This window comes from Ursus americanus, chromosome 4, assembly GCF_024610735.1.
Source record: "Ursus americanus isolate L20-20 chromosome 4, mUrsAme1.1.p, whole genome shotgun sequence".
Taxonomy (NCBI): domain Eukaryota; kingdom Metazoa; phylum Chordata; class Mammalia; order Carnivora; family Ursidae; genus Ursus; species Ursus americanus.
Genome location: NC_142130.1, coordinates 33,107,511 through 34,260,943, shown reverse-complemented (window position 1 = coordinate 34,260,943; position 1,153,433 = coordinate 33,107,511). Strand labels below are relative to the sequence as shown.

Below are 1,153,433 nucleotides of genomic sequence, written 5' to 3'. Positions count from 1 at the left end.
GAACTTATAAATCTCAACACCCCAAAAACAAATAATCCAATTAAAAAGTGGGCAGAAGACATGAACAGACATTTCTCCAAAGAAGACATCTAAATGGCCAACTGACACATGAAAAGATGCTCATCACCACTTATCATCAGGGAAATATAAATCAAAACTACAATGAGATATCACCTCACACCTGTCAGAATGGCTAAAATCAAAAACACAAGACAACAGGTGTTGGTGAGGATGTGGAGAATAAGGAAAACTTTTGCCTGCTGGTGAGAACGCAAATTGATGCAGCCACTGTGGGAAACAGTACGGAGGTTCTCAAAAAATTAAAAATAGAACTACCCTATAATCCAGTAATGACACCACTGGGTATGTGCCAAAAAAATTAAACCAAATGGATAATTGCACCATGTTTATTGTAGCATTATTTATAATAGACAAACTATGGAAGCAACCCAAGTGTCCATTGATAGATAAGTGGATAAGGAAGATGTGGTGTATATATATATATATATATATATATATATATATATATATATATATATATATATGATGGAATATTATTCAGTCAAATTACTGAAATCTTGCCATTTGCAACAACATAAATAGAGCTAGAGAGTATAATGCTAAGTGAAATAAATCAGAGAAAGATAAATACCATATGATCTCACTCATATGTGGAATTTAAGAAACAAAACAAAGGAGCAAAGGGGGAAAAAAGACAGACAAACTAAAAAACAGATTCTTAAATATAGAGAACTGATGATTACCAGAGGGAGGTGAGGGGAGGATGGGTGAAATAGGTGATGGGGATTAAAGGGTACACTTATCATGATAAAAAAAAAAAAATCCACCCCCAAACTTCAGATCAAGCTCTATTATGAGCTATCATGGTATGAGTAAAAAGCATATGGAAAAAAAATAAAAATTTAAAAACTAAAATTCTGGTTGCCAATCTTCAAATTTTTTAAAAAAGAATTAATTTCAACTTTCAAGTCTTATTACTGAAGACATACATTTCACAAGGCTATTGCTGCCATAGACAATGATTCCTCTGATGGATCTGAGCAAAGTAAATTAAAAACTTTCTGGAAAGGGTTCACCATTCTAGCTGCCATTAACAACACTTGTGATTCATAAGAAGTCAAAATAACAACATTAACAGGAGACTGATTCCAATCCTCAGTGATGACTTTGAGGGGTTCGAGACTCCAGGAGAGGAAGTAAGTGCAGATGTGGGGGAAACAGCAAGTAGAGAACTAGAATCAGAAGTGGAGCCCGTGAGTGAATTGCTGCCATCTCATGATAAGACTTGAATGGATGAGGAATTGCTTCTTATAGTTGAGCAAAGAAAGTGGTTTCTTGAGATGAAATCTACTCTTGTTGAAATGACAACAAAGGATTTAGAATATTTAGTTGAAATAGCAACTAAATAAATATTTAGTTGAAAAGCAGCAGCAGGCTTTGAGATTTTGAAAGAAGTTCTACCCTGGGTAAAGTGCTATCGAACAGCATCGCATGCTACAGAGAAATCACTTGTGAGAGGAAGAGTCCACCGAAGCAGCAAACTTCACTGTTGTCTTATTTTAAGAAACTGCCACAGCCACCCCTGACTACTCAGCAGCCATCATCGAGGCAAGACCCTCCAACAGCAAAAAAATTACAACTCACTGAAAGCTCAGACGATGGTTAGCATTTTTTAGCAATAAAGTATTTTTTAGTTAAGGTATGTACGTTGTTTTTTTAGATATAATGCTACTGTACACTTAATAGACTAGGCTACACTGTAAACACAATGTTTATGTGCACTGGGAAAGCCAAAAATTTATTTGACATGCTTTAAGCAGTGCTCTGAAACCGAACCTGAAATATCTTGGAGGTATGCTTATATTCTTTGCAAAAATATAGGAAATATTTTCAAAAATTAACCTGCAAGAGATGATAAGACATGTCTCAATGAATTCCAAAGAATCATATAGTCAATATTTACAGAAAAGATCAACCAGTCTGTTGGTTTTCTCTATCAATATCTCATCCCTCTCAAACACCCCTATTCCTTTTTGTACTTCTCTCTTTTGACATTGTATGTGGGAGTTTATCTACTCATTCATTTATTTGATGCATTTTTATTAAACATTTAAATACCAGTCACTGTTCTTAGATTAGGGAATACACTAATGGGCAAAGCAAAACAGCCAAATATCCCCCCTTGGAGGAGCTTAGAGTCTAGAGTCACCTCAATCACCGGACAAGTGCCTTAAGGTAGGACCATGTCTAGTACAGATCTGGCTGGCTCCCCGTGTGCTGCCGGGCCAGACACTATGTCGGTCTTGTCAGTAGGATGTACAGACTCTGGGAACTGAAGACAAAAGAGCTTGGTGGGGCTTACAGTACGGTCTTGGGCTACTGCAGTGGGAGTGGAACATGGCTCATCAGGGGGAGAGCTGCGACCAGGACGAGAGGCAGAATCTGGACACCCCTCACCACCCCTCTACTGGCAATTCTATAGCTTAAGTCTTAGTGTTCCAAGGGTCAAAGCAGACCCAATTCTAGGAACCAGAATATGAAAAGAGCTGCAGAAGACCAGATGAATGTCAAAGCTGGGGGAAGCCATGAAGTGTAGAACAATCAGCCAGACAGATTAGAAAAAAAAACAATCATGTCTTTTAATAAATCCTTGCAAATTGGGGTATAGTTTAAAGAAGCCAGGCAAGTCCAGTGACCAGTGGCCAGTGACCACAGCCTACAGGTTAGCCTGGCTGTGAGGCTCTGTTATCCTTCCCCTGTGAGGTAGGAACGGGGGGACTTTCTGAGCTAGCAGGACAAAAAGGAGAGTATGTGTGGCTTACTGCAAATAGATCCGTGTTCTAAGAGGCAAAGAGCAAGGTGACTGGCTTTACAGAGAACTCTGTTCAGTTCCAGAATGGTAAGTTCACAGTACTGCCAAGGAGGAAACGGGCCTAAAAAAGAAAGACACATTTTGCTGCTGCTGCTGCTGCTGCTGCTTCTCTTCCTCCTCCTTCCCTTCCTCCTCCTCCTTCTTAGTGCACAATGTGATGGTTTGATATATGTATACATTATGAAAGGATTGCCACAATGACCACATCTATTACTTCACATAGTTAGCATGTGTGTGTGTGGGGGGGGGTGTGGTGAGAACACTTCAGATGTACCCTCTTAGCAAATTTCAGCTACACGATACGGTACCTATTAGGTGGTATATTAGGTCTCCAGAACTTGTTCATCTCAAAACTGAAAGCTTGTGCCCTTTGACCGACATTTCCCATTTTCCCACCTACACCCTACCTCTAGCCCCTGGCAACCACCATTCTACTCTCTGGCTCTATGAGTTTATTGGCTTTTAAGACTCCACCTATAAGTGAGATCATACATTTTTTTTTCTGTCTGGCTTATTTCACCTAGAATAACATCTTCCAGTTTCACCCATGTTGTCAAATGGCAGGATTTCCTTATTTTTGGCTGAGTAATATTTACGGTGTATGTACGTGTATGTGCGTCACATTTGCTTTGGCCATTCATCCGTCAGCCAACACCTAGGTTGTTCCCGTATCTTAGCTCTTGTGAATGCTGTTGCAATCAATATAGACATGCGGGTATCTCTTCCAGATACTGATTCCATTTTCCTTGGATATATATCCAGAAGTGGGATTGCTGGATCCTATGGTAGTTCTATTTTTAGCTTTTTGAGGAACCGCCATACTGTTTTCCATAATGGCTGCACCAAATTGCATTCCCTCCAAAAGTGTACACAATTCCTTTTCCTCCACATCCTCACCAGCATTTGTTACTTGTCTTTTTAATAACAGCTATCCTGACATGTATGAGTTCATATGTCACTGCAGTTTTGATTTGCATTTCTCTGATGATTAAGTGATGTTGATCACCTTTTGATATACCTATTGGCCATTTGGATGTCTTCTTTGGAAAAATATCTACTCAAAGAACTCAGGTTCTTTGCTCATTTTTTAATTGGATTATTTAGACAGTCTTTGCTATGAATTGTATGAGTTCCTTGGTATATTTTAGATTATTAACCCCTAATTAGATATATGATTTGCAAATATTTTCTACCATTCCATAGGTTGCCTTTGTTGATGGCTTCCTTTACAGCACAAAACTTTTTAGTTTGATGTAGTCTCACGTGTTTATTTTTACTTTTTCCCCCCCGAGTTTTGGATGTCGTAACCAAAAATCATGGCCAAGACCAATGTCAAGGAGCTCCTTCCCTATGTTTTCTTCTAGGAATTTTATAGTTTCAGTGTTTAATCCATTTTGATTTGATTTTTGTGTATGGTCTAAGATAAGGTCCAATTTCATTCTTTTGCATGTGGATACCCAGTTTTCCCAACACCATTTATTGAAAACTCTATTTTCCTCATTGTGTATTCTTGGGCCCCTTATCAAAGATTAGTTGTCCATATATGCATGGGTTTATTTCTGGGCTCTTTATTCTATTGATCTATGTGTCCGTTTTTATGCCAGAACAACACTGTTTTGTTTGCTATACCTTTGTAACATAGTTTGAGATCAGCAAATGTGATGCTTCCAGGTCTTTTTTTCTTTCTCAAGATTGCTTTGGCTAGTTGGGGTCTTTTGTGGTTTCAAACAAATTTTAGAATTTTTTTTTCTTTTTCTGTGAAAAAATGCCATTGGAATTTTGATAGGGATTGCACTCAATCTGTAGATTGCTTTAGTAGTAGATTGCTTGGTAGTGCTGACATTTTAACAACAGTAATTCTTCCAATCCATGTACACGGGCTATCTTTCCATTTATTTGTGTCCTCTTCCATTTCTTTCATCAATATCTTATAATTTTCAGTGTACAAGTCTTACCTCCTTGGTTAAATGTATTCCTAAGTATTTTATTCTTTTTGATGATATTGTAAGTGGGATTTTCTTAATTTCTTTTTTGGATAGTTCACTGTTAGCGCCTCCAGCTTCTGACACAGGTTTTAATGAAGACCAGTTCCATCTGCAGGGATGCATCCCTTTCCAAAGGCCACATCAATCCAGAGAGAAAGACCAAAACAAAAGCCCCACAACAAGAAACAGGAAGGAAGGGAAGCTATTCAAACTCCCTGCCCCTCGCCTCCATAGTACACAATAGCTGAGTCCTCTACTGGCGAATCATGGCTCCAAAGGAATCCTTACAACCTGGTGTTTTCTGGGATTTAAGCCTCTGTTTGAGCACTGTCACTATGGTGACAAGTCTGGGATGCTCTGCTCTAAGTGAGGGAGCTTATCCCTTCAAATATGCTTCTTGAGTTAGCAACAAAGGAATTCACTGAACCTCAACTAATCTCATATTCTTCTGGGAGACCTCTCTCAAGAGGCACTTTTCCTCCCTTGCCCCCACAAACCTCCCAGGTTTATACTCTGTTCAGCCAACAACCACATTCATGTAGCGATTTACAGTTTACTCTCACTCGCATCATCTCAGTCAAGCCCTGAGGAGTCCTCTTAAGTCACGCAAGCCTCTTTACATCAACCAGAGACAAAGTGAGGCCCTTGGTTTTAGAGAGGCCTCCCCAGGCAGGCCAGCAGGCATGGACCCTGCAGCTGGGATGGGATGGAGGAATTAGAGGTGGGAGGAGTGAGCCGACCCTCGTGACTACTTCTTTTCCAGGGGGAAGAGTTCACAGTGGCTCGCAGCTCCAGCAGGCCTCATGCCCATCCCCTTCCCCCCGCCAACCACCCCCAAGCTCTTCTCAGCCTGTTTCAGGCTGCTGTAATGCCTTGGCTCATGTTCTGTATCATTCCCAGCCCCAGCTGTTCCAAGAGTGGCAGTCAGCTCGGGGGACTTTATCCTGCCTTCAGAGGGGTCTTCCTTAATGATGAGTTCTTAGAGCCAGCCGTGGCTTCCTCTAAGTGTAAAGGGAGTCTCTCCTTTGTTTTTCTCTACTCTACGACAACACCATTTCACTGCTCGTCACCAAATGTGTGTAGGTTTTTCCCTCACCAAGCAATTCTCAGGTACTAGCTGGGTGTCCTACAATTTAACTCAATTCTGACACTATCTTCTGGAGACAGCGTCAGATCCCACAGACTGCCACCATTCCAGATGCCAAGTGCAAGCCCAGGTTGTTGCTACCCATACTTCTGACCGACTGGCTATAAATCAGAAGTCCCTACAACTCCCTCCTTGGGTTTGATCATCTGCTAGGAAAACTCACAGAACTCAAGAAAACAGTTTACTTACTGGATTGACGGTTTATTACAAGCGATACTAAAAGACAGGAATGAAGAGCCAGATGAAGAGATAAGTGGGGTGAGGTCTGGAAGGGTTCCAAACACAGGAGCTTCTGTACCCATGAAGTTTGGCATGCATTACCCTCCTGGCATGTGGATGTTCACCAGCCTGGAAGCTCCCCAAACCCCGTCCTTTTGGGTTTTTATGGATTTTCATAAAACCTCTTATGGGTTTTCATTACATAGGTATGCTTGATTACATCATTGGCTATTGGTGATTTAAGTCTATCTCCAGCCCTTCTCCCCTCCCCAGATGTCAGGAGGTTGAACTGAAAGTTCTAACCCTCTAATCACCTGGTTGGTTCCTCTGGCAACTAGCCCCCTTCCTACGGTTATCCAGGGGCTTTCCAAAAATCACTTTATTAACAACCTCAGGTGTGATTAAAAGGGGCTTTTGAATAACAAAAACAACACCCACTTCATCTTTATGGCCTAGAGCTATTTCAGGAGCTGAGAACAAAAGATGCCCTTATAGCTCTTATCACTTAAGAAATTACAAAGGTTTTAGAATTTACTTCCAAGAACCATGGTCAAACTTATTACATCAAAATATCACAATAGGCCTACCTCTTATTAGTTTGGTGACCTTGCGAGAGTCATTTAACTATCCTAACCCTGTACCCTTTCTATGACTTACCTCATCTGTAAAATGGGGGCAATTACATCTATCCAGAGGGTTGTGATGAGGATGGAGGGACACAGGAGTGCCTGGGTGGCTCAGTCAGTTAAGAGTCTGCCTTCGGCTCTGATCATGATCCCAGCTGATCCCAGGTCAAGCCCCAAATCCAGCTCCCTGCTCAGTGTGGAGCCTGCTTCTCCCTCTCCCACTCCCCCAGCCTGTGCTCTTGCGCTCTCTCTGTCAAATAAATAAATAAAATCTTTAAAAAAAAAAAAAAGTATGGACAAACACAGGCATTCTACAACTCTTAGTTTCCTCACCACCCCAGCCCACTCTGCCATCAGGAACAAGCAGTCTCCAATCCAAAGAAGGTCATAGCAAAGAGATAAAAAGATGTACCAACCTGGCCTTGACCTCTCTGGCTTCAGTATTTTCAGTCACCTAAACCATTTCTGGGTGATATATAACTCTCTTCCTCTGGTTTTCAAAACAAATAAGGAGACTGTTCAACCTCCTTTGTCTTTATTATGAGAGGCAATGAGGTTGAAATCAAAGATTTATCCTAGGAGGGAAAATCTTCTGGGTTCCAGTCATCCCTGCTCACTGATTTCCTCAGCCTCGCTGGCCTCAGGTGCTCCTTTTGAAATAACTCCCCTGCCTTACCTCCACTCAGAAAGAGGCTGGATAGGGTGCTCTTTTAGGGCCCCTTCTGGCTGTAAGATCTCTGAACCTTGGGTGACTACCAAACATCCCATTAAATGGAAATAAAGCCAACTTCACAAAGAGACTGGTCTTGCCCTCTAAGAACGTTCTCTCTCTCTCAAGATTTTTATCTGTATATTTGAGAGAGAGAGCACATGTGCTCATCCACGCATGCACGCTGGAGGGCGGGGGAGTGGGTTGGGCAGAAGGAGAGGGACAAGCCACCTCTGTGCTGAGTGCGAGCCCCATATGACGCTGGATCTCACCACCCTCAGATCATGACCCGAGCCAAAGTCAAGTGCCTGACGCTCAACCAACTGAGCCACCCAGGCGCCCCTGCAAGTGTTCTAAAGTAGGGCAGATAGATGTGCAGAACGCAAGAAGGCCAGAAGCATTAAACTCAGGCAGGAATGACCTCGGGGACCTCTCAAGAGTGAACCCACATAGAAACAGAGGTCAGGATAGAGAGTGGGGAGGGCAGGAATCAGGGGCAGTAGCTGTGAGGATCACTTAAAAAAAAAAAAAAAAAAAAACCACTCCCACTTTTAAGAACCTATTTGGAAACAATCCGATTTTTAGAAAAGTTTGCTAAGATGATACAGAAAGTTCCTTTAAGTAAATTCCTCTAATGCTAACATCTTACATTACCATGGTACAGCTATCAAAACTACAAAACCAACATTGGTACATACTATTTACTAAACTTCTGACTTTATTTGGATATCACCAGTTTTTCCAATAGTGTCCTTCTTCCGTTTCAGGATCCAATCCAGGATACCTCATTTCATTTAGGATAAAACACTGATTAATTGTGAAAGATTTCTAACATAGAAACAAACAGATCTTTAATAAAAAAAAAAAAACAACATTAGATATACTTACAGCTCTTTGCAAACCCTCTCTTCCCATTTTCACACTTTCCTTTCTCCCCAGAGATAACCACCATCATAAACTCCCCGTTTATCATTCTTAGGCATGTTTCTATAGATTTGTAAAAAGACAATATAAGCATAAATACTATATATTATTGTTTTCCAGGCTTTAAAACTTACATAAATACTATTCATATCCTTCCATAACTTGCTTCTTTCATTCGACATTGTTTTTGAGATTAATCTGTTAAGAAATACAGCTATAGTTCTTTTTACTGCTGTACGTAATACGTATGGTATTTCACTCTAGGAGTATACCACTATTATCATTCTCCTACTGATGGCCATTTAGTCTGTTTCCTGTTTTTCTGTTGCAATAAACATTTTAATGCATGTCTCCTGATGCACACAAGAAAGATTCTCCATCTAGGGTTGGAATTTCTGGGTTAAAAGGTGTGACCAAATTGTTTCCTAAAGCCACTGTACTGATTTACACTCCTTTCAGCAGTGAATGAGTCTGTTGCTCCATATCCCCATCCATACTTGGAAATGCATTTATGTTATAAGTTAATTTGGGGAGTATTGGCATCTTTATAAGAAGTCTTTCAGGTTACGTACACAGCCATTTTCTCCATTTATTAAGGCTCTTTCCTTTCCTCTCATTGATTATAATTTTCTACAAAAAAATTCTCATACATTTTTTTTAGCTAGGTGTACTTCTAGGTATCTTGAGGCTTTCGTTACTATTGAAAATGGGATCCTTTATTGATTTTTTCTAATTGTTATTACTGATGGATAAATTTTTGACATGTTGATTTTGTGTCTAGGGAAACTGGCAAGCTCTTTTCTACTTAAAAACCCCAGGAAGATTATATTGCATGCAAAAAAGAATAATTTGTCTTTCTTTCGAACATTCACATAATTTTTCTTATCTTACTGCATTGGCTAGAACTTACTGTACAATGCTGAATATAAATGGTGAGAAAGGGCATCTTTATCTTTTTCATGACTTTACTGAAAGGGAGCCTGTAGTCTTATTGTTAAGGATAGTTTTTGCTATATGTTGATAGTTGCTTTTTATCAAGTTAAGGAAATGCTCTTCTTAGTTTCCTGAAAAGTCTGTTTTCATCATAAATAAGTACTAAATTCTGACAACTGCTATTCCTGTATTTTATAAATTATAGGTGTTATTGACCTGTTAATATGTTTTATTACATTAATATTTTTTTTATGTTGGATCACCTTAACTTCTTGGATAAACCCTTAGTCAGAATGTAAATATTTGAAATAGATTTGCAAATATTTCATAAGTGTCTATGTTTATAAATGAGAGTGATCTACAATTTCCCTTTCTTGTATTCTTCTTGTCTGGTTTGGGTATTTAGGTTATAGTATCACTGTAAAAGTAAGTAGCTTGTCTTAATTTTCTATTCTCTTAATTTGTCCATATTAGGATTATCTGCTTCTTATAAGTTGAGTAAAGTGTAGATATAAACCATCTAAGCCTGATATCTTGTGAAGAGGAAGTGTTTTCATTTTCAGTTTGTTCTTTAATGATTTTTGCTTTACTGGAGTTTTCTGTATCTTTTGAAGTAGTTATGGCAAATTATATTTACCTAGAAAACTATGTCTTTTCCCAATCGAAATTTTGGCATAAAATTCTTCAGAGTATTGTCTTTTGATTTTTGTGATCTATTTCTTATCTATAGTTATATTTCCCTTTCATTCAAAATATTATTTGTGGCTTTTTTGGGAGGGGGAATCTTACTAGGAATTTATCTATTTTATAACCTTTTTGATCCTCAAAATTGTTTTCTATTTCATTTCATTTGTCCTCCTTTGTTTCCTTCCTTCTATTTTCCTAAAAGTTTATTTTTTTCCTTGTATATCTTCTTGAGACAGACATGTACAGACAATAATAGTTGCCTACACAATATTTATTCTCCATTTGTTCTTACATAACTCCTATTTAGTTTAGGAAGGCAACATGCCAAGATAAAAAAACAGACAAAGTATGCTTCCCAGACTCCCCTGCAGCTAGGAACTGGTGTATGTCACAGTTCTTACCACTGAGATATAAGTGGAAGTCACAGGGTAGGGCTTCCAGAAAAGCTCTTTAATTAAAGACAGCAGACCCAGCTGATGTATGCCTCTTTTACAACCTGCCCATTTTTCCATCATGCTTGGAATGTGGATACAAAGCTGGAAGTAAAGCAGCCATCTTTCAACTATGAGGTAGCAGCACGAGTATAAAAGCTAAGTTGAGATGAATGGGAAGTTAAGATCCGGAGGCCCTGAAGGCATCATGGAACCACCCCCCTCATCTGCCGTGGACTGTCTAACACCACACTTCTTGTTACTTCTTGTTCTCTTTTATACACAGCCCAATACAACTTTAAATGATACAATACTTGACTTATTTTTCCTATTTCAAATTTTGAATAAATTCATTTAAGGTCACAGATTTTCATTAAAGAATAGCTTTAGGGACTAAACTAAGAGATCAACTGTGCTGGCCCAGACCAGAAAGACTACCTAGCCAACCTAGAAAATAGTGATATAAATAAAAATGGCCATGGTTTAAGTCTCTCTGTTTTGGAGTGGTTTGTTATGCAGCAAAAGCTAACTATTACAGAAATGAAGAATGGGGTGCTGCCATTAACAAAACCTAAAAGATGAGGTGTTGGCTTTGAAACAGGACAGTAGCTAGAAAAGCAGTAAGGAAATAGTGTGCAAGAGCTGAAAAACAATGGAAAGAAAAGAGAGCAGGCTTGGAAATGATGACTCATGTTATATAGGGAGAGAACAATTGGTAAAACTGAAGTCTACAGTAACAGGAGAGGGGGAAAAATGAACTTACTGGACTTTCAGTTACAGCTAAGTATATCTCCTGATAGAATTTGGAAAGTGTTAGGTGCTCTTAACTGTGTATGATAAATTATAGCAAGACAGAGATGAGCTAAAGAAGGAAATGTTCACTTTGCAGCCAGAATTTAGATGGAATACAGAAGGCTCAGGACCTGCTGTGTTGGAAAATAAAATTCTCTCCTGTCTCCAGTCTCCTCCTATTTAGTCTTCAAGTAAAAGATTCTCAAAGTAAAAGGAGACCTTAGGACAAAGAGCAAATCAAGGGCGTGGTCATTTGTTAAGACCTCTGACAGATTTAAGGAAATGACTGGTATACTTTCTTAGCTAGACAAAAAAGGAATCTTAAGGGCATGACAGAAGCCTAATGCCAAATTGCAATGAATATATCTAGAGAGAAAAAAACAACTGTGGGTGTGGCTTTTGTTGAAAGAGGTAGACTATAGTCTGTTACATAGAAAGCCCAAAATGTTTTAAAGAAAACTATATTAATGAAAGTACCATCAGCTTGGACTAGAGGGACTCAGGTTGACTGAACTTCAAAGAGGTCTCGGGCTCTCAACTATCTATGGGCAAGAAGCCAAGTGAGAAGGCTACTGAACTGTTAACAAGGCCATTTCTTGTAATAAAGGAAAGACTTTGGGAGTGGCGCAGAAGCCAAGGGGCTAGAGAACGGAGTCAAGAACTCTGAAGAACAATGGACTGGGAGGACATTACAGCAGACTGGAGCCCTAAGCAAGAGTTATTCTTTGCCCTGGAGTAGGGTGACCTGGCAACATTCACCCTGGGGAATTCTCGTGTTTGCTATGTATCTCCTCTTATTCCATTTTTTGAAGGGACGTCTGTTCAGTTAACCTGTCCCTGTCTCACCACTGTATGTTGGATGTGTAGGGAGCAGGTGACTTAGCATTTTAACTTCACAGAACTCTGGATCAAGAGGAGCCTTACCCAAAGAACTATACGTGAGGAGCCTCATTCACATCCTGATGTTATAAAATCATGAGGTCAAAGGCCTCTAGGCTGCCACTATAAATAGGATGAGACAGAAAGCCCAGGATGAAGATTAGCAAATGTTGCATGTGGGAGAAATGTAAATAATTTGTGGCCAAGAAGCAGGCTGTGGCAGATTTGAAAAGCAGCCACAAATTCTTTTTCTCTTACCGAGGGGTGGAGTCTATCTCTCCACCTGTTGAATCTGGGCTTGGCCAGGTGACTCCCTTTGGTTAACAGGACATTAGCAAATTTATCACAAGGAGAAGCTTGAAAAGTGTGTGCACAGTGAGACTTGCTTTCCGGCTGCATTTGGAAACTTAGAGACTACCGTGTAAACAGCCCCAGAAGACAATATGGAAGATGAAAGGCAATTTGAAAGAAAACTAAGACATCCAGGAGACAGTCGACTTCCAGACATAGGAGTGAAACTATCCGGGATAATCTAGCCAGCCATCTGCCTATCATAGATATACCATAGCATCCAATCAAGATCAGCTGAGCTGGTGCAGATTTTAAAAACTGTCAAGTCAACCCAAATATTGAGGAGCTAAATAAGATGGTGTTTGTTTTAAGTTTTGTAGAAATTAAGTTTTGTAGCTTATGTAGCAAAAGTCAACTGATACGACTATATTTTTTCCTTACAAAATCTATAAATTATTATCTTTCCAACTCTGAATATGGCTTTGATGTACTCCTCCCCCCTTCCCACCCACTGAATAGCCTACCCTGTATTGCTATTGTTGACTAGTTTTCAATTTAATTGTGATTTTTATTTTTATTTATTTTTATTTATTTTTTAAGATTTAATTTATTCATTTGACAGACAGAGACAGTGAGAGAGGGAACACAAGCAAGGGGAGTGTGAGAGGGAGAAGCAGGGTTCCCACAGAGCAGGGAGCCTGATGTGGGGCTCGATCCCACTGGGATCATGACCTGAGCTGAAGGCAGATGCTTAATGGCTGAGCCACCCAGGTGCCCCTAACTGTGATTTTTTTAAATTAATTTTTTAAAGATTTTATTTATTTATTTGACAGAGAGAGAGACAGCCAGCGAGAGAGGGAACACAAGCAGGGGGAGTGGGAGAGGAAGAAGCAGGCTCCCAGTGGAGCACGGAGCCCAATGTGGGTTTGATCCCAGGACCCTGGGATTACGCCCTGAGCCGAAGGCAGATGCTTAATGACTGAGCCACCCAGGTGCCCCTAATTGTGATTTTCTTTTTTAAGATTTTTATTTATTTATTCGACAGAGATAGAGACAGCCAGTGAGAGAGGGAACACAAGCAGGGGGAGTGGGAGAGGAAGAAGCAGGCTCTCAGCGGAGGAGCCTGATGTGGGGCTCGATCCCATAACGCGGGGATCACGCCCTGAGCCGAAGGCAGACGCTTAACCGCTGTGCTGCCCAGGCGCCCCATCCTAATTGTGATTTTTAAAACACACACACACTTAGAAATTTTTTTCATAAGTAAGTTAAATAAATATATTTTATCAATTTCTGTGTTCACCGTTGTTTCTTATATTGTGTATTTTTTCCATTGTTTAATTTTTTTCTTTCTAAGGTACATCTTTTATAAACTATTGGAATTACATCAAAATAAAAAACTTCTGCACAGCAAAGGAAACAATCAACAAAACTAAAAGGCAACCTACTGAATGGGAGAAGATATTTGCTAATGACATATCTAATAAAGGGTTAGTATCCAAAATATTTAAGAATTTCTAAAATTCAATACCCACTAAGTAAATAATCCAATTAAAAAATGGGCAGAAGACATGAACAGACATTTCTCCAAGGAAGACATACAGATGGCCAATAGACCCATGAAAACAAGTTCATCATCACTTATCATCAGGGAAATGCAAATCAAAACTACAATCAGATATCACCTCACACCTGTCAGACTGGCTAAAATCAACAACACAAGAAACAACAGGTGTTGGTGAGGATGTGGAGAGAAAGGAACACTTGTGCACAGTAGGTGGGAATGCAAACTGGTGGAGTCACTGTGAAAAACAGTATGGAGGTTTCTCAAAAAGCTAAAAACAGAACTACCTTATGATCCAGCAATCACACTACTGGGTATTTACCCAAAGAATACAAAAACACTAATTTAGAATAAGTGTACCGCCATGTTTATAACAGCATTATTTACAATAGCCAAGATATGGAAGAAGCCCAAGTGTCCATTGATAGAAGAATGGATAAAGAAGATAATGGAATATTATTCAGCCATAAAAAAGAATGAAATCTTGCCATTTGCAATGAGATGGACGGAGTTAAGAGAATATAATGCTAAGGGAAATAAGTCAGTCAGAGAAAGACAAATACCATAGATTTCACTTACCTGTGCAATTTAAGAAAAAGCAAACAAGCAAAATGAAAAAAATGAGAGAGAGAGAGCGCAAGAAACAGACTTTTAATTATAGAGAACAAACTGACGGTTACCAGAGGGGAAGGGGATGTAGGGATGGGTGAAATAGATGACAGGGATTAAGGAGTGCACTTGTGATGTACAACAGCTGTTGTATGGAATTGCTACCCACTATATTATACACCTGAAACTAATTAACAGTGTATGTTAACTGACTGGAATTAAAATAAAAACTTAAGTTAAAAAATTTTTTTAAATAATAAAGGATATCTTAATAGTTCTTTTAGTGAGAGTCTTTGTGTTTCTATTCATGGTCTTTGATTTGCTCTCATTCCCCTAGGATAGTTTATCTAGGTATAATATTCAAGGTTCAACACATAAAAGTTGTTTCTACTGTCTTACCTTTCTTGCTGCTGCTGCTGAAACATGTAGCAGCGTGTCATCTATTTATACATAACTTGTATCTTTAACTCTGATTTATCACTGGTTGTTATGGACAGCATGTTTGTGTCCCTCTGAAACTCATATGTTGAGCCCAAACTCTCAAACTGACTGTGTTTGGAGACAGGGATCTTATGGAGGTGATTAAGGTAAATGAGGTCATGAAAGTAGGGACCTGATCAGACAGGATTAGTGTCCTTAAAAGAAGAGACAGGAGAGAGTTCATTCTAGTGTGAGGACACAGTGAGAAGACTGTCTGGATGAGAGTTTTCACCAGGAACCAAGTTGGTTTTGAGCTAGGGCTTTCCAGCCTCCCGAAGTGTGAGGAATAAAGTGCTGTTGTTTGGACCACCTGGTCTACGGTGTTGTGTTATGGCAGCCTGAGCACATTCATACACTCATCTTTTCCCTCCTTGATATTCTACCGCCTCACTACAGTATGTCTAGTTGTGGATTTGCTTGTATTTAACCTTCAGAGATTTAGGAGGCCTCTTTGATCTAAGAACTCATATTGTTACTCAACTCCGGAAAATTATTAGCCATTTATTTAAATGTTGCTTCTCTTTCCCTCCCTTGTTCTCTATGTAACTTTTATTAAAGAACGTTAAAGCCTGTCAGTTCACCTTCCGTATCTGTAAACTGCTCTTTCATATTTTTTTGCATATTTGTATTTCCATGCTGTGGCCAGGGTAAGTTTCTCGGTACTGTTTTCCAATTTGTTAATCATGCTTCAGTGGTATCTAGGCATCAGTATTGCCTATTACATCTTTATTTCAATAACCACTTTTAATTTCTACATTTTAATTTTTCTTTACATAAACCCAATCTTGTGTTAATTATACTTTTTTCCATAATTTCTTATTTTTTAAATGGAAATAATGCCTCTTTTTTTTTTGAAGGGGTACATCCTCTACCTACTTACTATAAAGTCTTTTTCAGACTATTCTATAAAATCAATTTCATTTGGGACAATTTCCTATTCTTATAGTTGATTCTCTTACCTGTATTGCTTCATTTGTCATTTGCAATTTTGGAGTGGCAAGCTCCTTTTGAGTTTGTTTTTCTCCTTTTGTTATTTGTTCCCTTCACTCCCTCACCCACTTCTCCTTAACCCTCCAGGGCTCCAGTGCAGAAGCAGGTTGGGGGTTACACGGGAACATGGCAGCCACCGTCATCGAACCAACAAGCAGCTGGGTCAGTTCACTGGGGGCAAGGCCATGTACTTGTTCCTTGCTTTCCTCAGCCCAAAACTTCTTCTTCTTTTTATTTTTCCAGCCCCAAACTTTTGACTGTTGTAGTCTTAACCAGCAGGCCGACAGTCCTCCTTCCCTCCCACCCCCAGGCTTCTTTCATGACTTGGTGAGCTTTCCTCCAGCCTTGGCTTCGAGCTTGACTCTGGTTTCTCAATACCCGCAGAGCACTTTTGGTGTCTCTATTTCATAGTTGCCAAACTCTTAGTTTCTTAGCCAAACTCTGCCCCTCTCCAACCCAGAGCACAGCGAGCATCAGTCCCTGATTACCTTTTTTGCAATTCTCATTTTTATGATCCACAGAGATGATTACTTCATATCTTAGTCTGGTTATGTCCACCTTTTTTTCACTTTCCTTTTGTCCTTAAGATATATGAATTAAGAGCAGAAATGGTTTTCAAAATGTAAACAAATGTTAATTCCCAATCTGGTCCTCCTTCCCAAAGTTGCATGTGCCCCCAAAATGAAACTTTATAAAGGGAGGAGGGGATCATTTGTGAATGCCAATCATTTCTCTCTGGACCTACAGAAACATCGTCACCTCACTAAAGGCTCTCTGTTCAAAAGATAAGCATGGCGATGAAGGCAAACACACCAACCGCTGCTCTCTGCCACCACCCACCCTGGAGATTTGGAAATTCCTCCTTTGACATCAAGTTTTTCACAGATCAAACCAATTAAAACGGTGGACTTTGGCAAGAACTTAAAAGACTAATATAATCTTCCCCATTCATTCAAGGGTAAAAATTTCCGGTAGAAAAATCAGATGGAAAGAGGAAACAGTAAATATTGTGATGTATCCTATCTCAAAACTGTAAGTCCATCTTTTCAGGGCAGAACTCGGTACTTTCAGGCATGGACACCTGAGTCTCCAGTGTCTGTGATGTTGTCCTTATACAGTTATTAGACAAAGGAACATAGCTTAGTCTGGAACTCATAAATGAAGAACCCACAACACTGAAGTAGCTCTCCTTGCCTTTGACCTAAAAAGGAACTCTTCTTTGCCTGTGAGCATGTAAGGAGAAATTTAGCTTTCATTTGGAATGTTCTCCTCTGTCATCTACCACTATGACTCTCTCATCTGTGTATCCACTGCGATCGTCTCAGTATCAGTCTCACCAGAATACCAGGTAGGATGAGAAGAGGGACTTCAATCTCAGTGCTAACCCCCAGGAGGTTACTTTATATGAGTGCTTATTTTTGTTTTTGCTTTTGTTAGTCTACCCTAACATAGCCAGTTTTCCTGGCTACATTCAGCTACGCTCCCATTCAAATAGAACCATTACCTGATAATGGTAATAACAGCTCCTATTTAATGGGGACCTTCCATATGTATGACAATACATTTTACATGCTCATTGAATCTTCACAACAGCTAATCATGTAAAGTAGGCAATGTTCTTCTCATTTTTCAGTAACAGAATCAAGCTTAGAGAAGGCCAATGATTTCTCAAAATCACACAGGCTGGAGCTTGAATTTGGATATGACTCCAAAACCCATACTGTGTTTGTTATTGAAATCTGATACCTGTTCTTTGGTATATAGAAATTGTATGCTATGGGCCATGGCCCCAAGTTTTCAACACTAAAACAGCCTGTGCTAGGGCCGTCACCCTGGCCTGTATATATTCATGCCCCTCTCCCACCTGAATTCTGTCATTTGTGCTTCCGGGACATTGGCCTGACAACTCCAAGCTAAAGGCACAAAGCAGACAGAGGCACCGAGAACTTCTGGGTCCCTACTGATATTGGATTCTGGGCCCTTCTCAACAGTGCCCTGATGCTTGGTAGCTTTCTTGCTGCAGCTGGAGCTCTGGGGTTCTGTCTGCTTGTGAAGCTTATTTTTATCACTTGCAATGTTGCCCAGATCCTGTGGTATTGGCCTTGGCCCTGAAGATGGCATAATAGCAAAATGCAGAGTGGAACTTGGAAGAACTAAGAGGTCTCCAGAGTAGTAGAGGCCTCAGAGTACTAAGGAAAAGAAAATTGCTGCTAGTTCCCCAGAAATGTGGACAGGCTCTAACTTTTCACTCACTTCTTCAGCCTCTTATGTAATTCCCCAGACAGCCTGAGGTAGCCATAGCCCTCAGTTCACCAAAATGCTTCTCCCCAGCCCATACCAAAACCTCTTTTCCAGCCAAGCTGGCTTCCAAAAGCTTCCTTTAAATCTTCTCTCAATGACCTCATTGGATCCTAGAAGGTGGGCTGGGCAGGGGAATATCAGTCCCATCCAAATAATAAGACTCAGAAAGGCTGAGATATTGGCTCATTAGCAGCAGAGTCAGAACTAAAACCCTGACTTTTTTTTTTTTTTTAAGATTTTATGTATTTATTTATTTGTCAGAGAGAGAGAGAGCATAACCAGGGGGAGCGGCAGGCAGAGGGAGAAGTAGGCTTCCCGCTGAGCAAGGAGCCCAATGCAGGACTCGATCCCAGGACCCTGGGATCATGACCTGAGCCAAAGGCAGACACTTAACAGACTGAGCCACCCAGGCGTCCCAAACCCTGTCCTCTTGACCTAAATCCAGTGCTTTTGTTGCTCAAACCAGGACATTCTTTATTGCCCTTCCTCTGATCTATCTTAGCCTCTGTAACACCTACCTCTATAACTGCTTTTGACTGGGGCCTCATTTTTCACTTGGATTACCCCCAACAACCTACTTAGTCCCTCTACCTTAAACCTAGCCACCAGCATCCATCCCCAAGTCATTTTCCACTTCAACCAAGGGATCTTCCTAAAAACCAAATCTGGTCACAGATCCTCCCCAGGGAAGATCTTTCCATGGTTCTCTATAGTTTTTCAGGATGAAGTCCAAGTTCTCTAGAATGGTGTAATGTGACCTTAGTCCAACTTGGTTTCACCAAGTACCACTCACATCCTGACACATTCCCTCCCCTCTGTACCTACTGCTCCATCAACTTGGACCAGCTTCTTCCCACTTGACCTCCAGAAACGTCCTTACCTGTTGTCTGTGTCATCTATCTTATGGTAGGTTCTCCCAGAGTGCCCTCCGCCTGTCTTGTTTAGGAAACTCTCATAGAAACTTTCCTATATATCTCACCCGCCTCCAGGAGTTCCTTGAGGGTTGTATATTGTCTTTACCTGGGTCCCCAGAGTGCAAAAGTTACTCTAGACTCTACAGCAGTGGCTTAATAAATGACATCTGGCTGAGGCCTAGGCTCCTCAGCCTTTGTGTGTCCTTCCTTAATACGAAGCTTTGGGTTTGCCTTTCCCCGCCCCAAACCTTCAGGTGGTTGATGCAGGTCTTCAGACAAAACCAACAACCTCTAATCCACCTCTTTCTGATAGGCTTGCCAACATAATTACTAGAAACCCTGGTTGGAGAGTCCAGAATCAGATTAAATCAATATGTGACAATCACCCACTGTGTGCCATGAACTCTTCTGTCCCCTCCAATTAAACAGGCATCCCTTAGAAGACAATGAGTGGAAGGGTCAGAGAGCATAGCCCTTCTACCAGTCACAACATGGGATAGGCCTGTCACAGCCCAATCCCCCGAACTCCCCGTAACTACTTACTTGTGTGCACATACAGATTTCATATCCGTCTTTCCCGGTTTTTACTATGAGGGTATTTCTATAGTAGTTTAGAGGACACCCTCTGCTTAGTTTCAAATCCTAGCTCTGCCATTTGCTGCTAGGATTATGTAACTGTGTGTGCTTTATAAAACTCTCTCCCTTGGTTTTTTTTTCATCTATAAAATGGAGATAATAGTATTTGTACCTTATAGGATGCTGTAAGGGTTAAACGAAGTAATGTGTTCGGAGCACTCAGACAACTGGACACAGTAGTCACTCCATAAATGTTAGCGAGAGTAGAAACCCTTTTAAATAACTTGTGCTTACCAGAATCACCCTTATCGCTAATACTTTTCATTCCTCTCTGTAAGATACGGACTAATGCCGCATCATGCTGAATGCTCAGGGCTCGCAGATTACTCCCTAACTCTCTAGTCCACCCGCACACCTCTGCCCTCTCCAGGTAAGCTGTTTGCAAGAGTGAGCTGGCTTGTCCCCAGAACCCTTTGTGCTTACTGTATTTATTACTAAAATGATATACCCAATTTTATATATAATTTAAGTATTATATAAAGTAAAATATGAACATAAAAGATAAGTTTCTGTGAAAATTAAATGATGGATATGAATTGCTTTAAAAACTACCACTGAGGGGTATCTGGGTGGTTGTCAGTGAAATGTCTGAATCTTGATTTCGGCTCAGGTCATGATCTCAGGGTCATGAGATGAGCCCCGCATTGGGCTCTACCCTGGGTGTGTAGCCTGCTTAAGATTCTCTCTCTCCCTCTTCCCCTCCCCTGTTCACATGTGCACACATGCACGCTCCCTAAAACAAAATAAAGCAGAACAAAACTACTATCGAATTAGGTGTGGATGAAACAACTGTAAAAATCTGAGAGAAAAATTATAAAAATCTAGAAGGTTCTGCATTCCGATTGCTTTAAAAGTGTCTAAGTTCCAAGAAAGGGGGGGGGGGTCTAAGTTCCATTCCACTCTAAAAAGATTCCAACTGGAAAGTATAGAAAACGTGTTGTAGACATGCTGTATCCAAGAAAGATAACACAGACTCCCACTGGGGGGTTCACTGGCAGAGAAGGTACCGGCCCCACAGTGAAAGTTTGGCAACTAAATGTTTAATATTATGTTTGAAGTTAAAATGTTTAAAGCATGTATGCTTCAAGTTTTCATCAGCTGTTTCAAACAGTCCATCAATTACTCACCCTCATCATACCTCCAACACAGTCTATTCCTGATTACTTCAGACTCCAAATCCATGACAGGCTTAAATTCTTCCAAACATATGGTGACTAAAATAACATCACTGAAGTCGATTCAGCCTGAATCAATCATGCCACGTGTCAGCCATTCCCAAAACTCTAATCCATGTTCAAAAGATGAAGCTGGGCCATAACACAAGACATTAAAAGGACTGTCCAAATATCACTACCATATAAAGAGCTTCTATAACTGGAGAAGAAAAAGACAAAATAGTTTGAGAGAAAAAGGAGCTAAGGACAAGAACCGACAATTCACAAGTAGCCAAAAAACACAAACATGCCCAAGTTTCACTAGAGGTAAGTAAAAATTAAATTAACAATCAGATAGCATTTATTACTCATTATATTGACAAAAGTTTAAATGAGGGGTATCATCCGGCTTTGCTAAAGTGTAGGCATCAAATTTTTACCAGTCATTTCCTGTAGGTGAGAGGAGCAGTAAGTTCATATCCATATATACATTAAGTGATGGGATTTTCAATATTTTCAGAGGCAGCTCAATAAAAAGCAAAACTCCCCCTCAGCAGGAAGAAGGAACTATACTAGGCCTTAAGTGCAATTCTAAAGCTAAATTTCCAAAGATGTTTTGGACGACGGCAGCGTCACTGGAGTAAGAGGTGATCATACATGCTCTCCACAGAGGACTATTTTGAAGGCCATCGGCGATTTGGACTCCGACTTCCAGCATACTGGATAAAACACCGTCCTGCAACTCTGCAGGCCCTTCTTGGAGGCCCAGCCCGGGGCTCCAGACCAGAGGCCTGACGGAAGCCATTACCCTGAGCAACAGCACCACTCGCTTCTCAACTTGTGGCCTCTCCCCACACCCTTGTGCGCAAGGTTTGGACTGCACTGGGATGGACAATGTGCCTCTCACATTCTTTGATCAGAGCACTGCTATGTCTCTGACCTCTCATGCTTGAAACAGACTTGCTGGCTTTTGAGCCCTTAGGACACCCAGCGCCTGCAATAAAACAGAGACTCTGCTTCTCTTGGAGCCCCACTGAGCCAAGGACATAGTGTTCTATCTATACAATGAAATGCAGATTTCCCAATAAAAGGCAAAATTCTTGCAGGAGGTTGAATGGGATGGAAAAGAATTCCAGCTGGTTAAATTTATGGCACTGAAAAAAGCCCTGTCTGAGAATAATTCTTGTGTCTGAGCCCAAGATGCTGTAATCTTGCCACGGATTGTTAAAATATTCACTCACAGCATGCTCTGATCCTCAAAGCTGTGCCCTGAGACGGTCTAAATTGGTCAATAAACATAGTGGTTCGGTCTTGCTGCCTCCGCTTCTGAAGTTAAGAATATTTTAGTTGAACTAATGCCAGGGCAAAATGTACAGGAGGCCATATTTAGTTAAAAGCTAGTTGGATGCGATGTGATTACATGTTAAGATCATGAAAGAAATGTTCTCCTTCTTGCTCTATATTTGCAAGAGGAAAGCTATAAAATACTAGCCAGCTGGGCCCTGCAGGCCTAACACGGTAGGCTCTGGAGCAAGACTGCTGGGTCCACACCCGGGCACCATCAGTTCCCGCATGGGACCATGTGTAAGTCTCCTGCGGTCTCTGTCTCTTGGTTTCCTCATCTAAAATAGGGTTACTCTGGGGATGTACTGTATGGTGACTAACATAATATAATTAAAAAAAAACATTAAAATAAATAAATAAATAAATAAATAAATAAATAAATAAATAAAATAGGGTTACTAACAGAGCTCACCTCACAGGGTCATCAGAAGGGGCCAGCGAGTTCATCCATTCACAGTGCTGCCCTCCCAGCAGGCACTCACAGCTGAGTCAGCGCTGCTGGAAGGGAGGAGGTGGCGGAGCTGGAAATGCGCGAGGGCCTGAGCACCTACGGCTGTTCGACAGCCCAGCTGGGAGACACGTACCCATTCACATACTCTGCTCAAGCTGTCTTCTGGCCATTCCACGTGCTGACCATTCACAGCTGGTGTTCACTATGTACCTCTCTGTGAGCATGTCTTCCCTCTAAGCAGATCATGCGCTCCTGGAGACAGGGGCCGTGTTCTAACCGACTCAATGAATACTTGATGGACCCTGCTTCCTGTTCATGTGCAGAGTAGACTGGACTCGAAATAATAATCCTACAGACTCCATCTAAACGGCCTTCTCTAGAAGCACGTCTAGATCTTGCAGGACATGTTCATCAAAACCAGAGACAGATAGGGGTTTCTGAGATTCACTGGGCAACAACACCATGGAAGGTCCCATCCCTCCTGTAGGCAGGGGTGCTCTCTTACTCACTGTCAGGGAGCTCCCCGCTTGCCTTGAGCCAGGGCATCCCTTCTGCCTGCTCCAGAGCTCCAGGCCAGGGGGGACCCCATACAGAATCTGGGCCATCCACTGGTGTCCTTCCCAGGAAAAGTCTTCAAGGCCATGTTGGCTCGGTGTTAGCTATGTGGACTCCCTCCAGTACCACTTGGAGGCGTTAGAGACCAGCTCCAGGTCACAATCCTTCCTTCTTGCTCTGACTTTTGGGCCATGTGTCCTAACACTACCACACTGTGCGATTTAAGTTGGAGAATTCTGTGTCTTTGGAGGTCATCTGTTCATTCGGCTAGCTTCCCTGAGAGCCTAGTCTAGTAGTCCTGGTACTAACAGTGAGGCAGGGAATGCAGCAACTGCCTTAAGCTCGGACACTTAGGGAGCTGCAGGACTGGGATCAGGCCTGCGACCAGATCTGTCTGGCACAGTACAGACACTGGAATCAGGATGCTCGCCTCACTTACTCAGTCTCTCTACTCCAGCTTTATGACTCTTGCTCATGTCACACTTACCACCTAGATTCAAAAAGATCTAGACCAACTGGACCTTGCCTGTCTCAAAGAGTCTTCTGGACCAGTGTGGATGTGACAGGGTAACAACCCCCAATGCTTAACAAAAACAATGACGTCCAGGCTGGGTTTCATGGTGTCCCCTTTCAGCACAAACTGCCTCCCTCCTCCCTTCTTTTCCTACCTTCTCCCCATGTGCCCAGTCAGGTATCCCACAGGCTCCCCAACTCAGCCCCAAACCGAGCCTCCCCTCCTCCGCTCTCTGCCTGGGCTTTCCAGTGGGCTCCCTCAGATCAAAAGCCTCAGTCTTTGGCGGGGAAAAGACATAGAGTGCTGTGATGAACAATACAGGCTCTGGGTTCGAATCCTGAATCTGTCTCTACCAGCTGTAGGACCTATGAACATGTTATTTAATCTACCTCTATCTCAGTTTCTCCATGAGCAAAATGAGGATAAACACAATACCTAACAGGGACGCCTGAGTGGCTCAGTCGGTTAAGCGTCTGCCTTCAGCTCAGGTCATGATCCCAGGGTTCTGGGATTGAGTCCCGCATCGGGCTCCTTGTTCGGCAGGGAGCCTGCCTCTCCCTCTGCCTGCCGCTCCCCCTGCTTGTGCGCACGCATGCTCTTGCTCTCTCCCCCTGACAAATAAATAAATAAAATCTTTAAAAAAGGAAAAACAATACCTAACAAAAAGGAAGGTATTTTTCCAACAAATGGGGCAGGAACAACCGAATATCCATAAGAGGAAAAGAATCTTGACCCCCCCACACACTTCACATCTCACACAAAGATTAACTGGAGATGGACGATAGACTAAGCATTAAAAACTGAAGCTATAAAGCTTGCAGAAGATGACCTTTATGATGTGGGGGTTTCCACAGTTTGAGGACACAGAAAAAAATAGCCTTGCCAAAAATAATGATAAAATAGACCTCATCAAAATTTAAACTTCCTGTTCACCAAAAGACAGCATTAAGAAAATAGATGAGCCACAAGTAGGAAAAAAAATTTGTTTACCGTGTATCTGACAAAGAGCTGGTATTCAGAATAAATAAAGAATTCCTACAATTCAATAATAAAAAGAGAACACGATTTTTTAAGTGGGCAAAATATCTGAACAATACTTCCAAAAGCAAGATATACAGACGGTCAATGAGCACATGAAAAAGTGATTAATATGATTACTCATTAGGGAAATGTAAATTAGAGCCATTTTGGGACACTGCATTCCAGCAAATGACTAAAATTAAAAAGAGTGACAGCACCAAATAGTGATGAGGATATGGAGCAACCAGACCCTCATACGCTGTTTTTGGAAATGTAAAAATGGTACAACCATTTGGCAGTTTCTCACAAGACTTACCCTAGACCTATTGTACGGCCCAGCGATCTCTTCCTCCTCGGTATTTACCCCAAAGAAATGAAAACACATGTCCACCCAAAAAAGGCCTGTACAAGAATGTTCATAGCTGCTTTACTCAGAATAGCCCAAACTGGAAACAGCCCAGTGTCCGCCAACAGATGAATGAAGAATCAAAACACGGTATAGCCGTGTGATGGACTACTCCTCAGAAATCAGAGAAACCAGCTACTAACTCTCACACCAACATGGGTGAAATCTCAAAAACATTACGCTGAAAGAAACTGCAAACCAAAGAGTACAAACTACACGATTCCATTTATAGGAAGTTCTAAGGAAGGCACAACAAGTCTACGATTTCAAAGTCAGAGCAGTGGTTGCTTCTAGTCAATGTGGACAGAGGTTGATTGGGAAGAAATATGGAGGAACTTTCTGGGGTGCTGGTAATGTCCAAATCTTGAAGGGGCTTGGGCTGCACAGGTGCACGCTACTGTCAAAAGTCATACAGTGGTAGGCTGAAGATGTGTACGTTCGACTATATATAAATATTACCTCAAAAGAAAAATGTAAACAGCTGTTGGATGTAAATTGATGGTATGCATGCTTAAGTATTTAGAGGGAGATGTACCAATGTCTGCAACTTACTTTGAAACATGTCACAGAAACAAGATGGTCTGAAGGATGGTAGAGGGATGAATAGATATGAATAGGTAGATACAGGTGGATGGTAACGTAAACATAGTAAGATATTAATTTTAGACCCTGGGCGGAGGGTATATGTATGTATTCACTATACATTTGTTTCAAGTTTGCTGCACGCTTGAAATTTTTCATAATAAAATTATAGAAAACTGAACCCACAATAAAATATTGTTGTATCATTGTTTATTCTCTTTTCTGTCACCACTCACGTGGTCTCCAACACCTGACAACTTTGCAACCACTCATGTCCCTCCCCTTGCTAGCTCTCCTGTAATCTCTAGCCTGGGCCAGGCCCAGGTCTCATATGTGGATTGCAGAGCCCCTGTCCTCCCTATCGCTGGTGTTCTCCCCACTCTGATCCATCCTGAGTATCACAGCCCAGTCAAGTGCCTAGTTCACAGTTCTTACTATGTGAACCCTGCTGCTTAACTCTCCATCAACTTATAACCTCTAAACCCTCAGCCCGCAATAACGCCCTGGACTTCTAACCTTATTCTACTACGGCCCTACAGAAATGCAGAAATGCTTTGCTACAGTCAAACCAGACTATTGCTTAACCCTTGACACAATAGACACCTCTCATCTCCATACCCTTTCCTCCTCTCCAGGAATCTATTCTTGGGTGGCTATAGGCCAAGCCACTGGTCTAAGCAATTCTGCAATGAATACTGCAGACCAGAAGCTGGTCAGAAAACGTTTGGCCTTAACAGACACATGAAAAGATGCTCAACATCACTCATCATCAGTGAAATACAAGTCAAAACCACAAGGAGAAATCACCTCACACCTGTCAGAATGGCTAAAATTAACAACACAAGAAACAACAGGTGTTGGTGAGGATGTGGAGAAAGGGGAACCCTCTTAACACTGTTGGTGGGAATGCAAACTGGTGCAGCCACTCTGGAGAACAGTATGGAGGTTTCTCTATAAGTTAAAAATGGAACTACCCTATGACCCAGCAATTGCACTACTAGGTATTTACTCAAAGAATACAAAAATACTAATTGGAAGGGATACATGCATCTTGATGTTTATCAACAACAGCCAAATTATGGAAAGAACCCAAATGTCCATTGACTGATGAATGGAAAAGAAGTGGTATATACATATACAATGGAATATTACTCAGACATCAAAAAAATGAAATCTCACCATTTGCAATGACATGGATGGAACTAGAGAGTATTAGCTAAGCGAAATAAGTCAGTCAGAGAAAGACAAATAGCGTATTACTTCACTCATATGTGGAATTTCAGAAATAAAACAAATGATCATAGGGGAAAGAAAAGAGAGAGGAAAACCAAGAAACAGACTCTTAACTACAGAGAACAAACTGATGGTTACCAGAGGGGAGGCTGGGGGTGGGCTAGATGGGTGATGGGAATTAAGGAGGGCACTTGTTATGAGGAGTACCAGGTGTTGTATGTAAGTGCCGAATCATTAACTTGTACACCTGAAACTAATATCACACTGTAGGTTAACTAACTGGAATCTAAAAAGTTGAAAGAAAAAAACCAAAAAAACAACTTCTGGCCTTGAAAGATCCAAGATCCCAGGCTCCCACAGACACTCAACAGGGCTACACCGCACAGAAAGCACCTACCCCTTTGTTCCTTCATTCACTCACTCTCTCACTCACTTGCTAAGTACTTATGATGTGCCAGATAATCTCCTATGGGCTGCAAGAGGGGTAAAATGACGCAGCCCACCCTGAAGAAGCTCAATCAGTCTAAGACTGAGATGGAAGATTCCTAACTCACGGTAAGTCCTGGCCTGAAGGTGGCAGTACCAGAAATCTCACTCCAGACAGAGGCTGGTGAGACTGTAGTACAATCCCCGTAGCAGTTCTAAAATATGGCCTCAAACTCTCTGACGGTCCCCCCATCTAAGTAGGGAGAGCTGATGTTCCCTCCCCGCTGAATGTGGGCAGCCTTGTGACTGCTTTCACCAAGAGAGTATGGTGAGAGGGACACTCTGTGACTTCTGAGGTCAGGTAATAAAAGACCCCTCAGCTTCCATCTGGCTCTCACGGAATGCTCATTCTTCAGATCTCCTTCTGGGGACGCTCCCTCCACAAACCCAGTCACCAGGCTGCAAGGAAGCCCAAGCCACAAGGAGAGGCCACATGTGGGCGCTCTGGCTACATGGGCCCCCACTGAGCCCAGGCACCAGGTTTTAAGTGAAGACACTCCCAGAGGATTCCAGCTCCCACCCATTTGAGGCACCTGACCCATTCACATCTTCCCAAGTCATCCCCACCGTGTACTGTTCAAATTCCCGACCCACAGAGCTCCTGAACATAATAAAACAAATGCTCTTCTATGCTGCTAAGATTGGGGGTGTTTTGTTACCAGCCAAGGATAACTGGAACAACCACAGAAGCAGGAGCTACTCATGGCAGGGCCCTGGGCAGTCCAGGCTAGGGGCTTGCAGCCGACAAAGGGTGACACCCCTCCAAGATTATATCCCTTTTAAAATGTTATCCCACTTACCAAGTTTACAATATCTGCACTTAGTCAACATTCAACAAGTATGTACTGAATGGCTGGTATGTGACAGTCACTGTTCTAGCATTACATAAAAATCCCTGCTCTCTAGGAGCTTACCGTCTAGTAGAGAAAAGAACAATGAGGAAAAGAGACAATGAGTGGGACAAATAGGTAAAATAGAAATCATGCTGGATAGGGGTTAAGTACAAGGAGAAAAATGAAAACCAGGAGAGGGGACATGCAATATTGGGGGTGGGGGTGAAATTTTAGAAAGAGTAGCCAGGAAAGACCTCATGGAGAAGGTGAAAGTCCTGCTGGAGGCCTGGGCTGGGAATTACCAGGCCCCCTCTGGTTGTCCCCTTCCCGTATCAGCTGCTTATACCACGTCGCTTATACAGACCTCACAATAATCCATAGGGTCAAGGAGCTGGGGCTTCTCTAAAACGTCAACTCTCAAATAAGAATGATGTGATGCCAAAGGAGAAGGGCCCTCAGAGCCACCTCATCCTTCAGTGGGGACGCTGAAGCCATGGTGTTCCAGCCGGTCTAAGACTTAACATGAAATCTGCATATCTGTCCAGTCCCACGCTCTGCTTTCTTCTCTCTACTGGCGCCTTGAAAGCCACTTTCCCTTGGGTAACTGAGTTCTTTGTCCCTTGGCTGCATCACCCCGGCCAGATGCACCTGATCCTCCACAGCAGTTACTAGATATAGTCTGGAACCAATGCTCAAGGTGGGTGGGGTGGGGGGACCCCAGATCAGAAGCAGCACTGGCCCCAGACAATTGCCAGCATTCCCACCAGTGGCACTACCATTGCCCTTAACGTCTCCAGCAGCACCCCCTCCACAGTGCAGACTATGACGTGGGAAATGGATAGTTTCCATTTTCTCTTCTTAACCCCTCCATTGTGGGTTGAATTTGTATCCTCCAAAAAGTCATATTGAACTCTCGACTCCACCACCCACCTGTGAAAGACCTTATTTGGAATTAGGGTCTTTGCAGATGTAAGCAAGTTAAAATGAGGTTACACTGGATTAGGGTGGGTCCTAATCCAATGCCTCGTATCTTTCAAGAAGAGTGAAATTTGGGCACACTCCCAAAGAGAAGGCCACATGAAGATGGTGGCAGAGATTAGATGATGCACGTAGAAGCCAAAGAATGCTTGGAAATGCCAAGGATTGGTAGCACACCATCCAGAAGCTAAGAGTCAAGGAAGTATTCTTCCCTAGAGTCTGAAGAGGGAACATGGTCCTGTTGACACATTTATGTCAGACTTCTGGCCTCCACAGCTATGAAAGAATAAATTTCTGTTGTTTTAAGCCTCCCAGTTTGCGATGCTTTTGTTATGGCCGCACTAAGAAACTAGGACACCCTCCTATATAAAAAGTCTGGAGCCACCCATGGTCCACGGACACGCAGTCTTTCTCCCTGCATTTCCAGGTCCACAGCTCAGAAGCAGCTCCTGCCTCCCCCACTCCTTCAGACCTACCTGCAGTGCATACGCAAAGACCTCCCACAGAGCCCGGAAGAAAGCCAGTGAGAGGCTAGCCGTCCCCAGTGTTTTCAGTACAATTTGCTGACCAGTTGGTCTGTGTCTTGCTGTAGGTGCAACCTACGTTATAAGGTTTGGCTCCAAACAGTCTAGAATCTGCTTCTAACCCTCACGAAGACTGACTGACTGATGGGCCCTCTGAAAGGTCTCAGGGAAGTACCACCCCTGGGAGATAGATCATTCTTATGGGTCTAGTAGTGGCCTGTTAAGAGGGAATCATCCCACTAAAAGGCCATTGGGCAACATGGACTAGAGGCAAATAAAAAGGATCATACCTCTCGACCTGGTAATGCTGTTCTTGGAATACAGTCCAAGGAAATGACACAACAGAAAAAAACAAACCATTTGCACAAAGATAATTATAGCTATGTTACTCACAATAGTGGGATAAAAACTGGAAACATTAATTACAGAACAGTTAGAAGAGAGTACCATAATAATACCAAATATTTCGTAAACCCTTAGTATATGGCAGGCACTATGCCAAGCACTTCCCTTGGGTCATCTGGTATAACCCTCACGAAAGCATTATGACGTACCTGTATCATCCCCATTTTAGAGATAAAGAAACGTGTTCAAAGGTCACACAGCTGGAAAGTAGCAAGCGACTGCTATTTTGTGTCTTCTGCTTAAGAGTCATGACTATTGCTGGCCATGTGAAATTGGACAAGTTCTTTTTAGTTTTCCTAAATTTTCGGCCATCCGCTATAAAATGGGAACAAGAACACCACCAAATATTGACAAAGACTGAGTGCAAAATGTGCAAAAACACTAAATAAACTTGAAAGCATTATCCAAATGAAAAGGACTTACAGCCACTCAGTGGTCACTCCAAATACCACATGTGGCAGGAGTCTAAACTGTAGCCTATTTTGCATGCCAGGCTGAACTATTTAAAATTTTGTCTTTTATGTAGAAGAGACTCAACATTGTTTTTTAAACCAGGGGTGTTGTAAGCAGATCTGTGTTTTAATGCTGTTTTAAGATACAATAATATAAAGTTACCACAGAGTGACAAAATCGGAGCCTTATCTATTTCTGACCCGAAACAAGTTTTATGAGTTCTCTCTAGCAAAAGCCCTGGTCTGATTCCTCCAGAGGGTGTGCAGACTGGGCCTCAAAGTAGCATTCTCCTTAATTCACTTACTTTCTGCAAGAAAGGGGGACCCCAGAGCACCCCAAGACGTGGGAGCAGGGGGGAGAGGCATTTGGAGAGGACTCTCCTGGCCCTTCCCTCACTGGGTGGTTGTAAGGACGGTGTGAACATGTTCTGCCAGCAGTAAGGGCCTACACATGCATAAAGGTGGGGCTTTTTTGTCACCAGGTCCCAGGGGCCCGGCACCATCAGATCCCAGGCAATTACACCACTGGTTCCACTGACTGGGGTCTGGCACAGTCCCACGACCCCACTGCCACCCCAGTGAGTCAGGCTGAAAAAAGAAAGATAGGAGGGCCAGACAATCCAAAGTATCACCCAGACCTGGCAATTAGCTCCTCCTTGCTCCAGAGCAAAATCAAGAGCCTGGGCTCCTGAATCACCCCTACTCATCCTCCAGTCCAGAAATAACTGAGCAGGGAGAAAGTGGCTCACACGCCCTCTCCACACCCTAGCCTTCTAGTGGATTTTCTCATAGTGTTTGCAATTTGTCTGGCATTTCTCCATAGACTTGCCCATATTCCCTATTTTGTATCCTTCAAAGTACCCCCTCATCTACCCCAGCCTGGGAGAGGGAGTGAGGGGCTTCCTGTAAACCTCACCATGTTGCGATGTTGTGAGCATCTCCATGTTAGACATGAGGAAATGAAAGTTCTGAGTAGCTAAATAATTTCCCAGGGTCACCCATCTCATAAGTTGTTGAGCTGGGATTCAAAACTGCGTCTGTTAGTGGCAGAGCCCAGTCCCTCCCCCATCTAGCATACATCCGGCTCTCCTAATCAATGAGGAAGGCAGCCAAGATGGACTCTGCAATCCACCCGCACGAAATCTGTCTGCTGCAGCCCACCACGGCACTACGTGGTCAACACACAGCTGACCACACGCAGGAAGGTCTGAAGTGTTCACAGTCAGGAGCAGGATGGGCCAGGCCCTTCTGCTCCACCTCTCACACACACAGGATGCCCCTCTGTAGGAGACCGCGGCCCAGGAAAGGGGTCAGTCAAGCCCTTTTGGAAGCCCTGGGGCAGCATCTGGCTGTCTGAGTTCTGGGCCTGGCAGCCACTGTACCAACCACAACCCTCAGGAAAAGGAGAGTAATTAGGAAGCAGCTCCCCACAGACCAAACTTAAGTCATGTTTCCAAAGTGGTCTCCAAAATGAGAGACGAGCCTGTGCCTGCAGTGACAGCACTTGGGCCCAACTCCTCCATGCCACCTCCATTTCCTCTGGGCCCCTGAAAAACTATAAAGGGAGTTTGGCAGAGGCACCATTAACATGCATGGCTGTTTCTATCCAGCCATAAACGTTTCGAGCCATCCAGTACATGCCTGATGGCAGAGGGGAGGTGGTACTACTGAGGCCCTCTTCCCCAGAAGCTCCCAGCTCAGTGACAACGCAAGCTAAGAAACAAAGACTGGACCAGGTACAGACCAGATGCTCTAAACTAAGTGGAGTTTATCTAGAGATTGCAAAGCCGGTTCAACATCTGAAAAGCAATCCATGTAATTCACCATTAACGAAAGCAGGGGTAGGCAAACTCCGGCCAAATCCAGCTGCTGTCTATTTTTATAAACAGTTTTATTGAAAACACAGCCACGCCCGCTCATTTACATATTATCTGTGGCGCTTTCCTGCTACAGTGGCATAACTGAGTACTTGTGACAGAGGAGGAACAGCCTGCAGAGCCGAAAATATTTACCATCAGCTCTTTACAGACAAAGTTTGCCACCCTGCTCTGAGCCATGGGGCGGAAGCCCTCTCGCCCGTGAAACTGCAGCAGGCGCAACTTCCTCTACCCCTGGCTCTACAGATCAGGTCGGAGGGACATGAGCAGTGGGACCCCAGCCTATCAGCGCTGGGAGAGCAGACCACTGCCTTCCTGAGGGAAGGAGTCCAAGGTCTGACTTCCGCTCCTCCTTCCCACTGGTCCCACCCACAAGCAGAAGCCTCAGGGCACTCTGCAAGAATCTGGCACATGCTTTTACTAAAGCTCTCATAATAAATGCCTGGAGGTGGACAAACTTGTTCTCCACCTCCATGTTCACCTTCCCAACCTAATCACCTCAGACAGCAAATCATCCTCCATACCCCAGAAATTGCCCCGAAGACTGGCAGAAGAAACTCCACAACCAAAGGCAGAGAAGAGGCCACCCGAAAAAGGTGGGAAGTGCGGAGACACGGTATGAGAGAGAAATGGATCGTTGGCTGCAGTGGGGAGGAAGCTGTGCTTACAGAGAAAGGGGAGAGAGAGCCCAGCACTCACGGGAGCACCTGGGGAAAAGGAATCCCCATAGCAGTTGGCTTGGAAAGTGAGAGAGGCCAAATTTTGTGAGTTCCTGCAAGTAGCAGGGCTGAAAGCTGGGAATTTAAGAGCCCAGAGGGCATTGTGCTGCTTTTGGAGAGGAGGCAGGCAAACAACCCGAGGACATACAGCATGGAAACAGCTTTCTGAAGAATGCCTTGGGCACACAGTGGGGAGGTTATTTGCTTATCTCAGAGAACAGTCCCACAGAGGCAGCATTCACAGAGAGACCCCTCCAGGAACAAAGGAACTGGCTGGCACCATTTCCCTGCCCTAACCCTCAGCAAAAACAGAGAGCCACCTGCAGGAACCAGCACAGCACTGACACTTGGCTACCTAACTTGCTTACACCAAGCCATACCTCTCTCTCCCCCACACTCCAGAAGAATCACCCTTCCCAGTCACTCTTGCCTCAGTACCAGCACAGGAGGCCCCCTCCCCCAAACACCTGCCCACACCATGTCTTCTGATGCAGGAGTTTTACAGAGCCTTATTAGTTCCAGTGGCAGTGGGGACAGGTCTCATTTCAAACACAGACCAGAGCACACCTAGTTAAAGTGTGCCACATTCAGTCCAGGAACCAAAACACTGCCCACAACGGGAAAGGAGAGCCTCTGTGGACGACTGGCCTGAAGGATGAAGCAGCCAGGACAAAAGAGCACAGCATATGCCACACATACTGGAGACACTCCTGAAAGTGCCCGGCCCTGGGCAACAAGGGATACCACACGCAGGGCACTACAGGACCTCTTCTTCATAAAGCCTTACCCTCAGGAACCAAAGACATAGCTGATTTTCCTAATTTACAGAATCAGGCACAGAGACTTAGACAAAATGAGAAGACAGAGAAATTAATCCCAAATGAAAGACTAGGACAAGGCCACAGGCAAGATCTAAAGGAAACAGATATAAATAATACGCCTGATGGAGAATTTAAAGTAATAAAGATACTCATTGGACTTGAGAAAAGAGTAGAAGACAGGAATGAGACTCTTAACACAGAGATAAGGAATAACATACAGATATAAAGGGCTTGACAAATGAAATGAGAAACACACTAGATGGAACGAACAGTGGGATGGAAAAAGCAGAGGAACAAATCAGTGACTTAGAAGACAGAGTAATGGAAAGTAATCAAGTCAAACAAAAGAGAGAGAAAAGAATTGTGCAAAACAAGAGTTGACTTAAGGAACTCAGTTACTGCATCATATATAGTGACATTCTTATTATAGGAGTCCCAGAAGAGAGAGAAAAGGGGGCAGAAAATTTATTTGAAAAATTAATAGCTGTAAACTTCCCTAATTTCAGGAAGGAAACAGACATCCAGATCCACGAGGCAGAGAGAACTCCCAACAAAATCAACAAAAGTAGATCTACACCGAGACATACAGTATGAAATTGACAAAATATAGTGAAAAAGTAAAAATCTATAAGCAACAACACAAAAGACATTAACTTACAAGGGAAAACCGTAAGGCTAGCAGGAGATTTTTCAGCAGAAGCTTTGCAAGCCAGAGGGGAGTGGCATGATATATTCAATGTGATGAATAAGAAAAATCTGCAGCCAAAAATATTCCACCCAGAAAGGCTATCATTCAAAATAGAAGGAGAGATAAAGAGTTTCCCAGACAAACAAAAACTAAAGGAGTTTATGACCACTAAACCAGCCCTGCAAGAAATATTAAAGGGGACTCCTTGAGTGGGAAGGAGAAACCAAAAGTGACAGTATAAATGTAGGAAACACAAAACCAGTAAAAAATGGTTATTTCCTTTTTTTTCTTTTTTTTTAATGTTTTTTTATTATATTATGTTAGTCACCATACAGTACATCCCTGGTTTCTGATGTAAAGTTCGATGATTCATTAGTTGCGTATAACACCCAGTGCACCATGCAATACGTGCCCTCCTTACTACCCATCACCAGCCTATCCCATTCCCCCACCCCCCTCCCCTCTGAAGCCCTCAGTTTGTTTCTCAGAGTCCATAGTCTCTCACGCTTCATTCCCCCTTCTGATTCCCCCCCTTCTTTATCCCTTTCTTCCCCTACCGATCTTCCTAGTTCTTATGTTCCATAGATGAGAGAAATCATATGATAATTGTCTTTCTCTGCTTGACTTAAAAATGGTTATTTCTGTAAAAAGTCAGTCAAGGAACTCACAAAATAAAAGGATATAAAATATAACAACATATACCTAAAACATGGGAAGGAAAGGAGTTAAGGATGGGTTCAAACTTAAACAACCATCAACTTAATATAGACTGCTATATGCAGAAAATGTTATACACAAACCTAATGGTAACCATATATCAAGAACGACTAATAAATATGCAAAGAATAAAGAGAAAGAAATCCAAATATATCAGTAAAGAAAATCAGCAAAACATGAAAGACAGAAAGACAAGAAAGGATCAGAGAACATTTTCAGAAACAATCACAAAATAAATAATAACATGACTATATATATATATACACACACACATATATGTATATATATATCAATAATTACTTTGAATGTAAATGAACTAAATGCTCCAATTAAAAGACACAGGACACAAGAATGGATTAAAACACAAGACCCATTTATATGCTGCCTACAAGAGACTTATTTCAGACCTAAAGACACCTGCAGATTGAAAGTGAGGGGTGGAGAAATGGATGTCAAAAGAAAGCTGAGTAGCAATACTTACATCGGACGAAACAGACTTTAAAACAAAGACTGTAATAAGAGACAAAGAGGGACACTGTATAATCACAAAGGGAACAATCCAACAAGAAGATGAAACAATTATAAATATTTATGCCCCCAATTTGGGAGCACCCAAACATATAAAACAATAACAAATATAAAGGAACTTGTTGATAATAACACAATAATAGTAGGGGGCTTTAACACCCCACTTACATCAAAGGACAGATCGCTTCAAGGGAAAATTAACAAGGAAACAATGGCATTGAATGGCATACTGAAACGGAAGGATTTAACAGATATATTCAGAACATTCCATCCTAAAACAACAGAATACACATTCTTTTCAAGTGCACACGGAACATTCTCCAGAAGAGATCACATATTAGCTCACAAAACAAGCCTCAACAAATTCAAGAAGATCGAACTCATACCACGCATCTTTTCTAACCACAATGCTGTGAAACTTGAAGTCAATCACAAGAAAAAATTTGGAAAGACCACAAATACATGGAAGTTAAATAACATGCTACTAAACAATGAATGAGACAACCAGGAAATAAAAGAAGAAATTAAAAAGTACATAGAAACCATGAAAATGAAAATGGACACAAAGGTCCAAAACCTTTAGGATATAGCAAAAGTGTTCTAAGAGAGAACTATATAGCAATACAGGCCTTCCTCAGGAAGCAAGAAAAATCCCAAATAAACAACGTAACCTTACACCTAGAGAAGTTAGAAAAAGAACAAAAAACAAAACCTAAAACCAGCAGAAGGAAGGAAATAATAAAGATTAGAGCAGAAATCAATGACATAGAAACTACAAAAACAAGAGAAAAGATCAGTGAAACCAGGAGCTGGTTCTTTGGGAAAAAAACAATAAAGTTTTATAAACCTCTAGCCAGACTTAACAAGAAAAAAAGAGAAAGGACTCAAATAAATAAAATAACAAATGAGAGAGGAAAAATAACAGCCAACATCACAGAAATACAAACAATTACAAGAGAATATTATGAAAAACTATATGCCAACAAATTGGACAAGCTATAAGAAATGGAAAAATTCCTAAAAACATATAAACTACCAAAACTGAAACAGGAAGAAAGAGAAAATTTGAACAGACTGATAATCAAAAAGAAATTAAATCAGTAATCAAAAAACTTCCAACAAACAAAAGTCTAGGACCAGATGGCTTCACTGAGGAATTCGACGAGACATTTAAAGAAGAATAAATACCTATTCTTCTCAAACTATTTCAAAAAACAGAAAAGGAAGGAAAACTTTGAAATTCATTCTATGTGACCTGCATTAGTCTGATATCGAAACCAGATAAAGACACCACAAAAAAACGGAACTACAGTCCAATATCTCTCATGAACATAGATGCAAAAATCCTTAACAATATACTAGCAAATTAAATTCGACAATACATTAAAAAAAATCATTCACCACAATCAAGTGGGATTTATTCCTGGGATGCAAGGGTGGTTCAATATTCACAAATCAATCAATGTGATACATCACATCAATAAGAGAAAGATAAGAAACATATGATCATTTCAACAGACACAGAAAAAGCATCTGACATAGTACAACACCCATTCACAATAAAAGCCCTCAACAAAAGCAGACTTAGAAGGGAACATACTGCAACATAATAAATGCCATTTATGACATATTCACAGCTAACGTCACCCTTAATGGGGAAAGACTGAGAGCTTTACCCTAAGGTCAAGAACAAGACAAGGATGTCCACTCTCACCATTTATATTCAACATGGTACTGGAAGTCCTAGCCACAGCAATCAGACAAACGCAAAGAAATAAAAGGTATCTAAATCAATCAAGAAGTAAAACTTTCACTACTTGCAGATAACATGATACTATATAAAGGAAACCCTGAAGACTCCAACAAAAAATTGCTAGAACTCATAAATGAATTCAGTAAAGTTGCAGGATACAAAATCCACGTACAGAAATCTGTTGCATTTCTATACACCAATATTGAAGCGGCAGAAAGAAATTAAGAAACAACCCTATTTATAACTGTACCAAAAACAATAAAATACCGAGGAATAAACTTAATCAAAGAGATGAATGAGTTGTACTCTTAAAAACTATAAAACACTGATGAAAGAAATTTAAGACAACACAAAGAAATGAAAACACATTCCACTGCTCATGGATTGGAAAAACAAATATTGTTAAAATGTCTATACTACCCAAAGCAATCTACACATTTAACGCAATCCCTATCAAACTACAACAGCATTTTTCACCAAAAAAAAAAAAAAAAATCCCAAAATTTGTATGGAACCACAAAAACCCTGAATAGCTAAAGCAATCTTGAAAAAGAAAAGCGAAGCTGGAGGCATCACAATTCCAGACATCAAGTTACATTACAAAACTGTAGTGATCAAAACAGTATGTTACTGGCACCATAATAGATAGATATATCAATGTAACAGAAAACCCAGAAATAAACCCACAATTATATGGTCAATTAATCGTCAACAAAGCAAGAGAGAAAAGCCAAAGGCAAAAGGACAGCCTCTTCAACAAACAGTATTAGGGAAACTGGACAGCAACAAGCAAAAGAGAGAAACTGAACCATTTTCTTTCATCATACACAAAAATAAATTCAAAATGGACTAAGGACCTAACTGTTAGATCCAAAACCATAAAAATCCTAGAGGAGAACACAGACAGTAACCTCTTTGACATCGGCCACAGCAACTTCTTACTAGATACGTCTCCTGAGGAAGGGAAACAAAGGCAAAAATAAACTATTGGGACTTCATCAAAATGAAAAGTTTCTGCACAGTGAAGGAAGCAATCAACAAAACTAAAAGGCAACCTACTGAATGGGAGAAATATTTCCAAATGAAATATCCAATAAAGGGTTAGTAAGCAAAAAGAAGAATTTATAAAACTCAACACCAAAAAACAAATAATCTGATTAAAAATGGGCAGAAGACATAAACAGACATGTCTCCAAAGAAGACGTCCAGATGGCCAACAGACACATTGAAGATGCTCAACATCACTCAGCCGTCAGGGAAATGCAAATCAAAACTACAATGAGATACCACCTCACACCTGTCAGACTGGCTAAAATCAACAACACAAGAAACAACAGGTGTTGGTGAGGATGTGGAGCGTAAGGAACACTTGTGCACAGTTGGTGGGAATGCAAACTGGTGAAGTCACTGCAGAAAACAGTATGGAGGTTCCTCAAAAAGCTAAAAATAGAACTACCTTACAATCCAGCAACTGCACTACTCGGTATTTACCCAAATACAAAAACACTAATTCAGAGGGATACATGCACCCCTACGTTTATAGCAGCATTATTTACAATAGCCAAGATATGGAAGCAGCTTAAGTGTCCATCGATTGATGAATGGATACAGAAGACGTGGTGTATAAATACAATGGAATATTATTTGGCCATAGAAAAAGAATGAAATCTTGCCATTTGCAACAACAAAAATGGAGCTAGAGAATATAATACTAAGGGAAATAAGTCAGAGAAAGACAAATACCATAGATTTCACTCATATGTGGAATTTAAGAAACAAAACAAACAAGCAAAGGGAAAGAGAGAGACGGACAAACTAAGAAACAGGTTCTTACCTATAGGTTAAGAGCTTCTCTATAGGAGTAACCACAAACTAGCTGTTACCAGAGGGGAGGTGGGGGGGGGGGGGCACTGAGTGAAACAGGTGACGGGGATGAAGGAGGGCATTTGTCATGATGAGCACCCGGTGGTGCACAGAATTGTCGAATCACTATATTGTACACGTGAAACTAACATAACACTACATGTTAACTAACTGGAATTAAAATAAACACTTACAATCAAATAAGTATTGGAGAAAATCTTAATGACCTTGTATTAGGTAAATAGTTCTCAGATACAACACCGAAAGAATACATTTTTAAAAAATTGATAAATCAGACTTCATTAAAATTAAAATCTTCTGCTCCACAGTAATAGACATTGTTGAGAGAATGAAAAGACAAGCCACAGACAGTCAGAAAATATTTGCCAAACAGGTACCTGATAAAGGACTCAGGTTCAGAATATAAAATAATTATATATATCTCAAATCCCAACCTTAAGAAGGAGACAGTCCAATAGAACCCAGGCAAAAGATTTAAACAGATACTTCACCAAAGAAGATACACAAATAGCAAACAAGCCAAAGAGCAAAGATGCTGGGCATCAGCAGTCATTAAGGAAACGCAAATTAAACCCCCAGTGATAAAGCTATAGTACTAGAATATCTAAAATTGTTAAAACCTGGCAAATACTAAGTGCTGACAAGGACGTGGAAACTACACCCTCGGACACTGCTAATGGGAATGCATAACGGTACAGCCTCTTGGGAAGACAGTTTGACATGTTATTATAGCACACTTACCAGACTCCCACTAATCCCCCAGTAATCCCACTGCTAGGTATTCACCCAAGGGAAATGAAAATCTATGTGCACATAAAAACCTGTATACTAATAATTATAGTGAATTATTCATTATCACCCCAAACTGGAAACAACCCAAATGTCCTTCAGGTGTGAATAAATACCTTGCGGTACATCCACACAATGAAATAAACTCAGCAACCAAAAAACCTATGGACCATCCAGCAACACGGAAGAATCTCGAACACCTCGCGCTAAGTAGAAGAAGGCAAACTAAAAAGGCTGCATATCATAGGGCTCCATTTATATGACATCCCGAAAAAGGCAAAACCATGGGGATAGAAAACAGGTCAGTGGCTCCTAGGGTCTCCCCGGAGAGGAAGGGCTGACTACAAAAGCACAGGAGGCAATCTTCTGGGAAATGGAATCCCGCATCTTGATTGTGGTGGTTCTTATAGGACTATATATGCTGTCAAAACCCAGAACTGTACCCTAAAACGGGCAGACTTCATTGCATGTCAATTATACCACAATTTTTTAAAAATGAGAAAGAAAAAAAAACGTCTCTAAAAAGATTTCGTCATGAGGCAGCATGGCAAAGAAAAGTTACTGTGTGTATAAAACAACGCCTGCCACTTGTCATCAAGGGAATCAAACAGCAGCAAGGACAGCCAATTTTAACAGAATAAAGTATAGATTTTTCAAAGCTAGGAAAATTTGGTGTGACTGACTCATGTGCAACCTACGATCCGTTGAATAAGGAACAATAATTTTTTTTCAAAGCTTCCGGTTAACTTTCAGACGATATTTGACTTTCAGCAACATGATTTACTTCTAGAAAAACCTGAACTATTTAAGTTTGACCTAAAGGAAATGTAGATAATTTCACCTTCCTCAGAATTATTCTGGTAACCCTCAAGGGGCTAAAGATGTCACAATCATGGTCTCATACGAAACTGGCAAGGTCAGCAAAGACAACAGTTACGGTTCTCACTTAAGACCATAAATGTAATAAATCCAATAAAACATTAGAAAATCAAAGTCAACAGGGTATTTTTTTTTTAAACCATACATATATGTCACAACCAAGCATTTACCCAAGAACTTATCCCAGGAATTCAAGGAGTAAACATTCAAAACTCATGAACACGGATTATGAAAAACAGCATTTCCTCTTGAAATCACGTGTAACTCTAACAGACAACCACAATTCAGAAGGTTCTCAGTATTTCGATTGTGATAATGAGGAAAGTGGCATACACTTTCATGAATAAAGGCGTACTGTAATTCAGAAAATTTTCTAAAATTGTGTATATTAAAAGTAAGTGCTTTATTCCTGAGAAACTATACAGTGATAGGAATCTTAACAGCCTAAGGTAACTTGGAATCAAGAAAATATGCAGTGTCATCTCCTTTCACCACACAATTACCTTTCTTTTCCTCATTAGCTAGCCCGAGCTGGTTTCTGTTAATTTTAACAGTCCTTCCTAATATACAAAATACATGGAAATAATTACATAAATACACAAAAACACACAGAAATAATTACATAATGAAAAATCCACCATAATCGATGGTGATGATCCCAAATCTGGTTGACACAAGAAACACGCGGGGAGCTCTGGAAAAACAGAGATTCTCTGACCCCACCCAGGTAATCTGGGCTGGCGGCAGGGGAGGCACGCATTATTTTGCAAACAAGGTTCCCAAAGGGACTTTGTTATCAGCTAGTTCTGGAACCAACACCATGAGAAAATAGAGGCATCAGGCACGTCCTTCCTCTCAAGTTTTTTCAATGTACTTATAGATTTAAATTTTTACCATAAAGAAAATGAAACAAAAGATAAAAACATTCCATAATAATAAATGATGTGTCGCCACCAAAAGAACTCTGCAGGGACTAATTGCTACAGAAGTTGGAACAAGGACAAGAATTTGAAGCTGAAGAGGTCAGAGGCTGCTTCCATGTTGGGGCAGCGCCTGACAGGTATTGGGAACTTAGTGAATTTCCCGAGCAAATATTTAAGGATAGAAGGACTTGTTAGTCAAAGAGGCAAGTGAAGAATATTCTAGGAGAGGATAAACTCACAGTCAAACACAGAGAGCAAAGTGTGTACTTTGGGTTCAAGAATAATAAGTGAACCCATCTCTCTGGCTTGGAGGTCAGATTATGGAGGCCCTGGAGCTTCAGGTTAAGGTTGTCCTGTGTGAAGCAGGGAGCCACCGAAGGTTTCTGACGGTGGAGTGAGGCAGTCAGGCTGGGCTATAAGATTAACAAAGCTGGGGTGCCTAGGTGGCTCAGTCGGTTAAGCCTCTGGTCGTGATCCTGGGGTTGTGGGATTGAGCCCTGGGTCAGGACTCCCTGCTTCTCCCTCTGCCTTTCCATCTGCTCATCCCCTGCTCCTGTGCACGCTCTCTCTCTCAAATAAATAAATACAATCTTAAAAAAAAAAAAAAAAGATTAACAAAGCTATCCAGTGTAAAATGTATTTGTGCCACAGAGAGGCTCTAGTTAATATTCCAAGCCTGTGCTAGCAAAGGACTGGTTAGGAGCAATAGCAAAACCAAAGTAAGACCAAGGCACTCGCTGCCTGGGATAACCAGAGGGCCCACAGGAGGAGGGGCTGAGGGCCTGGGGTCATCTAAGACCAGCAGGAAACCTAGGTGGTTGTCCAGTCACAACTAAGAACTCCCTAAAACAGTACCGATTGAAAGGCCATGGGGTAAAGTCAGCAGCAATTGCATTAACTGTGTCGTTCCCACCAGGAGGCCGTACTGTGAAGACCAGCTTCTGGTTGCGCTAAGGGGCAAGTCACGGGGTCAGGGCTGCGTTCCTCCAGGCACTCTGAAACAACCTGCGGCCTCCTCATTTACATATTCATTTCCACAAGGTCAGCAACCAAGTGGCTAAGCAAACGGTCACTCTGCTGACACTAGTATGAAAGTATCCAATGGGAACCTAACCTGGATCATGGGGAAGGATAGGAACAGATCCACTGTGGGCATGTTCTAGGACCAGGCTCAGCACTCAGCTGGGAAAATGCATAAAGTTTGGGAGAGAAATTCGAATGCTTTTACCTTACCATGAAGACATAACTGCAGAAGACAGGCAGATGAGCAGAAAGTGCCGTGGTACAGAGCGGCAGATGGGAAACCCTTAGACTCTTTTGTTGAACATTTCAATTCACCCCACTAGTAAGCCCTAGACTAAAGAAGGTAGCCTTCCAGGCTCTGGAGAACCAGGTGGAGGTGATGGATCCAAACTGCATCTAACCTCTGGCCTAGGTCAGCATTCCCCCCATCACCCTCCTCCATCAGAGTGGGGTGATAAGAACTCTGGCTGCTTCCGGTCCTGCCACCCAATGGCTTGGCCTCTGAGACCAGGGTTTCCACCTCGGTATGATGCAGGTGTCAGCTGGACTGGTCTCCTCCAGCCCTAATGCCTGTCATTCCAGAACCAGGAAATAAGCTACCATAAATGAAGCATGAGAAAAGAACACATAGCCCTGGGAACCCAAAAGTCTTCCATGGGTCTGGGCTTTCACGCTGGCTGTAGATTTGCTTCTCATTATTTTTGATCCAGTATAAAATTAAAACAAAATTTTTCCAAGAATATTCTGGGCAGCAGAGGGAAAAACAAGCCTGGAATGAAAACCATCTCCCGAATAAATCTCAGAACAAGCAGGCCTGCATGGTTGAGAGCTTACCACAAGGTCAAAGGTATTGCTCCAGGTTCCAACAGAAGGGGAACTGGAGCTTTTGGACACTAGAGCCAAGTATGCCACCTTCCTCTCTGCTGGGGTCCTGCTCATGGCCACCCTCCTTCCCCCTCATCTTTGAGGCCTCTTCTAACCACCCTGGTCCTGAATGCTCAGCCACCCTTAAATTGCCCTAACTGAGTCTATACACAGAACTTGTCTCTGTTTCCTAATATCGTCATAAATGTTAGCATTCCCCCCACATAGACCTAGAGTCTCTCGGGCATGCTACCTTTGTTTCATAAACCTCCACAGGGCCAGAGGGAGGACAGTTCTGTAATTAATGTCTGTTGGCTGAGGTACAGGTCATTCCATAGACAAAAAGAACACTACTCAATATGTATGGTAATAGTTATTCCTTCTTTTGTGCCTCTTACGTTCATATAGTCATTTAATTTTCATAACCACCCTTGTTGTCAGATGAAGAAACTGAAGTCACTCACAGAGGTTAAATACCATGCCCAAGAATCGGAGCCAGTGAGGGAACTGGATGGCTCTGAACCCAAGCCTAATACCAAAGATCACATAATACCCTCATGCTGCTTCCTCCCGACCCAAATCTGAAAGAGAGCTACTTTGTACTAGAAACCTCTGCCTCTGAGAGCAAACAGAAAAAATTATAAAAAGCATCCTCAACTATGAAAACCCAAAACTGCAGATGTTTGGTTCCTAAAAGATTATGAGAAATAACTCATAAGATCCTAGATTAACAAATTAGCACCAGACCTGGGGGCCCAGAGTGGAGGCAAGGGTAGAGGCAGATCTAAAAGAAGGGGAAATCTCTCCTCATTCCTTTTGTTTCCAGAGGGCTCTGCACTCAGGACCCAAGAGGGGAGGGGAGGAAGGGGACAGAAGTACCAACACTGGGGGGATGGGGACAATGGTGGGAAAAATCGAGAAGCTGGATTTATACAAAAATCCCCACAGCTCCCTAGTGGGACACCGAGCATTCACCCTCAGACACCAAGGGACAGTGAGCAGGAGGACAGTGAAGATAAGGTGGTGTGGGCATCTGGAAATGCAGCCTTATCCCCATGAGCTCCAAAGACGGAGCAATGCTTACTGGCCCTCTTGCTACCCCAGCCCCACTGGGCTGGCTGTCACTGCTCATTTCATAGAAGCCACAGCCCTGGCCCACCAGGTACATACACAGCAGGAAGGATGCCCCTGCTGGCGTGTGGTGACAAATGCCGAGCTCTGCTCACCTTGAGATTATGAGAATTACATTTGCCCAACATTTTGGCTTAAAATGAATGGAAGAATAGGAAGCCAAAGCTCAGTAAAGAGACAGGCGTTCATCCTCAGAATGGCACAGGTGGGAGAGGTGAGCGGCTGGCTCAGCAGACCCAGCCCGGCACATTCACCTTCTGTGCCTGTGCAGCAAGACGACGGGGAATGAAGGGAAAGGGTCAGAAGTCACATGGCAGGCGAACCATCCCAGTGACATGTGCGATGTCCTCATTCTGGATTACGGCTGGATGGTCCCTTGGTTCCAAGCCCACATGCCAACCCAGGGTCCACTTATACACTTCCCATGCCAATGGTCCTCTCTAGGGTTCTCTGGGTGCACCTTCTGCCAGTCAGAGCCAAAATGACACAACAGTCAAAAGAGGCAAAGACAATGTCTTCTGGGGGTGGGGGGTTACTTTCTAAGGCTTGTTCTCTAAATTTTACTACATTTACAGAAAGGATAGGCGGGAAGCTTTTAAGAATGAACAGTTTTCCAATCTGCATGTGTTGGTTTGATTTGGGGTTAGGGCATCTAGGCTCCCAAGTGGGCTGGGTGTATATTCCAGAATACTAAGAAGTGTGGTTCCCAGAAAGATACTAAATAAAACTCCACATGTTCATGGGTTATCTGGACCCCTACCTGCATTCTGAGCCTCTTAAAAGGCAAAGAGCCAAAACAACAACTAGTTTTACAGACTCCGGACTCATATTTTAGGGGGAAACAGCAAGGGGTCATTCTTGTAGACACTGAGTACATGATGACCCCAGAGTGTTCACAATCTATTCCTCTGAGCCTAGAAAAGACCCCCGGCCAGAGTAAAGACTCTTCCCCCATCTTTGGCACCGCAAGAGCCCCTCTCCCCTCAGTACCATCTGCCACCAGCTTCATTTTCTGACAAGCCTTCCCAGCAGACTCCCCTGCAACTGCCAGCTAGGGATCCCTGCCTGGCAGTGAATGTACTTGTGTGTCTACTAAGCTCCAGGCAGCTGGTGGACTCACCTGACCCTGACCTTACCAGTTAGACCAGGAACTTCCCAGGGGTCTAGACTGCTCTGCACATAGTCCCTGAGATCTGGCCCCTGGAAAACTAGTCTCTTGCTGAGTGGGTCAGCAAACCTCACATAAAGAAAAACTGCCACAAGGCCCCAGCCAGCCCCCTCCTCGGTTAGCCGTTATTGCACAAAACAAACAAACCAACCCACACAAAAAAAAAAGAGAGAGAGAAAGGACGGACCAGCACAAACCCTCCACCACTGTGGGGTGTTCTCCAGGCTCATGCCTAGTGGTGTGCAAGGACCAGCATCGTCCTGTATCATCAGTAAATGAGGGAAAAGACATGCACACCCTAGTGAAGAGGCTCGTGTGCAAGTCCCCCAGAGTACCCACAACCCAATCCAGCAACCAGTGTCCAGTCACTCCCCACCTACAGCCAACTTCCCTGGCCCTCCCTACTCTGCCTCAAGGCCCTTGGCCCACTGAGGGTGGGAGACAAAGGGGGAACCTCACTCTGGACCCCAGGAGGAAACACATGCTGGCCTAGGGCCCTGTGGTGCCACAGCTTCACCATCCACAGTCCCCGCAGTGTGGGGAAGAGACAAAGACAGGCTCACAGAAGAGAGAAGGGAAGGAGGTCAAGAATTTAAGGGAAAAGAAAAGAGAGGGAAAGAAAGCGATAAAAACAAAAAACTTATTTTACTAGAACTCCAAATGCCCTTTAGGAACTCAATAAGGTTCCCCGGAGCACCTACAGTTCCCCCGGAGCCTTGCATTGTGGATACCTCATGCTTTGAAGTGTCAGGGGTTCCCCAGATTGTCCTCGCAAGCCCCCCATTTGGAGATAATTTATTGACAAAGTTATTCACTCTGACATAAAGGATTCCACTAAGTCAGGGAAGAACCCACAGCCCCACTTAGAAGGGGGTATTTAGCTCTAGGGCAGGCACCTAAAGGCTGGGGGGTGGGCGGGGAGGTGAGATGGGGACATTGCACATATTCTGCTCTTTGCACCTGGAGAGAGGAGGGATGCTGGAAAATAGTGGCCTGGGACCTGGCACCATGCCCACTGCCCAAGTGTACCCCCCCACCATAACCCAGCTCCCTGTATTGCAATGGCTACTTTTACCCTCTCTAGGCCCCAAAGGCCTGGGTCTTTCTCCTTCAAGATATACAGGGTGCTCCCCCTAACCAAAGAAGTCCTAGAAAACCTCTCCCTATCAGTCCACCTTCCCATCTCCAGTAGGTGGGAAGTACCACCCCTAAGAATTCAGTCCTTTGGGTCCTGAAGGGTGTTAGTAGCCACAAGTTCCACGGAAGAACTCTACCTCAACCACTGACAGCTAACGCGTCCAGGGAATTAGTTATCCAAAACTCTCTAACCGCAATGATCTGTGAACAAGGGTCCTCAACCTCGGAACCCCAGTAGAAGGTAAGGAGGCAGAGGGAGGGGAGGGGTTTGCGAAAGGAGCTGGGAGTGAGAGCAAGATTGCAACGCCCGACGCCCCAGTTTTGCCTGGGACCTCCACTGCCTTACCTTCCCAGACTCACGTTTGGGCTGGGAGGACTTTCACGTGGCACCCTGAGTCCTCCTGCAAAGGGGCTAGGGAACTGGGAGATGAGCCCACCTTTCTTCTTTGAGGAATTCCGCAATAAGCACACCTCAAATCAAATGCACCCCCTTTCGAATGATGCCTGTCGAGACAACCGCATCACCATTTCCCAGCACCTCACCTCCCCAAAAGAAAATTCCCGGCTGTCTGGAGTCGCTGGGGTCTTTCCCTTACGCTCCACAACCCTTCCCCCCGCCCCCGCGAAAAGAAATCCTCCTTGCGCACGTAGGAGACCCCCTCCAACTGGGGAGTCGGGGGCAGGCTTCCGAGCCAGGGTCCCTACCCCCGACCCCCACCCTCGGAGAGTGACTCCCAGGAGCCGCGGGACAAAAGCGCGGGGCGGGCTCACTCACCCGCGCGGCGAAGGCAGCCGGGTAGCCAAGGCACCGCGCTCGGCGGGGGCGCCCCTGCCGCAGGCGCGCAGCGCGGGCCCCGAGCTCGCTCAGCCAAGGGCTGCAGACCCGGCGGCGCGGGGAGCCGGCGAGGAGCGTCCGGGCGGGCCGGATGGGACAGGGGTGAGCGGCCGGCGAGAGAGCTAGCGGGACAGCGCGGAGCGAACGCGCGTGTGTGCCAGCAGCGAGAGCACGGCGCTTGGGGTTGGACTCGGACGGCCGGCTGCGGCTCACACGCGCTGATTTGCATGTCGTTTGCATAGCGCTCCGGGAATGGACCTGAGGTGCTTCCCGCCACGCCCACCGTCGCTGCTGCTCCGAGCCAGGAGTCCAGAATTCCAAGCCAACCAAGCGCCAGACGCCGCGCCGCCCGAGCTCCTTAGGCTGCGGTCAATGAGTTTTCTCGATTTGTTTTGTATTTTCGTCTGGAAGACCACCCGATACGGGACAAAAGAGGACCGCTCACTGGAAAAACGCAGCGTACACTTCAAAATTAGTTTTCTTTATCTCTGATGTGGCCATCAAAAATACCGAATCGAATAGATCCCTCAAAAGGATACAGTTTTGTTTTTTGGATAAAGTATCCTGAAAAACTTAATTCGCTCACATTTAAAATTGGACAAGTTACGTGCAATTTTGTTCAATAGTTGAAGAAACACAAAATTGCAGGCGCGCCTGGGTGGCTCAGTTAAGTGTCTGCCTTGGGCTCAGGTCGTGAACTCAGGGTCCTGGGATCAGCCCCACGTTGGGCTTCCTGCTCAGCGGGGAGCCTGCTTCTCCCTCTCTCTGCTTGCTGTCTCCATCAAATAGATAAAATCTTCTAAAAAAAAATTACAAAATTGTATTGGATAGGATAAACTAGTTTTTTAAACATGCAGATTCTGGAGTTGTGAACCCTACCCTTTGTAGCTGCAAAACTTTGGGCAAGTGACTTGTGATGATCTCTGTTACTTGGTTTTCTTACCTCTAAAATGGGGTTAATCTAAGTGCCTCATAGGAATGTGAGCCTTCACTGAGAGACAGAAGGTAAAGCTCTTAGGAAAGTACCTAACATACAGTTACTGTTAACTTTTTAAAAGATTTTACGCATTTTTTTATTTGAGAGAAAGAGTGCACAAGCAGGGGAAGGGGCTGAGGGAGAGGGAGACGGAGAGAGAGGGAGCCCAACTTGAGGCTCCAACCCAAGACCCAGAGATCATGACCTGAGCGGAAATCAAGAGCTGAAGCCTAACCAGCTGAGCCACCCAGGTGCCCCCAGTTACCCTAAACTCTAAAACACAGAAGTATGATCGGTGTCTCTCAAACGGAGAGTCAATCAGATCAAGGAGAGGCAAGAGGGAGGGAGAAAGAGGAAGAAGCTAGAGAAAATGCCCTAAGGTTAGAGATGGTCTCTGGAAGGTTCAGAGTGGGTTTCCCACCCAACTCTGCTATCAGGCTAACTAGCCCCACCTCTGAGAAAGCAGTTCCGCATCTTCTTTCTCCGCAGAAGATCCAACCTTGAATGCATTCTTTGAAACGTCCTCTTGGGAATGTTCTGGAGAACCATAAAAAGTTCAACTAGCCACTTCTTTAACGAAAGAGAAATAAGAAAAGAAAAAAGAAAAGAAAAGAAAAGAAAAGAAAAGAAAAGAAAAGAAAAGAAAAGAGAAGAAAAGGAGAGGGGTGCCTGGGTGGCACAGCGGTTAGGCGTCTCCCTTCGGCTCAGGGCGTGATCCTGGCGTTATGGGATCGAGCCCCACATCGGGCTCTTCCGCTATGAGCCTGCTTCTTCCTCTCCCACTCCCCCTGCTTGTGTTCACTCTCTCGCTGGCTGTCTCTATCTCTGTCGAATAAATAAATAAAATCTTTAAAAAAAAAAAAAAAGAAAGAAGAAAGAGAGAGAGAGAAAGGAAGGAAGAAATAAAGAAAGAAAAGAAAAAGGGAAAGAAAATAATTAAAGCGTAAGGGAAGCAAAGGTTGTGTTGTGGTGGGAAAAGTCCCAGATGGGCAGACCTGGGTGTTAGACCTGCTTCTGGTACTAGCTTTGTGGAGTTTGCAAGAGACACTCACTGTCTCTGGGCCTCAGTTTTTAAAGCTGTAAAATGAGGAGGTTCCATGGGATTTTTTTTTTTCTGGGCATCTTCTCTGAAACTTAACTCCAGGGTTCCCTCTGCCATCTTCCCTTTGTTGTGTTTTAATCTCTTAGTAGTTTGTAGGATACCTCAAAAGTCTTTTTAAAATTCTTTTTTCCCCCCACCTAATACTTTGTTTGCACCTGAAATAAAATATATTGTAGAATGTCCTGATCTGTTCGCTTGGATTGTGAGGTAAGTATCTTTGCAGTTACCACCCAAGTCAACAGAGAGAACTCTGCCAGCCATCCTAGAAGTTTCTCCATTGCCCCAGCCCACTAGGGGCCCCCAATCTCCTTCCTCCCAAAAGCAACCACTAGCCTGGCTTTTACAGAATCACTTTTGCTGGTTTCTTTACAGTATTATCTCCGAAGTGCATCTTGCCGCTTGTTTGTTTTCGCTTTTGTTTTTAGCTTGATGTGACTTTTAAGTCTTTGTTACAATTATCAGTTGAAGAATTGAGGCCTTTTGACCTGTGGAGTTTCCCAGTCTGGGAATTGCATTTTATGGGGCAGTTCAGCATATTCCTGCCCTTTGCATTTCCTGGAAATTGGGAGCTGATTCAGAGGCCTCATCAGACTGAGGTTTGATCGCTTTTGCAAGACTATAGGTAGTGGGGTGTTCTTTGATCAAGAGGCACATGATACTCGGTTTTGCTCTTTTTTAAGGTTATCAGCTGTTAACGCTCAATTCTTACATCCATGAAGTCTGCGAGGGTTACAAAGTGATATTTTAATTCTGCCATTTTGTTTTTATTAGCTGAATACTCTTATAAGGAGATGTTTCCTTTGTTAGTATTTGGTAACCAGGAGATAAATTCATATAGGAAAGTCTGGATACGTATTTGCTTCTTTCTTTAATTTACCCATTTTCAAGATAATCTGTCAAGATATTCTGTCATCCTCGAAAGGTAACTTTTAAGTTTCTTTCTTTATATTATTAAAAATTTATGGATTTAAAAATATTTAATCATTTCAATCTACTATAATTTTAATCCTTATTGAAGCTCAAATTGTCCCATCTTTGGCCAGTACATAGCTTCCTTGCCACCTGATACGACAGGAGGTTCCAGGCTTATCATATCCATTTGCTGCCCCAGACATGGAATCATGCATTTCTCCAAGAAGCTCTATTTTCTTTTCTTGACATTTTAAGATGACAATATGGGAACTAAGGGTGTTCATTACTACTAGATTGGTACTGTTTCTAGGTGTCTTCAAAAGATCGAACTAGGATAGACTACTCATGACTTCATATTAATATTTCAAATTCAATTTCAAGACTACAGGGTTTTTACTTAACCTCTTCTATATATTACATTACCCCTTCTTTCCTTTCTTTCACATGGAGAATTCTGCTTCTCAAGGATAACGGAATTAGAATATGCACTAATTTGAAATTTGCTAATTTATTTCACATTAAACGTACAATCTCAAAATAACAATATTAATACTACCACCACTGATTATAATTCTTGAAAACGGTTAATTTTTTGCATATAGTATCCATTTTATTATAGTTGTACTCTTTCTAAATTACTAGCTTCTATAGCCATTGCATCCTACAGTGTTTTCATTTAACCCTCATTTGGTCTTAGTTTTATAAGTAGGTATACATTTAATGCTTACCATTAGTTTCTTATTTCTCTCTAATCGAGTCATTTTGATTGTGTGAAAGCCTGTCCTCCAGTAGATTCCTTAGGAAAGGAAAGGCTTATGGAAACAGCATTCTCTGAGTTTTTGCATGTTGATTACAGTTATTCTATGCCATTTATAATTGCAGGTCAACTTTGCAGGATAGAAATGCTTGGCTTGCATTTTCTTTCCTTGAAAATCTTAAATATATTTTGCAATTTATTTATGGCATGAAGCATTGCTGTCAAAAAGTCTGATATAGTCTTCTTTTCTTTCCCTTGTAAGTTAGATTCTTTTTGCATAGATACCCAAAGAACTTTCTCTTTTTTTTTTTTTTTAAGCCCAGTAATTTTACTAGACTATGTCTGTTGGTTATTCTTGTTTGATATTTCCCAGGTAGTCAGTACGTTCTTTCAAAATGTAGCCTCAAATATATACATTTAATTTCAGGAAAGTTTCCTTTAATTATAGTTTTTAATATTTGTTCTGTTCCCTTGGTTCCCTGGCTTTGGATTGCTTCCCTGGGACTTCTAGTATCTGTATGCTGGACCTCTTTTGCCTGTCTTCAAGATCTGTCACTTTCCCTCAAGTCCTTTTAATTTCTTTCTTATTTTGAAAATTTCCTTCCTTTTTACTTTCTCTCTCTTTTAAGGCTTTGTGTTTAGTTGCTCTTTTGTTCCTTATAGTTTAATCTTTATTTCTCAAATTTTTTAAAAGCTCTAATTCTTCTTTGAGTCCTGACCCAATTTTTTAGTTTCTCTAATTCTGGAGTTATCACTTTCTCAATGTCCTTAGGTCTTTTAGAACATTATAGCTTCGATCTGTTTTTGAGCATATCTTTCTGGCAAGTTTTCATTGTAGGGATATTATTCTGTTTCTTATTCCCTTTTTAAAGTGACTTTTCATTAGAGTTGACCCTGATAATTTTCTGTTGCTCATTTTGACATCAATTTTGTTTTCCTGAACTTTTAGAAGGAGGTTTGGTCCAGATAGCTTTCCTAACTTCACAGAACTCCCCATCTTGTTGTTTCTGTGTAGTGTTTAAAAAAAAAAATGGTGGGGGCACCTGGGTGGCTCAGCTGGTTAAAAGTCTGACTCTTGATTTCAGCTCGGGTCATAATCTCAGAGTTGTGGGATCCAGCCCCGCATCAGAGTCTGTACTGGGCATGGAGCCTGCTTAAGATTCTCTCTCTCCTCCCTCTGCCCCACCTTGTGCCCGTACTGGCTCTTGCGTGCTCTCTCTATCAAAAAACAAAACAAACGAAACAATAACAACAAAAAACAATGGTGGCTGAATTTCTATGATTTCCTGGCTTTGTTTCTCTCACATTTATCTGGCTCTTCCCTTTCCTTCTACTTTAATTTTCTGTATTATATCAATTTTTTTTTTACTTTTCTATTGTGGGAAAACACATGTAACATAAAATGTACCATTTTACCCATTTTTCAGTGCACAATTTAGTAGTATTAAGGACATTCACAGTGTTGTATAACCATTGCCACTATTTCCAGACCTTTTTCATCATCCCAGATAGAAACTCTCTACATATTAAGCAGCAACTCCCCCATACTCCACCCCCACTCCAGTCCCTTGTAACCTCCATTCTACTTTCTGTTTCTAACAATTTGCATATTCTAGATACTTCATATGGTTGGAATCATACATATTTGTCTTTCTGCGTGTGTTTCATTTAACATAATGTTTTCAAGGGCCATCCATGTTGTACCATGCACTAAAACTTCATTGCTTTTAATGGCTGAATAATACTCCATTGTATGTATATGCCACATACCACATTTTACCTATTCATTCATCTATTGATGGACACTTGGGTTGATTTTACCTTTTGGCTATTATGAACAATGCCATTATGAATACTGGCATGCAAGTATCTGTTTGAGTCCCTGTCTTCAAACTCTATTTGGTTTATATCTAGCAGTGGGTCATATGGCAAAGTCTATTATTACCATACCATAAACTTTTGCAGGAAACACCAAACTGTTTCCATAGTGTTTGCACCATTTACATTCTCACCAGCAATGCACAAAGGTTTCAACTTCTACACATCGTCACCAATATTTTTTAAGATTTCTTCTTTGACCCATGTGTTATATAGAAGTATGTTGTTTGATCTCCAAGTATTTTAGGATTTTCCAGTTATCATTCTGTTATTGGTTTCTAGTTTAATTCCACTGTGGTGTGAGATCAGACATGTGATTTCCAGTCTTTTAAATTTGTTAAGGTGTATTTTATGGTCCAGAATATGGTCTTTCAGTGAATGTTCCAAGTGAGCTTGAGAAGGATGTATATTCTGCTGTTGTTAAAAGTCTATAGAGGTCAAATTAATGTCTAATTGATTGATGGTGATGTTGAATTCAGCTGTGTCCTTACTGCCTTTCTGCCTGCTGATTTGCCCATTTCTGATAGAGGGGTGATGAAGGCTTCTACTATAGTAGTGGATTCATCTATTTCTCCTTGCAGTTCTATCAGTTTTTGCCTCATGTATTTTGTTGCTCTGTTGTTAGGGACGTATGTGTTAAGGATTTTTATGTCTTCTTGGAGAATTGACTCCTTCCTTCATCATCAAGTAATGCTCCTTCATCCCTGATGACTTTCTTTGCTCTGAAGTCTGTTTTTTTCTGAAATTAATATAACTACTGCTGCTTTTTAAATGAGTGTTAGCATAGTATATCTTTCTCCAACCATTTATTTTAAACTTCTATGTGTCTTTATAATTAAAGTATTCTGGTTGTAGGCAACATGTAGTTGGGTCTTGTTTTTTATCTCCTGTGAAAATCTCTGTGTTTTAATTTGGCACATTTAGACCACTGATATTCAAAATAATTGTTAATATAGTTGGATTAATAGCTACCATATTTGTTACTGTTTTCTACTTGCTCCTCTTCTTCTTTGACCTTCACTGTGAGAATGAAGTTGAGCTACTGGAGCTCAAAAGTGTGGGCCCCTCCCCTCTCCATGTCTGGGTTCTTCTGAAGGTTTTAACTCTCAGACTTGTCCATACTGAGCTTCCATCAATTTGTCAATTACAGTTTGGTTTGTCCTATGCTGGCCCTGGTTAGTGCTTTTGCTTCTGGGTTTCTGCCCTGGTAAGTTGTGATTCTCTGTATCCACTCATCTATCTCCAATATTAGAAACAGCAGTTTGCCCTGTGAAATCACTTCTCTCACAGACCTAAGAAGAATTGTTGATTTTTCTTTGTTCACCTCTTTACTGGTTATGATTTCCAAACTTCTTATATGACAGACCAGAAGCCAAAAGTTCTCATCAGCATTATTTATGTTCTGGTTTTTAAAAAATTTTATAATGGCCACCTTAGTGGGTATGAAGTATATTCCATTATGGTTTTGATTTGCATTTCCCTGATGACTAATGATGTTGAGCATCTTTTCATGTGCTTATTGATCATTTGCATATATTCTTTGGAGAAATATCTTTGAATTCTTTTGCCCATTTTTGTCCATAATTGGATTGTTGGGGGGATTGTCTTTGAATTGTGGGGGTTCTTTATATATTCTGGATATTAATCCTTTGTCAAATATATGATTTGCAAATATTTTCTCCCATTCCATGGGTTGTCTTTTCATTCTTTGATTGTATCCTTTGATGCACAAGAGTTTTAAATTTTGATGAGGTCCAGTCTCTTTTTCCTTTGTTGCCCATGCTATTTATGTCATAGTTAAACTACTGCAAAATCCAAGGTCATTTTCTCCTATATATTCTTCTAAGAAATTTATAGTTTTATCTCTTATATTTAGGACTTTAATCCATGCTGAGCTAATTTTTTATATGGTGTAAGGTAAGAGTCCAACTTCATTCTTTCACACATGGATATCTAGTTTTCCTAGCACCATTTGTTGAAAAGACTGTTTTTCTCATCAAATGGTCTTGGCACCCTTGACAAAAATCAATTGACCAAATATGCAAGGGTTTATTTCTATTATCTATTCTATTCCATTGGTCTGTATGTCTGTTCTTTTGCTGGTATCATGCTGTTTTGATTACTGTAGCTTTGTGTTAAGTTTTAAAATCATGGTGTGTGAGACTTTCAACTTTGTTCATCCTTTTTTTTTTTTTTTTTTTGAGATTGTTTTGACTATTAGAGGGCTCCTTGAGATTTCATGTAAATTTTAGGATTTTTTCTTTTTCTTTCCTACAAAACCCAACATTAGGATTTTGATAGGAATGACATAGATTGCTTTGGTAGTAACGCCATCTTAATACTGTCTTGCAACCCATGAACATGGGATGTCTTCCTAATTATTTAGGCCTTCTTTAATTTCTTTCAGCAGTGTTTTGTAGTTTACAGTGTACAAGTCTCACCTTCTTGGTTAAATGTGTTCCTAAATATTTTATTCTTTTTGATGCTGTCAAAACTGGAAGTGTTTTCTTAATTTCCTTTTCAGATCGTTCATTGCTAAAGTATAGAAATACAGATGATTTTTGTTTGTTGATTTTGTATCCTGCCCTGTTATGTCAATTTTATTCCACTTCTAAAAATGTCTTCTTAGAAAGAGTCCTGTCCAGAAAGGGAGACCTGGCTGGTCTTTTTCAAGAGTCAATGAGAGCTAAAGTGCCCCAGTCCTAAACTCTGGTTAGTGACGAGATGAAGAGGGTTTACTCAAAGTTCTAGGAAATATATCACTTACTCTGAAAAATGCTGTGGCCCAAACACACAAACCTAGCACGTAGACCTGATTTGTCAAGATGAAATAAATCTGCTTCAGAGAGAAATGTGTTTTTAGTTCCCTTAAATGTCCTGAAATAATGCAAGTTAGCTCCATTGTCCCAAAGCAAGAAACTAGTTGTAGAAAATATTCCTTTCCTTGGTGGAGAAGGGGTGTCTGTTTATCTATACTGCCTTCCCAGAAAGTTTAATCTGCAAGCCCTGGCCTCCATCTGTCTGTGCACATCCTCTGCACTTCCTTCCTATCTCTGGATCCCTTCCCTGGCCTGGCCCCCTTCGCTGCTGGGCCCTTGTTAGGAAAGCCAAAGGAGAAGGAAAGGGAAAGAAGAGAAGGCAAAATGTCACAATTTAGTACTCTCTCACAAGTATAGAATAATAAATAACTCCCTTAGTTTCTGAATTTATTAAGTCCCCCTAGACTGGTGTTGGTGGATTCAGGCTAAAGACTTGCTGGTTTTCAAGTCTGGCTGCACGTGGGATTCACCTGGGGAGCTCTTTAAAAATATTTATGTCTGGGTATCCTCCTCCAGAAATGGATTCAGTTGGTCTGGGGTGCAGCCTGGGGAATGAATGTTTTTTTTCACTCCCCATAATTCTGATGTGAGATCAGAGCTGAGAACCACTTAAAGCTTAGGTAAAATCCATAACAGAAAGAAAATTTAGAAATCGACCAACTGTGCTTCTATTTCTTTTTCAGTCCTTAAGGCTGTTTAAAGACCAGTGTCTTGACCTGAGGAATTAACAAATGAAAATACAGAATATTGAGCTCCAGAGAGTGTTTGTGAACTTGTTCCTGTAGTAAATATCTATAAATTGATTTTCTATACGGTTGACCCTTGAACAACAAGGGTTTCAACTGTGTGGGTCCACTTATATGTGGATTTTTTTACAGTACAACATTGTAAATGCATTTTATCTTCTTCCTTAATAACATTTTCTTTCCCCTAGCTCACTTTACTATAACAATACAGTATATAATACATATCACATACAAAATATGTGTTAATCGACTGTTTATGTTATTGGTAAGGCTTCCAGTCAACAGTAGGCTATTAGTAGTTAAGTTTTGGGGGAGTCAAAAGTTATACATGGATTTTCAACTGTGTAGGGGGCTGGTGCCCCTCCCCCTCAAACCCCCATTTTTCGAGGGTCAACTGCACTTTTTTTTTATTTGGTGGGTTTTTTTTTTTAAGTTTTTATTTATTTATTTATTTATTTATTTATTTATTTATTTATTTATTTATTTATTTTAGAGAGAGCAGGCTTGTGCACAAGATGGGGGAGGGTCAGAGGGAGAGGAAGAGGGAAAGAATCCCAAGCAGACTCTGCACGGAGCAAGAGCTCCACGCAAGGCTCAATCTCATGACCCTGAGATCATGACCCAGAAATCATGACCTAAGCTGAAACCAAGAGTTGGAGGTTTAACTGACTGAGCCACCCAGGTGCCTCAAGGGTCAACTGAACTTTAAATCCTATTATTTCATGCATTATCATTATGTAATTGAGCAAGTTAGTCTTTGGGGGGGAAATACTTGACTACAAAGCCAGTAACTAAAATAGAATTCCTAGGGGCGCCTGCCTTCGGCTCAGGGCGTGATCCCGGCGTTATGGGATCGAGCCCCACATCAGGCTCTTCAGCTATGAGCCTGCTTCTTCCTCTCCCGCTCCCCTTGCTTGTGTTCCCTCTCTCGCTGGCTGTCTCTATCTCTGTCAAATAAATAAATAAAATCTTTAAAAATAAATAAATAAAATAGAATTCCTAAGTCCAGAAAAATGTTTAAATTAGGTTTTTAACCATAAAAGTCACAATTCTAATTGCTAGGAAAAGAAATAAAGGAAAGAACAGTACAGTAGGTAGAAAGCAAAGTGTAGCCATCATCTTGCCTATAGCTGCACACTGCAATCCCCTGAGTATGCTCTACTGAGAATTTTTTTGGGTATCTTTCAGGAAAGGGCTGTTTCATTAGATCACTTCTTATAATAATAACTTTAAAATTTAGTCTAAGATGTTATGGTTAGTATGTTTGAAACTTATTTAATCCAAATCAATGATATCAAGCTGCAGAACCCCTAAAATTCCAAGAGGTGATCGGAGTGGATGGAATGGGGACTCGGGCCAGGCCCCCAAGCACCCATCCACTCCTTGTCCAGAGCAGTTCTGCTTTTCTTGATTTTATGTACTAAGCATTTATGTATGACTTTGTAGAACACTTAAATCCTCTGTTTCATATAGTCAGAAAGAATAACAACAGTTTAAATAAAGACAAATATGGACTCAGGTGATCACATTCCATTATTTCACATTCTATCTATCATTCTCCCTCATATTTACTGTTAAACCTATAGGTTCTCTATTTTCTCCCCTTTCCCATCAAATACAATGTAGAGGCTTATCTTAGAAACCACAGAGGGAAGTGCTATAAAAACCCAGCACAGCAAAGACGACATTTAAAGACAAATTGAGCACATGCAAATCATGGCTGAGAAGTCCATCTATTGTGTAAAGCAAATTTGGGGGCATTTTAAATGTAAGTCCCTTGATTTATACATTCTGTAAACTCCGTTTTCTGCATTATGAGAATCTACCAGATGATATAATCTATTAAAATTTCTTTAAGGGAAATGGAGGTGAGAGGATAAGTTGTACATTTCTACTTCAAATTCTTTGTGTGGAGGGAATACAATATAGTGGTAAGATCTGAATCAGCCCCTTGGTTTGCATTGAAGCTTTGTCATTAACTAGTCGTGTGACTTTGGACAAGTAACTTAAATTCTTCTGGGCCTTAATTTCCTAACTGTTAAAAATGAGATATAGGTAGGGACGCCTGGGTGGCTCAGTTGGTTAAGCGTCTGCCTTTGGCTCAGGTTATGATCCCAGGGTCCTGGGATGGAGTCCTGCATCCTTGCTCAGCCGGGAGCCTGCTTAGCCCTCTACCTGCCACTCCCTCTGCTTGTGTTCTCTCTCTCTCTGATAAGTAAATAAATAAAATCCTTAAAAAAAATGAGATACAGGTGAAAGAAACCGTGTCTGCTCTATAGGGTTGTTTTGAAGGTTGAATGAGAAAATACACTGCAAAGCATACTAGCAGAGTGCTTGATACACAATAATTGTTCCACAGATGGTAAATATTATTCTGTGGAGTATCAATTAAGTATTCAATCCTGCCATGCCAAATTCAATACTCTGGCCTCTGATGGGCTGAAATTTTTTCCATTATTTGTGAATATACAAAGTGAGTGAATGGCTACATTTACTGTATTACTTATCTGTGGAAATTTTTTTTAAAGGTTTTCATTGCAAAAACAAACCAACCAAACTATATCATAACAACAAAATGGAATTTCTAAGAGAGGAAAAAAACAACAACAGAAGAAATCCTTTTTTGGGAAATTTTTGTTAGGGATTACCCCAGCATGTTTTATAATGGTCTTCAACAGGTCCATGTACCCACTGGAAAAACCCGTTAATTAAGTCAAGAGCCCTCACATAAACAGAAGCCTGACAATAGGAGGTTAAGTAAAACAGCAACATTCCAGATTCCTCTTCTTTGTTGGTCTTCCAGGGCTCCTCTGGTCCCTCTCCTTACCACCAGCAAGACCATACCTAAACTGTCTTAAGGGCATATCCACCTTTCCTTCCTGGTGATATGAGAAGCAGATTTCAATTCAGTTAGGAGTTCCAGTGACTGGACATTCTGCCTGGAAAGTTTTTTCTTATGTTTCTATAATCATTAATGCTGCTAATAACATCTACTCAAATTATGACAGTAACAACAATTCTAAATACTTAAAGATTTAACAAAATAGACTCAGGATCTGTACTGAAGAAAAGTTGGGGGGGGGGGCTATTAAAACACACAAAACAGGATTTGAATAAAATGAAAGTTATATTATGTTTCCAGAAGGAAAGAAAATGTAAAACTGTTAATTCTAATAAATTTAATATATACATTTAATGTAGTTCCAATTAGAATTACAACAGTGTTTTTCTTAGAATTAGGTAAAATGGGGGCACCTGGGTGGTATAGTTTGTTAAGTGTCAGACTCTTGGTTTCAGCTCAGGTTGTGATCTCAGGGTCATGAGACTGAGTCTTGGTTTGGGCTCTGCACTCCGCGCACAGTCTACTTGAGTTTCTCTCGCCCTTGCCCTCTGCCTCTCCCACTTGTGCACGTGCTCTCTCTCTCTCTCTCTCTCAAATAAATAAATAAATAAATCTTAAAAAAAAAGAATTAGGTAAAATGATTCTAAAGTTCACATGGAAAACAAATGCCAACGAAGAGCTAATGCAACTATAAAAATGTAAGAAAAGAGTGTATATGTGTAGGGGCTTACTAAGATATCAGTCATACAACACACTTCACATAGTCAAGTCAATATGGAATTTGTGGAACAGAAAAAATAATTGATAATTACATGACAGTGGTTATTAGAAATGTGCTAAAGTGGTAGTTCAATGGGGAAAAATGAACTAGTGAAAAAAAAAAAGTGCTGGGACACCTGGGTGGCTCAGTGGGTTAAGTGTCTGCCTTTGGCTCAGGTCATCAGGTCCTGGGATTGAGCCCCACACTGGGGTCCCTGCTCAGTGAGAAGTCTGCTTCTCCCTCTGCCACTCCCCCTGCTTGTGCTCACTTGCGCTCTCTCTGATAAATAAATAAAATCTTTAGAAAAAATAAAACTTAAAAAAAAAGTGGAGGCACAACTGGCTACCCATCTGAAATAAAATAAAAATGGACTAAATTCAAAAGTAAATTGCAAATGAATTAAAGATTTAAATGTAAAAGAAAAATAATTTTAAAACTTGAAGAAAAATATCTAGATTATACATGTACAATCTATGGTTTGGGGAGACTTTCCTCATTAAGAATCAAGAAACTACAAAATAAATGACAGGCATATTTGACCATTATATATACACACACATATAGGTATAGCAAAAGGTACTAAACAAAGTTAATAGCAATTAAGATGTCTGGAAAAATGTTTGTGCTACTATATTCTCACAAAGAATTCCTTTCTATACAAAGCACCCTTAAAAACTGATAAAGCCAACAATGGAAAAAATTGTGAAAGAGACACAAATAAACAATTCACTTAAGTCAAAAGACCCAACAAAAGTGAATATGCCCAAAGTCACTAGCAATTAAATAAAAATGAAAGCAACATAAAATTACTTGATACCCATCACACAGGCACACATAAAAATAGCCACTGATCAATTTAAGGATCAGTAAGAATCATAATTGCAATGAATTGAAACACATCAAATAAATTTAATCTATGGACTCATAATGATACTAAAACCATTGAAAGATGCCTAGAACCCATGCATTACTTCAAAAACTGGTAAACACCTGGAAAGAACCTTGCATTTTTCTTATGCATATAAACTGTATCATTGGGTAATCAAACAGCAGAAGTGAGAAAGTTTTTACGCCCTCAGTGAAAAAGGATAGAGTTGGACTGTCATTTTGCAACTCGAATGGATCTGGACACAGAGCAACAGTGGCTGGTTGCTAATATCACAAAGGGAGAGACCATCAGATAGGATGTGACCCTGATGGAGGAACAGACACCATCTATGAATTATTCTTGCCATAAAGATCAAACCTGAATTTGGCCAAGCCTTTAAATTCCACTGCCAATTCACCGGAAACAGCTAGGACAACATAGGAATGCAATCTGCAAAATTCAGACTGCGGGAAACTTCACAGCACCAGTAACGTGGTTCCTCCAATAAATAAATTATAAGAAACAAAAAGATGGAGGAGGAAACTATAAATTTAAAAGGACGTAAGATTTTAAGTAATTGCAATTTGTGGGCCTTACTTGAATTCCTACTCAAAATGTAAATACTGTTTGAATATTTAATAAAAATTATCAATTTTTAAAGATATGATGATAATATCGTACTTATTTTATCTTTTAGAAATACATTTTTATTTATATTTATGGCTAGAATAATATGGTGTCTAGAATTTGCTTTAAAATATGTGAAACCGGGGAAGCGGATGGGATAGGATTGGCCATGGATGGGTGGTGGTTGAGGCTGGCTGGTGGGAACATGAGAATTCATTATACTATTTGCCTACTCTTGTGCATATCTGAAATTCTCCGTAATGAAAAGTAAACACACACACACACACACACACACACACACACACACACACATGACACACAAAGCCAAAGTACCTATTGCTGTTTGCTGGTAGTACGTATGAAGGCAGTTCTCACACATTGCTGGCAGAAGGCAATTTGGGAAGACATATGTTTAAAAATGCATGTATCTTTGGGGTGCCTGGGTGGCTCAGCCTTAAGCGTCTGCCTTTAGCTCAGGTCATGATCCTAGCATTCTGGGACTGAGCCCTGCATCGCATCGGGCTCCCTGCTCAGCAGGAAGCCTGCTTCTCCCTCTCCCACTCCCCCTGCTTGTGTTCCCTCTCTCACTGCCTCTCTGTCAAATAAATAAATAAAATATTTTAAAATGAAAATATAAATGCATGTACCTTTGACCCAGAGAGTCTACTCCTGGGATGCTATGCCTTAGAAAAGGAAGTAGGAACACATGAGGCTGCACAACAAATACGTTTACTGTGAGAGTGTTCATGGGGGACCCCAGACTGGAAACAAAGTGAATCACAGCAGATTTGGTAGATTGGCCCACTCTCCCTTCCAGTTACCCCTTTTCTTGCATGTCTTTCTATTGTGCAGAGGCTGGAAAGCTAAACATGTATTTCCCAGACTCCTTTGAAGGTAGGGTTCTAGATTGTGATTTAATATCGCCAATCATTGGTGCCAGTGCAGATCTGGCATGGGTCTGCAGTCAAAAGTTCTGGTGATAGCTACCTGATCCCCACAAGGTGCAGCTGATGTGACATGATTCTGGAGCCAGCAGCTGGGACAGCATCTTCCTGACTGTGATAGACACAGCGATTCCCCTGAAGTTCAGGTTCTGTGGGACTGTGGTGGGAGCCATTCCTGGAGGCCCAGGCTGGAGCCTGCTACTTGGGTCCCTCTAATACTTTTATAAGTCCCGAGTTGCCCACATTAAATCCTTTCCTACTTAACTAGTTTCTATAATATACAATGAACCAAATTATTGAATAAATTGTAGTATTCTATTTCCATATCATGGAACATTAAGCGTCCATTGAAAAGAATAAATTGGATGCATACTAAATGACTTTCTGGTCATCTAGAGGGATTTTCACAGGTACTTCGAAGTATGAGAAAAAAATTACAGAAAAATAAGTATAACATGACCGACTTTTGTAAACCAATGATCAGCTCCCTGAAATCACTACGAACAGCAGAATCTATATAGGATTTTATGAGCATGGAGAAAATACTGGGTTATGAATATAGGTTACAGGTGTGTAGTTAGGGATAGGAAAGGCATTGGTATGGGATGACAAGGTGGAGAGGAAAGATGTTGGTGAAAAAACAGCAAGCATGATATGATCCTATATATATAAATCTACTTGTGTTTGTATATTGCATGCATAAAGAATACTTGAAAGGATAACAAGTTAGTCTCAGGGTGATGGGATTTTCGGGGGGGGTTTACTTTCTTTATAAGTTTATATAAAGACCGAATTTTACAATAATCATTTTTTTAAAAGATTTTATTTATTTATTTGAGAGAGAGCATGAACGGGGGGGGGGCGGCAAAGGGAGAGGGAGAAGCAGACTCCCTGCTGAGTGGGGAGCAGCAACCCAGGGCTTTATCCCAGGACCATGAGATGGTGACCTGAACTGAAGTCAGCTGCTTAACTGACTGAGCCGTCCTTCATTTGTTTTTTCGTATGATCAGAAAAAGTAAAGGTATTTTCGTTGTGGGAAAAAAAAGCTCAAAAAAACAAAGTGATTTACCATAGTAGCAAAAGCTGCAAGGTAGCTGCGAATAAATCCCACAAAATTTTAACAAGATCTTTATGGGGCAGATAAATGGAGCATTATACAATATTAACGGCTTACAGTTCTCAATATAATAAAGATGGCAATTCTCCAAATTGGCCTATAAATTCAAAGCAATTCCAATAAAATCTCAAGAGGATTTTTCACAGAACTTGACAAACTGATCTCTGAGTTGACACAGAAGAGTAAAGGGCCCAGAATAGCCAAGACAATTTAGAAGATGAATAAGGAGAGAGGACTGCCCTATCAGGTATCCACATGTTATAAATCTGCAATAATTAAAAGCGTCATATTGCACAGAGGCAGATAATGCATAAGTGAAACAGACTTGAGAGAGTAGCAATAGACTCACAAATATTGCAGATCTTGGTGAGAGACAGGTGACATAACACGTCAGTGCAAAGGACAAGATGGCAAACTAGCATAGGTAGCTGGCCTCCTTTCAGAATTCACCTTAGAAATGCTACAGGAGTGAGGAGTGGGTTAATGAATAAGAGAAATCAGGAAGACAGGAAGGGGTTTTGTTCCAGTATGTGTTTGGGAAATGGTAGGTTAGAATAAAAGGCCAGGCAGAGGACAAGTTGTGGAAGAAGAATTTTATTATATTTTCTTCCCTCCTCCACACTGTTCTGAGTCACTGCTCACCTCAATGCCTCTGTGGGGCCCAAGTAATGCCAGCACAGTGCTACTGGATATAAGAAGAATATTATGGCAGAGCTGGAATCTGGCTGGTGGAGAGACGCTAACAACAGGTGTAGGTCAATGTTTGACCCCTGAGCAGTCCTTACTCCTATTCCAATCCTGAGGGAGGAAACCTTGAAAAAGAGCAGAGCTGAGGGAGGAGATACAGGAAAAGCCAGTTCATGTGGGTAGGTAAATAGGGAGTGATCAAATCTAGACTGAAAGAACAGAAGTCATCAGTCTAAGGAATATTTCCTGCCCCTATGACCACCACCGCACAACATCATATATGTTGCATAAACTCATCAAGAAAGGCCTTGGATTAGAGTATGGATTTCAGTCTCTTCTCCCAGGTATGCATTACCTGTCTAGGTGGCTAGGTTTCCCAAGGTAATATGAAATTATAGGGGGAAAGAATGATACAAACAAGGTGCACATGCTTAATGGTCCATGCTAAAGGGAACAGAATCAATAGATCAAACAAAGATTTAAAATACACATAATAAATATATCGAACAAGGTAACGGAGAGTACTGGAAATATGAAGCAGGAACGAGCAATTATAAAGAAGAACAAACTGTTCCTCTAATGTAACAACCGAAATTAAGAATTCAATAAATGAATTTATCAGCAAAATAGATAAAGGTGAAGTATAAATTAGTGAGATGAAAGCCCAGATCAGGAAACTTTGCTCATAAAAGTTAAGAATAGACAAAGAGATGGCAAAAGTAAGAGAAAAGCTAAGAGACAGGAGATTTGAAGTATAAACTTAGTAGAGATCACAGAAAGAGAAAGGAAAACAAATTACGAGGAAATACCGGAAGAAATATTGACTGGGAATTTTCCAGGATTAGAAAAAGGTGTAAAGATTATTGATTCAAAGATCCCATAGAGCACTAACCGGAGACATTAAAAAACATAAAGCCACAAATACAACACTGTCATACTCACCAGAGTGAAACCGAAGATCAAACCCAGAGAAAATTCTAAAGGCTTCCAGAGAGAAAAATTATATCAACTTCAAAGCAGTAAGGATCTGCTCTATGACAGGCTTCTTGAGAACCACACTGGGAGCCAGGAGACAACAGTGTGGTGTAATATGCAAAGTGCTGAAGGAAAACAAATTTGAAGCTAGGATTTTATATCAAAACTGTTTTAAATTTATAGTTTTTCCCTTCATTTCTGAGATGGCTTAATTTTTGCCTTTCATTTCTTTCCTAAGCTTTACTAGCTCCTGCTTCATCTCCTGTTGTCTCACGTTGTCCCTAAGCTCTTTGCTTCTCTACTCAATGCTCTTAAGTTGAGTAAACAGCTGTTTATAATGCAGTTTTAAAAATTCACAACCAAGGGCGCCTGGGGGGCTCAGTCAGTTAAGCGTCTGCCACTGGCTCAGGTCATCATCCCAGGGTCCTGGGATCGAGTCCCGCATTGGGCTCCTTGCTCAGCAGGGAGTCTGCTTCTCTGTCCCTTCCCTGGCTTGTGTGCATTCTCTCTCTCACTCACTCTCTTTCTCTCTCAAATAAACAAAAAAATCTTTTAAAAAAAAATTATCGGCCAAATATTTAGTCACAACTTTTATTTACTCTCTGGCAACATTTTTCTGGTAAATGTTTTTGATAAGTTCACAGTTTCGTTTTCCTATTTCTTTCATATTTTCCCCCTCAAAGTATTTTAGTATCGATCCTCTGCTGGTCCTTCTTGATGACTTAGTCTTTGAAGCACAGAAAGAAGGTATGTCGGCTGGATCAGCTATCTGCAAAATGCTTGTGTGTAAGAAGCATTGGAATTTTCCTTAATACTCAGAGTTCCATGCAGTGATTTGTTTAATATTTCTTTGCCACATGGTAATGGGCATCTGTGTGTTTCCCTCCAATGTAAAGCCTATGGATCTTTTTCGCAAGTCATAAACTAAGGATTTAAAACTTCTCTCTTTGGGTGAGCTGTTCATCATTGAGAAGTGTGCTTTGCTAGCTCTTTCTGCATTTGGAGTCATGGCATCTGCCCCATATTCCCTCTCATCTGCACCCTGCTTGACCACTACCGCTTTGGGCAGTCCTTCTAATCTGCGGCTTGTTTTCGAGCTGTCTCCTGCTTTCTCCCACAAATGGAGTTTATACTCCTCTTGTTCATTTTGATTTCTACAAAAGAAGGGAAAAGGGCTACTTTACACTACCTACTTCACATTGAAATCCAATGGAAATTATTGTTTAAGTGGTGAAATATTGTTTAAAAGGGTGAAATTAAAACATTCAAGTCCTCAGAAAGGCACCACACAAAGATACTCTTTGAAAATGACATCACCCAGGAGAAAAATAAATAGGGAGGGCATCTGTGAGTATTAAAGAAAGAAACAACAGCAATGCGAAGCTAAAATTCTGTGTGACGTCAACATGGTTTGAGTGTCTCTCGGAGCTATGTGCCTAGCTCCTTTAGTATTGGAAGCCCTCTCCTCGGAAAATACAGCGTTTTGATCTGGGGAGAATTGGAGATCTTATCTCCTCATGTGGCAGTTTCTGGGCCTTAGGTCCCTCAGAGGCACGCTTTGTCTTATTTACCTTTAAATGCTCAGTGCGTGGCACACAGTAGAGATGTGATAAATTATAAATGAATGAAGGTCACATAGAATATGAAGACAGTCACTTGATGATCTGACTCATGATCCAGAGCTCTTGCTCTAATACACTGTTATTAAAAGAAACCTATCCACAGACTTAAATATCACTGCCTAAGTGTCTTATATTCACCAATGATCTATTATGACTTTTCTCAAACTTTGGCCAAAGATACAAAACTACAATTTAAATTCTCATACTCTTTCTGGGTAGCTTAGGGGTTGAAGACATTGCTTTATGTGTTAGTCATCCATTATTACAGAAATCTGATCAGATGGATTTTTAATCCAATTGGGATGGGGGGAGGGAAGAGGTAATGACAGAGGGCTCGGTTCTCTGGTGGAAACAATGGTCATTAGCTTTGTGGCAGGGGAAGGATGGAGGGGTGGCATATAGGTCATGCACTAAATAGTGAAGACCTACTTACTCAAACATTTATTTACTGACTTGCTCTAGTTTGTGTCTCATCGTCTACCAATCTCCCTATCCTAAGACAGCAAGTCTGATGGTATTGACCTAAAAAATAAAATTAATTTTCTCTCGAACCATTGAGGCTCTGGATTTGAAAACTTATTTTTCCTTTATTCCTTTCTTCTCGCCAAACCACAAACAACTACCCTCCAAGAGGGTCTGTTCTGCTTGTTTTGGAGCTGCTGACTTTGAAAATATTTGATTCTGGTATCCTACCCCATTCTGAGCCTAGAGCTCACAGCCAAGTGCAGAATAATCTGGAAAGGATGGTGGGGTAAAAATATGTACCTTGGCTGTGTGCTCCCTACTGAGCAGTGGATATTTCTTGTTATAGATCTGAACAAATGTGTAAGCCTACAGCTCCAAAGGGGACCAAATTTCCCTCCCGGATAGTCTGTGATACCTCTACACGTCTTCTTGAAGTGCCCATGGAGAAATGAACCCTTTTACCCTCTGAGCTGGGCGGATGGTAGTGCTGGGGTGCTGGAAATGTCAGAACTCACTGTGAATGCCAGTGTCGATAGGAGAAAAACTCATGTAACTTTCTCCATCTACTTTAAGCACAAGCTTTTTTTTTTTTCCCCTAAAGATTTTGAGTGAGAGGAAGCATCAGTGAGAGAGTGAGGGAACATGAGGGGGGTGGGGGAGGGCAGAGGGAGAGTTAGAAGCAGGGTCCCTGCTAAGCAGGACCCTGGGATCATGTCCTGAGCCAAAGGCAGACGCTTAACTGACTGAGCCACCCAGGCGCCCCTAAACACAAGTTTAAATGATGACTTTTGATGGAATTCAAGTGACAGGTGGGAGGATTGTTTTACTAGTATTATGCCACATGCTAAACAGAGATTTTAAACATTGTGTGCCTTTCATAAAGTAAAAGTAAAACCTTAACTATCTAGTACGGTATATACACATGTACATGGATCAGCTATATATAGTGATCATTATCATCTGTTTAGTGTTTATAATTCACAAGGCAGTTTTTACTTATCTTACTTAATCCTCATAATAAATTCCTTATTAGACCATGCTAGTAGAGAAAGAATGGCATACAGCTAGATTCTGGTGGCAGATTTGGGGCCCCAGGGGCTCAAGTGGTCATGAGAGTTAGCTGCTATCAGGGAGACAAAATAGTGAAGAAAGTAGACTGAAAAATCAGAGTATCTGTTCAAAGAGTTAGTTGTGTGGTTTCGAGCAAGTGTCCTGAATATTTTTTGGATTCAGTTTCCGTATTTTTAAAAATGAGATTGGATCAGAGAATCATAAGGCCCCTTTTACCTATTAAAGTCCTGTAAAAAATAAAGCAAAAATTTTCCACAATCTTTTTTATGCCAGGAGTATTTCAAACTTCTAAGTAGGCCATACTAATAGAAATGGTGATGTTCAAAAATTAGTCCTGAGACAGAATTATTCATAGAGATACCAGTAATATCAGAGCTGCTTTTGAATCAGAGGTGGCAAATAATGACCTCCCTTCTATAAGTCTTCTCTGGAGTTGGCAGGGCCATCCCGTTGACAGGGAAAATGACCTGTCTACTTCACATAAAGTTCTAAATACCCTGAGCAGAACCTTCAAAATTGACTGATCAAAAGATGTCTAGTCAAAATGCTAGAACACAACTATTAAATAGGATGTCAAATCATGGGGTGACCAAAGAACTTCTAGTCAAATCCTCCCATTTTGTAAAACAAGGTTCACACAGAGAAACAGTAGCAGAACATGAACCTAGGTCTCCTGGTTCCCAGTCTGCCTCTTTTCACCATTCTTTATGGCCTCTTGCTTCTGGCTTCACAGGTGAGTTTGTGGTGTGAACTCTCTCTCTGGGACAGCTGAGACCACTTGTTTGGTCAGAACCTGAGCTTTGAAGAACGGTTCACTTCTAGCAGGACAGGAAGGACCTGGGCCCCCCTGAGTTGTCCTAACATGATGTCACTCAACACCAAAATGACAATGTGAATACCATCTAGAAAGGAACTACAGCCCCAATATGACCTGTAATAGAATATAATGGCTAAGACATTAACAAGATCACAGGAAGTGGTAATCTAATTGCATTCTGCTTGATAACATCACATCTGGAGTTCATCTGCTCATTGCTGAATTTAAGTTTTAAGACCTTGGCAAACTGGAGGACATCAAGTGAAGGGAAGCAGGATGGTGAGGGCTCTTCCAATGTTGTAAGTAACCGATTATACAGTGCCCTCGTTTTCAAAGTGCTTTGCCTACATTTATCCCTCCCACAAATTGGTAAGGTAGGCTGGTAGGATAAATTATCCCTGCGATGGTGATAGAGTTAAATAAATGCTTCATCCTATCACCCCTCTTAAATATTAAAAAAAAATCTGTGGCTTCTCCATGGCACAAGTAGTGTGCGGATATTTGCTAAACAAGTTGGATTTTGCTTCAGAAGTTAATAATGAGAATAAAGAATAAAAAATACAGGGAAGCTAATGCTAGGTTAGTTGTGTGTAATAAAGCTACAAACTGTTGCATGAACTCACCAACACCAAGAGAAAATCAAGTAAAGTCAAGATGACCATTTGTCAGGGATTTAGCTAAGTCCAACAATTGTTATTAACTGCCTACTATATGATAGGCACCAAGTGCCATGAGAGATATCAGAGATGAACAAATGCTGGCCCCTGCCCTTAAGAAGCATACAGGGCAGGAAAGGATGACATGGAAACAGATACATGCATCAATAGAGGCATATACAAGGCACAGTTGTAGTACCACGGGTATGAAAAATGAGTTAAGAATTGGTCAGGAGGAGCAAAAGGGTGGTCAAGGCAAAAGGAATACATTTGGCACATTTGGGATCCTACCAGTAGCAGGTATCACTCACTGTAGAATGGGTTCCTTCTTTGGGTATAAGTGTGAGATAGATGACTTTTATTAAAGTCCTTTCAAAACCTCAACTTAAGCCCTTCAGAAGTCTGTAACATCTTACCATCTCATAATTCTCAGGGAGGTCCTATTCAGGCCAGCTGCTTTAATAAAAAGTGTGCAGTTCTCTACAAGTGGTGTACTAAAACATAAAAATATAAGGCGAATTTAAGCAATTTTGAGCAGACAGAAACCTAGTTAAGAGATCTAAAACATGATTGAGGGAGTGTTAGCTCACATATCAAATAGAGCTTTATCTGGTGGTATGCTTAAATTCTAGATTCCTAAACATAATTTTTGAGAAGGGGCTTCTTAATCTAATAATGGAAAGTTAAGCCAATTCTGTCATCTTTGCCCTCTTCCCATGTTTTTTTCACAGCACTTACCACTCATGTTCCTTTGCTTGTGTCCCACTGTAATGTAAGCTCCTTGAGGGCAGAGAAGATCTGATTTATTGTTGTATTCTCAGAGCCCAGAAGAGTACCTGGCAAATATTAGAGCTTTCATTTACTCATTGAATGAAAGAACCATTAGCTGAGGAGATCACCCCACAATGTGAGCAGTAAATACTTGGTAAGTTGTGACTTGGCCACATGCCCTTTCTATCTAACTGGGCTTTGCAATTCTCCCCTCCTTTCCCTGTGGTTGAAGCAGGCCTTTGTAACTTTTAAGGCACTTGACATAAAAGCCATTAGTGAAAAGAAAAGATTTTTGCAAGATTTACTCAACTCCAGGGGTGAATAGAGGAAGAATGTGTACAAAGGACTTCTTTGGTTTCTTTAGCCCTTAGCATCTCTACACTTGGTCACAGAACCAGATTCTTTCATCTTCAGTGGTATTCACAAATACTAAATCCATCTTGACGTTTGCACATTACCTCCACAAATCCAAGATAGGACAGAACAGTGACAAAATGCTAGAGGACAATTCTTTCCCATTCTACACCCAATATCTTATCAAGGAGACACTGAGTTCACCCTGTTCGAGGCTGGGAGATACTCTGCTAATCTGCTTTTCACACTCTGGGACATCTGAGAAGGCTTTGTGAGGGGGCTGGGATTTGGAGCCAGACTGACCCTTCTGAGACTGTGAAGAGGCAGTTACACTGACTTCTTGTGTGAAGATCTAAAGAGGACTACTGAGCCCGGGCATGCTTTCTCTCCTTTTTATCCCACTCTCCATTATCAGTACTGTTACCAAGGCTTAATTTGGAACTTGACCAAGAACTCTATTATTCATTTGAGACATTGCTCAGTGTGACTCAAACTGACCAAATTGGAGAACTTGGAGTCATCTTTGATTTCTCTTTCATTTTCTAAGTCACCAAGCCTATTGAAAATTTTTCAATTTGTCTCTCCTTTCTCACCTTTGTTGCCAAAACTTTGTCAATTTGTCTGGACTGCTGCCACAGCTTTCTAGGTGGCTTCCAGCCTCCCCCTCCTCTACTCTTGATGTACAATCCCTCTATGCAATTTTGAGAACACCCCGTTTTATCTGGTAGTCCTCAATTAAAAGCAAAACAAAACAAACCACCACCACCAAATATACCCAAACACCCAAGACTTCATGATTAATGGTTATTCCTCAGCCTGGAGCTCAGGACATTCCAGTGTGACCCTAACTCTTCTAATTGTGCTATCAGCTACTGTTACCATTATCATATACATTTGACCCTTGAACACAGGTTTGAACTGTGCAGGTCAACTTATACATGGATTTTCTGGTAAATATAATACAGCACTGTGAATGTATTTTCTCCGCCTTGTGATTTTCTTCGCATTTTTTCTAGCTTATTCTAAGAATATAGTATACTAATACATATAACATACAAAATATGTTATCAGTAAGGCTTCTAGCTAACAGTGGGCTATTAGTAGTTAAGTTTTTGAGGAATCAAAAGTTATACACGGATTTTTGATTGCATAGGGGGTGTTGGTGTCCCTAACCCTTGAGTTGTTCAAGAGTCAACTGTCATAATCTTGATCCGTCTATGTTAGTCAGGTTGGTGCACCTATCATCTTCTTAATATACTACTCAGCCCCCGTGGTTTGATGATATTTTCTTTACGAGGTAAACATTGTGAGGATATTCACAGGATATTCAAATCCTACATGTTCTTAAACATCAAAATGACGTTTCTTCTCTTCTAGGTCTTCCTGTACCATTTGTAGGCTTCCTTCTAAACTTCTATGAAGCTCACGGTCTAGCCCATCCTTCTTGCTAGAATCATATTCCCCCTTGAAATTTAATCAAATTATTTCATGCTTCTATGCCATGTGTGTATCTTATATTAAATAAATAGTTAAGCTCCTGGTGAGGTTTCTTGAGAATTTTCCAGCCTCATATGTTGTTTTGTTTTGCTTAAAGATTTTATTTATTTGAGTAAGAGAGAGAATGAGAGAGAGAGATCATGAGTGGGGAGGAGGGGCAGGAGGAGAGGGAGAAGCAGGATCCCTGCTGAGCAGGGAACCTGACATGGGGCTGGATCCCAGGACCCTGAGATCATGACCTAAGCTGAAGGCAGACACTTAACTGACTGAGCCACCCAGGCAGCCCAAAGATTTTATATCAGAGAGAGTGAGAGAGAGAGAGGGAGAGAGTATGAAACAGGGACAGCATGAGTGGTGGGGAGGGGCAGAAGGAGGAGCAGACTTCCCACTGAGCAGGGAGCCTGAAGCGGGGCTCGATCCTAGGACCCTGGGATCAGGACCTGAGCTGAAGGCAGATGCTCACCCGACTGAGCCACCCAGGCACCCCCTTATTTGTTTTTCAATCACATTGTTAACCCCTAATTAATTGAACCCATAAGCATTTAATAATTTTCTTTGCACGAAAGAATGCTCATACTATTTTAGGGGCAAAATAAAATGCTCTTCTTGTATTATCATATAATAATCTTAAGAATTTACTTCTGCATGTGAATAACAATTGAATATTTGGGAGTAGACAGATGAGTTTTCTTCCTTGCTGTATTTTCTATTTCTGAACTGTACTTTGTAACTTACATTGTTAAAGAGTGGTGGCCTGTTACCTCCAAATACACCAATGAATTCATTTATGAATACTGGAATATTGAAAATATTAACGGACAATTCTAGGAAGAAAACTAAAGATTCATTTAGTATTTTTAGACTTAAGAAATCCCTATTTATAAAATCTGGACATGTCAAAGAGATTGTATCTAGGTCCTTCTGAAGTTGTAGCATCAACACTTAAAAACCAGTAGGAGGTGGTCCTGGTACCGGCAGAACCCTTTAATACTAAGGCCTGCCCCAGCACTGTGCATAAGGACACCGGCCGGTGACCAGGAAGTACCAGTGATAGCACAACGCTCCGTCTTGGAACAGCTTGAATGTGCTGCTTACACGGACAGAGGTGATACCGAGTAGTTAAGAAGTGCTAGTACAGAGAAGCAGAGACTAACTCAGTTCATATTTTTTATAAAATAGAGAACATCCTCAGCTAAAGGGCTAAAAAGGAATTAGTCTGGAATGGCAGAATTACCAGTGCAAGATTTACAAACTCCTTTATGTTCAAATACAGTAAGGACAAAAAACAAATAAACATTTCTCATTTATTTAAAAAGAAACAAATTTCCCAAGCTAAGACTTATCTATTAGTATTTCTTTATCAGTCTGACTTTCTTTTTTAAAGGTCTTAAACATCCATTCAGGATAAAAATAAATAAAAATACCAAAGTTTTAATAAACCATATGCCAACTTAGGATGTTATCTGTATTTTCTTGGACCAATAATGTTTTTTTTTTTTTTTTAAGATTTTATTTATTTATTCGACAGAGATAGAGACAGCCAGCGAGAGAGGGAACACAAGCAGGGGGAGTGGGAGAGGAAGAAGCAGGCTCATAGCGGAGGAGCCTGATGTGGGGCTCGATCCCAGAACGCCGGGATCACGCCCTGAGCCAAAGGCAGACACTTAACTGCTGTGCCACCCAGGCGCCCCTGGACCAATAATGTTTTTAAAAAGATGGAGATACTGGCATTTTTCTCTTAAAAGAAACGTTTTATGTCTCACCAACAACACTAGCCTGCAGCACACAGCATCCCATATAAAAACACAATGCCGTTAAAACACAAACAGAAATCCTGAAAGAGAAAAGACACCCTAGTTTGATACAATAAATTGTATCCAGAGACTCCCTTCCCACGATCTGTTAGGACAACCAGAGAATCCTTCAGACCTGGACCCCTTAGTCCAGCAGGGTAAGAAAAGACTTCTAAGTGTGAAGTACTAAAATAAAGTATTACTTATAATACTTTCCCAGTTATCTACAACTTTCTTCTCTTAACAAATGTCAGTTTCTTAAGATGACTTGTTTGTATGAACTCTAGACTGTCAATATATTCCAGTAATAAATTTATTATTCATATAATTATCATACATAATTAATATAAAACATCATTTCTCAAAAGAAATTTAAAATATACATTCAACGTAGCCAAGTTCTATTCTTAAAAAGAAGCACTCAATCCCTTTTTCTTCTGAGCTCATTTCTCCAGAAGACCAGTCCCTAAGGACTTCTGGAGTCTAGCAATGTTAGCATCCAGTGCCGCAAGGCCATTCCGGAAGTCTTGTTCATCACGAGAGGTGAACGTTGAAAAAGAAGAGATGCTCCAGTCAGATGTTAAGTCAGAGTTTAGAAAGCTACCATCGGAGACAACACTACTCCTCACTTGAACGCTGCTGCTCTGACAAGTGGAGGGACCAGGACACGCAGCCAGTCCCGGTGGCTCCTCGGGGGCAGCAGGGATCTTGCAGATGGCTTCCTTTATTTTCTTGAGGAGCTGCTTGTCTTCCATATCAGCTGTGTGGGAAAGTTTCTCAGGTGCATCTTCGGCTTCCTTTTTGGAAGAGGAACAAATTCCAGGTGCACACAATTTATTTTCTTTTTCAGAGACGAGTCCGCTGTTGCCAACCAGCTGTGGTGAAGCCACAGTGATCTGTGGCTGGGGGGATAATCTCTTAGATAGTGGTGATTTCTTTTTAGAAGTGCTTCTAGCAAATGGAATGTAAATTGTATTATCCAAATTACACTCATTGTCTATTAGAGTTGTGATTTCGCTCTCCTCAACAGAATCCTGTTTTGAAGGGGTAGAAACGATCCCAGGGGCTGATGCTTCTTCTGTGCTCCTTGTGTGACTGTGCTGAGGGCCTTTGGATGGCAGCACATTTTCATAAGGTCTATCTGGCTTCATGTGCTCCTCATTGTTAACTGCAGAAAGTGGCTCGGAATGTGTAAAAGTGTGATCTGTTTCTAACTTATTTAGGTAGCTCATTATGGAAGTATGAGCAGGGATTGGGTCATGTTGAGGCTGTTTTTCATAAATGTTCAGGAGTGATCTGGTAAGATTATTCCCAGACTTGCAGCGAGCACTGTCCATACTAAGATCTGAGAGAAGCCTTGCCATACTGCTCTGTAAAGTTCTGTTAAGAAGAATTTAGTACACTAATTATTCTTTTTTTTTTTACCTGTTTCTTTCATTTATTTATTTATACATCTTTAAAAGAAAGGATCTGAGGCAAGCACTTGGTTCGCAACATGGACAAAAGCAACAAAGCACAAAATCACAGAATGCATCTGGAATGAGTACATTACAATAACAAATGATTAAAAGATCTCAGTCTGTATCAAATCTAATATTATGATATTTTAAAATACAGGCTTAGGAATTTTTTTCTCGTATGAAATGCCTTATTCTTGAGCAACACTGCAAAATGGCGTGGATTCTGTTAGTAATGAAGTTATTTCTCTCCATTCAAAATATATACGCAAAGGGTACTGGAACAATACTGGGAAAAAAGTATAGTTAGATAATTATCTGGTATAATTAGATACGAGCAACATCTAGGTACCAGGAGAAGTGTGATATAAGAAAAACCACTCAGGGTTTGAAGTCAGACAGAAATGGTATCAAATCCTATCACTAGCTGTGATCTTGGGCAAGTCATTCAACCTTTCTGAATCTCAAGTTCCTTAATTGCAAAATGAAGATATCTACTTCAGAATTACAATGAACATTACATAAGATAAAATAATAAAATATGAGGGTAAGTGCTTAGTACTGCACCAGGTTATATGGGTGTTCACTTGATGGCAGCTTTTATTAGTAGTCCTATTAAAGCCATTTTACACCAAGCTTTTGGTCTTTCTGAATTGAGTCATATGTAGGTTCTTACATATCAATAAGAAAAGAAATACATCAATTTTTAAAAAGATAAAGGACATCAACAGGTCATTTTAAAAGATTACAACTAGCCAGTAAGCATGTTTAAAAGTTAAACTTCTAACTGGAGAAGTTCAAATTTTTAAAATGTGATTTTTTGGGGGGAGGGGGCTATAAACTAACATGGTAAAATAAGACTAATACCCACTGTCAGAGAAGCTTGAAGAGGCAGGAACTACCAGCGAGAGTGTGCACTGGTATAACCCTTCCAGAGAGCAAACTGGCAATACGTCAGAAGTCTTAAATATTTGTACACCCCACGTTTTTAGACCCGCTAATTTGCACTTCTAGGAATTAATCCTACATATATACATCAAGAGGCTGTACCCAAAGACACAATTACAAAGACAGAATTTATAATAGAAAATAGATGGATTATCTTTATCTTCAAATACAGAATGATTGAATTATGCTATAATTGCACCATAGCCATTTATAGTTGTGTTGTAAGGAATATTTATTGATGGAGAAAAGTTCATTATATAAGGTTAAACTTAAAAGAGCAGTCCATAAATAACATGGATGCAATACTATTTTTATAAAAATAGTCACACCCCTTCAAACAAAATACTAAAAGGAAATCTCTATACTAAATAGCAGTGATTATACCTCTGGATATAGAATGAGTGTTTTTTTCCCTACAAAAAGAAAACCAAATTTTTTTCCAACCTGGCTTACCCTGTCATCTTAAACATATTTTGATTTCTGATTGCTCTTCAAATGGCAATGGCTACCACTTTTTCTCATTCCTCTCTCAAGAAGCTAGTGAACTATTATTAAAAGACAAAAAATATGTTATATGAACATAACTTTTAAAAATGCTGTAATGAATAATTACCCACTAATTAATTCGATCAGACTACATACTGGAATTTTCATTTTATGTTTTTAGAAAAGGAATACTTATCTTGCAGTTTCTTTCCAGACTTAAATAAAAAGGTTATCTTTGCTGTGAACAAAACCAGTGATGAAGAAAGGAAGAAAGGGACATGACATTAATAAGTTTAATCTCTGGAAATTAATAGTAATCACTAAGCTTCTGATTTAAACAAGAAAAGTGACTGACCATTGTCTCTGAAACTAAAAGAAAAATCTCTGTAAGTAAAGAAATGACAGTACGTCAAAATTTTAAAGGAAGCAATACAAACACCTGAATAGCTACAAAGTAGATACATTTCTGTTTCTATCCTGTGGGATATATGTAAACACACTGATTTTTAATGCTTAGAAAACTGACACATCTTTCTATAAGACATTCAAGGTTCTTTCTCAGCTATTTATAAAAATATACTTAATTAAATAAGTATCAGCACTTGTAAGAGTATTCTTAGAAGCTATGAGAATATTTACCACTTATTTACTGAAAATATATTAATTTTCCCTCATACTCTAATGGTTTCATAACATGATTGTAGTAAAATTTCGAAAAAGTGATAAGGATGTATTTCAAAATTACTGAAGGGTGGAGAAGGGAGAGATGGTTTAGGATATTTGTTTAGAACTCATACATGTGACTTCTAGTCCCATTATCCCTCTCCAACAATCTGAGAAAGGCACTCAGAAATTGTGAAATCTTTAACAGATTATTTAAAACACATATAAAAAACACACATCTGTCTTACCAAGGTGTATGACTATAGGGAAGAAGGATGGGCTAGCTGACCATGAAGATTTAGCTGTACTGTCAGATATTGCTGCTTTACCCTCTGTCAAAAGTAAAATTAAAGTGGTCACAGTAGCCCAGCTACCATATTGGAGATGTTCCTAATTAATTAAATTGCACAGGGTATCACCAAATATATTATAAATCAGCAACGTGGGTGAATTTAGCTCAAATACGAACTTTTTATTTTGTTTTGACAAAATAAAAACTGCCACCCATGCATATACTTAGATTTTGAAGTTGTTACTCAATCATCAGAAAACAGTAGGGTTAGTACCAAGCCCTATAAGACACTGTGCTAAGCTTGCCCACTGTGTTTCTGTAATCATTTAAAGAGGCCAGTTAATCTAATGAGTGAGTTAGTCGTCATGATGCAGGAGTTAGGCCCAGCATAAAAAGAAAAGGTCCTTGACAACAATGGAAAACACATGACAGGAAAATCTCGACAGTTTTAAGAAAAGGAAAGCAAAACACTTACACCTAATATTTTAGACACAGTCTTTTCTAAAAGCAGATAATATACAAGAAGTAATGACCTTTTTCATTTCCTATGCTTCTATGTTAGGGTGAATGTCAAGAAAAGGCTCTAGTTGCAAGTGAATCCTTTCATTCCTAAAAAAAAAAAAAACCACTAGAAAAGGCAGACTGTGTTAACTTGAAAGAGTGAGCAGGTACAAAGGTATCTTCTACAAAGGTAGAATCTCTCAAAAACACGTCCTCTTCGGGGCGCCTAGGTAGCGCAGTCGTTAAAGCGTCTGCCTTCGGCTCAGGGCGTGATCCCGGCGTTCCGGGATAGAGTCCCACATTGGGCTCCTCCGCTATGAGCCTGGTTCTTCCTCTCCCACTCCCCCTGCTTGTGTTCCCTCTCTCCCTGGCTGTCTCTCTGTCACGTAAATAAATAAAATCTTTAAAAACAAACAAACAAACAAAAAAAAAACCACGTCCTCTTCTGTCAGAGAGAAGCTGTGCTTTCCAAAACAGAAAGCAAGGCTCGAGAGGGAATCTAAAATCTTGGCCCAGGTGCCAGCTTGGGCTGTGAAAGTCAGGGAAGTCCCTTCATTTCCCTGGGTTTCCATTTATGCTAATTCCTATAATAATTATACTATTACTTACTATGAAAATTGTCCTTGCATTTTTATTATTAATTTTCTTCACAAATGCCCCACACATGTTAAATAGTATTTAGTCGAGTTCATTCTTAAAAAGGGATGTATCGTCCTATATCCATCATCAAAGTGCTAGAATAAGCTTTTAACTTGATGACATGGATACTCAGCAACTAAAATGATCACATATTTTTGTATTTCACACATATGTATTTGGAACATAATATACAATAAATGTTTGTTGAATAAATGAATAAGCAAACGAATCCACTCATTCATCCCTCCATCTCTCAGGTTTAAAAAGAAAATGCTAAGGTTCCCTTAGACTAAATCAGCCATGGAGTTGTTACCAGGAATAAACTATTTTAGCTAAGGACAGGTCATGTACAGGTGTGACAGAAAGCCTGCCTAGGGATTGAGAGATGTGAGTTCCAGTTCCAGCTCCATTATTAACTTTCTATTAATATTTAACTTGCATGGTCCCAGTTTCCCCATCTATGAAAATGCAGACGTTAAAATCCTTCCATCATAGATGGGGACAAATAAAATAATAGATATGGGAGGGAGAAGACTTCAGGAAAAAAAAATCAAAGTACATTATAAATAAAAGATAACACCAGCTTCTGACTTCATGCTTACAAAGGAGCTAGATTTAGTAGTATGAAGTAAAGACTGGGAGCAGAGCAAATTCTCAGGCAACTAGGTCCTCTGCTGCATTTTCTGCCAGAGGCTGAGCACCATGCCCCTTATGCTGAAGAGATGCTCCCCGGGACACCTACGCAGCGGCTCCTCGTGGAGTCTGACCATGCTGACTTGCTGTCCTAGTTTTCTTTTCCAAATGGACTATACACCATATGTACTTCTTTTTAAAAAGTTTATTGAGATATAATTTATATAGTATAAAATTCACTCTTTTAAAGTGTATAACTGAGTTGTTTTTAGTATATTCACAGAGTTATATAATTGTTACCTCTCTCCAATTTCAGAACATTTTCATCACCTTAAAAGGAAACTCTGTACCCACTAGCACTCACCCCCCGCTTCTTCCCCTCTTCTCCCAGCCCTTGGCAACCACTAATCTATTTTTTGTTTCCATGGGTTTGCCTATTCTGAACATGTCATATTAAATGAAATCATACAATGTGGTCTTCTGTGACTGGCTTCTTTTACCATAAATACTTGATAATAACAGAGTTTTCATCCCAAAATTACTCCTCCAAAAAGAGGAGATGCTTTTCTTTGGCGACTTTATAAAGGCTTTCATAAGAAGGGACATTCTCTCACTTTACTTTGAACAAGAGTGGTATAAGCCAACATTTTAGAAACTCTGACCAGAGCCTAATTAATTATAACACTACATGGATATATAAGTGTCTTTTGCTTGTCCCCATTGTTCAATAAAAGTTTGAATGAAATATGAATGTGGAAAAAAGCAGTATTTCTATATTAACATAGCTTATATATAATCATTTCAAATGTTCACAAAACTAAATAAATTATCATATATACATATGTATCACTATTCCATCGATTTCTCTAGAAGTCCATAATTCAAAACATCTTTTCATTTGAAATATAAAGGAGATTATTTTATATTCAAAATTGTTTTGTATTTGGAACTATGAACTTCTAGGATCATTCAAATGCATGGTCAGATCTGATGCTATTCAGGCCTAAAATCACTGACTTCTCTAGGATTTAAATATGTAGTTGGAAATCCAATTCTTGACAAATGTCTCAAGAGAAAACTGAAATCTGAAAGTACGTATCATATAAAAATTGAGGGCGTGATTTTATTTATTGGAGAAAAGACATGTTAGGGAAGCAAGGGCTCTTAGGGGTTGTTGCTGCCAACTCAGTCCCTTTCATGATGAAATGACTGAGGCTCAAAGAGGCTAAATGACTTTCCTGAGATCATCTGGCATGAGGGTTTCTGTGCTCAGTGCTTCACGTGAATGATTTCTTAGTGTTCCCATCAAACCTAATCACACCCCACTTTACAGTTGACGTTTAGAGAGGGTAAATAACTTGCTTAAAGTCACGCAGCTAGTACATGGTGGAGCTGGGATTCCACTCAGGTCTCTCTGGCTTCAGAGCCAGGGGGCTCTCCACCATTTGCTAAGTTAGTCTTCAGCTTACTTATAAAAAGCTGAAGCTCCTTACAAGAGCCCTTTTCCTGGAATCACATGGTTTAAAAAAGCACTGAGCCAGGTTTGGCATTTCTAAACCTAACTGGAACAGAAGAAAACATCATTAGAAATTATTGACAGAATAAGAGAAAAGGGGGAAAGGCAGGAGGCCTAAAATGACTTTTGAAGTCTATAAATAATCTGACAAGAGGTGGGTTATTCAAATGAAGTCAACATTACCTGGTTAGTTCTCTCAGGCGAGTCACCTCAGCATCACGCTGACGTAATGTTATTCCCAATATTTGGTTTTCCTTTTCAGCAGCTTCTAACTTAAACCGAGAGCTTTTCACATTGACTAAGGCTTCCTCCAATTCTGAAACCACAGAAAAGTTACAGTTTCCTCATCCTTTTAAAAAATCCAACCATAACTACAATTCAAATACATACCAATTTTTATTCTTGTTGTCTCAATGTCAAATTGTTGTTTATTTTCAAGTAAAGTTTGATCTTTCTCTTTAAATATACCGGCAAATTTTTTGTTTTCATCTTTCTGATTTTCAATCACTTTTAAAAGTTCTTCATTTTTACTCTGTAGTAATTCCTGGCTCTTAAGTGACTCTTGTAATTGGTTTTGCAGGGACTTGTTCAATGACTGAAGGGAAAACACTGCACAACAAAACAGATCAAATCATTTTTGCCCGAATTTAAAAAGCATAAACCTGGAAAAGATCTGTTTTTTAAAAAAAAAGATTTGGAATTTATTGATTTTGCTTAACAATTATATGCTTGAGCAGTTCCATGTAAATACTAAATATATTTTTAAAATTTGATGCAGAAGTCATAACCTTTCTTCTCCAACTGATATCTAGGGCATTAAAAAAATTTTCACCTTTATTATTGAAATAATAATACATGCACAAAGTAAAACCGCTCTCCTCCTGAAGGCAATCACTATTAACTTTGGTATCTTTCTGGAAAAATACTTGTGCATATAACATATATATTTAAAAAGAGATGACTCATACTGTACCCATAGTTTCTAACTGTGCCTCCCCCCCCCCATAAGATCGATATGTATCGGCAGAGATCTATCACATTCTCTTTAATGGCTATAAAAGTATACGGCACCATTCATTTAACAGCCTTGAGTGAAGGCTTACTAGGTGAGGAACGGTGTTAGAATCCGGATGTACAGTGGTGATTAGCAGACATGGTCCCTGCTCTCAAAGAGCTGATAACAAACAAGTAATTATAAATAGCGATAAATGCTCTCAAGGGAACAATAAGGTAAATGAGCAGAGACTAAAAAGAGATTAATTATTTAGAATGGCAACCACCTATCTCCCCACTTCCTATCTTAACCTCCTTTCCCACCCATCCCCACCCCCACTGTTTATTCATAGGGGAATCAGAGTGACTTTTTCCAAAAGTACTCTGGTGAAGATGACCACTTTTATGAACTGTGTGTGCTGCTGGGTGGTCATATTTTTCCTATTGCTTTGTAAGAGCTATTTATATATTAAGAAAATTAAGCCTTTGTCATATCATGTATTACGAAAATACTTCCCCCATTTTGTTGATGCATTTTAAATGTGTTTCTAATTTTGCTGTGCAGAAAATGAAAAAAATTCTGCAGACAAATTTGATCATCTCTTCCTTTGTGGCATCTGAGTTTTGTCAGGCTTAGGAAAAGATCCCAAGAATACAAAAACAAAGAAAGAAACAAATAGTTCTCATCTTTTACTCTGTTATAGGTTTTTTCACTTTTTTCTATTATTTTAAACTCTATGATCCATAAGCACAATTTGGCAATATCTGCCAAAATTGCAACTGTATATATCCTTTGACTCAATAATTCTACAGCTATAATCTACAAAATGCTCACACATGTGCACAAAGACATATGTATAAGACTTTTACTGCAGCACTGTTTACACTGTGAAAATACCTAGGTAACATCAGAGAACTTCAAATACATTATGGTGGAACCACATAAGCAGAATATCCAAACAGTTCTTTTTTTAATGATAATTTTTTTATTATGTTATGTCACCATACAGTACATCCTTAGTTTTTGATGTAGTGTTCCAAGATTCATTATTTGCGTATAATACCCAGTGCTCCATGCAATATATGCCCTCCTTAATACCCATCACCGGCCTATCCCAATCCCCTACCCTTCTTCCCTCTGAAGCCCTCAGTTTGTTTCCCAGAGTCCATAGTCTCTCATGGTTCATTTCCCCTTCTGTTTACCCCCCTTCATTCTTCCCTTCCTTCTCCTTCCGATCTTCCTGCTATTTCTTATGTTCCATAAATGAGTGAAACCATATAATTGTCTTTCTCTGCTTGACTTATTTCACTTAGCATAATCTCCTCCAGTCCCGTCCTTGTTGCTGCAAATGTTGGGTAATCATTCTTTCTGATGGCTGAGTAATAGTCCGTTGTATATATGGACCACATCTTCTTAATCCAGTCATCTGTTGAAGGGCATCTTGGCTCCATCCACAATTTAGCTATTGTGGACAATGCTGCTATGAACATTGGGGTGCATATGGCCCTCCTCTTCACTACGTCTGTATCTTTGGGGTAAATACCCAGTAGTGCATTTGTTGGATCATAGGGTAGCTCTATTTTTAACTTTTTAAGGGACCTCCACGCTGTTTTCCAAAGTAGCTGTACCACTTTGCATTTCCACGAACAGTGTAAGAGGGTTCCCCTTTCTCCACATCCTCTCCAACAATTGTTGTTTCCCGCCTTGTCCATTTTTGCCATTCTAACTGGTGTAAGGTACTATCTCAAGGTGGTTTTGATTTGAATTTCCCTGATGGCTAATGATTTTGAACATTTTTTGTGTCTGTTAGCCATTTGTATGTCTTCATTGAAGTGTCTGTGTACCTTCTGCCCATTTTTTGATTTATTTCTCGTGCATTGAGTTTGAGAAGTTCTTTGTAGACCTTGGATACCAGTCTTTTATCTGTAGTGTCATTTGCAAATATCTTCTCCCATTCCGTGGGCTGCCTCTTAGTTTTTCTGACTGTTTCCTTGGCTGTGCAGAAGCTTTTTATCTTGATGAAGTCCCACAGGTTCATTTCTTCTTTTGTTTCTCTTGCCTTTGGAGATGTGTCATGAAAAAAGTTGCTGTGGCCAATGTCAAAGAGGTTGCAGCCTATGTTCTCCTCTAGGATTTTGATGGATTCCTGTCTCACATCGAGGTCTTTCATCCATTTGGAGTTTATTTTTGTGTATGGTGTGAGAGAGTGGTCAAGTTTCATTCCTTTGCATGTAGCTGTCCAATTTTCCCAGCACCATTTATTGAAGAGACTGTCTTTTTTCCACTGGATGTTTTTTCCTGCTTTGTAAAGATTAGTTGCCCAAAGAGCTGAGGGTCCATTTCTGGGTTCTCTATTCTGTTCCATTGGTCTATGTGTCTGTTTTTGTGCCAGTACCATGCTGTCTTTGTGATCACAGCTTTGTAGCATAGCTTGAAATCAGGTAACGTGATGCCCCCAGCTTTGTTTTTCCTTTTCAACAATTCCTTGGCGATTCGGGGCCTTTTCTGGTTCCACACAAATTTAAGGGCTGTTTGTTCCAGTTCTTTGAAAAACGTCATTGGTATTTTAATCAGGATGGCATTGAAAGTGTAGATTGCTCTGGGTAGCATAGACATTTTAACTATGTTTATTCTTCCGATCCATGAGCATGGAATATTTTTCCATCTTTTTGTGTCTTTTTCAATGTCGTTCAAGAGTGATCTGTAGTTTCTAGAATATAGATCCTTTATGTCTCCGGTTAAATTAATTCCGAGATAACGTATGATTTTTGGTGCTATTGTAAATGGAATTGATTCCCTATTTCTTCAGTCTCATTATTTGTGTATAGAAATGCAACTGATTTCTGAGCATTGATTTTGTATCCCGCCACAATACTGAATTGCTCTATTAGTTCTAGTAATTTGGGGGTGGAGTCTTTTGGGTTTTCCATATAGAGTATCATGTCATCTGCGAAGACAGACAGTTTGACTTCTTTGCCAATTTGAATACCTTTTATCCCTTTTTGTTGTCTGATTGCTGTTGCAAGGACTTCTAGTACTATGTTGAATAGTAATGGTGAGAGTGGGCATCCTTGTCGTGTTCCTGATCTTAAGGGAAAGGCTTCCAGCTTTTCCCCATTGAAAATGATATTCGCTGTAGGCTTTTCATAGATGGTTTTTATGAAATTGAGGAATATACCCTCTACCCCTACACTCTGAAGGGTTTTAATCAGGAAAGGATGCTGTATTTTGTCAAATGCTTTTTCTGCATCAATTGAGAGGATCATATGGTTCTTGACTCTTTTCTTGTTGATATGATGTATCACACTGATGCATTTGCGAATGTTGAACCACCCTTACATCCCAGGGATGAATCCCACTTGGTCATGATGGATAATCCTTTTCATGTACTGTTGGATCCTATTAGCTAGGATCTTGTTGAGAATTTTGGCGTCCATATTCATCAGGGATATCGGTCTGTAATTCTCGTTTTTGATGGGGTCTTTGCCTGGTTTGGGGATCAAGGTAATACTGGCCTCACAGAATGAGTCTGGTAGTTTCCCTTCTGTTTCTATTTTTTGAAACAGCTTCAGAAGAACAGATATTATTTTTTCTTTGAATGTTTGGTAGAATTCCCCGGGGAATCCGTCAGGCCCTGGACTCTTGTTTTTGGGGAGGTTTTTGATCACTGCTTCACTCTCTTCATAATTAATCGGTCTGTTTAAATAATCAATTTCTTCCTGTTTCAGTCTTGGTAGTTTATAGGTTTCCAGGAAGGCATCCATTTCTTCCAGGTTGTTTAATTTATTGGTATAAAGTTGTTGATAAAAGTTTCTAATGATCCTTCCTATTTCATTGGTGTTGGTCCTATCTCTCCCCTTTCATTCATAATTTTATAAATTTGGGTCCTTTCTCTATTCTTTTGAATAAGTCTGGCCAGTGGCTTATCGATCTTATTTATTCTTTCAAAGAACCAGCTTCTAGTTTTGTTGATCTGCTCTACTGTGCTCCTGGTTTCTAATTCATTGATCTCTGCTCTAATCCTGATCAACTGCCTTCTCCTGCAAGGGTCAGGCCTGTTCTTCTGTTCCAGCTCCAGCTTCTTGGGGTGAGAATATAAAAACTCCATTTTAGATTTTTCTATTCTTTTGAGTGAGGCTTGGATGGCTATGTATTTTCCCCTAAGGACTGCCTTTGCAGTGTCCCATAGGTTTTGGACCGAGGTGTTTTCATTTTCGTTGGTCTCCAAAAACTGCTTAATCTCCTTAATTACCTGGTTTACCCAATCATTCTTGAGCAGGATGGTTCTTAGTTTCCAAGTGTTTGAATTTCTTCCAAATTTTTCCTTGTGATTGAGTTCCAGTTTCAAAGCATTGTGGTCTGAGAATATGCAGGGAATAATCTCAGTCTTTTGGTATCAGTTGAGACCTGTTTTGTGACCCAGTATATGGTCTATTCTGGAGAAAGTTCCATGTGCATTCCAAAAGAATGAGTATTCTGTTGTTCTGCGGTGTAGTGTTCTGTATATATCTATGAGGTCCATCTGGTTCCGTATATCATTCAAAGCTCTTGTTTCTTTGTTGATTTTCTGCTTAGGTGATCTGTCTATTGCTGACAGCGGAGTGTTGAGGTCCCTTACTATTACCGTATTATTATCTATATGTCTCTTTATTCTGGTTAAGAGTTGGCTTGTGTATCTAGCTGCTCCCCTGTTGGGGGCATAGATATTTATAATTGTCATATCCACTTGTTGGATACATCCTTTAAGAATAATATAGTGTCCTTCTGTATCTCTAACTACAGTCTTTAGTTTAAAATCTAATCTGTCTGATATGAGAATTGCTACCCCAGCTTTCTTTTGAGGTCCATTGGCATGAAAAATGGTTTTCCATCCCTTCACTTTCAGTCTGGATGTATCTTTAGGTTCAAAATGAGTCTCTTGTAGACAGCAAATGGATGGGTCATGTCTTTTTATCCAATCTGCAACCCTGTGGCATTTTATGGGAGCATTTAGGTCATCCACATTGAGAGTGATTTTTGAGAGATATGATTTTAATGATGTCATGTTGCCCGTGACGTCTTTGTTTCTACAGATTGCAAATTTCTGTTCTGTATCACTCTTGGGGTCTTTTTACTTTTATAGAACCCCCCTTAATATTTCTTATAGAGCTGGCTTGATGGTCACATATTCTTTCAGTTTCTGCCAGTCTTGGAAGGTCCTTGTCTCTTCATCAATTCTGAATGACAGTTTTGCTGACTAAAGGATCCTTGGCTGCATGTTCTCAGTCAGAGCTCTGAAAATACTTTGCCAACCTTTCCTGGCCTGCCAGGTTTCTGTAGACAGGTCTGACGTTATTCTGATGTTCCTCCCTCTGTACGTGAGGATTCTCTTCCCTCTGGCTGCTTTCAAGACTGTATCCTTGGATCTAATATTTGCAAACTGCATTATGACGTGACGTGGTGTAGGTCTGTTCTCATTGATCTTGGGAGGCGTCCTCTCTGCCTCTTGGACACGAATGCTTGTTTCCTTTGTCAGATTAGGGAAGTTCTCAGCTACAATTTGTTCAAGTATATCTTCTAGACCTCTCTCTTTCTCCATCCCCTCGGGGATGCCGATGATTCTGACATTGGAATGTTTCATGGAGTCAGTAATCTCCTGTAATCTACATTATTGAGATTGGATTTTTTTGAGCCAAGTTTCCGTTTTTTCCTTCTCTTCTACCATCCCATCTTCCAATTCACTAATTCATTCTTCTGCCTCATTTACCGGCCATCAGAACATGTAGTTTAAACTGCATTTGATTCATAGCATTTTTAATTTCTGCCAGATTCACTCTCATTTCCGCCCTTAGAGATTGTATGTTCTTGTTAATATTTTTTTCAAGCCTACAAATCATCTTGACCATTGTTACTCTGAACTCCATTTCTGACAATCTGGTTATATCCATATCCATTAGTTCTGTGGCAGAGGCCACAGACTCTGTATCTTTTCTTTGTTGGGGGGGGATTTCTCCTCCTCATCATTCTGATGAGGAGAGGTTGCAGGGATACAGAGCCCAAATTATTGACCAGGACCCAAGCAATGTGCACTTGTTTTATAGGGACCCTAGGGATGTGGGCTTCTTGATTTTTCAGCCTGTCTTCTGGGGGGAGGGGCCTGCCGCGTGATACTCAGGCAACCCTGTTTGGGTAGAGTCGCCCTGTTCTGTGCAAGGGGGGGTGGGGATGGGCACAATATGAACTGGTATTTCCAGGCTTTTGTTCTCTGGTGGCTTTCCCTGGTGGTTTTCTGTGACTCTTCTGAGAGTCAGAGCAGCAGTGGCTGTATCCTAGCCTCTGTCTCAGAACAGAGAGATTGCAGTCTGCTCTCCACTGAGCTCTCCTGGCCACTTTAACTCTGTTTCTTTCGGTGCTGCTAAACCCTGCAGCGTCCCAGGATGTGCACCCCACAGCCAGAGTCCCAGCCCTCACTTCCAGGGCTGTCACGTCTCTGTTCTTTGTGCTTCTAACACAGCCAGCCGCCCCCGGTTCCCGCGCATGCTCCCAAGTTCCCTGTTTCAGTGTGGTTTGCACACGCTCCAGAGTGCCAGTTTTCAGTCTGGTTGCACGTGCGCTCCCAAGTTCCGGGTTTCAGTCTAGTTTGAGTGAGCGCTCCGGAGCTCCGGTTTTCAGTCTGGTCGCACAGGCGCTCCCAGGCTCACGGTCTCAGTCTGCTTTCCCGCCGGTGCCTGTCCGCGAGTCCGGCCCGCTCCCCAGTGCAGGTGGCTATGGCTTCCCGGCGCCCAAGCGCGGCGGCTCCCTCCCCCTTCCGTTTATCTTCCGATATCTGCGTGCAGATTCACAGCTCGCCACTTTGTATCCCAATACTCAGCGCTACTAGAGATATTAGTTTGTAGAGATCCAGATGCATCTTCCTACAGCTCGTGCTGATATCGTGGGTGTTCAGGATGATCTGGTAGATATCCAGCTCGATTCAGGGTACCAGCTGAAAAAAGGTCCCCTACTCCTCTGCCATCTTTTTCCGACCCCCCCCCCAAAACAGTTCTTAAACAGAAAGAAAAATACCCAGTACAGATTTGATTGGGGGGGAGCTAAGATGGTGGCGTAGTTGGAGGACCCTAGGGTTGCCTCGTCCCTTGAACATAGCTAGATAACTATCAAATCATTCTAAACACCCAAGAAATTGATCTGAGGACTGATAGAACAAACTGTACAACCTGAGGGAGAGAAGAGGTCACATGGAGGAAGGGAGGAAGTGCAGAGACGTGGTTTGGGGGGGAAGAGGGTTGCAGGTACTGCAGAAGGGAGGCAACCCTGGTCGCGGAGAAAGGTGATGCAGACTGGGGCACACAGGGAAACCTACAGGGAGAACACTTCCCCAAAACCAATGGCTGGGAAAATGAGAGGGGCCAATTTTCATGAATTTTTGCCATTAGCAGGGTTCAAAGACTGGAGTTTTAAAGGTCCCTGGGCTTGGGTGGGATAGAGATCTGAGGGCACTGCCCTACTCCTGGAGAGAGGGCAGGGAAGCAACCCCAGGGCAGACAGCATGATCTGAGGATCACCTAAGGGACCCAGGGAAAGACCTCCTACTCCCTGGAACGCATCTGTGAGAGGCAGTGTTGCCTCTCCACGGACAGAAGAGCCAGCAGATGCCTCAGCGACACCTGCTGAGGGCAGCTAACCAGGACCCTGCCTGTTTAACCAGCTTGTTCCAAATCCCACGCTGTCCTCTGGCATGACTGCCCTTCTGTCCCAGTGCAGTGAGACCCTCCCCCAGAAGACCAGCGCAGGTCTCTACCACACCAAGTCCCCAAGGTTTGGAGTTTTAAAAGTCAGCAGGCTTGGCTGGGATAGAGCCCAAAGTGCACTGTGCTGCTCCAGGCAAGCAAGCAACATAGAGACGGACAGCGTAAAAACAGCAATCTGCAAAATGCATAAGACACACAAGGGGAAATTATTCACTCTTCTGAGAGGGCCTCCCTGAGAGCAGCAAGCACAGACTCCCGTGTCTGGGAACAAAGGGGCTGGCTGGCACCATTTCCTTCCCCACCCCTCAGCATAAACCAATCTAGTAAGCAGCACAGCACCAACACTGGCTGCTTAACCTGCTTACACCAAGTCCTGCCTGTGCTCTGCTGGTACTACTCTTCTCAGACAAGTTAAAGGACCAGCGCAGCAAGCCCCTACCCAGAAGATCAGCACAAACCCCAGCACATACCACGTCTACCAACCACAGTGTTCTGCAAGGCTTCATTCAGTTCTAGTGGAAGTAGCATCAAGCCTCATTTAACAAGCAGACCAGAGACACCTAATTAACTCACCACACTCTGGCCAAGGTTCAAACACTGCCCATGGCAGGTAAGGAGAACCTCTGCAGACGACTGACCTGAGGGACAGAGCAGCCACACACAGCAGCTGAGTGCATGCGGCACACATCAGAGATGCTTCCTGAAGCACCAGGCCCTGGACTGGACACTATATGACTCTTCTTCATAAAGTCATTACTCTCAGGAGCAGGAAACATCACAGGCCTTCCTAACACACAGAAGACAGAGACCTAGACAAAATGCCAAGACAGAGGAATTCATCCCAAAAGAAAGAACAAGAAAAGATCATGGCCAGAGATCTAATAGAAACAGATAAAAAAAAGAAACACACATAAGTAATATGCCTGAATGAAAATTTAAAACCACAATCATAAGGATGCTTGCTGGACTTGAGAAAAGCTGGAAGACTTCAGGGAGGCCCTTACCACAGTGATAAAAGAGTGAAAAAACAATCAGGCAGAAATGAAAAATGTAATATCTGAGATTTGAAACCATCTGGATGCAATGACCACAAGGATGGAAGAAGCAGAGGAACAAATAAGTGATACAGAAGATAGAGTTATGGAAAATAATGAAGCTGAACAAAAGAGAGAAGGAAGGATGATGGATCACAAGAGTAGATTTAGGGAACTCACCGACTCCATCAAATGTAATAACATTCGTATCACAGCAGTACCAGAAGAGAGAGAAAAGGCGGCAGAAGGTTTATTTGAGGAAAGAAAAGCTGAAAACTTCCCTAATCTGCTGGGGGAAATAGACATCCAGGAGGCAGAGAGAACTCCCATCAAAATCAACAAAAGCATGCCAACACCGAGACATACTGTAGTTAAATCTGCAAAATACAGTGATGAAGAAAAAAATTCTAAAAGCAGCAAGACAAAACAAGTCCCTAACTTACAAGGGAAGACCCATAAGGCTATCTACAGATCTCTCCACAGAAACTTGGCAGGCCAAAAGGGAGTGGGCATGATATATTCAATGTGCTGAATGGCAAAAATCTGCAGCCAACAATACCCTATCCAGCAAGGCTGGCATTCAGAATAGAAGGAGAGATAAAAAGTTTCCCATACAAACAAAAACTAAAGGAGTTTATAAACAGTAAACCAGCCCTGCAAGAAATATTAATGGGGACTCTCTGAGTGGGAAGGAAAGATCAAAAGTGACAAAGACTAGCAAGGAACAGAGAAAATCTCCAGAAACAATGACAAAACAAGTAATAAAGTGGCACTAAGTACCTATCTATCAAAAATTACTCTGAATGTAAATGGACTAAATTCTTCAAAAGATAGAGGATATCAGAATGGATAAAGAAAAATAAGAGAGTCATTTTAGACCTAAAGACACCTGCAGATTGAAAGTGAGGGCGTGGAGGGGCGCCTGGGTGGCTCAGATGGTTGAGCGTCTGACTCTTGGTTTCAACCCAGGTCATGATCTCAGGGGTCATGGGTTCAAGCCCCGTGTCCAGCTCTGCACTCAGCGGGGAGTCTGTTGAAAGATTCTCTCCCACTGCCACTCCTCCGACTTGTGCACACTCTCTAAGGTAAATAAATAAATTAAAGAAAGAAAGAAAGTGAGGGGATGGAGAAACATCATGCAAATGGATGTCAAAAGAAAGCCAGAGTAGCAATACTTAGATTGGACAAACTACACTTTTTTTGTTGTTGTTTTACTTTTTTTTTTAAAGATTTCATTTATTTGAAAGAGAGCACAAGTGCATGAGTAGGGGGAGGGGCATGGGGAGAGGGAGAAGCAGACTCTCTGCTGAGTGCAGAGCCTCATATGGGGCTCAATCCCAGAACCCTGAGTTCGTGACCTGAGCTAAAGTCAGACATTTAGCCAACTGAGCCACCCAGGCGCCCCCAAACTAGACTTTACACCAAAGACTGTGACAAGAGATGAAGAAGAGTACTGTATCATAATAAAGGAGACAATCTAATAAGAAGATACAGCAATTGTAAATATTTATGCCTCCAACTTGGGAGCATCCAAACATATAAAATAATTAATAAGAAACATAAAGGAACTCATTGATAATAATACAATAATAGTAGGGGACTTTAAAACCCTTCTTACATCAATGGACAGATCATGTAAGCAGAAAATCAACAAGGAAACAATGGCTTTCAATGACACACTGGATTAGATGGACTTAACATATATTCAGAACATTTCTTCCCAAAGCAGCAGAATACACATTCTTTTCAAGTGCACATGGGACATTCTCCAGAATAGATCATATACTAGGTCACAAATCAGGCCTCAACAAGTAGAAAAAGATTGAGATCATACCATGCATATTTTCTGACCACAATAGCTATGAAATTTGAATTCACAAGAAAAAATTTGGAAAGACCATAAACACATGGAGGTTAAACAACATATTACCAAAGAATGAATGGGTCAACTAGGAAATTAAAGAAGAAATTAAAAAAAAAATACATGGAAACAAATGAAAATGAAAACACAATGGTCCAAAACCTTCGGGATGTAATAAAAGCAGTCCTAAAAGGGAAGTATATAGCAATACAAGCCTTCCTCAAGAAGCAAGAAAAATCTCAAACAACTTAGCCTTACACCTAAAGGAGCTAGGAAAACAATAAACGAAGCCCAAAGCCAGCAGAAGAATGGAAATAATAAAGATTAGAATAAAAATAAATGATAATAGAAGCTAAAAAACCAGTAGAATAGATCAATGGAACCAGGAACTGGTTCTTTGAAAAAATTAATAAAATTGATAAACCCCTAGACAGACTTGTCAAAAAGAAAGAGAAAGGACCAAAATAAATAAAATCACAAAAGAGAGAGGGGAAATAACAACCAACATCACAGAAATACAAACAATTATAAGAGAATTTTATGAAAAATTGTATGTCAACAAATTAGACAACCTGGAAGAAATGGATAAATTCCTAGAAACACATAAACTACCAAAATTGAAACAGGAAGAAATAGAAAACTGGAGCAGACCAATAACCAGCAAAGAAACTGAAGCAGTAATCAAAAATCTCCCAATAAACAAAAGTCCAGGGCCAGATGGCTTCACAGGGGAATTCTACCAAACATTTAAAGAAGAGTTAATACCTATTTTTCTTGAGCTATTCCAAAAAATAGAAATGGAAGGGAAACTTCCAAACTGATCCTATGAGGCCAGCACTACTCTGATTCCAAAACCAGACAGAGACTCCACTAAAAAAAAACACAACACTGCAGGCCAATATCCCTGATGAACATGAACGTAAAAATTCTCAACAAAATACTAGCAAATTGTATCCAACAGTACATTAAAAGAATCATTCACCACAATCAAGTGGGACTTATTCCTGGGCTGCAAGGGTGGTCAATATTCAGAAATCAATCAAAGTTATACACCACATTAACAAAAGAAAGGCTAAGAATCATATGATCCTCTCAATAGATGCAGAAAAAGCATTTGACAAACTACAACATCATTTCATGATAAAAACCTTCAATAAAGTAGGTTTAGATGGAACATACTTCAACATAATAAAGGCCATATATGAAAAAACCCACAGCTAATATAATCCTCAGTGGGGAAAAACTGAGACCTTTTCTTCTACAGTCAGGAACAAGACAAGGACGTCCACTCTCACCACTGCTATTGTAAGTCCTAGCCTCAGCAATCAGATAACACAAAGAAATAAAAGTCATCCAAATTGGAAAGGAAAAAGTCAAACTTTCACTGTTTGCAGATGACATGATACTAAATATAGAAAACCCAAAGACTCCACCAAAAAATTGCTAGAACTGATACATAAATTCAGTAAAGTCGCAGGATACAAAATCAGTGCACAGAAATCTGTTGCATTTCTATACACCAACAATAAAGCAGCAGAAAGAGAAGGCAAGGAATCAATCTCATTTATAATTGCACCAAAAACCATAAGATACCTAAAAATGAACCTAACCAAAGAGGTAAAAGATTTGTATTCTGAAAACTATACAATACTAATGAAAGAAATCCAAGACGACACAAAGAAAGAGAAAAACATTCCATGCTCATAGACTGGAAGAACAAATATTGTTAAAACGTCTATACTCCAGGGCGCTGGGGTGGCTCAGTTGGTTGAGCATCTGACTTTGGATCAGGTCATGATCTCAGGGTCCTTGGATCGAGCCCCGTGTCAGGCTCCATACTCTGCGGGGAGTCTGCTTATCTCTCTCCCTGTCCCTCTGCTTCTGGCCCTGCTCATGCTCTATCTCTGTCTCTCTCAAATAAATAAAATCTTCAAAAAAAAAGTCTATACTTCCCAAAGCAATCTACACATTTAATGCAATCCCTATCAAAATACCACCAGCATTTTTCACAGAGCTTGAAAAAACAATCCTAAAATTTATGTGGAACCACAAAAGACCCTGAATAGCCAAAGCAATCTTGAAAAAGAAAAGCAAAGCTGGAGGCATTATAATTCCAGACTTCAAGTTATACTACAAAGCTGTAGTCATCAAGACAGTATGATACTGACATAAAAACAGACACACAGATCAGTGGAACAGAACAGAAAACGCAGAAATGAACTCACAACTATATGGTCAACTAGTCTTCAACAACACAGGGAAGAATATGCAATAGAAAAAAGACAGTCTCTTCAACAAATGTGTTGGGAAAACTGGATAGCAACATGGAAAAGAATGAAACTGGACAACCTTCTTACACCATACACAAAAATAAGTTCAAAATGGATGAAAGACCTAAATGTGGGACAGGAAACCATCAAAATCCTAGAGGAGACAGCAACCTCTTTGACATTGCCTGTAGCAACTTACTAGATAGGTCTTGTAAAGCAAAGGAAACAAAAGCAAAATAAACTACTGGGACCATATCCAGATAAAAAGCTTCTGCACAGCAAAGGAAATCAACAAAACTAAAAGGCAACCTTTGGAATGGGAGAAGATATTTGTAAATGATATATCTGATAAAGGGTTAGTAACCAAAATATATAAAGAACTTACCAAACCCAACACCCCAAAAACAAATAAACCAGTTTAAAAATGGGCAGAAGACATGAATAGACATTTTTCCAGTGAAGCTATACAGATGCTAACAGACACATGAAAAGATGCTCATTACTCAACATCAGGGAATTCCAAATCAAAACTACAAGATATATCCTCATACCAGTCAGAATGGCTAAAATTAACAACACAGGAAACAACAGGTGTTAGCGAGGATGTTCCCACTGTTGGTGGGAACGCAAACTGGTGCAGCCACTCTAGAGAACAGTATGGAGTTTCCTCTAAAAGTTAAAAATAGAACTACCCTACAACCCAGAACTACCCTACAACCCTACAATTGCACTACTAGGTATTTACTCACAGGATACAAAAATACAGACTCAAAGGAATACATGCATCCCAATGTTTATAGCAACATTATCAATAGCCAAATTATGGAAAGAGTCCAAATGTTCCTCGACTGATGAATGGGTAAAGAAAATGTGATACACACACACACACACACACACACACACACTGGAATATGACTCAGTCATCAAAAAGAATGAAGTTTTACCATTTGCAACAACAGGGATGGAGCAAGAGAGTATTATGCGAAGCAAAATAAGTCAGAGAAAGACAAATACCGTATGATTTCACTAATATGTAGAATTTAAGAAACAAAACAGATGAACATAGGGGGGAAAAGAGAGGCAAACCATAAAACAGACTCTTAACTACAGAGAACAAACTGAGCATTGCTGGAGGGGAGGTGGACGGGGGATGGGTTAAATGGGTGATGAGAATTAAGGAGGGCACTTGTGATGAGCACTGGGTGTTGTATATTAAGTTATGCATCACTAAATTCTATACCTGAAACTACTATTACACTGTATATTGTATTACAATCTAAATAAAAATTTGAAAAAGAAAGAAAAAAAAAGGTTGTCCACTACATATTAAGTGAATAAATGTAAGCTTCAGAGGAGCATATGCAGTGTAATCTCATTTTTAAAAAAGAAAAAACACATACATAGTTCTTTTAATGCCAGGCACATGGTAGGAACGCAGTATTTGTGAAAGAGATCAATTCTATAAAAATAGCAGACATGTGAAAGGAAATAGAGCCTTTAAAAAAAATAGGGGTGTATTATTGGGATACAATAGCACAGACCTTTAAAAAAATTTTTTTTATTTAAATTCAATTTAGTTAACATATAGTGTAGTATTAGTTCCAGGGGTATAATTCAGTGATTCATCAGTTGCATATGATACCCCACGCTCATTACATCAAGTGCCCTCCTTAATGCCCACCACCCAATTACCCTATACCCCCACCCACTGCCCCCCCAGCAACCCTCAGTTTGTTTCCTAGAGTTAAGTCTGTTATGGTTTGCCTCCCTGTTTTTCTGTTTTGTTTTGTTTTAAAGATTTTATTTATTTGACAGAGAGAGAGACACACACACACAGAGAAAGCACAAGTAGGAGGAGTGGCAGGCAGAGGAAGAGGGAGAAGCAGGCCCACTGCTGAGCAAGGAGCCTGATTCGGGGCTCAATCCCAGGACCCTGGGATCATGACCTGAGCCGAAGGCAGACACTTAACTGACTGAGCCACCTAGGCATCCTTCCTCTCTGTTTTTATCTTATTTTATTTTTCCTTCCCTTCCCCTACGTTAATCTGTTTTGTTTCTCAATTTACATATGAGTGACATCACGTGGTATTTGTCTTTCTCTGACCTATTTTGCTTAGCACAGTACCTTCTAGGTCCATCCATGTCATTGCAAATGGCAAGATTTATTCTTTTTGATGGCTGAGTAATATTCTATCGTATATATATATACCATATCTTCTTTATCCATCCATCTATCAAAGGACATCTAGGCCCTTTTCATATTTTGCTATTGTGGACATTGCTAATAGCACAGATCTTTTATTTTTGTTTCTGTGCTATTTTAATTTTTAGTCTGAAGTATTATTCCTATTTTTTTCAAATATAAATTAAAAGTCTTCTTAAAACAAAGTAATTAAAAAAGCTCAATTCTTTATCAGTATTTCCAGAACAAAGAATTCACTATCAGTTCTTAAAGCTCTTTTACCTACATTCAAGGTTGCATTCCACAGCACCAGATGACTTTTGAATTTTTTCTTGTTCTCTAAGTTGCCGGTTCAAAATTCTCAGTTGCCTAAAGGAAATAATAAAGAAACATGATTCCAAGAATCCCTTTAACAGCATACATCTAACAGTATACATCTAACAGCCTATTAAAAAAGACAGCACCTCCCCTCTGGTAACCATCAGTCTGTTCTCAATAATTAATAGTCTTTTTCTTGGCTTGTCTTTCTTTTTTCCCTTTGCTCGTCTGTTTTGTTTCTTAAATTCCACATATGAGTGAAATCATATGGTATTTATCTGACTGATTTATTTTGCTCGAGTGGGGGGCTGGGGAAAAAAGGGGATAGGCACTAAAGAGTACACTTATCATGATGAAAAATATTAAAAAATTAAAAAAAAAAGACAACACAAAAGATGATACCTACAAGGACTGCAGAAGTCCATCTCATTCCCAAAACAGAAGACAAAAACCAGATAAACAAAACAACAAAACCACATTACTGCTATTATTCATAGGGCCTGAGATAATTTTTAAAAGACTGCCTGGGACAGCATAAACTCTCCTCCCACAAGAAAAAAGATGACTTCTCTTATTTTTCCTCTTTCCTTTTTTGTTCTCTCAATGATTTCCTGGTCTTTTTTTTTTCCTTTTATTTCCTATTTCCTCTTGCTATTTTCTTCTTCTGTCTTCCTTCTCTGTATTTTCATTACTGTACAAATGACCTACTCTTTAAAAGATCTGTCATAACTATGAACTAGAAAACCTACAGGCACTGACTGCTATCAGATGTGCATCTGCATGGTTTGTCACACATTGAAAAAACTGGGAAATGCAAACCTATGCTTCTAATAATTTCTTTATTAGATGGAAAAGTTAATGGCCTTATTTTAAAAAACTGAATGCTAATGAGCAGCAACTTGGCCCCACAATGAACTTCACAATTTGTGGCCACTTCACAAACTAAAACATACAGAAGGAACTAAAAAGTGTTTACTTCTAAGAAGTTAATGCTGAAAAAAAGTTGTCTCTATTTTCTTTCCAGAATTAATTGCCTGAAAATATTCTGTATTATTTATTTTTGTTACTGAATCTAAAATGATAGTGCCCTACCTCATATCATTTACATATATTAATTCCAGATGGATTAAGGAGGTAAACATAAAATAGACAAAGAAACAAGACCAGCTATAAAAGTTTTAGGTGGAAATCTACATAATCTTGAAGTGGGGAAGGCATTCCTAAGCAAGACTCAAAATTCACCAACCATCAAGGAAAAGAATGAAAGATTTAACAGTATCAAAATTTAAAACTTGTTCTAGAATTAGCAGTCTGGAAGCAAACACCTGCAACACATATGAGACCAAAAATCCGCAACACTTAAAGAGCTCTGCAAATCAGTAAGAAAGGCGATAAAAATGGGCAATTCACTAAGAAACAGAAATGGCCTATAAGCACACAAAAAATGCTCAGCTTTACTAATATGAAGAAATGCAAAGTTAAAACAGGAGATATTTTATGGCCATAAGACTGACAAAAATAAAAAGGAAATAACATTATTTTGTGGTGAGGCAAATGAATTATCTCAATTGTTGGGAGTCTACTGATATAACCATTTGAACAGCAATTTGAAAGTACTCAACAAAATTTAAAATGTTCATTATCTCTGACAAAATAATTCTAAGTTATCTAGCCTCAGAAATATAACTGAGCCTTGAACAACACGGGTGTGAACTGTGCAGGTCCACTTATACACACATATTTTATAAATACAGTACAGTACTATAAATGTATTTTTCTCTTCCTTATGATTTTCTTAATATTTTCTTTTCTCTAGCTTACTTTATTGTAAGAATACAGTACATAATACATATAACATACAAAATATTTGTTAATAAAAACATTCAATGTTATTGATAAGGCTTCCAGTCAACAGTAGGTTATCGGTAAAGTTTTGGGGGAGGCAAGAGGTATACACAGATTTTTTACTTTGTAGGGTGTAAGGGCCCCTAACTCTGGCATTGCTCAAGAGTCAACTGTAGCTGTACATGTGCAAAAGCATCTACAATCTTAAGATATATACAAAGATGTTCACAATAGCAATATGTAATAGTACGAAGTTAGAAACAACGTACAATCCTATATAAATTATGGTATATCCATAATAAGAAATATTGATTAATACACGAGTAGTTTTTAAAAGAGACATCTACATGTACTGACAAGGAAATATCTTCAAGACTCATTGTGAAGTGAAAAAAAGCAAGCTACAGAAGAACAACAGTATAATACAATCCCATGTTTGTTTCAAAACAATTCTGCTTTTCTTTTCTTTTTTTTAAAGATTTTATTTATTTATTTGACACAGAGAGAGAGACAGCCAGTGAGAGAAGGAACACAAGCAGGGGGAGTGGGAGAGGAAGAAGCAGGCTCCCAGCAGAGCAGGGAGCCCGATGCGGGGCTCAATCCCAGGACCCTGGGATCATGACTGAGCCGAAGGCAGAAGATTAACGACTAAGCCACCCAGGCGCCCCCAATTCTGCTTTTCTGAAAAGTTTCCCCTTTATAACAAAGAATGCAGATCCAGGAAAGGCAGCACAGACTGGCAATCCATAACTCTAACTGGAATGCTTCTTTCGGTATTTTCTAGGAAAACAGCACTGAGGTCCTCTTGCACACCAAGTGTGTGACGGAAGCTTTGCTTGACCATCTTCTTGTACGCATGTCCCTAGTCAGATTCTTCTCTTGTCTTCCCCTATATGGCCAGCCTAAACTTTCATCCCTCACTGTAAACCTCTCATTCCTACCCTCCCCCTCTCAGTAGGATACTTTCCTATTTTCACGAAAAATAACATGGCTTGGGGACAAACTGTTACCCTTCTGCCCCAAGTTGTAGAAATTTATCCATATATATATATATATATATATATATATATATATATATATACACACACACACACACACACACACACACACACACACACACACACACAGTAATCCTCACTACTTTCTTCTAGTTTTAGAGAAAGGGAGCCTCATCAGCTTCCTGATCCCATCTTCTCCTCTACCCTAAAGGACTCTGCTCCTCTTTCACTTCTTTTATCTTCTCCATCTGCAGCTTCTCCTTTTCTTGTTCATGTGCCTAAGCCAAGAAGCATAATAAAAGCACTCCCATACTTAGGAAAATATTCCCTCCAACCCAACTGTACCATTAGCTACTCTCCTTCCCTCTCATTCCCAGCTTTCAGGGCCAGGCTTTTAAAACATGATTGCTCTATTAAAAAGTGATACATGATAAAAAAGAAAAGATAATCTTTTAAAAATGGATAGTTATACATGCTTTTTAACAAATACTACATATTATATTTTCATACACTTGATGTAAACAAAGGAAAAGAACTGCTGTCATTTAGACAAATATTTCTTTTCTCAGTTTACTCATTGTTTCAAAATATGGCTCTATTGACATTGTCCACAATAGCTGAACTGTGGAACGAGCTGAGATGCCCTTCAACAGACGAACGGATAAAGAAGATGTGGTCCATATATACAATGGAATATTACTCAGCCATCAGAAAGAACGAGTTCTCAACATTTGCTACAACATGGACGGCACTGGAGGAGATAATGCTAAGTGAAATAAGTCAAGCAGAGAAAGACAACTATCATATGATTTCTCTCATCTATGGAGCATAAGAACTAGGATGATCGGTAGGGGAAGAAAGGGATAAAGAAAGGGGGGGTAATCAGAAGGGGGAATGAAACATGAGAGACTATGGACTATGAGAAACAAACTGAGGGCCTCAGAGGGGAGGGGGTGGGGGAATGGGATAGGCTGGTGATGGGTAGTAAGGAGGGCACGTATTGCATGGTGCACTGGGTGTTATACACAACTAATGAATCATCGAGCCTTACATTGGAAACCGGGGATGTACTGTATGGTGACTAATATAATAAAAAATCATTAAAAAAAATAAAATAAAAATAAAAATGGGTTGAAGATTGGAAATCCATTATGAACATTTAAAATAAAAAAAAAAAAAAGAACGATTGCCCAACATTTGCAGCAACATGGACAGGACTGGAGATTATGCTAAGTGAAGTAAGTCAAGCAGAAAAAGACAATTATCATATGGTTTCACTCATTTATGGAACATAAGGAATAGCAGGGAGATCGGTAGGAGACGGAAGGGAAGAATGAAGGCGGGGTAAACAGAAGGGGGAATGAACCATGAGAGACTATGGACACTGGGAAACAAACTGAGGGTTTCAGAGGGGAAGGGGGTGGGAGATTGGGCTAGCCCGGTGATGGGTATTAAGGAGGGCATGTATTGCATGGAGCACTGGGTGTTATAGGCAAACGATGAATCATGGAATACTACACCAAAAACTAAGGATATACTGTATGGTAACTAACATAATAAAAAATAGAAAAAATTAAAAAATAAAAATAAATAAAATATGGCTCTATTGAAATGAAACATATACAACAAACTGCACAAATCCAAAGTACATAATTTGATAAGTTTTAACATATGATATGATGAAACCATCGCCACAACTAAGATATATATCACACTTCCAAATTTCCGCATGTTCCATTTTCACAATATCCCCCAAACCACCGCTGATTTATAGATTAGTTTGCATTTTCTGGAATTTCATACTATATATTTATACAGTATACAATTATCCTGACAATGGAACCATACAGTATATACTTTAGCCTGCCTTCCCTCATTCAGCATCATGATTTTGAGATTCATCCATGCTGTTGCATGCACCAGTAGTTCCTTCCTTCCCACTGTCTTGAGCAGCATTCCACTTACAGATGCACCACCATTTGTTTATCCATTCACCTGTTAACAGACATTTGGGGTGTTTCCTATGAACATTCACAAGTAAGTTTTTGTGTGGTCATAGGCTTTTACTTCTCTGAGTACATACCAAGGAGTGAAATGACTGGATCATATGGTTTATGTTTAATTTCTAAGAAACTAGCAAACTATTTTCCGAAGCGGTTGTACCATTTTATATTCCCACCAGTAAATTATGCAAGTGCCAGTTCCTCCACATCCTCACTAACATCTGGTATAGTCTTTTGAATTCTAGTCATTCTGGTGGGTATGTAGTGTTATTTCGTCATGGTTTTAGTCTGTATTTTCCTAATGATTAACAATGAGCAGATTTTCCAATGCTTATTTGATATCCATCTATCTTCTTTGATGTAGCGTCTATTAAAATATTTTGCCTGTTTTTTGAGTTGTAATGGTTCCTTATATATTCTATATGCATAAGTCTATCAAATATATGTATTGTAAATATTTTCTGTTATTTACCTCTTCATCTTTAGTAATAGTGTCTTCTGAATAGCAAATTTTAAATTTTGATAAAGTCCAACTTACAAATTTTTTGTACTTACATTTTTTGTTATATTTAAGAAATCCTTCCCAATCCAGGATCCCTAAGATTTTTTTCTTATGTTTTCTGTAAGCTCTACTTAACTTATTTATTAAGTTTTAACTTAATAAATATTTAACTTGTATATTAAGATTTGTGATTCATTTCAAATTAATTTTTATATATGGTGTGAGGTAAAGGTTGAAGCGGTTGTTCTTTTCCTTTCTTCCTTCTTTCCTTCCTTCCCTTTTTCTTTTTTTGTATATGGCTCTCCAATTGTTCCAGCATTATTTATTGAAAAGATTATTCTTTCCCCATTGAATTTCCTTGGCATCTTTGTCAAAAATCGGTTACCTTTATTTTATTATTATCATTTTTTTTTTTTTTACTTGAGAAAGAGAGAGAGAGGCCAAGGGAGAGAGAGAAGCAGGCTCTGGGAGCCTGACCCAGGACCCATGAAATCATGACCCAAGCTGAAGGCAGACGTTTAACTGACTGAGCCACCCAGGCACCCCTGAAAAATCAGTTACCTTTATATGTGAATTTATTTCTGGACTTTATTCTGTTTCAATTATATATCTGTCTATCTTGACACCAATGCCACACTGTTTTGATTACTATAACTTTATGTCTTGAAATAGAATAGTACCAATTTTGTTCTCCTTTCCTGAAGTTGTTTTGGTTTAGTTATTTTAGATTCTTTGCATTTCCATTTAAACTTTAGAATCATCTTTCAAAAAAAAAAAAAAAGATGCTGGGATGCTGGTTTTCACCAGAATTACACAGACTCCATAGATCAATTTGAGCAGAACTAACATCTTAACAATAATAAGTCTTATAATCTATGCATCTGGTTTATCTCTCACTTATACAGGTCTTCTTTAATTTCTCTCAGCAATGTTTCATAGTTTTCAGTACACAGGTCTTACATATTTTTAATCAAATTTATCCCTAAATTGATATTTTTTGATGTTACTATTAATAGCATTGTTTTTAAATTTCACTTCAAATTGTTCATTGCCAATATATAGAAATATAATTGCCTTTTGTATATTGATCTCATATCCTGCAACCTTGCTAAGCTCGTTTATTAATTCTAGTTGCGTTTTTGTAGATTCTGTAGGATTTCCTACAAAGACTCATGTCATTTGTGAATGAGACAGCCTGTACTTTAAAAGGCTTTTATTCCCTTTGCTGCTTTATTGCACTGGTAGAACCTCCAGCACAATACTAAGTAGAAATAATGATCACTTCTTATTGGACATCAGTCAGACAGTTTTTAAGCCTATACAGAGAGAAAAAATTAGCCAAACAGATAATATTACAAATACTATTACAAATATTACAAATACTATTACAAATACTATTTTATAATAAGTATTTTTTATAAATACTATATTTTAATAATATTACAAATGCTATTTTAAAATATTATGTACTGAATTTAGGACTACATGATTTTATCTAAAGGAAAAGTAACAACTGAAATCAGAACTAATGAACTTCAGGCAAATATTTTTCTACTTAATAAAGTAGTATTCCTAAATTACCTTAAGTAAAGAAATAGGATATAAAAACATTAATTTTGGAATTTTTATTGTCAAGATAATTAACGAATTCTATTCTGTACCTTAATTCCCACAGTTGTCTTAGTTCTATGTATAGATTCAATATTTATCTCTAATCCACTCCTTTATTTGAATTCATCTCTGGGTTGATTAGAATTTGCCATTCAACAATTTTTTTAAATAATTTTTTATTATGTTATATTAGTCACCATAGAGTATATCCTTAGTTTTTGATGTAGTGTTCCATGATTCATTATTTGTTTTTAAAGGAGTCCAAGGGTGCTGTATTTTCTAAGTTCTTGCACACTTGAGATGATGACTGTTGCTTTTACAGCAGAAGGATTGCTGGGCCACATATGAGATTCTTGGGGCATACTTTCTTTCCCTTAGATCTTTTAATGTTCTATGATTTTTGGGCAATGAATATTCCTGTGAAAAGGCTGAGGCCAGCCTGATATTTTTCTCTTTACACATTATTTGTTTTTATTTTGAATGTCTATAAAAGTTAATTTTATTTTGTCCTTAAGATGTGCTGACTTTATTAGCTTGATGTGGTGACTGTATTAGCTTATGTCTTGGTGTTGATCATTTTAATAGTTTTTCTGGGATCCTGAATGCCCTACTGATCTGCTGACACAGATTTTTAGTAAATTTCCCTTTATTTACATATCTTTTAATCTTGTCTTTAATCCATTTGTTCTGTTCTCTTTATCAGGAACACTCACTATGCCAAATTTTGCATTCTTTATTTCTCTTCCATACGTATCTTCTTTAAAATAATTTTCAATTATTCTCTTTGTATTTTGTTTTATTTCTTCAACCTTATCCACCACGCCTCCAGTCATTTAACAAACATTTATCAGAGTGAGTGCTAGGCACAATTCTCAGCACTGGAAATAACAGCAGCAAACAAAAGAGAAAAAAATTTAGCCTTCTCAGCCTTCTCAAATGTACACAGACAGAAAAGAAAACAGACGTTACCAGAAGCTAAGGGGAAGGAAGAGACGGAATTACTGTTTAATGGGTACAGAGTTTATGCTGGGGATGAAAAAGTTTTGGGGACTAGACAGTGGTTATGGGAACACAGCATTGTAAAAGTATCTAATGCCCCTCAAAAGTATACTTATAAAATGGTTAAAAGGATAAATATAATATCATATATATTTTATCACAAAATAAATCAATAAAAATTTTTTTAAAAGGGTTTGGTAAGAGGAATAAGCTAAAGGTGGTAGGAGACACTGAACTATGAATTTAGTAGCAAATGTAACAGAAAGATTTTAGGGGAAAAAAGCAAAACCCCCAAAACAACAAAATCAGCATTCATATTGCTTAGGTTCTAATGAAATATAATAAGTATCCTAATGGAATATAAAATACCTGACTTCATGTTTGTTTTTTTTTAAAGATTTTATTTATTTATTTGACAGACTGGCAGCGAGAGAGGGAACACAGCAGGGGGAGTGGGAGAGGTAGAAGCAGGCTCCCAGCACAGGAGCCTGATGCGGGGCTCGATCCCAGAACACCAGGATCAAGCCCTGAGCCAAAGGCAGACGCTTAACGAGTGTGCCACCCAGGCGCCCCTGTTTTCATTTTTGTAAGATGTTTTGCTTTTATTTTCCTGAGCTCATTTAATTCACTTTTCTTCTCCTTTCCTTCTCCTTCTCCTCCTTTAAGCATTCTCTCTTTTCCTGCCTCTAAGAAGGAACCTATTATCTTTAATTTCCTTGAAATATGGAATACTGTTTCAAATTTTCTTGGGTTTTCTTCGAGCAATTCATCTCGTGATGTTTATTCTTGACCCCTTTTATCTCTTTTGTCAGTTTGTTTATTCTGAATGCTATGCAAAGCTCTCTCCTATACATTCCTTCTTCCCATGTTTTTTTTTTTTTTTTTAAGATTTATTTATTTGACAGAGAGAGAGACAGCCAGCGAGAGAGGGAACACAAGCAGGAGGAGTGGGAGAGGAAGAAGCAGGCTCCCAGCGTAGCAGGGAGCCCAACGCGGGGCTGGATCGCAGGACCCTGGGATCAGGCCCTGAGCCAAAGGAAGACACTTAACGACTGAGCCACCCAGGCACCCTCTTCCCATGGTTTTTGTGACATCTCTTTCTCCTGGTTTTGCTGCCACTTCCTTAGTGCTCCTTCTTGGGTTTCTTTCACAGCTTCCTGCTCCTGTGTTCTTTCCTTAAAAAGCTGTTATTTCCCAGCACTCCACCCTTGGCTGGGTTTCACACACTATACCTTCCTGGTGAATTTACTACTCACAAGCTGATAATAAATCACTTGTTTTTAGTCACCATTGTCTCTAGTGCCTACAACAGTGCCAAATCTATAGTAAAAGCTCAATAAAAATGTGTTTAGTGAATAACTTCCAAGTCTGGATATCTATCCTGGGTCTTGTTCTGTGCTCCACTTACACCATATAGATCTCCAGATGGTCTCAATGACAAATTTGGCATGTCTAAATCTTAACTCACTGGCTCTCCTACATCTTCTATCTCAAAAGTAACATGAAATAAACAAATAAACAATATATTCTTCCTTTAGTAGCTTCCATCTGGGAGAATTATGTTACCATCTGTCAAATGATCAAGCCAAAAAACTGAATGCCACCCCTTGCTCCTCCCTCTCACTCCTATTTCATTTTTTTTGTTCTGTGAGTACATAATGGTCTCATATTTGAGTCTATAGTCAGGAAGTGGTCATGAATTCTACCTTGCCCTATAAATATTATGGAACTCTCTAGCGCAATGGTTCTTAACTGGAAGAAGTCCCCTCCCAACGCTCATGCAGGAAATTTGGGCATGTGCCAGGGCTTTTGGTGGTCACAACAAATGGGGCACTACAGACATTTCATGGGTAGGGACCAGGAAGGCTAAATGTTAAGCCTTTTATCAGAAGTCCCAAATAAAAACTGTGCAGCCCAAAATGCCAAAAATGTCCAAATGCCATAGAAACATTGCATCTGGCTATTTTTTTTAAGCCACAAGATGGCAATAAACTCCACGAAAGTCCTGAAAGATCGCTTTTCTGGCTAAACAGAAACACGTAGTTTCTAAATGTCCAAACAGGAAAAAAACTTTTCTGATTGAAAATGCTGAGAAACACTTCTGAATGACCCTATGTATTCCAACTTTGATTTGTAATGGAATTATAGATGATTCTTTCTAAATTCAGTTACCAAAGAGGCACAAAAATTCCTACCCCTCTGCTGGAAACCTCATTCTACTAAAAAGACAAATTGACAAATTCTTTGTTTTTCAAACATTTCATTTTTAGAAGGTCAAGTAAACAGTGGGAATAGCATGCTATATAATCTTTGTCCTCTAAGGACATAAAGCCAAAAAGATCTGGTGCCAAGTCTGAAGAATAAGGTTAAACATCAAACTAATTACTTTTTAAAAAATTAAAAACAAGCTGTGGACCAATAAAGTAGTAAGTCTCATTTTCTTAAGTGGCTTATAAATTAGCTCCCAAAACAATTCTAAAATGTTCTAAAGAAGGGACGTAAACAAGAACCACTGATATCCCCCACGGGCACATGTTAAAATAGATAATATTCTAAGACTAAGTTCTTATTTAAAGAAACCAATTAGTTGACAGTCATAGCTTCAAAAACATGCTTTTTTCTTTTTTTTTTTTTTTTAAGATTTTATTTATTTATCTGACAGAGAGAGAGACAGCCAGTGAGAGAGGGAACACAAGCAGGGGGAGTGGGGGAGGAAGAAGCAGACTCCCAGTGGAGGAGCCTGATGCGGGGCTCGATCCCAGAACGCTGGGATTACGCCCTGAGCCGAAGGCAGACGCTTAACGACTGAGCCACCCAGGCGCCCCAAAAAACATGCTTTTTTCAAAGAGCTTACAGTACACAGTTTGCTAGTCCACAAAATACACTTAAATACTGAAGTCCTGAAGTATAAATAAGTTAGATTCTATTTCCTAGCAGAAGCAATGCAGAATGTAGAAATTAAGATAATTTGTTCTCTAAAATCAAACTACCCAGTTTGAATCTTTTTATATATGTGACTTTGGACAAGTTACATAACCTCTCTGTGCCTTGGCTTCCTCCTCTGTAAATGAGAAAAACATAATGCCTACCTCATGGAGCCATTCTGAGAATTTAAAGAGATGACACATATAAAGGACATAGGCTGGCACATTAGAAACATTCAATAAATGTTAGTAGTAGTATTAGCTGTTACCATTACTATTATATATTCATACTTGTTTTTTATTTTGAAAAACTAATACTATTATAAGTCAGAACTGAAGACAGTATTATTAGAATTTAAACCCAGCAATCCCGTCTTATATCACAGTATCTTAGAGACTAATGACCTTTAGAGAAATAATCCTAAGCAAGTAAATCTCACTAGGTGTCATGCCTTTGCAGTCTCCAGATTTATAAATTTGACCTCCTCTCCAACTAGGAATGCTATTTTATTGCTTTCTAATTTCTTGATAATGTTTGTGTAGGTCCTTGCAGTTCCTATCTGGTACTCAGCTCATGTAACCATAATACCCGCTCAGGGCGCACGCACACCGCAGGGCCGCAGAAGCACCAACACTGTATTCTCATTCTCTGCAAAGTACACACCTACGGTAGCAGCCTTGGTGGCCATCACTGAAACATTCAAAGTTAGGACATTGCTAATAATATGTGACTTCCTACATAAGTTAAAATAGCCAAAAGAAAAAATATCTAAGAATTTAAATGAGTTTTTTTCCATGTCTGAGCGTGGTGGGGCTACTGGTGCTCACCCCATCGGGTTCTCCTTTCCTCCCGGACTGTATGGGCAGTATGGGAAAATTCTATGTCCCAAATCTTTACATTAGGCAGGGCCATATGCCTCATTTTAGCCTACAAAACAGAAGTAGAAGTGAGACTATCACTTCTGGGCTAGGGTGTGTAGACTTGGTCTGCCAGATCTGTGTTCTCTTTTCCCTGAAAAACATGTCGTATGAGAAGGTGGCCTCATGAGATGGAGGGAACCTAAACCCTGAATCATAGGATGAAAGAGGGTCTTTGCCGACCCACATTGGTCTTGGCATAAGGGAGAAAGAAACTTTGGCCATGCTATGCCACTGAGACTCTGGAGTTTGTTACTGCAGGACAACCCAGACTAGTCTGACAAATGCCCTGGGGAACTTCATTTTCCTCTCTATATCCTACCAACCAGTGAGACAATGGAGACAAAGGAAGTGGGAGAAAATATGTACTAGCGAGCAGAAGTAACGGAAGAAGAGTTAGAGAACGCTGGCAACGTTTAGAAATGGAGAAGTAAAAGTAGAAACGCAGTGAAACAGTAAATCTATTTTTCTTACAGAGTCCTAGATAGCTCATTTGGCACCTTTGTTCTGGCCACGGGACATCTTTGCATATGACAAAAATATTCAAAGAACGATTTGTACCTGCGTAACCGAGCATTCTCACTTCTTAGTGGTTGCATGGCCAGTGCTATTTCAACTTGAATATTTGTGTTTCCACTTATTGCTGGAAGCAGAGATATACACGCCTCCAATTCTGCAATCAACCTCTGGATTTCTGAATCCTCTATGAAAGGGAGAAGAAATAAGTAATAACAATACTGTAAATTATTTTTGGATAAGATTATTCATGTGTATTACTAAAAAAGAAAATTCTCCAGATATATACATATTTGCTATAAACAAACAACTTAATTACTCATAAATGTGATGTATAAATCCTATTTTCCTCTTTCCTGTTGCCTGCATTTGCTTATTCAAAAAAATTCTAAAGAAACTAAATTCAACAAACTAAAGATTAATCTTCTATCACAGAATTAGTGATTTTTTTCAGTTAAAGAGTCTAGTAGGAAGATAGCTGACATGTCTCCTAGCTTACATTCCCAAAGGACTATTGGACTCCTATCACTGCTGAAGGGTTTCCTATAATTGATTACAGTAATGACATTTACAATACATCCTTTGATCCTGGCATAAGTAAATAATTCACTTTAGGTGATTCAATTTGGTAAAATATTGAGGGAGGATCTACTCTGATAAGATTTTATTATTTAATTTTATAAAATAGATTTAAAACAACCAGCCACACCTCATTTGGTGTCCACATCAAAAGCAGTACCATTTTTGCTATTTTTTGTGGGGAGTGGATGGTTTGGGAGGTAGCAAATAGACACAGGGAGAAGGTGGATTTTAGATCTTTTGTCCTTTTATATTTGCCCCTTCATTTCCATTCAAATTTTCCGTGGACTGAAAACATTTAATTATTATAATATTTACTTTCTCAAATCCAAAAGAGGTAGAAAGTATATTCTAAATTATAAAACTTTACTCAATCCCATGGGTATTTTAACACCCTGGTGTAAATAAAGTACATGTACACAGTAAACATCTGTGACCAACTATTGAGAAGCTCCCTACCAATCCTTTGTAGAGTGGTTTTGCTCATAAGCACTGGAGGTAGAGATCTGGGCTCCAGCATTTTCTAGCAATGGAACTTTAGTCAAATTACTTAACTTCCTGAAGCCCAGATTTTCGATAGTTAAATGGAGATAACAATGTCTCATCGGATTGTTGTGAGGATTAAATGAGGTAATGCATATAAAACACTCAGCACAGTGCTGGGCACATGGTAAATACTCAATAAATGACAATATTGTTACTCTTATTATTATTGTTCCTACGATTAAGTATTTGGTTAAGAGAATAGTAATAAATTGAAGGTCTGAAAACACAGAGATTTTAATATATTAAACCTTCAGATTAATAGTGCTATGTTCCTGTAACACATTTTAAGATTTGGAATTTCTTTTTGTCAGTCTGCAAATATTAGGTATTCAGTCAGTGCTTCCACAATCAATTATTGTGGTTTCTAAGATGACAAATCTGTAACTCACTCCAAGTGAAAGCTATTAGCATATACACATAATGAAAACAAATGAATACAACTTGGCTCAAATATCTCATAACTCCACCTTAGACATTTTTCTTAATTTAATTTAAAAAAACCCAAAAGTAAACTGCAAATGGCATTAAAAGGTTTGGATTACTTCTCAAAGTCAGATTTGTTAAATCTTATAACAACTGGTTATTAAAGAAATGATGGGAAGAAAATCTCTACATTTTTTTAAAATAGCAAAAATTACCACTCCATTTAAGGGAGTTAATCACCTTTAGGGCTCTTCTAACCCCTATAAGTTTATGGCTATAAATTCTCTTTGGTTGAATCTTCTCAAGGTCCTTTTGAATCAAGTAGAATGAATACACACTTGCAAATAAAAGACTGTTTGATACTCTCTCATACATTTCAAACCCACAGGAAACAAGAGGGATCAAAACCTAGAAAGTAACAAAATAGGCAGAACTCACTTCCTTACTAGCTCAAGACATTTCTGTGGAAAATACCACAAACTCCATGTTGACCATTCTAAATATAAATGATGACTAAATACTATGACATTGCTCTCTAGCATTAACACCACGCTACAGAAAATTATTTTAAAAGTGCTCATATACCTTGCTCTGCTAGCAGGGCCTTGAGCTCTCCCAGCAAATACTTTAGAGTTCTGGCTTTGTCGGCACTCTGGTTCACATTTTTTGCCTTCTGCACATCCTTTATTCTTGAATCTCTCATGTGTATGTTTAAATCCTTTCCTTCACTTGTGACTTCTCCAGTTTGTTCTCTGGCACAGTTGTCTTCATTACTGGACGGGAAAGCTGGCGGCAACAGAGTGGGGCTTCGGTGTGTCTGACTGTCCGGATAAGAATGCAATAGATTCATGTATGTTTGAAAACACTTTAGTAGGTCTGGTTCCTTAGGAACTCCTTGCTGTGGCAGAATCCCATTAACAAAACCCAGCTGCTGGAATGGTGGAATAGACGGTTTGTCAGTTTTGGGCAGGCTACAGGGAACTCCAAGACCAGGACTGAAGGAATTCCGCAGGACATCAGTACAGTTCACAGAAACTGTTTTATTTTGTGATGCAAACTGGTTGTCACCATCAGTCTGAACCTCCTACAGACAGAAAAAAAACAAGCCTTCAAAAATGTGAGCACTGACTTGTAGGCATTAAGTATAATAAACTCAAATACAATAAACTTGCAGGATGGAGTTATAGCTTACCAGTGAGGTAAGCTGGATTTCCCCGGAGCACAATATTCTAGTTTTTTAAAGCTTATTAGTTAGCTCACTCTGCATGATGGGAACATTATAAAGCCATGACTAAAACTGTGTGCAAATATCACACATGGTTTAAAGGCTTTTCAAAAATCAGTCCACCTTGGGACTAAAACAAACTTCCACTTTGGGAAATTGCATTGCAAGAAGATAAGCTCAAATGTACAAAAAGCTTTTGCACAAACATGTTTACGGAAACATTATGGTAGTAAAAAACTGTTACTTAAATGTCCTACCGTAGGGGAGTAGTTACATGGACTACAGTATATCCACTAAATAGAGTACTAACACATAAAAAATTTACAAAAGGTATATATTAATTGAGAAACATGTTTACAATAAAATGCTAAGTAAAAAAGGTAGTATATAAAACTGTATAATTTAATTATGACTATATTTTTATTTATTTTTTTAAAAGATTTTGTTTATTTATTTGACAGAGAGAGAGCACAGGCAGGGGGAGCTGCAGAGGGAGAGGGAGAAGCAGGCTCCCCACTAGCAGGAAGCCAGACGATGTGGGGCTCCATCCCAGGACCCTGGGATCATGACCTAAGCTGAAGGCAGACGCTTAACCAACTAAGCCACCAGGCGCCCTTATGACTACACTTTTAAAAAAAAGCAAACTTAAATAAAAACCAGAAAATAAAACCAGAGAATTAAATGATTGGCAAGCGCTCTATCAATATGTTAATAGCAAATGTGCTTAAGTGGTAGGTATGGGTGATTTCTTTTTTCTGCTGATCTCTTTCCCTCCCCACCCCCCAACCACTGTCCTTAATGAATGGATAAAACTTTTCCAGTAAAAAATAATTTGAAAAAAAATTCATATTTACATCTTAGGGCATTATGATACAATCAGTAAATTCAATTTTTCTCTCTTAAGGTGACGATTTCTCAAAGCAAATAATTGCTTGTATAATGTATAAACTGTACCCACAGAATGAACCACTGGAGGGCAGGATGGATGCTGAAGTAACTGGACTGGGGTGGAAGTAGAGAAGCCACTAGAATGTAGAGTTGCCTGAGACTCTAAAAGGTAAGAGGGAGAAAAAGTTATCACATCTCATACTGCTTTTATAATAAGTAGGCAACTTAATTAGAGTTTATATTCATGCTTTTTAAAATAACATTCATACTAACCAGAATCAGACATGGTGTGGCAAGGTACAGCAGGAATACCATTAGGGTTGTTCTTTGAAGCTGAGTTATTCATCAGTGACATTTGAGTCTGCACATGCTCACAGAGGGCTTGGTATATTATGGGTGAATACATTCTATAGTGATCTTGCAGTGACCAATTTTGTGGTATATCTGATGAGCCTCTCTCACTTCCAGCAGAAGCTTCATTAGGTATATGTTTCTTATTATCTGAAGATACTAATATGGAAGAAGGAAAAACAAATTCTTGAAATATGATTCTTCAAAAACTTTTACCATAAAATATTACGGAAGAAAAAGACTCTCAGAAATAGCTCAATTTATCATATACTTTGTAGAAGGGCTTTACCAGTATCACCCCCTAAAGAAAATCACCTCAAATTCTCTTTTAAAAGTAGTTAATGGATTGTGTATGTTCTCCAGTCAAAAATTATCTATACTACATCTTTAAAATCTCTATTAAATGGTATTTGTAAAATGTCTCCTTCAATTACAAGACCCCTCTTTAAGGATGTTATTTCCAAAATCCAGTAAAACTCTACCTTGCTCCTTGTCCAGTTCATGCTTTCAGGGGAAAACAGAATAAGAGAGACAGGATACTCTGTAGCAATTTTGATACTTGGACCATTAAAAAAAAAAATCAGAGCTTTGAGAGCAAGAATAAAAGTGTACTTAATCTACACATTGGGCCCTCAGACAAAATCTTAACTAACCTGGCATTTAAAGTTGAGTAATAAACCTACTTATAATATATACACATAAAATGAATCTAAAATAATTAGTATCTATAAGTATGCACATGAAACACAACCCATCTGTGGTTATTTATAGAATTAAGTGGCAAGGAGAACAAAGATAACTCTATATATACCTCCTAAATGCTATTCTGAGTTTGACCCTTTTCTTCTACAAAACCTAGTCAGTCACTTCTTCTACTTTTCTTCTTGGGAAAGTGATGGTAAACAAAGTAACTATCCAGCACTTAGAAGCGGAATAGAGAAAGAAAAGCGTAAGCACACACATACACACCTGAATAACCACATATTAGTAAAATGAAAGACCAACTGCATACTCCCAATAATTCTCAAAACTCTCAGAATTAAAAATTATATATATTTAAGATTTTATTTATTTTTAAAGTAATCTCTACACCCAACATGGGGCTTGAACTCACAACCCCAAAATCAAGAGTCACACGCTCCACTGACTGAGTCAGCCAGGTGCCCCAAAGATCATATTTAAACAAAAAAGAGAAAAAATACTTACAAATTTCCTTCCGGACTCCCAAAGGAACATATTTTTCATGTCCTTTCTTTTTAGCTCCAAATCTTTTGCCTTCTAAGGATCTGGGATTATATCTATTTTCTGAATATGCTATTTCTGAACCTATTAATAATTAAAACAAAAATTCATTTGCATTAAGAGAATTATTTGAGAAAAGGTGATTAGCAAAGAGGTATTTAAAAAATTAAAAAACCTGAATCTTCATTTCTCAAAATGTCCCTCAGCAAAGAAGCACAACCATCAAGCCCTTGTACAGTTTCAGTCTGTAAGGAGAAAGTCATTTAGAAATGCAGACAAAATTTTAGTGCAGGGAAAAAAAAAAACAAATTATGTAGTTTCAAAATTTCTTTTTTCAGAAGCAATTTATTATTGGTAGAAAACATATTTTAAAGTGAAAAGCCTTCAATACTTTACCTCTGAATTTTTATTCCCACTTCTTAGCTTTTACCTGAAGATTAATTAAAATAGTGTATATTGTATCTATTCAGTTTAATCTTACCTGACTTTCTGATTCAGAATGGATACTATAGCCAGAATCTGCATTAAAACGTGATATCTTTCTTAACTGGGTCCTAGAAAACAAGTTCATTAATATTTTCACAAATACTACAAAATTTTTCTTCCAAAATATATTAATAAGTAGTCATTTTCTTCCCAGCAAAGGTTGGATAAGAAAGCTTGTCCATAAAATAGATTTATATAGGATTTTATAATGATTATAAGGACTATTAAACACCAGAATGATCAACATGAGTAGATATGGAAGGTTCCTCCCCAGAGTTTGTGAAGGTAGAGACCTGTCCAGTTTTCTGGGGTAGGCAAAATTTAGTGCAGCTCAAAGACCTGAAAAGTTTCTTGAGATTTTCTGAAGTTGTAAACTTCTTTAAGTACTTACCCTTTCTTTCCATTTGTTAATTTAGCAGGTCCAGTGTGTTTTCCTGAAGAGAACACCTATGATATAATGCATTATATTATAGTAAATATACAAACATTGCTCTATTATATTCTCAGTAGGCTGTCTTGACAAAACCTGAAATGTTGTTTCCTTTCTTTTTGTGGGAAAAACATGACAAAATTTACCATTGTAGCCATTTTTTTAGCGTACGTTCCGTGGCATTAAATATATTCACACTGTGCAACCAACACAACCACCCATTTCCAGAATCTTCTCATCTTGCCAAACTGAAATTCTGTACCAATTAAACATTAACTTCCCACCGACTCCTGCCCCCAGACCCGGGCAACCACCCTTCTAATGTCCGTCTCTATGAATTTGACTACTCTAGGAAGCTCATATAAATAGAATCATACGGTATTTTTCCTCTTGTGACTAGCTTATTTCACTTCAACTAATGTCTTGTAGCAAGTGTCAAAATTTCCTTCCTTTTTAAGGCTGAATAATATTCCATTTGATGTAAATAGCATGTTATTAATTTTTTATAAATGTGATATATCCTGTAAATCCATATTTACAATTGAACTCTTATTAATAAATTGTTCTACATAAAATGTCAAACAAACAGCACATATATTTGTTCCTTAAGTCTGTGTAAACTGAAAACGAAGTTGAGATATTATTTTAACCAGAAGTATCTACTATAGTAAGTTTGGACTATACTCAATCTCTGAACATTTTGTACATTCCAAGTCTTCAAAACATAAAATTAATTCAACACATAGCACAGAGTTCATAACTCTGATTCTATTATTTATCCACATTGTTTAGAATGCCTGACAAGACCAGCCCATGAAAACTATCTACATCGCATTCTCTTACTGTCTTTTCGAACTCATATATTTTTTAAAACAATTTTATTTTAATAAGTGGGCTACATTTGTGTATAAGGGAAAAAAATGGACTTGCTTTAACATGCATCCAGTGTCTTGAAAGTTAGGCAAGTAAAAGTTCATTGTGTTTGCCTCTTGGGAGGGAAAATGAGAATCTGGGGGACAGAGCAAGAAGGGAGACTATCCATGGTATAACTTTTTATATCTTAATAACAGATAACTACAATCTCTATTTAAAATATAATTTTTAAAAAGATTTTACTTATTTATTTGCCAGAGAGAGCGCGAGAGTATAAGCAGGGCGAGCAGCATGCCAGGACCCTGGGATCATGACCTGAGCCGAAGGCAAACGCTTGACCGACTGAGCCACCCAGGTGTCCTTAAAATATAATTTTTAAAAGACGAGTTAAATTCCCTACTCACTCCCTCATTTCACCCTTCAGAAGTAGTCACTGTTCGCAGTTAGATTTATGGTTTTTCTTGACATGTTACATATTTCATCCCAAGATAGCTTTGAGCAGTAACTATTAAACTATCTGGAGTTACATGCAGCTGAGAACACATTTTAAAAATTGGGTTAATAGAGTTATACTTCTTCTTGAGATAATTTGAGATATGAGGGAGTCATAAGGCCAGCAATGAGCACCGACGTTGTAGGAAACAAGACCCTATGTAGCATTGCTTGGCTGCTCCCTGCATGACACCCTCAGGGTCTTTCCCTTTGGTACATACATAGGTTGGTGTTCTGGCCAGAATCATAATAAAATTCCAAACCATGGTGCTACTATGTTCTGGACCAAGTCCAAAAACAACTACCACAATTATATTTCAAAAATTTTTTTAAATGTATACAGAGGTAAACATATAGCATAATTGTAGGATTACATGACATTTCTCCATAAAGTTCATCAAAACTTTTTTTGTTTTGATACAGATACAGAATTTCTGTATACACTTTACCCAGATTCCACAACTGTTGATATTTCACTATATCTGCCATGTTCTCTCAAAATATACATAGTAACACAATATACAAAATATAAAAAATACATACAAATAGTATTATTGTTCTTCTGAAACATTTCAGGGTAAGTTGCAGGTATGATATTAAATATTTATTCCTAAATATTTCCTAAGAACAAGGTCACTTATATGACCACAGTATAATTACCAAAATCAGGAAATTAACAATGATACTGTATTATAAACTATAGACCTTACTGACATTTTGCCTATTATTCTAATACTGTCCTTTATTTTTAAAAAATGCTGATCCGTGTGCAATACAGGATCATATGCTGCATTGAATTGTCACACCTCTTAGCCTCCTTTGATCTGGAATAGTTCCTCAAGTTATCACTCATTGTCTTTTTAACCTTCATATATTTAAAGAGTACAAGCCAGTTATGTTGTAAAATGTCCCTCCAGACATTTAAACTTGTCTGATTTTCCCTCATGATTAGATTCAGGGTGTTCATTTTTGGCAGGAATACCACAAAAGGGAGGTTTTGTCCTTTTTTTTTTAATGTTTTTTTATACTATGTTAGTCACCATACAGTACATCCCTGGTTTTTGATGTTGTCCTTCTTATGAGTATGGACATGGCATCAGTTTGTCCCATTACCGGTGATGTAAACTTTGATTATTTAAGATGGTGTCTGCCAGATTTTTCACCGTAGGGTTACTATTTTTACCTTTGTATTAAGCATTTACTGGGCAGATACTTTGAGATCATGCAGACTTCCTATTCATCACATTTTCTCCCAGTAGTTTGAGCATCCAATGATGATTCTTACCTTAATCCACTTGTGAAATGGTGACTTGTCTAATTTACATCATTTCTTCTACATTTATTAGTTGGCATTCAACCCTAGGTAAGCACTTTTCCTTGTTTGTTAGTAGGGACTCACTGATCCCTATTTTATTCAATGGGTTATGATCCATTATCATCACTACTTAGAGTATTTTGATGCTCCAATTGTCCCAGATTCTGCCAATGGTAGTCTTTTCAAACTGGCTCTTGTATCATTTTAACATGTCCCCATTATTTTTTGAGTATCCTTACTTTCTGCAACAAGATGCTCTGGGCTCATCCTTTGGTTTTGTTTTTCATTGTAGTAAGAACACTTAACATGAGATCAACACCAGTTAACTACAGGGACGATGTTGTATAGCAGATCTCTAGAACTTATTTATCTTGAATAACTGAAACGTTATATTCACTGAATAGCAATTCCCCAATTCCCTCCTCCCTCCAGTCTCTGGCATCTACCATTCTGCTCTCTGTTTCTATGACTGTGACTATCTTAGATTTCTTATGTAAGTGGAATAACGCAATATCTGTGTCCTTTTGACTGGCTTATTTCACTTAGCATAATATCCTCAAGGTTCATTTATGTTGCATATGGCAGGATTTTTTCTTTTTTAAGGCTGAATAATATTCCATTGTGTGTATATAGCACTTTTTTTTACCCATTCATCCACCAATAGACATTTAGGTTGCTTCCACATCTTGGCTACTGTGAATAATGCTGCAGTGAACACAGAAGAGCAAATATCTCTTTAAGATCGTATTCTTTTGTATAAAAACCCCGGAGTAGAATTTCTGGATCATATAAGAGGTCTATTTTTAACTTTTTGAGGAACTGTCATGCTATTTTTTATAGCAGCTGCACCATTTTACATTTTCACCAACAGTTTTTAAGGGTTCCAATTTCTCCATATCCTTGCCAATGAGAATTGCCATCCTACGAGGTGTGAGGTGTTTTCTTATTGTGGTTTTGATTTGCATTTCCCTAATGACTAGTAATGTTCAACACATGTGCTTACTGCCCTTTTATACATCTTCTTTGGAGAAATGTCTATTCAAATCCTTTGCTCATTTTTTAATCAGGTTGTTTTTTTTGCTATTGAGTTGTAGGAATTCCTGATATATTTTGGATATTAACCCTTTAGTAGACAGAAGGTTTACAAATCTTTTTCCCCACTTCATAAGTTGCCTCTTCACTCTGTTGTTTCCTTTACTCTGCAGATGCTTTTTGTTTTGATGTATCCAGGCTCAGCTTATAATTTCCCTGCTTCGGCTGTGGAGTTGACCACTCCCCCATGCAGTCGTGGTTCCTTTTAGTGGATGATGATATTCAGAAACCAAGACCTAGGCACTAGCTATTGCTACTGGGACTTCCAGTCTTTTTTCATATGAATTATTTACTTAGCCATAATGACCAGCTAGTTACAAAATCTTATGATTTTATTTTTAAATGTTTCCATATTAGCATACTTTCAAATTTTTTTAAATGGTTGTATAATATTTCCTTGAGTGGAAGTAATATGACATATCCTTGGTTTGCTTCATATTTTTCACAACTGAAAAAGAAGCCTGAAATAAACCTCCTGATATACACACACAAAAAAAAAAAAAAAGCCTTTTCATAGTCAGGATTAAAAGCTTATTTATTTGGTGAAAAGCCATTATTCATTTAATAGCCCTTGATACAAATTATAAAAATACTCTCCAAAAGGAGTGCCCCAAATCACAATGCATGAGACAATCGTTTTGCTTTATCTCACATTTACTTCCACTGGGTATTATCCTTAAACTATTTTTCTTTGCTATTTGAGAAAAATACAAGCATTTCTTCCAAGTTCTATCTCCTACCAACAAGCACAAGATAAAATTACATTTGTAGAATAATTTAGAGTGTTCCAAAGTCTTTCATTTCCATTTAATCCACACCCCATGATTTATTATTTATGTGAAGTAGGAACCTAAGTTTCAGAAAGGAGGCTTGTTCAAAGTCATACATCTGATTAAATATAGTGTAATGTTTTAAAGAATGGACTCTGGCACCAGCTTTGTGGGTCTGAATCCTGCTGTTAATGAGTTTTGTAACTATAAGAAAATTATTTGAGCCCTTCATCCCTCAATTTCCTCAACTAGAAAATGAAGAGATAATAGTATCTACCTCATAAGGCTATTATATTAAAAGAATTATGTGTGCTATGTAAAAATACTTAAGAATAGCATTTGTCACACGAGCGCTACCTAAATGTTAGCTATTCTTATCGTTAAGACGGTTGTAAACTGTTTTTAAGAGGACCAAATTTTGGGGGTGCCTAGGTGGCTCAGTCATTAAGTGTCTGCCTTCCCCTCGGGGCGTGGTCGAGCCCCACATGGGGCTACCTGCTCCGCTGGGAAGCCTGCTTCTTCCTCTCCCACTCCCCCTGCTTGTGTTCCCTCTCTCGCTGGCTGTCTCTCTCTCTCTCTCTCGGTCAAATAAATAAATAATCTAAAAAAAAAAAAAAGACCAAATTTTGTTGCATACTTATGCCAAGAGTGAAACAGATGTTTTACCAGGTTCTCAGTTAATTTCCCCAATTCTTTGAGGCAGAATGATACCTATATACACTTATTTTATAGCTAAGGGAAAGGAGGCTTAGAGAAGTAAAAAGTACTTTAATTAATATCACTACCACAGTAGTGGCAGAACTGGAATCTAAATCTGTAGGTGACCATAATTACAAAAACCATGTTTCTCCCCCCCCTCCCAACTGCACATACTCTGAGTTCACTCAATAGAGGAGAAAGATCTATAAGGGTGAGGATGGTCAGGAAGTACTCATGAAGAAAGTCTTTGAGCCAGGTCTTGAAAAAAAGTGTAAGACTCACATTAATGGGGAAGACAGCATCACAGGTGAGTTGATAAATGGAGATTAAAAAAACAGAGAGGTTGGATATATTTAAAGAGGAATAAGATCACTCTAGATAGCGAGTCTCCGTGAAAAATAGTTGATTCATTACCCAAAAATCTACCATATGCCACGTGCTGTCGTAAGCCTTGAGGATAGAGAGATAAATTGTGTAGTGAGGTAGACAGATTGGCAACGTCTCTAGCCTGAAAATTGGTTTGATTACGGTTGTTAGCACCGAGCACAAAAAGGGCGGTAAGGAGCGCCCCAACAATGGGGATGTGCGAGTGCTAGGCAAGCCTTCTATAAGTGGCCCTTGAGGTGAGGAGGCGATGGAGAGTGGAGGTACCAGGAACAGAAGGGCATTCTAAGCAGGACAGAAATGAAAGTGCAAAGGCATGGAAGCATGAGGGGGTATGGGGCATTCAGGACATTGCCGAACAAACAGGTGAACAGTGCTGGATACTTTTGGAATGGAGGCGGGGTCTGGGAAGGAATGCACTGGTGGGATCAAAAAATGGCTGTGCTGACAGGCCAAAGTACTGCGATCTTTACCTTGAAAACGAAGTGTTCGTGTGGATTTTTAAGCAGAAAAGTGAATCATTTAGTTTACAACGAGGGGCGTGCATTTGAGAAGGCTAAGGCTGAAGGCGGGGGCACTAATTGGGAGACTAGTATTTACTAGTGGTAAAATACCAGCAATTGTGACGGAGGACGAGCTAATAGCGGCACTAGGTGGAAAAGCCGAGAACCTGGATTTGACGCGACACAGTACTGAGCCTTGGAGAGGGTAAGTCACTCCACCCAGGGCGGAGGCTGGACTCGAACCCGCGCCTTACACCAAAGCCAGCACTCTGGAGGACTATTGCGATTAAAACAGAATATACATCTATGGGCAGAGCGGCTGTGTTACGATGTTAAGATTGGGTGTCCCCCCCCCCCAACTCCCCTTTCTCAGCATTTTTAATGCCGCCGCATTGTCTTTGTTTCTACTTTTTTTTTCAGAGTTTTGCACTTCTCCCGGCACTAGAACCCCCTCAGTCCCTCTCTACCCCCATGGTGGACGCCTCAGGTCCGCAGCCCTCACCTGGCCCGATCGAGATCCGGACCTGACCATCTCTCGCAGCCTCAGAGAAGCCCAGACGGAGGGAAGTAAAGCCGCCCGATAAAAGGAATTAACCGCCGCGGACTCCCGGCCCCCCTTGGCCCGCCCCCCAAGCTTCCGCTTCCGGGAAGGAGCCCGCCGAATGCCGCGCCTCATAGTCTCGGGAGTGCAGCCGAGGCCTCTCCAGCACGCCCAGCGCTGCGCTCTGGGCGTGCGCAATAGACCTCTTCCAGCCGTGGGCTCGTCACACACAGGCAGGGAGGGTGGGAGAAGCCCACAGAACGCGAGCGGGGCGGGGCCGGGCTGGGAGGGGGCAGGCTGGGGGGCGGGGCCGGGCGGGAGGGGCGCGGAGTGGGCGCGCTGGGCTGAGGAACCCTAAAGAACTGAGTTCACTGCCCTGTTGCCAGGACTTCTGGTGCAGGAGCGCTACCCTGAACGAGCTGGGGGAAGTGGCGACAGTCACTCGCCAGGGCTAGAGGAAGGGACTGAGGGAGAAGGCGGATAGATAGGTTTCAGAAGGAATTGGTTCGCTCTGTGTTTTGTGTACCATTTTGAATGGTTTTGTTTTTTTATAATCAATAAAAATCAATCCTCGGTCTGGTTATCTTTGCGTAATTGTGATGGCAATTTCAAAATTATTCGCTGTGGTCCTTGATCTCAGAATGGTGCTCATTAGTTGGGATTTTTGTTTTACTTCTTTGCATAGTTGTTTACTCTCCAATCGAGGGAATTACTGTTAATAAAGAATGACTCAGTGTTCCTATATTAGCATGTTTCACGGTTTTTAATGGGAATTAATCTTTGGTGTTTAAGGCATTGAGTTTTGGGTTAATGTTTTAAATCAAATTGTGGAGAAATTAACCCAACTGATTACATTTTTTAATAGGAAGAAGAGCTACTTTTTGAAAGTCTTAGTTACAATTAAAATAAAAATCCCAAAACTAAAAGCATACTGATTTGGGGAAACTAGGTATTTAATAAATTTAGCTTTGTATTGAATTAGACTTGAAAACCTATCCCTTCTTCATCCTTCTCCTATAAGTGTTTAACATAGTTACTTGAGATTACAAAGTTTTTTTCCTTAAGTTGACTTGATTTTTAGAAACTACACATTTTTCTTAATACATGCTCATTTTTGAAAATATACATAAGAAATGAAAAATCACCCATAACCCCAGGAAGTGCCACACTTAGCAGTTTGGTGCATTCCCTTCTAGATTTTTTCCAACTGTGTATATATGTATAAATATATTAAAACAACAATATGATATGATGCATATTACTGTAACATGAGAGTTTTAATATCAGCATCGCTTCTCAGTAATTTACAATTACAAAATGGCTGCCTGGTGTACCATTTTCCTACTGTTTGGAATTTTATGCTCCTCCCCTCCTTTTTGTTTGTCTGCTTTTTGGTTTTTCCTTTTTCCCCCTCTTTTTTTAGTTTTTAAGGTAATAGCTTCCAGTGTTTCTGTCTTTATTTTTTCAACTTTTTTTTATTGTGGTCAAATACACAAAACATAAAATATACATCTTAGCCATTTTTAAGTGCACAATTCAGTGGTACTAAATACATTCATAATGTTGTGCAACCATCACCATCATCATCTCCAGAACTGTTTTCATCTTATGAAAGTCAAAATGCATACCCGTTAAACAACTCCCCATTCCAACCACCCCCCCGAACCCCTGGCAACCACTATTCTACTTTCTGTCTCAATGATTTTGATTAAGTACCTCATATAAGCAAGATCACACAGGGGCGCCTGGGTGGCTCAGTTGGTTAAGCATCTGCCTTGGGCTCAGGCCATGATCCCAGGGTCCTGGGTTGGAGTCCTGGGATGGAGCCCTGAGCCCGGGATTTGGCTCCCTGCTTCTCCCTCTTCCTTTGCCTGCCGCTCCCCCCTGCTTATGCTCTCTGTCAGATAAATAAATAAAAATCTTAAAAAATAAAAGATCATACAATATTTATCCTTTGTGACTGGTTTATTTCACTTGTCTTCAGAAGTTCATCCATCTTACAGCATATGTCAAAACTCCCTTCCTTTTTAAGGCTAAATAATATTTCAATGTATGTATATACCACATTTCGTTTACTTATTCATCTGTTGATGGACATTTAAGTTGCTTCCACATTTTAGCTATAGTAAATACTGTTGCTGTGAACATGGGTATACCAATATCTCTGCCAGACCCTGCTTTCAATTTTGGGGTGTACATACTCCGAATTGCTGGATCATATGGTAATTCTATTTTTAATTTTTTGAGGAACTACCATACTCTTTCCCACATGGCTGTACTATTTTATACTCCCACCAATAGTGATAGCGTTCTAATTTCTCCACATTCTCCCCCACACTTATTTTCCATTTGTTTTTGTTGTTGTTGTTGTTTGTTTTTGATAGTAGTCATCCTAGTGGGTGGGAGGTGGTATCTCATTGTAATTTTGATTGGCGTTTCCCTAATGATTAGTAATGTTGAATCTCTTTTCATGTGCTTATTGGTAATTTGTGTATCTTCTTTGGAGAAATGTCTATCCAAGTCCTTTGCCCATTTTTTAAATTTAAATTTTAGTTAACCTACAGTGCAATATTGGTTTCTGGAGTAGAATTCAGTGATTCATCACTTACATATAACACCCAGTGCTCATCACAACAAGTGCCCTCCTTAATACCCATCACCCATCTAGCCCAAACCCCCCACTGCTCTCCATCAACCTCCGTTTGTTCTCTATTGTTAAGAGTCTCTTATGGTTTGTTTCCCTCTCTCTTTTTTCCCCCTTCCCATATGTTCATCTGTTTTCTTAAATTCCACATATGAGTGAGATCATATGATATTTGTCCTTCTCTGACTGACCTATTTCACTTACCATAATAAACTCGAGCTCCATCCACCTCATTGCAAATGGCAAGATTTCATTCTTTTTGATGGCTGAGTCATATTCCATTGTGTATATGTACCACATCTTCTTTATCCACTCATCAGTTGATAGACATTTGGGCTCTTTCCATAGTTTGGCTATTGTTGATAATACTGCTATAAACATCAGGGTGCAGGGGCACCTGGGTGGCTGAGTTAGTTAAGCGTCTGCCTTCTGCTCAGGTCACGATCCCAGGGGCCTGGGATCGAGCCCCACATCAGGCTCCCTGCTCAGTGGAGAGTCTGCTTCTCCCTCTCCCTCTGCCCCTCTCCACGCTTGTGCTCTCTTTCTCTCCCTCCAAATAAATAAATAATCTTTAAAAAAAGAAACAAACAAACCAAAAATCCTATCGGGACGCAGGTGCCCTTTCAGATCACTATGTTTGTATCCTTTAGGTAAATACCTAGTAGTGCAATTGCTGGGTTGTAGGGTAGTTCTATTTTTAGCTTTTTGAGGAAACGCCATACTATTCTCCAGAATGGCTGCACCAGTTTCATTCCCATTTTTTAACTGGGTTGTTTGTATTTTTGGTGATGAGTTTTGGAGTTCTCTACATATTCTGGATATGAATATCTTATCAGATATACAATTTATAAATATTTTCTCCTATTCTGTGGGTTGTGTTTTTACTCTCTTGATACTATCTTTTGATGTACAAACTTTATTTTCACCAAGTTTTCGGTTTGTATATTTTCTCTTATTCCCGGTGTCTTTAGTGTCATATCTAAGAAATCAATGGCAAAGCCGATGTCATAAAATTTTGCCTTAGGTTTTCTTCCAAGATTTCTATAGTTTAAAGTCTTATATTTAGATCTCTGATCTATTTTTTTAGTTAATTTTTGTGTATGGTGTCAGGTAAGGATCCAACTTCATTCTTTTGCATGTAGCTATCCAATTTTCCCAGCATTCTTTGTTCAGAAAACTGTCCTTTTCTCTATTGAATGCTCCCTTGTCAAAAATCATTTTACAATATATGTGAGGGGTTATTTCTGGACTATCAATTCCATTGGTCTGTATATTTACCATTATCCCAGTACCACACTGTTTTTATTATAGTAGCTTTGTAATAAGCTTGAAATCAGGAAGTGTGAATCATCTAGCTTTTTTGTTCTCTTTCAACCAATTGTAATTGGTTATTCAGGTCCCTTGAGATTCCATATGAATTTTAGGAAGAGGTTTTCTATCCCTGCCAAAACGGTCACTGGGATTATGATAGGGATTAAGCTGTAGATCTCTTTGGATAATATTGACATCTTAACAATATTAAGTGTTTCAATCCACGAACATGGGGTGTGCTTGCATTTATTTATGTCTTTAATTTCTTTTTTCATTGTTTTGAAGTATTCATTGTACGTCTTTCACCTCTTTGATTAAGTTAATTCCTGAGTATTTTATTCTTTTTGAAGCCTATTGTAAATGTGATTTTTTAAATTTCATTTTCAGATTGTTCATTATTAGTCGTATAGAAATGCAACTAATGTTTGTGTCTTGACTTTGTATCCTGCTGCTTTGTTGAACTCATTCATTTAAGTTACAACGGGTTTTTTGGTGCAATCTTTAGGGTTTCCTACATATAAGGTCATACACTCCGTGAACAAAGATTATTTTAGTTCTTCCTTTCCAATCTGAATGTGTTTTATTTCTTTTTCTTGTTTAATTGCTCCGCTTGAACTTCCAGTACTATGTTGAGCAGAAGTGGTGAAAATGGGCATTCTTGCATGTTCCTGATCTTAAAGAAAAAGCTTTCAGTCTTTCACTTTTGAGTATGATGTTTGCTACAGGTTTTTCATATATTGCTTTTATTATGTTGAAGTAGTTTCCTTCTTTTTTTTTTTTAAAGATTTTATTTTTTTATTTGGGGTGAAAGAGTAAGTGGGAGGGAAAGGGAGAGAGAATCTGAAGCACACTCCACACCAATCACCGTGCCCAGCACAGGGCTTGATCCTACAACCAAAAGATCATGACCTGAGACTAAACCAAGAGCTGGACTCTCGGCCAACGGAGCCACCTAAATGCCCCAAAGTAGTTTCCTTCTATTTCTATTTTGTTGAATGTGTTTATCATAAAAGGGTGTTGAATTTTGTCAAATTTTTTTGAGCATCAGTTGACATGATCATGTGGGGTTTTTTTCCCTTCATTCTGTTAATGTGGTATATTATATTGACCATTTTTTTTGTGTGTTAATCCATCCTTGAATCCCAGAAATAAATCCCATTTGGTCATGGTGTATAATCCTTTTAATATGCCACTGAAATCAGTTTGCTGGTATTTTGTCGAGGATTTTTGTGTCAATATTCATAAGGGATATTGATCTGTAGTTTTCTTGTAGTGTCTTTCTTTGATATCAGAATAACACTGGTCTTATAAAATGTGTTATGAAGAGTTCTCTCCTCTACAGTTTTGTGGAAAAGTTTAAGAAGAATTAATATTAGTCCTTCTTTAAATGTTTGGTAGTATTCACTAGTGAAGCCCTCAGGTCCAGGACTTATCTTTGTCAGGAGATTTTTGATTGCTGATGCATCTCTTTATTAGTTATAGATCTATGCAGATTTTCAATTTCTTCATGATTTAATCTTGGTAGGTTTTGATTTCTGGGAATTTTTTCCATTTCATGTAGATTATCCAATATGTTCATAGTACTACCTTAAAATATTTTTGTATTTTTTATTTCTGTAGAATCAGTAGTACTGTCTCCACTTTCATTTCTGATTTTAGTAATTTCAGTCTTTTCTCTTTTTTTCTTAGTCCATCTAGCTAAAGGTTTATCAATTTTGTTGTTCTTTTGAAGAATCAACTTTTGGTTTCATTGATTTCCCTACTGTTTTTCCATTCTCTATTTCATTTATCTCTGCTTTAATTATTATCCATTCCTTGTGCTAGCTTCAGCTTCAGTTTTTCCCTCTTTCTTAGCTTTTTAAATTATGAAGTTAAGTAGTTGATTTGTGATCTTTCCTTTTTTAAATTTTATTTATTTATTTATTTATTTTAGAGAAAGAGAGAAAGCACACTCAAGCAGGAGGAGGGGTAGAGGGAGAAGGAGAGAGAGAATCTCAAGCAGACTCTGCACTGACCACGGAGCCCACCAGGGAGCTCAGTCTCACGACCTTGATATCATGACCTGAGCCAAAATCAAGAGTCGCATGCTTAACTGACTGAGCCACCCAACTGCCCCTGGCTTTTCTTGTTTTTTAATGTAAAACATTTATAACTATACATTTTTCCCTGAGCACTACTTTCACTATATCCCATAAGTTTTGGTATGCTCTGTTTTTTTCATTTGTTTCTAAGTGCTTTCTAATCTCTTGTGATTTCTTTTATGAGCAATTGGTTAAGAATATGTTGTTTAATTTCTACAAATTTGTGACCTTTGTGGTTTTATTTTTGATTTCTAACTTCATCTTGTTGTAGTTGGAGAAGATACTTTGTATGATAGTCTACCTTTTAAAATCTATTGAGGGGCGCCTGGGTGGCACAGTGGTTAAAGCGTCTGCCTTCGGCTCAGGGCGTGGTCCCGGCGTTCTGGGATCGAGCCCCACATCAGGCTCCTCCGCTATGAGCCTGCTTCTTCCTCTCCCACTCCCCCTGCTTGTGTTCCCTCTCTCGCTGGCTGTCTCTATCTCTGTCAAATAAATAAATAAAATCTTTAAAAAAAAAATAAATAAAAATAAAAAAAAAATAAAACCTTTAAAAAAATAAATAAATAAATAAAATCTATTGAGACCTAATTCATGGCCTAACATCTGGTCTATTCTGGCAAATGTCATTTGCGTTTGAAAAGGATGTATATGCTGTTGTTGGTTAGGATGTTCTGTATATGAGTTAGATTTACTTGGCTTATTGTGTTACTTAAGTCCTGTATTTATCTTCTGTCTAATTGTTGTATCTAATATTGAAAGTGGGATATTCATGTCTCCAACTATTATTATATGGCTGTTTATTTCTCCCTTCATTTCTGTCAGTTTTGCTTTATATATTTTGATGGTCTGTTATTAATGGTTATTCAGGACTCAGCCCTCTGAGCCTGATATGGAACTTTAGGTCCCTCTAGTGTCATGGTTAGTGACTCTCCCTGGTCTAGGCAATGTTTTATAATTTAAAGCGTTGGGCCAATGGCTTTTCCCATTGGCTCACTTCTGAATCGTGAAAGTCTCTGTTCATGTTAACTAAGTTCCAGTTTATAGAAAACAACTAAAGTTGCAAAGTATATGAAAATCTAAAAACACAGTTAGGATTTATAGCCAGGATACAAATTTCAAAAAGAAAGCAGCTGTGGACTAGATTATAAATTAAACACTGGAAGAATGAGCTCAGTTCTGCTTAGGAAGATCCCAGGCTGCCCTGTTGCTTTTCCTGAAGCCATTCAGTGCCTTTTGGAATTATGCTTAACCTAAGGGTTCTTAACCTTTTTTGATCATATACAAATTTGATAATTTGCTAAAAGTTTTCTATTTCCTTTTCATACCTAATTTAAAACCAACTTTTCACATGTGATTGTCCAGCTCCTTCTGTTGCCGGGCCCTGGTGAGCTTGGATGTTGGTTAACTAAGGATAGTTAGAGAAACTACCTGATTGAACAGTATCAAGGACAGAAAGGACATAAAGCACGGAGAACATGGAACTGAGCCATAATCTTTGCATTTCCCACTGAAGCTTTAAATGTATATGCAGTCTTCACTTTAATCAAAATATCTTAATTTAGTAAAGAAAGAGCCCACTTCTTTTTCTTTATAAAATCTTGATTTTATTGCTTCCTGAATGTTTTTCTTTTTAAAGGAGAAATATAAACCATATCTTACAGGAGTCTCAGGTTGACAGCTTAACTGAGGTCATACTAGGATTCAAATATTTTTCTCTTTTTTCATGTCATAATAGGAAGGCCAATGGATGGATCCGACAAGGGTCTATTAGCAGCAAGGACCAAGAAAGCCCCTTTGGAATGAGCTCATCATAAGGAAGAAACTGTTGTTTGGCACAATGTGCCAGGTTTGAGGGTCAAGTGTGATTAGAACACACATAGTGTCGGTTGCTAATTGCCCTGCAGCCCCTACTGACTTGTGCCTGACCCAAGGAAAGAAACAATTGTGATGAAAATGCTAAACTTTTGTTTTATCAAACTCTCTGAAAGGCATCGTAGCAGATGTTGGTGGTACCCCATATGCAAATGCCTTCAAAGGCTGCTTCTCGTAAACACCCATGACTTTCTACCTGAGAGCATTTTTCCTGCAGCAAAAGGAGCAAGCTCAGGCCTTAAGCCAGGCAAGCTGGAAATGCCAGTAAGTTAATGCCTCTGGAAACAACCCTCAGCCAATGACAGATGGGAAGTTGGTGAGGAAGCAGCCGGTAGCCTATGATGAAGAGCTTCCGCATCCCTCAGGTTGAGATAATTCTTAGATGTGTTCTACCGTGTCTCCTGGAGTCCTCCAGCATGACTGGGCTTTAGGGATAAGTGGCTTGATAACACACTGTCTATTGGCTGTCTTTCCATCACTTTATTACTTTTCCTACTCCCTTTCTACTCGTCCTGGGATTGCCTCCTAAATAAACTACTTGCACTTAATCCTTATCTCAGAGGCTGTTTCTGGGGAGAAACTGCTAAAAAAGGCATTGAGCAAACAAGGCACCCAAGCTTGGAGTCCGACGGACCTGGATTCAAACTGTCTCACCAGTGGCAGTGAACAACTTAATTTCTCTAAGGCTGTTTCTTCGTCTATAAAATGGGGAGAATAATATTGACTCTACAGGGTCAGGTTGTAAAGAAAATTTTGACAATGTATATAAATACTTGTGCATAGGGGCTGCACATAGTGCTTAATACATGCTGGCAATGCTCATTGATACCATCTTTATAATACTGCGAATGCAGCGCGGCACAGGCGGAGGTCAAAGCTGGTTTTCACCTTCGGGATGACCTCTGAAGGAGGCTGATTTGGCAGATGTGCTACAGAGGCTGTCTCTGAGGAGCAGCTGGGGCTTAGCAGTCTCAGTGGCTTAGAGGAAGCATTGCCATGGGCGAGCCAGGGCAGGACAGGAAAATGGCGGACATCACGTGGTGGTTTAGAAGACGAGCAGGTGGCACTGCTAGTTGTGCTGAGTTTCAACCGGTGGCCGCAGCGCCATCAGTGACTTCGTATCTGGGTCCACTGTTCCCGCTGATGGCTGTGGTTTCATTAGCCTCGCTCTTGAGGGATTATGCTCAGGGCTACGGAGGTTGAGTTTCTGGTTTCAATCTGTTTTCTCAAACATACAAAGGCCCCTTCTGCTTCTATAATGTTTATGACCTTAACCTGATGTTTTAAGGCCTTTCAAATTGGGGTTATTTCCTCTGCTCCCCTTCACTCCCCACCCCCAGGCAAGATCATATTGGAATTCTCTGATGACAGTGAAAGAGAAATGGAGAGACTGGGGCAGGTTGAAGGATTTCACTCACTCTCTAACCCCAATTAATTCCAGTGCCAGGATTCACCTGCAGGGCTGCAGCCTTTTCCAACAACCGAAGGTACCAGAGTGGGTATCAATGACAGGCTGCTTTGGCTAAGATGGCAGACAGCAGGGGGAACTGGTTATTGCCCAACCCCTGCAGGTGTGACCGGATGACCAGGGCGGGTAGCACGTGTTTCAGCTCTATTTAGTACTTCACTCTAGGCCAAATTAAAGGACCTCTGGTGACGTCCCTTCACAATATTCTTTTACTGATTTAGCACTAAGAGATGAATTTCTCCCCAATTCAGAAGGAAGATACGTGTAAAGGAAAAGGCACGTTAACATGATTCTTATACAAAAACAACTTTCAAGAGAGAAGAGTATCAGAGAGAGAAGGAATTCGGCAACCTTGGCACACCCGGCCTTGAGAACAATAACCTCACAGCCTGTTCTTCTCATCTGTTTCCTCGAAGAAAGAAAAATCTTTCAGTGACCTTGTCAGAGGTCTTAAGCTCATGCAGGGCAATTCTCAAGAGGGTCCCATTACATCTGTGTATGGTGTCAGAAAAGTCTGCTGACATTGCCACCTTAATACTGATCTCTGTAACACATTATGGTACCCCCCAGAGTGATTTGAATTAAAATGATTTGAGTTCAGGGGTGCCTCGGTGGCTCAGTCAGTTAGGGGCAAGCTCAGGTCATGATCTCAGGGTCATGAGGTTGAGCCGCTGGTCGGGTTCTATGCTGGGCATGGAACCTGCTTAAGATTCTCTCTCTCCCTCTGTTCCCCCCACCCCGTGTGTGTTCTCTCTCTCAAAAAAAAAAGTGATTTGAGTTTATGTCTTGTCTTCATGTTAGACAGTGAGTTCATTGAAGGCAGAATTCAGATATGATTTATTTGTATATGCCCAGAAGCCAGCATAGTTCCTAGCTGGGGTTGCCAGGTTTAGCATGAAAACAAAACAATACTGAAAAGTTATTTGCTTATCCAAAATTCAAACGTCACCGAGTGTCCTGTATTTTATTTGGCAACCTATTCCTTGCAGATAGCTGACCTCAACAAATATCAGTGAGTGAGTGACAAGCATCATACCAACAAATGGAGAACTGAACTGGTAAAAATGTGGATTGACTATGTAAAAGATACTCGTCTAAGTTATGCTTAGCAATCACAAAACCTCCAAACTGTGTCTGGTTGACATGCTACCTGTGAAAATCTCACAGCCTGGCTTTGACTTGAGAGACATTTTCTACCCGTGCTTGGTTAGCCACTTTCAGTCAGTGTCCATGTGGGAAGGATACGCATCTTCCGTTAATGTAGGTGTTTTGTTCCAACAATGTTACATCTTAATTCCACACATTTCTGGGTTCATATGTTTGCCTAATTGTTTATTAGTGCGGACCAGTTGTACAAGAAAATTGACTTTGGATGGTGCGTGGGGTTCAGTCATTCTGAAGCACAATCATCTCTGTTATCTTCCTTTAAAATGGCCAGAACTGTGCTTTTACTCCAGCCGAACCCTCGGGTTTTGGGTAAAGTCATTGACTTTGATTAAACCATCAGGACCAATTCTGTTTGGGAAAAATATGTATCCGGGGTTAGTTCGCCGAACAATCAGTCTTAAGAAAGACAGTATATTAACTCTCCCACTCCAAGTGACGTCTGTGTGGCTCCTGCCCTCATCGCCCTCTTTTTCTCTTGGCAGCCTGCGTCTCCTCCTCCACCACTACCCTACTGGTAAACCTGAGCCTGAGTCAGTCACCCGGAGGGCTTGCTAAGACGCGGATGCCTGGGTCCCGCCCCTGAGTTTGTGATTGGGTATTTTCAGGCGGCAGCCTGAGAAGTAGCATTTCCAACTCATGACCAGAATCACTGTCCTATATCATTCTTCCCTGCCCTTTCCCCTTCTCTTTTGGGTCCTTAGTTCTTGCTCTTCACAACATTTCTCTGTCCCCAGAGCAGTATAACATAGTAACCTCACTGTATCATGGGCTGCTAGGTTTGTTTTCCCCATATTCTTTCCCTTCTGCTGGGTAAAAGTTTACTTACACTTCCTGTTCAATGTAGCTCAGCATTCGGCTGACATGGGAGGCAGAGATCTCCCCATCGACCTCGGCAATATATGTGTAGAGGAACTGGAAGGTGCTAAATGGGATCCGGGGAGGTCCACCGTCATGGTCAGATGATAACACTTCGCACACTATTTTGAGAGTTTTGGCAATGGTCTATAAAGCCATAAGATAAAACGAGAAAGTCACTATTCCAAACTAAATTCCTAAGATCAGTTTAAAGATTTTATTTATTTATCTGAGAGAAAGAGAGAGCACTTGCCCATGTGCAGGAAGGGGAGGAAGGAGGGCAGAGGGAGAGGGAGAAACAGACTCCTGCTGAGCAGGGAGCCCTGGGTGGGGGGGCTCAATCCCAGGATCCAGAGATCACGACCTAAGCCGAAGGCAGAGACTTAACAGATCCAGGCACCCCCCTAAGATCACTTTCCATACAAGAAAGAAAACAAAAATATTGCTCTCATAAGATGAAGTGGGAATGATGTAATATTCTGGAAAGCTTGAATTTTTTACACCCAAATGTCATTTAATTTCATCTAAAAAATATTGATGTACTGGGTGTCTTTCTTTTTTCCTTTCCTTTTTTTGTTGGAGGGATACTCTCAAGGAATTAAGTTTATGAACTGCTGAATACTTTAAGATATTTATTACTTTCATCAGAATAACCTCGCTAAAGGAGAATTTGATTTAACATTCTGAAAAATTAAAATTATTTCGCATTCTTATTGCTCTCCAGTCTTACCTCTGAAGAGTTGAGGTAATCAGTCTAACTCACGTGCTCCAGCCGTACTCGGAGCAACGCCTCAATAGGGGGAAGGAGGGGGAAGAAGGTCAGCCCTGGGAAGACAGGAGTCCCAGATACAGCAAAAGTGACACTGAACGTTAAAACCAGTTCTTCTAAAACACATAGATCCATCTAATCAGAACACCTAGTATTTTATATGCCGTAACATTCACCTTGTTGCTGGGAAAGAACGAGGAGATGATGGGTGCCGGAAGGTTTATGGTGTAAGAACAAACACTCCTTACAACGAAACTTCAACATTAGAAGATCATGTTCAGAATTAGGTTTTACTCACCTCTGTCTTTCAGGAAACCTCCTCTTTATATACAGTTCACAAGTGAAAGAGTTGTGAAATCACGGGGGTAAAGGAAAGAAGTGATTTGAAGAAAGGATTGTTTACTGCTGAGTTAGCAAACATAGGTAGTTTGCCAAAACAGAGGATGCGCAGATTATCCTTAAACACCTTCCAGGGATCAGTGAAAAATGAGTCCTGAGAGGTGAACTGGGTGTGCCGGGGGGAGGGAAAGGCAGCTGCTGTATGTCCCCAGCAGGCTGGCCAGCATTGTTCTTCCTCTGCAGTTGCTGTGGGCTGTTCTGTCCCCCTCCCATCCCCCGAATATAGCGGATGTCTACAGGATGCCCCTTTAACTGGTGTGTTACCCAGGGGTGTAAGTGGGGATATATCAGGAGGTATATGAGGATCCTGAATCCACTTGGCCATCTTCCTAAAGAGACAGTTTTACCTGATGACAAGTGACTTAAACATTGTTCACAGTAGTTATTAACTTTAATTGATTCAGTATTTAAATCTTTTTTCTTTACATTGATAAACATTGCTATTTTATGAAATGGAATCATCAGTGTCCACGAATTTTAAAATGATAAACCACATTGTGTCAAAGAGATTTTGGGATTGCAGCAGGCTACTTGCATGGACTCTCTCCCACCCTTGGGAGTCCTCACCTGGAAACTGATGTGAAGCCCTGTCCGTGGCAGCATGCCGGGCGCCTCCAGGAAGGAGGGTGAGCGGCAGGCATGCCAGAGACTGGGCAAGAGGCTGTCGGTGACATGGAGGGGCACGTGCATGTCGTGAGGTCAGCAGGACGGGCGGTTTGGGTACATTTGCAAGCAAGAGTGCAAAGAACTCCAGCATCTCCACTCATAGCTCATCCTCTCTGCTTCTCTTTCTTAAAAATTCCCTACTGCCTTTTGTTCTGCTGTTCTCTTCCTGCAGGCTCGCCCAGATTGGGCTGCTGTTAAGGGCTGAACTGTGTTCACCCAAAACTCCTACACTGAAGCCCTAATCCCAGTACCTCAGAATGTGATTATATTTGGAGATAGGGCCATTGAAGAGGTAATCAAGTTAAAATTAAGTCATTAGAGTGTGCCCTAAACCAATAGGACTGCTGGCCTTACAAGAAGAGGAGATTAAGACACAGAGACACCAGATACATACATACCCAAAGGGACAGCCACGTGAGGAAGCAGAGAGGGGCGCCTGGGGGGCTCAGTCCGTTAAGTGTCTGACTCTTGGTTTCTACTCAGGTCATGATTTCAGGGTCTTGTGATCAAGCCCCTTGTTGGGCTCAGAGCTCAGTGAGGAGTCTGCTAAAGTTTCTCTCTCCCTCTCCCTCTCCCCCTGCCCATCCTCACTCGTACTTTCTCTCAAATAAATAAATCTTAAACAAACAAACAAACAGGGAGACAACAGTCATTTACAAGCCAAGGGCAATGGCCTCAGACACCTTAATCTCAGACTTCCAGGCTCCAGGACTGTGAGAAAATACATTTCTGGTGTTTAAGCCACCCAGTGTGGGGTGCTCCGTCTGGCAGCGCTACAAGGTAATACAGGTGCTTTCTACTCTAAACAGTATCTTTTGTTAATCATTCAAACGCAAACCTCAAAGTTCCATTGTCCTCATAACATTTTAAAATATTTTAACAAAATATTTTATTCACGGATGAATGGATAAAGAATTCTCTGGACTAGAGCTTTTTGGAAAACTTAAGTAAATTTAAAGTAAACAAGGATCTGTATTTTGTTGCACGAGATTTTTTGGTCCGGTAGGGATCCACTTCATAAAGAGAGCCTTTAAGAATCTTCTGAGACTCACGAACTCAGAGGTAAAAGCCTCAGGAAGTGAATTATTTGCTAACAAAACACATCCTTCCTTCCAGTGAACACAATCTTCCTTTTCTAGCATCAGTACCAGTGGAACAGGAGGGAATATAGGCTAGTCTAGAGAAAGGAGTGCTGAGAGGGAAGAGGGATACAGGTCTGCATGCCACAGCCTTTGAATCCTGGGTGTAGACTGGGAGAGCTCAAGAAAGCCCCTGCCATTAGACAAAACGAGGGACCTGGTTTTTCTAAATGGCCACAGATCATGGCTGGCTGGTGAACTGGCAAAGGAAGGAGGAATTCTTGGGCTGCCTCTAAGGATATATGATTTTTTAAAACAATTTTATTCATTTTTTGAGAGAGAGAGCATGAGCAGGGGGAGGGGCAGAGGGAGAGGGAGAAACCCCTGGGATCAAGTCCTGAGCCGAAGGCAGATGCTTACCTGACTGGGCCGCCCAGAAGCCCTAAGGGTATATGCTTTAACTAGAATGCAAAGCCTCCACCAGACGTTGACACCCTGTACCTCCACACTTAAATTCCCAGCAACAGGGGCGCCTGGGTGGCTCAGTCGTTAAGCGTCTGCCTTCAACTCAGGGCGTGATCCCGGCACTCTGGGATCGAGCCCCGCATCAGGCTCCTTTGCTGGGAGCCTGCTCCTTCCTCTTCCACTCCCCCTGCCTGTGTTCCCTCTCTCGCTGGCTGTCTCTCTCTGTCAAAATAAATAAATAAAATCTTTAAAAAATAAAAATAAAAATAAATTCCCAGCAATAGTCCAACATGAAACAGATGGGTATAATGGGCCTGGTTCCTGATTTTATTTACAGACCAGCCCTTCAGGCTGACCACACCTCTATGTGTTCTATGATGTTGGGATGATGAGGGGTGCAGTCGGATCCCTCAGGACCTCACTGTTCTCCAAAGCCACACCTGAGGGTGTCTCAGTGGAAGTAGAGAAGGCAGAATAGAATCACAGACTGTTAGAGATAAAAGAACTTTGTGGAACATCTAATCCAACCTCCTCATTTTGGAAGGGAGGTAGAAAGATACAATTCACCTCATGGTTTCCCCTCCCCAGTGTCGGAGACAGACATACCACAGTAAAACTAGCAGCTGCTCTGCGAGCTCAGCAGAGGGAGGAGTGGAATTTAGTATTCCGTAGTCACCTTTGGTTACTACAAGGTGTGTGGACAAGGAGAGGACTCACACATCTCACAAGGTGGTGAGGGTCTGTGAAGTAGACCACTGGAGCCAGGGAGCAGATGAGGGCAACCTGAAAGGGTTCAGAGGGGCCCTCAGAACGTGCCAGAATGGCGATGAGCCAGGGGGTGGGGGACACTGTGCTGTGAGAGAAAAGGACTTAGGCTGCATGCAGCTGGGACCACACAGACAGTATTTATTCCCATGGATTTCCAAGGACCAAGAGATGTGGGAAACCCTTTGCTTGGTGGCTCTGCGGTCCTCGAGTCACCATTTCCCTCTTACACACTCTGCTGCCGTCTTGAAGAGTGGAGTGGTGTGGAAAAATCTGAGAAACTGGGCATTTACCTCGAAGCTGTTTCCAGTACTGCATCAGACTAAAATTCCTGGATAGAATTGAATCCACTTATTTTCCTACTCAGCCCTTTGTGGCTGGGAGGTTAAGGAAGATCAGAACTAACTACTGATAAAGGATGCTCTCACCTCCCCATCCCAGACATCTCTATGTGTTGAGTAAATTCGTGACCCTATGAGAATTTAATAAAATGTGTCCATTTTTAATTTTTCCTCCTGGACTTCCCCCAATCTTGGGGGCTATTTCCACAGAAGCGTGATAGTACTGATAGGCAAAACATCTGTCCTGGCTGCATTTTCCTCTCTTCGGAGGAGAGCAATTTATTCACTATATCGTATTACTGTACAGGACAATGAAGACAAAAAACCGTGAATGGCCTCTCCTCTCCTGGTCTCTAAAGAAATGATTATAATGAAAGTTGCAGGGAAAGCCCGTAGGAAAAGTTGAACTAGGTAATGTTTCTCATAACGTTTGTCAGAACTAAAGTGTCAGATATGCATCCCACGCGTGCTCAAGAAGAAAGAATAAGATAGTGCTTAGATTTGTTCACTGACTGAAGCTACCTTTGTGTATCATTTGCTTTTGGCAGAGGCAATAATTTTCTCATTAACTTTCAAACTTGTCCATATTCCGGAATTTTTGAAAAACCATGTTTCTGATTCATTTTCCTTTAAGCTATTATAACAGTGTTTAGTAAGAGTGCGTCCATATGTAAGATGATACCTAGACCTTTAAATATCTATATGAACTGGATGCAGTAGCTTTTTCTTTAAAACAGAAAGATTCCTTTTCCAATTGTAAATCAAGCCAAATTTAGAAAAGGCATGAATTTGTATGAGCATCCTACATCCATGATGATGTCGTAACTGTAAGTCTGGAAATAGCCTCATTTCTCCTTTCCTGCTCTCTCATCTCTGATTTTTGTATCCAATTATGCTTATCAAATAGTAGTTTTCTGAAAGGCTGCACCTCTTCTTTAAAGGCTCTGTTGGTATATCTTCTAGGTGTCTGGAACCCAAGTATAAGCAAATCTGCAGCTTGGTTATCTTTAGGAATAGGAGTGGAGCGGGAACGGAAATAAATCTGAGGACAATGATTGAAAATCATAAATAATCCAGAAGCCACATTCTAGTAAACTCTCCCCAGAGTCTGACGACTGTTTCCCCCTCTCTCCTCCTCCCCCCTACTTCTGGCTGAGGAGCAGAGGAATGACCTGATTCACAGAGGAAGGGATGTAGACAAGACAGGCACACTCGTCCCTAGCCCAGGAGACGGACTGTGTGTACAGAGGCCCAGACAGAGCTTTTCCCGTAAGGAGCAAAAAGCAGTCGAGCTCACTTACAACTCCAAGAGAACTGCAAGCAAGAGCTAAAAACTTCAGCCACTCAATCTCCTCCGTGAAGCGGCCCACATTCATCACACTATTAAACAGATCTGTTGGGAGACTCAGCACTTTCCACATCTGGGCCAGCTCATCTGCATGGATGATCAGTCTGCCAGCAACCTGCAGGCCAGGGGACAGACGACAGACAGAGAGGGAGGGACAGGATGACAGAATGCCCGGAGAGACACGGCCCAGCAAGGTCTGCGTTCTCCCAGCCCGCAGCAGGGGGTTTGGTGGAGGAGTTGGGATCAGGGGAGGACGCTGGCGGTTCTCTCTGCAAGGCCAGAGAAATATTCAGTGCAGTGTTAAGCATGCTGAGGTATAATTCATTTTAGCTCTAGATGTCAAAATTACAGGGAAATAATATCTTTGTATTACTTTTTAATTTTTTTCTGATGCTTTTATTGTCTTCTCTTTTATCCCTAGGTTGTCCCTATTAGACAGATAGGGCAGCCTAAAAATGAAACCAAGGGGCAGAGGACTTGTCTGAGACCACTCATCAGTGGTTCTGTGGAATTCTTTGCACTAGACTTCAAATGCAACCCTCATGCTTTTCCAAGAATAATATGGGGTCTGTGGTCTGGATGCCTAATATTGCTTCGTCCCAAGTATGTCAGGTCTCTGCCACGTCTGTTGCATAAGGGGCTTGGAGGAAGGGAACAAATAGCCAGTTGTTGGCCAACAATGTGATAAGGCTACCGATGCCCCAATGAAGCATACGCCTTCCCTGGCCCTCTGATTCTGGGGAAATGCTAAGCCTCTGGGAGCAAGGTGTTTGGCTGTCAGCCCTCAAACACCCCAAACCTCTCTGTCATGGTTTTTTAAAGCAGAGTATGGTGGTGCTAAACCATAGCCCCCGGGAACTGGCCAGACTACAGCTTTCTCAAGTCAGACCTTCCTCATCCATTCACTGGAAAGCTCCCAGAGTGATGTGGCTGTGGAGAGCGCCAGGATTTTCCCTAAAAGCGAGGCTATGTCTGCACCTGGAATAACTGGGGGACTAAATTATGTCCCTCTCCAAAGTGTGGCTGGCATGATGTTATGGTCTTGATCAATAAGGGAGACATGGTCAAGAGACTGTGGATCTGTGCTTTTCTGGGGAGAAGGGATTAGTATTGAATTGATCCCTGGACATTCTGCCACTTCAGGGAAATCTGAGATGACCCCACTAATAACTCAGCTTACAGCCTATTTCAATATCATTCCTATTTCCCCCAGAAATTTACTTTCATGGTTTAGTGAATTTTATGATACCGAGTAGCCAGCTGGCTGGCTGGGGGATGGTAGGCTTTTATCTGTACCCACCTGGCCTCGGCATTGCCCCATCCTCCCCCCTGATGCCGTGGTACAGCCCTTACCCGAGAATGCAGGATCTTTAACAGCTCAGGTGTAAGCTCTGCCCAGTTAGACAAAGCCATTCGCTCAGACTGCTCTCTCACCGGAGGAATCTCTCCACGGGACATAGCCCCGAAATAACTACAAGAAAAAAAGTTAGGGGGTGGGGAGACCATCCTACACTCCAGTGGCCTCTGGCTGTTTTGAGAACCCCCTCCCCTTTTTCTTGAAGGAAGGGGATGGAGGAAAGAACATTTGTTAGGGGCTTCTATATGCCAGACACTTTGTTTAGTTCATTTTGTTTAGTTCATTTAGTTTATTTAGTTAAGTTTAGCTCGTTTATGCACAGGAAAAGCCTGAATGTATTACATGCCACTCAAGGTATAAAGAACACTTAGGGTGTAAAAAGATTTGTTTGTCTCTAAGGATGAGGAATAATCAATAAAAATTTTGGTATGGAATTCCCTGAAGCATATTGAGTCTGGGATTTTTTTCCCTGTCACCCCTCCTAAGTGTTTTATATACACACGTGTGTGTGTGTGTATACACATACACATATACATACACACACATACATATATATAATAGGAGATATAGAATATATATTATGCATTATATAGAAGATAATATATTATATATGACATATATACACATAATACATATGTAATACATAATATAACAGTAATTTGTGTTTCTCCTATCATATCTATTATATAGAATACATATAATTATATAATACATGATATGTACTTACATGTATGTACATACACATACATATATACATAGATTATATGTATTGTACACATTATATATTATATAACATATACATATTATATATATGTATATACACACACACACATCTATATAATAGGAGAGAGAAAAAGAATACTGTTATTTTAAATTCTCTACTTTCTTTTACAGAGGAAGAATCCTGGTACCTGGAGGAACTGTTTTTCAAACATAAAATCTTTATTTTCAGTAACATGGTTATTGACATACTTAAAGCTGATTATTAGGTCGTGCGTAATATGTAATACATAATCTTGGTAGTGGGTAATCTAGGTAGTGGGTAATATGTAATCCTGGTAATATGTCATATGCAATCTTGGAAAAAAGTTGGAAGAGCACTAAAGTGACTTGTACAAGAAAGGGGAGGAGAAGGGAGGTGCTCTTGGGGTGAGCCCAGGAAAGGTTTCCAGTTTGATGTTGTGAGGCTTGGCCTTCAAGCGGGAAGAGAGAGAAGGGCACTGAGGGAAGCTCAGGTGAGAAGACAAGCCACGAAAGGGTTGAGATGATCTTATGTGGGGTGTGTGAAGTAAAACTCTCCTCTATCTTTCCTCAACAATTTAAATAAAATCTGCCTGTTCACTGATGTTTTGTGGAGTGGACTTAGGGTGCAATGTGGAAAAAATGCTGAGTCCTATTTCAGGGTTGGTTTTAGATACAAAGGACTGGGGTACCTGGGGCTCTGTCAGTTAAGCATCCCGCTCTTGGATTCAGCTCAGGTCCTGATCTCATGGCCCTTGGGACTGAGGCCCATGTTGGGGTAGTCTGCTTGGATATTCTCTCCCTCTGCCCCTTCCCTCACTCTCTCTCAAATAAATATATCTTTTTAAAAAAAGATAAAAAGGGCTGCCTGTAGCAGGGAATGGACATAAGCAGTTGACATGTGGGTCACCAATGCTATTCGGAAGGGTCTGTCTCCATCAAAAGCCTTGTTATTAGCTATCCCTGGATCACATGGCTCTGCCCCTCTCTGCTTTAGTTTCCATGAATACATATTTTCATTCTTTTTCTCCAGATCCAGGTAGTATAAAAAGAGTAATGGAGGGAATTTCGTAGAAGCCCATATTAGGGTCAAGGCATACAATGATGGGGATGAACCCCTGCCTGTCTCTATGCCACAGAGCAATGCAAAGCGAAAGTTACGAGGACCAAAACAATACCTTCCAGGTACCCCTTGGAGGTCAGCAGCAGGGAGGGCAGAAGAAATACTGCTGGACACCTTTTGCCATATGTGTGAGCAATTTCCACAGACGGATCAGTGTTGAGGTAGGTGTGGGTTCAGGGCGACGACAACAGGAGTGGGCTGTAGAAACTTGAGTGGCATAAACGGGAGAGACAGAAACACAGCACCTCCTTTAACAGAAGTGACTGCCCAAGTAGAGAGTGATACTCAGCAGCCATGTCTTTGGACTTTTTAGCCAAGTTGGTGCAAATGTGGAAATGAGGCTGTAGTCATGGATTTAGTACTCTGTGGCGCTTCATTTGCAATGAACAATTCCACGGTTGTTCACGTATATTACAAATCCGTGTGGTCGCACAGACCACAAGACAAGTTCATGTCCTGCTGATGTCTGGGAGGTGATTTCTTCACTGGCAGCACATATGCAGGGACATTCTTGCTTGTGATGAATTAAGCACATGTTTTGTCTTGGAGAAACTTTGTGGAGTTTCTAAAGTGCTACAGGCTTGTGAGTCTCATAAAACCATCTGATAAATGCTTTTCGTGTCTGAATAGATGCAGAGTGCTCTCGGGTCATGCTCTCCTTTTTCATTGTAGTTAAACTACAAACTGATTATCCACGGATATCTAAAAAATTTATAGCACATGATACAAAATGGGAGCAAGCCGGCTACAACAGTGGCATGTTTTCTCCCATAAATGTCAGGGACAATTGCAAGAAATGTCATTTTCCTTGTTATAAAGCAGCAGCATAATAAAATGGGGGGTTAAACTATCGTGTAGTATAAAACAAAGTCTGTCTGAGTATGCCAAAAGGAATTCGTCTTCTGATGCCAAAGTGCAGCCTTAGAGATAATATGTAAAATTTAGAATGGAAAACTAAACAGGGTTCATTACTAGCAAAGCAACCCCATTATGTCCCTTTTTACGAGCACCACTGGCTTATTTTCCTTCCATGTGTAAAAGCTTCATCCTGACCCAGCCCAGGAGCAGGAGGGCACTGGCTCAGAGACTGTGAGGCTCCTTGTGGATAACATTCTGTGCCTTCTCAAGGTGTCCACACCTTCTTCCCACCTGCTCAATACACCTCACGCTGAGGACATTCTCCCTTCGCCCAGCCCACCAGCGAGGCTCAACAGCATCTCTGCCTCCGCTTCTCGCACTGAAATGCTACGAAGGAGGTCATCATTAGGCAGTAAAACTAGCCTGACAATGATCCGGGAGCTGTGGTTATTTCCCAACTCCTGCCTCAAGCCCCAGATCCCCAGTTTCAAGCAGGCATGTGTGTCTAAGAAGCAATTTCATAGCTGAGAGGCTTTCTGTGCAAAGCTGTTTGAATCGGGGCCAGCAGCGAGCTCTCGCTGTGTCAGCGCGTTCCACTGAACAGCCTCTGGAGGTCGCTCCTGAAAGGGGGCCCCTGAGTTTGAGGCACAGTGTTTGCAGCCCGACCAGCACGCTCCTCCTGCCCTCAGCGCTCACGTTGCCTCCTCTCTCCAGAGCGCCACGTGCACATCTACATGTTGAGGGAACCGATGAGTTCAAGCAAACACTAAATAACGATTTGCCCAAAGACAAGGTGCAGAATGTCTCCTCCCGTTGGGGCAAGAATGAGCTCGATCGGCAGTGGAGGAAGGTGTCTCCAAAAGGCGCCACCGCAGAGGCGAGCCGGCTGGGACCGAGCGCGCACAGCCCAGCCCGAGGCCTCGGGCCCCGCTCCCCGAGGAGCGCTGCTGCTCTCTAGCGGTGACACCGGAGCCCGGGCCCCGGTTCAGACCCGGGAAGGCCCGCGGGGATGCGGCCCAGCTCCCCGCGCTCCTTTTCCCTGGGACCCGGCAGGGGGGTGCGGGTGCCACCGGGTTGTGGGGGTCTAACTCCTGCTGACGGCCGCAGGACACTTGGCCGATTGCTCTGGCGTCCTATCGTCCAGTCTGGGTCGCTTAGGGCAGGGCGACCCGTCCTCACCCAGTGTGATGTATTTACGTGTGGGGTTTAAAGCACCGAAGCAATAGGAGAGCTGGGCCTCACATGCTCTTCAGTCCCGACCCCCAGGCTGCAGCCATGACAACCTCCTCAGCTTTCCCGAGGACCTCCCCTCCTCCACCCCCACCTCCACCTCCAGTGGGAACCCGGGGCTGAGGGGAGAAGGGTACGCACTCCGCGGCCCACTGGATGAGGTCCTGCGGCTGGGTCCGGATGGCGGCTTTGGTGAATTGTTTTAGCAATTCCGGCAGCTCCGGGGGGATGCATATTTGCTTATCTGTCTGAGGCATTGATGGGTCGACCTAATGGCAGGGGAAAGAGAAATAAACAAATTGGGAATCTTAGAATCATAAAATGGCAGGAATACTGGACCAGAGGCCACCCAGCCTCTGTTTGATACTCCCCATACCCGGGGAGTTCACTACCTCACAAGGTGTATGCATTCTATTGTTACACAATCCCGAAGTTAGAGAATGGGCTACTAATCGTTGCTTTTTGTTCCTGTAAATAAAGTCTTTTACATAAAGACCGCACAATACTTCTTCATTTAAAAAGTAGAGATGCTGGGCTCCTGGGTGGCACAGCGGTTAAGCGTCTGCCTTCGGCTCAGGGCGTGATCCCGGGCGTTCTGGGATCCAGCCCCACATCAGGCTCCTCCGCTATGAGCCTGCTTCTTCCTCTCCCACTCCCCCTGCTTGTGTTCCCTCTCTCACCGGCTGTCTCTATCTCTGTCAAATAAATAAATAAAATCTTAAAAAAAAAAAAAAAGAAAATACACAGAGATTTAAAAAATAAATAAAAAGTAGAGATGCAAGAAGTAAGCAAAAATATCCCCTAATGATGTCACCCCCAAATATTAGATGTCTCCTTCCAGAATTAGTTCAACAGATATGTGTTTGTATAAATACAAACGGGGTCATGCACAGCGGCATAATCATGGACATCTTAAACGTCTCTTTCTCTCTCTCTCTCTCTCTCTCTCTCTCACACACACACACACACACACACACACACACACACACACACACAACTCTTATGGCAGAATAAGTTGTAGCAAAATTTACTCTGTGAATCCTCTATTATTTGACATTAGGTTATTTCCAAACAAAAAACATTAAACAGGGGCGCCTGGGTAGCGCAGTCGTTAGGGCGTCTGCCTTCGGCTCAGGGCGTGATCCTGGCGATCCGGGATCGAGTCCCACATCAGGCTCTTCCGCTATGAGCCTGCTTCTTCCTCTCCCACTCCCCCTGCTGTGTTCCCTCTCTCGCTGGCTGTCTCTCTGTCACATAAATAAATAAAATCTTTAAAAAAAAAAAAAAAAAAAAACATTAAACAGCCATTTGGTGAACATCTCTCCTTATACCTGCATGTATTTATCTTTTTTAATTGTAAAAGAGAAAACTTGTACATTTCATTCAAAAAGTTCCAGGACGAATTGAAAGAAAACATAAAAGTCCATAGATGTTATACAAACAGCAGATTAAAAGATTTTGTTTGCTGTTAGTAGAGAAAAAGAGACTGGATAATTCAAAAAGCTCCCCATCTTCAAAACACCTATATGTTAGACAAATCCAGCAAACACACCTTTCAGATTAGATTGCCTTGCTGAACTTGGAAGAAAGTGAGGGAAATCTGTAAGTGCCAAATAATGCGAGTAAAGCAGAAACCAGGCTGGTAAGCAAATGAAGAAAGTAAGGGACAAACGATGCCAGGAACTTGACCCTTGCAGACAAATGATCAGGCAAGTTGCAAACAGACCAGGTCATAGGCCCACAAAAGGTGAGCAACTAAACTGCAGGACTCTCTTACTCCCACCCCTAAATCTGAGACCCGCCAAGGTTCACACACCCTCAATGTGAACAGTAAAAATATCTGCCCGCAGGCGGGCGGAAGAACACAGAAATGTGTCTTCACTGTTGCTTCTTGCTGGGGGCAAGATAGTCTCCCATGAGTCTGTTGCCATGAACTAGGTCTAAGTTTTAGATTTATACCCCTGACCTTGTTGGGAAATTCCAAGACAAGAAACTAAAGCAGCCTCAGGTTGGTGGTACTGCATTCTCATTTACTGAATGTTCTTTTATTTGAAGGAAGAAGGGTACAAAGATGTTGATTGATTTTAGACTTTGTAAAAAGTCAAGTATGCATAGCAAAATTTCAAGAGTAATTACTATAAAAATAATATCGCCAGCAAACCAGTAGAATGGAGAAAAGGAATTAAAAACAACGAAAACAACACAACTTGATCAATCCACAAGAAGGCAAGAAAGGAGCAGGGAAAGCGTGGGAAAAGTGGATGGACAACATGATAAGAAGGAATCCATGTCTATCAGTCATCACAATAAAAAGAAAGAGTCTTAAGTGTGGCCATTAAAATGCAGGAATTATCAGACCAGATTTTTAAAAAATCCAATGATGGGCACATCTGAAAAGACCTACGGACACAGAAAGGCTGAAGGTGAAAGATATATGGATAAATAGGCAAATAAAACCACAAGAAAGTTGGGGCGCCTGGGTAGCGCAGTCGTTAAAGCGTCTGCCTTCGGCTCAGGGCGTGATCCCGGCGTTCCGGGATCGAGTCCCACATCGGGCTCCTCTGCTGGGAGCCTGCTTCTTCCTCTCCCACTCCCCCTGCTGTGTTCCCTCTCTCGCTGGCTGTCTCTCTGTCACATAAATAAATAAAATCTTAAAAAAAAAAAAAAAACCACAAGAAAGTTGATGTAGACATGTAATACCAGACAAGAGACGTCAAGGCAAAATGCATTATTAGGAATAAGGAAGGTCAGCACATAATGATAAAAGCTTCAGTTCATTGAGAAGACAGCACAGTTCTCAGTGAGTAGGCTACAGACACCACCTGGGGTGAATCTAGCATTGCTGGACAGAAAGGAACTATACTGTGTAGGGTTACGTATATACGTTATTTATTTATTTAGCAAGCAAGTCCGGGGGAGGGGCAGAGGGAGAGGAAGAGAGAGAATCTCAAGCAAACTCTGCCCTAAGCACAGAGCTTGATGTAGGCCTGGATCCCACGACCCTGAGATCATGACCTGAGCTGAAATCAAGAGTCACACACTTAACCGACTGAGCCGCCCAGGTGCCCCTAAGCATTTTATTTTCTATGTATGAAATACTTCATAGTTTGAAAGGTACCATTACAAATTGATTGTTTCTGATAACTTTTCAATCCATTTTTATATAGCAAAGGGCAGTCCCTCATTTTGCTCATATTGTCTGGAAATATATATATATAATTGTGATTAAATACACATGACAAAATTTACCATCGTAACCACTTTTAAGTGTATGGTTCCGAGGCCTTAAATGCATTCTCATTGGACACCCATCACCACCATCCATCTCTAGCACTCTCCCATCTTCCCAAACTGAAACTCTGTACCCATTCGACAATAATTCTCCATTTCCCCACTCCCTGAGCTCCTGGCAACCACCATTCTGCTTTCTGTATTTATGAATTTGACCACTCTAGGTACTTCATATAAGTAGAATTATACAATATTTGCTCTTTTGTATCTGGCTTATTTCACTTAACATAATGTCCTCAGGGTTCACTCATGCTGTAGAGTGTGTCCGATTTTCCTTCCTTTTTAAAGCTGAATACTATTCCATTGTATATATATACCACATTCATCTGCCGCTGAACATTTGGGTTGTGTCTGTCTCTTGGCTGTTGTGAATAATGCTGCTATGCTGGGTATACAAATATCTTTTCAAGTCCCTGCTTTCAACTCTTTTGGGTATATACCCAGAAGTGGGATTTCTGGATCAGATGGTAATTCTATTTTTGATTTTTTGAAGCAGTGCCATACTGTTCTTTAAAGTGGCTGCATGTTTGGACTGTTTGTATATATTTTGACAAAATCTTTTAGTTGTACAATTGTTTATTTCTGTTCTAAATGTTAAAATGGCCTTATATAAATTAAAAGATGGCCTAACCCTAGTTAACTAGGCTTCCGGGATAACAATAACAATGATAATCCTTGGTTAGGACAGAGCAAATTGAAGCAAAGCCTTTACCCCATGCCTCTTCTAAGAACATTCTGTGATCTCTCTCCATTTTTGGCCAATCTCTGGTAAGCTCTCTTTTTCTCAAGGATCAGTCCTTCTTTAACCTCTTGCAATTCTTTCTGTTCTCACCACACCATTTTCCCCTTAAAAGTCATCAATTACATCTATTAACTTCTGGTCTGTGTCAGATACTATGTTAAGTATTCTGCATACATTTTCTCATTTAATCTTCAAAATATCGCTATGAGGTAGATTCTATTATTACCATTTTTCAGATGACGAAACTGAGAGAGAGAATAAAACTTTGGAAATGACACATAGCCCATAAGTGGCAGAGGCAGGATTTGGACACACATAGTCTGACGCGGGAGGTGGCCTGTTAAACATGACTGTCCTTTCCTTCTTGAGGCTTTCTTTTCCTTTGATGGCAGGTACCTTTCTTGTTTTTCTATTTTCCTTCGCACTCCTCCTCTGTCACCCTAACTTTTTTCCTCTTTCCTCAAGTTAAGCACGAGTTTGCAATCTTCCCAGAGCTCAGTCTTCAGCATTCTGAGCTTATGTCTCTCTGACACTGTTTTTGGAGAGCTCACATCCTCTCGTGGCTTCATCCACCACAAAATGGTGTTGATTATACTTGTTCTTCTGTCCCTGACCTCTCACCTGTGCATTTGTGGTTCACTTCCTACTGCCTCCTGGGCACATCTCCACTAAAATTTATTCTCCATCTCCCAACGAAGTCCCTTTCCCAAATTTGTATCTGAACATCATGCCCCTATTTTCTCAGTCATTTGGCCTCAAAATTTGGGGCCATCCACTCTCTTCAACCTGTTGAATCTCAGGAAATTCCATGGATATTTCCTTTGAAATGTGTCTCCAATTCATCCCTTCCTCTCTATTTCTACTCCTTTTCTACTGTTCAGCCCCTCACCACCTACTGGCAGCCTCCTGACCGGGATGCCTGTCTCAGGTCATTCCCTGGTCTATTCTGAGTGTATCCAGATCTATTTGCTATGCTGCTGTTCATAGGTCAGAGAGCCCTGTTCACAAAATGGCAATCATATCCATCCTGACTTTCAAGGTTCTCTGTCATTTACACACAACTTTAAATTAGAAATTTTCTGCTAGTATTTACCAACACAAATTTCCAACACGTAGTCTACTCTGGCATCCTTCCAATTCTTCCAGATTATATATCTGAAGGTTGGCACTTGCTCATCCATTGTTAACAGAACTCTATCTTGCTTTTCTATTTCCCTCAGGATGCTGCTAATTCTGGCTGCTGTATTTGAAGTGCTCTCTTTTTTTCCCATCTATTCACACTCTACACACGCCTAAGCTTCATCGTGAGTCCTAGTATGCCATCGGTCTTCCTAGAAAACTCGGGAATCATCAAATATTTTTTGTAATACACACTTTACCATTTCATCCCATTCTGCCTTTTACAGATCTCTACAGCTGAGCTGTCCACAGTGGCCATGGCAGAATGGGTTACAGGTGTCTCCAGGAGAGATCGATGGTTGTAAACTTTTTATAGTGATACAAAATTTACAACCATTTTACAACCATTCACTGATTTATAACAGTTGAAATTATATTCGGAAACAGTTTGGCTCAGTCAGTAAACTTCCAGATTTCAGTAATTATTGTTTTTGTGCTTAAGGTTTTCTGTGTAACACCTGCCAGAGGAGATGCTTGTATATAGGGTTTTCCCCTTTATCCATTATGTTTGAACCATCTCCGTGAGTCTGCTTAAGATCGCTTAATTGTAATGTGCTTGTTAGCAGTGATAGTCATTTGTGCATAAGTTTCAAATATGTAGTTCTTCCTTTCACTTAATTTGCTTATTTTTTATATTTTCTCCCAACAAAGAGGCACGTGTGCTTCATCATTATCATCACCACTTGCTCATTGTTTGAAATTGTGACTTGATTTATAGTTATTTATTCTTAGCTTTTGATGTAAAGTATTCAAAATCTGATTCTTAATGACATTTTGTAATGACACTGCTTGTTTACAGAAATAAAAAAAAGTTTCTGAAAACATATAATAATGGAAAATAATTTAATTGGTTTAGTAAAGGCGTTTGAAGCTCTTTAATATCTCATGAAAAATATTTTTCAAAATATTTCAACTCCATTTGATTATAACTAATTGTTTATATTCTTAGAAATCTAGCACTTCGGGGTGTCTGGGTGGCTTAGTTGGTTAAGTGTCTGCCTTCAGCACAGGTCCTGATCTCAGGGGTCCTGGGATTGAGCCCCGTGTTGCCCTGTATGGGGCTCCCTGCTCAGCGGGGAGCCTGCTTCTCCCTCTCCCTCTGTCTTTCCCCCTCCTTGTGTGCACACTCTCGCTTGTGCATGCTCTCTCTCAAATAAATAAAATCTTAAAAAAAAAGAAATTTAGCACTTTGATTATTAAATCATATTTTCAAAATTCTACCTTATTTATCAAATGCTTACTTTTTCAAAAATTTTATGTAATTTATTTTAAAATATTCATAAGAAAATGGACAACCTTATTTTCTCTGCAAATTGATTTGTTATGGTCAAAAAAGCCCATAGTCTCCTTAATACTTTCAATATATTATTTATTTTCCTACCATAAAGTATAATTCAAAATTGAGTAGTAATAATTTTTATAATATCTATTATTTTTAGGATTATTTCAAATTTAGATTTGTTTGATCTGATAATTTTTTTCTTTATCTGCCTAAATAACTTATTTCATGGAAAAGTTATCAAATGAAGAAAATGGTGCCAGGAAAATCATGCCACGGCCTTAATAGAAAATGTCTGTATTAGATAGTTTCTTAAGAGGGTGATTCTTTAAGTTTCTGGTCTCAGGACACCTTAAAAGTTATTGAGGACCCCAAAACCCTTTTGTTAATATGGTTATATCTATCAATATTTATCATTTTTGAAATTAAAACAAACATTTCTAAAAATTAATTTTAAAAAATAAATCTTTTACATAATAAGTAACATATCAATGAAAAATAACTATAGTTTCCAGAAACAAAAAAACCCTTAGAGAGGAGAGTGGCATTGTTTTACATTTTTTGCAAATCTCTTAATGTCTGGTTTAATAAAGACAGATTCTTATATTTGTTTTGCATTCAATCTGTTATAATATCACATATCATATAGCTTCTGGAAAACTCCACTGTATACTCTTAAGGGAAAGAGTGAAGGCATATCATGTCTTAGTATTATTACAAAAACAGTTTTAACTTCATGGACTCCTACTTCCCAAAGTCTCAAGTCGCCTGTAAAGTCCCTGAAACCACACTTTGAAACCAACTGTTTTAGGAAACCGTTTACAACAGTATTTACAACAGTAGGTTACATCAGACCAGATTCAAGAAGCTAATTAAAAGGTCCTATAATTAGGAACTAAAGCCAAAATGTCTCCCACAATTATAGGATAACTCATTTTATCAACCCGCCTGCGTAATGACCACACATTTGGGACCAAATGAAGCCTAGGAAATATATAAATGCTACTCTGGAATAATACTATTAGAAGACGCATCGATGACATTCTGTACAAGACTAATTAATCAAAGCGTTTCCTTGCAGAGTGGTGAATCTGCAGATGTTAAGTCACTGGGTTCAGCTGATAGCGCTAGTGAGAATCCCTGGAGAGGAATGCTTGGAAGAATATGGATTGTTTTGCCAAAAAGTACCAAAACAAACTACACAGGATGATGTCTGTGGAGTAGTAACTAAGTTCTTTAAAACAAATCAGATGTTCTAGATTATGCAAGCACAGCAGTCCCTGCCCTGGTGGGAAATCTGTGATGACAGGAAGGTGGGAAGGCTTTCCATCGTCTCTGCTCACCACGTTCTCAATGCCTGGGATGCAAGTAAGACATTGTTTTGTTCACAATGAGCTCTTGTCTGTAGTTCCCCTGTAAATGTGAATTCCACCTTAAAGGATGTTACTAATAAAATCCAAGCCGTTCTGGTTCCGTCTGTTTTCAGCTTTATGTGAAGAAACTATTTGCTGTTTCCTACCAAGGTACCTATCAAAGGAAAAGCTCTTTCTCTGGAGATTAGGAGCTAAAAGAAAAATTGAAAAAAAAAATGTCAATGATCTTTATTGCAGAGTTGTTGAGGAGAGTATTGTCTTCAGAAAATTGGCTTACTTGACATTTTTGAGCAGCAGAATGAATTAAATCAAAATCTCAAGGAGTGTGTGAAAATAAGTAGACTAACAATGCTCTTGGATTGAAAGGAAATGTGAGGTTACATGCAGTTCAGTGGGGAGTTTAACTGATATTCTAGCTTCAATCCTGAAGAAGACAAGCAGCAAAACATCTGTTAAGTGTCGCAGTATTTGGAAATACATGATATGAAAAAGTTCAAGCGCATTAGAAATCTATTCATGTAATCCCGAGAATTTCAAGGAAAGAAAGAAGGAACTAAATGGTCCAGATTCTGGTTAATAGTGAGAAAGGAGTTTCTGTCAATTGGAGAAAAATCAGTAAATACCCTTCTACTATTTGCCAAGACCCATCTGTGAGGCAAACTTTTCCACCGATGGCAGCTTTAAGAATTGGAAGAGAACATCATTTAAAGATTTTTGTCGGGAACCTCACGTATTCAACACAAAACTTGATGTAAAGCAAACTCATGATAAGAAAGCAAGCTTGACTTCTCTTTAAAAATTTTTTAAATGTTTATTTGGGAGTTTCATTCAAATTACACAGTTATATCTTTACTGTTACTCTGTATTCTACTTTTTATTATAATTATGTAATAAAAATATATTGAATTTTTGTATAAGCTCCCTATGAACTTCCCAATACCCTGCAGTTTACCCCAGCATGTGTATTACATATATTTCTTTGTGTGCTATGACCTCAAAAAGGTTGAGGAAGCTCAAGTCCTTCTGTTGAAAAGCTTTTAAATTTTCTTTCCGTGTCTAAGTTGCAGTGGTCTAAGATTATGTGCTACAGAAGAAATTCTGGTGGTTATTGAGATCAATTTCTAGTAAAAGCTGAGACTGACATAATTTAAAAAGAATGTTCATTAGAAAGTAAACTGTAAAAACACTGGTTGTTAAGGGAAAAATTAGTTTCTAGTTTAAATTGCTCACCTAGTGTATTAGAAGCCGGCGAGAAAGTTTGAGACAAATGAGCAAAGTGAACACATTTCTTCTGATTGCAGGGAAGTAGAACTCACAGAATATCCCACAGGCCAAAGGCACCTGGTACGTTCTAAAGAAAACAGGAGCCAAGGGGAAGAAGCAGGAACATCTGACTAATCACTAGCAGAAACTCCCTTACCGAGGAAGCATTCGAAGGCAGTGTGACTTTGCACATGTTTATTAACAGGAGTTGGGATTCCCTCATGAGAATTGAAATTGCTTGCTGGGTTGTTGGGGGGGGGTGGTGTTTAAGATTTCTGACACCTATAAAGCACCAAAGCATAAGCAAATTTTAAGATGGTTATGTGATTCTAAGATTGAGATCTGCTGAGTGAATTTGAAAGAACAGAAAGTTTCTAATCTCTTACTAATCAAATTTTATTTTATGAAACAGTAATGGCATAATAATCTTTACAATATCATCCAGTCCAGCGCAATCCAACCACACCTCACCTCTACCCTCAAACTCCTTCACTCCTGCTTCGGCCTGGCTTGATCTTTTCATTCTCACCAGGAAGATTCTATTTCTTACTTAATTTTCAGTGAATGACTTTCCGCCCAAGGCTGCATCCCACCCAACCATTGTCCTCACTTTCAGAACATGAAGCCTTTTCCTACCTGAGTGAGACCAAGGATGTCAGAATGAATCCACACTGCCATCCTTTGCCTACCTTAATCTATCTAAACACATTTTCATGCTTTTTTGCACGCCCAGTACTTTTTTTATATTATGTTATGTTAGTCACCATACAGTACATCCCCAGTTTTTGATGTAGTTTCCATGATTCATTATTTGTGTATAATACCCAGTGCTCATTACAACACGTGCCCTCCTTAATACCCATCAAGGGGCTAACCCATCCCCACACTCCTTGCCCCTCTGAAACCCTCAGATTGTTTCCCAGAGTCCAGAGTCTCTCATGGCTCATCTCCCCCTCTGATTTCCCCCCTTTCAGTTTTCCCTTCCTTCCCCTAATGTCCTCCATGGTAGTCCTTATGTTTCACATATGAGTGAAACCATATGATAATTGTCTTTCTCTGCTTGACTTATTTCACTTAGTATAATCTCCTCCAGTTTCATCCATGTTGCTGCAAATGTTGGGTAACCATCCTTTCTGATAGTTGAGTAATATTCCATTGTATATATGAACCACATCTTCTCTATCCATTTGTCTGTTGAAGGGCATCTTGGCTCCTTCCACAGTTTGGCTATTGTGGACATTGCTGCTATGAATATTGGGGTGCATGTGGCCCTTCTTTTTACTACTATATCTATATCTTCTGGGTAAATACCTAGTAGTGCAATTGCTGGGTCATAGGGGGCATGCCCAGTATTTTTTAAATTATATGTTAAATGTGTAAAAACTAAAGTGTGTTTGGGGTATCAAAAATTTCTAATCTGTCATGCCACTGCTGTTTGACTACCCAAAGCCTCGCTGGTTTCTCTTTCCTCCAGTATGGTTGCTCTGCAAGGGTCAAGCGCAATCTTCAGTCCACAGCCAGAGTTGGCAAATGGCCCCAGGGGAAAAAAATGGCTTGTGATCATCAGCTCACCCTGGAGGGGCTCCATGCCCTCCTGGAATTGTAATCCCTCTAGTCCTCATTGCTTCTAAAGCTCTCCACTGTCTCTACAATGTTTTTAAACATGGATTTTCTAGGGGCGCCTGGGTGGCTCAGTCATGAAGTGTCTGCCTTCGGCTCAGGTCATACCCCAGGGTCCTGGGATCCAGCCCTGCCTTGGGCTCTCTGCTCAGCAGGGAGCCTGCTTCTCCCTCCCTCACCCCACCCCCCCTGCCCTGTTCCTGCTCTCTCTTGCTAACCCTCTCTCTCTCTCTCTCAAATTAATAAATAAATAAATCTTTAAAAAAATAAAAATAAAAATAAAATAAAGGAAGTTTGACTTACAATGTAGTTCAAGACCTTCAGTTTACAAACAAGAGAACTGATGGACAGAGAGGTGAAGTGATTGACACAGGGGAACAATTTATGTTGGAGCAGATGCAAGAATCTGGGTCTACACCATTGCTCTCTCCACACTATATCGTACTGCCTCCTTCTTTCTAAATAATGCACTGACACAGTATGGATTTTCTCTGGGACAACTCTCGTCTCAAATATTATGTCCTGCTGCCTCCTAAATCACTGAAATATCCTGGATATTCCCATTTGCATCATGAAAAGTACATTTTTAGCACATTGAAGTGGAACAAAAATTATTTGTCAGAGTATGTCCTAATTTTTTGTCCTGGAAATATGGTAATTGTCTAACTAGATTCCATACAGTTGCAAAGAATGGAAGGATGGCCAGTATAAGAAAGGCCTACGAGCAGTCGTTGCTCATTCATTATCTCATTTAATCTTCACAACACTGTATGGGGGGGGGAAGGTTCTAATATTATAATCATTTTCCCAATGCCAGGAAATTGAGGCTTAATTTTCCCAGGTAACACTCACATTATCACATCACGCTCAAAAACCTTTAGTGGATCTTCATTTCTTTTCTCATCAATGTGATGTCCTGTCTGACTTCCAAGTTCTCCACAATTCATCTTATTCATATTAGCTTTGCCTCTCCAACTTTATTTCACCGAAACCTGGAACATTTTCTATCCTGGGCTTAATCCATGGTCGAGCCAACCTAGCACTGGATGCCAACAGCAATATTGCTAAGAGCTGTCCCACCTGACCTTGTCCTTTTTTTTTTGAGCAGGAGTTTTTGGCTTTGTTAGCAGCAAATTTATCAAAATTGCTTATATATCATACTAATACCACCTCTTGGAAGTTATATGAGTTCCATGTATTTATCATCTCATGAGTGAACAGGTATCCCTTTTGATTTTTCTTAACTTAGCCATGCTCATCTTTTAAATCCCTCATGTTGATATCATGGTCCACAAGCCCAGGGACACCACCTACAGACTGCCATAGTAACTGTGCTCCCTATGGTTGTGCAACACGCCCCCTAATTTGGGGATCTGGTGTACAAACCTGGGGCCACCTTAACACTGTCTTTCATTAGTTGATTAACTTTTATTTCTTCAGAGTGAAATGTCAGAATACACCCCCCCAATCATTTTCCTCCTTTTACTTGTCCTCCCTACTTCTGATTTCATCATAGCATTCCTGTGATTCAGAAACTCCAAGTGTGTGAGGGCTCTGAGGGAATGCACCATAGTTTTCAATATTTTTTTTTCCTGTGTCCTTTACCATCCCTGGTGATGTTCAACATTGCTCTGTCTCTTCCAGCACGAACTGTCCTTCACAGCTAGGTGAGCTGGAATGCCCACAGAGCAGAGCGGGCTCTAGAGAAGCAGCGCTCTCGGCTGTTAGACAGGAGATCAGGATTCTGGTCCTGGGCCAATCTTTGACTAATTATGTGATCCTGAGCAAGTAATTAATCCATTTAAACCCTATGTATCAGGACTAGTGCTGAATACTGGGATACAGAAATGCATGAGTCATACACCCTGCCCTCCGAGAGCTCATAGGCTAGAAGAAGAGACTGATAGAAAAATAAGCGATTAAAATAGGATAAAGTGTTAAAAAGTCTGCGCTAGATATAGGAAAACAGAATCTCCCAGATAAGACATCTAACACTGGCAGGGAGGAGAAAGTCATCAGAAAATACTTCCCGATGGCATTTGAACAGAGACTTGGGGAAGCCTGGTTTGTTCGTAGCTGTATTCTTGGTCCCCGGAATAGTGCCAGGTACAGAGGAGGTACTCAGTAAGCCTCTGTTGACTGATGAGAGCAAGGAGGGAATTTTTCTGTGGCCAGGACTCCTTAGACAAAGGTGTGGAGGCATCAGAGAACGTGGCCAATTCGGGGAACTGCGGTAATTATGGGGGGCTAGGGTGGGCGGAGGCGGAGTAGTTACGCCTCGGCCTGGAACTACAGCCCGAGCCCAGAATGTAAAAGCCCTGGTCCGCTGTGCTGAGGCTGGAGAACTTTATCTTGAAGGCAACAGGGAGCCCCTAGAGGATGTAAGCACTAGAGCCACACAGTCAGATTTGGGTGTAAGCTTGACATGCCAGTTACCGATTTACTGCCTCTCAGCCCCAAATGTACCCTGCATTGCCTCCTCGGCAAAAAGGGCATTAGGTCCTTTAAATAGTTCTCCTTTGTCAGCACGTCAAAGTCTGTCGGTAGAGATACGAGAGGGGGAAAGGGTTTCTCTTGTGGGATCCTATGCTCTCTTTGTTGGGCATCAGGACCGTGCGGTCTCTGCAGCGCCGCAATCCTGCAGCAGCTTCTCCAGCCACTGGTCCCTGCAGTATGTGCCCTCCTGCGTGTCCGACTGCTGCCGGGGCCGGCAGCCAGCAGTGCCCATTGGCCACCAGCTTCCCCTGGCCCCTCTCTTGGGAAGCTTTGTAGCAGAGTGCTGCCACTGAGTTTGGGCAGAGAGCAATAATCACCCACGGTCATATTCTTTTCATAAATGGCTTCTTCGGCATTCTAGACTGTGGATTTTTGCCTGCCTGGCACCTCAGCAATTTCTCTACCATTCAATGAACTCTGGCCACACCCTCTTTGACAAGCTCTTGGGAGAGCAGCTCCTTCTTGGGTGATCTATCTCAAGAGGAGTGGTTGTTCCTTATATTAGTGATTCCTGTATACTTTAGATCTCTCTTTACATCTTACTAACCAATCTTCCATTACTCCAATCCCATTATAGTTAAAAATTGTTTATGTTGAACTTTCTTTGTTCAGCTTATATATGATTTCTCTCTCTTTCTTGGACTCTGAAACACGCACTAACCGGTCAACACCTGCGTACATGGGCTGAGGGGAGTGGAGTGAAGCTTTAGGCAGGGAGCGTGGTTAAAAGAACATGGCAACACTTTTGGGAGCAACTCTTGAGAGCATCATTGCCTTGAGGAGTTGCAGTGGGGAGGGATAAGAAAGGCAGGAGCTATAGGACTTGGTAACCACTGTGGGAGGAGGAGAAAGGAATGTAGGGTGACACCCCACTGTTCAAGCTTGGATGAATGGGTAGATGGTGGCGCTGTGGTACATATGGAGAACACTGAAGGAGGGCAGGTCAGATTCTCCTTCCATGTTCCCTTTTACTCTCAGGAGTTCCATGTACTTTTGAGCCACAGAGAGAATCATAGACTCCTTAGGTTGAAGAGGGACCAAAGCCCAACTTCTCTGCCTTTGAGCAATATAGACCATTTGTTCACAGCAGATAAAAGAAGTGAGGAAAGGTCCATTTTATCTTAATAGTCCATGATTCTAATGCTTTATAAAGTGCTGGTAGGCCCTCCTCATTTATTTTTTCCAGGCCCCTACAACTCTTTAAAATTCAACAGATTTCCTTTTTTCGTGAAGCCTACATGCTTCCCAATGTGGAGTGGCAGATTCAACACGTATGTGTTGGGTGCGGAATAATACAGGTCTTATCAAATATGTAATATAGATATGTTTCTGGAATTGTTCTTTTAGTTTTATTGGTGTAGGCTAAATAGAGCTTCAGTTATATTAACAAAAAGCTGCAGTTACATGAATAAAAGTCTCCAACACCAGAATCTCAGAGGCAGTTTCTATGAACAGCTCTTGGAACCAAGGCCCAGGGAATTGTATATACTTGTTCGGGCTTGGAATATGAGATGGTGGGTTTTAGACACATGATTATCCTTGCTTGGAATGAACCCCCCCACTTTTTCACATGTTCTTAGATCTCAGCTCAGCTTTCCCTGACTGCTTGTTCCATTACACCTTCTCTGAGTACCACTAACCTACCCCTCCTTGGCAGCACGCAGCTCAGCTCTAATTTTACAGTATCTGTGTAATTCTTCGATTAACATCTGCCACCCCCAATAGACTGAACTTGAGGGTAGGAACAGTCAGTTTCTGCTCACTATGGAATCCCCAATGCCTAGCCTGGAACACAGTCAGTGATCAATAGATATTAGGAATATGAATGATTGATAGCAGTTTTTAAAGTGTTACTCACACCCATTAATCCTCATGACAATCCCCCCATAGATATGGAAAAAAAAAAGTGGTGTGGCTAGTCTGGAGGGGGCTCTGATCCCAGAGTCTGTTCTGGTTTCAAATCACTGTCCTCTGTATACGAAATCATAAAATAGTAGCTCTGGGAACAAAATATACAGATAGTTTGGGCAGAGAGCAATAATCACCACGATCACATTCTCTGAGAGATCACAGCCCTCTCCTCTTGCTCTGTGAACAAGGACGGATTCGGAATCCAGATGGGCCCATGGGCAGGACTCTTCCCTCAGACCCGCGCAGCCCTGGGGGCGCTCACGGCGCTTCCCTCCAATCCACTTCCCCTCTAGGGTGGCTACCTGAGGCTCGCTCCCAAACGGGCTGTCTGGTACGAGGCGACACCTCGCGTCTGGCCTCAGTCCCACGCACCCTTGGCGGAGGGGAAAGCCGCAGAACCTGGGCGGGGAAAGACGGTACCGGCTTCGGCCTGGACGGACAGGGAAGGTGGGGCGGGACCAGGCTTTGTTAGCGCTTGGCCTTCGCCTGGCAACCTGGACGCCGGCCGCGCTGCCTGGCAACCGCGGCGGAAGGGCCCGGGCGCGACGTCACAGAGCCGCCCTCTCGCCGCGCCCCGCCGCGCCCCACCCTGCCCCGCCCCGCCCCTCTAGGCCTGCCCCCAGAGTCTGGATCGCGGAAGTTCAGAGCTGCAGGGTTGGGGGAGTTGGGAACTGCCGGGGGTTTCCTTGTGGTGGGAGGACCAGATGGCCAGGCTGTTCAAGGTTAGGGCTGGGGGCGCTCGGAAACCTGGGGGATTTACAATGGGCTTTGGCAAAGTGGCAATTTACAGCGGGCTTTGTATTTTAGAGAGCGGAAGTGGAGGGGCTTAGAATGATCTTTTGGCTCGTGGAAAGTGGGCAGGTGAGGAGGAGCCCTTGCGAATAATAGGAGCAAGCACTTGGAGTGCTTTTGTGTGCGTGTGCCAAAATGATTCCTTAAGTGCATGACACATATGAATGGTTACAATCTCCCCATGAGGCGAGTACTATTTTCATCTCCGTTTTTACAGGTGAGGAAACGGCACAGAGCGTTCAAATAACTTGCCCAAGATCACAGCAAGTAATGGAGTTAGGATTTGAACCTGCGTTGCGTGGTTCCAGATTCCTCGCCCTTAATCTCTATAATGCTAAAACAGGGGACAGAGTTAGTGAGGATATGCACAGAACTCCAGATGCCTGAGGCAACAGGGAAAGAAGGAAGATGTTCACCGAGTAGCATGGCACGGAAGTCTCACAGTAACTCTGGAGGTAGGTATCTACCTTCACTTTAGAAGTAAGAAATAGGTTCTGGGCGCTTAGGTGGGTGGCTCAGTCCGGTAGGTGTTCTACTCTTGGTCTCGTCTCAGGTCTTGATCTCAGGGTCGTGCCTTTAAGCCCTGCGTGAGGCTCCTCGCTGGCGTAAAGCCTATTTAAAAAAAGGGGGGGGGGGATAGAAATAAGAAAAACGTTCAAAACTTTGAGTAACTTGCCTGTGGTCAGCAGCTGGCAGTAGGGACAAATTTGATTCCAAGTCTTCTGATCTCAAGATTTTTTTTTTAAGCTCCCAGGGAGGCAAGAAAAGCCCCATCTTTCTCTGCTACACCTCTTGTCACTTAACACTTATTTTAAAGTGCCCCTTACATCATCAAGTCTTTCAGTCCTTTTACACACTAGTGTGCGCTGATCAGTTCATCCAGGGCCTTCAAAGGTTTCTCCAGTTGTGAGATGAGCCGTTGTCACTCCTTAAAGCAATTTCAAGCATCAGTGAGTAAGCGTGGGGGCTGGGTGTTTGGTTTATGTATGCAGAAGGCTTTTCAGAACCTGCTGCCATCCATTTGTTAAAGGGCTCAATCTCTTGGCATTTGTCAAAGTTTTGCGGGTCCTCCCTGGAGAGTCCTGGCTGATCTGGGGATGGCCACTTGCCCATAGGTGATTTGGGGATAAAAGAAGCCTAACCACTGGCCACCACCTGCCTCCCTGGCCCCCTGTGGAGGGGCCACCGGGCATTGGCACCTGCCTTAGGGCTAGAGGGGGAGGCTGGAGGCTTGAGTGCTGCAGGTATATCTTCCGGGACAAAAATGGGGTCTGTTCTGTGTGCGTAAGAGGGAAGGTGTGCTTGTCTCTTCCTGCTTTTGTGTGGAGGATGCTATACAGAGAGGGATGAATAATAATGATCTTCATGTGAGGAAGGGGTGTTTTTGGTAAAGCAGTGGCTAGCTGGAGATGGAAGATGAGAAATGGACTTTTAGTGTGGTAGGTTAAATGTGAGAGGGGAATTTTGTGATACTGATCAACGTGGTCTGATGTCCATCTGCAGTAGCTAGGTTGAGGGACAGAAGTGAGGTCTTCCTTGATCTATCAGCCAATAAATACAACAAATTATAGTGAAGAGAATACGACTTTATAGGAAATGATAACCACCGAATTCAGGGAAGTTGCTTTCTTCTGAGAGGCAGAGGGTGGGAGAGTGAGGAGCACATAAATAGACATGATTGGTGGTGGTCCAGCTCTTGGTGTGGTTGGTGGTTTTGTGGGTGTTCATTGTGCTTCAGAATTTATATGTTCTCTCTTATATGTTTCAGCTATTACATAAAATCTAAGTAAACTCATCAAATGGGTCACACTCTATTTTCTTGCATAATTGAAAATCGTACACATTTTCATTATTTCATTTTTCCTTCATTCCCGTCAATGTACAGATATGCTCTAATTTCTCCCATCATATTCCCCTGCGACTTTGCCCCACTGCTCTACTCCCCTTTACTGCAAAGCTCATTAAAGGAGTTGTCTGCCCTTGCCGCCTGTAATTTCTCTTTCCAGTGTCTCTCGAATCTACCTGAATCAGGCTTTCATTCTCATCACTCCACTGAGACTATTCTTGTCAAGATCCCAAAATGACATGATCTTAAATCAAAGGTTATCTGTTAGCCTCAACTCAACCTGTCAACAACATTTGACCCTGATAATCAGTCTCTGATCCTTGAGACTCTCTCCTTGGTTTCCAGGACATCACACTCTCTTGGTTTTTCTCCGTCCTCACTGCCTCTCCCTTCTCAATTCTTTTGCTAGTTGCCGAGGACTCGATGTTTGTGCCCCCTCTCCCAAGTGCATATGTTGGAGCCCTAAACCCCAATGTGATGGTATTTGTCAGTGGGACTTTGGGGAAGTAATTAGGCTTAGGTGAGGTCATGAGGGCGGAGTCCTTATGATGGGCTTAGTGCCCTTTTAGGAAGAGAGACAGACAGAGTTTGCTCTCTCTGACATGTGATGATACAGCAAGAAGGTGGTTCTCTGCAAACCTTGATAAGGGCCTGTCCAGGAACCACTCTGCCAGCACTTTGACCGTGAACTTTCAGCCTCTAGGACTGTGAGACATGAATGTCTGTTGTTTAAGTCCCCCAGCCTGTGGTATTTTGTTACAGAAGACTGAACTCTGACTGTGGTTCTTTCTTCTCTCTGTGATACCTTAATGTCAGAGGGTCCCAGGATTTACCCTTGGACTTCTTCTTTATCCACATACTCCCTTTTTATCTCATCTGGTCTTATGTCTTAGATATTAAATTTATATCTCCAGCCCCAATTCTTTCCCACACTAGAATATCCCACTGTCTACTTGATAGCACCACCGATGCCCAATAGGCTTCTCCAACTTAACATGTCCCAAACTACACTCCTGATATCCCTTTCCAAACCTTTTCCCTTCCAACTCCTCCTCTGCTCTATTATCATTCATACTAAATTTTTAAATGTTTGTTTTATTAATTGGTCTGTATTCTCTCACTGGAGTGCATGGATTTTTGTTTTATTCACTGTGTGTTGCTGGGGCCTAGGAGAGGGCTGCACATGTCATGAGCACCATAAATATTTGTTGGCTGAATAAAATTCTTTTTTTCTTCTCCTTCCACCTTTCTTCCTTCTCCTTCCTGATTCTAAGAGGCCCTCCTGAGAAGTGATATATCAGTGTCTATTCAGCTTTGGTAGCTCAGTAGCTGAGGGGCCAAAGTTATATTGGGCCAAGGAAGGGACAGATCTGGCACCCTGGGTAGGAATCCTGACCAGCCTTCGTGCCATGGCCATCTCAGCTCAGAAAATAAGTTCTACCTATCCTGTGTGGCTTATATTATGGTTCACTTTTTCAGATCTTAAGTTGGCCATCTCACAGGAGGAAATGAGTTGTGGCCCTATCCTACGGGCTGCTAGGGTCATGGGGAAGCTGGGTCTAGGGAGCAGCAAGGGTCACACCATGGTCAGCCTGCCCAGGCCCCTCATACTTGTGGAGCTCAGCTCAGGGTGTGGTTGTCAGTCTCCACAGGGAGCCAGTCCACCCTGTGGACATAGTCGCTCTTCATACGTGCATTAGTTTTCTTTTGCTACATAACAAATTACCACAAACGTAGTAGCTAAAAACAACACAAATTTATGATCTCAGTGTTCCCAGGCAGGACCCTTTGCTAAGGGTCTCACAAGGCTAAAATACAAGCGTTGGCTGGAGCTATGGGCTTGTATGAGGCTCAGGGTCCTTTTTCATGCTAACTGATTGTAGGCAGAACTCAGTTCCTAGTTGTTATAGGACTGAAGTCCCCGTTTTCTTGTTTGCTGTTGGCCAGGGATCACTTTCACCTCTTAGGAGCCTCCCTCTGTTCCCAGCAATGCTGTCCTTTCATGGCAGTTCCCAACATGGCTGTTTGCTTTCTTTCAATTTGTTTTAAAGGCTCAGTGGATCAGGTCAGGCTCACCTAGGACAATATCCTTTTTGAGGAACCCTAAGTCAACTACTTAGGGACCTTAATTACAACCGAAAATTCCCTTTTGCCATGTGATGTTAATCATGGGAGTGATATCCCATCGCATCTGCAGGTCCCACCCACACTCAAAGGGATGAGATTATACAAGGCATGTACACCAGGGTGGGCTGGAACCTTGGGGGCCATCTTAGAATTCTGCCTACCATAAAATGCATCTTTGTGGTAAAACCCAAGAAGGGTGGGGGGAACCCAAGAAGGTCCACCATCTTTCTTCAAAGAGGAGGACAGAGACAGATAAGCATGGCTACCCTTTGGGATCTGAATTCTCAGGTCTTCCTGCTACCTCTGTGTGTAACCTTTCTTTTAGGACTCTAGGGGAACAACACTTACTGTAACTGCTGACTTAAGAAGAACAAACTGTTTATCCCACACAAATGAAAATGTCCACCTAATCAAAGTCTACTTCTTTTTTTTTTTTTTTAATTTTTTATTTATTTGAAGAGATAGAGACAGCCAGCGAGAGAGGGAACACAAGCAGGGGGAGTGGGAGAGGAAGAAGCAGGCTCCTAGCAGAGGAGCCTGATGTGGGGCTCGATCCCAGAACGCCGGGATCACGCCCTGAGCTGAAGGCAGACGCTTAACCGCTGTGCCACCCAGGCGCCCCCAAAGTCTACTTCTTTCAGGATTTGAGCAATTTAAAAAAAAATAGAGGGCTGTTAACTATGTGGGGGCGGGGGTGGACAAGGCTCCTCTCCTGTCTTGACACTTGTGGCTTCTATGGCAGCTTTGATTCTCCTCAGGACTGCTCCCACATTAGAGAGAGGTGATCTCTTGTGGTAGACATAGTCCCGCGGTGGATGGTCTGGTGAGAGGGACAGGCACTGGGCTGCACCGCCTTCCCCCACAGAAAACTGCCTACTTTTCCTGCCTCTGGCACCAGCTATTTCCATCTCACATTATTCTAAATATGCACATTACCCTGTCCCCTGCCAGAAAAAAAAAAAAGAGAAAACTTCAGTGGTTGGCTTCTCCACCTTCCTCCCTGAGAACTTCTATCCATAGGAGGAGAAGAGCCTGTCTCTCTGTAGATGACTCAAATTCGCACCTCTAGTCCCAGCCTCCCTCCTCAACTTAGGCCCTTGTCTAAACGCCTCAGGCTTCCTTCAAACAAGTTCACAGAAGACATCATCCTTCCCCAAGGCCAGCCTCACACATTCATAGCTCTGCCAGGAGAGACATTATCCTACTTGTTATCCAATCTACAAACTGAAGTCACCCTCCATCAACCCCTCTACCCTTCCTCATGCAGCCTACCTGCTCCCCTACACAGGGTCTGTGGCATTGGTCCTTTCCTTATCAGTGTCACTGAGCCACACTGGGTCTAAGCCCTTAGCATCTCCTGTCTGCACTGTGTTTCAACAGTTTTCTACCTTCTTGGGTCTCTTTCCTTTCCTCTTCCGGTGATTCTCAACTGGGAGCAATTTTGTGCCCCCCAGAAGACTTTGTCAATGTCTGAAGATACCTTCGGTTACCACACCCGGGCATGGCTGCTAGCATCTCGTGGGTGGAGGCCAGGGACGCTGCTAAACATGCCACAGTGAGTGCCCAGAGCAGTCCCCAGATGAAGACTCAACCAGCCCAAAACGTCAGTAGCGCGGAGACTGAGAAACCCTGCTTCGTGTCTATTCCTCCAAGTTTCCTGAATGTTATAGTCTGACTCTTCTTAAGAAAATGCACTTTGTATACATTACTTCCTGGCAGAAAAAAATATATATTTCCCATTACCTTTATCTATATATACCTATCTTCCTCTGCCTCAGATGCCCTCTCCCTTCATTTCTTTTTTTTTTTTTTTTAAGATTTTATTTATTTATTTGACAGAGAGAGACAGCCAAAGAGAGAGGGAACACAAGCAGGGGGAGTGGGAGAGGAAGGAGCAGGCTCCCAGCGGAGAAGCCCGATGTGGGGCTCGATCCCAGAACGCCGGGATCACGCCCTGAGCCGAAGGCAGATGCTTAATGACTGAGCCACCCAGGCGCCCCCTCTCCCTTCATTTCTATGCCAAGAAATCTCCCTTTTCTCTTAAAGCTTGTAGCACGGTGTCCAGCTTGTATGCTGGGTTTGTCCATTTGTCCCTCTGGATCCACTCTCTGCTTATCTGTGTCCCAGAACTGTGTCCCCTGGCTCCCTTGCCCTCTAGTTCCCGGGAGGTATCAGCACGTGACCACAGGTTGGGTCTTTACTTCTCAATCTCGACCCGAGCTTCCAGTCCCTCTACAGCCTCAGTTCACATAGAACATCCCCCCTTCCATTGCACCAACTCTTGCGGAGCTCCAGAGACACCGTCCTTGCCTTGCGCCTTCAGGCCAAAGGTGGCAATGACTTCCCACTGTTGCTGGTCCCCGCGTTCACCACTGTGATGGGATGGCTTAAGTCTGCCCACACCTAGTCGGTATTTCCTTAGTTACACTCTCTCTAGTTAAATCTTGTGAGTGTGCCATCTGCTTCCTGCTGGATCCTCAGTGCCTCGGCAGTTGCTTGAGGATTCGCCCTTACCTTGGTGCCCACATGGAACTTATAGTCGGACTGCTCCATGTCACTCAGGGTGTACGCCCGATACTGCTGTGATCCATTGACGTCCGGGATTTCCTGTGTTTCCCAAACACATCGCAAGCTCCTGTGGGTGGAGGCTATTTTCATATATCATGTACAGCGTCTTGGCAAAGAGCCGTGCTCAATGAACATTTGCCAAGGAAAGTCATGATAGTATTGAAAAATCACCTGATTTCATAAACAAAGTGCTCTGAGCTTAGATTACTTACTTTCATACCAGAGGTATTTGGGGTGGTTTGATTCAACTTTTACACGATGTCTTAAAGCCGATGGAGGCATGGGCTCTGAGACGTGAGACTGGCTGCTCAGCTGCTCTGTGTGCTCACTTCCTGGTTCCTGGTGGCATGCTGTGTGTTCGTGGCTACTGAGTAAGTCACTCGGAGTGAAATTGGGGGTTTCTGTACTGGCTTCCTCCCTTGAAACCAAGATTCCCTCCCTTCAGAACTCTCTCCCTCCAGAACTCAGCTATTCTATTGCTGGTCTGCAGGGACCAAATGTTCTACTTGCTGCCGGAGTCCAAGACTCCGTGCTGCGTTGTGCCCAAACGTGTGCTTCATAAATGCCGTTTCGTCCCACAATTCACCTCGAGTTTTTATTTAAATATTTAATGAGGCAAAAATTGGTGTAAGTGCCTCCTTAGGGACTCTTGGGAAAGTACAGGGATGTAATCAAATGGTTTTGCAAATTGTACTTATTTATTTATAACTCTAATTTGAAAAGAAGGAACAGAGTTATTAAAGAGGATATTCACATTTCACAGACACCTTATCCTAAGGAATGAGGGGTAATCATTCTTAAGAAGAGGGGGAAATGCCAAGTCATTTCTTAGAGTTATTGCTTCTTATCCTTCCTGTGTTGTAATGGTTGTTTGTGTAGGCAATTAAAAAAGCTATTTCTCCTGCTGTCTGCTAAATATGTCTTCATCTGTCTTAATCTGCTGTGGGGTCTCAGTCTGACCTAATAGTTAGTTATTTTCATGCCAAAAATCCACACCCAAGTTCTGTTTTTTGTTTTTGTTTTTGTACCAGAAAGACGAAGAAGATGAATAGAGAGGAGCAGTAGGCATTCTGGTCCACAGTCCACCTTGATTTCATGGAAGGGCTTGGGAAATATGAGGCTGGTATGGGCTGAGCAGGGCTACGTTGTGATTTTCATGGACCTTAGGCACTTTTGCTTTCATGGGCAAATATGAAAGCTTATATTTTACAGCTGTGTTGACAGAATGACAAATACATTATCTATTAAAACATTTTTGTGGCCCTCTAAAAGTATTGTGGTCCCTAGGCACTGTGTCTCTTATGCCTAATAAGAGTTAGCCCTATAAATGGACCATAGGAAAAGAAGGTAGCTTGACTCCTTTTTTTTCAAGCTCTAAAGATACCTGGATTCTAGTCTGCTCTCAATAGTGGCTAAATTGGGAGATTTTGACCACCAATAAGGTGAATGAATGACCTTCCTTTGACAGGCTTGGGGTCTTTGGAGGGGTGGGGAATGGTGGATCATGACGCTCAGATGCCTTCCAGATGCGGGCTCCTTCTCTCTTCATCTGGTCCAAAGGTGACGTCACCTTCTGTAGAGGTTATGTATGGTGTTACAGTCTCTACTGTGGGAGGGTCCAGGGTGACTCTTCCATTTCATGGATAAGGAGCCTAAGGCATCATAAGATGAGCTTGGGTGGCCTCTTCACTGCAGCTGATTCAGATTCTAATGCCTTGCTGCTTTCTTGGCAGCAGAAAGAGGAAACACTTAAAATAATTTTTTCTGACTATAAAAGTCATACTGGTTTATTATGAAATTTAGAAAATAAAAGAAATTGAGAGAAGATTAAAAAAAAAACTCTTTTAATCCTACCTTCTAGAACTAACCACTGCCCACTGCCCCATGAAGTTGTATAAATGGGTAAACCAAACCCCAGTGGGACAGGACGACTCAAGTTCCCAGGAGCCAACCCAGCAGTGCTTGTCATTTGCTCTCAATTCTGTCTGATGTCACCCTCTACTGTAAAATGCCCAGATTTTACTCCCCCCCACCCTGAACCCCCCAAGGCTTATAGATTACAATGTTAACTAAAGGAGGTAGATTACAAAATTTACATACAATATAACCTCAATGATCTAGAACCATGCATAAAAAATTGAGGAACTCAGTAGATAATTATGTCCATAGTGATACTAGCCCCACGGAAGCTCTTGTATCCGGGAGGGACAGCTTTCTGGGGGGATGGTAGCTTTCCAGCACTGCATAAAACCTCCCTCACGGGCAATTTCCTGTGTGTGGGAAATTTCCTCTGTAATTTCCAGGCAGCTTCCTATGAATAACATTGCTGCTGTTTCTACCCCTAGAAGAGTGCACTAGGGACGGCGACGCCTCCAGGCATAAGCCCTAGACCTTCAGAAGTAGCTGTCCTCCCTCATCTTTGCCCACCCATGAAGCAGCGTTTTCAGCAGGCTCCTATTTGTATTCCAAGGCAGGCGATGGGTTTTCCTAGCCATCCTCTTGGGAACATGATTCTATTCTCTACATAAAAGCAAGGATACAATTAAAGCTACGCATCAGAGAGCAATCAAGGGAGCTAACAACTCCGCATTACTGCGAAGAGGATGCCACTGAACGAGGACAGTTTCCGCGGCAGCTTCTGTTGCCGCAAATGCAAGAGAGCAGCTCCTGGGCCTCTGCAGACCCTCAGAAGCAAAGACCCTCCCAGCAGGCAGGAACCTGGCTCATCCCAGACAGATGGGGATCTGCAGACAAAATATGTTGTCTTCCTCAGTAGCCTGGTCCAGCGTCTTATAAGGTTGCCCTTAGTTCTAACCAAAACCCTGCCCGCTGAGCTTTCATCCCGTATCTGTTCTCCTTGATGGAGACAGGGAAGATTGGCTCGTGTATCCCCATCTGATAACCTTCTAAAGCTTGGTGGTGGATTTCCTCTGAAGTGTCTCCATCAAGCCCAGAATATTAGAATATCATGTTAAGAAACTAAGTTGAAATGGCATATCTGATGATTTTGTTAAAAACTTTTGTTCGAGCACCTATTACATGTCAAGCAGGCGAGAACTAGGCGGGGAGCCGCAGACGGAAGCAGGGATCATCAGCACGTGTTGCCTGATCCTCTTCAGGCTTTGGAAGTGAGCTTGGAAGGCAGATAGTCTTGGGTGCAATCCACTTACTCTTTCTAGGGCAAGCTGTGCTCAGCTACCGGAGTCTCAGTTTTGTTACCGCACGTGGGGACGAAAATCCTATTTCAGAGGTTGTAGAATAAATGAGATAACGTAAGCAAAGCACAGTTCCGAATAGTGGAAGACACCCTGTAAATGTTACTCCTCCTTTCAGGTTTTATAATGATTTGGTGACGGGGACACCAGAGACATTGGGTGTCATAAGAAATTGGGTTTTGCTTTAAAAATGTGAATTTTTGTATATACTGTTGACTTTGTGGATCAGCTATAATTCTGTATTGGCTTGCCACAAACTCAGTTATGCCTGGTCTTAATATGCCAACATTCATTCACCCAACGAATATTTGTTAAGTGTCTTTTATGGTATAGTCAATGTATGTTAGGGGAATAACACCCACCTTTAATATGAGCTTGGTCTAGACATAATCAGGAAGGGAAATCTGCCAGGAAGAAAATCTTGTATGGAAGGAATTTCCAGGACAGTGGAAGATGGGCTCAGAGAAGCACAGCTGCCATCAGAGACATTTGTCAAATGCTGGCAGAAAAACTCCTCACCAAGGCCTGACTGCAAAAGAATCCTGGGAGCCTGGACTTGTCTCTTATTCTTGAATTGTATTTATTCTGGGAACCAAGCAGAGTGCTGTGTCAATCTGCTAAGAGGGAGGCAGAGTTATAAATAGGCTATGTGCTGGAAATAGGAAATAAGATGAAAGATGGCATTTGGGGCTTTCACGGCTCGTCCCCCCACCTTAGGCAGAGGGAGAAAAGCCACCCAGTTTGGTGGGAGCAAGAAATTCAGGAGCCATCGTTCCAAGAGAAGTGGAAGGGAGAGAGGAAGTGGGAAGTATGACGGTGGTGAAAAGCGGAGCTGTGGGAAGGACTGAGTGAGATGCCAGTGGAGGGGTAGGAAGGTAAGCCGGCCCCCCAGGCAGATGAGATGACATCAAAGAGAAAAACTCAGTGCTAGGACAAAGAGGGAAGAGTCTACCCAGCTGGACAGAAACCTGAAATAGCAAGATAGTAATCACGCATGGGAGAGGGATCAGGTAGGAGAAGAACTAAAAAGCTTAAGCCATAAAAATGGAATTAGGTAGCAAGGCAAATAGGACTGTGGCCAAGAAGACCAGGCCTGATCAGCAGCACTCCCAGGTAGCTCCCTTTACCCTCTTCCCCAGCACTCACGCTGGATATCTGCAAAGGCATTAGTGAGTGCTTAATCAGGGTGGGGAAAGGGTGTTCTAGCTGTGGTTGAGAGAGGCTGTAAGTGGAAAGAAGTCTTGAAATTGGAGGCAATTCTAGTCCCAGCATTGCCATCAACTAGACATATGACCTCAAACTATTTACCTGAACTCTGTGAGCTGTGTTTGAATATAGAGTCTGCTGTGAACTGTCTGTTGGAGCTTGAATGATTTTCTTCCCTTATCTAGACTTCCTTTTCTTTTTCCATACAGTGATATATGTAGACTGGGTCTTAAATCTCCTGCCAGGTGTAAAATTTGACACCTTAATACTTGGATGAATGCTTAGGGTGGGAGAGAATAGTAACGCCTAATTTAATCTGTTCTACAATAGGCAACAGCTCTCCTAGAGAACATCCGGTTTAGATGCTGGATGAATGGATTGCCCCAAGTCCTGTTCTAGCCAGAGTATGCTCCCTTTCAGTATTACAGAGTCATGCTTTTTACCCGCTGTCTATCGCACAGGTGCCAAGTTTGGCTCTGTGCCGTTTGCAGCAGTGTTAGGCCATACAGGAGAGTTTTTAGCAACTACCCACCCAAGATAAGGTAGGAAGGAGGCCTAGAGATAACATGAAATGGAGGGTCCTCAAAGAGGCATCGAGGGAAATAGTAGAAAAGCACTGTGCCAAGAAGATGAGCTATACCTAGTTATCTTGCAAATAGAAGGTAGGGGACCATAACTATGGTTCTGCTTCATTTCCCCAAGTGATCTCTTGCTGAGACTGAAACGAGGATTTGGGGAAGTCATAGGTCAGAGTACACCCAAGTACATTAATGTTCAGAAGTGTACTATGAAGGGGTTTTGCCCAAACTCATTAATCAAGAACAGCCCTATGGTATATGTAGGAGCTTGCCTCCTTTTACCTTACAATTACATGATCAGTTCACTTCAGGCCATGATGTGTCCTCCCGTTGGTCCATGTGCTTTACTAAGGTTTCATCAGCCCTGTAAAGATTCTCAAGTTACCTATAGAGATTCTCTCGCTTCTGCTCTGCCCTCCTGCCCATGTCATCCCTTCACTTCCCAAAGGAGCTAGTATATAAAACTGAATCCCCATTAGAGAGATAAGGTTGAATCTTATCCACCTTTTTTACCTTGTCTGGTAGGAGAACTCTCAAATGATTCAAACCTTACACATTTTCAACAATAGCTATGGATCTGGGTACTGGGTCACTCAGTCACCGCTTGGGGGTGGGGGGGCATAAGTTTTGGATGTTGGCCTAGGAGTCCTAGAGACTCATTATTATATTAAGGATTGTAAAATGTACCCCCCCCCATATTTGGATGAACGTGAGTCTTGGTCAGAAACCATCCTTGTGGGAAACTATTACCAGAAGGCAGAGTGTCCCCCCTGCTGCAGGTGTTTGGTCATAGTGACAAAGTGTGGTGCTGTGGTTGACTTATTGACTACCATTACCTCTTAGGGGGCAAGCCTTCATCAGGATGAATTGGTGGCAGGGTCAGACTGAATATCGCATAGGAGTAGTGCTTTGTTTGAGTTAGGGCCTTCCTCCACCACCTGCTTTCCTAGACAAGCAGTGGCAGTATCGCCTGGGAGCTTGTCTGAAGAGCAGAGGCTCAGGCCCTGTGCCAGGCCTACTGGATCAAAGTTGCAGTGACAAGATTCCCATGTGATTCGTATGCCCATGAAAGTTTAAGAAGCCCTGGGTTAGGGCGCTCCTTCAAAAAGCATATAAATGTGCCTTCTAGAGGGTTACTATAGGCCAGTCATTTCATGTAATGAGGATAGCTTAATCAGATTACTTCTCACTTATTCCTTAGCTAAAATAAGCCAGGGTGGGAATTTTGTTGGAAAGAAAAGGAAAAATTTCCAAACTCCCAATCTTTGACCCTTACTGTAACCTCAGCTCTCACCACAGAGACCTGGCACATAGTAGGACTCAAGAGATTTTTTGTTATTTGGCTGAACAACTGATTCACAATAAGAAAGAGTATGTGGTTTTGTGGTTTTGCTCTTTGCCATATGTAAAGGTGTGGTAGGCAGAATAATGGACCACAAAATGTCCATGTCCTAATCCCTGGAACTTATGAATCTGTTACCCTATGTGGCAAAGGGGAATTAATCAGCTGATTTTCAGATAGGAAGATTATCCTGGATTATCCAGGTAAGCCCGATGTAATTACAGTGGTTCTGAAAAATGGATGAGGGAGGCAGAAGAGGAAGTTAGAGTCAGGGAAGGAATGTGAGAAGAACTAGACTTGCCTTTGCTGGCTTTGAAGCCAGAGGAAGGGAGTCCTGAGTCAAGGAATCATCTCTAGAAGCAGGAAAAGGCAAGGAAGCAGATTCTCCCATAGAGTCTCCAGAAAGCCCAGCCCACACTTTGCTCTTTGCCCAGTGACACCTATGTTGGACTTCCTACCAACACGGAACTATCTGATGCTGAAGTTACACTGTTTAAACAACTAAATTTGTGGTATGTTGTTGCAACATCAATAGGAAAGTAATATACTACACCAGTGGTATAGTTAGTTTGTTCATTTTGAATATGGAAACAAACACAGAAATAGCATGTGTGTATGTGTGTACCTGTGTGTGTGTGTGTGTGTGTGTGTGTGTGTGTGCATGCATGTGTATGTGTGTACTGATCATCTGTCTATATCTAAACTTTGTCTTCTTTATATCCTTTGGAATTCAGGAGCATATGCTTGCATTAATCCCTTTCTCAGTTCACAGAATATCATCATCTATCCATGGAAGGACTCTGTTTTTTTTTTTTTAAGAAAAATATGTTATTTTCTTGTTTTTCCCTTCATCCGCTATTCCCAATCCCACTGCCCTCCTCCCATAGGCATCCATTCAAATTTATTTAATATAGTCTTTCCAATCCATCTGACAGATGTTTACTTAGCTATATGAGCACCCTTACAAAAATACACAAGGCTGTTTTATGTGGGTGTGTAATATATAAATGGAATCATGCTATAAATCTCATTCTGTTTTTACTTTTTCCTCTCAACTCTGTTCTTGAGATCAATCCAGACTGCCGTGTGGAAATCCAGTTCATTATCCTGGTGTATTCATATACCACGTTTTACCTGTACATTCCTTAGAGATGGATACTTAGGTTACTCTGACAGCGTGGCAGTGAACTTCCTTAAATACATCTCTTTGTGTTCCTAGGAGAACTTCCCCAGATGTATACCCAAGGGTCAGTTTGCTGGATTTTAAGGTCCTTGATTGCCCTTCAAAATGGCTATACCAGCAGTAAATAAGAACCTTGTTTCCCCACCTCCTTGCCAATGCTTGGTAATATCTAGCCCCCAAGGCAAATATAGCTGTGGGCAACAACTGGCTGTGAAAGGAAGTATGGATGACTTAGTGGAGATCATGCTGTGAATGCACAATGGGCAGGGATAAATTAGAAAATAATTTTTGGAAGAAGAGAGAATTATAAGTGACAGTTGCGGTCAGAAAGGGGAAAGCCTTTCAGGCAGGGAGGATGTGTGCAGGGCTCACAGGGCTCAGACTGATCACCAGTGAGTGGTCCTTAAGGGCAGAGGAGATCTCCCTTCTTCTGACCACAGCTAGCTGGCCCTCAGTCCACGCTGCAGCCTCCTACTCACCCTCCCACCCAACGAAAGAGGTCTTCTCTGAACTTCCCTGAGGACATGAGGGCTCTCAGCTTTCAACTCCCTCTCTTCTTTAACTCTCTCTTTGCCCAGTTCTAAATTTATACGGTTTGACAAAATGTATACAATTGATGAGTTGACAGACGCATACCCCTGAGAAATCACCAACACAGTCAACACATAGAACATTTCCATCATCCCCAAAACATTCCTTGTCCATGTTTGCAGTCCACTTTTCTCTCTGCCCCAATAGCCCCACAGATCCACTGATCTGCTTTTTGTTCCTATAGGGAACTGCATTTTCCAGAATTCTGTATAAATAGGGTTTTTTTAAAAGCTTTTATTTATTTATTAGAGAGAGAGAGTGAGCACTCAGGTGGGGGGAGGGGCAGAGGAGAAGGAGAGAGAGAATCTCAAGCAGACTCCATGCTGAGCGCAGGTCCTGTTGCAGGGCTTGATCATGACCCTGAGATCATGACCTCAGCCTAAATCAAGAGTCTGACACTTATCTAGCTGGGCCACCCAGATGCCCCATTTATAAATAGGATTTTACAGTATGTACTCTTCTGTGTCTGGATATTTTTTCTGCTCAATATAGTTATTTTGAGATTCATTCATCTTAGTGACATATCAATAATTTATTCCTTTTTATCACTGAATAGTATTTCACTGTATGAATATATGACATTTTCTTTATTCAATTGTTGAGAGACATTTAACTTATTTTCTGTTTGGGGCTATTATGATTAAAGCTGCTATGAATATTCATGTACAACTTTCATGTTTGCTTTAGTTCTTTTGGATAAATAGGAGTTCAATGACTGGATCAAATGACAGGTATATGCTTACCATTTTAAAAAACGGATACACTCTTTTTCAAAGCGGTTGTACAATTTTACATTCTTAACAGCATTGTTAAGAGAGTTCCAGCTGAGCCACATTCTTGCCAACAGTTGGTATGGTCAGATTTTAAAAAATATTTTACCGTGTGAATGGGTGTGTAATGGTATTTCATTGTGGTTTTAATTAGTAAAATGACTAATACACAATTCCAACTAATGCTGTTGAGCTTTTCTTATGTGCTTATTGACCATTCGTATATCTTCCTTGGCGAACTGTAGCTTCAAATTTTTTGCCCAGATTAAAATTGTTTTGTTTGTATTTTTATCATTGAATTTTAAGAATTCTTTGTGTATTCTGGATATAAGTCCTTTGGCAGATTTGTGTATTGCAAATAATTTCTTCCATTCTGTGGCATAACTTTTCATTTTTAAACAGCGTCTTTCAAAGAGCAACATTTAAAAATCTTGGTTTGGGTCCAATTTATCAACTCTTTTTTAAAAAACAATTGTTCATGTTTTCTGTATACTAAGAAATCTTTGTCTACCCCAAAGTTGCAAAGATTTTTTTTCCTGTTTTATTCTGGAAATTGTGTAGTTTTAGATTTTATACCACTTGTGCATAATCTTAACTTCCTCCTTTGATCTCTGAGATTCTTGGATCCATGGGTTTTTCCTAGAAGGGTCAGTATGTTTTTTTATATATAATGGGAACAAACTTTAAGACCTAACTGGAGTCCCATGAATACATCATCAGCCATTTGGGTTCACAGGTGCACCAACATATAGAAGAAAATCTAAAATCCCACTGAGTGGTTCTCTTCTATGTAGGTACCACAATGTAGAAGATGACTAGCTGTCTGATCTGGAACCTAAAGTAGATTCGTATCTCTCCAAAGAAAAGTGGGCAGGTGTGCCAGGGACTGATTTGCCTAAAGGAAGAGGGAACTTGTTTTGTTCAAGTTCCTGGGGGGGGAAAGGGGGAATCAGGAGGGGGCATGGTATCTCTCCTGGGTATTTATGATGAGCCAAGTGCTAGCAACTCAAGCAGGATCTGAAGAATATGATGTCACAACTGATGTTGTGAGCAGAGGAACATAAACAGAGGTGCTACCTGGATAGCAGTGGGGGAAAGTGTTTTACACAAAGTGTTCCCACTTCACATAGACTCAGTAAGACTTTAACTAGGGAGGACTCTGGGGAGTATAGAACCACTGGTTCGTTGGGATTTGTAGCTCTAGGAGCTCCTTGAGCCACCAGCCTTGACACAGACATCAGTGTGGTCACAGAAAAAATAAGAGGGGACAGAGGTGAAAAACAAGAGAAGAGCTCTTGAGTGCATAAGAGACTTCCCCTGGGAACTCGAAAAAACATAGGAGTAGAGAGTTATTGCCAGTAACAAGACAGATTCTCATGCATCACCTCTGGGGGAATGTGGCTTCCTCCTATCTTCAGCTTTTGAGAATCACTGCTTGTAATGAGAAATATTAGTGATGTGGAGCCAGAAAAAAGTCTGAGAGACACTGCATCAGGGGAAAGAGGAGGCAGTGGTCACCTGTGTCCTTGGATCAGTCATCTTCTTGGCCTGGGACTATGGACTCAAGTTCACATTTAGCATGGCATTGTAACTCAAAAATACCTGGAAAATTGCTCGAGGGGTAAAGGTACACTTAACTTGGTTTTCTGTCTGGAAATATGGAGCAAGTATAAGAGACACAGAAGCAGACCCATATCCCTCAGGTCTTACCATTTCAGTGCTCCAGACATCCTCCTACGGCCAGTATCTGCATGTCGGTGCTTGAGGACTTCATCTGGAAACCTGGAAGGTCACTAGGCCTGAGGTCCATGGCAGTTCAGACATTTTGGAAGATTAACTGGCCCCCATCCCCCAGAGTATCTTTCAACCAATAAGTGATAGGAGATGATGTATAAATATCCCAGCAACCTCATCCTTTGGGTGGGATAATTCTGAGGTGTGTGTTTTCTACTGTTCCTCAGCAAGATTAAGCAATAGTTGTCCACTGTGTGGTTGGCTTCATAATTCACTTTTTATTGGCTGTCTTCCCCTCCCTGACTCATTTCCTCACTCTCTTGCTGGTATTTCCTTGGATTAAATCCCAAACAAACTACTTGCTCTCAAATCCTTGTTTCAAGGTCGGCTTCTAGAGGACCCCAAACTAAGACAATTCTCCAGGATAAGTTAGCATCACTACGCACACATTGCTGGAGAGCTGCTAAAGAGAACCACCCTTCCTCTTATTCCTCTGTCTTCTTATCTAAGGCAGTGGGGCCTGCACCCAGAGATCTGGGGGCGTGCTCTGTGTACTGTCCTCTGGGCAGGCCTGGTATTTTGCAAACTTGTTCACAGGTGTTGGGGAATCTCCTCATTGCAATGTGATGTGAAATTTAAATGAAAAAAGGAAAGAGTTGACTGAGATGCTGTACTGATGGGGGCAGGGGGAGCCATCTTTATGGAGAGTGGCATCTCCTAAACTGTGTTTCCTAGTGTTCTGGGAGATGCTTGAGAGATGGAAACCCAAAACTCAAGTTCCTATGGTCATGCATTTAGGAATTGCTAGGTAAAGCAGGGACTGTTTTATGGTAGGACTTCTCAGGACCTTTAATATGACAAGGTGCATTGTGATCTCTGAGAGATGGTGTTTTCCAAATCTCTCTGACCATGACCTTTTGAGGAAACATCTACTGATACCCCACTGAAAATGTTTTGGGAAGTGATGGTAAAGAGACATAAATTTTCCCTCTTCCAAATGCATGTCTTTCAATCATGAGCGTTTCGAAATGAATTCTGGCTTTCATCCCAGTGGTTCAAATGTCCTCTCTCTTCTCTCTTCCCTGTGAAACTAGACTTCAGTGGGGTGGTTAATCCTCATTATATTTAAAGTACCGTGATCATCATAAGACCCAGCAATTGCCTGGCCTTTGCAGTCTCCAGACTGTGCTCCTATACATTAATCCCCCCAACAACCCAGAAGGTAGGTCTTCTAGCTCCTTATTTAATAGGTGAGGGGACTAGAGTTCAGAGCGTTTCCCAGGATCACTTGGTGGTACATCAGGGCAGGAAAACTGGGATTTGAAGAAAGCCACGCAAGTGCGGCAACTCTGATTTTTCTCTACATGGTCTGAACTTTGAGTAAAAATTCAGTTAACAGAGCAGACTTTTCTAAGACTTTGGGGTTTGAAAAGGTCATTGGACCAGGCCCAGAAAGAGATGAAAGCACATCCGTTCTCAGACTGTGTGATTTGGGATTCATCCAGGTGGTCTGTGGGCTGCATCCTTACACCACAGAAGGGTGGTGGCACTGTAGATAAGATCAGGGCTTCCAAAGCAAACCCCGGGTTTGAATTTTTGCTCCGTCATTTACCAGCAGCGTGGCTTTGGGCAAGGTACTTAAACAGTCTGAACCTCAGTTTCCTCATCTATAAAGCGGAGAGAGTAATATTTCTCATGGGGCTGCTGTGAGGCTGAAATTAGAGTATACCTAGCCCTCTTCACACAGGAGGTGCCTGGCATATAGTAGGAATGAAAAAGAAGAAGTAGCTATTACTAGTAGAATTGTTTTTTGGTTTTTTTAAAAAGATTTTTCATTTATTTTTTGACAGAGAGAGACAGCCAGCGAGAGAGGGAACACAAGCAGGGGGAGTGGGAGAGGAAGAAGCAGGCTCCCAGCGGAGGAGCCTGATGTGGGGCTCGATCCCAGAACGCCGGGATCACGCCCTGAGCTGAAGGCAGACGCTTAACGACTGCGCCACCCAGGCGCCCCTACTAGTAGAATTGTATCCACAATTTTTACTTTCTGGCATGAATTAATCATTTAACAAAAACCAGACATCATTTTTGTTGGTGCCTTACTAGAAATAGTGCTGTTTGCTAATGACTTCTGGCAGTAGTTTTTAAAAATTGTTGTTGTTTGTTTTGGGTTTTATTTTGTGTAAAAATAGGACTAAGTGAGATAGGTCTTTACAACTTTTTTTTTTTTTTTTGCAGCTACACAGCTCGTCAACACTCCCTCACACTCCACCCCACCCCCTGAAAAGAAGGAAAAAGAACAAATTGAGAACGTATGGAACCACAACTCAGAAACCTGAGCATTTTCCATTTCAGCTTTTCTTGGAATAATTTGATGAAAAGCCTGTGCTGTGGTTTTAAATGGCATTAGGGTGCCCATCTTCTGTCCCTACCTCTAAGCTCCTGAACATGATTTATATTTCCCTATTTTAAGCTAGCACAGATTTACGAGACTTTAAACACCATAGTTGACGTTCTTGGAAGTTTAAAGGGATTAAGCCTGTCCAGCAATACCTGGGGGGTGTATAGGTTGTTTAAAAGATTTATCAGCATTTCCATGTTAAAACCCACTTTTCAAGGATTCTCATAGCCTGGGCCTGAATCTATTTATTTTGGGCAGAGGAGTGAATTTTTAGGATTTCTCTTAGATTGAAAAAAAAATCCATCCCTCTATTGCTTCCTGCTTTGTTTTTTGGGCTGTGCCTCTGCCCTTCACCTCTTTCATGTCTAGTTTGCTCTGTCTTCTCTGGGGTTTCCTTTCTTCTGTTCCTGTTTTCTCTCCAGCGATTAATCTCCTGGTATTCCTCTACGTTCATGTATTCACAAGCTCAGCTCCGACCCAGGAACCTAACAGCAGCTGGAGGGAGTCTGACACTTCCCAGCTCTTGGACTCTTGCTTGAGGGGGCCAGGGGAACTGAAGGGGGGGGGTTGCATTGTAGTGGGTGATAGTTGGCCGTGGAGGTGGGAATGCCTCAGGCCAGAGGGGTGACAGATCCCCAGGTTTACACCAGATGGTGCAATGACTCCGTGGCTGAGAGGGTCTGGCTGGAGTCTGGAGTTTCCAAATCAAGTGCCCATTCAAGGCAAAGAGCACAAAATTCCTAGGCAGTTAGGTGTAGGAGAAGCTGTATTGAACGACATTGAAAATGGGTTCAGGGCGCAAAGTGGGCACACACTCTTTGTCACATTCTACCGATGCTGTGAAGAGCCAACATTCTCCTCATTGCCAATTATATTCTCATCAGCCTCCACTTCTTACCTCTCAGATTTCTTCCAAGTCCTAGCTCTGCCCACCTTGTCAAATCACTGTGGGTGTAGGGAACATGAACTCATTTTAATATCAGCCTGAACCAGACATCACTGGGAAGGAAATTGGAGAAGCTATTCCAAAGTCAAGTAAAAATAACTTTGGTGAGTGCATACTCTATGATTCCATTTATATGAAAACCCTAGAAAAGACAAATCTAATCTATAGTGACAGAAAGCAGATCCTTAGTTGCCTGGGGCCAAGGTAGGGCAAGATTAACCGAGATGCGGCACAAGAGAATGTTTTGAGATGCAGGAAATGAGCTTTGTCTCAATTATGGTGATAGTTGCACAGGTATATAATACCTTAAAATTCATTAAAATGTACAGTTAGGGGCGCCTGGGTGGCGCAGTTGTTAGGCGTCTGCCTTCGGCTCAGAGCGTGATCCTGGCGTTCCGGGATCGAGCCCCACATCAGGCTCCTCTGCTGGGAGCCTGCTTCTTCCTCTCCCACTCCCCCTGCTTGTGTTCCCTCTCTCGCTGGCTGTCTCTCTCTGTCAAATAAATAAATAAAATCTTTAAAATAAAATAAAATAAAATGTACAGTTAGAACAGGTGTAATATTATACCTCAATCTTTAAAAATGTATCTTCTGTGCATCCACACTCCTCACTCCTCTATTATCACGGACAATGGAGAGCTGAGTACCAATTTTAGAAGTTTCCCCAATCCATAGATGGTTGTTCAGCCAGCCTATGCTGTGTATCTGTATAGGGCATGGAGATAATCCAGAGCAGTAGATAAACACCCAATCAGTTATAATTGACTTTGAAATGTTTTCTGTGCCTTTACATTGCCTGAGTACAACCTGACTGATGGGGCAGGAGGGAGCCGGCAGCCAAGAAATGTGGGGAAGCCAGATTAAACAATTACCAGGGAGAGACAACAATGGGGTGAATGACCACACAGATGATAACTGACTGTTGACTTTGTCCTGTGAACTGTGCATGGTATGAAAGTGGAAGGGGATTGGTGAGGGGGAGCAGATGCACATTAGAAATCAAGCCAACCACACCGAATGGTCCTGGCATCTGGATAACTGGAGGTCTTCACCAATTCCATCTTTTCCACATCTCTAATTAAATTTTTGATATTGCTTAAGTCAGGCACAGTGCCCTATTCATTTCGACATCCAAATACCCACTTTAAAGTTGGCCAGGCTCACCTAGAGGATGATGTAAATAGATCAAGGATGGAGTTAAGATTTAGGACATTGGAGTTTTGTCCCTGCTGCGTGACCTCCTGAAAAATTACTTAGCTTATTTATTTGTCCACTTATTCAATAAAGTTATAGAACACCTGCTATGAATTAGGTGGTTTGCGAGAAACTAGGGACACATGACTCTAGGCATCACGTTCCTCATTTGTAAATGCTCATTCTGGGATCCCTGCACCATCCCACCACTGCATCGATGGATAGTATGGGCACTGATGTCGTCAGGCTCTGAACCCCTCAGGGTTGTGCCTCAATGATAGAGCTGACTGGGAGGATTCCCTCACTTCTCTGATCTGTATCTTTCCAAAGGGTATTTCTAAGGCACTTAGAGCATCTTTGCCATAAAAAGTTCCATGGAAATGAAATTAAGCATTTTAGTTTTGTTTGTTGAAAAAAAATGCCGTTAAAAAACCTTCTTAGGAAGGTTTTTTTTTTTATTTTAAATATTTTATTTATTTATTTGACAGAGAGAGAGACAGCCAGCAAGAGAGGGAACACAAGTAGGGGGAGTGGGAGAGGAAGAAGGAGGCTCCCAGCGGAGCAGGGAGCCTGATGCGGGGCTCAATCCCCTGGGATCAGGGCCTGAGCCAAAGGCAGATGCTTAACAACTGAGCCACCCAGGCGCCCCTCTTAGGCAGTTTTTAAATTAATCCGTTATTGCTTCAAAGCACAAACTCATATATAGTTATAAACTAAGTTTACATTTGATCTAATGCAGAGCAGTAGACCAGGGCTTTTGTCCAGTCTTCCTCCTGATTTGCAGCATTCCCTGTCCTACCTGCCCCTGCTCCAAGCAAGTTTTAGAGATCAACGGATGCAAAATTGCTTTTCTTCCTATAGTCCTTCTCATACTTACCTTCAAGCATACAAGATCTCTTCCTTTTTGGGTCATCAAACCAATCTCAGAAGAGTCTGACGGAGTAGGATTCAAATTCTACTCTGTCCATTTATAATATGTGACCCAGGGAAAGTTGCCTAACCTTTCTGTGTTTCATCTGGAAGTGGGGTAATAATGTCTACTTTGAGTTGTTGTGCACTTTAAATAGAATAATGGATTAAAAGAAACACATAGCATCGTGTCTAGCCAATTGTAGAAAATCAGTTGGTGGTTGTTATTAAAGCCCAGCAGAAAGGAAGTCTGGGGAGTGAAGGGAAAAAGTCCCCCATAGAGTTAGAAGTGATTCTGATTCCAAGAATCCACTGATTCTTGGAATGGAGGAACCAGGACTTTCAGCTTTGTTGAGTGGGTGGTGACCATCGGATTGTTAAACTCATACTCCCAATCTAGAAGAAGGCTTGACATTCTATGAGGTAAACTGAGTCATCCATAGGCCCTTGACCCAAGAGTGGAAGAGTTTTTCTCTTGAACCCAGTATCCAGTTGTAGGAGGGATGCATATGGAACAATGATGGAAAAAAAAGTCATGCTCCGGCTAGCTGTGATGGCCACATCAGCAGACGCCACAGTCAGTTTACTTCCACATTCCCCCAGAAAGGTTCAGATCTCCTGGCCCTTTCCAAAGAAGGCACTGTTCCACCCAACAGGTCAAAATGAGTGTCACGAAGAGGGTTGAGAACCCGAAGATAGAGTATGCCTGCTGATCCAAGAACAACAGACAACTGGCTCAGGCTGTGATTAAAGTTGGTTGGAATTCACAGCCGCAGAACAATGACCACATTCATGAACTGAACTTCTGCTTACTCTCCTATTCCAAAGTTCTTCATCTTCCTTCCACATGGACAGCCAGCTGTGCTGAGAGATTTGTGTGTTAGCACCTGGAAGTGTTGGATGGACTTGATTACTGTGTAATAAAATCTAACATGAATGACTTGAAAGTATAGTTAAAGGGTGCAAATCTATTTGTAATTACTGGGGACCCTCCCATCCCCAAAGAAAAGCCCACTAGATTATAGAGATCCCTATGGGCAGGGACCATATCTGGTTTTGTTGTTGTTGTTTTGTTTTTTTACTGCTTTATATCCAACATCAAACACAGAGTTTTTGGGGAAACCAACCATTCGGGTTTGCCTGGGACTCTCTGGTTTTAGCACTAAAAAGTCCTTCATCTCAGGAAACACCTCTGTCATTGGCAAACTGGGATTATTGGTCACTCTAGGCTTGGCACATAGTAGATGCTCAAGAAATTTTTGTCAAACAAAATAAAATAAATTAAATAAGCAGTAGTGGTAGAAGTGTAATTGGAATCATAATGTAATACATTAGATTAACTTCTGTGGGTAGGAATCTACCTTCAGAAGATCTAGATTTGAAGCTGAGTTTGGTGAAACCAGCATGCTATTTTGATGGTATATAGGTCCACTCTTGCTTTAAATATCTCATTTCTGTCCCTTCTTTTGAACTTAGTTTATACATCTGGGCTGTCAGTTAGCAATAGGCTGCGCAGTTTCAAAACTGTCAAAACATGGTGAAAATATGATGAGGATTTCTAAAGTCTTTTCCCATTTGGTAACTTTCTCACCCTATCTACACAGAAGCCAGGTGTTTTAAATTGACCTGTAATATACACTTGGGAAGAAAGGAGCATTTCTCCAATCAAAGTAAACAATCCTTTATTGATGACTGCTCTGGGCAATGTGCTGGGTGCTGCAGGGCATTCAAAATGAGCGAACTAGGATCCTTGCCTTTAGCAGCTCTCGACCTAGCGGGGGTGTTTGTGCATAAACATGCATAAATATTTATGACATGAAGCAGGCTTGATACATGCATGCTATTTTAATGATTTCAGTTGTGCCCTTTGTGACTATGAGAGAGAGGTCATAGAATGTCTTCCAAAAGGAGGTGGGATTTAAGGTGGGCTTCGAAGAAAGCATCGGACATCAAAGACTGATTATGGGGTGAAGAGAAAGCAACTTTCCAGGTAGAAGGAAGAGTATGGGTATGACAAATAGTTGCATTAGGCTACTTATCACATAAACCTGACCATAGGGCTTTAACTAAATGGAGGCATATTATTCTCACAGAGCAAGAAGTCCAAGACTATGCAATAGCTCCAGGGTGGCATCAGTGTTCCAGGCTCCTTTTCTCCTGCTTCACCATCCTTAGCTTATGGCTTTGTTGCCTCCTGGCCTCATAATGGCTGCTTTACCTCCTGCCTCCTGTTTGTGGACCAGGCAGGAGAAGGAAGAAAGGAAGGAAGGAAGGAAAGGGGAAACAGGAAAAGGAGAAAGGCATGTGGAAGAGAAAGGGAGGGTTTGTATGAAGAGGGCAAACACTTTCCCCAACTCCCAAGCTGACTCTCTCTGAGTCGTGTCTCATGACAAGAAATGGGTTACATGGCCACCCCTACTACAAAGGAGTGGGGGCAGGTGAGTATTTTAGCTGGGCACACTGCTCTTCTGAATAATATGGCCATTCTCTTAGTGAGGAGGCATGGATTTGGGGTAGATAACCAGCAGTGTCTATGCCTTTGAGCAGAAAGTTAGGGATGGGGACAGGGCAGGGATTGCTGGATAAATGAGAATGAAAAGTAGAATCTTATGCATGAAATGAAGCTTGAGTGTGTGTGTAGGTAGGACAAGATGGACAGGGGTGGCTTTGGAGAGTATGGGAAGGAGTAATCGGAAGAAGATAAGATTGGAAACATATGAGCCAAATGAAGGAGACGTGGGGCTTTTATCTGGCTCTTTAATTTCTCTGTGGAAGATCCAGAACAGCTTAGATGATCCTGTTTCACATTCTGTGAGGCGGCCTTCATCCCTTACTCCCAGCTTTTGTCCTCCTCGGTCTCCTGTTATCAAGCACGTTGGATAGAGATATAAAAAACACCACTTTCAAACTTGTACCCTTATGTTATATGAGAAGATGATAATGGAAATGCTTAAACTATTTTCTTTCCCTAAATTCACCTGTTATCTATATTTTAATTTTATATTATTATTATTCACATATTCTGTTGATCAACTCCTTTAATTCCCTTGGGTACCATACTCTATCAACCTTTCCATGACGAAACAGTTGGAAATTGTGTACTGCTAAATACGAGTTAGAAAAAAAATGTATACCAGAAACATAATACTTAGAAATTGACACACATATTTCTGTATGTAGATTTATGATTAGTATTTAGCCATGCTAAAATTGTATTTTACACACACATATTTCCCATTCATAACTGTCTTTTGAGAGTCAGATTTGTTCTTCAGCTTTGCAATTTCTTTTGTATCTTGGTGCAATTTGCTTTGGTCACTCTCTAAGCTACAGCTCTGAATAATTTTCCCATTGCTTGGCTCAAGCCCTTGTCTTTTTTCAGCATAATAGCTTTTGAAGGTAACTTTAAGCATTAACAAGAGTTGAAGAACCATGAAGAGTTTACTAGTATTAGAGGAAATCATGACATTATTTATTACTCTAAGTCAGGAGTCAGCAAAAGTTTTTTTGTAAAGGACCAGAGAGTGAATGTTTACAACTTTACAGGCCATATGGTCTCTGTCACAACTCCACGACTCTGCTGTTGCAGCACAAAAGTAGCCCGAGACGCTCATTAAATGAATGGGCGTGGCTGTGTTTGAATAAAACTTTATTTATGAGATCCCGCTCTAAGTGAATAGCAGGGAGAGACTCTCTCCCTTGCTCTACATCTCTCTCCACCGCTCTCGCTCTCCTATCTTATTTTCTTCTTATCAACATCTCTCTTCCACTTTTGTTTTTATACCTTTTTCACCCTAACCTGTTTCGCTTTCTTTTCCACATCTTGATTTCTTTCTTGTCACTTGCTACAAGACATATCCCCAAGGGATGGTTGGCAGATCCTCCTAACCCCTGGAGATGGCATCAGAGAGGAAACTTAACTCTTGGATGAGGCCACTTAGTGACACACAGAGGCTCCTGGGGCTGACTGGATTATGTATCTGGTGACTACTTAAGTGCATGTAACTTTCCTTGGGTGGCTTAAGAAAGTTTCAGTTTATTAGCTGCAGAATTCCTTCTGGCTTCCTTGGACCTGAATCTTTGAGATGACTAAAGAGGTCTTTCTCTTACAAAGTCTGTGGAAATCCAGGTGCATTTGCATGTTCTTTAATCTTTTTGAGTGTCCCCACCTTTTCAGTCTAGGCAAGGCTGGCAGGGAACGTGGGGGTGCAATCTATGAGGACAGCTTCCTTCGGAACTGGAAGAAATCCGGATTGCTTTACCTACTGCAGATTTCCTCCTCCAGGCAGGCTTTTTGGCCACCACAGCCTTCCCCTCAAAGACAGGATGAGGGGGAATTCACTTCAGTTGCAGCAGGAAAGATTAAGAGTAGAGGTCAGGAAGAACTTTGGTTCTGTCACAACTGTGTATCAAGCAAGGCCAAGACCAGGGGATGTTTTGGCGTTGCCTTGGAATTGTTAAAAGAAAAGGACAGATTACTTCCTATGCTTACTCCAAACAGAAAATAGTGTGACAAAGGAAGCAGCTTTGTGTTAGAAATTTCCTGTGCCGTATTGGCTGAGGGCTGGGAATCAAGATTTGAGGCCCAAATATCTTCCACCAGCTTCCTCTATGCAGGCCAACCCTCAGGATGCTGGCTGATCACTGCGACAGGGAAGGCCACCCGCCCTTCCAGTTTCTGAGGGACTCTGATCATTTTCCAGATTCAGAATTTTCTATCTCCCTCTTTTTCTCTCAGCTGTCTTTCAAGTCTGCAGAGCTATCCTCATTTGGAAAACCGAAATGAAGTGAAGATTTGGAAGCTTGGTCATCCTGTTGAAATCTACTCTCTGTCTTTCTTCACTGCCCAAACTTCACGGACAGACAGTTCAGCTGTGGTGCTTCCATTCCCCTCACCACGCGCTGGCCCCCGTCCTGTCTGCAGCCAGCTTCCGCCCTCCACTTTCTCTCTCCGGGCTGCTTATAGCCTGCACTGATCAAATCCTGTCTCCATGCCCCTCACTTCTCTGTGGCATCTGACATTCTGGACCCATCTGCCTCCCAACACAGTCTTGTCTCCTGTCCCCAAGGCCAACATGCTCCTGTGACTTGTATGTCTCTGTTTCTTTCAGGTACTGGCTTTACTGCCACACCTTGCCTGGGGAAGCCAGTTGGCAAGCTATTGTAGAAATTCAAGATTACGGAGCCAAGGGCTGTGGGCTGGCGTTGGAGGGAAAGGAGGCAATGGATGCCATTTCAAAGGAAAGCTTTGGCTTAATGACAGCATGGACGCAGGGCATCGAAGAGGCAGAGGAGCCAAGCAAGTCTCCCAGGGTTCGAGTCTGTGACACTGGGATAATGAAGTCAGGAAAGTCGGGAAGAGGTGCTGGTTCCAAGGCAAATTTGATTTGAGTAGAAAGCAGGACATACAAGTGGATAATATGTCTAAAGAGGGAAAGTTAATGGAAATGGATAGAAAACCTTTTATCTCATTTGCTGTTGTTGCTTCAGCCAACTCCTGGCTCCTTAATCAATATTTCCAGTTCCCAAGCCATCCCAGGCTCTGCACCGACCATTCTAATTGCTGGTGGGACGCGACCGCCTGCTTGCTCACCACCCCTCAGACTCCTAAAGCAGGACACGCATTACAGGGAAGCAGCCTGGAAAACTGGCCTTGGAGTCATGAGTTCTGGGGTCTGCCGTTTGGGCAAGTCACTTTACTCTCCAGTTAACAGTTTTCTCATCAGTGAACCGAAGGTTTAGGTTAAGTAATATCTTATTTAATCGCTTTCCTGTTTTTCCCCAGTGTGGTTTCTCTCCTAGATTTTTTTTCTTCTGTTAGTTGTGCCACCATTCTTCTAGTGGCCTCGTGCCCAGAAGTGTCCTGAACTCCTGACGTTCTTGTGCTCCATGTAAGAAAGACTCCCCAGGTGATGAGTCTCTTTCTCCTCATTGTAAAGAATCATGTTACGAAATTTTAAATATTTAAATATAGTGTCTATATTTTGAGACCATGAAAATCCCATATAATCCCCACAAAATAACTGCTATTTCTTGTAAGCACATAGAGTTTTACCATATTTTTTAACAAAAATTAATATTTTTAAAAATAGCTTTATTGTCAAATGTTTGACATTTGATAAATTGGATGTATGTATGTATTTATTTAAAGAATTTGTTTATTTATTTAACAGAGAGAGAGAGAGAGAGTGCACAAGCAGGAGAAGCGGCAGAGGGAGAGGGAGAAGCAGGCTCCCCGCTGAGCCTGACACGGGACTCGATTCCAGGACACTGGGATCATGACCTGAGCCAAAGGCAGACGCTTAACTGACCAAGCCACCCAGGCGCCCTGAGATTGGATGTATTTAAAGTGCACAATTTGATCAGTTTTGACATAAGCATACACTTATGCAACCATCTCCATGATCAAGAACATCTCCATTACCTCCAAATGTTGCGTCATTCCCCTTTGTCACCCCACCATCCTGCTCCTCCTCTCCCAGTCTGCCCGTCTGGTCATCTCCAGATAACCAACGACCTGTGTTCTGCAAGCATAGATTACTTTGTGTTTCCTAGAACTTTATATAAATGGAATAATTTAGTACGTACTTTTTTTTTTTACTTCTTTCACTCAGCATGATTAGTTTGAGTTTCATCCATGTATTGTTGCTATAGAAAGAATTCATTCTTTTTTATTACCAAGTAGTAGTCTATCCTGTGTATATACAGTAATTTGTTTATCCTTTCCCCTGTTGATGGATTTTTGGATTGCTTCCAGTTTTTGGCTATTATAAATAAAGCTATTAGGGGCATTTGTGTACAAGTCTTTGCATGAATATATGCTTTTATTTCTCTTGGGTAAATATCAAGAATGACTGAGTCATATAGCAGGTGCATGTTTAATAAACTGTCAAACTATTTTCTGAACTGGTTGCACCATTTTACATTCCCACCAGAAGTGCAGGAGAGTTCCAGTTGTTTCACATTTTCACCAACATTTGAGATGAGCAAGTCTTTTTATTTTTAGACATTTTAATAGATTGTGACATCTCCTTGTGGTTTTAATTTGTATTTCCCTAATGACAAATGATGTTGAGTATTTTCTCAAGTGTTTATTTGCCATGTATTTGCTAATGTGGGTTTATGTTCAAATCTTTTGTCCAATTTTTAAAAATTGGGTTTTTTTTCCTTCTTATTTTGGAAGTTCAAGAGTTCTTTATATATTCTCGATATAGTCCTTCATCAGATAGGTGATTTTCAAATACTTTCTTTTAGTGGCTTGTCTTTTCATTATCTTAATAGTATCTTCTAAGGCAGAACTTCTTAATTTTTATGAAGTCAAGTCTATAATTTTTTAAAAGAGATTATGCCTTAGGTGTCATATCTAAGAAATCTTTGCCTACCCTGAAGTCACCAGGATTTTCTTCACTGTCTTCCAGAAATTTTATAGTTTTGGGTTTTACATTTAGGTCTATGATGATTTTGAGTTAATTCTTGTATATTGTGTGAGATACTGATCTAAGTACATTTTCTTTTTGCATACAGATATTACGTAGGGAGAATAATACTGTTCCCCAAAGGTGTCTATGTCCTGGTCCCCAGAACCTGTAGATATGTTATGTTACACGGCAAACAGGAATTAAGGTTTCAGATGGAAGTAAGGTTGCTAATCAGATGACCTTAAAATAGGGAGATTATTCTAGATTTATCTGGGTGAGCCCAACGTAATCACAGAGGTTCTTAAAAATGGGAGGGGGGCTGAAAGAGAACCAAAGATGGCAGTGTAGAATGGACTTGGCCTGTATTGCTGGTTTTGAAGATAGAAGGAGGGAGACACAAGCCAAAAAAAGGCTTCTAGAAGATGGGCAAAGCAAGGAAACAGATTCTACCCTGGAACCTCTAGAAAGAATGGGAATCCCTGTTAATACCTTGATCTTAGCCCAGTGAGACCCGTTTCAGACCTTTGACTTCCACAATTACAAGATAGTAAAATTTGTGTCATTTTAAGTCACTATGTTTGTGGTAATTTGTTATAGCAATCACAGAAACTGACACAGGTTTTCAGTTGTTCAGGCACCATCATAAAGAGCATCCTTCTTACACCAAATTCCCTTTGATCTTTGTTGAAAATCAATTGAACATACGTGTGTGGGTTTGTTTCTGGACTCCATTCTGTTCCATTCATCTATTTTTCTATCTTCATGCCAAAATCACATTGTCTTGGTTACTGCAATTTTATAGTGAGCATAGAATTTGGGTAGTGTAAGTCCTCCAATTTTCTTCTCAGTTTTCCTGGCTTTTCTAGTTTCTTTGCATTGAGTCAGCTTGTCAATATCTACCAAAAAAACCAAAACAAAAAACCAAAAAAATTTCACAAAACCCTTCTGGGATCTTAATTGGGATTGCAATGAATCTACAGATCAGTCTGGAGAAAATTGATGTCTTAAGCATTTTGAGTCCTCTGACTCATGACACAGTATATCTCTCCATTTATTGAAATCTTCTTTAATTCCTTTCAGCAGTGTATTGTAGTTTACAGTGTGTGGGTCTTGCATATCTTCAGTCAGACTTAGCCTTTATATTTAATATTTTGCCAAGCTAATGTAAATAGTGATTTTTAAAATTTCAGTTTTTAAACTTTCAATGCTAGTGTAGAGAAATACAATTTATTATTTTAATTGGTCTTATATCCTGAAATCTTACTAAATACATTATTAGTTCTAGAGGTATTTTGATAGATTTCATGGAATTTTCCAAGTAGACAATCACGTTGTCTATGAATAATGATAGTTCTACCTCTACTGTCTAATTTGGGTGCCTTTAATTTCCTTTTCTTGCCTTATCATACTTGTTAGAACATCTAGTACAATGTTGAATAGGAGTCAGTGTGGACATCCTTGCTTTGTTCTGATCTTAGGGGAAAAGCAATCTTTTACCATTAAGTATAGTATTAGCTATAGGGTTTTTTGTTTTGTTTTTTGGGTTTTTTTTTGGTAGATGCCCTTTATTAAGTTGAAGAAGTCCCTTCTTTTCCTAGTTTGCTAAGAGCTTTGATCAGAAATGAATACTGTATTTTGTCAAATGGTTTCCTGCATCTATTAAGATGATCATACGGTTTTTCTTTTTTTAATATGGTATATTAATTTTCTAGAGCTGCTGTAACAACATACCACAAACTGGGTGGCTTAAAAGAACGGAAATTTATTTTGGCTGGAGGTCCAAAACTAAGGCGTCAGCAGGGCCATCCTCCTTCTGAAATTGCATAGAATCCTTCCTTGCTTCTTCCTAGCTTCTGGTGTTGACCATCAGTTCTTGGCAATCCTCGGCATGCAGCTGCATCATTCCAACCTCTGCCTCTGTTGTCACATGGTGTTTTCCCTGTATGTCTGTCTTCACAAGTTTTTCTCTTATAAGGACCCCAGTCATATTGGATTAGGACCTACTGTAATGACCTCATCCATAATTGATTACATCTGTAAAGACCTTATTTCCAAAGTAGGTCATATTCACAGCTACTGGGGATTAGGATTTCAATTTATCTTTTGAGGGGACACAATTCAACCTATGACATATGGTAAATTACACTGGTAAATTTTCAAATGTCAAACCAACCTTGCATCAATGAGAAAAACCTACTTGGTTATGATATATTATCCTTTTTATTATTTATTTATTATTTTAGAGAGGGGGAGGGGCCAAAGGAGAGGGAGAGAGAGAATATTAAGCAGGCTCCATGACCAGTGAGGAGCCTGACGTGGGGGTTGATCTCACAACCCTGAGATTATGAACTGAACAAAAATCAAAGAGTCAGATGCTTAACCAGCTAAGCCACCCATACAGCCCCTGTATTATCCTTTTTATATGTTATTGGATTTAATTTGCTGAAGTTTTGTTAAGAATTTTGCATCTATGTTTATGAAGGATAGTGTTCTATAGTTTTCTTTTTTCTTTTCTTCTCTTAATTGGCCTTTGTTTAGTTTTGGCACAAGAGTAATGTTGGCCTCATAGAAATATTTGGGAAATATTTCCTCTTCTTCACTTTTCTGGAAAAGTGAGTATGGGATTGGTATTATTTCTTCTTTAAATGTTTCATAAAATTCACCAGTGAAGCCACCTGGATCTTGAATTTTCTTTATGGGAAACTTTAAGCTACAAATTTAATTTCTTTAATAGATATATGGCTATTTAAGTTATCTGTTTCTTTTTGAGTAAGCTTTAGTAGTTTGTGTCTTTCAAGGAATGTGTCTATTTTATGTAAGTTGTTGAATTTATTGGCATAACTTGTTCATAATATTCCCTTTTATTCTTTTTACATCTCCATTATCGTAATGATGTCACCTCTGTCATTCCTGCTAATAGTAATTTGATTCTTCTCTCGTTTCCTTATTTCAGTCTGACTAGAGGTTTATCAATTTTATTGATCTTTTCAAAGAACTCACTTTTGGTTTCATTGATTTTTCTCTTGTTTTTCAGTTATCTATTTCATTGCTTTCTACTCTTTTAAAATACTGTTCTTATGCTTTGGATTTCATTTGCTGTTAAGGTAGAACAGGAGATCACTGGTTTGAGTTCTTTCTTTTCAAAGTAGATATTTTAGTCCTCTCAATTTCCCTCTAAATACTGCTTGAGCTGTTTCCCACAGGTTCTTATATGATATGTTCATTTTATTCACTTTAAAATTCTTTCTAGGGGTGCCTGGGTGGCACAGCGGTTAAGCGTCTGCCTTCGGCTCAGGGCGTGATCCCGGCGATGTGGGATCGAGCCCCACATCGGGCTCCTCCGCTATGAGCCTACTTCTTCCTCTCCCACTCCCCCTGCTTGTGTTCCCTCTCACTGGCTGTCTCTATCTCTGTCGAATAAATAAATAAAATCTTAAAAAAAATAAATAAAATTCTTTCTAACATTGCTTTTACGTTCTTAGTTGAACATGGGTTATTTAGAAGTATGTTAGTTTCCAAATATTTGGGGGTATTTCCCATATATTTGTCACGGATTTCTAATTTCATTCTATTGTGTTCAGAAAACATACTTTGTATGATTAAAAAAAATTGAGGTATAATTTGCATACCACTTTGCATGGTGTTAATTCATTTAAATTTGAGACTTGTTTTATGGCTTAGCATATGGTTTATCTTGTTACATGTTACCTGTGCACTTGAAAAAAATGTGCATATGCTGTTATTGACTGGAGTATTCTATAAACGTCAGTTAGGTTAAATTGGTTGATTGTGCTGTTCATATTCTTACTGATGATCAGTCTCCTTATTCTATCAATTATTGAGACAGATATTAAAATGTCTGACTCTAATTATGAATTTGTCTATTGCTCCTTATAGTCCTATCAGTTTTGCTTCATATATTTTGAAACTCCATTATTAAATGCAAAAACTCTTTGAATTGTTACATCCATCTGATGAATTAAAATGTCCCTCTTGATCTCTGGTAATATTCTTTGCTCTGAAATCTTCTTTGATAATAATATAGCTATAAACATTTAAAATTTTAATAAAAATTACCAAATTTCCTCTCAAAAATTGGTCTCATATAAGGTTTCCCCCCCATTCTAGTCCACATTGATTGAGACTTTGATATGAACCTTCCTCTAAACATGTAATGTTTCTTCTGAATTTGGGATCAGCTAATACTCTTGCTAGGCTTCCGGTTCTCAATATGCACAACGATGGCTGTTGGTAACAGTTCCGTCGCCATGTGTATATGTGGGAATATAGGGCAGGGTTTAGGCATGGGGTTAAGGGGAGGCAAAATTTAGAAAAGACAAATGAGAAGTACTTTCATTGTCAGAGAAGGTGGTAGACAAGGGGGTGTCTGGATGCTTTAAGGCAATTCAAAATACCAGGGCCAGATGAATTAGATCTCATGGAAATTATCTCAGAGTCACTATTAATAATTTTTTAGAAATGGAACCTGATAGATGTACCCAGGACTGGAGACAGGCAACTGTACTATATTTTTAGTGGGTTAAAAAAAAAATGTGTGACATTCAGTAAAGAAAGGGATGAGTACAGGGAGCTAGAAAGGGTTCACTAAAAACTTACTTAATTCATTCTATTTGCTGTTAGAGGTACCCCATTAGTAGATCTGGAAAGCTCCCAGTGCTTCGATCCAGAGAGAGGTGGAACCAAGTAGGTTATTAGAGATAAATAGATCCAGGAGATTCTGGCTGGTGGGTCCAGGCCATCAACTTTAGACGAGGACCTGGTTTTCCTATTAGGTGTGTTTTAACACCTTAGGTCAGGCCACAGCCTCTCCATCTGCCTGGATGAGGCAGCAACACCTCCCAACACACCACATTAAGTACTTAGGTCTAAAGAGCTTCTGTTTTGTAGGCTCTGCAGTCACTAGAACTATAAACAGAATACTGGCTAATTATTGTTTAATTATTGCTTAAAAACCAATTGGCACAATACAATCACTGCATTAATTACCCCATACAGCATCTGCTTTCTTTTTTGCTGTCTTCCCCATTCCTCCCTAGCCCCTCTCCCCACTTTAATTGAAATTCAGCTTGCTGTAACACCTCCTTTCTCCTGGCCAACTGGATCTCTCCATTCACACGAGGGAGAGGAACAAAACAGAGAAGGCCCCCAGGGATTAGGGAGTTTTGACAGCTGTCCAAGCCGAGCTCAGATACGGGCCAAGTACTGAGGCAGGACAGAGACAAATGAGAGAGAAGAGAGTGACAGGGGGAGGGAGAGATGGGCAGGGAGACATCGCAAGAGGAATAAGCGGGACAAAGAGTCACAGAGACAGGCAGAGATGTTTAAAGAGGCGCCGAAAAGGGGGAAAAGGAAACGAAAGGCTAAAAAAGAGAGGAACTAAGGCGAGATGGTGAGGAAAATGAGAGAGGCTCAGGAGGGGAGGGAGACCGGCAAGAGCTTTGTCAGGAAGGAGGGGAAAAAGTCCAGCCTCTAGGGACAGGTCAGTGCAGCTCCGGGACCCGTCTGAAGAGGAGGCGGCCGGGCAGCGTGGGGTTCCCCTCACACACCTGGGCGCGGGGTGGGGCGGAGGACGGCCGCGGGGGTGGGGGCACGACGGCGGGAGCAGAGAGCAGAGAGCGCGGGGCCGCGGCGGCGGAGCCCCTGGGCGAGCCCGGCGGCCCCGCACTCGCCCGCCGGCCCCGCCCCCTCCTCGGCCGCCTCCTTAGCCGGGGCTTTTCCTGCGGGGCTCAGGAAGCCGGCCTAGCGCAGCCACGAACAATAGCTCCGGGCTCGGGCTCGGCTCCGGGAGAGGCAGGCGCGCAGCTGCGGGGGAGGGAGGCGTCCGCGCCGCGGCTATCCCGCGGCGAGCGGCCGGCCCGGGCCGGAGCTTCAGTTCAGCTCCGCGCTGCCCGGGTCATTGTTGGCCGGGACTAGGGAGCGGGAGCCGGGGGAGGAGCCGGAGAGGCGGCGGCGGCGGCGGCAGCGGCGGCGGCGGCGGCGGCGGCGGCGGCGGCGGGAGCCAGAGGGGGAGCCAGAGAGCGAGCGAGGGAGGGAGGCAGCGAGCGAGAGAGAGAGGGAGGGAGGAGGTAGAGAGACAGGGAGGGTGGGAGGGAGGAGGAAAAATAAAGAGGAGAGCGGAGCAGGGCTGAACAATAGAGACAGGCAGACGGGCGAGGAGGAGAACCAGCTGCCACTGCTGGGGGAGAGCGGGCGCCCAGGCAGCCCGGACCCCGGCCCCGGCTCGACCCCGGCCAGACAGCAGGCGGCCAGCGCCCGCGGGGAAGGGGTACCATGGGGGAGCCGGAGGCAGGCGCCCCCAGCCCGCCGCGCGCCTCAGCCTGAGGGAGGCTGGGCGTCCTCTGCCCCAGCCCCGCCGCCTCAGCCGCCCGAGCCGCCCGCCCTCGAAGCCGCGAGTCCGACCGGTCTGCGGCCGCGGCCGCTGCGCCCCGCGCCCTTCGCCCAGCGGGCGCCCCGCAGCCCTCGGCCCCGGGCTCGGCCGGCCCCGGCTGCCCGCAGACGCCTCCCCCAGTCATGAACCCCCCGGAGGGGGCAGCGGAGGAAGGAGGAGCAGCGGACTCGGACGTGGACGCCTTTTTCCGGACAGGTAAGCTGGGAAGGGCGCGGGGGGCCCGGGGGAGGGCTGCTGCCTGGGACGCGGCGTGTCGGACAAGTTTGGGGAAGGAGGGCTGTTGCTGGGGTGTGCGTGTCGGGGGTCAGTCCTCGTCGTCGGGCTGGAGTTGCCGAGATTCTTGTTGTTATGGCAATGCTGCTTGCGTTTTGGGGAGGGGTGGGGGCTGGGAGCAGGCACCCCTCGGCGTTCACCCCACTTGCGGGAGTCGGTGTTGGGGAGGCGGGAGGCGGTCCCCTCGGCCGCCTTCTCCCGGAGCGCGGGGATGGGGCGATGTTGGATCACTTTGCAGCGCGCGGCTCTGCTACCGGCGTCCCCGGCCCCTCCCTCGGCTTCCCCCCTCCCCCAGCGCTTGTCAGCCAGCCTCCGGCCGCCCTGGGCTGGCACCCCTTCTCCGGCCGGGGGCCCGGGGCCCTGACGCGTAGAGTGGGGCAGCGGGGACCGGGAGTCGCGCACGCTGCTGACTGACAGGAGCCGGACGGACCAAGGACGGTCATGCCTGGTGCGTGTGGGGAGCCGGCGTCTCCGACTTGAGAGGCAGACGGGGCTGGGAGGGCAGTGGGCGCCTCGGACCTCCTCCGTGTCCTTCTCTTCTCCAGTTCTGGGAACGGATGAGCTTTTCTTAAGAATCACTCATTCCTGGAAGTGTGAGTTAGCGTCCTCCTCATACACACCCACTGAATCTTTGCTTGCCTGTGGTATATAGAGCTCCCAGATCTGTCTTTACAGCTGTTCATGGCCCCTGCCCCCTTCCACCCCCAGGTCTATAGCTCTTCTTGTTCCCTGGCTCCACAACCCCTTCCCCAGAACAGACACCGACCACCCTCATCTCCCACCACCTGTGGCCCTATTTCTCTGACGGCCAGGGATTCCCTATCTCCCGTTTACCTGTGGCTTCCACCAGTTCCCCATCTCCCATGTCTGGAACCATTTTGTCTGGGATCTTTGTCCCAAGGAGTCTGATAAGTTGTGGGGACCCTGCACATCTGCCCTGTCTTTCCATAAGTTGGATTAGAGGACATGAACTGGTGGGGTCAAGGATCAGGTTAGCTCTGAAGGCTCTCTGCACATCCATCTGTTTCCTAATCTCATTGCCTTGCCCTAGAGGTCATCTCTAGGGAAGAGGGTGGGGTGTTTTGTTGGGGAGACTTGTGGCTTTAGAAGTCAAGACTTGATTGGTCCATATGTTCATTTTTCTGGTTGGTCTGAAGAGGAAAGAACTGGAACACAGGAGCTGATGCCAGGGCCTGGAAAAAGCAGAGGAAGCTCCTGTTACCCTCTCCTGCTTCCCAGGGCTCAGCCTTGCTTCTCTCCTTCCTTTTCCACAGACCTTCATTCTATATATGCATTCTTACCCCTCTCACCCCCATCAGTCTCTATCTCTTGCGCTCACACACACACACTGCCCAGGACCCAAAGCATGGATTCTAAAGAGGCTCCTGACCTAAGTTTATTACCTGGCATCTAGGGGAAAGGTTCCCTGGCCTAAGTCAGGAGGTCTCCCCTGACATTCCCTGCTCCCCTTGCCTCCCTTCTCTGGCCAAAGTCTGTCTTTTCTTAGCTCTATGGAAAAAAAAAAAACCCTCTTGGAGTGTGAGCCTTCCCACCTTCCCTTTCTGGACCCCACTTTCATCTTTTGGCAACCATTCCTCCTTCCCCTTTCTTCCCATCTAAATACTATTTTCTGTCCATTCTCTGTCCCAGGCCCTTGGAGCTGAGTTCAGTTTCTGGAGGCTTGATAATTTCACACAGTGTTAATGGTGTTAATGGCCTATAATGGTCCAATGTGTTACTTTTCCCAGGGCCTTTCAAAACACAATGTGTGACTTATATTGTCTAGCCCTGGCTCAAATCACAGAATAAATAGCAGACTGGGGTCTGTCTCCTGTGGGACTCCTGTTGGGGATATTCTCCTTCCTCCTTGGGCAGCCTTTTTGTGTGTGTGTGTTGGGGGGTAGGTCTGAGATGCAGTTAGAATCAGAGAAAGGTTAAATTCTCAGTGAATAAGGCTGGAAATGACTGATGACATGTAACAAGTTGCAAGTGGGAATATATACTGCCAGTGGCTGGGTCTAGGACTGCCTCCCTTCCATTCCCCAACTGGGGTCATCTGTGCTCTTCTTCCTGACCTCACTTCCTCTAGTGTCTAGCCTGGGCTTTTGCTGAGGATTCTTAAGCCTGGAATAAGGCCATATTTTGTAACCTTCTCCCTTCTGATTCTCCATCTGTACCTGGTAGGCCAGACAGATTATACATTTATTCAGTTGAACAACCAAGAAAACTTCAAACACATTTTCAAAGTCCCTAGCACTAAAGTTACCCCCTACTTCCTGGTGGAAAATTTTACATGCATTAAGGACCAGACTGGCAATTGCTTTGCCAGATCCCTGGCCTACTATGCTTCTAATAAGACATGTTTTGAATAATTCTGGCATTTTGATCCCTTACTTGTCCTCTTCTGGTTATTTTGGTATTTCAGTTCTCTTGACCAACTGATTAAGCTAGATTCCCTAAATCTCAAGTCCCTGCACACACACACACACACACAACACACACACACGCGCGCGCGCACGTGCACCCCAGGCCACTATTCTTACAGATTGGTGGATTCCATCACAATAGTTTTATTGATCATTTTTATGATGTAGAGGAGGCAAAATATTATAGGAACTGGAAATAGACACCAGTTGGAATAGAAACCAACAAGGATTTTTCAGTTCCTACTAGAAGCCTTCTGCTGTCCAGGGTGCTGTGGAATACAAAAGAAATAGTCAAAGTGGTCTTTGACTTCGAAGAACTTTTAAAAGGAGTTTGACAATTATTGCTCACTTGGAGATTAATTAATTGGCAAACGTTATGGTTTTATAAGATAAAAAGTTGACAGAACTATAGATGAGGTACAATCAAGGGTAGTCCTTGAAGGGGACTGGAGAGTGGGAGGAACAGCATGGGTAAAAGGCACAGAGGAATTGGGGGCATTGACATTGAGGTTCCTGGGCACCAAATAGAAGGGGTAGGTTAGGGAGTAATAGGGCATAGGGATAGGTAAGTGAGGCAGGACCAGATAAGGAGAGTCTGGAAAGCCCAAGAGAGGATTTGGGTTTGATTCAGAGTCATCAGGGAATTGTTTTAGGTTCTTGAGCAAGGTACATCCTGAACAAAGTGGTATTTGGAAAGGTTAATCCGGGGGTAATATGATTGATGAGGTGGAGACAAGAGAGAAAGAATCCAGAGAGATAGGACAGTGATTCAGAGCTGAGTGGGAGCAAGCTTGGTCTGGGTTGGTGGCAAAAAGGATGGGGAGTGAGGGACAGCTCTGAGAGACATTTCCAAAAGCAGAGATGTGGAGGTTTATTGACAAACTAGCTATCAGAGGGAGAAGAAAAGTAAGCCCATGAGGAAATGGAAGTAACTGGGTTGAGACTGTAGATGACTAACAGTCTAACAGTGTGCCAACTGACATGGTCTGATTGAGGACAGGAACCGGTTTGCAGGGCAGATAATGATGTTGGCTTTGGAAATGGTGAACTAGAGATGACTGATGCACAGCCAGGTGGAGCTTTTTTGTGGAAAAAATGGGACTCAAGCAGGAGATTCGGGCTGGCGATGTGGACTTGGAAGCCTTCTAGGTCAAGGCTGGATGCAGCGGAAGCTTTGGCTGTCAGACCAAGGGAGTGGAGGGAGGAAGGGAAGGGCTAAAGTTAGAATTTGGGGGGGAAACCCTTATTTGTAACATGGCAACAAAGGAGAATTGATCTTGGAGACCCTGGGGCGTCCAAGTGGCTTCTGATATGAAGACAGGCTGCAGACAGGTTGAGCAAGGAGAGTGCTGAATAAGTGTCATTGGATGTGATGAACACGAGGCCACTGCGAGCTCTTGGGAGCACAGTATTAGAAGAGGCAGTCAGAGTAGGGATTTGGGGTTGTGGGTGGGAACCCATTACCTGCACAGTTTATCAGTGAAAGGAAAAAGAGGTTGGGTGCCAGTCAGAAGAAAGGTTAGTATCAAGGAAAGTAGTTTTTCATTTTTTTGCCAGGGAGTCAATAGAGGTTTGTAGTTGGAAGGGAGAAAGCTTATGGACAAGAACACTGAAGATGCTAGATTAATTGTTGCATTAGATACCTGGAGAGGTGAGACAAAAATAGGTTCCCTAACAAATATAAGAGCTTAGTTTTGGTGAGCAGAGGAGAAAACTTTTTTTTGAGACTGAAAGGAAAAAAGAAGTTAGGAGGATAAGTGAAAAGAGATTGATGTGGAAATATCTTCTACCTCTACCTTTCTGTTGGGCTTTGGTCCTATGAGTCCAGACAGTTTCAGCTGGAGTCTTTGCTGCCACTTGGACTTCAGCTAGCCTCAAACTCAACTCTGTATGTCTTTCTAACTCCCCACACTAGCTCTTTCTCTTGCGTTCCTTAATTCTGTAAGTGGCATCTCCCCTCTCCCAGTCATGATAATTAAAACCTTGGTATTTTTTTAAAAAAGATTTTATTTATTTATTTGACAGAGACAGCCAGCGAAGAGGGAACACAAGCAGGGGGGTGGGAGAGGAAGAAGCAGGCTCCTAGCAGAGGAGCCTGATGTGAGGCTCGATTCCAGAACGCTGGGATCACGCCCTGAGCCGAAGGCAGACGCTTAACGACTGCGCCCCCCAGGCGCCCCCAAACCTTGGTATTGTCTGTGAGGATTTTCTCTCCTCTAATAAATCCTGTTGAATTATCTTTCATCATCAGCCCTTGTTGTTCATCTACAGCCTCGGCTCTAGTCCAGGACCTATTATGTTGCCCATAGCCTCCTTTCTTGTCCCATGGAATGTGCTCTTTCACCTCACTCCAGGTTGGCACCTGCAGGCAGATGGCACTACTTTTTATCACATTGCTGCCAGGTTTATGAACCTGCAGTGACTCCCTAGTGTCTTCAGGGTCAAGACCATACTTCATAGCTCACCTCCAGCCAGGCTGCTCTTCTCACTTCCCAAGGGCATCATCTACCCCTGCACCCCCACTCTCCAAATCCAACTCATTCTTCAAAGATTTGAGCCCCCCCTTCTTCTGGGAGACTTCACAGCTCACAGGACCAACTGTATCCTCTGAATTCCTAAAATACTCACTTGTTTGTATTCACTTTGTCACTTCATCCGTGGTATTGTATTGTTTTTAGTCCTCTCATACACATAAGGCTTGTCTCCCCCACTGAAGTTACTTGTTCTTTGCAGGTAAGGAAAAAGATCTTTTAAAAAGCTTGTGATTCATCAATTAAAAAAAAACATAAAACCAAATCACCTCCTCCTAATATAGGTAAAGCAAACATGGTAAAATATAAGCAGTTGTTGAATCTAGGTGGTGGTATATTGGTATTCACTATGTGATTCTTCAGACTTTTCTCTCAGATGATAGTCTCATCCCACCTGGACAGAGAAATTGGACATCATCATGTCCAGGTCATCAAGAAGTTGTTATTTTGGAATAATATCTATTGTGTGTGCAATTCTTTGAGTAAATATCACCACTCCATCTGTGCAATGCCAGGAGCCGAAGGGGAATGGTTTCTTTTGCAGCAAAGGAAAACATCTCTTTTTGACACATTCTTGATACTCCAGAATGATGCTTAATTCAATGTTTATTGTTCCTTTTTGATTCTCCTTCACTTTCACCCATCATGAGTTGGTCTTTAGGTCACATCATTTTCCAGGAACTTCTTGGGGAATACTGAGAGGACTTTGTTGTCCTAGAGACGGAATGTTGTTAATATTTCTACTATTGTATTTGTACAGGCTATTTCTACATTAATATATTTTAGAACATATCAGTGACATCCAAGCATCATCCTATGCCACCAATCATCAATAACTTGATTATTGGCCCCTTCTGTCCTATTGTATTTGATAATCTTTTGGGGAGCGGAAGAGGTGTTAGAATAAACTGAAGCTATAGAAAATGATAAAGGTGAGAAGGTGATAGAAATCTCCCTGACTATAAATATCAGTAAAACACTAGAACAAATGAACAACGGGGTCCTTCTAAGATGTTGGAGAATTAACACTTTTACTTGACAGATTTCTTTCTGCTTCTGGAGGTAGGCAGTATGGTGTAGTCTGGTGGTTCTCAACTGGGGGCAATTTTGTCCCCTAGGGAACATTTGGCAATATCTGGAGACAGTTTTTTGATTGTCACAACTTGGCATATAGTGGGTAGAGGTCTAGTGTTCTGCTAAGCATCTTATAATGCACAGGACAATAAATAATTTCCCAGCCCCCAAATGTCAATAGTGCTGAGGTTGAGAAACCCTGGTATAGCCAGAATGTCATAGGCTTTGGATCAGATAGGGCTAGTACTAACCAGGGGTAGAATCTGGGGTAAATTGTTTAATCTCTCTCATTTTCAGTCTTTTGCAAAAGCGGACTAAGAATGCTTATTTCTCAGGTTGGGACATTAAATACGAAAAACATTCTGCCACGCAGTGGTAGCGTAAGACATTCTAGCTAGCTGCCCTTGTTGCTCCTGCTTTTTAAATTATTAAGTGAACATGCTTATATAGAGGCTGGGGGATCTCCAGAAGAGGTGTTGTGCGGGACTTTTGCCATGGGGCGGGAGAGGGTGCCGGAGAGGTGCACGATGGAGTTCAGGAATCAGAAGGCTAGGGTTTAGGCTTCCACTGTCTTTTATTCTTTCCTTCAATTATTTGTTTGACAGATATTTATGGGGTGCCTGCTGCGGCCATGTACTGTACTACGGGAGTGTATAAAATCATTACAACAAAGAATATAGAGCAGGAAGGGAAGTGGGCATAAATATGCCCCTTCAGGGAGCACTGGGATATAAGGGGTGGGAAAGGAAGGCAAAGCCTGTGAAAGAGGCTGAGAAGGTCAGGCAAGAGAGCAGGAGGTGAACACTTCCCTTTGCACCACTCTACTTCTCTGGGTGACTTGGGCAAGTGACTTTAACATCTGTGTAGGATGAAGATAATAGCCCCCTCTCCGCTTTCCTACATAGGGCTGCTGAGAGACTCAAATAAGATACTATATGTGAAAGGTCTTTATAAGTTGTGTAAGTACATGTAGATAGTTCCTTCTACATCAAGCATTTTATTACTGTAAGTGCCTCTTCTGACAAGCATGATTTTATTTAATCTGACCTCTATGGGACCTTTCCAGTTCAGGAAGAAAGCAGTCCTTCTCAGCTTGGTTTCCCAAAGAGACTGGATGGGGCACCCTTCTTACAACAGGTCAGGATGCTCCTGTTCTCTCCCCCTCCACAAAAATAGAAAAATGTCAGTCCCCCACCCCTCCAGACTCTGGCACACAGCTTGTGCCTTCTGGAGGAGCCCAGTGAGAATGGAGTTCTTCCTTCCACCAAGCCTCAGGTGGGTGCAGTGAATCAGTCCTTTCCTGCGCCTTCTCTGTCTGCATGCAGTTCAGACTCCTCCTGCCACTCCTTTGTGTGTGAATGACTGGCAGCAAAATAACTAGGAAATGATTGACAGCCACGGGGCTGTTGGATCAATAAAGCTGCTTGAAATCGTGTTTACTGAGGAGTGAAGGAACAGAAAGAATCAGCTGGGAGGACAGAAGAATTAATTCAAGGAAGTAGAGAAGAAATTGTTGGAGAATTAGCTTTGTCTCCTCCCTTTCTGCCCAAGGCATTATTAGAAGGGAACTGGACACTAGCTAGAAAACATGGATGCAAGGGATAAACAAGTGGGAGAGTGAAACGTGGCAGATGAACTGTGCTCCCAAGGAAGTGGTTACTTCTTGAGCTGAGGCTTGAGCATGGGTGGGATTTAGATGGGGAGGACAGAAAGTATGTTCCCAGGCTGGAAGGGTGTTAGAAGGACGTATGAAGACCCATGGCGTATTTGGGCCAGTAAATGGTCCAGTTGATGTTCCTCAGGGGATGCAGGTGGAGGATCAGTAGGAGATAAAACTCAGAAGGGGGTGGGGACCACGTTGATTGATTGTGACATTTATCAAACATTTACTGGGCTCCCAGATCTTAAAAGGCTTTGAATGGCATACCAAGGAGTTTGGTCTTTATTTGCAGTTTCCTTTGGGAGCCGCTAAAAATCTGGATGGGATGGAGGCATGATCAGGAAGGTAAATCTGGCAGCCCTATGGAGGGTCGATTGGAATGGGAGAGGAACTGCTGGCCAGCACTGGATTAAGAGACCACTGTGATAGGTTAGAGGGGGGCTGAACTTGGGATGTCACAGTGGGGAGAGGAGGGGGTGGATGTGAGGGACCTCTTGGACATAGAGTCTATGGGACTTGGCAACTTGAATGTAGAGGTGTCAAGAAAGAGGCAGTAATCACGGATTACTCCAAAGCTTAAAGCCTGGGTGACTGGGAGGATACAGGTACCCTAAATGAAAATCAGAGTTAGGAAGAGGACGAGCAGCTGTAGGGAGGCAGGAGGAGAGGGAGGATTTGGGAGTTTACTTTGGGACATGTTGCATTTCAGGTGTCAGTGAATAAGCTATGGGAGGTGTTGGTTCTGTAGGCGGGTAAGGAAGGGAATCTGGAGCTTTGGAGGGAGGCCAGAGCTGGAAATACAGACTTGGGAGATATCCGTAAGAAGTTGTGGCTGGAGCTATCAGAATAGATGAGATAAGAAATGAAAAGCATATAAAGACTTAAGGGCAGAGGACCAAGGACAGGGCTGTAGGCTCAAGCGAAGGGCTGAAAGAGAACCAAGAGAGAACAGTTCTTGGAGAAAAATGCTGCAGAGAGGTTGAGGGAGGTGGGGACTGAGCACGCAGCCTTGGTTCTGGAAACTGGGGGATCATTGGTAACCTTTGAAATAACAAGTTTCAATCATGTAGGGGAGGTGGAATTCAAATTGCAAGGGGAATGGGGAGTGAGTGGATGGGAGGAAGTGGTGGGAGTGCATATAGATGACTCTTTGGAAAGGTTTGGCTGTGAAGGGAAGGTTAAAAATAGTGAGGTAGTTGGAGATGGGTAGCAGTTGAGGGGAGGCTTTTTTTAGGTAGGGAAGATATGTGAATACCTAGGGGCAGGGAGGAGGGAGAAGGCAGGCATGAGGAAGAGAATGAATATTTAGGAAAGAGAGAACCAATGGATGGAGGAAGGTCCTGGATAGGCCTGGAGGGGTGGATCTCAAGGTCAGCAGAGGGGTGAGCCTTGGGCCAAGGAGGAGGTGGCATAGGCAGACTTAGTAAAGTAGCTGGCTGGAAAGGACTTTGGCTGAGGGTGCAATGTGCCTGATCAACAGCCTCAGTAGAGAGAGCATCCTCCCTGGTCCAGGGGCTGCTGGTGGTGTGCTTGGGGAGGGCTGCCGAAGCTGAGGGCAGCTGGGAAATGGACGAGCTCAGTTGGCGTGGCCCTAGGAGGCCCTTGACCAGAGAAGCTGGGGAGCCGGCTGGGAGATCCCAAATTAGCAAATCTTTTAGAAGTTCTGGTGGCTTTCTTTTGCAGGCGGAGGTGGGATTTGCTTCAGCCTTTGGTGGGGTCTACAGAATTATCTCCTACAGGATCTGAGGCAGAGAGGCAAGTCTCTGCAGTGGAGGGTGAGTGAGGAGAGGAGAGAGGGAGGTAGACCCACACAAGAAGGTGTCGGCAGCTTCCTGAGGAGGGGTCCGTGCCTGGCCATCAGGCAGTATGTCTGTTGGGGATGGGATCTACTCTTGAATTTCCAGAGCTTCCTTAATGTCTCCAGAAGTCCTAGAAGAAAGAGGAAGCAGAGTAGGGCTTATGGGAGAGCTTCTTGTACATTCTTCTCCACAAGGAGGGACCCCTCACACAAGAGGGAAGATGCCAGTGAGCACACCCATTCTTTTGGCCCCAAAGCACTTCCTCTGACTCTTATTTTAGGGGCAGATCCAAGAGCTGTCATCAAATGAGGGGTCTTACGTGGCCCTCCAGGGGGAGGGGAAGTAGGAATCCAGGGCCTGGCATTACCTTAAGGTGGGCTATGTGGGACTGGGTTTAGAGTCCCTAGATTAAGAGGAGGTACGAGTTTCCTTAGGTGTGGCTCAGTCTCAGAAAATTAGTCTTAGATCAGGAACTTACCAGCAGTGTGCCCTTGTGTAAGTTATAGCCTCTCCAAGCTTCAGTTTCTTCATCTATAAAATGGGTAAAACATCCTTACCTCTCAGAATCGCTGGATGTGTATAGATATAGTATATATTATGATAGTTATGTGGATATTATAAATAGTAGAAATGGGATTACATTATAATAATAGAATATAATTGTATATGTATGACTATATTACACATATAATATATTACAATCACATTACTGGTTAGATGAATCTTTTTATTTTCCAAATGATGAAATTATGACGCTTCAATAGCTTCCTTCTCCCCTACCCTCCTCTCTTCTCTCCTTTCCCCCCTTCCCTCCCTCCGTTCCCTAACAGTGCAGAGATAGATAAGGATGGAATTTTTAAGCTTGCAATTACAGTTATTCCAGGGCATGGCAGGCAGGGAGTGGGAATGTAGCTAAAATCCCCGCCTTTTATACTCTTACCCCGCAGTGAGGGACAATGGGCATCTATAGGGGGTGGGGGTGGGGAAACAGTATTGAGTTGGCAGCTGGACAGTGGGCCTAGGAGGAGGCCCGGGAGACTGGCAGATGGTTAATTGGATGTGACAAAAGGGGGCTGGGAGGAGGAGTCTGGGGTCTCCTGGGGGATTCATGTCTCTGACTTCTTACTGTCCTGGAAAGGAGGTTGTGAGGAGAGGGAGGAGTGGCTCCAGAAGCAGTTGGGGAAAAAGATTGGCAGGACTCCATGTTGGGTGTATGGCCATGGAAGGACAGAGTGCCATTGGGAGTAATGTCACAGCTTTAATTTGGAGGGTGGGTGCAAGATGTTAAATCTCTTCTCTGTACCTCAGTGCACTGACACATAACATGCTCAGATACTTGGATATAAAGAGAATGCTTAACCAAATATTGGAACAGTATAATATTCTAGCCACTCTTTTTGATCCCAACCACTGAGTTTTGACAGCTAAATATCATTGTGACTTTTGAGGAGAACTGGACGAAGAACTGATCAATTTTAGCAGACTATCGGATTTCAGTGAGTGGATCTCTTCATTCATTCTTGCACTCATTCATTTAAGTGTCAAACACCAGCTGTGCACCTACTAAGTGCTAGGCACTGGGAATACACAAACAAGTGAGAAATAATCTTTCCCACAGGAGGCTAACAGTCTAGTGGGATTGACTGACACATAAACGATCTCAGTGTAGCATAGCAAGCTCCATAAAGAGGATTGCATGTTGTACGTTGAAAGTAGAGAGGAAGCCTCACCTGGATGGGTGTGGGACTCATGGAAGACAGGAGTGCTGCAGCTGACACAGATGAGGAGGTGGTGAAAATGAAGACAGACCACTGCTCCAGAAGCTTCACAGTAAAAGTAAGGAGAAAAAGATACTATTCATTGAAGGGACATTTTGCGAGTATGGGTAGTGTTCTGTTTCTTGGTCACAGGTGTGATCTGTTTGTGAAATTTCAGGGATCTGTAAGCAATTTTATGCATATGAATTGTACTTGAATAAAGACTTTTAAAAGCTGATCAGGTCCAGTGATTTTTTTTTGGGGGGGGGGTCAGAGAAAAATCTTCGAATGTTGAAAAAGTCATGGGAGGAGACAATGGTAGAGAATAAAAGGTAGTTTGTGGGTGGGTGAAGTACCAGGGTGGGCATTAGCTTCCCCAAACATCGGGAAAGCATAAGAGTCCTGGTTAAGAGGTTATCTCTGGAAGGGAGGGAGTTCTTCCTCTGTGGCTGTGGGGAAAGACCAGTTGATTTATAGATCAGATGATGCTAGAGCTCTTATTAAACTGACCTCCATCTTCTCTGCAAATGGGAGCCAAGGTTATTTGACAGACTGAGGGTTGCTGAGAGCCTGAGAAGAGAGGAGATGAACTGGATCCATTCACTGGAGAATGAGTGAGAATTGCTTGAAAGAATGATCTGTCCGTTTGAGTTCGGAGTGGGATGGGTGTGCAGGCTTCTGCATCTTGCTCAGCCCTGGAGACTCTGGAGTGGATGCGACAACAGTGGACTCTTGAGTTCTTGGGTAGTGACTTGGACAAGATGTGGTGTGCACCAGACTTTTTTGGAAACTAGCCTCTTCCCCAGACCTTACTGAACATTGATGACTCTAGGCCTTTTGGAGGCCCCACCCTAGAAAATGGTCGTGTCTGGTTTCCCCATGTAGGCTGTGCATACCTTTGCTTTGAACTTGTTTGTATTCTTCTCAACACCCAGATCATTGCCTTGTGGATAGTATTTGCTTGTTTAGTATTCGTTGGCTTGATTTTTTTTTAAAGAGCTATTTATTGGTGTGTAGGTCATTTGGGAGTTTTATAATGAAACAGTATACTAAGGAAATAAATCATTTTTTTGTGGACAGGCAATTCTACCTTAAACAAAAAGACTTATGAAATCAATATTGACTATGAAATATAGCCCACAACTCTTGTTGCTTCTGGATTAATTAGAGGGGGCCCCTTTTATTGCTTGCTTACAATATTCATGTATTTCAGAGGCACTGGAAAACAAAAGATGCATTCTTCTTTCAGAAAAACCCAGGTAAAAAGTTCAAAACACACAAATGGATTAATTAATCAATATCGAGTGAGTGTCTGCTATGTGCCAAGTATCATGCTAGATATTAAGAGTGCTCCTAAAGATGGGTAGCAAATAGTCCCTGTTTTTGAAGAATTTTGGTCTTGTTGAGTTGTGGGGACTGATATAGGAAAAAAATGGCTAATTGGAGATCAATCAGAAAGGGAGTTTCACTCATTCATTGATTCATTTAATTTGTGTTTATTGTCTATAAGCTAAAAGATAATTAACTTAAAAACGGTAAACAAGATTTTAATTAGGGAGAGTTGATTTTTTATATACTTTCATAGAACATTTATTTTTTATTCTAAAGTTATTTTTCTATCATAAAAGTAATGCTGGCTCACTGTAGAGTATTTGGAAAATGTGATGATGTGTAAAGGATAGAAAGGCTACTATAATCCCATCACCCAGAGAGAACCCCTGTTTGTTAATTTGAGATATATCCTTGTGGTCTTGTTTCCTATGTGCACTCTCTCCCTTGATCCATGGTTTGTTTTTTGATCATTAAATTAAGGTGAAAAACAAATTGGGGGGGTGGTAGACTTTTTCCTAAATGCCGCCATTTTTCCCAGTTAATATAAATGTTTGATACACCATTCATAAGCCAATTAACCTATATATGGGGATAATGTAGGAAGACAGAGGATCTGTTGGTTGTTTGGAGGGGTAAAGCCTTTGACACTTATTGTTGTAAAAACTAATTATGCAAAACAGAAGTACAGTATCTGTGGTCAAAAATGAATGCTCTTTCTCCCTCTTCCTCCCTGGTGTTAAGATAAATTCAACAGAGATATATGCCTGTTGCATATAAAAATACATGTTTATACAAATGCATAGCTTTCTTTCTTATTGTATTTCACAAAAAGAGAATCGTGCTGTGCCTGTTATTCTGCAGCTTGCTTTTATCACTTTATCATCATGGACATTCTTCCATGTCAGTCCATAAACTCTACCTCGTTTGTTTTGAGAGTGGTGCTGCCGTCTGTCGTACGGATGTGCCATGTTTTATTTAACCAGTCTCCTAATGATGGACGTTTATAACCCAGCTTTTCTGCGGACCAGTGTTTGATCTGGGACATGATTTTGTCCAAAGAGTAGCAAGAAGGGTCACCCATTATTTGATCCTTTTCAAAGGTGACTGTAGGACAACTGTAGGTTCAGGATGTTTTTCTGCTTTTATCCTCAGAGGAGAGGGAGGACAGCCAGTCCCTGTTCTCTGAAGGATAACTTTCTATTTAATGTTTAAGGACGCTTTTGTTAGTGACATTTAAATAAATGGTCTAGGGCATTAGCCTCTTTTGGTATGTGCCTTTAAGTGACTTAGGAGCCAAATTTGCAGTCACAAGTAGCCAAAAAAAAAAAAAAAAAAAAGCCACATGTACTCTGTGGGCTTGAGTGAAAGTTAATTCCAATACCACAGGTATGGAAGTGCTTTGGGTTGTGTGTGCAAAAGCCATAGTCTGTGTTTGGCTAGAAGAATCCGAGGATATGATTCAAGAGACCTTGGTTTCCAATTCTACCCGCCATTAATTAGCTCTGTGACTTGGCCAAGCCAGCTAACATGTCCGTTTTTACAGATGGAGCCTCTCTTTCCTCATCTGAAGAAAGAGGTAAACATACTTGTACTGCCATACCTCATAAGAATAGTATGAGATCAAGTGGGATAATAGAAAGAGAATGCTTTGGGCAAACAAAATTGCTGACTAAATGAAAGGAGTTTTTGTCAGCTGCCTTTCTCTGGGCTCTCCCTTGGTTTTGAGTGTGGTTGAAAGCTGAGCTAGGGGACTTGGATGGGAGTGACAGCCAGTTCTGCATTTGAGGACTGTACATTTTTTTCATGTCTGGTAGGAAATTGGCAGCACCAGAGATGGAGTGAAATGTTTCATGATATGTTCCATTTGCTTTTGCAAGAGAGACGTGTGTATAAGAGTGGAAGAGTGGCTCATCTAACTGCCCAGAACGGCTGAGGTTTTCTTTCTGATAGGTGACAGTGTGGCTCAGTTGCACACTTACTCCTTATTACCCAAATGTGCAAAGGAAATGTAGCTTTTCAAGTTTCTAATGTACAGCTAATCTCTCTCATGAGACCCTACCCCACCTTCACTAGTTTATAGTATATCAAGGTTTTTTTTTTTTTTTTTTTTTTCACTTTCTCTTCCTGGATTAGGTTGTTTTTTTTTTGGGGGGGGGGTTTGGATGATTGTTTCTTTCAGGTAAATTGCTCAGTCACCCAGACTTCCTCCCACTCTCCCACTTCTCTTCAGAATGGAGTCTGGGTGTGTAGAGGTACACACATGAACTTGTGGTGGTAGTGGTGGGGGCAGGGAGAGAAGGGTGCTTGGAGCCACTGAATAATGACTGGTCTGGTCTGATCTGATTCTTATACTAGTCCTTGCAAAGGTGTGGCTAGACCTGTCTTGCTTTTTGGGGTATTGTGTTGATACTCAGCACTAACATTCATTTTCTGACTATTTGCCTATGGAGTCAAAGTTCTGACCCCAGGCCTTTGTCTGGTCACCGACTCTCTGAGATCCTCCGAGTAGCATCCTCAGGGAACAAAGTAATATGTGGTTCCCCAGCTCACTCAGTGCCAACTGTGAGAAGTCAGAAGCCCTGCACCTGGCTCACCTAAGTAGGTACCCACCTTGGCCAGTGCTGTGCCTTCGTCCCCTCACCTCCACACCATGTGGATCATGGTGTGTGACTCACTGATAGGCGTTCTCCTAGAGTCCCTCTGCTTCCTCAGAAGTGGTCTTAGGAGGCTCCGGTGCCTTCACACTTATTGGGATATTATCTTCTAAAGCTGCCTCCCTACAACCTGATTGGGCGTTGAGGTGGGCATATAAGAGGAGGCCAAGACCCTAGCGTCTGATTTCCTAGACTGAAATTTTCCTGTGTTCCCCTGATGCTTGATCCTTCCCTCATGGCAAGAATCTCTCTTATATCACATCCTGAGTACTCTTTATCTCTTGCTTAAAGTGATTTCAGTGATGAAGTCCACCCAGTCTGGATCTTGATATGTTAGTGGGAGTTTGAGAATTCAAGCTGCGTACTTAAAAAATCTTATCCTGGATGTCAAGAGCTGAACATTGATGCTTTCTCTATCTGCTACTGTAACTAACCTAAACTTCCATGAGGTAAATAGATGCTTCTGGCAAGAGTAAAGTGAGGTTAAATATATGTAAGGACATGTGAAAGAAAAAAACACATTTTAAAAAGTATTACCGAATAACTTTGGGGAGAAAAGCTTAGAAATGGGGCTTCATGAGGATTCCATCTATACACAGGTATGTGTTTGCACATAAACATGCGAGGGTGTGACGATGTCGATTCTTCCTGCAAGCGTGTGGCGAGCACTTCTGACGTCCCTTGCACTGTGGTGCAGAGGGGAGTATGGTACAGCCTCCGTCTTCAAGGAGCTCCCAGTTTTAGGAGGGTGAAATGGTGGCAGTGGATCACACAGAGCCGCCCTTCTGGATCCTGCTTTCCCAGAGGTTGGTGTGTCTGTCTGGTAAACATGACTGATGTTTGAGCTCGAAGCCTTAATGAGCCTGGTGTCCCCTTCCCTTGCTTGGTTCTGCCTTCTGAGTCTCTTCAGTCCCCTAAAATGGCCAGGTCCAGTGGGTTTTGCTTTTTCCAAATAAAGCTAATTCCTTTAACATCAGCCTAAGTTTCCACAAACATATATTCTATAGAAAGGCCATGGTAAACAAGATCAGTTTAAATCGATAATAAATAAATAGAGAAGTAAAGCCCAATTCAGGGCTTGTTGCTCTGCTTCCTCTGTGATGGAGTTGTGAGTTGTTTTTAACTAAAATTCTTTCATCTCTTTTAGCACAGGAAAGCTTCCGTGTCTTATACAGTGTTCCCACTCCAAGGCTCCGGGGCTCAAATAGCCCTAGTGATCATGAGTAGTTTCTATTTTGACCAGGGAAAATGGAAACTCTGGTCTCTGTGAAGGTGGCAGAGACTGGGAGACTGACAAGTCAGATGGGCCGGGAAAGTACAGAGCAAAAATAAAAAAGCAGGTAAACGATGGCTCCAGATGATTGGGTCCAAGTAGAAAGAGTTGTGGGCTGGGTGCCAGGAGAACGTATTGGTATTGATAAGCTTGGTAAATCCCTTTCCATCTCTGAGACTGATAAGAGTATTGAGCTAAGTGGCTTGAGTGCATCTACAGCATTCTGAGCCAACTGGACAACAGAAAAGCCAGCAGGGATAGAAACCGGGTGGTAAGTAGTCTCAGGACATTTATGCCCTGGTTCCATGAAGACTTTCCATCCTTCTGAGCCTTTTTGTCTCTGCAGCTTGAGACATTAGTCAGTCCACCTGGTGTCAGAGCTCATAGGTGACTGAGCATCCTTGCTTGGTGAAGATGGGCTCCAATTTCCTTGGGGAGAGTCATCCTGGTGGTCAGTAGTGGCCTCAAACTATTTTGGCCCTAAGAATATTTTGGAAGATAGACCAAGTTTCTGGGACTTCTGGGCCACTTTCCCTGTTCCTTTGGATCCCAAGCATGTAAGTAGAGATGTAACTTAACACCCTAGATAAGGCCTTTCTTCAAGGTTCCATCAGAGCTGCTCTGCCAGGGTAAGGGAGGACTAGCTTACTGATCTTCCTGCCAGCTCATGTCCTTGAACTTGTCTTCTTTTGAGTCAGATAGAGGAGATGGTGAAAGCATCCAAAATCCACATTTCCCAGGGCATGTGCAAACCCAGCCCGGGCACATCATCTGAAAAGGAGGCACTAGGTAATTAAGCAGCTGTCTTGGCTTTCTTCTACTTTCCTTCCACCCAGAACCCCTTATCCTTTCCTGCACATTCTTTAGACCATCAGAGAACTCACATTTTGATAGAGGGAAACATTCCATTTTTAAAGAGTACATTAAAGCATTCCAGGTACATGATATGACTCTACTAGTGGAATGCAGGGATACCAGTCGGAGAGTGGGGAAGCCTATTTAGGCAGATGTAGTGGTGATCATAGAGGAAGTGTGCTTGAATGGCAATTAGAAGATGAGAGCTCATTATCCAAAGTGACAGGGTGGGGAGGGGCATTCCTGGCACAGGGAGAAGGGTGGGCAAAGGCAGAGAATTGTGCAAGGTCATGGAGAGTTAGATGTTATAGGGTGAGAGGGACTGGAGATGCATGCGAGATCTTGGATTTTCATATTCCAGGATTTGGACTCTATCTTGTAAGCAGTGGGGAATCATAAAGGATTGAAGTGATGGAATAAAAATTATAACTTAGGCCAGGACAGTGTTGGAAGAAGGGGCAAAATTGGAGATGAAAATTCTAGTTAGGAAACTATTGACGGATAGTTGATGACGCAGGGGATGTAATGGTGGTGGATTGTAAGGTTGAAGGGGAGGTAAAGTCTCAGACAATCAACAGGGTTTTGGCTTGGGTTGTGGGTAAAGGGTGATGGTGCTGTCACCAAGGCTGGCACCATGGGAATCACACTGGAATAAGAGGAATATTTCACAAGCTACGAGAACTTTCTACTGCGAAGGGGTTTAGCACTGCTCCATTCTTCTACTTCTTTAAACATTTTGAATATAGAACATAAACAAAATGACTGAAGCCTGGACAGTTATACACCCAGACATCTCCCATGGGGACGGTAAGTCTGCATGCCCGTGTATGTGCATGTATGTGCTTGTGAGCACGTGTGTGTTGTTGCTTATGGTTTCGATGTAAATGTGTGTGCTGCTTCCATCATACTGGGTTCTCAACACAGTATCATTTTTCAGCATTAAAATTCCCATCACTTCCCAGAAGTGCTCCCTTTAGGATCCATTTCTGCTTGGCTCAGTGTGCGCAAACATTCCAGTGGGATTGATTGCTTGTGTCAAATTAATTTTTTCCCTTCTCAGGGAGTGTCTGCCATGTGCAAAGCGGGGAAATCCCTAGGCCTCTAGCCAAATGCAAGTTCAGATAGACATGTAAAGTCAGGCCTGGGTCAAGAATTGGCCTAGATGGCCACAGAGGCTGCACCTGGAGGCTTCAGCCACTTCTCCCAGCATGCTTTGTGACTGTTCCTAGACAACAAGAAAACTTGAAGCTGGGTCGAGATGGCTGCCGATGAGCAGCTTGCATCTTTGCAGGATTAGCTGTGGTACAACTTCCTCCTCAATGTCCCATTTTCCTGTTACTAATTTCTATAAAGCTCGCGGAAGTCTCTGGAAGCAAATGGAGAAAATGCTGACTGCCCTTCACCTGACTGCTGGGAAAACCTCAGAGAGGAGCTCTGGGGTAGTTTTCCTTTCAGCCTCAGTGCTGATGCTTCCCTGCAGTTGTGGTGACGCTCGGCATGGACTGCCCAGGCCTTTGGCTAGCAGGTAGCCCTGACTTGCATGGTACTTAGCCAGCCAGTCTTGCCACATTGCGCCTGAATCCAGACACCAGATCAGTGGTACACCTGGGTGGTCTAGGCTATACTATCCACTGATGAACTGATTTGTATCTCAGCAGTTGAAGCTTTGTGAGATGTGTGATAAAGTCTCCCTGAGAATGGTTGTGTATTCTTTTCCTATAACCTGAAATTCTGAAAGTCGTGATTAGCATTCATTAACTTTAACTCTAAGTTCAGCTTTGTGGGTTACGGTCATCAGTAGGTCCAACTAAAGTTTTCCTACGAGTTGATTGTCTATAGTCTAGTTGAATATAGCTCTTTAATGAGTGCGGTTATGGCAAATATCTTAGCTCATTCCATTAACCACTAGCCTTCAGAACCTTTGGAACTTTAGGGAAGTCTGGTGAATTCCTCATCCCAAAGGGTAAAATGCTAAAACATCCACATTATCGGGTGTAGCAATTACTTCTTTTGGTGCATGTATGTGGAATTTGGATTCCATTCACCAAGAACTTTTACATAAATCAATAACAAATGATTTTTAGCATTTCCCAACAGATTCTGTAATGTATCACTTCTAGTGGACGGCACACATCAGACTTGGTTATACAATTTAATTCTCTATAATTCTCATAGAATCCGATTGTAATGTCTGGCCTTTGAGCCAGGACAATTGGACTGCTGGGGGGGGTACCGGGTTCAAAGAAGTCTGCTAAACTGTTGCCAGAGTGGTTCCTCCTCCGCGCCTCTCATGCCATCGGACCTGTCTCTTGAATCTAAAAGGAGGTCATCTAATTTCTTCTCTCTACCCAGTTTCTAAACTCTTACAGCCTTTCAGTATGTTCTATCTAGTTTGTTTTGATATATTGATTTGATTTGTTAATCACAGAAGTGATCCTCTGACTGAGATGGTTTTCAGACCATCCTAATTATTTTATCTAGCATTATGCTAGGCATTGAATAAGCATATCCGTGACTTTCCCCTTAGCTTTTAGTTTTCCCCATGAGAAAGACAAGGCAGCTGCTCAGACGGGGTCCTTTCTGACAGACCCATAGCCAAGTATGCAATCATGGGCTTCCTTAGGTTTCCCAGAGGCCCTAGGACCACAGAACTCTAGATTTGGCAGGACCTGATACCAGAAGTGGCACCATGAAATGCAACCCTAAATCTCTTTAATGTAGAGCAGAAGGGCGATTCCTTTACGACTGTCAAGCATTGTGGTGGGTGCCATTTTTTTTTCCTTGCCAAAACTTTTCAATTCTTATGCATTTAAATAGTTCTGTGTCCAGGTACATGTTTTATTCCTTCCTTCCAGGACTCTTGATATGTGCACTCCTGAGGCTTTGTCCTCGGGGACTTTTACATTTCTGGGCTGTTGAATTCCAATTTTATCTCCCCATACATCAGCTTAGATGGTGAGAACCTTACAAATTCCTGGAGAGCCTTTGCGGAGGTTAAGAACAAAGGAGGTAATTTATCTCTTCAAGTGTCAGGGCTTTTAACCCTACGTTTTTCATCCTCTCCTTTAGGGTTGTTTAACTTTTTGCTGTTCCTTGCCCTGCATGTCGTGTGTATGTAGTAGTTGGGGTTGTGCTTTCCAGATACTACTCAGGCCTTGAAAGGAAATTTGTCTATGATTATTTTATTTTTGGGGGACTCACCCGAAACATGAGCAGTGGAAGGCTGCTCTGCTTGGAATGTCTGTAGAGACCTTCTCAAGTCTGCTGGCTGGCTTGTGGCTCAGACCATGACTACAGTGTGGTACAAAGGCGCATGTCTCCAGTCTGGAGTTGAGGGCCCTGTGTGCTTCTCTCAGCTCTGTGCTGGCCTTCTGTGTGCTCCTGGGCAGGCCATCACACCTCTCTGCGCTTTAGTTTCTTCACTATAAAGTGAAGGTGCTGAAATGGATAATTACTGAGTTCCTTTCTTCTCTAAGTCGTTTTGAGGTCTTTTTGAGAATCTACCTAGGGAAAGGTCCTCCTTTGCTTATCCCAACTCTGAGAAAAAGCTGGTCCTATAAAGATTGACGGGGGGGTCCCTGTGTTTGCACATGACGCACAACATTCAAAATAAATTGCCACTGGGTGATCTCTTCCTAGCCATTAGGAATTCAGCAGTAACCAAACTCCTAGCCTTCCCCATCTCTGGGTGAGCGGGACAGAATAAATTCTGAGCCAGTTATAGTATCCTTAGTTCATACTTTTATAGGACCTGCCAAATATTTATAGGCTTCCTAAGAAAGTGCAGTCAACAATTTGGGGGTGGCTATAATCTATTTATAACAGCTATTCTTAAACATGGTTTGTTTCCTCTCCTGGTCTGTAAAGACGATTTTTTAAAAAAAATTTTATTTATTTATGTGACAGAGAGACAGCCAGCGAGAGAGGGAACACAAGCAGGGGGAGTGGGAGAGGAAGAAGCAGGCTCCCAGCGGAGGAGCCCGATGCGGGGCTCGATCCCAGAACGCCGGGATCACGCCCTGAGCCGAAGGCAGACGCTTAACGACTACGCTACCCAGGCGCCCCTGTAAAGAAGATTTTTAAAAGGAGAAATATTTTGTTTGAATTTTCTCAGAGCCTCCAACTTCTTTAAATTGGATATTTGGCAAATCTTTTTCCCCAGAGATATTCTTCTTGGCTGGCCCTGCCAGATCTTTTTCCTCCCTATTAGAGGGCGTTTTAACTTCCGTCGATTTATCCTTTACCACATTCGGCTTGGTCAAGAGCTGGTGGGGAGGACAGTTGTCAGGGGGCTCCTTCTGCTGGACATTAAGCCTCCAGGACCATATCCTGTTCTTTTTTTTTTTTTTTTTTTTAGAGCCTCTCCCCACCACCGCATCTTCTGTCACTCTATCTTGAGATGCAAGTATTATTATAGAAACTGGGCAGAGGGTGAGAAACTGGGACTGAGGAAACAGAAGCAAGGTTTAAAGGTCAAGAAATTCTCTAAGTTTATAGAACGATCAACAATCAGACCAGAGAGGGTAGCCAGGTCAGCATGCACCCCAAACCCAGACTTGGGACAGCAAGGGGCCAGGGAGGAGGAAGATAGATAAAAGCCAAGAAGGTGAAATGGTAAGCTGTGATAGATCCACTCAGCGTCCAGGGTGTCTGCAGAAGCTGCAGGGGCAGCAGGAGAAGGAGAGGTGGATGTAAATTCCAGCTGCCCAAGACTTCTTGACTGAGGAATCTCCTCCCTGTGTCCCCATCACTTACATGTACAGGTGGCAACTCCCAAGCAGGAGGAGCCTGGTGAGCGCACCTGGGTGGGCACAGTTTTTGATGTGGGCAGCTCCTGTCCCCATACCTCCCTCTGGATCAAGTCATTCCATGAGGCTCTCCTTTCTGCTGCTCATCGGCCTTCTGTTTTCTCCATTCAGTGAGCCTGCCTATGTCCAGGCTATTCCCTAAGCCTGGAGTTACAATTTGAAGGTTCAAACTATCTGACTATATTAAGAAAGTGAGACACGGGGCATCTCATTTCCCCACAGAATTTTATTGTTTAGCCCTAGAGGGTCTTCATGTATGTAACTTTCTCCTTCAGTTCATGATAAGAGAGCTACTACCTGTCTTTCTCTGTTTCTTTGGCTGATGCCACATCTTTGTGTTGAGTCTTTGGGTACAGTTAACTGATTTTGATGGGTGGGCCAGGTGCTCTGTCTGGCCGCAGATAAAACAGGTTGTGCCCTGAAGAGGCCCATTTATCTTTGTGCTTTTATTCTGTAAACATGGTGGAGCCTTATTGTTTTTTGACCCAAACTCTCCTCTGAGTTACTGTTTTCTTCCCTCTCGAGCTAGCAAGTTTGGAAGTTACACGTCTCCTTATGGTGCCAAAGAACACCAGCCTTATCTGTGGTCTGCCTCAACACTGCAGGCTTTGTAGTCTTGACCTGCAATTGGATTTTTCTGGGATTTCCTACTAGAATTGATCCAGCCCAATGAAATCAATGAGCTTCCCTCTAATATCTGTCTTTGGATCCTTTACTTATGGATTTAACATCTCCTTCAGCCTTTTCTATTGGACCATCATCCTCTAGGTCTAGAGTTATAATGTGTTTTTTTTTTTCAAGTTTGTGGAATATATTTTTATTGATATTGGATATGATACACATAGTGTTTTTTGCTTCTCTTTGGACTGTTTGGGAGTCAAATGAAAATCCTGTTAAGTTTCAGGCATTTTCTCATTTTTAAAAAAATTTATTATTATTTTTAATATTTTTTATTATATTATGTTGTTTTGTTTTTTTAAGCATTTAGGTCGAAGTTTGAATTTTGGAAGTAGTTTTTTAAAATTTAATGTGAGAAACGTCACTTTTCGTCAATGGTTTGTTTTTTTTTTTGTTTGTTTGTTTTTTTTTTTTGAGAGAGAGCATGGGAATGGGGTACAGAGGGAGAGGGAGAAAGAATCTTAAGCAGACTCCATGCCCAATGTGGAGCCTGACATAGGGCTCAATCTCATCACCCTGAGACCATGACCTGAGCCAAAATCAAGAGTTGAATGCTCGGGGTGCCTGGGTGGCTCAGTCGTTAAGCGTCTGCCTTTGGCTCAGGGCGTGATCCTGGTGTTCTGGGATCGAGCCCCACATCAGGCTCCTCTGCTGGGAGCCTGCTTTTTCCTTTCCCACTCCCCCTGCTTGTGCTCCCTGTCTCGCTGGCTGTTTCTCTCTGTCAAATAAATAAATAAAATCTTAAAAAAAAAAAAAGAGTTGAATGCTTAACCGACTGAGCTACCCAAGCACTGCCCCCGACCTTCTTTTTCTTTCTTTCTTTCTTTCTTTCTTTCTTTCTTTCTTTCTTTCTTTCTTTCTTTCTTTCGAGAGACAATTGTTGACTCTAGCTCTGGTTCCATTGGGTATATGCTCCTCATAATCCTCCTTTTGCAGAGACTTTCATTATCTAAAAAGAAGGGATTGTGTAGGGCACAGGTTCCCAAACTTTCTCAGCACATGGTGCCTTTATGTCTCACTGATTTTCCTATGGCACCCTTAGGCCAAACAAGACACTTAATAGATCTGTTCATGAAGTAGTTAGGTCCAAAAACCTTAAAAAGCACTTAACAATGTAGTAGCCATTTGAAAAAGTAATACATATAAATTGAAGGAAAAGTATTTTTATTTCATTCTTTAATAACCATGGTTGCTTAGTACTGAGACATATGTGCTGGTTGGGCACTGCACAACTTCTCAGACCTTGGAATCAGATTAGATATTACTTCTGTCATTTCCTGCTCTGTATTGATTGTTGTGTGATGTTTGCTTTTTATCATGGCAACTGCCCCAAATCCAGTTTTGTCAAGATCTGATGTCATTGAAAGGAATGAAGTATAATTTAATGTCAAAGCTGAGAACTATCTTTTGCTAGTAGCTAGCCATGCGTTGTCTGACAGATGTCAAACACTGATATATTTCCCTCAAAATTTTAAACATCCTATGGAGCCAGTATGAATTTGCTGTGGTGCCTTGGTGCCTTGATGCATAGTTTGGGAACCATGGGAATAGTGGCATAAGTGCTGGGAAGTCTTTTCTGGAGTCTTTTCCTCCAACAGAGGCCTGTAAGCCTTGGAGAGGCTTATGTTGCCTTGTGACTGAGCAAGTTGAGTTCCCAGGGGTTGAAGAATTCACTAAACTGTGGTTCATTGGCTGCATTCACATCTCTGGAAATACAGCCAGTTTGTACTGAATCTCACCATGTGTCAGGCATCATACAAGTGCTTTACCTACAGCAGTGCATTTAATTCTTGTAATAAACCAATTTTACAGATGAGAACACTGAGGTTAAATGACTTGCTTCAAATCCTACAGTACATAAGTGACAGAGCCAAGTTTTGAAGTCAGACAGCATGGTAGCAGAGCCCACCTCCGACCAGCACGCCATTCTTCTTCTGGGGGTAATTCAAGTGTTGGTCACGTTCATCTCTATTTCCTAGTCCCCAACAAAATACATAAGCGATGTATTTCCAGACACAGACATTTATTTTTAATTTGAAAGGTTTTTTTCCAAATGAAATAATCTGCTAACTTACTAAATGTGGTTTGAAGAAAAGTATGTGGCTGCATCTTTCTAAATCCCAGTTTCCATCATCCCATCACACTCCCAACATGGACGTTCAGTACCAGGGCCTAGGCTTGAGGTGTGTGAGCCCCATTCTGTTCTGGGTCCCCTCCCTGCATACCGTCGGTAGGTGTGTCGTGGCCTGAATCTGGAGGCGGCGATGCGGCCAGTCCACTCACTTCATACTGTGTGGCCCAGGAAACCAGGCGACACTGCTCTCTGTGGCACAAGTGCCCATTGTAAAGAAATAGACTGTTGATTTAGAACAGCACAAGAGCAGTTATTGTACTTTCTAAGATCTTGCTACTCGAAGGTGGATCGCAAACCAGCAGCGTCAGCATCACCTGGGAGCTTGTTAGAAATGCAGGATCTCAGGCCCTCCCAGGCTTGCTGAATCAGATTCTGCATACTAAATAGAGCTTCATGGAATTCATTTGCACATTAAAATTTGAGAAGTACTGTTTAAGCCTCTGTGTGTGTGTGTGTGTGTGTGTGTGTGTGTCTATTTTTTTACTTCTATGGAGAAAAAGGCATTCTTTGTCATTTATGTTAAACACTATGCCACAGACTTGTGTGGCTTTGGGTAGGTAGCTTACCTCCTCTGAGACTCGGTTTTTCTTTGTGAAATGAGGAAGTGAGACCAGATAATTTCTGTGGTCTTATCCTGATTCTATGGTTTTACTAGAAATCCTTATGCAACAGAACTTTGTAACAGTTTATTGCTTCTATTTAAAGCCACCTTTGGGCATTTAAGCATTTTTAGCCTTGTCTAGTTTATCTTGTATGCAACTGCTAAAACCCAATCTTTCCAGGATATAACTTATGATTATTTGTATCAGAATTGCTTGCGGGACATTGTTAAAATGCAGATTTCTGGGCCCTAGCCCAGACTTCCTGAATTGGAATCTCTGGGGGTGGGACCTAGAAATCCACGTCTTTAACCTCTGTGTTCCAGTGTGGGTGTTAACACTTTCCTCTTATTTTGCAAGACAAAAATCTCTACTGGTTGTCTTTTATGATTATTTTCTCTTGCTTTTTAACATCCCACACTTCCTTGGTGCCTTAAAAAATGGGGCACAGTGGAAGAAAGGAGGACATTGGGAAAGGGAACTAATTTGGAGAGAGTTGACGTTGAGTGTGTGGTGATAGCAGGTGCCTTGAATGCAGTTGTCTAGAAAACACTTGAGGCTGTGGGACTTAAGCGTGCAGGAGAGAGGGTTGAACTCTGGGTTTGGCAGTGTCTGAGCTAGGCTTGGGAACCAATCAGGGCATCGAGGCACATAAAGGAAGAAGAATGTAGTCAGTGTTAAGTGTGAGAGGACGTTTCTGCACAATGCAGCGGAGCCTTGCCTGGAGTGGGAGTTCATGGGCAGTGTGAGGAGAGAGGTTGCAGTTGGCTCCGTGGCTCAACTTTGAGGATGGCTCAGAGTTCGAGGTTGGAGGTAGAGAGGAGTCCATGAACATACAACCAGCACTGGAGAGGCAGAAGGAGAGCCAGGGCAGCTCAAGTGAGGACCCCAGGAGAGAAGAGTGTAGAGTGGTCAAGAGTCAAACAATGGAGGCCACTCTATCTCATGCATTTGGGATTGAGGATAATAGTGTCATGGCAGTGATTTAAGAGGGCAGTGAGAAGTGAAGCTGAGGAGGGGAAGACAACAGGCCCTGAGACTGGGGTGATGGCCAGCTGGCACTTTTGCAGGGTAGGGGAGCCGCTGGGACACTCTGATGGTAGGCTTGCCCAGGGTGCAGAGGCATTGGCTTGGCCTCCTCAGTGGGGTTGGGTATTTGCCCTTGGTGCCCACTTCGCGCTTACCCGGTAATGCCTGAGAAGTTGCCAGCTTGGGAAGGAAGTGATGTGGGTGTGATGGGGGAAGGTGGCTGGGAAAGATACAAATATTCTTGGCCAGTTGGCAAACATTGGGAGCGGCAAGCTGGAGGCAAACAGATGTCAGTATTTAGAACAAGATGTTTGGACATTTTGGAAGCAAGAGAACCCTTCTCTTCACTCACTTCCAGGAAGGATTAGTAATTTTCTTCCTCCCTTGAACTTTGTCGGCTACTTAACATAATTCAAACACACTGTAGCTTTATTTGGCAGATAGTCAACTTCTCTGGGGCTCAGATCATGGACACCATCAGGTCAATTCAACAAGGATTTCTTGAGGGTGTGCCATATGTAAAGCACTGATTTCGGTGTAGTGAGGATCAAAAAAGTCTGGGCCAACTCTTCAGGAGTCTTGATATAAAGGGATCGATGTCCAAAACTCTAATCAGAGGCAGACTTACATTCTCTGTATATACAGACACAAGTTTTCTAGATGTGTGCTGTTTTCCAGTTACTTTGATTATCAAGTAAGCTACCCAAGAGCAATTTGGGACCTTTTTTTTTTTTTTTTTTTTTTTTAAGTAAAGAGAAAAAAAAAAGACACTCTGGTGTCGTTAGCGAGGTACAGAAGGTTGTTTTGGGAGAAGTGATGGAATCCAGTTCATCTTGACCAACCGAACGACTGACAGGCCCTGTGTTAAGGATTGAGGGTACAGAGATCAATAAGACAGTTTTGGCTTGAGGAGCTCAGAGTCTAGCAGGGAGACAACTGAGCCAACAGATAATTACAGCTCATCCTGACACATCCTGCAGCGGGGTCCTCACTGGATGCTAAGCAAGCAGAGGTGAGGGCACCAAACTCAGGAGGTGATTTCGATTAAGCCTTAAAGAACAAGAAGGGGTGAAAGGGCTGAGATGGTAAGAAACTTTTTTTTTCTTTTTAAAATCAGTGGCTGTGAAATGATGCAGCTCCTCTGACAGCCCTTTAGAGGCCGGACATACGCTTCGGCATTTAGAGCTTTGTTGGGGCTTCAGCTCCTGATCGTAGGCAGGGGGCACTTAGATGACGCTCTTACGTCTGTACTCTTCTCCCTTCCTTGCCTTCCTCCTTCCTCAGAGAGGTCTGCAGCAGCAGTAATGATGACCCCTTTTCCTCGTCAGTATGCACACAGCCTATCCGGGCATGGGGAGGGAGTCTCAAGGTTTTTGAGAGGGTGCCCAAAGACGACATCTGACCAGTGTATGAGCGGCTTAGCTGGGCACTAAGGAAAAGAATGTGGCATGTACATTAGGACTGCTTTGGGTTTGGGTCTAGAGTCTCAAAGGCGCATCTGTGTACCTGTGAATGAGCCAGTGTCTCCTTTCCACCCGACACACACGTTGGTTTCAGAGCAGGGATGCCCCAGGCAAAGACACGGAGCAAATTTTGACAGTTTCCTCCCCTCTAGGTGAGACTGCTCACTCCAGAGAGACCCCCATCCTTCTCTTCAGGAGCCCTCCCACCTCTCCTGCGTTTCTTGAGTCGCTCCCAGTGGACATAAGCCGTGCTGGGTCTCGTGCGTGGTGTTTCCGTGTGTCTCTGCTGTGCTTGTGTCTGCAGCTGGGCACTAGCAACATTGGGGAGGTTGGTCTTTTCCACTCAGGAAAGACTGCTTTGCACTAGATTTATACAAGAACTGTGTGGAAGGAGAACTGGAGTAAAAGAGAGATTTTTCATTTTAAAAGACTATTGAAGAAGAAAAATGCACAGCAAGGAGCAGATAGCATAGTGGTGACGGGGGTGGGTGCAGCATGTGAATTAAAATTGGAACAATTCACACAAGGTCAACCCAGTCCATGCAAACTCATAAAGAGTCCCATGTGTTGTGGGAATAGTTGTGGAAATATAGCAGACTATAGATTGGTTATTAGCTGATATGAAGGGATTATAATTACTGTTTGGTAGGTGTGACAATGGTATGGTGGATAAGAAAATGCCCTTATATTTAAGAAATGTGTATTGTACTATTTATGGCTAAAATGTCATGCTGTCTGTAATTTACTTCAAAATACTGTAAAAATGATGAGGTAAATATGGCAATGAGTTAATAATTGTTAAATTTAGGTTATAAGTATATGGGAACTATACTATTCTTTCTACTTTTCAATATGATTAAAACATTTCATAATAAAACACTAAAAAAAAAATGAGTAAAGCCTCCGGAGCCAGACTTCATGGCCTGTGTCCTGGCCTGTGGTTTGACCTCTTTGTGCCATTTGCTCTTCTTTAAGATGGGGTGGGATGATAAAGGGTTGTGTGCAGATTGAATTATATAGTACATCAAATGCTTAGATCAGTGTCTGGTAAATAACTAATACCTTTTATTATTATTACTGCTATTATTGAAAGGAAACCATCTCAAGAAGTTGAGAAGTGAAGCTTAGACTGAGACTGGGAGAGAAGGTCATTTATCCGGAGGCTGAAGGGAATCCTGCCATTTGCGACAACAAAGATGGACCTAGAGGGCATTATGCTAAGTGAAATAAGCCAGACAGAGAAAGACAAATACTGCGTGGTATCACTGATCTGTGGAATCTAAAAAAAAAAAAGGTCAAACTCATAGAAACAGAGAGTGGAAAAGTGGTTGCTAGGGGCTGGGTGGTGGGGAAATAGGGAGAGGTTGGTGAAAGGATACAGACTTTCAGCTGTAAGATGACCAAGGTCTGAGGAGCTAAGATACAACATGGTGACGACAGTTGACAACACTGTATTGTATCATTGAAATTTGCTAGGGGAGTAGAACTTTAACGTTCTCACCAAGAAAAGATAACTATGGGAGGTGATAGATGTGTTAATTAACTAGATGGGGAGAATCATCTCACAACGTATACGTGTATCAAATCACCATGAAGTACACTTTAAATATTTTACAGTTTTATATGTCAATTATACCTCAGTAAAGCTGAAATTAAAAAAATTTTTTTTCTAGAGGCCAGACAAAAGCATCTAACGTGGGTTGCATTGAACTTTGTGTTGAGTCTCGTGGGGCAGAGGTGCTTCTGGGCTTGATGGGATTCAGGATCCCTGCTGACCCCCTCTTCACTGGAAGGTGTGGTGGGTATTGTCATGGTGAGGCTTGTGAGTAGGAAGACATTGCTGGGATGGGTGACAAGGCCACCTCCAAGGAGAGCTGTGGAGTCACCAGGTTGGGTGGAAGAGCATAGCAGACAATGACACGAATGCTGTGCTGCTCATCCATGCACAGAACGGAGGTTTTTAAGCCACTGTGATGCTTTTTCTTTGGTAGTGGAACAGGAAATTTTTCAGGTAGGCATGAACAGGGCTGCAGAGAAAAGGGACAACTCAGCTTCTGTCTGGGAACTCAGCTGCACCACAGGAAGTCTGGAATGTGAGTTGCATAGTGCATAGATTTTTAGAGTAAATCAATCGTTCAAAGATGGGACGAGGGAGGCAATGGGCTTGTTAGGTGTACTGGTCAGGACGCCAGCAGGAAACAGGTGGTCCAGCCATGTTAGGCAATCTGGGGAAGATTATGAAGGGGCTCTTTACATAGGTGTGGGCAGGGACTAGTAATGGGGGAGGGGTTAGTTCCCCTAGACCTAATGGAATGAGGGAAGGAGTAGTTACTAGAACCTGGGGACAGAGAGTCTGTGTGAGAGGGCTACCTCAAAAGGAGCTGTGACTTAAGGTGTAGGGACACAATCAGAGCTTCAGGGCCCCATAGGGAGCTTGTGGAGAGGTAGGGATTATCCCAGCCTCATTCTCCTTGCTTCTCTTGATCTCTTGCTAAGGGCTTTCCAATGGCTGAACTCAGCAGGGTACCAGAGGGCAAGTGAGCCTTGATGCTGTCCAAACAGGTCAGCCTCCCAGGGCACAGACCAAGCTGGAGAAGAGTGGAGGGTATACCTAACACTTGGTGGAGAGTGATGGAGGGTGGATCTGGAGGGGCAAATAGGAGACATCTAGTGTACTAGGAAAATATGAAGCTTTTAGGAAAAAGATTTTTTTCCTAACCTCACTCTTAGTTACTTCCCCATTGCTAATATAGGAGCCAGGAGATCTCTGTATCTACATAAACATCAGCAACTTGATGCAAACACCATTTCTAAGGATGCAGTGTTATCCGTGGAGTGCAAGCTGGAAGCAAAGGTTATATCCCCAAGTGGGAGATCCAGAAGGGATGTTAGAGATAATTTAGCCTAACTGTCTCATTTCTACAGATAAGAAAACTGAGTTCCCAAGAGGTAAAGTGATTTGTCCACAGCTTCTTAGTGGGAGAGCTGGAAAGAGGACACCCATATCTTGGCTTTCAGCGAAATGATCTTTCCTTGAGGCTCTAATTCTACTCTGACTTCACACATGAAATTGACACCTTTCCTCCCTTTCTACATTGCCTAACCTCGACTTTTCGAGGTCATCCCAGCCCCTCCTGTTATGATAGGAAATTGCTTTGATTCAATGGTGGCCTCTAAGTGGGCTTTACACAGAGTAGGCACCCTTTCCACGGGTCACAGAACTGAAAGCTCACAGCCAAAGTCATGGGATAGGTTTATGCACTTAGGATAGGGTGCAGATGGGTAGAAGGACCACATCCCTGACTTCTGTATTCTACTGGGTCATAGGTCCTATTTGTCTCTCTGCCATATCAGCCTTCCTGATGATGATGTGGTTATGGAAACCAGAATTGAGAGGTGAACAAGAGGGCACAGAATGCAAAAGGTGCCTGTGGCCAGTACATCCTTGCTTTTTTGGAGAGATGCTGAGGAGGTAAGCCTGGCCGGAGCAGTCCTGATGAATAGCAATGGATCTTGTGTCATGGCTTGGGCAGAGGACCCATGAGGCCTGAATGAGTGTCACCAATGAGTAGTTGATGTTTGGTATGAATGTTAGGTGTCTACTTGGTCCTTCCCTCCCTTCCTAGCTTCTCCTCAACACATGCGTGCTCTGCTTATTTTTTTCTATGTCTAACATGCTTTGTGAGCTACTAGCTTATTTATCACCTGTACTTAGTGTTATCTATCTTTGTTTTGTTTGTTTTTGTTGTTTTCTATAGAGATGATTTGAACATTCTTAAGGAACGGAGCAAATACACATTACACTCTCTGAGTATTTAGGCTGAATGTTTACATTTTGTACCTTTGTTTGGAGACTTTGGAGATTAAAAAAAATCTGAGGTCATTATTTTAACTTCCAAAGATAAAAAGAGCTAGAGGGCCATCAAGTGACTTTTCTTCACTAAAATTACCCCGATCTGTCCATCTTCATAGGTCTCAGAATTAGATCATTAGATTATCTCCAACTATGAGATGAGAAGATACAGTCAGGAGGCTCCTCACATAGTCTGCTGACTGCCTACCTGCCTCTTGATGTCTTGTACATGTCTTCTCAGGACCTGTGTTCTTAGCTCAGGTGGTTGGCAGTGGCGACCTGGAGGCCAGACCCCAGGTCTTCCCCATAGCCCAACTAGTGTTGTGCCAAGGAAGACATGGCTTCCCCTCACAGTCCGTTCATGAAGGGGACAGGATGACAAAGTTTGGATAACTTTATTCAACCAGATCTCTGTTCTAGGATCAGCTGGAAGTTGGGGAAGGGGCACGGTCTTCCTTCATCTCCGTCCATGTAACTCAAAGCACTTGTCAGCCTCCACTCAGTGTAACCCATTGCTTTTTCATATGTGGTCCCTCAGGGCCATCGTGCCAGGTTGTGACACGGAAGAGTCCTGATCACCTTGTGAAATTGGGACTAAAACCAAAAAGGTTAGTTGGCCCAGTGACACTGATGATAGCCCCAAACTGCACTTACATTCTGAGTCCCTGGGAGGTTCTTTTGCTGAGTGTGCTGTGGAGTGAAATTTAGCCTTTAGAGTTAATCTAGTATTATCCATCCCCTCACATTTTCCACTGAATACACGCAATACTTTTGTTTAGCCCAGAGACACAAATTTGAGGCAGTAAGAATGAAAGCCCCTTTCCCTGCCTGCATCACAAAGTAACAGTTCATTTCTCACTTGGACATCAAGACCTCCTGCCCCCTTCCACGTCTAGCAATGAGAGAGAAGATGGAGTTTAGGTCGTTTTTGATTTAGATCCTTTCCGCGCTACAGTTGAATAATGCTTATTGACAGAAATGTTTGGAACATATCATTTTTATAAAAGGAAAACAGTCATGGAGCTTGGAGGATTGGTAAGGAGTGAAGAGGAGATCCAATGGACTGATGGTCTGAGGAAGGACTAGTGTGGCATTTTCCACTTGATGTATGAGGAAGCAATGTGATAGCGATTTGGAAAGGACCTCCAGGCCCTGAGCAGTGCCCGTGTTGAGATGGAGACCAAGGCTGTGATGTGGGAATCTGACTTTCTGCTTTTGTCTTTTATGAATGACCTGGAAGTGTGAATAATAACAAAGTCACTAGTCGTCAGTCATTATACCTTGTATTTATTGAGCACCTTCCAGTATTTGGGATAAGGCTGGGCATTTTCACAAGTATCTCATTTAATCTTTAAAATAATGTTTGTGGTTTCCATTTTAAAGGTAAAGAAACAGAGAGGCCAGGAACTTGCCTAAAATCACACAGCTATTAGGATTTGTACTAAGAAATTGTCTACATGCCTACTTCCATTGTCCATGTTCTTTCTGTTGCACTGCCTTAGGGGAAATAAATTCATAGAGACCTGGGAGGAGGAGGAGGAACAATAAAATACTGAGGGAACAATAAATGTCTGAGAGACGGGATCTCCCAGAGCTGTGTCTACGTGTGTGTCCCTCTAGCTAATGCACAGCCCAGGCATAGTGCTGGAGAGAAGTACAAGAACGTGCTGCTCCCTTTACTTGTAGCAGAAAACAGGGCGTGCTTGAGGAAGGGCAGGCAGTTTGGATTAGCAGGTGTGTAGGATGAAAATAGGAAATCAAGCTAGAGGTAAACTGATGGTAAAGTGAGAGATTCCTTCACGGTGCAGGGGGAGAGCCACTGAGTGTTTTTGAGTGAGGGAATGACACGATAGAGCTGCTTTGCTGTAATGAAATTATTAGTGGATTGCAGTGTAGAATAGCGTAAATGCTGTGAGGGGATAGATACCACATGCAGTTGAAGCCCATGGGGGTAGAGGTGAGCTTTACCTGGGGGAGTTAGGGAATAGTCTGTAGGAAAGGTGACATTTGACTTGGGCCTGAAGTGATGGGCACCGGCGGGTGGGGGGTATACTATCCCTGGAGAAGAGACCGGAGAGCCTCTCTTGCCAGGCTGCTGTGCACATGGGCTAGACTAGCAGGCCTGCATTTAGAGACCACCTTGCTTGAAAAAGGAGTTGCTGCCTATATAAAATAGGCATTACAACAAGATAAAATGAGGTGGTGACACTGAGGTGGGGGCAAGGAAGGTAGGAAAAGTGAAAGGAAGGTAGCAGGTGAAGTTAGTGATGTTAGCCAGATTATTTCTCTATTTTCTGGGGGACGTTCTCTCCAAGGCTTATGGGCAGACTGCTATAAAAGAGCATGTGTGCAGTAAAGACGGAGACAGTAGCACCAAGACAGGCCTTTGTGGAGAGCAGGGATGAAGGCTGATTCAGTGATGGAGTGGTCAGAGCCTGGAGCCCAGACGAGTGTTCCCTGGGGTCAGGGAGCATGCAGGAGGAGAGAAATCTGAGTAGCCAACTCCATGGCCGTGCTGTGTGTGTGCGTGTGGGTATGTATGTGTGACCTCAGTGCCACTCTGATTGCTGAGAAAGTTGGAATCTTCACCAAGCTCCATGCTCTATGGTAAGCAGGCCAGGAAGCAGCCAGCTATGTACTTACCAGGGCCTTAGAGAACCTGCCAGAGGTCTCTCTTTACTGGCTTGAAAACATACCTCGCTGAGGCTGTTCTCTAAGGCTTTGCTCCTGCTGGAACCTCTGCTTGAATGTCCCTTCCGTCCTAGCCATGCCGTGGTCTATTCACAGCCTCTGTTTGGTGAGGTGGCAGCGTTGTCCCACTCCAGGTGGGAAAAGTGTCTTCTGTGATGCCACTCTGTTCCCATCTCTGACCTCCTTGAATGCATCCCAGGACTTGTCATCACAAACCTTCTTTCATTATTGTTATTTCCTAGGCCAGGTGTTTTCTCCCAGGTGGACAGATGTTAAACTCCTGGAGGACAGCTGGGAATGTTTTTTTTTTTTTTTAATGATTTTTTATTATATTATGTTAGTCACCATACAGTACATCCCCGGTTTCCGATGTAAGGCTCGATGACTCATTAGTTGCGTATAACACCCAGTGCACCATGCAATATGTGCCCTCCTTACTACCCATCACCGGTCTATCCCATTCCCCCACCCCCCTCCCCTCTGAAGTCCTCAGTTTGTTTCTCATAGTCCATAGTCTCTCATGTTTCATTCCCCCTTCTGATTACCCCCCCTTTCTTTAAGCTGGGAATGTTTTTGTAAGTCTTAGCGCTCTTATGCTTGTGGTGTTATACAGTAGAAGCTAAATAAAGCTTTCCAGTCCCTTTCTCTAGTATCTTGCCTCATGTGTCAGCTTCAGGTGTTCTGTGCAGTGCAGTATTAGGAAGAAAGCCCTCTGCCCAGTCAGGAGTTCTTGGTTTTAGGATCAGTCTATTGTTGACTTGGATCTGTCCCTTTTCCTTTCTAGGTTTGTTTTCCCACCTGTAAAATGAGAGGGTTGCACTGAATGATTGCTAGAGTCCCTTCTACATTATAATTGTGTGATTGAAATTGCCTTAATTAGTGTTGGTTTCTGCATTGTCTTGCACTCTGCACTACCTTTCTCCCCCTCCCTCCCTACCACCCCCCTTAAATGCTAATGCTGGCATTGAAGGTTTTTTATTCACATTTAAAACTCTGGAGTCAGGAATTAGCATTTACTTGGGAAGGATGACCGGGAAAGGAAGGAAGGGAAGGGAAGGGAAGGGAAGGGAAGGGAAGGGAAGGGAAGGGAAGGGAAGGGAAGCAAAGCAGCCTTATGTCCTGAACTGCATGGGGCATGGTGTTCCTGTCTGTTCAGCTGTGCTGGGATGCTTGGTGTTCTGAGCCCCGCCAGGTGTTACCTGGTGGTGACTTCTGTAATGGTAATGTCCCTGATAGGTGTCAAGTTAGCTGAAAGTCCCCTAAGAGCAGCCATTGGTTAAGCCCTTTCTAGATGTCATTGCAAGTCCTCTCCAAATGCTGAAAGGTAGTGGTTACTCCCATTTGTAGCTAAGAGAACAGGTTCAGAGAGGTTAAGTGATTTGCCAGAAATTGGCAAAACCAGGATCTTACCTAAGGCTGTCTAGCTCTAAGCGTGAGCTCTTGTCATCAATATTGCCTTGCAGCTCAATTAAACCCAGATGAAGGGAGCAGAAGACATTCATGCCACAACCACATAGGAAAATCAGAATCCCCCAACTGGCAAGGAGTCTCCTCTCTTAGAATTTTTTTTCAGGCACATTAGTCCTTGAGCCAGAGGGATTCCTGAAAGACCTCTTGAAGATCTTCTCTAGCCTAAGGAATCTGTGATTTGTAGAATAAGACGTATTTCTATTGCAGGCTCCAAATTTCTGAGAACTAAAGCTGAATGTTCTATGGGCTATTAAGACACCAGGGAAGGAAAAGAAGATATTGGCCAGGATGAATGCAATAGAAGAGGAGCTGGTTCTTTTCAAGTAGTGGATATCAATTTTCTAAATACAACCTGGGGACATGGCACATTTCCTTCTTCAGTCCTTCTTCAAGTCCTTGTAAAGGAAGCAGAGACAGCGGCTCAGTGCACTCTTCTTCCTGCTCTCATTCTCTTCTGGTCTGTTCCTTGAGTCCCCCCACCCTCACCATGCTTGAAAGTAGTCTTTTCGTGTTAATGAAAGCAAATGTCTGCAGCTTCACTAACCAAGTCAATCAATGCCATTGATGAGGTGTCTGCTGCTAATGAATTCTTCTTCTCATTGAAGAACGATGAAATAAAATAGAAGATGAGGCTCCTGGCCTGGGGGAGTTTTGTCCATAGATGTTTCATGGAGATTAACAGTGAAGTCTCCTAGGAACATGGAAATTACAGAAAGGAAGCTGCTTCTGAGGCTTGAATTGGGTCCATCCATGTATCCTGTATGGGTGGATGTGATGTCCCATCCACAGCTTGAGCGAAGGAAGAAAAAAGACGCCATCATCGTGACCTGGGAATAATCAAAGGGTTGCTGGGCTGAAATGTAACTGTGAGAAATGTGACTGTAATTTAGTAACCCGGAACCTAATTAATTGCACTGAGTGAAGTCTGGGGAAAGACTGTGTGTAGAAGGTGCTGGTCAGCTGAAGTGCTTCTGAAAGGCAAGTTAAAGAGGCAGAAGCTGGTAGTGCCCATTCAGGCTCGGGCTACAGACAAGGGAACTTTGGTTCTCTGGAGGGTCTATTTCTGATCTTGGGGTAGATACCTCAGCCCATTGTGGTCTGCTGCCACTGGGCCATGAATTATTCTGCAGACTCCTGTAGCCTTGCTTACATGCTCATTAAGCAACTTTTGGATGATGGTTTGCTTTTCCTAGTCCATCAGCCTATACTGACCACGCTGACTTGAGCACTCCAGGTCCCATGACAGTTGTATTTTTGTTGTTTTTGGGCATCCAATAAATGGAGCTTCTGGCTTACACATCAGCTTTGTGAGCTTGGTTGATGAGTGTTCACCAACAAGGGATCTGCTCTCAAAGTGCTGACAAAGTCTACTTTCAGAGTGCATCCCCTTTACCTCAAAAACTTCATCAAGGATAATGTCATATGTGGACTCTCTTAGAAACAGTTAGTGACCCACTAGTGGTAGAAACTGGGCTTGCTGCCTGTTTCCATGTAAAGTTTATCCAAGAACAGACAGCAATGACACTGGCCCATGGAAGGGACTTCCCAGTTTATAAAGCAACATACAGACAGGTCTAAGCAGCTATTGCACAAGAAGATAATAAAGAGACAACTGGGAACTGAGGGGTTGTAGAACAGAGGCAGCTAGAATCAGTTGCTTTTTGAAAAGGAGCCTTTTGAAAGTTACATTTAGATTGAGGAGAAAATCAAGAAAGGAATAAATAGGTCTCCTTGGGAAGACATTGTTAGTCCTAGCTAATATTTATTGAGTACTTACTTTGCACCAGCTACAGTGTCGAGTTCTTTATAATCATGATCTCAGTTGATCCCCAGAATTGCCCCTTGAAGTCAGTAAACATTATTATACCCATATGACAAATCAGGACATTGAGAGCTGAGTTCACTCAACCAGTAATTAGTAGAACCAAGATTTGAACCTATGCGTATAGCCCCTATGTTATATTAGAACGAACTTTTGCAGGTGACACATAGTGCCTTCTCCAACAAGGCACTGACCTCAAGCACAAAATGATAGAAGTTTCAAGGTCCGTGATGTTAGGGGATCCCTGTGCAGAGAAGTTGTTTGGACCCTAGTTCTGAAGGGATGAATGGACTTGGATAAGTGGAGATGGATGCGGAGAAAGTGTCACACGGCCTCTTACCATGTGGCAGTTATTCATGGTAGAGGCAGTAGGAGAGGCATTAATAGGAAGGTGGGATGAGTCATAGGGAATAGTGGACCCAGAAAGGGATGCTGAGCTTGCTTATGTCAGCATTTCTGTGGTCATCTCCCTGCTATATGCCCAAGACAGAAATGCAAGAACAAAAATTAATTCTAAGAAATAGGTAAATCCAACCATACTCTCTTGTTTGTTTTAGAATTCTCGGTTCATAACATCAGATTGGCTTTTCTATGGATGTCTGCCTTGGGGTTATAAACCTGAAGTTCTTTCTTTTTTCTTTTTTTTTTAAAAAATATTTTATTTTTTAATTTTAGAGAGAGAGAGAGCAAGAGCATGAGACAACAGGGGGAGGGGCAGAGGGTGAGGGAGAGAGAGAATCTGGAGCAGATTCTGCACTGAGTGTGGAGCCTGATGTGGGGCTCGACCCATGACCCTGAGATCATGACCTGAGCCAAAATCAAGAGTGCTTAACAACTGAGCCACCTGGGCACTCCTGAATTTCTTTCTTTCAGTGTATTGCAGATGAGGGAAGAAGAACTGATCCATGGTTGGCCTGACTGGTCAGGGTTTAACCAAATGCAGCAGATGATCTCTCTCTTAGTCTAGCCAGAACCATCTTCTTTGAATGAAATCTGAATTGGTTCCTATTTTCCAGGCATATGTAGGTTCTGGAGCTCACAGCCATAAGGTCTGGGGAACGGAGCCCAGAATTCATCCTACCTGGAGAAAGGAGAAAGGAGACTAAGGAAATGTCACGGGCAGAGAAATCCTATCACTGAAACTCAGTTGCCTCTTTTACATCAGCTCTGAGAACCTGAAAAGACCTTCGTATCATTCCTCTGGATCAGCAGTTGTTTTTCTTGCCTGGAAGAGCATAGACCTGTAGAGTGGCTCACCACCAATGCCCTCTAATGGATTATTTATAAGAATGTTATGTAAGACTAGTTCTAGTGTTGATTCCATAAAAACATCATTTTTTAATTTCTTAATTTGAAGAAGTGTCAGTTTATTCTTATACTTCTGGTCTCCAAGTCACTTCCCTGAAAAAGTGTTTTTCTTATTGTATCATTATTCAATCAAAAAAAGTTTTTACTTTTGAAAAGGTACAGCATAGAGAGTATAGTCAATGGTGTTGTAATGTATGGTGACAGATGGGAGCTACACTTGGGAGCACAGCATAAGTATAGACTTGTGGGATCACTATGTTGTACACCTGAAACTAATATAAAAATGTGTGTCAACTACAGTTAAAAATTCATTTTACTATAATACCTTGCTAATAGTTTCTTGGAAATTTATGTAAATTACACCCATAGATTCTCTTTTTTTCTCTTTTTTTAAAAATTTATGTTCAAGTTAGTTAACATATAGTGTAGTATTGGTTTCAGTAGAATTTAGTGATTTATCACTTACATATAGCACCCAGTGCTCATCCCAGCAAGTGCCCTTCTTAATGCCCATCACCCATTTAGCCCATCTCCCCACCCCACTCCCCCCAGCAACCCTCAGTTTGTTCCCTATAGTAAGAGTCTCTTATGGTTTGCCTCCCTCTCTGTTTTTATCTTATTTTATTTTTCCTTCCCTTCCTCTATGTTCATCTGTTTTGTTTCTTAAATTCCATGTATGAGTGAAATCATATGATATTTGTCTTTCTCTGACTTATTTCACTTAGATAATACCCTCTAGTTTCATTCATGTCATTGCAAATGGCAAGATTTCATTCTTTTCGATGACTGAGTAATATTCTGTTATACACATGTGTGCACACACACATACACACACAAGCATACATACCACGTCCTCTTTATCTGTTCATCAGTTGATGGACATTTGGGCTCTTTTCCGTAATTCGGGTGTTGTTGATAGTGCTGCTATAAACATTGGGGCGCATGTGCCCCTTGGAATCAGCATTTTTGTATCCGTTGGATAAATACCTAGTAGCACAATTGCTGGGTCATAGGGTAGTTTCATTTTTAATTTTTTGAGGAACCTCCATACTGTTCTCCAGAGTGGCTGCACCAGTTTGCATTCCCACCAACAGTGCAAAAGGGTTCCCCTTTCTCTGCATCTTCATCAATAACTGTTGTTTCCTGAGTTGTTAATTTCAGCTCTTTTGACAGGCGTGAGGTGGTATCTCATTGTGGTTTTGATTTGTATTTTCCTGATAATGAGTGATGTTGAGTATCTTTTCATGGGTCTGTTAGCCATCTGGATGTCTCTTTTGGAGAAGTGTCTATTCATGTCCTCTGCCCATTTCTTGACTGGATTATCTGTTTTTTGGGTGTCGAGTTTGATAAGCTCTGTTAAAGCAACCTATGTATTCAGTGAAATCCTTATAAAAAAACACCAGCATTTTTCACAGAGCTAGAACAAACAATTCTAAAATTTCTATGGAATCAGAAAAGACCCTGAATAGCCAAAGTAAAGTTGAAAAAGAAAAGCAAAATGGGAGGCATCACAATTCCAGACTTATATATTGTATTACAAAGCTATAGTCATCAAGGTAGTAAGGTACTGGCACAAAAACAGACATATAGAACAATGGAACAGAATAGAGAACCCAGAAATGGACACACAACTCTAGGGTCAACTAATCTTTGATAAACCAAGAAGGAATATCCAATGGAAAAAAGTCTCTTCAACAAATGGTATTGGGAAACCTGGATAGCGACATGCAGAAGAATGAAACTGGATTTTCTTATACCAAACACAAAAATAAATTCAAAATGGATGAAAAACCTAAACGTGAGATAGGAACCCATCAAAATCATAGAGGAGAACATGGGCAGCAACCTCTCTGACCTCTGTTGCAGCAACTTCTCCCTAGACACATCTCCAGAGGCAAGGGAAACAAATGCAAAAATGAACTATTGGAACTTCACCAAGATAAAAAGCTTCTGCACAGCAAAGGAAATAATCAACAAAACTAAAAGTCAGCCTACGGAATGGGAGAAGATATTTGCAAATGACATATGGGGTAAAGGGTTAGTATCCAAAATCTATAAAGAACATATCAAATATACCCATAGATTCTCTTTAATTCACATTCGTATCTACGCTTTGAAAAACTCTTATATACCTGCTCTGCTCTTTTAAGAGCCATCCTGTCTTTTCCTCTGACAGGTCATGCTTACATGCTGTCTTCCTGTTCTTCATATATATTCTGCTGACTTTCCTGGTCTGAAAATGAGAATGCTCCCTGGATCCTTTCTTATGAATGGAGGCTACACGAGTAATCTGGCAGTTCTAGGGCACAGGTGACTTTGTAATAAGAGGTTACACATTTTGGCTAGCAGCTCCACACTTTCACCCTTGAATTCCTTTAGGACTCCCAGGTGGTTACCATATGGTCCTGATGATTTATTTATACCTCATTTGTCAGTCAGGTTCCTGAACGTTTATTGCAGTGTCAACCCTGACCTCACTTCTATCCATTGAGGAGGGCAAGCTTCCATTTTTGAGGATACTTCTACACCAGGAGTATTGCCAACTGGTTCCCTTAATTGTCCATCTCACTGTCTCCCTTTGGTGGAACAAAACAGCCTCCATGATTGACCTTGGCACTGGCATCCCTCAGTTTTATTTTTGGCTTAAGTTCCTGGGATGTTGTTCCATGTTTATGTGCCATTTCTTTCTCCATAGCATCTTTGAAATTTCTACCTAGTCATGCAGGGATGCTTTCTTCTTTGAGGGTCTGCTATTTTTGGCTCTGGCCTCCCTGCATCTATCCTGGGATTCTAATACTGTATTTTATTTTATTTATTTATTTTTCCTGCTGTGTAGTTTATTTTTTTAATTTTAATTTTTTAAATTTAAATCCAATTAGCCAACATATAGGACATCATTAGTTTCTGATGTAGTGTTCAATGATTTATCGGTTGCATATAACACCCAGTGCTCATTACATCACATGCCCTCCTTAATGCCCATCACCCAGTTACCCCATCCCAACACCCACCTCCCCTTCAGCAACCCTCAGTTTGTTTCCCAGAGTCAAGAGTCTCTCATGGTTTGTCTCCCTTTCTGATTTCTTCCCATTCAGTTTTCCCTTCCTTCCTCTGTGATCCTCTGCTATTTCTTGTATTCCACATATGAATGAAACTGTAATTGTCTTTGATTAACTTATTTCACTTGGCATAATCCTCTCCAATTCCATCCGCATCAATGTAAATGGTGGTATTCATCCTTTCTGATGGCTGAGTAATATTTCATTATATATATGAACCACATCTTCTTTATCCATTCTTCTGTTGAAGGACATCTCAGCTCCTTCCACAGTTTGGCTATTGTGGACATTGCTGCTATGAACATTGGGGTGCAGTTGCCACTTCTTTTCACTACATCTATATCTTTGGGGTGAATACACAGTAGTGCAATTGCTGGGTTGTAGGGTAGCTTTATTTTTAACTTCTTGAGGAAACTCCATACTGTTTTCCAGAATGGCTGCACCAGCTTGCATTCCCACCAACGGTGTGAGAGTTTCCCCTTTCTCCACATCCTCGCCAACATTTGTTGTTTCCTGTCTTGTTCATTTTAGCCATTCTAACTGGTGTAAGGTGTTATCTCATTGTGGTTTTTATTTGACTAATACTGTATTTCAAAATAGCCTCAAAGCTGGGGCACCTGGTGGCTCAGTTGGTTAAGAATCTGCCTTTGGCCCAGCTCATGATTCCGGGGTCCTGGGATCAAGCCCCACATTGGGCTCCCTGTTCTGTAGGGAGCCTGCTTCTCCCTCTCCCTCTGCTGCTCCTCCTGCTTTTCTCTGTCAAATAAATAAATAAAAAAATAAATACTTAAAATAAATAAATAAATTCTTAAAATAAATTTTAAAAAATAGCTTAATTCTTAAATAATTCTTAAATTATTAAGAATTCTTTATAAATTATTAAGAATTCTTTAAATTCTTAAAATAAATAATAAATAAATAAATAAATAAATTCTTAAAATAAATAAATTAAAAAAAAATAGCCTCCAAGTTTCTGTGGACTTGTGGCTTTATGGACTCTTCTTTTCAATTTTCCCATACCAGCATGTGGTGTGTCTCTCTAAAATTTGGTATTTGGGGTTTAGGGTGCATCTTGAGAAAGAACTTGGAGGCAGGGCAGGAGCAGGATAAGCTGGGTGAGGGAAGTATTGTGCATTCTACTGAGAGGCCCTCTGGCAAGGCAGATGGGAAGCTGAGCATGCTGTCCGGGTCAGGGCAAGCCAGCTCCCTAGACTTGTTCTCAGAGTCCGGATCTGTGTCCAGAATATCCCAAACCTGCCAGCTTTGTGAATTTACCCTCCTCCCAGTAGTGTGGCCTCTGTGCAGGCTTCCTTTCCTTGCCCCAACTCCTAAGGGGCCAGAGAAGGGATTGCCTTGAGCACGCTGGCCTGGTTTGCTTCCTGTGATGGGACCAGAATCTCTGTAGGACAGACTGAGAGAATGGGCTGAAGTTCTAGCAGGAGAAACTGATTTTGGACACAGGGGGAGTTTCCAAGGAATCCAACTGGGAGGTTCAAAGAGAAGGTAGGAGCTCTTTGGAGATATTTAGAATATCTCTGTGTGTGAGTGGCAGATGCAGACCCAGCTGAAGTGAGGGCAGTGGGGGAGCGGGCTTCCTGAATCTTCTAGGCTGAAACTGTTGCTGATCTGGATCACTTCTCTGCTCCAGCAGCAAGTGCCTGACCAGGGTTGTTAAGCTAATTGTTAAATTAGAGTGGCTGGGGAAGCAAATTGCTTCATGATGGGGTTTCTCCGACTGTGTCCAAGGCTGATGTCATCCGCCTTGTTCCTTCTTGGTGGGGTGGGGCTGGGGGGATGGTGGGCAGGCCTGACACACGTGTTAATGAACCTTCATCAGCTTCAGCAAGGCCCTTCTCCGCTAAGAAGCCTGCACCTGCCATTGTGAGGAGTTGACTGCCAGCTTCTCTGTGCTCCTGTTTTCTGTCCCCAATTCCTGAGCTTTATAACGATGATATTTTACATCAGCTTCTTAGGTTCCTAGAGGAGCCAGACCATTAGTATGAAGGATCAAAGTGGGCCAAGCATAGATGATGAGTGGAGACTAGCAGGGAGCAGTAGGGGGTGGTGGGGACTGTGGCAAACTGGAGAGTGGTGACTCGTCTGAGGGTGACAGCAGCTGCTCAGCTCCAGCTGATGGATGCCATGTGGCAGTGTAAGCTCCTTATTGCCAGATCCTCAGAGAGGATTCAAATATGCATTTTCTTTGTGCAATAGCTTGATTTTTAAATGTTGAAACTAATTCAATTAAAAGACGTTGTATTGGTCAAAGTCCATTTGCAGGATGAGTTTGGCCTGCTGGGCTTCAGTTTGCAACTCCTGATTCTGGTCCAAACTGCTTGTCTTGCAGTTGAGGAAACTGAGATCCAGAGAAGTTAATCTTCTGGCTCAAGGTTATGGGGAACAGAATTACTGCCTGGGGCCAGTAGCTCCTGTCTGGCACTCTTCTGTTTCTTGCTGCTGTCTTGAGCCCAGGCATTCTCTGTTCTAGGGCAGGCTGGCTAGAGGACAGTATACCTGGGTGGACATGGCTGTGTGAGGCTTCATACCCTGTTATTACTCCTGTGCTTTTGTGAGCTGTTGGGGGCTCAGATGCCCCAGGGGGCGGGGGTGGCTTAGGAAATTCCAGGGGTTTTTGTAAGTAGCAGCAATGCTTAGGGCGGGTGGGGAGGTTTTAGGCTGCTTTCTGCTCTGGAGTTTCTGAGGACTTAAAGCTGCCATATTCCCACCCATAAGCCTGTAGTCCTTCCACAGTCACCACACACACATGCACACACATGCACACATGCAGAGGCCCTGAAGCAGCACGCACATGACACTTCCGGATCCCTGTCCTCTCGGTTACTCAGGCGTGCACCTTGGGTTCACCCTTGACTGTGTCTGCTCTTCCTCTGGAATTCCTTGGCTCTGAATCCCCTTTCCAGTCTTGCTACCGTTCTCCCAGGTCAGGAATTTCATGATACAACATTGGCCCATTGTGGCCAGCTTCAAACCTAACTGCCCAGTCCACTCTCTCCATTATTTTCTGATAAAGCTTCCCAAGCACGAGCTTTGACCTTAGCATGTTCCTGCTCAAAGTGGCTCCTCGTTGTCCACGGGATAAAGTAACAACTCCTTAGCTTGGCATCTCGGGTTCCAAAGCACTATGGCATTGCTGCCACAGTCATCGGGCTGGCTTAGGTGTGGATTCCTGCTTTGCTGCTTACCGGCTGTCCCAGCTTGGGCAATTTTCTTGACGTCTCTGAGCTTATTTCCTTCTCTGTAATAGGAGTGCCTTACATAGAACGTTTCAAGAAAGAAATGAAATCAGGAATCTAAAGCGCTTAGCCTGCCACATGCTATCTATCTATCTATCTATCTATCTATCTATCTATCTATCTATCTATCTACCTAGGATTTTATTTATTTGACACAGTGAGAGAGGGAACACAAGCAGGGAGAGTGGGAGAGGGAGAAGCAGGCTTCCCACTGAGCAGGGAGCCCGATGCAGGGCTCGATCCCAGGACCCTGGGATCAGGCCCTGGTCTGAAGGCAGTCACTTAACGGCTGAGCCACCCAGGTGCCCCCGGCACATGCTCTTTATAAAGGTATTACTGAAGAACCTTCAGGCTCTGGCTCCAGTATTACCTCTCCCTTAGCCTTAGTTCCAGCTCCTTTGAACTTCTTGGTGTTCTCTGTGCCTTGGCCACTGTTTCCCCATTCCCTAATACCCATCCTTTCTGGTGTTGCTGTGCCTACTTTGCACAGTAGGTATTTATGTATTTGTCTTGGCTTCCTTTCTCCACAGCATGTTCTCTAAGGGCCGGGCCTGGGTTTGACTCATCCTGTACCATACCGGCACAAGGGACACTCAGGAAATGTTTGTAGAATGGATGAATATTATCCTCAGTGGAACAGCTGCCTGGACTTGGCTTCACATTAATTAGTTAATTGATAATGTGTATGTTTATAATAGTCTCATGAATATTTATTGAGTCCTATTGTGTTTAGGGGATTCAGTTGTAAAAGAAACAGGTCTTCATGGATCCTCAGTGTAACGAGGAAATGGGCTGGTACAGAGGCCACTGAAGTGCATGTGGTAAGGATGGTGGTAGGGCAGGTGGAGGGCCGTGATGGGGCAGGTGGAGGGCTGTGGTAGGGCAGGTGCTGGGCTGTGACGGGGCAGGTGCAGGGCTGCAGTAGGGCAGGTGCTGGGCTGTGATGGGGCAGGAGCAGGGAGGGCTGTGACAGGGCAGGTGCAGGGTGCTATTAGGGTGTATATTAGGAGCAACAACATAGTCTTAGCCTCCTGAAGGCTTCCTGGAAGAAGAGGTGTTTCACCTGATACTGGAAAGATGAGTAGGACCTTGACTCAAGCATATGGTTTATTGTGATGAATCTGCTTTAAATTTAAGTTTTAAAGAAATCTTGTATCCCTTGCGTTCAGGCTCAAGCTCTTACCAAAATATTCTCTGAAAACCAGGGTTTCTGAAGTGATCTGTAACCAAGGCAGTATTAACAGAGTTTTGAGTTGCTAGGGCCTAGGACAAGGGTTGTTGATTGTATTCAAATTGTAAGCAACACCCTAAGTCTACAGCTGTGGCTACAGAAGGAGAGTTTCTCTTTTCTTTAAGAGCTGGGTGGGAGATTATTCTCTTCTAATTGGGAAAAGATAATCATATACTTTCATGCTGTCAGGGTGGAGATTCAGCTACTTGGCCTATTCTGTTTTTGTTTGTTGCTTGCCTGTTTGGTGGCTTCAGCTGTGTGGATACAGGGGCAGAAAAGCTAGAAGCAGGAAATGGCTGGGTTGTTTCTCTGATCCTCCTGTCGGTCCCTCTCCTAGGTTGGAAGAAAGACTGTAGTAGCAGACATGTCTGCAGCTGCAGAGGAAGAGAGGGGATTTTTGCATTAAGAGGAGACACAGGGATCTGGAACTGTGTACAAGTCAGGAAACCTGACACCAGGGAGAGGAGGCCCCGGAAGATAAGGGTCTCTTTGTAGACCCCGTACAAAAGAAGTGCACAAGAGAAAAGCAAGTGATTAAGAATCCTTGTGATGTCGAGCCTTACATCGAAAACCGGGGATGTACTGTATGGTGACTAACATAATATAATAAAAAATCGTTATTAATAAAAAAAAAAAAAAAAAAAAAAGGAAAAAAAAAAAAAAGAATCCTTGTGATGGAATCATCAGAAAAATTATGAATTATACTTACATGTTGCTTTGAGAGGGGCTACTTACGGGCTGAATGCTTGCATCTGTTCTTTTATTATTTTTTTAATTTAAAAAATATTGGAAAACTGCAAATTTTTTTTCACCACATCTACTGTGTAGGACCGAGAGTCCAAGGCATCTACTGCCACCTGGTGGCAGAGTACACCACCTGTGGGATTTGGAGTTGATGGGGGTACTCATTGATTGAAAATTGATTCTGCAGCCAAAATATGGAATCGTAGAATATTGGAGTTGTTAGAGATCTTAAAGTTTACATAGTTTTGCTTGTAATGTAATCCAATATATTTTTCTATAGAATCTCTTACTTGAATTCTTCCAATGACAGGGAGCTCATGATCATGCCTGACAGTCTATTCTGTTGTCTTTCATTCTTATTAGTTGGAATGTTTCTTTCTAAAATTTATTTTTAATAGGAAGAATCACTTGTATTTATTTGTCCTACTATTTACCTCTGGGAAATACCCAAATAAGTGTTTACTGCATCATCTGCATAATAACCCTCCACATATTTGAAGGAACCTATCTCCCCATAATCTTGTCTTGAGGTTAAACAGTCATGGTTTCTTCAATCATTATTCTTTTTTGTTATGTTATGTTATGTTAGTCACCATTCAGTACTTCATTTGTTTTTGATCATTATTCTTAAGACATGCTTTTTAAAACTCTGCATAGACATATCTTTCCTCTGGTTGCATTTGACTTTGCCAGTGTCCCTGCCTAATTGTGTTGTCAGGATTGGATCCAACCCAGTGCTGCAGACATGACCAGCTTAGTGATCCCTGGTACTTGCAGACTGTCTGCGCACCAAACTTGAAATGCACTCTATGTAGTATGAATTAGCTTTGTGCAGTCTTTCCACAGTGCTGACCCCTTTTAGGTTGAAATAGAAAGCCCAAGAATTTGTGCCCTTCCTCATATTTTTTAACTTCTTTTTTTAAAAGCGAAAAGCAAGACTTGACTTTAAAAAGAAAGCTAAATTACACAGTTCAATGCCATACATTCTGAATTTCAGATGTTGCAGGTACCCTTTCTGACTCCATAACAACTTAGTTTCTCTCTAGAGGTAGATCCTGGTATCAGTTTTTAGGGACCCTTCTCTATGCATTTCTATATAAGTAAATTTGTAAATTTCTGTGTGTGTGTGTGTGTATGTCTGGGGTTAATGTATCATTCTTTTTATGTCATTCTGCAACTTTTTCTTCTTGCAACAACGTATTTTGAACATCTTCTGCATAGTATTTCTCATTGTGGATATTCCATAATTGACTTGGCAGTTCTTCTATTGTTTCTGTTTTTTGCTTTTATATATATATATATATATATATATATTTAACATTATCAACAATGCAGCAGTGAACTTCATAAGCAAGCATACACGTGCACATGTGTTTCTCTAGGGTAGATACATAGGACTGGAATTGCTAGATGAGAGATATGTACATTTCTATTTTAAAATGTTGTTTTCTGACATAAAATTTGCCTTTGTTAATATTGACCTAGTATTCAATCTGCTGAAATAAATTTACATATTGATTTTGTTCATCTATTATAGTATTAAGCCCGCCATACCAGGTTTTGTATCATCTGCCCATGCTATAAGCATATCTTTTTTTGTCATCTTGGGAAATAATTTTTTAAGAAAATTTAAACAGCAATCAAAGAAGAACTTTGTGGCCATCACCAGCTTACTGTATTCTAGTAAACACTCTTTAGACCTTGTAGTATATCTGGCTGCAGTCCCCCCCAATGATACTCTTATCCTGTTCATTTTTCATTATCTTATCTACAAGAATATTGTGGAGGACATTTGTCAAAGGTTTAGCAGATATCCAGACACACACTCTGTGACATTGTCCTGACCACTCATTCTCGTGGGCTTGTCATGGAGGAAAATGAGGAAGGTACACATTGCTCCAAGGCAAGTGTCGCTTGGAATAGGTCTCAGTAACACTTTAATGAGCAGTGGTTTTTTGTATCTCCATGTAGGGGTGCTTTCAATCTCAGAGATATCAGGACGAAATAAGCTGTCTGTCTCCAAATTGCCCTTCTTACCTATATGTTTCCAAACCAGTTGGTCTCCTAGGGAGACCGTATCTGATGGCAGAGACACAGCTGCCTTGGTGACAAGCTCTGAGTGCCTAGGGTTGTATTCCCAATGTTATTCAGACTAATTTGTCTGCCCCGACACAGTATATGGAGGTGTATTCACACGAGCGCACCCACAGGCCAGTGTGAATGTGTATGTGCATCGATCCACCCAAAGCCAACCGTGCATGTTTTCTCTCTCTGGTACTCACGGTAAAAGGACATTCTCTGAGTCACAGGGCTTACTAGCTTACTCTGCATTATCCACAAAAAGGATGGAAATGATGGGGCAGACAATTTCCCGTTCACTTTCGTCTCATGAAATTCATGATATGACATGCCACAGATAACCCTCAAAATGGTAGTGATGGTGGGACCAGAGTCCTGGCATGGATGATGGAGGACAGAGGTAGCGTGGGTCTCCAAAAATCACCCAGAAGAGCTGTGCAGTCACACTGCTGCGGCTGCAGTGGGTGGCAGTGCTCGGCAGTTCCCTGCTCCCGGGGCTGGGGTTTGGAAGAACCAGTGTCCTTCCGGAGGTGGGCAGCCTTGGACTTTTCATTGACGGAAAGATCTCATGTTGCCTCATTTTTAGGGCAACCAGGATGGAAAACATAACCTCAGGTATCTATGATGTAACCTCAAAGGGAAAATTTGCTTTGGCTTTTACTTACTATAAGTAGAAATTCTGTTTCCTTTTTTTCCTTTAGTGAGCTTGAGCTATCAAAGGCTTCTGGCAAAGTCATAGCTAAGTAGATCTTCAACATCCCAGAGCAGGCTTTATGTTGTGGGTGGGGTGGTGGTGGTGCCCATTCTGCTTCACTAGAGAAAAGTAGAAGGAACAAAAAACACTCCTTTAACTCTTGATATTTCTTTTTTCTTTTCCCTTAAGCTGCTAAACAAAACAAAAACTCTAAAAAAACATATTGAGAAATGCAGAATGGTAGGAATGATATAAAATGAGTGACTTGTTCCCCATTTGTATCCCTCAATGTTCCTTCACCCCGGGCAAGGCACCGTGCTAGGTGCTTCGTGCCCAGGGCAGACAGGAGTGGGATGGGATATAAAAATACACTATGATAAAATAAACTATGATCTCTGTTTGTAGTTTACAGTCTATTGAAGATAGTCTGCAGACAGCATGGATATAATGACTGACCAGTGTTTCTCTTGAAAGAGGTAGATTGATACTTGGATAAATAAACCATCCTTATAAAGAAAGCCCACCTTTTGTTTTTCTTAGGTCATGCAAAGCTACATTTATTCTTCACATGCAGGGTTCTTAGGTCTTAGGAGTCTTAGGTTCAGGGCTTTTTTGTTGCTTGGTTCAAGTTAACCATGCCTACTCTAGGCAAAGCTGTGATCCCCTCCAAGAGCCACCCTTTCCTTCTTGGGCTGAGTGTGTTTTCTTGAGTTACTGCTAGAAGGCAGAAACTGCACCTGCGACCATGAGTTTCTGGAGAGCAGCCTGGGTGTTCTGTCCTTCATGTATTTGCAAGCATCGTCCAGGATATGACACAGAGTAGCCACCTAGTAAATACTTAAGTGCATGAAAGCTGCTCTTCACCTATGTCTCATTCATTCATCCTTTCATCGAACACATAGTTATCGAGTGTCTTCTCTGTGCCAGGCACTAAGGATGAAGGGGCCTGGTCGAGGAGATAGACATGTAGATGATTGGAATAGAGTATGATACCAGGGATGTACAGGGTGTGATGGGTGCATATGCAGGGACACCCAGCCCATATAAAGGAAGACTTCCTAAAGACTTGAAGAATTAGCACAGAGAGCCACATGATGATAGGGTGGGAAATAATGTTCCAAAGCGTGGAAGAGCATATGCAGTGGTACAAAGGGCAGAGATAGCTTAGCGTGGAGAGCGAAGGGTCATAATCATAACGCATATGTAGTACTTATTTTGTGCCAGGTACTTTTCTGAGCCCTTTATATTTCTTAACTTTAAAACCTTTTTTTTTTCTTAGAGAGGGGGAGAGAGGTGGGGAGGAGCAGAGGGAGAAGGAGAGAGAGAACTAAGCAGGCTCCACACCCAGTGCAGAGCCCAGTGTGGGGCTCAGTCTCACAACTCTGACTTCATGACCTGAGCCCAAATCAAGAGTTGGACGCTTAACCGACTGAGCCACCCAAATGCCCCTAAAAACATTATTTTCATCCTCATTTAGATTAAGTAACTTGATCAGTTTTACACAACTAGTAAGTGGTAGAATTGGTGTATGATGTCTTGGTGGTGATAGAGCATTTAAGTCTGTGGGGCGGGGGGCATTGATTTCCAGTGGGAGTGCTGACACACTGTCGCATACGCATAGGTCCTGTGGTAGTAATCTGCTTGGAGAATGTCTAGGTAAGACTGGCAGGGCTTCGGGTGCGTCCTAATTGTTGAATCTGCTCTCGTCAGGCAGATAATGAGACTTTCCTGTGCCTCGGTGGATGGTTTTGTTGTGTCTTGTCCTCTGTGCACAGACTGCAGAGGAGAACATCCTCACCTTCTGAGAGAGGATGGACTTGGGGCAACAAAGAACAGTTTAAGCGTGGATGAGCAAACTGCATCTTCACTTTCATCCATAAAAGGGGAAGTGGTTTAAAGACCTTTACCCGGAAAGTGGACAACCTAGTCTTAGGCCTAGGCCAGTGTGTGATTGGCAGGGCTGTAGGTTGTGAGGCATGGGTGAGGAAGAAGGCTATCTTGATTGATTGCCAGCTCAGCCCCTAGAGAATGGTCCTGAAAGGGGGTGGAGGTATTGGTTCTGCTTCTTCTCTTCTCTTGGGGTGCGGGTAATCCTTCCCAAGTCGTCAGCACCACAGGCCTTGTGCAGTCCCTCCCTGGAGCAGGTCACGGTGCCGGGCCCCTGCTTTTCAAACACACATCCTTTCCCCAAAGCTTCCCCATGACCACTTCCTCTGAACCCCCACAGGCAGACGCTGCACGGAGGGGTGTCCTCAGCAGCTTTCTCACTGCCTCTGCCACTCGTGCAGGAAAAGCACACGGACTGCACATTGGTGTTTGGAAAAATTAATGCTTTCAAGATGAGCTCCACACAGTCTTAGCACGTCTCTCTCTCTCTTTCTCTCTCTCTCTCACCAGCTGAAAGAAAAGAAGCATTCTTAGACAATTACTCCCTAAGGGAGCCCAGGGACTGGCTTTGTTTATTGAGTGTTTTTAGTTACAACACGTGAAGTTCTGAGATTTTTTTTGGTTTGAGTTTTTCCCCCCGTTTTTGTTTGCAGGGATAGGAAAGATGAGTGAATTCCCAATTAATAGGGCATTTCAAAATTGTGAGAGGCCAGTTCTTATGTGGCCACAATTGCTGAGTCCTCAGGATAAGGAGCTCCATCAGACCTGACAGCTGGAACCCAGCCTCTGGGCTTACTTCAGGCCTACATTGTACCCAGATGTTCAGAGCCTTCCATCTGCAGCTGTTTGGGTCTACATCTCCACCTGTTGGGGGCTCCTTCTCCCTCCTCAGACTCACCATGCCTTCACCTGGTCTTCTGAGAGACACGGCACTTAATGACACGGTCACACTCTGCTGTCACCCTCCTTCACCCCCAGCCACGTCCCCACCATCAGCTCCATACAAGCCAAGTCTAACATTCTGCGCAGAGGTGGCAGTTCTGCAAGAGTCCGAGTTCGTGAGTCACAGCCCAGTGTACAAGGGCAGGGATGGCAGGCGGGAGAGCTCGCCTGCTCACGACTCTCCCTGCCTTGTCCTGGCAGACGCCACTAATCGACGGCACCGCTCTTTCCACATCCGTCCTGTGCGTGGCCCCGGAACTTTTCTTTTCTTCTTTGTCTCAAAGATACTTATTAATGCAAAGGGGAAAATAGTAACTTTATTTACCACGAAGCTCTGGACAATCACTGCCCCTTGGTTGGAATGGGTACTTGACATGTAGTTGCCGTCTCTGACTGAAGTCCCACAAGGTGTCTAAGTGGCCATGAAGGGAAGAGGCTGAGGAGAGTTGGGGTTTTACTGAATGCTGGGTAGGCTCACAGAGCGGCCATCTGCACTCTGGGGGTGAGCCCAGGGTGTGGAGTGAAGTGGGGGACAAACTGCATGTGCTGGCCAGTGGACAGGTGCACGAGTCCAGGGAGCTGGTTGTTATGACCTGTGGGTTCTCTGGAGACCATCCACGTTCCGGATCCCGGGAGTGGGACGTGAAGAAGGAGCTTGCTGTCCTGGCCCTGAGGAGCACCCGTTTTTCAGAAAAGGCCTGAGCTGCTACTTCAGTAAGCCTGAATAATCAAATACCTTGGATTACCAAAGCTACAAATGGTCAAGGTAAAAAATTATAGCAACATAAAATTTTATAAAATACAGTTCTCTAACCACCTTCTCCCGTTCCCTGGATAACCACTGTTAACAATTTTGTTATAGCCTGCCAGAACTCCTGTGCATGTTGAAACGCATACTCATAGTGTGTCTGTGTTTTTATAGAGCCATAATCTATGTTCACACAAGAATAGGATAATATGAATTATTTCAAATTATTTTATAAATTGTATTCTCCTACCCAATGATGTATCATGGACATTCTTTCATGTCACTACAAATAAAACTGCTTGTCCTTTTTAATGGTTTCAAGTATAACCTAGATTGTATTGTAACTGTATTATAATTTGTCTTACTAGTCCCAATTGTTGGACATTTAGATTATCTTTTTTAAGTTTTTTGAAAAGATTTTTATTTATTCATTTGAGAGAGACAGAGCGAGAGCACAAACGGGGGGGGGGGGCGAGCGGGAAGCCTGACAAGGGGCTTAATCTCAGGACCCCAAGATCATGACCTGAGCTGAAATCAGACGCTTAACTGACCGAGCCCCCCAGGGGACCTGCCTCCCTTTTTTGGCTGTTACAGAATGCAGTGCATTGTGTAAGTGCAATAGGCGAGAGTCTTAGAAATAGGGCTGCTGGGTGGAGGCTCTACACTTTAGAAACGTTGATAGGTACTGTCAAACTGAGTTCTGAAATATTGTATCAATTTGTCCTCTTAGCGGGTTTTATATATCTAGGTCCAGTGGGATAGATCAATGTGGCATGCTCTTATTGCTTTTTTTTTTTTAAAGATATTTATTTATTTATTTATTTGACAGAGACAGCCAGAGAGAGGGGGAACACAATCAGGTGGAGTGGGAGAGGAAGAAGCAGGCTCCTAGTGGAGGAGCCTGATGTGGGGCTCGATCCCAGAACGCTAGGATCACGCCCTGAGCCGAAGGCAGACGCTTAACGACTGTGCCACCCAGGCGCCCCAAATGCTCTTATTGCTTTAATCTGCATTTCCCCAATCATTAGTAAAGGTTAGAGTCTTTTTACTCTTTATCAGTCATTTGTTTTTCCTCCTCTGTGAATTGCCTGTTTATATTCTTGACCCATTTTTATAATGAGTTGTTTAACTTTTCCTTAATGTTTTTTAGGAGCTCTTTGTACGTTGGAGATACTAATCCTTTGTATGGTATATTGTTGCACTGTAGCTAATATTTGTCTCCTAGATTATCTGTTAACGTTATTCCTGTTTTTGCAATTTTATCTATTCCTTTTTTTTCCCAGGAAGACTAAAAAAAATCCCAAAATTCACACTATTTGAAAATTAATACAATATGAAAAGGTCTTTATATTGCCGTTAAACTTGTCTACCCAGCCCCTTCCCACCATGGGTAACTGTCCACATTAGTTTGTTGCTAAACCTTCCAGTGTTTCTTTTTGCAAATATAAGCAAATTTGAATCCATATTTATTTTACCCCTTTCTTGTCAAAAGCAAGTGAATGCTAACTGTATTGTTCTATGCTTTGCATTTTGAACCCCAAAATATGTCTGGAAGATCTTTTCATATCAATTTATAGAAAGCCTCATCATTCTTCTTTTTAACAGCTGCATAGTATTCCATTGTGGGGGGAAGACCACACATAATTCAGTGGGCTTTTTAGGCTTTTTTGCTTATGTCTGTCCTAAAAGAATATTGAAAACTACATACCACCCCACACACATTTAAGATGACATTAAACACTTTTTTTAACCACATGTTTAAATGGTTGCAAATCATATATTTCTAGCATGTTGTATACTTTATATAGCTTTAAATATATTTTTTTCAAGCTTTTGGAGCTGCAAATTTAGTGATTGGAAAAGGCAGCTCTTCTTGTCAAAGCAAGCAACCAAATCAGACATATTTACTTCCTGTCAGAGAAAATCTGACTTCTTTTTAAAACGCGAGCAAGCATGTTAATTAGATACCCCCTGTGACAATGCTGTCTTCAGAATTCCAATTTTAAGTTGGGTAGATAGGTAGGTAAAAAGATATAGTCCTGAGACTAGCCATGCTTTTGTCTTCTAGGTGAAATAAGGCACAATCCTTTTCAATACTCCATTGGTGATCTCATCCAGTCTTGTGGCTTTAACTGTTCTCCATTCACCAATGACTCCATGTTTCATTTATCTGTTATACTGTGACAGGCCACCCCCGCACTTAGTGGCATAGAACAACAATTTGTTGTTTCTCCTGATTGTGAGGGTTGACCAGGCAGTTCTTCTGTTTCATGTGGTGTCTGCCCAGGTGCTGGGATGGCAGGAAGTTCCAATGTGGCCTCACTCGTGTGGTAGACAGTTGGTGTGAGTAGGGCTGGGACACGCTGGGGTTCTCATCCTGATCTTTGGTTCTCCTTTGTGTGGCCTTTCCATGTGGCTTGGGCTTCTCACCGTGTGGCAGCTAGACTCCAAGAACGGTTTTATTTATTCTTGACCCCATAATCTTAAGAGGTCTTTAAAAAAGTTAGGCGATACAGTCCAAAGATCAAAATTCAACTGGTGTTAAAAGACACACAGTGAAAAGTGTTCCTTCCACTGCTGTCGTCCCAGCCCTTATTCTCCTTAAGGGATTTGTACCTACTTACAGAGATTAAAAAAAAATATGCCTATCCAAGTCAGTATATTGAGCTTTGTGTCTTAATGCTTAGGAGAACTTCCCACCCTAAGACTATAAAAACTTCTCTTCTTGAAGTCATAAGGTTTGTTCTTCTTCATGGCTATCTTTAAGTAGGCTTTCCTGTGTACACGCTATAAGGCCTGACTGATGGGTTTTTAGGGAAGCGATATCATCAGAGGACATGGAAACTCCAGCAGGGAACTCCAGAGTTTCCTACCTCTGCGCTGAGGGTCATCCACACGGGTTTGTATGGGCAGAGTCAAAGCATTTGTCACAATTGAATCTTTCTTAGAACTTTCCAACCTTAGAGCAGAGGGAAGAAGCCAGATGAATTGGGGCAGTCGGGCAAGTTAGATCTAGGAATCTGCTCCTGCCTGAAGGGCAGGTAGGGAAGCTGGGGGTTTTGGTGTTGTGACTTGTCCCTGGTTCAGGACTTCGGAAGGGCCACTTGGCTTAGTATTGTTCTCAGTGGCAAAACTGACACTACGTTTTTCTGTTTTTTTTTTTTTTTTTTTTTTTAAGATTTTATTTATTTATTTGACAGAGAGACGGCCAGCGAGAGAGGGAACACAAGCAGGGGGAGTGGGAGAGGAAGAAGCAGGCTCCCAGCGGAGGAGCCTGATGTGGGGCTTGATCCCAGATCGCCGGGATCATGCCCTGAGCCGAAGGCAGACGCTCAATGACTGCGCTACCCAGGCGCCCCTGGTTTTTTTCTTTTTTTTTTTTTTGTCTTGTTTTGTTTTTTTGTTTTTTAAACTGGTTTCTCTGTCTTAGGCTGTATGCATTGAGAATTCCAACCTGATATGAGTTTGTTTTCTATTGTAGGAGAATGCACTAACTTTATTAAGCACCTAATATGTATTAGGTACAGTGCTTTATATTTTATATATGTTATTTCGTTTGTTTCCTCCTGAAAGTCATTCAGATTTTATAAGATCAATCTTATCTTTACCCAAAAGATGAAGAAAGTTAGATGTACAGAAGTTAAGTGATTTGTCTCGAATTACTCAGCTAGAAAGAGGGATTTGAAATTTGGGATTTAAATCCAGTTGATCTGATTCCAAAGCTCAGGCCCTTGCCCAACACCTAGAAGGCTTCACATTAGCAGTATAAACAGATTAGAAAGAGATTATTTGTAGATTTATGAGAATTAGTTATTTTTAAGAACCATAAACAGAATTCATTTGCTGAAAAGTAAAGCGATCATGGTGACTGATTCTTTTCTTTTTGAAAACGAGAGCCAAGGAAGAGAGAATTCAGATTGGTTAGTATGCAGCTACTCCGGTTCCCCATCCCTGGGGCAGGGGAGCGGGGGTGAGGGCATTCAGGTGAGTCAAATATTCTGATGTGAGAGTGGGTTGCCCTATGGAACAGTCACAGATTATACGTTTTCCCCAAAAGAAAAAAAAAAACCCATGAGAATATAGAAAAAAATGTTTAGTTCTAGATATATGCTAACCAAAATTTAGTATTTCTTAGATGGGACAATGGGCTCTTTTTGATCCTGTTTAACTTCACATTCATTATTATCAACCCCAGTCATTATACTCTGTTGCCTCATTTTATTGGGGGGATGTGGGGAGGGGAGCTATTTGGAAAAGTTCTTGGAAGAGATGGAGAAGGCATGGGATGAAGAGAGGAGAAAGGGGAGAATTCTCCACAGTAGGGCTCCCTGTGGGCTGGGTGAGGTGTGAGGTTTCAGCTGTAATGACTGACAATGTAGGTTTTCCTGATTCTGTATTGGCGAGCTGTGGGAATTAAGAGATGAGAGGAACAGTTCAGAGAAGCCTCACCAGGGTAAGCAGACCCCAAGGTTGAGGTGCCCTTTGGCCTTTTGAGTCATACCACCTCTTTTGATGGGTGAAGAAACTGTTCGTAGTGGAGGTAAGATGGAGGCAGTACCTCACTGGCTGTGAGCAAAACATAGGAGATAATAAAGAACTCTCTGGGTTGATTACCTGGGTCTCCTGGGTCAGGTTCTGAGGTGTTCTTTCCAACTATATAGTGGCTTTTTTTTTTCTTCTTCAAGAACTACTTTATAATTCAGGTGCTTTAGAGAAGGTACCTATCAGTTAGTCATGTTCTGGGTAGGCAATGGGAGGTCAGGGGAATGAGTTAGGGAGAACAGTGGAGGAACCAGCTCCTGTGAATTGCCTTCCTCAGGATGGCCTTCCAGGCAAATGCCTGTGAGACTCAGGGAAGAGTGTCATGGGTCCTCCTCCTTGCCCCCATTATCCACCGTTACCACACTGCTTATCTAAGGTCCGGACTTCTGTGCCCTGCCTTTTTTTTTAAACAATTGAATTCATTCACTTGTCATTCTAAATCATAATTTGCACAAATTAAGCTCTTTAATATCAGAACATGTACATACACAAAAATCCTCAAAATAAAATGTTAATTTACTAACAAAATAAGATGTTAATTTAACATCTTTGGTGATGGTAGAAATACACCATATTTTTTTCCATTTCCTTTTTTTAAATTGAGGTATAATTAACATATTAGTCTTAAGTATACAACATAATGATTTGATATTTGTATACATTGCAAAATGAACTCCACAGTAAGTCTCGTTAACGTCCGCCACCATACATACAGTTTTTTTTTCTTGTTATGAGAACTTTTAAGATTCCAAATATGCAATATGGTAATATTAACTATAGTCACTGTGCTTGCTGTACATGACATCTCCATGACTTATTTATTTATGTATTTATTTATTTTTAAAAGATTTTATTTATTTGGCAGAGAGAGAGAGAGCACAAGCAGGGGAGTGGCAGGCAGAGGGAGAAGCAGGCTCCCCGCTGAGCTGAGAGCCCAATGTGGGACTCGATCCCAGGACCCTGGGATCATGACCTGAGCTGAAGGCAGATGCTTAACCGACTGAGCTACCCAGGCACCCTGACTTACTTATTTGATAACTGGAAATTTGTACCTTTTTACCACTTTCACCCATTTGCCCTCCCCCTTTCCCTCTAGTAAACACCAGTCTGTTCTCTGTATTTATGAGCTTGTTTTTTTTTTTTTCCTTCCTTTGAAGCAATATCTTTTGCCAAAATGTAAATACTCCACAAGGGCTAAATGTAATGATCTCATCGTGAAAACCTTAGAGGGGATGAGATTATCATGATACTTTTCACAGACCCAGGATGGGTAAGCTTTGAAGAGGCAGAGAAAGAGGGGATGGGTCTGGCTCTTGGGGCCTGGGGCAGGGGTTTTGGGGTGGCATGCTGTGGTTGGGTATTCAGGGCAACATGGGATTCTCTTGACGGGCACGGGTCGGGGGGGAACTGTAAATGCTCAGAGCAGAGGTAAGGGAGGTATTGTATTTCCTCCAGTAAACAGTTTGCTTTAGGGCCCCGTGCGATGAAAGGTTGTGTGCAGTCTTCATGAGCTGGGGCTCCCCAGCCAAGGGAGAGTTAAAGATCTCCGCTGAGGTTGGAGGTGAGCAAGGATGAAAGCGACACAAAAGCCAGGGCAAAGCAGGCTAATTATCTTCTGCCTTTCCCTCCTGCTGCCCGGCCTGATATTTGAGGTGACATTTAAAGTTATTGTAGAGATGTGCAGTGGAGCCACGGCAGAATGAACGCTTTCTGGAACCTGTGGAGAGATGAGGCTGATTTCTCTGCCTCCCGGCTGGCAGCTTCTCACGCCCTCCATTTAGGGCCCTCTAGTGGGCCTTCGGAGGTGGGGCCTCCCCTTACCTTCCAGGGGACTCCAGTCTGCTTTGGGACTCAGAATCTCCCTCCCTACTGGACTCTCAGGGCGTGTGGGGAGATGGGTACACACTAGAATTCAAGCAGAGGAGTTAAATGAAGTCAGTGCCGTGTGTAAGAGAGGCGAGCTGGGGACAGAATCGTCTGGGGAGCTCGTTAAATATGCAGGCCTCTGGGAGTGAGGCCTAGTTATCTGCATGGATAACAAACCTTCTAAGGTGATTCTGCTGCCCATTAAACTTTGAGAGCCTCTGAGGTAGAGAATGAATGAGGTTAGCTGGGAAAGGCCTCTTGGGAGAGGTGGACTTGAATTTCAGCGTGATAGGTGATACTCGTCGTAGGTGCTGTCCTCAGGTGTGGACCTAGGGAGCCTGTTCACCTGGGGACACCAGGCTGTCCTAGGAGAGATTGGTAGGGGTCCTTCCCATCCCATGGATGGTGTCCTGGAGAATGTGCTGCTGCAGGCTTCCCTTCACCACTAGGGCACTCATCGCCAAGGGGACAGAAGTGGTGTGGGAGGTGGCTGAGGATGGTGTCTGCTGGAGTGTTTGATTCATGTTGCAGCTGAAGCACAGCTTGCAGGGCAAAATGGCAGCCTGGTGGAGCTCACTTCCTGGGGCGGGGTGGGGGGAGGAGCGCCATGTTGGCCGATTGTCCCCACGCCAGTGTGCAGCCGTGCTGCCTCCTGTGTGGCCTTCCCTTGTCCGATGCCCCATGTGTCAGAGGAGCTGGCCAGTGCTGCTGTGGGAATGGTGGTCACTGTCCCAGGAGATGAGTGGGAATGATTTGGGACATGAATGGTTCTCTCCTCCCTCCGTGCTGTTTGCCTTCTGCTCCATATACTGTGCCTGCTGTATCTGATCGGAACACAGTGTTTTCATGTTGGGGCGAGTGGAGAGAGGGAGAAAGAACAGTGCCAAGTTAAGGAGAAGGAACACTGAAGAGAAGGCAACATATCTATGATATGACATCGAGTAACCAGTGATCCTGCAAATGGGCATCAGGCCTCTGGAATGGACAGGCTGTTGCTGGCCTGGAGATGCTGTTTGTCTTTGGGGAATATGTCCCTGTAGGCAGCTAGGTAGGCTGGAGGGACTGCACCAATGGGAATGGTCATGCTTGCTTTGACCAGGAAGAAAGAAGCAGCCACTGAGAAAGCATTGTTTAAGACAAAATAACAACAACAAAACTTAATAAACTCTGTCCTGGCCAATACCCCGTCCTTTCTAATTGCACTGCAGCTAAATGGCGACTCTCAGAGTTTCTTGGAACGTTTTATTTAACCACTGGAAGGGTTGCATTTACACTGCAGCTTGGACTCTGTGGGGGTTGGAGAAATGAGCAGTGGTGGGCTGTGGAGCTCTAAGGAGCCCAGCTTGATCGACTGGAGCTGGTTTTAGTAAAATTCCCAGCTGAATAGGTTCATCCTGGGCGTGACCCAACAGGTAATACTTATGTTCCTAGGTTCGCGGTTTTGCGGGGGAGGTGTTTACATCCATCCTGTTCTTTAACACATTTATTTCCTTTATCGTTTTGAAAACAAAGCTGTGTGGAATTGCCCTTGGTTTGCAGAGGGAGGGGAACAGGGCCAGCTACTTTCTCCAACCCCAAGAGTGGGACATGGAATAGAGAACTCTGGTCTACACAGTGTCCATACAGTCACTGGAACTGTCTTCCCTCAGCCCATCTCTGTCTGGGTCTCCTGCATGGTGGGAGAGCCATGTGTGCCTTCCTCGGCCCCCCATTTCAGATTTCCCCCAAGCTGTGTTATCGAAAGCCTCCTTGGCATTCTTATGTGGAGATGCTCTCCCTTGGCAGCCACAGCCAGGAGCTAAAGAAACAGGTGAAAGGCCACTAGTGAGGCCTGCTTGCCCGTGGCACGGCAGAATGCCCTGGAGGGGCCTCCTGTTGGGAAGCAGCCCTGTTCCCCAGGTCCTGCCCTTCTGTGAGGGCTTCCATCGTTCTGGGAAACATGTCGCAGTTTCTCAGGGAACTTCCCAGAGCCCCAGAAACTCTCTTTGGGAGGACACGGATGGAACATATCTCTTTCTCAGCCCAGCTACCAACTAGGCACTTCACTGTAAGCAAGTTGTTTAACCTCTTGGAATGCGGGTTTTCTCTGCTGTAGGCTGGGGAAATGATCCCTGTCCTACAGACCTTGCAGAGCTGCTCAGAGACCCAGAGGAGATGATGGATGTGAACATACTTTGTGAGCTACAAAGTACTGGCTACACCTGGATGATGGATTTTGTTGTTCGTGAAGGAAGGGGGAGGCTCCCGGGTCTGTGCACTTCTGTCTGGAGAGAGGAGGGGCTTGCATTCTTGTGTTAACTACAGGCTGGAGTCTTGTCCATTTAAGGTAATAACAAAATAATCCTAACGGATTCTGAGAGGTGGCTTTCAGGCAGTGTGTCTGCTCAGTCCCACTGCTTCCCTTTCAGAAGGAACCCTGAGGCAGTGGTGGTGCTGATGCAGGGGCAGGGGGTGGGGGGAGATTGTGGCTGTGCTCATTTTCTCCTCTCCCTCGCTGCTAGCTCTTAACCAACCCCCAGCTGTCCCCCCCACCCCCAGCCTCCTCCTCAGTCTGAGTTCTGTCCGAATCTGTGGCCTGTCTCATCTGGGAGGTCTAACTCCCGGGAAGGGCAGAGGGAGGAGGACTGCTCCCACCAGCTGCCCAGTGGAGACCAGGAGGTCAGGGAAGCTAACATTTCTATCAGGACAGTGAGAAGGCATTGCTGGTATGGACTGGGCTGAAACAAAAGCTGTGATGGGTGTGGACATGGCTGCTGGGTAGTTTTTAGGCTTGGAGAACAAAGTTGTCCCAGACACCTAGAGTCCCCTTGGGTTTTACTTCTGTGAGCAGGACTCCCAGTCACCAGGGGCACAGCCTCACCGTGTGGGTGGCCAGTCCACTGTGAAATGGGCTCCAAGCAGGGCAAGCACAGAGAGCCCTATCTTCTTCCTGCAGGCCTTAATCAGTGCCCAGGGAATGAGGCACCACAGTGCATGCCTCTTGCCATTAGAATGAAATCGTGTGTAAGGAGGGCATGCGATGTGATGAGCACTGGGTGTTCTACGCAACTGATGAATCACTGACCTCTACATCTGAAATTAATGATGTACTGTATGTTGGCTAATTGAATTTAAATAAAAAACAAACAAAAAGAATGAAATTGTGTGGCATTCCCAGACTCACTTGCCTGTTCATTTGTTTAGGTAGTAAATACTCGAGCACTTGCAAAGTTCAAGGCACTATACGAAGTACATTGGGGGATACAACAGCGATTTCAGAGCACTTCCTATCTTCATGGATTTTGTGATCAAATAACGGAGCAGAGTCTTATACAAGGAGCAAGTGAAATGGAATATAAAGGGGAAGACCAGGGACGGCAGCTCATTTTGTGGCATTTGAATAGACATTGGGAAAACCAGAGGAAGCCATGCTGCTGGCAGGAAGAGCAGGAGCAAGGGCAGGGAGGTGGGAAGCCATGGGATGTATAGACATGTGGGAACAGAGAAGCTGGCGAGAAGGAGAGGGGTTGGCAGGGAAGGGGGACAAACACTTGACACTGCTCTCCCCTGAATGCTCTACTAGAAATGGCGCATTCTTCCTTTCCTGAGAACCTCACAATACTTCTGTGGGGCAAGTGCTCTTCTCTCCTGTTTGCAAGGAGGAAGCAGGGGCTAAGGGAGTTGGAGAAACTTGGTTGAGGCCAGGCAACTGTTAAATGGTAGCAGAATTTGAACCCATGACTGTGTGACCCCAGAGCCTCTGCTGTCTCCACTATAACAGGATCCCCGAATGGAGATAGGGAGAAAGGGTTTGTGGCCTTTTTCTGCTCCTGTGGGCCTAGCATTCTTGGGCAGGAGTGTCTGTGGTCCCTGTGGAGTGAGGGAGTGAAGCTCTGGGTTTTCTGGGCTGGACTTAGAGTCCTGGATGGCTGAGCTCCTGACTTCCTACCATAGTCCCATTAGGGGAGCCACTGGCCTCTGGTATGGGAGGCAGGGGAAGCCAGGATGGTGGGAGATTCTGGAATGAAATTCAAGACATGGCCTAGACTGTGGATTTTCATTCCCAAGTCCTCCTTTCACCTTGCCTCTTTGTGACAGCCCTCCCTGGCTTCCCTCCCCCTGTATCTCTGACCTCCCCTTGGGCCCCTGCAGGCTAGGTCTGCACAAGGCTGCGGTGTTCTGCGCTTGTTCCTTTGTTGCTGTGAAACGGCTCCGGCACAGTCAGCCTCTGTGTGGGAGGACTGGTGGCTGTCTTCGCAGGCAGGCATTTGCTCAGAGCAGGCTGCGCGCGAGCCCAGCGTCAAGTAATTCCGGCCTTCTCGTCTCGGAGCTGGTGGGATGAGGCTCTGCTGAGGGACTGGCTGTGAAGGATGACTTCAGGGTGGGATGACGGACCGCTTCTGGGACCAGTGGTATCTCTGGTATCTCCGCTTGCTCCGGCTGCTGGATCGAGGTATTCCTGAGTGAGTGAGTGAGTGAGTGTGTGTGTGTGTGTGTGTGCGCGCGCACACGAGAGAAAGAGAGAGAGAGAGAGAGGCAGAAACAAACACATGGACAGACAAGGAGCGCGGGGAGCAGGGAGCAAGAAGAGAAAGAACAGGGAATGAAACAGGAGAGTAGCCAGCCTGTGGAAAGTAAAGAAAGGCTGTTTTTCTTGGGACATTTGTGACCCAGCTGGGAATTGGCAGCACAGGGCCATTTGGGGAGCATCTGTATATCAGGATCTCATTTCTTGCGGGGTTTTTTTTTTTTTTTCCCTTTTAATCAAGCTCTGTACCGTAGTCAAAGAAGAGTTAAGCCCTGTGTTGCAGGGCTTTCGATAGAACACTCTGAGAAGCAGTGTAGCAAGGAGAATGGTCCCTGCAGCAAGAAGCTGGGGGCAAGCAGATGTAGGACCCTAACAAATCTCAGCTCTGCCACTTACCAGCTCTGTGATTTAGGCTGATTTATGTGACTTTTCTGAGCTTGTTTCCCCATCTGTAAAATGGGCTTGGTAAGACCTATTTGCTAGGGTTGCTGTGGAATTATTCTTTAATTTATACCTGTGATACACGTGATGTCTGGTGCATAATAGGTGCTTCGTAGTTATTCCTTTCCTCTTTCCACACCTCTCAGCATCATGTACAGCGCCTGTGCTGAGGACAGCTCTCTTTGTGGATTATCTGTAGATACAGCTGGTTCAGAATTTGTAGTTTGTAGAAAGAGAAGGGAAAGTCAGTTTTACTCCTCTGGTTAATCTGACTGTAATACATTTCACCGTCACATGTTCATGTGACTTAAATCTCCTGATAATGTGATGCAAATCCAGATATTCTGTTTTAAGGAAAAGCCACTGTTAACTTGGTTGAGTAATTGATTTTTAAAAATGTGGAGTGCTATTTTTAAAAGCTTTGGCTCTTTTAAGAGGTTTCGGCAAGAATGAGATCAAACCCCTGATGGAAAAGGTGGTCCTGGGGAAGCCCTGCTATCTACCCCAAGGTGGATTCCTCTCCAGGGGGAACGTTCTTACAGATGCCAGGAGGTCAGTACCAGGTGAAGCAGGAAGCTGCAGAGAGCAGGTGAACCAGGGCTCTTATCGGGGAGAAATCAAAGATGGAGGAAACCAAACCAGCACATGCGAAAAGCAGTCTCTTGCTGGCACTGAGAAACAGGCCAGAGGGAGCCCAGACCAGAGAGGAGATGAGAGTGTCAAGAGAGCCAGAACTTCTTACAGGTGGAGATCTTGGATGAGGCGATGGGGAAGGAGATTATAAGTGTGAATCCCCCTTATCTGTGTGGACTCAGGCAAGTTACTTAAACTCTCTGTGCCTCCTTTCCTTCATTGTACAAAAGGGTGATGATGGTGGTGATACTCGCAGCACTGACTCAGAGGGTTCCTGTAGGGGCTGAGTGAGAAAGTACAAGGCAAGTACTTTACCCCAGTGCTTGGCGTGAAGAAAGTGACCCTTCGATGTTAGTTTGTATTACCAGGACAGTTAATTCCCACTCTCATGCAGACATCCTCAGAAAGACAGGAACAGGTGGCATGAGTCTAATGAAGAATTATTAGAGGCTTAGAGACACTTTACACGTATGTGAATTAAAACGAAATTCAAAGTAACATATGCTAATTTTAAGAAGAAATGAGATGTTAGTGTATAAGCTGTAATAATAATTTATTTTTACTTTTTAGAAAATGCTTGAATCCATGAATTGCAAACTTAGATTCAAGTTCTGGCTGCCTTCTAAATGCCCCTGAATAAATGGTTTACTCTCAAATGGAATCTCAGTTTATTAATTTGAAAAATGGGAATGTTGGGGCGCCTGGGTGGTGCAGTCGTTAAGCATCTGCCTTTGGCTCAGGGCGTGATCCCAACGTTCTGGGATCGAGCCCCACATCAGGCTCTTCCACTGGGAGCCTCTTCTTCCTCTCCCACTTCCCCTGCTTGTGTTCCCTCTCTCTCTGGCTGTCTCTGTCAAATAAATAAATAAAATCTTTAAAAAAAAAAAAAAGAAAAATGGGAATGTTAATACTAATACCTGTATTATAGAAATTTATTGTGTTAGTGCATGTAAAAGTTTCAAGCTTTCTTAGAAATGTCAGGTTAATAAATTGATGGATTAACCCGTGTCCCTGGGTAGCAAAAGTTGGTTGCCAGAATCGTGTGTTCTTCCGGAGAAGTTTTGTCATTGTGTATGGCTACAAATGAAAGTTCGTGGTCTTTCACAAACAGCGTCTCCAGGAGTTTCTTTATTATGGGGCTTTAGACTAGCACCTCTTGACTGTGTAGGATATCTTATCTCTAGGCTTTCGGGGGTTGCCCAGTTCTGGTTAGTGGGTATCCTTGTATTACACATATATGGGTGCACACCCACATCTGTATTCAAGCAGAATTTTTGGCTATAGAACACCCTTCTAGAAGCTAATGTTAGCTAGCATTGTATAGACAGTGGCATGCTTTCAAGTGGCATGCTAGACTGAGTTAACTCGTGGGAGATGCTCAATAAATATTTGCTGAGTGGATGGGTGGATGAACGATGAACCTGTCCTTCTGGGCAGTGAACAAAGTTCTCTTAGATCTCTCTTGAGTGTATCAGAATTTAGCTCCCTTCATCTGTTTTAGGGTTTTATGTCATTTCACCCTCATCATTGTCATGCCTCATGTCATCCTGAAAGTAACAGGCCTCAAGAAAGTGAGGGAAGGATAAGAAATGCGAAGAAGCGGGAAATGATGAGTTTAGCCCAGGAAATTGAAATAATCGACAAGCTGTGTGCTGCCTGAGTCATTCTCTTGGCCGTGACTGAGGGATAAATGAATCTGTGATTTGACACATCTAGGAAAAGGGAGGAAACAGAACACATCAGGGAGCGGAAATAAACTTTACTGAGAAATGACGGTGCGTGCTTGGTGACTGCAGACAAACCTTTTGTCTCCCCCATCATTGTTCAGTTAAGGGCAGGGATCTTAACAAATAAAAGGGATTGTTTTTTAGGGCTGTAGTTCGTGATGTGTAAGGATTTGTATGAAAAGGAAGTACCAGCTTGCTCAGACATGATCATTTTAATGAGTTATTTTGTTAATAGCCTCCGCTGTTTTTACAGTGTTTCTTACTGGACGTTTGTCACTCGTGCTCTGTGCTTACAAACAGTGACTGAGGAAATGGTTCCCATCGTGGGGACTGTCCGTGGAAAGAAAGGAGCTCATATGGATAAGAAGCACGAGTAGTAAGAAGAGAAGAATGTCTGCCACTGGTTGTCCGTGAGATGACTGTAGGTGACTTACAGCTGTTGCCAGAGGGTCTCTTGCTGGTCACCGCCTGGCACTGTCCAGCAGACAGTCTGTTCTGCCCAGTGTTCTGCTTTTGCTGTGATGCCCCCCTGCCCCCACCTCATGTGACACAGGCCCTCCTTAGCCCCACTCATCTTTCAGAGAGTCCCTCACTTCCATCAGCCCTGCTTGGGTCTCCCACTCCACCCTGCCTTCATCTCTGGCCCCAGTGCTTGCCCCACCCAGCCTCCCTGCTTTCTCAGCCCTTCTCCTTCCCTAGGGCTCCTTTAAGGGCATGGCCTCATAACATTTGCTGCCTATGACCCCATTCTCTGGCATTCTTCTGCTAGCCTCCAACCCATCACCAGGGTTCCTCACCCCATGCCTATGTCAACTTTGCACCGTATCCTGGGTCTTCTGCTTCTCCCTGCCACCTGCCTTGAGCGTTTTCCCTCTCAGGAGCCCTTGTCTTGTCTTCTTTTGCCCGTGCCTTTTTATGTCACCTTGCCTTTGCCCTCTGTCCACTAGTTTCTTTTAAAAATAAATGTAAGTAAAATGGAGTTGATTTAAAATACTCTCGAGGAAGTAACTGTAGGAGATATATGGATATGGCGAAATGGTGTCAGAAGTACGTAAGTGACTGATGTGTGGAAAACTTAAGTGATATGTTGACTTTACAACATAGGTTTTAAATGGCTAATTTCTTCTTGGTGCTTTGTCCATATTCCTGTAGCCACCACACAGTGCTTTGGGATCTGGGCCAGAAACCAACTGGGTCTTACCCCTGGAGGTACATTAGAATCACCTGGGCGCTGTTAGAAAGTGCAGTGTCCAGTTCCTCCCGTCCCACCCCCCCCCCAAGCCAATTAAGTCAGAATCGCTGGAAAGAGGGCTGGATGTTGGCATTTTTAAGGACTCTGCAGGTGATTCTGATGGAGCCAAGCTTGAGGACTGCTCACTGCCGTCCTGTAATACGGATTCCAGAGAGGAAAGGGAAAAATGACTCTTCAGTAAAATAACAAAATAAATGAGAAAATCAGTCACTATATGAGAATAATAAACACGGGAGTAAACATAGGAATGCACTAAGGAGTAAAATTTAAAAGAACACAATCTTTTGGGTATAATTCATGCACCTTTCTTCAGAAACTTCACTGCGACCCTTTCCTGTCACCACCTAACCAAACCTTGACTTTCCTTCCTATTTCTAGGAACAAACCACCTGTGTACAGGATGGTGTCTGGCCCCAGCTTGCTTTGGGGCTTTGGCCCTCTGTTCTGGCTGTCTAGAGCTTGGGAGATTGGCATGACAGTTTGTCACTACAGATGTCAAGCGCCCTTTATTGCTTCTTAGTATAGCTCCCAACAGCTGGACATTGCCCATATTCAGCTAGAATTCCAGAAGGAAATTCCCTTTCTCCTTCCGGATAGATGGGCAGTGAGAAGAGTAACTTTCCTGAAGCCTTCAGTGTTGGGCTCTAGTTCAGCCAGGAATCTACTTCTGTTTCTCACCGAAGTCCCCCTCTCCCTGTGCAGCTGTTCTCTCTTGAGTCAACCTTCACATCTCCTAAATGTCCTAATCCACGGATTGACTCTGTGGAGTGCAGTGCAGGGTCAGGAGGCACCTGGCCCTCAGGGCTGTGGCTCTCAGGCATTCTGAGCTTTGATCTCATCCTTCCCATGCCTATAGCCCTCTTCCTGGCCCTTGGTCTCCTATCACTGACAGATGCCCTGGCTGTGGTCAGCTTGCTGCTCAGTAATCTGCCCAGCTCTGGTCCCCAACTGGGTCAGACTTGCTGTCTCTACTTAGTCCATCTGCTTGTGGCCAGTCCCAACTGCCATGGACTCTGGGATACCCACTTCATTTTGGCTTGTCCTGCTCTTGTTCACTATCACATATATGTGCCCAGCTTGATGTGTGGCTGCTTTGTGCCAACCTTTATGACTTATTCCTTCCCTCCTATGGTCTGTGGGAAAAAGAAGAGGAAAGCACACAGCGTGTGTATGAGAAGTGTTGATGGCTCTCCTGCACTGGGGATTTTCCAATTAGAGGAGTTTAGGTTGTAATCACCTTCCCATTTGAGCTGATAGTCATACAATATATAAAGAAGTTAACTTTAACTTAGCTTTTTCAGTTGCAAATAGATATCTCTAAAGTTATTTGATTGGCTTTTAGCACAAGGCCACTTTTCTAAAGGAACCAAGTCTCTTGTCCAGTAAATAGTTTGAACACAGCAGCAGCACTTGAAACACCATCCCAGACAATTCCCTGTTGCTCAGCACCAGAATCTCCCCAGAGGCCTCCGTATTTTCCTCTGCTTCCACGAGAAATGTCCCAAGCCTCTCCTTCTTCTAGTTAATCCACATCCTTCCCCTTCTAAACCTTGTAACCCCTATGTCCTTCAGAAAGAGCTCCCCAGTTCGTCATACCTGATTCTGTTTGGAGGCAGGTGGGCCCTACTCCATGACTCACAGTGTGCTCCCGTGGGTTGTCACAGGGCACATCTCCCGTGGTTGCTGCCAGTGCCGAAGGAGTTAGCATGTGCCGCATTGCCTGGCCGCAAGAAGTGCTTGGCAGGTGCATGTTTTCCTCCCAGATTTCTGCCGCTTTTAGGAGCTTAGTTACTTCTGTTGTGGGGTGGGGATTGGAGGTCCTTTCCCTCCACTGAGAGTGGAGCTTCTCTGAGTTTAGGACCTTGTCCCACCACCCGTTTGTATTCTCACCCAGATACCTAGTTCAAGGTGGTTTCCAATAAATCACTTTGGCTAACAGAGTATCTGAACTCTCCAGAGAACAAAGGAAAGGTCCTGATTATCATGGCATCATTAAGGAGGAAGAAAGAGAACTGTAATGATTTGGCAGTTCTAATATCTTATCCCTGTTGGTTCTCATGATGTGTCTCTGGGGTAGATTACTTCAGTCCCCATTTCACAGATGGGCAACAAGCTTATAGAGGTTAGGTACTTTGCTGGAGTCACAGTGTTGTTAAGGGAAGAGTCAAGATCAGGGCCCCTGACTCCCATCTGGATTGAGTTCTTTCTATACCTGCTGTGGTACAGGTGGGGAGACACCCATTTTCTCTTTCTCCAGCACACGTGTGAAACTGGGGTTTCTGTCCACCTCCCCTGTCAGCACAGACAGAGTATATCACTGGTATGTCTGGTCTGTGGTGTGAGATCACCAGACAAGATATATCTAGGCCACGTCCTAGGGGAAGGACACCGATAGCTGTTCTGTGAGGTCCAGGTGTGGTGTTTCCATCCAGTGGGGTGGAGGTTACTGTGATGTGAGAACAGTAAAGTGGCACTTTTCTGGGTGTGGCGTGGCTTCCCAGGGCCTGTTTTTCTCTTGTGGCATATTCAGTGATTGCTGAGAGCCAAAGGGTAGTGGGGCAGCTGTGTACCTGAATGGTCAGAAAGTCAACTGGATTTTCAATTGTAAGTGATGAATTTGCCTTTCACCTTGCAGATGGAGGTAGCTTGTTATTAAGGAATTGGTTAAAGCAATAAATATTGTTGGTGTCATTACTGGCAGTAGTAATAATATCTACTAAGGGCCTAGGCATAGCAGGGAGCATTGGGGGTAGGAAGTAGGCTTCCTGCCCTCGGAGAGCTTATAGGTCAAACTCCTGAAAGACTGAGATCTATCAGTAACCTCTGTGAGTCTCTGTTGGCCCTTCTATAAAATGATGGATTACTTATAAGGTGGATCCCTTCTAGCCATAATGTTCTGCATTTCTATGTGGACAAAGTTGCAATACCTACAAAATAATATACCTGTAATACCTATTATACAGCTACATGGTGCTACAAGGTATTATTTCTTGTTGAATTGCTAAAGGAGTACTGTACGTTCATAAGAAGGCAAAATAATTAGTCTGAATGAAAGAAGAAATGTTCGCTCATTCAACAAGCATCTTCTGAGGGCCTACTATATGCTATGCCCTGTTAAGGCTCTGGGAATACAATGCTGAAGAAGACGGTATTCTTGTATTCATGAAACTTTATAGTCTAGTGGGGGAAATGGACTATAACAAATAACACAATGGATGCTACAATGGCAGGTAGGATGAGAAGGAGAGAACAGAGTTAAGTTTCAGTGGTCCTTAGTTATGAGGTGGAAATCAGAAAGTACAGACTTTCTGGGGTATCTGTGTGGTAGTAGTGAAGCATGGAGTGATAGGTTGGGGTTACCTCGTGAAGATTCTTGCTTGCATTCAGGTTAATGGCAAATGATGGCAGCGTAGCAGCATTTAATTTAAAAATGTATTGAACGATTTCCACATACCCGGCAGGAGGGAATATAGGTACTGGTAATACAGCACCAGCACCAGGTGCTAAAAATATGAAGAAGCGTAACATGATATAACCTAATGCTAGTTCCTTCATTCAACTGAAGTATGTCTATGTTTCTAGAGAGCAGTTAGGGTAGCAGATGCATGATTCTGAGTTATTGGCCTAAAAGCGATAGTGAAATTGATGGTAGCTCAGGGAAGACAGTATAGGGGGAGGCGTGATTAGTGTAGACTGATCTTGGAAAGTGTAGACATGGGGAAACAGAATCAAAGCGATGAGAGTATTCCTAAGGGTAGGAGGAGAGCCAGGATACAATAAATTCATGAGCGTAGAGGAGAAGGGACAGTTAGGGATCCTTATCCACAGGGAGGTGGGGCAACATTGAAGGCTTTGGTGACTACTCACAGCTTTGTTTCAGCAGCCTTGGTGAGGAGAAACCAGATTGCAGTGGGAGGAGATGGTAAAGCCGAGGCAGCAGCCAGCACATATTGTTTGTTTGAGAAATATGTCAGAAAATGCAAGGTAAAAATAGAATAGCAGTTGGTGGGACATTAGGGTCAAATGATAGTTCTGTTAAGGAAGGGAGGCCTGAATATATTTGAGGATGGGGTGGGGCCAATAACAGGGAGAAGTTTGAAAATGATGTACAGAAATAGGTTTATTAATCCATTCAATAAATATTCATTGAGCACTGACAGTGTTTCGGGCCCTGTGCTATTTGCTGGGGCTACAGCATGAATAAGGCATGAAGTCTTCATGAAGTTTACATTCTAGTGAGTGAGACAGATAATACACAAGTCCAGCAACAGTTGAATTTATAATAAGAGCTTGTGATAAGTGCTGTAAAGTGCAGCAGTGACCTGGGGGAGGTAGGATGGGTTGAAGGAAGAGTGCAGATGGAAGTGGTAGACCGGAGGAGGGGAATGCTTCCTCTGTTGGAAGGAAGGTGGAAGGAGGTGCTTAAGAAAGCTATTTTTAAGTAGAAAGAAGAAGAAGAAAAAAAGAGGAAATGCAGTTCAGGTGGCCTTGATATTCTAGGCAGAAGAGTAGGCAATGTCATGGGCTGAGACTGGAGAGGTGGGCTAGTTCAAGACCTTGGATAGGTCCTCATCTGCTTCATTCAAGCCTCCAACAATGCTGTGATATAGGTGCTGTTATTTTCATTGTATAGATGAGATAACTGAGGGGACTCAGAGAGAGCCTATAATTAGAAAGTACAGGGGTGAGGTGGCAGGGAGGTCGATCACCTGTATACTCTGCCATTGAATGGCTCAGAGGGGACAGTAAATGAGTGGAGAATCATAAGGCTGCCAGTGAAATTGAGAGATCAGTCCCTCCTCCCTCCTCTTACACAAAACCCTATGCTGGGCCCTGTGGGAAACTCTTGGAGAAGAGATGACACCTGTGCACGGAATGCATTAAAGACATAAATCAAGCCATCAGCACGTACTTCCTATTAAGCACGCTGTCCTTGTGAGTATTTGGATTTTTAAGGATTTGGGTAGAGCAAGGGAAAAGGGCATTCTGGGTGAGAGAAAATGCAGTGCAAACACTCTGGTGATTCAGAGGAAAGGTGTAATCAGAGAAAGCTGGAGCTTTATCAGATAAAAATTGAATTTACTGGTTCAAGAGATGGTATTGGGCCAAACAAGATCAGTGGTAAACAAGAAGAGGTTTTTGTTTCTCATTCTCTCTCTCTTTTTTTTTTTTTTTTAATATTTATTTATGTGACAGAGAGACAGCCAGCGAGAGAGGGAACACAGCAGGGGAGTGGGAGAGGAAGAAGCAGGCCCCCAGCGGAGGAGCCCGATGTGGGACTCGATCCCGGAACGCTGGGATCACGCCCTGAGCCGAAGGCAGACGCTCAACAGACTGCGCTACCCAGGCACCCCCTTTGTTTCTCATTCTCTTTACCTCCATAACTGTACCCTCAGTAAAGGAAGAGATAGAGTGGGAAGAGACCTCTCATTTAAGAGATGAGGAAACTGAGCCCGAAGAGAGGACTTCAGTTCCTGGAGCCATGCACTTAGTTATGGCTCAGCCTCCCTATGAAGCCAGGAAACAGAAACTCCTAGTTGAGGCCTCTTTCCGTTATATTTCCCCATGGTTTCAACCCACCTTTCACAAACTCAGTGTCCCTGACATAGTCATTGTATGTGGAAGAATGGGCAGGCTGGAGAATTCATGTGTTTGAGGGATGTCTAAGCTGGATCCAGCTTCTTAAGACTCCAGACAAAATTTCTAAGAAGCCCCCCCCAGACAGGCTGCGTTTCTTTCCCCATCCTCCCTTGTTGTTATCATGAAAAATACTCTGAGTGGAGTTGGAAGTGGCACCTCCTGGCTTCCCTGGTCTATTGCAGAATTGAGTTCTAAAGAAACCAGCCCAGAGCAAAGGCGGAGGAGTGTCTTCCTTATAAACCCAGGCTAGGAGGAAGAATTGGCATGGGGCTTTTAATCTACATTCATGCCAAATGAAATCTGTTAGATGGGATAATGAGCTCCATATTTTATAGACTATTTTAAGCCTGTCTCAAAATAAAGTACAGGACTAGGGGTGGAGGAAGGACGTAAGTCTTGGAGACAAAATGCCATGGCTTACTCATCAGTGTTTTCATTTTAATGATCCCAAACCCAGTACAAGTCCCTCAGTGACACTGTAATGGAAACCACATTTTTTTTTTCCTGCTGGAAGTTTCAGGATGAACACAGCCAAATGCTTAGAGGCATAATTAAGGTTATAAACTCTCATCCCCGGTAAAACACAGACCTTTCACCCCAGGGGGCTCAGTTAGAGACAGTGTGGTTGGAAAGCAGTTCAAATTATAGAGACATTTCTTCTGCCAATCTCTAGCCCACCACAGCTTCTTTTCTGGGCCTTTCCTCCCTGTTGCTCCTCCCTCCTCTTCCCCTAAACCACTGCCTCATCCCTGGGAAGGAATAAACCAACACATAAATAAATAAGAACCCTGGTATTGACTCCTTCCCTGCCACAGGGAGAGAATCTCAGACAGATGCTGCTGTGTCTGCAGGAGGCTAGACAGGGCTGACAGAGGCAGCACATGTGTAGCAGGAAGGGCAGCCTAGGTAGACTGCCAGTCGATGTGGGGTACTGTGGGGGGGTGAGGTGCATGTGTCATCAGTAGGAATGGGAGGAGGTGGGGAATGTTCTGCACATTACAGGCTGGAAAATCCACCTCATAGGAAGGTCTTAAGGACCTAAGAGAACAAGGTGGTCCCTTCTCCTGTATTTGGACATGGTGGGTTAAGAGCTCTCTCAGTTTATATCGCTTTGCCTTGCCCAGCTTTCTGAATCTGCAGAGATCAAAGTTAAGAAACTTGGCATGGCCAACTCCATTACGTGGACTTATTTTCCCCCCTCTTAACCACATCTTGAACACCTGGAATATATAAGATAGTGGGAACCCTTAGTGCATGTATATAAACTCTCTGACCAATTGCAGTCCAATTTTATCCACATTGGGAAGGATCTAGTTAGCATAAGGAACAAGGGAAGGACTAGAATACCCCCCCCCCCCCACCGGCTGCCTTGATCCCATACTCTGCCTGTGAAGATAGTGATTCTATGATAGACTGTGATGAGACCCAGCTAGGCACTCTGTTTGGCTCCTTAGAGATCATATCACTGCTTCATTTCTCTTCTCACTAACCCCATCACCAAAGGACAAATAGTCATCCCCATAATATCACCTTCAGGAAGATGCTATTAATGAGTGCATTGTCAACTAATATCTAAGAAGTATTAAATACTTCTCTCAGCCTTACCTTCCTCATTTGAAGAATTAAGATAATATCTATCTGTGGTAATCATAACTATTCACTAGCATTTCCAGTTCTCCACCTTATGAGCACACAGTAAGATTGTACTTCCCCACACCTTTGGCCATGTGTTTCACTTCCAAATGGAAGCTTTAAAAGCCAGTATACTATTTACTTCATTTTCCACTGTTTCACCGACTATAGAAGCTATTTTGGGATAAAGTCTCTATCATCCTGGGACCCTGAATGACTGGGAGCATAGCCCTCTGTTAAACCATGTTGAACATATAGTGCCAAGAAGAAATAATCATCTTTCTGTTAAACTCCTGAGATTTTGAGGTGGTTTGTGTCCATAGTCTACCATACTTGTATTGACTGATATATACTACCTTGTAAGACTTTGTGAGGAATTACACAGAACAGAAATCTATATGCAATGCATGTCACATAGTCAGCATTCAATATATGGTGGATAAATGGTGGATACTTTATTATCACTATAAATATCATTTAGGATGCTTTTGGCTTCAGGTAACTGAACTGAAACTCAAAACAGCTTAAACAATAAATACTTCACCTGCTTCTCTCTTCCTGCTTCTTCTCCTGCTTCTCTTAACAAGAAGTTCAGAAGGTAGGCTGTTAAATCAAAAGTCTCAATATCATCAGATTCTTATTTAGTCATCTTGGGTTCGTTAGATTTCTTACATCTATAGATTGTTGCATTTCATCACTTTTGGGAAAATTCTCAGCCACTATCTTTGTTCTTTCTCTTTTCTCCTTTTAGGATATCAATTGATTGAAATTTCTTGAATTTGAATCAATTTTGAAATTGATTGAAGTTGAAATTTCTCACTGTATCTTCTATATTTCTTATTGTTACTTCTATATTTTTCATATTTTATCTACCTTGGTGCATCCTAGATAGTTTCCTCTGATTTAGCTTCCAGTTTATTAATTCTCTAACCAGCTAAGTCTAATCTGCAATTAAATTTGTTCATTGACTTCTTAATTTCAAGTATTGTATTTTTCAGTGCTAGAATCCCTATTTAATTCTTTTTCAAATCACTTTTTTTTTTCCAAGTTGTCTTTAAACTTTAAAGTTTGTCTTCGGTTTCTCTGAACATTGTAAGTATATTTGCTTTATAGTCTCTAGTTGGACAATTCCAGTATCTGGAGTCTTTGTGGGTCTTTTTCTATAGTCTGCTATTTCTGATGGTTCTTGTTCATGGTGTCTTTTCTCCTTGTGCTATCTTTGATTGTGCCCTGGTCATTATTTTTGAAAAATATTTTATAATAATAATTTGAAACCTAGAATGGTAACTTTCTCCTAAATGATCATTTTTCTTTGGCCAGACACCTAGAAATACTACCAGTCCAATTCCACCTTAATCCAATGCTTGAATGCTTGGGGATCATTGGACCCAGATTATATGTAGCTGTGTTTCAAGTTTCCATGAGAGCTGGTTTATTTCTTGGTTACCTTTACCTTAAGGGTGAAGCCCTCTCTCTGGGAGGAAGCCCACCTTAGAGTGGAATATTTTTTATCAGAGTCCCTTCCTTGAGAAAGCCCGGAATTTTGATTTTTCTCCCCTTTCCCATCCTGGCTGTCAAAAGCATAGCTAATTTTGCCACAATTTCTTACAGATTGGCTAATGTTCTGAAGACAGATGCTGCTTTGTATTTTGGACTTACCTCTTTGGATTCTTCTCTTCTAGATTTTGGCCTAGTAATTCTGTTAATGCTTTTAGGAAGATTGAAAAAAACAACAACAGCCCTGCAATTATCTTTAGTGGGAGGGTTGATCCTAATTTGTCAGCCTGCCATTACAAGAGTAGAGATCCCAGGACCCCAGTTCTTTGCATTCTTTCATTCCTTAGAGTCTCAAGATGGCTGCCACAGTGCCACATGTCACATGGAGAAATGACAACTGAAAAAGCCTGGTTTTCATGCATGTATTCACATAGGTCTTTTTTTTTTTTTTTAAGATTTTATTTATTCACTTGAGAGAGAGAGAGGGAGAGTACAGAGGGAAAGTGAGAGAGAAGCACAGACTTCCTGTTGAACAGAGAGCCTGATGTGATGCTCGATCCCTGGACCCCGAGATCGTAAACTGAACTGAAGCAGACGCTCCCAACTGAACTTCCCAGGCACCCCTCACATAGGTCTTTTTAAGAGCAAGAAAACCTATCCCAGATGTCCCTTGGGAGACTTTTTCTCATGTCTCAAAGGACATAATTTTACCACCAATTCCTAAACAAGTTACTGGAAAGGGGATATAATTTTCATGATTGGTATAACATAATTAACATTTACCCTGTGGGGCTGTGAGGGTCTCTACTTCTCCTAAGGCACATGGATGCCGATTCCTAAACAAAATCTTGGTTCTATAAGCAAGGAAAAAAGGCATAAATTGCTACTGGGCAGGCAATCAGCTGTATCAGTCACACTCTGTGCCCAGCTAGAGTTAAGGATTAAGACATGTAGACATATTTCTTGCCCTAGTTAGAGACCTACATGGTCTGAAAGAGGCAGAAAAACATAGAGCCAAACCCTAAAACTAGCCCGGTGATGGGTATTAAGGCGGGCACGTATTGCATGGAGCACTGGGTGTTATACGCAAGCAATGAATCATGGAACACTACATCAAAAACTAATGATGCACTATATGGTGATTAACATAATAATAAAATTAAAAAAAAAAGAAAAAATTATTAGAAAAAAAAAGACCCTAATGGAAAGGATTCAGAAGTACTTAGGGCATGTCCCTTGAAAACACATTTTGTAACTTAAAAAAAAAATTGAGATGGCCTGTGATCAAAATGTAAAAATTTATTTAATCAAAAATATTAAAAAATAAAATTCTATAGTAGAAAGAATGGCCTTATTAAAAATTTATCCATAATATTTAATCACACTATAAATTACTTCTATAAATGTGTATTGCATAAGAACTAATATATCTGGTAGAGTCATATGGCTCCACTGGGTGAGCTGGGTCCTTGCAAGTGTTCCTGGCAGAAGGATCATATTAAGGTTTAAGGATCCTCACAGACCTTGGGAACACAGGATCACTTCCCCAGCAGGGCTGGAAGGCTGTCCTTGCTCTAATATACATGCCCTTGTTACCTCGGAGCAGGGTTGGAGGCACAGAGGTGAGGTACGAGGGTACCAAAGACAGCCTTTCCTGAGGGCTGGCTTACTCTCTGTCTTGGAAAACCAGGTGGCCTCCTTTGGTATATAAGGCTCCAGAGGGGGGATATTTATCCCCCTGCCCCCAACTGGACCCTCCATAGTTTTCACATGAGAAGAAGAGGTCCAGTTCCTGAACCAATACCTTCTACAGGTTTAGGATCCATCTCCCCTTCCTCTCTTTTCCATATCCCATGTCTATGGCTTGACCTCATCTTAGAGGTTCCCTCATCAGCCCATCACTTGCCGCAGGTTGCTAGCTCTTGGCATTCTCTCGAAGATACCCAAAGAAGGTGTGCCAAGCAGGTTAAAGTGGGTAAAAGGCAGATGAGTACAGCTGGGTTTCGGGAGGTGGTTTCATGTGGGGTGAAAATGAGTTGAAAGTACACCTTACATGTAGCTTCAGTCTCTTTTTATCACCTCCACACTATCCTTAAACTCTATCAGTTAAAACTATTGATTTGCATGACCAGGGTCTTTAAAAACCAAAGAAGAACCTAAATCTTAATAAAGTTGGGAAGTATTGAACACAATGGTAGGCTTATTTTGCTGATCACCTTAACTTTTTAGGCAGTGTGAAGAATGAATGGTTCAGTGTGATGAAGCTTTGAGATCAAAATGGCTTGGTTTGGCTCACAACTCCACCACTCTGCTGTGTAATGTTGAGTAACTCTCTAGGTCTCAGTTTCCCCATTTATAAGATGCTGACAATATCAGTATTTATCTCATAGTGTTATTGTATGAATGAAGTGATGTCACTCATGTAAGAAGCCCAATCAATGTTAGCTATTAATTCTTAACCCTTATTGCCTAAAATCTAATTTTTAGATGAGTAGGGGATGGTAGAATGTTCAGGAGGGGATCTAAGGTCTGGAGGCCTAGGAGGGCAGGTCTCAAAGGGGTGGGGGAGACAGAATGTGCCAGGAGTGCTGAGTCCTGGGACTTCGAGGGGAGGTACCTGAGAGTTGGATGTGAGGGAGGGAACCAAAGACCAACCTCCAGTTGCCTTGAAGTTTGGCTCGAGGCCTTGGGGAAACTTCAGCCTCAGGCTGCCCTCTGTACCTTGTGCGTGTGGGCTACCTCTGAGGGGGCAGTCACCCTGCTGGCTCAGTCCACCAGCTCGAGGTGCTTCCTGCCTCGCTGGAGTTCCTTCTCCATTAAGTAGATTAAGGGCTCCGCTGACCTAGCCCAGAATAATGGACACACTAATTGGCAGTCATTAGAGGGCCTCAGCATTGATAAATCTTCAGTCCCTGGGCAGTATGGGCTGAAATCCATTCTTATCGACCACTCCGGGAGAGGAGGATCCAAGAGCCAAGGTGAATGCCTGTCTTGATGTCGAGAGGGAGGGGCTGAGGCAGCTGGCCCTCAGTAGTGCCAGAAGGGTACGGTAGGCCCCCGGCAGAAGCACTGAAAGAAGAAGAAGGCAGAGGAAGGGCTTTGCTTTTTAAATAGGAAAGGTGGTAGTAGTCAGCACTTGTCGAGCCCCTCAAACAGAGGCTGTGAGGGATGAGGCCTGAGTGGCAGCCTGGGCGAGAGATTATGTTAGAGGCAAAGGAACGTAGCTTCATGTACACTGTGGCCACTGCGGCCACTGGACCTGTCCTGGCCATTTCAAGAGAGCCATGCAGCCTGTCGGTCCTGTTTATATGATGGCTTTGAATGGGTGGAAGGGAAAAATGGGTTTTGGAGAGACCACGTTCTCTCTCCTAGATGTTCATCTCCAGCCAACCCCAAGCCCGTGGCATGGCGTCTGAGCCCTCAGGAGAGGAGCGCTGTGCAGAAGTTGAAGGAACTGTTCTCATGAGGACTCTGTGTGACATATGGGTACAGAGGATGCCACCTTGCAAACACTGGGTGGGGAAGAAGGGGTTCGCTTCCATCAGGGCTGATCCCCGGGGCAGTGGGGACTCTGGGGAACTCAGGCGGCCTGGCACTTGGAGTGCTGAGGGTCTGAGAGCTCTGGAGCAGCACTCTGGGTCAGATGCTGGTACCCGCAGAAAGGGCACCTTGCGCATCTTCCAGCAGCAGTGGGCAGCCAGAGCAGAAGGACGTGGCAGGTGTGGCCAGCAGAGTGCTTGATGAGCAAAGGGAGCTGTGAGCAGGGCTCCTGGACATCATGGGATCAGACTTTCGAGGGGCTGAGATACCACATGAGAAAGGAAATCAGGCCAGTAACAGGGTTGCCTCTGCTAAGGGGGACTTCTTGTGTGGTGAGGACTAGAAAACTCAAGTTACAGAGGAAACATCTTGGCTTTGAGGTGCTCCTGAAATTGGCAAATATTTATTGAATACCTATTCTACAAAGGTACTGTTATGATAGTGAACAAGACAGGGAGTCTTTGTCCTCATGGAAATTACAGTGAAGGGAAAGGATTATGTAGTTGGAATGTGCCGTGGAGCGGAGAAGAGAATTCCAGCGGTAGACTTGGCCTTGAAAGGCCTTGAAAGATGAGGACAAGCTGCACTTGTGGAGATGGAGGGGAGCCATGGAAGGAAGGTACAGAGTGGGAGGGTTTAGTGGTCTTTATGTGGAGGTTGTATGTGTATGCTCATTGCGAGCCTGTGTGCTGGCGATTTGGGACAATAAGAGAGAAAGCTGGAAAGGCTGGCTGAGTGGGCTTTATGTTCCACACTAGAGTTCTAGGATTTTATTTAGTAGTTTATGGGCAGCTATTGGGAGATTTTGAGCAAGGAAAGTAACTTGATCAATCCTTTCCTGTCTCTGGCTGAGGTCAGTTAGTAGCATTGGTGTTGGGCAGGGCTTCAGGCCATGATTGTTTCAATATGTTCTCTTCCTGGCTTTCTCACGGGAGCAGTCATAATTTTATTTTTACCCACATCTCTGTTTTGGGTGTGCGTCAGATTAGCAGCTCTGTGCCTCCAGTTGGAAGAGAGCTTCTGTTCAAAGTGCTGTGTGGGTGGAGTCCTTCCGCCACTGTCCAAGGCCTGCTGCCCCTCCTGGGTGTTGACCTTGGCTGTAGAGGGTGTGTCCCTTGATTTAATGGTGTTTGCTTCCCCTACTTTTTCAGCTCCTTCCCCATGCTTCTGAATGACCCAGGGCTCCTGCAGGGAGGTTGAGCAAGGGGCAGCTTGTTGTTTGGTTGTTAGCTAGGGGCAGCAATGAATAAATGAATGGTCAGTTATCTCTGGAATGTAGCCTTTGCTTTAGCCAGATTTACTTCCATTTTATCAAAAATACAAGCAGCTTCATAAATTTAAATTGGTTTCCAGAAACAGACCCTGATTCCAGGAATATTTCTCGGTGTGGAAGACAGGATTGTCAACAAAGATGGGGATGCATTTTTAAAGATAAGATCTATTTGCCAGGACATGGTCTACGGAGAAACAAATTTGGTGGCTTAAAACTCTTCCGTCTCCAAATGAAGGGTATGATGCAGATTTAACTTTCAGTGACTGTGATGTTTTTAAAATATCCTTACGGTGCTGTTAGTTTAGTTGGCCTGGACACTGTATTCATGAGGGGAAGGCTGTGGCTCGGCTCTCATCCCTGTTGGACAGATAGCTTCTCTCTGGCCGTGGTTGGAGACTACATCTTCCATTCCAGCTGGTAGCCTCTCTGTAGCTTTTTGATTAGTCATGCAAGGGCCAGCAAAAATAGTATAGACAGACAGCAAAGATCTAGTCTTTCTACTGGAAAAAGAATTCAGAAAAAATGGCCTGTTGATAATGGTTGTGTTGTAGTTTAGTTTTTGGACTTTGATTATGTAGTTCCTCTGTGCCAGGAACTGTCCTAGGTGCTTATCTCAAACTTCACGATACTACTGTCCCTATTTTACAGATGAGAAAACTGAGACTTAAGGAAGTTATGTGACTTGCCCACATCATTGAGCTTGTATAATGGATTCTAACCTAGGTTTTCTTATTCTAAACCTCATGTTCTTTCCTCTCCTCCATCTGGTCACTGGGATGAGAATACCTATACCCTAGATGCCTGGAGGAAGAATCAGATATTGGACCGTTCAGTGACATCTTGGGGTCTCCTCTGGCTGTGAAACTATATTTGGCTATGACCATAGGCCTCTTCTTGCTTTGAAGCAGAGTTACCTCTATCCCATTTGATGTCCAAGTTAACATCTGCTCATTGCCAACTGGACCTCTGGAGACCTTTCTCTATCTTCCAGCCCCCAGCCCCCTGTGGAACTGGGGAGGTGACAGATGGAAGATCAAGTGGCAGATGGAAGATCAGATTTCAGACATTGCAGGCTTCATTCTGACCTGCAACAGCTCAGGGGGAGCGGGGGTACTGGCCAGTGTGTGGACAAGTTGAGGTGCTGCCTTGAGCTGGGAGTCTATACTGGGAATTTCTTTTATGAAAGAGGAAAACAGGGTTGTTTTTTTTTTTTCCTTGAGCATGTGGTAGGGAAAGAATCAGGCAAATTATTTGATTATTTAAATAACTAAAACATTTATTAAGCATCATCTCTGGGCAAGGCAGAATTGGTGTGATTTGAAAGGTACTGGGAAAGTGCTGTCTGCCCAAAAACCTCTCTTACCTTGGCAGTGCCTTGGCACCCAGAATAGTTCATTCATTCTTTTGGGCTAATAAACCTCAGCTAATCCTTTAATGAGTGTGAAAATAATGCACCCTGATGTTAATTTAAGATTCCTTGGCTCCGGAAGAAGTAGAGGAACAGAGGCTGTGTGTGTGGGGGTGTGGGTGTGGAGTGGGGTGGGTGGTGTCTAGAGTGAATGGATGACTCAGATGTGGTGGGAGTGTTCTGGGACGGCTTCCTGGAGGAGAGAAACATTTAACATGGTGTGGTGGTAGAGGATTGTTCCTTCAGGAGCTATGGATTGGGGCATTCACCAAGTTACTGAACAGCAGTTTTTAGTTTCTCAGATAATGGAATTAGCTCTGTAGTACAAGGTACAAAGCTGTTATTAACTTAGAAGCTTTTATAATTGCTTTTTGGAAGACCTTTCTGCTTTGGCATAGTAAATCTTCACAGTGCCAGAGATTTAAAATTTTTAGAAATGACATTTAATTAATGTAAAAGGTAAAATCTCTTTGGATTTCAAGCTGCCTTGGGAACCTTCCCACCTCCTCTCAGGTGTCATCCAGGAAGCCTCCCTGAGGGTGACGTGGAAGGACGCAGAGAAGAGTGCCTTCCCTGAGAGTGACTGCTGCACTTTCTGGACCCAAGCAACATTCCATGGGGATGTGAGAGACACGTCCATCTGTGCCAGGAGCCAGATTTCAGGGAGGCTGAGTGGTGAGCTCTCAGCTGGGGTCAGGACAGAGGGACCACAGATGGCAGACAGGTCTGGCTGCCACTTGATGGGGGCTGCTCTTGGGGCCAGGGGGGTGGGAGTGGCAGAGACTGCTCCCTGTGAAGGACACAGGGGAAGTTCTTCTTCAAATCTAGGGAAGTTTTAGCAACTGAGTGGGGGATTATGCCATCTCTGCAGGGGAGTTTTCCGAGGAGACCGTGAAGATGTAAACATGAACAGTTTAAAGGTGCAACACACACACACACACACACACACACACACACACACACACACAGAAACTCTCTGCCCCGACACAGGTTCTGGATATTACTAAGAGTTCTGTACAACTCTATATAGGAGTAATAGAAACACTCAGGCCACATGTAAACAAGTTAGGCAGTGAGGCCTATGAAACTCTAATAAAAGTAAACAAATTTCATTTCTCTTATTTTTTTTTTAAAAGATTTTATTTATTTATTCGACAGAGAAAGACAGCCAGCGAGAGAGGGAACACAAGCAGGGGGAGTGGGAGAGGAAGAAGCAGGCTCATAGCGGAAGAGCCTGATGTGGGACTCGATCCCGTAATGCCGGGATCACGCCCTGAGCCGAAGGCAGACGATTAACCGCTGTGCCACCCAGGCGCCCCTCATTTCTCTTATTTTTATAACTATGTCTTACTTGAGCATATATTATATACCAGGTTTGTCCTAAATACCAGAAAGGTATCTTCTCATTTGTCAAAACACCACTGGGAAGCTTACTTCCACGTTGTACGAGCGGGAAATGCAGAGGTGGTGACATTGGAATTGGAACTCCGAGCTCCTTACTGTGATTCCTGTCTCCTTTTTTACCATACCACAGTGTCCAGCACTCTTCCTCGCCTTGTTCTATAGAGAGTTTCTTGGGATTTTGTGTCTGAGAGAGGTATCTAAGAAGGATGAGCTTTGAGGATGTTGAGGGGGTGGAGAACAAGGTGACAGGGAGCAGGGAATGGAGACTGACCATCAGGGCCCTGGGGGGGGGAGGTGTCAAGGGCAGTGCAGGCATGGCTCAGGTCCCTGCTCAGAGGGAGCTGGAAAGGCAAAACTTCCCCTTTGGGGAAGAACGAGGCTATTCTCCATGTCTTCATATCTGTGAGGGGACTGATGTTACAAAGACTCACTGATGAACGGGCAGAAGTTTTCAGACCCAAGAAGATATTAAAATAAATATTTAATTGGAACAAATTATGCTGTGAATCATTAAGACAAACATAAATCTCATGAATAAGGTTTCTCTTATTTCTCTGAATCTCAATGAAATATTTATTGAGGAAAATGAAGTCAGCTCACTGCTTTGCATGACTAAATGTAATTGCTGACTTCCAAGAGCAGCTTCCTCAGGATCCAGCAGGATCATGAGGATGGGTAAGGAGGCAGGAAGACTTAGAGGCTGACCCAACATGAGTAGGAACCAGACCTGGAAAGACTGAAGCAAAGTCTAGCATTGTGTCTGGGATAGAAAAGGGAGTTTAATTTTTGGTCTTTTAATGTTGATTTTGAAGGTCCTGGGGTACTCTCTAATTTGGGGATTGGGGAGGTTGGGCTTTAGGGTAAATGCCTTTAATTTCCAGTTGTTAAAACCTGAAACATTCTATGAATATGTCTAGAACTTAGAGCTCTCTGATTTGGGTTAATACCCTTGTAGGTAACACACAGACATCCTGATGCCATTCCTGGTCTGCTGGCTGCGTGTGCTCTGCCAATGCTAATCGTATGTTCATTGGTGGTAGAGGTGGTAGGACTCATAGATACCTATGGGGATGGCAGAGCATCATCACCTCACCTGATCTCACCTAGGCTAGTAAAGGATATTGGTCCATCTCTCCGCAGAGGTCAGCTCCAACCACTGACTTCCTTAGCTGTGGCATCCCCTAAGGGTGATCAGAGCAGAGCTGGCTATTCTAGGAGATGAATTTCTAGAGACTGAGCCAAAAGGTAGCAAGTATGGGTCTGTGGGGCAATGAGGATACCCTGGGTCTCTGGCCTCTGTGGACAGGCTTTGGCTACAGCTGTACCCCTGACAGGGTGGGTGGCCCTGACTCCTGGGTTCATGATCTTTTGGCAGGCAGATCCTGTGTGGGTCACATGATGGATGTTTCCATGGGTGGTCTTGCTGTCCAAAGTCAGGCTTGCTGCTCCAATTCGTTCTGGTTTTCTTCTTGGAATGCACAGGTGGCTTATGTCAGTCTTCCTGGATGAAAGATGACTTTATTCCTTCCTCACAAACACAGTGCTCTAGTCTGGGAGAAAGCTTAGCCAGCATGTTGGGGGGAATGTCGGTAACTAGAGCTGACTATATTGTTTTCCTTGGCCTTGGGCTTCCCATTTTCTAAATCTGGGGTATGATTAACAGGACTGGCATGGAAGGGGAACCCCCCACTGCTAGCAGAATTACTGAATTCAACTAAGTATGTATTGAAAATGAGCCATGTCCCAGCACTGGGGTGGATGCTCTAGAAGATACAGAAATGTTAACAGAGAGATTCTTGTCTTTGAAGAAACTTACCAGCTAGATGGGGAAATGAAACATATATATATTTATAAATATATATATATATATATTTTATATATATATAAATATATATATATATATAAATGTATATATATGTATATGTCACATAATTAGATAAGTGTTCATTCAGTGTTTATTTACCCAGCATTTTTTCTTAGTAGACCATGAAGAAATCAGAAATGCTTTTACCCTCAAGCTGCTTAAAAAGACATGTTCATAATTATATTGTAAAGTAAAGAATAACAGGAATTCCAGGAAAATGCTCTTTGTGAAAGACTGTATTTAATGTTGGATATAAACATTACTTCTATTAGTAGATCAGGGGATGGAGCCACCAGACAGAGATTTTGACTGTTTAGATTGTTCTATCCCCAGAAGCTAGCACAGTGCCTGGTACATATAATGCTTAAATAAATAAATGTTGAATGAATGAATGAATTTTGCTAGCCTAGAGTGATCAGAGGAAGCCTTATGGAAGAAGTCCAGCTTGAGTGAGATATTTAAAACATGATAGAATTTGGGTAGTACTGGGGAGGACACCTCAGGTTTTTCAGGGGAAATCCCCGCCACCTCCATAGCACTCTGATATTGATTTCTCTTTCATGTTTATAAAATATTGTACAAGTCACTCATGAGCACTCAGCCATTTCTTACCTTCTTTATCAGACCATTAGGGAAAGGTTGATTCTGGGGCCCATGAACCTGATTGTATGATAAAGTACAAGAAGTAGTGATTTATTTTTACTTGCAGCATTTCTATAGTTTGGAGATGCCTTTGAAGCCCTGTTGAATGAGACTGTGGATTGAAATTCTCCAAAAGGCCATTAATTATTGAATTTGCTTTGTTGTAAAACAAAGGAGATGCTTATAGGTGTCAGCTGTTAAAGATGTAGAACGAGTTAGTATCACTATAAGTGCTCCTAATCACAGGCAGACCTGCTTGCAGATACTCAGGGAAGAAGACAGGACCCCGTCAGCACACTGCTGCAGGGAAGGTGGGCAAGTAGTGGCTTCAGATGTCACAGAGCATCCTTTTCTCTTTGGTCTCCCAGGTGCTTTCTGTGGGGCAATCAGAGATTTTAGCTATAACTCTAATACTAAGTCCCCGTGAGAGAATTATGGACTGTTAACCTTGCCAAATGGGGAGGTGAGTGGTGCCAGGGACTTTGGCTGCAGTGGTTGTAATGGAAGTTCTGCAGGTGGTGGTGCTAAGGAGAAGGAGAAAAAATTCCTGGTGTCATGGGGGTGATTTACCTTCTGGGAAGTGGGACTAGATGTCCCAGTGTGCCCTGTGTTGCTGAAGGAGGCTTGCCACCACTCTGCTGCTGCTATTGTGTCCTTGAGCAGGTTCTGAGGGCTGAATCTGCCATCCTGTCTCCTGTCTGGGAATGCATGAGGCCAGACTGTAGGATCCTTCGCAGTGGGCCTCTCTATAATGATATGCATGGAAACTTGACTTCTGAGTACACATGGTAAAGCTAGGGAAAGGGTCTGTATTTAGCACTGTAGGGACAAGGAGGGCATTTGGTGGCATTTAATCTGCTGAGCCTGCAGGGGAGGCACAACCCTATTTCAGATGCCGAAAGTATAAGGAGGAGATATGGTCTTTGCACTACCACCAACAGAAACAGCCTCTTCACAATGTATAAAAAGCTTTCATATGTGTTACCTCAATTGAAATCCACAATAGCCTTCCGAGATAGGTAGGGCAATGATTATCATCACCTTTTTCCAGATGAGGAAACTGAAGCTCAAACTGGTTAAGAGATTTTGCCTAAGGTTGCCCAGCTAGTAAGAAAAAGCCAAGCCTTGAATTTAGGGCCTCTTGCTTTGTTCTGTTATTTCATGTTGTCAGTTCCTATCATCAGAATAGACAAATATGCATGGCATGACTCAAAGATGCTAATATTGTGAAGAGGGAGGCAAAAGGTCAGAGCCAATGTAGTGAGTAAGCAAGAGTTCCAGGAGCAGGTGACGTTGAGCTGTCACACAAAGGAGAAGAAGCCATGAATGTGGTAGGCAGAGGGTTGCATGCTGTGTTCCTGGCAATGCTGGCAGACACCAGTATTCAAGCCTCCTCTTCTTTATTCCTGGGCGTGCAAGGGAGGCTGGGGGAGTCAAGGGCACTGAAGGTCTGAATAAGTGAAATCTGAGGAAACACAAACATCTCTTTTTAGCTTACAACACAATCCCCTTTTCCTAGAAATGCTTTCAACATAGTGCTCACAAACAGCAAAATGCCTTGGAATGGATTCCTTCCACTCCTTGTCTTCAGAAAAGATGTCAAGAATTTGGATGACCTGCAATTAGGCCATCAGCTCCTCTAGTTGATTAGGACCAGGCTGTGCTACTTGAAGCCATGGTGGCTCCATGAGTTGGTGGCCCCATCTTGGTTTGGGCCCTGTCTATGTAAGGTAGGTGTGGAGAAAAAGGAGATAACCCACCAGCTTGGACCCAAGAAACCCAGTATCTCATCTACCAATACTCCCTATTGACTCTAGGATACCCTTTAGTGACATCTCTTCCACCTTCATGGCTTACCTTGATGTTCACTATAGAAAGCTTGAATAAAAGAGATCCTTTTAGATCCTGAGTTAAGAGAGACTTCCTTACTTTTGCCAGACCTCCAATGAATGATTCTCTTCTCTTTTTTTTAACAAATCATAAGCGATAATTTCTGCACTTGAGAAGACAGACATCAGAAGGATTTTTCAGTAAGCGCCCTTTTTTTTAATTGAAAATTACGTTTAAAAATAATCCAGTATTATCCAAACTGTTTTCCCAATCACTGTTTGTAAAGTTTCTCTCGCCCGACCATTGGACTGTTTCAAATGTGTGAGCAAATGTTTGAGAGCCCTTCCTGCCTCCTACCACTGCTCCGTCTTAGGAGAGGTAGACAATGGAAGTCTGTCTGTGGTCTCAGGACATCACCCAGCCTACTCCTTTCCTTTGTGGTAATTTACCTCTCTGCTTGAAATTCAATGGTGGACAGCAATGACATCTAGTCACAACTTTCCCTGTTACTTTGAGGGCACAAATCCAGATTCTCCTGAGAGATAACACAAAGTTAAATACTTGCAAGAATTTCTCATGATGTAACAGAATATAAAGGCTATTCCCTTGCTGTAACTTAGGTAAAGTTTCTCATGGAAATGGAATGGCCCAAGCCCTGTTGTACCATGCTCTCCAAGTGACAGTTTCATCAAGTCCATATGTTCAGAGATGAAGGGAGTGTTGTCACATGGCAAATGGCCAAGAAAGCCCCTGACCCACTTCCACGGAATTGTCCAAGAGTACCTGGCACATTCCACCCCTCAATTATTCCCATCGATTGTGAACAGATGGGCACAATACTCTTTAAGTCATAGTAAAGTGACTTGTATTTGGCCATTATCCAAGCAAAATGAAAGAAGGTGCTGTTGTCTGTCTGGCTCAGCTACAATATAGGATTCACAAAATAACGACCTCTGTTTCGATAATGACAAAGTCCAAGGCTGCCAGGATGGGTGCTTTTATGGCGGCAGCTCAGAGACCATCATTCACAAATTTCAAATTGGTTACAGGTTTGTGGGTTAGACTTGCCTTGTTGTTGGCTTCCTTTAATTTCAGACTGCACAGGCTCCTCACATTGTATCAACTTGTTAAATATCTGGTAAGATTTTTATTTTTCGGGTTGATCCAGGTTAGGATTATCTGCCAATTTAGGAAGGTCTCAATTTACTCTAAACAGATGGTTCTGAGAATAATATACATGGACCCTAAAGTGTACCTGACACAATTATTCTGGGTAATTTTTCTAATCCTCTTCCTCTTAGTGAGGTTTTTAGGTCCCACACTCCAATATTCATTGTAGTAACTATACTAACTTGCCATTCTGTGTTACGTCCTTCCCAATCTGACTCCATACTTTCCTCTTCCAGAAAGTCTGCTTTGCTTGACTCTATTCCCTGTGACCACAAGTTCTAAACTAGTAGAATATTAGTTATGGTTGAGGTCTTAGAATCTTCTTTGAATCTAACTTCCACTTGAGGCAGAAATTGCCTCTGGACGATCTCTGACTGGTGATGATCCCTATCTTCCATGACAAGGTGCTCATGACTCCACAAGACAACTCATTTTATTACTGGACAGATCTAATTGTTAGTAAATGATTTTATGTAATGGAAACCTGACTTTGTCTAATTTAGGCATGTTGATCTTAGGTCAGCTCTCTTGAGCAATACAGAGCTATATAATTTCATTTGTGCTTGAAGTCATTCAGGTAATTGAGGACAGCAGTTTTTATTACCACACAGTCTGTTTGGCAATGCTTTAGACTTTTCGATTGATTCTTGTGTCCTTAATTTTGTTTTCTTTCTCTTGTGCTTCATTTTTATTACTCTTATCCCACAGTTTTATAGTCATAACCTGTTTTTTTGTGTCCCTTAAGAATTTATACCTTTGGGTGAGGATGTGGAGAAAGAGGAACCCTCCTCATGCACTGTTGGTGGGAATGCAAACTGGTGCAGGCACTCCGGAAAACAGTATGGAGTTTCTACAAAAAAGTTAAAAATAGCACTATCCCATGATCCAGCAATTGCACTACTAAGTATTTACCCAAAGAATAAAAAAATACAGATTCAAAGGGGTGCATGCACACTGATGTTTACAGCAGCAGTATCAGCAATAGCCAAACTATGGAAACAGTCCAAGTGTTCATCAACTGATGAATGGATTAAGAAAATGTGGTATACACACACACACACACACACACACACACACACACACACACACACACACACAATGAACTATTAGCCATCAAAAAGAATGAAAATCTTGCCATTTGCAATGACATGGTTGGGGCTAGAAAGTATTATGCTAAGTGAAATAAGTCAGAGAAAGACAAATACCGTATGATCTCACTTATGTGGAATTTGAGAAACAAAACAAACAAGCAAAGGGAAAAGGGGGGGGGACAAATCAAGAAATGGTCTCTTCACTATAGAGAACAAACTGATGGTTACCGGGGGGAGGTGGGTAGGGGGCTGGGTGAAATAGGTGATGGGGATTAAGGCGCGCACTTGCTGTGATGAGTACCAAGTGATGTATATAAGTGTTGAATCACTATACTGTACACCTGAAACTAATATTGCACTGCGTATTAACTGGAATTTAAATAAAAACTTAAAGAATTTATGCCTTTGATGTATACGATGTTTTAAATTGCTCAATTATTTCCTCCATTCATGTATTACCTCCATTAGTATTTAGTAAAAGTCTTTCTCTGTGTGTGCAGGTCTATGGTAAGTGCTAGGAAGACAGCAATGAGTAAGGCCAACTCCCTGCCCTCAAGAAGCACTTACTGATGTGTCTCACTCTGACATTTCTCAAGTTGTTCATTTTACCTGTAGTCAAACTTATCAGTGGGATAAGATCAGTTCATGAACAGAGAAAACCAGAAGACTGGAATGTTGAGAAATACATGCTTTCAATTAATGTTATATTTGTTTAACTGATGGCTACTCCTTAACCTTCTTTCTACTAGTTACTTTTTTTTTTTTTTAAAGATTTTATTTATTTATTTGACAGAGAGAGAGAGACAGCCAGGGAGAGAGCGAACACAAGCAGGGGGAGTGGGAGAGGAAGAAGCAGGCTCTCAGTGGAGGAGCCTGACGTGGGGCTCGATCCCAGAGCTCTGGGATCACGCCCTGAGCCAAAGGCAGACGCTTAATGACTGCACCACCCAGGTGCCCCGCTCTACTAGTTACTTTTTGTATCTTAAAAGATGTTTGTCTCTGAAAAAGATGTGTTTCCTACAAAGGTTATTTAGTTATCAAACATTAATGAGGACAGAAGCTTCCAGTCTCACCCAATCCTGTTTTACCCATTTAATAGTGGTAGTTTTACTTTTGGTCCAGCTAGAAGAAAGGTATTCCTTATGACTTGATAGTATAAGGAAAACCAAATGAAAATTTAAACCAAGTGACAAAAGAAGTCAGTGGTCCCTCAGGATGGAATAAGAATTTAGATTCCTGAGAAATCTTGATTTCAGCCCCCAAAAGATACCTGGAGACAAAGTAAGCTTGACAGAGGGGAGCATTGTGATCTAAGAACTATGTCTTCATGTGGGTGGCTCTGGTATTGTGACGCTACTCAGATGCTGTCTCTGCCTTTTTCAGCTGGTCCCAAAAAGTTCTGGGTCTAGAGTCACCTCATGGGTCTGACTCTCCTATGCCTGTTCCTTGTCCCACCCCCCACTCCCCATGCTAGCTGCCTGTCAGCACGGTTACTGCACAGGGACAGAATCAGCTTTTCAATCCAGAAAAGGCACGGAGTTGTTCTCAGTCACTTGTTCTTGACATCTAGAGAGCCAGTCCAGAAACTATGAATTGAGAAATTGAGGGCTGTGGAATGCCGATGAGCTAAATTGTGCATAGCCTCATCTGTCTGCTTATGTGAGAGTGTTTCTAAGCAAGTCCCTAAAATTCTCAGTCACTGTGCTCAGACAGCTTTTGTTTTAATGAGAGAGTCAGGCCATACTCAGGAGCAGTAGCTGAATCATGTCCCAGCAGCATAGTGGTGTGGAAAGCCACTTAGGTAGGCTTGTCCTGTTTACAGACTCTAAAGGTCCCTTCTTAGTCTTGTCCTTGCTCTACTAGAGGGCAAAGCACTCTCTACCAGTGCTCCACTGTTCTGCCTTAAGTCTTACCTGCTTTAAGGAGCAGTTTGAGACTCACCCAGTTTTTGCCTGCACGTGCCAGTCCGCAGTGACTCCTTCTTATATTTAGTCATCACCATAGGTATGTTTTTTAAGTTTGGTGTATTTTGTAAGGTTGGAGAATATGTCTTGTCTTGGGCACTGCACTTGGTGGTAAAGTGTGGACTGGATAGCATGTTCCTCTTCAGTCACTTGGGCAATGGCATCAAGAGGAAGTAGCTGGAGAGAAGGAAGGTGGTGGTAGGTAGAGGTCAGGGAAGGAAGGGATAAGGTAGAGCTTGACCTAATCCCAAGAGAAAAGTAGACAATATTATCATCACCTTCAGTCACCCATTTACTCTTATTACTATGGCCCTATATGCAGGACTATTTCCCTCTTCCATTTTCATTCCCTTAAGGCTTGCTTTCCCCAAAAGCAGGGACCAAGCCATGACTGATGTTTGTTTTAACCTCATTTTATCTATGAAAGAGGTTGGCTGGAAGTGAGAGAAGAAGGCAGGTGACAACATTCCATGTGATTTACCCCAGGGCCCTGCCCCCTTAAAGAAAGGCTTGTTTTGTTTTGTTTTGTTTTTTGTTTTGTGTTTTGTTTTGTGACTTCCAGAATGTCTAGCTCAGTAACCTAAAATATGTGCTTTATAAGTATGTTGATTGTTTGAGTAACATTTGCCAAGCTACATAAAAACAAATGAAATGAGTAATAACTCATTTATTTATGGGGCAACCTTCACCATTCAGAAGACAGAAATAGCCTTATAGCAATAAAGAAGCCCATGCACATTGAAACCAGAACTTATTGACTTATGATGGTGTGTAAATTAAAGTTCCTCATTGGGCCATCTTGAATATTTCCTAGAACAGAGATTAAAGGGAGGTGCTATGGCTTGCTGGTACATTAGTGGTATCTACCCAGGAAGGAGGAGACAGTGAAATCCCTAGATATTTAATAGAGGGGCAGATAGTTCTCTGCACATCTCAGTATGATCTGGCAAAGGTTAGGTTGTTTACTCTGTTAAATAAGTAAAATTGTTAGAATTTTTTAAAAGATATTATTTATTTATTAAGAGAGAGGCAGCAAGAGAGGGAACACAAGCAGGTGGAGTGGGAGAGGGAGAAGCAGGCTTCCTGCTGAGCAGGGAGCCCGATGCGGGGCTCGATCCCAGAACGCTGGGATCATGACCTGAGCTGAAGGCAGACACTCAACAACTGAGCCACCCAGGAGCCCCATGTTAGAATTTTTTTTTTCTAAAGCTACTTGAAGACTAACGTCAGTTGTCTGGAAATCTACCTGGGGTACCTTGTTTCCCAGTGAAACTTTAAAGAAGAGTCTTTACCAATAATAGCAAGTGTTGGTGAGGATGTGGAGCTCCTGGAACTCTCTTTGCTGGTGGAGTGTATTTTGGTGCAGTCACTTTGAAAAAATTTAGGTGGTATCTATTACATATACCCCTGTAACCCTACAATTCTGCACCTGCATATACTCAACAGATATGAGGGTTTATTTTCATTAAAATATGTACAAGAACGTTCGTATCATCTTTATTCATAACAACCTCAAACTGGGAACGACCAGAATGTTTCTGTAAGCAGTAGAACGGATAAATACATTGTTGTATTGTTGCAACAGAGTGTTATATAGCAACGGGAAATAGCATACTATTGGCATACTAACAGCATGGAGGAATCTTAGAAACAGAATGTCAAGCAAACAAGCCAAATATAAAAGTATATATACTACACTCATTCATTTATATGAAGTTCAGGAACGAGTGAAACCTGGTGTGTGGGGTAGAGGTCAGATAAAGATTATTCTTGATTGGAAGGGGGCATGAGGGAAACTTTGGGTAGTTGTAAATGCTCTAAATCACCATCTGGATGGTAGTTACATCAGCACATACATATGCAAAGGTTTACCCAGCTCTTGCCTTATGATTTGTACACTTTACTGTGTTCAAGTTATACTTTAATAGGAAAGAAAAGAAAGAAAAAGGAGGTATTGCTGAAGTATGACACCGAGTAGTTTCCCCAGACCCCTGTATCTTCTCTTTGTCTGCAGGTTATCAATGCCCTTATGGCACTTGCCTCTGAAGCTTCTTGTGAATTTTATTTTATTTTTTATTATTTATTTGTTTGTTTGAGAGCGAGCATGCCACAAGCAGGTCGGGGGGGGGGGGATCTTGAGTAAGCTCCATGCCCAGCATGGAGCCCAACGTGGGGCTGGATCTCAAGACCCCTGAGGTAATGACCTGAACTGAAATCAAGAGTCAGATTCTTAACCCCTGAGTCACCCAGGTGCCCCTACTTCTTGTGAATTTTAGCTTGCTACTTCTCTCAACTTGCTCAGGAAAGAGATTGGGTCTGGAAGTCAGGAGGCTTCTGTTATAGTCTCTTTACCCCTCTTGCCAGCTGTTAACTTATGGGTAAGTTCAACAGGGGAGTCTATGAAATAGGTATTTCAATCCCTCCTTCACCTTTAACTCTGAGGGTTTAGTGAACATCATGTTAGATTCAAGGTCAAAGAATTTTAGGAAAAATCAAAAGGGTCACCCAAATACCAAGATGATTATTATACTTGAACTTGAGGGAATTGGTACTAGCTACTGAGTTGAATCATGTGAAGTACTGCCATCAATGACCATGTTGTGACTTCAAACGATTGGGCAGTGATTTATGAATCATTTTGGTACTCAGCCTGGGGTAGTCAGTAGCACATAAGGGTGACTTATGTGTAGGGAAATATGGTGACTACAGAAACAGCCAGTGCCAAGAGGTCTGAGGGTCTAGGAGACACACTGATCAGCATCAGGGGTTCAGGATGATGGTTTTTTTCAAGGTGACACCTTTGGACCATTGTGGCTAAGTGAACAGTGCTCTGCTTAGACCATCCAGGTCTAGTTCTGGCTCTTCTACGAAATGGCTACGTGATCTGAGATATCATCTCACTTCTCTGGGCCTTAGTTTTCTCATCTGTAAAATGGGGCCCTAGATGTCTTCGGTTCTTCTCAGCTTTAACTTCCAATGTTTCTTCCTCATACAGCTAACTCTCAGTTCTTTCTTTCTTTTTTTTATTATAATAATATATTTTTTATTATATGTTAGTCACCATACAGTACATCCCTGGTTTTTGATGTAAAGTTCCATGATTCATTAGTTGCGTATACAACCCAGTGCAGTTATTTCTGTATATGTATTATGTGGTCACTTTTAAATCCTGAACTGACTTTCTCTTTTCATGTGGCTGTTTTCTATCATTCCTAGTCTTTGTGTTCAGGAAAGGTAGATTCATTTTTGAACAAATAGATCCTTCACAACTCTGCTGTGAAAAATCATGGTGTCTCCTAACAATAATGTTCATTATTCTGGGTCATTGATTATCCATCATTTTGATTATTCAGTATCTCTTTCCACCATTAGTGCAGATGACTAAGTGCTGCTGAATGACACAACTGTTGCCCTGTCCTGCCTGCCTCCCTCTGCTCCATTGGAGTCCCAGCCTGGCAAATTGATCATGTTCTGGTTTTGGCCATGTTTTCCTAAGGGTTGTGAGGGCAGCTCCATCAGTGCTTCCGGGGTCCAGGATCTGGCACCTGAGCCAGTGACAGTACTGGTGTGAGGAGGAGAAAGCCAGAGGGGAAGAGAGCTGCCAGCACTGGGGAGGTGAGCACTGAGGTGTAGCACGACACACTTGTGGGCTTCTTGCCCAGCCTGAGCCTTTTAAGGCTGAATGAAAATGCAGAGCCAAGGAGAAAATACCTCATTCTCCACAGGCCAGCCTGGGCAGAGGTCTTATTTTGCACGTGGCAGGACTTGGGGAAGGATGAGGAGGGGTGATGGGGCCAGGAGAGGGTGACTTGGCAGTGTCTGGGAAGGAATCAGGCCCTAGTGTTACTGCTCAGGGAACTGGAGAAAAGCTGCATGGCACCTTTATTTTTCCTGTTCCTTCATGACTGTTTCTGCAGGGATTTTTCTTCCTGTCTCATGTTCCAGATTCTTCTGTGGGGGTTCTGTGGGTCAGGGGCAGGAAACTAGGCCAGGCCTTGGCCTCTGAAGACACTGTTTCTCCCCTGGCAGCCCACCACCTCTTTGGAGAATAGTCCTGGTTCCTACTTTTGGGGTGTCTGAACCCTTTTCTCTGAAGTTTTGTCCCTTCTTCTCTCTGTGTGCCCTCTGCCACTCCCTTACTTGGTGTGGGAGTTTGCTTTCTTTCTTCCTTTCTTTCTTTTTTTAAAAAAGATTTTATTTATTCATTTGACACAGACACAGAGAAAGTACAACAGGGGGAGAGGCAGGCAGAGGGAGAGGGAGAAGCAGACTTCCCACTGAGCAAGGAGTCTGATGTGATGCGGAGCTTGATCCCAGGACCCTGAGATCATGACCCAAGCCTAAGGCAGACACTTAACTGACTGAGCCACCCAGGCTTCCCTGGAGTTTGCTTTCTGAAGCCACTTAGAGATGCTGGCATACTGACCGCTTCCTTGCCCACTCCCACCTGAAGTGGACCTCCCTTCAAGCAGGCCCCCTTAGGGGACTCAGGCCAGGGATGCCACCTATGATCAAACAATGTGGGCTCTGCATTCTGGGAACTGTTTTTCAGTGTGGTGCTGCAGATTTCTTTTTTTCTTCTTTTCTGAATTATCCTTAATGGTGACAAAACCTTGTCCTTTGAATGTTAATTTGATTTTTGGAAAGAGCCCAGCTTCATTTGGGGAAATCTAGGGAAAGAGAGAATCAAATCTGGGCAAGCTGAGTGATTATGGTTTTAGTATTAAAAAAAAAAAAACCCAAAAAACAAAAAACCAAGGTTTGCCTACAAAGTAATGACACAATTTGCCTATTGTTTATTTTAAAATGACAGAGAAGATTCTCAAGAGGAGACCAAAAAATTTTTTCAGCATCTGCTGGGATAAGCATAGAGCCCAAGGAGGCAGCTACGAGGAAGTCCCCCATTTCTCTGTTCAGTTCGGGAGGGTTGTGGGTTGCTTGTGTGTCTGCAGCATTTAGGAGACCCAGGACACTCTCTGTGACTGCACACTCATTCCTGTGCCTTGTGGGGAGGGAGGGTGGACTAGTTTGGGGCTATTGCCAAGTCCCCGATAAGCCTGAATTCAGATGTTGCTGGGGAGGGAGATTGAATAATGAGAGGATCTGCATCAGGAAGCACCGCCTGGTGTGGAGAGAGCTCACCCGAGCCAGTGGACCTGCCTGGAACCACAGGCAAAAAGAGCTTGAAAAGAGTGGGAATAGGACAATGTGTTCCTTGTGTAATTCCAATGGCCTTTGTAAAGTTGTTTTAAAGAGCTGTTCTTTGAAAAGAGTTGAGGATGTTAGAGCTGGGGTCTGGGCTATGAGCGGCCCTCTGGGGACAGTCTGGTTCCCAAGGACTCAGGCTGTTTTTCAGAACACGGACTGAAAACACTGGGGACGTCAAGATGGCTGCTAGAGAGAGCTCTTGCCCAAAGCTGTGAACAGCCAGCAGGTTTTTCCTTCGTGGCTGGGGTCCTCGATGATGAACTGATAGAGGGGACATTCTAAATACATCTGTCTAATTGCCGAGCTCAGAGTCAGCAAGGGGCCTCGTCTGGGGAGGGGAGAGAACTGATGCAGACTGGGCATCTGCTATATACCAGGCATTTATATACATCATCCCATGTAAGATGGACATTATGATCCCCATTTTATAGATGAGAAAACAGAGGCACATATAGTGAAGCCACTTCCTCTGATCTCCTCACTGCCTTCTCCCTTCTCATTGCACACTTGTTCAATCTTTGCACTCCGCACATTGCATTATGATTATTTGTCCACTCCTAGAGATTCTAAGGGAATTGGTCTGGGATAGGACTAGGCTTTGGTAATATTTTAAAAGCTCCCTAGATGATTTTAATGTGCAGCTAGGGACAAGAACTGCTGGTCTAGATTGTAGGTTTTTCATTTTTGTGTATCCCCAGGGTCTAGATCAGTGGTCCTCAAATTCGAGTGTGTATCAGAATCAGTTGGAAAGTTTGTTAAAACACAAGTTGCTGGCCCCACTCTCAGAGTTTCTGATTCAGCAGGTCTGGGGTTGGCCCATGAATTTGCATTTCTAACAAGTTCCCAGGTGCTGCTGTTGCTGCTGGTCTGAGCACCATACTATAAGAGCCCCTGACCCCTTGGAACAAGAGTAGGCACTCAGTAGATGCTGACTAAATTGGGCCCATCACCAAATTGTCCAAGGATTTGAACCCCGGCTTGCCTGGTAGCAAAGCCCACCCTCTTACCATGATTCTAGGCCCACTGTCAGGAAGCCTGGGAGGACAAATGGGGTGGCCCTTATGTTGCTTAACCTTTAGGAGGAGGGTAGAACTCATTGGTCTTTGGAGTTTCCTCATAGGGAGAGACAATACCAGTTTCCTGCCAGGAAACCTAGTGGTTGTTGCATGTTCAGAAATTCTGGGTAGAGGTTCAAGGCTGCTAAGAGGTCCTAGAATCCTAACCCAGGACACAGACTGCTGGTGCAAGGTATGACCTGACAAAAGATGGCCATGGATGTACATGTCCCAAAGTGTTTGTTATAAAGCTGGTGATGCTGCTTTAACATCACACCTTGTCTGTGCTCCACAGGAAATTCAGGAGATGGTTTAGTGATGTCAGAGTTTGGGGAGTGGAGTCCTGAGCCATCCTGAGTAGGGGAAAAGGCTCGTGGTGTGGGGCAGCTGTGACAGTTTGGGTAACTGGAATCGGAAAGGATATTTCAGGTCTGGGCAAGAATGGGGTGTTTAGAGGGGGAGGAGGAGAGCTATGTTGGCAAATGCAGCAGGGGATGTAGGGGTTCCATTCTCCTTCTGGAGGGATGTCTTGGATACCTGGAGACTTAAGTCGCCAGGTTTTATTGAACAATGAATGATTTTTAGAAGTCCACCCTAAAACAAATCTTCACTTAAGTGCCTGCTGTGTGCACAACACTGTTCTAAATGCCATGTGGGGCCTCCAAAAAATAAATGATAAAATGTGGAGTATGACCTGTCACATAATTGGTGCAGATAGGTCTTCAAGAGTTGGGGGAGCAGTCCTTTGGGTTGTGTGGCTGGGGAAGGCTTTGGGAAGGCTGAGGCCAATGGTCCTGCAGGCCGAGTGAGTGTGAGATGGGTAGTGATAATGGACTGAGTGATGTTGGGTGTGGCTGCTAATGTGTGGGTAGTTCAGGCTAAGTACAATGGATTTTTGTGGGAAGCAATGGTGAGGATGTGGATGGAAAGGGGAAATGAATGTAAGATACTTGTTCTGGATTGTTGTTCCATCCCTCCCTCAAAGAATGAAAACTGGGACTGTTGGGGATCCTTCTGGGGACCCCTATCTTCTGGCAGTAGGACTGCTGGTACTGACTACTTCTTAGAAGTCTTTCTCCAAGGAGTCCTCACACATAAAATTTCATTTTGTTTTTTCTTTTCTTTTCTGGAAATATTGGAGGTTGGAAGGAGGAGAGGAAAGCCCCCCTCCACTACTTTTTGTAGATGGGAGGACTGGGATCTAGGGAAGGGAATGAACTAAAAATGATGCTCTGGGTGTGGGTTGGATGCAGGGCGTGGCAGATGGACATCTGAATGGAATGGTGTCTGCTTAGGGCAGGGATGGAAGGCACAGTCTTCCCTGAACAGCACTGGGACATGGATGCTTGATCCTAGCATTGTCTGTTGTGTAATTTGTGTTTTTATGGGTCTGGGAGGAAGTCTGGAAAATGAGAGAGGTCAGGGTGGTGGTGACGCAGGGACTATGGGGCTAGTCATGGCTGCAAACCTGAGCCAGAATGAACTGGTGCTGCAGGAGGCCTACATGGGAGTGGTCACTGATAAGTTCCCGACTGACTGGGCTCTCTTTAACCATGAGGGTAACAGCAATGACATCCATGTGGCCGGCACTGGGGAGGGTGCCTGGAGGAGACAGTGGAGGAGCTCAGCAGTGGGAAGCTGATGTACACTTTCTGCAGGGTGAAGAATCCCAAGTCTGGCCTGCCCAAGTTTGTCCTCATCAACTGGACAGGTGAGGGTGTAAATTATGTGCAGAAGGGAGTGTGCACCAAGCATGTCATCATTATGGCCAGCTTTCTGAAGGGGGTCTGTGTGACTATCAACGCAAGGACCAAGGAACACATGGAGCCTGAGTGCCTCATGCAGAAGGTGGTCAGGGCCTCCGGTGCCAACCGTGCCTTCCACAGGGAGAGCAGCTGTTTCTAGGACATGGGCCCCTAGGCCCCAGTGGGCTCTGTGTACCAGAAGACCAATGCCATATCTGAGATCAAAAGGGTTGGCAGAGACCGCTTCTGGGCCAAAGCAGAGAAGGAGGAGGAGAACCGCAGGCTGGAGGAGAAGCGGTGGGCAGAGGAGGAGTGGCAGCCGCCGGAGCAGAAGCACTGGGAGCAGCAGCTGCGAGAGGCCTCCCGCCCGGAGTAGTGCTATTAGGAGGAGCAGGGCAGTGAGGCTGGACCCCAGAGGAAGTGTGAGCAGCAGGAAGTGGTTTCAAGGAACACAGAAGAGCTTGAGTCTGCTTGTCAGCAGCCAACACATACATGGGAGATCTTCAAGCAGAAGGAGAGGGCCATGTCCACCACATCTGTCTCCAGCCCTAGCCAGGCAAACCGAGGGGTCCCTTCCTGCAGAAGCAGCCCACCCAAGAAAAGACCCACCTCAACTGAGCACTGCCCTAAGCCTTCTCAAGGCCCAGGGCAGATCTCCGCTAGGAGCCAGCACCCAGCACTCTTGTGTGTCTGGCGCAGACGGGAGAGGAGGCCCCAGAGCAGGAGACTGTCTATGAGCAGGCCCTGATGCTGCAAGCAGTGAGATGCTGGCTCTGAGCACGTGACCCACTACCCAGAGCTGAGTGGGAAAAGGCTCTGTGCCTGGGCCCTACCAGGCAGTCGAGGATACCAAGATCTCCTTCCACCCCGAGAACCTCATCACTGCCATTGAGGTTGTCCATGAGGGCTGGTGGCAGGCTACGGGCCAGATAGCCGCTTTGGCATGTTTCCTGCCAACTCTGTGGAGCTCACTGAGTGAGGACCCTCCACTGCTGGCTACACTGAGGCCGTCCTTCCCTTCCCTCCCCAGACAGGTCTACTTATTTCTGGGAGAGGTGGTGTGCATGGCATGAGAGCCATATGGCACTCATCCAGGAATGGGACCCCCCCAAAGAAGATAAACCCTTGGGCTTCCTCAGACTTGGATGGCTCAGCCCGTGTCACCATAAATGCAGGGATACCCTGGTGATTCCTAAACATGCTTCTGGCAGCTCCCAGCCAGCTCCCAACCAGCCTGGCCTTTAACCCCAACAGAGGACGCCTAGCCAAGCCCTGCCCATGGCCAGCCCCTCAGCGACCTCTGCCTGAGGAGAATGGCACTGCCAAGCTGGGTGGTCTGAGCAGGGCCATTTGCTTTTTCTTTCTTTTCCTCTTGGCCCTAAAGAGTGTTGACTATGGCTATCAGTGACCCTTGGGAACAGTGTTTAGCAGAGTTTATGACTGAAGTCAGAGTGGGTCATGATAGTTTGGGCAGCAGATCACCTTTCTGGATCCTGTTCTGTGCTCCTTGTTCCCTGCCCCTCTGCCTGGGCTGTGGACTGTGGGCACTGGGGACAGGGATGACCAAGCCCCCATCTGAGTATACGAAGGAAGGTATTAAAACATCAGCAAACATGTGTCCTTTCATGTGGCGAGCCCTCTTCTGCTGGCCCTGGCGTGGGCTCTCAGCTGATTCTGGTTCAGGAAAAGTAACCTGAGCAGTCTGTGCCTCTTGTCCTGCACTATTTCTGTCCCAATCCACCTGTGTCTGCTTTCAGAGTGAGGATTGCCTGACACAGGCCCTAGATGTGATCTGCCCTGTTGTGGCCTGAATGCCACCTTGTGGAAACAAACCCCTCTCCTGGGTGTCTCTGGGGTGTGTATGCATGGATGTACCCTCAGACCTTAGGCCAACAATTAGCCACCTGAAAGAGGCATAAATGTTAAGATGTGGGAAAAAAAGAAGAAAAAAAAAGAAAGAAAAGAAGGGAATTCAGAGCAGTCCTAACCAGAGCATAAGTTCCCAGACATCTCTTAGTGGCCTCAGCAGGTTGGCATTGCAGGGTTCACAGGGCCTGTCCTGGGTGCTGTGCCCTGGTGCTGTGGTTCCAGAAGTCCCCTCCCACAGTTCACGTCGCTTGTACCTTTCCAGTCTTCTCTCTGCCTCCATGCCCACCTCTGGGCCCAGTGGGAAATGAACAATCAATTGCAAAGTCCTCTCTCCTTGCTGGGTTGTCTGCTAGACAGTGACTTAGGTGGTCTGGAGGGACCCCCTTACTCCACCCCCGCCCCTGTCAAAACCAGTCATGGCTCCCCTAACTTTGAAGTCTGTCAGATCTGACTAAAAGAGGAGAGGGAGGTGTCTGTGCTCTACTCCTCAGGGGTATAACCCATGAGTATTTATACCAAAGGGGAGTGTTCTGTTGCCTTGGCAACTTTCTTGCATGGGTTCTGGTGCTCAGAATATCTGATGAATCTCAGCGTTTCACGCTCAGTGGGGAGAGGTGGAGGAGCAGATGAAAGGGAATAGTTCAATGATCAGGGCCAGGGCCAAAGATGAGAAGGGTGGCTAAGACAGCATATAGCAGAACCTGCGGAGGTCACAGAGAATTCCTCCAGTTCTTCCCTGTCTGCCATCTCTCCTTCCACCTTTCCCCATGTAGTCATATCTTCCCCTTCTGTGATGCTCCTGGGGCCTCTTGGTTCTATGCATCACCAGCATGAACGGGGCTGGGGAGGGGCCCGCATAGGCAGAGTGAACACTGGGTGTTCACTGCTGGGTGCTGTAGGGAAGTGGTGGATACAAAGGGAGGAAGAGTCAAGGACCGATGTGTGGCTCTTCATCATGGCATTGGTCCCTAGAGAGCTCCCCATTTGTTGGGGGAGAGCATGGCATCTCTGCTGGAAGGAAAGGGAAGACGACGGGGTGAGGGGGCCCAAAGGTTAGGAGGGTGGTGTTCTCTGATGTTGTTCACCTAGGTCTGTATCATGGTGCCTACAATACAGATGTAGGGTGGCAGAACGAGTTCATTGCAAAGACATCTCGGGCAAGGGCAGGGTCAGGGAGGATGCTAGATGGCCTGTAGCAGGAGGGGCTGGAGAAGCTGGCCCCGAGGAGGAGAGTCCCTGTGTGGCAGAGAAGCTCTCTCCTCTTGGGTTCTATCCATGGGTCCTTTTCTGGTGGTGATGCAGTCCTCTGTGAAAATGCCTCCTTGGATACAGGAGGACCAGAGTAGTGAGGAAGCAGAGGGCCCTGAGACTGACAGCATTCCTTTCCAGTTGTTCTTTGGAGAAAATTGGCTGAATGGATGTTTGTGTGTCAAAGTCCAGGAGTCAATGTTGAGTAAGTGGATCTTCCTCAGAAACCCCACCGAGTGCCAGGTTTCTCTGGCTTCCATGGTATCATTCTCTTGAGCCAGTACTTTGGCCAGCATTTTAATGCATTGACTGCCTCTATTACGTCTGTAACTTACTATGTACTGGCCAGGTGCGAGGCCCTGTGTGGTAGAGACTCTTTGGAACCAGTCCTTCCCGCTTTGCTGAGAACTGCTGGGCAGTGGTCCCTCTGCCTTATTAGGGACAAGGGGGTAAGTGCACAGAGGAGCAAGGCAGAGTCTGGGTCACAGTTAGAAGGCAAATGAGAATGGTTACACTAGGGCGCCTGGGCTTCCCTCCACAGGGGTTTCAAGGAGGGTGTAGGCATTGGCCTTTAATCTGCTGAGGAAGGAGGTAGAACCTTGGGGTTTGGATGTTAGGAGATCATGGGTCAACTTTGAAGGAACAATGTTGGGAGAGTGGGAGGGGGGAGAGGAAAGCAGAGCTGAGAGTTTCCGCGTTATCTGGAAGTGCTTCCTGGCTCCCGCCTCAGTCTCTCCTGGTGCACCTTGATCCCTTTTATTTTGGTTCTATGGGCAGTGGAGATGGCTTTTCTATGGTGCTTTGCAATGCCCTTCTAGTACTGGGAAGTGCAGGGAGGTACCACCTTGCTCACTCTCATGTTACACCCCAGGGTCCCACACTGTCACCTGGTAAGTCCAGCCAGCAGGTTCTCTTTTAGGACCCTTCTCATTCAGCTCCCCGGTGAAGCTGTGAGCTTGCTTTTTCAGGACCCTTTGCCCACTGGTTTCTGACTCACTTCAACCTCCCGAAAGAGGATCTGTGATCTCAGCTCCAAAACGACCCCCTCCTCCTCTCCAAAGCACCAAAACTCTTGCTAGCCTAGGCAGCTGATCCATTAATGTACATTGTATAACTTATGATTGACTGGTAACAGCTCCATGGGCTTTCCTCATGGGCAAGTTTGACATTTAAAAGAAGCATGTTAAACTAAAGAAGTAGACCTTTAATGGTAGAATTTCAACTGCTGTTGACAATCAGATGGAGTTGATATTTTGGGAGCCCTGGGCTGCATTTACAGAAGAGTAGTTATAGCCCCCTTTACTGTATTATCTGTCAGACTTTATCATGAGGATGGAATTCAGTTTGTGGTGCCCCAAACCCAGCTTCGGGGGAAACGTGATCAGTATTTGGCTGGTAGAAGGGGAAACTGACATTTTTTGTGCTGTCCCAGAGCATATAACTAGGCCTTCCGAGTAGATACCAATGGAAAAACTATCACTGAGAACTGAATGGGAATGCAAAGGCCTGCTCTCAGGTAGGGGTGAAGGGAACTAACATGTGACTGATGCCACCTGTATGCCCTACACTATGCCAGGTGCCTGACACTAAGATACTTGTCTTACTCACTTTTCAGATGGGTTGAGCAATCTGTCCATGCACACTCAGGTGGAACAGCTGCCATTCATGCCCAGGTCTTTCTGACTTCAAAGTCTTATCCCATGTCTCTATACCAAGGAGCTGAGTGAGGTCCCCTGTGATTTTCTGTCCCTGGCAAGGCTGGTGATCCCTCGCTAGAGACAGAGAGAAGTCCAGCTTAGAGAGGGAAGTGTACTAGATTCTTTTGGGCCTGACCCTATTTGAGAGCTTCTCTGGCTCTATTGATGGGAATAATTAAATGTTGGTTCAGGGATTCTGTTTCCAGTCTCCTTGTGACTTCTCTTAGTAGGGCATACAGTTCCTAACCCACAGAGCAGCTGACTTGGGGGGCTTAAGGAGCAGTGGAGGGTTGTCTCACCCAGGGTGATGAGTGACCCCTCCTGCCCTCCCCTAGTCTCAGGTTTCCTTTTCCCGAGTTTGTGATTCATGATTTTTGCACTTGAATATCCTGGAGAAACCTTAGACAAAATGTCTAATAGGAAGCTGATTAACTTCATCATCACCCTCCCCCCCAGTTTTATTTTTTTGCTGGGCTTCTCTAGTTCTGAATATGGGATTCTCATTCTCTTGGTTTGAAGTTAGGTTAATTTTGATTCCCCCTTCTCCTGGTCCCCAGTCACTGTAACTTTTCTGTTCATCCTTAAAATACCCGGGAGATTAGTCCGTCCTTGCCATCCGCAGTGCCACTGCCTAGTTGGGACCCTTGTACATCCCATGCCTATCAGTCCCTTCCCTGGTTCTCTGAGCACTGCTGTCTTCCTTTTCTTAAACTCCTTTTTGGCCATTTCTTTCCTCGGCCCAAGCATGGCCGTAGTTTTTCATAGCCTTCTGGTAAAGGATTGGACCCTTCACTCCCTGTTGTCTCACCCAACCCAACTGGTCGATAGTGTTTCCCACCAGCTCTTTCTTCTAAATGAAGTGCCTTTCCTGCCTTTTCTCCTATGGATGAGATTTTTCCTGCCCCACAGGCCCTCACCTGTCTCCCCTCTCCCCTCCCATCCTCCCCCTGAATCCTTTAAAGCCTACCTCCAGTCCCCTTCCTGCACAGAAGCCCCAGCGCCCAGCCAGATCAGAAGCAGCACTTCCCCCACTTAAACTGTGCTATGATTTATTTTTGTATGCCTACTTTGGCAATTTTTGTAATATTTCACTAATTGTTAATTTTCACATTTTATCGCCCTGGTTGCAAATTAATTCAGGGCACAGACTGTTTAATATACTGTTTTCTTTTCCATAGCATTTAGCGCAATGCAGGGTGTGGGCTAGGGACTGCCAGGTTCTCCTTCTTTCTGCTCACCACACCCTCCTCACACTCACAGCCCTGTCCTCATCCCCAGGAACCACCCCTTGTTAATCCTGGCCGTTTTTCAGCCCGCCAGTGTCTTTGCCCCTGTCGCTTCCTGCAGTCCTTCTCCTGCCCCATTCTGCTGTAAGCCTTACCATCTTGGAGAAGCAGTGCAATCCAATGCAAAGTGCACAGGCCATGGAGCCAGGTGGGTCTGTGTTTGAATCCTACATCTGTTATTTGTGGCTGTGTGGGGGTGAGTAAGTTACTTAACCTCCTTGAGGCTGGGCTTCTTCAAGTCTGAAAATGGGGAAATGATTCTTTATGGTCAGGTAAGGGTGCATGAGAGGCCCTCAATCAAAATTAGACTCCCTCCCCCACTGCATCCTCAATCCCTCCCTCTTCCATACAGCGCTTCCTGAGCATTCCATTTGATACTCAATTCTGCTGTCTCTGCAGTCCTTTTGCATTTATAGTATCAGGGACTCAGCCATATCGGAACTGCTCATTTTAGAGATCCAGAGACTGAGGCCCAGAGAGCCTCGCTGCAGGCTGCACAGAGCCCATGGACAGCCGAGCCAGGTCTAACACTTGGGCCTGAGTCCCCACAGGTGTCTGTCAGCACCACGCTATCCTCTGCATGCCCTGACTCACCAGTGTGAGGTCTTTGTCAGCCCCACAGCATCCTGCACCTTGCAGAAGGAACATGGAGGAGGGGCTTCATAAATACTTGTTGATGCTCTGTGTATGCCTATACATCTTACTCCCCCACTGGACATGTGTTCCCCCCGGCAGGAAGCATGAGGGGCTTTATGCTGTCCTTTGTATTCAGTACAGACCTGGATTTAATACTGGTAGGTTAACTTCAGGCCCAAGAACAAGGGTTTTTGCAGCTGGGCAGGAGGCCCTCTTTCTGAGGTTCCTGGGGCTGTCCCTGCAATATTGGGGCTACCTCTGGTGAGCGTGATTCTGTGCAGTGCCCAGTTGTGAGCTGCTCCAGGGGAGATGCCTGTGTGTGCAGCAGTGGTGCTCGCTGTGCACCGCTTTCCCTCTCATTCAGTACTCTTGGGCCTCCCCTCCCCCATTTCTCCTCCCCCCACCCACTCCCTGTGCCATGCTGCTGCTCTGCCTGCTCTGGCTAAGAATATATCATCCTGGTTGCATAGCAACATGTTTGGTTTCCTTTACTTCTTCTCCTCCTCCCACAAAACTGCCTGAGCTCTAAATTTAAGGTAGTGTGTCAGGAGATGCCACTACCCCACAAACGTCTCTGAACCCCAGCATTGTTTCCCCTATAGCTACTAGCTTTATGAGGACAGAAGCTGAATACTTTGTTCACTATCCCCAACACCTAGTACACTTCTTGGCGTATAGTAGGTGTTCAGTAAATATCCATTGGATAATGAGTGAATGAATCATTTTCTCAGAATCCCTACAGTTGAGAGGTGCTTCTCGGACTGGGAAATGTTATTACTGACTCTGGGATGGTCTTTAATTGACCACTCTTGGCTGGATGCCTTCCTCTTTTTCTCCAGCCACCTAAGAAATGGATGGAGGAAAAGAAGGCACATATTTCTTCATATTCCATTAGCATGGGATGGCGACTATGTTTCCTCTTTCTTTTCTGGAAGCTGGTGATTCAGTCGATCCACATGATTTATAGAGCCCAGTGAGATACCAGTGTAATGGGGCTTCATGAATTCTGCCTTGGGAAGCTCATGGTCTATGGGGTTGGGGATAGATCACTCTTTCTGGTGACAGGAGTGCAAGGTAAGCTTTGAAGTCACATAATACTAGGTTTGAATCCCAGCTCCATTAATTGCAAGTTGTGTGACCGTGGGCGGGTCGCTTAACTTAGCTCATGGATTGTAAGATTTATATGAGAAAAACCATGAATAGAATCTAACAGAGTGTCAGGAAGCAGGGGTGCCCATATTAGTGCAAATTTTCTTTTCCCCTTTTAGTGAGAAGACAGAAATATACCAGAAAATGCCTGTCAGTGCTAGTGATGGGATGCCATCAATATGTAGGCCTGCAGAGAAGGAGGAACTCAGGAAGTACCTGCTTTTTGGGGCCAGAGGGAGTGCTCTCCCTGGAGCTAATGTATTTCCTTTTTATTTTTCCCTAGTTTAAAAAAATAAGTGTTGGATTTTACAATTGACTTCCCGGCTACCCTATGTTCATCTCTTTCCAAACATCCCCATGTAGCATTCTGAATTGACTCAGTGTAAGCCTTGAGGGGAGAGTGGAAGGTTTAGGGTCCAGAGGGAGGATGAAAGTTCAGTGGCTCCTCTGGGGTCATGGAAATAAGCTGGAGAAGAGGAGGCTGGGGAGAGGCCACTGTTCAGCTAAAAATAGCATCAGTAGTGGCAGCAGGTGAGAGAGCAGCCAGGGGTCAGAAGCTAGGGCAGCCCCAGGCACACATTCCCGGCAGAGAACTTGGAGTTTGGCTAGCTCTTCCCTGCCCCTTGGGATGGGGTGGTGGACAGTGCCTCATCGCGTGTGTTGCCTGTGCCTGCCTACAGTGGGCAGCCAGCATCTCATGTCCCCTTCCAGGTCGGCACATCACATTGCTTCCTCTTCTTCCTGTGCACTTCACACCCTGCCCCCACTCCCTTCCATCCTCTCCTTCTAGAGCAGTGCAACAGCAACATCCATTTACTAGACTTTTTACAAACCAGTCACTTTGTACTAAGTGTTCTTAGGTTTCTGTGCTCTGGAAGTCTGTTGTCTGAGATAGCATCCTGGACCCGTGGACAGCCAGAAACAATCGAAGAGCAACCATTAAATAAACACAAAATAGATGAGATAACATGTTCCCATCCTGTATGAGTTGAGGCCAGTGGTATTTGTGGGGGCCTTCTGGGTGTGTATTTGAGAAAGCTCAAGAGTTTCCTGCTTGAAAAAGGTAAGGATGAGCTACGTTCGTGATTTCCTAGCACCAGTGATCCAGAAACAAGCCTGCCTCCCACCAGCAAGAGAATGGAAGAGGAGTGCTTTCTGGCTGGAGTTTCAGACTGGACCTTGGGAGGAGATGCACACTGGAGGTGAGGAGTCTAAGGAGACAGGAGTCAAACTGTCTCCACATTTGCTGCAGACTCATTCTGATATTTGGATACATCATTGGATTTGAATCCAATTGGATCAAATTAGATTGATCAATGGATTGCTCCATTGATTGAGCCATTCACCCACTTAACAAAATTTAAGGAACATCTGCTAAGTACCAGCATGGATATGAGGGCATTCAAAGTCAGTGTTTTTTTACCCTAGCTGCACACTGGAATTACTTATGGCATCTGAAAAATGCTGATGCTCAGGTTTCACTCCAGAACAATTACATTACAAAAAACAAAACAAAACAAAACAAAATAAAAAAAAACAAACTCTGGGTCTGAAAGGCAGTCCTGGGTATTAAAGTTCCCCCAGGTGATTCCACTGTGCAGCCTGGAGAGAAAACCACTGGTCTAAGTGAGCTCGAGGCTCCTTCCTATAACACTGCCACTCATTGCCCCTTTCTGCCTTTGCCTCCTGAGTGGTGGGATTGAAAATGTGACCTGTAGCCGCTGAGATACAGCCGGCACTCTCTGGCCAGCTCACACAAATGTTTATTGAGCAGCTATCATGGGCCCAGAGTTAGAGAGACACAGAGGGGAGAATAACAGTGTCCCCTGGAAATAAATTAATAGAAGCACTCCATATCCTAGACTGTTTATCTGGTGAGCCAGCACCAGCTTTTCTGATGAATGGGATTTTCTGTGATTTATTCTGCGTTGTTCCTCAGTGGAAGAGAAACAGTGACGGTATCTGGTGCATCTCAGTTAAATGGAGTTAAAGCAGGTGGTGAAAAAGACCCCCGCACAAATAGATGGAGGACAGGCAAGTAGGGCGGGATGCTAAAGGGACAGAATGTGTTCATTGGGCAGGTTTTCACAAATGTGCTATCAAGTTGTCTAAATCATGAAAATGTAGGAGTAACTAATATGGCTATTTCATATTTGGATTATCAGCAAGGGTTTGAGCCCCTGTGAACCATCTGTCTGACCCTAGGCATACTGGAGTGACCTTGGCATTCAGAGAACATGCAATCTAGCTGGGGAGTTTAAGTTGACAAGAAAAGTAGAGATTATAGGTACTTAGTTGTGTTTTGTGACTAATGTCATCAGGAGCTTGGAGAAAGGAGGTACCAGGAAGGCACTACCTGAGGTGCAGTCCGTGGCCCAGCTCTGCCAACTGTTTGTTATCAGTCGGTAAGGAGAAGTAGAGAAAGTGAAAGGAAGCACTGATAAACTTTTATAGCAATTTTCCAGAGTAATTTTGTCTGAATCTAAAATTTTTTAAAAAGGGACTTACATTTGTTTTTAAAATTGCATTTCTCTAGTAATTCATTTTTATCATATTTTATGAAAGTACCAGTCTGTGACAGATTGGAATCAAAAAATGAAAGAAAAAACAAAAACCAAACTGGTCCTTTACTGCAGATGGTTGAAAGAGCATTGGATGGAGTAGCTGGAAATTTGAGATGTCATTGCAAACTGGAGAGGTACCAGCAAGCGGGAGAGTGGTGGGACTTCTATTCGATGTTACAATGGGATTCAAAGCCAAATCTACTGGACTCTGAAGCCACTGCTCTTTATACTGTTTGGTATTCACAACATACCATCTCTAGCAGACCCCAAACCTGTCATATTCATGGGTAGATTTCAGAGCTATATCTCATATGTTTCAAATCCAGAGATGTCAGTTCCCCATTCTGCAGAAAAGCCTGCCCAGACGGCACATGTTTCTACCATTGCTGATGACCTTTCTGTAGCAGAGTCAGACTGAAGCATTCGAACCACTGTCACACTGGACAGCTAATTGCCCCTAGTCCTGGTTCCCGCCCGGCCGACTTTGTTTTCCCAGTGCCTCCAAGTGCATGATCCTGAAGGTATGAACACTGTCTGTAGGCTTGGGTCTAGTTTCCAGCTTGCCCAATGTCTAATAACCCTAGCCGAACTATTTTCAAGTCTTTGGATTGTGTTCTCATTGTCATAAGCAGGCTTGGAGGAGAGCCAGGAGACCTCATGGTATAGGAGACAGAGCACTGTGCCTGATTGTACTTCGTCTTTGCTGTGTGTCTTACCATTGCTGGGGCTGTAAGGAGTCCCTTCACTGTCTGAGCCTTAGTTCTTTCATGAGCAAAAAGGGGATAGTAATAATTCCCCTCTTTTCTTTTTAGGATGAGCAAGAGACTTATATTACTATCTAGGAAACTTTATAAACCACGGGCATTGTACAAATTTAAGTTTGGTGGGCGAAAGAGAATGATCCCATCTCCTGGAAAAGCTTTCCTCCAAAAGGGGTGGAAGCCCGCACACATGTTCTAGGTAGGAAACCATGAGCTCCTTCTGGCCTGCCAGGTTTTGTTTCACTAGAGCAAGCTTGGTCTCTGTCCCACCCCGCCACCCCCACCCGAATAGCATGGCTGTGTTTCTTGGCTTGGATTACTGAGATAATTGCTCCCAATCTTCCCTTTCCAGTGAGCACGAGCCTGTTAGACCTGAACGATAGCCACTGGCTGAAGCCTTCTGAACACTCCGATTGGGTAGACTGTGTTCGGCTCAGCTGAATTTGCTTGCTGGCTATGTAAATATTAGGGTTGTTAATCTTTATTAGAGGGTGTTAGCCAAGAAAAATTGCATTTTTAAAAACCCATATATTAACATGGGAAAAAAGTAAAAGTAAATCAAGCAAAATTTAACAATTCTGATGTCCTAAAAGCTTCCAATGAAGACTAAAAAAGGCCTCAAGTGTGTATTTGTTCAATAAATAAGACTGTGGCTTCCAATTCTTTTTGAAAGTGGGGCATAGATCTTAAATAAAAAAAGCCAGTTTTCATTTTAGAACAGAAAAATCAACAATAAGAAAGTATCAATTTCACTGTCATTTAATGGGTTTGGATTTTAAGTTAATTTTCATGGATTCTTTTCCCCACATAGACTTTTTGTCTTAAATTTAATTTGCATTTATGTTTTCATGTTGTAAACTTTTTACTGAAGTATAACATTCATCCAGAAAAGTACACAAATCCTAAACTCAGTGAATTTTTACCTAGTGAACACACTTGCATTAACTAGCATATGGATCAAGAAACAGAACGTTACTCCAGGTCATTGGGCCCCCAGTGTCCCTTTCCATTTTACCAGTCCCTCCCTTCAAGGCTAATCTCCAGGGTGACTTCCAGTACCTTAAGATTAGTTTGCCTGTTTTGAAACTTTACATAAATGGAATCTTCAAGTATATAACTATTTTGTGTCTCTCTTCTTTTCTCCAACGTTACATGTGTGAGATTAATCCCTGCTGAGTGTAGCAATTACCTGTCACTTTCATTGCTGTATAATAGTTTACTGTATATATATATACTGCAATTTATTCTATCCATTTTACTGTATAAGGTACTTGAGTATTTGAGTTTTTTCCAGTTTGGAGCTGTTATGAATAAAGCTGCTGTGTACACTTTTGTGTAGGTCTATTGATGAATACATGCACCCAGTATTGTGGAGTATATATTTAAGAGAGTAATTACCAGGCTATAGGGTATGAGTATGTTTAGCTTTAGTTAAATCCTGCCAAATAGTTTTCCAAAGTAGTTGTAACAATTTACATCTCCACTAGCAGGGAAGATTCTTCTAGTTGTTCCACATCTTTGCTAACAGTTGGTATTATTTGTCTTTTCTATTTTAGCTCTTCTGGTAGGTATGTGGTGGTGCCACATTTTGGATGGGTTTTGTTTTGTTGTATTTGTAGTTCCTGGATGGTGAATGAAGTCAAGAATATTTTCATATGTTTATTGACCATTTGGATGCTGTCTTTTGTAAAGTGAATCTTTGGATGTTTTGCCTTATCTTTGCTATTGAATTGTCTGAATTTTTCTTACTGAGTTGTGGAAGTTCTTTATATATTCTGGATATGAATCCTTTGATAAATGTATTGCGAATATATCCTTCTAGTCTATGGTTTGCCTCTTCATGCTCTTCATGGTGTATTTTGATGAATATACATTAATAATTTTAATGTCTGGTCTATAAAATATTTTCTTTTATGGTTAGTGGTTTTTGTGTCCTGTTTAAGAAAGCTGTGTCTACTCTAAATTTCATACTGAAAAAAACTTTACTGTTTTACTTTTTACACTTAGATCAGTAATGTATTTGAAAATGCTTTTCCTATGTGGTGAGGGAAAGATTCTCTTGTTTTTTTTCTTCCTGTTTTGCTATCCAGTTGGCTTAGAGTCATTTGTTGAAAAGACCATCCTTTCCCCACAGCACTGTAGTGTCATCTTTGTCATAAACCAAGTGACCATATATGTGTGGGTCTGTTTCCATGTATTAAAATTTGGAGGTGCCGCCAAGTAATTGGTATGAGATTGAGTTTGATTGTATTGAATAAGTGGCTAGCTAAATCCTTGACACAGGCATGGATGACTATGAGAGGCCCAGAAATTTTCCAGATATAAAACCCACTGACTCAGACTGTATTTAGATATGCTTCTTCAAATAAAGTATCTCTAATAGAATCCAGGTGTGTTGGTTAACTGTCCTCTCTTTTGGAAGGTGGATATGTCATAAGAAATGGAATTTAAAGGAATGCAATACCTAGTTTCAAACGTAATTTCTCAAAAGATTCAACTGAAAACAATCATTACTTTATCTAATGCTAGTTCTCCTCATAAGGGCACACCTTCTCTGAAAACAGGCTTAACTGGTGGTTATTCTTGGGGTTCATCACATGTGCCTGATCCAAGTGCTCAGGAATTAGACACCCAGAGACTTTAACTGTTCATTCATTTCAATGACTCTGTGGAGGGCCGTTTGTGTCCAGCCACTTCCAGCAACCTGAAATCTTTTAGTTTTTCTAAGACCCTAAGACAGCTGGGCAAGGGGTGCTGCTAAGGGGTATTTCTTCAAATAGATGAATACCCCTTTTCCAAGAGTCCCACCCAACTTGGACTATGAGGACATTGAGTCTCTGGTAGATCCCCAACCCATCCATATAACACAGCTCCTTTCCATCAGTGGTACCCAGGGTGGTTGATGAAGTGGGATCCTCTTTCCAGGGGACATGAACCGGTCCAGGTACCTTTAAGCTTAGAAAGTTACCCCTTATTCCCATTTCCCTCTCTTGCAGCTGACCTGGCAGTCTGAGCCACCATGAATGGGAAATATTGTTCAGTAAACAATGGAGCAGTAGTTTCTTTGTAAGTTTCCATGTGGTCAACACGTACAGTTGAGCATCTTCTGCATACCAGCACTCAAAATCTATTCCCAGCCCTTGAGGGCTTAGTTTACTTCTGACTGTGTTAAGTGACAGTCTCTGCTTAAACTTGAGGCCTGACAAAACCTTTCTGATGTTTGATCACCTGACCTCACCTCTCACCCATCTCTCTTCCCTGCCATGGCCAGATTCAGTGGAGTATTTGGTGATGAATCTTACCTTTCTGTCCCTATATTGTACCCCCTTTGTACCTCCATTGTTACCTGAACTAATCTATGGCCTGTAAACTAGGGTGACTTCAACTTGGATAGCAGTTTTTATACAGTAACATCCAAACTGGGCATCTGCTGATCCCTTGGTTGGCCCACCCAAGTTCTTAAGTATCTTGAGATGCTGGTCTGATGCTCCAGGGTCCGCCACTTCACTGTGTCTTTGTCAAGAGAGAATGGATTATTTTTCCATATAATGTCATTGATATGTTGGGATCTTGGGCTCCTTCTATGGCAAAAGGTCTAGCAGTAACATGGATTAGGACTGTGGTATAGTGTCTCATAACTGTTGTGTCTTGTTTCAGTCAGCAAACAGTCCCAGTTACCACAAGTCTTTGCCACCCCAGATGTTGTATAGCTTTGATCTCATCCACCCACTTTCTCTGTGTGTGAGCACAGAATGGCTGGAGGTTTTATTTTAGGCTCTTTAACTTCGGTTCTTTTAAAATGGGCAATAAAAAAGGAGTCTTCTGTTTTGTTTGTTTAAAAAAATTTTTTTTACTAATCTTTGCACATTAAAAAACCATTGTATATAATAGAATAACAGACTTTAGAATCCAGAGATATTAGATATCATCAGTTCAATCTTCTCATGACTAAATAATATTGTGAGATTTCTTTCCCTGGAGATATTTTTAAATGTCTTTTACAATCACAGGAAGTCAGAGTTGGAAGAGAACTGAGAACTGTGTGAGGCCAGCAATCTCATTCTACAGATGAGGAGCCTGAGACCCTGAGGACGCAAGTGGCTGGATCACGGTGCTGTGATAAGATCCCGGGTCTCTAGACTCTGCAATCCGGGGGTCTTCGCTTGTATAGCCAAGGCTGCTTCTTACTTTCAATTTTGCTTCATTATTGTTACCCAGGGACAGCTGGGAATTTCTCACAGAATCTGTGAATGTGCTTGTCATGAGACATTAATCTGTGCCAGAATTTAAGGTAACATAGAAATAGCCAAAATGTACTTTGGGCAAGAGCCATGAATCCCAGTGGGAGTGGGCTGGGATAAGTAGTTATGTTAATAAAACCTTTCCACATCAAAAGTGTGAGTCAGATTCAATATATGAATACCATCAAGAAGCTACACACAGAGGGAGTTTAATTTTAGTACAAATAAATCACCTGTTTGCATCTCTTTTCAGAAATAAAGGGGGTGGAAGTTGTTATGTCTTTCAAATTAGATTGATTACTAAAAAAGGGAGAACAATCTGGAGGACGGTTATTTTCCTGTGGACTCCTGTCCTGTGTACCATCTATTTTTAGTGACGCTTGAACTTCCAGTTTAAAAGCAGGTGGAAATGGAGAGTGTGCCTTTACTCCCCTTTACCTTAGCTGCATTCAGGAAATTCCATGCCTGCCCCTTTCCCCTGCAGGCACCTGCCACAGCTCTTTTCTGAGGCATATTTCTCTGGGCTGGTCTACAGTCCAGCAAGGATGGTGGTGGATGTGGGGCCAGAGGAAGCCTCCTGTGATGGCGTACAAAGCTTTTCTTAAGGAGAAGGGAAGCCAAAGGAGTCAGCCGTCCTCCTGATACTTTGAGCTCCCCTCTTCTGCTCATATTTCTCTAAGAAGCCCTCAGGGAAGAAAAGAGGCTAAGAGATGTACCTTGTGGAGTTCAGAAATTATTCTGCCCACCGTATTCTGGTTTGCTCCTGCCCCTTCAATGTCACCTCCACCTCTCCCTCTGATCTTTAAGGTCCCCAGCAGGGGAGTTTGTGGGTGAATGGAGAGGAGGGAGTGGGTGGGGGTTTGTTACAACCTCCCCTGGACTTTGTGTCTAATGACAGTAAGGACCCTGTTAGAGGGAGTCTTATGGGGAAGGCAGTCCACTCTTCTTGGGAAGCTCCCCATCTAATCAGAGACACTAATCACTTATATGGTGTTCTGTGCTGCAAAATAGTGCCTAAGCTGGGGTCACTTTGTTACCTCCTGGATGCTAGCACCAGTCCTAGGGAAGTACAACAATGGGAAGAAACAGGATCTGAGCTGAGATGCTGATTCTGCCCTCTCTGGACAGGCCATTGTCCATAAGAGGCGTTCATGTGTTGATTTGCAAAGCACTCCTGAGCTTCCCTTCAGGGATTTGTGTCTGAAGGGGATCTCCATTCCTGGAATTTACTGAAAGCTCTGCCTGACATGCCCTCTGCAACTCATCATGTTAATGGGGAGGGAGGGCTGGAAGCCAGCCAGGTGCCCTACCCCCAGCCATGTCAGGATGGCTGTATTGATTGAGTGTCTGATGGAAGGTTACTGCAATGGACAGGGATTCACTGATAGTGGAGGAATAAAGCTCTGGCCTCAAAGCCTATCTTCTTAACTGGGCTCTCAGCCAGGGCTTCCTTGCCAACTCTCTACTCCTCCCAGTCCATCTTGCACACCCAACTAGATCTGGCTTCCCTGAACACCACTTAGTCAAGCTCCCCAATTGCTTAGAAAACCTTAATGGGTCTTCTTGGCCTGGACTCAAGGCCCTATAGAATCAGGTGCACATCCATAAACAGTAGTCTTCCCAGCTTTATCACTGATCCAACCCACTCTCTGCAGCAAAGCCCATTGTGTAGTCAGATGTGTTCTGTTCACAGTCCCCAGAAAACACCAGGCTTATTTGTCCCTTCGTGCCTTTTCCCAGTTTGTCCCGTGTCGTTTGCTGCTCCATCTGCACACATCTACTCCATCCTTCGGTATTTGACTCTCTTACTTTGCCTGCTCATTTAGCTATGCAGTAGCTCACTTCTCTTATGTGCTCTAAGCCCCTTGAGGGGAGGAACCCCATAGCCCCCAACACAATGCTGAATGTGAGACGGGCACACATTGCTTCTTGGGTGAATGTGGAGAGATGGATACTTGAAATAATGAACTCTCTCTGGGCAACTTACTATTATTTCCTTCTTGACCTGGTGTCCATGCACCCATTTTAGTTTTTTATTTTTATTTTTTTATTTAAATTAAATTAGCCAACATATAGTAAATCATTAGTTCCAGATGCAGTGTTCAATAATTCATCAGTTGTGTAGAACACCCAGCCATGTGCCCATTTCAAAGTGAGGTTTGGAGATGTTTAATGGGGTAAGGGGAATGGAGGCAGATGCCTCAGAAAGGTTTCTAACAAAGTGGCCAAGAACAGGATTGGAATGGAGCAGCTGCTAAAGACAAAAACAAAAACTCCAAAGAAAACAAGAAATTGGATTTAACACATCTTAAAGATGTAAGATAGGTGTATAGGGTGGAATAAGTGTCCTCTGAAAGGTCATGTCTACCTGAAACCTCAGAATATGACCTTATTTGGAAATCGGGTCTTTGCAGATGTCATTAGTTAAGGTAAGGTGGGGTCATACTGGATTAGGGTGGGCTCTAAATCCAATGGACGACATCCTTGTAAGAGCAGAGGACACAGAAGAGAAGGCCATGCAAAGGTGGAGGCAGGGATGAGTGAGATAGCTACCAGACCGGGAATGCCAGGGATTGCCAGGAGCTATAGAAATTAAGAAGAGGCAAGCAAGGATTCTTCCCTAGAGCCTTAGGTGGGAGCATGGCAGTGCTGACACCTTGATTTTGGACTTCTGGTCCGAACTGTGAGAGAATCATTTCTGGTTTTCTGTCTTTTTGTTTTGTTTTGTTTTCTTTGTTTTTCTTTTCTCTTGTTTTAAGCCATCTAGTTTGTGGTAATTTGTTGTGGCAGCCCTAGGAAATCAATACAGCGAGTCCAGTCATGGGCAAAGCCATCCCTATAAGGTGTAGCAAGGGGAAATCACACTAGGCAGGGTCTGTTTGTTGCTTCCATTTTCATGCAGGAGAAATCTGCTTAAAATGATCATCAGGAATAGGGGAGATGTTTGTTGGGAAGAGGGCACGGGGAGGGTTTTATTATGGTAATCTTGTGAAAAAGTGGATGGAGTGTGGGTTTGTTTTGATGCCAGGGAAGAAGGAGAGGAGAGAAAATGCTAAACTACCCAAGTTGGCTTTTGTAACGAGTACCCTGTGCCATGTAGTATATGAGACTGCCTTCTCTTTATGGGCCCTCAGGCAGCTCTGGCTCTCCCTCCTCAAAGCAGTGAAAATCACATAAAGTAGAGGGTGGGACAAGAGACAGCTCTGCCCTTGGAGGATGTCCTTAGGTGTTACTTCCGTGGACCTTTCTCATCTACCTCCTCAGTGTTAGACGTGATGAGGTGCAGTGGGATGTGCATGGGAAGCCTTGCCCATTTCATCTGCTGTCACTGTTCTATTTGAGCAAGTCTGTCCCCTCTCAGAAACTTGCTCTTCTCCTTTTGCAGAAGATATGTAAGTTGATGTGTGCGTGGAAGACAAACGCTTTGTAAATCTTAGAATGCTATATAATATTGTATCTTAGAGTTCTCCCCAAGACTGAACAGGAAGACAGACAGATTCCTCGTGCTTTGGGGTCTGGGGTGGCTCACGGTCTGTGTGAAAAATAACGCAGTTTTCAGTATGGGCTGATACTGAAAGATTCTGGATAGGGATGGTGGTGATGGCTGTACAACAACAAATGTACTTAATGCCACTGGACTGTGTGTACACTTAAAAATAGTTAAAATGCTAAATTTTATGTTATGGATATTTTACCACACACACACACACACACACACACACACACAAATCACAAGCACCTCCCACAAAAAACAAAGCGATGCAAATACTGGACAAAGCTGACATTCAAGTCAGTTTGACACTCTGGGTGTGATAGGCCAATTATTACACTTCGTGGTGAATGCTCATATTTACAGTCATTATGAGGAATGAGCCCTGTTTAGCAGGACTCAACTAACACAATGGGTTATTGTTATTACTTTTGGATGGCTCTAGAAATTCCCATGGGAGTGGGTAAATTAGATCGCAGTAACTGGAATCGGGATGAACTGTAAACTGTACTTAACAACATGGGATCTGGCTCTACCTCTGCCCCAAGGTTATGCTCCCACCTCAGCACTGTCCTTTCCTCTTTCTGCTTGCCCTTTGGTACCCAGTTTGTTGTTTATCCCAGGAGGTCGGGGTGCAAGTGGGTTTACAGCTACTGCACGGAAACGTGAGAGTCCCATGTGGCTTCAGGCACTTGACCAAAAATGTCCCATGCCATCACAGACCCTGGTCCTCTGGCCCAGACTTTGCTCCTGGAAGCCAGGGCTAGTTGCACACCTCCCAGAACATTTCATTCTGCTGGCCTTGTGGGCTTCCACATCAAAGCCTGAGAGGATTACCTCCCAATTTTCTCCTCTTCCTAGTCAGAGCTGCTTCCGAAGATCAAAACCACAGGCATAAATACCGCCCGACGGCCTCTTAGTTTCTGAGGGGTCCCGCATAGGCTGAGGGCCCAGAGAATAACTCGGAAAGTGGCTGAGAGATGGACATCTTCTGGACTGAGAAGTTCTTTCATTGTAGCACAAAATAAAATGTTTACATTTTCATGTTCCAATACTGAAACCTGTATTGTGCCTCCTGTAAGTTATCTCCGAAAATGGTGCGAAACACTGTTTAATGTAGAAGTGTCCATGGTGCCAGATGATTTTGAGTCCCGCACAGAGCCAGGCAGAGCTCTCAGATGGAACGGCTGCACCTGCCTCTGCCTTCAAGGCAGGCGGCTGCCGTCCTGAGAGGGGGCTGGGGATAGGGAAAATCCGTGCCTTCCTTGTGGGCTTCTTCTTGTTGAATTTTGCTCCACAGGTTGGAGGACAGTGCCAGTCCTCCTTACTAGGCCTTAAAAGTCTGGGTGGAGTGGACTCTCGCTGCAGCCTGTGGAGATTATAAAACAAGAAGCTCACTGCCTTGTGTGGCAGGAGTAAGAGCCAGTGTGAAGGTGTAGGAGTTGGAAGGAAGTTGGAAATCAGCCCCTTGTGGCCCTTCACTTTGAGATTCACAAAGAAAAAAGAGATGTCTCCCCTCTGAAAGGTAAGAGTTTCGATTCATCTGAACTCTGATTATTATAGTCTGTTTTAGCTCCAGTGCCATATTTCCATAATGTATGTAAATTACATTTGAATTCTCGTGAATCCATGCTCTAAGGCAAAATCAGACACCCGGTCTTACGCCTGAGGTGGGGCCTTCAGAGCTGGAATACTGCCTCGTGCCCTCTGAAGGGGCTCTTATTAGAGTTATAGAGGATGGAGAAGATTGCCTGCAAACTAGAGAAGCACCAACTACAGTTTTATCTTTTTCTCCTTAGCACAATGGAACCTCCTTCCTGCACCTGAAGACCTGCCTCACTGCAGGTTATTCTAAAGAAGCAGCAACTTGCCTGCCAAATACCATTACTGGAAATAAGAGTGTCTGAAGGAGATGAGGATGGCTGAGTGTATCTCTTGTGTGGGTGCCTCTGCTGCCTGAAACAGTTCCATGAGTGAGAAGGGGGTACGTGATGGAGATGACCCCAATACCCACTTCTAGCACTCCAAATCTCTGCTTCCTGCTGCTGCTCTGTCCGGAACCACATATCCTCACCAGGACCATACAGGGATCAAACGCAAGCCACCCACAGTCCCCTTAGCTCTATTTAAAACATGGCACAGATAAGATGACGTTTGAAGATGAGAAGGACAGAAAAATAAATGTATATATATATAAAAAAAAAAAGCTCTGTGTTTTCCTGGCATGTTGGTATGAATGCCTCAGAGTGGATGTAGGCCAGAAGGTTACATGGGCACACCAGCCCTGGCTCCAGAAGACATTCCTGGCAATCCTCGGACTGAGGATTTGAACAGGCAACGGAAGGATCCAGGAAGAGCAAGCAGCGACTGCAGGACTTGCTGATGGGTGGTTGATCATTCACACAGAAGGAAGGAACCATGAATTCCCCCATCAGTGACACTCGAATCATCTTTTGTGTTTCCAGATGCATTAAAAATAGAAAAGAACCACCATGCATGGAATAGATGAAGTCTTACAGAGAAGAGTGGTAAAGTATTTGTTTTGACAAATCACCTTGCAGGTGATATAAACGCAGTATGGAGACAAATGTCCTCACCTAATGCTGCATTAGAGCGTGCGTCCTGTAGCCTAAATCTGTTCATGACATCAAAATATATTTTTTGTTGGTGTTCTTTATAGGTGTTTATAAGCTGAATGCACTCCAGAAAATAGGAGAGAAAAAGAGTTTCTAAAACACATAAAAGGCTCTAGAATTGGAGTTGCATAAAAGTAAAAAGAAACAATATAAAAGTAGAAGAAGAAATGTATAAATATTACAACAGGACATAGAACTATTTTAGGACCTTTACTCAGGGATTAAAAACATTGGATAAGTCTCTAAACGCCTCTGAGAGGCTGTAGAAAAAACTAGATAATGTAGAGTAGTGATGTCCTTTGGGAGTTTAAAACAAAACACCTGAGTTATTCATGAAAGTAATTTCTAAAGATCTTAAAGGACTGCAAAGTGTAATTTCACAGTTTAGAAACATAGACTGAGTTCTGGGCACCTTACCTCTATTCCGGACAGTGGTAGAGTTCTGGGTACATCCTGAGAAGATGCCGAGACAATTTCAGAGGATTTCTGGCTGAAGAAAGCATACTGATGGCTGTCTTGAGCTCGGTCCCTTGAAAGTCAGAAGTGACCACCCTTGGGCTGGGTAGCCCTTTACTGTGGACCTCACATAATTCACCCATAGACTTGCTCCGAGCCAATTTCCAAGCTCCATGCTCCTCCTCCTGAGCTCATCTGTATGTAGTCTTGCTCCTGGGCTACTTGACTGATTTTTAATGCGTAAAGATTTGCTTCCACCTTTGCATGACCAAGCCTTGGCCAAGCCTTATTTCTGTTGACCCCATTGCAATATCTACCTCTACTGGGGATGGTCCTAGCTTTCATGGCTGGCACACAGTCCAGCTTGAACCCAGTCTCCTCTTTGGTCATTGTGAGTAGCAAGAAGCACTATCTTTTGGATTCACTACAGAACTCACACACTTAAATGTACAAAGTCAGTTGCTATGGCTATCGCTGGATCCAGATTGGACAGTGCCCTTGGCTGAGACATCCTTTACCTCTGTTTCAGATAAACTCAGCTGGCATTTAAAATCTCCGTGCACTTCCTCCACCTTGTCCAGAGGAAAGTAAAATGAAAGACTTCATCAAGAAGTGGAGAAGAACCACGTGGTTGGTCACTGCTGCTGCGTGACTCTTGGGTCTGGAACTCAAAGGTGGAAGTATAAATGTAGCTAGCACTGCTGCTGCATTTGCTTGGCGCACCTTTAAAATGTATGGTATAGTTCAGCTTCCGATGCTGGAATGGTATGTCAAATGTAGACTCAAATGATGCTCGGGCGTTCGGTTCCAACAGAGAGCCAGGGCTTCTGTCCTGAAATGCATCCTGCCACATGAGGAAAGGACCCAGTCTTCCACATCTCTTGCTCAAGCCCTTCTCTCTTCCAGAGACTGGAGAAAGATGTGGGTCTACGTCTTGAAATATGTGCCTTGAACAAGAACCACTAACCTGCAGAAAACTTGTATTACTTTGAACAAATTCTCAGTTTAAGAAGCCCATGGAAACAGCAAAAGCAAGCATGAGAAGAAGCAGTAACTTTAGCAGTCATAAACTAAGGGGATAACCTGAAAAATAAAGTTGTATGTGTCCCAAACTGTATTTTATTAGTTTGTCCTTTTTTCCCCCCCATGTCCTCTTCTACATTGCTATTCTAAAATTAAGTGCTCTTTCATGATCTGTTTAATATTGTGAAAGATGCCACGTCCAGAAATTAGGATGGCTTTTCTTGACTAATAAACAAGTGGCAGCATGGCGAGGTAGAAACAGGTTGGGTTCTAGTTCTGTCCTTGCTGCTAACCCTGGGTAGCCTTGGCCTTGCTGCTAACCCTGGGTACCTCTGGGCCTCTCTTTTTTTATCTATAAAGTAAGGGGGCTCTCGGGAGTATCCCTGTGGCTCTAAAATCCACAAACTGTACTGTTGATGGTTTCCTCTGTTTGGAAGTTTCTAGGTTTCTCGTAAACTGTCATAAGAGCCAGAGTTCTGGAGGAGTGGAAACTTGTGACTCCATTTGTGACGATGTTCAGAACTTTTAAATGCAAATGTAGATAATTAATTTGTCATCATTGCTTGAATAGATTATACTTTAAAAATATCGTATTCTAAAATATAATCTTTAGAAAAACAAATTTGTAACGGAAAATAAATAATTGTTACCGCTTGTCTCAAACCCTGCAGGGCCCTTCAATCATCAGCTACAGCATGGTTCTCAACCCTACCTATGCATTATCATCACCCAGAGAGCTTTTAAATACACCGGTGCCTGCCCTCCCACCTCAGAATTTCTGATCTGATTGGTCTGGTATGGGGCCCGATACCAGTATTTTAAGAGTCAAGTTAAGAACCAGTGGCCTGCAAAATAATTTCAATTTCTGGGGCTGGTGTCTAAGATCTCCCAAAGGTGACTCACACCTACTTGGCCTCCATGCTGACCGACCACCTGTGGTCCCCTCCAGTATGCCATCATGTTCACGGTGTTGTTTCACATTTCCATACCTTTGCATCTGCTCTGATGGCCTGGAATGCCATCACCCCAAGGGACCTGCCTATTCTTTCCTGCAGGTTTTTTTATTAACATAGGTCCTATAATACTTTGTAATGGCCTGCTTTGTAGTCATCTTCCTATATTGTAAATATTTTATCCATAATTGTATGTATTTGTATTCATAAATCTTTTTTTTTATAATCATATTTTTTTATTATGTTAGTCACCATACAGTACATCCCTGGTTTTTGATGTAAAGTTCGATGATTCATTAGTTGCGTATAACACCCAGCGCACCATGCAATACGTGCCCTCCTTACTACCCATCACCAGCCTATCCCATTCCCCCACCCCCCTCCCCGCTGAAGCCCTCAGTTTGTTTCTCAGAGTCCATATGGACTCTGTATTCATAAATCTGATCATCTCTCGCTCATGTTTAAAACTCCCAAGTGCCTTCCCATTGTTCTAGGAATAGCATCCACACCTTTTATCTTGCCTGTAATGCCCTATGTAATCTGAACCTCCCTCCTTCTCAGACCTCTTCTCTGAAACACTTCCCACTTGTTCACTTCACTCCAGCCTTACCAGTGTTCTGTTCCTAAAACATGTCGAGCTAGTTCTTATCTCAGGGTTTTTGCAATGTGATTCCTTCGGCCTGGGGTATCTCTCATCCTCTCATTTGACTCCTTCCCAACATTCAGGCTTTAGCTCAAATGTCACTTCCTTAAAGTGGCCTTTCCTGACCACTATAGCTCAAGTCACCCCCATCCCATTCATCACTCTCTAGCCTACTGTTTTTATGTTCTTTTAGGACTTATACTATCTGAAATGATAGTTTTATTTTGTACCCATGAGTATTGAAAGCCTCCGATTACTGGAACATAAGTTCTATGAAGATAGGAAATTTTTCTGTCTAGTAGTGGCTCAATAAATATTGCGTGGATCAATGTTATTTGTCTCTTCTATAAGATAATGCTATGCCAAGCATAGTGACTGAAAAGAAGGTGTTCAATAAGTGTTTGATGAATAAATGTTTACGTGTCATAGACGGTTCTCCTTAACAGTAGGACCAAAGATCTCTAAATAACACTAATAAAAATTAGGCTGACATGCATCTGCATTCTTACTAACGTCCAGTTAAAAAAAAAAAGACAGAAAAAGGTTTATTTTTCTTTTTATAAGAAAATTAGTTTCTTTCCATAACTTCAGAATCTTCATTTCTAGTACCCACACCAGTGGGGGCTCCCCCTTTCCAGCAAATGACAAAGGAAAAGAGATTGCTCTGGGAGCCAGTTTTGCCTAGAAGCCCCAAATTTAAACTGAGACCACTGCTTTGAGCTAAGATGAGAGGAAAATGGTGTTTTTTTCTGAACATTCAAATCAGGGGCTTTCCAAATAGGTGACTGGACAAGTGAAGGTGGAGAATGGGCAGTAATGAGAGCGGAGCCTCAGAGCTCTGCATTCGTCTGGGCCCAGAGCGCCCCTTAGCCCTTTACCTGCAGTTTACCCCTGACCTCTGGGTCCCTTGTGAAATCACAGGAGGAGATCCTGGTGGCTGATGCTGATGGTGATAATTGTAATCTCTTCTCTCCAGTCTGGCTCTTACCCTGGTATACCTAGAGATACAGAATACCTGGGCAGGTTGTCAGAATCTTTAGAAGTAAGTATGGAGACACACAGCACGCCCTAGAAGACAGGAGTCAAGTACAGTCTGAGGAGAAAGGCATAGGATGTCTCTTTCCCCATGGATAAAATGAGGGGTTGGGCTAGATAGTCTTCTGCGTTTCCTCTGTTTCTAACCTGCTCCGTCTGTAAGAATATGTAAGCATTTTATTATTGAAGTGATCAATATCCAAACTGTATGCAAAGGGTAATCCAGTTGGCCTTTTCATCTCATGGTTCTTTCAGCACATATGGAAGGGTATCCTCTGTGTAAAATTCCTTGATGCTCTTAGTCTGCAGAATACCATGTAGCAAATGGAGGTCGTAAATTACCATTGCAGTGAGGTCTGGTTGGGATACCGCAGAGCTGCATTGTCCCATACAGTAGACACTATCCACACGTGGCTATTAAAGTTAAAATTTGTTAAAATTAAAATAAAATAAAAAATTCAGCTTCTCCATTGCATTAGCTGCATTTCAAGTGATCAGTCGCCACATGTGACTATCAAGTGACATCTGTATTGGACAGAGGAAATCTGTCGTTTCCATCATCATAGAAAATTCTCTTGGACAGTGCTGGTTTACAGGACACCCCTGCTAGGATAAGGGAAGTCTAGTTAGAGAGCTGCTAAGGCCCTGTCCATCTGTAAGCCTGGGTGATTCTGTGGCTTTTTATTGGGAAGGTCATATTTCTGCTCTTCCTCTGCTGAAAGTCTTTTGGTCTCCAAAGGTCCTGAGGCTTGTGGAGAGGGACAAAACAACTGCAGGAGTTCCTGTCTGCTGGAATAAGGGATGATGAGGTGCTACTGGAAAGCTCTTTAAAAAGTTGAAGACTTACATGAGTATAAGGCATGAAGATTGTGAAGTGAATGTATTAGACACAAAGGGAGCTTGGTCCTGACTCCTCCTTGACTTCCATCCCTCCAACCCAGTCAGATTTGAAGCAGTGGGTTTTGGTTGCCATTGACAACTGATTGTTTACCTGGTCCAAGCTCTGGGACAATGTGGGAGAGTTCAGGGAAGAGCATGGAGAGCTGATTTCTGCTAGGAGAGTTGTGTTTGCATTGGCTTTAATGGAGCCCCCAGGTGGTGGTGACCTCCCTTTATGAGAGGTCATGAGGTGGGCCTGAATGAGGGGCTCAGCCAGGTTCAAAAACTAGGGGAAGCTCCCTACCCTGGGAGAGGCTTAGTGGTGCTACCTTCTTTCCCAGGTGAAGAGGGAGCTCACAGAAAAGGTAACTCTTTGTCTACCCTCTCTGCATGTCTTCTGGTTGGGCTCTCCTTATACTTCCTCTCATGTCTTTTCATCTTGGTTTTAACTCATGGCATCCTGTCATGACAACATAGCGTGTTAAATGTTGTATAAAAGGCATTACTTTTGTTGAATGTGGTGACTACATTCACATGCCCTCTGTTTAGGTTAGGTTTCAGTGGGCCTCTGATGGAAGAAGGCTCTGGGAAGGATTTGGAAGGTAACTTTATCTGTTGCCATTGTGAACACTACCTCCAAGCACATGACACTGTGCTGGAGTTATAGGAAACCAGGGAAAAAGGCACAAACTCCCAAACAAAGGCAGGTGTATTTAGAATATATACTAAGAGAGTGCAACTCTACATGTTGAGTCTTGGGTGTAAAGTCATAGGCTTTAAGCTACATGGGCCTTGATTCAGATTTTATTTATTAACTGTGTTATCTTTGGCTCATTGGCCTCAGTCTACTCCTATGTAAAATGGAAATAATAATGCCTTACTCACAGAGATGTTGTAGGAATGAATGATGCATGAAGGACCAAGCAGAAGGCTTGGCACATTGAGTCACTTAACAAATTATATCCATTCCCTTTATGAGGGGTCAGAACTATGATTTGGACGGGAGTGATGGAACAACTATGGGGATTGGGAATTACTATAGTTTATAAACCACAGTGCAGGGATAGGGTCTTCCTTACTGGTCCTCCGTATAGGATGAGTTATGAAGGAGCCTATTTCGCTTTAATCCTGAGTCAGTGGTTGATGTTTTAATAGCTATAGCTTCTCCCCAGCTGTGGGCTATAGTCAGACAGGGGTTGATACTTGTAGATAATCTACAACTATTCCTGCAGTGAAATTCCAGAGATTGACAGAAGGGCAGCATGTGCACTTTTGGGGGGGAGGGGAGGAGGATCTCCATGGCTCTCTGGCGCCTCACATTCAGTGAAATGCTGCTCCAGTCAATGGTATTGATTGATCTCTGATGGAAATATAGTTCTGTTCAGTTTCTTGTTTTACTATAGAATATGAATGTATATTTGTAGAAAGACAGGGAAGAAGTTATTACCAACAGTGGGCTGACTTTCCTGTCAATAAGGGAGCAGGTAGGGAAAGAGCTGGGGGGGGTGATTATCTCTAAGACTCTCAGTTGGCCTGGATGTGGGAGTGGTGTCTTCCTGGAATGTCACTAAGGAAATGAAGGTTAGAAAGCTTTTTCCACTGAAGACATGGGAGAAGGAAGTATGAACGCTCCCAATATGGGACCAGTGTTCTGAGTACAAGAGGCAAATGACCATTGTTGAGTATGAAGTGTGGGACCAGGAGTAGGATTGGCTTGGGTAAAACTCAACTGTGAGCATTTCTAAGTTCCTTTCTCAGAAAATACCTTGGCAAAGCCTTAGTTAGATACCTGATTGCTATGTAGATGTTCTTGGGATGTGCAGTAAGAACAAACAAACAAATGACACAGAGACCTAGTCCATCACTTGGGTCCCTTTTCACCATATCCAACTTCAAGATGCCTTTATACCAAGGAAACTTTACCTCCTCCCTGGCATCTCACAAACTTTTCTGTGGAGATCTCTCTTCTCTGACTGTGATGGAGGGTGTTGGACTACTGGGAAGGAACTTTACAGTTAGTCAACATCCACTGTGTACCAGGGACAATACTGGGCACATTATTATGTCTTTTTACTTCTCATAACATCCCTGTGACCTATGCATGTAAAATCCCAGTTTTACAGATTAAGAAACAGACTCAGAGATGTGGAGTATCCTTCCCAGGGTGAATAAATGGCAGTGCCAGGATTAGAATTCCAAATCTTTAGCCCCAGATCATGGAGAGCCTATAAATATCAAGTTAAGGAATTTGGAATTCTTTTAGAAGGCAATAGGGATTTGTTGACTGTGACCAACAGCTTGATATATGAGAGAAGACATTTTCCTCTTGAGTACACACAGATAAATTGTACATCAATAAAAGAAGTCTCTAAACCTTTCCTATTTTTATGAGCCCTTGTGAAACCCTTGGGCTTGGTTCCTCTTTATGCAGTCAAAACTGTATATGCTATCTGGCTCCAGTTTTGGGGTTTCTTCCTGCAGGGTCTCAGGCCATGAGCCACATCAGTTGCCTTGTCTGAAATATACTTGACAATCTTTCTCAGGTTGCACATTCTTTATGCCACCCCTGCACTCAGAGGTGATGGATTTGTGCATTGGAGTAATCCTCAGTAAGGTGATTTGGGAAGTTGGACCCCAAACCACTTTTTTGCATGTTGCCCATTTATTCATACTTCTGCCCACCATGGGCACATGCTATGGTGCCCAGCTCAACTGAACACTTCACATTTTGTTTTGTGTTGCTACTGTTTGGGGGCTTGGGTTATTGATACCTGCATTGAGTTCACTGAGGGAAGAGTCCTCAGTTTATACATCCATGAATACCCTATGCCTGCCAGCACAGTGCTGGGCTTGTAGGATATATTGCATAAATATATACAGAAAGAAAGTGATTATCAGGAGGAAACTTCTGAAAGCAGTCCTATGCAGGTTTTGCTTAGAACCGAAGGAGATTTCTCACTAGTTAGTGGCTTGTTATTGCTGAGAAGGGTAGGTGAGGGAAGTGTTCCCAGAGGCAAAGGGAAGATGTATCAGTTATCTTTTGCTGTGTAACAGAATACCCAGGCCTTTGGACTTAAAACAACTGTTTATTTGCTTACAATTTTATGCATCAGTCATTTGAGTTGGGATCAGCTGGGTGGTTCTTCTGCTGGTCTTACCTGGGATCACTCGTGTAGCTATAGTCATTTAACAGCTTGGTTGGGGCTGGATGGTTAAGATGGCTTCACTAGCATGTCTGGCAGTTAGTGCTAGTTATCAGCTGGGTACCTCTCTCTGTTCATCTTGTGGCATCTCATTCACCAGAAGACTGATTTCCTTACATGATGGTGGGTATGTTCCCAGAGAATAGAAGCAGAAGCTGTAAGACCTTTTGAAGGTGAGGCCTGGAAGTCCCATAGCATCTCTTTTGCTGTATTCTTTTAGTTTAGGAAAGTCCCATACTAGCACAGACTCAGGGGGCAGGAAGATTAACTCCACCATTTGTTGGAAGGAGAGGCAGAATCACATCACATAAATGAATGGCGGGCTGATGGGGCCAACATTTGTAAGGAGTCTATCATAGGAGGACTTCTGTTTTTCTGACCCTCTCTTAAGTTTGAACTGAATGTTCCCTGAGGAATTCCTGCCTGTGGAGAGCAAATTAAAATTTGGATTCTCAGGCAGATGGTTTAATAACCGCAAGCAGTTGCCATCAGGGTTCCTGAATAAAATAATCTTTCTGGGGTATCTGAGAAAGGTTCTGGTGGATGTCCTAAGCATCCTTCCCACAAAACCTTGCATTATTTCCCTACATTTTTAGACATTTAGTAAGGAAGGCAGCTTGGTGGAGTGGAAAAAGCATGGGTTTGGGAGCTGGGCAAACCTGGGTTCAGCCAGTCCTGCTTAGTAGTGACTGGCCATATGGCTTTGAGTAGGCTACTTGACTTCTCTGAAACTTATTTTCCTCATACATAATTTGAGTATATCTATTTTGTATGATCAATGTAAGGTATCATTCATTCAACAATGGGTGATGATGTTCCAGGAATAATTAGAATGTATTCCGAGGAAAGAATGAGCTAAAGGTCCTCATTCAAAGCTCCTGAATCAAGCCAGTCTCACCCCCACACCCCTTCTCCTTACCTTGGCATGCTGGCCAAAACATCATGCATTTCCCCCAGTCTTCCTATTTTATTCTGTCATAGTTGTTGTGAGCAGAGAAGGTCAGAATGGGTCCACCTAGCTAATCCTGGTCCCTTGCAGAAATGTCAGAGGAGGAAGTTTAAGAAAAATAGCCAGAAGGTCTACTGTATACAACAAGAAATTCTGCTTGAGTACTGAATGAATCAACCAGAAATAATGTACAGAGAATCACATCACTATTTAGGGCAATAGTGTGGGATTTGGGTGCAGAAGACCGGGACCCTGGGCCTTCTAGATCTGAGGTCTTGAGCAAGCCTTTTACCCTAGTTATCTGTAGGGTGGGGATCAGAAGTTTATTTTGCAAGTTTGTTTAGAACAGGAGGGAAAAAATTGCGACGAGCCTAGCAGAGTTCCTAGAATATAGCAGGTGCACAGTAAGTGATAGCTTTGTGATAATTCTCAACCCTGTCAACACTGTGTACTTCTGCTCCTGAGTGCTGGGCCTATGCTGTCCACAGGAAGTGACAGAGTAAGACCATTCCATGCTTTGAATGACCTGCCTTCTGGGATATGACAACTGTGTTTCAGAAAAGTTGGGTGTCATATGAATTTTAGAAGTTGAGTCCTATTTCCTTATTGATCGATTGATCTCAGTGAAAGTTTATTGAAAAGCAGATGTAATAGGAGTGAGCAGATCTGCCACAATCAGCTTCCAAACACTGCCATTCTAGCCAGGAAGTTTGGCTTTGGGAGATTAAGTAAATAACCCGTCCAAGGTCATATAACTAGTAAGTGACATACTTGGGGAGTAAGGCTGTCTGATCCAAATGGGAAGAAAAAAAGGAAAAATGCATAGCAACTTGACTGGAAGGAAATGCATAAAAATATTATTTATGCTGTTAATTTATGAGGAATGGGATTGAGACATTAGGTCATTTTATTTCCTATGTCTACTGTATTTTTCAAAATTTTTATGATGAACATGTATTACTTTTATAATAACCAAAATACACTTGATAAAGAAGAAAAAGTAAATTTAGAAGGAGAAGATTTGGGAGAACAGAGCTTAAGTGGTGGCCTCTGTTTAGATTGCAGACATGGGTGTGTCAGACTGAAGGGAATGTATTGGACAAAGAGCACACAGAGTCAGTAGACGCTCACTTTCTCTCAGGCTTTGAGGATGGAACTACTTTGTGAAGGTGTACTTAGGATGATTTGATGTTTTGGGGATGAGGGATGTGTAGGAGTTAATGAACCATTGCACCAAAGCTTCCTCTACTTCATTTGACTTTGCCTTGGCCTCCTGGCCTAGTGATTGGGGGCAAGGGGCAGTAGGAAAGAAGGGGCCAAGGTTCCCTATTGTTTTGAGTGGCCACATCTCAGTGCCAACTGGAGAGACCAAGGCAAGCCCTCAGAAATCCCCAGCCAGGCAGAGATAAAGGTTTTCTAGAAACTGCGGAAGAATATATATGAAGCTTATTTATTATTGATTCTGTGAAGTACAAAATATACCCCACTATTTATCATTGCCAAGGAGTTCTTGATGTTCCAGCAGATTTACTATAGCAGTCAGGTGGGAACTCTTAAAGAGTACAGTATTTTTCCGTTTTAAGATAAGACTTACTTGCTTGTCAGTTGCTGCCAGTCTCCCCTTAGGTTTGGGTTGTCTCTCCTGGACCCCTCTACCAGAAACTTCCACATCAGAGTCCTTTCTTGGAGCCAGCTGGACCCCTCCTAAACCCTCAGGGTGTCAGGCCATTGGGCAAAGTGTGCAGAAGTCTGGAATCACAGCTGTCTCTCTGGAGAAGGGGGCACACGGAGGATCCCTATCAGGTCCTCAGGCGTATGGCTTGGTACCGGGTCTCTGCCAGTTCCCCTCCCCCTGCAGAGTAGGCCTGACCTGACCAGACCCCCAGTCAATGGAGTATATCCAGAAGAGAGCTTGCCCACAAGAGAGAGGCATGCTGGAGGCTTCCAGTGGGTGTGCACTGGGTATAGAGGCCTGGGTGTGAATGCAGGATGTTGTTGCTGAGGTCTGTTCCAGAGCTCAGGCTCTTGGCTTTTGCTTTCTGATCACATAAACAAGGGGTAGAGTGAACCACACTGGGACCCCCATCTCACCTGATAACAGGGGACTTTGTGGTACCCTCTGGAGAATGGAGGCCTATACATTTCTTAGGCATTCTCTGCCTCTAGTCATCCTTGCTGTCTCCTGCCTCAGACAAAATGGAAGAGGTAGACTTTACCTTAAATATGTTCCTAAGTAACAATACCTGTAGAAGTTGGACGCACCTGTTTGAGGACTATATCAGCATCTAGCTGTCATCTTGTCTGCTGAGCCCTTACCAGGTGCCTTGGAAGAGAGGTGCAAGCCCCGCTATTCTCATTGCAGGGGTAGGTATACAAAGACATATAGCGGGGTTTTGCATTAGCGTCTGGGGAGGGATAGGAAGACTACATGGTTGGGAACGAGAGTTGGACATTGGCCCAGGAGGAAGCCATGTGTGTAGCCTCAGTTGAAGGTAGAAGGGTTTGTGGCCTGAGACTCACCCACAAGGCCTGGAGTTTCCCTTGTTGGTCAGAGCAACTCTTCCTTTCTTGATTTAAAGTCCTATTATCCTTGACAGGGAAGATGTTTGGAGGATGGCTCAGGTCCTGTGAGCTAGTCACCATCTTCAGAATTGAGAAAATGGTGACAGGATTTAATTCACAGAAAGGCCTCTTTTTTTTCCTAATCAGTCTCTGTGGACACCTGGTATTGTCATCCCAAAAGAAGAAGGCAGTTGGTAGGACCAATGTTCCATGGCCCTGGGCCACCTTAACTTCTGTTGTCTTGAAAAGCAGTGTGGCAGGTGAGACAGTTTATGGGGCTCTGCAGCTGACAGGCCCAGCCCAGCTTGTGTGTGTAGCCAGAGGAGCTTAGTTCTGTGCTTCTGTGTGCCCTGTGCTGTATATGGTGATGCCCACGGAATAACGACATACCAACCATCTCTGCCCTCAAGATGCTTACAGAATATTAGGAAGGGAAGACACACACGCCTGGAGGCACGGAGCGCCCGGCACAGTGTGCCCTGCTGAGTGTCCAGGACTACCGTGAGTGGGGCCGCCCTTCTCTCATCTTTAGATCAGGCTCTCTTCTCTAGCTCTCTGCTCTGTGACCCTATGAATATCCTGTTTAACATGTCTCACGTTAAACTTGGCCTCTTCTCCCCAGGTATATCGGCCCTCTTCCTCAAGACTTAACACCTTGAGTTTCTTTATGATTTTCTCTCTGCCATGGCTGCCTCATCTTAGTCTTCAGATCCAGTAGCCATTCATAACCTCTTGCCTGCCTCTCCTCCTTATTCCTCATCCCCACTTTTTACCTTATGACTGGGTGCTTCAATAGCCTTCTGGCCAGCGTTTCTGGTCCTGCCTTGCTCCTGTCTAGCTCGCCCGGATCCATCTCCTAAAACAGACAATATCTGCAGTTGCTCTCCACCTCTGAGAGTCATGACAGCTCTGGGTTGTATCAGGATTGCCTGGGAGAAGATCGAGTGGGATAATTGGGACTACCAGGGAATCTGTCCTAGGAAGCCCCCTAAAAGTATTTCGTGAAGGGATCATTTTTATTACCTAGGGTTCTACGTATAGATTACCCACATTGTGATGTATTTACGGTGACTTGTAAAATCCGGGGCTGGTTTCTCTCTGCCACTCAACAGGTGGTCATGTCACCCATCCTAACCATCTGACTGGTATGTGCTGACTGGTGACTCTTTGGGATATTAGCTGGAACCAAATACCCCCAAGAGGGTAAAGCAGCTGCTGATGACAAAAGCCAGGGCATTTGCTGTCAATCCAAAGGTGGTGGACCTAAATGGTGGAAGGGGACAAGCATGAGAAGCCAGGAGTCTTGTCTTCAACCCAGTTCAGCCATCAACTGTATCACCTTGTGTGTAAGTTACTTTCCCAGTCTGGCCTCAGTTTTCTCAGATGCAAAACAAAGTCCAATTCTGGATTAACCATACTACAACTCTCCTCTATTTTCAAGGGAATTTGGGAGGTGACTGTATTTTCTGGCCTTACATCAATCTCTCCTTGCCTCTTGCCAAAAAGGCACCTGCAGGCCTTGGCTAAAAAAGATTATGAGTGTTGGTATTAGGAGGGACTTTGTAGATCATCTGATTCAGACTCCTACCTGATGGGCATCCACAACATCCAGAAAGCAAAGGAGACAACAGATTGATTTCTGTCAGACTTCTGGGGCAGAGAGGCCCACTGGGTCCCAAGGGCTCAGAGCACTTAGTAAATATCACTTGACCATCCCTGAAAAGAGATGGAGGTGATTTCTCTTGTTAGAGGCGGACAGAATGCCCAGGTGGGCAACATTGCAGGGGCAGATATGCTAGCTGGCTTTCTTTGTTCTCTCTTCTTTCCTTTCCATGGGACTTGGGAGTCTGGGCCTCTGCTCTGTGCAGATGGAGACCTCCCCAGGGGAAGGCTAGTCACCTTCTATGCACTCAGGGCAAGGCTATTGCTGGGTAAGCGTGGACTCAGGCAGACCCCTCTGTTGCCTCCCTGCAACATTTTAAACACATTTTAAACCTATCCTGGTAAACTTGACTACAACCTGTAGTCTAGTAAAAATATCAGGAGAGGCAGTTCGTTGAGAGCAAAATTAGGGAGGTGAGCCTGGGAGGAGGTCATAAAGAATCAGAAGATGATTATGAAGTGCTGATAAGGAGTGGATTTGAAGTATGTTGGAGATAATTGTATTTTAGTGGCCAGGAGCCCAGAAGTTTCTTCTTATCCTCTGCAGTTTTCCCACAGTTTTCTAAACGTCATGTCTTGGAGAGCTGTCCCAATCTATTCAGTGCGTTGCTATGTGATAGGTGCACTTTCCCACAGCTGCTCGATCCAAGCCAGCATTTCCTGAAGTGTTTCCTGAAGTGTGGTGTGGACCATTTGCATCAGCACCACTGAGGGTGGGGGGCTTCACCCAAATATGCAGATCCAAGTAATGGCATCCCAGTGTTTGCCTGAGATAAAAGAATAGCACAGTTTTTATATCTCTCTTGGGTCCACAGTATACTTCTTTATTAAAAGGGTGATGTTTAAGCAACACGAAGCAAGCAGTAAAAAGAAGATAATTCTTTCAGAGCAAACATTTTAAAGAAACTAATGCCCAGGATGCACAGTTATGTCTTCCTCATTAAGCCTAGCTTCCCCTACCTCTGTTTTCCCCTAACCATAATCATACACCCGAGCATTGATCTGAACGATGCTGAGTTTGAGCCTGAGGTGACTGGTTTGGGAGGAGGGTGTTTGGCCTTACTTGGTTTCACAGTTTGGGCTTCTTAGCTGCTGATCTTGCCTTTGCACTTTTCTGCCAGGGCTGCTCTGTTTTTCACCTGTGAGGGAAGCTGTATAGTGGTTTTTGGAAAGAGTGCCCCAGTGTTCCCTTTCGAGTGCCCCTGAGTGTTTCCAGACCCAGCCTTTCCTGCCCTTCAGCTCCTACCCTGAAGGCCACGTAGTTTTCCACGATTTGGGGAAGTAAAAATTTTCTGGTTCCCCAGACTTTCTCTGCCAGTTTCATTTTGTGCTTTAGTATTTCCTTCCCCCAACTTTCAACAGCAAAAGTGGAACAATCCACCCCCTCCTTTTTCTTAATCTAGAAAAAGAAGGGAGTGGGTGCATAGGGAAATAGCAAGAAGGTCCTTATTGGCTCTTCAAAAAGACCCAAGTTGGAATCTTGGCCTCACCACTTATGAGCTCTGTGACCTTCAGCAGGTCATGTAAACTCTCTAAGAGTCAGTCTCCTCCTCTGAAAAGTGCCAGGAGAAGATGACCTACCTCCCAGGACTGATGTGAAGAATCAGTATAGTATCAGGAGAAAGCTCTAGGTCAGTACCCCTCACATATCAGTTACTCACTGAATATCATTGTCCTTCCACTCTTCTCCCTCTGGCTCCACTCTCTGTTCTTCCTCTCAGCTCCACATGGCCCCTTGACTGTGTTTACATTCCCCATCTCTCATGCCCACTTCCTATAATGAGCAGCACTGTCCTCACTCTACGTGTATCTATGCCCCCCAATTTACAAGTGGGTTTTTTCTAAAAATTCATTAATAAGTCAGGTGCCAGAACTTGTCTTGTGCTTTTCTAAAAAAAACAAAACAAAACAAAAAACCCCCAAAAACTCCACATTTATTCATAATGGTTAAACATTCCCAGGCTAGACCAAAATAACTCACCACATATCATACATTTGCAATGAAAAAAAAAAAAAAGTAGAGAACAACGTTGTTTTAATAGTAAACATAGCAAAAACCTCAGCAAAGAAAAGTCCTATTTCATTTTTTTTCTGGAAAGCTGCTTATGATCAAAAGCAGGTTAAATTAAATTAGATGATGAGGAGGTGGGTGGTTGCAGCTTTTGTAGCAGCTCTGACATTGATTTCGGGGTGCTTTCAAGGGCTTTAGAGTTGTTGGCTTTGGTTCGTTATTAGCTTTAATTTACTTCAAAATGCATGGCTCTGCCTTTTTCCTGATGCAGGTGTAAATCCCTGGCATGGAGCTTGCACTTATCATCCATGATTAGGATTATTTTTGGCCCCAAAATGGAACAAAGCAAGGAGGAGAAAGTAGAAGGCAGGGAGAAAGATATCTTTTCCTGGAGCAGTTTGAAAAGAATTGGAAATAAAGAAGAGAGACAAATAGACCTGGAATGGATATGTATGTGCTATGAACATACAGTTTGTGGTGGAACATGATTCCTCTGAGAGATACAGGAGCATAACATCTTTCCTCTGATGGGGAAGAAAGGGGGAAGTAGAAAAGAGAAAACAAGTCAAGTGGGAGAGCGAGCGCCAAGTGTTTTAGGAAGAGTATAATGACACTATGGCTCACTGGGGTAAGAATCTGGTTACCAACCTAAGTTTGGATGTTTCCACAGTAGCTGTTAGTATCCCAGGAGTAGTTTTTACAGTGACTGCATCCTTTTGCAGTAGGAAAAGTCAATCTGATGAAAATCATATACAAGTTAAAATTATCCCAAGGGAATTAAATACAGATGTGGATACTGGAAGATATTAATTGGTCAGAAGTCAAAACAGTAGGGTGGGAAATACTTGGGGTCTAAGGAGAGGACTTTAGGCAATGTATTAGTTATCTATTGCTTTGTAACAAGTTACTCCAAAATTTAATGGCTTAAAATAGCACACATTTATTGTCTTACAGTTTTTGTGGGTCAGGAATTCAGAAATGGCTTACTGGGTCCTCATAGTCTCTCAAGAGGCTGTAGTCAAGGTAGCATCCAAGGTTGGGGTCTCATGTGAAGACTTGACTGGAAAACAATCCACTTTCAAATTCAGTTAATGGTTGTTGGCAGTTCCTCAAGGGTTGCTTAATTGACGACCTTAGTTCCTGTTGGCTGTTGGCTGGAGGCTGATCTCAGTTCCTTGCCACGTGGGTCTGTCCAACATGGCAATTGGTTTCATCAAAGCCACGAAGTAAGAGAGTGTTCCAGGAGCTAGAAGTCACAATCATATGTAACCTAATCACAGAAGTGAGCTTGTTACCTCTGCCAATATTCTGTTGGTTAAGGATCCAGTCACTTAGGCCAGTGTATATTCAAGGAGAGGGAATTTCATGTGGGTGTGGAAACCAGGAGGATCAACGGGCACAGTCTTAGAGTCTGCTTGCCACAGGTTAGGGAGCATTAACCAAGACAAGGACTCGGAAGAATGAAGGATCTGGTGGTCCGATCCCATGTGATTCCATCTAGTGGCTCTTTAGCCATCTCACTCTTGGCCTCCAGTCCTGAGAGATATGCTCTCTTCCTGGGTTCCTTGTGCTGCTCTACCATTCTGACCAAAACAGCATCTTCATGGATGTTCTTCCTCATTAGAGATTTTCTTACTGAATATAGAACTCATAAGAAGAAACATAAGGTGATGGGGGAGAGGGACAGAAATGTTCAAAATATTGAATGTATATTTCTATGTACAGGATGTTATGGAGTGAATTGTGTCCCCCCATTCATATGTTGAAGCCCTAACCCCTAATACCTCAGAATGTGATTGTATTTGGGGACAAGGCCTTTAAAGAACTGATTAAGTTAAAATGAGGCCATCAGGGTGGGCCCTAATCCAATAGGACTGGTATCTTCATAAGAAGAGGAGATTAGGACACACAGAGAGACACCAGGAATGAGTGGGTACACAGGTACACAGGTACATGTGAAGAGGCAGGAGGAGGAAGGCCATCTACAAGCAAAGAGAGAAGCCTCGGAGGCGATCAACCCTGCCCGCACTTTGTCTCATGTCTGAGGCCAAAGCTTGTCCTAGGGACCCCTGCTTACTCAGGCTCCTTGAATCTCTCTCCCTTCTCCATCAGAAAAGACTCACGTGGACTTCATTTCTTCCCTGTCACTTCTGTATTTCTCTCAAAGCTCTAATTCAAACTCCTAATTATGGGGCTTCTGCCCTGGGTCCTATGCACTGTGATCCTCCCAGGATCCTAGACTGAGGGTCTGTCCTTCTTGGAAGGTCTGTCTGGCACTGGCTCTTGTGTGGCTGGTAGTTGCTCCAGTGTTTGTTCCTTCCTGTTCTCTCATTGGGGTCTTAACCATAGGATGCCCCGGCCCAGGCAAACCTGGCAGAGTGCCAACTGCCCTCTGTCATGCTCTAGGGAAGAGCTGCCTTATAAACCCACAAGGCAACCGGGGAGGGGGGAGAAAAGGATCAGAGCAAGACCCAAGGCATGCCAAGGGTCATGCGTCGGCCTAGAACACTTCATCTCACCTCTGGTACTCAGATGGAGGGAGTAGTGCCCATCCCCTGCTGTCAGCCGCCCATCTGCCTTTCATTTTCAAGGCCACTGGGTATGCATTTTGACCTGGCTTGTAAGCATGTTTGGCAGTGCGTTGGCCAAGGGAACTGCCCTCTGAGCCAGGTTAGGAGGGCAGAGGCAAAGTCTCACATAGTTAGTCTCACTTGGGTGGTGACCTATAATGGAGTTACCTGGCTGGAGGGCACAGCTTATTGGCAGTGGTTGCCTCATGAGAGGAAAAAGATGTGTTCAGTGGAGGGTGTTCACAAGACCCTGTGGGGCAGTTCCTAAAGAGAAGATATAGGACATCCTTGAATAACAGCAATACTCTAGAATAACACTGCCTCCCATGGGGTTGCCCTCGAGGAGTACATCATTCACAGGTATTTGGCGCTACTGGTCTCTTGAAGACATTCACCGTATTGGTTAGGTACTTGGATTCTGGAGCCAGACCTCCTGAGTTTAAATCCTGGTTCTACTTTCTTCTCTATTCCCCAGTGTTTCCAGTTGTTAAATGGGGGTAATAGCTGCCGCAAACTCCACAGGATTTAAATAAGGATTAAATGAGTTAATATTTTAAAGGTGATTAGAAGCATGCCTTGCAAATGAGTAACAGATATTAATTTAAAAGTCTTTTTTTCCAATTTTTTATTGTGGTAAAATACATATAAAATTTAGCATCTTAACTATTTTTAAGTGTACAGTTCAGTGGTATTAAATACATTTATTAAGTGCAACCCTTATCACCATCCATCTCTGTAACTCTTTTCTTGTAAAAACTGAAACTCCGTACCCATTAAACATTAACTCCCCATTCCCCTGCCTCCAGCCCCTGGTAACCACCATTCTACTTCTATGATCCTGACTACTCTAAGTACCTCAAATAAGAGGAGCCATGTAGTATCTGTCTTTTTGTGACTAGTTTATTTTACTTAGCATAGTGTTCTCAAAGTTTATTTGTGTTGTAGCATATATCAAAATATCCTCCCTTTTTAGGGCCAATAATATCCCAGTCTGTATATACCACACTTGCTTATCCATTCATAGGTCAATGGATACTTAGGTTACTTCTATATTTTAGCCATTGTGAATAATGCTGCTATGAACATGGGTATACCATTATCACTGCAAAGTCCTGCTTTCAATTCTTTTGGGTATACACCCGGAAGGGGAATTGCTGGATCATGTGGCACTTCTGTTTTAATTTTTTGAGGAACTGCTGTATTATTGTCCACAGCAGACATACAATTTTACATTTCCACAACAGTACACATTCTTACCAACATTTGTTAATTTCTGGGTTTTTATTTTTATATATAGTCACCCTAATGAGTGTGAGGGATGCCTTATTGTAGTTTTGATTAGCAGTTCCCTAAGGATTGGTGATGTTGAGCATCTTTTCATGTGCTTATTGGCCACTTGTATATCTTCTAAAAGTTTTCATTTTGTAAATTTTATTTTTATTTATTTATTTATTTATTTATTTATTTATTTATTTATTTATTTTTAATTGTGATATGTTAGTCACCATACAGTACATCATTAGCTTTTGATGTATTTTTAATTTTTTAAAATTCCAGTTAGTCAACATACAGTGTTACATTAGTTTCAGGTATACAATATAGTTATTCAACAGTTCCGTACATCACCCAGTGCTCATCACCACAAGTGCACTACTTAATCCCATCCTTGATTTCTCCCATCCCCCCACCCCCTAACCTCTGGTAACCATAGTTTGGTTTCTATAATTAAGAGTCTCTTCTTGATTTCTCTCTCTCTCTTTTTTCCCTTTGCTCATTTGTTTCTTAAATTCCACATAGGAGTGAAATCATGATATTTGTATTTCTGACTGACTTATTTTGCTTAACATTATACTCTCTAGCTCCATCTATGTTGTTGAAAATGGCAAGATTTCATTCTTTTTATGGCTGAATAATATTCCAATATTCCATTGTATATGTATACCACATTTTCTTTATCAACTCATCAGTTGATGGACACTCGGGGTGCTTCCGTATCTTGGCTATTGTAAATAATGCTGCTATAAACATGGGGGTGCATGTGTCCCTTCAAATTAGTGTTTTTGTGTTCTTTGGGTAAATACCTAGTAGTGTGGTGTGATTGCTGGAACATACGTAGTTCTATTTTTAACTTTAAAAATTTTTTCTTGAGAGGGGAATAGGGAGGGGGAGAGGGAGAGAGAAAATCTTAAGCAGAGCTGAAATCAAGAGTTGGATGCTTAACCGACTGAGCCACCCAGGCACCCCTCTATTTTTAACTTTTTGAGGAACCTCCGTACTATTGTCCACGATGGCTGTACCAGTTTACATTCTTACCAACAGTGCAGGAAGTTTCCTTTGTCTCCACATCCTTGCCAATACCTGTTGTTTCTTGTGTTGTTGACTTTAGCCATTCTAACTGGTGCAAGGTGACATCTCATTGTAGTTTTAATTTGCATTTCCCTGATGGTAAGTGATGATGAACTTCTTTTCATGTGTCTGTTGGCCATCTGGATGTCTTCTTTGGAGAAATGTCTGTGCATATCTTCTGCCCATTTTTAAATTGGATTATTTATTTTTTGAGCGCTGAGTTTTATGTTTTTTTATATATTTTGCATACTAACCCCTTATCAGATATGTCATTTGCAAATATCTTCTCCCATTCAGTAGGTTATCTTTTAGTTTTGTTGATTGTTTCCTTCTCTGTGCAGAAGCTTTTTATTTTGATGCACTCCCAATATTTTATTTATCTTTTAAAAATCTTAATGTGTGATTGTTTTTGTGGTAGGCTCTGAAGGGAGAGACCTTGTCTTAAACATCACTGAATCTACAAAGTGCCCAACCAGAGCCCTATTGCAAGTAGGTGCAAATATTTACTGAATGAAATGCTAAGAGCTCTAATAACTTCCTGCATGTTATATATTCATTAGGCAGGGGCTAAGGTTAGTAAACTTGTTCTTTTTCCTTTGGGAATAAGAACTCTCTCACTGTTCCCTTAGAGAATCTCTCTAACCAGTTTAACACACCTGAATTTCAGCCATTAATGTAACATTCTGTTGACATGTTTCCCTCAGAATGCCTGAGTGGTGTTTCAAGACTGAGTGCTATCAGATCCCTTCTCAGTGATGGTTTTGACAGAGGTGACTGTGGAAAGAGTGCAGTTATTTTTCCGGGAAGGCATGGCAGAAGAGGGGAATGTTGCTGGAAGAAATAGCTAGGGGTTCATTATATAGATAGACCTTGATGACTTGGCAGCACTGCCTAGAGCTCACCTTGGTGGTATCTTTTTGAAAGGCACAGCAATTAGAACATGGTGCATGTGGATTGTGCTATCTTTAAAGACAGATTCCTGCTTCTGGACTATGGAATAGGCTTTGTATCACTTTCCTTTTTCCATCCCATAAAGAATTAAATGTCTTACATTTAGAGATACCCAGGAGCCCTTTATTAAGTGATACCCTCAAGAGCAGAGTAAGAGGGAGGTAGGCCTTCCATATCAGACCTGCTGAATTTAATGTCTAAATAGAGGCTTCTGTGGAACCCTGACCACTCATCCAGACACAGGGGATGCGTGGAAGGAGGGAAGGATCTTTGGCAGCTGTTCAGACTCCATTTCATTAGTAAAAGTTCCTAAGCCTCTGGTAAGAAAGGCTAAATTCAACCCAGCTTCTGTTCCCTTGAAGATCTGGGAGCTGAGGAGTGGGAGCAGAGAAGAGGGAAGCAGAAAGAATTGACCATGAATGGTGGGATATTAAGCCAGGTTTCTGCTTCTGTAGATATCTTAGCAAGATGCATAGGGATTGTTGGATAGGTGAAGTATAAATGGTTAGTTGGAGTGCCAAGGTGGAGTAAAAGAAAGGGAATGGGCCAATTAACTCTACATCATGGGGAGTAGATTTCTGTTGTAGGTGATCATGAGAAAGCTACATCTTAAGATGTATATTTGAAGGGGGAAGAGCTAAATGAATTTGTTGAAAGGTGATTAGGATATTGGAATGGAGGAATATCATGGAAAAGACCCCAGTATATGCATTTTTACCTGATTCCTGTTCCTAATAGGGTAGATAGATTGGAGGTTCTCAAACCTGACTCAAATGGAATCTCCTATGAAAGCATGAAAAAATTTTCATGCCTAGACCCACTTCAGAGAAATTAATGAGAGTCTGTGGGGTGAAGCCCAAACATCCTGTAGCCAGAATCGAGCCCATGGTGTTTAGAACAAATTTTAGCATACTTAGGAATCACCTGGGGCACTTGTTTCAAATGCAGATGCCAGGGCCCCACCTCCAGAGACTGATTCAGCAGGTCTGGGGTGGAGCAGGAATCTGCATGTTCTACAATGTCCTTAAGTAACTCCCGTTCTGAAGTATAGATATAAGATTGGAGGATGTGGACATTTAAGACAATAAGAAAACAGTCATGAGGGGTCAGGAGAAAAACTCTGTAGGGAAAAAGACATTTCTGAAAAGATTTCCCTTCAGAGCAAAAGCTGTTTTAGTTAGTATCATTATCCCCTCAGTGTGACTGCTTTTGACAGAAATTGGTGTCTAGCACTCGAATTAGTCACTTAATTACATTTGCCTTCAGGTTCTCTTGTCTTGTGCCGGCACAGACAGTGGGTTTTGTAGTCAAGGGTATGGCAGAAGGAAGTACTTTGGACAGGCAGAGTGAGAGAGCTGGAACAGGTATTTTGGAAGGGAGGCGTGTGTACTCTGCTACTAGTTCCAAGAACTGTGAAGGGCCTGAGATGTTACCTACTTACCGGCTAACAAGTGAGCCTACCACAGTGTCTTGGATGCTGGAAGAAGACATGAGACTCCTGGGTCAGAGATAAAGGACTTTATTACTCACGGCAAATAGGCATTCATTACAATAGGCAGCACGGCTTTAGCATATTCGTGTTGACACCCTTTACCCCAACATCCCACAGGGGCCCCAGTGGGTTTGCATGCAGCGGATCTGCATCATAGATGAGGAACTCTGACCTTAAAAGAGTTGCGAGCAAATCTGTCCCAACTTTATCCTAGAGGGAGACATCTTTATTATACTGGTCAGCAAACAAATCTGCTGTCTGCCTCTCTATATTCCAAAGCTGTACACTGTATGAACATCCTCAAAAAAGGAAGTCTGGAACAAAAGCTATCATCAGATGTGCAGAAATGTGAGAGCCCGGGGAGTCTTGTTTCCCAACACCTAACACCGAAGATCTCCCAGTGAGTAGGTGTCACAATGAGACTATCTTGGTCTTGGACTTCTCACTATATATTTCATGCTCTAGGGAAGGGTGAGCATATAGGTTTGCCTTGGTATGGAGTGGAGAGTGTTTTGAAACACTAAGCCAAGTACCCAGAAGTATTCAGATCTGAAAGTGTTGAAGTTGTGTGTGATGTCAGCTCATACCCTCAGAGCAGGCACAGAGTTCTAGGCATTTTGAAAGACACACAAGAGGCAGGAGGTAGAAGTGCTTCTCTCTCTAAGATTATAGATTGTATGTGGGTTATATAGACAATGAATTTGTGTGAAAGCCCAGAAGCTGAAACAAACAAGAATCTTGGGGTGGTTGGCACTCCTCTTCTGAACGCTTCCAAGGCCTCTGACTCTCCCCAGTGGAGTTATATGCCTGAGAACTGTCATTTCTCTTCAAGATGCTACCTCTCCCCCTTCCCTCTATCACTAACCCTGATATTCATCTGTGGGCAGGTTTACTTGGAGCACAGTCCTACTTGAGGAATGCCGGGGGTGTACCAGGTCATCTCTGAAGGATGCCAGATCTGGCCAGGTGTTCCATTTATCTCTTGCTGACCCCAACACCTAATGACGTGAAACAACAACCGATTTATTATGCTTATGATTTTGTGGGCCAAGAATTCAGGCAGAGCACGGTGAGGGTAGCTTATCTCCACTTCACAATGCTTGGGGCCTCAAAGGTGGCTCCAGTAGTTAGAGACAGCTGGGACCAGCGTACTAGGGCCCTGTGTTTGGGGCTTCAGTTTTGCCTGTTGCTAGATTCCCCCCCCCATACCTCCATTGTGTCTGGGGGCTAAAATGCCTGATGGTTTCTTTATACCATGTCTGATGCCTGGGGAACAGCTGCCCTGGCCAGCCACTTTTTCTGACTTTATGTGGTCTCTCTACGTGGTTAACTTGGGCTTCTTCACAGCACAGTGGTTGAAGATAGTTAGATTTCCTATGTGACAGTTGATCTTCCTAATTTGAATGTTTGAAGGGCCTTGGGTAGAAGCTGTAAGACCTCAAAAGTCCCAGAATGACCCTTCCACTGCATTCTATTGATCAGGTAAGTCAGCAAGCCCAACCCAGATTCAAAGGGGGGGGGGATTTAGACTCTGTCTCTAAATGGGAAGACAGCAAATAATTTGGTCCCATCTTTTAACTACCACACCAGGCCTGGGCGGATCAAATCTGTATCTCCAGGAGAGGGTCCTGGGAATCTGTGTGTGTTCAACAGGTGACCCAAGGGGACTCCTGTCATCAGGAAATTTGGCCAACACTGTTAATTAGTATTGGCTATTAAACAAGAAGTTGTGTTTACCTTGATTTAATTATAAGTGTATAAAATTTATGTTCTCCAGAAAATTGTCAACATGTATACTTTTATTCTTTATTGACTTGACCTAGGACTTATTTGGTAGTTGATCTAATTTTTACCCCTTTCATGCTGGTCCTGGGACAGTTTGTCTTCAGTTCTCTACCCCCCAAATTCTCCTGCCTTGCCCTGTTTTGCAGATGCCAACCCTTGCTGGCTGCATTTCCCAGGCTCCATGAGCACTGGCTCAAAGCTGAGTTTGCTCAGTGGGAGGCACTGACAGGAGATTGGAAAGCAGAGGAAAAGGGAAGGTGGGAGTATCTCCCCCCCCATTCCCACATTTTCTGGGTGAGAGAAATGAGCTCAGCTCTCTTGGTTCCAGTTTCCATGGGTGACCCTGGCTCCTGGTAATCTCTGGGTTTCCCCTGTATCCTGTTTGGCATCCTAGCTCTTCTATCACTTGGGTAACCAATTTCTTGCATTGAATTCCCTCTGTTTTTAATTCCTGGAGTGATTTTTGTTTACCTGGTTGGACCCTGAATGATATATTCTTTTAATATTTTTTCCTAATTTAACTAACTGCATACACCTCTCCACTCCCAATCTCACTCCCACTAACTCCTCTACAAATAGCATCCAATTTAACATGCACTCTGGAATTCCCTTAAAGTGCAATTTCTGGCATTTCCAAAAGAAAGACAGAAAACTAAATGGAAAAATAACAGTCTTTCAGAGTCCCACCTGCCAGAAATAACCCCTTTAACCCTTGGTGTACTTCCTTCCAGTCTTTATTTTTCCTTTTTTTTTTATTTATTTTTTCCAATATTTTTATGCATTTTTTACGTACTTGAGCTCACATAGTGTATCTATTTTTGCATCCTATCTCTTTTAGCTTGACATTTTATCATAAGCACTTTTCTATTTCTTCAGAACTCTTCATAGGCACCACTTTAGCTTGTGAAAGGGACCAAAAAGGTAGAATTAGGGAGAATTCTGACTTTTGAAATTCTGTACTCTAAAAGAGAGTTTAACTAGGGTTTGCATCTGTGTCTCTCAAACTAGTTGTTTCAACAGACATTCACTGAGTGCTTACAGTGCCTGTGGCATCGTGGGGGAAGGGAGAGAAGAAATGATCTGGAGCAGGGACGGGTTAGGAAGTCAAGAGGATGCATATAAAGCAATTAGAGAGAGTAGAAGATTAAAAAAAAAAGTCAATTACTAGGTGGAGTACTTGAGACTCTAAGTGTAATAAAGCAGAGGAGGGAGAGATTAATTTGAGCTGGACTGGTCTCCAAAATGTATTTCTGTGATGCCATCTGAATAGTGAGTCAACTATGGGCAAGATTTAGGTAAGTCTGGAGGACAGGAAAGGAGCTCCAGGGGAAGAAAGGTACAGATTAAAGTTCTGGAGTCAGGCAGATTGGGTCTTATCTGGGTTTATCATTTCTACTAGCTGTATGATGATAGATAAGTTAGGAGTCTCCCGGGGCGCCTGGGTGGCTCAGTCAGTTGGGTGTCTGCCTTCAGCTTGGGTCATGATCTCCGGGTCCTGGGATCAAACCCTGCATCGGGCTTCCTGCTTGGCAGGGGGTCTGCTTCTCTCTCTCTCTCTCTCTCTCTCTCTCTCTCCTTCTGCCTCTCCCCACCACTCATTCTCTGTCTCTCTCCCTCTCAAATAAATAAATAAATAAATAAATAAATAAATAAATAAATAAAATCTTTAAAAAAAAGTTAGGAACCCTAAGCCCCGGTTTCATGGTGGTAATGATTGTACTATCTACTTCCTGAAGTGAAATGCAGTATTTGAAAGATTTACACCCTTATTTCTTCCCACCAGGATTAAAACTTTCCTCTAGGTGATCATGGAAATGAATAATCTTCATGTAAGCACTTGATGTGGGTTGTCACTTGTGGTTAAAACTCCGTGTGCATATTACTGAAACTGTAGATGGCCTGCCCTACAAGAACAGAAGTTAGAGTCTGAGTTGAGTTTGAAGATATATCTCCTGGTTTAGCTGAACCCACGGAGTACTGAGCCTTCCTCCGGTGCCCCTTGTATGCCAGGTACTATCAGAGCCTGTGGGTCAGTGTGGCTTCTCAGATTCCAGCCTGGTCCAATTCCCTTTCTGAGTAGGCCCTTAGCTGCAGCACAATGAGAAGAGGGTTGGGTGTTGAGAGTATGTTTGCTTTGTATTTGAGGACCCTAAGCTGATAGACCTGAATGTCAGGGAGAATAAGTAGTCGTGGTTGGGGTCAGAGGTTTGGGGAGGGGTGACAAGCATGAGAACGTGTGTATGTGGTTGTTGCACGTACTGAAGACTGATGCAAGTGTCTGTGGGCTCAAAATACCTTTAAGAATTTGTTCACAAATCGACGTGTTACTACTACTAATGGAGAACTGGGGAGAAGAATTAATGTGGAGGCTAAGACGGAGGGAGAAACCATATACACTCGGAAGGTGTGACAGAACTTTTACTGTAACCCTACATTAATCAAATCTCTCTTGGAGTTTAGCTCAGCAGGTAAGGGCTCAGCAGACTTTGCTGGGCCTCATGCCTCCTCCCACACTGTCACTCTCCTTTCTCAAGACCTCCTGGGGGACATGCTCCTTAGGATGCTGCCTGCTGAAGCCAACAGGCTGCCCAGTTCTCCTGCTGTAAGGATCAAACTGCTGGTGCGTGTAGAAGTGCTTTGCCCATGGTGGGGAGAGAGTCCTGGGGCTCAGGCCCTGACTTTCTAAGAACTGTAATAGAGAATGTCAGCATTTCCAGTACCTCCTTCTGAGGCTCCCCTGTGTGGGCAGGGTGGGAGGATAGAAGAAATCTTTTCCTTTTTCTCCCCAAGGGCCTTAGAGAGCCATCATCCTGTACAACCTGCCATGAGAGGGGAAGTTCTTAAAATACAGAGCGCCAATGAATCATGGGCCCTGGGTGAGCATTTCCAGACTTGGAATCAGCTCCATAAGAGCCCCTGTCTTTCCTCCACTGCATCTACCTCTTCACTCTATTGTTTGGGTAACAATGAGGAGCCGAGTTTAGCAGCGAGCATGGGGTGCTTTGTCCATGCTTCCGCACAAAAGGACAGCTGCTGAAGCCTATGAAGGCCTGCCGACCTGCCAGAAATCTAATTTCAGACACTTGCATCAGACCCACCTGCACTCTAGTGCACTCCTATAATTTTTGCAGTTCTTGCCAAAAGTGCTCTTTTGCTTGGGAGGAGGCAGAGCTCCACAGAACCAAGTGGGGGGAACCAGGGACCCTTCTTTCATAGCTAGCTTTGTCCTTAAAGCTGCGAACTCTTTCCCCAACTGTCCACTCTGAATAATAGGAATGAATGGGAAAGAGTTCTAGTGTTTTCCATGATTGCACTGGCCTTAACTGAGAGCTCTAGAATTGCCCCTCGATGATGTCTGCACAGTGTATGTGGTCCTCTCCTGATTTGTGTGACTCCAGTGAGCACCCTTGATTTACTCATTTAATTCCTGGCCCGTAGGAGGTTTTGCATCTACTGAGACAAGCTGCAGGTCGGTTCCTTCTCAGAGGCATTGCTGCTGTTATTATTGATAACACCAATAATAATGGAAGTGCTGCTGCCCAGCCCGGAGACTGGAGAGACCCAAACAGAGTCCCTGTTCACAGACTGAAGATGAGAGAGAAGGGCAGGGTGTGAGAGGGGCACCAGTGACAGCCAGGAATTCTCTCTAAGCTCACATCAAAGAAATTCCTCAGGAGCATATTCCCTTAGAGCTTTTTTTGGTCCTATTGAAGTTGGTCTTTTCTTCACTTCTGAGGGCAAAAGTAATTTCCTGTTCTTCTTGGCTATTTATTTCTGAATCTTCATCTCATTTTCTTAATCACCTAAATAGATCCACATATTTCTATATATACACACACACATGTTATAGATTTATGTAAACATAAATATGTAAATATATGAATAACAAAACCAAAGACTACATAGTTCATAATTGGCTTTCTAAAACCTAAAACACATTGTTTGTAAACATGCGTTAATATTATATTTCTATATATTATTTTTAATGGCTCAGTAGTATTCTATCTTATGAATGCTTTTGACAACAGTACTACTGGCTCACATTTATTGAATGATTCCTTGCTATACAGTTACCTAAGAATATATCGAGCAGTGTGCTAAGTAACACTACAAGGAGGCAGGTACTGTAATTATGCCCATTTACAGGCGAGGAAATGGAAGCATAAGGAATTTAAGTAATTTTCAAAAGGTCACACAGTTCTTGTGTTACAAAGCCAGGGTTTAATCTAAGCAGTCCAATTTCAGACCTTAAACAGCAAACAATTATACAACCACGATTTATTTAACTACTCTCTTGTTGGACATTCAGGTTTTTTAATTAAAAAATTGTAAGTCCTTATTTAATCTTTGCATCCATAATGATATTATTAACTAGATTTGCCTTATCTCATTCTGTTTTTAAAAAACATGGTATCCTGCAGACTCGTAACACATTAAGTTTCTCACATACATGCTATGTTACAAATTTTTAATTTGGTTTCCTGAACATCTGTGATGCTAGGAGGAGATGCCCACCCTCTCTGAGTGCTTCAGTCAAGCCCAGCCCTCTGTTTTATAAAGCCCTTACATCTGGGCTTTAAAAGCAAACTCTGGGTACTGGTTGTAAACAGACATCCAGGGTGCAATCTTCATCTCTCCTCTCATTTGCTCCCAACCTGCTTTCATTCCATCTTGCCACCTGGATTCCAGACTCTGCCAAACCATTCCTCCGCTTTGTCCCCACCCCTGGCGTCCTAGCCATGCACTCTAATAGCTGTGGGTGACATCTTTTCTGGATGTTCTCTGCCTGGCTCGCCCTCCAGCCTCACCTCAGTAGCTCTCGTGGCCACTGTGTGAAGACAATTCATTCTACATGCCATTTTCAACTCCCATCCTGCTCCCCCCCATCAGCACATACCTGAGAGGCAAGGCTTCTCCTCTGTCCTGACCCTGAGCCCCTGCAGTGTTGGGCACAGGAAGGAATTTAACAGGAGTTCTTATCTTTTTTTCTTGCTACACAGTTTATCTAGGAAGGGCCCCTCCATCAGCCAGCTAATTTTCCTCATTATATCTTCAGAGATGCTTCCCTGAATGTTCTTCTCCCCCCAACTTCAGCTGTTCTCCACTGTTTCCTACTGGAGGGTTACCTTCACCTCGCTTCTGGTTCACTCACTGACTTAGGTGACAGTTCCATGCACTGGCCACAAAACAATACCACGCTTGCACAGAACCAGAGAAATGGACACATAACCACGAGGTGTCACTTCTCTCTTTAGCTAGATTTCTGACGGTGGAATCAAAGGCTCTGAGCAACGTGGAAGGAGCGCGGTTAGTTCTGGACAGCCAGGGGAGCCTTCCTTTGCTTACTCCTGAAGGTAACCTAGCCTTGGGACATCTCCAGAGTGTGGGGCTAACAAGATCAGAAATGGACCTGGCCAGGCCTAAAAGTCTGATTCTGCACTGTATAACTCACTGTTTGTGTAACCACAGTCGATTCCTTAACTTCTTTAAGCCTGATTTCCTCTTCTGAAATGGGATAATGCCTACTTCACAAGTTCGTTGTGAAAATTAGATTTCCAGAAAATGTATATCAAGTCCTTTGGCTTCCCACTGCTTGCCACACAGTATGGACTCAGCGGGTCTGTTTTTTTTTTTTTTCCCCCATCAAAAACTCGGGAGGTGGGAGGGATCAAAGAGACAATTAGTGTTCTCACTGTTCCAAATGCTTCCCTGTGGGGAGGACAAGCTGAGAGGTGCCTGACTGAGCTACTGGGATTCTCCCAGGGAGGGAACAGCCCTAAAACAAGAGTTGTGCATGACCTCCACTGGACCAGGAGTTCTTATTCTAGGGCCATGAGTGGACTTTTTGGGAGAACTGTCCAGCTCCTATAATTGTATAGAAACTTCGTGGTGGTATGTTTATGTGTAATTGACTAGGACAAAAGTCTGTGGCTTTCCCCAGATTCTCAAAGGGGTCATCGACTTTTAAGAGAGGCTAGGAACTGCTGCTTGAGATGCTCCTTTAGCTTCTGCATCCTCTTCCTCTATCAACAGTGGCTGTGGGCTGGGCCTAGGAAGGCATTGTGGGAAGTATGATGGAAGCATGATGGATCGGTGGTAGGAAAGAGGGGCGAGGGTGGGACAGGTGCCAGCAGCTAAGGCAAGGCAGTGGGGCAGACTTAAGGAAGCTAAGGAAAGGCCAGAGACAAGGGGACTCAGAAACTGAGTGCAGCCTGCCTGTGTGACTGTGGCACTAGAAACCTGCATGGGGGCCCATGTGGGGTGTGGACACCAGTGCATGCCTGGCATTCACTCTTACAGCATTTAGGCTTGGCTTCTTCTCATTTCCCTTCTCCTCTGCTTTTCTTGTACCAAGACACCTACCTGCTAGAAGCTCAGAGCCCATTTTCCTTTCCTCACACCCCACCCACTTCAGAAATGCGGCAAGATCACCTCCAGTGCTGTAGACCTCAGCCTCATTGGGCTCTTACAGCCTGAAAGGTTTCTGGATTTGTGGTGAATGACCCAAATTCTATCCTCCCTGGGATCTGTGGAGTTCTGATTGGGCACACACACAGGAGAGACCAGCTGTTTTCTTTTCCCACTCTGGAGAGAGCAAAATGAAATGTACAGAGACTATAATAAGAAGGATTGGTGTTTTACATTCATTTATTTGAATATTTTTTATTAAGAACTTACCATGTGCCAGGCACCGTGTAGATGTTGGGGAAACAATACATCCTTTTTCCTTAAGGAATGAAGGGTCTTGTATGGAAGTGAGAGCAGTGGCCAGGAGATTACTGTGCCACGATGAAAGTGCTCTGCTGGAGAAGTTTGCAGCCAGCCTGAGCAATGATGACCCTGCACAGTGTCATGGAGCAGGGAGGTAGTCATAGACGTGCCAAAGAACTTCAAAACCTGTTCCGGCTGTTTGAGTATGGTGGAGTGAGGGGGATGGAGAGGATGATCTCTGGAAGACATCTTCTATTGGTTTTTAGAAACTCTTTTTTTCAGATACTCTTTCTGATGACGTTTGGGAGAGCATCCTACCAAGATGCATGTTCTATTGTCGAGAGTGAGTTTCCTGATCTTTTTCAGCCTTTTATGGTATTTGCCAGATTCCCCATGACCTATCTGCTCTTTCTGCATTCATCTAAATTTTAAAATGGGAATGGGTCATCATAAACAGGAAAGGGGGCTGTAGCAGTAGCAGCAACAGTCAGGCATGCAGCGTGATGAGAATGACCCATGCGGCAATGAAAAAAGCACTGGTTTGAGGCTGGACGTCTGAGCTCAGGACCTGATTCTATCACATGGGACATTGGCAAGTAACCTAACCTCTCTGAACCCCTTCCTCTTTATCTATAAAAGTGGGATGGCGTACCTGTGCCTATTGTGGTAAAGAATACATGAGAGAATGCCTGTAAAAGTAACTCTGTATGTTCAATGGAAGGGGATATATTGGGAGCCTGAGAGGCTTTTCTGAGAGTGGGGTGTGTGGGGAGGTGTATTTTTTCACAACCCTTCACATTTGAGAGAGCAGACAATCAAGAGGCATCCCATGCCATCCTTCTTGGGAGGGTCTGAGTATCCTTTTGATTTGTGAATTTGTCTGTGTTGCACGGATACTGCAGATTGGTGTACTTAACATCCATTCCAAAGTCTTTATTCCTTTTTTTCTTTTATTATAAAGAGTGGGAGATGACATACTGAAATTTTTAGCTTCCCTTGCCATGAGGGAAGACCATGTGACACAATTCCGACTATTGATGATATGTAGGCACAAGTCAATGGGAAGGTCTTCTCTTCTTAAGTAAAGATAAAGCCATCCAAAGAGAAAGCTGTTTGCTCTTCACCCTTCTTCCTCTCTGGAATGAAGACATGATGCCAGGAATTGTTGCAGCCATCTTGTGACCAAGAGACAAAAGCCATGTACAAAGATACTAGATCAAGAAGATAATCACCACTGAGGCAGCCCTGGACTGTTAGCTCCAGACTTCTTGTTGCTTGAGATAAATAAGCTACTTACTTATTTAAGCCATTAGAGTAGGACTTTCTGTTAACTCTTAGCCAAACACAATTGTAACCAATGCAGGATTGTGAACTTGGGCTCAGAGGGTGGTGGAGACACTGTATGGTGTAGGCCATCCTTCATAGCAGGAAGAACAATGGCTTTCCTTGACTTCGGCTGGCTGAGCTCCTGGTCACTCCAGTGTCTTGGCACTCCTCATGGAAGACTGGAGCCTTGTGTATGTTTTCTTTTTTAACAGATATTGTTAGTTTTCGGAACTTTCCTCTTCCTGGAGAAGAATCCTTGGGGAAAGCAGGGATTTAAAATGTCATTCTCATCAAAAAGCATTTACAAAGTCCTGGTGTATGGAGGCTCTGCTGGAGTTTGTATAGGTTGCTGGGTGTGATTCCCCCCACCGCCCCGCCAAAGCTCCTGATGGGAAGGGAGAAATGGAGAGATGCCCTTGGGAGCTCTGGATCTGATGGAGGACACGGAACCTAACCAACTGATGCACTTCGGAATGTTTACTGTTTGAGAATGTATAACTTTTAAGGACATGTTAATTAATTAAGTATGAATTAAATCCATAAATCCAACCAAGGGAGTTGCTCCGAGGATGTGACTCCCATCTTGGGAAGAAGTGGCTTCTACCTGGGCTATATACTTAGACTCAGGCCTTGGAGCTGTGATCTGGAGCTGTGATCTGGAGCTGTGATCTGGAGCTGTGGGCAGTGAGGCTCATCTGATCAGCAGGCTAGGGCCAGGTGAGCCCTTCTTGCCACATCCCATCCTTCTCACCTGCTCTCATCTCCTACCCACCTTTACTCATAGGGGAAAACAAAGACTTCAGAGCTGGCTCAAGTTGAAAGTGTGGAATCTCATTGTGCTTGGTGGAATTCATTTACATGGAAGTGATTTAGAAAATTTAAATTCGAAAAAAGTCAGCCTGAAGATCGAGAATTTTCTCTCTGTGTAAAGTGCCAACTGCTCCACTCTACTCCTTTAATGAGAGTTTGAACTAATTTTCTTTGAACCCTCCCTCCTCCTCTTGATCTTTCTTTTCCTTTACCTTTCAGGCTACATTTTTATGGACCTGTCTGCCCTTCCCCTCTTCACGAGGCTGCCTCCTCCTCTTGTGGCATTTGTTTGACTCTCTTGTGATTATCTCTTGGAACAAATGCAACTGGGGTCCTTCCTCAGTAATTTTGCTTTGTCACCTTTTCTTCAAAACACACCTCCTTTCCTCTCTGGTAGAGAACAAAGTGCTGGTCCCTTAATCCCTGAGAATCTTCCAGAATCTGTCCAGCCCTCGAGCTCTCAGTGCTGCTGTGGTCTTCCGCCGCTGTGCTGCTGCTTGTCTGGCCTGGCCACGTCTCATTTCCAGTGTGTTGTGCCAGCTGGCAGGCTGGGCCAGCAGCACTCTCCACTCTTACTTAGCTTTGCTTGTTTCCTTTACTCCCTGACATGTTCTGGTGGTAGCTTGAGTTTCATTAATGTTTTATATGCTGCCCCCAGGAACCTTGGTTGAATTACTCCAGGGAAGGTTCCCATCCTCCCTCCTCACTGCAGAGTTCTGGGGCTGCAGAGATCATTTTGTTTCCCAGAAACTTGGTGTCATCTGTCATCAAGCCTCCAATTAGCTGAAGCTCAGTGCAGCAGTTTGGGGGTGCCAACAATCTTCCTGACCGGGGAGGGAAAGCTCCTGGGGACAGCTACAGGCTGGCTCGTTATCCCTGAGCTGTGTGAGCCTTCACATTAACCCATTCTCCTCAGCTCTTCATTAGAGCTTCGGGCTGAGACAGGGTTTATTTGGTAGTGGCCCATTTGTCAGGGCTAGAAATTAAGACCAAGGGAAACAGGAGGTTTGTTTGAGGTCATATAGCAAGTTAAGGGCAGAGCCAAGTGAAAGCTACTCTTTTGCTTTCTGACCACAGGTGCAGTGTTTAGCCTCCCCTGCCATCCACTGAAGATTGCTGTGATTCCTGCTGTGAGTCTGCTGTGGGAGGAGGGAGGTTGGAGGCACCGAGGCAGCAGCTTCTGTAGCTTTATATGCTTTAGCATGCGATTATGTTCCCAAAAGGTGCAAAAGAGAAAATAGTAACAGGCAGCACCTGACAGTGACCTCCTCTGTGCCAGGGACAGGCGCTTCCCATTCTCCAACAGCCTAGAATGTAGGTGTGAGTCTCCCCATTTTACAGATGAGGATTCTGAAGCTTAGGGATGTTGTTACTTGCCCTCCAAACATAGTTAACAAGTGGCAGTTAGTCTTCCTTACGCTCAGGGTCCTGTTGGATCCTAGTGTAACCTCTCCCAAACCTGGAACACCCTTCAGACCTCTGTCTGAACTGCTTTTCCCTTCCCTGGCTATTCTGGGGTCTGTTGGCCAACCTTACTTAGGTTTCTTCTTAGGATCCTTCAACCGTCATAATTATTGTTTTGCTGTTATGCCTTTATGAGTCTTTTCAGTTCAGTTCTGGCAAACATACAGTTTCTTAGACTCACTGAATCTAAATTTAAATACAGACACCAGAGTCTGTATTTTAAAAAAATTTTCTCAACCAAATCTGATGATTACCCATGTTTGAGAACAACTGCTCTAGGCCCCAAAGAAAAACACGATTTCTTTATTTTTTACATGGAGATTATTTTCCACATGTGGAATGTTTACTCAAAAAGAAAGAAGTGAATGCAGGCTGACTGCCCCTAAACACTCCAAAAGCTTCTATGCTCCTTTCCCCAAATACTGGGTAGCTAATTAAGATGCACTTTGATTGCAGAGGGTATGTCATGTGCGGTTGATCAAAGGTGATATTCCAGTCATTTACCTTTAGCTTTGGAATGTGTCATGCAATTTTATTTTCTGCCGTGGATTATCTGTGCTACTGCATCAATGTGCTGATTTCATGTTCATTAAGAAAAAGTCACTGTTTCAGAATTTACCTCAAGAGGCTTGTGATGCTTCCCTCATTCCTTTGTTTAAAACTAAACCTCTAAGATCTTTCTTTCCACAGTGGTTCTACACATTGCCCCAGAATCTAATTGCCTCCCCACTTAACAACTAGAATCATTCTTCCTAATTGTTCCTTACCAGCTTCTTAGGAGAGCTCTTTATGGAACTGTCAGAAGCTTGAGCCATGTTAAGGGACACCTATTTCTGCCTCATTCTTTATGTCTTTGTGACATTTGCCTTTACTTTTGTGAGTTTTTGTTTGTCAAGTTTACAACCCTGGCCTACATCTTTCTACTTCTTATTCCTGAAATCTCAACAAAGCAACAGTGTTGCCTTGTCATATTGGTCCAAATAGAAAGGTGTAGTTTGGGGTGCCTGGGTGGCTCAGTCTGTTAAGTGTCTGAGTCTTGATTTCGGCTCAGGTCCTGATCTCAGGGTGGTGAGATTGAGCCCAGTGTCAGGCTCTGTGCTGGACTTGGAGCTTGCTTCAGATTTTCTTCTCACTCTCTTTCTGTCCCTCCCTCCCTCTCTAAAAACAAAATAGAAAAATGTGATGTGCTGGTAAATGTTTCCAAGGGGAATGAGAGCCCTAATTGTAGCATTTGTAGCATTTGCTGATTTCCGTTGTGTAAATACTCCTATGTGTGGCAGATTTTTCAAGCTACCAACCTATTTAACAACCAGTTAGCAAAAAATCCTTAAAATTACAATGGGCTCTTGGGAGCAGGACAGCAGGCTCCAGCACACCAGCAGGTGTAAAGAGCTGTTTAAGGGACCATCCTCATCGGTTATGGTGCTCACATAGATGAAAGTTATCTTGATAGTCCTGGTTACCAGTTGTGTGACCTTGGGCCAGTCATTTGACTTCTGTGAGTCTCAGTTTCCACATTTGTGGAAATAATCTTTATCTGTATCTCTCTATATATATCTATATCTATGTATATCTAGATACAGATATAGATATAGAGATAGAGATAGCTACATATAGATACAGAGATAGAGATAGATAGGTATAGAGATAGAAACAGAAATGATATCCATCTCAAGAAAGAATATGAGAGGATTTAGTGAGGTAATTGCTATAACTATAATATACATATATAATAGTGTACAATTATAATTGTTATATATGGGTCCAGCATATGTTAGGTGTGAAGAAAATGATTATTCCTCTCTCCAACATGATGGAGACACAAAGTTGAGAACTTGGAAGATTTGGGACTTGGGTGCCATCTAGATGGGAACACCTGTTGGTGGCTGGTGAGGTAGCTGGAGCTCGGCTGGGTGAGAGACAAGGCCAATAATTTAGATATGGAAGCAGAACGATAGTAGTAGCTTGTGTTCATCCTGCTCTCTAACATTCACTGGTACTTTCACATGTGTCTGTCAGAGGCATGGGTGGGTTCTTTTAGAGAGAAGAGTGGAGAACTGGCTGACCCCTGGTAGCTTATAGCTAAGTCCTCCCAACTTGCCCTTTTCCAGTGTTTATTGTTCTCCTCTTTATTTTTTTAAAAATGTTTTATTTATTTATTTATTTATTTATTTATTTATTTATTTAGGAGAGAGCGAGCAAGTGAGAGAGAGAGGGCACACAAGCAGGGAGAGGGGCAGAGGGAGAGGAAGAAGCAGACTCCCCACTGAGCAGGGAGCCCGATGTAGGACTCAATCCCAGGACCCTGGGATCATGACCTGAGCCGAAGGCAGACGCTTAACCGACTGAGCCACCCAGGCGCCCCTATTGTTCTCTTTAAAGTTCTCCTGCGGTTTCACTAACATATTCTTGTTTCTTTAAAAAGAGACTATGTCCACCCTTTACAGAACATAGTGATATTAGACAGAAGACTTTGGAAAGGAGATAGAAAGTGATTTCTTCAGTCTCCACAGTTTACCACACTGATATTTTTCTAAAATTATGTCAATAATGTCAGTGTTCTCTGCTAATTGGTCCGCACAGGTTGACTACTGTCATAGCTTGCAGTTAATCAAGGGTAACGTAATAGAAGCTTACTTCTTGGTCATGTTGCAGTCCACTACAGATGTTCCCAGTTCGATGAAAACCCAGGACCCACACTCCTTCCATTCAGTGACTCTGCCATTCCTTGGAGTCCTCTCCTGGAGCCTGTACATCCAGCCTTTACAGAATGGGAGAGAGTGAGGGATGATTTCAGGAGCCAGTCCAACACTTCTGCCCATGTTCCATTGACTAGAGCTCAGTCACATGACAGCTCCTAACTGCCAGGGAGGCTAGGAAATGTCAGAGTTGTGTCCTTCAAAAGAAGGAATGTGCTTAGTAAGCACCTGGCCAGTCTCTGACCCATCCTTACATGGCTTGGTGGAAACAATTGCCACTACGTATATAGGCCAATCTGGGTCACCACAGAAGACTTCTTGTGTTTAGTCCCTAGGGTGTTCTGGGTAGTGTGACAATTTGAGAAGTGCACCTGCATTTCCACAGTCAGACAGAGATTTCATCTAGCTTAGATTTGCAGTTGTTGGATTTACTGTGTTACATGAGCTCTCTAAACTTTCCAGGACTGGAGTGTTTTGCTGACTGTACCAGCTGGTTTCAAGTTAACACTTAAAGTTGGTAATAATATTTGCTGCCGTGTTTATAATTACCACATCATTAACAGTCAGAGGGGTGGGGAGTTTCATGGGTCTTTTCATTTTAATTTAGCCAATTGTAGTTGTTGTCTGAAATGCTTCAGACAGTCTTTTATGGGTTGTTTTAGTCACTTGCTTATATGAAGAAAACTGACTTTGTACCTCAAAACAAGATTGGCATTGGCACTTTTGAAAGGGTTGGCAGAATGTCTGGCTGAGAGCTCAGGGACTGCTGGGCTGGCCTGGAAGAGGCAAATAGTCAGCAGTGAAATACTTAGGATCCAGTGGAGCATCACAAAAGCAAGTTTCCTTTAGGCCAGCACCATCATCCAAGGTGGGGGAGGGAGAATAGGGCAGTCCTGGTAGGGAGGTGTCTCAGAGTTCACAAGTGGTAGGAGACACACATGGTCAGGTGAGTCTGTGGTCATATACTATGAGGCCATCCATCCATCCATCCATTCCTGGTAGGCCCCCAGACAGTGACTTGGGGGTACAGGGACTCAGACCCACTTCCCTCCCCCAGGGAGTGCCAGGAGAGAGGCACGGCCAAGGGATGAGTGAGGCCCCAACTGGTCAGGTGGGGTTTCAGAGAACAATGCCAGCAGCGGGGTACTAACAGTAGTGCTCAGCAGGAAACTGAGGCACTCAGCAAGTCTGGCTACCCTGTGACTCCACAGAAACTTAGGGGCTGGAGGCTTATCCCAGACACATCAAATTCTGTGTCTGGAACTGTCCCAAACATGGCTAGATCCCAATTCTATAGGGATTGACACTCTGGATGTGCCTTGACTCAGGGGGACTCAGGAACCAGGTGAGAGAGATCCGCATGGTTTTGTGCACAAGCTTTAGAATGAGACGGACAGACCTGCGTTCAAATTCTGCTTGATCCTTTCCTAGCTCTGTGACTTTGGGTAAATTACTTGATTTCTCTAATCCTTAGTTTTCACCCATAAAATGTGGAAACTAATATATACCCCATTGGGTAGTTGTGAGAGTTAATCAACATAAGATATTCTAAGACACCCGGAAAGCCTACACCTAGCTAGTAACCTTTAATCATGACAGCAGACATCTACTGCAGAGTTCCATTTAAGCAGCAAGAACAAAACAACAGCCAGGCAGGGTAGGAGCTGAAATTTGGGCTCTTGTGCTGCGTGATTTACAAAGCCTGTGTTTTGTGAAGTAATCTAGCACTGGGGAGGGGAGGGGTGTGCCTTGGTCATGCCTGCTGGGTTCAGCAGCTGGGCTTTTTTGGGTGGTTTGCTGTGGGGCTGGGCACATGCCTTCCCCCAGTTAGGTGTCTTTAAAATGGAAAGTTGGTCTATTAAGTCAGCCCACATCCTGGCTACTCAGTTTTTTTGGCATTTTCCACTTCCCAGCTTGAGGGCCCGTCCTCTCTCCAGGCAGTCTGCAACATAATTATCACACATTGTCTTCTAACATGTATGTAACTAGAAGCACAATATCCTTACAAAGGTAGGAAGGAGCTTTTTTTCTATACTGGTAGTCAACACGCAATGGTTGGAAGATTGAACATAAATTGATTTGACCTTGGGGTTCAAGTGGCTGTGAAATCTTGAGGGCTGCCCACACTTTGGAAACGGGTTGGCCTTCACTTTAAGACAAATAGGATGAATCATAAAAGGAAAGGGACTTCTTCAAGAAGCTTGATTTGTAAAGGCCTCATACAAAAATTTAAAGGAAGGTCGGGGAACGGGATTAAAGCCACAGGAGGCAAACTTGTGAGTAGTAATGGTAGAGGAGGGTTTTGTCCTTCTGCTGGGAGAAGCTGTTTGTTGTAAAGGGAGATGAAGACAGATACAGGCATGTTATCCTGCTGCTGCTGTTTCCAGCTGAGGGAACATGCTTCAAGTCGGAAAATGAAAAAACAGATTATCATACATGAACTGATGATCAACAAAGGTGAGGGAATAGTCAAAGCACCAAGCTACTTCAACCATCATGGCCATAATAACTGCCATGGATTTTCTACCTGCTATGTACCACCAGGACTTTATATATGTTGTCTCTGTGTGAGGTTGGTGGTAGTAGTCTCATGTTACATATGAATTCATAAGGCACCGAGAAATTAAGCATTCTGGGATCCCAGAACTAAGAGGGGTAGAACCCAGCCCAGCTGTTCTGCCCATCTCTGCATACTGCTTTGGGAATGTCTCTGTAGCTCAGGCCAGAGGGAACTGTGGTTCTGGAACACTGAAAGAACTTGCCTTTGTGATCACAGGGAAATCACTAAGAAATCATTGACTAGAGATGGGAAAATGCCCAGAACTTGAAAAGACAGGAATGGGCAGATTCAGAAAACTATACACTTGTGAGCTTGATCTTATTACTGAGCAAATTCTAGAATCCTAGCTTTTACACAATTGACTATGTAACATTGGGCAAATGACATAACACTTCTGGGGTTTTTAGTTTCTTTGTCCGTAGAATATGTGCTTATATTACATTATCTCTAAGGTCCCTTCCAGTCCTAAGTATTTTATCCTAGTAAGTTCTGTTAATGCATACTGGCAGCTTTAGTGTTTTAGCCCTGTCTCTATCAGACAACTCGTTTGCACTTTGTATCAAATGCTCCGGCCTTTCTTCAAAGGGTAAAGGGTTAAGAAGACAGAGTTTGGAGTGAAATAGTTGTAGGTTCAAATCTCACCTCTTCTACAGACTAGTTAGATGACCTTAAGCAAATTTTGTAAACCCTTTGTACCTCACTTTTTCCCTTTGTAAAATGCTGATCTTTCACACATTTCTATGTCACAGAGTTGTTTTTGGATTAAATGAAATAGTGTGTGTAAAACACTTAGCTCCCTGCCTAGACTGTAACAAGTACCCAGTTAGTTCCCATATTCCACTGATTCTAAGATGCCATTCCCCATCCCACCCCCACACACGCATTTTGCCATCTCTGAAATCAGGGTACATCTTCTAGTTTATGGTGTGTAGTAATTTAATTGCAATAGTTTTTTCTTTCTTAATGGTACATAAACTAATGATGCATTTTACATTAATTAAATATGGTATCTCTCCAGCGTGATTCTCACCCCTGAGGTTCTCAATTTCTTTCCGTGTTGCTCCCTTCTCTAACTTCTTGCAGCAGAATTAGGGAATGGAATAGCCAGGGAGGGTATAATCTCAGTCATCATCTTGTCATTTTACTGGTATTGACAGTGAAGGCCAGAAAATGGAAGAGACTTTGAAAAAGCACAAGGAGAGCTCAGGTCTTTAGATTCTGAGTGTAGTGTTCTTTCCTGGATCAGTAACATTATTAACCTTGAACAATACCAGAACTATCACTCTATCGCTCTTTACACACCTGAGCCCCTATTGGATGTAAATACTTCCAGGTCTACATATGAATTTTGATATAAGGATTTTAGGCATGGAGCCCCAAAGCTGGAATGATTAGATTGTTGGCTACTCTTGCCATTTGCACAAACACAGAATCAGATACTTTTAGATTTCGAGGGAAGATTATTTTCCATGGGAACTATAATGTTCTTACCTTTGCAGTAGTCTGAATTTGCAAGGCATGCTCTCTGTAGGCAGCTTATTTCCTCCCAGTTATTATGTCTACAATTTCAGGAGCTGACAGCATGAGGATGGTTGTGTCTTAAGTTGTGAATGGTTTCTGCTTCCAGGATTGTATAGCTGAGCCCAGTTACAAGTCAATCACATAGTCCAGACACTTCATTAATTCACTCATTCACTCAATCACCTAGCACTTACTGACACCTGCCATCTGCTAGTCACAAGGTATGGACATAATCTCAGTTCATTCTCACAATAACCTTATGAGATTGGTGTTACTTATATCTGCAAATGGGAAAACTGAGGAACAGTGACATTTTTGTGTGTGTGTTGGGCATTGACAAAACCTCCACTTAGAAAGTGGGGCTAGGGCATTCCAGAGCAAGAAAGAACTTTATTGTTATGAGAAAAATGTCTTAAAATTGAAATAACAACATGAGTTATTTTACACCGCAAGATGTGAACAAATACAAAAATATACATTTCCCTATAGAAAAGAAACCAAATGTATATTGAGTATTTTATTAGCTCTAAGCATTAATTGTATCAATCACTCTTATCTGAGCCAATGGAACTCAGTGTAGTTCTTTTTTTTTTGTCTTGTATATAGTTAGAACTTCAGGTGTTGAAAATATCCAGAGGGCCTAGTCAGTTAATAACTGAAACCTTTGGTTCCCATTGGAAAATTAGATCAAGTTTCAAAAGTTAGTGATCATACTTTTCGGAAAAAAGAGGTGCAGAGAAGTCACTTGTTTTTTTCCTAGGCTCATGTGCTTAAACCAAGGATGACCTTGTCTATGGCTCTCCTGGATGGCAGATCTATGTTTAGGGACCCTGGGTCCTTGCTGGCTGAGCCCCTCAGCCAGCTGTATCGTGGCTCTTTTTTACTCATTCAGTCATTGGTTATAGGCAATGGAGAACATTCCCAGTACATTCCAAGAGAGCTCTTGACATGGACCCTGTACTCAGGCAACTTAACCATTTGTAGGGTATCTATCCATCTAAATGACTGGCACCATCAATAGAATTTTTCTGCAATGATGGAAGTGTTCTCTATCTGCGTTCTCTAATGTGATAGCCATTAACTACTTTAACTATGACCAATGTGACTGAGGAACTGAATTTTAAATTTTATTTAATTAAAATTTAAATAGCCTCATGATCTAAACTGTCCTCTACCCATCCTTGAGTTTTAATAAGGATGCATCTATAGTGGGAGTAGGCCATATGGTATAAAGCAGAAAATGCTTGACTAAAATCATGTAAAATTTGAGACATATAGAACATGCAAATAAATCAAAGGAAAGACAAAGATGAAGAGCATGGAGATAAAAAAGATCAAAGAGGCAGAGGATGCAAACTCTAGGCAAGAGAAAGAAGAGAGGTGGTTTAATATAGATTTGAGTTTGGAGTGTTTTTTATATGATCTTCATATAATTATACAACTTTAACATTTTAATACATATTCATTGTAGAAAGTTTGAAAACTATAGAAAAGTATAAAGAGGAAAATGAAATATCCCCATAATCCCCAAACCCAGAAATATATTATATCCATATTTGGGATCATACCAAATTGCTATTTCTGAAGGTTCAAAAACAGTTAAGTCTTAAATTTCATATGATTCAACCTAATATATATAGTACATGTATCATTAGTATCCTAATTTTTACTTTACATATTTTGAGCATTCTTCTATGAAATTAGAAATTACTCAAACTATTTATAGCTACTTCAAGATCATCTAATTCATCCCCTTCTGTTGGACATTTAGGCTGTTTGCAGTTTGGGACCGCAATAAAAGGTGCTGCTTGAAACTCTTTGTCCTTAAATATTTGTCCTCAGTTTCCTTAGTTCCTCAGGATAGACATCCAGAAGGGGAATTACTAGGTCATTGGTTATGCATAGTATTATTATTCATGATTCGTATTGCCAAATCGCTTTCTGGAAATGTTGCACTAGCAGCACTATGGGCAGGGAGGGCTAACACTGGGCTCTTGCCAGCATTGAGGATTATTGCCTTTTCAAAATCTTTGCAGATTTAATGGATTTTAAAACCTCTCATTGTTTAGTTTGCATTTCCTTGATTACTAATTAGGTTGACTGCTTTTTCTTATGTTTATTAGCCATTTCTTCTTCTTTTTTGAAATGTCTATTTATATTCTTTGCCTGTTTTTCAAATAGGGAGTGGTATTAATTCTTTCTCTGTTAGATCTGTTAGATATGTTCCCCAGTTTGTCATTTACATTCTAAATTTTGTTTATACTCTGATGTATAGTGTAAAATTTTCCATTGACAAAATCATCAATATTTTCCTTTCTGATTTCTTTTAATGCTTTTATGCCCAGAGAACTCTTTTCTCATTCAGGGATCAGTTAAATTTACTCATCCATATTTCCTCTTAAAGTGTTTTTTATATGTCATTTTTAAGATTTGGGCTTCTAATCTGTCTAAAATTTATTTTGGTGTATGATATGAAGTTGTAAAGATTAACTTGACTATTTCCTCCCAAATAGTCCACTTTTCCAGTGCCATTTTTGAATAATTTGTCTTTTCCTCATTGCTTTAGGTTCTTTCCTTATCATATATTAGGTTCTTAAATATGCCAGATCTGTATTAGGTCTATGAATCAGGCTCCATTCATTTGTATGCTAATTCTTATGTCTGTTCCACCTTTTAATAATGTAGTTTTAAAAAGTATATTTTAATATCTAGTAGGACAAGCCCAGCCCATTATTCATCTTTTTTTTTTTCCTAAAAAATGCTTAATTACTTTCATCCATTTATTCCTCCAAATGGAAGTCTAGTTGAAAATCCGTTTGGAACATAATAGGTACTTAGAGATTCATTCAACAGATATCTGCTATAATATTTAGCTTTTTAATCCAAAAACATGTTGATTTTATTTGAATTTAATTTCACTTGAATCTTCTTTAATGCCTTGCATTCCTGAGATAAACTCTATTTGCATGCATGGCAAATCTTTAAATGACGTTTAATGAAAAATTAATTTTCTTTTTACAGCTTATTTGGACTTCATTCTTTTAGTCATAGGATAACTTTATCTGTGATGAATGGTAGCCATTTTTTATTTGTCATGGAATCACATCATAGAGTGAACAGCTGTAGAACATGGTTACCCAAAACTTTAAATAAGTTCACTTTTAAAATGCTGTTTGCAGATGGTATCATGACTGCAACCTAATTATTAAATTTTTAAGTGCATGAATATTATACAAAGATCCTGTATATGAAAGATTAATACACAAAGGAGGGAATTTGCTCTTCTTGAATTATTTCAAAAATAAATAAGAAAAATTGGACAGCAAAAAACATTAAAGAAACACTAAAATTAACAACATCGGCCATAATCCCGTTTTCCAGAGATAACCCACTGTGTACATGTATATATGTAGTTTTTATGCATAGACACACACCAGTATATTACAATTGGGATAAGTTTGTACATACTGTTTTATAATCTATTTTTTCCTACTTAACAATAGACTATGGAATTTCCCATGACATTAATGACTCTTGCACAGTGTCATATTTAGTGGCTCTATACAGTGGATATTCCATGGATTACTTTACCAATCCTCTGTGGTTGAACATTTAGATGCTGTGTGATTTTTCAATAGTATAAAGTCATAATAAGCATCTTTACACCCCACCTTAACGTTCTTCTTATCTTTAGCACATAATCTGTGTACTGAGTACATGTGCCTATTCATCCCTGGACAAGACAAACTCATGGCTCCTTGGTCATGGCAGGGGCTCCCTTTCTAAATGGAGGTGGAAAAGAGTAAAGTGGATGAGATTTCCCAGCCTCCTGGAGGTACTCTGCTCAAATTAGTGGAAAAAATTCAAAGTGTTAGAGAATTGATGAAGACAATATTTCCATGGAACAGAGAATTTTAGCATCTTGGATCATTATTCTACTTAGCAGGTGGATTTGAAAGTCTGGCTCACCTGGGTTTGTATTTGCCACTCCCCTGTACCTCCACACACCATGCTCTGCCACCTCTAGCTTTTCTTCCTCTGTGAACTCCCATTCACAATGGCCTGACAGCTCAAGGCCAACCAGGGAAAAGGCCCACTGGGCATGAACTCTCTTTGGGCCTCTTACTTTTTGCCCCTGCAGGCAGCTGGGATTCCTTATGGGGCTCTGAAGCTTTCACCGTAGGTAGATGTTAGGGCTGCTTCATCTTAGACAGTGGCCTTGCCTTTGGCATGCATTTGTGGTAGCTGTACTTCTCAGAAATGCTACCTGGACCCATATACCTTTGTCTGGAGCCCAGCCTCATAAAGGCAGTGGGGGAGAGGTGCTGGAGGAGAAAGAATAAGGCTGGCCAGCTACAGGCTCCAACACATAGAAATCAGAGTGGGAGGGATGCCCATGACCATAGCCCTCTGGACACAGGTGGAAGGGGTAAATACTCGCTGAGCTCACTCAGCAGGTGGTCTTCTTTTGGGCACAGGAGACTTTTCTTTGCATCTGAGGAAACTGGCTAGGGGAACAGGAGTGGTTGGAGCACTTGCCAAACAGCTCAGATTGGGTAGGGGTGAGAAAAAATTAAAATTCAGAGGAACCACACAGATGAGTGTGAGCATCATAGCTTACAGGTATGTAGTGAGAAGGTGAGGAGGCATTTTATAGCTGCCATTTTCTGAGTTTATGCACTTGTACACTCACCATTTGTTTATTGACATAATCAACACTTATTAATAAGCATCTGCTATGTACTAAGCCACATGCTAAGGCTTCCAAGATGGGCAGGGAAGAAGGAAGGAGTGTTATGTTTACGTAGCCATCAGTTATGTGTCTGGTCCCTTCATATAGATTTTGTCATATTTATCACCACAGCCTATGAAGTAGGTGTGTGTGTGTGTGTGTGTGTGTGTGTGTGTGTTTGTGTGTTTTAATCTCTGATGTGGAAACAGAGACCCAGGGAGGTTAAATAAGTTGTCCAAGGGCATGTAGCTAATAAGTCCTGGAATTAGGAGTCAGACTTAGTTCTCTCTGAATGCAGAGCCCGGGCTTTACTCAGGGCCGTGATCTGTCTCTTGGGATGTGCCTGCTCTGGGAGGGCTTACCACCACATGCAAAAAACAGCTTGTTTAGCAAATAGTGGCCAGGCATGCTCTGCTGGCGCTACCTAACTCTGAACGCTTGAGAACCCCCTTCTTCTCCCACCATGATCCAACCTCCAAGAGATCTTGTTAAGCAAGTTTGTAGACCCTCTCTGTTGGCTCTAACTTTTATCAGAACCCCTCACGGATCCAGGAAGGGACTTGGATCAACTTGTTATTCCTCTACTAGTAGAGGTTATAGGCTGGGGAATCTTCTATTAGAAAGGCTTCCAGGAAAGGCACTGCCTAGGCATCTGTAAAACTCCTTTCATGTTTAACTGCACTTTTTCTGGCTCTCAGTAACCATAGCGAGAGAACCACCTCTGACTGAGCTTATCCCTAGAGCATAGGGCCTTTACACAGACTTCATCTCCTACCATCATCCCTGACCTTCCTTTTATTCAAGCTAAGGAATCTAAATCATTTCTTTTCAGTTAATTTTTCTGCCAGCCCAAGCACCGGGTTCCATCTAATCCTTGAGTGTTAGAAAGTGGACCATGAGTAAGGCAGATGCTGGATGATAGGATACAGTGGTTAGAACTCGAGAGAGATTGTAAAGTCTCTTTTTTGACCTTGCTTTAGACAAATGCTTCTCAGCCATTTAGGGAGCCATTGACCCCTTTTGAAAATCTGGTGAAAACTAGAATTACACAGATTATCTTCTTGGAAAAATGGGTACTTATGGACATATACGCAATAACTTGTATGCAGTTTCATGAGGTTTATGGCCCTCCCCAACACACACATTTTTGAGGCAGGGTTAGGAAGGTTGCTTTGATTTACTAGGTGCTCCTGGAATGTGTGGCTTAGTATGTCCTCTGGTAAGCAGAGTTGAGAGTTACCTAGGCAACTCTTTGCAGCCAGTGCCCCCCACCCCCAGCTTCTTATTGTTTTCCATAATTCTGGAGAAGGATTCTAGCTTTGTGAGATATTTGGATTACTCTGGTTTCCTATTTAGCACTTGACATTGTTATGTATCTTTCTAAAGAAATAGCAGGCATCATGAACCAGACTGTCTTGAAATTGGTCCTTTCCTATCTTATGCTAGCTCCTGGTTGCTTTGTTGCTTATCTCTGGCAAACATTAGCTCATCTTTCTGTTACTCTGGAGAGGGTCCCGGTCATGGTAGAAAAAACACATGCCTTAGCTACTCTTCCCCCTGTTTCCCTAAACCTACCAGAGAGACCTTGGTTCTCATCACTATCTTGTCTGGTCTAAAACCTTGCTGAGGGGCGCCTGGGTGGCTCGGTCGTTGGGTGTCTGCCTTCGGCTCAGGGTGTGATCCCGGTATTGTGGAATCAAGCCCCACATCGGGCTCCTCTGCTGGGAGCCTGCTTCTCCCTCTCCCACTTCCCCTGCTTGTGTTCCCTCTCTCACTGGCTGTCTCTCTCTGTTAAATAAATAAATAAAATCTTTAAAAAATATATATAAAGAAAAACCTTGCTGAGGTTCCCACAAGCCTTTGCCTCTGCTCTAAATAGTGCTTTTTCAGTTTTTAGACAATTTCTTGAGCTTGAGTTTTATTATCCCTTTGGTATTTTCTGAATATTTGTCTCTCGCATGAAGCTCTATCATTGTATTTCTTATGTGGTATTAGAATTACATATTGATGTGCATGATTCACCTACTAGACTAAAAGTCCGTTAGAGTCAGGAACTCTACATTTTTTTATCATTGTACCCATAGTGACTAGAACTTTGCCTGAAACATATATGTGCTCAATAAATATTTGTCAAACTGAATTGGGCAGTGTTTAGATACCCAAGGAAATATTTAAAAATTGCTTAAAACTCTAGGAATTTTTCCATGGCCGATCCATCTACCTCAGATATGACCACCCAGAAAAACATAGTATTTGGATCCATAAGGAGTTTATGCTGTCTCATTTTCATGGGAGATGTGTGTGTGTGTGTGTGTGTGTGTGTGTGTGTGTGTGTGTGTGTGATGTGCTCAGACCTTTCTTGGCTACAGCAATTATTTAAACACAATACCAAAACAAATCTTTTTATTCTCTCCAGTAATCTCTCCATGTCTACGTCCTCTCAACACTTCTTCATATTTGTTTATTTCCCTGATGTATCTTAAAGTCTCTTTCATCTCTGTCTCTTTCCCATTTGGTTCCTATATCCTAGGACAGGCTGGACAGCAGTCACTCTGAGTAGCAACTCTACAACTAGCTCAGGACCAAGGACAGCAGCACACATGTCCTTGAAGTTGGAGGTGGTGCTTTAGGCTGCTAACGTTTATTCAATAGTATGACCTTTGGGTGTGGTTTTCTCCCCTCTCAGGCTGCACCTGCAATTCTGCAGCCCTGGTTATTACTTTGGCCTTAGGTGTTCCATGTCTGTGGTGGACCTGTGTCCAGTCTGTGCCCACTCTGTCCCTGTGGCATTGCTTCCACTGATGGGTAGTAAGACTAGGGCAAGAATGGCACAGCTATGGAGTCAGAAAGTGTGGAGGTAGGAGTGGAGAGAAGCTCTGCGCTGGGGTGGGAGGGACTGCTTTATGAGCTGCCTATGAGGGTCTCCTGCTCTGAGCTCTGCAGTCAGCTTTTGCTGCTTTAATGCTACATACATTTCCAGCTATGGGGAGCAGGGCAGAGTGGGAGGTTAGTAGGGTGGTACAGGGCTATTTCATGTTCGCATACCTGCTGTTCCTCAGTGACAGAGGCCAAAGCTAGATTTTCAAATCAACAATTTCATCGTTAACCTAAAGTCATGTCTTGATTAAATTAAAATTCATTAAAATTCAAATACACTCACTAGGGAAGAGGGAGGGGGACTGAGAGTGAGGGTCCCAAGGGCTGAGCCTTTTATATGTCTGAACCACAGCACACACCTTCTGCCTTCACCTCTGAATATCTCTGTAACTCTCTCTAAATATATCGTATAAGCAAATACACTGCTGATGTTCAACAGTTGATTCATATTCATCACTGACTAATTCATCACTGGCTAATGTTCTGTGTTACTTTGAGGACCCATGCAAGGGTAATATTCAGTGTAACAAAAAGACAATAAATCTACCACCATCACCATCATCCGTAAGGTATGAGCACTTTAAATAACCTAGTCAGTTAGCAAAGAATCAGTTTTTAAAAAGTGATGGACTGATATAATCACTTCTGAAGTGGCCATTATCTTATGTCTAGAGAACACTGAATGTTGTCAAGTTTTCTGGGGAAGGAGGGAGCAAGGGAGGGTGAGTGAATGAGCCTGTGCCTGTGTGTATTACAGCTGAGGTCTCAACTCAGCTAATATTAAATCTTGTGAAGAATAAACAGAAACGGTTTGCTCATTAGCTGGGCTTAGAGAGGTGTTACCCACATGTTTAAAGTGCTAATTATCAGTGATCTTTAATGCAGCTAATTTAGCAATGGTGTTACAAATTTCTGCTCTTCAAAAGTAGCCCATTAGCCAGGACTTTATATCTAATATTGACTTGAGAAAGTTAATATTGAAATTGGTCACAATTAGAGTTCATGTGGAAGCCTGAGAGAAAGATGAAGATGGGAGTAAAAATAAACAGGGAGAAGGAGCAGGGGGAGAAGAGGCACAACAGCCAGTGGGCACTGTTGGTATGGAGGCAACTGTGGGTAAAGAAGAATCTGTCCCGGGTTGCTCCTAAGCTGTGTGCTGGGCACTGGAGATAGAGAGATATGCATCCAGCCCCGCCCTCCGGAGCTTAGGGTCTCCAGAGGGATCCAGATGGAGCCGCGGAGATGGCACAACAATGAGAGGCCTGCCACGTGACATACAGAGAAGGAGGAACAGCCCAGCCTGGGCAGGGGAGGAGGCACCGGGGAAGACACCCTGGACAAGATACACGGCTCACTCTAGCTCAGGGCAGGATATGGACATTGTGGGGAGTGATGGACAAGTGTGTGTCAAACTTCAGAGAAGGCAGACATTGCTTCTCCCTGGTGGGATGACTGCCCAGTCTGGCTCCTGTCGTCTCAAGTCCGAGTCCTGAGTCATGTCGCATGAGACCTAGTCAGCTGGCTTGGAAAAGCTTAGTATTTAGCATTTGCCAAAAGAGTAGCTCACGTTTTTGTTCTTCCCCTTCTCCCTTTTTGCGTTGAAATTGGGTTAGCTGAGGCTTGTGAATGTCCTTCTCTTAGAAGTGCCAGGGAGGAGCCGAGCTCTGCAATACTGTCCCTCCTCCCCTAGGAGAGGGGGAGGATGCTGCTGTTGCTCCTGGGGCTGGTTTGACACTTGCAGGTGTCAGTGGTGAGGGACCGTGGCTTCCAGCAGCCGGCCTCACTGTGGGCGGATGGATCCCCAGGTGGGGGAGAGGCAGGTGGGTCTCCACTCCGTGCTGTGCGTTCTGTTGCTGACAGAAAGCTGCCCAGTCTCCTTCTCTGCCAGATTTATTTCTTCCTGTCAGTGCACACTTCCTGCCTCAGTGGCAGTTGTTTTAACTACAGCTCCAAGGAACATATTTATAGTCACTGGAGGAGTTTTCCAACAGCCAGTTTCCTCAATAGCTCATTGGTATCTGTAAAGAGGAGACAAGACATTCACCTCCATCTGTGTGTGTGTGTGTGTGTGTGTGTGTGTGTATCTTTCTCAACAGCTTTTTCTTTCTTGCTCTTACCCATTTCCTCTTATTCTTGCCACCTTTCTCTCCTTGTCTTGTAAATATAGGAAAGAGGTGAAGGAGAGAAAGGACAGTCTTCTACCCGCCAATGACTTCCTTCCCAACCCAGGATGTACCGACAGTGTCTTCCCCGAGGGCTTTGCCCATCTGGTCCCTACACAGAAGGGACCACATCCCTGAGTCTCCTTCCTCTATAATTCAGTTCCACATTGCAACTTCATGGGGTCTTACTCAAACTCCTGACCTCTTACTGGCCTGGTGGCTCCCAGCAGGTACCTTACAGACAAGCATTCTTCCTGCTTCTCTTGGAACTTCAGGAGAAGATAAAAGAGACCTAGTTTCAGTGCCCCCTGCCCTCAAATTCCAGCACCCACCTCAGCAAGAGTCACATGTCCCATCCTCCCCCAGCTCCTTGCACAGTAGAATGTGACATGGAGTTTTTGGTCAGAGCCTGCTGGTTCCAGCTCTGTTCTGGAACCACAGCCTTCCTTTTGGACAGTCAGGTTCCACCCAGCTCTGGCCTGTACTGCGGTGCAGTCCCAGCTCTCTGAACTTTTGAAGGCACTTGCAGCCACATCTTTGCTGATACCTTCCCAGGAGCCTGCCCTATTGAGATATCAGGTTCAAAGTGCGATCATAGAGCCCAGCTACTACCTCCATGCCCTCCTTTCCATCCCTCCCTAACTTTGCTTTACTGTTTAGCCAGTACATTCTCTCCACATGCCCTGCTTGCCCCTTTTTCTCTGCCTTGGCATGTGCCACTTGCCACCAGGACACTGTTCTGTGGCCCTACCCTTACTCGAACCCTGGTACAAATACTACCTCCTTGGGGGAGCCGTCCCAATAAATTGCTTCCTACTCACCACTCTTACTGTCTGTCTTCTCAAGATCTGTGCATGGTATTTCTGGAGTCTCTTTTTCATGATAGGCACTGTGCTAAGTGCTGGGGGAGGGCAAAGAGTAAGACATGGTACCTACCCTCAGGGTGTCGGAGTCCATTAATGGTGAGTAGAATGAAAACATAGAAATGACTTTCAGGAGAGAGAGAGTACAAGGCACAGTCAGGGATGGTTCCACCAGACAGGAAGGTCAGGGAAACTACACAGAAGAAATGATGGATTTGAGAGAGAGTAGAAGTAGTATCAGCAGAACCAAGCAACTGATCTCATATTTGGGGTGTAGGAGTGGGAGGAGTCTAGGAGGCCTTCCATGTTTCTGTTTGTGTAGGTTAGTGGGTGATGGCACCAATAATCAGGATATAGGGGTATAGGACAGCCAGGCTGGGGGAGGGAAGGAGGGTCTTATCAGAACCTCAGAATTGGAAGTTGTTTTTTGTACAGAGTCTGGTAGCTTCCTGGTGTCAGGGGAAATGGGCACTAGGTACTTTATGGGACTGAAAACTCTCAGAGGGCAGAAATTGGGTCTCCCCTCCAAGGGAGATTATTGCCTGGGTCGAGCACTGTGTTCTCATTAGTGGTGGAGCTCCCTAGGGTGGGGGCACCTCTCCTTCCTCCGTTTCTCATCCAGTATCGCCCAGTGTTCAGGGCTTTGTACCCATGGGTGGGAGTGCAGGTACGACAAAGAGGCATAAACCTACTGGCTCCTTGTCTTCCAGGGCCATCTCAGAGATGGTGTCTTGGTCTGTAAATGTATATATGATACTGAGAGCAGTTAGAGAAGGTGGGGCTCTGAGGGTTGGGGTAGTGAGGAAGATCTGCTGTGAAATTAAAATATCTGATACATGAGAGGGTGGTTTAAGCTACCAAAATTCTGAGCAGTTTGCACAGGTGTTATTCATAACCACTCTTACTGCCAAAAAACAAGACATGGTCCAGTCTCAGTGCCCTGGAAGGGAAACTCATCTACCTCTCCCATAGCCTTTTTACTCCAGAGCTGAATCTGGGTAATGGGTGGCTGACCCTTTGGAATTGTTGGGCAGTGGCGAGGGGTCTTCCCATGGTGGAGGTGAGAGGGGTGATGAGCAGCACTAGGTCAGATTTGAGAGGTTCTATTTAGACTAGGCTAAAGGATGCTTTTATGTATCTCCGCCTCTAAGGCGACTCTGGAATAGAAAGACGTACGTTGGTGTATAGATCTTCTACAAATGCACTGTGCAATGAATCACTGGGGCTTCTTGTTAAAAAGCAGGTTCTGATTCTGTAGGTCTGGAGTGGGCCCTAGATTTTGCATCTCTTGCAAGGTTCTAGCTGGCAGGTGAAGCTTGTTACTTTGAGTAGCAGGCTTTAGGACTCAGCTTTCCTTTGAGTTTCCTTGCATTCTGGACATGTGATGTCCTGTCTCTGATAACAGCTCACTGTCCTATCTGCATACCTGTCTATCTCTGCCTGCAAGCCCCCTGGAGAGTGGGGTCCCTTGCTTATTTGTCTAGGCACGCCATGCCTAACATAAGGCCTAGCATGTAATAGGTGCTCAATGAAGAACTGATGAAAGAATGACTCTGGGAACAGGAAACAGCCCCAATTATACCCAAACTAAGGCTCGGGCTCATGAGCTCTTGGAACTCTCAACTGTCAACCAGATGTCTTTTGTGCAGAAGATCAGTCAGTGATTCAGGACTACTTTGATCAAGGCTTCCATGCAGGACACACAGGGATGGAGTGGAAAGAGGAGGCGGAGACCTACCTGAGCATTGGTGACACAGGGTCAGGCCCACTCGAGGCAATGAGATAATATTAAAATACACAGTAACTTCTCAATAAGTGCACATTAAGAGGGTGTGGCTGAGAACCAAACGGAAATAAAGAGCAATCCATGGGCACCCTGGCAGCTTGCACCTCCAAATGCTCAACACTTAGCTGCTTGTGTCTTCACTTGTTGAAATCAGCATTGCTTTCTGGAGGAGGCTAGCATGGAGCACAAGGCACACAGCTGCCCTGGAATACTCACTGCCATCCCGGAGCCATGAACCAACAGACGGGGGTCCTCTGACACCAGGACCAGTCCCACTGTGGCCATGTGGGGCCCTGCAGAGGCTGGGAGCCAGGGTGAGGGAGATGGGTACTTCCCTGCATGGAGAAGGCTGACTAGGAAAAGGTGAAGGGGTACAGGCAGCAGCAATGTAAGCCTAACACATTTGGAGTGAGGAGGTGGCAAAAGTGGGGCTTAGAGAAGTCCCATGCTGGAGATCCTGGGGAGGTGGCAGTGGTAATTTTTACTTCCCTAATAGATGCGAAGCATTTCAACTTTGCTAATTAACCGAACAGCGGGCTTGTAATTCTGACAGCAGCAGGACACAAATGGGGTGGGATTTGTGCTGAATGCCAGCGAAGCATGCCTTTGTCCTTAAGAGAAAGCAGGAAACTCACGTTGGGTCAGGTCCCTGAGGGTGCCCTCTGGTTCTTTTTTTTTTTTTTTTTTTTTTTCCTACAGTAACTCCAAAGGGCCCAGGAGCTTTTATTTCTTCTCAGCCTTTCTTTAGAGCTAGCAAGGGGCCTACTGTTTCAACAGGCTTTTCTTTTAAAGGGGGAAACTGATCTATGGTTGGTCTAGAGTTTGTAGTTTAATAGTGCTATTATCAAATATACTTTGTTCAGAGACAGCAAGTGCAGGTCAGGTCTGCCTGCCGCCTCCAAGGTATGTGTGCCTCACAGAAGTTCTTCTGTCACTAGCCTTCCGTTTTGGTAACTTGGGCTGTCTGCAAAATGGGGTGATGTGTCTTGGCCATCCTGATCTCTAAGCTGATTCCTGGAAAAGAAAGCACTGGGAGTCCAGGGAAGAGTTGTTTTATCTTCCCAAAGCACACTGAACCTTGTTAGGGAGTTTGTTTCCAGTACTTTCTCTCAAAGCATATTGACCTGATAATCTGAGGATCGTAAAGGCCAATAAATATGAAGAAAAGGTTTAAAAAGTCTCAGACTATCAGAGCTGAGTGGGACCCTGGAGATCATCTACACAGATCACCAGCCCTTGGTGTGACAGATGAGGCCACTGACCTTGTGCATGAAACTTGAGAAAGGGTTACCATTTCATTCATTTCTTTATCCTTTCATCAAATATTTATTGAACATTTTCTATGAGGCTGCCCAGACATGTACCTGATAGTGAAAACGTGCTGCTATTTCATTGGTCCTGTTTGAGTTAGTGTTCAATGAACTTCTCCTTTATTATAGACGCCGACAGCTGGCTTCACAAGGGCCTGGGGGAATTGATACATAGGACCCTCAGCCAGTGCAAATAGGTTTTCTACTCAAGGTCGCTAGCTTCTGAGCTGCTGGGCTAATTAGTTTAGCTCTACTTGGCTTTACATAATGCATATATTGTTGAAAAGTTGTTTGTAATTCAATTTTTGGCAAATGAAAAACTAATTCAAACCATTACGGCAACTTTTATTTAAAGAGACCCTGGAGCAAATCCTTTTATAATGTGAAAAATCTTGTTGTTGGAAACGATTATCCCCTAGTTAAGGATTTCGTAAATCTAGACACTTTAGGTTTTCTTATGGTAGGCTTACCACCTGGAAGGTAGTTCAGCTGTGGTCTAAACCAGATGGGGGAAGACTCTGGCCTGGGAAGAGGAAACCCTAGGAATCTTAGACCAGCCCAACCCAGGATACTGACGTTTACTGTGGCCAATGGCCAATGGTTGCAAGCTGCATGGACAAGCCACTGCCTTTCTCTTGGGCTCTGGAGTCTGGAGGGGAGAAGGAAGGGGTGTGAGGGATGGAATCCAGAGTTCCTTCTTGTTCTCCCTCCATGGGTGGGAGCAAAGAAGGGACAGGATAGGGAACCTTTTGCTTCCATTAGAGGAAATTTCAAGCTCTTCCTTAATGTCTGGGGACTTCATGGAATTAGAGCCATTTTATATACTTTAAGGGAGGTGGGGGAGAGGAAGAGCTGTGGAAAAAATAGGACAGGTGTTTTGGAGAAAAGAGGGTTATGTGATTCTTGTCAAATCTCATTCGTTTGGGCCTTGCTCTTTTTGAACTTGTAAATAATCTGGAAGCAGACAGGCCTGAAGTTTAACTTTTCTTATTAAAAATTTTTCCTATAGCAATTAAGGTGTATATAGTGATATATAGAGGAGAATGTTTTAAAACTGATGTATACAAAGATGTATTTCACATATGAACACAGGCTATTCTAATAGAGGCATCATTTTACACAAACAACTCATGCACCAGCTAAAGATGATCCTTGTCTAGTTGGTGAAGCTGGATAGGACTCTTCCCTGCCAAGGAAGCCAAAACATCTTGCATGAATTAAAAAAAAAAAAAAGCCCTATGTACCTATTTGTAAAATCTGTAATAATTTATATGGATCCTAAGTGGATTCTAGTAGTGAGATTTAATAATTTTTCTGTGTTGGGACATAGGTCAGAGTGTAAAGATCTGTACAAACAGTGCTTAAAGGTTGGTTTTTTGTTTTTTGTTTTTTAGCATGTTATGTTTTTCTTCTTCTATTGCCCACATTCTTCTCAAAGTGAGACTTGTAGTGGGTCATTCTGGTTAGGTACTATGGGCCAGCTTGTAAAGAGAAGCAACTGATGAATAAAAAGGCTCACTGTCTTCATGTAGTGAAAAATGAAGAAGTAGGTGAAATGGTCAGAGACACTTTGGGAATTTGTTTAAGGTTAGGATATAACCCCTCACCCTGGCAAACTGGCATTCTGGAGGCACATCTGTCCTCCTCTTTGGTTGAGTGTGCAGCTGGCTTATTTCCCTTCCCTGGGCCTGTGCTCTTAATCCTGGGCTGTTGCCAGAATTCCCAGGCGAGTCTCTTGAAGCAGTCAGGGTTTAGAGGTTGAGATGGCCCTGAGTGGGGACCATCTTCCGAGCATGTTTCTCTGCAGATTGTCAGATTGGGACCACAAGGGAGTAAGCGAAGCAGAGAAAGGCACTAGAGCAGTTGCCTGTGGTCGCTGGTTCTGTCTCACTGAGCTGATACAGAACCTCCACTCTTCCGGCGACCGCGTGTGTGATGTCCCTAGTAGTGATCCACAGCAGAGATTCCAGCTATGGCTCACAGGGTGTGGGCTGTGGGCTGGCTCTCCCCAAGAGTCCTTGTGCGGTGCTTGGGCTAAATCTAAGGGCACAGTGGGCTGGCCTGCGGTTGTGTGTGTGTGTGTGTGTGTGTGTGTGTCCACGCGTGCGGGGGCTTCTCTTCCCACGTGCCTTGTACTCACACCAGGCTGGGTTGTCCTTTGAGACTATTGTTTCTCCAGGCACATCATTATTTTCCATTCTATGTGAGCCCCAGGCCTCTGCCTCCAACCCCCTAACAGGAAGTCAGCTGGACCCCAGAAAGGACTCTGCAGCTGAGAACAAAATTTAGGCAGAGAATGAGTTGCTAAAGAAGGGAGTGTGTTTCCTTCCCAGGAGATTGATGTCTCCCCACCTCCTGTGTGTTGTGGACTGGTGAGGGTGCCATTGAGGGGGAGGAGGAAGAAGGGTTATTGCATTCAATTTTGCTTCCCACTTGGGGATATTGTGGCTTACTTTTACAATTTGTACAATGAAAACTGAGAGTCACTGTGCCAGGTTGGGGAAAGGCAAAAGCAATTATTTAGGGCATTGTGGTCAATCCTGATATTAATTAACCTGTTCCATTGATATTTACTGAGTGCTTACTGTGTACCAGACACCATGCTAGGCAAAGAGGTACAAAAGTGGCTTTTAAAGAGCCCCATCGTCAAGTTGCCCACAGCAGCAGGGCTGTGGCTGTTGCCTGCAAGGCACGGAGTGTTGTATGTGTGGTGGGGGTGACTTGAACTGTCCTCTCACTGGAAGGGACACCCCCATGGCCTGGCATCATGTGGAAGTGTGCTTTCTGTTGTGGACCTTCTCCTGTTCCATTGGTTCCATTGGGCTGGGCTGGGCTGTAGCACCTGAACAAGGCACAACTTTCTGGCGCGTGATGGGGTTGGGCTGCTGAGGGTGGTGCCCAGGGATTCAGCCATCTGACCTCTTTCATCCCAATTCCTTCTGTTTTGTCATCCCACAGGGTCTTTTCGGAATGATGGTTTGAAAGCTTCTGATGTCCTTCCCATCCTAAAGGAAAAAGTGGCCTTCGTGTCTGGTGAGTGTCTATGGAACTTTGCTCTGCAAGGGACTTGACAGAGGGTGTGCGCACATGCATGTAGGCAATCACTTCTTGGTGTGTGGGAGAGAAGTGGGGGTGGGGCGGCACTCGGCATGCTGGCTGCATCCTTGCTCCAGAGACAGGCAGACAGAGGAGAAAGAGCCCTGATCCCAGCTGGGTGCTCTGGAGGACATTCACAATCACGAGTGGGTGTCCCTCACCTCATAGCCCCCACACATACACCTGACCTCACCCCACCCCCCCAGGCCAGTCAGGCCCCTCATGGGCCACTGAGGTCCCTATGAGGGATGCTCCAGTTGGAGGAGTCTGTTTATCTCACACATTCCCAGAGGTTTTATTTGGGTTCATCTCTGAGCAGATCATGGATAGGAGATGAAAATTTTTTCTGGCTCCTCTTTATCTCTCCTTCCTGGCAAAGGGAACTCAATTGAGTGTATCTATTTATTTATTTTTCTGAATGACTTCAAATATTTATTTCTGACTTTTCTCTCCAACCCATCAGCAAACTATAGCCTGTGAGCCAGCCACCTGTTTTTGTAAGTAAAATTTGATTGGAACGTGGCCATGTGCATTCATTTAGGTAGGTAGTATTAGTGTCCTATTGCTGCTATAACAAGTTACCACAGATTTGGTAGCATACAGCCACAGAAACGTATTCTCTCACAGTTCTGGAGGCCAGAAATCCAAAAGCAGTTTAGTGGTCTGAAACCAAGGTGTCAGCAGGGTTGTGCAACTTCCAGAGGCTCTTAGGAGAGAACCTACCTCTTGCCTCTTCCAGCTTCTCGTGGCTGCCAGCACCCCTTGGTTTATGGCCATCTCACTCCCATCTCTGCCTCTGAGGTCCCATTGCCTTTCCCTCTTCTGTCTGCGTCAGATCTCTGTCTGCCTCCCTCTAACGAGGATAACTGTAACTGCATTTAGGGCCTGCTCATATAACCAGGATAATCTTCCCATCTCAGTATCCTTAATAGTCACATCTGTAGACTCTTTTTTTCCAAATAAGCTAACACTGACAGGTTCCACAGATTAGGACCTGATATTTTGGGGGGCCACTATTCAGCCTGCTAAAGGCAGTGTCAATGGCTGCTTGCTAACTACAACAGCAGAGTTGTGCAGTTTCATCAGAGCCCAGATGGCCATAAGTTTAAAATATTTATTTTCTGGACCTTTAAGAAGAGTTCGGTGGCCTGTGATGTAATTGAAGGCAAGCTACAGGGGCACCCGCATCACTGTGGCTGCCAGTTCTTGGACTCCAACGTCGGCCTCCATTATAGAATCTCCAGCAGGGGCCGGGGTGATGGCAATGCCCCACCAAGGATCACATTTAAAGAAACACACCCAAGTGCTCATGCCTTGTGGACTGAGCATTTGTTTCTGGATGATCCTGATGGTCTACCCTGATGGGGTGGTGGTAGAATCACAGGGAAAGAGCGAGTACCATCCCACAGTATATGGCTTCACTCCAGAGCTGCTGCTGGCCTGGCTGATGGGCAAAGACAAAATGGAGAGAAGGGAGAGAGAGGAGAGGCTTTAGGGAGGAGAAACCAAGCAGCAGGTATCTCCTGCCTATTGAGAGGAAAGCTGAGAGACTGATGATTCAGAGTGTGGAGATGGGAGGTGAGGGCAGAGTATGCGATGGGTGTATGTGAGGCACTAAATGCCCTCCTTGTTATTAGTAGTAGTAGTAAGAGTAGTCGTGATACTGTGTTTTATTGTTGTTGCTGTGAGATGACATTGGCTGAGAAGCTGCCTTTCCCATTAGTGTTAGGTGCTTACATATCTTATCAGGTAGTGAACCCCTGTCACTGAAGATGATGACACCCAGGCCAAACAGCTCCTTGGCAGGATCATGCGGCAGCGATTTCGGTATGGGTAGAGGTGTAGGTAAGACAACCTCCAGAGCCTTTGTACGCTTGGATCAAAGTGCTTGCTGAACGTGTGGGAGGACCCTGTGTGGAAGTCTTGAGGGCCACTGGGCAGCATTAGCACCTGACTTCTGCTGCTGCCCATAGCCTGGCTCCAGGACGTGGCCTACGGCCCTCTATTGCTTACTCTCGACTCCTAAGTGGAGCCCAATCAGATCTTTTCTTCCTCTTCTTTATGGCCCTGGGCCTCATTTAACCTGATGTCCTTCCTGTCCCCTGGGTATCCTGCTAATCCTCCCCTGTCTCCTGTGACCAAACTTCCTCTACCTGCCGTGTTTTACTCACACTGTTTGCCAGCTTGAGTGTCTCTTCTTCTTCCCAAGTCAGTTCCCACTTTGCCTCCTCTAGGAAGCCTTTCTGGCTTTAATGAAGAGCCTCCGAACCCCATCCTATTCTGCATCAGTTCAGGACATATGAGTGCACATGCGGGGTGCTCTGACATGGGATCCCTTGTTTGGTTGTTCAGTTGGAGCCCTGCGGCCGGGCCCAGCCAGCCCTAGAAAAGACCTTTCCAACTATAGAGAGTTGTCCTAAGGGAGCACACAGTAGCAATGTGCCAGGAAGATAGTCCAGTATGAGGCAGGTAGAAGTTTCCCAGAGCAGGAGCAAGGGGGCTGGGGGCGTGCAGTTCACTCCCTTGTACCGATGTGGGCTGAGCAGCCTGGGGTATGTCTTATTCATCTGTGCATGGTGCCAGGAGCTTTTGGGCCTAGGGAACATTGTCTCTCCATGCCTGGGAAGGATGCTAAGGATGCTAGGGAGATGGCTGGCTGCATCTAAAAACAAAAACAAAAGCAAACAGAAACAAGAAACAAACCAACAAAGCTTCTTATATCCTGAGCTTTTAAAAGAAAAAACACAGGAATAAAACAAAACAAAGAAACCCAGAATTAAAGTATGCAGTGTCGTAGTTGCATTTCTTTCTGTGAAGGAAGGTGGTGAGCAGAGAAACAAACTGTTGGTTGTGCCTACCCTTCTCTGTTAGTGCCCCTAGTGTGGCCAGGGCAAAGGAAAGCACGCTGCCATGGGAACACACGTTTGGAAGAATCCTGCGCAGCCCAACAGCTTCTGTGTGTGGGTGTGTGCATGCCTGTGTGACGGCCTCTGTGGCTGTGCCTCAGGGAGCCTCTATCATTCTGGCCTGGCCATCCTGTTCTGCATTCACAGCCTGGGCGCCCCCCCCCCTTGCCCTCTCTGGCTCCCTTGGAGTGCCTGCGCCTCCCACTCACAGCACCCATTTGTGCCTTTTATGCAATCTGCTTGTACAGGGCTCATTTCACCTCTCTTATCTTTATGTGCACTCATGCCCTCCTTTCAGCCACCTCCTGATGTCCCTCTCTGCCTCCTTATCTCCCACCAACAGCCTTCTCTAGGCAGTGCTGTGGCACAATCTCAGACCCTGGACCCATGTCTCTTGAAGTGTGTTCCGTAGAACAGCAGTCCTACAAGATGAGCCTCAAAAAAGAAAAAAGGGTTCTACATTCCTAAGTTTGGGAAATGCATATTACAGCTGCCTCATGGAGATTTGCCATGCTCATTAAAGCACATGTCCATTAAACACGTGAAACTGTCTCCCAAACTACAGAGTAACCTCATTCCCTTGAAGAAAAAATCATGTGTCTCCATTAACATCTTGCAGAACTGTTGTTACATGGACCAAACTTTTGGTGTAATTCCCTTGATGTATTTTTCTTGTTTCCACCCCCCCACCTACTTCCCACCTTTCCCAATTTCCCTAACTGGAGCCTGATATACCCTGAAATTTTTGAGCACCATTCTTCCTCTGGCTTGGTCAGGGAAGCCTTAACTTTCCCTACTTTTGGCTTTGCGTCTTCACCAACCCTGTCCTGCCCTGCCTCTATGCCTTTTAGAACATCAGATCGTGCCCTCCTTCTTCTTTCCTTTTATCTCTGTCCTGTAGCTCTTGGCACCAAAGCCCACCATAGGCCCACAGCAGGAACGTGATGAGTAAAGGAATGACTCTTGAGGACCCTACAAGCATCTGTATCACCTTTTCCAAAACTTGGCTACTTTTGTCTCGTACCCTCTCAGATCTACCTCCATAATGCACACTGACTTCAGCAGGGGGTTCTTACTTTTCATCTCTGCTTCTCACCCTCTGTAATTTCACACCCATGTCGATTATCCATCAAATCCTATACCTTCATGGCCGCTCAGCCTTCTTGGTACCAAAGTTTTCTACCTCCTTCCTTTGGCCATGCATTATCCAAGACCTTAACTTTGGTATGTGTGTTTGTGGCCTTAATCTTTTACCTTTGACCCTTTCTGATGTTCCCCTATAAATTGGGAAAGGATGGATATCAGATGAGCAAAACATCTGCTGTCCCCTCTTCCTTGGGAACTCATGATCCAGCAGGACATTTCCTACCTTCAGTGGGCTCTCCCCACTTATGCATGCATTAGCTTTATTCTGCCTTCACTCAAATTAGAACCTAACAGGGACACCATGGCTAGACCCTCCAACAGAGCTCTCACCATACCCGAGTTCCCTCCCTCATCCCTTTTAGCCCACCTCATTCACAGTCCTGCTGTTCATTCTCTAGTCACGCTGGCCAGTTACAGTCTGCTCCCCTTTCTCCCAGTACCTCAAGGCTGTCCTGACTTAGTAGGTGGGCTAGTCTGCTATTTCATCTAAAGAACAATGTCCCCCAGGCAGGCTGAGTTCTTCCCTCTCCTTACCTTATCTCCTCCCTCTTTGAGTTCTGTCAGCCTGCTTCAGAGAAGGAGGCAGGACCCCTCCCCTTGCACCTGCTCTGAGGCCTCTTTCAACGCATTGTCCCCCTCTTTCCAGCACAATGACTCTCTTTCTCTGTGCTCCTTCCTGCTCTGCTTCCTACATGCTTACATTCTTACAAGGTCATCTCCTTTCTGAAAAACACATGGCTGATCCTACTGCCCCCTCTCAAATCTTTATCCATGCTTCCTGAAGAGGGGTACTGCACTTCCCCAGGCTTTCTCCCCTTCTTCCCCTTCCTCTGCCATCTGGAACCTTCCCCAGCCATATTTATGAAACTCGTGCTTCCAAGGGCAGAACTGGCTCTAGCTCAGGAAGTGCCAGCAGTCCTCCAAACTCCTTAGGGCACCTTTGCCAATCAGACCAGCCGTGGCTCTCCATGTTCTCATGGCTCTGCTGTGTCCATGGAAGGTCAGGAAGAAAGGCAGCAACTGCACTTAATACCACCCAAAAGTGAAAATCCTTAGGGTGGGTCAAGGTTAGAGGAAAGTTGAGGCTATGGGAGATGCTCCCAGCTTTTGGGAAACCTTCCATTTAATCCTCTGCTTCCTGTTCCTCATGTGGAAGGCAGTTGGGGAATGGGGATCCTTTTCCAGGCAGGTGAGTTGGGGATGTCTATTCATACAAAGAGCCAGGCCCGTGGTATGGAAGGTCTTGAGCTAGGGGCTCAGGTCCAGCTCTGTGGTATAGCTACACAAATCTGCTCTGGTGTGGGGCTGGGGTGGTGGTGCTGCTGAAACACTTTTTTGTCAGGGCAGATCTCTTAGTGGCCCTGATCTTGTTTGATCCTTTTCTCTTTGCAGCCTTTTTATTTCCTCCTCAGGAGTATCCTGGAACGGTTTGGATTTTGTTTGTCGAGCCTCCCTCTGTCTCTCTGGCTTCTGGACCCCACAATCAGAGGGAAACATTATTCATGAACTCAGACTTGGGTGGGGACCCTGGGAGCCTCTGTCTTTCCTTGGAAGAGCTCCTTCTTCAGAGAGCTGATCCTTAAGCTTCTTTTCCAGTACTGGTGATGGCCATGCCAATGCCTCCTCCTTTTTGTGTTATATCCCCTTGTGCTCCCCACTCAGCCAGCCCCCTGGGATGTGTGCAGGAGTCTGTGATCATGATGCAGAGGTTTTCTTTGTGTAATAACCAGTGCCTGTAAGGACATATTAGCTTTTTCCCCTGTGACCCTCCTGAAAATCTCGATCCTGCTTCCTAATAGTGTCCATTGAAGAATAAATTTTTAAATGATAGAGTACATCGTGAGTAGAAAGTTTAGGGGAAAAAAAGGGGGGGGAAAGCAACCAGGTAGAATCTCAGCCTTCTGATAGCAACAATGATCATCACTTCATTATACTCCTTCCTGCTTTTTTTAATGTGATATTTAGAAAACATTTATAATCATAGTGCGTACATATGCATTTGCAGTGATTAAGACCTTGAGCATCCTTGTTTCTGATAAAGATTCCTGTCTCCTCCAGCAGGAGTGACAGGTGGCACCTCAGGCAGGCAGGCAGGCAGGGGTAGATCTTTGGCTGTGCAGGGAACACTTAACATCTTTTCTGTGAATCTAAAAACCTCCCAGCAGTGATGTCCTGGATGGATGCTTTAAGAGTTTCTCAGCACGGTAGTCAGTTCATCCTGAGCCCTTCTACCACACAGAGGTCTGCAAAGATAAGTGAATTGAAGGTTAAATTTCCAAAGCCCATAGCCGGTTCAATAGCTTGTGTTCTCAAAAAGAGCAGTCATCATCACCTTCATTATCATCTGGCATTTCTGGAGAGCTTTACTTTTCAAAGTGCTTCCCCATTTGCCAGCCCCTCAGTCTCTCCGCCACCCTGTAAAATGCTCGTCAGTATTTTCATCGGCGCTTTGCAGTGACATATTAGAGAAATCAAAAGACTTGCCCAAGGTCACACATGTTAACCACACATCCAAACCCCATGCCCTTCACCTAACCGGTGACTGCATTTCTCTGGGCCCCATATTTCTGCCTCTTTCCTCCAGCACTCATATGGACTTTCAGCACACTTTCTGGCTGGTTTTCTCAAAGGCCCTGGCCCTCCTCTTCCTCCCTGCAGGGGGCCGTGATAAGCGAGGCGGACCCATCCTGACCTTCCCTGCTCGCAGCAATCATGACAGAATAAGACAGGAAGACCTGCGGAAACTCGTGACCTATTTGGCCAGTGTGCCAAGGTAAGGTGAAGGGGAATGCCCTGCAGGGGTGGGAGTGGGGAGCTGGGCTGATGCAAGTGAGTTGGAATGAGGCTTCATCCTGCCAGAGGCCCAGTTGTTTCTGCCCTTGAAGTGGATTCTAATTATTCCTGGAACAACATCACCCACAGTTCACCTTGTTCTCATCATTCCCATTGTTACTGCTGGGACCCACATAATGGAGTGGGAGCCCTGGGCAGAGGTGAGAACAAGGACAGGGGCTGGAGCAGGAGACATTGTGGCCTGGGGAGGAGGGTGGGAAGTTGCTGTTTTCCTTAGGGAAGTGGGAAGTCTGGCTGATTCCACTCTGGCTTGTGCAATGGATTATTTTCAAAATCTGTGGCTTGTGAATATGTTTATGGCTTTTGGAGTTTGGGGCAAATAACTGAACTTGTGTCGCACAGCTAGATGCAGCCCTCAGCTCAATCGGGGTCACACATTTTCAGCAAGGTTAATATTGCCTCCAAGGCGGATGAAAATTGGTTGGGGGGCAGCTAGTGAAAAGCTTGCTTTTTTATGTATTAAGCACAGATAAACATACTGTACCTTAGAAGGTATACACTATATTCGTGGTATTAAAATTTCACTGGGTGGGGGCGCCTGTGTGGCTCAGTCGAGCGTCTGACTCAGTTTTGGCTCAGTTCATGATCTCAGGGTCCTGAAATTGAGCCCTGCACTGGGCCCGTGCTCAGTGGGGAGTTGGCTTGGGATTCTCTCTCTCTCTCTCTCCCGCTGCCCCTCTCCCTGCTCACATGCTCTCTCTCTCTAAAATAAATTTAAAAAATTAAAAAAAAATGCCATTGGGTAGGATAATTAAAGAAAAAAAGTTTAAAAACCTCATTGGGGCAGAGAATGATGATACTTTTAACAGGTTGAGAAACACTGGTTTCTGAGTGTTTCCAGGTGGTACTGGTCACGTGGGTGGTGGAGAGAGACATGTCAAGGCCGTGGCCTCTATCTTCTAAGAAGGGAGAGTAGAGGCCTTTGTAGACTCAGAGATCCCAGCATGTGAGAGCTGGAAGAGCCCTAAGAAGCAGTCTAGGCAACTACGTGTTGTGTTCTGCTTAGGCATCAGGGTCAGTGGGGATGAGAGCTGCTCACAGGACATCCGTGGCAGCGGCTGGTCTAGAACTCTGCCCTCCTGACTCCTCCGCCAGGGCTCTCCCATCCTTGCCCCTGGTCAGAGAGATTTCTGTTCTCTTCCACTTAGTGGAGTGGAGCCTGCCAAGTGTTTGTCATGGCAAATAAGAAGTGGTGCCTTGGGCTTTCAGAATCTTCTTGTCTCTGTGCATTTTATAGGAGAATTAGTAGATTACAGAGAGGAGCTCCATATTCAGCTCTGCGTCTGCTGGGAGACCTTGGATAATTGTTGAAAGTGCTGATTGGGGCACCCAGGTGGCTCAGTCATTAAGTGTCTGCCTTCAGCTTGGGTCATGATCCCAGGGTTCTGGGATCGAGCCCCCCATTGGCCTCCCTGCTCAGTGGGGAGTCTGCTCCTCCCTCTCCCTCTGCCTCTCCCCCCAGCTTGTTCTCTCTCTCACTTGCTCTCTCTTCCTCAAATAAATAGAAAAAATTTTTTAAAAAAAGAAAGTGCTGATGAGGTTCTTGAAGCAGGTGTCCAGTGAGGCGAGCACTACATTTAAAAGTGCTACGAGGGAGACAAATGTAAAGGGATTGGTGGACGGTGATGGGCAAATGGTACAGGGGATTTAAAAGTGGCCATCCAGGGCTTGGGAGGATATTGACTAGCATGGGGAACCCCGAAGAGCCCCCACAGAAGGCTGTGCACAAACAGATGTCAAATAGTGTCTCTCTCTTTTTTTCTTTATGATATCTGCTGGGAATCAGAAAAGAGATAAAAGGTCTTAAGTTCCAATGAAAGGGATTCAGGTTATAAATCCAAAGAAGAACTTCTAAACTTTGAGTGCAGGAGTCTTTGGATGAAGAATCGAATAGAATACTTTTTTTTTCCTGGAGGTCTCTTTGTACAGAAGAAATACTTCCTTCTGTCTCAGAGGCAAGGAGATGGACTAAATTGCCCATGATTGATGTAGGTAATTTAGCAATTTAGTCATCTAGGGGCTAAGCAGTTTTAAAAGCACCTTTCCCAAGTATACTACTAACAGGCATAAAACCAGGCATTTTCTAAAGCAATTTACAAAAGAAGTTTTCATGGGGACCCATGATGAACTCTCAGTTCTTTTAGAGTCAGAAGAAATTGGGGTCCCTGGAGACAGGAAGTGTACATTTTTCCTTTCTGGTATGTTTATCACATCCCTGCAGCTAATGCACACTTACCTTCTAAAGAATAGAAGGTAAAAGAATTGGAAAAAAAACTTTTCTTCATTCTGATTTGTTAAGCAAAGATGGGACAAAATAGATTGACAGCAATTAAAAAGGAGGGGGTGAAGGGGAATGAAATCTGAGAGGGCCTGAGAGGAAGGTCACGGAAAAGGAGAAACAATACATTATCATTGACGGAATATACTGGATGCAAGCTCTCTGCTTCTCAGAGGGAGTTCCCAGGCATTGCATCCTGTGCCCCTGAGAGCAAAAAAAAAAAAAAAGGTTCTTCATAGGTTCTCGCAGGTGGGAGGCAAGTATCCTGTTGCCACCTTCAGTGGGAAGAATTGTTCTCAAAGGGACGCCTGGGTGGCTCAATTGGTTAAGCATCTGTCTTTGGCTTAGGTCATGATCCCAGTGTCCTGGGATCGAGTCCTGCATTGGGCTCCTTGCTCAGCGAGGAGCCTGCTTCTCCCTCTGCCTGCCACTCCCCCCGCTTGTGCTCTCTCTCCCTCTCTCTCTCCCTGACATAAATAAATCAAATCTTACCCCCCCAAAAAAAGAATTTTTCTTGGAGTCCTGCTGCCTCTGTTCCAAGGGTCTTTGTTTACTTGGAGTGTGAGCACCTGGCAGGTTGCTGAGTTTACCAACTAGTCATGCCCACCCATCACTTCCTAATTCTGTTGGCCTCAAGTTCACACATGACGACTGTTGGAAACAAAACCTGAAACAGAATTGTTCCAAAGACAGTGAAGTCTGGGGAGGGAAACTGAAAAACTTTGCAGGTCAGATGGTGTTCCCCACTCTTCTGCTTAGCCACAGCTTTGGGAAAGAAGGGAAACTATGAAAATGAATAGCTAGATTAGGTCAATGATACTGATGAGAGGCAATGATCTATGGTGGGTCCTGGCTCAAGAGGCTAAAAGACAGGCTCCTGTCAGGGCGGAGTGTGCTTCACAGACTGGCGTCATCTTCCATAGGTGATATTTGACATTCATTTATTCATGCATTTATTCGTTCATTGTTTATTTAACAAATATTTAGAGCCTCTACATGCCAGGCAGACTGAGCATTCATGGTAAGCAGGAACATTTTGAGAGAGTTAGGTAAAACCTGGGTATTTTCCTACCCAGTGCAAACCATGAGCTATAAAGGACAGCACAATATATAACTGTGCTGGTAGCACCAGAGATGAGCTGGCCAGCAGAAGGCAGGCCAATAAGGACCAGTAAGTGATGAAAAGAAGATCCCAGAATCTAAGGAATCAGTCATCGTGAGGCCAATTCTGGCACCATTCTAGAATAGATGATTAAACAGATGGTTGTGAAAATTTAGAAATGAATGGGAAGAAATCGTCCCACTATCCTCTGTGAAGGCCAGGCCACTTCCGGACCACTGCATTCAGCTATGCAACACTGAATTCTGCCAGTCCATTTTAAGAATGACATCGACCACTTAGAGTATTGTCAGGGGAGCAGCATATTGAGGGACCCACAAAGTGTGTCTCTACAGTTGAAGGATTGAAGGATGTTTTCTGGCAGGAATGAAAATGGAAGAAAAGTGGTTCCTGACTTCAGGTGTCAGGAGAGCTGCCCCAAAGGAGAGGGAAAAGGCATGGTTAGAGGTTGGGACTCCAACATGAAAGAACCAGCCCATGTGGGAGCTGTCCAACAGTCTTGCTGCTGCCTCTGGAGAAAGTGGGCTTTGTGTCAATGGAGAGGGGGTGATCTTCTGTTAGGGAAGCTGTAAGAATTCTTCCATTGGACTGGAGGCTGGATTGGATAATTTCTAACAGGCTTTCTTGTCCCAAATTTTGTTTCTATGTTATTGGGGGGAAAAAGACACAGCATAAAATATAGGACCTCAAAACAGAGAATTATCACCCCCTCCCAACATACACTTCCTTTCTCAGGCTCCCTAAATAAGTTAGGGCCTGGAATTTCACTTCAGATGGTATCTACATCTGAAATCCTAAGGGAACTGCTTTCCAGTCCCCTTGGACTCTGGGTGGGAATTTAGGGGCATCACCTGGGACAAGGATCATCCTGGACTGTGACAGTTTGGAACAGCCTAGTTACTCTTTGGGGATCCATCTTGGCCTGAGGTAAGTCCTTTCCGACTTCTCTTTTGTGCTCCTGGTGGGTCTGAGCACCCATCTCCAGGATCTTCTTCACGCTTTCTGTCATCTTCTTCTGAGGAATCACAGACTATGAGAGTGGGAAGAGGCCTGGAAAGTCTTCCAGTTCAACTTGCTAATAACTCCATTAACTGAATTCAACAAATGTTTGCTGAGTGCCTACTATGAGCCAGGGCCCAGATAGGCATCTTGGTGGGCACTCACGTTATCTTTCCTGACTGTCACCCATGCTATACTCAGCGAACTTTTTTTTATCCTTCTGGTCTGCTATCTGCTTGCAGCTACTTGTACATGAAAGGAACAGAAAGGAAATACTCAGATACAATCAGCTGATGAATGTTCCTAGAAATTGAGAGACAGGATAGAATGTTTAGCCTGAGAGTAAATAATTGCCCAGGCAGAGCTCACAGTGTAGATAATCTACCCACTGTGATTATTGAGAGTTGACCAAATGCTTGAAATAGGAATTTCTAAGTAGCTAGTAAAAAAATAAAATAAAATAAAATAAAATAAAATAAAATAAAATAAAATAAAATAAAATAAAAATCCTGGATTACTTTTGTCGCGTTGAATTTCTCGTCTTCATCGTCTTCATTATCCTGCTTTGTCGTGATCATCTTTCTGCTGCTTCTAAGGGCACCAATTGCTAGCCCCTTGATGTGTCTGCCACTTAATTCTGCTCTTAGCAGTGCAGCTGAGATGCTAAGTGGTCTGGCAAGAAAGGCAGAAATCATACTGGTGAGGAAAGATGACAAGAAATTAAGATGGGATATTCTGTAATGCCAATCAAACCAAGGTGCCAATATTCACAGCTTATTATTTGATAACACTTGCTCTTGTTCTACTGATTTCGGCAAGAGATAAATTGGGCTTATAGCCAGCACTGACTTCGTGCAGCATCACCAGAAAATAGAAATATGCAGAAAGAGCCAGAAAGACAGTTAACAGATGAGGAGGTAAAAAGTGCAAGGGTTTCCTCCCACTATGCTCAGCCTTAGAGAGCCCAAGCTATCCAAACTGTCATCACTGAGTGTGTTTTATTGCAAAGGCCTGTGGAGATGTGTTGTTGGCCTCCTGCCCTTTGTTCTGGGATCGTCTATTAAAGGAGGATATGGGGAGGACTGATAGAAGGTCCAGAAAATAGGACCAATGAGAACATTGGCCTAAAACTTACTCCTTTTCACATTCCTTTTAAATTTATTTTGTTGCTTATATACAGAGAGTTTATAATTTCTATTACAGGTCCCAGATTCTACAGAAATTTGAGCGATAGCAGTTTAAGTGTCCCTATTGTTAAGCTGTGTGTAACACAAGTCCTAAAGGGCAAACAGCGTTCTACTGTGCTGTTAAGGAATGTAAAATCACAACAGTAACTACTCTCATTAGTGATCACCTTCCTCGGAGCTGTGCAGACCTTCACAGTGAAGGGAAGAGAGGCATCCTAGGATAGATGGAAGACGCTGAGGTTCAGATCCCAGCTCTACCGCTTCTCAGTAAGGAAGCGCATGGCCACTCAACATGGGTAGTCCGAGAAGAGTTTAATGAAGGCACAGTTTACAATCATGCAGGCAGGGAACACGGAAACCAGCAAGGTTTGGATTTCCAAGTTATCCCAGGGCTAGAAACTGCAGGGAGGGGAGATGTTACTATTCTAAGCCTGAAGGAGCAAGGTCAGGAGCAGTTCCCAGAATCTGGAGAGAGATGGCTGTGTGAGAGGGCTGCCTGACAGGAGCTGTGGCCTTGGGTGATGCCATGATAGGGGGAAGGGGAATCTATTCTCTTACTTCACTATCCTCTCATTTTCTGACCTCCTGTCGTTGTTTGTCATTGACTGAATGCAGCCAGAGGGGGTGACAGGGAGCCCACTGGTGCAATCAATGTGGGCCAGCCTCCCAGGTTTGTCAGGTAGAGGGGAAAGGATGGAGAATGGATTTGGAGGGGCAAATGGAAGATATTTGGCATGGGATGAAACCTTGGGCATGTAACTCAACATTTCTGGTCCAATATTCTGATTTTTAATTTAGGAAAAGAATGCCCATCTCACGAGAGTGTCGTGAAGAAATTATTGAGCAATCTCTCTGTAGCACCCAGCGCTCAGTACTTCTTGGTCTGTCTCCTAAAGGAGAATAATAATAATAATAATAATAATAATAATAATAATACATATCTAGTAATATTTGCTACATATTAAAGAAGAGACATAATGTATATGGTAAGTTATGAAGCATAATGTTAAAATGAACACCTGAGAGCTCACCCCCCAACTTCAGAAGCAGAATATCACATCTGCTTTTAAAGCTTCCTCTGACTCCTCCTCAGCCTGATCCCCCTTACATCCCCCAGAAACAACCACTATTCTGAGTTTTGTGTTTATCCTTCTCTTGCTTTTTTGGTATAGTTTACCACATGTTTCCATAAACAATATATTGTTTAGTTTTGCTTGTTTTTGAGTTTTATAAAAATGGTATCATACCATATGTAGTTTTCTTTGACTAGCTTTTTTGAACTACTGTGATATTCAACAGCATGGATGAATTCTCAAATGTGATTTTGAGTGGGGGAAAAAGCACAATGCATCCAGCCTCTAGAACTGATCTATTAGGTAATTAATAATGCTAACTGTTATTATTATCTTTAACCTGCATTGCACTGTCAGGTGTTTTGCATGTATAACTTAATTCTCATGGCATGTTGAGGTGGGCATGATTATTCCTCTTTTATATATGAGGGGACTGAAGCCTAAAGCTCTGAGAGGTTAGGTAACTTGCCTATGGACACACAGCCGGTATAACTTAGAGCTAGATGCTCTAGTACCAGAGCTTGAACTGTTACCCAATGAAAAAATAAGGAGCCGGAGTGAAGGAGGCCATGGTGATGGAGTGCAGGGGACAGATCTGGGGATAGCAGGAAGGTCGATGCTTCAGGATAGGCCAAGTATTGGATTGGATCAGGACAATGGAAGAGGGTGGTAAGGAGATGAGGGGTCAGACAGGTGTAATGGTGGTGGGCAGCGATGATCTGTGCATCAAACCTGCTTTCTCTAAGGTTCTCTTTGGGTTCTAAGTGTGAGGGTGCTGGTGGAGAAAGGCAGATGGCAATTACCTCACGCCTGGGTTTCTGCTGGTTAAGGCAGCCATGGTGGGCATGGAGGTGCGGGATACTGGAGGTGATTGTTGGGGGTGCCTCAGACTTTCTCCCCCAGGTATTTTTCTTCAGTTATAGACATTAAATGCTCCTCAGTTATGCTCATCTATGGATGATAGTCAACTAGGCTGTAGTGACCAAATAACACCAAGAGATGTAAAAAAACAGAAGCACTTAAGACCATGGAAACTATTTAAACAGATGAGTAAAAACCTGCCAGTGTCAGGGACCATGCACATAAAGCCTGGTTCCTATTATACTCTAGAGATGGTAGTCCTGTTCAGTTTCCTTGGTTTTGAGGCCTTTCTTTCACTCAACCACCTGTCTGGTCTGTCTTCTGCATTACTCTGGTGGCAGAAGCACCATTCTGGCATTAGCATTCTGCTGATACATTTTGAAGCTGGTCCCCTTCCCTGACCATGCCATCGCTGGACTTGGCATGTCTGGCTGGCACAGCCCTGTTGGGGCTGCAGGGCCTGCAGGGCTCTTGGAAACCCTGTGAAAAGCAACTATGTGTGTGGCAGAGGCAGAGCTAGCCATGATACTTCAAATGTAGAGACAAGAATTTGTGATTCCCTGGAGAACAATAACCTGGATGATCAGAGGCGGAAACTGTGTGGTCATGAAGTAGCTAAGGGAAGCAGGCCTGGTTATTCCAGGAACCAGTGAATGCCTTTAGGTGATAAATCAAGGATCCAGCGTTGGACAAAGCATTCCTGATGGAGAGAGGAATGTCGTTTGTCTTGCACAGGCGTCTTCAATGTAACCCTTGGAAGGGACGTGGAATTGGTGGGAGTGGAGCTAACAATAGTGGACTGGCAGAGAAGGACAAGTGAGCTCGAGGGAAAATACTGATCCTGGAAATGAGGTGGGGGATTACAGCCCAAGAAGAATGAACCCAGAAACTTCTGTTCTAGGAGAAGAAATGTGCATGGTTGCCGACAAATTTACTAACCTGTAAAATAGGCGTAAAAGGATTACTAAGCACAACAGTGGTGAAGATTACACAAGAACCCATGAACAGAGCCTAGCCCAGGACTTGGCACTCAGAAGGGGCTGACGGTAAACAGCACGTCTTTCCCTTTCCTTGCTGGAAAGTAGAGACCTTGTTTTGCCACCTGTCCTTCCTTGCCCCAGGGCTGCTTTGTCAAAGTTGGGCCCAGGGAGATGGTTAAGGTCAGGATAGAGCTAGCAGGAATATCAATGATAGCAGTGAGGTCAGAAACACCGAGCGGACTTACAAGAAATATGGAATGAGTTAACATATATAGTAGTGTGATAAAGTCTTGACCTCTTATTAATTAGAAAACCATTTCTTTCTTATAGAAATTAACTGCAGAAAAATCTAAAGAATTAAAATAAATACTTATAACTCGACCATGTAGAAAGAACAATTAATATATTGACATATTTCTTTCCTGTTATTTAGAACTTTTAAAAGAATTGAATTATGTTGCTTATTTAATTTTGCTTCTTGTTCTATTCCACTTTGCATTATACCATGAGAATATTTTCTTAACATTAAACACTTTTTCAGCATAATATTGTGTCTTGGGATGCACCATATTTTAATTAATGCTGTCATTAGACATCTAAGTCATTTTCAGAATTTCATTGCTATATATAACACTCAGTAAACACCTTTGTGTATAAACCTTTGTCTACTTTTTAGATGGTTTCTTTGGGATAGATTTGTGGCAATCATAGACATTTTTTTAAGGCCAGTGATTCACATTGCCAAATTGCTTTCCAGATTTCCTAATTTATATTTCCAATATGCCTTGCCTTAGACTTCCAAGTCTTGACATTTCTCCAGCATTGTTTATTTGCTCATCAACAACCAGGCCCCACTGTGCATTGTTATTACCATCACCAAGAAACCGTAATGTAGTGCCCTGTGTTATGCACCCAAGCCTGATCCTGGATTTGAAAAGAGTAAAGGAGTTGGTCACAGGGCCTGCCCTTTGGGGGTCTCTCAGGGCAGGATTCTTTTTACTTCCCTGAACTACTAGCACTCTTAATGGGAACCGTACATTAAAGTTCGGATCTGACATGAAATCTAGAAGGACTTCACTGCTTTCTACCCACAGCCAATTTTTAGTTTTGTCGTTGGATGTGTTTCAGCTCATTGGCTGGTTGTGCAATCTGTTCTTGGCTTGGCTCAGAATAGTTGTTAACCTCCTCTGTGCTCCTCTGCGCAGAGGTCCTTATCTGCCTTCCAAGTTAGGTCTCCTTGGAGTTTGTCTCTGGGTAGCAATGTTGAACGAGCCTCTAAAGCTTAGGTGTGGCACTGCATTTTCTGCCTTAGGCTGCTGCAGCTTATGGCTCACCAACAGCAGGCTGATTGGGAAGCTGGTATTTCTAGTGCCGCCTTGATTAGGTACATTTCAATATGTCGGGTGAATAAGTCCCAGGACGTTCAGGTTTTTTCTGGAATTCATGCTAGAGGATCAGGATGATTTAAATTTAGTTCTGATTTATTTGTCAATGTTGGAAATAAGGGAGTTCCCTTAATAGAGATGTTGTAGAGACAGGCTAAAACTGGGAAGAAGGATGTATTTTTCACGTAGTGGGTTCCAGATTTGGGGCAGTTTTTCCCTTTTCTACTATATCATTGTTTTTGACATGTTTTATATTTCTTGCTTCACCTGTCATTGGTTAGGCCTTATCATGTGCCCTTCACTGGTGTTTGGGGTTTGTTCACATTTTTAGGCATATGTTGGATACTGACATTTTATGTTATAAAACTAATTTTACAGATTGCCTTTATCAGATACATGCTGGCAAATTAGGTACGCTGCCACCAAGTGGTGGAGTACCTCTGCTCAGCTACCCAAGGACATAGATGGGTTTTGTTAGAGGCTCTCAGTGGTAATATTTTGCTTTCTCCTCTTTAGACCTTGGATTTTCTAGGGTTTACATTTTTTTTCAGGCTTTACATTTTCAAAATTTTATTGAAACATGGAAAATTAAGCACTAAATAACAAAATTATTTTTCCAACTACAAAATGGGTTTAATATAAATTTTCTCAGAGGACTATTAATAAATATTCAATAAAATAACATTTGTGGAAATATTTAACTTGGGTATATAAAAATTGCCAGTTGAAGGGCTCCTGGGTAGCACAGTCATTAAACGTCTGCCTTTGGCTCAGGGCGTGATCCTGGTGTTTCGGGATCAAGTCCCACATCGGGCTCCTCCGCTGGGAGCCTGCTTCTTCCTCTCCCACTCCCCCTGCTTGTGTTCCCTCTCTCGCTGGCTGTCTCTCTGTCACATAAATAAATAAAATCTTTTTTAAAAAAATTGCCGGTTGAAACTGGGAATTTTATGGTGCTATTTTTTTGGGAAGGGAAATGCTTCAATAATGTGATATGTTTATGCCGATTCTTAATTTTCTTTTATGAAGTCAAATATTTTTTCAAATTAAAAAAAAAATCCTTCCTATTGGTCTGTTTTCAAGTCTTAGGTAGATTGAAGTCACTGTGCCCCAAGCATAGTTATCTCTTGCAACTTGTACTGGCCCCTTCTCTATTTTCATCAGTCACAAACACTAAAGATAAAAGTCTTCATTTGTCTTTTCAAACCTTCCCTTTTAGACGGTTTCCTGTCTCTGAACACAGAAGATGAGAATAAGATAAACACCACTATCTAGGCCTTTCTGTGGCTGAGAGTATAACCCTGGTGAATATGTTCACTAGTTGCAAAAAATTTCGGTACCAATTGCCACTGTCACTTTTAGTAAAAGAAAAACGTCCCCCGTCTTGCCTGTTTGACCCCATTTCATCTCTTCTTGGATTGCTTTAGACAAAAAAAAACTTCTTAAGTGTTTCTTTCTTTTAAGTTCAGCATCTATCACTTAAGCAGATCTCATAATTTGAACAAAACTTGAAAATGACTTTGGAATCTGGAAAACTCATCATCAAGTGGTGATGGGCCCTGTCTCTTCTATGAGTTCTGACTGTGCACAGGCTTTCTCCTTGATGGGTGGTGAGCCTCTTGAGGGTGGAGATGGGGGGCCTTGTTTGGTGGATGAGTTTGCAGAGCAGCACCTCATAAGTTGGCTGGATTCCATTAGACTGAGAGCTCCCCAAGGGCACAGGGCAGTGTGTCATGCCCAGAACCTTCAGGGCCAGTGCCAGGTTCTGTCTTCCAGACATGGAGTCAGTGAGGGCAGACACAGGTTTCCTTCAGGATGTCCTCTTTCCTGTGTAAAGGGCTGTACCCACGGTCAGTACCCACCGGGCAGGCAGGCTGGCTCTATGGCAGAGAGAAGGCAGAGCCCTTGGCCAGAAGACGGAGCATGGGGGAGCATGCCAGGGAACCGGAAGTAGACTCTGTCTCACCAAGGAGTAGGCCTGTTTCCAAACTGAGCAAGTATGACAGCCAGCCCTGCCTCTCCCGGAACCCAGACAGGAGCACTTTGTCAGAGCCATGGTGACTCAGCTAGGACAAATGCTTTCTGGATGATTTACTGACATAGCCACATGTGTGTCCTGATGGCCCTGCTCTTTCCTCTCAGAGCCTCCCCCTCTCCCCACCCCATCTCATTCTACATCAGGCAAGGACCAGCCTTGGTTTTGAGAGCTACTCAAAACCTCCAAACCCATGTTGTTCTCCCTCTTGTCTCTTAGACTGTTCCATGCCATTTTAAGCTGGAATTTCACCTGTTTGCAACGCTAGTAATTCACATGCCGGGTTTTGCACAGAAACTCCTCTTGGCCCAGTGCCTGAGGCAAGGTCTCAGCCTCACGCTGTGACATGCCCCTCTGCCCCAACTCCTTCCCAGGAAGGGAATGTGCACTCATCTCCCCAGGGTAGGCTGTTTTCCTCTGCATGAAACTCAGGCCTCCAACCCATTTGCTGAAGGGAAACTCCCTGTTTTGGGGGTGGAGGGAGGCCAGAGCCGCTCCTGCCCCTCACCCAGGCCTCACAGTGCTGCATGTTCCACTATGATGCCTGCAGATTGGTCTAGAGTTCATTCTGTGCATACACAGGATTGTTTAGCTCTTACCTGTGCACTGACGCAGGGAATGGTCCGATAATCCTCTAGCTTTTTCATGCTGCCCCTGAACACACAGGCTAATGAGGGGGAACCCAGTTCTTGCCCTTGGGAAGCCTTGCAGTCTGTTTGAGGTTCCAGGATCCACTGGAGAAGACAAAATGGAATGTTTTCAAGGCAGTGGTTCAACAGGCATACCAGGTGAATAGGCTTAACCAGAGAAAACTGATTGGACATAAAATCTGACCTGGATTTTTGAAGAAGTAAGTAGATTAGAATCCTGGAGCTGGAGGCAGGGGGGCTGTAGGGATCAGCCAAGCCAACCCTTTCACTCTGAAAGGGTGAAGTGCTGTCCAGAGAGTGCTAGGACATGCCCAAGGCTGCCCAGCTGGCCAGTGGTGTTGCTGGGACCTGTTGCTGCAACCCAGTGCTACCCCCTGACATGGACAGAGCCTTAGGACAGCAGGTGGCCCCCAGAGCGGCATGTACTGGAGGTCAGGAACTCCCCATGGTCACAAACAGAGGATTATTCCACGCACACATGATCTGGCTGCAGGTGGGAACAAAGACCTGTTGGAGACCTGCCTGTTTAGTTTCCAATTCCAAACATGTCCCCCTCCCTCAGGTTACCTCTGTCTGGCTCTCTGTGACTTTCCTTGCTGTTCTCAGGCTCCCCACTTGTGCCTAAGCCATCACAGGGTTTTTCTTCCACATACGTCACGGAGACCTCATCAGTGCCCTTGGCCAGGCCAACTCTGGCCGGGTGCCTGAGGGAAGGAGGGCTGGCTGCAGGATGAGGGCCTCCTGCCCCATGGGAAAGAGAGCTCCTGTGCTGGTAAAGCCCAGTGGGCATACAGGGGTGACTGCGTGAGGGGTAGCTGAGGGTGTCTGTGTTGGTGGGTATGTTTGGGCATGTATCTGCCTATGCTGTAGGCAAATGGTGCTGGACTTTCAAGAAAGTACCATTACCTGAGAAGGAGGATGGGGAGGGGGAGGAGTAAAGGTGTGCACAGGTGCGATTTGACCAAAGACTGTTTCCCAGAGGAAACGGGTGGTTTATTAATGAGGAGTCCACCTGCCCTGCCAGGAAACCAGAGCCCAGGTGAAGAGTGGGGGATCCCGTGCAAGGGTGGGGAGAGTCAGGGAGCAGCAGCAGGAGAAGGAGTGGTGATAGCCACAGGGATTGGGGTGAGCAAGGAGAATCACTGCTCTGCTTCCTGGCAGGTGGTGGTGGGCGGGCAGCCCTGGTCCCCTCTCTTCTCTCTTCTCTTTCTCCCTGTTTCAGAAAAACTCCTTCTGTCTTTTGTTGGGGTGACTGAGGTGCTGTGGTTAGACAGGAAGGTGGACTTGATCTTCAGTTTACTCCTCACAGATGTATGAGCAGTGACTACAATGAATTTTTTTCCAAGTTAAAAGATAACTGTTTTGTACCCAGCCTGATGATAGGGGAAAGAAGGGGCCGTGGGGAAGGCCTGAGAAACATGGCCCTGGAGTGTGTCTGGGGGCGACAGGGACAGGGGAGGGCTGTGTGGAAAGGTTGTGGTTTCAGTTTCCAGTTTGTTCTTTCTTTGCCTCTGCCGTTTTGGTTTCTGTTTTGTTTCTGCCTCATGTTCTGAATGCCCCAGAAGGAAGGGATGAAGAGCTCTGTGGGGGCAGGGTGGGAAATGGGACAGGAGGCTGCTGGTGGGAAATCAGGAAATCGACATGTCGGTTTCCATCCCAGCCTCCGTGAACATGCCCCTCCACCACCCTCCCTCTCGGCCAGCCAGCCCCAGACTTGTAGCGGCAACTGTTCTGTCCTTCTCTAGGAGTTTCTAAGCTCTTCTTCCCCCAGCCAAGCGTAGCAACTTCCAAATGTCCCGCCCCCCAGCCAGTCTGATTTAGAAAGCGGAGACTCTTCCTTTGGTGAATGGAAGTTATGTTTCAGAGCCTGCGAGATGGTCATGTGACCTGGTGATTAGCAAGGACACCACAGTTTGTGCAGCTTACCCTGGCTGGCCCCTATTTTTTTAAGGTGGCATCTAGGACAGGTCAGTATGTAGATGCAGGGGTCCTGGTGTGTTTCTTAGGCCACTAGACCTATCATTTTATGGCCACACCTGGGGATGCTTGGAGTCATCCTGGAGCCTGAGTCTGTGCTCTTCAGTACTTTACTAAGCTCTGGAGGTGGGGGTCGGGTGGCAGAGAGGGGAAGATGGAGAATCAGCCATATCCTGGGCACATTTGCACTCCGCATTGTTTGTTTAAACAGCATCCTTTGAGTGGAATTAAGCAACAGACTTTAAAAAGTTGGAAATGGAAACCGTCTTCACTTGGCCTCCATCGTGAGGCTTCCCTGGGTCTCTCTGACTTGGTCAAGAGTTGGGTTTGCTTCTGGGAGAATTGAGCCTGGGGGACTGGCCAGGGGGAGCTTCTAGACCTGGAAAGGGGCAGGCACATCTGCAGAATCTTTACTGTAGTAGTGGCTTAACCGTGGACGGGCATCCGAATCACCGGGGAACTTTTAAACACTACTGACTCCAACCCCACACCAATTAGTCAGTCTCCTCGCTTTCTAGAGGAGGAATTGAAGCTTAGATTTAGGACAAAGCCTCACCTTTGACCTTTGCCCCCCAGCCCTGGCATCAAAGGTCAGAGGTACAGATGCAAAAGATATGTTGTTAAATGCGCAGAAGAGACACAAATTCCGTGGAATAATCGTGACCTGGGGAAGTGGACAAAGAGTGTCTTCCAGTAAAAAAAAATACAGACAAAACCCAAGAAACAAATAAAAAACAAGAAATAAAACAAAAACCTCTGAATGGATTGACATGGATTCTGAAGAGAACTTGACAGAAAGCCAGCTGGTGGTGGACAGTCACCTGTGAGCCAGCCAAGAGAGGTCCACAATCAGTGGCGGGGGGGGGGGGGGCTGCCACCTCTTGAAGCTCCTCTCTCCCGCCTTTCAGCCACTCAGCCATCCAGGAGCCCTCCCCGCTGGGAAGGGCCAGTTTGAGAACTGTCTGTACCAGCAAACACTCATTCATCACGCAGCGTTCCCTAGAGCGTGGCTCATTTCTCAGTAAGTCACTGTCTCCTCCAATGTTCTTTTTACTGCTTCTGATTATACCAATTAGAAACTTTAAAGCCGGTGCTAATGTGTCTTTAGCACTTTTCTTTAACACCTGCTGATTTCTGGTTGTTTAAGAAAGTGGGTGTGGTGTGGTTTGGGGCAATCTGCATAGGGCTCTATTAGAAGAGCAGCAAGGAGTAGAAAACGGTTAACCCAGATCAGAGTGATGGACAAAGAAGTGAAAGGAAATCTAGATCCTATAGCCAGAGACTCTCCAGGGCCTGAAGAGGGTGTGAGAACTCTGACACAGATGGGTCCGGGGGATCTTTTCCTCCTCAGAGCTCCAGAGACCTTTCTTTCTGCTCAAATCCAAAATGGAGAACTTAGCCCACGAAGTGATTTTAGGGAGACACAGGTACAGCACAGTTCTAGGGAAAAGGGTGCAGTGGGTAACTCACTGGGGCTACTCTTTCTTCCTTCCTTGCTGGTTTCTTTCTGTTCATGGAGAACTGCCTCCAGGTATTAAAGACTGTCCGTGCAGTGTGGGTGAGACTTCTCCAGTCATCCTTCCGAATCATCCTGCGATGCTGTCGGCTTCTGCTTGTGGGGACAGAGCTGTGTGTGGCACGGCCCATGTTGCTGTCATTACACAGGAAGTCCTTCACTTACCTTGTCCTTCTTTTTTGTCATCCACTGTTCAGTGACCAGTCTACCTTCCCACCACAGTGTGCAATTTCTCACCTTCCCTGGACAACTTAGTGAGTAAGTCTAATTTGAAAATTACTTCTGCTTCACCATAGCCCAAGCACTGGGCCTTCCTGGACCCCAACACCAGGATTCTGACACCCTATATTGGTGACATCCTTTGCTCCACAACTTGTACCACCTGAGCAGCCCCCAGCAGTACCCATCAAGCACAAACCCTTGTTGCCCCCTCGCCAGGTCTGTTGGTGTGGTGCTCATTGTGGACCTCTGCTCCTCCACCTGCCATCAGGATGGTTCGATGTTAGATTTTTTCCAGGAGCTGTTTCAAGTGAGAAACTACTGGACATTGATAGATACGGGCTAAAGCTCAGGTGTCATCCCAGGAGCTGGGACACACGAGGTTAGGCCATCCCTCTGCTGCCAGAGCACGTGGAAAGCAGCATCAAGATGGCCCTCATTCCTGGGAAGGGGCTTTCGTACTCAACACAGGGTACCCTGGACCTCCAATCCCTGATTATCTGATATTGGGGAGAATTCTTCTTCCTCTCATTTCCAGAGTTCTCATGGCTTAATAGAAGACCGGAAGCAGGGAGATTGACAGCTGGATGTGTAGTGCAGATGGCCAAAGCATCCACCCAAACTGTGTGACCCTGAGCAAATCACTTTCTCTCTTGGGAGCTTGCTGCCCTCAACTCTAAAAAGAGAGAGACAAAGACAACTTGATCTTGAAGTGACTTTGATGCATACTCCTGCAAATCTTTCACTTTAGAGTGGAGGGCAACAAGTGAAGGATTCGCAGGAGTAAGCATTAAAGTTGTTTCAAGCTCAAGTCGTCTTTGTCTCTCTGAGACAAGGTAGCGTGACAGATACAGCAATCAAACAGAGCAGATTCAGATACTGATTTTGACTCTTCCTGGTGACTTTAAGCAGGTCATTCAACTTCTTTGAGCCTCAGCTTCCTTAACTATGGGGTGGGAAAATAATAGCAGCTACTTGTGAGGTTCAGGTGAGGAATAAATAAGATAATGCATACATAATGTTTGGCATACAGAGATTGTCATGTGCTCAATAAAATTAGCTTATGTCATTAATATGTGTACGTCCTATTTTAATCAAAAACAGCTGCTCTGTTTCATTAGTTTGGCTCCCAATTTATATTTCTCTCCAGCTTGAGTTTTTGAGCTCCCCAAATTTAGAGCTCCAACCTAGATCTGGCTGCTGGTCTCCTGCTTCCTTACTGAACTTCCCTACCTCTGTCTCCTCCCTGTAATGGAGGAGCAACCAGCACACAGGCTCTTCTCTACCTCAGGACCTTTGCACAGGCTGTTGCTGCTGCCTGTATTATTCTTTCTACAGCATTTCCTTAACTTGCTCCTTCTCATAGCTTTGTTCTCTGCCTAACTGTCAGCTCCTCATAGTGGCCTGTCTGGACCACCTGATAATTTCTTAAGACTTATCACAGTTTGCATTTATTCTCCTTATTTAGCTACTGTCTGGTATCCATCTCTCCCCATAGAATGTAACCTTCATGTTTCTGTCTTGTCCACATTTATATTGCTAGTGCCTAGCACTAGGCCAGCTGTAGAGTAAGGGCTCAGTAAGTATTTGTTGGATGAGTAAGTTAATGGACTAATAGATAATATAATATATTTACATAACACCATATTATTTATGAAGTACCTTCATAACTAGGCTCTCATTTTGAAGCCACATAAATGCCTGTGAGGGATAAAGAAATCGATTAGCCAGAGTTGGCTGCAGTTACCCCACATATGACAGCTGCCATGCAAAGTAAGGACAAGGTTATGGCAACATGTGAGAAGAACCTTTATCCCAGTGAGAATGGAGTGGGATGGGAGGAAATGTATGAGTAAGGGAAGACTTCTTGGAGAAGGAAGCATGTGAGTTGAGCTTTGAAATTGGCGTAGAAGTTATCTAGACAAAGATGGGGTTGGTGTGGACAAGCATGAAGGCATAGAGGTATGAGAGGCCAAAGTCTAATACAAGATTGAAGCTAATATGGCAGTTAAGAGAGGCATGGATAACATGTTGTCTGTTTTAGCGAGAGGGAGATCCCTCAGACAGAAGAGAACAGGGAAAACCCGCGGGAGAAGGTGGCATTTGTATCTGACCCCTTAGCCAGATGACAATGCATTGTATCCAGCGTGGTTCACTGATGTGGCTCAGATGGAATGCCCAGGGCTGGTCTGGGCTTCACTTGGCCGGGGACGAGGAGTTGAGTGAGCAGTGACTGGCAGGTACTTCCTGAGGCCAAAGCTGTAACCCAGGGTGAAGCCTTGGCCTACAGGTGCTCCACCCTGCTGTTCAGGCCCCAGAGCAACCCTTAGCTTGAGGCACCCGGATCTTAATCCCTGCCCCCCAAACTAAAGGCATTGAGTCTTCAAATGTGTGAAATAGGGCTGGGATGACACGAGTAGCTAAGATAGAGGAAGCAAATCCAAAGGCCAACAAGCAGACAGATCATGTGAGCATGTGGATGAGCTGGGAGTGGTTTAAAGAACGGCGAGTTTAAGCCTCCTCCAAAGACACTTGAATGCATTACAAGCAACAGTAATAGTCGTGCCTAATAAAACCATTTTGGGGTACTGCGTTCAACAGTGTGCTGCTAAATTGTGATTTCTGTTTGCCATGGGGGAGGCACCAGGAGTGTAAAGAGTCAGTGGTAACACACCTATTAATTGGTTCTTTATCACCCACCACTGAGCCCTCCATACCCATACCAATCAGACCTGGGACAGCCCTTAACAGCGTTCACAGCCTAGTGGATCAAGAGACAACTCTGGGGGCATCAGATGTGGGCAGGGCAAGGGGGACCCAGAGGTAACCCAGGACTTGCCCAGATAGTTTAGATAAGCCTGCCAGGTCAGGTGTATGATAAGAAGCAGAAACTCCATAATGATTTAATGGCAATTTAGAAGAAGAGAAGGAAGCCTGGGAAGGCAGATCTCTAGCAGGTGTCTGGTTGAGCACAGACTGCTATGTTGGGGAAGGCAGCCACCAGGCCTTTCAGGGAAAGTCTCTCTAGGCCAAGAGAGGAGGAGCTCAGTTTTTGCAAAAAGAACCAGAGAAGTACCCTACAAGGACAGAAGTCCTCCCAAGCCTGTGCTTCCAATAGATGACTCTATTGAGAGAACATGATGATATATAGAGAGAAACCTGCTAGCATATTTGACAGGCTCCTGTCAAGCGTAGCTGTTGGTGGGCCTTGCAGACATTGCCCTGACTGTTTGGCTGTGTGCTGCCTACTGTTTATTAATGCCTATCCTAATCTGATTTAGACAAAGTGAATTATCATTAAACTCCCACAAGTCACACCTAGGAGATCTACGTATTGTCTTTGGAGTACCTGGGGAGCCTACCGGGTGTCATCCCAGACTGATTTTCATCATAATATCTGCAAGGGGTTCCCGAAATCAGCATTTTTAAATGTCCTAGATGATAACGAAAGTCACTAAAGTTTGAGAAGAATTGGCATAAAGCAGTGCAAATGCTTTCTTGAGATAGCACAATGTGGCTGAGTGAGAACAGCTCCAGTGACGTGTAATGAACAAAAGAGTAAATGGTCTAGAACTGAGTACAAGAAACATCCGATCAATCATAAAGTATACGTTTATGGCCTGGGCCTGAGGGCTCCCGAGAGTTCATGAAACAGTTTACTGTGCAGTTTGAAGGGGCTGTGATTTATCGCAAAGGGTGAGAAGCTGGCCGAGGGGGGTCCAGGTCTCAAGTCCTAGATGGGAAACAAGTGGGGCAGGAGGGAGTGAGCAGTGGATGTGCTCTCCTCTGAGAGAGAGAGAGGGGTGTGGGAGATGAGCAGGGCCACTCACTCTCCTTTCCCCTCCTTAGTGGATTTAAAGGCCTATTGCTCCATAGTATCATTTGCAAATATCTTCTCCCATTCCGTGGGCTGCCTCTTAGTTTTCTTGACTGTTTCTTTGGCTGTGCAGAAGCTTTTTATCTTGATGAAGTCCCACAAGTTCATTTTATCTTTTGTTTCTCTTGCCTTTGGAGATGTGTCATCAGCCCAGTTGCTGTGGCTGATGTTACTCCAAACTTCATCTTTCTATGCGTCCATCCTCCCCATATACAGTGCAGTAGTACTCGGCCTCTGAACATTTAATTTGGGCTAATAAATATCATTTAAAAGGTAAACAACCTCAAGGGAAAAGGAAGGCTACCTGTTATATTTCAGGGTAAGTTGTTTACTCAAACTGCTTTCCACGGAGCACACTGAGTGAGAGGAAAGAAGTCAGAGGGCGTGGAGGCTTGGGGAGGAGGCAGGCTGGGGAGCCACATGGGGCTGGGCAGACAAAGAGCCGTGTGCAGACCCTGGTTGTTTCCAGAGTTGGGAAGACCAGGCCAGGGATGGGAGTGTACCAAAAGCAACCTCTGATGACTTACTTTGACATTTCTTGTAATCATTTCAGAGATCAAGTAGGAAGACTGCTTCCCCGCTCCACTCAGTCCCTGCGCTAATATGCTGAAACTGCCCTGACCAGCGGGACCAAGGCCTCTTTGTTGCTAAATGCAACGGTTCTGATCTCAGTTAATGACCTACTTCTTTGCAGCATTTGGCACAGCAATTCCTCCTTGAAACCCTCTCTTCCCTGAGGTCTTTGACCTCACTCCTCTCTTGGTTTTCCTGAGGCTCTCTACTTTCTTCTCCCATCTCTTAAACACTGATATTCCCATAAGTCCTATCTTTGACGCCAGAAGTTTCTTTTCACCTTACTCATTTTCATTGGGTGTTCTCTCACTTCTGTGCATATCTACCACAGTTCATGACTGTATTAATTCAGGAAATATTATTGAATGCCTACTCTGTCAATCTCTGTATGATTCCTGAGTCAAAATTGGCAACCTGGATTTCTTTTAATTTCCAGACCACATATCAAATTGCCTTCAGAATTTCATATATGTAGGACATGCATAGATGTATATTTTAGGCTGTGTTTTTTGAGATGGAGATTCAGGTGTAAATGATTTATTAAGGGCATTCTCTTCAGAAAAACTTCTAAGGGAGTTGGAGAAGCAGAGGAGGGAAGAGGAGGGACCCAGTAAGAATGCGGTCTCAGATAAAGTCTAGCTAGAGACTGACTGGGAGAATGAGAAGCCTCTGGAGCATGAGTCGCACTTCATAGTTACTCCACCTTGAAGGAGAGGGTCTGAGCTTTGGCTTCTTATAATAGAAAGGCCCTGCCCTCCCCCCCACCCCCAACCTGGTGTGGGGTTTTCACTGGCCAGGTGTCTCTTGGAGAAGTGTCACCCATCAGCCGAAGGAAAGTCTCCAGAGATGGGCTCAGGTGTGAGCTGTTAGCTGCAACACTTTTAGAGCTGGAGGCTGGGTGCAGGGGTCAATAGGGGCCCTGGTGGGGCACCCACAGCATCTCTTCTAGCCGATGAGACTTACCAAGTACAGATTATGTGTCCAGCACCCTTGTAAGCGCTTCATGTTCATGAACAAACGTAACCCTGTAATGTAGTTATTCGTATTCATGTTTATGCATGTTTTACAGTAAAGGGGCTGAGACATAGAGGTTAAACGTAACTTGCCAGAGGTTCCTCAATAAGTGAGCGATGGAGCCAGGATTCAGACCAAGGAAGGTTGGTTCTAGATTCCATGCCCTTAAGTGCTACCTCAGTGCACTGAGTCTTCATATGCACCAGGCACTATACAGGCGTTGGGGACCCAGCAGTGAAATCCCTGATGTTACTTTCCAGTGAGCGACGATGGACTAGGACTGAATAAGTAAACTATATGATCCAGATGGTAATAAGCACTAAGGAGAAAAGTAAGGGAAGGGCAGTAGGGAGTGCGAGGTGGCAGCCATAGCTTTGAATAGGGTGGCCCAACAGGGACCTCAGGTAGAAGGCATTTTAGCAAAGACCCAAAGGAGGTGGCTTCTCTGCTTCCACTCTGACCACTTCCTCTGGCTGACCCTGATTTACTTTCACTCTGCACAGCTGCAGGGAGATCCTTCCTTGAATGATACCCTTCAGTGGCTCCCCACTGCCCTTAGGATAAATCCAGCACTCCTGCCATGGTTTGAGTTGCATCCTGATTAGAGGTCTGCCTCCATTCCTGCCTCTGTTCGGAAGGCCTGCTTCTAACATTGTGATGCCCAGGGCAAGAGTATAAACGGAAACCCACATACCCTATGTGTAAATATTGAAAAGTAATATAGCAAGCTAACAAACTGTTAAATAAAGCATCTACCCTCTACTTTGACAAATACATCTTTTTTTTCTAATATTTTACTTATTTATTTGACAGAGAGAGAGGCAGCAAGAGAGGGAACACAAGAGGGGGAATGAGAGAGGGAGAAGCAGGCTTCCTGCTGCGTGGGGAGCCTGATGTGGGGCTCGATCCCAGCACACTGAGATAATGACCTGAGCTGAAGGCAGCCACGTAACGACTGAGCCACCCAGGCACCCCTGACAAATACATCTTCATAGCGGATTGGGAAGCAACTTCACATTTAGATTTGTTGGACCACTTTGAGTTCCATGCTAGAACTTGGCAATCCAGGGAGATGGGCCCCTAGCCCATGGTCGCCTCCCTTCTCTGCCCACTGCCCAGCTCTGTTCCCCTGCATGTGTCTGGACACCCTCGTTCATATATCCATGTTCTCACCACATCCCTGTGCTCATATTGGTGGTGTTACTTGTCCTTGGGGGATTGGACCTGGAAGAGAGGTACATGTGGGCCCAGGAAGTAGGTTAAAGGTCTTTTGGGCAGAGCATTTTAGGGTTTTAGGTAGTAGGAGCTTAGTCTAGAAAGTGGATGGCCTCTCTGTGACAAGTTGCTTTGTTCCCTGGTGAGGGGAGGGTGTGCAAGAGGAGGGTGGGAACCCAGAACAGGGCTCTCTAAAGCACTTAGAACAGCACCCTCTCATCACTCTCTGCCTCTTACTCATGTGCCCAAATCAGAGTGAATTGCCAGAACTTTTCAATATGCCATGCTCTCTTGCTTCTGTGATTTTGTGATTTTGCACAGACTGCAGAATGGTGGGCATACACTTGGAGGCCTTGTCCTAATTGTCCTCCTAACCTAACCTAATCCCCCAACATGGACTCTTAAGCCCCACCCCCAATCACAAAAACACATGAGGTGGCAATATGGTAGGGTATAATATGATAGAGTGACCTGAGCGTGGGCTTTAAAGTCCTGGTTTTGACTCTCTGTTTACCCACTTAGTAGTCCTGTGACTTTAGGCAAATTCTGTGCCTCAGTTATTTCTTACATGGAGATAACCATACCAAGCTTATAAGTTATTGTAAGGATAAGATGAAATAATGGACGTCAAGGGCCCGACCACAGTCCCTGGCATAGAATAAGCATTGGTAAAAAGTTCTTTTCCCTCCCCAACCATGCTCCTTCCTTGAAACCAAATATACAGAGCGCCTTGGGAGATCAGGCTGTTTTCATAGAAAGATGCCAATTAGATTAGCTCTCAGCACGCGGCCCCTGGGCATCTGTCCCCATCTCCTGAGCGAGGGAGAATTTCCTAGAGAATATCAGTGCCTGGTTCCTGCTGTTGGTTGTCGGGGATTATTAGTTAATCGTGTGTATAGGCTGCTACTGAGCAGCACGTTTAGATACTGGGGTAGTCACACTCCCGGCTCTTGGTGGCAACACTGTTTGTCATTAGGGACAGAGATCTCTGCCGTCAGCATAGTTACAGTGACACCAGTGGAGGCGGAGGAATGGGTAAACAAGGAAGCTGGTCATCTCTAAGGAAAGGCAAGACCACAGTTACCTTGCAGTGCCTGACATAGTGGGCATGTAACAAACGTGAGTCAAGCCAAGTAAAGTGAAGAACAATGAGAGAAGCCGGTCAAGTCCAATAGGAAAATGAATAAAAGAACTGATTGGATAAGTCACAGAGAAATACTTAGGGGCCAATGATCTATAGCTAGTAATCAAAGAAGTGCACATATAAATGTAATGCAATATTTTTTCCTAGAAAATGGGCAGAGATTTAAAAAATTCAGTGGCCAGTGCCGATGAGGCTACAGTAAGGCTCTCACACATGGTTAGTGAACATGGAAGGAGATATGCCTTTCTGTAAAGAAATAAGGAAAATGGGGGAATGGGATAGACCGGTGATGGGTAGTAAGGAGGGCACGTATTGCATGGTGCACTGGGTGTTATACGCAACTAATGAATCATCGAACTTTACATCAGAAACCAGGGATGTACTGTATGGTGACTAACATAATATAATAAAAAAAATTAAAATAAAAAAATAAGGAAAATGATTATGTTATGATATAGGTAGAAGATAGAGTATGTGTCATTAAATGTAATAGTTTTGAAGACATTTTAGGTATGAGAAAAAATTCTATGTTGCAGTAAAAAGTAGAACACTATGCAGTATGAAAATTACATGCACAAAAAAGACAGGAAGGAAACAGACCAGAGTATTATAGCTCCTTACCATTAGCATGTCTTATGAAGATCTTGGAATATTTTAACTTTTCTATAATTAGCAGGTGTTTCTCTTCTAATGGGGAGGAAATTTCATAAATTAAGAAAGAGTCACCTTGCTTTCAGATGATAGGGCAGAGAAAATTATTTATGGAAGACTCTGGCCATTTGTCCACTCAGTAAGAGTCAAAGAAGAGGCAACTCCTTTCCTCTGGAATGCAGGATTTGGGGAGGAACAAAAGACTCAGGCTTCCGCTCGTGTTGAGTCTAGTCTTTTGTATCAACAAGAAATGGTGATCAGAAATATGGTAGAATAACTTAACCATTAGTATTAGGAATTTTGGGGCTCCTGGATGGCTCAACAAGAAATGGAAAGAGTCTCCATGCCCAGGGAGTTCTCTGTCTAACTGGGAAGCATAAGCAAGCTGCTGTATGCTTGAGACATTCACACGATCACAGGGGCTGTGGTCTCTTCACCAGCCTGTGACATTCTCATCATTGGTTGAGATTTGAGAATGAAGCCTGAAAAGGTGCTTTGTTTCCTTTTGCGGCCTAAATCCTCCAGTTGTGGCCTTACCTCCAGTAGCTCTAGGTGATTGATAGGTGGTGGGACACATCTGTGGGTCATGCAGCATGCACAGTAGTTTAAGTAAGTGCTATCTGGGAAATAGGAAATTAAAGAAAACATCCTAAAGTAATATTATACCAGTATTTATATAAAAATGTGAATTAACCAAAATGTATTTTAAGTCATAAAATAGATACATAGGTTAAATAAACTAAGAAGGATGGAAGGAAAGACCCCTATCTACCCAAACGTAGAATTTCTTCCAAACTGACATGTTATAAGTGTTTTGACCTGCATTTTTCTTCCCTCCATTTCTTCGGAGTTATAAAGTCCAAGTTCTTAAATAAATGTTGCTACTTTTTCTTCCTTTTATTTCTTAGGAATTATAGTTAAAGTCCAAGTGCTTAAATAAATGTTGCTACTTAGTAAGTTGTATGGCAACATCTTGATTCATTTAGCCTGATTACTTTCTGGTTTTCAAGATGGTCACTGTCACTTCATCTGGCCTTGATTCCAAGAGTCGTTTCCCTTCTCTTAGCTTCCTGAAACACGACTTTTTACACCCGGGCTGGTGTAATGGAAGTACATGAGAAAACTGGACTACATCCATGTCCCAACCAGTCCCACGCTTGGCCATCTAAGAGCAATCAGCATGACACAGCAACCTGATTTTTTAAAAAGTTGATATGTATTTGAACTACGAGTTAAACATTTTAAATACAGTGGTGGCAAATATATGTTCTCAATGCTTCCTGTACCATTTGCTAATCTATTGATAGAATCAGCCTAGAGCCCTTTATGGAAAAAGATTTTTTGGCCCAGTTTGGGTTCAGTGGTAAAGCATACCAGTGTCTGTCATTGATGTGGGCACAGGGAAGGACAGAGCTCATACCAAAGACTTTCCATCTCAGATTTAAGGGCAATAGGGTCCTTGTCTTTAGAGAACTTGCATTCAAATAGGGAAAGCATGATTCATGCCAGGAGCAAGAAAAGGAGACAAAAAAGAAAAACACAATTATAAACGCTTGAACAGTAAACATGCAAACAAGTACAATTGAGTGTAGGGAAGGCTGAGTTACTTGCTAAGTGCGGGGAGAAGCCAGAATGCCCTGGGTCAGATGGGGTTAATCTGGAAAGGTTTTCTGAGGCAGTACATTTTGAGTTGGGCTGGAAGGCAGCCAGGAGACTGGTGTGAAGTTGGAGGGGTGGTCTAGATTAAAAGGAATGCAGGTTTCTGGATGCTTTTTGACTCTGTTCCCCAAAGTCTCAGTCACCCAGAGTGACCGTGCCTGACCTCTGACCTCCCCACAGTGAGGACGTGTGCAAACGTGGCTTCACCGTCATCATCGACATGCGGGGCTCCAAGTGGGACCTCATCAAGCCCCTCCTCAAGACGCTGCAGGAAGCCTTTCCAGCCGAGATCCACGTGGCCCTCATCATCAAACCCGACAACTTCTGGCAGAAGCAGAAGACCAACTTTGGCAGCTCCAAATTCATCTTCGAGGTGAGCCAGACCGCTCTTATCACCCCCTTTCCTTTCCCCTTCGCTACCCACACATTTCTCACTTCTGCTTCTCCTACCCTATGATATGCAGCAAGGCAGGGCTGATGTTTCAGGATTCCTTGGCTACTATGGCCTTGCCAGTCAGTCTTGGAAGGAATAAGAGGCTCAGGAGATTGTCCCGGACTTTTAGCCAGTCTGTTGAAACGCTGACCCTGGCTGACTTGCAGCTCTTGCCCCATGGGCTGCATGTTCTCCCACTCGCCCTTTCTGAGGCAGGCTGTGGTCATGAATGTGTGGATTTATCTCAGCCTTTCCCGTTGACTTTCTGTCTTCTGCCTACCACTGCCCTGCCCGCCCCACATCGCTGAGTGCCCCTCTCTGTGTCTGCCCCTCCCAGACAAGCATGGTGTCCGTGGAGGGCCTCACGAAGCTGGTGGACCCCTCCCAGCTGACCGAGGAGTTCGATGGCTCCCTGGACTACAACCACGATGAGTGGATCGAGCTGCGGCTCTCCCTGGAGGAGTTCTTCAACAGTGCTGTGCACCTGCTGTCCCGCCTCGAGGACCTGCAGGAGATGCTGGCCCGGAAGGAGTTCCCTGTGGACGTGGAAGGCTCACGGCGGCTCATTGACGAGCACACACAGCTCAAGAAGAAAGTGCTGAAGGCCCCCGTGGAGGAGCTGGACCGGGAGGGGCAGCGGCTGCTGCAATGTATCCGCTGCAGCGACGGGTTCTCGGGGCGCAACTGCATCCCGGGCAGCGCCGACTTCCAGAGCCTAGTGCCCAAGATCACCAGCCTCCTGGACAAGCTGCACTCCACCCGGCAGCACCTGCACCAGATGTGGCACGTGCGCAAGCTCAAGCTGGACCAGTGCTTCCAGCTGCGGCTTTTCGAGCAGGATGCCGAGAAGGTAGGAGGGGAGCCACCAAACCCCAGCGGGGCTTGGGGGTAGGGGGCGCGTAGCTTTCTAGGGAAACATGGAGGCTGCCAGTCCAACTTCCTGATGAGTAGTAGTTTTGTGTAAAGCTTTAAAAAATGTGCCTACTGGGGGCATCTGGGTAGCTCAGTGCGTTGAGCGGCTGACTCTCGATTTCAGCTCAGGTCGTGATCACAGGGTTGTGGGATCGAGCCCCCTGTGGGGTTCCATGCTGAATGTGGAGCCTGCTTGAGATTCTCCCTCTGCCCCTGCCCCCCCCCCCAACTCTTGCGTGTTCTCTCTTTCTCAAAAATGTGCCTACTGGTTTTGGCTGATTTATTTCAATCATATATTCGGTCATTGATCACTGACTTTTTAAAGCTCCCCTTCTATAGTGCTTATCATGTGCCAGGTACTGTCGTAAGCACCACGTGTAAATTAACTCATTTTAATCACCTCAAGAGGCTTATGAGGTAGGTGGACTCTCATCATCCCATTCTACAGATGAAGAAACTGGGAAGGTGAGGAATGGCCGGCCTGAGCGGTGCGAGGCGGCTGCAGAGTCTGCACTCCTGCCCTTCTGCGCGCTGCCCCTGTCGGGACACGCAGTGAGCGGCTCAAGCCGGTGAAGCAACAAAAGTAATCATACTGTTAGGACTTCGTGATTATCGCCGGGCAGTGTCCTTTACCAGTGACAAAGCACTTTCACAGGCGGCGTCTTATTGAATCTGTGCGGCCTTTTGATCCTTTGAAGTGGGTGGTGGTGTCTCTGCTGACATGCAGGGAAACGGGTGCTCTTTGATCTTGGGGCTATCATGGCAGACTTGACATATGAATCCCGCTTTCTTCCCTTTGAAGTTCAGGCCCCTTCCTCCCATACCCCTTCTTTGTGGAGGTTTTTCCTCAGCTGCTGCGTACTTTCTCAAGCAAGACCCCATTTTTCCAGCAATGAATTTTCAAAGCTTTCCCCTTATCAGGGGATATATGAGAAAGTGAAAAAGAAACATAGATTGTGCCTCTTTGCCAAAGACACAAAAGTATCTTCTCTAGATTCTCTCCAAGCTAAAAAAGAGGGTTTACTTCATACATAATAAATGCTTTAAGAAGAGTGAAATGGGTTTTCTTCCTATCAGTTTTCTGGGGAGAACGTATATTGAAATGCATAATACTACTCTTCGCGATACCATGACATCTCAGTCACCTGTGAGTTTTACCGACAGCGTCTGACATACGGTTTTGTGTCTTTTAAGAGGCTGTATTGAAAATGTCTCTAGGTATTTCTAAGTAATGAAACCAGGCTGCAAAACTATATGTAATCATGATCCCAACTTATGTGAGAGTGCCGACATAAGTATAAATGGGGAAAACTCACCACAGTGCTTAGTTTTGATTTCAAAGGGCCAAGCTTATGATTGATTTTAATTTCTTTCTATATTTTCTGTGCTTTCTAGTCTTTTATAGTTCATAATCAGATGAAAATCAATATATGTGATTTTTAAAGACTGTGTAGCCACTTTCCACAAAAGAACTCTTGAACATCATTTAAGCCAGTTTTTGGAAGGGACATGTAGAGGGGTTTCTTGCACAAACTTAGGAGTTGTGAGGTCTCCCCCAGCCTTCCTGAGGCCTCCTTGCCCAGTGACCCAGCAGCCAACGTCCAACCCTGGCCTGCCCCACCCTGGGAGGGACCCCTGGGACTATAGAATCCCTGTCACTGCTCACCAAATGGTGAGAGATGCCAGGTCAGAAGCAGCTGCTCTGTGAAGCCAGAGGCAGGTACTTTGGCTCCTGTGGCCAATATTGGAAAGGTCTGGACATCTCCTTTTTACTTGTGGTCTCTTCTGCTGTGGGGCAGAGAATCTGCTTTGCAGTCTGGCTTGGGTGCCTGTTTCAGTTAGCCAGGGTCAGAAGGGGAGGCAGGGGCTCAGGTCTGACTAGAAGTGTTTTGTTGGAGGCATTTCACCACATCCCTGAAGCTCAAGGTTATGGGAAGCCTTCATAAGGCACAGATAGTACCTGTCTCGAAAACAAAACAAAATAAAACACCTGAGCCTCAGAAATCCCCAGATAGGGAAGACTGACCTTCTAGAGTTAGCCAAGCACTGGTCAACCAAGCAGTAATTTCTGCCATGCATATATCTTCTCAATTCATGCTCACAAGATTCTAATGGCATATTATTGTTCCTATTTCACAGTCAGGGAAAGTTCAGAATGGATGCTGACAGGCACTGGAAGCTCAGAGAGATGAAGTGGCTTGCCCAAGATTACACTGGGGGTTAGACAGAGCCAGTGTTGGGTCTGTCTCCAAAGCCCACCCAAACCCTGACCCAGAAGCCCTGCTAGCCATCTGCTCCCAGGAGCTGCCTCATGCTACCACTGAGCACTGCCTGTTAGCTCTGAGCCTCCCTGCCCACGCCCTGATGACTCTGGGGACAATCTCACATTCCACCTTCTAATGCTCACTGGACAGCAGGGGCTCTTAACCTTCCTGTGCTATGCGCCCTTCCCAGAATAACATTTGTAAATGTACAAAATAATAAATAGGCTTGGAAAATAATTATTGAAGTACAGTTATTCCATTTTTAGGAATAACAACTTTTATACTTGTTTAGGACCATGTTAAATAACAAGCTGTATTTGAAGTCTTATAACTACCATAATTTTGAAGTAGTGATGAGCACGAATGATACTTCAGGACAACACGTGTGTGTTTCTGTTGATGTCAGAGGCGTGAGTATTGCTAACATTAATGTAGTTTGCTGCCTACATTCATAATTGAAAGGAATGCTTTATTTCGGTTAGAGGTTAGTGAAAATCAAGGCCTGTTTTTTCCCTATCCAAGTATATAATCCCTCAGTTCTATGCAGGACTCTAAGTTTAGGATCCATGTCCCATGGTGTGTTAATACCATAAAAAGAAGTGTGTGTGTGTGTGTGTGTGTGTGTGTGTGTGTGTGTGTGTGGCATGTGTGTGGTATGTTTGGTGTGTATAGAAAAGGAGGGAAGAATATAAAAAATAAAATAGGGAAACACCTGAGGGCTTCAGAGGGGAGGGGCGTGGGGGATTGGGATAGCCCGGTGATGGGTATTAAGGAGGACACATATTGCATGGAGCACTGGGTGTTATACGCAAACAGTGAATCATGGAACGCTACATCAAAAACTAAGGATGTACTGTATGGTGACTAACATAACATAATAAAAAATTATTATTAAAAAAAATGAAACAGGGGCAGTGAAGGGATGTTGGGGAGAGGGCAGCCCAGGAATATTTTGATACTGAGTCAGTGATGAAAATGTGGCTCAGGCTTGACCCAGCTGCCACAGAAAATGTGCTGGGTGTGGGGCAGGAGAGAAAACAGTCCTTTTAAGTTGCTTCAAGATTAATTTAAAATATCTGTGCAGAACCGAGTGCCTCAGCCCTTGACTTATTTGGTGTTTTTGAAAGGGGGCGCGGAGGGTGGTGGTTTGGGGTAAGGCTCGTGTGTGTGGAGCCACATCTACAAGAGCGTGAGGAAATACTTACTGCATGAGCCACGTCTTAGCCTCCGTTCTGGTGGGACGCTTGTGGGAGGCGTGCAACTCCAGGTCTGGGAAACTCTCAGCAAATTGAGAAGACTGGTGATCGCCCAGCTACTGTTTTTGTGAAGGGGTGCGCTGCGCCTGTGGGGTGGCAGCTTGTTTCCCAGGGCTTGAATCATAGGTGTTGCTCCCCATTTACCAGCTGGCCTTGGGGAGTGAAGCCATCTCTCCCCACCTTCCCCGACCTCTGAAGTGGGGGGTGGGGTGGGGGAGAGCCATTTTCTCTGCCAAGCAAACATTTCGGGAGTACAGACACTTCCACAGATCATTCATAAGGCAGGCCACCCATTCATTTAATAAACTTCTGTTGAACAGCTGTCATGAGCCCAAAACAAGGCACTTGGATAAAGATGAGTAGGCTGGAATTTGTGTCCTGGAACATGGACTGTCACAAACCCCTAGTTATTATTACTTATGTCTGCCATGTGCTCCCCACGCCCCAGGCACAGCCTCCATGATTGGGGCGTTTTTTGAGAAGAGGCAATGTTGCAGTTCAGGAATGATAGGAAAGCCTTAATGAGCAACCTGTGGGAGGACTGGGCAACTCAGAGGTGATTCAAGTAGTTCACAGTGCATCACGTTGGATATGTTGTGCCTTGGTCCCGTGCTCTCCAGTCTGGAGCTCATGGGCCTGTCCTCCACTGTGCTCACAGACCACAGGCGGGTCGCTCCTCATGAGCAAGATGCAGAGTATGGCTCTCTTTGCAGCCCTGTGTCATGGCTGATCGCCCCCACAGCTGCATGGACCCTGTGCCATGGACGTTTCTGCCCTGCAGTCGCATCCCGCTACCAGAGAGAAGGGAGGCCTCTTCTCCAGTACAGGGCGGTTTGTGGTATTAAGGTCATTAAGTAGATTTGTTCCTTGTCCTCTTGCTGCTCAGTGGAGGATCCTTCCTAGCTGCCCCCCCCACCCCACATTTCCTGGGTGCCTAGGACCCATCTTAGAATGGCAGAGCTGGAAAAGACCTTGAGAACAGAGAGTCTACCTCCCACACACTGTGAAGAACCCAGCCTTGTCATCCTGGTGACAGCCAGCGTGACCTCACGATGCCCACCAATGTGCCAACGCCAATGACGTGTATCAGAAAATACTGAAGCTGCCACACCATCCGCCTTGCAGTCTGCGGAAGGCCCACAGTCTCTCAGTCTTTGCAGGAAAGAAGGGCCTCGAGGTGCTCCAGCGTATAACTGACTTAACTGATACAGAAACCTTCACCTACTCTGCTTCTGAGTAAATCCTGATGTCTACGGGGAGGCCCATGCTCTAGTCTTGCCCAAAGCCATTCCAGAAAGAAGCATATTCCTACTTCCTTGTGAGAGAATTCCCTTAAGAGTGGACAAGACCATCCTGCAGGGCTTCCAGCATTGGAACCGTGCTCGTTATTGGTTTACGCAGCACAGGCCGGTTTCCCATGTAAAGCTGTGCTTGGAACGTGCTCCAGCCCAGACCTTCTGCACCACTGTTGGGAGGGTGTTTAGGTGCCCACCTCCCCTGCGACCAAGGCATGAGCTCACAGGAGACCGCTGCAGTTGCTTCGAGGGGACTGGCCATACCATGCTGCCTATGGGAAAGCTGCCTTTGGAGAATTGAATTCTAAATGCCTTCCTGCATATTCATTCTTGCATGCTGAAATTCTCTTCACGCCTAAGGGTGCCATGTCTGGGCTGAAACAGAGCTGAGTGGGGATTCAGATTTGTTCTGAGGTTCCACTCTGCCAGTTGGGAGACCTCAGGCACAGCTTTAATCTTTGACCTCCAATTATGTTCCCTAAAAAATGAAGATGGAGAATTTGGGCTAGCTCAGTGTCTTACGACTTTTCTTCTACTCCTACACCACGCTGTCCTCATGAACAATGCTTTCTCTTTGTGAAAATGTCTTTCAACAGGAGGGGTGGTGTGGCAGGGCACATGTGTGGTCATGGAAGCAGCCGGGGTGGCGGTGGGGTGGAGATCAGATTTGTCAGGGGACATATCAGAATCTCCAGATTGAGGGGCACCTGGGGGCTCAGTCAGTTAAGCTTCTGCCTTCAGCTCAGGTCATGATCTCGGGGTCCTGGGATCTAGCCTTTCGTCGGGCTCCCTGCTCAGTGGGGAGTCTGCTTCTGCCTCTGCCCCTACTCATGCTCTCTCTCAATCTCTCTCTCAAATGAATAAATAAAATCTTAAAAAAAAAAAGAATCTCCAGATTGATAAAGTTTGATAAAGACCCACCCACCCCAGCCAAACATGCCTGCCATTCCTCCTTCTTGCAGGCTTGCCCTACTAATGACATCTAAGCCTCTTTATAGATCAGCAATTCTGTAATAATTTTTGCCTTTTTGCTATTCATTTTCCTCAAAAATCCACAGCAGTCTCTTCTGTCTTCAAGGTTGTCACCTTGTTTCGTGATGGAATATAAGTTTTTCTCAGCAAATAGAACCATCATCTGTTGGGTTCTGGTCTTGCTTTAAAAAAAAAAAAAAAAAAAAGCCGAGCTGCTGCCTAGCTGCCCAGGCTTGTTATGAGAATTGAATGGGGTGGTGTGTGGCGGTGCCGGCCCTGGGCTTCGCTTCCCCCCGCCTGTGCTGGTGCAGTCATGCCTTCCTTTTCAGTCACTGAGGCCTGCCAAGACCACGCAGAGCGTCATCAATGCTCTCTTCCAAATGGACTTGCTCCAGATAATTTTCCGTGATCCCTCAATGAAACGAAATCAAGAATTGAGTTTTGAGAGAAGTCGGCAATTAGGATGTACGTTCACAGGAGCCCCCAAAGATCCCTAGGTTTTGTGACGCCCTTGGCTGACGCACAGAGAAGAGCAACTAGGTCAAATGGGGGTCATATCTGATGGGTCCAGGTTGGGGGAGCTGCCACGGGAAAGGTCTCTGGGAAGACAGTCACAGAGGAAAGTGATTCCTCCAGGGGGATGGGATTGTCCCCTCCCCATATACCTTCTGTATCTGAGACACTTGTCACCTTCTGCTTTGCATTATAGCTGAGAGTGTATTTGTCTTGTTCTCCTGCAAACTTGGGGCCAGAAACACTCCCAAAAGTCCGTCCAAGAAACACATCTATGCGTTTTCATTTTCTTGGAGGTCTGTGCAAACAAAATAATGTGACTTTCATGTTACCATGAGAAAACATTTGTGGGGCGCACTGGGTGAAAGGCATCGTGACAGGCAGCGGGACTCTGTGCTAAGGGTTACGTGCTTATTGTGTTTTGCTGTTTGTCTGTCCTGTTAACCACATTAGCAATTCAGGACATCCCCAGGATGCCCTGTCCCTGGGCAAAGTATCCACTGCTATTTCCTGCCCTCTCCCTTCAAGGTATAAACAGTTTTGATCATACCTCAGGGCCCAAAGCAAGACCCAGAGTCTCATGCCGCCTGGAATGATGAGAACTAGTAGGGTCACTTGTGGAGAAGTCCCTCTGCCTTTCCTGCCTGCCAGACTCTGGCCCCTGCTGCTTCTCTTCGCCACACTTCCAACCCCCACACCCCTCAAGCCAGCAGTGAGCGTGACTCCACACTCATTTGTCAAACTGAAGTGCCATTGTAGCAATTATAATACATAATATTTTTTTTTGAATGTCAGTTTTTAAAGTGTTCTCACACCCCTGACCTTAGAGGTTTTGTGGTCCAGCCCTTCCTTTTATACAGAAAACTTTGTCCCAGAGTAGAGACCCACCCAGAGTCATCCTGTTGGTGGTACATCGTTTGGTCTCCCATCTACTTGTGTGGCAGGCCAGGCAGGTGTGAGTATGGGCATCATTTCATAGATGGGAGAGCTAAGACTCGGTGAGGTTGGGAAGTGTGCCTGGGAGAGAGTTCAGGGGGGCAGCATTGGAGGGTTGCGCCCCCCGCCCTGAGGCTAGGGCTCCACCCCGTCTTCCAACACACATACACTCACACACACACACACACACACACACACACACACACACACACACACACACAGGCTGACCTTGCCCTGCAGCAGAAAGGGCACACAGGCCAGCCAGCAACCTAGGAGATGGCCAGAGGGGCTGGGGAGGAATGGAGGGTGGGGGTGACCGCTGCTGTGCTAAAAGGGCAAGCCCTGGACAGGCCTCCAGGGTGCATGCTGACAAGTCTCTGTGGTTCAGTCCCCTGATCTCTTCTTGTTGGGAGGGTGGCGTCAAAGAGCTGCAACCTTGGGGCAGCTAGAGGGCAAGATCTTTACTGGGCAGTTTGTAATTTACTGCTTTTTTTAGAGAAAGGCTTTGGTGCCCTCTTGCTCTGCCCTGCCTCCTCCTCCTGGGGCCTACTCCACCGCCCCCGGCCCCCCCCCCCCCCCGACTGGGGTCAGGGCGAGGAAGTGTGTCTGCATCCCGCCCCAACACAGGACACAGTGTCCTGTATTATTTCCAGCCTGCTGGTCCTGGGAATCTCTACTTACTTTTCCTCATTTCCTCCCCTTGAACATTAGAAACATTAGATTCCAAAAATAATCCAAGTCACAGTGTTCTGCAGGCTTCATGTGTGAGTGTTCTCTCCCAAATCTGTTTTTCTCCTCCTTCCATCTTTTCTCCCACTCCTGTGTTTTCAGCCCCACTGTATATGGAGGTCACAGGGCCTGCAGGAGGCCTGTGGGTATGGAGAGCAGATCAGAGGCAGGACTGGGAGGAACTCTAGGTGGGGGGTGGGAGGGTGGGGGGTGCTTAGATCCCTCCCAGGTCTCCCACGTGGGCTGCAAGGGGTGAGACCAGACAGCCACATGTGACTAGCCTACATACGTGGCCTCTACTTATGAATGGACCCTACAGAACTGTGGACCCCAGAGTGACCCCTTAGAACTGAGAATATGAACACCATGTTAACAATGTTTCCAGAATCCAGGTTGTCGCACTGATTCCATTTGCACCAAGTTAGGTGAGCTAGAAAGAGAAGGTCCTGATCAGAGGCAGATGTTGTATGAGGCACAGGGAAGTAACTGAGAATCTTGATTCACTCATTTGTCAGCAGACATTGAGTCTCTCCCATGTGCCAGGTCCTCTGCTAGGTGCTGGGGACCTTGTCTCCCATCCAAGCCCTGGAAAGGGGGAATCATGTAGGGAGGCTTAGGGAAAATCAGGCTCAGCACCGATGTGACTCCAGATACCTTGTAAGAAAAGGCTGGCACAGAAATAGTGCCCACTCTAGTGGTTTGAGCCCGGTTAGATATCAGGTCTCTGTTGCTTCCTGGGCAGAAGTTAGGGTTTGGGGGGGAGCCTAGTGTGTAGTGGGGAGACAGTGGGTGGCGGCCCAGGAAGAAAGGTGACATGTCAGCTCTGCCCCAGTAGGGGAAGTGGAGGGAATGTCTTAAGTACACTTTTTTGAAGAACAAAAAGACATTCAGGTACAAGTTATTAAGTGGAAAAACAAATTAAGTCTCTACAGGAGGGGCCTCTTTCAAGGCATTTTACTTTGCAGAACGTACCTTGCTTCCTTCCCTTCATCTTCTACCTTACTCCCCTGCATCCCTCTCCTTCCTTTCCCCTTCTTGACCTTTCTCCTCCACGTGCTTGCACCCCCTCCAGCCTGCACTCACCCCACTCTTTTTGCTTCCATTCTCTCTGAACCTGTTGTTTGTTTTCCCTTTTGTGGTCTTGCTTCCTTCTTTGGGTGGAGCTAAGGGAGGGCTCCATGTGATTCAGGCCTCCCCTGGAGGGCAGAAAGAGAAAAGGCCAGAACACCCAGCAACTGCTCCTAGAAAAAGCGCTGGCTTTGCAATCAGAGACCAGGATTTGAATCCCAGCCTAGCACCTTGTGAGCTGAATGGCTCAGAGTGTCCAGTTTACCTTCTGTGAGCAATTTCTTTATCAGTAAAATGTAGATTTTAATAAATGCCTTAGGATGGGTATGGATTAAAGAAAATACGTATATAGCCTCTAACATGCCCAGAGTCCAGTGGGTGGCCAGCAGACGGTGGGTTTGTGGAGGTAGACTCTAGGTGGGCCACATACATAGATGGGATCAGGAGTGGAAGAGAGGCATGGGGAGGCCTGCTGGGGCCTGGGGAGGGAGGGCAGAGAGCTCACACCCATCCACAGCAAGGGTGCTGGAGCAGACCATGAGCAGCATGCAGCAGCAATGTGTGTAGGGGTGGTAGGTACCTGGTGCGTGGAGAAACCAGGAAGGGGTCTTGAGAAGGAACTGGTCAGTGCATACTAGATACCAGATCTACTGCCAGTGGAAGGGAAGGGAGATGGAAGCATGTGGCCCAGATGGCAAGATCTTAGACACGGTGGCTGAAGATAAGCCAATTAAACAAGTGCCAGCGATTGTGCTGGGGCCAGGCAACTAGCAGATGAGCTACAGTCAGGACCCACCACGTTGGAGCAGGGCGCGCTGACCGCATAGATACAGTCTGCCACATGGAGACAGTCTGTCCAGGTACCTATCATGGTTATGTAGACAAGCTAGATGGAAATATTCAGCTGAAGCTGGGGTGTCTAAAGAAGAAAGAGCATGAGCGAAGGCATAGCAGCCTTGAAGTACAGGGTGGATTGTGGGAACAGCCACTTTCCAGAGAGGCTGGTGCTCAGGTCCCCTGGGGAGGGGATGTCCATGCCCTGTGCATTACCAGGAGTTAGAGCAGGGGGTCGGAAATCTCGTCACACCACTTCTTGAGTAACCAGGGGACACGAGGAAAGCTGGAATCTGGTGAACAGTTCAGGCCCTGCCAGGAACATCTTAGAATGCTAAAATCTTTGAGTCTGAGGGTCCAATCCCTTCCTCAGGACTTCCCTAACTGACAAACATTCTCTAGACTCTGCTGAGTATTTCCTGGGTCAAGGAAGCCTGGGTCAAGGAAAGCAGCCTATTTCATCCTTACACGCACCGTTTGTTAGAAAGGCCTCCTGCCACCAGGCCAGAATCTGTCTTCCTGGAGCTTGCACCATGTGGTCCCAGGTCTGCCTGAGGGTCCCCCAGAACTAGTTTCTTCTTTCTCCTGGAGGGCATCCCTCTGATGACTTGGAGACAGTCCTCATGGACCTTCCCAGTCTTTCCTGCTTCAGATGAACCCCTTCACTTCTTCTGGCATACTTTCACTTGATGTGGGCTCTAAACTCATCAACCTGGCATTCCTGAGACCAGTTTTTCAAATACAAAAAGGGATGGGGAGGGGTCTGCAGCTTGATTCCTTGATCCCACTCGATCCCACTTGCACAAGTGAGAAAAAGATTTCATGTGTGTAGGTGCACTTGCTTCTTGTAGTTCAGGTTAGCCAGTCTGAAACTCCAAGGCATTTGCCCATCCAGAGAATTATGTTTTCTCAGTCAGATGGAGTGAAGCTCTGTTTCATATGTGAGTAGAAGAGGATGTCTTCTCACGTGTATGCATAAAGAGACTTCTCTGGTATGGAAGTGCTGAGTTGACAGGTTTCTGGTATCCAGAGTTAGGTGTGCCCAGGTCAGAGATATTCATGGGCAAAGCCCCATCCCTGTGTCCCATGGCTTTGCCTGAGGTCATTCCCAAGCAGAGCCAAAACTTTGTGGTCTTATCTTAGAGTCAGAAAACTCACAGTAAAACATGCAAAGGAGCATTGATTCCCTTGGAGGAAACCTGTCTTTACCGGAATCCCAGAAAGGCTCTTCCCCCTGTGTTCCCCAGTCCATGTTCACCAAGAAACTCTACTCTCTTACTCTTCAGCTCACCTCCAGCCTTTCTCAGAGAGCCTTTTCCAGGACAAGAAAGGCCCTGCTATGAGGATGGTTACTGATGTGGTGAGAGAAGATATGCTCTTTCTCGGCACAGAGAAAAAAGGGATGTTTGGTTTCCTCTGTGCAGATCAAGCAGATTGACTGGTCCCACCTTAGAGTGGTACTTGTCTTGTCCGGGGAGCTGACCCTTGTCCTGAGGTGTCAGGAAGAGGTGCAAACTGGAAGGGCCTAGAATGGGGAATGAAACTGGACTTGGCCATTCAGGCCCCATCTTCAGGACATCCTGCTCTATGCCTTGCACAGTCCCACCTTCTCACGCCTTTGTTTATACCAACCTCCCTTCCACTCTGCCTACTGGAGCCCTACCCAAGCTGCAGATCTGCTCAAATATGACTTCACTCACTCTTGCCTCTCGGAAGTGGTCCTTCTCTCCTCTGGACATCTTCCTATAGCTCTTATCCGTCCCCCTGAAAATGGACTATTCCAACTCGTATTGTAGCTTTATACTGAGAGGTCTCTTTCCCCAGATATATCGCACATTCCTGGAAGTCAGGCCTGGTGTCTTAGATACTTCGGTGTTCCCCAGAGGCACACAGTCAGTGCCACATAAAGAGAGGACTGTGCCATAGTCCTCACTCACTGGGCCACCTGACGGAGCAGAACCGGGAGAGCTCCGAGCTGACGCAAGAGCACCACCTACCGCCGAGTGGTTTCAAGGGACGCCGCTCCAGGGCCCTCCCCTAGAAACGGGGCTTTAGCACCTTTCATCTGGCAGTGCACAGAGAGTGGGAGGCAGGGCCCCCGGTTCTGGTCCTTTTAGACTAATCCAAGTGTGAGCAGATGAGGCGGCAGTGGGAGTGGAAAGGAGAGGGGCGAACTCTGGGGAGAGTGGGACCAGGTGACCGATTAGATGTTGGGGAGGAAAGGGAGAGAAGGGAACAACGAGGCCTTCACATCAAGACAGTAGGATTGGGGGTGGGAGGGGGGGAAAGAAATCCCAAAAACATTTTGGGAGAAGGATGGGTGACTAAATTAAATATAAATGTAAATTTCTTTGAAGGCACAGGAGTGTGAGAGGAGTGGGGGTCAAGGCTACTAAAAGCATTAGACCATGAGTGGTCTCTTTATTGCATTTCTGCCCGCTCATAGGGACCACTGGCACTCTCTGAACACGGGAATTCTCCGCAGTCCTCTGAATAAGATTGTTAAAGAAATGCAGGGTTTTGAGGAGAGATTGGGCTCTTCATTCCCCAAGTTCTTCCTCAGTACCTGCATGGTGTGCTCTGCCAGGTGGGGTCTAGGAGCAGGGAGCGTGACCAAGCCTCTCTTCCTGGATATGCCTGAGCCTGGCTCCCATGCCGCCCCTCGCCTCCCCGGGGCCCCACTACTGAAGCTGCTGGAAGAGGGTAGAAGGGAAAAGGGGAGGGGCGGGGTGCCAGCTTTCTTCCTCAGCTGGAGCTCCAGCCCACCTAGCCCACGCCACTTCAGCACAGCAGCCGCCCCCTTCCGCCAGATAGGGACCCCTGAAGGGAGGGCCACCTCCTCCTTAGCCCATGTGGAATTTTTTCCCCAGATGTGCAAGTGATTGGCACAGCCGATTTTAGGATGCGTGGGAGGACTGGATGAGAACATCCAGCAGACGCTCCATTTTTGCAGTAACAATAATAGTTACCATTTACTGAGTGCATCCTGTATGCCAGGAACAAGCATTAGCTCATCTAAATTAACTTGCCAAGGGCCAGATTTCAGTTTATGCCTAAATTTAGCTTTGGGATAAAGTTGGGCACTATTTTCTCAGCTTGGATTAAATAGAGTTTGACCTCTTCAATTCTACATTTTGGGAAGTAAGCAAAGCACATTTTCTCACTCCATTGCTGAGAATATTTTATCAGCATCTGTGGTTCAGATGGAAGGAATTTGGCCACTCAGAGTCAATATCCCAGGGCTGCCTGGGCTGACTCCTGGCTTGGTTGGTCCTGTTTCTCGTCTGCTTGACTTGCTGGCTCCTGGATGACCATGTCTTCCCCACAGGGAGGGTACTATGTCTATTGCCAGTGCTGCAGGGAACTTGGTTCATCCAGGCAAACAGACTGGAAAAGAAACATACAAAAAAACAAACAAACCCTTATTTAAAGTCTGAAAACATTTATGTTAATAGTGGACTTGGTGAGACTTTTCATCCCCTCATTTAGCATGAGGAAGGCAAGAGTGAGGACAGTGGCCTTTTAAGGCCTAACAGGAGTCTGTGCTTCTCCAGGCAGAGCTGAGCTACAGCTCATTCTCAAGGGCAGTGTGTGATCTGAGCATAAGTTCTGCAGCCTGGGTTTCTCTAATCAGAAAGCAACTACTTTTTGTGACTGCCAGCTTATCCTGTCTAAGCCCAGGGGAAGTAGAAAGGGATTAGCATGCATTCAGCATCTATTATGTGTTTGCACTGTGCTGGGCACTTATCATACGTTCTTTATTTCCTCCTTTATGTTTATCTTCTTTGACCCAGACACTGAAGGGTTTATAAGAACAAGGAGTGTAGGGGGGGGAAAGGAGGGGGTGGGCACGGAGAACCCACAGTTGGTGAGAAGTCTGTAATGTGCTAGTTGGTTTTGTTCTGTGAGACCAGGGCTGGCTTGGACTCCTCTTTGCAATGAGGTAAATCACTGTCTATCTGGGGACCTCAGTAGAGACACCCAGTCAGGGTTAAAAACAAATCTGACCATATTACTGCCCTTTAGTGGTTCTCCACTGCAAACTAAACAAAGAGCAGTTCCTCTGCCTTTCAACCTTTGCTCCTTTGTGCCCCGGCCCCTCCCTTCTCTTTTATCATCCTTTCTGGGTACCTCTTACTTCCTGCCCTAGAGCTCTGTGTACCTCCTCTCTGATCCATGTTTAAAGCCTCAGGGCCTCTACTCAAGTTCTGTCCTCTCATTAAGATGCTCTTCCCATCTACATCTTCACCTGACCAAATCCTGTTGTCTTTCAAGTGTTGCTCAGCTGTTGCCACCTTCTGGAAGCCGTTCATGCTTTTCCATACCTCTCCCTCTGCCAAGTGGGATCACGTGCTCCTCTGTGGTCAGCCCATGGTAGACACTTTTCATAGTGCTTCTCACACTTAAAATTGACAGACTGTTGATTACATTTGTCTTCTTCACTGGACTCTGACTTGATCTTTTATCATTAGTCTCTCATCCAATGTCTGGAATACAGTGGGTACTCACTAAGTGAGTAAAATATTGTACTAAGCAACATGAGCATGTGACTATATCTGGATGCTTTTGGCTAGAAGAAACAGAAAACTGGACTCTCTTTCAGTGTTCCATCTTTTAATTCATTCTGTCCCATTCCCTCCTATTCTCTTTAAGATATCAATCATTATTATCTTGAAAGTGTTACCTGGCACCTGGGTGGCTCAGTCGTTAAGCATCTGCCTTCGGCTCAGGTGGTGATCCTGGCATTCTGGGATCGAGCCCCGCATCGGGCTCCCTGCTCAGTGGAGAGCCTGCTTCTCCCTCTCCCCCTGCTTGTGTTCCCTCTCTCACTGCCTCTCTCTCTGTCAAATAAATAAATAAAGTCTTTAAAAAAAAATAAAGAAAGTGTTACCTGCTAATTCATAGCCTGGTCATCTCTGGGTCTGTTTTTATTGACTTTTGTTTTTTGGTTATCAATCACTTTTCTCTGCATCTTCATATGGCTGGTAAGTTGTTTACTGGAAATTGCAGATGATGCATTGTAGAGACTCCAGATTAGGTTACCTTCTTCTAGACTTTAAGTTTTGCTCTGGAATACAGTTAAATTACTAGCAGATCTTGATCCTATCGAGCCCTGATTTAGGCTTTGCTATGACAGATCTACTTCCATCTTTTCATAAATCCTAGCGTATAGCCCTTACTCTTAGGATGTGGTTCTTTCTCCTATATCCTGGTCTTTCTGGGGACCCAGCTCAGTGCCCAGAGTGCTCACCAAAATCTCTTTCCACTGTTTGTATTGGAGCTCCCAATATTTCCCCAGCACCGTGTAACCTGAAATTTCTGTTCAGCTCTCAGCTTCCTCCACTTCCCACAGCCATTCTCTCCTAGACTTTCTGGAGTCTCCTTGCATGTACCCAGCTTAGGATTTTGCCAAAGGCCTGAAGGAAATTTTAATGAAGATTTTTAGGTTTCCCTCTCTTAGCTCCCTCTTCCCTAATATCCTATCGCTGAAATTCTAACCACCTTACCAGTCCTGAACGCTAAACTCTGTTGTTGTTGTTTTTTATACCCATCAAGACTGTTGCTCTCTGCTCAGGTCCTATTTCTCTGCTCCAAAGAGGGCTTACATCGTGTGCTTCTCTTCCTTCATGGATGATTGGTCTATGTTGGTTACTGACCTGTGCTTTCAAATAGTTTATAGATGGTAGGGTTAAGTCTGATACCAGCTACCCTATTGTGGATAGGCATTAAGTCTCCACATGAACCATTTAAATAAAAATGCAGGTGCATCAGAATTACCTAGAGAGCTCCCACTAAGTCAGAATCTTAAGAGTAAAGCATAGGAAGCTATATTTTTTACAAGAACATTTCAGATAGTTCTGAATGAAGGCTAGGTTTGTGAACTCCTGCGGTAGACACTGGAGCAGTGAGTTTGGAGGAAAAAGAAATCAGTATGGGCTTAGTTGGTCAAAGAAGGCATTATGAGGAGATGACACTTTAATTGCATTTTGGAAGATGGGAATAATTTGGATATTTGGGTGTGGAGCATTTCATAGGGGGAAAGATGTGAGCACAAATATGGGGGTGGCAATGAGCATGGGGTGATGTTTTTGCATGGCAGTGAATAGCATATGGCTGGAAAGCCTGCAGGACAGTGGTATGAAATAATAGGGAAAGGCAGATTTGGACCCATTGAGGAGGGAGGGAGTGCCTTGAATGACAGGACAAGAAGACTGGATTTTGTTTGCATTGTAGATGACAGCAGCGATAACTGTGTGTGTGCACGCGCACGTGTGCTTTGCCTGGGGGAACGACATGGTGAAAGCAGTATATTGGAGCAGGGAACCCAGTGGGGGCAGATAGTGTTGGTATAAGGGAGAAACTGGAGTCCGAGGAGACCAGTATGGAAGTGATTGCAGTAATACAGGCAGGAGGGGCTGGGGGCTGAGTAGCAGGAGGAGTGGAAAATAAAGGGCATATTTCAGAGTTATCTGAGGGAAGAAAGAATGAATGGGATCTGGGGAATGGAGTGAAGATGTGGGAAGTCAGAAGAGGGTAAAAGTTTCCATAGAAAAGGCACAGTAGTGGGAGATGCTGTAGAACAAACAAGGGAATATTCAGATTGAGTTGAGTCGCTAGGAATAGTCTGAAATTTGAGTGTATATTTGGGAGACAATTTGATAGTGGTTTAAAAGCATGGACTTTGGAGTCGTGCAGACCTAGATTTGAGTCTTCAGTATGCCATTTGAGTTTGCATTATGTGACTCTGGCCAAGTTGTTTATCTGTTTCCGTAACTACAAAAAGGTGGTGCTGATGGCGTCCACTAGCTCCCAGGGCTGAATACGGAGACGATGCTATGGGGTCCGTGGTGCAGAGCCCGGCACACACTTAGTATTGTCAGTTACCTGGGAAGTCGTGCGTAGAGGGAACCCTGGAACAGAGGAAATTGTGTGGGATTTCAGTTCAGATGGACACTGGATTCTAAACTCATCCCCATCACGTACAGGCTGTGGGATCTTTGGCAGTTTGCTTCAACTCTTCGTACTGACTTTTGAGCATGTTTAAGATGGCGTAACCATACTTTGTGTTAGCCTTATTATAAGGAATACATGAGGTCATCCACTCAGGTACTTGGTGCAGTACCTCAAGTGCAGCTTGGCGTATGAAATGGGGAACACTACTCATGTTGTTGAAGCTGTGAGCCTGGATGGATCTTCAGGTGGGCAGAGCCTGGTGAATAAAAGGCAGAGGGCTGAGGGGTAAGTCGTGAGACCATCGCAGTAAAGGTGTGAGGCACGTGAAAGGAGGTTGTGAAGAGGCAGCGAGTGGAGAGGGAGGCAAGTTTGGATAGATCAGTGTAGGACTGGACAACTGGTCAGCTTTCAAAGCGAGAGTGTCTCTATTGTTTTTGTTGTGCGGAGACGTGAGATGTCAGGGAAGAGTGTGAGTGTGGAAGCACTGGCACTCTGGGGAGAATTCTGCGGGGGGTGGAGGTGTGTGACAGCAGAAGGGGAAGCAAGGCATGTCTGCAGCCCTGTGGCCTGCCTCTGAAAATGACCTGGTGCAGGGGCCAGAGAAAGGGAGTTTCAGGAAGATCCACGTCAGGTTGTGATGAGAGACCAAAGGGAAGGAGTGGCGGAAGGAGGAACTCAGAAGGGCGGGAATGGCTGGTTTTCCCCATGGGTGCAGACTTACGGAAGTAGTAAAGGCAGGGCCTATTACAAGGAGTTAGGGAGGAAGTGGATGGAGGGGAAACAAAGGCAGCAGAGGCAGAATGTACTTCTAGCAGTCTGGTGGTGACAGGAAAGAGCCGGAGGGAAGCTCTGAGCACACTGGAAGGTGGAGCAACAGGGTTAAGAGCATCAGCACTGGAACCTGGCCTCCTGAGTTTGAATCTCAGCTCTGCCACTCATCAGCTGTGTGGCTTTGGCAAAACGAATTAACCTCTCTGAGCCCAGACTGTAAAATGGAAATGATAATATTGGGGGTTAATATCTGGGAGATAATTATGATTTTAAGAGGACTAAATGAGTTAGCATAGTGCCTAGCACATAGCGAGCCTTCAACAAATGTTAGTGGCTATCACTGTTGTTGTTACCACTATCATTGCTCTGTCGCTGAGAGAAATTGAGAATGAGAGAAGAAGATGGAGAAAAGCAAGACAAGAAGAGGCATAGTACTGTTGTTCATATAGTTTGGCTCTGAAATACAGAGGCAACACCTACAGGGAGCCTCCTTAGACTCCACCACACAACTCTGACTGCAGGACCACCACTGTGGGCGACATTTCGCACTCATCTAGTCAGGACTATATACTATAGGAGCCATGGCTTACCAACAGGACAGTCTTGGCAAAAGTCCAGCTCAGGTGCAAGGAGACAAGAGCTGCAGCGGGCAGCTGCAGAAGCTGACCCGGCCTAAAAACTCCACGCCCCACGGGAGCCAGTATCTCTTGAAACAACTTCATTGGCACAGCTTCCAGGACCCCTGCAATGGACGTGCCAGTTACAGGAGTTATCAAACTCAGGGAAGCCCACGGTATGGTGTCCCCATCAGGTATTCCAAGTTCATTCATCGTCCTTCCAGACCAGAAAGAGTTGACCAGTCATGGTGGTTGTTCTTACAGTAGACAGCATGACTTAGTTACATGTGGTCACATCCTGTCTTTCCCTGTAGGGAAACAGAATGCGGATGGTAAATGAAGGTCAGATTGTCCTGCAGAAAGGGAAAGAGTTTTTGTTCACTCCTTGCTCGCAGTGGGATTTTTATAGAGAAACTGGGACTCTTCTAGATGTGAGCAACATGTTAGAATGCTAGATCTGAGACTTGGGAATTTGGGAATTTAGAGTATGGAAAGTTTAAGAAATGTGCTAGGGGATTGATAGCATGTCTACGGGTTAGAGATAGAGCCTGGTCGTGAAATTGTTGGGCATCCTGGCTGATTCAGTGATAGGGTCTCCCAGGTAACAGCTGAGACATCTTCCCTAGAGCAGCTGGATTTATGGTGAAAGATAAAAATTGCTTGTCTTCTATACAACATATTCAAGTATACCAGCCAACATGCCAGAGACCTACAGGAAATCAGGCGGAGCCAGAGCACCTCCTCTCCCTCAGTAGATATTTATCGACACCTACAGTCTATCGGGCACAAGTCCTAACTGCCTGCCCCTTACCGGTGTAAAGATGGTCTCTCAGAGCCCTGAATGCCCATGACCTGCGAGCCTTGCAGATACAGATGAGGCAAGGTGTTGAACTCTCTCCAGGGAGGAATTCTAGGAACCTAGAAACTAGGTCCATGCTTGGGGACCTTTATTTTTTCTCCTTTTTTCCTTTAGGAGAGCTTGTAATCCTAGGAGAGCAGATCATTGCAAACCAGGGTTGAAGGGTCTTAAGGGTCCTGGGGTCTGCATGTTGCCCTGTTTGCATGAGAATTTATTCCACAGCATCAGTTAGAGTTCATGTGATTGCAGGACCCTAAGGTGAAGAAATTAGTCTTCAGTTCCCTTGCACTTCTCATTCCCTCTCCCTTTCCACCTCTCTTGACCTGGGCTACCCTGCCATCTCAGTTTGTATCTCACCCCTGGGTCATGCTCACAAAGGGTCTTGCTTTCTCACTGAGCTGTTTCTGTATCCACAATAAACTAAATCCAGGGCTGCAGGAGTAATGCATTTTAATAGGAGTCTCTCCTGAGTGAAAAACCGTGAAGAGGCAAAGGGACTGAGTCTAATAGTGAAAGAGTTGGGCAAGGGAGAGAGGATGGGGAAGGGCGGGTCTGGAAGCAAGGCAGGAGAGATTGAGGTCCTGGTCGGACCATGCTGGTAGGGCAGGAAGGCACTGGTGCCCTCAAGCCTAACTCTGAGAGGGTGTCCTGTGTGGGCAAGGGCACCCCCAGCGCCCCTCTGAGTATGTGAAGGTGGAGGGGTGGGAGGATGCACAGGTGTCTCTGGGCCGTGTCTGTGCGTCGCCCTGTGGTGGCTGTGGGGATGCATCTTGGGGAGGGTGGGCTGGGAATGTGTTTGTATATGAGGTGCAGGTGTGATTCCTATTAGCCCACAGTGATTTTGCAGGTGTGATTCCTATCAGCCCACAGTGATTTTGCGGTAAGGTGAACTTACTGCAATTTTAAATCCATACCTTTCATCTGTTTTGTGCTCTAAATGAAAACATTAGGGAAAAATATGTATTAGAATATGTTCACTGTATGGATTTTGAAAACTCTCCATTATCCTATTTGAATCTCACTATTACCCTAAGGTCCAAATAGTGTAAATTGTTATCCCATTTTGCAGATAAGGAAATGGAAGCTGAGACCAATCAGCTACCTTGTCAAAGTTTATACAACTGAATTTGTACTAGACGCAAGATTTGGAGGCTCTGTTCTTTGTACTGTAACATACATAAAAGCTTGTTGTTGAATTGACCACACACCACATGTCCCAAATGGTGCAAGGTTCACCAGCAAGGTGTTGTCAGCACCGTTTACGGCAGAAGATTTTATGGCTGGGTCACTCCCGTGTACAAGCAGGATCAAGGAGACACAGGTGACAGTGGAATGTGCATATTTAGGCGAAGAAAATCCATTGGTTGCCTTCTGTCCTCTTAACTTATCAAAGCGGAGTATGAGCAGCTTTAAAACCAATATAATCTATAATTGCAGACAGTATAAGATGCTAACAGTAGGTGGCAAGGTGGTTTGAAAGTTAAAACTCTAAGTCAGATGCCATTGCTAAATTTGGCAAATGAAGGAAAATAAGCCCAAGATCCTTATTTAATTTCTTTGCTCTATGAAATAGTTTATGCTTCATTAAAAACAGAACAATAATAACCTTTTAGCCATCCCTATCTTTGTAAGGAAAGGGGAGAAAGGTTTCTGTTTATTTTCCTAATTTGCATTTAAATAGATTCTTTTTATCATTTATTATCTATTGAGAACCAGATTTTTATATTTTCACTGAATTTTAGCCAGCATTAAAAAAAATCACTTAGTTTAGTTAAAAGCAAAACATGAAAAAGAAAAAAAATAAAAACCCAAGTAGCTTACGTGTAACATCTATCTTCTTAATGAGACAGAACTATGTTAGTTTCTAAACAAAGAGATAAAATTTCATTATTTAGACATGAACTTTCCTCTTGGAGGAATTTAGTTGTTATATTACATTTTGTTGAACCTACCATTTGTAGCTTATCAAAAAAAAGAAAAGACAGATGAAAATGTTTGAAACTACTGTGGAGATATTTTCTTTAGTTTTTTTTGTTTTTTTCTTTAGCTCTTTGGGTCAGTCTAGTTCAAGTGTCTTCCAGAGAGCCCAATTCAAATAGATCAAATCATTAAATGACCTGGCTGGAAGGGAGCTTAGAAAGGGCCAGCTTGTGTGGGGATTAGCAACCCCAGAGCCTGTGGCCAATTCACTCATGCATTCATTTCACTCCAGAAGTGTTTTTATCGAGAGTAGTGGAGCTGTTTGAATCAGCTGTCCCCAGGCCCTGGTGGGGCAGGGGTGAGGGGAGAGGAGCAGAATGAATAATGAATGTCCCCTGTGTGAAGGATAGCACGTTACCTCATCTGGAGCCTCACAGGCCCTGGTGGCTGCCTTCTGGGGGGTAACTGCCCAGGGGAGCCCAGGCAGAAGGGGTCCTACAGCTGTGTGCAGGAAGCAGGGCAGTGTCCCAAGAGCCTGACTCAACAGGCGCTCAGTGAATGTGCATTGAGTGGACTGAATAGAATTCTAGACCCTGGGCTTCATTTCTCTGTCTGTTTCCCAAAATAGTCCTGATGGACGCGATGAAATGAAGTGTTTGAATGGACACGTTAGGTAGAAGCTACATTTGATCAGTGGAAGGAATGCCCGAGGAACCATCATCCCTTGACCTGAAAGATTTCAGATTCCCAAGTCCTTAAGGGGGGCGTAATAGAGTAGACAGTTAGACCTGAACTGGAGGCAAGGACGATAATAAATAGGGTACACATTAGAAGCCTGGGGGCACGACATCCTGACCTTGTGGCTTCCAAGACCTCGGGGCTGACAGATCAAGAGCCAGGGTGTAGAGCATGCTCTCCTCCTCCACCTCTGCCCCAGGGTAACCCCTAGACTCATTATAATACATTTGCATTGCGGTTACAGCCCAACAATGGGGCTTCAAGTTTGCCTTGAAGGTTCTGGTACAAACCTTAGAGGGTCAAAAACTTCCCCTCCCAGCCTGTGAGAGAAGTCCCCCAAACGATTGGAAACAGCCTCTCTTAGAGATCACCCCACTGTACATCACCACTCCTCCCAGGGGAGAAAAACCCACTAAATATCCAATCCCAAAACCACCTATGGGCTGGTTCCACCTCGCAGAACCTTGCCTGCTCTCCCCTAGAGGGTGTACTGTTGCTTTAATAAAACAGTTTTCTGCTTTCACTTTGGACACCGATCTCTAATTCTTTACTGCATCAGTGCCAAGAGCCAAGACACATGCTTTTTGCACTGACAGACATTTTGACCTCTAACACACCAGACAAATGTCAGGGCTGAGACTAGAAATTACCTTTCTCTGGCTGTCAAATAATGCCAGTTTTCTCACTGTCATTCTTTTCTCCAGAAGTCAGAAATGTAAGTTGCAGCAATGAATATACATACTTTCTGATCCAGGAGACTCATTAAAACTATTTTATTCTGAATGAAAAAAATATATTTCATAAGTTTCCAAATTGGGCTTGAATCTAAACCAGGAGCTTACCTCCTTTCTGGGAACCACTTAGCCCTTGCAAATGAGGAGAAACCCAGAAATGAGACTTGCCCACAGTCTCATAGGAAGTTAGTGACAGAACCAAGCCTGGAGCCAGCCTAGACCTCATCGTGCTCGGTGCACACATGCACATGAGTGCACACACATATGCACGTGTGCACGTATGTACACCCATTCTCTCCACAGCCAGATGCACTGAATGCAACAGAAATGACTGTGACCCTTGCAGACGGCCAGGCTCGCAAGGGTGTGAGTCTTATACCAGTAGGCAGTAGGCTCAGGCCCAGAGAAGACTTGAGACTCTCTCTTAGGAAATAGGCACCTTGGAGAGACTCTGGTTTCTGATATTACATGGGATCGTCTGGTTCCCAGCGTAGGTCTTTGTCTTTCTTCCTGAGATATGTGTCACCTCTATGGAGTGCTGCCTCCAGCACAGTGGATTTTCCCAGAATCCCTGGCCCTTGGAGAGCTGCTGGTATGCTCCAAGGTGGAGGCAGAATCTGGCTGAATGGCCTGGGCTCTGCTATTGTGTGAGAAGCTCATTCAAAGAGGTGTGCAGTTCCTCCAGTGCCCCCTCCTCCTGCCTGTCCTTTAGCTCTCTTCTCTTACTTCCCGCTCAACCGGCCCCTGTCCAGCAATTCCTGCTCTGTAGCCCAGCCCGGAGCTGGCACCAGGCCATCTCATCATTCTGGGGCTAGCTCTAACTCCACTGCTGATCTGCATATCTAGCTAGTCGTGAGACAGAAAATACAGGGAAGGTCACTTTTCGGCCACTGGGATATCCAAGAAAGTATATGGAGTGAGGGCTTTTCATCACAAGTTCCACAGACTCAGGCATTTCAGATTTTCATTAACTTTATTGATTCTTTTGTCAATAAAGAAAAGAGATGAGAAATTATTTTAAAATGGGGTTGAGAAACAGAATTTTAAAGATAAAAAATTACAGAATAAGATTCTTCTACACTCCTGGGGCACTTGTCTTTTTTTTTTGTCCTTGATAATGATTGGGGGGCGGGGGAGTCCCTGTGGGACTGACTGCAGCTGGAGATACAGGGTAATGCTCACAGCAGGTGTTGCCCCGGCCTCTGCAGGAGCCCCCAGCTGGAAACATCCACGGATACGCGAAAGTCAAGGGTGATACTTCCATCCTTTCTTTATTATCCTGATAGGTGGCTGGGAGTGATGTGGGTAATTCAAAAGTGAGAATCACTTCCAAATCATGCATGTTTGCCTTCAGAAGGTGATGGGTTTATACTTAAGTGTAAGTTGTCACAGCCTTGATGTCTCTCTCCTGACCTCCAGACACGTCAGTCTCACTGCCCACAGTGCACCTCTGCTTGAAACTCTCGTAAGCTTCTCAAACTTGGCACATCTAAAACAGAACTCACTATCTCCTGCCTCCCATCCCAGCTTCTTACCCGCCTCTTTAGGTAGCAACTGTGGTGGCAACTTTCCTACGAGAACCCAGGGTGCATGCCAGACACCTGGCTTTTCCTTAGCTTTCCTCGCCCTCCCTCCCCAAACAATTGTGAGTTGTCGTCATCCCTTTCCTGGGAGCTCTCAAGCCTGCCCGCTTTGTAGACTCCCCTGTCATGCCCCTGAGTCAGGCTTTCAGGTTCTCATTGCCTTCCTCACCGGGATTACTGCGACAGCTCCTAACTCTTCTCTCTGCCCCTCCTGTCCACAACCCACACTGCGATCAAAGCTTACATCACACTTCACTGCTTGGCTTAAAACCTTCCGCGCCACTTGCTGCCCACAGAATATAGTCCAGGTTTCCTAAAGCCTACCTCCAGGGCACTCCGTGGTCAGCTGTCCCGGCTACCTCTCCAGCCCCATCTTCTCCTCACATCAGACTTCAGAGGCACGGTTGGGATGCTTTCAGAGGCCTCCACACACGGGCTGCACCCACGTGTGCAATGGGGAGACCTACTTCTCTGGTCTCCCCATTGCCTGGAGCTCACATCCCTCTCATCTCCAAGTGGCTAATTCCTGCCTGAGCTGGGCTCAGCTCAGATAGACACCTCCTCTGGGAAGTCTTTTCTGCTTTTCCTCCACCCTATTAAGGGTGGGTGCTAGCTTGGTAGAACATATGGGACTTTATCTTGATAGATGTTTTTTTCAAGTCGTGATTTTATTCAAGTCCTATGCCAAGTTGTTCTAACATTACATTTGAGTCCTTGTCTGCTTTCCACGCTGGTCTTTAAACCACTTAAGCTCAAGAACCACGTTAGTCACTTTTGCTTTTCCGTTGCCTTGGACAGTGCCTGGCACATAGTAAGTGTCCTGCAAATGTTGGTTGACCATAACTGAAAAAGTAAAGCCCCTTTGCTGTTCAAAGGGGACTAATACATGAGTCTGGGGCTCTGCCTCCAGGAAGGCTGGCGCCATCTTTGCAGCGTCTTAGCCTGCACCTGCGCTCAGCTCCTCCATGCTCTACTCTGCAGCCGAGGCCATCCCAACTCTGGGGCTTCAGTTCAAGTAGAAGAGCCCTCTTTTCCAAAGGCTTCAGACCTTTCCTGGTTATATCACTTGACTGTACCTGAATGATAAAGAGGATTTCTTGGCTCAGGTACTAGGGAAGTCCAGAGACAAGGCAGAGGTCAGGCAGAGCTCAATCGGAGATCTGCCTGTTTCTGGCCATTGTTTTGGCTACACCCTTTCTCTGCTCATGGGCTTCACCCTTAAGCTGCCAGCAGAATGCCTGCAACAGTTTGAGGCTTGGGATCACAATGACAGTATCAGAGGGAGAGAAATTATATCTAAGAAGTAGAGTTCTGTTTTCCCAGAAGCTTCCGGGCAGACGTTCCCCTGTGTTTTATTGTACTGACTCAGATAGCATTCCTATTTCTGAGACAATCCCATTGGCTGGGAAGTGTCCTACACTGATTGGCTTAGATCTGGTGTCCTGAGGATGGATAGCCCTTAGAGTGATCCCTCCCTTGGAATTGGGATTCTGGTCAGCTCCCCTTAATGTGTGTGGGCTGCCTTGGAGAGAAGTGGAAGCCTAAGCAAACAAACAAACAAACAAAACCCCAGGGTACAAAGCTAAGGGGAGGAATATACCTCAGTGCCCACCGTGCCAGCCAGAACTCAGCCTATCCTTAAAATCCTCCCTCCTGGTTCCTGATGGGTTATAGCAGAAACTATGGAATTGGGAGGCTTAGTCTAGATTCAACAGTGTGTATGGTTGGGCGGTGTGATATGGTACAGGGCATGTTAGGGTGCCCATTGCTTCCAACAAGGGTTTCTCTTTTCTTCTAGTGCAGTAGGGAATAGATTACGCCTCCAAGTTGTGCCCTCAGCACCTGTCCCTGAAGCAAGCATGGGACCCTTTTGAGGCTTTCTAAACATTTTTACGAAGGGGAAGCAGGGATAATAAAAACAGCTGCTTCTGCCATCTCTCTGATTCTCTTAATCATTTTCTCTTTTTCCCTTAGGCTCTATAGGGTAACACAGATGCTGATGATGCACCCTTATGCTAAGAGTGGGGGATTTCCTGGGAAACCGGGCTGTGGGCCACCCATCTCTGAGAATGATGACTGTTTCTCACTGGGCACCAGCGGGAAGACTATTTTCCTTCCAGTAGCTCTGAAAGTTTTGCACTGTTGGACCCATGACCCTTCTGACTACTCTGTACCCTCTTGTCCTCTCTAGATGTTTGACTGGATAAGCCACAACAAGGAGTTATTCCTCCAGAGCCATACAGAGATCGGTGTGAGCTACCAGCATGCCCTAGACCTCCAGACGCAGCACAATCACTTTGCCATGAACTCCATGGTGAGTGGGGGGGCCCTCTTCTCAGCACTGCCTCTGGAGGCAGGACAGTGGGGGGAGGGGGGCTGGGGGGAAGAGAAGAAGGAGGGAGAGGTAGAAACAGACTTAAGACCTGAGTAAGAGGGAGGGACTCGGAAATGCAGACTCTTTAGCACTCCATGGGAATGTGTGCATGACGTGTGGCCAGCCAGCTGTGCCTGTAGCAGATTATGGCCCATTTCTGCCTTTGGACTCTGCTTTACTTGGTGAAAAAAAAGGTGCTGGGGTTGTAGAACACATTTGCTCAACATAGGATGATAAGGGAAAGTCACCGGTTCTACTCTGCTGATTTGACCAACATCTTTCGGTCCCTAGCATATGTGAGTCACTGAGCTGGGATGGTGAGGGACCCCAGGCTCATTGGAAATGTTTCATTGGAAATAGTTGAGTGAATCAGGGCTGTTTATACTGGAGAAGGAGAGCCTTAAGGGACGTACAATTGCTGCCTTTAGATATTGGAAAGGCTGCTTTGGAGAGAGAAGGCTAGAATTGATTTGTGTTGGTCTAGGAGGCAGGACCGTCCAGGGGAGTGCAGTTAGAGGGAGAGGTAGGACATGGCTCAGGGAGATGGGATGCACTGGGGGTTAGGTTGAAGAGTGTTCAAGCGGATGCTGAATTCACAGAGGAATATTTGCTAGCTCTGTGGCCGTAGGGAATTTACTTCTCTGGTCTTCAGTTTCTTCACTCATAAAATGGAAATAATAGCTACCTTCTGAGGTTGTTGTGAGGATCCAATGAGTCAGTTGTAAAGTCAGTTGGAGTTGTGCCTGGTACATAGTAGGTTATCAGTCAATATTGGTATGACGATGATGGCGATGATGGTGATGTAGAAGTCTTGTCCAGATAAAACCTGTGACCCCTTGTAAACCGAACACTTTGGGATACTGTTTTTTCCATGTGGTTCCCTCAAGACTTTCTTTCAAAATCTTGTCTACGCTTTGAACCCACTGTATTCAAAATGCCTGTGGCCTAATGATGCCTCAACTTACCTCGCTCTGTTCTTCTGCTCACTCTTCCTACTTGTGCTCCTTGTTCAAAAGATTAGCTCCACCATCCCGCATATATCTGAACACCAGAGACACCTTCTTTTTTCAGCCAGTGATGCTGAGAGGGGGGGCAAGTGTTAGAAAAACAGAAACATGGAGGATCACAGAGGCCAAAAAGTAAGAGAATTTCATTTTCTACCAGGTTGTTCTAAATACACTATGTACTAGACTTCATGTACTGAAGAAGAAACAATTTTGTCCTTAAGTTGTTCAGTTGGGGAAATAACTGACTCGTGGTACAGCTTGACATGTGCAGTGATAGAGATACGCTGAGTTAACTGAGAAGCCTAATATGTCAGTGGTTTAAAGCAGCAGGGGTTTGTTTCTTGGGCCTATCCCATGCCCATCACTGGCGGGTAGATGCTCTGCTCATCGCAGGCACCTGGGCCTCAGGCAGACCGAGCAGCCACTGCCTTAGATGCTTCTGGTTGTCCCATACATGCTGGCTCTGAAGCTTCTGCTTAGAAGTGACACATGCCACGTTCACTCACACCTCATTAGCGAACACCAGGCATACGGCCTCATCAGACTTGCTGGGTGAAGATATATGGTCCTACCATGTGTTGGGGAGGAGAAGATGGGGTGTCTGTGAATAACCCTGATGACTAGCCCAGGGAACCGTAGCAGGATGGAAGGTAGAGATAATCATCATGAAAATTAGCATAGAAAGATAACTGGGGCCTCAGAACAGAAGGTTGTGGGACCAGGCAGGGAAACATCAACACTGAGTTTGTTATCAATTTTTGCCTACAACAGACTTGTGTCTTCATCTACACGTGAAGACTCGTTTCCTTCCAACTAGTCTCCTATGATTACGTCTCATCCCTGGCTCACTTTAGTCGCAGAGGAGCAAAGCAAGTGATGGCAGGTGATTAAGAATGTGAACTAAAATCTAGTCAGGTTTGATTATCTGGGTACCTTGTGGACTTCCCCTGGTGAATTTGACAGATTCTGTGTCAGAATCTTCACGTCACCCAACTGCTTGGCCCTAAGGCAGACAAACTCATTTTAATAAGAAGCAAAGACAAACATAATTAGGGAGGTAAGTCTGCCACCAAACCCCTCAAAACAATGAACTACAAAGCTAAATAGAGCCGTTGGCTTCGAATTATCTGCACCGCTGCTCGTCTCTGTTAATATGGATCACTGAGAGTTAATGGCACAACAAAAACCTTTCTCCTGACAAATTTACTTTTGAAGTCTCCATTTTCAGGACAAAAAAACAAGGGAGGAAATTTACTGAAGGGAAACATCTTGTGGAGCTGGGAGAGAGAGAGGAGATTTAATATACAACAGCCAATTAGCATGTTCAGCGCATCTCGTAGTCTCCCACGGCCAACTGTGAAGGCTCACAGAGGCCTCCTTGGACTGATTAGGCTGGCTCTCCGCTCTGGCTGGAGGGCAAGGCAGGGGAAATCCCAGGGTTGTTTGATCAAATGGCTGGGCACCAGTGCCTTATAAACATGGCTCTGTGCCTTTGTTAACCAGTAGGTTTACAGGTTTGTTATTAAAAGCAACTCCCACAAAGAGGGATGTCAGCATCCCAAACAGGTGAAAGGAGGGAATTACAGACTCCTGTTCTCTGGCCTGAGTGATGGATGTTGCTGCCAAGAAACAGATGAATCCAAGCAGCTACCGCTGGAGCCCAGTGACTACAGAATGATCCGCTATTCAGGGGACCTGGGAATGTGGATTGTTCTGTAAATTCACGGAGGCATCTCTGTTTCTGTTCTTGGAAATTATACGCCCACCTATACATACACCCACAAAGCTGCCATGTAAAGGTACATTTAGCGTGCTTTTTTTCGGGTTGTAGGTAAGTTCTTTTGGTATTTATTGCTGAAATAGGCCAGTGATTCCATACCTTTTGGGAAGGTCGCAGACTCCCTCGAAATCTAATGAAGCTTGTGGGTCCTCTCCCTGGAGTAATATGTATATGAACACATTTTGTTTTAGATAATTTCAGGGAATTCAAGAATATCCTAAAGCCTATCAATCAACCTCTCCAGTTAAGATCTTAAACTTCATGGTTTCTTCATGCATTCATTCTGCAAACAATTAAGGATCAGATATTGTGCTCGATATTGGGCATATGGTAGTGAACAAAAGAGATTCCGGTGGAGGGACAGATGTTTAATAAAAAATCTCACAGATGAATATATAATTACAAACCAATAAGTGTTATGTTGGAAGAGTAAGGTATGCTATGATAGAGTATAATAAAAGGAACTTAATTTAAATGGGGGAGTCAGGTACATTTTTTAATTGACAGTCAACCCTGACTTAAAGCTTATTGTTATTTTTATTGATAGTAATTAATGGTCTGTGAATTAACTCTGTGATGGATCAAAGAACTTATAATTTAAAAAGTCCCTGGTATATTGTTTTATAAATAAAATTAATCAACTTATAATTTATCTGGCTTTTAAGTTTTGTTTTCCTGTGGCTAATGTTATATACTGGTTAAAGACTCAACTCCAGCTGAGGTGACCACTACTGAGAAATAACTGCATATCATGAAATCATGGGAGAAAAGCCTGAAAATTCCTAAGTTCTATCAATGAATTGGTGCCAATAAAGGCCATCAATTATTAATACACCAAGAGTGTGGGAGTGATACCCTATTGAGTAAGGTACATGAGTAACTCTGAAAGAAAAAGTTTAAAATTGGTTGATCTTTGGATTTTTGCCATAACAGCTTTTGTTTTGTTTTGTTTTGGTTTTGGTTTGTTTTGTTTTTTATGATTCCAACTGGGGAATTCTAGTTTTTTGATCTTCAAAATAACAACAACAATGGTAATGATAATAATAATAATATCCTACCTACTAAACCTAGTAGGAAAATATTCTCAGGCTTCTTGCAGTGCCTCAGAAAGCCACGTTTCTTGAGCTCTCTGAGGCCCTTCTCTTGCTTAATTCTGCCTGTTGTTGTGGAATCCTTTCTCACAAATTCTCTTTCCTCTGAATGTGGCCTTCCCTGATGGGAATGTGGACAGATGGAAGTAGGGTTGAGCTGTAATATGCAATAAAACAGTCATGTAGCCACCCATGTTCTATTTCTTCATGAAAAAGGCACTCACAGGAGTAAATCCAAATGTAATGCAGCCTTATTTACAATTTTAATTAGCCAGTTCTTTGGGAAATAAATTGCTAATGGCTTCTGTCTAGAGTTTTAAAATATGAAATGATGTTCATTTTCTATTATTATGACTGTGAGGATTCACATTAGTGATAACCAGGTGCAACTGGGTGGTAGGAACCCTTTCTGCTCTTGCATGTTTGATAGCTGCTTTAATCCCATTAATTTGTTCACCAGAGGCATGTATTGCCATTTGTTTGTGTGTAAATCAGACCAATTGCAGCAAAGCCTATGGTGATCTTTCTTTTTGTTTTGAAGGAAAATTACAAATGGTAGCACCAAGGAAAAGTCAAATCTGGTGCAAGAGAAATAAAGATCTTGAGGCAGGTCTCCTGATCCCAATTTGAGAAGCCTTGCTCTGGGGTCATCTGTCATCTTTGATGCTTGTCATCCCCAAACCATGATTCTGTAGCACTTTCCCAACCCCAAACAGGGATCACTTTTTATAATGACAATGTTTCTAGATTTCTCTGTAAACACACACACACACACACACACACACTCACACGTACACACTATTGTGACGTTTAAATAGCTAGTGTTTGATCCTGCCATAGCTGCAAACCCCCTTAGTAGACATAGAACCTGTGTAAAGAAGAAAAAGAGAAGAAGAAGGAGGAGGAGGAGGAGGAGAAGGAGGAAGAGGAGGGGGAGGAGGAGGAAGGGAGGAGGAGAAGGAAGAAAAAGAGATCTATTTTATCTGGTGTGCGTTCGTTTTTATAATATAACTTTTTTTGAAGAATTGCATAGTGAGGGTCCCTGGGTGGCTCAGTTGGCTGGGAATCCAACTCTTGATTTTGGCTCAGGTCATGATCTCAGGGTCCTGTGATTGAGCCCCACATGGGGCTTTGTGCTCAGTGAGGAGTTTGCTTGAGGATTCTCTCTCCCTCTCCCTCTGCCCCTCCCCCAAATTGCACAAGCTCTCTCTCTCTCTCTCTCTCAAATAAATTAATCTTAAATAAAGGAGAATCATGTGGTGAGCTTGCTAAAAATGAATATTTCTTTTGGCTCCCACCCTAGTCATAGACAATCATAATTTCTGGAGGATGAGGCCCTAGGAATCTTCATTTTTAACAAGTTCCCCCGGGTGATTTATATGCACATTGAAGTTAGAGAACTGTTATTCTGTGGAATCTATAAGTATGAAAGAGTCACTCCCTAAAATAAAACATCAAAGTTCTGAAAGACAGTCCACTTCCAGCATGATAGCATGAGGAACTCCACAGACCCACTCCCCAGTGAAACTGCTAAAAATTATTTAATTTAATTTAATTTAATTTTATTTTATTTTATTATTTTTTGATGAAAATTATTTTACAACAACTACTTAAAGTCTCTGGAAATGTTCCTAAGTGCATTCAGCAAATGAAGAAATGTTTATTCAAGAAAATCTACTAAAACTCAATAAGAACATTGAGTCTATGGTATTTGAACAAGACCCACTCTGTCCCTCTCCCTTCTCAGTTCAGTAAGATGAAATTGCCTTCCAAACTGGTGCAACCAAGAACACAGGGCCCCCAGCTCCCAGTTGAAGGACTGTCATCACAGGACATTTCTTATCCTGTCCCAAGCTACCTGTTGCTGAAGCTAAGTTCTGGGTGAGTGTGGCCAAGCAGGGGGAACTCCTTCTTCTGCCTACCTCCTAGTCATGGAACAGAGGCTCTACCATAGGTGCAACACTGATGAGAATCCTAGGGCCCCAGTATCCCTTGCCCCAGCTAAGGCAAAGGTTCCATGCTGGGAGAGGCAAACTGAGGCCTGAGGCTACTCATCCCATTCACTGAGTGTTCAGCTGCTGAAGTGGGGGGGGGGGTGCCACTCAGGAAGTACACCATTGTCCCTAACTCCAGCCCCAGAGCCATGGCTCAGAGATTTTTCCTGGGGGTAGAAGCAAACTAAAACAGAGAGCTCCAGGTCTTCTCCCAACTGACCTCATTTGCAACAGAGAGTGGAGAAGTTTAAGCCAACAGCCGTCTCAAACATACCCTTAAGGTGATGCGGGTGAAAAGTAATTGGGAGAAGATTGTTAGAGTCGTGAGAGATACAGGACAAATAGAAGGCAGGCTGTTGTGCTAGAGAGAACTGGGAAAAGAGACCTTCTGGGGACAGAACAAATCTCAAACACAGACCTCACAGACTCTCCCTTCAAAAGAGACTAAATTTGGTTGGATAGGTCTGTAGAGCATTTATGCCCCAGGACATTGTCAAAAATAATAGAATAATCACCTGGCAATTAGTGGATTGCTATTGCTATTATTTAATAGCTACAAGTGGTCAGAGAAAGAGAAAATTGAAGACAGCACTACCAAGACCACTCTCATCCTAGGGTGACCATGGGAATACCCAAGGCAGTACCACCTGCAGAACAAAATCAGAGGTCACCCACTGTGGGGAGCTGAGGTAGAAATAGTCTTCAATAAAATAGTCCAGCCAGTCACAAAACAAATAAGCAAATAACAATAACAAGCCCCAGAAGTGGGAGATTAGGACCCAGAGTGCTATATTATCTAAAATGTCCAGTTTCAAAAAAAAATTATAAGACATGCAAAGAAACAGAAAAATATGACCAGGAAAAAGGGGGAAAAACCCACAAGAAACAGAGAAAATGCATGTACTGGAAAGGGCGAGCAACAGAAACTGCCTGTGAGAATGACCAGATGTCAGGTTTAACAAAAATTTCAGAGTAGGCATTATAAATGTTTTTTTAAATGAAACTGATAAATTATTGAACACTACTTCTGAAACTAATGATGTACTATAAGTTGGCTAATTGACCTTAAATTAAAAAGTGAAACTAATGGAAACAATGATTGAAGAAATAAAGGAAGGTTTGATGGTAATGTCTCCTTAAACAGAGAATATCAGTATAGAGATGGAAATTATAAAAATGAACCAAAAGGAAATTTGGGGGTTGAAAAATACAATTACTGAAATGAAAAATTCACTAGAAAATCTCAACAGTAGATTTGAACTGGCAGAAGAAAGAATTAGCAACCTTGAAAATAGATCAATATAAATTTTACAATCTGAAGAATAGTGAGAAAAAGAATGAAAGAAATCAGGACCTCAGAAAAATATGGTATAACAGTAAGTATACTAACATATGCATAATGGAAGTACTAGAAGGAGAGGAGAGAGAGAATAGATAGAAAAAATATTAAAAGAAATAATGGCTGAAATCTTCCCAAATTCATTAAAAAATATTACACAGCCAGGAAGCTTAGGAAGCTCTAAGTAGGATAACTGCAAAGAGACCTACAAACAGACATATCATAGTAAAAATATTGAAACCAGGGGAACCTGGGTGGCTCAGTTGGTTAAGCATTGAACTCTTGATTTCAGCCCAGGTCATGGTCTCAGTGTCTTGAGATCAATGTGGGGCTCCACACTGGGCATGGAACTTAAGATTTTCTCTTTCTCTCTCTCTCTCTCTCCCCCCTTTACCCTTTACCCTTGCCCCTCCCCCCTCTATAAAAGTACTGAAAGCAAAAACAAGGAGAAAATTTTGAAAGCAGCATAAGAAACTGACTTGTCACAGGGAATTCCAATAAGATTAGTAGCTGATTTCTCATCAGAAACAATGGAGACCAGAAGGAAGTGAGGTAATATATTCAAAGTGCTCAAAGGAAAACACTGTCGACCAAGAATCCTATATCCAGCAAAGCTAGCCTTCATAAATGAAGGTGAAATAAAGATATCCTCAGCTAAACAAATACTGAGAAAAGTTGTTGTCAGCAGATACATTTTATGAGAAATTATAAAAGAAGACACTAAATAGTAATTTGAATCCACACAAAAAAGACAAAGAGTACTGGTAAAGGTAATCATGTAACTATAAAAGACAACATAAATACATATTTTTTCTTTTTCTCTTAGTTGATTTAAAAATTAATTGTATAAATGTGTATAATGTACTATTGGGCCTGTAACATACAGAAATAAATGTGCCAGTAAACCACAAGAAGTGAGTGGGAACAAAGCTGTATTGGAATAAGGAAATTACTTCATATGGTAACTTGAATCCACAAGAGCAAATGAAAAGATCCAGAAATGATAAATAAGGAGGTTAATATAACAAAAGCTATAAATATATACTTACTCTTTTTCTTGTTTCTGCTTTATATATAAAATAGATAATATAACAATCTAAGTTTGTAGCATTTTTAGGTGTAATGTATATAACAATAATATCACAAAAAGGGAGGAGGGGAATAAAGCAATATAGGAGTAACATTTTTACTCATTGCAATTAATTACATCTGAAGCTGATTCTGATAAGGGAAGATATGTATGGTAAGCTCTAGAGCAGTGGTTAAGAAAATAACTCAGAAAATATAGTGAAAAAAATCAGTAAAGACGTTAAAATGCTACATTATTAAACACTCACCTAATGCAAAAGAAAGCAGAAGAAGAATAAAGGTATAAAAAATGTGATGTAGATTAAAAGTAAAATGGCAGACATAAATCCAACTATATCAATAATGACATTAAATGTTAAGGTGTTAAACACTGTAATCAAAGGTAGAGCTTGTCAGCCTGAATTTTAAAAATCTGCAACAACAACAAGATCCAAGTATAGATTGTCTATAGAAGACACACTTTGGATTCAAAGATTATAATACATTGGAAGTAAAAGGTTAGAAAAGATGTATTATGCAAACAGCAACCACAAGAAAGCCAGAATGACTACATTAATAACAGACTTTTAAATAGACTTTAAAACAAAAAATGTTACTAGAGAAACAGAGGGACATTTTGTAATGATAAAAGGGTTACTCCTTCAGGAAGGTATAACAATTGTCTGAACATATATGTACCTAACAACAGAGCACCAAAATACTTGAAATGAAACTGACAGAAATGAAGGGAGAATACATCCTGTAATAAAAGAGACTTCAACACTCTCATTTTTAATAATGGACAGAACAACTAAGCAGAAGATAAGTGGGAAAATAGAAAACTTGAAGCAAGGAAGTAGAGGATATAAATCAAATTGACCTAACAGACACCTTGGAATACTCCATCCAGCAACAGCAGACCATACATGTTTCCCAAGGGTACATGAAAATTGTCTGGGATAGATCATGTGCTAGGTCATAAAACAAACCTTAATAAACAGAAAGGATAAAAATAATATAATTATGCCCACAATGGAATAAAATTAGAAATCAACAACAGAAAGAAATTTGGGATATTTGCAAATATGTGGAAATTAAGTAACACATTCCTAAATATACAATGAGTCAAAGAAGAAATAAAAAAGAAATTGGAAGGGCAACTGGGTGGTTCAGTCAGTTAAGTGTCCAACTCTTGATTTCAGCTCAGGTCATGATCTCCGGTTTGTGAGACCGAGCCCTATGTTGGGCTCCACACTGGGTGTGGGGTCTGCTTGGGATTCTCTCTCTCCCTCTGCCCCTCCCCACTGCTCACACATGTTCTCTCTCCTTCTAAAAAAAGAAAAGAAATTGGAAAATACTTTGAGATGAATGAAAATGAGGCACAACATACCAAAATTTAAAGGATACACCTAACAGTGCTTAGAGAGAAATTCATAGTTGTAAATACCTGTATTTAAAAATTCTGAAATTAATAACCTAGCCTTCTACCTTAAGGCCCTGGAAAAAGAACATAAAGGAGGCAGAAATAAGGAAATAATAAAGATTAGAGTTGAAATTAATGAATTAGAGAATAGAAAAACAACAGAAAAGTCAGTGAAACCAAAAGCTGGTTCTTTGAAAAGATCAACAAAATTAACAAACCTTTAGCTAGAATGACCAAGAAAAACAAAATTACTAGAATCTGTGAAAAAGGAGACATTATTACCAACCTTACAGAAATAAAAAGGATTGTAAAGGAATACTAAAACAAATAATAGTATGCCAATAATTTAGAAACTTAGATGAAATGGGCAAAGATGAAGGCCCAGATGCCTTCACCACTAAATTGTAAGAAAGATTCAAAGAAAAATTAATACTTATTTTTCAGAAGCTTTCCCCCAAAATAGAAGAGAACGTTTTCCAACTCTTTCAGTTAGTCCAGTAATACCCTGATACCAAAACCAGACAAAAACATCACTCAAGAAAAGAAGGTACAGATTCATATTGCTCATGAGTATGGATGCAAAAATTCCAATAAAATACCAGCAAACTAAATACAGCAACATATAGAAAGAATTACATACTATGAACAATTGAATTTTTCCAAGATTGTGAGGTTGATTTAACATCAGTAAAGTAAAAAACAAAAGCCACATGATAATCCTAGTAGACTTAGAAAAAGCATTTAACAAAATCCAACACATTTTCATAATAAAAGCAACTAAATAGGAATAGAAGAGAACTTTCTCAACCTGTTAAAGGGCATCTATCTATGAAAAACCAACAGCTAATATCATACTTAATGTTTAAAGACTGGATATGTTCCACCTAAGACTGGGAACAAGACAAAGATGTTTGCTCTTGTCACTTTCTATTCAATATTGGAGGTTCTAGCCATGGCAATTATTCAGGAAAAAGAAAAAGCATCCAAATTAGAAAGGAGGAAGTAAAACTATTTCTATTCCTAGATAACATGACCTTGCATATAGAAAATCCTAAGCCATTCACTAAAAAACTATTAGAAGTAGTAAATGAGTTCAGTAAGATTACAGGATACACAATCAGTATACAAAAATCAATTGTATTTCTACATACTTACAATGAACAGTCTGAAAATGAAATTAAGACTGGATTAAGAAGATGTGGTCCATATATACAATGGAATATTACTCAGCCATCAGAAAGAATGATTACACAACATTTGCAGCAACATGGACGGGACTGGAGGAGATTATGCTAAGTGAAATAGGTCAAGCAGAGAAAGACAATTATCATATGGTTTCACTCATTTATGGAACATAAGAAATAGCAGGAAGATCGGTAGGAGAAGGAAGGGAAGAATGAAGGGGGGGTAAACAGAAGGGGGAATGAACCATGAGAGACTGTGGACTCTTGGAAACAAACTGAGGGCTTCAGAGGGGAGGGAGTGGGGGATTGGATAGGCTGGTGATGGTTATTAAGGAGGGCACATATTGCGTGGTGCACTGGGTGTTATATGCAAGTAATGAATCGTGGAACATTGCATCAAGAACTGGGTATGTACTGTATGGTGACTAATATAACAAAACAAATATTATTAAGAATAAAAAAATGAAAATGAAATTAAGAAAACCATTCCATTTACAATAGCATCAAGAAGAATAAAATACTTGGGAAACTTTTAACAAAAGAGGTGTACTACTTGTTCTCTGAAAACTACAAAAACATTGTTGAAAGAAATTAAAGAGCTAAATAAAGGGGAAAGCATCTCATATTCATGGATTGAAAGACTTTATTGTTAAAATCACAATCAATCTACAGATTCAGCACATTCGTATCGGAATCACAGCTGGCTTGTAGAAGCTGATTCTCAAATTCACATGGAATTCCATGGGACCCAGAATAGCCAAAACAATCTTGAAAGAGTGGGAGGACTCCTATTTCCTGACTTCAGATCTTTCCACAAAGTAATAGTAATCAAGACAGTATGGTACCAGCATGGGATAGACATATAGATCAATGGAACAGAATTGAGAATCTGTAAACAAACCCATATGTCTGTGGTCAGCTGAGCTTTGACAAAGGTACCAAGACCATTTAATTTGGAAAGAATAGTTTTTTTCAACAAATGGTGCTGGAACAACTAGATAGCCCCATGCAAAAGAATGAAGTTGGACCCTGTCCTCACGTTAAATTAAAAACATATAAATTGGACTTCATCAAAATTTAAAAACTTTGTGCTTCAAATGATATAATCAAGAAGGTGAAAAGATAACTCACAGAAGGGAGAAAGTGTTTGCAAACCACTTATCTGATAAGGGACTTGTATATAGAATATATAAGGAATTCTTACAAGTCAATAAGAAAAGACAACCTAATTAAAAAATGAACGAAGGAGGGACACCTGGCTGGCTCAGTCAGTAGAGCATACCACCCTTGATCTTGAGGTCATGAGTTCAAGCCTCATGCTGGGCATAGAGCTTACTTAAAAAAAAAAATGGACAAAGGATCAGTATTGATATGTCTTCAGAGAAGATATACAGATGGTCAATAAGTACATGAAAAAATGCTTGACGTTGATAGTCATCAGGGAAACGCAAATCAAAACCACAATGAGATATCATTTTACACCCATTAGAATGATTAGTCAGATAATAACAAATGTTGGCAAGGACATTGAGAAATCCAGACCCTCTTACACTCCTTCATACACTGAAGGAATGTAACATGGTGTGGCCCTTTGGAATATAGTCTGGCAGTTCCTCCAACAGTTAAACATAGAGTCACCATATGTCCCAGTGATTCAATTCCTATGTATATACCCAAGAGAAATGAAAACATATGTTCACACAAAATGTCCACACATTGTACACAAGTGTTTATAGAAACATTATTCATAATAACCAAAAGATGGAAATAACCCAAATTGTCCATCAACTGACGAATGGATAAACAAAATATGGTATATACATATAATGGAATATTATTTGCCCATAAAAAGGAATGAAGTGTCGATACATACTTGTTGGATAAATAAGGATATTAAGCATGCCACAGCATCTGTTGCCAACCTGGAACAGAGTTTGGGCAGCAAGGATGTAGGACTGGTAAGGTGGGGCCTTCACTTCTTCAGGAGCCCTATAGGACATGACTCTAGCAGAAGTTGAACAACCCTTGGAAGGCAGGGGATGGAGTGGGCTTGGGACCCGGGTTTCTTACAAGGTCCCCAGGTGATACATACTAAATTCCAGGAACTAGTGGACTAGATGATCTTTCACATTCCACCTGACCTCGAACATCTTTGCTTCTGAGGTGCTAATCCTAAAGGTGGATATAAAACAACTAAAATGTGTCCCTCTCTGACGAGAATGAATATGATCCTGTGTTTGCTGTCAACACTGGGATTCCTAAGGCAGGCCTTCTGAGGAAACCTATACTTGTAAAATATTGCACATATCACCAGCCAGACCTATTCTTACGAATCAAGTTGAACAGGATGCAGTGTTTGTATCTCCACAAACAGCCATGTGGGTGGAATTTCGCTCTTCTTCCAGCTCAGTAGGAGGATTAGATTTTATTTTCTGATCTGCTCAGTATCCATTTTTGAATCCTTGCTCTTGGCACCATTGTCAGCATTAAACGTGTCCTAAGGAGAGAAGAAGATGCTTTGGAGGGGGCCTGGGGCAACTGGTGCACATGGCTAAGGCAGCAGTCCTCACCCTGGCTGCCCACTGTCGTCTCCTGGGGAAGTTTGAAAAAACACCCCATCTGGGCCCTACTCTCCTGGACTCTGATTTACCTGTGCTGGGGTAGAGCCCGGGAAATAGGTACAAGTTTGAGAACCAGTTTGAGAATCACTGGCTGCAGGTGAAGAGAAAAAGCAGCTGACAATAGCCAGGGGTCAGACTCGGAAACTACTGCATAATGAGCCTGTGGAACTAGAGGTGAGGATTTCCCTTCAAGGTCAGGAGGATCTAGAGAGGAGTATCTGTCTTTACTCCTTACTCCTAGCTCCCCATCCCAACCTTTCTAGGTGGCCCATTTACCTTTGCCCACTGGTCTCTAATCAGCTGTGTTTTAGGGATTGGCTTCAATTCAGCAGAAAAACACAGGGAGGCTCCTTGGCTGCTGCAACAGAGGCTTTCTCGGCCTTGTCCTGATGCACAGTGCTGGCTCTTCTCACCAGTTACCCAGTCAACTGGGTCCCTTCTGAAAGCCTGCTCTGAGCTGATCCACAGGGCTTGGCTGACCACTCAGATTTCTGACTTGTGGCTGACACTGGCCTGGTTCAACCTTCTCTCTTAATCATACACCCCCTCTGGGCCCCAGACTTCCCTCTTCCTCCTCACTCCTGATTCTCTACGCACAGCCCTGGTTCCTCTTTTATGGCTTCAATCCACTGCTCTCTGGGGCCTTCTGTCAGCATGTTCCTTGCCCTCAGGTTATTTGCTGGGCCCTCTTGGTGTGTACCCCTTGAGCCTTGTGGCTCAGTTGACCCACACGCTCTTACATATGCACATGCCGCCACTGCCTGCTCTCTGATAGGTCTGCAACTGCCAAGGAGTTAATTTGTCTGAAATTCAGCCAAAGCTGACTCATGCCTCTTCTTTGAGGTCTCCTGGAGCCAAATGAAAAGCATGAAATGGTCTATGAAACCTAGCACGTCAGATGAGATAATGTACACAGAAGTCATAAACTGTAAAGCATGACACAAATATAAAATATTGATTATAATAAGCAGCAGTAACGTTGCATATGCCATTCTGGGGCATGGGTGGTAGCCAGCCCGGAGTACCAGATAAGGGACAGAGACTGATGAAGGACATACAGGGAGTTTGAGAATTGAGAGGTCAGGACCAGGTAGGCATATGGGAAGGGAACATTACGAAAAGCAGAGGTCGGAATGCCTGACACAGCCGGAGGCCCACAAATAAGCAAGAGCTAAAAGATTCCCATCAGTAAGTCCTTTTGGCTCTACCCTCAAAATATATCCAGAATCTGGTCACTTATCACCACCTCCACGGCCACCACCCTGGTCCAAGCTGCCATCAGTCCTACCTGGACTATTGTTGTAGCTCCTGCCTGGGCTCCCTGCTGCTTCCTTTGTTCCCTTGTGGTCCATTCTCAACACAACTGCCTGAATGTCCCTGCCAAGAATAAGATACATCATATTGTGCCACTCCTCCACTCAAAAATGCTTTAATGTCTTCCTGTCCTTCTCAGGATACAAGCTGACATCCCCTACCATGGCTTACAAGGCTCTACATGGTCTGGACCCCAGTTACTTCTCAGATCTCAGCCTCTACCACCTATTCATCTGCCCTAGTCACCCTGGGCTTCTTGCCGTTTCTTGAACCCACCAAGGGTATTCTTGCCTTGTGGTCTTCGCTCCTGCTGCCCCCTCTAGCTGGAGCTTCTTCCTGCCCACAGCCATATATTCACTCTCTCACTTCATTCAGGGATAAGCTCAGGTCTCACCCCTGACTTCAGGGGTCAGCCTGCCCTGACTTCCCTGTCCCATCGCATACTATACTTTTCTCAGCTATATTTTATGCAGAACTGAAATAAGAAAGATATAGTAATGTTTATTAATTTATTGTCTGACTCTTCTACTAAACTGTAAGTTCCATGTGCATAGGAATTTTGTCTGTCGTATTCCCTGTTTGCACGGTGTCTTGCATTGTTGAATGAATAGTTGAGTAAGACAGCAGATTTAAACTCCAGCAATAAGGCAAGACATCGATTAAAGGAGCAAAGAGTCGCCTTAATCCTGAGCTTTCCAGAGCCTCTGCAGAGATGGGGACCTGTTCTTCAGGGTGACTGACCTTGGGTTTTCAAGTGAAGATTATTGCTCTAAGGAGGGAGAGGACAAGAGACTCCTGCCCATTTTAGAGTTGGGCTATTCTGGGAAGTTTGAGGACAAGTCAAGGGCCCCAAAGGGGAGACTTCAGAGATGTAGAAATTTTTATTGAATTCTCTCTCTAGGAGCCCTACTTCTCTGAGACACGAGGCTTTGAATCTTTGGGAGAAACTTCTCTTCATCACCTTCCCTCTCCCTTTAGGGACGTCCTTCACCAGCCCAACTGCTTTCACATCTATGGCAAAGTAAAACAGGGTGGTGGAAAGAGCATGAGCACGAGGTGCTAACTGTTGCTTTGTGTTTCCTGCCTGGTTGTATGATCATGGGCAAGTTGTTTCAATTTCTCCGAGCCTTACCACTGCGTCTGTAAATGGGGGGGTGGGGAGATAAGGATAGTGCCTTTGCCAGGGGTGTTATAAGGATGAGATGTGATCATGCATTTTAAGCACAACATTTGGCACAATGTTGTGCTTGGCAAACGTTCAGGTATTATTGTCAGGGTCGGGAGTGCTAGAAGAAACAGTTCTCCTTGTTCTCAGAGTTCCTGTCTACAGAGCTTCTCAAACTTTAATGTGCATGCATATCACTTGGGACAATCTTGTTAAAATGCAGATTCTAATCAGAAAGTTGGGAAGGAGCTTGACATTCTGCATTTCTAACCAGCTCCCAGGCTGTGCCAATGCACAGATCGAGCTCTGAATAGCCAGGCCTACAAAAGAAAGGGCTGAGGGAGAAAATACTGGTGAGTATATTTCCATGAAGTGTTGTAGCCTCTGAGTTCAATTTTAAAGGCAACCTGAAATTACTGTATTATAACCCAGAAGAGCTAGCTACATTGATCCCAACCACTTTCCCCAACGGTGTCCCGGATCTGATTCCAGTCATACTCATTCTTCCCTAACATGGGAATCCTGCAACACTGCCTCCTACAAAGATACTCACCACTTCAAGAAGTTTCACTCTGGGCTGAGAAGGGAGAGAGAGACCGGTTTCTCTTTTACTGAAATCTGCTCCTGGGTTTCCTTGGCCCTCGGACATATGGCCAGGCACTTGTTTTCATGGCTGTTTAATGGTTTGTAAAGCAATTGCTGGAGGAAACATTGCTACAGCAAGCCAGGCGAGAGGGACAGAGGGATTCACGGGCCAACGTTATCTTTGCTGAGCAGGGGGGCTGCTCCAACTTCTTTCGTCCCTCCACCCGACAGTGACAGATGGCTTCCACATGGTTTGACCTACTGTCTGGCCAGACCTGACCAGATAGTCATCCATCAACTGCCCTATTTGGCCCCCTCGAGGGCACCCTGTGGTTTGTGGGAGGCAGAAGTTGGAGGTTTCATTTAGAGCTCATCACATCTCATAGCTATTGTAGTAGAGTTTCAAGCATGGACAGTTCTTATTCCAGATGTTACTATCCCCATGGCCATATGTTTCGAGGTGGGATCAGCAGGTTTACATGGTAATGTTAAACTAATTAATCATAAACTGATGCTTTAACAGCATCAGGACCCAAAGTGGGTTTGGTACTAGCAAAGATGTAAGCAATACATATGGTATCATTAAGCTGGAAAGAGGAGGTGAGGCTCAGCTTTTCCATTGCTCTGGCACGATCTGTCTTCTTACTGATACTGAATGCTACTCACGAAGCCTCTGAAAGCTGTATGGGAAAATCTCCAAGTATTTTTCCTTATGGCTCTCTCTGAGTGTGACAAAACAAAAACTTAAATTAATATAAGCTGCAGGGCATGAGAAAAAGATAGCTATGAACAGAGGGGTCATGCAGACTAGGAACCAGGAGACTAGGGTCTACTCCCAGTCAGCCTCTCTTTCGGTGACTTGGAACATACCACCTAATTGACTTAACAAATTTTGAAACACCTCCTGGGTGGATTCAAAAAATGTCTGGGTTTTATTGTTTTTTTTCCTAACTGTAAAATGAGACTGTTACATGAACTTGGCTTCTCAAAAAACTTTAAATGAAGTGTGTTTATATTCTTTTCCTTATTAAAGCAGTATTTGCTCATTAAAACTTATCTGTTTCACTGGTAGTAAATTGTGCCTTACTTAAAAAAAAAAAAAAAGAAGAAGCTTTATTAAAGTAAAAAGAGATGGGGGAGTTTTAGTAATTACAACTTTCATGGAATGCAACCTGACCAGATTCATGAAAAAAAAATGCATTAAAATAACTTTGAAATCAAAAAATTTTAAAATACATTAAAATAATTTTGAAACTAAAAAATATTTAAAATATCAAATCTATTAAAATTAAAAATACTCTGCAACCCCTAGCATTATTTTTAGAGGCAAAAAGCCCCAAACTAGAAACAATCTTTGTGCCTCAATAAAAAGAATGAGTTCGATAAAAATAAAAGGTTGGATATAAATTCCCCCTTCATCCCAACACCCATAGATAGCTGATGCTTTGATGTATTAACATCAGTGGTGAGAGGAAGAGCTAGGGGATAAAATAAAATACTATATATTTCCTCTCTATAGTTTTAGAACATTTTCCCCCAAGTACTAAAAATATGTGTATCCCAAAATTATTTTTTAAAATGCTTCTCTGTACATGAAAGAATTGAGATGACAAAAAGAGCCTAGAGGAAGTTCCTACCACCATGCATATCTGTGTAAAGTAAGCATTCAATAGCTACTAACATTTGGGTGTGCCTCCCTGGTATACATAATGTTAGTAATATGTATATTCTCAGCCGAGGCCCTGCTGTTTATATATTTCGTATTTAGCATTTTGATTTAACATCCGGTTTTCATTTGACCCAGGTGATTTTGCTGAGTACATTGGCCCTTGGCCGGGTGTTTGCCTGGCTTCCTTCCCTTGACTTTAGGATTTGGAGAGTCAAGGTCTCCACGTCTTGTCTGGACTGAGCCCCTTTCAGGAAGGTGGCCCCTATACGTGGCCTCACCTCCTGTGGTGATCTTAAGGGATCACAACTTCCATTTTCGTAATAATAATTTAAAAGCTGCAGCCCCTTAACGAATGGAATTGGGAACCCTATGTGCAGAACTCATTCTTCCCAGAGATGAGATAGCTCTTCCGTGGCTCCCCGTCTCTGAATGCAAGAAGCATCACCCCTGGATGACGAAGTGAAGTGCCGCAGGCCTGGCCTGAGGAGGAGGCTTCTGCCACCTTTGGCAGTAGGGTCAGTGATGAGGCAGAGGACTGTCCCCTCGTGTGAGGACAAGGCATACCCACTTCTGGATACTCAGGATATGCCAGAGTGCTGGAGATGCCCTAAGAAAGCTATCCCAAGAGACAAAGACCTCTGCTTTTCCAACTTATGGTAGGAAAGGACACCGCGTGTGTTGCAACGGCATGGCTCACAGAGTGATTCACTTGCTGATTATGAATTTCTGATCTCTCTGGGTCAAGGAAAAACCTGTGGACAATCCAGGACCCCAGACCCTTGAATCCTAGGAAAAGGGTCTCTGCCAACAGGGGAGGTACGGCGTGCAGGGCAGTGTCCTGGCAAGCGACGAGAGCAGCTTTGCCTGCTGTAGGGCTGGGCACACGTGACAGGCTCCTGTGGAAAGGGACTCCTCACCAGGGACAGCAGGGGACACTGTCGCATGTTCTCTGTGAAGTACAATGGGACATTGGATTGTTGAAATATCTGCCTCTTGTTGGAATAGTTGATAATTTTTCTGTTTGTTATGCTTTTTACTAATCCTTTGATTTGGTTTGCACTTAATTTGGTGAGTTAGTACCAGTGTTCTGGAACTGGATGAGGGAAAAGAAAGGTCATTCATCGAATTATCAGTTCTATGTCAGACAACAGACCAGATACTTTATGTTATCTCACGTAACCCACAGGAGAGAGTGTCTGATTCGGCATGGGGACATATGACCAAGGTGTAAAATTCACCCCTACTTTTAGGAGTGAAGTGAATGGGGTTCAGATAGTACACACAGTCAGCAGTGATCTGCTCTTGCCATCAACCCCTGGCCCAGAGCTTAGGGTTACCAAAATGATAGCTTCTATCAAATGATTATTTCTAGAAGAACCAGTATCTCCTTCAGAGTGTACTATGTAAGAAACTTCATTTAGGGAGAAAATTTAGCTGGGTTCTTAAATGAAAAGTTATGATTATCTTGCCAGCAACTTTGCCTGCTTTTGTGGCCAGTGAGGGCAGCCAGGAGCCAGGTTCAAAGTGAGAATGTTTTGGCAGGACCGAAAACTTTCATCATGGTTCTGCCAACTAGTTCTTCCAGGAGGGTGACTTGCTTCACTGATTTCAGTTATTCACAGCAGGGGGCAAGGCCCTGGGAGAAGGGCCGTCCATCCTATGATGTCCAATTAATGACTGCAGGAACGAAACAGGAAAACAGAATTTAGGCAACAAAAGCGGAAGCCGGGTGTAAGTATAGAGGGCTTTTGAGTTAGCGAGATTTTTGCAGCAATTTAGTTATATTTTCCACTTGTGATCAAAGTGATGGTGAGAGGGAGAGGCCTCAGCAGGATGGCAGGTGGGACGGGGTGGGTCATGCCACACGCTGTGCTGCAGGTGCACCGCATATCGCAGAGTAGATCCTGTTTACATCTTGGACTGTGTGATACTGTGAATAATGATAATGTTAATTGCACTGCATCTATGTGAGGGATTTAAATTAATAAAGCAGTTTTGAGGTAAGAGCTTAAGAAAATACACACAAAGCCAGAATTATTAATCACATTGCTAACTTCTGGCCCAGGAAACTAGTTAGTCTAGGCAGCTCAGCTCAGGGGATGGGGCTGACGAGGGGAACATCTGGTCCTTGGTCACCCGGAGGCTGAAGAACTCAGGGGACCCAGCCGCAGCAGTGGCCCGCACATGACAGGCCAGAGAGCAGAACCAGGATGAAGGGCTGAGACATGTGGACAGCCAAGGGTGGGCTGTGTCCACTCCAGGGTAGGCAGCGCTGTTCTCCCTGTCTCACCCCGTGCAGACTTCTCCTTGCTGACCCCTGAGCACACAGAGCAGTCTTCTAAAAGCATAAATCAGATTATGTTACTCTTGTTGAAAACATTCCTGTTGCACATGGACCCTTGAAATCGTTGAATTACCCTTGTTTCTTCAGTGAATGCCTTTCCTCCTCCATAGAAGAGGGTTTGGGGAGAGGAGTAGATTTAGTCAGTATTCCCCTAGTCAGCACTGAAGATAAGACCAAAGAGGGGCACCTGGGTGGCTTGTCAGTTGGGTCTCCAACTCTTGGTTTTGGCTCAGGTCACGATCTCGGGGTTGTGGGTTCGAGCCACATAGTGTTCCGTGATGGGCATGGAGCCTGCTTGGGATTCTCTCTCTGCCCCTCCCCCGTTCACTCTCTTTCTCTAAAATAAATAAATAAACAAACAAACAAACAGAAGAAAACTGTGACCTCCTAAGTTCTTTCTACACTGAATCTGGAACTGACCCTACTTACTCAAACAGAATGCCTGAGATTATTTAGTTCAACACCCTCCTTTTAAGGATAAAGAACCTGAGGCACAGGGGAGGCAAGTGACATCCTAGGTGAGCGTTAGAGCTGGACCAGAGCTCTTGTCTCCGGACTCCTGGCCAAGGGACTTTGATGCCCCTGACTGATGGACAGCTCTGTAGATAGAAGGGACTTTTTGGCTGGTAAGAAAGAATAGCAGGGCCAGATTGGAGGGAATAGAGGAAGCACCTGGTAGGGAATGGAAAGGCTGTAAAGATAGAAAATATCTCTTCCTGTTGGCCATGTCCCCGGGGCAAACATGACTCCCAAATGCTCCTTAATGGGGGCATAAACAGTGACACAGAAGAACCACAGGGATGGATTGACCAAAGGCCATGACGTGTCATTTATGCATAGTGACTAAGCACCCCTATTTGTTCAGACTTTTAACCCAGATCTTTAACCTTACTCTTTCCTTTTAAGTCATCGGAGACCTTCTCTACCATTCCTCTCTTTTCATTTGGTTTTTGGCTGCTATTTAGAATCTAGCTGTGCATTTGTCTTGGGTTCTAGGCTGAAGGAAGATGAAGAAGGTGATCATGATGAACCTGGACCACGTGACTTGCCTGCAGTGTTTTGCTATTTTGAAAAGGGGGCTGGAGAGAACAATAATGAGCAAATTCATGAGTCAACATTATATTTATACCTCTATTGTGAGGAATACTCCTTCTACTTCTTTTGTGAAGCATAATCATTTGTTAGTTTTAGTAAGACATTTCTCTGCCCACTGATAAGGAAACAAAAAGGCATTTACTGTGCTAGTCTCTAGAATGTGAAATGTAAGCTGTGGTCTTTTGTTTGTTTGTTTGTTTTTAGCTTTCATTTGTGATCACAGGCTTCAGGGCTGAAGGGGGCCTTGGAGGACTGCCAGCCTCACCACCCCCTTCTGTGCAGGAAGCCCCTTCCCAACATCTGACTAGTGGTTCTGATCCCTTTCCTCTGCATCCCCGCAGCAAGTTGCCTCGCCTCTGTAGAAACACTTACTTCATTTTGCTCTAAATTGCAGTGATTTGAGGGCTTTTCTTGTCTCAGCTGTGAGCCCCTGAGGGCAGGAATCCTGTCTCATTCCTCTTTGATCTCCCACAGCCCCCAACACAGAGCCTGGCCAACTCTCCATAAATATTTGAATGAGTGACAAAGTGTTAACAGCCTCCAGAGGCAGCCACAGTTAGACATCTCTAATAGCTAGAAAGTTCTTCCTAAAAGTGAGGCAGAAGTGTGCCTCCCTATGTTCTCTGTGGGGAGAGAATGTAAACAGGCAGTGATGACAAAAGGCCAGGCATCCATAAGATGTCCATGAGGGACCCTGGGGAGAGGCTGGTGCCCAGCTCTTGTTGCTTTTCTTGCTTCCCATCTGGCCAAAGCACACAAGGTCTTTCCCAGGACAGGAAAACCCAATAACACTAGATAAATCTGGATAAATGTGGGGTGGGGAGGAGGGTTTTCAGGATTTGAATCCAGTTTGGAAGGACAACTCTATCACACACTGTCAATGTTGCACTACATTCCCTCACCTGGCCCCGAAGGTCAAATGCAGGTGGCTCCCATATAAACGGATAGCTTCCTGCATTTCTCTGCCCATGGTCATGCTCTGACCTGGGGGGTGTGCTTGGCCTGTGCGTAGGTCAAGCTGGAAATGGAGTTACTCCAGAGGAACCCTCAACTATGAGCAATTGGACTTGGTGCATGAATGCCCCAGATACCTCACTTCCCAGTGAGACGGCCCAGAAGTTGTTCCACACAGTTGCTCAAAAGGCTTAAGGAGGGATGACCTCTAATTGTTTGTAGCGTTAACCCATTAATAAATACATCCTTTATTCATTTTCTTTCCTTTTTTCTTTCACTTGCCCACTCCCTCACCTTGCATTCTGCAGTCACTTCTAAATAAGTCATCCAACCCAAATCCTTGTCTCAAGGTCTGCTTTGGAGGCAACCCAAACTAAGACAATGACACAAGCAGGAAATTTGGGGGAATCCAAATGTCATTCCCTTAGAAGACAGAACTATTAAGATCAGTACATGCCTTTTTTTTTCCCACCTTCTCTCTCTCCTTTCTTTCCAAGTACAGAGTTGGTTTTTCTGTCAGTTCTATAAATAGAGTTTAATTTTAAGTGGAATCTGTGTCCTAACTCAGAAAACAAGGCTGATAATGACTCCTAAATCTTTGAAGGATTGTTATTTCAAATAACAAGACTCAGTAATATTCTAGCTCTATTAAGGAAATGTACTGCGTCAGAAAGGTCTTAGGCCAGACTAAAGAAAGAGATTACACAGGGGGTCATTAGACATCAGGATGGACTTGTGTGTGAGCACTACACTTAACCTTTTAAACTTCTACAGAGGCCTTTTAAATGAAGAGGGACCTTATCAACCTAGCTCAGGTTTAGGATGGAGGGCTTGAGATCAGGGACAGTTAAGATGAGTAAGGACCATGAAGGAGGAGGGGAACGAAAATAAAGAACCTTCATTTACCCAATATTAATGAACTACTCCTGAGCTCATAATAGAGCCAGGAGAAAATGCCATTGCTGAAGAATATTTATTGTCATTCGAGAAGATTTGTAACAAAGAACTAAGGTGCGCAAGCAACTTGCCGCCCTAGTCCTTCTTCAGGCAGACATTGTGTGATTCAGAAAAGCTCCCTGTGGATGCCACAATATTACTTGATTGTTTTGACACCTCAGACAATTAATAGGAGGTAGCAGCTAAAAATAATCATGCTCGCTACTGTCTTATGTTTGTGGGGGTTTTCTTTTGCCTTGTTCCTTCCTGGAGGGTTTTCTGTTGGCCTGGTAGGAAACAACACACATGGTCATGAATTTTTAATTGACAATCAAAGATGGGAATGATTGTAAACAAAACACATGATGAGAGAAGTCAGCAGGGCCAGCAGAGCCCTACGGATAATCCACAGATACCTTTTTGGGATTAGGTAGGGAAATATCCCTAAGTCTGGTAGTGATTTAAAAAAAAAAAAAAAGGATTCCACTGTTTTTTGTTTTTTTTGTTTGTTTTTTTAATTTAAATTCAATTAGCCAACATATAGTACATCATTGGTTTCAGATGTAGATTTTTAGCTGGAAGAATGTTGTTGCTTCAAATGCTGTCTTTATTTAAATCCTGACTGATGGCTAGTGTCCCAGTTTTTTGGTAGGGAGAGGAGTAAGGCTTCAGCAAATTCTTCTGTTGGTGATAGGAAGATGTGTAGTCGTCCTGCCCGTTGTTGGCAGCAGTAACGCCCTGGGGCTAACTCTCTCTTGAGCAAGGGAGGTGCCTTTTGCCCTAGTTTGAGCCTCTATTCCCAGAGAGTGATTCTTGGAAGCACCATGCTCCTGTGATGTGACCTCGTAAGATGAGTGTGGGGGTTACTAAGGCCGTCCGTGTAAAGCGACCACATTCATGTGCATTAATAGTTGACACAAAAATTAGGTTGGTCCCCAGAAGGAAAGAGCTCAGTTACTGTACCGCCTATCAGGTGAAATTTCATGTTGCAGACAGACTTCCCTTGGGCCAAAAACGGGTATACTAGTGTGGCCTGTACCAGCCTCTCTCAGACTCTGAGTAGCCTCCTTCCCCAAATACTCACCCACCCCCAGATGCGCTCGGTGGGTGTTGTTCCAGCTTGCCCCACTGAGCGCTCCTTCTCCTCTGTTTCCCAGAATGCCTATGTCAACATCAACCGCATCATGTCCGTGGCTTCCCGCCTCTCTGAGGCCGGTCATTATGCCTCGCAGCAAATCAAGCAGATTTCCACCCAGCTGGACCAGGAGTGGAAGAGCTTCGCGGCCGCGCTGGATGAGCGCAGCACCATCCTCGCCATGTCTGCGGTGTTCCACCAGAAGGCCGAGCAGGTGAGGCCAAGGGAGCTGCTGTGGTGGCTGTTGCTCGGAAGGGTGGGAATACATACGCTGTCTGTGTAGAGAGCCCCTCCTCTATCCCCGAAACACTCAAGACCCTGCTGAGGCATTGCAGTGGTAACCCATGTTCTACTGCTTTCCTGGCTCCTGTGTATGCAAGGACACATTGTTCACTCTGGGTGGCTTTGCTTAACATCCAAACAAGAAGGAACCTGGAGCTGTTTACACTCTGTTTGGTAGTTTCTGGTTGTATGTGCATGTGCATGTGTGTTGACTACATTCTCAGAGCATAGAAAGAAGGCGTGAAACTAAATACTGATCATCGAGTGCTGAGAGCAGGGGGAAATCAATCTTCCATGAAGCATTTGCTATGGATAGTAATAATGTAATAGTTACACAACAGGTAGAAATAGTAACTATTTGTTGCTATGTACATACTGGCATTGGTCAGTAACATTACTCACCCATTTTACAGAGAGGAGCACTGCCGCTCAGAGAGATTAAGTCACCTGCCTAGGAACCAGTGGTGTGTTGGAGCTGGCTCTAAGCAGCCTGTGGAGAGCCAGATGTCAAATGTTCAGGAAATTTGTGAGCTGATTACTAAACATAGCCATTACTTAAAACTAAATTTTATAAATTTACAGTAAATATAAGTCAAGCAGAGAAAGACAACTATCATATGATTTCTCTCATCTATGGAACATAAGAACTAGGATGATCAGTAGGGGAAGAAAGGGATAAAGAAAGAGGGGGTAATCAGAAGGGGGAATGAAACATGAGAGACTATGGACTATGAGAAACAAACTGAGGGCCTCAGAGGGGAGGGGGTGGGGGAATGGGATAGGCCGGTGATGGGTAGTAAGGAGGGCACGTATTGCATGGTGCACTGGGTGTTATACACAACTAATGAATCATCGAGCCTTACATCGGAAACCGGGGATGTACTGTATGGTGACTAACATAATAAAATAAAAAATCATTATAAATACTTAAAAAAATAAATATAATTTTCTTTAAGTAAAAAAAAAAAGTAAATATATTAAAAACAAAGGTAATAGAGACTAAAAACTCATCACTCCTAGTTAATTTACTACATTTTATCATTACTTACGTTCTTGAAATTATGTCTATTTGTCTCTGTGGTAAAAACACTATAAGTTGTGTGTATACCTCCTGATCGCCTCTTTCCAACTCCACATTCTGTGATGGCACTTGATAGCTTGAAATAGACCAATGTAGAGTTTTATACCTCGGGAGTCATCAAATGTCACAAACTAGGGCTTGATTTATTGTTTTATCGATTTTCTGGAGTCTTAAGAAAATAAGGAAAAACATATTTTGAAATGCAAACTAACCTTAAAAACGTGTCCTGTCTGTAGCTGTTACATTGTGAACAATAGCACACCAAATTGAGGGAATATTCTTCTGATATTCAAAAACTGTTATTCCATTTAGCACAGAAGTCACTAGTTCATGCCTAGGCTCAGGAGAATATTCATGTCAAATCTCCCATTCTCTCTTCAACCCTACCACTTGCACATTTTGTTCAAAGTTGATCCAGATTGGCAAGGGAGACCCAGTACTTCCCTTTCTGTGTCTCTGCCTTTCTGTCCTTGAACTGATGCTACAGGACCCTTGTTAGAGTATCACAAAGAAATCCCAAGGTCCTTGGAGAGGCGCTTCCCCCATGGTTGATAGATGAATGTCAAGTTGCTTTCAGGTTCCTCTGTAAAATGGTTATTGGCGGAGCAAAGAAGCTTCTGAGATGTTAGCAAGTGTATGCAATCTGGTGCTGGATGGCACCCAGCATGCTTCCAGAATGGTTAAGGGATGGTCTAATGGGATAAAAACCTACAGAATGAAAAATCAACATGGCAGCCACCAGGCCAGGGGCTGCGAGCTGATGGACACCAGGACTGAACTCAGGAGGTTGCAGAAAGTGCAATGCCAGAGCCAAGAGTAACTGGTGGAGTCAACTTCTAGCTGATGTTTCCTGACTTGGACTGCTTTGGATCAGAAGCAAATTTTATTTGTATCTATTTTTTAATGCAATTTCCTCAGGTATTACCAGTCCTTCAGGGAAACTCATCAACCATGCTTCTTTTTAGCTGGGGGAGAAAAAACAAACACACACCAAACAACAGACTCAAGGCTATTTTTTCAAGGCTGTTATGCGTTTATTTAGGCAGCTCTTTATTGTCCTCATATGGGCTGTTCTAGGCAATGAGATAAAAAGGTATTTAGGCAATTAATTTAAATGGAGCTGTGCACCCAGGCGAGAGGAATCACAGACAGAACCATTCCAGACTGTTGGGTGAAGAATTATTTGCATTTTAGAGGTGTGTTTTTCCACCCAATAAATCTGAGTGATTTCAGTTAGCTCACCTTTTGTGCATGGAGACCCATAGTCTTCCACAGCTGTTAATTTTAATTTTTAAATAATTTGATGTCTGTCGAAATCTATATCTATATATCACATCCCAGGAGCCAGTGCCGCCATAGGCATGGTGCAGTCTGTCCCCCTAAGCTGCCCCTCCCCTCCCCCACCCCTAAGGATACTGACCCAACAGTGGGGATCTCCTGGAACATTAATCTCCATCCCCTGTGGGAATGGCCTCTGCAGGTTCCCTGGGGTACCTGATGGCCTTGTATGAGCTGTACTCTGTTCCTCCTCACAACCCATTATGCATGTGTGGAAACATCCCGTTACGTTGTATGCAGCCTCGGACAAGAAGTTCTAAGGGGTACAGGTAAGGTAGTAAGCTCTTCCCACACATTGTAGCCAGTGTGTGCATATAGCCTGTTGAACGCATAGGTGGCTCCCACCCCAGCAGTTTCACAACAGTCATCTTTGTTTGTGGAAACCACACTTCCTACAAAGGTGCTGCGTCTGACTTCTTTGGTGGGGTTGGTGTTTGTTGAATTAAAGAGAAAGACTCCACTGTCTGGAGTGGTCTCTGAGGCTCCCAGAGGTCCTGATGCTTCTTTCCAAGGTACCTGACCAGCTCTACAAAATCTGCCCTTTGGCCACCCCCAGGGCTCCCGCACTGACCCAGCTGCTATCTCCTTCCAGTTCCTGTCAGGAGTGGACGCCTGGTGCAAGATGTGCAGTGAGGGGGGCCTGCCCTCCGAGATGCAGGACCTGGAGCTGGCCATCCACCACCACCAGTCCTTGTATGAGCAGGTGACCCAGGCCTACACAGAGGTGAGGACCACGCAGGACACGCAGGGCTCGTGGGTGTGTGTGGATGTGGGTGGGTGGCAAGAGCACGGGCCTGTGCATTGTGTCATAGCCTGGGTTGGACTAAGAAGAAGAGAAAGGCCATTTTTCTCCCTTTGGAGACATCTTTAAGATCCTTGATTTATGAACCATGAGGTCTCCAGCCAGGAAGCAGAGACAATGCAGCCGTCCACAGGCACCACCTTGTTACGCATGTGCCTGTGTGTGCACGCGCATGCACACACACGCACGCACCTCCCTCACCCTACGTATGAAGACCAGACTCTCTCCCCTGGAAGACGAATACGAGCAAGCAAGGCTGTGCTCCTCAGTGTGCTTTCTGCCTGGCGAGCGGGGTGTACATGCCAGCCCTGCCACCCCTTTTATGAAGCAGCTCATCAACAAATACCCATTCTCTCACTAGAACGTCCAGAGGAGAACTCATGATGGGGTGGAGATAAGTGTTTGCAGGACTGAGAAGCTGCCATGGAATTGAAGGACAGATTAAAAGACTCTTCCGCTGAAAAATCAAAGGCCAGGTGCATGGTTCAAGTTAAAAAAGGGGGTGGATCATCTTGACATTGCTTTCCAAGGAAAAGGAAGGGGGCATATGGGTGCATCTGTGTGGACGCACATAAGTAAGTGAGTTGACTAACTGGCATGAATTCTGAGGGAGAGGCTGAGGGACATAAAGAGATGGGCTGGATAAGGAAGCTGGATGAGGAGGGGAACGTGAACTCACATCTGGCCAAGGAGAGTTGGAGTGGTGTTTCTCCAAGTGGGTTCTGGCACCACCCGCCTCAGACTTGTTAACGGTGCACATGCCTGGGCTCCACCTCAGACTGCATCAGAATGTCGAGAAGTAGGGCCTGGAACCTACATTTTAGTCAATATCACCCCGGGTGAATTTGACACATGCTGAAGTCCAAGAACCAAGGGCTTCTCGGTGAGAGTGAAGGTTTTTGCCACAGTCAAAGCCGAGTTTGATTCTCAGCCCCCTGTTTATCGGTGTGACTTCAGGCAAGTTACCTAAGTACTCTAAGCCTCACTGTCTTCAGTGAAATGAAGGTGATAACACTTGCCTGAGTTTGAAGGCTTATGAAGATAGTGCCCGTGTAATACGTGTGGCCCAGGGCCTGACAGTAATAAGTGCTAAAGAAAAATGGTAACAGGTTTTGTTATTATAAGAGGCAGAGAGGAGGACTTGTGAGCCAAATCTGATCTCATCAGCTTCAGCCCAAATGGCTCAAGGCTTTCTCTTCGAACAGAACTATGGGTCAAGAATGCCCATGGGTCAAGAATCTCTAAATTTACTCCTTGTAAGATATAAACATAGAGCGTACAAATGAGATTCATATCATACTTACACGTTTCACACTTGTGGGGTGTTTGGGTCATTACTGAGAGAGACACAATATTTCTCCCAAAGTTTTCGCAGGCCCTAGCATTGGGGGACACGGACACTCCCTCCAAGCCCACTTCAGAGGTCAGTGGGCTGTCCCTGCCTCCTGCACATGTGGACTGAGGCAGAGGACTAGAGCTCTGTTGACTTGGATTTGGGGACTTGGCCTTCCGTCTCTAACTACCCTGCCCTGGACATAGCATGGTGTCAAAGACAGCATCTGCTCACAGTTCCCTGAGGAGGGCTCTCCTGGGTTTGGCCATAGGATATTTGTCTTATTCACATCTCTGGACAATGTTACCTTTGTATCACTGATGAGGTACTTCCTCTTTGCTTCCCCGGCAAATGCATTGTGGGAGGCAGGCAAAGTGGGATGGGATGGGGAGAGGTAGTCATGTAGATGGGCTGTATTCCTCCAGCCAGGCTTCCTCTCCCATCTCAGCTACAGTACTCTCTGCCTAGGATTCCTCCAAGTCACCCACCCCCAGCCCCACACGGTTTCTGTTGCCGCATGAACAGGGGGTAGCTGATGCCTTTGTGTTGCCAAACCCTCAGCAAGCTATTATCAGGACATGAGGGTGGAGTAAGGGGAGGCCGGAGCCCAGCAAACAGCTCCTCATTCATCACCATAAGGCTGGAGGTACGAGCACACTCGCTTCCCCACCTTGCTGGAAGGAAAAGACTGTTCAACTCCAAACCAACCTCGATTTCATCGTTAACCACATTAACTTGGGGCCTTGAAATCCCCTGATTCCCTGGTCACTGCTGGTTTTAATTGGAAAGATACATACTTTACTGGGTCCTCGGCCAGCACTGGAGAGCCACAGGTGTCCATCAGATGATGCCACTTTCCAGAAATATTGGTGCCTGTAATTGTACCAAGATTCCAAGAAGGAATGACAGGGAACATCACCCCCATGGGTCTCAGCACTGAGGGTGAATGTTGGGGAACACAAGAGTGTAGCTATTGTGTCTACAGTCTAAGGGTCCCTCTCTTACCCTGCATGTTCTGGAAAGACGGGGATGTTACCACTCTCAGAAGAAAAGAAGGAAGCTGTATAGAAGGAGAGCAAAAGAAGGATAAACATAAAAGAAAGAAAATGAGGAGGAATAAGGAAGACAGGAGAGAGAAGTGATGATGGTAAAGATGCTGATGGTAAAAATAGAATTAGGAACCAGTCCTCCCTGCTGGGCCCCGTTCTGAGCGCTCCCTGTGTTGACTCACTCAGTCCTCAGCACAGCTCTGTGAGGTTGTCCCATTCCTACCCCTATTTTACAGACAAGGAAACTGAGGTCCAAAGAGGTTAGGAAACTTGCCTGCGGTCACACATCTAGAAGTTTAGAGCTAGGTACAGGAAGTGAAGGTGGGAGAGAGGTTTATGGTATCCGTTTATATTTTGCTTCGTTTCTGAAATGAAGTTCTGCTGCTTGACCTACCCAGTGAATCAGTCCAAGTATGCATCGGGCACAGTGGAGCAGGCACTGTTCTAAGCTCTGGGGACAGATGACCAAGGCAGAGTCCCTGCCCGATTCAAGGGGGAGAGAGACACTGATTCAGCAGCTCCCCTCTCCCAGGATTTGGGATGCTCTGCTCTCCCCCAGGCTGCAGGCGGAGCACCAGGGCTGCCCTGGCTGGCACCTGCCGTGGGTGTCATGGGATTCTGCGTCCTAACGCCGGATTCCCGGGGCCAACTCTCCCTGCCAACTCTCCCTGCCTCCCTGTGCCCTGCCGCTTCCTGGTTCCCTCGATCTGACCTCTCCTTCTTGCAGGTCAGCCAGGATGGCAAAGCTCTGCTGGATGTGCTGCAGCGTCCCCTGAGCCCTGGGAACGCTGAGTCCCTCACGGCCACCGCCAACTACTCCAAGGCAGTGCACCAGGTGCTGGACGTGGTGCACGAGGTGCTGCACCACCAGCGGCGGCTCGAGAGCATCTGGCAGCACCGCAAGGTGCGGCTCCACCAGCGGCTGCAGCTCTGCGTCTTCCAGCAGGACGTGCAGCAGGTAACGGCCGCTTCCCCCGAGGGGCACCCATCCCAGGCAGGCCCTGACCCAGGCGGTCAGGCCTGGGAACCCCTGACGGACGGAGGGAAGAGGGCCATTCCGCCCTAGCCGCCCCTTCTCCCCGCCCCGCCACGTACCATCCGGACTTCCTGCCGAATTCACAGACCGGCCTGCGCACTCTCTGGTGTGGGGAAGGAGGCAAGGCCGGAGGCGGAGCGCCTCCTTGCGGTGACATGGCATGGTTTTCTTTGGGGAGAGCTTGACCCTCACTCGGGCTCCCAGAGCTTTCTAGATGACTCCAGGGCCTGGGGGTTTATTTGAGCGCTGACAGGGCTGGACCGTACACCGTGAGCTCACTTCTCAATCGGGGAGGCAGGTGGTCTGCTGAAGTCGGGGTGTGGTTGGGGTACAGGGCCTTTAGGGGATTCTTCGGCAAGATTTTACTTGGCAAATGAGATTTAAAACATGGGCTGTTAATGATTAGAGGTTATTTCTGACTTAATCTGTCTTTTTGCAATATTATACCAGTCATAGCTTTTCCCTTTACCATAAATGATAAAGAAGTGGTTATGTTTTGACCATGAAAGGACAGTCTTGCCACGAATACCCTTTTGAATGAAATAGCCCATCCTTTTTCCCTCATACTTTCTCTGTCTGTCTCCCTGGGAGCTTTGCTCTAGTGTGGATACTCCGGGGGATGGGGAGCTGGTTGGGAGCTGGAGACTGAAGTTGGAGCTTAACATCACCTCCCTGCTGATTTCGCTGTGAGAGGCAAAGGTGGGGGCACTCATGCTATCAGACTTTTCTGTGGCCAGCACTTAATTTCAAGTTTCTACATATAAAATAACATTTCACACTCCTTCTATACCCTCAGTAGAATTGGCCAGTTGTAATTGAAAAGTGTATCGAAATATACATGGAACATGAGAGCCAGCTGGACAGGTCTTTGGAGTGTGGTCCTCTTCACAGCTGCTGTTAGGAGGGACCCCAGTGCTAGGTGCCCTGAGACAGAGGGAGGGTGGAGGGAGAGCAGGGCATCCTATGACTGGCTGTGACACCCTCTGGGAGGGGGTTCACCCTGCAACCAGTCGTGGGAATCGACAGGCCTTCGGGAGTGTTTCCAAGTCTTGGGCTGCCCTAACCTTGTCACAGGCACCCCCACCCTGCTACCCCAGGCTGGGGCAAGTGATTGAGTCATCAGAGGCGACACCTCAGCCTCAGGAGAGATGGACATTTATGTGTTGGCCCCAGCTCCAAAACCCCTGTGGTGCCTGCCGGGAACGGAAAAGCAAATGAATCCATTGCCTACTCCTGCCATCTGGAACTGTCCAGATAAATACATCATCCCGGAGCACAAGAGAGCACGGAGCCCATCTGTGATTGAGACAGAGTGAGGTGCCAGCCTCTGGAGGCACACATGGGGGTGTTACTATTTCAGTGAACTTGGAGTGGCTCATGGAGGTAACCAGGCTGCTGGTTGTGCCGTCTCCTTGGTGTGCTCTTTGCCCTCCTGTTGTTTCCACGGCCGTTGCACCAGGGTGGGCATTGGAGAGGGGACCAAGGGGCTGCAAGGGGGCAGGCAAAAGGCCTCCCCAACAGGAAGGTGGCATCCAGACTTGGACTGTCTGGGAACAGCCAGACTTTTGTGTGGCCACCATGGCATCCACACGAAAGCTAGGAAGAAAGCCTAGTAAACCTATACCTGGGGCCATTCTACATCATGCTCATAAAAATGAGTATTTCTGGAATTGAGATGCTATCAGTTCATCTCTACCATACCAATCACACTGTTGGTACTGAGTAAAAGCAAATAGAACCTTATGAGGTACCCAGAGGGTGTCTGAGCTGGTGCTTTCAGAAGGCTTCTGGACATAACGCACTCAACAGTTAGGGTGAAAGACTTGGGCTTTGGTCTCCTGACTCCCAGAAACTTCGTATGTGCATCGTCTTTATTTTGCATGTTGCCTCTCATCTATTCCATATCTCCTTGAGAGTAGAAACCATGGCTGCTGGTTCTCTGTGCACCTTACAACTCTTGGCTACAGCTGACATGAAGCTGGGGTTCTCTTTAGATTTGCTGACTTGAGCTGAAATTATCGTCAGAGGACCCCCAGTTCCTGTTTCTCCAGGCCCACCCAGGAGTTGCTCGTGAGTAGCTGGAGTCTGCCTGCAGGTGCAGTGATGTGAAAGTCCTGAGGATCCCAGGTATTGGCGGTAGAGGATGCAGGGACCCAGCCTCAGTGCTCACAAAACATGCGGTGCTCATCAGCGATTCAGAAAGCTCCGTCTTCTGCAGTGGGCCTGGAACTGCACCGCATTACGTCCTGGCAGGATGCCTGGTTCGTTAGAATGGCTCAAGACATACCCATCCGAAAATAGAACAGTTTGACCAGAATATGCCATTCCGTATGCAGGGCAGCAGAGTATTGATGGAACAGTTGTAGGCAGAAGCATGAGAAGTCAGAGTTGGTGTCTTGAGGGAGGAGAGAATTGACTGAACCATATAGCCTGGATCTAAGATTCTTGAGCACATTGGGGGTCCAGAGATGTTTACTCAGCAGCCTCAGTGGAGAGCTTGTGAGCAAGCCTCCTTGTCTGGAAGAATACAGAATCGTGCATGGGAACACTGGCTCTGCAGTCAGACACCTGAGTGCAACCTGTTCTTCAAGTCTCGGCCATGGGACTGGGCAGGGCATTTCACCTCTGGTGCTTCTGCTTCGTGACCTCTAAGAGAGGAATGATCATCGTACCTATCTCAGTGGACTGAATGAGAGACAAGTATAAGCCTTCGCACCCTGGCTGTCTAGCAGGTAGTAAAGCCTCCATCAGCCTTATCAGGCTCCTTAGTCACATCCTCTGAGTGGGACTCGGGCGCCCCCTGGTGCTCGTGCTGTTGGGACCCCAGCGTGAGTCTCCTGTTTGGACAACAGCGACTGCTTCGGGGGTCTGCCAAGTTCTGTTTTATTCAGTGAGAAAATCTCAGAGCTGTCAAAGACCTGAAAGACCATCTAGTCTAACCTACAATATGATAGAGGAACTTGAGGTCCAGAGATGTGAAATAATGTGGCCGTGACCGCACAGCTTGTTAATATAGTGCCAGGACCAGAAGCTGAGTCTTCTGGCTCCCAGTTCAGGTATCCTATAGAAAAGCCACATAAGAGAGGAGCCAGGTAGAGCAGAACAGGAAGAGAGACAGGAAGCACACATGCATGCTTCCATAGAGAGGGAAAGACAGACGGGCACATGCACATAGCCCAAAACAGGGAGAGGAGGGAGACAGAGACAGCCAAGGGGAGCAGAGGAGGAAAGGGAGAGAAATTTGAAGACAAAGAGCAGAGGAACTGACATCCTTGGGATGGGAGGAAAAAGAGAAAGGGGAAGGTTAGGGAGGGACAGAAGACAAAGGGACAGGGACTCCTGCTGGTGGAGGGAGAGAGCACGAGAGTGAGCCAGCCTCTGCCTGCCTGCCTGCCTGCCTGCCTGCCTGCCAGCTTGCCCCATTGCCAATTCCGGGCTTGGTCTTTGCCCAAGTAGGAATATTTTGCCCGTTAAGGGCCCAAAGGAGAGTAAAGCAAAAAGATGAAAACCAAGGACAGACACCAGTGACAAAGATTCCACTGGAACGTCTGCAGTCAGAATTGACCTGGCACATCACCCTGTGGTTGCTCTCCCTCGAGTCCCAACAGATGTGCTCAGGTTTCTTTTCCCTGCTGGGCTTGAAGCCAATGGAAATAAGTCTCTGAGGACCCAACTGTAAGTGGGGTTCATGCAGCTGCAGAAAGGTGTGGATGGGGCATACCTGCTTTAGTGTCACTAGCGGAGTAATTTTCAATACTATTGCCTTTCCTGTGTAGAGTGGGACAGCACTGAGCAAGAGCGAAACGAGTACCCCATGACAACATCAGCCTATCTCCACTTCTACCTCTCATTTCCCCTAACTCCTGTGTGTTCCCCGGGGTCTAAGAGACAGCTTCCCAGCCCAGATAAACCTGACTTTGTGCTGAGAAGAACAAGGAGTAGCTAGAGTCTTGATCCTTCTGAGAGATGCACATTCCATTCAATTTTTTCCATAGCCAGAACCACTGTTTTGAATACTCTCTGCAAGCCATCTTGTTTTGCCTCCCTCTCTTTTTCTTCTCCCTCTGTTTTTCGGAAGAATGAACTGGTGAATTGTTTTAGTACACCTCCTGAGTGCAAGGCCCTGTGCTGGGAGTAAGGTCCCTCGCTTGAGAGAAGACATATGCACCGAAGGATGTATGAATGGCACACGGCTGTCCGGGTTCAGGGCCAAAGAAGCATAATAACGATGGGCTGATGGAGTTAGAGCAGGGAAGGTTCCCTGTGGTTGGAGTGGGATGGCAGTGGTTCTTGGAGCTGAGGCAGAGGAGATGGAGATGGTGTTCCCGGGGAAGGCCAGGAAGCAGAGAGCTGACAGCCAGGGGACAGGGAAGAGGGAGTCTAACTGGGTGCCCACTCTTGGCAGGGCAGGGGGGAGGTAAGGCAGGAGGGGTGAGGAGTGCTCTCGGTGGTGTGGGCGGGACAGTGACGTTTGAGGCTCCAAGGCCCTCCCTTAAAAACAATGTCTTCTAATCAGTCCAGGCAGGTGAGCGAGTGAGGGGCAGTGATGGCAGAATTTATCAGGCTCAGTGACTTTCCCCTCTGAATGACTGTATTAATATTAAAGTCCATAGTTCCTGTACTACAAATGAATCTCACCTGTTTCTATCAGTTTTTCTGGAGCCTCACATGGAGAATTATAGGTTTTACTATGTCAGCTCCTGCCTGCCAAAGAATATGTAAAAAGGATTTGAGAGTAATTTTTTTAAACTGCGGATATTCAGTCTTTTACTGGCTACAGTGACTGTGCCCCCTTAATCGTACTAAAGCAGTGTGGACGGTGTATGATCCAATTGACAGCTTTGCATAATAAAAGATAAGCTTTGGATTGCACACAGAATGATTAGTCAGAAGAAAGTGACCGGAATGATGATGGGTCTAGAAATGAACTCTTCTTATAAGAAAGGATTAAAGTGTCCAAGAAGGAAAGCGCTCAGGGTGTAGTCCCAGAGAGATCAGGGAACACACACAAGGGAGAACCACCTGCAAAATTTGAAATGCCAACTGCTTACTTACTGGGTATGTAGCGTTGAGGATACAAACATCAGACAGAGGTTGGAGTCCAACCCTGAGATTTTGTTACTGGAATTAAATGTGCCTGTAAAAGTTGTGTGGTTTAAAGTTCAGGGTTCATCATCCTTCTGAGTACATATGATTGAGCATCTAATCTTTTTGCTTGCCTTTTCTTACTTATCTTCCCTCTGAGGCAGGGGATAGTTTGGTTTCCATCTTACTGGTGAGAAAATTGAGGCTTAGAAAGGTTAAAGAAACTTGCCTAAGGTCACACAGCTAGGAGAAGAGTAAGGATTCAAATCCAAGTCTGCCTGACTTCTGGGTCCTGCTCTTAGCCTTTCTGCTATGCCGTGGGCACCATGCTAGGTGATGGGAATGCAGAGAGACCAGGCCCTGCCCTTGAGGGGTTTGTAAGTTAGTGATGGAATGTCATTGCTCAAAGGGCCCTGGTAGATTACTTGGTCCCAGAGTATGAGACTTGCCCAAGGTCGTGTAGCCCACAGCTGAGATTCATCCTCAAAGTGCTTGTCTGGTAAGATCCACAGGTGACAAGTGATACTCATACCCAAATACTCTTTCCCATCTGTTGCATGATTATAAAACTGCCTTCTATATTTGTCTCTCTGATACAAATTTCCCTAGAGCAGACATTACCCATTCTCATTTATTTTTTATAATCTTAACTCAGCATTGCTGATGTTTTTCTTTGTAATTTACATCTTGAATAATATCCATTTGCCCATGCTAGTGTTAAGCAATAGTCAAGTTTACAATTAAGTTATTTGATGGTCATAATCCATCAAAATACATTCAAGTAGATGACCGGTGATTCTTTGGGCAAGGTGAACACCCATAAAGAAAGCAGGGTTGAGGCTCAGCTGCACCGGGGGAGATAGGGAGGGGAGTAAGGGAGGGTTCTGCTCCCTTTCTGATTGCAGTGAACGTAGGGAAACATCCTCATCATTAGCATCTCTGGTGCTGCTGATCTTGCAGGGAGCATTCTATTCCTCTTTCTGTCCTAGGAGGCTGGCACTGAAGGGTCTGTTCCCGCCTTCTCCAAGTACTCCCCACCTAGAATTGGCCAGGTTGGGGAGTGAGCTCTAGAGGCTTGCCTCAGACATGCTCAGACCCTCCTGCCTGGGAGTTGCTTGGGTGTCTAGTACCCCTCACACTCTATCCTCTTCCCCTCAAACCTCTAACCCCCCCATTCCTCTTTGCCCTCCTTTCTGCCTTCCTCTCCACCCTTCCCCACCCTGGTCTCTCCCTTGGTGCTTTGGTTTTCTGAATGCAATCTCTTCTCTAGTTGAAAAATAGTCATTCCACGGTGAGCACCATCCGAGGCGGGACCTGGGTGCCTCCCTCTGGCAGGGCTAGGAGGCTAGTGGGGCCTGAGAGACAGTGAGAGAAGTCCCCTCCCAGGAGTTACTAAGCCTCAGGGCTTTCTTGGTCCTGGGGAATTTTAAGTACTTTTACTGTCCTCAGTACCTTTTTATTATTATGTTAATGATGGAGAAGACAACCACCATCCAGGGTCACTTCTTTCCGATAACCCCTATTCTCAACCAGTCCTTGACCTCAACATGCTATTTCTGAAGCCTTGGATACCAGGCTAAAGAATAAAAGGTTCGTACTGTGTCACCCGCGGGGAGCTAATCAAAGATTTGAGCTGAGGAAACATGCTCCTAGAGTGAAGGTCTGAGGTGATCTGGGGTGGGTAGAAAGCTAAGTTGGAGCAAGAAGCTTCTGAGAGCCACAGTACTCCCGTGGCCAGAGAGCAGGAACTAGGGAATGAGGCAAAGGTAGAAAACAAGGGAGATGTCAAGTGCAAATGTGGAACTGTGTTTTTCAAAGTGTAGTCCTTGAACCCCTGGCATTAAAATCTCTGCTCAGAGTGGGGAACGTGATATAAGCACACATTATCCAGCCCTGTTCTATACTGTTTGATCCAGAATCTGTGGGTAAGGTGGTGCCTATCGTCACGGAGCAAGAATGCCCTGTCGCCTTCTTGCGGGGGCAAGAATTGCTGTCTCCTCTTCTAGCTGGACTAACAATCAAATTGATATGAGACAGATTAACAGGAGAAAATCAAATTTAATAGGCGTGCGTATTGGGAATCCACAGAGACATGGAAATTCCAAAGACGGGCAAAAGGTATATATGTCATCCTGAACTAGGGAGAAAAGGGGGTAGGGGTCTGGGATTCCAGAGGAAAGGAATGCACTTCACAGGGCCATAAGAAGAGCAGATGTTTGGTGATTAGATGTTTGCCCTACCGTACAGATGGGTCACTCAGATAAAATTTATCTTTGCTAATAACCCTTATTCTAGGAAAGCCCTGCAATTTAGATTCTTCAGTGTAGTTAAGGGAGGATACAAAGTTTCTCTTGAGGCCACAGGGTCTCAAAGTGCCTTCAGCTCAAAATAATCCACATGCCAAAGTGGCACATTCCATGGGGTGGGAGGGTTGTCCTGAACTTCCTCCCTATGTTTTAAAAAGAACCCCAGGTGATTCTTAAGCATTCTCAAGTTCCAGAACCTCTGACTTAAGAGATCCAAGCCTTGGTGATGAGAAGTACGGTGACACCATAAATAGGCATCCAGGCACCAGGGCAAGGAGATCCTTTCAGGGAGGTGTCAAGGACAAAGCCAAGTTCCCATCACTCCAGCCTTGGCTCTGTTGAAGGCACAGGTGTGCGCTGACTGGGAGTGGAAGGCTGCAGGGTGAGGCAGCTGAAACTTTGGGGCTTCAGGTCTCCTGGCCAGCTTCCACCCAGCACTGGTCTGTCAGGTGAAGGGACTACAGTTCTCAGGGGAAGGAGAAGAGACGCTACCTGCTAATGAGTTTCAGCTGATACTTCTCAGAAAAATAATGGATTCTCCTGCCATAACCAGACATTTATTTTGATCATGATTGTTCCAAAGAAGGGACAGAAAATGACTTGCCAGTAATTGGGCATTTCAAGTGGCGCCTCCGTGTTCTCCAGGCTCAGGCAGTGGGAGCGGGTGGCGCTGGCATTGTGTGAGCCCTCCCCTTCACAACCTGCATTCACGGTGCTGTGCCGGGAGAAAGAAATCATGCTATGGTGAACTGTCTTGGGTACTCCACACACTGTGAGTACTGGGGGCCTTAGCAGAACAAAGTGTGTTGTAGGCAGCTGCTTGTGTGTGCGCCCTTTTTCACTGGTCTCAGGATAATGGCTTTCTGAGGAGCAAGGAGGCTGCGGGCTGGGGGGAGTTGCTGAGAGGGGAGGAGTTCTTCAGTTTACTTAAAACAACAAAAACTTCCTGCCTGTTTTCCTGTGGATCAAACTATGACACCAGCTTAGTAACTGGTCTCGAATAAGATGATCGATCAGGGGCCACCAGATGAGGGACTCTGATTCCACATGCGTTCGTAAATTGTCTCCATTTCCTTTAATCACACAGGAAGTTCTCAAATCAGATGGGATGAGTTCATTCACTCATTTATTCAGCAAGTGCTCTCTGAGAGCCCAGCTGTGAACCAAACAAAGCCTCTGCCCACGTGGAGCTTACATTCAGGAGGTAGAGAGAAAACCCCACCACAAACACGTGGATATATAGTATGTCATGTAGTGATAGCCAGTGACGTATGAGCAGAAAGCTGAATGAATAAGCCTGGGGGATGTGTTTGGGAAGAGGCTCCAGGCATGTGAAATAGGATCTAGGCAGTGCTTGACACCAGAATGAGCTGGGTGCATTCCCGAAAATGGGTGAATGGCCAAAGTGGCCACTGAATAAAGAGCAGGACAAAAGGGTAAGAAGTTTGAAGAAAAGGGTCCGGATCAAAGCAGACCTTATAAGCTATGAAGAGCATTTGGTTTTTCTAAGAGTAGTAGGAAACAATGGTAGAGTTTTTAGTAAAGAGAATGTTGTTAAGTTGATTTATGTTTAAAGGAGTAGGTCCGGCTGAGGCACCTGGGTGGCTTAGTACGTTAAGCATCTCCCTTCGGCTCAGGTCAAGATCTCCGGGTCCTGGGATCTACCCCTGCTTTGGGCTTTGCACTCAGCGGGGAGTCTGCTTCTCCTTCTCCCTCTGCCTCTCCCCCCTTCTCATGCGCGCTCTCTCTCTCTCAAATAAATAAATAAATCTTTTTTAAAAAATTAAAAAAAGAAATAGGTCTGGCTAATGAGTGGATGGGAGTGTTACAAGTCTAAGGAGAAAGACTGCTTTAGAGGGCTGCGGGGCGAGGGAGGAAAGATGGTGGCTTGGACTGGTTGTGGTTGTGGTGGAAACAGTGTACAAGAAAGGGTTAATAAGAAAGATTCTCAGGTTTGCAGCTAAGCAGTGGGGTGAGATAATACAGATGAGGTGATGAGTCAAATGCCCTGACCTAGTGCTTAACAAAGAGCAAACCCTCCACAGACAGTAATCTCATCTTCTGAGGAGGGGAGCTGCTGTACCCTCCATATAAAAAAATAACGAAATATTTGAGTGGAAGAAGACTTAGGTAGATGGTATGATCCGGTGTTTTCATTTGAGACAGTGAGGTCCAGAGAGGAGAAGGCGTACACCCAGCTGGGTCATAGCTGGTTAGGGGCAGAGCTGGGACCAGAGCCAGGTCCCTCTTGATCCCAAGGATGGGGTCTATAAGTTATGCTAATCAAGATGGTGCCACATTTTACTGATGCTTTAGGAGCCCAAAATACTTTTATATGTAGGTAGAGCTTAGATAAGAACTTAAAACTTTGAAGGTGGATATCTCTAAGTGTCGGGGCGTCCTGCATTGGGCTGAATGACCCTGTGGATTTCCTCTAACACTAAGATTCTATCACATTAGAAGAGTTTAAAAAATCAGGAGTCCTGGGACAGCAAGCAGCTAGGCCCTCGAATTTCTCCCATCAACTCAGTTGCATTCATGGCCACTGTTCAGAAAAAATATCAACAGTTCTCTTCAAAAGGACTTTTTCTCTCCCCTTTAGCAGCTCAAAAGGACTGTCTCCTACCCTGAAAAGTGCCCTGCCTTGACTGTGTGCTCGTTGGAATAAACACAATTAGATGAGGAAGAAAGGGGGCGATTAGGGAATTATGTATAATGACTGTTAGATTGGCTCCCACATCCGATTCCGGATGTGAGCTTCTCTCCTGGAAAAGACTGTTCTGGAAAAGGACAAATTTCTGATTGAACAGTTGGGACGCAAGAAAGGAGGAAGAGCTTTACAAGTTGTTTTTAAGACTGTCTGCCTGCTGTAGGGGCCAGAAGTCCTGGGTTTTTGTTCCCAAAGACGGTACAGATCTGGTCTCCTCCTGAATGAGGTGGTACAGCTTCTCTCAAGATGGTAGGGCAGGTGCCTCAGCCAAATTTGCACTTGACAGCTCACGGCTATAAGGCTATAAGCATTGGTTGGATATCTCCTGCATGTGCAGTGCTGGCAGGGATGCGGGGGGCGGGGGGCTCGGCATGGTGGAGGGGTAGGATACAATGGTGAAAATCCCACACTCTCTGAGCTCAGTGGAGAGGGTGGAGACACACAAGGGGAGAACCCTGGGTGCAGCCTGAGAGAGGCTCTATGCCGGAGTGAGGAAGGGGAGCATGGAGCTAACACGTTCACCCCAAAGCCGTGTGGTGGAGATGAGCTGGAGTTGAGTGCCGTTCAACGTGTTGTAACAAACCACGCTGTGCTGTGAGTCGGGGAATCACAAAGAGGTCAGAGTCTAGTGGGAGAGACAGGCCTGGAGGCAGTAATTGTGGTTTGAACAGAATCAGGGAAGAGTGACACCACCCCAGCCTGGGTGGGTTATTAAAGAGAAGCATTTCCAGAACTAGTGATTTTGAGATGGTGCTTAAAGGATGAGTAGGAAGGAGGCCAGGAGGCGGAGATAGGGAGAAGGAAGGATAGGGACATTTCAAGTGAAGTTAAAAGTAGTGAAAGCAGAACTCAGGAAGCAAGAAGCAGTTTTGGGGGTGTTCAGGGGTGAGCTAGGGACTCACTGGAGGTGGGGTTGAGAGCGGGTGGAGTGGCCACAGAGGACTTCCATGTCAGGTTAAGGGGCCCCTCGAAAACTGTATCCCAGTGAAATGCCCCTCCAAGAATGCACAGATTAATTCCACTTAAGCCTAAGTTTGTGTTTTTCAAATGGATTTGGTGTCCCTAATTTGTTAATTTTAGGATCCAACTATCTTAACAACTGATAACTTATTTTTAAACCTGAGTGTATAAAATTGCTCCTCTGAAACTAAGGGCACATCTTGCCAGAATCAGATTGACAACGATCATGGGGTGCTACTTCCCACTCAAGTTCACAGGCATAACTGTCATTTATCAGAACCAGAGCATGAGAATGAAAATGGAAAGAACACAAGAAAAATCTGTTATCTCTGTTCTGTCCCTCATAACTCATTTGCTTCTGCACCAGTGACCAGATCCTCCCTCCACGCAGTTATTCATGCCCCAGGGGGTCAGCCTTCCACCTGCCCCTCTGTTTCCCCCACACTTAACCACCAAATCCTGGCCATTCTCTCCCCTAATATTACTCACACCTGTCTCTCCATGGCCACTGCCCTTAGGCTTATCTAAGCCACCATCACCTCTTGTCAGGAGTTCTGCAGTAATGTCCTGTTTCCCCACCTCTACTCTTGCCTTCCTCCGATTCTCCACAAAGCAAAAGTAGTAACTTTTAAATGCAGTCCAGCCCTTCGGTGACTCTTAGGACAAGCCCTGGAGTCTGACTGGGCACACCAGGGCTCTGCATATCCAGTTCTTGCCTTCTCTGGGCTCATTACGTGCTTATCCCTACTCAGGCCATGCTGATGTTTTTCCTTCCTAGCTTGGTTAAGTCTGCTCTCCCTCAGCGCTCAGCTACACCTCACTTCCTCAGAGAGGCCTTCCCTGACCATTGGCACTTTCACCATTGCAGTTAATGACCAATTGTGTGATCTCCTGTCCAGCGCCTGTTCCTGGCATAGACTGAGTTTCCAGAGTCAGGGCCCTGCCTCCCTTGTTTAATACTGCATTCTGGGCTGTTCCAGTGCCCAGCACTAGGGCACAATAAGACTAATAAGTATCTGTTTGAATCCAGTGATATTCACATCCCAACTGTGCTTTGCTTCCTGAAGAACCCGCAGGCAAAAACTAAAAAATAAAACCTTCTGTGTTGGAAACACTTGAATACCAACTCAAAGCCACTAATAGGTACTATTAACTATCATCCTGTACTATCTTGACTACAATTAATAATTGATTATTTTAAATAAAATTTTGTAGATGAGAGAAGTTAAATGGGGATAGCTAATGAGGGATACCTTGATGGGTGCATGCACTTCAGTAGGATTCCAGGGATTTGGCTAGAAATGCAATTTATTCTTCAACCAGTGATGTCTCAAGTCTGGGATGCACCAGAAACTATGAGATATCCAGTTTTCCAGGGCTGCACTTTAATTTACAGGGTGTAATGTAATTAACAGGCACTGCTGGTGTCTGCTCAGAAAGCACATTCTCTGCTGTACAGTCTAGGGGAGAAGCTAGATTGTACTCCCAGGATTGGGGGCCATGGAATCAGGGTCAAGAGAGCATGGGGTCTAAATGTGTGTGTCAAGTAAGGCTGGCTCTAAATGAACTGTCTGGAACAAAATGGTCAGAAATCAGCATTTTAAACAATACCTCATATAGTGATTATGTTTCTCTATCCTCAGGTACTTTTCAGTCTCCATGAATTATCAAAGTAATTTTGTTCACATCCTAAATCATTTGCCTTTTTCTTTGTTAAACTGATTTCCACGCGGGCGCTATATCCTCACTGAGGTTGCTCGGGGCTTCCCCACAACTTCCGCTCTGATGACAGAAGCTGAACTAAGTGGAGGCAATATAACATCACAGAGCAATCGAAATTATATTTAAACTAATAAAAGCCTATCGAATATGAATAATAGATTTTTAAGAGGTTATGGTAAAGCTAATTAAGTCAACTTAAGTTTCATTAACAGACAATGAATTGACATTTTAAAGAAAGCAAAAGAACTTAAATAGAACACAAATTGCTTTTTAAGAGAAATTTACAAGTTGTGAAATTACCCTCAGGGAGTATAAAAGCTAACCATTTGAGAACTAGTAGAGGGAAAGCTTTCCTCTTAAACCAATTTGTTTTAGCATAACAGATTTTATTAAAGCTAGAGATACAAAATGAAATGAAATAAAATAAACTCATTAAAACACTGCCAGACAAGCAGGTCACACTTAACTGCTCACAACTAAATAAAAAAAATAATTGTAATGTGAAACTCTGTAATAAATTCCAAAGCATTCATGAAAAGCCACAAGACAGCTCTTTTGTATATAAAAATAATCAAAATTATCCATAAGTTTCACTTCATGGGATTAACATAAGTTTAAATATGCATAAAAATTATAAAACTGCACTAGCCATGGTACACAATACAGGGGAAACTTTGTGACTAAAAATATTTATCTTTGACCTTGCATGCTAGTGTTCATCATCCTCTTTACAACAGAAAATTGTGGGATCACGTTGTGTCAAGTTAAGTAAAAATGCACTCTCCTGATTTTTGTTGTTGTTGTTGAAATTTCCCCATACATAATTCTAGAGAGATGTGAGCTCTTCTTTCTTCTAAGAAGGGAACATTTAGACTTCCTTTCAGTGCAGCCTTTCAGTGTTTGCAAAAGGTAAAAATCCAGTTCATTTACTACTGCAGTTTCTTTTCACAGACATGCCTCTGGAATATTAAAAACACACATTGCCAGAATTTGTTATCTAAAATATTTAAATCTCTACACCCTATGTTTATATAGTCATTTTCTAAGAAGCCTTTCTTTTCTCCTTTTTAATGGGCAATTATCTGACATTCCAGTGTTGTTAAGTGGATGTTTGCTAAATCTCATTTTTATATTCGTATGTACATTTCTCTGACCTAATACCAATCTTGTGGGCTTTGTGATAGTGTCACTGAAGACCTTGAAGGCTTCCATACTTGGCACAATTGTAGGTGTAATTTATTTCAAGTGCTAAAGGAAGTGAAGCCAAAGGCTAGATTCTTTGGAGCCAGAACTCCCATGCCTGTAGTCCATGGAATGATTTGGTCTGCTTGCCGCAGGGCAATCCATAGAAGAAACAGAGGAATGGACTAAAGCATCCTTTTATTTATTTATTTTTAAGAATTTATTTATTTATTTATTTGAGAGAACATGCACGTGCGAGAGCGGGGGGAGGGGCAGAGGGAGAGGAGAAGCAGACTCCCAGGACCCCGAGATCATGACCTGAGCCGAAGGCAGGTACTTAACTGATTGAGCCATCCAGGCACCCCTAAAACGTCGTTTTAAACAGGCCCGGTTCTTCTAAGTCATTTTTCCAAAAGGTCCTTCTAGAACTTGAGAAGACTACTACATCATTAACCAAATGTTCAGGTTAAGTCCAGAATAGCCAGAATAGAGTGGGCTCAGTTGTCTTGGCAGGATCTCTCACAGGTGCGTGGCTGTACACGCTAACTGATTTAATTGTGGCCACCTGCTTTATTGAGCACCACCTCTGCAGAGACCAGGAGGTGAACTGCTTCCCTTCTCTATGGGAGGCACACGTGTTTGTTCGGCCATCAGCATGAATGTTAAAGGCTTTAGTCCTCCCTCCATTTCAAGGCTTCTACTAAGGGGTTTCCACTCCCCCACCCAGTGCCCCTCAGGACAGCATATTTTCTCACCTTCTCAGCATCCCCTCCCTCATTCCTCTACTGGTCCAGCTCCGTCTGTTCCAGCTTCTCTAAATATCAAGGAAAATGTCCTAAGCCAAATCACTAGATTTGGATTTTAGATTAAGCCTAGAAAAACGTGGGGTCTCCACTTCTTTACAGGAAAGAATCATAGATACTAAAGGCCTTAGGATGTAAAGACCTTCATTTATTTGGTTGGGTGGTTGGTGCTGATTGGAGGAGGAGGGTGGAAGGAAGCCAGGAAGGACAGCTGTCCTAGTGATTGCTCTCTGGAGCAGCCAGGTGGGGACTAACCAGTGCCGCCTTTACTCTCGAGATTAGGAAGGGAGTCCCAGGACCGCAAGGAGGCAGGGTCCCCAAGACTAGTTGCCTCTGCTGTGAGCATTTTTATGTTGAAGTGGGGGATGAGTAAGTCGTGAGGGCCAAGGAACTGCCCTGACCTGATGCCTAATTTTCTGCCAGTGTGCCTGATTTTATGTGGGTGGAGTAAAGGTGGTGAGGGGCTTAAACTGTGCCTGATGGTCTGTGTCACTTGTTTAAAATAATGGACTAATTAAGGCTGGGAAAACTGAAAGTAACAAGGGAATATTCTGATGATCAAAGACGAGTTGACTTTAGTTAATGGTGGGACTGTTGCATGACCAACGACAGTAATGAAATCCCTGGGCCCACGGTGGACTGAACATGTCCAGCTGGACTGCTGCTTTCTGATGGGGATGGGAACTCTAGGACTCTGGCAGTCCCTCATATTGTCACATGGCTTTCCTCCTGCCAGGGAGTCATTGTTTCTGTCCTCCTTCTCTGACCAGGTGTTGGACTGGATTGAAAACCACGGTGAGGCCTTTCTCAGCAAACACACCGGAGTTGGAAAGTCACTGCATCGAGCCCGGGCCCTGCAGAAGAGGCACGATGACTTTGAAGAGGTGGCTCAGGTGAGACGCTGTGTGTGGTTGTGTGGTTGTGTGTGTGTGGAGCTGGGTGAGGGAGGCCAGGGCTGTGGCTTTGGTATTTGGTGAGGCATGTTGGGTTGATAGCCCCATGGCTTCTGGCCTGCCTGATGCAAGAAGACCCTTGTCTGCTCTTGGATCACTGGGTGAGTGATAAATAGACGATTAGTTTATGGTCTTCAGAGAAAATCTTCCTGCCAGAAGGATCTGTAAATGCCTTGTCCACAAGGTGGTAATGCAGAAGGAACTGGCACTAGAAACATCAATAGCCCATAGCTACTGCTTATGCTTATCACCAGGGGCAAGCGGGAGCTGAAAATCAGGATTAGCTCTGCTTGCAGAGCCGTGTGTCTTCCAGGACCCGGAGGAGGAGATGACTCCTGTTTACCATATCATGTATCCACAAGACGGAGCGTGCCCAGAGAATATGGCATAATACTCAGTCTTTTAGCTGGGCTCTACACCTGATCCCAAAAGGGCATTTTTATCTAATTATACAAAGATGCCGTCCGAGGCCTTGACCATTTGAGTTCATGGTGGAGGGATGTAAGAGGGTTTTTTGTTCTAAGCCTGCATCCCCCCAGTTTTATATTAACTCTCTAATATTTCTCTTTTGGGGAGTTCTCTAATGGATCCTGAACATCTTCATTTTCAAAATGAAATACTAGTTTGTCCAGTTATATTGCCAGACCTGGTCAGTTGCAGTGGAAACTAAGACCTAAGAATGAAGCAGGGAAGGGCCATCTGCGGGGGGCTCAGTATGGGGCAGGAGGGACAAAGCTAGTGTTTGCCACAGCTGTAACCAGGCCTGGCTCCCATCCCATCATGTGGGCAGTCCTCAGGGTGGGTGTCACCCTGGGCGTCATGCAGAGGGCCAGCCCTCAGACAGGGAGGCTTCCGGGCCCAGACAAAACTGTGTGTGAGCTATAGATGCCAAAGGTGAGCCCCTGCCAAGAACCAAAGGAATCTGCTAGAGGACAGGAGAGTGGTGGGAGCAAACTGCCTCTCTAGGGAAGCTCCAAGTGGGTGCTGGAAAGTGAGAGGCCTGGCAGGTGCCAGAAAGATTGAGTCACTGGTGACCTCAAGCTGGGAATACAGATGGCTTAGACCCAACCTATGGAATAAAGAAAGCCTCATATAGAATCTTTGTGCACAGTTGGTGGAAATGTAAAGTGATGTAGTCACTGTATGGCAATTCCTCAAAAAATTAAACATAGAATTACCATATGATTCAGCAATCCTACTTCTACATATCTACTCAAAAGAATTAAAAGCTAGAACATGAAAAGGTTCTTGTATACCCATGTTCATGGCAGCATTATTCACAATAGCCACAAGGTGAGAGCAACCCAAGTGTCCAGATGAAAGGATAAACAAAATGGGGTCTATACAAACAATGGAATATTATTTGACCTCAAAAAGGAAGGAAATTTGACACAAGCTACAATATGGATGAATCTTGAAGACATTATGCTATGTGAAATAAGTCAGTCTTGAAAGGACAAATAGGAGTCCACTTACATGAAGAACCAAGAGTAGCCATATTCACAAAGTTGCCGGAGGCTGGGACAGGGGAGGGAATAGGGAGTTATTATTTAATGGGTACAGAGTTTCCGCTTTACAAGATTTAAGAGTTCTGGAGATGGATGGTGGTCCTGATTGCACAACAATGGGAATCTATTTAATGCTACGGAACTTAAAAAGTTTTACATTATGTATATTTTACTACCACCACAAGAACAAAAAAGCAAGCCTCATCCATACAAAGACCTTCTGGAGAATGGGTTGGATTCCGCCAATGTAATATAGACATGGGCCAAATATGCCTCTGAATGTAGCACAGACCCAAAATATCTGAATGTCCAGGCATCCCGGGTGCTTCTGCTATCTATCAGGGGGCAAAGGATGGGAGAGGGCCACATGGACTCCCTGTCTACTGAGAGTAGGGGTTGTGGTATCTGGGACAGTCTGTTGGGATGGAGCCATCCAATAGCTATGGTGGTCTTGTCCTTTGGCTATCCTGCGGCTCAGCCTTCCCTCACTTAGAAAGGACGTCCCCAGAGCCACCCACAGCCCTGAGCCAGCTAGCACCCCTCACCTCTTCCTGCTGCAGCCTCAGAGGCAATGCCAGCCTTGGTTACAGGCCCTTGAGGGAGCTGTTGTTTTGTGTGTTGTTACAACTGAGCAAGCCTGGCTGCCACCCAGACTCTGACCCTGCTTCTCTCAAGTGCTTCCCTACGTTCTCCCTGATGCCTGATAAGCCTTTCACATGGGACAGTGCCTTTCAACCAGTAGCAGAGACACATTCACTTAAATTCATACTAAAGAAAGAATGGACACATTTTTGAGAGCTTATGGTTCCATTATGTATTTTATCTCCCACCAATCCTGAATGGTGGATAGTATTAGTCTTGTATTATAGAAGATAACGCTAAAGCTCAGAAAATTCTTCAGTGTGCCCAAATCATCTGGCTTGCCAGTGGCTCTGCTAGGATTCAAACTCAGGTCTGTCTGACCTCAGAGTCATGTTTTTACCCTAACTCCATGCTGCCCTTCCTCATTGAAGTATAGGACCTGAGTGTAAAATTCATTTCCGAGTGTCAGTCTGCTCATGAAAAGTACAGAACAAAGAGTGGGGGGAGTGGGGAGGAGATGCTGCTGTGGCCGTTCCATTTGACATACATTACAGAGGCTCTGCCAATGAGTATCTCCTGCTATATTCCACTTCTCCCTGTCTCTGCTTTCAGATAAAACAGTGTCTTTCTTAGGAGAGAGAGTTCTACTTTCTAAAAGGCTCAGGCTTTTCGAAGTGTTCCCTCTGGAAAGGGGACAGATGTGGACAACAAAGGGCACACATAAGCAAGGGGCCGTGAAGTTGCCATATTGCCCTATAAATCGGTCTTTAGAGATGAATCTCACAGTCTGGTAATGAGTCCTGTTTTGTTTTCTCATCCCTACTCTGGGGAAGGCATGGGCAGGGGAGCTGCCTAGCATCCCAGAATTGGTAGTCCACATTGGAAAACCAGCTTGGCTGTGGCAAAGGCAGGTGGACTGACAGCAGCCTCAGATCTGCTTTGTTCTGGACAACATGGTCATCACACTAAAGTGCTGAGCAAGATGGTCCAGGCAGGAAAGGGTGTGCTCTCTCTCTCTCTCTCTTGCTTCTGTTCTCAATTAGGTGAGGGCTACTGGGAGGGGAGAAGTGGATTTAATCAGAATTGGACAATTCTTGAGTCAGAGATCAATGCTACAGAGCCAAAGCATGGGAACTCTTGTAGCTTGTTGTTTGGAGTTGCAGGTTAGGAGATCTAGTCAGGAAGGGCATCACAAATGGTGAGGGGTAGGAGGCTGGGGGGTTACCTGTTGCCAGTACTACAGACAGTCATGATTCAGTGAAGGAATCTCTTCTAGTGTCATGATTTTATGGTTCTTTGACCTGAGGGTGATATGAGAAAGCAATTCTGAGCACCCGTTCTCTGTATTCAAGTTAAAAAAATGTCTTGAATCAAAGCAGGAAGGGTCTGTTGCACCTGTTGCACCCCTTCCACAAGAAAGAGCAAGCCCTCCAGCAGAGAAATGGGCCACCCACAGGGAGAGGCCCAAGGGCAGTGTGACGTCCTGGAACAAGCATGCCTCTACTCTGGAGCTCATGTAAAGACATTTAAGACAATAGTGCTCATATCTATTATATCTGGGAAGAATTAATGTAGCAAACCATGACCTCACATTTTGTTTTATGAGCTCTTGAACACATTTTAAACAAATTCAACTGTCATTTGATGGAAACAAATGAAGTATTTACGGTCCTCAGTTCATCCTGCAGATGGCACTCTTCGAATAGTCTACCTGGAAGCTGAGCTGAATGGGAAGGGAGCCATGGTACTTACCATCTGCCAGGGGAGGCTCCTGATGGGCAGGTGGGGAGAATCTGGGGCCAGGTAGGCACCAGGAGGTCTGTCTCTATATTTCTGGTCCAAGTTACTGAGATTCTCTCTGCTCAAATAGAAGACCTGGGCACTAATGGGAACCTCTCTCTGGTCCTGGTGGATACTTGACTCAAGTTGCATATAAACTCATCACATGACTCGAGCTATAGAGTAAATCAGATTTTAAAAGACACTTATATTTTTATATATGTTTTTGTGGTGTGGTAGTCATTATCAGGAGTATAAACAAGCATAAGATACAGTTGCTGCCCATCACAGAGTAACTATCAGGGGTTACATGTGTCCACATCTGCCCGGGAGGTAGTATGGGGTATGGTACTGTTATTTTGTCCTGAGATATTTGCTATTACTCAGAAGGAAAGTACCCAAGTGCCCATGGTTTAGAGAGCAGCTGTGCCTGCTCTGTGAGTGGTCTGCTTTATGACCTCATTATCCAGAATGCCAGACTTTCTGTAAGCTAGCTTCATAAAATATTAGCAATCATTTGCACTCAAACATATATTATCTAAAATCCCAAAGCACCAAATCACATTTAAACAGTTAAGCATATGAAATAACATTCTTATAACATTTTTGAAAGGACAGACCATCTAAAGAAAGATTTAAAGAAATATAAAAACATAGGCACAATTAAGCACCTCATTCAATAATCTCCGGTTAGTTGTTTATCTGACTCTTGCTCTTTTCTCAAACTTGAATAGAAAACACTTAGAAAAATTTATTCTGAGTCTTGGGGTCACAATAGGCAAAAATGGAAGGGAAACATTTTAGTGGACCTATCAGTGATCTTACCCATCAAAGATCTTCAAAGTATAATCAGCTAACTTACTAGAGCTCCAACGGCAGGTAGAATAGGCAATCCATAGGGTTAGAAAGACGCTGCCCTCAGAGTCAGACAGTAGTACTTATCAGTTTCCAAGCCCACCAAGTCTGTGTCGGGCACCTTGAGAAATTAAAGAGATAGAACATTTTCCATCTTGAGGAAATCATGAGCCAAAGAGAGGCATGCATTAAACATATTCTAACCCTGTAAGAGGTCCCATAGTTTGAAAGGAAGCATATCTTTATTCTTTCAGGGTTTTCAAGGAGCATTTCCAGCAAAACCAGGGTAAACCATTAGTTCATTTGGTGATCCAATAAATATGCCTGCCTAGGGGATGGTGTAGTGATCTTTGGAGTATATTCCTTCTTTCTTTTCATGCCTGAGATGGTGACCAATTATAGCAACTGCAAATGCAAGCAGAAGGAAAAGGTGGGAAAGCTTCAATAGATGCCTTTTCACACTCCAGCTTCTTAGAGAGGATAAAAGTTTCTTCAGCAGGATGAAAAAAAAATAGTGAGGACGAAAGCCAGGAAAATGCAGAGAAATTAATGTCATGAAGTGGGCAAGTGGAAGAATGTGAAATAGCAGAGAAATGAAGGACAATCTTACCCTTTGGATCTTGCATGACATTCATTCCATTTGAGTGGATTCAGGACATTCCCTCCGTGGTTGCATGAGCTGATGGGAGGGCTCTTGGGACCACTCTCAGGAAGAAGAAAGGTAGGTTATATTGTGGAGAACTCCCAACCATGGGTTTTGAAGGTCACTTTATATACACTTGATGTGGAAATTGAGAGGGGGTCGGAGCCAATATCCAAGATACTATAGAGAGCCTACCAAGAACCTCTTACCAAGACCATGAATTGTCCCCCCGCCCCCCGCCAATTTTACTCCTTCCTGTGTGGAACAAATGGCACATTTGGAAGAAATTGAGACTGCATTCCTAATGACTTTAAGTTCTGGGTAGCAAACTGAAAGACTCAAAAGCAGAGGTGGTATCCTTATCTCTTGTTCCATGTGAAGGCAGTTACTATGGAAAAGAGGGGAGGCATTGAAAAACAAATGGCTGCCTACGTAGATGGCGTTTTCAGGAGTGTTCTGGAGTATACACTACAGAGCCAGGATGATGGACTCCTGGTAAGGGGAGACTGCATCTCATAAAGATTGGGGAATATTTGACAGAAAGCTTTGCTGATCAATCTAGAAAGATAGAAGTGAACTTTGAAGTGGAAGGAGAAAATTATCCCAGTAAAGCCAAAATCAGATATGTGGGGCTCCATGGAGATGACATAGAAAGAAGCGCCTTGTGAAGGAGATGCCCTTAGGTCACCTTAGGTAGGAAAATACAAATACAATTACGTGCAAAAATATATATATGTATGTATTTTATATATATAACATATTACAATATGTATATATACTTATATATGTATTTAAATTTTAATACCAGAATGCAAATATAATAAACATTCCTGAGACTTTAGGATATTGAGCTTATAACTAGAAAATGGTGTGAGAAGAGGATTTTTTGTTTAAAGGACTCATTCTAATAGGAGGGTTGAAGGTATATCAACAAGGATCACATCGATGTGAGATCTACAGACCTGAGGGTAGTAAACAATATGGAGAAGTAATAGAGATCTAAGAAGAGGAAAAAAAAAAGTGACTGCTCCATCACATGGAGGATGTGGGAAATGCTGTCCTGATATGATTTCACTTCTGGTTCAAGGGAAACTATGGTGGTGATGACAGTCCTCAAATTCCCTGGCGTCTCCTGTAAATTTTGTGACACTGTAAATAAAACATCTATATGTTGTTGAGAGCCCAGGATTCTACATGAGAGAGAGCGAATCATTGTAGAAAAGCTCAAAGGAGTATAGGTTGTATCTAGAATCTCAAGAACATTGACCTTTAGATGAAAGAGTTAAGACTTCGCTCTTAAAGCAGAGAGAAATAGTAAAGGCTTTTGAGTAATGATATAAATTAAAATACAGTTGACCCTTGAATAAAACAGTGGGTTAGGCACCAACCCTCGCGTAGTCAAAAATCTGCATATAACTTTTGACTCCTCAAAAACTTAACTAATAGCCTGCTGTTGACCAGAAGACTTACTGATAACCTAAACAGTCAATTAACACATATTTTTATGTTATATGTATTATGCGCTATATTCCTACAATAAAGTAAGCTAGAGAAAAGAAAATGTTAAGAAAACCATAAGGAAGAGAAAATACATTTACAGGACTCTACTGTATTTACAAAAAAAAAACACCCCACATATAAATGGACCCACGCTGTTCAAGCTCATTGTTGATCAATGGTCAACTGTATAATCTCTAAACCAGAGAAGTAAGGATTTCTCCATCCACTGGCTATTTAAATCACATATGTAGTATTGTGCCTAATTTGAGAAAATATATATTCAAAAGGATATTGACAAACTGTACTTGGTTGTCAGAATACTGCTAGGATAGTGAAATCCAAGTAACTGGCTATATTCTTTTTTGAGTAAATAATGTTTTATGGAGGCAGGGGATAGGCTTGAGAGTTGAAGGCTTCCTGTAGAAGAGAGAAGGGTGGAAGAGATAGTGAAGCCAATTTCAGCTTAATTAATAGTGAAGCCAACTTCTAACCCATGGTTGATTTTTTATGAGCTGTCCAAAATCAGAATGAAATACCTTGTGATGTTGTGTGCTTATCACTGGAGGTTTTCTGGTAGAGGTGACCCTTTATTCCCTTAGGATATAAAAGTCCTCAAGTCTTTCCTATCTTAAAAATGAACAAGCAAAAAAAGTGAATAAAAAGAAACTTAGACTATATTTTCTGGTAGTTTAGGTTACTTTCCCTGTGTTTCTCCTTTCCTTCAGAGCCAGGTATTTGAGAGAAGAGTCTTTATTTGCCATGTCTACTTCCTCATCTCCTAGATGCCCTTTGACCCCTGGCATTGGATTTCTATTCCCTCTGGGCAACTGAGGTTAATCTTTTTGTTGCTAAATCCAAAGGACACTTTCTAGATATTAATTGGTCTTTGGGAAGCATTTGACCCTGTCGACCATTTCCTCCTTTTTAAATTCTCTTCCGCTAGCCTTCCATGACACCGTGCTCTCTTGGTTTCCTTATGTTTTGCTGGCTGGTCCTTCTTAGACCCTTCTTCCTTTTCCCAAGGGTTTCCTCAGACCGTCTCTTCTCACTGTACGCTCCAGGCATGATTTTATACTCTTTCCTAGCCTCAACTGCCACTCTTAGTCTGATGGCTCCGAAATCCATGTCTTACCTCTGATCTCACCCCTGAGCAATTTATTCATAAACCCATTGACTCTCTGGGCACCTCCATTTCAATTTCTCAAAGGGTTCTCAAAACCAGTGTATCCAAAATTTATTTTATCATTTTCCACCCCTTCCAGATGTGTCCTTCCTCCTGTATTCCCCACACCAGTGAAGGGCACCAACCACCCAGTTGCTTGCTCAAGCCAGAAACTTGGGAGTCATTCTTGACTTCTGCTTTGCTCTCACCCCTCATGAGTCCTTTGCAAAGTCCTACTGATGCTACCTCTTTATGTGTCCCTTTCCTTTCATCTCCATTGCCACTGCCTGAGATCAGAGTCTCATTATCTCTTCTTTGGTTTGTCACACTATTCTCCTGTTTTTCCTGACTCATCATAGTCTCCTTAAATCCTTCCCCACACTGCCGTAAGAGTGGTTTTCCTGAAATGCACATCTCATCATGCTATTCCATCAGTTATGGAACCCATAGATGGCTTCCCATTAGGATAAAGTTCAAACTATTGATATCATAAACCTTTTATGACCTGGCTACGCATCTCTGGCTTTATCTCTTACCCCTCATGTGCTCTTTCTACCCTCAGCCCCCACACTCCTGCTGTCTTGGTTTGTACCTGAACATGCCATGCTCTCAAGTGTCAGTACTGTCTGCTCTTTCATCATTCCCATTTATTTAAGTCTGACCACCCCTGGCCAAGCTTCTGTTCATCTTGAAACACTCATTTCAAGTATCATCTCTTCTTGGAGGAAGTGGTCTCCATGGTTTGGTTGAATGCTCCTTTTCTAGGCATCCACTTATTTTGGCCACATCCCTGTCATGGTAGTTATCATGCAGTGTCATCATTAATTTTATGCCAGCCTCACTCCCCAACTGGCTTGTGACTTCCTTAGAGCATGAATTTTGTCTCATTATTAGTCTTTTTATCTCAACGCCTAGCACAGTGAGCTTAACATGAAATTGGCACTTGAAAAAGTAAATGAATGGTACAGAGAGGATTCTTTGTGGGATGGATATCCGGTCAGATTATCTCTGAGATCCCTTCCAATTGGAAGAATGATAAATGGAAGAGAAGTAGATTAGATGAATATTCATAAGAATGCAGGCCCCAGAACCATATAGCCTGGGGCCTGAGATACACTCTGTTTAGAATTAGCGAGACTACACTGAGCTGGGATCAACCTGGGCAGCCCTGCCCAAGATCTGACACTTGGGAAGAAGCATTTTTTGAGTCATATTTTAAGTGAGGTTTTGGACTCCTCCGTGTTTTTTTTTTTAATTGTAGAAAAACTAAAAAATAGTTTCAGTTGAAGTCCTAGGAAACCAATCTTGACAAGAGGAAGTGGTAATCCTTACTAGGTGCATTTCCCCAGCTCCATTAAGTTTCCATGATTTTTCCAGCTGGGATTGCTACCATCATACTGTACTGTTAACTCTCTTCCTCTGCTAACTTATATGTAGTGAAGTTCTTTTTCTCTTGTAAAAATTCTCTTTTTTGAGAGATGAATCATATTGGCCTTTTTCAAAAGGATTTTAAAGGCAAAAAAAAGAAAATCCCAAAAATAGACAAAAGAAGTATACTGTATACCAATTTTATGTTCAGTATATTGATTTTAAGTCCAAGATAGCTCATCTAGTCATACTTCTTTTGATTCAGTGTATCATGTTCATTGATAGACATTTTTTGCTTCTCCCTATTAAGGAGATGCTTATACCAACAACAATGATAGTAGCATAACACTTACTGAGTACTTCCTGTGCGCTAGACACTGTTCTATTTTTCCTATATTAACTCACTTAACCCTCATAACATCAATGAGTTATGTATTTCTTTTTTTCAATATTTTTTATTCAAGTATGATTAACATACAATCTTATATTAGTTTCGGGTGAACAATATAATAATTCAGCCATTCTATACATTTCTCAGTGCTCATCAATATAAGTGTTCTATTAATCCCTTTATTTCACCCATCTCCCCACTCACCTCCCCTCTAGCAACCACCAGTTTATTCTCTGTACTTAAGAGTTCATTTTTTTGTCCCTTTTTTTCTTTGTTCATTTATTTTGTTCCTTTAATTCTACCTATGAGTGAAATCATATGGTATTTGTCTATCCCTGACTGACTTCTCTTACTTAAGCATTATAACTTCTAGGTTCATCCATGTTGTTGCAAATGGCAAGATTTCATTCTTTTTCTTATGGCTGAGTAATATTCTATTATATGTATAATATATAATATTATTTATTAATATTCTATTAAGAACCTTTAATATATATTTTTAAATATATGTTAATATTCCTTTAGACACACACACACACACACGCACACACCACATCATCTTTATCCACTCATCTATCAATGGACACTTGGGTTTGGGCTGCTTCCATGTCTTGGCTATTACAAATAATGCTCCAATAAATACAGGGGCATGAATATCTTTTTGAATCAGTGCTTTCGAATTCTTTGGGTAAATAACCAGTAGTGGAATTACTGGATCATATGGTAGTTCTACCTTTAATTTTTTGAGGAAACTCCACGCTGTTTTTCCATAGTAGCTATACCACTATGATAGGAATGGTTGCATTCCTACTAGCAGTGCACGAGGGTTCCTTTTTCTTCATATCCTTGCCAACATTTCTCACGTTTTTTATTTTAGCCATTCTGATAGGTATAAAGTGATATCTCATTGTGGTTTTAGTTTGCATTTCCCTGATGACTAGTGATCCTGGGCATCTTTCCATGTGTCTTCTGGCCATTTGTATGTCTTCTTTGGGAAAACGCGTATTTAGGTCCTCTGCTTATTTTTTAATCAGATTATTTGATTTATTGGCGTTGAGTTGTGTTAGTTCTTTATATATTTTGTGTATTAACTCCTCATTGGGTATATAATTTGTAAATATCTTCTCCCATTTGGGAGGTTGCTTTTTTGTTTTGTTGGTGATTTAATTGCTGTGCAAAGCTTTTTATTTTGGTGTAGTCCTAATGGTTTAATTTTGCTTTTGTTTCCCTTACCTGAGGAAACATGTCTAGAAAAACATTTCTATGGCCAATGTCAAAGAAATTACTGCCTGTGATTTCTTCTAAGAGTTTTATGGTTTCAGGTCTCACATATAGGTCTTTAATCCATTTTGAGTTTATTTTTGTATATGGTATAAGGAAGTGGTCCCGTTTCTTTCTTTTGCATGGAGCTGTCCAGTTTTCCCAGAACCATTTGTTGAAGACTGTCTTTGCCCTATTTTATATTCTTGCCTCCTTTATAAGAGATTAGTTGACCATATAAGTGTGGGTTTATTTCTGGACTCTCTGTTCTGTTCCCTGCATCTATGTGTCTGTTTTTATGCCAATACCATACTGTTTTGATTCCTACAGCTTTGTAATATATCTTGAAATCTGGGATTATGATACCTCCAGCTTTGTACATGAGTTAGGGATTTCTAATTCCCATTTACAAATAAGAAATTTGAGGCAAAGAGGTTAAATAATTATCACAAGTTGGCAGAGCTAGGAAATGGTGGAGCTGGGATTCAAGCCCAGGCAGTCTAGCTGCAGAGCCCAGGCTCTCAACCACCTTGCAGTACCCTCTCTTAATTCACAAGAACTTTAGATGTATCTGGGATGAGGCCTGGCAGCATCCACCCTAGAAGCAGTTTCTAGTCCTCTTTCGATGTGTATATCTGGGTAATCCCTCAGATAGCTACATGTTGGCACTGTGGCCCCAAGACTGCTGAGTGACACCTTTTCCCTCCTTTTGTTTAAGATTTCCCTTTGAATCATTAGCCATCAAGGAAATTCAAATCAAAACCACACTGAGATACCACCTTACGCCAGTTAGAATGGCAAAAATAGACAAGGCAAGAAACAACAATTGTTGGAGAGGATGTGGAGAAAGGGGATCCCTCCTACATTGTTGGTGGGAATGCAAGTTGGTACAGCCACTCTGGAAAACCGTGTGGAGGTCCCTTAAAAAGTTAAAAATTGAGCTACCCTATGATCCAGCCATTGCGCTACTGGGTGTTTACCCCAAAGATACAGACGTAGTGAAGAGAAGGGCCATATGCACCCCAATGTTCATAGCAGCAATGTCCACAATAGCTAAATCGTGGAAGGAGCCGAGATGCCCTGCAACAGATGACTGGATTAAGAAGTTGTGGTCCATATATACAATGGAATATTACTCAGCAATCAGAAAGAATGAGTTCTCAACATTTGCTACAACATGGACGGCACTGGAGGAGATAATGCTTAGTGAAATAAGTCAAGCAGAGAAAGACAACTATCATATGATTTCTCTCATCTATGGAACATAAGAACTAGAATGATCAGTAGGGGAAGAAAGGGATAAAGGAAGGGGGGGTAATCAGAAGGGGGAATGAAACATGAAAGACTATGGACTATGAGAAACAAACTGAGGGCTACAGAGGGGAGGGGGGTGGGGGAATGGGATAGACCGGTGATGGGTAGTAAGGAGGGCACATATTGCATGGTGCACTGGGTGTTATACACAACTAATGAATCATCGAGCCTTACATCGAAAACCGGGGATGTACTGTATGGTGACTAACATAATATAATAAAAAATCATTATTAATTAAAAAAAAAAAAAAAAAAAAAAAGATTTCCCTTTGATTCTAGGACCACCTTTATGATCTCTATGACATCTTTTTAATCCAAAGGTTCTGTGTGACCCTAGACCTTTGGAAACCCTATGACTGCCTTTCACCTTTCTCTGCCTGTTCTCTGGCTTGTCTGGAGTATATGTAACAATGGTTGGTAACAGCTGCTCTGCTCTCTGCTAGAGCTTGGCCTATTTAACAATTATCTTGGCCAGCATCTGGCCTGAGTCTTCATTTCCATTTTGCAGCACAAACTGGTAGACAGCACTTGACTGACCTAGGAGATTATTTTGTTTCTTTCCTTTCACCTTTTGCTAAGGTCAGGCTATCACTAACTAAACTTCCTAGTTTCCCAAATCTGCTCCCCTTGATAGCTCCCTAAGCCCATTTGAGAGTTCCCTCTCAGCTGTGATTTCCTATCTGTTGGGACATATGGTATAGGAAAAAAAGCATAGCATTTGGAATCAACCTGTTCTTTCATTTTATTGGTCTTGGGCCAGTCACTTTATTTCCCTGAGCCTCAGTGTCCTTCTCTAAACTGGATATAGGGACACCTACCCTGAAGAGTGATGTGACAGTTAGAAATAACATATGGAAAGTGCCTAATAGAGAATTTGGCTCATAGGAGGTGCTTGATGAATAGTGGCCTCTGTGGCAGCAGTGGTGGCCATGGGGTGGGGGTGATAAAATACATCTAAGCCTCACTCTCTTCCAGGCTAGGTTATCAAGTACCGTGCTGTCATCTCTCAACACTCAGCTTGGTGTGGGCTGCTTAACTATGTTGGAAGGAGTAGGTCTCTTCCCTTTTGTATATTCTTGCCTCCTTTATCATAGACTAATTGACCGTATAAGTGTGGGTTTATTTCTGGACTCTCTATTCTGTTCCCTGCATCTATGTGTCTGTTTTTATGCCAGTCCCATACTGTGCCATACAGTAAGCCATACAGGTGCCAAGGGAAGAGATCAGCTATGGGTACTGAGAAGCCTGACCCTCAGGTAAACATTGTGGAAGAAACGGCCATCTAATCTGACCAGTCAGAACCAAGGAAGCAAATGGAATAATGGTGCATTCTGCTTAGGGGCGGTAGATACTGGGTACTCAGCACTGGGCATCCAGGAGCGAATGTGTTCAGAGATCCAAGGAGAAGAATGAGCAGTTTGCACGTGGGAAGGCTCTTAACGGATAGCAAGTCTCCAGCCCCTGGGCCGCAAGTCAGAGGCAGAGTTCCTGGTACATCAGGTAAGGAAGGACTGATTCTTAGGGACAGGATCAAAACTGGGCACCAGGGCAGGGCTGGATGGTTGCCAAGGGGACCTGATGTAGAGGTCTATTGGTGAGATGTGTGTTTCCATTTGATTTCTGAAACTGGGCTGGAGCTGAGCCTGCCATGGGGCCCGAGAAAAGGAAGCAGGAAGAAGGAAGAAAAGAGAGTCCGGGCACCAAGTGAGAACACTCTCCCCTCTAGAGAATTCTCCGACTCAGTGCCCTCCTTAGAGGGGTACCAAAAGTGTAACCACTAGAGTTTCACAACGTGACAACATATTTACCATGCACAGCAAGAATAACATACAGATGAGAAGAATAAAGTTACTGTCTCTCAGAAAGCATTGACACGGTTTAGAAAGGAAACAGGAAAGTCTGTTCCAGAGGAAGGCTCTCCCGTCTGCCCATTATTGATTCTGAAAGCAAACCATTTATTACCATGTCTTCTAATAATTAATTTCAGCACAGGTCAACCTGCCCAGGTGAAGAGAAACCAAATCGATTTCCTTTCTCTTCCCTCTTCTTTCCATTTTTATGACACACTGAGCAGCATGGGCCTCAGGAGTGTGCTTGACTCCCTAGAAGCCAGTGCTGGCTAGGCTGAAAGCTAGAGGGAGCGCTGATGGATTTGCATACAGGGGGAAAAAATATTCTGAAAAGTATTTGCAAGGTTTTAAACCTGTGCTATAAAGTTAAGCATACAAGAATGAGTAAATGATAAGAAATGCCATTTAACACATACTTTACAAGGAATATCTCATTTAATCTTTGAAACCAGCCTTTGGAGTAGATGTTAATTTATCGTCATTTTCCAGGTGAAGAATCAGGCCCAGAGAGGATCATTCAAGTGCAGGAGGCAAGATTTGAACCCAGGCAGGCTGACCCCAAAGCCCACCCTTCTAACACACATACATTCAGAGTAGTGGGAAAAACCAAGCTTACTCAAAATCCTTTTGGGAGTTTTTTCCCCAAAGTTTCTATTTTATTTTTATTTATATTCTTTATTTTTAATTACAAAATTACACATATTCAATATAGAAAAGCAGACAAGCAAATAGGAACAAAAATAATCCACCCACTCAGTTGTCTAACAGTTGCTAATACATTGGTGTTTATTCTCCCAGATATTTTTCTCTATATGTACATGGGTATATTGGTCACTGGCTTTTCTCACTTAAGGATATATCCATGGTAATAGATACAGAGTTATCTATTGTTTATGGTGTTACAGACTACCATGGTAATCTGTGATATTATTATTATTATTATTATTATTATTATTTTTATTATTATTATTATTGGTGAAGTCTCTAATGTGAAGACTTCCTACTCTTTCCCAGAGTCTGGTAATTTATAATTACAGGATATTAAAATCAGGTACAATTATAAATATGTAAAGAGAAGCAAAATAAGCATTGAAAATGGATGGCTGGGTTTAAGCCAAGGATTCGGAGTCTTTTCCCAAGTGACAGCTTCAGAAAATGGCAGTTTATAAGTGCCCTCCAAGCCTTTCCTGTTCCCCACAGTCGTTGCACGTATATTGCAATGCTGTGGCAACTCTCTGGGTCCTGGCTGGAGTGGAGCCCAGTGACTCTGGTGGTGGAGGAAGCGGTGGTAGTGGGGAGTGTTTCAAAACAGTAGCCTTTGTAGCCTCTTTCCTCCTTCTCCTCTTTCCTTTTACTTTCTCCCCTTCTCCTCCTCCTCTACTTTTTCCCTTTATGTCTGTCCCATCTTCTCCAGGGACATCCTTTTCTGAAATAGGGACTCAGTCAGAGTCCAGGGTACAGCGCTCAGCTCTGGTCCAAGTGTGTTTCAGGTGAGCAGTGCTTTCCTGAACCCCTGAGAGCTCCGTGGGGTGAATGTTCCCTTGCTGTGGCATTTGGGGTGTTGGAGAAAATCAGCAGTGTCTGGGCTGAAGGGTAAGGGCTTTGGAGAACTTTCTGGTAGATGAGGCAGCTGGGACAGATGACAAGTGCCAGGAACCAGCATCTAAGAGTCCCTGAAGGGCTTCAGGCTGTATATTACACAAACCAGAAAATAAAACTCATATCACCAACAAGAACAACCCACCAAGCAGATATGTCTTTTTTTTCCTCTGCCAGTGAGCAACCAGAGGCATTTTCATGAACTAATTTTGTTTGGAATACATTTTTAACAGGAGAAAAGCCCACTGCCAAGTTCTGGCAGGAACAAAGCATTACATCTGAGTTATTCCACCTGGAAAGGAAGCCAGGTTTGAGACAGAGGGAGCTGAGCTCTCATGGCATCCTGTAACATCAGGGGACATCCAAGCCTCTTTGGGACCGGTGCCTTTATTTGTCTTGGGATACACAGGCAAAAGCCAGCCAGCCCTAGGCACGGCCCTTTGAGTTTCAGAGACTAGAGCAGCTGTCCCGCTGTGTTCTAGTTGCTGACCGCCCCGAATACTGGCAACCTCTGCTGTAATTACTTATCTCCATGGTGTTGCACACTGTGGGCTACTTTGTATAATGTATCTGAGCTTCGACAATGCCAAGTACGGCTTGAAATAGCTCTGGGGGACTTTAGTCCATCATATGCTTAGAATTTGAAAATAACATCGAGGGAAGGGGGCAGTAAGTGAGGCTAAAAAGAGAATTCCAAATTCATGTGATAGACGTGTTTCAGTTTTTCTTCTTCATGTGGCTTGGACTATGCCTAAAATTATGACTCTTTAGTGTCTTGGGAATTCACAAGGTCAGTCTCATTTGCTTTAACAAATATAGCTTGGGTGCCTGGGTGGCTCAGTTGGTTGAGTGTCCTATTCTTGATTTTGGCTCAGGTCATGATCTCAGGGTTGTGAGATTGAGCCCTGAGTTTGGCTCCATGCTCTGTGTGGAGTCTGCTTGAGATTCTCTCTCTCTGCGCCTCCCTGTGCTTGCATTCTCCCCCCTCTCTCTATCTCTTTCTCTCTCCAATAGGTAAGTAAAATATTTTTTAAAATAAAAATACAGCTAAAGAAGAGAGCATTATTTAGATGCAAACTTTGGGTCTCACCCATCCACTATAGCTATCATTCTGATAACAGTTTTACACGTTTATAAAGTTAGAAAGGTTGGAGGTTTGAGATTTATTCCAAGAAATTATATCCCGTCATGGCTTCAGGCGGCCAGATAATTTGACACTGGATGAACTTGACCCAGGGTAATTTCCTAGATTCTCTTCCCTTACCCAGTGCCTTACATGAAGGCCACTTAATTATGAGTACTATCATCTCCGTGTCAATAAAATGGAAGTTACAGATTCGCCCTCCCATCTTCCTTATGGGGGGCAAGAGATCCAGTGAGAAGGATTCAGGGATGGGAACGCCTGAGTTAGAGAGCCCAGAGCTACTCCAGCTGCATGTGCAGATTACTTAACTCACCAAACCTCATTTCTACATCCATAAAATGGGAACAATATTTATCCCATCATAGTCGAAGTAGACATTAAATGAGAGAACGTCTACTTGAAAGCACTTGAAGTCTAGAGCACTGGGCAGATGTAAATTATCATCATTATTATTCGGGGGATATGGTGGCAGTGGATGAGATCACGTCTGGAACTCGCTCAGAAAAGAGGAACTAAAGATATTGAGAAGATTGATGATATTGTCCCATACTGGGTGTTTCCCAAGAGAATGTGCTGACCAGTCTCAGAGCTTAACTGAACTCTTCATGCCCCAGGCTTCGTACACGGTTTGAGGGCCAGGTTCCCATGCAGAGCAGGATTAGCTGGGGGAAACTTTCCACATTCTAAAGCTGAAGCTGTTGATTTAATGAGCCTTGTTCTGATGTTTATATAAGTGTAGATCAGTGAGAGTTTGGGGTCACAAGTGGATTTTGGAAATGAAAATGGAAACAGCATGATGCTTGGTGTGTAACGCACTCTGGCCACTTATCTTATGTGCCCTTCTAACCAGAGAGAACAGGGAAGGCCCGCTCCCAGTGACCGGCTCAGCAGCAAGCCGTGCTGCCCCCAGCACCTGCCCAGCCCTTCCAGAGGGCCCTGCTGCTCTCCTGTGGCTCTCACATCTACCTTTGCAGGTTTCAGCGAGATGATTTATGCCCCGCTAGACCCCATCTCCTGGCCAGCTTGCTGCTGTTCATCGTGTCACCATTCCCATAATCCCGTTGCTGAGCTTGCCCTTTTATAGCACTGAGGGTGAGTTTGCCTGGAATTTCTTGCTGAGGCTTTCCTAACTATGAGGATTACAGGCACGGCCTGCGGTCGTGGAAGATAGCTCTGGGCCTGTGAAAGTCAGGAACACCCAAGAGCTCCAGATAACAGGGTGAACAATGGGATGTGAGCCTGGCCCTCAGTGACCCTTCGCTGTCTCACAGTCCCATCAGCAGCTATTTAGATTCTGCCCTTTCCCTTGACCTCCCTGTGTGGGGAGACCTGGATCTCCTACAGCCTCTTTCATCCAGCTGAGGAAGTGCTCCGGTGGGTGAGCCTCTTCACTCAAACTCCTGAGGCTAGGAATTGGGAAGAACATGTTGTTTTCTCCTGGACGGTGGGGCTCCCGCGGTTTCCAAGGACCCACAGATTGTGATGACAGTCCTTGATGGATAGATGCTGTCTCTTCTGATCTCAAGCAAAACTCTGAATCCAGCCCTGTTTGAGAAGGGGATGCAGGTGGCCCCATTCCTCATGTCGGTCTCCTTCCTCTGGCCCTCCCACCTCCCTTACAGCCCTCCCCGCCACCCTCCTACTATATGAGGTGACGATCTCTGGGGTTTGTCCCATCGTGAGACCAGGGAGCTGCGCTCTCTGACTCCTGCACTGTGCTTCTCTAGGGACAGGTGTCCTTTCTTCCTGGAGAGCCCTTAGCCACTCCTGCTGTGTACCCCCAACAAGCTTTTCATCTCCAACCCTGGCTCGAGGGAGAAACCCTCAGGACTGTACCTCTCTGAGCTCCTTGTCGAAGTCCCTCACATCATGCTGACCTCCCAGTCTGGACCTTGGCCCAAGCTGTTCCCGTGCCTGGCAGATTCCTCCTCCTTTGCCTTCACGTTTTAGACTTTAAAGTTGGCTCAAAAATGCACTTCCTTCTGAAAACTTCTCCCGGCTTCTCCATCTTACCCAATTACTCTGCTACCTAGTGTGCCCTCAGCATTATATCACCACTTTGTACTACTGTCACACCTCATTTCTTTTGTGTCCTTGGAGAATGAACTCTTCTACATAATTTAATTTCCTAGAGAACCAAGGCTCAACCCTAATCACTTCTTGCTGCAGCTTCCAATTTCACATTTATTGATGGTAAACTTTCTGAAATACAGTTTAAACTCCCCATGCTTGGCATGCAGAGCATTCTGAATATAACTCACCCTTTCTTTGGATGCCTCAGGGCACATGGCAATGTTCACTGATTCCAGTCATGAGTAGAGACAAGCCCAGGACCCCCACAGAGGCTAAGGTTTTCCTTTTCCCTCACTAAGAGTCTCTCCCAGCACTGCAGCAGCCGTCTAGGGCTGGCCTGCATTCAGGGGAGCCTGACCAGAGAATATGGCCCTTCATGCAGTGGGGCCGGGAGCAGCCCTGTGGCTAACAGCCGTATTTCTCCTGGATGATGATGATGATGATGGTGAGGATGGTGAGGATGATGACGATGATGATGATTCTAACAGCACACCTGGGGAAGGTGAGATGCAAGCAACCTAGCCTTTCTAACCCACTGAAATCCCAGTCCTAGGATGGACCAGTCAGACTGAAAGAGGGAGGATGATTCTAGAACCGGATCTCTCCTGTTAATTCCTTTTACTTTTGCATCAAGTTCTCTTTATTTTGATGGTTTTTATTTCAAGAGTCCCGAGCATTTCAATCCATACCAGCCTGTCAGTATCATACACAGAGTCATCGAAAGACCGGGTTCCTGCCTGTCAGTGTGCTCCTGTCAGCTAAACGCCATGGACGTTAGGGCTTTGATAGTTATGTGATAGTGATAAGGAAGGTTTGCAACCGAACCATACAGCCCCAATCCCGACAGAAGCTCTGGGGGGTATTGTCCAAGAGCTTGTCTCACTTTTAAGTATTTTCAAATTTGACATGTCTCTTACTTCTGACTGCTGAGGAAAACAATTCAGGGTCATGGGCAGTTGATGCTGGCACTGTGCCCAGGGAGAATAATTTCTAAGGACTTCATAGGGTATTATTTTTAACTGGATCTTTTTTGCATATATATGTCATACCAGAGTCATGTTTCTTTTAAGCTTTGAAGAGCAATGTCATAAAATCCAAACTGAGAAAGATGACATCTCTGACTAGGGCTACAGAGAGATTTTACATTTTTTGTAATTATATATTTCACTGTGGTTGATCAAACATTAGTGTCTTCAGGATCCCAGAGCTAGGAAATGGACCCATGTCTAAGATAAATACATTTGTAGGGAAATCTATTTGTATTTCTAAATGTACTTGGTTGACAAAAATATATTGGATTCTTATCTTTTCCTTTAAAATTTCTTTTGTTTGGTATTTTTCATATTTTGAAAGAGATTCCTATTTGTTGTAATAACAAGTGAAATGCTGCAAAGATATATAAATAGAAATGCTAATTATCCCTCTACTCCTACTTCCCTCCCTCCCAAGGTAATCACAGTTATCTTGCACATCTTTCTTCTTGCACATACAAAAATAAGCCGATATATGTAGATATAAAAATTTCTGTTTATTTTTTGGAATAATTTCTAAAGAATGTGTATAGGATTTTTATACTTTAAGTGACTCTTCCATGTTTTCTGATTGTAAAATTAATACATGTTCACCATAGAACATGTAGAAAACAAGAAAACAGTGGGAAAGAAAAATCATTCCTAATATCACTCAGAAATAATTATATATAAACTCTTAATATTTATTGGCGAATTTCTATTTAGTACAGCAGAACGCAAAGAATATCTTGCTTGGGGTGAAACAAATGTGAATTCCAGACCAGCATCCGCCATTCACCAGCTCTGTGAGCTTACTCAAGTTTTATAGTCTTTCCAAACCTCACTTTTCTTATCTGTAATTTGAGATAATGACACAATCTACCACATGTAATAATGTTTGTAAATGGATCCCAAACTGGCAGCCATCATGATGTAGTAGTTTCATTGATAGGTAGCTGGGTAGGTAGGTAGGTAGGTAGGTAGGTAGGTAGGTAGGTAGGTAGGTAGAGAAAACCATACTTTGGTGTACCTGCCTTCTTCATTTAATCTTACATCAAGAACACTTCCTCTGATCACTAAATAGTCTTCAAAACATTATTGTAATGACCACATCCTGTGGCAGTACCACAATGTAGTGAACCAATCCCCTATTGTTGAATATTTTGGTTATTCCCAGTTTTTGCTTTTATAAACCACAGTTACTATATCTAAACTTCCAAGCAAAGTATTAAATCCATTATAGTCTTTCATTCTCCTAAATTTTTCTGGTCTTCAGAAGCATCACTATTCATTCAAAGACTATAGCTGTTTTATTTTAAGGCAAAAGACTCGATTTCTCTCACCTCAGAATTTCAGCCCAGGCTTTGAGCCCTGCCCTTAGATGAGTGGTTTTGACGTTAGATAGTGGCTGCAGTGATAGCTTTTAAAAAATATGCTGCCATACACCCCTGCCCCTCCCCCAGCCATTCTGATTGGAGGAATTTGAGGTAGGGCCTGGATACTGCTTTTCTCCCCCAAGCTCCTTTACCTACCCCCTCACCCTGTCCTGTAAGAACCACAGTACTGATGATTGCTCAAGGCTTCTGCCATCTAAAGATTATCAGGAAAGCACTGTAAGCTGATGAAGTTCTGTGGTCTCCCTCACTAGGGCTTCCTCTGTGGTCTTATGATCTAAAACAGTTGTTCTCAACTAGAAGGCGATTTTGCCCCCCAGGGGACATTTGCAATGTCTGGGGACACTCTCAGTTATTACATCTGTGGAAGGGACTGCTATTGGCATCCTGTGGGTATGGGCCCGGGATGCTGCTAAACATTTGAGGGTACAAAGAACAGCCCCCGTGTTCGTTTCCTAGGGCTATTGCAATGAAGTAGCCCAAGCCGGGGGTGGGGTGGGGCTTAAAACCACGGAAATGAATTATCTCAGTTCTGGAAGCTGGAAGTCTGAGATCAAGGTGTCAGCAGGGTTGATCCCTTCTGAGGGCTGGGAGGGAGCGTCTGCTCCAGGCCTCCCTCCCAGAGTTTGATAGTTTGCTGGCAGTCTTTGGTGTTCCTTGGCTTGTAGCTGTATCATTCCATTCTTGGCCTTCATGTCACATGGTGCTCTCTCTGTGTCTGTATCTTCACATGGCCATCTTTTTTTTTTTTTATGGTGAAAAAACTTATATTTAGAATTAGCCAGCTGGACTCCATTTAGATGATCCTGATTTTGTGGGCAACATCCAATGCATCATAGTCAGGAGCCCGTAGAACATATGCCTTCTTGTCTCCATCGGGCCTGATCAGGGTATTGACCTTGGCCACCTCAATGTCCTCGAGCTTCCTCATTGCCTGTTTGATCTGGTGCTTGCTGGCCTCGACATCTGCAAGTGTGCTGTTGTCTTCTATTTTATTCACGCTGACTCAGTAGTCAGGGGAACTTGATGATGGCATAGTGGTCAAAATTGTTTCTCCTGGGGGCACTCTTTTGAGGATATTTGGGCTGCCTTCAGAGATGCAGTGTCTTGGGCCGTCAGAAGTAGGTGACATGCGAATCTCTTTTTTGTATGTGACTGTGGACACCTTTCAGCTCCACTTTCTTGGCCTTCAGAGCCTTTGCTTTAGCCCCTGCTTTGGGAAGGGCAGAGGCTTCCTTCTTCACCTCTGATGCCATCTTCATAAAAAGTGTTTCTGGGGCCACATGACCATCTTCTTATAAGGCTACTAGTTACAGATTGGATTAAAGACCACCCAGTTCCAATATGAACTCATCTTAACAAATTATATCTGCAATGACACTATTTTCAAAAATGGTCACATTCTCAGGTGCTAGAGATTAAGGCTTCAACATAATCTTTTTGGAGGAACAGAATTCAACCTGTAACAGCCTCCCAAACAAAGAATTTTCTGGCCCAAAATATTAATAGTGCTACTGTTGAGAAACACTTTTGTGGATCAACCCAGGGAGGTTAGCCAAGGTAAGAATAGTGCGGTAGGAGTCCAGGGTCTGCGAAGGTGGAAAGAGAGCAGGAGCACCACCAGTCAAGAGGGTCAGTGACGTCTACTCTTAGGTCAGAGGCTGCAGGCTTCTTGCAGATTTGTACGGACAGGGGCAGCCCTCGATCCACAGGGCTGCATCTGACAAAGAAGGAGGAAGGACTTGAAGGGACACTGTGCTAACTGGGCCAAAGCAGAAGTGTGGGTGGGCTAGAGCCTCTGCTCTGTTAACCCATTATCTGATCCCCATTTCCATGGGTCAGGCCCAACCTTTCCCTGTCTGTCCCCTTTAGGACTGGGAAAGAAGAGAAAAGTAAATCCCCAAGCCCGCAGGTTTTCAGCAGTATTTTCAAGCCAACTGTCTTGTCTCCCCCCGAGCCCTGCCTTCTCCCTCTCACGCCCACTGCCTCCCACTGGCAGCCAGACATAGAACATGAAAAACAGGAAAAACAGCAACACTGCAGAGTTATATCTTTTGAAAGAGAACATTGCTTTGGGTACATTCCCCCCCCCCCCGCCAGTATGTCTTGAGTTGCCAAACCCTGCAGCAGGTGGCCCTATTCATCTTCGTTCTGTGGGGATGCTGTCTCTCCACCTGCTTGTTTCCTTAGCTTGCAGACGTCCACGTGAGAATGAACTTCTACAGGCCACAGCAACTGGGGAATCCACGTATCCATGTCTGAACACTTAGGTCTACCTTGTTCACTCTTCAAATATTTTTGTCCGCCTTCTTCTGTTGTTCTTACATGTTCCCCTTCATTATTCTGCCAATTTGAGCAGAGTCGGGAAAGGAGAGAGGGGGAAGGGTGGCCAGGGTGAAAAGCATGCTATCAATTTCTGGGAGTGGTGGGTTGCTTACTAGCAATATGGATGCCAGCTGGCTACATCTGCGGCCTGTTCAGGAGGGAGAGGATGAAGTGCTTTCCTCCTCAGTCTTCAGAGCTTTGTGTCTGCATGGCATTCTCCTGGTTTTTATCTCCTGCTTGTTCAGCTCCTTAGGACCCTCTCCTCTGTCCCAGCCTGGGGCTCTGGGCCAGCCTCTGGCCTCTAGTCCTCCCTCCTGTTTGCACCATCTTCTTTGTGTTCTATCTAAGCCAGTCTTGGCTCTCCCAGGCCTGGCCTACAGCCCTGTGTCTACCTTCTGCTGCTTTCCAGGCCCTGGAAGCATAGGTGGGGAGGGTCAGGCACAAAGTCCTTTCTTGCTTTCTGTCTCAGCCCCCTAGGCATGGTCACATTTTCTGGAATCTGACTAGTGCTTTCTTACAAGCTAGACCTGATGTTTTCTGTCAAATCATACCTTATAACCTGTGTTGGCAGCCTCTAGGATCCACCCTGCCTTTTGGTCCAAAAATAAGTTGTTTCTGTGTTGTTATTATTGTTGTATTAAATAGATAGATAATAGATAACATGCTAACAGTTTTCATTATTCTTTTGCTCTTTTGCCTGTGAGTAACTAGATATTCAGCTTCTAGTCTGCAGCTGAGAGGAAATACTGTTAAGTTCCTTTAAAGTACAGCATGTAAATGAAGAGGGCTGGTGCGGATTTGAAGGAAAGAAAAGGAATCAGTAAAAGAGACAACACCCTAATGAAAAGTAACTATTCTTTTCTCAGAATTCCTAGACCTAGGTACATTCTTAAACGTGTAAAAATTAGACTGTAGGAAAATAAAACTTTACTTAAAAAAAGAAAGGGGGGGTAAACAGAAGGGGGAATGAAGCATGAGAGACTATGGACTCTGGGAAACAATCTGAGGACATCAGAGGGGAGGGGGGTGAGGGAATGGGATAGGCCCGTGATGGGTATTAAGGAGGGCACGTATTGCATGGTGCACCGAGTGTTATATGCGAGTAATGAATCATGGAACTTTACATAAAAAACTAGGGATGTACTGTATGGTGACTAACATAATATAATAAAAAATTATTATAAAAAATTTTGTAAAACTGTGGAGTTCTGGAAATACACCGTTTATCATTAATAAGAAAAGGTGCTATAGCATTTCAGGTAGAGAAGAGAAAATGCTCCTAGAAGTAGCGATGTGTGTGAGAATGGGACAGGGTGGTGATTGTGTATGTATACGTGATAGAGCCAGCATTGAGGTTTCCAGAGATAATCTCAACTCCCAAGCCATTTGTGTTGGGCGCTTTGGACATCTGTAGTAGTTATTTTTGGCAATAGTCTCAATTAATAGACTGAATATTTGTATAGACAGTCTCCAATGTAAGGAGCATCTGATTAGGACTAGTCATTAGACATTCCTTGTTTGGACATACACATTGCCCTAATGAAGGCAACTATTGTTTGCTCCTTTATTCAGGACACCTTAGGAAGATGTCCTTCTAGCAGATGTAATGTGGTGGGTTAACCCATCACTGGTACCAGGAAGTAGTTTCCACCTTTTTGTCATTGCCAGAGTCCATCCCCTTCCTCCCCTGTGAGAGCCAGCAAATGGAGAAGAAATCTGTGCCTGGTGTTCGGGGATGAAAACTGAAAAGCATTTTCCTATATCACCCTAGTTATAAATGTTGGTTGATTGTACATGGTGTACTATGTTAGTACCAAATTTTAAACTTATTATGTGCTCAACTGAATTTCTTTATTTTGTCCTGGGAATCTAATTCCAATTTACATGGAAAATGTATTCTCAGTGTTAAATAAGAGGCTTACAAAGGAGAGCAACTGGGTGGCTCAGCTGGTTGAGCCTCTGCCTTCAGCTCAGGTCATGATCCCAGGGTTCTGGGATTGAGCCCCACGTCAGGCTCCCTGCTCAGTAGGAAGTCTGCTTCTCCCTCTCCCTCTGACCCTCTTTCCTGCTTGTGTTCTCTTTCTCTCTCTCAAATGAATAAATTTTTAAAATTTAAAAAAAGAGGCTTACAAAGGAACTTTTAGGTCATTACTCATTCTTAAACCGGGACTACCTACATTAGGAGGTAAGGTAAATATCCATTTCCAAGCATTACTGCTGACAAGATCCTGGACTGCACAGCTTTGGGGTTCAGTGCCCATTGAAAGGAGAGTGCTGTGCCTACTAGGTACACTGATGAGTAGTTGAGGTAGAAAAGATGAGTAAGATAGGACTCTTTCCTTCAAGGAGAATGTAGTTCTCTCTGGAAGTCACCATATGCACTTTGAAGTGTGTTACAAAACAAAAGAAAACAAACAAAAAAGAGCAGTTGCAAAAGAATAATTATAATATAATTTAAAAATCAAAGGCATAAGAACAAATACAATGCAAAGTAACAGAGAAGCAGAAGAGGTTAAGATTTTACGTTCAGTCTTAAAGAGGTCTATGGTTTAATGAAAAGTACCTGGAGATGACAGCCACAGAAACATGGCTTGCCATTTTCTAGCTATGGACCATTCTTCAAACATACTACTTTATCTCTCTGAGCCTAAGTTTTCTCATTTGAAAAATGAAATTATCAATGCCCATCTTAAAATTGATTCTGAAGTTTAGAGGTAATGTATATAAGGAGCCTAATACAATGCCTAGCACACCTGGAGACACCTGATATACTGTGCTCTTTGACCCATAGGTTATTTAAAAATTTGTTCTTTAGTTTCCAACTCTTTGGGGATTTTCCAGCAATCTTTCTGTTATTGATTTATAATTTAATTGCACTATGATCAGAGAAAATATTTTAAATTTGTTAAGATTTGCTTTATGGCCCAGAATATGATTTATCTTGGTTAATGTTCTGTAAACACTTGAAGAGAATGTGCATTTTGCTATTGTTGGGTGGAGTATTAATAAATGGCAGTCAAATCGGTTAGATCAAGTCTTCAAATCTCCTATATCCTTACTAATTTCCTGTCTACTTTTTCTATTTAAGTATTGAGAGGGGGCCATTAAATCTCTGATTGTGGTTGTGGATTTGTCTGTTTCTCCTTGAAAGTTTATCAGTTTTTGCTTCACATATTTTAAAGCTTTGTTAGTAGATGCATAAATGTTTGGGATTATGATGCCCTCTTGATGAATTGACCCCTTTATCATTACTAAATGAACTTCTTTTCCCCCAGGAATATGATTTGCTCTGAAATCTATTATGTCTGATATTAATAAAGCCACTCCAGGCTTTCTTTTGATTAGTGTTATCATGCCATATTTTTTTCTGCCCTTTTACTTTTAACCTATTTGTGTTTTTACATTTGAAGTGCATTCCTTGTAGACAGCATATAGTTGGAGCTCGCCTTTTTATCCAATCTGACAATCTCTGTCTTTTGATTATGGTATTTAGACAACTTATATTTAATGTGATTATTGATATGTTTGTCTATCATCCTGTTATATCTTTTCTATTTGTTTCATCTATTCTTTATTACCTCCTCTCTTCCTTTTCCTTTCTGTTTTGGGTTAATTGAGTGGTTTTTTTCCTTAAAAACAGCTTTATTGAGATATATTCACATAATATACGATTCACCCTTTTAAAGTATCCAGCTCCATGGTTGCAAGTATATTCACAGAGTTGTGCAAATATCATCACAGTTAATTTTGGAACAATTTCATCACAAGAAACTCTGTAGCCATTAGCAATCACTTCAATCCTAGTATCCCCTGGAAAGCACTAATGTGCTTTTAATCTAGAGCTAGAGAGTATAATACTAAGCAAAATAGGCCAGTCAGAGAAAGACAAATACTATATGATTTTACACATATGTGGAATTTAAGAAACAAAACTAACAAGCAAAGGAAAAGAAAAAAGGGAGAGAGAGAAACCAAGAAACAGTCTCTTAACTATAGAGAACAAACTGATGGTTACCAAAGGGGAGGTGGGTGGAGGGGATGAGAGAAATATATGATGTGGATTAAAGAATACACTTATCATGATGAGAACTGAATATTTTTTATGATTTCATTTTATCTCCATTGTTGGCTTATTAGCTATAACTATTTTGTTACTTTAATGGTTGCTTTAGGGTTGTTTATGGTGTGTGACTTTATTACAGCTCACCTTCAAATGATGTTATGCCACTTTACATATAGTATAAGAACCTTATAATAGTACACTTCCATTTCTCCCTTTCTGACCTTTGTGCTATTGTTGTCATATGTTTTACTTATACATGTGCTATAAACTCCATACTATAATGTTATTTTTATACTATTATATTTTAAAGAGATTTAAATAATAAGAAAAAAGTCTTATATTTTTTTCCCATGTAATTAACAGTTCTAGAGTTCTTCATTCTTGTGTGTGAATCTGTATCTCCATCTGGCACCATTTTTGTTCTTCCTGAAGGACTTCCTTTAACATTTCTTGTCATGCAAGTCTGCTAGTGAAGAATTCTTTCAGATTTGTATGCCTCAATATGTCTTGATTTCACCTTTGTTTTTGAAAAATAATTGGGGTGGGCATAGAATTCTATGTTGACAGGATTTTTCCTTCTTTCAGTAAAGATTTTATTCCACCATTTTCTTGCTTGCATTGTTTCTGATGCCGAGTCTGCTGTCAATCTTTGTAATGTGTGTGTGTGTGTGTGTGTGTGTGTGTGTGTGTGTGTGTGTGTGTAGCATGTCTTTTTTCCTCTGGCCACTTTTAAGATTTCCTTTTCTTTTTTTTCCCACTTGGTTTGACTCAATTTTTATGTGCCTTGGTATAATTTTCCTTGGGTTTCTTATGTTAAGTTTTAGTTTCTTGTATCTGTGGATTTATGGTTTTTAATAAGTTTGGAATTTGAGGAGGGTCATTATTTCTTCAAATATCTTTTCTACTTCCTGCACTCTCTTTTTGGGATTTCACTTGCATGAGTATTAGCTTTATTAAAGTTGTCCCACAGTTCACTGATACTTCATTTTAAAAAATTCTTTCTCTCAGTATTTCATTTTGAATAGTTTCTATTGCTCTGTTTTGGAGTTCAGTAATCTTTTCTTCTGCAATATTTAACCTACTATTGATACCATCCTGTATATTTTTCATCTCTTCAAGTGCAAGGTCTTTTTTGTGTCTCTTCTGTTTTTCTATTTAATTTTTGAACATATGAAACACAATTACAATAGCCATTTAAAAACCCTTATCTGCTAGTTTTAACATCTATGTCAGTTTTGATTGATTTTTCTCCTCATCATAGGTTTTATTTTCTGGCTCCTTTGTATGTCTAGTAGTTTTTTATTAGATATCAGACATTGTGAATTTTACCTTGTTGATTGCTGAATATTTCTATATTCCTATAAATATTCTAAAGCTTTGTTCTAGGATACAGTTAAGTTACTTGAAAAAAGTTTGATCTTTTCAGGTCTTTCTTATAAAATTTGTTAGGCAGGACCAGAGCAGTGCTAGGTCTAAGGTTAATTATTTACCCCTACTGAGGCAAGACTCTTCTGAGTACACTACCTAATATCCTGTGATTCACAAGGTTTTCCAGTGGGACTGCTGGAAACAGGTACCATTCCCAGCCCTGGTTGAATAGTGGGTGCCATTACATTTAATTCCTTCAGGTGGTTCTTTCCCCAGCCTTGGCTCATTTCCTCACACACAGATGCATTCTCTGTATATCTTCCCCAGATTGGGTAAGGAAAGATGGTGAAAGAAATTTATTTGTCAACTATAAAGTACGATTCAAATGTAAAGTTTGGGGTATCACCTTGATTTGTCTGCCATTCACTAATGTCAAAATCCAGAGATAAGTCTGTACCTTCCCTGTACTTCCATGTCTCTCTTTCCTTCAATGCTTACATACATTTTCTCCTTTCCTCTCACTGCCCATTGGTTCTAGCCATATGAGCCTGGAAAAATAGTCATCAGGAAAGAATTTCTTCAGGTCCACTGGTAGTCACATTCTCCAGTCCACACTGCCTCTTTTGAATAATAAAAGTGCCTCCTGGGCCTCGATGTTCCTCATCCCCAGAGCATAGAGCCAAAAGTGCTAACTCCATGTTACCAAGAAAGCCAACCCTTGATGCTATAGCCAACCCTTGATATAGTCACTGTCTCATCTACTTCTTGCCTTCAAAAAGCTTGCTTTCCCCCTGCCCCTCTGCTTTAGCCCAGGGAGTCTGAAACCATGCCTGTGTTTTGGGGATACCTCTATTTTCAGAGATAGGTTATCCTTGTTCTATTTCTTCCATGAGGAGAAAGCAAAAAAATAATGGGCCAGGGCTGCAGCAGAGTGAATGGAAGGTAGACCGAAGGCCTGAATTATCTAGGGTATTTTACCTGGTTGACATAGGGATTAGGGAGAAAAGAACAGAAATTGCAGCTGTCTGTGTGTCCCAATTGTCTGACTCAGGACGACCACAGGCCCTGCTTGAAAGCCCCAGTGGCTGAAGGATCAATAACCCAATGCTTATACCCATTTTTGGCATATCAATTGGGTAATGTTGATAAGGGGTCAAGTACAAGGCAGGGGCTAGGAGGGTTGGAAACCAAGGAATGCCTAGGAACTGTACTCAGGGCGAAGTCCAACTCCGGTCCTGGGGAAGAAACTGCTGTTTATTTGGTCAGAAGGTGAGCAGAAGCCTGTCATGATCTGTGCCCCAATTTGGGGTGATGACAGGCATCCACGCAGTGCTTTGGTAATACTCTAGTTGATATTCTCTAAACACTTTCCTATTTCAAGACTGTGCCAGGAGGTAGGATAAACCAAATGGGATTGAATATTGAATATGAATTCCAGCATGTAAGGTCTTGTACCAAGTAGTTGATGAGAGCTAAGGATTGAATATTAGGATTGATGAGGAGTGATGTATTCCTTAATTTATTAATTCATTCACTAAATATTTATGGAGCATTTATTTGGTTCCAGGCACTAAGGGAAAGAGATGAAAGATATTATCTATCTCTAAGCAGATGAGAAAAGCAAACATTTGCATTAGAATATGGCAGGTACCAAGGAGGGGTTGGCATAGATCACTCTGGGAGCTCAGAGGAGCACATCTAGGCCAACCTTGGGTAAGAAGTGGATATGAGGGTGGATTTCCTGGAAAGTGATGCCTAGGGTGGGTCTTAAAGAATTGGTCATGTACAAAAAGTGGAGGAAGGGCATCCCAGGCTGAAGAATAGGGGCAGGATTCAGTGCAATGAGTTTCTGGAAGTGTAAGCAGTTTATTTCATAGGTTGTAGGGGATAAATGGGGTCGAAGCTGTTGAGAAAAATCAAGTGTCAGGTGAAGAAGGGCCTTGCATGCCATGCTAAGGTATTTTACCCCAAAGGCAGTGGGAAGCCACTGAAAGGTTTTAAGTAGAAGAAAGGTGTGACTGGATCTAAATTTTAGAATCTCTTTCTGGTAGTGATAGGGAGGAGGGCTGGGCAGCAGGTAAAGCAGGGAGCCCAGCTTTTAGCCTTGACCCCCGTATCCTCCTATCTGTCTTTATTATCCCTTTCTCTTAATAAAATCTATTCTCTAACTCTTTTTTGCCTTATTCAGTATGATTTCCTACCACTGTCTAATTTATTCAGGTTGCCTCAACTTATCCAAACATACCATGCCCATTCCCATCTCTGTGCCTTGTTCATTCAGTGAACATTTAGTAAGTGACTATTGTATACTAGCCATGGTTCCTGGCATGAAGAACCAAAGATGAATGAAACATGGAACTTACATTTAAGGAGCTCAGTAGGGAGATACCCATGGAAGCACATTGTTACTATAAGGATGATAATGGCCATGGAATGAATAAACATAGAGTACCATGGGCATAAAGAAAAGTGAGTCATGTCAATGAGAAGCCCTCTTCTTTCTCTGCTAAATCCTGCCCATCCTTAAGCTTCTGCCTTCACTCTGTATAGAGGCAAGGCATTATCTCTATATACCATACACCCACCACGTATGTCTTCTAATTAGAACTGTTCAGTGGCTTCCCACTGCGTCTGGGGTGAAACACCTCAGCATGACATGCCAAGGCCCTTCTTCATCTGACACAATAGTGTAATAGTTTGGAGCTTGTTCTCTGAAGGCAGAAAAGATTTTAGTCACGGTTCTTTCACTTATGAAACCTGTGACCTTGGCCAGAAATTATTCATGCCTCAGTGTCTTCATCTGTAAAATGGGTATTGACTTCATAGGGTTATTTTGAAGATTGAGAAGTTAATATATATATAAATCTTTAGATTGTCCTTGGCATGTGAAAATTATTCAATAATTACTGACTATTTTTATTCTCAGTTTTTATCCATTTTCTTAGCATCGATATCATGTCAAGAAACTTTAGGCTTTAATTATTATTTTGTTACTTGCCCAGCTTTATGTGTTGCCATATTATTTCTTTCAAGAATGTTTATATAATAATCTTTGGAGGCAGCATACATTGTATGTGTATCTGTACTCCTGAGAGACTTGTATAGCATTAGGTATGTCTTAGGGTGATCAGCCATCCCAACTTGCTCAGAACTGATGGGACTTCTAGTGTTAAAATCAGGAGAGTCCCAGACAAACTGGGATAAGTTGTCCATTCATATGCAGTAGTTCCTTCAGTTTTGCCTTTAGTTTTGCTTTTTTTTTTTTTTTAATATCTTATTGGTCCCAAACTTAGCTTTCCAAATAGGCTTGCTTCGGTTTTGCCACAGAAAAACCTTAGAAAATATAAGGTCACAACCTCTGGGTTTCTTTGGGGTTTCCTGAAATTCCCTAGGGTTTAAAGTAGAAGTTATGAGGACTTTCTGAAAAAACTCTCCCATCTGCTCTGGGTATATTTACTAGAAATTGTGGACAACCCCATAAGAGCCTTCCTCAACCTGGCCCACAGTCCAGGAGGTTTTTCCTGCCCTTCATTTCCCATCTTTCTTGTTATTTCCATCATGATTCTGAGTACTGTCTTCATTTGCTTTTCAGAATCAGTGCACCCTTAGTTGAGTCAGGGGCAAAGCCTCTTTCCTCACACAGGATCCTGTGTTTCCATGGATTTCTTAAGTGGGGCCAAAGGATTTTTCCTCCTTTTCAAGTCCCACCACCACCCTACTCACCTGCACTGGGACAGCATTTGCCGTAGGCCATTGTTTTTCAGACAGCATTCCTTAAGGATCCGCTGGGGCCTCTCTAAGTATTTCTGAAAACCATGACAAGTGTTTCCTGAAGACCTGCTCATCTTCCTCAGTATGATCAAGAGTCTGTGTCAAGCCTCTGAAAGTTTCTACCCCAGTGTATTAGTTTCCTGGGGCTGCTATAACAGGGCACCACAAATTGGGTAGCGTGAACTCAGAGGTTTATTGTCTCTCAGTTCTGGAGCCTAGAAGTCCAAGATTCGTTCTTGGTGAGAGTATGTGGGAGATTCTGTTCCATGCCTCTCTTAACTCTAGTGGTTTGCTGGCAATGTTTATCATTCCTTGTCTGGTAGATACATCCCCCAGTCTCTGCTTCATCTTCACATGGCATTCTTTTTGTGAGGACACCAGTCATGTTAGATTAGGAACCCACTCTACTCCAGTAGGACTTCGTCTGAACTAATTACATCTGCAATGACTCGGTTTCCAAATAAGGTCCCATTCTGAGGTTCTGGGGGTTAGGACTTCAACATGGGAATTTGCAGGTTGGGGGCAGGGAGTACAATTCAATCTTTAATGCCCAGATCTTCAGGTGAGTCCAAAAAACAAACAAACAAACAAACAAACCAAAAAAAAAAAACAAAAGAAAAAAATGAAAACTCCATGGACACTAAAGGCCACTTCTCCATGGGCAAAGTCATTGCTCATAAATCCATTTCAGTTCTCACTCACTTTGCATTTGATACTTTTCTGCTGCCAGATTTGCATCCTCACCACTACCCACTTGTTTACCAATCCATAGGGCATTGTATGACTGTAGGGATATTAAGAAATATGATAGACACTTGAGTCACCAGTTCTAAATCAGGGAATATCAGATCTTTTTTAAGGGAAGCCTACTGAGGAAGAGTTGAATCCATGGCACAGCTCTTACAAAGGCGGTGACTCCCATCCTGATGAATAATACTTACAAGCTGGTTGCCTTGTTAAATGCTCTAGAGAATACCGTGGTGTGTAGAGACAGGGGTTGGAGGAGCGTGTGTGTGTGTGTGTGTGTGTGTGTGTGTGTGTGTATGTAGCAATGTGCGTGTCAGGCAGTAAGTTAGGATAAAATCACTGGGCTCCTCCCAAGCCTTCCTGCAAACATTAAGCCTTCAGTGGGTGTTCAGGGAATAGCCTGCATCTCCTCACTCTGACTGTGGCTGCTTCCTTCTGTCAGCTCCCTGGAATTGCTGACCCCTTCCCCTGCAAAGAGATAGCTCTGTTGCAAAAGATAAACACCAGTAGTTACAGGGAACTTGGAGGGGGGGAGTCGAACACGTCTCCCAGTGATTGTTTCCCGGGTGTTCTCACAGAGAAACACAGCCGATCTTTGTGGATGAGGTATTTCTGACTCTGGCAGTTACAGCCAGAGATGCGAAGGCAGGAATGGGTCTTCGCAAGGGTGGGGAGTCACAGCGCATGGGGACAGGGGTTCTCGCATGCCTCCTCGCTTCTTTCCAGGGACACCCCACCTCTGAGAAATCCCAGGGACGGAGGAGGCACCTAGCTAGTGCCCACTTATGCCAAGCTGCCAGGCAGGCTGCTAGCTCGCTGAGAGGCGCCAGGAGAGCCAGGCGCTCTGCTCCTCCGAGCCGGATCAGGGAGCTGTGGGCTCAGCACCTACGCCCTGCTCTCCAGCTCTGGGCAGCCCCGGGTGGGCTGGGGGAAGGCGCGAAGCTCGGTCAGTGACTGCGAGTTGATTTTCCCTCACTGTTGCTGCTGGCAGAATACCTACACCAATGCAGACAAGCTCCTAGAAGCCGCAGAGCAGCTGGCTCAGACGGGGGAATGTGACCCCGAGGAGATCTACAAGGCAGCTCGACACCTGGAGGTACGCATCCAGGACTTCGTGCGCAGGGTGGAACAGCGGAAGCTTCTCCTGGACATGTCTGTCTCCTTCCACACACACACCAAAGAGGTAAGGCAAGCTGGTGGGAAGGGAGCATTGGCTGCTATGCCCAGGGACCCGGGTGGTCTTAGGGTTAGTAGCCTCCGCGCAGTGATGATACTAACAGTTGGCTCCTGATAATCTGTATTTAGATCTCAACCAGAACGGAACAAAATTTTCCCCTTCTCATCTCTAGTGAGGAGAGGGCCACAGAGACAGGTCATTGAGGGAGTCTGGTAGGGCATTCAGTCTACAGCTGGAGAAATTTGGGGATCCCTGGTGTAGAAATAGTCATGGCAAGAGGAAATGTAAAATCACAGACTCTCTTCCCACCCCAGACCCACTTTCTCTTGGTTGCTGTTTCCTGTCAGAAATCAGTCCTGCAGAACTTTGATCATCTTTGCTACCAGCAAGAAGCATACAGAGTTTGCAAATGTGTTCTGTGTTTTTCTTTTATCTTTTTAAAACAGAGGATTAAACCTTCTTAATGAGGTCTACCAGAGGGTGATGATGTTAAAGTGAGTTGGTTCTCCACTTGCCTGATGGTGAAGTGGCGGCCAGCGAGGGAAGGGGGACTGGGGTACCCTGCACACAGGAGGAAGCCAGCTGGGCTTAAATCTGGCCCCCAAGAATCATTCACAAAGTGGAGACGGGAGAGGGGAGGATGGATTGGGTTACACTGTTGGCAGGGCGGAGGAGCTCATAGAGAGGAGGAGGGTTGCAAACCTGCAATTGCTTTTCATTTCTGATTAACATGGGGCACTCTGAAATTGAGTAAGTGGCCAGCAAGGAGGCACATTTAGCATCTTCCGTAATAACACCCTTGGCAGATGAACTCATTAGGTGTATGCATGCTTGTGTTCCCCCAGGAATTCATTTTAATGGAGTATTAATTAAAGTTTGATTGCTTCTCAGGAAAAAAAAAATTAACCCTACTTAATTGAGTTGATTTTTGATATTTGAAATGCATTAAGAAGCCTGGTTGTTACTACTTTACGGGCTTTTCTGACACTTGGTGGGAATGAATGCAAATCATTGCAGTGCCTATCAGAGAAAAACACGAAAAGATAATGTTTTCTAAACCGAGATTCCCCAGGCAGATGAAGGCCCGGCGAGCTCCCTGAAGATAGCTCTGCTTCCTCTGTTGTGGGACCCACAGCCGCTCTCTGATGAGTGTCTGTAAAGCAAGGGGATTAGCTTTAATCCAGGCTTTCCTGCCTGGTTGTCTGCTTGCTTGTGGCTCACCCGATTCTTAATAATGGTTTCAGAAACCAAAGGCTTGTGTATTCTCTTTTAATTATGAGCCTGTGGGTGATGGAATGGAGCATGAATGAACACGAGTCCTGTTTCCCGTGAGGGCTGTGGGGGTGCTCACTGCCCAGGGAGGTGATGGATGAGGTTAGTTTAGCTGTATCTCCCACATTCTGTGCATGGAACTAGAAGGCTGTGATTCTAGTCCAGATTTCTGCTGCCATAGAACCATGTGGGCTTATGCAGATCACTGTGTCCCTGGCCCTGGGTTGCCTCATCTCTAAAATTGTGCAGTTGTACTCAGTGGCCCTGAGACCCCTTATAGTTCTAATGTTCGAGATTCCTTTCTTTTTCTTCTCCTCTTCTTAATTCGATGGTGATAATAACAATAATAAATAATAGTAATTATGTCTGAAGTTATACAGGTGACTTACCTGACCTAAGATATGGTTCATTGTAAGCACTCAATGTATAATAGATAGTATTTTTTTTTTAGATACACATGGAATCGTCACGATAATCTCATGATCTAGATTTTCTTAAACATATTTTCTAACGGGGAAACTCAGGCTCACAAAAGAGCCTAAGTTATGGAGCTTCTCACCCAGTGAAGATTTTCCCTGTTTTCCGAAGACTGCTCGGGCTTGCCTCTGCTGTTCCACACTCTCCCCTCCTGTTTTCCTCTGGCATCTTCTCCCCTCCTCTGCTCTTCTTCCTTTTCCTTACTCTTCTTTTTCTTCTTTATGTTTTCAACCCTCAAAGCAGGGCCTTGTTGGGGAGGGTAGATCTTAGCTGAGAAAGGCAAAGTGTTGCCAGGTTGTGGGTGTGGGAGACAGATGCTGATAAACACAGTCATAGATCCTTCCTGCATAGTTATGGCTAATTTCTTCTTCCTTCCTTCCTTCCTTCCTTCCTTCCTTCCTTCCTTCCTTTTTTTTTTTTTTTAAAGTAGGCTCCACACCCAGTGTGGAGCCCATCGTGGGGCTTGAACTCATGATCCTGAAATCAAGACCTGGGCTGAGATCAAGAGTCAGACGCTAAACCAACTGAGCCACCCAGGCGCCCCTCCTCTTGACTTTCTTTCTTCCTTTCTGTCTGCATGCAATCATTTGCTGAGTTTTTGCATTAATGCCACTGTGTAATAGAATGTTGTTGTGGGATATAATTTTGAAGGAATTAGATAGAGCCCCCCTGTACAGGAGATTTCTGAGCAGGAACTGAACATCCGTCTTCATAAATGATGTAACCTAGGCTTCCTGTGACTCCCCAGGCCGAAGTTCATAATTTTACTTTTTCCCACTTTCTACGTCAAAAGATTTACTCTAATTAGGATCAGAGAGGAAACAGGAGGAAGATATGAGAAAGATACCCTCCAGGCCTATTTCTTCTACAGATTGAAGGGTCTGTTTAATCCTTTTGGCCCTGCTTCATGAATTCTTGGTGACCATGGGAGTCTGAAAGGCTAAAACCTTCTAACTATTTTATTGCAGTGTTCTGCATAATTTGAATAATTAGAAACTATCTAAATATTCCATGTTGAATGATTCATTAAACAAATCAGAGTGCATCTAGCTAGCGAAATACTATACAGTCCTTATAAATTGCATTGTCAAAGATCATGAATAGCATGGGAAAGGGCTTGTAGGATGATACATAAAACACTGTATATCCAGCATGACCACAATTCTGCTTCACACATAGAATAAAGACTAGAAAGAAGTATACAAAGAAGTTAAATGTATGGGCGATTTAATTTTCTTTCACATTCTTTGGTTTTATAACTTTCCTTCAATGATGTGTTTGACTGAAAATCCCTAACAATCCCAATAATGTTATATTACAAAAATGAAATTTGTCATCCCAGTTGGAGAGAAGAGCTACACTATAAAGAGAGGTGACAAACATGTGCTTAGGACCTTCTATGCTTGCAGAGTCTCAGCTATTAGTATATATTGTGCTGAAATTTCAAATAGCTTCCTTTTGCCTGGGGACTGGAGGGCAGCTGGCATGTTGCTGGTCTGGAAAGCTAGGGAGGATGTAGGGAGAAGAATTTACCCAAGTCCTCATTTTCTTTGTCCAAGGAGAAGGCATTTGTAGCAAGTGTCATCTGCTCCACAGAGATTGTCCAGACAGAATTCTCTTTCCTCGCTGCGTTTCCATGGAAATGCTGCAATTGCTGGGCTTTCAAAACATCCATTTTTGGATATTTTTGTAGTAATAATATGAGAGTCAAATTAACTAAAGAATGTGGCCAAGATAATCAACCTCGACTCTTTATTACACAGCTTAATTAAATGCCCATTTCTATTTGTTTCTAAACTTGTGAAATCCTTCTTCCGTGCTATTTTCTACTCAAACAGGCATGCACGCACACGCACGCGCGCACACACACACACACACACACACATCCCACAAACACCTCAGACATTCACATGTACACACGTTCCTCTCCCCACCCACTGTAGGATCACAACTAAATCAATCTTCCAAAGGGATGATGCTCTCAAGAACAAGACTGCTTCATCCTCTCTTTCAATTGCCGAACTGTCACGGTGCTTGTTTAAGAAATAAAGCTGGTAGTCGATGCCAAAGAAAAAACGATCTCTTCAAAATGAGGGAAAGGTGGTTCACCCTGTGGAGATCGTGTCTGTTAGACATCATAGGGCAGTCGATTGCCACAGCTGTGACGGTGGAACAGCCCATCAGCAGGGGAAAGCGGTAGAGTAGAATACCCACCTCTTTCCCTAACCACTCATCCAAAAGCCTCATTAGTTCTACAGACTTCCTAGTGTCTCCCTTCCTTGTCCCTCCTTGCCCGCCTTTTTCCATTGCCTCTTTCTCTGCAGGCAGGATGGGCTCCATGGGCTGGCCCCTGCTGAACTCCCTGGTTCACTCTTAGGACCAGCTTTATGTAGTGCATTCAAAGGCTCCTTCAGCTTTACCCCTGCTAATGTTCTTCTCAAATTAGGTCCTTTGTTTGGATACAGGTATTCGGGGCCACAACCACGTGTGTTCTCTGAGAGGAAGAACACATAAAGCCATCTAAGTGTGTCTGTCGACATGGACCAAGTAATCACTGCCAACCAAAGAGCAGAGCCCTGAAGGAATGGGTCACGGTACAGATGTGTTTGACCAAGAAGAGCATCTGGAAATGGCTCAAACATGAGAGTCATTCTGGAGGCAGTGGATTGAAGGAAAAGATGCAGTGCTAATGTGATAGACTCTCCATACGCAGACGATAAGAAGGATTACCCTAGGGGAGAGACCCCCCAAATGGAGAACAATAGGAAAAAAACACGTGGTTGCTGCTACCAGTTACCTCACACACTCCATGATTTTATCTAGTTTTGACAGTTGTTGCTTGTGGTAGCTTGAGGGGAGAGACCATTTTGACTGGGTCTCACTGGCTGCCTGATAATTAGTAAATTAGTAATAGAAGTGGCTCTCTGATGTGGATTCTTTTCCAAGCAATCTAGGCATGCTCTTCAGGGGTAAGTCAGACGGACACATACACAGAAGGAAACCCACAGGACATTCAGATAGGAAAATTTCAGCCTAAGAAATGGAATCTTGATCCTTACTCATAGTTTAGGGACACTAATGTTCCTTTCTGTACACTTTACATATGCCTCGGAGGGCCTTATTCAAAAAGGTGCATTATGAGCTTGCAATTTAAATGTGCTGCCACTAGGAGGTGACTGTGTGCATGTGGCCTGTGGGATTGCAGGTGGCTCACAACTCAAGCTTTCTAGGTTGTAAATAGTGTCTTAACTTGGTATCACAATTATCCTCCCAAGTGGTGCTACAGTTTCTGGACTTTGGATGTCTCAGTGTCTAAGCTGTGACTGCAGTGTTTCAGTTTAGAGAGTCATGTCTTTGTTACCCTCTTCTTGACATCAGCCTTTGACGAGAAACCATAGCAAGTCAGAGCTGGAAGGGATTTTAGAGACAAGCTGGAGAGCCCACACATACATGTGCACACACACGCACACACTGGCCAGTTTAAATATGAAGTAGTTGAAATGAAGTAGGTTTTCCTTGCTCAAGGAGTAGCCAGACAGGGGCAGAATCAAGAATTATCGCCAGTAAATTTCAATTCCATTCAAGAGCTCCTTTCCTTCTGCTTGTCTTTGTAACAGAAGGAAAAATAGAGAAAGATGTCACTAACCCTTTGCCTTTGGTGCTATAGTCCCCTTCCCTATGTCCAAGCCAAATTCTCTTTAATCACTCACAATTTCATTGAACATTTTATCCTCTGAAGGTAGACCAGTGCTTCCTTTTCTTACCAGCCTGCTAAGCACTGGGCTGCTAAGCACTGGGCTGAGCTGCATGGAGTATTGTCCTTCATCATTTATCGCTTGGCTGATTTTCCTTAGCAGTAAGTAGGTTTTGACTCTGCTTTAGACAAGAGTTTGTTTATAATATAGTAGAATATGTGAACAGAAATGTGAAAAATTGGGGCGCCTGGGTGGCTCAGTCATTAAGCGTCTGCCTTCAGCTCAGGGCATGATCCCAGGGTCCTGGGATTGAGCCCCACATCGGGCTCCCTGCTCTGCTAGAAGCCTGCTTCTTCCTCTCCCACTCCCCCTGCTTGTGCTCCCTCTCTTGCTGGCTGTCTCTCTCTCTGTCAAATAAATAAATAAAATCTTGAAAAAAAAAAAAGAAATGTGAGAAATCAGTTTCAGTTCATTAACAAAGACTATTTGGGGGGAGGATACATTTTTCTAATGATATTGACTTCAGAGGTCAGAGTGTATCCTCAGATGTCCCTAGTCTGTCCCTAGTCCCTTTGTTTATAACACTGATATTTCATTTTATCTGGCAATTCCTGTGGTCCATTTCTTTGCCCCTGCTATTTAGCTGCATGACCATCAGGAGGAGGGAGAGCCATGAGGCATGGTGGATTTCCTCAGAAAAAATGATGCTTTCTTCCTTAGACCTACACCAGGGGTGTTCAAGTTTTATTGAGAATAAGGGAATGGGGCGCCTGGGTGTCTCAGTTGGTTAAGTGTCCAACTCTTGATCTCAGCTCAGGTTTTGATCTCAGGGTCATGAGTTCAAGCCCCACATTGGGCTCTGCTGGGAGCTGGGTGTGGAACAACAACAAAAAAGGACCTTTAAGCTATGAAGCCATTAAAATAGCTTAAGGATGGTACTGAGAACAAAATTATCTTAAATCAAATAAAATTCTCAATATCCCTATAAGCCTCTTTTCTATTTCTCATTCCTATAACAGCAAGCACCAGCCTTACCCTGATCAGTCTTCTGTCTCAGTGCCTGTTCTCCCTCAAGACATCAAGTTTCTTTTCCTTCTCTTGCATAACTTGCTTTGTGTCTGCAGTTTTTGTCTCTCTCTTCACATCCTCTTTTCCCTTCCTTTCATTTTCCTTTCTTTTCCTTTCCTTCTTCCTTTCCTTTCCTCTCTTCTTCTCTCTCCTCTCCTTTCCTTCCTTCTTTCTTTCCTTTAGAAATATCTAGACTTTCCAGTCCCTAGGCTTTCCTTAGACATCCTGGGACAAAGCAGCAAAAACAGCAAAAAGAGGCCCAGCTCAACCTGGCAGCCTGAAGGACCAAATCCAATGTTGATCTTTTACTAATTCCAAACTGAGGAAGTACTTCAAACTTTCCTGCTGCCTTCTAGTGGGAACTGCAAGTGGCTTGCATCAACAGTATCTTTTAAATATATTATCTAGTATGTCCTATATGCTAAGCACTATTTCTAAATGATATATATAGATACAAATATCTATATTGATAGATATAGATACAGCTCACTTATTTGTGTATATGTACACACAGACACACACACACACGTATGTATCAACTTACTAGTAGTATTTATAACTCTGTGGGGGTAAACACTATTATTATCCCAACCTTACTGACAAGGAAAACCAAGGTGCCGAGAGTGTAGGTTATATGCCCAAGGTTGTCTAGCTGATACGTGGTAGAACCTGGGGCTTGAAACTCTTAACCGCTATGTGCTATTGCCTCTCTGTACAACAATTTTTCGGAGAACCCATTATCTTTTACCCAAGGACTTCAGCACCTGTAAAACATGGTTTTTCTCTCTAGACAAAATGGCATCATGAAATAACGTGAAGCAACAGCGACCAATATCCTGAACTCCCTGGTTTCAAACCAATTTGAAATAAATACATTCATAATATGTAGGAGTATGTATTCCATCTTCTATGGTCTGGAAAACTTGTTTTGTGTTTTTTTAAAAGATTTTATTTATTTATTTGTCAGAGAGAGAAAGAGAGAGAGAGAAAGCAGTGGGAGCAGCAGATAGAGGGAGAAGTGGACTCTTCGCTGAGCAGGGAGCCCAATGCGGGGCTTGATCCCAGAACGCCGGGATCATGACCTGAGCTGAAGGCAGACACTTAACTGACTGAGCCACCCAGGCGCCCCTTATTTTGTGTTCTAACAACAAAAAAAGGTTTTTTGTAAAGGAAATAAACTGAATTACAACTAGATCGTAAGCTGCTAAATGACAAGAACACTGAATAATAATAATTTGTATTCCTTATAGCAATCATCACAATGCCAAGGACTTATTAATAATTTTATGTTTACTTAAAGCATTAATAATAAGTAAGTAATTTAATTCCCATAATCTTTGATGAGCAGAGCAGATCTTATACCCATTTTGTAGATTAGGAAACTGAGGCTCAGAGAGTTTCTCACCTGTCCAAGAAGGACATTGTTTATATCCCTCCTTACATGCTGCCTCTAGGGCTTGTTAATCTTGTTAACTCAACCTCTTCTGCCATATCTGGAGCCTCTCCTACCTAAAGAACAAAGAATAACTTGTCTGAAATATGAAGACTGTTTTTGTCTCTATTGTTGCTTTTCTTATCCCTAATTACAAAGGCCATATCCTAATTTATTTACCTAATTTATTTACCTAATTATTTACCTAATTTAATTAATTATGAAATAATATTCCTGAAGTGGATGTTTATCCATGTTTTTAACGTAGAAGATTGCAGGAATGTTAAAACCAGAAGGTAATTAACCTTTATTTTACTTAATGCTTTCTTTAACCTGTTTTACACATGAAGTCATAGAGAGCCAAGGGTGGAGTGATTTACTCAAAGTCATCACTAGTTAAAAGAATAGGGGCCAAAATCCACGTCTGATTCTGTCTATCCATTTTCTCTCTGTACTGTGTTGTTGTTGTTGTTGTGTTTTTCCTGGTAGGCCCTGAACTTATCTTTCTGGCTAGCCAAGTGAAGTTTCCTTATTTCTAAGCAAGCATCAAACTCCTCTTTCCCTTCATCATTTTATGGGCATGCTCAATATGAGTATTACAAGTAGAGCCCTGTGGCAGACCACTGGATACCTAGTTTCAGTATGAGGGAGAGCTATCATTACATGAGTTTGCAGTAATTCAGTCCAGCTCCTCATCATTTCCAGTGCTTATTCTGTTCAAAACATTATACTTAGCTCTTTTAAAGTTGCCTGACCCATAATATCACCCTGACTGCATTTCAGTGCCTTGAATATCATGGGGGAAAAGGCTCATACTTACATTGAAATTAAGATAAGCTACATTCTTAACATTCAACCTTCTAACCAACCTAGCAGCCCTGAAAAGAACAAAATAATTTAGCATAACACATATTTTTAAAATTAATCTTCATTTGGTTCTTATCAAGCATGCCATTCTTTTTTGTGTGTTTCCAAAGTCATGATTCATTTCTAGGAAACAGCATCTAGCGGCCTGGAGTGTGCAGAGCCCTCCTTTCTGAAAGATGAAATAATGTGTGTCCCTCACCAATCCTCTGTTCTTCCTGGTCTCTCCAAGACGAGTGATCCCCCTGCTCTATAATTACAAGTTTCCCTGAACCGCAGGGTAGGTAAGCCAAGGGTGGTTCTCATCCTTACGGAATGGAAACGTTGATGGCGTGAACTTAGGAGAGATGAGTAATGAATATAAACATAAGTATGCTGGCGAGAAGCACAGTCTGACATCGCACTGACTGGTGGAGGCTAGATGGGATGCCCATCTGACTTTGTTGCCCTGGCCCCTGCCCTGGCCTCTTCTGTCTGCCCTGAGTGGGGTCTCTGCTTTCTTCCCTGCAGTTGTGGACATGGATGGAAGACCTTCAGAAGGAGATGCTGGAGGACGTTTGTGCGGACTCAGTGGATGCGGTCCAGGAACTGATCAAGCAGTTCCAGCAGCAGCAGACCGCCACTCTGGATGCCACGCTCAATGTCATCAAGGAAGGCGAAGACCTTATCCAGCAGCTCAGGTCAGCGCCTCCCTCCCTGGGGGAGCCCAGCGAGGCCAGGTCAGCATGGGCAGTGCTTTCCAGTGTGAAATGCCCTCGACTAGATGTGAGATAAGTCCTGTCCTGGTCTTGGCTCAGCCACAGCCAGCTCTGTGGTCTTGTGTGAGCTTCAGTCTCTCCATCTGTCTGATAGGAAAATGCCTGTTCCATACCCAACTTGAGCTTAGAATGAAAGAGTAAATGGAAAGCTCTGATGTGTCAAACAATTATGTATTATTCATGATGCTATTCAGCAATTCATAAGTAATATAGACACAAAAATTAATAACCTTCAACAGAAAATAAATAGCATGTTCATTAAGAATTATGGCATATTTGGTTATGTGGAGAAACAGCTATTATGGAGTACTGCGTTATTTGGCTTCTGATCTCGGGCTGAACCCTGAATGCTAGAGCCCCAGTCGGCAAAAATGGTTGGCTTTGTGGGATCTAGAACTCTCTAGATCATTGTGTGTGTCACTATCCCCCTCTGCTCTCCATTACCCACATACGACCTTTCCACCAGTCCTTGCTGCCCAGAAAATACAACTCCCTCCGTATCAACCTAAACCAACATAAGAAGGAAAATCCTGTCAAAAACCTTACATTCATTTAGAGTCTTCCACACCATTGCCTCCTTTCTGTTGGAATCAATATCTAGTTTCCTGTCCCTGTCAAGGGCACTGGCCCCTCAGATGAAGTGTCACGGGGCCTTGAGCAAGCCCTCAGCACCATGCCTGTGCCCAGGTGCTGTATAAATAGGACTTGATAGTGCTAATGATGTCTGCCCGCAGGGACTTGCTCTATCCTAAAATCACCGAGCACTGGGACCTCTGCCAGATCCCGACAGAAATAATCTCATCAGCAAGTCCCAGGCCAGCCCTGGGGCCTGAGGGAATTACTTCAATTGGAGAGGGTTCCCCCCCCTCCACCAGTTGTCCAATTAAACAATGGGAACTTACCTTGATATAGCCCTGGCACGTTTTTCTGTTGGAAATGAATCACGTCGATTCCAAACATGCACAGGAGATGTTTTGAGTCCTCCTGTTGCATACTAACGAGACAGCCTCTTTGCCTTCTTCCCCCAGTGCATCTTTACTAATGTATAATACACGAGTGTTGTCTGCCTATCGAGGAAACCCTAGTGTTACTGGCTTCTGAAAAAAATTCCAAACGGCAGACAGTCACTTAATTTCTCTAGCCTTCAGCTGCCACATCTGTGTAATTAAGGGGGTCACTCTAGGAGCTCTGTCAGCTCTAGAATTTTGTGATGGTTTTGTGTTTTCTCTCCATATACTCTTCATAAGCTTGGCGGGTTTTGTTCTGTGTGGGCTGGGTCTGTGGCGATGACCCCTGCTCGCACCTGCCAGCCTTGCCTGATGCCTAAGGGCTGAAGGCTATTCTGTGACGGGGGAGGCCGTGACGTGGCTGATGCCTGTTCTACAGACTCAAACGCCGTGGATTTCGGAGAGGACCCTAGCTAGCTAGCCGTGTGACCAAGAACCCCTGGCGGCCATGCACGCCCTCACTAGCCTGACTCTAGCCCAGCCTCCCTGCCCTGATTTCAAGACCCATCAAAGAGGAGAAGAAGCAAGCGGGGCCCAGTGGAGGTGGGCGGGATGCCTCACGCACGCCAGAGCACGCACCCTCTCTAGGCCTCTGTGACTTCTCTGGCACTCATCAGCGAAGCAACTCAGGTGGTTTTGGCATCATCTCTGTGATTCCTAGTGAGTGTGATGCTGACATAGGTACCATGCAAAATGGTCAGGAATCATTCTCTTCCTTCTGGAAGCTGATGGAAAACAGATGGAGAGGAGCAGTCATAGAGAACAGGCATACACTTCCAACAGCGAAGTCCTCAGCCAGTGCCTAATGCAGAGGGTCACGTACAGGCCTTATGCTCTGTTCCTGACTGGGGTGTCTGTGTGATGGTGGGGTCTCTGCCCAATAGGCCAGAGGACAGGGTGGAGTTGGGAGCTCTCGGAATGACAGAAGGAGGGGCTCCTGACCATGGGCCTTATGCTCCCTTCAGAAACAGACGGCGTGAGCTCAGGCACAGTTGCTTCTAAGACAAACACAGGCGGACAGGACTGGGGGTCAGAAAGCCTGCTGATGATTTTGCCCTTGTCCTCTGACTTCTTACGTTGTATAAGAAGCCAAGAAGCCGCAAGATAATGAATGTGCCCATTTATTGCAAGCTTTAGGGCCCTATAGAATCTAAACATCTGAACACCTGTAATTGTACTATTATAATGATCTCTTTGGAGGTCTCACCACCCCTTACTCTCTGAGCAGCTCAGTATGTTTCCTTTTGGTTCCCGTCTATGACACGTCACCTCCCCCTGCCACTTTCGTATAGACTCTCCTGCTTAGAGAATACAGGCCTCCCACCTGCCTGGCTGGGTTCCTGCTTTTAACGCCCAAATCAGAACTCATCCTCTTTGCCTCCTTGCTGTTGCCCCAGCCTCTTGTGCCCCTACCCTCTACTCTCCCCAGCTGGGCCTGGGCCCCAGTCAGCGCTTAGCACTTCTCGCGTGTCCTTTCAGGATTAACGGCCACTCACGCAGCATGTTTCTGGTCACAGAGCACATTCACGTGCACAGGCCTACTTGACAGCAAGCCACGAAGTGAGCAGGGCAGGGATTATTAAGTCCACTCGACAGGAGGCAGCTGGGGCTCCCGGTGGTGCTTGTCCAAGGCCACGGGCCCCTGTGGGTCAGAGTGAGGACTGAATCTGGGCTTGCGGCCTCTAGAGCCTGTGCTTTCCTCACCACAGCCTGGAGCCTGTGTTATAGCACGAGCCCGTAACTTTGGCAGAGCATTATAAAGCAGATGAACAATTTTGGTAGCCATGATCTCATTTTATTGAACAAGAATCCTGTGAGGTAAAGCTAGGAAGGGTGATTTTTTTCATATGCCTTTGATTTGTCTAGTCTTATGCATTGCGATCGATGTGTCTGTTCTCATGCATGTGTACATGTGTGTACTAAACCCGTGCATCATGGGCTGCATGTATGTGTGGAACCGGTCAATTTCCCTAGTGTATTCGGCTTCGGAGAGCCCTTTCCGTCCATTCCTCTGTCTGATCCCTTTCACAGTTCTGTCTGAGGACTAGGAGAGCAGCTAGTCTCAGAGCTATGGTGCTGTGAACCTCAAAGAGGATACACATATCGTTGGTTCCCCTGCTAAAGAGATAGTCCCAGGGTCACAGGAGGAGTTTGGTAAATGTCAGGAATGACCCAGTTGCTTCACATCCACCTTGCTCAGATGAGGAAGGCCCCCTGCCCCTACATCACTTTTAACATGGCAAGGCCTCTCCCCCCCACCCCGACTCTGCCACAGGGACTCGGCTGTGTCCAACAACAAGACACCCCACAGCAGCTCTATCAGCCACATCGAGTCAGTCCTGCAGCAACTGGACGACGCCCAGGTGCAGATGGAGGAGCTGTTCCACGAGCGCAAGATCAAGCTGGACATCTTCCTGCAGCTGCGCATCTTTGAGCAGTACACCATTGAGGTAGACACTGTATCCTGGTCTGCTTCCTGGTCAAGGGCACTGCATCAGGGGCTGGGGAGGGAGCATCGGGTGGTACCCTGTGGAAATTCAAGGGGATTGCGCATCAAGGATACATTTTTAGAATCAACAAATTCCCGATTCACATTCTACCTTGTTCTGTTCCCCTGTCCTTCTCACCTGCTCCACCAAGCAGAGCCTCTCTGTTTCATTCTCTGTTTGGGAACTACTTAGAAGGTTTTTGTTGGGATTATTTGAACCCTTGGTATTTTGGTTCCTGAAAGACCATGGTGTTGGCTATTTGAGTTAGTGATTGGATCCTTCACTTCAGGAGTAGGTGGGTGTTAAAATTGGAGGCCTCGTCAGCTGATGACTAGAGGCTAGAAGCTAGATGAAATCACAGAGCAGTCAGGAAGCAGGAGCCACGGAGAGCTTCGTGCTCACCAAGAAATTAAGTCTGTGCTGACGCCATCTTGGTTCCTCTCATGGACTCCTCAGTTCCTTCTGGAAAGGTCAGAATCAAATGTTCTGATATATTTATATCCCCTTTGTGATGCCTATTAATAATGTCTGCTCCACATAATATCCACCTTTTATTATTTTCTACTTTGAGACAGTAACTAAAGCCAGGCCAGTAGGGTTCCTGGGGTGTGAAGAGCATCCAACATCCAAGGCACTTTGTCCTTTTCAGGGATGGGAAAGGGTTAAATTAAAGAGGCACTATCTTCTCTTTACTTCCTACTGGTGTGGTATCAGGGAAAGCCTCACTCCACCCATCATTTTTTGTTTGTTTCGTTTTGTTTTGCATTCCAATGGGCTCCTCACAGTTGGGGCTCCTGGGTGTCTGGGAATGATCTTCCCAACAGTATCTGTGGAAGCTTCATGAAACTGGTATGGAAGGAAATGACTTTTTTTTTTTTAAATGTTGCAATTCCCATACCCCAGTCCCAGTCCCAGAGGGGACCAGAGAACTGTCCTGGCAAAAGATGCTCTTTTCTTCAGTTCTGTGACCACAGGGTTTATGTTGAGAATCAGAAACATAAAAGGAAAGCAGTCCTAAAGCAATCCTTCCTATCTCTGTCTTATGATCTTTCTCTTCTTATAACCACACCTCCACCTTTGCCTCCCTGGAAGCCACTGCAATTTCTTGCCGAAGACTACCTGTTCAAAAAAGGGGCATTCTGGACAGTTTCCAGAACAAGGGAAAAGATAAATCTTTAAATCTAGATCTTGGTTATCCTACCAGCTTGTTCTATAACTTTAGGTGTAGTTATGTGTATTTTTTACTTGATTTATTTTGAATTTATACTCAAGAGGATTTCAGGTGGCAAATAGTATTAAAACATAAGTTGTGGGGTGCCTGGCCGGCTCCGTTAGAGGTGTGCATGACTCTTGATCTCAAGGTGGTGAGTTTAGGCTCTACGTTGGGTGTAGAGATTACTTGAAATAAACACACTTTAAGAAAAATAAATGTAGACTTAAAATATATGTTGAAAGAATAATGAAAATACTGGTGGAAAATTAGAGATGTTGGCAGGCAGCAGAGTGAATGTGGTGAGCTTCATAGAGCTGGGGTGATGAAGGTAACAAAGAAAGGAAAGAGGGAGTGTGAGTTGTTAATCTTCGGTACTTGGGAGTGAGGCTCACTGAAATGAACAGAGTTCCGTTTAATTGCAGTGGCCCCGGCCCCAGGCACTCCCACCATCCACTCCCACCATCCACTCCCGCCGTCCCTCCTCAGCTCCACTGCGCCTGCCAAAGGTGAATGTATCCGTTGGGAAATCATGTTAGCAGGTGTGGTGATTCTGCTCTTGTAGTCTCTGTTTACTCTCCTGTCATTCCAGGTGCACATCAGAAACTGCTTAAGAGGAAGGAAACCATCTGAGGGTTTGGATGTTTTATTTCATCAGATGGCATGGTTTGGAGGTCTGGGTTGCTGGTTTAGTTGCAGAATGGGTCAGATAGCTTCACTTTGCCATGAACTGCACCCCTGACATTAGCCAGAGGAGATGGGGGGGTATCCCTAGGGTGTGTTTGCCTATAGTGATTCTGGGAAAATCCATTCCCACTCCTGAAAAACAGTCCAGAGTATATGGCAAAAGTATCCCTTAAAACAAAAAAGCAAACTATAAATCCAATACTTTAAAATTGGATCCTTTTTAAATGTTGCACCAAAGGAGCCTGTTAGTTCAATTTATAGGATTTGAATTCTTATAGCCTTCATATCGTATAAAAATTCTCTCCCCCCCCCAGTAACCCCCAAACTGTACAACAACTTGAATAGTTGATACATAGTAGAGCAAAAGTGGGGGCATCGTATGAGGGTCTAATAAAATGAGGGAGATAAAAATAGTAGTTTGGTTCAGCACCCTCTGGTTTAGGCAATGACATGCAGGTTTTAGAAGGGGTCTTGTGCCCCATCTGGGGTGTGGCCCAAAGCTTGGGAAATGCTGCATTTCATCTCAGATTGAAATGGAAATCCTGCCAAACCCGTGAAAAAGTTCTGCTTCAACTCAGATTGTCAGAAGTTATTTTTGAGGGTGCTGAGATTATTTCAAATACCAGCTAGTGTTTCACTGTGAGGGGATGATGAGCAAACATCTAGAGAAGAGTCAGAGTGTGAAACCAAGGGCGGCTTCTGTGGTGAGGGACATGCCGGAGCTGACATTAGCCAGGACAGGGGCTGTCACTGCAGAGCCTTCAGCTATGGTGTCCTTCCCTTGAGGAAGGCATTTGATGGACATACTCGGAATTCCTGGGGATTACTGAAAACCAGAGCAGGCCTGCACCCCTGACATCTGGGAATCTAAGCATGACTCCTTCACCGTGTCACCGATGGCTGAGATGGGCTCATTTATTTCAAAATTAAGGTAGTACAGACTCCTTTTCCTCAATAAGGATGGTGTGTATGGTGCCCACAGGATGACCTGGGGTGAGGTCATAGGGCACCCCCCCACCAAGAATGAAACTTCTCCCAAATGTAGGAGGCAACTGCTCAAAAGCCAGGACTGAAGCTGCATTCCTCACATACCTTCTTAGCCTCCACAGAGACTAGATGGAATGACCCATGGTGGAATATGATGTTCTGTAAAGGGTTTCCTATAGGTTCAGCTTCCCTCCATGAAAGGCATTTTATATGAAATGGTTGTGATAGCAGAGACATTTCGCCGAATGTGAATAATGTTTACGTTGTAGTGGTAAGAATATGGGTGATATCTTCTCGAAGCTTCCAAGCATTTCAAAGTTTCTGCAATTGACCAGAATGATCAGAAAGAAATTTAAAAAAAATGTTTTTAGAAGCAAGAATGGGCCAGCAGTCTTCAAACTCTTTTGATCATGCACGTTCTTAATAAAGTATTTTTGAACTTGCAACTCCCTATCTTTGCATATATTAGTTGATAAATGGTACACATGTTCTATCACTGGCTAATAATCTCAGAACTCAGCCTGCCCTCAGGGCAAAATTCAGCTTTTTCATTAGAAGTTGTGGTTCCATATTTCAGATCCCCTCTTGATCCTTTCTTTTTCTTATTTTTTTTGCCTGGTTTCTTGACAGATCTGATTAGATTATCATTGTTTCTTTACCCCACAAGGTGGCCGACAGAGAGTTCAAAGTCCTCTCGTGCTTTCATGTGTATTATTGTCCTCAAACTTCAATTTCTTTGCAGGAAACTTGATAAGCCATGTGTCTTTCTGTGAAGCTTAGTTAAAAGTAGGTAACAGATAAATCTGTTTAACTGGGTGCATGTAAAGAGCAGTAATTTGAACTATGCTGAAAGTAAGGGGACAAATGAGCCCAGTCCCCCTCTGCAGTGTGACCCCCCACCCTCCTGAAGGAGCCCTCTCCCACCCCACCGGCTGCCAGGGCTTGCAGCAAGATTCCGGTGTCAGTCTGTTAGTGAAAGTCTAGGGAAACGTTGCATCTTTTTTACTGGTTTAATCAAGTATGTGTGCATACGATATATGTGTACTACAGATGCATACTTATACAGTGAAAATTTTTGTGTTTTCAGTGGATAATCTGCCGTGGAGCTGGCACACTCACATTATGGAGTACTAGAAATGATGCCAAGAAAGATACCCTACATAGGGGACTTTATGGAAAATGGGCCACAGTTGTGGTCTGTCTTTTAAATCTTCAACTCTATAATCCCAATCAAAGTTTGTTCAATGTACCTGCGAATTAATCTGTGTAATTATTCTGAGTAAGGAATGGAACAGCCAACTATAAATCTATGGAGTTTGCATTAGGACATGTGGCTCGGGCTGAGGCTGGGGAGAGAATAGTCTTCAAGGAGGAAAATTCTGCCTTGAGGAGAGACAGCTGATTACAATTTACTGGTGGTCTCAGCTCTTCAACTGGTTGTACGCAGAGGCCTTTAGGGTCTCATATTTGAACAAGATTGCTCTGTCAGCCTTTCGCCTGATAGAAATCCAACTCAGTAAACATTTAGTGAGCATCTAATAAGAATCAACACCTGTGTTGTGCATTGAGGATACAAACAGTCCTTGCCATAGGGAGAAACAGACAAAGAGAATCATGTACAATGTGATAATTGTGTGACAGAGAGAAACTCACAGTTGGATGAGAACACGGAGACAGGAATATTTAGTTTAGTCAGGCTGCCCATGGAAAGTTTCTTGATGAGATTATACCTGGAAGACAGGTAAAACTTGGTGGCCAGGATTTGGCATCCCCGGGGGATGCCACCTAGCCTTTATTGGGATATCTCCAAAGTCTAGAAGTGGGGTTTGGGGGAAAGGGGGCAGGCAAGGGAGCTCAGGATTTTATCAGTATGTTGAACCAGAATCTCCACCCTTCTGCTCTTTAGTCCTAGTTCTGCTCTCTGGAAAAAACAGAACAAACTGCTACCTCTTATATTTGGCAGCCTTAAAAATATATTTTAAAATGGTCATCATAGGCTTCTTTTCTTTTATCTGAAAAATGTTGAGATTATATAGTTATTTCTGCAATCCCCTTTACTCTAAAAATTTGATGACTATTTCTCTTCATCATCAGCCCTTCTCTGTGGCGCATATCCCCCAATTTATTCTTGTCTTTCTGGATACGACATGGTTTCCAGACACCTAACTCTCCTGGTTTCCCTCTGCCGAAGGCGAGTTAGCCACGCCTTCCTACACACACCTGGGTGCAGTGTGTTCAGGGCACTGGCACTCTCTGAGTGCCCTGGAGTTAGGAGCCTTTTCAGTGGCATTATCACCTGCCTTGTCTAGGCTTGTGCTCCCTTAAAAGCCCTTGGTTGTTTTTTCAAAGTGCTTCTGGTACACTGACTTAAAAAAAAAAAAAAAACAACTTAAATAGAAGCTTTTATATATTTTCTCTCTCAGATTGTACTGTTTTTCTTCTTGGCCCAGTTCTTCAGCCTATCAAGGTAAATTTATTATCGCTTCAATGCTTTAGCTATTTGGAATACCGGCCAGGTCAGGCAGGGTCCTGTGGTGCTTCATTGGAAGTTTTCCTCTGGTGACTCAGGGCCGTCCGCCTGCACAGTCATCGTGTTGCCTGGGGATCATCTAAGGACCACATCATCTAGTCCACTTTCATAACCTCTTCTGTAGATACAACATCAGGCTCTGCAAAGCCATGCTGTGCTCCATGTTTGCAATATGCCTCAAGTCCACCAACATAGAAACTGTAACAACAAAGAAAATGAGATCTATTTGAGATCCCTCTTTGTGCATTGCTCCTAGGGATCACTGTAGCATTCTCTAAATATGCCCCAGTTCCTTTGAGAGGAAAATGCAGAATAAATTCTATAAAGTAAACCAAAGCCTACACAAAATATTAGTTTGATAGTCTCTTCCAGACTTTTGCCAATTTGATTTCAGGATCATTGTGTCGGGGTGAGGCGATAGGAGGTGGGGTCTGCTACCATCTTCTTTCTTAAAAAACAAAGCAAAACAAAAATGCTTATTCACACAGCTTTCATACTCTGGCAAGTCGCCTGTTTGGGATAAATTATCAAAGATGCCTGATGGAAACCTTCAGATCACTGTAATGGTTGTGAGCCTAAAGTCAGGTTATATTATCAAGGTACAAATGGTGTATGCTTCTTATTTCTGTGAGGATGCTGGGTTTCAGGAGAAGGAAGTAGATATAAGCTCCAGGACTAGGTATTTAGCTTACGTAGGAGAAAAAACACCGACATTCAAGCATTGGTAAGTAGTAGAATGAGTGAACAATATATGTTGTAGGAGCTCTTCAACAAAGGGGAGATCTTTTGAAAATAGATTCCCACAGGTCTCAAACTCATTAAGAGGCAAAGATATGGACAATCAAGACCCCTTCAAGATCAGTCATGATTATACCAAAGACCTCTGTTTTGTCATGATGTTAATGAAGACAAGAATATGAAATTGTTCATAAAAATTACTCAATTATATAGATTATCTACTGGAATAGAAATTAGGTAACTAAACATTGAAACTCATCAATTACAGCATGTTGCAATATGCTCTTACTTTATTTTGCCAAAAATTAGAAACAATTGAGTAAATTTCTTTATTGCCAAATCCTTCTGCTTTTCCCGAAAGTTCTTGCAATATCCCCAACAGTCTTTATATAGCTACATAAATAAATATTTTCAACTCTTTAGACAAGTTATATATATATTTCTAAAGCAGAAGGAAATGCTACATGTATCTTTAAAATAACCTATATTAGAATTCACTAATCTCAACATTTTATAAATTGATTTTATAAACAGAAAGAACTCTCAGAAAAGAAAATACTAGACTAGACAAGAAGAATAAATGACTCTGATAATTTGGTGAATTTTAGTTTCACACTGGTAACCTATATCAGTATACAAACCCATTATAGATAAAATAGCTCTTCCCATGCAACAAGACTGTCTCTTTAGCTGCAATATGTCTTTCCCTATCATCTAACATTTGTAGGTCAGTGGAGAATATTTAGCTTTCACTTTTCTCATCTTAATAAAAATAATGACATCATAAAACAGAAAGATGCTCATTTTGCAATTGACAGCCCATGTATTTCAGAGCATCTCACCACAATGAAATGCCTTGGATCCTTCCTTCCCATTATTAGCTGGAATAGGATTGTACCTTAATACACACAGTATGTGCACAAACGATTTCTCTGCAGTATGCGATGTTGTTTGATAGCATTCTACCCACAGTAGAACTTCCTTCAAAGGTGGAGTCAATCCTCTCAAACCCTGCCGCTGCTTTATCAACTAAGCCTAGGTAATGTTCTGAATACTTTGTTTTCATTTCAACAGTCTTCACAGCATCTGCACCAGGAGTAGTTTCCATCTCAAGAAACCACTTTTTTTGCTCATCCGTAAGAAGCAATCCTTCATCCATTCAGATTTTATCACGAGATGGCAGCAATTCAGTCCCATCTCAGGCTCCACTTCTAATTCTAGTTCTCTTGCTGTTTCCCCTACATCTGCACCCACTTCCTCCCCTGGAGTCTTGGATCCTCAAAGTCATCCATGAGAGTTGGAATCAACGTCTTCCAAACTCCTGTTAATGCTGTTATTTTGACCTTTTCCCATGAATCAGGAATGTTATTAATGGCACCTAGAATGGTGAATCTTTTCCAGAAAGTTCTCAATGTATTTTGTCCAGATCCAGCAGAGGAATCACTATCTGTGGCAGCTATAACCCTACAAAATATATTTGTTAAATAATAACACTTGAAAGTTGAAAGTACTTCTTGATCCATGGGCTGCACAATGGATGTTTTGTTAGTAGTAGGCATGAAACAACATTAATCTCATCATATGTCTCCATCAGAACTCTTGGATGATTAGTTGCATTGCCGGTGAGCAGTGATACTTTGAAAGAAATATTTTTTTTCTGAGAAGTGGGTCTCAACAGGGAGCTTAGAATATTTTGTAAACCATGTTGTAAACAGATGTGCTGTCATCCAGGCTTTGTTGTTCCATTTATGGGGCACAGGCAGAGGAGGTTTGGCATAATTCTTAGGAGCCCTAGGATTGTCAGAATGGTCAGTGAGCACTGGCTTCAACTTCAAGTCACCAGCTGCATTCGCCCCTAACAAGAAAGTCAGACTGTCCTTTGGGGATTTGAAGCCAGGCATTGACTTCTCTTTAGCTTCGAAAATCCTAAATTCCATCTTCTTCCAATAGAAGGCCATTTTGTCTATATTGAAAATCTGTTGCTTAGTGTAGCCACCGTCATGGATTATGTGAGCTAGGTCTTCTGGAGAACTTGCTGCAGCTTCTCTGTCAGAACGTGCTGCTTCCACTTGCACTTTCATGTTAGGGAGACGACTTCTTTCCTTAAACCTCACGAACCTACCTCTGCTAGCTTCCAACTTTTCCTCTGCAGCTTCCTCACCTCTCTCAGCCTTCCTAGAATTGAAGAGAGTTAGGGCCCTGCTCTGGAGTCGGCTGTGGCTTAAGGGTATGTTGTTGCTGGTTTGATCTTCTATCCAGACCACTCAGACTTTCTCCATAACAGCAATAAGTCTGTTATGCTTTCTTATCATTTATGTGTTTACTGGAGCAGCACTTTTAATTTCCTTCAAGAACTCTTCCTTTGCATTCACAACTTGGCTAACTGTTTGGTGCAAGAGGCCTAGCTTTTGGCCTATCTCAGCTTTAGACATGCCTTCCTCGTGAAGCTTAGTCATTTCTAGTTTTTGAGAGACGTATAGACTCTTCCTTTTGCTTGAACACGAGAGGCCATTGCAGGGTTATTAATTGGCCTGATTTCAATGTTGTTGTGTCTCAGGGATAGGGAGGCCCGAGGAGAGGGAGAGATGGGGCAATGGCTGGCTGGTGGAGCAGTCAGAACACACATATTAAGTTTGCCATCTTACATGGGTGTGGTTCATGGTGCTCCAAAACGATTACAATAGTAACATCAGAGTTCACTGATCACAGGTCACAACAACAAATACAACAATCATGACAAACTTTGTGATATTGTGAATTACCAAAGTGTGACACAGACATGGAATGAGCAAATGCTGTGGGAAAAATGGTGCCAATAGACTTGCTCAACACAGGGTTGCCACAAACCCTCAATTTGTAAATAGAACACAACATCTGGAAGTACAATAAAGCAAAGTGCAAGAAAACGAAGTATGCCTGTACAAGGTAAATACCTTCTTCCACCCATGATCATCATCTTCATCATGATTACCAGCATCTTCAAATGATTTGGAGAAAAGGACTACATAATGAGTTTTCCAACTTCACAGGTGATAATAAAGAACTAAATAGATGGGAATAGACCATAGAAAAATGGAAGAGAGTGATGGATGAGTTTTGATTCGGGCAAGTACAGAATAAAACATTGGGAGGGGAGGGGGAACACCGAGAAAGCAGGAGGAGCCAGAGGAGAGGGCACCCTGAGAACAGAGCCCCAGGCAGCTGCTAAGCCAAGTCCCTCTGGTCAGTCAGTGCCAAGAGAATGCTGGATTCAGTGAATGTCATCTGGCAGAAAAGTCTTGGGCTTCATTTTGAAGTGAGACTTCCCACTTCCCACTGCCTCTTATCCTTTCTTTCTGTTTCACTCCTTCTCTGATTTCCCTTATGGCTATGGCTCTAGAGTACACAATTGTTAGAATAGAAATATTGCCAATATATCTCTCAAAGAGGTCATTGTATCCTAACAGTCCAATTAATTCTGGAGAGCAGGGAGATGGGAGCCGCTGGAGCCAAGAGGGGAACTGAGTGGACCGGAGCCGAGATGGACTCAATTGAGTGGAAGGAGAAAGCAAAATAGGGTGATTGAAAGCTGAATGCCCTGTGGGCAACTTGTGTTCTATCTTTCATTCATTTGGTTCAGGCCCTACTTTTTGCCCTAAACAAATTCTTTCAGGTTTCTTTTCCAAATCGAGTTAAATAGCCAAATTAGTTCCCCAGTGCAGGATTTTCTTTTCACGGTTTCTGTATGAGCAAACAAGTCCATGTCTGATATTATGAGATAAGTCAGAGAAAAACTTCTGGGTCTGGGTGTGGTCATGAAGCTCTTCACATCAGAGGGTGTACTTTGAAGGGAGAAACTGGGAGAAGAAAACAAGGGAGTTTCAGGGCTATCAGACCAGGGGAGGAGGCTGGAGAGGGCAGGAGCCAACTCTCAGGACCAGCAAGTAACCGGCTGACTGCTTTCTGTAACAGAACATGAGATGAGGCTGGAAAGTTAGGTTTGTTCATTAACAATTTCAGGTTTGAAAACAAAGGTTTTTCTCAAGAAAAAAAAAAGTACCCTTGCTGTGTGCCAGCCTTGTACCCAGAATGAAGGTAGGGAGGAAGAAGCCAATGAAAGAACATTTTTTGATGAAACAGAAGATAGAAAAGAAAATAAACTCTAGCAAATATTAGAAATACACAAATCAGACTATTTCAAGGATCGGGCATCACTGCTTGGGGGTAATGGGAAGACCAAATCAAACAGAGAGAAAAGAGAGTAGACCCCAGGAAGATGGCCTTAGGAGTCAGGCTGGTCTGCTGAGTAACTCCTTGAAAGTCTTATTCTTTGACATGACATGGGCCCTCAGCCTAATGATGTCAAGGTGGTGAGGGTGGGGGAGGGTAGGGAAGGGGAGAGGAAAGAATACAGAAACACCAGATTCAGAATGCTGGACATATTTCACATTTGGTAGATTCAAAGTCCCAAAATACCAGATCTCTGAGGCTCACTCTTCCAACCAAAGCAGCTCAACTTTCCCCTGCTTCTCCTCACTCTCCACACTGTCCACTCCACAGACTCCCACCTTCAGACCCCTGCGGGATCTTCCTGCAGCAAACAGAACGCTGCATAGACTCAGTTTCAGGGAACCAACACAACAACTAAAATTGAAAGAAAAGACAGGTTCTTCCTTTCATGCTTGTTGTCTTAGTTTTATTCTAATCTCTTAGGTTATAGGCCAGGAAGTAGGCTAAAAAAAAAATGTATTTGGCTGTTGTGAGTTGATTATCTGATAAAGGACTTATCCAGCATTTATTAAGAACTCTTACCAATCTATGAGCCAAAGATGATTAACCTCATTTTAGAAAACTGGGCAAAAGACGTGAAAAGACACTTGACGAAAGTGGATACAAATGGCTGATGAGCATATGAAAATGTGCTCATGATGACTAGTAACTAAAACCATAATGAGCTATCACTCCATGCCCACCAGCATGACTAAAGAGACTGATGATACCAACTGATGGCGAGGATGAAGGGCAGCCGGAACTTTCCTGTATGCCCATTGGATGTAAAATTGCTGTTGGCAGTGTGTAGCGTGCGCCTCCCATACGGCCCTGTGATCTCACTCGCAGGGAACTCTCAAGAGAAACGAAAACCTGCGGCCGCAGAAAGACTTGTATAAGAACTTTCACATCAGCCATACTCATGATAGCCAGAGCTCTTCTCTTTCTCCCCCATCGCCTGATTTCCCAGAAGGGCCCTGGTGGTCCGCTGGGGAGGTCATGTCACATGTCCGCGCTGTGTGGGGAGACTCAGCATAATGCAAATCGTTGAGCAGGGGCTCTGGGATTTGTGCCTCAGCTGCCTGGGCCATCCTGCCACTGATGCGGGGTGAGGCTTTCATTTCCTCTTCTCAGACAAGAGGAAGGTGGCAGTCCCTGTGCCATGGCCTACACAGGGCGACTGAGCGGGTATGAGCATGAGACGGCAGACCTGAAAACCATGTCAGAGCAGTTTTCTGACTCACAGCTGAGGTGCAAGTGCTCTGCTCGGTGCTGCCCAGTTCGTGTCTGGGAATGCGACCGTTGCAAAGAAAGAGTAGGATTCAGTCTCTCTGGGCGGTCCCCTCTGTGAGGGTGGGCCGGGGGGAGTCACATTAGCAACGGTGGAGAGCAGGAACCTGTTAGCAAGCTCACATGAGGGCAGGGTTTCCACTCATTACACGCTAACATCTTTAGGAGAATCATTATGCCTTTTGATAGCACATAATCTGCTTGGGATTTCTAGAGGTCTGCTACCTGCTTACATCTTTAGTCAGCGTCCAGGTGTCAGCCTTTGCAGAGAGAGAGTCCTGCACACCAGCTCTGATGTGTAACCTCGGGCCATTCACAGGCTTCTCCAGCGCTCAGTTTCTGTGTCTCGGAAAGAGTGAAGCTCAGTATTTGCTTTCCGAGGTCCTCTGCAGTGATGAGACTTTTAGAGTAGCACTTGTGGCATGGTGGACAGTCTTTGCAGTCAGAAGAAGAACGGGGCTACGTCCACAGCTGTGCCCCTCACCAGCAGGGTGAGCTCTGGGCAGATTGCATCTGACTGGGCAAAGGCCAGCTTCCTTTTCCATAAGAAGGGCCTGGCGATCTCCACCCTGCCGACCTCTCCGGGCCATTGGGGGGCTGGAACAGGATGGAATATGCAAACACGTCATGAACTGCAACTTGTCGAGCCTTTGCTGCTGTCCCTCCGAGACTGCGCACGGAGAACGCTGTGACAGGCGTGCGTTGGTGCTGAACCGTGGTTTAGGAGCCCGACCTCTGCACAGCAGAGAGGGACCCAAGGCTGGGGTTAGTCAGTAAGGCTTCCGCCTCGCAGTCTCTCGCGGGTCTGCGAGCCGGGACTGACGGTCGTTCCCTTACAGGTGACAGCGGAGTTGGACGCCTGGAATGAGGACTTGCTCCGGCAGATGAATGACTTCAACACAGAGGATCTGACGCTGGCCGAGCAGCGGCTGCAGCGCCACACGGAGCGGAAGCTAGCCATGAACAACATGACCTTCGAGGTCATCCAGCAGGGGCAGGATCTGCACCAGTACATCATGGAGGTCCAGGCCTCAGGTGGGTGAGCTCTCCCATCCTGCCTCTTCTGGCAGGGAGACGATGAACGCAAGCAGGCCAGCCTGACTCCGGCCAATACGCCCACTCTGCTCATCCACTTTATTCCCACAGACGCAGGAACAGAAGTTTTTGCCATTTTAAAGAAAAGAAAAGTGACGCATGAGAGCTGAAATAGCTTGTCCAAGATTGCCCAGTTAGGCTCTGGTAAAGAGGAGGATGGGGCCAGGGTCTCCTGGTGCTGTGCAGAGAATGGGGGAAACAAATAATGGCAATTTGCACAGATTCAGAAAAAATGGTGGCCTGCAGAAATAAACCGGGTGGGCTCCAGAAGTAGCCAGCTAGCCATGTGAATTGTATTCAAATGTATAGATGTGGGCTGTTCCCCCCCCCAGGCCCCCTCTCCTGTCCTCCACCCCCAGGGTGGCTCCTGGTCTCTGGCTCATGCCGCTCAGAGAGCCCCGTTTTGATTTAATCACTAGTCTGTGTGAGTGTTAGAAGTACTGATAAAAATTTATGGCCAGGTCGTCTAATTTTATAACTTCTCAAGAAACCATGGCTGAGTTACCCAGGTTTCACTTCTTTTCATGTTCAAGCTTTATTCACTATCTATTCAGTAAATGCATGAACCCTTCCTGTGACACCCACCACTCTCTGAAATGGCCTTTGATGTTAGAACCGGAGAGAGCCACAGCAGTCCCATGGTCCAACTAGTCCAGGGGACAAGAAGTCACCCAGGGGGGCATGTGCCAGTAGAGTGCAGAACACAGACTCTACACCCAGTCCCACCGTTACCCTCCTCGCCGGGTCCTCCCTGGCTCCTGTTCCTGACCCTCCAGGAAGAGGCTGACGGGGGTTCAGGCCATCGACTCTTTAAAACACAGTTGGGCGGTGTCCCTGTTGACCATGAAGAATATTTAGAGTCATGAGATTTTCAGGCAGACGTTAGCCATCAAACTCGACTGTAGGGGACTATGTTTGTTTTAAGGACCTGAAAGAATAAATAACAGCATTCAAAGAAGCTTCACTTCTCACCAGAGGAAAGACAATCTGGTAAATTCTGTACACTCTGCTCAGCAGAACCTTTCCGTGAATTTTCGTTTGTGTTGTGAACAGCTGCAGCTGCCCAGGCTTGTTTACACAGTGCAGACTGTGCCCCACATCGTCCCAGGAAGGGCCATTCATATTGCAGTCTTTGGGAGGGGGGTTCTTTTAAAAATGGCAGTGCTGGGCCCCAAGCCCAGAGATTCTGATTTAACTACCTCTGAATGGGACTTGGACATCAGCAAAAAAACACCTCCTCAGGTGATCTCCTTTGCAGCCAGGGCTGAGAACCACAGGCAAGTTTAAGGGTCCCTAGAACCTGCCACCTCAGAATCTCTTGGGGTTTCTCCAAGCCCTCCGGGGGGTGCTGATGCACCGCGAGTCTAGGATCTCCTCGAAGTGTGGGCTGTGGACCAGCAGCACCAGCGTCACTTTTAAGAGCTGATTAAAAAGGTAGAGTTCCAGTGCTTATCCCAGACTTACAAATCTGGTCTGTCTGTTAACAAAATCTCCAGGTAAATCATGTGCCCGTGCAAGTTTGAGACACACGCTTGGCAATGGCTTATACATCTCTAAGGTTTTATTAGGGAAGGAGGGGGAACCATGATCCTTTCTCCGCCATTGAGAACCTTAGCTGGACTCAGGGTTTCACGGTAGAGCTTACTCTCGTGATGCTCACAGTAGCTGGCGATCCAGCCAAGGCTGGGAACCACGAGAGAATGAGGGGACGTAGGACAGAGGCTGGGACAGAGAGGCCTTGCAGGGATGCTCATCCTTCGTCCCTCAGTACTGATGCATCTGGCAGGAGGAAAGCTGGGATGCTGGCGTGACCTGGGCAGGCCCCTCTCTGTCCCAAGAGCCAGGTATCCATGGTAACAGAAAGCCGACCAGGAGCTGGCAGTCCCTGAAGATGGTCTGTGACTGCGGGTTAGCTGTGCTTGGTAGCCTCCTGAACCTTGAGGGCTGAATGGGTGAAAACACCCCAGGCAGACGGGCTGCCCACACCCGCAGTATCCTAATCTAGAAATGAGCTTTGTCAAAACAGGCTTGATTGGCCTCTTCAGCCCTCACTGCTGGTACTGGCTGTTCCCCGGCTCCTACCACAGCTAGCTGTTCAGTCTGGCATCGTCCGTGAGGCTTCAAAGGGAATGAAGGGAGGGGTTTCTGGGAAGCTCACTTCCTCTGTGCTGCCGAATGCCGGGTCCTGCAGACGAGGCATGTACCCCATCTCTGGCTCAGAGGAATGGAGAGCAGGGTCGCACTGGAGCTGGGGGTGGACCCAGGGTGGGTCTTGCCCCCAGGTGGTTGAGGAATGCAGGACTTCAGTGACCCCGGACTGAGGCAGCAAATGTCTTGGTCATTGATGTTGTGTGTCTAATAAACTATATTTGAACTAAAGGTAAAATAAACTGCTGTCTTAGAAAAAAGACAATTAACAAAATTAAGCGTTTGGTTGGTGTTTAGCTTTCCATGCTAAATTAACGAAGGGCTTACACTTTGGAAGTAGGGAATTTCCATACACTTATTTTCAGGGGTGCAGTTTGTAACGTTGAGCCAGGTTCCATAAATCCCTCTGGTGTTCCAATCGCTCTAACCAAAGCAAAGCCTTTGCTTTAAACCAGCATTAGCCTTAGGAATAGAAGGCAAAACAGGAACACTTTGTCTACTTGCTCATCGTTCTCCCCTCGCTGTGGCATTTCCTGTTTTGGCCTCAAGTTGGGAGGTGCCAGGTTTTGCTGGAAAGAGTCAAGTTGGAGAAAACACGCTGACTGAAGTCAAGGTCCAATTCCACCATCAGCTAGCAGTCTGCCTTTGGAAAGTTCCTGTTCTTTCTCTTTAGACCTTTCTTCTTCTGTCTAGTGTGGGAGGTAGGCCTGGATTCCTGCAGTCCCCTCCAGTTCGTACTTGCCACGATGAGTCAGCCTGACCACCCCCAGTGGCTATGCCGCAGGTCTCTCCACTGAAATCTGACCACGTGACTATTCCATGTGGCCTTAGGAGTAAGAAGAGCTGCTTGTCTTGTGGACGTATTACTTTTGTGATCTAATCAAAGCATCAAGCTCTTTCTTTATGTGAGGTTTTTAAGTGAAAAATCTTTGGGATCTGTGGCAATGATACTTAAAGTTTACTGTGCTTGGGAAGAACCCAGCCCTAACATTTGAAAATAAATAAAAATAAATTAAGTGTGGTGGGGATCATTCTTCTTCTTGAGCATAGAGCTCAGAGTTTGGATGGGAGGGAAGAGTGCCTGGGTTGGCACCTGGCCACACCCTCCCTACCCGGCTGTGCTCCAGCATGCTACCCAATCTCTCCAAGCCTCACCTTCCTCTGGAAAACAGCAGTCATGAGAATACCCAGCACACAGGGTCATCATGAGCATGCAGTGCAATAATGCGTGAACAGGGTAAGGGCTTAAGGAAGTTTGGTAACTCTGATATGTTACTCTTGTATTCTAGCACGTACTGCATTCTCTTGCAGCCATGTGCTCCTGTAGCTTCTCACAGCATGAGGGCAGGACTCTTTCTTCCTTTTCTTTCCATTCCCAGCATCTAGCAGAGTGCTGATGTCTTGTACATAGCAAGTTCTCAATAAGAGTATTTGCTTAGTTAATGGAGTGAACATCAATGTGGGTGGAACAGATGCAGGAAAAAATAAGGGGCCACAAATAATTTCAGTTGCATCATCAAAGGAGAGAAAGGCCTGTTTTTTTCCAAAATGGAAGCTACTCTGGGGTTCATGGGAATGTGGATCTGATGGGGGCTGAGTGGAGGGAAAGAGAATGTAGATGTAAAACAATAGTTCTGGTCCTGGCTGCAGATTTAGAATCACCTGCAGAACTTAAAAGTACCAAGGTCTGGGCCCCACCCCTCAGGGAGTCTTGCTTAATTGGCCTGGAATGGGCCCAGATTTTTTTTTTTTTTAACTTCCCAGGTGATTCCATCCTACGGCCAGTGTTGAGAATGCTGATCTAAAAACCCGATTAAAGGACTTTGTCATTTCTGAACTGGGTGTTACATTGAGGGAGTGGCACAGAAAGAGGAGTGAGGAGGGGAGGGCTAGTCTCTCACTGAGACAGGCTGATGTTAATGCACAAAGAACGCCTCTAGGTAGCACAGCCAGGAATAGCTATATCTTACCCCAGACCACAGCCACCTCCCTTCTTGAGGGAACTAAAGGGTACCCTCAACCTGGCAGCAAAGAAAAGTACAGCGACGTGATTAGCTGTAGCCTCGAGCCTTAAACAACCACAGTGCCAACCATTCTGCTGACCGAGTATAGCATAAAGAATATCTCTGTCCTGGGTTGCTGGCCATGGTACCGTCTTATACAGTGGTTTCCCGTCTTGGTTATGTGTTGAATCACCCTGGGAACTTAAAGACTTCCTGATGTCTGGGTCCCACCCACAGAGAGTCTCCTTTTACTGCTCTGGGTGTGGCCAATGACACGGTGATTTTTAAAGTTCTCCAGATCTAATGTGAGCCAAGATTGAGAGCACTGGTCTAAGACCACCATCCAGACCATCACAGTTTCTAATGATGTGCACTGAGCAAGTCCATAAATAGCTCATGGTGAGATTTTCTATTTACATTTTTACAAGCCAATCAACAGTTCCATTAGTAATCAATAATGAATATGTTGTAATTAACCCAAAGGAAAGGAAAAAGTAGGAACATGGGTATTTTGAGCCTACTAAATGGTAGGCACTGTATGTACCTAATCTCACTAAGTCCTACGACACCCCCAGAAGTCATTTTTGGGATTGTTTTTACCCAAACTCAGAGAAGATATGGAGCCCAGAGATTCACTGTTCATAGGGGGCAGAGCATGAATTCAAACCTAAGTCTGTCCTTTCCCAGAGCTCGCAGGTGCTTTCCACCACAGCGCGTGACCTGAGCCCTTCCCTGCAGAGGCCGTGTGTTCACGGAAGAGCTTATTTATTGGGTGTTACGAGTCAAGCGCTGTACTGGGTGCAGAAGATGCAGAGATACATAAGACATGTGGTCCCGGCACCAGGGAGCCTGCATTCCTGTGATAACAGGGACAAGCTAATAAGGAACCACCCCCAAGGGGAATGTTCTGAGGGAAAGATGGGTACAGAACATTGTGGAAACATCAATACAGCTTGCCCTAAAGAGACTGACAAACTGTCTCCGTACTTGATGGAAAGAGCACATGGGTCTTGCTGCATTTCTGAGAGCCCCTAGGAAAACAGGACTGGGATTAGATTGAGAACAGAAATGTGAACACAAGCAAACTATTCGCTGTTGATTGATGGGTATTTACCAGTTGATGGGGGTTGACTGGGACTCACATCGATGTGTGTGGGGGCAGTGGGAGGGAGGAGTGAGTGTCTGTCCTCCTAGGTGCCATTTCCTGTTCCTCACATTCGCTGTATCCGCAGCACGATGTGCGGTTGAGTGCAGAAGGGCAGTAGGCGTTGTTTTCCCCCATTTTGTTTCCTGTGTTCATCGCCCATAAAACCGTACCTAGGGAGATAGATGCACGTGAAGGGCTTGAGTCCCGGGGCAGCCTGGGAGCTGGTTGGGGAGGGTGTCCTAGGCAGGTGCCGGCCCCTTTGACGAGTTACCAGCTTAGAGGGTCCATTTACATGCAAGGTGGCAGAGGTGAGCCCCAGGCTTCCCAGAGAAAGACACGTTGCCCAAGTCCAGCATACTAAACATCAGAGATGCATGTGGAATGAAAAAGAGCCGGGAAAAACCTGCATTGTGGCTGGAAGCAGGGAAGAGCTTCTGCTCCCGCAGATGAATCTCAAATTACACTTCCAGAAAGTAAATATGGGAGTCAAGGGTCATCTCACTGTGCCGAGCACCGCAGAGATAGAAATTTTTGTTTTTCTTCTTATTTTTTATTTCAGTCAAGGAGAAGCTCTACCTCATCCCCTTGGTAATTGAGAATAGGAATGGAGGAGAGCTGACTGCCAAAAGAACAAGCCGTGCTTCTCTGTCTCCCACAGATATTTCAGGAGCTGGGATTTGGAATTATGAAACTGGTAGAAAAAAAATAAACACGAAAAGATACTGAAATTATTACCATGTAACATCAGAAGTTTTTTCCACTCTTCCATATTGTCCTTATATAAAACACTATTTTTGCCTCTAGAAATGAATTTCCCTTAGCATGCGTACACTCTCCTTACACTCCCACTGTATCCGGCAGGTGTGTTGGTGGTGGCGGGGACGAGTTTCTGCTGATGTGAGTCAGAATGCTGGGGAAGTCTCCCAGAGGGGACTTATTTTTAGATGACTATACATTGAGATTGGCAGGCTCCTTGAGGTGTGACCCCCATAGAAGTGCATTGCCCTTTGGGAATTGTAGTCCCAACCCCGTTGATGGTTGGGTCCCTATTTGTCAGCATCAGGAGCATAGCTGCACCGGGTCATAGACGACAGGACAGGGAGCCAGGGAAAGGATCTGGACTGAACTGAGAAGGTGCAGAGCCAGGTGGAGTCAGGGATCAGAAGGAGGCAAGCAATCCAGACAGAGGATTTTTGTAAAGTTATGGGTCTGAGCAAGGTTGAATCAGTCAGAACCAAGAAACAATAGAGGTTTCTGGTGGCAGAAAGCAACCAAGTGGCAGATAGCAACCAAGAGGGCATGAATGCAAGAAGGCAGAAAGTGGAGAGCTTGAGTCAGGAATCAGGACAGCCATGGGTCTGTGTGTGTTATGTGACATGACAGAGGCTCCGCACACATTGTCTCATTTAATCCTCCCGACGAGCTCCTGAGCAGGGAGCTCCTGAGGTGGGCAGGTATGTAAAATCCTATTCCACATATGAGGAAAGCGAAGCTTCTGATGGCTTAGATAACTTGCCCATGTCCAGGATTCTGACTCAGGGCTGGCTCTAAAGCTAGCACATTCTTCATGTAGCCTTCGAGAGCTAAGGTAGGAATCAAAGTCAAGCCACTAGCAGACAAGAAGGCCTTTGATAACTAAGGCAGTTCCCTCACTCTGCATCAGAGTTCAATGACCCTTCCTGAAACACAGATCTGTTTGAGGAAGGCTACTCTAGTCCTGCTGGTGACGATGTATAAAGAGGAGTGCCAGCTTGCTGGAGAGCAAGTGTGTGTATCCACACTTGTGTGTTGAGAGAGGTATATAGAAAAAGTAAGGAAGGGGCGCCTGGGAGGCACAGTTGGTTAAGCATCTGACTCTTTGTTTTAGCTCAGGTCGCGATCTCAGGGTCGTGAGATTGAGCCCTGCGTCGGGCTCCGTGCTTAGCATGGAGTCTGCTTGAGATTCTTCGAGATTCTCCCTCTCTCTCTGTCCCTCCCCCTGCTCTCTCTCTCTCTAAAATAAATAAATCTGTAAAAAAAAGAAAAAGTAAGGCAGGTGGAGAGGGAGGTGGACAAAGAACGGAGCCACAGCTTCCGCCTGGTGGGTATTGACTCAAAGTCCCATCACAGATCAGACAGTTGGCAGGTTATTAATACTGGGTGACGTATCCATAAACATTGGGAACTCTCATCAGTGGCTGACTGGGCTTATTCGTTGCTTTGAAAAAGCGGAAGGATGGTGAGCAAACTCTCCTTGTGTGGGCGCAACTTTAACATGGTTTTTGTAAATGGATAAGCACTCGGTACCCCTGTGCTATTGCTGGGGTATGTTTATCAGGTTGTTGGAGAACAATATATGAGAGCTAGCATGTATTTCTAAGAGTTGCTTTTTTTAGGGGGCCCAAGTAGTTGGCTAATAAAGGCACCCCTGCCCAGAGACTCTCATCTAAGTATAAATTGCATGTGACCAGCTAAAAGAGTGTGCCTTTGGCAGAAGATCCTGAGACAGGTTATTTTCGGTTTTGTTTTGCATTCCCCAATATGATCACAGAGCCTTACTTGTGAATATTATAGGTGTTAGCAAACCCCCCAGCAAAGTCCCCGGGGGGGACTGCCGAATGCTTTCTTCTCTGGGGAAGGACTTCCAAAGAACGACCTCTCTCTATAACTCCAGCTGCTAATAAGGAGCTGATCATCTGTTGAAATTCCCAGGCAAAGGATCAGATAATCCAAAAGAGGTGGCATGGTTTGAGCACCCCAAAGAAGAGTCCATTATGACATTGTCCAGCTTCACAGAGGGATGCGCAAAGGCCCGGAGGGTGCTGTGCCTGGCTATTGCCGCGTTCCTGCTTTCTTATGCATATTGAAGGAAATATGGTCTTTTTAGTACGAGCTCATTTTCCTTATGTCCTTTTTTTTTAAAATCAGGAATTGAGTTGATCTGTGAGAAAGACATTGATCTGGCAGCCCAGGTGCAAGAGCTACTGGAGTTTCTCCATGAGAAGCAACACGAATTGGAGCTCAACGCAGAGCAGACCCATAAGCGGCTGGAGCAATGCCTCCAACTGCGGCACCTGCAGGCCGAGGTCAAACAGGTGAGCCCGGCCCCTCCACCTTCTACCCCCGGTCTGGGCTCCCCCCACCAGGCCCCAGGCCTGTTCCTGGTGTGTGTGTGGGGGGAGGTGTACATAGCCACCAGTGTCACCAAAACTTAGAAAATGGGTAAGCAAAGGAGTGGTTGTTCGGTTTCTGGAAGTGAGACTGCTCTCTGTTGCATCTAACAACTAGATCTGATGGTACAAGGGGCAAACTATATTAGTTTTCTCTCCTAACAATCTAAGGAGAGCATTCTCAACTTTCCCAAGTTGTCCTCAGTCGTTGAACCTGTTCTCTTCCTTTCTATCCTCCATCCTGACACACAGTTCATGTAAAATGCAAATCCTTCATCAATAAACATGGTCAGGCTTTAGAGCCCGGTGGTTAACGTGGGACATCTGAGGGCCTAGTGCAGCGCCCGACACATAGATGATAGTAAGTAGTAGCAGTTTCCCTCGTTCTTTTCAATATGCATGTGCAGCTTATAAGAAAATTGTCTTGCCCTATTAAAGTCAATTAAAAATGAGATATTATACTAGCCATTTTACCAAAGGACTTACCCAGCCCTCTAGGGACCTCTAGGAAAACACAGGAACCAATGATGCTTTTTAAAATGTTACATATTTATATTATGAACAGATTCAGTTTTAATTAGCAGCATAATGAATGGAGATTTTTTATTTAGACAAAGTGGGGTTGAAGAAATACAAATACATAATAGTTTAATTTATTGAGTGCTGGGTACCTTTTACACCTGTCTCTCCATCAATCCTCACAACCATTCTCCGAAGCAGATCTTATTCCCGATTTACTGATGAGGCCACTGAAGCTTAGAGAGGTCATCAGAAAATGGTCACATGGAGCAAAGTGCATGTCATCACCCTCTACTGGTCTAGGAGGGCTTCCTGGCTGGGGGGGGGGGTCTCCAGCCATTCCATGATAGTTCCCTCTTCTCCACACTCTTTCAGACAATCCCACCCCTGCTCCCTGAAGGCAGAGCCCCACCCAGAATATCCCAAGCAGAGAAACATCTTCCTGTTAAACATTTTTTCTTATGCACCGTGGCTATTACACTGTCTTATTTAACTCTTAATTTGGTACAGGGGACAAAAACACCATATTTTATTTAATCATTGCTGTTCTCTTATATTCAGAGTATTTCTTGTTAATGCCTGGGTCTTAGTTATTATATTGTTATTTATTATCATGGGCAAAATTGTCTTCTCTGCTCTGCTTCTCCCGAGCAGGGCTCAGCCAGAGTCCACACACACTGCTAAAGATCGGTCCTCAGCACAGGTGAAATCGCTGAGCACCAAGGCAGGCTGGATCACAGGGCTGCCATCCAGATTGCTTTCTGTGTAATTACACTGGGATCACACCAGAATCTCTGGAGAGACTTGGTGGAAACCCTAGCAGACCCAGAGCAGTGATGAGTATACAAAGTCTGAGACTCTTGGTAGTAATGATAGTACTTACTTTTCAGAGGAGAAGTTCTTTCTCATTTATAATCTCATTTTAAGAGAGGAGACCCATGGGGGAAACGGGTGTATGTTACAAGTGGGGAAACTGAGATGGTATAGGATTAGTGTTCCCAGGGCCTGCTGACTAGTTAGCGGAAACTTGAGCCCATGCTTCCTTTATCAACAGTCCCATGGTTTGCCTCTTCTGGGCCCCACTCCTGCCCTAGGACTCCAGGGAAAATAGAAAGAAGCCCTCCAGCAGAAACATCCTGGGATTTTCCTGGCCTTCACAGCACCACGTCTGAGAAGACAGGCTCGCGTGGCCTGTGCCTGGCAGAGAAGGTGGCACCTACCTGATCAGTCGGCAGGCTCTGACAGGTCATGGGAGCCCTCCGCTGTTCATATACTGTTACTTCCGCCAGCCGAAGGTGGCGGGAGAGAACAAAACAGATAACAGGAAAATCATTCCATTTGTCTGTGCAATGAAATAGATGCTTTTGTTCCTGGTTTTTAATTTTATTTATTTTTTGTTCCAACCTTAGTAGAGTCAACTCCCTAATTATGTTTTCCTTGACTTGTGTGAAAACGGAGATGGTTTTTTATCCTCTGAGTATACATTCTGTATAGGGTGGGGAGTTGGGATGATGCTAGGTAGTTTGTCAAATGGGGAAGTAGGTTGTCTGTATATGAATAACCCAGGCTTGACGGATATCTGGATACATTCCCATTCAGTATTTCTTGAGTTGGAGGACAAAACATTTTTCTGCAGGAGAAAGTTGCTTCTCCCTGCCATGGTGAGGATGGCACAGAGAGGATTGTAGTTCAAAAACATACTGGATTGCTTGAGTCAGACTGTGGGAAACCCACGAAGGCCTTGGTAAAGGACAGTGGCCTTGGGAGGTGCCAAGGGATTGCTGCTTAGTTAAGCCACCATGCCTCATTAGACAGACTTGTTTTCCTTGTCAGTGTAGGGCTCTTTCTTTTGGGAGTCGTCTGATCCAGTTTCAGAGAAGGCATTTGTGTTTGATGGAAGTTGGTGGAGCAGGAAATATTGATTTGGAAGCTGTTGACACTTGGAAAGAGGGAGTTAATTTAGATGTCAGTATTGATCAGTGGAGCTAAATTTAGACACAAGTTTGAGAGTTTCTCTTTTGAATATACTCAAAAGAAGAAAAAGAAGGCAAGAAAAAAGACACCTTAATTGAAATGCCATTAATGGGGATGGAAAGGGAGAGAACAATGTGCTGCTACACGGTTGTGTCATTAGCGCCCATAAATGAGAGGTTTAGATTTGGCCATCATAACTATAGTGTAGTTACAGCACCATTATATTAAACTGAGGCTTTGTGGGGAGATGATGCCACAGATGTCAGACTGAAAATTGTTGTCAAGGGTTGAGAACAAATGAAATTATTTAATGTGACTGATGTTCTTTTTGGGGTTACGTGGGGCTCTGTATCTTAGATCGATGGCCCAGACACCTCTGGAGAAATGTTGACTCTTTAAGGGAATTCACTCCCCTGATTACAACCCACGGTCTGGGGCCCTAGAATACTCAGATGCCCCCTTTCTTCTAGAAAAATAGTTCAGTTTAATCCCCAGCCCCACAGAATGCTCTGACTGCTTTCCAGGAAAATTACTACTCTGGCAAAGATGACCTCACATTTACTAGATTATCCAAGAAGATTTGAAAAACCTACTTAATGGGCATAAAACTAAGTGAATTTCCATATGTATTCCTGCAGAACAGTGCCTTTAGCAGGAAACAAGCCAAAATGGATTTTTTTTTAAAGATTTATTTATTTATTTATTTGACAGAGATAGAGACAGCCAGCGAGAGAGGGAACACAAGCAGGGGGAGTGGGAGAGGAAGAAGCAGGCTCATAGCGGAGGAGCCTGATGTGGGGCTCGATCCCATAACGCCGGGGTCACGCCCTGAGCTGAAGGCAGGCGCTTAACCGCTGTGCCACCCAGGCGCCCCGCCAAAATGGATTTGTAAGCTATTGGGGCTCTAAGATATGGGAAAAGAAATCATACTTATTTGTCTACTAAAGACGTTGACTTGAATTACCCCTGTGGACCAAATACTGACCAAAATTTGCTTATGATTAAAATGAACAGTGAGAACGAAGGAAGAAATACTATCCTATCAAGAATACTGCTGTGTTCATTCTGTGCACTGTATGTAAAGCTAGAAAGGAGTTGGGGTAGATCCAAGAGAGAGACGACCAAAGGGACGAGCATTTGTTTCAAAGTGGAAAAAATTAAGAAGACCCATGGTCACAGTCTGTAAAACCAGGAAGGATGATCACATATAATCTCTTACATTATGAATCTTTAGAGCTAAGAAACGCTGGAACTATGTATGGCCGGCTCCGAGCTACTATCCGAGGGGCCGGCCATTTTCCTGTGGCCAGACTTTCAGAAATGACTGTGCCTTGTGGTAACAGCGGGTCTTCGAGTCAGAGGCCTTGAGGGCGTCTTCATAGCTTTATTGTCGGTGTGATCTAGAGAACACAGCCTATACAAGCAGCTTCCCGCGTAGCGGTTCATGGGGACAGCTTGCCTTGCTTAGATGGCATCATCGTTTGTGGACATCCACACCCAGTTAAACAAATCCAGTCTTCCCGCTGGGGTTTGCTGTGCTTCCTTGGCCTGAGAAAGCTGTAGACCCCCATCTTCAGTTCACCCTCTCAGCCCAGACCGAGCTGAATTCTTGGCCAGCTCCTGAGTCCCCGAGCAGCAATCAGCAATACTCCCTGGGCCCCTCATTTTTATAGACCTGACTTTCTCTGGTGTCCTAGTTGTAGGGCAGGTCTCTGAGTTTTGAAAGAAGTGTGGAATGTGAGGATTCAAAGTGACCCTCCAAGGTCATCTCACCTATAGGTAAATGGTTGCCTAAGATAATTGATCAACATAAAATGCTCATATTATGCATCACATTTTATGGTTTGCAGAACACTTGTACATGATGTCTCTGAGGCCACACGGGATTAGTAAAAACAACATTTGTTATTACAATGTTTCCTCTACTCTTTTGCACTCATTTGGATGCTCGTAGAAGAAATAACCAGTTTTGTGAACTGGGAAAATCAAGGATGACAGAAATAGAAAATTATACTGACAAGGGTCGTCGTGATCAGACAACAGAGAATGGTGCTAACAAAACAGCTGGGGTTCCCACATCACCTCTCAATATGGCAGTAAGCTCTACAGATTCTGGGACAAAAGTCAGTAGTCCTAGGCTTTTTTCCTTCTCAGTGTGAGAGGCATAAATGTAGAATCATAGAATTCCCTATCTTTGCGAAACTGAACATCCCCACGTCTCCCATCAGCAGGCCTTTCGTCTCACAGCGTGTTGCATCCACCCTGCTGTGGGGAGAAGGGAAGGTGCTATTACCCTAACTTTGCAAAAGAGGAAACCGAGGCTCAGAGGGTTGAATGGTTTTGCCAGGTAGTAAAAAAGCCAGGTGTTCTAACCTCAGATTTTGTATTCTTTTTCTTCACTATCCCAGCCCTGCTTCTGGGACAGACTCAGTTATAGGGATCAGTCCCAGCCCTGAACCTAAGCCATGGATAGAAATGTGCATTTTTATCTTCCTAAAATCAAAACTCTCACATTAGAGACCTGGGTTGCCTTTGTAAATAGCATTGGGGAAATAAAACCAAACAGGGATATCAAGGATACAGCATGACTTAATGAAAGGTGCCGAGACTGAAGTCTACGATAGTAAAGCTATCTAAACGGAAAGCTAGTAAATGGAGATCCCCACCACCAGAGCTATAACTGATGTTTCCAGTTGGCTGAAACTAGAGAGGAGCAGATGCCAGCAAGACTCAGGAAGCCCAGAGGGAGTCAAATTGCCCCTCAAACGTTGATTTGTGATGTACACGAAGTAAATGTTTCTCTGACACCCTCAAATGAATCTTGAACCAAGCAAAATGCAATGAATCATGGCAGAAGGACTTGCATAGTTCAAAGTATACATTGTGAGCTCCATTTTCCAAAGAGCTGAAGCATTTGAGCATACCATCCATGTATGCATGTACCCAAACTTACAGGCAGCTTTTGGAAATCATTAGCACCTCTAGCCAGCCAGCCCCAGTACACCACTGGCATCAGAGATTTCACACATACACTCTGAGCCGTTATATCTGCAACTAATTGCTTTGCAGATTTGGCATCTCATCCACAATCTGCCAGACTGGCCATGAATTAACATCTCAATCCAAATAGCCCAGCTTCAGCAGGATTTTCGCCCCAGTGTTATCCATGTACAATATGTCATCAGTCATAGTCTGCCCAAGGAGGAAATTTGAGAAATGCCTGTGAGGATTATGGGAGAGGAGAGACCAGTCTTAGTATTTTTCTAATTGTTTAGCATGAAGAAGTTGAGAAAAAAAATCTGCAAAAATCTGAAACAGATTGTGGTATCTTCTCCTTTGCCTTGAAGTAACAGATGGATGATATTTACTGATCTTGAAATTTCAGAAGAATTTTTATATCCTCTCTAAGCAAACCCTTAGACTCCCTAATAAAGAAAATATTTAGCAATTTTCTGGAGACCAGACACAAGGTATATTTTCAAGGCCTGATTCTTTCAGTGTGATTGTTTGCACTTGACTCAAGATCTTAGCTGGAGAATTGCCACATGCCCATTTCACCTAGGACTGTCTAGACAGTGTCAGCTGTTTCTCCTTCTATTCTAATATTCCCTAGCTGCACTTTCTTTCCCCCAGTACTAATTAAGGTCACCTAGAAATTTTACTTAGCCTAGCCATTGCCTCTAGATAATTTAAATCAATTAGAACTTATTCTCCCTTTTTCTAGTGATCCATTGTATGGATTATTTATGCAGTTTTACTTGTTTTCTTTCTCCTTCCTCCTCCCTTTGGGTTGTTTATCTGTCAGAGCTCAAACCTGTCTATTCTTAACAATTTGCAAGGCATTGGAGGTTGGACCCACCGTTCAGGTGTAATTTAGATATTGTCTATAGTTAATTGTTCCCTTTTTCAAAAATATCCTGCACACTCACCATTTGTAAGGCACCATACTAGGCACTGTGTGAGACTAAAGCATGACTCATACTGCCCTAGTCTTCCAGAAGTTTACGTTTGGGGGGAGGAGGTATGGTAGGATGTTGAAATATAGGTCCAAACAACTGAACAAGGCAGTCTCTGGTGAGTGCTACGAAGGTGGTATGGTGTGGTTTTACTAAAAGAAGAAGAGCTGTTACTAACTGGTGTAATTGGGTTTGGTGTCTGAACTGGACTTTTAAAGAAAGAAAAGAATGCCAATATATGGAATTTATTTACTTACACCATTCTACATTCTAGAGAGAACCTCAGAAATGCACATACCATACAATCAGATAATGTTTAAATTGAATGGGTAAGGAAATTGGAACAGTGGGTAAATAAGGGTGGAAAAGAATATATGTGTCTAAGAATGAGGTTGATACTTACAATAAGCACATTATGGCCCAAGGTGCCAGGTAAGATGGCAGCGATGAACATTTTAATTATCCAGAGCCTTCCCATCCTCTCTCCAAGTGCGGTCAGAAGATAGCAAGGTCTGACTTAAGGACCCGTTGGAGAAAGCAACAGCTCTGGGGAGGTTGTGAAGGCCGTTCATCTGTGTTCTTGTCTGACTCCCTAGGTCCTGGGATGGATCCGCAATGGGGAGTCAATGCTCAATGCCAGCCTGGTCAATGCCAGCTCTTTGTCTGAGGCAGAACAGCTGCAGCGGGAACACGAGCAGTTCCAATTGGCAATCGAGGTAACACCCAAATCTGACTCCTCCTGACTCCCTTCCCCTTTCTGCTCTGCATTGCAGGCAGGTTGATGCCTCAAGATGTGGGCATCCCTTTAGGTAGTGAAGCCTTTACTTTTTCTAGTTAAATGGTCTGGGTAGCCTCCCCATTATGCAGGAATTGATGGGGAAGCAAATGCAGGGTGTCATCACCCCAAGGAGACCAAGTATCGGAAGACAAGTGTTCACACCACAAATGTGCATCTCGGTTACTCACTGATACCTTTAACCATAAGGCCCCTGGTACTTTGAGTTTTTGTACATTATGGACTATACACCGTGTGAGACAAGTGAAGCCAAAAGGTTAGAAGTCATGTCCAGTTGAGGAGCCCTCAGAATAGAGGATAAACAAGAACAAAAGTCATTAGTATTCCATTTTAAAACATTTGATTTCAATGTAATATTTAGATTTCAATGTCAGATTCTGCCTTTTAACGAGAACAATGAACACCGGAGCAGGTTGTAGTAGTTTGCTTCGCTGAAAGTAGTTGTTCGATAATACTGATAGAAGCCACGTTTCAAGAATGAACTGAAACCAGAAGTTCACCAACTGACACTTGTTCTAAAGGTTATTTTAAAATAAAATACCTCTTACAATAATCTAAATTTTGCATCTTGCTTTAAATAATACCTTTAATTATCCTTTCTACTAGAACATTCTCCTTCCCAAAGAGACTTGAGCTGATTGCTTTAGAGTGATATGGGGAAAAGAGCAGGAAATGGGACATGGGAACTATATTAAAAATAAAGTAAGTTCAGTACCAGTGGGAACAGAGAGGAAGCTTCAAAGACATTCGTTACTTGTGGTTCCGTTTAAAACTCAACCCGCTTTTGAATGTGTAAGAAATGCAAAGGTGTTATTTTCTACTAAAAAATTGTTAAGGAGAATTTTCCACAACGATGATAACATTTTAACTGTTTGCGCCTATATCTTTCATACAGCAATCAACTGATTACTGACCATTTTTAAACTAGTATTAATTGATTTCAACCATTTAATTTTCTAGAAATCATCTTGTATGTATAAACATAGCATTAACATAAATGACATGTTTCTATTAGATGCCTGCTCTCTTCTTAGGAAGCATTACTAATAGTAGTTTACCGTCTGGGATTTGAGATTTTCAAATAGACTATATATTGCGTACACAGTGTGGGCAAATCATCTTCTGAGGAGGAACTCAGCCGAGGAGAGAGGCTTTATTATCATCAGCTGCCTCTGTCTCAGTTTACTGGCGTACACAAATATGAAAGTGTTAAGATCATTGCCCATCAAGGGAAAATCAGGATTGGGGTCACAATCGAGAACCAGGCACACATGCCTGCCGTAGCAAGGCAGCATGAGGAGAACAGAGGTTGGGCAGACAGACCAGGGGCGTGGCATGAAGCTGTGAGTGTGAGGCAGCGAGAAGACCACTGTTGGCCACACCTCCTCCTCATTTATCTCAAAAGTGAAGGTTAACCCGCACTACCAGGTAATTAACTTTCCTGTCCCATAAGCAAATGGTGGGCCAATAAAACCAAGTATCACGAGTTACTAGAGCATTTCAACAAGCCAGTGGAAAACAGTGGCTGAAGGCATTAGCAATGCTAGTGCAATGACCCAATTCCACGGCTTGCATAAGTAGTATGTATTAACTTGTAACAGTGCCCTTGCACCCTTACAGAATAGAAGCTTACTAAGCATGTATGTCTCTTAATTACATGGGTGCAACTTGATCGAATATTCTTGGAATTGGTATTGAGATCCCATGAGGCCCCTGTGGAGTAAGTTTGTGGTCTGAAGAGATGGCAGAGCAGATAGGATTTCTGGAAGATCATGGGAATGGAGTGTAAGCAGGGTCTGCAGCGTAGCTAAAATAATGAACTTCAAATATGCTCCTTCTCCAGGTAGCCTTGTGCTTCTTTCTGAAAGTGTTGGTTTAGACCAGGTTCTGCATCAGGGGGAAGATATGCCAGGGAAGATTTACGCAGTTTGAAAGAGTATCTAACTACTCTAGTTTGACTTGGCCCATTTTGGTGGTAATTACTTACTAGAGGCCTTTCCAGTGATTACTGATAGAGGACGTAATTTGACTTCTTGGACCCTAAGAAAGAATCCTAGGTTCCATAAGGGAAAACAAAATAGCTATGGGTAGGATGACTAGATAATTTATAACTGAGATACTTCTAAGAGGGAAGAAGGGAACTATTAATAACTCAGCTAGAAAAATAGGCATATACTAGAACTATCACAGGCAGACTAGGATGTCTGTCACCCTCGCTTGGGTGGCCTTATTGGTTTAAAGGTTTTAGTCTCCCTAAAGAAGATCAGAATTTTTACCTAAAATACCCTGACTTTTAGGAAAAAAGAACCTTTCAGAACAGAGAACAGCACACAGCACCCAGAAGCATAGCTTTACCAACAACCCCAAATTATTGTTTGTTAGTATGCAAAATGGTTTGGCTGATGTGTCTTTAAGAGCTGTGACTATCACAGAGACAAGCTCAGTTTTGAAATCAATTTTATTTGAAATCCTCTTATGTATTTTAAGCATAAGCATTATGGCAGAATAAGTAGTTAAAACTGGGTAATAAATCCAATTGATTTGGTTCCATTTTCTTCCATGTACTCCCAGGTTAACATCATATATTAACATCCCTGGTAATCCATGTTTTAAAGATATAACACTCAATAGGATTAGATAATAGTAGAAATAAATGCATAATAATGACTCAAGCTTATCAAAGCAAAGACTATGTCATGTGCATAAGAGTTTGTCATTTGGAAATTAAAGGGGATGGAGTTCCAAGGACTATCAGATGATAATGAGCTTCAGAATAAGGAAGAGGATTTATTACATAGCCTAAATTATAGGACAATTAGAGTTAGTCCTTCACTCTCAGAGAAAAAGACATAATAATGGGGTTTTGATGACAATTATATGCTGGTTTCATATATTGAGGAGAAGCCAGTTAATTATCATAATCACTAATGTTCATTTGGTGAAGCCTTCCTCTGCATGAAGCACTGTAGATACCATTCTAACTCCAGAGATAAAATAATGTGGTGTGATATGGTGGGAATGAACATAGGAATAGTCAAACCTGAATCTTATTCCTTGTTTCATCACCTCCGTGGTTGTATGTTTTTGGGCAAGTCACTCAACCAGCCTCAGCTTCTGGTTTTAATTTGTGAAGTGGGAATAATAATATCCACTTTGCCGTGGTGTCATAAGAACTAGAACAAATAGGCATAAGCATAGTGCCTAGCACAGAGTATACCCTTGGAGAAATGACAGTTATTAAAGTGATTTTTAAAACAGTGTTTGCCTTGAGAGTTTCACAGTCTAAGTATGGAAAATCAGCCAAATGTATTAGATGAGTGATATAGCAGTTCAGAAGAGAGTCGTTTTTAGTGAGTCTCCTGCTGGCCAAAAAGTTTTTATTCAACATTAAAAAATTTTTAATTCCACTGTAGTTAACATACAGTGTTACATTAGTTGCAGGTATGCAATATAGTGATGCAGGAATTCTGTGCATTACGCAGCGCTCATCATGATAAGTGTGCTCTTTAATCCCCTTCACCTATTTCACCCCTCCCCTCATCCACCTCCCTTCTGGTTAGGAGCCTCTTATTCTGCCATCTTCTCTGGAAGTCTCAAAAAGACATTTTTTAAAGGAGACCAGACTTGAGCTGAGTCTCAAAGGACGACTGGAAAATAAATGGGGAGAGGGGAAGTGGTGTTCACTAAAAGGCAGGAAGAATGAAGGTAGCAAAAATAAGAAAGCACATAGTGTATTTTCAGAGGGCTTTTGTAGGGAAGTAGTAGATGATGTTATGGAAGTAGTTCAAGACTTTTAAGGACATCCTTCAAAGTTTGGACTTGATTTCATAGCAGTGGGAGAACCATTGAAGGCTTTTGAATTGAGAGAAGGGAATGATATTTATAGCATAAAATTAGAGTTTGGGAGCCAGAAGACCATGAGAAGTCGCTTCATCTAAGCCCTTCCTAGTACAGAGAACCAGATTGATCTGTTGGAAATGTAAGGGATGGGTTTGATGGATTAGAAATGGAAGGCAAGGAGGCTAGCTATGGGACCAGCACAGCAATCTAGGCATGCAGTGGGTTGGACTGGGACTTGGGGTGAGGCACAGTGGTCAGGAATAATGTCAAGGTTGTAAACCCAGGTGGCAACAAGGAGGGCACCATCAACACAAATGGTAGACTGCCATGGAAGATACTTCCAGAGGGAGGGATTTCGTTCTAGATGTGGAAATTGAGAAGATGTCTGGGAGGAACTGGAGGCTCTGATAGGGCAGTCAAGCCATTTGCATTCACTGACAAGCATTCTTCCTCTCTCCAGGAAGACCTTTCACTGCTTTTACTAAGAATGCGTCTTTGTAAGTGGCTAACATGGGGCCAGGCAGCTAGAGCAATCAGGGCTGCTGACCTGGAGTGAGAAGTATGGCAGGCAGCTCACCCTCACACCCAAAGACAATTAAAGATGAGGGTCTGATGTAGCATGAAAGATGAATACTGGGCATCAGCTACAAAAGGGAAGTAATTAGCAGCCATGGGAATAGATAAGAGTTCTGCAAAAGTGAACAAAAACCAAGAATGCACCTTGGGGTGCCCCTCTATTTAAGAGACAGGAAAAGAAAATGGTGCCAATAAGTAAAACAGAGAAAGAAATCAGGGATTTGTAGAGGATCACTTCTGACCCTTAATTTACTTTTTCTAGCCATGTGCAACATTTAGAAACTCAGATTCTGATATGGTCATCATGATTGAGGGTTGACTTAGTGGCGAAGCAAGGGAATAAAGGAGCCTAGGTGGCTAGAGGCTGTCGTGCTAACATAATGAATACTGAGTACAGATTCCAGAAATGGGGAATGGAGGCCAGGAGATGGGTGATAGATGGGGGGAAATAAATAGGACTGTGCAGACTGCAGTCTGGGATAGGGGTGAAGGGGACCAGGTGGTGTAGGGGTGAAAAGGAGGGACGTTGTACTCACACAGGGAGTGCAGAATGGATCAGCTCTTGGGAACTGTCCCGGTGCTGCTGCCCATGAAGGGCAGAAATAATTCTAGAGTAAGTCACTGCACTGCTAGCTGTCCCTTTTCACTGGGCGCTGAGCTATACTTTCCCAAATGTGCAGAGGCCAAATTAGCACTACACCATTGAGTTGAAATGATCCTAGCAGTTGAGGTTGGGATATTAGCTCTTTGAAGTCCTATGTTTCATCCACATCCATACTTTATTTTAGTAAACTTTAATACCTTCTGGTCCTCTCTCTCTGCCACCCAGTCCTTCAGCTTGGTCTCCCCACCTCCTACAGTTAATGTGACCTCAGAGAATGCAAACCACATTAGCTTGAGTAAGAAAATGAAACTTCCACTATATACATATATATTATCCTAAAAGCAAACATAAGTAACGTAATAATGTAGGGATTACATGTTGAGCTGAATTATCTACTATACTGCTCTGTTCCCTTTGTGGGGTGGCTAAGGGATGCTGAGATGCTGCTCTTAGGCTTTATTAACCTGACAAATCTATTCCTTCTACTGGAATCCTTTTCAGCTAATGTTTAAAATGATTGCATTGTTGGCTGAGCTTTGTATTATGTGGAGATTTTTTTTCTTATGTACTGTGTTTATTTGACCTGTAAAGTGGGACTACAGCAGTAACCTCCTTGAAAACTCACTATAGTGAGAAAAAATTGACTAATGTCTGAACCAACCAGGGAGCAGATATATACACAACTGCTGTTTCTCTACCACAGAAACTGAGACGTCCTTAGAACCAGTGACGCGAGTAGGAGAGTGGGGGCAGGAGTTAGGGTCCTGAGCATTCAGTTAATGAAAATGCATGATGTTCTTTTTTTTAAAAAAATGTGCTTTAAAAACAATGATGTATTAATCGTCATGACAAAATGTTTGAATCCAGCATTTAAAGCTCTTTAACTTTTCTGCATCTTTCCACTCACGCCTCACTCCACCCCCTCCCGTACCACGCCTGGGTCGTTCCCACGGACCTCTCTCTCCTCCCCTTGTGCCCAGTCCCTCTTTCATGCCACTTCCTTGCAGAAGACGCACCAGAGCGCCCTGCAGGTACAGCAGAAAGCTGAGGCACTGCTCCAGGCTGGCCACTATGACGCCGACGCCATCCGGGAATGTGCCGAGAAGGTGGCCCTCCACTGGCAGCAGCTCATGCTGAAGATGGAAGACCGGCTAAAACTAGTCAATGCCTCTGTGGCATTTTATAAAACTTCTGAACAGGTGAGGGAAGGGCGGCGGCATACGGGGACTAATGTCGATGGAGGGTTTTTTCCCCCTCATACTGCAAGTCTGTGGTATCTCCCTCAAGAAGAAGCTAGTCTTCTCAGTACTAGCCTTTGAGAGTAGAATAATGATGCGGAAATAACTACAGTTAGCTTCCTTATAATATTTTCCATTAAAGAAGTCAACCATGTGATTTGTTTCTTGTAAATTTCTCAAACTCATCAGATCCAGGTGTTGAGGGAGAAATTAGGGGTATGCTGAATACTAGATTTGAGGGCTGCATCGGTCAGCTACTGCCACAATAATGCTGTGTAACAAACCACTGCACAGCTCAGTGGCATAAAACAATAAGCATTTTGTTTTTAAGTATTCGAGTTCAGCTGATCTTGGCTGAGTTTGGTTGAACTGGGCTCCAAGCTGGAGATCTGGTCTAGATCTGTTCTCCTTTCTCTCAGCCTCCTGGACCAGCAGCTACTTGAGGCACATTTATGGTGAAAAGCAGGAGTGCAAGAGCCCTAAATCTTTTGTGCAGTTGCATCTCAAGCCTCCATCTGGGTCACATGCTCTAACATCCTTTTGGCCAAAACAAGGCGCATGGCCAAGCTGACATCAATAAGGCAGGGAAGTATATGTCTCCTGTGAAGGTCAGGAGAGCAGGGTGACAATGTGCTGGACATAATCTAATGTGCCACGGTCAGGCACTGGGCTTGGAAAACCTACAGCTCTTTCCCTCATGGGGCTGTCCGTCTGGTGGAGGAGATACCGCTCTCTGTCCCTGGTAGACTCTGAGCCTAGCTGGTAGGATGGTGCAGCTGTGGGAGAGAAGGCAGGAGTTACGTACAGCAGGATGGCAAGGATTTAGACCCCTTACTTTCCCATCTGTACAGCAATATGCACAAGGGCTAAGAGGGTTTCTAACTGATTTGGTCGCTTTCAGGGAATTCTTTCATGAAATAGAGGTTTAAACCGAAGTAATTGTATCCAATGTAAAATACTTCCTTCATTGGAATTGCTCCCTGGTAGAAATAGATCAGAGAAACATTCTCCTCTGGGTGACTTACAGGGGCCATGGGAAGGTCTATCTGGAAGTAAATAAAACATGCCTGTGAGAGGGCCCCGTAGCCAGTGTTCCAGCCTCCACACCTTCTCTCCATTCTCCTTTCTGTTTTCAGTGATAGGGACTTTGATGGCCCCAGAGTTGGGAGCAGCAGACTAAGATGATTTATAGATTCAACACAATCCCAATCAAACCCCAGCAAACTTTTTTGTAAAAATTGATACGCTGATTGTAAGATATATATGGAAATACAAAGAACCAAGGATAGCCAAACAATCTTGAAAAGAAAAAACGGGCACCTGGGTGGCACAGTGGTTAAGTGTCTGCCTTCGGCTCAGGGCGTGATCCCAGCCTTATGGGATCGAGCCCCACATCAGGCTCCTCTGCTATGAGCCTGCTTCTTCCTCTCCCACTCCCCCTGCTTGTTTCCCTCTCTCGCTGGCTGTCTCTATCTCTGTCGAATAAATAAAATCAAATCTTTAAAAAAAAAAAAAGAAAGAAAAAAGAAAAGAAAAGACAAAGTTGGAGTAGTTACACTATGTGATTTTAAGACTTACTCTAAAGCTACAGTGATCGAGGCAGAATGGTGTTGGTGTAAGAATAGACACAGGGAAAAAGAATAGGGTTTCCAGAAGTAGACCCACAAATATATGGTTGATTTTTTACAAAACAATTCAAAAGCAAAGTCTTTAACAAATGATGCCAGATGACTGAATATAGGCTTCCCCTCTCTCTGAAAGTAGAGTGTTCCCTGTGAAAACTTTTGTAAGCTGAAATCAGATGTAAAGAAGCAATGACCATTAATTTATATGGAAAAAATTTTTGAATATTCCCAGATCCAAAAAGTAACCTCTTTTAGGCCTTCCTGAAATCTTAGGCACACATCTTGCTCACTGATGCATAGAATAAGTCGAGCTAAAGCACAGATGACCACAGACACACTTCCGAGCTGTGGCAGCTGGAGGCTGAGACACTGGGTGTGGTTCCTGGGGACAGAGCTTGGGGGGCCATTCTCACTGCTCAGGGTGCACACTGCCTCTAGGACAGCTCCGCAGCTTGCTGTGGAACAAACGCTGAACACTCTTCACTTTTTGCCTTTTTTGGTATAAGTGAAAAACCCCTTTGGATTTCTTTTGGTCACGGAAAACAGGTACTAATATAGGTCTTTCGTAAAAGTGAAGTGATGTAATGTGAACTTGTGAAAAGCAGGGAATACCTACATCCAGATTTTTTTTAAATGCGGTTTAATCCCTGTCTATTATCCTACACAAATTTTAGTTTTTGATGGGTGTAGATGCTGAAGGGGACCCAACAATACATTAAAGAGTCACCGGACTGACCTTGCCAAAGGTCACCTCTCTGGATTTCTGTTTCTTTACCTGCTAAATTAAAGGATTTATGCTTGATAATCTTTTCACTTCTTCTAGTTCCCAAGTTGATTTTAGTCCAATATTATCAGGGGACATAAGTATACCTTTTCTTGAAGTTTTTGCTTGTCTATAATCCATTTTCTCTCGAGACATGGGCCCTCCTACATGTGTTCATGCATTGTGTAAGGAGAGGTGTGTGGTACTAGAGGAGTCAGAATTCAGGGCCAGACCTTCTCAGGGCATGGGGAGCACATTGGCTATGAGGTTGTATCGCCTGGAACATCTTTCAGCTCGGTTCATCAGTCAGTAAACATCCTATCCAACACCATGCTCTTTATCAAAAGGGGTGGCTTTCTCTGGCAACGGGGACCCAGTATATTGTAGCTGTTGCCCGCCTGCCCCCCGGCTGCCACAGCCAAGCATTCAAAGCCTTTTGAAGGAAAATATAAAGATAAGTTTCTACTTTCTGCACCTTCCTTAGGCCTTGACACAAGGCTGCCCTTGGTCCCCATTTGTTACACCCAACCTAACTTCCACCGAAGTCCCATTTGAAATGCTTTTGCTTTTAGAGCATGGTCTCTTAGCATTTTGAGACCTTAACTTTTAAGTTAACCCAAATTTATTGTCCTCTGAAGGAAATGTCTGTTTTATAATAGAAGGCCTGAAGATGTCATTGCCTTATGACAGTACCTCAAGACATTTTTTGCTGGGATATTTTTGCCAAGGGATGGAAGAGAAAGCATTCACTATGGCCCATAAGTCCCACAACACAGGCCCCTTCCTCCTTCACTTCTGTTTGGGGCTAATTCCTATGGGGCAAGTGCAGATAGTTGGAAAAGCCTAGTATCTTCTCTGAACTGCCTTTTCTGCTCTGCCACATTCACAGAGTTATCATAGGTTGCAGCAATAGAATATATAAAAAACACTTTGAAACCCCTGAAATTACTGGTCTTTCTTCCTTTCTTACTCTATATACTATCTCTAAGTGATGTCATCAACCCCCTAGCTTCAGCCTTCAGCCTTCAGCCAACGACTGTCAGAAGATGATTCCAAAATCCATCTCTCAGTCCTAATCTGTCTCCCGAGCTCTACTGCGTCATGGACTTCCCTTCCATGTCCCAGGGTCATTGCGTGTTCTAAATCTACAGACTGAGCTTCCAGTGAAACATGTCACCCGTGCAGGATTCTGTCAGCTGAAGGTGCTCAAAAAATACTTCCCTGATCTATTAGTTTACTGAGGCTTTCCTTTGTGGTTCATTAGGTCTGTAGTGTCCTGGAGAGTTTAGAACAAGAATACCGGAGAGACGAGGACTGGTGTGGCGGACGAGATAAACTGGGACCAGCAGCAGAGATCGACCATGTCATCCCACTCATCAGCAAACATTTGGAACAAAAGGAGGCCTTTCTTAAGGTCAGAGCACCCTGTCATCCAAGGCCACACACACACACACACACACACACACACACACACACACACTTCATCATATGGGCTTTCCATCTCCCTGTTTTTCCTCACTTCTTATCTAAAGGGAGGCATTTATAGAGAAGATATTGTCTGGTTAATTTGAAAGGTTGAAAAGTTATGCTTCCAACATTATTTATTTCTCTTAGCACTTTTTGTATAATTAGACAGTTATACACCATTACTGCCAGTGCCATGTTTGAATATCTTGATATCCCATTGATACTGGTAATTGAGAAAAACACATAGTTTTACCCAGTTATGTTTGGTTTATGAAAATATTTTTAATTGAAATACATAAGCCTTGGGGGCAGCTGGCTTGCTTAGTCAGTAGAGCATGCAAACGCTTGATCTCGGGGTCGCGAGTTTGAGCCCCCACATTGGGTATAGAGATAACATAAAAGAAATAAATTAAAAGATATAGATATAAGTCTAGATATAAAAAGAGTATTAAAATAAATATTTTGTAAATGGATGATGTAAAATTTAGGGCAAGAATTAAATAAATTTAGAGACCTTATTTATTTGCCAATCTAACAATTATCAATAACCAATAGATATAACACCATTTATTCTGTTACGTGAAGAGAGAAATACCTCATTTTGTTTGTTTTGTTCTTAATAGAGGCCCGGCTTCCCAGGGCGGAAGCACAGTCCTGCTCTGAGCAGGCTTTCAGCTAGTGTGGAAAGTCCTAGTAAGCCTCTCTTCTCCAGCCTTTGATCATCTCTCTGACAGTCTCATCTGTGTTAAAACTTATCTAAAGGCTCTGTTTACTCTCAAATTTTTTGCTTTCATGTTCTGCTTCCTTTCAGGTTTCTGAGAGTACAAAGAGAATTTTTATACCCTGACATGTTGCCACTGCTCTTCTATAACTCTGTAATTAACTGACTTTCTTTTATTAGGGATTTTCTCTACTTGACCACCCCTTTGAGTTCCACTTTTTTTTCCTCGCACCCTCTCTTTTTGAGATGGCTTCTCCCTCCCCTCCTCCCATCTGTCAGGTGTCTGCACCTGACCTCGGTCAGAACCCTTAGTAATCAGCTCTTACCAATAAGATTAAATAAAAAGTCTTCCATACAGGGCTTAAGAGATTTTAAAAGTCTTCTCTACTGTACAACAAAGTTTAAAACAATGGCTGAAGGAGAGCATATGAAAGACATTTAAAAGAGATATAAAGATATTAATTCATAAAATTACATGCTTCCTTTGAAGAATGAAAGAAGGAAAGGTTCTGGTCTAATGTTTTCCATATGTGCCTCAAATCATAGGTGAGAAACTCCCTGTTGCTGTGGGAATTAAATACCTGGTGGATGGAGCACCGAGTTCCCCATCTACATGTATGAGTTGGTCTGTGTTGGATACCTTAGCATTGGACCACGATCCAGCTGTTCAATTCACGGGCCTCACAATAAAAGGACCCACCAACAGTCTTTTACCAGAGCTCCCAGAAACCACTGTTGTTAATGCAAAATTTAAAATAATTTTTTACTATGTAATTTATAGAATCAGTTGTTAAATGTAAAAAGCTGTTAAAGTTTGAACATTTTGTCTAGATAATATTGAAAACTGCAGATTAAAAATTAGTGGACTTGGATAAATAGCAGTCCCCCTTATCCATGTGGAATATGTTCCAAGACCCCCAGCAGATGCCTGAAACTGCGAATAGTGTTGAACCCTATATATACCATGTTTTTCCCTATACATATAGACCTATGATAAAGTTTAATTTAGAAATAAGGCACAGTAAGAGATGAACAACTGATAATAAATAGATAACTGATAAATAAACACAACAATTACGACAATATACTGTAACAAAAGTTATGTGAGTATGGTCTCTCCCTCAAAATATCTCAGTGGACTGTACTCACCCCTCTTGTGATGGTTGAGATGGTAAAATGCCTGTGTGATGAGACCAAGTGAGGGGAGTGGCGTAGGCCGTGTGATACAGCTTTAGACTACTACTGACCTTCTGACAATACATCAGGAGGACCACCTGCTCCGGGACTGCAGTGGGCTGTGGGTAACTGATGATGCAGAAATGAAAACCGTGGATAAGGGGAGACTTACATGATCTCTAGACTTCTACAACAGAAAAAATCCTGTTCTTTAAAGAAATTCAGAAATTCTGTGGTCATGAGAGACACTAGAAATGCTTTGTCCATAGTCCTAGATTCCAACCCCGATGTGCTTCATGATTCCTGCCCTTTCTGGGCCTGGGTCTCTCTCCTCCATGGGCACAAGGAGGGTGTGACCTGGCCTCTCTGCCACTCACAGCTAATGGGAATCGTAAACAGGGTAGCGTAATGGCGCTTATTCCTGTGTGTAGACCCATATTTCCCAACAATAGGATATTAGTGTTATTGAGGTGGGGGTGGATTTTATGGACAAATAAGTTTTTTAAATGTGGGTGACTTCCATTTAGGTATGGAATGTATGGTTAATAGACTTGTTTAACAATGTGCTTTCTCAAGCCTAAATCAAACGAATGCTAAAGTGGCTTTACCCCAGTGGTCCTCTAAGAGGCAATCTGGTGGCGGAGGAAAACCAGCCTGTGAGACGTTAGTACCTATGACCTTAGTAATACTGAGTCAACAGAGAGGTAGCCAAGGGATGGCTGATTTCTGATTTCTCTCTGGGATGGAAAGGGGAGAGGCCCAGGGAGTAATTCTTTACTCCACGAAAGGGTGAGCCTCCTGCATTGAAGTGGAAGTGTCTGTGAACCAGAAGGGGCCTCCTGGGCTCTGCTCACCCAGAGTTCCAGAAACCTCTCTACCAGCACCCCCTTGTCCAGTGTCTTAGACCCCGTGCACTGCTGGGGTCCTCACACCTTCGTCTCTCTCAGGCCTGTACCCTGGCACGGCGGAACGCGGAGGTGTTCCTCAAGTACATCCACAGGAACAACGTCAGCATGCCCAGTGCCGCCAGCCACACCCGGGGACCTGAGCAGCAAGTGAAAGGTCAGTGTGGGAGCTTCCGGCCAGGAGCCACGTCGGCAGCATAGAACGGAGGCGGTGCACCTGGTCGCTGCGCATTCTCACACTTCCTGCTGCTTCTCCTTGGATGAGAAAACACTTGATGTGGTGTGGCATGGACAGTGGGGATTCGTGGGCAATGTTTAAACGTGCATCAGGATTGGGAACAGAAAAGTGAAGATAAAACTTCCCTAGCGCTTTTTCATCTATCTTGACCTAGAGCAGCGTTTAACAGAATCTTCTGGAGGAGCAGACATGGTCTGTATCTACACTGTGCAGAGAGGAGCCACTAGTCACATGGGCTACTGAGCACTTGAAATGCCGCTAATGCAACTGAGGAACTGAGGTTTTCCTTCTATTGAGTATTAATTAGTTTAAATGTAAATAGCCAGATGTGCTACCATATTGAGGAGCACAGACGAGGCTATCTTACAGCCAGGAAACGAGACCCAGACTGAGAATCGTAAAACCAAGTTCTAATCCTGGCTTTATTACTTATTGTGTGAGCTTTTTAAACTTCAGTTTTCTTACTTTAAAATGAAGGGCGTCTGAACTCTTGCTCGTCAAAATGTGGTCCCCAGACCAGCAGCCCTGGCCTCAGCTGGAGTGTGTGAGAAACAGCAGCTCAGGTCCTGCCTAGACCTACTGAATTAGAAGCTGCATTTTGGCAAGCGCTCCTGCCAACCCCAACCAGATGATTTGTGCGCGCATAAAATGTAGATAAGTACTGGTCCAGATCACCTTTAACCTCTCTGAATTCTGTAAAGTCTACAATCACATGAAAAAATCAGTAGCCTTTAATAATTGCTATTAGATGACCACATTAAGCTTAAATTATTATCAATGGCATCACTTATGCTGGACCATGCAGAAATTAGCCTTTGAATGGGTGAAGAATTTAACAAATGTCATTTCAACACAGCAGAGGGCTCCCGGCCTGGAGACCGAGGCCGGGGAGGGAGCTGAAACTGACTTGGAGTGGGGGGGGGGTGCAGGCTGAGGGCTGCAAAACAGACTGATCTGCCTTAGGAAGGGCCTCCCTCCCTGCTCAGAGAGCTCAGGGGGTGGCAAGATCAGACGCCACTGGGAAGAATTAAATTTAGGAATAAAATTCCCTACAGAGAAGAGGGAGGCAGAGTTCCTCTTCCACATGTGCTCCCTGTTTGAGGTCCAGGGACCCTGTGGCTGGCCAGCCCGTCCTGCATGCTACCATGCTTGTGTTCTGACTTAGGGATGCGGGCAGCAGTGTGGGTGAGGCCAGCTGCCTGCCGAATGAGTACATGCCCCCTACACCTCAGTGTGCTGCAGGCGTCAAGCTCCCAGAAAGCAGGATGTGCTGTGCCTTTATGGGGGTGAGGGCAGGTTGTTGTCCTTGGGAAAGCTTTCCAGAAGGGGGAGAAATGAAATCTGAAACTCCTTAGGATTTTTGCCTGATCAATCAGGGTTGATTCGCTTCACCACCATGTAAGATTCCGCAGTGAGCAAAGCTCTGATTAGGAGACAAAAAGATCAAACACAGGTTCTCAGTTGTCTTTGCCTAATTGAGGCTTCCACCTGAGCAGGAACCTACAATCTCTCCTATACCCATTTCTTTTCTACCCACTGCCTGGACCTAAGGCCAGTGCCGCCTATTTTAAGTTTGTGTTACAGGCACAATTATTAAGGCATGAAAACCAAAAACTCAGCGACAAACAACTGTAAGCATTTACTGTTTAAGTCACTGTGCATTGGCTGGGGACCAGCTGTCTTGGCCAGGCTCAGCAATGCAGTTCTGCAAGCCTGGCTGGCTTAGTCCTTTCATTACAGGTTGGGGTCTTGTCTGCTCCACATGTATTAATTTTGGGACCTCAATTGAAGAAGTGGTTACCCAGAAAAACTTCTTATAGCGATGAGGGCAAGGTCAAATGCACAAGTACACTAAGTTCCTCCTTGTATAATATCTGTTAACAACCCATTTGCCAGAGCAAGTCACATGGCTGAGCCCTAGGGCAGCGGGGTGGGAGGTGGGGGGGGGTGCGGTGAGGAAGTACAATTTATCTCTTTGGGGAGGAACTAAAAATTGCATGGTAAAGGCATAGATATTGGGTTTGCTGGATAATTGAGACCTGTAAAAGTTCTCAGCCTAAGGGAAGAGAGACAGATTCTGTCCTTAGAGAACCAAACTTCCAGGAGGAGGCATGAAAAGTTCTAAGAACAAGCATGCAAATTGGTTGTACCCTTTCTTAAAAAAATTTTTTATTGACATTCAATTTAGTTAACATATAGTGTGTTACTAGTTTCAGGGATAGAATGTAGTGATTCATCAGTTGCATATAACATCCAGTACTTATCATATCAAGTGCTGTCCTTAATGCCCATCACCCAATTACCCCATCCACCCTACCTCCCCTCCAGCAACCCTGTTTGTTGCCTATAGTCAAGAGTCTCTTATGGTTTGCCTCCCTCTCTGGTTTTTATCTTATTTTATTTTTCCTTCTCTTCCCCTATGTTCATCCGTTTTTTCTCTTAAATTCCACATATCAGTGAGATCATATGATAATTGTCTTTCTCTGACTTACTTATTTTGCTTGCATAATACCCTCCAGCTCCATCCACATTGTTGCAAATGGCAAGGTTTCATTCTTTTTGATGGCTGAGTAATATTCCATCGTAGATATATAGCACATCTTTATCCATTCATCTGTCGTTGGATATTTGGGCTCTTACCATAGTCTGGCTATTGTGGACATTGCTGCTATGAACACTGGGGTGCAGGTGCCCCTTTTTGTAAAGCACAGGAGTCTGTGCTTCACAGCCCCTATAACCCAGAGGACCAAGGTGGCTCAGGACTCAGGCTCTGAAGTCGAATATTCCTATGTCATTCATTCCTGAATGACCCTGGGCAAGGTACCTATCCTTTCTGAACCTCACTTTCTTCATCTGTAAGTGGAGGTAATAATGGTACATGCATCACAGGGTATTGTGAGAATATGTGCCTGCCTCAGAATGAGTGCTTAATAAATATTAATTTTTCATATCATCATTGTTGTGTACTAGTATCTAACAGTTAGCAGGAAGGCAGAGGCAGACATAATCCAAACTAAATGTGAGTGCTTCCAGCATAGAGCACACTATTAAAACACATAGGGAATCTGGGCATGTGGCCAGCTGCTGCTGCAGTGACAGGAGGAGGGAGAGACAGGACGCAGATGGACACCTGCTGTGGCCCACTGTGGTGCTACAGGCCTTGTGCATGTCCTCTCACCTGACATCATTAGAGGTAACACGAGGAAAGCTTTCCCCTTTTCTTATGATCAGATCCACAAGAACACGGAAATTTGGACCTAGAGACACGATTCTAGGTAGACGCGATTCCAACACAGCTTCCCTAAGCTCGTGACTTAGCAGTTGTGAAATTGAGGCCGTGCTGTTCAGGTGCCGTGTGCACAGCCTCCTGTATGGGGCAGGGAGTGCGGCTCATGACCCGGGTTATCCGTGCAGTTACACTGGTGCTCACGCTCTTGTTCCTCTCATAGCCTCTCACAGCCTCTCCCAGCACCCAAGAGTGACTAGGATTCTTATCAAGTCCCCTCGCCCTCCATAGGCTCCAGGGGCCAAGTGAGTTAGTTGTTATTTTAGGAACTGACACTTCCCAAGGTCTCTTACCATCAGGGACTGGCTTTGGTATGAAGAGAATCAGGGTCACTTTTAAGTTCCCCTGGGGGCATGCCCTTCCTCCCTTAGCTGATGGTACCTCATCAACAGGCTCTTGCCTCAGCCCCGCTGATCTTGCTTTCCTCTGGGACATTCTTTGTGGACCAGGCTTTCGTGTCCTCATATCCGGTACCTGGATTAGTTCCCTAGGGAGGCTTGGAAGCCACAGGTATCTGGCAGCTGGGGTGCGCGGTGGAAGTGAGCGGCCAGACTTGTTCAGGGCCTTCCCGAACCAGTGCTCGTCTCCTCTGCCTCACAGCCATCTTGAGCGAGCTTTTACAGAGGGAGAACCGCGTCCTGCACTTCTGGACCCTGAAGAAGCGGCGGTTAGACCAGTGCCAGCAATACGTGGTGTTTGAGCGCAGCGCGAAGCAGGTATGCCCATAGCTCTCCCCAGCTTTGCCTCCGTTCGAGGGACTGTGCAGACGCCCCGATGGCCAGGGCATGGGACAGTCCAGAAGAGGGTCATGGCAGCAGGCAGAGTAGACACGGGCGGTGGTGCTGACGAAAGGAAGGAGAACAGACTGTCACTTACCACTCATTCAGCCTTTACCAAGCACGCTGTTACTAGGAGTTGGGAGGAGAGGCTGGGGTTAGATGACCCCTAACTCATGGATGATGCTGGGCCTGGCCTAGAAGATGTGGGCTAGTGGACGAGACACTCTCTTTACCACTAGGATGTTCCGAGTCTAACGGGAGAGGGCTCAGTCATAAAAGCAGCTTCCAAGCTACATACTGACCCAATGGTGCCGGCATTTCCTGGGTCTGTCATACTGTCCCAAACTGTGTAGCAACGCATGTGTTCCTACTGACAGCTGACTTTTGGGGGATGGGGTGTGTTGTTTCCTCCCACAGGCGCTGGACTGGATCCAAGAAACAGGTGAATATTACCTTTCAACACATACCTCCACTGGAGAGACCACAGAGGAGACTCAGGAGCTGCTGAAGGAATATGGGGAATTCAGGGTGCCTGCCAAGGTAGGAAGCATCCCAGAGCCCTCCCCACATCCACCCAGCACTCCCAGACTGGCCAGTTTCACATTACGGAAGGGAGAGCAGCCTCTCTACACCGAAATGCCAACCACAGGGCGGGTGGGGAAGCACAGGTGGGGGGGTCTCCTTTGAAACCTGAATACCCAGAGAACTGCAGCTGCTGGATGGAGCATCTGTCTGAGGGAAGTCGGCTCCTATACACTGCGCCCCAGGTCTAGACTCGCTATACTCTTTCAGACCCAGTAAGGCTGTGGGATGTATTCATGTGACATGCACACTGCCTGTGTGAACATCTGCACCTATCTGCATATTCTTGGTGTTTGAATGGTTTGGGAAGGCTGCCTTATAGGCCGATGACTATGGATGGGTTCACAAAGCAGGTGAGTGTCTGATTTCCCGAACTGACTACTTCCATCTGGCCTCAGACCAGCAAACGAGACAGGCTGGGGTCTCTGGGGAGCAAAATGTGCATGGGCACACATAGCCCACACCCTCACACCCCCATTCACACTGAGGCAGGAAATGCTAGAGTAGGAGGAAATGTGTTTTCACAGCCAGGATTTGATCTGAGGACCCTTGGGTTTGAATGAAAATCTGATCTGTCTCAGTTCCCTCTTTGTAGCATCCTCGTCCCTCACACTGGGCTCCCTGCCATGGAGGAGCCTGTCTTGGCATCACTTCCTCACATGGCAGATGCTCTTTCCGGATGAGAGCTGTTTTTGTGGGGGGTCATGGCAGGGGCAGGGGGAATGTATTAATGCCCATCCTCCCCAGAGATCCCTCTGACACTAAGACACACTTCCTCTAGTTCGCTGTGATAAAATTCGGCCCTTCGCCTCATTCCTGAATGGATCCTTCACAAGCAGCTCTTCACTTTTTGACTCCTATGCTAGGAACTTTTGATAGTGGGAAACCATCCCCTGCGTCCCTGTGAGCTTGGGGGCCTTTCCATCCAATGTGGAAAGCTGCCAGTTTAGTTAAGAGACTCATTCCAGTGCCAGCTGGAGCAAACAGCACTGGGAAGGTGGCAGATACCTGGAACTCTTTTCAAATCCAAATGAAAATAGCTTTTGAATTACCTGCTTTGTGTCTATCTGCCCCTCTCCAAATAGTGTCAGTAATGAATCATTAACAAGCTGAATGGAATCAGGTCCAGTGGTGGTCCTACCCATGTAAGAGGGATTGTAGTAGAACTTCTTAGCCTCAGAATCTGTTCATAACCTAAGTGGAAATGTAGAGAATTCTTTAGTCCATTTACAAATCTTCTTCCTATCTTTCTTCTCTTTTCCATTCGTGTTGTAACCACCGAAATTGGGTTCCATGCTTGTGGCATTTCCTTCCTTCCCATCCATCCTCCTCAGCATCACCTCTCATCTTTAAAACACTGGCTGGGTCATAGTACCACCAGTCCAAGGACTTCAGTGATTAACCTGTGCCTTCAGGTTAACAAGCTCCACAGCCGCACGACCTCACCTCCCCAGCTTTATCTCTGTGATTCCTTTGTGCAAATTTTATGCTCCAGCTGAACAGTTGTATTTTCCACCCTCTGAGAAATACATCGTATACATTCTTTCTTCTGTACCTTCTCTATATGATTTTTCTGCCTAGAGTATCATTTTCTTCCTTCTAGTTTATACTTTTTAAAAAGAGCTCACCTTTCTACTGGAGTGCCTCCTCCACTGTGATCCTGCTGACATGCCAAGATGTGATCCGGTCCATCCCCGCACTCCAGCCATTGTTGTCTGTCTAACCCTTAAGGGACCTGCCATGAACTGTCCTGTCCCCCAGTAATCTATATGAAGTGTTATCTCTGATATGAGCCAGCAAGATCCCAAAGGTTAAGAACCACACTTTAGTCACTTACGTGACTGAATCATGCATTGAAGAGAGGCTGTAAATATTTGTGAACATGGGGAAAAAAGAAGTTTGAGTAGATTTCAACGACTTCCTTCCCCAAATCTATATTTAATATGATTCTATTGCTTTGGCTTCCTCTGTTCTCTCTCCCTCCTAACTTAACTCTGTACTAGGGTTTCATTTTCCCCTCTAACATGTTCCAAGTCTTGGGGCTATTCATTATTGGGGTATCTACAGGATAACGAATCCAGCTGAAGAACTTCTGATAAAAGTCGACAGCCTCCTGTTCCACTCCAGTCCCACTTCCCAGAGGCAAGCCTCCATTAACCAGCCATCTTTGATTGTAATCTTTGTAACCAGTAAAGTGAATTTGAAATGGAAACCAAATTGACCTTAAACCACGGGAGTAAATATGGTGGCCCTCACGACTAAACAGGGTAATAGAGCATGTTGAGTATATTGAATTATTATACTCTGCTCCAAAGAAACAGATCCAGTAGAAGAAACCCTGACTATAAAAAGGTACTTTCTACGTAGCAATCCACAAGTATAAGAATAAAAATAAGATAAAGAGAATTTGGGTGGGGATAAGAGGATAACAAAATTTTTCTTATTGTGGTAGGCTGTAGAAAATCCAGTTAGAAGAATACACAAGATATTTCCTATTATGGGTTTCACAATTTTTATAAGGGGTCAAGGCACATGATAAAAGGAAAGCTTAATCATCTTGACAGCTGGAAGAAATCTATTTCTTTCTAATAGCAAAACTTTTTTTTTTAGGTTCTTTGGTTTTTTGATTTTTACAGTTCGGTGGTTTTGGTATATTCACAAGGCTGTGCAACAATTGCCACTGTCTAGTTCAGGGCATATTAATCGCCCCCAAAACAAACCCCATACCCACTAGCAGTCATTCCCCATTCCTTCCTCTCCTCAGCCCTGGAACCACTAGTCTATTTTCTGTCTTTGTGAATTTGCCTATTCTGGAGATTCCATATAAACAGAATCATGGTATCATATAATATGTGGTCTTTTGTGTCTGGCTTTTTCCACTTATTGTAATGTTGTCAAGATTCATCCATGTTGTAGCCTGTGTCCGCACTTCATTCCTTCTTACGACTGAATAATATTCCATTACAAATATAGGCCACATTCTGTTTATCCATCCCTCAGCTGATGGACATTTGGGTCGTTTTCAGTTTTTGGCTACCACGAACAACGTTGCTATGAATATTCGTAGACAAGCCTTGGTGTAAACATATTTTTCCAGTTCTCTTTGCTATCTACCTAGGAGTGGAATGGCTGAGCCATATAGTGACTCTCTATTTAACTTTTTGAGGAGCTGCTGACCTGTTTTCCAAAGGGGCTGTGCCATGTTCCATCCCCACTGGTGGTGTGTAAGAGTTCCGACTGCTCCACGCCCTCTCCAACACTTGTTATCATTCGTCTTTTTACTATACCCATCCTGGAGGGTGTGACACGGTATCTCACCAGGGTTTTGATTTATCTCCCAATGAGGACTGATGTTGAGAAAACACTTTTAAACTGGTCTTTTTTTCTATGAAAGCGAAAGAAGATTGGACTTAATTCTTCTTAACAAGAGAGAATTAAGTGATAACAAAAGTGACTGGAGCCTGAGCTGAACTAAACTAGCTATCTCAGGAATTCAGGCCACAGGGAAAGGGGACACTGGGTTTGTCAGACTGAGAAATCTGAAAAGTTCAGATAAAAGGTAGGCATTCTGTTTCTGAGACTCAAGAGGAATATAGCTCATCTGCAATAGACATTTTTGAAAGTTTTAGTTTCTCATAGATAATGACAAACTCTGGAATGAATATGAAGATATATCTCAAGAGAACCATTTAGCCATGTCAAGGAGCTCAATAAGTTCCTCTCTATAAAGAATGTATCAATAAATACAAGGAATATCAGCAATGAAAGGCAAATTGGAAGATGATAATGAGATTGTAAGAATGATATCAAGAAGGCTAAATCTTAAAGACTTGTGAGATGTGCAAAAGACACCAAAAGGGCTTTTTATAAACTATATTCAGAGTAGGGTTCACTGATTAGAGAAAGATGGTATGATATTAACTGATCAAAGGAAGGAAGGAAGAGAAAGGGGGGAAAAAAGAAGAAAAACAGAACTACTGACCCCTTCTTTTTTACCTTGAGTTTTCTAGCAGATTCCATAGGATTCAATATGGAAAGAGCAAAACATACATTATAGGGGACCCATGAAGCCCAAGATAAGTGAGATGTCCATTCTACATTTCCAGGCCCAAATGAATTATGTTCCCTAAAGACTGCCTTTTGTCCACTAGATCCCACCCATACTTCTGACCCTACCGTTTAGAAGCCTCTACAATCTGACCCCCATTTTATCAGTCTAGATAAGTTACTCTGTTTTGGTGGCAAGATTAGAGTTTCAAACTGGCTTGGGTTATGGAAGGGAAATGATATTGTATGGCTATATGTGGAAATGAAGAGAAAAGCCATGCTGGACCTCCCAGGAATCCAAGAAAATCCTAATGACTTGGCCTGATGGGCAGAACAAGAAATGTGACATAGTCTCACCTCTGAACGTGAAAGCTAGACCAAGGGCAGTTCCAGCAACCCCACCATCTGGTCATCTCATGACAGGGGATCAGGAATACGTGATCACCATTACTACAGTTCAGCTTTCCCTTCTCGTCTTGTGTCTGCTGTGTTTTCACTTCACTTCACTTCTACCCTGCAGCCACCTACCCACTCCCCTATGCAGTTCAAATCCCCAGGAAAAATAACCTTAACTGACCCAGCACAGTGCCCCTGCCCCTGTTTAGATGGAGACTTTAGACCAGGACTCCAGTGGATGCATCTTGATGGGCTGCCCCAGTGAGACATGTTTTTACAAACTCTGACCTCATCAGCTGTGGCCGAGCATGTGGCAGCTCACGTGGTGCCCCCGTGGTCACTCATTTGTGAGACATCAGCTCAGGCTACTCTCAGTAGGTGCTGTGGGCATGGTTGGGGTCCAGTGTATGGGTCAGATTTTTTTCATTTTATTCTTCCCCATGTAAACCCTCAACTCTTGCTGGTCCAGCTTTACTTACCTCCAAACACAGTATTTACTCACTAATTCACTTACTCAATATTTATGGTACGTCTACTATTTTCTAGACATTGGAGATACAAATGAATAAGATGTAACACTTTTAGAAGTGCATGGTCTGATGAAGGAGACACATAAGTAACTCACGGTGTGGCACTGTGGGGACACTGGAAAGGGCATCCCCCACTCAGCTTGGGAGGAGAGGAGATGAAAGAGGGCCATGGATAGAAAGCAGGGATAAGTAGGAACCACCCATCAGAGAAGGGAGAGCATGTGAGGTTTGGCATGGCTGGTGTTTGGGGGCCATGGAGAGCATGGCAGCTAATGTATGCCAAAGGTAGGTGAGACCACATAGGGAGGGCTTGTCTACACCGCCCAATTTATTGTCCATTTGCTCCCCCAGGTTCCACACATACCTGGGATACTCTTGGTCATAGCCATTCTCCTTCTTGCATCCGAATTGCAGTTTCCATGTTTCAGGCTATGATTTCCCATGATGGAGCTGCCAGTAGGCTATGATTTCCCATGATGGAGCTGCCGCTGCCAGCGGATTGTAAAACCCCCATTTCATGCCAAAGTCTCCTTACTGAGAGCAGAGAATACCTATTTTCAAGAGGTTTACATAAAGATTTCTTGATTATGGCTGCAAAAAAAATTAATCTCTGCTTTAAATAAATAGCAAACCTTAAAACAGTTTTTCTTAGGGCGGAAAAAAAAACAACCACCCTACATGCAGTAAGCTAGAAGTCCTTAGGCTACCAAGGATCTCTTCTTAACCAATTTCCAGTGCTGTTTTTCTTTGCCTTATCATGGCTGAGGAGATGCTTCTCCTATCCTCAGAGCCACCTTCTTTCCTTCACAACAAAGCTCTTCCGGGCCCTTGTCTTCCAGCCTGGGGACCAGCCCCCTGTCCTGAGATAGGAGAGGCTCAGAAGTGTGAGTTGCTGGAGAGCTGGAGCCCATATCTCCCTGGCCTTGCTTGCCTTTCCAGTCAGGATCTGTCCCTCTCTGGCATTTCTTGAGGGGGTCAGTCTCTCATGGGAGGTCTGTAGATGAGTCTGGAAGGTGAGGGAGGTGGGTGGAGTAAAAAAAGGCTCTTCTGTCTGTTCTACTGTCGCTACAGAGATTTTCTGCCTCAGTTTCCCTCAGTTACCTAGATTCTAGCATGATCCAAAGCTTGAATCTCCGGGAAGCCTGGGTGGCTCAGTTGGTTAAGTGTCTGCCTTCGGCTCAGGTCATGATCCCAGGGTCCTGAGATCAAGTCCCACATCAGGCTCCCTGCTGGAGCCTGCTTCTCCCTCTGCCCCTCCCCCCGCTCATGCTTCCGCTCTCTCTCTCTTTCAAATAAATAAACTCTTTAAAAACAAACAAACAAAAAAACCCTTGAATCTCCTCTCCTCCAATCCAAAAAGTGATAATTTTATTTCTCAGAATATTATTTAAATATTCTTTCCTTTTTCTTAAAATTAATCAAGCTTCCCTGATCTTGGAGTTTCAAAACCCAACCTTAGGATAAAAGATGAGCAAGTGTTTACTTCTTCGAACATCTCCTTTGTTTCCATATTTTACCCAACTTAAGTCCCTCCTCCCCACGGGACCTTTCTTGCCCATGCCAGCCCACCTTCATTTTTTCCTGTTTTAAAATTCCTGCAGTGTTAACTCTGCATACTTCTCATGTTGACATTCAATTTCATAATGCCCTGAGTTATGTAACCACTCTGCATGACAATCTTGTCCCCTATAGAGTGTTCGGGGAAAATGAGTATCTTTTTCTCATCTTTTGTTTACCCCCCAAGCCTGTTTACCCCCCACAGCCCTATGCACAGTGGTGTGGACAGAGTAAGTGTTGAACAAACTTGCTAGAAATGAAATCAATCCAATACACATCAGAACTCCACCTTACTTAGCCCCGTAATAGATACTAGCTTCTTTAACTCTTCACTCTTTCTTCTTCTCTTTCTCCCTCTCTCTCTAATGGAAACTAAAGACAAGATCCTGGTGATGAAAGGGACAGACTTTACTCTTAAATCTGATAATTGGATTTCTTTAGATCCTGGCATGTTCCGCCTTAGCTGTTGACAAAGCCTACTTCAGGCCAGTGCAGTGAAGGGAGAGAACTAGGCGCTGAGGTCCGGAAGCCAACAGGCTCTATCATTCACTTACAAGTGGTATGAACTTGGACAAGCTCTAAGCCTCCCAAGCCTCAGCTTTTTTCATCTGTGGTTCAAAGAGACCCACACCACCTCCTTCCACCCACCTTTTAGAGACTCTTTAAGACTCAAATGAGTCTCAGATGTGACATTAACATGTTCTGTGACCTGATAAAGGACGGTATTAGTGTGAGATGCTTACAGTAAACATGATGGCTAACATGTATTGCTTCCTGAGCTCTTAACGTGAGTGCTGTGTCCCAGGCACTGTTCTGAGCATTCTACATTGTCAACTCATGAAATGCTCACAACAACCCTATGATGGAGGATTATTATGATCCCTGTTTTGCAGATAAAGGAACCGAGGCACAGAGGACTTAAGTAATTTGTTCAAGACCTCCCAGCTAGTGACAGAGCTGAGCTATAAACCCAGGCAGGCAGTTAGGTATCTGTGGCTGCTGTGAAGAAAAGGGGAATGGGAGTGAAGGGCCGTGAGAGTAAATGTAATCTCGTAACTTGAGACCATCTTTTGGGACAGCAAACAAAGGAGAAGGTGAAGCTTCTGATTCAACTGGCCGATAGCTTTGTGGAAAAAGGCCACATTCATGCCACAGAGATCAGGAAATGGGTGACTACAGTGGACAAGCATTACAGAGACTTCTCCTTGAGGATGGGAAAGTATCGATACTCCCTGGAGAAAGCACTAGGCGTCAACACAGAGGTAGGTATGGGGGTGGCCTAGCTGAGACATCCTCCCTTATCTCTCTCAGCACTGCTGCTCTCATCACCATGGAAGGAGGTGGGACTTCCAGAGCAGTCTTTCTGAGCTCTTGACTCCTAGAACGCTTGTCTCGTGTGATTTTTCTAGCGGAGGGGATGGACCTTGATGAGCCATTGGCCTCCAGCCCCTCATGATTAGTGCTAGATAGCAAAATTGGCTAGCCAGGGGTGGGCCCATGCCTACAGAACAGAGTTTTTCTACGTGTAGAGTTAACTGTTGACTTTGAGGACTAAACCCTTTACCTTGGCTTCATCAGTACCCTCTTCCACCCAATTATGTTAATCAGCAAATGTTAAGGTTCCCGGTATGTATAACTGTGTTCTTTCAAGAATAAGGGATGCAATTGTGCAAAGGCTATTTGACATTCCAACGAAAAGAGGAACAATTTGCCAAGAATCAAGGGAAGACTGACTTTTAATCTCTTCTTTGTAATAGAGGTCAGTAACCTATGAATTAAGAACTAAATATAGGCTGGCAATTTAATCCTAGGATTTCTAATTCTTAAATCTTTAAATAGGCTGATGCTCTGAAGCAGAACAGACTAGAGAGTGAACTGGTTAAACCACTATAATTGGGGGAGATAATAACACCTCCCCCAGGCTTTAAACCGTGAGATTTTTTTCTAAAGGTTTCCATCCTGTATAAATACAAAACAGTGGTCAAAATAAGCCAGGATGGGCAAATTTAATAATTATTCTATCATTTAGCTCTCTCTTTCCAAGGGAAGCTGCTTGTTTAAATAAAAATATTGACTTTCATTCTTTTCCCTTGACAAATGAAAGTTTTCCTGTGTCTATATGTGTTTCTGTTTCACATCTATTTTAATGGTTAGTAACCAATTTTAGACTAATGTGTGTGTGTGTGTGTGTGTGTACATTTAGATTTAATCAGGACCGAAGTCCTTGGGGAAATATGACACTAATTATTAAATGTGTTTATTGTTTTCCCTGCTGTGGATATTAGCTCTGACCATTTGACCTGAACATTTTTAATCTTTCTTATTTAAAAAAAAAATATGCTATGAAGAAGAGGACTTGTAGGTGGCCATTTGTGGGATTCCCTGTCTTTTCAACCTGCTCCGTTGTATCTTCCTCTCTTTTTGCCTTCTATGGGCTCCCCTGACTCTGATGAGTTCCTGTCCCAAGGCATCTCCAAGGTGACCTCTGCGATCTCTCTGTGTGTAGGACAATAAGGACCTGGAGCTGGACATCATCCCAGCAAGCCTTTCAGATCGTGAGGTCAAGCTACGGGACGCCAACCACGAAGTCAATGAAGAGAAGCGGAAGTCAGCCCGGAAGAAAGAGTATGTGTTGGGGAGCTTTTACCTAGGTAGCAAGCTCCTCATGACTATGCTTGGTTTTCACTGCTCCATGTCCCTTTGGACAGCTTCGTGTGTCCTTATGACCACCCACAGAGGTTGGAATGGACAGACATGATGCTTCCATCCACATTTCACACTAATCAAGAATTATAGAGCATTGGATAGTGGAAACAATGAACCATGTCCACCTTACAAAACATTTCATGATCGCTGTGCTTTCTTTATACTGGTGTTAGAAAGTTACACATACCCAGAGATCTTTGCAAGGGCTTTATGAAGAATATTTTGACAGATTCCTTTCAGGTAGTGCTGGGGGAAAAAAATAGTATGTCCTAAAATTAAGAAGCCCAATGTAGTTGATCTTACAAAATAAAGTAGGAACACAGGTCCCTTGGAGCTGGAGAAACTGAAGCTGTTCTGCAAAGCCCAGAGCTTGTGTTTTATCTGGGAAATGTATTAGTTTGTTTGGGCTGCTGTGACAAAGTATGACAAATTGGATGATTTAAACAACAGAAATATATTGCTTCACAGTTCTGAGACAGGAAGTCTGAGGTCAAAGCGTTGGCAGGGCTGAGTCCTTCTGAGGGCCGGGGGGGAAGGAGTTGTTCCAGGCCTTTCTCCTTACCTTCTAGATGGCTGACTGCGGGTGCACATGGCATTCTTCCTAAATAGATACCTATATCCAGATTTCTCCTTTTTTAATGACACCAGTCACTTTGTAATAGGGGCCTACCCTTTTCCAGTATAACCCAATCGTAACAGTTTACATTTGCAATTGACTGTTTCTAAATAAGGTTACATTCTCAGGTACTAGGGGTTGGGACTTTAACGTATGATTTTGGGGGGTGGGGTGGCAAAACAATTCAGCCTATAATAGGGAAGGAAATGAAGAGACCACACTTGGCCATATCTTCCTGCTGCACTCTCTCCAGGACACCAAATAGCCAGAGGATGGGAAAGGACAGGTGGAAAAGAAAACAAAATGGGGTGGAGGGTAATGGAGCTGAATTACGAAGAAGACAGGTTAAACTGCAGGAAGCAGATGGAGAAAAAGGGACAAGGTAGAAGAATACCAGAGACCTAAGGGAGTGAAATCAAAGACAACTTTCCAAAGCATGTCAGATTATGTCCCTTCTGATTTTCCTTCTGTCCTCGTCTACCAAGCACCTGCAACCTATACGAAACTTTGCTTATGTGATCTTATTTAATCCTTGCAGCACCCCGGTGTGGTCAGCTGGTTTATAAGTAAGGAGTCTGAGGTTTGGAGAAGCCAGTCCTACTTCCAGTAAATGACAAAATAATAATTCAGCTCTTATTTGTCTGACTTCAAAGCTCACGCCCCTTCCACTCTTCCAATAGAGTAAGAGAGTGGCTAGTGAACTCTTGCAAAAGGGAATTTTTTGAGTCAGTACTTTAATATTAATGGAAAAGCCCTTGCCAGAACAATGGATTGCTTTAAGGAAAATCCCACAAAGACAAAGGTCTGGGAAAAATGCTGCCCATTTTCATATTTCTTGTGAAATTTCCAACAGGGGACACTTTGGGGCTAACCACTCTCAAAATGTTCATGTGATGACGAAGACACCTGCAAGTAGGGGTTTTCATTATGAGCTACCATGAAAATCTGACATAGCCTAAGATAAATGTATAAATCTATGTGTCGGCTCAATTAGATGTTACTGCATCACATGCCAGCCAAGAAGCACCATTTCTAAGAAAAATCTGTGAAAGAAAGCAAATGAAGTCAGTATGCTGCGGTGAAGCCATGTACCATCAGTGTAGCAAGCGCCCAAGAAGGTCGTGTTGTTCAGGGGCCCAAGGGCAAGGGAGCCCTCTCCTTGCAGATACGGAGCACAAGCTTTCCGTCTGCGGAGACTGAAGGGCAGTCACAATCATTAACTTGTGTTCCACTTGTGATCCATGCTCCGCTTCGTGCGGGCCAGTTTGGGCTGTAAGTGAGCCCCGTTAGAAACAGTGTCAAAGTGCATAGGATCATCTAGGCCAGAGGTCCGCAAACTGTGACTCACGGGCCAAATCTGACCCCCCACCTGTTTCATACAGTCTGTAAGTGAAAAAGTATTTTTTATATTTTTCAGTGGTTGCAATAATACCAGAAGAAAAATATTTTGTGATGTGAAAATTAGATGAAACTCTTCTGTGTCCATAAATAAGGTTTTATTGGAACACAGCCACACTTACTATTTTTTTTATATATTGTCCATGGCTCCTTTCACATGACAACAGCAAAGTGGAGTGGTTGTGACAGAGACTTAATGGCCCACGAATATTCACTGTCTAGCTCTTTACAGACAAGGATTGCTACCCACCAGTGTCCGTGGTGGTGTCTCGGGCACCTGTGCCTGGCTTTTAAACCCGGCTTAACTGATGGTACCGCAGAGCATTTTGGTAAAAAGTCAGCACTTCTGGCGAACAGAAATCATCATTCCGGGAGCTGCGAGAGAAAGGCAGGATGCTGAGAGTCAAGCCACCCAGCTGGTGGAAATGAATACGAGCGGCCCCTCGTGCTTGTGCACGCCCTCGAGCACACACGTGCAGCCCAGAACACATGCGCGTCAGCACAGCATCTCACGGGGGTGGAACTGGGGCAAAGAAGGGCAAGAATGCAGCAGCAGCTGAACACAAACATGCTGGAGAGGTGCAGCACGAGGGATCAGGGTGACAGGGACTCAGAGGGTAATGCTCAGAGGCAGGGAGTTTGGAGGAGAGGAAGAGACCTGTTGGGGAAGTCAAAACTTGGGTCATTCGGGACTGTCATACACGCTGGAGTGGGGAAGTGAAGTTTGAAGGAAGGGCGGTGTTAGATCTCGAACCAATGACAAGCCTGTTTGTTTTCTTCTAGATTCATTATGGCCGAGTTGCTGCAGACGGAGAAGGCATATGTAAGGGACTTACATGAGTGCTTAGAGGTAGGTCTTGCAGTAATCAGTGCACAGCTGTATTAGAAAAATGACAGCCTTGCCACTGTCAAGTCCCTGAGAGAAGCTCCGTGCTGTCTCCTCCCAGAGCTTCACAAATAAAAGCCAATGGAGGAAAGCTTTCTCCCAGAGTCCGTAGTAATTGCGTGGGAGTTGAAAATGCTTTTGAAAAGAAACTTTTCTCAAACTGGAGCTGGACCCGGCAAAAACGTATAGAAGACTTGAATTCAAAGTAAAATAAAAAACCATGACATAATCAATGAACTTGAGTCTGCAAATCTGCACCCCCCACCCCCGCCCAACACACTCAAACACACACACATTTAATAAATAAGAGGAACGTGGAGTTTGTGCTTTGCTGAAGTTCAGGATGTGAGTTTCCCTGGCAACAGCTGAAGATAATGGAACGTTTGGGTTTTCTTTCTTCCCGTTCTGTGTATTTACCATCTCACTTTGTACATTCTGCATGCAAGCCCAGTGTGAGTCTCACCCCTCCCATGTGAAGACCTGTTTATTGTGTCTGCATCTGTAGTGCTTGCCAGTGATGAAGCTGTTGCTGTCTTACAGACCTACCTGTGGGAAATGACCAGCGGCGTGGAGGAGATCCCCCCTGGGATCCTTAATAAAGAGCACATCATCTTTGGCAACATCCAGGAGATCTACGATTTTCATAACAAGTAGGTTGGTGGAGGATTTCCCCAGAGCATACTTAGGGCCATGAATTCCCATCATCGGGGCTTCCCAACGGGTGGATCAAAGCTGATTGGTAAATCCTACCTGATAATATTACCTGTTAAATTTTCTTAGTCAGTTGCTCAGACTCTTTTCTCACTCGTCCCTCTGTCTCCACAATTGTCCAAAGTCTCTGGTAAAGAGTGAAGTCAAGTATTTGGCAGCATCTGTTCCCAGTTCTCCTTAGGGTCCTACCTGGCAACACCTTCCTAGCCAATCAGAAGGATAACCAAGCTCCTAGGAGCTGAAAGTAGAGTCTCCTCAGTAAAACCGTAGGAAATCCTGACAGTAATCTAAGGCTAATCGTTCTGCCCTGTGGGCCTTGGGTTTCAAATTCCATTGTTAGGTTTTTTTCCAACCTGAGTCCTTCCTCCATTCCCCAGCCACTTCATTATCCCCACCCCCAACCAAAACAAAAACATAGGTAAATGTGTAGATAGATAACCAAAATACCTAATGGAACACAGTTCTTGACAGCTTATAGGGGAGAACATCAATCGGCCCTCTATGTTTTGTTGAGATGAGTAGAACCATAGAGCCCTAAAGCTTCACAATTCAATTTGTCCAGCCCCCAATTTAAGGATCTTATCTACAGCACACGAAACATGTTGCATTGTGAACAGAGTTAGCAAGAACATTGGCTGGTTAATTACATAGCCAACTAATGGAAATAACTCAGTTTTCAAAATACAAAGAGAGAGAATCTGAAGGCACAGGAGTAGTGTTGGTGTGAAGTCTTAGGCTCTCTCGGGACCCTGTCACAGAAAGGGGCCAAGAGGTAGAGGTTCAGTGTTGTAGGATACAGTTCAGAGGAAGTCCTATAGTCAGGCTCATCGAGGCATTTACTGAGATCAAACTCCCAGCCCCAAGAGTTCCTGATGAGATGTATAGAGGTGAGGCAAGACTCCAGAACAGCACTCTCCAATAGAGCTTTCTGCCATGATAGAACAATTCCATGTCTGTGCTGTTCAATCCAATAGCCAGTAGACATGCATGGCCATACAACACTTGAAATGTGACCTGTGCTGCCAAGAACTGAATTTTTAACTTTATTCAATTTAATAAATTTAGATGGCAAGTAGCTACCAGAGCAGACAGCCCAGCTGTAGAAAATAAGACCTCAGTATAGCCCTTCGCTAGGAATGACCGAGAGCAAGCAAGTTTGGTATAAAATGATCCTGGGCTCTAAAATGCCTAAATAAGATAGGGAGACCCACTCTTATCGACTCCTGATGATTAACGCCCTCTTACGTCATCAAATGGCATTCGTTTTTAAAGAACATAAAATGCGCAGTTTCTATAACATCTTAACCTTGTCAGACTATGAAACCAGTAATTTCTAGGGGGGTAAAACCTTCTGACTTTCTGGAGTACTTAATAAAAGTTCCCAGTCCTTTTTTTTTTTTTTTTTTAATCACAAATTTTAGCACTCTCCATTTGGTTTGCCTGGAAATCTCTAGACAGAAATATTCTCTCCTCATGTCTCTTTAATAAGATCCCAGTAAAGCCATTCTTGACCCCTGATCCCCAGTTCTGACCTCTGAGTCCCACTCAGCATTACCCCATCTCCCCCTGATATCTGAGAAGACAGTGGACTGGTAAGCAGAAAGGCTGGATGCTTTCACTTTTTCGATTTATGGTCTCTGGGATTTAGTCAGCAAGTCTCACTTTCCCTGTATTCTTACCAAAATTACTAAGTATAGAAGTCTAGAATCACAGCATGCACTTTCTTGCGAGCCCTGCTTTTGCCAAATCAATGTATGAGAGAAAAAAATATTCATGTCAGAATGGACCAATTGTAACAACGTATCTACCTCTTACTCTCGTTTCATGATACCACTCTAATAAGGCACAGTAAGCAGTTTGGTAGTTTTTAAATAGCTGCAGGAGCTACCAGTTGCAAAATGCAGTTCTAAGAAGCCATTAAAAAAAAAAAAAACCTCAAGTTAAACCATATGGAATGCTACATTTTGTAGAGGAATAAATTTAATTATCAAGAGCATAGCTACGCAGCAAATGTTACCTATTTATAACATTTTAAAGAACCAAGAAGAAAATAAAAACCAGCCTCTGAACAGCTGAAAGAGGTAGCACGAAGATAAAATTTTTATCTTTTCGCAGAAGGACCTTTCTTTTTTTTTTAATTTTTTATGATGTTCTGTTTCTATCCTACCTAATAGCCACCTCACCTCTCGTTAAATTGTTTAGCAATCTTGTTAGATGATTAGATCATTTCTAAGACCATAGCAACTTAGAAGCAGTGAATAAATGTCAAGAACTTGAGCAAGTAGGTTGATCGTACCAGCTGAAAGTAATAGAAGACAGATAAACTGGAAAAAAAAAACCACCCAGATCACAGTGGTCAAGGGCTACTCGGTGTTGATGCCAGTGATCCTTTATCCTGATATAGAAGCCAACACAGCCACTGTGTTATAATAGTAATACTATAATAGAATAACATACTAGTAATAACCCTGAATAATTAGTATATTCTGCATTAAAAAGAAAGGAATTCTGCAATGCATATAGAAAGCTCTCCACCAAAAAAATTAATGTTTTAAATTATTCACAACTTAAGGGAACATCCAAGAAAATAAAGCTGTATAATCTCCAGGATCTAAAGGCCAAGACTTTTCTTATAGTATGTGCTTTCTCCTTATGCCGTACAAATTTCAGTTAATTGAAAAAAGCATAGCACCTCTAAAATCTCTAATAAATAAGAGAGGAAAAGGCAATTAAGGCAACTTTGAAAATATAGCAAATGTGAACTCCATAAAAGGACCCATGTCTTTTACTCCATAACTCTGGCACACAGTACACTGTAAGTCAATATTTGGTGGGTGGATAGATGGATGGATGGACGAACGGACACACAGACTAAAAACAGAATTACAGTTTGCAGATTTGTGGGCTAGTGCCATTGAAGTCATAATTGAGTCTTCTGTTTGTGAAAGGCTCAAAATAGGGAAAACCATTAGGTATGATTTTTTTCCCCATTACTACCAGAACCTTCACAATTATAACCTTAATAGCAAAATAATATGAAGGAGTTTCCTGGGGGCTTTTTTATGATTTTTAGTTTTTGTATTTGTGTGTAGTTGACACATAATGTTACATTAGTTTCAGGTGTACAACATGCTGATTTGATGGGTTTATATATTATGCTATGCTGACCACAAGCATTGCTATCATCCATCACCGTAGAACACAATTACAGTGTCATTGACTGTATTTCTTTTTTTTTTAATATTTTATTTATTTGAGAGACAGAGTAAGCGCAAGCAGGGGGAGCGGCAGAGAAGAGGGAGAGGGAGAAGCAGGCCCCTCACTGAGCAGGGAGCCTGATGCTGGGCTTGATCCCAGGACCCTGGGGTCATGACCTGAGCCAAAGGCAGACACTTAACCGACCGAGCCACCCAGGCTCCCCTCATTGACAGTATTTCTTATGCTGTGCCTTTCATTCCCATGATTTACTCATTCCACAACTGGAGGCCTGTATCTACCCTTCCCTTCACCCATTTTGCCCATGTCTCCGTACCCCTCCATCTGGCAACCATCAGTTTGTTCTCTATATTTGCAGCTCTGATTCTGGTTTTTGTTGTTTATTCATTTGGGTTTTTTTTTCAGATTCCACATATGAGTAAAATCATATGGTATTTGTCTTTCTCCATCTGACTTATTTCATTTAGCATAATATCCTCTAGATCCATCCATGTTGCCACAAATGGCACAGTGTCAACCTTTTTTACAGCTATGTAATATTTCTCTGTGTGTGTGTGTGCACGTGTGTGTGTGTGTGTGTGTGTACACACCCCACATCTTCCTTATCCATTCATCTACTGATGGACTCTTAGGTCACTTCCTTATCTTGGCTATTGTAGATAATGCTGCAATAAACATAGGGGTGCATATATATTTTCCAATTAGTGTTTTCATTTTCTTTGGGTAAAGATTCAGTGGTGGAATTATTGGGTCCTGTGGTATTTCTATTTTTAATTTTTTGAGGACCCTCCATATGATTTTCCATAGTGGCTGCACCAATTTATATTCCCACCAACAGTGCACAAGCGTTCCTTTTTCTCCACATCCTGGCCAACAATTGTTATTTCTCCCCTTTTTGTTTTATTTTAGCCATTCTGACAGGTATAAGGTGATATCTCATTGTGGTTTCGATTTGCATTTCCCTGATGATCAGTGATATGGAACACCTTATCGTGTTGTCTGTCGGCCATCTGTATGTCTTCTTTGGAAAATATCTATTCAGTTCCTCTGCCTTTTTTTTTTTTTTTAATTGGATTGGTTTTTGGGGTTGGGGTTGGTGTTGTATAAATTATTTTATATTTTGGACACAAACTTCCTGGGGCTTCTTAATGAGAGGACCATACAAGGGTTTAAACACCTGTTTGCTTTTCAAGAATACTTAGAAATAGTCACTTTTTAACCTGAAAATATCCAAAGGTTCTTTTTAACCCCAATTATTTGCATCTTTACAAAGTTACTATTTAGTGCTATCTAACAGCAAACACACTTCTCTCATTTCTAGTGCACAGCTCTGTTTTCTGCTTATACTCCAGAGAGTGAGGGAAGGAGGGAGGGAGGGAGGGAGGGAGGGAGGGAGGGAGGGAGGGAGGGAGGGAGGGAAGAAGATCGGAAGGCCGAGAGATTGAGATTGACATTACCTGGATGACACAGTTAGCTTAGTCACTGGGGAGTTACTACCTAGACCGAGGGGGTTATGGTGAATATGTTGCATTTCTCAGCTAGTTAGTATTGATCTTTTAAATGGTGTCACTTTGAAAAATGACAACCAGGATTAGTGTTGTGTGTGTGTGTGTGTGTGTGTGTGTGTGTGTGTGTGTGTGATCTTTCTCAAGGACCTTTGTCTATACAGATATTGAATGGAGAAATTCTCAAGCACCAAAATTTCTATAAAGAAGAGCAATTCAACATGTAGAAGTTACCACCCACAAGTGGTGGTTTTAACTGAAGTTGGAGGTTTGAGTGGAATGATACTCAATTTTCACCCTCTGTTCTTCCCATTGTCATACTACGTCTCCTTTTTATAGAATCATAAAGATAATGAAACTTAGATACACAAGACCTAAATCCATTTCTATTGTATTTTCCTGAGCATTCCAGGAGCACTCAGATAAGATAGCATATTCCATAAATAGATCCCCCAAACAGTCATGGTTTTTTTTTTTTTTTAACTACAGTCTCCCACTTGGACTAACCTATAACTTCAAAAAAAAAATTATTCACTTTCAGTTTGCCTTGATGATTAGATTTTCAGCTCCGGTAAGAACAGCTGTTTAAAATGCTTATCACCTTCAGTTAAATCTGAACTTTACTTTTTGCTCTTCAGTTATTTTTCTATTATTTGTGTGTGAGTCTGAGCAACAACATTTGTATAAAATCTTTGCTGTCAGGGCTCAGAGGGTCCTCCTCACCACCAAGTACGACCATCTCCATTTACCATAAGGACACTGAGAGCCAGAGAGGAACCAGTGACTTACCCAGTACTAGCACACCCTCTCCCTCTTTAAAGATCAGGCATAGATTCTGGGGCTTTGTGCTCTCTCCCCTTCCCCCACTCCACAGACCACCAACCGGGACTGCCAAAGCTGGTAGGTTTGGTTCTAATCAGCTTCTCTGGATCCCCAAGTTTCAGGCACACTTCAACTCATTTCTTCTACGGGTATGTCATCCAGGTCCCACACTCTTACAGTAATTACCTGAAATAGGTCATTTTTCAGCCAGGGTTGGGAAGGCAAATAGAGGACCAACAACCAGGTATCCGTCCTGTACATTGCTTCCCTGCAGACTTGGTCAGAAGGGTAGATTTGGCCTTGGCCACCCCCATTGCACTCCCAGCCTAGCGTTCGTGGGCTCGAGGCTGGGGTCAGAGCTGTGTGGGGCTAAGTTGGAGCAAGACCAGGCCAGGGTCAGCCTACCAGGATACCAGGTAGCCAGGGTCAGCCAGCAGCAGATGGTGGTGTGCAGCAGGGTAGGGAAGAGCTGGGGGAAGTGATGGGAAATGCCAGGGAACAACTGGACCAGGCCCACGTTTCTAGCATCTTCCTAGAGTTCCTTCTTGGGCCAGCCCTGTGCTAGTTTGGATCTAGAGCTGGTACCCAGTGATGAATCAAACCCAGGCTCTCCACCCCGAGTCCTGGGAATTATTATTATAGGTACTTGTGATCAGGTTGGAGTGAAGCACAAATTCAATTAAAAGGAGCAAAGAAAATAGCCTCAGTTGGAAAAATAAGAAAGGCTTCGCAGAAGGGATGGCAGTTGAGATGGGATTTAAATAACTGGTAGGATTTCTGTAGCTAGGGATGACCCCCCTAATGATGGAGGGAAGTTTGAACATAGGCCTTTCTAAGGAGGAGAGTGGCAAAGTCTAGCAAGGAGGCTGAGAGAGGCCACAGGGAGGAGTTCGTGAATCAGTCTCAACCCTGGGTCAGGGGTGAGGCAAGGTCCTGGCATCACGCCCCCATTGCAACCGTGTCTTGTCACCTGTGAGACTGATGCAGAGGAAGGGAGAGATGGAGGGTAGAGGTAGTTGGGGTCAGAAATGGTGGTGGGGGGAGGCACAGAAGAAGGGAGGGGAGAGAGAGTGAGGGGGGAGAGAGGGATCAAATACCTAGGTAGAGAAGTGAGAGAGAACAGTGAAGTGGGTGGATATCAAAGGGAGGAAGAGGAAGAGGAAGAAGAGAGAGAGGGGAGAGGGAATAAGTAATCAGGGAGGTTAGAGAGGAGGAGACAGAAGGGAAGTTGGGGGTGGGAGGAGAGAGATGGATAGAGACCCAGACCTCTCTAGGGCTACCATCCTATTTTGGATGGGAAAACCCAGCAAGGTGTTTATTAAACATTTTTTTTTGTCATGGGCCAAAGAAAAATACAAAAATATACATTATGTCCTGAGATGCACATGCTTATATATAATAGGGACACTGAGTTTTTCAAAATCACATCCTTATTATGTATGTGTGTGATACAGAATGTGTGATACATTCTGATATTTTGCATTAGGTTCTGCTTCCCTTTCTCCTTCCCCTTTTTTAATGCTGGTTTCCACGTCCTAAATTAAACGTCTGGTCGGGGAAACAAAATGCAGGGGGTGGGTGGTGGGGTGTGGAGGGGTGGGTAGTTTTTCTGCAGCTACAAGGCGAGGAGCTGGCTCCACCTAGTGGTAAGAGAAGGAATGTGCAACCTACAGCAGGGTCTGCAGGACACACTTCTAGGCCACAGCTTTCGCCTTTTCCCGTTTGCCTCTCCTCTTGCTTTCCAACACACATCCTTGCTTAAAATATGCCTATTCTATGCCTTCTGTGTTCTTCTTACTCCAAGTGCCCTTGGTATTAGTTTTATCCCATTTACAGAAATCACAGAATTACAAAATATAAAAGCCTGGAAAAAAACCTTTAAAGATAATCTAGTTCTGTTCTCCTCCCTTATATTATAGACACTGGAACTTACCAAGGTTTGTGACCTGCCCAAGCCTATTGGTAGCACAGCCAAAGATTCCAGGTCTTCCGAACTCCCAATTACATCACACTGTCATCTTCTTAATATTCAAAGATCAGGGTAAGAGGAAGGGAAAGACCTGCTGTGGTTTCTCTTGGACCCCAAATCCATACCTTAAGGGATAACTGCAGGTCTGACCCAACCCAGCAGAAGGACCCTATAAAAATTGATGTGTGGCTTTGTTGTTGGTGGTTTTTTCAGTAAGCTGTCAACACTGGTGCTGGTCACAGGTATTAGGGCATATCCAAGGCAAGACAAAGTCTAAACATTTGTTTAAATGTCAAACTCACGTTAATCTTAGTTGTACACACTAATTGCATAGATCCACACCTAGTTGCCAAACAGCGCATTAATGGAAATGAGTAACATTAAATGTGAGGTTAATTTTTTTATGTTTATTTTAACATTAAACCTTTACATATCTATGCAGATACTTTTTGGTTCATCCAATCACACAAGTTAAACACAATTAGGGGGTACGAGCAAAACTTATTCAACAGACAACAGTGCAGCAAAGTAAACTGCTCCTTGAGGTTGGAGCCTGAGGGTGGGAAACATGCTGAGTAGAAGTCCAGCCCTGCACACGTCTCCCCTTCATCTCTAATCTAGGCTGAAGTTCCTCGTGTGTGATGAGGGGACAGAGAAGGGTGACTGTCATGGCTCAGCCAAGGTGATCAAACTTGACTGCAACACTTCCGTGAACAACCCCACACCTTCCCTGGAGTGCACATGACTCTCCTGGGTTTCATAGCTGTCCCAAGGTGCTGATCAGCTGGCCCAGCCCTTGCACGCTAGAGCCTCTCACGTGCTAGACTCTGAATCTGTCTGGTCACTAGTGAATTCTTTAGAAATGATGTCTAGCTGCCCTTGTATGAAAACAGTAACCCAGCCCTGCTTTGATAAGGAGGCAGTGTCCTGGACTTCCTGCAAAGCAGTGAGCCTCAGAGCTCTCTCCTCACCCTACCTTCACCTTTATTTATTTATGCATCCTCCTCCTTGCGCTTTTCCTCCTCCTTGCCACAGCCCCTACCTTCATTCCCCTTCTTACCACCTCTGTCATTCCAACAAGTGCACACGTATGAGAGTCACGTACGTGCACACACACACAACACACACACGCACACAAGATCATCAAATCCATTCCCCTGTAAATACAGACTGCACCCTTGATGTAAAGGGCCGTCTGCTGGACCACACTGTGAGACCGTCTGTGAAGGAGACACTTCTCCAGGAGCAGTGAGACCATAGACCAAATTTACCTTTGGAGAAAATAATAAAATCAGAATGACTCAAGGTACCTTTGGAATGGTGCTGTTTCCATAGTACTTAATCACAAGCCTCAGAAAGCTTTTCTATCAGTAAATGTAGAGGTTTCATTTCCCAAGATTCTGTACAAAGCCAGAGGGAGGCATTTTCCTCAGAAAGTAACCGCACAAAAATTGCATCATGGTAATTTAATAGAGTAATGACTTGGCTTAGATTTTGACATTTCTTTAAAAGTTTTATTCACTTCAAAAAGAACCGAAGACATTCACATAAACACTTAAACTACTTGGTTGGCTTGTTCTCTCATGATTCATCACATAGAATTATTGAAGTGGCGAGGACCAAGATGTTGCTATAGAAGAGACGACATGGAATATTCCGTCATCCTTGGAGAGTGTCGTGACCTCTCAGGCTTTAATTTAAACTCGTCAGGTCTGTTTGAAGTAGATGGAATGATATGGATCAGAGTTACATAATCTGTCATCTTCATAAGCTTTAAATTAAAAAGCAAAATAGAATTTAATACTGCCACTTGCCTTCAGCAATCACACTGAGATAGTAGTGAATGTCTGACTCAAAGTTACGAAGAGATATGCCCAGCACAAGATAGTTTTTCTAATTTTTAGATTTTTTTATTAAAAAATTAAATTGTACAGGCTCATTATATGATCTGCCAACTAGAAGCACAGTGGACTCTGAGGCAGTTGCCTTCGAATGCTGGCCTGTGGACCGGAGGCAGTAGAATTACCCAGGGAGATTTCTGATCAAAGCAAAGACTCAGATCCAAACCCCAGGGGGCAGTGCACAACCAGGTGTGGGGACCCCCCACCAGAGTTTTCCAGGAGTGTTCCTTGAGACAAAGTCTGATACATCCCCCCAAAACCTGCAGAGAAGTTCGGGAAGCATTGCACACTATCTACTTCAGAGACTTACATGCACCACATCATTTTATAGGATTTTAGAAGCCCTGCAGTAAAGAGACCAGCTCAGCCCAGCTTTTCCCAACATCAAGTTTTGTAACTTTCCCAGGATCTATTCTAGGGGAGGGTAATCTATAGATTTTCCAACAGTGGCTCCCCTAGGGGAGCATTTCCTAGGAAGGAGTCTCCAGTAATGGGGAAAAGTGTGCAATATGTATGTTTATCAGAGTATGAGTTTATTAAGATTGGGAAGCATGGGTCCCAGAGAACTGCTGTTTATTTAGTGTCTACTATATGCTAGGCACTGGGATGGGCTCCTTACCCACATGGATTTATTAAATCCTCACAACAACCCCACGAGGTTGGTATTCAAAGATGAGGAAAATGAGGTTTTGGAAGAATCCCCTCACAACTGTAAGAGTGAACTCTGGTTCTTTCACTTCTGCTTGGCTGTGGGAGAAACGGAAACGGAGACACAGAATACATAGAAGGGTAGGCAGGGGCCGTTGCTGCTAAAAACCTTCATTTTCCAGAAAGGCATTCATTACAGAAATAATATTCAATCCATTTAATTCATTTTACAGCACGTTCATTTCTTGAGACTTTTTAGACTACGCATCCTGCCGTAGGTTTTTGATAACTACTATCACAAAAAGTCATGGTATTGCTCTATTTAGATTGTCAAGATTTTAAAGAAAACTCCTAGCACTGTCTTCAGTGTCTAGATCAATGATCAGTTCTATTGGGATAATTACCACTGTTTGTTTAAAATTAACCTTAAACAACCAGACCACTAACGTTGGGTCATAAGTCAAGGAAAGAAGGAAACGCTCCCTGAATTGTCTCCTGTGTGGGATGTCCTGATCTGGCTGTTTTATAATTTATTTGATCACCCCAAAAGAGAAGGGCATAAATACCATGGGAGTCAGAGCTGAGGAGACTGGAGTGAGATCCTGAGATGGGGAAGCAGAGGTCCTCCACAAGCTGAGACGGTTTATCCCAACTGCCAGGGGCCTTCAGATTCTCCCACTTCTCCCCTCTGTCTCTTCTTCCAGAGCCTCTCTCCTTCTAGGTCCTTCCTTCTTTAAAGCGTCTCATTTCCTTTCACCAGTCCTTGTCCTAGAATACCCCATCAGATTTTGTCCCCCGTCACCAAGCCATTGCAGTCCCCACCCCAGGCCCTGTTCAGTCCATCATGGTATTCATTGACTTCACTGAGATTTATATTGAGTGACCATCTGAACACCTTCTGGAAAACTACTCCTGAAGATGCTGTATATTATATTATTTATTGTTCCTCATGAGGAAGGACCACATGATAAATGTCTTGGTGTTATGGTGGGGAACCAGACTGCTTCTCTCTCTCTCTTTTTTTAAAGATTTTATGTATTTATTTGAGAGAGAGAGAGAGAGCACAAGCAGGGAGGGAGGGGCCAAAGGAGAGGGAGAAGCAGACTCCCAGCTGAAGAGGGAGCCCGATGAGATGCAGGGCTCGATCCCAGGACCCCGGGATCATGACTGAAGCCGAAGGCAGACACCTAACCCACTGAGCCATCCAGGAGCCCCCCCGACTGCTTCTCTTGCAGCAAAAACAGGGTGTTTCCTTTTTGGCCTGGAAAAAAGTCTGATCCTCAATTACAGCATTATATAATATTTTCTGTTTTAGAAGTCATATTAAATACATGTGTGTCACCTGCAGCTCTTCTAAAAGTAGCAGGAAATAGGATACCTTATTGATTTTTGAGCACTGCATAGTTGTATTTCGAAAACCCAAATGGTATGATAATTACTTCTGTTCCATGATTTCAATCAGGATGCTCTAAAATTCACATGTTAGGGGAAGGATGATTATCATTAAATGGGTACTGCTAGGAGTCCCCCCAAATTTTTAAATGACTTTATCTTATTACAACAGCAATGCTCTTTTATTATAGAAAAATTTGCATTGCAGGTGGACAAAAAATTATATCATCTGTGGTCCCACCAATCATTAGCATTGTAGCCTTCCAAATACGACTAAAACCACAAACAACATCTTCCTATGTTATTGAGGGGGGTAACACAAGGAACACCTACACAAAACCCATAAGTGACTGTAATTATAAGATACTGCCAGAATGCTTGGACAATAGGAGCCAGGCAGAGTAGGTCAAATCAATAAAATTTATTTTTTCCAAAGACAGAAGTAAGTAGTACAGTGATTCAGAACTGCTTTATGTCTTTTAATATAATTTTTGAATTAATTTTAAAAATCAACTTAAATTTAAAAATATAGATTGAGAAACCTAACCCACTACTCTCTTTATCCACCCCTATGCCTTCACTTGGTTTCTTACGGTAATGGCCTTTTTTTTAAACTACTATATCGAAGTATGATTGGCATGTAAAAAGCTGTACATATTTAATATATACAACTTGATGAGTTTAGGGATGAGTGTACACCCATGAAACTATCACCATCATTCAAGGCCATGGGTATAGGATATCCATCACCTCCCAAAGTTTCCTCCATTATTATTATTATTATTATTATTATTATTATTATTATTTAAGAACACCTCATGTAACATCTCCCCTCTGCATGCTTTAAGTGTACAACACAATATTGTTAGCTGTAGGTACTATGATGCTGTATAGTGGATCTCACGACTTATCTTTCATAACTGACATCGTATGCTTTAACCATTAGTTTCTTGGGGTGGAAATAAGAATACATATTCCGTACTTAGATAAAAGGTGACATGTTATATAAATTCTTCCACATCTTGCGTTTTCTCACTTAACGGCCCTCCCTGGAGATCTTTCATATGAAAATACAGAAAGCCTTGTCATTTTTTTTTTTTATAGCTGTGTAATACCCGGTTCTGTAGATGTCCTGGTTACTTTGTCATCTACAGACTATCTTTTACTATTATGAACAGTACCACCATGAATGCACATGTTTTACATCATCTTATACAAAAGTTAATTAAAATATATAGGAAATTTTCCAGGATTAAAGTTGCAGAAAGACAAGATAAGTACATTTTTAAAATTTTGATAGATATTGTCACATTGCACTTTGTAAAGATTACATCTTCCATTTCCATCAGTATGTTTCCCCACAGTGTTGTAATTATTTTTTATTTTAAAACCTCTGTGTGGGGGCACCTGGGTGGCGCAGTCGTTAAGCGTCTGCCTTTGGCTCAGGGCGTGATCCCAGCGTTCTGGGATGGAGCCCCACATCAAGCTCCTGTGCTAGGAGCCTGCTTCTTCCTCTCCCACTCCCCCTGCTTGTGTTCCCTCTCTCGCTGGCTGTCTCTGTCAAATAAATAATACAAAATCTTTTAAAAATAAAATAAAAAATAAAACCTCTGTGTGATTTAAAAAAAATAAATTCCATTCCAGTGATGTTGGCTCTTGAGAGCTTGTATTCTCTGAGCTCAAACCAATTGCTTAACATATTAATTTGAAGTTGATTTAGTCAACCCTTCATTATTTCTTCACACAGAAAGGAGCCAAGGGCATGGATATCCACAATGGCAGATGATTTCGTAGTAATTCAATTCAGCTTGCAACTATGTTGTGACTTTTTCCCCATTGAATTTTCTTTCCTAATGATGTCTGCATTCGGAAACATTAACTCAGAGTTTTTAGCACAGAGTAGCTGCTGGGGGAGAAGAAGGAAGCCAAGAATTGGAAAGAAGTGTTTGCAGGATTCAAAAGGTTTCCACTTCATCTCTGGCATCATAGATGATATTTATTTTATTCTTTTTGTTATCTATTCTATATATTTTTTAACTATTACAATGTGTTCAGATTACTTATATAAAAAATAGATTCCTAGTTGCAGTTAAAATGAAAGCCCCAACACAAGTATAATATTTAATTGCTTTTCAGCCTGAGAAGTGTAAATCCCTAAGGGAAACAATACAATTTTAAGTAGCACTAATCAGTTACTATAAATTTTAATGAAATCAATTCTAATATATTTAAAACCACTCCTCACCATGTGTCACTTGGAGAGTGGAGAAGCCATGTGTAAATATGGAGGTTTAAGGAGAGTTCATGGGGTTGTGTTGGCCTCGGTATAATTATCGGGGTGGGGAGGGAGGCAGTATGTGGAGGTGTCTGATCCAGCCTTTCTCTCCCTTTGCAGCATCTTCCTCAAAGAACTGGAGAAGTATGAGCAGCTGCCTGAGGATGTGGGACACTGCTTTGTTACCTGGGTAACTGACCTGAAATCCTTCTTCTCCCACTGTGCCATGCTTTCCAGGAGTGCAGATGGTGTCAGATGGCATCACTGTTCAGTGCCTGAGCTGAGGAATGGTGTTGCTGACATTCTAACACAGGACCAGGACTCTCGAGAGGGGGCAGAAGTAGATCTGGGAGAAGCATTCCATCCCCAAGGAGCAGAGTCCTCCTTGGGAAAAGTCCTTAGACATTGTGTCCAAGCTCCACATTAAGTTCTCCGAGAACTTTCTAAAACTGAGACATCGGGAGAGTGGAATAACACCACTGCCCTTGATAGATGGGCTACTCCAGTTCCATGTACTGGTTTGGTTTTGTGTGTTTTCACAGGATAAGGATTGGGGGATTAGACCTTTAGGAATCCACCAAACAATTGGTAGCATTTTCTTCCTTAGTAGAGAAGAACAGATTCCATGGGTATCCGTCCCGGTTCTGACCTACGAATCTCGTGGCTGATTGTTTTCTTTCCTGGTGCTGTTGTCATGGGCCAAGTGAATGGGCTAAAGGTACCAGGTTCTGATTATGTAAACGGAAACCTTAGTCTTCATTAGCATCTCCACACCATGTTATTCTGAGCTCAGATATGTGGCAGGAATACCAACATCTCCGGGGAGGTCCACCGGTGATACTAAATGCAACTACACGTGGAACTCCTTCCCCGCATCAGGAGTTCTAGCTAATAATTGTCTTGTTATGATTTCCACTCAAAATGGGCTGCTTTTCAAAATGTCTTCACGATTCAGAGAGTTTTGCTCTCAAGAGCCTATGGACTAGGCAGGGCTATGGTTATGCTGTGCATTTTATCGATGAAAACGGTTCATATGACCTAGGAGTTTGACTAGTCCGCTGACATGTAGTAAATATCACAGCCAGTCCCACAGCTTAAGACCTGAGTTGGTTTTTTTTCTTTTCTTTTTATATGAAACCTTAACATTTTCTTCCTGGCATAGTCTCATTTCTTAAGGAGTCTTTGGCTGCCATCTTATTTGTGCTAATACATTTTTCTGCCTCTAAATACATGAGCCCATGCGCAGTTCATATTAATGCTGATAAACAATTTATGATCCCTTACACAGCCAATGTAGAGAAAAAACGAGTGAAGGGATTTTTTTTTACATCTTGTTTCTTACAATTTGTGGATCTGCCCACCAGTCAACCGTAAGTATGATTTATCAGCATGTCTTAGGGATGGTAAATGCCTCCTACATAGTGTATAAACCCTAAAACTGGTTTCAGAAAACTTTTGATGATTGCATAAGATATGCAGATTTTGCCAAGAATTATCCAAAGGTGACTTTTGTAAGTCTCATAATCTTCACACAGGAGGGTAGAAGGAGCTGTTTCAGTGTATTGAAAGGCAATGTTATGACCAAGAGGCCTGAAGTCAGCTGGCCTGGACTCTGCCACTTTCTAGCCATGGGAATTTAAAGTTACTTCATCAACCTATGCCACGGTTTTCACATCTGTAAAATGGGGATGATAATAATAGAGCTCACTGCACAGGGTTCTCAGGAGGATCAGATGAGTTAATATATATGAAAAGCACTTGGAAAAGTACTGGCGTGGATGCAAACCTGCGAGAATTAACACATATCTGGGCTGCTTTCTCAGAAGAGGACATTCCAAGTATTCTCTAACACCAACAGCATTTCACAAATGGGAAAGGTACATGGTGGCCAAAATACACACACCCTTCCAAGTAAGGACACATAGCGCTAACCCAGAGGGTCCTAAGAGAAACAAGAAATGAATTTGCACCAAGCTACAAGGTTCTTGGCTTGAAGTAACAATCTGGTTAGGACTCATTGTTCAGGGCCTTCCCCAAAGGATCACGTTGCTTTCCTTTCCTCCTGTCATTGCTTCTAGGAAGTTGGAGATGATGGCATAGTCACTTGGCATGCCCTACAAACTACCCCCAATGGAGACCTTTGGAATACAAGCAGTTCTACCTCTGAGGGCACACTTTGTTTTCATTCTTCAGTTTTTGTTTCTAGAGCAAATGCTGTCACTTTTCAAGAGGGGAAATACAATTGTAGGTAATCCCAAAAAAAGGATAATGTCTAAATAAATTCTAACCAACCTTAAAAGACATTATGTGAATTGGTTTTTTAAATTCTTTCTAGTGCAGACTAGTATCAAAATAAGCTCACTTTCAGCAAGCTTTCTCCACCCGCAGGTAGGAGAAATGCATCCCAAAGTTTGTGAGGGGAACATGGGCCAGATAAGCCCAGAACATTTGCCACAGATAATCCTGTGCCCCACAATGTCTGAGGGCTTAACGGGACAGCATTTGCTGGGCCCTTCATGCCCAGGCAACAGAAGGGAGCAAGTGATGGATGCTTATCTATGATTGCCTTTGTTCTTTTTAGGCAGACAAATTTCAGATGTACGTCACCTACTGTAAGAACAAGCCTGATTCCAACCAGCTGATCCTGGAGCACGCAGGCACCTTCTTTGATGTAAGCCATAGTCTTCCATTCTTGAGCCATGGATGAGCAGGTGGAAATGTTTCTCTACTTTGGGAAAATGGGTTTTTATCCTTTAGTGCTCACTGTTCTTTGGCCACCCAAACCTCTCTCTCATGGATAAAGCATGGAGACAAACAAAAGCAGTGTTTGTCTTTTGGTTATCCCCCTCCCATCTCAAGTGCTGGGGTTTTAGACAAGGCACATTTGCCCTCCATGCCTCAACACGAAACTGAGCTAGCCATAAATCCCCTGTGTAGAGGAGACCAACAATAACACAGGTGACCAGGTGATAAGATGCTGCACTTCTGCTACTCATATTCAGCTCCCTCAATCGCAGGGGTTCTCAAAGTGTGGTGGTCCCCAGACCAGCCCCATTAACGTCACCTGAGAACTGGTTAGAAATGTCTATTTTGGACCTCCCCACACCCAGGTCTATTGAATCAGAATCTCCAGGGCTAAAGCCCAGCAACCTGAGGGTGAAGAAGCCCTCCTGTGACCAGTGCCCACTCAAGTTTGAGAGGCACTACTCTAGTGCAATTGTCTCAACCTTGACTACACATTCAAATTACCTGGGAAGCTTTGAAAAATACCGGTTCCTGGGTTCTATCCCTGTGATTCTGGTACAATTGGCTTGGATTTGGCCTGGACTTTGAGAGTTTTGAAAGTTTCCAGGTGAGAGTAAGTGCAGCCAGGGCTGAGCGCTTGTGCTGTGATGGAAGCCAAGCCACGTGGGCACTGATGGGCCTTAGATCCCTCACCTCAGAATGAGGATCCAGTCCTGTTGGTGAATGATGGTAGAAGTCTACAGAGTGCTGGTCCCCAGACAGTGACCTGGTGGCTCCAAAGTGAACAGAACCAAATGGGTCAACGCAGGATACAAGGGAAGAATAGGGAGAAGAAGTGAGGGGGGCAGGGAAGTTCAGTGAGAGAGAGACTGTAGGAGTGACGGCCATTATGGTAGTCCTGTCAGAAATGACAGCAACATGAAATTCAGAACTTTTTAATAGTTGTCAGTCTGTCTTTCTGCCTACCTGCTTTCATCCCTCCCATTAGTATTTGAGTATTTCCTGTAGGGAAGATGCTGTGCTAAGGACCTTGGCGAATGCGGACATTTAAATATCATTCCCATATTCAAGTCTACAAAAGAAACCTCGGAACATCTCTGTAGCCTGGCGCTGCCGTAACAGAAATGATTCCACGAGTGTCTTGTTGCTCAGTGAAGGAATGACACTTGAATGGGAGAAAGCCAGACAAGAAAAAAACATACAGGAATTTTTTTTAAAGGAAACGTTGATAGAGAAATGGTCCTGAGTGTCCCAAATAGGAATTTTTTTGAGGTTAGATTTGGTAAAGATAAAATGGAAAATTCAAGAAGAATACTTTTTAACTTGGTATCAGAATTGATTGGATATCATATTGGATGTTCTGTTACCACTGTTACCTTTGTTAATAATGGATTTTTCTTAAGATGTTATTCATCAACAGTAACCCGAAGGATCTTTGTGAAGTTTTATATGCCCTGTGTCCTGTCTTCCACTTAGCATTTTCTGAACATACATGCCCTGTGCTCTGAGCCTGCCCTAGTCTCTTCTGCTTCCTCACCTTTGTTCACGGTGCTCTGTCTTACCCCTGTGTGTGTGTATGTGTGTGTGTACACAGAGTCTCTCTCCAGAATTCTTTCTATCCTTTAAAGGTCAAATGTTTCCTGCATGAATCCTTCCCTCTCTCTATGCATGTGTTACACTTTGCATCTGTCCTAGAGCATTTGTAACAATTTGCCTTTAGGCAAGTTAACAATGTATCCTTCTATTACGCACACCTCCTCCCACCTGTGGGCCCCTTGAGGTTGGCTGATGATTTGCCTGGTTCATTTTGTACACATCCTAGTGTGTGGTGCTAATCTGTATTTTCCTTTAGTCCTATATTCATCATATCCCTGTTTCTAGCCAATTTCTAGACTTCGACTAGTAAGTTAGATATACCCCAAATTTTGCACCCTATCCCTCCCCCCCATTTCCAATGTAGTGACTGATGAGCCTCCCCCTTATTTGGGAAGGCCACTGAAAACCAGAAAAACAGTCTACTAGGTAGGAGTCCCTAGAGCTCAGCATAAAGAGGTGGGGAGGGAGAGCAGTAAAGTCTTCTGATTGTTCCCAGAGCTTTCCAGAACGCATAATATTTGTAACTTTTTCCCATTCCATCAGAAAGGGTTCCCTAAGTTCTACACATGCTCTGGGCCCTTGTTCTATAAAAGAGACAAGCCCTCCATTAGGCTGTCTTTTAGTATCCATTACTGTGAACAGTACACAGAAATTGAAACTCCAGAAAGGGGCACACATTCCCATGGTGCAGAATTTTCTACCTCTGATGTGAGAGGTGTGAGGCCGTGATGCTTGATGCTATGGTGACTAGTGAGCATGATTTGGCTGCCCTAGCCGCCAGAGGCAGGGCTTTCCTTGCTGCTCCACATGCAGCCTCTTCCCTGGGCTGGCAGAGAGGGAGGGCCATCCCAGTGTGTTACTGCCTATGCTGTCTTGCCAGAGCCCCTGGGGAAACCCACGATGTTCCTTTGTCCACAGTGTCATGCTGCCGGCTGTATTGCCCACCATCCTTGGATGAGTCCTGCTATAACCGCACACCTCTAGGGAAGAGGCAGATGAGAGAGAAAGTTGCTACTTTCTGGGGTAGTTGGCAGGAATGCGATCATTGTTTTAATTCCCTCTTTACCCTTCTCCATGGCTACATAGCAAGTCCTATCTTGGGTGACTTTAAAGTGCTTCCTGTGTTCCTCCCAGTGCTTTGTTCTCACTGACCTCAGCTCAGGGCAAGCCCATGTTACACACCCAGAGATATAGATAGATAGAGCTATAGCTGTAGATTATACATGTATTTAAAGTGAACAATTTCATAGTGTTCGTATGTGAATTGTGCATATTGTGAATTGTGAATACAGATATGCACAACTACCTCCACAGTCGATTGTAGGACATTTTCATCACCTCAGAGAGCAACACACACCCTTTAGCTATCACCTCCACCACCTCCTCCCACCTATTCCTTAGCCCGAAGCAACCAATGATCTATTTTCTATCTCTATAGGTTTACCTATTCCAGACATTTCATAGAAATGGAGTCATATAATATGTGTTCTTTTGTGACTTTTTTCACTCAGCCTAATGCTCTCAGGGCCCATCTATGTTACAGCGTGTACCAGCACTACACTCTTTATGGCCTGATAATATCCCATTGTATAGGGGTACCACATTGTATATTTCCATTCATCAATTGATGGACATTTGGGTTATATCCACTTTTTCATTATTATTAATAATACTGTTATAAACACTGTATTTAAGTTTTTGTATGGTCATATGTTTTCATTTCTCTTGGGCATATACCTAGGAGTAGAATTGCTAAATCACATGGCAACTCTATGTTTGCACCCTTGGGATTTTTCAGTAACCTCTTAAGTGGTCTCTCTGCCTCTATTTCCCAATCTCCACCCTTGCTATGAGGCTTACATGACTCTCTGAAAGAGTGCTTTCACCATGTTTTTCTTCTATTTAAGATCTACAATACTTTACCATTGAGAAGCTCACCCAAAATCCTGATTCTTTCATCTAGCTCAGCCCCATCAATGACCTAAGTACACTTTGCTTATCTAACTGTATTTTTCATTTTTTTCCGGACTCCGGGTGTACATCCTCTGTACCATTCTGCATGGTCCCCATTATCGTCTAAATCCACAATGATTATTTCTTGTGGACTTTTTAAATATGTTTTCCGTTTATAGAATGCCATTCATCCAGCTTTGCATTCCCCCCACTCCCCCCCCACCTATCTTCTAAACCTCAGTTGAAGACCTCTCCTAAACCATCCACCACTCTTGAGCCCACTCATTCCTCTCTGTTCTCGCCAGGAATACCTTCCATTTCCTTTGTTGCTATTTTATGTGTGTGAGTATTCTCAGCTACCTGGGATGTAAGTTCTTGAGGCAAGGAACCACATGGACCCTTGGCGACCCTTCACAGCACCTACACCTTGGGGAGTGGAAGGTCATTTTGGAGGCAAGATAGAGGATGGACTAAAAAGAGACTAGAGGCACAAACACCAGCTGGAGGTCGTGACTGTAGCCTGGGTGTGAATGGGGTGGAGAGGAAAGACGTGTCAGGGGTAACGCAAGTTAAACTTAACTGACGGCGACTCCAAGGTTGCCAGCTCGAGAGCCCTGTAGAACGAGGGAGGTGACGTGGATCACAATGAAGTTGTAGCGAATGCAAAAGTGGTTCCACGTTGGGGTGGGTTTAAGTTGGAGAGAAAGGGGGTGGAAAGGAGGTATGCCCTTGTGCTGTTGTAAGGAGATAAAGACGCGGGAGCCATCGGCGTAGACCTCTGAGCCCTGCTCTCTGCCTCCCTTTGTTCTCATCGTCCTGCGGTTCCCCTGTGATTGCCTCCACTCTGGGTTTATTCCCTCCACTCTGGGTTTACTCCCTCTTCTGCTCCACCACCTCTCCTTTACCCTTCTGTCTGTCATTTATCTCCTCCCTTCCTTTTTCCACTTTTATCCTTCCCCATTTCTTCTGCATTTCCATTTCTGTCACACAAATCTCTGTTCTCTCCTGTTTTGCCATCTCTCCTTTTCTGTATGCATTCATCTTGATCTCTCTTGTTCCTCTCCGCAGCAAAGAACAGCTGCTCATAATCGTCTACCCTTTTTCTTCTCTCTACTCACCTTGCCTACTTCCTCCCAAACGCACGCACGCACACATGCGCGCGCACGCACACATGCACGCGCACGCGCGCACACCCCTCGTGTGTAATGGCGCCCGCTGTCACCCCTGCAGGAGATACAGCAGCGGCACGGTCTGGCCAACTCCATCTCTTCCTACCTAATCAAGCCCGTCCAGAGGATCACCAAGTACCAGCTGCTCCTGAAGGTACCTCCCTCCCCGCTGCGTCACCCCCTCCCACACTACCGGCCAGGTCCAGGGAGTCCCAGCTTTGCCCGAGGATAGGACAGCTTCCACCTCAAGACCTCCCCTCCACCTAGAGCAAAACTTCAGAGATGAGCCCCCACAGGCTTTGCTGTCTCCCAGACTGCATGGCCTATCCCGTGAAATTCTAGGTGCTTATTTGTTGGGGGGCAGAGGAGAAATGAGAGCAGGAACAAGTGACTATTTCCGCACCTGCCCACCACCGCACGACTTGGAGCCGCTGCCACCCCGGGCACTGGCTGACACGTGGGGCCTCACTTGCCCTTCCTCCCTGAGGCAGCTTCCTCCCGGTGGCCCCTGCTTCTGATGGGATCGGGGCTCAAGGTCTTGGGGCAATGCCAGTCTACAGAGGCAGTAGAGGCCCAGGGTGGCACCTACCATTACCTTACTCTGTGTTTGTCAAGACTGAGATTCCTGAGAGAAAACACTCGAAGAGTGCATATTAAAACACAAGGCACTCTTGTGCCTGGAGGATCCCATATGTTAGGTAGGGGTTCTTTTGGAGCCAAGCAAAAGATTTGACTTTCTTCCAAAATATTTTCTTTAAAATTCAAATAATCAAATTATATGAAATACATACAAAATATGTGAAGTGATTTGGGCTGATTCTTCTTAAGGAAGGAGACACTGACTGTCTGAAAATACGACATTTCCCCCACAGAAAGCCTGGGAAATGGATATTTAAGCAGTTATGTAACCCCTATGTATGTCAATTATCAAGGTATAAGGGTGGAGTTTTCCCTAAGTTTGAGTATTTTGCTGGTGGCTCCTCATTTGCAAAGGACATAGGGATAGTGAGAGGCATGTTCTAAGTAGTATATTTCCAGAGAAAATCTGCTGAAATTCAACTCGTGTAGAGATGCTTGCAGAATCTCACATATTCTAGCTTCACTAAACCTGAAAACCAGTTTAGTTTCAAATCTAGGTTTCTACTCACTCTGGAGTGTGTCTCCCCACAAAGGACCCCTAGAGTCTCCCTGCTTAGCAGCGTAGTTCCATGATGAGAAGAGTGGGGGCACCAGCCAGCCCATGCCCTGGACCTCTTCCCCATTCCGGATCAGGGCAGAGACTAATTCCCCCTGTCCTTCTGGCTTCCGCCTTCAAACGTCTTCTTTCCTTGTCCCCAAGAAGAGACTTTTTGGACTTCTGCTTCCAGGCACTCAAGTCATCCAGCGCTGCAGAGATGCCTTAGAGAATTAACCACACAGCATCATGCTCTTGGCCTTTACTGAGGCCTTATGTGAGAAGTAACAATGTGCAGAGCATCTTGGCTGTTTTAGCAGAACTGCTTTTGAAGGTGTCATCTTTGTTTTTTGAAGTTCCCTGTATAAAGATTCATAGAAACTCTCATAAGATCTCAGAGTGGGGTACGAGTGTTCTCTCCAAAATCATTGGAGTGCCCTCTACCTGTAAATCACAAAAGCTTTAGCTCCTTTGCCTTAGACTATCAGATAATTAGCATTGAGTCCTGTTACGACTACTACTGTATTGTTACTAGTTTCTCCTTAGCCCAGATTTCTGTGTATAATTATCCCCTCCTTCCCTATCCCATTTAATGCTTTACCCTTTACATGAGTTTCCTTATACCAGAAATTTTTTTTAAATTTATTTTTGTGGTTATTAAATTTAAGTATCCCAACGCCTTTTCAGGAATTGGTGGGGAGGTAAATTGAAAAGCAAAACAAAACAGAAACTCGCCCATTCACACTGCCGGTGCTTTAAATCAAGAAATATCCAGTTCTAAGAGAACTATAACATTTCACCTCTCCCTTTGAATCCCATGGGGCTGAGGTTCCCAGGATAATTTTGTGACACAGAGAAGGGAAGGAAGTGGAGGATGGATAGAGTGCCCTGTGTTTTGCTTTAGGTGATGGAGGGGTGGGTGCTAGGCCTTCATTCTGTAATTGAGTGTCTTAGGAAGAGATGACTGTGCAGGTTAACTGAGAAGGAAAAAATGAGGTAGTGGGAATTTGATTGTGGAGAAGTTGTAAAATTATTGGGGGAAAAAGACTTACTAAGGTGATTTGGAACTCATAAATGCACTGATAGCAGAGTACCTGCTGAGTAAAAGAAAAATAGTTTGCTGAGCTTTTACTATAAATAATGTGGGATTTATTTTCTCATTAAAGACAGCTTTATTCCAAATATATCGATATTTAATTACTAGTATCCTCTGGGGTTCCTCACTTTGGGTGTTGCATGAAAATAAAAACTATATGTCAGTTGGTGTGCAGTATTCTCTGTGTAAATCTGCTACAGCTGTCCTTTTGGAGTCTAAATTAAATGTGGAGCCTTCTCCTTAGTATCAGCTATAACAAGGATCCAAGGAGAACTTACTGGCTTTGCTGGCTGATTGGTGGACTTGCCACACTGCTTTGGGGGTTGAACCAATTGGTGTTTTCTGTCACACACTGAACCATATTTCATATTTGTCTCTTATGCTTCTGCCTAGAAATTCCTTTGAGGATGTATGAGAGCAAGGTCAGGAGGGTTAAAATTAGGAAAGGGCTGGGGAAAATCAGAGAACTTCAGGTTGGTAGAAATAAATGCAACTTTCTGAACAATGATGCCATTATACTGGCTAGAGCCGAGGTCAGAGCTGAGAACTGACCACTTCTGCCTCCCTAACCTGCTCGAGGCAGTTCACCTCTACTTTGGACACTCAAAGCTCCCTTCTTCATGTGGCAATGTATCTGAGATGACACAAGGGAGTGGATGTTCATGTCAGATGCTCACTCATCAGATATCTTACCAAGTATAAAGCTTTACTAATAATATCAAGGATACACATAATCCCAAGGCGGAGATAAAGCACAGAGAAGTCCAGCACCACCAACAGCTCCAAGTCCTTTCTTGGCACCTCAGGATGTGCTATGACCCAGACTAACATACAGGTCTTCTGAATGGTGTATGTCGTATCAGATCATTTATCCTTAGGAGAGCCATTCTGTTTATGAAATATACTAACTTTTTACTCAGATAGTTGCATAGTATCTGTGGTAGTTTACAGGGAGCCATGCCCTTTAAGCCACAGATTCAGGTCTGTTAACCACAAGAAGTCTTAGGCCAGATATATCCTACTAGAAGCATTCCATAGACAAGGACTCTCCTGCTAGCTCTTACCATTAGTTTATTTGCCAGGAGGTCTGATATTAACATGTTGACAAGATTTGATCTGGTCAACTTCTTTCTCTCCTGGAAGTGCATCTTACCCATCCACCCATCCCCTGCCTCCCCCTACTCCCTAAAAGGAGAGAGTACTGACTACAGATCTGTTGCTTAACTGTTTCCTTCCCAGTATCAAAATGAGCAAAATTTACAATAACCCTCATAGGAAAAATAAAAGCCAGCATTCCTCTGTCTTGGCAAACATCATTTCAAATGGTCCTTATGATTTTTAAGATAGTCGAAAATTATCTTTTCTACATCAAGCAGATACTATATGTCTTTTATGGAGATAATAATAACCTAGTCTTCAATGAGGAAGTAAGAGAGTGCATGCTCTGGGAAGTCTCAGTGTGGTGGAGGTCATGGGGGAGAGGGTTGGCATGGTGGATGGAGTACTGGGCTTGGATTCTAGATTTAAGATTCAAAAAGGACTAGTCCAAAATCCCATCTACTGGCCCCAGGTTAGGAGCTCCTGATTTATATGACCTAAAAATATTTTATAACTCTGAAACGCTGTAAACCTATAATGTGTACAACCCCAAGTTGCTCCCAGTATGGTAGAAGTCAGCATTTAGGCAGAGGAGGACACACATAAACATGGTGCCAGCAATGGGTTGCGCAAGGATACATGAGTGCTGTGCATTCTTTGCACAATTTTTGTCTTCTCTTTGTGATTCCACAGTACTGACCCTCTGTTTGTGTGCTTTGCCAGGGGTACTCCCTTCTCCAGGAGGGTAGTCAAGTGAAAGAGAATGCCCTAGGTTGCCGACTCACAGTGCCAGGCATTTGAGAGTTGGGTTGAATTGAGTTAGTTTAGGTTAGCTTGAGCTGAGGAAGCTCAGTCTGGGGAAAAATAATGTGGTTGAATTCTTGGCGATAACATGCCACCCCACTTTCCTTATAGCTTAGAGGGAGCCATTACAGAGAATGAAGTTTGTCTGTAATCACCTTGATGGCTTAGGTGGTGGGAGGGTAGGGAAGCTGGGACAAATGGTTCTAATTGTGTCTGGACTTTTTTCCCAGGAACTTTTAACTTGCTGTGAAGAAGGGAAGGGGGAGCTCAAGGATGGCCTGGAGGTGATGCTCAGTGTCCCAAAGAAAGCCAATGATGCCATGCATGTCAGCATGCTGGAAGGTAGCCGTTTGTCCTCCCAGCCTCCCCAGGGGAGCCTCCTCCTTTCCTAAGCCCAGGGAGCTTGTATTGTGGGAGGGAAGTGGCATGAAGTCAGGCAAGAGGCAAGGCTGAAAAAGTTGAGGACATAGGGCCTCAGGAGGTGTGAGAGGAGCCCCACAGGGGCCAGCTCGACCAATACCTGCCTCCAGGTAGGACCAGGCCCAAGTTGTTTCAGGTACGTAGACAACTGCTGCGTGTGAGGTCGTCTAGTACAGGCCATCTTCCCTACCAAAGATGTGCTAGAGCCCTGCCCCACAGCAGTCCTGTTCATCTGTATAGCTTTGGCATTGTGTTTGTCAGCAGAATGAGTAGAAATCCTGCATGCGTGCGCATGCACACACACACACACACACACGTACGTGCATGAGTGCGAGCATGCACCCCCAAGGTCTCTAGCCTCATGCCTTTATTTTTCTATTGCAGTTAAATATACATAACATAAAATTTACCATCCTAACCATTTTTAAGTGTACAGTGTAGTAGCATTTGGTACATTCGCGTTGGTGTGCAGCCACCCTTATGCCCTTCCTAGCAGGTGAGAAAAGTCCAGCCAGACAGACCTGATAGGACTTCACCAACGTACATGTAGTCCACTGGAACCGAGTTCTTGGGACCCAGAGACCGGGTGGAATGAGACGCCAATAAAGTGCTCTTACCACTGCAGAACAGATGCAGATCAGCCATGCTGGAGCAGAGTTGTTAGCGGAGTTCAAACTCGGCATCCCAGTCTGGCCTGGCAAGCAGGTGTTGAGAGACAGAAGTGCACTCTGTGGGCTGTGTTTTCTCCTCCGGGCTCCATCTCCCATCCCCCCTCTCCATCTAGAAGACTTGGTCTGGTCTCCCCACTTCCTGGGCCACCCCAAGCAGAGGAAGCTATAGTTCTCCATGCAGTGGAGCCCTGGTGACCTTCCTCAGACTGAGCACTAGTCACCTGAACATATTCCTCTTGCCACAACTTCTCCACCCTTTTCTGTTTGCACCCCATCCTCATCCCCAGCCCTGGGTGTTTTCCCCTATAAGCACCCTTCTCCACCAGCCTGTCCCTGGCCTGTTTTCTGAATCCAGTTGCTCCCAGTACAGTCTGTGGACAACCAGCAGAAATACCTGGGAGCTGTCAGGAGAGCAGATTCCTGGGCAGCTGCTGAATCCCAGTCTTTTTTGGGGGGGCAGGTTCAGTGGGAATCTGTGTTTTGATGAGCTCTGCAGGTGATTCTTATGCATACTAAGTTTAGAATCTCTGTTAAAATTTAAAGTAGAGTAAATAACTGTCGAAGGTGTGTGCTCCGCACTGTACAGGAGCCGTCAAAGGTTAGAGTTCTAGGAATGCAATATAAGAAATAAAGTAAGGACAAATAAAGTGGAGTCAAGGGCATCCTCCATCCAGCAGTGCTTGTCCTCAGCCCCACTTGGTGCTCCGAGTCGGTGGGGAGCTATAGGAAGAGGGAGACATGGGGTATGCCCATGCAGGAGGTCCCAGGCCTTGGGAAGATGCCACTAATCCCGGTTGTGTGTAGGAGACGTGGTGTGGGAAGGGGGATCTGCTCACTGCTCCCTAGAGCTGTCTCCTCAAGTATTCAGGAGTCTCAGGAACCAGCCGAGGGAGCCAACGTCGCGGAAATGGAGGGCTCATAGTCAGGGAACCCTTTCCAAGAGGGGAGTGGAATGTGGCACCCAAGTGGCACTGGAGAGACTACCCGGGGTGGAAATGGGTATCTTTCAGGGTTCGACGAGAACCTGGATGTACAGGGAGAGCTGATTCTCCAGGATGCCTTCCAAGTGTGGGACCCAAAGTCGCTGATCCGGAAGGGGCGGGAGCGGCACTTGTTCCTCTTCGAGATCTCTTTGGTTTTTAGCAAGGAGATCAAAGACTCTTCAGGACACACGAAATATGTTTACAAGAACAAGCTACTGGTAGGTGGGGCAGCTGGGGTAAGACAAGTCTCCCTGTTGTCATACAGCCCTTGGGCACAAAGGGCTCTGGAACACTCCGCTCATCTCTCCCCTGGCACCACACCCAAACCATCCTGGACAAATGAAAATGCCTCCTATGTGGAAAGCTGCCCCCCTCGACTCCCACTTCTGCATCTTAGAGTTCACCGGTCTTCTTGCTGTCTGCTTTTAGCGCCTCCCTCTTCACCCTCCCTGCCTGCCGCCTGCTAATCTGGCAGGGCGCGTGTAGGCCCTTTCATCCCCAGTAGATGAATGAAGCATCCAGTCTGTTGAAGTGTGATTGACAGAAGCCCCTCCCTCGGTCCTCTCCTCTTTGTTGCCTTTCCCTTTCCCACCCCAGCCCTAAGTTCCCCACGACCCACCCCTCCCCGCCTCTCACAGGCATTTCCTGTCTACAGACCTCAGAGCTGGGTGTGACTGAGCACGTAGAAGGTGATCCCTGCAAATTCGCCTTGTGGTCTGGGCGCACCCCCTCCTCAGACAATAAAACAGTGCTGAAAGTAAGTGCTGCTCTCCTCTGGGCCCTGGGCCAGGGTTGTGGGAAGCAGGTGGAGGGCAGAGGGCTGCAGCGTGTTCTTCCTGAAAGCTGGGGCCTGGAGACTCTGCAGGGTGGGCAATATCCCCTGGGTATTAAAAAGCAAGTTCTATCATGGAAGTAGGCTTGAAATCTCAAAGACCAGTCATCTCCTAAGTCCCTCCCCTCCTGTGCACCTAGAGGGAGGGAGGCAGGAAGTGGCCTGCTGGCTGTCTCAGTAGGGCCCATTTAAATATATTCTGTCCCTATGTCCCCTTCAAGGACAAGGACAGCTGACCTTTTGACAAAAGGTACCTTGATTTCCTCCACATTCATCCAATACTTTTTCTTGAACACCTTCTATGTAGAAGGTATTCTGCTCAGTGCTGCTTGTAACTAAGGAGAGATGGATCTTGTCCTCCAGAAGCTTACATCCTAGAGCTCTAGTAAATTACGCTAGTACGGCACCTATGTTGGTGAAAGGGCCTTTCACCAGATGACAACCTTAAGGAGTCATTCCAGCTCTCCAGAGCACATGCAGCCTGGGAATTGAGGCTTGTGGTAATGTGCGTCTAACCGAGAAGGGATCCTGCGGATGGGGCTCCCTCCAGTCATTTGCTTATCAGGGTGGCTGCCACCAAGGAAGAGATGGTCCGACCCTGACAAACGCTCCACACTTGTTCCCTCTGAATTGCCAGCCTAGCTACTACCTGCCATGAGACAGAATTACCTGAAAAAAAATTCCACAAAGACAAACAGGATATTCATGAAATGGTAGAAGTGCCTTCAGTGAAAGTGTTTACCAGGCTAAAAACCCAGCACTGACTTTCAGTCAGCACAAACCTATGTATGTAGCCATGCAAGGAGTTAAACATGCTCATGGATCTGTACCCTTGGTAAATAGCCATGGCCTTCAGATACCCCTTGCTACCCCTCCCAGTGCTCCCCAGACCTCCCCAGCATCTAGCAATTGATGTGTTCATCCCTGGCCCAGCAGGGAACCTCCACATATGCTGCAGCCCCCGGGCAGATGGCAGTATTTTTTCGAAGACTTTTTTTATTTATTTAGATGAGAGAGCACACAAGCGTGCGGGAGGGGCAGCAGAGGGAGAGAGAGTAGCAGACTCCCCACTGAGCAGGGAGCCTAACTCGGTGTCCATCCCAGGACCCTGAGATCATGCCCTGAGCCAAAGGCAGACGCTCAACTGACTGAGCCACCCAGGCGCCCCAGGGCAGATGTCAGTATTGGTCATGCCACACAGAGTATTAAATACTTTGAAAATCACTCCTGTACAAGTCTACATTGAGTGTTGATGTCTTAGCCCCATTCTAGGAGTTGAAGAAGTGTGTCCCATGGATTGAAGAGTCATACATGTAAAATGAGAAATGAGCTCCTCAAACATTTGGTGTCCTTGAAAATAATGGGTTAAGCCAGCAGGAGGAGGATTGAGAGCTGTTTTTGGCAGGGCAAAGGGAGATGGGGTGTTTACTCTTTCTCTTTGTGGCACTCTCAGGCCTCCAACATAGAAACCAAGCAGGAGTGGATCAAGAACATTCGAGAGGTGATTCAAGAAAGGATCATTCACCTGAAAGGAGCTTTAAAGGAGCCAATTCAGCTCCCCAAAACACCAGCCAAACAGAGGAACAATAGTAAGAGGTAACCAGCGTCTCTGCCCCACCAAGCACTGCCTCACATGCTCCGGGAGCGGGAGTGGGGTCGCCCTCTGCTCCCACAGGGGCGGTGCGCTCTGCGGTTGGCACCCCTCTCTGTGAAGTCCTATCTAAGATGAGGAATCTCCCCTCTGAGCATCTCACCAGTTACTGTCAGTTACATGCAGCAGGGCTGCCGTGAGCACCTCTTATTTCAGATACTGCTGGCTGCTCTGAGAAGACAAGGGGAAGTGGACAATGAGCCCTGCCCTCGAGAACCATCTAACAGTTGTATCTCACACGTGGAACAGTTAGACTAGAAGAACCAGTGCCGCCCTTGGGGACAGTAAATGCTATAAAAATTCATCAAGAGGGGACTTTAGATGAGCAGGAGAGAGAATGCCCAGGGAAGACTTTGGGAGGGAGGGAGGCCACAAGTGGACTGATTAGACAGTAAAGGAGTTTTGTATGTGGTAAGGGCAGGGGGATGGTGTGGTGGGGTTATCACTGCAGCTCTTCTGTAACCCCCGAGTCCTCACCTTCAATTATCTGAGATAAGCAAGGTAATAGGGCAGAAGGGGGCTGATTTTTTGTATCTTCACATCTCTGGGCCCTTCTGAATCCCAGTTGCCCTACACCGGTGGAAGACTTCCTGAGTGTCTGTTTCTCAAGTCTCCATGTGACAGTCACCTACAATAACTCTTAGCACTTCAAAAGAAAGCATATAAAAACATCATGTTAACCCTGGAAAAAAAAAAAAAGCAGCGTTCTGGGGGCGATGGTCATTGGTGGTAACAGGCTTCCTCCCCTCTTCATGAATGGAATAAATCCCAAAGATCTAGTTGACCTTCTGGTGCCAACCGGGATACATGGACCTGAGGACCTGCAGAGTAGCAGCATTAGTACAAAGGGAGGTGACAGCCAAAAGAAGAGTGTGACTAAGGTAGGGAGAGACACCTCCACGGGGCAGAAGCCCCAAGACCTGCATGGCCAGGATGAGGTCACCTCTCAGTGCTGGAATGACAAATTATGGCTGTATTGGAGGAGGGGTTATTTTTATTTCAGGTACCCATGTCCAGAGTCCAGGGAAGGGGCAGACTTAGTTTAGCACTAGGGACCCGCTGTGCTGCAGGAAGACCCTACTTTAATAAAGAAGGTAGAGTGGAAATGTTCTAGGAGCTCAATGTCCAAGAGCATGCAGAAAAAGGATGGATATTCAGGTGAGGCTGGCTCAAGTGTCTCTGTGAAAGAGCCCCTTTTTCCTTCAGTAGTGGAGTCTGAACATCTGTAGAACATGAGATGGACCTATCTTGGAAATGCCCCCACCGTTTCTCCGTCATTGTCCTGAAATAAGAGTGTGAAAACCCTGGTCAGACTCTGCAGAGAGCGGTCGGGCTATCTGTCATTTCATTCACTCGGCTCCCAGGAGGTGGGGACAGAGTTGACGGAGGAGTGAATTGGCTTGGAGAGCACCAACCCCCACTCCTGGATTGGCTCCCCACATCCCCCAGAACTGGCTTCATCTGCCGTGGACCAGAAGGGCCCACAATGGGCCAGAAGGGTGGGAAGCACAAAGTACAGCCAACTCTCAACTATAGGCAAATGGTGGGGAGCAGCGGCCCAGATCCCTAAAGCAGCAGATGATCTAAGAGTCCTTTATTCTTGGTTTTTTGAAACACATCACATAATTCCATTTTACAGCAGATCCTCCTTCCTACAGACATGTGGCTTTTATTATTGAAATAAGTTGGCATTTCCCATCCCCGCAAGTGGTGATGAGAAAGCAGTTGACCTAGAAGCATTCTAGGCAGGAAAAGACCCTTTGTAAGACTGGGAGATACTGTGTATATGCCTGTGTATCCCATGCATGCTCATGTGCACACGCATGTCCACGTGCACCAGACTGTAATTGTTTAGACTCTGAGGTGACTTTGTATTTGAGGCATTTTGCCCACGTGGTGTCATCCTCAGGCAGCAAGTCCCTAATGCCATTACCTCTCCATAAGCAGCATCAGGGGTGGGACTTTCATAAGCCTCCATGGGAAGAGCTGGCACTTTTTGTGCTCATTTATCCAAGTCCTGTTCCACATCTCCTTCAGTTTTTCCTGACACTGACCATTCAGCCTTAACCAGTTCCCAGGCACTTAATCCCCCTTGGCCCTGGCTATGGGTTCAGTGCAGGATTGAGGCCTAATTCTTATGCTGGAGAATTGAAGGGATATGTGAGTGGCACAGCTCTATGGTCCAGCGACCCAGGAAGGGCTGCAGATGTCAGGAGCACAGCTGACTCAGAAAGCTGCTGTGCAAGCTGGGGTCTTTGAGATGCTGCCTTTGCCTTATGTGTTTTAAGAAGTCATCAGAGACAGGCACGAGATCCACAAGACCCACCAAAATGAACGAAGTGACCTCTTCCTCCATACCCAGGAGTTGAGCATCCAACATCGGCAACTTCCCAAAGATAATGTCCCTGGAGGAAATATCTCACATTATTTTCTTGAACAGAAGAAAGACAAGTCAAAAAAAAAAAATCTTATCAGTTCTGTTTTCTTTATAGGCCAGCTGTAAACTAACCCCTGTCCTCCCTCAGCATGCAGAAAGACTATTTGAATACCTTGAACTCTAGGATTGTCAGCGATCACCCAGTCAGCTGGATAGAAGCCTAGGTTCTAAGTAGGACGGACCTCTTCCAACTGCCTATTATAGACCCATTCCCAGTAAAAAATAAATAAATAAATCATCACCTCCTCTGTACCATGGGCCAGAGGAGTTATTGCTCAGTTATCAGCATAGAGATTGTGTGCTTTTTAAGTGCGAGAGGTGACATCTTTGAAAATCACATAGGGCTGCTCCCTTTAGTGGGATAATTTTAGACAAATCCCTGCTAGAAAGTGCTGAGGCTCTGCTCTGCCAGCCCAGCTGGAAATCCTTGTGTGCTCTAAACCCACAGTGGTTCCCCCCACCCCCACCCCTGTTTTTTTTTTTCTCTTCTTCCTGCAGGGATGGAGTGGAGGATGTTGACAGCCAGGGGGATGGGAGCAGCCAGCCAGACACCATCTCCATCGCCTCCAGGACCTCTCAGAATACAGTGGACAGTGATAAGGTAGGACAGTGTCCCAACCTTCCTTCCCCTAAGACTTCTTGTTGGCTTACCCACCCCTGGAGAATTACCCCCAGAGGAGTTTCTTCCACTATGGAGCCCAACCTCAGGAGGCAGTTGTCTCTTTGTGCCAGCCAAAGTGGAAAGAGCAGGGCTGGAGAAGGTATGTCACCGTGTGGAGATGTTGTCTGAGGGGACAGAAGACCAGGTGATCAGCCAGACCTCTCCTGTCATGGGAGTTTAGCAGATGTGACAAGGGTGTGGCAGAGGTGAAGAGTGAGAGGGTCTGGGTCTCCTGTCCTCCGGAGACGCCCTGCCTGGGCTGCTTGGGTGGCTCTGCCTCCTGGGAGGCTGAACTTCAGGGGCCGAGGCTGGGATAGTTTCCTGAGACCTTAGTGGCTGTGACTGGCTCATATTTATAATGATTGAATAGGCTCAACTAAAGTTAGACCAATACCAGTGATTTGGCAAATGGCCAGAGATGCTGGTTGGTAGGGGCCTCCTCTCTGAAGGGGCTCCAGCAGAAAGGATGCTTTCCTCTGGCCAGAGTGTCGGGGCTCAGTTACTTAGGGGCAGAGGACCAAGAAGTGGTGTGGGAAGCAGTTTGGAGGGATATAGTAGTCTTTGTGAGAAAGCCTGGTCACTTGGTCTCTTATATTTTGGAGCAAGTAAGCAGAAGGTAGGAGCTCTGAAGGAGAGTACAAGAAAGGGGCCTGTAGCGAAGACCCAGTGTATTTGTTCAAACCAGGGGAAGAATTCAGCTGTCTAAATTTGCAGCAGGGACAGGAAGACTTTTGTCTCCAACCCTACTCTCATTTGCTTACCTCAGGGCCAGTGAGTATGAGATGATCTTTTGCTGCATGTTAGTGATTTTGTGAATGAGGGGATGGATTCCCAAAGATGATTTGGCCCTAGTCTATCAAGACCTGGTGTGTTGGTCTGGTCCTTCAGCCTCAGGCAACAGACTGTGTCCTTGCTTCACTTTTGTTTTCTATGTTATGGGTTTTTTTGAAAATGATCTGCATTCATTAGGATTTTTCCTGATTTTTTCTTCTTACTGGGGTAAAAAAAAAAAAAAAAAAAAAAAGACTGTGCCCCAGACCTTCCAAGATCACGGTACTAAGTCACGCTCTAGACTAGTATTCAAGAACATTCAAGGTAATTCTGTCTGACATCCTGCCTTCAAGTTTCTAAGCCATTTTTGACTATCAGAGTGGATGGAAAATTGGTTTTTTCCACTTGTAAAAACATACAAAGAAAACTATTCCTGTACTTTCCTTTCTCCTCTGATCTGTTGTTTAGAAATGTAACCTAGAATATCCTATGAATGAGTGTTTCTTTTTAAACAGTCAGTGGGTGGGAAGCAAAATGCAATGTTTCCCATGTTCAGAGAGAGCCTCTTAGTTTCATGGTCCAGGGGATCCTTCCCTTCCTGCTGCTACTGCATCTTCCCACAGCCCTGACTTAGACACAGAGCCCTGTGCCAGAGCCATTTGTCTTGTCTTCGGCTCCAGCCATTCCTTGTCTTCTGGCAAGGTAAGTGAGCCAAATTAGAACACTTCTGATGGCAGGCATGTCACGATTCGTGAAGAATCCTGGTCATTTACATATTATTCTACAAATAAGGAAACTGAGGCCCAGATTGAGTGACTCACCCAGGAAAATTCTAGTAGTTCACAGAAAAGCAGGAACTAGAACCCAGATCATTCTGCTTCACTGTCATTTTTTTCTCTCACTCCAAAGGTCAAGGAGTTGTACTCCCAATGCTAAGATGAACTCAGCTGGTCAGTCTTTCTGCACATTCCACAAAACATTAGTCACATATTCTTGAAAAAGCACCCACCACGTACCAAGCTCTGTGCTGGATACTGTAGAGAGATGTGGGCTATTTGTTGAATGTGAATCCTTATTTGTGTAATTCTCGTTCGATGTGTGTCTCTCTAGCCAGGTTGTTAAGCCTTGACAAGGGCAGGGTTGTTTGTCTGCTTCACTGCTGCCCCTGGCCCGCAGCACACACGATGCTCAGGAGAGACTTGTGGGATGAATGAACAGAGGGAACACAGTCCTTGATCTCAGGAAATTCCAGCATCAGGAGGCAGCTAAAACAGCTGGTCTGAAAGCAACCAGATATACCAACATTGTATTTTTAAATATGCTCAAGAAGCCTAGACATTTCCTTACCTCCAAGCAGAAAGCTTTAGTCAGCTGGAGAGCCTGGCTTGTTGGGAACAGGAACCCCCATCTCCCTTCTCAGCCCCTAGGAAACATGAGCAGTGGGTCTGGAGATGAGGCGAGATTCTGTGTTCTATACAGGGAACCTGAAAAATCACCTAGAAATAGTCACACCTTCAGAATAAAAGAGAGGGCCTGTCTGTGACCACGCACTATAGTTTAAAATGCTCTTACTCTTCTGACGTAGAACAGTGATAACAGGACAGCCATGTGCCCCTTACCTACACTCTCCTTCATCAGGCCAACCAGTAAGTGGTATCTTTGAGTTCAGAGATGTTACCAACACAGTTAAAGTTTCCCCTAACTGTACCAGCAGACCGGGAGACGGGTCTCTGCTGCTTTCCAAGCTGTCAGGTGGGCAGACTCTGAAGAAGAGCAAGGTAACAAAAATGGACTGTTGCGGGTAAATGGAACCATATTCAAGGGGAGGGAATAGGGCAGAGTCCCTTCTCAGGGACCAGGGTCATTTTAACAGCAGTTTTCTAGAAAAGACCCCAGTCTTCATCTTCTAATCCAGAGGAATTAGAACAGTGGCACTGCTGTGCTGGTAGATGAGGAAAATGTAACCATTAAAGAGCCACGGCAGACCCACTTGAGGAGCTGTGGGGCCCTGGGGCACCTCTCCAAACACCTCGTGTATATTTTGTGTGCTGTGGTGGGGTGGAACGAGTGTGGACACAGCCAGGTCCAAATCCCAGCTCTGGTGGGTACCTTCTGTGTCCTGTTGCGTGAGTTACTGTGCCTTAATTTCCCTATCTGTAAGACAAACACATCTACTTGGCACCTGTTAGACATTCAGTAAGGGTTAATTTCCCACCATTATTCGAGGGAAAACAAAAGTTTAGACACTCTAAATAATATTCCACGAACTGTGAGGATCTACTTCTTAAGTGGAGTTCTGCCCTCTTCCTTCATTAGCTAACTGTCGGCAGGTTCTTGTCTAGACTCCACCAAAAGGGAGGTAGCTTCAACTTACCTGTCTACGAACAGAGCAGCTTTCCTCGTCTCTCCATGTGCTAGCCCTTAGGATCTAAGGCTTAGGAATTTGTTGTCAGCATTGGCTCATGGGTTATTTGGATTATTATCCATTACTGTCAGGTATTCATTTTAATCCTTAAGTTGTACCATCTTGGGCCAGTGGCAACCCCTGGACTTAGGTATTTGAAGATGGTTTTCTTGTCTTCTTTCCTAATCTTCTCTCTAGAAGTCCTCAGTTTTTCCGGCCATTCCTTGTATTAATGTATTTTCATACCCTCCCATATCCTGGCTGCCTTCCTCTGGATTTCCTTCAGTGTAGAATGAGCTAAATAAAGTGGGGCCTCCAGATTGGTACCTAATACTGCAGATGTGACCTAACTAATACCAATTCAGCTTCTTGTTCTAGGGCTACTATGCGTAGTTTCCTCCCTACGATGGTACGTGTGTCTAGTAATACATACAGTGTTGGCTCATCAAATCTCCATGGCTGTTTTCATGGGCTGCTCTGGTTACACAGCTGATTTAGTGACCTGAGTGTTGGGAGACTTGGTATCTATGAGATTTTCTCCTGTTTAGTTCCATCCCAGTATTCTAGCATATTTTGAATATAAATTATTTCGTCCAGTATGTCAGCCACATCTCCCAGCATTATCAGATAAACATACCTTCTGGGGCTTCATCCAAATTCTTGCTAAAAAGACAAAATTGAGGGCAGCCCCTTTTCTCTACAACAGAGGATCTGGGGTTGCTTGCTTGCACTGTAAATCCTCCCATGATGAGCAATCAGTCTAATATTCTTTGTCCTTCAATAAATGCCAACAAAACCAATATGGGTGCTTCAGGAAATCACAACAATCACTTTCTCCCAAGTTGCTTTAGTTTAATCCTCAGTGGTTCTGCATAGTTAAGTTCTACCTTGTACCTGTCCCATGCAAAAGTGTTATTTCTATGAAGGCAAATGGGTGTGCTTGCTTTGTTCAATTGCGCTCTGAGCCCTTCTTTTCTTGTCCAAAAATATGCTCCTGCTTCTCTGGGCACTGTCGAGAGTGTTTTGCCTATATGTGTATTAGGAAGTGATGGGACTTGGTAATCACACTTCAAAGAAATACAGAGTTACAGGATTCTGGTGAAACGAGCCTGAGTAATGAGGCGGCAGTGAAGAAGTATCTTGTTTAACATAATGGATATCTGCCGAATAATTTCCAGCTAATGGTACAGAAGCGGCCACCTGCACAGGGCTGGTCCCTGTGCATCTATTTACCATTTAGAGTAGCCATGCTGGGGACGCTCAATAAATGCTCATTGAATTGAACATTACGAACCCATCCTAGCAGAGATACTCTCCATCAAAACATCACCATGAATTTCTAGACATGTCCAGGCTGGAGACAGGGAAGTCGAAGTGAAATTGAGTTGCAGATGCTATTCTCTGTAAAAATTCTAAGGGCAGAAAACACTGCTGGAACATCCCAGGGCTGACTGTGATTTAAACGAAGAATTTCAGTAACAAGCTAGTGTGAGCTAAGATACAAGGTGGGCTGATAATGGCAATGTGCTGAAGGGAGACAGGGAAGTGTGTGAAGAAACCTGGAGATTTCAGGACCTAACTTAATAGTTTTTAAACCGTACTGTCAAATCAGTTTAGTGGGTCATGGCCAAAATTTTGTTTCACTGATTGGTAGGGAAGGCTCAGCTTAGAGACAGTGAGGGCCCAGCTAAAGGGAAAGTCAAAGGATGCCTACAGATGATACCTATACTAAGCGGTGGGGCAGCCTGGCTGCAGGAGCCTTCTGAGAACAGACTTCGCCAGAGCCTTTTCTGGTTTATCAGAATTCGGTAATCCTGACACCTGCACCTTGAGAGCGCTTAGCAAGCCACTAGGTGTAAGAGCCGTAGTCAGAGAAAGTTCAGTCCTTGAAGGTGCATTGGTGAGAGCCCAGCCCCTGGCATTGGTGCATTGGCGAGGGCCCAGCCCCTGCTGTCATGTGATGATTCTGCATGAAAGAGTGTTTGGAGCAGAAGAGACATGTGATGGGTCCCGGTCTGGGTTACTGCCAGGCACTCTCATGCAAGAAAATGGACAACATGCTTTCTAGAGTTTTAAGGGCCCACAGATAACTGGATTTTGCCACTGAAGAGATAACCAGACATCTGGAAATGTGGAAACTCATCAGTGTCAGGACTAATAAACATCCTATCAATTCACACAAGGTAATATTCTTTGCTTGACAAATTCTTAAAAACCATCAAGATGGTCCACCCAAGGTTGAGTCTCCAGAATGTGATTGTGACAGCTTCTTAGATTTAGCTGTGGTGCCGGAGCAGATGAGGCACCTGCTGGAGATCTGGCTCATTAAATGCACTCTACTAAAAGCGAAAGGAAATGTGATGGGGAGATACCTCAGGACTTCTGCTACTCTGCCCTTTGTCTCCGTGGGACCTAAGGGCCCTAAAATATTTCTTTATAGGGAGAGATTCATGTTACATCCTATCTAGTAACAAAACACTTTCTAACCCCTGAATAAATGAGAAGAGTACATAATTGTACTTCCAGTTACCAGGGCTTGGAGAGGATGTATCAGAAACTTAAACTTGACTTTATCAGCTAAGTGGTCCTCAGACTCAGTCACACCCACTGCGACAGCACAGTGGGTCAGAATTGCCATATGAATCCTAGGTAGAGACATCCTGATTCTTCTCAAGGACTCGTGAGTCACTCCAAAGTGGGGAAAACACCATCTCCACTTTCAAATTGTAAGTGCAAATCATGGTTTTTCAACCCCAGTGTTCTGAATAACCCCAGCCCAGGGCTAGGTTTGAAAATAGCTTTTTTCCTAGTACAGTTCCTTGGGGGGAGGGATGTTGGTGGAGGGCGGGGACAGGCAACGGTGGGCAAGGCCCAGCAGGGGATTTCCTGCTTCCCCAGAAACGCTGCTCCGTCCTCTCCTGAGCAGGTTCAACATAAGTACAAACACGCTGGTTTTCAGAACAAACTGATAAAGTGCGAGGAGTTGAGGTTGCAGGGTTTCCTCTAAATGAAAAGTTCATCAAATAAATGACTGGCTTCCAGCTGTTGCAAATGACCAACAGGTGTGAAGTACACTTTGCTGGAAAACTCAACCTAGGTTCACGCGGCAAAATCATAACGTCATTATTTTACCTAATATTTTGATTGATACTCCATAGCTTAAAACCTCCCTTGAGAGACCTGCTTTTTAAAGTTGCCAATCATGTGGAAAAGCAAGTAAGTTTCATAAGCAACAGCAGCCCATGAGTAGCTCGCTGCGCGCGCGCAGATTACAGGAAGGCCCAGAAGTGCTCTCAGGATGCTCAGAGCATAGCAGCCTCGAGGCATCTCTTCAGTTCTAGAGGCAGCAGGGCCCAGGGATCAGTCACAGAAATAGGGAAACTGCAAAAGGTGATTTACCAGTAGATTAGATCTGTGTGTGGTAGCTGCAGGGGTGGCCATAAGCCAGATCTGAGTAGGGATGAGGTTGGACCTTGGAGACATGGAAGCTCAGGGAAGAAAGGAACTTTAGAGATCATCTATCCCTCTGCCTTCATAGACATGTGTAAAGAAACAAAGTGACTTGCTCAGAGTCACAAAGCCGGTTAGTTAATGGCAGACCTAGGACTGAATCCCAACTTAATCTCCTGCCTGTTAAATTGGATTAAAAACATAGTACTTTTGTAGTAACCATGATCGTTTAACTTTTAGAACCTTGTAAGCAAAACCAAACACTGTTGTTACCCCTTCTCTGGAAGCCTCTGCACCCCCGCCCTGACCCATGCCAATCTGTGATGACCCAAGTAAATTACACAGTGGTTCCATAGCCCGGTCAAGCGCCTCCAGGGGCTGGCGTGTGGCAGAGCAAGGAGAGATAACTTCCCAAGTATGAATGCCTATGGCAGACTCTTTGATACCGAAAACTTGTGACTCATAGACTGGCCTTGGTGGGATTGGGATTCTGCCCTAGACAGTGTCTTCAGGCCTCTCAAGGCAACTTCTTGGTTGGGCTCTGAGAGCTTGGCAGTGAGCACTGAGTTGTGACAATGCTGATCCCTGCTTCCAAGCTGCTTGGGAGCAGTGAGTCCTGCCGCAGCCCCGCATAAATACTAACTCTATTTTTAAAAATCTCGGTGGAAGGAGAAAGCAAATTTGAGAGCAAGCCAAGATGTTAAAGTGGAATAGCTGGTGACAGTCCAAGGCAAACAAGACGCAAGTGAGTATGCCTTCTGCCGGACACATCCTGCTTGGGAGGAGGGGCACGAGCGGGGAGATGGCACAGGTTGGGGGGCCAAGGGCAAAGACAGAAGTGACGGCTTTCAGAGCAAGGATTTTATTGGAGTATTCTGCACAGACCTCTTGACGTACCACTTAACCTTTTTTTTCTTCTGCGTCAGTTAATAGGTTCTTTCAGTGCAGAACAAAATGACTACGAATGCCTTATTAAAGCTAATGGTCGGGGTGCCTGGGTGGCTCAGTTGGTTAAGTGTCTGCCCTGGCTCAGGTCGTGATCTCAGGGTCCTGGGATCTAGCCCAGCGTTGGGCTCCCTGCTCAAGTGGGGAGCCTACTTCTCCGTCTCTCTCTGCCCCTCCCCCCACTCATGTGCTCTCTCTTGCTCTGCTCTCTCTCTCTCAAACAAATAAATACAATCTTTAAAAAAAATAAATAAAGCTGTAGTAGGGGAAACAGGCTATGAGAAATATTGTTCTTAGCAAGTAGAACTCGCGGGCGGCTAGAAGTGACACCTGGAGTATGGTGTCTGGTGGTAAACCATCCTGGCGGGTATGAAAATTAACTCTTTCAGAAAATTCAAGCAGAAATGTTGCTGGAAATGAATTTTTGGAGCCAGAGCAGTGAGACTAGAATGGATGGAACAGGCGAAGGGGGCTTTGAAGTGGGTGTCGTGCTCCATCCGGAGCTACCAATACCGTGAAAACATGACAGAAGTTCTCTGGGGCCACAGCATGGCATTCTCGGGAAAAGCCTGTTGGGTAGCAAGTGGGTAAATATTACTCTGTCTCCTGATCTTGAGCTTAGATTGGAAACGCTTGCTTGGGGTTTACCTGCCTGGCAGTTTAGTGTTGCTTCCTCACGGCTGATGACTACTGCCCCCGTCTGCCACGACCCGTGTGATGTAGTAGACAGAAAACGGGCACGTGTGGGTCTCAGAATTTGTGGCATTGGAGTGAGGTGATGTGATCCTTACTGCCAGAAAACAGGGCCTTGTCAAGAGAAGCCCGTGCAAACGTCCTCCCTAGGGGCCCTCTGTAAGAAGCCACAGTGAGGACGGGACTTTGGCTCTGGGCCTGTCCCCAGGGCAGTAAGTAGGAAATGCCTTCTGAGGGGGCAGCATCCTGCTTCTGCCCTGATCGCTCTTCCTGTTGAGAGAAAACTGCTAGAAGAAGATGCAGAACTATGCACAGGAGACCCGTGGGAGGTATCCTTTCCGTCGTTTCAGGCAGACCCTCGGCCCTACCAGTCCATCTATCCATTCTTCCCCGCCACGTGCTGCGCCCACGTGGCCCTGGCCATGCTGTGTGTCAGAGCTGGTGGGCAGTGTGCAGCCTCCCCAGATGTAAGGGCTGCAAGCTGGGTCTTCCCAGTTCAGAGTGTTCATCTCCTGTCCTTTTTTTAATGCTCTACTTGGCTCTGTTTGGAATTGGTAATTGGAGAGAGATGTATACACTGACTCCAAGCTCGGGAGAGCTGTTCCTCTAATCTGTGTGGCCTCTGCTGATGCCGGCCGTGGAATGCTTAGTGAGTGCTCCCTGAACACTGGCAATCTCAAGGGCTTGTATCCTCTCTGAACTTTATGATGTACTGAAAGGGGAAAAAAGCCTCTAGCTTTTACTATGTCTGTCTCCTGTCTCCTGCTAGCTCCTCCTTCAGCTGCAGGAATGGGGTTTAAAAAATTTCATTTGCTATTTGCTGTCACCGGCTTCCATACACGTGGAAGACATGACTTAGTGAACACCAGAGGAGATGAAAAAGGCATTGTCTTTTCTTTTCCTCGGGATTTTGATGGATGCCACCTTTTTATCTCACAAATCCATCAGCGTTTATTGAACTCACCTATGTAGCAGGCACTGTTTTAGACATACGGGATATGGCATTGACCAAAACAAAACCCCTTGCTTTCCTGCTTTGACCTCTTCCCTGCTGATGTGAGCCTAAATATGTTCAATGTTAAGGCATTTGGAATTCACTGGAACTGACTTTTGTTTTAACCTCTACTTCCATACATGTCTCTGTGACTGATACCATTGCAGCTTTTATCTAAAAAGAACTCAGCCTTTCTTTTAAAAAGATCATTTGGGAACACTTGAAGGTAGTCCTGCAATTTTTAATTCCCTGATTCATAACCATTTCAAATTAGAATGCCAGATTTCTCTCCCCCCCGCCCGTCACACACACACACACACACACACACACACACACACGCGCGATCTTTTGGCTCTGGTGGCAGTCAGCACACTCCTGATTAGAGAAGGTTTACGTTCATGGCAGGTGGACAGACATTCTAGACAAAAAGAAAAGAGCAAGAAGTATTCAGTGTAACCCCTAAATACTTTTAAATTTCATCTATCTCATGAAACAGGAATATCAGAAGGAAGTTGTTCTTGAGAAAGAAAGAAAGAAAGAAAGAAAGAAAGAAAGAAAGAAAGAAAGAAAGGAAAGAGAGAAAGAATTATTCTAGTATATGTGCTGCCGAAGCGAGCACAGAAAGAATTATTCTAATTAAAAAAAAAAAGATGTGAAGGGATGAGGAGTGGGGGGGGGGAATGGTTGTTCAAGGGAGGTGCTTTGAACTACAGAATCTGAAATCTATAATGCAGAGTCCAGCCCTCCCCACTCCCACTGCATGCACAACCCCCCAAAACAAGAGCAGTCACAATTTTTATGCCTTTTCCTCATAGGATATTAAGAACCTTTGTTGCATTCATGAAAAAATTTTTTTAAAATCCCCAAAAAGAAAGATTTCTAGGATATGTTCTCATTTAAACTCAAGACAGTATTTCTAACAGGGGAACGTGAAGTCCAGACCACTAGGTCGGTTGTGTTATTTATTTATTTATTTATTTATTTATTTATTTATTAAAGATTTTATTTATTTATTTGACAGAGATAGAGACAGCCAGCGAGAGAGGGAACACAAGCAGGGGGAGTGGGAGAGGAAGAAGTAGGCTCATAGCGGAGGAGCCTGATGTGGGGCTCGATCCCGGAATGCCGGGATCACGCCCTGAGCCGAAGGCAGACGCTTAACCGCTGTGCCACCCAGGTGCCTCATAAAGAGCAAACTAGTTGGCACAGCCATGAACCCATGACCAAGTAAAAGAGATCTGTGAGCAGAGAAAAATGAAATTAGAGGTAAAATAGAAAATTATTTAAAATATATTTGAAAATTATTTCAAATGATTTCATTCTTTTATTCAGTGGAATTTTATTGAGTGTCCACCGATGACAAGATACCTTGGAGATTCAGAATATATAAGAACAACCTCTGTCCTTGCACACCCTAAGTGTCTTATATGTGATGCCAAACACAGTGGCTGTGGATGCGTTTCATGTATTTATGAAAGGGGACAGTTGTACTTAGCACCTCCTTTATGCTGGCTGCTTTGCTAGGAACCCGAGAAGTTACAAAGAGAAAGTGTCAGTTGAGAGACATGCTGACCACACTGTCTGCTAAGCTTTGTAACAGAAGCATACCCACTTTGTGCAACAAATTCAGCCTGGCAAATTGGATGGCTTCTATACCAAAAGTGAGATTTGAGCTTGGCCTTAAAGTTCATCTTCCTTTCTATTTCTCCTCCTTTGTTTCAGTTTTGATCCCAAAATAGTTGTTCTAATCATGGACAGTATGTAAAGGAGAAGTCCTACTGATACATCTGTATCAAAAGAATTATTTTGTTTTGATGTAGAATTTGACTTTTTTTTTAATGTGCTATTCACTCTGATGGGAACTGTTCAAAAAACTCATTAGAATCTTTACCAAAATCGTCTTGTACTTCCTCATAATAATGTAATTAAGCCTGTTTTTCCTTAAGCATATGCATTCAAGATTCTTAAAATGAAACGAACTTTCAAAGTAGTAATAGATGCATGTGTTTCAAAATGTAGATATTCTTCCTGAAAGATTCTTTAAAAACATGACAGCTCATATTTACTTACTCTTCTTAAAAATGTTTAAACAAGTAGCAGCATACAGTAAGTACTGTTTTACACTTTTTCCATGTAACCAGTTTGGGTAATCATACAGTAGGTCAGTAGGTCATATAGTGCCACTTCATTCTTTGTGGTGGCTGTGTGGCATTCCATTACCATAATTTATTTAACTTGTTCTCTATCGATGGGTAAATGGGAGGTTTCCAATCTCTTGCCATTACAAACAAGGCTGTAATTAATAGCTTTGTATGGATATAGTTTCTTACACTTGTGAATCATGAGTATAGTAACAGGGTAACTTCCTAAAAGTACAACTATCCCTTTTAAATTTTGATACACATTGTCACATTACCCCATGTGGATGTTGTCCTGGTCTGTACTCCTGTAAGAGTGCCAGTTTCCCCCCAGTCATGCAAGCTAGTGTAGCATCGATATTTTTGCCTTTTCCAATCTGATATCAGATACTCTAAAAATAATCCTTACTCATGATTGCTCTGGTATGATTTGTTTAACTGTTTAACTGATAACTATTATTTTCTTTTGTTTTTATTGAAATAAATATTTAAACAGTATTTCATCTATACTGTTACCCAAATGCAACTTGTGGGGTTGTCTGATTAATGTTAATTATACTTTTGTTTCTATGGATAGAGTACATCCCCAATTATAAATATCTGGTATACATTAAACTTTTTAGGTTTTTTTTTTTTTAAGATTTTATTTATTTATTCGACAGAGATAGAGACAGCCAGTGAGAGAGGGAACACAAGCAGGGGGAGTGGGAGAAGAAGAAGCAGGCTCATAGCAGAGGAGCCTGATGTGGGGCTCGATCCCACAACGCCAGGATCACGCCCTGACCCGAAGGCAGACGCGTAACCGCTGTGCCACCCAGGTGCCCCAACTTTTTAGGTTTTTTTAAAAATAAAATATGTACGCTGAAAATGCATACAAACTCCTAAACAAGTGAATGGACAATTATAAAGTGAATATACAGGAAATAACCATGTAAGTCATAGATGCAGGACATTGCCAGCTTTCCAGAACCCCCCTGTGTGCCCCTCCCTGATCACAACCCTGTTCTTCTCCCCTAGAGGTAATCATTCTCTAAACATTCGTAATAATACTGTCCTTACTTTCCTTTATATTTTTACCTCCTTTGTATGTGTCCCCAAGCAATGTAGTTTCAGTGTGGCTGTTCTTAAATTTCATATGACTGGAATTATACTCTGTGTGTGTGTGTGTGTGTGTGTGTGTGTGTGTGTGTGTCTTCTCTTCCTCAACACTTATTTTGGTGGAATTCATCCATGCTGATGCGTATAGGTCATTAATTTTCACTGTTGTATAATATTCCGTTGTATGACTATACCACAATTTATCCATTCTCTACATGGGATGTTTGGGGCTGTTGGAGCAGTACTGCTGTAAATATTTTTTTATATGTATCCTTGTGTGCATGTGCTTGAGTTTCTCTAGGGTGTAAAGCAAGGAGTGGAATTTCTAGGTGAACAGAAAAGGAATTGCCAAGTAATGGGGTATATCTGTATCTATACCTTCTACTTTACTAGTTGGTGTAAACTATTTTTCAAAATGCTGGTACCAAACTGCCGCTCGTACCAGTATGAGATTTTCAGTTGCTGTGCAGCCTCACCTATACTTGATATTGTCAGACTTCAAAATTCTTGCAGGTCTAGTGGGGATGTGGTAGTATCTGCTAATGGTTTTAATTTGCATTTCCCTAATCACTAATGAGGTTGAACACTTTGTCATGTCCTTATTGGGCCTTTGGATTTTCTTTTATGATGCCCCATTCAAGCCTTTTGCCCATGTATCTAGTGAGTTTCTAGGGGTTTCTTGTATGCATTTTTAGGAGTTGTTCATATTCTAGATACTAATATTCTAGTTATTAGTCCTTTATTGGTTATACATGTTCTAAATATCTGTTCTCACTCTGTGGTGCATCTTTTTACTCTCTTTATTCTGTCTTGATAAACATGAAATTTGGCATTTTGAAATCAATATATTTGTAAGTTAGAGGTTCATATGATGTCGCATATGAGACATTTCCTACATTTAGTATTTTAAAATATAATTCACCATTTCTCCTCAGAATAGTATAGCAACATGGGAACTTTATATATAATGCAGGTTTCTGTCGCTCCCTAAATTTTCCTCCTCTGTTGTAATGAAAGAATAAGAACTACTTGACTTTTTGAAATGTATTTGTCTATTGTCATACATTATATAACAGGATATACAGCCAAAGCAATGCAATGTGTTAGAAAAAAAAAGGTGATAAATATATTGGATTCGGAACTCAGCTGTCCTACAAATAGATCCAAGATATAGGGAGGAAATCTTCACATAGCAAAACTAAACATCTGTGCTCACAGGAAAGTCTCTCAAATCCTGATTTTATATGTAATTCTTACCTTCATGGCCATCTAGTTACTTAGCCCATAGAAAAATTAGAAAGGGCGACAGTTACTTCTGTCTAGACCCACGAATAGCCACAAAGGCTGAGCTACTGTCAGCAAGAGAGGAAGCAGAAAAGCTCTGAGAGCAAAGCTGATGGATGAATTAAAGCTCTAACAGTTTGGTTCTGTTTAGTAAGGGTACCAAGAAAGCATCATGACTGGGCATGTCTGAGGGCTCCCTTACATCCTGCACTACACCATAATTAATACTCATGTTGGTATTTATAACTGCTAACAGAAGTGGAAATTAGTTCAATGTATTCTGCTTAAGAAGGCGGAGAGTCAAGGATATTTATAAAAATGGTTAAATTGGGGAGATAAAATGTTGGTGTTTACCTTTAGTAAACTTGATTATCCCGACAGCACATTTCCCAAGGGGTTCTCGAGAACTGAGGTGATGTTCACTGGTTTACCTTAGTGGAATGATTTGTAAAGATGAAACTCAACTTTTCTCAGTCCTTGTGATTGACTCCAATAAGACTGATGACTACCCGCCTTTGGCATTTACTGAGCATCTGTATAATCCCATCTCGTGCAAGCCACTGTCTTCTCACACATGGCCTATGAACAAAACATCCTAACTGGTCCCCAGACATTCACTCTTACCTCCCTCCACTCTCTTCTCCGTTCTGCAGCCAGCATGATCCTTTTAAAATGCAAGCTGTCCATGTCACTTTGTGGCTTCCAGCCCTTCACTAGCGTCCCTTGTTCTTAGGATAAATATCAAAATCTTCAACATGATCGATGTGACTGCATGATCTGGGCCTCAGCCCACTTCTCTGGCCTCATGGGGGCCGTTTTTCCTCCTGTGTCCCGCCTTGCAGCCTGCCTGGGCTTCCTTGAACGTGCCAGGGTTCTTCCCAGCCCAGGGCCTGCATATAGGGGCCTGTGTTTTCTCCGCCTGGAAGCTTCTTTCTCCTCCCATGCCTAAGTCCACCCCTTTTACGAACCTCTCTTCTTTCTGATTTTAGTCTGTCCTGACCCATTGCCTAAGTCCCTTCCCCAAGTCACATCTGTCACGACGCCCTGTACTGTTATTTCCTGTCATCATGACCATAAGCATTTGTGTGGTTATATGATTGGCTCCTCCACCAGGCTGAGGACAGAAGGATGTCTGTTTTATATTGCCACTGCTCCACTGAATCCAGCAAAGTACTGACTCATGGAATGTGCTCGGTAAATATTTGTGAAAGGAATAAATGAAGAACAAATAAACATACGGTAACATGTTTGGCATTGTGGATAAGAGCGAGATCTAGAAATTGGGACCAGGTGTAATTAAGAAAATCAAAATCCTAGTTCAGGAGGATCAGAGGAGTTTCAGCATTAGACTCTACTGAGTGGGTAGAGTTTATCCAGGCAGCACTGGGAGGGGGGCAGAGGAAGGTCGTTCTACATGGATGAAATGGTAAGAGCCAGTAAGGGAGAAGGGGAAACATCGGAAGAGTTTGGGGCATGCAGAGTAGATATGCCTGCTTGAATTCTGGGTTGTGAGGTGAGCTGTGAAAAATAAGACCGGAAGTATTGCTTGGGTCAGATTACAGCAGATGCTGCACACCATTCAAAGGAATTTAGATTTTATTGGTTAGCATCCAAGAAAAACCGAGGGTTTTTCTTTTTTGTTTTGGCATGATGGTTACTTTTATCCTCACCTAGATGTACCACGGTCATCTTACTCTCTGATCCTTTCACTAGACTCAGAAAGAGTTCAATGTTAACCCATCCACAAGCCCCTGAATCTCATCCTTTGTACCTACTCGAGTATCTCACTCCAGCACCTCCTCTCCCGCATGTCGTCAACCAGCTCCCGTCCACCCGTGTTGTTACCTCATGCTCCGGGGAGAGCTGCACTTGAACTTCTCCTGATTCTTCTTTCTCTACATCCTCCCTACCTCCAACCATAGTTGTTGCTTCAGTTCTGATGTCCATGACAAAAATGCCAAGATTATAGTTCTGAAGTGACTTTACTCCTCATGGCGGTTTTCATATGAGTTTATTCACTCACTCCCCCATGTGCCAGGCCCTGGAGATGTGTGTGAAGCAAAACAGGCCAGTCCCCACCTGTATGAAGGCTAAGTTCTACTGAGGAACCAGAAAACCGACAAGCAAATTCAAGACCAAATGGCCACATAATGAGCAGCGTTAGAGCTGAGCACAGTCATTACAACTGGTTGCCTCTGTGTTTCCATTTGGATGTCTGACTTTTCCTCGGTCTCAGTCTCAATCTCAATCTCAAAAAATGATTTCCTTCTTCTCTCAAACCGGTAACCTGGGTGACTTCCCTGTTTGGGGCAGACTTCCCTGATAGCCAGTCTATTGCCGAGTCCTGAGGACGAATCCCTCAAAATCTCTGTCACACCACCCTGTCAGGCCTTGGTTGCCCTTTGCTGAAATTCTTTCAGTAACCTTCTAAGTGGCCTCCCTGCTTTCTGGGATTTTGCTCCTGCATCTTATCTTTTCTTATCTCCTGACACCAGATTCATGCTCCTAAAGCTTTTCTTTCATTTCTCACTTGCCAGTTAAAAGCCGTCAGTAGCACATTCACTAAGGATAAAGGACAGGCCCATGTCCAAAATGTTTGTATAGTTTTCCCTCTGACACATGATCCTTTAGAGACCTTTATCTGTTCTGCATACTATGATGCACCTACTTTCGGTTGAATCAGATGAAACTACTGTTTTTGTGATCTAAAAAATGGGTGAATATTGGCATTTATATATTTCAACCTAATTACACTTATCAAATAAGTGGTTGCCTATATGTCTTTCTCCCATGTTACATGTGAGTTCCTTAAGAATCGTATCTTGGTCTTCATGCTGCTCATGGCTCTCCTGTCTGCTGTCTCTCTGCAGCATCTCCTGTCTACTGCAGCATCTAGCACGTAGTAAATAATGGCAGTTGAATGTCCCTGGTCACATCGTGCTTGGCTCCTGCTTACGTCCTTCTCCAGTGATGCTTACTGACTTGTATAATCACATCTGGCCCGCCCTTCACTGCCAGCCAGACTCATGCCACCTTCGTGCAGATGCTCACTACTCCCCCCACACACACACCTCTCAGCCACCAGTGTTGCCCGTGCCCTGCCCGCACACACACAAACAAGCAAGTCAGATACCATTCTTTTAACATTCAGGGCATATGTTATGTGTTTTACTTGGATTTGCCACATTGTTGAGCATAACATCGCACTCTTAACAACGAGTTGAGAAATCTCTGTTTCTAGCCCTATCCCTCACGCTGGGACCCAGCCCCGTTTCCAACTGTCTGTGGCATTACTGCACTTGGATGACTCGCCTTGCTATCCTTAGCAGGCCTGAAACTGGACTCTTCACCTACCATCTCCCAGATAATCTTTTCTTAACCCCCATCCATAGCTTTGCCTCTCAGCCATCATGGCTCTCCTTCATTCTTGATCCTTTTCCTGAAATCATGTTGCAGTGGATCACCACAGCGATGGCATATTCTTCATCCTGGCTCTGGACTTTCATGGACTATGTAATGTCTGTCCCTGGGAGCTTCAAGAGGAGAAGCATGGCTCCCAAACCACGGTAGCATTCTCTAGGACCTACAGGCTCCTGGTACACAGGCCCCTTCCCCCGGTCCTGCCCCTCTTCTGGCTCCCTTGCTGTCGGCAAAGCTTTCCTCTAATACATGTTTTCTGGTAGATTATCTGTGTGATTATCTTCACTAAGTAGAATGATCTTTTAAATAATAATTGCCTTTCCTACCAACCTATCACAGACATCACCATGTCTCCAAAATTATTTCTCTGTACTGATAGATATGTTTCTGACCTCAGGAAGAGTGTTGTTGAAACAAGTTTTCTTTGTTATTAGAATGATTTCTGGAGTCCCTTCCCTCAGCACCCTGTGAGATAGCATTTTCTTCCAGTTCGCTGGTGTTCCCTGTGAGTTAGCTTTTACCTCAGCAGCTGAGTCCGAGATCCGGGAAGACAAGGCTCACACGTGATAGCTTCTGTCATCTGCAGTGCACTGACATAGACATGCTCAGATATTCACAGACATTCATAGACATGCTCAGAAAAGACTTGTTTGAATAGTATGTTTTATGTGTATAACTTCCGTTTTTGTATATTTATGGGTTGTGTGTCTCCGAATGTGTCTCCATACACTCTCTAAGAAATAGTCATCTACGTGGTTTGGGAGGCAGGGATCTCTTGGACATATCCCCTGGCCATCGGGCCATGAGGCCCATGACATTTTAAGCTATTATTAAGTCATGGGCTCCAAAAGCTCCTGGCTGTTGCTGGCCACGTGACCTTCCTACAGTGTACAGTTCCTTTCCTCCCATCTGCTTGGGAGCCTTCCTTTTCCTTCTGAATAGGAAAGACTAGTTTTTCTGTTTTAAACATAAAAAAGCAATGTGTATGTGTATATGTTTGGGTATTTGTGCTTATGTATGCAGACGTACATATATATGTATATACATATATGTGCGCATGTATGTATTTATGAAGGAAATACACCAAAATGTAAATAGTGGTTATTTCTGGATGGTGGCTTTTTCCAAATTCTCTATGACAAGAAAATTACTTTTATTAACAAAGAAAACCCTGATCGATGTCATTTTTAAAGGACAGGGAGGAACACAATTATTAGATTGTTGCTGAGGTCAACCCTCAACATGAACCAAGGACAAGGCAACAAGCAGGTACCTCGTAGGAAACGGGGATTGACTTCTCAGTAGCTCAAGAGGAAGGAAAGTGACCAGAGAGTGAATTTGGGCTGACGTGTAGGATGGGCCAAGGTTGTGAGCTGAGGAACCAGAAACTGTTTCGTTGTGTAGATCAGGAGCCTGGGACAGTGAAAGGAAAGAGAAGGAAAATTCAGGGAGTGGCCAGTTGGGGGTGACAAGGAGATGAGGAGTTTGTCGGAGTTTTCCCCCAAATGCAGCTATTTAATGCAACTATGGAAAAGGTGAGGAAAAGCTGAAAGTATACAAGTCCAAGAGACTCCATGGAGAGATACACAGAGCGAGAGACAGAAAGCCCACATGTTTCAAGTTTGGTTTTAAGCCCCTGTAATTCCAGAGCGGGAGGTTTCCAGAATGACTCAGCATGGGGATGCTGGGACTCAGGTGAGGAGGACACAGAGAGCCTCCATGAAGGAAATGGGTTACTCTGCATGGGCAGCAAGGTTTCAAATAGGAGGTTCATCATTAGGTCAAGACCCAGCTCTCTCCCGGCCCCTCACCTCCCTCTCTCCCTTCAGCTCCCACAGTCTAAGGGCAGAGGGAATGTTTTCTGATAAGAATTCTTGGTAAAGAGGCAATTTACAACCTTCCTGAACTTGAAATGAAACCAAAAAATTACATGACACAAATATTTTCAAGGATGTTTCTCCCACACTGCCTAGTTCTGTGGTTCTCTCAGAGGATTCCCTGAGCAGAGGGAGAAACAGAAAGAGAAAAACAGGGAAATGGCCTCTTCCCTGCTGTAGCTGATACCTTTTTGCTGGGGTGCTCCTCCAGAAGCGGGGAGCGCCTGGCCTGTCACTTGGGAGGGAGTGCACTCTGCACCGCCTGCCAGGCCTTCCTGCTAATCACTAAGCTGCTAGGCCACCTGGCCCTCCTCAGTAAGTTCCTGATAGAATTCTGGATGAGGAACCCTGGGGTCAGCATGAGCAACAAACAGGCACCTAGAAGCCAAAAGGAGACCATCAGGCAGAGTAGAAAGCAAGAAAGAACACATAAGGAGGTCACCAGATCAGTCCTTTAAAAAGAACTAAACTAAAGATACACTTCACGGTGTTTATGTCTTTCCTGTGTGCACGATTCAATATTTTTACTACTCTGTATCTCCATTTTTAATTCTGATGGCTACATCAAGGAAAATTTCCAGTCCAGGCTCTAGTCTGACATTTGGGGTGGAGAAAGCTCTTTTAAACCAGTTAATACGGTATTTGCAGAGTTCCCTGTGTATCATGGGAACAAACAGAACACATAAAGTCCCCATCGAGGATAATACCCCACACCTCCTGCCTCCCTATCTAATGGGAAAGGCACAGTCCTTCTCTTAGAAATCCCTGCTATAATTGGGCAGGCCAAGAAAAGCACAAAGGCTGCCTGCAAGGAAGCCATCCGGAGTGTAAGCAGCTGACAATAACAGCCACCTGTCTTGCTGAACTCCTCATAGGAGCCTGGCATTTTATGTATACTCTTGCATTCGGTCCTCACAACAGTTCTTCAAGGTAAGTATCATTATCCTCATTTTGCAGATGAGGAAAATGTCACTCAGAGAGGTTCAATAGCTTGCCCAAGGTCACACAACCAGAAAGTGGCAGAACCAAGATTTGAACCCAGGTCTTTCTGATGTCCGCTATGCACACTGCCTTCCACTGGACAAGCTCACTAAAAACAATTGAATAATTCAGGCCAAAACACACAAAGTAACCTTATGGCTCAAATGGTCTAAGTCCTATCATTAGCACCCCCCACCCCCATCATCTGAATGAAACACACCTGAATTAAAATACCAAGAGCATTCCATGCTCCATGGATCCCATGGGTCAGTCACTCACTGACCTCTGTGCCTAGCAGAGCAAGGCGTGAATCAGGAGCATAAAGGAAGTTGTTTATTATGACTTAACCATGGGAGTAGTGATGCGGGCACCCTCCTGCCTCTCTGGTTTCCCACTCCATCAGAAACATCCAGGACATACAGTTAACTGAAGATGCATTTAAAAAGATAATGGAGTATAGTTGCCTCAAATTCTTTATGGATCTAGAAAGGTATAAATCTATAACCTATAAATATGTTCCCTATTCGTGGCTATTTTTATACCACTGGATGTCCAGTGCTTGTCTCTTGTGCACCCAGGGTCTACAGACATCTCTCTGTAGTTCAGAAAGCTTCTATTATGAGTGTCTAGCATTAGAATGGAGCCTATGTTATATTATACAAAGTATTTATATAAAGGGGTATGTACCTGAATAGTGGGAGGTGGGGGAAATCTCAACACAGGCCCCTTCCCACCTAAAATAAAAGAATACGGGGGAGGTCTGGTAAATAAAAGCCACTGTCCTATGAAGTGCATCTCACTGATTCTTGCCCCGCGTGGAAAATGCCAAAGACAAGTACTTTTGGACAGTGTGTGCTGGCAGATGCGAAAATGCAGTTGAAACACTGCAAAACTCGGGTTTTCAAGCGATGGAGTGATTGGGAAATAGAGAAAGTGTCTGTGCGAAGGATTCCAAACCAGGCAACCCGCAGAATTATGAGGGAAGTATTTCTAAAAGCTAACATCAGGCCCTGCCCTGGCCTACTGAATCAAAATGCCAAAGGTATATGGTGATTGGATATGGAATATGTATGAATTCCAAGCTGGGAGTTATTTTCTAAATAATAGAAATCAGTCACATCTCAAAAAAAAAAAAAAAAGGTAATGGCCTTTTAACACACACACACACACACACGCACGCACGCGCACTTCCGCTTAAACTTTTCCCACTAATCCTTTCTTTAGGTCAGATTTTTAGAAAATCATCTCAATGAGATTATGAACGGCTGTCATTTTTAAAGTTAAGAGCTATGCATTGGGTTCACTCTTTCATGTTACCAACTGGGCTGTATACAATAATGGCTTCCTATAAATGTGTCTGTGTTTTCTCGGGGTTTTAGAGAACAAGCATTCAGTTTACCTACATGTCTTTACTTCTTAGATGTCACATATCAAACCATCAGAAAGATTTGTAGGTGCACAGAGACGATCACAACTTAGGTTTAAAAGGGGATAAACATTTTGCTGCAAAATCTAATGACTATGTATAATGAAGTGACCCAAACCACTTCTAGTTAGGTCCTTGAGGATAATATGGATCCTCAAAATATGTGAGATGCTTTCCCAGACCTTTGAAATCCACAAACATACAAATGTACAAATACCACTTAGGAGATGGATTCTCCTTTATGAGAGGCAACATACACAGTGGTTAAGGATAGCCTCGGGAATCAAACCAACCCCAGTACAGCTCTCACTCCCTTCACTTGCCAGTTGTTTGATCCTGGGCAGGGCCTCTCAGGGCTTCCGTCTGCAAAATGGAGGTAATGGTATTACCCACCCCATAACATTGTGGTGCAAATTACGCGAAATGATGCATGCTGGACACTCAGCCTTTTGCTTGGCGTATGCTAAGTGCTCAACAAATATTAGCTGCTAATAGTGACAATAAAAATGATGATGAACATTAGCTATGTTAGTAAATGACAATAAAAATATTTTTTAAAACTGTCTCCCCCTTCAGAATTTTAAGAACTGTGTAAGGAACAAAATGTCAAATTCAGCATTTATAAAACTGTTGAATTCTGCCACTGCAATAAATTCTACAGATCTTATAGCACATTTATAAACTAAACTGGTAATGACAATGAATTATTGGTGTGAGCTAAGCAGGACAGAGGACACCACCCCTCCACCACCCCACCTCCCCATTAATGTAATGTGATATAAAATTCCTAACACCCTTTTGCCCTGGCCAAAGTGAGCTCAGTGGTCACTAGTACCTTCCATGAGTTACTTCACAAATGCATGTGTATAGCTCCTGGCTTTCTTCAGACTCTCCTCTCCCTTCTGAATCCTAAGTATCCTCAATCATCTTCACAGCTCAGAGTAACTACCATTTTAACTTGATGCTGAAGTGTTTTCTCTCCCTTAATGGACAATTTTTGCCTGGCTGGAGTTCTTACTAAGGGAGTTTCAGATTGTTTTCTCATTTCTATATGGCAAATGTGATGCAGCCTTCAGCATCATGAGCTGAGCCACAGTCAAATATGAGATCATACTCCTTAATTTATCTTGAACTTTTCTCTTGGTTGAGCCATTGCTTTTTAGAATACTTCACTCCTCCAGTAGCACTAGAAGTTGACTTTCTTTGGGGGGGGGCATTGTTAAGGTCACATTCCATTGTTCTGGTGGCCAAGTAGAGTTAGTGTGGCCGCACTGGAATATGGCAGCTGGGTCTCTGGCAGGCTCCCTCCCTCACTCGGTAATCCACTCCCTCGGCCAGCCCGGCGGCCTCACAAACCAACCACACGCCTTGGAAAAAAAAAAAAAACATGCAGATTACCTCATGTCATGGACCCTGGAAACACTTGAAATCAGGAATTTTAAGTCACTTACTGCCAAAGATCTACTACGTAAATGGGTAAACTTTTCTCAGTTTCTTTCCCCCAAATGAATGTCATAATGAGACTTGCTGGCAGGCACAGGGACCCTAAAAGAGTTGAAGCAAACAAAAAGGGTGTGAAATAAACACTAAGGATCACGCATAGGACCTCATCTTTAATGCAGCCCTCTTTATATTCTTCCCGGCTCTCCTCCTGCTGTTATGTGTGGGGGAAACCACTGCAGGACCACTCAACTGGGAACTATTGCAAGGAAAAGTCTATGGATTGGAGCCCTGACAGAGTTAGTGGAAGTGGCCAGTCAGCGATCCTCATCTGGATCCTGGACTTGGTTGGCTTCTTCTGAACCTTCAGACCAAGGAATGTCCTACACAGCACTCTGCTCACTCCATTTTCTCTTCTCAAAGGATGATTGTGTGTTCGCCAGGTTGCACTCTGTGCATTGGGTTGCTAGAAATACAGTAGGTTGCACTGATGATTTAACTCTGTTTTCTATAAAGGGCTACGGGATCTCATGCAGATTTTTGCAAAGTCATATGCAAATCACAGAGCCCCGGCCCTTTTCTTAACAGGATGGCAACCTTGCTCCTCGGTGGCACCTGGGACCTGGAGATCCTTTCTCCACTTACGTTTAGCGCGCAGCCTGGGACTTGTCCCTGCAGCTCACCGGGTTAGCCGTGCCGCCGTTGGGACCTCCCGGCTGGACTCCCATCACCCACCTCTCTTGAGACTGCTCTGGCAGGGCTGGTGTGGGGTACAGCCTTTGCTCAGACGGCAACATGTTCCAAGCAAAATCTGCCCACCTGGGCCATGGGCTTGCCCCTCGGGCTCCCTGCTTCTCTACTGGGTACGATTCGAGGTTACTGAGCTTCCCTCCAAAGTTGAAAATGGTGGGACAGTAGGGACCTGTGAGAGGCCCCATGACCCAAGCTATTTCCCCTGGCTCCCAATCCAAACACCAGGCACCGCAGGCCCTCACTGCCCTGGGGGTCTGCAGTGTGAGGGGGCACATTCGTCAGAGGAACATACTTATCTCTGGAGTTTTTCTCCAGATTGAACATCTCTGTTGTCAGTGGCCCCCAATCTGGAAAACCCATTGTTCTAATCTAGCCTACCTCCCCCACATCATGAGAAAGAGGGAGGAAGAACAAGGGATAGTTTATGGTAGAAAAGAGGAGGGTTAAGTCTAGCTATTCCGAAACATTGGCCCAACCACATCCCCAACAAATGTTCTATCTGCGTCAGTCTGCCCAAGTTTTGTCAGGATTTTCTGGCTCCTCTAACCTCACTCACTCCTGAGGTCTCTGGTTCAAAGACCACCCTCCTAGCCTTTGTGTGCTTCCAGATTATCCTTTGGGGGTGCGTGGGAAGTGGGAGAAGAAATAAAGGAAACAAACTGGCTCCATGGTGGTTAACTGTTGAGACTAGAAGGTCGGGGACGTGGCCATTCATTATACCATTCTCTCCACTTTTGTATGTGTTTGCAATTTTTCATAATAAAAAGTTAAAAGTTTAAAAAGTCCTCCAGCTTCCAAGACACTCAAGAGAGTCCCAGCCCCTAAAAGAGTTTCCTGGAAACCCCACACCAAGTCAAGAGGCAAAGATGATTCCATTACTATATATATATATGTATATATATATACTCATTTTCTAATTTTTTAAGGCCCACTGCTTTATTTTCAGTAGACTAAACCTCATTTCTAAAAGGTCCCGACGTTGGGCTCACTTTCCCCCAGCTGGGTTATGGGGGAGGGCTGGGTAAAGGGGTCCTTAAGATCCTGAAAGTTTACACTTCCATGTACCTCACAGTCTTGTGAGGATGGGACTTGTTCAGTGTTCTGAACTTTGTGGAGGAAACGCGCTCCCAATTCACGTGTCATTCCCTGGAATTGCACCTGGCTCAGGAAAGGACTGTCTTTGTACTTGAATTTAAATCCATTGGAGAACCTTAACATGGGCATTTGCATGACTGAGAATTGCTGCTGTCTTTTTTCCGTATGTCACTTTCTTGAATGTGTTCTAATAAAATGATTCTAAAGCAGGCTGTGATATACAGTGATTTATAAATACTTTCTGTTGAGTGCTGAGGCCCTTAATTTCCTACCAAGAATCCACCCATCCCACTTTCTGGAGAAAGATCTGTCTAGCTGGGGACAGACGCAGGAGCGTACGTATGGCATGCTGTGATGGCAGCACTTGTGCAGTTGCGGTCATTAATAAGAATCATGTCAACCACAGCAATTTTGTGTTCTGGTTGCCTAGCAGCAGAATTTGTTTTCCAGAATAAAGATGGCCATATGTAGTGGATGAGTGCGGGGGTGAGGGGTGGGGTGGAAGTGGCAGGGCAGGAGCAGGAGTATAATTCACTCTACCAGGGAGGGAACAATGTGGAGGCAAAGAAAAAGGCAGCCGAAAAGAGAGACAAGCAAGGTTCAGTCGTGTTCTGTTCAGTGATAACTCTCAACACATTCAAAAGATAATGAGTTGTTAAACTTTATTTACAAAATTGCACCTTTTGCTCTCACGCCATGCAAATTAGAAATATCAGAATCTCATTAAGCAAACTGGAAGCAAAAGAAGAAAATATAGATCTCCAAAGGTAGATATTTTGAGCAACACTTTTTATCTCACTCTTTACCCCCCTCAAGCAGACTGGCCAGGGCATGGTCTTGAGCTGGTAACCAACTGAGGCAGGTTCTCTTGGGAAGGAAGCGTTCTTAGAAACTTCATAAGGGGCCAGGAGGGCAGAACCAGACAAGGAGGCTTCCGTTTACTGAGCACCTTTCTCATATAGGTGCTGGGAAGGCACCTGATATACACCATCTCTAATCTTCACAGCCATCTTGAGAGGCAGGCAGTTCTGTCTTCATTTTTCAGATGAAGAGGCTAAAGCTAAGAGAAGTAAATAACTTGTACAACGTCATAAAGCTGCAAGATAGCAGATCTGTGATTCAAATTTAGGTCTCTGATCTCCAGACCCATGCTTTTTCAAACCACAGGGCTGATGCCCTAGTGCCCAGCTTGGACTCTCCCCTGTGCACTGCCATGGTCTTCACCTTAATGAACTGTGCACCTTCTGTATCCCCTGGGAGTTGGGGGGGAGGGGCACAGCCAGTGTCCTGCTCTTCCTTGTGTGATTGGAGGTCTCTTCCAGTCCAGGTCTTTGTAGCCCACATCCATGTCCCTGTGACATACTTGTGCAGAGCACAGGCTGATGAGGCTGAGATCACCATGTATCTTTCATAGGGATTGGCTCACTTAGCAAATACCTAGTGCCTACAAGTGCTGGGCATGTGAACTAGGTGGGCAAATATACTCACCCCTCTTCTCATGGAGCTTGCCAGTAGAAGAGACATACATTTATCAAGTAACATGTGAATGGATTTATAATAACAACTGCTGAAAGGGGCCTTGAAGATCATGAGATCAACAAATGAAATGAAACCCAGAAATGCTAAGCAGTTTGCCCAAGACCACACAGCAAGTTTAGGGGCAGAGACTAGAACTTCCGGTTTTCGTTCTTAGACTGCTGTTTTCCCTGCCATGTCACACTCCAGTCTGTCGCACACCCATAGGCTGCCCCCAGCCCCAAACAGTCAGATAAACATGTTGATCAGTCAGTACACTCTCTCCATGCCTAGGAAAAACCAGATAGCACATTTTATAATGATTAACAGTATCGTGAACCAAATCCCCGAGGATGGCATATACCCAAGCCTTGTTTGTAGACTTATTTCAGAGCCCAGAGCAGGAACAGAGAGGCAGGGCTCCTATGCCATAGCAACATTGCCTAGTAAGGATGCTTGCAGGTGTTTCAGTGTTTTGGTCTGACCCCAATATTTTCTCATTTCCCAGGTTCAGCAGTTATTCATTCACCCATTAATTCAACAAATATTTACCGAGTGCCCTCTAGTACCACTAGGCACAGTTCTCAGAGCTGAGGACACAGCACTGAACAAAATGGACTGCCCTTGTAGAGCATATATTCTAGCCCAGGGAGACAGACGATAAACAAAATAGAGAAGCAAATAATACAGTGTATTAGAAGGTGATAAGTGCTACAAAGAAAAGTAAATCATGAAAGGGGGGTAGGGAATCTCCGAGATGGGGAAACATTGTTAGGGTGATTGGGAAAGAGACCTACCTGAGAAAATTATGTTCCAGATCATCATTTTATACACACACACGCACACACACACACACACACACACACACACTGATACACACTGACACACACACACACACACAGAGCTTTGCAGTGTAATGTGAAGAGTCCCATAAGCCTTCCCCTGCCCGCCTCAGAAAAGTAAAAGCGTGTCAGTGGCGTGTCCCAGAGCCCAATTCCTAGCTTGCTTTTTTCTCCTTTGGTCTAACCAGTGGTTCTTAAATTTGAGTGTGTACCAGACTCATCCGGAGGACTTGTTAAAACAGATTGCTGGGCCCCACTCCCAGAGTTTGTGAATCAGTGCATGGGGATAGATCCAAGAATTTGCATTTCTAACAAGCTCCCAAGAAATGCTGATGCTACTCACCCAGGCACCACACTTTGAGAGCCACCAGGTTAATCTATTATAGCTGAGATGTCCCTGTTAAAATGAAACTTACCCAAGAAAGGATGTGTCCATTCACTAGGGTGCTTGGACATGACCAAAGTAGCTATCCTTCAAGAGCGGGATCCTCAAGAAATGGGACTACTTTTAATTGGGGAAGGTTTCAGAAACACAGCCCAAGTCCCTAAGCATTGAGGTGTTAGGGCAAAGGACAGTTCCTAAAAAAAGTAACAACAATATTTCATTGCTTGTCTTTCAGGGCTTTGCATTTTCTTAGCATTTAATACTTTTACAAGTCCTTTAGCCCACTGTTCTCTTTTGGCATAGTTAACTTGTTAGGTAGAACAGGTGTCATTATTACATTTTATGGATAAGAAAATTGAGACACAAAGAGGTTATATGGCCTCCCTTGGGCACCACGGAACCCCGGTGTCCTTATGCCTCATCCAGTGTTCTTTCACCTTTAACACTCTTTCTAAGCTAGGTATGGCTTGCTTCTGGGGCATCTACCTCTGGACCACTGAAATCCAGGATACATAGTTGCTCTTTGCCTTTTGCTCTGTTGAAAATCCCACTTGCTGCGAGTAGATTATCCACGTGGGCGATTAACTGTGGCAAATACTAAACCCTGCGTGAGTTTCCTCTGCCATAAACACATCTCTTCTCTTCTACTACCAGATATTATACAGAGAAAATGCTAACTCATTTTAATATTAGCCTAAGCCAGAACTAATCATTATGAAAGCAAACCTGCTGGGGGAAAAGCACACATCATACTTCCAAAGGCAAATAGAAATGGCATTTTGATTATATGTACCATTGCTTCCATTCCATTAGCAGAGATAATTGAAAGTTTTCTGTATCACTAAAGCACACAACAGAATGAGAGTGGGTTTTGTTAAATCTGATGGCTGGTGAATCACATTCTCAGGTATTTAAATGTAAAAAAAAAAAAAATCATGGGCATGGGGCTTGAAAGATTAAAATTCTCCCTTCCAGTACTTGCTCTTCTGGTTGCTTTGTCCGGTCCTGCACCGACTCCTCACAGTGAGAGAGTGAGCCATCTCATTGACTCTCACAGACAGTGCCCCATGGGTTATAAGGAGCTGTCTCTCTTCAGCGTCCATACTGTTTTTGACCATCCAGGACCCCAAGGTTTTAAAAATTTTTTTTCTAAAACTCCCCTCATCTGTCCCTCAACCCACTGACATTCTGACATCTTCCTTCAGTACTGCCATTGGGACCACTCATTTATTCTATAAACATTTCTTAAGCACTTACTATGTACCAGACTCTGTAAGAGCCACTGAACAGGCTACAAAATTGAGTTAGAAATACTCCTATCGTCAAAGAACATGGCATATAATAGAATCACTCTGTAAATTATATAGAGTAATTAACATTCCAGTATATTCTAGATGCAGATTATAAACCATGTGAAATTCTGCCATTTCATTCTCTTTACTCACTGTATGTTCAATCAAAGCTAACTGATGAGTTATTTTAGCTTCCACATAAAATAAGCATCATTAGGAAAGAAGATGTACCTGGGAAGGAGTGGGGTGAGGAAAGAGCACCGCTCCCTCTTCTGAACACATGTGGGGATAAGCTTAAGCAGCCCAAGAACATGGTAACAGGGGGCAGTATAGAATCTAAAATCTGCTCTCGATTTCCACACATGGACTGTCACAAATTGAATATATGAGGGTCCTAAAGCTTGCATGATTAGAAATTCCATATTGATGCAAGATCCAGTGTGAATGTGTTTTTTCTAAGTTATAGACTCCAAAGTATGCTATAAAAATAACTATTCCTTAAAAAAAAAAAAAAGTTCATGCCCACTGCAACACAGGGACTGAGCATATAAGACAATTGGGGGAGATGGGGTGGGATGCAGAGGATTCAATTAGTTGGGTCAGTGTTAGAGAATCCGTGAGAAGAAGAGATGCAGACCATAATCCGACAATGTGTGTGTATGCGCGTGTGTGTGCATATGTATGCACAAGTGTAGAGGAAGGTGGTGAAGGCCAGTAAAAAGGATTTTGTGAGGATGTGAGCCCTTTAAATAAATTCCAGATTCATAATCCAAAAAGGAAGACAAGTTTAGGAAACCAAAAATACAGCGGAAAGCAAAGGATAAGATTCTAGTGACCCAGTAACTCAAGGAACACCACTAGCACACCTTCCCCCTATGTACTGGGCCACCTGAATGTACCTCCCTTTCACTCCCTCAGCACCTTCAAGTAGCTGCTCCGCCCCCACTCTGCTTTAGGTTGGGCTTTGTGAATAGTGGAATCCCAAGGGGGTGGGAGGTGGTTCAGGGCAGATAGGCAGCTGGATCTCAGATCTGTCTCATGAACTCCATTTCTGCCAGCTCTGCAAGCATCTCCTGCCCTAGAAGGCGTTTTCACAGCACAGATGCTATATCCAGTCTTAACAGTGACCATCAAGGGTGCGAGCGGCATAATAATGGAGCCAGGCGGACTGTGGGTCGGTGTGGTGACAGCCACAGGGAGAATTGAGAGGATTCGGAAATAGCAGTGATGGGGGAGGGGGTCTCTATGTATCTGCCTTTGAATTTCTGGGATGGTGGAATAAGGAGTGTCATTCTATTCGTAAGGATGTCCAGGGATTCTGTTGCCTTCAGTGGTGACCTTTTAATGGGCCTTACATGCAAGCATAGCCTGGAGTTTTTAGATTTGCCCATGCTGAGTTTTGCTGAGTTGTTGTTATGGCGCCCATCAGGGTAAAAGGAAGTACCAGGGTGGGAGCGGGGACTGAAATATAGGTGATGTAAAAGCAGGACTTAGATTTCATTGGTGTGGCACTCTTACTCAGAGAGTGACCCAGAACCATGGCACTCCAGTTATTGCTCTAGTGTTGCATGGATTCATGAGGACTTGCGTGGGCCTCTTGCCGTGGGAGGAGCGAGTCCCTAATAAAATTCATTTACACAGTTCAGTCCCTCCAAGGCCAGCTGGAGGCTAGTGATGGAAATAAGAGGCTTTGTACTTTCCAGACTCTTCCTACATTCTCATTTGATGTTGAAGATGATACATGTTGCTTTATTTTTTGGTGTTTCTGGGACTATCCAACCAACAAATTTGTTGGAGAGCCACAGATGTAGACCTCCAAGCCAAGCCATCACAAATAATCTAAGTACTCTCTGTCCACTCAGCAAGGCCACACAGGCAGACTTAGAGACGGAATAGGTCATTAAAGAGGGAGGCCCTTGCAGGGCACAATTGATTGGTTAGCGTTGCAGAATATAAGTGGTGCCATTCCAGCTTCACAGCACAGTCAAGATCGTTGATAGGGCCAGCCAGGTGCATGGCCTTCTAGGAGAGGCCATCAACCAGCATTCCTGGCTTCTGAGGAATGAATGATTGAGAAATTAAAGTGAGAAGGTAATTATCCCAAGGAGTCTGATGGTGTTACAATGGTGATTGCTTAGACCATCCCACAAGCCTGTTTCCTGTTATTATGGCCTCACATTTGGCTATAATAGTCAGAAATCTGGCTGTTTTTCTCCTGGATTGAATGTCTTATAAGAGAATGAAGATATGAGCAGAGGTGGAGGACGTAGAGGACTGAGATGGGATAGTATCCACGATTACACTGGGCATTTGAGTTGCTTTGGCAAATGTCTGACATGGAGGAGGGGTGTCAAGGATTATGTCTAAAGTAATGTGATGATTCTGGAGGGTCCCCTCAACTATCAGAGACTGTGGGAAAGGCTATACATCCAAGAGGTCAATAAGGGGGTCATTCATCCAAAAAACAAGAAAATAGATATTTTCAATAATTAGTGGCTCTCAATAAATACTCAGATATCCATCACATCATTTATTCATTCAACAACATTTATTGAATACCTACTATGCCAAGCACTATTTTAGACAACAAAACAGAGAAGAATTCCTACCCTCATGGAGCTGATATTCTGGTGGGAATACAGACAAATAAGTAAAATATATAAAGTACCAGGTGATGATACATGCCATACAGAAAAATATAGCTTCAAAGGGATGTAAGAAGTGTAGGGGGTGAGGGAAGAAGTGAGGGGAGGATCTGAGTTCTGATGACTGACATAATCAGGGATATGGAGTATAATGAAATTAGTCCAGATGCTCCCAAGTTACATAGTGGGGATGATAATGTGAGTGTTGGAAGAGGGAGGGGGTGGTGGTGAGGGTTCTAGTAGGAGTACACATGAGGTTTTAGAAATCTGTCTCCGTTACTTCCCAAACATGAAGACGTAGGAAGGAGTGGTCTTACTTAGGAACAGATAGCAGCTCTCAGGTAAGGTGGCCTCTTCCCCAGCCTTCATGCCTCCATTGGAGCTAAGAGGATGTCCAGGAGTGTGCCCTAGAAGTCAAGTGGGACCCTAGACTACTCCCCTAGTTTCCACCAGTCCAAGGGAGCCTTTCTGATGTGGTATTAGGCTTGGTTAGAGGAAGCTGGATTCCATTCAGACTGATAAGGACCTCACCTGTAGTATGCCCAAACATCCTTCAAAGTTCATGTAGTGAGATCCTTGAAAATGAATCCATATATGGTCTAAATCTAAAAGGAATCTAGGAACCAAGACTTCAAAGAAAACAGTACTCATAAGTATCTGGAAGCTCAAAGGGGCATTGCAGATTCTGAGAAGTGTGATACAGTATTTTTGTCCTTAATAGATTTAAAATATGAATTCCTTTTCGTTAGCTCCCCCAATTCCCAGTAGACTGCAGGGCCCCTCAAGTCTAGCTTGATAAAGGTTTAGCAGCGGCAGGAAGAATAGTTCTAACCGTGCGTGTTTAGGGACAAACCCCAGTCACCAGTACAAAGGTAGAAGAGTCCTGGTTCTCTCTATTGCAAACAGTGCAGGGCCCCAGGAGACCCAGTGAAGAGGTCTGGGAATTCATGCTAGAGTTTTGGGATGTTTCTTGGGCTCAAGTAATAGATATGTTCAACCTGGATCCAAGACCTTGACAGCAGGAAGATGGCTCTGTTGCAATTGTGGTATAAATGTAGCTTCCCCATTTCCTCTCCCCAAGCCCCACCGAGGACTCACGAAACATAGGCAGCAGACTTGGGGGTTAAGGAGAAGCTAGTTCTTTCCTCCCAGCTTCTCTCCCAGCTATGAGTTTGCCCTCAAGAGACAAGCTTTTGAGGTTGAAGCCAAGTGAGAGGGGAGCTCAGAGTACTAGCATGCGCATGGGAACGCGCACACGTTCATGGTGTGATAGCTCCTATCTAAGGTTAAGCCTTACCTAGGGAGATACACTGTACAGCCAGGTCCAGAGACTTGCGTGCTAGAGCTATTTAGAAAAATTAGTCTCAAATGGCATTGGTTAGGCCCTCTGGAAAAGGGCTGAATGGGACAAGTTCGCTGCAGCTCAGCTCTCGGTCTGGGAGCCAATTGGTGGCAAATAAAATACCAAACAAAATCACATTCTCCATGTGGCTATGAGAAATCAAATGCGGCATCTGGTTATTTTCTACTTTCCTGGAGCAACATGTGTTGCATGTGTTGCAGGGGCCTTCTAACCATGCCTGGTGTGGGTCAACTGTCTTTTGGCCTATTTTGATGAAAATGTAGTTGTAATCTAAAATTAAAAGTAAAAAAGGATGCAAAGACGTTTGAACTTCCATGTCGATGTAGGTCATTAGCCGGACAAAGAATCGGTGTGGCTCTATAGGATCCATGTCAAATCACACTGGTAATCAGACTTGTCATTGCTACAGGGTAAGCTCTGTGAGGGCAAGTATTCTTACCTGCTTTTTCACCGTTGTATCTCTACTGCCTATATGAGTGCCAGACACAGAATAAGTACGTGAGTACAAGTGCATAACAGGGAACATTAGTGTGTAGAAATACAGAGAAAAATAGTCTACATCTGTAATGCACACAGACTGGTAGGCAAATACTTGTGCTGCACCACCAGAGATTGGAAGGAGTTCTACAGAATAATGTCATACTCGGCAAAAACAAGAAGCATGCTGCTTGAGTTCCATCCAGATAATCCAAGAGTAGAAGGTTTGGTGCATGATCATATAGGCAAAGTTAAAATCTAGGATTGAAGGACCGGATTCTTAAACAGGGAAAGCAATAGAAAATTTAGCAAAGAAACTCCAAGGTCATAATCAAAGGAGCAAAGGGAAACCCAGGTGCACAGCCAGGTGTGGGAAACTTCTATGAGGTTGGGCGCTGACAATTCAAAGGATTCTGATAAATGCCAACTCCTTTCTCAACGGAATTTATTGCATCACCCACCCATGAGTTTTTAAATGTATCACTTGACTTTTGGAGCTCTGTAGAACATTTTTAGTTAAGAATGGCAAATGGGAAGATTAAAAAAGGAAAAACACCAAGGGCCAGGAGCAGTAAAGAGGAGAATAAATCCAACAGAACACATGTCCAAGAGAAATGAAACAATCACTCTGAGAAGTCAGTTTGAAAAATGTCTCTCACTTGATTTTCTTCACTGAGTTGGTCACCGATGAGGACTAAAGTTCTAAAAATAGGATTGATTGAAAATGCACTTCTCTCTGCCCTGCCCTACCCCCATGCCCATGACTCTTATTAAACATTCCTAAACCTCCAGGAAATGAAAATGTGAGAATTGATGCATCTGTTGTGAGTCTGCCCAAGAGATGGTCAACAATGGGATCTGATGCCAGTTCCCTAATAAGCAAGTAAACCGGCCTTCAGCTTGATTTTATTGACTTTTAAGACTTTCGAAAGTACACACAGGGAGTATAAAATGTGGTCGTTAACTAGAAAAATTATATAGTCCAGTTGTGTGAGAAAATAGAAATACTCAACAAAACTCATGCTGTGTATGATGAATACTTACTGCATTAGCCCAAGGAATCCAAAAGCTAGAAGGATCTGTCCTCCCTCTATATCCTTATTCAACACCAAGAATGAGTCATAGCATGTAACAGCAGTAATCTTCAGGTTGTTTTAAAAAACTAATAATAGGGGGCGCCTGGGTGGCACAGCGGTTAAGCGTCTGCCTTCGGCTCAGGGCGTGATCCCAGCGTTATGGGATCGAGCCCCACATCAGGCTCTTCCGCTATAAGCCTGCTTCTTCCTCTCCCACTCCCCCTGCTTGTGTTCCCTCTCTCGCTGGCTGTCTCTATCTCTGTCGAATAAATAAATAAAATCTTTAAAAAAAAACTAATAATAAAACTAATAATCATCATCATGGTAGTAGTAGTAGTAACAACAATAATAAAAGCCAGTAGGTCTGCACAGATTACATTCACTTTGTATATGTCCATATTTGTCTCAGAATGGCCCCATTGCAACTCTCTCTGTTTCTTAACTTTATCTTTCCTACCACTCTCTCAGTGTTTCTGGAGTCCTACCAATATCCATCCCTAAGACAGTACCATTTCTTGCTAATGCTATATGTTCAGAATGGGGTGGCAAGTGGTCTGTTCATCATAGGGTAGTCGGGCTCTGGCTGATAGACCAGCTTCTAAAGTTACCAGTTACCATCCCAGACAGAAAGAGAATTCTTAAGGATCTTAACCCACAATTAAATGATCCAGTGTGGAAATGACTCAGGATCAATGGCCAGAATTAGTCATATGGTCCTGCAAAACCAACAGGAGCCAGGAAACACAGCTGAGCTATATGTCCAGAAGGCAGAGGGCTAAAAATACTTGGAGAACATCAGAATGACTACATTAGCAGTTAGCATCAAGTCATATTTGCAAATAATTTACATTTTGGCTCTTAACTTGGTATTTAGATTTGGGCTCTAACTCAGATTCTCAAATTTTGGGACTACTCAACAGATGGGTGTGTAGGAGAGAGAGAGAGAGTTTCAAATGTATGCAGGCCTACCTTGAAGATACCGCAGGTTCGGTTCCAGACCACTGCAAAATAAAGCAAATATGGCAAGAAAGCGAGTCAGATGAACTTGTTTCCCAGTGCATACAAAAGTTATGTTGACACTATCCTGTAGTCTATTAAGTGTGCAATGGCATTATTTCTTAAAAACATTGTATATATCTTAGTTTAAAAATAATTTATTGTTAAAAAATGTTAACCACAATCAGAGCTTTCATCAAGCTGTAATGTTTTTGCTGGTGGAGGGTCTTGCCTCGATGTTAATGGCCGCTGCCTTGAGGTTGATCAGGGTGGTGGTTGCTGAGGGTCGGGTAGCTGTGGCAATTTTTAAAATAAAACAACAGTGACGTTCGCACACTGATTAAGTGTTCCATTCACAAGCAATTTCTCTGTAGCATGTGATGTCGTTTGATAGCATTTTATCCACAGTAGAACTTCTTTCAAAATTGGAGTCAATCCTCACAAACCCTGCCGCTGCTTTATCAACTAAGCCTAGGTAATGTTCTGAATCCTTTGTTGTCATTTCAACAATCTTCACAGCATCTTGAAGTAGTTTCCACCTCAAGAAACCAGTTTCTTTGCTCATCTGTGAGAAGCAACTCCTCATCTGTTAAAATTTTGTCATGAGATGGCAGCAATTCGGTCACATCTTTAGGCTCCACTTCTAATTCTAGTTCTCTTGCTGTTTCTACCACATCTGCAGTTACTTCCTCCCCTGGAGTCTTGCACTTCGCAAGTTGGAACCAACTTCTTCCAAACTCCTGTTAATGTTGCTATTTTGACCTCTTTCCATGAGTCACAATGTTCTTAATGGCAGCTAGAATGGTGAATCCTTTCCAGAAGGTTTTCAGTGTACTTTGCCCAGATCCATCAGAGGAATCACTATCTATAGCAGTTAGAGCCCTACAAAATGTATTCCTTAAATAATAAGACTTGAAAGTTGAAAGTACTTCTTGATGCATGGGCTGCAGAATGGATGTTGTGAAAGCAGGCATGAAAACAACATTAATCTTGTGCATCTCCATCAGAGCTCTTGGGTGACCAGGTGCATTGTCAATGAACAGTAATATTTTGAAAGGAATCTTTGTTTTCTGAGTGTATGTCTCAACAGGGGGCTTAAAATTTTTGGTAAACCATGTGGTAAACAGATGTGCTGTCAGCCAGGCTGTGTTGTTCCATTTGTAGAGCACGGGCAGAGTAGATTTAGCATAATTCTTAAAGGTCCTAGGATTTTCAGAATGGTAAATGAACACTGGCTTCAACTTAAAGTCGGCAGCTGCATTAGCCCCTAACAAGAGAGTCAGCCTGTCCTTTGAAGCTTTCAAGCCAGGCATTGACTTCTCCTCTCTAGCTATGAAAGTCCTAAATGGCATCTTCTTCCAACAGAAGGTGGTTTTGTCTATATTGAAAGCCTATTGTTTTAAGTACCCACTATCATTAATTACGTGAGCTAGATCTTTTGGAGAACTTGCTGCAGCTTCTCTATCAGCACCTGCTGCTTCTCCTTGCACTTTCATGTTACGGAGACGGCTTCTTTCCATAAACCTCATGAACCCACCTCTCCAACTTTTCTTCTGCAGCTTCCTCACCTCTCTCAGCCTTCCTAGAATTGAAGAGAGTTAGGGCCCTGCTCTGGATTAGGCTTTGGCTTAAGGGAGTGTTGTGTCTGGTTTGACCTTCTATGCAGACCACTCAGGCTTTCTCCGTATCAGCAGTAAGGCTGTTTTGCTCTTTTACTATTCATGTGTTCACTGGAGTAGCATTTTTAATTTCCTTCAAGAACTCTCCCTTTGCATTCACAACTTGGCTAACTGTTTGGTGCAAGAGGCCTACCTTTTGGCCTGTCTTGGTTTTTCAACATGCCTTCTTCACAAAGCTTAGCCATTTCTAGTTTTTTATTTAAAGTGAGAGACGTTTAGATTCTTCCTTTCACTTGAACACTTAGAAGCCTTTATAGAGTTATTAGTTGGCAATATTTCAGTACTGATATGTCTCAGGGAACAGGGAGACCCAAAGAAAAGGGGAGAGATGGGGAGATAGCCTGTCAACGGAGCAGTCAGAACATACCGCATTTATTAAGTTTGCTTAATCTTACATGGATGCAGTTCATGGCAAACAATTACCATAGTAACATCAAAGATCACTGTTCACAGATCACCATAACAAATATAAGAATAATGAAAATGTTTGAAATGCTGTGAGAATTATCAAAATACGACATAGAGACACAAGTGAGCAAATGCTGTTGGAAAATGGCATCAATAGACTTGCTGAATATAGGGATGCCACAAACTTTCCATTTATAAAAGCACAGCATCTGCAAAGCAGAATAAAGCAAAGCACAATAAAACAAGATATGCCTGTACATCAAAATAATGTTATTCATGTAAACTAATTGTTGTCTGTTACTCCCACTGCCTAACTTCCACTAGGCTTTGTCCATGACTATCAGCCCCCATATATACTGGATTAGTGTTAATGTTAATGTCTAGTGAGAGTATAGAGATGAGAAGTCTTCTTGTTCTCCTTGAAACTTTTTCCAGACTTAGGGAACCAATTTTTGAGGGTACAATGTCTTGATGAGTCTAGAGGGCCATAAGCCCTTCTATATCTTAGGGCTTAGTTTATTACAATATATATTAGCCTGTAGAATTCTCTATTGGCTTCTAGCTTTGGATTCGACACAGTAGGTGTTACACAATAGGGATGTGAATTTATTGAATCCCCTATGGCAGAGTCACTAACTAATGTTTGAAAGGATGTTTTACTCAAGTGTAAAGACATGACCTATGTGCCACATTGCTCCTACTATACGTAGCGTTATAAGATTGCATGACCTTATTCTAGAAATCTTGTGGTCACCCCAATATTAAGTAGTTTATAGTATCACTGGGAAGCCAGGACAAGCTCTACTATAAACCACATTCAAATTGTCTGCACACACAGAGTATTGGATACAAGCAGACCTTGGCAAGAAAATATAGTGCTGCTGTAGGATGAAAAAAACCCTAGGTTGGAGTCAAGGAGTTGGTTTGGCTCCTAATTTTGCTGTTAAGCAGCTGTATGAGCTTTGAAAAATATTATAGCCAAATCACCAATCTTCTGAAAACCTCAGTTTTGTCATCTGTAAAACTGAAAAATAATAGGAAGTTACCTCTAAATTTCATTCATGCTTAAACATTATGTTTTTCTATTACTGACTTAATTATTAACCCAAAGTCCATGACTTTTAGTTAGAAAAGTCAAAAAGTACACATCCTAAGTAATGTAGAATTGGGAAAATGACAGTTATATATAAAGGATAACCTAATTTTATATATAGTTACCTGTACTGATAAAAGAGATATAGTACTATAAAGCAATAATATTTTAAAAATTGTTTACCTTCGAAAGATAGGCAAAGGGGTTTTCAGAAATTAACCTCCGTTAATTTGCTCTGTTTTTTCATTGATCCATTCATTTCAAAATATATTGAATTTCTACCACGTAAACAGCTGGGCTAAATGATCAGAGAGGGGTGAGGACATTGAGGATATTGGCAAGAGCATTACTGAAATAGTGGATCATGAAAACCAAGCTTCATAAGAAAGAAAGTGATGAAGGAAGAGTATTAATGGATTGGGAGAAAGTAGAGGGCTCAATGAACTAGTGGTTCCAATGGAGTTAAAGAAAAATTATAGTAAGAGTAATTACATAAGCAAGTTGGAAGGAGAATAATTTGTGTTCAGGAAAGAGGATATGAGACTTCTGCTTCTGACCAAGATAGAGAAGCAAGAACCAGATATACACTCCCTGCCCGAAACAACCAGAAAACCAGACAAAAAATAAGAAATAACAATTTTTAAGACACTGTACATCAGACAACAAAGGACAGAGTGATCACTGAGAGAGAGGAAACAAACAGCGTGAGCCCTATGAATACCCTAGTTTGCCGTCTTGAGTTTCCAGGTTTAGGGCAGGGCGTCCCTTGAGTTAAAAGATAGAGCTGAAAGTCCAGTGAGACCAAGGCAGCCAGACTTCATGAAACAAAAGAGTGGAGAGGAGAAAGCTGCACAGAAAGAGAACTCTGGAGATCTTCAGAGGGCCCCTCTAGTATTCATCAGAGTATTGATCAGCATATGCATATGAGGAAACTTCGCCAGGTTGGGGAAGAATTACCTGAGATAGAATGAGGAGGTACCCAGTGCTCACAAAGGGCCTGGAATAGTGCCTGTTCCCACCAGCCAGACTAGAACATCTGAAATTCATAGGGCATCAGGTAGGGTACTGAGAAGGGTCTTACCTTTATACTGGGGAATAGTAAGCCCTCAACAAATTGGGCTCTGGTTCAGCCTAATACATCTTAAAGGGGTCAGTCTGTCAGAGTAACTTACCAACATGTCAGGAAAAGCTTATGAATAGTTAGGGATATAAAATAGTAGGAATACAAAAATATTGAGCATCCAATAAGGTAAAATCCACAGTGTCTGGCATCCAATCCAAAATTACCAGGCATGCAAAGAAACAGGGAAATATGACCCATAATGGGGTGAAGGGGAGGATTAATTGAAACTTAGCCAGAATTGACCCAGATATTAGAATTAGCAAAGATAGACATAAAAACAGTTATTATTTATAGTATTCCATACATCCTAATTATGTAGAGACATGGAAAACATAAAGAAAAATCCACGTTTGAACTTCTAGGTGAAAACTACATTGACTGAGATGAAAAATAGCAGGATGGGATTAAAGTAGATTAGACACTGTAGGAGAGAACATCGATGTACTTGAAAGCACAATAGTACAAACTATCCAAAATGAAAGACATGGAAAAAAATAATTTTTTAAAAAGAGCAGAGCGTGTGGGGTGCCTGGGTGGCTCAATCAGTTAAGCACCTGCCTTTGGCTCAGGTCATGATCTCAGGGACCTGGGATTGAGCCCCACATCGGGCTCCTTGCTCAGCGGGGAGCCGCTTCCCCTTCTTCTCTCTGGCTCATGCTGTCTGTCACTATCTCTGTCTCTCTCTCAAATAAATAAGTAAAATCTAAAAAAAAAAAAAAAAACAACAAAAGCAAAGTGTCAGTGAGCTGTGGAACAACTAAGCAGCCTAATACTCATGTAATTGGATTTTCCCTTAAGGGAAAAGGGACAGAAAAATATTTAAAATAATAATGGCTGAACATTTTTCAAATTTGATAAAGTCTATAAACCAAGAACCAGGAATCCCTATAAACCTCAGGCACAAGAACTATGAAGAAAACTATACCAGACCTATCATAATCAAATTGCTCAAAACCGGTGATGAAAGAGAAAATCCTGAAAGCAATCAGAGAAAAACAGACATGCTGTATACAGAGGCACAAGTATATGGATGAGGCGTATTTCTCATTGAAAACAAGGCAAGCAAGAAGACAGTGGAGCCCCTGAATGGAGTACTGAAAGTAAAAAGAAAACTGTCGGTCTAGAATTCTATACCCAGTGAAAATATCTCTCAAAAATGAAGACAAAAAAATGAAGTTTTTTTGTTTTTTGGGGTTTTTTGACATACAAAAGCTGGGGAAAAAATTCTTTGCCAGCAGATCCACACTACAGGAGATGTTAAAGGAAGACCCTTGTGAAGAAGGAAGTGACACCAAAAGGGAAATACGGATCTACACAAAGAAATGAAGAGCACTAGAAATGGCAATGCCAGGGTAAAGAGACAAGACTGATACCTAAAGCACAGTATGAAAGAGCCAAAAAGGTAAAAGAAGAATGCTATATAATATAAAACAGAAACAAGTGACTATAAGACAAGAATTCACACAGATGAAGAGAGAATTGCTGATTTGGAAAACAGAAGTGAAGGAATTTTTGGAGCACAGCCAGATAAAAGAGATGGGATGAAAAATAATTTCAATAAGAATTCTGGGAGAAAGTGAGGAGGATGGCAAGGAGACTTTCCAAACAGAAAATGACCAAGAATTTTCCAGAAATGAGGAAATATAGAAACACTGTAGTGAAACTAGAGAAAATCAAGAATAATGACAAATCCAACAACAAGAGGGAGAAAGAGCCAGTTACCCAAAAGGAACAACAGTCAGTTTGATAGCAGGCTTCTCATCCACGACAACAAAGACTAAGAAGCACCGATGTGCCAGTAGAAAATCCTTATGACCTAGAATTCTATATCCAGCAAAATTAGTTTTGAAGGTGAGATAAGAAGGTGAAGGTGAGATAAGGATATATATTTTCAGATGTACAAAAACTCAGAGATCTTACTGCTCATAAGTTCTCACTTTTTTGCAAAAAGAAAAATGAACCCAGAAGGGAGGGATTAAATACAAAAAAAATATTGTAAGTTAAAGAAACATTAAAACATTGAGGAAATATAATTTGTTGGGTGCAAATACTAAGAATAAAAAGAATACTAACCACTCGAAACAAAATGGAGTGATCTGAGGGAGGGTTAAACAAGCTCAGATCTTTGTCTGACTTCAGAGCAGGATAAAAGTAGGAATTAACTTGGAGTTTGTTAGAAAAATATACATTTGTAAGGATAATGTAAGGATTGCCACCAAAAGAATAGAAATAGACTATACACTTGCAATACTGGTAGAGGAAAGTTGAGAATACAGTGATCGTTATCAATCTGAGAGAAAAGAAAATAAAAGATGCAAAGAGAATTCATGGTGAGTAGAAAATACAAACAAAGTCAGAAAGAAGGATATTGTTAAAACAATAAATGCAAATGGATTTAATATATTGATTAAAATACAAATACCTTCCAATTTGATCTTTAAAACAAAATTCAGGTATACACTGTGTAAGAGATACAAATCTAAAACAGTGATATAGAAAATAAAGTTATGGGGGCGCCTGAGTGGCACAGCGGTTAAGCGTCTGCCTTCAGCTCACGGCGTGATCCCGGTGTTATGGGATCGAGCCCCACATCAGGCTCCTCCGCTATGAGCCTGCTTCTTCCTCTCCCACTCCCCCTGCTTGTGTTCCCTCTCTCGCTGGCTGTCTCTATCTCTGTCGAATAAATAAATAAAATCTTCAAAAAAAAAAAAAGAAAGTGATGGAAAAAGATACACCAGGCAAATATTCATCAATTGAAAGCTGGTATAGAAATTTTAATGTCAGATAAAATGCAATCATTTTAAGCTTTCTTGTCCTTTAAATTTTTATTATGCATGTTATGTTTATTATTCCAGCAAGGCTAATATGGAAATTGCTACCTAGAACTGGGATGCTGCCATACCAAAATTTTTTACAATAAAAAGAAGAAGAACAACAAAAAACAAAATATGTGGTATTGGCTTTGGAAGTGGACTGAGGATGGAGTGAAGTATCACTGGAGGCCAGAAAAATGGACATGTACATTGTACAGTGTTGAAACATTTGGAAAACTGTCATTTGCTGTAATTTGGAGGACAGCTAATATATCTAATGAATTTGAAAATTTAAATGAAGGGTCTGGGAAGTTTTGTTTAAAGGAAATAATTGACTATTTGAACAAAAGCGATAACAATGGAATGCGTGGCTTGTAACAGATATAAACTGTGCATCAACAATGGCATGAACATCAGGAAGGGAAAAATGGAAGTGTAGTATATTGTAAGATTCTTATACTATTATGAAGCAATATAATATCACTTGAAGGTAACTGTGATAAGTTAAAAATGTATACTATAAATTCTAACACAATCACGAAAATAACAGAACAGAGTTATGACCAGTAAGCTGTCTTCGTCTGCTCGGGCCGCCATAACGAAATACCACGGGCTCGGCGGCTTAAACAACACATTTGTTTTCTCACCGTTCTGGAGGCTGGAAGTCCGTGATCAGGTTGTTGGCAAATTTCATTTCTGATAAGGGCTCTCTTCCTGGCTTGTAGATGCCACCTGCCTCCCATGTATTCACATGGCATTTCTTCTGTGTTTACATGGAGAGAGTTCTCGTGTCCTTTCCACTTCTTATGAAGACACCAGTTCTACTGGATTAGGGACCCACTGTTAGGACCTCATCTAACCCTAATTACCTCCATAAAGGCCTTATCTCCAAACACAGTCACATTGGGGCTTGGGGCTTCGACATATAAATTTGGTAGGGACAGAATTCAGCCCATAGCATGTGCCAACAAAGGACATAAAATGGAATCATAAAACATTTCTCAGGTAATCCAAAAAAAAAAGCAGAATAGAAAGGAAAAGGGTACAAAACAGAAGAGAAAAATAGAAAACAAATAATAAGAAAATAGACTCAAACCTTACCATATTCATAATCATAATAAATTTAAATTGCTTCAACATCCCAATTAAAAGACAGAGCTTGTCATAGTGAATTAAAAAAAAAAAAAACAAAGAAGACCAAACTATACATGGCCAACAAGAAACGGACTCTAAATATGAATATACAAATAGGATGTTTAAAAAAGTATAACATCCTAACATTATTCCAAAAGAAATCTTGAATGGCTACATTAATATCAGCCAAAGTATATTTCAGAACAAAAAATATTACCAAGAATAAGGATGGATATTTCACAGTGATCGTCAGGAAAACCTAATAACCCTAAACTCGAATGCATCTAATAGCAGAGCCTCAAAATACACGAAGCAAAACCTGATAGAACTACAAGGAGAAATAGACAAATCAACAATTACAGTTGGGGATTTTATTTCTTTTATTTATTTTTTTTGAGAGAGAGAGAGTGAGCATGAGCGGGGAGGAGGGGCTGAGGGAGAGGGAGAAGCAGACTCCCCGCTGAGCAGGGAGCCCAACTCAGGGCTCCATCCCAGGGCCCTGATATCATGACCTGAGCTGAAGACAGATGCTTAACCAACTGAGCCTCCCAGGCGTCCCACAGTTGGGGATTTTAATATCCCTCTTTCAGTAATTGGTAGTATAAATAGAAAATCAGTAAGTATGTGGAAGACTTGAACACAATCTACCATCCTGACCTCATTAACATTTATAGAACACTCTACCCAACAATAGCAGAATACACATCCTTTTCAAGTGCTCATAAAATATTTACCAAAAGTGACCATGTTGTGGGCCATAAAATAAGTCTCACTACATTTAGAAGGATTCACGTCACATTGGAAACAGGCACCCCTATTTTGTATTTTAAATGTCTTAATATATGTGTATTTTACATAAGCCTTTCCAGATGCTCTTCTGGGAAATCACAAGGTATTAAATGATAAGTGAACACATAATCTCTTAAGTTCCATTGAGACCCTGGTATTCCCTGATTTATGTCTGTAAACAACTTCATCTCTAAAATGGCACTTGGGTGGGGCACCTGGGTGGCTTGGTCAGTTAAGTGTCGGCCTTCAGCTCAGGTCATGATCCCAGCGTCCTGGGATCGAGCCCCACATTGGGCTCCCTGCTCAGCGGGGAGCCGGCTTCTCCCCATGCCTCTGCCGCTCCCTCTGCTTGTGCTCTCTCTCCCTCTGTCAAATAAATAAATAAAATCTTTTTTAAAAAATTAAAAAAAAATAAAACAATGGCACTTGGAGCCAGGCAGTAGTACCCTCCAGTTACTATGGGTAGTCCAGAGAGCACTAAACTGTACAGACAAGTAGATAGACTCTTTAAAGAGGAGTTCTCCTGGATCTTCACAGAATCAGGAGGCTGGCCTCAAATGTCACAGTTCCAGCTAGGCCTGAGAAACAGTCTTCTTTCTTGTACCCAGAATGGAGGGGCCAGGAAACAGGTTCACTGGGTGGAAGACCAGGATTTGGAGCTCCGCACGATGGAGCATTCAAGCAGCTGCAGCTCCTGACCCCTTCCACAGTCCCCACATCCCATTCCCATTCACCAGGAATATAAGGCTTCTGGAAAATGAAATGTAGCAGGACGCCTGGGTGGCTCAGTCGGTTAAGCATCTGCCTTTGGCTTGGGTCATGATCCCGGGGTCCTGGGATCGAGTCCCACATCAGGGTCCTTGCTTGGCTGGGAGCCTGCTTCTCCCTCTGCCTACGGCTCCCTCTGCTTGTGCGCTCTCTCTCTCTCTGACAAATAAATAAATCTTTTTTAAAAAAGAAAGAAATCTTTCTTAACAAAAAAAAGAAAGAAAATGAAATGTAGCTTCTCCTGATGAAAGGGTTTGATCTAATATAAGAATTTTCCCAGGAGGAGACAGGGACAGAACTCATTGTTCCTTGCCATGTGTCTTCTGAGAACCTGTGGTGATTAGGAAGTCCATAGGACACACTCCTCCTCTATTCCCTATCTCTGAAATTTGCAGATTTGTTCAATCATTTAAGTATACTTAGTTCTCTTTCCATATTGTATCAAAACTGTTGGTCGTGTGCTAAACACAATAAAAAATAAGTTATAAGAACTGCCACCTGCCCTTGGAGTGAGGAGTGGAGGTGTTTGGGTTTGGGTGACAGTGCCAGGTAGTTGAAGTAGTCCCAGTAGGGAATTAAGTCACAGATCTAGAAGACCTGGAAGAAGCCTTCATGATTTTCATTTTGTAGATTAAGAATCAAAAGCTCATAAAAGAAAAAACTAGCCCTGAATTCATAACTAGGAGAAGCGGGGCTAGTTTTAGGTCTCCTGACTTGCAGCCCACTCAGGCATAAAGGAAATATAGTCTATGAGACTGTGGAATAATGCTAATTTAATAAAGCCATGCACTTAGAAGGACACATCTCACTTACGGGGGTGCCAAGTGCACTGATGATATAGTGAGGAGGTGGTTAAATTGCATCTTGGAAATAGTTTTTAGTTAGCTAGGAAAATCTTTGTACAAGAGAATGGGTGATAAGGGAGAAAGAAAGCTGATGTGAGGAAGACTCTGCCTGTGGTGAAACTTTCTTATGCTGGTTGACAGCTTGTTTCTTACCTTTTCTGTTAGATGAGATTTTTGGGGCTCTGCTTGTACCAGCAGTCCTTGAGTTTTTTAAGGGTGCTACAGCCTGACCTCTGAATACTTGTCCCTCCCTGTGTTCCAATCTGTTCTGGTCCCTTGGGTTTCGGAGCGGCCATGTCACAGGCCTTGCTGTCAGCTGAGCTCTCATAATTGGTTCCCTTCCCTCCCTGTCTTCTTTTGTCAAAGATATGTGGTCCTCGGATCCAAGCTGCTTTTGAATTTCTTTTCCTTTCTGATCAGAATAGAAAATCATGGAGATTAAAAAACATTTCCAAAACTCCCCTTTCTACCTTCATAAAATCCTCTCATCTGTATCAGTTAGAATTGGAAGGCTTAGCTACATACAAAAGCTCCAAATGACACTGGCTTAAATAACAAGTTTGGTTTTTTTCTCTCTCACGTAGCAGACACCTGAGGATAAGTAGTCTAGGACCCATAACATCATCTGTGCTCAGGCTCCTTCTAGCTTATTCCTCCACTGTTTGTAGGGTGTGCTCTAACTCATAGACCAGGATGGCAGGTGTTCCAGGGAGGGGGCTGGGCAACAGGGAAGAAGAGTCATCCCCCCACACTCCCACATACTAACGAGACTAGTTGCAGCTGGCCCTCAAGCTTTCATCCCACTGGCCAAAGTCTGATAGCATGACTACTTTAGCTGCAAGGAGACCTGGGGAATGTACTCTTTTACTAGGTGGCAATGTACAGCCCCTCAAAAAAATGAGTCTTTGTTACTAAAAAATCAGGGCAGAATGGACTTGGGAGGCACCTAGAATTCTTTGCCACACTATCTTGTATCATCAGAAAAATAGTTAGTGGCAATCCATCGTGTATCTCTCTAATTCCCTCCTCCACATCTTGTGCTCTTTTGTACAGAAGGGGATTACTGTATAGCAAAAGTCTCTTTGAGACTCACAAGTCCTCTTTCCATACATCGTAAAGGAGCATTGTGTTTTTCCCTCTTGATATATATAATGTATTTTAAACATTAATTTTTAAGAATTATGAGGGATATCCTCAAAAGTAGTGATGGCCTAATGAAAAGTCCAAAATTATAAACCAATAAAAAGCATTTAAAATATCTACGCCACCTATTTCCCAGAAGTACTTGAGAATTTAACTAAAACTCTAAGAAAGATGAAGAATTTCAAAAATAAACATAAGAGAGTCCATATGGAGGAAACAGGGAATGTAGAAGTTTCAAAAATGTGAGGAATCAGAGTATAACACTTTCTATCTATTTCAGCAAATTTAAATCAACAATAATTGAAAATCCTCTCTCTATAAAAAAAAATTTGAAAACCACCCAGGCTGTGCTGTGAAGGCACTTCAATCGTAAGGAAGATGCAGGAATGTAGACAATATCCAAGGCAAAAACGTGTTGTAATGTGTTCAAATAGCACTCCGCTAGAAAGGGAGGGAGGGAATTATTTGGAACTGCTTGTGGACTGGCTCAGGGACAGGGCTGCATCTGAGCTGGGCGTGAACGTGGGGAAGGATTTCCAGAAGGCTTGGGAAAGGGAGGTAGAACCTATTCCGGACAGAAAACACCATACGTATGAGTCAGGGAGTTGGGAAAATGCTGGGTATGTTTGGGAATCATCAAGTGTCGCTGTGACTTGGAGCAGACGGTCAGTCTGGTAGCAGATGAGTTGGAAAGATTGACGAACTGGATCTGAGAGGCCCTAAATTAGATGCTCAGGGACTTGAACTTGGTTCCCTAAGCGATGGAGGACTAGGTAAAGAACGAAGTAGAGCGCGTTCACATTTTATGACCTCTCTTGCGTCAGAAAGTCATGAGCAAGACTCCTTACTGTTGATGGGAAGGTTGTTCATTTATAAAGAACATAAAAAGTTTGAAGAGGATCATACGATGAGGACTCAGAAAAGGAATGAACAGGGATTGTGGGCAATCTGAGTCCCCACTGCCATGTTGGAAGTGAATTCCTCTTCAGGTTTTCAGACAGCAAGAACGAAACGGCAAACGCGTTAGGTTAAATAACATTTTGGTTTTTGACAAGCGCAAGTATAGTATGGTGTGTTTTTCTTAACCTGCATGGATTGACATTGCAAGATGTGCCTTCTCTCACTTGCCTTCTTTCAGACAGTGGGATGATTTTGAGTGACCTTGATACAGGAACCAGGGAATGGAACAGCGTGAGACAGAGGCGAGAGAAGAGCGATATTTATTACTCTTAGTTAAGTAGTCAAGAAGTGGTCACTGGGTAGTAGCTTGTGGTCAGAGGAGTAAGGTACATGTGTGCACTGTGGATAGCTGGCTGACATTTGGAATAAGTTCTTAAAGCAATGCTGGCTACTCGGGGACACAGTGACACTAAAAGAAGAGAACAGAATTTTCCATGAAGAAACTTTTAGCAAGAGAAATTTTTAAATGGGAACTAAGATACTGTGTCTGGAGCTGGAAGGAGACAGACTTTTCCCTCATTTCTTTCAGAAGGGTATTGTAATAGCAGAATGGTGATGATAAATAGGGGCATTTAAGCAGAATGTCTTTCCGAATGGCCGCCTGTCCCAGAGCAAATGGTGGGGCCCCCAAAGGCCACAGTGCTTGGTGGCTACAGCCACTTACCAGCCACACGGGCTCAGTCCTTGACATTGGCCACCATGGGACCCAGTGAAGGACAAGCTGTGAATCAGAACACGAAGACAGGGCTCAAGGATGCCTTTATATGTAATTTTTTTTTCACCTACCCAATGCTCTCATTAATAAGTGAGTAAATAGGCCAGAGAGATCCACCGGCTTGTTCAAGATCACCAGCCATGTGGGGGAAGAACCAATGGTCGTCAAGACTCTTGACTCTTGGCTTAGGGCTCCACCACCATCTCTACTGTGCTGTCATGTGGTATCCTGAGGGCTAATGGAGTCCACCACGGGAGTGCCACACTGCCACACTGCCCTAATGGCTGAGCATGTCACTCCCAGAGAAGGAGGGTGTCTGGGAGTGATCTGTAGCCTGGGGATGAAGAGGTGCTGAGGGGAGCAGTCAGATGGGGATTTCAGGATATCCTAAAATGGCTTTAGAGGGTTTTAGCGGGGGGGAATCTACTTACCACCACGTTTCAGGGATATTAAAATGAAGGACAAACCACCCTCCTGCATTTAGGCTCTCTCGGCCTTTTGGGGACTGATAGATGTTCCTTCTAAAGTGTATGGATCCTCTGAGGGAACGAGCCCACCGTCAAAGTTCCAAATCCTTTCCCAAAGGAGGGGCAAGAGGCTGGGAGCTTTAAAACCCTGAACACTGTTCCATTAGAAATGATGAACATGACAATAGTTACGTGAATAACTTCTGCACCAGCTCATCGTGCCTCACTGAGGCCCAGGACCAGATGCGCCCTGCACGCCTCCAGCAGGCAGACTCTGGAGGGCTTAGGGCCAAGCAAACTTGGAGGAAAATGCAAATAATTTGCCTAGAGGTTTAATGAGGTGCTGAAAAAAGAACAGGGTGTGGCCACCTGTGTTTTTATAAGAAAACCTGAAAGAAAGAAGCCAGACAAGGCTTAGGTTTTCCAGATTCTTTTAGAAAAAAAGTAAGAGACAAAAAAGGGGCAAGAGGTCAAAGTTTTGTATATTTCTATACTTTTGACCTTGAATTATCTTAAATGTAAATAAGATAAGAGGTGCGCCTGGCTGGATCAGTCAGTAGAGCACATGACTCTTCATCTCTGGGTCATGAGTTCAAGCCCTACGTTGGATATGGAGCCTACATTTTAAAAATTGAGATAAATGAGCCATGCAAAAAAGTCCATTTTATTTTTAGTCACCTATTCAAGCCCTTCTAGAAGAATAGGCCTAGGGAAGCCATGTGTCCAGGTATAGACATAAAGTAGTTTATGGAACAATTCTGATTTCAAAAGAATTTGCCCTGTGGCCAGACCATGAGTTCTGGGTTTGTGTTTGTTTGGAGTTTTCCAGACACACTGTGGTGATATGGGCCTCATCCGAGTATGTGAGTGACTCCGTAAGCTGCCAGCTGGGCAGAGTAGTTGAGAGTCTTTGAGTCACACACAGTTTCAGAGCGGGAGTGGGCCTTGATCTTCTAGTCCATGCTTTTTGTTTTAGAGATGGAGGAAGTTGCAGTTGCTTATCCAAGCCACATAGCTACTAAGTGACAAGAGCTGGGAGCCATATCCAGGACCCTTCTTTGTTAGTCAGGAACTCTGCACTGTATTTGTCTGTCCCGATGCTGCAGAGGTCCATTTTTTGGCCGGTCAAGGCTACTCAGAGGGCACCATTGAACAAAATGCAGTCTTTTATGAGGCATCACTTTTATGTCCGTCCCAAGTGACATTTAGCAGCTCACAAGCCTGTGCTCTAATCATATGCTAGTCAAACCCCACATGTGTCATAGTTGGTCTTTGTGTTACTATGAGCTGATTATACCTCTTTTGCAAGGTTTGGAGCAATTTCTTAAAAACTGGAAAGCAGTTGGTTAGTTGCTAGTCACAGCTCACCTGTGAGGGAGTAGCGCTTACGTCCTGTGTCCCAGTGCCATGAAACACAGCTTTTGGTGTTGCCGGTGTTTTATGTTGTTCAGTGGTCAGAATCCACGAAGGTTTTGTGTGTACAAAACAAATAAAACAAAACAAAAAACCAGTTATAACTCTTAGAATTTTATAACCACACAGTTTCGTTTTTATATTTCGTATCAGCCATGCCATCTCTGGTTAAACTTATTTAGTTGCAGGGTAGGAGCACACTGCAGATAGCTCAAGGAGGACTGATGAGGGAGATCTCAGAGCAAGCAAATCTTAGCGGCCACAGTCGATCTGGACCGTGTGGAGCCAGGGCCTATAGGATGGTCCTGGATCCCGACTTGCTTCTGGTTCCAGTTCAAGCCTTTCTCTCCAGGTCCCACACCATGTGTGCCTTTTCTTCGCTGTGTTGCACCACTTGCTCTGAGCTGCGGTTCCCTCATAATCTTGGCTTGCCTGTGGCCCATTAGGGCCCGTCTGATCTTTCTCCGACTTAAAAAGCCTTTACTGCCCTAGGGTAAGTGTACTGTTCTCTTACTACTTCCAAGTAAACGTTCTTGAAAGATGGAATCTAATTGGCCACACTCATCTTTTTGCCCCAGGCCATGTCACTGTGCCACTAGCTGCCTTCAGTGCAGCTTCCCAAAGGCAAACCGCATCTGGTGCTGCCACCTGCAGGCGCGGGGCAGAATGGACTCCTGTGATGGGAAATGTAGCTCTGCCAGCGGGCTTGAGGAGCACAGTTTCTTTCTTTCTTTTTTTTTTTTTTTTAATTTTTTTATTATGTTGTGTTAGCCACCAAACAGTACATCCTTAGCTTTTGATGCAGTGTTCTATGATTCATAGTTTGCATATAACACCCAGTGCTCCATGCAATACGTGCCCTCCTTAATACCCATCACCGGGCTAACTCATCTCCCCACTCCTCTCCCCTCTGAAGCCCTCAGATTGTTTCTGGGAGTCCATAGTCTCTCATGGTTCCTCTCCCCCTCTGATTTCCCCCCCTTCATTTTTCCGTTCTTTCTCTTAATGTCTTCCATGCTATTCCTTATGTTCCATAAACGAGTGAAACCATATGATAATTGTCTTTCTCTGCTTGACTTATTTCACTTAGCATAATCTCCTCCAGGCCCGTCCATGTTGATGCAAATGTTGGGTAATCATCCTTTCTGATGGCTGAGTAATATTCCATTGTATATATGGACCACATCTTAATCCAGTCGTCTGTTGAAGGGCATCTCAGCTCCTTCCACAGTTTGGCTATTGTGGACAATGCTGCTATGAACATTGGGATGCATATGGACCTTCTCTTCACTATGTCTGTATCTTTGGGGTAAATACCCAGTAGTGCAATTGCTGGGTCATAGGGTAGCTCTATTTTTGAGGGACCTCCACCTTGTTTTCCAAAGTGGCTGCACCAATTTGCATTCCCACCAACAGTGTAAGAGGAGCATAGTTTCTTACAGAAGGAGCGGAGGCCGTGCTGGGCTGTGTCCTCAACCCGCCCAGTGTATCACTCAGGCCAGTTGTCAGGGAGGCAGCGGAGAGTAACGGAAGGTAGAACATAGCAACAGAGAGTTCGTGGTTCAGTTCTCAGCTCTGAAACTAAAGAACTGTGTGGCTTTGAGCAAGTTACCAAAACTCTCTGAGCCTCGACCTCCCATCTGTAGGATGGAGACTCGTGAGCTTTTAGTGAAATGCTATTCATGGAAACCCGTTGTGAGCTGTGAAGATCACACCCATGGAAAGTATATTACCCCCTCGAGGCCCCTCCTAAGCACGAAATCTGTGTGCGACTTTCGTGTCTCCCCTTCTAAGCTGAGTATCACCTCCCAGAACCTGGCTTGCATCCGTGGGTTCAGGTAGTGGCCTTGCTATCTGAATCTGCAGAAATGCCCCCAGAGAGATCCAGACTGTTACATTTTACATGCAGCTGACCCAGAGTGGTTTTGTTGGGGAGCACAGGGTGTGAGAGCTGCCTCCGCTTTGAGTCTTTGGACCCAACCCACTATACTAACAGCTGAGAAATTAAGGTTGAGCGAGGCTAACTGACTTCCGGAAGGTCAGTCATAGAAACAGAACAGAACTCACTCAGTTATCTATCGCTGCAGAACAAATTTCCTCAAAGCTTAGCAACTTCACACAGCAAACACTCGTTATCCAGTAGTTTCCGTGGGTCAGGAATCCAAGAGTGGCTTAGCTGGGTGGCTCTGGCTCCCAGTGTCTCAGGAGGTTGCAGTCAGGGTACCACCACCCCTGTAGTCTCTGAAGGTCCGACAGAGGAGCTGGAAGACCTGCCTCCAAGACAGCGCTGTCCCCTGGCTACTGAAGTGTCCTCACGACAGGGCAGCTGGCCTCCCCCACAGCCAGTGACCCCACAGAGAGCGAGGAGGAAGCAGCAATGCTTTTTATATCCAAGCTTCAGAAGGCACACATCATCGTCCCTTCTGGCATATTCCATGCATTAGAAGCAAGCTGCTAAGTCCAGCCCAGGCTCAAGTGGAGGAAACCAAAGAGTAGAGTATCAAAGGATTTGTGGACATATTTTTGAAACCCCACAGAAGGTTCCTTTGAATAAATTATTTTCTCTGCAAATGAGTTGCCATAAGAGATCATGTTTTTCCCCCAGTTATTTGATGAGACGTTGTTCTCATCCAGAAGTCATTAGTGGGAGGGAAATTAGTTTATGAATGTATTTTCTCAGGAGAGTATTAAGAAAACCCCAGATGCAAACAGGAAAGTAAAACGAGGAGCAAAAGCTGTAGGAAAAATAGCACCAAGGGGAAAAAACAGAAGCAGGGCGCATTAGATTCTGACTTCTGCGGACACAGTTCTCTCTCAATTCAGGAAACACCGTGTGAACAGATGCTGAGTAAAGCCTATCTAGGGGCTGGAGTTTGAAGATACAGAGCCTCTAGGGGCTCCAATTCTAGTCGCAGAGCCCCACCCCTATGTATGCATGTAAATACCAAGAAGCTAATGCTGCTACTGTAATAGAGGGCCCTATAATGTACATCGGGAGTGTGTAGGGAAGGAGCTCTTCTGGGGTAACAGGGTTTAGAAATCCCTGCAGAACCACTAGATCCCCTCCACCCCCACCACCACCCACACCCCAGACCCCCTCTACCCTTTCCATGCTCTGTTTTTCTCTTTCACTCTTACCACTATCTTTCCAAGGTTCTGCTTGCTTTGCCTGTTTCTCTTGTTTACCACCTGCCTTCCCTGGAAGAATGCAGGCTCCATGAGGGGTAGAAGTGTTTTTCTGGGCTAGTGCTGAACCCCAGCACCTAAAGGCATACTTGGCACATAGTACCCCACAACTATTTGTTGAATGAATAAATCAGGTAACTAATCAGTACATAAGGAAATTGAGCTGGACCATAAAGGGGCAGGAGATTATGGCAGGCGGGACCTGGAGGGAAGCTGTTCCAGGCAGACGGGACAGCTGACCCAAGGCACGTGGATGTTCAGGGCCGTGTGTGGCCACGACTGTGGGCTGTAGGTTGCTGTGGCAGAAGGAAGAACTGGGAGGCACGTGTGGCAGAGGATGCTTGTAAAAAGGTTAAGATTTTTTTGTGTACAAGAGCGATCCACTTCAGTTTGAAGGCCAGAGGTGATGTCCGTGCTGTTTCCTTGTGGTCCGGCCGTATTTAAAAACACACACTAGGAAAGCCATACAGTTCCATACTGCCTATTGGTTTGTTGCATATTGGCCAAAAATTCTCATTCTTTTACTGTAGCAAACAGCATTTCATTCTTCATTTTCTCCTTCTGGCACAGGAAGGGCAAAACTCCCTAAATGTTGGGGCCTTTTATGTTCTCCCTCCTTCGCCAATGAGGGAGATGGGACCCTGACACCAACCAATTTTGTGATCACATCACTTGCCTTCTCATTTCTAAAACTAGGAGTTTCATCCAGGAAACATTTATTGAGCACTTACCTTGCGCCACGGACTAAGCAATTGTCCGTTTCTTTCCTATGTGGGTGGGCCAGTGGTGTGCCCCATACAGGGTAGGGTCCAGCCTTGGTTCTAGCAACCCAAGTGTGGCCAGTTCCTTCAGTAAATCCTAGCTTTTGCTTCCCTCTAGTGGCCACTTTGCACCACTAAGAACTGTGCTTTGGCCCTTTGGTTCCTAGAGAGCTAATCTGAATGGAAACTTAAGAGGTCTTTAAGACAGAGCTGAGTCATAGACCATGCACACGGTCAAGGGAACAGGTAGTCAGCAGTGTCCAAAGGGCACATTCTGAGAGTTGGTAACCATGCGGGAAGGTGGTGGTAAGAAAGATCCTGTGTCATGAACCGGACATTAGACGAGGTGGCAGTCAGTCCCAGAGAAAACGAGCCAAGGGCAGCAGACAGCAGAAAATCCTGTTAGGACTCACTGAATAAATGGTAAGCCTGGACTAGGAAGAAGTGCGGGTCGCAGTTAAAGGCCCTTCTTCACACTGACGGGGCAAGGATAGGATTGGGGATAAGGGAAAGTCTATAATTCACTGAGGACAAAAGCTTGACAACTTTTAAGGAAGACGCTGTGAAGACTCTGGGAACCCTTTCATTTGCTGGGGCTCCTTTCCTCCTTGCCGGGCACATGTTCTGGATCATTCATCTGGATAGCTGGCATCTCCTCCAGATCCCACTACCAGGGTGGTACCCCACATTTGGGGATGGCCAGGGAGTGCTGAAGCTGAGCAGGCTGGCATAGGACAGGGCAGGCGCTCTGGGCTCTCTCCAGCTGGTGGGTAAGTAGCTCTTATCAACGCTCACAGCCCCAGGCAGGTGACGAAGCTAGCAACGTCAACAGTTCTGGGGAGAGACAGCCATGACAGTATCCAGTGGAGCAGTCCGGTGAGTCAGCAATGGGAAGAGCAGATCACTTTCTGAGGGACCCCCTGCCTCCTCCCCAGGCCAGCACCCCACACTTCCCCTGTTGTCACCCTTGGGGTGTTTGTATGATGTTCCCCAACAGGCAGTAAGCTTGGTGAGGGCGGGGCCATCACGACTGTCCGCCTCAGCCCTCTGTGCCGTGTGCACAGCCCAGGGGTTGGCTGGTGAGTAAGCAAATAAGTATATGGATGACGTAACTGGGTTATTAAGACTTGGGGTCCTGCCTTTGTGATTTGCTGCTGTGTGATCCTGAGTAGGATAGTTCACCTGTCCGAGCCTCGGTTTCCTCGTCTGTAAAATCAGATTACAATGCTAACTTACAGGGTCTGGAGGGTCAGACTGATGTCTCTGAGTTTTGTAAAGGGTCATACAAGTGTGCGTTGTTATCTTATACTGCTTAAAAATGGGAGATTAACTAGACGGCCACTGGCATCTTTTTGGGCCTGGGAGACGGTGACTATGGGTGTTTGCTTTCTGAGTCAAAGTATTTAGAATGGGCTTCTTCTGCGTGTGCATTTGAATTCACCTCCCGGCTGCCAGCAGCTAGCTGGCCCCTTTTCTGAGATAGATTCCCCTCTCAGGCACTCAGCAGCACACCCCTGAACTTCACCTATGCCTTCTTCCCAATTCTGGCAGACTTGCGGCCTGTGCTCAGATGACATAACAACACTCACGCTGACTGGCATTCTCTGGTCAACCAGGGCCTCTTTCCGGGGATTATTTTGCCAATTTTCCATATGCGAGTGGCTATTTCAACCTCTACCCTGTCACCTCAGTGTAGACATGTTATGCACCTGGTGTGGCAAATAGTTCCAAGAAATCCTTCCCGGCCTGATGTGGTCTGTTGTTTCTCTGGGAGCCCTAGTGTGGGAAAGGAGGGACGTTCATATCCATGGCCCTACAAAGGGAAATTGTAGCCTAAATTGTACCCTAAATCTTTTAACCTTGGGCTTGGTCATATATGGTTGCTTTTATGTGTTTTTTTCAGTCTGCCAGTTTCTCAATATGTGTCATTAAAGCTGGTTGAGAAATGGATTTCTGTACCTTCTGTGCCCTAGGCACACAATATTGGTACAGGAAGCACGCCATGGGTACGTGCCAAGTTAGGACGACTGGATAGACAATGGATAACATTTACTGAGCATGTGATGTGTGTCAGGGTTTACCCGTGTGAACTCAGGGAATCCTTGCAATGATTCATGTTTTCTCTATTTTGTAGATAAGGAAGATTAGCCAAAGAGAGGCTAACTCACTTGCTTGAGGTGATACAGACAGTAACAATGGAGACAGATTCAAACCTAGCAGTCTGACTCCAGACCCCATGACCCACAGAATGAAAAATGGTGACCCACATCTGAATACCTGAGGTTGGATGACATTGTACACGTCTTTGAAGTCCTGTCTGGTCTTTGGCCAGATTGGCCCTGGAGCTCAACTTTTCAGTGTTGCCCTACTGCACAGAGAACAATTTGAGAGAATGCCTGAGGGCAGCCCACAATTTCTCAGCTCTCCTGTACCTCCAGAGCAGCTCTTTGTACTCCCAGCTTCTCCCAGCCACCTCTCAGCCCTCTGCGGTGGGTAACCTTGGGTTTTCAGAGCCAGTCCCATGGGCTCTTTCCTTTTTCCCAAGCTCTGGCATGTGTTGCAGGAAAGTGCCCAGTTGCCTACAGTTAGGACGTCAGTAATGGCAGCCTCAGGGAAGCACAAAGGACCTGGGAGACCCCCCCCCCCCCACCCCGTCAGGACCCTTCTCTCCAACAAAGGGTCAAAGTTGCAGAGGCCTCCATTCATTGGCAGGCTGTGTGTCCTCCAGCCGTGTCTGCTGATGGCTTGTGACCAGCCTTGATGGTCTCTGAAGCCTGGACAGGGAGTACAAAGATAAGGAGCAGACGGAATTCGCTATCAGTTTGCATTTCCTCCCTCCCTCCCTGGAGAGCTCTAACCCTCCAACTAGCATTCAATAAATTCTTATTGGATGAACAAATGAATAAACATTAAGTTAAGCCAAATCGGAGACCCTGTAACGTCCACCTGGTGTTAATTATGCCCTGAGCAAACGCAGTTCCTTCTCTGGGCGGATGGTGCCAGTCTGCTCGGAGCCTAGGTGAGCTGTGTCCTTGTTCCTACCTAACACTCCGTGTTTGTCTCTCACTTGCTCACATTGTATGCTCACATTCAAGCATAAATTTCAGGTTTGCAGATGCCACAAACCTGGAAGGAATCACTAACCTGATAGATGAGAGAGTCAAGAACACTACGCTTTAACTAGAAATTTGAAGTTAACAAAGATAAATAGAAAATTCTCTGAGTTAAAGCCTCAAGTAGAGAAAAGGAAGAAGCTCACTCGAGGAGACGCCGTGAGTCAGATCAGGGTCTCTAGGAGGCTACATGTTCAATAGAAGCCGGCCGACAAGAGACTCTCAGACCATTGATAGACGTACAGGTCTGGGCCGGGAAGTGAGTGCTTGGCATAGCCCGTGCTGGGCACACTAGGTCTAAAGGATTGGGTTCAGTTCTAGGTGTCCCTATCAAGAGGGACAGTGACATCAAGAGGGACAGAAGTTCATCCAGAAGAATATGATGAAAGTAGTGGAAACTATGCATTTGAGAGCCATTTGAAGGAATGTGTGGAAAAGAGAAGTCTTAAGGAATTATCCATCTAGTCTTCACATATGTAGAGCTCCGTGCAAGAAAGGAAAATTTCTTCTGTATTACCCTAGAGGGCAGCTAAGAACCGTGGATGGAAATTACAAAAACAAACAAAATGTTCTGAATACCGCAGCTCTCCACCAGGAGGGAAGTGTCATAACACGGAGAGCTAGATGTCGTGAAAGGGGTCCTGCCTTGAGCGGGAGATTAGAGTAGAACCTCACAAAGGTCCTGGTGTCTGTGATCTGTAATGTAATCTTAGCTGCCTCTACCGGCTTCGTGTCCTCTGCAGCTTTGTCAAGATTTGGATTTGAAAATTCTCTTCCCACACTGACACCAATCCATATATCAATACGTTAGGTGCAAGTGTAGACCTAGAGCCTTATACATTAAGTGTGACAGCGATGATTAATTTAGCAAAGTCTAGCAAGAAGTGTTCTGAGCCCAAAATTTGAAAACCCAGGTCTGATCTTGGATCTCTTGGGGTCCTCAGTTTTTCTACTTATGAGTTAAGAGCAATGGATGATCTCTGGCTTAACTCATTTACTTACCCACTAACACATTCATTCATTCAACAAATGTTTGTTAATTATCTACCATCTTTCAGACACTGTCTTCCTGAGGTAAGTCCTTCCTTTTGGGGTGATTAATTTCCTCTTCTGTCAAATAAGGGGATTGGATTAGATGAACCCCAGAGTCCCTTGCACCTCAGCGAGGCCATGACTCCACCACCACCACCATCATCTCACCGCACATTTCATAGCTTTGACTAGAACATTTTCACATAAGGCCTGGACGAATGCTTTGCTAAATAGAAAACCATTTTGTGGTTCGGGCACTGCTCAAATCTGTCTATGTATTAACTCATTTTTATAAAAGGGAATGAAGGGATTAATTTTAATTTGTATCTACCAAAGGCATATCACATTAAGAGAAACAAAAAAACAAAGAAAGAATAAAAGAGAAAAATCGAGAGGTCAACATGCTAATCCGAATGGTGGCCCCTGGATGAATGCTTACTGAGACAAATTTCTGAGACTTTGAAAGTCTGAAAAACGTCTTTCGTGTACTCTCTTCTTGACTGACACTTTGTTTGGACACAGCATTCTAGGTTGGTAATAATTCCCACTCAGAATTTTGAAGGCATTGCTCCATTTTCTTTAACGTTCTAAGGCTGTTGTTGAAAACTGCTGTCATCATGATTCTTGATTTGTTGGATTTTACCTCACTTTTTTTCCTCCTCTCTCTCTCTCTCAAAGCTTTTGGAATGCCCTCTTCACTGGCAGTATGTCCTGACACCGTGCTTTAGAGTGGGTCTTTTTAAAATTCATCACAGCAGGCACTTGAAACATTGTATCAACTTGGCGGTTTGTGCTCTTCAGTCCTGGGAATTTTTCTTGATGATTTATTCCTTTTCATTCTGTCTATCTCATACCTGTTGGATCGATCCTTTAATTTTCTTACATTTTCGCTCCTATTTTCCTCTCTCACTGTTCTTGTCCTACTCTCTGGAAAATTTCTTTGACTCTGTCTTCCGACCCACGTATGCGATGTTTCATTTCCACCCTAGTTGTAATTTCTGAGAGCTCTTTCTCCTTCTGAAATGTCGCCCCTGTGCAGAGCAGCTTGTGGTTTTCATGGATGTACTACCTTTCTTACGTCTCTGAGGATATTATAGTCTTGCTGAAGTGTTGTTGTTCTGCCTGCATGTTATTTCCTCGGAGTGCCTGATCCTTCCTGTGTGTTTAGTTTGGTCTCTGTCAGAGGAGCTTTTCTGCAAAGTCTGGGGATCTTTGGCCAGATCAGATTCATATTTATGAATGAGGCATCAAAAAAGCCGAGCGCATACTCTGTGTAATGGAAGGAGTGTACTTATGGAAGGTTTCACTCTGCAGTGAAGGGAGGATCTCCAAATGTCAGAATTTGAGTGTCTGTATATCTTTTTGGTTTCTCCAAAGAAAGATTCTCAAGTCTGCATAAAACGTATATATTTGGCCTCCAGTATCTTGGGAAACAGCAAGATCAAGGATGGTGGCCATCTCCCTATTCTGTACGTGGACCCTCAGGGAATTTCAGTGTTTCGGGAAAAGGTACATTGCCTAGAAGAGGGACCAAAGGGTCTACTCCCTTTACAACCCCTCTTCCCTTGTTAGCCCCACCTGTACTCCAGCCCTCAGTGCAGCCTGGTGCTTCCACTTCCTTAGCCTTTCCAGGGGGGTGCAGGGCTAATGGCAGGAGTTTGCATCTCATCCGCATTCTACTGGGTCAGAACCCACTTGTGCCGGAATTTTCTGTTATTCAAAAAAAAAATATTGACTTCTCTTGTCTACTGTTACCTCTCATTCTCTTTATTCTTGATGGTTTATATCTCCCCCCTTGTGTCATTTTTATCACACTTAGGAATTAATGAAGATATAGCCAAACGATCAAAGGGTGAGATAATTTCTCAAAAAGGGCTTCCGAACAAATAAACTGTGGGGTCGAGAAGACACTGATAAGAAGAGGTGGACAGCCAGTGCAAGACCTCAGCCCTTGCAGCTACACTTCACAGCTTTGTACCAGGCAATAGCTTGAGGGCTTCATTCACTCAGGCACTCAATGAGTATTTGTGGATCACCTGCCAACGCCAGGTGTCACTCTAGACTCGGGAGATGTGACTATGAGCAAGGCTTCTGCTCTCCTGGACCTTACATTTTGATATGTAATATGGCAACAAATAAATAACCTGTTAATGATAAGTTAATGATAAATGCTCAAAAAAATTGAACAGAGTTGTGTGTGAATGAGTGAATATAGGAACTACTTCACCCATAGATTATTAACACTGGAGGGACCCCTGAAATGCAATTTCCTCATCTTAAGAATGAGGAAGTTCAGGTACAGAGAGGGGAAGGGATTTTCCCAGCGCCACACACAGGTAAAACCTGCGCCAGCACGAGGGCCTCCTGATTGCTACCCCTGCATCCTTCCCACTCTTAATTTCTACACATTCTTGAGACCTCTACTGACCGCAGACCACACTCTGTGCCTCTCTGGGGCTCTGCCTTCCATCTCAGTCCCACGGGAACCCCCTAAACCAAAACGCTCCATCAGTTGCAGTCAGAGCAGCCTCAGCTCCAGCAAACAAAAATGAAGCCAGTCATCAGCTGTCGACTCTTAATTGGACTCGGCAGCAACACAGGCTACCTACCAGCCGACTGAAGGCATCCCAGAGCTCCACAACAGTGTCCCTCACTGCCCAGCTATTGCTTTACACCTGTTTCAGATCTCAGTCAGGGTAGAAACAGAACACTAACCTCATATAAAGAGACCTCCTTCCTGAAGAACTCATCTGGATTTCACAGGAGTGTGGGGACAGAGGTTTCTAGAGATGGAATTTAAAGCCACTACAAAGAGGCATCATCAGCAACTCGGGTCTTTCCTGAGGCTCACACCGTGGTCCTGGGGCAGAGCTAGGAACTATCCCTCTGTCCACTGCCCCTTTCCCCCTCAAAGTTTTATGCCTCCTTGGAATATTGCATTTTCCCCCATTCCATTGTTGACTTGTCATACAAGTTGTTATTGTTACTTTACTTATAAAATAATGTTTAGGTCAGAAATATCGGGCAATACTGGAAATTAGAAAGGAAGGGTGAAATCACCCAGTTTTCCACCCACCAGTAAAGCCAGTCTTCACATTTTGATGAATTTCCTTTCTGTTAATTTCAGATGGCTAGGGTGGTTGTTAGTGATGTTCTTCTCCTAGTTATATTTGCAACTTTATATCTGGTCCTTTTTATTTTTTACTTTATATGAGGTAAGCAATTTGTAACGGTTTTAAAGCTTTACGAATACCTGATGACTGCATAATTAAACACTTAGTGTATATATCATAATTGCTTAATGATTCCCTTCCTGTTCAAGTTTTGTATTTTAGTTTTAGGGGGTGTTTGATGTTATAGCTGTTTTCTTGTTTAAAAGACTGCTGCTACGAACGTATTCATGCTGAAAGCTGTATGAGTACAGCTGCATGTCACCTACATGCTGCTTCTCATCTTTTTGCAGTTGGAAGGGAATCGTACACATACTCTGCTCTGAGACATTGTATGGCGAGAACATTATCTAATGAAATGAAATGCATCTCCGACTGTGGAATTGGAGGCATTGGAGCAGGTGCCGGGGTCATTGGGGGAGAGAAGGATTGTTTTGAACAGGAGTTGGCAGGTCCTCTCAGTGCCCTAAAACCACACCAAATAGATACCCTCCAACTTCACATTTTTCTAAGACCAGCTGTGGCCTCCCACATTGCCATTCACAGGCAGAGGCTAATGCAGAGAACTCTGTGCCTCGCCCTGGCTGAGCACCACGGAGGAATGAGCCAGAGTGAATCGGAGGGCAGGCAGCCAGGGAAGGGGGAGGAAATCTGACTTTATCTGATGGGCGAAGCAGTGTCAGGAGCTGATGTTCCCAGTATCAGCAGGCTCAGGCACCAGGTACAGTGGGCAGTTGTCAGTCTCTTGGGCGGGGGGTGTTCTTCAGATGGATGGTGCATGGAAAGCAATGCAGAATGAATCTTCGTTTTCCGTAAAGGGATCCGGGATCCCACCATCCCCTTGTCTTTTCGCAGAAAAAGCTTGTGCTGAGTTGGGGGACCCTTAAAGGCATCGAAGTCACCTTCCCTAGAAGCCTTCAGGCCACTTTTTCTAATTGGCCTGGGTTAGGGCAAGACTCCATTAAGATTATAAAAAGGGAAAAAGATTTTATTTACTTTCATAATAACTTCCCTGCCTATTTATATCTGGTACAGTCTGTTTCCAGACAATTGATCCCTTTTCACGATTTCTTCTCTACTCCTAACCTTCCCCTTAAATTTAAATAATAATGATAATTAATTAATACCTCTAGAATTCATTTATAAACAAGCATTTAGAGAGCTCAGTCTGTTGATGGCACTGCCCTAACTGCTTTAAAAATACTATCTCAGGGCGCCTAGGTGGCTCAGTGGGTTGAGTGTCCAACTCTTGATTTCAGCTCAGGTCATGATTTTAGGGTCCTGAAATGGAGCCCCTGAGTGGGCTCCTCGCCCAGCGTGGAGTCTGCTTGAGATTCTCTCCCTGTCCTCCTCCCTCTGCCCCTCTCCCCACTCACACTTGCTTTCTATCTCTAAATAAGTAAAATCTTTTAAAAAAAATTATCTCATTGGAGTGCCTGGCTGGCTCAATCAGTAGCATGTGACTCTCAGTCTCAGGGTTGTGGGTTCAAGCCCTGCGTTGGGTGTAGAACCAACTTAAAAAAAATAATATCCCATTTAATGTTCCTAGCAACCTATGAAGCAGATACTGTTATACCCCCATTCCACAGATGAGGAAACTGAGACCAAGAGGCTAAGTGACTTGTTCCTGGTCACATAGCCAGTGAGGGGCTTCAGAGTCCATAGCCCTCAGGAGAATCTGGTGGAGACAAAGAGGCAGGCAGAAGCTAGGGGGCCTGAAATGACAACAGTAGAATGCTGGGTGGGTCGTGGTCTCCCTCTCCGAATATCACTGGAAATCCCACAGGGAATAATCAGATCTTTTCCCATAACATAAGGAAGTTCTTAGGGGTAATCTAGCTCATGCTGTTTATACACGCAGGAGGTTCCGATAGTAACCAAGCAAAAATGGGCTTAAATGAAAGCAATCATTTCTGGTGAATTATGAGTAAGAACGTGGGCAGTTATGAAGTCTCCTCTGTGTGTGTAGTGGTACCTGCTGGAGAGAGGGCCACCTGGGAGCACCTTGGAGCGAGGAGGGCAAAGTCCACCCAGGGACTGGGCATCACGGGAACAGGCTCCACAGGAAATGGTCAGGACGCAGGAAGGAGAGAGGCTGGGAAAGTCCGGCGGGGGAGGGGGGGTTGGGATCAGATGGTGACTCAGCAACAGGAGGGTGGGGTGGGTTGTGCAGAAATCTAAGTAGTGATTAGCATCAGAAAGGTTTAGCAGGCCCTGGGCAGTGTCCTAGGGAGCTAGGCAAGGAAAATGCCTGAGAAGCTCCCAGGAAGGGGCCAAGTTGAAGACTTCTGGGGGAGGTGGTACGCAGTGAAGGGAATAAGAGGAGAGAAGATTATAGAAACTGGGGTGCACGGTCAGAGAAGACTCAGGAACACCTGAATTCACGCTGAGAGTCTGTGCTACCAACTCAAGGCTCCCAGCATTTCCCTCCTGGGAATGAGTTTGGTCTTCGAATCTAGAGTGGGATCGAATGGGTAGTTTGGAAGTTAAGCATCCATAGCAAATAGTTTGAAAATAACCAGTACAAATATGATGCAGCTTCAAGTTTGGAGCAGGGTGTGATAGCCCTTTCTGACACCTCTCGAATCATCTGGGACCTCTGTGGTGGGGAGAGTTTGGGCACCCTCCCTCCACACCCCCTGGTCTCACTGTCAGATAGGAACTTGGTTCACTGAGACAACATTCTAAAGATTTGCAGGGGACATTGAAACAGTTCTTAAAGGCTATGGGCAAGAGAAGAATGAGGTGAAAACAAAGATGTTGTTTGCAACATTCTCTGAAGACCTTTTTAATTTTCTGAGGCAGAGATTTAGCTCAGGGAGAGAAAGGGGGACTTTCTGAATGTGCTGCTGTAACGGAGTGCAGCACTGCAAAGGGGAAGGGACAGGGAGAGTGGGGGGGACACAGTCACTGGTCCTTTCCAGATGGTAAGAGGCAGAAGAGAAAATAATTACCACGGGGCTCTTCCAGACAGACCTGCTGACGCGCCTCTGAACCGGGCAGAGAGAAAAATGCACAAATACTTTGCTAAGAAACTAATCATTCCGTATTTGTGAGGAATTTGGTTTTTATTGGTTAACGAGGGGCACACTCTGTAATTAATGCTCAGTAGGGGGCATGACTCATCATGGTCTGGGAGGAGGCTTAAATCGTGAGGCATGAATGAATGATTTTGAGGATTTCAAGTACAGATGTTTTAAGTGTACCAAGATTCCTCCAAGGTCTTTTGGCCCCTCTGCCCTTGCCCCCCCCCCCCAGCTTTCCAGGACTGATTCCAGTCCTGGGTTCTCTGAAGCAGAGTTTCTCAGGTGTGAACCCGGAGTCCCCTGGGCAGCCTGAAGCTTCCCTGCTGCTCTGGGGAGAGGGTGAGGAGGGACTGCTTCAGAGGTGGGTCTGCCTGACCCTCACTCATCCACTTCCCCAAGCCCCTCGCTGCCGCTGTTTGGAGCTCCCTTATTGCCGTGGAGTGGGGACGAGTGTGGTAAATCTCTTTGACCACCCCACTGAGGCGAGGCAAACCAGGACATTCATCCTACATTTGAGCCGTAATGTTTTTGGCTGGGTCTGTGAGCACCAGAGAAATTGCCAGTTGATCGTCTTTCTTCCACTTTCTCCTCTGTCTGGCCCGCGCAGCCCACAGGAAGCAAAAACCACCACCTGCTGGTGTTTTCCAGGTTTCTCTTGATCTTTGAATTATAGAGGCACACAGCCAGGCTCTTTATCCTCTACCCCCCACCCACCACAGCACCCACCTGCCTGTGGGTGGGTCTGGCTGTAACTTGTCCAAGGGGGCAGTGGGTCTTGTGTCTGGTGACATGCTGGGCTATTGGTAACCAGAGCCTCAGGCTCCTGCTTTGCTGCAACAGCCTGCAAAAGGGCCATTCCCATCATCCCTGAAAGGGCTGCGAGTTGCATCTCAGGCTATGTGCATGCTTGACCTTGGGGAGGAATCCGGAGGTTGACACAGAGGAGTGACTCCCCTGAAGCATAGAAGCTCAGTGATAGAAATTCTCTGAGTTAGCAGGCAATTTTGTGGTCATCTAGTCTAACGTGCTACAAATGGAATTTACAAATTCTACAAATTTCCATTAGTGGAAAGTGGAATCAACTTAGTGGGACGCCACCAGCAACTGAGAAAAAAAAAACTGAAATAGAATATCAGCGAAATTAACTCAGTGACACTTGTGTTTCTGTGATGTAGCTGTTCCTATGTAGTGTAGACTGGTCAAGATTGAAACTGCAGTCCAAAAAGTGTAAGCAACCTGATGCAGGCCAAGCCAACCCTGAGAAGACCAGGAGCCCAGGCCAGTGATGCCTTCTCCCACCTGCCTCCCGCCCCTTTCAACCACAAGCATCCCTAAAACTTGTACATAATTTGCTCTGGTATGTGGTATAAAGAACATGGGATCTGTGGTCAAGGGCCAGGTTCAAGTCCAGCTGGGTGACCATGGGAAAACTATCTAGCCAGTGTTTCTCAGGCAGTATCTCAGGGACCCCCTTTTCAGAATCATGAGTTGGGGGAGTCTTGTTAAAAATAGGCATTCCTAGGTTTCCTGAATCATAACCTGTGATTGGGGGTTAGGGCAAGCGAGGGACCAGCAAAGCTATCTGCAGTTTTAATAAACTTCTTATGCAGTTTTTATGCACACTCGTTGTGCCAGCCAATGCTCTTGGCATTCTGAGCTCAAAGTTCTTGGTGGATGAGATAGAGATGATAACAGCACCTGGTCGTTGTGAGGACCAAGTAGAGAGTTAATGTGAAGGTCCTCTGCACAGTGTGAAAGCACTCTGCAGACTTGAGGTATCGCCATCCCACAACATCCTTCTCAAAATGATGCTTTAGGGAAAAGAACACCAGAAGGGGCCGGGGGTAGAGTCTGTGCATTTAATGGGACTAAGAAAGTTAAATGGAAAAATGAGGCAACAAGTGTGTTTTCTTCTTCTTCTGTCTCTTTCCCTCTTCCAGCTTCTGTCCTACAAATTTCTCTTCCTGATCCCTTCTCAGCGGCAGTACCATGCTCATTCGCGGACATGTGTTTCGAGCGGGCTCCCTGCTCGGTGGTTGGTGGTGACGCGCATGGCAGCTGTCAGTCTGAAGCATCATGTAGCCTTCTCAAGCCTGCTGTGACATTCAAGTCCCTTTCCTGGGAAATTCTCACAGTCCTGAATGCTGAGCTCTGGGGCCTGTGGGACTGTTGATTCTCTACTTACTGGGATGCTTGCTGTGTCTACCATTCAGCAGAAGCCTCCCAGGACGTAGGAGAAATAGCTACACCGCGTATTTGGACTCGTGCATTAGTAGGGCTGCTGGTGCAGACAACGCAGGTCCTGGAGGCTTCCGTTAGAGATGCACAGACTGAGGCTAAGTTCCCTGGAGGTAGTAGGGGACTTACCTGCTGAGCCGCTGTTTGGGGCTGAACCCTGGGGACAACAAGCTGCCCAGCTGGACCTTTGGGTCTCCCATTTCTTCCCTTCTCTTCCCCTCATTCTTCCCCTAAGTGCCGCTGCTATTTCAAGAGAGAGGCTTTGTGCTTAGCTCTGTGAGACAAGCTAATAACTAGTGGTTCCTCATGGTGAGAAGTGAAGGTCTCAGCGTTCGGCTAGAAGAGGTGATTCTTACCCTGGGGTCTCTCTTCCCAGTTTTGTTGGTTCTGCCCCAGAACCAGTGCAGTGGGGAAGTGCCAGGTGCAGGGGGAGGGCATGATGGGGCACTGAGGACAGTTCCTAAGTACGATGTGACCCCTCTTCTTCCCTTCCCCTTCCCTGCCCTGGTCCCCAGTGGCTGGGCTAAGGTAAGCTGATTCTATTCCCCTTCTGTTCTGCTTTTTCCTTTGACTGGATGCCTCCTTCTTTTTTGTGTCACTGGCAGCCTCTGTTTTCAGCTGATGGGTCCAACTAGGGATGTGGAGGGGGAAGGTTGCAAAGGTTAGGAGGAAGGAGGTTATCTCTTCCATTATTCCCAAACTTCAGCTAGAAGCACGTAAGAGTGAGTGAGTTAGAAATGGTGCCCGTGAGAGTCAGAGGGTGGTCACGGGCAGGGATGGGGCAAAGGTAGCGCCCAGGGAAGAAGTAAAGAGACATACTGGGGCAGGGGGTAGAGGGCACAGCTGGCTGGAAGCTTGGGAAAGGAAAATGAGAATAACTCCAGGCAAACAAGAAGGAATTAGAATCAAGCTCGGTCCTGGGCAGGCTCCAGACCGTGGCCCGAGCTCGAGCGACGGAATGATTGAATGGCATTGTGTCAATTACTTTATTTTCTTGTTTTCTTTCCTGTTCCCAACTCCCTTTTCCATCTTCTGCCTTCATTCCACTCCGGATCCCATCTTTCCCCTTTGTCTTCCTCTCCTCCTCTTCTCCTCTGCATGCATCCTTTCTCCCTTCCCCTCTGGCCCACCATCTCCTCCTTCCACCTCTCACATTTCACTCCATGCCCTACCCCAAGCTCTCTGGCGGATGTGAGTTGACCGTGGTCCTCCAGGACTTCAGTGCGGGCCACAGCAGCGAGCTGACCATCCAGGTGGGCCAGACGGTGGAGCTGCTGGAGCGGCCCAGCGAGCGGCCGGGCTGGTGTCTGGTCCGCACTACGGAACGGAGCCCCCCCCAGGAGGGCCTGGTTCCCAGCAGCGCCCTGTGCATCTCCCATTCCCGAAGCAGCGTGGAGATGGACTGCTTCTTCCCCTTGGTGAAAGGTAGGGGGAACCAAGGGGGTGGGCATGTGCAAAGGGCCGCTGGGGCGCTGGCCCACCCTAACCCCAGAACATCATGGAACTAACCTGTCTTGTGAACCTGTCAGACCTTGTGGGATTCCTCTGGGACCTGCTTGTGAAGGGAGCGGGTTGGGAACTTGAAGAGAAAGAGCTACCGAGTGGCCGTGTGACTTTGGAAAAGTCATATAACCTTTGTGAGACCATTTCATCTTAAAATGAAAGCTGAATTAGATGGCCTCTAAGACCTCTTCCAGCTCTCCCACGGCATTTGGAAGTCTTCTACCTATGGCCAGCACCTAGCATTCTCCCTTCTGCGCTGACCCATGCTCCCGCTCCAGAGCTACGCCGGGCTCCCTGACAGTTTGAGCCTCTCCTCAGCCCTGCACGGTGCAAGACACTTATTTATGGGGCTCTGATGGATACGTTATTTGAGCCCTGGCTTCTGTTCCATATAAGCTCTGTGGTATTTATTCTATATAAATTCTCTGCTTGTTTATTCACTTTTTCTCTTGCACCGAGGAGGCTGAGCTACTTAGAACAGCGGTTCTCCAAGGTGAGGGTGTCTCTGGATTGGCAGCGTCAGCATCCCTCGGACTTGTAGAAATGCAAATTCTCAGACTCCGCTCTAGACCTACTGGGTCAGAACACCTGGAGCAGGGCCAAAGTCTGTTTTATCAAGCTCTCCGGGGAACTCTGATGCTCACTCTGGTATGAAAACCACTAACTTCAAAAGACAAAGCTGGCAGGGGCTTTAAGTCTTTCACTGAGTCATTACATTGAGTAAACTGAGGCCCAGAAGGTGACACCAAGCTCTCCTGCTTCTGAGCTTATTTTCTTAACTGGTCAGGTGATCTACATTGGGCGGGGGGGCCTTCTGTGCAGACCCTGCTGGGTATTTATGAAATGGGAAGAGGGTAGGGACCTGTTGGGAGGCAGGGACATCAGGGTCACCACGGAGACCCGCTACAGACTTCCTGGTAGGTACTGAGGGCTAATTAATTTGCTGAAATATTCCCGATTCAAATTCCATCCGTCCACTTTCACAGCCAGACTTCCTCCTTTTGTCCACTAGATGGCGGTAGCAGGTTGCATTATTCGTGCTGCCCAACTCCTCCAAGGGTGTCCCTGTGGTTTTTTCCACCAGGAGAAAACTGGAAACTAAAACCTTATTCACGTCTCTACACACACACACACACACACACACACACACACACACACGCATCTCTGTGTCCCTTTCCCCTAGTTCAGCCATCACCTGCTTCTCCCCCTTTTTCTGTGAAGACTGAAGAGGGCCGGTGTCAGGAAATTGTGTGGAGTTTGAATTGCGGATATAGCTCCTCTGTCCTTTAAAGTAGCCACTGGAGAAACTCAGGAATGTGGCTATTTGAAGTCTGACTGAGGGGGGACTGGGGCACAACGGGGCCAGAAATGTGAGGGTGGACGATGTGAAATACACACAGCACTTAGAACACGCCCGGCACGCACACAATACGTAGTATAGCTATTATGTCACTTGTCATCAGTTAGTCAGCAAAGTAGCTACAAACTCCCACACACCCCCTCTACAGACCCCCATCTTTGAAGAAAAAAACAAAGACAGCATGTCCTGTGCCAGGGAAGGTCTGCAGGTGTGGGCGGTTCCATCAGGAAGGACTCTACTTCCAGAGAAGAGCTGAGACTTCCAGACATAGGCCTGTGGCTGGGTGGACCCTGCATCTGCCCCTTGCCCCCCGACCCTGGGCCCCTACTGCTTGTGGGGCATGGTAGGAGTAAACCCACCACACAGAGGCAGAGAGCCAGCAGAGGGTATCTGTGGTCCAGAGGCATTCGGGGTGAGAACTCTAGAGGGAGAGGGGTTGATGGAGAGTTAAGGGACAAGGGACACTAAGGAGGAGGGATGGAAACGAGAGGGCAAGAGAGAAAGTAGGGAAGGAGGCAGACATGGAACTTTCTGGCTCTCTCCACCAGCCAGCATGGCTTCTTAAAGGCAGTCCCCAGCCAGTGCCTACCACCCATTTCTTTGGCTCTGTTTGTTTGCAGGCTGGTTCCTCTCTCTCCAAGCATAGGCCAATGAGCAGGCCCTTCAGAGGGCAGCCTGTGAACTCGCACCGCCCTCTTCCCCGTGTGGGCTCAGTACACGTAGGTGTCCAATTCCTGGCAGGCGGAGCTCCATGAAGTAGCCCGTATGGCCCTAGCGGCCTTATCTGAAGTATTGTGCACTCGTGCACACGCCCCAGTTTGGAAAGCCTCCTCGCTCTCCAGGGCCTGCTGGGAGTATTGGTCTCTTAGCAGTAACTCAGTAAACTCTTCCTTCTCCCATTCTGACTGGCTGCCTGCTGGCCACCTGGCCTTTTCTCCTCCCAGCTGACCTGCCTCCAGCAGGCACTCCGCCTCACAGTTACGCACAGCTGGTCTGAGACTAAAACATTCTCCTGGGGGATGCGGCCTCATCCCATGTCACTAGAGGTCAGAATCTGTTTCTTTTTCAGTTCTTAGAAGGGAACTGGTCCTCTTAACCTTTGCAGAGAGCATCAGGTCGGTGCTCCTGCGGGCTGTGAGAAGCAGGGCAGTATCGGTAGGACGCGCAAAGTGCCACAGGAGTGCTCAGGCCATGACTGTCGCCCCCAGAAATGGAGGCAGAACCTCAGAGTGTTAACACTGAGAGGGTACTTGGGAGAACCGCTAGACCGCGGCTCTCAAACCTGGCTGCATAGAATTACCTGGAAGCTTTACTAAATGACAACGCCCAGTCCCTGCCTAAAACAACGGGATTCAGAATTTCTGGAGTGGGACCTCAGGGTCAGTGTTTTTTAAATGCTCCTTGGGTGAACCCAAGGTACAGTCAGGGTTGAGAAGCAGTGCACTACCCAGTTTCCTTTCTTCTAGGGGCACTCTTGGGCACAGGAAAGCAAGGTAAGCTCAGAAGCCACAGGGAAAGTTTATGGCAAAGCTGAGTAGAACCAAGACTCCCACCTTGCCGCCCAGAGCTCTTCACCACACACTCTGCCCATCGGGCTTCCGGGCAGCTCGAGGGCTTCTCTCTTGTCTTTCATTCCCATGCCTTCTCAGGAGACAGTGGTTGGTTGTTTCCTCCCGATATATCTGCGGCAGGACTGATGATAGGGCTGTGTGATGAAGTGGGGGGCCTGCCTTTCCTGTGACTTTGCTGCCATGCCGCCACACTGCCACCCTCACTGCACTTGGGCGCTGTGGGACCTCATCATCCCTCTTTTGAATCTATCCCCTCTCGCTTTCTCAGCAGTGAGTGGGCAAGGGCAGCACCTCCCATGGGGAAGACAATTTGTAGCAGTGGTTTCAACTCTGGATACATCTGAGAACCACTCGGAGGAGACTTTTTAAAAATCTTCTGATGCCTCACACCCCCACCCCAGACCAGTTAATTCAGAACCACCAAGGTCCTGGGCATCAGTATTTCTTTGGTTCCTTGGTAATTCTGATGTTCCACGAGTGTTGAGAGTCTCTGCTTTAGGGGGTTGGCCCCTTTACTAGGAGATGGTAAAATGAGTTGAAAGGGATTAATATGCAACACAACAAAAAAACTATTTAATGTAAAAATGGGCAAAAGACTCAATACACGTTTCTCCAGAGAAGATATACAAATGGCCAATAAGCACATGAAAATATGGGCAGCAACACTAACAATTGGGAAACTGCAAATCAATACTACAATGAGATACCATTTTATATCCATTACGACGGCTATTATTTTTTTAAAAAAACACAGAAAATTGGGGCACCTGGGTGGCATAGTCAGTTGAGCCGCCCACTCTTGGTTTTGGTTCAGGTCATGATCTCGCAGTCCTGGGATCAAGCCCCACGTCAGGCTCAGCCTTCAGCTCAGAGTCTGCTTCAGGTTCTCGCTCCCTCTATCTGCCCCTCCCCCGCTCGCTCTCTCTCTCTCTTTCTCAAATAAATAAGTAAATAAATCTTTAAAAATTTTTTAAAAATTAAAGACCACAGAAAAATAACAGGCACCGGTAAGGACGCAGAGAAATTGGAACCCCTGTGCCCTGCTTGTGGGAAAGTAAAATGGGGCCACTGCTGTGGAAAGCAGTACGGGGTTCCTCAAAAACTGAATATAGAATTACCATGTGATCCAGAATTCCACTTCCGACTGTACACCCAAAAGAACTGAAAGCAGGGCCTCAAAGACATAGTTGCACACCGTGTTCGCAGCAGCACTATTCACAACAGTGAAAAGCTGGGAGCAGCCCTAGTGTCCATCAGCGGCTGCGTGGGTAAATACAGTGTGCTATATGCATAACCACGGAATGTCATCCAGCCTTAAAAAGGAAGGAAAATCTGACACCTGCCACAACATGGATAAGCTTTGGAGACATTATATTAAGTGAAATAAACCAGTCACCAAAGAACAAATACTGTACGGTTCCACGTACATGAGGCACCTAGAGTCGTCAGAGTCATAGAAACAAAGTGGAATGATGGTTATGAGCAGCTGGAAGGAGAGGAGGAACGAGGAATTAGGGTTCAATGGCTACAGTTGCAGTTTTGCAGGATGAAAAAAGTTCTGGAGTTGGATGGTGATGGTGATGGTGGTCGCACAGCAATGGGCAGATTGTGACTTAATGCCACTGAACTGTATACTTAAAAATGGTTTAAATGGGGGGGGAGCATTGGTCCTGGGTGCCTCTGCCCCACGCTCCAAAAACTAGTCTGCTTTTTTCTCTACGCAGCTATAGAGATATCTGTGTTCCTTTTCCTTTCCTGCAGTTTCTTCCCTAGCTCCAGCCTCGTGCCTGGAGAAGCTATAGGGGAACACCCCTTTGCTTAACAAAACCTAGTCCAGGGAGGTGAGCCCTACGAGCCGATGTCCTAGAGGAAAGGGGCAGCGGCCCAGGTGGCGCTGGCTTGTTCACAGGGAGTGCTCTCCTGTGGGGTCTCCTGATGATTTCTCTGTCATCACCCAGCGGCCTCAGGAGCAGCTTGTCCAGGCTGTGGAGCGTGTGAAGGTATAGAACAGTAGCGAGCGTGGGCTCTGGAGGCCATAGCACCAACAGGCTAAAGGTGCTGAGGGAGGGAGTCTGTGATACTGTTGACTGACATTAAGTCTGTAGCCAACTCATAAAAATGCCTGACGTTTACTGAGTCTTCCTGTGGGCCAGGTTTCTGGGTTAGTGCCTTAATACAAGAAACAACACTATTTTCTCATTTTATAGACAAGGAAAGTGAGTCTTGGAAAGATTAGGTCACTTGCCCAAAGTCATGTAACTTACAAGTGGTGGACCTCGATTTGAAGCCAGTACGTCCGTTTCCCAAGGTCTCACTCTTCACCAGGGTGCTCTATGACCACCCAACTCTGAAGACATTTGTGACAGGCACTCAAGTTCATCGTGCCTCCATCTGACCAGGCTGCCCTTTACTCAACCAGTCGAGCTGGATGAGCATTTAGAGAGAGATGGCCAGACACCCTGCTCTCTGTCACTCTCCCTCCCACCTCTGGCCTCGTGTGCTCCCTCCCTAGAGGTAGTAGCCGCAGGCACACAGATTTTTGTCCTGGGGATGCTTTGCCCACTAGAAAGATCCTGGTGTCCCCAGCTAGAGCAGAAAAACTCTGATCGGCCCCTGGATGGCTAGCAGGCCGAACCGGGGCCACTTCCGATAGGGGCTGGCCTAACCCTGGAGCTGGTCCAGCCTGTCCGGCTGATTTTCTGCAGGATTAGAACTTCCTGTACTTTCTGCTGCTAGGAACCAGAATGGGCCTTTCCTATCCCCTCTGCTGTCAGATCCAGAGACTAAAAGCTTCCTCCTGCCTACTGACTCTGGAGAGCCCACCAGAAGTCTCTCTCTTAGCTGTCAGCGCGATTCTGCGTTAGGAACAGCTACTCCCAGGTTTGAGTTGACCCCATGTGCCCACTGCAGGGATTCACCACGTCAAGCTGAAAAAATACCTGGAGGATCAATAGTCCCCAGATGTTTCCTTTCAGGTGCGGTGTAACACGTTGAAACTGTCGTTACTGGTCTACACTCCCGCTCCATTTGTGCATCTGTAACTGACCAGCTGTGAGGGAGTCACTTTGGAAATCAGAACTCACTTTCTCCTAGAACAAAATTGTACACATGAGAGTGATGCATGGGGGTGGGAATGGGTTTCCAGGCTAGCCCACAAAATCGTATTTAAGAATAACATAGCTGAATGCAGTATGTTTGCAGTGAAAAATGGCAGTGAAGTCTTTAAAAAACAGCACTGGTGGATAAGAACAACTGAAACCAAAAAATAGCGCATTTGCATGAGAAATGTAATAAATTTGTGTGCTGATACTTCTTGAAGTAAAGTGTGTTTTAAGACAGATGGAGAGGCATTGGTAGAGATTCTAAAAGGAGTTCCTAGTCATTTTTCAGAATTATTAAAAGTTAGAATTAAAATTTCTCTTTTTATAATTGAATAAAAGTGGTCCTTGATTAGATTTCATTTCACTTCAGAACGTTGGCTTTCATGGACTCTTGGAATCTTGGAATTGAAAAGCACACTAAAGGTCCTCTGGTTCACTCTCTCCCTAATATAGGGAGCCCCTTCTGCATGTCTCTCTCTGACAGGCAGCTGAGCATTACTTGAGCGCTCCCAGGGACCAGGAGCTCATTATTTCTAGAAGAAGCCTGCTGCATTTTAGTGCAATTCTAATGGTGAGGAATTCCTCTTCCTGCTGAAATCCAGATGTTTCCTGCCCATCCCTCCTCCTGTTCTCCTTTCTCCAGTCCCCCTTAATTCTCGTGCGGCATCTCCTGATTTTTATCCAGAACAAAGTAATTTGCATATAAAAGGTTAGATACTTCTTTACTAAGGTAGTTTTTCTGTACCTTTTCTACGTACATCTTTTATTAATTTCTTAGGGCAGAACAAAATATTTTGGATTAAATTCAACAATCCTAACTTGTTTAAAATGATTATGTGTGTGTGGTTTTAGAAGTCCTCGTAACCATCCTTGGATTTAGGAACTTGGCAGCTGTCTTGTCTGGCTTCACCCCTGCATGTCGAGCACCCGCCAGTCCCTCACACACACCTCTGATCTGGTCTCCTTCTCTCTGGGCCCAGCTTAGAGGTGATCAACTTCCACTCAGAGGCTCTCGATGGGCGCATCTTTCTTCCTGGTTATTCCCGACAGTCATTCATATTGCTGCTTATTCTAAACGAGCATTTTTATTACCCTTCATCCCTGTTGTCCTGAATTACCTGCACAGTCCCCTTCAGTCCTAAAGATGTCTGCTTTTTTCTCTCCACATCAGGTGAGCTGGTAACCTAAAGCGATGACCCTAGGTGTCCTATGCTTAATCCACCTATGCTTAGCATCAATGTCTTCATTTTAAGGCCTAATTTATTAGATCGAACCACAAGAGATTGGTATTTTTGTTAGTCAAAAATGGTTGAATATCAGCAATTTGAAACGGTTCAATCTAATGTATTACAATCATCCTTCTTTTTCTTAGAAGTGTACTTACACCTCCTTGAGGAAACAGGTGAGGGTCTGGGTCTCAGGGAGCCAGATGGGCTAAGAAGAGGACAGGGTGGGAAATGAGTGGAAAATCACTTTATCTTAGTTTCCACACCTATGCGAAGGGAAGCTGATAAAAATGCCTATATCTCAGAGTTGCTGGAAGGCTCATAGGTGGCCGTGTTAAGTAAAAATGCTTTTGTTTTCTTAGATTTTTTTTTTAAGCAATCTCTATACCCAACATGGGGCTTGAACCTACAATCCTGAGATCAAGAGTCGCATGCTCTACTGACTGAGCCAGCAAGGTGCTTTTAAACTGTAAATTGGTCATGTTGTCGTGTACACAGTCTATTTAGAATGAAACAAGAGGCCTGCCTACCATGAAGCTTTGCCGCGGAGTGTAGCAGCAGGCCATGAGATGAAAGATGACAGATGTGGAGGGACCACGAGTCCTGACGTGGAAGACCTGGGTCTGAATCCCAGCTCAGCCGCTGACTAGCTCGTGTCCTTGGGCAAGATCCCGAAAGTCTATAAAAAGGGGCAACAGTGCTTACTTCCCTTGTGTCAGACTTCCCAGCCTAGGACCTCACCAGAGGTCAGTTAATGTTAGTCTCCCTACCTGTCCTTTGTCCCAGCTCTGACAGCTCCATAGAGGTGAGTCTAGGATATGTCCAGCCTGAATCCTTTCCAGGGCTGTTCACAGAGTCAAGGTTCAGTTTCTAGTTTCATGCATAGGTTCTTTTTTTTTTTTTTTTTAAGATTTTATTTATTTATTTGAGAGGAAGTGAGCAAGAGAGAGAGAACACAAGCCAGTGGGGGAGAGAGACGGAGGGAGAAGCAGGGACGCAGTCCCAAGACCCTGGGACGATGACCTGAGCCGAAGGCAGACACTTGAACTAACTGAGCCACCCAGGAGCCCCCCATGCATAGGTTCTGCAAAGGCCCCAGTATTGTCTCTAGCCTGTACTCCGCTTCCTTCAGTTTCTATTCCTGGCTTATCCTGGGCCCTTCCCCCAGGCTACTAACAGCAGGTCTGTCTAGCTGTATGATTCCCCCCCAAATAATGGTTTACTCCTTTCTTCTAACTTTCTTTTACCTTCTACCAAGAGAGTTGAGATCCTATCTGATATTTGAACTGAAAATTTTTGAAGTTATTCCCTGGCTTGCCCTTCTCAGTGACCTCTTCTCTTTCAGTGATGAACTGTGGTCATTGAAGGAAGCATTAGGATCACACTATAGAGATGGCCTGACCTGTGCGATGGAGGGCAGTGTGAGACATCAAGGGTTGGGATGGGTGTGGGGATATCATGCCTCAATGGTATGGGCCAGAAATGGCTCAGTGGTTATTGACCAACAGTCTGGGAGCCCTCACAGGATGGAGTTTCGGGAAGAGGGAGACGTAGGGGCCATCCAGTCCATACTCGCTACCCCCCCCCTTTTTTTTAAAGAATAAAAGAGAGCAAGGATTGTTGGAATGTGAGCCCCAGGCCTGCTTTGTTCTGGGCAAGATGTCCTACCTGCAGCTGGCTACTCTCCATCCGATATTATTTAGGACATGAAAGGGCTTCAAATCGAAGACTCAAATAGGAAGATGTCAGGCCAGGCCACATCCTCCTCTAAACACACCGCTTGTGGCGCTGCCTCCCAGTACGGCTGAAGCAGGAGGAGGGCACGTGCTGTCAGGGGGAGAATGGATTTCCCTGGGGCCCTCCACAGAGATTCTGCCTTTTTCCTTTCTGGGGCCAGCCTGCTGTGACTTAGCTTATGCGAAATGCCCATTTCAGTAGCATATTTTCATGCCTTCTGGTGTCCACTGCAAATCTGTGAGGTCTACGTCAAGATGAGGCCCCTTCTCATCTAGAGGGGAGGGAGGGTGAGACTTGAGTAGCAGTCTTGTTCCTTGAAACCTCCTGAGCCAGAAGATGGGGCTCAGAGCTAGGATGAGAGCCTCAGAATCCAATTCCAGAGAGGGGAGGCCGCCATTGCCTGTGCCTTCTGGGGAGAGGCTGGAGATGCTGGAGAGGAGGTCACCCCAGCAATCCAAATATTCCCCCAAAAGAAGACAGTGCCATTTGCTCTTACTACAGCTAGCTGAAACCACTACCCCCCCATCCCCTCCCCCCCCAGCCAAAAGAACAAAGAGACCAGGAACGCCAGGCACTGAATGTGGCTCAGGAGGCAGAGAAGGAGCAGGTGCTGGTGGTCTGACTACTGGGGATGTGCCTGCCCTGTGTGCTTGGGAAAGCTCCAAAGGAAAAGGGTCCTACAGGCTGCCTCCAGCAGCCCCTGGAGGCACACCAGAGGGGCCTTCAGTGGCGGTGTTCTGACACTGCTTGGCAGGACACTGTGGTCAGGACCTTCCTCTTGCCCCCTGGACTCCTTCCCCTGTGGCCCTTGAACCTTGAGAACAACTTCCCCTCATCCAGGACCTGTGTAGGATTGAAACTGCAGCCTGAACCCAAACCTGGCAACGTGTTAAAGTCTTTCAGCTTCTACCTAGTGCCGTATTTAATACTGGCTCCTTGTCCTCCAGGAGCAGAGAGGCTGGCCTCTCACTGAACAGCCTGCCCCCTTCTTTGTCCTTGCCCTGAGGATAGGACTGGGCCATCTAGTTTCCCACCACCATTCCCCAGCCCCAGCCAGGGCCTCGGATTCGATAATATCACTTGCCTTACTTTCAACAAGGCCCTATAGGCCTTGGGAGCTCTGGTTTCCTCCCTTTCTGCTCAGGTGGGCAAATAGACATTTACCCTGGCTGGCTCCCAGCTGCTGGGGGGGAGGGGGCACCTTGGGCTGAAGACCCTCCTCAGCACAAAACAGTCCCCTAGCTCCTGTCTCACCTTGACTAAACGCCAAGTCGTTCCTGTGGCTGCAAGGCGGCTCCTACGATCCTGGCCCGGGGCCTGCTGTCTGACATCATCTGCTAGGTCTTCCTTTACCACTGTGACCAATCACCACAAATGTAGTGGCCGCACGCAACAGACACTTATTCTCTTACAGTCTGTAGGTCGGAAGTCCCACGCACATGTCACTGGGCTAACGTCAAGGTATCAGCTGGGCTGCATTTCTCCTGGAGGCTCTAGGGGAGAAGCTGTTTCCTCGACTTCCCACCTCCTAGGGCCTACCTGCATTCCTTTGCTGGTGGTCCTTAGTCCATCTTCAGAGCCCACAGTGTTGCATGTCAGATTCTCCTTCCACAGTCTCGTCTCCCTCTGACCACAGCTGGAAGGGGGCTCTGTTTTTAGGACTCATGTGATTGTGTTCACTGGAATATTCCAGGATAACCTCCCATCTCGAGGTCCTTAACTTAATCACATCTGCAGAGTGTCTTTTTCTGTGTAAGGTAACATTTCCACCCATCTCAAGGTCCTTAACTTAATCACATCTGCAGAGTGTCTTTTTCTGTGTAAGGTAACATTTCCACGTTCCAAGGATTAGGATGTGGACAGGTTTGGTGGGGCCATACTCTTCCTAGCATGTCCTACCACTCTCCTGACCAGCCTGCCTGACTGAGCTACTGTCCGGTCAAGCCACGCACATTCTTCCCCCAGCGTCTTTTGTTCCCGGGGCCTGGGCCACCCCAGATCCTGCAGCTCTGCAGATACCTGGACTGCTTGCTGCCACACATCCTTCATATCTCCACTCCAATGTCACCTGCTTAAATCCCACCCTCTCCCCTGTGCCGTGCACCCCTTTCCCTGTTTTACTTTCCTTGTTGCATTCATCATCACAGGATGACATTTGTTAACATTTATTGTCTGTTCCTACCACTGCCCCACCCCCTCAGTTCCCTCTACAAGTGCTGGGATGTTGTCTGTTTTGTTCATTACTCTATCCCCAGCATCTAGAACAATGGCTGGCATATAAGAGGTCTCAGTAAATATTGGAAGGGAGGGAAACCATCCATCAAGGACCTCCAAGGAGTTTCTGTGTGAAGCACCAGGTTCACTGTGTTCTCCATCCCCTCAAAACTGTAGTGGAAGCTGACTTAAGCTTTAGCGGGAGCCTGAGGATGGGAACTGGGAATAGTGTTCTGATGTCAGTCAGGAGTTTTGACTGAGGAAATCTTTGCATTCCTGTTTCCCGGGAAGTCTGTTCTGAGGACCCGTGGACTAAGTACCTCACATTTATTTGGGATGGTTGAAAACTCAGCAATAAGGATGGGCAGTGTCTTCCACACTCCTCTTATTATTGAAGCCTTCAGTAAACTGGCCTGAATTACATCAAGGCAAAATCCACTTTGCATTTGATGTGTGAGAACCGTCTGCCTGGTGCCCCATGAGTCTCCCAGCTGCTGCAGCCGTCCCCCACACGGGGGAGGGAAGGTGGCGCTGAGGGTCGGACGGGACGTGCCATCCCTGTGGTGGCCGCTTAGGGAAGGTAAGCCTCCCTGAACTGGAGCTCAGTCAAAGCGATAGAGACTGGCACTTGCTGCTGCCCGACTTCAGGAACACTTTGACCTACTTAGAAGTAAGCATTTCTGAAGTCGATAAACCCTGGAAGGGTTTGTTTTTAGCAACTCCAGCATCAGTCATCTTTCACTTTGATAAAGAGCTTGTCTCCTCCTGAGCTCAGGCGGCGGCTCAGCACAGATCTCCAGGAACCTGTCCTGGCTGCCCGCAGCTTGACCTCTCTGTCCCCACGGAGCAGGAACGTTGGCTGCTCTGGGGAGACACCTGTGTCCTCAGTGAAATCCCACTGATTTCATCGATATGGCCTAGACCTCCCCCTCCCTGCCTGGGGCCTGGTTCAGACCAGAGAGTGATCAGTGAGACTTCCTTCCTGAAAACAAAGAGGAAGATTGACAGGATATTCTGGGGCTTCACGTTCTTGAGTGTGAGTGAGTCAGCGGAAAGAGGCAGACAGGTGTCAGGTAGGCAAGCACAGAGAAAGCCATTTACACATACAGGATGAGCTTAGGGATGCTTTTGTCATTGGAGTCTGTGGTCCCCCCAGGGCCGGCAATGGTGCCGTGGTGAGACCACACTAAACAAAGAAGAGATTACTGTGCATAATGCTGGCAGTCATGCCTTTTTCTGTAGACATTACTATTAAAATGGCACATATTGCCTGGGAATAGTTACCCATGCGGACATTACATAGTTCTGTAAGACATATTTGGGGTTCAAATTAAATATAGAAGTAATGCACACTTTGCACCTCCAATCTCTAATCTGAAGAGTTTCCGGTTACTGATGATGATTATCTCAGTTCCTCTTTTTCACATAAAGACAAAACCTCTACCTATGCCCTGTCCTGGTCTGCCTTTAGTTCCCTTTTTCTGCCACAGGAAAAAAAAAAATTGAACCAACTGTTTCTCCCAGAACTCACCCAGTTCTTTGTCTTTGCTCAGGATACATGTCTTAGTCAATTTCTATTTCCAGTATAAATTTCCCAAATCCCCGTATACAGTTGAGCTAAGTGACTTGCAGATAGTAGATGTTCAAAAACCAACAATTTGTTGAATAAACAATCAGTAACTGTCTTAGAGTTTCAAGCCATAATCACAAATGGAAATCAGGGTGGGGTAATTGAGAAAAAATTATGAACCACCCTGGCATCAATAATCAAGCAGTTCACAGGTCGGAAGTCCACACCAGGAAGATGAGGATTAAAGGACCTGCAATTAGCCACTGGAGGGAATAACAGGCAGCAGCAGAATGAATGAAGGGACCAGTTGTCAGAGTTCGAGGAAGTGAAAACATCCAAGTCTGGGTGTCTACATCAACCATGCAGGAAGTAATCTCAGAGTGTAGGTGGCCGTGAGCCCCAAGGTCAGTGGTTTTTAGCCCTGACTTGACTTGACTCTGAAATCTCCTGCAGAGCTTTAAGAAACTGTAGATCTGAATCTGGGAGAAGTGAGAGTCCCTGCTGGAGGAGGAAAAGGCAGGCCAGGGGCATGAGGAAAGCATGGCCTGTCTCCAACTTACCAGGAGCCACGTCCACAGCCCTCACTGAGCCTATGCAGGCATGGTATGTAGAAGGTGTACACTCTACTTGACCTGAGGTGGGGCACCATCTCCGGCTGAACTCACACTAAGAAATGTGTAGAAGTGATGTGATTTTGAAAAACTCTGTGCCTATAAATTTGAAGAAGCCTAAGGACAACATTCTGTCGGTGGAAAGGGCAGATGCCTGAGGTCACCACCGTCCAGTGTTACTGAAGCCTGTGGTTGACATGGAGGAGAGGGCAGTCCCTTTAGTCCCTCATTCTAGGCCCCACATTATGGTGTACCAGGCCCAGTATATCTGCAGGCTGAGACCAGCAAGAATTCCTTGGGGTTCACTGTGGTGAGGAATGCAGACGAGACATAAAGTAGACACACACAAAGTGAATAGAAAACCTAATTCGTGCAAAATGAACTTTGGAGGAGGCCTCACTAAGACAAACTCTGCCAAATAAGAATGAGGCTCAGCCATCTGTTTGGAAATTAAGAACACTCTAAAGATATATGCTATAGCTCAGGGGTTCTTAGCCTGAACTTTGGGAATGGATGGGTAGGCGTTTGAAACCCTGAAATTAGACATTCAATTGTCTTATGCAAAAAGGAGTTTATCTGGGTGTGCGGAGTCCAAGACGCAGTAAGCCTTTGGGAAAAAGTGTTTCTAGTTATTCAGATAATATCATCAGAGCTCTCCCCCAGTTTGTCTGTCTTTTTGTCTCTCTTTGTGTCTCATCTCTATCTCTGTCTCTAGCTCTCTTATCTCTTTCCTCCATGTTGACTTTATTCTCAGGCAGCTTCTTTCTATGTGATTATGGCCAGATGGTCTCCAGCTGCTTCAGGCTAACATTCCACCAACTTAGAAATCCTGCCATCCCAGGACTTCTTGCTAAGCTCTCACGGTTTGTGCTCCTTGGATAAAATTGGGCCGTGTGTTAAATTTGAATCAATCCCTATAACTGATTGGCTGAGCCCAGGTCATGGACCTGTCCTTGGAATGGAGGGTGGATGGGGAAGGATGTCAGGTATACCCAAAATATGGTCTGAGAATGGAGAATGGAGGAGCGCTGCTTCCTCAAAGAAAAAATCAAGATGCTATTACAAAAAGAAAGGGCATAGATTACAAACATATGGGAAATATTCTCTACATTAGTGGTTCTCAGAGTGTGGCCCCTATACCAACATCAGCATTCCCAGGTAACCTATGGGAATGCAAATCCTCAGGCCCCACCCCAGTTCTACTGAATCAGAAACTCTGGGAGAAGAACCCAATAACCTATGCTTTAACTCACCCTCCAGGTAATTCTGATACGCACTCAAGTCCGAAAACTATTACACTACACTACTGGTTCTCAAACTATGCTACATGTTACAAACACCTGGGGAACTCTTAAAACTACTGAAGTGGAGATGCAGCCATAGTGAATTAATCTGAATCTCCAGGGGATTGGGGAAGGAAGATCTAGGCATCAATTCCTAAACTTAGTTCCACCCTGGAATCACCTGTGGAGCCTTAAGAACAACAGCAAAAATAATTAATGCCTTGATTTGTTTTATCTTAATTACAATAAAATTAACATTGTTATATTAGTTTCAGGTGTACAGTACAGCAATTCAACAGTTCTCTGCATTACTCAGTGCTCATCAGGATGAGTGTACTCTCGAATCCCCACCACCTATTTCACCCATGCCCCCCCATTTCCCCTCTGGTACAGTGAAATCATATGATACTTGTCTTTCTCTGAATGACTTATTTCACTTAGCATTATTCCATCTAGGTCCATCCATGTTGTTGCAAATGGCATAATATCATTCTTTTTTATGGCTGGGGTAATATTCCACTATCTATATATATATGCCACAACTTTATCCATTCATCTGTTGATGGGCACTTGGGCTGCTTCCATAATTTGGCCATTGGAAATAATGCTGCAGTAAACTTGGGGGTGCATATATCTTCTTGAATTGGTGTTTTTGTATTTTTGGGGTAGATACCCATTAGTGGAATTACTGGTTCATATCGTAATTCTATTTCTAGTTTTTTGAGGAAACTCATATGGTTTCGAAACCACAGTGGCTCCACCAGTTTGTATTTCTACCAACTGTGCACAAGGGTTCCTTTTTCCCCACATCCTTGCCAACTCCTCTTGTTTCTTGTGTTTTTGATTCTAGCCATTCTGACAAGTGTGAGGTGATATCTCATCATAGTTTAGATTTGCATTTCCCTGATGATGAGTGATGTTGAGCATCTTTTCATGTGTCTGCTGGCCATTTGTATGTGTTCTTTGGAGAAACATCTGTTCATGTCTTCTGCCCATTTTTTAATTGGATTATTTGTGGGTTTTTTGGTGTTAAGTTGTGTTAAGTTCTTTATGTATTTTGGATACTAACCCCTTATCAGCTATATCATTTGCAAATATCTTCTCCCATTTAGTAGGTTGTCTTTGTTTTGTTGACTGTTTCCTTTGCTGTGCAGAAGCTTTTTATTTTGATATATTCCCGATATAGATTTACTTTGATTTCCTGTGTCTCGGGAGACATATCTAGAAAAATGTAGCTACAGCCAATGTCAAAGAAATTACTGCCTCTGTTCTCTTCTAGGATTTGCATGGTTTCAGGTCTTACATTTAGGTCTTTGAGTTTATTTTTGTGTATGGTGTAAAAAAGTGGTTCAGTTTTATTCTTTTGCATGTAGCTGTCCAGTTTTCCCAGCACCATTTGTTGAAGAGACTTTTTCCCATTGCATATTCTTGCCTATTTTGTTGAAGATTAATTGAATATAATCATGGGTTTATTTCTGGGCTTCTGTTCCATTGATCTATGTATCTGTATTTGTGCCAATACCATATTGCTTTGATTACTACAGATTTGTAGTATATCTTGAAATCTGGGATTGTGATACCTCCAGCTTTGTTCTTCTTTTTCAAGGTTGCTTTGGCCGTTCATGGTCTTTTGTGGTTCCATACAAATTTTAGGTTTATTTGTTCTAGCTCTGTGAAAAATGCTGCTGGTATTTTGATAGGGATTACATTAAATCTGTGGTTGCTTTGGGTAGTGTGGACATTTTAACAGTATTTGTTCTCCCAATCCATGAGCATGGATTATCTTTCCATTTGTTTGTGTCACCTTCAGTTTCTTTTATCAGTGTTTTATAGTTTTCAGAGTACAGATCTTTCATCTCCTTGGCTAGGGTTATTCCTTGGTATTTTATTATTTTTGGTGCAATTGGAAATGCACATAGAAATGCAACAGATGTCTCTATGTTGATTTTGTATCCTGTAGCCTTACCAAATTCATTTATCAGTTCTAATAGTTTTTTGGTGGAGTCTTTAGGGTTTTCTACATAGAGTATCATGTCATCTGCAAATAGTGAAAGTTTTATTTCTTCTTTACCAATTTGGATGCCTTTTATTTCTTTTTCTTGTCTGATTGCTGTGGCCAGGACTTCCAGTGCTAAATTGAATAAAAATGTTGAGAGTGAACATCTTTTTCTTTTTTTTTTTTAAAGATTTTGTTTATTTATTCAACAGAGATAGAGACAGCCAGTGAGAGAGGGAACACAAGCAGGGGGAGTGGGAGAGGAAGAAGCAGGCTCATAGCAGAGGAGCCTGATATGGGGCTCGATCCCACAACGCCGGGATCACGCCCTGAGCCAAAGGCAGACGCTTAACCGCTGTGCCACCCAGGCGCCCCGAGAGTGAACATCTTTGTCTTGTTCCTGAACTTAGGGGAAAAGCTCTCAGTTTTCCACCACTGAATATATTAGCTGTGAGCTTTTCATACATTAATGCCTAGATTTTTTAAAAGCTTCTCTGGTGATTTTATAAACATCTGTGTTTAATAACCATTGCCCTACCATCCCCTTTAAATTGTCCTGGGGACATTAACATAAAACATATAGATGCAGGTTAGAAGAATCAGGCATCTATTTTCTTAAATCCCTCAACTCAAAACTTGGTCACATATCGGATGTTGATTCCCTTTTCTTTCACATTCATGGTGAGTCTGTCTTAGCAACTAGCTCCACAAGGACTGGGATTGTTTTTGTTCACTGATGTAGACCTAGTACCTAGAACAGAACCTGGCACATAGTAGGCATTCAATAAGTATTTGCTGAATTATTGAATAAGTCAGTCAGTGTCCCAGTGGTGTTCAAGACTTCCTTGTTGGGTTGTAGACATCACTGGTTTCATTCTGGAAGGCACATGAAGATGGCAATGGGACTCAGAGTTATTGGTGTCCAACCGCTGAGTGAATCTCCAGGATGGCCAAAATGTGTTGACCATATCAACTTAAGATGGGTAGGTGGTCCTAATGGTTTTATGCCTTTGAGAGTAGGATGGATTCCCAAGTTATAAGGACCTGTGGAAACATGAGTGATGGGTTGTTTTCATAGAAACTAAGACTACTTTAGGGTCTACTCATACTCTGATTTCTGAAGTAAGGGCTGGATCTTCCACAAAGACTCAAGCCAGTTTCTGCAAGTTGATGTCATCTGCCTTTTGCAAAGGATCATGACAGGAAAGTGGTCAGCGTTACCTGAACACAAAGGCCCAGAAGGAAGACTTAAGTGAAAAAGTAAGTGGTTACCAAGCAATTTTGAAGCATCTTTCAATTTCTGTCAGCATGCCCCAAAAAGTACCCAGAGAGGTGGATTAGGTGGCTAGACTAAATATAGATTCTTGTATCATAGCCCCCATACAGTGGATCGCAGGCAAATAAAGCTCACTTTTAGAAGAGCGGAGGTCCTAGCCAATTTTCTGCTCTGGGCTGGTAAGGACAACAAAATGGCGTTTGTCTTTGGTGATGTGGAAGAGAGAACTAGACAGTAGTATGTATTCGTTGCCACAGGTCAGAACTGGAACCCAGGATAACTATGATCCTGAATTCAGTCAGGCTGACAAGATGAGACTGACCACAGCCAGGATGTTTGGCAAATCAGAGATCCGGAGTGTGGGCTGCATGAGCAATTTGAACTTTTATTTCTCTGTTTCGTGTGTGGAGCACCAGGGGCACATTTCCTACCCAGCAATGAGAGTCTCATATAATCCTTATGAGGAGAGCCTATCAGGGAGATGGCAGTGGCAGAACTAGAAGTGAGATTTTGACTCTAGGTTCTACTGTTCCTATGGGGGAAGCTTTTTAGAGTTTCTCTTTAGACTTAAACCATCAAAGCCTCATCATGGTTCATTCATTCAGTTTCGTCAGTTATAAAAGAGGACCCTACCTTTTAAGAGTTTTGTGTGTGTATAAATGAGTCAATGTTTACAAAGCAATTAGGAAACGGCTTGGCACAAATAAATGCTCGATGCATGTTAACTACTGTTCTTCATTAAGCTGTGCTGCTGTTATTTCCTGAGCATCTGCTGTGTTCCAACCGTGTGGCAGATGCTGCAACACTAGATCTAAACATGGTTCAAACTGAGAATGGAAGCCCTAAATCCTGGTTAACTCCTAAAAGGCTTGGCCCGTGGCTGTCTTTCTTACAGGTGGGAATTGGTTACCTGAGTGATCAGCTTCTGTTTTTTTATTCCTCTCACATACTTACCTTTTTTTCTGCTCCATAGGGCTTTTTTTACTTTATGAGTGTGGTATGGTTCCAGAAACCCCTTTTTCCTAAATCTGGACGCAAAAGAATGGGAGAGATGACCTGTGAGTGATAAACACAGTGGTTCATAGGGAGGCCCAGCGGATGTGATTCAGGTGGGCTTCATGGTGCAAGTGAGGGATGTGAGTGTGTCCTTGAAATGTGAAAAATATTTTTAAAAGAAAAGCTTAGGGCTATGAGGAAAGGAATGATAGACCCACTGGGTGTGGTTGGGGAGATGGTCAATGGAAGTCTTCCTCCACCATTAAGTAAGATGTTTGGAGTTTCTCTGTAGGCATTCACCCAAGTGGAACTATTACATGTCTAACAGGTACTTACATGCATCTGTCTTTTAAAATCCTATTAGCAATCCTGTTAACGTAACAATTCTTTCTCTTTCTTTTATTTATTTACTTTTTCAATGAGGAATTTGTCAATCAAAAAAGTGAAGTGAGTTGCCTGAAGTCCAACAGTTAGTAGGCGACAAAACAGCTTTGATTTCAAATATCCAGAGTGCTTTTGCACAACATCATTATAGGCCAGGAGCCTATAAAAAACTCAGGCGCTGTTATCATCATTAGCATTAAGTAGTAAAAGGAGGGAAAGAAAAGAGTTAAGTGAAGGTGTTTTCAGTGCAGAGGAAGCAGTCCATGTTCCAAGACCGAGGGGAAGGAGAGGGCGCATCTGTTAGAGAGGGAAAGCATTATTAATTCTTGAGCCCTCTAAATCTGCTCCTCTCCCGCCTCTTTGGCCGCCTCTGCTTGTGTGTGTTCCGCCAAAGCTGAGGAGTAGAAGCTGCACTCAAGGAGAAGCACCTGTTGTGTGCCGGAGGCTGTGCGAACCTCGGGCCGGCCCGCAGCGCTCCCCCGGCGGCCACAGCTCCGCTGCCGGCGGGGACACCGGCACACAGCTGGACTTTGGAACTCCGCCCCTGAGGCCCTCCCTCCCCGCCGGCACCCCGCCCCTCCTCCCCAAAGTGGCTCTGGCTCCCAGAAAGAGCGGCGGCCGCGCGGCGGGGAGAGGACGGCGGTCCGGCCGGGAGGAGGGCGGGAACTGGCTCGCGGCCGCGGCGCTGAAGTTTCCTGCCCGCCGCGCTCCCACCCGCTGCTGGCGGCCCGGGCCATGCCGGAGCGCTGGGGCCAGGCGGCAGCATGAAGGGCGGCGACCGCGTTTACACCCGAGCGGGTCCCTCTGTGGGGTGGCTCTTCGCGAAGTGCTGCTGCTGCCTCCCGTGCAGAGGTGAGTGGCTGTCGGCCTTCGCGCCGTCTTTTAGCCAAGCCCGGGCGGCGGAGTAGGCGGGAGGGGTGGGGAGCGGCCGAGGGGGTTCGCTGGGCCCAAAGTTCGCGTCGGTGTCCCTAGCAGAAAGCGGGCTCGCTCGCGGTCAGCTTCTGACTTGCATGGCGAGCTGCAGTTTGGCATCCCAGTTACTTACTTGTCAGCGACTTTGGATGTCAGGACGCCAGCCTGCGGGGGGCGGGGAGCTCCCCCCCCTCCCCCCGCCCCGCAGCTGTGTGTCCCTGTAGTGGCCGAGTCGCACTCCCCTGCTCTCATTTACATACGGATCTCAGCTGAGGGATTAACGAGTGACTCCTAGCTATAGGAATGTGTTTGACACTTGTCTCTACACTAGGAACTATTTTTGCCAAGTGACAATTTTCTTTGGGGACTGGAGCGGGCTTTTCTCTGCTTGGGCTTTTGCAGGCTAGCTTGGGTTTGCAGCTCTGGGCCGGAGCTTGGCTCATTAATTAACCAAGAACTCTCTATGTACCCAATTAGGGCTGTATTTAATTATTCTGCTAATTTTAATGTTGTTGAGGAGATCTCAGGAAGAGACTAGTTTCCCCAAAATCAGCCTGCAAAACAAGATGGTGAGAAGGGTCACAGAAAGAAGGGTATCAATTGTGGAGCCTCTCCTGAAAAAGAAATGGAGCCCTTCTTAGGCAGAGTGCCCGTATGTTCCTAAAGCTGTTCCTATCCCTTTAACGCTTCAGCTTGGGGGGGGGGGAGAGGTTTTGTTTCTGTGTGGTTAGAAGTGAGAATATAGCCTCTCACCTGACATTCGCCCTTTTTAAATTTCACCTATTGGACCTCTCCACTCCACCCCCATTTACAATGCCCCAGTCTCTGTCCTCATCCTCATCCGACAAAGTCCCGATGGAACTTTCTCTCTGAGTTACTGATGAATAAACTTCATCCAAGTAACCCTTCATCATCATCATCTACGCCACAAACAGAGCAGAGCCCTGACAAATTCTTCACCCAGAGCTGAGATAAGGCTACAACAACTAATTAAACCTGAAGGACCTTTTCCCAAGTCATTACAGTTCGTAATGCCAGCATTAGTCTTTCGATCTCTGCATGTAATTAGAACGGCCTGGAACTGTGTGGTGGCCAGCTCTAAAAGCCAGAATCAGGATGGAGAAGGGATCTTGGGGGCCAGGGACCCTCACCAGAATCTAAGTCTAGTTCAGAAACATTCAAAACCAAGGCTGGGAATTGAAGGAAGGGAACATTAAAAGGGAGAGGAAGCAGGAAATGGCCAAAGGGAATCTGAGTGGGTGGGATTGCTCTGAGGGCTGAAGGGTTTCCAAGCAGGATTTCTTGGGAGCCCATTTCCTGTCAAAAAGCATAATTCCGGGGACTTGGGCAGGCTTTTCTAAAGCCCCTGCATCGGTCTGCTTGAATCCAGATGTGTAGCCGCCCCAATTTGCCTGCAGAAGAATTCTCCTGGGGTCTCTCAGCCCTCGGCTTTGTATGTGGCCCTGACTGCCCCTCCAGCTCCCCCTCTGGCTCCAGGGCTCAGGAAGGGGGGAGGGGGAGCCTGCCTCCAGCCTACAGGGATGGGAAAGCGGTGGCTGCAGGCTCTATGGCTTGCAGAGGGGGTGTGGGAGGAGAGGTGGTGTTGCAGGAGCCAGAGCCAGAGCAGGAGGAGACCAATGACCCTCAGCTGAAGATTGAGGGAGGCAAGAGGCCCAGACAATGAAAACTGCTTAAAAAGGGAAAGGAGAGTAACAGAGGTGGGTGCCTAGTCACCTTCTCCCACTTCCCTCCATACTCCTTCCCAGATGTGAGACGTGAAGATGGCAAGTTGGGGCTCAAATCTGAGGAAGTTGGGGGGTGGTGAGTTAGCCATCCTTTGAAGAACTCTTGGCCTCGGCTGGGCAGGGCAATGGATTCTGAGGTATGGGGCACTACCCCAGGCTCTCTAGGTCTGCTCTAACAGAAAAGAGAGATCCAAGTCTCCACCCATACTGGAGGCATCTGTTCTATTCGGAAGCAGATTGCAAAGATAATGTCTGTACTGAGTTTGAGCACCTTGCCCAGAGCCCCGGAAACTTGCCCAGTTGCAACACGGAGAAGAGCTCAGGGAAGTCTGAGAGGCTGGCTGGTGTGGAGGGCAGCGCCGCCAGGGACTGTCGGCCTCTCTTTTTCAGTTGAACCAGTTCCTCTGGTTGTACAGACTTAATACAATGAAAGGCAACTTCCCCTTTTCCATAAAGGCAGCTGGCTGTTTGGCCTCTCTCTCTTCTCCTGAGAGAACTTAGCTATCCTGCTCCAGGAGGTGCACTCTGAAACTAGTGGGTCAGAACCCACTACTGTGGTTCCCAAGTCAAGGGACCTTCCCCAACTGGCTTCCTGTCACTCAGAATTCAAAGGACAGAGGAAAGTCTGAGAAAAGTCCTTCTGAAGTCTGAGGAAAAGAGGAAGTGGAATGTTCTGGCTATTTTTGACCAACCCAAAGCCAAGTGAATCCTAAGTGGTTTTAATTGTTAGCACGAGGTTAAGGGTCAAGGTTTAGTGATGTACCTGTGTGGTCTTTAAATATCATATTTGAGGAAAATGTGGGTGAAATTAGTTGAGCCTGTCTTTTGATTTGGAAAAGTGAGGAAAGCAACTATCTTATTGTCTCTTCCGGGTTTTGATTCTATTGAGTATGGGGATGGTCAAGGGGTTTGGTGCAAGGGGTCTTTCTTCTCTTCCCTGAAATTGGTGTTGAAGGGCAGGAAAACTGAAAACCAGGGGTAGGATGGAAATAGAGATGAGGTGAAAAGGAAGAAAGACAGCAAATACATTTATAACTGCCTTTTTGGAAGTGAAAAAAGATCAAACGTGAGCTAATAGCATGTGTGCATCTGAAGGCTGATTAATCATTGATGTCATACTTTGTGGGAAATTTCGGGATTGCTCCGGCTGCTTAGACTTTCCTTTAAGCCTGAAGAAGTGGGTCAGCTCTGGATTCTTCTTCAGTTATCTTAAATTTTTAAAAAGCACCTTGTTTCAGAGACAAAAAGGAACTGAAATCACCAGGAGGTCGCTAAGTTATGTGTTCAGACTGGAGTTTGTGACTTCTAAGATCGTGGAGCCCAGAAATTTTTCTGACCTTGCTAGGTGGAAGCCAGTTTTAGAGCCTTTAATTTTCTAGTCCAGTTGTAATTAACTGCGGGTATGCGGACAAAGTCCCTTCTTGGAAACCCTTCCTGATTACTGTCCTCCTCTGCTTCTCCACAGTGTACACAGGGTTTATTTTTATTTGTTTATTACTGTATCACTGTCCCTGCGTCTCAAGCCCATGTGCCATTGTGTGTACCCATTTACGCTGCAAGCACCCAGTTCAGGCTTCTGAGCCTCTCAGAGGTAAAGAGAGGAAGGAGTGGTGACTTAACCAGACTGACTCAGCAGAGAGGGGAGGCGCTGGGATCACATTCCCATGGCTTTTTCACCACAAGGGCAGTTGGGTTCCAGCCTGACTGACAACAGGGGGCCTGGGTAAGGGCCGTGGGGCTTCCCAAGTCATCCTCATCTGTAAGCTCTCTTTTTCCCCTACCTTTTCCCAGAATCACTACGCAGGGCCCTCATGACTCGATGTGAATGTCTCTTCTTTGGCCTATAAATGAATACACCTTATTTTATAAACTGAATTTAATGTGTGAAAGCATGACATCAAGTTCCTTTAGAAAGGTGCTGGTTACCTCAAAGAGAAGCCCTTGTGACTTTCACTATTAGTGATTTAGTTCACCACTCAAGGCACAAAATCCTTTTATTTCTTCATCTTCCAGTATGTGCCTGTACTACAAAGAAAACAGAATCAACCATTTAGCATGTATGTTTTCCAGTGTATCTCTTGGTTTTTCTGTCTCCTGGGGAGATACCCTAACATGAGGAAAATTACCGCACGCACACCTACCATCCCCAACCCAAATCCTGTTTCCTCTCCCCTATCTGATTCTCTGATTGGGAGTAGCAAGAAGGATATCAGTTATTACCCAGATAACAGTACTGTCTGCTGGTTGTATGTCCCTCGTAGAAATAGGAGTGTATGGGTTTGTTGGGATGAGGTGGAAATTGGAAATGGAAGCCGAATATCCCTCCTCTGGTATGGGCTGTAGGTCCCACAACCACCAATAATGCTGTAGGCATTACCCCCATGGTCCCATGTGCTACAGGCTGGTAAGTCATAACGTGGGATAAAAAGGTAAAAATTCAAACTCCGTATCTGTATTTTTATGCAAAATGAATTTAAAGTTAAAAAATGAAAGTGAACGTTGGGGATTCACTCCTGAGCCCCCTATTATAGTCATATCTTACACTGGAGAGGTGTTATTGATACTCTCCTTCATGATAGTTCCCTTGAGAATCTTGATGCTGGTCTCTTCTGCCCTGAAGATATTCCTCATCCTTCGAAGTGCCACTCCTCTTTCAGAGAGTGAGTGGCTGCATGGCCTGCCCTCTCCTTCAGACCAAACCCTAGACTTTTCCTGAAGGAGGGCCCTAGAGACAGCATGGATCTGAAACCCAGGGGAGGGCTTCTCCAACAGCAGGCCCTAAATCACGGAAAGTTAGAGATCACTTAACAGATCTTCTTTTACAGAGGAGGAAACTGAGATGGAGCTACTTAGTAGCAGGTCAGAACTAAAGCCCTTTTCCTGTGCTCCTTCCTCAATGCCAGTATTGTCTTCTTGTGGCTTTTCCCACTATGGGCACAGACAGGGTTGATCCAACTGAGAAGGGTAGAGGCAATCCCTAGACTGGAATTTAGGTGTTGACTGTAGGTAATCTGCAGTTCTGGGGGGATGACTGCATTGCCTGGAGCCATTTGGAACTGGACCTGCCTGGTCTGCTTTGAAGCGCTCCTCTGTCCCAAGACCCCAGAAGGCAAAGACTGTCACATCTCTGTCTGTCCCAGAGCAGTTTGTGCACGTGTTCTTAATAAATATCTGTTCACATTTTCCCCTCGGGTTCAATTTAATTCAGAAGGTTCCTTTTCCCTCCTTTCTTTCTTATCCCTTTTCTGGAAATGTACCCTTTCAGGTGGAAATGAACCAATGAAATGCATTCCTATCATTTTATCTTTGAACGTCTCGCTGGTTTTTATGTAACACACAGTGTTTTAATTCATTTGACAAATGTTTGTGTGCTGACTGCCTGCCAGCCCGGCACTAGGTACTGGGGGATGGGAATCATAATGGTGCTGAACAACATTTGGCTGTTGTGAAGATTAGTTAAGATAATGTGTGTGAAGGGCTTAGCACAGCACTAGGCATATAAGGTCATTTAAAAAGAGGTAGCTACTAATGGTAATAGTAATTGTAATTCTAGATACAGACCCTATCCTCAGAGGACTCCCACCTAAATATCTGTGGGTCCTCTGGGTGGTAATACTGTAAATCTGCATTCCTACGCAATTTAATGGTCTTAGTTCAAACCATTGTCAACTGCGCCTCAATTCTGTGGCATCATCACTGTGAGGGAAGAAAGTTTGTGATCTAAAAGTATGATAGGGATTTCCTTCTTTTTATTAAAACAATTTAAAAAAGAAACACACAACACTCCTAGTATTACAATCTCTGTGTTACATTAAAGAACATTCCAAAAAAGATACTGGCAAGAATCCTAAGCATCCCTGAGTTATTCTTCTCTGGGGGAAAACACAAGGTACAAGAACTGAGGCATAACTACACCAGTATTAAAGTTCAGATCCTGAGAACCTACCTTATATAAAAACACACCAGTTCTAGGCTGCTCTTTGATTTTGGCTAACGATCTAAGATACACATTTTTCTATTCACTTTGGCCAACATTTATTGCATATTCATCATAAGCAAAGCTTTGCTGTTCTTCTTTAGGCTGTTTTTGTCTAGATAAAAATCACCACCTGCTGCCCACAGCAGCCCCCAAAGTTCTGAGGTTTGGCCAGTATCTTGGTAGTCCTTGTAGATAGGGGACAAGGGCAGCTTGTCTCCCTCCCCCCTCCCCCGGGTGCGTTCAGTGACTAATGAAGGATATCTTTTCTGGTTGACAAGCAACCTTCTGTGTTCAACCTCCTGGAAGGAGGGGAGCCCTGGTCACACCTGGGAGACAGCAAGAAGGCTGCCAGGTTGGCTTCAGCCAGGTAAAAGAGCAAAGATCAGAGTTACAGAACGGGTTGTTCCGCATTTTTCTTGATTTCCTGGTGACCACAGTGAGGGAACTGTCAAGTTGAAAGAAAGGGAAACCCCTTCTACTGCTGGATTGACACAGTACCTCATAAAACATTTCTGCCTCCAGGTATCCGCTTTCCTTGGAGGCAGGATTAGTTGTAAGCATGTGTGTGTTCTCCTCCAGCACCTCAGTGTAACAGGCTCTCAGGACATTCCCAATGTCTGCCTTCCCACTGTTAGAACCTCCATATTGCTCCCTTGGAGAAAGGGATAATGTCGCTCCCTGTTCAAAGGGGAACCAAGCCTCACTGTTAAAAAGAATCGCAGGGGCACCTGGGTGGCTCAGTCAGTCAGGCATTCAACTCTTGATTTCAGTTTACATCATGATCTCAGGGTGGTAAGATCGAGCCCCCTCCTCCCCCCCCACACACCCTGTGGAGCCCCATGTCCGTGCTCAGTGGGGAGTCTGCTTGGGATTCTCTCCTTCTGCCCCTACCGTCTCCCCACCTCCCTGTGCACGCACACATGCGTGCTCTCTCTCTCTCTCTAAAATAAATAATTAAATCTTAAGAAAAATAAAAAAGAATTGCAAACACTCCACTTCTGCACAAATTTTGGATCTCAGTCTCACACCTATGCAGTACCTCTTTCTCTTCTCTCTCTACTTACAGCAGAAATTCTTGAAGGTTGGTCACTGGGGAACATGCTAGAAATGCAGATTCTTGACCCTATTGACTCAGACCCAGCAATCTGTTTTAACAAGCGCTCCAGGTGGCTTGGTTTTTTTGTTTGTTTGTTTGCTCTTTTTTCTTTCCTCTCTCCAACTTTCCCTGACCTCCCTACCCTTCCCCCTTCCCCCAGCTCCAGCAAAAGCTTTCTATAACAGAAGACATCCTGCTTCCCTGGAGATTCTTGCTTTGAGAAGTGGGGGAGGCCCCTGCATGACTCACTTTCACTTGTCAGACAGGGTAGGAGTTAGGAATCCCCTACATTTTCCATGAGCTTTACAGCCCCCCAGGGTCCAGTAAAGGAAATTGTGGCATCCTTCTTCTGGTTTAAGACTCCTTTGCTTTTATTTTTGTTTTCCTCATTACTCTTAAAGCTAACTTTCCTCATTACTCTTAAAGCTCACTACAGAAAAGAATCAAAAGTTAGGCAAACAAAAAGACCATAAAAGTATAACTTTTAAAGCATGATCCTAACCACCTAAAACAACTACTTAACTACTTACTATGTCCTTTTCTATATGTTTACTCCCTTAATAAAGGGCCTTATATTTTACATATTGCTTTATAACCTGATTTCACTTAATCTTTTGAACATCTTCCCAGGTAGAGGCATTTCCAGTGTGTGTGTGTGTGTGTGTGTATTTTTTTAGATTTTTTTATTTAATGACTTATTTTAGTGGTGGGGGGGCAAAAGGGGAGGGAGGGGGCAAAGAGGCAAACAGACTCCATGCTCAGTACAAAGCCTGACTCGGGACTCCATCTCAGGACCCTGAGATCATGACCCAAGCCAAAACCAAGAGTCGGAAGCTCAACCGAGTCACCCAGGCGCCCCTCCAGTATATTTTTAATGGTTGCAAAGCATTTCACTGGAGGCAAGACCAGAAATCAACAATTGTTAGTATTGATTTAATATAATGGTTTAAAGTTTAGTGAAAAGGGATGAGGACAAGCCTTGGGTGAAGAAATATATCTTTCCAGAACCAGATCGTACAGCAGACTGATTCTTGTCCTGGGGCTTACAAATGTCCACTCCCTACATCTTCTCTTTCCTTTTCTCAGGATGTATGATCTACCCCACCAGAGAGGTGTGATCTATTCCTCAGAAGGTCAGTATGCTCTGTGGCAAGGGCACATTTTTTCCCAATCACCCTTCTCTTCTTATGGGATGTTAGGAATCTTCTCACTCCTCAACTTCTGACTGATCATGCAGTTGCTTTCACTGAGCAGACTTAGGGATTTTTCTTTTATTTATTTATTTGAGACATACCTTTGAAAATAGGGTTTGTAAAAATTATCATAACTAGTAAAGAGAGTCTTGATTATTTTCTTTTCCTAGCAGAAGCATATATAAACATTGGGAACGGATTTAGAAAGCATTAGAAAGCCATAGTAACATTTTGAATAATCCTCTTAATCTTTTTTCCCATGTATGTATTTTTTTGTTCAGAAATATGACATAGTGGTGTTATGAACTTTCTTCATATTATATATTGAGCAACTTCTGTGACGTTTTTCTGTATGCCTTCAGTGAAATGCTGGAGCCAGCTCTGCTCAGGCTGGGATTATTAAATATTCAGGGTTTTGAGAGTAGATTGTTTTTGTTTTTTTTTTAAGATTTTATTTATTTATTCGACAGAGATAGAGACAGCCAGCGAGAGAGGGAACACAAGCAGGAGGAGTGGGAGAGGAAGAAGCAGGCTCATAGCAGAAGAGCCTGATGTGGGGCTCGATCCCACAACGCCGGGATCACGCCCTGAGCCAAAGGCAGACGCTCAACCACTGTGCCACCCAGGCGCCCCTTGAGAGTAGATTGTTAAACCATTGGTAGCTTGAGATCAGCCCTAGTGGGGAAGTCACCAGATACCACAGATCAAGGTTTTTTGTTTTATTCAAAGAGCTGGTTTATCAGCATACCACCAGATGCACAATTTTACTATGCCTAAATATGTTTTTTTTCAATTTTCAATCTATTTTTGGTTGTTTCTAATTTTGGCTATTATAAGCAATACTTGCAATATTGCTTATAGTCTTATTGAGTTAAGTCTTAGAGTTAAGTCTTGGCACACCCATCATTACTTCCTTAGGATAAATCCCTAGAAATGGAGTTCCTGAATCAGAGAACATCCAGAATTTCATGACTTACTTGTTGCCAGTTAAACCCACTGTTTCATACCCTTTGAAAGGAAGAGTGTACTGTTCTTTGTTTTAAGAGGATTTATGAGAAACATCCTCTAGGACCAGGAATTTTATGTCTCTCCTGTTGTTTGCTTCTGTTTACATTTTCTGAATTAACTTAATTCTTTTTATATAAAGAAACACCCTGGCCGAGAGCCTTTGATTTATAGGCTACACACTGATACACAAGTTGTAACAAATATATTTTGTGTTTGTTCTGGATTGAGAGGCCATATATCATGATGATTAAGAGCTTGGACTCCGGAGCCAAAATGAGTTTGAATCCCAGCTCTGCTACTTTATCGGTGTGACCTTGTACAAATTATGTAAACTCTTTGGTTCGTTCTCCTCATCTGGAAAATGGAGATGATCAAGGAATCTAGTCTTGGGATTTCTACGAGGCTTAGATGGGTTGACATATGTAAACCACTTAGAACTGGCATGTGTTAAGTTCTAGGTAACTGTTAGATTATTGTTGGCATTAACAAGTATATAGAAGTCTCCATGGAACTGTGCCAGCTGTCACATTTAAATGATTTAATTAGCTCCTTTGTCATATGGGAAACTAAACTGAGCATTTCTTATATCAACCTCCAAATATTTGAATACCATGTGGCAGGTATTGGACTAGCAACAGTAGAGAATTTAAAATGTTTTCATCCCTTTGAGGATCTTGCCGTCCAACTTGGGAGCTGCTCCATAAATATGAAACAGTAAATAATAACAAAAAAAATGGGAGGGGGGAAGAGTTGCTGAAGACAGTAAGAGGAAAGATACTCCAAGGTCCTACCTGACAGCTGGCTAAAATAATTATGCAAAATCTGATGGGAGCACAGTGACCTGAAGTGGTCTGAGAGGACTTTTCAGTAGCTACAGGGCTCTCTCTGGGCCCTACAGGGTGAGAAGGGGTTTTTAAAGGACTGTGTGTATAGTGGGAGCAAAGCAGCATGGACGGGCAGGGGAGCACAGGGGTGAGCAGGTCAGACCTGCCTTCCAGAGCTGTGCTGTCCGGTTCAGTAGCCATTAGCCGTATGTGGCTGTTGAGGACTTGACAGGAGGCTGGTCCAAGGTGAGAGATGCTGGAGGTACGAAGTACATACCAGATTTCAAAGATTTAGTACAAAAAGCATTGTATGAGAATCTCAATAATTGGGATAGCGATTATATATTGAAATGATATTTTGAAGATATTGGGTTAAATACAATATATTAAAATTAATTGCACCTGTTTATTTTTGCTTTTCAATATAACAACTAGAAAATCTTAAATTATATGAAAGTTATAGAAAATTTTTTTATATCATAAAAAATGAAATTATATATGTGGCTCGCATTTATGGTTTACACTGTATCTCTATTGGATGGAGCTGTCCCAGAGCTTATAGCCCATGATACATTGATGTGCCAGAGTAGGAAGTCTCCATCCCATCCCAGGGCCAATCCTAGGTCCTCCTCGCGGCCATCTCCATAATTCTGGGAAGACGCAGTCCCTCTGATGCTGAAAGAGGCCCACAGGCCTTCCCAACTGAAACTTTCAAAGGAGGCAGTTACATGTTTTCATTTCTGAGCAGAATAGTTTGTGAGGAAACAGGGCTTAAATTGCAAGTTCTCTCCCAGAGCTCAGACTTTTAGGGAAGATCCTGAAAACAGTCCTGAACAGGAAGAGAGTGACATCGTGCTCCCATCTCCCAACCCCCTCACCCCTCCACCAACTGACTTCCTCCTGCTCCTTTAGGTGACCCAAGCGGCGTTGCTGGCCAGCAGGTCCCCGGAGTCTGAGGGGGAAGATGGGTAGTGTGGCGGGCCAGGGCGGGACAGAGATGTGGAGATGTGACTAAGTGGGTACGTGGAGCCCCAGGCTGAACTCGTTTTTCCTTTCACTGAATGGTGTGTGAGTGTTCGATTGTATCATTCTGAGCAGCGTCTGTGATCCTCATTTTTGTCCTCACGGGGCATCACCAGGTGCCTGGCTGAGCACAGTGCTATCCATCATTTCCCTCTTTGTCTGGAGAGAGCTGTATACATAGCTTGTCTTGATTACATATATCATCAAACACTAGAATTTTACAGCATCTCAGATCATAAAGATCTGTTTTATCCATGAGAAGAGCACTTTGGAAAAGGGAAGCAACTTACCTCAGGCATCAACTGGTAATTTATAAAATGATATCATTCTGCCTGTGGCATATTGCTTTTATTTTTGTAGAAGAGATGGTGAAATGTAGAATAGTCCTGCCCTTTTGTTTGGGGGGATGTAGAGGGTAGAAGCACAAGATCGAGAGACCCAGCTCTTTGGAAGGAATCGAAGGGTTGAGGAACCCAGTGAATCAGAAATCATTCTTAGGTTCCTGGAACTGTGTCCTAGCCACCTGCTCTAGATTTGCTCCCATAGAAATCAGCCCCACAGTTTCCACTTATATCTGGTGTTTCTAAATGTCTGGAGGGATTCTGGGGGAACTTAACTGCTCTGAAATCACTGATGGGTTTCCAAATCCTAGAACTGAGGGTTGGGTCCCGCAGGCTCTAATGAAATCAAGGTCTACCCCATTGGCCTGAAGTCTCCAAGCAGGACTAGCTAATACAGGGGACCTTCTTGAGACATGTCAAGGGGCCTTCCTGTGACCTTCCAAACAAAATGGAAGGTCAGGTTGATCCAAAGCCAGGTCTGGATAGCCCATGTGCTCTCATCTAATCAGGTTCCCGTGAAGCTCTCATCTAATCAGGTTCCCCTGAAGCCTTCTTGGAGAACCCAGGATGTCTATGGCTGCCACAGTATTCCAGGGGCATTACCCAAGGTCTCCTGGACTGGCCATTCTGACTCCTCCGGGACTGGGGAATAGTCAGAAGTCATAGCCAGTGAACACAGTGGACATGGCAATGCCCCTCAGTGTAGAGGGGGCAAAAGATAGCACATACCTGTTCCGACTGTTCTCCGAGCATGTATGAGAATATCTGCTTGTGGGAGTGGAATTTAGATTGGGACAATAGGAACCCTGCCTGAGGAACTAACATAGGTCCCAAAAGTCTTGTTACTACCATGCTTCTGGTCCCCCAATTGGGATTATTGGCATTCTGGACCAAGTTTAGAGAGTCTTTCCAAAACGTTTTGCTAAATATTATGGGAGAGCACAAGGGAAGTAAACTAAAAGAAGCAGAAGGCCAGACAGTTTTCTAGAGTTCTTGTTTTTGGTACCTTGCGTGAAGCTGGCTTGCTTCAAGGGCTCATGTGCCATTCTTTGGTCCCCGGGCGCCAGAGGAACCTGTACTGTGTCCATATGGATCATTGCTGAGGCCCTCCCTTCCTAATTCATGACCTGGGGAGCTGTCATCTTGTGACCAGAGCCCCCCTTGCTACATATTTTGACCCTGGATCCAGTGAAAGGGGCCGGATTCCTGTTCACCATTCCGCACCTTGGGCTTTCCCACCTGGCCTTAGTTTCTGCGCGGAGGCACTGTCATCCCCCTCAGCTGCCTCCTCCTCCCGCAGTGATGTACCACGGATCATGCGTGCTGGCAGGTCTCCACTGAGGCCAAGTGACCCTCTCTTGGCAGGGTTGGAGACTTGACTCTACAACATGTGGGACACTGTACTCAGGGAACTCTGAGATCTTTTCCAATTCCCATTTCACAAAGGGATTTAAAAAATATCTGTTTACTTGGATTCTGTATGAAAGCAGGGGAAGACCTCAGTAACCTTTCGAGGTTTTTTCAGCCTTTCTAATTTTTAGGTCCCTTTCTTTGTGTGTGCGCTATGGTCAGGAAATTCTACCCCCTTTCCAATTTACCTTACATCCTAACCACCAAATAGTGCTTCCATTTTAGAGTGGCAGCAGCCGACTCTACCAGAGTGTCTGCAGATCTCTTCAAACAGTTTCCCAGCCCATTCCCAGTGAGGTGGTCAGGTCTAAATTTAACCGTGACCTTCTGCCAGCATACGCAAGCTAGGGCTGCAAGAGCAAAATCAGAGCTGAACTGTTCTCAGGGCTGTGTGTTTGTGTGTGTAGGAGTTAAAAGAGAAGGTGAGCAGAGCTTCCCAAAAGGCCAGGTCAGCCCTGGGGGAAGAGAAGATGTTCAGGGTAGGGAGATGTATAGTCATCCCACGTGACTAGTAGAGTTTATGCTAGCTTGGCCGGGTCCCTTGGAGAAGGTCAGCCAAATTCTCCACCCTCTCGGTTTCCTCCCACTGTAAAGTATCTGTGACGTAACTCACCTGGATTTGTAATTACGGTGGCTTCCTGCCAAGCATTCTACCACAATTATGTGCTCACTCTTGTCTCTTCTTCCAGAATTACTGATCCCAGCTTCACGAGATACGATCTGTACATTGTGTCGTATAGGTTTCAAGTCTTGTTTACTCGTCTGGCTTGCATGTTTTTCTGTGTCAATGGGTACACATCTCAAACACAGGACAGGGGCAGTGTCTGTAATTCTGGTGGTGGAATGGCTTTGCACATTTTTTATGCCAAAAATGTGTAAGTGCAAAGCAGTGAAACTGGCTTCATTTATAAAATTTAGCTCATTGTAATTTAGTCACACCTCTAACTTGTATTTATAGTCACAATTAGCATCCTGTACCGTAAAATTCATACACATATGTGACATCATATGTGTATATATATATATATATATATATATGGCATTTTTAAAGATTTCATTTATTTGAGAGAGAGAAAGAGCACAAGCAGGGGGAAGCAGCAGAGGGAGAGGGAGAAGCAGGATCCCCACTGAGCAGGGAGCCCCATGCGGGGCTCAATCCCACTAGGATCATGACCTGAGCTGAACAAAGGCAGACGCTTAACCGACTGAGCCACCCAGGCGCCCATATATGGCATTTTTAGAATGGTATCAGCTTAGGACTCAAATGGGACAATCCTTTCTTTTTTTAAGTAGTCTCCACACCCAATGTTGGGCTTGAACTCATGACCCTGAGATCAAGAGTCACATGCTCCACCGACTGAACCAGGCAGGAACCTCTTAAATAGAACAATTTTTATTTTTCTGTTTGATCTCTAACAACAGTTTGGAAGTAATGTAGAGGCAGGTTTGGAGAGGCTGCCTTGAATGTATGTCTTTCCAGAATGCCTTGGCTGGCAGCTGAGAGAAGAACCAAATTACAGAGCTGGGGTTTTAGCAATCTTTGAACGTGCCCATCACAACAGGGACTTGACTACGGAGGGAACACGGGCCAGTTGGTGCTCTTGTGCTCATCTGTCATCTTCTGTGAGTAAACTAGGGGAGTTGTGCAGGCAGTTCGCCCATTAGCTCTGGTCTCCAAGGGAAGGGCATGGATTAGGGAGGGTCAGACTGGTTCCATCCTGGCATTAGCACTTACTAAGCGCGTTGCATTAGTCTCATTACTGAACTTTTTTATGCCAATTTCTTCATCCACTTCCTTGGGAAAATACAGGTATCTGTCCCTAGGGTATTTGTGAGGCTTCAAATAAAAAAGGTGTGGATTGTGTGTGTGACACTTAGTATAGTTCCTGGCTCCCTGGCACATAGAATGCACTCCATAAATGCTAGTTTATGGACGATAATATTCTTTCTCATTATCAGATATTTCTCTGACTTACAGGGCAGTAATCTTAGGTGAGCCATTAAATGAGATGGGGGATTAGTGGATATTTTTCAAAACTCTCTGGGAAAACAGACTTGTAACTTAGACTTGTAATTACTGGCCTTTTGCTCAATTTTTGATTGCTAGGAGTGTCCCTGTTTCAAACAATTTGCTGATCTGATGGGGCCTAGGGCTGATTCAGGATGAGAATTTTTATTAAGAAAGAGGTAAAAGGTCTCCTCCCTATACCTGGAGGCCAGTGTGTTGGGTTTTTAAGCAATTCTTCAGCAAGTCACTACTAAAGATCTTTATATTTATTAGTTTTTATATTAGTTATTAGTTTAATGTATGCCATTATCCTATATTCACGTCCAAAGCTGATCATCTTAGATGTGTTTCTTTAATTACTACAGTTATCAGCTGTGTTTGGGCAAATATCTGGTCTGCCATTTATGGGTCAGAAATTTCTATTCTGTCAGTAGCAGCTAATCAGAACTCCTTGTATTCAGTCACCACATTTCTCACTTTTAGACAAAAACCAAAGAAACTTGACATTTTGGTTAAATGTGTTACTAGCTGGATTTAGATTGTTTTTTGCTATAGTGAAACTCACTTATAGATCTTCAGGTTCACTGGGAAGAAGGAAGTCGAAAGTCCCCCAAATTGACTGCTTTTAGGCCTTTCTGTGCTGAGTGGGGTCATGTCCCCATCCTTGAATTGGTCCGCATGGCCCAGGGAATAAAATACCCGGGTGATTTTTGGCCCCGCCTCTGGGTTTGGGGCTGGAAGTGGAGACTGAGGAGGAGCAGGATTTCTATTCACAAAGCTGGGCAATCTGGAATGCTCCTATGAAGGAGAAAGAGAAGCAGGTACTGGGGAGGCAGCCAGCATGTGTCCTCTGTGTGGACCCGTGGGCCCCTTAGTCTAATGAGAAACAGCAGAACTGAAGCCCCCTGCCTCTTGTGTTGTACGTGCCCAAAGGATAGCATGATCCGCCCCTCTGGAAGAGTGAGGAGGTTGTGTGCAGGCCTTGCAAAGAAGTGACACAGGAGCTGGCTCTTGAAGGGGTGGAGAAGGGGGGATATTCTTCATCTAAGAAGTTAGGCAAAGGAGATAGCACGAGGAAGAACGTAAAGTCCTGGGTACGCGTGGAATGTTCTGGAAACAAGGAATAGCTAGCCATCTACCGTATGTGACTCTACTATCTCCTTTGGTCTCCATCTTCTGGGGGTCAGCCTGCACATCTCACAGATGAGAAGACTGAGGCTCAGAGAGATTCAACTAGTCTCCCAAGAGCATGTGGTTAATAAGTTGAATCCTGGTTTCCGCTCCATGTTCTACTCATTCTCCCACTTACCCTGCTGCCCTACTCGATTCTGATCCTTGTATCAAGTTCTGTTTTTTTATTACCATGCTGAAATCTGATGCAGTTCCATGTTCTGTCCCTGAAACTATGGGATGAGTTAGCGGTTCCAGAAGCAGCCTTTCTTGTCGGGTATTACTTTTATTTGCATATGTAAACCCTGTGCCGCCAAAGGTCTGAACACAAGCACTGCCTGGCACACACGCACACACACGTTTATACCCTAAATAGCAGCGGCCCTGAAATGTTTGTCTACTTTTGCCAACATCTGACTGCGATTATCTTTAACCACAGTCACACTGTTTGTCTCTTAAAATAGCACTGACTCTCCGAGGAGGCTGCTTGTGGTTGTCACGGCCCTCCTGGAGCTCTGGTCCACCTGCCTTCTCCTGGTAGCCTTGGCAGCCCGTGATTTACTGGGATTAATTTCACTCTTCCCTTATGTTGACCCTCCTGAATTCCTCCTTAGGATTCACAGACCTCTTCTGGTGGTCCCAGGACACACCTTTTCACTCAGGTAACTGACAGTATAGTTCACCCTGCAATATCCACCCGCCTTTTCTCCTTCCCACTCCCAGCTCTGCTCCCAGGCCATGTCATATGCAGGGCTTGACTTCCCCAGAGGAGAGCAGCCTAAAGGCCAAGCGATGTCGAACCTGTGGGGTGGATCCAGCCAATTTTTGAAAGGGAGTGTCCCTTCACCCTGCCCCAGAGCATGGGTATTAACCATGTATGTCCTTGCTTTGGGTTCTGCCTCACAGGAACTCAGCATTCCCTTCTGCTAGTCCCAGGTTCCTTTGCTTTTAAAAGTTGTCTGATTTTGACTTTGACCATGATGAGAATAAAAGGAGGGAGTGCAGAAGGTGTTTTTACCTCACAGTTTCTGACTCTGCATTACCCTGCCCCACCCTCCTCCACCCCTGAGAATAATACATCATACCAAGCTAGGAAAACCACTACCAGATAGAGCCTAGTGGTCTTATTTGAGAAGGTCTTTCTCAGAACCATCACTGGGATCAAGGGAATGAACATGAACTTACACACATGATTCTGGGTGGTGTGCTCTGGACTTGGATCCTGTCACTAAGAGATCCTTTTTCTTTTCTTTTCTTTTCTTTTTTTTAAAAGATTGTATTTATTTGTTTGACAGAGAGACAGCCAGCGAGAGAGGGAAACAAGCAGGGGGAGTGGGAGAGGAAGAAGCAGGCTTCTAGCAGAGGAGCCTGATGTGGGGCTCGATCCCAGAACGCCGGGATCACGCCCTGAGCTGAAGGCAGACGCTTAACGACTGCGCCACCCAGGCGCCCCTAACAGATCCTTTTTCTGAAACAATTGGGGTGAGGTGGGTGGCAAACACAAAAGCCAACAGGGTGAGAACTCTGAAAAAATAGATCGTTGGGATTGCTTTCCCATTTTTCAGGCTTGCTGTATGATTTGAACAGTATGTTCTCCAGAGTGGGGGCGTGGAGGTCACCCATTGAGCTGTGCCAAGAGCTACTCCCGGTACCACCGTGGGGCTACATTGCTCTTCCTGAACCACAAAGGTTCTTTCTGCATAACCTTTTAAAAGTAGAATTGAAAGTTGAGGTGCCTAATTGTGGAAAATAGGTTTGGGAGATGAAGGTTACAGATGAGCTCATGAAAGCCCTATAAATATTTTTATGATCCTTAAAATAAATTATCCCACTAAATAAGGAGAATGAATACCATGTAATTTCCATTCTGTTGGGTTAGAAATGTTTCAGATGATTTCTCTCATCTATGGAACATAAGAACTAGGATGATCAGTAGGGGAAGAAAGGGATAAAGAAAGGGGGGTAATCAGAAGGGGGAATGAAACATGAGAGACTATGGACTATGAGAAACAAACTGAGGACTTCAGAGGGGAGGGGGGTGGGGGAATGGGATAGACCGGTGATGGGTAGTAAGGAGGGCATGTATTGCATGGTGCACTGGGTGTTATATGCAACTAATGAATCATCGAGCCTTACATCGGAAACCGGGGATGTACTGTATGGTGACTAACATAATATAATAAAAAATCATTAAAAAAAAAAAAGAAATGTTTCAGATTTTCCTATCTTGAAATTTGAACTAGATATTTTTCAGTTCGTTTTTGTTTGTAGATAATGGGTACATGAAGACACGTTCACCCCCACCCCCACTGGGGTCCTTCATCCAGATGGGGCTCAAACCTCTGTAAAAGTATAGACTTTCGAGTCCCAGACCTCCCTGAATACTGGCTCTGTCATTTACTAGCTCTGTAACCTGCCATAGGGACTTAACTTCTCTATGCCACATTCTAATTATCAGCAAAATGGGCATAATAATACCTATGCACATGGGGTGTGTAGATATTATTCATGATGGTATTGAAATGCTTAGCATTTCTGTCATGTTGTAAGTTCTCGTAAGGAATAGCATATAAAATGTAGGGGCACCTGGGTGGCTCAGCCGGTTAAGTGTCTTCCTTCGGCTTGGGTCATGGTCTCAGGGTCCTGGGATTGAGCCCCACATGGGGCTCCCTGCTCAGTGAGGAGTCTGCTTCTCCCTCTCTCTCTGCCCTCCCTCACCACTTGTGCTCTGTCTCTCTCTCTCTCAAATAAATAAATCTTCAAAAATTAAAGAATACCATATAAAATGTAAATATAGCAATGGTGATTGCAATTTAACAAGTTTTAAAATGATACCTTTTGTGTTATATATATTTTATCACAATAAAAAGAATTCTAAAATTATACCCCCAAAAAGGTTCTGTATACATGCGAAAGAGAGCAATTTATTGATTTATAAGAAACTGGAAAGAAGTTTACCAAAGCATGTTCTATGGAAGGATTCTAAATTATTTTTTTAATCCTCTTCTTTAAACTTTGATTTTTCCAAATCCCTACAATACCATGATTGCAACTAGTGAATATTAAGTTACAACGAAAGTCTAAATGAACAAAAGCATCGCTAAGTACAACCATGCCAGGCCACCCATGCTGTCAAGCAGGTCCCAGGACTCTCTGTTCTCCACCTGCCCTGTCGTCCTCGGGCTTGATGGGGGCAGGGTCACAAGGGCAGCCTCTCCTTGTCCTGGGCCCACACTGACCTCTGCCCCAGCCAGCTGTCTATCCCTGGCCACCATCACTGGAGGAATTGAGTGGGACCATGCAGGTGGCTCCTTGTGGCCTACCCCTCTGAGCTGCACTTGACTGCAGCAGCCAGGGCTGTCTTCACTCCCGATTACAGAGCTTCAGTACCATAGAGTTTCTGGCTTGTTGTATTTCATAAAGAGGCATGTGTACCCAGCCCCGTGCTTCACCCATGGCATCGTGATGTGTCAGAACACCCAAGAGCAGAGAGGCAGTTGACCCTGCCTCCGTTCCTCCACCCCCCCCATTACACGTGAATGATATTCCCTTCCTCCAAACGGACACACTAGAATGTTATTCTTGACACGGCTTCTAATCTCTCCCGAGACTTTGACTTAACACAACTGTGCATTCATTCGGCAAATATTTACTGAACCTGAATATACTGAAACTTAAAACACACAGAGCAATAAAATCACATTTATTGACATTTTTGCAGGAGGGGAATTATGCTTTGGAGTAATTACCATGTTGTCCTCAGATGGGACATCTTAGGTCCTAAACTTAGGTTTTCAATGATATCCTCTCTTGGATGGGGGCCCACAGTGGTGATGTGTGGCCCAGAGGAGCATGGGAACTGCCCCAAGAGCCAGAGCCTGAGGTCTGCTGCTTATACGTCTGGCGAGCCCAGCGCTCCCACAGCACGGGGCATCATTCATACCTTGACGTAGGACAAGACTGCTTCCTCATCCTTTCTCATGGTTGTATCTCCTTAAAAATTCCATAATTTTGATTTATAAAATAGGGGAAGTTTATAAAACAGATATAAAACAGGTTCTTTGAAGTTTCTACTTTAAAAAAAGATTTATGTATTTATTTTAGAGAGAGTGCGAGTGTGGGGGGTGGGGAAGGGCAGAGAGAGTCTTAAGCAGACTCGGCGCTGGCGTGTACCCGACATGGGGCTCAGTCTCACAATCCTGAGATCACAACCTGAGCCAAAACCAAGAGTGGGAGGCTTAACCGACTGCACCACCCAGGCGCCCGTGAAGTTTCTACTTTAAAATATTTTCCCTGACATTAAAGTAAGGTAAATTGTGTCCCCGAATAACATTATACATAAAAATAAATTACAGATGGATTTCGGGCAAATGTAATAGACACTAGAAAGGAAATTAAGACAAATAATAGACTGGGGGAAAATACTTACAACCGACATAATAGACAAAAGATTAATACTCAGAATACATAAAGAGTTTTTATAGATCAATAAGAAAAAAGCCAACAACCCAAAAGGAAAAGTTAGAAACAAACAGGACTTTAAAAAGCAATAAACTTTTGAAAAGATAATATCAGTATTAATTGGAGAAATTATATTATTTTCACCCTTCAGATTAGCAAAATTATAGGTAAGGGGGTAGAGAAGTAAACAGTTATATGCTGGTGGGAATATAAATTGATACAGTCTTTTTGGAGGGCCATGTGGCAGAATCTATACAACTGAAAATATATTATGTCTTTTGACCTCCTTCTAAGAGTATACCCTTAAAGAAGTTCTCCATTTGTCCCAGGATGTTCAGGTGGTCATTTCTGTAATAGCTAGGAAGAAGATGGGCAGCAGCATTATTTCCAATAGAGGAATGGGACAGTTTTACTGTGAGACACTATGCAGCCATCTAAAACAAACAAAATACAGACGAGAAAGTCTTACACTTGTTAAATGAAAAAATGTATAGAAACTTTCAACTATAGAGCACGAACTGCTCTGTGTAAGAACTGTGCACGTGTGTGTGAATGCGTGTGTGTGTGAATGCGTGGAAAATGGTCTGACAGTCCTACATCAGCCGTGGTTATGTCTACGTAGCAGAGTGAGACTGAGGTATGGGGGAATAGCTGGGAAGAAATTGGAGAGAGATGGAGGACTTTTTAGCTTACAGTTTTCCAAGGTGTTGTTTGACATTTCATGAGCACATATATACATATGGTGTACTTTTTAAAATAATATGTATTTATAACAGATTAATTTGGAAAACTTAGGAAAAATTAAGGAAACTGAATCACCTTTAATTCTAGACAGCTTGACTTTAGTTACTTACCTCTCAGTCTTTTCTATATGTACACTGTGGGGGGGGGGGTCAGCTTTATACTCAACATCGTATCCTGCTTGTTTCACTTAATGTTGTCTAAGCATTTCCCCACAGCTTTACAAATTCAGGCTCTGGTGCTACCTTTGAATGTTTATTATAAATTCACACACTTCCAGGTTCTAGAAAAATGGCCAACACCCTGTCTGCCCGGGGAGGGTTGGTCAGTGGAGGGCAGCTAGGTCAGGCATGAGGACGACCTGCTGCAAATCTGAGGAAATCTTACAGCAGCCCCTCGCCCTTTTCACCTTCTCTGGTTATCAATGGACCTTCTGTTTTTCTTTCTCTCCAGCTCAGGTTCTAACTGTGACTTCTGGGAGCTGCTTTCTCTGCTATGGGCCTACCTGAGAACTGGGGCCAAAGGGCAGGATTTGAATGTTGTCCCTCGCCTCAAGTAATGGCATCTGAAAGTCAGCTTAGGACGTAGGCTTCCGTCTCTTTCTCTGAGTTTTAAAGGTGAAAGAAAAAGACTCGCAGATAATCTAGAGTTGTTCTTCCATTTGGTCAATTGGTAAACTGAAACCCAGCAAGACTGGTGTTTGCCTAAAACTATGCCTCAAGTTAACAGGCTAGAATCTTCCCCTGGGATTCTTGGTGTGACCCAGTGCTCTTTTTACTCTACGATAAAAGGCACCTGAGCAGCATTTGGACTGCCTGGAGCCCTGAGACTTAGCCAAATGTGCCGTGGGCTGAGGAGGGGTCACTTGGGCTTAAGTTTTAGTTCGTTCATTCTGCAAATATGCTGCTGTACAGACTGACACAGAGATGAGGTCCGTGTTGGTACGGAGTGGTATAGGTGTAGTTACCACATGGTGGTAGGATTATGAAACTTGGTTTTCTTCTATTTTTTCCTGTAATGACTATGTATTAGATTTGAAATACATAGCCATTAGAAGCTTGACTTTCTTTAAGTCTTCCTGTTCATTTAAGTATTTTTAATTTTCAAAGTCGTAAAGTACTTCCTAACTATAGAGTAAGAAATGTGTGGGAAATTTTGTGAACCAGATAAATCCTCTCTTCTGATGTGAGTCTGATAGTTCTGGGGTCTTGGACCTGAGTTCATGAACATCCTGTGTGTCCCGCCACGAACCTGTTCACACTTGTCATGCACATCTGTGAGCGCGCACACGTGTGTGTGTGTGTTTGCACTTGCTGGGATCTGCTTCTGCATCTGTGACTACATCTGATGAGCAGCAGGTCATGGAAGGGAGTCGGGAGTAAGCGCATTCTCCCTTTGCTGCTGTCTGCCGGAGAGCGAGAGACTCACGGTCAGGGGACTCAAAGCACTGCAGGCTGATGGCTCCGGAAGGGGCTGGCTGTCTCCCAGGCCCCGCGGGCATGACTGTATTACAACACAGTGTTGCTTATTGTCATTCAACTGTCATTATCATCCCTGTGTATTGTCACGTGATGACCTTTCACTGTTACTCCAAGCGTGCATCATCTCACAGGTAGGTGTTGTTTATCCCCGGTTTATCGATGAGGAAGCCCAGGTTCAGAAGGGCCAAATCCCAGGGTCACCTCACTCCACCACTTGCCGCCTGTAGTTATGCACGCACACACAGGCTGGCACCTTGGCTTCCTTTTTATTCATTTAATATTCAGAACATATTTATTGAGCATCTTCTATGAAATTTTTTCCCAACAAATGTTTATTGAGTGTTTAATTCTCATGTCAGCCACTCTTTAGGGGCTAGAAACACAATAGTGAACAAAAGCTGCTAAAAATCCCCAGCCCTCATGGAGCTGATATCGTAGCGAGGAAAATAGGTGAGACAATAAAAGTAAATTCTATAGTAGGTGTTTGTAAAAGTAGTGTGTTAACAGAAAAATGTGCAGTTCAACATGGCTAGCGGGTGAGGAGACGCTTGCCGCTGAAAAGACAGCCTGCTTCTCACTTTGTCGCCACGCAGGGCCGCAGAGGAAAACACCGCGCTTGTGGCAGGCAGAGAGAGGAAAGGAAAGGACCCGTGGGGCAGAGGCCTTTATGAGGCTAGCCAGGGAAATCAGGCTTAGGATTGGCTAGTTTGAATCATTTCAGCAAGCTCGAGTGCAGGGGCTCTCCCTAGCTGTCTGGTTCCTGGCCCTGGGGGGCTTAGGGTGGGTGGATAGTGGCCCAAAATGCAGAGCCCAATGAAGAAGATGGTTGGGGGTGTGGGCTCTGGATTGGTGGGTTGCGTATGAAAGGCACAGCCCCAGTTGAGTTGTTTGCTGTCTCTAGGAATTAGGTAGCCCTAGGAACAAGGGCTGTCTCTCCTAGGTCAGCAAGGCTCCAGATAGCAAAGCATCAGAATACAGAAAATAAAAAGACATGGTTAAGGGACACCTTGGGTGGCTCAGTTGGTTAAGCGTCTGCCGGTGGCTCAGTTCATGATCCCAGGGTCCTGGGATCGAGTCCCACATCAGGCTCCTTGCTCAGTACATAGCCTGCTTCTCTCTCTGCCTGCCACTCCCCCTGCTTGTGCTGTCTCTCTTTCTCTGACAAATAAATAAATAAAATCTTAAGAAAAAAAAAAAAGACATGGTTAATACAGCAGGCTAAGTGGCAGTAAATGGTACAGGGAAAATAAAGGGGAAAGGGAATAGGGACTGCCAGCGTGGAGGGGTGGGATGTTGCAGTTTTAAATAGAATAGTCAAGGGAGACCGTGCTGGGAAGGTAGCATTTCAATGAAGATCTGAAGGCAGAAAAGAAGGAGCCATATAGAATCTGGGGAGAACTTTCTAGGCAGGGAGATTAGCAAGATCAGAGGTGGGAGCATACCTCATTGATAATGCCTCCTAAAGCTTGGGCCTGTTAGACCATAGCAGGAGGAATATAGTTGAGAACTCAGGTGACATGTAGGTGTTGGAAACACAAGCCAATAGTAGGAAGAAATAAAGTGGCCTTACATGTGTGAGCTGTATATGGAGTATTTTGTCCAGAGACCAAATCTGAATATCCTGATATTTCTCATTCATCCATATTTGGTAAGATGTTTCTCCCCAAATCCTCAAAGAAGAAGAGGTGATTCTTTTTATTTTTTTAAGATTTTGTTTATTTATTTGAGAGAGAGAGAGAGAGCGCGCGCGCGCTCACGAGCAGGGGGAGGGGCAAAGGGAGAAGCAGACTCTCACCTGAGCAGGGAGAGTCACGTGGGGCTTGATCCCAGGACTCTGGGATCATGACCTGAGCTGAAGACAGACACTTCACCGACTAAGCCACCCAGGTGCCCTGAAGAAAAGGTGATTCTTGATGGAAAGGTGAATCCAATTCAGGACAGATTTATCTGGTTGCACAACATGGATCAATCAGGAATTAATGCTTGTCAGTTAAAGTAAAATCATCCCTCACTCCAGCCTCTTTGAAAACCCTCCAATGGTTTCCCGTTGCTTTTAGGATAAGGTTCCAGCTTGCTGCCATGGCCTGCAAGGCTCTGGGTCCAGCTGCCACCTGCCTTCCCAGCTTCATTTCCTATCCCTCCACCCCTAACCAGTGCTCCAGCCACAAGAACTTTCTTCACATAACTTGGACATCCCAAACTTATTTTTGCCTTAGGATATCCACATAGACTGTACTCTTGGCAGAAGGCTTTAGCCCCATCTTAACATGGCTAGTTCCTTCTTATCATTCAGATCTCAGCTTACTCTCAGAGAGACTGTCACCAGAAGCTCACTCTGAAGACAGTATCCAGGCTCTCTACAACTCATTAGCCAGTTTAATTCTCTAAATACTGTTCAACAGGATTGGACATATTAAAAACTCATGTGTTCGTTTATTATCTGACCCCACACCCAGCCCAACTAGAACATCACCTTGGCTTTGTCTCCTTTACTGAGATCGCCCAGCATCAGGAGTGGCACCTGGCACAGAGGTGGCAGTCAGGAAGCAGCTGCTGAATTAATGAGTAATCACACAGTATATTCCAAGTATAAATGTTCCATGAATGGACCGACAAGACCTAGCAGTTAAGTAATAAAGGAGCCATCATAATGGGGCTGGGTCTAGGCAGTCTTCTAGGAAAGGAGCACTCTGATGGAAATAGTCTTATTGTGTATCTTTCCTATGAAGGACGTCTTCAGGGATACCTGTGGTGCTGGGTGATACCCCATCACAATCATTGCTGATCATGAAGCTGGGGGTTCCAGCTCTAGAAAAGAGGAGATGGCCTTGTCACCCTTGAGCAGGCATGGCCTTTGGTCCCAATGTGCAGTATTTGGCAGCAGAGTGGATTCTTTTTAAAAATGTGAACATGCATGTCTTTAGCTAACTTGTCCTCTCCATTTTGCCATGCATGCCTCTTCTGACTATCCACGTCCAAAGTCTTCTCATGTTGACCTTACCTTGAAGACATCAGAGCTTTGACTCCTGCCCTAGGTGGATAAGTACCCTGTTCCCTACAAGTCCAATGAGTGCTCTGGATGTTTTTCCTGTTGGAAGGGAAGTTTAAAAACTGCTGGTAAATCTCAGAAACTAGCTCATATCTAGAGGACAAGGTGTCAGCTTGTCTTGCCTGCACCAAAGGCAGAGTGCTGGCTAAAGGGAATCTCTAGTCCCAATTATGCAAATAACATACATGGTGTAATTAGGAAGTGACCTTTCTAAGGTCCTGTAGTATCATCTGGACTCAGCCTCTCTATCCTGCTCGTCATGCGCCCAGGGTTTATTATTTGCTACAACAGTTAAGTAGCGTCCAATTCAGTGTTTTCTAGAGTAGAGGCCACCACTGGAGCTTCTAAGGTTCTCACTACTCTACTCTCTTAACACCTACTTGTCGTTTCTCTCATCTTTAACACTCTCAAACTTGAGAGGTAGGAAGTGCCTTGCCATCTACCAGGATCAGACCTCCATTCTTCAACCTCTGCCTGTTTTAGCTGGTCACTCCCCGTACTCTAGACTCTGTAGCAACCAGCGTTCTTTAGCCTGATGATCTCTCTGTATTTACTAGTAAAATATTGTAAAGTTAACATAGCTGGCCAGCATTTTATGGCTCCAGCAAACCCACGGCACCACTTTCAGGGACAATTTCAAGATCTGCAGAAGGGACTCGTAGGTCGAATGCAAACCTGACCCCAGATTAGCTTTCAGAATCCCCCTTTAGGAGTATCAATTCCATGTGGAAACTTAAGGTTTACTGATAACTATGCCCACAAGGCCAAAGTCAACTTTAAATAGCAAGTCAAAGCACAACTTGTACAGTTTTAACAATCCAGTTCTAGCCCTTTGCATAGCCGCCATTTTCATTATACATTGTTAAATCTGTTTTCAGTGGAGTAGAAATTTATTCTTCTCTCACACTTGTGACCAGGAGATTATTTCATGAATGAAATTGCATACTGTATGCAGGGTGTTCAAATATCACAGTTGTGTAGCGTATGCAGGAGTCGTGTTCAGACATCACTTATAGTTGATTTGTATCAGAATTTTAAAACATCAGCACTGAGCAAATATGCAATTTAACTTGATGGATTAGAAAATTATGCCAGGGGGGCGCCTGGGTAGCGCAGTCGTTAGGCGTCTGCCTTCGGCTCAGGGCGTGATCCCAGCGTTCCGGGTTTGAGTCCCACATTGGGCTCCTCTGCTAGGAGCCTGCTTCTTCCTCTCCCACTCCCCTGCTGTGTTCTCTCTCGCTGGCTGTCTCTCTCTCTGTCAAATAAATAAAATCTTTTTTTAAAAAATTCCAATTAGTAGCCAAACTAGAAAAAAAATCAATAAAAGTTAAGTCACCCAGAGCAATAAAAACTAATCAAGAAAAAGTAGAACAAAAATACACAAAATAAGAAACAGGGAATAACCACCTTAACCGAGGGATCAAACTTAACATCACTAGAATTGGATCAAATCAATAGTACGTGTCTCCTCACACGGTGCATCGTTTTCAGGGGTATTCCTGCCAACAGTACACACTAAATCTAATCATAAGGCAACATCCAGACTGAGGGATGTTTTACAGAATAACTGCCCTACGCTCATAAAGATATCCAAGTCATGAAAGACATGACCTTTTTCTATAAAGGACATCATTTGAACAATTGGCAACATTTGAAGAGAGTATCAATGTTAAATTCCTGAATTTGCTCACTGTACTGTGGTTATGTAAGAGAACAACCATGTTTTTAGGAAACATACGCTGAAGTACTTGAGAGTCAAGTACTCTTTGCAACTTATTCTCAAATGGCTCAGAAAAGGGGAGAGCAAACAAGAGAAAGAGAGGAGAAAAAGCAAGCGGTAAACTGTTAGCATTTGGGGAATCTGGGTGAAGGGCGTATAAGAAATCTTTGTACTAATCTTACAACTTTTCTCTAAACCCAAAATTATGTCAAAGTAAAAAGTTTGAAAGAAATGAAGCCATGGGCTCATAGTTGTGAATCTCATCCGCAGGTAAGCCAGGCAGTGGTTTTCCTGGCCACGTGCATCTTGAGCATGGAGTCTGTGCTCTGGGTCTGAGAAGGCAGGCCCAGGAAGCAGGGCCATGAGGGCCTTGCTGCATGAGGAACAGGGCAAAGCAATGTAGAATGAGACGTTACTCTTGGTTGGGCAGCTTGGACTGAATTCAGCAAGGACCCAGAGGAAGACTCACTTGGCACAGGTGCTTGGGGGAAACAGGGTCAGGTTAAGCCTGCATGGTTTCAAACTATGTTAAGTCCAGGATATTCTGTACCTTAATACTTTCTCTCCCCGTCCCCCATACACACACAATGTAGTTTTCCCAAAAAAGGACACTGAAAACACAGTTGTTGACCACCAGCCCCTTGTTTCTTCCTCCAGGTATGCAGTTTCCCTCTTCTTCCCTCGGGTTCCCTAGGAGAGTTTCCATTGCAACATTTTTAGTTAAGTAGTGCTTAATTACAGTCTTAAACTTTCCAGAGTCAGCCTGCTTAGCTCTTTCCCTCCGCCTCTGTAATTAAGCCCGGCATAGCTACCTTTGGTTTAGGTTACTACTGAAGGGCACTGTAAGTTGAATCCAGGACAGGCTTCCCACTGACTCCTGGGCAGACTCTGAGGTGATAGCACCTAAGTTGAAAATAACTGATCTCCTCCTTTGGTGTTCATAGAGGTTTTGAGTTTGACTGGTAACCCTGCCATCGGGATTCCATCTTCGGCTGCTTTCTATGACCCATTAACAGACTTCTGTAAATGGTCCGTGTTCCCCCTTGGAGAGTCATCATCTGCATGACAGGTTCATTAGCATAGTAAAGATTCCAAGAAGTCTTGCAGTAAAGAAACAGTTAACGATGTTTAGCCCATCTGAATTGTCTAAACAACACAGAACATCTTACGGAACAGGAAACACTAGCCTATATTGATAGGCACCTTGCTAAGTTTAAGAGACGAGCACCTCACCAACATTCCCTTTTTCTTAGAGGTCTCTGGGCCTAAAAATACTCAGGCGCCAATGATTTATCTTTCTTCATCATTAGCTGTTCATCACTGGCCATTGAATGAGCTCCTCTATGCCCAAAGAGCATGCCCCAGCACTAGCTGGGAATGCAAAGACGGAGAATGTCTCTGTCCTCAAGGACTTTCCTAGAGTTAGGGAGGTGAAGGCACGTAAACAAGCATTGTCGCTGCTAAATGATTGGTACAAGAAGTATTCTCACAGGAAAAGGAGAACATACTGGGCTTAGTCATCCAAGAAGTGCTAGGTAAGCTTTCGACAAGCAGAGAGGCTACATGGTGATATGAGCAATGAGGGACGCAATGTGGCTGGTGCAGCAAACTGACTAAATGAACAATTAGACTGAAGTGGGGGGTTCATATGAAATAGTCATCTTCAAACTTGAGCATACATCAAAATTATTTGGAGGACCTGTTAAAACACAGAGTACTGGGCCACCCCTGTGGTTTCTGATTCAGTAGCTCCAGAATGGGACCCAAGAATTTGCATTTCTTCTTCTTTTTTTTTTTTTTATTATGTTATGTTAGTCACCATGCAGTACATCATAGTTTTGATGTAGTGTTCCATGATTCATTGTTTGTGTATAACACCCAGTGCTCCATGCAAAACGTGCCCTCCTTAATACCCATCACTGGGCTAACCCATGGAATTTGCATTTCTAAACAAGTTCCCAGATGATGTTTCCATTGTTGGTCTGGGGAACCACAGTTTGGGAAACTCAGATTATCAAAGAATAGAACCTCATAGAGCTGGAAAGGTGAGCAGGCCTGACCATGGAGTAGTTTAAATAGCAGGCTGGCAAGTTAGATTTTATTGATCAAGTGACTTGTACAGACCAAAGTCATTGTTCTGATAGCGAGATGTCAAACGGATATGAAAAACAGATTAGATGCAGAGAAATCAGTTGAAGGCTGTAACGTAGTTAAAGTAAGTAGATCTAAAAGATCTGAATTAGGACAGCGACAATAGGAATAGAAAGAAAAATATCCATGCAGAAGTCTTTGTGAATGAAGAATCGGCTTGCAGGAGGTTAAATCTGAAAGACAGCCTTGGTCATCCTCTGAGAGAATCTTCAGTTACATTCGTTAATTTGTATCATGTTAGTTTGAGTTTTGGGAGTATTACTAGGGTTGAACTTGTTTATGTTCTCACAAACAGAAAAGTGCAAAATGTTACTATTTAAGTGAATAGGTTAAAATGTTTTATGGAGCTTATTTAACCGGCTTGAAAGTTTATTTGAAGGTCAAAGAGAAAACTTGGGTGTAGATACATCCTGGACTGGACGGTGGCCCGTTTTCATCAGAGAAATTTGTTTTACCTGCCGGATATGGAGCTTGGGAGGGCTGAAAATGAGGCCGTAAGGAAATGGCTACCCCAGGCTTGGGACTGGGCAGATGCCCTGGGTCATGATTTGATGACCTCCTTGTGCTCATGATATCTTTACAGATGAATGCCGATCTCAGATGACCTCAGTTCCTGCTTCCGCCGATTCTTGTTGCCCTGTCATAAGTAGAAACCACTTCTCACATAAAAGTCTATGTTTAAGTTTTTATATGAACATGGCAATATCCTTGTTTCAGTCTGGATTTGTCAAGTTTCACCGTGCTTTCTTGTTGGTTATGTTTTGAGCAGTTCAGAAGCCCTTTAGGAGAATTTTCTACACTACACTGTAGAAGAAATGTGCATTCCCTCTCCAGAGCTGTGGACAAGCCTGGGAGAATGAAATGGGTATATAAATGGAAGTAATGTCTAGAATGTTTACTCTTGCAAGAGCAGCAGATAGGCTTTCACTGACTTTTGATGATCTGATATGTCAAGTTTCAGAATCCACCGCTGAAATATAGAGAGAATTTTTAGTCCTTGGCTTCCAAAGGTCACCAAGAGGGTAGTGAATCAAGTGAGTCAGTGTGGCAGCAACGTCACAGCAATGGCCTTGTGTGTTTAGAACATGTCTATCTGGGATGGGAGGAAGGCGCTGACTCATTGCCCTCTGAGGGCTCTCCTCCCTCTGTCTCTGGCTCAGAGAGAATATTACACAGGGGAAACTAAGGCCAAGGAGACTATGAAGACAACCAGTTGGAAACAGCCATTTTACCTTCTGTTTCCAAAGGTGTCCTGATGGGAATCTAAGTGGCAGGGGAGGCACTGAGGGAGCCAGCAGTAGTTGAGTGAGATCTGGACTGAATTAGAATAGAATTCGAAAGAGTTTATCTAGATTGAAGCCTGAGGTCCTGGCTTTCACCCCTGTGGAGATTGTTTAGTCTGTTGGAGAAGACCCTGATATTAAGAGCTAGTGTCCCGGGGCGCCTGGGTGGCGCAGTCGTTAAAAGCGTCTGCCTTCGGCTCAGGGCGTGATCCTGGCGATCCGGGATCGAGTCCCACATCAGGCTCTTCCGCTGTGAGCCTGCTTCTTCCTCTCCCACTCCCCCTGCTGTGTTCCCTCTCTCGCTGGCTGTCTCTCTGTCACATAAATAAATAAAATCTTTAAAAAAAAAAAAAAAGAGCTAGTGTCCCCACGAGCTCTGAAGATGAAAAGAATTCCTGCCCTATGTGGATGCCATTGGATTGGGAATCCCTGTGGCTCAGATCTCTGTACATTCTACCAGGTAGGATCCCCACTATAAGGAAGTGAAGGGGACAAGGGAGTAGAAATGAACTATCATCTGTCTGTTGAGCTCAGTGCAATGTGCTTTTGAGGCTCAGAGTGATGTTTCATTTTGTACTCTCTGTTTAATGGGAAAAATCAGACACAAAAGAATCCATAGCGATTTAGATGTAAAAAAAAAATTATAAAAAACATGTGAAGTCTGAGTAAAGTGGTGAGATGAAAAATGGTGGGTTGGCAAAGGACTCATCTCAGAAGACATTCCTGAACTAAGTGTAAAAGCAGTGTAGCAAGCAGGAGGCAGGGGTGTGGACTACGCATTTGAGACTTCAGTGTTGTCGAAGCCAAGAGGCGTTTGCCAAGTTTAGTCTAAAGTTGTGGTAGGGGCAAATTGCAAGGGCAACAAGTTTTCTACTGTTAAGAAACAATGTTTCTGGACCAAGCTGCTCCTCCCCCTTCCCCCTGTCCTATTGCTGTCCCTGTAGCAGCTTTCTTCATCCTCTGGCACCAGGTGGTCCAGACATGAGAATGGCCGACCAGATGGTTTGGTGGGAAGCCAGTCATTCCAGGAACTGGTAATGTGCAGCCTTAGGACCTCAGCTAAACATGCAACCAGGAGATTGGATCTCATCAGCGTTCCACTGAAAGACCTGTCAGAGTCATTATCTTACGCCGTGAGAGATCTATTAATGCTTACTGTAGGTTTTGTGCTGTCCCTGCTTACAAACAATTGGATTTATGTATTTATTACCCAAAGAATTTGTATCCTTGACGTTCCCATCATCCCCTTCTTTAGATGTGCAATTTCCAGTGTGAGAAAAATGTTTATATGATACTTCTATAATGCTTATATTAAGTAAATTATTTATAGGAAGCTGAAGAAAACAGGAGTATTTGGCTTTCTAATCTCTGCAGACAGACTATTGAAATGCATTTGCCTTATATAGCTCAAGCCACGGAAGGCAATAGGATGAGTTTATAATTATTCCAGTATCACTGGAACTAAAGCCAGACAAAAGAACAGGAGGTCAAAGGACTCTTCTATAAATATCTAGTGGATTTTAGGAGTCTTTGTATTTTCTTCTGATTTCATCCATTGGAGTCAAAGCTTCCAATAGAGTGTTATAAATACCAGGGGGACATTTATAGACCCATTGACCATCTAGATATAACAGGTATGATTAACATGGAGCAACTAGACTCTATCTTTTAGCAATTACATAAATTACAATATGTAAAAGTCTTTTTGAATACCATCACTGAACTCCAGAAGACTGGACTGAAAATGATTTTTTTGTTCTTGAGTTGTGTGTGTATAGAAAATGGTAGGCCAACTTAGTGAGTTCACTGAGGGTACTCACAATCCACTGAAAGCTTGGGTGACCTTACATATGTGTATGCTCTCTGCGGTCCCAGCCTCACCCTTTCAAGCACACTGTTCCTGGTCTTTGGGCATGGTAACCCCTCTAAACTAATAGAACTCTCTTCTCTTTTTGTCTAAGAGGTATTAATCCTTTATTTTCAGCTTAGCTTACTTTGAGGTCAGTGTGAGGAAGGCTGATAAATCAGTGTTTTGTGATTAGAGAAATAGTGGATGGCTGTACTGTGGAAGCGCCAAAGGCGTTTGACATTTCCTACCTATGCATTCTGTGATGACTTGTATAAAATGCATTCTGCTTTCAGAATAGTTTTGCAAGTTTTACACCAGACTGTAAAGGCTAAAAGCTTTTTTTTAAGGTGTTATATAAAAGTGAAATAAATACGAGTTGAAACTTTTTAAAAGGAAATTGAATTTATAAATGGCCTGTATTCTATATGGCAAATTTCTAGTATATTCAGTTACTACCCATTTGTATACAGTTATCTTCTATTTTGGTAGCTAATGAAGGTCTATCCAAGTGAAGAAGGACAATGTTTGACCTAGACAATGGACTTGTTGGGACGTGTTCAAGTGCACATACTCTCATGGGCTTTGTTCCATTTCTCCTCTTCACGTCAAGCAGAAAGCTCTCATCTCCTGTACTGCTTGGAAACATGCTATTGTGATGAAAATACCTGAAATTATGGAGCCCTTGCCCCAAGGCTGAAACTGATAACACTGACAGGTTTATTCTAAGCCCATGATGGTATTTGAGACCCTAATCTCAACAGTTATTCAATTGCCTGGTGAGAAAATCCATCTGAAACTCCCATTCTGAGAGACACTGTATAGATAAGGAGGCATGTGCCGTTTCCAGGGAATAGCCTGTGCTGCTTAAACTTCCAAATAGCGGGAAAGGGAGACAACCATGGCCAAGTAGCCCAAGAATATGACCGCCTTATTTGCAGACAAGATTTCAGGCACTGGTCATAAGAGTGGTTCCCTGAAATGAGAAGGGAGAAGGACCCAGAATGGCAGCTGGTAGCATTAAGTGTTACTTTGCTTTTAGGAGGCATGAATCTTTGAAGCTAAATATGGCCTTAAATCATTTAGTCTAGGCTTTAGAAGGACATAAGATAGAATGAAGGAACAGAGTTTATACAGAAAAAACTCAAAATCATGGAATTAAGGGAGCTTTTTATGGTTTTATTGATTTTTATTTAACTTATGTCTTGTTTCTATGAGTCTAAAGTGTTCTAAGCACTTTAAAAATATTAACTCCTTAATCCTAATAGCAATCCTATGGGGTAGACACTAATATTATCTTCAGTTACTGATGAGGAAACTGAGATACAGAGAGGTTAAGTAAATGGACCAGAGTCACACAGCCGGCCAGGGATGGCTTTGAGTGTATCCTGTCTAATCTGTCTGAGCACTGCCCAGCTAGTTAGCAGCATAGCAGGGCCAGAAGCCAGCTCCCCTCTTTGTTGCAGTCCACTGACTGTGGCTTGTTCTGAGGTCATTTAAGCAAGGCAGGCACATTATGCCAGGAGAGTTTCTCTTTTAATCAATTTCAACAAAATATCATGGAGAAATAAATATTGAGGTCAAGAATTCTCCAGTCATTGGCTAAGCTTTGGAATGTATTGTGTGACCAAGCAGCGTGTCTTCTCAGGTGTTAAGGAGGAAATGAGGTGGGTTAGAGAGGTGGCTTGGGAATTGAAGAAAGTAGGCATAAAAAATAGTGTGTGAGTCTGCACTGGTTGTCTGTTAGTTTATTTATTTATATTTTCTTGATTTCATTAGTATCTTTATACTCCCATGACCAATCAGGTAAGCTGTGCCACTCAGAGCCTGTGAAGTTGGACCTTCAACCTCAGAGATCCCCCGACAAATTTCCTATTTTCCCAGCTTGTGGCTGAGATACCAATTATAGAATGCATTTCCTACTGATCTAGAGGCACTGGTTTGTACCTTTTTGTTTCTTCTTGAGACATTCTGCTTTATTTTTTTTAATAATTTTTATTTTGTTATATTAGTCACCATACAGTACATCCCCAGTTTTTGATGCAATGTTCCATGGTTCATCATTTGCGTATAACACCCAGTGCACCATGCAATATGTGCCCTCCTTAATACCCATCACCGGCCTATCCCAATCCCCCACCCCCCCTCCCCTCTGAAGCCCTCAGTTTGTTTCCCAGAGTCCACAGTCTCTCATGGTTCATTCCCCCTTCTGTTTACCCCCCTTCATTCTTCCCTTCCTTCTCCTACCGATCTTCCTATTTCTTATATTCCATAAATGAGTGAAAACATATGATAATTGTCTTTCTCTGCTTGACTTATTTCACTTAGCATAATCTCCTCCAGTCCCATCCACGTTGCTGCAAATGTTGTGTAATCGTTCTTTCTGATGGCTGAGTAGTATTCCATTGTATATATGGACCACATCTTCTTAATCCAGTCATCTGTTGAAGGGCATCTCGGCTCCTTCCACAATTTAGCTATTGTGGACAATGCTGCTATGAACATTTGGGTGCATATGGCCCTTCTCTTCACTACGTCTGTATCTTTGGGGTAAATACCCAGTAGTGCAATAACTGGATCATAGGGTAGCTCAATTTCTAACTTTTTAAGGGACCTCCACACTGTTTTCCAAAGTGGCTGTACCAACTTGCATTCCCACCAATAATGTAGGAGGGATCCCCTTTCTCCACACCCTCTCCAACATTTGTTGTTTCCCGCCTTGTCCATTTTTGCCATTCTAACTGGTGTAAGGTGGTATCTCAAGGTGGTTTTGATTTGAATTTTCCTGATGGCTAATGATTTTGAACATTTTTTCATGTGTCTGTTAGCCATTTTTATGTCTTCATTGGAAAAGTGTCTGTTAATATCTTCTGCCCATTTTTTGATTTGATTATTTGTTTCATGCGTAGAGTTTGAGAAGCTTTTTGTAGATCTTGGATACTAGTCTTTTATCTGTAGTGTCATTTGCAAATATCTTCTCCCATTCCGTGGGCTGCCTCTTAGTTTTTTTGACTGTTTCCTTGGCTGTGCAGGAGACATTCTGCTTTAATCTCAATTTATTTCCTTAAAGTATGTGCTTTTGATTAGGAAGAAGACATTTACTTTTTCCAGAGGAAAATTATATGCTAATGTACATAATTAAGCATCAAGGAGAATGCAGGAAGATAAGAACTTTTTTCTTTTTTTTTTTTAAATCAAGATATAATTGACATAACATTATATAAGTTTCAGGTATACAACATAATGATTCAGTATTTGTATATATGGTGAAATGATCACTACAGTAAGTCTGCTTAGCATCCATCACCACACACAGTTAAAAGTTTTTCTTTCCTGTGATGAGAACTTTTAAGATTTACTCTCTTAGCAACTTTCAAATATATAATACAGCATTACTCACAGTAGTAACCATGCGGGACATTACATCCCCATGACTTGTTTATTTCATAACTGGAAGTTTGTGTCTTTGGACTTCCTTCACCCATTTTGCCCACCCTCCTCCCCCAGCTCTGGCAACCACCAATCTGTTCTCTGTATCTATGAGTTTGTTGTTTTTATTCCCTTAGATTCCACATAAAAGTGAGATCATACAGTCTTAGTCTTTCCATCTGACTTATTTCATTTAGCATAACGCCCTCAAGGTCCATCCAGGTTGTCACAAATGGCAGGATTCCCTTCTTTTTTGTGGCTAAACAATATTCCAATGTACACATGTACCACATTTCCATATTCATTCATCATGTCACTTCTGTCTTGGGTATTATAAATAATGCTGCAGTTAATACAGGGGTCCATATATCTTTTCAAGTGTTTTCATTTCTTTCAGATGAATACCCAGAAGTGAAATTGTTAAATCATGGGGTGGTTCTGTTTTTAATTTTTTGAGGAACTTCCATACTGTTTTCCATAGTGGCTGCACCAGTTTGCATTCCCACCAACAGTGCACAAGGATTTCCTTTTCTCCACATCCTCACCAACACTTGTTATCTCTTATCTTTTTGAGAATAGCCATTGTAACAGGTGTGAGATGGTATCTCATTGTGGTTTTGATTTGCATTTCCCTGATGATTCGTGATGTTGGGTGTCTTTTCATGTGTCTGTTGAACATCTGAATGTCCTCTTTGGAAAAAGGTCTATTCAGATCCTCTGCCCCCTTTTTTAATCAGGTTGTTTTCCATTGAATTGTATGAGTTCTCTATGTATTTTGGATATTAACCCCTTATCAGATACATGACTTGCAAATTTTTCTCCCATTTGGTAGATTGCTTTTTCATTTCGTCGATGATTCCAAAAGACGAGAAGTCATATACGCAGTTGGTGGGAGTCGATCAGAGGGCAAGCTGACAGTAACTAGTGAAGGTGGCGAGGTGTCTTCTGTAAAGGCCAGCAGGTCTGCCTTGAGATACGTGCTCTGGACGCTTTGGAGTTTAGAGCAGTGTGTGTTCTTCTCGGTGTGTGATCTGCACGTTGTAAAGGTTTGTCAGCCATTTGTTTCTAGTCCGCAGGGAGATACAGGTACAGAAAGTGAGAATAAGCATGTAGAAGCTTTTATAGCAATTTGCTACTTCCACCACATCTAAGAGTGTGACTTTGTATTGTATAAAAGTATTGATCTGAAACAAATTGAAAATAAGAAAATGGGTCCTTGACTCCCTGACCACAGGTAGTTTGGAAAACAATGCCCTAGAGGAATTCTCACAAATAAACAGAGACCTGTACAGGACTGCTTCAAATGTGTGTGTGTGTGTGTGTGTGTGTGTGTGTGTGTCAACCTAAATATCCATCCTTAGGAAAATGTGTTGCAAACACCATGGTACATCCTATGAAAGAATGCTATTCAATAATTAAAATGAATGAACTAGAGCTGCATGACTGAACGTGGATATATCTCAGATAATTTTGAATTAATGAGCACATTGCAAAATGATATCTATATTATGATAATTATATAAAATTTAAAAAACACAAAATGATACTATATTTCCATACAAAATAGATGGCTAACAACATGGACGGGAAAGGTGCACACCGACTTCATAAGAGAATTTAACTCAGAGAAGGGAAAACGGTGGATAGGATTGTAAATGGGGAAAAAAATTTAAACTTTCAACTATATTGTGTAATATTTGATTTCTTTTTTTTTTTTAAGCTGAAGCAAATATGGCAAAAAAAAGTTTACATTTATCATATCTAGGGTGGTGGGTACCTGGTTTGTTACATTTTTTTCTATATTTTTCTCTATCTTAAAAATATCTCCTAGTAAAACCGGCCTCAAAATATGATTTTTTTTTTAAAGATTTTATTTATTTATTTGACAGAGAGAGACAGCCAGCGAGAGAGGGAACACAAGCAGGGGAAGTGGGAGAGGAAGAAGCAGGCTCATAGCAGAGGAGCCTGATGTGGGGCTCGATCCCATAACGCCAGGATCACGCCCTGAGCTGAAGGCAGACGCTTAACCGCTGTGCCACCCAGGCGCCCCAAAATATGATTTTTTTCTGATCCAGAAAGCAAGTTGAACATACTAGATGTTCCCCAACATTTGGGGAACTTGATTACCTACAATGCCCTGGGACACATTCGTCTTCCCAGTGACCTAAAACCAGATATTAGCTGTATGTGCAGCTTCTGTGCCTTAGGGCTGCAGAGGAAACATTAATTCAGAGCCCTGGGGCTAATTCAGAGCCCTGGGGCAGATGTGGAGATGCCTGGATTCTGGTCCTAGCTCTGTGACAAACTCATTTCTAACAATGGATTTCTCATATTTAAACCTTCACTGCCTTATCCATGAAATGAGACTGAGATGGTTTTCAGCATTGAAATTTTATAACATATAAATTATATATAAATGTATATTTGAAATGTTAAATGGACTAGCAATTTGGTCCTCCTTTTACAATAATCATGGAGGCTAAAACAATACATGGAATGAATGCAGACATAGGAATAAGGTTAATGTATGTGCAGTGGATGGGGAGCCTGGGTGGCTCAGTCAGTTAAACTTCTGCTTTCGGCTCAGGTCATGATATCGGAATCCTGGAATCAAGCCCCTCATCAGGGTCCCTGGTCAGCAGAGAGTCTGTTTCTGCCTCTGCCCACCCCCCACTCGTGCTCTCTCTCTCTCTCTTCTCGCTCTCTCTTTCAAATAAATAAAATCTTTAAGTGTGTGTGTGTGTGTGTGTGTACACACACAGTGGAGTCAGATCTGGGTTTAAGTCTTGCCTCTCTTCCATTCACCAACTTTGAGCCTTAGTTTCCTGAAACCCTCTGATCTTCTATTTCCTATGACGAGCACCATAATCAGTAGCATCCACCTCAGCTTGGAAAGGTGTGAGAGCAGTCTTATTGTTGCAGCGGTGACAGATCAGTTCCTTGACTTTCATGCCTGCAAAGGCACTAGAATAAAATCTCAAACAGCTAATTGCAGTCATCTTGCAAAGATGGGAAGAGCATAGCATGCCAATTAGTCTTTAAAGCAATAATAAAGAAAGTACAAATTTTCAAAACTAAATAGTGCCACATTTTTTAAAAGCATTCATTCAAAGTAATTTAGTAAATTTCTCATGTCAAGAAAAAAGATTGTAACTATGTGAGGTGATGAATGTTAGCTAAACTTATAGTGCTGATCATTTCGCAATATATGCAAATATCAAATCATTATGTTGTACACCTTGAACTAATACAATGGTATATGTCAACTGTATCAAAACTAGAAAATAAAAACAAAAATAGGCAAACAAAAAACAGCAAAGTGATTTAGAAATGGGCCTGTCTCAATTCAGGACCCTAATTAGCTGAATTATAGATGGCTTCCAATGCTTGAATTCTCTTTATGCGGGCTGTGATTGAATGGCCCTAATTGTTGACACAGAATAAACTTGAAACAACAAAAGTGAGAACATGCTTGATTTTTAATTTGTACTTTGTAATGTGTACTCTTGCCATTCATTTGTACAAAATGCCCCAAAGCAGAACCATATGACAATAGGGAATGACAGTCAGTCAAGATTTGCGTTTGTCAATCTCAAAGTCAGGCTATGTTTTGTGATGGAACAGAGAATTTGGACCAGGGCACAGTTAATGTGGTTTGGCCTCTAATTCTGCTGACACAGTATGTGCTGATTAAGTTTTGAAGCCTTGGTTTTATAGAGCCATGTGGTATCCCAGGGGTCTGGTGAATGAAAAGCTTTTGCAGCTTATCAGCAGAAAGATAAGAGAAAGGCCCTGGTTACACCACCAGTGAGGGGAGATGTTGATCACCCAGGCTTCTGAGAACAGGAGTTTGACCCACACCAAACACTTCAGAAATAATGTCAACATACCCAGGACCACAGCCAGCAAGGAATTCCCTGAGATAAGATTACAGTGTTGTCCTTAAAGGGATGCCAACCAAGTCAGCGGATCCCCAAGTATTCCCTGAGCAGAGCAACTCTGTAAATATCCTTTATACCAGGGGACTTTAGGACCTCAGTGTTTGGGCTTCTAGATGCAGACATTCAGGTGTTGTTTTCCAAAGTACACACAAAACTCTAGCATCGTCAAAGTCAGTCCCCACAGGGTCAAGAGCCTGAGCTTGGGGCCCTCAAGATAGGCCAGTTGTAGAAGCTAGAGACAGCTGTTTGTTGGCAAAAGTATTCATTCACCTTCCTTCAGGATTTTGTTTCTTCTCCACTGGCTATGTCTAGGCCAGAGGGCCTATAAAGCCAGGTTTGTCCTCAAGGCCAGGTCTAGGATGAAGTCATTATAGGAAAAGGTGATTCTGTCTTTGAGAGGAGTGGGTGTGAAACACCATTGCAGTCATTTATTTCAATACCTAGTCATGGGTTTGGTTTAAGTATTAGTCTGCAAACTGGCACAGGGACAGTGGGCCCACGAGGGGTCGAGGCAGAGCCGGGCAGGGACTCTCCCAAGACCATTTTGGTCACGAGGAACAGCGGGTGCAGAGAGGCGGCTCACCTTTGATTTGTCGTGCAGACGCCTCCTGCCCCGCAATGCCTCACATCCGTCCCTCTGCCCCCTTGTGCACCACCCTACTGTGGCCTTCTGGTTCTGACCCCTCCTTCCCAGGGCTATGCTGTATGTAGTGACCAGATTAATTAACAAAAAAAACCCTTTTTATTGTGTCATTTCCCAGGATAGTCTCACAATAAAGGTCAGACACTTATAGTTTATTATTAAATGTCCTCACTAATCTTTCTGTCCAGTTTCTCTTTCTCCATCAAACCTTTATTTCATGCAGAGGATCTCCTTATGGGCTGTGTTAACCTATTTTTCAGTATTCATGCTTTGGTTCCTGCTGTCTCTCCCTTTCAGAATTCCTTCTCCCCTTCTCTTCTACTCAGACACATCTCTTCCATTAAACCCTTGCAGACCAATCCCTCCTACGTTGGTCTGACCTTCCTCTGAACTCTGCTAGCTTATCACCTGGAGTCCAGACCAGCCCTGTGGCAATTAGTCACATTCTACTCTGTGAATCTGGCTTTGTTTTGTACGCTCTGTCTTGCTCTTTCACTCTTCTCTCTCTTTCTTTGAGTGTGTGTGTGTGTGTGTGTGTGTGTGTGTGTGTGTGTGTAGCTAGATAAGGGGTCTTTGACAATAAAACCTAGGTCTTAAATGTCTTTAAAATATACTACCTAATAGATGCTCCATGACGTTGTTATTGGTTGGTAATTCTTGCTTAGGATCTTGATTTTTTTTCCATGAGGGTAGGAGTCTTTGTCTTCTGTTTGCTTGGATATCCACAGCAACCAGAGCAGTGCCTTGCACATTGAAAATTGAGTGAGTGTCAACTGTTAACCTCTAGAGAGGGTTGCCTTGACCAGGGTCTGCAGCTGGCCTTGACATTCTGCCTTGTGTCCCAGCTTCCTGAGGATGGAACTGTCTTACTCCCAGCCACACTCCCACCCCCAGCTGCCCCTGACATGGCTGTGCCTGTCTGTTCTTTCTCCTCAGATGCATACTCTCATTCCTCAAGTGAAAACGGAGGCAAGTCTGAGTCGGTGGCCAACCTGCAGTCTCAGCCCTCCCTGAACTCCATCCACAGCTCCCCCGGGCCCAAGCGTTCCACCAACACCCTTAAGAAGTGGCTGACCAGTCCCGTGCGCCGGCTCAACAGTGGGAAAACAGATGGAAACATCAAGAAGCAGAAGAAAGTACGAGACGGCCGGAAGAGCTTCGACCTGGGATCTCCCAAGCCTGGGGATGAGACGACCCCTCAGGGAGACAGTGCCGATGAGGTACTTACACCTGGCCCTGGAGCCCCCAGGAGGAGGCGGCTTCTGACCTACATCCTTCTGGAGTTTTGGGAGGCTTCCTTCCATGGGTACTGTAAACCCACCAGTCTCTAGTCCCCAGCAGATTGTGTTCTTGAGCCCAAATGATCAGAGTTTTTGTACTAACAAGACCTTGCCAGTCTGATGTGTAATCAATTCGGAGACTGACTAGCACCTAGAATTTCCAGCAAATAGACAACATTTTGCCAGATTTGGAGATAGGGACCTGGGCCCCGGGAGAGCCATCTGGTCACCTAATCCCCTGCTTCTAAGGACTACATCAAAACCTGCTAGTTGAGAATAAGAATAAAAGAAGTTAGACCATTTCCCTTGGAAGTAGAAGGCTGTGTTGGGAGAGTATAGCTGTTTTCAAGTATCTAGAGCAGTGCCACATATAAAGGGGAGTAGACAACTCCAGGTTGCTCCAGAAGGGAGAATTATGGCTGACAGGTGAAAGTTTACAGAAGGCAAGACTGCGCCTCAAAGAAGAACTTTAATGGAGGTCCACCAGTGATAAAGTGAGCTGTCATGAAAGCAAATAAACACCCGTGCTAGAAGGGTCTGGGACGCCATATGACCTCACATAGCAGTTGGAGAGATCCCTGTATTAGCCGAGAGCTCGGACGGTGTGACCCCTGAAGTCCCTTTCAGAGCTGAGATTCTGTAATCAAAATACAGTGGGTGTGTTTTAGTTGAGGGAATGAGAGCTGTTTTTTTTCTGGCCAGCTAACCTGCTCTAATCAGTGATGTGGCTAAGTGACTCTTCCTGCTGTGTAACGAGACTCTGTGCGTAATTTTATGCTATCTGCCATTTCCCCCTCTGAGAATGACAGTAGAGCCTGATGATACTCAGATTGTCGCTGAATCATCCTTCAAAAGCTAAAAAGTTAGGTTCTGTCTGACCACTCTCAGATTTTTCTATTCCTGACTGATTAATGAGGTAGATGTTTCTCGTGTGTGTGTGTGTGTGTGTGTGTGTGTTTTCCCCCATTTGAACCTCAGTGTCCTTTGAGATAAGAACGTGCACCCATTCCACAGAGGACAGCGGGGCTGAAAAAATAAGGATGTGTTGAAGAAGGAGGGTATCATATATTGCTTTTTGAAAAATTCTGAATCCTGAACCATTGGTATCTTTATATGAAACGTAGGACTGTATGGCTAATGCTGCTCTTTTGTTCTAGAAGAACAAGAAAGGTTGGGGCGAAGATGAGCCAGATGAAGAGTCACACACCCCTCTCCCTCCTCCTATGAAGATCTTTGACAATGACCCTACACAGGACGAGATGGTAGGATTTCTTTACGTTCTCACTGGAAAGAACAATGTATAATACATGTGGTTTTGTCACGTGTGTATGGTGAGGGTAGTAATACTCTCTCTCCCTTGTTATCTCTCTGAATCCATAGTGATGTGGATTCCATCTATATTTGGTACGTGTCCCCTCCCCCCGCCCTGGAAGTCTGACTTCATTCTGGGCAGTGTAGGGGCGCGTGCCGAAGTCCCAGAGTGGGAATCTGACTGGTGTCTCGTCCTGTTGAGGAAGGGTGATGGCTCTGTCTTTGGAAGCTGCAGATCCTAAAGGGAACTATTTGTCTCCAAACAAGTCTGAGGCGGTTCCAGGCCATGATCACTTTGCTGCACCTGACTTCTGAACTATGTCTTAGCTGCCCGTTTTCCCTATACTCAGCACTAAAATCCAGAGAACAGTAGCTTCTGGTCAAGCCCAAATTCTGCAAGCACCACAGGAGGGATGGAGATGCTGTAAGGGGGTGGCGAGCAGGGGGGTTGCTGACAACAGTGGGAAAACCTAAGTGCAGGTTGCCACGTGCTTGCTCTTAGAAACTCCCTGACTCGTGAGCACGCAGAGGCTCACCAGTGCCTGAAGCGTGGATGTCCACGTGGCCTTGAATCGCCCGGCGAGCACCCCGATTGCTCTAGAGGCTCAGCTTGGATGTGCTGCCCGGTACCCGCCGAGGCTCGGGGCTGCGTTAACCACCCGCTCCGTCACACATTTTCCTAGCAACCCCTGCTTTCACCACAGCGCGTTTTTCCTGCCTTCTGTTCATGTCGCTGCCCCCTTGGACTCTGCAGGTTTTAACTGTCCTTTACATTTTCTTTTCAGAGTGGTTGTGGTGGTGGTGGTGGCTTAGCCGTCCCTCCGGGGTCTCCTTGTGTTCCCTGCTGTTCCGCCTTTCGGTGGCACAGCCTCCTCTGGGGAGGTGGGGCCAGCAGAAGTGGGGAGCAGATCTTACACCACCACCCGGGATACGGTTCAGAAAGTCCTGCTTGCAGATGCTTCCGCATGTCCGGTGATATCCCCGTTCTTGTGTTCACTCCCTCTGCTTTGTATTTGGATCACGAACCCACAGACATTAGTTGGGGTCTTCCGGGGTGCCACGCGAAAGGGAGAGCCTCTAGGGACAGGACGGTGACTAAGGCGCCCCCCCTCTGTGACTCAGCCGTGAGCAGGGCACGGCGGTGGCCCTCCTGCGGTGATGGTGGTGGCCCGGACTCTTCACCGTTGGAAGGACAAGTAGCCAGAAGCACGGCACGATGCCCATCCTGGCTTCCCAGGAGCAGAAGTGCCCGCGCTTCACACTGAGGTCAGCGCGGGAGCCAACCTGCTGTGTTCCCAGAGGCCTACCCTTGTAAAATGTTCCGCTAACAGTGATAGCCTATGTGGGGCGGAGGACGCTCCTGTCACAGCGCCGGCCGTCCCACACGGCCCTCCGCACCAAGGCACCAGCTGGCACACGATAAGGAAAGGTCATGAACCCTCCCCCTCGAATTCCCTCAAATACAACTTGTTTTGGGGAAGAGGATGTTATGTTGTTTCTGGATAATCTTTAACTGAAAATGCAGACTTACCCCAGGCATTTGTGTGGCCTTCTCATTAGCCAGAAAGAGGGCAGATGGCAACAGTCCCTTTGTGGACACATTTACCCTTCTCAGCCCTGCCTGTTTGATTTCTGTGTGTTTGTTTTTCTGAAATATTTGGGGAGCCTCAGAACTTCCAGCAAATGGAGTTGAACATATTGAAATAAGTTTTCACAACAGTCTATAAGGAAGTTTTTAGTCTACTGATTGTAATGTTACACAATCGCCTTAGTTCTCCATGTTCCCTTCTAATATTTGTTCATATGCATGTATGTTTTATTTTTATAATTTTAATATGCACTTGATATGTTCAGTACCTTATTTCATATTTTTTAAGAATCTTATTGATTTTACCTTCATAACTATAATTTTAATAGCTGAGGAAAGTATTTCCCTTATTTGATGTATCATAATTTGCTTGACCAGTCTGTTTTGGGACATCCTGGGTTGTTTCCAGTTTTGCTATCCCAGATAACACTGCCACAGATCACTTTGTACATACAGCATTTGTTCTTTTGACTTCTGTCCTTGGGATAAGTTCCCAGGGGTAGGATTACTAAATCAAAAAGTTGATAGCTTGGATTTCCAAACAGACTTAAGCTCCTTTCCTTCATTCCCCAGAAGAGAAAAAACAGTGTTGTTATCTCTCTCTTAATTATTATTTGACTTTGTTTTACCCCATCTCAGAAACAGAGACCTAGAGTAACTCTTAAATTAGACAACAAATAGCTTCCTTTTTGAAACTCTTCCCCCTAACGTAAGGGACAAACTTGAAGCCAGAGTGTGGCCAGGACATCCAGCTTTTTACCCCTGGGGAAAGCAGTGTCAAAGACCGAAGGAGCATGTGTCCTGGGCCCTGGGAGCACAGTTGCCCTCTGCTTTGCTGTGCCGGGGGAAAGCTCATATGTGCATGCAGAGTGAACCATTTCTCCCCCAGTTTCTTCTCAAGTAGGAGAAGGAAAATTAAAAACCACTGTCCCTTCGTGAGCAGGATTCCCCAAACCATTGACCGAACAGTCACCTGGACTAGTCAGTCAGTCCTTCTTGCTGGTACAAGGGGAGTGTGGGGCAGACTCTTGGCTTGAGCCTCCTTTCACTGTGAATAAGATAGTCCCTGGTGACTCCAGCATGAGATACACAACTCCTTGCTAAAACCATTTATTACGTCCAGGTGTTTCAGTTGGGGGTCCTTGGCACAAACAGCTATGTTTGTGGAGGTATGTATGTGTGCGTTATCTCTGTGTGTGTGTGTGTGTGTGTGTGTGTGCACGCGTGTGCACGCGCATGTGCCCACATTTGAGTGGGCAGGGGGTTTCTAGCTTCCTGGTCTTTAAGTGCTCTGCCCTAAAATTTTTGCTTGATACACACTGAAGATATATGTTTAAAATCTGTATTTAAAATGTAAAGCAAAGACAATTTCTCTCCTTTGGACACATTTGAGGCTAGGTTTTTCATACCCTGAAACAGCAATGGGCAGCCCTGTCATGGCCAAAGTTCTGTCTGTCCCTCTCCCCTGTTGCTGACAGTGGGTGCAGCCCTTACCTATCAGCCTCCTGGAAACTCAGCAAACCCTGCCCTCTGCTCCTCTGGAGGCCTGCCTAAGGAGAGCCTTGTCCCATTCCTGCTTTGTCGCTGGCCAGAATTCCTGACAAGGGATCAGGCAGGCCTGTCCCACACCCACACCACCTCCTATCTCCCTCTATGATCTCTTGCCTCTAAACATAAAGCTTTGCTTCCCTTGCCTGCCTTGAGCTGTGGACTTGCTGTTTTGCTTCCTAATTGCTATTCCTCATTCCTTGCTAATCTGCTTTTCCTTTGCTGCTCAATGTCTTGCAGTCCTCCTCTTTGCTAGCAGCCCGGCAGGCTTCCACTGAAGTACCTTCTGCTGCAGACCTTGTCAGTGCAATAGAACAATTGGTCAAAAGCAAGCTGGTAAGTGGGGGTCCTGGAGGCAGTTCTGTGTGTGTCTCACCTCCATGCGGCTCCCAGGGCCTGGCATCTATCTGCCATGGCCTCCTTTGCACCTGTCCTCATTCCTCCTATAGGATTGTTTCTAGCTGATGATGGTTTCCAAAAAACCTGTGCCCCAAAGTCTTTTTAGCTTTTTTTTTTTCTTGGAATGGGCATGGGCAATTAATAGGCCCTTTTGGGATTATGGCATTGATGAAAGGAAAAAAATATACAAGACAAAATAGCCTCCCTGTGAGCCCGGTCCACTGACCTACAGGGATGCGGCATTTGGACAGTAACTGGTGTGTGTCTGGTTAGCCCTGAAGCTAACTTGGCTGCTGAGACATGGAACATGGATTGGGTCTTGGAAAGTACCAGATAATTTTATTTGGAGACCCCAGACAATTTTCTAGCTCGCAGAATCTTGCAAAAGTAGATTGCTGATTATAAAGGGGAATAAGCAAAAGTGTGCAGATACCTCACCACAAGAGATTAGGGGAGCTGGTGCATACCCCCATCGTGGGGGAAAACTGAACTTATGCCACTGAAAACTGGCCTAGCTTGTGACTGTCTCAGAGGCCAATCAGATCACTACAGAAAAGGGGTTATGGGTCTGGCTGCTTTAGGGTTTGGGCACCATGCTGGTGAAAGAGCTTGTTTTTGGATAATGCTATTCCTCTACCGCCTGTTTTTACACTGATGCGTATCCCTACGGGATGGCAATTTGAAGCATTCTCCTTGCCCTTCACCCTCATCCGTGTCGCTTGTTTGGTTTTTCCTGCAACTCTCATTAGGGTAAATGTCTGTGCTTCTGCCAGACTTCTTTTGGGCGGTTCTGCTAATCAGCACCATTTAAACCCTTCTCCCCTTAGCCCAGGAATTAGAGGAAAATGCTGGATGCCGTGCAGGGAACGCTGCCCGACCATAATTCTGATTACAGTAATTCCCTCTTCAAATCTCCCAGCTTAGAGAGTACTGATGAAATTTAACACATGATTTTCTTCTTCTCCTTCCAAGTTTTCCTTCCTAAGTTAGAAAGACTATTTCAGCTGATGTTTTTACTAAGTGTGTCTAACTCTTGAGGGTTGTCCATTTTCCCGCCACCACCCTCCCTGTCTCACGGGTGGGAGTCGAGTGCTCTCTCAGGCACTCTATTGGCTTTTCAAGTCTTGTCTTTGTGACCACTCCCCAGTTACTCTCCTTTCCTCTCCACACTGACCCACACACCCTCTTCGTTCTCCAAATACTAACGGTGTTTTTCCTTAAAAATCATCCTTTGTTTTTTTCTTTACATTTCCCCTTTCACCACCTGAGCCTGAGCCCTGACCTCATGCCTGGACTATTGCAGTAGCTCCCCTGCCCCAGTCTGCCTCCCTCCTGGGCCTCGGTCTCCTGGCGGGTCTTCCACAAGCACCGCTATTGCCTCCCTCCTCAGTGAAGTTTCACTGCCTCCCTCTTGCCTACACAGTCGTCTCCGGTGTGGGGGTGCCTTCAGATACACAAGACACTTTATTGAGGTCCAGGAAGACAATTTTAGAATCTCTTCATCTCGTCATTTAAAAATGATTAGGCATATATTTTATTGTATACGTAATGATAATACGGTAGCACAGAAATACATGTTATAAATACGTTACATGTTTTGGCGATGTTATGACCTAAATTACATTTACTGATAGAGGTAAATGATCAAAGTTTGGAGATCACTGGATAAAATACTCCATGGATAAAATTCACACTTGTCCAGTATTCTAATGCTTTGTAGCCAGCCTACTGCCACTTACTTATTCTGGTTGATGAACTCTGCTCCAACCAAATTGTTTTCCTCGTGCACTTGGCTTTCCTCCCTCCAAGTTTCTGTTCATACCACCCTACTTCTCTGGAACATTCCCCCTCTTATTTTTGCTTATCTAAAGCATAACAGTCCTTCAGGGCCCCACTGGAATCTCATCTGCCCAGAAGGGCTTCCCTGACCAGCCCAGGCCAGATTTCCTCTGCAGTCCCACGGCAATTACTGTGTAAGCCACACACTGCCAGGCACAGCTCTTAGATAGTTCTGTTAGGTTATTTGTTGAAGTGTCTTAATCTTTTCATTATCTTAATCTGTGCCGCTTCCCTACCCAGCAAGATGATTGGTCATTTAGGACATTATTTTCCCCTCCTCCATTAGTACACTGGAGACTTTTACACTCATACATCAGTGGACTCTTGTTTCCAAAAGGCTGTATTTTTCTATATTTTGGATTCCCTTTATCCTGCTATTACTGCTCACCTTAGCACTGCTGGGAGTCCCCACAGCCCTCTAGTTGTGTGATCAGCGTGGCTGCTGTTAAACAGGTAAGTGCAGATATTGAGAAGTCTCATGAGAGCAAGTTTCCCAGAGGAGAGGAAGTGGAGGGTGTTGGTGGAGCAGATCAGCCCTGTAACAGGCCCTCAACAAACCTCTATCAGATGAGTGGCTGCTCTGTGGTACGTTCCCAAAATAAGAACTTTAACTTCTTCCCCCACCAATAAGTACTCCTTGAGGACCTGCAAAGAACCCAGAATTATAGAGATTTCTTTGGCCAAACAAGTAAAACCAAGCCCATATCATGAAGGGGAATGAGGGAGCAGCAGTTTTCAGAATCTTCTCACCAAAATTGGATCCTTTGTCCTTCCCTTTACTTTCTCTTTCTTCCCATCCCAGTACCTGCCCACTGTGGGAGAGCAGTGAAGCAACAGTAGGTGGCTGTTTCCCCAGGCATGTTTGCATTTTTATCTCTGAGACTTGTATTCCTACTCCTCATTAGCTCTTTCGCTGAGAAGAGGGTAAGACCTAGAACCTACGAAAGTTTCAGAGTTTTTATTTGACCGTAAGTACAACAGTGTGACAGCTGCCAAAATGGCCAGTGTGTTCATAGGCTAGGTTAGTGAAAGCACAATGAACAATCAAGGAGAGTAACAGCCCCGTTGTCCTCAGAGTTCTTCAGCCCATAGCTGCCATGAGTAGTGTGTGAGTCATGTAACAGGTTCTGAATGCTGCATTCTGAAGTGCTCTTGAACTCAGGGGAAGGGCCCCAGAGGTGGTAAACAGTACCATGTGGTCCATATCATTTGAAGGAAAGTTGAAGGTACTGGGTTAAATTGGGGGAGAAGTTAGGAGAGAGAAGGCTCATGAGAGCTTTCCTGAATTCATTGAGGACTGCTGTGGGAAAGAAGGGTTGGTCTCACTCTTTGTTGCTCCAGAGGGTGGAACCTAGACCTGTGGGTGAAAGTTATCTTAGTTCAGTATGAGATGAGGTAGTAAGTTCCTTTCCAATTCACAGAGTCTGGAAATTTTACAGGAGCATCTAGCGTACTTGGACTTTTATATCTAGGGCTTGGATTCTTTATACTTTCTTTTTTGGTTGCTCCAGAGATAGCACCAAATTCTGCTCTATCCAAAAGCCTGGAGATCCCTCATGTTTTGGAGTCCCAGAGCTGCCCTTAGTGCGTTGTGGTCACATGGTCATGACAGCACCGAGGCTTCTGCCCCAGAGCTGCTGGTAGGAAACAAGGGTAGGTATTCTCCAGCTCACCTATAATACAGACCAAAACCCTTGAAGCTCCCCCAGGACTCCTCTGACAAGTTCTTCTGGACATTATGGACACTTCTGAGTTCTCATCTGCCAGCCTTGGTCTTTAATCATTGCTTTTATTTAGCAAGAGAAGATGCCCACCCACCTCCCCCCCCGCAAGATAGATCTCACACATTTTTTCCACGTTTTGTATTAAGATATTGTCTCAAATTCCAAGCCAGGAATAAGGACTTTCCCTGTGTGCTTTTTTCTCTTTATTTTTTTAAGTAAACTCTACCCCCAATGTGGGACTCAAACTGACAACCCCAAGATCAAGAGTCACATGCTCTACCAACCAAGCCAGCCAAGTGCCCCTCCCTGTGTGACTTTTAATAAAGCTTTTCCTACATGTGAGGATGGGTGGCGGCAGTGGCGGGTATGTAGGGAATCAGAGACCTGGGTTGTAGTCCTGCCTTGGCTACTTATTGTGTAGCCGTATGCACATTACTGAGTCTACTTGGACCCCTCTTTTATCTCCTGTATCAGCAGTGATGGTTCTGTCCACCTGAATCTTATCTCAAAAGAGATACTGTGATGATTGAGTAGGTGTGAATGTGCTTCGTAAAATGATAAGCAAGCACCCTACAGATGTTAGCTCTTAGCCACCTCATCTGTGATCTGTGTTGTGAATGTCAGGGCAAGGGAACAGTGCCATGCCTTTCTTCCATAACCATGTCCTGGGCCATGGGGGCACAGTATTTGTCAGCCAATAGTTAGTGGTTGGGTGAACAGGGCAGGGTAATAGCTTAACATTCTATGTGATTCGGTTTTATTCCTCAAGTTCGAGGAACAAGAGCTTCCTCGCCATGTGAAAAATCTCGTGTGTCTCTAAACAGCCATAGGATTTCACAGCCTGCCTGAGATGAAAGATCGAGCCTCTAGAAAGAATGCCTCCTCTCTGAGCCCTTGCCCTCAGATGGCATGTCACAGTAGTTCACTGGGCTTGGGATGGTCCCGATGGCCCCTTGACTGGTAATCCTCTGCCTTTGGGGTACGAGCCGGCCGGGATTGAGCTCCTGTTCAGTCCCCCTGGTGGCCTGGCATCCTAGAACGGGTCTGCCTACTTCAGTAGGACTTCCCGCCCTCTGGTTCTCCTGCTTTGATAGCATTCAGGGCCACAGGCCAGCCCTGTGGGCCACGAAACACGGCTAGGGCCAGGCTGCATCCGTGTGTATGTATGCTTTGCTCTCCTCTAGGTGAATTGGCCTGCTCTGTCAGTGGCAAGGTAGAGTTCGCCAAAGTTAAGAGCCCAGAGGGGAGGAAATATTGGCCACATCACACCCATCGTGGTGTGTGTTTTGAGGCACTAGGTGCCTTCTGGCCTCCCTCTATGAAGAAAGGTTCCTGAACTTGTTGAAATAGAAAAGTTTCGATTTCCACCAAAAAAAAATTTAACACAAAGTCACAAACCTGAAATATCATTTGTCTAAACATGACATTTTCTTTTTTTTTAATAATATTTTTTTATTATATTATGTTAGTCACCATACAGTACATCCCTGGTTTTTGATGTAAAGTTCCATGATTCATTCCTTGCGTATAACACCCAGTGCACCATGTGATACGTGCCCTCCTTAATACCCATCACCGGCCTATCCCAATCCCCACCTCCCTCCCCTCTGAAGCCCTCAGTTTGTTTCCCGGAGTCCGTAGTCTCTCATGGTTCATTAAACATGACATTTTCTACTATACAGTTATCTTCTTCCCCATCCCTACCCTTAATTTGCCTGGAAATGACTCTGGTCTAGTACTTTTTGTCCAGAGAACAGTATATAAATTTTTAGAGCAGGGTGGGGCAGCTAAGAGGTTGGTGTCCTGTGTGGTGCTGTGGTGCGTGGTGCTGGATCAGCACCCTTATCTGTTGTTTTATCAGATGACCTTTGACCTCTCCCCAAGAGTCCCATAGTACATTCAGGAAATTCTTGGACTCATACTATGTGCCAGCTCTGAAATCGAGCATGGGACCTTCCTTAATGGAGCTCACAGTCTAGGGTTAGTGCTCAAAACGCACTCCTGCCTGGACTCCTGCAACATTTCCTCCCTGACTGCAGTCTGACCTGTCTCTACATGACTACCAGATGGAGTTTCTTTTCTTTTCTTTCTTCTTTTTAAAAAACTTTTTAATAGTTTTTTTTTTGTTTTTTGGTTTTCTCTAATAAAAGCAAAATATGCTCATTCAAGAAAAATTAGAATAAGGACAAGGGTATAAACACAAATTATATCACTGATAATATCACCATCTAGACATATTCAGTACTGAAATATTGATATATTTTCTCCTAGACTCTTTTAAAAATAATGTAATTAATTAGAGAGTATAGAAAAGTGAAGTCCTTTTTTTCCTTTACTCTCATATCAAAAACATTTTCCCAAGTCATGAAAGGTCTTTAGGAACATTAAGACTGATCTTCCTAAAACCTTAATCATGTCACTCCCTTGCTTCAAATCCTTTCCTCGTTGGTTTAGAAAGTGAAGTCTCTACTTGTTAATGCGACACACAGGCTCCCCAAGATATGGCCCTGCGTACTTCTCCAGGGTTGTTGTCTCACTCCTCCCCTCTTCCTTCCCAAGGGCTCATTCACCCCCACTCACACAATACACAGTCACTTGTCGCCACCCCTCACCCCTGGCCCCTTTTACACCCTATATTCTACCTGTGTGGGCTGCTTTCAGCTGCCCAGGCTGCCCTGTGTAGGTTCACAGCTTGATCCTTTACTCAGAGTGCTGCTTGGGCCTGGAACGCTCTGCCATCAGGGGATCCAGTGAAATCCCTATTTCTCAATACTCAGGTCAAGCATTGCCTCTTCCTTTCCCTCCCCTCTCCACCCTCTCCTCCCCAGAGAGCAGCCTGCTCCTTTTTTCATCCTCCTTGGTACCTCTTCCGTCTAGAATAGCACCCATAACAGCTTAGATTGGGGGGGCGGGGAAGGAAGCCAATCCTATTCATCTTCATTTCTGCAGTGCTTGGCAAATACTTAGCACAGAGTAGATGCTCAATGAATAGTGGCCTGAGTACAGACAGATGGTCAGTTGCGGTATTGTGTAACGACTGGTGTACAGGGGTGTGTAATGGGTGTTTATAGAAATCCTGAGGAGGGGCATTTTATGGGTGTGTGACCCCCAATCCAGCAAACAGGAAATGTGTTCATTTTCAATGTGGGGACAGCCTTCCTCTATACTTAATCTACTGCTTTGAATCCTATATGCATTTCTGTCCTTGGCCTTAGAGCAACTGGAGGAACTTTTGTAGCCCTCTCCTCCTACACCTTCTCTTTTGCCTGCTGAGACTGTTGTGGCCTGAGCAAGGCAGAAGTCCTCCCACTACTCATCAGCCAGCCACTGCTGCCTGCCTCCCACCAGGAGCAGCACAGACAGTGGCAGGTTGCCCCCACTTGCCTGTGGCTGGGACCCAGCATCCCCACTCTAGCCCTGCTAGCCAGGTCCTCAGAGGGAATGGCATTTGAGTTACAAGCATTGATAACCAACACCATTATGAGGCAGATTACCCAGACTACAGCTTAGCCAGACCCTTTATTTCGCTCTTCCTCCTCTCTCACTGCCTCTGCCCTGCTCACCCCCTCACAGAGTCTTCCCCAGAGATAATTTGGGTTTCTTTGCTCATAGAACAGGTCAGGCAGGAAGATATGGGACATATTTACCTGTGTGACACTTCGGGCTCCTTAGATGTCCCTCATTCTAGAAGGTTGAAAATGGACTGTGCCAAGCAGTGCCCCACAGGAGAGCCTTGTAGACAGAGATGTAAGCCTGTTTGCCTGGGCCTTGCAGTCAGCATCCTGCCAGCCAACAGGCTGCAGAACAAAGGCTGTAATAGGACAATGGAACAAGAAGGAAGGGAAGTAAAAGCCATGTAATCAGATCAATCACCAGCTGGGCCCATCTGCCTGGGAGCCTGTCTCTGGCGATGGCACCAGGGAACAGGTCACATGTCTTGAAAAGCCTGCTTGTCCACTGGCTTGTCAGACCCCAGCACCAGACACTCTCATTTCCTTAATAACTGGTTACAGATCCTGAATCTATAAATTTAGCTAAACTCTCCTTGACCTTTCTGTATTTTTAGCCTATGCTTCTTCTCAGGATAACAACTTCCACGGTTGATGACTTGTCCTGTAAAATAACTTCATGTCAAGTTAAAAGAAATTCTCTCTCTCTCGAACTTGAAGATGCTATCTTCTTAAGTCTAGTTTCGGGTGTTGGTAACAAATTCATGCTTGGCTCTTGGTGCATTTTGTTGATTTGGGGGTGGGGGGGGGGGGGAAGAAGGTTTACATCTCTTCTCAGCTTTAAATTTTTCTGCTGTAAGACTTTTTTAAAAGATTTGTTCATTTATTTAAGATTTTATTTATTTGAGAGAGAGCACAAGCAGAGAGAACGGCAGAGGCAGAGGGAGAAGCAGACTCCCCACTGAGCAAGGAGCCCAATGTAGCAGGGCTCGATTCCAGGACCCTGGGATCATGACCCAAGCCAAAGGCAGACGCTTAACCAACTGAGCCACAGGTGCTCCTTACTCATTTATTTTAGAGAGAGAAAGAGAGTGGGGGAGCGACACAGAGAGAGGGAGAGGGAGAATCTCAAGCAAACTCCCCATTGAGCATGGAGCCCAACGTGGGGCATGATCTCACAACCCCAAGATCATGACCTGAGCCAAAACCAAGAGTCGGATGCTTAACTGACCGAGACACCCAGGCACCCCTCAGCTTTAAGTCTTAATATCCACCACCTGTTCTCATATAATGAATGACCCATTGGACACCTCATTTACTTTTTGTTTTATTCCCCTGGACTTCTCCTGCTTTTATCTGTCCTATCTTGAAGTACAGCAGCTATGAGAATTTAGACAGATACTCCAAGTGCAGGCTGTTTAACACCATGCCTTTTGTTTCTCCGACCTTTTTGGAGACTTTTTGATCTTCGTGACTTTAACCTTAAGGCTGATGTTTTCAAAGACTTCCAAAGTGAAGCCTTTCCTTTGAGCCGCAGAGGCTGTTGTCAACAGGCCTCTTGTGTGGGTAGTTTGGGTTAGACTCCCATATTTGCTTTAGAGTCGCTCACCTTGACCTTGGTCTCCAGGCTTACTGTGTACCAGCATTGCTTCTGCCAAGTTCCATAATGAAATGCTAAGTGTCACTGTGTGATCTTTCTTCGAGGACACCTGTAAAAATGCTAAGATTGGCCCCATTTTTTAATATCCTCCTTGTTAACAGCTCCAAGGAGGGGGGAGAACTCATCATTGTAAAATACTTCTAATTTTTCAAGGGATTATACAACTCTTGTCTCTGTCTATTCCTTAGAAATCTGTAGAAAGGAGAGGTATGATTTGAAAATTGAAAAAAACTGAAGTATGCATTGGAATAATTGCATCTGTCTCACTTAAGATCATCCAGTGACCAGCAGATTTGGGGTTAGAATCCTTTGCCCTTAACTCTTTCTAGAGTACTATATTAATACCTTTACCTTGTTTCTCAATCCTGCAGCATCTTAATTAAAAGAAATTAAAGGGATTCAGAAATGAAAGAAAACCCTTGGTAAATAACCTTAGCAAAGATATTTTTAGGAAAGGCTAAATCTATTGACCTATTCCTGTCTACATCTCATTGGCCTCTTGGGGGAAAAAATGTAGCTGATTTAACAAACATGAATTTACCCAACTAGCTCTCCTGTAACTACCCTCCCCTTTTCAATTGGCATTTGATGGTCCCACAACTGGTTTTCTTGTCTAACTGCTTCATTAGCATAGAATTGCAATGATTAGCTTTACCTCTGCAGCTCTTACCCAGATATAAGTCACTTTGACAATTTTCATTATGTCAGGAAATTGGCAGCACATGACGCCAAATTCATCCTGATTGCCGGAGAAGGCAGCAGCTCTGGGCAGTCTGCTGCAGGGAGATGGGAGTACCTGGCCTCCTGGCACTGCACTGATGTTCAGTGAGAACAGCCTTGGCTACTGATCTACCAAGCTGGCTGCTGCTAGGCTGGAGGGGACACAAGAGCCTCCAGATGACTTTTCAATGTACACTTCCTAAGGCTGTTTTTCTTCTCTTTTCAGAGTCTAGAAGGAGGCTCCTACCGGGGAAGCTTGAAAGACCCTGTAGGCTGCCTGAATGAGGGGATGACCCCCCCCACACCTCCTAGAAACCTGGAAGAAGAACAGAAAGCCAAGGCCCTGAGAGGCCGGATGTAAGTGACTTCTCCAGATGCTACCCTAGTACACGTGTGGACAATGGGCTACGGTCGGAGGAAGTTTGGGGAGGATTACAGAGGAGTTCCCCACACTGTATTTCCACGGATATCATTCATTCTAAGTAAAGGTGACCTAGATCTGTGCAGTGTACATTGATAAACAAGGCACTGCAGTGGCGCTGACTTAAAGAATTATAGGCTGAAGTATTGTCTGGGAGATAGCAGCTATTATTGACAAAGTGTGGTTGTAACCAAGGTCTGTTAGAAATTTAAAACATGCTGGGGCGCCTGGGTGGCTCAGTCAGTTAAGCGTCCGCCTTTGGCTGAGGTCATGATCCCAGGGTCCTGGGATCCAGCCCTGCATTGGGCTCCCTGCTCAGCGGGGAGCCTGCTTCTCCTCTTCCTCTGCGTGCTGGTGCGCGCACATGAGCGCACGCGTGCGCATGCTCTCCCTCTCTCAAATAAATAAGTAAATAAATATTAAAAAGAAAAAATAACACGTGCTGATAAAAGGAAAACAACAAAGTGCAGGAAACTATGGGACTATTGCTATGGTCCCATATTAGAGAATCCATGGTAGAAAGTCTGGTGGAGTTTCACCTGAGGGAACATTGCTCAAATGCAGGGAAGTCATGTATAGGAAAGGCATCTCTTGTGCAGCTAGGCCAGGGCCTAGCTCCGCTACTTCTCTAATTTTGCATCCATTTGTGGGCCTGGCTCCAAGAGAACCTCTTCACTTTTTTTAATAGTTGGGGGTAAATGAAATTCACATTACAGCCCATTTCACAAAAACCCATACTTTATGCAAGGTTTGAGTTATCCACCCTGATGTCGAGTCTGTCTTCTGTTATTTGAGATGATCAAGAAGGTATCAGATACCATTAATGCAAAACCACAATTCCTCCAAAACTTTAGTTTTCCTTTTTCTCAGGTTTGACTCCGTGTTGGAAGCAGAGCTTGATGAGTCTTGGATGTGGCCTCGTGTGTGAGAGACTGTAAAGCCGAGAGAACTGGTCCCTTTGCTAATTAGTCTGTCCTTCTCCCTCGGCTCGTCGTTCCTTTAGCCTGGTCACAGACATGAGGATTACCAAAAATGAGTGAGGCCAGGTCCTTCCGTTGCCTGGAAACAGGCAAAGTGAATATTTATGACTTTCTTTCCTAGGAAACAAAAGTAGAAACATCATAGTCAGGGCCTGGCCTCAGAGCAGGGCTGTCACCTCACAGTGGAGCTGAGCAAGTATCTCTTCAGTTCCAAACTTACCCCTCAACTTTATGGGTACTCAGGGGAACCCCAAGAATGGAATAGAGGTAGAAAAATCCCTAATGGAATTCCATCCTTAAATGGAAATTTTCTAGGACTTGTACAAAGCTGCTTCTCTTTAGCTTCTCAGGGTTGTTTTTACATAGATGAGGCAGCGTTGGAGCCGATGTTTCAGTCCTTTGTCAAGCCAAGCAAAACTCAGATCAGGGAGGAGACCTATGGGGTAGCAGGTGGTCCTTGGCAAAGTCTGTCACTGCTCTTGTCACTTCAGCTGAACAGGCCCGTGAGCAGTCATGTAAGCCATTGTCCTGCTTCCACATGTGCTGTTGTCTGGTTTTGCTCTGACAGGCAAAAGTGTGTTGCCTCTTTTACTCTCTTTACCCATTTCTTCCCCCTCTTCTTACTCTTCGGCTGACTCCACAGCTCTCCACATCCTGAACTATCCTGAAAATCCAGCTACTACAATATCTCATTGCTCTTGCTGTAACTTATGGCCATGATGAAAGAGAGGATATATACATGTCTAATTGTGAACCCTGTGTGAGGAGAGAGGCCGGGGAGTGGGGGTAGTGGGGGGGGCGGGGGTGAGGTGCAGAGAATGGAGACTCAGCCCCAGACATCGAAGGGTTAAATGGGAGCTCCGCAGAGAAAAGATGAAAACAAATAGTTATCTGTCCAGGACAAGAAAAAAGCTGAGAATGGTCCCGATTGCCTTCAGGTTTTAGTTCCTCATGCATTGAACGATAGGTGTTGAACACCCATTAGGCACCAAGGTATGGGATATATCAGTGAGTAAAATAAACAATAACAATAAAAGAAAAGTCCTTGCTCTCATGGCAAGCGTACACTATAAAAGGGAGAAATTATACAGTAAACAAAATAAGAATAAATTATCTAATATGTTAGAAACTGGAAAAAGGAAAAATAGTGGGGGAGATTTGGAGTACGGTTGAGGCCATGTTGCAGTTTTAAATGCTTCTGACATTTGCACAAAGACTAGAAGGAGGTAAGGAATAAGCCACTAGCCAAGGCCATTAGCCATGGAGGAAAAGTGTTCTTGGCTGAGGGAACAGCCAGTGCAAAGGTTCTAAGAGATTTCCTGTGCAAGACCAGCCATTCTCCACCATTGTGAAACATAGAAGTTAGAATTAGGTCTGACCTGTAGCTGGCAGAAGTTTAGTTGGATAACATTTACTTTGTAAATAACCTTTACTAATAAGAACCAAACATTTGTTAAAATGCTTTATTATCAGTTCAATTTATTTGGCAATTAATCATGTACTGTCTTGTGCTGCATGTAACTTAAATCTTTTATGGACCTTTTCAGAACATATATTAATGTGTCATGATCTCCCCCCAAGTATTTCATCAGGCCTTCAAGAGAAGTGATGCCAGGCCCACTAGCAGCACCTAGCCTAATCAGTCAGAGCATAGGATAAAAATATCGCCTGGAGACAGGGAGCTGGACTTCATCTCCAGAGGGCCCTCCCAGCCCCAAATTCCCACTCCCACTTTCCTGTGGGTTTTTACCACTTTCTTCCAAGCAGTAACATGGGCCATGCTAAAGATATATTTAAATGCTTTTACTTGGCCTTGCCAGTTCCTTCCTGTGGCCTATAACACATGATTGTGGATTGTGTATATTAGAGAGAGGAAACTGGTTGGAAGTACTGGCCATGCTGATAAAGAAGCATGTGTTCCTTTTGCTTTCTCCCCATCACCCTGAGGCCCAGACCCTTGGATCCGTTAGCTTCTCTGTGCCATATAGGTCAAGAATTTCAGATGAATTGCTTCCTGGGTTCAGAACAGTTACAACCCTTATGCTGGGGTCCCCTTTGGACATCCCAGAACTATATCCCTTCTGCTACATGGGCCAAAAATGCAGTTGTGTGGCTCCAGGCAAAAAAGCTAGTAGGAGTCAGATTCCAGTAAGCCGCACAGCACCTAGCCTGACCCGGTGCACAGCCCTGAGTGTTTTATGTCCAGCTGTTTACTCTCTGGACAGAAAGAAAGAGAAGGGCTTGGTTTTGAGGTTTCAGGGACTCCAGAGAGCCAGTCTGAGTAGTTTGCCAGGCAGCGGGCAACAGTGAAAGAGCAGAGTCTTTGGACTCTGGTACAATAGGTTCGGATCCCAGCTCTGCTACAGACTTCGTCATCATGGGAAACACGGCCTCAGTATTTTCTCTATGTAAAACAGGGCTTACACTACCTCCCTTGATAGAAACATGAGAAAATCCAGATGAAGCACTGGCACGAAGCAAATGCTCTGAGAGGAGGAAATCTTTAACAAGAAAGAAACCAAGAAAGCAAGGGTCCTTGTTAGTGGTTACACCCCACATCTGCTGGGGAGAGGGGAGGCTGCTGCATTGAAAGTTGTAATCATGGAGTGTCTGCAGTCAACCTTTCTGGCCCTGACTGGGGCTTTTGCAGGCTGGTTACCAGGGACAGCTATCTGAATAATTGTAGCTTCTGTATCTCAAAAGCCTCACTTGATGTTGGTGTCTCTGAGGCCTCAAAGGTTGGCTATCAAGCAAATGTCTTTCTCCTCTTGATAATCACAGAATGGAGTTGAAATGAAGGAAGAAAAGTCTCATGGTGAGCCCTTGGCCTCAAAGCTTTCATAACTCAGTTTTGCCAAAGTGCCTGTGACTCCTCATGCCCTGGGTCTATACAACTGTTCAGTTATATATCTTCCTCCCACCAAGAGGGAGGAAGAATCATTAAGAACAGGAAGAAAAATGCTAAGTGGTAAGCATCGCTGTCGCCCAGGCTGCTGTGTGCCGCCTGGGAAGGCGCCTCTTGGCGTGGGGCCTCTCACAGGCAGAGCACCAGAAAGCACCTGCCCAAGGGGTGGCAAGTGTGGGGTTTGGGGTGCTCTTGTCATAAAGGTGCCAAAGTAACTTTCCTGTCAACTGGAGTGTGAAGATTTCTTGCTTCACAATGAAGAGGAACCCTCATTGTTCTTAATCTCCTGCTCAGGTTTGTCCTGAATGAGCTGGTACAGACAGAAAAAGACTATGTCAAGGATCTGGGGATTGTGGTGGAGGTGAGTATGTGGCTCAAGGTGGGTCTGCAGTCACCCAACCAGAGGCATGTTGGACCCTACCTGGACCAAGGTGTTTTTAACTTGTGGGTTACATGTATTTTACTCTCTGGGTATTTGCAGAAATGAAACTAAAAATGGTAATAGATCAGTGATCTATTTTTTCTTTTCTCCTTGAAATATCATGAAAGATTCAGAGGGAGATGGGGTCCCAAATGTTGCAGCATTTGGGGGGGATCCTCTTGGCTGAAGCTGAGTCCTTTCATCTTGTTTTAGGTGACCAAGTTACTATCTCAAGAGCTCTTCCTTGGCGTTTAACTATATGGACATGCATTCTTCAGAGCTGAGTCACCATGGGCACAAGCAGGGCACTCCTAGTGAAACCTCGGGGCTTAGAGTGTCCTTAGATTTTAAGGAGAATGTTATGGCTACCAAGAGAACAGGCAAAGAAAAAATCCACCCCTAAGACAAACCTCGGGGCTTAGAAACTCCTTAGATTTTTAAGGAGAATGTTACGGCTACCAAGAGGACAGGCAAAGAAAAAATCCACCCCTAAGACAGGACTGACAAGTCCACAGTTAAGAGTCAACTTGGTAGTAAATAAAACAGCGCTCTCCGTAGGGATTTACTTTAGGGGCATTTACATACTTGGATGAAAAATTACCTTCTCTTAAGAAGGCTGGAGACAAAGGGACCTAGAACTTCATCAGAGGTGTGTCTGTCACTCTGCATGGGCTCAAGTGCTGGCCGAACACTGAGAAACCACAGAAGAGCTTGCCCTCAGACTCCCGCAGAGAGTGGGCGCTTAGACGGGCTGCGGTATATGGGGCCTGGCAAGAAAGCTTTCTTGTGAAAATACCCCACTGATCACTGCCTCTGCTCTACAGGGCTTCATGAAGAGAATAGAAGAAAAGGGTGTCCCTGAGGACATGCGAGGGAAGGATAAAATTGTGTTTGGAAATATTCACCAGATTTACGACTGGCATAAGGAGTAAGTGAGCTGTTGTCCTGGGGACAGGGCATCCTGGTAATCCAGGACCCTCCCATGCTCTGCCTGCATCTGACCTTAGGGGTAGGGTTGGGGGAAGAGTCTGCTGTCCTTTATCTCCTCACCGAGAAATAATACAGTTCCGAAGGTTGTGGCTTCCTTCCCTGACCCCTTCCCTCCTTTTAGTTTTTTCCTGGCCGAACTGGAAAAATGTATCCAGGAGCAGGACAGACTGGCACAGCTCTTCATTAAGCACGTGAGTGCTTCCCTTCGGCCTCTGCGCCCTGCCCCTCCCACCGGCTCCCCTGCATGCCTTCCACTTGCCTGCATTCCCGCCCCTCGCTGAGTCCCTGCTTGTTTGGGTAACCCTGTTGGCAGTTGGAGAGATGGGCTGTGGCCCGCTGCGTGTAGCTCGTACCCGTGATGTTTCACTGCCCCGCGTCCCCAGAGCGGGGGGGGGGGGGGGGGGCGGCCGCCTCAGCGCCCCTCGTCTGCCTCTGCAGGAGCGGAAGCTGCACATCTACGTGTGGTACTGCCAGAACAAGCCGCGCTCCGAGTACATCGTCGCCGAGTACGACGCTTACTTCGAAGTAAGCTGCTCGGCCTCTGCGCGCCGGGCTCGGGGAGGTAGCCACAGTCAGGAAGGCCAGCCATGGCCATCCCCGGCGCCGGGACCCCTGCAGGACGGGGAGCGCCGCCTCAGCCGAGCCGCTGGCTTAGCTCGGTGCCCGTGGCGGGCACGCTCGGGAGGAGCGGCGGCGGCCCGGTGTGGAACGACTGCGACACAGACCCTGCATCGGGGGCTGTCCCCCTTCCGGGACCCCCAGCGCGGACCGTGCCCACGCCCGCCCCGCCGGTCCCTGGGGCCCGCTTGCGGAGGCCCCCCGTCCTCAGCCGGGTGCTCCCCGTCAGTCACCTCACGCTCTCGGCTGCGCTCGCGGAGGTTCTGTCAAGCACGTTCGAGTGTTTGCTGTGCCCCAGGCCGGAAGTGCAGCTTTTGCGGGAGGAGCGAGGCAAGGCCGGGCCCTCCGCGGACTGTTGGCACATCTGCGTTGAGGGCCCAGCCCCTCAGGCCCGTGTCCTAGGAGAAGCCCTTCTGCCGTGGCCCCGGAGCGGCGGAGAGAACAGAATACCGTTCCAGCGTGTCCCCCGGGGCTGCAGTGAGGACAAGGGTGGGACCGGGCCTGAGCTCCGGAAGGGGGCGGTTCCGTGTTGTTAGGCACAGTTAGTGGCTGTGCGGGCAACTCTCCCTCTCCCGTGGTGTGAGGTTCTAAACCTGCACTGGCAAACCTGAAAGCCTGTCCTCACCTTGCCCCCTGATCCCCAGGCCCCCAGCCCTTTGGCTCCTTTTTCTTCTAACATACCTGCCTTGTGTCGCAGGAGGTGAAACAGGAGATAAATCAAAGGCTGACGCTTAGCGACTTCCTTATCAAGCCCATTCAGAGAATCACAAAATACCAGCTGCTCCTCAAGGTAAGAGAGCTGTGAGCCGAGTCAGGGCCGAAGAAGGGTCTCCCCAGACTGAGCTGGGGAGCAGGTGAGCAAGAGGCTCTGTCTGCCGCCGCTTTCCCGTGAACTAGGGGGGCGTCTGTGGGCTGCTGTCTTGCCTGTCCCTTACTGTGTCAGTTCTGCCTCCAAATAAATTGCGCGCATGTCATTCACTACCTTTAAGGTGGGTGGTTAGTTCATTTTCTTTCTTTCAATTTGCTTTCTTCCTTTGTCACCATTGCTGACTTGGGACCTTTAAAAAATAAGAAATAGTAACATAAAATCAGAGTGACCACAGGAGAAAGAAAAGCCAAGGCTAAGGCCCTGGAAAGCTTAGATGAGTAATACCTAAAATTTGATCATATTTTACTTTTTAAAATGGCTTAAGTTGGTTTGTCTTATAGACTACGAGGTAAATGGAAGAGAAAGATTGAGCTTTCCTTTCTCCCGGCCTTTTTGGACATAACCCCCATCTCTTCCTGCTCAGACTCTCCCTCTCCTTTCTTCCCTCCCCCTCCTCCCCTCCGTTTTTCTACAGCTTTTAATCTTTGAGTATTGGGGGTTTTCTCCATGTTGTTTCCAGTGTGACTCATAAGTTCATATTGCAGCTTCCATAACGCACTGCCATGTCTGTTGGGGAGGAAAGTCATCTGGGTGTCATCATAGATTTCATGATGCTGGATTTTTTATAGTGCTCTGTTTTCCTAACTGATGTCACCCTCCTGCACCCTTCCCTGCTCCCCCCACTTGCTAGGACTTCCTGAGATACAGTGAGAAGGCTGGTTTGGAGTGTTCTGATATCGAGGTGAGTCTTCTGCTCACAATGCTGGCTGTTTTCGGTGACAGTGTTAGATGTCTATCCCTAAGGGGGAAGAACTGGCTCTCAAGGACCCAGGGTCCAGGTGGAGTCCTCTCAGTGAGAGCCCCTTGTAAGCAGCTGTTCGACAGAATGGGGAATGGCGAGTAGTAATGAACACACTGAGTGTTTTTCTACAACCCGAGAATTCTGTCCTGGGACAGACCAGAGTTTTGCCCCACTCGTATTCTCCATTTGGCTCCAGTGACATGATGGGAAAGGAGTGGGGTATTTGAGTCCTCTAACATCCTTCAGAGATTCAGTGTTTCAGTGCACACTTTCATCCATGAATCCAGGTACTATTTGAGTTCAACACATAAAATATCCTGTTTTCACTCCCTCTCCTACCCCCCAAGGATTACTCCCTAAGTGAAGTCCTTTGAGACAATGTCACCATGGGGATTATTTTAAGCCAGAGAGGTTACAGACCATTCTGGCAGGTTATTTTAGGTTTAAACCTCTAATGTTTCACAAGCCAGGCTAAGCTGTTGCTTAGGCAGCCAAGAAGCAACAGAGAGAAAAAAGAAAATATGAGAAGGAAAGAGAATTGCTAAATAAAAGTGGGAAGGAGAAAAAGACTGGCTGGGTAGCGTTCTCCCCACATGTGGTCACTGATTCACATGGAACCCTGCACTGATGACCGACACCGTAACAGAAAGTCCCATACTGCTCTAGAAGTGGGAATCAGGGACCAGTGTCCTTTCCTGGAATCAGGGAGCCCCTAGGAGGTCCCTGTCTTCCAGCACAGAATTGCCCTGTTTCCTGCCCAAGTGCTCATCCCTCTCCTGAGCTGCTATTGTTCTCTCCCACAGAAAGCCGTGGAGTTAATGTGCCTTGTTCCAAAACGCTGCAATGACATGATGAATCTGGGACGCCTGCAGGGCTTTGAGGTGAGCCCTTAAGAATGCTTGGAGCCCTCTCTCTTCTGGACTTCTAGAGCCAGGGCTGTGAGGCAGCTTCCCTTTGAAGCCCTGTTCCCCGCTCCTCTTTTGCCTCCACTCACCATCTGTGCCTTCATGCCAGGCCCCTCTGGCTCATGGGCCCAGAAGATGTATCTATTTAGGATATCCAGTAATAGGGCAGTTAGAGGACGCTACAGAGCAGTCCACCACTTGGATTGGAGTCACAAGTCCAAGGGGGTTGGAAAGACCCAAAATTACTTATAACTGTGGGCCTAGCAGTGACCTCTTTGCTTTGCTTTCTTGCTTGAGACATGAGTGTGGGAAATGTGAGGGAGAGCAGGACTATGGGACGGAAGTAGCACCAGAGGGAAAATGGAACACATTTTTTTTTTTTTTTTGAGAAGGTGGTTCTTGGTCTATATAGTGGCTGGCATTTTAGTTAAATGAACATTTAAACCTTTAAAACATGTGCACATTTCTATTCTTTGAAAAAGAGAATCAAGTCTTAGGAGAAACAGCTAGATGTCCCCTGAATTTTGGCTTCAGTGAGTAACTAGTTTGCTAGGGCTGCCATAAGGAAGTCCCACAGACTGGGTGGCTGAAACAACGGAATTTATCATCTCACTTTTCCGGAAGCTAGGAGTCTGAGATCAAGTGATGGTTTCTCCTGAGGGCTGTGAGGGACAGATCTGTTCAGGCCTCTCTCCTTGGCCTATAGATGGCCATCTTCATGTTCACATGGCATTCTTCCTGTGTCTTCACACTTTCTTCCCTCTGTACATTTTTCTGTGTCCGAATTTCCCCTTTTTATAAGGATACCAGTCATGTTTGAGTAGAGCTCACCCTAAGACCTCACTTTAACTTGATTCCCTCTGTAAAGATCCTGTCTCCCAAAATGGTCACATTCTGAGATACTCCACGTCAGGACTTTAACATATTAAGGGGGGTTGGAGCAATTCAACCCATAACAGTGAACCTTTGAAGAAAAAATGGACTTTCCTACTTTAAACTTGGTAAGTGGCTGCCATTAGTTTATATCCAGACCTCATATATTAGGTACATATAATCTATTTTGGATATTAATATGATAAAAATTGAAACTGATGCAATTATTGGCTGGCATTTAATAATTGTTGAACCCCTTAGAGAAAGATGTGGATCTTCTAATCCTGTTTCCTGGTAATTCTGAAACCTAAGATTTTACTATTCCTTTCTGGAGAAAAGAAGTTCCTGGAAGTTGAGATAATAAAGAAAGTAATAGCTTTTTTTCTCCCCCCTGGCTAAATTAGGATAGAATAGAATAGAATAGAAATAAGGCAGACTGGTCTATAAGTAAATTTAGGAGATGCTACATTTAGGTTTAGGTTACTGAGTTGGATTCATGATGTTCTTGAGCCCAATTCTCTTGTCCTCCTTGCCCTCCCAGCCCTTCCCAGTGTCCCTGTGTGCCACTGCTTTGTTCCTATGACCAGGAGCTATGTGGAGGGTTTTCTTTGCTGTTTATTTTTCATAGATTCCCAGTTCTCCGTGGTAGACCTTAAGCATTAAAGCAAGGAGGGGTTTGCAGCAGAAATATACCCTGAGTTCTTACAGCTTTTCACTAGTCATACTGGATGAAGTTTTATACTTTTTCCCTTGGGGCTATGCTAGGTCTGAAGCTATTCTGAACAAGCCAAGTAATACCTTTTGCTCTTAAGCCTTGATGTCCACATGCTTCTGAGGAGGAGTCTGGCTTGAGGAGCCTGACTTTCTCTGGGTCTTTGAAGGCACTGACCACTGACAGGAAATCAGCATTTGACTGTGCTAACTCAGGTTAAGATCCATGGGAGCTGCGTTGTGCATGCACACATGTGTACACAGAAGGCCGCACACCGACTGCAAAATTATCTTCTCTTTTCAATCAAGCACCACCATCTTTTTCCATCAAGTCTCAGAGAATCTGCTTTGTATCCCTTCAGCTAATTAAGAAGGACCATGAACGTCCTTCTGTCCCTTCTGAAGTCCAGGGCTTTGGGCCTGGGAAAAGTTCGCCTCCTCACCTAGATTCTCTCTCTTTTAAATCCTCTAGCTTTCCCTTCAGTATTGGCAGGGCTGTAATTCATTTTGGTCAGGCTCTTATGTAATGTTAATAGAGCTTTTAGAGCTTTCTGGGCTAGCTGGTCACTGGCTTAATATTAACTCTGGACCAGGGTAGAGATAAGCCTGTTTGGCTGCTGACCTTGACGGTAAGGAGCCATGATTCAAGCAGAGGGCAGGTGTTTCTCGGAAATAGGAAAGAAAAATGACCCCTGCGCTGGGTACTGTTTGAAATAAGGCATCATGTGCAAAGAATTGCCCACATTTTTACTAACGTGCAGAAGTCGTCACCTGAGAGAGTATAGTTCAGAGGAGGCCCTCTGGCTGCTATCAGATATCAGGTTCTTGCTGCAGAACAGTAGGGAAAGCAAGGCTCTCCAGTCGCATCTGTGAAGACCTGCTGGGTTAGGCCTAATTCCCTTTGAAGACCTGAAAATCTCTGAAAATCGGGTTAGAAACTGTCAAACCAAACAGGCTCCACCTACATAGGCTGACGAGTGACCTGCTACCTCAGAGCATTTTAGGAAGGATCACAGGACCCAGAAAAATATCTGTCCACTTATAAAACATGGGCATCTGTATATGTTACTCCAACTGTACCTGTTGATCGGTAGAAGGGGACTGAGACTTCAGAACTAGACTAATTCTAATTAAGACTCCAACCTGAAATAATAGAAGGAGATGAGAGGAGCCCAACTCATTAGATTACTTATTGTCCTGCCTACATCACTTCCCTTGGCCACAGGTTGGCTCTAGGTTCATGGCCATAAGAGTACCCGAGGTCCCTGGCCCGCGCTTCAAGGGAGCCAAATAGGCAGCATTTCTCAGAGCTCTGAGGACAAAAAGGCTACAGGTGTCACCTACTTTCTGTTCTCCTTTTAAGAAAAAATAAGAAGAGCCAGAATAATTCCTGAATATCTTTTCAGCTAATGATTTTATCGTCCACCCTTCTTGCACTTTCTTAGGGCTGGTTCTTAGCAGTTTCCTAGCTTCTTTCCCTCCCCCACGCCAGGGCTCTGTGTCTGCCCTACCTGAATGGATGGGTCCTAATTCTGTCTCTTACTAGTGCCCTGATGCTTTTAGTGTCAGGTCTGCTGTCTGTATCCTCAAGGGGGCGGGTCTTGTGGACCCAGAAGCTTGTGGCCCCCTCCCTGTTTTTCACTTCCTTTACCCCAGCCCTTGCTTCCATCAGGGCACCCTGACCGCCCAGGGGAAGCTGCTACAGCAGGACACATTCTATGTGATTGAGCTGGATGCAGGCATGCAGTCCCGGACCAAGGAGAGGCGTGTGTTCCTCTTTGAGCAAATCGTCATCTTCAGTGAACTGCTAAGGAAGGGATCCCTCACCCCGGGCTACATGTTCAAAAGGAGCATCAAGGTAAGGCTCCCAGTGGGGATGACAGAGGGCAGGGAAAAGCCAGTTCTGGGAGCTGCTTCCCAAAGACAGAGACCTGGAGTGAGTACGGATTCAGAACCTGTCTGACAGTCTTTCAGCGAAAGAAGCTGCAGGTGTGAAGGTTAAATATTTTGAGAGAAAGAGGCTGAGTGCAGTCCTGCAGATCCTGCAGGTTCTCCAGGATCATGTCATTCACTCTGAGTCAGAAACCAAAGTATTTAGCTATTAGATCCAGGACAAAATTTTGGAAATGTCTCCTGAAATAATAACTTTGAGGAACTGTAATATGTTGATTTTTTTTTTAACCACTTAAATACGAAAAGACTCAACTTGGTTTTTTCCAGATGAATTACTTGGTCCTGGAGGAGAACGTGGACAATGACCCCTGCAAGTTTGCGCTCGTGAATAGAGAGACGTCTGAGAGGGTCATTCTGCAAGCCGCCAACGCGGACATCCAGCAGGCCTGGGTACAGGACATCAATCAAGTCTTAGAAACACAACGAGACTTCTTAAATGGTAGGTACTGGGCCTGGCTCTTAACAGGGCCATTTTCAGGGGACCCCACACCTCTGAGCTTCCTTGGGTCTGGGCTTAATGGTGACTTCATGAGCCCAGATGACATTTTATATGGATGATAAATTTGTAGTTTTTAGGAACACTTGCTTTAGAATTTTTCTGAACCAGGCTATGTCAGTGAACAGACGGAACATGAAGCCCCATCTTTCCAAAAGAAGAGCTATTCTCTTAGAGCCTAGATATAGGGTAGGTATATGCCTTGCGGCCACCACTGCCAGCTGGTAATGATTGTGGCAGAGGTCTGAGTTGGGCACATCCTCCTTGTCTTAGGTGCTGTCAGTGTCCTGTGTTTTTCCATTTGATGGCTAATAGCTGGTGTTTTCACAGGTTCTCTGGTGTTACCTAGGGATAACTGGGAGTTTGTCAGATCAGTGGTAGAGCCTACTTGAGGCTCTCTTGCTAGCCAACTTGAGCCCTTTCAAAGGAGAGGTGATCCCTAAACTCTAAATTTCAGTAATATCTTGAAACTTCCCAGAACTGCTGATTACACAGAATGTGTAGCTCTCTATGGACCCTGCAGGAGTCCCCTAACCGGCGGTGGGAACCAAAGTGTAATGGCGCTGCTACTTGTTTACATTTCTTTATTTCTTTTCACTGCTGGGGTTGTCTCCACGTTGAGCTTAGCATGTGACAGGAAGTGTACAGTTTTAAACTAGTGCTCATCTTTCAAGCTGATGCGCTCAGAAGTCTCTCTGAGCAGAAACAGAGCGGGAAGTTGAAGGCAGAATGTCACCAGAAATGAAGTTACCCCAGAGACTTACCAAGCACATATGCCTGTGTGTGCACCCATATGTACACACACATGCACACACAGACTTAGCAAGCACATATGCTTGTGTGTACACACACACGTGCACACACATATCTGCACACACAGACTCAGCAAGCACATATACCCATATGCACACACACATGCACACACAGACTCAGCAAGCACATGTGCTTGTATGTACACACATGTGCACGCACACACACAGGTCCATTGTCAAATGTGTCACCTCTTGCCAGTACTGGAATCTGGACTCTTTCAAATGGTGCAAACAGCCTTGTTGGGTGTCCAGCATCGACCTGAATGTTGTGGGGAAAGAGTAAAGGTGACATACCAGTTGAGGACCATGGGCAAGTCATGATGTTTCTCTGCGCCTCTGTTGGCTCATTTTGTGAAAAGGAGGGACAGTCTACTCTGCCTGCATTGGCGTGTGCTTTGTGTGCCTGCCAGCAGTTCTAGAAACAGGAAAACATGGCACAGCTCCCTACAATCTCAGTCTAACTGCATGGTAAGGGATTTAACACATTGTATTTATTTTAAAACATATAAAAAGAAATTATACAGCAAGATAAACATGAAACTTCAAAGCACTTTCATACTGTAAGTGTGAGAGTATTTTGGGGTCATGCGTCTTGGCCCCCCAACTGTAGAACAGTTTGATGAAAAAAAACCTTTGTGATCTCTAGGGCTCTTTTTCATTCTAAAAAGTCTAAAATTAAACACCAGCCCAGCCCTGAGGGATAGCAGCACAAGTTGTATATAGTTTACGGTTTCTGAATGTGGAACTTTGAATTAACACCTATGTTGATAAAATAATTTTATGTAAAAGGTGCACAAATATAAAATATATGCATCAAATTGCATCCTAGTAGTTAAGAATTTCTGATAGATTCTAAGCTGGAATGAGATTTTTAAGTTTATCAATTCAGTACAAAAGACAAATAAGAAAAAATTGAAACCAGCAGTAATTGAAGTACCAACAATGGCTCGCAGGTATTGAGTCCTTTCTCTGAGCCAGGCACAGTGCTAAGCATGCATTCACATGTATTGTCACATTTCATCCTCATGTCAACATGGAAAGGTGAGTCCTATCATCCTGTATTTTTCAGGTGAGGGAAAGGAGTCAGGGAGGTTAATAAACTTGTCCGAGGTCACAAAAACAGTAGGTGATAGAACAAGGGCTTGAACCCAGAACTGTACAACTTAAAATTAGACTTTTAACCACAAACTACAGTATAGTCACTGGTGGTAGGGCACACATTTATCTATGAGCTCCCTAGAAAGTAAAGCAGAGAAAGAAACAGGATCAGGCATAAGATACCATATAATCAGCCAGAAACAAACCCTCCCAGGAGATGCATAACTTCCCTGATCCTAACACCTGAATAATGCAGACTGAGACTAGTGGAAGAACAAGGACTATCTGTGTAGCTCATTTAAAAAGCCGTATTATTTTGAAACACTTCACAGTTATTACATATCACCAGGTGATACCCCAGTTCCATGTGATGGGTACCGATTCATACAGTCAGGTTGATAAGGCCTGCTTCAAAACTGTCTGCCATCTACTTAAAACTTGGAACTGTATCTCTTTGGGCATAGTCCATGATCCAGATTTTTACATGGTTCCAAGAGACCTTTCTCTTAATTATAGTGAGTTATGGAGCTATTACTGAACTAGATTATCAATACTTAAATATTTAGTGCCTACAGAATACCCTCCAGGGAGAAAGGCTGAGCTCTGGCAGGAGCCTTATACTTTGACACATTCAAGGGATAGGACTGTGATGATAGAGCAGGGCCAGCCTTTTGCTTACAGAGACATGTGCTGGCATCGCAGGGCCAATCTTTCCCTCCTGAGACTTCAAAGAGGAAGAAGGGTGGCCCTGTGTTGAGTCCTACTGAAGTACATACTTACCACTGTAGAAATATCCCTATAATTGCAAAGCCCCAGCTGTTAACCCACTTAAATATTTGTTACAGAGAATCCTGATAAAAATGACAAAAGTGGGCCAGCCCTTGAAGTCATTATTACAGAGTTTGACCTGTATGGCCTTTGCCTGGCTATCCCTCTTTAGTACTCAGGCCTTGGAACTTTCTTATCTGATACTCTATAAAACAAAGCACATATCTTTCTTCTGTCTCCTGAGTTCCACTGACTGCCCATTCTACCGATCTCCAAATTGGAGCCCTTGCCTCCTCCTCCTGTCAAGGCCGTGGCAGAGTCTGATCTCCCTCTGGAACGCCTGCTACTCCATAGCCATTCTCGCTGGCTCTACTCTGCTTGGGTCTCTTGCTGGTCATTATCTCATGGTTTCTGAATCAGCCTCTCCAGTCCCTCATCCCAACTGCCACAGATTAATGTTCTTCAGATGTGGCTCTGGGGAGAGAATTTAAAATGTTCAAGTTCATTTAACCCAATCACTTTTCATGATCTTCAGAATTACACCCAGACTCATTAGCCTGGCTTTGTAGATCTTTCAGCCATGGTACCCATAACCTCCCTTACCTGTCTCACCTCCTCTTCCTCCACGGAGATGCATGGCCTTCTGCTGCAGGTCATGTGACTCCATCCTGTTCCACAGACACACTTAGCACTTGCCTACATTCTGCAGAGTCTGAAGCGTATCACCACCCCCCCCACATGCATAGGCCCATACACCTATGCGCGTGGCACACATGCGCGTGCGCACACACACACACACACACACACACACACACACAAAGCCTTCTCTCCCTCTTTTGCACAACACTGCACCTCACATAGGGCATCACTTCATGTTTGTGTTTTCCTCATTAAGGTAGCTTTCTTAGTTCTCACAGGAGATTGTAAGTTCCTTAAAAACAAGGGTGGTGTTTTCCTCATGTAACCCTACAATGCCTGGTACAAAGCCTGTGTATAATAAGTTTCCAAATCCTGTGGGATTCCTGGAGCTTAGAGTAACTGTCTGCTCTTACCCTGCAGCCCTACAGTCGCCCATTGAGTATCAGCGGAAAGAAAGGAGCACAGCCGTGATGAGGTCCCAGCCATCCAGGGTTCCCCAAGCCAGCCCCAGGCCCTACTCCTCTGTCCCCACGGGCTCTGAGAAGCCCCCAAAGGGCTCCAGCTATAACCCACCTCTGCCACCCCTGAAGATATCTACCTCCAATGGCAGTCCAGGGTTTGACTACCACCAGCCTGGGGACAAGTTTGAGGCGAGCAAGGTAAGTGACAGCCCCCCTCACCACTCTGAGGGCGCAGCTTCTGGGCTCACTTGAGGAAGTAGCTTCTTTGTATGCTTCTCATTTGCCCAGAAACAACCCACTAAATGCAGCCAAGTCTCAATTATTTCTCTTTCTTCCCTGCAAATTGAGTGAGTTAGACCAGTTCCCTCTGCTGAGACACTCTGTGTTAAAGGGCTGTTGTCATCTGCAGAAACTCTGCAAATATAAGGAAATATTATAGTGGCAATTATGACTTCTACCAAATAGAGGAGCTGTGGTTTGGATCACCTGAAAGTCACAACTCGTGTTTGACATCTTAAAGAGATTGCCCTTTCTAATGATGAGCTGCTCAAGTAAGCTCATGGTCCTTTGCCGTCCACTGGCTGGTGCAGCAAGGGGAAGTTGCTCATCTGTGTGTGAATGGGACAGCAACCTTGGATGAGGCATTTGTCACGGATAATCCACAATTCAAACATCACCATGAGAGCAGCATAGAATTAACTGTAAACCCAGTCTACACAACTGTTTTGACCCTACAAAGTGGTAGGCATGAGAATAAACGGGACAAGTGCTAGATTAGGAATTCAGTCAATCTGGTTGCCATTCCAAATTCTGCAACTCTCTTGTTCTAGAACCTTAGCAAGTTCATTAGGCCCCAGGTGCCCGTAGATCTGTGAAGAGGAGGATTTTTTTCTTTACTTACATTTTTTTACTTACTTGTTCTGATTTTATTGTTTTATTTGTTTTATCCAACTTATTAGATGATATTGATTTTTTAACTATTAAAAACTAAAAAAAGTTTTTTTTTAAAAACTAACTGTTGATGTCTAAGTTCAATTCTGTATTAGAATAACTGTGCTGAACCTATTTCAACACATTACCTAGAAATGATTTTCTATATTAAAACCCCCTTGTGAGTTAGTTGAAGTTATATTGGCCTTTTGTCAAACTTACTGAAGAATTTCTGGCTCTGATCATGCTGTATGAGGTAGCCAGGGTTCACTAGGAAGTACAGGTCTAGAAGCAGCTTTCCTGGTGTAGTCATATGAAAAGGCCTCAGAGACAGGACCTCTTGTGTTAATGAGTACGGGCGGGACCAGAGGAGTTTTGTTCCCACTTGAGTTGGGTCAGGGTAGGTCATGGTCTTGCCATTTGAATTGGGCAAATGTCTCATTGTTACTCCTGCTTCAAAGAAGATCAGAATGTAGCATAAGACCAACACTTTTACAAAAGGAAGAAAAAATGTTTCAAAGGGTATGTCCACTTTCCCACTAGGGGGTTGTGACCCTGACCTGACCTTTGCCCCAACATCACTCTACCCAGGTGCTTATGTATCTCTGTGCCTGTGCCACACTCTTCCGTACATTAGAGGATGCTGCTGGGAAGGTTGCATGCTAGGGAGGTGGAAGGTGTTTATACCTTTCCCTGGGCTAGACAGTTCTCTACCTATTCACCCTTGATTATAGTATTATATGCAACATTGTTATAAAAAATAGATTTTCACAGCATGTTTATAGATACCATATTATTGCTCAAGATAGTCTTCTTCCTGCTATTTACCCAGCTAGTAGAAGTTTGGCCTTTCACCACGCAGTGGGATGTGAACCGGCCTCCTTGTGTCCACATCTCCCTTGCCCTTGTCTCCTAGCAGGGCGACCTGGGAGGCTGCAACGGGACCTCATCCATGGCTGTGGTCAAAGATTACTATGCACTGAAGGAGAACGAAATCTGTGTGAGCCAAGGTGAGGTGGTCCAGGTCCTCGCCGTCAACCAGCAGGACATGTGCCTGGTGTACCAGCCTGCCAGCGAGCGTTCCCCCGCGGCCGAGGGCTGGGTCCCGGGCAGCGTTCTGGCGCCCCTCCCCAAAGCCACAGCGGCAGCAGAAAATAGTGACGGAAGCATCAAGTAAGTGCCTCGTTGGCTTCCCTGGGAGAGGAGTGTGTGGATTAGAAAATCAAAACCAAACAAAGAACACAAAAAATGCAAACACATACTAGGGAATTCCTGCTGCTTATTCTCGACAGTGCCACCGGAACCAATGTTTGAGCGCTGGAACCACACGCAGCATGGGGCAGCCAGGCTGGATTGTTCCAGGCTTTTGGTGTTGTTGTTGACAGTAGTGGCTGTGGGTTGGTTTTTTTTTTTCCTTTTCATTTATAATTTTCTGTTCATTTTTTTTCCTCCCCTCCCCCATTAAGAAAAGAACCCTACTGAAACCCTAGATGACAAAAGGCATGCCTTCCGTTGCTCCATTTGACCCACCACAGGATTCACTGGACTGGACTTTATTTATATTGTATTAAGTTACTGAGATATATATATATATTTTTTTGATTGACACCAAAAAATTACCTTAGCACGAATGCCAGACCTGTATAGGTCAGAGGCCTGCTGCTTCTCCCAGGAGAAAGGGAACTTTTTGGTTGTCTGTGGCAATTCCTCTGTACAGATTGTAACTTTTTTTTTTTTAATTTCTCCCCTCCCCTGTCACTTTAATATATGTTCATGGTAATTTGTAAGATATTTCTTTTCCTTATTTTGGTTGCGAAGACCCTTCCGAACACATTCCTGTATAAAGTATTTTGCACTATTTAAAGAACCCCATATGGATGAAGTCAGGTTGTGCAATATAAATGGAGAGTCACAATGTTCATCATTGTACCTGTAATGTAACTAATAATTTTAAATGTACTATTTTAAATATGTAAAATAAATTTTCACCATGAGCATGTTTTAATGAGGCTAAAGACTAGTTGACCCTTTTTCCCCTATTTCACTCTTCTGGGAGTTTTAAATGTGCAAACTATTCTTCTTTTTTTTTTTTTTTCCTTTTTCCTTTTCTGTATTTTAGGAATCTGTTGAATACATTGGCAGTTTTTTCCAACACAAAAAAGTGCTTTAGTCACTAAAGCTGCAATACCAGCCTTTCCTTCAACAGCCCCTAGTCTGGCTCTGTCTCTAACCCCCGAGATGTGAAATGGTACAGATGGGATGCTGTCCAGCACCTTGAGGTGCTGACTGGGGTATGGGCAGTGTTTGGCTTGCACACATGCCCCCACAGCCCCGTTTGCCATGCTGCGTGGCCATCTATGGCAGAGGTGGAAGGAACTCCCCACAAGATAGCTGAACAGGGGCACCAACAGAACGGTGCTTCTTTGACCCTTTCTCTAGCTCAGGGGATGGGGCGACTGACCTCACCCTGGCCTTTCTAGGTAACCACAGGCCCAGCTGGAAATCAGTGGTGGCCTCTAAGGCACAATAGGCCCAAGCCCTTTTATTCTAAAGACATTTGCTTTTGGTACCTTTTAAGGAGCCTTGGAAATAAAGGCCATCAAAGCATTGAAATTCTTATTAGTCAGTCACCTTATAGAGCTAACTTGTCATGATTTGTGACCTGATTATCCAGGGACTCAGCACTTCTCCCCACTTTTGCATCTTTTGATCACTTTTTCATACCTTCCATGGGAGGGAAGGTAGGAGGGATGTCAGGCTGGGCCAAAGAGAACAGATCCAAATATGAATGGGTCATTCTGGTTCCTTGTCAGCCCTTCTTGCACAAGGGTTGGTGGGGGTGGAGCAGAGGCACGGACTTGAAGTGGTTGTCAGTAGTTATCAGTGAAGGACGCTCACCACACCTCCCCAGGGCCTACTATGACCACAAGAGTCAGAGTTGGTTTTGATGCCTCCAGCATAAATGTCACTGAAACCCTGTTTCCACATCAGTTCCCGGGCCTGTGGCCAAGAGATGGAAACTCCCCAAACCATGAGGACGACTCCTTCTGGGAAGAAGAATATGAAATTGAGCCTGTCCTGCCACTGATACTACTCTGAGTCTTCCTTCTGAACATTGTTTGTAACATTTCTTGTTTTTCACCAAGCGTACGGAGTGACCCAGAGGGTTGTAATGAACGTAGGAACACACCCCAGACTCATGCACGCACTCACTGTGCTGTCTACCCTAGCAGTCTTTGCAGCATGGACCTTCCTGACTCAGGTGTTCTCAGACTGCGTCAGGGATGTGGATTTTGGGGGTAAAGATATGAGGTGAATGTCTGGTGTTAACAATGATATTGTCTAAAGTTAGTTTCCATGACTGGTTCTCACTCAGGTACAGCTGGAGGGAGTTGCTGGTATGCTAGGGAACCTGCCTATTCAGGAGGTACAAGAGAAGGTCTGGCCAAGAGATTCTTGCTTTCTGATGGAGCCTCCTTCCCCCCAAAATCTGAGAACATGACTGTTATTGCTCTTTCCTATTCAGAAGGGTGATCATTGAACATGTGTGTTAGTGATAAATATTTTGGAAACACCTTCAAGACCTCCTAAACTTCCTGACATACTAGAACATTCTCCTTCCTCCTAAGTCTTATGTTTCTCCCTCTGTCCTCTTTCCCTTAATGGAGGCTCTTTTCATCAAGCTCTGTCTGCAAAGGCCTAAATTTGACAAGGAGACACTGAAGGGAGGCCAGCCTCACTTATTCCAGACAATCATAGAACTTCATCCAAATTCTGTGACCACACCCAAAATTTACGATGCCTGCCCAGGGTCACTAATGCCATTTGTGACTTGGCTTTTGGCGTCTTTGAGTCCTGACATATGTGGAACTCAAGAGCTCTGCTCTGAGCTTGTCTCTACAGGTCTGTGAAGTAGCTTCCAACCCACTTGTGGGAAGGAAGGAGTTAGAATATAGCTCCCCCCACCACCCTGAGAGCACGTAATGGGTCTTCTCCCAACAGGACAACTCTAGGACCTCTTAGGGCTCTACAGAGCTCTTTGTTCACAAATACTGAGTAATGTGGAGGACGTAGACCAAGACCAACCCTTCATCCTAAAATAACCAGATAAATGAGTGCTGTTCAACTGTGTATTAAGTCAAATGCCCTCAGAAAAAGTCCTATCTGTACTACAGTGTTTGGGAGTAGCCACAGCCCAAATGTAAATAATGAGATGAAAACCTTAAAATCATCCTTTTGGGTCTTTATAGCTGGTCCTGGGAAAGTACCAGTAGCTTATGCACTATAAAATCTCCTTCTCTTATCTTTTCTGTTTTACCCACACACACCCCCCACCTCATTCTTCCACCATACTGCTCAGGAAGGGAATTCTTCGGTCCTCTAAGGCTTCATCAGTATGATATAAAAAACTTTTCTTGGTAGAGTTCAATAACCCGGTACTCATATTTTCCTCAAGTGCTGCAGCCAGCCTTGCATATCTCTCAGGAGGGGTCAGAGCTCATCCTCACTCACTCCCTATTGGAGGGCACGATCGGGCACCAGCCACCACAGGAGCTGGCGTGCAGATTTGGGGCCTCTGCAGCTGGGGCTTGACTGGAGCACCTCACCTACTGACTCACCCGAGGGTGGCAAGCCCACCCAGCGCCTCACTTTGCCCTGACCTGCCATTTTGATTGGTGCATTTTTTGGTACAACAGGAAGTCATGTTCATGGCACACTCTACGAATGAGAAAGCGGGCGGAAGTGGAGAACACGGGTAAAAATGAAGCCACAGGGCCTCGTAAACCCAAGGATATTCTGGGCAACAAAGTCTCTGTTAAAGTGAGTAAGGTCTTCCAGAGCTGCGTCCCACCTCTCACCTACTCCCACCCTGCAGCATCTCACGAGGCAATTTGGGTGGATGGGGAATTTCTTTTTCCCGGTGTGGGGACCAGAGGGGAAGTAGTTTAGCAGGATTTTGCATGCAAGATCAATTTATTTTTCATTTTTTATTTCTCCTGGCAACTTCAATTCAAATAAGTAAGTATCTTTTTTTTCTTTTATACCTTTCTCTGTATACTGTGCACATGTTTTATAACAAAATTACCTGCAGCATTATTCTCGTAAAAATGCAAGATGCTTGATTCATACTAAAGTTCTCAAAGCTGCCCATTCAGTGTCCTAGGTTTGAAAATACATGCAGGGTAAGGAGATTAGGGGTACTTGCCAAACCTCCAAGCCTGTGAAGTCTGAGGCCACTATGGCCTGGGTAAAGTTTCATTTCTTTTCCCCAGAATTCAGTCGCCATCATTTTCAGGCCTGCACATGGGCAGGGAAGGGGAGGCACATTGGCAAAGCCCACATTACCGGTTTGTAATAATCCACCTCTTACTATGAACCCACTGATTCTAAGCTTCAGCAGACCCTTGTTGCCCCCCTGCCCCCATCTTGAAACGATGTGATCTGTTTTCTTTACATTGGGCCCTCTGAAAAGATCTGACTCTGCTGATGCCAAACATCGTTATAATGTGTGATTCTCCACCTGGTACTTTTTCCCCTCCCTGAGCAAAATAAAAACGTCCTTCTTGGGGAAAAGAAATTGTATTCCCTTCTTCACCCTCCTCGGGGAAGTCCAGCCTCACAGAAGACAAGAGTTTAAATTCTACAGCACTCATGCTTCATGTGGTTGCTTCTTCCACTGCTGTTTCCTGTAAGATGTGTGGTGGCACACGATCCCAGCCTCCCCCACCCTGAAAAGAGCGTGCTGCCTCCCTGGGTGATCAGCTCCCCCACGTTAGAAGCACCTGGTTTTTTTCTCTGCCCAGTTTCCCATTGCTCATGCCTTTCTGAAGTTCTCCTCCCTCTCCAGCAAAAGCTGCCTGTGTTCTAACTGTGTTCTCTTTCTTCCCCCTCCTCATGCTGCCCTTCAAGGAGACGAACAGTTCCGAGGAGTCAGAGTGTGATGATCTTGACCCTAATACTAGCATGGAGGTAGAAGCAGCTATTGTTGTCCTACTTGCTATAATGATTGTCTTCTTAAATGTGTTCTATAACAGTGACCTTGCTGAAGTGACCGGTCGGTCAAGGATAAATGTGAGAGCATCTCTGGGTGTCCCCTGCCAACTTAAAAACAAAACAAAACAAAAAACATTGATTCAGCTCAGTTTTTATAGAAACCTGGACCTAGATATTTAAAAAAAAACAAAAACAAAAAAACAAAACTTCTTGTTCTCCTGAATGCTTACTTAATATTTCCTTCTTTGGTGGGTATGGCTTTGTGTAGAAAATATCCAACTTCATTATTGAAAACTAGAGCACTTTTTTTTTCCCATGGAAAATGGCATTATGAAGAGTGGCCAATTCCCAGCTGAAAGACAGGAACCCTTTTAGTTTTAGTTTCTCCGTCTTTTGTTTCTCCTTCCTCTCTCTCTCTTCCCTCTTTTTCTTTCCCCTTTATCCTCTTCATCTGGCTCTTCTACTAAACCCCCTCCTCCCTCGAGGCTCCGGCAAACTCACAGACTAGGTGTGGTCTGGTGGGTGATCCGCTCCCTAGTCACTGTATGGCTGGCTGAGAGCAAATGAGTGATGGTAGCAACTCCAGGACCCCCCTCAGCTTGGCCCCAGGGCTCCTGGGTGGCGGCTGTCCCACTGACAAGTATAAGAAGCCCTGGGAATGGCCTCCCTTCTGTAACCTTAGCAGTGGTCTCTCTAGAGATGGGGAGACTGAAACATCGTCAGGGGCCTTTCTTACACTGTGGGGCTCCAGGGGTGTGGGAGTGGAACTAATACCCCACCAAGAACATTGAATCAACTTCCAACCCCTTCTTGGCTAGAAACTATCTCGGGTTAGAGAAATAGGACTCCTATATGGCTTGCCACTGAGTGACAACCCTCATAAATTTACAAGCCCTAGACAATTAGAGAAAACGTGGGCCTGGCTTTCCCTCCATTTTGTCTTTCAGAGTAAATGGAAATGTTTTTCTCCAAATCTGTGTTCCCATCACGAGTAATGGATAAAAGTTTAGAGATTTTCTCTAAATACAAAATAAAGAGCATTTTTAAAAATCTTTTTCTTTTTAGAGACCTAAGCTTTTCACTTAACTGGATGGACTTTTATTATTCTTATTGTCATTTGACCAAATCCCAAAGAAATCCACCTCCATATTAAGTCAACCACCAGAAAACCCAAGAAAGACCATTCTGCCCAAGAAGGAGTAAGTCAGCTGTGGAAGATGCCAGTTGCGTTGAATCAGATCAGAGACAGTGGTTGTAAGTAGGCGTTCTGCCAGGATACCATGGTCGCCTGTGGGTGTGGGTATTGCCACAGAGCTAAATCCAGCAGATGTGGGTCAATGCAGTGCTCCACTGTGGGAGGAAGTGGGTATGGCACTCGTAGCCTAAATGTATCCTAGAGAATGAGGAAGCCAGGGGAAAGTTCTGGCTCTGCTTTCCCTGTGTTTCGTAGGTTAGGCCCAGCTCCCGTGGAGCCCACACCCATCAGTTTGTAGACCACTGGTGACCCCTGTATCTCCAGGTCTAAGTTTCGCTGGCCTGTATCACAGATGTCACCTGCAAGTAGAGGAAGTCCAGGCAGAGGGAGGAACAAGCCAGGTATTTGTGATCTAGAAGGCAGCTTGGGACCTTTTTCCGCTCAGGTGGAATGGGGAGAGAAAAGTGGCTTTCCCACGCTGCTCTTTAACGCAAGAAGTGGGCACAGAGCCGTGTGGGGCCAGGTGAGCAATGCAAACGGAGGAACTTAACTGATGTAATCGGATGCTCCATTCTATGGTTAGATAAGCAAAAGCACATACACACAGACACACACACACACACACACACACACACACACACACACACACACGCATGCGGTAGCCCTGCTTTGTGAATTGAACACATTTCTAAGGTCCTTATTCATCCAAGGCTTGCAGCCCTTGCATAGACTGAGTGAGATGGGTCCCAGGGAGGTGCCTTGGGATGCATAAGCAGAAGCATTAGGATGTTCGAGCGGAATGGAGGAAAGCCATGAATTGTGTTGATGCATGTCTAGAAAGTTTTCAAACACAATACTTGAGGCAGACATTTCAGTTAACTGGCACTGTTGAGGGGGCCTGTGGTTAGAAACCAGCCAAATATTCTGGTCAGTCCAAGGTTTCTGTAGGAGGTGTGCATGTAGCCTCTTCCGTATATTCGATACAGACCCTTTTAGGTGCCAGTGAGCTCTCGGGCAGCGTATGGCCATATTAAAGTTAACTCAGCACATAAGCAGGTGCTGAGGGAAAGCGAGCATCTTGGCACTGCTGGCTTAGAGTTTCCAGACACAGATAACAAATGAGACATAGAAAGTCAACCTGTTCGACATGAACATGAGTTGAAAATTTTCCCACCGGGTAGGTAAGTAGAACTTCATTGCGATATTCATTGCAGAGGAGGAAAATGGCCAGGGGTGCACAGTAAAGAGCGTTTCCTTAAAAACCCAGCTTGAGAAGCAGGTGGCCTCCTGAAGCCTCTAGCTGTTCATCGGTCATCTGGGGCATCATTACAGGCCCAGCCTGGCCCCAGCCTCACTCTGATCTTCTGAACCCGAGCACTGTGGTGTGCATTGTCTGGTTGTGCACAGCGTGTCCCTGTGCCCTCGTGAGCTGTGCTGCCACCCCCGTGGCTTCTGCCACGAACCCCTGTGCCTGCGGCCCCAGCCACCACACTGGCCACCCACCCAGCACTCTGCTCCACGCTGTCTGGATGCTAGTCTAGCCCTCTCGACTGTTGACCCTTGACCTGCTGCCTGCATGTTGATTCCCATCCCAGCTGTAGTTAGGCTCTTTTTCCTGCCTTCACACGTCTATCACTACCAAATTCGTTACTTTACTTTTTCTCCATGGGCGGGTTGAAGGGTCCCTTTAAGGAGCAGTTTCCTTGCGGTCTTTGCTTACAGACCAGCTGCTTGCTACCCTCAGGGTTGGCGTATATCCGACCATACCGTTTCATGGAGGATTACAGACACCTCCTTGGAAGCTAATTAAGAGGAAAAATGAAGCACCCTGAGTCCTAGGAATCTGATTTTCAAAGCTTTCCAAGAACACCCAGCTATGTAGAAGGAGGCAGTTCTGCTCTAAGGTATCCACCCTTTGTCTTGCCCTACGGAGAAATGCTTGTGAAGTCTCAGAAGCCCCCACACCCCGCCCCCAGCACCCAAGCCCCAGCACCAGCGGCTGCAAGATCGGCTCCCGGTCTACAGATCTCTCGTGGTCTGGCAGCCCCCTCGCTCTGCCGATCCACGACCACACCTCAGAACTATTCTAGAAATGGCAAGGGTCTGTCCATAGTTCACCTTACGTTGTCTTGCGCTGATTACATGTTGGAGGCTGGTGGAGAAGAGGATATTATATGTAAGAGAAATGTTTCTACATGGAGGAAGAATCCAATTAGGCTGGAAATCAAACTCTAGTCTGTACTGTTTTCCAGTACAGCTTAGACTGCTGACCGCATTTTCTTGATGAGGACTGCAGGTGTGATGGTGGGCCGAGCATCGCAAGCCCACCGGCCAGCTTCTCAGGCCTACCCCTGCCCAGTGTGTGCATGGACACCCAGGCTGGAGCCAGGGCTCAAGGGCTCAGGCTCGCCATCCACCCTCTGAGCCAATGCCCGCCTCTGAGAAGTCTGGATCCTCCCTGAGCTGTCCCAGATTTCTCGTAGGACCCAGCTAGGCAGGTTCCCATACCCATGCCATCTCGGAGAGTTGTCTGAAAGTGTTGAGACTTGGGGTTTTGCCCCTGCCCTCCCGCCCCAGAACTGCCACATGCCTACATATGCTGGAGGAGGAAGGCCTCAACCAGCCTCTCAGACTTGGGCCTTCATCTTCAGGGATAAGGTTTCTCAGTCCAGCTTTTATGTCAAGCCCAATTAAATAAATGCATCTTAATTTTAAAACAAAAGGCCAATGCCACTTTTAGCAGAGAACATCAATCCATCAAAGCAAGAGGTTGTCACGATTCCAAAAATGCTCCATCTCTGCCCCAGTCATTTAACAAGGAGCCAGCCTCATCCGCGGCGCGGACAAAATGCAGACCTTACCCCCGGTCATTATGCTGGCTGCAAGACAGTTAGCTCAGGGGGTTCCTTTCTGCCTAGGAGCAGGGGTGGGGTCTTGTGGGAGAGCATTCTGAGAAATGAGGGAGAGAAAGCACTTGGAAAGGCAAAGCTACACCGGAAGGAAGTTTCCAGTCAGGGTAAGAATCCTAGACTTTCAGAGTTGACAGAAACTTAGAAACCTTCAGTTAACCCCACCCCCTTCATTTATTTACTTTCTATTGTGGTAAAACATACATAACATAAAATTTACTCTTTTACCCATTTTTAAGTGGCATTAAATACCTGCACAATTTGTGCAGCTGTCGCCGCTATGCATTTCCAAAACTTTCTCTTCATCCCAAATTGAAACTGTACCCGCTGAACAATAACTCCCCATTCCTCTCCGTCCCCCCAGCTCCTTCAAAGACTTTTAGAGGAAGAAACTGAGGCAGAGAAGTTGTACCTTTCAGTTTGAAAATGAGAAGGTGCCCCGAGGGCAGATTGTGGCTTTCCCTGGCCATCACTCCCTCACCTCCACCATCCTGCTCCCCTCTTCGGGGGGGGGGGGCTGTTCCCTCATCTCCAGGTTGTTTTTGATCTAAAACACAGATCCTGGAAGACGAGAAGACCTGCCTTCCAGTGCCAATTTTTCTGTGTGGATTTGTTATTCAACTTCCAGCCCAACAAAGAGGAATATCATTTCTGCCCATCCCAGCTTTCCAGAGCTAAAGTATGACTTAAATAAAAATCACACAAAGATAGGGCACCTGGCTGACTCCATCGGTAGACCATCCGACTCTCGATATTGGGGTCGTGAGTTCAAATCCCATGTTGGGGGTAGAGATTACTTTTTAAAAAATCACACAAAGCTGTACCGCGTGGAAAGAACGCCGGAACAGGAGTCAGAAAACCTGAGTTGCAGTCTGGGTACTGTCAGCTGTGAGGCCTGGAGCCACTTAGCCGTGCGGAGCCTCAGGTTCTTTGAGAGGTCGCACAGCTCAAGGGTGCAGGTGTTTATGATGCAGTGTGGAACGCTTTGAGCCCCGCACAGGTGTGTGATAGTGGCCAACTAGAGACCATTTGCTCTCCTAAACTTCTAACTGAAAACACTGAGACCCTTCAACAGAAGAAGTCAGAGATTCTATGCCTTGACGCTGAAATTTGCTTCGAAGGACGTGTGCCAGGAATGGCCTGGGTACATTTACTCCTGAGATCGGCCTGGAATGTCCACTCCCAGCCCTGGAAGGGTTTGCGTGGCCAGAGCTGACCCTTCTTTCCTTCCCTACACCCACAGTTCCCCAGCCCCAGCTTCTTCATCTTGAAAGAGCTAGCCTGCTGCTCCCACCTCAGCTGCTTTGGCTCCCTGTCCCAGATTCACAGCTTCAAAATAACATGGCCAGACAGATGGAAGGAAACTTTTACACCCCTAGTCAGGTGACTGACCTCCTGGCATCGTCAGTGTGTTTCCACTGATGCCTGTTAATGCATTATATAAAAAGAAATTTTTTATGAAAAGAACTCTTTGGAGAAAAGAAAGCGAAGCATCACATTCCTGTCTTTTTATTTTTACAAAATATTTTCTTTGTAATATATCTGATGGGTTTGGCCTGGAGACTCACTCTTGCTGCTTGGCTTTGTTCTGACTTAACAGATTGATTTATATTCTGCTGCGAAGGGAAGGGCACTTAGCTTGCCGAAGCTGGCATGGCTCTCTCCTGGGAGGATTACAAGGAAATCTTCCACTGCATATTCACATCTGTTATGTTTTCTGTTCCTTCCAACAACTCTGCAAAGATGGGGTTTTCTTACCCTCCTAGAGGAAACAGGGTCAGAGAGGTCATGGTCACACAACCAACAAAAAGAGCAGGTCTGGGGCATCTAGCCGGCTCAGTCAGTAGAGCATGCAACTCTTGGTCTCAGGGCCATGAGTTCAAGCCCCACGTTGGATGTAAAGATTACTTAAAAAAAAAAAAAAAGTGAGAGAGAGAGAGTTGGTCTTGATTGTGGTGCATTGAGAGGCCAAACCTAGCCTGTTATGTGGAGGAGGTCTGCTCAGTGAGGCTCAGGTACTTTCTTAAGAAGGTTCAGGCCCTCCCTTGTTGCACATCTGCTTGTTGGAGGAGAATTTCTTCCTCAACAACTTTTTAAATCCCTTGACAGTGGGGTGATGACTTGGCCTCACCCACACCCTTCCCCGGTGACTCAGGAGTCCAGCCAAAGAAGCCAAGAAAGGAGATCCGATCACATGGGAGAAATGTCTGAATCGATTTCTCAGGCCAGTACAGTCACTCAGCACCCCCAGTCATGTGTGTCCTGTGGCACTCTCACCCTAGTCTGGAGGCCTCACCCGTCTCATTTATGTTGTCCATTAATGAGATTAGGAGGTGCCATTGACCCAGGAGAAGTTGCTCTAAGAGCAGCTATTAGAGAAGCAAAAGCCACCACCTCCCTCCCCACCCCTGTGCTGTCAAGGTTTACCTACAGGCTCACTCAACGTGGTATCCTAGTCAATTCAATTTATCAAAAGTGAATAACTCAAAAAGCATTTCAGTGAGTACAATGGAGAGCCAACAAATTACATAAAATCAGGTCCCATGCTTAAGAAGCATGCAGTCACGTAGGGAGAGGCAGGTTTGATTAAATGTAGATATTACACAGCAAACTTTACAATGTGCTCTGTTAAAAGGCAAGGGGCCATGCATTTATTCATTCCATGGGTATTTACACACCCGCTCAGGCACTGGGCTAATAGCAGCAGCTAATACTTATCAGTCTTCCCTATGTACCTGGCTCTGCTGAGTCCTTTCCTCCTAACAAGGTCAATACATAGGTACTCTTATCATTATTTCTGTTTTACAGACGAGAAAACTGGAGCACAGAGAGAGAGGTTAAGTAACTTCCCCAAGGTTGTGTATTCACAGCCTGTGTACCTAGGAAGCACGATCATTGGCTTCATGTGATGGCAGTGTATGGGTTGGGTGGACTACTAGGATGTAAACAGTCTTGCAGAAGGGTAAAGTGGGAAGAGAGAGCATGAGCAAAGGGCCTGAGGTATAAAAGTACATGGCACATTTTGAAAAGAGTATGGTCTGGGTAGCTGGGGTTTAGGTATGTGAGAAGAACTGTCGGAGACAAAGCCTAACAGATGACTTGGGACCAAATGATGAGGGTCTCGAGAAACTTACTGGGAAGCCTGGACTTGACCCAAGGGATGACGAGAGCAAAAGTAGGTTTTTTAAGCAGAGTCCATGTGTTTCAATAGGGAGAAAGAATATTTTTTTAAGATTTTATTTATTTGACAGAGGGAGAGAGCACAAGTAGGCAGAGAGGTAGGCAGAGAGAGAGGAGAAGCAGGCTCCCCGCCGAGCAGAGAGCCCAACGCAGGGCTCGATGCCAGGACCCTGGAATCATGACCTGAACTGAAGGCAGAGGCTTAAGTGACTGAGCCACCCAGGTACCCCGGGAGAAAGAGAATCTTAAGCAGGCTCCATGCCCAGCGGGGAGCCCGATGCAGGGCTCTATCTCACAACCCGAGATCATGACCTGAGCCTAAAGCAAGATTTGGAGGCTTAACCGACTGAACCATCCAGGCGCCCCTCATTCTGCACCTTAGAAAGGTAGTTGACCTGAGTAAGCAATGGTGGCTCAGGCAGGTCTGTTGGAGGGCTGTCGCAATAGACCTAGTGGTAGATGAACAAGAGTAAAAAGTAAAAGAAGTTTTGGGGGTAGGAATATGAGGAGGGTCAAATCATTAAAGGATGAGCCCCCAAAGTATTCATCCATAAAGCCTTTATCCAAGGTCAAGATCGTGACTTCCAAGTTGAACATGTGATGTATAAAAAGGAAGTTGTAGCAGCACCTCTCACCCCAGTCCCTTCGGAACAGACCTGCAGGCTCCTGAGAGACAGGAGACCCATGCATGCCCAGTAGTAAACCACCTGCTCCGATGATTTTGTGGGATGGGCGGTGGATTTTTTTTCATTATTATGTTAAAAGTCATATTTTTATCCTTTTTATTTTCAAGGACACGCCAAATGGTCTCTAACCAAAATAGGAGGGGTGGGAAGAGGAGTCGGACTAGAAATCCCCATAAAACAGCTCATGTTTGACACATGAACATTCAGAGACCTGTACCCAACAGCCAGCGCTTACACATTCTTCTCAAGAACACACACAACTTTTCTCAAAAATCGACCATGTGCCAATAACGCAAGTCTCGTCAAAAATCAAGGAATGAGTATCCCATAGATCAACGCCTCCAACCACCATGCCATGAAGTTAGAAACCAGTAATAAAATAATTTTTCAAACTTACACATTTGGAAATTTTAAAACATTTCTATCACAACCAGGCCAAAGGGGGAAAAAAGGCAAAGCTGAAGAAGAGAAGACTTAGAACCAGACAGTCATGAAAATGCTCGGGAAGTAAGGTACTTCAAAGACAGTGCGTTGCTGTTTGGGATTGCGTTGCATTGCCGTACTTTGTGTCTTGCGGCTTGCTTTGTGTCCATTTAGAGATAAGCGGAGGTAGGGGTATTTTCTAAACATTTAGAAAACCGTGTCTTGTTTGGCCAGATTAAAAACAGAAGGGTTCAACCTCCAAACCAGAGATCATACCTAAATTTTTATCAATTGGTTTTGGCCACTTTGATTCCTTCCGCGTTCTAGATGCGTAGTTTTGAACTGCGTTTTGTGACCTGTGGTGAGGGATTCGGAAAAAATGGGGTGGGGTGTTCTCCTTCTGGAGTCAGTTGACACCTGGTTTTCTAGACAAGGATTTTGTCCTCACTCTCAGGACATGGGGCCAGAATCTTGGACATTGGTAAGAAAAAGAGACTCAAGATTTCTTCAAAACTCAGCTGGTTGATTTTACCTATAATTCTTTCCCGTCACCTTGCTGCCCTCCCGTTTTGAAGAAAACAGTTGGAAATCTCTCCAGAAGGAAGAACCTAAGTTGTTGGTGGACCACATTGTGGCGGCTCCTTTCTCCCTCCAGGAGGAAGCGCGACCACCTGCCTCCCTCTGCTGTTCAAATGAAAGCAGATTCCCAAGCCCGGTCTCTACCAGCCTCGCCCGCTCAGGTCTGCGTCTCCCGGAGACAGAACACGTGCATTTTATACGACAGTGTCATCTGGCTTCCGCTACCACATCCATTTCGATCCCAGATCCCTCCTCTTTCCCATCTACCGCTCCCCACGGACTCTCGAACTGTTTCTAAAGAAGGAAAACATTAGCTTTCAAGACATATGTGCAGCTTCTGATTACCCCTTCCAGCCCCAGCTGGTATCTCAGGTGTCAGCACACGCCAACAGCAGTCATTAGACAAGGTGGTCAGAAGGCCTCGATTCTCATCTACTAATTGGGTGAGTTAATTTGATTCAACAAATACTTGGCCTTCTGCTATGTGCAAGATGCTATGTTAAGCAGCACGACTTCATGGTGCAGAAAACACGTAAAAGGGTTACTATCTTCAAAGGGTTCGTGAGTCGGGTAGGGTAATAGCATGCAGGGAAGATGTCATGATAGACGGAAGCACGTGAGCAAAGCCATAGGTACCAACCTCGGGAAGAGCAGGGAGGAGGAAAAGATCACTACCGGCTAACTCTCAGGCATGGACTGTGATGAGATTCCAGAGCAAGTCACGTTCCAATTGATGGAAACAGAAAACACTTCAAGTTCATGGCAAGACATTTCCTCAACTCCCACCAAATTAGGATCCCACTCCTTGATTGATTGATTGATTCATTGATTGGATTTGACAAATACCAGTGGAGCCCTTATGTGCCAAGTATTGTTCTAGACTCCAAGGCAGTAACAATGAACAAGAACATGGGCCTTGTAGTCCCAGGGAACCGTAGACAAATACATAGGCCGATCCACTGCAATGGGAGGAGGCTGTCGCGACCCTCCTCCTGTCCATATTCCAACTTGCTTCAAAGTAGAAAGAGGAAAAATAAGGGAGGAATCTTCCATGAGCGTAATCCAGAGTCAAAGTTAGAAAAAGCATTAGGGGCGCCTGGGTGGCTCAGTCAGTTAAGCGACTGCCTTCAGCTCAGGACATGATCCCAGGGTCCTGGGTTCAAGCCCCACATCGGGCTCCCCGCCCAACGGGGAGCCTGCCTCTCCCTCTCTCTGCTGCTCCCCCTGCTTGTGCTCTCTCACTCTCTGTCAAATAAATAAATAAAATCTTAAAAAAAAAAAAAAGAAAAAGAAAAAGCATTTGCATGGACTTCAGCCAGGCTCTTGGTCCTTGCTAGAGGAGTTTAAAGGGGAGGACTAGGTAGAGACGGGATGGAGAGCAAGGTTGGGGAGCCAAAGTAGGCAGGGAGACCTCTGACAGCAGGGACAAAGTGTCACAGTGCTTTTCCAACACCTTGCCTGTGCATGGGACGCTATGGTGGAAGGAGCACTGTGTGAGCTTACATGCACTCCCCTGTCTCATCTGGAAACGGGAACAAATAACACCTGCTCGGCACATCCTCCCAGAGTCTGGGATGAGCGAATGAAGGAGTCTGTGAGTGGATTATGCCAACTATATGATGTTACACAAATCCCTGGTGTTATTACCATTATCGGCAACGCTTGAGCCGGCCAAGAGGCAGAGGGGTGAAGACTGATGCCTTCCACAAGCCCCTTCCAGAGAGAGAACCTGCAAGTAACCCTTGTTGGCAACCTTTCTCTCCAACCTCCTGCTAAGTCTACATCCAAATTAGGAAGATTTGCTGTTTAAATGATGTATGTGTTTAATAATATCCTGAATGCAATTGAGAGTAATAGGAAAGAGAAATAAGGCAAGAAATTCCCTACGCAGCAGTTTGGGGTGCTGTTTTTTTTTGCTTTTTTTTTTAAGTATTACCACAGTGCAGATTTATGAAACCCCACTTGAAATGTTATAATGTAGGAACGGGCCGTTTGTCTCCTCCCTGTCACTCCTGGCATGTAATCACTGTCTTACACCCTTGTGGATTCCCATCAGGATGGGAAATACAGGCCACTAGACAAAGCTGCAGCATTCCCAAATGGTTTCTACCCTGAAGCCTTGACAGGGGAGGTGGGACGAGGGAGAAGGCAGTGCTCCGTGTCTGTCGAAGGCTGGTCGTTAACATCGGCCAGGCACTATCCTGGACGCTGTGCAGAGGCCACTGAATTCTCTCTTACCCACCAGACTTTTGGCCCAAAGAGGGTGGTGAGCATGTCTGCCTTGCTCAATGCTGCCACAACCAAGGGGCAGCTCAATAAATCTTGATTGGAACAAACGAGCCCTTGTGTCAAACAAGCTTTCAGGTGGGCACCGTTACCCCCAATATACAGCTAAAATGGAGGCCTAAGCTGCTTAAGAATGTTGTCCAAGACAAGAGAGTGTGTCTGGCTTGGGGTCTGGATACTATGTGCTTTGTCCGTTCCTGGAGTTGATATTTCCTCCGGAGTGGAACTCCTGCGAACCTCCTCTCTCAGACGCAGTGGATTTTATTGTGTTTTCATCACTTTCCCCAAGTTTGCTTTCCATCTGTGTTTGGACACAGAGTCTGATCAAATATTATTAGTCATATCCCCCAAAGTAATTATTTTCTAGAGCGCATGGACCTAGCTCCAGATTCTGTTTATAAGCCATCTCCGAATCTTGGAAGAACTGGAATGAGGACAAAGGTCAAATACTCATTCAAACAACATGTATTAAATGTCCATTTTGCAGAAGCCAGGCTGGGAGCCTGAGGTCCAAGAAAAACAACAGCTCCGGTCCTGAAGGAACCTACAGTCTAGTAGCTCGGACTGCCTTTTTTTCCTTTGAAAAAGATTATAAAAGTGAAACAGACTTGCAGGATATTTGGAAAGCTCAGCTGAGAAGAGGAAGAAAAACATCACCCAAAACTCAGACATTTTATAAATCCTAAGGGAAGGATCTCCATCCCAGCACGTCTGTATCTGTAAAACCTTGCACCAGCCCAGAGGAGGAGATAAAGTTTTTTGAACAGGGGAAAAGCCACCCTTGATCTCGCCACCCGGTGATAAGCCCTGATAACGTTTAGAAGATATTCTTCATCTCCTTTTCTTGGGTTGTGAAATGACTGGTGCAGATGTCATTCTCTCTGCCTCGCCTAAGCCAGGCGCAGACCTTTGTGGCCTCCTCGGCACCGCTACCGGTGCTGGGGTGCTGTCCACCATGTTCCCTGGCTGTCCCCCTGTCACAGCCTTGTGTCTCCTCACAAAGAGGGGGTCTCTTAGGTGTGGGAAAAGCAGCTTCTACCAAATGCCCCCACATCTCCCCCCCCCCCCCGCGAAAAGCCTCAGGGGCCGGGAGTTGGTTTACCTGAGACCAGTTCCCTTGGATAGAGGGGGCTTCTAGTAGCTTTGCTCAAACCAGGGTGCACATTGATTCCCCTGAAGCAGCTTTCAAAAATCCCGATGCCTGGCCCCACTTCACACCAACTGTAAGAATCTCTAGGCCTGAGATCCAGGCATTGGTCTTTTTGTGTTTTTAAAGCTGCCAGGGTTAAGGATTGAGAACCACTGATTTAAAGGAAGGCCGGGCAGCGGTGTCCATAGCGTTTGAGACTAGCAGAGGGCACTGCCAAGGTCAGTCTCAAGACCTGGCAGCCCCAGGACTCGGCATTGCAGGTTTTCCACAGCTCACTTCATGAAAAAACTGGGTGCTGTATGTGCACAATTGGTTTGCAAAGGGGAACCCAAAGGGGGGAAATAGCACCTTTGTTGCAAAGGGCTGGATCCTGATTAAGGGGCGAACAGATGGAAACCGTATTCACATAGAACAGGAGTAAATACGGGGAGATGAGCATGAACGCCGCAGCGGGCCGTTTGTAAGGCATGGGGGCTGTCTGGCCTCATTTATGAAGGACAGAGTTTTCCAACCCAGATTCTTAGAGAAAAGCCGCTGTAACAATAGGCTGCTTAGTAGAAGGAAGATGACTAGAACTCGGTCATCTCTCTGTACTCAAGCAGTCATTGAATACTTGCTGTTTGTCAAGCATTGTGCCGTGCACTTGACATGCGGTACTCATTTGATCTTGGCGATAACATTTGGCAATAGGTATTAGTTATCCCCATTTTACAGAGAAGCAAACTGATGTCATATATCATAAGCGACTATCACACGGAACAAAGGAGGTGAGCCCCAGCCTTTCTGACTCCGAAACCCACGTTTCGTTCACCCCGCCGAGCTTTATAACCTGCACTCATGTGATTAGAGGTAAAACAAAAGATGAGAGAAAAATCAAGAAGGGGTGACTTTTCGGCATGGCTAGTCAGCCAGAAGCCCATCCTCTGTGAAGATCCATGGGGTCACGAGACAGCCCTTCCAATGTGGGTCAAGAGCCCCCACAGCGTCTCTGCCAACCAGCCACGTGAACGTCAGCTCACTTCGTTGGCCTAAGTCCGTGTTCTCATCTAGGCAGCAGAAAGGGCTAGAACCCCTAGGTCAGTGCTTTTCAAGTTGCCCTTTGGAGCCTTGGGCGACAGGAGGCCGTGCTGGGGGCAGGATGGACGGGTGTGACCTTCCCTTTCCCCTGCAACCAGACGAGCTCGGCCCGTAGCTGCGTGAGGAGAACGCTGCCTGTTTGGGGTGAGGGGCTACATCTGGAAGGAAACCAGCGGGTTAATGGCTCGTGGTTAATGTCAATGACCATTCCTGCCTGATGCGTGGCAGGCACTCTGCTTCTGAAGCTCCGTGACGCCGGGAAGGACGGTGCCGGCACGCTGTCGAGCGCAGGCCGGAGCGGGGCAGGGAGGATGGCTTTTATGCACTTGACGGGGAGGAAGGGCCACTGAGGAAGCGAAACGCAGGAGAGAAAGGCCAGCTGCAGCCAGCAGAGCCTGCAGGTGTCATGCACCTGCCTGGGGCCCTGGGCCGCCCAGACGCACGTGAAGACCAGGGTAGAGAGGAGAGGAGAGGCGAGGCGAGCGGGGCCGGGCTTGTTCCCGCGACGCTGACACGGTCGCAAGAGAGCCCGGCCTGCAGGCTTCAGCTCCCTAAACCGTATGCTTCCTTGTTACTCGAGACGGCAAAAGTCTCCTGTTCTCTTGCAGTAGTTTAGGGTTTAAGCCATTTTCTGTTTCTTTGTGTTTTTCAGATCTTAAATCCAAATTTCATCCAAGAAGGTGAGTTAAAAAGTAGAACCGAGAGCATGGGGGTTGGCTAACCAAATTGGGGCAAATCCGGCAGTGAGGGAGAGGCTGCAGATGATGGTATGTAGCTCCGTGCTACGGGCAAGGAAGGGTGTTCTTGACAAACCGCTGGGGTGGGAAAGTCCACCACTGGCAGTATGTATAATTGGTGTACGGAAAAGGGGGCTGGTGAAAGCCCAAAGGACATACGCTAAAATGTTCGCAGTAGTCACCCCTGTGTCAGGAATCACGGAGATTTTTCTTCTTTTCACTTATCTGTATTTCCTGATTTTCTGCAATAAACATTTATTTTAAAATACTTCTTCATGGGACACGGATGACTCAACAGTATTAAGCTGAAGGTTATTTGAATCATGACACGGGGGCAGGAGAGGGTGGTGTTATAAAATGGCTATTTATTCTGTTTGTTCTAAATGATGATTTGTGTCCATTTGACCACAGTGGCCCCAGAATTCCTTGTGCCCTTAGTGGATGTGACCTGCTTGCTTGGGGACACGGTGACATTGCAGTGCAAAGTCTGTGGGCGACCAAAGCCCACCATCACCTGGAAGGGTCCAGACCAGAACATCCTTGACACGGACAACAGCTCGGCCACATACACGGTCTCCTCCTGGTAAGCTGATCGCCCCACATCGACACCGCCAGCACCTTGGCGCAGCCTCTGTCCTGGTTCCTGGCAGCTGCCCTGGAGTCTGTTCTAGCACAGATGCTTGGCCTTGATTAGGGGAGAAATGGAGTCAACAGCCACGGGTGGCTCAGGAAAGCGTGCTCTCGTGCTAGTGCTCTCACACAACGGTGCATCAGGGCTGGGAGCTGTAGGCACAGCCCCCCCACACCCCCTCATGCACCCCGCCACCGAGCCTGTCAGACATCTGGGGGAGGGCCAGCACCTGGTCACGTGCTGCTCAGCATCACATAGACATAGCTGAACCTACAAGGACAGTGTGGAAAGACTGCGTTCTGGACCCACACTCAAAAACATAAGCCTCCGTATCTCAGGTCAGCCATGAACCATGCTTTCGAAGCACTTTGGCGGTCACTGACTTACATTCACTGATTGGCTGATCTTTCCCAAAGGATCCCCAGGAGAATCTCTATGTTACTAGTAATGGCAAAGGCTCCAGACCCGTGGGAGGAATGTGGGTCTCACATCCCAACAGCTTGGTATTTCTTTGTGCCCATCAGGATCCCGTGCAACAGTGATCTATTGAATTCCTCCACTAACCTAAGAACAATTTTCTTAGAAGAAAAAAAAAAAAGACTCCAAAATACGCAACGTTAAACAGAAAATCCAGCCATACACATCTTCCACAAAGAAAGGCTATTTTAAAAAACTTGATTGACTGCCTTCCAATCATTCTGTTCATATTTATTGTGTACTACTGTTTACAGGGGACAAGCAGTAACAAGCCCTAAGTGCTTAAGCATTTATCAAAGAATCACCTAGAATCAAACTCCCATCCATTAGCTTAATTTTTGTGCATATGAAATGGTATTCCCAGCACAGATGGCCAGGTGTGGCCGGGTCCCAAGAAGAGCGGGGCCATGGAACTTAGTGTGAGAGCCGTGCTTGGTGAGGTCCCGAGGACCAGCAGGCTGTGTGTGTCTCCACAGAGGCAAGGGAGTGGGGTTGGCTGTGACTGCCGCACTTCACCCTTCTGAGCAGTGCTTCCCTTGAGACATCCTGGACCCCAGACTGGGACTACTAGGGAAGTCAGCATTTAGTGGTGGAATTTGCCCTTTATTTGATTCACTTAATTGTTCTGAGGGTCCCCAATAGAATTTGAAATACTTAAACATTTTCATTCTCAGTCATTCCATTTTCTTTTTTTTAATTAAATCTTTTTTTTAAGATTTTATTTATTTCCTTAGAGAGAGAGAGCAAGGGAGAGAGAGAACAGGAGTGGGGGGAGAGAGGGAGAGGGAGAAGCAGGCTCCCCGCTGAGCAAGGAGCCTGATGCAGGCTCGATCTCAGGGCCCTGGGATCACGACCTGAGCCAAAGGGAATGCAGACACTTAACTGACCGAGCCACCCAGGTGTCCCTTCTTTTTTTTTTTTTTTTTTAAGATTCATTGACCTATTAGAGAAAAAGAACGCATGTGAGCGTGGGGGGAGGGGCAGAGGGAGAAAGGGAGAGAACCCCAAGAAGACTCCATGCTCTGCGTGGAGTCCCACATGGGGCTCAATCCCAGGACCCCAAGATCACTACCTGAGCTGAAACCAAGAGTCGGATGCTTAACCGACTGTGCCACCCAGGCGCCCCTCCATTTTCTTGTACTATTTGTTACTGTTCTATGAGACTATTTTAGGACAAATTTGCTAGTGGTAATAATACCAGTAATATTGCATAGGGCTTTATATATTTCAAACCATGTTCTAATTCTTATCTCGCTTTACTCCTTTCTATCCCTATACCCTATATACAATAAACATGAGAGATGGGGGTGGCAAGAGTTTCCCCTCCATAAAGAAATGGGAATATAGAAAGACAAGGTGATCACCCAAGGTGTGTAGGAAAGTCCCAGAGCTGGGACGAGACCTTGGGCCTGAGGATTCAGCTCAGCACACTATGTGCCCATCCTGTGGGATTTTACCCATCAGTCAACTGTGTCGTTACTGAAGTCTGAAGAGCCTCATCTTGGTGTCTCTAGTGATTCAGGGGAAATCACCCTGAAGATCTGCAATCTGATGCCCCAAGACAGTGGGATTTATACCTGCATAGCAACAAACGACCACGGCACCACGTCCACGTCTGCTACAGTTAAAGTGCAAGGTACGGGCTCTCGGTTCACCACTTTTTATCCTTTCAAAATATCTTTTATTGTAAACTATAAATAACATAAAACTGATCATCTTAACCAATGTTGAGTGTACATTCATATTGCTGTGCAGCCCATCTCCAGAACTCTTTTCGTCTTGCAAAACTAAATCCTATATCCATTAAACAATGACTATAGCTCCCCCTCCCCCTCCCCACTGCCCCTGGCAGCCACCCTTCTACTTCCTGTCTCTACGAATTTATGTTAATCAAATATTTTAAGTGGACATTACAAGGGTTCCCTGAGACCTGGGGAAGAAAAGGTCCATTGTGAAATCCTAAAGTCCAGCGAAGGGAAGGGAAGGAATCTTCACTAAGAGCTGTCTGTGGCCCCCCATAACCTCCTGCATAGTTTCCAGGTCAAGCGTTATCTCCAGCGTGCAGTCTTTAGCCCGAGGAAGAATTTCTAACCCCAAAGTGTATCTGGCAGGCCGCTCCAGAGCCTGGAGAAAGGTATGCCACTTAGTGGAATAGGCCGTAGGAAAAATTTGAGACACGGGGAAGGTCATGTTTCCTAGGAAACATGGTGCAAAAGGCCAAATTCTGCAGAAATAGCACCTGACCGTAACGTCTGTCTCCGAAGGTGTTCCGGCGGCCCCTAACCGCCCCATCGCCCAGGAGCGAAGCCGCACCTCCGTGATCCTGCGCTGGCTGCCCCCCTCCAGCACGGGAAACTGCACCATTTCCGGGTACACGGTGGAGTACAGAGAGGAAGGTGCGCTGGCTCCCCCTACTCTTCTGTTTCTTTCTCCCCTTCCTCCAAGGAGGTCCTTCAGAGTCATAAACTACTTGCCTTCATGCCTTTCATCAGCCGTTTCTTCTCGTGTCTTCCAACTCAGCATAAAGACTACAGCCGCCTTCTGATCTCTGACTTCCAGCAGTGGTTTTCACCAGACTGATAAGGACTCCTGGCAGACTTCAAAGTGCCTTCATGGGCTCTTCTGTCCTTACTAAGCCCTATCCCCCAGACAGGGGCAATCAGGCCCATTTTACAGATGAGGGGCTAAGGCCTAAAGAAAGTTAAGGAACACGAGGCAGGAGTTAGTAAAAGGCAGGGCTGGTATTAAACCGAGGTGTCAAGTTCGCGAATTCGTGACCTTTCTCCCAGAGTGATAACTAGGGTAGCATGAGCAGAGCTTTACCCCACCCCCAGATAAAATATAGAGATCACGTATATAAAGATAGATCGCATATGCATTTTGTGTGATCTCTAAATTTTACATACATACACGTGTATAATGATTTTTAAAAACTGCTCATTCTTTAAATTCATTACATTTACATGCATTTACATTTACGTTAGAAACACCTGAAGCTGTCACGGATTGTCCAGAAGAATTAGTTATATGAGAAGCTGCCAGGTAACTCTAGTTGTTACTAACACATCTCTGAACTACGTAATGACATACCCAGCTGAATTGCCAGCCACTGTTCGTGCCCAGAACCAAATCATTTGCTGTGCTCGCCATCGCTCATAGTATCTCAACTCTTCTTTCTTCTATCGAACAGGCCCTGGGCGGTTACAAAGCTGTTGACTCCTGCATCTTTGTGAAGCTGTTTGCTCTTGGGTGTCCCCCTCAGCACAGAGGTGTTCGTGCTGGGCCGGGGGACCCGTCTCGCAAAGCTAGTACTTCCCTCCGCACCGTTCAGTTCTTAGCTCATCGCATTCATGCAGTTGTCATGAGAAGATCATTTCATCTTTCTGAGCCTCCGTTTCTTCTGTTCCCCAGCCCGCGGGGGGGTCTGGAGATTTCAGTGTGAAAGTGAAATGGGAGAATCACGGGGACGCCCGGCCCGGTGCTTCACATGCGTGGAGTGCTCAGTGCCTGTTCACTTCTAGTTTGTTTCCACTTCCAGATGCATATTTTCTCTCCTCTTGTGGTTTATAATACATTTTTATGCCGTATCAGAAAGTTGCCACACGTCCCTCTGTAGCGTCTGTACTGTCTCTGCCTTCTGACTCCCACTCATGCCCATCTGGAAATGAAGGGCGTCTTCAAGGCCAGCTGCTATCACACCCCTCACCATCTAGTCGATCATTTATGAGATGGAGCCCAAACCTGCCCCGCTGGCCCTCAGGCTTTCAGAGCCCAATCAGTAACCGCAGCTGTTCCTTGAATGGAATGTGTCAACTTTCCCCTCTTTGTTTGCTGAAGGTCTTTGAAACAATGTCCCTCTGGCTTTTCCTCTGTTCCTTTCCTCGGAATCCTTGCGCACTAGGTTCCCAGGCCTGGCAGCAGTCGGTGGCTTCGACCTTGGACACTTACCTCGTCATCGAGGACCTCAGTCCTGGGAGTCCTTATCAGTTCAGAGTCAGCGCCAGTAACCCCTGGGGGATCAGCCTTCCCAGCGAGCCCTCCGAGTTTGTGCGACTCCCCGAGTACGGTGAGTCCCGGCCATGCCCGGCACCCCAGGCGGGGGATGCAAGGCACCTGGCCAGCTCACACGCTCACAGGTGCCGGCTGGCCGTTGGCATGGCAGGCCGCCATGCAGGAGGTAACCTGGAGTTGCCAGTGGCTTCAGTCAAGTGACATTTCAGAGACCTGATGAAAAGTGTGATTTCAGTGGTCTTGGAGCAAAAGTGAGGTCTGCTACCCATGTCTACCCCGGGGCCTGCCAGGGTCCCTGGGCACCTGAGTGTGTCTCCAGGAACAGAGAGGGGTGGGCAGGAGTCATGAGTCACGTGGATGCAATCTGCCCCCCTTCCTAGATGGGAACACCAGACCCCCTCTCCCCTGGGACCCCCTGCCAGGTGTAAGTGTGCCTCATAGCAGCAGAGATAGCCCCATTCACCAATGTACGTTGGGGAGAGGAAAGCCAGCTACTTGAAGGCTTTGAATCAAAATGAGTATTTGATAGTTTCCCCACACCCAGCATTCCCAGAATGTCTTTTTTCAAGGTAGATACATTTTTTAAAAGATTTCATTTATTTATTTATTTGTTTATTTATGAGAGAGAGCACACATAGGAGTGGGAAGAGGGGCAGAGGGATAAGGAGAATCAGGCTCCCCGCTGAGCAGGGATCCCTACCTGGGGCTCCATCCCAGGACCCTGGGATCATGACCTGAGCAGAAGGCAGACCCTTAACCAACTGAGCACCCCAGACGCCCCTCAAGGTAGATACATTCTATGTGGATGTGTTGGGTAATGAAAACACACCTATAGCTACGTGTGAGTATTTCACAAATACCACCTATTCGCTGTCTCCAGGCCCCCCTGGTCCCAGGAACAATCTGAAAGAGGATACTTGTTAGCCTGAAGAAATCTCCAAGTAGTGAGGTGCTCCGTGGTGCAAGGAGTGGGCTGTGTGTGTAGGGGCGGAGGAGGAGCTCACTGCCCTGGGAAGACCACAGACCCGTGTGCCTCTGGGTTAAGGGATCCCGGAGTCTCCAGAGGGGCTTCAGAGACCTTCTAGGGCCTTCAGCTGCAGCCCAGTCCCCCCACCCCCGCTGACTCTGGAAGGGCTCCCCAGCCCGTCCCCAGGGGCTCAGCTCCCTCCCAGTGGCCTTGCTCCCTTGGACCCATGACTCACTGGGAAACCTTGGCCCTGGGTCTTAGAATTCAGCATAGGTGAGGCACCTGAGCCTCAGCCCAGCTGTGCTCTGGATGGCCTGGGGTGGCCCGGGTCACAAGAGCCATACTGCCGGTTTGGTCCTCTCCTCTCAAGCCACTAACAAAATTCTGCCTCGTGTCTTCCTTCTTGTGAGCCTTGGTCCCGAGAGACAGCACAAATACGTATTGGTGTGCGTGCGTGTCTCTGTGTGTGTGCACACGCGCGCACACGTGCCCGCACGTGCACGTGTAAATCATTGCCAGGGAATTAACACATCATATAAGGTGATGCTGCCAACGTGTTTCGGGTTAAGCCACGTCATCCAGTATAGCAGCTGAGCTCGTCCCTGTCTGAGGCCGCCGGGTGACAGAGCGCGGTGGTTCGGGTGTTCTGAGCACATTCCTCTCCTTCTCTCCCCTGGGCCCTTGTAACTCTTCCCCCAACCTCCACCGCATCCCCCCTCAGCCCTGATTCTCACTGGCTTTTCTAGGCCCTCCATGTGTTTTTCTCTCCCTCTCTTTTAATTTTTTCTGCCAAATTTCTATTTTAAAATATCCAGAGGTTACATCTCCAATTGTCCCACGTTTTCTTTTGTTTATGTAGATGGCCCGGGGTGGGGGTGAGGGGTCTGACTCTGTCATGTCAGCTTCCCCTTGGATGATATTTTTAAAAACAACATTTCAGAGAATCCTGGCATTTTCCCACTGAGTTCGACTCCATATTTGGTCACGAGAATTGCTTTGGGGCGATGCAGACGCTTTTCTGTGAATCTTTATTCTGATATGACTTCCTCAGTATCATGGATTCTCTCTCTTCCAAAGATGCTGCTGCTGACGGTGCCACCATTTCCTGGAAGGAAAACTTTGATTCGGCTTATACTGAGCTGAATGAAATTGGAAGGTAATGACCCGCTTTCTATTCCTTCGTTCACGGCCCCTTAACATCATCACCTCAGAATAACGACTTGCGTTCGTGTTATTTGTTTCTCCTTACTAAGTGTATTCTCTCTGTAGCAAGAAAAAAACTCGAATATTTATGTGTCTCTTCATCGCTCTTTTTTTTAACTTTTTAAGTTGGAAGGGAGGCTTCCCTCGTCAGCCGTCAGCCTTTCTTCTGTTCTGGTAGAAGAATCTAAGGCTCCGCCTTTTCTTCCAAGTACCACGTGAGCTACGCCTCCCGAGTTCTGATACGCGGCACTTTCATTATCATTCAGTTCAGCTATGATTTGTTTCCTTTTTCCCCCTTGTAAGAGAAATCTATGAGGCATAGCATTCCCCGAGCGCGGTGCTTGTGACGGAGGTTGCGAAGAGAGCCCAAATGTTCACTATTCCCGTTTCCTAAGCAGGAGTCACAGTGTAATTCATGACCTTTCGTCATAATACTTTTCATCAAAAACCAACTTTTGCTCTCCTCTCACTCTTTGTGTGGCCAGAGGGAAAAAAGGCCGATGGAAATTTACATGGTGTTGATGCTTCTTGAGTATCGACAGTGTTCTGGATACTACGCAGATATCGTATGAGAGGTATTTAATGTAATCCTTGCTGCACTGTGAGGGAGTGTTTGCCTAGATTTCCAGGAAAGGAACTCAGGCTTGGGAAATTAACGTTTTCAAGGTCCTGCAACTAGTAAGTACAGAGCCAGGATTCCAACCCTGGCCTACCCAATTCTTAAGCCTGTGTTTGTTTTTAGTAAAACACACATATGTGGTTTCTCACTGTAGCAATTTTTGTCAAAAATAAGCTCTAGCCATGGAAATCTAGTTTGCCCCATTATACTGAAGTTTTGTCAAGTTAGGTGAGACTCCAGGAATGACTCGAATCCCCACCTGGTTCTAAATGAAACTGGCTCCATCGCCTACGTGCACCAGCGATTCCCTTTCCAGGACATGCATTTGCTGTTGAGGGCCGTAGGCGAAGGCATGTTTTACCTAGGAGAGATGGATGGTTTAGTCTTTCCCAAGGGGAGATCAAGTTTCTGATCTGTTCAAGGCAATCGATTTTTTTTTAAATCTCATCCCCAGCCATCTGACGTTTTCCTCTCCTCCAAGTACAGTCCTCCTATTTTCAGGAGATCCTTTAAAAATGCTGGATGTGAGCAGAAGGGAAATAAAACATCTAGATACTGACGGGAGACACACGAAGTTATCTGTGGGCCATAGACGTGAGTCATTTGTCTCCATTGCACGTAAACCTAGAATTCTAAGCCTAAATGACTATCTTGTTAAAAATAGCTCTCTGGTAATTAAGTAGTATAAAAACCGTGATGCAGAAAGAACCATCTTTGCTTCTAAAGTCGATGTAGAGAAGGAAAGAGCACTGGAGCATGGCACGGTTAGCCGGAAGTAAACTAGACGGGCTCCACGGCAAATGTAAAGAACCAGAGAGTTGTCCCCTGGGCATGCTGACTGGCGACTTGTACGGAATTCAAAAAGGCAGCAGGGCCAGGCCTCCAGGCGAGGATGGCAGGTTGAACCCAGCCATCTGTTTTCACTCCGTCCTGAGACTTCTCCGAATCCCCACTAAAGGAATTTTTCTGATCAGGCCCATAAGGATGAGGACGTTGAAAGAAGAGACAACTACAGTAACATATTTGAAGCAGAAAACAAGTGAAAGAGTGACAAATGACCTAGGAGCCCGAGGAACTGAGTCCAAGTCAGTCGTGGGGTCCAGTGAGAGCCAGTGTAACTTTTGCAGCAGGATTCCCCAAAGGCTTGGGTCCTGGCAGCGTCAAGTACCCTCTGCACCCTGGTGTGAAGAGGACGTTGAAATGGGAAGCAGTGGCTGAAACTGTGTGACAGGTCGTGGCTCCGGATCTCCTCCCCAGCGGCAGGCAGCTGTAGGGCCGTCCTTCCCCACCCAGGAAAAGGCTGGAGGTTCATTCTCTAGACAGGTAAAGCGAAGTGCCTCCGTTCCCAGGGACACTGGCACAATCGGGGGCAGCAGAACCTTCCCGCAAACAGGCCCCTTATGAGACTATATCCATGCTGGATGCTCGGGACCCCAGCTTTCTCAACCACCCGGCCTCCAAAAGGGGACAACTGGGGCTTCACTGTCTAGGCAGGAAGTAGGAAGATCTTTCTCTGGGAAATCTGACCAGCCCAAGAAGAAAGTCTTAAAGATACTGACTTTGGAACTTTCCCAACTAAACAGTCCACTCAGATCACACTACAGTGAAGGTCACATTGACAGGACCCACCCCCACCCCCTACTCAGAGCTTCCAAACACTGTTTAGTCCCCAGCTTTCAAAATGAGCCAACTTCCAGTGCCCGCCGAGACTGAGTAAGCCCACTGTGGCCTATCTCTCCCACTGATGACAACCGGGATCCCTGGACAAAATACAAAAAAGCAACTACCTCAGGATTCTGAAAAGTCAAGAACACAGTGAGTGGGGAGCCAAGTTAAAACTTGAAGAAAGTCAAGGACAGCCGCAGTGAGTTCTCTGGGTTGTTTGTTGGGCTTTAACCCAAGGGCGGGCCAAACAGGGAACTGGGCAGCATGCACGGGGGCAACTCCAAAAGAAACCCATCTTTTCAGCCAAAAGACACGAAAGGGGGTCCCTCTGAGCTGAAGAGAGCAGGAAAATGCCTTTGCCTGCCTCCCTTATTTCTCTCGTTGCTTTAACCCAAGCAAGAAGCTAGAACTCTGGAGGAATCCCATCTACGAAAACGGGCCCTTGGGAGGCAAAGAATGTGTGGGAAATGTCAGTGAGGAGGGAGCTGAAGAAGGAGAGCCCCCGTCCTGTGCCTGGAACAACACAAATCCTGGGCTCCGTCCGGGCTGCGCACAGACAGAACACACCCGCAGAAGCACAGCGAGGCTCTGCGAGCTGAACTCGGCTGTGAACCATCACTCGGTCACCCCGCGGGGACTCCTTCGTCCCGCGCTCATCTCTGAGTGGTTCTCATAAGGGGCAGTCTTTGTCAGAGATGAGGCCTGAATTCTGTCACAAAAAGGAAAATATTCATTGTTTACCGGAGTTGCAGCTGTGAATAGCCCTGACCTAGTTGCAATAATGGAAACACTGAATATTGATTAAAATATCATTCTGTTGGGAGGACAGGGGATGGGAAAAGTGGTCATGTGGTGAGCACGGGGCGGAGGCGGGGAGACTAACATCTCCCTTTCCAGAGTGGGTGTCAACAGATTATCATGAAAACTGAAACACCAAGAAGCCACACAAGCGTAGATTCCCCCAAATAACAGACTAACATATAATTACCTGATATGTTAAACTGCCCCCTCAGGTAAGGAAAATGGGGTTGGGGCGGGAGGATGGGATACTATTAGTTTTAATAAGAAACCTTAAAGCTAATTGACTTTTTAGATCATGGGGATGCGTAACTTGGATAAGCACACACACACACAAAAATTAAGGTATAGAGGCGCCTGGGTGGCTCAGTGGGTTAAGCCTCTGCCTTCAGCTCAGGTCATGATCTCAGGGTCCTGGGATGGAGCCCACATTGGCCTTCCTGCTCAGCGAGGAGTCTGCTTCTCCCTCTGCCCCTCCCCACCCTACCCCTCCACTCATGGGCTCTCTCTCTCTCTCTCAAATAAATAAATAAAATCTTTAAAACAAAAAACAGCTGCAGCTCAGCATGGCCACCTAGTTGAGGTGAGCTCTCCCTAGCATTCAATTGTTTTCATGAGTCCAAAGTCCTCTGGGACGGGTGACCTCTAATAATCAAACGAGAGAGTGCTGTTAAAAACCAGAATGGGGGCGCCTGGCTGGCTCGGGTGGTGGAGCCCCGGACTCTTGACTTTAGCTCCAGTCATGCTCAGGGTAGTGAGAAGGAGCCCTGCCTCAGGCTCCGTGCTCAGCATGGGATCTGTTTGTCCCTCTCCCTCTGTTCCTCCCCCCACCGTGCTCTCTCCCTCTCTCTCTTTCAAGTAAATAAAATCTGTTAAAGAAAAACATAAGGAAGGGGTGCTAGGCTGGCTCAGTCTGTGGAGCATGTGACTCTTAATCTCAGGATCGTGAGTTTGAGCCCCACATTAGGCATAGCGATTACTTTAAAAAAAAAAAACAGATGGTAATTTATTAATTTATGATACAGACTAGAACTACCAGTTTGACCAAATATTTGCTTACTATGCAAAAAGAATGATGTCTGCTACATAACAGGCGTTCAATTAGTATTTGTTGAATACTTGTTTTATCGATTAGCAGATTCTCTTCTTAAAGATTTATTATTATTATTATTTATTTATTTGACGGAGAGAGGGAGAGTGTGCATGAGTGGGGGCAGGGGCAGAAGGAGAGGGAGAAGCAGACTCCCCGCTGAGCAGGGCTCCACCCCAGGACCCCGGGATCATGACCTGAGCCAAAGGCGGACACTTAGCGACTGAGCCACCGAGGTATCCCAGCATATTCTCTTCCTTTGTGAAAATCTGTAGTGGAGAAACACTATCTGACTATTGTCAGAAAGTCGCTTGGTGAGCACAGAGCCAGTCCAGGAGTCAGTGGGACAATCTTCGTGGTGGCCATGGTGTTGGATGCCTCCATCTCCGCTAGAGGAATGGACGGCTCCTTGGATGGTTGACTCCTGTACTCGTAGGTTAGGGTGCCTCAGGGACGGGCGTGGGATGGCACTGCTTGTCACCTCTTTGACTCCCTGTCTCTGCTCCCACTGCTGACCAGTCCCCCTTCTACTTCACTTTCCTACTACTTCTTGCTGGGCTACAGATGTGTCTGGGAACCCTTCTGTTTTAGGGGTGGCTAATTTCGTCAGATGTGAGGATGGCATGGCGGCGATGCATTTTTAAATGTCCTTGTCAATTAGAAATGACCGAAGTATTTAAGAGTGAAATAACATGATATCTGGATCTCGCTAAAAATACTACAGAAAAAAGGCAAGAGGTAGGAAAGGGATAGATGGAATAAGATTGGCAAAATGCTGGTGATTGTTGAAGCTGGCTGCTGGGTGCACAGGCTTATACCGTTCTCTCTACTTTGTGTGTATTAGAAAGTTTCCATAATACCAAGATAATAAATAGAAAATAAAAGGAAAAATTGCCTCTTTAAAAAATGTTTTTGAAATTATCATAGAGTAGGTTTCCTCCTCCTTGAACATTACTACTACGGTTGTATTTTACAGAAACGTACTCTGCTTAGAAAACCGAACCTGCTGTTGATGAAAGTGACAGAGAAACCTATTGACTAAAAATAGTATGAGTTTTTCGCATCTCAGAGAACCCTGAAATGCTAAGGAGGGAAACATGGCTTCTCTAAAGGATAACATTATAATTTAAAAATGCAGAAGTAAGACTCCTAAGAAGTGGTACTGTCCGACCCCTTCAGGTAACACTCGACACATCCTAGCTGATGCAGGAGGCTTAGCAAACGCTTTCTCCCTCTCGCTCTCCAGAGGCCGCTTCTCCATAGTAAAGAAGTGCATTCACAAAGCTACGCGCAAGGATGTCGCCGTGAAGTTTGTTAGCAAAAAAATGAAGAAAAAAGAGCAGGCTGCCCACGAGGCTGCCTTGCTTCAGCACCTGCAACACCCCCAGTACGTCACTCTCCACGACACCTACGAGTCCCCCACGTCCTACATCCTGATTCTGGAACTGTGAGTACAGGCGTCTCGGGTGGCCTCCAGCTGTCTGGGCTATTTATTGTCTCCGGCGACGTCTTACAGTGTACAAGGGGTTGTACGTCACACACGTTCTCTCGTCCGTTTTATAAAAATGTGGTTCCCATTTATAGATTTAAAAAAAACAAGTATAGGGGCGCCTGGGTGGCTCAGTCATTAAGCATCTGCCTTTGGCCCATGGCGTGATCCCAGGGTCCTGGGATTGAGCCCCACATCAGGCTCCCTGCTCCGCTGGGAGCCTGCTTCTTCCTCTCCCATTCCCCCTGCTTGTGTTCCCTCTCTCGCTGGCTGTCTCTCTCTCTGTCAAATAAATAAATACAATCTTGAAAAGAAAAGAAAAGAAAAGAAAAGAAAAGAAAAGAAAAGAAAAGAAAAGAAACAAGAGAAGACAGAACCAACTCTGTTAATATTTGTAATTCTGTTGTGATACTTTAGATAGCTGTGTGGTGGCAGGTCGACTGTCACTTTGGATCTAACAAGTACACTTACAAGCAGCCTTCCAGAACCTAACCTGTTTGTTGGGAGCTTCCTAACTTAAAAGGTGTACTCTGTGGGCAGTGAACTATTTTTATGTACAAGTGACAACACGTTACACCCGAGTTCCAGTAAAAGGTGTTATCACTTGTCTATCAAGGTAATATGGTGGACCCAGAACCTTGGCCCCTTCGGATTTGCCAGCTGGCATCATTCCAGGGGCAGGTGCTGATTTACCAGGCTCCCACAGTGCAATGGAAGGAAGCCATTCTTGGAGTGAAGAGTCTGGGCTCTCATCCCAGCTCTGGGATTTGGGGCAGGGTCTTTAGATTCCTGGGCCTCGGGTCCTCATCCATGAAGTCTGAAGAATTATTTCCACTTCTCAGAGATGTTACAGGGATTAAATGAGATGAATAGGGGCGCCTGGGTGGCTCAGTCGTTAAGCATCTGCCTTCAGCTCAGGGTGTGATCCCAGCGTTCTGGGATCGAGCCCCACATCAGGCTCCTCCGCTATGAGCCTGCTTCTTCCTCTCCCACTCCCCCTGCTTGTGTTCCCTCTCTCGCTGGCTGTCTCTCTGTCAAATAAATAAATAAATAAAATCTTTAAAAAATAATAATAAATGAGATAGAATAGTGGCTTGAGCTCGTTCAGCAAATGTTCACTGAGCACTTGATGTGTGCCAGCCGCTGTGCGGACCTGGGCCAGGCTGGAAGGAACAAAGATGAAAAGAGGTGCTCCTTGCCCTTGAGGAGTTGAAAGTCTGATGAGGAGGACCGATCACTAAGTGAATGATTTCAGTTGAATATGTAAATATGGAGAAGGAAACAGGTGTCTTGGAGAGGGTTGCTGTGAGAACATAGGAAGGTGTTTGTTGGACTCAAGATTCAGGAAAGATGAGTGGCGAGGCAGTGCCCGAGGTAAACCCTGTGCTAAATCTTGTTATGCTGTGACCAGAGGTCTCCCCTTTGGTGGCCATCCAAATCCCTGGTAGAGCTTTTCTCTGTAGGTGGGGCCTGGGCATCTGGGTTCCCCAAAAGCTCTGAGGGTGAACTTGGTGCGAAGGCTTGCAGGTCTCAGAGCGGCGTTGCAAGAAGTGCAGGGGGGCGTATCTCACAAACCCAGTCCCCCCCCCACTCCACACTCCTCACTCCCACCCCACCCCCGGCTGGGTCCTAGGCTTCGCTCCTGTCAAGGAGAGCAGGAGAAGACACCAGGGGAAGGAACAGGCTAGAGAAGAGAATGGAAACTTGGCTGGAGTGGGGGGAAATCCGCTATGCTCAAAGGTGGTTTCCGCCTCTGGCTCACGCTCCTCCGCCTGAGCATTTCCGGGGCATGTGCCTTTGACAGCTCATTGCGCACTGCAATAGCAGTTGACCGCTGGTCACTCTAGGTGCTCAAGAGAGCACAGGGGACCTGATAACAGTTACTATTTACTGAGCACTTACTGCTGCCGGTTAGGCTTACATGCCTCATTGTCTCGCTTGATTCTTGCACAGCCCTCGTAATGAAGTGGGTGTTTTTGCTGTTGCCGTGACTCCCAGTTTAAAGATGAAGAACCCAACACAGGGTTTAAGTGACTTGTCCCAAACCCTCAGCCTGTAGCTGGCAGAATCACGATTCAAATCTGGATCTGGCTGGCTCCCCCAACCATGTTCTCAGTCATAGTTTTTAAGATTGGAAAATTGCTCAAAAGGCAAAGGATCCCAAAAAGGGTCAAGAATGCCAAGGATAAACTTTGCCACTTTCCATTTTTCCCAGCTAGAAACTGACAAATAAAAGCAATCTGCAAAACACACCTGGGGCAGCTTACAGCCACCGGGCTCCAGTTCATCAGAATATTGAGACAGAGCGCTTGCTCTCTCTCTCTTTCTCGCTCTCTGAAGACTTTCTCTCTTTTGCAACGGGGGGGGGGGGGGGGAGGGTCAGACCTTTCTCCTTGTGAGCAATTTTTAAGTTTAACAACATAAAATGTGTCTTAAGGTTACACAGATTTCTTCCGTGGAGCACATGACATGTGTAACTTTTAAATTAATTAATTTTAGTTCTGAACATTAATTTTGGGCTCTAACTAAAATACGCATGCGTGGCAACATCGCTCTTCATTTGTAAGAGGGAGCAGGAGAGATTTTAGAGCTCTGACCGATTTGTATGTGTGTTGTTTTTCCATTTCTTTACAAACATGTCTCCGTGGCCGTTTCCTCCCTGCCTTCAGGATGGATGACGGCCGGCTCTTAGACTACCTTATGAATCACGACGAGCTGATGGAAGAGAAGGTCGCTTTCTACATCCGGGACATCATGGAAGCCCTGCAGTACCTGCACAATTGCAGGGTGGCCCATCTGGACATAAAGGTAACAAGAAAGAGCTGCCCTTGCAGGGAAATGGCCAGGTCCAGCCTGTCAGTCCTTAGCCTGAGGGAGGCCCATCCAGATTCATTTTATTGACTTAGGTTAGAATCCTGACAAACGTCAGACAGGAGTTAGGTCGCCCACGCAACTCGAGTGTGATATTCATGAATTGATGAGGACACCCCAGAGTCCCCGTGCCATCTGGGGTAAGGGAAGGTGGGGAAGATTTTCCTGCCTCATCTAAGATTTTAGAAGGAAGCCCATCAGTGTCAGTTTATGATGGTGTCCAAAGGAAGCCCCCGTGTTCCAAAATGAATAATCCATTCTTTTTTTGAGTCCGTGCAGAAGCAAGGCGTGGTTGAGAAGACATGATTTCCAATGTCAAGCAGCTTCTCCGAAGCGCTAGCCAGCCCAGCATGTAGTCTAGCTTGAGGGCCCCCTGCACTTTGCACAGGCAATTTCCCGTGCCCGGTAGGCTTTTTCAAAGACGAGCAGGACCATGTCTGAACCACCAGAGTCCTACTGGTACCAAGACAGAGAGCTGACCTTGCCTTCTCTTCTCCCTCACGCCCGGGTCTCCTCAGCCCGAAAACCTGCTCATTGACCTACGCATCCCAGTGCCTCGGGTGAAGCTCATCGACCTGGAGGATGCCGTCCAGATCTCGGGGCACTTCCACATCCACCACCTGCTGGGGAACCCCGAGTTCGCCGCCCCGGAAGTGATCCAAGGCATCCCCGTCTCCCTGGGCACAGACATCTGGAGCATCGGGGTTCTGACGTACGTCATGCTCAGTGGGGTGTCCCCCTTCTTGGACGAGAGTAAGGAGGAGACCTGTATCAACGTGTGCAGGGTGGACTTCAGCTTCCCGCACGAGTACTTCTGCGGCGTGAGCAACGCCGCCAGAGACTTCATCAACGTGACCCTGCAGGAAGACTTCCGCAGGAGGCCCACGGCGGCCACGTGCCTGCAGCACCCCTGGCTGCAGCCCCACAACGGCAGCTACTCCAAGGTCCCCCTGGACACGTCCCGCCTGGCGTGCTTCATAGAGCGCCGCAAGCACCAGAACGACGTGCGGCCTGTCCCCAATGTCAAGAGCTACATTGTCAACCGGGTCAACCAAGGGACGTAGCCATCTCCTCGCCCTTGGGGTTCCACGTGGCAGTACGGTGTGAACCAAAGCAAGACTGAATGTCTGTAAATAATTCTGTTCGTTCGCTCCACGCAGTTCTCTGGCTTGAGAGACGGACCTCTTCAACCCCGTCAGTGGTTATTCAGGGTCTGGGCAGCAGTAAAATTACCCTCAACCCAGGGCCTTTCCAGAAGGTCTTTAGAAGAGAGAGAGATGCAGAGAGTCACCCAGAGCATTAAAGCGAGGGGGCGAGGATAACAAGAAGATGAGCCGTTATAAGATTTTCACAGTGTGTTCCGAAAAGAGTGGGGAACTGGGCAAAGCTAAGCTCACGGTGGTGAGTGTAAAAGGTTTCTAACCCTGCTGAAATTTGAAGCAAAAAAGTTCTATTTAACAGAGATATCACTTATATCCACTATTCTGGTTTCGATTACTTAGCTATAGTTTCTTAGTAGGCTACATACACACATACAGTAAAATCTATCCCGTTCAGGTTTCAGAGTTTTATAATAGAGAGGTATATATGAAATCAGTCATCAGTAACTTTGAGTGCTCCAGTTAAGACAGTAATTTATTTACCGAAGCATTACATTGTTTTGACTAAGCACAATTAGATGACAAGTTTTTTAGAGCATTTTATAAATCTTGTACAGAAGTCTTTTACCAGAACCCGTGCATTAAGAGAAGGCAATGCTACCCTTTTGCAATCTGTGAATGAGAAGATTTTTCTCTCAGTCACGTGTATTTGATTAACATAGGTTCTGTATATGAAACGCTACCCCCAAATTCACTGGCAGCTCAGAGTTAAGCTGGCAGGAAAGCCTGCCAGGAAATAAATCCAAATACAGTTAAGCGTCGTGGGGCTATTTTTATGTCTACACTCTGAACTAGGCAATGAAGATAACAGGTTCACACAAAAGGGCAAATAGAAGCCTTTGCTACGGTCCCTGTGAACAACGTAACAACACTTTCTGACCTCTTCTACAGCTGTACAATGCAGTCCTCAGAAAGTTGGCTTGCTTTATTTCTAACCCCTTCTGGAAGCTAAGGGGTGCTTACCAAAAGGAGGCAGCCATATAGGCCTCTAAAGGCCTGGTCCCAAGTCCTTTTTGAAGCCATGGAATAAAATCTGATACATCACTCTGACAGAGCATTGAGCTGTCACTGTGATTGCCGTACCTGTCACCACGCAGCCACTGAGATTTCCCTGGACCAAAAGGACTAATTGCACTTTGAGGCCAGCGCTGCTTTCTGGTGCGTATTCTCCACACAAGGTGATTACGAACTGCCCTTTTTCCCTTGTTAGTGGAAAAAAAAAATTTCAGCCTGGGCATTCCATGGTGGTTTTTCTTTCTTTGTTTTTGGGGAAGATTTTTGGGTTTTTTTTTTGTGTGTTCGTACATGATCCACCCTTTGTTTTCTAGGATGTGTCTTGAAAATTGCTGTTATGCAAATATTATTTAAAAATATAACTCAAGTGTTTGTCCTCAAATCAGGTTTAACGGCAGTGCTTCTCTCCCGTAATAGGATTGAGAAAATTAAAAGCACGCCACACAAGTGCAAGCAGAGAGCTTATGAGGGATACATAGAATTACCGATCAATCTAAATGAGAAAGGTTGGTGGACACTAAGCCTGAACTTTAATATATAAAAACACTTATTCCCATAGCGGAGATGTAAAAGTAGAAATACTCATCTTTCTTTTCCATTGGTTTCAGAGTCACCTTCCTCATCCAGCCTCCACCTCATCCCATCTAAGATTATAGATTAATCAATTAGTAGGAAGTACAAGCAATAAGACTAGATAGCACTTCGTATTTTTAGGATTAACCAAATATGTGGAAACTGATTCCACCTGTATTTGGTTTCTAGTTTCAGATGGCCCTGGGTCACCAAGGCGCCCTCCCTCAGAGCCCGCCCCTGACTCACCCCGCTAGTCTCCATTTAAATCTACATGTATATACAAATGCTATCTGATACAATATTTTACAATTTAAAACATATGTACTAAAAAAAAAACCCAAAAAACCTTTTAATAAATATGTCTTCATTGTGAGATCTAGCCTAAAAGAAGAATGCCTGGTCCCTAGGGCTTGTCACGGGATGCAGGGCAGGTGTTGAGGATTCCAAACCCCCATCAAGCGTGGCTTGGCGAGGTCTGCTTCGTCCACTGTGCACAATGACTAAAGAACTCCCTGCTGAGTCCTTTTGAGTTTTTATGACCATGGAAGAGATGGGCTGGGTTTCTGCTGGAGGAGATTAGGGCCTTGGACTGTGGTGCGCAGAGGGCTCAGGAGAGCATTCACAAAATCATGTTGTGGGAGGGCCACTGACAATGTTAGAGCCAACGCTTTTATATCAGCGTTTCCATCAGAGCTGGGACGGCCGAGGTGTGGGGTTGTGTGGAATCTCCCCTCTACCCAAGTACACATGTTGGGGAAGTGAGGAGACAGGAGAGGCTGGACATAGAAATGCAAAGTAGTATGATTCTGTTAACTGGAGCCTAAGTACAATCATTAGAGTAGAATTAATTGAATAGAGGCCCCAAGAGAAAGGGTGTGTATTTTATATAGCTTGGTCACTGAAGAAAACTAACAGAGAGGTGCCCTGTCTGCAAAGCCCCTGCTGCCTCCCCAAGAGGAGTAAGATAGCAGCCCTGCTTCGAGAATTCTCCATAGCTAGTTGGAAATAACAAGGAATCCCCGAAGGTGGGGCTGGGAAATGTACTTGAGGTTGCTCTGTGGGCAACTGTGGTGAGGGATGAAGGATTAGAAACCAGCTTCTGTACCTGTTTTGGCAGATATTTATTACTTTGCGGTAGAGAGGGGGAGAAGAGAAAATAGTCCACTTCCACCATAATCGTCATAGTTCTGGAAATCAAAACTTAACTAGGAATTAGAGTGAACTTGCAGTTGAAATGGGAAAAATTAATGTTGGTTAAAGTCATAAGTTTCTTGCTTGGCTTACGTTCATTGCATAGAGTTTTGGGGTTTTGTTTTGCAAGGGTGGGATGCAGAAAGAAGGAAAAGATCAGGGACAACTCATAATAATTTTTTAAAGATATGATGATTTACTGCATCTTTTACATTTGTTTCAAATTAAATAGATTTATATCCACTTACAGCTGAATGTTGGGAAAATTTTTAAGAAAAAAAATTGTAATGTTGGAGGTGTCCTTCAGGACTCTCACAGCCATAAACACTCTTGGGGGAGTAGAGGAAGCAGAGGAAAAGCTGGCTTCACCGCTTTGTCGTTCACAAAGCCTTTATAAATAGTAGTGCCTTTCAGAGGGGAGGATGGGAGATAAAGAAGTTCATTGTATTTAGATTGATACTGCAGCATTTTTTTTCTTTATGTTAAAATACCTTTTAAATGAAAACATCTGAATATAGGGTGAGGCCAGGAATTCTTGAGTTTCAACCTCAGCTATTCCTGATTCGTCCTTTCTTACAGAAAGTCTTTGTTTTTCTGTCCCTAATGTCCCCATTGTTAAAATGGGAATGGGGGTGGTAGAAGGAGGAGGGACTTTAATCTCATAGGAATGTTGCAAAAAATAGCATAGTTGGGATGTCTAAAGAATACTTTGGTTTTCTTAAAGTGCTACACACTGCCAGTGCTAAGAATTTTATTAATAGTAACTTTGAACATTCCAGGTTTTCAATATTCATATTTTAGGATACCATTTGCAAACTCATGAGATTAAATTCTGTAAATTGATTTTAATTGGAAGTACCAGGTGCTCTTTGTCTAAATGTTATTTGGTCTTAGCCTGTAATTTCAATCATTTAAGAGCTTGTCTACAGAAAAGTTAGGAGAGCTGATGGTCTTATGTGAATAAACTGTTTTTTTCCGTATTTCTGATGGCAAAGCCAGAGTAGGATGCCCTCCAAAGCAACTGCTGCTCTCTGTTCTCAAGCTTTATGCTCTGGAAAAATTGACAGAAAAGAACTCAAACAGCCACTTTCCTCACTGGAAGGGCAGAAGTGAGAATAAAATATTGTTTGATATCACAACTCATTTCTTCAGAATCTCACCGGCATCCATAAGAGGCAAATTATATGCACAGATGTAGAAATGAATTGAACTGTTGGATTTTGGAGGGAAAACCTTGGATCTTTTTTTTTCTTTTTAAGATAATAGGTGTTTCAGGAGTAGCATATTTGCTTTCCCATCGTCTCCATGATTTAATGCCCAAGAGTTAGTCATTCCTTGTTTGCTTGCCTATGTGAAAGAGCATGGAAATTAAGATTTGTGAGAACATGAGGGAGCAAAGACATTATAAACTAGATGGTGGTTTTATCTGCATATTGACTAAAGCTTTGTCCCACAAATTTGATAGAGGAGGAAATGTTACAGACGTAAGGGGTCTCTGTAGTAAGGCAAAAGTGCAAACTCACCACTCCCTTGTTCAGTTTTGAGGAATGTGGGCTTTATTCCTTTTTTCCCCTGTGTAGCGTCTTGTGGAGTCTGGGTCAGGCTACCATAGTAGGTGGGCTTCCAATGGATTTATCTGCATTATGGCTTTTCTATTTACTATTTAAAATCTAGGGTTCGTTTGGAAATTAATAATTAAATCTAGGGTGCATTTAGAAAAGACAAGGTTTATATCTACTCTACTAAGAAAAGGGAAGCTACTGTGTTAATATTTATTTTCTAAAAACGATAAGGCTCTCAGTCATTTCATTAATTCTAGAGGGTTAAAAAGAGCTGAAATTTGTCCATAGCCTTAGACATTTTTAATAGGAAATGTTATTCATGTGAGAAATCTATGTAGAAATAGAACACAGAAATATCATAGGCCATATTTTCAAAGAAAGGCATTTCTGCATTTTCCATATGTGTAGAAGTTAGAGGAGAGGAAAAAGCAATTACTCTAAGACAAATTTTCATCTTTAAGGGACATTTATGGAAAGCTTGAAATTAATACTCATGAAAGCCTGAACTATTCATAGGCTATTGTGTTTTCCTGTCAGCCTGTTTGCTGGGAGATTCTAAAATGTGGTCGGATTTAGTTTTATTCAAATGATCAAGATCAACTCTTTCTTCAAATAGCTGTTATTTCAGAGGGTGAGGATAGTTGAAAAAAAAGGAAGAGTGGTGGGGAGAAAGTGCAAATAAATTTCCTGGCGTCCCAACTTAAGCAAGCCAGTTTGCTAGCCCAGGGGGAGCTAGCATTAAGAGTTCCATCAATGCCTGACTTCCATCAAGAAATGAATCCACATCCTGGAGTGTTATGGGGACTGTTACCATGATCTCAGAGACTGTGGTTATGAATTTGAAGTTAACAAAACATACATCTTCTCTTACTAACTTAAGCCATATCTGTCATCTCTGTGTCTGATTTCTTTGACCTTGGTGCTTTTACTTCTGTTCTGCCGAACTCCAGCCTGCTCTATGGGGAAGGTGAGTAACACCAGTAGTTAGGACAAACGTGAAGACTGAAAAACTGAATATGCCCGTCAGAATGAGATCCTAGTCAGAGAACGGTAGTGATCAAAGTGCAAACTGTTGGAAAATATGGATATATGTACATCTGTACATGTATATAGTGTATAATATGTATGTATATGTTATTGCTCATATGCAGAAATCTATCCAGTTGAAGGCAGCCCCAGTCGGGCAGTTTTTCTACTGGAAAACCATTTAGGGCCATTCAAAACCATTAGGGCTGGTGGGTGGAGTTCGAGTCTACTCCTCTGGGAATTGTTTGCTGTCCTGTGAAGTCCACAAAGCCAAATGAACAAAGCCTGAAACATAATGGGGCCATCGTTGCAGCTGTTTACCTAGGGTCAGGAGGATCTTTATGTTTGGATTATTAATAGTTGGTTTGCAAACTGCATTGGCACCTCTTGGTTTTGAGTGACCCCCTCCCCACCAAGTCATTTGAGAGTCTGGAGTGGGCTTCTCTGGCCATTCAAATAAAGGGCCTTATCCAGAAGTGGATAGGTTTCCCCATAGGGACCATTACACATATACATATAAGTACATACTTCCATCAGGCTTGTAACAATTGATTTAAAATCACTCCACAGTATTGATAAATAGCTCTATATTTTCAAGGTGCAGAAGAATTCCACAGCCTTAATTATTTCAGTGTCTTGCTGGTCTGCCTTAAGTGTATCTTCTGGGTTTTTGGTTGTCTTATTATTTTTAAACTTTTCTGCAGTTCATTTTGTATGCACACAATGTCGTTTTGTAAAGGTAGGTTGTAAATATTTTATTTGTAAGTCAAAATCACTCATGCGTAATGTTGTAAAGTGATGACCTGCTGTCTCGTTATTATTACAGTAAATGTTATAAGTTATGGATGAAACTTCAAAATGTACATCTCACAAGTTATGCATTCCTATAAATATACTATACTAAAGATGTTATTTCTGGTGGTCTTTTTCTTTTCTTTCTAATTAAAACCATTGTTCAAGGAAAGAGTAAATTTTTTTATCTCTTCCCCAAATATATGAAGGCCTTTGACAAGTTGAAAATGGCACGTTATCATTACAACACTTTTTGCCCAGCATTTTGGAAAGAAAGCAACAATTTTGTAGCCTGGAGAAGTATCCTAAGGCATTTATCCCCCCCCCCCCCCCCCCGCCAAAAAAAAAAAGGTCAAGTAAGTCTCAGGTGTGTGTCGTTAACTTTATTCTGGTGTTCTGGGTGCTGAATTTGTTAGAAAATTGTCAGGCCATTTGAGCTGGATCTCACAAATTTATGCATCATGGTGTGGACTCTCGCAGTCTGGATTAGCCTATACAGACGTGATCGGTCCGCAGGTGCCGCCCAAGTGTAAATGAGACTGATTCAGAGTACAATGTCCATTAGCGAGAGTATTAGAGATTGAAGTGTTTTGATTAGCTTACTTTGCCAATAAGAACAAAAATGTTTTAACATTTGGCTATTTCATCAAAATTTCACTGCATTTATTTGAAATGAGAAACAAGTCTCAAAAGCATGAGTTCTTCACACTGGCTGGTCAGCACAATCTTGTCAAAGAAAATACAGACATTAGAAATATAGAAATCAGAATCTATTTAATGAGTAAGCATCATGAGCCATATATGGTTTTAAGGGTTATTTCCCTTAAAGTATTGCCTTCTACACATAAATGGAATTTCCCCCACTTTAAGGGATTTATTTGTAAAGACCAAATACGCTTGGATCTTCAGATTGGCTGGCAAAATTATCCTCCTGGATAACCTTGATACGGAGCAATTCATCCTCCTCTACTCTCCTCTCTCCCTTCCTCATCCGCTGTACACTTCTTACTACCTGCCAAGCAACTGAGCTACTTTAACGGGAATAAACACACGTCCTCCTCCAAGACACACAGTTCTGACAGAAGAGGTGATGAACAATTACCTGCTAAGCCCTTTATGGTCCCCTGTGCCAGTTGCTCTGACATTGTCACGTGCCAGATGCCATGAAGCTAACTAAGAACTGGGTAAAGATCCCCGTCTTCGAGACCTTACCGTCTACTTGGTGAAACCGGGGTCGGGGGAGGGAGGAGTTATCAGAGAGGAGGAGTCGTGGCTAATACCGGCAAATAACTACAGGCTTGGCCAGGCAGGAGATAATTAAGGGGGCGTTGAGCTATAAAACGGGCAGGGTTTACACAATCTCTAGAGAGGCTCGGCTTTATGACTCGGAGGTCAATCAGGTATTCGGAGCTTTGAACTCCAGCGGCCCGACCCACAAGCAGCAGCTGAAACACCAACCGCTGCCTCCGGAGCGCTTCCAACACCACACGTGACCGGCTCCTTAAAGCCCGGGAGTGGTGCCCGGCGAGCCCCGCGGCCGCCGGAAGAGACGGCGGAAGAGGCGGGGCTTCCTCGGGTGACGACATTGGGGCGCCGCACGTCTGGCGCGCTTTGGAGTTTAGAACAGAACCGGGAGCTCGTGGAGATGGCAGCCGCAGAAGCAGCTTTGGGGTCATTGGTAACGGGTCTGTACGACGTGCAGGCTTTCAAGTTTGGGAACTTCGTACTGAAGAGCGGGCTCTCTTCCCCTGTGTACATCGATCTGCGTGGCATCGTGTCTCGACCGCGTCTTCTAAGTCAGGTGCCAGCCCGGGAAAGGGAAGAAGGCGGCTGGGTGGCCGGAATGGGGACCAGGAGGTAGAGAGGGTGAAGGAGTTGGGCTCTGGGTGAGAGCAAAAGAGCCAAGCAGGCAGCCGACCCTACTGGAGTCCTAGGGAGTCGGTTGGAGAAGCCCCGAGGCCAGGAACTGTTAGGCTGTTGCGGACCGTTGATGCAAAATGAACAGACCTTTCTTAAAATTAAAAAAAAAAAAAGGAAAAGAGTTTTAATCGGGTCCGAGTTCGGACAGCTGCTCGGTGTACATAATCTTGCAAAGAAGAGCGCGCGCGCTCTAGGGAAGGAACATTTGGTGCAGGATTATATACGGGTTTGTTTTGTTTTTTACGTAGAGTTAGAAATCACCATGGTGAAAGGCATTTCAGAAAGTTACACATTTTATCTTGTGTTTTTAGTATGTAGAAGTCTATATGACTTTAATCTTACAGGAACCAGGGAGGTCTTTAAATTTTTCTTAATGTTTGGAATATAACTTTTTTCATTCTTCTTCTTCTTTTTTTTTTTTTAATGAAGCAGATGTATAGTGTGTGCTTTGGGCAGAAATAGAGCCCAAGCTTTGAGGGTTTGCTTCCCTGGGAAATAGGAGCAGGGCCCACAAACATGTAAAGTTGAGTTGATTTTATCAGGACCCAGAGAGCAGCTTGCTCCTTGACTCGCAGGCTTTGACACGTGCTTTCAAGTCAGGAAGCCTAGTTTGGAGCGCTGTTGGCACAGAAATAGTCCAATGAGTTCTGTGTATTTAACTCTGAGAAAATAAAATGTGGGAGACAAAGGAAAAGATGGGTGGGGGAAGAATTTAATAGCTTCTTAAATGTTTGGGAGGGCTGTTGTTTAGAAAGGGGGATTTGATTTTGCACTTTGTGGCCGGGAGCAAGAACGAAGGCCAGAGGATAAACATTTCACGGAGGCACTTTTTTGGTCAAAAGAAGGGAAAAACCTAGTACAAATTAGAGGTTTGTTAGCACAGTGTGTCTCAGTCTTTGAGTAAATAAGAATCACCTGCGCATTCTGTTAAACTGCGTGATCTGCTTTAGTAGATCTAAGGCGGGGCCTGATGTTATGTCTTCCTAACAAGCTGCTGGCCAGAGCTACTGACTAGTGAATAGAAGGATCTGAATGTGCTGTCCGATAGACTTGCTACTAGCCACATGTGAATGTGAGCATTATAAATTTTAAAGTTGAAATAATTCAGGCACCTGGGTGACTCAGCTGGTTAAACATCTGCCTTTGGCCTTTGCAGTCCTGGGATTGAGCCCTATCAGTCTCCCTCTGCTTACCCCCACCCCATTGCTCATGCTCTCTCTTTCAAAGAAATAAAATCTTTAAAAAAAATAAAATTGAAATAATCACATGTGGCTAGTGGGACATTGAACAGTGCAGATAGAGAACATTTCCATCTTCAAAGGAAGATTTATCAAGAAGACGTATGAATTTCCTCCACCACCTAAGGGTTTATTCTCACCCTTTGGGAACCCTACTTTGTAAGGTTATTATAAAAAGGACTGAAGCACTGGTTGAAGTGGGTTGGACTCTTCTCACCATACAGAATCATGTTTTGGTGCCTCTCTTCAGTAGTGAGAAGCTGAATGACTAGGGATCTTCGAATGAAAAATAGGCTGATTTTTTTTTTTTTTGACAAGTCAGTTGATTGTTAGATGACTAAAAATTGCTTTTTGATACTACATCTTGGTGTGTGTGTGATTTTTGGTAGTTAACTCAAGAATTGAAAACATTGAGAGACCTAGCTGTAATGGAACCCCTTTTGTACCTACTTATTTATGCAAACAGGATTTCTCAGTATTTGCACCCCCCAAAAAACCAAAAGAATTTACACTAAACTCTAACTTCCTAGTTGTAAGGAATACTCAGTTTAAGTAGATACATAAACAAATGGGGGGTACCATTCATCTCACTAAGGAAAGTATTTCCAAAATAATCCATTCTTACACTTCTATCAAACTTCATAAATTATGTTTTAATTAATTTCATGCTTGTAACTGTTGTAATGATAACACATAACAATTTTTAATACTTAGAGATTTATGGTCATGGGAATTAATAGAAATAGAAAATTTACAGTTTTAAATTTGAATTTACATATATTTTGTTATGGAGAAGTATGATAGAGTGATCACTAAAAGTTTTCTAAGTATAAACATAATTGCATTAGAATAAAATTCTGTGCAGACTGTGGGATGAAATATGAGTTCCAAAAATGTAAAATTTTTCCAACTTTCATAGTCCAGTATTTACATATTTATTAAAATGGAGATGGTTGGGGCACCTGGGTGGCTCAGTTGGTTGGGTGTCTGCCTTGGGCTCAGGTCGTGATGTCAGGATCCTGGGATTGAGTTCCCTGCTCAGAAGGGAGCCTGCTTCCTCTCCCTCCGATGGTCTTCCTGCTTGTGCTGTCTTTCTCTCGAGCTTTCTCTCTCTCAAATAAATAAAATTTTAAAAAGAAATAAAACGGAGATGGTCAGTATCAAATCACTATAGCATTTGGATCCCATCGTATTCACTCAAAACAGTGATAACAGTTCTAGGATAATAACGATTTTTTAGTACTCTAGAAATTACATCTTTTGCAACTTAAAAATACAGAATTGTCAAGTCTTTGGAAGTACAGATGCAAGAAATTTTGAAGATCTGATCTAGTTCACTAAGCCATTTTTTTTTTAAGATGTTTAAAAAATTATTTGAGAGAGAGTACACAAGTAGGAGTGGAGGGGGTGCAGAGGGAGAGGGAGAAGCAGATTCCCCGCTGAGCAGGGAGCCTGCTGCAGGGCTCAATCCCAGGACCCTGTGATCATGACTGGAGCTGAAGGCAGATGCTCAACCGACTGAGCCACCCAGACACCCCTTCACTAAGCAATTCTTAAGTTTGCATTTTTTTTTTAAATAAGGCGGTGTTGAATGAGGGTATGCATTCTAGCATTGAAATATCATGATTTATATAGAAAAGGATATTATAAAATAGTACTTCACACAATAGGCTCTGTATTTATGAAACTTTTTTTTAATATTTTGGTATGCTTCCATTGATTTTTATCGATATTATTGACCGTAAACCCTATGTCGTACATTACATCTCCATGATTTCTTTGTATTTCACCCCTCACCCCCAGCCCCTCCCTGCTCGTAACCCGTAATTTGTTTCCTGTGTCAGTGAGTCTGTTTCTGTTTTGTTTGTTCATTTTGTTTTTTAGACTCCACATGTAGGTGAAATCATGTAGCATTTTTCTTTTTCAGACATTTCACTTAGCATAATAAATACCCTCTAGGTCTTTCCATGTTGTTGCAAATGGCAAGATTTCATTCTTTTTTTGGCTGAGTAATATTCCGCTGTGTACCTGTACCACATCTTTGTGCATCTGTCTGTGGACAACTTAGGCTGCTTCCATATCTTGGCTATTGTAAATAATGTTGGGCGCACTTTCTTTTCAAATTGGTGTTTTCGTTTTCTTCAGGTAAATACCCAGAAGGGGAGTTAGTGGATTGCATACCATTTCTATTTGTAATTTTTTGAGGAGCTTCCATACTGTTTTCCAAAGTGACTGCCCCAATTTACATTCCTGCCAACATTGCATAAGGGCTCCCTTTTTAAACTCCCCATCTATTTCTTTCTTCCTTTTTTTCGTAAACATTGTATTTATTTATTTACTTACTTTACTTATTTGACAGGAAGAGAGAGAACACAAGCAGGGGAGCTGCAGGCAGAGGGACAGGGAGAAGCAGACTCCCCACCGAGCAGGGAGCCTGATGCAGGGCTCAGTCCCAGGATCCTGAGATCGTGACGGCAGATGCTTAACCCACTGAGCTACCCAGGCACCCTTCCAACATCTGTTTCTTATCTCTTTGATCATAGCCATTCTGACAGGTGTGAGGTGGTACCTCATTGTGCTTTTGATTTGCATTCCCCTGATGATGAGTGATGTTGGGCATCTCTTCACGTGCCTGCTGGCCTCTGTGTGATCTGTATGTCTTCCTTTGGAAAATGTGTATTTGGGTCCTTTGCCCATTTTTTACTTGGATCGCTTGTTTTGTCAGTATTGTGTTGTACAAGTTCTCTATATATTTTTGATTAACCCTTTATTGGTTATATCGTTTGCAGATACCTTCTCCCACCAGTAGATTGGCTTTTTGTTCTGTTGATGGTTTTATTCCCTGTGCAAAATCTTTTTATTTTGATGTATTCTGATTGTTTATTTTTTCTTCTGTTGCTCTTGCCTGAAGAGAGAGATCAAAGAAACACTGCTAAAACCCCTAAGAGTTCACTGCCAGTATTTTCTTTTACGAGTTTTATGGTTTCAGTTCTTAGGTTGAGGTCTTTAATCCATTTTTGAGTTTATGGTGTGAGAAAGCGGCCTAGTTTAGTTCTTTTGCCTGTAGCTGTTCAATTTTCCCAACACCATATATTGAAGAGACTGTGTTTCCCATTGTATATTCTTGCCTCCTTTGTTGTAGATTAATTGATTATATATGAGTCAGTCTGTTTCCAGGCTCTCAGTTCCATTGATCTGTGTGTCTATTTTTTTGCCAGTACTGTACCGTGTTGGTTATTTTAGCTCTGTAGGCTGGTTTGAAGTCTGGGATTGTGATTACTTCTAGCTTTGTTCTTCTTTCTCAAGATTTCTGTGGCTATTTGGGGTCTTTTGTGGTTCCATACAAATTTTAGGATTATTTGTTCTAGTGCTGTGAAAAATGCTATTGGGATTTTGATAAGGATTGTATTGAATCTGTAGTTCCCTTTGAGGAGTATGGATATTTTAGCAAGAATTAATATTGGTACTCCATGAGCATAATATGTCTCTTCATTTAATTGGGTCGTCTTCAGTGTCTTTCATCAGAGTCTTATAGTTTCCAGTACACAGATTTTTTACCTTGGTTAAATTTATTCCTAGCTATTTAATTCCTTTTGATGCTATTTTAAGTGGAATTGTTTTCTTGATTTCTCTTTCTGCTACTTTATCTGTGTATAGAAACACCACAGGGGCGCCTGGGTGGCTCGGTCAGTTAAGCATCTGCCTTTGGTGGCTCAGGTCATGATCCCAGAACCCTCATTGGGCTCCCTGCTCAGCAGGGGAGTCTGCTTCTCCCTCTCCCTCTCCCTCTGCCCCTGCTCATGCTCTCTCTCTCTCTCACTCTCAAATAAATGAAATCTTAAAAAAAAAAAAAAAAAAAACAACCCACAGAAACCTGTGTATTGATTTTGTATCCTTCAACTTGACTGAATTCACTTATTCTAATAGTTTTTTGGTGGAGTCCTTAGGGTTTTTTTCCTTTTTAAAAAATGTTTAATCGAAGTGTAGTTGACATATTAGTTTCACCTGTACAACATAGTGATTTGACAATTATACACATTTTGAAAGGCTCACCACAGTAAATGTAGTTACCATTTGTCACCATACAAAGTTATTATATTATTGACTGTATTCCCTGTGCTGTACTTTTCTTCCCAGTGACATTTATTTTAAACCCTCAGTCCCCTTCAGCTGTTTCTCCTATCCCCCACCCCACTTGGCTCTGGGAACCAGCAGTGCTCTATATTTATGAGCCTGTTTTCTTTTTTCCTTTCCTTTCCTTTTCTTCTTCTTCTTTTTTTTTTTTTTTTTTTGGTGGTTTGTTTTTAAATTGAAGCATAGTTGGCACACAGTGTTGCTAGTTTCAGGTGTACGACATAGGGATTGGACAACCCTTCTTCCTGCTGTGCTCACCACAAGTGTAGCTACCATCTGTCACTGTTCCCTGCTCTGTACCTTTAATTCCCATGACTTATTCATTCCATAACTGGAAACGTATATCTCCCACCCCCCTTCATCTGTTTTGCTCATCTCGCCTCCTCCCCTCTGGCAACCACCAGGTCGTTCTCTGTATTTGTGGGTCTATTTCTGCTTTGTTTGTTCTTTTGGTTTTTTTTAGATTCCACATATAAGTGAAATCATATAGTGTTTGTCTTTCTCTTCTTTCACTTAGCATAATACCCTCAGGGTCCATCCGTGTTGTCACAAAAGGTAAGATCTCATATTTTTTGGCTGAGTAATATTCCGTTGTGTATGTGTACTCCATCTTCTTCAGCCAGTCAGCTATTGATGGACGCCCAGCTTGCTTCCATATCTTGGCTATTGTAAATAATGCTGTTGTAAACATAGGGGTGCACATATCTTTTCAAATTACTGTTTTTGGTTTTTTGGATAAACACCCAGAAATGAAATTGCCAGATCATATGGTAGTTCTGTTTTTAATTTTTTGAGGAATGTCCATACTGTTTTTCATAGTTGTTGCACCAATTAACATTCTTATCACCAGGGCACAAGGGTTTCCTTTTCCCCACGTTCTTGCTGGCACTTGTTATCCTTGTTTTTTTTGTTTTTTAATTATTTATTTATTTGGGAGAGAGAGTGAGAGAGCACAAGTTGGGGGAGAGGCGGAGGGAGAAGCAGACTCCCCACTGAGCAGAGAGCCCCCCACGGGGACCCTGGGGATCATGATCTGAGCTGAAGGCAGACGCTTAACTGACTGAGCCACCCAGATGCCCCTATTCTTGTCTTTTTGATGGTAGCCATTCTAACAAGGGTGAAGTGGTACCTCATTGTGGTTTTGATTTGCATTTCCCTGATTAGTGATGCTGAGCACCTTTTTATAGAGGTGTTGGCAATTTGTCGTCTCTGGAAAAATGTCTGGGTCCTCTGCTATGTTTTAATTGGGTTGATCGTTTTTGTTACTGAGGTATATGGGTTCTTTATAGATCAGCACCGTATCAGGTGTATGAACTGCAGATACTCTGTTTTTTCATTTTGTCAGTGGTTTCTTTTACTGTGGAGAAGCTATTTAGTTGGATGTTGTCTCACTTATTTTTGGTTTTGTTTCCTTTGGTTTTGGTGTCAAATCCAAAAAATCGTTGTCAAGACCTATGTCAAGAAGTTTAACACCTGTGTTTTCTTCTAGGAGTTTTATGGTTTCAGTCTTACATTCAAGTCTAATCTATTTTGTGTTGATTTTTGTGTATGGTGCAAGATAGTGGTCCAGTTTCATTCTTTTGCATGAGACTGTCCAGTCTTCCCAGCACCGTTTATTGAAGAGATTGTCCTTTTCCCATTGTATGTTCTTGGCTCCTTTGCCATAAATTAATTGACCACATAAGAATAGGTTTATTTCTGGGCTCTGTTCTGTTCCATTGATCTGTGTGTGTGTTCTTATGCCAATACCACACTCTTCTGATTACTCTGGCTTTGTAGTATAGTCTGAAATCAGGGAGGATAATGCTTTCAGCCTTATCTTTCTTAAGATTGCTTTGGTTGTTTAGGGTCTTTTGGGGTTCCATACAAATTTTAGGATTGTTCTATTTCTGTAAAAAATGCCACTGGAATTTTAATAGGGATTGCATTGTATCTGCTTTGGGTAGTATGGACTTTTACAATTCATAAGCTTTTCCGTCTTCACTTTCTTTCACCAGTCTTAAAGTTTTCAGTGTACAGGTCTTTCACTTTGGTTAAATTTATTCCTAAGTATTTATTCTTTTTGATGCAAATTAAGCAGTGTTCTCTTAATTTCTCTTATAAAATTTTTTTTTAAGATTTTATTTATTTGAGAGAGAGAGAGACAGAGCATGAGCAGGGGGGCGGAGGAAGGAGGAGAAGCAGACTCCCTGCTGAGCAGGAAGCCTGGCGCCGGCTGGATCCCATGACCTGAGCCCAAGGCAGATGCTTAGCTGACTGAGCTACCCAGGCGCCCCGAAACTTTTCAATAAAGACTTCTTTCAGGCAGAAAATGTAGCTAGCAGGTATATAGAAAGGTTTAGATAGTCAAATCATAATTGATTATTAAGGGAAATTGGGAGGACTGGGAGCCATTCTTAGTCTTTGGGGTCAACATCAGAGCCTTCCCAGGACATCCTGTGTTGCCCTCAGAGCACACCCTGAGTCATCTAGACAAGTGGAGTCGTTCTTATGTTTTTATATTTGTAAACCAGGATTTATAGAGAGGGTCATTTAACAAAAAGGCATACATATTTTTCTGATCAAGTTTGAGGCTACCTCCTGTTCAGTTATTACTGTCTTTAATGTTAACATGATTTATACACACCATTTAAGATAATAAGTTTATGTGTTCATTTTCTTACAGGTTGCAGATATTTTATTCCAAACTGCCCAAAATGCAGGAATCAATTTTGACACTGTGTGTGGAGTACCTTATACAGCTTTACCATTGGCTACAGTTATCTGTTCAACCAAGCAAATTCCAATGCTTATTAGAAGGAAAGAAACAAAGGATTATGGTAAAATAAAAGTATTATAAGCTTTAAGTTGATACATAACTTGATAATGTTAGAATTTTTCTTCTAGGCACTGATGTTTGCCAAAGTCACCTTGGATATTCTTCATAGGTTCTTTAGAATTGGTTAACTGTTACTGTAAATTGCCTTCCTTTCCTTTAGATTCTAGGGGTAAAATGTTTTGTGATGACTAAACAATGTAAAAAAGCGCTTTTTTTGTACTATATCTGTGAAACCGAACATTTTTAACCAGTCCTTCTCTCAGCAGCAGAATGTTCTAAGAGCACATACATTCCTGGTATGTTTATAATTTAAACTGCATAAAGAGAAATGCCACATAAAATTCTCTAAATGAAGATATATTTTCATGGGTCCTTTGCAGTAAGTTATAAGGTGTGTGTTTTATACATGTGAGCTTGCTTTAAAAACCAGTCAGTCTAGCCTGGCTTAGTCAGAGGAGCATGGGACTCTTGACCTTGGGGTGGTGAGTTTGAGCCCCATATTAGGTCTAGAGATTACTAAAAAAAAAAAAAAAAAAAGAACTTTAAAAAAAAATCCATCTAAAAATATTGGGACTGACTTCATATTTGATGACATTAAGGAATTAATGAGTTTTTTTGTTTTATGTTGGTGTGATAGTATTTCTCAATTTTTTAAATAGAGTCCTTTTACAGGATGTGTTGTAAAAATTTTTATGATGAAAATCATGACATCTGGGGTTTGCTTCTAAAAACTGTGGAGGGAAGGAAGTGGTAGGGATGGAGCTGAAATAAGATTGACCGTGAGTTAAGTGACAAGGTATTTAGGGGGTTTGTTATACTTCTTTGTCTAGTTTTGTTTGAAATTCTCCATTTAAAACAAAATATTTTTGCTGCTCGATGGCACAGTGTTTGTGTGAATCCCTGCCCATAAGGAAACTATTGTTTCTGTTTATTGTGTTTTTAAAAATATTTTAGAATAAGATCAGTAATTGTTAAATATGTACATAAGTATCATAGTCTTGTGTTCAGTTTGCCATTTCAGGGGGAGGAAAGAAGGGGGAGGGCGGGGACGGTACCGTGGTAAAGCTCAAACAGTGGGCACATTGCTCACCAATTCTCAGGTTTCAGCGGAGGACAGATTTGATCATGGAAACTAGCAAACGAGTCTCTAGAAAATGAGTCTATAAAGTCTGCAGCCTTAGTTACTTACGTTTTGTAGATTATCTGCAAGTAGTCTGTGGTGGGGTTGGAGTGGGGAAGTACATTTACTCACATTGCATTATATAATTCATAAAGTTGTGGTGATGGATTTAAATGGTTGCTGAATATTTTTTCTCCTGAATTTATTTCCTCAAAAGGCTAGTTTGGCTGATCTTGAGTAATGAACTTGTTTGTTGATGGAAAAAGGAATGATTTCATGGATGGTATTGGGTTATTGTTTCATAACTTACTTGATCTAGGTTAACTTGCTTTAAGAAACTCCATATTTGAAATTTTGATCATGAACACATTAAGTGGTGTTTTTTTACACTGCAATCTGCTAGTTGTGCTGTAAATATTTTATATATGTAACTTTGACAGTTTTCAGATAGGGAAACACTGAACAGAATGGTTATCATGGCTCATTGAAGACTTATCAGGAATAAAGATAAAGTAGCTCTAAAGTAGGTTATCAGAAAATAAGATTTAGATCATCTACCTCTTCATAAATACATGCCAAATTTATAATGCCAGGTGCATCGTGAGTTGGCCGAAATATATACTTCTAAATTGAAATCAGCATAATGTTTTCTTTTCTAGGCACTAAGCGTCTTGTAGAAGGAGCTGTTAATCCAGGAGAAACCTGTTTGATCATTGAAGATGTCGTTACCAGCGGATCTAGTGTTTTGGAAACTGTTGCGGTTCTTCAGAAGGAAGGCTTGAAAGTCACTGATGCCATAGTGCTGCTGGACAGGGAGCAAGGAGGCAAAGACAAGTTGCAGGCGCATGGGATCCAGCTTCACTCCGTGTGTACATTGTCCAAAATGCTGGAGATTCTGGAGCAACAGAACAAAATTGATGCTGAGATGGTTGAGAGAGTGAAGAGATTTATTCAGGAGAATGTTTTTGTGGCAGCTAATCATAATGATTCACTTCTTCCTGTAAACAGAGCTGCCAGGGAACTCAGCTTTGGTGCACGCGCACAGCTGCCCAGGATCCACCCAATTGCCTCAAAGCTTCTCAGGCTTATGCAGAAGAAAGAGACCAATCTTTGTCTGTCTGCTGATACTTCAGAGTCCAGAGAGCTGTTGCAGCTAGCAGATGCTTTAGGACCCCACATCTGCATACTCAAGACTCATGTAGATATTTTGAATGATTTTACTCTGGATGTGATGAAGGAGTTAACAGCTCTGGCAAAACGCCATGAGTTCTTAATATTTGAAGACCGGAAATTTGCAGATATAGGAAACACAGTAAAAAAACAGTATGAAGGTAAGCATTATTTAGGAATCTGCAAAAATAGAAATTTAGCTTAAACTGCCTAAAGAACAAAAGGAAATGTATTGACTCCCATCACTGGAAGTCCAGCCATAGAAGAGTCTGTCAAGCACGGTTGGGTCTAGGAGCTCAAGTGCAAGTCTTTTGACTTGCCTTCTTGCCATCTCTCAGCTCTGCTTTCTTCTGTCTTTCTCAGGCACACTTCTCATGCCTACCCCAAACTAGTCGCTCAGGCCTGGGTTGTAGAAGCCTTTATTAGCTTGGTAATATACGCCCTGCTTCTGGTGATGTGAGGTTAACTGTAAATTTTTTTTAACTGAGCTGTGGTCAGAGGTAGTTTCCTCAAAGAAAAAGGGTGTGCTGACGCCAGAAGAAAGGGTGCAGGTGCTAAGCAGACAAAAATGACAGGTGTTGACCTTGGCAGAACACAGTGAGTTCTGAATATTTGAAAAATGAAAATTGCAGATATAGGAAACAATGAAATAGAAGTGTGAAGTTGTAACATTTATTTTTGGCAAAAAAAAAAAAAAAAGACCTATTGGTATACTTTGTTGTTAAATAGGAACTCAAAATAGAACATACATTGGTTTTTTAAAAATCTATTTAATTTTCTACCCATTCTATGGAAGTTTTTGTCATATTGTATAGGACAGCTTTTTTTTGCTTAAGTAACAGGATAAAATATTTATTGGAAGATTAATGCTTAAAGGCATCTTAGAGATAGCAGTTTTTCTTAAAGTAATACATGCTTATGCTTAAGCTATTTCTTAGATTTGTCTGTGACTTTCTTCCTGTGCTTAAGATGCTCTACTGTCGTCACATTTGCTTACTTCAGTTTATCGACTGATGTAAGTTACACAAACTCTCTACAGGTTTGCATAGTTTTTTCAGAAATAGATTAAAAGTATTGCTGTCAGCTTTTAAACTGAATACAGTTGCCTGTTGAATTTCAAGAGACCTAAGGAACAAGTAGAACCTTTGAGAGATGGTAAAGTTGCTGAGAGATTCCTGCCGAATGACCATTGGTCATCTTCAGAGTGCTGGTATCTTTGGCCTCAAATGCCCATCTTCACTGGAGCCCCATTTCTATTTGCATGTTTTATTGGTGGTCAGAAGCTTCAGCCTGCAAGGAAAACCAGTCTTATCAGTGTTGCTGACAAGTAAGTACAGAAATCGTGCGACTTTTTGCTCATTGCGCTCTTTCCGCTAGCCACCAGGTGAACAGTTTCTCGAAGATGGACCTGTAGGTCCCCTGGTAAGCACTGCAGTTCTCAGAGCGCCTCACTGTTTCATTAGCGTGTTACCGTGAGATTACTTCAGACTGTAGTTGGGCAAAAAGTTAGTGGTTTTTGTTTGAAAACGGACTGCCTTCTTTTCAACTTCTTAGGTGGTGTCTTTAAAATAGCTTCCTGGGCAGATCTGGTCAATGCCCACGTGGTGCCAGGCTCGGGGGTCGTGCAGGGCCTGAGCGAAGTCGGCCTACCTTTGCAGCGGGGGTGCCTGCTCATTGCGGAGATGAGCTCGGCTGGCTCCTTGGCTACAGGCGGCTACACTGAAGCAGCGGTAAGTGGCGGAGGGCTGGGTGACAGAAGGCCACGACTGTTGTGCTGGAAGTTACAGGGAAAGGAAACATCATAAATTTGAGATGTATGGAACCCCTTGCCCCCAAAAAACAGCTATTAGGGTGGCAGTAATGCTAGGTGGCTAGTTTCCATATAACAACATTTTATATCTATCTTGTAGTGGGCACTTAAGAGATATAAACATTGAGATACAGGTATTTAGTCAAATATCTCCTGTCCTTACCTGGTCTTTAGATTTTTTTTTTCCGCATTTTGCCATGTGTTGAAATTGAAGGACTTCTTCCCAGACGTGCAGTTCCTCAGAATCTCCCAAGTCCCACGGAGATGCACATTCTCATCACAGCAGCCCAGACGTAGTTTTATCTTCTTCAGTCTTTGCTGTTGATTGGTACTGTATGGGAAAGCGCTAGGGTTCTGACAGTGTTTTCTCCAGTAACCCCCCATTATTAAAAGTTCTTCTAATGCCTTATATGTTAGTACCCAACCCCCACCCCTACACACCAGAATAAAATGAGATGGATAATTACCTAGTTAAACAGTTCCTTTACAGATATTTTAAAGACCATTACTTTTAAGAGTAATAGGAATTTTAATAGAATGTTAATTTTTACATGGGAATTTATTTTTTTATACTCAAATACTGTCTGTGGAGCTGTGAAGAAATCACATGGCCCTGGGGCCAGGTTTTAACCCTACCCCTAAATTGACCATAAATGTGATTTCCCAGATCTCCTAGCAGAGAGTCCACGAGTCAGTGCTAATATTTGGCATTCTGGGAGTCTGGGTCTGGCTCAAGGACAAGACATGGCTTGTTGGTAGGTGGTAATACTTGGTGACACAAATAGAACAGTAGGAGCCTCGTGGAAGAGCCAAATTAGAAAGACCTTCTAGAGAAACTTTTATAAATCTGAGGGAATTGTATAGAAATGGTGATCAGTTATTGGCAGGTGTTAAAGGAATGCGGTGAAAGGTGAGATTTCTTTAGCTCTTGACAATGTAGCTGTTTTTATATGGTGGGTGTCTGGATATGGGGTCGTACCCTGTGTAGGTAGGCAGGCAACATATCTTCAGTTTGGTTTCCTACCGTTATTAATGTATTCTAGAGTATTCTCCACATGTCCTGTTTAGAAGTAGGTGGGTTCCCAGGCATTCACATTTAGCATCTCAGTTTTAGAGGCACGTAGTATAGGATTCTTCCGTGTTTTTAAGGTATGATTAATTAAGGGTCTTAGTGGATCGAGTATGTAGATTCATACCTAAGATTACCTGATTTAGACAGGAGTTTCATGTCAAACGAGATGACGTTTATAAAGTAGCTAGAAGTTTTTATTAATACAGTTGATTTTTTACTTGTAGAACTGTTATTCTGTGTAATTAACTACTTACTTGTAATCCGTCCTCTTACATTCGATTCAGGTTAGAATGGCAGAGGAGCATTCTGAATTTGTGCTTGGTTTTATTTCTGGCTCCCGAGTAAGCATGAAACCAGAATTTCTTCACTTGACTCCAGGAGTTCAGTTTGAAGCAGGAGGTAAATCTATTTATTGGTGATGGTTTTTCTAAAATGCTTCTCTACCCACAGTAAAATTTTGTGTTATTACAAAGTTGCTAAAGAGAAAAACTAGCTTGCAGTCTAATTTTGGGTGAAAACTTAAAAAGCTACTTTTTGTTGAAATATGCCTAGAAACTGATTATTTTAGTCTTTCCCAACTAATATTCCGAACATGCTGCCATAAAAGGTATTCTGTGATCAGGGAAAAGTGCTCTAGGCTAAACCAAATCCAGCGTTTGTTTCTTGGTTAGAGGGCTCTGCAGAAGCCTTGATGTGCCCATGTATATTGTGACTGTCGAGCGTGGGGTCATATGGTTCTTTCATGTCTCTCAGACTTACTACTTCTCTGGTGACAATGTTTAGAGTGGCTAAAAAACAGGACAAATACAGTCTGTGGTAAAGGGAGTAGACTGGGTTATAAAAATAAGCATTTTTATATGTCCTACGGGACTCAGTAAAGTGGCTTTGGTTTTGAATGGGGACGAAATCATGACCTAGAAACATTTTTCCTGAGTTGCTTGTCACAGTTATGGGAGTTCATTCTGTCCCATTTTCCATCTCTTTCTAACAAGTTGGAAATTGGAACTTTGAACAGTGGGGTTCTCAGCAAAACGATTTAAAATGAAAACAAGTTTGTCACCCCTCAGTGGAATTTGTCATGTGTTCAGAAGTTACCTGTAAAAATATTGAGAAAAGTTTTTATACTGGTCATTCTTCTATAAGTCATACCCATCCTCCACTGCACCACTCACTCCCCAGTCTAGCTTTCCTCTCCAGAGAGAATCACATCGTTGGTGAGTTATGTGTCCCTCCAGACCTTTGGCTTTGCATATACTCACAAACACACATAAAGTGGGAGAATGTTTTGTATGCGTGAGGCTATATTGCATTTCCACATCTAGAGGAGTTAACCTGTTAACCACTTCATAGTGTTTCCTAGTTACAATTGGGCTGTAATATGTTTAACCATTTCCCCTCTTGATACGTTTGAACTGTTTTACAAGCACTGAACATCCTTGTTTGTAGTTTTGCACATGTAGAGTATTTCTGGAATATTCTTCTAGGCTAAAAACTCACTGGGGAGGAGAGCTCTTTCTGAAGAATGCATATCCTTCAGTACCGTGCCCCTGAGCTTCATAAATGGCCTGTAAATGTTCATACAAACTTCGGAGGAGTGAACAATATGCTGCATGAGACCAGTTGACAGGGTTAGTGTTTCTGACTCGGACAATAATACCGAGAACATAAGGATTGAAGGTATGAGTTTGGTAAACCTCGGTTTTCTTTTTAAGCCCTGAAATACTAGAACTAGCAGATTCCCATTAGCTCCTGGGTGGCTTAGTCGGTTAAGCATCTGACTCTTGATTTCCACTTGGGCTTTGATCTTGAGGTCATGGGATCAAGCCCCGTGTCGTGCTCAGCTCGAGTCTGTTGGGATTTTCTCTCTCTCTAAAAAAAAAAATTTTTTTAAATTTGAGGGAGCAAGTGTGTGGGCAGAGGGAGAGGGACAAGCAGACTTCATGCCGAGCACAGAGCCTGACACAGGACTCGATCCCACGATCCCAAGATCATGACCTGAGCTGAAATCAAGAGTAGACCATTTAACTGAGTTAGGCGGGTGCCCCAATAAATAAAAGCTTTTAAAAATTAATCAGGAAGAAAACTAATAGGATAATGAAAATTCAGATAAGTTAATGGATGGTGGCTGAACCCCCAGGTTAAAGAGTATTGGGGGTTTCCTATGCCATTTCCCAAATTTCACATTATAGATTTTTATGCCACAGAGCAGGCTACAGCAGAATGACTCACCCCTCTCAGGCTTTGTAACAGCTGCCTTAGTGCTCAACAGCTTTTGACATTTTAATTTGCCCTCAATGTTTTGAGTCACATTTGGATCCCTGGCCCTGCCATTTAGTAACCATGTATCTTTGGACAGGTCACTTCTTTTGGTGTCATTTTCAAGTATAAAATGGGGATAATAGTGTTGACCTCGTAGGGTTGTTAGAGGCTTAATGAGGTATATTACACTTCACATGATGTCTTGACACAGAGTAAGCACTCTGCTTCTCAACTGTTAGTGTTCATTATAAGCCCTCATAATTCTTTGTCTAGATAGGATCTAGGTTTTAGGAATATTTGAAAGATAAGCCATTTCACAGAAGGATTCAAGAGCAATAGAATTTTAAAGGGGAAATGTGGGGCTCTGGTTCAATCTGGTGATGCAGGAAGATCCTGAACTCACCTCCTCCCGAGTCTGCAACTATGTGTGGAATAGTTTCTCTGGAAAACCTGAAGTCTGGCTGAGCAAGGACTATACATTTGGCAAATGAGAAGAAAACCACAGCAGAGTGGGTAAGAGAGGCTGGAACACAGTCTCACCATTAAGCCGACTTAGGGGGAGGCTCCAAGTTTTGACTTCCCTTCTAAGGAGTGAAGGGATTGAACTGCCCCTCAGGTACTCCCAACTTTTGAAAATTCAACTGGACTTGTATCCATAAGACTAGTGACCTGAGACATGGCTCTAAAAGGGCTCACACACTTGGACTCACCCACCCTAGTAGAGGTAGCTGACAGTGCTCAGACTTTGAGTAAAAAGGCTCATTTGTTAATAATAAAGTGCTGGCCTGATGGGGCAGGCACCTAATTTCACACATCTAAGAGCCTACTGCAGATTCTTCAGGGATGGAGACTGGTGGGCGCCATCTTCGTGCTCTCCCCCTGCCACAGCACAGTACGAGCCTCTCCAAAAGGGAGTTTTTACACATAGTTGGTGTCCCGATTTTTGCAGCTGCTGCCCAGGGGACATCCTTTAGTCACTTGGCTTTGGAGGCCAGAGGAGCTTATGTTCTGGGTCCCTTGGAACAATTAACAATCGGTCAGATCTTGGCAGGCTACTGCAACCAGTCTTTCTGTGAAAGAGGCGTATTTGCTTGCTTTGGAGCTTCAGACCGAGGGGCAGGCTTCAGGCTTGGCACGTACCTGGGACCTGCAGATCTCTTTTCAGGGAACAGAGCTGGTAGACACCATCTTTACACTCTTCCTCTGCCTCGTTACAGCTTGCCAGTAACTCCCAGAGAAGAGGGTAGATGCTCATTTGGGGCCCTGAGTTTTGCTACTGCCACCGGGGAGACAGACACCTCCAGATAACCTGGCTCTGGTGGCCAGTGGGGCTTATGCTTGTGGTCTCACAGAACTATATATATATTTGGTTTTAAAAGCTGTTGCCTGAGGGCCTGGCTTCCAATCAGCCTGAATCTAGGTGCTAAGATCCTTCTTTGGGCACTGACAAGTCTTGGCATACTTCCAGCTGCTGGGAGCAATTAAAAATACAACAGACTGGGGCGCCTGGGTGGCTTAGTCGTTAAGCGTCTGCCTTTGGCTCAGGGCGTGATCCTGGCGTTCTAGGATCGAGCCCAGCGTGATCCTGGCGTTGTAGGATTGAGCCCCACATCAGGCTCTTCCGCTAGGAGCCTGCTTCTTCCTCTCCCACTCCCTCTGCTTGTGTTCCCTCTCTCGCTGGCTGTCTCTCTGTCGAAGGAATAAATAAAATCTTTTAGAAAAAAATACAGTAGACTGCTTGAACAATCACAAAGGTTTGTGAGACAGCTGAGAGGGCAGGTTTGAACGACAAAGTTTATCTCCTATGCAAGGCCATTTTTTCAAGACTGGGAGAGGTGGTTATTTAATCTCATGCATAGAAACCGAGTCAACAAGCAAAATGAAGAAACAAAGGGTTTTATGTTCCAGCTGTAAGAATAAGACACACCAGAAGTCCCAGAGCTGAGGAATACAACAACTAAACTGAAAAATACATGGGCAGAGTTCAGGAGCAGACTCGATGAAAGACAAGGAACCGTGAACTTGATAAGGTTGGAGAACTCACCCAGTTGGAACAGCAAAATGAAAAAAGTGAAGGTAGCTAATGGGACCTATGGGACATTAAGTTGACTGACATTCACAATATAGGGGTCCCAGACTGAGGAGAGAGAAAGGGAAAGAAAAATTATTGGAAGAAGAAGTAATGACTGAAAACTTCCCTAACCTGGGGAAGGAAACAGACACCCAGATCCAGGCAGCCCGCAAAGTTCCAAATAAGATGAATCCAGAGACTCCACAGCAAGACGCAAAGTGTCGGCTGTACTGTGTGTTAGCTGGCTGGAGTGTAAACACTTGGAGCGGAAAAAAAGGTAAAATGTCAAAAGTTAAAGACAAGGAGAGACTCTAAAAAGCAGCAAGAGCAAAACCACTGCCTTGTGTGTGTACAGACTCTCAGCTCTTTCAGCAGGAACCGCAGGCCGGAAGGGAGTGGTGAGGTACAGTCCGTGTGCTCAAAGAAAAATCTTCCAACAAAGAATTGAAAGATAGTTTTCCACAACAGCAAAAGCTAAAGGAGGAGTTCATCATCACTAAACCAGCCTTCCAAGAAATATTAAAGGGACTTCTTTAGGCTGAAACAAAAGGATGCTAATTAGTAACAAGAAAACATACAAAAGAATAAATCTCACTGTAAAGGTAAATATATATAGTAAAGGTAGTAGATTAGTCCCAAGTTAAAAGACAAAAGTAATAAAAATAATTATAACTACAATAATTAAAGGATTTGTAAGATAAGTATAAAGTGTGATATCGAAAATGTAAAAGATGGAAAGGGAGAAAAAATGTAGAGCTTTAGAATGTTGTCAAACAATTTGTTATGAACTTAAAATAGACGTAAGTTGTTAAACGTAAGCCTTAGGGTAACAACAATGCAAAATCCTTGAGTAGGTGCACGAGGTAAAGGAACCCAAGCTTCCCACTGAAGAAGGTCACACTCACAAAGGAAGAGAGCAAGAGAAGAACAGAGAGCAACCGTAAAACAATTCAACAGAATGGCAGTAAGTACATACCTAACAGTAATTACTTTAAATGGACTAAATTTTCCAATCAAAAGAGTGGCTGAATGGATTTTAAAAACCAGACCTATTCATGTCTTGTCTATAAGAGACTCAGTTCAGATGTAAGCAAAGTATAAGAACTCACTTCATACATAGACTAAAAGTGAAGAGATGGGAAAGATATTCCATGCAAACGAAAACCAGAAGAAATAGACTTTTATCAGCCCAAATAGACTTTCATCAAAGACTGTAATAAGAGATAGACAAGGGCATCATTACATAATGATGGAGTCAGTCCAGCAAGAGGATGTAACTCTTTTGGCACCCAGCACAGGAGCACCTAAATGTATAAAGCAAATATCAACAGTCCTAAAGGGAGAAATACACAGTAATACAACAGTAGGGGATTTTAATACCTCACTCACATCAATAAATCATCCAAACAGAAAACCAGTAAATGAACATCAGCCTTAACACATTAGACCAGATGGACTTAACAGATATGTACAGAACATTCCATCCAAAAGCAATAGAATATCCTTTTTTTTTAAATTTTAGATTTATCTATTTGAGAGAGAGAAAGAGAGATAGCAGGAGTTGGGGGGGGGGGAGAGAAGCAGACTCCCGGCTGAGCAGGGAGGCCGACGCGGGGCTCTATCCCAGTTCCCAAGCCGAAGGCAGATGCTTAACCATCTGAGCCACCCAGGCACTCCTAGAATATTCTTTCTTCTTAAGTGCGCATAGAACATTCTTCAGGGTAGATAGTATGTTAGGCCCCAAAATAAATCTGATACTAAAACCAGACAAGAATGCCACAAGAACAGAAAATTATAAGCCAGTATATTCTTGATGAACATAGATGCAAAAATCCTCAACCAAATAGCAAACTGAATTCAATGGTATCTTAAAAGGATCATGTACCAGGGCACTAGGTGGCCCAGTTGTGGTTGGGCATCCAACTCTTGGTTTCAGCTCAGGTTGTGATCTCCTGATTCTTGGATTGAGCCCTCCGCACTCAGCAGGAAGTCTGCTTGAGGATTCTCTCCCTCTGCCCCACAGGTGCATGCTCTCTTTCTCTCTAAAATAAGTAAAATCTTTTTTTATTTTATTTATTTGACAGTGCTCAAGCAGGGGGAGCAGCAAGCAAAGGGAGAAGCAGACTCCCTGCTGAGCAGGGAGCCCCATGCGGGGCTCGATCCCAGGACCCCGGGATCATGATCTGAGCCGAAGACAGACGCTTAACTGACTGAGTCACCCAGGCGTCCCTAAATATAAGCTTTTTTAAAAAAAAGGATTTGACACCATGATCAGCTGGGATTAAATCCAGGGATGCCAGGATAGTTCAGCTTCCGCAGATCAGTGTGATACACTGCATTAACAAAATGAAGAATAAAAATCATACGATCATCTCAACACATGCAGAAAGAGCATTTGACAAAATTCAGTATCCATTTATGATGAAAACAAAGTGGATGTAGAGAGAACATACCTCAACATAATAAAGGCCATGTATGAAAAGCCCACAGTTAACATCGTACTCAGCAGTGAAAAATAAAAGCTTTCCCTCTAAGATCAGGAATAAGACCAGGATGCCCACTCTCATCACTTTTATTTCATAGTACTAGAAGTCCTAGCCACAGAAGTTAGTCAAGAAAAAGAAACAAGGGGCGCCTGGGTGGCTCAGTCGTTAAGCGTCTGCCTTTGCTCCCTGCTCTGCTGGAAGCCTGCTTCTTCCTCTCCCACTCCCCCTGCTGGTGTTCCCTCTTTCTCTGGCTCTCTCTCTCTGTCAAATAAATAAAATCTTTTTTAAAAAATTAATAAAAAAAGAAAAAGAAACAGAAGTCATCCAAATTGGAAATGAAGACGTGAAACTGTCACTATTTGCAGATTACATATTATATAGAAAACCCTAAAGACTCCACCAAAAAACCGTTAGAACCAATGAATTCAGTCAAGTTGTAGGATATAAAAATCTGTTGCATTTCTATACACTTAATATCATACTATCAGAAATTTAGACAATCACATTAAAATGGCATTAAAAAGAATAAATTACATAGGCATAAATTTAACCAAAGAGGTGAAAGACCTGTATACTGAAAACTGGGAGACATTGATGAAAGAATTGAAGATGACACAAATAAATGGGAACATACTCATGCTCACGGACTGAAAGACTTAATATTGTTAAAAATGTCCATACTATTCAAAATCAATAGATTTGATGCATTCCTATAACAATTCCAATGGGATTTTTCACTGAAACAGAACAATCTTAATATCTGTATGGAATCAAAAAAGTCCCCAGATATATCTGGCCAAAGCAATCTTAAGAAAACAAAATTAGAGGCATCACACTCCCTGACTTCAAACTATAATTACAGAGCTATAGTAATCAAACAATATTGGTATAAAAACAGACTCATAGATCAGAAATAAACCCATGCATATATGGTCAATTAATTTACAACAAAGGAGCTAAAATATACAGTGGGGAAAGGACATTCTCTTCAATAAAATGGTCTTGGACCTGGACAGTCACATGCAAAAGAAAAACTGTGTCACTGTCTTACACCAAACACAGAATTTAATAAAACAGATTAAAGATTTGAAGTAAGGCTTGAGACCATAAAACTCCTAGAAGAAAACAGGTGGTAAGCTCCTTGACATCAGGTTTGGCAGTGATTTTTTTGAATGGGATCAAAACTGAAAGCAACAAAAGCAAAAACAAGTAAGTGGAATTATATCAGACTAGAGAGTCTGCACAGCAAAGGAGACCATCAACAAAACTAAGTTAAAAGGTACCTACTCAATGGGAGGAAATATTGGCTAATCATGTATTCGATAAGGGGTTAATATGCCAGGTATATACTAAACTCGTATACCTTAGTAGCCAGAAAAAAAGAAATAACAATCCAATTAAAAAATAGGCAGAAGATCCGAAAAGACATTTTGCAAAGTAGACATACAGATGGCCAACAGGCACATAAAGATGCTTAACATCACTAATCATCAGGGGATGCAGATCAAAGCCATAACGAGATAGCACCTCACACCTGTCAGATTGGCTATTATCAGACAAGAAGTGTTGGCAAGGCTGTGGAGAAAAGGGACCCCTTGTGCTCTGTTCCTGGGAATGTAAATTGGTACAGCTAACGTGGAAAACAGTGTGGCGGTTCCTCAAAAAATTAAAATTGTATGACCAGTAATTTCACTTCTGAGTATTAATCCAAGGAAAACAAAAACACTAACTCATAATGATACATCCACCCCCATATTCACTGCAGGAGTATTCATAATAGCCAAGATATGGAAACAATGTCAGTGTCCATCAGTGGATGTATGCAATAGAAAGTACTTACACATGGTGGAATATTATGACATAAAAATAATGAAATCTTGCCATTTGCAACAACATAGATGGATGGACCTTAAAAACATTATGCAAAGTGAAATAAGTCGGAGAATGACAAATACCATATGATCTCACTTGTATGTGGAATCTAAAAACAAGTTCATAGTTCTAGAGAACAGATGAGTGGTTGCCAGAGGCTGGGGGTGGGGAGTGGGCAAAATGAGTGAAGGGTGTCAAAAAGTGCATACTTCGTTACAAAATAAGAGGGATGTAATGTACAGCGTGGTGACTAATTAATAATACTGTATTGCATTTTGGAAAATTTTGCTAAGAGGGTCTTAAAAGTTCTCATCACAAGGATTTTTTGTGATTACTCAAGGTGGTAATCGTCAACTAGACTTCCTGTGATGAGTTGGCAGCGTATACAAATATGAGATCATGTTGTCCCCCTGAAACTGATGGTACATGTCCTCAGTAAAATACTACGCGTCATAGCATTGGAAGTCCAACCGAGAGCAGTCAGGCAAGAAGAATAAAAAGAACCCAAATCAGAAAGGAAAAGGTAAAGCGCGGTAGTTGTAGAAGACGCAGTACTAAACCCAGGAACGCCTCAGGGGTGCCGCAGCTTCAGTAGCAGACCGCGCGGCACCCACCGCAGTAAAGCAGGTCAGGTAAGCTGTGGCTGCGCGTGCGTATAAAAGTTGTGCTTCGGCTGTAGAGTAGTAAGTGTTCAGTAGCTTTATACCTAAAATAACAACGTACGTACCTGGATTAAACAATTTACTTCATTGCTAAAAAATGCTAACCTTCATCTGAGCTTTCAGCAAGTTGTAATCTTTTTGCTGGTGGAAGTTCTTGCCTCGGTTTTGATGGCTGCTGACTGATCATGAGTGGTGATTGCTGAAGTTGGGGCAGCTGTGGCAGTTTTTAAAAATAAGACAGTGAAGTGTGTTATCATCGACGGACTCTTTCATGAACAGTTTCTCTATAGCATGCAGTGTTGTTTAATAGCTTTTTTTTTTTTTTTTAAGTAGGCTCCACGTCCAGTGTGGAGCCCAATACAGGGCTTGAACTCACGACCCTGAGATCAAGACCTGAGCTGAGATTAAGAGTAGGGCGTTCAGCCGACTGAGCCACCCAGGCGTCCCTGTTTGATAGCATTTTTAACTGCAGTAGAACGTCTTTCAAAATTGGAGTCAGTCCCCTCAAACCCTGCCACTGCTTTATCAAGTTTAGGTAACATTCTGAATCCCTTGTCGTCCTTCCAACAGTCTTAACAGCATCTTGCCCAGGAGTAGGTTCCTCTCTCAAGAACCGTGTTCTTGGTTCTCTGCTCATCCGTAACAAGCAGCTCCCCAGCCGTTCAGGTTTATCCGAGATGGCAGCAGTTCAGTCACATCTTCACGCTCCATTTCTAATTCTCGTTCTCTTGCTCTTGCCCCCACGTCTGCAGTTACTTTTTCCACTCAGGTCTTGAACCCCTCAAAGTCATCTATGAGGGCTGGAAGCAACTTCCAAGCTCTTGCTGTTAATGCTGATATTTTGAACAAATGTTGTTAACGGCAGCCTGAATGGTGAATCCCCTCCATTTATTTTGCCCAGTTCCGTCAGAGGAATCACGGTCTATGGCAGCTATAACTTTATGAGATTGATTGATTTATTTGAGAGCGAGAGTGCACGTGCATACCCGAGAGAAATGAGTGGGGGGAACAACAGAGGGAGCGAATCTTCAGGCAGGCTCCCTGCTGAGCACAGAGCCTGATGCGGGGCCCGATCTCAGGACCCATTAGCCCATGACCCGAGCTGACAGCAAGAGTCGGGTGCTTAACTGACTGAGCCACCCAGGCGCTCCAGGAGATGTATTTCTTAGATAATAAGACCTGAAATGTGAAATTACTCCTTGATCTATGGGCTACAGAATGGATGTTTTATTAGCAAACGTGACAACATTCGTCTCATTGTACATGTGCAGCAAAACTCGTGGGTAAGCAAGTACACTGTCAGGGAGCAGTAATATTTGGAATCTTTCTGAGCAGTAGGTCTCCTCAGCGGACTTCAAATACTCAGTGAGCCATGTTGTAAACAGATGTGCTGTCAGCCAGGCTTTGCTGTTCCGTCTGTAGAGCAGAGGCAGAGTGGATTTAGCATCATTCTTAAGGACCCTAGGATTTTCAGAATGGTAAACAAGCACTGGCTTCACCTTAAAGTCACAGATGCATCAGCACCCAACAAAAGAGGGTCAGTCTGTCCTTTGAAACTTTGAAGCCATTGACTTCTCTCTAGCTATGAAAGTCCTAGCTGGCATGTTCTTTCAACAGAAGGCTGTTCAATCTACACTAAAAATCTGTTTAGTGTAGCCACTTCCATTACTTATCTGAGCTAGGTCTTCTGGATATATATAGAGAGAGAGCAAGCTTGGGGGAGGGGCAGGGGGAGAGAGAGAGAAAGAGAACCTCTAACAGACTCCTCAGTGAGCCCAGAGCCTGACGCGGGGCTTGATCTCAAGACCCTGAGATCATGACCCGAGCCGAGAGTCGGACATTCAACCAGCTGTGCCACCCAGGCGCGCCACCTGACACTTTCATGATACAGAGACGGCTTCTTTCCTTAACCTCATGAGCCACGCTCTGCTGGCTTCCAGCTTTTCTTCTGCAACTTCCTCACCTCTCTCAGCTTTCATAGAACTGAAGAGAGTTAGGGCCTTGCTCTGGATTAGGCTTTGGGTTAAGGGAGTGTTGTGCCTCATTTGCTCTCCAGACCACTGAAGCTCTCTCCATATCCACAGTAAGGTGGTGCTGCTTATCTTTCGTGTGTTCAGTAGAGTAGCACTTTTAATTTCCTTCAAGAACTTTCTCTTTGCATTCACAGCTTTGCTGTACGGTGCAAGAGGACTAGTTTTCAGCCCGTCTTGGCTTTCAGCATGCCTTTCTCACTAAGCTTAATCATTTCTAGCTTTTGATTCAGAGAGAGACATGTGAGACATGTGACTCTTCCTTTCATTTGAACACTTAGAGCATTGCATGGTTATTAAGTGGCCTGATTTCAGTATTGCTGTGTCTTGGACTAGGGAGGGACAGGAGAGGGAGAGAGATGGCTGGTGGCAGAGCAGGCAGAACACATACATTTATAAAGTTCAACAACTTATGTGGGTACACTTTGTTGTGCCCCAAAACAATTATATTAATAACATCAAAGATCACTGATCACAGATTACTGTAACAAATACAACAATAATGAAGTTTCAAATATGAAAAGTACCAACACGTGATAGAGATACGAAGTAAGCAAAGGCTGTTGGAAAAATGGGGCCAATAGACTTGCTGAATGCAAGGTTGCCGCAAACCTTCAGTTTGTAAAAAATGCAATATCTGTGAAGCACAGTAAAGTGCAGTAAGATGAGGTGCGTCTCTACAGAAAACCCTGAAGAGTCCACCAAAAAACAGAATAAATGAATTCAGTAGAGTTCTCAGGTTACAAAATTAACATACAGAAATCAGTTGTTTCTGTGCACTGATAATCTATCACAGAGAGAAGAAAACCCATTTACGGTTGCATCCAAAGGAAAAAAATACCTAGGAATAAATTTCACCAAGGAAGTGAAAGACCTGTACTCTGAAAACTGTTAAGACCTTGATGAAAGAAATTGAAGATGATACAAATATATAGAAAAGTATTCTGTGCTCATGGATTAAAAGAATTATAAGATGTCCATACTACCCGAAGCAGTCTACAGATGCAATGCAATCTCCATTAAAATAACAGTGACGTTTTTTACAGAACTAGGACAAAGAATCCTAACATTTGTATAGAACCACAAAAGACCTCAAATAGTCAAAGCAGTCTTGAGGAAGAGGAGCAAAGCTGGAAGGATCATGCTTCCTGATTTCCAACTATACTTACAAAGCTGTAGTAACTGAGGTAATATAGTCTTGGCCTGGACACAATCACATAGATCAGTGGAATGGAATGGAGAGACCAAAGATGAACACTCTTACGTGGTCAGTTAATCTATGACAAAGGAGACAAGAATGTACAGTGGGGGGAAAGACCATCTCTTTAATAAATGGTGTTGGGGAAACTGGACAGCTATGCACAGAAGAGTTAAACTGGACCACTTCTTAGATCATATGCAAAAATAAATTCAAAATGCATCCAGACTTGAATGTAAGACCTGAAGTTGTAAACTCCCAGAAGAAAACATAAGCAGCAAGCTCTTTTACATTAGTTTTAGCAATATTTTTTTGGATCAGTCTCTATAAGCAAGGGCAACAAAAACTAAAATACTAGAATTACATCCAACTAAAAAGTTTTGGCACAGCAGAGGAAACCATCAAGTAACAGAAAAGGCACCCACTGAATGGGAGAAGGAATTTGCAAATAATACATCAAATAAGAATAAAAGGATAATATTCAAAATAAAGAACTTACACATTTTATTTTTTAAAAAGCCTTGATTTAAAAATGAGCAGAGGGGGACGCCTGGGTGGCGCAGTCGTTAAGCGTCTCCCTTCGGCTCAGGGTGTGATCCCGGTGTTATGGGATCGAGTCCCACATCAGGCTCCTCCGCTATGAGCCTACTTCTTCCTCTCCCACTCCCCCTGCTTGTGTTCCCTCTCTCGCTGGCTGTCTCTATCTCCGTCGAATAAATAAATAAAATCTTAAAAAAAAAAATTAAAAAAATGAGCAGAGGACCTGAATAGACATATTTCCAAAGGAGACACGCAGATGGTCAACAGGTACGTGAGAAGACAGTGGGCATCACTAATCATGGAGAACGGGGATGTGAAGAGGGAACCCTAGTCCGCTAGTGTTGGGTAGGAAAGTAAATCGGTGCAGCCACTGTGGCAAACGGTACTGGTCTCTCAAAAAATTAAAAATAAAACTGTCATATGATCAGCGATTGCAGTGCTGGGTATTTTACCAGGAGAAAACAAAACCACCAGTTGGAGGACGCGCACGCACAGGCTCATGCGGCATTACGTACAGTAGCCGAGATACGCAAGCGGCGCGAGCGTCCGTTACAGATACACGGGGAAGATGAGGTGTAGGTCATACAATGGCATGTTGCTCCGCCATTAAAAAAAAAAAAAAAAGGTGAACTCTTGTCATTTGTGACGACGTGGATGAACCTGGAGGGTATTCTGCCAAGTAAAATAAGTCAAAGACCAATACCTTGATTTCACTTCTACTGGAATCTAAACCAAACCAAACAGCAGAAACAGACTCAGAGACAGGAAGCAGTGTTGGTTACTAGTTGGGGGAGCAGTTGGGGAGCGGGGGAAACGGGGAGGGGGTGAAGAGATACAGACTTCTCCTTATAAAATCAGTAAGCCGTGGGGTGTGACGTGCAGCGTAGGGAGTCAGTGTGGTAACGGCGGCAGTGACTTCTCCTGGAGATCAGTTCCTAATGTATGAAAATGTCAAATCATTATGCCATACGCCTGAATAATAGGATATTGTATGTCAATTATACTTTGATTAAAAAACAAAGTAAATCATTTAAGTTAAATGTGATGAAGTAAAAAGTCAAAATTAAGGGTCCGGGTTTGTGTGCAGTCTGAGCACCTGCTGGGGTTGTGACAGGAAGACTCATTTTGGAGTGGTCAGGTTAGAGGTTTGTGAGGAATTTTCCAACCGTGTCACAGTGATTCTGAAATGTATAATTGTGTTTGTGAGGCCAATTTTTATTGGCTTTTGGTAATGAACCTTTCTCGGCAACATAGGAGACTTACTGGTTTTTGATACTGTTAACTGTAAATGCCCTAAAATTCAGCACTGAAGAGAGGCTGGTTAGCATCTTTCTCCGCCATGGCATCTCTGGCCTATCCAGGGGGTCCCTTCACCTGCTTTTCAGCACTTGCTGTCCCGGAGGGGCACGGATAGCACGTATGGCACATACTTATTTAAAGCTGGTTAGATACTTTTTCAGAAAACTCATTTGATTGGTTTCTTTTTTTTTTTTTTTTTGGTATTGTGTTAAATAGTGACTTTTGTGTTTTTGCAGGGGATAATCTTGGCCAGCAGTACAATAGCCCACAAGAAGTTATTGGCAAACGAGGTTCTGATATCATCATTGTAGGCCGGGGCATAACATCATCATCTAATCGTCTGGAAGCAGCTGAGTTGTACCGAAAAGCTGCGTGGGAAGCTTATTTGAGTAGACTCGGTATTTGAGTATCTTGGATACATTTTTGTGAAGACCTTGAAGATACATGGTCTCCTGAGATGCATTGGCTTGAAATAACAAGCAACACTTAATGGGTTGGATTCTTTCATGGGTTCTGTGTTGGAATGACTTTTGGATTTCTCACAGCCTTTAGGAAATAATGAGTAATCACAGCATTGTAACTGTAATAAATTCATGTTCAAGCTTTTTTTCTTTTTTTTAATTGATACTGATGTTGGTTAAGCAGGCACAGTTCTGCGTGTGTTGGGGTCTTTCATATTTGAGCATTTCCCCCTATCTCTAGATTAGACTTTTTTGATAAAATTTTTGTGACAGCAATGAAAGACCTCAAAAGGCTCAAACCAGTACAGTTTCATGTGTCCTTTATTCTGTGTCTTATGTGATGCCCAAATAATATTTAACTATTAGCTATTCTTCTTTCCTACTTAGAAGTGATAGTCCAGGTATCCAGAGGGAGGAAGGGGGGAAGACGATGGTAGCTGTAACCCTGAAGCCAGTATCTGGTTTTCATTTCACCCAAGGGTGAGGTGCCCTGACTCCTTTCCCCACCAGGGCGGCCGCTGTGGGCCTGTGCTGCACCCGTCACAACTTCCTCGTGCCTGACTCAGGTTAAAAGTAGGCAAGCTGCTCTTTCAATTCCTTAGAAAGACAGCAGTGTCAAGACATCTAAGGTTCCATTGGAAGGTTTGCCCAGGATCCTGCCTAATTATCCCAACTGTCGTGGATGGGAAGTCTGCCTTCGCTAGAAATGAAGAGAAAGCCCAGCCACAGAGTTGACATTGTTGTTGCCAGTTCTGGGTTTCTGCTGAGGTGGGGGCAGGGACATCTGCCTTCCCAGGCCCCACCCTCACGCACGTGTCCCAGCCAGCTGAGCGGCCCTTCTCCCCTGGTCCCAAATACACGATTTCTCCCACCAGTTCTGAGTTTCTGGATGATCCCTCTTCTCCAGTACCGCTAGAGATTTTCCCCAATTCTATGCATTTCTTTTGTCTTTTCAGGAAGCATCTGGAGGGAAGGGAATGAAGGGTGTGAGCTCAGGTGAGCATTGTGAATGGCCCCCACCTCAAGGTCTGTTTGAGCAGGGCTGGTGTGGCAGTTGCCCGTGAAGGCTATCCCTGCAGCCTGTGACTAACAGACCTGGAGTCTTGGTCCCATTAAGCCTTTGTCATGTTGATGGGAGTCGGCCCTAGGAAAAGCCCCTGGGGACTGCCCGAATCCGAAAACAGGCTCCGGAGGGTGAAGGTGGCAGCCTGAAGTCACCTTTAATGTTAGTTCCTCTCAACTCCCATTCACTCATCTCTACTGAACAAAATGGCTGGTGGGTTCATTCAGGTAAAGCCTGGAAGCATGACCCAGGCTCTGCCAGGATCTCTGAAGAAGAGGGTGGGTATTGTCTCCATTAAGTGGGTAGGAAGATGGAACTGGTGAGGAGGCTCAGGACTTGCAGAGAAGTGGCGTGTGCGCGTGGTGCGTGCACCAGAGGGGCAGCTGGATTTTCCCTGCTTGGGAGGAGCTGAGGTTTTTGACTGAGACTGTCCTAGTGACTGTGACGCTGGCACTTAGAAGTCGGTAGGCCTCCCACCAGCCATAGAGTTGCTGCTCTAGGAGGGTCCTCCCCGCCTCTCAAGGCGTACAGAGCCAGGGGGAGACGAAGGAGCGCCTGAGGAGATCCAGCAACCTGGGAGGAAAGCGAAGAAAAGCACCCGTAACAGGTGTGAGCTCCAAGAGAGCAGGGGTTCACTGTTCTGTTCATCGCAGTATTTTCTGTGCCTGGAATGGGGCCCAGCAAAATGCTTCTGAGTCTTCGTGAGCACAAGGCTTCTGGTGAGCATGAGTTGCCACAGGAAACATCACACTTCAGAGACCAAAATAACAAAAACAAGACCCAAGTTTTGGGAGAACTTAAATAATTTTAGTTTTGAATTTGAAAGTGTGTTGGAAATCTAAAGATGGTATGATAATATTGAGAACTACATTCATGGGCTGGAAGATCAAGTGGCAGAAATCATCAAAATTCAGAAGAGAGACAAAGACATGGAAATAGGGAATAGATGAGAGCCTTAGAGGACAGATGCATGGAATAAAAGAAGACATTCTGGGAGGAGAGGAAATCATTTTAGGAATAAATGACAATTTCTAGTTTGAAAATACTTGAGTTTGCAGATTAAAGGAGCCCACTAAATGCTAGGCAGGAGTTAGGGACAAAGGCACAGGCTTAGGCATATCCTATAAAAATTATTGAACTTCAAGGATAAAGATTTACCCAAAAAAATGAATCGGACTAGTAGCAGACTGTCATCTGTAACACCGGAAGCCTGGAGACAGGTAGTGACACATGCAGCCCCGAGAGGAAAGGACTGTCAAACCATTAATCCTGAGCCCAGTCATATGATTCCCTGGCAGGCTGCAGCAGCCGACGGTTTCTTAGGCTCCTTGTTCATGGGGCCCTTCAGGGCTTGGGCTCCTACCCACACTAGTGAGTGAGATGCCCTGAGCCTGTGCTTTTTAAAGGGCCCATCAGGTGGAAGCTGGTGGTGCAGAGGTATGGGGGGATATCTAGCCAATGGAATGGGATCTGCCAGCAGCTGAAGTGGTGACTTAGAATCCTAGGAAATCCCAGAATCTTAGGAGACTGAAATTGGAAGCCCTTTAGGGATCATCTGATTCAATCATCCCATTCCACAGATGAAGAAATGAGGTTCGGTGAGAAATGATTGCAAGTTTTCAGAAGAGCTAATTACAAGCAGAGTAAGGATGAGAATCCCTGTCTCTTGACTCCAATTTGGTATTTTTGTTATACTCTCTTTACTCCTCTTTTATGTAGGTAGATACATTCAGCTTTTTCACCCCTTTATATGTAGATTTGTAGCTATATGTATATTCCTTCAGCATTTAATCAACCAGTATTTATTGAACACAGGAAGTGAAACAGACTATCACTGGCATGGTCATTATGGAACTTAGGTTCTAAACTTTCAAAAGGACTTCCATACCATCATAACAGACATCAGCCAGTTTTCCCTTCCTATCCGTCTCAATTGGAGAGACATGTTCTTCCATTGCTCTCAGGATTCAATAGAAAGCACCAAAACTAAAGTGACAATTCTATTATTGTCCCCCTTCTCCCTTCTTCTCTGGATCCATCCATTCTCTGGATCCATCCATACTACCCCACTGATAGTAGTCTTGGCCATGTAACTTACTTCGGCCAATGGAATGTGGGGGGAGGTGACAGCATACTCATTCTGAACCCAGACTCAGCTCTGCTACCACCATAAGAAGAATGTGCCCTGGTTAGCCCATAGGTCCCAGAAGAGTAAGAAAAAAAGTAGAGTGGAGCCCACACCAACCTTCCACAGGAGACCCACTGGTCTGTCAGCCTGCGAGCATGATGATAAGTGCTGTTTATTGTACGCCACGGAACCCTGAGGTGGCTTGTTATGCAATAGCTAATCAATACACTGAACGATGTGCCGCAGCGCTCCCAGACCCAGCCCTGGTTACCAGGGAGACAAAAACCGTATTCCACCAAGAATCAGCCTTCCCGGTTCTCACCTCTGTGCTTGCAGTGATATCTCCAAAAGAAATGGCTGCTTGAACTGAGGCAGACACACTAATTGCAGACTGAGTCTGATGGCCAGCTCTGCCCACCAACCGAAGCCTTTCAGTTAGCCCGGCAGGGAGCAAGCCCCATCCCAGATTGTAACAGAGACTAATTGCAGACAGCAAGTCTGACTGCCAGCCCCACCTGCCAGTGAGCCCAAAATGGCCTCAAACAGGCCTCTCAACTGCACAGAGACCAAACCCTGCCCAGTGCACCCACAGGGACAAAGCAGCTCACTGCAGCTGTCTGGGCTAAAGGCAACCATGGCTCAGCCACCCACAGTAGGGCACATGCAGCCCACACAGGGGACACCCCGGAGCACCTAGTTCTAGTGACCAGCGGGGATTGCACTACAAGGCACCGCAGGACCTTTTCTATAAAAGGCCACTACTTTTAAGACCAGGAGATGTAGTTGACCTATTTAATACACAGAAACAAAGAATTAGGCAAAATGGTGAGATATAGGAATATATCCCAAATGAAAGAACAAGACAAAAATAAAAGAAAAGAGCTAAATGAAATGGAGATAAACAACATGTCTGATAAAGTAAAAGTCATAAAGATACTCACTGGACTTGAGAAAAGTGTATATGAACTCAGAGCGTCAAAAGGAAATAGAACATATAAAAAAACAGAGCTGAAGAATTCAACAACTGAAATAAAAAATACACTAGAGGAAATCAACAGCAGATTATATGATGCAGAAAAATAGGTCAGGGATCTGGAAAACCCAGTAAGGAAAGCAACTAAGCTGAATGGCAAAAATAAAAAGGTAATAAAAAATGAGAATAGGTTAAGGGAACTCAGTTACACCATCAAGTGTAATAACATTCACAGTACAGGGATCCTAGAAGGAGAAGAGAGAGACAAGGGAGCAAAAAAAATGTATTTGAAGAAATAATAACTGAAAACTTGTCTATTCTGGGGAAGGAAACAGACATGCAGATCAAGGAAGCACAAAGAGCCCCCCAAAAAATTAACCCAAGGAGGTCCACCCCAAGACACATAATAATTAAAATGACAAAAAATAGTGATATGTTTTTTTTTAAGCAACAAGAAAGAACAGTCACATACAAGGGAAACCCCATAAGGCGATCAGTTGATTTTTTAGCAGAAATTTTACAGGCCAGAAGGAAGTGGGATGATATTATTCAAAGTACTGAAAGGAAAAAACCCAATAGCCAATACTCTACACCCAGGAGAGATAAAGATTCTCCCAAACTAACAAAAGCTAAAGGCGTTCATCACCACGAAGCCAGCCTTAAAAGAAACACTAAAGGAGATTCTTTAAGTGGAAAGAAAAGGCTGTAACTAGAAGAAAATTATGAAAGAAAAAATTTCACAGGTAAAAGCAAACCTATAGTAAAGGTAGATTAATCACTTATAAAGCCAGTATGGAGGTTAAAACATCAAAGTAGTAAAGTCACTAATACCCCCCAAATTAGTCAAGAGATGCACAAAATAAAATGTAAAAAGTGACATACATAGAACATGCAGGGGGAGTAGAAGTTTGGTGCTTTTCAGATTTGTTAGAACTTAAGTGACCATCAACTTACCACAGACTGCTATATGCATAAGCTGTTATACATGAACCCAACGGAAACCACAAATCAAAAACCTGTAATTGGGGCGCCTGGGTGGCTCAGTTGGTTAAGCATCCAACTCTTGATCTCAGCCCAGGTCTTGATCTTGGGGTCTTGAGTTCAAGCCCTGTGTTGGGCTCCACACTGATTGTTTTAAGTAGGCTCCATGCTCAAACAAACACCCTGTAACAGACACACAAAAACGGAGAGAAAGGAATGCAAGCAAAACACTGACATAAGCCATCAACTCAAGGGAAGAGAGATAAAGGAAGGAACAGAGAAGAGCTACAAAAACAACCTGAAGAGAGGACAATTAACAAAACAGCAATAAGTACTTACCTATCAATAATTATTTTAAATGTAAATGGACTAAACGCTCCAATCAAAAGACAAAGGATGGCTGAATGGATAAAAAAGATAATAAGACAATAAGACCCATTTATATGCTGCCTACAAGAGACTTACTTCAGACCTAAAGACACATATAGACTGACAGTGAAGAGATGGAAAAAACAAATGCAAATGGGAGGTGGAGGGGGAACAGAGAGCCAGGGTAGCAATACTTATATCAGACAAAATAGACTTTAAAACAGACTGTAACAAGAGAGAAAGAAGGGCATTACATAATGATAAAGGGATCAACCCAACAAGAAGACAAAACAACTGTAAATATCTAGGAGCACCTAAATACATGAAGCAAACATTAATGAACAAACATAAAGGTAGAAATTGACAATAGCACAATAATAATAGGGGACTTTAACACCCCACTTACATCATGGATAGATCATCCAGACAGAAAATCAACAATGTCTTTGAGCAACACATTAGACCAGATGGACCTAACAGATATATAGAGAACATTCCACCCCGAAACAGCAGAATACACATTCTTTTCAAGTGCACATGGAACATTCTCCAGGATAGATCACATGTTAGGCCATAAAAAAAAAACACCTCAATAAATTTAAGGTTTAGGTCATATCAAGCATCTTCTCTAACCACAATAGTATGAAACTAGAAATCAATGACAAGAAATACATCTGGGGGGGAAAAACACACATGGAGGGTAAACAGCATGTTAGTAAACAATGAATATGTCAAGGAAGAAATCAAAAAGGAAATAAAAAAATATATGGAGACAAAACACGGTAGTCTAAAATCTTTGGGACACAGCAAAAGCTGTTCTAAGAGGAAAGTTTATAGTGATATGGGCATATCTCAAGAAACAAGAAAAATTTCAAACAACCTAACCTTATACCTAAAAGAACTAGAAAAATAAGAACAAAGCCCAAAGCTAGTAGAAAAGGAAGGAAACAATAAAGATTAAGCAGAAATAAGGGAAATAGAGACCAAGCAAAACAAAACAATGAAATCAAGAGCTGGTTCTTTGAAAAGATAAATATCAACAAACTTTTATCCAGACTCATCAAGGAAAAACAAGAGAGGACTCAAAATTATAAATGAAGGAGAATAACTGTGACACCACAGAAATACAAAGGATTATAAGAGAAGAGAATACTACAAAAAATTATATGCCACAAGTTGGACCACCTAGAAGAAATGGATAAAGTTCCTAGAAACATACAACCTTCCAAAACCAAATCAGGAAGAAATAAATATTTTTTTCTTAAGATTTTATTTATTTGAGAGAGTGCGAGCAAGCATAAGCAGGGAGAGCAGCAGAGGGCAGGCTCCCCACTGAGCAGGGGGCCCAAAGCTGGGCTTGATCCCAAGACCCTGAGATCATGACCTGAGCCACCCAGGTGCCCCCCAAAATTTAAATAGACTTATTACGAGTAATGAAATCGAATCTGTAATCCAAAAATTTCCAACAATCAAAAGCCCAGGACCAGATGGCTTCACAGATGAATTCCACCAAACATTTAAAGAAGAGTTAATACCTATTCTTCTCAAAGTATTTCAAAAAATACAAGGAAAAATTCCAAATTCACTCTGTGAGGTGCTCATTACCCAGATACCAAGTCAAAGACATTACCAAAACAACAACACCAAAAACCAATGAAAATAGATGCAAAATTCTCAACAAAATATCAGCAAAATGAATTCAACAATACTTTAAAAATACCATTCACCATGACCAAGTGGGATTTACGCAAGAGTGGTTCAACCTTCACAAATCAACATGCTCTATCACATTAACAAAAGAATAAAAACCACGATCATCTCAGTAGATGTGAAAAAGCATTTGACAAAATACATCCATTCATGATAAAATTCTCAACAAAATGGGTTTAGTGGAACATACTTCAATATAACAAAGGCTGCATATGAAAACCCCACAGTTAACATCATACTCAATGTTGAAAAATGGAAAGCTTTCCTTTAACATCAGGAACAGGACAAGGATGTCCACTCTCATCACTTTTATACTGGAAGTCCATGCTGCAGCAATCAGACAAGAAATAAAAGGTACCCAAAATGGTAAGAAAGAAATAAAGCTGTCACTCTCTGCAGATGATACTATATAAGCAGAAAACCTAAAAACTCCACCAGAAAAACTATTAGAATTGATCAATGAATTCCGTAAGGTTGAAAGATACAAAAGTAATATACAGAAATCTGTTGCATTTCTATACACTAATAATGAAATAGCAGAAAGAGAAATTAAGAAAACAATCCCATTTACAATTGCACCCCCTCCAAAAAAATTAAATACGTAGGAATAAATTTAACCAAGGAAATGAAAGACCTATACACCGAAAACTAGGACACTGATGAGAGAAGTTAAAGATAACACAAATGAAAAGATATTACATGCTCATGGTTTGGAAGAATTAATATCATAACGTTCCTACCACCCAAAGCAATCTACAGATTCAATCTACAGATGCAATCCCTATCAAAATACCAACATTTTATCAAAATCTTAAAATTTGTGTGAAACCACAAAAGACCCCAAATAGCCAAAGCAATCTTGAGAACGAATAAAGTAGAGGTATCACAATCCCAGCTCTCAAGATATACGACAAAGCTGTAGGAATCAAAACGGCACAGTTCTGCCACAAAAACAGACACACAGATCAATGCAACAGGATAGCGAGCCCAGAAATAAACTCATGCCTGTATTATCAATTAATCTACAACAAAGGAGGCAAGAATATATGATAGCGAGAAGAGTCTTTTCAGTAAATGGTGTTGGGAAACCTGGACAGCTACATGCAAAACAGTAAAACTGGACCGTGTTCTTCCACCATATACAAAAATAAACTCAAAATAGATTAAAAACCTAAATGTGAGGCCTGAAACCATAAAACTCCTAAAAGAAAACATAGGTAGTAATGTCCTGGACACTGTCCTTAGCAACCTATTTATGGATGTCTCCCTGGGCAAGGGAAACAAAAGCAAATGCGAACTATTGAGACTATCCCAAAAGAAAAAGCTCTTGCACTGCAAAAGAAACCGTCAACAAAATGAAAAGGCAACCTACAGAATGGGAGAAGATATTTGCAAATGATATGTCCGATAAGGGGTTAATATCCAAAATATATAAAGAACTCATACAGCTTAAAACCAAGAAAAACGAACCACCTGATTAAAAAGTGGGCAGAAGCCCTGAATAGATATTTTTCCAAAGACATCCAGACGGCCAACAGACACATGAGAAGGTGCTCGACGTCAGGGAAACGCAAATCGAAACTACAATGAGACGCTACCTCACACCTGTCAGACTGGCCAGTATTAAAAAGACAAGAAATAACAAGTGTTGGTGAGAATGTGGGGAAAAGTGAACTCCACCTCCAGCCGTTGGACTATAAATTGGGGCAGCCACTGTGAAAATCAGTATGGAGTTTCCTCAAAAATACAAAAAATAGGAGTATCATATGAGCCAACGATTCCACTTCTGGGTATCTATCTGAAGAAGATGACAACACTCGCTTGAAAACTAAAAGATCCATGCACCCCTGTGTTCACTGCAGCATTAGTCACAATAGCCAAGTTATGGCAGCAGCCCGTGTCCGCTGACAGATGAATGGAGAAAGACGACACAGTGTGCGCGCACGCACATATATACACAATAAAATATTACGCAGCCAGAAGAATGAGATCTTGCCATTTATGACACATGGATGGACCTAGAGGGTACTGTGCTCAGTGAAATAAGTCAAAGACAGACAAGTACCACATGGTTTCACTTACATGTGAGCTCAAGGATAAGAAGCCAGTCACACGTGTTCCAGGAGAAGGTGCAGTGTGGAGGAAAGAGCATCAAATCAGAGAAGGGGCCCCTGAGCTGGGGTCTCCCTTGCCAACCCTCTCACCCGGGGGGTGACTGACCTCAATTTCATCCTTTGTAAAATGAGGAAATGCCTTCCTTGAACACCACGTGGGCCTGTTGTGAGGGTCAAATGAAGGGAGGCCGCTTTTAGTGTCAGGGGTTTGCTATTCCAAGCAGGTAAAACCAACAAAGCTTTAATTGGTGAGCCCTCTAGGGTGATTCTGGAGTCCGGCTAAGACGGTAAATGGTAACCAGTTGCCCTGATAAATAGGTCCAGACTTTCTGTATGTTAGGTATTTACACACTCACATGCATTATTCTGACAAGGAGTCGGTAGCATTTACCAGAATGCTGAAACCGTCCGCAACACAAAGAGGTTAAGTACCCTCCTATCCTAGAAGGTTGGGGCTTATGGCTGCTTACAGTTTAGCTCTTGCCTTTATGCAACAAGAACTGGAGGCCCTTCAGATGGAGAAATGATACAGCAGGACGTGGTCAGAAGGAGCCAAAAGCATGTGTGGAGGAGGAGAGGGGGCTGAGGAAGGGGCAGCGGTCAGGATCTCACTTAGAACTAAAGCTAAGTTATATTTTATTGCATTTGGTTCCCAACTTCCTGATGATCAAGATACCCGAACAGGCCTGATCCTGCAGGTCCCATCATATGACAAAAGAAAGTATGCGAACTTCCTGGCATCGAACTTTTAAGAGAAAGAAACTGGGTATGAAGACCTTTTCACAGACACAGACGCTGCGGTCAGACCAGGCTGATGTCAGGGCCGTCCAAGAGCTCCGCCCAAAGCTGCGAGCTCAGCAGGAGGGATGTTGGGAGCTGAGAAGGAGGGTTCTGCAAACGGCTCTCCCCGCCAGCCCCACCACCTCTCACCGTCTGGCCTCCCTGCACTTCGCATCCTCCCCCGAGGGACGGAGGCCTGAACCCTGGGAGCCCAGAGCGGGCGGGGGACAGAAGCCAGGTGGGGCAAACCGAAGGAGGCCTCCTCAGCCACTGGCCCCAACGAGAGGGACGGGAGGGCCTCACGCACAGCAGGGCTGAAAGCCACAGCTGAGCGCTTGCTCCCGGGCAAGCCTCAAGTGCGCGGAGAGCCTGCTCGCTGCACACGCCCCGCCCGCCCCGGCCGCACCTCCAGCGCTGGCTCAGCACACACCTCCCAGGATCGCTCGGCGCCTCAACTCTTACCTCCTCCGGAGCGTTAGCGGAGCACTGTCAGCTTCCTGCGCTCCTGCACTGCCCCCTCGCAGCCAGTCACCAAGCAAGCCCCGGCGCCCCAGACGCCCTTCTCAGGAGCAAGCGGGAGCCTGCACGCTGGAAACCCTCGGGAGAGAGGGAGGAGCTAGCCCGTTAACAGTGGATCCTTAACAGAGAGAAAGACCCCTCCTCCCCTCCCATCTTCCCATCTGTGTGCTGTCACCTGAAAGCCATCCCGAGTTTCAGGATAATCAACCTCGAGCTCTGATCCTAGTTAAACAAATTTAAAAAACACATCTCTTCCTCCCAAAGAGGTGGCTGTTACTGTAGTATGACTAAGAAGTAGTCAACCAAGTGGAATGCGGGTCCCTGATCCTTTTAAGAGAATGATGGTCGATTCTAATTTGGTTAAAATTATGTATATATAAAAAGACTGAAGTCATACACAATAAGCTGGAGTAGTAACCCTGCTTGGTATGATTATAAAAGATTCTCTCTTTATATCTTTATTTTCCATCTTTTCCATGTATTACTTTTGCAATTAGAAAAAGATTCTCAAAATCAGAAGTACCTCTTGGAAACAGGTGTATTAAATCACTATAGATGAATTACAAGGCAAATAGCCCCCACCCCTCCTTCTTTCCAACAAGTGCATCCCTAACCATCCTTCGAGATACGACGAAGGGCTTTTCCAGAGACTGCCAGGTGCTCCCTGCAAGTCCCTTTGTCATCATTAGAATCCCCGTGTGCTTCCAAGCAGCAGCAGGAAGGGCAGTGTTAGTCCGCCCACGGTCTGAGAGCGCTTGCAGCCCGCCTCCAGCTCCTGCTCCATTATTTGTGTCCATGGAGGAGTGCTGGTGGTGACGGGGGCCAGGGGTGCCTGCGTGGACAAATGGCGAAGGAAAGGAACAAGAGAATCACATGCTGGGTCAGAATCTCAGAAGACAGGTCCCCAACAGCTAGTCCCAGGAGCCTCCAGCAGAGGGCAGCAGGGCACTGTGAGCAGCTGGGGGGCTTGTCACAGATGAAATCGTCCTAACTTCTGTCAGGTGGACCCCAGGAGCAAAGAATCCTTTAGGGTCTGTGGCTCAGGTCCTGCGTGCCCTTACAGAGCTGCCTGATAGAAAATAAGCCTTTGAACAAGTTAATGATTTGTCTCCAGGGAACCCACAATTAAACAGAAGAGAAACCCAGTTTCTTCCAAAACTGTATTTTTCTCAATTCAGTCTCAAAGCCACCATTTATCTCTTTTATATATTTGTTTACATTTGGCTTTATTACAATAAAGGTTTTAAGGCAGCTTCATCAAGTCATGAGATCTCTGTTTCATCCTAATTACACAGAACAAAGGAAACTCAGAATCCGTTTGTATTTGCCCCAGGTAAGAGGCCTTATTTATTGACGGGCACTTGTCTCCGTGTTTGCCAAAATGGAGGGAAATCGGTCCAAGGCTGAGGACAGAGAAGTTTGGAATGAAAGCCTAATAGCCTTGACGTGATGCCAAGAGCAGAAAAACTGATTAGTGAAAGAGATTTTACAGGAGTGAGCAGGTATTAGGAGGCCAGCACTCGGGCTGGGTGTAAAACTGGGCCTTGGGACCAGTTCGTCATTAGCTAACGTCCTGACCCCTGGGCAGGTGACTGCCCGTCTCACACTCTCCTCTCACATGGACGGAGGACAGGATCAGACAATTTGTCAGGTCCCTTCCGTCTCAGATAGGGGATCCTAAGGGTACTTCAGGGACCCGCAGGAAAAAACACTGAAATGGGTTTTGTGCTCTGGGCCTGGTTGGGAGTTGGGAGTTGATGGGGGAAGGCACTGGAAGGGAACTATTCTCCATGTGGAAAGAGACCGTGGGTGAAAGTCACATCTTGACCTTGCTTCATGTGCACATTCCATTTGCAGCCTCAGCACCGTGGAACAGGGCAGGCAATCCAGGGGGGTGGTTTCCACAGTTTCTAGCGTGGAGCTCTTTCTTTACACCAAACCTGGGAGGGTCCCAAGGCACAGGCTTCGCTCTCCCTTGAGCATCCCATGGAGCCCTGGTTGAAGAATCCCGGTCTGGAATAGTGGATTGGCTTGTGTTGGGTCCCCCGAGGAAGGACACAGCCTTTTCAAGCCCCACTGGGGCACCACTTAGGACCACTTCAGAGAGGAATACGTGCATCACAGAGAATGTCAGGCAAACACAAAATCTTTTTTGGTTTTAATCTTTACTTTCAATCCCAAACTTTTCCCCTTTCATTACAAAAGTACTAAACGAACACAGACAGGATTGGAAAACTGACATTTGCAACAATGTGCCTTCAGCAGGCATCTCGAAAATCCCACCACCAACACCCCTGTGCAAGGATAGATATCAGGCAGACAGTTCGCAGTAATCAGAACTATACCATAAATGCACGATCTTTTTATTTCATATAAAAATGATCAACACGAGAAATGCCAGAGCGTGTGTTGGTTTTGCACACTCTGATGCTCCCAAGAGCCTTCTCCTCTGGCCAGGCTGGAGGCTCAGCCCTCCTGGAAGGGAGAGGCGGCCTAGGCCCCCAGCCATGCCCGGAGATGTGCTGGATGTGGTGCGGAAAGCTGAGAGCGCCAAGGTCCCGGGCCTTTTCCTGGGCTTGGAAGGGTGGGTGGCTGCCTGGCGTGGCTGTGGTCCGGCAGCCAGGTGGCACACTGGCCGCCTTCGAGTGCAGGGAATGAGCTCCTAGCCCAGGCTCACTGGAAGCTGTCTGTGCTTGTCCCTCTAGGGGGCCGTGATCCCGCTGAGCGGCTGTCGAAGGCGGATCAGTCTCTGATTTCTCATCAGCCCCCTCTGGCCCTCCGAGAAGGAGCTGTCAGTCCACGGTGCCATTGTAGGATTTGTTGAACTTGTTGAAGGTGAAATCCACGGTGTGCGTGGAGATGGGCTTTCTGTACAGAGGGTTGGAAGCCTACAGAACACAGAAGGCAAGAGGACGTGTGTGTCCATTCATCTGAACACACATACTCAGGGTTCGAGGCCCTTCCTCAGCCCGTCACCCTGAAAAGCGGCAGCCTGAGCACACAGGCGGTGGCAGCCCTATGCTGCTGCTGACTGTCACGCCCTGGGAAAGACCCTCCCGGTCTCCGAGCTTCTGCTCTTTATCTCTGAAACGAGGGGCTGGACCAGATGATCTTGGAAGTCCCTTCCAACTTTAACAGAAACTAACTGGGAATTCAGGGGTGCTCACTGAGCTCAGTCCTCTGGCAAAACGCAGTCTGCCTGCGGAGACAAGACCCACACAAATGGATGCCATAACGGACTCTAAGAACTTGAGGTCCTTTACTGAGTCTGCGGTCTCTCTAGGACCGTCCAGATTCTTCCTGCCAAGGCTGTGCCACGCGCCTCTGCCCTATGAGGGTCCTGAGCTGGGTCTGGTGTGGGGCTTTGCACAGGGCCCCCCGTGCTCCTGGGCCGTGCGTTCTCACCATCCAGAACTGGCCACGCACTGCCTGTCGGGTTTTGTTTCTTTGATTTGAATGCCAAAGATGTTAGCGGACCTTAAAGCTTGTAGACCTCAACTGGACCGTGAAGCTTGACTTTTTGTCTACTTCTAGCATCCCACTGGCTTACCATCTCATAGCGGGCCCTCGACCGCTCACTCTGGAACTTGGCAAACTCTCTCCGGTCATGGATGGTGACAAGCAGCTTCCAGATTGCTAGAAGCGCAATCCCAATCAGGAGGATACTGCCCACCACGGCCAGGAGAATGGTTGTGGCGTCAGGGGCAGTTCCACACTCTGGAAGGGACCAGGAGGCAGGGTGAGCGAAGCCACCAGAAGAGCATCCCGCACACGCCGCCCCACTCCCACCCCCGCCTCATGGCCTAGCTGGAGCGACAGGTGTGCCTCTCTAAAAATGCCTTCCCTCTCTTCTCTCTTAGGTCCCACAGTGCTTCTGGGTGACCTGCAGTTGTGGGGGGGGGGGAGTTTTCTCCAGTGCACACAAAGGGGGAGAGTCCAAGAGGGATGGCGCCTATTCCAGACCACAGAGCAAGTCCACCTGTGGCAACATGTAGACGAGACCCCTGGCGGCCGCCCCCCTCCCTCCCACATGCCGTGGGCACTGTGTGCTCAGCAGCATCTCCCCTCGCGTGAGTGCCCGGGCCCCAGCCTGGCCCAGTCTCCATTCTCCAGACTGGACCTGTCTCAGACTTCGTGTAAATGGTCTCAGGAGCAGACCAGGCAGGCAGGAGGTTCCATGAAGCCGCATCCACAAGGGCTGGGCTGGGGGCCAGCCAACATTTGTAAGCCCTTAGTGTGGCCCTCTGCAGCGAATGTGCTTATTTCCAAAGAACCGCAGAGACAGCACTTGAAAACAAAGCCTCATTCTTGCAGGCACGCATCCTGGGCTGGTAGCGCAGCATTTCCTCTGCCTCTGGCCCCAAGAAGGACATTATGTGGTCTGGCTCAATTTAGAAAAACAGTTTGCAATGCTGTAAATTGAAGGGAGCAACCCTTTTTCTCCTCACCCCTGCCCCCCTTCCAGAGAAGAATAAAAGGGGTCATACTAGAAACCCTAATTACTCCAAAATGAAAGGCCACTGGTCCCTGGTCCAAAGCAGGAGGCAGAATTATCCATGTTTGCAGGAAGGCTCGACCTCAGTGGCCCAGGAGCTGAGCGCAGCAGTGTAACCCAGCGCGTCTTGGACGGGGAAGTGCCGTGGCTGGGTGTGGACCCAGATGCTCCCTGAGGCAAGCGCTGGCCCCCCAGCCTCCACAGTCCACACCCGCCCTCCCTCTGCAGAAGCTGCAGCTGCTCACCGCCGTCAGCTACGCAGGTGAAGTATGTGCTGTGGCCTCTTCCCCGCCCCGGCCCCACCCCGCACTCCGGCTTCTCCGAGGTGAGACGCTCTAGCTCCCATGCCTCCAGACCGTGACCTCCAGAGCCCCACCCCACAGTGGGTCCCCAGGCCCATGCCCACCTTTCTGCCAAACTCTAGGAGCTGGGCAGGGGCGGCCTCAGACCCTGGTCTTCATGAGGAATTGTGATCCTCCTCTCTCTGCTGTTTGGAAAGGCAGTGAGGACAGAGGGCGACAAGCCCAGAGCAGGGAAAGGGGTCAGAAGCCAAGCTCCCCAGGGGAGCAGACAGAGCCAGCCCGGACCCACCTGGCTCCCTGAGGACCGTCAGGTTGGACTTCCCGCTGGGGAGCTCCGCATAGGTGAACATCATGACACAGTCCTTGGCGGTTTTGTAGAAACAAAGCACAGCCTCCTGGTCATCTTTCACTGGAAGAACACCAAGCAGAAATGTCTGTTCCGAGCAACCCAGTGCGCTGATGGATGGGCAGGGAGCTGACCGCCTCAGTTAAGAAAGGGGGTGCAGAGAGGCATTAAGAGGAGGCTGGGCCTTTACAAGTGAGCTCCGGTTTCTCACATCAAGCATGCAGCCCCAGCATGGAGTCTGCATTGCTCCAGGGACATGAATCCCCTGAGGTGTGAGCAATCCCTGGGGAATGCAAGAGAGAGGCTCTTCCAACCTCCCAAGTGTTGGCCAGGAGTGATGGGAAGCAGAAGGAGGCACTGGCATTATGCTTGGGGGTGAGGCTGGTACGTGCAATTGCCCTGGGCGTTAAAGGGACACAGAAAGGAAAGAGCCATCCAATGCCCTGTGGGGCCTGGGCAAGAGCTCACGGTCGAGTCCACTTGGCTGAGAGCCCGCTGCGGTGGCCAAGCGTCAGCAGCCATGTGCTAGGATGTAAAACCACAACGACCAAGGGTGACGAGGACGTTTGGACAAGGGTGCCGCAGGGCAGAGCCGGAGGCCGGGGCAGGGCCTGGACACCACCTGCTGCACTCCTCCACGGTGAGCAGCCCCCTCCTGGCCCCACGCTGCTGCTCCCCCGACACGAGGGAGTCACAGCCCCCTGTCCAGGCGTCACCTGCACTCCAAAGCTTCTTTGGGAAAGGGTTAGACTGAATTCTAGGAGGGAAAGGGAGTAAGGAAAGGGAAGGGGGAGGGGACATTTGGCAGCAATGGCCAGTTGGTCCTGAGCAACTGCGGCGGGCTGAGGTTACCGCGTAAAACGCCTTTCAGCTCTCGTTTTCGCAGCCCTATTGCTCAAAGGAGTTTTAACCTGGAACCAGACCAATTAGTGTGGTCATCAAATGTGAGCGCCTGGACTGTTCTCTCAGCCCCACCTAAGTCTGGTCTGGGTGCATGTAGTGTCTGTGCATGAAAAAAGCCCAGGAGAAGGAGGACAAGGATAAACAGTGAATCTGAGCAGACATCTCACGGAGGATTTTTCTGAGCAGAGGCTACGCGGGCCCGATGGAACTGCTCCAGAGCGGGTGCATCAGCTGGGGGCCCCAGGAAGGCAGCATCTTGTCCTTTTGGACTGTGTGTGCCTAGGCGGGGGCCACTGTCCCAGGTCAGTGGGCAGACCTTGCTGTGAGCCAGGCCTTACGTAGCAGGCAGAAGCAGTGGCAGGAAAATGGTGTGAACCTAGACTCCACGGGCTCCCCGCTGGCCCCTGGTCTAGCACAAGCCCCAGCATATAGTAGGTGCTCAGTGAGCAAGGGCTGGCTGAGTGCGTGACTCAATGTACTCAGGAGCCAGGATGTGGCCACAGTGGTCATTTAAAACCAGGGGGGCAGGAACAAGGAAGGCTACAGAGGAGGCGACTCGGGGCCAAGGCAGGAGGCTGGGGCCAGGAGCCCGCAGCAGCTGAGGTCAAGGGAGAGGGCAAGCCTGCCAGCAGAGGAGTCTCAGAGGCAGAACCCCTTTCATGGCACACAGTCGTGTCCCCTCCCCCCACCATTTTAGGTGCAATTCAGTCATTTTAGTATGTTTACAATGCTGTATAACAATTCTCACCATCTAATTCCAGAACATTTCTATCACCCCCGAAAGAAAGCCTTCCTGCGAGCAGTCTCAATCCCCTTCTCTCCCAGCCCCTGGCAGCCTCCAATCTACTTTCTGTCCCTGTGCTTTTGCCTATTTGGACATTTCACGTAAGTGGAATCATACACTACATGTCCTTTTCTGCCTGGCTTCTCACACATAGCAGAATACCTGGAAGATTCATCCCCATTGTGGCACATATCAGGACACCATGCCTTTTTCCCCTGTGTGGATGTACCACTGATGTTCCATCAGTTCATGGACATTTGGGTTCTTTTGAATTTTTGACTATTATGAATAATGCTGCTATGAACATTCACGCATAAGTTTTGGTTAACGTGTTTTCAGTCCTCTTGTGTATATACCCAGGAGTGATATTACTGAACTGTGTGGTAACTGTTTAATTTGGGGGGAGCGGCCAGACCATTCTCCAAAGTCGTGTACCATTTTACATTGCTGCCAGAATGTGTGAGGGTTCCAACACAGGGCCGCTTTGATTTGGTGTCATTACAGTGTTCCAGACCAATTCCGAAGCCAGCCATGTGCACACAAGGTTAAGGTATGTGATCTGCATCACTTACCCTTAGAAACTCCTCAGCCGGACAGCAATGGGTGTGCTAGAAAAGGGACGGAGGCAGCCCAGCGATGGTAGAAAGCAGAGGTCTGTGCACCTCTGAGCCTCCTTGTGGGCTCCCACTCAGAAATGAACTCGTAGCCATTTGTCCAGAGGCAAAGGCACAGGGATGGATGGATGCAGTCAAACTGGAGCGGTTCGAATAAGAAGAAGCGTCAAACGAGAGCTGCTGTGCCGGAGACCAGAACAAGGCACGGGTGAGAGCTGCAGGAACAGATGCCTGCCGCCGCCGGGACAAGAGGCAGGGCGGCGCGCGGGCCCAGGTGCGATCCGGGCCCCACTCGAGCTCAGCCCCTTCTGACGCCTTTTGCAGCATCATGAGAGCTGCACCAGGCTGAGACCCAGTAGTCGTTCATCAAACATGGTTTCCCTGTCTCCTGGGCACATAACTTGACTACATTTCCCAGTGACCCTTGCAGCTAATGAGGCCAGACAGCTGGGTTCTGGCCCATGAAATGCAGGTGGAAATCACAGGCACCACTTCCAGGCCTGGCCCACAGAAGCATCTCACGTGATCCCTCACTCTGTCTTCCCCCACGTGCTGATGAGTGGAGAGGATTCCAAGGACCCTGAGGAGAGTGGAACCTTCATAGAGAGAGGGTCTGCGTTCCGGAACGACCTCACGGAAGGCCTTGCCAACCGGAAATGTCTTCAGTTGGACTCTCAGTGAGTGACTTTTATCTTGTTGGGTCACTGAGGTCTGGGGTTTGTTTGTCACAGCAGCTAACACGACTTGTCCTAATACACCAGCCTTTCAGAGAGCCTGAGAGATGTGGCTAGGGACGGGCTGGACTCCAGGGATGGCTCAAAAAGTTACGAACAAGGAGGCTGTACACCGCAGAGAGCCTGGAACTTACGCCTTAGCACAGGCACCCCAAGTCCTCTTAGGGAGCCACCAGTAGAGCTCAGGATCCTGACGCTGCCGTTCCTAACCCAACGCTAGACCCGCCCTGCTCCCCGCTAGGCGGCCCTGCCGATGAATCATCCCCACGAGGGAGGAAGCCTTGAGGTGTCTGCCAAGATACAGAAGGGGATGGTTGCCCAGCGCCACTGGGGCACACTCACCGATGGTGTCCACCCATGTGATCACCTCATCCTTGCACACGTTGTGGCAGGTCTGGTTCTCAGCCGGGCCCCCCGAGTGAAGCAGCAAGCACTCAACGCAGTCTCTTTGGAGAAGAGGTGATAAATGCGGGTGTTAGATGCAGTGCCGTAGTTCTCCGCCAGGAGCCGGGCACCAGTGGTGCGTGGCCCACCCTCCTGCCAGGCCTGGGCCCCTGAAGGCTCTAACTTCATCCTATCTTCACATTTTTGGCCTCAGTCAATGTTTCTGCTGGCCTCTGACTGCTGTTATACAGGAAGCCGGAGGGTCCTTGGAGGAACATATGTGACTTTAGAGACATGTCTGGTCTACATGTCAAGTTGCAGGCTGGAGAACTTTCAATTTTAGATACCAGAAGCCAAACCCATCTGCACTCTGCTGCTTCAGATGCTAGTGAGGAGTCTGCAGCGGGAAACTTCAAGTGATTAAAAAATGGTGTTCTGTGCCTTGCAGAGGGGTCCTCACACCCCCTCGGCCAGTGCCTGATGCCCCCACGTTGCCCCAATTCCCAGGATTGCACCAGGAGATCACTGCTAGGGCAGGGCCTTCAACATTAGACTCTCCAGGGGACTTTTCAGAAAATACTGTTTCTAGGGCTTGACTACACCCATGAGACCCACATCTTTGAGGCACAGCCTGGGCTCCTGGGTTTGGCTTCACAGTGAGGGCGGTGAACCACTGTCTAGGAGACCCTCAGGCACTAGCCCCTTCTCCCTCCCAGACGGAGTCTGCCTGTGAGTTGGGCTACACCCTGTGAGTTGGTCTACACTAGACTCTGGTAGAGGCCACAGGATGACAGCCTCCTCCCAGGAAACCTACACTTCAACAGGGGCCTTCTGGAGAAATCAGGTTAGGAGCCAAAGAGACACTTTGAGCCTCTCTCCTCTCACCTCAGGTACCACAGTTTAAATCAGATGTTGTCATTCCGTGAAAATGCTTAACAAAGATGCTCAGTTAAGGACCCGAACTTGTACCTGCCACTGTCAACCCCGATCCAGGTACCCCCGTCTATCTCTGGCTTACATCAGGAAGAAGGTGACTCCTGAGGAGGTGGGGCCAGACAAGTGAAGCTTTGACAAAGGGTCAGTAAAGCCTGCAGTGGTGGAGAGGGGCCCCGACCCTTTTGGGGGATGGTTGGACGGGGAAGCACAAACGGAACCCCAGGGAGGAGCAGGTTGGAGCAAAACAACCAGCTGACAGTAAATTCTCAGGGACTTGGCGGGGAACCCATTGTTCCCGGTGGCCTGCAAGGAAGGTGAGCTCTCTGGAAACAGGGGCTTCCTCAGGATCCGGGGTGAGGGCCCAAGAGCCTAGTGTGCAGAGCACAGGCGGTGACCCCACAGAGCCGCTGCAATCCCGGGGATACGCCACCCCGCTCACCCCACAGGCCCGTGGGGACCAACGAGGCTGTGTGTCTGGAAAGCTCTCTGGCAAAAATATAGAGGGCTGTACGACCACAGTGCACAGCCTTCATTATCATCATCTGCTGTTTTAACTCCTTGAGACTGAGGCCCGTTACCACACTACCAGGGGAGCAACTGTGGAGGGAGCACGGGAACAGGAAGCAAGCCAGAAAGTACTTCCTAAGGACCCCCTTCGTGTATAGGGAGGTGCTGGGGCTCGGGAGAAGTGGCGGCTGGTCCGGTGCTCAGGTGCCCTGCCTCTCAGTAACCCCCTCCCAAGTCCTCACTCCCCCTTCTGAACACTAAGGAAGAAAGAGGGTAAGTCTTAAGAATTCAGCTACCCCAGAACTGGCCATAAAATCCCACTTTCCTGGGAAAGACTTCATGGAAACAGTCTGGAGTTACAAACAAGTTGGTAATGTTTGCATTCCCCCTGAGGCCGGAGTCTCAGAGGGCATGCCACTGAGACTGGGCTGGGGGCCAGGAAGGGGCGGTTTAGCTCGGGCCCTTCCTCCGGCCTCCTGGATGAACACACTGCCAGTGGCCCCCCCAGCCGACCTTCTGTCTCAGCGAGGATTCCCCGAGCCTTCTAGCTGCAACCCTGCTTGTCATTAAACCACATGAAACCACGGGGCCACTTCCAGGAAACACTCCCTAATTATCCATGTGGACATATCAGTCTAACTCGTATGCTCCACACACGGAGCTGAAACTTGTGATATACTGTAGTCATGTGTTAAAATAAGTCTGGCCTTTTAAACAAACAAGTTGCTGAGAGAGACTTTACTCAGAGAGCCTGTTAATTGAAATCAGCTGAGGCTGAGTGTGACCTCACCCAAGGTGAAGGGTATGTTTGGTTAGTGCTAGAAAGTGGAGATTGGCTGTTCTGAAACCCCAGGGGGAAAAAAGACATAAGACATTCAGAACCTGGTGGTTCTTGGCAAAACAGCAAATAGAAAAACAGCCTGCTATAAGTCACTATCAAAGGGAATTTGTTTAAAACAACAGTTGCAACTGGGCAGTGAAAGAGACAGAGGGTCAGTTTGGTCCAGAGATAAAGAAGAAGGCATAGTGGTCTCCTTACAGCACCTCCTTGCTCTCCTTGTTTCTTTGGTATTGCTTAATGGGTAAGAAATTATCAAGTGCTATGTTTTCTATGTCTGAAACATCTGCAGCTAGGGTTGTGTCATTTTGACTAAAGCGAAGGTTGTCAGGCCTTTTAATTGACCTATGCCGAACCTACGTTGCCTTGTGGCCCCAGAGGAAAGGAGGAAATGGGCTTTATCTACTTTTATTGACTCCATGTGTATTGTCCTCGGTAGCCCCCCCCTTCACCTCGTGTGCCCCAAGGACAAGGAGCACATACCTAAAAGAGTTCGAGCTGGGGGAGGGCCCCTCCTGCCGCCATCAAATGTGGGTAATGGCTGTGACTCCATGCTCAGATGGCCATGGCTATTTGGGCTGCAGACCCAGGATCCTACCGTTCTCCCCTGGGACGTTTCTATTTGGATTTGTGTTATTTCTCCACTCTTAGCAGGTCTAAAGTGGATCTGTTTTTCTTCTCCCTTACTCTCCCTTACACAAAATAAAATCTGGCCCTATCTATCTTGTCTCTCAATCTGCAGCCAGCTTTCAATTACCCACGCCTGGATTATTTGAGGCAAACGTCCAAGCAGGGGTTCTGCCACCCAGAACATTTCTGAGCAAGGACTGACCAGCAGCCACAGCAGGCTCACAGACCGTGAACTCCCTTCATCATCAGCCTGAGCCAGACATTTGGAGGGAATCTGCCAAAGAAAACTGCGCAGTTGCATTCCCCAGCCAAAGAGAGACGATGTCTGTATTATTATTTGTTTCTGATTATCTGTGCCCATTTCCCTCACTCGAGGCCCCTTACATTGGATGATGCTGACACAGCTGTTTCTCTAGCAAAATTCAAGAGAAATGGTCACTCTTGCCTTCCTGACGGCATAGCTCCTTGACCCCTTTAATTCCCGCACATTCACACTCTGGCAGAGGGTGAATGGCAGAGCCGTGGGGAGGTCAGCCTGGGGAACGTGACCCTGTGGCCGAGGCAGCGGAGGCCTGGTGCCCATTGTCCAGACAATCTCTGCATTCAGCAGCAGTGTTCCATTCTCTCTATAAATGGAGCAGAAAATTCACAACCCATTGTGGTTTGTTTCTGGCAGGCCTTATCTAGGTCGGATGCCCTCCTATCCAATCTACCTTCTGATTATGTTTTGTTCAAAGCTGCATTTGCCATACGGGCGTCCTGTGAAAAGTTATTTGGGAAATGTTAATGTTGGGGAGGGGCTCCAACTCATTGGAAAAACAGATGCATGCTAAATCCCCTTTTGAAAAACTCAATAGCACTCGAAAGGCTCTGAGAAGCCACTATTTTGGTACCAAAACCAGTTTAATTTAAGTCAGTAATCTGGTAACTTCTAAATTTGGGAATAGAATAGCAGTCTTGTTTTTTTGTTCTGTTTTTATTTTCTTACAAAATCCCCATGGAACCAGCTTTTCAAAAATACTATTTTAATATATCGTGTAGTTAACACTGAGTTACTGTTGTAAGAGTCTCGCTCCCCAGCAAGACCAGGCACCTGGGACTGGAGGAAGAGGCTGGCCAGCCCCAGGGCCTGATGGGCTGGAAGATGGGCCTGGTCTGGGGTGAGAGTGGGAGTGAGGGTGCCATTACCTCTTGGTGCTGCAAGCGTCTGGGCAGGTCGGGCACTTCTCACACATGTCTCCAAAGGCTCCCGGCTCCGTGCACTGGCACTGCCCACACACACAGTGCCCACGGTCGCTGCAGACCTGGCCATCTTTGGCCAAGCACGTGCTGATGTCTGTTGAGCAGTTACAGTTGTCCCCAATGTAACCTGCGTGGCACTTGCATTCTCCACAGTGACACTCACCGTGGCCTAAAGGGACACACATAGCACATCAGCGCCTGCCTGCACAGACACATAACCCACCCTCCAGCTCCTGCCATGGGCCAGGCCCTGGGCAGCCCACAGAACAGGACATGGACAGTGCCCTCCAGCGCTGTTTGGGCATATGGAAAGGGCCTAGTGCCCACAGGCTTTGGCAGCCGGGGGCCGGGCGGCTTGTTCGGCCTAGCTGGTGTGGGGCAGTACTCCACGTGCGTTCAGAATTTGGCCAAGGGATGCCACAGGACCAGGACCCCAGGGAGCTTCTTCCTGTCTCAGCTGTCATGTGAAGACAGGCCACCAAATATATCCACATCCTAATCCCCAGAACCTGTGCATGTCACCTCTTACGGCAAAAGAGACTGCAGATGTGACTGTGTAGGATTCTGAGATGACAGCATCTCCTGGACTCTCCAGGTGGCCCCAATGCCATCACAAGGGTCCAAAGAAGACGAAGACAAAGGGAGATCTGACCACAGAAGGCAGTGGCAATGGGACAACAGATGCAAGACTAGCTGCTGCCTTTGAAGATGGAGGAAGAGGCCCGAGAGCCAAGGAATGTGAGGCATGCAAATCTAGAAGCTGGAGAAGGCAAGGAAACGGATCCTCCCTGGAGCCCGGGAGGGAGTATGGCCCTGCCAACACCATGACTTCAGCCCAGTGGAAGCGATTTCAGACTCCGACCTCCAGAATTCAAGAGAACAAATCTGTGTTGTTAAAGGTCACTCGCTCTGTGGTAATTTGTTACAGGCACAGTGTGCAGCGACGCTGAATTCTCGCTCTGGCCCCAGACCCGGAGCCCAGAGACGGAGGATTCAGGAGCCGGAGCCGAGGGTAGCAGAGGCTAACTGAACAGGACTGGCTGGATATCCATCAGGCTTCACAGCACAACCATGAATAGTTCCTACAACCATGCCACGCGGCAGCGACCCTTAGCATCCTCCTTCCACAGCTGATGCAGCCAAGACACGGAGACGAGGCGGCCTATTGAACGTCATGAGCCAGCGGCTGTGGAGCCAGGACTCGCACCAGGGAGTCTGACTTCCAGCATCCACTGCCTCTCGGGAGGAAAGAGAGCAGAGCAGGCCCGAACCAAGACGACAACCAGCTGAGGGGTGCCCTGCTTTCCTTTGCAGGAGGGACCCTTTCCCCAGCCTGCAAGGGGGAAGGGCCGGGCATCCCCTGAAGTTCTGCAGGTGCCAAGGGCAGAGGCTCACTCAGTTCAGAGGACAAGCATGTGTGAGTGTGAATGAGTGAATGTGTCACTGGGTGAAAAGCACGGAGTGTACCACTTTCAAGGGGCCCAAGGGCTTGACCACAGATTCTTGATCCTCTGCACTGAGAGAGGCAGAAAGCAGTGCTATACATGGCACTCGACTTTACAAAATCTCCCTGATGCTATTACTGCAGCATGTTTTCCTTCCTGGCGCTATTTTGCTAAGGCTAAGATTAAAAGGACCAAGAATTTGCATGACTGAGCACCCACTTCCATACTAGCAGGACGTGGAGCGGGGGCAGCGACTGACATCACACGGGTGGAGGCCCTGCATTTTACCCCCACACCCGAGCCCGTTATCCCGGTAGTTGGATCCCAGCACTTTCTGCAAGATCACCAATGAGTGTGACCCACAATTTAGGTTAGGACCTAGTTCCAAAGAGCTTCTTCAGCTGCCACTTACTTCCTGCCCCCTCCTGCTCTGTCAGCTCCATAGTGCATAGAATCTGCAGGCAGGAGGGAGGCCATCTGGAGAGACCGAGTCTCCCAACCTTCCTGGGCCAGACAGCCTCTCCGCTTGCACCGGGCTCAGAGCCACAGCAGAATCCGAGCACCCTCCCACTTCCCAGGCAGTGCCGAGGCATATGGCAGCCCTCTGGGAAGGTGAGAAAAGCCAGGTCCAGGTCAGCAGGAGGCTCTGAGTGCCGCTGAACTGCCTAGAAGCTGGCGTGTGGAGGGGAGACCCAGGAGGGAGCAGCACCCCGTTCCAGGGTTATGCTGGATGGGGGCGGGGGGGGGGCAGGGGGCCGGAGGCGGCTGGTGCGCACAGCTCATGCATGAGGGAGGCTGCACACCCCTCCTGTCACCCAGGCAACGGACAGCACGGTTCTGAGCCTTGGCAGGCAGGAAACCATCCCCCACAGGAAGTCTTCCCGAATGAAATGGATCCAATCTGCACAACCCCTTCGCTCTCCAGCCTCAGGGGTCACACTGGTCAAAAGCCTGTTTTCAATTAAAAATGGGTCACTGTTGGGGGTAATTCCCCCCCACACACAATTTTATGATGAACATTTCTAAACCAGCAGCCAAGTTGAGAGGATTGTACAGTGAACGTCCATGTACTTGCCACTGACATTCCACCATCAGCGCATTACCTGCTGCTTTATCCCATATCCACCCCTTCCTTTGTCTACCCATCAGTAGAGCTTCCCACATGCCTTTCAAAGTGAGCTGCAGAGAAGACTGTGCTTCTGGGGTAGGTTTCTAATATAGCTCTGGCACTCTCCAGTGGCTTGTACAAGACACCTTCCCATAAAGCAAACACAAACAGTGAAAGGCATAGTCAGTGCTGTATTTACAAGCAGCAAGGTGTACCCAGGCCAGGAGGACTGCTTTGCTTCAGAAGGTAAGGGCTGTTTCCCTCCTCGCTCTAATCATGTGTGGCGGCAAGACAACATTAGCTAAATACGACCTGACATTGTATTCCAAAGTGCCAACATCTTGGAGAAGAGGTAGGATGTTATTTTGCTGAAGAGCTGGGATTCAGGTGAAGTGTGTGTGCTGAAGGGAGGTGACTGGGCGTGGAGGTGACAGGATGTGCTTGCTGAGAAGGTCGGCACAGGCGCCTGCTGCTCTGTACTCTCCACAAGCTCAGCCATAGCCTGGCTGTGCTGGGTACGTCTGCTACTGTGCAGGCCCAAGAGCTCCCAAGCACAGCCAGAGGTCAGTGAAGTCAGGGCTAGGGCCAGACCTAGGGCTCAAGCAGGGAAAGTTAGGGGTCAAAGGCAGGAGAGCAACAGGACTCACCACCAGAGAGGCTTTCTCCAGAAACCCTCCCACAACACCTGAGCAGCAAGGATATGACAAGAAACAGTGTGCAAGCCCCCTATAACGTGGACAGTGCATGAACAGCCCCAGCCCCCTCCAGTGGGGTGAGCAAGCAACTGGGGAGCTGCTGAGGGGCCGTGGGACAACAGAAAATCCTTATCCATGTGGCTTTTGGCTTCAAATAGTTGACGACTCCAAAGTCAACTCCCAACAAGCCAAACGAGGGAAGCAGCTGCGGGATCCTGGCCTGGCGTCATGGCTGAAACCTCGTGAATGCTTGTGTTCAGTGGCTCGCTGGCTCTCCTGCTCCCCCCAGTTCAGATTGTGAAGCAGTTCTTTGACTCTCGAAGACGGCCTGAAGCAGCTACGGCAGAGACGTGGCACGGGCTGCCATGTCCTTCTTCCCACCTATGGCAGACCACTCCGTCTGACCACAGAAGCCTTGGCTTGGCCTCAAAATCCTCAACACGATACTCCAAGCAGGTTCTACCAACTGTGGGGAGCCAGCACATGAGATACAACCACCAGCCATCATGGTTTAAAGCTTCCAAGTCTCCTTTAAAAAGTGTGACCCATTGAGGTCTTCAAAACCTAGGTCAGTCTGGTTATACTTGGTACTAATCCAAATGTCTCAGATCCTGCAGTTGGGCCTCAACCCGCCTCTCCCTCATCCTGCATGCATGGAGATTCCCCATATCTTCTGGTCAGCCCTTAGCCTCTCCTAATGCCCTAGTAGGAAAGGAACATGTTATTAAAATAACAAGGATCATTTGGCCCCGTCCCGAGGATCAATAACCTACCAATTACCAGTAAAACTAAATGGGGGACTGGGGACTTGATCCTGACTAACAACACCCAGAGGGCCTAAGCAAGGACTGTTCAGCAAAACACAGCTCATTTATAATGCTACCCCAATGCCTTGGCAGAGTGAGTTGAATTTAATGATGCCCGTTTAATACTGTGCAGACATAAAAATATTTTCATTGCACATAGGTAGGGATATTGAAGGGCATGTGAAAGCACTTTGTAAGCTGCGGCTCACTCCACGTGCAAGTTATTATTAGTACTACCTTTGTTAGAATGATTGATAGCTAAATGGACAGGAAGTTGTAAATGTGTCTATTTATACAGAATTTCAGCTCTACAGAATTCAACAGCTTTCCATCAGCACAACAGTGCTTGTGTGGGCTGTGGGCCAAGATATGGCCCCTTCCCTCCCTTTATAAAATAGAATCCCGACTATTTAGAGGAAGGGGCGCCCTCGAAGCAGGCTGGGAAGTTGCTGCTAGAGAGGAGAGAGGAGCTCCAGTGGCCTGGAAGCCAAAAGAGAGAAGGCCCAGCAAGGACAAGAAGAGATCAAGAAGGGCAAATCCTAGGTGGCTGCCAGGTTTCTGTCCAGAGGGTTGAGGGCAGAACCAGGGAGAAGAGAGGTGACTGCAATCACACAGCTCCCATAAGCGATCTGGTTGTGTAGGGTAAGGAAGAGACGGGGAAGAAGGCAGACAGGATATTCCGAAGATGGGATCAATTTGTACACTCTTCTGATTGAAGACAAAGATTCAGATGAGAGAAGGTTTTGGGGAAAACAGGGATTGAGGGAAGGGCAACCTCTAAAGAGAAGAGATCACAGCAGAGAAAGATGCAGGGAGAAAAGGAGGCAAGCTGATGGGGGAGGGCTGTGGCCAGGGTGCTATGCTCAAGATCCCAGCTCCAAGGTTCCAGCTCCAGCTGTGTTGAGAGAGGCAAAGGGGTTGCATGGAGCCAAGTTCAAGTCTGTCCTCCACCATTCACTACGTCACCTCGGGCAAGTCCCTAAACCTGTCTGAAGATCCGTTTCCTCATCTGTCAATAAGGACAATGCCTTCCTCATGGAAGTGTTGCCAAGAAATATGGTGCTATTGCAGGTAAAGCCCTAACTTGGTATCTGGTACATGGGGGGTGCCCAGGAAATGGGCTGGAATTGCTGCGAACTGCCACTGGAGCTGAGCAAGCAAGGCACATGGACACCAATGCATTGGACAACGTCACGGGGAGATGCAGGAATGGGAGGGCTTGGGGAAAGGGACGAGCATGAGGCAGCTACCAAGGTCTTCGGGGAATGTAGGAATGGCCAGGATGTCAGTAAGTGACAGGGAAGGGGAAAAGTTGAGGCTGGTGCAATTGGGATGGCACAATCTCAAAGGAAGGGAGGGAGTTGGAGGTAGAAAGCATATATCTAAAGGGGGCGCTGGGAGAGTGCTGACCAGGAGGGGCCAGCCCCTCAGTCCCTGCCAACTGTTCTCAAGGCCCACCAGTCTCAGGAAAGAGGGAGGAGTAGGGATTTCTGCATAGGCTCAGGATGAAGAGGAGCCCATTTACCATGGAACATGGGTGGTGGAGAATGGGGACACAAGGAAATGCTGGGAAAATGGGGCACCTGGAGAGTGGTGAACACATGGCTTCCAGAATCAGAACGTCTGAGCTGGCCTCCTGAATCTGCCATTTACCAGCAGTTACTGATGTTTAGCCCCTCTGTATCTTGGTTTCTTCATTTTAAAATGGGGCTGATAAAAATGCCTCCCTCGTTGAGTTGTTGTATGCATTAAATCACTTAACCTGTATAAAGCACTCAGTCAGTGCTTGGCAAATAGTAAGTGCTCAATAAACCCCAGCTAGCTTGCTCATCATTGACGCTACAATGGGGGTACAGGAGAAAGGGAAGCTCAGAATAGATCTCAGAGGATAGCGGGGGAAGTACTTTCTGGGAGGTTGGGTCCAAACTGCCGGGGTTAAAATCTCCCATGAGGTTACCATCCATGTCCAACCCAAAGTGAGAACACCCAGGACCAGGTGCAGCCACTCTGCAGCCTCCAGAACCTTGCTGGGGAGCCCAATACCATAAAGGTGCCTGAGGCCCTGCTGGGGGAGCTCCTGGAGGTATGTCTGAGGCAGCAGAGAAGTGGCCCAGGAGGGAAGCCACTGCTTCCCCTCACCCCCAAGCTGGACTTGGACTCCGGGTCCGCAGAGGACCCAGGTGGCCATGCAGTGACCTCAGAGGAGATGCCTGAGGGCCAGGGGGCCTGAGGAAGGAGGGAGCCAGCCTGAGATGGGCAGAACCAAAAAGTGATTCTCTTCTCCCCATTCTCACTCAGCACAGGAGCACAGGGTCACAACCAGGCAGACGTCAGACCCTCAGGGCACAAACCGCCTCTCCACAGCTGGTCCCAAAATAGTTTCCATCCAGCTCTGGAACACACTGTGGCTTCCCTCAGCAGCAGCTCCAGTCCCCTCCGGGAGTCCATTCTGGCTCTCAGAAGGCTGGGAAGAGGAGGGAGGAGTAGCCCAGTTCCCCTTCTCTTTCTCCTGGTCCTGCCTCCCCCCCTCCCTCTCTCCAGCCAGTGTCCTCCTCACCCCCAACACACAAGCAGACTGCTTGCTCACTTCCTCTCTTGTTTCCTCTCCTCACAGACCCGCACCCCCTCTCTCAGAGCTGTCTGCCCCCCCAGTCTCCCCTCCTCTCACAAGAGGCAGCCTGTAAACAGGAAGTGGTGAAAGCAAAGAAAAAGGGGTGTGTTCTGAAAAAATCTCTGCTCATTTGGGTGGTTTCTCGGTCACCAAAGTCGGGTCTTGAATTCTCCAACAACTGGCTTTGAAAAAGCAGGAAACCAACTTTGAGCTTTACGTGCTTCCCGTCACCCGTGTCTGTGAGACGCAGGGCCCTGAGAGCTGCCAAGCCAGGGCGCCACGGCAGCCAGAAGTAGAGCCCACCATCCTGCCTGTGTAACCTGAGGGGGGTGTCTGGAGTCCCTGCTCTGAGCCTGTGGACACACAGCAAAGACGGCCCTCATTGTCACAGACATCCTGGCCCAAACACAAATCGTGGAGAACCAATGCCAGACGTGGGCTGAGCTCTCTGTGGCCAAACACATATACAGGCTTCCAAAGGGCACAGCCTCTCTGTCCGGGGCTTTTTCCAACAGGAAGGGGAAATCCCTCCTAGGAAGTTACTCTTCCTGGTTCCCTGTTGACAAGCAGGCTAGTGTTACATAACAGGCCCGCTCATGTCCTCACGCGTCCCTGCTCTGCCCGCACTGCCTCCTAGTCTCAGGGTATCTCGGAGTCTGGTCCCACCGGAATGTGCCTCTCCCACTACTTTAACGCTCCCTTCTGTACACTGACTTTGGGTCCAGAAAAAGTAAAGAATGGAGAGTTTTGAAATGCACGGGGCATGTTCTCCATTCCCTCTGAAGGGATCTCAGCCTGGCTGGGGCATGTCAGCAACAACTGACTAAATCTCCAGTGGCAAGGGAGATGTTGCTCTTGACAAGTGTACCCTTCGCGCCACAGGCTTTCTGAGTCCATCAACATGGCACTCTCCTGCCAAGGGCAGTCACCGACTGGAGAACGTTCCCTGGAAGGGCTGTTCCCCGACAAAGAGAGCACAGCACCGCCTCACTTCACACCAAGCCTGGAGCTCAGCTCTCTCGGTCTGTCTCCTCTGACCAGCTCGGTCCTATCTTTGTCACTCTACTTGGAATGTCTTGGAACTGCTTAGTTTGGGGACGTCTTTTCTCATCAATGCTGCTGTGCCGTCTCAGCTACCCACCTGCTGTCTCTGGGCAGCGGTCCAGTTTTCTCATCAATGCAAAAGGGATCTTGCCTTGTCTACTGTACAGGATTGGGGAGAGTCTTTGTAATGTGCAATACAGAATGTTACAGTTTACTGTCTTCAAGAGATTTTTAACTTCACTGAGACATCAAGCCATTTTTAAAGTCTCCTAACCTAGAGAAACTTCATGGAATACTCACAAGGGGCCAGGCATGGTTTGAAGCACTTTACATGGATTATCTCATTAGCCCTCCCGATAACCCTGCGCCACATTGCCGGTACCGCCCTAATTTTCAGAGATGGAAAATGAGGCACAGAGAGGCCACATGAGGCCAAGTAACTTATCCAAAGCTACATGGCAAGTAGGTGTCAGGGCAGGGATCTAAACCACGTTTGTTTGGCTCTGGAGCCCGTATTCCTCACTACTACGTATGTGGCTCCTGTAGGATGACCCAGTCACGAGTAAGTGATCAAAGTTAAAACAGTACACAGAATAAAGGTTCAAGGGGCCCAGGATGTGGGATAGTTAAAAATGTGCAACAGACCCACCCACAGGACTGGCTCTTTTAGTTGTTAATCTTTTTTCGGATTTATTTATTTATTTTAGAGAGAGAAAGAAAGCACACACAGGAGGTGCACAGGGAGAGGAAGAGAGAATCTCGAGCAGACTGCGCTGAGCTCGGAGCCTGACATGGGGCCCAATCTCATGACCCTGAGATCACGACCTGAGCTGAAACCAAGAGTTGAATGTTCAACAGACTGCCACCCAGGCACCCCAAGACTGGCTCTTTTAATCACTGATCATTAAATCACTTGGCCTCTTCTGTACAGTAAAGGAAGTAGCCTAGGCTGGCTCTACAGTTCCTCCACCACTGTCATCAGACTGCTTAAGGTCAGAGCACGGAGAAATCTGAGAGCTTGTCATAGGCTCCAGGTTCAGCTCCAGGTTCTGGAATAGAAGAGAGAAGGCATTTTGGGTGCAAAAAAACAAAGCTGCATGAGTTCATTTGTGAAGATGAATACAGCGGACAGCCAGGAAGGGAAGTACCTGAGAAGGAGAGATCTGCTAGAACGGGAAGCAAGCGTGGAGAAGTAGACACAGCCCTGTTGTGTGTAGGTATATACAAATGGATGGACAAACAGACAGGAGGGAGGGGAGGATGTCTGTGGATGGAGGAAGGAGGAAGATGGAGGAAGGAGGCCCCAGTGTTAGACTAAGGAGTTTAAGTTTATCCTTTAGCCCCCAAATAGCCTGACAATAAACCCCTATGGCCTGAGGTAGGCAGACAGCCTTGCCTGGAGGCAGCAACCACCTGGCTGCCTTCTCACGGGGCATCTGCCCCTCCCCCAAGTCAGGTTTTCTAAAACGTACACTGCGACGCCACTCTTGCGTAGAGCCCTTCCCCGGCTCCTCATCACCTCCAGCATGGCTTCTGCCTTTCTATTTTGTGCTCCAACCTCCCAGGCTACCCCTTGAGTCGCCCCAGCTTCTGGCCATTGCAAAACACGTATGAGGTGCTGAACACTGGCATGTTTTGGTTCTGCAGCAATCACCTTGCAAACAGACAAGGAAGATGGTCAAGGAGATGGAAAGAAGATAAATTTCAAAGAAATATAAGCAGTCAGTGGACAACTTGGTGGCAGATGGATGTGGACGGTGAGGAGAAGGTAGGGAGAAGGAGGATTCCTGGGTTTCTGGCTTACACAAACCAATCAAAGGGGAGATAAGGAGAATCAGAAGAGAACCGTGGCTGGGAGGAAAAGCAGGAGATCGGTTTGAGCCATCTTGAGACTGAGGTACATTAAGACACCCAGTGGAGATGTCAAGAAGTCAAGCGGCTGAAGGGAGCTCAGCAACAGGTCTGAGCAACGGGACAGTGTGGGCGTGATGAGGGAGAGGACGGCCACGCCAGCACTGAATGGGTCGCTAGAGGTGAAGGATCCTGCAATGGGGACACCAAAGCGGTGGCTGAACTGAGCGTGAGAAAGCATTTCAAGGTGGACGTGGCCAACACTGTCACCTGCTGCAGGAAAGTCAAGACGAGGGCTGACAAGTCTTCTGAGCTGTAGTAGCACAAGGCCATTAGGAATCTGGGAAGGCCTATTTTGAAATCCAAACTGGACTGAGGTGAGGGCTGACTGGGCGGGGACAAATGTTTTCAGAAATATGGCTGTGAATGTGGAGGAAAGAAGGGGAAGTCAGGCGTGGAAGGTTGAGGGTTTTTCTTTCTCTATTTTTTTTCTTTTTTAAGAATGAAGAGACCTGAGTGTGTTCAAGAGCTGATGGGAGACTTAGTTAAGAGGAAAGTGTAGATATAAAATTGCTTATCACATGGACATATTTGTTTATTTACTCATTTGCCTCAACCCGTTAGCCTGCAAACCCACACAAATCAAAGATGACATTTTATTTTTGTTTGCCCGATGCCTAGAATTGTCAGGCATACAGTAGATGCTCAGAACATGTTGCTAGAGGTTGGGAACATCATCAGGACGAGCCTGAAGCCCTGAGGGAAGACATCCAAAGCTGTAAATTAGAAAGGGAACAGGAAAGTATTATTGAGGTTTATGAACTTAAATGTGACTCTTGAGGTACTTTAAATACTTAACACATATCCAAAAAATCCAGAGATTTAGAATGCCACAAAAATGGTTAAGAATTCCCTTTCTTTTGGCAGGTCATGGTCATGGTCAAGCAGAAGTCACAAGCTTTGCACCCCACTCTTGCTCTTGCATATTGTTCAGATTTCTCCAGCAAAGGCTCTTCGGACATATGAACAATGATGCTTCCTCAGTCTCAGGGCCAGCTGCTCCTCTGTCCTTGGCTTAGTGTCAATGAACCGGCCCTAACAAGGTCAACTGATGGTGTTTCCCAAGGGGCAATGCCCCAACAAGCCCCTCACCCATTGTCTTCATCTGCTGGACCATATGTTGCATTTGTATCTGAGCAGCAAAATATGACCACCACTAAACAAGAAGGTGCTGCTGCTCTCAAGCTAAGCTTCTCCAAACCTCAACATGACTTTCTGAGATGACAGCATTGGCTGGAAAGCTAAGACTCCATTGTCAAAGATAGAGCCCTCCCAAAGGATGCCTTTGCCCTTCCTGTCTTAGAACCTAATTTATCAATGCTGATGCCCAGCCGCCAAGTCCTTTGAATCACTACGGCACTTTGCATGAGGGTGACAAGGAAAGGACTTGGTCTCTGTTCCAACTCTATCAATCACAGGAGATTAAAGCAATGGATAGAAGATGGAAAAATCTGTGTTCTTTAATGAACTCATCTTTCCTGTTTCAAAGAAGTCTGTAAACAGCTGAGTGAGATGAACCATAGTCCTCACAGGACCCTAAGGAATGCTGACTCAGAAAGAAAAACAGAGGGCCTGTGGCCAAAAGAAATAGAGGTTTCTCAGATCAACATCTTGAATTTGGTTTAACTTGCCCAATCCACATGGCAGGCACTTCTGGGGGAATGCCAACCACATCAGGAGAGACAAGAATTCACTACCCTCTTGGTCACTGAAACAGGATGAGAGGGTTACTATTTTCAACCTGGAAATCTGTCGTGTTGTGGTTGGTTAACAGTTGCCATGTTCCACCCTCAGCTGGCCACTGTTCAGAGCTGGGTGCAGCACTCTTAATGGACAGAGCTGGTTCGGAATGTCACATGAGTGGGCCATGCTGCAGCTTGGCTGCCAGCAGCCCAGCCAAGCCACAAGATGGCAGGAAGCAGCTGCCCAAGAATAACCCCTGAGAGTTAGGGGAGGTGGGCTTTTATTGGGTCAAGGCTTTGGGCCAACCACTGGTGGAGAGTGTGGCCAAGAGGCCAATCTTCTCAGCCACAGCCTCCTCCACTTGGGTCAGATCAGTAACAGCCACATCAATCCCCTGGTAGAGTAACAACAACTAAGTGACATTCATGTCAAAAGCAGTTTATAAATTAGAACAGGCTAACAAAGGTTCACTTCAGGAAAGTGGGTTGACCGTAATCAATAACAACAGATAGACCCCCACTGAATACAAAGAGGAACACTCTGCCTTCCATCAAATAGTAGTTATGAAAGGACAGGTACCTCAGCCAGTCCCTTGGTTCATCTGTGTCCCTCAGCCTGGTCTCCTGTGTCTGATACATCCTTATGTAACCCAGACAAACACTCACTTAGGAAAACAGACACTAAATGTTTCCTAAGATTTTGACTGAAATAAAGAGCACTTATTAGGTAAGCCTTGGAAAATGTGGGCTCAATGCTTGGGTGGTGGCGGCAGCGAAGGCTGGATTGGTAATTCAGAGATTTGGGAAGGGCCTCAAGCTAATCAAAATAAGTAAACTTAGGTAGAAGTGAGGTAACTATTTACTTGCAAGGTTCTCCTGGTCTGAGTCTATAATCAAGAATCATATGGGGCACCTGGGTGGCTCAGTCACTCAAGCGTTCAACTCTTGATCTCAGTTCAGGTCTTGATCTCAGGGTTATGAGTTCAAGCCCCGCGTTGGACTCCACACTGGGTGTGGAGCCTACTTAAAAGAATCACAGTGAGCTTTAGTCCAGGTTCTGCATCTCAGTTTCCCCAAGTGTAAATGGTTAAACAGGTAATACAATGTTGATCCACTGTATGTGACTGATGCTATTAGGAAAGGTGCAAGACACAAATAATCCCACTATTTCGTGCTTGCTCATGATGAGAGCAAAATGCTAAAATAACATACTAACTTGGGAAGTATATTCCTTTAGCTTGGGGATGGTGGGGTCACCTGGTCAAAACTTTTAGGGTGGTGGTTGTAGGCTGGAGTAATTGGAGTGACCCTATTCTCTGGGTCAGAGGGCAACAGGCAGAGTTTAGGAAGGTGTCTCAGACAGAGGAAGCCAAAGTTACAGCAGGTCAGACTCACTCAGAGCAACTTCCAGACACCAGGGAGCATTTGCATGTGGGTGCGGTTCTTAGGTCAGTGTTCTTACAATCATGGACACTCATCCCAAAGGAAAACAGGGTTCCTCCATCCAATTCCGCCCCACCCCACCAGAGGCACCGAGCAGCAGAGGCCTATAATCAATTATGTCACAGTTTCCAAATCAAGACCAAACTCAAAGTTATGGCTCGACAACAAGAAATGAAACCAACACTTTAAGCGCTCAATTTCACAAGAATGTAAAATTGTCTAATGTGTTATTCTATAACATCAAAAAACTAATACCACCCAAACCTATACATGCCTAAAATCTTATTTTTGGCATTCTCATGGTCTTCCTAGGATTTTCCTTTGCTTTTTAAGTTTCATTATTTCTTTCACAAGCCAAGTGTCAAGCCCTTAAGGATCAGTCCTGAAGTTCAAAGGCATGCACAGGGTCCTCACCACAAGGGCTGCTCTTGCACATTTCCCTTTCTAAGAGGAGAGAGGAGGCAGTGAGGTGAAATCCAATGCTTAGAAGAGTCATTTTTCAGAATCACTGGTGAATTGTTGCTTAAGATCTCTGCAGAAACAAGATCTGGGCAGTGAGCAACGGCAATAAGAAAACTCCATTCCCAGAGCTAAGCTCAGAGCATGGAACAAGGCAGGTTCTCAACATGGTTTCCCAATATTCTCTCCCTTGTCTTTCAAGATCTCATCAAAGTCTGGATGGTAAAGGTAGAAGCATGAATGATTCGAATTCTCATTCCTCAATTCCAGCAAGTTTCTGAGAAGTGCAAAAATTCTAGGGGCAACAAACATTTAGAAATTAATTCAAGTGACTCCCGCTCTGTAAACCTGGCACCCAGCACAACATTTGGCATGTGAACAATGCTCAGTGAGCTCTTACTGAATGAGATGAAATCGGCAACTTACCTAAAACAAAGTAACCTGCAATCAGAGATCACGGTTTCCATATCTATAGCCGCACTAACACTAGATACTTGCTACGCTCTGGTTTTCCCAAAGAACTTTCTCCAATAACCAGCTGCAAGAAGCTGGCTGACCCCAGAGACAAGCAGTCCAGAGCACCTGGTTCATGTGGCTAATCTGAAAGATGCACTGTTTCATTACAGGGCTAGGTCCTTTTTGTCTTTCAAGTGAATTGAGCAATGTCTGGATACAGATGGAATTCTTAGAGAATTCCTGATCATGGTATACCTGTTGGGAACTTCTGAAACCAACCTGTTGGGAACTTCTGAAACCAACCTGTTTTGATGCCATGAATGTCTCTGATGCTTATCTCTGTGGAAGAAAATGTTTCTCCAGTAAGGGGTGGGGTGGGGAGACCAGGTCTTTACATTTATTCACAACCCTGATGGAGAGGCAGTGTATAAGGAGCTTTATAGACATTGTACTTTTTTTTCTTTCTTTTTCTTTTTCAAAGATTTCATTTATTTTTTTGAGAGAGAGACTGAAGGGGAAGGGCAAAGGGAGAGGGAGAGAGAGAAAATCTCAAGTAGAATGTGCCTAGCACAGAGCCCGGCATAGGGCTTGATCCCACGTCCCTGAGACCACGACCCGAGCCAAAACCAAGAGTCAGACGCTCAACTGACTGAGCCACCTAGGCACCCCCAGACATTGTTCTGTTTGATGCTCACAACAATTCTCTGGGGTATTTGACAGATAAGAAAACCTACCAGAAACTGAGCGTTACCAGAAAGGAGGTGGGCGGGGGATGGGTGAAATAGGTGATGGGGAGTAAGGAGCACACTTGTTGTGATGAGCACTGGATGATGTATGGGTGTTGAATCACTATATTGTCCACCTGAAACTAATGTTACACTCTGTTAACCAGCTGGAATTTAACTAAAAACTTAAAAGAATATCTCTGTCAGGGAGGGTAAGTCAAAGAGTCCAAGGTCACAGAGGTAGAAAGAGGCAGTGCCAGGTTTAGAATCCAGATTTGAATATGCACTGGTAAATGGTCTCTGTGGCAGTGTCTTGACTAATTAGGGGTATAGCATTCCTCACAATCATAATTACTGAAGAATCCTATAACAAATTCTGTTCTTAAGAGCCTCCATATTCTGAGCACTCTACATGGAACATGACTCTCTTGACTTTTGCTGTCATGTGCCTAATTCGGATTTATATAATAACAGATAAGGGAAACTGCAATGTGGATATTCCTTTGGGGAAAAGAGGCCCTTTCTCTAGAAAATACATATATTTTATATTTTTATATTTGCCAGTAGCACCTGGGTAACCATCAACAAACTGAGCAGAGATTGATATACATACAAAAACCTGAAGCATTTTCTAGGCTCTCCCACCTGAGGGACACAGTGGTAGCAATCCCACCAAGAGGCCCCTTTCTTAGAACATTAACTATGTCAAATCCTGGTCCATTCAAAAGGTACTTTTCGAGGCCTTTGTTGTGGAGTTGCATTCAAGATGGTTCTCTATCAAGCCATTTATGAAATACGCAAATTTCAATACAGTGGTAGAAGGTACAACTGTGACCACAGACCTGGGAAGGGCCACCGGAATACTTACCCAGAGTGTGAAAATAACATTTCTGAAGAAAATAGGATAAATATGGTGAGAAGTACTTTTATAAACATAGCTGGATAACTATTGCCAAAGGAGGTGTTTCATTTGGCAAGAATCAAGAAGTCTGAAACCAGGTCTTAACGTCAGAGGTGTCAGAGGCTTGTGAAGCCTTCTGGAAGCCATCAGCCCAGACCTAGAGCCTGAGCTCAGAGGATGGCTCTGACCACTGGCAATGATGCCACTACTGTCACTCCCCATTTTTTGTTTGAGAGAGAACTCCAGATGCCCTCTTCCTGTCTGCCACATATTAAAGGATTTATAGATCTATACAAAAGTCTATATTAAAAAGAAAAAATATATATAAAATAAAAACTGGCCAAATAGCCTACTAGAGGAAGTAAAATACTTGAGACCTTACTTAGATGTACTTTTGGGACCTAGCAGTCACAAGACCAAAAGGGCTCTGTTCAAAATTCCATATCCTATTTAAGTTTTCCCAATATATGAAACCCAAGAAGTAGGCTGACTATTAGCAAGTTATTCACTGTAGCCCACTGCAGTCATTCGAAATACAGAGAGTGCTGCAAATTTCAGGGCTGAGACTGATTTCAACAGTTTACCACAATGGAGTAACTCAAATCCCAGGAAATGCACTGTTTGGCTATGGTAACCAACAAAGAACAAAGTTTGAGTAATAATCTTTTATTATATTAAGAACAACTAAACAGACCATGTCCTACTTCTCAAGTTCCAGTGATAGAGGGACTCTGAAGGGTCAACACTTCATGAGACTCAGAAGAATAGAAACACTCCCAAGGGCTCCCAAAAGCTCCCTTTGCACACACACGGACAGTCTGTGGGCAGAAACATTCTCTAGGTTCTGCTGCCTCTAGAAACCAGAAGGAAACACAACAGCCCTGAGCACACACACATTCTCATGACGATGTGTCCCAAAAGTAGTAACAAAAGCTGTTCAACTGCTTCCGGACTTCTGTCTGATTGCTCCACTACTAACTTTTATGCCACATGACACATTACAATCCTGGACTCTCTCGCATTCTCCCTTTGTCTTCTTTGGGGTGGGGGAGGGGACCCAACAGGGACTATAAGCCTCTGATAGACAAAGAGACCAGAGAGAAGTGGGAGGAACTTCTCCAGGTCGTCCCCACCACCAAGCCTGGCCCTGGCTCTGCCAGAGCCCCCGCCTGAAGACAGACCACAAGCACATGGCAGGCTGCAGGGAGAGGGGCGGGAGGACTGTGAGAGAGTGCTGAAGTCAGCTGCTCCTGAGGCTTTGAGTCAGCACCTTCCGGACCAGAATGGCTGTCGGGAAACAGACTTCTCTCCCACAAAACCCCAAATGTCACAGCAGTCCAAGAGCTCGAAACCCATGGGCACGGTTCCGGAGCGGGAGCCCCAAGCTGACCATGCGTGCCAAAGAACTGGGGGCTGGAACCCATCACCCACCCAGTCACCGCTGCCTCCTGAGCCAGCTGTAGTGCTTGAGACACGAGGAAGGAGGAGCGGGGTGCTACATCGATATGCAGGAACAAGTCCTGCCTGGAGCCAGGCTCAGTTTAAAGTCCTTACTAAATAAGCAAACACAACAATGACCTCATTCCAGAACCTGTTTTCCCCACAAAGATTTGGATAGCTTCACATTTCAATTGGCTGTTGCTTTTCAAGTGAAGGGGTGGGGAGGGTAATTGGGGATGCAAAGGAAAGAGAGTTGAAATGTTCCAATCGATGAGGTATTAAAGTCATCAACTTTAAGGGCTGCTTAGGATATAATATTACCTGAAAAAAGCAAGACACAAAATTGTACACACAGACACACACACACAATAACTTAGAAAAAAAAGTTTGGAAGGAAAGAGATTAACCTCTTAAAGTATGACTGACGGAATTATAAACAATTTATTTCATTTCTTTCTACTCTTCGAAACCTAAGAATTATTCTCCAGCTATCTGACCAAGCACACAGTTTTGGAAGGGAGGCATGTGAACCAGTGTGGGAGGAAGGAGTTCCTCCAGACGGACCAGATGGTCCAAATTAATCCTGGTCAACAAGAAGGAGGCAGACAGCAAGAACTGACCACACATCTATCGATGGAATAATTTTACAAATTTTCTTTAATGAATGTGTATGGCTTTTCCAATGGGAAAAAAAAAAAAAAAAGACATCCCACCCGGCCATCCTGAGAAGTTAGTGACTTGAAGCACCATGTATGTGGGAGGCTCCCGGCCTTCGAGACTCTCCCCTCTATCAACCCAGGGACATATGAGAGTCTCCCAATACTGCAGGGTTGTATGGAATGAAGGGAGAGAACAGCACCCGGGCAGAATTCTGATATGCAAGATTAACTCAGAACTGCGAGTTCTGGTTGCCGAACAAAAACCTGTGTATTCTCTCAACTACAGAATATTCCTGCTTCCAAAATGACAAGTTTTCCCTACTGAGGCCACTCACACCTTATCTACTATCTGCCCTGCATGCCCTGGCTCTGTGCTGTATTCAGAGAAACAAAACATCTGAGGGAGGGAGAGGAGGCATCTACCACGTGCTGGGCCCTGTCTCCTAGCAAGCACCACGCCAGGTCCTTCATCTATGTCTTCTTCAGTTTTCAAAATACTGCAGAAACGAAGGGTGGTGAGCCATTTTGAGACAGGAAAACCAAATATATGAGAGAGAACCTGGGCAGTAGGCTGATGGATTATGGGGCTGGAACCTGCACACGTCACCTGACTTACAAGCCCCTGCTCCCAGGCGATATGGACACAATATGGCACAAGCAGCCTTCTGGATGAAGACGTAGCACAGGACTGTTTCTGGCTCCTGAGGGGAGGGGAGGGACCGTCTCATGACACTATTTGCTAATACGTGTGAAACAAGAAAAATACACTGCTAAAAGCCAGTTACAGACACTGCCAGTCTCCTTGGAGCTTTTATGGTGCTGGGGAAGGGACTGGAGAGTCCACCCATCACGCTGGAGCTCCGGAGGCACAGCCTGGCAGTTTATGGGGGGCGGCCCCTCCTGCACTGACCAGAGGTAGTGGCATTGACTCAGAAAGGACCCAGTGCTTGGTGAGTCCTTCTGTGACAGGCTGTGCCCTAGGTGCTGTATAAACAAGCCCTATTGTTCACAAGAGCTCTGAGCCCAAAGTGACACGAGCAACAGGTGGTGTTACTGGATTTAGACCCAGAACTGCCTGATCTTATGCACTTTTTCTGCTAATTCAGATAGAACCATCCAGAGAATCCCAGTCTATCATCTCTTTGACAGAGAAAGAGTGGATCCCGGTTGCATGGTCAGCGTATTAAATCCTAATTCCTCCACCCGTGACATTCCTCTATGACATTCACACGCCCTGTACTTTCTGGAGCAGTCCCAGTAGTGACCATGCTGGTCCCACAGCTCCCGTGGGTGCCCTCATACTTGTCTCACTGTGCGATCTGCCCCAGGACGCCTCACTTGTTGACCCGCATCAGGGCCACCCTCAGCACTTGCTCCTTCTGAAGAGGGATGGTCACTCCTCCCACACTAACAGGTCATTTATATGCTCTGATTTGCCTCCCACGTTTCTGTTTTATCTTCCCTATGATACTCAAAGTTCCTTTCAAATCAGTACTTCCCAACTGGAAGACCACTCTCAAGGGAGGAACCCCAGCGACAGCAGAATACACAGCAGAAGAAACTACAATCCTGCCTAAAATTGTTCCACTTACTGTACTTGCAGGCAGCATGGTGCTGGATGGAATGCCTCCTCTGAGACATGATTTTACAGTATCTCATCGGAATGCAACTCCCAGAATGAGAACTGCCAAACTGTAATTTAACTGGAATCCATGGAAAGTCTTACATGTAGATTAAAAAACTTAAGCGCTCAAACAGGACACAACAAAAACTTGGCTTGACTACAGTTCATGTGAAAAATTAAAACCCTTCAGCTTTTGGTAGTGAAGTTAAAGAATAGCTCAACAGTATCACATGATTGTTTAACAGAAAAGAAAAGGGGAAGTGGGCATCTCGTTAGGATGTGTTCATGGAAGCGGAACGTCCAGATCACAGAAATGTTCAGCTGAACTCTGGGCTGGACCCTCGCTCTCCAGAATGACAAATAACATGCTCAGTGCCGAGAAGCACACTTAACAAACCGATGGAGTCTGCAGAGAAGGAGGAGACATGGTGTCTAGTGTAGAAAGAAAAGAGAACAAACATAAAGAAATTTTCAGATGTTTAACAGGTTGTCATATGGAAGACGGTGTCTAGAATGTGAATCAGTCGGTGGAAATTACTGAGAAACAATCTTCTATTCAATCAAAAGAAACTTCCAAACAATGTCTGTGGGAGGCAGAATGATGGCCCCCAAAGATGACCACAGCCCAATGCCCAGAACCTGTGTCTGTGTTAATTTACATGGTAAAGGGACTTCACAGATGTGGTTAAGTCAAAGATTTCAAGATGGGGAGACTCTGGGATTACCCTTGTGGGTCCAACATAATCACAAGGCTTCTTGTAAGAGGGAGGGAGAATGTCAGAGAAAGACATGGGACGATAAAGCAGAGGTCAGACTCAGAGAAAGATCTGAGGATGCCACACTGCTGGCTTTGAAAACGGAGGAAGGAGCTATGAGCTAAGGAATATGGATGGCTTTTAGAAGCTGAAAAAGGATAGGCCGGTGATGGGTATTAAGGAGGGCACATATTGCACGGAGCACTGGGTATTATATGCAAACAATGAATCATGGAACACTACATCAGAAATTAAGGATGTACTGTATGGTGACTAACATAACATTATAAAAAATTATTAAAAAAAAAAAAAAGCCGCAAAAGACAAGGGGATGGATTCTCCCCCAGAACTTCCAAAAGGAATGCAGCCCTGCGGACACCGAGATTTCTGCCAAATAATATCCACAGTGGACTTCTGACTTTCAGGACAGTAACAGAACACATTGGTTGTTTTAAGCCACTAAGTCTACAGTAACTTGTCAGAGTTGCAATAGAAGACAAATGCAATGTCTCACAAGGGAATAACCACTACCAGCCCCAGGGAGCTCCCTGTCCCAGGAGGCCATCAAGAAGAGACTGATCACCTACCTGTCAGGAATGCTGTGCGAGTAAGTCCTGGATGACCCCACACACCCCTGTGACTCTGGGAGTCCACAGGCATGGGGCAGGTCCTTCTGCCGTTGTATTCCACACTCTGGTCCTCCCCCCACCCCACCCCCCAGGCCCGGTGGTGGGCAAGGCTTGCCCTCGCCTTCTCCCAGGAGGACAGCCGTTAGTTAGTACAAGGCACCCTCTGGGTGGGGGCTGCCATAGTGGTGCCCGGGCCTGGCCCAGCACTAACATGCTTGCGGGGTGCCTACCTGAGCAGAGGACCCCTTTGTTCCTGGCACAGGAGAAGTTGTCACACTGGCAGAAAGAGCCGTAGATCTTCCCAAACTCGCTCTCGAAGCAGGAGCACTGGTTGCAGCTGCACTCCCCGCGCCCGCTGCACAGGGGCTTGCCCTCGGCTTCCCGGCACAGGTTCTGGTACCCGCTCTGGCTCTCCCCTTCCTGGCACTCGCACCTGGTGCCCAGGTGGCCGGGGTTGCACTCGCACAGGCCGCACACGTAAGTCCCGTTGCCGTTGCACCTGGCGCTGTCGGCCTCCAGCCGGGCGCTGCAGCCGCACTCGCAGCTATAGGTGACCCCCACCTCCAGGCTGTCCCGGAACCCCACCGGCCGCAGCGTGAACGCGTGCTCCGCGTGCCTGCCCGGGCAGCTCCGGGCCTCCGCCGACACCTCGAAGGACGCCTGGGTGGGAAGAAGACAGGGGACGTTGGAGCCTCCCAACCACCCAGGGGCCCGGCCCGGGGAGCGCCCCCCGCCCCAGACCCTGGACGGAGCGCTGCAGCGGAAGGCCCCAGGAGGCGGCGGCCCCGGGTCCGTGCGCGCCGGCACCACACCGAGGACGCCAGCACCCAGGCGAGCCGGTGTTCCACGCGCACTGACCTTTCCGACCGCAGCGCCCCGAGGCAACGGGCTTCCGAGAAAGTGCACGGCTCGCTCACGGCACGCGGTTCTTTGCCCCTGCGTTTCACTGGCATCCCACCCGCTCCCTCTCCAGAGGAGAGTCACTCATTTCACAAGTACTTAGTGGGCACCTCCTCTGTGCCCGTGCCCCCGAGCTCACGGGGCTCGGGGCTCCACACACCCTGGCAACTGCCTGCCTCTCTGCAGAAGGGCTTCCTCTCCTGCTGCACAAGGGCCGAGCGGGCCCTCCAGGGTGTCTGTCCCCCCACAGACACACCTGAAGCCTCGCTCTGCCCCCCTTTCTCCGCGGACGGCTCCTCACACCGTCTTCCCCAGTCACAGCCCGAGGTCGTCAACAAGCGTCATCGCAGAAGGAACGCGCCACACACGCGGATACACACACGCACACGCATGCGCACCCACCACACTTTTTCTTTCTAAACAAGGCCTGTGAAGAAGTGTCGCTAAGTCCTGAGCTTCTCGCAGCTACCCGGGAACCAGGCAGCAAGGTGGGCCCGCTGGCAAGTGGCAGTGCGGGAAAGACGCCGTCAGCCGCCCACCTGGCTGCAAGGTGAGGCGAGCAAGGCCCCGGGGAGATGGCCGCCCCCTGAGCCGGGAGCCTAGCGCGCTGTAGGCCAGCATGTCCGCAGGTGGGGAGGCGCACGCCCTGACCAAACGGCACTGGAAACGGAAACGGAAACACTTCTCCCCTGCACGGTGGCGCTCCCGGGCAGACCTGCCCAGCCATTCCACCACCAGACTACCTGCCGAGTGTCTTCGTTTTTCAAAAGGCTCCTCGGGTCATTCCAAAGCTCAGAATGGGTTAGAAACTACTTTTAGCTACTGTCATTCTTAATTACATTATCTGGGTTGGATTAAAGCTGATTTTTAAAAAGTCATCTATAACTGGCTTTACTGGCCACTCTTAGGTAACAATGTATATTTTGGGAGAACACTGAAAACACGTTTTTTTCCCTAAATGATCTACAGATTCCTATCACTTTGGGGTCTTTACTAATTCTAAAAGGCTTCCCCTCGGGTTCTGTGACATCTAGGGACACCCCAGGGTGGGTGCAGGTGAGACTGAGTGGGAGGCCCCAGAGAGAGAGTCCTGCTTGGCAGCAGGCACGCCTCCAGGGGACTAGACATTCAGGAATCAGCGTCCGCCAAGGGGTGTCACGAGCGATGCTGATGGACAGGTGAGCTGAGGATGATGACCAACAGCCAGAGTCAGAAGATGCTGCAAGAGCCAAACCAGCTGCAGACAGTTGGGACTAGCCCACCCCCAGCCTCCAGGTCTACACAGACAGTTGGGAGGAGGCAAAGGGAGAAACAGGCTAAGTTTCAAGGACCTGAGGTACAGGTGGGCTCTTGAGGTAAGGAAACAAGATGAGGACCCACCCGGGAACCGAACTCTGCCTAATGACAACAAACACTAATAATTACCGGGGATCAAATGCCTACATGAGTGCCAGGCACTGTGCTGGGCATTTCCAGGAGCATCTCATTTACATGCCCTAAAAAGAGGCATTCTCATTTACTGGAGAGAAAACAGGGTTCGTGGGTAGGGGAGCTTAGTGCTGGTCACACAGCTGATGGCACATCATCTCTGGAACTAGGGAACGCGGCAGATGTTCAGAGTCCATATCTGGGTACAGAGGGAGAGGTGGCCCAGCTAACTGCAGGGACAAGATGGTGATCCCCAAGGAGGTGACCAGGGGCATCTCCAAATCTTCCTGCCTTGGGCTAGAGATGACCCAAGCTTACAAACAGGAAGGGGTTGGGGTACCTGACCGAAGCCACCCATGGGGCTGTCAAAAGTGCAGAGGTGAACATCCCTCCCTTCAGAGAGAAGCCATGACTTGCTCAAGGCTACCACTTCCTGGGGCTACAGTGGTGTGGGACTCGTTAAATGATAAGTCCTTGCCTCCCAAAGGCATCTGGGGCTCAGAAATGGAATAAGTGGCAAAGAAATCAGCTAGACCAAGAGCCAAAGGGATTTAATGACTGAAAGACTGTGAGGAGTGTTCATCTGGGAACATAACCTACCCCAGGGAAACTTGCCTGCATCAAGGAACAAAGTAACAAGAGAATTCAATCTCCCCTGTCTTCCCAACGTGTCTGTGCTTGCCGGGGAGTAAGTGGAGAAGCCAGGGGAGCCCTTGGATCAGTGCGGGCAGCCAGTCACCCAGGATTTAGAAAGCCTCATACGCTGTCTGCCTGGCCAGGGGAACGAGGAAGACTGGCCTTTAGGCAGTCCTGGTGGCCTTCCTCCGCCAAAGCTGTGGTCTAATCCAGGTCCTAACTGTCAGGCCCATGCAGCTGGTATGCGCCAGCTACCCGATAAGCAGAGAGCAGCTCCGTCTAACTCAGCCGTGGTCTCATAGGTCCTGCTGGGCACAGGAATGCTATAAAAAGCACTTCAGGAATAAGTACATCTGTTCTGCTACCTCCTTTCAGAGTCTATTTCCCTGAGGGATCAGGAAAGAATCCAGACTCTGTCAGGCCCCTGGAAAGAGACTTGTCCCTGATTACTGTGGACTTCAACTGATACTCAAGGCTCCCCAGTTCCTGGAGACTTTCCATCTCCCACTCCGAGATTCCAGAGGAAGGTCATGGACATAGCAGCCCTCCCTCCCATCCAGTCTTGTTCTTTTTGCCTCATTGGGATGCTCCTGGTTTCCCCGCAGGGCTGTTGGCCTGATCCACGCTTTCAAAAGGGCTGCCCAGCCCCCACCCCAAACCCACCAAACCCGGGGCTGTACAGATGCCAAGTCCACCAGGAGCTCATTGAAACAAAGCACTGGGCATGGGCACAGGCTGCAGAGCCCCAAAGGAGGGGACAGGAGAGGGGGATGCCGTGGGAAGCCCGTGATGGGGCTCACTAGGTCCTTTGTACTGGGCGTTAGTGCTTGCTGGCCACTTGCATACTGATTTGTCAAAGTCAGTTCATGAGAAAACCAACTCCCAATGGCCGGGCCCACTCAGTCAGCACTGGCTGGTGTTGGGACCAGAGGAGGAAAATTAGGAAAGAAAATTGAAACCACTGGAGAAGAGAACCTCATTGGATTGGACACTTTGAAGGTTTTATTTAAGGAGTATTTCTTTTGTCCCTCATCCCCTGCTACCTCTCCTGCTTCCTGCCTGGAAAGATCTCTTAACCCAAAGAACACAGAAAAGTCACAAAACCACAGCCTCTGGTTGGAAGTGACCATAAAGCCTCTACCGGCACCCCTTCCCTCCCACTGCTCCTGCAGGAAGCTTTAGTTACAAGGGGGTGAGACTTACCTGGCTGCCACTTGAACCCAGCTGTCCCAACGCTGCACCCACATACCCCGACCATGGCCATGTCCTCATCTATAGGCCAGACCCAGAGATACCCGATGACAGTTATACCCTGACTGCTTTCCCTAATCCCTTTTCTCCAGGTAAGTCCCTGAGCCCTTCTGCCTACCTCGTGCCAGTCCATGGACCTCCCAAATCATGGCACTGAAGAATAACACCCACCTGCCAAAAAATGGCCAGATACCTTAGCTTGGTGCCTATGTCCTACCCACATGGCCCAAGCCTGCCTCAGGCCCCAACCCACCCCCCTCAGCTGCTTCCTACCTGCAAAAGGGCAAAGCTTGTTCACACCCTCAGACTCACCTACTGCTCTGCACACGCTATGCTTCCCTCTCCATGCCTGGAAAACCCCTACTCATGCTCCTCAGCTCAAACAGCACCCCTCTGTGGTGTGGGTCTTTCGTCCTTGGGGCTGCTGGGACACCATACCCAGCTTTTATAGCTGCACCCCTCACCCTCTATGGGGCTGACTCATCGCATGTGTATTTCCTCTGCCAGATTTGTCCTTGAGACCAGTGTTCGTGAGGAAGAGCCCACATACTCAGGAGCAGGCCTGGCTGCTGGAACCCAACTGTGAGCCCTCTAGAGAAGGCTCAGTCTGGGAGGAGGGACAAAAGTTTGTCTTCCTGGCCCAGGATGAGGAGAATCAGACTGGCCCCAGCTGGGAGTGCAGAAGTGCATCTCTCCTTCAGCAAAAGGGGGGCTGAGGGAGAGCCCCCCTCATTCCTTTGCCAGGGCCGGCTCCATGAGCCTGGGCCTGTGCACTCCCAGGGCCCCACACTCAGAAGGGCCTCATGCTCAGTTTAATCCTCTGCTGTTGTCATCTTCACATTCGGTATTTTTGAACAAGGACCCCATATTTTGATTTTGCACTGGGCCTTGCGAATTATGCAGCTGCTTCTGCCCCTGTGCCTCCGGGGCCCTCCAAGAGCTTGCCTCTTGTGGGCTGGTGTGGCCAGCAGGCAGCTTCATTTCTGCTGTGATGGGTGAGTGGCTGCTGCTCTGTGCTAGTCTATTTCCAGCCACAGAAAATGAGAACTCCACCCCCCTCGCTGTGGGTCCAGAGGCCGTATGACTGTGGCCTCCTGGATAGCAAGACAACAGTGGCACAGCGAGCTGCCATGGCAGGCTTCCCTCTGAGTGGAAGGGAGGCTGCTGGCCCACCCGTGCAGCAGCACTGTCCAGGGTGATCGGTGTGGACGAAGCACCTTTCTTCTGTCTCTATTTCAGCTTCTCTATAAGTCATTCCAATACATCGGAGATTTTTTTGTGTGTGAAAAAATGCCATACAAAATCTTTCGGGGGGGGGATGCACCTGGATGGCTCAGTCAGTTGAGCATCTGAGCATCTGCCTTCAGCTCAGGTCATGATCCCAGGGTCCTGGGACTGAGCCCCATGTCGGGCTCCTGGCTCAGCAGTGAGTCTGCTTCTCCCTCTCCCTCTGTGAGCTCTCTCACTTCCTCTCAAATAAATAAAGTCTTTAAAATAATAATAATAATAATACAATCTTTTTTTGTCTTCTGGACAATGTCCCTACTTTCCTGAGCTATCCCAGCAAAACCCAAAATCTGTACACAAGGATGTCTGGATACAGGTGGGAGTGATGCCACCCAGGCTTCCTAGAAAGCTTTACGTCTCAAGTGCACGACGTAGAACACGGACTCCGGCATCAGTAGTCTCAGATGTGACTCTAGGTGCTGCGGCTCAAGCAGAGGGACTTACAGCAAGTTTCTCGGGTCCCCCTTGGAGGCCTAGGCTTTCTCGCATCAGGTGGATAAGTAACGTCTACCATACAGGTAGTGGAGAAGTCCCTACTGCATGCGGTACAGGGCCCATCATAAATCCCCACGAAACGGTACGCGTGTTATTCCCTCCATGGTAAGGACGACTAGTCAGGTGACCACGATCTGAGCTGCGAGGCCACCGCCTGTTAGCTGGGGGGTCTTGGGCAGGTCGTGACACTCCCAAATCTCAGGCTGCCCAGCAGCACGAGTGCAGCGCCCCGTTCCCCACCTGAGCCGCAGGGTATGTGCACTGAATGAGGCACGGCTCATAAAGGCACTCGATAAACTACACTCCCTGCGTAGTTTCTTTGTTATCGTACTTTGCTCTGAAATGAACCCTCCGAAACAGATATGAGAGAACAGAATCATAGGCAGCAAGAGGCCAGGGAAAGGTGGGCTAGAGTACCAGCATCACAGCTTTTCTCACCTGTCACCATGAGTAACACTACCTTCCTCATAGGGAAGTAGTGAGGAACACAGAGCTAACTCACTGTCTTTCCTAAGGCTAACTGCACCTGCCTCTTGGGTCCGTGAGGGACCCCAATATTCTTAAAACGACCTTCTCATTTTTGCTTAAAGCAGCGTCAATTGCCTGAGCCCCTGCCTCCAGAAAGAAATCCAACTTTATATCATTATTATCAACAAACACCAGATCCTTTGACCTTCCTGGTTTCCAGACAATTCATCGTGACACTCGCTTGTCACTTGTGCTTTGAAAAAAAAAAAAGAGAGAGAGAGAGAGAGAGCTGAACACAGAACTCCAGATGCAGTCTGACCCACACAAAGAAGAGTGGGACCATTCTCTGTGGGGTTTCAAAATACTTCTGTTAACGCGACCTCAGTTGGCTTTTTTTTTTTAAGCAACATTGTTTATTCACATTAAGCCTTTGAGAATCAGAATCTGCCAGATCCTTTTCTCAAAAACCACTATCAAACCAAATTTCCTCCACCCTGTTAATATTCTGAGCTAAATGCAAGACAGCAGTCCTGTGATTTCAACCCAGCTGAATTCTGAAAGTTATTTTAAATCCTGGTTTTCCTGTATTATGAGATAAACTGTGTTCTCCAGTTCTGTGACCTTCTCACATTTGATAAGCAGGTCTTCTGTGACTTCAACTGCAGCCAGTAGTGAACACTGAGAACAAATGAGAGACATTTGGAACCTCACTCAAGTCTTCCTCCAGCTGACATTATTACACTTTTAGGAAGCAAGTTCACTTAGCTATGAATCTGCCTAACTGTGCTGTCATCAACTCACATTATTTATCTTACTCGTGAGGATGCCATTAGACACTGTCAAGAACCTTCCTGAAACCCAGGTGTCTTGTGTATGCTGTGGATCCTCTTTCTCACCTCTGTCCCACTGCACCTCTTTCTCCAGGTAAAGGGCTCCTCGTTTGGGTGCTTTTCATGCTTTTTGCTTTCCCGACACACTGCACCAGACATTCCACCCACAGATCTATGGGATTCACTTATGTGTCTCTTTCTCTGGTGATCTCTGCCTCCTTCCATCTTTCATGACTGTCTCTTTCAACCCTGTGACTACTGGGCTTTTGTGGTTTTCAAAAAATCATCTGGACTGATTAATCATTACAACAGATCAAGACAACATAAATATACTGCAAAATCTGACAAGTATTAAATATAAAATTTTATCAGAAGTGCCTCTTTAAGGAGATGAAGCTTTCCCCACCCAAACAGTTCATATATACGTAAAATATTACTTATTGCTAAATAAGACAGGGATCAATTCTATTCCTATTTTGTATTTGTCCAGATTAAAGCACACCCTCCAAAAAACCTGGCTCATTTAATTAGGAGGATGGGAATAGAAGGATTTTTGTTACAGCAATGTCACCTTACCTTAGAGGCGCCTTCTGAGTTAAATTCCACAAAAAAATCATTTTTCACTTTTGATGATGTATCATCTGACAACTTCATTAGGCTCTCTTTCCCTTTTTTTAAACAAAAGCAACTTGGAAGAAACATGTCTTAGATAAAGATTTATTACTTAGTCATTAGAGTCCTTCACTTCCTCAACATTGATACATATTTTGAATTGTACCTTTAGCAGGGCAAGGCACCACTGTAAGATTTAGAACAGGGGAGATGTACGCCTGTGTGTCGCAAAGGGATGAAGGGCAGCCATGACAGGGAAGGAGGGAGAGGATCAAGCATGGCATGTGGGAAAGCCCCAGAAGGCCACCCTGAGGCACAACCAGCCATGCAGCTCTCCCTATGTCTCTCTGACCTGTTTCCCTAGAGTCCAGGGTATAAGTCTGCTGATATCCACCTTGGCCATCATTAGTGCCTAATGACCCAAAGATATGGCCATCTACTTTCAAGGTCCCTATAAATTTTTTGGCTTCAGTCATTTTCTTTCATGTGTGGAAGAGAACTTCCTCTCACTGCCTTTCTATATTCTGAGCAATGAAACTGTCAACATAGCAAGGAAAGGATCTGTGGCCTGCATCTAGCAGCAGGAAGCTCTGGAAGACGTGCAGACAGCTCTCCATCACCACTCTGCCTGCTTCTGTGCCCGTGTGTGTTCTCCATTCTCATCACCCATATATTCACCTCCCCCTCCTCAAGTCCCTGGTTTGGCGCACAAGAACACACACCTTTACATTCAATGTTCCTTCTCCATCGTTAATTACACCAACTTAATCCACACACAGCTTCTATGCGCTCCACTGCTGTGGAGTTATCCACCCCATCTGATCGAATCAGAAGAAGTGGATGGCTTTCTTCATATTTTGCAGAAGGGAAAAGTGAGGGTCACATTATCCAAGGTATAGAGCAAGCTGTAGAAGACTAGGAATGAAGGCCACTTCTCTTACATTCCCACCATACTCTCCCACCTAATTTCATCCCTGTCAAATGAAGATAATAATGTTTTAAAACACCAAGGGCACAATGTCAACTTGAGGAAGACTCACAGGGCAACACACTGAGTGCTGTCTCCTGACTGAAACTTTGTAGCAAGTCCACCTGGCATCCTGAAGACACAGCACGGAGCAGGCATCCCCCCACAGTGCAGAGTTGGAAGACAGAACGTAAACCCCTACAGGACTCTAATAAGTCATAAAAGTTACCAGAAGCCAAAGAATGATGACCAATGCTAACAAGTATAATTGGGGGTGAGAACTTACCGTGTCCCCAATCTTCAGGCCTTCACACTTCCTCTGGCCAGGGTAGGACACACCATCCTGGCAGGTAGCAGTGAAGAAGAGATTAAGATCCTCAGGCTGATCCCAGACGGACACCTCCACTTTAGACCGGATGCTCTGAACAGAGAGAGGGGACGGAGCCAGAACCATTTAGTACGGGCTGCGGCAGAGATGTTCTCCATACTGGTCCTCTGAGGCCCACATGACTGTGTCTAACTCAGGAGTCTCAGGCCAAGGCAAGAGCCAGAGGGCTTGCTTCACTGCCCGTCCCTCATCCTTTCCCTTCTCTCCACACCCACATGCCACCTTGCTAGACATGGTCCAAGGTGTCCCACCGTGAGCTCAGAGAGGTTGACAATGGTCCACCTGCCATACAGTAACTCTATCTGCTTCCGGGGGGTGATGCTCTGTCCCTGCTCACCATTCCAGAGTCATCTCTCTTCCCACTCAGCTTCGGACATGCAGCTCCTCAAATCTTGCCACGTGCTCCCTAGACTCTGGGGGTTTACATGGGCCTGGGATAGTATTCCCTTCATCAATGGCTCTTCTCTCTTCTCTTCCCCTGGCTAGCATCTTGTCAACCTTCAAAACCGGTTCAGCAAAACCATTTCTCCTGGAATCCACCCTGCTAATCCTCACACTCATACCCACCCTCCATCAGAGGGCCACATTCACTGAGTTTTGAACCACATTCTGAAAGAATAGTATCTTACATGGGGATTATGTTCTCAAGATGGTGAATGAAATAAAAATCAAGCCAAAGTTACCTATCAGAATAGAAAAAATAAAAGATGAAAAATATCAAGTGTTGGAAAGGATGTGGAACCACTGGGGCCCTCACCCTGCTGGTGTGAGTGTGAATTGGTATAAGCTTTGAGAAAACTATTAGGCCATATCTATGAATGCTTGGACCAACCTTGGACCTGGCAATTCCCTGTGGGATTATACCCAACAGAGATGTGTACTGACTAGAGACACGCATGAGAATGTGTATAGCAACACTGCCCGCAGCAGCTAGAAACCGGAACCACCCAAATGCCTGTCAACGGTAGAACAGACTTTTAACAAAACGATTATGGTGTGTTCACACAAAATACCATACAGTAACAATGAAAGAAACAGGACATTCCATGACATAGATGAATCTTGTAACACTGCGCGAAAGAAGCCAGACGCCAAGAGCATACATACTGTATGGTTCTATTTATATGAAATTTGAAAAGAGGCAAAATTAATGGTTACCCTTGGAGAGATAAACCATAGAAGAGGGCACAACAGGTGGTCCTGGGTGTTAGTAATGCTTTTTGATCGGGATGCTGGATATTCAGAACTATTTAGTTTGTGAAAAGTTTGTGCAAATTTCTACACACCCATAAGTTGAAAAACTTGCCACTGAAAATCTCTGTGGAGGACATACTTTGGAGACTCAGGCCAAATGAACCGGCTTGTGTCTAGGGGCCACGTCTTATAAAAAATAAATTTGTTTACACACTAAGTACATTCAGTATGGCCGGAGGCACACACTCTGAGAGACACCCGGATACATGGACCCCAAGATCAACGGATGACTCTCAAGGCCCACACCCTCCTCTCAGATGCACTTCAGGGAACATGGCATTGAACAGATGCTGGCAGAACTGCCTCTTGCTCTTCTGGGGTTCTGTTCTTTCTTTTTTTTTCCTTTTTTGCTGAGCCTGTAGTGCTAAACTTGAATAAGTTAAATATGCCGTTTTCCCAACAAATTAATAGCTTGTTGAAAATACTCTCTGCAAAAAATAGTCTCCCCCTTTGCAACAAATTGTCCAAGTGCTTCGACAACTCTAAAAATACTCCAGCTCTTAAATCCACATCCTCTTTTGCCAGCCTCTACTGGCAGAGAGTCCCACGAGCACCTCTCAACAGCCCGGCACTCTCCCGTTGAACACAGTTCTTTACAAAGCTGCTGTCCTCACTGAGCTGTGAGCTCCCAGAGCCATAACCTACTTCACCCTAGGACTGAACACAAGATTCTGGGGAACGAATGGATGGATGTTTAAATGGCAGCTATGCTAAGGGGTTCAGACCTAGTAAAAGAAACTGAAAATTATTTTTGAAAGACACATCAAAATTACTACATCTACTGTGCCTTTTATTCCTGTGACTTATTCATTCCATAACTAGCTGTATCTCTCTCTCTCTCTCTCTCCTTCACCCATTTTGCCCAATCTCCCACCTCTCCTCCCCTCTGGCAACCATCACTTCATTCTCTTTATTTATAGGTCTGATTCTGCTTTTTGTGTAAGATTCCACTGATGAGTAGAATCATATGGTATTCGTGTTTCTCAGTCTAGCTTATTTCACTTAGCACAATACCCTCAGGTTCTATCCACGCTGTCACAAATGGCACAGTATCATCTTTTTACAACTGTGTGATATTCCATGGTGTATATACACCACACCTACCTTATCCACAGTCTACTTAGGCTGTTTCCATATCTTGGCTTTTGTAAATAATGCTGCAAAAAACATAGGGGTGCGTGTATCTTTTCGAATTAGTGTTTTCATTGGGGGGTGGGGTAAATACCCAGTAGTGGGATTACTGGATCATATGGTATTTCTATTTTTAATTCTTTGAGGAACTTCCGTACCGCGTCCCACAGTGGCTGCACCAGCCTGCACTCCCACCAACAGTGCACGAGGGCTCCCCTTTCTCTGCATCCTCATCAACACTTGCCGCTCCTTGTCATTTTGATTTTAGCCATTCTGATGGGTGTGAGGTGTGAGGTGATACCTCGTTGTGGCTTTGGTTTGCATTTCCCTGAAGATCAGCGATGTTGGGAATCTTTTCATATGTCTGTTGGCCATCTGTAGGTCTTCTTCAGAAAAATGTCTATTTGGGTCCTCAGCCCATTTTTTAATCAGATTGTTTTTTGGAATTGAGTTATATAAATTATTTTTTTTTAGATTTTATTTTTAAGTAATCTCTACATCTAATGTGGGGCTCAAACTCATGACCCTAAGATCAAGAGTCACATGCTCCACTGACTAAGCCAGCCAGGCACCCTGATTATATAAATTCTTTATATATTTTGAATATTAACCCTGCATTTGGATATGTCATTTGCAAACATCTTCTCCCATTCAGTAGGTTGTCTTTTTGTTTTGTTGATGGTTTCCCTCGCTGTGCACAAGTTTTTATTTTGATGTAGTCCCAATAGTTTATTTTTGCTTTTCTTTCCCTTGCTTTAGGAGACACATCTAGAAAAATGTTGCTATGACTGATGCCAGAGAAAATACTGCCTGTGCTCTCTTCTAGGATTCGTATGGTTTCAGGTCTCATTCAGGTCTTTAATCCATTTTAAGTTTATTTATTTCTGTGTATATGTTAGAAAGTGTTCCAACTTCATTCTTTTGCATGTGGCAGTCCAATTTTCCCAGCACCATTTACTGAAGAGACTTTCTTTTCTCCATTGTATATTCTTGCCTACTTTGCCATAGATTAATTGGCCATATAATTGTGGCTTTATTTCTGGAGTCTCTTTCTGTTCCACTGATCTATGTGTCTATTTTCGTGCCAGTACCATACTATTTTGATTTACATTCTAAGACAAGGTCAATTTAAAATGTATATATTTTCTAATTGTGAATAACCGTGAGAATGAGGCAAATCAGTATGTCATAAAAGGGCTAGGTCGACTGGAGCTATGTAAAAAATTACTCGGGCTCAGTCACATAAAACATGAGGGTCCTGTGGCTTGCCAACAAGACATGGGGAGGAAACACTAGTGCTCCCTCCCCGTGAAGATCTGCTGGAGCTGCCACTTGGAAGCATTAAAAGGGGAGAAAGAGCACTGGGGACTGGGGCTCCTATTGAATGAAATGGTAACTGTAATGGGTGGCAATGAAATCTATGCTCCATTCTGGCCATGAGACCCCAAAGCCTTGTGTTGTGATCTGAAGTTTGTGTTATTCCTGCTCCCCACAGGAATCAGAAACTCTGAAGATGTTGGGGGGAGGAATTGCAGAGTGATTCAGTTCCAACCTGTCAGTTTATGGAAGTGGGGACTGAGGCCAAAGAATAGGCATCGTCCGGGGTCCCTCAGCTGCTGGGGGCAGGCAGGACAGAACCAGGACTTCTCCCTCCAGTGCTTTGACCTTGGAACATACAGATGGTCACGTTGCATTCTGGTCATCAGGGTCTATCTCCTGTGAAAGACTATGGGCTCGCAGACGGCAGGACTGTGTTCTGTTTATATTCGTTGAATAAATGAATGAATACATGGGATGGAGTATAAACTATAGTAGGCGGTCACGGCTACAGGCAACGCAGTTCTTACGCGCGAAGACTTACATACGACTCCTGAAATCCAATGAACTCCTACCAGATTTGCCCCTGAGATGTTTCCTTACCTCTCATTCTAGGACAAGGAGACAATGTCAAGGTTGTCAGAAGTTTAAAGGCTATTAACATACTCAGGCAGGCTAGATCACGTCTGCAGTTGCTTTAAGTCAGGCCAGCTGTGGAGTGGGTGGACGCAGACTTGATGGCAACAACAAAAAGAGGAACACGTGCTCCGCTAGGAGACACATCTACCACAGCCTCTCCTACTACCCTTCCACATGCCAGGCTAGTGGTTTCCAGCTCCTTCTGTTCTTCCCCACTCAGAAAAGAGCCCTCCTGCTCCACCCCCCACCCCTGCCGTGATTCTGAGTCCTAGTCCCCTTTCTCAATGTGACACAATGCTGGAGTTGTATGTGTGCACCCAGAGTCTCCTTCTGGACTCTAGAAGAGAACCTCTCCCCAGCACAGAAAGCACAGCCAAGCTCCACATTGCTAAACCCCTTTGGGAGGACTTGGTGATCTCTCGCAATGAAGAATTTGGCACAGCAAGCAAAAATATATAAATCAAAGCCCAGAGTTGAAGCTTTCACACTATGAAAGCTGTCTACGACAGACTTGAGTCTGCAAGACATGGACTTAAACCCTTCCCATCTTGCTCCCTCCTCAGCCTCGCTAAATCCCACAGCTGTTTCATCTGTTACATGTGCTTCAACCAAAATCTCTTCAGAATGTCCCCACAGATGGTTGGCCAGCTCTCCCGGGAAGGTCAGAGTCAACACCCAAACTTAGTCATCTGCTGCATGACTCATATGGAATCCACCACAAACCGCGGAGACGGTAAGGTGACACAGAGAAAAGCAAACAAGCCGGTCACAGCTGGGCTCAGACCCAGGCCAGGGAGAGAAGCAGGTGAAAGGAAAACCCGAGCTAAGTGTGCACGCACACGCACACACACTCACGCACACGCACACACGCATCCCCAAGGCCCAGCCCCGCCTTCGCATCTGTCAGAAATGACCATGGCCAGGGAAACAGGTACTGTCAATGCTGAGCACCAACAGGCACCAACATGGCTTCCACCAACTAGACTTTGCTCCACCCTTGCTGTCTCACATTTGTATATTTAGTATCTTTAAAATCCGCACTGAAGGGAGGGGGTGGAAGTAGGGAATTACCAACGATCCTAACTCTTTGAGTTGATATACATGTTCAATATCTCGTTAGTGGTGATGGCTTCAAAATTGTGTACCTGTGTCAAAACTTGTTAAATTTTATACTTGAAATCTGTACAGTTTATTTTGTTCACAATCTCAATAACACTCCTTTAAAATTTGTCCACTGAATTTGAACAGTCACTGCAGATAGCATTCCAGAATCGGCCATGTTAAGAGATGAGTTTCAAACATTCATTTGTGAGTCGCGTGTCTCACTTCCTAACACGTTCTTTCATCGGAGCCAGCTGAGCTCAGAGTTAAGCTATAGTCCTGGACTCCCAGAGTTCCTTCGGGGATTCATCGCAGGTTAAATGTAGCTCCTGCCTGGAAAAGAACATTTTCTCTACTCATCCAGACCCCAACTCCTCAGCAGTAGAGAGGGCTCTCTACTCCTCTCCTAACGTCCACCGACCACAGACAGCATGCTCCCTAGGTCTCTGGATTATCATAAAGAAAATGAACTTACATGTAATAAACCTGCTTAGGGCCACCGCAACATATCTCAAAGAAAGAACACCCCGGGCATTTATGAGCTCCCACAGAGGGAACCAACAATAATGCCCTGTGCTCCCTGCTTTTCAGCGGTCCCACACATAAATGTTGGGGTATAGAACCACTCAGCCCATTAAAGCACCAACAGAGCAGAGTGCTTTATCCCACCCAGCCAGTTCTGTGCAATTCAGAGTCATTATGCCCTCCTTGATTAAAGCCATAGGAGCAGACAGCCAAGGCCTTCAGCAGTGCTCTCAGGGGAGCCTCTGAGGTAGGTCAGCCAACCTCCTAACAGGATCTGAACTCAGGAGCTAACTGAGGATGGAAATGCTGGGGAGGGGGCTCGTCCCCAGAAACCCAGGAGAAATCCTCACCCCAGCCTAGAGCCCAAGACGGGCTTGCTCTTCAGCCATTTCTTCTCCAAAGGCCCTGGCTTGGCAAAAGGCAAGCTGTGGTCACACACACACACACACACACACGCACACCCCATAGTGACAACAGGTCCAGCAGCAGTCCCTTTCCTTACCTAGGGGTCTCTCAGCCCCTGCACCCCCAGAGGGACAGGGACAGCAGCACCAGGCGGGGGTTCTGGCTCTCACTCTGACTCCTCTAGTCCAGTGTCCACAGCTTGAGGCCAAAGAGGTTCACAGTAAGGAGTGGCCCTCAGAAAGGGAGCAACATTAGCAGGCCTGGGTCCCCTCCCTCACACATACTCTTTTCTCAGACACTCTCTCAGTAGGTTATGTTTCCACTCACTGTGGAAATGTGAAAACCACCAGAGATGAGGTGAACCGGAAACCCTGGCCTGCTGGGTCTGATGAAGACTTAAAAATCAGAGAACAGAAAAGAGGATGTCAGTATGTGGGGAATGGGGTAAGAGAAGGGGAAGGAAGACTTTGGTTTCTCTCATAGGAAGTTCCAGGAGTGAGGAAGGATCGGAGCATTTGTGAGAGGAAGAGTACCCTTAACTGCAATAGAAGGTGGGCGTGGGTAGAGGAAAGAAAATTACCCACAAATCCTTACTGCCTTCCAGCTCACCGCCTTTAGGACACGGAAGCTCCAGGAGACCAAGTGAGGGCCCTGGGGTCCCCCGGTGGCAAGCCCATTACCCCTGGCCCCTGGTCCAGCTGAGCAGTACTCTGTAACTCAAAACAGGACTGCGTCAGTAGGTTGACAAAGTCAACGTTGGCAAGGCAGAGCTCCCAGTACTCATTTGTATATCAGTCACGGTTGGGAAGGTAAGAGGGGTTTCTTTCTTTTTCTTCCTTTCTTTTCTTTTCTTTCTTTTTCCTTTCTTTCTTTCTTTCTTTCTTTCTTTCTTTCTTTCTTTCTTTCTTTCTTTCTTTTCCTTCCTTCCTTCCTTCCTTCCTTCCTTCCTTCCTTCCTTCCTTCCTTCCTTCCTTTTTTTAAAAATTATGTTAGTCACCATACAGTACATCATTAGCTTTTGATGTACTGTTCCATGATTCATTGTTTGCATATAACACCCAGTGCTCCATGCAATACTTGCCTTCCTTAATACCCATCACCGGGCTAGCCCATCCCCCCACTCCCGCCCCTCTGAAACCCTCGGTTTGTTTCCCGGACTCCATTGTCGTTCACGGTTCGTCTCCCACTCTGTTTCCCCACCGCCCCTTCATTTTCCCCTTTCTTCTCCTAATGATCTCCCTGCTATTCCTTATGTTCCACAAATAAGTGAAACCATATGATAATTGTCTTTCTCTGCTTGACTTATTTCACTTAGCATAATCTCCTCCAGTCCCACCCATGTTGATGCAAATGTTGGGTAATCATCCTTTCTGATGGCTGAGTAATATTCCATTGTATATATGGACCACATCTTCTTCATCTGTTCATCTGTTGAAGGGCATTTCGGCTCCTTCCACAGTTTGGCTCTTGTGGACATTGCTGCTATGAACACTGGGGTGCATATGGCCCTTCTCTTCACTACATATGTATCTTTGGGGTAAAAACCCAGTAGTGCAATTGCTGGGTCATAGGGTAGCTCTATTTTTAACTTTTTGAGGAACTTCCACACTGTTTTCCAAAGTGGCTGTACCAACTTGCATTCCCACCAACAGTGTAAGAGTCTTCCCCGTTCCCCACATCCTCTCCAATATTTGTTGTTTCTTGCCTTGTCCATTTTTGCCATTCTAACTGGTGTAAGGTGGTATCTCAATGTGGTTTTGATTTGAATTTCCCTGATGGCTAATGATGCTGAACATTTTTTCATGTGTCAGCCATTTGTATGTCTTCATTGGAAAAATGTCTGTTCATAGCTTCTGCCCATTTTTGGATTTGATTATTGTTTTTTGGGTGTTGAGTTTGAGAAGTTCTTTATCTATCTTGGATACCAGCCCTTTATCTGTAGTGTCATTTGCAAACATCTTCTCCCATCCCGTGGGTTGCCTCTTTGTTTTGTTGACTGTTTCCTTTGCTGTGCAGAAGTTTTTTATTTTGATGAAGTCCCAAAAGTTCATTTTTGCTTTTGTTTCCCTTGCCTTTGGAGATGTGTCATGAAAGAAGTTGCTGTGGCCGATGTCAAAGAGGTTGCTGCCTACGTTCTCCTCTATGATTTTGATGGATTCCTGTCTCACATCGAGGTCTTTCATCCATTTAAAGTTTTTCTTTGTGTATGGTGTGAGAAAATGGTTGAGTTTCATTCTTCTGTATATAGCTGTCTAATTTTCCCAGCACCATTTACTGAAGAGACGGTCTTTTTTCTATTGGATGTTTTTTCCTGCTTTGTTGAAGATTAGTTGACCACAGAGTTGAGGGTCCATTTCTGGGTTCTCTATTCTGTTCCACTGGTCTATGTGTCTGTTTTTGTGCCAGTACCATGCTGTCTTGGTGATCACAGCTTTGTAGTATAGCTTGAAATCAGGCAATGTGATGCCCCCAGCTTTGTTTTTCCTTTTCAACAATTCCTTGGCGATTCGGGGCCTTTTCTGATTCCACACAAATATAAGGGCTGTTTGTTCCAGTTCTTTGAAAAATATCATTGGTATTTTTGATCGGGATGGCATTGAAAGTGTAGATTGCTCTGCGTAGCAAAGACATTTTAACTATGTTTATTCTTCCAATCCATGAGCATGGAATGTTTTTCCATTTGTTTTGTGTCTTCTTCAATGTCTTTCATCAGTATTTTTTAGTTTCTAGAATATAGATCCTTTACCTTTTTGGTTTAAGATGGTTTTTCTACCACATGTGTGATGCCATAGTGGATAATGAGGTTCCCAGGTTAGCCCACAAATGTCTATTTTACATAAGTTTAGGACTAATAGTGCTACTTAAACTATATTTACTTTATGCGTAACTTTGTTTTAACAGGGACTTGCACTGTGAATTCCAATTTGGGAATTAGCTGGCCCCATGAGGAGCTGGGTGGACACTGGAAGCTACAACCCTAGTGGAGCTTAGCAGGGAGGGGACAGCAGAGGGTACATACTTGCCAGCACAAGAAACTGGGCTTGCCATTTTCCTGAGAAAAGTAGGTCTGAGTCAAGTACCTCATGGGTCCACAGAACTGAGGGAAAGGAGGATAGGAAGGAGAATGGTTTGGGAATCATAGAGATGGGCTTGGCATGAGGAAGGGACAGCTGAAGTGCGTGTCTGGCACTGCCCCACTTACTACTCACAGAGAGCTGAGTCAGTGTGACAAGTCACAGAACACAGAATTCACAAGGCCCTCAAAGCCTCCCTCTGAAAGGCCCTGATTACAATCAGACCTAAGTGGGCAGGCTAAGACCTTTTGTTTCTTCTTGGATTCTTATATTCCACTGTAGTCTGCAGCTCTATGCAGAGCGCCTAGAGCCTGGGGAATGCTGACTGGCCTGTCCACTAAGAGGCAAGGTCAGCGTGCACACTTCTCACTTCCTGCCAACACGCAGGCAGGATCACCTCGGCAACTGGGCAGGTGCAGAGAACCTGGGCCTACCCAAGCATGGTGCTCCCACGGGCCCAGGCTATCATGAAGGCAGGACCCAAGCATGTCCAGGGCCCACTGGCCTGAGTCTGATCAAGCCATTTGCTGATCACTGGGTTCAACTTTTGATGAGAGTCAAGAGGGCAGAGTTGAGGGGAGAGGATGCATCAAGTAGGATGGCCTTCTCTACCCCAAACCTGAGTGAAGGAGAAAGGCATCAAACTCAAGAGACAGGCAGCGAAGGGGCGGCTGGGTGGCTCAGTAGATTAAGCATCTGTCTTTGGCTCGCGTCATGATCTCAGGATCCTGGGATCCAGTCCCACATCGGACTCCCTGCTCAGTGGGGAGTCTGCTTCTCCCTCTACCCCTCCCCCTGTTCCTGCAATCTCTCTCTCTCTCTCTCACTCTCTCTCTCCCTCTCGAATAAATAAATAAAATCTTTGGGGCACCTGAGCGGCTTAGTTGGTTAAGCAGCTGCCTTTGGCTGAGGTCATGATCTCAGGGTCCCACATCGGGCTTCCCTGCTCAGCAGGAAGCCTGCTCCCTGTCCCTCTGCCTGCCACTCCCACTGCTTGTGCACGCACACTCTCTCTCTCTGTCAAATAAATAAAATCTTTAAAAAAAAAAGAGAGAGAAAGAGAGAGTGCGACAGGCAGTAGGAAGCAGAGCCCCACATGCCAGCATAATTCACTGCCCACCTGCGTGCACACCAGCTCCTGGAGCCTCGGTGGGAGAGGGTGGGGTGGAGGTGGCAGCGGGGAAGAAACTGACGACTTACATTGTACGCATTGATAATCAGCTGAATGATATTTTTGGAGTCTCCATGTAAAATCTCCACTGTGGTTCCAGGTATCAGGGCTGTGAAATTCTTGAAGAAAAAAAAAAAAAAGAAATATAAGCCAATTTTACCCTTCTATACCAACTGAGCTCCTGAGCTAGACCACTAAGGACCCCTGGCACCACGCTCTCTCACACCATGAACTGGAGAAGACGCCACAAGGAACGGCGAGAAGAACCGGCTCTGGGGAACAGAGCTGGGCAGCAGACTGTGGAATATCAACCCCAGAAGGTCTGAGTGCAAAGGGCCTGGCAAGATCTGTTCCTGAAACAGAATGTCCTGCTCCTTCCGGGAGATCTCTCTCCCTGACATGCAACAGACAACTCTGAAATTCCATGCTCCTCTACGGGCAACACAGTCTTGATATTCTTGCCATCTTTCCTCAGATCTACATAGATCTGTATTCCTGGGTTCAGCTCAAGGACGTCTTCGATGTGTTCAGCAGGAGCAAAAGGAGAAGCACTTCCAAGAGTCTCAACTATGGCCTCTTCCCTGAATAGGGAACTCAGATGTGAATGGTGGCTTCCCGAGGACAGCTGGGTATTTCTGGGTGAAGTCCCGAGGCACAGCAGGCAGCCATGAAGTGGCTGCCTTTCCTCTTTCATTTATCCTAATACCTGAGTATGTCATGTATTAAAGTGCCAGAGACCTCTAGAAACTCCCACTGCCCTCAGCCTGCCTTGGGCTACATGGGCCGACTGCCTGGGCAAGGTGTCCTTGGTTCTGAGCAAGAACAATCTTGAAGCGTCTAGAAGCATACCCAGTCTAGTCTGTGCAATCGATCCCTCTAGAGATGTTCCTTATAAATGGACAGGTTTTGTCCTGCTTTCTTCCACTGCACAAAACAAGAAAACAATCCTCATCCCTTGTTTTCATCTTCTAAAATTGATTCAGACTAGAAGAAGAGAAAGAACTCAAGTAGATATAAGTGGCATTTTATCAGTGATAATCTCAGGCAGAAGCAAGAGAAAACCACAGTCAGACAGAGGTTCTTCTGTGGATATTTAAGAGCAGTCTGGAGAGGGGACGGGGGCTGGCGGTCCGAGGGGCGGATAGGGCTGGGAAGGGATTGCTGATTCAGTTCTCATAACTTCTCAAGGCAAAGGAAGTCAGAGGGGAGCTGGGTTTTACATCTAGCTTACACGAACACCCCCTGAGCAACTAGGAGACTTCTGGTTCAAAATGTGACTCGCCTATGGTTGTGAGAAAGAACACATTCACGAGGGGAGCTTATAATGACGGTCCAGAGGGTGACCCGGGAAAAGTCTCTTAGACAGAATAGATTCATACACAGACTGCTCTATTCACTTGAGACAGCTGTTGCTTTCTTTGGGAATTCCTGTCTCAGACTAAGCCCCTGGTCTGCCCTACTCTTCGAGGAAGGCATAAAACTCAGTACTGGAGTCAGCGATGTAGCCTCCTTTGATGCCTGGGTTTTCCTCCTGTACACCTTTATTTTATATTTTCCTTCCCTATTACATTGGATATCCATTTCATTACCTGAAAAATGGGAGCTCATACTACTTCCAAAGTTTTTCTCAAGATCAAACTAGATACCATATGTTTACATTGTTTGTAAAGGCATGCACTGCTAGGAGAATGTTAATAGCTTCTTCAATACTATTATTTTCCACTAGATCAAGACAGGGCTATATTCCACCCCTCCTTTGCATCTCCTCCCACATAGAGCAAGGCTGTTAACACTCCTCACCCCACCTCCCCACACTTTGCCCTGCCACACAGTCTAATCTCCTATTCACCTTGGGGTCATCATGGGCCCCAGAATCAGTCCACCAGCCTCCCTCCTTCCCTCCAGACATACCTTGTAGAGCATATAATGGCTTTTTGTCACTGCAAAGATGAGGTTGATGTTGTTCTCTGCCAATTTCTCTCCCAGCAAGGCAAGGGATGGATAGTCCTAGGCCAAGGCCAAAAAAGGTGAAGGCTGTAACATTTCTAACAGGTATCTCAGCTTCAACATGCACTCAGGAACTCAACACTTGCTGGGAAAAGCATCTTCCCCTGGCCACCCATAATAACCAAGCCCCATCTGGAGCTTCAAACTGGGGAAATACGCAGAGATCTCTAGGAAAGGACCCTTTGGCGCCTCCCAAACTAGATGCATTGCCCCCTTCCTCCCCGCCAAGCCAGAATGGAGATATGATGAGTGGGAGATTCCCACACCTGATCTGAGTCCAGCCACCACATCCTACCATCTACCATCAGCTCCCGTTATCTTTCCTCTCTTCCCTAAGACCTTTCCTCCCTATCTCCTTGCCTTATTTTCCCTCTCCTAAGTCCAAGAACTGGCCCTGCCAATGTCCTTAACAGGTCCTGCGAACGACTCGGAATGGGCAGAAGAGGCTCCTGACCTCTGGACTAAAAGTTGGGCAGTGGTGGGGGATGGGGCCAAGCAGGAGGGGAGTCTGAGAGGCAGTCTAATAATGTCCCGAAGGATTTTAAGGGCTAACGATGGGTACAGAGGTCCTCGTCAGCTCTACAGTTATCAAGTTTTATAGTTAAGAGTCCTTTTTCCAGACTCCATTACTCTTGGATAATATGTAAGGCTCGAAACTGGAGAAAATGGGCTTGCCCAGCAAAAAATAAAATAGTTCTTTTTTTTTTTATTTATTAATAATGATTTTTTATTATATTATGTTAGTCACCATACATAAAAAATAAAATAGTTCTATCTAGCTAGACACCAGAATGGATTTGGGAAGGAAGAGGGTATAGATTTTTTTTTTTTAACTGCACAGTAAGTGTGACAAGATCTTGATAATCGTTGCATCGGGGCGACAGGTATACAGGAGTTCATTTCACTGGTCTATCTACTACTGTATATGTTTGAAATTTTGCATAAATTGTTTTAAATGACATGGTCATAGTCATAGACTATTAACAGTGGAAGGTCCTTGGGGCCTCCCATTCTGTGCAGGACATTTGCAGCCATACTCCTGACACTGACAGAACTCAGTGTCTTCTGGGGCTCATTTCTAGAAGTCACAAAGTTTTATCTTCACTTGTTTTGCCCTGTAACTTCTATCCCAGTTTTGATCTCTGCAGGAGCACTGTCCCTGCCCTCCTGTAAGATCACCTCTACCCTTGAGATCTATCCTGTCTGCCCTGGTTCCCTCTTCTTAACTAGCTTGCATTTAAGTGCACAATGGCAGAAAAATGAAACAGCTACAGAAATCTGTGAGAAACGTTCTAAGTTAATGAGGAGTTCTGGAAGCCCAGCTGGGGGAGATGGAATAGAAATCCAATTTCCAGAACAGATAGTAAAGTCCATGAGTAGGGGGCCAGGTGAGCACTTGGACCACGGGCAGGATCATGGGAGCAGGGCTGGGGTCCCCGGCCCTCACCATCTGATTGGACACGGTGTACTCATTGGCCTCATTCAGGTGGCACTGGCCATCATGGGGCTGCACCAGGCCCCCCAGTTTTCCGTCCAGCGCGATGTGGGGCACGTCGTCCGTAGTGAACACCAGCAAATGCAATGCATCCTTTCGCCAGCCGATCTTTTCCTGAAAGACAGAAGTCTGATGGGTGCCAAGCATTTTCTGACTGCTGCCCACGCCTGCCCCAGGACACTGGACAGGGCACTGGCCCCTCTCCCGGGGTCATGGTCTGAATCAGAGGCATTCCCCTACAGGCACAGCTGGGGAACACTCATAGAAACCAGAGGAAGGATTCCACAGAGCTGAGGAGAGACACGGCCTGGACTGAGGAAGCCTAAGTGCACAGAGACTAATCTCCACAGCTGGGCCCATACTGGCCCATGTGCGTGGAACCTCCCTCCCGACCATCAGATGCTTCCCTGCTCCTTTCAGTTATACCAAGGGCTACCCCTTCTGGACGCTTCCCCTTTTAGCTTCACGTATTATTCCTTCACCACAAAAGCCTTTAACCCACCTCAACCCAATCGCCCACAATGCACCAGCTGGCCTTATCTAAGATGACTAGTAAGGGAACACTTCAGTCCCCCAGTGAGACACAAATCGCTCAGGATGGAATGTTCCAGTGATTAATGGATCTGTCTTTGGAGGATGTGGTAAAATCTGCCATCTAATCTGGCAGGTGTAGACCACTCCAGCCATTAACTGAGCTACTCTGGTGTTAAGGTCAATCAGATGAGCTCCGTTCTCCCCTCACTGCTTCATGCACGCACTCCAGTCAGAGGCACAGCTAAACACAGTCTGTATTGCGAGGGAAAGACTCTATTTCTCACATTGAGCCACTGTGGCTCCAGGGCTGCACAAAAACACTCCCAGTCATTATTATTAACAGAAACTAAGACATGGCCACTTTCTTGCTAATAGTGAAAGGGCATCCGCGAATATGCTGGTAGCACAGTGAGTACAGGAAGTACGACACGTGCCGAGAGCTGTCTACACATGCACGCTTGATGTGAAAGCCGAAGACTGGATTCACAGACTTCACAAGTTAAGAGCTGTTGAACTTCTGGCAGAGGAAGGGTTGAGGGCATCACTGTCTTTCTTATCACCATATTGACGAATTTAACAGCCTTAAAGAGCTATAGTATTTTCTCACTTGCTCCAAAAGCAGCATGGAAATAAAAAAATAAATCACGAAAAGTCAGACTAATGAGAGAGAGAAAAAGGGTTTGAAGAAAGGCCAATGAGGACTGACAGCAGGATGCCTCCTGTGAGAAGGAACTTAACCTTTTGGGTAATCAGTCTCCTCAACTCTCAACATTCATCCAACGTGTAATTGCTGATCTCCTACTGTGTGCCAGGCCCTATGGAAGGCACTGGGTCCACAAAACAGCTTATTCCAGATCCCAAGGAGCGTGCAAGCAAACAGAAACACACTCCAGCACATCATGATGAGGGTGCTAATGAAGGTACATACAATGTCAATGGAAACGGGAGAGGAGGAGGAAGGAAAGCCTTCCCAAGGTACGTGAAACTTAAGCTGAGCTGGAAGGATACAGAGGACTCTTCAAGGAAGCACTTTTTGCAGGAAAAATGTGGATGTGCTATCCACGAGGACACAATAATACGCTAAACACCTTGACAAGAAAGTAGAAGAACAACCATTCATTTGACAATGTATATTACGAACCTTAAAGAAAATCAGAGACCTAAAAAGTGTAAAAAAATGTACAGAGTTAGTTTCCATGGATCAGAAGTATCAATGTTACTGACATGTCATTTCTTCCCAGATTGATCTATAAACCTGACACAAACCCAATCAAAAGCCAAGAAGGGCTTTTTGAGAAAATGGTAAGTTTAATCTAAAATTCACATGGAAAGGCAAATAATGGAGACTAGCCAAATAATTTTCTAAAAACAACAAAGTTGAGGGACTCATTATCTAAGGTCAAGGCTTATTATAAAGCAACAGTAATTGAGACATTCAATAAACATAGATGGTGGAGCATGATAGAGATAAATAGACCCACACATATATGGTCAATTCAATAGAAGGTACTGGAACAATCAGACATCCATATGGAAAAAAATGAAGCTCAACCCATACCTCTTACTAAAGAGATTAAAAAATTAACTAGACCTAAAACTCTAAAGCTTCTGAAGGAACAGGAGAAAACCTTTGTGACCTGGTATAGGCAGAGATTTCCTAGATAAGATGATTCACAGGATAAAAGCTGATGAACTGGACTTTACCAAAATTAAAAACATCTGCTCTTTGGAAGACACCATTAAGAAAATGAAATGACAAGGCTTGGACTGGGAGAAAACATTTGCAAAGAAATAAAAATCTGATAAAGAACTTGTATGCAGAACACATAAAGAACTCTCATAGGTAAGAAAACAGACAACTGAATTTAAAAAGATAGAGACTTGAACAGACGTTTCACCAAAGAAGAGATATGGATGAAAATAAGTACATGAAAGGGTCCTCCACATCATTAGTCATTAAGGAACTGCACATTAAAACCACAATAAGAATGCTATTAGACAGCTATTTCTATGGCAAACACACCAACTCTGATAATACAAACTGCTGGCAAGGATGTGGTATAACTGGAACTCTCATAATTAGTGAGAATACAGATGTTCCAGCAACTTTGGAAACAGCTTGGCAGATTCTTATAAAGTTACACATACACTTACCATCAACCCAGCAATCCCCCTTTTTGGTATTTACCCAAAGGAAATGAAAATTTATGATCACATGAAGATTTCTATATAAATGTATTTTTTAAGATTTTATTTTTAAGGAATCTCTACATCCATCACGGGGCTTGAACTCACAACCCCAAGATCAAGAATAGGAAAGAGCCAGCCAGGCGCCCCATATGCAAATATTTATAGCAGCTATTCATAATCATCAAAAAGTAGAAACGATGCACGTCAAGTGGTGAACAGAGAGACAGAATGTTGTACATCTATACAATGGAATACTGTTCTGCACAGAAAGGAGCAAACTACTAACACACACAACTTGGACAGATCTCCAAAGCATTACGTTAAGTGAAAAACACCTGACTCCACAGGCAACGTACTAACTCGGGAAAAGACAAAAACATAGGGCCGGAAACAAACTGGTATTTGCCAAAGGCTGAGAGTAAAGGGAGGGACCAGCAACAAAGGGATGCTAGGAAACTTTCTGGGGAGGGAAACAATCTCTATCTTCACTGTGGGCGTGGCTGGAAGACTTTAGCCTAAAAGGGTGAATTTTACTCTGCGTAAATTATCCCCCAATAATGTGACTTAACACAAAACAAAACAAAAAAACCTTCAAGAAATATACATCTTTTGACTCAATCTTTTGATTCGACTTCAAGGGACTCTATCTGCAAGCAGTTTTCTGAGGTATGCACAGCAGTATTTTCACCAGTAGTGACACACAGGGAAAGATGTGAACCCCTTATTCAGGAATGGCAAAGTGTACGAGATCTCTCCTCTCCGGCCATTAGAAATTATGCTCATAAAAAGTATGAAGTTATGTGTATACATGTGTAATACTAAGTGGAAAACAAAGTGTACAATACTATAATGGCGTTGTGACTACAAACCACGTGAGAAATGAGTGTGACTTTCTAGGAAAAAGAGAGTAAGAGCAATCGAAACAACATACACCATATTGTGGTTGGGGGTGACATGACAGGCAATATCTTTTTCTTTTTTCCATTGTGCCCCCAACTGTCTTTCAGAACCAAGTACTACTTTCACAAGACTGGGTTTTGAAGGCGGGTCTGTTGTTCAACTGTTTCTGTCTTCTTCTCTTCCACGCCAGCTTCCCCGGGGGGGCTTGCAGGAATCTAAAGGAGGCTGGCAACAAGGACACAGAACAATGTGGAATCTGGGTGCCCCAAGATAGGCATTTTCATTTTGTTGCCACCTGTAATTACCTGCACAGCTTTGACCAAATTATTTAACGCCTCAAAAGCTTTTTTATTGTGAGCAAAAACAGGAATAATAATGCTTAACATTTATTGATCACCTCCCCTATTCCACTTGATCTTCACTGCAACCCTTGTAATGCAGGAAATACACCGCCATCATGTAGAGGGGGAAACTGGTGTTCAGAGACATTACGTAACTAGCCCAAGGTCACTGAACGAGTAAGGACCAGGGAAGCCAGATTCAGGTGATCCGTTTCTTACTCATAAAGCTCATTTAGCTAATCATATAGGGAGAGAGGATGGTATAGAGGGTGTGTGTGTGTGTGTGTGTGTGCGTGTGTGTGTGTGTGTGTGTCAGAGAGAGAGATCATTAAAATAACTTAGTAGTCTCTCAACTAATGATTGCGGGGTCCAAGAGAAATGTTTGTTAAATTGAAAGGTTGCATCTGAAACAGAAATAGCTCTACAAACAAAGAATGGCACAGCATAATAATAATAATTCTGCTTTCTCTGAACTGGACTCTTGTTATGTAAGTGATATTAACAAACTCGGCCGAGAGGCTGGGCTGCAGAGAATGAGTCAGGACATGCTTATTCATTCACCCGGGCTTTTGGGCTCGGATTTTATAAGCAGGGACTCCACAGAGAGTTTACATTAGAAATAATTTTCCTACTGTCCGCCTGGACTATTTTGAAGGCTTAAGTTCTGTACGCCATGTTTGGGGCAGAGAGCAATAGTGGGAAAGCAGATTTTTTTTTAAAGAAAGAACAGCTACAAGATGGAGTATGGTGTGGGAGCCAGAGTACGTGAGCTTTTGAACAAAGGCTGGGTTCAAATCCGTTTTGCTCTGAGACACCTCTCTCAGCCCTGGATTCTTCATCAGTAAAATGGAGGAAATCTTATTTTGCAGGGTTGACGCTAGGTGTGGATATAATGTATTAAAAAGCCCTTAGCACATAAAAGAGGGGCTACAAAGAGGGTCTGTGATTATTACTCTAAGACTGGTACTGATTTCTACATTTCTTCTTCAGCCTTCCACTGCTTGACATGGGAGGCTCTGCCGTCGTCACAGGAGCCATGAAGTACTGCACAGTGAAAAGTCGAAAAAGGCCTTGAATTAAAACCGCCATGAGATTCTACCGCACACCTACCAGAACGGCGGGAACGGAAAAGGCCGGCCACATCCAGGGCTGATGCAGGTGCGGATTACCCGCGGCCGCCAGCCATGTAAAATGGTCCGTGTACTTGGAGAACAGCCTGGCAGTTTCTTAAAAAGTTAAACACCCATCAGATGACCCCGCAAATCCACTCCCAGCCACAGAAATAAAAGAAATAAAGGCTATCATCCATACAAACCCCTGAACACAAACACTTACGGCAGCTCTATTTGTAACAGGCCAAAACAACCAGCTATCCAAAACAACCCAAATGTCCACCCACAGGTAGACGGGGAATGAGCTGTGCTCCATCCATGCAACGGACTCCACTCAGGAGCAAAAGGAAAGGACGGAGACACTCCGCAGCACAGGTAGGCCTCAACACCGCTGTGCTCACTGAAATAAACCAGGCCAAAAAAGGTATATACACGATTTTAGCAAATGCAAACTCCCGTATAGTGACAGCAAGTTGATGAGGGGCTGCCTGGGGTGAAGAGAAGCAGACACAGGAGGGAGAAACGACAAAGGAGCACAAACTCTCCCTGGGGAGAGAAGGATATGGTATCTTGATCGTGGTGTGTGTGTGTGTGTGTGTATCACAGGTGCTGTGTAAACATGTCGAAATTTCTCAAATTGTACACTTTCAATATGTGTAGATTATTATACATCAGTTATACCTCAATAAAGCTGTTTCATTTAAAGAAGACTTGGTTTGTTCATAAAGTCTCTTAAATACAAGAAATGGCACGAAGAGACGAATGTCAGTAATGTGCGGGGGAATACCGCTCGGACACTGATTCGGTGGCAGCATTCCATAGCAGTGAGGGGCTCCTCTGGCCCGTCCCAGGTCAGCCCCGCACCTGCCTCAACCTGTCTTTTGGACCTGGGGCAAGTTACTCAATCCTTCCCCACCCGCTTCTCTTCTATAAAAGGGCAATAATAGGACACTGATAAAATGGGGCAGTTGAGAGGATGACACAGAGGGAGGGGCACCCAGCTCCGTACCTGTATGTAGTAAACAGTTAAACACTGACAAGGACTGTCATCAGTATTTCCATGGAGTCACGAATCTGTGACCTAAATCTGTAATTCAGAAGCACACAATCTTATCTTCACACTGTAGGGTCATGGGTGATGTTTATTCTCCTTTCCGTTTCCCTGCATTTTCTATACTTTTAGATTGAACATATTCTCTTTTTAGAAAAAAAAAAATAAGCGAGAAAAAAAAACACACCCTAGATCTATTTATTTAGCTACATTTTTCTCCATGTCTCAGAGTAAAAACAAAATATTTAAAAGCCAGTTTCATTAAATGCCATAGAGGTCAGCCGCAAGATGAAAATGTCAGGGGCTGGGCAGGACAGAAACGTACCCGACTCAGAAGCAAGAAATCCAACATCCAGCCAAGGTGGCAATTCACTTAACTTCTCTCTGTTCGTGGCTCAGATCTGCATCAAATTCACCCCAAGGTCTATTTCAGCCTGCAAACCCCCATTCCTACACTCGCTCAGAAGGTGACCTCGCCTTTTTCATCACAGAGAGAGACAGTTAATGGGACTTGCTGCCCCGTCTACTCCCAGTGGCTCGCAGGGTCTGGTCCCACAGCCCAAGGATGTCTTTCAGTCCCAGGGACATCCTCCTGGCCTCTCTGATCTCTCTGTCCCCAAAGAAGGATGCTCTTCCCGCAGGAAACACAGCCCCTGCATCCTGTCCTCTTTGGAGAATTTGTTCCATCGGTCACTCTCTCTTCTGGTTCCTTTCCATGTGCCAAAAACACACTCATGACCCACTCTGCATAATTCTTCTTGTGACCCAGCTATGCTGCCAATCTCACTTATGTCTGTCTCTTTTCTAAGACTGGCAGATCTATGGCCTCTATTCTTCTCAATTCCTTAGCATCAGACATCTCCACGTGACCCCCAGACAGTTCTCAGATCCCGTCTCCCTCCCTCATGCGCACATGGTCTCTGCCCTGGCTGCACTCAGGGTCCTCTACGGAGCTTCATCAATACTAACGCCCAGGGCTCCTGATCTAACTGGGCTGATCTGCTGCTCAGCCGCCAGCGTTTCTAAAGCTCGGGGATGAGCCTCATGTGCAGCCAAAGATAAGAACCAATCCCATGGCTACTGTAGGCCACGCTCTCAGGGCCTCTGTGCCAACCCGAACTCCTTTGAGTACCCCTGCATGTCCGGCACACTGCACCACCCTACCCCTGCCCCTCTGGCTGCTCTCCCAGCAGGTGGATGAGGTCAAAGAGAACACTCCCCACCCCCACCCCTGTTTGTGGAGATTTACTTGGGTGACTGGCAATCCTACCGGGCACTTGACCTCTCTCCTAAGCTTTCCTCCCAGGTCTGCACCAAAATCCAAAAGTGTCTGCCATCACCTGAAATTGAGCTCATCTGAAGATGCAGCACCATTTTTATACCCAGATCAACTGCCCTTCCAGGCTTCCTCTTTTTTTTTTTTAAAGATTTTATTTATTTATTTGACAGAGAGACAGCCAGCGAGAGAGGGAACACAAGCAGGGGGAGTGGGAGAGGAAGAAGCAGGCTCCCAGCAGAGGAGCCTGATGTGGGGCTCTATTCCAGAACACTGGGATCATGCCCTGAGCCAAAGGCGGACGCTTAAGGACTGAGCCACCCAGGCACCCCCAGGCTTCCTCATTTCTGACAATGGGACTATCACGTGCCTTCTCTAGAAACCTTGGAATTATCTTTTTCATCTTCTTTGGTCCCCCAACAACACTGGCCAGTCCCAAACTCTCCACTCTCTCATTCCTGTGTTGATACAGAACACCCGGGCAATGCTATGCACAATTTCCCAAGTCTTCCTTCACTTCCTAAACACTCCAGGTGAGCAGGCACAGCCTGAGGCTCACCTTCCTCCTGGCCACCTACCTGCACTCTGCCGGGCCATGTTACCATGACCCAGTGTATTCCAGCTGTTTCAGGCAGGCAACCTACACGGGTTAGGTAGCCACACTACATGGAAAGCAGCCACCCATGGACTATGGATGTGAGTCAGGAGTAGTGAGTGGCTGGGGGGACTGTCACCAAGCCCTGAATCTCTGATTCCATCCAGGTCCCTGGAGGCAAACCCTCTATCTAGTTCTGTGGGGACCAACCAGTCGAACCGGGGCTGGGGCCAGAGAAGACTTTCCCAGGGTGGAAAACTCAGTAAGGAATTTGTCCTCAGCAGCAACGATCTGCAGGTGCAGGAAGAGAGAAAGGAGTGCAGGGCCCAAGCCCCAGAAGGGCAAGAGCACTGGAGGCAGCCCAGGCTCAGCACTCAGTGAAGGACAAGCAGATGGACACACACACGGTCAGAACTGTGCCCCACAACCCACCCTGGCGGGGTTAGAAGTCTTCCGTCACATCGTTCGCAATTCCAGCGGCTATCTATGCTTTCTAATGTCACAAGCATCCCAGTTTAAACACCCCAATACGGGAAGCATCAAGGGCTATGGACTGGCTTGTTGCCTGCATCAGACTGTGGGAGCGGGAGCGGGGAGGGGCCAGGCAGACAGCGGGGGTGCTTACTGGGAGGACCCACGCAGCCAGGCCTGAGAGTCAGTCTGGGGGACCTGGGGTTCTGCGAGGTGGTGAAGAGGAGGCAGTAGTCCACAAAACGGGGAAGCAGGAACAGAGATGGTAGATCAGGCCTCCCTGACTTTGAGAAAATAAACAAAAACTGGCTCCCCCCAAGAGTGAAGACAAACTTGCTGCTCTGTTTACTTCTAACATCTGGCCCAGGACAGCGCAGGGACCGGGCAGCAGAGGATGTGGTTTCCCTGTCACAATCAGGGGCTGCAAAGTCTGACAAAGGAGGAACGTCACTCAACAGAGCAAGAAAAAGCTGCCAGGGGCACCTGGGTGGCACAGTCCGATGTCTGGTTTCGGCTCAGGTCACGATCTCAGGGTTGTGAGATGGAGCCCGGTGTCAGGCTCTGAGCTCTGCTCCATGTGGAGTCGGCTTGAGACGCTCTTTCCCTCTTGCCTGCCCCTCCCACCTCTCTCTCTTTCTCTCTCTCAAATAAATAAATCTTTAAAGAAAGAAAAAGAAGAGGCTTCCATCTCCCCTGCCAACCTCCAGTCTGCCCTTGGGTCCCCCCTGAACAGCTCCCCCACCGTACCCAGACTTTTACCCCACGGTAAGGTGGCTCCAGGGAAAAGCCGTTGGAAGCAGGGAAAGCTTTTCTAGGCACCAGGTCAAAGGAAGCTGTGCTTGGCACGCGAATGAGTGTGCACAGTGGAGCTCATGGTCATGGCAGCCAAATACAAATGCAGCCTAGAGGGTGGACTGCTGGGAGTGACAGAGACAGGCTACTCCAAAACAAATGCACTAGGGGTTACTGGGCCCAGAAACTGACTCGGAGGAAATATGCAGCACCTGAAGTTTGGAAGGAACCCCAGGGGCGGTCCTGTCCTCGCTCCCGCCCAGTGCGGGGAGCTTTCCTCTGATGTCCCACCATGTGTGCAAGGGGCCCCACACATATTCACCGCCCCATCTGGCAGCCTACTTCAGTGCTGAGCAGAGATCTTTGTTAGAAAATTCTTCCTTACCTTGAACACGAACTGCTTCCCTGCAGCTATCCTAGCACACTCCCCACCCCCCTGGAACAGCCAGAGGAGTCTACTCCCTCTGCTGTGATGATGTCTGAGGTTAGGTGTGCTTTTTCCCTGGTGTCTCTCCTCCTGGTTGACCTTTAACCGACCCCTTCCTGAGATGTGGTTTCCAAGCCCAGCACCATCCACTTACTCACCGGCCTCTGTTCTCTCACTGTCAAAGTGCGTCTTTTTTTTTTTTTAAAGATTTTATTTATTTATTTGACAGAGACATCGAGAGAGGGAACACAAGCAGGGAGAGTGGGAGAGGGAGAATCAGACTTCCCGCTGAGCAGGGAGCCCAACGCGGGACTCGATCCCAGGACCCTGGGATCATGACTGAGCTGAAGGCAGATGCTTAACAACTGAGCCACCCAGGTGCCCCTGTCCACGTGCGTCTTAAACACAGCGCCCCCTCCTCCCCGCGCCCCACCCCCCACCCCAGGCATATCCAATTCCGAGGATGTGGTTTGACCTCACAGAGGAAAACAGGGCCGGGACTGGGCTCTTGCATGTGGCAGCCGAATCTTCTGACGGCCTCACATTAAGCCTGTCAGTCCCCAGATCCATTTCATAGTGACTTGCTTACACACAGGGACCACAGCAGGGCATGGCCAGCGAGAAGGGTAGCCTCAAGAATGCCCCTACAGGACAGTGCCAGGGAGGGCCTGAAATGCTGGTTCCTGGGAACCTGAGAAAAGCTGATGTCCTGCTCGGTTGTCTTGGGACACGGGGATGGAAGCTTGGCCGAATGTGGGCTGGCCTGCTTGTTCGGAGGACACACAGCGCTCTCCAGTACACGGTGCTCACAGCCTGGGATCAATATGCCATCCCAGGGGCATTTTCAGTGAGATGGAAACACTAGCTTTAAGTGACTGGGTTTTCGGACCTCAAGGTCAACCTAATTAAAGTGAATGCTCAGGCAGCATGAAAGTATTGATACAGCCCGCGGGTCTCCGTCTCCAGCCGCCCACTCCCTCATTGCTGGAAAAGAGCCACCATCTGAAAAAGCGTCTCGCCACAGCACTGTGAGCAGAAGCGCTGAATTATGAGTGAGAAGGCAGATAGCAGAGTTCCCATTTTACAGAGAGTGAAGCCAAGGTCAAAGATTAGTATGCTCACTCAAAGAGCTGGGCTCCATCAGTGCTCTGACCGTGGGACAGCACTAGAAGTCTCCCTGGAAAGTCCTTAGGGCTGACCGAGCCACGTCATAACCGTTTCCTAATAAACAAGAAACTCTTCGCTCCAGAGAAACAGCACGTGCCACCGTGTTCCCCTGGGACCGTTTCTGTCCTCCTCTGTGGGAAACTGTCGTGTTTCCTTAGATGAGGATTTGCTGTATTTGGAAGCACAGGCCTCCCACCCCTTTGCTCCTGTGGGACCACAGCAGTCAGCAGGCACTCTAACGTCAAGATGAAGGACTCCGGCCTTGGAGCCAGGTGAGTGGGTACAGTCCCATCTCTGGCTCTGTCATTTCTAGCTGTAAGACCCTTGGGAAATGTTCCACCTTCCAAGGCTTGCTTCTTCATCAAAAGGGGACAGCAAAACCACATTCAAAGAGTGAAGTAAAATAAGCCCGCTGAAGTACTTGGCATGAAGCTTGGCTCTCACAAAGCACGGAACCAATGGTAATCAATAACATCATCAGCAGGGGAGACCAAGAGGCAGAGAGAACAAGGGGACACCCTGAAGGAGAAGAATGCTGCGATTCCGTCAGTAGGTCCTAGGGGCCGGCTCCGTGCACACTGCTGTGTGCTGCACTGGTCCTGCAGAGTGTGGGACGAGCACCTGTCTTCCAGCCGGGGTGATGCTCACGGGACAGGTGCTGTGGCTCATGCATCGGGGCATTCTCACAGCACCTAACACGGCGTCCTGCACACGGTAAGTACTCCACAAGTTTTCAGAATAATAAAACACTGCACACTACCCTTTCGGGCAAGCACTGGGAGAGAGAACAAGTTTGGGGGAGGAAATGAGGATAGAAAGGAGGCTGACCTGACCAGCCAGCAGGCAGACCCCACAGCGGATCTGAGCTTGGGGACCACCAAGTCTGAATTCGAACACATCAGGAAAATGGAGGTTAGTTCTGTGATTGGCTTCCCCAGTCACGCTGATATTCAAGTCTATTTCTGTCACTTGATGACAATAATCATGTTCCATTAGTTGTTTTTCCTGCTTCCATCCATACTTTGCAATGAACATTTTTTTTTAAATCTGTTCTGTGGTTAAATCTAAGGAGGGCAACAGTGTAGTATTTCTTTCCTTGGGGAAAAGAAATCTTGGCCTGTGAGTCAGAATTTAGACATTCCATTCGAGCCCAAGCCCAACAAAATGCAACAGATCTTGTCTGATGTGGAAAGTCCAATTCAAATGGAAGACGAGAAACATTTGGAATGTATGAGGCTGAACCACATGAAGTTGCTATTTTTTTAGCAGAAACTATTAGTAGTCAAGTATCAAATATTATTGATCGTCAAATATCAGTAACTTCATATGGTTCCCGCTCATGTTTACAAATAGGTGGTTTATTACTTTCTGGTAGATCTGCAAGCTCAAATCAAACTCCCGAGGATAGGGGCTTTTTCCCATCTTTCTTTAGTTCTTCCCACCACACCCGCCACTGAACACTCACTACATGCTCAATAAATACTTCCTGAGATGGAAAGTATTGCCAGCTAACGATACTTCTGGTTCTCTTTAACAGATGCTTATGAAGCACTGTAAATGCCATGGAGGCAGCCTGGTCCGACAGGAGGGTGGAGGGGCTTGCGGCCAGGTGGACCTGCAGGTTCCTGAACTTAGAAGCATAAAGGAATCTGTGAGAACAAAGCATCTGTTTGCTCGCCAAATGTTTAAGGAGGGCCTTTTGTGTGCAAGGCAATGTGCTGGGTGCTACGGAAATGCAGTGGTGAGAAAAGAGATGGGGGTCCCGGCCTTCAGAAGGCTTACTATCTCAAAGGGGAGGCAGACGGTCACTCAAGGAGTGGCCCCAATACACATAAAATGGTAACTAAAGTAGATGTGACCAAGGGCCTGGCACTCTGACCTCATGAGGACGCTCCATCAGGCTTCCTGGACACACAGACAAGTGGAGGTCTGAAACATACGCAGGCAGAGACTAGACATTCAAAGGAAAGTGGTTTGGAGGTAAGAAGAGTGGGATGAAGAGGTGAAGCAAAGACTTTTAGGGCAGTGAAGCAGTTCTGTATGGTACAACAATGGTGGATACAGGTCATTGTACAATTGTCCAAACCCATAGAACGTATAACACCAAGAGTGATCCCAGAGGTCAACTATGGACCTCAGTTGACAACGATGGGTCAAGGCTGGTTCACAGATTGTAACAAATATACTACTCTGTCTGATGGGGGATTTTGATGGGGGGGGTGGCTAGAACAGGAAGGGGGGCAGGAGGAACAGGAGGTATATGGAAGCTCTGCATTTTCTTCTCTACTTTGCTGTGAACTTAAATCTGGTCTTAAATAAAATAAAGTTTATTAGTAAAAAAAGTGAAAGAAAGAAAGAAAAGCAGGAACACAGGAGAGGAGTATTGCAAACAGAGGAAACAGCAATGTGCAAAGGGCCCTACATGAATCACAGTAAACAGAGTCAAGGTCACTGTCGAGGTCATTGTGGCTGGAATGCAGAGGCCAAGGGTAGAGGTTTAGGGAGAGAGCAGGCCAGGAGAGCCCAAGAATCAAACCTTGTCTCTTTTCCTCTTTGCCAATGGACATTAAAGGCACCGAGAAGCCCACAACTTGAAATGAAAAGTGACATCCTAACCAGGTATGGAAATACAACCTCAGTCGTGGAGTGGGTCTCCTACCCTCCCCAGGATGATTCTCCCCTGCCATCAGTAGCCGAGTGAGCCCGGGGTGAGAACACCCTCCAAACAAGCACTACGGGCTTCTGCTAGAAGACCGAAAGAGACAAAAGCTCTCATCTCGCCCTGGTGACAGTTCTGAGTTGGAGCTCAGTCCGTTCCCACCCCCTGTGTCAACAAGCAGCTGTTGGCAGGGCAGCCCATACCCAAAGCACGGTTCACCGGCACCGGGCAGAAGGAGGAAACATCGCCTCAGGGACCGAAACAGTCACGTGATTCAAAAATACACAGGAGACCACAAGGATCTGCAAAATAGAAAGCCAAGGAGAATCTTCACCACCTCCGGCAAAAAAGCTGCACAGGCTTGGGCAGACGCCTGCCCACCCGCACACGGGGCCCCTAATGCTTCGCTGGGCCACGGCGAAGTTCCAGATTTTTCGTGGTGTTTCCCTGAGACACTGACCCAGAGGAAGAGCATGCACGCTGGGGTTGGAACAAGGCCCCCAAACTGTGGAACAATCTGCTAGCAGAAGCAGCTCACGCATGCTGACGGATAACCCAGACCGTGAGAAAATGGAACAGGATAGGGAGTTCCTTCAGGTGACATGAAGTGTCCGGGATGGCTACCTTCTTCGAAGAAGTCCATACATCTCTCAATCTTGTGCTTGGAAAAACCACACAAGTCTGAGGTTTAAAAGAAATCAGGCAAACAAGTTTAAAAAAAACAAAACCCCCAAAACCTCAATCAACTCCAGGAGAGGCTGGGAGAGAGGAGGGCTGAGTGGACTGACTCCAGGCATGGGGAACTCCCGCCCTCTACGGGTATCTGTCCCAGCCAGTCCCAGCCCAAGGCTCAAGACTGAACACGGAGGACACAAAAGCAAAACCGAGAGCTCTGAGCAAAGGGGGAGGGGCCGCAATGAGTCCTTCATGAAAAGTAGCACTAACCGGCACCTCCAGTCCCAACTCCCTGCATTTTCCTGATGAGCGCTCTGAGGCCCAGAGCAGTCGGCTGGCCTCCACGGAGCCAGTTAGCAGCAGAAGAGGCTGAGCCTGAACAGGACAGCATGACTCAAAGCAAGGTCCTCCCTGCTCCGCACGGCACTGTCACTATCTCCCTAAGCACCAGGCACCAGCTAACAGTCAGGGCATGGGCTTTAGAATCAACCAGATCTGGTTCAAAGTCTGGCTCTACCCCTTACTAACAGTAAGTTTCACGAATCCACTACTCTGTTCCCTTCTCGGTAGGTGGGGACAGCCACCACCACTAATACCCTGAGGGACCCGCTGCTGTGAGCGTCAGAGAGAATGTATGCAAAACGCCTGGAGCATGGATGAGGGCTGAGCAAGGGCAGCAAGGATTTTGTTTCTAGAGGTCCCCAGAATTCGCATTCCTGCAGAAAGCCTTGCCACAGTGAAGCTGTCCCCATCCCCATCCCCCCAGCAATTCTGGGGCTGTGGTCTCCGTTTTAGATTAGAATGTTCTCACCAGCAAAGGCATAAAGGGACCCAGCCCATGCCACAGACCTTTTACTCAGCATGTAAACTTACTTTGTTTGTTTTGAGACTGACTCATCCACCTATTTCTGGGAGGACATACAATGCTTTAAAAATTTAACACACAGTACAAAATTAGAGAATCAATATTCAAACAAAGTCTGTGGAGGATAAACGCTGGGGGGCTAGAAGCTGAAGCCAAAAGGGGAATGTGCTGGGTTGCACGCATCTTACTTTCTGCCTGATTGGAGAAAGCAGCCCCTAGAATCCCATGCGGCCAAGCTCAAATTTGCAGGTCACTTCTTTAACCACGAACAACCACAAAGTGGTGACTGGCAACTTGGAATGCAGCGCTCCTGGACCGCCCCTCCCTTGTCTCCCCAGGCCAAGGGCAGGCCCAGCTCAGGGAGAACAGGAAAGCAGCCCTAATTCCAGTCTGAACCACTCATCACACTTCCATCTACATAATTTCAGATTAAACAACGTAGAGTCAACTTCTAGAAAGTCCTGGGAGAACAATAAAAGTGGTAATAGGGAAATTATTATTCTGACCAAGAAAGGTTTGAGCACAGATTTCTAAGTAAAGATAATAAATTAAGGGCAGTAGCATTATTCCCTTATTCAAACTAGCCAGATAGAAGCCACTGGAAAAAAATGCCTGCATTGATGACAGAGGTGTGCCTTAACTGTGGATGCCTTTTAAATGGCCTGTCACAGTAATGTGACCTGCTGGGGGAAAAGACTTGTACATGTAGCATCAGGGTCCTTATCCTATATGGAATCCTAAACAGAAATAGTTTCCTTCTTTTTGGAAAGAAAAGCTTTCCAAGAAATATAAAGTGGGCCACAGAGGTGGGATTTAAGGTCAGGCATGAGAACATTCCATAGCCCTAAATCCCAGAAGTTGATAACAGTATATCCCAGGAAAAGCAGGGCGAGAATGAAACCAGAACAAAGAGCCCCCTGTGAGCCGCTTAAGCCTGCTATCAGCTCATCCCCAAGGGCTCAGGGTCGTTCTCTGCTGGGGGTGGGGGTGGGGGTATTGATGGCGGCACAGCGAGCTCCAGCCCTCAAGACCCTGCTCTCCAGGCACAGCTCAGGGGCCTGCAGCTTCTGTCAAGCTCAGTTTGCAGGATTAAGTGGAAGGGCCTTTAATCTGCGCCAATCAGGAGGCAGCAGAGGGAGGCCTGGGTGGTGCAGTCGTTAAGCCGTTAAGCGTTTGCCTTTGGCTCAGGTCGTGATCCCAGCGTTCTTGGATTGAGCCCCACATCAGGTTCCTCCGCTGGGAGTCTGCTTCTTGCTCTCCCACTCTCCCTGCTTGTGTTCCCTCTCTCGCTGGCTGTCTCTCTCTCTGTGTCAAATAAATAAATAAAATCTTAAAAAAAAAAAAAAAGGAGGCAGCAGAAAACTCAGTAAACTAAGTCAGAAATGCTTAGCTCTTAAAAAAAAAAACCTCAAAATCTAATCATCTTTAAAAATCTAATATTGAAACAAATGATATCTGGGATTCCCTTCAAATAATGAGAGAGAATGGTGAGGAACACAAATGAAACAAGATTGGCGAGCAGTCGGCCACTATCAAAGACGGACAACAGGTACATGGATTTAATTCTGCTGTTCTCTCTACTTTTGTATGTTTGAGATGTTTCATTCTAAGTAAAAAAAAAAAAAATCAAACAAAAGCAATGTGAAAATGTAAATATAAAATTAAAATCCAGCCAAGAAAACAAAAAACCACAGAGTCCTATAACCAGAGACAACTACTGTTAACGCTTCGTTCTATTTGCTTCCAATCTTTTCTACATTCTTCTTTCTTTTGTTTGCAAAATAACATCGTATGTCTATACTGTTTGTCACTTGCTCTCCACTCCTCTATTTATCTTGAGAATTATTCAAGTCCTTAAATGTCCTCTAAGGTTACGATTGTTACATAGTCTTTCATCAAAAGGTGAGCCAAAATCTGTTTCCAGTATTTGGCTTCTGTAAGTAAGGGTGTGGTGAACCGGGAAGGATGGTATTTCTTATATAGGTGATTCCCAGTAACAAAGAAATTTCCGGATATGTCCCCAAACATAAACAGACAGCACCCAGGAAAAGGAATAGTAAGGGGGAAGCTGCTGGCTCCCAGACTACATAATTTCAAGCATTTATTAACTTTCCAGGTACTTGCTATTGCAAAGGCCATGGTGGGAGGAAATGTCAACAGACATAAAACTGAAACATGCTCATAAAGTTGCCTGTCAGGGAACAATAATTCACACACCAGATCCATGCAAGGAGCTCAAGAAACCTGCCAGCATCTCTGAAATGCCCGAGCCTTGAAATACTATGTTTCCAAAGGCAAGATTTGCATGGGCCTGGGGTGGTATGGGAAGGCTCTGTGGGCACAAGAGTGGATCCGACAGCTTCTCCGAGACCACTGTGCCATTCCGATTACGCTAACAATTAACATAACTAGACATTGCTTGGTTCTATCACTGCGTTCCTTCCCCCAAACCTTAAAGATGATTTTCTCCTCCCAAAAAAGAAAATACACAAAATTCTCAGGATGGAAAGTTGAGAGGGATCTTGTTTTCTCTGCACTATTTGTCCCTGCCAAGAAGTAGATTAGGTGGAATATCTGTGAAGACAATGCCTCATACGATCGGTGTCTGAATGCCAGACAAAAATGTAATTTTTCTTTCTGAAGCAAATCCATAAGTGGCCCATTTTGTGACACATGTAACAACACAGAGCTGAACACACTCTAGCTCAGTTCCATCTGGTCTTCCCGGACTCCTACAAAGCACCGGGAGCCTCTGAATCAGACTGTGTGGCTCTGGCCAGCAGCTGGGAAGGTCACACTGCGGCCATCCTGGAGAGGGAGCCACTGCGAGACCTTCTCTAGGGGTGGCCCCAAGGACATAGTGAATGACAACAGAGCTGCAGTGGGACCAAGAAGAGGACCGAAGGAGACTGTGCTTTCTTCCCATGTTTCCTTCCCTTTATCCCTCCCTGTCTACCATTTCAGTTTTTTATTTCAGAAAGGACAACTGTGGCTCTCTTAGCACTCGGGCAAGGATGGAGTGGAGAGAAAGTGAGTCTGTCACACACTGAACACACGCTCTCTGAGGTCAGAAACTATGTAAGTAGACAACTGAGTGCTTAGCACTTAGTACATGAGTAGCGGCCTCTCCAAACTGAGTCCTGGTCCCCTTTCCCAGCCCTCCCCCAAACACGGGAGTCCCAACGACGGCCCTATTGCTGAGCCACCAAAATTCTCAAGAGAGCATTACCATTTACACACGCTCTATGATGACTATTATGGAAAAATTATAAAAGTGTGTGTTGGGATAGCAAATTCACGATTGATTAAAAAAAAAATCTTTTGTTGTTGTTACAGAGTTGTTTTGACAGTAGAAAATTAGTTTAAGAATAAGTTATTACCTAACAAGTCTTGGGGAGGATATGGAGAAAAAGGAACTCTCATGCACTGTTGGTGGGAAAAGAAACTGGTGCAGTCACTGGAAAACTATAGGGAGGTTCCTCAAAATATTAAAAACATAAATACCATATGATCCAGTAATTCCACTACTGGGTATTTACCCAAAGAAAATGAAAACACTTGAAAATATCTATGTACCCCTATGCTTGCTGCAGCGTTATTTATGATAGCCAAGATATGGGAGCAACTCAAGTGTCCATCCATAGAGGAATGGATACACACACACACACACACACACACAACGGAGTATTACTCAGCTATTAGAATGAGATCTTGCCATCTATGACAATGTGGATGGACCTAGAGAGTATAGGCCAAGTGAAATACGTCAAAGACAGATACCACCTGATTTCACTTATACAGAATCTAAAAAACAAAATAAACACACAAAGCAGAAACGGACTCATAAATACAGAGAACAAACTAATGATTGCCAGAGCAGAGGGCCATGGGGGGATGGGCAAAATGGGTGCAGGGCAGTGGGAGACACAGGCTTCCAGTTCTGGAAAAAGTAACTTCCAGGGATAAAAAGGTCTGGCACAGGGGTCTAGTCAGTGGTATTATAATAGTGCCGCATGGCGGTGGAGGGTAGCTGCACTTGTGATAAGCACAGCAGAACACACACACTTAACGAACCACCATGTGATACACCTGAAACTAATGTAACATCATGTGCCAGTGCTGCTTCAATTAAAAAAAAAAAGTTATTATCAACCTTCCATTTATATATTTCACGGAGATTGGAACCTCTCAAAGCATGAGTTCATTTCTGACCTAAGTCTACGTCCTCCCTCTGGATTCATGTATCACAGAAAAAGCTGGAGAAACACAAACAAATAGAAATGCGACGTAAGGTGACATGCAAGTCTCTTCTTCAGCTGGATTCCCTAATACAGCAACCTCGAAGATTTACCAAAATTGGGCCAGAAAGCTCAACAAGCTCCTATGCACAGGGCTTGAACTTTACTTTTTTCCCCTGAAAAGAAGCAGAAGAGCCTAAAGTATAAACACAGAACAGCTGTCTTCTGGCAAAGACAGTGTCCCATCGCACACAGCCGCACCCCGACACAGGGACATGCGCCAACCCCGACCCATCACCGAGCCCCAGCTGATTGCACTGCTGCAGATCTCCTCGCCATCCCTGAGCTCAGCCTCTGATGTAAGAATGGACAGGAACCGCAGGCTGGGGTGGCTCAAAATCTGCCATCTCCTGCAGGCGGTGCCAACACCCGCCCACACGCAGGGATGAAACCAGAAAGAAAATTACCTTGCAGACAGCTGCCTGGAGAACTGCGTCAAAGCCGCCCTCGGGCGCATCGCGGTTCCGGGACACCCTCTGTTTGCGAACCTCCTCATTGAAGCTGTCAACTCTGTCTGTGAGAGGCAGCAGATGGCGGAACCCAAAGGACGGGACGCAGTTTGGAAATAACTTGTAACTGGAGAGAAAGAAGAGAAGAGTCACTTTCCAGCACTGTAGGTAAATCTTAACCAAGTACTCTGTCTGTTCATGGAGTGTGTTCATGGAATGCCTCGAGCGGCACTAATCAATATTCACCCAGCCCCTACTGTGTGCCCCAGACACAGAGTGGAGCGCACCAAGAGAAACAACACGGTTCTCACTCTACAAACATCAAGGCCTAAGCTACAGGAAAGTCAGCACATCCAGGCTGTTAAGTCAATGGAATGGAAAAATGGTTCAAAAAAAGTAGAGATATTAGGAGTTTACTGTGGTCAGAGGATAACGTCATGGAGGAGCCCTGCCGTGGGCCTTGAGAGATGCAGGGGACCAGTGGCACGGGCACCGTGGTCTAGGCAACACAGCAGGGAAGGCTCCTTTGGGCTGCGGAAGGCAGGCAATGTCAAGTAAGAGCAGCCTGAACTCATGGGAACCCGCTTCCCACATCACCTCTACTGCCGCCGTATGCTTAGGGTCACATAACCCCTTTGTGCCAACCCACTCAGAGACACTGCGACATCCTGGCACACGAGCAAATGTTAATGGAGCAGGAACGAAAACATGCTTTCTGCTACTTCATTCATTTGTAAATATTGCAGTGATAAATAATCAGCTTTCCTAAATGCGACAGAAATCATTCAGAAACTAACCACCTTCAAACGGAAAATTAGATCTGGCAATTTGGGAAGAGGCAAGGATGGCATCTCAATAGCAGGTGAATGCCGCATCTTTCTCCGGCAATACTGGACGATCTCATCTGCAGTCTGTAGTAGAGATCCCAGTGTTAGGAGTTAGCTGGACAGTGAGGCGGTCAGGGCCAGGGTCTCCGACAAGAAGATACGGAGTCAGGACGGCTAAAATAAAACAGCATGACATCCTGTTTTGCAGCTTAGACGGGACCGCACTGACATTCTGCTTTGCAGCCTTTGCAGAAATGACTTCTGCAAAATGTCCTAAAATAAGACAATTAACCACAAAAGCATTTGTCAATATCACGGGCAAGGGGCAGTTAAGACATAAGCCCCCAGATGTCAGCAAAAAAGACCATCAGCACGTGGACATTAACCTAATAGGGAGACAGATACATGACTGAAGCCCTGATTGGCATGACTCAGCACACCCTGACTGCTTAAGAAAGTTCTGCAAAAGACCTCATAAAAACCCTCAAACTTGGAAACTCCGAGGGCAACCCACTCGGGTCCCCCTCCCTCTCTGGGAGCTTTGTACTCTTGCTCAGTAAACTGTTTTGCTGCCCACCACTCTCTGTCTGGTCTACCTCTTCATTCTTTGAAGCGGCGTGACCAAGAACCCAGCACTGAGGGGACACAAAATCCCGTAGCACCAAGTGGCCCCACACCTGCAGGGAGTTAGATCCCAATTATGGATCTAGGAGTCTCACCTTGACATAGGATGAGAGGCCTTATACTGTTTCACAAGTGGATTCTCTAGGGGAGAGGGGGGACGGTCCTGGCCACAGGGCAGCATGCATGCAAGAGCCCTGTGGCAGGAGAGAACACAGGGAGCCCAAGCACAGGAAGGCCAGTGAAGCTGCAGGGCGGGGAGCGAGGGTGAGGCTGGGCCAAGGGGAGGCTGGGAAGGCAGACCTAAAGAGACTGCGAGGTTTGTGGCCATGTTAAGGAAGCCTCTCTTTCAGAATAAAAGATGAAAAAAAAACCACTAATGGAGAGGCATGGGGGGAAGGCTTTATAATCCAATTTCAGCCGCGTGCATGGGAAGGGAAACAGGCTTAGCAACTGCTAGGGTATCCGGCCTAACTGCCGCCAAGCAGCAGCAGCCAGAGCAGGTCTGCACAGGCTCCTTTTCTCCAGGCGAGAGACAATCTCTAGGTTTCTAAGAGGCCACCCCATTCTTCCGCGGGACCTGCCGCGCCGGCTCTGTCCACGAGTCCACAACAAACCAGCTCTGCACAGTTGACCCCATGGCCAAAACGGCCTCAGCTCTCCCTGGACAGGGGGCAGGAGCTACACGCTTCCCTTTGTTTCACTCCCTCCTTCTTCCCCAAATCTTCACCTGCACCTTGTGCTTTCTAGAACCCAGGCCACCCAAACGTTTTATTCCCATCTCATTCTGCCATGAAGAAAAGGCCATGGAAATTATATTCCCGGCTGGAAGAAGGAAAGGAGCAGAGGTCCCGTCAGTAGTTCTTAAAACTGGACAAGGGACAGATGCAGGAGGAAGTAACCACACACCGACTCCCTTCCTCCAAGCTGCTACACCCTTCTGTGTGGTTCTGGTCCACCATTTAGGACTTCAGGCGTGGGTTTGTCATCCCAGTTGATCGGTGGCTTAAGGAAAGGGAGGAGAGGAGAATAGCAACTGTCGTGCAATGAGAAAGCCGGAGAAGCTGTGAAAAGCTCACCAAAATGAGCTTAGCGTTTTTTACCTTTTTCTTTCGTTCCTGCTAGCAACATTAAGTAGATATATTTTTACCTGGAGAATTACTATTAAATAAGCGGGAACTAGATAATGTGTTTGCCAGAGAGAAGGCTTCATGGCACAGAAATTCCTATAATCAAATCAGTCCCCTCCTAGTGAGAGGAAAACGGCTTTGTCACACAGATCCCACTGAATGTCTCACAGTCACTAAAATATGATGTCCTCTGCGACTAGTTATTTCATTTAACCCCTGGAAGACCTGAGAGAACTGAAGGTCTGGGTGTTTGGGGGTCTAGTGCTGGGGAACGCCCAACCCCCACCCTGCATGTGCCTGGAGAGCCCTGTTTAGGGCCATGTGCGGGCAGTTACTAAATTGAGCACTATGAACCGAGAAGATAAATGAAGTATATAGGCTTAAGCTGCCTGGGAGGAGCATGTACATATGAAAAGTGATCGCAATTTTGAAGACACAAGGTCCAGGCCAATCCAGAAAACAATCCAAGGCTTCGGGACAATATTATGGGATGAACTGACATGGAAAGAGCTCCCCTCTTACTCTAAATATTTAGAACTGCTGGATAACATAAAATTTTTCAAAATGTTAGTACGTAAATGTTAATGTGGAAGTTTAGGAGGGAAATCCCAGGTGCCAGAAAGGAAGGGAAAAAATCGTTCAACAAATGAGCACACTTAGGAGACAGGTGGGGCTGGAGCGAGAGCTCAGGCCAAAGAGCTCCCCGGTGTGCCACGACCGGGCGGAGGTCCTAAGGGCTGGGGGTGGGAGTCGAACAGGGATGCATGAAGCCCTGGAACGGGGCTCTCTGCAGAAAGCTGAGCACTACAAAGAGCTGCCCTGTCACCAAAATCAAAGATAAAAATTCCAGCCACTAGCCTGGGAAAGAAGCAAAGAAGATCCACTCCCTGCCAAGGGTGAGATGAATCACCCATAAAAATTGTGAACTCCAGGCCCGAGCAAGTCAGAATTCACTAGAACCCCCAACTGAGAGATGAACAGGAAAACTTATCCCACAGAGACCCAGAGGATCTCAGGGGCAGCTAGCATACACGCGCCCTGCAAGGACGCAGAGGGGCTGAGATCCTCGCGCGGAAAACCACCGCGGGCGAAGAGGGGCTAATGATGAAGTTCTGGACACTGCAAGAAAGAAGACACTGTGAAGGAATGTCCACAAATGCACCAGACGGGATGATTAAGACAGCAGTCCAAGACACAGAGGTAACAGAATGATCTCAAGTACTGTAAGACAGGATATTTAAGACATTAAAGGAGAGGAAAGAATAGATACCAAAAGCTAAAACAGGATATTATTAGAAGGAAAAAAAGTCAGAAGGCTCTGGAAAAAAAAAAAAAAACAGTATCAAAAACATAAGTTTGGAATAGAACCAAATAAAAAATACAGTCTGTGAAATTCAAAAATGAAACCTCAGTGTATGGATGAAGCAACAGAAGAACAAAATGGTAAACGAGAAGACATCTCCTATTACGGACATTAGCGTTAGAAAACGAAGGGGGGGTCAAAGAGAAAACGTCTGAGAATATTCAAGAATAAGGATGTATTCTCAGGCTAAACAAGCAGACCAGATTCTGAGCAATGTAAATACAAGTAAATTCAATCTAGACACGTGGAAATGCATATTATTATAGAATGTGAAAAGCACAGGAAAATATTAAAAGCCACGGAGAGAAGGCAAACCATTAGATGGACAGCAGACTTCTCTTCAGCCACAAGATATGCCAGAAGACAACGAAATCATACCATCAAGGTGGTGAAGGAATACCGTGACCCCTTGGAAGAAATACAGGAAGGGTAAGAAAAAACATAAATGATGAAGGACGAAATGTGTTATATCGCACAGATTTTCGCGCATGTATTTCCATTTGTGTGTGTGTGGCGAGAACATTTAAGATCTACTTCTTAACAACTTACAAGTATACAAGTTTATGTTCCAAGTAAAGCATCATTAATGACCATCACCGTGCTGTGCATGACGTCCCCAGAACAAATTCATCTTATAACTGGAAGTTTGCACCTTTTGACCAATGTCTCCCTGTTTCCCCCCACCTCCCGGCCCCCAGCAACCACCACTCCACTGTTTCTGTGAATTTGGCTTTTCTAGATTCCACATATAAATGTATCATGACATGTACTTCTTTTCCTTTTTTAAAGATTTATTTTTAGAGAGAGAGAGAGCATGCAAATAAGTGCAGGGGCGGGGAGGGGAAGAGGGAGAGAATCTTAAGCAGACTCCCCACCGAGCCCGATGCAGGACTCGATCCCACAACTCCAAAATTACGACCTGATCTGAAACCAAGAGTCAGATGCTCAACCCACTGCACCACCCAGGTGCCCCAAGCCGTGACATGTATTTCAACAACAGCCTGACACCTCTAGTAAAAGAAAATGTGTTCGGGACCAGAGATAACATGCTGCATTAATCCTTCAGATCCTGTATCTTTTCCCAGTGAACACCACATGACTTTTCCCAGTGACACTCTTCCTGTTACGCAGAATAGCAATTAAACAATTCTTTAATCTGATGATTAAATTATATGATGTCTTTTTTTCTTATTATGGCAGCCCTGGTACTACTTACTTCAGTTCTGGCATTTCTAGCACATTCTAAGATAGGAAGGGATGAATCTAGGACTTTGATCCTTTGGCAGAAATGTCTGGAGCGAGAGGAGGGACAAACCTCCGGAAAGCCCCATGAAAAACCGGCGCTCTTTTCTCTGAGGTGTCCTGCATAGGTGGTTAAGTCACTCCCTCCTGACTCTATCTTCCCAGAACTTCCAGGGGGCTGCTGCTGTTTCCACTCGCACAGGGGAGAAAAACCCAACGGAAGGTGCCACTGGAGCTTGAGAAGAATCCTGTGACTTTCCCCTGCACACCAGCAGAAGGAAAAGAATAGGCAAGGCTCACAGACAATGTGCACCGAGCCAGGGATGAAAGGCAAACAAGTGAGGCAGACCAGCTGTGACAGGAGAGTAGGGACAGCGGGGGCCAAGCATGTGGGTCAAGCCCAGCGCTATCAGACCATTAAAACTTCAAAAGGCAAACAGAGCACACACAGGCTGGCTCAGACCCAGGAACGGCCGCCTCGCGCCACTCTCTCCACGAGCAGTGGGAAGCCCCGAGACCCGGGACACACACATGTTCCGCTGCCTGGCCGTGGGGAGAGCGATCTCAGCCTATCTCACCGAGCCACAGTGACTCCTTGATGTGGTGGCCAGCTTGGAGAAGAGAGATCTGCATAACTTCGCCTGGATGTTTCCTGCAAAACTCCCATTCTTCACTAGACTGTCTTGCGAGTCTTTCAGCACACGTGTGCTTGCGGTGAAGACCTTCACGGTCTTCAGTTGGTTCTACCTTCTAGGGCTCGGAGAAGGACTCTGGAAAAGCGGCGTGTAATAACCTTGAATATTCGAATGCTGAATTCCCAGAGCCAGTCCTTCATCCTCTCCAGGCTTCCAAGCTAGCATATCTCACAGTGAATGGAGGGTCGCTGGAAAATGACCGTGGAGACACACCCTGTCCATCTGCAGACAGGGCCCAGAGAGCAGAGGTGAAAAAGCAGCAGACAGAATCACTATTCTTGATGAACTGAAAAAAGTTTTGGTGTTTTGTTTTGTTTAAAGATTTTATTTATTTGACAGAGAGAGAGCACAAGCAGGGGGAGCAGCAGGCAGAGGGAGAAGCAGACTTCCTATTGAGCAAGGAGCCCGATGGGGGACACAATCCTAGGACCCTGGGATCAAGACCAGAGCAGAAGGCAGACACTTAACCACCCAGGTGCCCCCCAAAAAGTTTTGGTTAAGACGCTGTTGCACCTGATAAGAAGCAAAACTCCAACAAGAGAACATTTGGCACTGAGACTCGGCTAAAGTGGCCTTGGAGACAGAACTGGACTAGTAACACCAGCAGCCACCTGGGGCCAGGAGGAAGCTAGATCAGCTCATGATGACACCTAGGCCTCTTTGCAGTTAAGGAACTTAAGACTCGCTTTTGTATTTAAACCTTTTTCTTATTTATTGATTTTCCCACCACTGTGTCAGTTCCCAAGCCCTAAGGAAAGATCTAAGGGAAGAGCTGAGGGAGCCTGAAGGAGAGTGCACAGAAGATCCAGAAAGATTAAAGAGAACATCCATTACCAGCATAAACACCACCACGTCCTGACCATCCAGCCCGCCGCAGGGCTGGGAGCCGTTGAGGCTGCTGAAGATGAGCCGGGGAGCTGGGCAGCTTCAGGGGCTTAGGAACAGCTCTCTTCCTCCCTGGGGGTGGCCAAGTAACCCAAGAATCGAAACTGCCACCATAAGGTAGAAGGGCATGACGGAGAGCTGCCACGGAAAGCAGCTCAACCCTCACCAGATTTTATACAAGCAAGAAATAACCCAGATGGTCGCCGAGCCACTGAGATTTGGGGACTATCTGTTACAGCGGCATTGCCCACCACTGCCCTCAGGCAAGCACCTCGGGGGGGTGTTGGGAATGGGTATTAGCCTTCGGATTGGACTCAGGTAAAGCATCTGTGTTGTCATGGGATTCGGATGGGGAAAAGCAAGCACTGTATTACTAGGAATGCAGACTCTGAAGACGTTTGTCTTCACTCTTGCCCCAAGTTCACCCCTCACTAGTTGTGTAATCTCGGCTTGGCTGTTTATTCGAAGTGACAGTTTCCTCATCTGCAGAGTGGGGCTCACATCTGCCATAGAGACCTCAAAAGACTGTCATGAGATTTACGTGAGATAATCCATATGGTGCAAAGCATTTCGTGCGGTGCCTGACACTTGGTAAGAACCTAAGTCTTAGCTGCTTCTTGTCTAGTAACTACGCTGGGGCCTTACATCCCAAAGCCTGACTAAAGTTGAATGTGGGGATGCGAAAGAACGAGCTGGAAGTGACCACTCATTGTCATCCCACATCATCCTGACATTTCATGGGAACAATTGCAAGACTAGAAACAAACCAGCTCTGTAGAGGATGCCGTAGGGGAGTTGGAGGCCATGACCCTCCACCCCCCCACACAAATACACGATGGCAGAGTCCTATTCGCTGATCCTGCTTCCTCTTCTTCTGAGCGCAGCTAACCTAGTTTCCAGCCTCCTTGTTAGAATTCCGTTCTGTCTGATAAAATGCAGGAACAGAAGGGGCAAAAGCCACTCAGCCCTGGCCCATAAGCTCCACCTATGAGCAATCATCCAGACACAGTGACCTTAAAAATCACATGTGGCAGATGAAGAAGTACAGGGTGGACAGAGCCTGGGTCCCCGAGTCCCTGCTTGGAAGAGAGGTGTCCACTGACCAGGAGACCCATCTGGATCTAGGTCAGCAGAAAACACTTTTTTTTTTTTTAAGATTATATTTATTTGACAGAGAAAGAGCGTGTGTGCACGAGCAGGGGGAGCTGCGGAGGGAGAAAGAGAAACAGATTCCCCTCTGAGCAGGGAGCCCGATGTGAGGCTCAATCTGAGACCTTGACCTGAGCCGAAGGCAGATGCTTAACCGACTGAGCCCCCCCCCCCGGCGCCCCGGGAAATAAACTCCCACCGTGACGTACTTTGGATTTGTTTATTGTGGCAGTTAGAAATTCCTGCTCTCTGATAATCTGTCAAATATTTTCCAGTGCAAGTTGGAAAAAAAGTCATACCTTTAAAACACAGGATTTCCATTTCATTTTGTCAAGGTAAGTTATATTTACATAAACAACAAATAATTCGCTTATCCCCAAGCACCTCAGTCACGCCAAGCAAGAGGAAAGTTTCCATTGTTCTCCTGCTCCCGGCCTGAACGCCTGGGTGTTCACTTCTCGAGAGCATTGTCTTCACGTAGAAAACAGTGCTGTGACAGACAGGCAGGAAAACAAATGGGCTATGATCATTACACCTTCCTACAGCCTTGCAACAGTTCACGTCTCCACACAGAGGGGGTGGGACAGAACTGGGTCATAGTCAGTCAGTTTGAACGCCGAAGTCTGTTCCCTCACTGCCCCCAAATATGCCTTCCCTAGTCCTTTCTTTGGGCTAAGTTTTCCTGCTACTCCGTTCTCCCACCCTTAAATACCCAGCAGAAGGACGACTGGTCACTCACCCGATGCATGGATTGGTCTGGTACCTCGGCGCTGTGTAGGAGAAAGGGGAGATGTTCTTGTCTACAAAAGACCCGAACCCCAACCGGAAGTTGCTGGTGAGCTTCCTCATCTCTTCAGCGAGCTTGGTGCCCAGGTTCCGGATGTTGTCCAAGTCATCCTTCATGGACAGGGAGAGGTCCATCAGGTAGTACAGGTCCACAGGATAATCCTCCACCTGTCGAACCTGCAGCTGGAAAGTCGTCTTGTCACCTGTGCCAACGAGAGGCCGTGCACATTAGAGGTCATCCAACTTGCTGGGGGCTGAAGGCATGGATTTCACTTTCAAAGCTGGTCCCCCTCTTACTTTTCTTTAGTGACTACATGCCTCTTGGAAGAAATATTTTTACTGGATGTGGAGTAACTGAAGAGAACACAGCTCGGAGGGGGAAGTTCTAGGCTCTCCTTCCAAATACTTGGCTCAGGATTTTTAGGAAACTCTTTTAACAACTGGTCTCCTCAGTGGTGTTCTGTTTTGTCAGCAAAAAGGGCAGTTGCTGTACAATGAACCAGACAATTCCATGGACACAGATTAGGTGACAATCGCCCACCAACCACACACCGACTTCAGAGAAAGGAGAGGCCGAATTGGAGGAGACTGTAAAGGTGTGAGTGAAATAGAAAAGAGGGAATAAACTAAAGGAGGTACGGGCATGAGTGACTATGAAGTGAGGTGGGAAGAGAGAGGTACAAGGCAAGGGGATTGGGGACACACGGTTACTTAACATACCTCCAAAGGGCAAAAATACTTATGCTTCTGCCACATGTCACCTTTTTCTATGTCCCTAGCCACTTACAGACAATAGTAATTAGCTCTTGGGCATATTTGACATTTTGGGAAATCACAGACACAAATCATTATCATCAGAAATTATATGTATAAATACAGGTAGACAGATTCCAAATTTTAGCATCATCAAAATGAAGGGGGGAAAAAGAGAAAAAGAAAAAAAAATTACCAGATTTGTCTACCAGCTACGAGAAAATAATTTGGGTTCCACAATAAGAGTCAGAGACAGAGGAGAAGGAGAAATTAATTCAGAGGGAAAGAAATGAAGAGGAAAGCCAGTGCCTGGGAGGCGTGGCCTCTGCTGTGTCAGCTCCCAGGTTTACAAACAGGCCCAAGTCAGCGCAACTACCCGAGGACTCATGCCAAGACAATGATCCTAAATCATTTCCTAGGCTCTAAAAACACATCGTTTAGAGCCAACTTCAAGAACAATCATACCAGGTAATTCCATCTGCCCTTGAGCTTAGTCGTTTTTTCAGAGGCACCAAGAAGTCCCTAAACTCTCTGGGCAGAAGAGCTGTATACACATGTGAAATCTGGGCAGACACGCTGTGTGTCCAGACGTGCAACAGTGAAGTTGGCCTCTCCTACCCAGCGGGTCCACGCCCGGTCTGCCGGCACTCACCTGCCAGGGAAGCCCATCTCTCACTTCAAGCTGACAAGCAGCAAGCAGAAGCCTTCTTGAACTTGCAGGATAGGGACCCCAATCCCGTGTGCTCCCTCTCCTCCTCCCACCCCAGACAAGGCATGCTGCATTAACTAGACCACAGAGATTCAGAAGATCAAATGGTTTCAGTCCAAGTTCCAGCCCTGTCCCTTGACCAGGGGAGCGGCCTGAGGCGCGGTGTCCTCGGCTGTACAATGGAAATAGCAGCACAGCATGGACTAAGGCCATGAAGCAGTCATGTGGACAGCCGTGTTTTGTAAGCAGCAAAGGCCTGCATCAATGAAGTATAATTATTATAATTACTATTTGTTGCCTGAGTGACACCACCAGGTCTGCTTCCCTGGACTTGTCTTTGCGTGTACTGTGCTAGCTTCCTCGAGACTGACGTAGCTTGGGTTGCCTGTTGATAGGAGCCTATTTTTAAAAACCATCAGAATCTGACTCAAGCAGAGGAATGCTGGAGATTTCTTCCAGAATGGATTCTGGACGGCTGCAAAGTCTGCCTCTGGTTCCCATCAGGCAGACCGAGCAGGTCCCAGCACTGAGGCCCTCCCAGCCCTGGATGACACATCACGGTGGGGAAAGGGCAGGAGCAGGGAGAGACTGGGGGAGGGGAGTGCCTCCTTGGTCTTTGCGTGGGCAGACCACAGACCTCCCACCAATGGGCGGAGCCTGAGATCACGTCTGCTCTGTCCAATCCCACGATCTCTTCGCAGAGGCTTCTGCATTTTCTGTCATCTGTGCTTTTCCCCCAAAGTTCCCAACTACATCTTCTTTTATCCGGAATCCACCTTTGTGGACTATGAGTAATGCGCTAATGAGCACTTGAGGACCTGGAAAGTCGGGAACGGGCTTGGACTTGGGGAGGAACCTCTGGGAGGGAAGAGGGTATCAGGCTTGGAGAATGACAGCTGGGTTGGAATCCAGACCTTGTCGCCAAGAACCCAGGAGACTTCAGGCTCCCCTAAATTTGCTGCTCAGCTTCTAGATGGGAGGATGTTAATTACTGTGGGGATCAAAGGAGACAATGTACCCTAACACCACACAAATGCCTCTACAGGAGGAAAACTTCCACCTGGGGTCCCCCCAGAAGTCAGTTATTAAAGCAATTTCCTGTAGGGATAAAAAGGGAGACAGAAAATTCTGCCAGAAACTTGAGTGTGAACAGCTATAGCCTTGGGCATTAAATTTAACTCCACACTTTCCAGACATGAAGGCAGAAAGGGAACCAAGATGTGACACACAAGTCTGTGGGTCCTAAGCAGGTATCTACTGTGAGGTGAGAAAACTCTTGGCATCAAATTCTAAGAGAAACTGGTCACTGGAAAAGCACACATACCCCTCCCCATTCGGGGGCTGCAAATGTGAAACAGAAGTATTTCTCCAGGTTTTCTAAAAAGGGAAGGGTGTAAGAAAGAGTACCATTAGCGTTCAGAATGAGGGCTTACTGCTGCCTCAGCTGTACCTGATTTTAAATGCTACAAACTCCTCGGGGGGCCTTGGCAATATCGGGATGTTCTGTCAGCAGGTTTTGGAGGGACCGACATTCCTGGGGACCCATTCTTAGCGTGAGTGCTACTTGTGGGAGTTAAGCAGCGGTGCACCAGTCCCTCTACCGGCAAGGTCAGCAGACCAAGGGAGAGGCGGTCACTGCGTGCCGGGAGAAAGTCTGGGGCCCACCTTCCATCTTCGGACACACTTCCAGAACCACACACACTTAGACACACTCCGGCAGCACATCCAGCCGCAGTCCTGCACCACCTGAGACATGTCACCTCCATGTGTCCAGCAAAGAGCAGAGCCCCTCTCGCCTTCACCGTCAGTGCTCGGTCAGCACTTGCTTCTGGTGACGCCATCCCAGCCCACATGCATGTGGCATGGTACTCGGCACAGAGTTCCTACTGCTTACTCAGCTCCTGAGTGTAGGTCCTCCTACTGTGGTCAAGTATCAACCAACCACCTGAAACGTATTATGAGAGTTCTGTTTTCTCTCTGCCCTCCCTTCAACCGGAAGTGAAGAGAAAGAGGCAGGGCGCCCAGATGGCTCAGGAGGTTGGGCTCAGGTCATGATCTCAAGGTCATGAGATGGAGCCCCGCATGGAGCTCTGGGCTCAGCAGAAGAGTCTCCTTGAGGATTCTCTCTTTCTCCCTCTGCCCCTCCCCCTCTCAAATAAACAAATCATACATATATATATATATACATATATATATATATGTATATGTGTGTGTGTGTGTATATATATACATATATATATATATATATATATGTATATATATATATATATAGAAGAGAGAGTGAAGGAGCAAATTCCACCAAGAACTTCTGGTATTTTTAAGACTGATTTTTGTTCAAATGTTCAGACAAAGTAGTATTCCAATCAAAAAAGACTCTTGCCATCCCCAAATGAATATAAGTAGTTTTTGATTTCTCAGAATTACCCTTCTGTGCCAAATATTGAAAGAAGGGACACATTAAAATCAGCTTTATTACAAACAGGACCTCAGCTTAACAGGGAATTAGGGCCCAAGTGCACACCCTAGGACTATCATCTAGCTCTTCTGTTCACTGTAGCAGAAGGTAATTAGAATCCCAGGATCAAATCCAGACCTAGAACCAAAGAACTCCCTCCCTGGTCTATGGCACACAAGGCTGGTGTGCCATACTGCACCTCACTCCTCACTCCAGAATTCTGACTCTTGATGGATGGAACCAAGGAAGAAACCATGTGAAAATATGATTGGCCTCCACCAGAGTCTGCCCCAAGCATTAGGGCCTGGCATTCCTAGTTTCCTTGAAATTAACCCGGTCTTAGTTAACAAGTACCCCTAGACTGGGGGTTTATAAGCAACAGAAAGTTCTCTCTCATGGTCCTGAAGGCTCTAAGTAAGTCCAAGATCAGGGTGCAAGCATGGTTGAGTTCTGGTGAGAACCCTCTTCTGGGTTGTAGACTGCGGACTTCTTGCTGTGACCTCACATGGCAGAAGGGACAAGGGTGCTCCCTGGGGTCTTTTGAAAATTCACAGCACTAATCCCATTCATGAGAGCTCCACCCTCATGACCTAATCACCTCCCAAAGACCCTACACCTCCTGATACCATCACACTGGGGGGGTTAGGATTTCAATCTGTAAGTGCTGGGGGGAAGGTACAAACACTCTATGTCAGCCAACCTCTTGTCCATCCACCATCAAGTCTTTCTTAGACCTTTTAATACAGTATGTACTCTGTTAGTCTGCATGGCAGAAGCAATACCTAAGTCAGGTAACTGGCACCTCGGAAGTAGAACCTCAGAGGAGAGGGATAAAAAGCAGCACAGACAAGGCTGGCAGGAAACCCATCTCAAAAGCAAACCAATCCTTTAGGTTAGTTACTAGTGCTGTAGCAATGTCAATTTCCTGGTTTTAGTAATGCACTTTGGTTATGTAACATTATCAGGGAAAGCTGGGAAGGGTATTCAAGAACACTATTACTTTTGCAACTTCTTGTGAGCCTACAATTATTTCAAAATAAAACCCTTAATATGAAAAAAACAAAACTACTAGTCAATGAGCTAAAGGCTCGAGGAAAATTAATGACTTAAGTAAACCCTTTCTAACTGCCCCAGTGCTTCAAAACCACCCCGAGCCTTTCATTTACCATTTCAATAAGCTTTATTCTAAAGTTTATATCCTTTGTTAAGAATTTTTTAAGATTGTTTTCCTGACATACAGTTTCCAGGACTGGAAACAAAATGGAAAACATGATCCTGTGTTTATACAAAACCCTGCTTAAAGTTTGGCAGTTCCTCAAAAAGTTAAACATAGAATTACCATATGACCCAACAATTCTACTCCTAGTTATATCCCCAAGGTTATTGAAAACACATGTCCACACAAAAACTTGTGCATGAATGTTCACAGTAGCATGAGTCATGATTGCTCCAAAGTGAAAACAGCCCCAATATTCATCAGCAAACATGTGCCATATCCATACATACACAAAGGAATATTATTTGGCCATAAAAAGGAAGGCAGTCTTGAATACTGAAGATATTTTGCAAAGAGAAAGAAGCCAGACATACAAAGCCACATATCATATGATTTATATACAATGTTGAGAATAAGCACAACCACAGAAATAGAAAGTACGTTAGTGGTTGCCTAGGGCTAAATGTGGCGGAAGGGAAAAGATAAGGAGTGACTGTTAATGCATACAAGGTTTCTTTTTGATGTCAGGAAAATGTTCTGGAATGAGACAATGGTGATGGTTGCACAATGTTGCAAATACATTGCAAACCACTGAATTATATACTTCAAAGTGGTGACTTGGGGCACCTGGCTGGCTCAGTCAGAAGAGCATGTAACTCTTGATTTTGGGGTCAGGAGTTTGAGCCCCACATTGGGAGCAGAGATCACTAAAAAAATAAACTTTATAAAAATTAAGAAACAAAATTATTTTAAAAAAAATTTTTTTAAAGTAAAATGGTGACTTCTACGGTATGTGAATCCCATCTTAATTTTAAAAAAGAAGAGAAGAAAAGAAAGAAAACCAAAACAAAAAGTTCTGCTTAGAGGGAAATTTTTCTTTTTTTTCCCCCAGGCTTGTTCTGGAACAATAACTTTGCTTTCCTGAAATATCACTTATGTTATGCTGAGACTTGTCTTTGATTAGGCTAGTATAAGGCTGGCAAAGTGTTACATTTCACTCAACAAATATCTATCATGAGGTATGGGGGAGCAGGGCAAGGGAGGACACAAAAAAGAATTTCTAAAAATAAATAATGGAAAAACCAACCACTAGATCTGAAAGCCTTCTGCAGAGTCGGGGGTGATTACCTTGAGGTTAACTATGCATGTGGTAAACTGAACACTGCTAACTGCAACATAACATTCTCTCCTTCCCCCAAATAAATATCTGGGGTTTGTCTCTTTAAAAATATTAAAATTTTCAAGATTTTAAGAGGCTTCACTGGCTTCAGGTGTTTCTATATTTGACAAACATATTCACAAGACTCTAGACGTTTAGGAATTCCTATTTTTATCAGATCTCCTCCAAGTGTTCAGCTTTACAAACATCCTCATAGTTTGGGTGTATTTTAACTGGGGAGTGAACATCTCCATCACCTTGACCTCCCAGAAATGGGCTCTCCATCACCACACATTCCACGCAAACAGAGAGCTCACACACAGCACCCATATCATGATTTTGTATAAAAACAGGATCATGCTTTCCATTTTATTTCCAATACCAGAAACCATATCATAATGCTTAGTAGGAGATAGGACTATACCATGACTTATAAAATTAGCAACTTCAACTAATCCCAGCACTAATCCCTGGCAATCCAGCAGTTTGTGCCTCTCTGTCCAACAGAGCCACTTACACCCTTTTTTTGTTTCTTATTTTCAAGACAATTCAATAGGCAAAATAAAACATTTCTCATATACATGATGACTCAGAGCTCTTTCTAACAACAACCACAAGCAAATCAAAATAAGACTGATTTTCTTCTTCCTTAATTGAACACACAAGGGTTTTATGCATAAATCAGTATTTGCATACATGTAACGCCAAGAGAACTTTGCCCGAGGAGGCTGCCTTCACTCAAATCACGTCCTTAACTCCTCGTTGGGGGCTGTTTAAAAAGCCAGTTGGTAAATCGAATCAAACAACAGTCTCTCTGTCTCACAGTCACACCTTCATTCTGATTTTAAGCAGAATTAACACTGTGGCATCTCTGACTTTGTGTCACCTCCAGCTCTTTCCTACACGAGATCCACCCTAAAGAACAGGATTTGCCACCATGAACGAATATGTTTGCTAGAAAACCAGTGGCTCTGAGAGCAATTCTAAATGAGGAGTTCCCAAAAGAGAAGTTAAAACCCCCCCCTGATGATGACTGAAACTATAAACTTGGTTGGCGGTATGAATTTTGGTCTTTGTTAATTATTAAGTAAAGACAGTGCATGATTATACATTAGAAGTGTATGAAAATTATGAACATGTGAATAGAGACAGGGTCTGGCAAAAATGAAAAACAACATCGCATGAAAGTGGATGCTTTCTCAATAATTTCCTTTAAGTGACTGTTATGCTGTAATTAAATATAAAAGAAGATACATCATTCACTTAATTGATAGCTACTCTTATCCCACACAATGTTCCAGTATCTTAATCGTCTGCCACAACTCCCACATCCCCTTCTAGGTCACAGCCCCTGACCCTGGGCCTGTCTCCACAGACGGAGATGAGTTATCTGAACCCAGAGGACATGAGCAAGTAGCTGTGCACATAGAGGCTCAGCTGACTCCTCTCTACCGGTCACACAGCTTTGCAAGGGCTCCCTTCCTTCTCTCTCTCAGCGTGGTAGCTCTCCAAACAGAAAGGCTAAGTGTCACTCACAGTGGTGACGTGTAAAAATAGCAAACCCCCGCGCTAATCCCTGCCGACCTCGGAGCTTGTGTCTCTCTATCTAGCAGGGCCGAATACCCCTCCTTCTGTTTTTTATTTCCGAGACAATTCAATAGGCAGAATAAAACATTTTTAAATATATGATGACAGCCCCAGCAAGCATTACTAAGTGCTTACGATGGCAGCGCTGGGCTAAACCAACTCTGAGACACTGAGCGTCGCTCTCCAAGCCTAGACCTCGCAGTCTCCAGAATCTGCATCTTTGGCCACTACTCTTCGAAAATAATGGTAATTTTAACTTTTTAAAGTGTACATACACGAAGTCTCATTTAAGCTTCTGAACGTGGCTGTGAGGAGTGCAGGTGACAAAGACCTTGAGATGATGCTAAGCGGTGGGGTAACCAGCCCAGGCCCTCCAAGCTAGGGACTGAGCCAGCGCTAGAACCCATGATGGCCAGCCACATCCACGATCTTGCCACTGGCTCCAGCAGCCCTGAAGTCTAAATAAACTGTCTGGAAGTAGTTACTGCCAATGGTTTCTTAGGCAATGTGATAGAAGAAAAGGCTAAATATCAAAGGAATTTAGAAATAAGCTACCTGCTCTCAAACTGTGATGCTTTCTAATTGAAACACATACATATCCCCTTTTTGACATCACAACAATTCTAATAGGTAGAATATTATATTTTAAAAGTGGTAAACTAGAAAAAGCCAGGAGTTCCGCAGTCGCAGAGACCTGGGGTGGAATCAGAGTCACCATTTCTAACTGGCAGACCCTGAGCAGGTCGCTCCTCATGTGTAAAATGGTCTTAGCTACCTCAGGGTGGGCCAGGTATTTAGCACATAGTAGGTACACAAAATCTGTTAGTTTCCTCATATCACAATCAACTCTAGGGCTTGCAGGGACTCTAGGGTCATAAAATAACTACTCTAAAAGTTTGTCCCTTCCGAATGCCATGGACTGAAATGGAATTTGCTGATAAGGAAAAACACATTTTCGTGGAAGCAGCACTTTCCTGAGAAACTTGCGTTAACTAGGGAGTTAACCTAGCAGTGTCCTCCCATAAAATGCAATCACATTATTCATAATAGCCAAAAAGTGGCAGCAACTCAAGTGTCCACTGATGGATGGATGGACTGACAAAATGCAGTACACACACACAATGGAGTTTTATTTAGCCTCAAAAAGGAAGCAAATTCTGACACACGCGGCAACATGGATGAACCTTGTGGACATGTTCTAAGTAAAAGAAGCCTGACACAAAAGTATAAGTACTGTACGAGTCCCTTACATGGGGCACCTCAAGTAGTCAAACTCATCAAGACAGAAAGTAGAACGGCGGCTGCCAGGAGCGACGGTGGGGGTAGAATCAAGAACTAGGGTCTAGGGACACCTGGCGGCTCAGTCCTTTAAGCCTAGCCTCTGGATCTCAGGGTCACGCAGCTCCTGCCCAGCAGGGAGTCTGCTTCTCTCCCTCTCCCTCTGCCCCTCCCCCTGCTCCAGAGAGCACATGCGCGTGCGCGCGCGTGCTCTCTCTCTCTCTCTCTCTCTCTCAAATAAACCAACAAATCTTTAAAAAAAAAAAAAAAGGAATGAGTGTTTAGTGGGCACAGAGTTTCAGGTTGGGATAATGAAAAAGTTTTGGAGATGGTTGGTGGCAATAGTTAGACATGGTGAATGTATTTAATAACATTGTATATAACTTAAAATGGTTAAAATGCTAAATTTTATGTTACGTATATTTTACCTCGATTAAACAAATAGCAAAGATACCTATCTGTGCACAGGGGCCTTGTACTCTGCTTCCTGGGGCCTGGGCCACGCCTTGTCCCTTCCCTCTGCTGCCTCTGCTTGCCTGGGCTCACCTTCCCATGATTAACCCGTCCCCTCCCCAGGGCACTCACCTGGCCGCAGGGTCAGGGCGATCTTCTGTGGCGTCATCTGAATGACGTCGGAGCCGGCAGGACTGGAGCCCTTGCTGCTGAGAGGCAGGCTCCGCAGGACCTGGGTGCTGCTGGCCGGGCTCTCAAACTCGCCCCCACAGCCGTTTCTGGCCAGGTTTGCCTTCAAGTCACACCGGGAGGTGAGGGAGCGCAGGCTGCCAAAGTCCTAGGTGCAGCAACAAAGGAAGAGGGCAGAGAGCTGTCAGGTTGTCTTTCCAGAGCACCTCGGGGTGTGGACCCATGAGCATCTGGTGCAAGCACCTGAAACGCTCCGCACTCCATTTCCGTTGTCTGAAAGTGGTGAAAATGACAACACGCACCCCAAATGCCCCACTAAGGATGATGAGGGTTAATTAAGGTGCTGGATACGAAAACGCTTTCTAAACTGTAAATGCAAAATAAAAATATTTGGTTTCGTTGTTACTTTAATGATCAAAATTCTCCTTAAAAAAAGGCGGGGGGGGGGTGCCTGTCTACACAATTAGTTGGAAGAAAGTAACTGAAATGGTCAGCTGCACAACTAAAAATGTTTTAAAGATACTATATAAGTAGACAAGTAGTCATCATTCAGTCAATCAAGAGTTAACTTGCAGGCACTACACGTTACACAAGCATTCTGTAAGGCAACAGGGCAATAAACATTGTATCCTTTGACCCAGTGGTCCAGTCCCAGGAATTTATCACAAGAACTCAAAGGAAAGAAAAGAGAAACTCTGTAAGATACATACTGCAGTGTTATTTAGAATAGCATGATCTTATAAACTTGTAAACCTAAATCCCTCAACCATAAGAAAAACATGGTATATCACCTCCATAGATGATATAGTCATTCAAAATGAAGACTGAAAAGAAAGTTCAAAACCTACTAAGAAAAAAAAAACAGAAAATAAAACTGTATCTGCATTCAAAACAAAAAATTTAAAAATAAAGATAGTCGAGGCATTAGTGTAAAGGGACTAAAATTACATTTTCCCCTTATTATCTTTACTATTGTTTGAACTATAAAGCCACATTGATAAGAAAAATCTTTCTTAAGCTGGATTTAGGAGAAGGCTAGGTATCAGGATGACCCAACCTTATCTGGGGCACCAGGAATTTAGGCCATTCACTTTAAAATGAAATAATATACTCTATTATAAAATATGGTACTTCATAAGAATTGATTGTTTTCCAGTAAGGGAATTTTTAACAGCAAAGCAAATTCAGGGTGCTCTCTGAACACGCTCTCACTGATGGATGTAGAAAATTAGATCGCCTCCACCGGCTGGCTGGATGCCAGTGCTGGCCCAGACCACCCTCCTGATGGCTGGGGGAGCTACGATGCTAATCTCTCCCTCTCCCCTCTGTAACATTTTGCCAGAAAGCCTCAGCTGAGTCAAGTGTCCTCCCCGCTGTGTTAGGAGCCAGACTGCTGGCAGAAGCACAGGGACTCGGAGGACTCGCCCTTCGCAGTGGGCTAGGATGCCCCAGGGCTAGCCAATGCCCGTTCGAGCCTTCCCAAGATTCAACACCAGGAAGTGTCAAGAAGAATTTGCAGTGTTTTTATATAAGTGAAACCAGATGTATTGTTCTGGGCCTCTGTGATTTTTGTTGTTGTTGTTGTTTGTTTATTTTATAATTGAACTTTGTGTGTGTGTGTGTGTGTGTGTGTGTGTGTGTGTGTGTACATTGAGCCCCTGGAGATCTTGCCTGTCAGACTCAGGGAGGGTACCGTTAAGTCTGAGTGGCTCCAGACATTTGTGGAGCAGGTGAGAAAATAATTGTTCTGGCTTAAAATGATTATCCTTGAAATTATACAAGATTTCAAAGCTAGGCTTTCCAAACTGGGTTCCAAATGGCCAAGCTTGGCTCTGATACAGAAATTCGAATACAGCAGTCAACAAGCACAGAGATGGGGGAAAGGAGAGGTACCCTCCCGAGGGCCCTGCAGTAGCAGTCTGCTGTCCTGAGCCATCCGCAGCAAGGTCTAACTGGCTGTTCAGAGCTGGAAGGGCTCAGGGGCTTATCTGCTCAGAGCCTCCTCGGTGAAAATTTCTGAACTTCTTGCTGGAATCTGGCATTCTGGGCCTTGCTGCCAGCTCCTCCAATTCTTACGAGCTGGTTGTACGTGGCCCAGTTCTGTCAAGATACGCCGTCTTTTTTTTTTTTTTTTTTTTAAGATTTTATTTATTTATTTGACAGAGAGAGAGACAGCCAGCGAGAGAGGGAACACAGGCAGGGGGAGCGGGAGAGGAAGAAGCAGGCTCCCGGCAGAGGAGCCTGATGTGGGGCTCGATCCCAGGACTCCGGGATCACGCCCTGAGCCAAAGGCAGACGCTTAACGACTGAGCCACCCAGGCGCCCCTCAAGGTACTCTGTCTTGAGCAGTCCAGGGCAAAACTCTGCCACCAGGTTGGCAATGAAAGCATCCTCAGTCTCCCCAGAGTGATGGGAACCCCTGACATTCCTCCCATTGGTCTGGAGCAGTCTGCATTCTGGAATAGACTAGGTTACAGTGCCAACCTGCTTCACTCTAAGCAGGAGGGAGTTGCATGATTCCTAATCCATAGCCTTGGCAATTCATTTCAGCTTGGTCATCGAGATCATGCCCTCCTGCCCGGACACCTACACTAGCAGTGAACTTCACCCAAGCTTCCCAGTCATCCTGCTCAAAGGGGATTTTGACAGATGCTACCAGTCCTTGATGGAGAACTTGTGCAGGGCCACCTGCTGGCCGGGAAGAAGTACCTGCTAAGATCACCAGGAGACTTAAGGTCCAGGTCATTCTTCCCAGACCTGAAGAACTCAGAGATAGCCACACCCAAGCCAATGACAACTGTATCTGTGTGTCTGGCTTTCCCAACTGAGGCTAGAGGCTCTGAGGCTTCTTTAATCTCCAGGATATTAGGAGCAAGGCTCTCTTCATTCCCCTCACTGGTAGCGGCTTATTTCTCCTTAATAATATTCTCCGAGGTTGTGGTAAACCTCCACTCCAATGCACACAGCTTCCCGGAAGTTTGCTGCACAGGCGAGGGAGGGCCATCAACCTTCATACTGTCACCGGGTTGCCTGTGAGAACTACCAACGACCACGTTAAAACTGCAACTCGTGGGGCTCCTGGCTGGCTGAGTCAGTAGAGCACTGGACTTGATCCAGGGTGGTGAGTTCAAGCCCCATGTGGGCCATAGAGACTACTGTAAAACAAACCAACAAACTGCAACTCACACGGTGACTTCAGAAGTGCCAATTAAGTTGGCAATGGGACAACACAGGGAGCCCCCTTCTGAGCTGCTCCAGCTGCACACACAGCAAGGGACACCCTACTGTGGCACCTGTACCAAATTTATATTTAGTCTCAGCGCCATCCATCTCTGTCATCAGTTTGTCAACCTCCTCCTATTTCACAAACGTCAGCGTCCTGTTACCTGGGGCAGGCCCAGTGGTTTCACTGATGTGTTCAACAGCCTTTGAGACATCTTTACATATATACTGAATCCTGTCAGTGTCCAGGGGCTCTGAGGCCTCAAAGACACCCCTTGAGGCACTTCTGGGCTTGGCAGGTGTGAAGCACTTTTTGAGAGTAAGGCAGCTGCCTCAGCGGTGGGATTCCCACGTAGCTGAAGGTCCACCTGGCACAGAGTCTGAAAAGAGCCACAATGAATTTCTTGCTGCCCAAGAATAGGACAGACAGTGCTGCAGGCCCAGCTGGGAGTGCTGACCCCACAAGCCCAAGTGCTTCTCCTCCGCTCCTGAGCTATTCTCTAGATCGTCCTTCAGATGCCAGACACCTGACGCCTGGCCCCTCATCCAGGTGCCAGAAGACAGCAAGTTCCAAGGGGAAGGGACTCTGGATGCATCACCTGGGGCCACCCCCTGCTCTCTATGGGTGAGAAATCAGAGGCCCACAGGCCAAAGTTCATGCCTAAGTGCATCCAAGAAACCCAAGTTCACCCGGCTTCAGCTGCCTGGACCCCTGCGCTCTTTGCATGGCCTCCGTTCCATCTCAGCAATGGCCACGGCTGAATTCTGCAGCAGGAAACTAACCCCGGGTCCACAGATTCCATCCCTCTGAATTTAGTATTTCTTTGCTGCCCCCAAGGCAGAGCTCTTCCTGCCACCTATCAAACCTGCAGGATAAATATTCTCTTTTATGCAGAAAAACAGGTATGGAAGGAGACGGGGACCTCATCTCAACATGGAAACATGGAAAGTAGTTTCAGGAAGGGCCGCTAATGGGGCAGAGCGCAACCACGTGCGGGCGCCCCGAAGCTCGGAGCGGGAAGGAGTGTCAGCTCATGGAGGAAGCATGTGACCGTGGTCTCCGGAAATGCATCCACCAACCCTCCCGGGCCGCATAAAAGGAAACAGCATTACAGGCAAACTTCCAAGAGAAGCAACAGAATGGGAACAGGAACTTGGAACATCTTTTATGGCTTTCAGTCACTCTGTGGTAATATGAAAAAGACAAGGGAAGTGTTCCAAATGTAGATCCCTTCTAATTTGTTACAACATTGGCCTTCGCAAGTTGTGACTTGCTCCCCTTTCCTCCCTCCGCCACCTGTGACGTGGAGGATAGGATGAGCGCGGCTGTTGGTTGTAACATTGTCACACCCAGCTCCCTGGACATTTTCTGCGAGCAGCGAAAGCCAGCGCTCGCAGCCCGGCCAGCGTGGCGGGGTTCGTTCACGTCTGTCTGAGTGGGCCACACCGTCGTGACGGCATCCGCGCGGCACCCTGCCTCTACTCTTGCTAAAGGTTTAAACTCTAAAAAGATGCGGGTGTTGGTTTTGGGGGAAGGACGGATTCGTGTTTGTTTCTGAAACAGCAAGGGTCGGAGAAGAGGAACCCCAGCAAGAAAGGAGGCAAACAGCCCCAATTTCTGCGATGAAGACGGAAGAAACAAACGGGTGAACAGGCAGAGCGCCTGGCAGAGAGGTGGGCACGGGCGGGGAGCTGACTGTGCTCCGAGGCGGGCCTCTCCCCGGGGGCAGGGCAGGAGCAGGGGAGAAGGTAAGCCTGCAAACCGGAATCTGCAATCTGCGAGGGAGCACCACGCTCCCCTCCGCCTGGGGACGGAGAAATCCCTCTGTCGGCGTTCAGGCGGCTCGTTCAAGTCACTGAACACATATTTAAGAAGCATCGACAATAGGCCACGATTAGTCCTTTCATGACCAGAAAGAGATTTTCTCTCAAAGCATCTGTATTTTATTGTGAGCTGGAGTGAATGCTCATTTTTTTTCTTCATTTCCTTCCAGCTCAAAGGAGAATGCAGGCAATGTCTCCTCGATGCCCTGGCCACCATAATTTCCCCCGGAAGTCCACTCGGCACATTACAGGATGCTATTGTGGTCTTGTCTAAGCTGTAAAACAGGATGCTAGTGTGGTTTCGTCTTGGCTGTCCCGGCTATTTTGCTTTCTTGCTGGGGACCTTGGCCCTGACTACCTAAGTGTCCAATTAACCTCTAACACCGTCTTGCTTCCCTGCCTCTAAACAGTCTCCTTCTTCCTGCCTCCAGCCCTACTGATCATTCACACTTTCATTTCTGCATCTCCATGTCTACCTCCAAGGCAAAAGACCCTTCACCCCAGCCCACACTTCCCCAGTCTTCTTCCATTCCAACCCCATTTCCATCCATACGCCACAGGCCAGTGACCTTGCCTCCCTGGTCCTTCTCCCTCTGGTTTCTCAGCAGCCTGTTCTGGCTGTGGCCGCAGCACCTCAAGGTGTCTCACCATCTTGCCCGACAGCCTCCCCCTTCCCCAGCCCCGTGTGCAATGTCCTAGCCTGTCTTTGTCTCCTTTTCTGCTCCCACCAACTCTGCTTTCTATCCTCACATGGAGTCTGGGCCCTTCAGCCTTGCCCACTTCTCCCAAACCACCGTCCTCTTGCAAGCCACACTGGCCTCCCTGCTTCCAGCACAAACCCTATGCTTCCTGCCTTCCTGGGCACACAGCTACATCCGGTCTCCTGGTTCTCCTCGCATGTAGGAATAGTGCCGTGACTGGGTGGTCAGCAAGAAAGTGTGAGTGGGAACGAGGCGGGCTGCCCCGGGCCTTGCCAGGTAGCACACACCGCTCTGCCCTGCAAATTCCTCTCACAGCTAGCTGGGCTGTGAAGCTTAGATCAGGGGCAGATGTCCACTTGGAAAAAAATGACAGACAAAATGGATAATATGCTGCCGGAATTTGTTGTGTGTTTTATCCTGTGCGGTACAAACAGCACCAAAAGTGCTCATGCTGGTTGAGAAGCAGGGGTCAAGGGGGTGTCACAAAGAATAAATTAGGGACAGGGGCTGAGGTGTACAGCAGGAACAAGTAAGGGCAGGAAAAGACAGGCAGCCTCCCACACTCCAGGTCTCAGAGTACCAGAGAGTCTGGCAACTCTAAAATCTTTTTATTTTTCTTAATTTTTTTAAAAGATTTATTTATTTACTAGAGAGAGAGAGCAAGCAAGCACAGGGTGAGGGGTGGAGGGAGAGGGAGAGACAAACCCAAGCAGGCTCTGTGCTGAGTGCGCAGCCCAACGCGAGGCTCAATCCCAGGACCCTGAGATCAGGACCCAAAATGAAATCAAGAGTCGGATGCTCGGGGCACCTGGGTGGCTCAGTAGGTTAAGCAGCTGCCTTCATCTCAGGTCATGATCTCAGGGTCCTGGGATCAAGCCCCACATTGGGCTCCCTGCTCAGCGGGCAGTCTGCTTCTCCCTCTTTCTCTGCTGCTCCCCCTGCTTCTGCTCTCACTCGTGCTTTCTCTCTCAAATACATAAATAAAATCTTTAAAAAAAAAAAAAAGAGTTGGATGCTCAACCAACTGTGCCACCCAGGTGCCCCCAAAATAAAACCTTTAAAAAAGAAAAAAAAAGGCCATGCAGCAGAGCAGCAGAAGGGAGTAGAGAACCAGCAAGAAGTGCTGAGTGGGAGCCGGACACGGGCAGACTCAGATTCAATACCTGTGTGAGAACACAGGAACGGGAGGGCAGACTGGGAAGAGGAGGTGGAATGAGGTTACAAGGAATGTGAAATGCAGAGTAAGGCTCCCCACCTCACCTCAAGTAAAATAAGCAAGCATGGTAAGACCAAGAGCAGGGGAGTCCCGATGGAAAACGTTCTGCGATTACTCTGTGCTGGTGTGCGGCAACGACAGGTGGGCGGATCGGAATCCACACGAACACACTGGTTAGGAACCTGGCCCTCCCTCACTGTCCACGAGGCACCAGCCCTCAATGTACCTGCACATCATATGCTCTTGGCAACCTTCCTCCTAGGACATATGGTGAGGAAGGCACTCGGCCACATTCACCATCTGGCTAGAGGGCAGAGGCCGATCAGAAACCATGCCTGAACTGTCCAAACGCAGCTCCCCGAAAGACACTCAGGCCCCGGAGGCAGCTTGCCCCAGGGAAATGGACAGCTGCATTCCCTCGCAGACATCACAGGAAGTTCTGCAGCCAAGACTGAGGCTCATCGAAGCCCAGAGAACCCAGCAGACTAGAGAGGGAACCCACGTGTGGGCTGGGACGATGCAAAGCTCCTGGAGATCATCATGTCATTCACTATCAATATTAGCACATCAGACTCGGGGAAGTACTAGCACAAGAAAGGAAGAAACTTCAAGTAGACGACTGACCCTGGCCTGCAGATCCCACTGCTTCCATTTACTAGAAGATACCATGGATGACAGCAGCGGTGTGCTGGATGACACTCATTCTGCCCATTAGCATCCCATCCAAAAGCCTTCTCATGCACTCGTCTCATCTTATACTCCCAAGAATGCTGGATGGGGGCCATCGTCACTATCATTTGACACATCAAGAAACTGGGAGTAAAGCATGGCAAAACTGAGATTTAAACTTTGCTTTTCTCGGGGCGCCTGGGTGGCTCAGTCGGTTAAGCATCTGACTTCAGCTCAGGTCGTGATTTCAGGGTCCTGGGATCGAGCCCCATGTCAGGTTCCCTGCTCAGTGGGAATTCTGCTTGTCCTTCTCCCTCTGCTCCTCTCTCTTGCATACTCTATCTCTAAAATAAATAAATAAAACTTAAAAAAAACAAAAAAAACTTAACAGTGTAGTCACACAAGGAGGGTTTGTGCCTTGCGGTTCTAACAACAATTTCAAAAAGTGACCCAGAAGATGGCGGAGGAGTAGGGGACCACTTTTTCAGCTGGTCCCCTGAGTCGAGTTGGATAGGTACCAGACCAGCCTAAACAACCACGGAACCAGCCTGAGACGCAGGAAGATACATCTGGATCTCTACAAATGAACATCTCCAGCGCTGAGTATTGAGGTACAAAGCGGGGAGCCGTGAAACCGCCCACAGATATCAGAAGATAAACGGAAGGGGGAGGGAGCCGCCGCGTTCGGGCGCTGGGAAGCGGTAGCCACCTGCACGGGGGAGCAGACAGACTCGCGGACTGACACCCGCGAGAAAAGAGACTGTGACCGTGAGCCGGGGAACGCACGCGACCAGACTGAAACGGAGCTCCAGTGCGCTCACGGGATCCAGACTGAGACCCGGAGATCCGGGAGCGCGCGGGGGCGGCTGGCGGTGTTAGAAACACAAAGGACAGAGACGCGCCGGCCCTGGAAGTGAGGGCTGGGACGCCGGGTGTGGGGCGCACATCCCGGGACGCTGCAGGGCTGAGCAGCACCAACAGTAACAGAGTTAAAGTGGCCAGAACATCAGTGGAGAACGGTCTGCGATCCCTCTGTTCTGAGACAGAGGCTGAGATTCGGCCACTGCTGCTCTGACTCTCAGAAGAGGCACAGCAAACCGCCAGGGAAAGCCGCCAGAGAACAAAAGCCTGGAAACATCGGCTCACAGTGTGCCCATCCCCATCCCCCCTCGCAGGGAACACGGAGACTCTACCCAAACAGGGTTGCCTGAGTATCGGCGCAGCAGGCCCCTTCCCCAGAACACAGAAGGCAGGCTGAAAAATCAAGAAGCCCACATCCCCAAGGTCCCTATAAAACAAGGGCGCACGGCCTGGGTCCCAGTCAATAATTTGGGCTCTGGAAAACCCCGCACTCTCTCCTCATCAGAATGACGAGAAGGAGAAATCCCCCCAGCAAAGAAAAGACAGTGAGTCAGTGGCCTCTGCCACAGAAATAACGGATATGGATATAACCAAATTACCAGAAATGGAATTCAGAGTAACAATGGTCAAGATGATGTGTAGACTTGAAAAAAGTATTAACGAAAATGTTAATGAGAATATAGAATCTCTCAGGGCAGAAATGAGAGCAAATTTGGCAGAAATTAAAAATTCTATGAGCCAAATGCAGGCAAAACTAGAGGCTCTGACGGCCAGGGTGAATGAGGCAGAAGAACGAATCAGCGAATTGGAGGATGGGTTAGTAGAAGAAAAAACTAAAATAGAATCTGGACTCAAAAAAATCCACGCACAGGAATGTAGGTTACGGGAGATCATTGACTCAATGAAACGTTCCAATATCAGAATCATCGGCATCCCCGAGGGGGTGGAGAAAAACAGAGGTCTAGAAGAGATATTTGAACAAACTGTAGCTAAAAACTTCCCTAATCTAGCAAGGGAAACAAACATTCATGTCCAAGAGGCATAGAGGGCCCCTCCCAAGCTCAACCACGACAAACCTACACCACGTCACGTCATAGTGCAATTCGCAAATATTAGATCCAAGGATACAGTATTGAAAGCGGCGAGGGCAAAGAAATTTCTCACGTACCAAGGCAAAGGTATCAGAATTACGTGAGACCTGTCTACACAGACCTGGAATGAGAGAAAGGGCTGGGGGGGGGGGCATTTTTAAAGCTCTTTCAGAGAAAAACATGCAGCCAAGGATCCTCTACCCAGCAAGCTGTCATTCAGAATTGATGGAGAAATAAAGACCTTCCAGAATCGCCAGTCATTGACCAATTTCGTAACCACGAAACCAGCCCTACAGGAGATATTAAGGGGGGGTTCTAAAAAAGTAAAAAGGCCCCAAGAGTGATACAGAACGAAAAGTCACAGTCTATAGAAACAAAGACTTTACTGGCAACATGGCATCATTAAAATCATATCTCTCAATAATCAGTCTCAATGTAAATGGCCTAAACGCTCCCATAAACACCACAGGGTTGCAAATTGGATAAAAAGACATGACCCATCCATTTGCTGTCTACAAGAGACTCATTTTGAACCTAAAGATACATTCAGACTGAAAGTAAAGGGATGGAATACCATCTTTCACGCCAATGGACCTCAAAAGAAAGCTGGGGTAGCAATTCTCATGTCGGACAGATTGGATTTTAAACTAAAGACTACACTTAGAGACACAGAAGGGCACTATATTATTCTTAAAGGATGTATACAACAAGTGGATATGACAATTATAAATATATATGCCCCCAACAGGGGAGCAGCAAGATACACAAGCCAACTCTTAACCACAATAAAGAGACATATAGATAAAAATACGTTAATAGTAGGGGACCTCAACACTCCACTATCAGCAATAGACAGAGCACCGGAGCAGAAAACCAACATAGAAACAAGAGCTTTGAATGCCATACTTGACGAGTTGGACCTCATAGATATATATAGAACACTACACCCCAGAACCAAAGAATACTCATTCTATTCTAATGCCCATGGAACATTCTCAAGAATAGACCATGTTCTGGGACTCAAAACAGGTCCCAACCGATACCAAAAAACTGAAATTATCCCCTGCATATTCTCAGACCACAACGCTCTGAAATTGGAACTCGACCACAAGGAAAAATTTGGAAGAAACTCAAACACTTGGAGACTAAGAACCATACTGCTCAGGAATGATTCGATAAACCAAGAAATCAAAAATCAATTTAAACCATTTATGGAGACCAATGAGAATGAAAACACAACGGTCCAAAACCTATGGGATACTGCAAAGGCAGTCCTAAGGGGGAAATACATAGCCATCCAAGCCTCACTCAAAAGAACAGAGAAATCTAAAATGCAGTTTTTATATTCTCACCTCAAGAAGCTGGAACAGCAACAGAGGGACAGGCCTAATCCACTCACGAGGAAGCAGTTGACCAAGATTAGAGCAGAAATCAATGAATTAGAAACCAGAAGTACAGTAGAGCAGATCAACTGGACTAGAAGCTGGTTCTTTGAGAGAATCAATAAAATTGACAAACCGCTGGCAAGACTTATCCAAAAGAATAGAGAAAGGACCCAAATTAATAAAATTATGAATGAAAAAGGAGAGGTCACGACCAACACCAATGAAATTGGAAGGATTATTAGAAACTTTTATCAACAGCTATATGTCAATAAATTAAGCAATCTGGAAGAGATGGAGGCCTTCCTGGAAACCTATAAACTACCAAGACTGAAACAGGAAGAAATTGATTTTTTAAACAGGCCAATTAATTACGAAGAGATTGAATCAGTGATAAACAACCTTCCAAATAATAAAACTCCAGGCCCGGACGGTTTTCCTGGGGAATTCTACCAAACATTCAAAGAAGAAATAATACCTATTCTCCTAAAGCTATTTCAAAAAATAGAAACAGAAGGAAAGCTACCAAACTCATTCTATGAGGCCAATATTACCTTGATCCCCAAACCAGGCAAAGACCCCATCAAAAAGGAGAATTACAGACCGATTTCCCTAATGAATATGGATGCCAAAATCCTCAACAAGATCCTGGCTAATAGAATCCAACAGTACATTAAAAGGATTATCCACCATGACCAAGTGGGATTCATCCCTGGGATGCAAGCGTGGTTCAACATTCGCAAATCGATCAGCATGATACATCATATCAACAAGAAAAGACTCAGGAACCATATGATCCTCTCAGTTGATGCAGAAAAAACATTTGACAAAATACAGCATCCTTTCCTGATTAAAACCCTTCAGAGTGTAGGAATAGAGGGTATATTTCTCAATCTCATAAAAGCCATCTATGAAAAGCCTACTGCAAATATCATTCTCAAGGGGGAAAAGCTGGAAGCCTTTCCCTTAAGATCAGGAACATGACAAGGATGTCCACTCTCACCACTATTATTCAACATAGTACTAGAAGTCCTTGCAACAGCAATCAGACAACAAAAAGGGATAAAAGGTATCCAAATCGGCAAAGAAGAAGTCAAAATGTCTCTCTTCGCAGATGACATGATACTCTATATGGAAAACCCAAAAGAATCCACTCCCAAACTATTAGAAGTTATAGAGCAATTCAGTAATGTGGCGGGATACAAAAATCAATGCTCAGAAATCAGTTGCATTTCTATACACGAATAATGAGACTGAAGAAAGAGAAATTAGGGAATCCATCCCATTTACAATAGCACCAAAAACCATACATTACCTTGGAATTAACTTAACCAGAGACGTAAAGGACCTATATTCTAGAAACTATAAATCACTCTTGAAAGACATTGAGGAAGACACAAAAAGATGGAAAAATATTCCATGCTCATGGATCAGAAGAATTAACAGAGTTAAAATGTCCATGCTACCCAGAGCAATCTACACTTTCAATGCTATCCCGATCAAAATACCGACGACATTTTTCAAAGAACTGGAACAAATAGTCCTTAAATTTGTATGGAACCAGAAAAGGCCCCGAATCTCCAAGGAACTGTTGAAAAGGAAAAACGAAGCTGGGGGCATCACAATGCCGGATTTTGAGCTGTACTACAAAGCTGTGATCACAAAGACAGCATGGTACTGGCACAAAAACAGACACATAGACCAATGGAACAGAATAGAGAACCCAGAAATGGACCCTCGGCTCTTTGGGCAACTAATCTTTGATAAAGCAGGAAAAAACATCCGGTGGGAAAAAGACAGTCTCTTCAATAAATGGTGCTGGGAAAATTGGACAGCTACATGCAAAAGAATGAAACTTGACCACTCTCTCACACCATACACAAAAATAAACTCCAAATGGATGAAAGACCTCGATGTGAGACAGGAATCCATCAAAACCTTAGAGGAGAACATAGGCAGCAACTATACGACATCGGCCACAGCAACATTTTTCATGACACATCTCCAAAGGCAAGAGAAACAAAAGATAAAATGAATTTGTGGGACTTCATCAAGATAAAAAGCTTCTGCACAGCCAAGGAAACAGTCAAAAAAACTAAGAGGCAGCCCATGGAATGGGAGAATATATTTGCAAATGACACTACAGATAAAAGACTGGTATCCAAGATCTACAAAGAACTTCTCAAACTCAATACACAAGAAACAAATAAACAAATCAAAAAATGGGCAGAAGATATGAACAGACACTTTTCCAATGAAGACATACAAATGGCTAACAGACACATGAAAAAATGTTCAAAATCATTAGCCATCAGGGAAATTCAAATCAAAACCACACAGAGATACCACCTTACGCCAGTTAGAATGGCAAAAATAGACAAGGCAAGAAACAACGATTGTTGGAGAGGATGTGGAGAAAGGGGATCCCTCCTACATTGTTGGTGGGAATGCAAGTTGGTACAGCCACTCTGGAAAACAGTGTGGAGGTCCCTTAAAAAGTTAAAAATTGAGCTACCCTATGATCCAGCCATTGCACTACTGGGTATTTACCCCAAAGATACAGACATAGTGAAGAGAAGGGCCATACGCACCCCAATGTTCATAGCAGCATTGTCCACAATAGCCAAAGCATGGAAGGAACCGAGATGCCCTTCAACAGATGACTGGATTAAGAAGTTGTGGTCCATATATACAATGGAATATTACTCAGCTATCAGAAAGGATGAATTCTCAACATTTGCTGCAACATGGACGGCACTGGAGGAGATAATGCTAAGTGAAATAAGTCAAGCAGAGAAAGACAATTATCATATGATTTCTCTCATCTATGGAACATAAGAACTAGGAAGATCGGTAGGGGAAGAAAGGGATAAAGAAAGGGGGGGTAATCAGAAGGGGGAATGAAGCATGAGAGACTATGGACTCTGAGAAACAAACTGAGGGCCTCAGAGGGGAGGGGGGTGGGGGAATGGGATAGGCCGGTGATGGGTAGTAAGGGGGGCACGTATTGCATGGTGCACTGGGTGTTATACGCAACTAATGAATCATCGAACTTTACATTGGAAACCGGGGATGTACTGTATGGTGACTAACATAATATAATAAAAAACATTAAAAATAACAAACAAACAAAAAAAAGTGACCCAGAAATGTCCTTCAAGATGGGAATTTTAGAAATTGATCATTTGCTGATGAGCCCACCAAGCCCTGATATTTGTACTGCTGTATGACAGCAATATGCCTAACATCTCCCTGAACTTATAACCCTTCTTACGGGGCTTGAAGAAACAGCAACTGTTATTTTTAATATACCACAAAGTCTGATTCATAATACTCATACCCTCAGATAAGCAACATGACGACGACTGGCCTCCATCCACATGCCACCCACTCACGTGTGCTTTAAACTATTACATGACGATCTTACTTCACACGCTCAGATCTTTTACCAAATAGCAGGATACGAGTCAAAACTGGCTCCCCCACAAAAGGGAAGGAAGGCCTTGTTTTCCTAAAATAGGATTAAAGCACTCAACACTATCTAAAGCCCTGACTGAATTTATCATGTTATAAAAATGTAGCTTTGTCATTGCCCTGGGAAAAAGAAGAAGAGGCAGCCTGCAGAATCCGTGCCCCCTTCCTCTGCACAGTCAACTTGGGTGCCAGGTGTAGCCCCCCCAGCCCCCCATACCCCTACGCCCCTTACCCCCTACCCTGCCCCCCCCCCACCGCGTACCTCTTTGAAGCACCAGGCACATTTTGGATGGATTAACAGACATTCTTCACATGAGGTGGCACTTCCACTAGTGCATATGTTGAGACCTTCAAAGAAAGATTAGGATGCACCGATTAGTTCCTGGCCATAAACCTTACTGATGAGGCCCTTGAATGGGGTGGGAGGAGGAGTCACTTCCCTCTTTAGCAGGGAGTCTGGGTCAGGCTGAAGGGTACAGGCCCCTGGGCTGATTGCAGGTTAAGGCACAGGCTAAGCACTGGCAGTTTTTGAAGCATCCACCCAGCATGCACACTTGTGTTAGCAACTCCCATTTCTTCTCCTGGACCCACCTGGATTTCCACCCCTATAACACAGTAGGTCCTCCCTCACTGAAGGTCTCATTACACTTAGCCTACCCAAAATGACAAAAAGAAATAGTACAAAAAAAAAAAAAAAAAGAGGGGTGCCTGGGTGGTCGGTTAAGAGTCTGCCTTCAGTTCAGGTCATGATCTCAGGGTTCTGGGATCGAGCCCCGCGTCAGGCTCTATGCTCTGCCTGGAATCTCCTTTTCCTCTCATTCTCCCTCTGTGCTCTCTTTCTCTCACAAATATATAAATAAAATTTTAAAAGAAGAAAGAGAGAGAGAGAAGGAGGGAGAGAGGGAGGGAGGGAGAGGGGAGGGAGAGAGGGAGGTGAGGAGGGAGAGAGGGGGAAGGAAGGAAGGAAGGAAGGAAGGAAGGAAGGAAGGAAGGAAGGAAAATGAAGAACAGATTGATCTCCTTCAGGCATAAGAAAAGAAAATCCTAAATCAAGTGCTATCACACCAAATCCAAGTGCATCAAAGGAAGCCAACAGAACACTTAAAGAAGAATGTACCCACGGAATACAATGTTGGTTGAAGATAAAGAAAATCCATTCACTCAGTATACCTACTAGTAGGTTAAATACGAGAAACCATACCATCACTTCACTGGGTAATGAAAAGGCACTGGATCAAATTCAAAACCCATCCCTGATCAGAAACTAAGATTAGAAGGAAACTTCTTTATCATTGTAAAAGTTACTTATTTCAAACCAAGGCCAATCCCCTCTCTTCCATTAATCTGGGGACCCAGAAGCAGGCTGAACTGTCGTGGTGAAGGTAAACCCCCCGGACCCCCTCAACTCCCCACCCCACAGCCAGTCCCACCCTTCCTCAACCTTGCCAGCAGCACAGGTATCCTTGGTGAAACTTACCATCCCTTTTTTCCCCTTCCTCTCAGAAACATCAAGGATACATTTCTTTTGACCAAGAGCAGAACTTGTTGGTTTTTCTCTGAATGAAAATGGCTCTATTCAACCCTCATAGCACTACTGGACCCACTGGTCTCTCCTAGTCATTGCCTTGACTGTCAAAAGGAGAGAGGTCCATTGAATTGATGGAAAAAAGAAATGCAGGGCCACCAGTCCTAAAAAGAAGGGCCCAAAGTATAACAGGAAAAACAGAGCCAAAAAGATGAAAAGAGAGTGGAGGAGAAAATACAGTGAACTCCACAAAGCACCATAAAAGCAATTATTGTACCCAAAAAAACCAAATAATCCAGTCAAGAAATAGGAAGAAGACATGAACAGACACTTCTCCAAAGAAGATATATAAATGGCCAACAGACACATGAAAAAATGCTCATCACTTGTCATCAGGGAAATTCAAATCAAAACCACAATGAGATACCACCTTACACCAGTTAGAATGGCTAAAATTAACAAGAGACGGAACGACACATTTTGGCAAGGATGTGGACAAAGGGGAACCCTCTTACACTATTGGTGGGAATGCAGGTTGGTACAGTCACTCTGGAAAATGGTATGCAGTTTCCTCAAGAAGTTAAAAATAGAGCTACCCTATGACCCAGCAATTGCACTACTGGGTATTTACCCCAAAGATACAGACCTAGTGAAGAGAAGGGGCACATGCACCCCAATGTTCATAGCAGCATTGTCCACAATAGCCAAACTGTGGAAGGAACTGAGATGCCCTTCAACAGATGAATGGATAAAGAAGATGTGGTTCATATATACAATGGACTATTTACTCAGCCATCAGAAAGGATGAATACCTACCATTTACATCGACATGGATGGAACTGGAGGGGATTATGCTAAATGAAATAAGTCAAGCAGAGAAAGACAATTATCATATGGTTTCACTCATATGTGGAATATAAGAAATAGCACAGAAGATCATAAGGGAAGGGAGGGAAAACTGAATGGTAAGAAATCAGAGAGGGAGACAAACCATGGCAGACTCATGACTCTACGAAACAAACTGAGGGTTGCGGAAGGGGAGATGGGTGAGAGGATGGGGTAACTGGGTGACGGGCATTAAGGAGGGCATGTGATGTGATGAGCACTGTATATGAAACTAATGAATCACTGAACACTACATCAGAATGATGTACTATGTATTGGCTAACTGAACTTAAATTTAAAAAAATAAAATTAAAAAAATAAACATAAAAAAATTAAAAAGATCCCGGGGGCGGGGGGGGACAGTTATTATAAAATATCTTGAAACTGCAGCATTTCTCCAATTTGCTAATTTTAACTCCCTGCTTCTTCCCTGTCACCAGCAGTAAAAACGGAAATCGAGTGACATGAGGAGCTGTACTGTGTCATCCCAAGGGACACTAGAGGGAACAAATACCATTTAGGATAAGAATGGCCGCTGGGATAGAAGGGAGAGGAAACTGGCAGGACCAAAGATGCTGGGAAGAAAGGAGGGGTGGGTTTGGAGACCCAGAGAGGGTAAAGTCAGATGTTTTTCCCAGGCAGAGATCCAAACCCTGAACTCTGGGCCCCTGGTCTCCATCAGCCACCATGTCCCCAGAGCTGGGGGACCCCAATCTCACCACCAGCCCTGCACCAGGACCTCCTGGGTGCAAGCCCTGGCCTTGGAACACATTTCTCGGGAGAAATAAGCTGGGACCAACCAGCACGCATAACTTCATTTCAGCAAGAAGAGCCCTTCCCAGGTCCAAACACTAACCAAGAAGGTCTCCCAATCTGGCCCACTGGGAATTTGGGCCTGCCTGCCTCCTGCTTGCCCTGACAAATTCCTTTCTCATTTTAAAGTGAATCCACTCACTTGATGACTTTTAAATAGGCACTTATGTCTTAAAAAAAAAAAAATGTGCAGAGTTTCAAAATGCCGGTTCTACTTTGTGGTCAAATCTCCTTACATGTCAGAAACCCAAACGGGGGAGGGGGGTGAGGGGGATCATACAGGAAATGAAAGTGACTTTCCCCCTGCTCTCCTTACCAAATACAAACTTGGGCCCTTGTGGCATATCATTTCCCTTGCTGCATAAAATCATTTCCATAAAATCATGGAATTGCAGACCCTCAGAGCTAGAAATGTCATAAAATGAGCTGACCTGACTAGCTCATTTCAGAGATGAAAACATGAGAAAACAAGAGTAAGTGACCTGAAACAAGGAGCCCGGCCTACAAGAAAGAGGTCAGAAGGGGTGCTGTGTAGCAAATGCCCACATGGGGGATGCCTGGCAATCCCTAAGCCATCCCAGACTCCGGGACACATGAGCAGTGAGCTCCCGGGTCCTCTAAAGGAGATCCCTAACAGGCCCTCAATCAGAGAGGAATTTGAGGTCAGATGTCTCCTTTATGTCTCTGCTTCAACCCACATAAATTCACAAAGACCACTTTCTAATGACCAGTGCCTCTTCAGTGAGCTTTAGGAATTTGGGTCAGGGGTCCTGAGCTCAGGGCAGTAAGGGCTCCTCAGTTCTGACCCAGACAGAATGGGCTCTGGTCTTCTGCTTTGCCAGCCTAAAAGATCTTGGACATAATACCAACTGTGGCTCAAAGGATACGACAGGCATCTGGTATGAAAACACACTGAACGACTGTAAAATATTTATTGTCCTGCTTTACTAATTGCTTCTATTACTATCACATACTCACGTGCAATAGTAAAGTCGTTTTATTGCACTCAAAATGATTCCTCTCAAATTAGGTTGCTACTGGGACACATTCAAATTCAAGAAAGCCTGCACTAAGCATGTACTAAATGCTAAGCTCTGGACTAGGGGATGCTAGAAATACAGAGACGAATGAGCCAGGCCTCGCGTCTGGGGGGCGCCGGGTGCCAGGCAGCAGGTAGCAGAGGGGCTCTCCCGGAACCCAAAGCCCAGGCTGGGTGCTGGTACATGCCAGAGTGCCAGAGTTCCTCCCTTTGGCATCTCTCCTCTCCCCACCTATTAATATTTCAGAGTTTGGATTTGGCTGGATGAGTCACTCGGCACCAACAGCATTTCGAAAGGAAGGAAGCAATGAATAAAAAGCTAAACAGCGAGAGTTCACAAATGTCAGAGGGTCGTGTCTAGGTCATGGAAATAGACACTAGTGGCCCAGACGATGGCCACATCTTTTCTTGGTTTGCACTGTGACTATTTTCAGCTCAACTGCAACTGCCTGCAGACCTTCATATCTCTGAAGCCAGGGTTTACTGCAAACCATCATCTAAAAATATGCTTTCCTTCCGAAACTCATTGACTCACCCATCTCTTTGATCAATCATCCCCAGGCAGCCACCATGTCCGGTCGATCATTCCTTCAAGATGTATGAAATGTTTCTCCTAATCCAACCCTTCCTGCCTGCCCCCTCCTGCCCCGCAGTACCAGCCCTCTGCACTCAGTCTAGATTCCTGCAGGGACCTCCCGCCAGCTCCCATCCGTGCAGCTTCTCCCCCCTTCTGTCCACCCCACATGTCCAGGTCAGACAACACATACTAACGCCAGTATCCAGCAGGTGGAATTTCCTGATCCGAGACATTCAGTGGGATGACAGAGGACCAAGCTGGAATGACCCTACACTGGCAGGGCGAGAGTGGACAGGACGCTATTCAGCTGGGATGATGGGAAAAGCGTTATGAGAATATAGGGTGTATACTCCCCCTAGAAAACACACGAACAATAACAGATCATGACATTCAGAATAGTTCGTGCGTGTGTCACCTTTATGATTCATGTGAGAAGTGGGCTTCTCATGGTCCTAAATTACATTTTAGTCACTGTTGTCAAGACAACAGAATATAAAAACATTTCATTATTGTGTGTTTGTTTTTTTAAAGTGGCAAGCCACTGGAGAGCCTCTCCCCATACCCTGAACCATGCCACCACCACCCCCACTTCTCACACAGTAGACCAAATGTTTCTGGTTCAGCATGTAGCAACTAGTCATTGATCCAAAGATATTACCGTAAACTGTAAATGTGCCCTGGGAAGGCTCGATCTCAGTCAGTTCCCATCTTAGACTGCCTTTCTGAATGTCCCACACCTGCAGAACATCCAGCTTGACAGACAGGACTTGTGTTTTTAAAACACCAATTCACACGATTGCATGTAATACGCAGCTTTAAAACAGAATGTGCATGCTCCATGTATACTGACAGGAAGCTCACCTTGATAGATCACTAAGTTACAAATAAAAGGCAAGACATACAACAGTGTGAGTACTGCTGTCTTTCAGTAAACACAGGGGAGGGATATTTGTAACATACATACGTATAGAAAGCACTCTGGGCACATTAAGAAACCTAACAGGGATAGTCTGTGCCAGGAAGGGGTCAGAGCAATATGCTAGACTGATGGGCAAGAAGAATGGAAAACAGATATCTCATTGTACAATTGTTACACCATAAAAATGTCATGTGACTATATTACCTATTCAAAAAATAAGTTTTAAAAAGGCAATTGATTACCTCTATGGCCTCCTCCAAAAACCCATAATTCCAGTCTAATCACGAGGAAAAACATCAGACAAATCCCCATAGAAGGACAATCTACAAAATATGTCCTCAAAACTGTCAAGGTCATCAAAAACAAGGAAAGACTGAGGAACTGTCGAGGCAAAGAGGAGCCTAAAGAGACGTGGCAATTCAAGTTAGGTGGCATCCTGAATGGATCCTAGAACAGAAAAGGGACATTGCATAAAATAAAGAAATCTGACTAAAGTATGACCTTTAGGGGTGCCTGGCTGGCTCAGTCAGCAGAGTATGGGACTCTTGATCTCAGGGTCATGAGTTCAATCCCCATGCTGGGCATGGAGCCTACTTTAAAACAATTTTTTTAATAAAATAAAGTAAGAACTTTGGTTCATAATAATGTATCAATGCGGTTCATTAATTGTAAAAAAAAATGTACCATACTAAGATGCTAATAATAGGCAAAACTGGATGTGGGGTATACAGGAACTCTCTGTAATATCCTCTCAATTTTTCTGTAACTCTAAAACTGCTTTACATTTTGAGAGAAAGTTGAGGAGTTTTCTAAAGACACTGAAACCATGAGGTGGTAGGATGGGGGCAGGGAGATCCATTGTGGTTGTATCAGGAACCTAAGAGTAAATGAGACCTGGGCAATTTGCCACGTAGCAGGTAAGGAAGACCCCCCTCCCCAGCCCCTAGTTTGTCTAACAGAATGTGCTATGGGAGCAAGAGAAGAAGAAGAAGCCAATTCCACCTACCCGAAGGATGCAGAGAAGGCTTCACAGAAGAGGGGACATTGAGGCTGCAATTAGGGGACAAGGAGAGGCTATCCTGGGCAGGAGAGATCCAAGCACTGGTTCTGCCACTTTCTGGCTCCATGACCTGGGACAAGTCACTTATCGTTTCCAGGCCTCAGCATGCTCATGCAAGCAATTCAGGGGATGCAATAAATGGCCTCTACCATCTATTCCAGCTCAAAAAAACCTTGACACATTCAGATGGGTTCTCTCTCCCCCCAAATGTTTCCTACTACTAAGCGACATGCACAGTCCCTGACCTCAAAACTGGTTTCAGAAGGCAGCAAGGAGCAGAGGACGGAACAAGCCCCACCCGCCCTGCACACACACACCTCCGCAAGACTCAAGCTCATCCATACATTGAACCAGTATGCCTCGGGCACCATCCTAGGCACGGAGGACACAGTGATAAAGAAAATCGACAGAACTCCCGGCCCTTACGGCGCTTATGTTCTGGTTGGAGGGGAATCCTTGTCGGAGGGGCGACGGACAGTAAACAAGATCAGAAAGCACATGAGATGATGAGGGCTGTGCAGACCAATCAAGGAAAGAAAAGAGACAGGAGGGATGTGGGGCAGGAGGTTTAGTCAGGGGTGGCTGGGGACAACTTGGCTGAGCAGGAGACCCCCAGGAAAAGGCTGCAGGATGGAGGCAGCCGGCTCTGCAGCTTTCAGGGGGGAGCATAAGCCAGGACCTGCTGCGGTGCGAGAGCAGAGAGAGTGAAGGGCACCAGTGGAAGTGGTCAGAAACATAAAGCCAGGGAAGTCAGAGTGCATGGAGAGGCCTGGCCGGACACTGTCAGGACTCCTGGAAGCCACTGGAGGGTTTTAAGCAGAGTGGCATGATCTGACTTGAGTTTTAACAGAATCACTCTGAGTGAGAGCTACAGACAGGTAAAGGGGGCAGTGCAGGAGCAGGCCCCATCTGGGTGGGAAGGGGAAAACTTCGGTGGTGTCAGGGGAGGAGGGCGGGGGAGGGAATCCAGCGAGGAGAAAAGGCCACACCACCTCCCCCTCCAAGCATCCACCATAGGGGACGTGTGGAGGCCTGCCTTGGAGCACACTTTTCACCAGGTGGCCCAGGAATCAAACCTTGCATTCAACAGAAGCGAGAAGAAGGCTCACAAACTGGGCGTCTGTACATAAAGTGTCCCTTTATGGTTATAAAACCCATTAATCCCACTGCAACTGGAAATAAAGCAAACAAACTAGAGCTGTGGGCTTTCTGAAGCCCCCCCAACAGAAAATACCTGTGAAAAGAGAGTCCCCCCGCCCTTAACCAGCTGCACACTGCCCAGGAAAAGGACGCTATTATTTAAGCAGTGTGTAACTGTCCCACATTACTGGTATCGCTGAAACTTTCAGCATGGTTCCAGAAGCCGGCCGAAGAAGCGAAACTAGTAACCAGGGCAGGCAGGCACAAAAAGCCTTTTGCCAACTACTTAGATATTTTAATTCTCCGTTGCCTCAGTAGCTAAATGAGCATGGAGAACAAGCAGGAGGAGAATACTAATTAGAGCTAATTAGACCCTGCCCTCTTCTGCCTCAATCCCCTTTATAAAAAGCCCCCCTCATTCAAGGATGGTGGGGCTAAAATGTAAATACCTGGGGTAAAAAGCAGTCTCCAAACCAACCCCACTGTTTGCACCCTGCTGCCCTGTTATTTCTGAACCCAGGCCCGGTTACCTGAAGAGAGCTGCAAAGCCAAGGCCAAATTCCAGCGGCCCCCTCACAGGCCACGGGGGCCACAGAACCTGTGGTGCAGGGGAGAGGGCTGCCAACAGGAGCCCACAAAACAATAAAGGGCTCTCTTAGGATTCAGAGCATTCTAATTCGCAGGGCATTTCCTGAAAGAACATTTGATTTTTTTTTTTTTTAAATGAACGATGATAGCAAACATGACTCCAGTCCTGCAGCAAGATCAATACCACACTCCTCCCCTTCCTTCTGGGGGAGCGAAGGCCTCACCCCAGAGAAACCCCTCGCTGGTTCTGTGGGAAGACCATGTCCGAAAGTCCTGTCTGGGGGCTCTTGGCCACGGGATGAGGAGAGCAGGAGATAACGCTGGGACAAGAGGGGTTGTCAGCCTGCCAGGACTTGTCTGAAATGAGCCCTCTTAAAAGTCTGTTTCCTGCTGCATTAGGCACAGGGATGGAAGTGTAGTGAAAGCAACAGATGGCCAACTTGGCCACGGGTCTCGGGACACCCAGGCAGGCACGGCCCTGCAGGTCACCTCTTTCTTTCACTGTGCAACGAAGGTTTTTCTTTCCAATCATGTTCCTAGCAGCAAGACAGGAAACTCGCTCTGGGAAAAGTACCTGCAGTGCTTCAAGAAAAGAAGAAAAGAGAAGGAAGAGAAAAGAAAAACTGTTTCAAACTGTTTGAAGCTGGCTCGGCAACATTGGGGCAGTAGGAGAAATCACACAGATAGGAGTCAGCCCCTTCTAACCTTGAGAAGCTCCAGGGCTAAGAGGGAGATGACAGGTCTGGAAGCTAGCGATGCGCTTGCTGTACCTGGGCTCTGCTGACCCACGGTGGGCTGGCTGAGTTCTCACAGAGCAACAATGGAAGAGCTGGAGAGAAACCGCCATGGCTCCGTGCTTCTCTCCCTGCCTAAGCTGCATCGCGTGGGACAAAGGGCCCTGGACTGAGAAGATTTGAGATCAGCAGACAAGGAAAGTGGGCAAGTCACTTCACCCTCTTGGGCCCATCTGAAAAAATGGAGATCATTGTGAAGATGCATGTGAACTGTGAAAAACAGAAATCACAATGCAAATGGAAAGCAATATATGAAAAGAATTCTTCACAACTGGAAACATTTGAGTTTTTATTAGAATCAGAGAATGTCAAGCTGTAGGGGAACTTAGAAATCCTCTCCTTTAGCAGTTCCCAAACTTTGGGATTTCACAGAACATTAAGAACAGAACAAAACAAACAGAAAGAGAGGAGGGGAAGTTTACACAGGATTGCCAGATTTTTTATTTTGCCTCTATCATCACTATAAATTATTAAAAGAAGTTTTCCCACCAAAAATAAAAAAGGCATAATTTCAAATTAAAGGACAGTCCTTGTGAGGCAGGGGACCACCGGCAAAGATAAACTCCTATGTGTGACACAAGCTTCATCCTTCTCTTTTCTTTTCCCTGAGGATGCAGGAAAACATCAATGGGCGCTGGCTGCCAGATGGGTGTTTGGAAACCACGGATCTGCTCCAAGCTCTAGAGTGATTATTTTCCCATTAAAGAAATCTTGCTACAGTATTAAGTCTGAATTCAGGCCTAAAGGAAGTTTTTGTTTGCCCAGAACCCTCCGCCTCTCAGTGGTAAACCTTCAACTGCCTTCCTAAATGAGGCACCCCAGAGGAATGGTCCCCTCTGGCTTGGCAGCCAGGCACGAGAGCAATCAAGTATCTTGGGCTTGCAAGCCAATGGAGCAATGAAGCACCCCAGCACACAATTATTTCCTCCGGGAAAGGGGAAAGATTGGAGCTTCCTGCTTTTTTTGGAGGGCTGGGGGGTGGTTTATCTGTCTGGCAGCCAGGCGCAAAACAGAGCATCCTCCGTTTAGAGTCCTAACTGCCACATCCATCCGTCTCCGAACTCTGAAAACTTACAGCAGGTAACTGAGGGCTCCTCACACAGTCGCCGGCCAGTGAGTGTCGCGCCAAAGCAATCGCACACCCCCTAACCCTCAGCCCCAGAACGCTCCGGAGTTAGGGGAATGTTCAGGGGCGAGCGTTTGTAAATCTCGGGATAAAGCCAAGCAAAAGGAATCAGATCGGGAAGTCCAGGTGGGGCTGTGGCTTGGGACGCCGGTCTCCCTTGGGTTTTGCGACGGCTTGGGGGAGGAAGCGAGGGGATCACAACTTTAAAGGAAGGCGGTTGGCCTGGGGGCAGTGAAACTCTAGGCTACGCTAAGGGGCCCTGAGCACCCGCGGTTCCAAGAGACAAGCCCTCTCCCGAGTAGCCGGGGCTCCAGCAGGGACTCCAGGTCTCTCGCACCCCCTTGCTGCCCTTCGCCTGAGGACCGGGACACCCGCGGCATCCGTCGGCGCCTCCCCGCAGCCCGCCCGCCCCCGGCCAGCCACAAGGGCCGCTTTGTGCCCGGAGTGCGGCGCCCCGGCCCCCTCGCAGGGCTGGCGGCGGCCCTCCCCGGGCACTGGGCGCGGGCGCACGCGGGCCGGTCAGCAGCGGGGCAAGACTGTTTACACAGGAAGGGAAGGCTCCTCCTCGGCCCGGGACTGACGGACGGCCGACGACAGCGCGCCGGGGCGGCTGCTGGCTGCGCGCGGGGTGGCGCACGCACCTCGCGAGCCCCCCACCGGGTAGTACCCCGCGACTCGCCCACCTGGGGGGCCGAGAAGACGTTCTCCCCTGCAGACGGCGCCCCCGGCCCGGCCCTCCACGCCGCCTGCGGGCGGCTCCTCGCGGGACAAAGTTTCTCTGCGCCGCCGGCGGCCCGGCTTACCTGGGAGGCTGGGCACGAGCGCGCAGAGCCCGAGCAGGCAGGCATACAGGGGCGCCGCGGCCCGCGGCATGGTGCGGGCGCCCGGCCTCAGCGGCGGCGCGGGCGACGGGCTCCGCGGGGGCCCAGGGCCGGGGCCGGAGCGCGGGGGCCGAGGGCGGGGGGCCGCAGCCACATGCCCGGCTCACAGCGCCCGCGGCCGGGCGGGAGACGCTGGCGGCTGCGCTGGCCCGCGCCCCGCCGCCACCATCCCTCCCGCAGCGCTCGCAGGCGAGTCCCGGGGCTGCCTGGGGGGGGTCGCGGCTCGGGACTGCCCCGGCGGGCGGCTCTGGGCCCGGGAGGGGCGGGCTCCGCGCTGGGGCCGCGACTTCGGCTCCGGGACGCGCCACCACTCTCTGCCCTCCGCCTCCGCCCCTTCCCTTCCTCCCTCCGGCCCGCCAGGCTCCACTTTCCTCCCTCCTCTCTCCTCCCCTTCTCCCCCTTCCAAGCCCCCGCCTGGCTGCCACACGGTCAGTTTACGGCGGGGCGGGGCGGGGCGGGGCGAGCTCCGGGCCCGGCCAGCTCCGCCCCGCGCGGGGACCCGCCTGGGACGCGGAGCCCGGGGCGCCCAGGTGGAAGTCCCTTCTGGAGCGCTTGCGGGGGGGCCAAGTCTCGAGGGAGGCTCTCGCCGTGCTTTCTTAGCCGCCGGGCGCCACGGGGAGAGGGAGGGGTACGCCCCCCTTTACTTTGGGTTGCCAGACAGGAGCGGGCAGAGCAGGTACGGTGAGATCCTGCGGCGGCCGGCTGGTTCTCCCAAAGTCACTCCGCGGGCCGCGCACTGGCCGGAGGAGCGACGGAGGCGCCGGCCCGTGTAATACGAGGAGATGCGCTTGATCGGGAAGGGAGGGCAAGTGGGGCGGTGAGGCACACGTGAAGTCCGCTTTTCCCTCATTAACGCTTTGCCCTTTCCGAGGATTCGAGACTGGCCGATATGCCACTAACCTTCCTTTTCCTTATCTCGATACACTGGCGGTTTTCGTGGAGCTAAACTGATAAACAGATGCTCGGGCTTTCACCTTATCCTTTACATCTGAGCTGGTTTTGAAATGGCCACCAAGAGCTGAGAGTGGGGAGCGTCCCCTGACTGCGCCCGCGAAGGGTCAGGTGGGCTGGGCCGCGATGAATGGATTAAGACTGGAATGGTTCGTAGGCAAGGGGAGAAGAGGTGTTCTTCACGTAGAAGGCAATAGTAACAGGATGCCTAGCGCGGACAGAGGACACTGCTAGCCAGGCACCGCACTAAATTACCACCTTAACTCACATTATCCTCCCCACAAGCCTACTGTTATCCAGATGAGAAAAGTGAGGCACAGAGGTGTTAACTTGCGGGAAGAAGTGACAGAGCTGGGATACCTGTCCAGAGGTTCAGAATGCCTTCACTAAAAACAGAAGCAGTTAGGGAGCAAAGAGCAAAGTGATAGCTCCCAAGGGCCAAGCCGGAGATAGTTCTGACTGCCCAGATTAAGGAGTTTGGAATTTAATCTTCGTTTGTGCCGCCTTCCAATCCGAAACTTGGCCAAGGTGATGCCCTGATGCCTAAGGAAGTAAACTTTTTCTTGTAGTATACTGTGCCTAGGGGCAAAGCTCCAAATTTCACCGAGGGCCAGCGTTGCGTCCTTAAACTGCATGCTAACATTGCACTCTGTTAACATCCCCATGTTTGCTCTGATCTAACAGTCACACGCATCCCCAGATACTTTCCAGTAGAATTGGTGCTGCAGAGGCTGCCCTGGGTCTATCGAAAGTCTTTCAGCCTCAAGAGAATGGCCTTGGGAGCAGCTCTTATCCAGCTTTGGGAGGCAATGATCATAAATAATGGGAAGCTAGAAGAGAGAGTTTGAATTGGGAGCGGTCATGTGCCAAGTGGTGATTTTAGAAGATTTGTCTGGCAGAGATAGAAGGAAAGTTAGGTCTCAAAAACTGAGTAGATATTGCATTGATAAGCATACTAATTTGCATTTATCTAGCATTCTCTAAATTGAAGCCTTTTGAAGTCTGATCTGTGCGTCACCTTCCCCACGCCTAACACGGTGTTTCACAATTCAGACCCTTATTTGCTTAAGTGCAATAAACAAGACACAAAAGGACAAATATTGTATGATTCTCCCGATATAACATACCTAAAATAGGCAAATTCATAGAGTCAGAAAGTATAATAGAGGTTACCAGGGGCTGGAGAGACAGGGGAATGGGGAGTTACAGACCCCTATTTACCTAGACTGCAACTGGATAGTGCTGCAATCAAATGTGCCCCCATCCTGTCCCACCTGGTGGTTGTCAGCCTGCCCAGACCTGCCTTAAACTGCTGAATCCCAAATGATGACAACATTCTTCCATGCTCCTTTATCTTAGAACTACTTTGAAAATGCCTCTTCTAATCCCTCTGAAGCTTTTGGTTTCTGGCTTGTGGCTTTTATCCTGTTCTAGAACCCTTCATTCTTTTTATTAAGCTGGAAGGTAGAAATGCCCTTCAAATGCTTTGACATCCTGTAATGGGCAAAGTCCGGGTGCAGTGATGCAGCCCCCAGGAAGGGGAGACAGGCGGCATTTGTCACAGTTCTGTTTCTCACAGCCTCCCTTGTAGCCGTCCCGGGCACATCCCACTGCTGACCACTGCTGAGCTGCTGGGCTTGAAGGAGACTGCTGGTTGGGTTGGGTTCGACTCTCAAAGTTCGAGCAAGGATAACCCAGAGAAATTTTATGTTTCTTATTAGTTTTATTTGTTTGTTTTAAAGATTTATTTATTTGAGAGAGAGTGTGTGTGCACACACGAGTGTGAGGGGGTATGAGGAGTGAGGGACAGAGGGGGAGGGAGAGAGAGAATCCTCAAGCAGACTCCCCTCCAAGTGAGGAACCAGGAGCCCAGAGCCCAAGGAGGGGCACGATCCCAGGACCCTGAGATCATGACCTGAGCCAAAATCAAGAGTCAGCCACTTATGGAGCGCCTGGGTGGCTCAGATGGTTAAGCGTCTGCCTTCCGCTCAAGTCATGATCCCAGAGTCCTGGGATGGAGCCTTGAGTTGGGCTCCCTGCTTGGTGGGGAGCCTGATTCTCCCATCTCCCTCTGCTGTTCCCCCTGCTTGTGCTCTCTTGTTCTCTCTGTCAAATAAATAAATAAAATCTTAAGAAAAAAAAAAGCCACTTTACAGACTGAGCCACCCAGGTGCCCCTGTTTCTTATTAGTTTTAAAACGAGGGGATGCCTGGGTGGCTCAGTAGGTAAAGCCTCTGATTAGTGATTTCTGATTAAGTCATGACTTCACGGGTTGGGGAATGGGCTCTGTACTCAGCAGGGAGTCAGCTTGAGGATTCTCTCTCCCTCTCCCTCTGCCCCTTGCCCATTCACCCCCGAGGCACACTCTCCCTCTCTAAAATAAATAACAATCTTTTAAAAAAATAAAAATGAAACAAGGTTAGTTCCTCAAAAAGTTAAACATAGAATTACCATATGATCCAGCAACTCCTGGTCTCGGGATATACCCAAAATAATTAAAAAAAGAAAAAGGACTCAAACAGATAGCTGTACATCCATGTTCAAAGCAGCATTGTTTACAATAGCCAAAAGGTAGAAACAACTCAGATGTCCATCAACAGATGAATGGATAAGTAAAATGTAGTATCTACATATAATGGACCATTATTTAGCCTTAGAAAGGAAAGAAATTCTGACACATGGTACAACACAAATGAACCCTAAAAACGTGCTGAGTGAAGTAAACAAGACACAAAGGACAAATATTGTATGATTCTACTTATTTAAGTTCTCTAAAATAGACCAATTCATAGAGTCAGAAAGTATAATAGAGGTTACCAGGCCTGGAGAGAGGAGGGAATGGGGAGTCATTCATTAATGGGTACAGAATTTCCAGTTTGGGGTAAGGAAAAGTTCTGGAAATGAATGGATTATAGTGATTGTGGCCAACATCGTGAGTGCACTTAATGTACACTTTAAAAGGGCTAAGATGGTAAATCATGTAATGTATATTTTGCCATAATTTTTTAAAAAATACTTAAAAATCAGATCAGTTAGAACTTCTCTATTTCACAATTCAGATTGACATGCTAACTCACTCCCAGAGTGGGTTGTCATATTATGAAATTCAATTTATAATCCAGATCAAAAGTCTTTTACCAATACATAGTCATAATTTAATATGCAGGGAAAAAAGTTCAACGTGGGAGGGGAAGACAACCCTACCGTATTCACCTTAGTTTAGGTAATATGCTTAATTTACCCTGTTTTTAATAGTTATGCCTAGGATTTGTCACGGTGCAAGAAGTGAATGACCCCATTGACAGGATACTACAAAATTCTTTTGCAGCAATTAATAGGGCTATGAAATGTATATAAAAATTTCTTTAATGTTAATATTAACTTTTTATTTTAAAAATACCAAATTCTATTTCTTTTTATAGGAAAATATTCCTTTAAAAAAAAGATTTTATTTATTTATTTGCCAGAGAGAGAGAGAGCACAAGCAGGGGGAGCAGCAGGCAGAGGGAGGGGCAGGTTCCCTGCTGAGCAAGAAGCCCGATGCTGGACTTGATCCCGGATCGTGACCTGTTCCTTACAGGTTTTTCTCCTCCTGTACACCATGGTCCTGGCTAGGAAAAAATAATCCCTATGCCAACACTCAGAGTTTATAGCCACTAAAGGACCGAGAAGGACAGACCTAAAGGCAACCTCCAGGTAATGGATAGACGCGGGAGATGAGCAAATGATGAGTCGTGGTGAGCATACCAGGTCCCATTTTGGTGAAAATAGCCTACAATGTTAACTGGCCTTTCGTAGGTCCCTTAGTGATTTTTGTTTGGGGGCTAAGCATGCACACTGGGGTTATGCCAAGCCTGAGGTGGGGAGAATTTCACACTGAGAAATGAAATACAAAACAGGTCTTGACAGGGCTTTTCCACCATAAGGAAAGGGGTTTCTGTTTGTTGTTGTTGCTCTTAATGTACAGATGTAGTTCTCTGAAGCTAAGTAACATAGGCGAGCATTACCCTTCTTTATGAAGTAGCCAGCACATCCTTAGTAAGTTGTGTGTTTTCACCCTCTCTGTTCATATAATCATCAATTCTGAAAACACTCATTATTATATCTTCCTGAGAGCAATTTTTCAAAGCTAGTTTTGAAAATACTTTTAGGATTGTATATTCCAGAGGGAATGTATATGTTCTGGCTTTCTTGAACTAAAACATTTGAAAATAATATCCATAAATAAAATTACTGTAAAAGTTGTTAGGTTTTTCAACTAATTTTGGCATGAGTGTTTTCTTTTTAGAAAACTTTTCTTCAAAATTGTCCATAGGGCAATGTTACCCAGAGGAAACCATTGGTGTCCTTCCCTAAATGCCCCTTTTCCACTCTAGCAAAGCCATCGCAATTTGTTTCTTTCTTTCTAGAAGCTACCTCACACCACCTAAAGGCGTAGATTCTTTTCCAGTTATTTCAAAAAAAAGTATAATGAATGAATACAAGCACACACACATACACATACCCCTTTTAAATTAATTATGTCTAGAGACTTTGAGAGAAAGTGGCAGGAAAAAAGGAGTGAGTAGGAGATGGGGAAGGGACACAGAGCAGGTGTGGTCCATGCAGGTGTGGCCTGGGGAAAAGCCACAGAGTAGGAGGATGGGACAGAGAGCAGTGAACACCAGGGACACAGGCAAGGACGGAGACGTCTGCGGACCAAAAGGAAGAAGCCAGTAACTTGGGCATGCTCCCGGAAGCTGAGCCAGCCTTCTGCCCTGGCCACTTGAGTACCACTTTCTTTTTGTCCTCCTCTTCACCTACACTCCATTCCCTTATCTGCGACCTCCCACTTGCTTCCTGCGTCTGTCTTCTGCCTTAGTTCCATCAGTGGTCCTTAAGAGAATGCTTAGCTAGGAGTTCTGCAGCTTTTCAAAAGGTAGGACAAGCTTCTGACCCCCTACCTCTTTCTGGGGGGCCAGGTTTGGGAGCGGAGACTGAGTAACTGCTTCAGGACTAGGTCTGCAAGAAGCCACGGGCCAAAGCCCTGCAAGAGGCATCAAGCACCAGCCTGGGACCCAACTTTGGCCTGTGTGCAGGGGCTGCTGCCCTTTTGTAGAATATAGCTCTTCATATTTAATTGCTAGTAGAGGAAAACTAGGGATCTGGACTCCAAATCGGAAGGATTGAGTTCCAGTCTCAACGCCATAACCTAGCTGAACAACCAGGTAACTGCTTGTCCCTCCTTGGAGCTCAATTTGCTCATGTGGAAAGAGAAGACTCTAGTCCATGCCAGACCTGGCTTTATAATGACTACTTGTGAAGTCAAATGTGTTTGGCACTGGGCAGCAGGCTCTGGTTTACATAACCTGTTGTACCAACTAAAAATGGTCCTTCAAAAAACCGCTGCCCTTTAAGAGAGGGTGCAAGGCCTGTGGGAAGACTGTGAGCACCTGTCTTGAGAGTGGACTCTGCAAATGGCACTCCAGCTCTTTAAATGATGTCCCCGGAGCCTCCACCAGCTCCCTAGCTACGTTACTCTGATGGTAAGCTCCTTCTTTGACAGTTTCCTCTTCCCTGGCTTCAGTAGAGATAAGTCACCGTCTGCTCTAACATTTCAGAGATCATAAACCATGATGCCTGCAGTGCCTGCCGGAGGTTCCTCTTAAGTTCAACTAAACATTCAGACCACAAGCCTTGCAGAGGCCACACTTGACTTTACTCAGAAAATGTGGCTAGGGAGGCACCTGGGGGGCTCAGTCAGTTAAGCAGCTGCCGTCAACTCAGGTCATGATCTCAGGGTCCTGGGATCGAGCCCTGCGTCAGGCTCCCTGCTCAGGGGGAGTCTGCTTCTCTCTCTCCCTCTGCCTCTCCCTCCAGCTTGTGTTCTCTCTCTCTCTCTCTCTCAAATAAATAAATAAATCCTAAAAAAACAAAACAAAACAAAACAAAACTCCACATACACTCTGTGCTCAGTGGGGAGTTTGCCTGAGATTCTCTCCCTCTGCCCCTACCCCCCTCAAATAAATAAATAAATCTTGGGGCATCTGGGTGGCTCAGTCAGTTAAGTGTCCAACTCTTGATTTCACCTCTGGTCATGATCTCAGGGACATGGGATTGAGCCCTGCTTTGGGCTCTGCTCTCCCTCTCCCTTCCCCCTGCCCTCCTGCCACACACATGCACTCTCTCTCTCTCTCTCTCTTATATATATATATATATATGTAAAATAAATAAATCTTTTAAAAAATGTGGCTGAGAATCACAGCAGACCAGCATGGCAGCATCAACACGCAGAGCTCCGGGGTCAGCTGAGCAGAGTGGTCCGCTCAGGTGCAAGGAGGTAGGAGCCCCGTTGCACAGATGTAGGAGACTCCCTGGCTTACAAACCATTCTGTTTTCAATATTCTATGGGCTTCCAGCTTCCTCACAAAGACAAACACAGTTCTAATGGTCTCCACACTCAGAGAGGCCCAAAGGATGGTTCTCAGCCCGGTAGGTATAGTTCATACAAATAACCACTGTAAAATGTGCCTTATTCTCCCCCATTTGGACACCGGGACTTCGAGAAGTGATAATAAGTGATAGAGCTGAGATCTCCTGACTTCAGGGATCACTCTTCTTTCTATGATATCACAGCTGCCCCATTTGGCATTTCTTTTTTTTTTTTTAAAGATTTTATTTATTTATTTGACAGAGATAGAGACAGCCAGCGAGAGAGGGAACACAAGCAGGGGGAGTGGGAGAGGAAGAAGCAGGCCCATAGCGGAGGAGCCTGATGTGGGACTCGATCCCTGAGCCGAAGGCAGATGCTTAACCGCTGTGCCACCCAGGCGCCCCCCCATTTGGCATTTCTGATCTTCACTGTGCCTGCGACATGGTCTTAATATAATTTGAGTGTATTTTAAAGAAAGATACAGTAATACTGTAATATTTTCTGAAGTGCAATGTCATCTAATAGGTGGTCTTGTGATTATTTTAGAAAATATTTTGTGCAGATTAGTAAATGCATCTAAACATTCCTGGTACATAGTAGGCATTCAATAATTATTAATTGAATCTGCCTTGTACTTCCTAAATTTGGGAGGCGACCTAAGTGACTTCTAAGGACAATAGCTCTGACCTACTAGTCGTCTAAGTCATGTTCAACAGGTGGCCTCTCCAGGGTTACAACAGGCCTTTCGTTACATGGAGCTCCATGCTTTATAGCTGCCCTTCTAGCATTTGTCCCCAGCCACAATTAAATCTTCGCCGACAGCACCCACAGGATCTTTCACCCTCAGATCAATAGGCCAGAATGTAATTAGCTGTGGGGGTTTGTGGCTCTTAGACAAGGTCACCCAAAGCACTGTTTTCCGAGGGGTGTGCTGGACAGAGCCAAGCCAGACCCGAGGCGGAATGCCATAACTTGAGCAAGCCGGGCTCCCTCCTTCCAAAGAGACCACTGAGGGCTTGCAAGTTACTCTACATCAGAAAACAGGACTTGAATAAATGCCTTACTAATTATAGTTGTTTAGCCTGCTCTTTAGAAAAAGAAGGCAGGGTACATACTTGGTGTAACTGAAAGACCAGGAATCCAGTGGTGATGTAACACGCAAGGCCCTTTGCACCAGACCAGGCATTTCAGCCTCACAAACACCCTCTCACCTTTGCCCATTGGTGTTTCCTCTTCATCCCTCGTCTTTTCCAACGAGTAAACTCTGACTCATCCTTTGATACCTAGTCCAAACCTTCCAGAACTGACTTTTGCAGAATGTTTTCCTCGTCTCACCTGGAGGCAGAAGAAAATTCTTCTATTGGATCATATGTCATGACTGTGGGCTCAGAAAATCAGACTTGCAGGAATTATTAAGACTTTGATGATGTTGTTCCAAGTTTCTTTGAATAAAAGAACCCATATTTCATAGCGTGGAGGTTGAGGGGAAGACCTCATACTGTGCCCCAGGCCTCTCCCCAAACTCATTCTCTAAAAAACACAGCCAGAAAATTAACAAGTCAGGAAACAACAGATGTTGGTGAGGATGTGGAGAAAGGGGAACCCTCTTGCACCGTCGGTGGAAATGCAAGCTGATGTAGCCACTCTGGAAGATGGTATGGAGTTTCCTCAAAAAGTTGAAAATAGAGCTACCCTATGACCCAGCAATTGCACTACTAGATATTTACCCCAAAGATACAAATGTAGTGATCCGAAGGGGCAACTGCACCCCAATGTTTATAGCAGCAATGTCCACAATTACCAAACTGTGGAAAGAACCCAGATGTCCATCGACAGATGAGTGGATAACGAAGATGTGGTGTGTATATCTATATACACACATATATGTACATACACCACACAATGCAATACTACTCAGCCACCCAAAAAATGAAGTTTTGCCTTTTACAACGATTTGGATGGAACCGGAGGATATTATGCTAAGTGAAATAAGTCAATCAGAGAAAGACAATTATCATATGATCTCACTGATATGTGGAATTTAAGAAACAAAACAGGACGATAGGGGAAGGGAGGAAAAAATAAGACAAAACCAGAGGGGGAGACCAACCATGAGAGACTTTTAACCATAGGAAACAAACTGAGGGTTGCTGGAGGGGAGGGGAGGGGAGTGGAGGGATGGGGTAACCAGGTGAAGGACATTAAGGAGGGCATGTGATATAATGAGCACTGGGTGTTACATAAGACTGATGAATCACCAACATCTACCTCTGAAACCAATAATACATTATATGTTAATTAATTGAATTTAAATTTTAAAAATGGAAAAAAAATTAAAAATGAAAATAAAAAAACCCAGCCAGACCTGCTCACCTCATGAAAGCTGATGAAAGAGACCTCCCACTAGTGACATTTTGTTTTTTTATCTTAACTGAAGAAGTTTTCAATGAAAATTGATTCCTTTTTTTTTTATTTTGGAAAAATCATCATGAAATAAAACACTGATGGGGCCCCTGGGTGGCTCAGTCAGTTAATTGTTCAACCTTTGATTTTGGCTCAGGTCATGATCTCAGTGTTGTGAGATAGAGCCCAGCGCCAGGCTCAGAGAAGGGCCTGGAGCCTGCTTAAGATTCTCTCTTTCCCTCTCCCTTTTCCCCTCGCCACTCAAAAAAAGAAAAGAAAAGAAAAAGAAAGAAAGAAAGAAAGAAAACATTTATTATCTGAATAGTTGTATCAAATTTTATGTACCATAATATGATATTAACACTATTTCAATACCCAGGTATTCTAGAGTCAATAAAGGGAATCATGCATGATCTCTATGACCCAGTAAAAATGGTGCAAATATTACAAGAGTGAGCTAACATTCATGTTTCCCTGGCACAAGCGCGAGTATTGAAGAGACCAAGAAAAAGTCAAGGGGAAATTATTTAGAATTACTGCATTCAAAATTAAGGATGTCAAAGGAGCCTTTCATAAGAGCTGCCCCACCAGAGGTTGGGTTTCCTGCAAGTCCAAGGACACAGCACCACCTACTGGCCATGGAATTTGCCCAGCTACTGGGAAGGGTTGGGGGGGACAAAAGCGTTCAGGGGCAAAACTGCCCCAGAGATTTGCATCTCAAACTGTCTTGGTGTGAATGGCAACTGGAGGCCTGTCCTTCTTCTCCAGAGGAGGCTCTGCGCCCACTGATGCTGCTTGTGCAGTCAGGGGAAGGAATGGGAAATGATGTGACCTGGGCCTCTGCTGTGAGAAGCCAAACCAGTCACTGATCTAAAACAGCGATTCTCAAAATCTGCCGCACACTCTAGTCGCGCGGGGGCTTAAGCAATCCGATGCTCCAGCTGCCCTAGACCAATGGAGTGCTCGGGGACCCAGGCATCTGCGAGCTCTACATCTTCTCAGGTGACTCCCGCGTACAGCCGAGACCAGCTGTTGGCAGGGCAGCGTCCCATCTCCAGCTCAGCTCCCCCAGGGCTGACCTCAGAGAACCTTCGGTCCGGTGGAGAGACCAACAGAGTAACACGTACATGTTCCTGTCCTGTCTTAGGGCTGTGATCAGGGGATGCCTCCGTCAAGGTCGAGAGGCCCCGGCGTGAGAGTCCACTCCCCACTTACAAAAAAGCTGTGTTGAGATAGAACTGACGTACAACAAGCTGTACGTATATGAAGTGTACAACCGGACAAGTACAACCTGTGAAACCACCACCACAGTGAACCATCACCGCGTAACGAACAGACTCTTCAAGACCGAGCTGGGAGAGTCCGTTTCACATTGCTGTTTCACAGTCACTTAATACTCCATGCCAGGCACTGTGCTGGGGAGAAGGAAGCCGAGACTCACCATGGGCCACCTCCTCCCCGGCCGGGAGTGGCTTCAGGATGCTGTTGGGATGTGAAGGAGTCATCTCTCTACTTGAGAGGGCTGTGGGGAAAGGAGAGGATGGGGAAGAGCTTGTCAGAGGGGATGATGGTTTAGCTGATCAAGGCAGATGGAAGTGATTATTAGTTGAAGAAAAGGGCTTTTTTTTAAAGATTTTATTTATTTATTCAACAGAGATAGAGACAGCCAGCGAGAGAGGGAACACAAGCAGGGGGAATGGGAGAGAAAGAAGCAGGCTCATAGCGGAAGAGCCTGATGTGGGGCTCGATCCCATAACACCGGGATCACGCCCTGAGCCGAAGGCAGACGCTCAACCGCTGTGCCACCCAGGCACCCCAAAGAAAAGGGCTTTTAAAAAAAAAAAAGATTTTATTTATTTGAGAATGAGCGAGAGGGAGAGCACAAGAGGGGTGGGGGGGGAGGGGCGGAAGGAGAAACAGACTCCTCTGCTGAGCAGGGAGCCAGAGGTGGGGCTGGATCCTAGGACGCTGGGATCATGACCTGAGTCGAAGGCAGACGCTTAACCGAGTCACCCAGGCCTACCCGGCCATTTGTTGTTTGTTGTTTGTTGTTTTAAGATTTTAGGAAAAGGACTTTCCCAGGGCAGGGAACAGCATGAGTGGAGGGAGAAATGGAGGTATGAAAAGGTGGTGTGTTTGTGGAGCACCAGGGTTGGGCGGGGTGGGCTGGGGGGCACTAAGCAAAGCTGGAGCGGTTGGTGGCAGCAGCCGGGTGACCAGGAGTGATGAGCATGGGAGTCGGCCTCAGTTCTGTGAGCTTTTTTCTCTCGGTGGAGAATCCCAGAACGCCTTAAGCAAGGGAGCATCGTGACCAGATTCGCATCTTAGAAAGTTCATTCTGACAGCCCTCCAACATTGTGGGATAATCAGTTTGGAACACCTTTGCAAAGTTCCCAGTGAGCAGACACAAATGAATTGTAGGTCACAGTAAGAATCAAAAGCAACTCTGAATATGAAAGCCATGTTCATAAACATTACACATATGCATATTTAGAACATTCTTTTTATTTAAGCAACAGCAGTGGAAGTCTCTGAAAAATGGATGATACTCTGGTCCGTGAAGTTTGTATGGCCCAGGACATTCAAGTAGTGATGGAAACTGGCATGCTGAGATGCAGAGGGCCACAAGGAAGGTGGGACTCTAGAAGAGGTTCAGACAGCCTACTTCTAACACTGAATCCAGAATCATCTGCAAATATAGGGAACCCTGGGTGACTTAGTCGGTTAAGCATCTGCCTTCAACTCGGGTCATGATCCCAGGGTCGTGGGATCGAGTCCTGCATCAAGCTCCTTGCTCAGTCTGCTTCTCCCTCTGCTCCCCCTGCTTGTTCTAGCAGAACTAACAAATTAAAAAAATCTTTAAAATATGTAGATTTTATTTGAGAGTGAGAAAGCACAAGAGGGGGGGGGCAGAGGGAGTGGGAGAAGCAGACTCCCTGCTGAGCAAGGAGCCCAACTCGGGTCTTGATCCCAGGACCCTGGGATCATGACCTGAGCTGAAGGCAGATGCTGAACCGACCAGGCTACCCAAGCGTACCAATAAATAAAATATTAAGAAAAAAGAATCATCTTCAAATGTGAAGGAGGTAACACACAGGTCAGAAAGTCTGTGTTGGCATGTTACAAGGTAAACCGATTTTAAGTTACATTACTCCTGCTATGAACTGATTAATGGCTATGTTTTTACAGGTAGTAATAGCTCCTAAGAGTCTCTCTTTTACCCCATTTACCACCTAGCCTTGCGAACACAAGAGTAAACCTAAGTGTTGTCAGTGGGGACGCTTTCAGCTCCAAAAACAGTACTCACAGTGGACCAACAGTGAAGTCCACATGCTTCAGGCATGGTCTGCTTAGAGCTCCTGCTCCATTTTTCCATGTTTCCCGGAGCTCTAAGAGAATGTCAGCTCAGCAAAACTGAAGCAGTGCCAGTCCTTAACTCCACTTTTTGAAGAGAACATTCTTTCTCCAAGCCTCCTACTAAAGTTTAGGCGTGGATGCCGTGTGCTTACTAACTCTATCACTGGCAGGGGGAATGGGGTCCCACTGATTGGCTTGGGCCAACCAAGACCTGCCCTTGGAGCTGGAGGTCGTATTAGTCCCACCCAAAACGCTTGGCTGCTTCATGATGGGAGAGAAGGAAGATGTGCATGGGAAGCAGCCAAAAACGTCTACACGATTAAAAAAATCACCCTGGGTGATCTAACAGCCCCTAATGAGGACTGCAAATATCAACCCGGTTTTCCATGGGTCTTGTTTGCTATTCAAAGTGACACTAGGGGTACCGGGGTGGCTCGTTTGGTTGAGCGTCTGACTCTTGATTTCAGCTCAGGTCATGAACCCAGGGTGGTGAGATCGAGCCCCATGTTGGCTCCATGCTGAGTGAGGAGTCTGCTTCAGCTTCTCTCTCCCCCTCTCCCTCTGCACCTCCCCACCTCTTTAAAAATAAATAAATCTCTTTAAAAAAAAAAAAAAAAGGGGACTCGCTGCTATGTGCATCACCAAAGGGCCCAAACACAATGAAGGACACCACCTACCAAAGACACTTTATTTATTACCTCTTAACAGTTAATAGTCAAGAACAAATAATAATAACAACAAATAAAAATAACTCGCAAGGGGACCAGACATTAGACATAAACAAGGACACTATTAACATTAAAGAAAGCGCATGCTGGATGTGGCTGTGCGCGCTGGTGGCGACAGGGAAGGCCGCAGCCTCCATGAAGGACCTCTGGAATCTGCGTCCCGAGGCTGGGCATCCGGAGCCAGACCTCAAGCTCCCTCTTTCACCATCAGCCAGACAGAATCCGCCATTTCCAAGTGTCTTCTGGCTCTTGCTCCTGGGGTGTCGTCATCACACTTCCTTAGGCTCCAAGTCGTGGGTAGGACATGCATTGGAGGAAACGTCCGTTCACTCATTGAGGAGGGGATCTGAGGACGGAGGTGGCTCCAGCGCGCGTTCCCCCACCCACTCATCCTTCCAGCCCAGCTTCCTTCTGCCTGTTCCTCCCATTCCTGGTTATGGTTTTGAGGGGTTTTTTGCTTTTTTTCCTCCCTGCCTCTATCACCTACTGGCATTTCAAAAACTCTAGAATGTACTCCATGGTGGGCAGTTCTAGTCTGGGCCTTCTAATTAACATCAAAAAGATCCTGCATTCCCAGTCACTTCTCCCCCAAAAGCTGAGAGACATGTGTTTTTTCTGTCTCCTTGGTGTGAGCTCCCGCCAGGGCGAGGGTAATGAAATGCCTACACTGGAGGGACCAAAGTAGCATCCTATTTTGACTTATTAGAGAATGAGCCTGAGAACCTTAAAAGATGGTTATTTCTTCCCATGCCCTGGCACCTCCATAGCTGAAGCGTAAGAGTCTCTCAGAATTAGATCACAGATCTGTAGGCTATAACTCAAAGCAATATTCTCCCAGGAGTCAACAATCCTGGGGGGTTTTCCTCGAGATTAGAAATGGTTATTGCTGCCCCACCAGGGGAAAAAAAAAAAAACCACCAAAAACCTAACCATTGTACTGATTGGTCAAGATCAACTGTCTTATGAGTGCTAACAGCATCTATGTGCATTTAATTTCATAGGTACGAGCTGCATTCATTGCCAAGCAGTCAAAACTTCCATCCAGACAGGCTGGGTGCTGGGTGCCAGAGGAGTAGCCAAGGCCAGATATTCCCGGCGGCTCATGTCTCCATTAGTCTTTTACACACTCAAAAGAAAAACTCATACATTGGGTTGAGGGCCATGGATGGTCCCCGATTTTTTTACCATTCTAGACGAAAAGAGAGAAAGAGAAAGAGAGGCAAAAAACAAAACAAAACAAAAAACATGACAAAAAAACAAAAAACAAAAACTCTTAGAAAAGTAGTATTGCAACAGAAACATATAAGAAAAATTAGATAAATTATTAACATTACTTTAAGTAGTATTATTGGAATACTATTTTTTAAATTAGAACAGTCACTGTTCTAGGTTCTCTGTCCATATTAGCTTATCTGATTTTTATCCTATGAGACAGGCTTCATTTTGTCTATTTCACAGATGAGGAAACAAACCCAGAGAAGTCAAATAACTTGTCAAAGATCACCAGCTAATACGAGTAACAGAAGGAGCAAGGCTTCAAACCTGGGCTCTAAATCCCATGCTTATTCTACCTCTAAGGGGTTCTCTTTAGAGATTATGCTTGATGTAAAGCTCTCCCCGTGAGGAGGAAAGGAGGATTGTAATGAGGCTGCTGGTTAAGGTTCATCTTGGGTGGGGCCAGCAGGCACTCCCACAGACGCCCATTCTGGGCTGTTGCTGACTAGACCATGTGTCTGACCCAACATGGCACTTCTTGCGCGAGTCAACCCCTTATACACACATGAAACATTAGACTTCTATGACTAAAGGAAACTTTATGTGCAAAATAAATCATGGGATTTCAAACCAGAAATAAGCCAGGGTTTCCCAGAATGGTCATAGTGCGTTAAGACCCTCAGCGGGCAGTGTGCTCGCCTGGGGAAGTCTGCAGAAGTGAATGCACAGAGAACGCGGAGCCTCTGCCCCACCCTCAGCCCCCTCTGCCACCCTCCTGCATTCTTCGCCTCCTTCATCCTCTTTATTTTTCAACTCTTCTGGTTAGGCTTCCCCCCCACCCCTCCCCCTTTTCCCTTCCTCCTCTGTTCTTCCTTCTTTAGGAAGTCCCTTCTCTCCTCGCTGTTCTTCTTTTAACCTCTCTCTTCTCTGGCTCTTTTTCTCTTCCCTCATCGCCTTCCTTCCTTCTAGCTCAGTCCCCTTGGCTCCCGTCCCCATCAAAGTTGCTTCTTAAAGATTCATTCAGACCCCACTAAGCAATGTGAGCACAATTATCCAATACAAATCTAATGAATACAAGCTATGCTCCTGAAAGTCCTCCCAAGGGAAATAAAATAGCACCAGCCTAACTTGCCTTACCTCCGTAGAAATGGATTGGGTTATGCCTTGAAGTCTGGGGGGAGGAAAGGAAAGATTTGCCTTGCTATGGGCAGGCTAGAAGGATCGGACAGAACCATGTTTACATCCAACACTTCTTCCCAGGCCTGACCTCAGTCCTAGGTCCTCAAACCGCCTGGGAATTGTCACCACAATGACCAGAGTCATATCCGTGGAAGTTTATAATGTAAAGGGACCTTAAGGGCATCTAAATTGTTTTTCTTTTTTATAGCTGAGGAAATAGAAGGCCAGGGAAATTAAGTGATGTGTCTAAAGTCACATAGATGGTCAGTGTTAGGGACCAAGTGGTGGCCATTTAACAATAGGAGGGAGCAAAAAAAACAAAAACAAAAACAAAAACACAACGGGAGGGGGTGTCATCTATCTTTCTCTTTGGATTGGAAAACGAAAACAAAAAAGCCTGCAGCCAGGACTTGAAGATAAATGGCCTGGTCCCTGCTCTGCCCTGGGCATTCCACTCCCACCCCAGCCCACAGACTCACCTAGTAGTCAGGGCGGGGCATGCTTCTCTGGTTTGCATAGGGATTCTGTGGCTGACTGGAGACATTTGCCCTGACTTTAGGGAAGATGCTTCCATCTGCTCCGAAATTGCTGAAGCCTGTCGTCTGCTGCAGTCTCAGATTTTGAAAGTCGTTCTCAATCAAGTTCTGTTCTTCTATATTCTTGTTTTTGTTCTTTGAGCTATAAATGGTAACAAGAATTAGGATCTGATAATGGCAGAAAGTTCCTTGAAGCAAATGTTAGTATTCTTTTTCAAAAAATATTTTCAAATTTTGAAATAACTTCAAATTTACATATAAGGTACAAACCAAAAATTACACAAAGCTTCCATGCGTCGCTCACCCAGATTCCCCAATTGTTACCACTTCTGCACCATGAAGGGTAAGTTCTTAGACCTGATGCCCCACTACCCATAATACTTCACTACTTCACTCAGTGTCCACTCCCTAAGTTTTCGGACAGTCTCCTCACAAGCCCTCCATAACCATCAACACCAGAACACTAACACTGATCCAACAATGCCATCCAGTCCCGTTGGTCTCATGCAAGTATTGCTCATGTTACTATTCTTAAGTGTGCTTTTGAGTTATATATGGAAACAACCATAGAAGTCAGAGAGAAAAGATGATCAGTGATACAATTTTTCACTCAAGCAAAGTCAACGTCTATAGAAGCACCTCAGTCAATAAAACAAGTTCAAGGAATAGAGAGGTCTTACAAGGAGCACAAGGTGTTTCCCAGGGTCTGCTGTAGCCCCTCAAGGACCTCAAGTGGAAGCACTTGGAGGCGAGGGAGGTATCTGCCCCCGATGAACTCTGACCACAACCCTTTCTGCCTTCTGGCCCACAGACCTGCCCCTACAGCACCCAGGACCTCTGGCATGTGGACTGGACTGGCTGCATCTGTGATGCCCACAGGGCACTCCCAGGATGACCACCGCCCACCGGAAATGTCGTAAGGGAAGACCCGCTCACCCTGTGACCCCAGTCGCAGCCCAGCCCAGCCTACAATGAAGTTCCTGCCTTTTGAGGAAGGAAAGGAGGAGAGGAGAAGAGGAGGAGAGGAGGGGCTTCATTCCCTTTGAAATGGGCAAGCAATTATAATTCTTGATGTGTTCCCAAGAATCATGAAACTGAGGCTGAACCAAGAGCAGCCCTAGCTCTGCAGCAGGAAGGAGGAGCTGAGAAACATAGCTGTCCTGGGGTCACAAGGTTCCACAAGCCCCTGAAGATGCTGGAGACCGAAGACAGTTAGGTAATCCTCCTAAGAAAGGAGGAGACAGCCTTGCTCCAGAACAGAATGTTCTGGCCATCTTCCTAGAAAAGGGAAGGTCACATTTCCGGTTCTCAGCTTTGCATCCTTATAACAAAGGCTTTTGGGAAGATTTAATATCAAACTGGAATAGTAAAAAAAAAAAGAAGAAGAAGAAACAAAACTGATTTATCCTCTCACGTTACAGTGCAAAAATACCTATTTTGCCAAAATATAAGATATGAGCGAAATGTTACAAACAAGTAGCTTATTTTTACCACTTAAAATGATAATAGTGTTCTCTCTCCCTGAACTTTATCTAAATATTTGTTGAATAAATGAAAGGACTCTACTCAAGTTCTTAGGAAGAGCACTTAAGGCACCAGGCTGTGAAATGGCTTTGCGGAGAGAACAAGCCACGGGGCTCAACTGAAGCTGATGTTAGGCCCGCGACCGCAGGGTCCTGGGCCCGGGGCCTTGACGAATGATACTAGACAGCATCAGTGGGGTTGAAAACTGCTAACAGAGAGCTTCAGTGACATCAGAAAATGGCTGTTATGTCACATTATAACATTAAGCAAAAATAAACCTTAACAATATATTTTTTTTTAACACAAAGGATAGGGCACCTGAGTGGCTTAGTTGGTTAAGTGTCTGACTCTTGGTTTTGGCTTAGGTCATGATCTCAGGGTCATAAAATCAAGCCCCAAATGGGGCTGTATGCTCCTGGGATTCTCTGTCCCCCCTCCCACACCCCGCATGTGCTCTCTAAAACAACAACAACAAAAAAAACCCCACCAAAACCCAAAAACAAACAAAAAACAAAAACCCCACACAAAGAAAATTATGTCTATATCATTTAAAAAGAAAAAAATAGGGGCACCTGGGTGGCTCAGACGGTTAGGCATCTGCCTTCGGCTCAGGTCATGATCCCAGGGTCCTGGGACCGAGCCCCATGTTGGGCTTCCTGCTCAGCAGGCAGTCTGCTTCTCCCTCTCCCTCTCCCCCTACTTGCGCTTTCTCTGTCTCTTTCAAATGAATAAATAAAATTTAAAAAAAATTTTTAAAAATCTGGAAAGATATATGCCAAAATGTTAGTTGCCTCAGGGTAGTGAGTTTTGTGAGTGATTTTTAAATTGTGCTCCTTTACACATTTTTCTGTTTTCTTCAATAATCACGTATGGCTTATATAAGCCAAAGCAAACGAAGGTAAGGGAAAAAACCAACAGTATTAAGAGAGGTCTCGCCTTATCTCCCCCTTCTCTTGCCCCAGGCAAGGCTGGGTAGGTTTAGAACCCCGAGCCTGATGCTGGCGGTGCTGTGCTCTAGCGAAAGGGACGCGTCCACTCCGTACCTTGCTAAGGTGATCAATGCTATCACGAGGCAGAGAATGAGGGCACCGCCAATGCTGCCCACGATAGTGAGGATCAGCTGGAATTCTGAAAAGGAAAAGCAAAGAGTAGGCACAGCCTCCCGCAAGTAGCCCCCACTGTCTACTGCACAGGTACTTGTATTCTGAGCTGTTCCTGGCTGTGAAGACAATCAGGCGGTGGTTCTTTCGTCTCCTTTAGCGCCACCCCCACAACTGCGTCTTTAGAACCCAATCGGAAGAGGCTTGCTTGCCAGTTAAAACCATAAACATAGAGGAGGCCACGGTGGGCAGGTCGGGAACAGGGCCTTCCTGGGCTCTGTGGGAGATGAGATCTCAACGGAGGGGCACATCCCTTCCTAACCTCTGCCTGCCCACTCTGACCTTGCTGATACGCAGGGGGAACTAGGCTGGAGTTAAATCTGTCACTCGCAAAGGCTTGATACAATCAGTGAGAGGAGAGCTGGTGGCTGCCCATTGTCCTCCTCTCCATCTGCTCTGGCTGGCACTATTGAGCATGGCCAATGTGGCTATGAGGTGGCCTGAGCTTACAGCGCCCACGGCAGATTTCAAATACACAGTATGAAGGAAAAAAACTAAAATTTCTCATGAATAACTGATGATATATTGAAAAATATTTTTGATATATGAAGTGAAATGAAATGTTAAAATCAAGTTCACTTATTTCTCTTTAAGAAATGTACTTAGAATTTTAGAATTTGAAATTAAATATGAAGCTCCATTACATTTCTATTGGACAGGGCTGTACTAGAACACTCTTTCTGCTTCATGACTGCCATATATGCCACCACCACCCTGGATTCATGGGGGCATAGACCATGTCTGGAAGAGACCTCAAAGGTCATTGATCCAAGCCTCTCATTTTGTAGGTGTGAAAGCGCAGACTGAAAAGACTTAGCAAATCCAGCCTTGCAACAAAATACAGCAGAAATCGAGAGCTTTTTTCATCACTAACTTTGTGGCTCGCTGAGAGGCCAACAGTAATGCTTCCTTCATGTCAGATCATCAGTCTTTAATTCATTATATAAAATTTAAAATATAATTAAAAATATAAAGTTAGTATTGTCTCAATCCGGTGGGGGTGGGGTGTGGGAGAGAACGAACCAACTGAACTTGCAACAACAAATCACAAGCTAGTAAACAGCTCTGGGACAAAAGGACTTGCGTATTTAAATGGTTTTTAGTTCTGCTCTCCCACGATCACAAACATTTGGGGAATATACTGGTCTTTTATCCTTGCTAGTAACAGAAAATGAATAGAATGTTAGGACGCCCTCCTCTGGTCTGGCCAAGTCCAAAGCCCACCTCTTGGGCTAGGTTCTGTTATTTTCTGTAACTGGGGTGCTGCTACCCATGACCTAAAGGCAGGCATGGGATGGCATGACCCAGAATATAAACCACAGGCAGATTTTCTCAGTCTTTATGAAGGGAGCCGAAAACTTTGGAGTCCTGTATTCAGCATGTATCCCGTATTTCTCAGAAGCTTAATAACAAAGCAAAACTTTTATACTCACGGTCTTCACAGTTGACTCCGCTGTAGCCAAATGCACACCTAAAATATAATAATGGAAACCATGGTACAGAGTCTCTGTGGGGAGCACATCCGAGTTCCCACCCAACTGCCATGTCTTCCTTTCTATCTTCCTTTCATTCTACCTGCCTCCCCCCCTTCTCTTCCTCTTTTCTTCCTTATCCTCCCATTCTTCCAAGTGAACACCTTCTATGGAGCTCTGGAAGGCTGAAGAGGGGACACAATTCCAAGCGGTCCTATTTCCTACCGACTGAACCCTCCATCCTCTGAACTTCAGGAAGATTCAGCTCAAACTAAGCTGAAGCCCAGAGGCACGGAGCATGGTGAGGCCCCCTCGGCTGCAAGGCCACATGGCTCTGCCACTTAATTCTGCCCTGTGAGCTGGGGCTTGTTATTTACATTCTCTGAGCTTCACTTTGCTCCCCGGCAAGTGGGGAACGAATTCGTTCCTGACTATGTTGGCTGTGTGACACGTATTCCTTGCACGGTTCCCAGCACAGAGACGTTTAAGGACGATCGATGCTGATGACGATGACACGATGAGCACGTGCTCTTATACCTACCAATGTATGGCAGCAGTCCAACATCCTGACCCTAAACCCATGTCTGTAAGTTCTATCCTCTGTGTCTAGCTCCCGTTGTGGTAAGATGAAAAAGGAGTGATTTCTCTTACTCTTGACAGATCCCATGAGCATTTTCCTTGTAGCCTGACAGGCACACACATTCGGCGTTCGTGCCGTCCTTGTTCACTAAGCACTGCTTATTGTGGTCTGCGTTGCAGGTGTCAGAACACTTTTGAGCAGAAGCTTCAAAAGAAAATTTCTGAGTTATTTTCAGAAACAACCCCTATTTTCAGAAACAACCCCAAAGTGATATGTCACAGAACACAATTTTCTAATATTGCTTTTTCTGGGTAAAGTAAGGTGCTCCCTGGCTGCATGCACGACACGCTCCCTGTGAAGACGCCCATGGGCTTCCTCGCCAGGTCCTTGTTTCTAAAGCCCAAATCTACACCCCTCAGACTCTGGAATGTACACGGAAACGAGCACTAAAGCTTGTATTTTGCAAATGCAAAAGGAGAAAAGGCAGGCATTGTGAAGAACATTTACAAGAAGGTGAAACACTCACCAACACACACAGGGATCTGGGCGTTAGGTCTTTCCATTCCCTCCTTGCATTTACACAGCGAACCGCTGTTACAGTCGTCTTGCTCATTTTCCTTTTCACAACCATAATAATCACACAGACTTTGATCTGAGAGGCACAGACAATTCAAAAATACAGTCAGCAAGACAACAGGGAGGGGAATTATGGCATTGCAATAAAGAAATGGTTGTTCTTTCAGGCTACTAAGCCTGGCGGTGATTTGTAACACAGCAAAAGTGAATTGTTCCAGCTGCGCTGGGGGCTGGCAGGTCAGGCTAAGGGAAACAGGGCAAGGAAGGCTTTCTGGGATCATTTGGAAGCTACAGGTTGGTATAAAGCCTTCTTGTTTCTCCCTTCTTCCTACCTTCCTACCTTCCAAAGAGAGGAGCAAAATGGTCAGTGTGATGACTTGGGGGGTGGGGCTGGAAAGGAATAGAACCAAGGGAGGAGGAGGAATGACTGGTTAACTGGAACTGGGCCCATCTGTGGATTCAAGTCTCCTGCTTTTCTTGCCCCCTTCTCACAGAGGATGGAAATGTTTACAAAAAGATAGGTCTTCAAGGAAACTTCGAAGAATAAGTATTGAATGCTTACTAGTATATCCCGTAATGCCAACCATGCTGTTTTGAATTGCTTTTCTAATTGTTTCAGACACACTGTTCTCATTTTCTTTTGTAGTTTCTATGAAGATGTTTAAGACCTCTACCACAACATCATTGTCGCCAGCACGCATTTCTGATCTTGCTGAAGGAGAGATGCTGAAAATGAAATGAATCCATTGCCTGATGAACTGAACCAAAGGATCCACAGACCAGTCCCAAGAAACTCCCAGACTCTCCAGTCTCCCAGCTCTAGTCCTGACCCACTGCCCTATATCCGCACCTGGGGCCCAAATAAGGGGGCCTGGGGGTGCAGTAAGATGGCGATTTATAGGCCCAGAGATCTAGCTCTCTTTGACGTGTGCTCAGAGGCGAACTCTAGCTAAACCGTGTCCTGTTGGAGGATATTGAGAAAAGTTGCGGACAATCCATTTTAGGAGCCAGAAGCCTGGAGCTAACCAGAAGTAGAACAGATAACGTCTGAAACAGTAACTTGTCACTTTCTGTAGAAAATCGAGAGTAGGTCTCTTGCTGAGCTGGTATATTAGGGCTGTTTTTTCTGTATAGCTCCATTCATCTTAGAACATTCTTTCCCTGGCCTGCAGTGCATGTGTATTAATATGCTTCAGGAAAGGCCAAGATGGAATCACTAACTTCTTGAGACTCCCCTTCCTCTTTGGGTCCCTAACTAGCATCCAACACTGGCCACTGCATGTTGATATGCCCAATAATTGCTTGTTCTTCCTGCAGAAAGAACTCACTGCTGGTCTCCCTCACTTCCCCCCCACCCCACCGCGCCGTGACAGAAGAGATGTCTGTGAGCCATTCACTCTTCCCTGACCCCTCTGTGCGCATTCTAGGGTTGACCAGGTGTGGCTTTAGCCAAGGAATGAAACCAAACAAACTGGTCTAGGTGATACCCTGGGCCTTGTGTCCAAGTTGTTAAGGAGCCAATCACAGACAGCATCTTGCTGCCCCAAGCTACAGCCTGCCCATTCAGGCCAGGGCCCATGCGACATCGGAAGCACAGCCCTCTGCAGTGCTCAGACTGACCACCTCTTCTTGTGACTTGCCACTGGAGGGCCTCAGATAACTCGAGAGGAGACTGGAAGTCAGGCAAACATATACCTGCCTCCAAGTACCCCATCGGCCCATCGCAAACTTACCTTACTCCCTCAATTACAGTTTGTCCGTAATCAGAATTATCAAACGTGTTCTTAAACTGTGGAGGAGGAGAACAGACTTAATAACCACCGCAAAGAGAGGGTAAATGTGATACTATGTCTAAATTTTCACACAAACACATTTCTAACCTCATTTGGAAAAGTATACATGGCTCATCACAGCAATCTGTCCCTTACATGGGCTCTAACACCTCTGATAATTGTTCTAAAACAATACGATTCTGGTATGACAGAGTTATCCAGGAAAAAGACCTAAGGCACCCGAAACAATGATCACACTTTTAAAAATAAGGTGACTGCTTATTCAGTTTGTGTTTTCCAAGTCCCCGTGAAGTTCTGCATATTTGGTTTGCGTGTTTGTTAGATTTCTCTATAAGCATGCTTCGTGCACTCATCAATTTTCCCAGGGAATACTCATTTAATTGCCCACCTTGCCAAGGCTTCATGCCAGAAACAGAGATGGCAGAGACAGGTGGGTCCTGCCCTGTGATGAGTCAGGGGACTATACCGTGAAAGTGGGGAGAGGTGAGCACCACAGGGCACCACAATCTACCACACAAATTCAAAGGCACTCTCTTCTGGCTGCCGAGATCCAGGGAAGGCTTCATAAAGGAGACCAGCCTTAAAGCATTTTAGGAAGTGGTGCCAGGCCGGAGAGGAGGAAGGAGCTTACACACGAATGTTCAGAAGCATCGTGGCTCAAAGGGAGCAGGCTGAACTTGGAAGAGTACCTCAAATCAAATTTCTCCGTGTCAGCCTTTGCACATCTGCTGTGAACTTCACCTTTGTCCTTGGAAACCTGGAGATAACAGTAATTCCTACCACACAGGGCTATGACGATTATCAAATGAGATGGACTGTATGATACATGGCTTTGGGAGCTGGAAGGGGCTCCAGCACGGGTACGTCTTACTAGAGCAGACAACTCTAGAGACTTGCAGACAAGGGGCAAGAAATAAAGCTGGAACCTCTGGCAGGGGTGAGGTAGAGCAGGGGTGAGGGTCCCAATGAGGACGTAAGTTCATTAATGCAAAGAATGGGGTTTGTTTTCTCTTTCTGATGACACAACCTCCCTCACCCCACCCCCCAGCACTCAGCCCAGGGCAATCCCCAGGAAATGTTCCATAAACACTGGCTGACTGATGACCAAATGAATTAAATGTGAAAGACATGATCTTGGACATGTCTTCCCCTCTGTGGGCCCCAGCCTCAGTATTTTACTATATGAGCACTGAACAGAGTTGATGCAACCTTTTTATAATACATGACTTTTTATTATTTTTCTCCTCATGGTGACCCAATGCTTTAAAAGACCATGGCAACCAATGTTATTTTAGAAAGATTTTAAGTTATTTCTCTTTTATTCTCGTCAAATTCAAATAAATTTGATGCCCTAATTCATCTGGGTAGCCTTATATCCAGAATACATCTATATGCCTTTTAATTCTTTTAAATGCTAGGAATAGCTGGTATTTCTGTAAACCATCAGAGGCCTGGGAGTTACTTAGGAACAAGTTCACTGGATGACCTCCAAGGTCCCTCTCATTTGCCTACTGACCACTATCCATTTATTTCTCTTATTCCCAAAGAAAAGATATTTCAAAATTAGCATCTGGCATAAGAGACAGTGTCTCTCTCTTTTTTTTTTTTAAATCTTCCAGGTCACCCTTTGAGGATGTTGGGATAGACGATACTCAAACTGAAGAGCTGTAAGTCTGGACAAGAAGGCAGGAGCTATCCAAACAACACAGCCAGCAGGTGAGGAGTTCGAGAAGCGCCTTTGTGGTCAGGCAGGTCTGGGTTCAAATCCCCACCTCCTCGCTCCTCAGCTGGGTGACCTGCAGTCACTTAACCTTCCTGATCCTTGGTAGCTTCATCAGCAAAATAGCACTATAGTACCATCTTCCCTATAGGGCTATTCTGAGAATTTGAAGTACTGCACATAAAATGCCAGGCACATAACGCAAATACCCCTGCAGACTGTCCATTTGGATCCAGCTGGGTAGACAGTTGACGCTGTGAGAAGTCACAGGGCCTGAGCTGGGACTGCCTCGGGGCTACAAAGTCTGCTAGGAGGACTCTGAAGAAAGTCAATGGCCTCTCTTTTCCTGTCTCTAGGGAGTTGCAGAAGAGTTCTGTTATCCCCTTCAGAAGAAAAGCTTCCTGGAAATTAGAAGAATGCTCTATCCCCTCTGGTTCCTCTGAAATCATCAAGACCTGACTGAGATCAAGTCCTAAAATTGGTATCTGAAGGGCATACTCGGGTGGCAGGAGGGGTCTTTTGGACACACCTACCCAAAGCAAGCTTGGGGGACGTAGTGGCCCCTGCTCAGTAAAGCCACCAGACAACAGAGGGGTTCCCTGGAAACAGGAACACGGTGATGTTGCTATCCTCAATGTACCAAATATCATCCAAGTGGATGAATTGGAATGTGGGTCCAGGGTAAGAGGGTAAGTCATGGCCAGCTGCCTGTCGTGCTCAGGTGGTATGACAAGGGGCCAAGGCCGGGCTCCTAAAGCCATGGTCTTCATCCTAGCAGCGCCAGGCACGGGCTGTTTGGTCATGAGCACTAGCTCTCTCTGTGCTATCTGTAAATCATCTGGACAATGATGTTTTATGTTCTACCAATTCTGCTAGCAAAACTCTTTTGTAATGAAGTAAGTCTGAATTGAAAGATACGGTCTTCAATGTCTTCCTTAGATTTTAAAAGAGTTTCTCCACTTAGGGTTCTAAGACATATTTATAGGCTACTATTTTTTCCCTTTAAAAACTACTTTCAGAAACATTGGCTGGATGTCCTCTATAAGCTCTTTCATATCTAACATCTGTGGTTCCAGAATGGAGATTTCCACCCCTTTTCATGTTGACACATTCACTCACAACCATCAATGAAATGAAGCTATTGCTCATTTTGACATTTTCAACAGTGCAAAAAAGTAACAGATATTAATTCAAATAGATTTCCTTTACCAAACATCAAAAAAAAAAAAAAGCCAGAGTAGTAAAAAAATGTATGCAAATTTGATTGTACAAAGGAAAAAAATCTTCAATTTCTTCTCTTCGATTATGAGAATAATTTTATTTTAAAACATCATTATATTTATGTGTCCATTTAAAAATATTATAGGGACACCTGGGTGGTTTAGTTGGTTAAACGTTCGACTCTTGATTTCAGCTCAGGTCTTGATCTCAGGGTCATGAGTTCAAGCCCAAGTTGGGCTCCATGCTGTGCATGGCAACTTAAAAAAAAAAAAATTCTAATAGCATCTGTATCAATGGGTATGGCATGGCTGGAGCAAGCGTCTAAAGGCCCTCTGCCATGCTGGGTGTTACCCATCTAGGTGCAGGATCATGGGGAGGCCCAAGGGTCCCAGAGGAGCGGCCTGGGCAACCAGCCACCAGGGGGCTCAGGACAGCTGCAATTTACAACCACTAAGGGTGCCTTCCACTGTTTCAGTGACTGGGATAGCTGTGCCAGTGTGTGCGACCTGAACACCAGTCCCACATGCTGCAAGAAAGTGTTAGAATGAAGAACACTTATATAGGAAGAAAGGTTGGAAAATACTTACAAAATCAGTAATTTCAACATGTAATTTTTGATAGACCAAAGAATTTTCATCTTCCAAACCAGATGTTTCTGATACTTTTACTATAACATTTCCAGGGAATAACTTTCCTGAAATTTAAGCAGAAGCTTTTTATTAACATTTAATGTAAAGAGGGTTAATTTCCATTTTGTTTAAAATATAGGTTATTCTTAAAAATTCTAAACATTATATGATGATATCACAGAAGTCTGGAAAGATGAAAAATGTGACCCCAACTCTCACCCACCCCAACACAACCATTTTTGTTTTGGTGTGTTTCTCCCAGCTCTTTTTTTTCATGCGTAGTTTACACTGTCATAATGGAGCCTTTGCTGCCTATAAATTATCCTCTCTGTCTACTACTCTGGAGGCTCTCTTAATTATTTTGCATTTTCTAATCCACTTTAGGTCTGAAAGGCAGCTCTGCAGGTTTCATCCCTTGGAACTCACCTTTTTTGCATGTGGAGGAGTTATAGTAATATCCAAAGGAACACAGGCAAAAATAGGTATTATTCAGGCTAACACATGAAGAACCATCCTTACAGGGAGCGCCTTGGCAAGGGTTGCTGGGAACTGAGAGAGAGGAAAAAGAGATTAAAAATCTACAGAATGACAACAGGTTCCACCCAGAAACAGACTTTAAAATCATCATGCCTCCCTCATGGGCACGTTCTATTCCTTGGTTGTGTTATTCCACACACACCCTTAGAAGAGCGTATGCCTCTAGGGAGTCTTTTACGGAAATTCTGGAGCCAGGTGCTTGCCAACAGTAAAGGCAGAGGTTGGTGGCCAAGAGTCTGCTCGGAGAGACAGCAGTCTCCTAATTCCATCTTTAGCATCTTTGGATCTCAAGGATCCTCCAGAATCTTAATATCTGGGCCTCCCACACTAGGTAGGGCTTCCTTGTTCCATTTGAAAGAAAGCACCTATTTTCTAGGGAAGTATGAGTAATTGTCTTATAGGGAGGGACAGGCAGGAAGCCCCCAAAAGAAATGAGGTATTCTATTTGGGTTAGCATACAAGGCATACAGGCACATGAAGAAAGGAAAAGGATGGTAAGGGGACATTGCAGATTAACTCAGTGAAAATTCTCAGAGGAAGTGATGAGGGCATACTCCACCCCCTGGCTTTCTGAGTGGATGACTTGAATGGATGGTGAGAACTATTGCAATGGTTTCTACACCATTGGCTGGTGCTCTCAGACTGGGCAGGGTGCAGCATCTTTTCCTCTCTCTGGAGAAGTGGCAGGAACAGGGAGTGGAGTTAGGTCAGAGGAAAATGGTTGTCTTGTCTGGCCACTTTCTCCCTCTCCATCAAATGAAATGATTCTGAGCTTTGACTTCAGAAAAGACGGAATGACTGAGCAAGAGGTGTTAATGTTCTTATGAACCTATAAGTAGAAATTGTTGATTTTTTAAAAAGCTATATATAAGATACAGTATGTCGAGCATCCTCTTTTGTGAAAAAGAGGAGACTATGTACAAGCGTACAGATAGGTATGCTCATATTTGCACACTTCCCTCTGCAGAAAGATACGAGAAGGGAACAGGGGTCTGGATCCTAGAGGTTTAGGCTAGGAGGGAGATTTAGTGCTTGCTGCAAATACTTTTGCCCTGTTTAAGCTTCTTTCCTTCCATAACTGTGGGTCTAATGTACTTTCATTAAAAAATAAAAAATAAAATAGTGCTGATGAGGATCTGGAGTAACAGGAATGCTCATACTAGTGGGAAAGCAAAATGGTACAGCCACCTTGGAAGACAGTCTGGCCGTTTCTTACAAAACTACACACACTCTTACCAGCAAGCTCACTCCTTGGTATTTACCCAAGGGAGCTGAAAACATGTCCACTCAAAAACCTGCATAGGAATATTTACAGCAGCTTTATTTGTAACTGCCAAAACTTGGAAGCAACCAAGATGTTCTTCAGTAGGTGAATGGATAAAACCATGGTACATTCAGACAGTGGAATATTATTCAGAGTCAAAAAGAAATGAGCCATCAAGCCATGAAAAGACATGGAAGAGTCTTAAATGCATAGTACTGAGTGAGAGGAGCCAACCTGGAAAGACTAACATGTGAGTCCAACTACATGACATTCTGGAAAAGACAAAACCATGGCAATAGTAAAAAGATCACTGGTTGCCAGGGGTTGGGGAGGGGGTAGGGGATGAGTAAGCAGAGCACAGTCAATTGGTAGGGCAGTGTAAGTATTCTGATACTGTATGATGGATACACGTCATTCCTCATTTGTCCAAACCCATAGAATGTGCAGCAGCAACAAGGAGCCCTGGCGTAGCCTGTGCAACTTGGGTGATGATGCTGTGTCAGGGAACATTCGTCAGTTGTCTCAAACATACACTCTGGTGAGGGATGTTGATAATGAGGGAGGCTATCCCTTGTGGAGGCAGGAAATATATGGGAGATCTCTGTACCTTCCTCTCAATTTTGTTGTGAATCTAAAACTGCTCCAAAAAATAAAGTCCATTAAAAAAATTTTTTTTAAAGAGTTAAAAAAAAAAAGCCTTCCTGGGACAAAAGCAAGCTTGCTCAGTATCTCATAAAGGCATGAGTTACTATTTTAAGTAAAATGAAAGGGGTTTTTAAAAAGCCTCAGCTGTAAGGAAGCAAGGATGGTTTGGAAAATCCCAGGGAAGAAACTGAGTCAACTCCACTCAGGATATACCAGACAAGTAACTCCTGGTATATGCTTTCTCTCCAGCAATGAAGGGCAGACCTGTCCACTGGTTGTGTGTGCGCCAGGAGTAAAGGCACAAGATGGTACAGCTGGAAGGGACTTCGGTGGCTCGTTAGTCCATCACACCTTATTACGGCTGGCTGGGGAGGCTGAAGCCAAGAGAGAAGTGATTTGCCCCCTCCCCACAGTAAGCTAGTGATCAGGCCAGAACACAAGGTGGCTGCCTTACTCAGAGAATGACTGGGGAAGCAGGAATGGCTTAGAAAAGCTCCCTTTCCTGACTCCAGTAGAGCTGGTTGTGCCGCTGTGCCCCAGGTGGCCTCGTCTTCAGAGTGGGCCCTTCAAACATGAAAGCAACCTGGGAACCAGGTCTTCTACACAGGCTCTGGCTCCACCTGCTTAATCATTCATCTCTTACAACTGTCAGAAACACTGGGGAAACCAAAAGAAGTCAGTGTAGGGGGCCATCAACTTGCTCTCTGACCTTGGGCAAGTTGTAGCCCTCGCTGGGCCTCAGTTTCCCTGAGAAAGACAGGGTTTATCTAGACATTTCAAGGCTAGATCTGAGGATTATTTTAGACCAGGGGTTGGCAAACTATGACTCATGAGCCAAATCTGGCTAGTCTTCAGTTTTTGTAAATAGCGTTTTACTGGTCTATCGCCAGGCTCCTTCCTGTATACTGACCATGACTGCTTCCATGTGAAAATGGCAGAGGGGAGTAGTCACAACAGAAACTGTATTGTGGCCCACAAAACCTAAAATATTTACTAGTTTGTCTTCGCTAATAAAGTTGGCTGACCCCTATTCTAGACCAAACGTTGGGAAATGAGCAAGTGGTTTCAATAGTTTTGGCTTGAGGTCAATTGCCATCTCTTAGCATTCCCGAAACATCTGTCCTTTGGACAATGGCCCCAATCATGTCTAGGCCTGTTTCAAGCACTGCTCCTGTTTGGCTCTTTATCCCTCAGGCTCAAATTCCATGAATTAACTCAAACTCCAAACTGTGATCGTAATGTCACATTCTTCACAATACTGTTAAGGAGTCAGGGTAGAACTGACTCCTTCCTTAGGTAGATCGGGGAGCTAGACCAGTGGGGCTGGCGAGAGAGTGCTTGTTTGGACCTGGCCTTCTCAGAGAAGCTGAAACGATTTCTAAAAATTCCCCAGGGAGAAGGAAGCCGGAGACGTAGCTTGCATGATGTTCACGTTCACAAAAACCTTCCACCTCTAGCTTGAAGCGACACAGGTGGGAAGGAAAGGAGAACAGAATGAAACCGTGGGTTATCTTGTAGGGTCCCTGCCATCACTACTAGCCTTTGTGACTCAAGAGTTTTTAATTCCAGGGGTTCATAGTCAAGGAAACCTTAGGTGTCTTTATACCCACTTCCCTCCACCAGCAGAACACACTTACCTACCATCCTCCACAATGCCCTGACCCTACAAGCAAGCCGTCTTTGAGGGACGGAATCGCTCTTACCTGTGGGACCAGGTTTTGGCGTGCTAATCATGGGTGAAGTGACGTTGCCAGAAGTCACTGGAGTAACAACCTCTGAGGAATTATTTTGTGTGTTTGGGGTGGTGATTGATCCATTATTGTTCGTTTGTGTTGTTGGAGATGGAGCAGCTGAGCTTGAGTTACCACTTACAGGTGAGGTGGTGTTAGTGGTCGCTACAGTTGTGGTTGATTTAGTTTCTGTAGTCGTGGCATTGGAGTCTGGAACTGCACTTGATACAGAAACTGTAGGAGCATATGGAGGTGTTGTGATGGTGGTAGAAGTAGGTGGAGTTGGTGAGGTGCTGTTCGAGTTAGGTGGACTTGGTGAGGTGCTGTTCGAGTTAGGTGGACTTAGTGAGGTGCTGGTAGAATTAGGTGGACTTGGTGAGGTGCTGGTAGAATTAGGTGGACTTGGTGAGGTGCTATTCGAGTTAGGTGGACTTGGTGAGGTGCTGTTCGAGTTAGGTGGATTTGGTGAGGTGCTGGTAGAATTAGGTGGACTTGGTGAGGTGCTGGTAGAATTAGGTAGACTTGGTACGGTGGTGTTAGAATTAGGTGGACTTGGTACGGTGGTAGTAGCTGCACTACTTGTGGGAAGACTACTACTTGAAGGCGAGGTAGATGAGTTTAACTGGGTGGCTGGGGAAACAGAGATACCAAGTTTCAGAAGACAGAACATTCAATATATAATGGCAGTTGCTATTATTTAATACTAATTAGTACTCAATCATTCTTTTCTGAAAAACAAATATAATTGACTACGTTAAAAATGAAAATACATGGGATGCCTGTGTGGCTCAGTTGGTTAAGGATCTGCCTTTAGCTCAGGTCATGATCCCAGGGTCCTGGGATCGAGCCCCGCATCAGGCTCCTCACTCGGCGGGGAGCCTGCTTCTCCCTCTGCCTGCCGCTCCCCCTGCTTGTCCTCTCTCCCCCTCCCCCTCTGACAAACAAATAAATAAAATCTTAAAAAAACAAACATGAAAATACAGGACTACTTCGAACACACACACAAAACCCCACAATAAATAAAATTGAAAATTAAGCATACAAAACTGGAAAAATGTTATTGAAATCTATTACAAAAAATTAATATGTATGCAGATGAGTACCAAGAAGTAACATCTTTTCTGCCTGCAGTTGCAGAACTATAAATCTGGTGTAATACTCTTGAGTAGTCCTCTGGGAGGACAACTGAAAGCACCAGCAGGGGGCGCGGTTACGACCTGAAAGTCACCTCCCTTTGTCTTTACAGTTTGAGGCAACTGTCCTCATTTCCCATTTATGTGGCATTTTAGGGAGCATTGGAAAGGGGGTGTGTTTAAAAGAATGATGAAATAAAAATACTTCATTAAGTGTGTGTTAAACTTCCTCCAAAAATTTTTCTAGTGATGTTTACCCATTAATAATTTTAGACACAATTTTTTAAAGAGTAAGATGAATAGAGATGATCTTTGCCCTAAGGGCTATGGTGATCATCAGAGTTGCCTTTTTTCAACTCTTAGGAACCCTTGGACACACGGAGTAGTAAACTCTTAGCAGTCCAGTGATTAGTATCCTAGAACCCTTTACTGTCTCAAAAAACTGACATTGACAACCAGTTAAAAAAAATTATTAAATGCTTTAGTGAGAGGGGAAAAAAAGCTTTAGTAAGAAAGCAATTCCTGAACCCTCGGATTAAAAAAAAAAAAAAAGAACAAAAAAACCACAAAAAAACACCATGCTGATGGCCTGGGTCTGTGAGCCCCTGGCTGGTATAATCTGGCTCTTCACCTTCAACAGGGCCTGGCTCAAATAATCCTTAAAGGTTGAAGAGATAAACAATTGCTCTTCCAGGAGCAAGGAAACAGCTCACCAGCTGGTCATCTTGACCTATTTCTCCTTCTCTTTTCTTCTAACAAGGGCTTACCCTGTGCCAGACAGTAACTGTGAAATTGATACGAGCATCCGCATTCGATAGAAGGGCACAACGCCACCCAGAGGGGTTTAGGGATTTGCCCAGAGGTAAGCCTTAATTTCCATGTGGAAGGGGGCAAAAGGTTCGATGCTAGAACCAGGGATTAAACCAGGCCCTTTCGGGGCCAAAGGAAAGGCTATCAGGCACCAGGCCCTGGGAACATACTGATTGTTCTTGTCTGGCCTGAGGAACTCTGGAGGGCAAATCTCTGACTTGCTGAACCCCACACCCCATAGTCCAGAGGCCCCTTGACTTCTGCTCTGTCTTCCTTCACCACAGACTGCAATGCCCTATGTCCTTGAGCAGAGTCAGAAAATAGCCTGCTGGGCCATGGAACGGGTACCTTGAGCATGCTGCTGGTTCTATCTCCATGACAGCAAACGTAATTAAAAGATTTAAAAATTGTGAAATGTTGGGCGCCTGGGTGACTCAGTCGGTTAAGCGTCGCCTTCGGCTCAGGTCATGATCCTGGTGTCCTGGGATCCCGCATCAGGCTCCCTGCTCCCCCCTCCCTCTGCCCCTCCTCCCTTCTTGTGCCTGCGCACGCTCTCTGAAATAAGTAAGTAAATAAAATCTTAAAATCTTTTTTTAAAATGTAAAAATAACAATCATTTTTTAAAAATTGTAAAATGTGTCTTACCTGAGGTTACAAAAAGGAGGCTGAGAAGAGTGAGGTGAGCAAGGGCTCTCATTTTAGATGTTCTTGCTGGACAATCCAAGGGGGAAATGACTTCCCCTCAACTGTCTTTCGTTTTAAACTCGCTTTTTGGGTACAAAGTCCAGTCATTAACTGACGTCAGCCAGCCAGAGGCAATTACTTGTTGGGGTTTGGTCCTTTACCAGAGGTCTCTTCTGAGCTTTGAGATAAAAGAAGTGGGTCTGGCTTTAGAGAGTATTTTTTTGTTCAAAATATTCTAGCCAAATTATTACAGTCCCAAATAGCCCAAAACAGCCTAAACGTCCTTGGGAGGTTGTGTGGGCTGGGGGTGGGGGAGTAGTTAATCTCTTTATATCTCAACTGTCCCTGGGCGACCACCTCTTAGCAGGGCACCGCTCCTTTGAACACCCAATGAGAGCATCTGTGCTCCACTCCCTGCCCCTGGAGTGTGGAGATGCAGTTTCCTCCCGCTAGAGCTCCAAGAATCCCTGAGGAGCTCTACCGTGGTTTCCCCGCACTGTGGCCTAGCTTTGGGGCGGCCTCCCTGATGGTCACTTCGAGCAAGTTTGTAATCCTGTCTCCAGGCCTCCGTGGCTCTCCACATGGCACTTTACCTGGACACAGCCCCCCATTCATGCCCTCAAACACAGTTAATATCGAACTGTAGGATTTAGCCTAAATTTACGGAAGGCTTGTGGGTGACAGCTGGGACAGTGGGAAATGCAGTGCAGAAAAAGGAAAAACTTACAACAGATGACTACATGTCTTCACTCCTGGTTGTTCGCTGGCCTAGCCACCTGCTCCCAGCTCCTCTACTCACCTCTTGTCCCCAAGCCCCTGACTTCTCGCCCCATTTCAGGAAACAGCCCCATCACTCAGAGTGGGGGCTTCTTAACTCAGGCCTCCCTCCCTACAGCTCAGAACCCCAGGTCCCTCAGGGTCTAGCCCCAGCCAGAGGGGTGAATCCAGTGATTCCTTGTGAATAGTAGCCAGAGTTTTACCTCTGACCTTCGTGAAGACAAATTTTTTTATGTTATTACACAGAAGTTTACTTCCTTGCTGTCGCAAAAGTCTCGGCTCAGGAATAGGATTTCGGGTTTGCTCTTATATAGCCAAGAGGCCCATTTAAATATTTTTCCCAAAGACTCCCCATGCTATTATTCTCAGCTTGAAGGATTCATGGCACCAGAAGTTAAATCAAAGCCTCTTTCATCTTTTCTTTTTTCTTTTTAAATTTGCTTTATTGAGTTAGGTCTGATTTACCTCAATAAACGGATCCATTTAAAGTGTAAAATTCAGTTAGTTTTGATAGATGTATATCCATGTGAAACCACCATTATAATCATGATACAGAACATTCCTATCACACCCAAAAGTTTCCTCTTGCCCCTTTGCAGCCCATTCCTCCCTCCACCCCCAGCCCCAGGTAATGACTGACCTGCTTTTTGTCACTAGAGATTAGTTTGCTTTTTCTAGAACTGTCTATAAATGGAGTCATACAGTATGTACTATTCTATGTCTGAATCTCCTCCTTAGTACGATGATTTCAAAATTTATCCATGTTACTGTGTATACCAGTCCTTTCTTTTTCCTTTCTTTTACAACTTTATTGAGGTATAATTTATGTAAAGTAAACTGCACATAAAGTTGTGATATGGGCATATACCTATGAAACTATGATCATAATCAAGATACCAAACAGTCTCATAATTCCCAAAAGTTTTGTGCCCATCCGTCCCCACACCCCCAGTCTGAGGTAACCACTCATCTGCTTTCTGTCACTATAGATTAGTTTGCATTTTCTAGAATTTTCTATAAATGGAACCATACAGATGTGCTGGGTTTGGGAATTTTTATTTTTTGGTCTGGCTTCTTTCACTCAGCATAACTGAGATTCATCCATGTTGCTGTATTAATGGTTTGTACATATAATTCTCCATTCATTTGAAATTATTTCCTTAGGATAAAGTCCCAGAAGTGAATTTCTCAGGCAGAGGGTCATTTTTTATGTTATTTCTAAGTCAAAAAACCCATTTTTATAAGATTTTATTTATTTATTTGAGAGAGAGTGAGAAAGAGAGAGAGAGAGAGCATGAGAGGAGGGAGTGGCAGAGAGAGAAGCACACTCCCCACTAAGTGGGAAACCTGAGGTGGGGCTCTACCCCAGGACTCCAGGATCATGACCTGAGCCCAAGACAGATGCTTAACGGACTGAGCCACCCAGGCACCCCCCAAAAATATTTTTTTATAGCTCTTAATTCTGTTGCTGAATTTCCTTCTGAAGGGAATATAGCCTTTATAAGCTTATGAAATTATCTGCACCCTCACCAGAACTGGGTATTATCCATGCAAGCATTTTTAAAGATGTAAAATGTTATTTCATTTTGTTTTGCTAGTAGCATGTCTTTGAAATGAGTGAAGAGCACTTTCCCTACATTGTTTTACGCATCTTATTTTCTCTTTTATAAATCATCTGATTATGACAACCAACTTTTGGAAAATAAGTTATCCAAATACACTGTGAACCTGAAGACCCAGGACTGTATCTCATTTACTTTGCATTCCCTGGCCCCTGTACCTCGAGCAAACTGAATGGCATTTGCCCATTCTTTCCTTTATTCCATAAATGTTTACCAAGCACCTGCTCCGTGCCAGCTGCTCTGCTGGGGACAGAGGAGTGAACAAAGCAAGAACGCTCTCATGGAAGGTGGGCAACAGACAACCAAATCAACAAAGAGACCAAGTAAGCTCATGTTGTGAGGATGGTCATGGAAGAAATGAACTGAGGGGCTGTGGCCAGGTGGGGAGAGCAAATCCTTTAGCTGGGACCACCAAGAACCCTCCTTGCCTTCTCCTGCTTCAATGCTCCCACAACTTCCTGTTGTTGTACTTGGAATAAAATTCACATTCCCTGTGGGATCAGGCCCTGGTCTGCCTCTCTGACATCACCACTCCATTATCTATCTTCTGGAATTAAGCTCCTGGAGAAGTTCTATGGAGGTGCTTTCCCCAGGAAGTAGCTTGACCTCTCACCCACTCGCTGAATGGTGCGAGGGGGCGGTTCCACGCAGGTGCGCAGGTGCGGGAGCTCCCTCTCCCCCCAGACTGTCATTCAGGTTTCCTCAGAGAGGAGGGAGCGGTTCTGGAGGTTATAACATGGCTCTTAGGGCTGCTAGCACTGGGCCCGCGCCTGTTGCTCTTTGAGGGAAAAACTGCCACCAACAGAAGGAAGTATGTGAGCACCTGTTTGGGGGTTGCAGTGGTTTCTGGTTCACACCTGTCAGCTTCCCCAGTCCACTGACTCCTAAAATGAGAGATGACTCGATGAGAGCGGTGGCCCCCGAAGTGTTCCCCGGACCAGCAGCAGCCCCATGACTTGGGAACGTTCTAGAAATGTACATTTCTAGTCTCAGCTCAGACTTAGTGCATCAGCCATCTGTGTTTTAACAAGACCCACGTAACTCCGACGTGTGCTCAGGTGTGACAGCCAGTCCAACTGTGGCACACAGGATGATTTTAGGTGGTCTGTGGTCACCATTAGAAAACACTGATTCACTTGGAGGGGGAAAGTAATTGCCTTTTCAAACGTGTTTCAGTCATTCTGATTACACCGGGAGAAAATCACATTTACTGCCAGTATATCTAGCTGTGCTCTGAACACTTGCGTATTTCCCTTGACAAGGAAGATGGAGCAGCCCCAGGCACAGAGCCTTTGGCAGAGATATCTACCTAGAACCCACTAACACTTTATTTTTATTGTATTTATTTTATGGTGACTTAATATTTATGGTAAAGGAAACTAGGTTTTTATTTGAGGTGATGATGTAAAGTTTAATTTAAAAGCAGTTCATCTTGGTGCCTGGGTGGCTCAGTCCATTAAGCATCTGCCTTTGGCTCGTCATGATCCCATGGTCCTGGGATCAAGTCCCACACTGGGGAGCAGGGAGTCTGCTTCTCCCTTTCCCTCTGCCCCTCCCCCCTGCTCATGCTCTCTCTCTCTCTCAAACAAATAAATAAAATCTTAAAAAATAAACAAAAGTAAATTCATTTAGGTCATGGAGTGTCTGAGTGGATTGAACCCTGTGTCAGTCCCCTGTTCAGTAGGGAGTCTGTTTGTCCCTCTGCATATCACCCCCCATGCTCCCTCTCTCTCACTCAGATAAATAAATAAAATCTTAAAAACGTAAATTCACTCAGGTCTTAAGTAAGCCGATTTCAAGAACAATATTTTAGAAGAAAGAGTAAAGACAGTATGCAGTTTGTCAAGAATCTGAAGGTAGTACACACTTGTCTGACTTTCAGAAGACACCATGCCAGGACCCATCCTTGGGTGAGTTGAAGAAAAGGCCCTTCAGACTTACGGGGGTGGGGAAGCACCCCCACATTACACTAGGACAAGAGAAAACTAAACCAAGCCTTACGGGGGTGGGGAAGCACCCCACATTACACTAGGACAAGAGAAAACTAAACCAAGCCTCAGTGGAGCTGAACTCTGTTGTTTTCTAATGGAATTTAATCAGATAAGTGCCTATTCTTGGGAATTTGGCTCCTATACCCCCCAGCTGACCGTCAGTCATGGGGGAGGTCAATGACGTTTAACTTGTCATTAAAGGCTTGAACTCAACTGGCAACTATCCCAATAATCTTTAACCAGACATTCTTTTTGATTCTTGGTCAAGTTACCTATGAAATGTCTCTTCTGGCGTTCCTGGGTGGCTCAGTCAGTTAAGTGTCTGCCTTCGGCTCGGTTCATGATCCCAGGGTCCTGGGATTGAACCCCATGTAGGGATCGGCGCTCAGAGAGGAGTCTGTTTCTCTGTCTCCCTCAGCCCCTCCTCCCCCACTTCTGCACTTGCTCTCTAATAAATACATAAAAATCTTAAAAAAAAAAAAAAAAGAAATGTCTCTTCTAAGAAGGAATTTTTGATTTGGCTTTCTAAGGAATGGTTTTCTCTATGACAAATTTAAAATAAAACCTTGTCATGTACTCACAAGCAATTCCCTTCGAGGTTGCTCAGCTTTTAACCAATTAGATACTATGACTGTAGGCCTGTTTCAGGGCAGAGATTTAAAGAATGATAAAAATTGCTGTTGGCAATGGTGTGCGACAAACAGACCTTATATACAGCCTTTGGGGGAAGGGAAAGTTAGCCATAAGTATTACAGACCTTTAAAAATGGACATATCCTAACTGCTGGAAAGATGTTAAAGTAGGAGGATCCTGAGCTCATCTGGTCCCATAGACATGCTGAGATAACAGCCAGATTAGTGCAGCTAACTCTGAAAACAACCCGAAGACTGGCAGAGCAGACTTTCCACAGCGAACTGTAGAAAGGCCCCTCGAGAAGGGGAGGAGGGGCAGAGACAGGTTGGGAACCAAACCCCCAGCAGGACTAACCACAAGCAGGAGGGATACCAGGAGCACGGAGAAGAGGATCAGACACCACCCGGCATGGGAGACCTGCACGGGGAAGACGGGTTCCTATAACATTTGACTTTAAAACCAGGGGGCTTAACTTTTCAAGTTTCATAATAATCAGGGCTTAGCTCTGGGTACTTAAAAAATCACCAGGCTTAGCTCCAGGAGAGCTGAGGGCGAGAGCAGACGGAGTCCCCGCCCTGTAAGAGCCGGCATGACCACCCCACCGAGATACAGCAGAGAAGCAGCAGTTCGAACAGCGCCTGGGGTATATGTGAAGGAGATTTATTTACTAACCTCAGAACGGGTGCTGGAGGGGCAGGGTTCTTTAGGAGACTTCTCCAAGAACTCAACAGCTGAATGCACCTTCCCCCTCTCCACCCGCCCGCTTAGGTAGCAGGACACTTGCAGAACCAGCAGGAACACTCTCTACCTAGCCGGCCAGCACCTCGCGCCCCACCCCCAAGGTCTCGTACAGCCTCCCCACCCAACTTGCACCACTCAGCAGGAGTCCCTCCAAAGCAGCTCCTGCCCTGGAGTGGAGAAGATAACCACACACACTGGTGTGCCTGCAGTGCCAGCAGCCAAACTCACATGTTAGGCCACAAAACAAGTTTCAATAAATTAAAAAAGATTGAGATTGTATCATGCATCTTTCTGACCACAGCAGTAGGAAACTAGAAATCAATCACAAGAAAAAATGTGGAAAGAACACAAATACATGGAGGGTAAATAACATGCTACTAAACAATGAATGGGTCAACCAAGAAATCAAAGAGGAAGTAAAAAATTAAAAATAGAATTGCCGTATGACTCAGTAATTCCACTACTGTTTACCTAAAGAAAATGGAAACACTAATTTGACAAGGTACATGCCCCCCTATGTTCCCTGCAGCATTATTTACAGTAGCCAAGATACAGAAGCACCCCAAGTGTCCATCCATAGATGAATGGATAAAAAAGATATGATATATACATGATATATATGCAATGGAATATTATTCAGCCATAAAAAAATGAGATCTTGCCATTAGCAACAACATGGATGGACTTAGGAGGTATTGTGCTAAGTAAAATCAGTCAGTCATAGAAAGACAAATACCATATGACTTCACTCATATGTGGAATTTAAGAAACAAAACAAATGCACAAACAAAGAAAAAAAGAGACAAACCAGGAAACAGACTCTTAACTACAGCAAACAAACTGATGGTTACTAGGGGGGAGGAGGCTGGGGGGACGGGTGAAGAAGCTGGTGACGGTAATGAGCACTGGGTGATGTATAGGATTGCTGACTCAATATTGTACACCTGAAACTAACATAACACTGTATGCTAATTATACTTCAATTAAAAGAAAAGAAAAGAAAAGAAAATGGACATATCCCTTGACCAGCAATTCCATTCTAGGAATTTGTCCTAAGGAAATAGCTAGACATGTGCTCAAAGACATTTGTACAACGATGTATCACTATTATTTTTCAAAGAAAAAATGTAAAATGGGGTGCCTGGGTGGGTCAGTTGGTTAAGCGTCTGCCTTTGGCTCAGGTCTTGACCTCAGGGTCCTGGGATTGAGCCCCCTGTCCGGCTCCCCCTGCTCAGCGGGGAGCCTGCTTCTCCCTCTCCCTCTATCCCCACCCCCCACTGGCTCATGCTCTCCTTTCTCTCTCTCTCTCTCTCTCAAATAAATAAAATCTTAAAAAAGAAAGAAAGAAAGAAAGAAAGAAAGAAAGAAAGAAAGAAAGAAAGAGAAAGAAAGAAAGAAAGAAAGAAAGAAATGCAAACCAAATAAATGTCCAAAAGCTGAGCTTGGTTAAAACAAATTGGGTGAATTCTTGAGAAAAATATTATGTAGTCATCAACACAAAGGAAAATTTCAACAATCCTGTATTTTTACTAAGTGTGAATAAAGGACAAAGTAATATATACAGGGAGGTACTGGACTTGGGTTCCACCAGCCAGTGTTGAGTTTACATTATTTCCTTCATTCACCAAATACTTTAGAGTCATATAAGTGCCAGACACTGTCCCAGGCTCTGAGGTTATAGTGACGAACTGACAAGCATTTCTGAGATAACTCTGTGCAAAGTGCTATGAAGGACACATTCAGGATGTGGTGGGAGCATGTATCATGGGAGAGCTCACCTTGAAACACTCTACGAAATGCACGGCAAGTGCGCCACCCAGCAGAAGCCAGCACACAGTGGGCACGCAATAGCCCTCCCCTGGCTGACTTTCTTCAGGGGTGTGAAAATAAGAGACCTCATTTAAACCGAGCTGGAAAGCCCTGAAGGGGCGCTCTCACGCACATACCACTCCTTGCAGCTTATGTAACCAGCAGGAAGAAGGAAGATCATTCTTATCTTGATGAGGACAGTTTTCACATAGGAATTTCATCGCCTGCTTTTAAAGAAGGAAGATCCCTGCCCCACCGACAAGCACTAACCACTGCTTGCAGCCAATGAGAAACTGCCACAACCTCCAACTCTTGTTCTTCTCCAATGAACTTGGTTTTTTGTTTTTGTTCTTTTTTAAAGATTTTATTTATTTATTTGACAGAGAGAGACAGCTAGCTAGTGAGAGAGGGAACACAAGCAGGGGGAGTGGGAGAGGAAGAAGCAGGCTCCCCTTGGAGGAGTCCAATGTGGGGCTCGATCCCAGGACTCCGGGATCACGCCCTGAGCCGAAGGCAGACGCTTAACAACTGAGCCACCCAGCTGCCCCTCCAGTGAACTTGTGTTCAAAACAACCCTCCCTGATTTCCTCCTAAAAGCTAATAGAAGCTGACCTTCCCCTCCCTTTGTCTCTGGATTTGCCTGTGGTTGGCCATAGTTGCCAATTCTTCTGTTATTCCTACATACTCGTATTTTGTTGGTAAAATAACCAGCTATTTCATTTTTGAGGTTGACGGAGACAAAACTCCCCATTTCTGCTCCACTCAGGGAAGCAGCTGCCTCCCAGGGCAGAACCAGAAACTACTCTCCCTTTTGATCTCTTGCCCCAGTGTGGGGCCTGCATCTCCAGGGACACTTTTCCTTCCTGTATGGAGACTTCTCCCCCAGTGGCCCTGGTTCCTCTCCCCAGAAGGCTGCTAGTGTCTCTGTAAATCATAGGGACGGAGGGCAGGAGGTGGGCCGCCATCTCTGCAGAACTTCTCTCCAGAAGCAATCTCGTCCTGCTGAGTCAAGTTCCCTAGTAATCATCTGCCTGCAAGTATTTGTAGTCCTTCGAAAAATATTTCCACACTTCCCAATAATGCCTTCTTAGAGGGTCAAGTAAATACGTGGGTTTGTGAACTGAAAAACTACCAGTGGGGCACAATCTTTGGGAGCCTTTTCTCCTTGGAGAAGGACTTTAAGTTTTCGTGGCAATGCCCTGGTACGCTCTCAGAGCTGGGCTCCCAGGGTGGTGTCTCCACGTGCACCCAGCGTGGAATGGTGAGGAAGGGGGTTTTCCCCAGTGCCTCATCTCAGAGGATTAAAAATGAGCTAGCTATCACTTTATAGTCATTAGGATGGCTATAATAATAATAAACAAACATTAATTGCCAGTGTTGGTGAAGATGTGAAATCAGAACCCTCATATACTGCCAGTAGAAATGAAAACTGGTGCAGCCACTTTGGAAAACAGTCTGATGATTCCTCAGAATTAGACATAGAGTTACCATGTGATCCATCAATTCTCCTTCTAGGTGTATTACTAACAGAAATGACAATATGTCCACACGAATACTTACACATGAATTTCATTATTCATAATAGCCAAAAGATAGAACCCAATGTCCATCAGCTGATGAATAAACAAAATTGGTACATCCATACAATGGAATATTGTTCTGTCATGAAAAAGTGGTGCTGATACATGCTACCATGTGCATGAAGCTTGAAAATATTATGCTGAGTGAAACAAGCCAGTCACAAAAGATCACGTATCAGATGACTCCATTTATAGTAAATGCTCAGAACCTGGCAAATCCTTGGAGACAGAAAGTGGATTGGTTATGGCCTAGGGCTGTGGGGGAGGAGGGAGGATTGGGGGATGATGGCTGAGAAAGTGCAGGTTTCTTTCTGGGATGATGGAAATGCTCTAAAATTAGTTGTGGTGATGCACTGAATTCAGTGAGTGAATTGCATGGTATATAAATTATATCTCAATAAAGCTGTTACCAAAAAAGAAGTAGAAGAAGCAGCAGGAGGAGAAGGAGTTGGAGGAGACGGAGAAGAAGAAAAGTAAGCCCAGGGGTGCCTGGGTGGCTTAGTCAATTAAGCGCCTGCCTTTGGCTAGGGTCATGATCCCAGGGTCCTAGGATCCAGTCCCATATCGGGCTCTGTGCTCAGTGGGGAGTCTGTTTCTCTGTCTCCCTCTGCCCCTGCTCATGTGCTCTCTCTCTCTCAAATAAGTAAATAAAATCTTTAAAAATAAATAAATAAAAATTTAAAAATAAATAAATAAAAATTTAAAAATAAATAAATAAAGTAAGGGGGGTATGGATTAGGTAGAAACTGCCCCAGGGCACTTTGAGAGAGGACTGAGAAAGGACATTTTTATTCACCTACAGATAACCTTTCGTAAGGACCACAATTCTTTATAGTTCAGAAGAGCTATAGAAATATAGCTATTGATATTAATAACTCACTTTGAAACTGCATCTACCACATACCGCCATTCTACATACTTTACACTTATTAACTCAAAACCATGAAGTAGATTTACTATCATAATAGCACAGGTAGGAGCGTGACTTAGATCAGGCTCAGCAAACACTTTCTATAAAGAGCTAGATAGTAAGTATTTTAGGCTTTGTGGGCCAAGAGGCAAAATTGAGGATATTATGTAGACCTTCACAGAGGAAAGAAAACAAATTTTCAAAATAAATTTTATTGATGAAATTTAAAATATAATAATAATCGAGCACCATTTTTGATAATACTGTTTTACTAATAGAAGAGTAGAATTCTTTGGCGGGGATAACTATTTTGCTTAATTGAAGTTCAAAGTCAGGTTCCCAATCATAAAAATTGATCACACATGTTCAACTGTTAATGCTGATTTATAATGAAATTTTATGTATTTCATTTTGAAAATGTCTGTCCACGCAGATAGGTACTGCCAAATGCTGACATCAGCCCATGAACATGTAATTTTAAGTAAGTATATTCATTGCTCGGAAGGCAGTTATAGAAATCTGTTAAATTCTTCTATTGGTGGTTGCCTTTTAGCATGTCATTATATTGCAAATTAATCACTTCCCATTGAAATTTAGGAAGCAGCTCTTCTCAATTACATAGTAAAATAGATTTTGGAATATGGAAATTTTCTTCACACTTGTGATGAAGCCTGAAAAACACCACTGGAACTGCAGTTTAAGTTCAAAAAATATGTTGGCTGCAAATTTTTATGGGAAGGAAGATCTTGCTTCTCATTTTAACTTTTGACCACATGGAGAAGTATAGAAAACAGCTATACATTACTTGTGAATTATACAACAATTAGTTGTTAAAATGACTTCACCACAGTAAAAAATCTGCATGTAACTGTTGTTTTGCCTTGTAATTATAAGTTGAGTTTATTAGGAACCATTATTAGGTTTTCAGCAAAAGCTAACTTCAAAAGCCATTCTGTTTGATAGTAGTGGTTGAGAGTGGTTCTTCTCACTCAGAAAGATTTTAATCTCAGCCCTGCACTCCAAAACTTCCAGTAAAACTTTACAACTGCTAAGCCATCAAACTGCTTTATCATAGGGTAAGTCAGGATACTAGCTTCTGTATCTGATAAAAGCAGGGTGCCTGGCTGGCTTAGTCAGAAGAGCATGTGGCTCTTGATCAGGCTTGTGAATTCCAGCCCCACGTTGGGTGTACATATTACTTTAAAATTAAAAAAAAAAAAAGTCTATAAAAAGAAATTCACAGAACCAATGATTATTAAGTCAACTGAGTGCGAATAAATTTCGCTGTTGACACTACTGGTTCCTTAACACATGATATATTGAAATATTGTCCACAGAATACTCATGAATGATACAATGAATTACCATAAGCTTTCTTTATCTTTTTAAGTAACCTCTATCCCCAACGTGGGGCCCAACCTCACAAACCCAAGATGGAGAGTCGCACGCTCTACTGACTGAGCCAGCCACGTGCCCCTAACTACCATAAGCTTTAAATGCCTAATGTTTTCACACTTTGTAAATGAATCCAACTATAGCTTTTTCTGCTCCATATTCATTTCTACCACCTTCAACTGCAACATATCTTAGTAGATTCTACTTCAGTTTATACTGAAATAGTGTTTTCTCAATTTCTTTGAAAATATTCTTTAAAAAAAAGCTTTATCAAGATTTAATTCACCCATCATACAATTCACTCATGTAAAGTGTATAATTCCATTTTTTAAAGATTTTATTTATTTGAGAGAGAGAGAGAGAACACACATGCACACGCGTACATGCATGAGGGGAGAGGGGCAGAGGGAGAGGGAGAAGCAAACTCTCCACTGAGCAAGGAGCCTGATGCGGGACTCAATCCCAGGACCCCAGGATCATGACCTGAGCCCAAGGCAGATGCTTATCTGACTTAGCCACCCCTCCATTTTGAAAATATTCTTTCCTACAGTTGTTCCACAGAGGCTAATTCTTCAGTCACTTCCAACTTGTCACTGACTCCTTGAATAAACAGCAACCGAGTAGTACCAGTACCAATTATCCATCATTAAGAGCCAGGGAACGTCACTCAAAGGTATTTGTTAATTGACTATTGATACTCCTCCCAGTGTTCTCAATTATCTGAGCAGCTGTCTATTTTTGCTGAAACAGTCTTAAACAGGTGTCTTTCTTCTGGACACATTTCTTTGACCAATGCAATCAAACACAATTTAATTAAGTCATCCTTAAGTCACTTTCCTTGCTTGACTAACAAATGAGCCACTTGGTAACTGGCTTTGATTGCAGCCTCATTTTCATTATTTAACTTTATGAACACATTCTGCTGTAATGAAATATTCCACTTAAAATTTCCTATTTTTTCTGATGGTTACTTTCCTGTGAGTTGGGAATACTGTGATATGTCTTTAGTCTGGTAATAGTAATATAATCTATTATGTTAGCCCACGTATCACATCACCACATAATAAATAATGCTTTGCCATCTAATTTGGTAACAAAATAACCCATACTGTGATTTAAAGCATGATATTTGAAATCCATTTTTCTCTTCTTGTTTTGATGTGATGGGTATGCCTTGGTAATTTTTTTAAAAGATTTTATTTATTTGAGAGAGAGAGCACAGGAGCCAGGGGAGGGGCAGAGGGAGAGGGAGAACCAGACTCCCCACTGAGCAGGGAGCCCCATGCAGGACTCGATCCCTGAACCCTGAGATCACAACCTGAGCTGAAGGCATACGCTTAACCTACTGAGCCACCCAGGAGCCCTGCACTGGTAATTTAAAAAAGAAAAAAGATGTCCTGGTAAGACCATGCACATGGCACTTGAAACACTGTTGAGTTCCAACTGCATCACTGCCATATGTGTCATGTGCCAAGGAGCAGTGCGAAGTAATGAGATAGAATCTCTGTCTTGACTCCTGGGCTCTGCCATGAAACTCATATAGCCACTATGTGAACGAATGTGTGTGGCTATGCACCGATAAGACTTCATTTGTGGACACCAAAATTTGGATTCCCCATAATTTTCACATTTTATAAAATATGGTTCTTTTTTTGGTGATTAAAAAAATGTAAAAATCACTCTTAGCTTGTAGGTCCCACAAAAACAGGCAGCTGGCTGAATTTGGCCCACAGTATATAGTTTGCTGAGTCTGCTCTAGAGTGTAATCAGTCCAATAGGGTTAGGTCCTCCCTCTTCAGGGAAGGAACTCATCCCTGTCCGAAAGCATTCTGAAGATTGACGTAGGGATCGGTGCTCACTTTTAACCTCCTAGAAGGACTACAAGACTTGCCCTCCATGAGAATGTCACAAACCACCATCTTCTAGAGCTCTCTCCAGGTACTGAGTTAATAATACAATGCATCCATTGTTTCCTTTAACTCAACCCTGAGAAGTTAGTTCAATGGGCAAGTTTTACAGACTAATGACCTGGGTCTTAGAGAAATTAAGTAACAAGGGGATATGTGACAGCCCTGGGACTACATTCCAGCTTCCAAAGGCCATGCTCTACTCACCATGCCACACTGTTCCTATGTCATCCAGACACCTGTTTACGTCTGTCCTACATCCTTGCCCCTGTTCTCCAACCCGGCCCTCTCACAGAATCACTGGCAACTTCTCCCTCCGCTATGGAGTTCTGCTGTTTCACTCAACATAGCTGGGCTTGCTGGCCTTTCTGCAGCTCACATGTTCTCATGACACATACTTTTGATGACATGTGTCCTGGAAATCACAATACACCAGATGTCTAGACCCTGAACCCTTATCTTAACCATCCCGTGAACCAGTTATGTAAACTTGGGAAATCTGTCCCTTTCTGATCTTCGGTTTCCTTATCTGCAAAACTGGACTGGTGGGTGGAGCGATACCATCATTTCCCGAGCTCCTCTCAGTTTTAACTTTTCAGAAGTCAGCTGATTCCCTACCATGTTTTATTACCCACATGTCGCCACATCCCTTCACTAGTAAGAGTTATAGAAAGTTATTAGGCTGATAAACCCAGAGAGGCATTGACCCTGAACCTCACTTTAAGGTATATGACGCAAGAGTCTATACCTCTGAAATGCCAGCTCGTTGGCACATACACGAGGACACTTAAGAACAAATTAACTGAACAAAGAGACCAACTTGATCTTCAGCAATACAAACTGAAGAGGGTAGAGGATGGGGAATGATGGAGTTGGGGGACGGCTGAAATGGAAGCCAATGCTACCCATATTTATTAAGCACCTACCGTGTGCGTGTTAGCAAAACAGTGTAGAGGTGGATAGAAGACAGATAAATAAGACTGACGTCGCTGCCCTTGAGGAGTTCACAGTCTAGTGGGTGGTAACCAAAGAGCTAAAAATAGAAATCGAGGAGGACTAGAAATGCAGGAGTAATTGCAATCAAGTTAGGGGACCTTTTGACTGATCTGCCTCTGTGGAGAAGTAGGCTGAGAAAGCTTATTTTATTGTGATGTCTATCAACTGGGGAACAGAGAGCCTCACAGGACATTAATGGCCCAAAGGTTTCATTATTCCTGAAAATTAAACTGACTTAGTTCCTTGGATGCAAGTGTAGTGTTGACTGGCAAGGGAGTGCAAAGGATGTCCCTCTCTCAATTTTTTGTTTTTCTTTTGTATTATTACCTCAGTATAAATTCCCAGGAGTAAAATTACTAATTCAAGGGGTAAAAATTTTAAGGCTTCGAGAAATTGTTGCCAAGTTATCTTCTTAAAGATTTACATTAACTTACATGCCTCAAGTTTTCCTCTTGTTCAACAGCGTGAAGCACTTTCATTTTTAAAATTTGGGCACATGGGTGGCTCAGTGGGTTGAGCATCCAACTCTCAGTTTTGGCTCAGGTCATGATCTTAGTGTCATGAGATTGAGCTCCACATTGGGTGTGGAGCCTGCTTGAGATTCTCTTTCTCTCCTTCTGCCCCCACCCCTAAAAAAGAAAAAAAAAATTAGGCTTTCTTTCCTACCATGGTAGGTGAAAAATGATACCTCAGTATTTAAATTCTAATTGATTTGACCACTATGAGGGTGAACAGACTCCATATATTTGTTAGATTATTTGTAATTCCTGTTCATGATTTTTGTCTCCTGTTTTAAGGGAAGGGCTATTCATAGTGTTCTGATTAAAATATATGAGCTTTTTATATATTTTATGGACTAAAGCTATTAACCTTGGTCAGCCCTTCATTGTCATCCAGCCTTTCCTGCTTCTAACTCCAAACCCACCGGCTATAACTCATAAAAAAGTCCTCCAGCCGGTACCCTCCCATCCTGGTGCTACCTGCCAAACAAAACCTTAATTCCAGGTCAGCCTTGGCCCTCTTCGTGCTCTAATACCCACTGCTGAGTTCTCCTACAGGAAAATTATTTTATGTGAATACTGCTGCCACCATAAGCCCACTGTTCTCAACCTCTGTCCAACACCACCGTTCTCTCCTCTCCTCCTTTCAGTCCCTCCACACACTTGCCTTCTCTTTCAGGAGGAGACTTTGTTGTCTTTTTTTCAATTGAAGCATAAGTGACATATAACATTGTACTTGTTTTAGGTGTACCATATAATGATTTGATATAGGTTTCTATTGTGAAATGATTACTACAATAAGTTTAATTCACATCCATCCCCACGCATAGTTACAAAAATTTTTTCTTGTGATGAGAACTTTTAAGATCTACTCTCTCAGCAATGTTTGTGACAATGCCTCTCTTGTTCTAAGATGATTCTCAACTTGTTTCATAGTTTAGGAGGTTGTAGGAATATGATTAATAATAAATTCAGTAAAGTTTCAGGATGCAAAATTAATATACAGAAATCTGTTGTGTTTCTATACACTAACAACAAAGTAGAAAAGAAATTAAGAAAACAATTCCGTTTCTAACTGTATTAAAAAGAATAAAATACCTAGGATTAAATTAAACCAAGGAAGTGAAAGACCCACACTCTGAAACTATAAGACACTGAGGAAAGAAATTAAAGATGATACAAATAAATGGAAAGATAAACCATGCTTATGAATTGGAGGAATTTTATTAAATGTCCATATATCCAAAGTGATCTACAATGCAATCCCTATCAAAATACCAATGGTATTTTTCAACACAAATAGAACCGATCATTCTAAAATTTGTATGGAACAACAACAACAAAAAACCCTGAATAGCTAAAGCAAACATGAGAAAGAAGAACAAAACCAGAGTGTCACAATCCCAGATTTTAAACTATTCTACAAAGCTGTAGTAAAGAAAACAGTGTGGTACTGGCACAAAAACAGACACACAGATCAATGGAACGGAACAGAGAGTCCAGAAATCAACCCATGCTTATATAGCATTTAACCTATGACAAAGGAGGCAAAAATATGCAATAAGGAAAAGAGAGTCTCTTCAATAAATGGTGCTGAGAAAACTGGACAGCTACATGCAAAAGAATGAAACTGGACCACTTTTTTACACCATACACAAACAAAAACTCAAAACGGATTAAAGACCTAAATGGGAGGCCTGAAACCATAGAATTTCTAAATGAAAACATTGGCAGTAAACTCTTGGACATCAGCCTTAGCAATATTTTTTTCGATCTGTCTCCTCATGCAAGAGCAACAAAAGCAAAAAAAACAAAACAAAACAAAACAAAAAACAATTGAGAGTACGTCAAATTAAAACTTTTTGCATAATGAAGGAAATCATCAACAAAATGGAAAGGTAACCTGCTGAATAAGAGAAGATATTTGCACATGATGTATCTGATAAGAGGTTAATAATCCAAAATATATAAAGTCATGCAACTCACTACTAAAAAGAAAACAACCAATCTGATTAAAAATTGGGTGGAGGACCTGCCTGAAGAGATATTTTGCCACGGAAGACATACACATGGCCAAGAGACACAATGTTCAGCATCACTCGTCAGGGAGCCTCAAATTAAAAATACAGTAAGATATCACCTCACACCAGTCAGAATGACAAGGATCAAAAAGATAAGAAATAACAAATGTTGGTGAGGCTCATAAAGGAAAGGGAACATTTGTGCACTGTTGGTGGGAATGTGAATTGGTGCAGGCACTATGGAAAACAGTATGGCGGCTCCTTAAAAACTTAAAAATAGAAATACCATGTGATCCGGTAAATCCACTTCTAGGTATTTACCTGAAGAAAATGAAAACACTAATTCAAAAAGATGTATGCACCCTTATGTTTATTGCAGCATTATTTACAATAATCAAGGTATGGAAGGGATGTAAGTATCTATCAATAGATGAATGGATAAAGAAAATGTGGTATATATATACAATAAAATATTAGTCATAAAAAATAATGAGATCTTGCCATTTGTGACAACATGAATGGACCTAGAGGGTATTATGCTAAGTGAAATAAGTCAGAGAAAGACAAAAATACCGTATAATTTCATTTATATGTGGAATCTAAAAAACAAAACAAATTAATAAACAAAAAATAAACAGACTCATAAATACAGAGAACTGGTGGTTGCCAGATGGGAGGGAGGGTGAGGGATGGGCAAAATAGGTGAAGGGGATTAAGAGGTATAAACTTCCGGTTATAAAATAAATAAGTCATAGGGATAAAAAGTACAGCATAGGGAAATAGTCAATGGTACTGTAATAATTTCGTAGGGTGACAGATGGTAACTGTACTTAACATGGTGAGCATTTCATAATGTATATAAATGTTGAATCACTATGTTATACACCTGAAACTAATATAGTATTTGTATGTCAACTATAATTTTTAAAAAAGGATTTTAAAAAACTGATGAATATTTCCCTTCATAATATTTATAGCATGTTTATAATGGCTATATAATATTCTAGGAGGAAAGTAAACATTTACCAATTTAGTTAGGTAATTCTAGACATTTAGGTTATTTCCAATTGCTCACTCTTTTAAATCCTTGATGAACATCTTTTTGCCCAGAATGCTTTACATATATTGAATTATTCCCTAGAAGAAGATTCTCCCAAAGTGGAATGACTGGGTCAGTGGAAGTCAAATTCTTATGGCTCTTAATACATACTGACAGATTTCAAAGGATTTTTTATTTTTTTTATTTTATATATTTTATTTTTATTTTTTTTTAAAGATTTTATTTATTTATTCGACAGAAATAGAGACAGCCAGCAAGAGAGGGAACACAAGCAGGAGGAGTGGGAGAGGAAGAAGCAGGCTCATAGCGGAGGAGCCTGATGTGGGGCTCGATCCCACAATGCCGGAATCACGCCCTGAGCTGAAGGCAGATGCCTAACCGCTGTGCCACCCAGGCGCCCCTCAAAGGATTTTTTAATTTACTCACCCACCCACAATCCCTCATGAGCAGAACCTTTTCACCATATTCTCATTAGCATTAGGTTTCGTTAATTTCAGAGGTGAAAAGAGTTTAGTTTGAATCATACCAATCACTAGAGAGATAGTTTGGTGAATGAAAGGACCCTGGTCTTTCAGTCCCAGCTTGCCCTGTTCTGTTCCAATTTGAGGATATGTGCTGCTGAAGCGAGCACACCAAGTGATATTGGTCAACAAGCGACCCAACCCTTCCAAACGTCAAGTTTCCTCACTTATAACATGGCGATTATAATATCTAACATGCTATGGGCTAGAGGATGAAATAAGAACGACATGCCAGATGCTTGGTCCCCAGACAGGGGTAGTCTCCCTTCCTCTTCAGCAGTCTGTGAAAATTAATATTTTCTAGATCATGGGTCTTCTTGCACTTTCTCCTCTGTCAGTCATCTGTGCATGTCCTTTGCCCATGTATCTGTTGGGTTTTAGTAGGGTTTTTTGTGTTCTAAGTAAGATCTACACCAAATATGGGGCTTGAACTTATGACCCTGAGATCAAGAGTCACATGCTCTACTGACTACACCAGCCAAGAACCCCAGTTGTTTTTTTTTAAGTAATTTGTATGAGGTTTGGAGCATCAATATATATTAACCTCCTTCCATCAGATCTGCTGTAAATCCATAGTTCTCACTTGCTTTTTAAATATTTTTCTTTATACACAGTTTATATTTTTGTAACAACTCTGTCCCTCTTTTAGCTAAGAATTGAGAGGTCTCTGATAATCACTGCTTACATCAAATAAGGGGTCCCTTCTCTGAGATTTTAGAATTTTATGTAAATATATTTCAATGAATTAGCAGAACCTGTGGATAAATAAGGAAACAGTTTACCAAAATATTCAAGTGCTCTTGGGATCTTTTTGGTCTTTGGACCATCAAGCTTTGTAAGGGACACTTAGGAGGTGTTGCCGATAGTGATCGCCCTATTTGAGGCTGTCCAGTATCTTTGACCACCTTTCCGTATGTGGGGTCTCCTCTATCATGAGTCCTGTGTCTCCAACGTAGACACCAAGACCTTGCTTTTGCAGCCTCTTTTGTCTCTGGGATGCAGGCCTCTGACTTGATGCCATAAATCAGAGGCAGGTGCACAGGACTTGTATTTAGAAGACAAGTGAAAGGAAGCAGCACCAAATGGAGTCCACTCTCTGGCTTTGAGGGGCAGCAGAAGCTGAGGTGTCAGCGTCCTGCTGGGGGTCCTTGGTGGGAGCTGTGGGGGTCTGTGCAGAGCAGCAGTGGCAGCAGGGTTGTCTCTGTTGGAGTGCTCCTGCAGGGTCACGTGGCCATTGTTCCTGTCTGGGGATCTTCTGAGTCCCTGCTGGAGTTCTGTGAGCCACCTGATACTCTTTAAAAAGCCAAATGGAGTAGATGCCCACCTCTGCAACTAAGAACCCCAACTAATACAGGAGATTATTATAGTCAGGATTTAAAGCTCTTCTTCTCTCCAAGAAAACAATAATAATAGCACCTAGCATCCACTGAGTACCTACAATATGCCAGGAAGTGTGCTAGGCCATATATGTTTGGGTGAGTGTATGTGTGTATGTGTACATATACACCCACACATCACTATATATGGCCTACATACATTCAACAATGCTGAAAATTATATATTATTGTCCTCATCTTATTTTTCATTATTTACTTTTTTAAAAGGTTTTATTTATTTATTTGTTTGAGAGGGAGAGGGAGAGGGAGTGAGAGAGCACGTGAGCAGGGGGAGGGGCAGAGGGAGAGGCAGAGAATCTCAAGCAGACTCCACAGCCCAGCATGGAACGTGATGCAGGGCTCAATCCCATGACCCTGACAGATCATGACCTGAGCTGAAGCCAAGAGTTGGGATACTTAACCGACTGAGCCACCCAGGCGCCCCATCATCTTATTTTTTACATTAATAATTTTTTTTATTTAAATGACTCATCCTTATTAAAAGAAATTCAAGCAACATGGAAAAGCATGAGGAGGTAGGGAAAAGCCACCCACAATCCAGTGACCAGTGTTAACATGTGGAGGATGCCATGGGAGACATCTTTGTCCATGCATGTAGACTAATAAAGGGAGAGAGAGTAGGTGGAGGTAGATAGATGGATGGATAGCATAGTTTTATAAGCATGAGATAATATAGATTCTTTTTTTTTCAAATGGACCAAGACATTTAGTTTTTAATTTGAATTAACAGAAGAAAAATCAACTGAGATAAAAATGATTTCTAAACTTAAAAAAAATAGCTTCTTTACTACAACAGGTACTATTTCCCAAAAGACTCCAAGAGAAAGGAAGAAAGTACAGGCATACCTTGGAGGTATTGCAGGTTCAGTTCCAGACCACTGTAATAAAGCAAACATCACAATAAAGTGACCCAAATCGGGGTGCCTGGGTGGTTCAGTTGGTTGGGCTACTGCCTTTGGCTCAGGTCATGATCCTGGAGTCCCCGGATCAAGCCTCACATTGGGCTCTCTGCTCAGCGGGGAGTCTGCTTCTCCCTCTGACCCTCCCCCCTCTCCTGCTCTCTCTCCCTCATTCTCTCTCTCCCAAATAAATAAAATCTTTAAAAAAAAAAAAGTGATTCAAATGGATGTTTTGGTTTCCCAGTGCATATAAAAGTTATGCTTACACTATACTGTATTCTATAAAGTGTGCAACAGCATTATACCTAAAAAATGTACATACCTTAGTTTAAAAATATGGTATGGCTAACAAATGCTAACCATCATCTGAGCTTTTGGCAAGATATAATATTTCTGCTAGCAGAGGGTCTTGCCTTGATGTTGATGGTTGCCGACTGATCAGGGTAGTGGCTGATATACCTCTGGCAGCTATGGCCTTGCAAATGTATTTCTTTTCTTCTTTCTTAAAAGATTTTATTTATTGATTTGAGAGAGAAGAGGGGGGAGAGCACAAAGGGAGTTGAAGAGGGAGAGTGAGAGGAAGAAGCTACTCCCCGCTGAGCAGAGAGCCCAATGTGGGACTCCATCCCAGGACCCTGAGATTATGGCCTGAGCTGAAGGCAGATGCTTAACCGACTAAGCCACCCAGGTGCCTACAAAATGTATTTCTTAAATAATAAGTCTTGAAAATTGAAATTACTCCTTGATCTATGTGCTCAGAATGCATGTTGTGTGAGCAGACAAGAAAATGACATGAATCTCCTTGGAGATCTCTATCAGAGTTCTTGGGTGACCACGTGCATTGACAATGAGCAGTCATGTCTTGAAAGGAATCTTTTTTCTGAGCAGCAGGTCTCAACAGTAGGTTTAAAATATGTACTAAACCACATTGTAAACAGATGTGCTGTCAGCCAGGCTTTGTTGCTCCATTTATAGAGCACAGGGTGAGTAGATTGAGCACAATTCCTAAAGGCCCTAGGATTTTTGGAATGGTCAACGAGCACTGGCTTCAACTTCAAGTCATCAGCTGCATTAGCCCCTAACAAGAGACTCAGCCTGTTCCTTGAAGCTTTGAAAGACTGACTTCTCCTCTCTAGCTATGAAGGTCCTCGATGGCATCTTCTTTCAATAGAAGGCAGTGCTGTCCACACTGAAAATCTATTGTTTAGTGTAGCCACTGTCATGGATTATGTGAGCTAGATCTTCTGGAGAACTTGCTACAGCTTCTCCATCAGCACCTGCTGCTTCCCCTTGCCCTTTCATGTTATGGAGATGACTGTTTTCCTTAAACCTCATGAACCCGCCTCTGCTAGCTTCCAATTTTTCTTCTGCAGCTTCCTCACCTCTCTCAGCCTTCCTAGAATTGAAGAGAGAGGGTGCCTGGGTGGCTCACATGATTAAGTGTCTGCCTGCGGCTCAGGTCATGATCCCAAGGCCCTGGGACTGAGCCCTGCATTGGGCTCCCTGCTCAGTTGGGAGTCTGCTTCTCACTCTCCCTCTGCTGCTCCCCCTGCTTGCTCTCTCTCTCCCTCTCTCCTTTGTATCTCTCTGTCTCAAATGAATAAAAAAAATCTAAAAAAAAAAAAAAAAAAAAGAATTGAAGAGCATTAGGGCCTTGCTCTGGATTACGCTTTGGCTTAGGGAGAGTTGTGTCTGGTTTGATCTTCTATCCTGAGCACTAACACTATCTCCGCATCAGCAGTGAGGCTGTTTCACTGTCTTACCATTCATGTGTTCACTGAAGTAGCGCTTTTCATTTCCTTCAAGAACTCTTCCTTTGTATTCACAACCTAGCTAACTGTTTGGTACAAGAGGCCTCGGTTTTGGCTTGTCTTAGCTTTTGACATGCTTTCCTCATGAAGCTTAATCATTTCTAGCTTTTTCATTTAAAGAGAGAAACATATAACTCTTCCTTTCACTTGAACATTTAGAGGCCATTATGGTGTTATAAGTTGGCCCAGTTTCAGTACTGTTGTATCTCAGGGAACAGAGAGGCCCGAGGAGAGGGAGAGAGACGGGGGGATGGTTGATTAGCAGCAGTTAGAACATTTATCACATTTATCAGTGAGGTTGACTGTCTTATATGGGCCCTGTTCACAGTGTCTCAAACAATTACAACAGTAACATCAAAGATCACTGATCACAGATCACCATAACCAATATAATAATGAAAAAGTTAAAATAATGTGAAAATTGGGGCACCTGGGTGGCTCAGTCTGTTCAGTGTCTGCCTTTAGCTTGGGTCATGGTCCCAGAGTTCTGGGGTTGAGCCCCACATGGGGCTCCCTGCTTGGTGGGGAGTCTGCTGCTCCCTCTGTCCCTCCTCCACTCCTCCGCCCCCGGCTTGTTCTCTCTCTCCTTCAAATAAATAAAAATAAAATCTTTAAAACATTACAAAAATTACCAAAATGTGACAGAGACACGAAGTGAGCAAATGCTATTGGGAAAATGGTGCCTATAGACTTGCTCAATACAGGACTGTCACAAACCTTCAGTTTGTAAAAAACACAATATCTGCAGGGCACCTGGGTGGCTTAGTCATTTGAGCTTCCAACTCTTGATTTTGGCTCAGGTCCTGATCTGGGCGGGGGTGGTGGTGGTGAGATCAAGTCCCATGTCAGGCTCAGTGCAGGGGCGAGAAGCCTGCTTAAGATTCTCTTTCTCCCTCTGCCCCTCCCTTTCTCCCCCGCTCCCTGCTTGTGTGCGCACGCGCTCTCTCTCTCAACAAACAAAAATGCAGTATCTGAAATGTACAATAAAGCAAAGTGCAGTAAAATGAGGTATGCCTGTATTGTGAAAACCCATAAGATAAAGTATTTTTTAAAACTTACTATTTAACTTCAAGCAGTGTGGATTGATCTACCTGCTACAAAAACTAAGGGAAAGAACATCCCATTCTCCGACATTCCTGTTTTGGTTACTTATATTATCTTTACTTTGTCAGGGTTTTGTAACATTTCTATTCTATTCCTAAATTTTAATTCTTTTTTTTTCAGTTTTAGTTCTAAGCTAAACAGTTTCAATATTTACCCTCGTGGCTTCTCCATTCCTATATTCAGCATTTTGATTTTTGTCTTGGCTGGCAGGACTTCACCACCATGGACTAATTTTTCTTGGATGCTTGGTTCCCTAAAATCTTTTCTTTTAGACGATCTCTACCTATTGCTTTCATGATGAAATGAATAACTTTGTAGATATTACTTCATTGCCCTCAAGCTTTGCATGTTGCTGTGAAGTCTGAGACCAGCTTGACTCTGTCCTTTTGAAGGGGACTTCCTTTTCATACTTGACACTAACCTAGTTTTAAAAATGGGAAAAAACCAATGACAGCTACGATGTGAGGGATGCCATACTTTGTCAAGGCCCTATCCCAGTGAGTAGCTCATCGGAGCCCAGAAGTTGTATCCAGATCTGTCTCTGAAGCCGGCGCTCTTCTAAGCACTGCACACTTTGCTTTGGTCTTGCACAACTACCAGGGGCAATAGGAAACTTTGGGAAAAGTAACTCAGCCTCATAAGGCCTCAATTTCCTCTTTCATAAAATGGCCCAGCTGGACCATGTCAGGGGTTCTCAGATTCAAAGGTGTTAAAAAAAAAAAAAAAAAAAAACAACTAGTGATATGTCCCAAACTAGTGATGTGAGCACACACACAGGAAGGAAGGAAGGAAGGAAGGAAGGAAGGAAGGAAGGAAGGAAGGAAGGAAGGACTACCATCTGCTATCACCATCATTTCATAAAATAAAGGACATTTTTATAACTAAAAAAAGTACAAAAGACAGTGTCTCTTAAAGATATTGCATTTAAATTGAGTAAATTTAGCTTTTTGAAAAACTGAGCACTTATTTCATGCTTAAGTCAGCCCAGCCCTGACTTCTTCCTGGCCCAGCCCCTCTCCAAGGGAAGGTTTTGTAAACCACAGGCCCAGATGACCTCATTGCAACGCTCTGTAGGTTGCACATTCTGGGATTCTGTGAGCAAAGGTGCACCTGTTCTTGTTTTCCCAGGTTATGATGACTATATCCTATTCCCTGGTCTTTAGAAAGGAATCAATCTCAATGCGAAATGTGAAACAACCAATAAGGAAGTAAGGAAGAAGATATTCTATGGTTGGGGTGATGGTGCGGAGAGATAAGAAAGACAGACCTTGCTCCTCAATTTCCCTAGTCATCACTGGGCTAAATATAGATCACATTCCCCATGGAGTATAACATTATAGTGTATTGCTCAAAATAACTTTCATCTTATTGATATCATAGTGATAATGCCTTACAATGGGACTTGGCAACTGTGAAGTAAGTGGGAGGGAAAGACAGAGGAACTAATACTCTAGTTTTACATAAACAAGATATCCGTCTCAAGCATGCCTACCAGGGAGCCTGTAACACACATCTATTCAATGTTGGCTTCATCCCAGGCTAGAGCTAAATGATGCATCCTATTGTTTAGATACACTCTAGAGATATCCTATCATTTAATCTCTCCACATACCTCTGAATTAGGATCTCATTACTTCTATTTTATAGGGGAGGAAACTAATGATCAGAATAGTAAAGAAATTCATCAAGATCTCACAGCTAGGGGTGCCTGGGTGGTTCAGTTGGTTGGGCGTCTGCCTTCAGCTCAGGTCATGATCCCAGGGTCCTGGGATCGAGCCCCGCATCGGGCTCCCTGCTCAGCGGAGAGTCTGCTTCTCCCTCTCCCATTCCCCCTGCTTGTGTTCCCTCTCTGTCTGTCAAATAAAATCTTTTAAAAAAATAATAAACAAGAAAAAAACAACCAAACAAACCTAAAATCACTTAGTTGAAGAATTTCAATTGAGATAATCATAAATGTTCCATGGCATTGAACTAGGAACCAAGCAATTCATAGAAGCTACAGTTAAACTACTGTTCATTTCAGAGCACTGCACTCGTCAGGATGGACCAAGTAATGTTGCAGCAGGCAAGTCCTCAATCTCAGCACCTTAACAAAGCAACAGGACATTTCCAAGCCCAGAGAGCCAGGGTCCCAGGCCAACAGTAGTGGCTCAGTCTTCACATGTATTTCCATGATTGTGGAGACAAGAGAAGTGAACCTCACACACCGGCTCTTAAAGTGTCATCCTGGAAGGGATACATTCACTTCCATTCACACTTCTTTGGCCAAAGCAAGTCCCGTATCCATATTTCACAAGAGGTGGGGAAGTGCATTCTACTTTGTGCCTGGAAGGAGAGCTGAACATTTTTTTAGTGAACCACAGAAATCCTCCTCCACACCTCTAGGTAACAAATCATCTGTTTTTTGTCTCCACAGTTTTGTCTTTTCCAGAATGTAATGTAGATGGAATTACACAGCATGAAGGCTTTTATGTCTGACTCCTTTCACTTAGCACATGGTTCTGAGACTCATGCATAGGGCTGCCTTCTGCGGTGGTTTGCTCCTTTTCTTTGCTGAGTACTAGTTCATTGTTCCCCAGCTCATCAGGTGAAGGGCTTCCTAGGGCATCACTGAAGTGTTTCATCTACAAATGCCTCTTGAGCTTTGCTACAAGAAATCTTTGCTGAGGGTTCCTGTTCAGTTACGCATCACAGCTGTGCACAAGCCTGCTATCAGGGAGTCACCAGCCTGCAACTCTTAGAGTGACTAAGTCCCTATCTAGGACCTTCGACTTCAATGTATTTCTTCTGTTGCAATGGTTCGTCTTCTCACTTACTCATTCTGTTTTAGCAAAAGCGTGTTAGGTGCCAGGCACTGAATATCTAATGTTCAACAGGACAGTCTTAATTCCCCCCTTACAGGTTTACAATTTTGTGCTCATTAATCCCTTTGCAACATGGGGAGCAGGAGAAGGGGAGGGAAGGGGAAATGATAGGAACACTTTGACAGCAAGTCCAAGGTCTTTGGGACCAGTTACTAGTGAATTAGCATTGAGATAACATATTAATTTTGCAATTGTCTTTCTTTTGGTGACAGGAGTACCCTAATGAATAGAACTGATGTGTTCTCTCTGTGTGGCATTTCTTTGTAGTCTAGAGTGTTCTCACATGATTCTCCCTTTTAATCCTCAGAACACATAACAACTCCACAAGGCAGTGATTATTATCCCTGCTTCAGGCATCAGGACTCTGAGGCTCAGAGAGCTGAGCAGCCACTTTGGCCTGACATCATGATCTGGGAAAAATAGCCATGAAATTTAGAGAATGTCTTGTACTAGTGGTCAGAGCCCAGGTCTTCCAGTGGTGCTGTAAGTTTTTATGAGGTCAATAAAAATCAATAAATATCTTTATTCTTGGCATCTCTCTTTAAAGATTTTATTTATTTATTTTAGAGAGAGAGTGTGTGAGTAGGGGAAGGGGCAGAGGGGGAAAGGGAGAGAATCTCAAGCAGACTCCATGTTGAGTGTGAGCCCAACACAGAACTCAGTCTTGCAACCCTGAGATCATGACCTGAGTCAAAATCAAGAGTCGAATGCTTGATTGACTGAGCCACTCAGGTGCTCCTGGCATCTCTCTTCTATCTTTTTGAAGTTCACGCTTGCTGCATCAGATGGTTGCATGATGCCACAACCCTGTTCTGGGTATTCAGAGCTGTCTTGGCCATCCAGATCCAATACAGAAGGACTCTGGTCGATGCCCCTTATCTTTTGTCACTTCCCAAGCAACTGGAACAACTCAGTGTGTATTGAAGTCCTTTAAGTCCAAGGGTCTAAAAATATTTTTTAGATCTTTAGTTACTGGTGAATCAAATCCAGTCAGATGCACAAGTAGGACAAGCACTCCGGCCAGCTTGTCAGTGGACAGCTGTAGACCCACTTCTAGGTCCCGAACAGATGCCAGGGGTGAGTGGGTCTAGAAATACTGTGATGTCTGGCTCAGATAGGTAGGAAAAAGAGAGGGGTCAGTCCTGGGGTCCTGTTGAGATCTCCATTGGGATGGCTAGGAAAGCTGGGTTGGGGGGAGCTGGGTCAGGAGAGGAGAGTGCTGCTGGTCTTCTCTATTCCGAGCTGTCTGATGGACTGCAACCCTATCTAATGTGCCCAAAGTTCACCTTCAAGCACCAAGCTGACATGATTAGCCTCTCCTAGTGACCAAGGTTTCCGTCATAAAGCATCTGAGAGGCTCACCCATTGCTGCCGGGAAAGGCACTAAAGGAAGCAAATAATTAATGAACGTCCCTCTAGCCAGGCAGCCACATTCACTGGCCAGCGTGAGTGTAAGGTTCATGTCTTAAAGTTGCATGGATTCTCCCTGCCATGGAGCACAGATATGCTTCCTGCCCCTTCAGGATGAAATGTTGAGCCTCTGAACTTGTTATCTATGCTCTCCAATCCACAGAAAGGAAAGTAAACAAAAGCAGGTGTTACACTGGAGTTAGGCTTTTTTTTATCATTTAGGTCAGTGTGTCCGCCCACCCATCCATCATCAAAAGTGTATTTCCTCACTGTGCTGGGCACTGAGGATCCAGAAATGACTTAGTTCCTATGTTTGCCATGCAAGACTTCCCTGGACAGTTCCATTGTTAACTCATGAAAGGTAACTCGCTGCACCCTGTTTGCTTGTTATTACGAGAAAAACACACAATGAAAATGATATTCATTTTATTGCATCATTTACTGACTAGAACGCCAGACTTAAAGTAGATATAAGTATAAAAATAACCAAATTCTTACAAATAATACTTTGCTGCTACAGTACTGAATAATTAGTGGAGGTGGCAATTATAATACAACTTTAAATAACATTCTCATAATGGTTTTAACACAATCAACCACGGGCTAAGGTTTAAAGGTTTGCAAAAAGAAATTCGGGACAATGTGAAAACTCGAGAAGTTCATATTCCAGCTACATGCTTCATTTAACCATAAATCCAGCAACACAAACATTAACAAAACTCACAGCAACCCATGATGAAAGACTTTCTTTTTTTAAAGAAACAGGCCAAGGTAATACAGAAATCTGGGTTAGTTTCCCAGATAGACTGGTTCCATCCCACCCCTGTCCCATCCTACCTTGACAAGAACTCCGCACCTGCATTGCATGTCCAAAAGAAAGAAAGAAAGAAAGAAAAGATAAAACCAGAATCTAGTAGGCAAATCCCTTGAAATGCCCTCTTAAAAAATGTGGAGGGGACAAAGCTGGTGTAAAATCTCTCTTTGTAGCCCTAAATTGTCCCCTTGGACAATTTTTGTAAGCAGCTGACACCAAACAGGATCGATTATAACGCTATTGCAAAGATACTTTAGCATAACAAATTAACTGGCATTTAATACTTTAATATTTCTAGTATTTTAACTAGTCTCCTTCTCTGGGGATTTCAGAAAGAAAAAAAAAACAACCAACACATACTCAAAAGATAACTCTATAAAAGCATATCTGTTTCCAAAAAAGCACACGAGAACCTCAGAATGATGCTTTGTCAAGAAGGAGAAAATGACGTGTCCCTTCTAATCCCCACAAAAGCCTTCGCATAGAAGAAAATATCTCCGATATTAAGGGCAGTTTTAAAGAAGACAGAAAATACTGAAACACTGAACTTTGCATTCTTCCTGTCTCCAAAGAAGTCTTCTAATTTTGAAATCAGGGTAAGTATCTTAGAATGATGGGTCAGAACCCGACCTTGGGGCGTGCTAGGCTAAACTAAGTCAGAAGCAACTAGAACGCCCAGCTTTAGCTTCTTCAGGCAAAGTTCCCAGGGTTACCGGGCACTTGGGCACTTGGCCAATGGGCAAGATGGCTTCATGGAGACCCCACAAAGCCACATGTGAGGGACGACCCTAATGTGCCTGCTCTGGGAACTTCCACATCTGAATAAATACCATCCTTCAAAAACATTTTCTTGGGCAGCCATCCAGCCTGTATTGCAAAGATGCTGCCCTTCTGTTTGGGCCAACTTTAAGAATTACCTCTTCGAGAACTTAATAGTCACCATCTTTGTTTATCATTTCAAATGCTAGCAGCCAGCTTGATTACACTACCCATTCAACAAATTTGGCTCTCAATGACTTAGCTGCTTCTGAAAATAAATTTTCGTCAAAGGAGGAAGATTTGTCAGCATTTAAGACATTCAACTGAATATGTTCACGACTCTGATCACATTCACAAAAATATGCTCCCAATACGTGGGCGCCACAGCCTTTCTGCGGGAACAAGGCAAAGCAGCCCTCAGATGGGCATCTAAGTCTGGCTGCGTTTGTCAAAAACCCGAGTCATCACCTCACCCTTCCTACACCCAAAGCCACGTACTAGTACACTTCTCGCTAAACACAAGCCAGCCACTCTTTTCTTAACGATGACTTCACGTGTCCAAGAAACAGATGCAATTTTATGCATGAACCCAAAAGGACTTTTTCAAAAAGGATTCGACATTTTTTTTTTTTTTTTGCATTTCATGTCATTAGTTCAGTTAATGCTTAATATTAAGTTTCTTAAAAAAAACAAGTATATTGTAAGCCCACTCTCTCCTGCCCTCTTTGACATTTAAGGTCCATTTGGATGGTGAGGCAGTCACCAGGAAGGCAAGGCAGGGAGAAGGGTTTGAATCCTGGCTCTCTAAGGCAAGATATTCATCCTCTGGAAGTTCACGCGTGCAAGAAACGGACACTCTCGTGCACACTTTACCAGGGTGTGGTGAGGCCTAGGGCCCTGCACAGAGCCTGGTCATGGTGGGAACCCCAGAGATTCTGGTCCCAACAGGTAGACTTCATCAATTCTCTCCAGGGCCCTGGGCTGGCTCGTGGGGCTGAGAGGAAAAAACAGGAGAAAGAAGACCCCTTGGAGCTTACTGAACAAAAACCCACAGTTGCTGGGAGGCTGTGAGGTGACCCCCATCCTGTTCTGAGTCACGGTGCGCTGCCAACGCTTGCTACAGGACGCAGCGCTTCTGTTCGGCCCCGCGCAGCCCTCCAGAAGCTGAAGCCCCTCAGGAGCAGTGAAGCGCCCCTTTTCCCTTCCTCCTTCCCCTAGCTGCGGGGCCCCAACGAGCAGGACCGTGGCATCTCTGCGGGCGTGAATCACACATTCCAGGTGCCCGAGCTGGGAGCTTCTGCTTCCCAGGGGCGCACCCAGGCCTGTCCCTCCAGTCCGGAGGCTGCTGCTGTCCTACTGGTTGTTTGCCCTCGGCCCAGGCAGGGCCCTTTGGGAGGTATTCACCCCAGGCAGACGTGCGGCCTTGGAGCTGGGTAACGGTCCTGCCGTTTGCATGCCTTCTTAGACCCTCATGCTCTTGAGATATCTGTTCCCCAACCCCACGGCCTCCTAGAAATGAGATACATTTGAACCTAATATCGTCGGGGGCCTCCTTTTTTCACAGTAAAAGAAAAACAACATTCTTAATCCACTTCACATGCACAAAACCTACTCACAGGAAAGCATTCTTGGAACTCACAGAACACTCTTTTCTAGACCTTGGGATTCTTCCTAAGAATCCTTTTGAGACAACACACTTCACTCCGTGTAGCTTATAGCTTCTGGTCCTGACACAGGAGATGATCTGTCTGACGCCCTTAGCTGAGTATGCCTGGGAATACCCCCCTCCCCCCGCGGCTCTGGGTTCCCGGATGAGCCAGGATGCGCATCAGCAGCCAGGCAGCTAGGCCGCCTCCCAAGGGAGCCGAGCCTGCTGGCTAGGGTGAGCCGAGGCCAGGAGCTCGGAGCTCTCCAGTGAGATGCGAGACCAGGAGGCACAAAGGCCCTTCGCTTCCCCAGAGAGAGGCAAGACCCCAAGATTTCAGAAAGGTGGTGCTCTGAGATTTGAAGTTGGCACCCACTGACAAACACAGAATTTGTGTCTCAGGAGAGGAGTCCCGTGGAATCACTAGAAAGCATCACACCTGACTCGTGTTCCCGCTGCAGCAGGTGATGCTGGCTCGTGGAGACCAGGGCACACAGGAGCTGACGCTGAAAACTCGAGGACGAGGATTACAGAACAGTAAGGACGAGAAGCACTCTGAAGAGATAAGAGGATGCGGAAGAAACCACCATGCCCAGGACAGAACTGTCCCCAAAGGCTAGACCGCTTCGAAATGTGGGTGCCCCTGAGCTCCGAGCTTCAGGGTGGGGACAGGTCTCTACCGCTGTGTCCTCTTTACTTCATCCCAAACCAGGATGTGTCAAAAGCACACGCGGGAGTAATCGCACTTCCACAAGTAGCAGGTAAAGACACCGCGCCCTGGGGGTGCCCGCCACCCCCCTCTCAGGACCCATGTCACAGGCATAATAAATAAGACATGTGGCCTTTCCTTGCCCAAGGCAAACTCTCAACTCAACTGGCTGGAAGTCTTTAGTTCTCCAATGCTGACTTGTAATGTTTCGGGAGGGAACTCGGCAGAAGTATAAAGACCACGTTACTGCGTGAGAGAAAATAAGTGATTTCTTCCGTGACTAAACGGCTTTGGGCCGCTGCTTGAAAGCGGACACCGAGTTTGTGGACAAGGTCCGGGACAGGGCCACAGAAGCCGCCCCGGGAGGGAAGCCGACTCACGGACCTGTGGCTCCAGCCCAGCTCCCGGGTCTTCTCAGGAACCCGCATCTTCCCGAAGCATGGCGGCTTCCGGAAGTGGCACGGCGTGCCCCGTCAGCCCCGTCCTCTGGCCACATCCACGGGCCTCTCCTTCAGCGGCGGGTGCCCGCTCAGGCCCAACGGGCCTTCAGCTTCCCATCCCTACGGCACACACCTGGCAGCTCCGGCCTCCGAGGCGGAGGTCCGGGTCCCCGGGCGGCGGCGGGCTATGCCCTCGGGGAGGAGAAGCGCCCCGCCGCCTGCGGCTCTGCGACCCTCGGCCGCCTCCCCTGCAGCGCCCTGCGCCCCGCGCCGCCTGCCCCGCCTCACCACGGGCCGCGGGAGGCCTCCAATTAAAAGCAAATGCAACTTGTTTGGCCCTGATACAGACTTATTGAAAAAGTGAGAATTAACTGCAGAGGGAAAAAATAATCTTAAATAAATGTCACCTTGACTGAAAAATGGAGTGTGTGCTATGCCTCGCACATTTCAATTCCTCATTTTGAGGGTTGGCTTGGAAACTGCAGAAGACCTAGAACCTGCAAAAATACTGTAGGCTCACCTGCAGCATCTCCAAACCTTAGTGGTATGTTCATCATCATCACCTGTTGTTTAGCACGTAGATACCGGGCAGGAAAACAATGAAAGAGCCTGTATTTTGCGGTAAATTAATCACCAGATCGAGGCCCATGGGAGCATCTGAGGAAAAGAGGCCTTCTTTTTAGAACAGTCTTGGAAAAAATCCAAAAGGAGACCTCCCTACCCAATTTACTAAAGTGCAAACTAAGGAAAGACTGGGTCCTGGCGAAGGTGCCTGACAACGTGCCCTAAAAGTTAGCCCTTGGCTGGTGGCCGGTGGCCGGTGGTGGCTGCAGCACTCAGACTCCCGGTACTGGCCCACGTTCATGTTCACAGTAAGGGCGAAGGTGCTCAAGGAGCAGCCCTTGGTTCCACGTCCCGGATCCGTCTGTCCCCTTCCCCGGCGGTCACGCCCCTCACGCCTGTCCTGCTTCCTGCTTGCCACTCGAGTGTGGCTCCGCGAGTCCTGGGAGAGCTAGGGAGCATGCTCCCCCCCATGCAGTCCTCTGCGCGGCTGAGGGCCCGCAGCTTGCTCAGCCTGCTGGGCCCTTCCTCTCTCTTCTGCACTTAGAAGTAGTCTCTTCTCCTGCTCTCATCACTGATGAAAGATGGGTTATACTGTCCAGGGAAAATACACGAGTGCCGTGAGCCCGGCAGTCCAGTGTAGGCCGGGTAGAGTCCATTGCGTTCAAGTTCAGGATTCCTTGCACTTGTGGGCTGGTGGCCAGAGAGAAGAGAAGAGAAGTCCATTTATTATTCATGGATTTAAATTTAATGCTTTTTTTCTTTGAAAAAGAAAGAAAGAAAGAAAGAAAGAAAGAAAGAAAGAAAGAAAGCAAGCTACGTTTTAATACACCTAAGACGAGGGAGCTAAGCGTAGCAGACCTAGCTGTCAGGACCTCCCAGGCCCTCTCTTCGTGGAGCCTGGGGTACCTTTGCCCATATTTTCAAAGGAGATTTAAAAATATGATCCAAGGCAACCCAGCAATTTTAGACCAACATAGGAAAAGACCTGGGCTAATTATCCAGATTAATTATTATCTGATTATTATTCTGACTGTAAAAAAAAAGTGTCTTTCTCTGTGAAACACAACAGCTTTAAATCCTCTCTGGCATTTAGCAGAACACCAATGTCTCTGCCACAAATGGAGAGCTGACTTTGCAAGGTCATAGGACCCCCTGTCAAAGGTGGAGTTAGGACCCCAGAGCAGGAGGCCAACAGCGATTGGCAGCCGTCTCTGACCAGATCCCAGCCTAGCGCCTCATGACTACCTAGCTGACGTGCGAAAGCAGCTCGCGGGGAAAGGACACGGCTACTTTGAGGAGGCCCTCAATGAGGCCCTCCAGGAGAAAACGCTTGCCCGGCAGAAATAAAACACTGGAGACAGCATATAATGAACGTGGATCCTAGGAGGGCCCAAAGTACACCGGAGGCCACTGTGAGGGACAGCCTTCTTACTCGGGGGACAGCTTCATGCCATAAGCGTAGGCTCTGCTGCTATGGACTGCTCAGCCCATTTCTGAAAGGAAGATGGGGCTGGTTTAAGTTCCTGATTATTTCTACTTAAGGCAACTCTTGAGCTCACTCCATGGAAACACGGCGGGGTTGTTTCTCCGATGCCATGGGGTCTGTTTGTCCCTAGGTGATCTCGCCAGGCACAGGCGAAGAGTCCCTAGAGAACGGTGTGAGCACACCTGCCCAGGCAGCAGACACCTGCAGATACCTGGCTGCTGTGAGAGTAACAGGGCTTCCCAGACAGAGAATACAGCAAAGCACTTGTGCGGAAACATCAACACTTAACACCAGCGCTAAGTTTGTGTCTATGTGTATCTTTCCCCTTCTTTCTTCTTGTTCTTCCTCCAGTTTCGAGTTTTTCAAAGGGTCCAACGGAAACAACAGTTTCCTTAGCATGAACCCCTCCCATCCAAAGTCTGAACTCTCAGGGTTTGTCCCTATAGCAACTAGCGGGGTTGTGACTTCCGTCACAGGGCTATTAAGTCCTCAGCGGGCAAGGTTTCACATTTATTGCTACCTCAAAGAGGTCCGTGTGGGATGAAAAGTCACCTACGTCTGTTTAGTCTTCAGCTCAGTCCCGTTCGTGTTTGCCACATGATGTCAAATGAACTGGGCAGCTCACGGGTTATTCGACGTGGGACAGAAGGAGCCAGGGTTCAAGGTGGTCTACCATCTTTCCAAATGATGCAGTCTAGGGCTGGATGGAGCCAGCTGTTGAAGACCTATGCTGACTGAACACTCTCCTAAACCCGAGAAGAGCTTGCTGAGGACGACCCTGAATTGTTCTCTTTACACCTGTTTCCGATCCCCCAACCAGAGGAGGTAAAGCATGGCAGACAAGAGATAAAAATGCAAGGGCCACGGGCTAAATATCACTAAATTCTTTATCTTTCCGTTTCCAATCTTGTAACTTAACAGCAAATTCGGTCACAGGAAGGGTTATTGCTACAACCCCATAGAAGTAATGTGCTCAGTGGAAATAGCCTTCATGATCTTGATGTCAAAACTAACAAATACCATGCAAATAGATCAGAAGTAAACTGAATATTAAATTATGTAAATAAGAGGCTCAGGCCACCATTCCCTTTAACCCTTAAGCAGCTGAAGTTATCTTTATTTTACCACAAAACACAATCCCTGTACTTCTCAGAGGAAATTGCAGCCTGAGCTGCCTTGGGCACAGCAATACGCACCGAGTAATACACATCCGTCATCTGGAGGAGGTTTTTGGTACTTCCGTTCTCGTGCATTTCAATAGCTTCTCGGCCCCATTCTTGTGAGCGAGGGTTTTTGGGGTACTCAGCATACGGGGACATTTGGAAATCTCCACTTTTGAAGATGAGTTTGCTTATGTCATTTTTACTCTTTCTGTGGATTGGAAAATAGTTGACAATTTAAATGAACAAGTTCTGTAAAGAAATGATATCTATGAAAGCATGTTTTATTATTTTAGAAGGTAAATGAGACGGAAAGCTACCATTACATTCTTTTGTAAATACCCACTGAAAAATGGCATTATTGTTATATCTTGCCTAAAACAAGTAAAAATGCAATTAGATGCAAAAAAAAATGCAAAAAAGTCTTCCAGCCGGAGGGACGGGTTACCATGGACAGAGAGGACAAACACAGCTATCTACGGTGAAGCAGTCTTTTCCAGGGGACAGAGATCGCTGCATCTTGGGGGCAGCCAGGGAAATCAGAGTCATAAATTCCCAGAATGCTGGAGCCAAAGGGCCTTCAGGATTCTTTAATCCAATGGTTCTCAACCTGCCTGAGCATCAGAATGTACACGGAAGCTTGTAGGTTTCCCCAGGATTTACTAAGAGAGGAGCTCTGGGGATGGGATAGCTTTGGCTTTGCAAAAAAGATGAGACTTGTTCCCCAGGTCACATTTTGCTACTAGTAAAGCTGGGACTAGAGCGCAGGCCTCCTGCCTCGCCAGCCAGGGCCCTTTTACCACATGAAGCTACTCCACTGACCATAAAACCAGGCTGTCTCATTTGCAAAAATGCCCACCTGTTTATCTTACCCATACATATTCTCATTTCAGCAGGTCAGGGAAAGTCCAGAACAAGCTCCCCTGCTTATGAGGGTTCCCTGGCTGGAAATGGTGGAAATATGTGTGATTTACCTATGGAACGGGCCTAGGATCAGACATTTTTAGTTACATTTGCCCTGGGTAAGATAATCTGAAGTTTCTTCCTTCTTACCTCACTTTCCTATAAATAAACTTTCTGGGAAGGCACAAAATGACTCAGGGTCATAAAACCAAATGTCCAGCATGCGGCTTAGGCGTTGTCCCCTCTTGCAAGTTCAAGAACAGACCTGCCACTGTGTTGCTCCCCGGAGGGTGGGGTATCCGGTTTCAAACAATGACTTACTAATTCACGACTACCTTCCCTTTTGCCGAAGCCCATAGTCATGGGCTCCTTCTCTGGGTGGTCAAACTACCTGGTTCTCAGGCATTCAGCAAATATGAGGCTTATGTCCCCTTGAGGTTTAATCTCTCTAGCTGCTAGTCTCCTAGCCAGGATTTTATTTCCACTCATAGTTTGTCTTTGATGATCTGGTGGCAACTTTGTAAATGACAAGCAAACGCAGTACCATGAGGCCTGCATTCCCAGATGGCCAGTTAGGGCAAACTGCTCTCTGCAGTCTTACTGGAGGTGAAAGATAATCTTACAACGTCCTTCGTATCAACAGTCAAAAAGATAACTTGCTATTATAGTAGGTTCCTTCCATCTGGTACATCAGGAAAATTCCTGCCATTTATAATTATCTAAATCAAAGGTCATAGTTTTCCCTTATCTGACTACACAATCACCGAGAAAGGGGACCAACTTCTTCCTTTCTCTTCCTTTTCCAGTAGAAACCCAATTGCACTGGCTTCCAAGACCCAGAGCCAAGCACACTGCTGAGCGTCTGCTCACCCCATGCGCCTGCTACACTTGCTTACTGCCGAAATAGCTCAGCTAACCCATCCACCGTTGTTTGCTTCTAATTTTGCCCATCTGACGTATGTAAGCCAAAGGTTTCAGTACATCCAGACCTGAGCAACCATCATCACAATCAATGTTTACAACAGTTTCGTCACCCTAAAAAGCAAGCCCTTACCCCTTACTCCCCAATTCCCACCCCCACCTGCCAGCCCGAGGCAACCACTAATCTACCATCTATCTCTATTAGATTTGCCTATTTTGGACATTTCATATAAATGGAATCATACAATAGGTGGTCTTTTGTACATGTTTCTGTGTAGACACATGAATTCACTTCTCATGGTATGTACGTCAGCGTGGAGGTGCCGGGTCACATGGAGACACTGTGTTTAACTTTCTGAGGAACTGACAGACTTTTTCAGAGGGGCTTCACCATTTTGTATTTCCGCCAGCAGAGTAGGACCATTCTAATTCTTCCACAGCCTCATCAATGCTTGCTGTTTTCTTGTTTATTTATTTTTATTTTTTATTTACATTCAATTAATTAATAGATAAGGTATTATTGGTTTCAGAGGTAGAGGTCAGTGATTCATCAGTCTTATATATAACACCCAGTGCTCATTACATCACATGCCCTCGTTAATGTCCATCACCCAGTTATCCCAGGCCCCCACACCCCTCTTGTTTTTTAAATAGGCATCTTAGTGGGTGTGAAGTGGTGTCTCCTGGCAATTTTGTTTGTATTTCCCTGCTGGCTAATGATGCATAGCATCCTTTCATGTGCCTTCTGGCCATTTGTTCATCTCCTTTGGTGACATGCCTGTTCAAGTTTTTTGCCCATTTTTAAATGAAGTTGCCTTTTATTATTGAATTGTAGGAATTCTTTATATATTCTAGACACAAGTCCCTTATTAGACATATGATTTTCAAATACTTTCTCCTGTTCCCTAAGTTGTGTTTTCACTTTCTTGATAGGGCTCTTTCAAGCACAGGAGTTTTTAATTTTGATGACATCCAATCACTTTTTTGTTGCTTGCGCTTGGGGACATACTTTTTTAGTAAAGGAAACAGAATCCCATTTGCTGTTCTTTCTCAATGGCACTATTTATCATGAATTTCCCTTTCTCCTTTCTTTAATGGTTCAGTCATACAGAATGACTTAATATTGTAAAACACCCCAAATATTCTTTAAAATAAACACTGGCACTTGCTTAGTGAAGAGAATTAGAATGTGAACCCCGTCACTCACCGGCAGCAGGTAACGATCAGCGCCACGCCTAGAATAAGAAGCAGCCCACCGCCTGCTGCTGCGATCACCACAGTGATCAGCTGATAAGCTAAACAGGGTTAAACAGGAGAAAGGGGGACAGGTAAGAGGTAATGAATAAATAAATGAATACAAAAGAATAGTTCCCCTCCTCACCCCACAGCTATGACCATGCCTCCACTGGTGATAGGCTAGCTCTGGCATTTGCTCTGTTGGAGGGTGGCAGGATATGCCACCCAAAATATTCCTCTTTGTCGTGCTTATTATTTTGAACTGATTATTTTTGAGAAACTGTGACTCAGGAGAAGTTCTGAAAACAGCGGAATAACCCTTTTGTAAGGCAGATTTACATTAGGAAAAAGACTGTACCAGGAAGGCAGCTCTGACCAGAGATCACCTTTTCACCTGAGAGCCTGAGGTTGGGGCAGGGCAGTGTTTGTTTACCAAACAGTTCCTCCTCTTACCTTCTCACTGTGGGTTCTCACCCCAGCCAGCCACACACACCTAGCTCTTACCTTAACTCGGAAGGGTGCAGAAACCTCAAATATCCAGCTGCCTTTCAATCTCTACCTTTGTGGGGCTCCCATGTGTGTTATGTAATTAAAATTTTCTTTTTCTCCTGTTAATCTTTTATGGGGGGAGGGCACAAAATTCTAAAAGGGTAGAAGGAAAATTATTTTTCCTCCCCTGCCTGCACTGTTTGGAGAAGACTTCTCCTTTATCAGCCACTCCTAGAAAGGTGGGTGGAACCCAAATTCTACCTGTGGACCAGCCCCGAGGTCATGTTCAGCAATGCATGGTAAAAAGAGAAAACTAAAGGACATGCATGAAGTTTTCAAAAACGAAATCTGGTTTTAATAACTGTCCTATCTTCTAAGATTTTATCCTTCCTACTTCTTTTCTTCCCCCTCACTTAACCTGGGTACATTTTATTATGTGAAATTTTAGGCTCCAGTAAAGTTGTTTTTTTAAAAAAGTAATGGAGAAAACAGAGAATAATTTCTTGGCTGCTTCCCACTCTTTGGTGTTAACTATTTCTACATTTTTTGAATTGATGATGATGTAGTAGATATAAATATTCTTTATTTGGTTTTAGGTTCTTACTTGATAAGATAAAAAGTAGGAATGGCTATATTATAAGAAATATTACTGATCAACTAAATCCAGAGTTTGGGAATCACTGCATGAACCATGCTAGGAACTGAGTTGTTCCCTGAATACATACAAACTGAATTTAACCACCAGATATTAGCAGTCATATTAGTAAGCACATGCATATCATATGTAACGAACAATATTAAAATTTTAATTAATTGGTTTTATACCTGTGTATTTCTGGCAAAATGATATTTTTGATAAAGTCAACTAAATATTCAGATTGAATTTTTGTTGTTGTGGAAATATAACTAAAATTTGTTCTCAGGTTGTAAGGCACAGGATTTCAAAAAAGGGCCAATAATCTGATTTTCTATAGTAAATTACGACTGGAACTGATGAGGTTAGGGAATATACGTGAGGTTCAGTGGGGTGGAGTCTGGAGCCAACGACCAAGAAAGAATTCTTGAGGCGTCTTTGGTGCAAAATTGGTGGTTTATTAAAACACAGGGACAGGACCCATGAGCAGAAAGAGCTGCTGCACGGGGGTTGTGAGGAATGGCCCATTATATACCCTCAAGTTGGGAGGGGGTTAGGGATAGCGTAAGTCTCTAAGGAATTCTGGAAGCAAGGTTTCCAGGACCTTGAGAGGGCTAGCTACTGTTGGGAAAAGGTCATTTATTACTGTCTAATAACACCTTAGTCATGAGACCCTTCAGATGTATATCGGTGGGCCATATGCTTGGGGGATAATTGCCAACACCTATCTGGGGGAGGGGGTTAGAGATAAAGGAAGTTTCCAAAGGAATTTTTATACATTAAAGTAGACTTACAGGATCTTGGTGGAGGGGAAGGGGTCAGGCTAGGACTGCCTTTGGCCCTTAGCAAAGTATTAACATCGAGGCAGCTGAATTCCTAGAGGAATGTCACCGTGCCTGTTTCAAGGACTTGTCAATGGGCTTGTCAATGGGCTGTAGGTAGTAAGGACTGTTTCTTTGTCCTTTAGGGCAGCCAGGAGTGCCTGAGGAATGAGGAATGTCACATACATCCCATGGGGGGGGGGGCGCAGCACACACACACACACACACACACACACACACACAGACACACAGCTTCTGCTTTGTCCTCAGCTTGCCTTCTGTTCCTTCATCAGAACCATGCTCTCTAGGTATTCAGGTAAAGTCACAGTAATGCTGACAGCAAGCAGACTGTGTGATAAAAGTAAACAGAAGCTGTCCAACCATTTACGTATCATTTATTTAAATAAATAGCACAGAAACCTGATTATCTGGAAAAACCATCGGTATTAAGACATACATGAAACAAAGCCAAACCATGGAATAAGGTAATTCTGTCCTTCACCTCCTGACACACGTATTCAAGCTTCACTTTTAACAAAATCTCTTGCATCTGTGGACGTTCCCTCATCCCCAGCAACACCACCCTAAACCGCCATCAACTGTTGACCGGCAATGCAACCACCTCCCAGCTCACCTTCCTGTGCCCGGTCTTGCCCACTCCTTTAAAAAAACAAGTCTGATCATGCCATTTCTCTGCTTTAAAATCCTACACTGGCTTCCCTTGTTCCTAACGAAAGCCTGAAGTCTACTCCTGCTTATTCCTCCACACCAAGTTCAAATTTTCCCACTTTCAGCAAAACAAGCAGGTGCTCATTTTAGAAGTGACCCTTGCAAGTGGCCACAGCTGCGGCAGAGTCCTCTTTGGAACAAGCAGGTTTGTTTTTTTAAGATTTATTTATTTATTATTTGAGAGAGAGAGAGTTTGTACAAGTGTGGGGAGGGGCAGAGGGAGGGAAGGAAGGAAGCAGACTCCCCCCTGGGTGGGGAGCCAGATGGGGGGCTGGATCTCAGATCAGGACCTGAGCTGAAATCAAGAGTTGGATGCTTAACCGAGTGAGCCACCCCAGGTGCCCCTGGAACATGAAGTTTGGTCTAAGGAGAGGCAGATGGAGTAGACCAGGGCTTCTCAAACTCTCAAACTATCCGCGGCCAAGAACCGGTCCTGAAAGCCAGAAGATCTCACACACATGAGCATAAATAGCCAGGAAGGGATCTACTGAAATGTCCACAGAAGTTGTCACTGCCTTGGGAAATCATGGCTAACTTCTACTTTCTTTTTTGTGCTTTCCTATACTTCCCAACTGTTATTCATATGCTTACACGCACACACACACACACTCACAATCTCCTTTCAACCTAGAAATTGTGTATGTATACATATACAAACAACACAGACATATAATTTATACACATACATATATAATTTTTTAGAGTATGGTTGATGCTCTTTGGCAGTTAGGTCTTATTACTGGGAACTTGTAATCAGCTTATGGACAAGATAACCCAGATTTTTTTTTCTCATACCTGTTATCAAGTCAGTTCATGAACTACAACTGATCTTTCGAACTTAAGACTGACTCTGAATTTATTATGAGGCCACATAATGGTCACAGGTGCATGGGATTTAGGGGTGCCTGGGTGGCTCAGTTGGTTAAGCATCTGCCTTCAGCTCAGGTCATGGTCCTGGAGTCCTGGGATCCAGCCCTGCGTGGGGCTCCCTGCTCAGTGGGGAGCCTGCTTCTCCCTCTCCCTCTCTCTCTCTCTGTGTCAAATAGATAAATAAAATCTTTAAGAAAAAAAAACAAACAAGTGCATGGGATTTGAATCGACGTCAACTATAACATTTACACTTTTGTGGGTGCTCTGAATGTTTATTTATGAGGGTGAGACAGAAGGCAGGGAATGTTGTCTTAGGCTTGTCCATCCTATCCTTTCTTGTTTGAAGAGATTCTCCAGAATGATGAACTTGGAATTCTTAGTCTCACGTTCTCTTTGACATTTGTTGGTATTTCACAGTCTTTATCTTTTCTTTATTCTTTTTGTGGTTTGGTCATAGGTTGCTACTGCTGCCACTGCTGTGGGGAGCCCATTGTGGGCCTTGGTCTTTCCTATAAGCGACATCTGTCCTTGCTTATATGCTCATTTGGGATGGAAGCTACTAGCAGACTGTCTACTTAGCCAGCCCCTCCCTGGGAACGTTCACCCCATTGTGTGCAGGTTATGGTGGAGGCGGTTATAGTCGGTCATGCTTGTATGCGTAGCACCAACCCTGGCTACAGCTAACTGGTCTGGGAGTAAACACATGATCCAAACTGCATCAGTCAGTTCCTTCCCAGGAATCTCAATTTGGTAAAGAGAAAGGGAAAATGAAAGAGAGAGAGAGCACAAGAGACTTCTCTTTCAAAATGGCTGAACCAGTGACACACACTCGAAGCTCTCTGGTGAGTCTATTTTCAGTCACATTGTCTGGGAACGGGGGAAAGCCTGTACACAGACACATACAGCAAAGAGCGAAGATGAGAGATGAAGATGGAGTCATGTTAATGTATACCCTAAAAAGTAGGCTCCCAAACTCCAGCTGCTGTGGTTCCCCACAATTCCCAGATTCTTATTCTTCCTGATGCGGGAATTCCATGACACACCCCAGGAGCCTTCCCATAAACGGTCTTTTCTTGCTTAAGCTAGCGAGGCTTATTTACTCCAGAAGAACCTTAGCCAACTGTGATACTGTGATTTATGATAAGAACTATATATCTGGTCTTGTCCCCCTTCCTGGCAAAGAGCTCTTAAAACCTTGTAATTTCCTAAGTGAAGAGAACAGAAAGGTGTGTCTTTTGTTATATTAATGAGGGGACTTTTGGAAAGCACCCAAGGCGTGGTGTTGCGGGGAGGGGGGCTGGCTGCCTAGGGAACTACCCTGTGATTAGAGGGTTGGAACTTTCAGTTCCTACCCCCGACCTCTGGATCTCTGGATAGGGGAGAGGGGCTGGAGGTTGAGTTCACCAATGGCCAATGACCTACTCAATTGTGCCTATGTAATGAAGCCTCCATAAAAAACCCAAAAGGACAAAGTTCGCAGAGCTTCCAGGTGGGTGAACATGTAGAGAGCTGGGGAGAGTGGCTCGCTGGGGGCTCTGTACCCTTTCCCCAGGCCTTGCCCTATGTGCCTCTTCCATCTGCTGTTCATCGTGCGTCACATCCTTTATAATAAACCAGTAGTCTAGGGAGTAAATGATTTACTTTCAGTTCTGTGAGCCGCTGTAGCAGATTAATTCAACCCAAGCTGGGTATTGTCGGAACCACTGATCTATAGCCGGTTGGTCAGAAGCACAGGTAACAGGCACCTGGATTTGCCGTTGGCATATGATGAGGAAGGGAGACAGTCTTATGGGACTGAGCCCTTAACCTGTGGGATCTGACACTATCTCCAGATATCAGAAGTGTCAGAAGTGAGTTAATTGCTTGGTGGCGTGGAAAAAACACAAATCAGAAATGGTGTCAGAATTGAACCAACCAATACACCTTGTTTTAAAACCCTTGAACCCATTACAGACCCTTCTAGGTGGTTATTATTACTTTTTAAGTAGGCTCCGCGCCCAGCGTGAAGCCCAACTTGGGCCTTGAACTCACCACCCTGAGATCAAGACATGAGCTGAGATGGAGAGTCAAATGCTTAACTTACTAAGCCACCCAGGTGCCCCTCATTAGTTTTATTTTAAAATTCATTCAGTTCTCCCCATATACCCCCTCACTGAGCTCATTAGTAATGCACAGTTAAAATTTTGCCTTTTAAATCTTTCCATTCCTCTTGCATCAGCTTTCCTTTAGAATCTCTGTTCACAGCATTTTTTCCTTCTCTGTGCCTTTTGAAATGTGTCTTTCTCACATCTACAGGCTGTATGTGGCCATGCCCAAGAGCAGACACAGAGCAGGATTCCCCTCTCCCAAGCCCTACTTCCTTTCCGTTCTGACATTGATTGAGGTCAGTCAAGACTGCATGAGATGCTGGCTGCAAGGTGAATGAAATTTCCAGCTGACTTCTGGACAATTATCCTTTTTTTTTCCTAAGCAGTTTAGTGCTGTCATCCGGGACGTCTGTGATGGGAGACTGACTCCTGCCAACACACAGCATTCCCACTGGTGTGAATCTTTTTGAAGCCCAGTGTACCAATAGATTGAACACACTTCAAAGATACTTCATACACCTGCCACCAGACGGTGGGTTGGGTGGGAAGACAATGTAGAAAATCTTTAAGGTGAATGTTCTAGTTTCATTGGAAGCCAAGGAAGAGGACCATACATGGGGAAAACAGGCTCTAAGTCCTTTCAGGTCAGCCTAGGAGGCTGGCGGGGAAGGGATCTCTGCTGAGGGAAATACAGGACCTTTGAACGGAAAGAATGCCCTACAAAAAGGCACGTTGTGAACATAAGAGAGGGATGGGCAAAAATGTCTGCAGCTAAAGATAATCTAGGAAAATTAGGTGAGTTCTGTAATCACAAAGTGACAAGAACCACAAAACAGAAAAATGGTGTGGAGGATGGGAATACAAAAACAGACATTAAAAAGGCAGCAAGAGAGGAATGGCATATCTGCAGAGTAGAATTCCGTAGTTATCGAAAGTGACTATATAAAATTAGGTAAATGAAAATATTGCACAGATTTACTAGGTTTAAAAGCAGGTTACAAAACAGTACATTCTGTTAGAAAGATATACATATATACTTCTGGAAAGATATACAATACCAGTGCTTCTCAGGCTTCAATATGTGTACAAATCTGCATATTGATCAAATCAAGGGCTCTGGTTAAAATTTAGATGCTGATTCTGTAGGTCTGGAGTGGAGGAGAAGCTGGTGCTGCTGGTGATTGACCAACTCAAACTGGTCAAGTAACTGGGAACTTAGTGGCCAGGGTAGATGCCACGGTATTAACCGTGCTGTTTAATGGGTGAGGAGACGGTTTACTACAGTTTCCTTCTTCCCTCAACTGATAACCTATGTCTAATTAACTTGAGTTTAAAAATGAAAATTAATGCATGTGTTATTTTATATGATGAGACAACCACATTAATTTATTTTAAAGAGAGAAAAGAGGGGAAGGAGATTGAGATGCCACAGGAGGTGCAAGGGGAGCCAGAGAAAACCCAGGCGAAGGAGGGGATGCGTGCCTGAGAAGGCGTGGCACGGGAAGCGCGGGGCACCTCTGCTGTCTGTAAGAGAAGCCTGAGGACAGTACAAGCGGCAGGAGGCAGACTTGCTTGGATCTGTGGTATAAACAGACATATGTGACACGGAAAGAAAATAAAAAGGAGCGCAGGGACAGGTGCAGACATGAGCTGGAGGGTGGGTGCCGGGGGCGTAGGTGGCCGGCCCTGCCAGGTGCCTACAGGAGTCTAGCTGGGCCCGAGTGAGCTCTGAGACTAAGGAGCTTGGGGGAAGGCTTGTCCTGACCCCTCCAGCTTGAAGGAACAAGGAGTGGAATCTGCACACAACTAGAAAGCTAATGGAAACTTGTAGAAAGGCAGGCCATAGGTTATGCCTAAACCCAAAATATAGGGGAGCTGCATTACTCCTGGGAATGTAAGGGTGAGGGCCTCTCAAGACTGCGACTAAACAAAGCTTGGCTCTCCATCTCACTGGGCTTGGGTAGGGCCTGTGCCCCAAGAAGTCTGCACAGAGAAGAAGCATTTCTTGCCTGCCAAGGATCCACCCTAAGCTGTAGCCCCAAGAAGGCACTCACTGTCTTTGGTGGTGACAACAGAAGTAACAGTGGTGGGTGGTCAGAGCCCTGTTATTGGACACAAAACACTGAGTGACAAGCCACAGATCTCACAAGGTGCCATCACCACAGAGGGGGTGAAATTCAGGTGTTTCCCATTCCTTAACCAACACTGAGGGCTGACCTGAGATCTCAGACAAGGGGTAGGGTGGCAGGTGCTATTTCTTATCAGTCACCATTCATTGCTTTGCAACACTAAAGCAGATGCCAAAATCCCACAGTGATATCCACACACCATCAAGGAGTTAACCAAAGTCACCAACACAAGGTGGCTGGGACAGAGCCATCCAGACAGAAGCCTGCCCTCTGCTGGACATAACGATGACAACTTGGATGAAAGGGGAAGGAAAAGAAGTCTCAGGATCAGAGAGAAATCCTGGCTACGGCCAAGACCCCACAAACATAAGGGGGGGGGGGGTTACACAGGAACTTACAGAAGAGTCAGTGGATGTAGGGGTATATCATCGCCAGACATATATAGTATTTAATGAACTCTGAGAAAAACCACTAAATGCCCCTTAGAACAATGCCCTGCAGCTCACTCCCCTTTCCCTCAACCCTTTTTGGGGCTTTCCCCTAGATCCGTTCTCCCTTCTTGGATCACTCTTCCATTCACTGAGAAATCGAACCCTTTTCTGGTAAAGCCTATTTAGAGAGTTGTTCAACCAAAGGAGGTTTGAAATACTGGCTCAATGCGAGGCCCATCAGGACCAGGAGACGCCGGGAGGACTTGGCAGATGGCGTCTCCTACCTCTTGCTCTCTGGTTCAATCCCAGAGCCGGCCACATCTCCACACTCCTCACCTGTTTCCCTCTCTCTCTCTCTGCCATCAGAAGGGGTGTTCTATTCTATTTCTTGAACGTGATACGACTCTACTGTACCTTGAGCCCTCCTCCATCCCTCCCTCAAATTATTCTTTTTTTTCAAAGATTTTATTTATTTGAGAGAGAGAGGAGCATTGGCACAAGCAGGGGGAGCAGGAGAGGGCGAAGCAGGCTCCCCACTGAGCAGGGACCCTGATGCAGGGGCTTAATCCCAGGACCATGAGATCATGACCTGAGCCGAAAGCAGATGTTTCACTGACTGAGCCACCCAGGCGCCCCCTCCTCAAATTATTCTTAAGCCATCCTCTATGACATTATCTAAGCCTCTCTGTTTCTATTACTTAAAATGTCTCAGAATCAGGTTCACAGGCTTGCAGTGCAATCGCTACCCCTTAGCTCTCAGACCACTCTTCTAAAAAACTAGACCATTTAGTTGTAGTATTCTAGCATTTGGTGAACAGGTCTCAAGTAGCTTAAATGTTGTGCCTGACTAGTCAGCTTCCTCTTTCTACACTGAAAGTTCTAGGCTTTCTTCTAATTTTGTGTGCAGGCTACTCCATTCTGTGATCAGTTTAAGCATGCTCTATGGCTCAGTTCCGGTTTAAAGTGAGGAGTGAGATTCACATTAGAAAGTGAACAAGGTAATTCCATATCCCAGGCAGCCCTTTTGTAAAGCACAGATACCTTCCTGAATACAAGCATTAAGATCCTAAACCCAGCTGAAAAGCTTGTCTAGTGATTTTTAGAAAAGGATACATTGCTATCCATACTGTTTTACATAAGCCAAATCTCAAAAAAAAAAAAAAAAAACAAAAAAAAAAACAAAAACCCTGAAGCCTCCAGTTATGGGATGAATAAGTCACAGGAATAAAAGGTCCGGCGTAGGGAGCAGAGTCCATGGTACTGTAATAGTGCTGTATGGTGACAGATGGTGAGCACAGCAAAGTGTAGACACTTGTCCAATGATTATGTCATACACGTGAAACTAATGTAACATTGTGTCAACTGTACTTCAATTAAAAACAACAGCAACTAAAGCCTTTTTTTTTTTTTTCTGAAGATCTAATTGGCTTTATTAAGTGTTTCATGAGTCAGGCAGAGTTCCATCCAGCAAGTAGAAAGGAGCTCCTGAAGCCTACCTTTCCAAGCACTGATATTAAAAAATAATTTTGACTACTTTTTAATTTTTAAAAAGCCTAGCGTATAACTTCCTCTTCTTATTAAAGCAAGTACACCTGTGATACTGTGATATGATAAGAAGTATCTATTTGGTCTTCACTCCTGGTTCTTAACAGCTCCTAAAACCGTCGGAATTTCTAAGCGAAAAGGGTGAGAGTTACATCTTTTGTTATTCATAAGAGGCCTCTTTCAAGCACACCTCAGTTTATGCTAATGAAGTAACTCGCGGAGGACGGGGCTGGTTGCAGCGGAATGGACCAGAGGGTTGGAACTTTCAGCCCCACCTCCAACCTCCAATGGCCAAAGACCGAGTTCATCAATCGATCCCATGTAAAGGAACCCCCCTAAAAATCCTAAACAATGAAGTTCGGAGAAATTCTGGGCTGGTGAACACACAAAGGTGCGGGGGAGGTGATGTACCCGGGATAGCGTGGAGGCTCGGAGCCACGGCCCCCATCCCTGCCCATGCACCTGGTCCATTTGGCTGTTCCTGAGTTGTAACCTTTGTAATCAACTGGTAACATTAAGTAAGCTTCTTACACATGTGAGTCAACTGTACTGTAGCTGTAAGTTCTGTAAGCTGTTCTAGCAAATTACTGAACCTGTGGAGGGGGTCATGGGAACCTCTGATTTATAGCTGGCTGGTCAGAAGTACCAGAGGCCTAGACTTGGGACCGTCTGAAGTAGGGGCAGTCCTGGGACACAGAGACCTTAACGTCTGGTGTCTGGCACTCACTCTGGAAAATGTCAGAGTCATTTGTTGTGAGGAAACATCCCCCCCAACCCCCCACACTTAGTGTTAGAAGCTTCGTGAGTAGAAACTGGTTCACAACAGCATGGAACACCATTTGGTGTGTGATGACTCGGGTCTATCATGATGAATATCTCTGCTTAAGTGCTTTTATGGTACCAAGGTGTCCTCAGGGATTACTAAAAATAAGATAGTGTTGTCTACCACGCCATGGCCTCACCTGACTACTTAAAAAATAATAATAATAATTCTGTGAGCTCCTCCCTCTGTTCTATACAACTCTAAACATATCTGCTTTTAGAAGTGTTTCCGCAGTCTTTCTCCTAGGCTGTCCACTTGCTAGTCCGTAGTCAGGATAAAGCCAATGTCCCAAATGACCAGTAATCCTAGATGGATATGTAATTCCAAGTCTCTAGACTCTGGCCTCAAAGTGGTTCCATGATGGGCACACGACATAGCTTTATGCCAGTTAAGTATTAAATTTTTTTACTCTATTATTTTATTTTATATTATTTTTATTTATGTTCAAAGACAGTGCCATAATGAAACTTACCAACAAGAAAGCTTTACGAGCAAAGAAAATACCAGTGAAGACATAAACTGTCAGGGATACTCTTGGGGAACAGGCACTGGGCACTTCTACACGTGTTAAATAAGGTCACGTGTAAGGCACACTCATCTATCGAATGAGGGTCTAAGCTATCCTAAAATAGAGTGCTGAATGTTATTATTCCTATTATATCCTAGATCCCAGAATTTCTTTCATTAATTTCTCAGCTCTGGAGATCAGAAAACGTCAGTGAAAGTGATCTGAAATGAGTCACAACTGTTTTTCTCAAGGAACTGAATCCACCCTCCATCCTGCAGCCTGACCTGGTTTTCTCCGTCAGCTGCTATCCTGCTCTGGGACTCTTGTGGCTTCCACAATGGATACTGATTAGAGTCTAAAGTCTCAGGTGGCCATCAAATACCCCAACAGCTTGGTCCCCATGTACTCTGCCAAACTGATCCTCCTCTCAGCCTTCCTCTCCTTCTGTCCTCAGCCACACCACATACACCATCCCTGGAACAGCACCGGCCCAGGCTGGCCCGAGACCTTTAAGTTGTTCCTCTGCCTGGATTCCTTCTCCTCCACACCTGTCACTCAAAATCTTCCAAAACCTCCAATTCCATCCCCTCCAAGAGGTGCTCAAAAGGCTCTTCTATTCTCCCAGGCCTGCTCCCTCGCTCCCTGCCTCCCACCTCCCCCCACCTGCTAATTCTGTATATTAATACTCCACAGTCAGGGCTGTTTAGGAATGGGCTCATTTCCTCTGCCAGACATGGAAGCCCTGGAGGGTGCTCTGCTTTCCCCATACCTCCCAGCATGGGAGCTGAGAAGTGATGGGAAAGGGAGAAGATGCAAGCCTTGTGCACGGAAACCATGCCAGCCCTCCGTCCCACCCCACTCTGCCCCACCACGCCCCCATGAAACTCGAGATCTTTGCATACTCACGGTTTCCACAGTTGAGACCACCAAGCCCAAATGGGCAACTGCCAGTCAACAAAGAAAAAGGAGAATTAGTTTCAAAAATCAAAAGAAACAACTGAGGCAATCTACCCAAGTAACTTCTAGATAAGGTTTGTAACAAATTCATCAGAATAAATGAGCATGGGGCTTACCTCATACAGGTTTCATTCTCGAGCCTATATCCATCTTCACATGCTGAAAGAGAAAAAGGAAAATCCATGAATATGTCCCTTGACCTCCCTTGGCCCAAAATGACAGTTATTAGATACCAGCCACCTTAAAGTCCTCAAGAATATTCTAGAACCAGAAGCCTATAAATAGCTTTAGAATTACCTATAACCTGCCAGCTCAACTCTTAATTTTTTTTAGAAGATTTTATTTATTTATTTGAGAGACAGAGAAGAGAGAGAGCGTGCGGGCACACACACAACCAGGGGGAGGGGCAATGGGAGAGGGAGAAGCAGACTCCCTGCTGAGCAGGGAACCTGTTGCGGACCTTAATCCCAGGACCTGAGCTGAAGGCAGACACTTAAGGGACTGAGCCACCCAGGTGTCCAGCTCAACTCTCAACTCTTAATTTTATCACAAAATTCTCTTAACCTTTTAGTGGCTCTCAGTTTTCTATCTATCTATCTATCTATCTATCTATCTATCTATCTATCTATCTAAAAGGATCATGATAGCAATAATAATATCTACCTTATAGTTTTTTGGAGGCAATTATGTAAAATAAGGCATGTAAATGGCTTAGCACAGTGCCTGGCACATAGTTAACACCAAATAAATGATTATAGTTATAATTATTACCTAACAAATGCAATTCTCTTTGGAAGTTCTCCGTGGCCCCTGTGCAACATACTTCCATATACACAAAGACAAATGCTTTATCTTTAATGTAAGTGAAACCTTTCACGTGGTGTTAGCCCCATCGGCCCCTTCCAAGAGGAAGCAGAAGTTGTGACATCCTCTGGGACATGGTCCCAGTGGGTACCTCAGTTTTCATAGGAGAACGGTCACCCCATCTGTAGTCTGTGCAGGGGATTCCGGACATATCTAGGTGACCGCTAATCAGCCCAGGACCCAAGAAGGGAACACGGAAACTGTGGTGGTGCTGCTGATGGACCGAGGGGCTGTGGCCCGGCTGTCCCGGTGGGTCAGCAGTTCCTGATTTTATCCTAGCACGGAACACTTTCAACACCACAATAAGCTGACAGAACAGCATGAGCTATAACGCATGCCTGGATGCAAGCAGACAATAAAAAATGGCCTCATCGTCAAACTCATTGCTGCAAGAAGTGATAGAAATTTGATTCATGAATAATGTACGATGCACACTGCATGAAAGATCACAGATAAGCGAAGGCACACAGCGTAGAGCGGCGATCCCCGGACAGACAGCACACATGCTAACGGGGGTGTGGGCGTCGGCAGCACGCACAGCTCGGGGGGCGCACCCCTGTGGGCTGGGACAGGAGCTCTCCTACACGGTCCGCTTCCTCTGCTACGGATTAGTGCGGGATACTATCAACTGATGCAGACGTGCTCGATGCCGTTCTTCCTTCTGTGTTTAACGTCACATGCCACATTTCTCTAGCATCTATTTTGTTGTCAGAGATTACTGACAGACACTGGAGTTGACTGGAACAGCTCAGAGAACACTGCTCTCGAGAGTCTGCAATGCCATAACGGCATACCATTGGCCCTGGGAACCGGGCCCGCATGGTTCTGGCTCCAGCTCCAGCTCTGCAGAAGCACTTTTCCGGAGCCACAGCCTCGTGCATGAAGGGTGATTCTAAGCAGCAGCGCTGGGGAAGTCCCTGGTACTTTCTGCAGGAGGCCATGGGCCTCCTGCCACAATACCACTCAGTAACCTCTCAGTGAGGACGCCCCAGAGAAATTTCTCTTGGGCTCTGGGTCCTAAGAAGATGGGGATGCTTCTGAACAACTGTACTTTATTTTACGGACCCTGGCTCTTGTTAAAATCATATTTCTTTCTTTGCCTCAGTATCCAGGAAGCTCAGAACTGGAGAGAGCGGTCTACGTTTAGCAAACATGCGGGACCCGATAGCCTACCTTTCTGCATTTTTTGCAATAAGGTAGGGCAAAATCATATCTGACTTAGGGAAGAAGGAACAAGGCCCCCTTTGATGTCTTCGAGTCCGCAGCTGGCCTTACTCAGGCGGGGCTTCTCTGAGGAGCGAGCTGAGCACTCCTGCTTCCCTGGGTGTGGAAAGCACCATGCCCAGGCTGTCCTCACGCTACAGCGGTTTGTGGGAGTCGGGGAGCCTCCCCTGGGTGCCCCCACGGCTCTGTCTGCAGGCTGCGTCGCAGGGACCGTTGGCATCCCCATGACTCATCCCCATCCGTCTCAGCACCGAGGTAGGCTGATGTCACACCAGTCTGTTCTATTCTGAACACTTCTTCCTGGAAATGTTTTTACATCGGATCGACCCACCCAACCCTCATCTGCTGGGTGGGACCCTGTGGCTGTCATCCTGCCAGGCGGAATGTCCATCTGTTGTCCTGCCTGCAAGCCGATGGGCTCGGCTCTTTTTACTTGGCTTCAGAAGGGGCCTGACTTCCCGGCGTAACAATACTTCTTTACTTCAAATGGGCTCATTCAGTCATTCATCAAAGACAGCGTGCGGCCATGGGCCTGGTGCTGTCCTCGGGGTCTTGGGCGGAAAGCTCGTCAGAGGCTCCAGTACACCTTGGGCCCCAGCTCCTCTTCTCCACACGCTGGAAGACTCTGACCTGTGGGGCACTGAAGACAAGATGCGTGTAGCGACAGCCGGTGTTTGTGCCCAGATTGGGCTTCTGCTAGTGACATGGGACACAAGCCAATGCCAGTCTTCTGGCCTTTTTGATAACGTAAGTGGTGGAGTCTTCAAGACTCTCTTGTTCCCAAGACCTGCCACTCTTGTCCTATCGTATTTGCTGCCTATCATCCATTTGTTAATTTGACAGACATCTGTTAAAGCCCACAATGTGCTAAGCATATTCGAGACTCAGGTCTGGCTTTCAAGGCATTTGCGGCCTGGTGAGAGAAAGAGGCCTGCATGACGGAAGGAAGCTAAGACACCTGTGGGAAGGACACCTACTTTACTTTTATATGATGCTTTGCAAGTCTGGTGAAGACACTGCGAAGCCCTTTTATGTGAAACACTAATAAGTGCATATATGTGTACAACAGAGAATATAGGCTTGCTAACACACAGCTTTAGAAAACATACCCACATACCTCTATCCCCCATTTAGACTGAGGACTGACCTCAGATTTGAGGTGTCCAAAAGGGGACTTATTTTAAATACCCCTGTGCTCCAGCACCGATGGCCAGAAGATGTCACTGCAACCCATCAGGACCCAGCCAATAGGGCTGCCCGAGAAGCTGCCGATTCCTTCATCAGAGGCCTGATGGCCATGGATGAAAGTCTAAATAGCAAGGATACTGCAGAAATGAGGCTTCGCAGGGCCTTGCCAACAAGCCTGAGAGCTGACCAAGGTATCCTGACGCTGCATCTTGGGCCCTTAGTTGATCAACATAAGGTTGCCAGAGGCTGTGTCCTAGCATTTGGGAAGTCTTGGACAGTCCTGCTATCACTAATGATGGTCTGTAGGCGAGACAAGTAAGAACTCACTGATTTGGAAACACAGGCAAGTGGCGAGGGCCCCCTGGAAGCAGGGGTGGCAGGGCTGTTCTCGAGGCTGTCGGAGACTCCAGAGACTGGGCATACTGGGGCCACCACTCCCATGGGCCCCAATTCTATCCACCTTGCCTTCCGTCCTACCAGCTCTCCAGCACCCCAGCACATGGATTTAGTAGAGGTCACCTTCCTACATGAAGTGGGGCTCAGTGCCCCAGTCCCCAAGAAGAGCAAAGAACACTTTGCATTAAACCAGGTAAGATGGAACTAGGAAGCATCATTTTCTTTGCATCAAAGGAGCCGACGGACATGTGCTGATCAACGTTGTAACGTGTGCTGATAAACGTCATGCCTCTGGACTGCCACCAGCACACAGGGTCAGCCTCCCCTTCAGAGCCCAGTGCAGGGCTGGCGTGCGGAGCAGAGGGTGTGCATTTTCAAAGCCACTGTGTATAAATCTGAGTCAGAGGGTCTGAAGCTCAGGACAACCGCACTGCCCTGAGGTGTATTTTTATCCTCCCTGATGGAGCCAGTCCTCTACTGGGAGGTCCTGGTAGAAAGAAGTGGCATGTCACCTTTCCCCGGCATGGGACTTTCAGTCAGAGTCCAGTAAGTACATCTGTCCCCAGCAGGTGCTGGCCAAGCAGGAAGCCCGTGACGTAGACATTCCAATGTGCCACAGTGTTGCAAGCCACACGATGGCCTGTGTATTGCTGGTTTTTCTGGGGATTAGAGATTCCAGCAGTCTTTTGTAAGTCAGGGACACGGTGCTCTGGACTTGGATTAATTTTACGTTAAAGCAGTATTCTGGCCGTGCATTCACGGAGCACCCTTTATTTCAAACTGAATGAATTTAAGTCTTACCTAAAAGGTTAGCAGAATTAGGTTTCTGCCCTCACACCCTTCATGAAACCTTTAAACCTGGAACTCACTAATTCAGCCCCATCCTGGGTGAAAACAAGATGCTGATGCTTACAAAGCACCTCCGTGTACACGGCCTTCCTCAGTTCCTGGAATATGCAAAGAAGCACCACTATACCCATTTCGCAGAAGAGGAAACTGAGGCTCAGCAAAGCAAAGTGGCTGGCCCAGGAAGATACATGATCCTCTGACTTTCCTGAGCCTCAGCAGAACTTTGTCCATAAGGCCACAGCTGCCTCTAAAAGGGATGAGCCTGACTCCGCGCTCGGGTTTCCATTTTCAAAGATTAGCAGACAGGGCGCCTGGGTGACGCAGTCCTTAAGCGTCTGCCTTCGGCTCAGGGCGTGATCCCAGCGTTCTGGGATCGAGTCCCACATCAGGCTCCTCCGCTAGGAGCCTGCTTCTTCCTCTCCCACTCCCCCTGCTTGTGTTCCCTCTCTCGCTGGCTGTCTCTCTCTGTCAAATAAATAAATAAAATCTTAAAAAAAAAAAAAAAACAACAACAACCAGATTAGCAGACAATAGAATCAAGCTTTGGGAATTAAAACAATAATTTTCCTAACTTCCTCTAAGTGAAAAAAAAAAAAAGGTCACTGCCATAGGCATTCCCATTCTGTCTTCTTTTCCTCTGAAAGTGATGGGCTAGACCAGTGCGCACCAGTCAGAGATAATGCCACTGTTCTACAGAGATAGCATATCCGATCCTGCTGTGGGCAGCAGACAAGAACAAGTTACCCCCAGTTTGGAACAGTCACAACCTGAGCAGAGAGCTTGGGGCAGAGAAAAACATCTTCCCTGTGCGGGGGATCGGCTGCAGCCCCTAGAACTTCCTGGTACCTCGGCAGGAGTGGTCCATCTTGTTGAACTGGAAGTAACCCGACTTGCACTGGCACAGGGCAACCCCGTCCAGGTCGGTGCACACGGAGGTCTCCTTGTCACATTCCGGAGTCTTCCGCTTGCACAAGCTGCCCGCTAGAATGGAAAAACAAGACAGTGACACAAAACCAAACCTCCTCCGCTTCAAACCCGAAGATGCATGAACTTTCTATTTAAAGAGGCTCTGAGAACAGTTTCCAAAAAGCCTGCCTAGTGTAAGACTCCTTTCAGAGGCCCCCTCGGAGACCCCTCTACCATTCCTTCCCTGTGTCAGTGCCCAGGCCCCTGGACCCAAGCACGCTGTGGGACAGGAACCCAGACAGAAGACACAGCGTGCTCACCGCGACTCCAGCATCCCCGGCAACCGCGGCCCTCCAGGCGGTGCTGTCTGCCGTAGCTTCAGGCTAAAGGACTGTGGCGCGCAGCCGCACAAAGCTGGGACACGTCACCACGCCCCGCTTAGGAAGCTGTGAGGCTGTGAGGCTCTGACCTGTCTCCTCTGGGTCTGCTCTGTGTCACTCCCAAGGCAGGGTAGCCTGCCGCCCGCGGATGGACGCCGAGGGTCGGCGTGGCAGATGATCTGCTGCCTCAGCACGATATTCTTTAATTACGTTTCCTGGCTGTCTCCCCGCTACATGGGTGGCTTCTCGGGGGCTTCTTCATCTCGGGGGCTTCATCACCTAGCCCAGAGATGGTCACACACAGCGCTCGGGACATGTGCGCTGCAGGTGCTGTCGGGCCATCGGTCACCAGGCCGTCACCACGGGAGGCAGGCGTGGGCAGAGGGGTGTCTCTTTGAGGCTTGCTACTTCCTTCCCTTTAGGGCCTTACTTTCTACATGTAAATCTACTTGGCTTGTCCAGCTCTGGGCACGTGGGCCATGCTCATGTCATGGGAGACAAAGAAGTATTTCCTTATCATCAAAAAGCATTCATTGTGGGCATGTGGCCCTCTCTGAGGCTGCATACAGTAGACCCTCTCTGTATGTACACACGAGACCTAACGAGGGTACGCTTACTAAGGCAGGCCCGACAAAAAGACGCGTGTAAACAGGCAACCAACTGGAAAGCCAACAGTAACGTCTTTACAGCTGGGGAAAGGGGAAGGCAACGCTGAGATCTGCTCTTGCTGCCGGGAGGTTAAGAGCAAGTTCGCAACCGGGAGAGGCCACCGAAGGGCAACGTGTGTACATGGTGCAGGGAGGCATGGCCCCCCTCTCCCACCTTAAGGAAGACACCAACATATTCAAAAACCAGGTATCAGCTCTTATCATGGCACAGCTGCCCCCACCATGGGGACGTGAGCTGACACCCACACAGCTCCCTGCATCTGCCTCCTTTTCTGAGTCCTGAGAGCTTGGGACCCGCTGGATGGCCTGGTCACAGGGAGGTAAGTTTAGGACACAGCTCTGGTTTTCAACACTGCATTTCCTGTCTTTATCATTGGAAGCTGGCATGCTAAAGCAGAACTCTATTTGTGTGTGTGATAGAATTTCCTTTGTTTATTGTGAAAAGTTTGTATTTAAGAGCGAAAAATAAAAAAATGGAAAATCTCACCAGGCTAACTGCAAAGCTGGCACTACAGAGGTACCAACCCCCCACCGTCCCTCCTCTAAACATTTTGAAGGCTTGGCCAGTCCTCAAGCCTTACTATAAAGAAATACTTCTGGGGCAAAAGGCTGGCGCTGGCCTTGTCCAGCAGCCAGTCTGAGTTGCCTGGCCTGATTAGATATCTTCTGGAAGCCAATGTCACATTTTCCTTCCATCCTGCCCACTAATCCAGCCTGCTGGCAAATACTACTTGCCCTGCCGAAGCAACCTTTCCCTGCACAGAAGCGAGGACTGTTGGCCTTGCCTCTGCAACAGAGAAGTTGCTATCCTAAAAATCCTTAGAGAACATTCTGTCATAAACCCATCAAATGCAACCATGTGTAATCCCATTTGCATTTGAAGCCTGGCAATGTGGCTGTTCCACACGCACAACCCCCGTGGTCGTTCCTGGGCATCACATCTGCCACACAGACAACGAGAACATCTGCAAATCCAAAGCTGACACTCTCCTTGGGGGGTTTCCAAAGACTCTAAAGCTCTGGAGGCATGAGAGCTGCTGTCCTTTGGAAGGTGAGGAAGTGGAGAGTCCAGAGTAGCCCAGCACTGCCCATAGGCTGGAAACACCCAGATGTCAGAACATGACAGCTCCTGCTTATCAAAGTGACCTCCCTCGCACTCAGAAAGGTGAGCAAGACACCGAGCTGGGTATGGAGAAGAACCTGGAGAAGAACTGGGAGGGAAAACAGAGAAGTGAGCCTGTTTTCAGCCAAGATGCATGGCTGTCTTTGTTTTCAAGGGCTCTGAAAGGGGAGGCACAGAATGGGGACCAGCACGTGAGGGGGGCAGGGGAGATGAGCAATCTCTGTCCCTTCCTTCCTTTCAATTTTGCTCTGAACCTAACACTGCTCTGAGAAGATAAAGAAAGAAAAATCTTAAAAAACAAAACAAAGAATGGGACTTCAGCAAGGAAGCAAGGAAGCTGGGGGTTTCCCCACAGGCCACATCCAAGCAGTAGAAAGAATGGGGTCGCACAGTGGGCATGGCTACTTCCAAGCAGGATCTCACAAATCCAAGTATGTGGCCACTTGATTTGCAAGATGTGAAATGCATTTACTAGGGACATAAAAGTAACTTGGTATAATGTTGACTGCATAGGATGTACTCTCTAAGTACTTATTGAATTGGAAGGTCCCCTTCCTACTCACTGGGGAGGAAAAACTGGGACCTTTGAATCACTGGCAAGAGAAACAAAGTAAAATCAAAGAACTCTTGCCTCAACGTTGAGAGCACAGTATAACGGGGCATAAACTTTTTAGTTAATTCCCCAGTGATGCTAAATGACAGCTACTTCAGTTCCAGAAGTTTAGCTCCTTTTTGTCCCCCAAATGAATAGTTTGTCTTACCAGGGGCTAAAGCTACAGTGTCTATGCTAGGGACATGGTCAACCCCCAGCTCCCAGGCTCTGCTGTGCACAGGCCGTGAGGAGAGCCCTCTGGATCAGCACTCAGAAAGCCCTGAGCCACTGAGAATGTCCTGGATCTTCCAGTAGATACAGCAGCAACCCTGCTCCCTGCAACTTCCATCGGTGTCTGGACACCTGACGAGGAAGCTCACAGATTCTGCATCCTTCGTTAGTCCTGACTGTGCCGCACGATTTGCTAACTGAAGCCCACTTTGCTCACTGACGAGACAGCAGCAGGAATAAGCCCCCTTGGTGAGCAAGCACTTTTTTTCTAGCAAAGTTTTCCCCTCCCAGAGGCAAAACTTCTTATCCAAGATCCAAACCTGCCTTCTGAACTTGTCTGTAATCCTTTTTTTATCTGCTTCATACATAGATGTAGTGCAGAAGCTTTGAGAAAACAGATAAAGCATAAACAAGAAAAGGGAAAACAGCACAAATGGCACCGTGAGTAGCATCTGGCCTACACTGTTCTAGTCTTGTTTCTGTGCATCGATAATTCGCAAAACAACACACAAGATGGGTAATACTGCCCATGTTTGCTTGTTTGTTTTTTTACTTAGTGGAATATCATTATGAGGATTTGGGGTATTAATAAGCATGTATATGCTGCGTGTGACTTTGTCTCCCCAGAGAGAGCTGGAACTCTTCAAGGTCAAGAAGAATGATTTCATTACATCAGCTCCTGTATTACTTTTTTTTTTTTTAAAGATTTATTTATTTGACAGAGAGAGAGAGAGCCAGCGAGAGAGGGAACACAAGCAGGGGGAGCGGGAGAGGAAGAAGCAGGCTCCTAGTGGAGGAGCCTGATGTGGGGCTCGATCCCATAACACCAGGATCACGCCCTGAGCCGAAGGCAGACGCTTAACGACTGAGCCGCCCAGGCGCCCCTCAGCTCCTGTATTCCTTCCCACACCAACGAAGTCCAGGAGAAACAGGAGAGGCAGCATGCCGAAGACCATGTGACTTTAAGGCCGTGTGCGTGTGTGCACGCACGTGTGGACAAATGTACACACATGAAGGCCTTTCGCTTGACACACATTTTTCTTTTTCTTTTTTCTTTTTTTTTTAAAATAGGCTCCACACCCAGCATGGAGCCCAACACAGGGCTTGAACTCATGCCCCCGAGATCAAGACCTGAGCTGAGATCAAGAGTCAGACGCTCAACGGACTGAACCACCCAAGTGCCCCTCGCTCAACACCTGTTTCAAACACAGACTGGCTCTGTGACCAACAGGTTGAGCCTCAGCCCCAAGTGCCTCTGCTCCTAACCGTATGGGCAGGGTCCTCCCAGAGGGCCACTCTCTTACCTTTAAAGATCCGCCTCTGAGATCCCAAGAGCTGGCAGACCTCAGCAGAGGACCTACAGGAGTTGACACATTTCGGCATCCCGTCGGCCAGGTCAAACAGCGTCACGTTGGAGGCCAAGGAGAAGGTGGTTTGCAGTGACATGACCACTGTGTTGGACTCCCTATTGGCAAAGTGTGTGGGTTTTTAATTGTCCTAAAATGACATGTGGGCCCCAGGGCTTTTGGAAACTGAATGCATCTCCATTCTCCAGGAAGGGAATGGGAGAGCATGGAGGTCCAAGGATGTTGGCCCCAGGTCACTCTGTGGCTTGGTCAAAACAGGGCCCACTTTCTTTGCTGTCACCTATGTTACAATAGCATCCCCTCTGTATAGACTGGTTCACAAGTGAGTGTCATCCTGGTACTTACCTAGAAGCACGAACTGTGGATCGGGTATAACCAGGTAATGTTGAAAAACACGTATTTAACTGAAAGGAAGAACAGGTTTGTCGTTAACTGTGAGTTAGATAAAAGCCTTAGACCTAGAACCAATTTCCTATTTTCAGGGTAAAACAGGCATTTTCCAGCCATCAGGTTATCAGCAGGCAGCTTTACAGAGCAGTGGGGTCCTTTCTTTGTTCCCTTCTTAAATGCCTCCCTGCTCTTGTTCTGTTGTTCCCTGAGTACAAAGGGAGAGAGGCAGATAGTAAATCAGTGGGGAAAATCTTGGCAGGAAATGATGTTCAGAACAGCACCCTTGGATGCAAAACGTCTTCAAAGGAACAGATCTCTTCTAAGACCCAGGGTTTCAAAAAACTCAGAGGCAACTGTTTATTTGGACTTTGCAGAGTGAACAAGGCTCACTGAAAGGGCTTCAGCTACCCCAGGTCTGGCAGGCCCGACACAGACCCCTCATAATCTACAGTCAGTTGACCTAGCTCAAAGATAGGTCCTCTTCAAAAAGGCTCTCCATGGGAAATCATTTTACGTGGGTCAAGAGCTCCTTTGTTGAGAGCAAATTAAGAGTGACTCTTCCTGTGTTTGCCTTGTGCCCTCAGAGAAAGCAGAAAATCCCTCTAGGGCATAAAGTTCCATGCCTGCTTTTCCATTTCCCCAACAGTAGGGGCAGCGGATTGCAGCGGCAGGTCACAATACCTTGACCTACGCAGACGCGCTATCTTCAAAGCCTCTATGTCAGGCACACTTGACTCTTCATAAGATGGATTCAAACATGGGATGTTATCAAACCCTTTTTGGCTTTGTGTGACATTGCTCTATATGCTGATGGGCAATGATTTATTCGTAGTATAATGATTTAAACTTTTTTCCCAGGGAAAAAGAGAAAAGGCACATTTCAGAATAGAATGGCATCTTGGGGAAGGACATGTAAGTGGCTTCTCTAGCCACTGCTTAAATCTTCACTATTCTTGGGAGTGGGGATGTCACATCACTAATAAATTATACATTCATACTGGGTGAAAATGAACAAGTCAGGTAAGTCACTGAGCGCCCTGTACTGGGAAGGACTGTACTTCTGCACAGGGTTCGGAGCCCCTGCACCACCCCGGAAGGAAATACTGACCTACAGCACAACCAAGAGGCAGTGGTGCTAGAGTGACAAGAACACCAGGTATAGGGTTAGTAGACATAATATTCTGCTGTATAGTAAAGAATTTAACCTTGACCCAAAAGAGGTCTGGCCCTTGGCTTCCAGAAGATAGTCAATAAGCTTTTGGAATGTGCTGCCTTTGTCTTCCCAGTGGCCCAGAGCAGTGGTGTCCTTTTTTGGTTCCCTTCTTAAATGCCTCCCTGGGCCCTGGGCCACTCCAAATATCTAACAACGTGATTTATGTGGGGGCTTTGCATTATATGGTATCAGCCTGACCTCCAGAGAGACTGGAGACTGAGGTTAGCCATATGAGCTGTTGACTAAGTCCACATATTGGCTCTCGATACCAAGGCTCAGGGGAGCTTCATTGGTTAGCAATACTCCGTGAATATTGTACACATCATTGCCAAGAGGACTTAACATGACTCCATGGGAAAGGACAACTGGAAGCATCAAATTTGAAATCCTCCTTCACTCTGCCCTATGTATCTCTCCCATGGCTAATTGTAACCTCAACCTTTTCACTGTAATAAACCACAACTGTGAGTTTAACAGCTTTCAGTGAGATCTGAGTCCTTAGAGTGAATTATCAAATCTCAGGGTGGTCTTGGGGATCCCCAAACTTGCAAATGGTGTCAGAAGTGAGGCTGGTCTAGTGGACTACTGCTTAACTTTGTACCTGCGCTATATGAAATCAGGCAATGTCATTAACTTTCAGGGCCTCCCACTCTTCTAGCTCTAAGGGTGCTGACAATACCTCTTACAGGAGTGAGGCGTCTGGCAAAGCGCTTGTCATAGAGTAGATGCTCAGTTGATACAGAAATGGAATTGGAATCTAAATTTTACACAAATAAAATCTACAGCCCTATAAAACTCTATAGGTTTTGGCTAATATACTCTAACCCATAAAGAGCAAGTAAAATTGAAATCAGAAATCAATTAATCTCTAAAACTTATTTTAATGGCAATTTTTGATGTTCTGAACACCAAACCTTGGACTCAGGTCTCAGACAAGAGGTAAAATTTACTATCTGAGCTTCATTTTCATCTTTTCTTCCTTCTTTTTCATTTTTCTTTCTCTTTTTTCTCCCCCTGACAAAAAGAAGCAAAGAGGGAAAGAAGAGGAATCAAAGGCCCCTAGATAATCTATGCAGTGAATTCTCAACCCTGGAAAATCAGGATTAACTGTTACACCTTTGGCACTGCCCTGAGGAAAAAGAGCATCCTTCTCCCCCCAAGTTCGGAAACACAAAGAGAAAGTCACACAGCATGTCAACTTAAGATGAGATAGTAGGATTTTCTGGATCTTTCCTCATCGCCAATAGCTCTTATTGGTGCATACCATCTAACCATCTGTGGCTATGAGTCTGCACATGAAAAAGAAATACCAAGGCACTGATAAAGGCTGCATGTGAGGGCACATGGAAGAAATGCTTCTATTGGGCACCAGTGGTTCTCAGCAACTCCCTTCTATTTCCGAGAGGCTTTAAATTTTACCGTGAAGTCTACCTTCCAAATATAATGGAAATGAACATCCTAGGAAATATAGCTGATCCCCACGAGGTTCTCAATTCTGAATGAAATCTGTTCTAGAAAACAAAGCACTTGAAGAAAGATGCCTTTCAGTAAACTTACTGTTTTGGTGACCTCATTTTCAACTTCACGTAGGTCTGCCTGTTTCTCCATGGTGGTATTGAGAAACGTTTTCTTTAATTTGAACTCTGTCACGAAGGTTCTAACTGAAAAAGAAAACATAACCTGTTAGACCACACAAGATAAACTGTTAGACCACACAACATAACCTGTTAGACTATGCGACAGGCCGACCCATGCGTGGCTGTGTGTTTCTGAGTCTTCAGTGTATCACTCTTTACTGCACCTCGCAGGACAGTCTTGGTGCACGTCTTTCTCCCTGAGGGTAGACAACACCTCTCCCTCTTCTAGCTCCGCTCTAGGAAGGTGGGCATCCACTGAGCTGGGCAGGAGGCTTGGCCCGAGCACACCTTTGAGTCAGAAACTCCAAAGAGCCTTCTGCATGTGTGTGTGGGCTGCTATGAGGAGCCATTCTGACACCTCTCTAACGGCCTCCTACATAAGCGATGCTAAGTAAAGCTGTGACAAAAAAGAAAGACCAGCTGGCTTAAATGACATAACCCCAGGAGGAGGGGAGCGGATGCGGGGTCCGGCCTGAGAAAGCTCTCGACAGAGCAATACCCTTGTCCTCTAGGCCCATGCTGTGAAGCCCTCAACTTCGAGGGTGTGCTTTGGTTTCCTCTTCTGGTCAGCGTCCCCACCAGCCCCCATCCCTCTCGCTCAGAGGAAATGCCCATTTCATCACAGATGAATGAGACTTCCAGAAATCAGCTCACTGATTCAGGACAACCAAGGGGCTATGGAGGAAGGTGCCAAACATCTGTGGTGGGCCCACACTGCCAGGACCCATGGTCACAAGCCAGGCAATGCAAATGCCCCATATTCAAGATATTGTTCAGGCCTGAAAGAAAGGAGCCCCGTTTTCAGGGCCCATTTCACTCATAAAAATAAATTTGTACTTAACATCAATTTGTGCCGATGGGGCCTGCAGGGGGTGGGGATGGAACTTACAAACAGGCAGACGATCAAAAATTAGTATAGCCTGCTTTATATCTGCCTCTTCTCTGCCTTTATATTAAATTCTTATCCTTCCCTCTGAACAGGGGGAAAAAAGACCCAAAACAGAGGAACCCACGAAGCTGCTCTTTCACAGAAAGCTTGTCTGCTGAATTAAGAGAAAGGCCCACAAATGAGCCAGGGAACACATTTAACATCTTATACTTACTGTCTAAAGCCCTTAATCCTTATTTAACATCTTTTTGCTAGTTCTACAGTTCAGTGAAGCCAGCTGCTCAGGACTCTTGCTGAGCCGCAGGGAGCTCTTTGAAAACATTCTTGGCCAAATGAAAGCATTTCAGCATGCTCTAATTTGCATGTTCCTCTGATGTTTATGAACAATGAAGCTAAATGACTTGAAAAGGGAAAGATGATTGTTAACACAAAAGAACGGCTCTCCTCCGATCCTCCGCGATCCGCGGTGCCTGGGGGACACTCGGCACACAGGCTTCCAGAACCACCACCCCGCTCCTTCATCTTCCTTTCTCCCCGGTCCAGGCCAGGCGCCCAGACTCTCTGGATGGAAATACACATCTCACAAATGTTAAGTACACAGCCCTCTTCTGAACCGGGACAGTAAATGTGGCCTCTGCTTTCAGTGCAGCTGTGAAGATGGCATCGCACGGCGTCCTCCAGCCCCAGCACCCTGCCCAGCACTCGGGTGCCTACCTTACCTCACCTGGCTTTAAGGCAATTCTCTACTTCACATTCAACTGTGGATTTACATAGGTTATAGAAACTATTTTTTAAATTATTTATTTTTTATTTCATTAAGCTTTAAATTCCAATTTCAGCATCAGGAACGTAGTATTATAGGAGTGCAGGCGTGCACTGCAATGATTTGACAATTACGTACATTACTCAGTGCTCATCAGGACAAGTGTGCTCCTTCAAACCCATCCCCTGTTTCCCTCTCCCCTCTGGTAACCATCAGCTTGTTCTCTATAGTTAAGAGGCTGTTTCTTGGTTTGTCTCTCTCTCTCTTTAATATAAATGATTTTTTAAAGACCCATAATTATTTCTTTAGAGTTCTTAGTGTTTCCATTGCTTTCAATTCTGGTCCAAGAGGTTGGGGACTAAATGTTAAATGATACCTCCCATCTGCAGAACTCTACCATTTTCAAAGCTTGCTCAGATACTTTATCTTATTTGATCCTCACAATAACCTTGAGAGGGAAGCAGAGCAGGTGGCAATATGATTTTACAGATGAGAACGCTGAGGCTCAGGGGTCACGTGCTGTAGCTGGTGGCTCTGAAGCCGGAAGCTGAGCAATGGGGTTCCTGGCAAGGGCATTTTCCACACTGCTTCAAAGCAAAATCATCCCAGCTTCTCCATTCTTAAACCAAAGTCTCCTGGCCTATTTCTTCCAGGCTGTAGCTAAATGGAATAGGTTACTCAACAGCAAATAAATTATTACAGTAAGAGGAATTCTTGATTTTAACAGATGTCTAGATTCCTAGATTTTTTTTCTTTAATAATGCTTTGACTTGATCCTTGTATTTTAAACAATTTCCAAAATTCTACCATTATTTTAGTAGGGTACCAAGTGTTTGAAATAAATTCCTAGGCCCACAACGGAGCTGCTCCTGCCCAGGGTGCCACGTTAGCCAAAAGAACTTCCCAGTTCCGTAAATGCTCCCGTGACCAGAAACATAGTGTATTCAGTCAGTCAAGCCCCCAACACCGAGTCAGCTCTGGGCTCTGCACTTACTCCCTTGTCCTTGATCTTTCTTTCTTTCTTTTTTTTTTTAAAGATTTTATTTATTTATTTGACAGAGATAGAGACAGCCAGCGAGAGAGGGAACACAAGCAGGGGGAGTGGGAGAGGAAGAAGCAGGCTCCCAGCACAGGAGCCTGATGTGGGGCTCGATCCCAGAATGCTGGGATCACGCCCTGAGCCGAAGGCAGACGCTTAACGACTGCGCTACCCAGGCGCCCCCCCCCCCTTGTCCTTGCTCTTTCTAAATAAGGTCAGATACACAATCCTAGCCAATCAGGCCGTTTCAGAAGTGACCCCGCTTCTAACATTCTACCAAACTCATCCTTACCCAAACCCCTCGGGGAGAGAGCTCCGCTGCCTGTGAGGCCCCAGACTCCCCCAGGCCACTGCATTCTCCCTCAAGGAGCATCAAGGATACCAACCTCATTACCTAACCATTTTGGTTTTGTCATCTGACACAACTTCCCTACAAAATCTGATGATTCCCCTCAGCCCGTGGGCAATAGGAAATCATGCAAATAACACTTTCCAAAGGTCACAGACATTTGTTCTCTCAAAAAAATATTTACTGAGCACTTTTTGTATGTTAAGTATCACACTGTTCAATTGAAGATGATTCAAAGATGAGTCACTCCACCTGTCAGTTTCTGTATCCAGCTTGGATAACTCTATGTTCTTTTTTTTTTTTTTTAAAGATTTTATTTATTTATTTGACAGAGAGAGACAGCCAGCGAGAGAGGGAACACAAGCAGGGGGAGTGGGAGAGGAAGAAGCAGGCTCATAGTGGAGGAGCCTGATGTGGGGCTCGATCCCACAACGCCAGGATCACACCCTGAGCCGAAGGCAGATGCTCAACTGCTGTGCCACCCAGGCGCCCCTGGATAACTCTATGTTCTGCACTTCTCATTTCTTCAACAAGTTATGTATTGAACTCAGCACTCTAAAGCAGGGTTAGACCCTGTGTGCAAGAAAGCTCTTAGGACGAACACATTACTATGTGTTGGGAGCTGTGGGCTGGAACTTGGCCTGGAACTTGGCCTCTCAGCAAACAGGTGCATACGCTTGGCCATTTAGCACCTCGTCAGGACCTTAGTTTTCATTTGCGTTTGCTTTTTAACCTGTAAACTGGAGATTGTATCTAAAATCAACCAGCTTCAAGACTATCAAATTAGGGAATGAAATAGGACAAAATGTATGGTCCAATTACAGCAGCTTTGTAAAAATGTATCTGCCTATGGACAGGACTGTGAAGGTCATTTTTATAATTGAAAAGAATGTGTGGGGGCGCCTGGGTGGCACAGTGGTTAAGCGTCTGCCTTCGGCTCAGGGCGTGATCCCAGCGTTCTGGGATCGAGCCCCACATCAGGCTCCTCAGCTATGAGCCTGCTTCTTCCTCTCCCACTCCCCCTGCTGTGTTCCCTCTCTCGCTGGCTGTCTCTATCTCTGTCAAATAAATAAATAAATAAAATCTTTAAAAAAAAAAAAAAAGAAAAGAATGTGTGGATGTGGCAGGATAATCAGGGTTTTATTCTTTTTTCTCTCTGAAAAAAAAAATTTTTTTTTTTACAATATACTTAGAAGATCCCTTTGATACGTATTTTTTCCAAACTGCAGGGTAGAATGGTTCGGCAAATAGTGTAGTGCACAGATAATGGCGTGTCCGCGCGGTCCTTAGGAAGTTTGTATCATATTTTTAATAACACGGAAAAATGTTTAAGATATAAAGTTTGTACAAATACCACGTGGTTTCACCTATATAAAAATATAATGCACACTTTAAAAGATTGCAAATAAGGTGCTATATCTCTGAGTGACTGAAAAATAGGCAGCAATTTCACTTCTTTCTATATTCCTTAGGTTTATACCTTGGACAAATACCCATTTTGTTTAGGGAGGAAAACAATAAACGTTATTTTAAAAAATATATCGTGGTGCAGAATATATTCCAGGATAGATTCATTTTCTTACCCAAATTGCATATTCCTTTTTCCAGCTGGTAGCCAACCGGGCATATGCAAGTGAAGGATCCCTGAGTGTTGTTGCATGTGGCCAGGGGTGGGCAGGGGTTCAAGAGGCACTCATTCACATCTGCAGGGGAGAGGAGAGAAAACAGGGCCACACTGAACCCGGGGCAGATAGTAAAATCATTATTCAGTCCGGTAAGCACTTACTAAGAGCCAAATGGCACTAGGGGCAGTGGGGCCCCAGAGATAAGGAGGATGCTACCCTTGTCCTCAAGGGGCTTCCAGTCTGCTGAGGGCGGAGGCATCCATGTGTACAACTCACTATAAATACGAATCAGGATTTGGAAGTACAGAGAGAGTAGAAGATTTCGGCGGAAGGGAGAATTAAGGACTGTTTCAAATAACATCTGAACTAAGACTGGAAAGACTTTAACAAGCAGATGGGGGGTAGGGGGTAGCCTGAGGCACTCAGCGCAGAGAAGGCCAGAGGCAGGGAAGCACAGGGGTCTTTAGGGAGCTGTAGACTGTCCAGTGTGGTAGGGATGTAGGGAGCCCACAGAATGGAGCCAGATCAGGGAGGCTTGTCAATGTTATTGTCTGACCTTATTCTGCAGACAACACATTAGTATCCTAGCTCTCCAATCAGCAGGTATTAATTAGAAAAAACCTCACTCTCCTACGCTTTGAAGGGAAATAGTGTTATTGCCTATCTCAACGAGATATGGTGGTACAGACCCCTGGAGATGACTTCTCCTCTTACCCACGCTGCAGTCATCCCCTTGCCAGGAAGGTGAGCACACGCATCGATACCCATGGCCGGTGGGGTCCACAACGCATTTCCCGTCGTGAAGACAAGGGTTAGTGGCACAGCTGTTAACTAAAAACACATTCCAGGAATAAAGCAGTTAATCCCAGAGGAAATGTAAAAGTGGCTCTAGGTAAATATTTAATTCGCCCGGCTAATATTTGGTTTTTGCTTATTTCTGTTGACTCGCCCCGAAAGGTCACACTACTAACACAGAACAGGTTTGCGGGAGGTGCAGGAGAGATGTGGGGGGGCGGGATCCCGGCACTAACTCACGAGCACACACACGTGTTACACACGTGTTAGACAACTGGACCCCTGAATGCAAGAACCGCTTCAAAGCCAAATGCTGCTGACATGCTTACAGGTCGCTCTGTTCAGGACTGATGATTATATTGTCTTTGACACTTAGAAAATTCTACCTGAATCCATGCCAATTGAAAGTACACGTCAGGGGGGAAGAAGTCCCTGATTAACCATCCTCCCTGCTCCACGATTCCCCCCTTTCCAAAAAAAAAAAAAAAATCTCAAAATATAACTGGGCCTCCACATATGGAGCACTCATTTGGAAAAACAACCGAAGTCGTGCACTCCGGTGCCCTCTCTTTCCATAATGTGACGACGAGCCCTCTCTGATTCATCTAGGCCCTGAAGGTGCCCAGGCTTCAACGTCACCTTGGACTCCCGGCCCCCGGGGCAGAGACCACAACTCTGGGTTTTGGTATCTCGAACCAGCATTGTCAAGCTCCAGTTATATAATAACTGCCCACTGAAGACTTCTGACACATGCTCAGGAGAGCCGAAACCCACGACATAACTGCATCATTTCCGAGCAGAATAATCGCTGGTAGAAGGAGAAAAAGGCGGCAGAAGTCAAGAGTTGTAACGCCAAAAAAATAACCCCCTAAAACAAACGAGCTAACCCTAAAGATGGCGTCCCCATTCGCCAAGGCTACCTTAAATATCCCTAAAACCACCTCTAGGAACACAGCACCGCCACAACCACACAGCGCCCTGTGGATGCTGTCAGAAAAACCATATGAACAGCCAGTAATGATGCTACTAATTCTCCCCTACAGTTATCGGTGTAATGACCGTAATCAGCTTTAAGGGGGATTTGTGAATTATGTTCCATCTGGTACTGGAATGTATTTGGCTGGAAATAAAGCTCCTCTTGGAGTCCTGAAGCAGGGCTCCCAGCCTCCCTGGAGAAGAATCCACTTTTTGTCTCCCAGAGGTGCTCGGGTCACTGGCACAAAGAAGGCACCAATGTGCCAGGCATGGACGGGCTGGCGGCAGGGGTGGCGATGGCCCTCCCACCCTCCAGCTGGCCGTGGCTGACTGGCCGGAACGCAGACACTAACTGAGCTCCCTGCTCTAGTCGCTACAAAGCATTCTCCTCTTTCCTCCTTCCTTAAGGTGTCAGTCTCCATTTCACCCCTGCACCAACAGCAGTGTTCCTTTCCTGTGTCTGGACAAGCCAAAGGTACTATTCTGAACATGACATCGGAAGACGTATCACTCTAATTCCTTCTACCTTTCCTTAAATTATGAAGAGTTATGTGAATGGCTTTATTTTCCCTGTACCAGCCACTTGAACACGAATATAAAGATAGGTTCAAGGGCAGTGTAAAGGAGCTCGGGTCACCCTGTCACTACGGGAAAAGGTTAGTTCACTGTCCTCTTATGGAACATGTCCCTTTACCTGCATTTGTCAACTAGCAACACACTCTCAGGAAGACCAAGGAGCCTGGGCTTCCCTCGGATCCAGAGAAGCCTTCCCAGTGACTGAGAAGCTCAGGGCTCTGACCTGGGAGCAGGGCAGCCTCACTCCGTGTCTCAGAAAGGCCACCTGAAGCTTCTCGACTGTAGTGTTTCCACCGCCCGATCCCACATCACTGCCCTGCTCTGGCCTTGGAAGACTCTGAGGCACCTTGAAAGGCTCTTGCAGTTTGGGGCATTACAAGCTACAGTGGCCCTACCTATGGATCTCACACGCAGCCAATGGCATCCTCCCCTCTTCCTTTAGGAAGGGTTCTGTAACTCAGAGGTGAGAACATGAGGTCCACATGACATAATCTGATGAGGTGACAGCACAGACACTGACCTACTGCACAGAGCAGCCCTTGCCACATGTTCCCACCAATCCTGAGCCTGTCAGCCCACAGTGTGCTTGTGTGACTGCCCTTTACCTGAGGCTGGAGATGACAATGCTTTTGGTGACCGTGTGCTGCTCTGAGCAATGAAGGTCGTAGACGTAGGAGTCAGTGCTTCAGCTAGGGAGACGCCTGTGGTTGGGGGAGGAGATGTTCTGAGGAAATGTGAAGCTGGGCTGTACTCTTCCGTCACACCAGGCCCTGGGGTCAATCCTTTCACTGATGTGGGCACACCGGTCAGGTGGGTCAATTGGCTGGTAGCATCTCCATGGCCTTGGCTCCTTTCTGTGGTGACAGCACTTTGTGTGGAGATCCGCGGTGCTGGGATTTCAGGGCTGGTTGGTAAGAGCTGTTTCTCAGCCATAGTCTGTACTGTTGTGGGGTCAGCCATCGGAGCTGCTGTGGATGACGCAGGGCTGAAGGGATGAGAGGTCTCGAGAACGGTGGTTGTCAAAGCTGGAGACGTCTGGGGTATGCTGGTGCTCGTGGCTGGAAGGGTTTGCTGAGTGGAGGACACTGTTAAGGTTGAGGGCATAGGGATCCCTGACGTAGACCTCATTGTTACAGTCTCAGTGGCCTCTGTGGGCAGAGACTCCAGGCTCGGTGGCTTTGATTCTGTAATGACTTTCTCATGGTGTGGGTTACTCTGGTTCTTAGGATCTGCTGTTTGACTACTGGGGAGCATTGCCACAGATAATGCGGTTGTCTCCATCTGAACCGAAGTCACAGGAGTGTCTCCTGCCCTGGGCAGGACCAGGGTAGAAGGTGAAGGTGGTAGGGTTGTTTGGGAGGCAGATGGCGAGGCAGGGGTAGATGCTGTCAGGGATACGGGTAAGGGTGGTGGTGAGGAAGACATAGGCGTGGGCTCATCGGGCATGGACTGCAGTAAAAGAGTAGAGGCTCTGGTTGATGGCAAGATTGAGGAGAACAACTGGTGGGACTGGGACACTGAGGGCAGGGGCAAAGGGGGACCTGAAGAAGAAGAGTCACCAATCGATGCAGCATCAGTGTCCAGGAGAACCAAAGTGTTGGGCATGTTAATGGTGGGTGTGTAGGAGGGAACGTTGGCTGTGCGCAGAGCCAGGGACTCAGTGGAAGGCTGGGCGTACTCCCTTTCATAGGAGGACACATTACTTCTCTCAGTCTGAGCCTGAGAAGAGGAATAGTCTGACTGTGAAGAGTTGGACATCTTAGTAGAAGAGGTAGAACTCTCCCTTAAGTCCGGGGATGAACTGTTGTCTATAATGGAAAGCAATGCCCGCTCTCCTTTGGTGAAAGTAGATGAGACGTAGGTGTGGTCTGTGTAGTCACTGGAAGTCCTCTGTTCCACATCCGTACCGCTCACTTGATTGAAGCTAGTTCCAGTGACTGCAAGTGGAAAAACCAAAGTTCGGTCAATTCAACAAACAAGAAATCTCCCAAACACATACGCTACGCTTTCTCTGGAGAGGCGGTTTTCGATGGTGAGCGCTCCGGATGAGCGGTGTGGGCAGGCAGGAACGGGCAGAGTCTGTGCGGAGGACATTCGCCCTCCTGGGGGGAGTGCGGGTGGCAGCAATGGAAATGGTAATAAGAGAGAAGTGGGGCCAGCGGCTGAAGAATAGGGAATAGGTCCAAATTCTTCCACATGCCTTTTTTTGATAAAAGCAAATTGGTATCTGAAAAGCTCTTAAGACCCCAATAGAACAATTGTTATGTCTAAATGGAAAAAGGAAAACCCTCCCAATTTTCCATTCTGTATAATGATAATGAGATATTTCTTTCCCAGGAGATTGACTTTGGCCACAACTGGCTGGTCTCCTTTATTCCAAGCATCCTGGCAGACATCATACATGGCTGAGGCAAGTGGGGGGAAGTGGGAGAACCCAGAAAGTTCTCTTCCGACAGAGCTTACAAGGTACTTTCTGGGTTGACAGCAGACGTAATCACCCTAGGACTGTGCATACGCCGACAGGTGAGCTGAAGGAATGTGGGCAGAGATCCCGCTCCTCACCTCCCAGGGCTGGCGAGGCCGCCAGTGAACCCGAGGCCAAGTGGGTGTCACCAGTCACGGTCACGTTCCCGTGTTGGGTGGCGCTCTCGGTTTCTCTGGGCACTAGCACAGAGTGCCCCACGTCCCCAGACGTTGTGCTCGCGTTGGTGAGAGACCGCAGCGTGCGCTCTCCGCTCCCGGTGAAAGTGGCCGAAGTGTGCGGGTGGTGAGCCTGGGAAGTCCCGTCCTCCACGTCCGAACTGCCTCTGGGCTCCGGGCCGTCTTCAGTGGCTGCAAGGAGATTGAAGGGGGACGGCCGGTCGGTACAGGCCTGGCGCAGCAGCGCCGTGCAGGAGTCCCAGGAACGAGCCTCACTGCCTGCATGAAGGTAGCCAAAGTGCTCCCCTGTGTTTTCCTGGGTCTTTAGCGGAAATTCGCACGTGGGAAACCCCCACGTGTTGCTCCCTGCAAACACGTATCATGACCGCACCTTAAGAGGCCCTGCAAACCAGCACATCCGTTCAGGTGACCTGGATTTATGGGAAGTCTGCTACTTCAGTGAACAGGTCAATACCGTGTTTCTGTTCGGTGATACAGAATATAAATAGAGTTTACGGCAGGGAAACTGGTGGTGGCGGCGAGGGAGGCGAATGCTCAGCAAAAGACTAACCACCCCACTGGGGCTTTAGACTTTCTGAGGGGGCCCAGGAGGGAGACCCTTCCATTACTTGTAAGGCTTTCTCCTCCCGGTCGGACCAGTAATACCTGCAAAGACACGGGGCTTATCATTCTTCTAGAGTGTCAGTTTTTCCCTTAATGCACCGGTGAGAGAGGCACAGTGGTTGGAGGTTAAAGACGGGCTTATTTTCTGTTCTGTGTTATTATTTTTTTTTTTTAATTTGTAAAAAAAGATTTTATTTATTTATTTGAGAGAGAGAGTGCACACACAAGTTCACATGTACAAGCAGGTGGGGGCAGGGAGAGGTAGAGAGGAGGGAAAAGGAGAGAGAGAATCTCTAGCAGACTTCCCGCTAAGCCTGGAGCCCTACGAGGGGCTCAATCTCATGACCCCAAGATCACGACCTGAGCCAAAACTAAGAGTTGGATGCTTAACCAGCTGAGCCACCCAGGTACCCCAATTTTTGTTTTCTTAATGCATTTGTTTATTTTCTTGGTGGGAATGGACAGGTGATGCATGAATAAATATCCTTTTCCTCCTTTCTTGGGTGTATGTTTTATGCTATAAGCTCAAAGACTCTTAGATTAGATTACCAAATAAACTCTTCTCAGAAATTATGAAAACGAGGTCCAACTCTTCCTGGCCTAAATACTTCATAATTTGGTTCTATGAGAAAACAAGTTCTTTCCCTGATTCTTATTCGTATTGCCAGACCAGACTAGTTCTTTTTTTTTTTGGTTTATTTATTTAAGTAATCTCTACACCCACATGGGGCTCGGACTCATGACCTCAAGATCAAGAGTTTCATCCTCTAATGACTGAGCCAGCCAGACACCCCCAGACTAGCTCTTGATACCCCATAGAGGTAAAGCTGCATGTTAGGTAAGCTCACTTCATGATAGGTTTGCACTAAGTGACAGGAATGAGTGTGGGGACGGGGATACACAGTGACCTGGAGCAGCCCTGAGACAGCCGGGAAGGAGGGAGAGATGTGACCTGACCAGGCTGAAGGGCTTAAGAGACCCATGGGAAGTCCACCAGGAGCGGCTTGAGAGCTGAGTATACCAGAGCACAAGTTCCCTGGGCAGAGGGGACAAGGCCGGGGCTGGGGAGATTATAAGACTCTTAAATGGAATTCGGGCAAACAACCCCATCAAGCTTACAGAGTTCAGAAAGTTGAGAGTCATGGCCTGAAACAGAGAGGCTGCATCCAAGCCCAGAAAAAGGAACAGACCCAGAACTCTGAAAGGCTGGATGGCAGAACGAGTCCACTTTGAGTGATTCAGAGCCAACGTGATAAAGCACTAGGTTAACCGGCAGTGAGTTGGTTTGGGGAATGAGGCTATTCCTCATCTGGCTCTTCTAACTGAACCCTAAGACCCGCTCACACTGAGATCGCGTTTCGCACACAAACCAGAGGAGCACGCACTGCAGAGGGAAGGGTGCCCGCACACGGGAAAGGGCGCGCCACCTCAGCTCCTGGTTTGAGAAGGAGAAGACTCTGAGCCCCACATCGTGGGGTGGAAAACGAATCCTTTTGTCTAGGAGACAGATCATGCACTTTCCGTGCACACATGAAAAAGCACAAATATTCCCCACCCATACACGTGCTACTCTTTCATGATAAGCATATGCTTTTCCACATCACATCAGTAGTAATAAACGCTAATTTTCCTCATCATTTAGGAAGGATGTTCATATGGGGGAAATGGAGCTGCTATTACCAGTGGTGGAGAGGTAAGGATTTAAACCCATTGTAAGCTTAAGTGGTAAATTATTGCATTTTTGCTTTAGTCAGCACACACTTTACATTGACAAGGTGGCTGAGAATTGTTGATAAAATTACCCAAAAACATTATTAAAAAGGACCATCAGAGAAGTGTTCTCAAATTGATAAATTGGACTTCATCAAAATTAAAAACCTCTATGCTGCAAAAAATGATATTGTCAGAAAAGTGAAAAGAAAACCCACAGAATGGGAGAAAATGTCTGCAAATGGTCTGAGAGAGGACTAGGGTCCAGACTATAGGAAGAAACTCCCAACCGATTTTAAAATGGTCAAAAGATCCGAACGGGCTTTTCCCAATGTGAAAAGATACTCAACATCATTAGCTAGAAAATGCAAATCAAAACCACTTGGGACGCCACTTCATGTCCACGAGGCTGGCCATCATCACAACAGACATCCACAGTGAGTGCTGGGGAGGCCCCGAGGAATGGGAGCGTTCGCACGTCGCTGGTGGCACTACGAGACGGCCAGCCGCTTTGGAAAGCAGTCTGACGATTCCTCAAAGGTTAAAAACAGAGCTACCCTATAACCCAGGAACTCCAAGAGAATGTAAAACACGCCCACGCGAAAACGCGTGCCGGAACGCTCACAGTAGTGTAACAAAGGTGCGAAAGCCCCACACGTGCAGTAACTGAGGAAAGCATGAACTGGATGTGGCGCGTGCACACGAGGGGGTGTCACCAGCCACACAGAGGGATGGAGCCCCAACACAGCCTACAACAGGGAGGAACCGTGAAAACGGTATGCAGAGCAAAAAACACAAAAGGCCGCGGATTGTAGGATTTCATAGGCAAAGCCGCAGAGACAGAAAGTAAGTTAGTGGTTGTCAGAGGCTGGGAGGAGGAGAGTCCGGGGAGCAAGTGCTGATGAGCACCGGCTTTCTTTCTGGGGTGCTGGAAGCGTTCTGGAATCAGACCGCGGTGCTGGCTACACGACTCTGTAAATATACTAAAGCCACTGAATTGTACACATTGAATGGGCAAATTGCATAGAATGTGAATTATAGCTCCATAAAGCTGTTTAAACAAGGGGGAGGAAGAGTTGCTCTTGCGGAACGTCTGGACCGGGGTGAAGAAGGTAGTATTTTCACCTTCCAGAAACTGTGTGATTGAGGCAGGTATGGAGGCATGGGGTGGGCTGCAGGGGACGGAGGGACATGGATGGACAGAGAAGTCCCTGAGCTGTGTGTGGAAGCGGCTGGTGGCAAGAGCAGCTCCTGGGAGATGTACCAGAAAAAAAGTGGGGCTATACAGCTGGAGGAACGGCTTGGGGATCACGAGAGCAGAGGGGCCTCCGGAGGGGCTCCGTTACCGTCCGGCCTTACTGTGCCACAGAAGAGCCCAGGCCTTGCAGGCCCTTCCGCCCTCTACGGGTGCAGTCCTGTGAAGGGGGGACTCACTCGAGCGTTCGCCACGTGGTGCTGAGGAATCCAGGCTCTCTGAGGAGGATGAGGACAACGACTCGGTGGCCGGCTCAGCGTAGCTCCTATGGCCCAGCGCTCTGTCACTTCCCCTAGACTGGGGAGCCGAGGCTGAGAAGTGGGCCAACACTGAAGTGTTCACAGCTTCAGGATAGGAAGCAGAGCTTCCTGTCACATCTGCGAATGTCTTGCTGTTGGTCAAGAACCCGCGCGCTGTGCTGTCTCCACTTCTGCCCGACGGGACGGACCTGGACACAGCCTCGGTCCAAGACGTGGGGCTTCCGTTCTCTGCCTCCAAGCTGCTGGCAAGCTGGTCTCCTCCCAAGGCTGTAAGGGGTCAGGGAAACAAAGGCCATGGCATGGATGTGGAAGAGATTCCCCAATAACCAAGACGTGAGTCCTCTTTAAGCAAAGATTCCCTTCGCAAGGACCTTGTAGAGTATTTATTATATGTGTAACCTGACGGGCATTTTCAGAGTCTAAATAATTATTTCAAAACTCTTCAGTGTCAATAAGATAGCAATACTAAAAATAAGCATTGGCGAAGAAGGGAGCTTTCAAAGAGAACGTGCAAAGTAGCAGCGTAACTTATAGGCTTGAGGGTTTTATTCTCTTCCCCCAAAACTGGTCAAGGGACGGAGTGTGTTATGTCCCACAAACACGATGTGCCTACATATAGTGCTTGGTCAGAAGCATTCTTCTCAAGCAATTCCATTATTAATAAAGGTAATTCGAATTTTTAGGTACAGCAAACAAAAAATAAACTATAGGGCGTATACTGAAAACGATGCATTTGGAGGAATACATTTATATGTGCACATTATTTTGGAAGAATGAGCTGTACGTAAACTAACTCCAGCTAGTCTGAAAGAGCAGGCCAGCTCTCCCTGAGGACAATCCGCAGGTGGTAAGCGGCCATCCACGGTGCCGGCTCCAAGGCCGAGCTCTCAACTCTGCTGCCAGCAAGTGACACGAACGCACCCTTACTTCTTCAAGCCTCTGAGCCTTAGTGTCCTTGTCTGCAAAGAAGTAGGAGGCATGGTGCCTGTCTGACGAACTTCACAATGTTTTCATGAGGATGGAAATCAAAATGTGATAATGAGGTATACCAGATAAAGGAGATGGTGCTAGCTAAGGAGACACCTTGTTTTTTTATTTTTTTGAGATGGCAAACGGTCTTGAAGCCATCTTTCAAGACAATCCAACAATTTTTAAATGTCCATAACAGACCAAGTAAAGATTAAATACTTACTTGGGGAATCATTTTGCCAGAATCCCACGGAGACCCCGGAAGATGTGAGGCCAAATCCATATTCTGTGGACGGCTCGATGAATTCCCCAACACTTGGGTTCCGGATTACTTCACTGTTTCTTCGCAACTCTGCCTCAAAGGGTGAAGAATGGGCTGATACTGAAGTCCTGGCAATTTCAGAGTCCTTGCGGAAACTCTCTGTCTCATTTAGAGGCCGCAGACTGACGGTTAAAGACTGGAGTGTCCCTGGGACACCACTGGGGAGCGTGGTGGCAACGTGCACGCTCTCTGTCCGACTCGCCAAGGCACTTGGGAGAATAGTGGGGTTGTTTAGCTCCTCTGTGCTTCCAGAAGCTAAAATGGAAGAAAATATGCTTAAAGAATGCTCAGGGGTTTAAGAAAATCAGGGCTGTATCTAGATACAAATAATGCTTATTACATTTTTTTTTTGGATAAATCTAGATAATGTGGACCTAAATACAGATAAACACATCACTCTCTCTTCACGGGTATAGAAGTGGTGAGGTCCCTCACCAAGAACAATGGAAAGCTTTGGCTCTGGCTGAAAGGAAGATGGGAGAAAGCCTCTAGACATTCTTTGCCTTGGTTTTTACAGAGGAAGGAAAAACCTTCTACTCTGGAATTCCAGCTTAGAGATTATACAGGGGTAGGCCATTGTGATAAGGTACAGGTTTTTGTTTTGTTTTATTTTAGCAATGTAACCCTTTTGCTCAAATGCTATTGTAGATTAAAACCCATGTATATAAATGAATAAAAGTCAGGCGGTTCCAGGAGCCCAGCCGCCAGGTCACCCCTGGGGATGCCAGGGCTCTGCAGACCACAATGGAAATAATACTACTAGCCTAGAATAATAATTCCTGGCCTTGTCCCCATCAAAGGTTCTTTATTATTTCCCACCTCATGGCCACATAAATGTGATGTTTTGAAAGACTATTAACTGAACTGCATTTAAGAAGTAACAGAGCTTCTAGTCAGCAGGAGATACTCAGTGTTACCCCACTGATTTGATTTAATTCCATCCAAAAGCGAGTAGGCTCCATTACTATAGTCAGTGTCATTAGGCTTTGGAGACCAGCTCTCAAGCTTACGTACTACCCCACTGGACCCCTGGGAGATCAAGGACTCGAGGCTGGGAACACTTTTTCTGATGAAAGGGATGGCAGACACTGGATTAATTGTCAAGAACCTCAAAAATTGAATTATAGGCCATTTTGGTCAAAATATGCAGTCTGTTCCCCAGAAGTAAGGTGGCTTGCTGATGGCTCCCTTCCACAAAGAACTTTCCACAGGACTCCCTGAGAACTGGCCTCCGGAAGGGCACACTGACGTCCTCATTCCAAACAGGAATAAACCGCAGGAAAGCATGGTGAGTGGGAAGAAACATGGCTGGCGAGATCCAAAGGCAAGAAAAAACATTTTTCTTTTTAAGCCAAAAATAATAAAAAGTACTCTATACCTTCATAATGAAAGGTTTCAAGCTGTTATTTATGACCCAGAAAGGGAAGAATTAAGTTCTCATTATAAATGGTCCCTTAAAGGGACACCTGGGTGTCTCAGTCAGTTGACTGTCTGACTCTTGGTTTGGGTTTGGGTCTTGATCTCAGGGTGGTGAGACTGAGCCCCACATCAGGCTCCATGCTCAGTGCAGAGTCTGCTTGAGATTCTTTCCCCCTCCCTCTCCCTCTTCCTCTGCTCCTCCCCCTGCTTGCACTCTCTCTAAAATGGATACGTACAATCTTAAAAAAAAAAAAAAAAGTCCTTTGAAGACCAGTCCTATGTGCAGTTGTGACCAAAAGCACAAATAAATATTAAATATAATTAGAGAGCGAGCGAGCACAGGAAACACAAAGGTTCCTCCTCTTGTCCAAACCATGGAACCAGCTATACCTAGAACACAGCCCACAGCTCTGCTCACTGGGCCTTCAGGAAAGCAGAATGAAGATGCAAGCAATCCGTACAGCTAGTCATTAAAACACAAAAAAATCGACTGGAACCCAAAAATAGAGTCCTAGCCTACTTAAACACACCCTTACTCAAAAACAAAACCAGACAAGCATAAATGCATTAGCATAAAAAAAAGGAACACATAATATAGATATGCCCCAAATCCTCACTCACCCCTTAGCTCTCAGCCTACTGTCATTAGAACCATCGTCTGAATCTGCCAACTTCCAACCTCTTCAGTTGCTGGGTGCTCTTTCAGAGCACTTTTGTTCCTAGCCAGCTGATGATTTCATCAACTCACTGTACAGTGGCCGTTACATTGGACTCAGCCTGAACACCTGTATAGCAGATCAATGGCCACAGAAAGACAATTACGGAAGTCACCAATGCTGAAAGCCACAAAAGGACAATGGCTATGTTGTCCCTGACCAAGGCTCCGTGGAACACTGCTTCATCATCCCACCGTCACTATTAAAAGCTGCCATTTACCGACCAAGTACGATGTGCCAGTATCTTATATACACCCTTATACGTTGTGCTAAGTAAGTCCTTGATATACATAATCTCACCGAACCCTCACAGTAAAGCTACGAAGCAGTGAATACTTTGATACACGTGGTGCCTCTTAACAAAAAGAGAGAGTGGTTGGTCAAACTCATCTATAGTCACCACTTGCACTATTCTCCCTGCTGAATACATCTAGGGAGAAATTTGCCATGTTTCTAATCAGCAGTCCAGCAATATTGGTTATTTAATAACTGCCATCCCTTGCTCATTTCTACCCTTGAAGCACCTATTCAAAAATGGGAAGACCATCCATTTGGGAGCAGAAACAAGCCAGGTTCCCTAATCTTTATAACAGGAGGTAGAAAGAACGCCCACCCATCTGGTAAAAGTATATGCGGTACTCTCCAATCCCAACACAAAAACGCTGGGACCTCAGGCATGCAGCAAATATTCAACCCTGGCTTGACTGCTGTCCAGAACCTGCCAAAAATCTAGCTGAAGCAGCTGATAGTTGAGGAAGATAGCCTAGATCTACAATCTCGAGTCATTTATGCTCTCTTCCTTTGCAAAGTGAAATCACCACAAAGCAATGTACCTGGACCACATTGGCTCAGCTACCCACAGAAATACTTTCATGAGTTGAGATCCATTATTACACCCTGAGCTCCTACAGAGAATCTATATAAAATACCGCTTTTTAAAGAACATTAGCACAATTTCCTCAAAATAGCAATTGGTGGCATTTTCTATTTCGATTCTCAACATTCCTTACATAAACAGTCGTCTTAGAGTTCACGGCCCCCAACACGCTCATGCCTATGGACGAAATTGTCTGCTTACTTTATCTGACAATGGTCTTGCGCCCCACCCAGTTTCCCTTTGTGCCCTGGTTTCCAGGAAGCTCAGGACTAAATTTAGTGCTCAATTGTAGCCATTCTCACCCGATTCAACATATACATATTTCTTTCTGCCTTCAAAAGAGAACTTTTTCTTTGTTAGTTGCTTTACTGACTTATTTTCCCCCCCAATGATCAAATAGCACATGGTCCTTACAGAACATATGGAAAGTACAGAAAGCTATAAAGCAACAGAAAAATCATTTCAAATGTCTTCTGGTCTCTTTTTAAAAATCTGATTAAGTGGTCTGGGCCTGTACCTGCTTTAAGGCATACATTTCGGGCCTATAATTTATTTGTGGGAGCAGGGAACCCCTGGCTAGCCAGGCCTCAGATGAGGTTATGCTGCACACCTGTTTCTCTGTAGCAGAGCGAGGAGGGACAGGAGCACAGAACACCGGGGCTGGATGTGTTTGGAATAACAGAGGCAGGAGCTAGAAAGGGTCTTTAGGATCAGCTAGTCTAATTTCATGTTTCTCATAGGGAGCCCCATCCTCCCCGGGCCAGGCTCTCAGGGGCTGTGTGAAAGCTCACTTTGAGGGGAGCACAGCTCATCTGACTGGTCTAAGTGCCAGGACTTTCGCTGGGTCGCATTTATTGGTGGACAGAGGCGCCAAGTGGCCAAGTGTCAACAGGCAACCCCCCCACGCTCCCCCTTTGCTTCCCTTCTACAGAGTGCCAGTGGGGCGAGGTGCCTCCAGGTCTGCCTCTGGCAAGTCCTGCCGGCTCTCTCAGCGCTCAGACTGCAAGCCCCCCTGTCCTGCGGTCAGGCTCAGGCAGCGATAGGAAGCTCTCGGGGTCTAGGTTTAAGGGCGGGTGGGAGGTATGCCAGAGCTCAGGTGAGCAGGTGAGCAGTTACGAACACAGCTTTAAAAGTGAAAGCAGAACTATGTTTCCCACGTGGCTTCAGGTGTCTGCAGGGAAGGGGGAGGCTGGCCCCAGATGGGTCATTTAACATGCCCTCATTTAACAGCACCTAGAGCCCTCGCATCTAGTTTTTGGAAGCAGGTAACTCCTGGCTCGCCAAGCCTTAGATAAGGAAGGTGGGCCTCAACCTAGCACAGAATACCCAGGTCAGTAAAAAGGAAGAGAAATGCTCAGTGAAAGACTCAAGGAGTAGGAAAGATATGGAAGAACTCTTCAAAAACTAAAAGTATAAGGGTATTTTTTTTTTTTAAGATTTTGCTTTTAAGTAGCCCCTACACCCAATGTGGGGCTCGAACTTACGACCCTGAGATCAAGAGTCGCATGCTCCACTGACTGTGTGAGTCAGGCACCCCTAAAAGTATAAGGTTCTAAAAGAATGAATGCTCAAGGAGCTTGAGGGCCAACTAATTTTTTTAATGTTGAAAAATCTAGGTGACAACACAGTCAAGTCCAGTGAAGTTGGAAACATCGGCTGACTTTCAAAATATAAACCACAGTAGTGGGCTCAATTTAAATTCTAAATATTACATGACCTTGACCAGAATCAAAGTGTAGCTTCTTAGAAAATGCTTCCTTTCTACCATTTAGTGAAGTTGGTTATAAATCACTGAACCACAGACCTTTGAAGCTAGAAATGGGCTCATAGCTTTTATCCAATCTAACCAATGTTTAAGAATAATCTTAAAAGGAATCTCCTAAAAACATGAATCATAAATTATATACATACCCAGTCAGCAGAAACTGTATGCAGAGTACATAAAGGAGGAATTGGCTGCTTTAAATGGGCGTTCCAGAAAGGACGCCCAGGTTCCGTTTTTGCTTTGGTGACATAAACCCAAACCCCTAGTCTTTCAAAGTATCTCTAAATCCCGACCTATGAAAACATGGAAATGGCAATTCTGGAAGCAACCTAACCCCTATTTCCAAGAATATTTCCAGCCCTCTCTGTCCTGCTTCCTCAGGCATGCGGATGAAAACACACACAGCATGCACAGACTCTGAATAAAACCTCAAAGAAGAGAAAAGTTGGACAGAGTTTCTAGCATTTTCTTAGGCCCGCGGCTAGAGGAGCCCAGTGATACTGGGGCACATGCTAATCCCCATTACCTACCAACTGTACCTTGTTCTGGGATGGCAGGGACCCTAAGAGAAGTGATAGACACAGCCTGTGTCCTCGAGAGGATCACAGTCCCTCTGGGTAGATAGGTTCTGGACACCCTAGTGTGAAGGGGTGGGCAGCACGGAGGCTCAGAGGGCTGAGAACGCGCCTGCTGGAACGGATGTCTGCATGGGGCCTGAGCTGATGACTAGACGCCCAAGAGGCAGAGAGGCGAGTCCTCCGCCGCTGCAGCCTTGTCGACACCGGCACTGTGCGTTGTTGTTTTTTTAAATGATACCTAGATAAATGATACCTAGATAAAAGATAGCTACGTTATCTTTGCCATTGCAAGAAACGATTTTGCAATGATGAAGAAACACAAATCTAACTCTTAATCAAATGACGCAACGCTCACCATTTCACTCACCCCAGAGTGTGGCCTCTTGTGCAAGGAGACACACCAACAACACTTAGTGTACGTGGGGGGAGGGGGGACAAGCAGGGGATGGCGGACACAAAGGGCCTAGAGCGGCCACCAGACCAACTCTTACGTTCCTCCTTACGCAGCTAAAGAAAACATATTTTCAAGATGGACGTCAGGACGAAGATACATTGTACAGATGGTACTTCTGCCCCCAAATACTTTGCATTTGTCCTTAACGTCTTTTCCCGGCCGCCCCCGTGACAGGGATGTTACTAGCGAGCTGTCCGCTTCTCCTGCTTCTATTCCGGATGACTTCCGCGTGGCAGGCTGGGATAGGAGCACTCACCAGAGGAGGACTCCGAGGGAGGGGGGTAAGCCGGGGTCCTGGAGAAAGGCAGCCAGGAGAGCGCCGGTCCGGAGGCGTTTCTCTTCCCGGAGAGTGTGATCTCTTCTCCCATCTCCAGAGCAGGAAGAGGAGACTGGCCTAAAACCCAAGTGGCAGTCACTTGGCTACGCACGGTCGCTTCTTCTGGGAGCTCCTTCTCTCCCGCCGGGGAACCCCGGGATGCTGCACCCTCCGAGTGAGAAGGGGCAGTTCTTCCTTCGGACCCCGAGCTGGATGGCAAGTGACGCGTTCCCAAAGCTGCAAGCAGACGGCAACAATTACAATCCCGCCAGCAGACTTCCGAATGTCGGAGTCACGGGCAGTGCGCTCGCCTCTGACCTCTCGGAGAAGAGATGAGGAGCAATCATTCATTCTAGGAAAAATTCACTCCTGAATGAGAGACCGCAAACCAAGACAAAGCCTGTGTTCAGATCTCACCCACAAAGACAGCATTTTTAGTGGTCAAATTATTATAAAAGGGGCACAATGAAGCTAAGAATCAGACGATATGAAATCAAAGATCTGATTCTGATCACCATGACTCGTGACTCACATTCCACAAAGCTGGTCTCAGGATTGACTTGAAGTCAACATAAACAAAATTTCCAGTGTCTGCATGACCAACACACCCAGGCGGCATCCTGCCTGTGCAGTTCTAAGCTCTATGTCCATCACTCATGAGTGGAACATAAAATACTGTCGCTCGTACTCTTTATAGAATTGAGTCCCCCAGCCCGACTTTCTGGAACTAGCTCGTGAAACCATGGAGTCATCTTTGATGGCTTCATCCTCTACTTTGAGGCTGTTACCAGGTCGTATCAATTTTCCTTTGTGAGGAGTCTTTACCGATCCCTTCCTCTCCGCCCCAAGGCCACCAGGCCATGGATCTGAGCACCTGGCATCTGCCTGGGTGGTCCCCCTGACTCCAGGTTCACTCTGTCCCATCTCCCACCCCAGACATCTTCTACCTGCCTGCCAGCTGGATCCTCCCCAAATTCGCTTTGATCATGTCACTGCCCCTGTTCGAAAACCTTCGGTGACGCTTCCCACCACACCAAATCCAAACTGCCAGGTTTTCTCAGTCCTCCATGACTGCCCCTAACCCCAACCACACAACTGTCCTCTCCTCCTTGTGTCATCAACATCCCCCCCGTGGGAAGCTGCTGGCCTTCCCACTCCACAAAGAGACCAAGCTTCTCTTCTTTCCTCACATGGTCTGCGCGTCCCGCTCCTCAGCTACCCCTCCCACCCTGCTCAGATGCACAGACCACTCAAATCCCAACTCGAAAACCTATTAGCTGTTTGACCTAGACATAGCAGATTAATTAACTTCCCTACCTCCAGTTTTCAAATTCCTAAAATGAGGATAATGTGACCTCATTGGCTTGCTGTGAGAATGGAGGGAAGAGGTGTGGTGGTATGCAGCAGGTACCTAATTGGTGCCGGTTTTCTTTGTCTTCCCTTCCTCCGTCAAATCTTGTACATCCAGCCCCAGCCCCTTTTGAAACCTTCTGCGAAAAGTCCCAAGCCACGGAGCTGTGCAGATTGAAGCAGGAACCACCAGTGGAGCCACGTGCACACGAATGCAGCTGTGTGGCCCACAGGACCTGGTACCTCTGAGACTGTGGAACGTGGCACGGGCACCAGTGTCGCTCGGATTCAGTCTCACCACGGAATGTCTATTCCACGGGACTGCTCAGGCCTCCGGCAAATCTGCACCCTCACCTGGTCTATGCTGCTAACTCGCTTAATCACAGTGTGCCACGGAGGGAGCCAAAGCCACAGGTCTGACCCACAGCCCAGGACTCTCGGATGGGCATCAGGGAAGAGGGAGAGGCAGAAACTTCATTTTCCAGGAGGGGACATACACGCACAAAACGGACATCACTGGCACAAACTCACCTATGGTGACGCTCTGGGAAGTCAGAGCTGTTGCTGTGTCAGCCCCAAAGGGGGAAATGGTGACATCTGTCTTCCCAGAAGAGTCATTTCTTTCCCTAGCATCTGCTGCTTCAGTTTGTGGAGTGACGTTTTCTGGAGCGTCTGAAGAAGTGTAGCTCTTTCTGGGGATCTGAGTCCTCACACCCTCCTCGGAGACCATGGTGGAAAAGTTCATTTGGTTCTGATCAAAGGTGACGTTTTCTATGTGGGGTTCAGTGTTACTTTCTGGCCAACTGTTCCTTTCAGCAACTGGAACAATAAGAAAATGAATCAGTGAGAACTTGCAGGCTTCTGAAAGAGAAGGAAACCTTCAGAAAAGCCACGAGCAGAAGTTATCAGTAAAGAAGTGGATTCAGGTCGAATAATTTCACCTTTCTCTTTTTCCCCAAGGGAATTATTCTGACAATCCAGTGGGAGAAATTATGAAGTAACAATACTATGTAGGATTGAATTTTACAGGAAGGGGGATAAATGATGAAAACCGCTAAAAGAGATCAGTGCGGGGCTCGGGAGAGCTCCTGAGGCTCAGGTGTCTGGGCGGGCTCAGGAAGGGGCCTGGGGGATTCGGGTCAGGCGTAAGCGCAGGCAAGGAAGCACTTCTAAGCATCAAGGTTGTGCCCTGTGTTTTCTGTGCGGTAGGAGTTAGCTGGCAGCTCTCCATCCTGAAATCTACTCTTGCAGGCCGGGGGTGGGGGCTGGGACATGTGTAATTCTGGAAAACCTGTGAAGATCTGGCCATATTACCAAAGCCTTAGTAACATAAATAGGTTTGGTGCAGTGATTTAGTTTTCTTTGAATTCATGCTAAGGAAATACTCAAGAATGTGGACAAAAACGTAGCTGCACTGATATTTATGACGTCATTGTTTATAACAGCAAAAAAGGAAGGAAGGAAGGAACAAACAACACTGAAAATCCTACAGCAGATCAATTAAACCAGCTGCAGTATATCTATATGAAAGGACACTATGAGGTATTAAAATAATGTTATAAGATAAAATAAAGAAAGATATTCTATAGGTGTTACTGAATTAAAACAACAGGTTTCAAAATACAATTGAGTATGATCTCATTTTGTTTAAAAAAAAAAAAAAGAACAGCAATCATGTATATGTGTGCGTGCCAATCACTGATATAAGCTCTCAGCGTGCCCTCATTTGTTCAATCTTGCACAACGTCGAGGTGGGTGCTCTCACTCTCCCCACTTTGCACGGGAGGCAGGGGAGGCACGGGGGGGGGGGGGGTTCATGCTCCTTGCCCAGGTCATCAGGCAGCCTGCTCCCAGCCCAGGTCCCTGAGCTCTCACAGTACCCAGTGGGCAGGACAAAGTGTGTTGTAGCAAATCCTCTGGGTCCCCCTCATCTCCAGTGCAGGGGTGCCGAGGAAAGGTCGCTTATTCGTATGGACTGTTATTTGACATTTATAAATCAGGGATGGATGCAGATTAGTCAGAAAATATACTGAAGTGATTATTTTCTCCCATATTGCCCAAGATGGTGGCAAAGAGGGCATGGGTTACAAACGTCAGGATCCTGTGAAAGCTGTTGGGGAAACTGGGCACGGAGGTAATCATTGGTGGTGTCAAGTGTCATTTGTCAAGGCAGGGGGTTCAGAGTCAGAGCAGATAAGTGGGACACCCGAGTCCAACCCAAGAAGGCTGCCTTGCTACTCTGATGACGTCTGCACATGACCCAGAAACGACTTGGAAGCCAGAGCCCGCCACTGCTGGGGTGCCAGCTCCTGAAGATCACACCAAAAGAACATTCTAGGAGCCATTTCCCTGGACATCCAAACTAATATGGAAGTGAACATGAAATACAAGTGCTAATTGGAGGGCACGGAGTTTAATGAGTTTCTAGAGAAAGCAATGAGGACAAGGACCATTTAAAGTTATTGCTGATTCCATAGCTCCTTTAAAAACCTATTTTTATTTTCCTCATTTGGGAATGATATTCTCCTTTCTGCCTAGGATCAGGGGCTCTGGGCACTGTTGAGAAACCTCTGAGGGAATGAATGAAGTCACCTCTATCTGTACGAGTCAGGCAAAAAATGGCCAACCATCTGACCAGTAGAGGCTAAAGGCAGAACCAACAGTTTGGCTCAAAATATCACACACACCCATACACACACACTTTCCCAAAAAGAACAAGTTATCTTCTAGATCAGCACTGTCTAAGAGATGTATAAAGTAAGACACAAATGCAAGCTACCTATGTAACTTTATTTTAAAAAGTTACAGGCGAAATTAATTTCAATAAATATTTTATGTACTCTAACATATTTAAAATAGTAGCATTTCAATACGTAATTGATATAAAAATTATTGAGATACTTTGCCTTCTTTTTCTGGCATTGCACCCGTAAAATCCAGAGTATTACTGCAGCTGTACTTCGAGAGCACGATGGCCACATGTGGCTAGCGGCACAATACTGGACAACGCAGTTCTCGATCAGTGGTTCTCAGCATTTCCCCACTCTGGTCCCCTCCTACCAGAAGTGCGGCTCACTTATTGGGGTTGGAGGGGTGGTGATTTTAAAGTCTTCCAGAAGAGATTCTGACAAACTTTCCTAAGGGAACCCTTTTCTCCCCAAATCCCTTGAGAGTTGCTGTTTTCATGCTTCCTATTCTGTTTCCTGTAAGTGATAATTAACAGAAACTTCCTGAAGGGGGAGGGAAGTTGCCCAGGCATCGGGGCTCCTCTGGGGCCCAGCTCCAGACAGGCAAGGCCCATATTCAGCTGGAAATGGGATATGGAGGGGTGTTTCCAGGGGCAGCCGCCAAGTCCGTAAAGTTCAACTTGAGACTCTGGGGTTACAGAGACCAGAGACCCACCCACACAGCATGTTCCCTTTGTTCTTCCTATTTGAGCTGCAAGGCAAGCTGGCCTCCAGAGAGAAGGTGAAAGGGGTTGAGGATGCTTTCTCTCTCCTTGGGCACAATGAGAGAAATTAGTCTTAAAAGAAGTCAGAATAAAAGTGATTGTGGGGAGGTAGAAAGGACTGGAAACCCATACCCTGAAGCCGGTAAGCCATGAGCAGAGGAAGAAAACAAATTTCACTCTATTAGAGCCTTAAGATGAGTGCGAGCCTTGGCTATTGCTGAGCCTCTAAGACTCATATGGCTGTGTCTCTGAGGAAGCAGCACACGGCCCTCTTCAAGGAACTGGGAAGGTCCTTCGTCAGCTCAAGGAATTCCACTACAGCCCGCAAAAGGAACAGAAGGGCCACATAAAGACAAGACGCGGCTAGCACTGAGCCATGAGGTCTCCCTGGAGGGTCAGTGAAAGATGGAAGAAAGAAAAAAATGTGCACTATAAGCAAAAGAGAATGGCAGACAATAGTCTTGCGCTGTCCCAAATACCCTGCCACTACAAACTAAATATGCTAAATAACTTATTTTTTCAAAAAAAAAAATCTCCAAATGCATTCCTGAGTTTGCAAGCAAAGAATCAAACCTTCTAAGACCAAACATGAGCCAAGAGCTGGAATTCAGAGAAGCGAGCTAATTTCAGCTGCCCTGGGGCACCTGCTCAACTTTTGTGACCTTGAACTTCTGTTCTGATTACCATAAGGATAGGTACCATAGGAGACAGGAGACAGAACTCTTAAGGAGGGAGTCTGCAAGGAAACTCTTGTATAAAGAGTTATACAGGACTATACCATATCTATAATGCACACAGAAAAAAAATCTGCCCTGCAGAATGGGACAGCAGGGAAAAGTGGCCTTTAGATCTTGGTTTTAGGTAAAGGAAAGTAAATCTCACTCAAGAATTTGTAACCATACAGGTAGCCTTCAGTGTGGGTGTGCAGCATGATTTCACAATGCCTGTGTGGTCTAAACCTCGAGTCGAGGATATATTTTAAAATTGGCCCTGAACTTTGTGAATATACTAAAACCACTAAATTATATACTTTAAAAGGGTGAATTTTATGGCATGTAAATTATATCTCAAATACACATGCACGTATGTGCACACACATGACACACATATACCTCATCAATGGGAAGGAAAAGTGGTTCTGACATACGGCGCCTCCTGGTTGGCAGAAATAAATGTGAAAGCTCTCTAAATGAACATACCTTCAATCCAATTTTACCATTTATTGATACAATTCTAAGGAATAAGAGATCAATCACCATCAAAAGGCACAAAATACATAAGGAAAAAAGGCATCAATGGGCAAAAGTCAGCAACCTAGATAAGTAAAGACTTCAAATACTGGAATTATCAGTCAAAGAGTGTAAGTATATAAAACTACATGAAAAGAAATAAGAAACTGAAAATGAGAGAAAGAGAAACTATAAATAATGGCCAAAAGCTATGAAAGAATTCTAAATGGAAATTCTAGAAATGAATAAATTATAATAACTGAAATTAGGAAACTTAACAGATTAGATATGACTGGAAGAAGAACTAATAGTTACAAGACAGATGAGAGAATGCATAGATGATATAAAAAGACAGAAAACACAAAAAAGAGATGAAGAGACAAGGAAGACAGAGTAAGTCATATATATATATATATAACTGAGCTCTCAGTGGAGAAGAGAGAGAAATAGCAATATTCAAAAAGGTAATGGCTAAGAATTTTCGAGAGTGGATAAAACTGAATCAAGTAAACTAAGGAAGCCCAAAAAATCCTTAGGAGACTAAATAAAACAAAAATATAAACCTACATCATAGTCAAACTGCAGAAAACCACTGACAAAAGTAGGTCTTAAAAACAACCAGAGGGGAGAGGCATCTGGGTGGCTCAGTTGGTTAAGCATCCAACTCTTGATCTCAGCTCAGGTCTTGATCTCAGGGTTATGAGTTCAAGCCCCGTGCTTAGCACGGAGCCTACTTTAAAATAAATATATATAGAGAGGGGGGAAAATGACAATTCATCTACAGAAGATAACAATTAGACTAACAGCTGATTTCTCAACAGCAACAATGGAAGCCCAAAGACAGTGGGTAAATATTGTCAATGTGCTGAGAGAGGGAAAACTAGAATTGTATACTTAGTAAAACTATCTTTGAAAAATATCTTGAGACTATCTTTCAAAATATAAACATTTTCAAATATCAGTTTTATCAACTACCTCCACTGAAGGAAATTATGGAGAATTTATTTCAAGCAGAAGAAAAACAATGCTAGATGAAAGCCAGAAGAGGCAAGCAGATATAATAAGCAAAGAAAATGGTAAATATGTACATAAATCCAAAGCAACACTTAATTTATAAAATTATTTCTCATTTGTGGGATTAATAAAACAAGGTAGAGCAAATCCTGGAGAACAATAGCACATAAGTCCATAAGTCATGAGGGGATAATCAGAACCATGTCGTGTTGAAGAGTGACTTTAAATTGTGACAAAAGGGGCGCCTGGGTGGCACAGTGGTTAAGCGTCTGCCTTCGGCTCAGGGCGTGATCCCGGCGCTCTGGGATCGAGCCCCACATCAGGCTCCTCTGCTGGGAGCCTGCTTCTTCCTCTCCCACTCCCCCTGCTTGTGTTCCCTCTCTCGCTGGCTGTCTCTATCTCTGTCAAATAAATAAATAAAATCTTTAAAAAATAAATAAATAATAAATTGTGACAAAAATGCATTTTCATGTTCCCTAAAGAACAGAAAGACCCTAAAGAACAGAAAGAAGGTGTATCACTTCCAACTTGTAGAGCTTTCAATAATACGAAATTTCCATTGAGAGAAACCAATAAATATTGCCTAAAACCAAAATGATGACTCAGTGAGTAGAAATATAAGCATGTTATTTAGGGTATGGACAGAATTACTAAAAGAACCTGTTACACGGGTTGAAAGTGATTGATTCTGGGAAGCAGAAAATGATGATGGTAGGAGTGGTCAGGGTTTTTATAATAGCTTTATAAAACATATTCAATCTTTAAACTATGTATGAGTTTGATAAAAAATAAAATTTTAATTTAAAGAAGTTGGATAACAAGCCAGGGTAAATGTCTGCAGTGCATGATAAAAGTTTGGCATTCTTAATACACAAAGAAGTTTTTCAAATTCCTAAGACAGACATCTCACAGACAACATGAATATGTGAGTCACAAAAGAAAATGTATAATTGGAGAGTAAAAACATGACAGTATTGTTGGAAAGAAAGAAAATACAAATCCAAACGAGAAAAGACTTTTTAAACTTTTTATGTGTATTTATTTTTGCCTATCAAATTGGCAAAGACTCAAAAAATGATAAGCTGCCGTGTCATTGCAGGCACAGATGACAGGCACTCCCACACAGCTTTGGTAAGAATGTAACCGGCACAATCTCTCTGATGAGAAATTTAGCGATCCACTGCAAAAGCCTTAAAAATAGGCATATATTTCTACCCAGGAATTTCATTTCTGGAAATTAATAGCAAGGAAATTATTAAGGATGTGAGCAAAGTTTCAGGCACAGGGAAGTTTACCACAGCACTGTTTATAATAATGAAAATTGGAAACAACCTAAATTTCTGCAATAGGAAGTTGGTTAACTTAATAATGAGATAACAAAATTTTAAAGGGATGGCCGAAATATATTACTGATCGAATTTTAGATATACACGTACTATGCTCGACCTGTACTGTTAAGTGAAAACATAAATTAAAAAATGGTTTATACTATATAATCTTATGTTATTAAAAGTATATGTTTAAAAAATGCATCTCCTAGGCAAAAGAACAACAACAACAACCAAAGGTTGGTATCTTGGTAAATGGACTCCAGGTCTAGAAGCCACCTCGTGACGGGCTTTCTTGAGTCCCAAGACCTGCTCCCGGAGGCAGGTTAAGCCTGTAGACTTTCCACATAAAGGTGGCTCATGCAATCCGCTCAGCATCCAGCCATTTCTGAAACATACACATGTGAGTAGCCTGGACTACCCAGCTGAAGGACTGATGAGTTTACCTGCGTCTGGACCACCCAGCCTCGGGGTACCTAGCCACTCAGCACCCGTCGTGGCCATAGCTGGTGGCCGATTAAAGAGAAGTGCCGACGACCATCTCTCCACAGCAGCTAGAGACTAAACCCAGCGCTGGTCGGTACTGCCACTTCTGGGAGACTCATGGGCTTGTGATGCCGCCTCCACCCTCTTCCCCTCAGTCGCCGGTGCCACGGCCACCTGGATTGATGAGAAATGCCTACCTGCAGTGTCCCACTTCACCTGGGGATCTCTCCCTTTCTTCCCCAAGGAACACATCAGGTGACACTAAAAAGTTGCTCACTTTCCCCATACTTTGTGAATCTGTGTTCTCTACGGGAGGGTCTTGTCGTCTAAAAGGAAAAGAGCCTGCCTCCCGCTCCCTGCCTGGATCTAGAAATTCAGTGCTTCCCATGAGAAACAGTGCATAACGCACAGACTGTGGTTAAAGTCGGGCTGTCGGCATTAGACTTCTGGCTCTGCCGTGTACGTGCCCTCTGACCTTAGGCAAGATACATATTCCTCTGTGCCTTGGCGTCTTCATCTGTAACAGGGGAATAATGACAGCACCTGCCTCCCTGGGCTGTGACAGTACACACAGGTGACAGCTTCTCAGAGTATCTGGTATGTAGTGAGTGCTGCATCCATGACCGCTGTTCAGGAGATCTAGGTCTGCCAAGTTTGAACAAACAGATTTGGAGATGACCTTGGCAGGTACTTCTCAGTCTCCCAATCCTTCTCGGGGCAGCTGAGGTGGCAGCAGAGGTGAAAAACCTCCTGGAAGCTCAGAGCGCTCCTAAGAAAGGACTGAGGTGGGCTGAGTGGCCCCGGGGCGGCTGGGGCCTCACTCTGGCTTTGCTCTGTGATGCTCTCCTAGCAAGAGCAGGGAGAGGCTGGGGGGGGGGGGGGCACGGGTGAGAGATGGGCCCAGCTCTGGCATGACAAGCCCCTGATGTCACTGGCCCACGGTTCTAAAAGAACAGTGTCTCACTGCCCCCCGTTTAGCTCCGGATGTCCCTCCACTTCTCTTATTGTCTATGAACTATTCTTCAGAAAGGGCTTAACAAACCACGCAGCACGCCAGTCACCACCCCTCCCACTCTGCCATGCGAGGTGGACATACAAGTGCTTTCCGTGATTCCATGCAGTAGCTCGGGGACAACAATGAGCCAAATGCTAAGATATTTATTGAGGTGAAAGGATGAATCCTTTCAGAAGCCCTGAGTTGTTGAGGGCTACTATGGTTGAATTTTGTTTTTGCCGTGGCTCCCTATTCAGCACAGGTGTAAACCCCAAGTGGGAGAGAAATTCAGAGTAAGGTGGACAGGAGTCAGCAGGGACCTACCACACGCAGGGGAAGCTATCCGGGAACCTGCTCTGATGTTTAGTGGAGAAGAGAAATGGCCCTGGAGAAATGGAAAGAAGGTATGGCTCAGGCTTCAGAGTCTGGGCCAGACGGGGAGTGAGGAAAAGAGACTGCGCCCTACCAGATGCTCAGGGGCAGCCTCTGAGGGGGGAGGGGGCACCGTGAGGCTCAGCAGAGGCTGGCACCTCTCACCTCTCTCCTCCCTCTCCTCAGATGGCCAGGGGAGAGGCGACCTCACACACACGCCACGGCAACTGAGCCACACCAACCAGCCTCATCGGAGTTGAGATGTCCCAATTCCCTAGGTATCTTTTGAGCTGGAGGTACCATCATCTTCCCTCTGCACTCAGCCCCCTCTGTCAGGCCCTTGCTTTCCCTTGTACTATGAATGGCTACTCAATTAATAAGAGACTTTCACTGCTTTGACTGTTTTGTTTTTTTCCCCCCAAGTTGACAACTTCCACTTCTGTAGTGTCTTAATGTTCCAAAACATCTGTTTGTGAACCAACATCAGGGATGCTAGCACAGCCCAGGAGTAGGATTTCCTAATTAGCAGCTGCTACAGAGTCAACTCCTCACCACCCACCCCGTGATTTGGGGGTTTTCAACTTGCATTGTTTCTGAGCCGTGGAGTGGGTGTGTACAGGGCGTATGCTGTGTCATCCAAAGAGGCGATTTCCTCCCAGAGGGCCCAGTCCGCCCCCACACGGCACCACCCCCGCTCCTGCGGGGCCCTATGTCACAGAGTGAAAGCAGCCTCCCTTTCTTTTCATTTCCCTCCATTTGGATTCAGAGTTCACAAACATCTATTCAGTGCTTACCACGTGCTAAGTGTTTTCACAGGCATTTATCTCATTTAATGAGAATGACAGCTGGTCAAGTGGGTATCATGGCACCCGGGGACACTGAAGGGCAGAAAGGTTAAGTGGATGTTCAAGGTCACGCACTTAATGGCAGAGAGACACAATCTGAACCTGGATCTCATTCCATCATATCCCAGCTTCTTCCATGACATACAGCTTTAAGGCACTGGTCAGTACAATGTCCCCTAGTCTTCAAACTCCTGCCGTAAGCCCATCTGCACCACCTTGCTCCTCCCTAAGAAGAGCGACACAGTGTCCGTCACATGGGCTGTGGAATCCTAGGGACTTGGTTTGATGACAGCTGCACTCAGCAGCAGGAAGACTGAGCAAGAAGACCTCTACATCAGCTCCTCAGAGATCATTTTCATGGGTCATGAAAAGAATGATAATAAAGAAAGAGTGGAGGCAGAATGGAGAATGAGTTTGAGGGACAAGAAAGGCCTGTTTCCAACATCTGAAATTAGGGGTGACATTGTAACTTCCAAGTGGAAACATCTAATAGGCGGTTAAAAATTTGGGACTATCAATTAGATGGAAGGATGAGAAGATGGGGTATGAAGGACAGAATTAAGGGGAACCTTGAATCAGGGGCAGAAGAGTCAATGAAGACTCAATGAAGGAGACGGAGAGGACCAGAGAAGGTTAGGATGAATTAGAAGTAGGAGCCAGGAAGGCGATGAGTGCCCAGGACACAGCAGAGAGGCTCGGCCAGGCCTGCAGAAAGGCTGAAGGGCCAGGGATTAGTCAACCAAAGTCCCCAGGACTTTCCTGAGAGTCACCTGGCAGACAGAAGATGAAGCTCACATTGCTAGGGGTTAAGGCTCATGAGGGAAGGTTCTGGAACAGTAAGACACTGACCCCCTAGCTGCAAATTTCCTGTTTCTGGCTCTTGCTTAGAGCTTTCCTGGGATCCCTCAACTTGGGGAACACTTGGGAGAGCTGGGTGTCTCCTAGCCACATGGCTGTATGTGCGAATCCTAGTGAATTTCTTCATAACTTGAAAAGATTTTCCTCAGATTCAATTGTTCACACAGGGATTGAATTGAAATTAAAAAGCTCCCTTTTTAATTCCCCTTTTGGCATGGTAGATGTCTGTGAACCACAAGAGGGGCAGGACACTGTCCATAAGAACTCTATGGGAGAATGGAATTTTGCCCCTATTCTCAGAGATCTAATTAAGAAATCCCACATGTTTCCAATTTGCGAAGTACTTTTTTTACAGGGTAATTTCAGGGGGGCTAAATTATCCTGTTAGAGCCTGACATTCTAAGTGGCAGGCAAGACAGGAATAATTGTCCCATTTTAGAAAGAGAAGGCTAAGACCCAGTACCGAGGTCACCTGCCCAGAGTAACCCAGAGCTAAGTGGAAGGGTGGAGACCAGAGCCCCGAGCTTTCTTTCTGGGGTCTTTGCTAGTTAACCACACCCAAAGGAAGCCAATGAGGATGGAGAAGAGAGAAGCTCAGCCAACTCTTCCCAAACTCATCTGTGGCATGCAGCCGGCTTCACCAGCTAGCATCCACAGTGCTTTGCGTCATTCATCCCGGCCAAAGTTGGGAAATTGCCTGGGTTGACTTTGGTGGCCCCATCCCTCTCCAAAAGTTACCCCTACCCTTAGGGATCATAGAAACCAACTAGTGTGACCTCAGATGACGGGAACAGGGCCCAAGAGGGGCAGGAACCATTCCAAGTCCACAATACAGCCAGCAAGTGGCATTTATAAATTCAAAAGCAATGTTTACCTTCATACTCATGATGACGGCTATTATCAAGGGGAAAAAAAAGAAAAAGGGAAGTAAGTGTTGGTGAGAACTTAGACAAATGGGAACCTTCGTGCATTGCTGGTGGGAAGAGAAAATGGTACAGCGACTGCAGAAAACAGTTTGGCCATTCCTTAGAAACGGAAACATAGGATTACCAGCAATCCCACTGCCTGGTACACACACAAAAGAACTGAAAGCAAAGAACCTAACAGATGTTTGGACACCCATGTTCATAGCAGCATTACTCACAAGTGCCAAAACGTGGAAGCTATCCAAGTGTCCGCTGATGGAGGAATGGATAAGCAGAATGGGCTGCATACATACAACGGACTGTTACTCGGCCTGAGAAGGGGGGGAAATTCTGACACGTGCTACACGAATGAACCTCAAAGACATCATGCTAGGTGAGATAAGCCAGTCACAAGAGAACAAATATTGATTCCACTGATATGTGGTACCTGTAAGAGGTAAAGTCATAGAGACAGAAAGCAGAGGAGAGGTTTGCACGGGCTGGGGAGAGGGAAGAATGGGGAGTCCTGACCTACTGGGTTCCTATTTGGGATAATGAAACAGAAATGGGTGGTGGCGATGGGAGGACAACATTGTGAATGTACTCAATGCCAAGAACTTGCACACTTCAGGGGTGCCTGGGGGGCTCAGTCGTTAAGCGTCTGCCTTCGGCCCAGGGCGTGATCCCGGCGTTCTGGGATCGAGCCCCGCATCCGGCTCCCTGCTCCGCTGGGAGCCTGCTTCTTCCTCTCCCACTCCCCCTCCTTGTGTTCCCTCTCTCGCTGGCTGTCTCTCTCTCTGTCAAATAAATAAAATCTTAAAAAAAAAAAAAAAAGAACTTGTACACTTCAAAATGGTGAAAATGGCAACTTCTATGTTATGTATATTTTACCACAATAAGAAAATACATATTTACTGAGCATCAACCACACATAAGACACTGGAATCTGCCTTAAGGGGCCTATCACTTCCAAGACAGCTGAAGAGTGTAAACACATCGCACAATGCTGATGCCAGTGCCCCCGGGGTGTGAGAAGCGGCCCAGCTGGGAGGAGAAGGGGCCCTGGGAGTCTGGAAGGTGCAGGCTGGGGCCAGAATCCCATCCTCCCTTCCACTGCACTCTCTCTCCAGATCACTGCCTCCACCCCAGGAATCCAACAGATGAGGGGATTTCCTGCCGGATGGCCAGCAGGTGGGAGATTTGGGGGCAGGCAGGAACCTTGGGGGCATGGAGGGAAGGTGGCTCCATCTCACCAGAGGGCAGCCGCCTACTCAGCTCAGCTGCTCCGGGCTGTGTTTTGGAACACTGCTGCGGATGTCATGATTTGGGGTGGAGGACGTTTAGGAGCCAAATGAGTTTGTGTGAACAAAAGGCAGCCCTCGAGCGGACGGTCCGGGGGCTCTCGGGGAGTTTCATTTCCTTCCTTGTTCTTGCCCTGAAAGGAGCAGACCTAAGAAAAACTATACACATTAAGAAGAGTTTAGACTTGAGACCCAATGATCTGATTTTTAAAAACAGATCTCCCTGGAACAGCGTCTAGTAATGAAAAGTATAAAATTGACAAGGCGTCTTATCCTCCCCTCCCTGTGAGAGCCGGCTTTAGCTGAGTATCCTCGGGGGAGGAAGGCAGGCTTGTGGGACTGAGCCGTGACCCAGGGTGGGGCTGTCCTGGAGCCCCTGAGTTTGGGGTCAGCCTTCCAGAAACAGAATTGCCTCTGAGGTGGCCTGGGGGTGCTAAGGAGGGAAGCAGGCCAACCCAGGCAGGAGAGGAAGATGAAGGGCTCTGACTGACCTCGTGCTCCTTGGTTTAAAAATCATTCTAGAGGCTTAAAAAAAAAAAAAAGGACTTGAAAAAAAGCCCCAGGGTCAGGTCAGATGATTCCCATTCAATTAAATAAGTAAACAAAAAGGCTCTCTGCCTCTCTGTCTCTCTGCAGGGGGGGCGGGGATATCTTGTCTCTGTCCCTGGACTTGTGTGTCTACCTATCTGGTGCCTCAGCTTTCTTGGCCCCTCTCATCCTTTGAAAAATAAACACCCAGCAGAGGGGCAGAAGATAAGGCTCTTCAGCAGAGGCAGTTTGGAGAAGGGGGCCTGTGGTGCCTGGAGGTGAAGCTGGGGGGGACAGGGAAGCAGGCCTGTCCCCCATGTTGTCACCCTAACATTCGCTCACACCCAGAGAGGAAGCCCGGTGGCAGAGCTCCACCAAAGGAGGGCTGCCAGCTTGGCGAAACAATAAAAGGGCAAGGAAAAACATCCTGGTTCCGAGGAGGAAGAGGGAGGCGGGAGGGAGGCCGGCGGGAGGACAAAATGAGATGCGGCCCTGGGCCTTCACACTCCCTGTGCGTAGCCACCTGACTTTCGCTAAGATCTGCCCTTAATTTGTTCCGCAGCGCTGTGTGATGGGGCCCAGGACTCTAAGGAAAGCAGAGAAACGTACTTTGGAAAGTTTACAGTGTTAGAAGATGCACACAGTGGGATGATGCCACAGCACAAACGGCCTGCTGAGCTGGGCAGGGGAAGGGAGCAGGGCAGGGCTGTCACTGCCTGTCCCAGAGTGGGGTGCTCTCACGGCCGCTCCCATCGGAGCCCTTGGGGGTGAATAAAAGCTATTTGAAGACATAAATTCAAAGTTTACTAATAGGCTTTTACAATTAAGATTGGGAAACTTGACACTCAATTCAAATATAACCAATATTTTTTAAAATCAGTTGTATGCCACAGCTAGTTAAGAAAAACAGATAAAACAGAAGGAGAAGAAAGGAAGAGGACAGAAAAGAGAAATAATACAAAAGGGAAGGGAAAAACTTAGAGACGGAAAGAGATTAAAGTTAGAGAGATTAATGACCAAAGCAGGGTCATTACAATGATGATGGTGTCGACGAGGACGACCACAGCAGCCCATGCTAGGCACCATGCTAGGCATTCCACGTGGGCCGTCCCAGTCAATCCTCACCACAATCCTGGCAGGTAGGTGCCGCTACTACCCCCGTTTTGTTTATAAGGAAACTGATGTGTAGAGAAAGCAAGTAGATGGCCCAAGATCCCACAGCAAATAATCCACTGGGACCCCAGCCCAGGTCTGGCTGACTCCAAAGGCCAATCTAAAAAATCTAAACAACAACAACAAAAACAAAAACCCAGAAATAAAAAAAGAACGAAGGATAAGAAAGGAAAGCGCAAGATGAGACGAAGAGCTACAGAGAAATGGTAACATTCTGAAAGGGAAAGCCAGAAAGACACAGGCAGAGCTCCTTCGGGGGGCTTCCGGGGCATGTCCCTGAGGACACCCGGATCCAAACTGCAGTTTCAGGACCCGAATGGGGATATTACATCTTGGCAGCCTATGGGGAGCGCTGTCTAAAAGGAATTAAGTGTATGGACAGGATTCAGAATGAGAAAGCAAGGGAGGGAGGGAGGGAAGAGTCGGTGGTGATCGCATGTGAGTAAGAAAAAGCCGTAAGACAAGGATGGTCAAGGTTCTGAATGTGTGATGGAGAAATTAATGGGACCATAAACAAGCAAAGGGAGGACATGTTTTCGGGGAGAAAGGGGTGACATGTCTGCATTTATAACTGTTATCTGTTGTGTTGAAAGTGAAGCATGATAAATGTGTACATGTCTGGCAGGTGGCTGAAGGCATCAAACTGGATATCCGAAGAGAAGAAAGGTAGTTGTGGGAACCACCGCCCCCCCCAAAGAAAACAAGTGAAGCCATGCTATGTCTTTCCTCCATGCCTCTGCTTTGTGGACCTCCCCACCTAAACGTCCTCCCTACCTAAACGTCCTCCCTTTCCCTTGGGCTTTCGGCAAAATCTGACTCATTTCTCACAACCAGCTCAGAGAACACCACTTCCAAGACACCTTCCCCAGAGAACTCGCTCCCTCTCGACTACTGTTTTATCTTGTTATACAACTATAATTTATTTGGTCATATTTCTGTGTCCCTTAGGAGAGACTGTGGCTCCCAGGAGGTGGTCAGTAAATGCTCACTAAACTGAGTTCCAGGTGGAAGGTCAAGGGCAGGCCTTTGAAGAACATCCCACTTGGTGGGAGAGAGAGGAGATAGAAGAGCTAGTCGCCCAGACCAGAGACCAGTGAGATCTCCTAGAATGTTCTCCCTTTCTCTATCTCCTCCCCTACTTTCTACTCGTCCGCCTACATCCACCTGCTCGGCAAAGCCCCCCTGCCCCGGAGTAATAATAAGGCCCGATGCCTCCCCACGTTCACAGCACATGCATGCTTATAATGCCTGTCCATGCGGATGAATTTTCATTTCACCCTTACAACAGCACTGGGAGGTGCACGGACCTGGTAGTATGGTCTCCATTTTGCAGATATGAAAACAGGCTCAGAGATGGGATGCCTTGCCGGGCTCATAGTCAGTTCGCTGTATTCTGACTCAAACTACTTGCTGTATCTGCATTTAAAGTGCATTCACCGTCATAACTATATTTGCTCCTCCTCCTCGAAAGCCTTGTCAAGGAAGCAGGATAGGTATCATCAGCCCCGTTTCTAAGACAGGGAAAGTAAGACCCAGGGACATGAGGCAGCTGCTCCAGGCCACGTAGCTAGAAAGCAAAGGGGTTAAGACCTTGTCAGAGCTCTTGGGCCGCCACCGGCATCTCTCTGCCCTAACTTCACCCGTGGCTAGACACAGCAGCACTCCGTTACCACCAGACACGGCTATACTAGAAATAATTCCTAATCAATGCCAGGAATTCACCAGCCGATGAACATGGTCCTCTTCAAAGAGACCGCATTAAGATTATACTTACTCCAATAACACTATTACTCCTCAAGCTGTTTCCTAAAATCCCCTTGTCTTCAACAGAGCCTAAGGAATAGTCTCAAGTCTCCTGAATAATGACACATTTTCATCCCTTGGTAATGGATTTGGATTATTCTGGAAACAGACAAAAACCCAAAGCCCAGTCTAGTGACTGATGCAGGAGACTGAGATACGCCATTTTGGATCCAGGATGAGGTTTAAGTGCAAAGAAAACACCAGTGAGTTGCTTGTGACCCAGGCACTGGCTCGACAGGTGGCTCCCAACTCCTTCAAATGCTTTTTGAGGGGTGTGTCAATAACCTCCAAAGATTCTGACCCGAAGGAGAGTACCCTTCGGCCACAGACTGTGATTTTAAAGGCCTTATTTTGGAGTCACACCTCACATACTGTTTTTATTGAATCCTTACCACTCCATGTGTGTTAATCTGGTCTCCTCAGATGATTACAGGTGAGGGCTGTATTGGTGGCACTTAGTTTTTCTGACTTTGTCGTCAAATCTTGTTCTTTCCTCCCTGCATTTGAAGCTAAGGATGGAGAGAAAGTTCTAGGAATACCAAGAAGTGAGGTTGGCAGGGCCCGGGGTGGGGGTAGGGGGATCAAGTAACAAATGTCCTCGGAAGGTGGACCTGAGCCCTTCGCATTCAAAAATTGTCCCCCATCCAATGACCCTGGAGGTGAAGGGGGTATTGTCATCAATACAAAGGTCAGGTACACAGGCATTGGTTCCAGGAGCATCATCACGGCCAGAATTTACAGAGCTCTCCTGCCCCAGCAACAAGCAATCTATTTCACAGGGCTAGGGGACACTTACATTCCCTAAGTAGGGCCCATTAATAGCCCATTTGACAGATGAGAAGGCGAAGGCAAGGAGAGGCTGAGTAACCTACCGAGGTCCCATAGCCTGCAAGTGGTACTGCCAGAGTTTGAGCCACGGCTGCCTGACCCCCAAGCCAGGACCTCCCCACGTCCATGACTGCAAAGTCGCAGGGCTCTTATCCACACCCTGGCAAGAGATGATCCCAGAAAAAGTCTCACTGAATACATAGCACAACAAACATCCTGGTGGCCCAGAGACTATAGGAGTCACATTCATCCTCATGTTGAGCTGTTTCCATCCCCTCTACCACTAACAGAAGGAAAAATGGAGTGGTTTTCAATACCAGCCTAACTCGTGATAATCACTAGTCACGACCCTGCACAAAGAACAACGTCCGACCAGATTCCAGCCTGGCGTCTCTCTCCTGTATTCCCACTATTCCATCCTCCAAAGGGACTGCTTCGATGCACAGGGACCAGGATGGCCCAGGGTCAGCTAGCGAGCTTGACCGTGGCCTTCCCCTATTCTCGTCACCCTCTTCCTCCTTGGTCTTCATCTCCCGACTTATCAAAGACATTGAGCAGAAATCTGTCAAACATGTCAAATCCTTCTTCTTGCTTCCAGTAGCCCCATTCCTTCCCAACAGAGACATGGGGGCTGCTGTTATTCAGGGTCTCCGGTGAGATCTGAGCCTCCCTTCGAGGTCCCCGCAACCACAGGAACAGAGAGCACAGAGCCTGCCCGCCACACCACCTGACCTGGTAGCCTTCCTCGAACATTCTCACGTGGCAGGAAAGCCAGGAGAGTACCACGAAGCTCAAGTGCCCCAGAACCAAAGTATACAGCAAAAGAAATGTATCCATTTTTAACAGCGTCTGTGGACTTAGAGATCTTATGACTGGAGCCCTAGGTAACATGGGAGCAGGTGCTGCTGCAGTATCACCTGGGCAGCAGGTGGCCACCAGCTGGACAGATGCCCCCTGGGCCAAGGCCGAAGACGGATGTAACCCATGCCTCCTCTCAAGGAGCCAGAGGTCCAGCAGGCTCACAGGTGTATGGTGAGGCCCTCCCCCTCGTCCCTCACACAGGCTCCATGGCTCCTGGACCCTGAGCTAAGAAGCCGGGTGTCGAGTCTCCTCACACTTCAGGCCAGCATCAGGGAAGACAGGAGGTATTCGCAGCATGAACCGGACACCCGTAAAAATGAAGCTTTTAGCATGGGCTGGACCAACCCCTTATTTCATAAGTAAAGAAATGGAGGCCCAGGGCAGGAAGCACTATGCCCAAAGTTAACCCCGTGTCTAAAAGCCAGCGCCAAAACTTGACCGTGAGCCTTCTGGTGCCTCTGAAGTGGTCAGAGCCTCGCCCTCTGGCCACTCCACGTTGCTGCAGCACCATTTCCACACCCAACTATAGCTCTGTCACTATCACGGTTGTGAAATTGCTTCACTGCTTCCCAGAACCTTTCCGGGAATAACCATGTCTGTGAAATGCAGCCAGTCACATCACTCAGTTGGAAGCATCTGGATTTGTAAGATATCTCCCAATCTAAGGTGACCTCTAATCTTGTATCATGCCCTGAACAAAGAGACCAAAAGTTTCTGAGCACAAAGTAAAATTTACTCACCCAGCTGGAAATCAACAGGGTAGATAAGCCAAAAGAGTGAGAGCCCCTTTCCCTACTTATTTTGGAAATAAGTCTATCATTTAATGAATAAAGAAAGCTTTTTTTTCCCCCTGGGGGAGAGAGAGAGAGAGAGAGAGAGAGAGAGGAGGGGCAGAGGGGGAGGGAGAAAGAAAATCCTAAGCAGGCTCCATGCCCAGCATGAAGCACGGGGCTCGATCTCACGACCCTGAGATCCTGACCTGAGCTGAAGAGTCCAGGGCTTAACTGACTGAGCCACCCAGGCACCCCAAGAAAACTTTATAAAGATCCCTGCAAACCCAGAGAATCTAGGATTCTCTGAACATAAAGAGAATTCTCAAAATGTTCTTGCAGACCCAAAACAGAAATCTAATTTTGCCCAGTATGCCACAATTTAAAGGATCAATTACCGCCAATGAAATGGCTTTCATTTAGAAAGATACAAGGTCTCTGTGGCATTCTCTTGCCCCAGTCCAAATTTTGCATTCCAGTTCTTTCTAAAATACTGTTTCCCTTCTGCCTGGCCACTTTGCCCATAGCGTTCGGCTAGGCTGCCTCCCTGCCCAGATGCAGCCCCCCTGACACAACATGGCGGAGAGCTTGCTGCCTGCTCTGGAGGAACCCACCTCCATCAGCGGTGTCTGCCATGTTCCTGCCAGTGAGACGCCCTGCAAAGTCAGTCGCCTACCAAACATCCTCTCTTCAACTTGATTCAGACCACAGGATGAGGTGGAGCCCCAGAAGCTTCCAGAAATGCGGTTAGTAGAGAGATGCTGTGATTGGCCACACCCAACACACACACACACACACACACACACACACACACACACACCCCACCATCAGAAGATATCTGGATGAAAAAGAGAGGCAGGAAAAAGATACTGTGCTTTAATCAAACTGTCAACCACACAAGGTGTGGTGAGACCTATACAATCATACAGTGCTGTTGAAATAATTTGGTACCATTTGGTAGTAGTGTCAGGAATCTTAAAATTTTCCACATCCTGGAATTAACACTAAGCAAATAATCAGAGACAAATATAAAAATGATGAACAAATATGTTCATCACAGCATTATTTAGGACAGTAAAAAATTAGAAATACTTATATATCCCACAAAGACCCCCAAGATCAAGAGTCATGCTTTACCACCTGAGCCAGCCAGGCACCCCTGTGTATTCTATTTTGAAATATATAATTTTATATTTCTTATAAGTGACAAATATAACAATTGCTAATGTTTTAATATACCTCTAGTAGTTGGAATATAGGTGATATTTTATTTGCTGCTTTCACTTTTCTAGAACTTCCCAATAGTATATGCTACATAACTACAAAATTAAGAAAATCAGAAAAAAATAAATGTTACGATTTTTAAAAGGCAAAGGTGGTGATGCAGCTTGGAAATACCTCAATGCTTGCACTCCGTCTTGAGCCTGAGTCAAAAATGTCACCTCATGGCCTCACTGTTGACTGACAGCAGGCTTCCAGAAGAAACAAATGTCAGGGAGAAGGGGCCCCCTGTCTGACAGGGAGATGCTTCCCTGCCGTCCGACAGCTCCTGGGCCAACAAGGGAGCAGGAATGCAAGCAAAAGACAAACACACCAGAGATATACATCTAAACCCCTAACCCCAGAGATCCCCCTAGCACGGCAACACCCCAGCCCAGGCACCCCAGACTGCACCCCAGCAACGACGCAAGCCACTCTGCTCCGATGGCAGCCCCGTCTGCCCCTCTGCACTGTCCCTCGGCTGGAGGAGACGCCTGTCCAGTCCACCATCCGACTGCATTGAGAGGTAAAGCACAAGGAAGGTATTGCCCATCCCGTGTGTGATGATCCAAGAACATGAGGGCTGCTCAGTCAGAGAAATATTACTGCCAGCATGCATTCTCTTCCTACCTCCAATTTTTGTATTTGATCTATTTTCTGTTTTAGCAACCATTTATTCAACAAATACTGCCAGTGCTCACCACGTGTCAGGCACCGAACTAGCCCTGCCTTCCCACCTTCACTTCCTGTCTTGTCTTCCCAGTCTACTCTCCACATCACTCCTCTGCTAAAACCCCTCATGGTGCCAGGCAGAAAAGTCTGACCTTCCTACCGTGGTTCTCAGGGCCCTACGTGATCTAGCCACATTGCCTTCCTTCTTTTCAATCCCAAGACACGCAAGCTTGTTCTGGCCTTTGGGCCTTTGCACTAGCTGTTCCCTCTGCCCGGAGGGCTGGTTTCACCGTGCGCCTAGTCTGCAGGACAGGATGGGGTCCATCAGGCATACGCAACTATCTGGCGTGCTTAGAAGGGGAGTCGGGCAAGAAGAGGCCAGGGAGTCAGCAGGGCAGGTCCTGTGGACCTGGTATTCCAGCAGGGGGTCTGGATTTTTTTTTTTTTTTTAATTCTAAGTACAATGCAAAGCCCTTGGAGGGTTTTCAGCCTGAGAGTGAGGTGACCTGAATTACATTTAAGAACATTGTTCTGGGCTCTGTGAACATGGACCAGAGGGAGAGCGTGAGCAGAGGCAGGGAGAGCAAAACAGAGCAGTGGAGATTGTGAGGGCAGATTTGCGATCTATGGAGAAGCAGGAGCCACTGGAGTCTCCCTTCTGCCACCAGAACAAAGATGCAGAGGGCGGGGGAAGGAGATGCAGGCTGAGCGCTCCACAGCTTCTCATTTAAGTAACTAGTGGGTCATGTTGCCCACTCCTGATGGCAGCGTAGGGGGTCCACTCCAGGTGTAGGGGGTGGGAGTCAAGAGCTGCTGCCCCTGTTAAACGTCGCCCCGAGCCGTTGGCCTCTGCTGTCTCCCCCAGGGGAGCAAACTCTTCCTGCGCTCTCACAGGCGCCCCTGAACTTGTCAGGATCAATCCCTGGTCTTCCTTCAGGCCTCCTTCTCCCCGGCTCCCTCTTCCCTTTAACCCGGATAATACCAGGATGAGCCGGCAAGCCCAGGCAGGTTCCCGTTAACCTAACTGCACCTCCACATGCGCGTTTTACGCATAAACCGGGCACTGTGTTCAAATCCTCTGCCCAGGCACGGCCAGCCTCCAAATTGCCACTCGCAGCTGCACCTGCCGGCCAGGCTGGCTCTCACCATCTACACGGGCTGTTCTCCCCCCGCCCGGTCAGAGCCTGCCTCCTCTTCTCCAGTGGCTTCCGCTGTGGTTGAGGGCCACCCCTCCAGGCCGACGCTGGGCCTGGCTTCAGCCTCGTCCAGGTGCACGTCGGCGACTGTGTGCATGATACTTCTGCTGGGACAGGCTGCAGGTTTTACAGTGAAAGCACCCCCAACGGAGGCAGCCTCTTGACAGGCAAGCCGGATCCTCCCCTTGTCCCGGTCATCCCCTCGGCCAGGCCGTCACCAGGCTCTCCTGCCTTCCTCCTGTAAATGCTCCCTGCAGTGCTCCCTTTCAATGCCCACTGCCCCCTCTCTAGTCCGTGCCTTGCTTTCAGTGTTTTCCTACCAACATGTTGATGAACCGCCGGCCAGCATTCCCAGATTTCTGAATTAAGTTCTGGACTGTAGGAAGGGCAGACCCGCATGTGGTTCATCCGTGAGCCCCACCGCCAAGCACAAAGGAACACCGACCAAGCAGACAGTACTGCTCCTTCCTCAAGAGCTGTCAGAGGCTCCTTAGTGCAGATGTGACAAAAACAAATGCTTCAAGCAGGCTTCTAAAGCCCTCCACGACCAATCAGCCCAAATCCTCTTTTCCAGTCTGGTCTTCACTGACTCTGGACCCTAACAGGTCTCCTCTTCCCTGGACTTCCTGGCTATTGACCACTTCCATTTGGAAAGTGAAGCTTTTCAGGGGCACCTGAGTGGCTCAGCCGGTTAAGTGCCTGACTCTTGATTTCAGCTCAGGTCATGATCTCAGGGTTGTGGGATCAAGCCCAGCTTCGGGCTCCTCACTCAGAGGGGAGTCTGCTGGAGATTTCCTCCCTCCCCTTCCCTCTGCCCCTTCCCACCCCCGCACTCTCTCTCTCTCTCTGAAATAAAATGATTTTTTAAAAAAGATTTTATTTATTTATTTCACAGAGAGGGAGAGAGCACAAGTGGAGAGAGGCAGAGGGAAAGAGAGAAGCAGACTTCCTGCTGCACAGGGAGCCCGCTATGGGGCTTAACCCAGGACTCCAGCACTGCAACCTGAGCCAAATGCAGACGCTTAACCAACTGAGCTACCCAGGCACCCCTAAAATAAATAAATAAATTTTGTAGGACGGGAAGGGAAGGGAAGGGAAGGGAGGGAAGGGAAGGGAAGGGAAGGGAAGGGAAGGGAAGGGAAGGGAAGGGAAGGGAAGGGAAGGAGAGGAGCTAGGTGTCAGTCTTGAGCTTTTCGGTATGTGGGGTTCTGCTGACGCCAATACCCTATACCCCTCTGTGCTATCCATATTCCAGCCCACACCTCCCTCCTGCCTGGATAACCAGCCCCCAGCAGCCTCTGCACCTCTCCAGTCATCTCTCTTCACTCCATCCCTTGGGTCAGTATGCTCTCCCTGTGACCTGTCTTCAGTTCTGGATCCCTCACAACCATCATTTTACCGGGCGCGGTGTGGATGCTGGGGGCTCCACATCACCTGGCAGAGCTCCCCACACGTAGAAAGGGCTCTGTCAGTGTTTTCTGGTTGACCAATTAGCCAGACTGACACGGCCTGACACATCTGCCACAGTCCAACAAAAGAAGAGGGAAAAGCCAGCATAGGAACATCTTTGTTCTGTCTGCGCAAGACGAACAGGGAATGGGTAGAAGAGGGCGTGCATAGCGTTGGAAAGAAAACGATGTTACAGCATCTGAATCAGAGTATCATCCATCTCTTCTGCTAGCGAATGGGTATTCATAACAGTTGCTCATGACATCAGCCACGTTTCCAGCGGAGAGCCCAGTGAGAACGCCACCCACTCATTTCAGCAGGGTCGATAATTAACGGCGTTACCTCCGGCATCAATACCATACGATTGGCTTACAGACAGGACATAATTCGCAATGTCTACATAAAATGCCATTTTTTACATATATACAGACTTATAGTCTTGAGCAATTTCCAAAACAATTTTTTTTTTGTTTGGATCTCTACTCCACAGGTTGCCCCCATCACCACTGCCATATCTTCCTCCTGCCTCTCATCCCTGATCTCCAGGAAAGGGCAAGCAAGAGCCAGGGACCGAGGAAGAGAGGAAGCAAAATGCTGCACTGGTCACGCAGATCCCGCGGAGAAAACTGGGGCTGCCTGGTACTGCAGAAAGAACCAATGAATCTGGTCAAATCCATCTGAATTTTGGCTCCTCCATTTACTGTGTGATCCAAGCTCACCAGGCTTCTGTTCCAACAACTGTAAAAGAGCAGTGCTATCGCTCACAGGATTTTTTGAGGGTTAAATGGGAAAGCGCCAACCAGACTACGCAGGTGCTCAAAGGCTCCAAGTCCAAGGACAGACCAAAACCGGTCTCCTTCCCCGCTACTTCCTGCTTATACAAAAGTGGGGTGGGCAGAGGGAAGCCACAGAAGAAGGCAAAAAGTGGCTAACAACCACAAGTGCCATCTGTTCTCTGCTTGCTTTGTAAGAATCTCGGAGATGGCAACAAGTTAACTCCAAGAACACTGCTCCCAGCCAGCGCGGCAGGGCTGCTAAAGTCACAGGGACCACCGGGAGGCAGACTCCTTCCCCAGCCCTCCAGGACTAGGTGTGCAGCCACTGCCCAGCTGGGCACCAAACCTCTTTGGTTCTTCCTCTACCCACACCATCCAGGTCTTGGGCAGAAAATACCAGTTCAGCATTTGCACGCCCATCGAGGGAAGCAATAAAAGGGCTCTTGCAAGGTTAAAAGGATGTGGCTTTTAAACACACACACACACACACACACACACACACACACACACACACACACGCCACAGAGAATCCCTTTCCCCACACCCTTCCTTCTATTTGGAGCAGCCTCCATCAAAGCAAGTGGGCTTCTCAGGAATCCCCACCACGACCACTTCCAGCCTCAGCCAGGAGAGAGGTAGCCACACGCTCTTCCCTATGCAGCCGCCTCCTGCCCAGCCTGGGGCTTCGCGGCACTTCTCCCAGCAGCTCCAGCTAGTTGGCCTGAAAAGTTACAGCACTTCAGGGGACAGCTATGTAGCGGTCCAGGAGGGGCTGGGCTCACAGCGCTTTCCTTTGCTCTAGGGAGCTGCATTTTTCTAAGATTATTATTCCTTGGGCTGGCTGCTCAGCTACTCAGCGTCATTTCCCCTTTGGGTGGGAAAGTTCTTTCCTTCTGCATTGCCTTTCATTAAGACTTAGCCTTTTTCTTCCTCTTTCATCTGCAGATCTCACAATTAAAGCATGGTCCATGGAGCACAAAAATCAAGGCATATAAACGTAGCACTCAGAACTGCGGCTTAGAAGCCCTAAGTTGTTCAAACACACACACACACACACACACACACACACACACACAAAGAAAAAGAAAATCTCTGGGACTTAGCATCTTCTCAATCTCCACCGGTTCAAACACCAGCAACGAACTTCATCTGAACAGCCAGCAGGGTGATAGGTGGGTCCACAAATGGGGGACTTGCAGCCCAATGCAGGCAAACACCCCCCAGATGGAACACCAGTAAGCTCACTCAGCGGTCAGAGTCCTGAACTCTGCCGAGAGGAAAAAGGCAAGAATGGCCCGTAGGAAGAAAAGGACATCTCTGGTCCCCGTGGTTGACACCCATGTATCGAGAAGCCCAAGCCATGAGTGCCAGGCACTGACCACCAGTATGCCCACCGCAGGAGGGGCTACAGGCAGTTTCCCCAACAACCAAGTAAAGCACATTATTTCTAAGACTCAGGGCTCATTACCAGCAGGAGCGAGCACCTCCCCAAACACAAAGACATGAATACAGAGCCTGGACAGCCATCTGTCACGGGTGCTGAGAGGGCAGATATCCTCATGGGACACAGTGTGGACCAGAGGGCCTCTGGAGGCTCTTTCAGTGTTGAGAACTGGCTGCCTCAGGAAATAACTGATTCTACTTTGTGAGACATGGTGGCCAATCAAAAACGGTCCAAAGAAAAGCCTGAGAGTTTATTAGGAACCTCAGACTCACGGAAATCACTTACTACTGGCTTTCTTGTTCATTGTCTTTTCCCCTCTAAGTGACATTGTTTGAACCACCATCAGAAACCAAACACAGGTCATGCTTGGATCCTCAGCCATGGTAGCAGCTTCTAGCAGTTTTCAACAGGTAATCAGTTTCCTCCTTCATCTTACCTTTCTAACATCCCACCTGAGATCCAGCCTTAGGTCAATTGAAGAGCTGGCATGACTTGGGTGGGCTTTGTGGGGGTGCCAGGAGAGACCTGCTTAGGTAGGAGAAGTTTTGGACTACCCTGGCTCCTGCCACCTGCTCGGGGGACTCCCACGTGCATTCCTCCAAAGCCTCATGCACCTGAAGCCTCCATTGCTCTCAGCTCCCAAAATGCATCAAACTGGGAAGGTTGCAAAGGCAAGACTAGCAGAGTTACCTACCACATCTACGAAGAAGTGTGGTCACTTAGGGCAGGGGGGTGTCCCTGACTAGCAAACGAGATCAGTCCCAATTCTCACCTGCTGAGTCCCCTGAGCCAGTTCCCTCCACTGTCCCTCTCCCAGTAAGACCCAGCTTACTGTGATGTGTGGGGATGCCCAGCTGTGAAAAGGAAGGAGACTTGTGTGCAAGCCTTATCCAGCCAGTGTCCCCGCAAACAAGCATCCCTCCCACCCATCCCTAATAAGATGGGGCCCCACAGCTAAGAACACCTGACCACCAACCAGAGAAACCTGCCTTCAGTTCTTGGGTGTCTCCTCTGAAAGGGCCTCAATCCCCTGCACTCCCTCTCCATTTAGAAAACTCACAAAATACTACAGTGTCCCTTAGTTACTTTTCTAGTATGAGAAAGCCAGGGAATGTTCTCTTTTATGTTGATTCCCTCCCATGGAACTTAAAACAATGTATGTAGTAAGGCATCTGAAATCAGAGTCACAGTGAGTATGTCTCTGGTAGGTCTTTTAAAGCTTCTTTCTCCCCTCCCTTCCCTTACTGTTCCTCAGTTTCTCAGTCTTGGGCTAGTGGCTTAGAAATTCACAAGGACAAAGCATTCTGCAATGATGGGAGTACTACTGAATATGGAGTTGAGTTTTTACTGGGGGTCTGACCATTTTTTAAAAAACTTTTTTCTTATTTAATTAGAGGAAGCATCCCTAGGTTCAATGAAGCAAGCTAATTCCTATACGGGATAGTGTGTGTAATATGAGAAACTTAAATGAAGTGCCAGTTAGAAAGATGAAATCTTCTCAACTTTCACCTAAACTTCGAATCAATACCTAGTGTTGCCAGCAACCATGCTTTTCCAGAATAACCCCGCAAGAGAGCATATGCCCTGTGTCACTCACAGGAAGGCAGTGGCTAACACCACCACACTGCTGACTGTTCAAAGCACTTTTCATTTATTTTTACTTTCATTTTGTCATGCCATCACTAGGAGGCTAGGGGGAACAGGGATCATTACTTCCATTTCACAGATGGAGAAACTGAGATCAAAGAGGTGACACTCCCAAGGTCACAATGGTATTAGGTTTGGAATTTCACTGGATCTTAAGCATTTCTTCCAGATCTAAAGAAGGAACTGCATAAAAAGGTCCAGAGGAGAAGGGGCAGGTCCCTTTCTGAGCAGGACAGGCAGTGGCTCTGTATGGAGCAGCAGCCCATCAGGAAAGGAAAGGGGTGGGGGGAGGAAAGGCTCAGGGGCAGTCCAGTGTCACCCTTTGCCTTGCAGGGGTTTGCCCTCGCAACCCCCCACCTCCACACCGTTGCCCCAGTCCCTCCTCTGCTTTTAGAGTGAACCAGCAGAGCGTTGTGTTTCCAACTACATCCTTTGTCCTTTACAATATCCTCAAGGCTAGAACCCTTAAAAATCAGTTATTTATGTTTGAAAGTTAGGCTCTGTACGTGGAGAGGCCATTTCTGTATCTACAGGAAAAGAATGTAATTGGGGAATTGACGGGAAGATGTATCACCTCTGAGGTGGGAGAAGCGCTTTTGGAAGGTTTGCGGGGGGTGGGGGTTCTTTTCTTTTTTTTCAAAGGGAGGTGTCGGGGAGAGGTCCAGGGTACACCACGCAAGACAAGTTTTCTTCCAAGGGGTGGGGGAGAACAGGACGGTCACACCCCCAGTCCCGCCACCAGCGAAAGCGTCTGGGACAAACACTCTCCCGCTCGCCGCCCTCCCACGCGCCCCCCCCCGGGTCCCCCGCGACCCGGGTCAGCTGGGGGCCCCTGGCCGGGACGCAGCTCGCAGAGGGGCCTAGGGCGGGGGATGCGGCCCCGAAGCGCGCCTACGCCCCCAGCCCGAGGCTCCTCGGCGCCCGGCCGCGGCTCTCACTCACCCGCGCTCCCGCCTCGGGGGGCCCGGCGCGAGGGTCCCCGGCGTGTGGCGGCGGCCGGCCCGGGGGCCGTGCGGCTGGGGCCGGGGGGCGCGGGCCCGCGGCGTTCCCGGGGCGGCGTGGGCGGCGGCGGCGGCGGCTCGCGCTCGGGGCCGGGCTCGGGCGGCCGCGCCAGCCCCGCTTCTGCGAGGGGCGCCCCGCTCCGCGCGCGGCGGGCCGGAGAGGGCGGCGGGCCCCGCATCCCGGGGGCGGCCGGCGGCGGCAGCAGCAGCAGCAGCAGCGGCGGCAGCAGCAGCAGCGGGCGCGGGAGCGGCGGCGAGGCCATGGTGGCGGCGCCCGCCCGCGCTCACATGCCCGGCGCGCGGGGCGGGCGCGGGGCGGCCGCGGGTGCGAGGGAAGCGGGCGGCGGGCGCCGCGCGGGGCCGGGGAAGTGAGCGAAGTGAGGCTGCGAGCGCAGTCCCCGCCTCAAAAGTTGTGGGGAGCCGCGGGAGGGCGGCCGGGGCCGGGCGGGCGCGGCGGAGGCGGAGGCGGCCCCGGCGCCGCTACATGCTAATTAGCCCGGGCGGGCCGCGGGCGGGCGGGCTGCTCCTCCTCGGGTTGACATCACCGGCCGAGCGCGGCCGGGCCCGGGGGCGGGGAGAGGGCAGGAAGGGGGCGGGGGCCGGCAGGGGACCGCGGGGTGAGGTCCACACAGCCGGCCAACTTTGGTCACACACACACACACACACACACACACACGCCCTCCCCACCCCCATTAGGGTTGCTATGCCTTTGGGAGAAAAATCAGAAAAACCGAGTCCTCCCAATCGGGAACCAGAATTTCCCCACTCCTTAAATGCAAAGTAAAGGGATGAAAAGCGGGTACCGGGTGATGTGGTTAGCACTAACTAGCACTAACTAGATTGTACAAAGTGCTTTGATATGTGAGAGAAGTGGAACCTGTTCCCCCTCTCCCCACCGCTCCCCACTGCCCCTTGCTAATTTGAACTGCCCCCTCCCTTGCCACCACCACTCCTCCTCCAGGCCCCAGGGCCGGTGCTGGGTTCACTGCTGCCAAGCCTAACACCTAACCCTGTGGCCAACGCGGGAGTCACCCTATTCTCCAGAGCCTTCTCAAGCCTGGACTCCATCCCTATTGGACCACTGCTTTTGGCTCACACCAAGAGTTCTGCAGAAATGTCACCTCCAGGACAACCAAATAGGCCACAGGGAAAAGAAAACTGTGAATTCGGGCATGGCTAGGCAAACTCATAATCAGAAAAAGGGCTGCAGATCAAAAATTAAGCAAAAAGACACACAGAGATCACTGGATTTTAAATGAAAAGTTTCAGGGGAGAGATTCAAAGATTTAGTGAAAACAAAATTTCCTGGCAAATAAAGTTTCATTTGTACCCATATCTCTCTCCTTCCCAGCAAATAAAGGATAAAATGTCTAACTTTTAGGGACTGTGAGGCTCTTTATTTCTAGGTTGAAGAAAGAAGGGCTCAAAATGGGAAAATAATTTGCTCAAAATTCTGAAGCTACCCCCAAAGATTAAGAAATTTACCTGTGAATGACTGTGTGGCATTAATTCTGGTCCCACAACTCAGAATTTGCAACAAGCTAGACGATGTCTCAACTGAAATGAATACTGGAGTTCTTCGGAAAATCTTGTCAGTTTATCGGGGACTCCTGTCTGACCACCAGATGCTCAGAAACTATGAGTATGGACTTCCCTTTCAGGCCTGACTCCCCACCCCACCCCATTTCTCCACTCCTCTCTGCTGTCTCCAGAGCTCCATGACCCCCACCTCCAGGGCAATGAGCAGATCATGATGTCCAGGGCAGCTGCAGATGGACCTAGGCCCACTTTGTAATGATTCAGTCCAAGTGAGTCACTTGGCAGAAAACATAAAGGATGCTGTGTATAAACAGCCTCACCTTAAACAGAGGAGTGGGGAGTAACGATTTGGGTTTATTTTATTTTGTTTGTAAAGAACCACAAAACAAACCCAACTTGCCAGGGCTCTCACGTGGAATTTTCAGGTCTTTCCAAGAAAGTATCATAAAATGATCCCCCTGTAAGTAACTTGGTTTGCTCTCGTGGCCCCATCTCAACTTCTCGGGATCCTGCTCATATTAACAGGCAGCACTGCCCAGCTGCCCAGACGCAGCCAGACAAGCCCCAACAGGCCAAGATGCTGCGCTCAGAGGTTCTGGTCAGCGCCACTCCCTCCCTTCCTCAGAGTACTCTTCACAGAGCACAGGTTGCCCTCCCAGGCAACCGGTGACATTCAAGGGTTTAATGGCCCTTACGGGCTTCTCACGTGGATTCAGAGATCCCACTAGAGTCTGCATTCACTACCAAGGCCAAACGCGCAAATGTGCACCTGGGACACGTCCCTCCCTTTTAGGCAGCACAGATTCATCTCTCCCTAATCTTCTCTTTGCCTTCTAAGAGAAATAGCCAAGCTCACATCAGGTGGAAAGGGCTTAACCCGGGGATGATGAGGGGAGACGCAGAACATGGAAGGTTTTATCACAGTGAGATGGACCCGGGCACTTTTTCATCGCCTTCTAGGACAGAAGAAAACAGCAAGAGAGAGTTGGAGGCCGACAGAACCTTAGAAAGAGTAGTCAGCTTGGCCTTCGAGCCCTAGCTTCTTGTCCTGACTTGACTGCTGTTTAACTCTGTGGTCCCAGGCTCAGTCTCCTCATCTGTAAAACAAAGATTGTCTGAGATGATTGCTAAGGGGTGCTCTGGCTCTGGTGTTTTAGGGTTCAGTAAAGACCTTCTGACACCATAGCAAAAAGGTATGAAACAGGTGTTTAAGGATATTTGTGGTGTTTCCTTCCCAGGGATATGAAAATCTAAACATGACTTTTGGTCACCTTGGATGGCTTGGAAGAGGCCCTGTCTGGAGCCAGGGGATAAATCGGATGACATCGAAGATCCCTCCCAGCCCTGGGAATCTACTGACCTAAAATGAAACTGTTGGGGAGCCAGCTCAGACCACGTTCCCAGACTGAGAGAGCCAGGAGTCAGGCAGGAGTGGGGACCCTCCAAAGTGGTTGACAGCAAAGTCTGCAGTCAGCCTGGCGTCTCCACCCCCCAATACTGCACGTAGTCAGAGCTTTTCCAGGGCTTTCCCAGCTGCTTATGTGAGCTACATTAGAGTTAGCCCAGACTGCAGAACTAAATCGCCACCCCCCCCCCCCAATGCCGCAGCTTCACGTGATTGAGGTTTATTCTTCTGGTTCTCTTAGCAGCAATAGGCACTCACGCAGCACGTGGCTCTTCTCCACACAGCATTCCCGGGAGCCACACTATGGCAGCTTTGCCTTTCTCTAACGTATGGTTTCCGAAGTTGCCCTTGGAATTGACTTCACAATTGGCCAGAAGTGAAAAGAACATGGGGATATGAGCATAGGAGGTTTGAAAGGGCCCAGCCTGAATGTGGCATGCTTCCCTTTCTCTCACATTCCACTGGAGAGAACATTTGTCACATGGCTCCCCAAACTGCAAGGGAGTCTGGGAAATACAGTGTAGCCATAGACGCAAAGAAGGGGAAAAGGGATCTGGGGAGACAGCTAGCAGTCTCTGCCCTACCACTCACTATTAGTAGGGCAGGGAAAGGAAAGGGAGGACAAAGGAGATTCAATGCTCTGGCCTCAGTTTCCTCCTTCCTAAAACAAGGGTGTTGAATCAGATGATCTCTGAGGGCCCGTCTGCGTTAGCATTCTGTGGTTCCAAGAGGTGATGAAATGTCCTTCTGCACCAAAGTAAACAAGCCTGCACATTCCTGCTGCAGCTCGTCCTCGGCCTGAGGAGTTCTCCTCTGCCAGCTGGTGTGCCTGGAGATCCTGGAGAGCGGGCCTTGGGTTTGCTCCCAGCTCTGTTCCCAAACTGTTCTCACTCCTTGGCCAAGTCCAGTGATCTCCACTGACCTCAGTCTCCCCACCTGTAGAGTGGGGAGAGAAGTCATCACCCTCTGCTTCCTCCCCGGGTTGGTCTGAGGATATGATGAGGTCACCGTCCAGAGGCATGGAACTCTTCCGACTGAAGCGCTCCTCATGATGCTCGAATTGTAACCAGGGCGGTTTAACGACACTGCACCCTGAACAGGCCTCAAGTGTGCCCAGCTCCTGAGGACAGTGCCCTGTAGGATCCGTGGCAGTGTGGGGTGGCATGGCCGTGGCTGGGATACAGTGGTGGCTGCATAGCAGTAACATCACAGGACTAGGATCCTTGAGGGCTGAGATCAGCCAACAGACAGCTGGATTAAGCTCCATCCGGGGGTGGTGAGCCGGGCCCAGGCAGCTCCGTCTCCTCTGGCCTGCTCCTCTGCTCTGTGCTCATCACCCCATTACACCCTGAGTCTATTTAATCATCCTCTCATCTGCTTGTACCCTCCCACCCCCAATCTGTGAGCTTTCTGGGAAGTTCTATGCCTCATTCATCTTTGTGTCCCAGACTCCAACACAGTACCTTCTTTCTTTTATTTAGTCATTCAACAAATATTTACTAAGTGGCTACTCTGTGCCTAGCATTGTGCTGGTTCTTGGGTGAGTCTCAGACCTCATAGACCTTGAAGGTTTGGAGGAGACAGACAGTAATCAAAAGAACGTAAATGTAAGCTTGTCACTGGGCAAAGTTCCCTGAAGGAGAACACTTAGGAAGGGTCTTCGGTTTCCGCATAAACATGAGATTGAGCCACCATCTGAAAGCTGTGTAGGCCATTATTATGTAGACTGAAAATCAGGCAATGGGGAGCAGGGATGTGCAAAGGTCCTGAGGCAGGAAGAATTGGAATACATGTAGAAGACCAAAATAAAACCAAAGTGGCTGGAGCACAGAGCGAGGAAGAATGTGGAGGGGAGGCTGGAGATCCTGATAGCAACCAGGTCATGCAGACCCTAACAACCCATTTTAAAGGTTTTTGCTTTACCTTAAGAATTTAGGGAAGTCATTTTAAGGTTTCAAGTTGGGGATGTGGGGTGAGGTGAGAGTGGAGAAGAGAAAGGGGTGAGGAGTGACATATCTGCAACTGGAAATCATTATTTTGGCTATGATAAGGGGAATGACTTAGAAAGAAACAAGAGCTGATGCCTGAACTCTTGGAGTCCAAGCGAGAACGATAATTCTTGGACAAGGATGGTAGAGGTGAGTTCATAGAAGAATACGGACTTGAGATTGTAGGAGGCAAAATCCACAAGGTATGCTGATGGATGTGGAGGAGGAGGAAGAAGAGGTCAAAGATCTCCTGAGTTTCCGGCCTTTATGTTTGGATGGACCGTAGTACCATTCACAAGGAGAGGGAAGGGTGGAGAGCTCGATCTTCGAGGTTAAGATCATGAACTTTGTTTTGGACTTGGGTCTGGGTGACTCTGAGACGTCCAAGTGGCAATGTCAAGTGTGTATTTAGATGTACAGAAGTGGAGCTGAGAGGAGAGGTCCAGATCCGCATACAAGGGCATGAGACCGTCGAGAAAAGAGAACACTCTAGTAGGTGAAGAGAGCCTGAAAATGAGCCATGGGGCCACAGCGTGACATGGCTGGGGCGATGGCACTGAGCCAGGAGGAGCCGGGGCAGGAGCCACACAGACGGGGGAGGAAGCCCAGGAGAAGGTCGAGTCACTGGAGTGAAGGGAAGGAGATGGTAGTTCACAGTGGGTGACCCTGACCAAAGGTCAAGTAAGGGGATGACCGAAAATACCCATTGGCTTTAGCAACACGGAAGTCCTCCCTCCTCCCCCCGCCCGTGACCATAATAAGGAAGGTGTTGGCATAGCAATTGTAGCAGATGCAGCAAAAGGGAAGAGTGAGTGGGAAACGAAGAGACGAAGGCTCAAGAGAGGCCAGCTTCGAAGGGGAAGAATGCGTTAGGACAGCCGCCGCAGGGGAATGAAGGAGAGTTTGAACATGGAAAGGGGAGAGAGAAAATCAAAGCTCTAGGAAAGAGGAAAGGTGGTTGGCAGGCTAAGGCTCTTGAGACGCGGGAGCGCAGGCAGAGGGACCGGGCCTGGAAGGAGGGAAGAGGAGAGGGTGGCACAGCCAAGGGGTCTGGGTTTCTGGCTGAGGACTTCCATTTTCTTTGTAAAATAGCAAATACAAGGCTATCTGCTAAGGGTGGAGGGACTGGAGTGGGGGCAGGGGAGCTGAGGACCACGAATGTGATTTGGTTCCTGGGCTGCTGTAAGAAAGCACCACGAACGTGGTATAAACAACAGAAATTTATCCGCGCTCAGATCTGGAGGCTGGAAGTTCAAAAGCAAGGTGCCAGCAGGGCCGTGCTCCCCACAAAGGCTCTAGGAGAGAATTCGCCCTTGCGTTGTCCTAATTTCGGCTGGTTGCCGGCGAGCCTTGGCGTTCCTTGGCAGGCACACACATCACTCCAGTCACGTGGCCTTCTTCCCTTCACGTGTGTCTGTATCTGTGTCTTCACCTGGCCTTCTTATCAGCATAACAGCCTTTGGATTTAGGGCCCAGCCTAATTCGGGATAATCTCCTTTTAACTTGATTACGTCGGCAAAGACCTTGTCAAGTAAAGTCACATTCACAGGTACCAGGGGTTAGGACTTGACCATATCTTTCTGGGGACACAGTTCCACACACTACAATGAAGAAGTTTAGAAATCGTGGAGGGTGAGAGAAATGTGCTAGAAGGCCCAGCCCTGTCAAGGGCTCACAGAAATTACTGGAGAGTGTCCAGCAGCACTAGCTGTTCCCAGCTTGCCTCTCTTTGCTGACCAGTGTCCAGCATCCCTGGCCTGAGCTGGGGCACCTCAGTCCTCTCCCACTTCGGGGTAGAGTCCCTCCCACCAGGAACAAAGACTTCTGACCTCACATGACCCCGCGCTTCCTGTCCCAGTCTCTGCATCCCACTCAGGACAAGACGCCCTGCAGACAGAAGCTGCTGACCCTGGCAACACTAGGGGTTACAACAGAGGAGAGAGAACTCAAGCCCCCCTCCCCCCGCCTCCCCGGACACTTAATACACCAGCACCATTTTGTTCAGAGCCTCGGAAACGCAGTGCCTTGGGATTTTGACAAAAGAACTAAAAGAACAAACCCCTCTCCCTATTTTTGACCTCTCAGGAGAAGCCTTACTGTCTCCTTCCCGAAATGTCAGGAATGGTTTCCTCTTGTCCAGGTGAGCCGGGCTGCTCGCTGCACGCCAGGCCCAGGGAGCCCCTGCTGCACCTCACCCGCTGGTGGCTGGTGCATCTGCCTGGAGGGCCAAGGGGAGCCACGAACGCCGCAGTCCTGCTGCAGACCGCTGGGACCTCCTCCAGGGAGGAAGGCTTGCTCATGGCTTGGCCAGGCTCCCAAGCATCATGTACCAGCAGCCCTGAGTAACCTCTTAGACAGCTCGGGGTGGGTCCTCAAATGACCTTCCGTTTCTTGTCTGCCCATCTGAAAGGACCATTCCATTCCAAACAACATTCCTCCGATAAAATCGGTTACACACTGTAAACGTCAATGAGCCAGGAACATTCTCCGACGCAACAGGATTCTGATAAGGCGGTCTTATTTTGCAAAACCTTCCAGCATGAAAAATCCTCCCCGGAGCAGGCAGGGAAATTCCTAGGATGCCAGGACATTGGGCAAAGTGGCCAGGGCCCTGGGGAAGAGCAGAAAACTCAGAGGGGGCATTTCCCACTGGGGACAGAGGGGCCTGGGTTTGCAGGCATTATTTCATTCAGTCGAGAAGTCGACACCTATTGGGTGGGTGTGTCCCAAGTGCTGGGCCCTGATCCAGAGCCACTGGGGAGGCAACGTCTTCGTGTGACTCCCAGCTGCCCTGCCTTTCGACAAGCAGCTACAGCCCA

At 44.6% G+C, this 1,153,433-nt stretch overlaps 7 protein-coding genes, 1 long non-coding RNA gene and 2 pseudogenes across 38 annotated transcripts; 4 read left to right on the top strand and 6 right to left on the bottom strand.

Moving 5' to 3' along the window:
• Window positions 1–75,233: 75,233 nt before the first annotated feature.
• CCDC14 (coiled-coil domain containing 14) lies at window positions 75,234–124,550 on the bottom strand. The gene is made up of 13 exons (XM_045812611.2): window positions 124,377–124,550; window positions 117,708–117,763; window positions 117,312–117,384; window positions 117,006–117,075; window positions 116,795–116,914; window positions 115,511–115,747; window positions 115,308–115,399; window positions 113,710–114,208; window positions 111,622–111,763; window positions 99,229–99,311; window positions 83,262–83,480; window positions 83,055–83,187; window positions 75,234–77,116 (listed from the first exon to the last, which is right to left on the bottom strand). The coding sequence occupies exons 1-13, from the start codon at window positions 124,548–124,550 to the stop codon at window positions 76,180–76,182; spliced, it is 2,835 nt and encodes a 944-aa protein (XP_045668567.2). The 3' UTR covers window positions 75,234–76,179.
• Window positions 124,551–135,239: 10,689 nt separating this feature from the next.
• On the bottom strand, window positions 135,240–147,211 carry LOC123802084 (ropporin-1). Its single transcript, XM_045812494.2, has 5 exons — window positions 147,096–147,211; window positions 142,999–143,116; window positions 141,599–141,760; window positions 135,785–135,960; window positions 135,240–135,306 (listed from the first exon to the last, which is right to left on the bottom strand). Exons 1-5 carry the CDS (start codon window positions 147,209–147,211, stop codon window positions 135,240–135,242), a joined length of 639 nt encoding a protein of 212 aa, XP_045668450.1.
• A 15,515-nt stretch (window positions 147,212–162,726) lies between these two features.
• LOC123802153 (uncharacterized) lies at window positions 162,727–186,454 on the top strand. Its single transcript, XR_006782446.2, has 3 exons — window positions 162,727–162,830; window positions 163,118–163,355; window positions 182,296–186,454. It is a non-coding gene; the product is annotated as an uncharacterized LOC123802153 (long non-coding RNA).
• Window positions 186,455–199,047: 12,593 nt separating this feature from the next.
• On the top strand, window positions 199,048–836,078 carry KALRN (kalirin RhoGEF kinase). Of its 29 annotated transcripts, none has more exons than XM_087861567.1 (60): window positions 199,048–199,529; window positions 381,269–381,343; window positions 388,117–388,231; window positions 414,902–415,094; window positions 415,492–416,004; window positions 442,301–442,423; window positions 467,210–467,401; window positions 470,481–470,612; window positions 473,800–474,030; window positions 489,647–489,769; window positions 524,527–524,718; window positions 534,031–534,239; window positions 537,561–537,735; window positions 550,304–550,499; window positions 558,765–558,931; window positions 566,052–566,171; window positions 572,252–572,470; window positions 576,162–576,311; window positions 579,209–579,323; window positions 583,291–583,406; window positions 583,887–584,009; window positions 591,661–591,843; window positions 593,088–593,206; window positions 596,085–596,151; window positions 596,728–596,837; window positions 610,747–610,816; window positions 613,208–613,297; window positions 618,151–618,243; window positions 622,492–622,603; window positions 624,363–624,553; window positions 624,991–625,092; window positions 626,621–626,763; window positions 629,754–629,856; window positions 698,331–698,577; window positions 760,371–760,654; window positions 761,875–761,976; window positions 765,402–765,497; window positions 775,179–775,309; window positions 779,553–779,619; window positions 780,504–780,607; window positions 780,791–780,860; window positions 781,108–781,194; window positions 781,985–782,077; window positions 782,847–782,897; window positions 783,761–783,838; window positions 787,119–787,304; window positions 787,667–787,838; window positions 791,633–791,871; window positions 793,523–793,776; window positions 797,301–797,424; window positions 798,514–798,573; window positions 812,735–812,762; window positions 813,231–813,402; window positions 815,442–815,563; window positions 816,192–816,323; window positions 817,829–817,993; window positions 819,983–820,061; window positions 825,527–825,727; window positions 828,439–828,577; window positions 829,159–836,078. In XM_087861567.1, the coding sequence occupies exons 1-60, from the start codon at window positions 199,457–199,459 to the stop codon at window positions 829,702–829,704; spliced, it is 8,964 nt and encodes a 2,987-aa protein (XP_087717693.1). In that variant the 5' UTR covers window positions 199,048–199,456; the 3' UTR covers window positions 829,705–836,078. The 29 variants fall into 29 exon arrangements, with proteins under 29 accessions (XP_087717693.1, XP_087717692.1, XP_087717691.1 ...); XM_087861566.1 differs by having other exon boundaries at window positions 761,872–761,976; XM_087861565.1 differs by having other exon boundaries at window positions 761,872–761,976; window positions 793,520–793,776.
• On the top strand, window positions 291,679–321,623 carry LOC123802183 (drebrin-like protein pseudogene; annotated as a pseudogene).
• On the bottom strand, window positions 512,058–512,526 carry LOC123802184 (large ribosomal subunit protein uL23 pseudogene; annotated as a pseudogene).
• A 1,432-nt stretch (window positions 836,079–837,510) lies between the features above and the next one.
• Window positions 837,511–866,263, top strand: UMPS (uridine monophosphate synthetase). 2 transcript variants are annotated; one of them, XR_006782437.2, is made up of 7 exons: window positions 837,511–837,759; window positions 845,916–846,069; window positions 847,848–848,519; window positions 849,913–850,088; window positions 851,525–851,639; window positions 860,269–860,560; window positions 865,894–866,030. XR_006782437.2 is itself a non-coding variant. In XM_045812613.2 (6 exons), the coding sequence occupies exons 1-6, from the start codon at window positions 837,604–837,606 to the stop codon at window positions 866,061–866,063; spliced, it is 1,443 nt and encodes a 480-aa protein (XP_045668569.2). In that variant the 5' UTR covers window positions 837,513–837,603; the 3' UTR covers window positions 866,064–866,263. The 2 variants fall into 2 exon arrangements, 1 of the variants encoding a protein (XP_045668569.2); XM_045812613.2 differs by lacking the exon at window positions 860,269–860,560 and having other exon boundaries at window positions 837,513–837,759; window positions 865,894–866,263.
• Window positions 866,264–878,901: 12,638 nt separating this feature from the next.
• Window positions 878,902–997,731, bottom strand: ITGB5 (integrin subunit beta 5). Of its 2 annotated transcripts, XM_045812741.2 has the most exons (15): window positions 997,253–997,730; window positions 986,246–986,331; window positions 971,487–971,691; window positions 961,698–961,947; window positions 953,005–953,173; window positions 933,197–933,358; window positions 931,654–931,749; window positions 929,772–929,861; window positions 919,024–919,158; window positions 910,094–910,523; window positions 889,417–889,639; window positions 885,276–885,379; window positions 881,842–881,961; window positions 880,306–880,472; window positions 878,902–879,643 (listed from the first exon to the last, which is right to left on the bottom strand). In XM_045812741.2, exons 1-15 carry the CDS (start codon window positions 997,320–997,322, stop codon window positions 879,548–879,550), a joined length of 2,403 nt encoding a protein of 800 aa, XP_045668697.2. In that variant the 5' UTR covers window positions 997,323–997,730; the 3' UTR covers window positions 878,902–879,547. The 2 variants fall into 2 exon arrangements, with proteins under 2 accessions (XP_045668697.2, XP_045668699.2); XM_045812743.2 differs by lacking the exon at window positions 880,306–880,472 and having other exon boundaries at window positions 997,253–997,731.
• A 13,377-nt stretch (window positions 997,732–1,011,108) lies between these two features.
• On the bottom strand, window positions 1,011,109–1,031,762 carry MUC13 (mucin 13, cell surface associated). The gene is made up of 12 exons (XM_045812736.2): window positions 1,031,551–1,031,762; window positions 1,028,936–1,029,592; window positions 1,025,213–1,025,335; window positions 1,024,745–1,024,851; window positions 1,021,157–1,021,212; window positions 1,019,986–1,020,149; window positions 1,019,374–1,019,499; window positions 1,018,919–1,019,051; window positions 1,018,229–1,018,266; window positions 1,016,679–1,016,763; window positions 1,014,055–1,014,253; window positions 1,011,109–1,012,370 (listed from the first exon to the last, which is right to left on the bottom strand). The coding sequence occupies exons 1-11, from the start codon at window positions 1,031,600–1,031,602 to the stop codon at window positions 1,014,055–1,014,057; spliced, it is 1,740 nt and encodes a 579-aa protein (XP_045668692.2). The 5' UTR covers window positions 1,031,603–1,031,762; the 3' UTR covers window positions 1,011,109–1,012,370.
• Window positions 1,031,763–1,059,946: 28,184 nt separating this feature from the next.
• Window positions 1,059,947–1,146,073, bottom strand: HEG1 (heart development protein with EGF like domains 1). Its single transcript, XM_045812760.2, has 18 exons — window positions 1,145,624–1,146,073; window positions 1,118,023–1,118,310; window positions 1,116,082–1,116,378; window positions 1,109,918–1,110,271; window positions 1,108,645–1,108,992; window positions 1,104,799–1,105,068; window positions 1,102,842–1,104,173; window positions 1,100,605–1,100,721; window positions 1,099,849–1,099,968; window positions 1,095,146–1,095,249; window positions 1,092,331–1,092,389; window positions 1,091,923–1,092,083; window positions 1,087,565–1,087,699; window positions 1,082,314–1,082,356; window positions 1,082,147–1,082,184; window positions 1,070,146–1,070,233; window positions 1,067,151–1,067,325; window positions 1,059,947–1,065,158 (listed from the first exon to the last, which is right to left on the bottom strand). The coding sequence occupies exons 1-18, from the start codon at window positions 1,145,943–1,145,945 to the stop codon at window positions 1,065,009–1,065,011; spliced, it is 4,401 nt and encodes a 1,466-aa protein (XP_045668716.2). The 5' UTR covers window positions 1,145,946–1,146,073; the 3' UTR covers window positions 1,059,947–1,065,008.
• Window positions 1,146,074–1,153,433: the final 7,360 nt, after the last annotated feature.

Coding starts and splice junctions, on each gene's coding strand:
- UMPS (XM_045812613.2), top strand. CDS start 837,604: ATGGCAGCCGCAGAAGCAGCTTTGGGGTCATTGGTAACGGGTCTGTAC. Junction 846,070..847,847: donor GAAAGAAACAAAGGATTATG/GTAAAATAAAAG, acceptor TTTCTTTTCTAG/GCACTAAGCGTCTTGTAGAA. Junction 848,520..849,912: donor AGTAAAAAAACAGTATGAAG/GTAAGCATTATT, acceptor TCAACTTCTTAG/GTGGTGTCTTTAAAATAGCT.
- MUC13 (XM_045812736.2), bottom strand. CDS start 1,031,602: ATGAGAGCCCTTGCTCACCTCACTCTTCTCAGCCTCCTTTTTGTAACC. Junction 1,024,852..1,025,212: donor CTCCTCCACATGCAAAAAAG/GTGAGTTCCAAG, acceptor CTTAAATTTCAG/GAAAGTTATTCCCTGGAAAT. Junction 1,016,764..1,018,228: donor CGGAGTCAACTGTGAAGACC/GTGAGTATAAAA, acceptor TTTCCTTTTCAG/AATTCCAGCTGATCCTCACT.
- KALRN (XM_087861565.1), top strand. CDS start 199,457: ATGAACCCCCCGGAGGGGGCAGCGGAGGAAGGAGGAGCAGCGGACTCG. Junction 572,471..576,161: donor TTTATAAAACTTCTGAACAG/GTGAGGGAAGGG, acceptor GTGGTTCATTAG/GTCTGTAGTGTCCTGGAGAG. Junction 780,608..780,790: donor ATTTACGACTGGCATAAGGA/GTAAGTGAGCTG, acceptor CCCTCCTTTTAG/TTTTTTCCTGGCCGAACTGG.
- ITGB5 (XM_045812741.2), bottom strand. CDS start 997,322: ATGCCGCGGGCCGCGGCGCCCCTGTATGCCTGCCTGCTCGGGCTCTGC. Junction 881,962..885,275: donor CACATGGGTGGACACCATCG/GTGAGTGTGCCC, acceptor GTGTTCTTCCAG/TGAAAGATGACCAGGAGGCT. Junction 880,473..881,841: donor GACGGTCCTCAGGGAGCCAG/GTGGGTCCGGGC, acceptor GGTCCCTTCCAG/AGTGTGGAACTGCCCCTGAC.
- CCDC14 (XM_045812611.2), bottom strand. CDS start 124,550: ATGAGGCGCGGCATTCGGCGGGCTCCTTCCCGGAAGCGGAAGCTTGGG. Junction 115,748..116,794: donor GGGAGTCCGGAAGGAAATTT/GTAAGTATTTTT, acceptor CTTCCATATTAG/TATCTTCAGATAATAAGAAA. Junction 83,481..99,228: donor TGTGGAATGCAACCTTGAAT/GTAGGTAAAAGA, acceptor TTTGTTGTGCAG/TGTTTTCCCTTCAGTCATTG.
- LOC123802084 (XM_045812494.2), bottom strand. CDS start 147,211: ATGCCTCAGACAGATAAGCAAATATGCATCCCCCCGGAGCTGCCGGAA. Junction 143,117..147,095: donor CTCATCCAGTGGGCCGCGGA/GTGCGTACCCTT, acceptor TTTTTCTTGTAG/TTATTTCGGGGCTATGTCCC. Junction 135,307..135,784: donor AGCTACATTGAACAGGAAGT/GTAAGTAAACTT, acceptor TTTCCCAAACAG/AATTGGTCCTGATGGTTTAA.
- HEG1 (XM_045812760.2), bottom strand. CDS start 1,145,945: ATGGCCTCGCCGCCGCTCCCGCGCCCGCTGCTGCTGCTGCCGCCGCTG. Junction 1,110,272..1,116,081: donor TCCCTCGGAGTCCTCCTCTG/GTGAGTGCTCCT, acceptor CTTCCATTTTAG/CTTCTGGAAGCACAGAGGAG. Junction 1,104,174..1,104,798: donor GGCCTCGCCAGCCCTGGGAG/GTGAGGAGCGGG, acceptor TTCCACTTGCAG/TCACTGGAACTAGCTTCAAT.